This window comes from Nomia melanderi, chromosome 10 (assembly GCF_051020985.1).
Source record: "Nomia melanderi isolate GNS246 chromosome 10, iyNomMela1, whole genome shotgun sequence".
Lineage (NCBI taxonomy): Eukaryota > Metazoa > Arthropoda > Insecta > Hymenoptera > Halictidae > Nomia > Nomia melanderi.
Window position 1 is genome coordinate 14826976 of NC_135008.1, and position 887780 is coordinate 15714755.

General features: G+C 34.8%; 14 protein-coding genes, 1 long non-coding RNA gene and 1 other non-coding gene across 41 annotated transcripts; 8 read left to right on the top strand and 8 right to left on the bottom strand.

Moving 5' to 3' along the window:
- Positions 1-14407: 14407 nt before the first annotated feature.
- Positions 14408-770124, top strand: LOC116428714 (zwei Ig domain protein zig-8). Of its 4 annotated transcripts, none has more exons than XM_031980718.2 (7): positions 14408-15727; positions 34443-34569; positions 455536-455711; positions 563421-563643; positions 720398-720525; positions 741840-742008; positions 743392-770124. In XM_031980718.2, the coding sequence occupies exons 2-7, from the start codon at positions 34506-34508 to the stop codon at positions 743481-743483; spliced, it is 852 nt and encodes a 283-aa protein (XP_031836578.1). In that variant the 5' UTR covers positions 14408-15727; positions 34443-34505; the 3' UTR covers positions 743484-770124. The 4 variants fall into 4 exon arrangements, with proteins under 4 accessions (XP_031836578.1, XP_031836579.1, XP_076227338.1 ...); XM_031980719.2 differs by having other exon boundaries at positions 743395-770124; XM_076371223.1 differs by lacking the exons at positions 14408-15727; positions 34443-34569 and adding an exon at positions 362991-363053.
- On the bottom strand, positions 368113-368183 carry TRNAG-GCC (transfer RNA glycine (anticodon GCC)). Its single transcript has one exon. It is a non-coding gene; the product is annotated as a tRNA-Gly (tRNA).
- LOC116428715 (uncharacterized) lies at positions 381491-382255 on the top strand. Its single transcript, XM_031980722.2, has one exon. The coding sequence runs from the start codon at positions 381491-381493 to the stop codon at positions 382253-382255; it is 765 nt and encodes a 254-aa protein (XP_031836582.2).
- On the bottom strand, positions 423527-431218 carry LOC116428713 (uncharacterized). 2 transcript variants are annotated; one of them, XM_031980717.2, is made up of 3 exons: positions 431053-431218; positions 427827-428326; positions 423527-425822 (listed from the first exon to the last, which is right to left on the bottom strand). In XM_031980717.2, the coding sequence occupies exons 2-3, from the start codon at positions 428234-428236 to the stop codon at positions 425021-425023; spliced, it is 1212 nt and encodes a 403-aa protein (XP_031836577.1). In that variant the 5' UTR covers positions 428237-428326; positions 431053-431218; the 3' UTR covers positions 423527-425020. The 2 variants fall into 2 exon arrangements, with proteins under 2 accessions (XP_031836577.1, XP_031836576.1); XM_031980716.2 differs by lacking the exon at positions 431053-431218 and having other exon boundaries at positions 427827-428597.
- Positions 503957-507820, top strand: LOC143174957 (uncharacterized). Its single transcript, XR_012999512.1, has 5 exons — positions 503957-504176; positions 504638-504707; positions 504813-504892; positions 505477-505760; positions 506812-507820. It is a non-coding gene; the product is annotated as an uncharacterized LOC143174957 (long non-coding RNA).
- Positions 770125-813789: 43665 nt separating the features above from the next.
- eIF3m (eukaryotic translation initiation factor 3 subunit M) lies at positions 813790-816400 on the top strand. Its single transcript, XM_031980676.2, has 6 exons — positions 813790-814097; positions 814288-814562; positions 814639-814857; positions 814925-815193; positions 815273-815416; positions 815702-816400. Exons 1-6 carry the CDS (start codon positions 814053-814055, stop codon positions 815923-815925), a joined length of 1176 nt encoding a protein of 391 aa, XP_031836536.1. The 5' UTR covers positions 813790-814052; the 3' UTR covers positions 815926-816400.
- Positions 816396-820976, bottom strand: PRAS40 (Proline-rich Akt substrate 40 kDa). Its single transcript, XM_031980675.2, has 8 exons — positions 820056-820976; positions 819614-819787; positions 819219-819342; positions 818905-819085; positions 818618-818825; positions 818377-818542; positions 818150-818289; positions 816396-817997 (listed from the first exon to the last, which is right to left on the bottom strand). Exons 1-8 carry the CDS (start codon positions 820176-820178, stop codon positions 817875-817877), a joined length of 1239 nt encoding a protein of 412 aa, XP_031836535.1. The 5' UTR covers positions 820179-820976; the 3' UTR covers positions 816396-817874.
- Positions 820977-821443: 467 nt separating this feature from the next.
- Positions 821444-825604, bottom strand: eas (ethanolamine kinase 1). Of its 13 annotated transcripts, none has more exons than XM_031980679.2 (8): positions 824134-824285; positions 823822-824022; positions 823503-823635; positions 822933-823070; positions 822567-822832; positions 822265-822491; positions 821941-822163; positions 821444-821780 (listed from the first exon to the last, which is right to left on the bottom strand). In XM_031980679.2, exons 3-8 carry the CDS (start codon positions 823620-823622, stop codon positions 821714-821716), a joined length of 1041 nt encoding a protein of 346 aa, XP_031836539.1. In that variant the 5' UTR covers positions 823623-823635; positions 823822-824022; positions 824134-824285; the 3' UTR covers positions 821444-821713. The 13 variants fall into 13 exon arrangements, with proteins under 13 accessions (XP_031836539.1, XP_076227845.1, XP_076227844.1 ...); XM_076371730.1 differs by having other exon boundaries at positions 823800-824022; XM_076371729.1 differs by having other exon boundaries at positions 823725-824022.
- On the top strand, positions 824880-831749 carry Blm (Bloom syndrome helicase). The gene is made up of 16 exons (XM_031980674.2): positions 824880-825268; positions 825950-826097; positions 826271-826391; positions 826468-827061; positions 827157-827955; positions 828037-828144; positions 828233-828462; positions 828539-828760; positions 828840-829201; positions 829264-829522; positions 829587-829970; positions 830060-830210; positions 830291-830478; positions 830720-831044; positions 831147-831327; positions 831399-831749. Exons 2-16 carry the CDS (start codon positions 826006-826008, stop codon positions 831520-831522), a joined length of 4140 nt encoding a protein of 1379 aa, XP_031836534.1. The 5' UTR covers positions 824880-825268; positions 825950-826005; the 3' UTR covers positions 831523-831749.
- An 11-nt stretch (positions 831750-831760) lies between these two features.
- On the bottom strand, positions 831761-832952 carry LOC116428664 (succinate dehydrogenase assembly factor 2, mitochondrial). The gene is made up of 3 exons (XM_031980597.2): positions 832538-832952; positions 832304-832455; positions 831761-832234 (listed from the first exon to the last, which is right to left on the bottom strand). The coding sequence occupies exons 1-3, from the start codon at positions 832568-832570 to the stop codon at positions 831964-831966; spliced, it is 456 nt and encodes a 151-aa protein (XP_031836457.2). The 5' UTR covers positions 832571-832952; the 3' UTR covers positions 831761-831963.
- A 941-nt stretch (positions 832953-833893) lies between these two features.
- Positions 833894-837792, bottom strand: Smu1 (Smu1 spliceosomal factor). Its single transcript, XM_031980596.2, has 8 exons — positions 837642-837792; positions 837501-837567; positions 837268-837411; positions 837076-837190; positions 835776-836418; positions 835609-835710; positions 835195-835531; positions 833894-834952 (listed from the first exon to the last, which is right to left on the bottom strand). Exons 1-8 carry the CDS (start codon positions 837665-837667, stop codon positions 834854-834856), a joined length of 1533 nt encoding a protein of 510 aa, XP_031836456.1. The 5' UTR covers positions 837668-837792; the 3' UTR covers positions 833894-834853.
- A 441-nt stretch (positions 837793-838233) lies between these two features.
- Positions 838234-846263, top strand: Ide (Insulin degrading metalloproteinase). 7 transcript variants are annotated; one of them, XM_031980594.2, is made up of 16 exons: positions 838235-838383; positions 838475-838535; positions 838886-839010; positions 839234-839433; positions 839529-840029; positions 840483-840685; positions 840769-841017; positions 843162-843551; positions 843628-843737; positions 843860-844004; positions 844115-844225; positions 844315-844435; positions 844544-844750; positions 845039-845331; positions 845599-845808; positions 845886-846262. In XM_031980594.2, exons 4-16 carry the CDS (start codon positions 839271-839273, stop codon positions 846120-846122), a joined length of 2940 nt encoding a protein of 979 aa, XP_031836454.1. In that variant the 5' UTR covers positions 838235-838383; positions 838475-838535; positions 838886-839010; positions 839234-839270; the 3' UTR covers positions 846123-846262. The 7 variants fall into 7 exon arrangements, with proteins under 7 accessions (XP_031836453.1, XP_031836452.1, XP_031836454.1 ...); XM_031980593.2 differs by lacking the exon at positions 838475-838535 and having other exon boundaries at positions 838234-838383; XM_076371727.1 differs by lacking the exon at positions 838886-839010 and having other exon boundaries at positions 838475-838558.
- Positions 846264-851525: 5262 nt separating this feature from the next.
- On the top strand, positions 851526-859387 carry Remo (Remoulade). 4 transcript variants are annotated; one of them, XM_031980797.2, is made up of 14 exons: positions 851526-851851; positions 852104-852307; positions 852423-852566; positions 852701-852772; positions 852841-852912; positions 853037-853108; positions 854021-854104; positions 854177-854506; positions 854588-854724; positions 854789-855658; positions 855743-855989; positions 856044-856349; positions 856431-857220; positions 857300-857442. In XM_031980797.2, exons 2-14 carry the CDS (start codon positions 852123-852125, stop codon positions 857306-857308), a joined length of 3318 nt encoding a protein of 1105 aa, XP_031836657.2. In that variant the 5' UTR covers positions 851526-851851; positions 852104-852122; the 3' UTR covers positions 857309-857442. The 4 variants fall into 4 exon arrangements, with proteins under 4 accessions (XP_031836657.2, XP_031836654.2, XP_031836655.2 ...); XM_031980794.2 differs by having other exon boundaries at positions 856431-859386; XM_031980795.2 differs by having other exon boundaries at positions 856056-856349; positions 856431-859383.
- A 391-nt stretch (positions 859388-859778) lies between these two features.
- On the bottom strand, positions 859779-861314 carry Coprox (oxygen-dependent coproporphyrinogen-III oxidase). The gene is made up of 2 exons (XM_076371175.1): positions 861164-861314; positions 859779-860974 (listed from the first exon to the last, which is right to left on the bottom strand). The coding sequence occupies exon 2, from the start codon at positions 860966-860968 to the stop codon at positions 859808-859810; it is 1161 nt and encodes a 386-aa protein (XP_076227290.1). The 5' UTR covers positions 860969-860974; positions 861164-861314; the 3' UTR covers positions 859779-859807.
- A 254-nt stretch (positions 861315-861568) lies between these two features.
- On the top strand, positions 861569-863459 carry SerRS-m (Seryl-tRNA synthetase, mitochondrial). Its single transcript, XM_031980799.2, has 4 exons — positions 861569-861720; positions 861800-862533; positions 862825-862992; positions 863071-863459. The coding sequence occupies exons 1-4, from the start codon at positions 861658-861660 to the stop codon at positions 863390-863392; spliced, it is 1287 nt and encodes a 428-aa protein (XP_031836659.2). The 5' UTR covers positions 861569-861657; the 3' UTR covers positions 863393-863459.
- Positions 863460-864651: 1192 nt separating this feature from the next.
- On the bottom strand, positions 864652-870508 carry kra (basic leucine zipper and W2 domain-containing protein kra). Its single transcript, XM_031980838.2, has 8 exons — positions 870339-870508; positions 868253-868323; positions 867897-868177; positions 867528-867832; positions 867199-867442; positions 865587-865806; positions 865331-865508; positions 864652-865091 (listed from the first exon to the last, which is right to left on the bottom strand). The coding sequence occupies exons 2-8, from the start codon at positions 868311-868313 to the stop codon at positions 865082-865084; spliced, it is 1299 nt and encodes a 432-aa protein (XP_031836698.1). The 5' UTR covers positions 868314-868323; positions 870339-870508; the 3' UTR covers positions 864652-865081.
- Between the last annotated feature and the right edge of the window lie 17272 nt (positions 870509-887780).

Here is an 887780-nt window from a genome sequence, read left to right on the forward strand (position 1 = left end):
TGATCTCGCTCCATTTCAGGAAAATCTCGGTAGAAAGAGCGGAGTGGATGGAGGACAACTGATAGAAGGTGCGGGACCGCCGTTGCCTAGAGAAATACAGGATGGTGTGTGCGCTTATGCCGAAATCCAAAGCAATCGACGCAATAAGCGAAACAATAGTGCTTACGAGCACGCCAACTTCGCGCCGCGCAAGTTCGTCGGCTTGGTTTGGCATGGGCTTCCTTATCTACCTCCGGCACCGAGTTATTTAAACTCTCGTATCTCTGCCAGTCCTGATTCTCTAGCATCTCTCTCTTTGTCACCCTCTCTCTTCATCTTTGTCTCTCCCACTCTTTGCTTTTCTCTCTATCAAGCGCTCTCTGGCTCTCTCTTCAGTACTCGGAGTCATTCCGCGTGAATACTCGCTACCTGTGCTTCTGCTATCCTCCCCGCTAATGGCTAATGTTTATTGCTGGCCCGGTAGATTGCGAGTGTTTGGATAGCTACGCAGCACAAACCATCTGAATAACGATGTTTTATTCACTTGGAGACACTCGATAGCCTATGGGAACGCGTAGTTTGTCGGAAATAATGGATACGCAAAACGCACCTGGCGCGTCCTGTTCGCTCGTTCAGTAACGTATTTTACTCTGAACGATCAAATTTTAGTCAATAACAGGCTGTGCCCGAGTAATACGTGCGTACGAGTATGGTTTAATGCCTTGTGAGAAATAAGAAAACGTATGATACATAGCTTGCTTATTTAACCTTTTAGTATACACCACTATAGTGGCTTTCATGTATATCATCTTTACGCCACTATAGCAGCACGATTGTCTCTGTCATTGATAACTGTGCTCGTTATAGTCTAATCTAACGTAATTGCACAATGGAAAATTCTGTCAGTCTCAGATAGCAGTGCTACATTTATAATATGCAGACCGCGTTAAACCTTGCCGTACAGAGGTATAGCTTCGCGACTAGTCCCGCCGTAGCTAAAAGGTTAACACGTTCACGACCATGGTCAAATTTGAAATCCCCTATTGTGGACCGCACCTTTCTTGCGATTGTTTCACGTAACGTGTTATTTATATAATTTTTACACATTTAAAACATAGTAAAAATAAACCAGATAAAGAATTTTACAAATATTTTGTCCGGTTTATTATATATATATGATATAACTAATCGTATTTTGACATAGCTAAGGCGACAATAGGGTATACCATACGTCAAATATGTGGTAACATTATCATAGCGATGGTAATCAACAGCGTAAGACATAATGTGACGCCTGGTTGCAAACGTGTTAAGGATTCTATTTGAGAAACTGCTGTTCTCATAGAGATGTAATTAAGATACAGTTGTATGTTCTACATATTCTTAATCAGTAATTTGTAAACTGCGGATTTTATCTGCGGAAATACATCTCCTCTGCCATCCTCTTGATTATTTACGTTCTAGTTAGGGATATTTTCTTTTCTCGAATACTTGTAAAAATGTATCAAAATCGAGGCATTACTATTACTATTACATATGAGTGTATTCAGCACAGCCACGAGAAGCGAAGGTTGAAAAAAAGAAAAACAGAAGACTATAGAAGCCATCTTGAATAGCTGTTATCGACGCTATGATCGATACCACGTTTACTAGTATTGAAGCTGCGATGTAACCGCAACCTTAGACAGCAGGGAACACCATCGGCAAGGGAACACGTTCAATTCCTTGTCGAAGGAACGAGCGATAAGGAATTTAGTTGTCGAACGACTGATCAAGAGGTGGAGGAGGAGCATGGAGGTGCTGCCATCTACGTGTGCAACGGGTCGAGTAGCACTTGTTAATTTCCCACGTCATGGCGTGTCGTTGGCGGTACGGTGTACATGTATAATATGCCGGTTTACGACGTGTTTATTAGAGTTAACCGTGTTGCGGACCTCGTATATGAGAATACCGGTTCGTACCGCATAAGCTGACAATTGCCGTGGCAGCAGGTGACAAGCAGTCATCGCGGTGTCGGCGTCGACGAGGACCCACGTTAAACCAACGTCCCCTGGCCCCCCATAGCTGAACACCGTATATATGAATGCTCGATCTGTGCGTCAGGAAATTTATGGCGTCATCCGTTACCGACAACGCGTATTGCACCGTTGCTAATTTCGCATCTGATTCGCGAATTAACGTCCGTCCGCGTGTCTGAGTCCGTACGGTTCCAAAGGGCGCGAAGAACGACACGTCGCGATTGTTCTTTGTTCCCGACATCGATCGATAAACCGCGCGTTGAACGATTCATTGCTGCACCACGAGCGACGGTTCCTGTTACTGCGAACGATTTTGTACGCACCCGGGAGCGTTAAACAGGTTTGTTTCGCGGATCCGCATCGGAGGATCAAATACATGTTCCGTGACGCTCGAAGGACCAGAAATGCGTTGCGCGGTTCAAAGGACCGCGAAACTGTTCGTGTCATGAGTATCCACGCGTTTTTTCACTGAAACGGACTTCCTACTGTGACACCAGTAAAATAAGAGATTTTTAAAAAATGGAATTTAGCAAGCGCATACGTATATAAATTTTAAGGTTAGTAGATTAGTTGATGCGTATTTAAAAAATACACGATGTTTGTTTTAAGTAAAGTAATTTGAATCGTACCTAAAACAATTTCCTATACCATTAATGCTTTGTTTAACACGTTCGCTAACAGCATTTATTTCGGTGAGGACCTCCTCAATTGTAATATTTTATTCAATCCAATAAATCTTCTAAACGAAATATCGAAAAAGTGAAACTAGAACAAGTTATTGAGTTCCTAAATATAATGCTGTAACTTATAACTTTAAATAACAATATTTATAAGATTAATTTTATTTGCTTTATGTAAAACATAAGATTGCGCCTGTCACAAATATGTGACGCTGGTAGCGAACGTGTTAATCAATTGCATAATGTTCATTGTGAACATTATGTAACAAAAAGGAAAACCTATTACATCGAACATTATGTAACAAAAATTATGTAAAGTAATTTGATTTGTTTTAACACTCCATTCATGTTAGCGTATTCTACCTTTTGATTCATCATAGCAATATCAATCGATATTATTTTCTCATTAACTTAATGAAGTGGAATGGGTTAAGCAAATATAGTTGAAGGAAACATATTACGTTAGAATGTATTTGATCAGTATCTCAGTGGTATTTCAAGAATACCTGGTACGCATTTCCAGCTCCGAAATCGATTAACAATCAAACGTTATCAAGACATCGCGTCGCCGCTCAGACTTCCTGTAGTTACTTAGACGATAGTTAGCATTCAGAACCCAGAACTACTCCGAATTACAGTTAGTATTCAGAGTTCGGTTCTCGATCAAGACAATCGGAAGGGTAATTTTGGACGCATTTCGGTGCCTCGGTTATACGTCAATTGGCCAATTAATATGGAAAATCACATGTAAGAATCCATTCGATAAAATTATAAACTTCGTTCGATGTACACCGAGTACTTAGCGAACTGGAACCTGCGACGAAAGCTGCGTTACGTAACACAATCAAAAATGTAACTAGGAACTTAACTGTCCGTATGTTGCGAGACACCAAACAACCCCTCAGAAAATTCGGATTCCGCGATCGTCTCGCGGGGAGTTTCATAAAATGAAAGATAAGTTGCCAGAGCAATTGCGTGAAAGGAATGGTCGCGATTTCAGGGGTTTTCATTTGATTCGACATTTTCAAAAGACGCGGCGAAAATCGTAACCTTCTACTTGACTTGCTCCCTCGAAAACGTTAACGCGCTGACGGCCCCGTAATGTAAACGGGTCCAGAAGGATAAAGACCCGTTAAGCAATCGATTTTTCCGTTCCGCGGGACGGCGATCAACGCTGCGAACAGTTTTCGCGGCTGAACAGATACCGAAGGTGAATGATAATGGGGAAAGGAAGCAACTAGTCGTCCCCATCCACGAATCCACTCGTTCAGCCCTCTTCCTCTTTGTAAATCGCATTTCTGTGATTCTTCTCAGACGATGGGACTGGATCGATGATTATTTGCAATCTTTACGCGAGTGTTAACCCTTGTCGATTAATTTGTACACAGTTACTTGAGAGAGTATCCAATCTTTTGGATTAAGTTTTATAAAAGTAAGTAATCTTTTTAGTGAACTTCTGACTTGACACAGGTACATGAGATAAGGTTTATAACAAAATAAATTATACTGGGTAACTTCAAGTTTGATATTCGTTGGATATGTATATACGATAATTATAGGTGGATGGATTCTTTTGTGACTGTATGTTTGTTTAACTTGTTTACAGAATATTTCCAGATTGATTTTCACTGATATTAAGTTCTCGTTGGTATTACTCGTCGAATATTATTTCGGCAAATTCTCCTAGCTTGAATTATGGTGAACATTTTAGAGCTAAACTTTCAAAGAGTTGCGTTTCCCGCGTTTAAATTTTTGCGCTTTTAAATATACAAAAGACAAACACGGTGCTAACAAACAGACACGGTGACTTAGATACACGTGTTGCCGTAAAGCAATTGTAGACTTTGATCCATTTGTTACTGATGCTTAACATTAGAACTACACTCTTCAAAATGACGGTTTTCAATTTTCTTATTTCGCAATTATTGTTGTTTTTAAAGTGTTAAATATACGGAATGATTTGAAAAACAGTTGCACTTGAATACTGTACTGAAAATATGAAGAAACCGAAAAAATGTATTAATTGTAAAATAAAATGTTCAAATCAATCATTTTCACAATCAAAAGTTTGGAAAATTTTATTTAACAATCTTGAGACATAAAAGATCAATGTATTTTTTCTCCAAACTTCCCTTCGCGATCTCTTATCGTTCTCAAGGTAATCTTTAGGAAAGAAAAACTTGCATATTTTTTTAGGAGTGGTTTCACCCCTTCAAAGTGAAATTCGACAGGAAACAAAAATCTAATGTAATAGGATTGACTCACTCAACTTACACACAAAGTTTCATAATGTTTTGCATTTCCGGGTTCAATACCTTTTCTTGTGAGCACTACGACTAATCGGGTACCTTACCCTCGCAATGCTCCGACTGGAAAGGGTTAACTTGCCCGTACCGTGCACCTGCAGTCTGATGGTTCTGTGGACATTTCTCGAGAAGGTTCGAGACCCGGCTGGATCTCGAACGTATCCGCGTTGCCGCGCTTTTTCGCGTAATACCGTGGCTCGTCCCTTTCAGGTAAACGACTCGCGCGCCGTCGCGCGCAATTCACTTCGGCATTAGATACAGCGCGTCGCTGAATGGGACGTGGGACCGTTTATTCTCCGCCGGTTGATGCTTTCATTAGAATCCACGATGAAAACGGAGCCGGGGAATGCGTCACGTCGCTACGGGAATTGCGTGCGATTTAAAACGCTACTCGTATCGCGCATTCCTTTCAGGAATTAGCGGGAACTAATGAGACATCGCGCGTCCCCGATCCCCACCCGTCGTCGGGCGTTCGTTAAAAAGCGGAATTCGTTTTACGCCGGTTGAAAGGATCATTTGACTCGCGCGGAGACGAATTATGTTGCAAATTTGTCGCAGCACTGATCTCAACTCAAAGTGCTCGTCGCCCGTATCTTTCGCGTAATTTAGACGTGCGCGCACGAGCCCCGCGCTCGTGCAATTTGCGCGACGCGACGCAACACGGGCCTTCTGTTTTCAAGGGGGATGCAGCTGTGAGTCGGCTCGAGATTATGTCAACGTCCTCAATGTCGATAATCTCATTGTGACGGGTTTTCAATCGCTGTTATTTTAGAGAACATGGTTTGGGAGATTTTACTTGATTGCTAATGGAAAACAAACTGATCAGGGCCACTCTAAGCACAAGGATAAATGGGTTATAACCCTGGGGCGCCAGCCTTTTAGGGTGGCAATACGCAGTTTTTTAATTATTGCCGCTACAAATTTAATATTCGCTGAGTAAGTGAAATATGTGATAATTACAGGTGGGTGAATGCTTTTGTGAGTGATTGTAAGTTTATTTAATAATATTACAGCAGTGAAAGACCTTTTTCAGCATTTAAAAGAATAAACAATTATGTACGCTCTTTTTTGGGAAAGAACAAATTAAAAAATTTAAGACTTATTTATTTACTAATTTAAATACGTGTGATTTTATTAACCAGTTTGCCAAAAAAACTAGGAAAATAAATGTTGACTTCGCGTGACAAAATCCAGACATATCTGGTTGCTTTTCTATCGCCTTTGTTTAGACTAAAGATATATGAACGTTGGGCATTTTTGCTTTTGCCAGCTTAGCATTAGTTATAATTCAACACATATAATAAGTTATCTTTGTTTTCTATTTATATAGTTTGTTTTTGTTCATATAGATTATTTAAATTTTGTATGAATTTTATATTTTTATTTGTTTAATGGTAATATATTTGCTATTTTAGTTTTGAAGCTTTTGTACAACTTCACCGATCACTCCGCTCCCGTCTTTTTCACTTGTAAATTCTCTTACGAAGAGAAGCGCATTATTGTTAGTAGCCCATGCGCGCTAAATATGTTAGTACGGTCTTGAAACTGATGAGACTATAACACTGCAACTACCAGACGGGTCAAAATGACCCATTCCTGACTTCTTCTTTCTGCAATTGTTAGAAAGATAATAGATGTTTCTTTGAAAAATTATTAAAGAAATTGATGTAGCAATGTGTAAACTAAATTGAAAATCAATTAAAGTCTGAATAGATGCACTCTTGAAGTTTCTATAGAGGAATTTCAAAAAGTTCATTTAACTGCTCGGTAGTTTTAGCGTTATATAAATAAATGATAAGATTTGGAACTTTGTAGAGACTAAATACGAATCTGAGAACCAAATTAGTGGGTCACGTTCAGTTTTCGAAAAATTGGGTTTTTGTAAACGATTATCAAAATTTAAAAAAGGGTAGATGCGCGTACTTTGTACGCACTTCTGTTACATTTCTACGAAAAGTGGGTAGGCTAGCACGAATGTGCTATGCACCATTGGATTCTGCAGACATTTCTGAAGAAAGCGTGAACCCCTGCAGAAAGCGTGAAAACAGTTTTCCTTTTGGACAGATTAAGAAAATCTTCGTCAAGAACACGCGTACAGAGCTTTGGCGACGTACTTGGTGAAATTTTCTCTCATTTTCAATAAATTATATATAACAACCAGAAAGAAATCATAGGGCAAGGGGTTAAAGGACTAGAACGATTCACCGATGATCCATGAAATGAATTTTATTTCAGTGGTTATAAAGGAATTTGTTAACATTTTAGACAAGTTGTTAAGCAAGTAGGAAAACGGTCGTAAAGTATATCTTAAATTAAAGGATTACTCTTCTAATTTATTAACCATATTAATTGTAAAATTAATCTTTGTGTCTAAAGTAAATTTATTCAGATAGCTTTATGATTATATGGATACGTACTAATATAATATTGACAGATTTGTATGAAATTTTAAAAGAAATGAATGATTGCATAAATCTCTGTAACATGTCTTTTCAATATTCTATCAAATTAATATTCAAGGGGTGACATGAATTTCAAATTTCAAGGTGAAAAACACATTTAGTAGAATATTTTGGAAACTATTGAAGGTAAAAAGACAAGTATTTCAAAATTGTTTCAATTACAAAATTAAATATTTTTTAACGCCACATATACTTTTACCAATAAACTGGAAGATAAGTTATAACAACAAGTCAGCTCGTAATAATTAAACATAAATAACAAAAAGAATGAAGAGACACACATGGCTACATCATTAGCCTCTCACACCCGCAATAATCATTTAATTCAATTAATAAAGTTCAAATTAAAACAACCTATACAACTCGTAAATACAAAATAGTGTAGAATTGCACCACCCGAAACTACCTATAGAACTCGAAACTAGATCTACGTTAGCAGCTGCGAAAGTGCAATCCACTCCCGATTTTTCGCGCGTCCTGCTAAACAGGTGTAAGCTTCCCACGATATCGTTGCTTAGCTCTTAATGATTACACGATCCGGTCGATCGGCCGATGGCCATCGAAATTGACAGAAATTCCGGCGCGATCTTGTCAGTGAGAGATCTAGATTGCCTTTCGTACTGTGCATTACGACTCGATAGCCCAAATGTACGGGTGGCCGCGTTAGTCCGTATCCTATTGGACAGCATAGTGGCAGCGAACGCACTATGAACCTTGTTCAGAAACTGAGCTGACGGCGTGCAATGTCCGATCCAATCTACGTGTGTATGGTCCACGGGTAACGGACGCCAACCTGGTCCGACCGCTTCGGTGTTGGTGGTGGTATCGTCATTCCCTGCGATCTACGTGCATGCGTAGGCGGCGCAAAGCCCAATGTAACTATACGCATGTGGATACAGCCGACCGAGAACGCTGTGTCCAACGGTGGAGCACGGGGCCCTGGAAACCTCGCCAAAGGCGACAAGGGATGTTCACCGGCTAAATTGCTGCTCTTGCTCACGGGATATCTCATTTTTACTTAGCCCCGGTGTACATCTGCTGAAGACACAACGTTTCCCCTTTTCTGGACGATGAAACGCTACGCTGCCACTGTAGAAGCTGCGTCCCTCGCGGTATTTTTAGGAATCCCGGTGTTCGCAAATGGGCATCATGCAATTCTCATTGCGCAGGCTCTTTGGGGTAAGCCGTGTTCTCCTCACAAAGTTATCGTAGGTTTCATAAGTACCGACGGATAGGTTCGTCGACATTAAGTCTATAATTAAGGGAACAAGTAAACTGGTTTGTATATTATTGCAGAGATTGTGAAAGTGATTTTATTGAAACTTTCAGTTATATTTCAGTTTATGTGTTAATAACGTAATTTTCCCAATTACTTTGTAGAAAGCCATCTGTTTCGTGTTAATGATTTTAGTACGAGAAATTGGAAATGGGATTGTTTGATCGATCTGGTAGTTCTAGTGTCAAAAGCTGAGCGATGTATTAACACATTGTTGACCGGTCACGAATTAACTCGTGTTTCCACTTGCATTAGCCACTTCAAGTTTTGAAATTCAGGGCAATATAGAATATTGCAGAAGCAAAATATTCAAAGTTGTATAGAAAATATGTCCAAAGTTGCATTTCAGTTCATTATGTATAAATAAAGTATATTGAAGGTAATTTAAACTGTTTCACTTTCATATTTAATTATTACGCTTCTGCGTAAAATCGTCGGTCAGCAATGTGTTAACATTGAAATCTGTCTTGTGGTTTACTATTACACTAGAAAATTACAAATTAAAATTGAAGTTAAGATTAGTTAAGAATGTACAATAGTGTTTAATGTATAATAGAAAACGTTGTAAATCAAAGTTTGTATTTTCATTGCATATTATTACGTAATGAGCAGGCATTCAAGAGGTAGTTAAGTTTTCATTGGTTCCGAAGAACTCTGTTTAAATTTCTCGTATCTTTTTAGTGATGTCTGTTATTGTTCGTTTGGGTTTGTTTTGGCTTTGATAACGCTCGTAGAATTTGTGAGTATGATGAGATTCTGCGGGTAGGAATATTTCAGTGCTTCGAGGATTTCGTACGCTTCAGCAATGAAGATAGCAGTTAGTTTGTAGAGGAATTGCTTGATTATTTTATCATCTGCCATAACGGTTTATCCTACTCCCAGGCCAATCTTTGAAACGTTTATAAAGATTTTTTTGTAAATGTAGTGGTTCGACCTTTTTTTGTTGTATTGTCATATTTTTGGCTTTATGCAAAATTATACTTATGGTGGTTATGTATACGTATGGTACACATATATATGACTATCCTTAGTGCAATGTTCATATTAATTCAATTATTTTCAGCGCGTGGTGTTTATATTTTTTCCTTTTGCAATTAATAATTCAAAACAACTTGCAATAATAATGATTTAGAATTAGTAATCCTTGGGATGAGACTGTATTGCAGCAGGATCAGGTATATCGAAATTACCACCGATAAACGTATATTTAATTGTAAAAGGGTAATAAAAATGGTGGATACGGACAAAAATGTAAACTAATAACAGTTAAAGAATTGCATCTTTAGTTTTTAAAATTAATTTTTTCTATCATTTTGCTCCGTGTATTGACACGTGCGCCAACTCCTTGTTGTATAGTGACAACCGACAATGAGGCTCATAATGAGTATTTCTAATATACATAATTATAAATCAATATTATTCGCTGCATATGGGTCGAAAAGCTATCTTGCTATTATCAATATTTTATTTTCAAAGTAAACGTGCACTTAAAATAAATAGAAAATTTCTTTACGTGCTCGCAAGATATTAACAGTAAACAGTAAAATGTCAAGGATCCTTAGCGAAGAGAATCATGATCGAAAACACCAAATATTAGACTTACGGACGTTCGTTTTACATTTGATCATACAATTCTTAAAAAATAGATGTTTACTCATATAGATCCCAGAAATTAGAGTTTCAGGAACAGAGGATTAGGTTACGTATTCAATAACTGTATCAATCAAAATCGTTTTAAACTTTCGCTAAATAACCTCTGTAAAATTGAATATCCCCGTAATTGACGGGTTCAGTAAATCTGGTGTTAACGAAATATTTACGACAAGACAATTTTGTCATTTCCGTGGACGTAAGTTCCTTACGTCGAACTTAGTCAAACGTGAGGCAAGTTCCGAACATTTCCAGGTTACGCCCGCGAAAGTTACGACGCGTGGCTGCGTGTTACACATAATAATATTCCGACGTCGATATATTTTGTTAATTCGTAACTTGAAAGTTAGCAGCCGGGATAATTATGTTGTAAACTAAGCTGGCTACAGTTCGGAAACTACTAACTCGAAGGTGGTTTCGCCAGATGATATGATTCCGAAGTAACAGGAATCTCAGTGCCGGTGAAGCCTTACCGCTGAATCTAAGCCAGCAATGGGAATAGTTCGTCGTAACGGTATAAGCTTTTGTTGGATGGCGTGAACTGTGAGCTAAACGTTTCTAACTCCTGTTACTAGTAACTAGTAATTAAGCGAGGCGCTGCTGTGTGAAACGACCTATCCTCTCTGTTCCTCCCACCTTTCGACCCTCCCAAGGGTAACGGTGTAAACCGTTCGTGTTCATGAATTTCGCGCTTGTTAAGTAAACATGCTCATCGACAACTTTCCTTTTTTCCCCCCCTCGACATCTGAAAAGTTTTATCGAAACGATCGGTGACAACAACCTTACAGGGGTTGGCAGGTGAGTTCATTGATGTGGGTTAGAGACTTTTAACGCCGCTATTAAATGTCCAATGCCACGAAACGAACGGTGGAGATGAGGGGTTGGCTTTAATAACAGCTTTACTTTACACGTCGCTATTCACCAACTATTGATTGTACAATTTAACATATTTAATGCAAAATGTCGTTTACGTATCGTGCTTGCCATCAGTAATTCGTGGATATCTATGTATCAGGTCAATTCTTAAGTTCTTTCGTATCTTTTGGGCATTTTGAAACAATGCAAGTAAAAGATATTTTATTGTTTTAATCAGTTGTGTATGTGTAAATGTTATTGCTGATTTTAGAAAAAGAATTTAAGTAAAGTTTGTAAAAACTTATATTTTATATTAGCCTATTACATAATTTCTATTGTTGTTAGTAACATGTTTCTCACCGTTCAATTAAATATTTCAATGTTTCTCGTAAGAATTTTTTCCTTGAATCGTGTACGAAAAGCTTAAAATAAAGTTAAAAATATTTACAATATGCTTTAAATAACATATGTTTGACATTAGGAACAAATGAAAATATTTTAAAGCCGCACACACTATTTACTATTTAAGGTAATATTTTACACAGTATTGGTTATTGTTCATATGTCTTTAAGGCCATAGTCATTATGTTTGAAAAATTCATGGCTGCAGAAGTATACGCAACAACAAAATTCAGTGAAATTTCTGCACCATATTCTTTCAGTATGTTCCTGTACCATATTCTTTTAGAATGTTCCTGCACGTAGGCATACAAAACTGTTACAATGTTCGTTGGTAACACGCCACGAAAATGTTTACAAACTATTCTTTTCTACTGTTTGAAATGCACGCTTGTATGAATATTTCCGAGGTTCGTTTAATTCAAAGTGGAAACGCACGCGGAATAGAGATATCAGAAATTTAGCCGCTTATGGGCAGAGTTTCTACACGTGAATAGATTCAAACGTAAATTGTAATATAATCCGTGAGATATAATGGTCGTTTTCCTCTGGTAACGGTATTAATAACATCTTAATTGGAAATTAGATCATGACACAGGTGCGTTGTCCTTGTTTTCTGCTGGCAAAGGTTATATCGCCCGAGACTCGGTTTCAATTTGTAATTGAAATTGGAGATCGCGAAAGAAATATTAATTCATAATATTATATTACGAGAAGCATTCACAAGAACTTTTTGAAAGCTTATATATTCTTGAAAACATACCTAATAATATTCGAATTTGTTTTCAAATATTGCAGACTTAAGTAACATAATTATTCTGTTATAATAAAACTCACTACATTAAAAAGGAAGTTCTTTTAATTCGAACTGGAGCACTGAGCACACTAAATAAACTTTCATTTCATTCCAGTTTCTATAAACTTCATTTATGCAAATGTATATCTACACAAATGTCTGCAGCCTTTTATAACGCGTTGGAGTTGTATTCAAAGGCTTGTAAAATAGATTACAGTCCCAAAATAAACTATTTTATACTACTAGTATTAACAAATAAGTTATCGTCTTAGAATTTGTATGAAAAATATGTACAATAATCTATCTCTAATAATGGCCTTTTACGGCGATTTATGATGAATCATTCTACTGCGCCGGGCGAAAAAAGGAATTCTATTTTGTTAGAACCAAAAAGTATATATTTCTGTATATTTTTATAATGCTTAATGTTTTGAAAGATGGCTCTAAAAGTTTTAATCGAAACTGAAACATTTTAACAGAATTATAACTATCTAAATATGGAAACTAGTGAAATAATTAGAGATATGGATCTGTAAGTTATAAAGAGCGTACGTGTGGTGGCTCCCTTGAGTCTGAATTAGAATAACATGCACGTGTCTGGTTTCCTTAATGTAGTGAGAAGAAGCAAACAATTTTCGAAAAATTGTCGAGTTCTTTGTATTAATGATACATTCATAATCTTCTCTTTTTTATTTCGTTTATAAAATATGATTCTATTGTAGACTACATTTTTGGATTTTGTAACGATCCAGAAACGTATCAAATATAAATGTTCGTCTTTTCTGAGTCCTTTTTTACGTTAATACACATTATAACAAGAAGTTGACTAAATGAAATAGGAAGATATATGAAATTATTTATTACCACCTTTAGTGAAATAAATAGAGAAAATATATAAATATAGTAACGATTAGATACTGTTGGGTCAAAATGATTCCAGCAGCAGGTTCGAAATATGGCTTTGTCCATTGATGTTTACTTTATTATTTATATTTAAGCATTTCATAATAATAAATAATAAATAAAGAATTTTGCCAAATTGTTCACATTCTATTACATCTTCCTTAAAGTTAAGCAAGATTAATCTCATGTATGTTTTTACCATCGTTTAAGAGCAAGTGAATTATTCAACCGTCTTGTTTTAGTTGTCTCACTCTATATATCACGTGTTCAGACCGCCAGTTATACTTGGACGTCTATTTGCCAACACCAGTCCGCGGAAGGTTAAGAAATACACGACAAATCCGCAACAAGCGAAGAAGATTAACCACGGACTGGACTATATTATGTTCCCTAATATATCAACAGTGATCGCATTCAATTACTTACACATAATTCAATGTAGGTAAAATAATCTGTGAAATACAGTCAATACATTTTTTGTTGCTAATAAATAATAATTTGCATGCATCCAATAGAAATGTAAATAATTATTGATCTCACAAATCAAGTTATTATTCATTGCATATAAAAAGATTTACTACTTATCTCTTGAAAAATGTTCCACTTCTCTAAGCTTACAATACTGGTGAATGTTGACGCAATCAGATCACCGAAAGATTTATATTTATTACTGACGTGTAGTAATTAATTGATAAGTCACCTAAATCTTTTCAATAATTGAAAAAGTAGAACTCCGAAATGGGTCATGTTGGTCCATACGGTAGTCTCAGTGTTAACGACAAAGTGGCTCTAATCCAGTTGTGAAAGAAATCACACACAGTCAAGGGGTTAAAAAAACACACATCATCTATGGTCGTGTCGAAACCACAAAAGACGTAACCCCCGAAAAGAGCTTCGAGAGTTTCGCGTGTGCAGGGCACAACAGCCCGGCCGCGAATAGAAGCTTCAGGTGTAGTGGGGCACGGAAGGGGTGGGAACGGCGTTGGCAAGGGGATGGGTGACGGGTCCCCTGCGGTGAAACGGTGGCGGATGGTTCGTTGGACGACCGCCGTTGGGGCGCTGCAACCGTCAGGACGTCAGTTCGCTATCGCACCGCGACACGGTCGGATCTCGCCCCGCAGCCGTTACCTATACACAAGTACGGGTATACACGCGCGCTCTTCTCAGGGGATATTTTCTCTCGGTGACCGGAGCAGGTTTATTCGTTTATTCGAGGATAACACGATATTACTGTCACAGAAATCAGCCACGGGATGACTGGACCCGCGTACGCGGACGAGTCACCGTGATTGAGGATTTCTTCTCTAACCGTTGTTCGCAAACGTCTCGGCTCATCTAAACGGAAGTGTGTGTTGTCAATGCGACAATCGTCGAAACGTTCCACTATAATCGACGCGGAATCTGTAGTGAGTTGGTGAACTCGTTTCTGCTTGCGCGGTTCATACTAACCTTTGAAATCTTGGATATTAAGAGCAGCGCGAGAAAACCATCGCAAACTCCTTGAGATCAGTGTGTCGTCTTCGCTGGAAGGGTTTCAGTGTTCGGTTTAGTGACTTCATAGATAACACTTGTTGGAAGGCACATATCAAGCAACATCGAGCTACGGCCCCGATCAGCGACGCTTCAGTGAGATTCGGTTTCGCGCGATCCACGATCGAAATCCTTGCCACTGGACAGCCCGCAACACCGTTCGGTCTGTGATGCCAGTTGACGGTCGCCGAACATGCGAGATACGCGTTCACGGTTAATCAACGCATTTACGCGTAACCGTCACGGCTCGCTCTCGAGGGGGTTTCAATTAAATCTCCCGCGAGGAAGGTCAAGTGCGAGCGTCGTGCGAACGACATATAGTTTTCGGTACTAATTAAAACACCCCGGAGGACTCCTGTTATCGTGCTCGTGTTCGAGATTAATTAGCGACGGGCCGGGGCACGAGGGCCCGCGCGACGACAAGTGAGCAGCTAAGATCGCGGACTGTGTGGCGTCCAGGTGCTGAAGAACACCTAGGTGATCCAAATAGTGTGTTTCCAGATTTCACCAAGCTTAATGGATTCTATCAAATCACGTCGATCGTTGGGAGACCTACGGGGTAACAAGTAGAGAGAAGAACGTAGTGTGTCTCGTGTCATTGAATTCGCGTGTGTTTGGAAAAGAAGAAACCAGGATAAAGGATAAGGGTGGTAGCTCGATCAGATTCTTCTCTAAACGGATCGTTCGCGAGTGACAAATTGTATCATTGCGTGCGGACTCGGCACGTAGCTTGCTGAGGATAGCCAAGAGGAGAAACCGAGTGCTAGGTGGTAGGAAGTAGAGGAAAGAAAGTGGGAAACTTTGTCAGTGGTCGCAAGATCCGTGAACGCGTCGCAAGTTCAAGGGATGAGCGCGGCGCAACCACGGGAATAGGTAAGACGGACCGCCGTGTTTTTCTATTCGGCCAGGCTCGATGCCAGACGATCGATGCCGGGGGTGGAGAGCGAGGGACATTCATTGCCAATTTCTTTTTCACTTGGATTGCCGCGGCGCATCAAACTCGATCGTGCTACTCGACGAGTGTGAAGGACGTTGCTCCAGTTTCCGCGGCGATACGAGACGCGCGCGTCTTAGACCTAGAAGTACTTTACAAACATCAACGAAGAAATTTCGTGTCTCTCTCTCTCTCTCTCTCTCTCTCTCTCTCTCTCTCTCTCTCTCTCTCTCTCTCTCTCTCTCTTTCTCTCTCTCTCTCTCTCCTCCCCCCTCTCTCGGAGCGCTTTGTTTGCTGAACCTAGATACTTTCGCTTGTACACGGAGCTGCGTAAACATCGCGGTTTCTCTATTTGCGCTGGGAAATGATGGATTAACGGTCGGGCAGGCGGGCTACCGTGTCGCTCGTACTTAGGTACGCGGGTCTCAGCAACGTTCGGTTATCAGGGCATTGAAAAAGTTTAACGTCTGCGACGGGTGGCATGTACTTTTTTCGTTAGGGATGACGGAGGTTTACTCTGATCTAGATAAAAAGCAATGGGTCGGGAGTGTTTGGTTTTTTTGTGGACATTGGCGCTATTCTGTCACTTCGGACTTGGTTTTGAGCGAAACGTCAGGGATGATCGGAACTGATTATAGTGATTGTTCGATGTGGAATGTTGGTGTAGATTATAGATCTATCTAGATGGGTCAAATTTTTGAGAAATTATTGAATAAATTGATTTAGATAAGCAATCTGAAATCTCAATAAACGTATTTTTGTAAATTGTATAAGAAAATAGAAACCGGTCGATTTTATTGCTCGGTAGTTTCAGTGTTAAACTAAATGAGTGAATTTAAGTCAGTGAATTTGTTAAGTGTTGAAATTTACATATTCCTCCTGAGTTAGTTTTATGTTATTATGAATTGATGTAATTTGTGGAACAATAACTTGAAATGATTGTAGATTATAAAACGTTGAATAACTTCATAATAACTATGCAATTATTTCGAAAGATGACAGACGAGGTTAAGTACACAATGAAAATAAGAACGCTCTGAGTAAATGAATGTAAATTGCTAATTAAAATGGAACATAATAGTTGGAAACCTTAATGAGGAACATGATGTAAATAGTTTATGGATATTGGACTTTCAATCGCTTTGCTTTGAGGTTTACTCGCGACGCTGGCGTATGTCTGATTAACAGTCGACCAATCCACTAGGAATGTGTTTTGACGTCGGGCATCGCTTTCGATCATTTAAATGACGTTTTTATCGGTAAAAAGCTTTACTTTCGAGCTTGGTTCATGTTTGTAGTAAATATTGGCTTTTCTGTACTTACAGCGAGATAAGTATCTACGCTTTAATGTTACGCAGCCTGTTACGAATGATCGATTAGTAGTATAGCGACAGTCTGAATTAATGAATCATCATGACTTCCCTTGTTCCTTGGGGATATTATTGTGGAACACATGTAAGCAATCACAGGTTTACATCTACATTTATAATAATTATTATTAACTTGTACTTAGTACACCTAAATGAGTGTAATTAAGTAGTTATAGTGATGATACTATTTAAAATCATACTTAATAAGGTTTCTTGTAAATAGAACTTCTGATGATATAGATCTTATTAATATTTTGTTGAATACGCAAGTCTTCTCTAAGAAAGGTAACTTGTATATGTAGTGTATACAATCAAGCAAAGGCGATAATATAAATTATGCAAGGCATAATTGTATAAAATTATAGTAGATCTCTCAATTTGGGTTATTAAGAATCTAATTTAACAGGTATAAATAGCTACGTAATTCATAGTATAGCTTGGATATTTATGTGAGAAAAGATTTTACTGTCTTGAATTTTTAATTATATAACTATTCACAGTGAATCATATGAAGTCTAGAAATATTTATTAATGGATTACTTTAGATAAGCAGCTTATATCGATTGTAAACTGTGTAGTATATAGAAAAATAGTTTGGAAGAAGTTCTATAGTTTCAAGGTAGGTGCACCGTAACAATAGGTAACCCTTCTTTTTCTATATCATGGCGACGCGAATGTTATCTTGTTCTTTCTCACTATAATGTGTTCAATTTTATAGCGCGAAAAAGTACTAAACATTTGATATACAATTGTACGGATTCAAAGATTATACGTTTTAAACATTTTAGTGAACATCAGTTTAAGAACATTTAAAAACATCTCATAAAAGTGCAATTGGAGGAGAATTAAAATAATATAGTCTACATTTTATAGTGATACATATAAGTATTACGCGATTTAATCTAGCATGAACCTAGTGATACAATGAAATGCAGGAATTGTTGCTTGAAGGGGCATAAAAACGAAGAATTAGAAGGAAAAGTGAATGAAAATGGAATATATACGCGCATAGCGAGATACCTCCTCATTTGCGATTAACAGGTTAATTGATTTTTAGTCTAATTAACGTTTAAAATGTTCAATACAATCGAAACCAGTGCATAGTTGATTAATTATATAATGCATTTCATCATATTTTAGAATTCTTCAGTAATTATTAACGTTTGAATCCATACACATTAATTGATTTTTCATTAGCATTTAATACTCTTTAGCGTTTAATATCAGAAAAGAAGTGACACGAAAGTGATATTTATATATCTAAATATTTTGCTTACAAAAGCAAAATAACAAAAATAACTTCTATTTAACGCGTTTTTTCATATAATAAACAATCAACAAGTAATTTATAATCATACAATTCGGTGGCTCAACCTGTATAATTATTTGTATGTGAATGTGATCGAGTAAACTTTTTTAATAATTATGGATATTTGAAAGTACATTTCGTCACGTTCTAAATGAATTGTTAGTATATCCATAAATACCGAACATGTCATGTAATACTTCAAAAAATTATTCAGTTGTTAAAAAAGAATAAGTACCAATTAGTTTAACGTTCTTGAAAATTGATCGGCAAATATATCTAAAAATCATCGCATACCTTTTTTCCGTCATCCCTGTGTGACACGTCAAAGGGGTTACATCTACATACTATCGCACACAAAACAAACTGTACGAATATCTATATCAGTAAAATTGTTGTTAAAGTCTTTAATGGAGATAACTAAAAATTTAACGGTTTTTTGTAATACAAACTTCGTTTGTGTATCTAGCGTTGTTTCAAGGTCACACAGTGAACGTACGATTACAAAAGAGAAACAAGTCACAAACCTTGAAAGCTTACAAAAAGAATGCGGAGACAAAAGGCATACGAAATAACTGTGTCACTATAACTAAAGAGTACTTTTACTTAGACATTTCATTCCGGAAGACATTTGTGTGCGATGATAACAATCCGGAATATATGCGCCTAAAATGAGTGTAAATTAAGAAAAAAAGAGAAACAAGGCACGACTTAATTAGAGTTATACTGGGTTGAAACAGCACGTGCGAATGTATGTTTGAAATACGCTAACTACATTTCGCGTAATTAATAATGTATTTACCTCGTGTGTTTGAACAAAATTAAATAATGTACAGGTTGATTTATGACGACCCGGGCAGAGTATGTTTCTCTGCTCATATCGCGAGAAATGATGAATCACCAATTCGCAGGGAGTGGAAGGGAACGGGGAATTAGCAATAAATGTGGAATGAACGCATGAGACGAATTTGTTTCTATGCAATTCTCGCGGATGAATTTGCGGCATCCCTCGTCAAATAACATTGAAATGCCTGCTTTGGCGATCGTGCGCGCGGGACCGTTATCTTTTTGCCAATAGTTGCCGGATGCGCGCATTGTCCGGAGAAACGTTCGTTTGAAAGATTAATTTTGTGAACCGCCGATTCACGGAAGCGTTGAACTGCATTAGCGTGCTGGCCACAATAGTCCGCGATGTGCCTAAAACTCTCTCGTTTTACGAATCGCCTAAAAAGACATTAAATCACCGCCACTCCAATTATGAACGTGGCCACTGTTATCCGCTCGAGCTCGTAACGTTGACCAGATTATGTTCGCCTCGTTTCTGGAACCGCTAACGTAATTTCACCTTCCAGCAGCCGCACTCTGTGATTGATTAACACTGGCAATTATTTTCATTTGCACTGAAGAGATCTGCGTGCCCCGAAGTTCATTCTTTTGTTATTTTCTAGTGACTCGTTAAAATAAACTGATTGCTTTTTTACGAACAATCATCCATCTTTCGATCCTCGAAATATTTGCCACTACTTTTCGTAATTTTGTTTCATTTCTGAGATAAATATTAAAAATCCTGTAACGAGGGCTAAACGCCGAAATTTTAAATTAATTTTTTATCGATTAAATGAATATTCCGCACATAATTACTCCTAGTTGTTTATGTGTTACTTGGCTGTACTTGATCGGAGCAGTTTAATTTCAATTAAAAGCTTGAAAGACTTTCAGTTGAGTATCTCTGATTTATAAAGTAAACTTCACATTTGAAACGAAGATCCAAATAGGTTAAAGAATGTATCAAAGAATGTACAAAATTTCATGATCACCATGCTCAAATCATGATCACATCATGATAAAAATTCTAATGTCTCTGGTTCTGAAATATCATTCAAGTGAAAGATTTAAACTCACACTATTTTTACATTCAGAACTGATTCTCTAAAATTTATAACAAAATCGTCTTTGGCATGTTATATTTCGATGGCTTATTTTATCTCTTATATTAAGAATACCTTATATTACTCTTATATTAGGAATATATTAAGAATATTATTTCGTCGAAAATGAAACGCGAGTGATCAATAAGTAATGGTTTGCACATGAGATTAACAACGTTTTAAGCGTTTGTTGCAAGTAATCAGACAGGTTTAAAAACTAAATTATGAATTATCTCCACAGCACGTGGAAACGGAGTTACGAGATTTTTAGTTACCTTTTTATCCGGATTATAAAAATCTAAAAAATGTCTGCTGCTGACATTTTCCTTTTTCCTTTTTCATAATATTGGCATTGATGAAATTTTACATGTAGAAATGGGGAAAGTTTGTAGAATTAGGAGGTCTGTGAACAGAAAATTAGTGGCGCCAGAATGTTTCACGAGCCAGAGAAAGTAAAATTATGCGAGGAAAAAGGTTTTGATAACCCATGACGCATGCACCGTGATATTTTTCGTAACGTAATTCTATATTATTCATCGCTCACGCTAGTTAAATTGTCGTTAATGTTATTGCAAACAATTTATCTTCTGTAAATCTCGAAATTTCTGCATCCATTAAAATAATACGAGGAGACAGATACTTTTTCTCGAACAGTAACTGTTCTCATCGGTACCTATTTCTTATTGGTAAACGAGTTTCATGTGAATATGTTGGAAAGAAGGATAAAAATGTATCCTTACTTCTAACACTAGATTTATGGACGTTTACTGTACAGTTTATTCTATCGTTTTTAGAGAAATTGATATTTGTTCATTTAGATTTTAGAAATTAGAGGTTTAAAGTTATTTGTGTAATTACATTTATCAAAATCGACCTAAACATTTATTAGGTAATGTTTATAGATGTCAATATGAGTCAAATTGGCTCGTTCCGTAAATCTAGCGTTAATGCATTTGAATTCCACTGAGGAAATATGAATTATCTCGTCCTCCTTAGTAAATATCGCAGTATGCTATTTTTAAAAGTCGTTCAAAATGAAATTATTTTGCACTCCTGACTAAAATTTTCCAATTAACTCATTTGCATCATTAGCGTATATATACGCCAAAGTTTCCTAGTCACTACCACCTTTTTCATACGTATTTATGATGCAAATGGATTAAGCAACCGTTTATTATTAGCCGTTCACCGTTAAGAAGGAATCATACGTAAATTAGAAAATAAGGTATTTCATTTTATCATGTCACATATTGATACATTATATGATGTTACCAGCTTTATAATTGGATCAAATTAAGTAATGACTGAAAGTTACATCTCGAGTGCAAACGGTTAGGTCTCGTGTGTAAATGTACTTATACCAAAATGTTTATCCAATTTTGATTGACTTAAGTGTGAATCACTTATTATTTAATACTCGATTTGTGAGCACTGAATCCATACTTTGTTGTATTATTTCCGAATATTATTTATTCATTCGACGGTCTGATGTTCTTTAGTACAAAAAAGCCAGAAATATAAATGAAGTATAAAGGGTTTACAAAGCAAGAGTTTACAATATAATACAATAGATAATAAAATAATAAGCAAAAAAGAATTAAATTTAAAATTTGAAATCGTATCATCGATCATAATAAGTAATTTTTGCAGTTACTATAAACTAATATATAAACTAATACAAACTTAATTTAAGTATAATAACTAAATAAATATATAGACACTCCGAAAGAAGAGTTCTAAATATTTTGTATTCATAATTTGACTTGTAACTTATTCAGAATTTAGACATATTTCCCGCATCTATTAACAATAATGGATTCACGATAAAATCCTATTTTGTACTTTTCATTTGTGAAGACATAAAAAACGAAATCTCGCTGTGAATTCGTTCAAGCGTGGTATCCACCTTGCATGTCGATAAAACCGTCCGCCATTCGAGGGATAAAGCCACACGCGTACAGTTTCAGAAAGTTTTTACAAGCGCTATACATTTGTCTCGCGAAATCAGTAGCGTTTCGTTTCGTACGGACAGGCAATAAAATGTGCCAGTGAATAGCGCAAGTGATTTGTGTGGTGCATTGAAAATCGTGTCGCACGAAAACATGAGACGCCACTTAATTCTTCGAAAAGCAAAGTATCAATGGACGGGTGAGATGCTAATATACAATAGTTCAAAATATTGTGGTATTTGAAAACTTATTTTTATTTTAACAACTTATTTTATTAATATACTACTTTATACTTGTATAATAATAAATAAACTATTGTTCATAACAATAATAAGAAGCTCTTATTCGTCACTATTTAGTCATCGTTCTACGCAAAAACTATATCGTTATTTGAAATTGTTAATAATTTACGATCTGATAAAGATGCAAAAGTAACCAAAAATATCGTGGGTGAAAAGTATTTATTTGTCCACGAAATGAGCGGTACAGTAGGTTGAAATCAATTTGTAAATACTATAAGTTTATTTATTGATATTATATATAGAAAGTATAATAATTTGAAATCATAAGGAATATAGAATTATCTAATAATGAAACTTAAAATATCTCTCCTGTTTTTAATAACCAAGAAAGTGTTTAAAACAGCAGTGTTAATTTTAACTCATTTGCATCATTAAGTGGAATAATCCGCACACAATTACTCTTAGTTGCTTATCTATATCAGTCGAAGCGGATTAATTGCAATCAAAAGCTTAAAAGACTTTCATTCGAGCATGTCTGATTTATAAAGTAAGATTCACATTTAGAGCGAAGGTGCAAGTGAGTTAACTTTTTATCTCGGGATGTTATATCGGGAGAATGTACCATCAATATGAACCGAATTTAACAAGTACAAATGTCATTCAGTTTCTCAGTTTAAATTAAATATTATTTTGCTAGTGAATTATTAATGACAAAGTATTTATCTACATACTTCTGTCAAACGCAGTTGTGAATAGAATCAAGGTAAGTGGTTGAGGGGAGGTACAGGTTCTGACGAAAAAAGAATATTTTTAAAGTTGTTGATATTTCTTAAATGGGATAACATGTTTCAGTTACTGCAAAGTTGCAATTAATAAAGAGATTAGTGTTGTTGTGTACATGTAACTTTCGGTGAGCAATTAGAGTCATTAATTTCCGATTTTTTCGGAAAATTTAAATGCTTGCAAAATAAAAATTCTGAAGTGGGTGAATTTGACCAGTCCGGTAGGTTTAGTGTTAACGTATATTACATTTTACCTGGCATGTTACACAGTATCGCTAACAAAGGTAGAACTTCTGGAGAAAGAAACATTCATTAGTGATAAGAATCAAGAGAAATGGTAAGGATATGCAAAAATGAATTTACATAAACCTTTTGGAGAAGTATATTAACAGGGAGTAATATATTTTTTATGGCTTGATTACTAACTAACTTTGACCACTAACATTCTTCCTATTAGTGAAGGAACTTGTAGCCTTTGCGAATGGACTTTCTATTGATTTTCTCATAACACGTTACTACTAAGTGTTTAGTTATTAATTCAAATCAACAATGTATAAATTACTCTTTCAATCACAAGATCTGTATTTATTTTGCATTACTTTTTAGTAGTGAATAATCTTATTAGCGAATACTGTATATTTCATTCCACCGTGAGTGATAAATAAAATCCTGCCATCACTGCCATTAGTATTCGTCAGAATGCTAAAACATTAAAGCTAAAAGTATTCGATATATTATTTCTTATTACTTAGTCACCGTATTATTAATTTACATTTCATACATTATTAATTTCGATACAAGAAGATCGAAATCAGTCATTTTGACTGGTACGGTTCTTCTAGCGTTATTCTTAATAAATTAATATTAATATAATATTAATATTAATAAATTTCTAATAATTAGAAATTTGTCCATTAATTTTATCATTAACCCTGTGCACTCCAAAGGCACTTCTCAGTCGCCAATTGATTTGATGCAGTAAAATTGTAAACTTTGATATTTAATATTAAACTTTGTATAATGCGTCAATATGTGAAATATTGAAAGAAAACAGTGTTCCTTCTCAATGTATGTGCGATTTCTCATTAAATCAATTTCAGAAAATGTCATCTGCATCTCATTAGGAAATATTGAATATTTTCAGTGAAAAACTTTTGAAGTACAAAGGGTTTTATGACTTTTGTTTAATAATTCAGTATTTTACTAACAAATTCAATTCTGTCGACGTACATACTATTCCTTTAGATAAATTTATTACGAGGATATAATATATCAAACCTCTCTTCGAGTACGACTGTATTTAAACAAAACAATTTTCTCGGTTTATTGCGAAGATAGAAAATCGATTGGCCCGCGTATGACGTTTAAGCGAAAGGCAATGTGACGGATGGTCCGTCGACTTTATTTCCGCGATTGATTCAACTGCACGCTTCCCATTTTATCTTTCCACCCCTTCGCACGGTCCGTTTCATCTCTGCAGGTGAGAACATCTCGTCGGAAGACCACCGTCGTTCGGCTCTGGTAGCGAATGAAACACGAAACGGCCTGTTCAGACAGTTTAACGGTGTTCCGATCTGAATGCGAAACTTGGGTCAACATTACGGGTCACTTTCGTACAAACCCGCCAAATGTTAGGTTGTTTATGTCAGACAGAAAACATTCCATTCTGCGGTTGAGATATTGAGAACCAACGCTGCAAACTTTTTGCGCTGACGCAAGTGGAACGTGAAATTTCAGACTATAATTTGCTCTTGTGCAAATTCAGATCTCTAAGAATATAATTAGAAAAATTGAATTGTTACTGAAAATGATCTCCTATAAGAAATATTCCAAGAAGCACTACACTTTCGGTGTTTTATACATTTGTACGTATTATATGCATTATGTGCAAGTTTGCATTCTCAAGTTTTCTATGAATACATAGAAATTTGAAATATAATTATAATTATACGAAGGATCGTCGAACAGTGATACTCCTTGGATCTTTATTTTTTGCAGCAGTTGCATTTCGTGGTTGTTTATCAGTGGGCCAATATAGTAGGTGAATATACAATGAGTCGCAAGAGTATTCGTGCCCCCTGAACTGCTGAATTTAAATGATAGATATTTGTTTACAATGTAAGTTTCAGAGTTCTTATCAACAGGAATATATGTTGGAATTACGAAGTTTTCAAACGGATATGAACTTTACTGCAAAACATGTCAATATAACAAAAATGTAATTTTACGTAAACTGAAACATAATTGGTTCCTTTTAAGTAATTTTGTTGTTTAAAATATTGATTTTGTTAATATCGGAAGAGATGGTGACCTTATCTTCTTCTTAATTTAGTTAAAATTTAATTTTAATTTAATTTAACGGTTTAATGACCCTTAAGGGAACACAGAAGTTCATAATATTCTTTACCATGATACTAACATGTTTTGTATATGAAAAACGAAACATTACATAAAGGTAACGCACCTCAAATTTCAATTACGAATTAGAAATCAGTCTACACCTTCAAAACATTTAGTTAGAAGAAAATCAGTTCGTTATTTTAAAATTTCGTTCCACTTAAGTTTTTGTACATTATTATGTTAGATCCTGTAGCATGGAACATATTGTTTGATTCCAGTGTGTTACCCACGCTTAAAAACTACACAATCAATAGATCTTCAGTTCTCAGTCGTTGCATCAAAAGCAGAAAAGTCTATTAACTCTGAACGGATCAATGCCGCCATATTAAGCGGCATGACACGTTTACTTACTGGATCCAATGCCGCGTATATGATGGCAAAAATCATTTTATTATTTTTATCACTTTTATTATTGTAATATTTAAAATTAACACGTTAAGTATTGTGCTAGGTCACTTCTGTGAATTTGTTTTCGTTTGTTATCTATGTTATGGTATTGTTCGGCGGTAAGTAAACTTGAAGTACTTCCGATCTGTTAAGGATTAAATCGCCTTCGACGGGAAACGCGTCAATTTAATCCATTTGCATCATACGGTAAAGTGGAAAATTGGTTCTTACCACCAAAAATATTTTTTATTGCATCAAAATAAAAATAGTTCTAATTGTATATAAAATTAAAGACAGAGTGGTGTAAACAAAGAATTTATAATTTTATTTAGCGCAATAAAGTTATTACATATACAATTGTTTTGCACGGTATGAAAATACTTGAAATGATCAATGCGTATAGCCATACGGTAATTATTACACTGATAAAATGTATTTTTTCTTTTGTTTGCGATATATAAACTACACACCGTTTGCGAGTTTTCTTCGATGAACTCGTTTCAATGAATATTGGAAAGTGTTGACCAATAAATCTTGATGGTAATGATGGATGTGGTATAACTGTTCGTATACTTGTTTATATGTGCTCTGGTTATAATACCCCAAAAGATGGCGCGCATATATGCACTTCGATGATACAGGCCAGGAAAGATCTGTACATATATAAGCCATTTATTTTGAAAGTGGTTTGAATCCATTAAAGAAAAAGAAGAAAAAAGCTGTTAAAATAAAAAGATAATATAGAATTAGAATTGTTATAACGATTATGTTGATTTTTTTTTGGAAAATGGATTTAAATCACTTTCAAAATAAACGATTCATCACCGCGCAACATTTCTGTCTTCGAAATTTCCCCATTTTCGGCCGGGAAAAAGCATTACGATCCAGTTCCCAGAATTAGTCGTCGCAACGGGAAAACGGGTCGCCGTAGAGGAAACTTTCAATGCTGGGAAATCGGCGTCACGCGCCGAGACGCGACGGATGGCCCCGTTGACCACGTGAACCCGATTCATCGAAAATTTCGGCAAAGCGACGCGTGAAAACGCGCGACGTCCCGCGGGAAGCCGTGGCAAAGCGGAATTTCGGGTTTCCGTGGCACACGACGCGCGACGATATATAAAGTCCGCGGTACGACTGGTGTATAAAGTAAAAGCGAACCCGGGATGAAAGGAGCCGAGAACCAGCGGGGAAACGCGAGTCTGAAGGGTTGGTCGAGTTGTGTGCAGGTTGCGAAAGTAGTCGGGAGCGGATAGAGTGATAGCTTTCCCCCTCTCCTTTTCTTTTTCTGTAACTCTTTTTTGTCTGTCTTCTGCCGTTCTCCAACCCCTTACGACCTCTCATTCTCTCGTTCCCTCTGTCCCTTATCCTAAATCTCTTTTCTTTTCCTACCAACTTATCTCCCTCGCTCTAGGATATTCCTCATTTCAGTGTCTGTCTTTCTAATACTTCATTTTTAGTTTTTCTTCGCTAACACTTTCTTCTTAGGTTCTTCCTTCCTCTACTCTGCACCTTAGTGGTATTCTTATGTGACTCTGTGTATTTTCTGTCCTTTTCCTTTTGTTCCTATGGCGCAGATAGATGCTGCGAGTTGACTGACAAAGCGATTGTAGAGTCCTGTTTGATTGTTTATTATCCTGTTGGGAGATGAGAGCACATTGTTGTAGCAAGACAATTAAATCTGAGATACAATTCAGATATTTATTTCGCTTTTTTGAATTGTTATTTAGGAAGATTGAAATTGTTTTTATTCTTTCTAAGTAGAATTAAAAGTATCGAGTTTACGATGTAGCACTCGGTGATTTACTAGAAAAAATGTTTTGAGCTAAGTTTCAAGTCTCTATCTTCATTGGTGGGATACGGAAATACAAATCAGGTTGTTTACCTGAGCTTATTTAACTGAATGTAAATATTTTTAAAAATACTTGGCACATGATATCGGAACGCATTAATGTGAGTAGACGTTTGTGCAGACTGAGGAATATTTGAATTGTCATAACACGATTAAGATATTAAGTTAATGAAAAGAGCCCAGTATTTTGTTGATGCGTTCGATTTCTTGGGATGGATGAATGGTTTTGGGTGACCGGATGTTTCCTGGGAATGCATGCGGAGTGCGAGATGTGGGATGAAGGTAAAAGAGTGGTAGGTTGTATGGCTGAATGAGAAAATGATGAGCGAGTCGAACGAGAATCAGAGTGCAGAGTGCAGAATTCAGAGTAGAGTGAAAGGTCACAGTACAACGTGTAGAGAGTAGAGTACAGAATGAACATAGTAAAGTGTTAAAGTGCAGAATGCAAAATATAAAAAGATGGATCGCGTAAAATAAACTTAGGTTTAACTGTTTGTACCTATTAAATATACATATTTGTTAAATAAACTTCGTTTGATTAAATTTTGATGAAGGAAAGAGAATAGGCATCCATCCATTTTTCCAATAACCTATATCGTTTATTCTGATAACTACTGTACTCAAATGTAAGATATTATTGTATGCGGTATGAAAAAATTGAAATGTTAATTAATAAAATTTCAATTAATTAAAGTTCAATCAATGCAACTTAACTATGTCAGCATTGAAAAGCATTTCCAACGAAGTAGGGATGAAATTCTCTGATGTGTACCGATGACTGCAATGTTCCAGAATTTTTTCAGATTTTTTGCAAGCGATTAAATAGGGGAAATAGAACGAAAACTGATGATCCGATTTCCACCTACCTATAACTACTATACCGGTCAGCGCAGTAGATTGAAACTTGACACAAAATGCTTTTTTCTCATAAGCTATCGAACGGTCCACCGTAGCTTTAATTTAGATCAAGGACATTTTTTACCTCAATATTTGGTTATATTTTCATTGATGACTGACGAAAACTTTTTAGTCCATTTCTGTATTATATATATGTACTGTCAATTATAATTAATATTTTTTACATTATAATTACATATACAGTTACATAAATACATGAACATATAAACGTACTAGTATGTAGCTACTTAAGTTATTCGTGAAAATAGTAAATAGTACAAAGTACTGAACAAAGTGGAAATAGTAAAGAACAGAAAATAGTAAATAGTACAAAATATTGAACAAAGTGGAAATAGTAAAGAACAGAAAATAGTAAATAGTACAAAATATTGAACAAAGTGGAAATAGTAAATGATAAAAACTAATAAATAAAGTGAAAATAATAAATAATAAAAAATAATAAATGCAGTAAACATTGGATAATTACAACATTGAAAACCTCTGTATAAGTGCAATATCGCTATCCATATCATATCCTCACCAAATTCCTTTTAACACATCATTGCGCTGGATGAACGGCCGCGGTTAAAGGGTGTAACATGATTCAACTATAGTCGAACTCCACGGTTTCAGTATTCGCAGTTCTTTCGTTTATCCGAAACTTTAATCCATTATTATTGTTAGCGCACGGTGTACACGCGTACCTCCAAATGCACTCTGACCTGGTTTCTAGTTATCACCTTCTCGAAGGACCAGAATGGTTAGCCCGCTCACTTAATTGGCTCACCATTCACTTAATAAACTGCACTTGTTTTTCCCCTTTTTTCAATATTTATTTACATCTGAACGTACAGGATCCCTGACTTGTCTTCAGGTTTCTAAAGGGCACTAAGATTGCTAATGGTCTAAGATACTATGTTGTTCCGGTATTTGCTAACTAACTGCTCGTGTTTGAGCGACTGACTTTGGCGATCTTCGCTCTTGATCGCCAAGTCCCTATTTTCTAAATTGTCCGCTGATTGGTTTCTTCTCATTTTGGCAGTCACCAATCCGCGGACCTAACTTAACGCAGACACTCCTCCTTGCGCCCTTAACGCGCTCACTTGGGGAGGGGTGCCGCGGTGCTCGTGTGGGGGCGAAGACAACGCTGGTGGAAATTCGTCCAGGTGGCGGACCTTCGGTATCTTTACCGTTACATGCACGTGTCCAACTACCCTTCGGAATTTCCCTGTTTATAGCACGGCCACGGCTATTGAGGGACGAGAGAAGCGACTTTCTAAAACTCGCAGTTTTTAACTCATAAATCGTCTTCTCTCGCGAGGAAGTATATTACACTCTAAAAACACATGCTTACTAAAAACCTAAAAATCCTAAATCTCTAAAATAGCCCTTCACGCACGTCCGTGCCATAAACCGTGTTAGCGACGGTCGCTAACAATTATACAAAGAATTATGATCACAATTCTATCACGTTCGGTGCCATTTTAATCAAACATGACGGCGAAAGTTGCTTTCATCAAGAGTCAACAATAAAAAAGTTTAATTTTCAAGTTAAACGTCTCAAGCTCCTCGTTAGCCTTTAGTGTTGCCGAACGCTTCGACAACATTAAATCTAAAATCTTCGTTTCTTGAGGTGAATTTCATTCTGCCCCTTCAGAATTGCAAACTTCCGATCTCATTGAGTGTTGCAATTATTCAATGTTTATTGTAAAATGAAAATAATAAATAAAAGTTTACAGTACCAGTAGCTCATATATAAGAATAGTCAGTAAAAGCTTCATTAACCTTCTACAAACGTCTCTCATGTTAGCTCCATTGATCATTAATCTGAAAATGCACAAAGGCAAAGGAACTCTTCCACTTACAATGCTTAGGCTGCCTCTGCTTTCGACGCATTTTTAGTGCGCGACAATAACAAGGAAAGAAAGCAAGACCGAATGCGACGAAGTGAGACGGAACTATTGAGAATTTTATTTTCTATCGTTTTGTCTCACTTCATCGCATCCGGTTTGGCTTCCATTTTTTGCTACTACTGTGCACCAAGAATGACCATGTGTCGAAACTGAACCGGCTCGAGCATCGTGAATGGAAGAGTCCCTTTGTTCCTGTGCACTTTTAAACCTAAGGTCGCCTTGGCTAACGTAAGAGCGGGACTGTGAGTCATTCATTGCGAATAGGTAAAAGAAACTGTCATGTCTACATCTAAAATTGAACGAGTGTCGCGTGTGATTTGAATAAATGGACACCGCAACGCGGACTATGAGTTTTCGGGCGGTTGAAGGACTCGAGGGAGATGCAGACGACACCAGACCCGACCACCGTCGACCGTTCCACATTGGTCGGCGGTACTGAAAACGGCGAGGACATCACGCCTCCTGCGGATTCGCCTCAAGTCTGATGCTATCTCAACGTGACGAATGAGCTGCTTTTCGAGATCGTTTCGTAACCCAGGGAACCAAGGGTGAAGCGGGGCAGAGGGAAGGGGCGACATCGGAAATCATCCGCGCGTTACTTGAAAATTCTTGGATGGAATTCACGGGAACTCGTGTTTCTCGCTAATAAATACTTCCCCCGAACGAACGGGAATTTTTCTCGCCGGGAACTGTTGCAAATTGGAAGGATTATTTTCCCGGAGACAAGATCTCGAGGAACTTTAAACGAATCATTGTTTTATTGAACGTCTTTTTCGAGACTTCTGATATTGGGGCGCTCGAGGAAATATAGCCCAACTTCTTGCCGTTCTGTCGTTTGAATCTCTTTCTGCGATGGGGTAGATGGCACTGGAAGATTACGTCGCAATGAATCGCCCTGACGAATGATAATTTTGAAACACGGTTTGTTTCTTGGAGTTGCCTGGTGTTATTATGTCTATACAGAGAAAGATGGACGATGATTTTGATAAAATGTATAGGGAAGATAGTTTTCGAAAAATTATTTAAGCAGTGTCTTTTGCTAGGCATCGCTCGAATTAAAAACATGAAAACAGTAGAAAATTTGAAGCAATTAATGTAAACAAGAATTTACTATTCGGTTTGAGGAAGGAGTGAATTTTTTAACTACATTCATCGTTTTATGTGTTATTCTACTTTTTCCTCCATTTTTTTATTCAATCTTGATATATAGTTTGTTTACAAGTGCATACATAACTAGTTTCGTATTTTTTACAGGGTGCTATAGTATAACGAGAAATAATAGTTGAAAACGCTATGAAAGTTGGTATCCTATAAAATAGGTGCTCGAGTAAATGCTCGAGTAGATTTTAATCACAAGAATTAGGAGGAAACATTTTTTAACGTTTACTAATAAATGCTGGATACTACATGTTTTTTTTCTTAAAACTTCCCAAAACATACTTAAAAAGATGATGTTACTTATTATCTTTGTATTCCCAATATAAAGTCACACAGTTAAAAAAGACTTATAATTTTTCATATTCTACTTTCTACCATTTTTTGAAAAATGTTTCTTATCGCCCACCTTTAAAAGGTGTTTCCAGTCGTTACATATGAATGATATCTTTTTCACAAATTCGTATTACATGCTCTCCATACAATTAAAAATTGTATAAACTGAGTTAGTCAATGCTGATTGCCACATGAGATATTTAAGAACCTGCCGATGCACCAGAACAATTATGAAACGAACGTTATTTGCCGCAAAAGAGACGACCGTGTGTTTTAATGGTTTTCACTGTCGGCGATATTGCCCCGGCATTTTTACGTGTATCTGCTAAAAGCATTAGCGAATAAATTTTATATCGAATAATTGCTGAAGGCCGCTGTCATTAACGTACGGTTATGCTTTGTGGTTCGTTCGTGCACTAAAACGTCGCGTATTTCAGTGCCCATTTTACTATTAAATTATTGAACGAGTTCACGGGCGTATTTCGTTGATCAATTTTAAACATCTTTCCGCGGTCCCTCGCGTTTGATTCCCCGGTTTACGGAAAATTGGCCGTGTAGATGGATACGACGCGCGACGGCGTACAGTGGTGTCTTTCGACGAAAAGCTGGCCAAAATATTTGAAGTATGCAGCAGCGTTTTCCTGATGCTGTAGATTTATTGTGTACACTTCAGTGCATTTAATATCGTTTAAAAATTTTAAATATATTGACTGGTTATAGAGATATACACCGTCAAAGTTGTTAAAATTTCAAATCTTCTAATGTCTCGAAAATTAGAGCTTCTTTAATGTGACGGGGACAATTTCTCTTAACAAGTTTGTTATTTAAAACACTTGAATATTAAAATAGATAATATAAGCATATATTAGCTATAAAAAGAAAGTAAAATATCTTTGAATTTATCCTTGTAGTTTCTTTTTCTATGTATCACAAATCTTAGTCATGCTTTAATAAACGGGAAAGTAAACAAAGCTGAGTATCGCCGAGTGTCACGCTGAGACAAGTTTCCTAATATCAACTAACATCTTTAATATGATATCTCGTTGAAAAAATTTCCAAAAATTTGTATCATTTTGAGATATTTAGATTTAAAATGTTAATAAAGGGTACATACGGTTTGTCCCATTAAATCATGTTAACGATATTTCTGGCATTAGTAAGGTTAATATATTTGTAAAAATTGAATATAAAACATGGAAATTTATCTAAAGCATTGATATAACTTTATTTAACAATATATTCGAAATTATATCATGAGAAAGCTTCGGTTTAAAGCAGTCAATTCAATAATTTTCTTAAAAGTACAAACTCAGTGCAAAAATTTTTTTGAAATTAACATCGTATTATTAAATTCAGTATTTAAATTGCATACATTTTATCAAACGGTGAAAAACAATATTATACAAATTTACTTAAAAAGTATGTTTATATAAGTGATGTTATCCGCTATTTTATATTTCGCATTATTGATAAAACATTCAAATTTAGCAACTCTAAAAACATAAGTGTACTAATTTTCATGAAAATCCTATGAAATTGTGAATTTTTACCAGCTTTTCGTTAAAAGGCACCTCGCCGCACAGTGCGTCCAAATGCTCGTTTTCTGGAGAAAACTCAATAACTTAAAAAATACAAGTGATAGAAAAAAATGCGTTAAACAAAGTTGTAGGGAATAGAGCTAAGCATATGGTGGTTATATCATTTTTACATTATGGAGATAGGAAGATTATTAGATTAAGACACAAGATTATGTCAAATCAGATCTACATTCTTTGGAAAATATTTTCCATGGATTAATAAATTTAACAATGAATACAAGGTAAAAGTATAAATACGTGATAAATACGGAATGTCTGTAGGACAATCTTTAAGCGTACTAAACAGTTATTCATTAATTTTTCAAATAAAAATCACTTTGTATAGCCGAGACTACTTAGCAACAAATTGGTAACCTTCAATTTTCGTTATTTGAATAGTCGAAGTTTTGGGTTTTGTCCACAGGCGGCCGTACTGTGCTGCACAATGAAATGTCAGTAAAACGTTGTCGGTTGCGATGATTACGAACCTGCACGAGCGAACCCGCAATATCTTAGACACAGCGTGTGCATAGTTAATACAATGTGTCTCCTGCCCCTTTCAGCTACTCCCGACGTCCGAGAGGCACGTATTATGTGAGGTGATACTTGCAACGAGGGAAACGAAGATGTCCGCCGTCAGCGTGGCTGCATGGCTGCTCAGCGCCGTCGCTTTCGCTGCGATTAATAATGGTGAGTCATATCGCACAACCTCTATTCGTTGAATTAACAATTACACCTCTCGCATATGTGGAATCGTAATTTAATCCGACAACACCCGACTCCGGCGTTCACGCGGAACGAGTAGTCCGACTCGTTTGCTCCGCAGCATCCGGAAGCCGATAGCGGAATGTCGAAAGTTCGCGTACTCGAAACTTTTTTAAATGGTGCTCCGTTTCTTTTAGCGTTACGGGGGAAACGACGGAATGTTCTGCTCGCTTAGAATTTCGAAACTGTCGCGTCTCACGGCGCGATACAACGAGTGTCACTTGAAATCGTTTACTTGAATGTTTGCAAGATTTTTGTTTATACAGTGTTTTTACTACGTATTTCAAGTTGGAATAATTTACGTAAATATATAAACGTATTTTCGTGAATGTTATAGGAGCAACTAATAAATGAATGTATTGCGAATGTTAACTTGTTAACACGTTCCATGGCATCGTAAATTTCAATTATATTTTGCTTACAAAGTATAATTTAGACTTTTATATACTTTGATATCATTTTTTTACATTTCTACTGTTTTGTAATGTGTACTGCTATCTGTAGCTACATGTCTCATAATAATTTTTTCTTTTGCCAAAGTTACCATGTACCATATATGGTACATGCGGCAGTGAACGTGTTAACCGTGGAATTTAGTTTAAAAACATTCTTGTTTTGCGCGCAATAAAATCAAAAAATAAAGCGTGTATTCGTCAAACACGAGACGAATGCACCTAGGGTATATTTTTATGAGAAATCAAAGCAAAACAAAGAAGAATTACATGTTTATCTGAAAAAATAAATAATTCATCGTTCAAAAAATTGATATCATTTCAAGCTTTAAGATTACGTGTATACGCGTCAAACGCAGATAACTGGTTAAAGTATCTGATATGCATTATATATTTTCAGAATTTGAATAACGAATAACATTCGCGATAAAATACGAAGCTACATTTCGTAATCGCGATTCTTTATTTTATTTATTTTATATCCTCGGCCGTTTCCCCGGTCATTACATTATCATTTCCTCTGCCACTTGTTTAGAGAACGCGCTCCGCGGATTTTAATTGGTGGCAAACATGCAAGCGATACGTTCCGCCGCGTTATTCAGTGTCACAATTAGACGGTAAAATCGTTAGTAGTTGAAGGAACGCAAAGTTTTTATCTAGCTCTGATAAAAGCTGTACAATGCGGGAGATTATGTAAAGAGGCAGTGTTTAGTTGCTATTTCTATATCATTAACCCTTAAATGTGGGCGTGAATGTAACTTTTAATCAATTAACTACGTTCGACGAATATACGCGTCATCTTAAAGCGAAAAATGGTACTAATTTTGTCAACGATAAATTATTTATTTTTTCAGATAAATATATAAAATTCTTCTACGTTTCGATTTAGTTTTTCGTTAGAATATATAATAGGTGAATTTAGCCTGCGTTAGACGAGTATACACTTTATTATTTGATTTTATTGCGAGCATTATTAAAGATTTTTGAAATTAAATTCCACAGTTAACAGGTTAAGTATAGAAGTTTCAAAATTGCCGATCAATGTTAAATATTCTCGATTGTAGCAAAATAATAAAATGATTGACTATATTTATATTTTTAACTTATTTAAATATCTTTATATAGTAATAGTGTCAACTTTGTCACGAAAATTTTGCTGATTTCAAAATTTACGATATTTTATATAGAGATCTGTTAAACTGCTCGACTTAAAGGTTAAGGGTGTCTTCATGTTTAAACGTGCTTCTCTCGAGTAGTAGTTAGAATTTTATTTTTAGGATTAAATGAACACAACAAATTTAAGGGGATACTGTTGTTTAATGTGAAATTTTAATTTAGACCTGATACTTAATTTTGAATCTACAAATTGAGAACTGATACTATATATAATTAATTTTGGAATAATTTTCAGTGTAAAACAATTAATTAACCCGAATTCATTTCTGTTCCTGAATCATGCATCGAGTTTTGAAATGATGGATTCCCAAATATATTTATGTATCAGGTAAATTTTTGAGACCCCGTCTGATTCGACTCGGTTCAAGTACTTCGAGTTTCTAGTACTCGAAAATTCGGTATTCACACAGCCTTAACTCTTTATCTTCGAGATGTGACTGTCAATTACCATTTAATTTGATATAGCAAAATCATAAAGTTCGATATTTAACTAGTTTTACATACTGTATCAATATGTGAAATATTGAAATAAAATATCTCCGTTTCTTAGTTTACGCGTGATTTCTCAGTAAGTTAGTTTCAAAAATGTTGTCTATGTCTCATCAGAAATCGTCGAAGACCTGTAATGAGAAACTTTCGAGTGCAAGGAGTTAATAAATGTTAGAGAATTGCGAATCTTGAAATTGTCGGGACCTCTTTGGTTAAAACAGGACGAGTTTCCGAAAATGTCGAATTCCTGAAAATGTTCGGGATTTCCGAGAACGTTTGGGATTTCCACAGGGAATCACAATCGAATCTTATAATGTAGTTTCTGGAATCCGTCTAAAAAATCGGAAATCCAAAAGCATGGTTGTACTCGCCAAAGGTTCCGTCGAAGCGGTAATCGAGTTCTCGATATTTTCAGGAATCTCGAACATCTTCGAGAATTCGGGATTTTCGGAAACCAGCTCCGATCCCTAAGAAGATCGTCTCGTTCTGACACTATATTTTCCGGTTTTCCCACACGTCTAATAAACATACGATTCTACTCCTTCTCTGTAGGCAAGCTGACTCTCTTATCACGATTATGTTTTCCTCTGAATCCGCGTGTCTCGTTAATCTCTTGAACGTAAATGACAAGTCTCGCCTGCACGTGCAGGGGAAAGTAGGGTAAAATGGGACGCTTTTCTTTTAATCATAATAGCAAAGTATCTTGAGCCATTAACGCATGAAACCTTTTTTGGAATTCTTAAATAAATTTTTGGCTATAAGGAAATAAATGGCTTCTTTAATAAAAATATTTAGTTACGAAAGAAAATACGGTTTTCTAAAGGTATTAAATACCCGCATCGCAAAAATGGTAGGGTAAAGGGAACACTCATGTAAAATCATATAAAAATACAAAATCTTTATTTCTACTAAATCAAAATTTCTAGTTAAATATATTTAATTGTTAGCTGATATAAATAAACTATAAATAAATATATACGAATAAAAATCACGGGCGCAATCTAATTGGTTTCCTTTTACCTTATCTTCGATTCTAGTTTGCTATACATCAATACGTTTATGCGTAATTAATTAAGACTATAAATATAGCATACCGAAAGGGATTCCTGTTGCTCCTATGTTAAAGTGTTCCGCTTTGCCTCACGCATCATAAGTTAGAAAAGTATTTAAAATTTACAGTTTGGTATGGGATAACGAAATAATTTAAGTGTCAAAAATACAGCTTACGAAATGTAGAATCCAGTACTATAGTCATCTTGTTCAATTTTTTAATCGGTAAGTAAAAAATATGCTTCAAACATCTATGTAACATCAAAATGCTTTTAATCGAAAAATAACTTATGCACTGCTCTGTAGTTGATTTCAAACTACATAGAGGATTCATTAAAGTCATACTGTGCAATATCAACTCGATGCGAGCTCTATATCTATGAAAAACATTATTGTCCTATTTTACCTAACCAGTTCGTTTTACCTTGCAGAACTTAATTTTGTAAATTATTTTACAAATCTTCCCATCGTAACTAAAATAATTTTCTTATTTCGATAAACAAATTAAATTGAAATTGTAATACTTCAGTTTTCTTTGTATCAGTTATGTCCACGATGTGGTGTCCAGGAAATGAAATATTGTAAGCAGAAACGTTTGTGTCAACGTAAATTGTAAAGCAAGAGATTAATACTAAAACTACCAGACAGATTAAAGTGGCCCTTTCCCGATATCTTCTTTTTGCAATTATTAAAAAAATAATATATGATTCTCTGAAAAATGATTGAAGAAGTTAATCCAGCAATACCCAAGCTGAATTGTAAATCAATTAAAGTCTCAATAGATGGACTCTTGGAGTTTTTATAGAGGAATTTCAAAAAATCGATTTAACTGCTCAATAGTTTTAGTGTGAACAAACGTTTGTACGAAATGTTTTTGGTCGGATCGTGATGAAAATAACGCAAACAAGGTTCGCAGCTCGTCGCATCCGGCGTCTCTTCACGGCGTGGAAACTTCTCCGACGCTTGGAAGTCGTTCACATCCAGCTTAGAATTCAAGAATGGCTCTTTCAAGTCGTTAACGAACTTTCAAGTTCTTTTCTCTTTCTTCCGTTCACGGCGGCAAGACCGGCCGGAAGAACGCTGACATTTCGAATGCAACGGGGAACAATTAGCGTTAACGGCGTTACAGTTGCAAAGTGATTTTCAAGCCGGCCAGAAGTTCCGCTCTCGTACACCGCGGCCGATAGGAATCGATGGATTCGTCGATTGCGCGACGCACAGTGGTCTGGAAACCCGTTACTTCTGACCAAAATTTAAAAGCCTTAAAAGATTGATGAAAATTGGTAATCAGAGGTCTTTGGGGTCACTGATGATGAATCTGACACCAAAAATTTCAAATTCAAGGTGGCGGATTCAGTATCATGCACCTGTGATATAGAAATTTGTTTTGCATGGCCGAAATTAAAGGAATTTTTGTACTGACTTATTCTTATCGAAAATATAATTAGTATAAGTAATATAAATAAGAAATAATCAAGAAATAAAAATATATGAAAACAAAGTATGAAATATAGATCACAAAATACAAAACATTTCACTAAAATTATTCTACGTTTTCCAATTTAATGTTATCTAAATATGTAAGAAGTTGCAATATAAATTCTCTGTCTTGCTGAAAATATTGTAGTTCATTTCGGACGACGTCTCTTTAGTTTTAGCGTGAGCGGTATCTAGCGTTGAGAGCGCGAGCGCTCCTGGGTATCCATTCGTTAAAATCTATACAAAAATGCAAGTGGCAGGTGTGGACATCTAAAATTTACATATTCTTTCTTTGTAATGTCTATATTTTCATATGAAAGTATCCTCGTATCTAGCAATCACAAGCATTTTTTAAAAACATTTTCCACAGGAAATAACCAAAATATAGCTATTATCACGTATATACGTGTTTTCAAAATCTGTTGTTTGACGATCTATACTGTATATTTGAAAAAATTAGTTTCACTTTAATTCTTTGAAGACAAGATAATTTTAAACTTCTAACATCTTTTTCACAAAAAACTGAATTATGCATAAAATTCTCAAATACTAAAAGAAAGAAGCCACATGTCATTTCTCGTTAATTGAATAATTCAATTATTCATTTGCAGTTTTTGATTTTATATATCAAAGTCGTCATTACTGCAACATTCGACCTCAAAGAGTTAAATTTCAGAATTTTCACTTCAACACGTTATACTCGATCACACATGTAGTTCTAGTGTTAATCATATCAATATATTATACGCAAATAAAGTATATACAACGAAGTTCGAGGGAATAATGTCCGTGTAAGATGACCAATCGGCAAGGGGTTACAGGATTATCGCAACTGAGAAGATCGTTACCGAGACAAATGTTGGCAGGGAACGGTGTTAAACGTTTCATTTCACGGGAATACTCTTGGCGGTCGCGCTGGATGTCTAATTCAATTTTCTCATCGCCAGATAGATATTAAGTCACTATTACTCCAGGAAATTATATGCTCCGGCTCTCCTCGTCATCGAAAAGCAACGACGAAAGTTGAATCTACAATTCAAATGTCCAAGCTTGACCCAGAACAAACGAACGGTCTTCTTTTCTTTTTTCCTCCTTCCGTCTTCATGATCGAGGCTACTTCGCTCCGTGAGCCGAGACCGGGAAGAATAATTTGCACGACCGGCACGGTACCTCTTCGTCCCCCGTCTCCTTTGTTCCATACGGGAATTTCGTGTCTCCGCATATCGAATTTTAGGGTTCGTCGGGAGTCGAGCCCGAAGGGATGCGACGCACAACGAACCCCCGAATCAAAGTGCGTTCGTTTGTTTGACGATACGCGTCTGCACGCGCTCGAGCACCCTCGGTTCATTTCCCAAGGGGGTAGGAATGTAAATACCTCGAAGTAGGGTTACCGCGTTACGTTCCAGATTTATCTATGGTTTCGCAAAGTCGCGTAATTGGAATACACCCGTGAGATATATTTTAGGTGTGACCTGTTTGCGTAAATCGCGAATATATTTCGCTTTTTTTTTTAAATACCCGTTCTCGTATGCAACTGGAGAAACGATTTATCGTGGAATTTGAAAAGAGACGAATTTAACGGATTCAAGAGACAAAAGATGTGAAAATGTTATTCTTTTTTAAATCGAAGATTCTAAGGCAATCAAAGTCAATGTAAACATTCACGAAATAATGTTTATAAAATTCATCGACGCGTTCTGTGGACGTTAAACGAAACTTTGCACTGAAACATGTTGTTCTGTATTCATTTTCGCTCTTGAATTCACCTGTTCCTCGCTTCCACTGATAATTATTGTATTCTCGACTATAAGCCTCTTACATTAGCTCCATTGACCACCAAACTAAAAGTGTACAGGGGTAAGAGGACTCTTCCACTCGCGATGCTTGGGCCGCCTCGACTTTCGACACATGGTAATTATTGACGTGCGACAACAAAGGACGGAAGCGGAACCGAATGCGATGAAGTGAGACGGAACGATAGAAAACAAAATTCTCTATACTTCCATCTTACTCCGTCGCATTCGGTTTTGTTTCTGTCCTTTATTATTGCCCTGCGCCAGTAATGAACATGCGTTGAAAACCAGGATAACCCTAACATCGCGAGTAGAAGGGTCCCCTTACCCTTGTGCATTTTTAGTTTGCTGGTCGATGTAAGTAACGTGAAAAGCGTTATAGTACGTGTATTCGAAAAAAATTCGAATATGTCGCGGATCTGACCACTGTGTTTTCCTCTTTGTTTCCTACTGGACACATCTCAGCCGTCGAACATTCCGATCTCGCGTTCCCGCGGCAGTTCTGGGACTTAGACGGCCTTGTTAGATCGAAATCATTAAAACGAGAACGCTCGAGGAGACCGCGATTGTGTGGGTGACTGGCACGGTCGTGCGCACACGTGCGCGCGCGCGGCAGAAAACACGTAGAGGCGACTCGTTGGTTTTCGTTTCGAGCTGCGGGCAATAAACACTCTTTTTTCCCGGGCCAAACAATGCAGTGACACGGGGCGAAAAATTAACGAGGCACGGGCCAAATTCAAACTCATCCCCAACCTTCTGTTCCCTGTTCGCGACGCCTTCTCCGACCCCGACCCGTCCTGATCTCCGTCGTCCGATTACTTTTACGGAGACACTCTTGTGGCGGAATCCTCGCGTCGGACCGTCGCCGCGATACGAAGGACTGAGAATTGCAGCGGCGCAAACCCGCATTATTATAATTTGAGTTAACGTTTGCGCTACGATCTTCTTTCCCGACTAAACTAATTAGATTAATTTTATTATTAAAAGTCTACGAATCGGTGAAGAAGCTTTCTTCTCGTTACAAGCGCAGATTTAGTTTAACCCATTAATTTTGGAATTTAGTTTAACCAGTAAACCGTAGAATTTAGTTTAACCAGTAAACTGTGGAATTTAGTTTAACCTGTTAACTGTATTTAACGCGCATACACGTCATCTTAGAGTTTGAAATGATACTAATTCTTTCAATGATGAATTCTTTATTTTTTCAGATAAACGTGTAATTCTTCTTTGTTTTGCTGTGTTTTTTCATTAATATATACCTTAGGCGCATTCGTCCTGCATTTGACGAGTACACGGTTCATTCTTGATTCTTTGTGCGCAAAATGAGAGATTTTTTAAACTGAACTCCATAGTTAACAAGTTGAAAATCTCCCACTGTGCCCGCAATAAAATCAAACAATGAAGTGTATACTCATCAAACGCAGGACAAATGCACTTACAATATATTCTAACGAAAAAATACAGAAAAACGGAGAAGAATTACATATTTATTTGAAAAAATAAATAATTCATCATTGAAAGAATCAGTATCATTTTGAGTTTTAAGATTACCTATATACTCGTCAAACGCACTTAACTGGTTAAAAGTGAAGCGTTGATAACAGCGAAACAATCTTTTGTTTTGATCCATATGTAATAACATTGATTTTTTTTTAACTGATTAAGATATTTTTATCATGACACTTATTCGTCATTATATGGCAAGCAAGGGGTTAACACATTCGCTGGATCCCGAGAATTGTTTAATCCCTTGCTTTACAATGACGAGTCAGTTATCGTATGTAACAAGACGTGAAAGAATATTTTGTTATTCTCAATGTTTTTATATCCGAGTTAAATTTGCGCTCACAACGAACAAAAAATTTCTTTTCGCTTGACGAATTAGTGATACTACAATAAAATTGATGAGCATAGTTGCAAAGAAAATTGTGCAGCACCAGGTTAATTTTCATCAGTTGCGTTGTCTTAGCTGCGTGAGTATTAAAGCTAATGCTGAATGATTGTCAACTAAGGTATACATCAGTAATAAGAAAATAATGAAAATCTCAAGAATTAAAGTTATCTGAATAAGAGAGACAAAAGCCGAAACGTTAATCAGCGTTGATCTGTAGCGAACGTGTTAATAATATTTCTCGATTCTTGAAGACTATATGCGTTCATGATTAATTTATGTTATAGCTTCGTTTATTTTTAAGAAATAGCAGTACTCCACTTTAAGTACACATGTCGTTACCATAACGGTGTAAATTCAATTACAGATTGTCGCTTGCTTAATATGCTGAAAATCGTGTTGATAATAAATCACTAGCATATGGCCTCCAAAACTGTTAAAATATATATAAGTTTTAAAACTGAAGTGCAGAAATTACTTTCGTACTGTTTATAAAGGAATTATGACTAGAATGCAATTTTTGGTTTGGTTTCGTTTTAATATGACAAGATAATAAAATGAACAGTATATGCATATTTGGGATACCCGTTTCATTAAAAATATTATTTTATATTGATAAATATAAAGAAACATGACTTTATGTCATAATGACACTATTTCTAATAGATGGAATTAAATAAAGTTTCTATATTCACAACATCTCTAAAAAAATAAACACCACTATCAATTTTTCAAATAAATACTATTTCCTATCACATTTTATAAAAGAAAACATCGTTTCCCCACGTTTCCTTATAGATACAAATTAATTTCCACAACCATTCATTTATTCACGATGGCCTAGGCAACGTCATCAAAATAAAACACGACATTCTAATTTCAGTATACGTGTGCAAGATTTTCGAACGAATTCCCGAAAGTAGGTTCGTTAAGGCAGACGTCAGCCTGTAAAGTTCCCGGCGGCCGTGAATGCATCGAAATACATACATAACCGCTCGATGACGTACAGCTCGGTTCCCTGGAAGGGAATCGCTCGCGCATCCGTAGCTCCGCGTGCATGTGCACGAGGATGCATGTATGCATGTATATCGAGTCGTCGAAACCACGATAGATGCGAGAATACGTCCGATCGGTCATTACGAGCAATTCCATCGTGCAGGTAAGCCTGTTGACCAAGCAGGGACTCGTAATTACATCACCGATTTGCCGAATGTTCGTTGACGGAGCGACTGTTGGATGTGACGTTAAAGACGAGATAGCGAGAGTTAAGCACGGATTACGGCTCGCGTTAACCAGTAATAATGCGAGATCGAGCCGCGCGCACTTGGGTTTGTATTATTTTCCCATTAACCGATGACCGGCCTGTCCCCCTGATCTACGGACACCGATGTACGTTGCGTATCCCGACGAGGGATTATCGGGAAAACGATTAATCGATGAATTTGCGTTAGGGTGACGAAAAGTCACTCTCCCCGCTCCTTTTCAAGCACCGACGAGATACAGAGCGTTGCACAGTAATCGAATCACGGATTGATGAACGTCACACGGGTTTACTCCCCGATGAAACACCCCTTCTTCTAGCCAGCCTCTTGTTTTGTTTCGGCAAATAAAAATCCCGCAACCCCCGGTTCTCGGAACGCGACCTGTAGGTCGGTCGGACGGTCGAAATCAATTGCAGGGCGAATATACACGAGCGAACAACTGTTTGCGAGAACGGTTAATATGTTACGAAGCAATGATTGCGCGTTTAATATGGTACCTTCGATCATTGTCCGGCCCCTCCACCTTTGATTACTGTTTTCCATAGCTTCGACATTCTCATTTTCATAGAACTTTTCCAATATGATGTGTTCCCGACCAGACAGTGATATATTCTTCTATCCGGCCGGCACCGACCGCTGCAAATACCGTTCCGACTTTCAATAACGGGGCTGCCGGTCTCTCTCCATCGTGGCCACGGAAGTTTCCCCGGTGTACGGTTGTTTATTAACAATCACAGTTGGCCTGGAATGCCCCCGGCGGTTACCGGCTCGAGCCGCGAAATAATGGTTAGGCTCCGCGGGCTAGACTTTCTGGAATAATAATCGCTTTCACGGCCCGTTCGATGATTCCCGGTGAACCCGTTTCCGGTTCGTTCGTCGCTCCCGGATTAAAGAATCAACCGATTCACCCAGAAAATTCAGACGATACGGATCTGTCGGAAACTTTCCCTGGCTGGTGTACACACAATCCTCGAGCTCCGATCCGCAGGAATGGCTGTGAAGGGTTGCGGAGGGGGACAATGGGAGAGGGCACGGGATTTGTTCTGACGGAATTGTGTGCGAAGAAAGCGAAAAAGTCGGGAACAGCTACCGAGGATTCGGCGAGATAATGCAGTTTGAGCAAAGCGTCCCGGTTCGACCCTGTTTCGCGACACGGATCCATGAACCTTTGAGAAGAACCCATCTCCCCGCGTATCTCAGATGTAAGATGATCGCGGCGACGATGTAGTCGGGGCCCGCAGATATAGGTTGCCCGGGTTCTATATATCTTTATCTCGGTCGGGATTGCATTGTTAGCACGGAGCGCATTGTTTGAACGGTGACGCGAGGCCTGGGGCGACCAATCAGCGTTCGCGCTGGCCGTGCCTTATCAAAGATTTCTACCACCTCCTGCAGGGCTTAAATCAACCCGACCCAAAGCTTTCCGTGTCCCCCCCCCCCCTCTCTCGCTCTGCACCTTCCTCTCTCCACCTCTTCTCTGTATCTCTGCTTCTACTCTACGGTTTCTGGAACTCCGCTCCTGGAGAGCACCGCTATCTGCAAAAACAGATCGACCCTAATTGTCAATCCTTAGCCAGTCAGTAACGAGCTCACTGTTTCACGGTCCCGTCCACGTTTTTACCAAGATTCGTTAGGATCATCCGATCAAGCAGTGCTCCTCGTTCCGAGGACTCCGTCTTGTTTCCATCTGTTTCTCCGATGTTATATCGGGGAACGAGTTTCCTCCAATTGAAGCTGGTAATTTGTTTTGTCACCGTGGTTGACTTTGCTGGAGTGCTCTCTCTCTTTCTCTTTCTCTTTCTCTCTTTCTCTTTCTCTCTCGCTGTTTCTCTGTTTTCCTTGCTCAACGTAAAATGCGGGATCTGCGTGTGTGGCATGTAGAGTCGTGAAAATATTGTCGGACGGAATCTCGTTTATCGATACAATGTTTCTATCGAAGCGAGTCACTCTTTGTACCCGGATCGAACAATGTGTGTTTTTACTTAGGAATATTTTATCATTGTTCGACGAATAGGAAGTTACACTGTGTTATGGGCGGAGATGCGAATGTATGTTCGAAACTTTGCGCAGAAAGAATTATCTGCAGTATTACCGGCTGTTTATTTGGAAATTAGTGGTAACAGCGATAAAATTCTATTTGTATTTCCTTTGTTCTCACGAGGAAGCTGTTTTTTGATGTATTATTAATGAATGCGTATTGTTGCAATCATCCGCGGGCCCAGGTAAGAATTATTTTTACTTGTTTAATGAAATAATATACTTTTATACATTATTGTGTAGTTTATTGAAAAATGAAGAATATTTGTTCGAAATATCTCTTTCATATTTAATTCTCTGTTCACTCGCGAAATGAATAACCGTAAAAAATATTTAAGGCATGTATGCTTCATTCAAAAAATGTTGATATGTTTTTCGAATTCTTTAAAACTCACAGAATGATATTCTGATACTTCAAAATATTTATAAATTGTTCCATCAATTTGTTTCGAGCAGTGCACAAATTATTTGCGATTACTGGTGTGTGAATCATAACAGATTTTTCATTCTGAGAAGTGTACTAGTTAGTCCTTTTCATTTTATGCAACGTTATAGAAAATGTGTTATTATTAAATTTGAAAACCTAATTGGTCATTACACAGATCCACTTGGTTTTATTAATTTATGTTCAAACTTTTCGTTTAACAGTAGACGGGTATATTTATCAAAATTCTTACATTAGAGCATATATGCTGTCGTAAATTAAATAGATCGTATTTAAAAGACCAAAGACATCATTTCAAGATCTTAATAATATGTTTATAAAATTATTTCCTATAATATGATAATAATACTGCACAGTATATAAAAAAAGTTGCACAGACACGAAGAAATACAAGAAAAGTAGACCTCATTCCCTTTTACTGAACTCTTGCCTTTACAATTGTCAATACAACCATAGTATTAATACGGTCAAATAATAATCAACTAAATCCCTGAATGATTTTACTTCGTCAAAATACATCAATCCATGTTGTAAACATATCTTTACTCCCCCAATAACAAGGTAATATGATTCGCGTGAAAAACTCTTCAGAATAAAATTATATTATCAAAGAAACAGCAATGTTCATCATTTTTATAGGGTCAACGGTAAGCCGTCCACGGAACGTAGCAATGTAGAGTGAACGATGAAACTGCATTGCAGATACTATCTTGAGCCTTAAATGTTCACTCAATTCCAGACTATTAATGCAACAACTAGCCTCGTCGCGAGACCAGCAATTAATGTCGTCCATGGAACGAAATCCTGCTATTAGGATTCTCGAAGCGGATCAGTTGAGACGTATCGTGGTTTTCCGGTGAAGGAGATAGATACATAATTTAAAGTACGCCGAGAGGGCGTGGACCTCGAGGTGTCAAGGCTCATCACCGTATCTAGATCATTCCCTGCACGCCTTTTCTTAAGGTCGTGCCTCGGTTTCCTGGAGGTACAATGAACCTCGTTCATCGTCCGAGGCAACCGCGCGAATACCAACCCCTTGAAGCTAGTACGCTCGGGGTTCGCCGGAAAATAAAAGTGTCGCCAGAGCAGAAACCGTCGCCTTCGGTATTGTTCTCCGCTGGAGAGCCAGCTAACTAGGCGGTTACTATACCAGCGAGGAAAAAATATTGATGTTGTTGGTAGGCCAGCCTTTCTCCGCATTTTCTCGCGTTTGCAGGTTTACTAAAATACCCTTTGTACGGTTTTCGATCCTCTTTTACATTCCAATGGCCATTTACAGTTTCTAGTCGACTATAAAAATCAAAACAACCTTAATTCAAAGTTTCATGTTTCAATGGATTTTCACGTTTTTGTTGAAGTGTGTACATGAAATTTCATAGATATCTGCAAGTACATTCTATGAAATTTTGATGTTTTCTTGCAAGTGGAAGCTGTGGTAGGGCATACGTGAAAACGATAGATTTAATTCCTGGGTTTCATTAGAATTTTCAACGTTCATTGAAATTGAAAAATCAATTATTAGTAGGAAATAATTAAAAGCGTCATGACTCCGCTGTTAATTTCATTATCTACATCTTTCTTTGCTCTAAGATCTGCTATAATGCTAAGAATAATTTCGTTCGATATTTGCTATAAATACATTTCTTAACGAGGAAACCTCTTCAACCAGAACACGCCGATTTTGATGAAATTGATGTGAGACAGGGTTCTCAAGGAAATAATTTGACACGTATTTTTCCTTATCGACCAACGTCCACTTTGAAGGGGTGAAACACATCTCAAAGTTGAGTATAAACGTATTTTTTATAATACTGTACCTTTGAACTTAAGGGGCATAGAAAGGAAATTTAAATTCTTTATTTTAAGGCGAACAATTTAAAAAGAAAATTTCTTTTCTACACCCCGTAGTTTCAAAAATATTGTAAAAAATATACTTTTAACCCTCAATCTGGAAGAGTGTTTTCAGTCCTTCAAAGTGGACGTTGGCCAATAAGAAAAAACACGTGTCAAATATTTTCTTAAGAACCGTGTCTCACATCTATTTCATCAAAATCGGCGTGTGTTAGTTGAAAAGGTTCCCTTGTAATTCTATTCAAAAATTACAAGAACACATTGTCTAGGAGTTCCTTCGTTCTCCAATATAATGTCCAAATAAACAAAATGCATTGTATGGCCATTGTATACCGATGGAAGCAGCGTTCAGTCTTACTCATCGTAAAATAAGAAATCTGAGATCCATTATGTTGTTGCGTGCCACAGTTTCGTGAAGTCCTTCGAAGAATGCTGTAAGAGTCATGTCTACATACGTGACATCGGTCGATAACTGCTAGCTCAGCGTAGTCACGCATACGTGCCACCGGCCGTCAAAGTGTGGAAAAGGCTGCGAAGGGCTTGAGGACGTTATTGTATTTCACCTCTTATCGCGTTTGGGCTACGCCGCGCCGGCACTGAACTCGTTCCGACGCAGCAAAAGAGATTTATCCGGAGGAAAAACGATCGTGACCAAGCTTGCTAACATCCGGAGGTTTCTTTGTCTCCATCATGATAAAAACTTCGGAGTCCGCGAGCTTCCAGGAGGAGACGAAACAGCCGCGATTTAATTTGAAAAGTCATGGTAATGGACTTGAGGATGCGCGGACTTCAGGATCTCCGCGCTGGAAGACATTGTTCAAGTTTCCGCGAAATATTTCTTTGAGAGACGCGGGAAGAATGGGGCCCCAAGACTACGTAAGCTGATTGGAAGCTTTGTCATTCGATACCGAATAGAATTTTATTATTCTTCGTGGCGGGTTTGTCCCGAGAAGTTCGCATTTCTGCGAAATCAAAAAGGAAAGTACATTCTTACGTGTTCTGAAGGCACATAATTATTTTCATAAATAAATTCAATTGAAGCTGTAGTACTTCAGTTTTATTTAAAATAGTCGTGTTCACAAGGTCGCGACAAAATCAAACAGTGTAAGCACAGTTAATCTCTTGACTGACGATTTATTTTGAATCAAACATTCCTGTTTACGCTGTTTAATTTTGATGCAACCTTGTGAACACGACTATTTCAAAGCAAATTGAAGTATTACAGCTTCAATCGAAATTATTCATGAAATCAGGGCGTAATTTTTATTATAAGGGAATATATTTGTAGAATAATTTGCGAAATCCAATTTCGCACTGAGGGCACGTACGAGCTCACTCATCGTTTTAGTTCAAGGGGTTAATAACTAACTAGAAGAAGAACTCTATGTTGATCGTGAGTTTATGGTTACTATAAAGATTAATTTCGCTATAAAGATTAAGTTCGCAATGGAAGATAATATTTAAATTTGAGTTGGGAGAAGAGAATGTTACTTGTATTTGGTAAGTTCAGTTTCAAAACTTAATTGAGCGCAGTTGTAATGGAATCTTTTATGTTAGTAGCACTTCTACAATGAAATATTTAGAACTTTTCTTACAGAATTAAATGAATATTTATTTTTGTATATTTTGCATATATTTTCATGTATCTTTAAGATCCAACAATTGTTCACAATGTAGAATTATGTATCTGAGTTTGTGATTAATTCAGATTATTCTAAAGTAAGTATGGCTATGGTTGTTAATACTTACAAATTTTCCTTCGGCGAGAGTGAAGCGTAATTATTTATTGTTCGAACAAATCATAAAACAAGATGAAGTATTTTCCTCCAGGACTCTCACACTTTGAACGTCAATTTCTTTTCTAATTTCGAATATCTAATATTATTTTCGCAGATAATAGGAAAAACTTGGGATCTGTCTACGGCACGAAAAACATAAACCATCGATGAAACTCGTCGGAGGTTTGCTAGATTTATTACGTCGATGGGTATATAGATTACATTGATGCCTGGAATGGAAAGTAATACGATTCGAAATTGAACTTTCCCAGGAGAGGTAAACTCGCGAAATTAAATCAAACTTTTCGCGTGGCTACAGATCTCGTTTTAACTTTGTTGTTTATCACTTGATGATGAAATGGTTTTTATTTACAATTAAACGCGCGGAGGAGAGTATTGAAAAATCCCAGGGCCTGTGCTACTCGTTGATGTCCCAATGTAAGTTTACCAATTGCCTTTATCGATGCGTTATTGATAACAGAATACTTTTAACGTTATATTCAGAGTTAAATGATTGACATCTCTCATTTGCTCTTATCAATTCAAATTTTTTTAATTAATATTTCACAACGATAAATTAAATCTACAATGGCCTTACATCTACTCCTATATTTCTAATGGAACGCTCGATGAAATTTTTGCGTTGCTAGGACCGAAAATAGCGAAGCATTTTGACAAGGCAGCGTGGGATTGACGTTAATTGGACATTTTTTGCCAATTTTTGCAAACCGGAGAGTTAGCAAATTCAACAAACCTTGTTACCAGTATTACCTCCTTCCTTCTACCTATTATTGAAAAATATTATGTCGACCGAACAAGTAAACTTTGTTACTTGTTCCATTTTTCCCACTTTTTCATATACGTATATGAAGTCGTTCAATGTGAAGTGTCAGACTTTTAATTATTTACAAATTGAGGGTTTAAGTAAATGGTTCGGCATTTCAAACCTTTTCGTATTAATCTGGTATTCATAAAGATTTTGGTTTAAGTTGCTAATAGTTTGCTTTGATTTTTGATTGACAGTAATTTCATATAAAAATTTTATGATTCTAAAGTTAAATTTATATTTGGATATGATTTCATTTAATCATTTGCTGTATGATTTCCTTCGTAACTGCACTCGCTAAAACTATTTTATAATTTACTAGGAAAAAAGAAGAATTCTATATTTGTCCTATGTCTACATTTATTCCAATGATTAACAATTGATAATAGAAAAATAACATTTAATTTCAAGTCCATTGAATATAATGACAGTTAGATTTTCTAACTCTTATTCGAAATTTTCGTCACGAGTCTGACTCCATATTATAAAACTAGGGGTTAATTCATTGTAATATCAGATTGTTTTTTTTGTATATATCTCTAATGAACGGGCCATTCGCAGATGCTGTTAAAAATTCCGTTCTAAAATTTTAAAAATGATCTTTGTAGAGAATCGCCTATCTCTATCGATGGTGAACATCTCTAGACTTTAATGAAAGCCGATTCCTCTCGAACTTTTCCATCCTCTATATAGGAACATAGAGTGTGTTGCAAACCCATCGACAACTATCTCAATTATGCAGTGAATAAGTAAATTACCACCTCTTCACTCTGTACTGAATGAATAAAAAAAGATGTTTTGTATTATAAATGCATCAGGTATAGACGCAGTTAATAATCGATAGGCTGCGGATTTTTATGTGTTTATAGCAGATTAGAAAATACAGAAGAGCACAGATTGCACTCAATACAAAATAATATATAATATATCCAAAGTGCAGTGCTTTTTACAATATTGGTTAGAAAAAACTATTTTCCATTATAATTTTATTTTTGTAATTATATTCTTAGAAAGTTGAATTTGCCTAAAGATTCAGAGTTTAGTATTCAGCGTCTTATTTCTAATAGTCCCACCATTATTTTTCGAAGATGTTATATGTATGGTTTGATAATTCAAAATTTGAATGAATAATATGAAAAGGATAAGTTTAGTTATTCCTTAAATACACCTTCAAGCACAGCTAAACAGTGCTTTTGGGTCATTAGTTTTAAGTTAGCATACAGCAAATGGCAAACGACTTATTAACCCTTTGCACTCGAGAGGCGTCTTCCAGTCGCCATTTGATTTGACCCAAGAACATTGTAAAATTGAAAATTCAATATTAAATTTTATATAATGTCCGAACGCATGGAACATCGAAATAAAATAGTTCTGTCACTTAATATATGCAAGGTATTTCTTTATGTTAATTGTAAAAAATATTGTTTCATTTTATCAGAAAGTAATGAATATTTATTGAGAAAAATATTCTCGAGTGTAAAGGGTTAAGTTGTAATGACTATCAAAAGAGAACATGCAGTGTACTAGCATTTATAAAATATTAATATATATGGAAATATGTAATCAAACAAACATGAAATAAAACTGTTTATTCTCCACCCAGTTTCATTATTAACTTTATTTTATACGAAGCGTATATTTTTCAAGTTTATACATGGTATTTTGTTTTCATTACTTTATGTTGCGTACATAATGTTTCATATTTATGAAAAATTCATTGGTGGTGTAACCTATATTTCTATATAGTAAAATTATGGTGTTATTTTTATGTCGCTTGCTTTACAAATTTTTATTTTGTACACCGCAGTACGTAAATTACATCTGCATTATAACACATCAAACACAAGAATGCTTCATCCGTTTATATTTCACCTGGATAATAAAACTTTTTTAGACAGTATAATAACTTAGGGACAGAAAAATAGATAATTCATTAACATTTTGACTGCCATGTTATTTGAATTTGAGGGACACACCTTTTTGTATAGACAATTAATACTAATAAACAATAATACAACATCGTCGCTTGCTCGAGCTCTCTTTGCACTTACCGCTAAAACCTATGCACTTCAATGACTATGAATTCTAAAATAAAGGTGTCATTTCCTACTGAAAAATGTTCTATCATTTGATGATGTTAAAATACTTATTAATGAAATTTATTTCATACACAAAAAAGTAAGCATCGATCAGGTGCGTTGCCACCAGAATCTCAGAAAGCTGAAAAATGGACTTAATCGAAGTAGGTCTGCGTACGGTTCATATCGCAACCAAATATTTGTTCGAATTTAAGAAACAAATTTCCTGCAAGGTCCGTCGTTTCATATTACACGACCTAATATATTCGCGCAAAGGTGGCTCGCAGGGAGCAGCGTTCGCGCACTTGGCGAATGTTTATCCAGAATTTAGGAGCGCAACGGGAAGATGCGGCGCATTATGCAACGCTGAGCCGTTCGGTGAAATCCGTGGATCAGCGCATGCACCACGAACATCTCGCCGACATAAGCGAACAAAGGAGCGGCGTTTCGGTAGGAAGCAGTGTGGCCACATCGGGGAAATTGAGGGGAATACAGTTACTCTTTCGTTGGCGTTACCGTAGGGTTCTCCGGTGGTTGCGAGGTTTGTTAGAGGAGGTTCATTCCCGCTGATGAGGGATGGAGTAGTGGGAGAGGCAAGGCGGTGTGGGAGAAAAGACTTTTTCTGGCTTTACTGGTAGGAAGTATCGTTATAATCTATACCGGCGACCACCACGATAAAAGTGCACAGGGGCAAGGGTAATCGGCCGGACGCTCCACTTCGGCCCTTCCAAGAAACGTAGTAGTCGAGCCTCCGTGTTCCCGGGATTTGATAAACATAAAAAGTCGCCGTCGTGCCGGAACAAAATCCGACACTAATGTTCGTACCGTGAGTTGATGGAAACTTGGCACTCATGAAGTCATAGAGGCAGAAACAGTCGCCTGAGAAATCAAATTGTGAATCCGGAAATGGCTTTTTGAGCTGTGTCACGCGACCCGATTAATGTGCGTGATCGCCTCAGCGAATCATGTACTACACGCCCCTCACATTAATTCCTTCGATCGTCAAATTAAAAATGCATAGGGACAAGGGGACTCTTCCACTCATGATGCTCGGGCCGGCTCGGATTTCGACGCATGGTCATTATCAGTGCGTGGCAGTAGCAAGGGATGGAAGCGAGATCGAATGCGATGAAGTGAGACATAACGATAGAAAACATTATTCTCTATAGCCTTACTCCGCCGCATTCGGTCATGCTTTCGTCCTTTGTTATTGCCGCCAGCCAATGATCATGCGATGAAAGCTGAGGCAGCCTGAGCAGTTTGCTTGGTGGTCGATTGGGCTAATGGGAGAGGTCTATGGTAGCAGAATCGAAAATCCGTGTGAGCAAGGCGTGCACCTTCGATTCTAATCACTGAGATGCGAGTGCCAAGCCACCAGCAACTGTCGGTACTGTAGGGGTCTCACGTTAACCATGCCGACCTGCGGCGTAAAAGTGAAGAGGGGCGAGGGGAGACACCCACTCACAGCGCTCGGCCTAATCATTATGGGGACTCAATTTCAGCACATCCTTGTTATTGGCCGAGTCACGAGCTGAGGTGGAGCGTGCGGCTAAGTCTCCTTGCCTCTCTTCACTTTTGTACCACTGGCCGGATTTTTAACGTGGGGCCCCTACAGTATACCTCACGTCATCCCAGTTCGTTTCACTTGTGTCTTTGTTGCGCGACTCGGCCAATAACAAAGCCTACCGAAACTGAGCCGCCATAACTATCGAGTGAGTGTCACGAGTGAACGTTTTCCCTTGCCCCTGTGCATTTTTAGCATGGTGGTCGTCGCTATAGTGCGGGAGCTGCACTATAAAGCAGAGCATAAAAGCGCAAAGGCAATGCGCAGATGGGAATTGAAGCGAACGGCGTGGGGAGCAAAAAAGGAAAGGAAAAATAAAGCAGCGCGACAAATCAACGAGTAATACCAGCGCCGATTTCCCGCGATAAAAGCTAACCAGAGGGAACACCCAGCTTAACCGAAACGAAACCTACTTGGGTCCGATTTAGTGAGAGCGAAATTGCTTTTGTTACCGGCGCTTCCTGCATTTTTTCCCGCTAATCCGTAATCTTGGCGACACGCAAAGTTGCCTCGTACGGTGTCGCATTTAGGGAACTTCCTATATTTCTGTTGTTCGGGGGAAAAGTTGTAAGACGGAATTATTAGTTTTTGAAGCGAAGTACTCGTGACACAGTCGAATCTTGATAATTCAAATTTCTAGGGAAAGCAAAATAAACCTCGACGTATAGAGGTTTCGTCTTATAAATTTTTAGAATTTTAGTGATCTACCGAAAGAAAATTCGAATTGGAAAGCTATTGTGAGATGATCGTAAAGTCAGTGGTCGTGCACAATCGATGCATACGTGTAATTGTCTTTTCTTATACCTTTTCATTCTTTAAAATTACGATAAACAAAACTTTTTTAGATCTAAAATATATTCTCCTTAATGATTTATAGGCGATGATCTATAGATAATATATTCTATAGATCATTATGTACATCTGTTACTATTACGTGCACATACCTATATTTATTCTATAAACCATTCAGTACAAAAGAAAATGTTGTTCATCCTAATTTTTAAAAATAAAAGAGATATAAGGAAACCGTATTATTTATAAGATATCCTAACCTTCTACAGACCGAATTTTTGTTCATGGTTACAACAAAATCTATGCAGTACAAAATTAATAAATATCCACATATGAATACTAATTAATAATGTATTCCATAGGTTCAACAATTTCATCAAACGAATATATTTTGTAACTTTCAAGTTACAATGACGTTAAACTTTCACGCCTGAGCGTGTAAAAGTTTAAGTTAACTGATTACTTAATTTTATTCACCACTTTGAGTGCAAAATGAAATAAATCAATAAGATGCCAATATACTGATATGTGATTTTAAAGTTACATGGGCCTACAAAGGGTTAATATATTAATAATAGAATGTACTCGAATCTAAAGATTGAAGAACTTACTTAGACACCTCACAAGCGAAAGTGAACACGAGAGAAGTGTTACGTTCGAAGAGGACGTGAAAAGAATCGATCGTTATTTTGTACGAGGGTGAAGTTTTTTACATTGAGTCGAAGTACAGGAAGTTTGAGTGCGAGCTTGTAAAAGTTCAATGAATTCCAGATTAATGGATAGCGATCATTGCCGAGAATCAGTAGGATTCGAGATATTCCAGCGTATCAAGGCAATATTCTTCCATCCAAGCCGATTACATTTAACTTTTTCTTTTTTTTTCGCCCGTGGAAAACTTTTATATTTTCATTTGAACTCTCAATACGTATCAGAAAAAAACACTGTTAGGTTTCTATTCAGCCCGGATAGTAAAACTAGTTGTTACGCTCCGATTTTATTTGCGTGGAGTTGCGAGTCGCTCCGTAGTAATTGAAAGGTTTAGGACAAAATTCTGTTCCAATGTTCTGGAGTTTATCGGGTTTTCTTCCGCGTGACGCACAGTACAATTTTCATGGATCATTTGATTACAGAACGAAAGCAAATCGAATTTATTTTCGGTGTTGTTAAAGCCACTGGCTTGGACACACCGTGTTTTATCCAGACAGCGACGCTTTTATTATTCTCTGTTGAATATTGTCGAAAGCTTTGGGTATAATGAAATTATCTGGATTTTGTTGAAATAATTCTCGTCGTCTCAATTTCAAAGACACCTAAAATAGTTGCTCCCGTTCTTAATTAAGTAAAATTATAGAGAGATGATTTAAATGTGAAAATCTTGTGCCTTTGGAAGTTTAAAAAAATATTTTACTTGCACGTGTCAAGTGAAGAAAAAAATGAAAGAAGATTCTTTAACAAGTGTGTCAAAGTGATTGGTGAAACTTTTAGAAGAGACCGAGAAGAAAGTTCACTCTCGAACAATGAATAGAATATTGAAGGAAAATGGTTATAATGAGGACATTGCTCTGAAAAAACTTTACGTTCCTTAGTTAATTAATTTATATGTAATATCTCGTTAAGTTAATTTAATCAAATGTTGTCCATATCTCATTAGAAGATGTTGACTGTTCGTAGTGAAAAACTTCTGCAGTGCAATGTGTTAACTTTTTGAACTCGAGGGCTCCGGAGCAGAGCCAGTTAAAATTTTGTCATTACAAACTGTAAAATGTTGTCATTAAATATATTATAAAAACCGAAAGTTCGGTAGCATGCAATTATTACTGCATAATTCTGTACGCTGTATCGACGTCGTTCTTGATGGGTTACCTCTCTATCCTATGATTTCTTTCACAATAGTTTAATAAATATAAACGTAATTCAATTCTTTTGAGATCAAATGAAACAATAGTTTCCTTGATAACAATTTGTATGGTTTAGAGTAAATCTGGACATTGTAATAGCTTGGAATTTTTTATTTTACCAGTGTATTATTAATAAGAAACAGTTCTAACAACTGCAACTGCGAAATTAAATCGTAGGGAAAGTGGTTAATAATCGATTTAAGAAAAAGGAAAAAATTCAATACTTATTCTGTATCCACGTTTATCCTACAGGTTAACGATTGATAATAGAAAAGCCATACCTAATTTATATTGAGAAGAAAACTTTCATCATGAGTCTGACACGATATTGTAAGACGAGGGGTTGATCGACTGGACTGTACATCCGGCTCAATTACAGGAGATTGATGCAACGAATTCGATTCGTAATGGCGTTGGTCCGCGAAACAGGAGCAACTGTGGAAGAAAGAAAGAGTGAAAGTGACGGAAGAGTGAGGAGAATACGGATGGAAAGACAAGGACATGACTTAAAGCGAACTCGACAAATCACTCGGTAATACTTCTACGACGGATGCGACCGTACTTAAGGAGATAGCTATCGTGAAGAGTTCCCTCACCCGTTCTTGAATACGCTCCATTGATGGTGTGCGCCGCGATTCAGCCACGCTTGATGTTTTACGTCTCGATGGGGTCGCGTTTGCTATAACGTTCTTGACCCAGTTCCTCTATTTATCGTCATTGTCGTTGTCTAAAAATTTCAGGCCACGACCTGAAAAGTTCTCGCCACGCTGTAACGGGGAACCGTGTTTCCAACTAATTCAATTCCACGTTACTTTTTTTCCTGCCCGTTTCAAATCGAGATATTCGTTTCGGCTGCACTTCAACCTCCAATCCCGGGGTAAAAGGAGACGTTTCTCCGTTCGAGAGTAATCTGAAAAATGGAGAATAAAGGTTATCGTGAAAACCTTTCGTCCTGATGGCGCACAATATTTCTGGGTATTTGTGAAATGTGATCGCGGATAGCGTTACGAGAAAGTTTGTAAAATAGATAAATGTGAATGTAAACTTATAGCCGGCATTTTGACGATTGTGTCGGTAAACTGTGGATGCATCGGAACAGTAATAGTTATGAGTATTTGGAAATCGTAGTTTCGATAATATATTAGTGCTGTTTCCTGATTCTCTGTTGAATCGTTAGTAATACTGATAATTCGTGATATATGATTTTAAACGTAATCTTATTTTCGATATTCGTAAGTTTCATTAAACATTTGTTACCATTTACGAACTTTTCCATAAATTTCAATAATTTCTTTCGTTTTTCATTATATGTTTTATTAATTTAATTAACTTACTTTCATTTGCTGAGATCTTATAAAATAATTTGTACTTAATAATTGGTCCGCTTTATTCATTGTGTTGAAATGGGTCAATCTCATGAATTCTATATTATCTCGTGACCACTTGTATTATTTGTAAAAATGTAGCAAATTGAACTGCAGCAGTTTCCATGAATCCCGTCAGCTTCAATTACATTTGATTCATTTATAGCCGTGCAATTACAGGGTTTCATTTACGGTTATAGATGTTTAGTAATTATTTCCAAAAGCCATGAACGATCAATTCTTCCCAGTCAGGAAAACTGATACAATAAATTACAATAAACATCTTTCCATCTATCACAAAAGTCAATTGTTTATTTTCAGATATAGAATCGTACGTCACGTATGATTGAAATAGGAGCCAAACATTGTAAAAAGAATACTACAATATTTTTCTGTGAAAAATTGTTAGAAACAGATCATTTTATCTCGTTTCTTGCACTCATTTTTCAGCAGTGAACGATCTTGTTCATCGTTCGAAGGATCTTGCGCGGCATCTTCTCGGTAGTTGCAGTCGCGTCTGCGTCTATTCAAACGCACGCTGCGTTAAACGATGCGAACGTGACACGTTTGTCGGAGCGGAACCGTGTCAAAAACAGGAAACGAAGACGCTCGTTAGGATGACAGGTTATTGGCACACGAAGTCTCGCACATTCGCCGGCCGTCTTCCTCGAATTCTCTTTCCCCGATCGATTTTTGATTATCATCCGCTTCTTCTTCCACCGGTCAATTGCCACCATGATCGTGTAACACAATTCCCAACGAACCTGATGAAAATCGTTAACGAGCCGAACGGGCCAAATTATTTTTCAATCTGCGTCGCGCTCATCCGGTCGGCTTATAAACGTTTGCCCCGATCCTCTATTATCCGATGAACGCGTCTCGTACGCCAACGCTTTCTCCCAACGGGAGAATCCATTTCCCGAGATCTTCTACCGCGAATTTCTATTCGCAATCCGCTTAAATTCTGAACGGTCTTGTTTATTCCATACTTATTCAATGCTACGCGAGGCGTCGCGGTTCGATAACGATTCGTTTCTCGCTTGCGCACTGATAAAGGGTTGTTGTGTAGGATGCTGAAATGTAAGTAAAATGGAATACGTGTTTCAATTCTGTTTTTACACGAGAAGAAAATGCGTAAAAAAATTCATGCAACAAAATGTACTTTGTCTATAGAAAAATAGAGATTGTATCTAGTCTGAAGCGTAATAAAATAGTACGATATACGATATGAGAATTTATGTTACAATTCAGACAAGTGTGTTGAATTTATCAAGACTGAGTAAAATTTTACCAAAATGTGTATTTAAATTTGTAAAATTCTACAGATCTTTTATTTTAATGCTGGAAATTTTGTGCGCTGAAAAGAAAAGAAATATATTGAGGGTAACGCTAAGAACACTTTGATGACTTTGCTGTTTCACACTTTCTCTTGGGATTTGCAATCCTAATTGCTAATCCTAATCCTAATAACAGTGTCTGTTCCATGAAGACAATAGTTTCAAGTAAATGCGAGTTTGATGAGTCCTGATTTAATAGTCGTCAAGCAACTCTGTGTTGGTCATTTAGGTGTTGCATGATTTAATATCTGCATATCAAAAAGTATGGGATTATAGTGAACTGACGAAAACAACGATAAGAAAAGTGAATAGACATCTTCTGATCCTCTTTCTTAAATGATATGAAACTGATTTGCTGTACTAATTTTTTAAAACATATTTATAAAATTCAATGGTATATGTTTTGAGGTATAATCTAAGAATTCGAATTACACAGTTCCAATTTAATCAAAACTCTGGACAATCTAGATCATAAAAAATAGTGATTCGCTTAATTGAGGTCCCACAGTATTTAATTATACAATCTTCCTTTAAAATTATGATAACAATATTTTGAAACATGCTGTTCAATAATAGCCCACCGTAGCATTTCTTTCTTCTTTGCTTTTCGCTTGAGTATAAACACATGCAGCATCCACTACTCATCTCTCCTCTCTATCTTCCTCTTTCTTCAGCACTTCTCTACAATCCTATACCAAGGCACGTCTAGCAGATGAATCTTTTAGCAGGCGCAAGACAAAATTTCACTTTCCTCTCACTTTTCACCTTTCCCTCCACTTCTCCCTCTTTTTTCGAAATATAATACATTTTCTCAGTCCACCTAGACAATTCGAGTAGATTTTCGTTGTTAATGTCCGTCGTAGATCCCTGATTTGAATCCGCCGAACTTGGTTGAAGATTGTACTACGTGAGCTGGCTAAGATTTCTAGAGGTTCGAAGGACCACCCTCGACTATTAGAGGGAATATGCAATGACGTGGAATTAACTAAAAACTACTGTCGAGGTCCCGACACTTCTAACTATTAACACATTATTGACCGGTAGTCTTACGTAGAAGCTATCCCATGTCACCGGTTATAATTCCGTAATTAAATATGAAAGTAAGACAAAGTAAATAAACTACAATATACTTTATTTATACATAATGAATTGAAATGAAACTTTGGACATATCTTTTATATAACTTCGAATATTTTGCTTTTGAAGTAATCTATGTTGCCCTGCGTTTTAAAAGTTGAAACAGCTAATGCAAGTGCTAACACAAGTTAACTCGTGACCGGTCTACAACATTTGGACAGGAAAACACGAGTTAACTTGTGACCGATCAACAATGTGTTAAGCTATGTTCTTGTAGACTAATTGTGTGACTGTTCTCGAGAGACTGACTGTGATTGTGAAACTGTGCTAGAGAGACTGTGCTAGAGAGATTATGCTAGGGAGATTATGCTAGGGAGACTCTGTTAGAAAGACTGTGCTAAAAAGATCGCGCTAGAGAGACTATGCTAGAGAGACTGTGCTAAAGAGAATATGCTAGAGAGACTGCACTCGAGAGACTATGTCCTCACCAGTTTTCTTACACCCCTAAGCAAAATGAATTCCGCCCTTTCTCTGACGATGAGAAGGGGAACGACTGAAAAGTGAATGTAAGACGCCAGCGAGTCCTTTATGGGAAAATCCATGAGATTTGGCAACGGCGAGAGGTTATGCTACTTCGGGTCCATGTGCGAGTGCACATAATCGCAAGCAATCCTTGCCTGCTTGGAAATTTGCCTGGTTTATGGCAGGGACACGTTTCAATACAACGAAGAGTGCAATACTAGTTCCCGCCAGGGCCTGCTGGAGAAGCTCCCGCTTAACACTAAAACCACAGAACGGGTCAAATTGGTCCACTTCAGAATTTTGATTTTGTAAGTATTTAAGTTATGAAGGCGTTTTTGTGAAAATTTTTCGATTGAATCCGTGTATTTATACAGATATAAGACTAGGAGACCCTTCGATTTTTAAGAAACGTATTGTTCTAATTGTTATAAAAAGTTGGAAATAAGTCACTCGCTTGCTCGGTAGTTTTAGTATTAACGCCCCCAGTGCTCCAACATTTCCATCCCTGCTATAATCTGGGATCGTACGAAGCTTTAATACTCGTGACAAGTGAATTCTCATCGGTCAAGTTGCATCGACGATGAAATCTGTGCCAGCGATTCCGATCTGACCCGAAAAAATCGGCTAGAAATAATTTCCTCAATAGGATCCTTCGAAAGACTTTAATTAAACGTCGCGCGGAGTTTACTTCCATTGATCCGGCCGGGGCACTTTACCATACTTTATCAAGAGCTGCTTTCAATAGCCCATCACCTCGGGTGGCTACTCATCGGCGTGGAAAGTATATTCGAATACCTTTAATGCGCTTTGAAGGAAAATCGATGCACGCCGGACGGGTGAAAGGAGAACCTGGCCGCCGTCGCAACATCCCCGCGCCCACCCCCTCGCCATCTGTATCGTCGGTTTCCTTATTGAATTCAAGAGCCATTCTATCTCTACCGAAACAATTCGAAAGAAACGAAATAATTGAGAACAGACGCCAGGAATATCGATGTCCCGTTACGATCAGGAGACGCGCGTCCGCGAGTAATGTAATTGCCGAGGTACACTCGAGGAACGTGCGGGTGCTCGGTTAATGGGACCGGCTTTCAATTACATGACTAGTTTGTAGTGGGCCGTGGAAAACGGCTCGTTGTTACTACTTTGCAAAATAGTGTTCGTCGGCTGGAAGGAAGACCAGAGAGTACATGCCTTTATCAGTTCGCCATTCCGTGACCTGAATATGCTGATGTACGATCTAATCTTTGGAGGACAGACGTTTCCGATGATGTTTCGAGAGTAATGTTTTGGACCCTTTTGACGTTTGTTTACCAATTTTTCTATGTATATCTTTGAATATATTTATATAAATTGCGTTGATCATATTAAACGTAGGTGTGTAATTGATTTACTGGGTTAGCTATATTCTCTTGCTTTCAGAGAGTAACAGCAATAAAAATTTGTTACAGATTCTTACTATTCTTATTTCAGCTATAAGGAACTCGATTAAAAATCGTATAAAAGCTTCATCAATAAAATACATTAATATCTGAGAAATCTTGGTCGCATGTTTGAAAAGGATAGATAAACTAAAACAGAAACTGCGATCTAGTATTTTTTACAGTTATTACCATAACAATATAAATCAAAGGATTTTAGTAACCAAATAAAAGCTGAATATTTCGAATACAAGTTCATCGTTTACAAACTACAAGCCTTTACACGTTCACAGAATATCCATTAAAATGTAGGGAAATGAAAACTTGGACGAAACCCAACGTAGGCTCATTCCCTTTTCCAACCAATAAATCCATTAATGGACGAAACTAATTTCTCTTTAATTCCGAACATTACACATCTATACGAATCTCAATTTACATAAATGTCCGCCACCTGTCAATGCACATCAAATTTAATCGCACGCTCGAACGACATTTCATTTGCTCGCGAAACGTTAACCAGCAGCTCCGAAATATCCTTCACATCAGAATCGACGTACCAGAGACGCAGTTCGGCGAGCATCCATCAGGTGTTCCGGAACTTTCTCGACGAAATAAATATCCGGCAGGATCCGCGAACGGTTTCGATTTTCCAGAACGTTTTTCCTCGTTGCGGAGGATAACGGCGGCTTGTATCTCGCGCGTTGCTACCTGCCTTCCTATAAATTCCTGGAAAGGAACAGTCCGCTGTTTCATTAAATCGAAACTTTACGAACGTCGAAGTGCGACAGTTTCGAAACTAGGGAAAAGTAGGGTAAAATGGGACGCTTTGTTTTTTTAATCGTAATAACAAAGTATCTGGAGCAATAAACACATGAAACCATTTTTGGAAGTATTAAATAGACCTTTGGTTGTAAGGAAATAAAAAATTTTTTTAATAAAATTTTTTAGTTACGAAGGAAAATACGATTGTTTGAAAATATTGAATATCCGCTTCGTAAAAATGGTAGGGTAAAGGGAACACTCATGTAAAATTATATACAATTGTAAAATATTTATTTATACTAAATCGAAACTGCTAGCTGAATATATTTAGTTATTAGTTGATATAAATAAATTATAAATATATAAGTTTATGAACAAAAATCACAAATAAACGTGTCATCTTCTTTTTGTACACTGGTGTAATCTAATTGGTCACTTTTTATCTCATCTTCGATTCTAATTTACTACACATCAGTACGATTACACCTAACCAATTAAAACTATAAACAAAGCACATAACAATGGACTACTGTTGCCCCTGTATTAAACTGTTCTGTTTTTCCTCGCGCATCTTAATTTAGAAAATAATTTAAAGTTTACAGTTTGGAATGCGATAAAGGAATAACTTAAGTGTCAAAAATACAGCTTAAGGAACGTAGAATCTAAATGGATCCAGTCATCTTGTTCAATTTTTTAATCGAAAGATAAAAAATGCTTCAAACATCTATGTAACATCAAAATGCTTTTAATCGAAAAATAATGTATGTGCTGCACTGCAGTCGATCTCAAGTTACATTGAGGATTTATTAAAATCATTTTATGCAATATCAACTCGATATAAACTTTAATCTATAAAATGTACGAATGGTTCGTCTGGGTCGAGCTAGATTATTAAGTCGTCCCCTAAATTCGTGCTGTTTATTTTTCTACCATGTAAAATGATATTTTATTAAATATATCCTTATCACTTCAGGATCTATCGTTCTTATATATTTTCTATTGACTAAAATTGAAGCATAAAAGTCTCAACGCGAGACGTGTAAATTAATTTCTGATCGTAAGAATTAATCATGTGTTAACACATTGACAGTTACAGTAGTCACCAATGATCGGCACTTATAAATTATTTGAGAAGAATTACGAAATGTATGATAATTGATCTCGAATAAATTTGAAATTTACTACATTTAATAGAGCGAGTAACTAGATAATAGTATAATATATGAATTGTTCTATCAAACACTTAATGATTGTTTGCACTTATCTTTGCTACGAAAGAATAAGCGATATTTAAAATGCTTAAGATTTTCGTGCCAGTCAACGTGTTACCACTTGCCACTATACTCTAAATTCTATATTCTATATAAATAAAATTTGTTTAATTTACAACAGTTTCCCATTCAATCTACAGATAATAAAGGAGTATTAAAAAATTAAAGAAGTATTTAAAGACTTAATCATAACAAATATGTCCCGAAATTATAAAAAATCATGAGCTTTATTTATTAAAAATACTTATCTTTACATGAGAAAATAAGCTACAGAATAGTAAAAGATTTGTATTGGTGGTCCCGAGTAACTCGACTTCGCATGCTGAGAGTTAAGTAAATCTATTTCCCGACCGCAATAATTAGACAATGTTAGTTACGACCACCATCTCTGCCCGAAATAGAGGGTGAGGGACCTTGCAAACTGTATTGTCACTGGTAAGAACAAACACGGATGAAGTGACTGGGACGGGAAGATAAGGGTGCACGCTTGGGCACCAGAGAAAAGGGGTAACGGTTCAAATCGGGGATGCGGAACGAGCGTAGGAAAGAAAACGGGGACGGGGAAGACGTACGGAGATGGAAAGCCGCAAGGTTCCAGGCGTCTTCGTAGACACCTCTCGCCGTGAAAGCATACGCGAGACAGAGAGAAGAGTATTTGGGGTAGGGTTGGGCAGCAGAAGGCGTCTTAATCTTCCCACTGAATTTACGGGCGAGTTGTTTAAGGAATGTTTAGTTGCGCTTAACGCGCAACTATGGCACTCGGGTGCACCAGCTTCGCTATTATGAAACTGAATCCCTTTTTCCCTACTTTCTTTCTTGAACCATTTATGTTACTTGCTTGATCTGATCTCATTTTTTTTGTTCCTAAACCTTTTACCGTTTACTTTACTAATACACCGCTGGCGTACCATTTTATCTTATAAATCTAATTATCTCTGCAGCTGTTTCTTATTCGAGAAGTTTTAAATGTAATTGTTTTTGTTATAAGAAGAAAATAATTTGGTACATTTAGTTTGCCTTTAGATGAACGCGTGTAGGAGATACGAGGATCACTACTGTATTTTTCGCGTATAATCGTGTAACAGTTTTATTTGCATTGATTAATGAAAATTCTGCTTGAGACATTTTTTACATAACGAATAGTTCTGGGAATAATTGCATTTATGAATTAAAGTGGAACTCGCTGTATATGAACAAATTAAAATATCTTTTAAACTAGTAATTTCTAAATATATATATATATTTTAGCAGTAAATGAAACTTGTAAGTTACTTGGCGAAAGCAATTGTAGGTAGGTATGAATTAAAATTATATCATTAAAATCAACAGTAAAGAAACAAACATACAAACAATACATTTAAAATAATACAAATATTGGCAAAAAAATGTAAACAAAATTTGGAGTGCTACGAAGTTACGTTAACACATTGTTATTTAGTTAATTAACGTATATCATCGGTCATTCTTTTTTTATTTTGAACAATAAAAATAAAATGTATATTTTAATTGAAAAGTAAATAGTGCAATTAAAATTTAAATGAATAAACTGTGACAGAAATGATACGCAGGTCCAAATGTAATAAACAATTATTCAACACAACATATAGTAACGTATTGTGATTTCATTTTCCACAAATGTATTGTAACGATTGCGTAAATGAATGCATGAGCAAATACGAGTATATTCGTGACTTAACAATTTGTTAAAATTAGGAACATTAATGTTTAAAAGACAATTAAAAAACTCTTTTTGTTACAAATAACAGTTATAAGTAATCGAACATCTGTTTTCATCATCAATATCCATTTATTATAGATGAGAGAAATTTATAAGTTCCTCATAAATTTTTGATCGTTTAGAATTATAATTTCCAATAAAAAACATTTCTATCGAAAAAAATAATTATTATCCTATGACTCTTCTTCCTGTTGGTTATAATTGATATTATCTCTAGTTAAAATATTTCCAGGACAGGAATTGAAAAATTGTGAAAATAAAATGAATTTCTTTGATTTTCTAAATCTGATTAACTTCTTAATTTTGATTTTAAGATGACGCGTATACTAGTGGATCGCAGTTAACCGGTTAAATAAACCCGATAATAACCAATTTTATTAAACTGATCGAGAAATATTTATCACCAGTCACGTTCGTTATTACGTGGCAAGGGGTGTAACGTGATTGATTTCTGTCCTTTCTTCCCCAACCATGTGTTCAAGATTGACGATTCACCCGTCAGTGGTTCTTCAATTAAATGAGTCTCACTCCCGACCCTGTTGTTCATCGAGACAATGTCATTTTTCTTACGTCGCCGCATTTAGCCGTGTATTCCGCTGCCCTCCAGTAAACATCCCGCGAAGGAAACCGACCGAGCGACGCGTAATCATAGTATCGTCCCGCGCGTAGCATCTATTTACGCTGTGGGCTTCGCGGTGCTACGTGACACGGCGAAAAATTTACCCATGGAGGGAAACTTTTCTCGTTTGCGACCACGCAGCCATCCACTCGTAATGGCGGAATTACTTCGCGCGTGAGCATCTCGTTCTTTTAGAATAATCTCCCTGGCATAGCTTAGAATTTCTGCTGCATTCTTTTTTGTCGCACCTACTGACGACACTTTCCACTGGCTATTGTCTTCAACTATCTTTTTCATTCTGTTGCTGTAACAATTCTATTTCCTTTCGTATCAAATGCGCTTACATTGCTGCAAGCATATCGATGTATCTATTTTTACGAAAATTTGTTGTGTCGCACTAATTTATAAGTATTACAGAATTCTGTTTCTTGTATCAGGATTGAAGATGGTATAAATTTCCAGGTTATTAGCCACTAATACTAGTGTGGGTAGTGTTCAATTTTGAAAAATAAGTTTATATTTAGTAAGTATTTGTTTTCTTCGTGTAAGTTTTGATGGTTATATTTAGTGCTTTTATGTAGACTGTGTTGTATTGTGAATAATTTTTGATATCTAGTGATGAAGAGAAGGTTAGTTTCCTTGATTCAATACTTATAGGTTATACAGTAAATTATTTTATGTTTGATTGATTGTTACGTACTTTACTGAGATACGTATCGTATGAACCATTCGGTTGTCAAAGTAGTTAACTTTACGAATAAAAACTAAATAGGTTTGATGAAATTGTATATATGAAGCTTCAATCGACTGATGATTCCTATAGGTAGTACATATTAATTATGTTTAATTTGAATAGTTTAAAAGCGTAATGATCTTGCTTCTCATCTTCGAAATTTGTGCTTCTTTCTAGTGAATATTTATTCTATTAGCAGAGTATATTTCATTCTATTTATTTAGGTATTAATACTGAAAACTGATTTTAACGATCTTTTTGATAGATCTGTGTTCTATGGAGAACCAGTAGAATTAGCTGTACATCGTCAGCCGTGGCATGGAGCGTTCAGTAGAATGTTCAGAGTTTAGTCAAACGTGTATATGTACATGACCAATTCCGTATTATCTTATCACAGTATCTAGAGACGTCAAAAGCATGTAATTATTAAGAATTGAAAAGAGAATTAACTGAAATGTCTATTGTTTATTAAACACGTATTAATGTATTATATTGTATTTTAAAATTGTTAAATTTGATTGCATCAAATATATTTTCCAAACAGTAGAATCCTTAGAATTGGATTTCGAACAACAACCAATATCAGTTTGCAAAGATTATTATAATTTTTAACAAGGTACTTTCCAAAAGTAACAAAATTACAATAATTGTTCTTGAAGTTCAAAATTAACCTTTCCTTCTTTTTATTCTTCTTAACTAAATACATGTTTAATTTAAGAAAATACACATTTTCGAACATTTCAAAATGTATAAACTTTTATTCTTAGGAAAGACTACATTTTTAGTACAATACATTTTTTACGAAATGTCAATTTTTCTGGTTTCTTTCTTGGTTTGTCATTTCAGAATCATACATTACTGTTTCCCTTTTACGTTATACATTCTGTTATATTATGTTATTAACTTACAGTAAGTATCTTTCCTGTACTTTTCGCCTTTTTGAACAATGTTTAAGCTGAATACTGAGCAACGAGCATCTGTGTACTGTTACAGCTTACCATCAACATTTATGTTTATGAGTTTATAATTAGTTTTAGAACATTCTTAACTTATACAACTATGTACAGCTATCATTGCACGTAAAACCATTTGCATATGCTGCAGCTTTAGAACTAAAATCAAAGTTAAAGTCTATACACATGTGCTGAAGCTTTCATTGTAGTTTTATTATTAATATTATTTTATTACCTTGGAGTTTAAAGTTGAAAACGTTGATGCCATACACATGTAGAATCAAACTACTTACGGATATGCCTTTCAAAATCCCTTTGTCTACCTATTCTCAGTAAATGAGAGAAAACTTCTTTTGAAATCTCTAAATCAAAACCTATTCTTATATAAAAGAGGGATATAAACAAAATCAGTGTTTTTCAAGTAGAGAAACATTGAAGTAAAAAATGTTCTTATTATCTTCACTGTATTTGTCCCCTCCTTTCCGACCCACGAAGATAAATTTTCATTTATTCTACCTTTTCCAATTTACTAACATTCTCATTTTTGAAGTACACATTTGAATTTCAGAAAAACATAAGAAAATCATTACTGTATCCTTTCTTACTTTTTTGAATATTTCAAATGTTCAAATAAACTGATAAATGTCATAAAGTCACCTGCTTGCTCTATGATTTATTTCTCAACTGTACTAAATAAAACAATTTTATCGTTAACAATTTGGTGGAAAAAGAAAAGAATTTTATACTTATACTGGTCTATGTGTACTACAAATGTTAAAAATTGATAATAGACAAGTAACATTTAATTTATGTTAAAAATAGCCAAATAACATTTAGATTCGTCGAATTCAATCGAAAATTTTTATCATGCGTCTGACACGTTACTACAAGGTAAAAGATTAATATTTATGTATTTTTTTGTAAATGTTAAGACCATCAAAATGTTTATTCTTCAAAGACAGATGATACTGCAACTTTCATTTACCATGGCATTCGATCAATCGATTGAGAGAGTTTCTCCAGCAATAGTCTATCAGGATGTTCGGTCTTAATTCCAACCGAACGACTCTACAAGCGTATTAACGTAAATTTAAGTGTTTAAGTAATTCCTAAGTTTAGGACATTGGACTAAGATACTAGGGACTATTAAGCAGACGAATGAGGAACTTAATGAACCAAGCAGTTAACCAGCGTCGCACAGGCTAACTTTCGCTCAGAGTTCTTGTTAACGATGCACACGATAGTTGACTCCGCGGTGAGGGTGTTCTGCCAATGACGTTTGCGGCTTGAACTCGCGAAGAGCGATTCGCTTGACCGCTGGCTCCTAAGAAAGGGACGTTTCTAATGGAGAGTTTCCAAGTATCGGATACTTTGCTGGTCGTCTTGGACGAAATTAAAGCCGGGGCGCGGCATTGTCCCGCCCTTAATTAAGTAAACCGCTATTCCGAAGCCGGCGTTTCCCCTTTTTGTTAACGTCCAGTACCGATGAAGTGCAAGGGACGCAAAAGGAGTCGTTCCACTTGCCCGGATCTAGTCGCGTTTTAATTAATCGCCGGTGAAAGTCGGGAAACGAGAGAGGCATTCGACGAAGACTCGATTAACGATTGCACCTGTAGGGCGGTTTTTTAATTGCCGCCGCACGTTTGACAATCTCATTCCTCTGAACTCGTCGCGACCCTCAGTGCTACGGAAATGTACTTAGGTACTGCATTCTTGGTGAAAAAATAATTTGGTGTCTTTCCATGTAACCAATTTCGAATTTAGTTACACAAGAAACAGTAATATCGAAAGTAAACGCGTATCATGCGTTAACACAGTGTTGCCTGGCAGTTTCACGTAGAAGCTATCCTATGTCATCGATTGTTATTTTGTAATTAAATATGAAAGTGAAGTAATCTAAATAAACTTCAATATACTTTATTTATAGATAATGAATTGCAATGAAATTTTTGACATATCTCCTATATAACTTTGAATAGTTTGCTTTTGCAATATTCTACATTTCCCTGCGTTTCGAAAATTGAAATAGTTGATGCAAGTGTAAACACGAGTAAACTCGTGACCTGTCAACAATGTGTTAACGTGTTTTACGAAACTTGTAAAGTACTCCGATTGTCACGAGCATTTTTGAGTATATGCTGAGTTTTTCGAAGGACCACCCAATGTTGGGACTAAATGACTGACTGACTGATAGCTGAGCTGATTCTCAACTACTTCTGACTCTGAACTGAACTGGTACTGGTTTTGACTGAACTGATTCTGAACTGATACTTATACTGACTGTCAAACTGATCCTTTTTCTAACTGTTTGAAGGGTTTTTATACTGATCCTGGGCCTACTCTCTCCCTCTCGATATACGAAGGTGGACCTCAGGGGCGGTTTTTCTATCCCTTCCTACGCAAGATACCTACCCCTGTCTCATCCCCTTCCAGTCCGCCTGTAGCGCGGGTTTCCTGGAGAGGGGGTGACGGAGTTGGTCGCTATGCTGAACGAATGTTTGGCAACGCTGGGGAAATTCCATTAGGTCAAAATCCTTGAGGACACTTTTTCTAAAATTCTAACAGACCCTCTGGAACACGACTTTACGATACCTGGACTGAAGTGAAAAAACTAGACAATGGTTGATTTCTACGCTAAACCCTTATGTGCCACATATTAGCTGCAGGCCAGCCTGCTAAAGTACCGGACGGAAAGCTGATGGTCACGAACGTCTCTAAGAATAATTCCCGTGTCGTAAAATTGTCCCCTTGTTGTCCTAACAAAACTTGATATTAAATAATTTAATTTGATCACGCTACTGCATCGAATCGAATAGCAACTGAAAGTTGCCTCTCGAGTGTAATCTTAAAAAATAGGAATACTTATACTGTTAATAAGTTTTGTTATAATATTTTCAAATTCAGATTATCTTGGACTAAATGAGGACGCGATTAACTCGGGCGAGATTAAAAAAACGGAATGCTGCTAAGGAAATGAGAAAGCGATCTGATCAAAGGAGCTTAGAAAAAGGATAAAAAGGTTAAATATAAAAACTTGAAACAAAAATTTTTTTCAGTGAATTTTGAAAATGACATAATACTTGGAAAAACATTTGAAACATCGTTCTGACAGCTTCAACAGAGATGGAACATTTACTACGAAAATTTTAACCGAATGTGGTTATGAACACAAGTTATGCGTTTTTACGGGGATGAAGAGTTTTCACATTCGGCAGGGAAATGCTAAACGGAAGCGTGTCATCAACATTTTTAAATGGTCATGGGTAACGTGTGTTTTCAAAAGTACAGCGGACCATTGAAGGCACTTTTGCAGGATAGAGGTCGGATTCGCCAGTCCCGCATACGAAATGGGAGCGGATTAAAAATTAGAGATCGTTGAGAACGTTTGAATTATCGCTTAGGACTTCTTTGCCCCGCGGGAACTCGAATCGTTTTAATTACACGGTACCCATTTTTCCCCGATTAATAGTATTAACTTTTCCACCGAGTGCGGAGTCTTCGAGATAAATGTAAACCCTGTCGTCCGTTTTATCTCATCTGCAAAGAGATACGGCGCATGGAGAACGCCACAGCGCGGAGTAATTTGCATTTTGATCTCGCTCGCAGCGCTGCCTGCTAAAGGAAAAAATTAATTACTGCTTGTTTTGTCTCGTACGATTCTTCAGGTGCTCTTCTTTTAATAGAATACCACCGGGTAAATATAAAAACACACTGAAAACGGGTGAACCGTAAAGCTTATCTAGAAATTAAGTTGCTTCTTTTATGTTAAGATATTCTTTTAGCGCGTCTCTCAACGTTCACTGTACAGGTGTGTCGGAGTTTGTGTAAGTAGGTCAATGCCTTAACTAAAGGGTAGCAGTCAGCTTTAATAAACCACGCCAGGAAGTCAATTAACGTTTATACGTACGTATAAATTTATTCCCAATCGTTGTTCGATTAGAACTGTAACGTTTTTATATAGAATGTATAGTCAGCGAGAAAGAAGAAAGACTGTATATTTAGGTACTAGGCAATAGGTCTTTCTAAAAAAAAGAAAATAAATGTATATAAGTATCAATCTGTTAACTATGGAATTTAGTTTAAATAATCTCCCGTTTTACACGTAATACAATAAAAAATGAATTGTGTACTCGTGAAACGCAGGACGAATGTACCTAGGGTATATTTGAATGAAAAACTAAAGCAAAAGAAAGAAGAATTACGTGTTTGTCTGAAAAAATAAAAGCGAGTGGCATACTTGAAGTTACAATAGTATTTATTTGATAGGTTTAGTAAACACCAAGTATTACTAGAATTTCAAGTATTAGCTAGGAAATTCAGTACATATTGTACTTGATTCTCTACGCACGTAAAACCAAATATCTACCTACAAAATCTCTTGTAAAAGCCAATACTTTTTTCATGCATACGAACTATTGCAACCGATTGAAAGACGATTTCTGCATGTAACAAAGTAAATTCAAAACGAAGGAAAGATCTTTACAATTCATGTCATTTTTAAAATAATTGGATCTATTATATATTTCCATTATCTACTACACAGTGTATCTCACGAGTTCTGGCCACTTAAATATCTTTGTTATTCCAATCAATACGAGAAAATGTTACTTACAGAAGTTGATTCATGAAGAATATGCTACATATAGAAAGTCAAATATCTCAGCAACAGTAAGTTTTAGAACAAATGAACTTTAGTATTTTTACACTTAGAAGTTAACTTACAAGATAACATTTATACTATATTCTGTGGTTTTCAAAACCCTACAACTTCTGTAACACTTTCTCGTATTGGTTGAAATAACCAAAGTGTTTAAATTGACAGAGTTTGTGAAACAGACTATATATTAGGATTCGACTAAAACATCAGACCTACGTTGCCATAAATAGGTATGCATTCGATTTATTCAAAACATCAGCAATTATTTTCAAACACGATGAACATCTTTGTAATAATTCGAACGCATCAACAATGTTTAAGTTTCTCTCACTTCCAAATCTTTCCTATTAACCGACAAACGCAGAAATCCTCCTAGAATTCGTACAAGTCCGTTCGTCTACGTGAAATGGGGATTAAACGTTCCCGATCGAATCACTGACGCCGAATTACCTGGCACGTAGAATTTCTCGTCGCACTTCGAAGGGTCACGGTTCAAAACGACCCGCGACGCAACGGCGACGCGGCTTTAAAATTGCACCAGGCGAACGCGTGTTAATGCGCGACCGATCCCGGATTTGCATATGACCCAACGACGGTTGACAAAGCTCCGTAGTGTTGTTCAATAGGGGCGCGGAATTCAGAATCTAGTTCTGTGATATGAGGTCGGGTCCGCTCGTATGTCGAGCACGTAGAAATTCGTGCTTTCCGCTTCCTTATCGGCGCACTGCGTCGAGAGTCGCTCTCGAGATGTAACGGGGGGGAAGCCTCTCTCTTTCTCCCTCCCTGGCGCACTCGACCTTTTGTTCAGTTCTTTTCTTTTCACGTACAAACCGCCGATAGACGCGACGACTCCACCGACAGATCCCGTTTCGCCGGCTTTAACGACGTAACGATGATATGTCTTAAAATAATTGTCAAATTGTTCGTCTCCAATCGCGATTCCGGAGCGATACGTTTATAACGGTACCGCTCGATCTTCTTTTATCTGCTATTATGGATCACCTGACACGGAGCAGAAACATTGAAAACGGTGACGCACGGGTCGTAATGGATTGTTGGTTACGTCTCCTGATACGGAAGGAACTGACGAATCTACTGCCCACATACGTCTGTTTACATGTCCTACGAATTGAAGGGGCAAATGCGGCAAAGGGTCACGGCTACTCGCGACAAACGTTGATGCCTCGGTTTCAACCGTTTTTGTTATTGGCTCATTCGCGTAAACGAAGATCGCAAATGAAACAGAATACGGCGGAGTGAGATACTTCTGATTGAACGGTCTGATTGGATTTCTCGGAGTGACTGTTTCTGCCCCTACGTCACGAATGCCAGATTCGCTACAACGGACGATAAATAGTTACGCTTGGTCTGGAAGGATCTGACGAATCTAGTTTAATTTGTAGAAGCGTGTATAGTGAACAGTGGAGAATTGCAGTACTTAACTCGACCGGAAAATTGCAATTATAAAAAGGTAGAACCAAATCTACCCCGAGAAACGAGGATTTTAGCATTATGGACGTAGAAGAGGACAATGCGAGTAATGAAAAAAGAGAGACTTAGAGTCGAAGCGTTTGGCAACATTAAAGACATGCGATAAGCTTGAGACCTTTAATTCAAAAATCAAACTTTTTTATTTTTGGCTTTTGATGAATACAGCTGTCATATTTATTATGTTTTTTTGATTAAAATGATACCAAACAAGGTAGAATTACGATCATAATTGCTTGTATAATAAGAGATTGAAGTTTCAGACATAGAAGAGGACTATGAAAAGAAAAGAAAAAGACACCAACAAAAAAAGAAGAAAAGAAAACATGGTGTGTTAACAGATACCTGGCGGGGATGTGGTGGACATGCCGATGGTGTAATAATGAGGAAGTCCTCGGTATTGCAATTACTTAACGTTCACTGTATGTTAATCTATTGGAATTATTGTATAATTATTACACTAACAGCTTCAGACCTGATTTGTGTACAAAATTATATGCACATTTCTAACAACAACGGCCAATATTTATGAGATAAGCCATAATTGATATAGTGATAAGAAGATATATTTGGTAATATCATTTTTTAATTTTCTAAACAGCTTTTTCTTCATTCCTTTAAAACTAGTAAAAATCAAGCTGCCTGGTTCTTACAAACAATCCTTAAATTCTGTTGTCGATGTACGTTTCCCGATTTATTTTTAGATATTTCCAGCTTTAAAGCGGGAGTACAGATGTAAATGTCTCGGCAGAATTCGTGCAGAAACGAGGCTAATAAGCAAGAATGAAGAGATGAAAGCTCTAAATAATCTTTGTTCTGTCTTTCATGTCCGTTATGAATTAACATCGTCTTCCGTGTCTGTTGTTTGCATATTATGTTGATCAGCAACGGCGCTTCTTATCAAAAGGAGATCCTATTGCGCGGAATACAAGGCCTAAACAAGATACATAAATTATGCAACGTGCAAGGAACAGTTGCTGTTATAAAATGAAAGTTTGCCTCTCATAACCGTATCTGATGAGAACGTCGTTTTATATGCAAATTTGCGACGAGCTAATGAACTCGGTCTATAAGTTTCCGTGCGCCAGAAAGGAACAGAATTATCGGCAGATGGAACTCGCGCGGCAGAAGATTTTCCTTCGGGGTTTAAGATTGGATGTTCACCTGATTCTCCGCGTTGAGTGGAAACGCTTATGTAAAAGTTACAAAAACTTATGGTAATTGTTACTAACACTTACGGCAGGTATTTGACAGTCTTTTTTCAAAATTAACAATTCATCACTTGGAATTTGTTAAGAAACTTTGTTCAAAAGACAATTGGAATCACGAAACATTCGTTCATTTTGAGTAATATAACGTAATAAATTCTTTCGGAATTATTATTTAAAATATCAAACGAAGCATTATATTAAGAACACATTAAGCTAGAAGAGAATTCTTGGAAAACAATATAAAATACTGCTTTGGCTGTTTTATGGAAGGATATCCTTCTTTGAAACTATTTTAGGAGATTATTTAATCAAGAAGTTATAAAAAATATAATCAATTATATAATACAAATATACGGGGTATTCCAAAAAATCGCATAAATGTTATCTATATCCAATCAAATGGAACAGTTCCTTGCATATTACAATGATACCTATCTGAATATTACATCCTATTGTACTTTCAAAATTGTAATTCTTCACATTAAAATATAATACTTGCAAATCGTAAATTAATCTTCAATTTATATCCATAGATTAAAGTTTGTTAATTTACATAACATAATCTTTTTCTGTATACCAAAGAAGAATTTAAATTAGAAATTTGAAGAATGGTTACCACGTCGAGTTACTGATGACCGAAGCATCTAAACTGCTTGAAAATAATTAGTTTATTTTCAAGCATTATTTTAAATGATTAGTCTAAAAAGATGATGTCGAATAAAAATACTTGGTAACGCCAGTAACTAGATAATAGTGTAACACCAAATCACTAATAATTATTGCCAACACCATTTGTCTCTATCACACAAGAATAACAAATATTATACAAAATACTTTAGATCCTTTAATCAGCCAATGAGTAACACGAAACATTAGTTTAAGTAGCAAAAGAAATTTCTCAGAAAAACGAATTCTAGTGAAATTAACTTCACGTGCAGCCCTCCGTGGATAAGACGATCTCCATTACAAGAAGCGCTAGAACGATATTAATTGAAACGCTTAAACTGCGTTCTTCCGATATCGAGAAGTTTCGACGGCGCAAACACAACTCCGCGCCAACGAATTAATATAATTTAATGAAAGTATCAGCCCTCGTAATTGAACCACGGCCGTTCCGGTAACTTCCTTATCGAGTTGATGCCCCGATTTCTGTCGGCCACGGTGGCCGAGGACGCGCTCGAGGGAGGATTATTAAAAACTTTCGTTATCTTGTTTGTTTTCTCCCAGTGGAAATTCCCTGTTCCGCCGCTCCCAGCTTCTCGCCATCGCGTGCATATACCCCGCTCATCCCTGGCAACTTGTTTAACTTAAGCGATATGATTCGATACGTCGATTCTTCGGGACGTTAGCCGAACGAACTTCAAACCCGAAAGTTCGAGCGCGGACACAGAATGCCCGAGGAAAAAAATTTCTTCCAGGCGGTGAAACTTCCAGCTATTTGTTTCACTTTGCTCCCGCCGTTAACATCCGTAGTTACAAATGGAGAAGGGACCGGCTGAGAATCTAACTTCCTTTTTCTCTCGGAGAAGATTTTCCCGCGCGTATCATGGAACTAGGCTAAATGAAATGATGGCACGGGCAAGAAAGAAGTTCCTCTTCCAGCGATCCACCTCTTCAGATTTATTTCTTCGAGATGCTGAATCCTTTCTCCCTTCGCACAATTCGCAAAATTTCATCCGTCCGCGTTGCGAATGTCTCTCCACTAATTCCATTCTTCTGAACGTTAAGCTTTCACGGATAAACTCGAAACGTTCCGGGCTTTTTGTTTTTCAATAAAACAGCTCGAAGACAGCGTAACCGGAGTTGCTTTATCAATAACGGAACGGCTGAGGAAGCTCTTGGCATCAAAGTTTTGTACGGGGTATCGGAAGGAAGGAGGTTAAGGCGCCAAAGGTGTTTCTTTTAGCGTCATGTGTCACACATTTTTTCGGATTATCATCACCTGGGTGGCAATTCTGATTTTTCTGAATATTGAGTTTTTTGTTAGAAAATGATTTTAGGTTTTTCACGGTTTTTGGCTGGAACGGGTAAGCTTATCAGGTATTTGTAATTTTACCCTTTACGCGCGACAACTGTGGCTTGTTTGTAAAAATAATGGATTAATGTTAATGTGTTACATGTGCTGTGTGAATGAAGCACACAATTTTCGTAGCACAATTATACTTTAATAAATGTACCGGACTTATGGTAATAGTATCTAAATGTGTATCCAAATTTGTGCTGTACAATGGTTGCTGTTCTGTTCATCTGTATGCGATGAATGTTGTTGGCGATGGAAGTGTAAAAATAGTAATAGTGTGGTGCAGTTTATACAGGTTTTAATGACAAAGTAATTTTATAAACACAATATCTTTGTTGTTGCTTGCTTATTATATCTCGCTGTTACGTCTCGATTGTATATATTATGTATTATTGATTATATACATATATACATCTATTTATAAATAATTTTAGAATAATAATAATAGTGTTATTTAGAATAATGTACTGCATATCTTTACAAATATTAATAACATGTTAAAGTTTATTGATGTCTTTTACACATAATGTAGAAACACTGTTAGTCCGTACAAGTAAGCAAACTTTTTGAATCTGTTAAGGATTAATTATTTCTTTCAGTAACCAATTACCATAACAGAATCATCCTCTTTTAAAATGCAATCAAGTGGAGAAATAAAATTCAATTGTATCGTTATATTAATATGAATTTTATTTTGTTGTCCCCATCAAATCGAAAACCATTTATACGAAAAACTCTTTCACAGTTTCAATTGCTAGAGAATTGATTGCGCGTGTATATTGAAAGCAAACATACTACACAACGAGAGAACGCAAATAACCATTAAACAATCATCATCGAAATACATACACAGAATATTTGTAATGCAAATGAGCAATGAAAGTATTTCACCAACAAGATTTCATATTTACACTATTGAAATCAATTGTATGTAGAATAATTCCAGTCAATATGCCAGAATCTTCAACTTCATATGTATCAAGTACAGATGTTCAGTCGGTTGCTCTTTAAAATAAATATTACCGAATATTTACAAAGATCTAACGAAAGATAATATTTACTTTGCTATATTCTTAATAAAATGTGAAGAAAAACTAATTTGACTTCAGTTTACAAAAATTTGAGAAACTACTCTACGAATGTTTATGATATATTTGACTATGTAAAACACAATGAGGACAGAGTAGCAATAAAGTTTCTTAAAATTCTAATATTACAAAAACAGTGTTACTAAAATTAAATGTAGAATTGGATTCAACTTGGACGACTCAATATTACTTTCTGCTTCGACAACTTTCTTCAAAATTCGTTTTCCAACATGCACCACGCTAAAATCGTTTCCTCCTCCACAACCATTCTTCTCACTCACATTCTCAACAAAACATTCGGATGCATCCCTTCAAGAAGTTCCACACAAAGCTGACAACGCTGGACCCTGCGTTTACAGCTTTCTCATTTATGGCCCTTTTAGTTTTTTTTTGTAATTAACTTTTTAACATATTCTAAATATATCCCGGATAATACAGTATTAACTGTATTACATTGTCAGCTCGTAGTGAAGATTTTAAACAGAACTTAACAAACATAAATATTAATTGAATATTATTATTGTGTTATCAAATAATATAGTTTAGAACAAACATGGACATAGAATATGCCTAGAGCTTTTCTCTTTTTTCAATAAACTATTCATAACAAAGTAGTTGTATTGATTATAGTTGAGAAATAAATCATAAGACAGGGTGTTAAACAGATAAAAATAGTAAAATTAAGTAATAATGAAATCTGTGTATATGTTACATGTATACGTGAACAAGGACCATTACATTGTATTAAAAACACGGATCCTTAACTCTTCAACTCCTGGTTCTATGATTTATTTTACAACAGTGCTTAATAGAACTGCTTTATCGTTAATAGTTCAGTAGATGAAGAAAAGAAAGATTGTCTACGTTTACTCTAAAGGTTAACCTCTCCAAAGCAGAATTTTTTGTTAGAATAAATAAAAACAATTTTAATTCCCATTTGACTGCAATTTATTTCGCTCAGATTGATACAAATAGGAGATTCCGAAGACGGACAAAGGCAGTCATGAAAATTATACGAAAATAAAATTGGACTTTCACGTTAAGCTAGAATTAAATGCACACATATGTGCCAGTATCCTTGAAGAGGTTAAAGATTAATAGCAAACAAGTAACATTTCATTTAGATGAAAAATTAAATAACATTGAGATTACTCGAGTTCGCTTGAAAATTTTTGTCACGAATCTGACTCGACATTATACAAGAAGGGGTCAACCAGTTAACCTCCTTTGACGAATATATACGTTATTTTGAAGTTCGGAATGATATTAATTTTTTCAACGATAAATTATTTACTTTTTTGTATGCGCATATAATTTTTCTTCATTTTGCTTTAGATATTAGAATTTATTATGGGTGTATTCGTCTTGCATTTAATGAGTGTGCAATTCATTATTTGATTTTATTACGCACATAATGAAACATTTTTAAATTAAATTCTACAGTTAACAGATTAATACCACGTGTTACGTATCGTGTGTATTGTATTTTAGAGAACGTTAAATACTGTGACCTATAGCAAAGACTTAATCGATCCCTTTGTTTCGTTGGCAGAAATTCTTTGGTTCATGTTCTTCCAGGCACGTAAAAGGTGAAACGCAAACCAATATGGATACCAGACATGAAACAATGAAGTCCGTTCCATGGGCGGAAGATGTACCAAAACTCGATGATCCTACATCTGCGCGTTTCAACTTTCTTTACGGCAATGCACTCGTAAAATACGTCCATTCTACGATCGTTTCGCATCTTTTATGGCTTTGACGGGTACCTTGGAATGACCATCGTTATGCGGTACCAGCTAATCCTTGTAACCGATTCGAGATTCAGATGAATAGGGTATTGTAAATGGGTACAGTTTCTGTGATGCTTTGTTAGCTATTAACTCTTTGACTTTCAGATTTTTTTATTGAAATATATTTTTCTCCAGAAAAACATCCAATTGTATAATTTCAATTGAACAAAGATTAGATAGAAGCCATTAGTCATAAAAGTTTACCAAAGATAATTACTTTCACACCTTTCAGGGTAAAGAAACAATTTTTCACAAATTGTTTAAAAATCATTTTTATGAACATTTGTACTGGGGAACGTGTGTTGGAAAAATATTAGTGACCAAACAATAGAGGTATCCTTCGAGGAATATTTGTTTATGTTATTGATCGTTTGTGCTGAACTAAAATCTATCAATTTATTAGTTTACCATTAGTGTATCAAATTATCAGATTAAAGTGCACATCAAGTTAAAAATTCATTTGCAGGATGCATGGGGTTCGAAATGTACGATAGCAGATACATTTGCATGGAATCCACCGAAAATCGGAACTAGTCTCATTACTTGGTACAGCGAAACGATAACGCCGAACCGGCCCACAGTCAGCCAGACTGCGATCGTCGTTTTGTGTTATTTTCAGGTTTATCCAATTACGGTGAAGGTAGTGAAAGAAGTATTGGAGCGGTGCAATGAGCGAACTCGATATAGCGAAGATAGTGATCCGACGAATCTCGATTGGATGAACTAAAAAATTTCTCTTGCTGGACGATGTAACAATTTTCGCAGCATATTGTATCAGTGGGACAGGGCAGAAACACTGCCGTAAATATTGTGCTTTCTGATTTCGCGAAAATGAAAAGTACACTGCGTGAATCGGCTCAATTGAAACCTAAATGTCCTTGTTGTGTTTAACGATTCAGGAACATGTATTTAGAATTGTTATGTATGTATATGGAAAAAATATTTTATTCAAAGGGGATTAATGTTATGATGAAGAGGATTACATATATTTTCGTAAAATAGAGAAATATATTTTTATTGACTTACTTTATACACAAATTAGCCCATTACAAATATGTATGTTATGGTTCAGCTAATTAATCGTTTTACATTAATAATAACTGGCTAACATTAATAATAACCAAATAGAAAGGGTAAAGTGAATAATTGGTAAGAATTTATCACACGATGCAGCGATTATTGTTAATTTACAACTCTCAACGATAAACGTAATAATTTTCGATATATTCAGTTCGAACCTCGCTATTAGCGGTGATACGCGACGTCCGAAACCGTAAATATTTCTCAAAACGCAATAATAAACCGTGTCAACCTACTGCTTGAAGGATAAATTAAATAAAAATAAATGCATAAATAAACAGATAAGCGTTAGAAAATTTAAATATGTACACGGTTTGCGTGGCATTGGGCAATTTTAAAATCGATATGTAAGTTTCAATGTTAAGTAATAAAGTAATAAATATTAGGAAACATATTTTTGTTAAATATACTGGGCTTCATATCTGATTATTAATATTTACCTATAACTGCAATTATTAACCGATGTATTATTAACCAGACTTACCCAAAGATATTATATATAGTTATTATTAATACTAACCAGTAATTACTAATACTCATCGAATTTATTGACATAAAGTGTAACATGTACATTAACACTCCGTCCATAGATCAATATTATTGAGCTTTGAAACCAACAAACCATCATGCACTAAATGCAGGAAATACGTGAATTTAACAACGAAATATCAGTTGTTTATTTTATATAAACATTATAACTATAGATAAAATAAGATAAATAGATATTATTTAATATAAATACAACAAGTATAAAAACAGATATAAATTACAGTAATATTAATATTGGACAAATATGAAACCCATCGGCAATTGAAACTGAAGCGTTATCCTGCATTTATGTAGTTTACGTTGAAAAGAAATATCTTAAGAAAAAGTGATAAGAGAAACATTTCACATCGATGTTAAGAAAGTCGAAATAAATGTGAGATATTGATCCTAAATTTAATCATACTTCCTAAACATTACTATCGCTTCAGCATGAAAGATTTTACTCATAAAAGCATATCAAGAGACTGAACCTGTATCTTCCGAGTTGCTCATACCATTTTGAAGCTTGACTGCACGTACTCAAGGTTTACGACAGTGAGAATTCGCAGACCTTCGGGTAATTTGCAGAGCGAATCCGGCTAGTAGAAAAATGTGCGTCACGTGACTGAAATATTGAGTTGATGCAAACAGTTTTACGTTTTTTGGAGCAAGTAAAAATATCGCTGGATTCATTTTTCTCTTCGAAATCATAACAATTTTACAATGACAAAATAAATAAGTTTACAGGAAAATGGAAGAGACTAACGGCGACCAATGGAAATTGTATAATAAAGCCAATAAAAATATTCGGAAATCTCTTCTTTTTATTTCTTATAAAAAAAAAGTCGAATCTTTTGCACCAGCAGAATATGAGTAGACTGTGTACCCTGGACGCTTCTTTGTGGAGTAACCAAAAGCCACTAGGAGGTTCATTGGTCAGAAAATAGAAAGAAGCACCGTGTAAAATGTAGGACAAGCCGGTCAACCTATGGGCATCCTATATATTTCCAAGAGGCTATTTTATTACTTTAGTGACAGCTCTTAACCAGAATACCCGGAACAAAGGATTTCGGTATATCACGATGTGAGAAGTGTAGAGGTAAACTAAGGTCACACCGAGAACCGATCCAGAATTAAGGAACGATTCATCGGCAGCTTATGAAGTAATGTGGTTGTAACTTTATCTCGTAGTAGAATCTGGGAAGAAATAACATAAACACCAGTTTATTTAAAAAGAAGTGTTCTTATTAAATTGATAGCCTGAGAATAGACAATTTAGATTTCTATTTTACAGCCCCCAGTTTCAGAGATATTGTAAAAAATACCTTTTCAACTCCCAACTTTAAAGGATGTTTTCGCCCGATGAAAATGAATGCTAGCCGTTAAGAAAAAATATGTGTCGAATATTGTTTTGAGAACTATGTCTCGTGTAAGTTTCATTAAAATCGGCGTGCGCTGATTAAAAAGGTTCCCTTGTTAGGAAGACATCAGCTTTTATACAGTGAATTTCTATAGGGTGCAAATCTATGTATCTCGGCTGTTAGCCTCATCAGTTCTGTGGATGAGTCGTCTGATGCATTTGATGATCTCGTTGTTTATTGTGCGTCTGGTGGCCTTGTCGAGGAGTTGCGTGCGCCTGGTGATCCTGTCATTTGTTGTGCGTCCGGTGAACCCGTTATGGAATTGTATGCATCTGGTTCTTCCTGTTTTGATCTCAGCACGGGTTTAATTTTTTACGTGTTTTATTCAAGAGAGTACGCGCTCTGCCTCGTCACACGTGCATTCTTCGACCACCATATTTGACTGTCGACCCGTGGTAAGGTGTTAAACCGATTATCGGCACTCGCGGATTCCTATTAACGCATTGATATCGGGAATGACTTAATGGCGGCGTTGAACGGTACCCTCTAGCCCTGTTCTACGGGTACATTATACTTAATCTAGTTGCCGAAGCGGAATTTATGAATTTACCGTTCTCTTCGTTACACGGTTTAGCAACCTACGATGCACCGACCTATTTTAATCCTGCACCTTCTGCATCGGCACTGCAGCCCTGCTATATTATGATGATCACTGTAAATGGTTTATTTACCGCGCTCGCGAAAATGGGTGCATAGCTCTATGAAGTTTGAGCCTATGACGAGTTTTCTCACGTTATGATAATGTATAACACGTTTATTGGTGACTGAATAGTAATACTTTTGAAGACAGCTTTTGTCGGTTTTTAAGATTCTGAATACTATGCGTACCGAATAATTTTAACCCATTTGCATCATAAGGAGTATGAAAAATGTGACAGTGACTAGGAAAATTGAGCGTATGTATACGTTAATGATGTAAATGGGTTAAAAACTGGACTGTGCGGTAGCCGATTTTCAATGAGATTAACTTACATCACTAAACATAGAAAAGTACAATATTTTATTTGTATTTTTATAATCATGCGGTAATTAGCAAAGTTTGATAAATAAATATTTGTATAAAAAGCCAGATTTCCCGTTCTCGCAATATGTTAACACTATTTTTACATAACTTTACAGGGGTAAAGTTAATAACATAAGTATTATAGCGTCGTTATTTTTAATGACTCAAGAAAATCGTTCACGATAGGAGTTAAGAAACATGCAACTTTAAAGGAAATACTATTTATTACAATTTTTTACCCGTAAAATAAACTTTATGAGAAATTCTTCAGTGTCCAATAATACCTACTATATTATTGCATTTAGTATTTGTTTGCTAGGAGCTGTCGTTGCAATCATAAAACTTTCTAATAGTCGGTTAAATTGTTCCAACGACAGTAATTTATATACACAATAATTTCTTACAATTATACAATTTCTACATTTACAATAATCCAAACAGAAAACCATTTCGTTTGTTCCATAGTACGTCAACTCGACCTTGACATGCATCACCTATAACCTTGTATAATGAACATGTGCCGCCAAGAAGTTGAAAATCATCCAGCGTACAAACTATCATGAGAAATAAATTATGAGCAATAGTAGTCGAGCGATAACGTCCATTCACTTGTTGGCCCAGTGAATGAAACATCCCGGCCGTGGCAAAAGCTGCGTATCACGGCGAATTCTCGATAAGCCAATAGGGCGGTTGATGCACGGAACGCCGTATCGGGAAGTCTGTCGTTGCCCTCGATCTACCTTTCCCTCTTACAAAATATATATCCACCTTTTAAGCGCAACCCGGTATACCCACCCTTAGCTGGATGCGCGTGTCTATCATGACCCGTGAATACTTTATATCTAGTCCGTACGTTACGTGCCTGCTACACGTCGGTTAGGCCATTAATTTTACAGGATCTCTTATAGGCTACAGTCGCATCCGCGGAACAACCATTGACCCGCCAAAACCTTTCTTCCTCGTGAAAATACGAGGAATGAGATAAAGCCTATAGACCCGAGCTACGGGTTATTGTGTACGTCATTATGTTGCTCCTCTTGCTCTCTTTTTACTAGTTTTTACATTATATACACACGTATACATCCCTTTACTGATAGTAACGCGTGTTCCGTGTACTATGTATTGTATTAGGTACATCGCGATAGTTTGTCCGTGAAATTGTATCAGAGTTTCAATCTTCGGTTCAACTATTCGTTGATTCTTTTTGGAGTATCCTCATTCTACTTTACGATCGATCATTTGATAGCTTGTTATATCGTTTAATTGATTGTACTAACTTAGTTTAGATTCCGGTAGTTCCGAGAATGATTGATGATACTAGATATAGGGATATTTATTGTATACTTTAGTATATATATTGTTTATAAAATAATGGTCCATTCATACAGATTTTTGAAATTAGAGCTAACGAAACAAAGGATTAGGGTATTCTTATAGTTTCATCGATCAAGATTGACGTAAACCTTTACAAATTATGTTTACGAAGATTAATATCTGTTGAATTGATAATCCGTGTTTTGAATATTGTGTTCAGAGAAATATTATTAAACTTTTGTGTATGGCTAAGGAAGAACCTAAATTTACAATTATACTGCTTAATTTGTTAACCAGATGATATTTCGAACATAAATTTTCACGAAAATGTAACTCAGGATAAAGCATATTAATGTGGTTAACACGTTGAATGCCATACAATTTTACGTAGTAAAATATACAAAATGAAACAAATATAATATCAAATTATTTCACTGAATCGTTTGATTATTACTGCACGTTTATCTTGTCAAATATCACAGCATTATGTAGCATTATTTATAATATAAAATTGTTTGCAAATAACCATCCTTTAATTGACTGAATCATAATTACTCGATTTGGCTGGGAGACACTGGTGACCCCCATGGCATTCAACGTGTTAAAGTTGTTTCAGCGATGTATGTCGATGCAATATAGCTTGTATTATTATGGATGTTATGATTCAATAAAATGTAAGAATAGTTGGTTATGAATAACATAAGAAAAAGTTACTGAAAGATGAAATTAAACACGTGCGTCAACTCTTTCCTGGTAAATAGATAAAGAAAATAAAAGTGAGGCGTGTAAATAATTTGAAAGGATTTTGTTCTATTGTAAATTAATAATTCGCATAATAGTATTTGTATTAGTACAAACCGTATTCCACTTTCTATATTTTATCGGTAGAACGCTTTTAACTTCAAGAACTAGAAAAGTCTAGCGATTCTAACTTTCCTTTGCTACAATGTAATATTTAGAATGCATGTACTTAATTTTCATATTATTTTAAATTACTATGTATGTTCCTATGCAGGTAGCTTCTATTAACTAGGTCAGACTGTAGCTGTATTTCAAGGGGAGCTAGAAAAATTATAGGCGAATGTTTTGCATTGTTTAACAAGTTTTATCATTCTATGGTACGACTTTGTTACAAGTGTATCAACGTGCTTGCAAAATGCGTTGCACTTCTCTTTCAAATGTGACTTATTTCATTAATCGATTGCTTAGGCTATTCTGTAAATAGACACATAATGAAAACGGATTAGATCATTGGAAACTCACTGCTATAAAAAGTATTTCATTCCATTTTATATTATATTGCTCCTTCATATTACGAATGCATTTGCTAACACTATCTTAATTCATTCTTTGTTCCTTCTATTCACAGAATGACTTGGTGACACAATTATGCAAATACGTCTCATATTTCCATTAAAAACAAGAATGTCGATACACTAAAGAAAAAAATCATGCAAAATAGCAATGTTTGTAATTATTCTTACAATTGTGAAAGATATGTTTCTTCGTGAAATATAGACAATAATTTTCTTCAATTGAAGCCTGTCTTTCCAAAAAACAATAATTCCTTCGTGAAGAAATAAGTAAAAGTGCGTAGAATTAAAATTTTTTATTTGAAATTGCATTTTGTAGAAAGTCCAATTTGAAAATTTGTCAAGTTTATATCTTATTTAGATTTGCAATTAATTAATTAAGAATTGATTTTCACGGACGTAAGGCTACAAAATAATATTCCACTACCTTTAATTGTCAATGTATGTAGAATCACCCTCCATCGATTGTACCACTTGTATAGTGAGGAATTAGCTACATGCATATGAAGTAGGGCATGTAACTGGAACCACTTCGATTACACCACAACTAATGATATTAGTGGAAAACGTTTCAGACAAAGCTGTAATGGTTTTGATGGGGACACGGTTTGGGCTTATTGATCTTTTACGCTTTATTGCGTAGAATGCGTAGACAATATGTGAAAGACAAGTTTGTTGTTTTAAATAGAATCATATGATTTTTATTGTGTAATTTCATTCATTTCGTACTTTTCGATAGAAAAGTATGAACTTATTCATATTGAGAAGTTACTGGTATAGGAGTCATTTTATCTATAATTTCATTAAAAACTCATTTAAGAATTTAAAGATGACCTTGAAATTTTCCAAAATTCAGATTATAGGAAGAAATCAAATAATTTACTATGTGCTTCCATGCAGAGTTGCAATTCTTATTAAGCTCTTATTGAAGGACTAATCTTCCATGAAAATCATTACTTGTGTAATAATCGAAGTAGTTTCAGTTACGTACCTCATCATGTATACTTTTTATGAATTTTCATGTAATTTTCCTAAAAAATGGGATAATAATTGTATAAATTTTATTGTATTTTTTTAACTTATTTTTCAAAGTAGAATTTCTTTCTAGCTGGATGACTTAACAGTTACCAAACAGCCTGTGTAATGGTTCCACCTGAAACAGTTATGATGAACCAAAATGGTGTTATAACAGTTGTCGGTGAAAAAGATCTGGCTTATATCGGTTCCAGTTACAGTTCTATAGAACTGCTGTTACGTCAGTTTTATTATTGTATCTTCCAGTACGATTATTTCCGCAAGACCAGGTGTAAGAAAACATTCTTACCGTTAATGCCACTTCTGATACCTTGAACTTGAAGATATTATTTAGTGATTAAGAATTTTATCAACTTATAAAAAAATAAAAATCAATTGGGACTAATGAGTCAGAATGTTTAATTCAGTTATATTTTCGAACAACAGTTAATCTGTTTTGATTGAAAGGACAATAATCTGCAAAAGTATAGGATTCCTTTTAGAACTGAATATTAGTTAACCCTACATCGTTTAGAACTAAATTTAGATAGTCATCGTTTAAAACTAAATTTAGAAGTTCTCTATCTATAATAAATTGTAACAGCTTATAAATAATGACAAAATTCGAAATTAATTATGGAATGTATAATTCGTTTATAATCGAATTAATACTGATACCTAATTAATGTAAAACCGATACACTTTTTGGAACGTTATATTGTAAAACCAATGTACCTATGTTAGAATATAATTTAATATTATTAAAATAAACAAACAGTATAAAATTAAAATAAACAGTATAAAAACCACTTTCAAGCCTTACCTAATACATAATTTTATTTCTTATTACTAGACTGTAGATCTTCATGCAAATTTTATTTTTAAAAATATAATTAGAAAAATAGAATTGCAATAGAGCATGCTTTTTCTTATTATATAGTATAAACAACGTTACACTTTGGATATTTTATATTTTTCTTCATATCGTTTACATTGTGTACAATTTTGCACCTTCAAACTTTCTACAAATAAATAAAAATCCGCGGTCTAGTTATTACATAAGTAGAATTCATTTATTTTGTTCAATGAAACTTTCTTGTATAGTGTAATGGCTAAGTTTCCAAAGTAAGTGGACTACTTACGTGTAAAATATCTTTGAAATAATGAAAGATAGAGCCATAAATCAATCGACTTTATCCGTATGCTTCAAATCTCAATACATTCTTCGTATAAACTTTTCTATTTTCTTCTTTCCATTCATCGCGTTTCTCCACTTAGTCCCCTGTTCCAATTAATATGTCCACGCATCATTAACGATGATCGGAAAACGATTAATCACACAGCGACCGCACAAAACTTTCCTTCTGATATTAAATACGCACTTATCGTAACATGATTTTTTGCATGAAAATCTGATTAAAAATTTCTACTATTTAAACCATGCTGACCTTTGAAAACATATATTTTTAAATAATTACTGCTTGTTACAATGAAGGTATCTTTACTACTTTCAGAAATGTGATTGCTGTTATCGATGCTGTACGTTATTAACATCAAATAGTTTTGTTTTATAATTTATGTGCGATTTCTCTTTAAATCACTTATAAAAAAAGTTCCATCTATATTTCATTAGGAAACGACGAATGATTCTAGTGAAAAACTTTCGAGTGCAAAGGGTTAACAGTCTTTCATACCTTATCCTAAAATTTTTAGAAAACATCACATCATACCTATGTGACGATATCCGCGATTCCAACAAAACATCAGACGATAAGCGAATTTAACTCCTTCTTCTATAATATCGAGCCAGACTTGCGATGAAAATTTTAAATTAAATTCGACTAATCTAAATCTTATTTTAGACAAAATAACACAATTGTTCCATCGATACAGTACAAGATTGAGAGATTGCCTCTACGTAATATCTATAGATATACATATTGTGGGATTGCAAGGTTTTGGCGAGAACAAGCACATGTATTTGTATCTTTATTGAAATGGACTATAAGTGATTAGAATTAAATTAAACTACGTGTCTTAATCTATTTTACGCAATACTACGCTGTCCCACGCTAGTCCACTCTGACCTGTTCTTCTTAACTCGCCAAAACTACTCTCTCTTAAAAAAGGTCTTACAATCGTCTTAAATACTAATCCCGTCAACATGGGGCATGATTCTGCAGGCCATCATCGGCCGCCTGCGCACCATCTGAGTTCAAGTGACCTGCTCGTAACTGTCCGAGTATATCTGCGATATCCGGCCTTACGCGTCGCACCCCATAATATATTCTATACATCAACCTCGTAGACTTAGAAGAAAACATCCTTGCGATCACTAGGTTAACCCCTTACCCTGCAATATCGCGTCAGACTCGTAGCAAAGATTTCAAATTTAATTTAACAAACATAAATATTATTCAATTTGTTTGAATGAAAATTACATACTATTTCTCTATTATCAATGACTATACGCCAGGACACACATTGACATAGAAAAAGACTGGAATTTTTTCTTATTCTCATTAAATTATTAATAATAAAGTAGTTAAATGGATCACAGTTCGATCACAATGACACGTTTATTATCAATCTTTAACCTTCAGAATAAACGTGGACACAAAATAAGCATTAAATTCTTTTCTTTTTCCGCTAAATTATTAACGATAAAATAATTCTATCAATCCCATTTATAAAAGAAATCATGGGACACGTGGTTAAATCTCTAAGTGAGGCCGCGGACGCTTTGCTTTCTTTTAATACATATCGTTAAATCTTTTCGCACCCGGCGAATTTTTCACTTGACGGGCCGATTCCTTTCTTTTTCCCCACGGGCACGTGGCTGAGACGCGAAAGCATGAGATAATGACGGGGACAATTAAAACTAAAAAAAAGGAAGACATAATAAAAATGGGATTAACGCGGCGATGAATATTTAACGGAAAATTATGCATAGCATCATTTGAGATCTCTTTATCGTCCGCTCAGCGTTTCCGTGGGCGGTGCGGCGGAGGGATTTTTTCAACAACTCGCCCCGGGTAACTCGAAAAACTTCTCGCGCTGCGGCGGTATCGCTGTCTTGGCTATCATGCTGCCGAAGTTATTAGTCCGGCGAGGAATTCGCCGACCATTCTTTCATATTGAATAAATCTGCCGGAGATGTCGCCAGAATAAGTCGAAATCGTGAAACACTAAACATTTGACAGAAAAATAATTTTTTGTTTCTGCGTTGTTAGATTACTTTCTATGTATACTATTATTGTGGAAGAAATATGTATTTGTAACCTAAAACCATATTTTGCCTATAATTCAGTAAATTTTAGTTGAACTTTTGACATTCACCTAAAATAATTCATAGATTTTTGTTTGTAGATAAATATGCTTTTTAATTTATGTTGTAATAGTTTTATATAGAGTCTCTTTTAATGTAGAGTAAAAGTGCTAATATTTTTAAAAGAATTGTTGGTATGTGTTTGAAAACGTAAACATCGCGATTCTGGGTAGATTCGAGATTAGGAAATTCAAACATTTATATCCATCCGCATAGAAATTTAAAGTAACATGAAAACGGAGACAAAAAGTGATAATTTGACAAAAAAAATAATAAAAATGTTAGTAGTTATACTCTACATTAAAGAAACGCCATTTGAAACTATTCCAATATAAATTAAACAGATAACATTTTCCTACAAACAAAAATCTAAGGAATATTTTGGATAAGTTTTGAGGTTTTCAAATGAAGTTTACTGAATTGTAAGCAAAATATGGTTTCGTGCTACAAAATTTAAATGGATATTATTCTATAATAATAGTAGAAGTAGAAAAGTAGTATAACACTGCAGAAATAAAAAATTATTTTTCCGTCAAATACTATACTTAGTGTTTGACGAATTCGGCCCACTGCACGGCCGGCGGCGTTCGAGCCGTTTTACGATTCACTTGATAACGCGAGCAACCGCGCTTCACAGTCTTATCTGCCTCCTCCGAAGACAATGTCTTCGGAAGGCTGCTCGTAAATAACCTTTGATCGCATCATAATTTCGTGGTGATTTCCCCGCAAATGTACCCTCGACGAAATGATTGAGTACTTAAATGGAAGTGTTGCAGATTTTGATGAGTGAAGTATTCAATCTCGCACTTTTGAACTCGGTTTAAGGTTTAGAATGAGATGCGATAAATCGATTATACTGTTAGATTGGTCATTGATCGCTATAGGTAAATAAAAGCTTGAAAAGAAATGATTCAAAATGCATTCGTAAAACTTCATCGTATACATTCTACAGTATAGTCTAAGAATTCGAATTATACCGAATTATTATTACTGATTGAAGATATTTAACAATGAACATTAAATAATATTGATATGAACATTGATTATGTTTGATTTTTGAATTAAAGGTCTCAAGCGCATCGCGAGCTTTTAATGTTGCCGAATGCTTCCACTCTAAGTCTTTTTTTTTCCTTCACTTGCGTTGTACTTTTCCACGTCCATCATGCTAAAATCTTCGTTTCTTGGGGTGAATTTGATTCTACCTCTTCATAATTGCAACCTTCTGGTCCCACTGATGTTGCAATTATCCAATGTTCACTGTATTGTTCCTAGAAACGTTAATGTTCGTTCATTTCGATTCTGGAAATGATATAAAAGCAGACAATTAGAATACATATTCTTGTAATTGCATCAATCAAAATCGACATGAACGCTTACCGAATAATATTTATAAAGTTCAATAAATAATAATTCAATAATAAACAATATAAGGGATATAAATAAAACATTTTTATCTAAAATTGTTGTACTATTCGGCAATAGTATTATGAACATTCATGTTGTCACCGGTTATTTTTCCGTAATTAAATACGAAAGTAAGACAATCTAAATAAACTTGAATATATTTTATTTATACATAATGAATTGAAATGAAACGTTGAACATATTTTTTATATAACTTTGAATATTTTGCTTTTGCAATATTGTATATTCCCCTGCATTTTGAAAATTGAAATAGCTAATGCAGGTGCAAACACGAGTTAACTCGTGAGCGGTTAACAACGTTTGAACATGAAAACACGAGTTAACTCGTGACCGGTCAACAATGTGTTAACTACTAAGTATCAGATTTGAATAATACCACTGTCAACCGCTAATGAACGGCCTGTCTGTTTGAAGACACTCAACAAGGTATATAAACATGGTTTATATACTTCGTTATTTAGCTCCAAGTATTCATTCAATAGTATGTATGTGGGCACATGATTTATACGCACACGAACGTGCTTGCGGTGCTTTTTTTCCGTTTCGTTTTGTGCGTTCCAGGCGTGTCCATTGAATTGAGCTAGTATTGATTTCCGCTTGAAGTTTTATTCGCGTTTTGCCGGGGCAGTTCTGTTTTATGAATTCTGTTTGCGTTTGTGATTGATAAAACGTAGTTAGAGGGAATTTATACGGGTGTGCTGTCGCGAATACTCGTCGCTTCTCCCTTCCGCTATCGAGCAATTTCCTTCTCGACGGAACGGTAATGGTTTAAGTTCAATCACTTTCCCAGTTTTGATAACATTCGGACTGCAAATAAACCAGTTCGAAAAATAAGCAACTGACAACTTTAACCCTCAACTACTTAGGAGAATAAAGCTTACGCTATAACAGATATTGGTTCGTACAACCAGCAAAGCAGTTTAAGGTACAATAAAAATATTGTTTTAAAGAACTAAAAGAAGTTTCATTCGTGATTTTTCTCACTGTATCTTTCTTATTAACTAGAACAGAAAACCAAGTCAATAATACTTATTCTAATCAGACTTATTACATATATTGAACATATTTAATAAGTATTAATTAAATATATTTTTTCTTTTACATATTTGTGTATATAATTATATATTCCATATATATGTTCCTTTTAAATTATAATAATTAATTACGGAGGAATAAGATTTATTTTGAATTCAAAAGAATTGAGTAATATTTATGTTGGTTAAATTCATTTTGAAATCATTACCACGACTTAGACACAATATTATAAAGGGTTAAATACCAACGGGTCTATAAGCTATCATACATATTCCTTCAATTTGTCAGTTTGCAATTATTCCTAATAAGATACAACCTAATCGTTTCGATTCCGAATTTCCCCACAATAATTCACGATGTGTCAGTCAACCGAATATTCCTAACCGTTCGCTATTTCAATTTCTAATCAAGATTATAATCTGTTTAATCCCGAAACGTTTCCACCAGGCGTCAGTCGCGATGATGAATTTTAAGGTCGGTTTGCGCGGTAGAGCGGGGTCTCTGCGGCAGATGCCGTCGACAAGACGAATGCAAATTTATATAATTATTCATTTGTCCGAGCAAATGAAATTAAAATACACGCTGAGCCGAATCGCAGCGATACAGCGGCGGAGGGCGCAGATGGAACGATATGGAGATGAACGAGGGTTCAGCTCGGGAAATGTAATCCATGAATTAAGGACTGGGCCCATGTCACGCCAAGATTGCCTGCAAGGAAAGTCAACCACCCCGGGGGATGATATAAATTGTTTTAACGCTGCCCTGATGCGATTTGACAAGGAGCATTCCCACTGAGACCGCGGAATCAGAGATAACACTATTAAATAAAGGATTCCTGGCTCCCATCCGTTGGCCCCGTTGGCCCCTGCCATCATCTACATCCAGCAGATGGACCACGCCTATACCCTGTGAAATATGATTTGCATAAAGGCTCAGCCGGCCGCGGTGAACGGGATCACTGCTATCTATCCTTGCAGGATTTCGTCGCGGTACGTCTAATCCCTCTTCAGATAGACAGATCGCGCGCCACAAACATTGCTAATTTAATGCTTCCCTTGTTGTCGATGAATAAAGAGCGACGATTCTGCTGGGGGTACTTTATGCTGGTTTACTGACTCTTTTGTTAGAATGAAAATTAATATGGCTGAGCATTATGTCGCAGATCCTCGTGTCTGCGAACATCTGATTATTCTGGGTACAGAAGGTAGACCTGTTAATTGTGGAATTAATTTGAAAAATCTCTCGTTTACATGCAATAAAATTAAAAAATTAAGCGTATATTCGTTAAACGCAAAACCAATACACCTAAGGTATATTTTAATTGAAAAACCAAAGCAAAGAAAAGAAGAATTATATGTTTGTCTGAAAAAAAGGAATTCATCGTTGAAAGAATTAGTATCATTTCAAGCTTTAAAATGACGTGTAAACTCATCAAACGCAGTTAATTAGTTAATTATTATTATTATTATTCGACTGCCTGTAATAATCATTTAGATAATTGGGAATTCAGATGCTGTTTGAGAATTATTGAATTTATGACTCAAATTAATGTTAGTGTATAGAAATTTAGTCATACTTTTCTTTAAGGGCTGGTAAATCTCTTCATATGTTTTCGAAGGATCATAGTGTCATGAGTAGAGCTCTACAATATCTTTTTTTAAATATTTGTTTATTACAAAGTTACGTATCTTTAAGCAGAATCTCACTTTTTCCGAATTTCGCCTCGATTTTGAATTTTTATTTCAAAATTATATGAAGCTTTGGCTAAAGTGTTATTTGTACATTAAAGTAGAAACTATAATAAATATTTTATACTCTTTTCAGATTTTTACAAAACTACAATGATAAATCATGTCTGACCATAAAAGGTCCATATTGCATTAGTGAAAAATCATATTACTGGCGGAGAATATTATAGGAAATAGTGAAGTAATAGAATAAATTGAAATCAATTATGTCAATTAGTTATTTGGGTCGCCAAAATTATTTTGGGAGAACCTAGATTTAAAATTCTGTTCATTGAAAAAGCAACTCCACGGTTATAAATGAATATCACATTTTAACATTCACAGCACAAAAGTTTTTACTGAAAAATTCCCCTTGTGACAGACACGATTTATATTCAATTCTTCATCCGTCGCTTGCGCACAGGATATAAGCAATCATGACAGGACCATACTTGTGAAGGATTGAACGCGGTTAAAATTCAAAGGAATGCACAAGAAAATCAGAAAATATGGAAAAATACAAAACACGAAAGTTTCACAAGCGAACGCGAGCAGAATTAATAAGCTGTGGTGGATGCACCATTCATGGCTAGTTCAAAGATTTTTCTGAATTTCAATGCGTTTGTAAAATATTCATTTTTAAAATTCAATCGTGACGCATAACATATGAGAATTATACGTTTTGGTAAATTATAAAGTATTTTCAGTTTTTAATGCAACTTCCTGCTAGATAATAACATTTTTTAGATAATTTACAAGTTACAAAATAATGAAGTGTTCATATTTTAACATTCTTCACCATACACACACTTATCCTCGCCATGGTTAGTGTTAACTTTGACGAATTTAAAAATATTATGTTTATAAAGGTTCATCTATTAGAAATACAAATATATATGTATAAATATAATACATACGAGTATAAATGATAACATACTACAATTATGTAAATACTGTACCGATAAGGATATTATTAGAATTTAATATATTTCTTGTAGGTAAATACAGTGTTACCAAATTGAACGAATCTATTTCTATTGACATTTGAACATTTCTTAATTACGAAAGTTCAGAATCATCTTGTTTTTATTGCAATCTGCTTAAGCGGTGCACTTTTTTAAAAATTCTAATAAAGAGATTTCGTTCCTAACAATTCACAGACGAGTATTCAAGTGGTTGCCATTTTATGGAAAATTAATCTCTTTAGCATTGTCTACTGCAAATACTGCTTTTTTTATTTTGTTTCAGAGAAAAGTTTCACGTACAAATTATTCTGGAAAAATCACCTGATGGAACTTTCTCCCGTATCTTCAATTTTATTAAATTTTTAATGAAAATTATAGTGCTTAAAAATTTAAATAATATTTGCCAATAATGATATTCACCTTAAAATATATGTACCGATTTTTTATGAAAAAAATATTTTCCGAGGACGAAGATTTCTTAAGATTATGAATCCTCTTAAAAAAGTATTAATGTAACAAAATATTTTTATCTACTTTCGTTAAAAATTATTAATTTTAATTCATCACTTTCTATAACACTTTTCAAAATATATTTTTATATGCTTGTTTAATATTTTGCCATATCTATTATCATCAGCTTAATGGAAACTTCGAATATTTCATGTAAATAGTCGATATTACGTAGGTTATATTATGGTGACGTCTATAAAATTGTTCAATTTCACTAATTGTGTCGAATGCAGATGTGTGTGGATACTTTGGCTTATAATCCTAACACAACAAAAAAAATTTAATTTCGGTTAGACTATGTACCCAACCAAAAAAGTTAATGAGGTTTTCCTCGAGCAGTTATATAAACATTTGACGATCAAATGTTTTATCAGGTTTTGTTATACTTTTCGTATCGATCGAGTTAGAGAGTCCTTAAGTTTATTATTCTTGGCGTGACAACTTATTACAGAATTATTTCTCATAAGGAACATCATGACTTATAGCAAACACTATGACAGAAAGTATATACTTCAGAATTTGATGGACAAAGTTTTCTTCTTACTTTCATTCATTGTTTCCTTTGTTTTCTTCATTTAATTTATGCCTATAATAAGGAATTATTTTCGGTCACCTTATCTGACTTACTTTTTTCTAGCAGAATCATTTAACTCTCTACTAACCACATGATCTCAAAGTCACATTATCATTTTGAAAAAATAAAAAACAAAGAATCTAAACGTTCATATCGAATGGTTTATTTTGGAATATCTTATGTACATGAAAAGTTTACCATGACAAATGTAATACGAAAGTAGAGGATTAACAGAAAAAATATTAATATACGTAAATGATATATACCTGAAGGGAACATATTGTTATGAAAATAAAATATAAAAATATATTACGTGGACAATAACTTATTGAATGTAGCACAAACTATATTTAGGATTAAAATCATAATTTATTTTGTCGTTTACTAATTTTTTTAATAGATTTTTCATTCTCTACCACCCTATAAGAGTTACGTTGAAAAATCTGATTTATCATTAATCTTCCAAAAGAGAAAATGATTTAATGTTCGTTACACGTTTACATTTATCCCAATAATTCAATTTTAACAAAACCCATCGTCATGTAACTCAATTTTCCCTGTTTACTACAAACTCGATTGAACACTACCTATCAAAGGATCAAATGAAAAAAATGTACGCATAAAACCATTAAAAGATGATTAAACTGCTACCACACTCCAAGAAAACTGCACCACGTTCTCAACATCCAAAATTCTTAAGTTCACAAGAACCACAGAATTGATGGCATCTTCCATACTTTAAAACCACCAACAGCAACGATCCCATTTCGCGCGGCGAGTCCGGCAGTCTCGGTTTAGTTACATAATAAAACGTTTCCACGTTGATCCGCGGGTTGGTTGCATAATACTGCGTCCGTTGCACAATTACGTATTCCCGTGGCGTGCGTTGCGATACGTAACGTCGAAATACGGTTATCTATTCCCATTAAGGTAACGCCGAAACCGAAGCGCGGTTAAGTTCTCTGAATAATCGTGCGGCTCGGGAGGATTGCGGGTAATAAGATAAGATAAAGATGGTTCGAAGGACGACTGAGAAGGATGTACTGTTGGGAGATGATTTGATGTCTAACGCAACATATAAGGTTAACCCCTTGCCCTATGATTTCTTTCCCAATTGCACTCAACGGAGATATTTTATTGTTCGTAATTCATTAAAAAAAAGTGGAAAATTCTACACTTATTCTACGTATACGTTTACTCAGAAGCATTGCAAATAATAATAGAAAAATAGTATTCAATTTGGAATTGGAAGAATTAAGTGATATTTATATTTGTTAACGCTAAAACTACCAAGCTAAATTAACTTTTTGAAATTCCTCTATAGAAACTCTAATAGTGCATCTATTGAGATTTTAATTGATTTACAATTTAGTGTGCGTATTGCTAAATCAATTTCTTTAATAATTGATCAGAGAAACATCTGTTACCTTTTTAAGAATTGGAAGAAGGAGAAGTCATGAATGAGTCATTTTGGTTCTACCCGTCTGGTAGTTTTAATGTTAAATTCTGTTTGAAATCTTTATCACGAGTTTGACATGATATTGTAGGGCAAGGGGTTCAGAGATGTCCGTCTGATTTACAGTTGTGTTGTTCCGATTGGTTACGTATAACCGTACCGACGAACACATGATTCTTGATTTACGCGAAAATTCGTTTCACGTGGATTTGTTTTATGCGAAAATTGCGTAAATAAAGTCTGACAGTACAAAAGAAGAAATATTGGTAATAAAAGCTAGTACATATAAGTTTTAGAAATACATTTTTATTTAAAATAGCTTAACAAGAAAATGGTGCAAAATTAACCCTTTGCACTCGGGAGGTGACTCTCAGACACCATTTGATTTGATGTGGCAAAATAATAAAGTCTTATGTAAACGTTAAACTTTGTACAGTGCATCGATATGTGAAATATTAGAATGCAACAGCTTTATTTCTCAGTTTATGTGTGTTTTCTCAGTAGTTAGATTTATATCTGATCAGAAAATGTAGAATATTTCTAGTGAAAAACTTTCAATTGCAAAAGGTTTAAAGTACACAGGGACAAGAGGAATCGGCAAACAAAATCTTCTAAGCAATTGAATATTTTCTGTCTACGTAAATTAATCCTCTACAGGCGGAATTCTTGTTCATGACTACAAAAATGCATGTAGTATAAAATTAACAAATATCAACCTGTAGATACAAATGAATGTATTCAATAGCTTTCATAATTGTATTAAAACAAACATACCTTGTAATTTTGAAATCACGATGATATTACATTTTCACGCCTGAGCATATAAAAGTTTAAATTAACTAATTACTTAACTTTACTCACCACTTTGTAAAGTGAAATAAAGCAACAAGATGCCAGTATACTAGTATGTAACTTCAAAGTCACACGTGCCTATAGGGGGTTAAGATCATGCGCAAAAACTACTTCGTAAACAGTGTTCTTTACCGTGTAAAACGGAGACTCACGTAGGAAAAACTCGCGTAAATCAAGTGTAGAATTAAAAAAAGAACTGAGGATGATGTCGAAGCCGCAAGCAGGGAATCAGCAAAAATCAGAAGGAAAACTCAAAAAAAGTTTCGGAGCTATTTAACTGGTAAAAGAAAACAACAACAATTTATTTCTTCCCAATATACACACTCGCAGATTGGAGACGTCCGCACGCTACAGTTCCTCAGTGCAATTAGTCTTCGCTTTTCCGTGCAACGTCTTGCCTCGCTTTTTATATCCTTCGGTACACAATCAGATAGCCAGGATTCGAAAGTGTTTCCTGTTTGCAATTAAGCATCTGGATGCTCGTAAAACATCGTTGCAGATGCTCGGCAACGAAGATGTACGCAGATATGACTATTTCGGTTTTTTTTCACATCTTACTGACAATCTGAGAAATCTAAGTGTTATTTATTTTTTTTTTAATATAAATGAAATATTACTTTCTGATTATCAATCGTTAATCTTTAGAGTAAACATAGAAATAGAACGAGCATCAATTCTTTCTTTTCTGAATAAATTATTAAAGTACTTACATCTATCATACTTAAGAAGTAAAACATAGGGCAAGGGGTTAACATCAAAAGTCAGATGTAGTAAATTAGTAATTGAAAGTATCAGGAATTAAGAAATAAAACCAAACAAAAATTGATTATGAAAAGATCCAAATTTCGATCAATTCGATCAGAATTCGTCAGCCTAGCCATCAAATGATCTAGGAGTACTTGCGAAGACGAGATTGAACGTCCACGCAAAATGTAAATAACCCGTCCAGTCGGGTGGTGTGCTCGGTGGTGTGGCGGTGCTCGGGACAGAAAGAAAATTAACTGGAAAAATTCCTTCACCGCGGGGTAAGTTCGCCCCTAGCCTTTCTCTCAAGGGGCATTACCGCGGTCTTACACCGCGTTCGAATTCATTTCAATGGATTTGCATTCGAATGGCCGGAGCAACCTCCCCGGAGCTGATTTTTCCTGCACTCCGCGAAGTCGACCTATCGTCGGATAATTTTTATTTGATCACTCGTTAATTAGAGCGGTAAGTTATTATCGCGGTTTCTCCCAGGTCGGCCAGATCTCATCGACCACCGGGACCGGCTTCCGACTCGTCGAGGACGGGGATAGAGGGTGTCGGACTGCAAACGGCCGTTTCTTCCCATAAAGCACGGTTCGACGGTGTCGAGGAAGAAAGCAACGGAAAAGTTTCTGATAAGTTTCCCGTCCCCATTCGGCTCTTGTTTCCGCACGGCGAGGACCAGACGATGCATTCTGTCCGTCGAGAAATACGCGTCGCACTTGTTATTTCTCAACTTTATATTCAAACTTCTGTCGCGGGCATATTGCACGCTCTCGTAATTCTCGGGACGTCTTAACGCGTTGCAGAACGATGGGGTAGGTACCCTTGTCTTCGAGTTACCTGTATCATCGTCGGGAGGAGTTCCTATCTTTCTTGACGAGTTATCTGTTAACCCTTTGTGGAAGAAAATTTTTTTAAAGTTATGAAAACTCGGCCACAAAGAAGTTGAGTTATGTATCAAAGTTCTAAACATTAAAATAAAGAAAATCGTGTATAAATCTTTTGTTATTTGGGCAATTAAATTACTCATTTGTAGCTTTTGAATTTAGATATCAAAACTCGAAATTGCCATTATGGCATTCGTCTGCAAGGGGTTAAGTTTGCCCGCATGGCATATATTAGATCGTTTTGAAATGTATCACTCTATAACAAAATTGTTAACTTGCTAACTGTGGAATTTACTTTAAAAAATCTTCCATTCTGCACGCAATAAAATCAAACAGTGAAGTGTATACTGGTTAAATACAGCTAAAATGCACCCATAATATATTCTAATGAAAAATTAAAGCGAAACAAAGAAGAATTATATTCTTGTCTATAAAAATAAATAGTCCATCATTGAAAAAGTTAGCGTCATTTAAAGTTTTAAGATGACGTGTATACTCGCCAAACGCAGTTAATTGGTTAACTCTTTGAGTGCTCTGGGCGCATATAAGTGTTTTATGTTTATTATTTGATATTTTTATTTTAAATCATCGTTTTATAATTTTAATTACGGAGAAACATAAAAGAAATTCATTGTTTATTGTAAGGTAATTTAAAAAATTGAAGGGAAAATAGTAATTCAGTAATGAGAAAATTATTTGTTAATTGCAAGCTCTATATCGCATTTACAATGATTTTTAAACCTACTTTTCAAGCAAAACATTTTTCGATGTTTTGAAATACGTTCAGCTTCAACGTACTTGCTTATTGTTTAAAACGTCTCCTATGCTTTTAATTTAAAAGACTTACTGTATGTCACCCGCGAACAATGCACGGTGGCTAGCGTAGGTATGAATAGTTAACCCCTTGCGATATGATAAGTGAGACTGATGGCAAAAATTTCTGGCTTAATCTGATAAAAATTAATATAATCGCATAGAAGTCGAAATAAAAGACTCTTTTACTGTTATCAATCTCTCACCCTTAATGTAAATGTATATAGTGGAACCTTGGTTATTCGATTTAATTGGGCCAACTAACAATTCAGACAAATGGAGAGTTGGCACAAAATTTTTGAAAATATGAGTGATATATATGAAAAAGGTATTAGCCAATACTAAGAATTTTATAAATAAATGCTCAGTTTTATATGTATGAAGAGTAAAATATTTACTGAATTTTCCATGTTTGCCATGCCATGTTTGTTTTAATATTTCCCAACATTTACTATCTAGTACTATTTAAAGATTTTGCTGAAGAAATCTAGCATTTTCTTTTACAATACTTAATATTTATAACTATTTACTCCTTTTATGCATACAACGCCATGTATGTAAAATTTGATCGTATATAGTTCAATGTATTTATTTGCCACCTAAGAATCTGAATTATCGAATTCCAATTGAATTAAAACTCTGGATAACCTAGATCACGAAAAATATCGACTCAATTAATCAAGGTTCCATTGTACTTGTAATAAACAAGTTCTTGCAAATTATTAGCAGTAAAATAAATCTAATGAGCACAACTGGGAAGAAAATTATTCGGCAAGAGGTTAAGCACTAAATGTGCGATCGACAGCATGCTAAGCTGTGAATTTTTGCACTTTATTGTGCGATATGTTTATAATTCACGATTTGCACAGTGAAAATATAGCTCGATATTCGTCGTTGCGTTTTTATCGCAACTTTCTCTCTGTCCATTTAAAAATTAAATTTGAGGAGTATTTGATTTTAATTAGGATTTAGCGAGCTTACTATGCTTTGATGGCTTGTATCTGTTTTCTAGAAAAAATTTGTTTTATACATTAAAATCAGAATATAACGAAAGAATTTTTCGAGAATTATAAAGAAGTGTGGAACATTTGATATTCGAATGATGACAGATGTATGTTTAATGTTTGAAAACATAGATAAATTGAAAATTAATTTTTGGTTTATCGTAATCGACGGGTTTCATAAAAAGAATGTACCAGGGTGACTCTGTTGATTTTGATAAAATTCGGATAGAAAGTAATTTTTATGAAAACTCTTAACGCGAACTTATAGTTACATTAGAGGGAATAGGCGTGTGAAATCACAGAATGAAAGCAAGTACTCAATTAAAATTTTTAACATATATTATGTGTATAAGAATTATCTATACGGTCATTATAAAAGGAAAGTAATCTTGTACGTATCTATTTTTAAAAAAAGGCATTAGAATAAATAGCAATGGTTAGAAAAGATGTTAAGAAAATAGTAAATATATTTATTTTCCGTAAATATAAAATAATGTATCACGGATTGGAATACATGAATTAACTACAAAAAATACATAAGTAGCCTGTAATGTACTAGAAAAGTCTTGATGTCCATAAAAAAGAAGGTAGTAGGAAGTGTCAAAATATTTATTTAAAGTTTAGAAGTGATTGCTAAATTTTTCAAATTTGTTAATTTTCTCTAGTATAAAATATTCAGTTTTATTTTATCTAATATTTTAATTACTTGAATGTGAAAGACCAATATTTCAGCTCAATTATGTATTGTTCAAACTTGACATGCATTACATTGTTCTCCATTTTCTTCTTTGCTGTAGATGTGTGTTATCAAGTTATTGTTTTAAAATTATATATAGTAGTACTTATATACATATCATCCTATTGTTATTATTATTATTTGTTCATTTCGTCATTATTATCGTTCATTGCAGTCTTACAGCCGACAAGGATTATCCATATTATATTAATACCAAACAGATAATTTAAAATACCAAATGAATGAACCTTCCCGCGTCACTTTACTCCACGTCCATTGCATTTTAATCGATATTACGAGGTATTCAGTAGTTCCGACGAAACTTCGAATTACGCTTTTAATGATACCGTTAGGCAATATAACGTTCATTTACTCGATTTCGTCTAATTTGATTTAACCTGGCCAGTTAACGGGCCATGCATTCTGTCGACTTTTCATACATTCATTCGCTCATTCCTCGCTAGAACAATGGCTTGACCTTTCTGAAAATTTTTCTCCTTGTGATCTGAACCGCGTTTACGGTGAAAAATATCACGGTTCATTGGGCATTGTGTGTTCATAATACCCAATTACATTCGTTAGTATCTGTGTAAAAGAATAGTGGTAGAAATGAAAGGAACCCTTTATTGTAATTGAAAATAGAAATCTATATCGGACGCAAATACTTGCACTATCGCTCAAGCGCATTTGTTTTAATGTAATATAAATACCATTTTAATTTAATTTTTTTAGTACTGAATAGCTCAATCGATATAGCAGGCCTAGAAACAAATTGTGCCTGCCACACTAACGTAAATAAACTAAATTACTATCCTCTCATAACAAAAAAAAAATTACTTTTCAGACAATTATCGAATAACAATTCCAGAGATAAAATCATTTATTCATTAAAACGAGACAATCTGTATATTCGATTAAACTGCACAAAATACACAAGATAAAACATATGAAATATTCAAAGTGTAATACTTTTTATAATATTTATTAGGAACAATCTTTTCTATCGTAACTCTGTTTTTCCAATTATATCCTCAAATTGTTTAATTTACATGTAAATTCACAGTCCAGCGATGATTCTTTACTTAACCCTTTCGTCCCGAATGGTACACATTGGTATATATGTATATACTACGAACATTTTAAATCACCAGAAAGCTAGAAAAGTAGATAAAGGAAAATAGTACCACACGCTTATGGCTGACAGCTTAAGTCCTAGTTATTATTATTATTAGTGTTTGTATTATTTTTTCCATTGAAAAGCTTCAATTTGACTGAGCCCTCTCTTTGATTAAGGAGAAAGAATACATGTTCAGAACCGAAAGCGTTAATACAACCCGCTGTAAACGACACCTTGTATATTCGATCTGAATGTAAATACACAAACGGAAACAATACGATCCCCGTTAAGGCCCCATACACGTTGAAACTTGCAGCATCGGGACAAGTGATAGGTTCGAATCTTCCAAAGTTTCATGATAAATGTTGCACTCAAACAAAAAGTGAAAAAGGTTGAAACCCATTGCTTGTTACGACGACTGCATCGTCTCATGTTTTAGCGTATATGGAGGCCTCTAGAACACGACGTTCACAGTACCCATACACAAGAGGAGGAAAAATGTTTCGAAATTCAATTCCTGACGAATATATTAGTCCCTACACGTGTAACGAGATCGTAATGTTAACTTTTGACCCTGATAAAGTGGACACGAATCAGGTGGCCCGTATATACAGTGAAAATTACACGGTGCGCTTTAAGAACTGTAAGTACGGAGCGGTTTCCTCGTGTGCATTTTCCTAGGGGAGAGGCGAAACACACGGTGCACGGGCGCGGGGGAGTAATTGTCGATATATCGTTGAAATGACGGTAATATTAGCGCCGCAGCGGCGCGGCGGCTGCGGCTCGCTCGAAAGATTGCAATGGCCGCGTTGAATGCAAGCGTCGAACCGAACAATCGATACGCTTCGGGCTATTTAACCTATTTACTTTAAATTCGCCTGTTTATTCCGCCGTTCGGCAATCTGTGTCAGCTTTTCTGCCTGTCTGGCCGCGCGTATGACGAATGAAAATTCAAGGCGAGCTTCTAGAAGCCTAGTAGCTCGATTCCGCCACCGTCCCGCCATTGGTTTATTCACATTGTAACTATCGTGATTCGTCGATATGTATTGTAACGAAATTTACCGGCCGTCAACTGGTCGGTCGTCGCAGAACCGATAGAAAGGGGCAGACCAGGTTTCAATATGCCACGTGAAATCGATGCCCGCGCGCCGAGCGTGATTGATCGTGACCATAATATCCTATTTACCATGCGATAACGTAATATCGTGTCCGAGATCTGATAGTTTCTTCGAAAACCATATTACTGCGCAACCCTCGTGCACCCTCCGCCCTGGCGAATATCTGTGCGAATTTTAATGGTGTCATCAAGATTGCATGATACGTAGAACACGCGGCTGGGCTCTAAGTTACGTGGTTGTTCCAGATTTCGAGTTATTGTTTCTTGGAAAACGTTTTATGTGGATATACTGTCTTCCGAAGTTATATTTACTTGCACTTCGTTACATAATGTTTAATTGACCCTGTGAGTAGAAATTTTTGTGGTTTTACGAAAAATGTCAGACGATTTTAAGATAGAGTCCCGGCTTTAGAAGAAAAATTTATATTTTGGTTAATTGTCAGTTGAAGTTTAGTAAATTCACAATACACACACACATATATTGGACGTGTTTTATTATTAAACAAATAAGAAATACGTTCGAAAGTTTTTACAAGAAAAATTGAATATGATAGAAAAATATTTGTGAGGATATATCGCTGTGTGACCCTCAAAGGCTAAATAATGGTACTGCAGTTGTGAATGACAAGTGTAAACGTTATTACGAACGCGTTAAAATTTATAATGTCTAATCGCTGGTGAATTAACTCATTTATATATAAGTTCATAGTATTGAAATATTCTAAGGGAATAAAAGTTATAAACTATCAAAAACAATATATCTACGAAACAAGATAAAACAATACTTTTACGTTCGCTAATGTTTCTGTAAATAAATACTTTTTCAGTTCAGATGTTCTATAAAATCTCTTGGTATTTAGATTATTTCGTTCATAATTTTCTCACTATACGAATACTTTTGTGTACCACTGTAAGTAACCTTGGACTCAATGAAGTCCACGAAACGAAATCGGAATGAACAGACCTACTACGAACGATTTACGACTTAAGAAACCTTTGAGAAGCAATATCGGACCCATGTGACCCAATGTGAACACGTTTGGACTCGTGCAACCTAATGCGAAGCTTTGAAGAAAAGGAACCAGAGACCTGAAGAATTTCAGACATCCTAACGGTTTCGTGGGGACATTATTTTCTTAATGGACCATGATTCTTAGGATTTCCGGGATCTCAGAAGTCTAAGGATTCTCTGAAGTTCTATAATTTGTGAAGATCTCGAAGGTCTCAAAATCGTTAAAATTTTCGAAAGTCTCAAAATTGGAAAGATTTCACAGATCGCAGGGGTTTGTATAGTCTGTGATGATTTTAGACCTTTGATAGTCTGATAAGTACCTACGTTGCTGCAAAAACTTCGGGAAAGAATGAGAAAAGTCACTAATAAGTTTGAACTAATGGTTTAGTTAATACTGTTTGATGAAGTTGTACTATTTTCCAAAATATTCTTCTTCAACATTAATACATTTCCCATTGTGCTGTGTCAGCACTTTCTAAATTTAAAAATGTGGAGCCTTATGAAAATGGCAAACAATTGAATGCCAGCGCTAGAAACAGTAGATTTCCAGAACTTTTGCAGCAACCTACGTATAAAGAGTTAACGAAGTAGGTGTCAGTGTCCGAAAGTTACACGTATTTGGTTCGCATTCTCACCCAGGCCTGGTTGCTCTTTATTTATAGCGCGCATTCTCAAAACTTGTAGGAGGTCAAGATGGAGCTTTCGAGCTTGCTAATTAAATGGAACACGAAGTAGCCACATACTTTCTTATCTTTTCGTACATCCAACGGGTTAACACTTTTTTTTATACATGCTGACAAATAGAAATCGTACCTTTTTTCAATAAACCAAACGAATCAGTAACTGTATGTACGCATTTTGGAAAACCTGTTAGGCTAAACCAAGGTGGATTGGATCAAAGGTACACTTGAATCGAAATAAGAATCTAGTTCACATTTGTTGTATTACAAATTATAATTCTAATTTTCTGCTACTCATTTGCAAAAGAAACATTCAAAAATTTTTTTCCATACTTTATCATTAATGTCCACATAATTCTATTTCTTTCCCTACATCAAGAAAACCGATACACCGGTTTGGTTCATTATTTTTGGATTATTTGAATCTATCGCGTCTTGTTACGTCTCAATAAAAATAAACAATTATACGATAAAATTTTCCTTCAAATGAACAAATATTTTAAGAATCGATGTAAATTTTTCAAGTTGTTTTTCTACTGTATCTTCAAATATAAATATAAATTCTTTCTGAAATCTTTTATTACATTCAATAAACACCCACAAAAAGTACAATAGATATTGTTCCAAACATATGTCCAAAACTTATTACCGTCAGCAAACAAGCATTTCCTAGCAAGGTATCAAAATGTTTAAAAAAATCGTCTTTCAGCCTCCCAGAAAATGAAGCCGAAAGCCTATGAATAATAATGCGGTGCGGAAGACGCTCGTTACGAATTACAAGTAGATACGTTGAACGTATAAACGGTAGAAGGGCGTATAAAGGCATTGTACGGTTGCTTCACGGCCGCTGCGAGAGTTACTAGACGTTTTCAAGAGCAGTCTGTACGAGCGCATAAAATTAAATCCTTCATGCTTACTAATTTTCAATGGGATGGGAATGGCGGCGGTGGGTGGTCGAAATCGTCGAATTTCAAAGCGAGCTGGTTTATAACGCCACCGCCGGGCGTGGCTGTTCTCTGCTCTTCAGCAGATTGGAAAGAGGAAACTGAGATTAGAGACCTAAGGGTTTCTTGCACCAACGCCGCTATCTTTCGATGCGCTTTGATCTCCAAGGGACTATCTCCTTTTCGTCCTTCTCTTGTTTAGCGACCTTCCTTTCTGGCGTCGTCCTCCACTCCTCGTTTCCTTTTTTATTTAACACGTTGACCGATTTATTTGAAAGCGTTCCACACTTTATAAAACTACTGGCGCGGCATTTTCCCGTTTGCAACGGCGCGCTTTGTCTTTAAAGCGCTTCTTTATTCAATATGTGCTTCGTTTGCTTGTTGCAGGTAAGTCGCTCGATCCGTGGGACTTGTTGCGACCGGAAACTCATCCGACGTGAGTAACGATTTCTTTCCCAAGCACTGGTACCAAAAAATCGGTGCAACGATTCTCATGCTTTATTGGTTTTTCCTTTGAGCACGAGCGCCGATTTCGACTCGAATTCGAGTGTACCTGGATTCACTGGTTGAGTGCGATATTGATCTCCTTGGTATGCGAAAAAATTGAAACACGCAGTTTATATACAGGGTGCGTGTGAATAACATATCAAGCAGGTGGTTATGAAAAAATAAGAAAGAAATATAGAATAATTTTGTTGTCTGATGATTAGTTTTCGAGAAAATTAAATTTGAAGATTTACTATAGGTGAGTACAATGATGACTATGATATGATTTTCCGTGCGATATACGATGTCTGTTTTGTTTGTAAATAATATCAACACGACGTTTAAGAATTTAGATTCGTGGAGGAGCAGAAGATATTAACAACATTTGGATAAATTGACTGTTATTGCAAATGACTCTAACAAAATTATTAAGATCCACTGAAGTGCGCGCAAAGCAGAATATAAATTGTTAAAATACGTAACGATTGGAATAAAATTCTATGTCCAGTCTGCTTTGACGTAAGTATATAAAGGATTAATTTAATTTAGCGACATAAATTAATTTTTCAATTCTTTTTCATTTAAAAGTTTCAGACATTATTTTATACGAGCATAAACGGTATTTAAGCGATTTAAAAGTAAATTTTGAATCTCTCTAAATATGAATTAAATATCCAACAGATGTTAAATTTTCTTTGAGCGTGCTTAATATAATTTATTTTGTATTATTGCAGCTTTGATGCATGACGGAAGCCAATATGTTAAGGATAATAGTGATTTAAAGACGAGAGTCATGAAGCAAATCATAAGCCAAGGAATTACTTATAAATATATTTTATATATACATCAAGTTCGAAGATCTTCGATTGTTGTTCTCTCTAATATTAATTCTGTTTGCTATTCAATACTAAACAGGTTTCAGAAATTGGAACGCGCATAAATAACAGAAAATGACATTTCAATTAATTACTAATCAAGTTAAATTACGATTTAACTTGCATCGTTCAATAGAACCTGCCCAATTGCTTTCATAGAAGTACTTACACACAAGTTCGAGCGGGTTCCGCTAATTTGTCCACGTTTTCTAAGCTTCATAAAGCCAGTTGATAATGGGTTATTAATTACCATAGTTTTCGAGCGCAGTTTCTCCGCGTATCAGTAAGAATTCAAACTACGAGATCGCAGTAAATACGAGCGTGAAAGGACGAGGTTTCGGCACACACTTCGTAATACTTTAAGCTGCGCATATTGAAAATTTATGTTAGTTTACTAAGCCTACTACCGTATGCCAACCTGACTTTTCCCTGCAAATAGTAGTCCTCACTGACTGCGATTTTATCTCGACAATTGTAGCTTTCTTAATTGAAATTCTCGCGTTTATTGCATTATTCACACATAACTTATTTACTCCTCGGTACTGTCTGCATCTTAGGAAATACAACTGAGAGCATTAGTTAACTGAAAGCTCTCCGATACTGTTTGTGACTTGCTAAATACATCTGAAAGCATTAGTTAACTGAAAGCTGTTAGCTAGTTAATTATTATCATTGTTCCCGATTTTGAAATTAAAAAGACAATCGATCGTACAATTAAAAGTAACGTTTCAGTGAATCAGTAAACAATTGCCGAATGAACCGTTAAACGTTGCTAAACGGCAAACAATGAAACGCTAGCGGATATCAAGATAAAAAGTCTATTTTAAATATGTCCATCCAAACAAATCAAACAATAACTGGCGATAACGAATTTGCGAGCCAACTACGCAGCCGCAACATGCGCACGATGACGTCAATAGCTGATACATGGCTAAACGCGCTGTAGCGATTTTGCACGTAAAAATCTACATAAGCTGATGGAGGGTAATGAATACTTCCGTGTATGTTGCGTTCCACAGGGCAGTAAGTCACCCTGAATATTAAGAAGGAATTTCCAAGGTGCGCGAGCGAGTCGCCGCTCGATAAGAAATCGTAGGGGCCATTCTCTTCAGAAGTAAAATCGCCGAGCGATAAAGTTCCGGGGACGTTTATTGAGTAACGCAACTTTTTCTTCGAACCAAGCCAAGAACGGGTCGACCGTTCGTAAAGAGCACCGGGTCCGAGTATCGTCGAATCAAAGACCCTTAAAGATAAGTGCAATCGATAAAAGTAGGTTCTCTGCAATTCAAATTTAGGACCGGTTCGCTATTCGCGTCTCGCGGTATCGTATTCGTTGCGTTACTTCGAATGTTCTGCACGTTCTTTGCATCTCTCGCAGGCAGTGCACGGGGTGCCTGAAACAGTTAATGCAATTCAGAATCAAATTGAATTACATACCTGTAATAGAATTAGGTATTAAATAAGGGTGACATTGCTTTTTCCTTTGAAATATCGTTTTTAAATATTTGATCGGCATCATTGTTATTTTAAGGGTATTTTGCTTCATTTTTTACCACAATTAATGAATTTCACTAATTACTTACACTGATAAATGGTTCAATTTTATTTTTTTGGTATTCATTCAGAGAAGATGAAATTTAAGGAAGGTTACGGGAACTTTTTACCTACACTGTATATATTCCGTATATTTTTATGTTGATTAATGCTTAAAAGTTTAATTATGTTTCATTTAATATGTACAGCAATTTTGTATAATTTTCTTATATTTTTTTCTCTTTTATAATATATTTCAAATTTAATAGGCGATAATTAAGGAGAGGTATAGATGAAGTTTTAAAATAGTATCATAAATTCTTCCTTGCGAAAATATTTCTCCCCTTCCTGAAGGATATTTCTAGTGTAGTAGATTTTACAAACCGGAAGTTAATATCGCACTATCAGTTTTCAAAACCACGAGCAACTTTGTTTTGGCTTTTGAAAGTAAGGCTTTATTACTGTATGCATAAGGGATGCAATCTACAGCAACGTTTGTAGAACATGTCAGAAATTAATTTCGTCAGAAACCAAGGGCGAATAGGAGAGCTGTTATTGAATATCTTCAGCTTAGTTATCGTTTTTGCGTCTTACAGTGTGAGTTTAGAAATTTAAAATTTTAAAAATGTTTTCAATTGCCTTTAATCGAAATTACAAAGATCTTTAATAAAGGAGAAGAGAATTTTTTCACGATACGCACAAGTATGTTCTAAATAATTCGAAAGGAATGACTTTTCAATTAACGTATGTCTGAATAATTATAAAAAGTAGTTAATATCCTTGTTGTTTTACAATGCGATCGGTAAAAAATGAAATTATTACAAAATATATATATATGTTTAAACTTAAATATATTTAAAATAGTGTTAATTTTAATAACATGAAGTAATAACAAATACAGAATCTGTATTCAATAAAAGAAACATAATAGAATCAGAATCAAGGGTTATTTATAAACCAGTAATCAACGACATTAATCAATGATTATTTTGTACAGAATTCTTTTACATTGGTTATTTATGTACTAATACACACAATTTCTCGAAATATTGTCTTATCGAAATCGGACCTCAGACTGCTTCGTCTCGAAGGAAAACACTATAAAACAACATTGATTAATTACTTCCAAAAAAAAGGTTCGCATTTTTCCAATTTTAGAGTTATTTCATTAATCTTAAATCTGAAAAATAACCTTTGCATACTTTACAAATCTAGGTCCATTACATAAAATTGTCGGAAAACTATTGTTGATTTCATCCTTGATCATTAAACTATATTCTCCTCAATAATACTTTTCAATATCAAACCAGTATTACCAAATAAACCTAAACTTCGATGCATACTTTCCAAATTAATGATACAAAAGCACACAAATAAATCAGACTACACAACGATATTTTAAATTAAACTACATGAATATATACGACTTTAACACTAGAACTACCGAACATTTAATACCACTGATACGTACCCCTATAAAACTTGTAACAATAGATTATTTTCAATTTCTTTAGACACTGATTATAGTATTGACGCGAAACTATTTGTTTTCAAAATCATTTCGAATGTTCAATGTTTTAACAATAAAGCTAGTGGACGAATCAAATTGACCCACTTCAAAATTATTATTTTGCAAGTATTTAAATTAAGAAGGTTATTTTGCGAAAGATTTTCAATTAAATTCGTGTATTTACACAGATACAAGACTAGGTGACTCTTCGAATCTCAAGAAGTTATTAATTTCAATAAGAACCTATTGTTCTGTTTGTTGTAAAAAGTTGGAAATAACTCATTCTGATATCTCGGTAATTTTATTGTTGAGATATCAATAATTGTGAAACAAAAAAAACCAGAACCAAACATTTTGACTAGTACGGTAGTTCTAGTGTTAAAGTTAACAAAAGATATCTGATGTAGTCTTAATAAAAGCCCAGGTCGCCTAAATCTCGTTCCCGGCGTCACTCAAATTTCGCGAAATCCATGCGTGCCTGTGGTCGTGCGTGCGCCGCGGTCAGCCGTTAAATTCACGGGACAATTCAGATCCGCGTAAAGATAATCGAGCAATCGTGGGACAAGTATCCCGACTTTCGGACCAAAACGGCCGAGCGACGCAAAACGGTCGTTCTGGAAACACTAAAAACCGTCGCTGCGTCCAGCGCGGTATCGCGGGGCGCGCGTTATCGATTCGAGCGATCGGAATCTCCTCGGGCCCTAGAGTCCAATCGGAAATCCGGTCGGCGCAGTGGGGTTACTGGAACTTGAAAGTATCGGACGTTAAAAAGGGAAATCGGGATGATGCTTACACCGCACGTTTCCGCGTCCGCCGAAACGAATCGAGCGTCGTCGGATCACGCTCGATCCGCTTTTACGATCGTTCGTCGGAAACTCTACGGTGTCATTCCACATCCTCTTACTTTCTTGTCCATTCCACGGGTCCTGGCGAAAGAGGGCGCATGCGTTAAGAAAGTCCGAAGGCACGTGAAAGCGCTTGACCATTGATGACGAATCGTGAGGGCGATCGACAGTAAACTACTGTCCAGCACTTACGTTCTGAGTCAATCGTGCAAGCTAAAAGTACACAGGGGCAAGGGTACTCTTCCACTTACATTGCTCGAGTCGCCTTGGCTTTCGGCGCATGTGTTAAGACGCGAGAACGGGAAATCCCTTAACTTGTTAATGCTAAACGTATCACTTCTTATATTGTCCGATTAAATAGTTTTCTAATTTTTCTCTTTCCTTTTGTTTCTGCTTTCACTACGAAAAACTTATCGTTTAGTTTGTTTACCTTTATCTAGAACTAATAATTTAACCGATTACGGTAGGAATAGGTGCCGGTATGTTTACTGGTAACTGCGTTCGACGAGTATACACGTCATTTTAAAGCTTGAAATGACATTAATTCTTTCAATGATAAATTATTTATTTTTCCAGATAAACAAGTAATTATTTTCGGTTTTACTTTAGCTTTTCGTTGGAATTTGTTATATGTAGGTGCATTTGGTCTGCATTAGACAAGTATACATTTCATTAATTGATTTCATTATGAGCATTGTCAGAGATTTCTAAAATTAAATTTCACAGTTAACAGATTAATCGCTTTATTGCTCGAGACCTCAGGTCAGCTGGTTACCAAATGTTCACGTAAACGGGATACTCAAGTCGACAGCGCGTCCAGGGCCATTATCACAAGTAGTCTTCCAGAGTGTATCGACACTACCAGTTTTTTTTTAAATATATAAGCTCTACACCAACTGGCAACGATAAATTCCTGTCCACGGTCTAGAAGTAAACACTGCCGGACGAAATTCCTCAAAACATCTAGCTACTTACAAAATTAAACTCTAAGTCCGCTTGTATGTACAGTCCGACCGAGAAAAGACTTCGCTTATCCTAAAAACTAAAAAAGGGAGGCAAGAATGAATTAATAATTAATATTATTAATAACATTACTAGTATTCGATTAATCTAAGAACATTTCGTAAAAGCTTTCTTTCCCGAGAACTCGGAAATATGAGTCAAACCACTATTATTCTGAGTTACTTATTTATCTCTAGATACTATCCCCTATTTTGCATTTCAACGGAAAACAGAATACAAGCCAGAAGATTGTCCATAGACTGTTTTATGATTTGTTTTGCCTTTCACTATCTGCAGACCATCAGCAGACACGCGTTCACTGACCATTTTCTCTCAGTCTGGTCTAGTTTTTACTAGAAACGTCTTTTTACTTAAACATCTGTAAATTCAGCCGAGCCGGCTCATCACGTGATATAGGGGATCGAACTCCTCCGCCAGACATTAGACGGAACATAATACAGGTCTTGGCCGATGTCCAGCCTGTCGAACGGAGTCGAACAGAAATGGTGCTGGATAACACCAGTGTCCTGTGTATGCACGCACGTCTACGTGTATAGTAGTAGGTAGCTTCTAATACCGGAGGGTATACCACCCGTATAGCAGGACTAGCTCCCTCAAGGAGTAACCGTTCCCGTCTCGGCTAGGCACCAGATCGACCAGCAAAATCTTGGCCACTTACCCTCGGCTATGATAGGACGTGTCCTTCGACGACCAGTTCCAGCTACTTTCCTCGAACTTTGAGGATAACCTCCCTTTGTTTCAGTATTAAAGGATGGGCTCACGGAAACCTATTGCCGCTATTATACTTCGTTAACGGGAAACTAGCTGGAGTTAAGAGAGATTGGTGAGCTCGAAGAGATTCTCTTTGTCGCCGGGTTTGTTCGTTCTCTAAGACGGTTTAACGTTACTATTGGATCAATGATATGAATAGGAAAATATGTGATTAGTGTAACTGGTTTAAACTGTACGGTTGCGAGATCACTTGATGACTAGCGGAACAGCACAGAGGCAAGAGATGTTTTTCTAATTTACTAGTTTTATAGTTCTGAACGGTTACGTGTAACAGTATCGACAAACAGTAAATTAGTGGTCGCAGATATAAAAATCTAGGAAATAAAACCGACAGAAAATTAGGCGATTGATCGATCAGCTGAATTCCTCACTCTAGCCATCAAGTAATCTTTTAGCGATACCAGCATTTTGGTAAAACCACCCTAAGGAAGGTCATCGACGACCTCTATGAAAGTGAAGATGCTTAGAAATGGCATTATTCCGACTTTCAAATAAAAACGGTGTATCAAGTTGTTTCCACAACTGCTCAATACACTATCCGCTATATATGTATTATATTTTAAATTTGCTAATTCTCCATTCCACCTTTTTAGTCTGTAGGCTTTCTGAAACCTTTCTTCGTGATGTGTCGACCTAATTTTAATGTTTCGATAATTAATATCATTCATATCCTGCTTGAGAGTTTTGTAGGATCCTGCTTGAGACGACGCTTCTTCTTTTCCTTAAGTATACACTTTTCAGATGTTACTTGATTTAAGGAAGAAAAAAGCTTTCTATTGCATCTCCACCCAGAAAATTCTTCACTTAGACATCCTCACCAAAAAATTCTAATTCCAACTTGGAACCAATTTGTAAAATTCTTACAATGACACTTCGTTCCTGTCAGTTGAGCAAGCAACACACTGATTCAGCAGTCAAGTAGTCATCATTCGTAATAAATTTAGTACATACCAACAAACTGCATATGTGTATCTTACTATTCTATAACATGTTGATTGCCAAATGCTCATTAAAGTTGCCACGCAATCGAAACAGTCTTCTTAACAAAACACAAACTGAAAAGTCAAAATTCTTCATAACGATTGTTTTACTATTTTCCTCGTATCGCGCACATCCAACAAAATTCAGTTCATTCAATGTATCAGCAAGAAAACTCATATTTAAGTATACATAAAAACTGATATCAATCAAACTTGAGTGACGTGGCAATCAAAGTGTTAACACTAGAATTACGTACCAAACAAAATGATTGGTTTTGGTTCCTTAGTTTCAAAATTATTGATATTTTAAAGCATTCAGTATTCGAAATGATATTGAAAATAAATAGTTTCACTTGAATACTACAATTACTGTCTGAAGAAACTGAAAATAATCTATTATTACAATTTTTATAGGGATTACAAATCAATCGTATGAAATGCTCAGTAGCTTTAGTGTTAACACATTGTTGACCGGCAATTTTACGCAGAAGCTATCCCATGTCACCGGTTATTATTCTGTAATTAAATATGAAAGTGAAACAATCTAAATAAACTTCAATATACTTTTTTTATATATAATGAATTGAAATGAAACTTTAGATGTATCTTTTGTATAACTTTGAATATTTTGCTTTCGTAATATTCTCCATTGCCCTGCGTTTCAAAGATATAAGTAGCTAATACAAGTGCTATCAGGAATTAACTCGTGCCAGTCAACAATTAATCACACTTCCAAAACCACTCTGCCGAAATGAATTTTTCGACAGACTACAATTGTCTAGCGCATTATCCTAAGAAAATTAAAAGCACACCACGAAACAGTCCGAAACACATTTGGTCGCCTTTAATTCGTTATCAAGAGCAAAGTTCTTAGTAACAAGTTTCCGTGGATGAATAAAGCGTGTCCGTAGCTGACGCTTGTAGAATGTTCAATGCTAAGGACCAGGGTACCCAACTGAAAATTCTAAACAATTCCGCGGCCAGTACTGCCGCGGAATTGGCGAAACTTAGTTTGGCTCCTTATTTTGGTAAGAGGATTACGAAAATGGGGACGGATCTCGGACGGGACGGCGGAGGAATATCAAGTGTGCCGGCTAAGTGAACCATCGGGAGGGTCCAGGGGGCTGCGGTTTCAAGGTAGCGAACTGAACCGTGAGAAGGACGGGCGAACGGCCGAGCGCAGAAGTTATTTAATTTGCTCCGTCGAAGCTGACTTGGCAACAGGAATGGCAGCTGATTTCTGAATTGGTCCGGTTGGCCTACTCGGCCAGCCATCCTCCTCGCCTCCTCCTTTTCTGGATCCAGCCGCTTTGTCCGGCGTCCGCCGCGATCGGAATTCGAAGTGTTTTCCAGTGTGTTCGTTTGCAGAAGTCTCAATCCATCGGGATCCCTGATTTTCGCTCGCGAGATCGCGGTCACCGCTGCCACTGCTGCCACCGCCGCCTGATTTCAGGTGAGTTCGATGATTAATTGGAAAGTGTACCGCGCGCTGCTAGTGACGCGGCGCGTTTATGCAATTAATACGTACGATACCGCGTGCTCGTTTGCGCGCACCATCTCTTTCTCTGTCGCGTCGCCACTGACACTGCTGTGACATTAATAGTCCGGTGTCATTAATTCCTGATCAATATTGATAAGCAATTAAGCAATTTGGTAATTGAGCCAGTCACCGTACCTCTTCGCGACGAATATAAAATTAGCGGGGAAGCGATGATTCATGCCCGCTTGACAACGGATCGTTGATCTTCCGTTTCTTTTGTGTCCGTGGAGGCTATGATTTTTGGTGTCAGCGGCAGAGTTTGCCCATCATCGTTATGGAATTATTGATTGTTTTGGATACTCTGATGATTATTTCATTACGGTCGAATTGGTATCCCGTGGTAATCTAAGAAACTTTTCGGGAATTGCTGGTTATGTGAACACCTAAAAATACGAGTTATTAGTCATAATTAGACTATCAATGGGATTATTAATGGTTATTTGATTTGCAGGTGGGCAGTATTTTATTGTTGGATGACCAGTCTAATGGTTCAATGTTTCCGTGCATCTTCAGCAGAGCCACTTCCGAACTCTGAGTCACAACGGTCAGGATTCATCTCTAAGCCTTGGCCATCCTCGCCGTTTCTCTTCCATGTGTCAGTATATAAGCAACCGAATAAGAAGCAGGAAGGGCATTCGAATTCTAGACATAGTACAGAAATTCTGTCGAACTCGATACTTAGCAAACCTTGTACTTACGTCGTCTTTGTTAATAATAATATATTGTATTTACCCGTACTACTTCAGCATCGAAATATATTTATATATTAGTAATGAGAATTTATAATATATAATAATAATTATTATAATATAATAGATATAGTAATTATAATAATAATACAAGAGAATTTCGGTAATTTAAGAGTTAAAAAATAGTTTTCACTCAATCATCTAACATGAACAGCTGAAGTGCTATCCAAGTACAATATCTAATATATCTAAGTCCATTTTCTATAAAAATAGATTTAACGAATTCATCTTCGATGAGCAAACGTACGAAGAAACTCTAGATCTGCTGTGTGCGGATTCTTTATTTTATTGAAACGGCATGTGAAGGGGTTATCTTCGTAAGCAGCTTTAAAGGCTCATGAATATCCATGAAACAATCTATTTCCGATTCAGCACAGTTCCCTCGTATCAAAATCGGAAAGAACCAATCGTCATCCAGAGGTAGGTCAAGCAAGTATTAAACGTGCGCCGATGTTGCATTACACGGTGCAGCTCGTTCTAAACGAACGATCGAAAAGTTAACTTCCTGCTACGTCGAGCAAGAACTACAAACTGGAGTATCGATGACGGAATCGCCGATTAACGTCCCCGAATCGAAACAAACGCCACGCTGCGACTAAGAGAAATTCGGGTCAACTTACCTGACACGGTTCCAGCCCCGCTGGACATCGATAACGCCTCCGACACGGACCCCTTTTTCATAGCTTTACTCGTTCCATTTTCTAATGTTTTCTCATCAGTTATGAACAATATCGAAGCACCTTATTTAAATAATTTGCGGACACGATTCTCGAATATATTTTATTAGGTTAAATCCGTGGTTCTTATCCTTTTTTGCCCGCAATCGAAATAGAGATAAACGATTGAGTTTTGCGATCCAAGAAGAATTTAATGAAAGATGTTATTCTGTCATTTTTATTGTTCATTATATTGAACAATAATTGAAACTATATTTTTAAACTTTATTAATATTTTATTGAAGATATGCTTATTGAATATGGTAAAACTAATAAAGTAAGTGTAATTTTATAGAAGTTTTTGGTTCAATATCTGAAGTCAACAATTAATTTGTTATGTATGAGTTATTTTATATTGCCCCGCCGAGGTATATCGTGTAAAATACAGTGTAACAAGTATGTTGTTACAATTTAGACTTACATATGTGATTGTTTACATATACTTTTGTGAAAATTGCTCGCTACTGGTTAAATACAATAAACAACCCAGTTTTGGGTCATGACTCATAAGTTAAAATTAGTTCGGATAGATTGTAAAGCGTGTTTATACTTACGTGGAATATAATGTTGAATTATCCTCATAGTGTAATAAGACAGTGCTCATAGGATTTTCAAAATATTGTGGTACATATTAGCAAACACGATATTAGTGTAACCAGAAAGTTCTGTATTAACCTTAATCGGGCCCTAAGGTCTTTTTCGACCCAAATAGTGATTAATTTTCACTGTGATTTTGTTAAGGACAGACGAAGATTAATGTTCTTGAAACTAAAAGAATTAGTTCATACAATTGAACTATTTACTAACTAATTGATGAATCAATATTCATTTTTGTAATATACAAAGTCATTTAAAAAGCTGACTTGATTCTATAATATAAAAACATCTATCACACTAAAGAATTGTGAGAGCATTCTCTTGTTTTAATCAATATGAAAAATGTTTCAATTATAATTGCGCCACTTATTGGACAAATCGATTAACTCCACAAAATAGAAAGTAGAATAAAGTGATGCAATAATTATATATTGATTTTTAAAATTTCCGTTTAAATGCAAAATCAAATCATCATAATAGAATGTATTTTACTTGATCAATACAGGTACAGCTTCAACCTAACAAATACATAAAATTTATAAAATACTATATTCTCGGAGTATTTATTAATATTGCCATTTTTCCATGACCAAAAGACTTTATTATTCCATGGCACCAAGTTTAGAAGCAATGAAATTTATATTAAATGTAAAAAGTTAAGAGCCAATAAAGCGATTTAATGATAAACTGCTAACAAATAAAAAACAATGGAATTAATCGATTTGACCAGTAAGCGACTCAATTTAAAATGTTCGAAAATCAATCCTAAGACGTGACTGCAAAATAGGATGAGATAACGTTGAGTAAATGGTACTATGCGACAAAGCATGGATAACAATTAAACAGAAAGTGTCCATGAATATTAATCTTTGCTCCAGCAAATCAGTACCCTTTTCACTGAAACTTCTCGCGTTTTTGGAATGTCGTTAATATAGATGAGCGTATACTTAAAGAACTTACGGATCATGTAATAAGGTTGTCCAAGGTGCAAGCGAAGGTTCAAGGAAAATTGAAGGTGAAGAGTTTACCCATTCAGATCGAGAACGTAGCTTAAGGACAGAGAAAACTACTTAAATATTCCGCTCATTAATTATCTCCGGTCGCGTAAAACCGGCCCGGAAAATATTGCGTTCAGACCATAAATTATGTATGGGAGAGGGCTAGTTGGCCGGACAATGAAGAATCGTGTCGGGCAGAGTTTCCCGTCGAGCTCGCCGCCTTCCACATATTTTTGAAAAATCAGTGCGCATTCGCTTGAACGGTCCGCGGCGGACCGCTTCTCCACCGATTTGATGGAGAATAATTACGACCCTTTATCTAGGGCATGACATTGTTTTCCGGATATACGCGTAGTCGTCGTTATCGTTGTCAACCGCCGTTGACGCAGCGCGCTAGCAAAAAGCAAACGTTCCCCCGTGTCGCTGATGCAAACTAACGCGGACCAGTAAAAAGTTTCGAATATCAATGCGGGGCCGTGTTTAGTTTCGAAATGCGGAACTTTTTCGAACTACCTGCTCAGCTCCGAACTGCGGAAACTCTGGCGGAAAGAAACAAGCCCTGATAAATGTGATTTCAGAAAAGACAGTTCATTTTACAAGGGAACGTTAACCTCGCGAACTCAGCTTTTTTCTTTGAGACTATTTTTACCGAAAATATTGAAAGACACCTTTTCAAGTTCTGATTTAATGATTTTAACACTAGGTTTACGGACATTTGTTGTAAGTTTATTCTACTGCTCCTAGAAAAATTCATGTTCCTCCATTCGGATTTTGGAAGTTAGATGTTTAAAAATAGATAATTTAATTTAGCAAATGATGTTTATAAAATTCAATATGCATCAAATTGACGCGTTCCATAAACCTACTGTTAAGTTAGATAATGTAATAGATATTGCTATGTATTGCTAATAGATTGATATGTAATTTTAGTTAAGATTAATTGTTTTTCCTGAATTGATTTTGCGAGTTTTCTTGTAATGAGTACAAAGTTAATTTAATCGTATGTGTTTTATTAGGTTGTATTAAATAGTTTAATAAATTTTATTAAATTACTTTTTGGTAGAAACAAGTACAGACGAATGGTTGAGTGGAAAAAATTGTGTTAAGTACGTGAATTGAATGTAATTAATTAAGAAATTTTTAGTCACTTAACGAGCAGTCAGAAATGAAGATTTCTTTTATAAAAATAACTTATGCAATATTTGTTTTTCGTGTATAGAATGTGCCACGTGAAATAGACACATATTCTTATAATATTATGTTTTTAAAACTTTGAATTTACATAAATTTCCATTGTATACTAATTACACAGCTTTTTCTTTGATTTCGAAATGAATCTCGACACATGAACTAATTATTTTTTCCGTTGTGTTTTCTGCCGTTGCGGATTGCTCTTTGTAATGTATGCTCATGGTAATTCTCTTTTATGTACTTCACAATGAAAAATTCAGAGGTGTGAGGTACACTGAACAAGATGGCCATAATACGGATGTGACACATTCAATTCAACGGTTTGAAAAGTTTTCATTCAAGGTCTGCGATGCAATATGTGAATAATACGTTGGAAAAACATTTCATTATACCACAATATCTCACTGTCACTTGATCGAATATTTAAAAAAAAAAATCCATTTGTGCATTTCGTGCATTCTTAACCCCTTGCACGGTGATTGCATTCGACAGAAATATTTTATTACTTATTAAATAAAATATTTTATTATTCGCTGGAAAAAGAAAAATATTTCATTTAGATTTCAAAGAATTGAGTCACATTTATATTCGTTCAATTCCGTTTGAAATCTTCGCCATGAATATGACATAATATTTTAAGACAACGGCTTAATAAAATAATGCCTAGTTATCGATCCTCGACGGTAAATATTTGTAGTCAACGTTTTCTGTCTTTTTAATTTATATATGCCACTGTGAATTTTTCGTTATCCATGAAATTCTTATGAAAGATATTTCATTATTTTTATGTTGCCGTAAACACCATTAGCGAAATGTATTCAGTTTGGAAATCTCTCTCATGAAGCTTTTGATGGAGATATAAATGAAACAGATAAAATTTTTCTGCGTAAAACATTCCCGTTATGTTCACCATAATACCAATCTCACGCTGAAGTTGCTTTATTTTAATGGGCGGATTTTAATAGATTTAATATATTTTAATGTTAAGTTGGCTAAAAAGTTTTATGTTACTTCTTATCGTGTGGTTTATATTATAATGTATTAATCAATATTGCACACAGCTATACTAAACGACAACAAAAGGTTTTTAAATAAAATACTCAACGCATACTCCAGTAAAATCTGATTTAACGTAGTGAAATTTTTCTTTAAACTTAATTTCAAAATGTGGCAAAACTTTTGGTCAACCTAATACATTTATTTATGTCAGTACTACGCGATGAAGAAATGTGTATAGATATTTTCATTTTTAATTGTGAATACAGGTTACTTCTTTTAAATTTTGTCGTATTGTCTCGTCAATGAATATGATTTCAATTTTCTTTTCCCTAGAGTAACTAATGGAATTATATTAAACGTGCTTGTTTATTTCAATTTATTTCCATATTAACTTGTGTTATTAAAATCTGAGGTTTTTATAGAAGAATATTTCACAGTAAATGTATAATGATAACAGTTACAGTATTTAATAAGAGCTGTGTACACATATCTAAAAAAAATGTAGGTGATTTTAAAATAGGTGAAATACATGGTATTTCTACCCATTAAAAGACTTTTCCTTCGACATTTTTCCGCATCAATGCTGTTAGAGAAAATAATCAGGCAGCCTGTTTCATGTAGAATACTGCGCATATTTTCCCTTTAAAATAATCCAATTCGTTCCAGAGCATTAACTGCAAATAGCACTGATACCAATTATTCAAATTTCACACGCTGCGAGTAATGGAAATCCATATATACGGGTTGCCGATGATCACATCAAATACATGAATTTTATTTTATAATATTATGAACTTTATTAATATTAACTTTATGAATTCTCTAAAACCGAATTTGTTTTACATTACGGATAACCAACAACAATCTTGATAAATGTACATATTCATTTAATGGTAAACATCTGCAACAATATTCAACAATTAAAACACACAAATATTTTAATATTCTAATACGAATGTACACATTACGGAAATATTGAAGTTCAATTTCGTTGAATTCGTTCGAGTGAAAACTGTGAAGACCGAATTAGAAATTTCCGTGAAATCCTATTGCCGATTACCCAAGAAAAATGGAATTTCTTAATAAAAACAAAACTTTCGGTGACCCAGAACCGTTAAATATTAGGAACGACGATGAAAATGTTAGTGGTGCGTTATACGGGGACTCGTTTGAGCGGCGCAATATTTGTCTGAACCAATTTTTGTTAAGATCAATATTTGTCGAGTCATTGAAGTGGTTCCAGTTACGCGCTCCATCCTGTATATTTATCTTTAGAAAGGATACAGCCAAGTTGCTGGCAGGTCCCATAACGTTGTTTCCCCCGGAACTACGACAAATTCATCTCGATAGATTTACGATTGTTAAAAAAACAGCGAAAGTAAGGGGAAGGACGGTCATCGGTCTGTTTTTCTTTTCGCGAGTATAAGGAGGGCTTTCTCCGAAGACCCCGTTACTGATATTAATGTGAAGAAAGTGTAGTTTCCTCGGAGATATCAGCGCGCAGGGGAAAAACTTTTCTTAGATACAGAAAATCGAGACTGATACGACTTTTATCCCCCCACTTGGAAAACCGTCGCCCGTTATTATACGAACCGAGACCAAAATTAAACTTTGTTAGTCGCAAAGAGTAATTAAACGTGGTTTTCGTGCCCTGAGCGTTTGACAATTCGAATTATATCGAAAGACATAATACAAAGATAAGTGAATATATCGGAGAATTATTTACCTACTTTGAATTTGAATTTGAGTTATAATTGAAAAAAACAACCTACAAAAATAAATGCAAAATTTATACAAAAATTTATTATCTACTTATAGAAAATCCCTTTTTCGTGGAGATTAAATTCTACATTCCATGAACATGAATAATAACCCAGTCGTGTACATCGATGATACACAAATTTGAATATGTATTGTCAGTTTTTATAAAACTGTTTAACTATATGTTAATAATATTCAAGGTTATTTTATACTCCCCTATATCATCCCCTACAATTTAATCTCACACATCTTCATGAAGCAGAATATTACCGCGCGACGTCCCATTGCGAATCCTAGTTTACGAGAAATTTAATTTTAATTATTCCTCCGGTACCTGCATACATGGCGGTGATTAGAATAATATATGTAGTAAGTAATGAATATCTAGGTACTTGCATACGTAATAAGCAGGTGTCTTCAATAGGTTTTCAACTCCAATTTCATCAAAGAACCGATCATCGGATTAAACAAATTCTTTTCCACAATTTTTATTTATTTTAGTTACATCCCTTGTCTTTTAATATCTTTTTAGACTTGTAGTTTTCAAACTCGTAGAACATTTTTAATTGAATTTAACGACTTAACAGCTTCGTCCGAGCGTGCTGTTGCTGTTATAGGGACTTCCCTGGTTTGCCCGAGCGCTACATGTGCAAGTTATGTACTTTCTTCAGTCTTTTTTCTATTTCACTCGTATTTTCTCAATCCTTACACATACAAATGAAAAATTATGAATATTTGTGCCTAAGCATCGATTTTCTCTAAACCGTAGAAATGAATAACAAAAAAATAATGTTCCATTTTAACTCGAAACAGTCGAATAAGATTTACATTAGTTAAACTACATTTGAAAGCTTCTCCACGATCCTGGCATGATATTAAAAGGCAAGGGGTTTACTGTTAATACTTTCGTTGTTTGATGTACCCTAGCAACTATAGACTCGAAGAAAGATGAGTAAAATGATCGGTTCACGTGGGCGTTATCACGCCAACAGATTCCTATGATTGTATTTTTGATGTTGCCAGTGGACTTTATCGTTTCTCGTAACTACCTCCAATCTTCTACGGTATTCCCCTAACGGCGTTCCTCCGAGATCTCCCATTTCCAGCTGTTTCTCGCTCGCACGCGCACATTCTCCGAGTAGTCGTCGAACAGCCACTGTTTTTCCGCCCAACAGCTGGTTATATTTCGACTCACGACTGGCCAACGGCCCCGCCGAGAGAATTTCAGGGAATAGGGGGACACTGATACGGAAGTCTATTTCCTGCTTGATGCGGGGGGTGTTCCTTGCCGATTTACCAGAGTATTATTACGCACCCCTCAACAATGGCTCCCGTTCCAGGAAACTTTCTGATTGGGTGATACATTACATCTACAGCTACAATCACGTAATTCTTCATGAAATAATACGTTGACCTTCATCCACCCCTTAACAAAAATCACTGCAGAAATTAATCTCGATCTGGAACGAAAAGAAACCTAGGGACCCTTCAGAAATATCGTATTTTTCTTAAGTACATTTTCACTAGACCAAGTCGATATTTTAATTTACGGATACTTTTAAAATCATTTAGACTGATTAATGATTGAATGTTTGAGTTGCTGTAATAGTTAGAGTTTCAAACTTTTCACACTGCACATTTACATTCTATTAACATCACAGAAACTGAGCGGAGAATATAAATAGTATGCAATAAAATTCATGTTATAAAAATTATATCTAGGAAAATTAACGCTGAAACTTTGAGAAATGAGATATTGGACTACTCAGATATTGGATAATCTGAACAATGTCTGGATCAATTTACTGTTCAATCAAAGCAGAGATTCAGCAGATAGGTTGCAATATTAAATAAAATACGTCGTGTTTAGTGTATTCTAAATTCCATAGAGTATACAATCTCATACAATTAATAATACAAATAACAATAACATACTAATTACCAATAATTCCGATGTTTATAATATTTGTATCAATACTGTTATTCAATACACAATATTCTTCTTCCATTATCAATTGTACTTCGTTAGACGAAACGTAACCATAGAACAAATGTGTAATTCTTTTTTTTTTCTAGTGAATTATAAACAATAAAATAGTTCTGTCGAACGTTGTTATGAAAGGAATGACAGTGCGAGGGGTCAAACCTAACCCCGCAGTTCCGTGAGTCTTCTAAGTTCTCTCCACTCCAGGAACGAAGTGCAGCCATCAAAAAAGTCTGCTCTGACCTCTGTATTCTCTTTTGTGCCGAACAAAATCCTGCCGCTTTGAACCGGGGGAAATTCGGTCACCCTGTGTATACCGACCCCGTTCCACCATCACTGAACGCGACGCGGTGCTATTATGCGCGTGACATTGTCAAGTCGCTTTCACCGACTGCATCAGTTCCGATCCGAAGCGGGACGAAAGCGACGGGGAAGGGTTGTCATAAATCTTCCCTGCGGAGCTCCAGAATCTCTGACTCGCGATAATTGGACGAAGACCAAGGGCTTAAAAGGAAGTCGAGTTCGATACGCGCATAGTCACCGAGCGTTTGAGGACCAACAAGAAGGAATGAGGTTATGTCCAAAAGGCGTTATGGACCGTACTTATTTGTGTATCGCTGTTTGAGTTTTTAGTAAAGATTGGTTCAACGAGAATACGATTTATTTATTCAATATAAATTGTTATATATTATTGAATAATATAAAATGAATTAATATATATATTATTCTGCTGAAATAAATATTCGTTAAACAATGTTAAACACATATCGATAATCACTTACATATGTTAATTTAAGAAAAAGATGTGTGCAAACCGATTGGATTCTTTTGTAGAAAGCTCAGCAGAACTGAACAAAACTATAGTACATATGATAGAGAACTTTTAGCTATTTTTACCACTGTTAAATACTTTAAACACAATTTGGAAAGTAGAAATTTCCTAATTCAAACGGATGACAAGCCTTTAATACATGCCTTTTCGCGAAAGATTGACAAAACTACCCCTAGGCAATTAAGACAATTAAATTACACCTCACAATTTTCAAATTGCATTAGGCGTTAGCAGCATTGATCACGTTCTATCGTTCTTTTGTTAACACTTTGACTGTCACGTCACAAAATAAACTGAAACATTAATATTTTTGGTGACGTATCGAATGAACAGAATTCTATTGGATATACGAGATATAAGAAAGATAGTAGAGCAGTTATTATAAAAAATCTTGACTTTTCAATTTCTACTCAAGGAAGGAAACTGTTTCGACTGTATAGGAGTTTTGATGAGCGATTACTTGGCAGTCAAAGTGTTAAAGGGTAACGGCGCCTAATATGGAACGCCTGTTTTTATACGCTTGCTAAAGCGAGAAATATGCATTTTTTTACTGAAACTTGTACCAAAACAAATTAATAATCGATAACGATCGTGTGTTTGACTAATGTTTACTGGAGACTGTGCTTAGACTCCCTAGTTTATACTGGTTATCTAATATACTAAAAATATGTGTTGGATCAAGGGTCGTCGAGCATATTTCATTGAGAGTGGAGAGCGAGAGTTTTTGCGCGGTTTTGTGCGTCTTTGAGCCAAAAGTGGGCATCGTAATAATCATTAGAAACATGTTACTCGATGCCACTCTGGATCTACGAGAAAAATCTCGCACAGCATGATTTTCTGTAACACGAAATCATACAACATAAATAGGCATTTTAAGACATTCCAAAAAAACTGGTTGTGCCAATATTTTTTGATCCACTGTATTAATCGCGTTATACAGGGGAGTACAATACTAATGCACGGTTGCGTATCAGGTCAGTCCCATTTCCTTCGTTGGACCACATCATTTTTGTCTAGATAGTTTGATACCTTTAAGTCGTATCTCGGTCGGCTTAAATCCGATCGAACGGCGGAGCTTCGATTAAAGCTGATCCCGCCGTACCTGTACCTACATTAGTATCGCTATCCTTGTGTTGCCTACCGCGGCACAATATCGCACCTGGTGCATCGCGGAAGTGTATACGAGGCACAAAGCCAGGTCTGAGCAAATCTTGCCGAGTGCAAACTTCGCCCTATCTCCTCGTTGGGTAAATTCCGCTGCAGCAGTGGCAGCTGTGCATCGTCGCTCGCGCCGTAACCGACCCGCTTCTAACGAATTAGTGTTGGTATTTATAGGCGGTGGGCAAGAAATAACGCATCCGGTTTTTTCTTTGATCGCGGAGATATTGTATTAGGCACAACTTTAACACTAAAACTCCCGAGCAATTAGAATGACTTATTTCTAATTTTTTATAAACATTAGGACAATACATTTCTTGAGACGCAAAGGGTTTTCTAGTCCAAAGGTCTCTTGTATCTGTACAAATACAAACATTTAATTTAAAATCTTTCACAGAAACGTCTTTATGATTTAAATACTTGCAAAATAAAAATTCTGAAGTGGGTCAATTTGAACCGTCCTGTAGCTTCAGTGTTAACCCTAGTCTTTTTAATAATACGTTAACTATCAAACAAACGCTCGACGAAACTTCTATACTGTCAAAATTGTTTTTGAAGGAGAAGCTAAATAATTAAGATTCTTCATAACGGTTGCTGTACTGTGCTTCTTGTATCTCGTAGGATAAATTGGGTGCCACGTTCTTTTTATCAAACTAAAACATCATAAATGTCATTGATACCTAACAAAAGAAAAAATATTTATGAAAGTAAATATATACAAAAGAATGATTAAATATCTGCAAATTCTGTTAAAGAATCTGCGCACAATGCAGTGTGCCATTAAAAACAATAGAAAACATAGATATTTGGTAATTTAAATGAGATCAGACCATCTTGCTTGGAATTACACTTCATTCAACAAAATTCGATTCATCTGATGTGTCAGCAAAAAAATTAATATTTCACTTTATGTAAAAAATGTGGCAATCAAAGTATTAAAGACTGTTCAGCTTTACCAATAGAGAGGCTTTGTATTATAGTTTTATAACCCGTACATACATCTTTTATATCTACGATTACAATGCAATTATATGAAACAGAAACTTCGTGAGAAGCAAACATTCAATCTTATTCGATCGATGTAAAGCATTCGTCACGTTTGGAAATCCATACCCCAAGAATATGCAGTTAAACTGGATCACGACATATTTTAGACATCAGGCGATCGTCGATTGCTGAGCTTATCCGAGTTTATTATATTTTTCACCGAAATACATGTAAAGAAAAAGAATGTATTATGCGTGGAATAGATGGGCTGCGGGTTTATATGCATTTATTGGAAATTTGAAAATGCACAGAATGAACGCAATTTAAGAAAGTAAATCAGATGTCCAAAGCAGTCCTTCTCATAATGTTCATTAGGAAAAACAATTTTCTACTTTAATTCCGTGTTTCTATTTATATTTTTAAAGAATTTGAATTTGCATAAACATTCGCAGTCTACAAATCAATGTTAAAAATGATTGTCTATAAAAGCACTGTGTTACGTAGGAGCAAGAATCTTATTTTTTACGTAGAGTTGCATATCGTATCAGGAATAGTCCTCAAAACGTTAATGTTACCGCTTCGTCGTATCTCGTCCATCAACCGTAGCAGTCTGATGTAAAACCATTGATCAGAATCTATTTGTTTCCTTTTCACTGGTTCTTTTAGGCAACCCGATCGCCCGGATAGAATTGCGAACTCGCCGAGCCTTTATTCCGTTGTTCGTGGAGAACATCGTCGAGTGGATAGATCGATCGGGCCTGATCACCGATAAGCTTATAATTCATTGTCATAAAACGGTTGATTTGGTAGGCGACGGATTGTCGACGAAAACGCAGTCGCAGAGAACAATTTTCTTTTATTAGTTGTAGCATCTCGTATTGATTGCGAGACAACTTGATGGGTACTCACATTAGTGTGTTCCATGTTATACATGTTCATCTGATAAAAATAAGGAAAATAAATTTTCCTTCAGTACTAGTGCGGTTAGAAACAGTTGTTAGGAGTGAATAAAAATCTGAATTTTAAATGAGCTGAAGTTTCTGTGATGCGTTGTGAAAGAAACGATAATTCACATCTCCAATGAAGGGTTTTAATGGAAGTGCATCATCATTTTTTTTGTATTGGTTTTTCTTTGCACTCCTGAAATTGGATTAATAATTTGAAATATCTACCTTTGCTAAAACCTCGACCTAGCTTTTTTCAAAGACGTCTTAAAGGTTCTCTGTTATCAGGGCTGGAAACTTTTGTAGATGTATCTTACAACAGATTGCGGGAAACTTGGATGTCCTCGTTTGCCCTTTACTTTTTAGTAATTACATTTCCAACGTAGTTACGATCTGCAGCAAGCAGAAACGTTTGCGAAAAATGGCAGAGACTTTCCTTTCTCGAAAAGACGATGGGAGACATTCATGATATGTGAAATAATGTGAGAAACTAACTGAATCAAACTGTGCTGGGTAGAATTATTTTATCATTAACGAATTTGTATAAAAATTCGCAAGCTATAGTCACTGGATTATAGTAAGAATTACGAGTCTGACATAATATAAGACAAGCGGTTAAGCACAGGAAAATGAAGAAAAGTCCGTATGGGACGAAGAAAAGCTGGTATAAGTGGAGAATAATGTTTCTCCTTCGCCTGTACGGTATTAATCCGTTAACACATTGTGTATCAGCTACTTTTCAGTAAACTGAATTGTACGGGTGGCAATTTTTAGTAAGATCAAGTTATATCACTATACATACTAAAACTCAGATATCATGTTGTTATGTAATATATTTTAAAGAGATAATCAATTCGAATCAATTTTAATATTTTTTTAAATGCTGTGGTAATTAGCAAAGTTGCATAGCTAAGAGTCTCTATATAAAAACGATACACCCCTTTATCAGTACGCAATGTGTTAAGCGTGGAATTTAGTTTAAAAAATTTCTTATTGTGTGCGCAATAAAATCAAACAATGAAATGTATTCTCGTCAAATGCAGGCCAAATGCAGTTATAATATATTCTAACGATAAACTAAGGTGAAACGAAGAAAAATTACATGTTTATTTAAAGAAATAAATAATTCATCGGTAAAAAGTTACCACCATTTAGAGTTTTAAGATGTGTATATTCGTCAAACGCAGTTAACTGGTTAAGAGAAGCAGTTTTAAAGGGTCCGCCGCAATATTGTCCGAGATATGAGAATGCCACAGAAACAAGGAGTTCTTAAACAGCGTCTAAAGTATTACGGCAAGAGAGAACGAGAGGCACTATCTCTTCTGAATGTCGCCGATTCTGTGAAAGTACAAAGACTGGCATCCTTTTAATAGGGACTACCGAATCATGGAAAAGGATACCTCTTTGATATTCACTATACTGGTGCTATTCGAACCGTCAAGCAGCGGATGATTAAGCGTTCCAACTTCAGCTTATGAACTGAAGAAAAGGTCATCGATGCTTTTCTCGTCTATACGATGCCTTTCGTTGACGACGTCCTTTATCTCGCAATTAGATAGAGCAGTTTTAGTCGCCTAGTGTGTATTAATAAGCCTAAAATAAAATCTTGGAGGCTGGATTACAAATATTCAGTCTGTGATGGGATGAATAAAGTTCAATTCCTTTCAATTCTTCAATTTGTCTGTCACATTCAATGTAATCAATTCCAGTTGAGTAATTTGGGGAAGAGAACTAAAAATAAATAAATAATGTACCTACCCGTTGATAATGGCTATATCGGCTAACGAAAACACTCGACTGAATCGTGCTCCAATTGACAGTTCGTCATGAACCTGTGACATATAATTAATGATAACAGTAAAAAATTGTATCTAAGCAGCAAAAAATGTTCTGTACGATGTTCATTTTAAGTGTAGAATATTTATCTCGTTAAATTTTCGAAAATTTCCTTAATGAAGGGAATTTCAAATCGAAAGCAAAGAAAGTTCGAACACTCTTTACATAATTTGTATCTAAAATCAACTGTTCTTTGTGCAAACTAAAATAAACTAGGAAGGATCATACTAGAAACTTCTGTCTACCGGGACTAAATATTTCGTTTCCGAAATATCCCAGAAAATGGAGGAAGTATAATTTGTAGGCTGAAGATACACGTTTAATATCAAGTAAATATTGTTCGAAACGTAAAACCCGCGATTTACGGTACAGAATCAGTTATAAAAGGAAAGTATACCGCAAGGGAAAATGCATGATCCGATAGAAGGGGTAAAACCGGCCGAGCTCGGAGCAGAGAAGCTCCGTTCTTTTTTTCCAGCTGGTTCCTTTCTTCCACCGTGTCTTCTTGCGGAGATGTTCCGGAGTTATCCGGCCCAAGGCATTTCAAGCTCAGCGACTTAATAATGCATCATCTCCGGGATCGTTATTTCGCAGAGACAACTTCGCGTGAATCGAGCAGCAGACCACCGTTCCTCCGGACGATTGGCAAACTAGGTTCAACCGACGCGACGTCGTGGCACGATTCTCGTTAACGCATGCTTTTGTCTGCTCATTCGCAACGGGCACCGCCTACTTCAAGATTCCTACTATCTGGACTTCACTCAGTTATACGCTTGTAATGCTCCAGGTGTCCATTACCGGTGTTCACTTATTAATGACTGGCTACATCGCGATCGTTTATTCTTTAACAGCTCGACGACTTAACCAGTTAACTGCGTTTGATAAATGTACGCGTCATCTTAAAACTTGAAATGATACTAATTCTTTCAATGACTAATTATTTATTTTTTCAGATAAATGTGTAATTCTTCTTTGTTTTTCTTTGGTTCTTCATTGAAATATATTCTAGGCGCATTCGACCTGCGTTTGACGAATACACATTTCATTTTTTTATGTTATTGCGCGCAAGATCAGTGATTTTTTAAACTGAATTCCATAGCTAAGGTTAAGGATGGTCCTGGACGGGAAACTTTTTCGTGGCGCCTAGTCTGATCTTCCAGGTATGTTGAATTCAGCATTATAACTGTAATTATTCTTTGCTTTGGGATGTGCACAAGGAAAATTGGAAGACTGAATGGACTTGAGGGGGTTAACACTAAATATACTAGCACTTTCATCCACTTAATTTTGTACCAATCCTTATATTACTCGATTAATCTGTTTCTGAATGTTTTCCTTTCCTTTTGTTTCTGTTTCTGCTAAAAAAATTAATTGTTTAATTTGTTTACCTTTATTTCATAACCAATTATTTGATTGGTTACGGTAGGAATAGGTATAGGGGGGAGTAAGATAAACCGGGATGGATGAGCAAAACGGAACACTAATGTTTTTCGTAAATAATAATTGTATACTGATTTGCAATTGGTCAAAATTTAACTGTACTACATCAAGTATAGTTCTATACCAAGGACTTAGGTCTACGTCATATACCATCAGTTCGATACGAACTCCTTATAAAATAACGTGAATTTTGTCGTTTGTTATGAGATTCACTTGAGACTTTGTGATTTCTGATTTTTTAACGTGAAAAATATATATTTATTATTGCTAATGGCAAAACATGCGAAAGGTGTAAGGTACTGTTTGTCACAAAAAGGATTCTAATGTGCCAATCTGACACAAACGGCTCTTTTATCTTATCAAGTTCGTTCATGGTTAATTTGTAACTGTTGCAAGACAATCATGCGCTTATTCTGCAATCCTCTTAGAATATAGCCAGATATGTATAGTTTTGAAATTGAAAAAGAAAAGTAGAGACAAGACCTACATATGTCTAACCAAATCCCACGCAAATGTAAATACATGCTACACGCTGCGATGTATAAGGCAGTATATCCAGTACGTTATTTAACTTTGTAGGAGAAATACGGGGTATTTGTTATATGCATATGTATTTCTATAAAATCATTTGCAAAATTGTATTAACTACTTATTCTATATTAAGTATATTATTATTGTGTCAATTTAACAAATAAAGAACTCTTTAACCCCTTGCCCCATGATTTATTTCTTAACTATGATTGGTACAATTACTTTATCGTTAATAATGTATTAGGGAAAGAAAAAATTTGGATGCTCAGTTTATGTCTACATTTACTCAAGAGGTTAACAATTGATAATAAAAAAGTAATATTTAATTTATACTTAAACAAAATAAATAACTCTTAGATTTGTCAAATTCAGTTTAAAATTTTCGTCATGCGTCTGCCACGATATTGTAGGTCAGGGGGTTAAGAGAATACTCTAGTATCACAGATCAAAACAGTCGTCATCTTTTTTTTGCATATATCGATAGTGTAACTCCTAAAAAATGTCTCGAAAATTTCATAATGACATTCATTAAAAATTAAACTTAAACCTTAGATTGCACCTCGAAATATATACAATCGAAGTTTACAACTGTATTTTGAAAAATATTTTCTCAAGCCTTCATTTATCTGGACTATCTACGTCCAGTCTAATCGGATAATCGGAGTTTCTATTGCGCAAGAAGTTATTGACTGCGGAAAAATAATTTTAAGAACAATATTTGTGGTGTTTGATGTATTTTAGACGTTCTTGGATCAGAAGGGAATTCTCATAACGCATTCCACGTATTTCTTGTTAGAGACCAAGGCTATGTAACCTTGTCAGAAGCCAAACAGATCGTAGGGACCAAGGGTTTTGTCATTTTGTATGTGGGCGGCTTATATAAATTGCATCGACTTGCTGCCCTCTGTTGCCTGGTTCCTTTGATGGATAGTCGATATTATACTACGGCGTATGCATGGAATCGAAGAATACACAATCTCCAAATATTAGGCTTACGGACTATCGTTCCCCTTTGTAACATTGCGTTCTTTGTTGCTTCCATGTACTTGTCATTAATCCCTGAAAGTTTACTATTATAATTAAAACAACATGTTTCTCATTTGTGTAAATGTTTATTTTAAATTAATTTATCTATTTAACTCGTATAGAACTTAATTTAAAAAATCTCTTATCGTGCGCGTAATAAAATCAAATAATGGAGTGTATACTTGTCAAATGCAGGCCAAATGCACTTCTAATATACTCTAACGAAAAAATAAAGCGAAACGATGAAGAATTACATGTTTGTCTAAAGAAAAAAATAATCCATTGTTGAAAAAGTTAGCATCATTTAGAATTTTAAAGTGACGTGTATAGTCGTCAAACGCAAATAACTGGTTAAAATTATTATTAGAACAACACACTTTACATTAATATAAGGAACCCTAAAAATATTTGTCAAGAAAGAGTGAACAGATGAAAAACCAAACTGGATTTTAGGGATAGTATAATTTTATAATCCACGAATGTTTTATTTGTATAATTATTGGCTATACATCTTTTACATTAACTAGAATTCCATTTGCCAATGTCAATGTTCCTATACTTAAGATCATCGATTGCAGATGGCTTGAAATAGAGTTCAAAGAAAAAGCATGTGATCTCATGCAAGTGACGTTATTACATTCTGTTCAACCGGAACAATAATCTTCTATTATACTTAATAATTTGTTAGTATGTAATATCTCACTTATGTTATCCGCGAAAAATTATTAAAAGCAAATAAAGAAACATATTACATAAACAAGAAGTGGCCCGTACAACAGAAGCATAATGGAATAAACGTATCACCGATAAATTTCTCTGTAAAAGTTTATAATACGTTTACCACGCTTGCATAAGCGTGCATTTGGAGCGTTGCCAATGGGAAAAATTTGTATATGGGTGTGCACCTGGAGCGTTTGCTAATTTACACGCAACGTTAATGGCGTTATCATCCGTTTCAACACCGAATAATTAAAAATTTCCACAATGTTCCCGCAAATTCATCCTTCCCTAGGCAAAATATTCTAAATACCCGTGAAGGAAACGTTCGTTCTCTTCATTAAAATTCCCATTGTATTTACAAGGGAAGCTTTTCAACTAGCACACACAGATTTTGATGAAACTTATGAGGAATATAATTCTTAAGAAAATATTTGACACGTATTTTTCTCTTATCGGTCAACGTTCACTTTGAAGGGGTGAAAATACCACTCAAAATTAAGGGTTGAAAATATATTTTTTACAATATTTCTGAAACTATAGGGTGTAGAAAAGAAATTCTTTTCTTAAATTGTTAGCCTTGAAATGAACAATTTAGTTGCACAAAAAACGTGTTTTAGAAATCATTTTTAAAAATAATATATTAAAAACTTTATTTATATACAGGGTGCTTCTAAATTATTGCGCACAAATAATGTCCGTCAAGTACCATCATCACCAATGGATCAGCAACTTTAGATGCTGATATCTTGACAACCACGTACGCGAAAAATTTCATTTCTATGGTTTGGAAGCATCTGAATGTGAGCTTCATAAATATTGAATAAAAATTATAGGGTTCTATTTAAGAATTGTGACGTGACCTTCGCAGGACATTTCAAGGTTACGTCACGGTCAAATACCTCTCAGCGTGATATGTAGTATTTCATACCCTGTAACATTTGTTTAGCACATTTGTTCGTATCACTGATACTTTTTGATTTAATGCGGTATTCTTGATTCAGTCCCCATACATTTTCTTTAAACTAAACCTATTTTTATGTCGGAAAATTTTTTGAGTTTTGGATCCATGTTTCCTGGGTTTTATTACTCAGTTCTGTGAGTCTTGTATGTCCTATCATTTGTGTATAATGTGATGTACCGAAATCCCACTGTAACGTTCAGTTTGTCTGATTTGCGCATTCGGGAGCGCTACAAGGACATAAGTAGTAGTCTGCTGGTAACGGTGCAAGTGGCTTTAAAGTCGTTACTCTGCAAGTTTGTTTCGCAGAAGCAATATTACGATCGGGCTTGCAGTTTGCCATGCCAAGTTCGGTGTAACAAGCGTCTATACCTCGATGCAAGATATTTAATCTTCGATTATCGTTTTCCATGTTCGGAAATCGCGAACAGTGTACAAAGGAGGAGGTGAAGATGCCGCAAATTGCTCCGCTTAATTGGCCGTTGCCTGTTGCTCCTTATAGATACGTCAGCGGAGCCGCCTGATATCGTTGGATCCTTGATTTGCGGCTCCAATTAATTCCAGGTGCTTCATTAGGTACAATAAAATACAATGTTTATTTAACTCTTCGATACGCGCAAAAATAGTCGACTCGGCGCATCGATAGGTATCGTAATGCTGCATTGAAAGTGATTGTTTAATGTTAATGGATACTTCGCTCGCGTGAACAAAAAATGTCGAAGATAATGCATCTAGAATTTTATTTCGCGTAAGTAATGAAATGAAGTTATGTGTAAATATTCCTACCCCTTTTTCCGCGCATTTCGTTCTCCGCAGCGGAAATTACTGCACTGCTATACCGGGATACATTAACAGCTGTGTGCTTTGGTAAAAACATTTGAAACGACTAACCAACTTTATGGGGTACATTATGTTTGGAATTGCGTTGCATGTTTATTTATTCGAAGCCGTATTTCGATGCTTCCTATTGAGTGTATAAAGCGTGAGTATTATTAAATTTGATACCATTAACATATTGAATATATTAAAATGGATCATCGAATAAAGAGGTCAGAGGAACCTTCGAACCATTTGATAACTTACTGCGAAAAAGGTTTGAAACATATTTAAAATTTTTTCTCGTTAACTTTCGAGTTTGATGATAAAGATAGCTAAAAAAGAAATTCAAATTCCAAATTCCTTTGTTTTTTTTCCTGCAGAGGATGAATCTTTTAAGGTCGCCTAAATATTTCTTCGAATTGTGAAAATACAACAAATATTTTATATATAATTTGAATGGAATTAAATAATAAATATTCTTCAAATATTTTTTCCAATCTATTTCTTTCTGAAGTTTCAGGGCCATCGGAATTAGCAATTTATGTATCTTACAATTTCTTTACAACCATCAAACTTCTTTGTATAAAACAGAAATAAAATAGCTATGAAATTTAATTAGTTTCAATACACGTTTAGGGTATAATCAGATATAATTTGATCGTATTACGTTCAAGAACGGATTAATACAATCTTTTCTCTTGTAACTAGATATGAAAAAGAAAACGGTATATCAGTAGATCCTCTTAATGAATGTTGCGCCATTTCAAATTTGGAACGCAGGGCAATATAGAATATTGGAAAAGCAAAATATTCGAAATTATATAAAAGATATGCCCAAAGTTTCATTTCAATTCATTATGTATAAATAAAGTATATTGAAGTAAATTTAGATTCTTTCACTTTCATATTTCATTACGGAATGATAACCGGCGACATGAGATAGCTTCTGCGTAAAATTGCCGGTCAACAATGTGTTAATACTGTTTAGAAAATACCAGAATATAAGATTGCCAGGTCAGATTCGTTCCGAATGCATTATCGAAACATTTCTCGGTATTCTGGTATCGTTTTGGTTAAAACGTTCTTCTTTTAATGTGTCGACGATTGTAGAAAAATCGACTCGATATTCTATAAACTCGCGAACATTGTTTTCGATGTAAAAGGTACAGGTACGCTTTGACCTTACAACAGGCGGATAGTCTTCCAGCGAAAGCCCATTACGGCGAAACATTGACGTTGAAGATTTGAATTTCTTTGTGAACGGGGTCAGGGTGAAAATCCACTTCCGCTCGATCCTTGCCACACTTCCTCAACCTTTGCGGTTCTCGTCGTAAACCGTTCCTCTTGTAGTGTACAGTGACACGTTTTATGTAGGCTCAAACCGTGGCGAAGAGCTACTCTGCTTTGCTATTTCTTGAACGGCCGTTAACTAAATCTTCGTTTTACGATTCCGCAATGTAATTGTTCCCTTTCTTCTGTTCGCTGTGATTGTCGATTTGTAAGGTAACGCGTAATGGCAGAGAAACTGGACTGGTCCATTTTACTTGGCTTTAACCCTTTGCGGACGAATGTCGATATTTCGGTGAGATAAAATTTTCATGTTTTGAACGCTAAGTCGCAAACAAATGATTTAACCCGTTTGCATCATTAGCGTATAAAGTAAAGACACTGGTAATTGATCTGGTACCAGTAGCTGACCATTTTTCAAAAAAATGTGAAAAATAAGGTTTTTAAAACTGATAATCTTGCGAGGAAGGCGCGATAGATATGCTGCAGCATCCACCGACCCAATTCCGGAACGCTTTCACCTGAATTGAATTGTTTATCGTAAAAGCTAACAATTTATTTCATTGGCGTTGGTTGTATGTTTCTGATTTCTAACGTGGAATTAACTTCTGTTCATTCGTATTTGTCCATTTACTTGTAATTTGTCATAAAGGTTGCAAGTAAACGATATTAATGTAATCACCTTTAGTGTTTTTGGTTTTACAAAATGTTTATAAACTTTGAATAATGTAACTATTTGAAAAACGTTTACTTTGTTACATAATGTAAGAAGTTCGAACAGCATTTCCAATCATAAAATTTCTTTATTTAATAAAGGAGCAAACGTTTATTATTATTCAGGCGGAAAATTTTTCTTAACTAGAAAACTATTGGTGCTTTTATCTTATATATGTTCAATTTTCTTGGACACTATCACCGGATCGTATATATGCGCTCAATTTTGTTGGTCAATATCACAAGAGAATTGTGTGACGTTATATTTTCTGTTAGCTAGAAAATAAAAATGGAAGATGTTATCAGAAATGAAAGTAGTAATTCTATTAGTATTACTTCTTTTTACTTGTAATTTTTCTATTTAAATAAAATCTTTTTAAAAATTGGTCATACGGGTCTTCTTTTTCAGACTTCCTTATGATGCAAATGGGTTAATTATTCAAAATGCAAGAGTTCCATACGAAATCGTTCCATAATTAACTTCATCTGCTGAAGGTTTTATATATTTCAAAGAATCTTCGTCTGCAACGGGTTAAGTTACTGAAACTAATTCGTCAGCTTTGATAGCCATTTTCTTATTTATTAGGTATCCGATTCGTGCGGACTTCTTGTTAGCAATGACTTGAAGTCCGATTTCAATCAGTATTTCACTAGTTCCCCTTCGCCCTGAATGGTACACATCAATACCTCGAACATTTACATTACAAAAAGCTAGAAAATGCCTTAAAGATAAAGGAACATTGAATGACATTGGAATCTTTGCTTATGACTAACAGCTTAAGTGCTAACTATTATTATTAGTGTATATCATACTTCTTTCACTAAAATGTTTCAATTTTACTTGAAAGCGACTGTTCTTGGCTCTCTCTTTGATTTAGGGGAAAAACTACATATTAAAGGACGAAAAAGTTAATGAATGAAATTAGTATCATTAACAAAGTACGTTTGTGCCGTCGGCGTTGAATAAAATAAAATTATTTCACAAAAACGTTCCCTGTGTTTGAACTTTGGTTTTGTAACCCGCTCGAACTTTTTCCGATATCTAATATGCTGTAGTCCATTGTGTACATTTTCAATTGCTTGGTGAAGTATCGAGTTTCAATGTGTTCGAACACTTTTGACAGATCAAACGTAATACATTGAATATTGAAATTATTTTCTTTGTGAGTGAAAGTATTATTCTCTACGATCCATAATACAGAATCTAGATCTTAAATTATCCATAATCCCGGTTACAAATTTGCGTGAATATATCTACGTAATGTTTCCTTAACGCAGTACAGACGCTCTAACCCACTGAACCTAAATTTTCAACAATCCCGCTGGAACGTAAACTAGAAACATAATATCGTCAAACAAACTTCTCAAAACAAACATCTCTACTTCGCCCATATCACAAAGAACCGATAAAAATATCTCTCTTCATATTTTTTTCACTAACCTCTATACTTACGTAATATCCATTGAACCAACCATCATATTTCTCTGTCTGCTTAAAAACCAGAGTACGATTCGGTTATACATACAGGCAATCAAGATAAGAAACACAAGTTCCAAGGGATAGAATATTTATTATTCAAACCGTTCCAAGAAGGAACTTCGCGGAAACGATTCCCAAACATTTTCATTCTTATTTCCCAGATACAGAGCAGCCTTCCGTACTGGCTAGACGCGCGAGCCGAGGAGAACGCTCGACGTGTCAGAGCCGAATGAAATTTCTGTGAAGTTGGCGCGGAAAATGCAGGGTTTAGGGGTGTCTTCCGGCGCCCCATTATTTTTCATATCGATGAAGGGCAAATAGCCCGAGGTGGTTGCGACGAGACGGGCCACGACGTTCGTAGGAGTACATTCCCGGGCAGGTATGCACGGCATCTGGCGTGTTTTCCGTGTGCAACTTATCTTCATTTCAGGACGGAAAAGGAAATGTCTGTTTTCTCATCCTCACTTGTCACCTGCGCTGTTGAATTATGTATGCCGCATGTGCATACACGTGCACACATGCGCACACCAGCGCGTCAGCACGGAATATGTTATTCGAGTATCGTGCCTCCTGATACAACGTTTATCGTGTTATTCGCTGCGTACCGCTTCCTATTTTCTCTATCTGCTCGCAAACGGGGGACGCGTGTAATCACCGATTGTTTGTCAACGAAACGCTACGGATTTGTATAAACGAGGTGGGCACTTATGGTCGTGGCAACGAATGGATTGGGATCTGTGCGTAAATTCCAATTTTTACGAATTTAATTAATATGTCAATAATAATTGAGTATTATAAGATTGTAATTGGAAAGTGTTTTTTGTAATGGACAGGGTAAAGGCGCCAAATATGAAACACAAAATACATTGATGTGTCAGTTACCATGAGAAACAGTTCATTAGTAATGGAAAACAGTGATATTAACAGTTGGACATCAATTAAGTATTTGTCATTGAATGCGAAGCATTATTACGTTTGGCAATACGTTAAATTTTGTGAAAGACGAGTTAAATAATCAAATTTCTTAATATAGACTGGCTAAAAAATTTTATTTTTTCATGATTTATCATTGGACATGTTTGTTTTTTACTATTCAAAGACAATTTGCTGCTTTGGTTTCTTCTTAGAATAGTTATTATTTTTCTATCGGAACCATTCCATATTGGACGCACATTCTTTGTTAATGTTACATATTATTATGTTATATTTTTATTTTATGGTAGTAATTACAAAAATGGTAATAATGGAAAAAATATGTCCAATGCATTTTGTTCATGAAAAATGTAGTGGTCTCGATGTATTATTCATATATCCAATGTATAAAAGAAAAGAAAGAAAAAAATTATCAGAAGTTCAAAAATGTAGAAAATTCATTTATTCATTTTTTTTAATTCTATAAATATTCAGTTATCGTGATAAAAATGGATTTTCTTTTAAATTACTTAAATGTCTCGTATTAGGAGCTACTTTTTCAGATCGATGTTTTTGACTTTATTTGCATTTTTCGCCGCGGTTCGAAGGCATGTAAATGTTTGCATCGTCATCAGCGCATGAGTGTTTATTAATTTCTTTGTGTCTTAATGTAGGATTCATTGAAAAAATGCATATTTCTCGTTTTGGTAAACTTTTCAAATCAGATGTTCCATATTAGGTGTCGTTATCCTACAAGAAAAAGTGCTATGATTATTTCATGTATCTTTCCGTGTCGTATGCATTTTATGCAATCTTATATTCGTATAAATATGCAACGAATGTACAAAAGTGCAGTTTTAATATATTGCAGTTTTAACTATAACGATATTCTTCTATAAATGTCGTTTCATGTGTAAAATATTACATTCTGAAAACAATGATGGATAAGCACGAGTTCTGCAGACAGCTTGGGATTGGTGGGTTCGGAATGGACGAATATAATTTATGTATGTGTCAACGGTTGGTCGAAAATAAAAGTAAATAAGATTGAACGTTATTGAAGTTATACCGTAAAAGTGTAGTACAAGTTATACGAGTTATACTATATGTAATATTACGTTACAGCTATAATTACAATATTACTTTCTAAAACGTAGTATTTTCTTATCTCAAACAGCTTTATAGCATGATCCATAAAATAATTAATATTACCTTTGACTGAAATAAATATGCGAAGGATTATACCTGAATACACGTCCAAATTTATTTTCCCTTGAACTATTTTCTGTGAAAAAAGTAGAGCAAAGAATATTATAAAAGTCCGGAAATCTAATGTCAAAAATGCCTTGAAACACCAAAAAGTTGTTAAAATGGCCGCAAGTAACGTATTTACCTTCACCCAATTTGTATTACAGTGCCAACTGTACTGGTGTTTGCAAACCACAGCTCTGCAGGTTTTCCACAATTCGTGCGTAATCAGATTTATACAATTAAATTCTAATCAGGAGAAAAGTAATCAAAGGTGATAGCAATCGCTGCGGACTGGTAATTGGGTCACCGTCGAAGGCTTTTCGTATCCGTCGAATGCAACAATCCAACGTCGATAACGAGAAATTTCGCAGTGACTTTGCGCCGTCGATCCAGACGGAAATTTTCCATGCATCGTAGGTGCTTTTCAAGCGGATATTAAGAAGTGGCAGGATATTGGTATCCGTATTGTAGTTTCGGGTCCATCACGGTGCACTGCACTCAATATTGCAATAGTTATCGGCGTTGCGCTGGTAAGAAAAGGACAGACCAAGTTTTCATATGCTCCGAAAACTCAGCCAAGTTAAAGGAAAAAAGAAGCAGATTTGCCGATTCATCGGTAAACTACGGACCAAAGGTATATATATTTAGATTCAAAATAGGCTACTAATTAACTGTTCAATAACGGTGACCAATTCGTAGTTTGTTTAAATTCCTTTTAACTCTCTAACTCCCTATTACAGCTATTGCCACAATTTGTTGGTAATCTAAACCTTTTGATATTTTCTGTTACGTTACCTATCCTACGTAAGTTTTTCATAAACTTTCGTATTACTAGACGTGCGTGAGAGTAATGTAACATTTTGAGTAAAACGATCTAATACGGATGTAATAATGATATTAGTTACGGTGAAAATATTACCTAAGTACAGGTATCTAATAATGTTGTATTGTAATGAAGATATAAAAATTTTAATAACATTGCGACAAGTGTCGCAATACCCATGCATGATAGTGCATCTTCAATATTAAAAAGTAGGAAAAGATAGTAGTGACACAATAAACAAAGGAATAAACCCGTTGGAAATGATATCAAAGGCAGTATTTAAAGGATTGAAATATGCAAATATCAGAAATCCTTTTCGTTTTCCTCTTCCTTCTTTCTCTTTTTATTCAAACATTCGGTTCTCTTCACGTTCTGTACATTGTTTAAATTCATACAATATTTCTCTGTTACTTTTCTATTTCCGAAAATACGCGTTGAAATGTTCGCACTGGACAATGGAGGAATATTAATTTCCACATTTTTTCGTAGTGCATTCCAATGAAATTTAAAAACAGCCGCTGCGCGCCGAACGACGTGACGCATGGTTTCTAATTAAATTGTTTTATCGAAACGCATCATTTATCCGGCCGCACACGAACACAGCCGCCCGGGCTTTACGATTGAAATATTAAATTGGATTTTTGCCTGGTTAAAAACTAAAACGCAGGGATATATCTTTATCGGTGAAATATGCAGATGCTTCTGTTGTTTCGGTCGTGATTTCCCTGTAAAAAGTCAATATTTATTGCTCGCGGCACTCTTTTCTATCCTTTCGATTCTACAAAAATTCAATTTTGTAACGTAAAAGGAAAAATGTACACATGCAACGAAGTACGAGGGAATATTGCAATACAATTGGTTATAACTTTCAATCTTTACTTCACTGTTCATTGATTTTCGCTTTGGATAAGCATATCACGCGTTTGTACCTATGTTATAATTAATTCTATTCACCTTTCGTAATATTCGAGAATTTGATGGACGATTCATGAAAAAGGGAAACGGTAATACCGCAGCTGTTAGATGCCAATCTGTTTTTAAATGAAAGAAGTACACGTCGAGATAAATATGACACGTTTATCGGGAAAACGGATTTCGTTGATAATTTCTATAGAAATACAAATAAATAGGTTACAACTGTTCACGGTACACGAAGCAATCTGTAAGCACATGATTGATGCATCATTTGCAAACGAATATGCATACTGGCGCGTATAATACGTAATCTCGTTCGTTTTTATTGCGACACGTACGAATGCGTAATGGTATTCAATGGAACAAAGGATTTTGATTTATTCGTTCAAACAGCGACAGATTGAAAGCAGGAGGAACATTCTTTTTATAATAATTTATACGAAATATTGTAAGTAGAATCCATCGGAACTGTTCTTACTTTCTCATCGAACATGTTATCATTTAACCTTTTCCTTCTTCGAAACAAATTTGTTTGTATCGAATAAATGATAATTTTTAATATTTCAAATCTTTCGCGCAGGAGTTCCATGTTTAATGATTGCTCTATAAATGTACCAGAAGATTTCGCCCACGATTTCAACAAAACTCGTACGAACCAGGCGTCAAATCCACTTATCATCGACCGGCAATATTACATAGGTTTGCACCATTAATTAGCACGATATCGTATCTTGTGCCTTCCACTATGGATTTGCTAGACTCCTAAAATATAGCTCCCCGCAAAATAACGCAGCAATATTGCCAGACGATTGTAGCTGGTACATGCGTAAAAAACGTCCCAGTTCATGGATTAAAATATGATGAAAATGAATTATGGATCAGTATTATATAGTCAAGTGTATCAACAGTCCTTTTAGGTGAAAATTTATTTAAGGTTCAGCATATTTTCCGCGCGGAATGATATTGTACAGTATGATTTGAAGTTTCCGATGCAAGTAGAACGAAAGAAATTGCATAGCTCAAAATAATTTCAAATGATAGAGAAACTTTTGGCAGCACGAAGTTTCATTTTCCAGACAAATGAACTGAAAAATCATTGCATCGTTTATAGAAAATGATCACAGTAATGGTTTGTAGCGAAATTTGTTACGCCGAGCATCGTCCGGTGTATTTATACTCGACGAAATTTTAAATTCATTTTCCTGGGAAATGAAGTTACGTACGACGAAACTTATCTGTATACAGGGTGTCCCAGAATAAGTCGGAAATATTTTGGGGAATACTGCAGCACATCAAAACGATAAAAAAAGTTCAGATAAACATATGCCTTATTTGACCTTGTTTCTGAGATACAGCGAAATAAAGTTTTAATAAACTGAATTAAAAATGATATATAACGAATGAAAATTGAGAATGACGATCATCGGCACTGACAGAATGAGATCAAAACCGAGATCTCAAAAGATTCGAACGATTTATCGTCCGTTTAATTGATTAAATACATTTATACTTTCGCGACGGGCGATAACCGGACGTATCGCCCGGTTTAGTTGAATACGGGCATATAGTTTCCAAAAATCTGTAGCTGAGTGAAATGTATATGAAAGAAATATTGTTCTATAATAAAATATATTCGACTAAAGAATTTCAAATGATGTATGGTCACCTTTCCCGTCGCGAAAGTGTTAATCGTCTGTCTCTTCCTTTTCAATTACAAATTCAACTAATTTATTTGATTCATTTGAGAAGCATTAACCTGTTAATTGTGGAATTTAGTTTCAAAAATCATTCATTTTGCGCTCAATAAAATCAACAAATGAAATATGTATTCGTCAAACGCAGGATGAATGCGTCTAGGGTAAAGTCTAACGAGAAATCAAAGCAAAACAAAGAAGAATTACATATTTATCTGAAAAAATAAAGAATTCATCGTTGAAAGAATTAATATCATTTCAAGCTTTAAAATGACGTGTATACTCGTCAAACGCAGTCAACTGATTAAACTATACTTATCAATGCAACGACTTACGAGTAAGTGTAATGACAATTGTGTACACGCAAGGAGCTTGGGAAATAGCAACAGTAAAGTTCAGCCGAACACGATGCCGAAATTCATTCAGACCGAATAGTTCGCGAAGCTGTGTACGTAAGAAATCACGATTCCGCAGTGAAGCACGAGCGTCGTCAGGGGCGGTCTAATAGACCACGATTTCAGAACGCATATATCTCAGTGAAATACGTGTCCCTGGCTCCGGTCGGGCCCGGCTGCCGCTTCAGCCCGCTATTTATTAGCTGGGAGCCACGCTGACGAGCGACTCTGTTGACTACTGTTAATTAAATCCGGGCAATTATTTTACACGGCCCCGTAAACCATCCGTATCTGTGCCATCGTCCCGTTCAAGTACACCTTGCCATTGTTCGGTATCGATCTGCCCTCGGCAGCAGTTTGTCGCGGGCCCCCACCGTGATTCTCATCGATTGGCTCGCTAATTCGCTGTCGCTGGGTCTGGCGGACTTGTATACTATGCGCCTCTCATGTTACCTTCATCGGCTTCAGGTTTAAAAGTGCACAGGGGCGAGGGGACTCTTCCACTTACAACTGGAATTGTCACCAGTGGAAAAGTCTCCTTGCTGCTGTGCACTTTTAAACCTAAGGTTGATGGAGCTAACGTCACATGCGGACTGTACCTACTGTCCTCCAACGACGTTTGGTAACTTGTCCCTCGAATTGAAGCGACGAGTGCGGCAAAGGGACATATCCACTTACGATGAATGTTGATGCCTCGGTTTCGGCCGTTTTTGTTATTGGCTGATTCGCGTAAATGACGATCGCAAATGAAGCAGAAAGCGACGAAGTGAGATAGAAATAAGAAGTTGACGCCCATATTACCATTACATCTCACTTTACCGCACTCAGTCTCGCTTTCGTTGCTTGCTACTGTCACGCGACCAATAACGATCATGCATCGAGGACCGAGGCGGCTCAAACATCGTAAGTGAAAGAATCCTTTTGCCTCTCTGCCTTTTTCACTCGTCGGTAGTCTGCCATCTCGTCAGAACTGCACTATGCACGAAAGACGACCGAGTCGATCCCTTCCGTCGAGACCTTCCGCCAGGACTCTCCGTCAGTCTCGCGCAGGAAGTTTCTTTAATCCTTTGAAGAGCCGCGACGCGACTGGACGCGTTCCATTACGCCAACCGTCCTCTCTTCCGAAGATTAAACGAGCCCAGCGATGATTAAACGCGTTACCGGTTCGTACCGTTAATTTTACGCCGGGACGCTCCACTTCTCTTCTTTTTCGGTGTTGGGTTATTCAATTTTACGCCGGCACCGACTAATTGCTGATAAATAGCGCCAGGAAAGCTTCGAATCTCCTCCTCTGTCGCTCGTCTTAACGCTGTTTTACGAGTTGATTATTTGTTTTTTCTAATTTAACAATCATTTTGTAATTTAAACATCATTCTGTAATATTCTTGGAGTGATAAGGGTTAAATGGAGCGCATCGTCTGTATTAGGAAAATAATCAACTTTAAGGAAAGGATCGTGTCGACTTCCAACATCTTGCACCGTCAGTTACGATTTTATGTACAAATGCGCTATAAAGTAATTTCATTTTTTTACGCGATGTACAAAATATTAAATGTTTAGCTTTGCGTTTGATGCGTGATCGATCAACGTATCGAGAAGAAAGTGCTACTAATTGAAGTTTGAGGTATTAGGTACATCGAGTAAACGGCCTTGTGCTGATCTCTTCGAATTTAGATTTAGAATAGGACGGAGATAAAAAATCCTATATTCTTGTATATCTTATTTAATTGTAAATTTAGGAAAACAACGTACAAGAATCTCGAACTCTTTTAATTTTTGTAAAAAACCAGAGGAATTCAAAGTGAAGGAATTTCTTAGAATTATGAAAATACGTTCTTGTGTGTACGCAGAATTTAACGTAATGGTAGAAGAAGACTTCTACTATTATTTTTCTCGGAGGAAGAAGTTATTCGAAACGTCGACCTTGACAACATATTTCAAAACCATCAAAATTGCTGCTGCGTATATCATTATATATGCATATTTATTAATTAATTTTATACACATCATTTGTAAACTAACGAATTCCTAAACTGAAACTTGAAATTTAGTCTTTTGTCATCGAACACTATCTATATATGTAATAAAAGTTAAAAAAAATCGATAGCAACAATGTCAGTAATAAATACCCCTTGCAAATAGCCTTAGAGGTTTTTTGTATTCTTTGACATTATTTCGACGCGAACTGGAAAGCATCCACATGATTCCAACAATACTTCGCTTAACAATCAACAGTAATTACATGTTCACTCAGCAAAAAAGTTCGCAATTCAATTCTACCTGTTCAGAGTTCGCATGCTTGAAACCATAATTCAGAAAGTTCTGAAATTAAACTCGGTCATCTGCTCGAACAAGAAGTTTTTAATGGAATTGTTTCCAAAGAGATCAAATATAATGATACAGCAGTGCATTAATTATACTAACAAATTGAAGAACTTCCACATAAACAGGTTATCGCGCGCACAATCTTCCTAGATTTCGCCCAATGCAAACAATATTAATTTCATTAAAAGAAGAATAATAGCGTGAAAGCAATGCTATTAGCGACTGTCGGAAAATTGATTGGGAATGACTAAAGATAATTTCTAAACGAAAATGTTCGAAGCAATGCGACAGGTACTTCGAATAATTAAGAACGTCCAGGGACACACAGAAAATACTCGTCCACAAACAATCAGCAAAGTGGACCTTTCAAGCGATACAATTTACTAGCCCTTTGTTCCCTTGAAAACGGTTTCGCTTTCCCAACTCGCTCTACGCCAGGCAAAATCAACATAAAATATCGCACGAGAATCAGTACGCTCGTTCCTGAATGCATCATACACGCGACTATATTGCAGTGAAACGTAACTTGTTACGCAATTGACCTAATTTCATTCGATCCCTTTTTTGTTCGTCGCTCGCGTTCTCTCGGTCGTTTCGCCCTTTGAGGCGCGGAAATTTATTAATCTCGATCAGAATCGTTTGCCGTTCCACTGTTGGTTCGTTTGTGACCCTCGAAACGGACGCGACGAAATTCGGCAAAAAAATTACGCGGACTACGAGCGCTAATTTCGCTATTTCTCGGCGCGGCCGGCTCGAGATTAAAACGAACGAACTGCTCGGATGGCCAGAATACACGGGAATACACTTTCCGTGGATCGATTATAAAAAAAACAGGCTCGCTCGACGTTGGGCAAACTTGTTTATCCGCGTGGGGGCGTCTACCGAATTCGACGAATTTACATCAAACGAGTTTCCGCGTCGCGTTTAATAAACTCGCCGGCGGCGTCTGCGGATTTACAGCGACAGTAGGAACTTTATTACATTAATAAGTCATTAACGAGCGCGGCGCGAGTTTCATTGGTTAGCGGCACACGTCGAAACGAAACGCGACAGGAAATAGTCCTCACGTCATCGACGAAAACTTTCGGAACAGCAGCAGATTTCAAACGTTTCACGGCATTAAGGCTGGATTCTGTTGAAGCAATTTATTTACTCTCCTCGCAATCTCTTCGAATAATCCTCTTATAATAGTAGAGCAATCGGAGGACATTGAACAATGGACATAGTCACATTTACTCGCTTCGCGTTGCTGCGTGAGCGTCGGAAAATTGAGATCTCTCAATTGCTTCTCAACGAATTTGCACCTTCCACAGGGCGTCTCGAGAATATCCTTCATCTTGAATGTCATCATTATTCTGAATAATAAATAAGAAGATTGTTTAGTCGCATAAACGTAATGTGACGATAATAGTTAGTTTTTAGAAGCAGAATTGTATATAAAATGATTTATTTAACGAAGTATGCAGTTAATTCTTAAAAATGTGCATTTTAACCTTATAATCGTGTCAGATTCGTGGCAGGGATTCCGAAGACAGTCATCGTTGTGGACTGTGGGCGCATGTATGCGCTTTTTGATCTTTTCAATCTCACACGTGCCATCGTGAGAATTATTATAAGTGATATACTTAATATACGTGTTTCTTAGCATTATTAAACTTCGCGAAACTGAGAAATTCCAATTATAATTTAATTCCAACTTGATTAATTTTATGAATTAACATAATTCATTGATCTTCAGGTGAGGAAACAGATATTCAGTCCACACAGAACGTTTCAGTTGAGAGTATTCAGCATTCAAAGGATTCTCTGGGAAGTATTTATATCAAGCGCAGTTGCGAAAAAAATGATAGACCAACGAATCAAGAAAAAATAATAAAAAAATAGATTACTTGTGTCAGATTTTCAAATAAAACACTTCATATCAATAATAAGGATGCACGAGAGATCTCGTCCATAGCATTGTACGACGAGATCATGATGGCGAGATGTCTCGTCCATAGCACCGTTCTTCCGACACCGTGGAACCGAGATATCTTGTCCATCGTAACGGAAGGGTTAAACGCCTTTTACTCCTCTCGTTCGCGGCATTTTCCCGTGGAATGGTTTTAATCAGTAACCGGACGTCGTTACGGCTTTTCATCCGCATAAGCGCGTACGCGCGTTGCCAATTTTGCCTCGATTTCATCGAACCGGCTGTCATAATGAGCGGTTACGCGTTCACCGATGCTCGCGCGAGAAATTAACGAACGCGCCCTGGCGTGGCGGCAGAAAAGGGGAAAAAGGGGTAAATGAAACAAAACGGGGAAAAAACGCACACACCTGCATACAGTGGGAGAGACGCGCCTCAGTGGCAATCAATGGGAACGGCTCAGCGCAGCTGGGAGCGAAGTACCGTTCGAAAGGAAAGTTTCGTCCGGGCCCGTAACGAATTCCGCGTTTTCGCTCTGTTTAGTTTAGTCCGGCCGAGCAGCAGCCGCCCGTTATTCGGCCAAACGTTCGTCCCGCCGCCCTCTCGAGCGGGGTTGAATCGGTCTCGAATTTTTCTGGCATTTTCGTCCGTCCATCGTGTTCCCGCCGGCTCGTTATTTGCACCCGACACGGAGACATCCGGCCCAGTTAAAGCACGCGCCCTACCCGTCATCCGTCATACTCTTTTTCACCGCAGGGATTCATGGCGAAAATAAGATCTACCCGCCGCAAACCTTGACCGTATTAGTTGGTAGGTTTTCCTGCGATATTTTTGCGCCAGTTACTCCTGCGCGCAAGCCAGGATTACTTTTGAAGTACGATCGCATCGACCAATTCGAGGAGTTTCTACGATTACCTGCGACTCATTGAGCAGATACAGCAGATCTTACTTTTATACTATAGATACGTTTCGAGTGATAACAATGTGAAAGGATGTGTAGAATTTTTTATAGCAATGTATGCGATTTGTATTATTTTTATGGCCTAATAGAAAATGTAACATATTTTCGATCAATTTAATTATAAAATTGTGGCGAACAAGGCTTGGTAACGATCCTCTTAGTAAATCTAATATCTAAAGAGCCTAGTTCTTTATTTTTAGATTATTCGTTATCCCATAATCTAAAAGTAATGGGAATGATATCAATCCTTTACATCTGCTACAAGTAAAAGGAGTACCAAGGACCAGAGAAAATCGATTTTCATAACATGTATAATCTGATAAAGTCGTATATATAAATGTACGACATATTATAAAAATTTAATATAAAAATATTATTAGATTTGTAATTAAACGTTTAAAAGATTCTTATAATAAACAAACAATAAACACTCAATATAATTTCAATCATAAATACAAAGTTATGAGCACTATTAATTAACCCCTACTACTGTGTATTGTAGATATATTACACATAACCACCATTTCAAAAGAATTATACAAAAAGCTAAGAAAAAAATCAGAACGTTCCAATTCAATAACGACGAGACACGATTCCTAGTAACCGTAAGTCCGAGCTATTTCAAAAAAATCCCTCTCAAAGTCAACCGCCAAGAATCAACACTCCCCCGCAGCTCTAACGCTCCAACTTCTTGCGCGCGATCATCGGTGCTGAAAAATTCCCAGGTTGTCGTTCGGGCTTCCGAAAGAAAATGTTTACCCGACGAAAGAAAGGCGTCGCCGTTGAAGCGTTACCTTCGGGGAGCGGGGACCGATCTACGAACATATTGAAAAAATTCCTCGCTCGACCCGGCGTCGTTCGCCGATGGTAAACAGTAAATACGGGCGCGGTGGGGCCAATGTTCGCGCCGGATCGAGCGGATGTTTTCGCGGGTGGAAAACTAATGGAGCAAATAATGATGTTTGAGTTGTCTGGTCGGCCAGTCATTTTTTTTCCTTCGAGCCGGCGCGACGTTTCGTCGCAGGAAATGATTAGACGGGCGAAATAGCGTGGCAGAGCCCCCGTATTCGGGGGGTTGATTCGATCGAGTTATGGCAGCGAGAGACGGTCGGGATATTGAACGCGTGGAGCCCTTGTGAATTTTTCCGGTTCACAGTCAGCCAATAGTAAAGCAATAATATAGGGAAGAAAGATGCCGATCCGTGCTTATATCGGATTCCGGGGCAGACCTTATTGCTGTTATCGGTGAATATCATGAAATTAAATACGGCGATACGACCGCTTCTCGCCCGCCATTTCGATCGTACGTGGAATATGTATGCACATACAGTTGAGAGATCACTTGATGGCAAGAATGAGGAATGCGGGTCTTACTGGTCAGCTTTCACCTTTCCCTATCTCACTTTCGATATTACAGTAATGCTCATTTAAATTCCACAATTTCGTGCCCTAACAGTGGAATTTAACCGAGCATAAAAAACAGGAGGAAGCTATTTCTTTCCAGGAATTGACTCGAGCACAGCTTGAGAAAGGCAGAGAATCGATATGGTGAGCGGAAGCGGGATAGACACAGTCCATCAAACATCGAGGTCGAGACGCGAGACTTCAAAGCGACACCGTACGCCTCAAATATAAACATGCAATGAAGAAAATTTCAGTTGCAGTAATGTTCACCTTACCTTCTCAAATGTAGTGCCAGGGAATTTATAAGATTGTTGTGATTCAAACAAGGCCAAAAACAATGGAAATGGGTGTAGTTTTACAGACTTAATGTAATTAATGAAGTTAAAAGTTCATGTCCTCCAAATCGATAAAACTAGACCGATTTACGTCGTGTTTGGACTCATCTTAATGAGAAGAATCTTGATATTCTAGTGGTACTACAATTGAAAAGGTCAGATTAAAATTATTGCAATTGAAATTTTCTTCATTGCATGTTTATATTTGACGTGTGCGGCATAGCTTTGAAGTTTCACGCCTCGACCTTCGATGCTCGATCGATTGCATCAATCCCGTTTCTGCTCATTGTATTCATACACTGTGCTCGAGACGGCGAGCACTGGGGGAAGAGTAGGGATGGTGCAATTGAATTTAGCCGAGCAGATTTTGTGGAATTTAAGCGACCATCACAGCAATTTTCTATTGGTCAATAAGGTTACACCTATCCAATCAAAACCATAAATAAAATCCCTAGCGATAAACTCATAGTACGTATGGCAGCTGATGAAACGTCTACAGTTCGCTTCTTCCAAGCGTAGCGTTGGCCTAAGGTTTAACACTAGAAGTACTCTACAAGTCAAAATGACTAGTTTCGACTTTTTTGTTTCGCAATTATTCATATCTTAAAAGTTACTTACTTCGTTCACGTTAGTAACTCGAAAACAGCGTCCCCTCACTATATCTACTCAAGGAACTGCCCGAGACTGTATATGTGACCAGTTATATGTAGTCTTCAAATACAAAAGAGATAAAAGTAGGTATGGAGAGGGTAACTTTTTGAGAGGGGAGTATCACTAAGGAGTCCGCAGGTATCAATTTAGACACTATTGTATTCAAAGCACTGAGTATTCGAAATGATTTTGAAAATAAATAGTTTCATTTGAATACTACAGACTGTCTGAAAAAACAGAAAATCATTTATTGTTACTATTTTAATAGGGATTGCGTATCAATCATATTAAATACTCGGTAGTTCTGGTGTTAATAGAGCACAGGCTCACTGGCGCCACTTAGGCTCTGGATGCATGATCATTATTAGCACACGGCAATAACATAGAAAGGAAACGAGACCGAATGCAATGGAGGGAGACGGAACTATAGAGAATTTTCTTTTCTATCGTTAAGATAGGCGGCTCGAGCATCACAAGTGAAAGAGTCTGTTTCCCTTATGCATTTTTAAACCTTAGGTCTCAGGATTAATATTCAACCAAAAGACTTTTTATTATTCCATGTTACCAAATCCAGTCATAATGAAATTTATTTTAAATATAAACAATTAAGAGCCAATGAAACGCGTTAATGATAAAATCTTAAAAGTTGCATTTATCTCGATAAACGTTAAAGTTGCTGAAAAATGTTCTTAAGTCGTTTAAAAATATCTCAGTAGTTATTCATTTTAAGTTCTACTTTGTGTAATACTTTTCTACGCAGAATTGGACGATTTATCTGAATTTGAGAAAAAATCTTAGACATTCCGTTTAAAAGGCTGAAGGTGACCTTAATATCTTATTACATAAGCAAGGTAATAAAACAGATTAGAGCACTGTATGTCCCTCTAGATACCAAGGAACATTTGTTTGAAATATTTTTTCGTACAACGAATAACTTACAAGCAATTTTGAATCGTCGTGATAGGAAACTCATTCTGTATAACCGTATACAGATTCTCCGCCTTCTCAGCTTTACGGCGCTAGTCGAGGGTTAAGGGTCGAGCGGGGTGAGTGGCACGCGGGAAACCGATAACGAAATATCGCGCAATTTGTTAATGGTGATTCTATCGATTCGACCGGAGCTATTTACATTTTCGCTTCTGCCGATTGATGGGAATTTATTGGTACATTGCTTTAGGGATAAATAATTCCGGAAGCGTTACGGAGTAGAAGAAACTGGTTGTTTGAATGTAGCTACCGTGGGTGATGTACAGCAGTCTTTCTATTTACGCAGCATTTTTTTTCAGGCCAATCTCCTTTTACGTGGTAAACTGTAGCTCTGTTTATTTGGTGATATTTATACGCAATATTAATTTAGGCTATCTAAATTTAGTGACAGCGGATAAAATTTACTTTTGTTTTGTGACAGGTCAGTATTTCTACATGCACAATTTTGTGTTAGTATTAATAGAGAAATATTTTAAAATTTATAATGTTTTAAGTAAAAACGAATACTTTCATGACTTTTTATAATACGTGTACGTATGTGCAACGAAGATATAAAATTTTGATAGGGCAGCAATTAAAATATTTGAAACCTAAAGTTATGAAAATATTAGGAGCTATTATATTTTATCTTTAACAAGCGGTATTTTCTAGTCGTAAACATAACCCACAGTCGAAAGGTAATAGGCGATATTTTCAAATGGCTAAAGAAAGATATGCTCGCCTTGACTTTTATTTTTAAAAGCACTGCAAGCAAGATACGATTGTGTCACGATATCCTGATAATAAGTGTTAAGAATAAATGAAATAAAGAGCAAGAATTCTTTAATGCTAAAATAATAGATAAGAAAGTCAGATCTCTATTTTAAATCTGGGTAACTTACGTAATCTTTAAAGTTAATTGATCTCATGGAATCATGACATTTTTTAATAAATGAACCACTCATTGGACAATGAACCTTGAGTTTTAAAATTGCCCTTTAAATGCAAAATCAAATGATCATTATAGAATATATTTGTAGCAGCTAACAATGCGCCAGAAAAGAAACCTTCGGCGTACGAGAGTTAAGCGAGGTTTATGGTGTGCGCAGTGTAAAGGCCCCCATACATGTTGAAACCTATAGCGAAGCAGGCATCGATGCAAGTGATAGGTTTAAATCTTTAAAAGACTCATGATACATGTTACACTCAAACAAAAAGTGAAAAAAGCTCAAACCCATTGCTTGTAGCGATACTTGCATCGCCGTATGTTTCAGTGTGTATGGAGGCTTTAAAACACCGTTTTTGAGGAACTATCCCTAACGTTTTAAGACATTTTGCGGACAGATAGATCCACGTAGCTTTCCCACAACAGTCTCAATAGCGCAAGTGCACCCCATAAATTTTGGGTCGTCGAAAGGGCTACAGCTCGGGATGCCCAAGTGAAATGTGTGCTTGAACTTCGTCAATCAGCAAAGTCGGACACCAGTTACGCGACCCAAAGCTGTGTACCGTACTTAAACTGGACCGAGAAGACACCCCGCTGCATTATCACCAATAATTTAGAAAATCATTTTAAACAACTACCCCTACACCGAAAAAACGCGTCAAGGGTACAAAGAGTAGGCGGGTAGTTGTAAAATTACCTGATTAGTGGGATCCTCTTTTCGGGACTTCCACCAGGCGGCGGAAAACCAATCGGGCTCCTCTTTAACAAGGAGAATTTCCCTTATAAGGTGGAGACCGTGGCAGCCGCTGATTGAAAATTTTCCTACAACCTCTTTCTTCATGCATGGAGTGTCAACGTAACCTCGACCCCACAGTTACCTAATATCTCTTATATTCTGTTTTAGAATTTTACGGGATCATACCCGAGGCAATTCTCTACCGTACTTTTTCAGGTTACCACCCATCAGGCAGGGCCTCATAAAATAAAAAGCCACGAGAGTTCTGACAGAACCGAGAGAACCGTAAGAGAACTGATAGAGAACTCTACGAACGTCGATACGCAGTTCTACGTAATTATCACTTGCGTATGCAACAAGCTTTGCATAAATCTTCGTTGTAAATGAGGATTGAAAATCGAACACGCTGGATAGTAAATAACCTAAACATCATCATATTTTACTTTATTGTTACAAGTACAGCTTCAATCTGACGAATAAGTGAAATCTATAAAATAGTGTATTCTTAAAGTAATTTTTATTATTATTACAATTTTTACGCGACCAAAAGAACTTTTTGTTATTTCGCGGTACCAAACCTAATCAAAATGAAATTTACTTTGAATATAAACAGTTAAGAGCCAATGAAGCGTGTTAATGATAAAATCTTAAAAAATTCAAAAAGCGGAGTTAATTGATTTGTCTAATGAATGGCTTAAATAGCTTTATTATTGCGTCATTTTTCATTTGATGAGAATAAATACAGAATGAATATTCAAAATTGTTCTGCACGCTGTATTGTGAGATAAGCACACGAAATTTACTGGCACGAATATGACTTGTAGTTGAGCATTTTGGCCAGTTACGCACTACGATTCTAGCTCGTTATTTCGTCTCAATGGGTTGAAACTGCTGTACTGTAAAATTAGGAAATTCATACATACGTATCACGTTCTGCCATCTGACTCTAGAAATTAATTTTGGACAAAGGCTTTGAAGTCGACTTACTATTAAACCCTTTACATTTTTGCCTAATCTGCCAACTTCTAACGTTATTTTGAATCTAGTTTTACTAATGCCATTTTCGTGACAGTGTTGTCCATGCGAAACGTTGGTGTTCGTAATGCTGAAAAATACGTTTTCGATCAATTTTGTGGAGCTGTTATTATTATGACTCCCGAGATGTTACTGGTTGAAAATTATAAAATATATTATCGACTCGGCACATGTTGGATAGCAAACGTTTAACATTTTAGTTTTTATTTAAACATTTCGTTGTATGAATTTGTTGTAAAAGGACGTTATTGTGATATGTGACATATTATATTAATTATATGCTTCGCTATTCTATTAATATTAAACGCTGAAAATATTCGATTGGCTAAAAAGTCTTGTCACATATTTGACTGAAGTTTATAGGAAAATTTAACCATGCTAGATTGAAAAGTAAAACGATAAAACTGTTCAGTCCACTCAGTAATTTTAACTTTTCAAAACTGTCTTTTGACACCTTCTGTAAAATTATTATTAACCTTTAAGTGTGGACGTGTAATTCATAGACCTCTAAATAAAATATCGTGAATTTTTAAAACTGATATTTCTGTAATATAATTGACATTATTGCTATGTAGAGATATTTAAATAAGTAAAATCAAATAAATAATAAATCTATTGGTTACTACAAACGAGAATATTTAACATTAATCATTTTCAGATGCCCGCAACTAAAGGTTCACTGTCTTTCCAACGAATGTGTATTTTTCCCCTAAATCAAAAGGGGGTTAAGAACAGCTGCTTTCAAGTGAAATTAATACTCTTCGGTGAAAGAAATAAGATAAGCACTAATAATAATAATTAACACTTTAGATACAAAATTTTGATAGGGCAGTAAGTAAAATATTTATAAAGCTATGTCAGTCATGAGCAAAAATCCCTCTATGGAATTATTTTCCTTTAGCTTTAACGTGTTTTCTAGCTTTTCGGTAATTTAAAATGTTCATGGTACCGATGTATACCATTCGGGACGAAGGGGTTAAATTCACATCCTTACTTATAGGTTAAAGAAAATTTAACGTTTCACTTATAAATTGCGCGAAATCTCCGAACTCTAATAGAGCAGAATGCGATATGTGTGGCGTGACGAATTACTCTGCAACGGTCTCCATCGGTTTTCAAGGCGACACGTTCCCGTGATTGCGACGGGGCTAATATCGACCCGGTTTAGTAGCAGGAAATAGGGAAATAGGGATTCGCGATGAGATATTGATGCATTCCAACGCGGAAATCTCCAAGGTATTGCGGAACATTCCTACGGCTGCGTGTCTATGCCGAGGACCGATGATTCGCGGCGCGGTCGTAAAATCACGGTTTCCATCGTCGCCGTCCCGTATTTCCATGCAAAGAAGTTTCCATTCAGGAAAAGTTTCTCGTAATTCATACAATTACAGTGAAACCGGGGTTTCTGTAATGAAACGTAAACATCCCGTTCAAAAGCTCGATTCTTTTCAAGAAAAAAAAGAAAAGAAGAAGAGAATGTTGGAAAAATGGAAATTGTTTGCAAATGTCTTGCCCGGTAGAAAATTTCGCAAGGAAAATATACGGTTTCCATCGAACAGCGAGTACAAGTGGTACTTTAACCCTTTCATTGTAGCGAAAGGGTTAATGATCTGGGGATTAAACTGTGCACCTCGAGCAACGACGGATCACCGTTGCAAAAATAAAATAGAGTGGAGGAAGCACGAATGATTATATCGCAATATTCGATCCAACCGAATGGCCGGATTCGAAGGAAGCCACTCGACCTCGTTTAATCCCCTTATCAGCTGTGTCTCTGCTTCTAATCTCCTTGTGTATTTCGACCCACTTTCTCTCGTCTTTCTTTTATTCTTGTACTTCGTCCTGTCCTGGCCCGTTCCGCTGCAGACCTGCCGAGCCAATGACTCACGAGCCGCTAATTATTCGCTACAAATAAAAATCCCGCTGGCATTGGCATCGATGAATCGGAAATGCACTGGGTCATCCAGCTTCAGATTACGGGAATCTTGAGGCTTCCAGTTCACTGGTAAAAAGCCGTATCGTTAAATAGTTGTACGGTTTCCGGTACCAATTGACGTTTGTTATTTCTGTTACCCTTCTTTGATACGAGATCCTTAGGGAATACTGCAGTCGCTAATCGAATTACATTACAGTACCTATATATTTGCTAGATGGCTCACAAAGTAATTAGGAAACTAGAGAAAGTATGTTTGGCTTGAAGTATTAGCGGATTTATTGGAATAAATTATGTTTTGATGTAAATGAAACTTCATATTGGACTAAAAGTATTGATATTCTAAAAAAAGTACACTTTTTTACTACTAGTTAGTACTACGTTTATACAATATTTAACGGACGTAAAATAGATATAATTATGTAATATTAATATAGGTATTGTTGGCTGTTCTACTGAGTAAAGTTTAAATAGTGCATCTTATAAAGAATTATTCTGAAATGCAAATTATCGATTTCGATGAAATTTAAGTATAATGTACTCTTTCATACAAATATTTAACAACTTTTTCTATTTACAATCGTCAGTGCTAAGCGGATAAAATCTGCTCTTAATGTTGGGGTTGCAGAACCTATTTTGGCGAATATCCCGAAAACTACTGGTAAAACTGTTTAAATAAATAAAATTAGTATTTAATAACAAATTCGATTGCGTAAACTATTACACAAGGAAACCATTTGTTTAAATAATACCATAATTAAACAATAAAGAATCTGAAGAATTTTTATAAAACATATTTAAATATTGTTTAATCATTTTATATTAGGTCGCATACGTAAACTGCAAAATGCACGGCAAGAAATGCAGCTGGTAGTCTCCTGAAATTGATAATTACATTCTGAGTCTCGTTATTCGCTCGGTGGCTTGTAAAATTCCAACACGACTACGGCAACGTTGAAGCAAGATCGTCCGGAGAGCACTAAAAAATTGTCTGCTATGTCGATCGATTTGGCATTGTTAAGTAGAACGAGCCGAGTTATAGGACCTTTGCCACCTATAGGTATATTTCGTGGGGTCGATCTAAAGTTCGCGGAGAAACCGGATAGAGTTCAGATTCTCGGCGATCTGGATCGCGCCACGCTGAGGTTGCAGAATATCCCGGGCAGCATCGTACTTTCAATGAACGTCGATAAAACTCCCCGATTGATAACAAAGTGAAGTACGTCGAGTGCGATTCACCATTCGCAGCGCACAAATTAGGTCAGGTGCTTTCCTCCAAACAGTCCGGTCCGTGATTAATGGCTGAAAATGGGTTAGAAAGGCCGCGGAACGAAGAAAAAACAGACCGATCCCCCATTCGATGGCATTATTCCCGACGCAACTTACTTCGAATCGAACACCGTTGATTCTTTCGTTCCATTGGCGAGACTGTGGCAACAGAGATTTGGGAATACTTCAAAGGTTCTACCGAACTATTTTTGCATATCAACGGGGCTAATTTCACTACTTAACAGATTTCAATTCTATACAAATAAAATGAGCTGATATTTTTACCTCTTGCCCCCGATTTCTTTCACAATTACGCTCGTTAAGATTATGTCGTTAGTAATTTACTATAAAAAGCAAAAATTATTCCTTAGCCTATATTTATTTTTACTATAAAAGTGAAGGATCGAGGAGAAGAAAGTAATATTTAATTCGAACACAGAAGAAGTGAATGACATTTGTAATTGTTAAATGATATTTGAAACTTTCAGGAGTTTCGTATGATATAATGTGGCAACAAATTAAATATAATTAAGACACGACCAATTTATTTTTAATAGCCATTATTTACAAATTAGGTTCGTAATGTTTAAAGAGATACATATGTCTATGAAGTATAATTCCAAGTTCAAAAGTTATATAAATACAATATAGAATATGTGTTTAAAGGTAACATTATAAATGGTCTGTTATGAACAAATTGTTGAATGAAACTTTTTCTTACCTTACATATTAAGCATCATTGATGCCCGCCCTATAGAATACTCTTTTCCTTGGCGTATTTATAATCTTCTTCATTATTCTTTTGCTGCTGTTTGATGTATTGGCCTTCTTCTTTGATCATCCAGTGACGAGCATTGGACCTTATATTGATTACCATTATTCACCGTTTTGAATAAAGTCGGAGACTTTTCATTGAATGAACAGCTTTGACTACTGTTAGATTGAAGTGGACTTCCTTTAGCGATATTTTTCAGTTCAACTTATCCGGATTCTCGTTGTTGTTCCAGTTACATTCTCCAACGCAATGTTTCTGATTGCCCGTAAAACTTTCTGCAAAAGTTATTAAGCTCATTAGAAGTAAATTGTCGTTGTTACGAGTAATATTTAATGTTATGAATTTATTACTTCATTTAAATAAATTTTAACTCTAAGCTTCACCTTCGAAGAAACTGAATTTTCCAAAACGCCAAACGTTGTTTAAGATACTCAGACACATCTTACTATTTCTGTTTACAATTAATATAGATTATTTCGCGATGTTCACGGTACATTCTACATTGATCTCAACAGTTCTCAATATATCAAACTGTAACTCTAACGGTTAACAGAAGTAAGTACAATCACTAATTATTAAATAGATTATCTCAACAGCGTTCACTATTCGCACAGCGGAAGATGTTTGAATCCTGTTCTTTCTTAACACTAAATTGATTTTTTGAAATTTTTCTACAGACATTTTAACAATGCATCTATTGAAATTTCTATTAATTTACAATTATATTTGAGTATCCCTAAGCCAATTTATTTGACAATTTCTCAGATAATCACATTATCTTTTTAATAATTGCAAATATAAGAAATCAGGAATATGTCATTTCGATCTGTCTTACTAGGTCTAGTATTAAAATAACGCACAAAAAAATTGTCACCTTATATTTTCAATGTCCATTTAATACGTTCTCGTCGTTACGTAAAATTCTAATATCAAAAACTCGAAAATAAGCGGCTAAACTTCAACCCAGCGTTTTTGAAACACTGCGCATTTACCGACAGAATGACACAATGGTTAAGTTCGATAACAAAAGTGTCGTAAAGGGGGCGTAAAAATTCCGCTCGCGGTGAAACAAAAGGACAAAGCCCCGATTCCACTAATTCACGGCAAGCGGATCCGTCCGTTAAAGGAGGAGAACTAACTCAAACACACCGGAGTCGCCAACTTCTTTAACCGTAACTTAGTGACCGCGCCCCGGCTCGAGCACGCCAGCGAGGGAATTTAAGTTCGAAAGCTTCGAACTTCGCCTAATTACGGTTTGCACGGGTCGTGACGTTCGTACGTAGCGGCTTGTACGTACCAACTCAGACCTGAATCCGTGCTGGCCTAACATAATTGGACCGCTATCCGACTGCTCGATAATTCAGAACGCCGTCAATTCGAAGCTACCCGAGTACAATTAGCTACGGTCTTATTAATAAGTTTGTTCGTCCACGCGTCCCTGGTAACATGTCATGACTTAATCATGCAAGGATTGAACAACGGAGTACTGATTAATCCACTTGATACTGGGATCTTTTTAATCCTTCCACTCCTTAATGTGTATCTTTTCCTCTAAATCAAAAAGAGGGACAAGGACAGCAGCTTTCAAATGAAATTGATATCTTTCGACGAAATAAATAAGATAAGCAATAATAATAATAAGAAGAAAAATAATAATTAATACTTAAGTTGTCAGCTATAAACAAAGATCCCCGTATCATACACTTTTCATTTCCCTCTTCAAGACGTTTTCTAACTTTCCGATAATTCAAAATGTTCGTGGAAAGGGTTACAGGATGGTCCCTAAGAGCCGAAATTTTCAAAATTTCAGAAGTCGAACTAATTGTTTGTAACTTTCGTATACGAATTATAAGAGTGCATTTATTAAAATTTGTATCAACTTATATTGTATTTACGAGTTACCAAATCAATTTTTTTAATGATTTATCAGGAAATCATGTGGGTCAAATGAAAATGTTATTGTAGCGATTGAATCATGAGTTGAGTGCTTTTCCAAATTATCAATTTCAGTTTCGTTATTTTGTATTCCTATACAGATTCATAATTTATTTTCAGTTTTATTTTTAAGTTATCAGCAATGAGTAATATTAAATATTATGCATTTATTACATCAGTTGAAATAAATTCCTTTAGAAATAATACCAAAGTAAGAACAAAATAAATAATAATAAAATAGTAAAGTAATTGTACAGATTGTGCAGATACAAATTGAAATACGTAGATTTATTTAGTATTTTTTATTTCGCAGGTTTTATTTATATCATTGCTTTCGTTGTTTATTATTGCAGTGAATACTTCGAATAAAAATGGTCTCGAAATCTTTTAGCAGATTATTGAATTGAAATGTGCAAGCGGATGTAGGAATAGAAATCACTTCGTCCTGTTTCTCAGGCATTTCATAAAATTCAATGGACTTCAACACTACGCCTTCTCTTTTATATTATTTGGCCTATACCGTTCATTCGGGAATAGTGCCGAACAAAATTTTATTCAAATAACGGATGAAGGGCAGTAACAATGAATAAAATTTCAATAAAGTATTTATTCAAATTTATTCAAATATTCTTTTATTTGTTATCTGAAGTACTTTTGCTGCCTATTGTGTGTATGCCCTATTAGTTTCAGTAAATAATATAGTAATATTATTATTTTATTACACATCGTAGTATAAATATTTCAGATTGGTTTTACAATGAATTTTTGTAAAGCATTAAACGTGGAAATTTATCATATATTTATTATATAATAAATATTATTTCAAGAAATGAAGATAATGTATTTATGTAAATGGATTTAATAATTGTCTGCAAATAATGAATATCCATTATCCGGGTGAAATATTTATTAAACAAGAATTTTGGGGGAAAATACATATTCGTTTACATTATATTTGCTTTCAAACATGCAAATATATATTATATGTGTTGTTTTCAGGAATACATTTGTGTTTATTATAGCAAGCTGTTGTTCATTATGATATGTCCAACATCGTCAGGCTTGTACAAGATGAGATATCTAAAAAAGCCACTCAAATAACTCGACTGCTATTGGTGATAGAAAAAAATGTATCAGAAGAAACCTATGTGGTTTCGGAGGTGACATAATTTGTATCTTAGTAGTTTTTTTTCTAAGCAGACGAATGAAGGTCAACACCGGTTTTTTAATTAAAATGGTACACTTTTCTATATACTATCTAATAGGGCACATAGAGACCTACGAGACTTAAGGTCACTGAAGATCGTTAAAGATCAACTGCGTTAGAAAATATTCTACTTTGGGAAACTGGTTGAACGTTCTCGCGGCTGGCGCATCTGTCTTGTAATCTATTACTATAACAAGTCATTTATCTATCGATATATCTATCGGTATATATTCATGAATAGTATTATGCATGAATACTATTAGTTCGCGATGTTCTATCGACCTAATAACTGCGGCTCAGGTTTCGAAAATGCATCATACAAAAGCGGAGAAAGTGGAAATGGTTTTCATTTATGGCGAACGTCGTCAAATTGTAAGAGAAGCACTATGTTTTTATGCTGAAAGAATTTTCAAACGTGCTACAGTTTTAAGATCTATCTTCTTGAAAGGAAGATTTCTGATAATGTTATCAGAACTATTCAAGAAAATGGAATTGTGGATAACGAAACACGTAAACAATCAGAAACAGCAACCGATAACAAAAACACAGAAAACATTTTCACAGCTATGAATAAAAATCCACACATTAGTACAAGACAATTGGCGTAATTGACTTCATCAAGAACTAAACGGGAATGATTTTCAAAATCGTGTAAATTTCTGCGAATGAGAACTACGGAAACAACAATGGATGGGAATTACAATAAATGTAACTGAAATAAAATTCATCAGAAATTAGTAAATACTGGATTTTTATGCAAATTAAACATTTAAGAGTATAATTTAAAAAATAGAGTTACGGTGGAAAATAACTTTCGTTAACAAATATTATAAAAAGAACTACAGTTTGGTATTTTACATATTTTGTTCCATCCTAGACATTTTGTGCAATTTTACAACTTCACATTTTACATAAATGCACAAAAACTCGCAATCTGGTAATTAGTATATATGCATGGGCTAAATGTCCTACGTCGTCAGTCGGTAATTAAGCAATATAAATGATTTAAAAACGGGCATGTAAAGATTACTAATGAGTAAATGGCAAATTTCTTTCCATTTATGCCTAATAAAACATTCCAAACAACAGTGAAATAAAAACTTCAATGAAATTTGAGTGTTACGTTATTTTTTTAAGTACTAAATCATAAAATAGCATAATAACATTTATAAATATTCTATCATATATTTCTACTTTCTTAAAATTCTCCTGCAAAAATAAAAATGTCCATAAACATTCCCAGTTTACTACCTATCATGTATATATAAATTTTTTGCCAATCTATCACATGCCCCAGAAACGACTAAATTACTAAATTGTCCCATAAGTTTATGCCGCGGTGTGTTTATATTTCTTGTGTTACGTTTTATAATCACAGAGCGATGCAAGCTCTTAGATGACTAAATCTTTATGCTTCAGTTTAATCAGCAGAAGGTAATATTCAAGAGCGACAGCTCGTGAAGTTATAAAGGCCTCCATACACGCTGCAACTTGCGGCGATGTAGGCATCGCTACAACAGGCATTCGCAGCATCGAGTTTGAGTTTTCCAAAGTTTCATGATATATGTTGCACTCAAACGAAAAGTCAAAAACGCTTAAACTCATCGTTCGTTTCGATGCCTGCATTGTCACATGTTTCAGCGTGTATGAGAGCGTTAAGAATTTTATATTTAATAAAATATTATTTTATATGCTAGAAAACTAAACGGTACAAACTTATGCGATGACCTAATATTTAGAATGGAAAGTAAACTGAAAATATGAAGCGTGTCGAAATAGATTCAGATGCCAGAACGAGAGTTGAACTGCCGCGATCCGGAACGTATGGGAGACTATATTTTCCTTTTCATTTCGGGCGCATATCAAGCGGAATAGTTGGAATTTTCCACGGTGCATTATTCGCGCAACGGCTAGAATGAGTTAAGGTCCTTTCAGAGTTAATTATCCTCGTAACCTGAGGTCCGTGGCCGGCTGCTATATACGCGGCCCGACGCCCGGCAAATATTCTATAACGAAGACTCTTTAACCTGTCTTATATTCCGGCCGAAAAGCCGTATTGCGGCTCTGGCCTAGATTTGGTGTAATTTGGAGTGCGATCGTTAACGAAAGAGCCAGCCGACGGTGGCTCGGTTGTGTGCGGGCTAACTACGTTGTCCGAGCACGTGGTCCCCCTGCCCGCCTAATGTATTCTTTTTCGTACGCCGAACGGCCGTCAGAAAACGGGTGCCTAACATTCGTTTCCGAGGCTCGCCGCGAATTCAGAAGTATCAGCTTTTATCATTGATTCAGGCTTCCAATTTATTGGCATAATAAAATTATATATAGTGAACATTGGATAACTGCAACATCTGAGTTCTTGGCTTTACATTTACACGGTCGTTCCTCTTCCTTCAACCCAGTGAAGATCACGATACCGAAGTTCGACCACCTATTTCCCAGGTACCTTGTATACAAGGTCTCCTGGGGGTTTTTCGACCAAACTGCGGAAGCATATTCTACAAGTGGAAATAAAAAAAAATGTTATTTGACGTTCGGTTAGAAACGCTTCATTACAAAGCTTTACACAAATGAAATTAAAATAGGTGACTACTATTTCAATATCCAACTATTATCAGACTCGACGAATTTAACCTCCCTTTCTCTTCTATTCGCAGTCCTTTTCTATATTCCACTGTTCAATCCATTATTATAACAGAAATTATGATTGTAATTCTATCGTGTTTGGTGTCATTTTAATCAAAGAAACATGTCAAACGTGATGGTGAAAGTTTCATTCATCAAAAGTAAAGAATAAAAAGGTTTGAGTTATGAGTTAAAGATCTCAAGTTTATTGGGAGCCTTTAATGTTGCCGAACGCTTTGACTTTCAGTCTTTCTTTTTCCTTGACTCGCATTGTTCTTCTCTACGTCCGCCATGCTAAAATCTTCGTTTCTTGGTGTGGATTCGATTCTACGTCTTCATAATTGCCACCTTCCGGTCCCATTGTGTCTTCCAATTATTCAGTGTCCACTATATATTGTGGAAGAAAGAGTATTTTACTTGTACAAACAATATTTTTAAACCTCAAAAATAATTTTAGTTACAATTTTGAAATATGTCTGTTGGCACTTCTTACGCTATTTTGGAAAAATGATTCACCATAAAAATCAGGTAGATTATCATACGAATGTTTACCATACGAAATACCTCTTAGCATTAAACATATTCTACCACTTTGCCCTTGTCTCTCCCCTAAAGGAAACAATTGTAATATTAAATCTGATATGAACATGAACCTATGTGATCCCAACAGTATCCGTAATGTACTTCAGTGCTTTGTATCATTATTCATAGAACTAGTATATTATTATACAATAAGTCATTATGTAGTAAGTATTATTGAATAATAAGTAATATATTCAAATGTTGGTGAACACTAATGTTAACCCTCTTGCATCATAAGGAAGTATGAAAATTGTGCGTATATATACGCTAATGATGCAAATGAGTTAATGTGACCAATTTAAAATATACTTAAATGGAAAAAATCGGTCTCCAATAATGTTCCTACGTATGTGCCAAAAAATAACCTAGTCTCATCTCAAACATGCCGTCGCAGGTATGGTCATCCGCAAACAATGATCGATAGGCAAAGAGGGCGAAACAGCTTTGTGTGGAATACGAATCGGCAGGAACTCAAGGATTAGTTGACTGCGCGCAAGGTACACTTACTGGTCGATTCGTGTCTAGGTTTACGTATCACTCGGTGTATTTAAGAGTACGCGTTCAGGTTGTTTGTTGGCTTCACGGCCCCTGAAATGTATCCCTTATCCGTTTCGTTCCTCTACACTCTGAAGTTCCGAATGTTTGTCGTTCGAAAGCTAAAGTATTCACTATATTGTACTTCAATGTTTGTTAGCTACTTCAGACAAAAAATACATTCTCGTATTTGCAGTACGCGATTGAAAGCGTGAGATCATTGAAAACAGTCGATATTTCGCAATAAAACATTTCTGTCTAGTCAAGTTTAAGACATTACATAAAAGAAATACAAAAAATATTATTTTCATTGCTGTGATATGCATGTAACTCGATAAAAGGAAAATGTGGAATATTCTTCTTGATTTTGAAGAAATGTAGAATTTATGATACCGAAATGATATGTAAGTATCCCTATATTTCATAAGTACCTGTTTTAGTTGAAACATCAAAATTACTGCTTTCTAATTTAATATTATTATTGAAATTTATTCATTTCGTTATGAAAATTGTGGTATAACTTACAATATCATATTATGTGCAGGTAGCATATATGTAGACGTAGAAATATTGGAACACGGTCTATCTACAAAGAATGTAAATCCCATTGATCATACTATAATCTCCTGTCTGCTGCTATTTGCCTTTGTTCACGATACTTAGAAAGATGAAACGAAAGTATTGTAACCTAAAACGGCAGGATTACTTAACATTCTGCGAGAAAAAGAATGAATAGAACACTTAGACTCGGTTTGTAATAAAGAAATTTTCAGCAATGGTACGAGCTTCAAAGCGATTCTATAGGCGTATCGATATATCAATCATTAATGCCAAATACACTTTTTTTCATTTTTCTTTTAATTAAAATAAATGTCTAAGCATGATCTCATGTAAATTATTTTCAATTAACGTTCAATTAACGTAATTTAAGTTTCTTTATAATAGTTAAGTCTATAAAGTTACGACAAATTTAAATATACCTATTAAGTAGTACTTTAATTTATATGCGTCATTTAATTTTTTGTTGAAAGATAACCTTAACGTAAGTAGTTAATAAGTGAAACATAATGGATTATAAATTAATAACTGAAATTTAAAGATAATACATTTCTGTACTAACTGTGAGTGCGAAGTAATCAATAAATGAACAAAAATGTATACTGTTGAACGAATACGTGTTCATTAACTGATGGAAATATGTTTCTCTATAATTTAGCAGTTTATAATCTTCCAAGTCCGACCTATTAAAATTCCAATACTCTGTATATTTAATTATCTTTCACAGGCAACCGCTTCTCTATTCCCCTGCTCGACTGCGTTCGCAGCTGGGCGCAGAAGTCGTAGCTCATCATAAAATACCCTCAATGTCGGTTATATAATTAATGCTTTAATGCGCATTTTAGGGTCCTGCACTGTCTATATACATCACACAAGAAATACAGTAACTTAACATAGGAGAACGTAGAGTAAAATGGAACGCTGGTTTTTTTAGTCGTAATAACAAAGTATCTGGAGCAATAAACGCATAAAACCATTTTTGGGCGTCTTAAACGGACCATTGGCTATAAGGAAATACAAGATCTTTTTAATAAAAATATTTAGTTAAAGAGGAAAATACGACTTCCTAAGGTAAAACGGGGCACTCATGTAAAATCATATAAAAATACAAAATCTTTATTTCTACTAAATCAAAATTGCTGGCTGAATATATTTAATTGTTAGCTGATGTAAATAAACTATAAATGTATATGATTTTATGAACAAAAGTCGCAAATTAATGTGTTATCGTCTTTTCCTGCACGAGTGTTTCCTAATTGGTCAGTTTTTATCTAATCCTTGATTCTAATTTGTACACATAGCAGGGGAATGTTGTTGGCCCTGTGTTAAAGTGTTCTGTCATCATAATGTAGAAAACCATTTTAAATGTACATCTTGGCACGAGATAAAAAAATAACTTAAGTGTCAAAAATACAGCTTAAGAAACGTAGAATCCAATACTACAGTCATTTTATTCAATTTTTTACTCGAAAGGCAAAATAAAGTCCTTCAAAGATCTGTGTAACATCAAAACTTTTTCACTGAATATCTTTCCAATGCTTTTAATCGAAAAATAACTCATGCACTGCTCCGCATTCGATCTAAAACTACATGGAAGACTTATTAGAACCATATTATGCAATATCAACTCGATACGAGCTCTTTATAAAAAGAAAACATTATTATCCCGTTTTCCCTGACCCGTTCGTTTTATCCTACTTTTCCCTAGCTACTTACACTATACAAAATTGGAATACTGAATTTTATAATTTCCCCATATCAAACTAAACGGCAACTATAAGTTCTTCCAGACTGCAAAGGGTTAATCGACAACATAACAACTTTGAAGTATACAAAAATACGCTCCCAAATCTCGATTACCAGATGCCACCAACATAAGCACCTCCAATAACCCCCACGCCCCATCACACTTCCCCCGGCACGAGCGCTAACATGTTCACGATACTTGGAGGAACACATCCGGAGTATCCCTTCTCCGGCCGTCCAGAAATTTCGCCAAAGGATGTTTGTTCCATGGCACGTACAGACCGGTGGTTAAGCGCTGAGCTTCGGTCCACGATGATCAGGAGGTAGAACACGTACACGACGCGTTCTCTAATTAACAAGACCCACCGGGTTAAAGTTATGGCTGGGTCCTTCTGTTTGCGTCCTGTTCCAGCGGCAGGGCCATCGCGCCGCGCTGCGTCGCGTCATCCTTTCGGCCTCCTTGCCGGCGTGACCGGAGCAAGTATTCCCGCGAGCATCTTAACGTAATTCGGTTCGCAACGTACGCCCGGGGTGCTAACGCCGTATAATTAAGCGCCCCCGGCGCCGGGATAATGGCGTCATAATTACGGGTCGCCTTGCTTTCCACCTGCAACCCACATCCCAACCATTCCGTCGCACCTCCTGCGCCACGACAATGCGAGAAGCTCGCGCGGACCGCGATTTCGGGCGAGCCAACCGCTCGGACCAGGCTTTCGCAACCGACTACTTTTTTGAATGTGTCCATTGTGCGTCAGAGAACTGCAGCCAAGACCGTAATTACTGGAAAGACACTTGAAGGCCGTGTTCCACGCGTACCGCGCCGCTGAAATTTCCGCCCACGCGGCGCTGTTGTGCGAGGTGGCACAGTTTCTTTTTTCCTGGGAAAAATGCCTGGGAAGTGTTCCGTTCGCGGTTCTCTTAATAACGAGCAATTGTTGTTGGTGTTAAATAAGCGAGGCTTGGTTGGTTTTATGAGCCCGGATTTTGATATGTTGAACGGTACATCAATCGTATTAAGACGTTCAGTTTGAAAGTAAATCTATTTAAAAAAAAGAAAAAGACTGTTGAGAAATGAAAAGATTATTTATTTATTTATTTATTCATTTGACGGGCGAATGCCTTTTAGTATAGAAAAGGAAGGGATGTTAATGAAGCGCAAGGAGTTTACAAAGCAAGAGTTTCACAATATAATACAATGGATAATAAAATAATGGGCAAAAAAGAAATTTTATTTTAAATTTGAGTTTTCATCCAGCAATTAGTTTTTTCAGAGCTTTGAAAGCTATTTAAATTTGTGGGAAATATATCAATGTGATTGCTAAATCAGTTAGCTTCTGTACATGTTCTGGTTATCGAATTTTAAAATTTACCTTGATAACTCTGGAAAAAGGGGGATGACAAAAAATTTTTGGATGTACAATTATCTTAAAGCTCTCCTTGAACCATGTTATTTTAGTTAACATTTATTAACGTTTATTTATTAACGTTTTAGTTAACATTTATTAACGTTTATTTATTAACGTTTTAGTTAACGTTTATTTTCAAAATAAAGGATTCATGTGTGGGTAACACAAGTTTTTGTATAGATTTAGTAATTAATTTTTTCAGTGACATATGAAACAAGTAAAACTTTGTTGCATCTGCGGGATGCAAGAATATTGAAAGAGCAATCTTTGTGAATAATGTAAATTGTAAACCATTTGTGTATCGATTGTTGCGAATGAAATCTCTCTAGGAGAGCTGATCCTCTAAGGCAACCTTTGACGGCATGCTTTCAGGAATCTGCAACGTCTAAATGCTACTTCGGTATTTTCCGTTCCGAGCATCGTAAGCAACATCGATAACAGAGTTGGCTGTGACACATACTTTTGCGAATACGGTTGGCCGGTGTTATAGCAGGAATTTGAGGCTGTTCGAGCGTTTCTCCTTTTCGACGCGGCATACCATGACTCCAGTATTCATGGAAATTCTAAGGACCCTATAAACTCTGTTTAAAGATCATTTTGATCGAATTAGTACGGCTCTGCGAGTACCGGTGAGCAGGGCACAATGGAATTCCAATACCAATTTACGTCCGCTTTGCTTCACATCAATGCTATAACGTCCATCGCGTGCCCAATATCCCTCCATACGAGTTAAGCCTCGGCTATGACCGATGAACGGTACCGGATGGTGTAATCGATGCACCCTGCTTTACGATATCTTCAGTGGTACTATAGGAATGTTTGGCGGGGTTCGAATTTAAATTCGAAATTCGAAATTCTTCGACGTGAAGATAATTGTGTGTAATGAATGATACAAACATGATGTATTATTTTAATTGAACACAATATGAAAAGGTTTTATTTCGATATATGATTTAGTATAATTTTTAGTTTAAATAATTTTAACTCTTTGCACTCGAAGCTTTTTCACACTGACATTACCAGCTACACGAAGTAATTTTAATAGAAAAAGTATATTAACATATAAATAAATGATACGCGCATGAAAAGAAAAGTCATAGATGTATTGGACTGTTTTTGATCGATTATAGATATAAAAGTTATAATATTTTTTTATGATAAAATTTTACAGTTTGTAATGACAAATTTTAAATGGTTCTGCTCCAAGCCCTCGAGTGCAAAGGATTAATAAATTTGAAAATTGTATTTTTCTTTGTTTAGTTAGGTTTTAATTCATTTCTATTATTCTTTCTTGTTTAACCTATTGGTTACAAGATTATCAATTTTATTAAAAGCTTCTGGAAAATCACTAAATACGACAATAAGATACTATTGTCAACTGCAATGACTTTCATGGAGCAATTTGCTATCATTGAAATATATTATATTATCTCTCTGTTATAGTTCATCTCTTTGCTCTACATAAAATCTTAAAATAAAAATTTCGTAGAATAATGCTAAACATAATACTGCAGAATTACAGTTGTGGAAATACTGCTATAAAAACAGTTTTTCAGGAAAAATGAAACGCGTAAATGATAAATAGAAACGACGAAACGAGTCTCATAAATTCAAATAATAGTTGCATGGTGTTTAGTGATAAAAATTTGTAAATATTCACGCAGGGGACATTTCTTAATGTATACAATCTATATGGCCAATTTAAATAATGTTTTATCGCTTGTTTTGAGTTATTTATCTAAGTAAATACATCAAAGTTTTGGTATTTTAAATGATGTCAAACGGCGAAACTCAGAGCTCGTGAAAAAGTTAACCTTATCAAACGCGGTATTGAGTAATTACTTTAGACGCTCTCCGAGCTTCTCTATACGAATATAAATTCTGTCATTAAAATCTACGAATAAACTTTTTAGCAAGATCCCACAACACTCTACGTATTCCTAAGTTCATGTTTCCGCGTCACATGATATCCTTACCAATTAGAGAGAATCTGAATTTAACTCAGAGGTTAATAATAAGTTGTTAGGAACGTTGTATTAACTATGCAATAAGGAAAATCTATAAAGAAATGCTTTTATTTTCATAAATATTCTATAATAGTTATACTGATACTCTACCTAACTAAAATTCAAATTTATATCTTTGTACATCTTAAATTGTTTGCGTAATTACACTCTTACGCATCGCTACTTGAATTAATAAATCATGGGCTACTAACAGCACTTGCTTGAATATTTATTTATTTTCAGCATTCGTTAAAATATTGCACGAAATTTGTTGGAATAAAATGGTTCGATTACTGGTTATAATTTTCTTTCACAATCTCTTTTTTATACGCATATCTTTTTCCACTGACAGAGATCTGAGAACGTTATTAAAGACGACAGTTCTGTTCGTTCGATTAAAGATTCTTCTTTCCAGAATTCCACAAAGTTTAATCGACTTCAGATTAGTAGCGATAGATTATTAATTCTGAAATTACGTCAATCATCGATATTAAATGGGTAGAAAGTAGTGTTCTTGGCGTTAGTCGAGTAAAGGAAAAGGAATCAGTTTTTCGTAAATAGCAAGGAAGTAAAGTACCGAGAACGAGGGCGTGCGTCAATAATCACTGCAGAATGTTCGACGATTGGATTCACCGAAGCGAAAGAGAATCCCAAAAGACCAAGCGTTAAAGAACTCACGACAACACGAAGCGTTGTTAAAAATGATTCTTTCGTCAAAACTTCAACCGTGGATCCAAGGTCAACACATACCTTACTTCTCCGCAACATATTACTCTTACCACCCTTTCCGACAGGAAAATCAATACAATCGTCCACAATTTCCTAACAAGTTCCAACGAAAACACCAAGGCAACTGCAACAGAAGAAAATTTGCTACTTGCACACTACCATCCAAATCACGAAGGGAAAAGGTAAAAATAAACTATTCGAGTTCAATTGACAAGCACAGAACAGCTACCAGCAACTTCAAACATTCACTTAAACTGTTCCCAAAGGGAGCATGAATTTATTCCTCTCAGACGTTCCTGGGGAAGAGGGGCGGAACGCAAACAAGATTTTTTACTCGTGCTTCAGAAAGTTCGAATAAAAATTCCGCTTGATCGTAGTACCTATCGAGGACTCCATTTTATGTCCACGTCGCCCATATTGACACGGAATACCGATAAGAATGCTCGGCACTCAATGTCAAAGTACCAGGGGAAAAAAGTCCCGGAGCCAGATGGTACACGCGCGGAGACGAAGAGGAGACAGTGTGATCGGATCGTCGCTAAACGTTGTTGCCTTCGTGCGAAGGCGTTTTTCGTGGTTCGTTATCGTCCGGCTCCCTAGCGCAGACTGTCTAGCCTGTTTGGTCCTAGCGAGCGGGAGATACAACAGCGTCCGTAGCGGACGCAACGTGTGATCGATCATTATTGGACCCTCTCGTCCTTCCACTCCTTCTATCGGCGATCCCCTCGCCCGGCCGTCAATCCCTTTATAAACACGACCCGCTTCTATTCCTGGTCCCTTGTTTCGCACGTCATCGGCAAAGACTATCGTTGCATCGCGCCACTCTCCATTTTCCATAATGGCCGCGCGCGCCGCTGCGAACTATCTCCCCCGCGTCCCTTCCGCCCGCTCTCTGTTTTTCCTTCGCCTACTTCTGCCTTTACCGCGGTATAAGGAAGGAAACTAGTTATCCGCCGGTAAATCGGGCCGCGTGTAATCGAACCTGTCTACCAGAAAGACGAGCTCTCGATCATTTTTCATCCCGTTTATGAGTCCGCGACGCTTGGATGCTGAATGAATGGACTCGGTTAACCCCTTGCCATACGATATCGAGTCATGGCGAGGAAGTTTTTGGACGGAAGTTACTGAAATTAAATGTTATTCAATTATTTTAGGTTGGAATTAACCTCCATTCGCCACTTAAACAAATTATAGCAAGAATCAATGACGATTTAGGTTGGAAAAGACCCTAGGGCCTAATCAAGGTTAAATATTTCCCTTCTCGTTTTCATTTGTTATGTTGTAAAATAAGGATGAATGTAGATGAATTGGAAATTTTTCTTTGGTTCTTGGTGAACTGTTAATGACAGAATAATCCTGGCGCAGTTACGTAAGGAAAGAGTGCTTTATGTGATTAAATATTTTTGGTCATCGGTGACTGCCGTGGCGGTCAACCTCTTAATATAGATCTTCGTGAATTTATAGTGTCCGTGTATGTCACGAGCTAAACAGTTAAGAGGTTAATTATACGCTTGTCGTTAATCGATGGCGTTAATTGTCGAATGAACACATATTTCTTTCTAGGAATAATACACTGATGTGTATTATATAGGTGTTTTGTTTTATAATGCAATTCTTTTAAATTGTAGTATTTTTGGTCATTGATTCTAAATATTGTCACTCCTACGGAATTCTTGAAATTGTTGAATTAAAAACTATTTGAGTTTATAAATACCTTACTGATCTTTTTACTTCGATTCGTATAATTTCAGAACACATTTTGATTTAAACGTGACGGTAAAATCTACGGTTTAATTACGGAATCATCATCGATCGATATGAACAAGGTCATTCAGTAAATTGGGTAACCGGCGTGGGTTTTTAATTAAGGGAAAAAGGAACGAGGAAATTTGACTTTATCTTTCGCAGTTTCACGTACGAAAATCATGAATTTTATTCGTTTTTTTCCACCTCCCCGTCTCCTCTGCAGTTTTAAGTCTTAAAGTTTTAATGCGTCCAGGATAAGCTTCCTCTGCTTACCGCAGGCAATTCGCTAAATGCTTGAACGACAAGCACAGCAATTTTAGTTTGGCCGAGTTTGTGGCCTCCCCCGTGAGCTCTTTTTCTCGCCCACCTACACTTACAGGTAGCATTGGTGTGTCAAAGTCTTCGATTATTTCCTTCAATTCTGAGGCTGAGATTTTACGATGAAATGGTGCTCGTTACCTCGCAGCTTGAAAGGGGCACCTGATTTTCGAGATATGTTAGAACAAAAATTTTGGACGAACGAACTTCAACGTTTTTCAGTTAGATCTCAATATTATTCTATCTCTGAAATCGTAGAATAAGAGTATAAAGCGAAGGTTTAATATTTTACTATAAAAGGAAGAACATTTACCCTTATTCTATATTCACGCACAAACGTAACAATTAACAACATAAAAGTGACACTTCATTTGAATACAAAAGGTTTGAATGATATTTAAATTTGTTAAATTCTGTTTCAAAATTTCTGCGGTGAGGCTGTCACTATATTAAGTTTGGGTAAGCCAAGGTATTACACGGTGTTAAGGTCTTGATCCTTAATTAGGTCAGTTTATATATAGCTTGAATTGATTCAAATTTCTTGCTTTTAAATTAATTATATTCTAAACTAATTAAATTCTGAAATCTACGTCATATATTAATATAATTAAAATGTATTGGTTCTCAGCAGACCTTACTCCGGCATTTCCATCCCAAGATGATCAAAAGCAAGTATTTCGACTTTTACATATTTCTCGCGAATAAGACTCCGTATAAAACGATTAAAATATTGCTGACAAATAATTATTAAAGTGATACTCTTCATAAAATGGTACAGATGCATTAGGAAACGAGCGACAAACAAATTTTAAAACTTCAGAAAACTCCACTGACTAATCTAAATCTTAATTTCATCTCACTTTCTACTTGAAAACATTCTACATATAAAGCGAAAACATTTCACGTTCCTGTTCTTTTAAAATAAATTACGTACCATATCCTGTCACATGAAAAAGAATATTTATTTCTAACTTTCTGTACTCTTTGTTTAGTATAACGCGGACTGGTTGTGTTATACCAGGTCCTACCGCATAACAAAAGAACACGAAACCGTTTACACCAAATAAAACTATTCAACTATATTTATCAACAAACATGGGTACATCCATTAATTTTGCGCCACGATTGTCGAGTCATCTCATATGTATATGCAAGGCGAGCGATAGCTTAATTACCAGGTAAGCCAAAATTACGGGGACGCGTATAATGAAACCGTTAACACTCAATAAATGGATTACAGGGTATCGGGTCTGGCATAACGTGGGGGCGCCGCTAATCAAACTTGCGGATTAGTCGTCGGGTGATTAGGCGCGTTATCCGAGGCTGAGCAGGTCACCACTCAAACTCAAACATCGGCGAGTTAAGCGAGCTAAGACGTTAGATTGTATTTTGACGCCGGTGGTAATTAATGCCGCTCGGAAATCGCGCGTTTCGGCGAGCTCGAGGATTCCGATGACATTTTCGGAAGGGCCGTCGTTTAACGAGCTGTTCTACCTTCCGCGATATCAGATCCTTCGAGGCGTGTTTGCCGTTCCGTCGAAGTTGCGCGACATCACCGTCACTGATGTCACTCTAGAAACGCGCTCCTCACGGAAGTATCGGGCTCCTCGATGAATTCGTTGCAGGGGCACCCTATCTATCTCGCCCTAGATGCGCAAGTCAATCTTGAGACGACGGTGCCAAGATTTTCACGCTGCAATTCGCAGACCGGAGATCTTATTTTCGAAGTATAATAGATCGAAATTTTGGTGACTCACTTTATGGTTTGCGATAACAATAACGCGCGAGTCAGTGAATCTTTTTGAAAGTTTATGGTATCATATCAATGTAAATGTTCAACCAAAAGTCACAATAATGGAATTTAAATTATCATACTTAAATTCGAATTACATAGTGTGTCATGTAACCGATGTACAACCGTATAGAGGTTGATTCTATGTAAAAAAATAAATCGAAAATATAAAGTAAAATTATTTCATATGAGTCTTTAGTTTCGAGAAAATCGAGTTTGAATATTCGTTAGGTACGCGTACACTTCACCATGTCTCGTTATTGGAAGTCATTGTAGATCACTGTCTCGATTGTAATTTATGTTGATAAAGATTACCAGCGTCACGAAAATATTTATCTTACTTACTATCCTACTACGCTTACTATTCTACAGTGAGCTTTTCAAGCCTTGGCCGATTACCCACAAGCTTAAAGTGCATAGGGCTAAGGGAAATCGATACACGTTCTACCTAGTATAGCTTTTCATACATTAAAACAACAGAATGCGTTAAAACGTTGATAGAAATTTAATTAGAAGAGCAGAATTATGTATTTGATAGAATAGACAACATTTTCAATAATTTCTGTAATAATAAAGTTTATGGTTACTCTAACATCCTACTTCATTGCGTGTTTTTAACCCTTAAGTACAGTAAACATTTTCGTGACGTTGGTAGTTTTTATCGACGTAAATTTCAATCGGGACAATATTCTACACTGCAATCCAATAACGAAATATGGATAAGTGCAGACGTATCCGGTGAATATTATCGAAAACAAAGCCATATATGAACAAATTTTATTTTATATTTCCGACTTATTTTTTGACGTAGAATCAGCCTCTATCTAGTCGTACCATCAATTACATGATACCTTGTATATGACGTATGTAATTCTATTATTTTGAATTTTAGATAAATGGATCATTTTGTACAGTTAATATAATTTAATATAATTTCCGTATTGGGGCAATGAAAATGTCTATTCGCAAACTCGTGTTTGGTAGTTGTTTCATAGGATATAAGACAATTGATTACTGAAAGCTCAATAAAAGGTAATTAAGCATCAATTATAATTGATCATGTTAACAATAATATAATTGCTAAGAAAATTACACATCATCAGCACAATTTGCAATAATCCTCGCGCTTCAGATAATCCGATATAAAATGCGTTATATCCACAAGAAACTCGTGATTCAGCATCATTATCGTTCCTCCCTAATGGTTAGTATCCCTTTCAACTGTTCGCATCGATTTCCACAAGACAGAATTTTTACAACTCGTTTCACCCTTTTTAGTTATGCATATATTATATTTACCGCTTAAACCGAGCTTTCGTGCGTCCTTCAATAAAGAAATAATTATGTCCAGCACTTCGATTCCCATCGAACCCGTTCCTCGTTAAAAGACACCTAATTACGTTCGCTGTTCAACAGGGATAGATGCACATCGTCGAAAGTCAGGATTTACGAGGACTATTTAATTTCAACGTTTATTTGTCCGTGCCACCGATCGCGATCGCTCCGTTTAATTGCTGCTCGATGTCGATTGGCAGCGTCCCCTTATTATGGGGTTCAACGATGCAACTAGATTTAATGAGTGATATAATAGGAAGAGAATGATAAAACGGACAGTCGACTACGAATTATGTAACAGATTATGTAATGTTTCGGTGCGCGCGATAATATGTTCGCGAGTAACAGGTCGGAGCAACACAGGCAAGCTTCCAGCGCGGGATCGGTGTCTCTCTATATTTGCTATGTAATTAGGGCTACGTCGTTTAATAGGAACAATCGAATTCGTTCAGCGTTCGCCGTGCAATAATAATGTTTCAAGCGCAATTAGTCGGACGCTAGAATCGTCTGTGGGCAACAGTAGCTGGCAGTAACGTTTCCTAAATTAAATCCATCGAATCATTCCATTTTGAATTTTGCGAAGCCGCAGAAAATACTTAGAGGACTCCCACGTAAAGTATCTCAAAGTGCATGGTATGTCCAATCAGTTTCGTACTGGCACAAAATGAATCCGTTGCAATTTGCTTTGCAATTTATTAATTCGGTGCAGTCGGGTTTTTTATATTTTCTGGTCGCATTTATAATGAATGTTGAAACTCGGATGGATATTTATTGTTACTCCTGTATGCAATTTGAAAACACATATTAATACATTGGATATATGGATGTAGGTAAATACACCTGCATATGCAGTCGTTTTGTTGCTTTGATGCACTACTATGGCGATGTAGCTTAATATTAACGGGAGTCTTTATCGTTTATTTATTTACAAATGTCAGACAAGTTTATTACGTGGTTATTAATAACTACGTTTGCAAATGTTGATTCATGTTGTAAATGTTGGTAATATAATTTGTAATTGTAAAACATGTGAATTATTAATTACAATTTATATTATACTTGCGTGTGAATTTTTTATTCGGAAGTTGTTTGTAGTTTATAATTTTGATCGTACTTAATTAGAATTCATTCGCTTTTCAATACTTACCTTATTACCGTACAGCATTACCTTAAAATCTCCTTAAAATTTTCTATTCTCTTAGATTTTCCTTTCGCTTATAGTGTAATATCTTAACGAAGTAGCAAATAATTTATTACAGTCGATTGTCACTTAAGTTTAATCTTTTAAGTAGTATGGATGCACAAACACCGCTTAAATTATTTGATCATTTGTCTCATTAAAATTTAATTTAACTTCTGTAGGTACTTGATGAAAGAGACGGGAATGATTGTTTGAGTTGAACCTAAATGGTTGAAAAGTTAGAAAAATAAAGATGAGCTATTAAAATATAGTTAAATTACTTTCAGCAATCGTTCGCCTTATAAATAGGTTCCCAGAAACACGGAAACTTCAACTTAACGGCGATAAAGATACTTTGATCAACGTTATAAAAATTTTGGTACATTGGATGTATACTATGACACTGAGCTTATCATTGCAAAGGTGGTTTCAATTCTCATTCAATTCTCGGTCATCATTCGAAATCACGACGACCCTTATATACCTCTATACAACAAAAACTATAGAACTAATTAAATTGTCTGTTGCATAGATCCCTTTGAGCAAAAATCCGTAATGGTTTCACATAATCCTATTAGGTAAGAAATGCTCAAGAAAAAATTCCTTCGGCTGAAGGACTTAAACGAACTTCGTAGTACCCCACTTGAAAGAACTAATTACTAGGTAAAAGTGTAATTAATTTCATAATGGAACTGGTAATTTAAAATTCGTACAAATACATTTCTTTCATTTAATAATTTCGTAATTCATAAAAATATAGTTTTTCGTTTCATAATTTGAAATTCATAAGAATATAATCTTTTTATTTCATAAGTAAAAATTCACGAAAATACAATTTTTTATGAATGAATTTTTCGGCCTGTGATTTATTTACTGATTACGCTCACAATACTTACTTTATCGCGAATAATTTCACAACAGGAAAAGAAATTACATATTCATCGCAGGTGTTCATTTATCGTACAGATTAAATATTCATAGCTGATAGATGGTGTTTCCTATCGATTTATCTGAACTGAACTGCAATTTATATTCATTAAATCCAGTTTAAAGTCTTCACCGCAAATATATCTTGACATTGTAAAACAAGGAGTTAATTTATAGAAACAGTGATGGAATAGAAATTTATATTTTGTTACTTTCAATATTACGATAGTAGTATAAAAAAAAACCACTTTAAATTTCAATAAAATTGCTTCTTCTCTTGTGCTGTGCATATTTCAAGGTGTTATAAATATTGTATCGACAATATAACTGCTCCTCTATACTGCAGAATTTGCAAGGAAAGGTATCGAACCCAGAAATTCAAAAAATTACGAAACTGTGTATGTAAGTAGAGTAAATCAAACTTAATGTATTGCAATTTTTTTCATGCTGAATTTCACTTCGAAAAGGTGAAACCACTATTTGAAAAGAATGAAAATTTTCCTTTCTCATGGATTATCTTGAGAACGGTACAAATAGCGAAAGAAAGTTTAAACAAAAAATACATTGTTCTTTTATGTCTATAAAACTGTAAAATAAAATTTATAAGAAATTTTTTAAAACTTTGAAAGAATAATTTGCATTTTTAAGGGATGGTTTCACCTCTACAAAGTGAAATTCAGCACGAAAAGAAAATTGCAGTGACTTAAGCCTAACTTACTCTACTTACACACAATGTCTCATCATTTTTTGAATTTCCGGGTTCGATACCTTCCCTTGTTAGTCATAAAAAATCACGTATTTCGAAACCGAAATTAAATAATTAATTCACTCCATATCCGTCATTAAATCTCACACTAAATAACTAATAATAACAAAGAATTAATTACACACCCCTTTTAACAACAAATGCATACAATTCGCGAAAAGTCTGTAGTAATCATTCAGTCTTCTAAAGAACTTATAACCAGAAGTTTAGACAACAAGTCAGAGAACAGTAGTCGGTATTTTGGATGCAATAGAAACGGTAGCAAGTTCGAATAGGAAAGATCTTGTCGGCAACGGAGTACGAAATTTCCCGGAGATCTTGGAGGCGCATTCGGGTCACGCGTGCCAAGGTTTCGACAGATCACCGAAGGCTTAGTCTTAAAGAACAGTCTCGGCACTTGGCGCCGGGGAAAGAAAATAAAAGTCCGCTAAGGGTTAATCTTGTGCCAACCCTCTGTCACTCACGTCGCCGCCTCACTACCTAATCCGGAACTTGTTCCTACGGGTCCCAGGGTGAAAGTACTATCCCGCGAATTTTCTTTTCCTTGAATTCCTTCGAATCGTCGATATCCGCGAGGGGCAGGAGGGAAGATGAACAGGATTCGGCCGCGAATACCGTCCCGTTACTCTCTTCTTCTTCCCCTTTTCCTGGAAAACATCGGCTACCGAGCCAGTAATCTTTTTAGAATTGGCGTTGTACGTCAAAGAAAATGTGATTGCACTTTGGAAATTGCATCCGCCGAGGAAGTGAATATCCGCGTTTAAGTAAACGCGGCGCGGCCAAGTAAATATTGTATAATCGGCCGTGTTTACAGATCGATCGGAATATCCGTGTAACCGGTTGCAACTTGTTTGTTATGCGACTATTAATAATCCCACCGGAATAAATTCGCCCTATGAACGCGGATTTTTCGAACCATTTGTTTCGATTATCGAGTTCCACTTGTTTGGTCTGGATATTGCGCGCGTTGACTAACATTTCCGGAATATTGATTTCAATTAAAGCTGAAAGTGAACTCAGACGTTTCCCGGTTTTCGGAAATCGAATTATTCGAACGGTAAGCGAAAATCGAGTGCACGAAGATCGTAAGTTTCTATGTTTGTGTTTGAGTTTCCTTTTTTATTAGAGACGTTTAAAAGGGTAGCAAGACAATTTTTCACTTGTAATTGGCTTATTAACACTAGAACTACCGCGGATTGTCTTGAAAACGGTAATGGATAGCGAAAAAAAGTTTAAACAAAAAATACATTGTTCTTTCACATCTATAATGTCACAAAATAAAAAAATCAATTTTAACGGTTGATGATGAGGGTATTCCGAAAAATTTGAATTATTTACTTTCTGTACAATTTTATTTCTCGAGTTTATAATCGTAAAAGAATAATATATTTCTCGTTTAAACTTTGTTTCGCCATCTCTTGCCATTTTCAAAATAATCCACGGACAAGAAAAATTTTCATTTTTTTCAAAGGCTGGTTTTACCCCTTCGAAGTGAAATTATTAGCTTTGACTTACCCTACTAACATGCATAAATATATTACGCTTGACTTACTTTACTTAAGCACAAATTTTCATAATTTTTTAATTTTCAGGTTCGATACGTTTCCTTGTTAGTCGAATTGTATGGAACATTGCTTGCATTCCCCATAGAAAGAGTAAACGTCATTGTGGACTGTTCCGGGAACGAATAGCGTCCCCGATTGTCGTCGTCGAAGTGTTTACGTCACGGGGTGAACTCGAGGCCCTTAACGTCCCCTCGGTAGCGCTCGTACCTTCCGGTTTTTCCCGCTTCTTTCTCATAGCTCGAGCCTCTTTCCAGCGACGTGTTCGATCCCCTGTTCCCTCGACCGACTCGCGGAGGGATGCTGTGTCTGGAGAGGCGGCGCGAACTCCTCTGTTTGAAATGCATTGGCCGTCATCGAGACGACGACGCTGTTTGCGCTGCCAACCGGAGGATAATGGATCGAGGTCGTCGGACAACTCCTCCACCCCCTGAGCGTCCCACGCTCACGCGGCCAACCGGTCCGTAGAAAAATGACTATTACTCCGCGGAAGATCAGGTTAATAAAACGATCGGTCAATGTTGCCGGCGGACGTCCGCAGCCGCGCCGTTTGTCACGTGAATCGAACGATTTGTTGAGACTCTCGCCTGTTAACGGCCCATGATCGAGCGATTTTGAAATTTCCGCGTAACTGGGATCCTTTGGCGTGATTTGCTGGGTACTTTTAACATTTGAACAGAGGATCGTTGGATTATTGATAGAAGTTAACACTTAACCTGTTAACTGTGGAATTTCGTTCGAAAAATCTCGGGTTTTTACAAGAAGCGCAGAATGCACCTATATTTTAATGAAAAACCAAAAAAAAAACGAAAAAGAATTATATGTCTATCTGAAAAGATAAAGAATGCATCGTTGAAATAATTAGTATCATTTCAAGCTTCAAGATGACGAGTATACACTGCAAACACAGTTAACTGGTTAAATAGTAAATTATGAAATATATAATAATAATTTGTATTCGTTACAATACTAAATACTTTTATCATATTTTTAATATTTAAAGGATGATCAGTTGAATGAATAATATCGACAATATGGTTCTACATATTGTTCTATATATTTGTTACTAACCGTTTTGTTCAGAGTTCTAGCACTGAAATGGTAACTCGTCGAATAAATACTAAGTGTAAACACGTTGTCGTTATGTTATTAATTAGATCTTTCAAATTTTTAACATTTAAGTGGTGGACTGTCAATTGAATAATAATATTGATAACTCATTCTCATTATGTCGCTAAATGTTTTGTCCAGATTTAACACTTTAATGATAGATTACGAAAAAAATAAATAAATAAAAATAATTTGTTTCACTTCAATAAGCTTCACCGATTAAAACTACTCTTCCTACATTAATTTCTCACGACAATTATTTTTCTAGAATATTACGCTTTAGAGATATCTACTTATTTCTTTCCTTCGTATAAAGCTTAAACATAACTCATGTATATTTCTCATCGATTTTCATTAGTAAAAGACATAATAAATTATTTTATAAATTCGAACCATACAAGTAGTAGATCCCCTCTTCGCTCAAGAAATTATTCCACTCAAAACTGTTACTTATACAAAACTTCTCAAATTCCTCCCATCTTCCCCTAAAATAAAAGACTTGTCAAAACCGTGGGGATACCCGGAGTGGGGCCAATTTGCCGACATGAAACGAGATGAACAAAATGAAGTGACGTACCTTTATATAAAATTTTGAATACATCAACCTATGAAAGGATCCGCAACATGGCGAGGGCATCGGGTTTCCCTGAGTTCGAGCATTTAAATTCAACCGTGGCATCTGAAAGTAACGTAAATATTTATCTCTCGTTGCCGCGCAGTGTTCGTGGGAACGTATCCATCATACGCTCGGCGTTCCGCGGAAAATTCAATTCCCGGTCGGTTTATCGACACGTCATTAAATCGGAATCCGCGGAACATGCGTTTATTCCTCGGTGGTTACCGCGGAGAGGAGAGCCGAAGCGATTCCACGCGATTGTGGACAGTTGTTTTGATAGACGACTCACAAAAATCCGGCGTGATATAGCGGTACACGACGCTAAGAATGCTAACGGTGCAGTTTATAAAACTTGGAACGTCCGTTGGCTTTTCCCGCGGCGCGGCAGAGCACGCCGACGAAATATCCACGGTATTTGTCGGATCTGAGCGGGCAAAATTAAAAATAGGTTAAATCGAGTTTTTATAACAAAGTATGAGAATGTGATATAATGATATATAATAATACGCAATTATATGGCATATAACAATAAATTTATTAATACAAATTATACATAATTTCATATGTTTGTTTAAAAATATAATATAATATAATACATCATAAATAATATATAATTGTTTAATTTATTGAGTTTCTGTAAATTTTCTATACTAGAGAGTAAAATTAAAGGTTCACAGAATTTTTGTTGAAAGACTGCTGAAATTGAAAGTGGTATAAATTTATAAGAAAAAAATTTGTTTCGAAGTATTAAATTTAATAACCTCAGAAAGTGGCTTTTTGAAACACTGCAGATCGCGACGCGCGGCGCGCCGCACAATGCAGTCAAACGCACGTTTTCTGAACAAAACGCAATAACTTAAAAAGTATAAGTGATAGAAAAAAATGCTTCAGGTAGAAGTCGTAAAGTATAGAGCTAAGCGTATGGTGGTTATATCTTCTTTACATTATAGGGATATTATGAATTTTTTTATATGACTAGATATTTTGCGTTTCGATCTAACATTATATAAATAGAGAACCGGAATTTATTTGCACAAAATTTTTATTTTGAAATAAAAATTATTTTATATAACAGGGACTACTTAACAACACATTAGTAACCTTTAATTTTCGTTATGTGAATAGTTGAATTTGGGGGTTTTGTTCACAGGCGACCGCACTGTACGCTGTGGTAAACAAAATATAGAACAAAAAGGCAGACGTATGACGATGTGTTTATTTATGGATCACAATCTCAAAGCTTTACTGAATACAACAGTGTTTGAGAGAATGCTCGAACACGTCTTGATATATGACAAAATCATTCGTGAAATAGTGCAACTGTAAGCAACGTCGATGATGTATTAATTATAAATATTTAAATGTGATTATTTACATAAAGATTCGTGGTAAAAAGATAATAAACCATTAAAGATATAATATATACTTACTCGAAAAATTTTGATACTCAAGAAAAATTCGTACAAAATTTTCAAAGCATACAGAAAATGCTACGAAGAATTTCAAGAGTAGCTCAAAGGCATAATCGATTAACTCTACAAAACAGAAAGCGAAGAAAAATTATGCAATAGTGTACACTGACTTTTCAAATTTCTTTTTAAATGGAAAAGTAAATAAACATTGTAGCATGTATTTTACTTTATTGTTATATGTATGGTCTTAATATAACAACCATGTAAAATGCATAAAGCAGTATATCCTTCTAGTATTTATCTTAATTTTTATCATTATTGTAATTTGATATGTCTAAGAGAATGTTTGTAATTTCGTGGAATTAAACTCAACAATGGGGAAACTTATTTCAACTAGACATTTTTGAAACTAAATTCCGCGCTTAACATATTAAACAGACTTTGTAGAAATATTTTTAATGTCTCCTCTGAAATATCATGATTCACAGAGTGGCACGAAGAAAATTTCATAGTGAAGCCATTGTCGTGACAAGTTCGTGATCTAGGGTTAGGGACATTCGATATTAGGTAATGGGGGCTATCGGAAGAGATGACTAGGTATAGAACCTGTGGGAAATTGGGATTTCGTGATGATGATGAGAACCCTCTTGACGGCTGGTAGAGGAGTTTGAAGCATAGTCGATCGACGATGGAGGATTCGTAGCCACACCTGTTTCTCACAAGTTCTGCGCCTAATCGTCTATTCAAGAGGATCGCTTTCCTAATATCAGACGCCACTTGCCGTTGGTTGTTAGGTGAACGACCCAATGAGCAGCAAGTTTTGGATGAAACATAGATCTTGAATCATATCTTGAACTTCTTCGTAAGTAATGAAGACGTTAAAAAATGTTTTTAGAACGTTAAAGAATATTCCAGTTTTTTGTAACTGATATGCTCAGTTCATAGATAAAGTATTTAAGTAGAACAAATTTCCGACTTTTTAACGAATTTCAGTGATTGATGAATTAGAAAAACAAAGAGACGCATTTACACAGTTTCATGACATGAAGACGTATAATAATGTATTAAAATCAGCGAAAATTTAATGAGACATTAGAAGAAATTCTTTCAGTATTAAGAATAATAATTTTACACATTCTTATCGTTGAAAAATGAATCTTTGTATATTTCTAGGTGCTTTTTTACTTTTTTTGGAATTCTGTGAATTAATCTGCTTTTGTTATTAAATATGTCATTGAAATCATCGTTAAAAAAAATAGTTTGTAGGAAAAGTACCTGAAGGGGTCCGAAGCGATCATTTAAAATAATTAAAAATTGAATAATATTTTCAATTAGTACATATAATTATTTAAAATAATAATAACTAAGGGTGAAATATGTATTTGCAATTTTCTGTAAAAGAATCCAAGTTTTCTTCTCACCGAATAAGTAATTCCCAACTTTGAGTAATTCTAAATCGCATAGATCTTAATTCGTTCAAAATTATAATTTACTGCCCCTATTTGTTTTACTGAATTTTATTATTTGAACAACAAATTTTTTAAGGAAAAAGCATCGCTAAGTATTAATTCCTACGTTACTTTATTCATCTATTACTATTTGCAAGAAATATTTTTTACGAGAAGAAATCATTAAATGCAAGCTTTATGTTTACCGGTATCCTCTAACCATTTCTCATTTTCTTATTTATTTGTCAGAAACTTCTTCACTCTATTGTTATCATATCTTATTTAACAAAAATTCGACAATCCGTGTAACAGATCAACAGTTAATAATTTTTAATAGATATTGTTTTGTTCCAGTAATTCTTCCATTTCTAACAATAACATTTTTAAATATTTTCATGTACAACGTGAACAAGAACGAAATTAATATTTTAGTAATTTAACTTCTAAATACAATTTCTACTTTATTAATAGTGCCTACTCCAGTGTATTTATGGTTGAATACGATAACTTTTCACGACGTGTTATGAGCATAATATAAAGTCTGTAAGAAGCTAACTGTGAAGTATAGGGACGCGCGTTGACTCTCGAACGCAACGAACATTTATTACGAGAGTAAACAGGCGTTGAAGTCTCCGAGGCGACACAAACATTTTCGACGACTTAATAGATTGTCTCCGCGCGGTCGTCCTTCCGTTCCCTGGAACCACTTTTCATACTTCGCGCCTTACAGCCGTGGAAAGTAGAGCGGTTCCCACTGACTTCCATTATAAAAAATTCTTTGGAAATTATTATGATACCTGGTCTCAAAGGAGTCTCCCGGAACACTTTTCAGGAGATTCCGGAGAAACTTTTACGTAATTTTTTTCGACCACGTAATAAATTACCCGAAAACACTTAAAATGAGCAGAGCCATCGCTTCTTTTTCATCTAAACGAATAAAGATCCAAGAACATGAAAATTCTATGACACGGTGAAGGAAGACCTTTAGTAGGACCAACGGAAAATTTTACAATCCAAATTTTTCAAAAGAATTTCTTTCATAAAGTATTCAAATAAAAGATTATAATGTTTGACTGAATTAAAGTAAATTTTACGTGCAACCTTATTAATGGATAAGCTTAAAGTTCCATTTTCGGCTGTGAGTGTATTAAATTTATTAATATATTAATATATCTTAATAAAAAATAAAAGAATTCTGTAATTTTTTTCTTTTGTTTGTTGATATATGAACACATTTTCTAGCAATGATATACTGCGCGAGTGGTTGATCAAAATTTATTACTTTCCATCAAATAAATTCTATATCACGAATTTGAACTTTTGAACCAAAATAACATTCTTCTCACTGTTACAAATAATATTAATTTACATTTCACTCATTGGTCAGAAGTATTTAAAAATAAACATAGTCTTCCATAAGAACTTACACAAAGCCATTAAAAGAAACTTGTGAGACTGTTTATAATTAAAAGCGTGTATTTCGAACATGCAAAGAAATTAAATTTATATAAATATAAATTTGAACTCCTGTGCATCAATCCCTTGTGTCGATAAATATTACCCGAAAAACTCGTTCCCACCGAACTCTGATTCTCCCTTGCCGATAATCCCTTATAATTTCCATAATCAAAGTCACACGTCTCTCGGAAGCCCAAGAAAGTTTTCGAACTTAATCTCCGGCTTTTCGTCCGCGGCACGAATAATTTCCCTCAAGTTCGAACGGCGATGCACGTCAGTAGATTAAACCTTCGATCTGCGATTCGCCCCAATTCCCGCTTCCCGTTGACAGCGAGAAGGAAAATTTATATATTACTACACCTTCTCGGGAAGATCGCTTTTTAAAAAGAGGCAAGAGGTTTCGAGGACGCGAAGAAGAGGCGTATACACCAAGTGCTCCTCGTTCTTGCTCGTTTTGCCAGCCTTGGTATCGCCGCCCCTTTTTTCTTCGACGTTGCCGCGCCGGACGGTGACGCATTCCTCCGCCGGATGTGTCACATCCGTGGTCGCTTCATCGCGGCGGCGGAAAATAAAATTAAAAGAGTAAAACGCCGCGCTCCGACATTTTCTGGACATTAAATTTACAAGGGCAGGCGCTATGACTCTGCAAGAGAGAAAAAAATAATATTTCCTAACTAACATCTGATACGTTACGGATCTTGCAGCAGCGTGACATTCCATGGCCTTGTTGTCGAATCGTTCGCGGATGAAAAGTTTCCAGTGCGCTCCTTAAAGCTTCACGCCACTTATCCGCGTACCAAGTCGATAGCATTTCTTGATTCCTCTCAGTGACTGCGGCTTGCCCACAAGACAATCGTTCTTCATTATGTTGATATTCAATTGCATTTGTTGTAATTCACAGTGGCAACAAGAAAATTCGTGCCTTAACACTAAACGTACCGGCACTTTATATCTACCTATTTCTACCGTGACTAATCAAATGATTGGTTATGAAATAATGGTAAAGAAATTGGACGAAATATTCTTTTTAGTGGAAACAGAAACAGAAGGAAGGACAGACATTGAGAAACTGATTGATCCAACGATACAAGAATTGATATAAAGTTGAATATACGAGAAAAATGCAGAATTTTAAAGTAAATTTTAAGACCAGTCATTTGACTGGTTGCAGTACGTTTGGTGTTAACACGTTTTAACTGGCAATTTTATGCAGAAACTATTCTATGTCACCGGTTATTATTCCGTGATTAAATATGAAAGTGAGATAATCTAAATGAACTTCAATATACTGTATTTATACATAATGAATTAAAATGAAACTTTGCTAACATCTTTTAGATAACTTTGAACATTTTGATTTTGCAGTATTCTACGTTGCTCCGCGTTTCAAAAATTGAAATGGTTAATGTAAGTGTAAATACGAGTTAATTTGTGATCGGTCAACAACGTTTAGGCATGTGGCCGGTTAACAATGTGTTAACAACCGCCGGTTTTAACGAAACTTTAATGGAAAGTAGTTCTCGCAGGATGCAGTTGCACATGCATCTTATTTTATTGATCAGTATTGGAATTGATGGGGTTAAAAGCTTGAGGTTAGGAGGCTATAAATAGCGAAATGATGTATTTTGAGAAATAAGGGCAGACTTGTTTTACTTTCACTTTATGCAGTGGTTGACAGACGCATATAATTTCAGACATCAAGTTATTTAACACGATCATATCATTTAATACGATTAATATGCAATCCCTATAATAATTGTAACAATAGATGATTTTCAGTATCTTCAGACATTCATTATAGTATTCAGGTGAAACTATTTATTGTCTGCATCATTTCGAATATGCCATGATTTTAAGATATCAATAATTTCGAAACAAAAATTTGAAACCATTCATTTCGACAGGTACGGCAGTTCTAGTGTTAAAATTAGTTAAACATTTTTTAATTCTTATTTTGCATTTACTGTTTCAAGTGTTCAGTGACTTATGAGAAGATCCTGTAAATAATTAAATAAAGTTTTTTTTGTTGTTAAAGTGTTACGTAAACAAATATTCGTATATATTCTTCACACCCTTATATAAAATATATGATAATATGTATTTGTAATACTTTATATTAAATACAATTATATAAGTTTATTTAATCCTCGGAAGACGGGTGCTTCGACACTTAAAGTGGCCCATAGCAAAGATTTGTTATTAGCGGTGTTTTCAGAGGAATATTTGTTCAAAATATCACAAATATATATATATATATATATATATATATATATATATATTACAATTAAGATCAACTAGTACATAAAGTAGTTGTATGTATAATGTTATATGATTATGACATATAAATTTTGTACATACTTATGCATCTTGTACTAAGGTAAAAGCACTAATAGTTAACCAGCTAAGAAAAATTTGCTGTGTGAATAATAGTAAACGCTTGCACCTTTATTAAATAGAGAGACTCTATGAGTGACAATGCTGTTTAAACTTTTTATATTATGTAATAAAGCAAAAATTTTTAAATAGTTGTATTACCCACATTTTATACACATTTTTGAAAATTCATTACTTGCTTTAGAAATTGTGCCATTCTTCAAAACGAGACAATTGGTAGTTGACCATATGTTAGTTACTAGTTGACCATTTATAGTAAGACCAGAAACACCAACGGTGATTATTTTAATATCGTTTATTTACAATGATTATGACAAGTTACAAGTAAAAGGACAAATATAAATGGAAATAAGTTAATTTCATGTTGGAAATTGGAGACGCACAACCAATGGCAATAAAATAAATTGTTAGTTTTTACAATAAGCAATTTAATTTAGGTAAAAGTGTTTCGGTAAGAAACAGAGTTGAGTCGGTAGATGCATCAGCATATCTATCGCGCCTTTATCGAAAAATTATTAGTTTCAAAAACCTTATTTTTTACGTTTTCCTAAAAAATGGTCAACTATTGATACCAGATCAATTATTGGTGCTTTTATCTTATATACAACTGAGTAAAAATAACCCTGCAGCTGCCTGGAGTGCGATAATGTAAAATATAAAATAAACATATCGTGATTAGTTTATTTGATCACGATACCTGAAAACATCCACGATTCATCCGATCACGAAAAACGCCTTTCATCATTATTCATATTATAAAGAATTAATTGGAACCATCAGTAGATCTTGTCAGTATCGTACTCAGTAACATTTTCATCGTATGGAATCCGATGAAATGTGCGGAATTTCGGAGAGCACATTGCGTTGACCGAGAACGAGAAACGCGTGGCGCGAAACGCCGCTAAAAAAATGGTTAAACAGAAATCACCCCGAAAATTTTCGCGAGTTCCACCGACGAGCATTTAACAGGCGCGTTCGTTTCCTTTGCACCGAACCACAAACCGCAGCCTTTGACTTGAAACAGCCGGCTCATTTTACTGCCGCAAAATATATACCGGTGTCTGTGGCGCAGACGTGACGCGCGTCTGGCTTTGTCAGTAGAACGCCGATAATGAAAGCCGCAATTAATCCTGTACTTCGAGTTTCGCAAGTTAAGATACCACGCCTGGAATATTTTCCCTCGGACGAATACGGGAAAACGAAAAAGAAAACAGCCGCTGCCTTTATTTCGGTTACTTCAACGAACCGTGCCTTTTTTCCCTTTCTCTTTGTCTCAGGGTCCGTGCTGTTTCTCGTTTCTTCCCTTTCTTTTTTCAAACATTTCCCGGCGAATTCAAGTTACCCCTCGCAATTTTGCGTAAAATTCTCGGAGGATCACCGGGGGAATCATTTGAAATTTTGTGACTGGTTTATGTTTAGTTTATTTGTTCCTTTTTAGGAGTACTCTATTTTGGTCGATATACAGAGGTACTGAACAATGAATACATGGAAAGAAAATGTTCTGTATTAAATTAACAGTGAGCGAGAGATTCTCACTGTTTGTGCAATAATTGTTTTGGAATTTTTAATAACGATGTATTTTATTCGAAAAATTACGAGGAAGAATTATATGTTCTCTGTTTTATAATATATTTATTTTAGGAAATTAGTCAGAGTGTATTTCAGTTTTTCACGTTGAATAATATTCGTTCGAAATTCAACGTTGTAACGAAATAAAAATTGAATGAAATGTAACATTATATAGAGTCTAGTGTTTCTGTCGTTGTTTGAATATGCAGTTGAGTTTTTAGCTGGTAATTTTTGACGTTTATTGTTACTGTTATTAAATTGTAAAAAACACTCTTTTATATTTGCCTCTGATTATAAAAACGGTATTATTCTTAATAAATGAATATGGACATATTGACCAGGTCGAACTAAAAAATAATGAAAGTAATATTCAACGATGCACGAGGAACGATGATGTAGCCAACATTTCGTCAATGGCATAAATCCTCATAATCAATAAAAACACATTTCTAAGACGTCCAATTTCTTTAATTTCATTACCCTCAAATACCCAAAAATAGAGAACTCGTAATTATAAATAGTAATAGAAATTGCAGTAGAAAGTAATTGAAATGTAAACTTGAAAAGGTTTTTTGGTATCTTTACGTAGTACTAGTACATCTGGCTTGTAGATGCAACAAATTCTCAACGAAAAATATCACGGAGGAATCATATTAAAGAAGGAAACGTAAACTTTCTATAGGACTCGCCTCAACCTCGAGCGAAAGGCTGAGTAAAACTATACTATAAAGTTCCTTTAAAATGCCGCTTGATAAAAACACTTGTTTTCCCATTGAAAATACCTTGATCCCAGTATTTCCAGAAAGAGGAGCAGTGGAGAAGACTGCGGGTACGAATTCGTGTTTCTTTTGTTGAGAGGCGTGGAATTGTACAGCCTCCCCATTTTACGAGACAATAGACGAGCAAGGGGAAAGGAAACCAGGGAAATTCTGCATGCCCCCGAGTCGTAGGGTAAGGCCTAGTTAGGTCTAGTGGGCCCCGATAACGCCTTGAATGGCCGAAGCAAGTTTTCGTCGCCGTAAGAAAGAGGTCCTTCGTTCTCCCACGGGTGCATTCGTATAGCGATTCAAGCTACGCACTCAGTTTCAGGAGAAATCCATGAAGTTTCTAACGCTAAGTTTACACTATGTTCATTTTTGGTATATCTCATCCTAGTTAACCCTTAATCGACAGATAACTTTTTGGTAATACTTAGGTTAAATAACTGTACTTAGATTATCAATATTGGTTTAATATAGAGAAAAGAACTTTTAATATATTATAATAAAACAGGAAATATATATATCAAATTATAACAAATAGAACAAATAGAAATGAAAACAGAATTATTTACATTTTTGCATATTGTCAGATATATTATCGTCTAATTAAAGATCATTTATGGACTTTATGAATTTACTCATATTTATATTTAATTTCTCGAAAATAAGACCACCTGCTTTAATTTTTCTACTATCAACTGTTCACCTGCAAATATATTGCTTTCATGAAACTATATCGAAAAATCTATATTTGGATAAATATCCGTGGTCTAATTATAATCACTATATTTCGATTATGTAACTATGAAATAATTTCGTATGATAATACAAATTTCCAAATATTTTGAAATACTATAATCCTGTCACGAGTTAATCAATTTATATACGTGTACCTGATGTTCAACATTCAAATATCCAGCTTGTGATATTTCGTAGCCATTTGTAACCTCATTATGTTTATTACATGAAGAGTATACTTTCTAAAAGAAATATCACGTTATTGAATTTCCTCGATGTCTTTAAGAGTTTGTTTCGTAAAGAGGCACGGAGAAGGAGATCTCGTGTCTACACGCTCCGCTATGAGTACTTCTACTTTCAGTTATCGCTATATCATTCCTTCGCCAACAGCTAGAGAAGCACGGGAAGAATAAAATAAGCTGAAGGAAGACGCAGTGTGGGCTTACCTTAAGGGGTTTAGGGGAAAGCTAAAGAAAGTGGGGGAAGGGAGGCGAGAAACGCTCGCGGAATCAGGTCTGGCTCGTGTTCTCTCCAGCATCGGGGTACCCAAATAAGAGGCAACGTCCTGCAGCTATGTCACAAAGGAACAAGGGAAAAGGGCTTTCCAACCTCTTTAATCTTTCCGGCTGGTTAATTACGAGACCAGCGTGCTCGTATTTTTCAAGCGGCCCCCGCTCCAAGAAACACAAGCACGCCACGAACCGGCGCGGCGTTAAACGGCTAGCTTGGCAGATTTCATGAAATTGACAGTGACCAAAAGGGGGACCAAGAACGTTCCAAAAAGCTGATGTTCTCAGGTTATGACTTGAAATGAAATTATTGTCATTTGCATGATTTTTGTTTGTTATTGGTATAGGTAAAAATGAGGATTACTTATATAAGCATTTTATATCGTGAAAATGAATTGTCAGCCATTTTGGATGTCGTGCGCACGCAACTTTAATATTTTGTTGTACACTGAACCGTTATGTTTTGAACTGCACAAAATATTTTCGAAATGGGAAGATATTAGTTATTTTCTAAATGCAAATATTATGCATATTTTTATCTTTTTCTTAATTGTTATTCTTGTAGTTGTAGAAAATTATGTGACTTATTTTACAAGCATTCGTAAGTATATGGAAGTATAATAGTATATGGAGAATCACGTGAATTCAGCATGGTGTTCAATAGTTAATAATTACACTTATCTGTATGAAGCTGGAATACTTTCAACTCTAAATCCTTTTTGAGCCAGAAAAGGTAGATGCAATCGAGAGTAATGAAATTAGAGTTCTGGGTTCGAATCTAAGTTATTAACGATTATGAATCTGTCCAAACTACTAGACGAGTCTTTAGTACTATAGCCGCGCGTGAGTAGATTAGGTCAGTACGACCACCGACAGTGACGTAGTTTGCGACTAATAGAGGCAGAGATTTAACTCACGCTACGTCCTTAGCAAAGTTTTTGCTAATAAATTGAAAAGGAATTCGAAATCGTAATGTTGTCACTGTTAATTTACGTCTCATTTTTAGTTGTTATCCACTGCACTCGGCAGTGAAGGTATTCATTTTCGTCCAAACAAAGGCAAGCGATATGTAACTTGAAACTAGGCTATGTAACATAAAAATTCATATTTTTACGGGCTATTATGTAGAAAAAAAGAGTGTCGCATTTTTCAATAAATAAATAAATGCAATTTTCTCTATTTTGATGGGTTTTCGACGTAGATAGGTCAACACATTTTTGTAAAGAATGACCTGCTGATCGATCGACGTAAAAAAGAGGTGATATGATTATGTTTGAATAAGTATACACTAAACGCATCAATTTATTCTTTCAAAATCTTTTCAAAACAGAAATAAAATTACAGTTGAAATACTTCAAATAACCAATAGTTCCATAAATAATTGTATTTATAGATTAAAATGTGACTTCTTATATAACTTAGCGCATTCACGATATTAACCGTACAAAACAAAAATATTACTACACAACCAAATAGAAATTAAAATCTTGAGTTTTTTCTCTTCGAAATCCCAACACTGTTACAATGGTGAAATAAATAACCTTATAGAAAGATAAGAGAGAGAGAGAGAGAGAGAGAGAGAGAGAGAGAGAGAGAGAGAGAGAGAGAGAGAGAGAGAGAGAGACAGACAGAGTAATATCAACTAATGGAAATTATATTAACCCGTTGCACTCGAATTATTTTCGATGCTGACGGGTGTAAATTTGTATTTATTTTTAGGTAAATAAATTAAAGTAACTTACAGCGGTAGAATTTAGCATTTTATATTTATTTTATTTATTAGTATTATAATAAGAGTTTATTATTATAATCTTTTAAAATGTGGTACTTTTTACAACAATTTCCAACGTCCTATAACAAATTTGTGTGCAAAGTCTGATGTCAATAGAAATATTTGAAAAACTGTTCTTATTTCTTATAAGAAACCGTCAAAAACTTTCGCATCAAACCAATTTCACAAATACCTAAATAAACGAGCAATCACAGAAAAGTGTAATTACGCAACGAAAGGATTCACCAAACGTTTCCATCATCGAAAACAAAAAGTAGATTGTCAGAGGGGTACAAAGAATATTTGATCAAGGAACAATTGAATTCGCCCAGGGGAAAAGAATAAAAAAGATGAATTGCGTACAGTACATCTACTCTCCATTACCCAGTTTGATATTACTTCGCGTTCGATTTTTCAGTATCATGGCGGCGTCACGCCGGTGAGTTTTTACGCGAGAAAGAAGTCTCTTCGGAGCATGCGCCGTTTTCAGAGATATTTTCGCGACACACAAAGCGCGGTTGCATTTCGTTATTACGCCGGCGCTGCGGCCCGATAATACGCCGGGCGCTCGCACACTATCTAAGGCCGCACTTGTTGGATTGATATATCTGAAACGGAAACTTGCACAAGGGAAGAGGGAGGGCCAGGCCGGGGGCGCGCTACCGTTCGAACTTCGTTCGCACCACTTTGACGGTATAAGAGTCACGACTATGCATTATTCATATCGCGAGGGATGAGAGCGAGATACATTGTGCTTACGAGCATCAATATGCGTGCTCCGAGATGCCCTTATTTTCCGTCAAAGAGTATCCACGGAGCGCTGTTGGCCATCCGTGCGAGAAACTATCGAGAAATTGATAACGGAATTCACCGAGGCCTCTACTCTGTCCTCGGAAAATCATTACTTACCGTTTCATAGATTTCTTGCTGAGAATACTGAGCCTCTTCATACAGTAGAACCCCCTACAACGCGATTCAAATATTCTATGTTACAGGGTATCACGTTTACGATTTTAGCATGATATTTTCATTTTGTACACTGGTCCAAGTTGTGGTAAGTTGAGCCTGTACTTGTATTAGTTTCATATAGAAAACCTCATTTTCATAGTTATATATTGGTGATTTTTTTAATCACGTTGTATGGGGTCCTACTGTAGTGGAACATTTTCAACCAGAACACGCCGATTTTAGGGAAACTTGTATGAGACATAGTTCTTAAGAAAGTATTTAGCACATATGTTTTTTTTCAACAAAGAAATTTGAACGAGTAAAGACACCCCTGAAAGTTGCGAGTTGGAAATATATTTTTTACAACATCTCTGAAACTGTGGGGTATAGAAAAGAAGGTTAAATTGTTTATTTTTGTTTATTTTGAAAATATACTTTCAACCTTCAACTTTGAGGGGTGGTTTCAGCCGTTCAAAGTGGATTGGATGTTGGCTAATAAAAAAATAATATGTGTCGAATATTTTCTTGAAAACTATGTCCCACGAAAGTTTCATCAAAATCGGCGTGTGCTGATTGAAAAGTTTCCCTTATTAGTTTTATGTAGATTTCAATAATACATTTATTGGTAATTCTGTGGACTGTACATTGTAACAGTGGTTTAAGTCCATTTGTGGAAATAAGTTGAGGAAAACAATTTTCGTATAATTTAATAATTTAGTTGTACGTTGTTGATTTGGAAGATAGATTTGTTGGTAATTGTATGGATTGTTTGTGTGACAGTAGTGTAATTATATTTGTGGAAAAAAGTTGGGGATAAAACAAATATTTTTATTTGCGAAAAATAATTCCTTCGACGCCTGCAATTGCACTTTGCATTGAAAATACGCGCTTATATACGCTGTGATGTTTTAGTATCTTCTGGTAACAAATTTTTATACAATATTTTGTTCGCAAATTTATCTGGAATACTTCCCGATGTCGAGGAATTACATTACGAATACATGATACAATTGGACCGTGAATTTTATGCATTTAAATCGTGTGCAATGGTGCAAAAGAAAATCATATGAAAGCTTCAACGCAGAGTAACAAAGTTTTTTACTCTTTATTTAAATTACGAAAATCCTATAATAAGTGAAATGTAAAATCTTCTTTAATTCTGGTTTTTACAAAACTCTGCGGACATCCGCAGTCTAATTGCGATGCCATGTAATTTGCATAAATATACATGCAGGTCAAAACGCTATCCCCTCAATTAAGCTTTACTCTAAAATGTTCAATCTATATTATGCTCTAAAAATAACGGAAGAAATTCCACCTACCTTAAACCACAAAATCTCAGTTTAGTTGTAACAAACTACACTTAATCCTTCTTTAAGAAAAGCATAATTATTCGTTTAACACAAATTTCCTTTTACCGCCATTTATTTTTCAAAATTCTTAAACAAAATTCGAATTGGTCAACAGCTCTTACCATAACTATTAAAAGAATACTTGACCATTTATTTTCAAATATGAATCGCGTCCGATTTCACGTTTAACCCTTTCGTCCCTGAATATGTACTCTTCTCTATATGAATTTTGTGAGAAAAAACTTGCGGCTGCGCATCGATCAACCAAAACAAAAGTAATGACAGCTGATTAGCACTTAAGATGTCAACTATAAGTAAAGATCCCCTTGTGGTATAATTTTCCCTTTATCTAGTCGTTTTCTAGCTTTCCGGTAATTAAAAATGTTCGTGGTACCTACCATTCGGGACAAGGGGTTAAACAACCTTTTTAAATGCACATACAATTTTCCAAGCAAAAATTCGTGAGTATTTCGTACTCGTATTTATATACTTCACGGTATTGTATTAACCTTTTATGCTGGAAACACCATTTCTCAAAGAAGCATCTGTTATCTTTTTAAAAATTGCAAAAAGAAAACATCAGGATTGGGACATTTTGACCCGTCTGGTAGTTTTAGTGTTAAATTCGACACAGACAATAAATGGATCACACATAATCATTCCCTTCGGTTCCATACGTTTATGGCCGCTTAATAAATATCCGGTCGTAAAATTAATTCATTCGCGGCGCACGAAAAAGCTCGGAAACTCAATTTCCGCCGAGCCCGTACGATTAAAGGTGACGTCTGTTTCGCAAGCCCGAACGCAGCCGACCTCTGCACCTAAAGAAAAAAAAGTGTGCAGAGCGTTCCAGCCGCGAAATATTAACACAGCCGAAATAACACGCCAACCGAAAGCTCGTCGCGGTGTGCAATCTGCACGCGAGCGACGCCGCGCCGCACCGCGCGCACAAAAGCTGTTGTCGGCGTAGTTTCGGCGCGCGACCAAGAAATTCCAGCGTGCCCGAAGTTCGCCGGCGTGAAAGCAAGAAATAACGAGCTCTCCCACACTCTAATTACTCGACGACTTTACACCGATACGACCGGGCGAAAGATAGAAGGGAAGTTTCTTTCAATTCGTGCCCTTCGCCGGAAGTTCCGAGACCGAGCGGCATTTTCACTGTAATAAGGTCGACGGATACTCTGTTGACAATAAGTTTGGACGCAATAAATGGCGGAGTAGCGGCGAATTGAATACGTTTCGGCTGGAAGAGAGTCAACAGAATATTGCGGTCTCCGCGGGGCTGAATCAAAGAACTGGGGCAAACTGCGATCGTTCAAGTGAAAAAAAAACGACGGAGGCACCGCACGGGGGAGGTATCTATCTATTATCGAATTCAATTAAAAATTGTATTTGTTGTGAAGTCTGCGCCCTCCTCTCTTTCTCTCTCGCTCCCTCGCTCTCTTATGTTTTTCACTGTTTTAATGGAGACCCCGTTTTACCGAGCTTCGGAGCCTCCTATAAGAAAAATGATAGATTTTTCTTTTTGCCCCGTAACGCGGAATTGTATTCCATTTACCTCTTTGAGAAAGATAAATAGTTCTAAAAATGGAACGACGTATTTTTTCGATTGGCCGCGTTCGAACCGCGATGTAGGTCTGTTTTCAGCAGATGTTATTTTATGAATATCGTTGCTTCGGTAATGGGTGGTACTTAGCAAATATTATTGAATGTTTCGCACGTTGAATACATAATGAGACTTCCTGTTTGTTTTCAGGTAAGTTCACGGTGCCATGAACACGTACGGCTTGGTGGAGCGCGACTGCGGGATTTTTCGTAAGTTAATATTTAAAACGTCAGCGCAAGCATTGAACTGAAATCACGAAATTGAGAAAAAGATACTTGAATTGAAATTGGGGGAAAATTGAAAGTTTTATGTTCTAGTAATTACGGCGGAAAATATTTACATTGAAAGTATAGAAATTTCGTCTCATGATATTTTGTATATAATTTGCTGGTGATCCTTAACCTTTGTTAACGGGGATTTTCGGAAGCATTGGTAATGTTTTCCATGGAAAAATAAATTAGATGGCGGACTCTTAAATAGTACAAAATAAGAAAACTGTGTATTGATCTCTCAATGTTTACGTAATAAAATCCTTCAGTTTCAACTGTTGATTTTAAATATGTAAAACTAATAGTGCGTTACTTGTCCCCAGGGTGTTATGGTTTGACCAAGCTATATTATAAATCTATGAATTTGAAATTAATCAAATTTTCATCTTTGCTTTAAGCCCTTGTCGTATAATAACATGGCAGACTCGCGGTGACAAATTGAAACAGGATTTAACGTGCAAAAATATTATTCAATTCTTTTGAATTTAAATTAATTATTTTTCTTCTGTAATCAATTACTATACTGTACAGCAAACATAGGCATAGAATATACCTAGAATTTTCTCTTTTTTTCAATGAATTATTACTGACAAATTAGTTGTACCGATCATAGTTGAGAGATAAATCATAGGGCAAGGGGTTAAACAGATTTATAGGCTTGCGTATGCTTAACCGTTTCGTCCCTGAATATGTATCTTTTTAAATATGAATTTTGTGGAAAAAAACTTAGGACTGCCCACTGTTTAAGCAAAACACATGTACTGACAGATGATTAGCACTTAAGCTATTAGCTATAAACAAACTTCCCGTGTGGTACAATTTTCCATTATGTAGGCATTTTATTATTCGGGACAAAAGAGTTAAGATATCCAAAAACTGATTATTCATATATTCAATTTTTTTAACCAAAATTTGCAATAATATTTCTAACTAAAAGTAATGCATAATCTTGGGAACATTAAAAAGATTTGTTAACAATTTCCTTGAAATTTGCAATCTGACGAAATTTCATTGCCCGAGGCAGAATTTAATAACCGTGGAAAACGCCATTCACGTGTTTCTCCAGTCTGCGATCGAGATCTCTCAGCCAGTTCAAAAACAGTACTGTGTAGCTTCCGGCGCTGCTTACGTTGCATCCCGTACGTAACCCCGGAAAGCATTATACTAACGGCGTTTTCCCCGCGAAAACGATTCAAAAACGCTAAATTCGCTATTTATATTCTCGCAACACACGACGGAAGAGTGAAGCGACGCTCGAGGAAGGGTTGAAAGGAGGCCAGCAGACCCTACAATCTCCGGTTAAATCTAGAATAGCGTGAAACAGAGCTGCGCGAACACGCGTGCGGTTACGTTCCTCTGCTCACGCTTGGGACGAGATCATTTCGGATAAAATTCCATCTTTTAACAACGAAACTTCTAATTTACACGCTTACCTGCATCACGCATTTACTCTTTGTTCTACGATTGTGAGAAAATTGGTATAAACACACTGTTAATTTATAACAATAAATGAATATATTAGAATAACAATGAATGAATTAGCTTTTACTACAGATTTTGTAAGTAATGTTAAAACTACCGAGCAGTCGAATTAGCTTCCTTTTATTCTTTTGGAAATTTTATAAGTGTACATTTATTGAGATTTTTCTTAGATTATATTTTAGTTCGTATATTACTAAATCAGTTTATTTAGTCATTTTTCTTAGAAACACTTGCATCTTCTCAATAATTGTAGAAGAAGAAATCAGGAATGGATCTTGTTAATCAATCTGATAATTTCAGTGTTAAGGCATTAAATATTGGAAGTGCAACGGAAAAACGTTGGAGTATCCCGTTTAATAAATGCATTCATTTAACACGTTGAATGCCGCACAATTTCACAGAGTAAAATACACGAAATGGAAAAAATATAATATTAAATCATTTGATTCAATTGCATTATTATTATAGTACGTTGACCTAGCTGAATGATGTCGTATTAGGTAGCATTATTTACAACACAGAAGTGTTAACTTAATTCGATTTGGTCGAGGGTCACCAGTGACCACCATAGCATTCAACGTGTTAAAATAAGATAGAAAATATCCATACCAAACATAAGGTAAAATGCACCCGTCTCATTGTAAATGCAAAAACTACACGATTCTACAAACATTGGAAGACAGATGATTGAAAAAGTACTATGTTTGTAGCACCGTGTACTTTTTTTCCAAGTACAGCGATACGAGTGTATTTTACATTATGTTTGGATATAAATATTTTCTACCAGGCATTTTAACGTTCCTATCCAATAGTACTGAAAAAGGAGCAATGGTTTGTTGCGTGAACTAGTGTGCGCTAACTGAAAATGCGCAGAATCTGAAATATTTATTAATACTTCGGAGGAATTCCAAACGTCTGTTCTTTTCCTTCGGGGAGCCATAAACACGCAACGCTCGAAGAGATTCATCAATCACGCAGGCTACGATATTCCGTTTCTTGTAAACTTGTATAAGTAATGCATTCCAAAAATTCTACATACAAATCGAGACGCGTTCCGGCGAAGCAATTTAGGTGTAGTTTCGTGACCGGAAAGGAGAGGTAGGAAATTGCAATATGGTTGATCGCCGAGCCACGAATCGCGTTGAGTGAGTTCACCGTTTAGCCCGGGTGACCGTCGCGCAGAAAATTAGCCCACTTTGTAGCCCCTCATTGCGCCGAACCCTTTTACGGGGAAATTAATTTGCACAGTCAACATAGAGATAAGGCGAACGAGAGAATGTGCAGGCAAACAATGCCGTAGCCAGTCAAGCCGCGCCACTGTGAGCCCACAGCCGAACACTTATCCCCGCTCGATAGTTCAACCGTGAAGGATTAATGCTGTTAATTTAATAGAGCCGAGCGAGGAAGGGTTCTTTCTCTGTCCCTCTGTCTCTCTTTCTCTCTCGTTTTTTCCTTTCTCTCTCAAGGATTCCACTTTTCACCGTAGTCTTTTTTCTCGACCCCGTTTCCTTTTCAAACGAGAAGCGGTTGCATTGATTCGCTGCGCGCCGCGAAAAACGAAATGGTTTCCCTGCGAGGCTTGAAAACGAAAGAACGGAGAAATCGATGATTGAAAGTAACATCAAGGGTTTTTTGTTATACGAGGATTGTTGGTGAGTAATTGATTTTGAACCAATTTTGGATATTTCTGTTGAATATTCTGGCTCGCGGGGAATGTTGAGGAAACTGCTGCGCGAAGGAATGTTCGGATGCTGTGTTTATATTTATACACGTCAGTTTTTCATTAGGAAAATCAAATATATCTCAGTATTCGGTCAATGTGTGTTATTTAGGTTAACTTACTTCTATTTTGTCGTAGCTTTTTTTAATACTTGAATGTAAAGAGTGTCCTAGATTTTGAAATCATTTTATTCTCGAGAAAGTAATGCTACATATTGATTCTGGTGTTTATAAATTCGTTGAAATGTAAATTTTTATAATGAGTAGTGCAGTAATAATAATAATGATATTCTTTTACCTTTTCATTTCTGCGCAAAACAGTTTTTTTCTATCAGCTAAATGTGAATGTAACGAAAACCAGTACAAAATTCTTTTTCGAATAACTGTCTCATCTTTAATGCTTCATTCTAAATAATATACATGAAAATTTCCTCATCTCTTCCGAATATTTAATTACTTAAAAAAGTCCCACTCATATCAAATGCAAGTTCAAATTGAATCTTCATTTCCGAAAATTGTTCAAATTCTAACAGAAGGGTATTCTCGTACAGCAACATCGCGTGATCTCTGATCTGTCTGAATCCTCCGTTCCGCCTCGAAGCTTCAGAACTCGATGCATCCGACTGCCCGTCCGCCCCTAATAGCAACCTATGGAATTACGAGACGATTAGCCTACACTTCTATTTAAAAATAAGTAAGACTGAATTACAAGCTGCGGTAGACGCGCAGGAAAAATTACAGTGTCGTCTTATAATTTAGTTCATTCCTCTGAGGCAGTGAAATCCTCTTTACTCTTCTGGCCGCAAGGAATTTTTCTGTCGGGCGTTCCTTAGCTAAATAAATTATCTGAAGCCAGCCACCGTGGCTCTGCCGCATGCGGAAACGCCGGGCGAGGGTAATTCTTCCCGAGAATTACACAAAAATATTGGCGTAACAACGTCAGGCATTATCTTCTTATTTTTCGGTCGAACGGTCCCGGTGCGACGCGGCTACGTCGAAAATCGAATCGATCGGCCGAATCGCTTTCGAAGTTCTCATTTTTAAGCCGATCACGTCATCGCCTGTCCCGTACAGGCTACGGCGGTATATTTTTTAAGAAGTTAATGGGTTAAGAGAATCGATGCGCTCGAAACATCGTTAGCTGCAATCCCGTTGGATTCCGAGGGCCACTTCCGCCGGCATCCAGCCGCTCATAATTCGCCCCGAACGAAATGACATCGCGGTTTCCGGCTGAATTGAGCGACAGACTGAAGCGGCCACTAGACGTATAATTGAAACCTCGCCACGGAAGTTGCATCCGTTTCGAAGATGGCCGCGACGTTTGTTCACCCCTTCAGCTGCATCCCCCCTGTTCGATTGCTGTTTTCGCGGTGAACGGTTGCCGATGCCTGGTTACGTATCTATCTGTCAATGATCCCTCGAAAATCGTACAGTCGGAACGAATTATGGGGTAAGCCCGAGATGGTTCAAGCACATCTTCATACAATTTTAAACTCCAAAAGAGTTTTGAATAAAGTGTAGTATGTATGTACACTGTCGGTTAAAAGTTTGGGACAAATACAGTGGTTAAAATAGAAGCTTCCATGTTTTTTAAACTTTCATTGGGGAATTTTTGTCTATGAAAAAAGAACATGAACTCACGTGCATTAGTCAAATATAAAGATATATAATTTTTATTATTTTATATATTTATAAGATATATCACTTTTAATTTGTTGCGTTACATGTCAAGTGATTCCAAACTTTTGGCCGGCAGTTATATGTTACTTTATACGTATACATACATACATATATATGGTATATATACATTTATTATTAAATTAAAATTTTATAATATAATATTAATCAATAAATATTTAACTGTCGAATTTTCTCTGTAAACAGTGTTATTTGGGGACTTCAAATCAAGTATTAGTTCTGTTCCCATTCGATTATGTATGTGAACATTTGTTTCCATTTCGTTCCCAATATGGAAAGCTTTTCGTTTATACAGGATGTATCTAGTAACTAGGACAGGCTATAACTTTGTTTCCGTTGACGTTAGAAAAATATAAAGGAAAGCTTTGCAATATTTGACCCGCTTCATCATACTACAATATCAGTTGTTTCATACATACGTTGATGCAATTATAAAGTGAAATTACGTTTCTCTTAAAATTGTATATTTTGTTACATAAATCTAAAAACTATCTATGTAGAAAGAACATAGAGTTTAATTTAGAAAAATAGCATTTGCACTTTACAAGTGCACCGATGCATTCATGAAATACTAGGTATTATAATATGATAAAGACTGCCAGATTTTCTCCTAACTCCAACAGAAACAAAATTATAGTCTGTCCCAATGACCACATACATCCTGTATACGATCGAAATCCGCAAATATATTTAAAGAAGTTCTTTCAAACCATTTGTCCGGCCACCTAGACAGCCAACCTAACCAGACAACCGAGATTCTACTGTACCTACAAGTTCTTCATCAGAACATCCAATAAAACGAAAGAATACATTCCCCAATACATACTTCACAACTATAGCGCAAAGTACAAACGCGACAATCTTATCTCTTACAATCCAACTCGTAATACTTCCATCCGATCGTTCGCCACTCGCCGCCATAGGCAACCGCCAGTTGCGTTATCTGCAACTTATTCGAACGACTTCTATCCTCTCCCCTTCCCCTTCAACCATCAGCCCTTATGAATCTCCGTTCCCGAGCAATGGACGTCGCATGTTGGAAACTTCCGCCGGTTATCGAGAAGTGGACTCTTAGGGGACACCCGGAAGGGACCGCGCCGTTCTGCCCGATGACTTCGATATCTCCACGGAAACCGCTCGAAGCATTAAACCTGTACTCGTTAAGGAGCCGAACGATGCGAAAGGAACTGTCGGCTGAGGGTGACGACGCGGAGGGACGGAGGAGAAAGGAAGAGAGGAAGTGAAAAAGAAGAAGCACTGGTCCGAGCCGATCCGACAAGGCTCGAGCCGGGAGGCAGAGGGCGAGAGATGGTGATCGCAAATTGAACGAAGCCCCGTGGGCACAGTATGACGAACCGATGGTGGATGAAACGGGCTGAACCCAGCTGAGATATACCTCGCTCCCCTCTTCACCACCCCGTTTACCGATTGGGTTCCCAAGATGATGGTACGCGGAAAAAGAAAGAACAAGGTTCCGATATAATGGCGCTCCTTTGAGAGCCGGAATCGCCGGCCGAGTCCCTGTCTCGCGGGTCTTCTGGGTCAGGGGTCGTCGACTGGAAGTTTTAAATGATACGCCGTTTGCTGAGCGCCATGTAACTGCTTTTCTTCCTCCTTTGTGCGTCGCTGCCCCTGTGCGAACGGTATTTATCAGCCGATGAGTTTGCCAGCCGGTCGAAAACTTTCGGGCCGAGCCTTCTCGCGTGCCCCGTCGATTGAAATATGCCCGCCCTTTGACCCCGTGAAGGGGAAGTGACGTGTGACCAAGCTTCGATCGACTACCACGGGTTTTTCCGAAACGCGGACTTCCTCAGGGGTTCGTGTGGAACCTATAAAGAGTAGTTTTGACGAGGGTGGACAATCTTTGGGTTCTTCGATAATGAGGAGCGTATATATAGGGTCCTCGTGTAGTTACTGGATGGAGCTTTGTTGTGAATGATCGGAGTTCGAGAAAAGTAGAAGAGGAAAGGGGAAGATTAAATAAGTAGTTAAGTGAATTATGGGAAATTGTTTTGTGTGGAACATTGTTGTAAATAGTATTTTAGTGGTTGTATGAAACTGTAGAATTTTATTTCTTTCCTGTTTTCTGGTGAAGTTGGAATGATAACGGACGGTACTAACTTTGCGAACACAGTATGTACGTGAGTCTGCAGATTCTTATTTTATTGTGCACAATTAGTCTTTGTCAACGACATGATATAACTATAATGGAACGATTCCCGATGAATTATTGGATGCTGGACATTGAGAATGGTTGAAAGTTTCATTCTCTGAAGTATTGTTCATTGTGTTTTTTACTAGTTTATTCTTTTGTATTCTAAGACTGAAGTGTAGTTGTGTGTATATGTACTGTATATATTTGTGCACTTGTAGCATTTAGTAGTAGGTACACTGATCGTAGTGAAATTTAAGTTTTCAAGAAATTAATATTTTCCTAGTTTTATCTTATTTTTTATCTTCTTTTTTACTGTATAATAATATACAGTCTCAAATTATTTATGAAAAATCATTTCTTTATTTAACTTTTACACTAAAACTTATACTCATTTTTGTATCCAGGAATAAGTTCTAAGCTTTTATAGCCTTTTAATGGATAAACCTAATGATATACTTAGATACTACTCACATACATATTTAACCATTAAAAATAATCATATGAATTTTCGAAGTTACTCGACGCATATATATATATGATAATATTTTATTACTTTCCTCCTCAATTGTATGAAGAAGAGTTAATTAAAAGTTGATACTACTGAATCCTTTTTTAATATTGTAAGTCCAAGAGGTAAGAGTTAGCAGAACGGAAACGGAACGCAACTTTAAAAGCCGATAAACTGCACCGTCTCGGAGGATAGTTGTCTTATTTAATTAAACCGACACGCAGCTACTGCCAGCGCTTCACCTATTCGTCACAAATCGTGAGGCGATATTATGAATTAAATTTGCCGAGATAGGCTGTACGGTCTGACGAATTTCTGGCTCGTTTCATCAGCTAATTGAATAATATTTTTGGCTCTCTGCCTTATTCCCCCCCCCCCCCCCGTTTGGCTAGAACGAATCTGCATTGATGTACAAGTCAACGGAATTTTATATTCTACTCAAATTTGGTAGCCATACTGTCCATCTGTAGATTGTCTATTAGATTTTTATTATCTCCTAGAAGAGATTTTTCGCTATATTCTCAGCTACATGAATATGTAGATTTAAATTATTACTTCCAACTCGGTTCAGCACGTTTCAAGCTACAGCACACAATGTCGTTAACCTTGGTTGGCATGCTGGTAACAGACGTACTGAATTTCTGGTATTTACCATTTATAATTCCAGGAATCCGTAACTTGTTACCCCCTAGAGGAAGTATCTATCTGCGCTAATGAAAAGGGCTGATGAACATTGTTCCTAGCAGTAGAATTTTCATTTAAACTTGCTTTTCGTTCAAATTAATAATAAAATAAATTTTCGTATCGCTCAAACGTTTAATTTTAGGGTGTTTATCGTTCCATGTAAATGTAGTGAATGTTGTGTAGAAGTTGACCTTTGAAAAGAATGCGAATCTAACTGATCAGTGAACCTTTTTGTGCCGAATGGTACACATAGGTACCATGAACATTTTAAATTACTGGAAAGCTAGAAAACGCATTAAAGTTAATTACTATTATTAATGCTTATCTTATTTCTTTTACTAAAAAGTTTCAATTTCACTTGGAGCAGCTGTTTTTCAGGGATAAAAGGTTTAATATCTGTCCTCATCACATTTTAGATTCTAATTTGTTATTCGTCAATATCCTGGAGATAATCTCATCTGCAACGAACTCTGTATTCTATTGTTTTTTATCCATTATAGATATAAATATTATAATATATTTAACACTAAAGCTACCGAGCAGTTAAATTGATTTTTTACAATTTATCTATGGAACTTTCAAGAGTACATCTATTAAAACTTAATTGATTTACAATTCAGTTTGTCTACTGCTAACTCAATTTTTTTAATAATTTCTCATAGAAACGTCTGTTGCCTTTTTAATAATTGCAAAATGAAGAAATCAGGAATCGGTCATTTTGACCAGTCTGATAGTTTTAGTGTTAATGACAAAATTTTACTGTTTCTGATGACAAATTTTAAATGGTTCCGCTCCGGAGCCCTCGAGTGCGAAGGGTTAAAGATCCACGGACAAAAGGATTGTAGGAATAATATTCCTTGAATAAGAACCGAGGCTTCTTCATCGTTCAGCCTTGAGTAGCGTTAACAGAGCCGACGGAGGTCTGCGGGTAATACAATGCAGGTGTCGGCGCATTTTCAGCCTACCGGAGAATAATCTTGGCGCGACTCCCATTGAAATTATTTTCCAGCGTCGTTAATGGGACGCGGAGCCACTGGATTCCGATGCGCAGCACCGTGTCCCCTCGCCCCAGTAATGAAACAATTTTCTGCCGCCAGTAAAAACGACATGTTGGACCAGCGTTCGGTTGCCTCGGCAACCAACTACGTCGCATTAAATTCATACGGACTTTCATTCGAATTAACAGACAAATTAAGGGGGAACCCGGAGTCGTTTGGTAGCGGCTAAACAAGCTCTGCGAAATTTATGGAACGATGAAGATCCGCGTTCTGGTTCGGGTGCAAGCGTTCCCTGAGCCCGGCCGAAGTTTCTCGTCTCTGACGTAGAATCGAAGCAGATTAAACTCCACTCCCAGTCAGAATAAATTTCGTATATCTGCCGGCGCGGCGGGTTATCATTTGAGACATCTTTTCGAAAGCTCTGAGAAAATACTGCAGACTGAATTTTTGATACGCGGAACACGCGAATTCGTTGCATTACTTTGTTCCGAGATCTTCTTTTTTGTTAATGTGCTTCTTGTAGTCATTCTCAAACTCACATGTACCTAAAGCTTTCTTGTAAGCGTACATGTAAGTGATACGTTAGACCCATTTTATTAGGTTAGTAAGTAATCAATGTCGATTTTCAAACTTTATATTTAAATTCATGTAGCGACCCGCTTATCCGTCCGAGTCTTCCTAAAGGATCTCCCGGGATCTCTAAATAATAAGAAATCGATAGAAAACACTAACAATATATTAATGAGTATAATCGGTTACTGAATTGTACGTTCTTTCGAAACTGGATGCAGACTGACTCTCCCTCGTCTACTGCCCTACTCCTAATCCTCGTCGCCCTTTTGATTGTTTATCTTTAGGCCGTGGCATACATCGTACTCGCTCACTTCACTTCCCACATCCATATACATATCTTAAATCAGAATAAGTTCTTTAATCAAAATAAGACCCATTGTAATTTATACATTTTTTTTCAGCAGTTTGTAAGGGCGGTTTGAATAATGATACAGAATTTCGGTCAGGATGAATACTTTAGTTTACAATACCGACGCGTTCACGACTATCGGAAGTTTCCGTGTTTTGACTCTCTCCATGCTTTTACCCGCCAAAAAAGATGTCTTTTCCCGCTTTTCCACTCCTTAAGAAGGAAGATCCGCGCCCCACTCCTTTTTAGGGAAAACCCGCCGTAGTCGCCCCAAGCGCGAGGGGGTGAGCGCGATCGAATCCTTTCCGCTTCTTACCGTCATAAGGGCTCCAAATGCTTGTGCCCCGGTTTATGGCGGTACCTAACGGAACACGGTTCTCGCAGACTCTTACAAGTTAATCAGTTTTTTAACTCCAGTGGCGTCAAATTCTGGTGTTCCAGGTTCGATGAAATCTTTGAATGCATTTTCAGCAGTTGTTTGATTGATGAACATCTTCCCTTGCAAGTAGTGGTCGAGATGTTTGTACAAGTGGTAACGGTTAGCGACAGGTCCGGGGAATATGCTGGATGAGTCAGAGTTTCATAACCCAGTTTGTTTAACTTTTGTAACGTTGATTCTGCAACGCGTGGTCGAGTATTGTCGTGTAAAAGAATTGGACCCTTCTGATTGACCAATATCGGATTTAATCGAAATAATATGAATCAACGTTGCACCGAGTGTTTATTCACGGTGTCTGGTCCAAATGTATCATTGATATTACGAGTCGCTTTCGCAGCTTTATGGCCCAGTTCATACTCATACAAGAATATTATAAGAATTTGCTTCCTATTTATTTGTAAGTTAATAACGTGAAGTGAGCACGAAGTAACAGTAAAAACGAATGCATACCTATCCGCCTGTAGAGCGATATCTGCACTGCAAAATTATATTACAAGGTAAACAGAATAAAGTGAATTATTACTCCAAAACCAAGTGTCAAAGTTCGAGAACTCGAAAACCGATATTGATTTCTTATCAACTAATATAATGCCCCATGAAGCACTATAATTTTTAATTAGGAGAAAGTAGGATAACGCGGACCGTCAGTTAAAACGGGATAATAATGTTTTCTTTTTATAAAGACTTTGTATCAAGTTGATATCGCTTAATATGGTTCTAATAATTGTTCGATGTAGTTTGATATGAACTGCAAAGCAGTGCATGAATTATTTTTCAATTAAAAGCATTGGAAATATATTGAATGAAAAAGTCTTGATGTTACACAGGTGTTTGAAGAACTTTATTTTGTCTTTTGAGTAAAAAATTGAACAAAATGACTATAGTATTGGATTCTATGTTCCTTAAGCTGTATTTTTGACACTTAAGTTATTTTTTATCTCGTGCCAAGATGTACATTTTAAATGATTTTCTATGCTATGATGGCGAACACTTTAACACAGGGCAACAGGAGTCCCCGCTATGTGTTCAAACTAGAATCGAAGATGAGATAAAAATTGACCAATTAAGTTGCACTCGTACAGGAAAAGACGATGGCACATTTATCTGTGATTTCTGTTCATAAGACCATATATATTTATAGTTTATTTACATCAGTTAACAATTAAATATATTCAGCTAGCAATTTTGATTTAGTAGAAATAAAGAGTTTGTACTTTTATATGATTTTTCATGAGTGTCCCGTTTTACCCTACCATTTTTGCGAAGCGGATATTTCAATACCTCTGGAAAATCGCATTTTCCTTCGTAACTAAATATTTAAAAAAAAAAAATATTTTATTTCCTTATAGCCAAAGGTCTATTTAAGACTTCCAAAAACGGTTTCATTTGTTTATTACTCCAGAAACTTTGTTATTATGATTAAAACAAACGCGTCGCTTTTTACCTTACTTTTCTTCACATATGCTTCTGATCTCTTCTGTATTTTATGGTACAACTAGAATATAATTTACATGTACTGTGCAATCAGTATACATAAAAATATGTATACTTTAGTGAATTTCTTGCTCCGCACAAGCGTTACAAAAAATAGATTTTTGCTTCTGTATATTACCCACCGTAAAACGAAAATCGCATAATGAATATTTGACGTAAAATGCATTTTCCTGTAAAATTCTAAATCCAGACATTGTAAGCGATTAATTATTTCATTCATTACATATGAAACATGATTACAATTATTTTAATAGATGATTAAGGCACCGGATAATGTAATGAAACATTCATGAATGTATTATTTGTGCTAGCGATGCGATGTCAATTTTAATTATTAGTTAGATTACCTATGTTAGAATTATTTCTGCAATCGTTGCTTCACATTTATACAAAATGTATTATGGATCCACGAACTACCGAAACATAAGTATGATGTTGCAAACATCCAAGCACAAGAATTTTTCTTATCACTGTTTCACTAGCGAACATAAAACGAGCTACCAATACCATACCTTATAAAGAATCCATTCTATATGAAATAACAATAGTATTACGTGTTACGTTTAGGATACAAGAAGATAGTGTATGAAACTTTATGATAGCTATTTGTCATATGATATCGCGTCAGATTCGTGAGGAAGATCTCGAACCGCAGTTAAACCCTGTAATCTGTTTTTACTGCTAAGCTCGTGTAACTTCTTATTATCAAGAATATTCAAGAGTGAATTTACTTTGAAGATAATCGTAAAATAATTGTTCATTTTGATATATGTACAAGGAACAACATTATTTCTTATTAAGTTAATCTTGAATTCCTCATCACTTGTTACGCTCGTGATTAAAAATAACTTTCCATGAATTCTTCTGAGTTTAAATTAAATAGAGTAAAAAAAGAATAGATTAAATTGAGTTTTTGAAAGAAATGGCCATATTTTCTTTAAAATACATTTACCTCATTTGTATCATAAGGACGTATGAAAAATATGATAGTGACCAAAAAAATTGTGCGGATATATACGCTAATGATGCAAATGAGTCAAATAAAAGCTAAAAGAATCAGAATACCAAATTTAACACTAAATGCCCCGCGATAGGTCAAGTGACCGGTTTTAAAATGTCATTAAAAATTGTGTGTTTTCTTTTGTCCATTTAACTTTTCATCAATTCTTATTAATTCTGATTAATCAGTTAATCAGTTTTCGTCTTTCCTTTTGTTCAAGTTTCTATTAAAATAATTACTCCTCCAATTTGTTCACCTTTATTTTATAATTAATTATTTAGCTGGTTAGAATGGAAATAATTATATATAAAGTGCTGGTACGTTTGGTGTTAATTTTTAAATCAAATTTAATTACTGTCTTACAAAGCCATCAACAAGAATTACAATTATGAATGAATAAACATTAATGATAGTTGTAACTGTATGAATGATCACTTTTTTTACCGTCTCTTCCATACGTCGATTATTCCCAGTATTATCTCTATTTAATAATTATTATATTTGAAGGAAACGTGGATATAAATGAGTGTAGAACTCTTTTTTGTTTCTAATAAATTATTAATGACCAAGTAATTCCAGCGAGCGTAGTTATAAAAAAAATTATAGGGCAAGGGGTTAATATTGAATTTTATTAGAAAAATTAGAATATTTATTAATCTCGGTGAATTTTGGCATAAATTGGGCATATAGCTCTCTAGTATTGTTCGTGCCGAATATTAATTCCATTCGAATTTCGCATGAAAAAGATCGATAACCGCAAGAGAACGAAAAGTAGCGCAAGTAGTGCAAGTTCGCGTTTGATCAGACACATACTAAATCTTTTGTTACACGATCTATGAGTCCATAATTCTTGCTACGTATTTTATTCGAATAAATATTGTATACAGATTGTTCGGTTTCAAAAAAAAAAAAAAAAAAACAGAACGAGAAGCGCGGTCCTTCCGCCTAGTCAAATTGGTTTATGACTTCCCTGTTGGGGGAACTCGAAGTTTCATACTGTATGCACTCGGCTTACTAAAAAAGCAGTCTTTTTCAAGCGTAAAATAACGCTTGGCATCAATAATACAGAACAATGGCTCCCGTTTTTAGCAACATAGAGTTCGTTCAAAAAATTAACAGCAGTATACTTCAGCATACAATGCAAAATGCACATAATTATGCAAGCACGTAATTAAACTTACTTTTGTTCAACCAGTTTTCCGATTTGTTCCATTGTTTCACATCAATATACATCATTTATTCCTTCTTATCCTCATATATAAAAAGTTTCGTAACAATTTTGTATGAAGTTTAAAGGAAAATTCTATTTCATTCAATTAAGCCTTATTAAACTATACATTGAATATTTTACTTCGAAAGCTTTCTATCATATTTTAGCTCACTTATTTGTAATATTTCTTCACATATTATAATTACAAACACCACGTTAACAAGTAAAACGATAATAGTTTTTAATCAACCGAATAAAATTCGTTTTTTTAGAGTACAATTTCTTTGTCGGAAATGACATATCTCTTCTCGCATGATTTGTCTTCGGAACTTTGATTTGCAAGTCATTCCGCTGATTACTACGCTTGATCAAGAAGAATTGCTATCGGTATCAGATTTGTTTTACTTTAATCGCGAAGAGAACAAACGTAACGCGCACCGCGGGACTCGCTGGAAACATATTGATGTTCGACAGGCAGAAACTTGGTCTAGCGACGAGCAATTTCAAAACGTCGAAACTTCGTGGAAGCGATTTAATACCTCGCCCTCGACAAGTTTAGCGAATTACTCGCCGGACGTGTTAACACGGTCTCACAATAGGAGCGCAACGATCAACTCACCGTTCGAAATCGCGCGACCGACTCTCTCTCCCTTTCTCTTTTCAATTCCACGCTGCTTTTCTCTCTTGGCGGGTCGAAACACCGGGAACCATGTAAATCTTCACGAGCGTGACTGATGTCCATAGACACTCCGTGTATTTTCGATACGCTGTAATAAATAATCCGGTCTTTTTTCGCCCTAGCGCGTGAGCCGATCGCATTCAAGCGCGGATGCATCGATCACACACCACTTCAAGTTTGTTTCCGAAAAACCTTCGAGTCCGAAAAGCGTTCCGGCTGTGCGAATTTTTGTTTCCTAATGAAAGGCACTACAGGCTGAATTGCGATATTGTCGTTGGTTTAATCATGAATTTTGTTCAACCTTCCACTGTCGAATTTTCTCTGTAATTATTGTTACTCGAGGAATTTAGATCAAACAGACTTGTCTCTATTTGTTTAGGAACACAAATTGTTGCTAAATTCCTGGTAACAAAAGTGTTTTGTTTTACAGAAGAACTAAATTGCAGTCATAAATTTAAAGAAATTAGGTTACTAATCTCTCGTTACAGTAAAGATGGGGTTTATCATGTATGTAATTTAATTTATTGATATGTAAGCTGAGTTATTTCGGTTATTTTGTATTATTAATTTAGAAAAGAAATAACGAAGTTTATGTTTCTTTCGTAATTTTGATATAATACAAAATATTACTGGAAAATAATACAGTTCAGTGATATGCAATGAATAGAATAAAGGAAAAAAAGATCCTAATACGTATTTTAAAACATGAAATTTGTTATAACGAATATTTACAAAATTATTGTAGATCAAAGGGATGTGTAAATTCAATGTTATATTTACGAATGATTCTTCTACTGAAATATTATTCTACTTTCTGGTATAGTATTTATGTTCAGAAACAATGTGGGTATTGTTTATGTAATATTACATATGGTATAATAAATATAATGTTAGACAGAACAAATCTTGCATCCTCAACCTCGAAGGCTGTTTTCGCCCTCTTATCATAAATGTGACAAGTTCAAGTACATTCATCAAATATTTTTATAGAAGTTAGGTTATAGTAACACTAGAGCTACCGAGCACTTAATATGACTGACATGTAGTCCCTATGAAAATTGTGGTAATAGATTAGTTTCAATTTCTTCAGACATTCATTATAGTATTCAAGTGAAATTATTTATTTTCAAGATCATTTCGAATATTCTATACTTTTAAAATATCAATAATTGCAAAACAAGAATATCGAAACCAGTCATTTCGACTAGTACGGTATTTCTAGTGTTAAAGCCCTATGAAGATTTGTGATTACAATTTCAATTACTGCTTCGTTAGAAAAAAATTAAAAAACTTGTTAATTAGTATTGTGAATATTTTGTATACCTCTAGATTCAAGAAACCTCTAGAATCAGTATTATTTGCAAAAGTTAATCTCCTGTTATTAATTTTACGCTTATTAATTTCATGTATTATTTTAGTTTTAACAATGTTCTAGTTTTAGCCTATATTTTGTGAATTAGAAGTATCATATTAAATTTCGTAATTTAAGGAGATCCGTTCATCAATTTTGCTTAATTACTTGTGTAATGAATTTACATGCACGTGAGAGTGCACATTTATGCAACCCGGTAATAATTATAATACAAATAGTCATTACATACAGATATATACATTGTGTTGAACAATCATGCATAGCGGTAAATGACCCAAATCCTCGAATACGGATCATTAATTGTTGACAATGGTCTTTAATACCGTTTCAATTTGAAATTGGGAAACTTGTTTATCCACCATTCAATTAATGATTTGATTGCAACAAATTATGCTACAAACTATTGGAGGTAACCGCAATTACTGTCAAACGTAACAAACAGTTTGCCAGCATTAACGGGTTAGATCAATATACTATACATTTTATAAATATATCATCTTTTTATCGTATACAAAATTTACATTTAATTCTCAAGATATAGTTCATATTGGATTTTAATAACTTTCTCTTCTATAAAGTCCAAAACAAATGATTTCCCAAAAATATGTTTATGTAAATATACTATTTTTTACACATATCTTTTACAAATTTTCTTGCAAAGGTTCTAAAAACTATGATTACATAGAAATAATTTCATCTTTTGTTCAGTGTATGATTCATTTTCTTTTCAGAAAGCAAAATGCATATGGAAACCACTTTCTTCGATGTTCACATATCTGTCATTTAAAAGAGTAATTATCCTTTTAAGGTAATATTTCTTTTGTATATATATGTAAATATTTATGGCTACACTTTCAGTGATACAGGTGCAGTCTATAAAAATCTATCTTAAATAGACCATTTAATCTCCATTCATTAAAAGATCTTCGAATAAAATTGTGCAACTCTATATTTTCAAATGACAATAATTATCCAACAAAGTGTCATTTTATACACGCAAAAATTCTTAAACCCAATTTCACCTTATTATTTCCTGATGTATACAACATCTCATACAACACACTGCACATTGAACATTCTACCGCATTCGTTGTGAACATACTTCCGAGACTGTTCGTTAAACTCGCTGCGCAATGAAACGTCAGCAGAAATGCATCCGTACTAGATTTCCATCCGCCCAATTTTTCATGGCTGTGACTCACAGATAAATTCTCAGTTTTTCTTTTAAAGGGTTCACACATAAATCCCCCTTTTCTAAACGGGAAGCTTCTCTCACGAGTAAGCACGAGTCCATGCTTCGCTTCCATAAGATTAAGTAGACTTCTCGACGATTCTATACTCCTCGGACACTTCCGGGCGTGAAATGCCACGTATAAAATTCCCTCTTCCTTCCGGGTCGTATTTACAAAAAAAAGGCAAGTATTTCTTTAGTATTAAGTACAAGTAACAACTGTTGCCAAATTTCTTACGCTTAATATTGGATTAATATGCGTGAAAAAAAGTAGTAGCTCTTACTAGGTATTTTGCAAATAAATATTCTGTTCCAGATGTGTATAAAAAGTAAAGTATTAATTATTGTAGAAACATTTACTGAATTTTCCGGTAAATACGTAAAATTTGTTTGGGTGATACTTGGTATTTATTAAAAACATCATATAAATACTATTCTAACCTCGAGTATGCCACCCGTTTCCCTTAACCTATTAACTGTGGAATTTAGTTTCAAAAGTCGTTCACTGTACATGCAATACAATCAATAATGAATTGTATACTGGCCAAATGCAGCGCAAACGCATTCGTAATATATTCTAACGAAAATATAAAGCAAAACGCAGAAGAATTACATATTCATCTGAAAAAAATAAATAATTCATTGTTGAAATAATTAGTATCATTTCAAGCTTTAAGATGACGTGTATAATCATCGAACGCAGTTAACTGGTTAAAATTTTCCAGAATTTACAACCTAGTACTAGCAAAAGATTGTACATAATAAATCTAGCATATGCGTACGAATTCTCAGTATTGGGTTGATGCAAAAATGTTGACGTTTTTAGTTTTTAGATTTAGTTTAGTAGCTGGCTAAATCAAAACTAAGTAAAAATGAAGAAAGAACTGTCCTTTATGCATTTTATAATAGTTTGAAAACCAATGTAATTTTTTTCGAAGAACAAAATTTGTTATTAACCACGTACAGGAAACGTCAAAATTTTTGTATCGACCCAATATTTACTGGAAAATTCAGTAAATACTTCATACTTTATGCACTTAGAACCGAGTATTTACTTGCAAAGTCCCCAGTAAAAGCTTATACTTCTTTATATGCTTCGTTCCTGCGCCGACCGACGCGAAATTTGGTGATATCAGGAAGCTAAGTGCAATTATCGGGTATCAGGGAGGAACGTTGGAGTAGCCGACAGGGGAATGCGACACATTCGGTATTCCCTTTTTCATCTTCATCGAATTACCACCGAGGAAAAATAAGAGTTTGTTTACCTATGTGACTATGTGCCTGAAAAGTCACTTTGATTAAACGTGACAATTAGCGGATGAAACGGCCGCGATAAACTTAAGAAGAATACAGTAGAACCTTCCGTAACGCGACAGCTACGTTTCGGGTTCTACCAAATCCACAGGGAAAAATATTAGAATTAAATACTGGTTTAATGCAATAGAAAACGCTGTGCATTTGATTTTAAACAATATGAACGTAAAATTCTTTTGTAGTATGTGGGTACAGTATAACTTGTAATGAAAGGACATATAAAACTATAATCTAATCATTGCCGCTTTTTATATATTAGTCTAACTTCTTAGTCATCCGAATCTTCTTCAACTTGTAAATTTACGCGTTTCTCGTTTGGTCGCGTATCTTCTATTATTTCCTTATGAAGAATTTCACTTGCGTAGTTACTTTTCAGTAATTCATGTTATACGATAACAGTAACGTAATTTTTAATTCGCGTTATTGTACCACGTTATATGGAGCCTAACTAATGTTAATCATTATTCGAATAAAACTGTATTTGAATAGCAATAACGAATAAATAATTAATCGTTATTCAATTGTTTGTTATTACTATTCGTCATATCTTATTTGCATTTACAAATTCGGTTAATATTAGGGCAAGATCGTTTACGTGTCTTACGTTCTTGTACGCAGCGTTGGAGAAAAGGCATTCCAAATAACGAATAAATTCAATTTATTGATTATCTGTGAATGGTGAATATATTAATTACCCGTTATTCGCGAATAACAATCAGATTGAATTTATTCATCATTCTTTATTCGCTACTTCGAATAACTTTTGCCGAACACTGTGTCTTACTGTACACGACCGGTGCCTATTACGCGTCAGCGACCTCGCCTCCGCCGTCTCTGCCATTTCGCTGCCCAGATTCACGTTTGCCTTGTCTCGAGTGCACGCGTCGTTAAACTTGCACCAGCAAAAACCACCGGAAGGAAATATGTCTCGTTGCCTTTCCTCGATCGTAGGATTTGCATTCGCTTGTTTGAATGTGGTTCCCTTTCAGTAGATTAACATTAGTTCTACGGAGACCGTCAATTCGTTGGATATTCAATTTCGTAAACATTATTTGGTAAAAGATTCAGTCGATTTTAAAATAGGGACGTAAAAATAGTCGCTGTAAAATAATCAATTCTGTGTAAGGCAGGATTTTGAAGGCTGAATAATGAAATGGTACAAACTTGGTTTGAACATTATTTCTTTTAGGGCATTGTTTGGCCACATAACTCCTCTTGTCAGCGTAGCTCCTATTCTGCTTAATGAGCCCCGATACTCGGGGACGTTTTCCCTTAAGGAGGTACCGGTTGACGAAACTCAGACGACCAGCGTTCGACTTTCCTTTCACTAAAATTATTTTACATCTCTTACGAGAAATGATGATGAATCATTTAAATACTACCACTTTCTGTCAATCGTTTCATCAACGGAACAAGTTGTGTGTAACTAATATATAGTTTCTTATATTTAAACGTTACTTGTTTTATTGTTAACCTTTTAGCTACGGCGGGACTAGTCGCGAAACTATACCTCTGTACTGCAAAATTTGACGCAGTCTGCATATTATAAATATAATATCACTGCGATTTGAGACTGAAAGAATTTTCCACTGTGCGATTACGTTAGATTAGACTATAATGTGCAATCTATCGGTAACAGAGAAAGGATTGAGCCGCTATAGTGACGTACCGTTCAAAAAGATGATATATACGAATGCCACTGTAGTGGCGTATAGTAGCTAAAAGGTTAATAAACATAGCTATTTATTAGTTTTGCTACATTCTAATCTGCTATTTCCGATGTCAACATATTTTCACTATAATATCAACTAACCACGATACACGAATCGCAGTTTAACAATAACGTTCTTCGTATTTTTCTCGCGAAAATTCGATCATAATTTAATCGTAGCTGTAAAACGTGCAACTGCAGCATCCCCCGAATGAAGATAGCAATTAAGGATTCTCGGTGTCGCGAGAAAGTGTCGAAGTACGGCGAAGTCTTCCCCAAGACTCGGGATTAATTAACAATTAATGCTGACCGTGTCGGGCCGGCGAAGTTTCTAATTTCATGATCACCGAGATCCTGACGCCCCGGTCGGAACTCTCGAACTCGGGTGCTCAAATGATCACGGTCCCCGCGGTAGCCTGAACCATTTATCTCGAGGGCCCCGCAGAAAATTCTCCGAATTGCCGGCGCCGAAGTTAGTTCCGGTAGGACGAAGCAGGCCGTGAGAATCATGAAAATGGAGGCATCGCGGTCAGGTTTCGGCCAGTTAAAGCCGAAACAAGTTCCCCTGCTTTTAACTTCAGCTAGGTGGATCATGGCGCGCGTTACGCGAGCCCGGGTGTTACTTAACGCGTCGGGAAAGAGGTTTTCAAGACCGGGCTCCTCACCGGAGGCTTTTAATACGGCGTTAATGCCCTCGCGCCATTGTGGCCGCGGCAGTTTTAAATTATGACCGTCGCGTATCTCCTGAATGGCAAATAATAGCGGCATATAAACCCGAGGTGTTTGCCGCGACGTGCGAGAGCGTAGCAATTAAAGAGAGCCCTCTTCGCCGCGGACTTTTCACTCCGCCTGTCCCATCCGCTGCCTGTTACAGACCGCGTCATTTGCAAGAACGATAAAACCCGGGACCAAGTTGCTTATCCCTACCAGCGCCGGCCGCACCCGGATATTTTTATCCGGCACACAAATGACTCGCGACGATCGCGGCCGTAACGAGTTCGCTCCGAGAAGTACTTACAAGGGAATCTTTTCAACAAGCACACACCGATTTTGATGAAATTCATGTTAAACATAGCCCTCATGAAAGTATTTTCCGTATTTTTTCTTTCAACATCTACTTTGAAGGGATAAAAACGCCCTTCACAGTTTAGGGTTCAAAGTATGTTTTTTTTAGAACATCTCTGAAACGAAGGGATGTAGAAAAGAAATTATTTCTTTAAATTGTCTGCCCCGAAATGAACAATTTAGATTTAATTTCTAAACCATCTAACTTCAGAGATGTTTTAAAAAATATACTCTCAACCCTCAACTTTGTGGGGTGTTTTTACTTCATCAAAGTGGATGATAGCCGATAACAAAAAATACATGTCATATATTATCCTGAGAAGTATGTTTCACATAAGTTTCATAAAAATCGGCGTGTGCTGGTTGAAAAGGTTCCCCTGTTAGTACTTTACGTTGCCGCCTGTGGACAAAAGCCAAAAATTCACATATCGAGAATTGAAGGTTACCAATCTGTTGCTAAACAGTCGCTGCTATGCAAAATGACTTTTATTCTAAAAATTAATGAATAATAATCAGTATTTAGTACGCTCAGAGATCACCCTCGTATTCATTGTTAAATATATTTATACAAATTTTCGACAATGACAAATATTCTCCGAAACATGTAAATCTGATTTCACATATTTTGTGAAAATAAATTCTGTTTCTCTTTTCATTTATATAACATTGGAATCGAAACCCAAAATATTCATTGTCATTTAAAGAAGTTTATAATACCCTTATAATGTAAAAAAAATATAACTACTATATGTTTAGCTCTATAAATTACAACTTTTATCTCTATTTTATTTAGATAATAGAGATTGGTATTAGTGGGGTTAATTTTTTCTGGGTGGAGAACAGGTTCCGTGCCCAGAGAAAAATAAAGTTTGAATAGACATATTATAAGGAACACCACTTTAATAAGTAAAATTGAAGGCGAAAATTTCTAGTATGACACAAACCTTCAATACTTCATAACTTTTGAACCAATACTCACTGCCAAAAGGTATTAAGTCCTAGTCGTGCAGAACAATGACCTTAGTAGTACGTGTTAAGATCAAGATCATACGAGAATTACACTTTTTGTAAATAAGTAATAAAGCTCCCCATTTCCAGACATTTTTTTGCGAATATCTGGAAAACTAAGATCGAGCGGTGGTAACATGTATAGGAAAAAGTTGTTCAGAATCAAGTTCCCCACAACATATTTCAAGGTCATCCAAATTGATGAAGAATCATATTTTTTATTCGTTGCGTACAGTAAAAGTAGTTCAGCGGCTGATCCAGCTGCGGATCAACCGAAATTCGGTTATCCGCGGTGACGGTTCTTCCCTCATTCGCGCCTCTTTCGCACTGAATCACGGGAAGCCCCATTGACTGTACATGGCAGGCTTCGTTGTACATCAAGCGCATAAAGTGCGCGTAAATCGATCCGCCGGCAGGTTTTGACATCAGGAGCCGGCCCGAGGATTCCAGCGGCTTCGATAAATCCTCGGCCCATTGTTCGCGACGATGGATCTAGGACGATTGTTCCGTTTTGGCACAGACACCGTTGGACCAGCTGCGGCCTCGTTACTCTTTTCATTGGCGCGCATCCTTGCGCTGGCCCGCGCATATCATTTCGTCCCGTTGGCCCCTGCGGCCGGCGGACCCAGCCGGAAGTCCTTTACCGGCACGCGAACACGCTTCTGTTTCGTGTTTTCCCTAACCCCGTGCCATTGTTTCGCTGTCTCCTTTCAAATCAAGAAACACCTACTCCGCGCACCATTGAATACGAAACTCAAAGTTCGACGTTTCGAAGCGATTGGCTGGCAGATTGAGTGGAAAATATCTAGCTTACAATGTCATCCCTTCCTCCTTCACTTCCTTTTCCGTTGCCCCCGCCACTCGTCTTCTCCGTTTTCGCTGCTCTTCCCTCTAGCTCACCAGCCCACTCATTCTTTTCCCTTGGTAGGTATGCCGGCCGTGCTCGCGCCGTTTCTGCCAGCGGGGAAGAAAACCTGATCGACCTCCTTTGTTCGTGGTTTTTTATCTTCCCCGAGCGTCCGTCCAATTAAAGAGAAAGTTCTGGCTCACCGACCGGGACGACGCGACGCTCCATCACCGCCTACTTCCAGGCCCAGTTCGGCTCAAGCTGGTCCGACCCGGGCCAGTTCAGACTCTTGTTTCCCACGATTTGCCACGGAAATTCGCTATCGTGGACTTTGCTTCGATGAAATTAGCTGGCGCTGAAACTTTGATTTCTTTGGCTTTTGAGGAGTACTCGTGAATTCGATGGTGTCTGCGGATAAGCTTTATTAACCCCTTGCTCTACGATTTATATCTCAACTGTCGATACAACTACTTTCTGATTAATAATTTATTGGGAAAAATAGAAATTCTAGGCATATCCTATATTCACGTTTACTCTCAAGTATAATAACTGATAATAGGAAAATAATATTTCATTTGAATTTACAAGAACTGAGTAATATTTATGTTTGTTAAAATCTATTTAAATTCTTCACCACGAGTCGTGCACGTTACTGTAAGGCAAGCGGTTAAACTGTAAGATATCGGGTTGCGTTTTTCTCGGGAAAAACACATTTTTACGGGGTTATTATGTTCGTAGTAAATGTTATATAGTGTTCGATAGAAGGGTAGTTAGGGTGGTTAGGATTGGAGGATAGTGAAGTTAGTAGACTTTTAAGTTTAAGCGAGAATCCAAATTGAATTTTTTAAGACTAATGGAACGTCAAGTGGACAAAAGCGAACGTTTCGAGTTCAATGAAGGTTTTAACAGATTTATATAGAAGTGTTGAGCAAAATTTTACTCGACCGACAGACGAAAATAAGAAAAATCAGTAAAATAATATTCTATTTATTTCAAGTCATTTCCTCTTTAGAAGATACAGTACGCTGTTCTAACTTCTATCAACCATCGTCTTATCACACTGTTTATACGATTTACGTTAGAATTATATTATTTTAGAATGATTATTGTATCAGTGACTATAAAATGGTAATATTATATCAAACCGCAGTCTCGAATGAACGATTCGTTTAGCTTCAACTGTGCTTCACGGAGAAACGATTAATTAGAAATGATGTAAAAGTATATGCAATTATGGTAACAAGTCCAACACCAGTTCGTAACAAACTTTGCATAATCGCAGCCCTGGCAGAATCGTGGGACACGTATTTTCTTTTAGCTGCTAGGGTCACGAGTTTAAGAGGTGAAACTACTCTTGAACTTTCACCTTTCCGATGCTATCGTCGGAAACAATTGAAGACACCGGGAAACTTTTCAACGGATGTCTCGTATTTTTAACTAAATTAGCATCGCACAGATGTCGGTGAGAAACTTTAACAAGAAATTTCGAAGAATTATCAAAATCCCAGTTCGCGAAACCTCGACGCGACGGGGTTGCGCAGGAGGAAGTCAAATAAATTTAAATTTACCCCTCCGCGGAATAATTCTGGGCGGTCGTTAAGGCGCGATGTACGGCACGAGAAGCAAGAATTATCGTAGCGCCCTTTACAAGTGGTTGTTTAATGTGGAACCATAGGCAACGACGATCTCCGTCCCCGCAGCGCCATTTAATGCCTTAACTGTCGAATTTTGTCGGTATATACTGTTATTCGAGACCATTAAACGAGCCGCTCATTGGCCAAATCGATTAACTCCACTTTTAGAATCTTTTAAGATTTCACTACTAAAGAGTTTCATTGACTCTTAACATTTTACATTTAAAATAAATTTCATTAGAACTGAATTTGTTACCACGAAATAATAAAATGTCTTTTAACCATGTAACAATTGTGGTGATGAAAATTACTACAAGGATATATTATTTTATGCATTTTACTTGTTCATTAGATTAAATAATTGTAATAATAAAATAAAATACATTCTACAATGATTATTTGATTTTGCATTTAGAGGGAAACTTTAAAAATTAATATACAACTATATCATCACTTTTCTCTACTTTCTGTCTTGTGGAGTTAATCGATTTGTCCAGTGAGTGGCTGAAATCAAGTATTAGCCTTGTTCCCGTATGCTTATGAACATAAAATTATTGCCATTCAGTTCCTGGTAACAGAAGCTTTTCGTTTATATAGGGAAACCAAACTGTACTCCAGAATTTAAAAAAAAATTAATAATGTTTAATATTGGTTTTCGTGAATTCGTTGTGTCCGTATATGTCAGATAGAATAACTGATAGGGCTAGAATAGCAGGATTTAATTAACCACTGCTAACGGAACAAGTCCCAGCGAAATAATCTCTTCGAATCCGATAAATTACTTGGAGGAATTAAAGAATTCGCGTAGACACAGCCAGAGATTTATAAGTTGCGTCAGGGGATCGAGATCGATGCAGACCGATGCAGATTTTTTTATGGTCCCATAAATTTACCAGCGCAGGGACAAACCCGTCCGAAACCGTCGCAGTGGCAAAAATATTTTTGCGAGTCAAAATACGACCACCTATAAAGTTCGACCGCAGTTTATCGATTCGCTGCGCTATCGTTCCTCTCGCCATGCCATCGGTAAGTTAATGTCGATGATAACGTAAGAGAACCGAGGGCAATTGGTTGCCCGTTCAATGTCGTTATCCGTCTTCGAAGTTGGCTAACGACGTCGTCAGCCTTCAAATAATTCGATTTCTGACGGTCTTGAAAACGGTGGAATACTTTTAAATGCGATATGAACGATTTATTACGCGGAAGAAGTATAATTTCGAGCTTGAATGCTACTAAAACGATCGTAATTGAAAAATTTATTGGTAATTGTTTTCGGTCAAGTAATTCCGCGAGATCTCGAGCTCGAATTCAAATATATCGTAAATGTTTACGGGAATTTCAGTTTGAAATATTGAAGGTAATGTAAAAATTGCATTAAACGGTCGCGCAGATCTTAACTTCATGGTATTTACTGTCGATTATATTATATTTTAGTAGAATAAAACTTCGTTCTTTTGAAAGTATCAATAAACAGGATGGTTTCGATAGTCAATATTTTGAATAATAAGAAAATTGGTCTCATGTTTTAATCGAACCCACACACTTCGATCGTTTCACTTAACATACTGCAATTTCGTCAAGTCTTTAAATTTTTATATCTCTTTGCTTTGTAATATTTGCATACCATCAAATGATAAAAATACGCAAGAAATATCATAGTTTAATGTTTCTCAACTCTTGTCTCGTATGAAACATTGGGAAACGTCATAAACCATGTTCGCAACCAATTTCAATCAACTTAGCATCACGACTGCTGATCAAAGGACAATGTTGTATATGAAATATCCCTCCCTCTACTGCCAAGGATCACAAATACAACGCGTCACAAGAGTGTTTGTATCTCCTGAACCGCCGAGTTTAAACGGTTGATATTTATTGACAATGCCAGTTTCAAAATTCTTATGAATAGGATTGTATGTTGGAATTGCGAAGCGTTCAAACTTATATGTATTTTATTTCAAAATAACATGTTAATACAACAAAAATGTAATTTCACGTGAACAGGAACAAAATTGCTCTCACAAGCCTGTTGATTTAGATCGTCTCAAAAGTATTATAAAATACAAAGGAGGCCGAATAAGATATTAGTTATTAATGCATTAATTGTAATTCTAGTATAACTTGCACGGGGAAAACTGTTTTGTGACCAATTTTTTGTTATATTGATATGTTGTTTTTACAATGAAGTATATATAAGTTTGAAAGCTTCGTAATTCCAACATAAAATCCTATTGATAAGAACTTTGAAACTGATATTGTAAATAAATATCAATCGTTACAATAATAATAAATTCGTCAATTCAATAGGTTCGAACACTCTCGTGACTCACAGTAAATCACGCAAAAAGGAAAACGTATTACTTCAATTCCATCAACATTTCTGTTCAAAAGAGTACGCGTGAATTTCACTGAATTCCGTATCACCGATACATCATCGGCCGCTTCATCTTCCCTTGGGACACCTGGAAAGGTACTAATTGCCTAATAAGCCGGGGCAAGCTACGGCACGCCCAGTAAAACTGTGAAAGGACCCGTGGAGAGCGAGAGAGACAGAGCGAGGCCGCTTACAAATGATCGATCGGAGTCCGACCGCGTTCCAATTTCGCAAAGGATATCTCTCACTCGAATTCTTTTCTTTTGTTCGTCCAGTATCAGACTGCGCCACCGATCCCGCCAAGGGAACATTGGGTCGTTCGATCTAAGCGCGGTTTAAGCCGAGACCACGCCGGTCGGGTGCAATTGAACTGGAGTCCGGAATGGAAGGTCTAATCGACCCAATCAATGTTCAATCTGACGACTCGCCTGGCCGGTGATTAATAAGGGACAATTAGCGTTTCGAAATCGAATTATTCACGGTGAACGTCCATTAGCGGCGGCGCGCGGCGCGGTAGGAGGACGTGGCGGAACAAAGACGCGAGGAAGACACGTTAAACCCCGGGGTAGTGGATGTCTTGCGCGGTCTACGCCGCCACCACCCTGCCCTCTCGTTCCCTCCATTATGCCAAGCCCGATGCGTCGCAAGATCGATGGTCGCTTTTTCTGGAAAGCCTCCCTGACACTTTCTTCGGCTTCATTCTTCCCAGCGACGACGCGATCGTCCCTCAACGGATCATTAATTACCCGCATGACGGCCCGAGAAATTTATAGATTTTCGAGTTGTTCCTGCTATCGGCCTTTGTGTTTTGGGACTTGTTACTCAGTTAACGCTCCATTATTGAAGATTCAGCGTTTTAGAGAACGGTGAGAAAGTTGATGAATAGTTCACGAGGATTTGGGTGACTTTATGCTTTGCTTGAAGGATGTTGAACCGATTTTATTGAAAAATCGGAAGCAATTAATATGCTTGTAAAACTTGTGTGTATATATAGGGTGTAATATAACTGGTGGTACAAGTAAGTAGGGACTAACTTTATGTCAAAAAATAAGTTGAAAATATAGAATAAAATTTGCTCCTGTGAGGCTGTTTTCCATAAACTATGAGCGAATATTGAATATTCGCCGGGTACGATGCACTTGATTATGTCTCGCTATTGGATCTCACTATAGATCATTGTTTTGATTGAAGTTTATGTTGACAAAGACTTTCAACGTCACGAAAACGTTTATCTTACGTATTATCTTACTATCCTTACTATCCTACAGTAAGCCTTTCAAGTCTTTGCAGACTTCCATCAAGCTAAGAGTGCATAGGGGTAATGGGAATCGGTGCACGTTGTACTTATTATAGCGTTTCATACGTTATAACAGCAGAATGCGTTAGAATGTGTTCATAGAAATTTAATTAAAAGATCAGAATTATGTATTCGATAGAATAGACAACATTTTCGACAATTTCTGTAATAATAAAATTTATAATTACTTTAACATCCTGCTTCATCGCATATTTTTAACCCTTAAGTACAGTAATCGTTTTCGTGACGTTAGTAGTCATTATTAACATAAACTTCAATCGAGACAATGATCTACAGAGAGATCGAATGACGGGACATAGTCAAATGTACGCATACGCGACGAATAGTCAAAGTCGATTTTTTCGACAACATAGTCTCATATGAAGCAATTTTATGTTTATATTTCTATGTTTTCGACTTATTTTTTGACATAGAATCCATAGAACCACTAGTTACATGACAACTTGTATAAGAATTTTGTTATGGTTTATATATTTATTATTAAATATAATAAGTTTGGTTACATGAATTCGGTTAATAGTATAAAAGAAGTATATTACTGCCACGTTATGTGTGTAGAATTCCAAGTACTATGTAATTACGTCCGCATGTGAGGAATATTACATGTAGAATGTTTCAAGCAAAACTTTTCTCATCAGTATTGCGAGGAACAGAATTTTTGGCGTGAGTTAAATTCTCTAATTATCCGGCGCGTCCTTCGTTCAGTGTTCAGTGCGTTAGATATTCGAGGATTAACAAAAGGACAATACTAAATGCGAAACATTATTTGTTGTTGAAACGTTAATACAAGGTATTTCGGAATTTTGTAACTTGTAAATTGAGGATAAGCGTGTCGACGTGTTGAAACGAAAAAGAAAAATCAACCGACAGATTCAGTCTAACAGTTATTATCAGGGATTTGTATTTTACTTACTCTATTCATTAAACAATTTGATTTCTATATCGATATCTTTGTTAGAAAAAAAACCAAATTTAAATAAACAATGATAATTTTAAGGGAATACAGGTTAACAATTCCAATTCATCATTCTCCTTTGGTTGTATGTATTGACTCGAAATATAAAAATTCATACATTCATTCTTACATCTTCCAATAAAGAATCTGAGTATAATGCACTCCATAAATCACTGCACATTACACTTGAAAGAATTTACTTTAATGCGAAGAATATTTTAAATTATTGTTACAGCACGAGTGGTTTATGAAACTTTTTTAATTAAACTCAGAGAACTCAACCAGAATTACGAGGAAGTTTAAGTATAAAATATAGTTCTGCCACAGAAGAAACGGAATGATTTAGCGACGTTGAGCAGTGATATCTCGGAAGAGGGTTTCATTACCCGTCACAGTCAAGCTTCGATAAATTCGATACACGGGCTATCAGTTTTCACGCGTGCCTGCAACAAGATACTACAAACTACCAGCTACTATGCATGCAATTTACGAATACAGAGTGAACGATGCAAAACCCGTTACGCTTTGCTTGCTTACCCGTGCAAGAAATTACCGTCGCGGGTATTCCATTCGAGTGCCACGTCCATCCTCGTTTTTCATCCCCTACAGAACGATCTTTCACACGTCTGAACGGTGTTCGGATTTTCCATGGTATAATTACAGACAAATGCTCTTTATAATTCGCTGCTTACCATTCCATTTTTCGTCGAAATCATCTGTCTACTTTTCCCAATGTGCATTTTATCAGCCGAATTTAGGTATGTACAAAGTTATAAAAAATCAGAATTCATAAATTCTAGGGTAGATGATATTCATCAAATGTTGCAAAAAAAGTGCTCGTGCACATGGTTCGAAAAATTAATATTTCTAAAGCTGCATTCAATTTTTTGTTCAGGATAAACGATTGATTTTCTCACTTCGATCCATTTTGTTACGACTTTATCGCAGCACTTACAGCAATAAGATTATTTGAAATTATTTGTAATCGAAGTTACTTCAGCACGGAATTTATGAACCACAAGTTTATAATTTATCGTGTTTTATTCTAATTAGAAAAATGAAACATTATTTAATATAAACTACTATAAAATAGTATTTATGATTGCTATAACTTTTTTTAATACTTGTCGCCTTTAAATCACATTTAATCCTTTAGGTATTCGATTAAAAAATTAAGAATTTTTTATCTTTATTATCAATTTAGTATAAAAGCGAAGGAAAAATAATTGTCAGTCACTATTTTACAACTTATTAGCAGTCAATCATAACAATGATTACAAACTTAACACTCTTTGAAATTTATTAAAAATCAATATATACACCGACTTTTATAAAAAAAATGTATTGAGAGAACTTCCTTGAATCTTTAATAAAAAAACAATTCTCCACTTATCAAACGATGCTTTAAATAGTAAAAAGTAAAAAGAATAAAATGGTAAAATTAAATTAAGTATTAAACTAAAATGCTTTGGCATAGTAAACATTATACGTACATTCTTCCGACTGTGATAGTTGCTAACGTTTTTTTACAAGCTCATATCCGGATCAAAATCCCCATTTCATTTGTAGTAATAAAAATGACACCAGCAAACATCATTTTAAAATAGAATAAACTGAAACGTCTAGCTAAGATCGAGTCTCGATTGATATTCTCAACGGTGCTGGCCGCTGAAACGCGATTATTCAGACGATCCTCCGGATCTGTGTCCACAGTTTAAAAACGTGACCCACGATGCCTTAGCTTTTAGCAAAGTATCACGTTCGGCCCCGGTTTTATATTCGTTGGCTTGACCACTTCCGTGGCCTGTCTCCTACGAAGTAGCGGACGTCGATGTTTCCGCGACGATATTTCAGATGGCTGATCGTGTGAAGTGACGCGATTCGTCGTGCAGAATTCACGAGGAACTCGAGCGACCGAATTTATTTCCTGTTTAACGCCGATCACCGCACGTCCTTGTCCTCGTCTGCTCTATCGTTCACTTGAACAAAGAGGATGTTGACATTTTTTTTATTCCAGTTTAACCCTCCACCGGCAATATGGACTATTAACCCCTTGACCTACAATATCGTGTCAGGCTCATGACAAAAATTTTAAACTGAACTTGACAAACCCATGTGTTATTTATATTTTTTAAACAGGAATTTATTTTGAACACCAAAGCATCTATATGATTTTAATAATTATAAACTAAAAATCTTGAAATGGGTAATTTTGCTCATCTGATAGTTTTAGTGTTAAACCCCATTTGAAAATGCGACAAAATTATCTGGTCAACCTAATACGCTAGGGTTTAAATAAGTAAATTGGTACGAATCTATGTTCATAATGAAGACCATCAATATACCTTCTAAATATTCTTTCAAAAACGAAAAATATTTATACCTCCAAAACCAAAAGTTCTCGGACTTATATTTGCATACAATCGTTCCTCTTCCTTAGGGACAGTGAAGATCACAATACCAAAGTTTGACCACCTATTTTCCAGGTATTCAAGGTGTCTCGGACATTTCTGGCCAAACTGAGAAAGTACATTCTACAAGTGAAAACTTATAGTTTAATGCAACACGTATATCTAACAGATATTTAACTGATTAGAATTATAACGTTTCTTCTTAATAGGTACCGTTCGTTGTACCGAACATGGCACTCTCATCTGAATGGTCAAATTCGAAAGCGCTCACCTTGCTCACACGAATTTTCGATTCTGGTATATAATTCGCTGAGGCGCTGACGCACACTAATCGGGTTGCGCGACAAAGAACGCGAAGAGCTGTTTCCGGATTCACAATTAAATTTCTCAAACAACTGTTTCTGCTCTTATGACGCCCCAAGTGTCAAGTTCGCTGCAACGGATGGTACACATAGTTAAATGCCCATCTCATACTGTACTACGCAGTGAATCCCCTACAGAAACTTCGTAAAAAATGTTCTCCCGATCTCATAATATCCAGTCGATGGTAGATATGTCGATACACCTTTGCGGCGAGAGTAGATAAACTCGTATATTACAGTAAATATAAGTAAATACGAATAGGTAATTATATAGAGTAAAATTAAATTAAATAAATCTGGCAATACGTGCATAATTAGTATAAGCGAACAATCTTTCCAAGCTTAATGTTAAGAGAAGCAATAAAATTAGTTAAAATTAAACGTAACTGTATAGAACTCAAACAGGAAGAAGTAAAAAAAGAAAAAAAAGTAGTCAAATGGATAAAACATAAAATAATAGTATAAAATAGGGACAGCAACGCAAAAAAATAAACCATAATAGAATAAAATCGCGATTGCTGCATAAAGACTCTTTACGTGTAAAAGCAACCTCGGTTTACAATGGTATTTTAGCTGTATGGCGTTTTATAAGGTATCTTCTGGTCTAAATTGGAGCAACTGATGTACAGGTTGAATTTGATTAACCTACAGGGGAAACTTCATACTACACTATGATCAGCAACTTGAAAAATGTAAAAACAACCTCACAGGAAGAACCCGGGACACCTTGTATACGCAGAAGAGATCGAGAGGAAACACAAACACGTTTCGTGGAAGAGAAAATGCGAGCGTGGCGTGCGGCGGCAGTCGGCTCGCGTGTTCACGATTCATCTTCCCGGTGGGGAGTGCTTTCGCGGGCAACAATAACAGCATCGCGCGCCCATCGAGCACCGCATTACTCGATAATAAAAACCATTTACCCTTCGACGCGGGTTCGCGGCGCAACTCGGCTCGGCACGTGTAGCCGCGTATAAAAGGAGCGCCCCGTTTAAACCACATATCTTCCCAGCTGCATTGCAGGAAAATTCCCCGATAGTTTTCCTGGTGAAAGGAAAGGACTGCGGTCCATTTGCGACGTTCCATATCTGGTGGCGCGAGCGGCGAGACCGTGCCGAGGAGAACGCGGGGCGGACCCGTTCACCGGCACTGATCCTATCAAAAAATTGCTTCGCTGCTGGCGTCTGAGCGTCTCGAGCGGCTCGCCCGTACCATCCAGAACGGTTATACGCGTCCCAATATTCTTCCCGTGTATCCTGTCTGTTTCTGTATTTCTTCTGCGATCGGCGAAAGAAGCTACCCGGGGTGGAAGCGCGCGGCGGCAGGGAGGATCTTTCTCTCGCGTCGCGTACTCCTTGCCATCCCCGTCGCGCCGCTTTTCTATACCAACCCGCACCGCATTTTTCGTAACGAAGATCGTATCGCGAAGGGTCGACGTTCAACCGTCCCGCGCTTTCATACGCCGACGACGTCCATTCCTGACGAACGAGCAGGGTTTAATAGGATCTCGGGCTGCGAAAAGGGAATAGAAGGAACTCATAAATAAAATAAATGCAGAGCTTGTGTCTTGTAACGCGGGAACGAATTGGTTCAGCGGAATGAGTGTTTGAGTGTATTAACCCTTTGTGGACGAATGTCGACATTTCAGAGAGATCGAATTTTCATAGTTGGAGCACTAAGTAACAAACAAACGATTTAGGTACTAAAACGGCAAGAGATTAGTATGCAGTTCCCTTTTTTTCATTATTTAAGCAATCGATATATAATTTAGTTTCATCTGCTGAAGGTTTTGTATATTTCGAAGAATCCTCGTCCGCTACGGGTTAATCCTTGATTTCGGCAGTTTTACTAGTTTTTAGTTAGGTCTTTGGAGAGTAGGCTCTTTTAGAGAAAATGGTTAATTTTATTTGAGGGTTGATTGTAATGTTTTAATTGTATTACAGCCGGTGCTTTAATTATAGAATGAATTGAAGTATTTGATAGATTCTGATGAATATGTCTACTCATTTTTGAAACCGATATGTATGAAATATTATTATCTTTATATTACGTGTCATTAAACATAGATTTTACAAAGAAAAATTGTTGTTCGCAAAGAAGGATGACTAGGAACAAAGAAATACAAATTGCATTACGACGTATTAAAAAATATAGCGAACCTACCTGACAAGTTTCTTCTTACAATTTTTATACGATAGATAAATTTTCAAGTGTATAATATGGTCAGTACTTTATATTTTTAAGTTCCTTAATCATAAATATAAGAGAAGAAATGGGAAAAAATTAATTCAGTACATAATCTTATTTATATACTCCAATAAAAGTCACAAGAAATTCTAAAAAATATATATTGATTATAAGAAATAATTGTATTGTTAGGGCAGAAAAGGAGGAAGTCTTGTAGTTGTCAGAATAAAAAAAAGATTTTCGCAGTTGTCGATGTTTCCCTCTTTGTGTCGAAAACGCCACTCGCCCTTCTGTTCGTATTCGCTCACGCATTCACGGCAATCGCCAACCGTAAAACAAAAGACGTTCTATAAGCATCACGCGATCTTCACACACATCTGCTCACACTCACACCTTCACTCCTACAGTATATATCGTAAGTATATAATTAATATATATTGATTATAAGAAATATCAAGTCTCTTAATAAATCAAATTATAGTCAAATGATGTTTAACCCAATATTTTCAATCCAACTACCCGTTTCATATGTCTCTGTAAGATCTCCTCGAACTCATTAGTAATTTCAACGTCGCTTCGCATTCGTTAGATCATCTGAAATAATTCGTTTGAAAATCTGACGCAAGTCGGAATAAACCGAGATGGTCTTCTATCCGATATCATCGGCGAGATTTCTCGTCGCTGGAAGTCGCATAACGATGTGTCACTCGCCGACTAGACAATACAATCTCTTCGAATTGGTAGCTCGAATGGGGTTGGTGGGGGCGCCAGTTATCTACGAACGAGGCATTACTCTTCTTCCTGACGCTTCGCTCCTTGTTTCGTCCTCTTTGCACTCGCCGGAATTCGTCGAGAGTGCTAGAGCGAACTAACGGGGTACGTTGACTTGGTCTCTGACGAGCAGAAGATACTATAACTTTTTCACTTGGCTGTGGCTGAACGTTTCCATCTGTGAAATCCTCGCGTCAATGATATAATTCACGAAAATGTGAAACGGCGTTTCTTTCCGGCGAAAAAAATATAGCACGGAAAGCTCTAGTACTATGAACTGTATTACTCTTCACTTTAACCTTTTGAGTGATATATGACTCTTTATACATTTGCGAAAAGTTTCTTTTTGATTTTATTAGTAATAAAGTTTTTTAGTATTGTGTAAATATTGTATAAATATGTACTTTAGATCAGTATTGAACAGAATATACATTTTTTTTATAATCATGTAACTTTGTTTTAAATTCTCTGGCATTTCTCGAATATGTATAAAAATTTCTCCTGGCACTAAACACGTCGAATTTATCAAATTATGTTGTAGAGGAAGAATCAGAAATGGATAAATTATAAATTTTTATTTCGTAAAAATTAATCATAAGAAATATGAAGTATTATTCAATATTATGCAGTATTATAAATATCGATATTGGATTCCAATTTCAACTAGGAAAGTAAATTAATCTTTAAATTTACTTATTATAGAATCACATGTGGAACTTATTGTTACTACTATTATTAATATGAAATATAAACATTAATTTATCCTTTAACACTACTTTCACCAAAAGTATTAGAAGGTATCTTTTAAAATTTGACCTTAAAATTATTTTCTTTCAATCTATTTTTCTCAATTGACTTTTCAACTTTCCCTATATTATGTATAAAAACCTAAACCGCTAAATTAATTCTAATGTTCTTATTAAATTACATTAAATAATTCACTAGTTTATATCAAGTAATTTAACAGACGCTATTAAAATCTCGGTAAAAGTAGATATATACTTTCAAGACAGAAGTAAAAATTATGTTAAAGTAATCCTCACGTTAGGTGGGCGCAAAGATTAAGGTTTCTTCCGAACGTGGTGGAAAGTTCTCGAGAAAGAAACGTATGAGCGCAGAAGAATTTGCTTTGCCGGAGGTTGCCACGTTCGAACAGATTAAACGGGAGATTCTGCGGCTCTATGGTACGTTGAGGTAATCGAATTTCAATCGAATTTCTGCGGAAGAGAAAACGCAAACAGTTCACTCGCTTCTTCTTCCGTGTGCACCTCGAATCCGTGAAATTCTTTGAACCTTAAGTGATGTCTAGTTCTATGTTTTCCAACTCTGTTACACGCGTTGCAGAGTAGAATATAAAGCATCTTGCCGGTCAAATTCTTCACGAAGAATTCGCGGCTCCGATAATGGAACACGATATTTAGAAAACTGGGTTCGAGTTCGACCATTTGTTTCGTTAAGGTAGATATACCAAGGCGAAAGAATTTATTGACGGGATTGTAAGAAAAATGGTTGCTTGGGAAATATATGGTACATTAAAGAGTTTTGTGGTGATGCGAACAAGTTGGTCTGAAGTAAAATCTAAAAGCTACGTTAATTCTTAAGTCCTGTTTTTGAAAATGATTTCTTTGATACCTGGTTAACATTCTACGTTCACGGTCAAGTTGCCTTATTTTAATATGTGAATCTATTATTATTGGTGTTGTATTTATTGCCAAATTATATAAATATTTATAACTTTATGTTACTTATAAAATACATGACAATAAATATTTATAATCAATATAATACAAATATATAGATAATTGTGGTCAAATTAATTACCTTTTGTTTAAGGCTAACTGAAGTTTTAGGAAATCGTTCTTTTAATTGTGACCAATTCTAAACTGCTAATTGGTTTCTCCATGCCTTATAGTAGTCTACGGTTTTCTTTAGAATTATTAATGGTTTATTTGACGGATGATTATGAATAGGTTTCTCAATAACTGTTGTGTATCGAAAAATAGCTTCATAAATTCCTTCGAAAAATAATCCCAAAGAAAAGTGATTAGGTTTTGTTACCAAAAATGATTTATTGAATCAGAATTATAATGGCTATTACTATTAAAATAGCTGTTAAGTAATCAGTACAAACTGATTATGAATTTTCAATAAACTGTTCAGTAACGATATGTTTCATAATATTTTTTATCGAAGGTGTCAAAAAAACGTTTTAAAAATTTCAATTTAAAATTATCTTTTAAAATTAATCATTATTCCTCAATTGACTTTTCGACTTTTCCTATAATAATTATAAAATGCACTTATCGGTATATATTTTAATTAAATTGTGTCACGTTATTTATTAGATTATTTTAAATAATTTAATAGATTTTATATAATTACCTCTTGGTAGAAATAGATATGTGCAAACAACGGGTAAAAATAGTGTTAATAGACACTGTATATTGTAGCTGACATCATTGCACGTATTTCAGTGAATGTTTACGCAAAACCCTTCAACAACGGCACAGTTTTCTAGTCGAACAGTGACTGATTGCGCAACTGATACAATGCGTTTGGGTTTAATGTCAACACAAACGCCAATTATTCGTTCTGTCATATTTTCTGCAGTAGATTGTTCTCCATAAACTTTTTGCTTTCACGTGCTCCACAAAGAGGAGTCCTGGGTATGAAATCCAACGAGCGCGATGGCCATAATATGGGTCTGATACGTTCAATTCAGCGGTTTCAAAAGTTTTCATTCAGGGTCTTTGTTGTTGTACATGAATAGTATGCTGGACAACCATCGTATTGATACCACAATATCCCACAGTCACTTAATGGTGTATCTTTGAAAAAAAGTCTATTTGTCCATTTTGTATACCGACCATGAAACGAAGTCCAATTAATTTATCTGGTATTTAAACTGAACAAGATTAATCAATAATGCATACTTCTCAAGTTTATTTGTGATTTGTAATAATTGTTTTGCCATAAATATTCTTGTGGAAAGCATTGTATTATGTACATGTTGCTGTAAACCTCATTAGCGAAACTCATGCGCTTTATGAAATCTCTCTCATAAAGAGATAAATACAGCGAATAAAATATTTATATTATACTGGATGTATTAATTCCACGTTCACGCTCAAGTTGCCTTATTTTAATATGTGAATATCCTGTACCCGTTATTATTGGTATTGTATTTATTGTCAAATTATATAAATATTTATCATCACAAATTTATATAGTAATAAGTATAGATACAAATATATAGATAATGGCGATCAAAATAATAATGACCCAATCGAAACTACGAAACAAATGGCACGGCAATACAATACAAATTATCAAATCAATTTTTAAATGCTTCCACAATAAAATTGTATTTCCCATCTAAATCACTCACAGGTTTAACAAAAAATCAACTGTATTATGAAAAATTCGACGAATACGCTGCATATTTCCTTTTAACCCTTCGAATCCCAAATGAAACGTTTAAGGAAAAATATATTTACTTCCACAATACACATTAACCAACTTATTCTTTTTAACGGAAACAAATACTCACTACATCGATTTTATACTGATCATTTGACAATAAATCAATTGATTCGCATTGTACTAATATTGAAATACATCTATTATTAAACAGATCAAATAAATCATTATGAAAACTTATTAAATATATTTGTAAATTAATTTTTAAGTTTTCATGGTGATTTATTTAATTAAGTTTACTTATAAAGAAGTTTATACATTATAACCGTATATAAATAAATAATTACAAAAAATAAGAAATTAATTTACGTAGACATTTAACAAATTTATAAACAACAACCTGTATATTGTTTCAAGTCGATGTCACTGGGAGCTAAAGGGTTAACGAATTCTTCAAAGCAATGTTAACCCTTTGCACTCGAGAGGCGACTCTCATTCACCACTTGATTCGATATAACGAACTTAAAAAATCTTACGTAGAATATTAGGCTTTGTACTATGCATCGGTACGTGATATATTGAAATGAAATAGCTTGGTTCCTTAGTTTACGTGTTTTCTTATTAGTTAAATTCAAAGAATGTCGTACATATTTCAAAGGAAAATTTCGAATATTTCGAATGAAAAACTTTTCAAGTGCATGAGGGTTAAACACAAGTGGTCAACGGGATTCGTCGTTGTTCGTCCAGTATTCTGTCCGTTCCACCCTGCGTCCGAGAGTTATCTCGGCTACGAAAGATATCGGGACGCCGTGTTTCTGTCCACGACATCGTTAGGTTCCCGTAATTCTTTCGAGGGATTGCCTCTCCTCCCCCGCCTCTTATTCCTGACGACACGACGACGGGCCGACCTATCCTCGCGATTTGTCGTTGAGGGACGCTGGCCGGATCTTGAAGTTTCTTCGAATTCTCGCCTCGGTTTTATCTCCTTCGCGACGAATTCCAAAGCTTTACGCCCGCGAACTCTTCGCTCTTTTTATGAACCATGTAATACCGGGCTTAGGAGGAAGACGACGATGCTGCGTAGTGCACTGCGGGACGGGTGGCTGGGGGTTACGGGGGTGGTGGAGAGATAGAGAGAGAGAGAGAGAGAAAGAGAGAGGGGGGGGGGGGAGAGAGAGAGAGAGAGAGAAAGGAACGATGATCCGGATTATGAACGCTGGAAGGTGAAGCGTTAAAGTAAAAAAAAAGAGGATATTACGTCTGGATAGTTCGGTTTTATTCCGGTTTTATTATGATTGATATTTGATGGGTCGTTGGGCTTTTTTGCCAGCGAGTCGCGTGTCGATAAAAGTACGCATTGTGGGAAGAAGTTTATTACCACGGCGAAAAAAAATCGTCCTTTCGCTGATATATAGAACCCGGTCGTTGGTGAACTAGTGATAAATAGAGGCGAGATAGTAAGCGGGAACGTTGCGCGTCGAGGAAGTAGCTGTTCGCTTCTGAAAAATAAGTTTAGAGGCTGAAAAATGTGAAGGACATCCTGTGCCCGGTGATATTTCAAAATTCTACGGGGAAAAATATGTTTAGACGGTGCGATGTTTGTTCGCTTAAGGGATCGTTTTCGATATAATCGAGTGTGAACACCTTTTGTTGATTGTCAGCTAAATGCAGGTCTGATCAATGCACTTTTGATATTGGATTTTTTAGAACGGAGAGTGAGAATAGGAAATTCTGGTCTATATTTTCCACCTGTTTTGTAATGTAGAATTATATATTTCTTATCTGGGCGATGTTAACGCTTAACTGAAGGTGGATAAGTGAGAGAATTTTCATTAACGGCTGGCAATATTCTGTAAGTTAGTAGAAAGAGGACGTAAACTATGAATTTTGCTAGCGTATGGTCCTTCTCAAAAAGATTATATAAATTTTTAAAGAAATTCATAACTGCTACGATTAATAACTTAAAAGTGGCTTCAATCTACAACAAAGTATAAACGGTATTTTTACCAGTCCGGTCTGTTAAGTGTTAATTTAAAGGTTGTCTAATGTATAATACAATACGATTTAAATTATTCTTGTTGAGAATCGGCTCTCGGTAAAACAGTACTCCGTTTAATTGTTTGTTAAGCGCAGTGTGGAACCATGATCAGTCGCGTCGCATATTAACCCTTTGCATTCGGGAGGTGACCCTCAGTCACCACTTGGTTTGATACGGTAAAATTATAAAGTTTTATGTTTAACACTAAACTTTGTATAACGCGTCACTATGTGAACTATCAAAGTAAAATAGTTTTGTCCTTTAATTTACCGATTAAATTATGTACATTAGTCGCAACAAGCGTCGTCTATATTTTACCAAAGGGTGTTCAATATTTCTAGTGAAAAACTTTTGGGTGCAAAGGGTTAAGTTTATTCAGTAGCCTTGCTTTATTATAAAACTCCAAAGAACCCAACAATTATTATGAAATCATTGTGCGCAAAGTAGTAGTTTACGATATACAGGGTGCAATAAAATTAATAAGCTGTGGGAATGAATGATATGGTAATTGATAGCTTCAAGGAGTACATACGGTATGTAATATTCTTCTACAAATTTAGATATCGTGATAATTAGTTTTATTTTACATGTTGTAGAAATCTAATTTACAGGAGACTTCGTGGTTGTAGCATGAAACCTATATCTTCCGAAACTTTCGGTTATCAAAACAAATCAACACATAATTAAACGAAATAAATTAAGCAAAATGTAATTACGATCTTCTTATTTGTTCTTCATCTGCAATGTATCGATTAATCATAAATTATATAGTAATAAAGTTCCTCGCTAATGATATTAGCTTCATCATGGAACAGTTATTTTTGATCTCGTTAATTATATTTATTTCATCGGATAACAATTACTTCGATCATACCAATACCGAGCAAATTTTCACCGGATAATCCGAGTTCAATTTCCATCGCAATTTACTCGATTCGCGGTGTCGAACGATTCAAGAATCCGTTAATTTTTTTCTTCACCTCGGAAAGCCTGTTCCCATTTCGAATCTTCTTTCACGAGCAATCGCTATGCGACGGTCGACCGCGCGCATACAAAGCCGGATCGATGCAAGGACTAATTTGTCGAGAAGGGAGGAGTCGGTTCTTTTAAAAATTGAAGAAAGGTAGAACGATAGAAGTCTGTTGTTACGTTTATTATGTAGTTAAGCAATGAAACAAGCATTGAGAATCAAATATTACTGTCATTCCTCTGACACGATTCTTGGTGTAAACACGGTTACTCTCACGAACTATTCTTCACAAATAAGAAAATTTCCTTTAAACATTTTGTATCAACATTTTTATTCCGTATCAGTCGGTGTGTACTATAAATATGTAGTTGGTTAAACTGGTCTGGTAAATAGAAAGAATTACTGTATAATTGAAAATTAATTTACTTATCAATAATTTGAATATTTTCAACAATTTTAAGAATTCCCATCAGATGGGGAAAAACGTGAATTACAGCGACATGAACGTGTTAATAGGAAAATTTTCGCCACAGGTAAAATAAGAAAATCGAAATAATGCCGGTTCTTTAATAATTCAGAAATAATTTCGAATTCTATAAGGATGACGGAGATATAACCGAAAAATATCGATACTTCTATAGTGATCCCGGCTGAGCCCCCAATTTTATAGTGGGGCTACTATTATTATAGATATTGAAAAGGTGGATCTTCAGTAAAAAGAGAATTAGGAAACAATATGGACAACACGTAAAAATACAACTTAATACCACGAAGACCAACACACGACTCTCTATCACGCACAAAAATGTTCTTCTCCGCTGTCTCTCACCAAAATGTCCCTCTCGCACGCATTCCCACTCGCTTTTAACACACACCCCCATTCGCTCTGTCTTTCTCACCTTTGCACCCTTCTCACTCGCATCTTTCGTTCATAGTCAAAATTCACGCAGTCACGTACACGCTTTTCTCACGGTCCAGTCGCTCAGTTCCAGACACTCTTCCTCGTATTCTTTCAGCCACTCGAGATTTTCTAAACGCAGTCACACTATTTTCTAAACATCCAGGCGCCGGTCCGTCGCAATACGACCTGGTCGCCTTTACGCACGCACAACAAACCATTCATCCTACAATAATTATTCTAGATACTACACTTCACATGTAGGTAGAAGTCCCTGATTTACACAAATCAGAAGAATCGCTATCAGAAGAAACCATTGCAAGTTATTTGCTAGTGTATCTACTTTTAGTTTTTCGCGTGACAGTTCGGGATCTGCAAGGGAACCTCTTCAACCAGCACATGCCGATTTTGAGCAAACTTCTGTGAAACATAGTAGTCAATAAAATATTTGGCACGAATTTTTTCTTATCGACCAACATCCACTTTGAAGGGGTGGAAGCACCCTTCGAAGTTCAGGTTTGAAAGTATATCTTTTACAATGTCTCTGAAACTAGGGGGTGCAGAAAAACATTTTTTTCTTAAACTGCTCGCCACGAAATGAACAATTTGGATTTCTTCTGCACATTCCATAGTTTCACAGATATTGTATTAGGGGTAACCATAAGTAATGTCGTTTTTTAAAACTAAACTTTATCTACATGAAACGAGCTTTTGTAGAACTCTTTTATCAAAAACCTTGAATTTTTCATTAAAATACTTTTGTATTTCGTTTTCTTCGTAATTGGAAAGTTTTTTACTATCTAATAAATTTTGTAGAGATCTAAGTAAATGAAAATCGGGTGGAGCTAAGACAGGAGAATACAGCGGATGAACCAAAGTTTCCCAGTCAAATTCTTTGATCTATTGCTGCGTGACCTTTCTGTTAACCAAAGCAAGATGTTTCTTTGCAATTGCACTGCTTAAACATATTAATTGTTCTCAATAAAGGCCGACAGTAACACTATTTCTGTGCTTTAAAGATTCAAGATGAGTATTCGTTTTTGGAGTTGCCATTGGTATATCACTTGCAGGTAATCATTATGATTTCCATTTTATACTATCGTAGATAATCCATTTTTTGTCCCCTGTAACCAAACAATCCAAAAAGGATTCTGCTTTGTGTCTAGCGAGTAATGAATTGCATACAGCGGCTTTCGTTGCTCGATCGCTGTGCGAAGGACACGCGAAACCCATCTTCTGCATCACCACACCTTTCCAATTTTGTAAAGGTGTTTTTGAACTGTCGGCCACAATACGCCAAGCACTTCTGCAATCTCTCCAATTGTCAAACTCGGATCTTTTCCAGCTACAGCCCTCAATTGGTTGTCTTTAAATGGAAACGCATCTCCTGATTTCTCATCTTCTTACAGACGGAAGTTCCCATTTCAAAATTTTGTCAACCATCCTTGTCATTTTCGGTCACTTAGAACTTCGAGATAAACACTATTAATATCGATTATTGCAATGGTAATGTGATTTCCTTTACGAAATTCATAAAGCATCGGGTATGCTCCTTCGTCACTTTATCTAAACTCATTCTTTTAGTCTTTTTAACATTAATAGATCATCAACTTGATTCACGAAAAGTTTAAGACACTAAATTAATGACAAACCGTACTATATTACTTATAGGTACTCCTAATAAAAACTATACTTTCGACCCTCAGTTTTGAGAGGTACTTTTAGCCCTTCAAAGTGAATGTTAGCCAATAAACAAAAATTCGTAGCAAGTATTCTCTTGAGAACTATGTCTCACACAAGTTTAAATATTTAAAATAAGAAATAAGAAATATTTAAAATAAGAAACTAGTACACACGCTACACGTCTCGTAGCTAGATTCAAATACTTTCGTATTTCTATCTTTAATTTCCATAATTTTTAGGAGTGAACACAACACTTCGTGGGAAACGTACCAAGATAGGGTAAATTCTTTTTTATAGTATAAATTTATATAATTTTACTTGCCATCCTACAATATCGTCGCACGGTGTACACACTACACCAAATGAAATAATTTTATTATGTTAGAAGTATTATCCATATTTTAAATTGATCCTCCAGATATGTTCTCTTCTGAAACAAATAAAATGGAAGCATTTATTATACACCATTCAAATGGTGTGAAAATATTACACAGAACATCTCGTTGTTGCGTTTCACGTAAATTTCATCGAAATCGGTGTGTACTGGTTGAAAAAGCTCTCTTAGTTTCTCCAAAGTTAATAACAAGTCATGCGACCGGGTATATAAAACTCCGGCAGATCGATTTGCAGTTCGCCTGTACCGTGAAACAATGGAGGAATTTTTCTTGCTTATCCCGACGCTCCTACTACTTAGCGGCATGGTTTCACGCGATCACGTCAGCCGCGATCGCATCTTCGCCATTGAAGCTGCTCGATCAGAAACCTTAATCTCTTCTCCCGTTTTTCTTCGATCACGTAGTTTTTGCCAGGCTCGGTAGCTTGAATGAGATGCAAAACGATTTCTTAAACGCCTCGTCGGAAGTCGCGAGCCCGAGAAACTTTTCCGAGAAGTTTCTTCCCTCGTCAGAGGGTTAGTGTGGTTAAGTATTATAAGTATTGAAATGCCTGAGGTTCGTTGCCTGAACTTTGGCATGACTAAATTATCGAGAAAGCCGGCGAATGTTTGTAGGAATAGAATAATGTGGAATCTGATGAAATCACGCTCGCGACGAAGTTAGGTTTATTGCTGCACTTGATCCGATAAGGAAAGGTATCGAACCCAGAAATTAAAAAAATTATGAAACTTTGTGTGTAAGTAGAGTAAGTCAAGCCTAATACATTGCAATTGTTTTTTGTGCTGCATTTCACTATGAAGAATCTATAATCTTTCACAAGTGAAAATTGCGTATTAAAGCGATGCTAAGTAGTACATATTAATTTACTGAGCATATAAATTAACAAAAAATCTCTAATTTTTCTTTTCTTCTGGAAAAATAATTATCTTATTCTTCATATTCGTGTTCACAAATAAGTCACGTCAGATACTATCTCTTAAATTTTCATTAAACTTACGTTAAGTAAGTCGGTAATGTATCAGTAATCAGCCCTTTAATTAACTGATCAACCATAACACGGAATGAAAGAAAGCAACAAATTGTAAATGACTTGTTGGCAGTAACCGCAATCGAATTACCGTAAAAATGACAAGCGGGCGAGGATGGTACGTAAATCAAGACGACAAATCTTGAGACTATCAACGTGTAGCAACCGAGTGCATTCGAATGCAACCGTTGATCCCTCTTTTGTATCTACATCTCGAGGTATTACCGTTGAAAAGGTTCTTAAGAATTCCGATGGGAACGGCGTCTTTCAAAGTAGGGAGCGAATGAAAAGCCCTAACTCGATGCAAATGCACTCGAGATCGAAGGTGCTTGGAATCCGGCGTAACGCGGCCAGCTAATGGAAGCCCGGAGCGATCTCGCCTCGGTGTCCGCTCTAAAACCAGCAAAAGGCGCTAAAGTTGCCTTTTAGGGTATATGGGGGGAAAAAAAGCTGCTCCACTTTCGACTCATCCGCCTTGGTCTTTGTTTTCGCGAGTGGTTTTCATCGCGAGTCGCTGAACGGAACGGGCACGAGCAACTTCACGCCTGATCTCTCCGCTAGTTTCCATCCTTCATCTATTTTTTCATTCTGATTTACTATGCGACTGCCTCTTTTGTCATTATTAAAGACCACATCTTCGTGTACAAAGAAAACATTCTCTCTACACAAGGTGCATCCAAACGACATTTCAAGAGACTGACAGGTGATTTTTTATGAAAAAGTATAACATAAAATTTATTTGTTGGATGTTTAGTTTTTGGGACAGTCGGATTTGATGGTACACTATGTTCATTATGTGAGCGTATAATTATAACTAAGATGTGATTTGCCATGTCATATGCAGCGCTTATGTTGTTTGTGAACAATACCTTTTAGACGCTAATTTTACAATTACCAATATTAATAAGTAATGATAATTACTATTATTGATAACATTGTAGTATCAGTAGTGTATTAATCCAAGAACATTTTACAAAAGCTTCTTTTCTCGAAAACTCAGAAATATTATTGTTGTTCCGACCAACTGAAATATATTCTAGAAGTAATTAACTTACAATCAAGTACAAATTGTTTTCTTTCCTTAATATTAGAACTACCGATCATTTAATACGATTAATATGTAATCCCCATGAAAATTGTAGTATTCAATAGTATGCAAGTGAAACTATTTATTTTCAATACCGTTTCGAATATACAATGTTTTTAAAATATCAATAATTTCGAAACAAAAAAATTAATATCAATCAATTGTACTATTATCGTAGTTCTAGTGTTAAAGAAAAAATCACAAAATCTACCTGCGATTCACGTTTTCAAGTAAGAGTACTCCATCGTCTGTACTGCCCTGTATAATCTACTGTACGCTCCTCACATTAGGTCAATCAGCCACCAAGGTAACAATGCATAGGAGCAGGGGCTTCCACTCACTATGATCGAGTCGCCTCGATTTTCGACACATGGTCATTATTGGCGTGCAGCAATAACTAAATACGGATGCAAGACTGAATGCGATGAAGTGAGACGTAACAATAGAAAACAAAATTCTCTATAATTCCGTCTTACTCCGTCGCATTTGGTCTCGTTTCCGTCGTTTGTTATTGCTCCGCGCCAATAATGAACATCCATCGAAAGTCATGGTAGCCCAACCATCGTGAGTGGAACAGTCCGCTTGCCCCTGTACACTATTAGCTTGATGGCCGATGGAGCTAACGTGAGAGGAGTATAGTACAGAGCTGTATCATTAAATCTTAGGTCATCGGACACTGTTCATTCAACATCTTCATCCCCCACGAATGTTTCTTTCAAATTCTATAAATGTTGAAGCCGAAATGAGAACGACGAGTCTCGAAAATACTGTTAGCCACAGAAATTACGGTATTCTAGACGAGGAGTGACACGTTTCACGTTGGAAGTACGATAAAGACGCGTCATTTCGTGATATTACTCTTGTGTACAAGATTCAGGGAGACCGGCGAAATCCTGGGTAATCTTTCTTTAGTCTAACGTGACACCATAAACGGGGCGCATAAAGCGTATCACGGCGCTTGGGAACATCATACGCGGACGTAAATGGAGGCGTAATTCAAAATTGCGCAAGACGGAATGTTACGGTCGCGGAGACTGCTCGTGAGCTGATTGCATTCCTCGGATATGGTGGCGTACAGACGAACACATGAATGTTGATGGCGTTTCCGCGTTACAATACTGCCTGGCTCCCCCTCGTTTCGTCGTGTTACGTGAACGTTTCTTCTCGTTGTTACATGTTTTGTAACTACGCCATTTTCATTTTATTCGAACGTGCCACGAGCGTGCATGCGTACATGCGTGCATGCGTGCGTGCGAACCGATCGTCAGCATATCTTCGATCGACTCGTTTAACCCTTTTACCCTGAATGGTACACATAGGTACCACGAACGTTTTAACCGGAAAGCTAGAAAACGCCTTAACCAGTTAACTGCCTTTGACGAGTATACACGTCATTTTCACCAGTTAACTGTGGAATTTAGTTTGGAAAATCTCTCATTGTACGTGTAATACAATCAAATAACAAAGCGTATACTCGTCAAACGCAGTTGTTTGGTTAAAGCTCGAAATGATACTAATCTTTTCAACGATGAATTAGTTACTTTTTCAGATACACATGTAATTCTTCGTTTTGCTTTAGTTTTTCGTGAGAATACATAATATTATAGATACATTTCCAATGCTAGACTTTATTGCGTGCACAAGGAGAGATTTTTGATAGTAAATTCCACAGTCAACTAGTTAAAGATAAAGGAAAATCGTACCACACAGGGAAATTTTCCAGCTTAAGTATTCATTATTATTATTATTAGTATTTATTTTATTTCTTTCACTGAAAAGCTTCAATTTCACTCCAAAGCAGTTGTTCTTGGCCCTTTCTTTGATTTAGAGGAAAAATACATATTCATGGAAAATATTTTGAGCTTTATTCGATATTTATTAACATATATTTACTATTACATAATGAGTAAATCGTTAACTGTTCGGTTAGTTCTTCCGATGTTTATATCGAGTAAATATGGACTTTTGTTTATTGTGTTTTTCATTTCGAAGAAATTACGGTAAATCGCGTGACACGAAATCAGTGGATTGAAAAAGTGCAATTGGAATTTGGAATGCGTTTACTTATTATTGACTCTTTGACCTACAATACCATGTCAAACTCCTGGTGAAGATTTCAAATAGAATTTAACAAACATAAATATTATTCCATTTGTTTGAATGCAAATTACATGTTATTCCTCTGTTATCAATGATTATACCTTAGAGCACACGTTTATATAGAATAAGACTGGAATTTTCTCTTATTTTCAATAAATTGTTAATGACACGGTAGTTAGGTCGATTGCAAATCAGAAAGAAATCATAGGGCAAGGAGATAAGATACATCTTGTATGTTAACGCGGCGAGTATTGGAAAATTTTAACACTAAAACTACCGAGCAATTACGTTGACTTTCTGAAATTCCTTTATAGACGCTGTAAGATTGCATCTATTGAGACTGTAATTGATTTACAATTCAATTTGCATATTGCTAAATCAACTTTTCTAATAACTGCTCAGAGAAGCAGCTATCTTTTTAATAATTGCAACAAGAAAAAGTCAGGAATGAGTCATTTTGACTCGCCTGGTAGTTTTAGTGTTAAAGCAGATGGTCATGGTAATAAGTGGTCGCAAGTGAAAGAATTAGCCAGAAACGTAGTTAAACAGTCGTACTTCAGACATTATTGATTTTCGACCATTCCGCCGCAAGTTGCGCCGCAGAATTTGTTACTGAATTTCCCCTCGGAAACACAGTTTACGGGTTATGGTGCTTAAACGAAGTGATCCGGAATTTCGGAGCTTATAATTGGAAACTACATTTGTCTATAGCTGTTGATATAAAAAGTAACTTTTATTTATGGTTACGGTAATAATTAGAATTTTAATGAATTTCAGTTTTAAATCTCATTTCGAGAAATCTTGTTATTTCGATTATTTTCACTTATTTTGAAAATTAGAACTGAACGAATTATAGATTATCCACAGTAATCATTTATTCAATATAATTTTGATCCTCATCTCTCTTATTAACTCTTAATAATGAAATATGTTGCTGTAACAATTATTGTAGAATCGCGATTATCTGAATCGCATTGAATTATGTTCTGTATTATCCGAGATGCTTTTAAGGTATGGATATTTCATTTTTAAAATATCTATGTAACGAAACGGCAAAATTGGAGAATTAATAAAGTGCAATTGTGGTATTAATTCGCAAGTGAGCGTACTGTTAGCAATAACCTCAATGTCTGTTTTAAATTGATGGTTAATTGAAACATTTATTTATAATATGTAATATGTTAGGATTTAAATTTTAAACTAATAGAAATCTAATTAACTATTTCACTCACTTAACACAATAACTTAGTTTGATTAAAAATGTATTTAAAAAAATACGCGATTATAATAATTGTATAAAATCTGTGAACACAAAGAATATATTCATTATAATTAAATTATGTCTATCTCGAAAATCTTGTATTACTATTCATACAACTAGTATATTATTATAAAATAAGTCATTATGTATTAAGTATTATTAAGAAATAAATAATGTATCCAAATGTTGGTGGTTACCAGTGACTTTACTGTTAATATGATTACCTTAAAATAAATTCAAATACAATATATGTAAAAGAAAAATACATTTCAAATCACTGATAACAATCTATGCTTAAAGTTACACAGAACACGCGCTTCTACTTTCCTAAATCTAGAATTAAACGAACAATCTCTGTAAAAAACTAGTAAATAAACTCCTATCATTTGGTCCAAAAATTCTACGCCCGAAACAGAATTAACATGCACTGTAGGTCCAAAATGAAGTTGTCCTTCCTGTACACACGACGTTTATTTACCCCGATACACGAGAATGAACAGCGCAGCGGAACAGCTCGTGAAAAAGTCGGTCTCGGTGGAGCGAGGGCCCTTTTTCAATTGGTACCACGGACAAAAACGTAATTACCTTCTTTTAGTTCCCGACGGAGTCGTCCCAGGAAAGCAGGGGTAATGTAGATTAACAACGCTTTGGTCGAGCGTTGGCGGATGTTCCGCGGTTAAATCCAGACGCACCAAAGCCGATGCGTCGTGGTTTTTGCCTTGACTGCTGAAGAAGATAAAATTGAAAGAGGACAGTTAGGAGAACGATTGAGCAGCTATATGGGTGTTACACGCAACTATCGTTGCAGAGAAATGTTTGATATAAAAGTTAATCGATTTAACGTGGACTACAAATTGGAATAAACAAAGTGTACAAAATATTTTAGTGTTCGCGTTCTTGTAGCTGATGTCAAGGCGAATTCAACGACCTGTTAAAGTATAATCTTAGTAATTACATTGAAGGCCACAGTTATAGTAATAACTACAATATATTACAACTATCATAAGATCTTATTAATAGTATTAAACTAATTGAGTGTGAATGGTTACATAAAGAAGAATTCTAGGGTGAAAGAGGCTGCGTTAATATCGTTTTATCTATTTAAAAACTTGTGCGAAGACCATTCATGAAACAAACATTGCTGCTTAATAACCGATTGTTTGAGCAACAAAACCATTAGTTTCTATTACTCACTGTTCAGTAAATTCACGAAAAATTAAATTGTCTATGTGCAACATCGTATGCAAGTAAATTGCAACAAAATAATAGTTATTATAAATATATAGGGTATTTAGTGGAGTAAGATGTAACAATGGAATTCTGAAAATTACCGATTAATGTTAAATATTCCTGTTCGTAGCAATTAATAAACAAATTTATTGTATTTATTTGTTGTTAGGTATTTAAATATCTCTACATAGCAATAGTAATCAAGTATACAACGAAAATTATACTGATTTCAAAATCCACAATGTTTTATATAAAGATCTGTAATACCGCACGTCCGTGCAAGTTAAGAACCAGCAAGCTAGCTCATTATTGAATCTACTCGTCAGTATCTGTAGGTAATTGCGAGTCGCACGCGCGGGACGTTGCATCGGCAAGAAACGTCAGCAACAATGTCACGCGCAACGGTGGGCGGTCTAGCATTGCTTGTTTCAGAGCAAAGCCGTGTAACATCCGGTCTCCTGGGAACCGGTCGGGTAGAGACTGCAGCCCGCGACCCACCAGTTTGTCAAAAGTTTCACCTGATAGGATCCACCGTCGCCTGGTCACGTGGCCGAACCGTTCGTCGAAGCGACGACAACAGGGCGCGTGTAACTGTGCCCGGATAATTGAAGAGCGTGCAAATAGATAATGATTAGACCATGACTCCTGTGTACCGGTGGCTCTGCCCCAATAATCTCCTCGCTCCACAAACCGAAAGTTTGCGGCGCGTGCAGCTTGATTCGGGTTTAATTGTAATGGGTCGGCAGAAACTGTCGCGCTGCGGGAGAGGATTCGTGTCTCCGGGCTTCGACGTTTTCTACTGACGTTCGCGCGATGGTGGAACGAAATATATTTTGATCAGTTTATACGACGTTTATAAGTACAATGAATGCTCCGTTCTACATAGAGTAGAGGTGAATCGGGTCAGTTCAGAATTAACAGCGGAAAACTAATAATTAATACTAATGAGTGAAACAATTTAAAAACATTTTTAAATCCTCGTTTTATAAGTAAAACTAAAGAATGAGAATTATCCGATTCACCCCAAATTCCAGGAAGATGTATGAAGTAATATGGACGGTCAGTATGCTCATTTCTATAATAATGTAACAAATATGGTAAATATTTTTATATTTATCTGATTCGCCTCGGTATACTCCGTTATTTAGTAATGTCGAAAAATGTTATTGAAAATAATGAGTGAAAAATAATTAGCGAATAACAAAAATAATAAACAACGTTATAATGATTAATTATTCTATTTGGGAATCAAATTCGTTAGATAAGGGACATCTTACATAAGGTGAAGATTGGCGATTAGCACTCATTTTGATATAATACTTAAAACAAACTGGAATGAAATTGATACCATTTGTCTCATAAACATCTTTACACGTAAATTACACAATTTTTCTTTCATTACAGAAAGACATTAGAGTCCAGTCTTCTTTCCCCTGACAAAATTAAAACAGTTAGACCGATAGCTTTTTTTGTGCATATAACGACATCGAGAATTGAATTTTACATTATAAATTTAGCATATTATGTGGTTGGATATTTGCAGCAATAAAATGAAGCTAGTGATTTTGATAATTTAAGAGAAAAGAGACTGTGTACCCGGAAATAGAAAACTTCAACTTATCCAGCTGCCTGACAATGGCAAACCACGTGTTGCTGAGTGTACTCAATAAACGATATTGAAACTTGGCTACATTGCAACATTACATTTTCAGTTATTTTAGGCGATGTAATACAATTTCTCTGGGAAAATACTTTAAAATATGAGAAAATATAAAAAATGGACGATCAGTTTTATTACTAATAGGAACGAATCATTTTATAGTTATAAAAGTTTTTATGGCAAGGTGTTATAGAAAACGAAGAGAATTATATTGATTATGTAAGGTTGTACGAGTTCGTATCTATTAATAAAGATACTTGATGTACAAAAAAAGGGATGTTTTTTGTTACAATTTATTACATGTTTCTGAAAAACAAATCAATGAACGAAGTACGTGCGGAGAAGGTGATTTATCGGATACGTTGATTGTGCACTCAATTAAAAAGGGTAGTCGACTACATGTAGTACACAACGCAGAACATATGTATGTACTTTTATATATCGATGTGAAACGGAAATCAAGATAATTGCATCAGAGGCTTCGTTTTCAAAATTAAAAATTACTAACAATTAACATTGATCTAGTATTGGCTTACGTACGCGCACCAAAATTTACGTAATAGTGAATGTTTCTTTTCATTAGACTTCCCAAAACAAAATTATTTAGAAACCATATTTTAATTATTTTAAATAATGAATCATAAATTATTGAACCGCCATTGCTATTAAATTAAGAATATTATGTCATCCCATAAACAATGTCGTTTCTCATCTTACTTTTTAAGATATTGTTTAATATTATTTCGAGAACGGTATTAAAAAAATGAATTGAAAGGTAGGATAAGATCACACGCAATGATGGTCAATATGTCGACAATTAAAAGAAACGTAAGTAGTAATTTTTAACTCTAGAAGTTAGCATAAAAAGAACATTACTTATGAGATACTTAATTCACGATACCAATAAAAATAAGATAAATAATTCTCAAATAATTTTGCGAGAAACTATAAACCACAAATTCCTTCATAGGGCTTCATTTGTCTCTTTTTTCTACCTTTAATCTTAACAGAAACATATTCAAATATTTTTACTCGTAACTTAGACTGTATGATGATTCGCATACAAATAACCAGATATTGCACTGAAATATTGAAATTTTCATAAATATCGACTAGCCAAGTTTCAGGAACCGGCCAAGTCCACCCTTCTATGTTTGAGCCACTTGGACAAGCAAATTACCAGTGCTAATAAAGTTTAAATTACCCATAAACTAAATTAAATTACCAATAAAATTACCAATAACCTAATAACATTCATTGAGCAATCAATGTGAGTAGGAAAACGTGCAGTGATACGGATAACAAAGTTCAGGTTTCACTACTCGCAGCTTTGAAAACGACGTACCGCTTTCCTGCCGCGAACAGCAATTTCGGCGATTTTTCCGCACATAAGAAGATTTCAGTGTATAAATACGTGAGTATGTGTGCACGTGGCATTTAAACGTGAAATATGCTAACTGATAGACGAATAGAGCGAAAAGGAATGCCTTTCCTTTTAAAGCGCATTCCACCTAGAAGATGTGTGTGGAAGATACGCGGACAATCAGTCATTGTCGGGTTACTGGGTGCCAGGGGTTATGTATGTTGGCATATTTATTCTGCTTGTTTTGATATGCCAGATCTAAGAAATCTAACAAATTGATTTCACAGTTTCCATTCTACATTGTCTGTGTTGAGTCATTCCATAAATAATGCGTCCTTTTTTTACTCCTTTTATTTTTAAAATTAATATAAACTCTGGTCTATTAGGTAGCAGAAGTTGTATGCTTTAGCATATTCATTCTTTCTAATATAACATATCTAAGAAATTTAACAGATTGATTTCACAATTTCTATTGTATGTTATTTATATTGACTTATTCTATAAACAATTCAGTTTTTCAGTACTTCTTCTATTTCTAAAAATTACTATAAACAAAACTTTGTTTAATCTAATTGTGATGTGTAAGCAGATTATCTATAGACGTTGAAGGAGAATATATTTTGAATGAAAAGAAATCTTGTTCAACTTAATTTTTTATATTAACAGAAGTACGCAAAAACTGCATTATTTGAGGGATTACCTAATATTCCGAAAATTTGGTCGAATATATGATAACAACAACAGCCTGAATGAAAATAAAATCAATATATAAAATCTACAGTTATCGATCAGGTTTCGAAGGAAAACCAGTTATTCGAGTATTTCTCAGCACTTCTAATAGGAGCAACAACCTCCATATTCTATAACAACAAATTTCATCGTTGCGTATCGTTAATCGTCGACGACAACGCTATGCAAACATTTTTCACCGAGCGCGCATACAAGAGAGCGCGTAGCGCGATTCGCATGGAATTTATCACCGGCAGCTGTCCGGGGAAATCTTATCGTGGCATTAACGTCGCCCCGTGCACTTCACCAGAACATAATTTCTCTGTGCAGCCGCATAACAAAGCAGAGAACCCGGCAGAACGTAACGCGGAATCAATCTTAAATCAAATCGAAACGGAACACACAAACCGCGTAGATTCGAATCAGCAGAACTTTCTTGCGGAACGATGTTTCTCTTTGAAGCCTCCTCTGACAGTCTAAATCGCGAAAAACCAACGAAATTGCCCTCGTTTCATTGCGGGATGAACCGATTTCCCGGAAACAAGGTGCGGCTAAGGTTTCGGAGATGAAACGATTTTAAAAATCGATATCAGGGCGTGTTCGCGTTGCCGCGAGGACGAATTTGGGAACGGGCCTCGTTGTTCCAGGGACATAATCCGCCATGTTGATGCACGTGTGGCCAGGGAAATAGGCCTCCGGTGGTTTAACGACAGTTCGGGTGTGTTGTCCGAGCGCATATCGAGAACAATCTCCAGTGGCATCGTAAAATTGGGCGCGCGAATCCAGAAAATAGAATCGATCCGTGGGAAGCGTTGTTCCCAGAAGTCTGCCGTCCGAGATTGTTGATCTGTGACCGTGGTGTTAAATCATCTTCCCTCGGCGACTTACTGGAATTAATTTTTTATGGAAGTGTGTAACTAAATTTTTCTGTTTCTCTCTTTTTGTTCTTAGATGGATTCTTCGGTTGAATACAATTGAAAGTCTCATACATTTTGCACATATTTTATTTATTATATAACTGTTTGATGCATGAGTTTTCATACGTTTTATAAATAAATTGGACATTATGAATAAATCAATTGGTTTCTAGGAAGCAAACCTAAGTGGATGAACTACAGAGTATTTAATATTGGTAATTAACGTTAGAAATAATCTATAATTAATGTATAATACCATCGTATTTGCTTATAATAAGTGTCTTGAAATGTTATAGTACTTAAATTTGTTAATATATCGATACAATATTTGCTAATACCTTCAAATGTTGAGTGCAAAGTGTTAATGAGTTTATTTTAATATCTATTTATTTGATAGTATCTTATCATTTAATAAATTATAAATTCTGAATTGAAAACAAATTTAGAGACGTTGTAATGCACCGCATCATTTCTTTATGTAAATTTTAAAGTGTATATTTTATGAGCTTTTTTAAGCAACCAAACTAGTTACGTATTTGTCAGTAAAATACAGTGTAACTAATTTTTTCAACTAGTTTTTATCTATGAAACTTGTCTGGCGTCGAATTCTTTAAGTTTATCGATTGACTATAGCGACCAACATCTTCGGTTTTTTATAGACTTCTCGTCCTCCTTCTGAAATCTATAAACACACATCATTCCAGAGAAAACATTAATCTTCTCTTATCCGATGAATCCCTATTCTTTCTGTTTTCATAAATAAGAGGAGCTGTTTTCAATGTTTCAGAAGTGTTACGGATTTTCTAGGTCGCTCTTAATTGAACTACACACAATTGATTCCCCGATTCAACTGTACTCCGAAGTTACGACAATCTCGAAACTCGCATCTTGAATTTCGTCACTTCAATGTTGCGGTGAATCTCCATAATGCTGAAATGCGGCAAATGCGTGAAACTGGGAATAATTTAACAATGGCGAGGCGTGCTTCGAGCGCGAGAAAAATTTTATTACAGAACGAACGCTCTTCCTTCCCGTTTTTTTTTGCATAAAAAGTAGATCTACATGAATTTTAAACTTCATCTTCGTCGACGTAATCTGTTAATCGACGCAACTTTTATGGGAATATTCAGCTTGACGAAATAATCCGTGCTTTACGCTGGAGCTTTGCAACCGTTACCGGCTAGGCGTGTGTAATCACTGTTGCGTCAATACGCAAGCAGCAACGCTTTATTGCGTATCGATTATGGAATTAGAAAATACAGGGCGAGATTAGTTGTGCAACGCCACTAAAATACTGAACTAATCTTTCGCTTTAAATTCTACACAGGCTTCAATTGATTGCTCTGTTACGTAAATTGTACAACTATTAGTTCGAAAAACAATTTCCAAAACCGTGTGTTACCTTAAAATTAGAATGATATATATTATCTTATAATTTCACGTTACTGATTCACCTATAGTAAAATTTACATTTGAAAGTTTATGAAGCAAAAATCAGTCAAATCCTCAAGGAAGCAATTAAGATTCTCTAAACGTAATAGTACTCATATTAGTAAAGGTTGAAACAAAGACAGCTTTGTTTCTGAACTTATTATTTGTTACACACTAAGATATTATTTATTAATAGATTTATTAGGTTGAAACCTTTAATAACATATTTCAACAGTATTTTTTGTCAGTTTCAGTTGATTAGATGAATTTATTTTATCAATGCCACCGAATTTCAATCGCGATAATGTTCGTAGGCACCCAAAAAAATTACAGAACGTTAGAAATAAATAGATTACAATAGCGATTACTTTGATGTAGCTATAAAATTAGCTGTTTTGAAAATAAATATTTCCTTAACCAGTTAACTATTTTTGGGCGAGTATAACCACCATAACACAAAATTTTGCCATTTCTTCATGACGCGTACATTCGTCAACAACAGTTAACTGGTTAAATGAAACTTTAATCTCGTTGAAAAATTGGCAACTTTATCGTACGTTTATTTAATTCCGAAGTTACTGTAAACCTTTTCGGAAATAGAGGCCGGGAAGCGTTCAATAATTTTCAGATCACAGCGTTTCTCCATTACAAGATAACCTCGTTAGGTGATAAGTGTTTTCGCCAGCCGGTTCTTCCTTCGCTCCCCATTCTCGATCGCGTCTAAAGAAAACACCGTGAAAATGTCGGTCGCTTCGGAAACTAAAACACGGGGACGATGTTTTACGAGCACGTCCGAATGTAATTACAGTCGTCTTTTACGACGGGCGAATTGCAAAAGCTTTTCTGGAAATTAACTCCAACCTCGCGGAATTTTTCTGAATCTTCAACGAATGCGGGCAGACGTCCGCGAATTATTTTTCTTAGCTGCTGTTTACCATCGAATGGAAAATTGTTTGTCAAGAATTTTGTAATTATTTTGCATCGTTAGCAATGAATAAGTACATAACAGAAAAATTTTAATTTCTTTCAAGGGGTGGTTTTACCTCTTCAAAGTGAAATTCAGTGTATGAAGAAAAAATTGCAATGTATTAGACTTGACTTACTCTGTTTACATACAGAGTTTATCATTTATCTATCTATATCTACTTGCTTCGTCATAAATGATATAATACCAAAGGATAATCAAGGTAATAATATTATATTTTGTTTCACATCTTTTTCTGCTTACTTAATTTTAATAGTCACGTACCTTTAATTACTCTACGAACTGTCCTCTAATTTAAGGCAAATTGAAAATAATATAAATAATATAAAAATATACGCATAAAAAATTTAAATAAGAATTAAGATAAACTCAATGGAAAATAAAAAGTATCTGTGCCTTTTACATACAGTCTTCAACAAATTAATCGATTTATTTCTGCTATTCGCATGTACGATATCATCAAAATTTTATTCTCACTTAATTCTTTGTACATTGCGTTTATGTAAATTCATTTTCTTCTACCCAATGGCATTTTATATATAAAAACTTTATTATGTCAACCGGAATATTACATTACTCCGAACTCTTCCTGGACCGTTATACATATCCACATTTTAAAATTACATAAACACCATTTGTCACATTCCTAATTTTCAACAGCAACGAAGATAATGTAGACGCAGAACTTGGCACATTCAGTGCATGCCAAAATAACCAATTCACTCTACCGAATAAGTCTCCATACATAACGCATCGGTGCAATAATACAAATTTCTCCGCGTTTATAGAGCTTCTGTCGGCGCAATTAACATTTACCAAGCGCAGAGGAACATCGATTGTATAATTCGATCACTTATCGATTATATTTAATCCCGACGAATACAAATTCAACTACCTAGAGTGTGGTGTACGTCAATTGCAAAATGAAATGTGATTTTCTGGCCTGATGACGGTCCGGATGTCGCGGTAGCCGGTTTTCATGAACGAATATTTGATGTGTGTATATACATATAATATACATATATTGCGGTGCGTTTCGTCAAACATCGAGAAACTAAAAAGTTATAGGAAGCCTCGTTAAAAGATTCATCGAATCGGCCGGTCTCTCTGTTTGCTCTCCAGCCAGCTCTCTCCATCTTCACTCACTTCTGGCCAACAGCTGCAATCCCAGATATTCGTGAAATCCGTGCGAAAAGTTTTACCTCGACTCAGCTTGTTCCCCATTAGATCGTCTTCTAATTTCCACGGTGTCGGTCGATCGATGAATTTGTTCCGCGATTAAATTACACTCCAGTTCACTTTCCGCCGGTGTTTTTGAATGGCAGTCTCTTGAAAGCGGGCTTACCTTTCGGCCACCGAACGATCGACCGATCGCTGTCTGTCCAGTTGTTGATAGACCGTGCGGATGTTTACGCAAATTCAAACTTCAGTTTACTTTACTTCACTTTTCTTTGTGTCAAATACGCTGTGCTCCGTGCAATATCGAGGAACAATAAACACCGATATTACTAACAACTGTTGTGTATTCTTTTTCCAGCCTGGACATGTTTTTACTTCATTCGCTGAGTTAACAGTGGAATACCAGAGATAAATTGAAAATATGAACATTCTGTTTGACTGAAAAGGACTTAAAAGCTGTGGGTCGGTTAGCTTGCAGCGAGCGTTGTATTTTATGACGTCGCGATTTAGCATTGATTTCATCTGCTGTAAAATAAATATAATATTTGAATGTCGTTGGGATCAATGTTTCTTTTTATTAAAGTGATTGTATTCTTTTTCAGTTTTTAATTGAATGACACTCGGTATTTATTAATTTAATAAGCAGTTATTTATTTAAAATTAAAGTATACTAAAATATAAAATATTTCTTTTTAATCTGGCAACGCTGGAAAGAAATCACAATTATGAGTCCGCACATTGTTTTCTTTTCATACGCCACGTATCCAAGACGAGAAATTTCCTTCTTCTAAATATACAAATATATAAAATACATAGTAGGATTGAAAAATGAAACTCTTATTACATTTAGAAAAGTATAAGATTCTGTCAGAACTGCTTATACATGTCAAATATATAGAACTGTAATTAGCCACAAATTTTTCTAAAAATCAACTGGCGCGGAATATATTAATAAATTATCACGTTAATTTCTTTGCATCAACGCCCTACACATGAAGCCTACGTTATAAATTAGAGATGCTTACTGGAAAGTCTTTCAAGCTTTTGATTAAAATTAATCTGCTCCAACCGATATATTCGAGTAACACATAGACAACTAAAAGTAATTATGCGCGGAGTATTCCGCTCTTGGTGATAAGCAACACTGTGTGCGGATTATATCCGTTAACGCTAAGTTTACAGACGTGTATTGTACGATTTATTTTACTGTTCCTAGAAAAATGGATTTTCGCAATTAGAAATTTAAAAATATATAATTGGAGTACATACTGATGTAATTTCATTAATTAATATTCGTCAAACTCACGAGTTCCGTAAATCTAATGGTAATGATTTAAATGGTTTAAGCGCTAGAAGAAAATTCTTAAAAAAATTTGGGATAAGAAATCAATACTGACGTGTTATCTTCATTTCTTTTTAAATGTTATATTTACAGACAGATAGAAATAAATTATCAGATTTCGTCAGTGGTCCGTAGGATCTGCCAAAGCAGTCACGTGTTAACGCTCATTTCATTGGTCAGCGTCCCACTTCTATCTTCCTCCGTTCTCCTTTCTCATCGCTGGTATTCCTTCTCACAAACGTAAAGAAACTACCACACGCACTCACCGTGTATCCACCGTATCTCTGGCCTTCGAGAAGATTGCGATCCCAACTGAAGCGGACTAAATTGCTCCGCAAAGACTAATCGCCCTCCTCCCGGCTCTTTCATCTTCCACGTGGTCCCCAAGAAAGTCGCGGGGAACGAGATAAGGAAAAAATCGTGCACAGTTTACGGTTCCCGATGTTACGTAAAACCCGTTGTTCCCGGGGCTGAGGGTGAGCGGCGAAGAAGAATATCCGCAATATTTCGGGCTGATCTAGATGTCCTCTTCCCAGTTTACGCCGACAATTTACGACTCCGAAATGGGCGTGTTTACTAAGCGGCCGTGTCCTAACCCAGCCGAGACCATTACGGAACAAGTGCGCTTTAGAGATAATAGCCAGCGTCTCGGTTAAGGCGCTGAGAATCTTGGAAAATTGGATTCTAGGAAAGCATGCCACCCTTTCGGCCGTGCGCAGTCCGATGGAGCCGCATCATCGTGGAAGTGTACATGGTAGAACCACCTATACACGTTGCCAGCGTGGCTAGGGTTACGTGAAATGTATTAAACGCGTTAGTCAACATTTTGCGCGGAGCTCCGCGTGCGAACTCGCGAGAGGAAGCACGTTCAAACGAGTGAAGTGATGTGCAATAGAATTTTGTTTAGATTAATCGCTAGATTGCAAGTGGTTACGTGATCCTAGGTTTTAACCCTTTCCCTTCGAATTTCTTTTGCATTTTTTTCTCGATAACTCTGTAGTATTACGATACTTTATTTGAAAAGCATTTTAAGAAATAGCTAGTTTTTAGAGAGCAGTGTAAACGATTCTTTTTAGTACTAAATATTTCAACTCTAAATATTTCCATCGTTTTCAATGATACAAAAAGTTCGAAATAAAAATGAGCCGAATTGCCTGTTAAAATGTTTGTATTGTAGTCGTGCTTTTAATGACTTCAGTATCATTGCTATCTTAAATACAGGTATATTAAATTATATAATACACTTATATTACTTAAGTTATAATTATCTTTATTTCTATTATATAAAATTGTCAATAACAAGTAACTCTTGTAAACTTAATCAGAAAAATAATCCTGAAGGAGAGGGTTGCGTGAACTTATAAATGAACAATTCTAATTAAACCATTTACTTTCCATTCTGTTTACTGAATTAAATCTTGTTTCCTTATATAAATACTCGAACGTTTCGTTCATCAAACAAACTGTATATTTTAATGCGACGAATGTAATTATTGTAATGTTACCTAAAGATTGGTTTCACGATTAGCACTTTTACGATTTCCTAACAAATTTTTAAACGCAAGATGGAAATGAATGTTCAAGTAGGTACGTACGTACTTAGTTATTGACATAAGGGATGAACAAGAATTATACTTTTATGGGTAAGTACTTTGAATGACTCCCAAAGTAAACGTTTACAATGAAAAAGTGTTTGCTGAAATATGGCCGCATGGAAACCGTAACGGAATTTTTGACCCGCGTTTTTCATGGAATCCGCACGAACGTATACTCCCGCATTAGCCAAGTGCCAGTGCACCTACGTTTCAAGTGTGCTCTTCTGTATAATCGGGATGCAGGATGTACCCAGGATTTAGCGTGGGCGTACGAACAACGAGAGATCCGGAAGCTTCATTATCCTTCGCTTTGTAATTCAGTGGAAAAACCACGCAAGGCTATTCTTATAAGATAAAGGATCACATCAGGAGAGGTTTCTCTGAAAATGGAGGCTGATGGAATTTTTAAAACAGCTGCATCTTCTATTCTAGAGACTAAAAATATTCTCTGGCACAGATTTAGACACATTTGCTTTGCTACAAACTGAAGTAAACTTGATATTATACTTTTAAATATAATATTATTGATCTAGAAATCCTTGCTCTTAATGAATCGTGTCACGAATAATGTACGAACAGGAGGTAATAATAAATACAATCTGATTTATTAACAATCACTTTTGCAAACGTAAATTGAAAGCTAATTTATTAATTGATCATTCAGATTTTGTAATAAAATTCCTCTGTTTTCAAATGTTTATTTAAGTGCATTTTCAATTTTACTGTGCGTTAGTAACAGCATATTTATTGGAAAACATGTACTTAATTAGTAGACTAAGAATTTCAAACACCGTAACTGCAAATATATTTGTACAAATGTTGTATTTCATTATAAATGCAATGTTCCGAATCATTCTCTCCATAAGGAAGTATTTAAAACTGACAAGTTAATCATTAATTTACATCTGGAGACTTTAATTGTCTTTTTCATGCTACATTGTTTTCGTTACAGTAAACAAAATTATGTTATAAAGGGTTAGAACAAACGATTTTTATTTGAATGTTTTTATAACAGGATTGACACTAAAGTTACCATACAGGATAAAATGCTCTATAACTGATTTCTTCTTTCACAGTTATCGAGAAGATACAAACGTTCCTCTGAGAAATGACTAAATAAGCTGATTCAATAGTGTACGAACTAAAATATAAGCCTATGAAAATCTTGATAAATACACTCTTATAACATTTCTAAAAGTATAAAAGGAAATCAATTTGACTGTTTGGTAATTCTAGTGTTAACCCCTTAACCTACAATATCGTGTCAAACTCGCGATGAAAATTTTAAACTGAATTTGAGAAATCTAACTGTTATTCATTTTCTTTAACTATAAATTAAATATTACTTTTCTATTATCAATTGTTAACCAGCGGAGTAAACATAGACATAGAAGAAGTATCAAAATTCTTTCTTCTCTTAATAAATTATTAATGATAAAGTAATTATATCGATCATGGTTAAGAAATAAATCGTAGGGCAAGGGGTTAAATTAGGTATGATTTGCAGCGAAAGATGTGGAATACTTTGAAAAATTATTGAAACGCTTCGAAACACGTTGTTCGTTGACACAGCGTGTCGAGTAGCTTGTCTTTCCGCGCGACGTGCATCGATTTGACAGGCTACCTGCGCTTCAGTCACTCGAACTATTAACACACTATAATCTCTCGCGTGTAACTTGCTGTTAAGCACCCCAGTAAAACCCTTCACTCAGTTTTCCCATCACCTTCCATTATCCCCTGCTTGAATGGTCTTACCTTTGCCCTATCTACAGCGAATACATTTATTTTCAAACACCGTCGAACTTCGGAGCTTTATCGCCGCTCCCGAACTTTCAAATAGGTACAGGAAGAAATGTTACTCGTTCTACGAATTTTGCGGTCCCCGTTAACCATTCCATAATTTTAACACTAAAACTACCGAACGGGTCAAATTGACCCACTTCAGAATTTTTATTTAGCATGTATTTAAATTATGAAGTCGTGCTTGCAAAAGATTTTTAATTAAATTTTTATATTTGTATAGATACAAGACTAGGAAACCATTCTAATTTCAAGAAACGTATTGTTCTATTTTTTATGAAAAATTGGAAATGAGTCACTCTAATTGCTCAGTAGTTTTAGTGTTAAACGTCCCTTTCTCTTCGTTACTTTCGCCGACTCATAAAGAACACGCGCTTCTCTTCCAGAAAGTTTTCATTAAGAATAAACGTCAAGAATATGTCGGTATTCAATTTTACTGTTGTTACTGAATCAATATCCTCTACTTATTATTGTCGTTTGCTTTAGTAGTACACATTTGCTAAACGTTGCGTTAAGGTTCAATTTGACATATCGTGAAACAATTCGGTTTACTGATTTGTGTGTTTTAATACAAAAATTAGAAAGTGCATCTGTCGAAAACTGAATTAACTTATATTTTGGCCTATGCGTGAGTAAATAACGTTTTGTCTTGAAATGACACATACTTAATACAAATATTTTTCGTGATTATTTAATAAATATTTGAGTAGAATATATACAATTGGAGTTTGAATTAGCTTAAACTAAATGTTCAGAATATTTATACGTGTTTAGTCCATGGTGTTATTCCAATAAAAGTGATATTTTGAAATATATTCACGTATATCTAAGTTATAGGTATAATTAAATTCAATGGAATGTATTAATAATAAAGTCGTATGAAAGTGAATAGATTATTAATAATATTATAAATTTATTATCTAATACAAGATATTGTTCTGTTACACTTGAAGTTACAACCATAATATATTTTTACCGTAACATTTCATTAGATATATGTATTTCCCTATATATTAGAACAAGACATAGTAAAAACCATTGCGCCACTAACTCATTATTAAAACTCTCACACGAAACTCTAATGAGATTTAGTTGTGAACTTCTTTATACACATATTACAGTTGCTTATAAAACTAAAGTAATTTATGACTAGAACCACCGAGCGTTTAATACGATTAATAGGTAATGCCTATAAAAATTGTAACAATAGATTATTTTCAGATTCTTCGGACATTGATTATAGTATTCAAGTGAAATTATTTATTTTTAAGATCATTTCTAATATTCAATGCTTTTAACCCCTTACCTTGTAACAACATGTCAGACTAGTGGTGAAGATTTTGAAAAGAATTCAGCAAAGATAAATATTACTCGATTCTATTGTATTCAAATGAAACGTTATTCTTCTGTTACCAATTATTATATTTTAGAGCGGACATAGACATAGAATCTATCTAAAATTTTTCGCCTTTTCCAATGAATTATTAATGGTAAAATAGTTGTAACGATGATAATTGAGAAATAAATTGTAGGGTAAAGGGATAACATATCAATAATTGCAAAACAAAGAAATCGAAACCAGTCGTGTTAACTGGTACGTAGTTTTGGTGTTAAAGAACAGGTAAACTATTTATATGTATAAAGCAGAATGCAGCGTAAGTGATATTTTTTATAACACTTCATTAAAGCTTCTGAGCATTGCAGATATAATACCTTCCTCTAATTCAGAGTTCCTTAATCTATGAGACACGAGTCAAATATTAGGTCACGTTAAATTTTTAATGGGTCGCGTAATTATAGCTGCTACCTTGCTCCCAATTCACTCTCGTGAGGAACCGGTGAGATGATTTCAACATTTAGGTCGTGGTACCATTGCAAACAAATATGTTGGGTCACGCGGCAAAATCATTCAGGAAAACTGCTTTAAATCAATGTGCTCTAGGGATTCGATCAAATTCAATACATATACATGAACCAGTGTCAATTTCATAATCAAATTTTTTCGTGTATCTTTCCAATATTATTCACAAGGAATCCTTTATTAATTACGCTTGCAATGTATTAAATTTATGATTTTTAGAAATTGTAGTATTTCTGATAAAATTCAAATAATTGTAATTAATAACAGGTTTACGTAATGCTTCAGCTTGACGAGCATTTCATTTTATAAACATTATTTGGTACATGTTGCAAACCGTTTTGATTGATCCAATTAAATGAATGTGTATCCTAATTGTCAATTCTTGAATCTATAATTTTTAAAACCTAAATGAACGAATATCAACTTTTCTAGGAACAATAGAATAAATTGTACAATAAATTCCCGCAAACCTAGTGTTAAAGAAAATGTTCTTCTTCCATCAATCATTTCAGCAAATTTAAGATAAAACGAAACTCTATTATATTATAATAATTCTTATATTTTAAAACCCTATGCTGATTTTTACACGCTACTCTAAAAGTAACGAGTGACTTAAAATGAACCAACAATAACCAGAAATGACATTTTCATTAATATTTATTATATTGTATCAAATTCGCAGCGAACACTTTAGATCGAATTCAATAAATGTGAATATTACTGGCTTCGAAATAAATTAAAGACGAGTTTGATTCCGAGCTTATGAATATTAAATCCTCTCAATGATTTTACTCCTGCAATGAATACGTGAAACCTTTCTATGCCAGGAAAATATTAATACTGAAATAATTCTTGCGCAAGTAATTAGTGAAGAATGCATTAATTACTGCCCAATATTTGTATATCCCGGAACCGAATTGCACGGACGAAGAGGGGAAAGAGAACCTTTCAAATCCACTTTGCAGAGGAAAAAGGGAGAAACCGTCCCCATAAAAATTTCATCGAGAGATTTTTGTCGCTGCGAATTTCTCTATTAGCTCGCGGGAACTCTCGGGAACCGTAGTTAGTAAATCATGTGAAAAGGAGTGTCCAGGCCTGAACACGCGATCCGATATTTTCGCCGTTCCGCATCAAACGCGAGAATTTCTCGAAGATGAATAAGATCTCATCCGCCACGCTTTCAATGCCACTACTCCCCATTGACCCTTCGGATTTACTAAATTCCGGTTCGTACAGATCCTGCCGAATTTCCTGAAAATTCGGGATCCTCGCCTGACCGGCTGACTAGAATGCTCCGCGCAGCCCCATCCAGAGAGTTTGACGCGCTTTCGTTCGCTCTCCGAATGAATCGCGGCCGCTTTTTTCGAATCATAAGAGCTCCAACCTCAATTCCTTAAAGTACCTGAACACGTTATTCCGCTCGCTACACCGGCCATACTGCTCGCGGACAGCTCCTCTCGTAACGCAAACTGACGCGGACAAACTGCGGTTTATTGACTGGCTCCTTTCGAACTGGTTACCGTGAAATTAATAGATGCTTGCGGTGCACTGGCTATCGAATAAATGAGATACTTGGTAAAGGCACTGTTCCTTACTGTTCACCGATTAACCGTGAGTGTTTCAATTAGTTCGAAATAATCTTTGCTTTTTGATTTAACCCTTTTGTCCTTGAATATGTATTTTTTCTCTAAATCAAAGAGAGTACATCTGCTTTCAAGTGAAATTGAAGCTTTTCGGTGAAAGAAACAAGATAAGCTCTAATTGTAATAACAATTAGCACTTAACCTGTTAACTGTGGAATTTCATTTGAAAAATCTCGTATTTTGAATAAAATGAAGTGTGTACTCGTCATGAGGAATGTATCCAGTGTATATTTTAATGAGAACCAAAGAAAAAACAAAGGAAGATTACATGTTTATTTGAAAAAATAAATAACTCATCGTTAAAAGAATTGGTATCATTTCAAGCTTTAAGCTGTCGTGTACACTCGTTAAACGCAGTTAAATGTTAGTTATAAGCAAAGATCCTCGTGTGGTACAATTTTCCTTTATGTAGACATTTTCTAGCTTCTCGGCAATTTAAAATGTTCGCGCTACCTATGTGTATCATTAGGGACGAACAGGTTAGAGGACAGTTTAGTAATTGATTTTTTATATCTTTTTGGGGTATATTTACAGTTTCTTAGCATTTACGAGTTAAGTGTAGGTATTCAAACAAGTTCGGAAGAACCTTTACTTATTTAATGTCGAGAAAAATTAGATGGAAATTGATTGTTTATACTTTTTATGTTAGATGTAACGATTTTGACTACTTCCCCATTTGTAAATGTAATTATCAATATATTATTTTATCTGCTCTATAATTGAACACCTTCTGCGTTACCCAAAGAAACCAGTTCTATTACGTTAATGAATTTCTTAGTCGAAACTGTTTTAATGACCAAAATTTTGTACTTTTTATTTTACACTTTTAGTGAAATTTGACAGATATTTCTTGATGTCCACTTCATTATATCAATAACATTCTCGCAAGCCAAAAAGTCGTTATTCATTTTCTCTGCAAGTATCTTCATTAATCGCCGTTGGACATTCTAGTCTCTAGTTTATATCGTCGGATAAGAAGACTTACTGTATTTTATTTGTGGAGATATATCATATGTGAACAGTTGAGAACTCTTTTTAACAACAATGTTTCGAACGACAAATGACGATCATTAAATTCTCAGCTATTTTTGCGTTCCATTTCCTGCGACTGTTTGACGTCACTGAATTCCAGATGTTCCGCCGAATGGTACCGTGTCATTTTCTCACGGCAACTGTGCCGTACATCTCCCCTGCTTGAGATGGTTCGTGTATTTTCCAGGATCGCGAAGATTGTGCATCGCGTTCCCTAAAATCGCTGCCGGTGTTTACTCCACATGAATCTCTCTGGGCTTTATGCCTCGCTTTCCAACGTAGTGATTACAATTGATGGCGTGTCGCAGATGAAACGATCTCGAGCGATGTCGAAATTCAGCGCATCGCAAACACTGGCAGTCTTCTGTATTTTTATTTCCTAAGGATTTGCATAATAGTGCGACGGGTTTGTTCGTTCAGCCGTGAAATTCGCATACTATTGAAACTCAAAAGCAGGATTGGTTCACTGATTTGTAACTTTAACCCCTTGCCTTAAAATAACGTGTTAACCACGTAGCGCAGATTTCAAACATAATTGAACTAGCATGGACGTTTGCTTGATCCTTGAATTCAAATTAAACATTGTTCTTCTGTTATCAATTATTACACTTTGGAGCAAAGGTTGATGTAGAATATGTCTATATATTAATGACAAAGTAGCTGTATCGATCGTAGCGGAGAAGTAAATCGTAAGGCAAGGGGTTAAACAAGCTTTTACAATATTTATTTTTTAAAGATCTTGCACTAACAGTTAATTGCTATTGATATTTGAACAAACTATTCAAATGCTAAGTAATATCAGTTAACTGATTAAACTACTGGTATTAAACGTTACATAAGTAGAAAATATCCAAACAAATTATAAACATCTTTAGAATCCAACAAAGTCTTATTCGGTTTTCTTTTTCACATGTATCTTGTAGTATTCTAATAGGTATGGATCTACACAAATTACACCAACAAATGCTTAAGTAACTTCAGAATTCCCTACTCTCTTACTCTGTTATCATTCCCGTACAGTTTTTGTTGCTTTTTCATTAGAACTGAGCAAGAACTATAGATGAACATCAGACATTACGTTAAAGGGTACGGAGATGCTTCAGAATTCACGAAATTTTCGTTTAGTCAAGTTTCTTAGGTACTTCCCACAGTTCGCTAATGATTAGAAATAACCTAGAAATGTAGATCGACACTGGTTACACCAGAAAATGTCTATATGCCAAATCCCTTACTTAGTCATCTTTTCCAAAATCTTCCGTTATTCCATCTAATAAACCAAAGACTAAATAAATATCTCCACTATTTACGATGGCCTCATTCAGTTATCTTGCCCGCGGTAGTTACTCTCGTTGCTCCTGAAGATTCACGTTTCCAGTGGTTCCACGTGAATGGGAGTTCGTTTGGTGGTCACGGCTGAAAGAGTCTCCAATGAAGAAGGGAGTCGCTTGAACGTCAGCTCGGAGGAGAAATCGTACTCGTTTCCCAAGGCTGGCAAGCTCTCCCCTATCCGCCCAACGGCTGGCAGTAAATCGCGCGGCGCGATAAAGCTCACGCCAAGGGTCCTAATCGTTTTTCCATGAGCTGGTAGCCGCACCCGTGCTTCCCTGCACTGTGCAGCCCGTGACCGCGAAACGTGGCGCACGCCTGACCACCTGAAACGAAACACGGTTGCAATTTACGCCACCGTTTTTGGGGGACGTTGCCCGATCTGGCCCCGGATACGAATCAGTGTGTCGCCGGCTAATCGAGTTCGCTTCCTGCAAATGCACCGCAACGCGTGCCGCCGCAATTCTCATCAGTCACGGCTCATTTCGCTCGCGGTTAACACGAAGAACCCTAAGAGAGCGCTATTGTAAATCTATCCAAGAACTTCCTCCCTCGTTTCCCATTGATTTCTTTCGCTTAATTAAGCTGGATCTCTTGACAGACTAAACCATTTGTGCCCTATGGCCGATACGAAGCGTATGTCTTTGTCACGTATTATTATTAGACAGTAAAAATATTTCACGAACTATAGACAGATTAATCTCTTCGTGATTTGTGAATATGAAATTGAAGAATTAAGTTTAATCTCATAATGTAAGATGGATAGTAATGTAATAGTTTTGAAAATCAGAAGAAACGTTTGAAATAAATGTTATTTGGTTCCGCTGGTTTGTGGAGTTTTGAACATTTCGTTCGGGTGAATGTGCTTAAGAAATGCATGGAATAGCCTGATTTTCTTTTAAGTGTAATTTTCAGACTAAATTTCTTAAAAATATTGTAGTGGAAGTATATAAGAAATATACAAAACTCTAATAAATAATTACGTTTCTTAATAAGAAAACAAGTAATGTTTAAATATTAGAAACTATATACTGGTGGCACACAATTAACTGCCATAAAGGCCAATCTACGACTCTCTCTGCACAGACTCTCTTTCGGACATTCGCACTCAAAAATCATTCTCCACGCTCGCACTCTTTGCAAACTCTCAAACACACCCCTTCAAAACCGAACTGGAAACTTTGGGCCTGCGACGTTGTGCGGATCACTTTCCCTGGACTGTTAGGATTTCCTCTTTTATTGCCCTTCGCTTACACTCTTTCTCGCATTCACACTTCTTAAACATATTCTAACCAAGATCCTAGATAATGCAATATCGTTTAAAATGATCCAACGCATTGCTATAAAATTGAATTTTCAAATATGAACAAAGAATTGTATCATACATGATCAACACGACAATCAATATGCCATTGCCTTCATCATCATCAACAGAAATGCGAAGGTATATTTCAACACATCCATTACAAAATTGAACAAAAGTTCTCCAGATTCAAAGTCCAGCCCGCGACTTGTCAAACAAATATTTTCCAGCTGACAAAAATTACCCGAAAAAGGATTTGACACCGATGTCCAATGAATCCCGCCACGATTCGCCCCGTCACATCTGGGCAAACGATGATCCGTCCGTCCGGGTACGTGCGCTATCGAAGGCACCGATCGAAACCGTCACTGGTCAATCAAGAGCCGTCACAGCAGACACGTCTGACCGCGTACAGTCGCAATTCTCATCAGATTGCGGCGGTTTGCCGCGCGATCGCTGCCGTGCCCGCCATGCAAACCGTCCGAGAAATACTTGTCGAGCCATGAGAAACGTCTCGCAAGAACGAGCTAGCGTGCAGTCGACCGGATCTCCGATCGATAACCGTCCGATGACGATCCGCGGTGAATCGATACGCCGAAAGCGGCGCAACGCGGCAGTGTCCCTCCTGCGCAACCTGCAGCGTCAGTTTCCTGCTCGGCGAAGGGTATAATAAAGCAAATCGGCCGAATTGTTTTGTCCCTGTTTCAGAACCGTTTGCAAATATAAACACCGCTGGCACGAGCCTCGCGTTGTATACAGCATGTTTCAGAATATGTGGGCACAACTTTACTCATGTGTGCCTACGGCCTAGTGTATATACCTACTATTAGCTTGGCCAAAACATCTTGCCGTTTTACTTTTCAATGTAACGTTTATATTATAATGCACAAAATAAATATTGCGAATAAGTAAACTAGAAAGCAATAGGAAACTGCCGAATAAAAGATGTATATTTTCTTCAAGATTAATTGAACGCGGTGAAATTATTCTTTAAATTTTGTTTATAAATGCGATGAGGAAGGAATTTATTGAGGTAAGGGGAAAGTAATTGTTTTAAATCATGACTTCACCTATGATCGGGCTGTATCTTTTTAACAACTTTTACCAGCCTTCTAACGACATTATATATTAATATAACTTATTATTAACCTAATGATTATTAGTTGTCTGAGAAGCTTTATAATGAAAGTTAAAGCAAAGCAACGTTGAGAAGCGCTGCATTGATTTTTTTTATGAATGTAGGATGATAGGCGAAGGTATGAGTACTAATATCAGGTTAAGTTTGAATTTGGTCTACATTAAGTTCTGTTGCATTTCTATCGAGGCAAGAAACAAACATGGACCATGGCAAACTATGAAAGCTGTGAGAATTATTATTGCAACCTAATATTCATATATAAGATCTTGTTCCGAAATACAGTAGCTTTTGGGTTATACAAGTTATTCGAAGTCATCGGGTTACGTTGAAGTTGATACACTCTCAGAACATATTAAAAAGAATTCTCAACGAATTAAAGACACCTGAGATTTCCCGATGGATTACGGTGTTAGAAACGTTCGAATAGAAACATTCGCAAAGTATACATTCGGGTCGAAACTGGTCATTTTGAGCAGTTACTATGAAAACAGGATTTATTTTTGTTTTCTTGAAGATGATTTACAATTTATTTATGAGATCTTTGGTAAATTGATATAACGAGTTAGAATAATATCTTGTAGACATATTTGTATTAGTCCATGGTTTAGAGTTGACGGCACGAAAACTGTTAAATACATTTATTTAGCCCACTATTTACACGGCATTCGAATTGCACGATTTCGATTTAACACGGTTAAAGAAGAGCGGAAGAATTTCCATTTACTTGCATTTTACTTTAACACGGGCCAAACAAATGCAAAACTTAGTTTAAATTTTTTGCAATATTACAACCACCAAATGGGTATTAAAAGAACAGAAGCTAGAAACAGAAGCTAGAAACAAGAAATAGATAGGAAGAAAGAAAATTTGAAGATGTATTCGTAAGACAAAAAGAGTGATATTGGTAATTTCGTGTAATATATTTTATACTAACAATAAATAATACTGTTCATATAGGTGTTAAATTTATTATTCGGTATTTTCGGAGAACCAATCTACGTGCAAATCGAGGGTTAGGTGTAAAGTTGTTAATACAACTAAAGGCAACTGCATCTCGTAAACAAGATTATATCGGGCATACGCTTATATAAACTTTTCTTATTTTACTACACTGAATATACCAGTAAAGTTATGCCGGAGTACTCTGAAACACCCAGTACATGTCGTATTTCATTACCAGTATTGCATGCAAGCGGTGTATGTTCGTGCGCGCGTGTTTCCTCTGGACTGGGTAAAATGGCGTTGCAAGGCGTCGCGATTTGGTGCCTTGAACGCATAATGCAACGCAATAACCGGCTCATATAAGCGTTTCGTAGCGTGGGGCCTGCTGGCTAAACTATGAGAACGTAAATACGTAAACGTATATCGATAATATAGTATTGAAAATTGATTATCACCGCCGGCGATCCAATATACCTGAACACACAGAAGATCAGGGAGAACTACCATAGAGACTTCCTTTGAGAACAGACGACGATGGGGTTGCTTTGAGAAGCTGGCTTTGGCTCGCTGAATAGAAGTTTTGGTATTTGTTGTTACGGTGAACTATAGTTCCGGCATAGGGGGGATATTGGATCTTTGACTCAACTATCAGCGGTTTACGACGATACACCTGAGCAACTGAATTACAATTCTTGCGATTAGTAACTGAAAATCGGGACCGCGATCAGACATTAATCGTGCAGTAGTGTTGATTCCAAGTCGAGATAAGATCCGAGTTGAGCTCTTCCGTTTGTCTTCGGTAGAAAAGGATGGTGCGAATGAAGAAGCAAGAGATCCGAACTTGCGAACGATTAAAACAAAAAGATTAACAAAAGGACATTAATGCAATATTGAACTTCTTCATTTTCTCACTTTTATTGACTGAAACTTTTACCAATCGAGTTGTGAAGTTCTGCTGATTAAAACGAGATTAAACACGATATATCTTGGCTCATATTTATAATATTTATTTAATAAATTACAATAATTTATTTTCTTCTAGTAAATTGTGATTTAAAGTATGTCATGTTTGGTCTTGTTTTAATCAGAAGAATCTCACAAATCTCCTTAATACAAGCTATATTTACAAAAAAATCCTTATAAAAGCATATTAATCGCGAGAATTGGAAAAATGGTTAATCAGTTTTTTCTATTTTACAATAGACAAAATGGTACTCATTTAAAAATTTGATTATTAAATGTAGTTATTGATCTGTTCTGTTGCAATTTCCAAGAATTATTATTTCAACATGTACAATGTATATTTACCACTATCGCGAAAAATTACAATTTTACTCGTTAACACACATTCTTTTAAACTCATGTACCAATTCATTCAATACGAAATGCCACGAAGTCATTACTATAAGTATAGTAGTATGACCGCGTATGCTACACTCTTATTCCCTAGCGTGCATTAGGGACACTAACAACTGCGTATTATTGATCAACGATTTCCTCGAGAGCTTAACTGTCTGTTTTTAAGTAGTTTTTAAGTTTAGGAGTGTTTTGCTTGTAGAAAGCAAGCATAAATTCTATAAAAAAACAACGTATTTTCAAAATTCAAACTCTAGGAACATCTGATTTAAAGTTTTCCACTTATAATAGGTGTAGACAAAGATATTAAAAAGAAATCCACCTACCTATTTACAATAAATGTACTTATACCTCACGCATTTAATGAATATTAAAATTGGAATTAGTTAATATAATTTATACAGTCATAAATCTCGATTCTTACTTTATGCCTGAATATGAATTATATACAGCGAATATTATACACAGTAGAATACACAGTGTCCAATTTAAATATATAAATGCAATTATTTCTTGTACTATTTGCTATTTAAAAAATGTCCCAAATACGATTTTTCATGTTTTCGTGGGTTTTCGACGTGAAGTTAATACTTTCGTAACGAATTTCCCGTTAGATCCATTGATGTAAAAATATTACGTGATTATATTCGACAGCTTTCCAACGGGCTTGCTGAAATGAAAACACGTTGTTAATACCGATGACGTATTATTTCGATTCGATACAGAAGGAAATAATTTCGAAACCTTTGATATGTATGAAGAGCTTACAATAGAACTAAGTAATATACAAAAAGTAACATAATTTATACAATGTTAATTGACTCGATGAGCAGAAATTTCAAAAAATTTCGTTCGATAAGTATTGGCAATGAAAATCGGATGATTCGGATTACGAGTAAAAAGTTAAAAAGATGGCTTTGCTTTTCACTTCTCTTACATACGTCTACCTAAAGACAAACACTAATTGTAAACTAACTGTAAGTGTACAAAATTATTACTCCCTTCAAATAAAAAAATAGGATATGAGACATTTTGAATAATGAATATAAGACTAACATCAAACACTCTGTATAGAAAAGAACGAAGCATAAAAACAGAAAAGGTCCGTATAAAATTCTAAATCCGTTACATAATTGAAAAGTCCATTCGATACAAAAAAACACTGAACTGCGCGCCCGACGCGGACACCCGCGAGCACTAGAGGGCGGACAGAAAATAACACATTCGTTGAACGAAACAACTCTTGCCGCGAACACCGGCAGAAAAGAATGGTAAATTCGATCGTTTCACGCTCCGGCAAAATAAAAAAAGGAACAAAGCGCAACAAAAGGGTAAACAAAACAAAACCAAACCAAACCATATCAAACCAAACTAAAAAAAAAGGGGGAAAAATGGGAGGAAAAGGGTACAAAGTCAGCCGCAAACGAAATTTTTCGGCTTTTGCGAGTTTACCTACACGGTGAAACGACCGAGCTCGAGGGCGCGGAAAACTGTTGCCGAAAGCCGGTTCGCGGACAATTTTCGGCGGCCGCGTAACCCGTCCCGGTGTTTCCCAGCTTTTTATTGCCGTTCGGACTCCATTTATTTTATGTGGAATTATACCGTGGCTGGTGAAAAACCGTTGGACGATAAATAAACGAATTACAATCGTATAAGGCCGGCCACCGGCTGGATTAAATTGAATCGTTATCGGCGCGACCGGCCGCGCGGATTACACTTTTATCGATCGCAGCCCCTGTGACCGTGTCATTAGATGACGCCGCTAATGGCGATCGTCGCAATTAACGCCGGCGAACCCCGCCGCGACCGTCGCGCTTCGAGGCTTATTACGTCGCCAGAGGGATTGTTGATGGCTGGCGGCGGTGAACAAGCTGCGCCCACGTGCGCGCGCGCGCGATACTCTCGTCACGTACACACCGTCTCAGAAACTAAACGCACTAATCATCGTAAGCGAGCCTGTCCTTTATAATTAAGATGCAGCGCGCGCCGCGGCCATTGTTCCCAGCGGCTCCTGCGAGCCTCGTAACCCTCTTCCCGCAGCCACGAAACACGATTACACCGCTCCACGGTCCGCGCTGATTATCAGCGAGATAATTGCGGCCAGATAACGCGGCCTGTTTGCCCTCGTTGAATTATCTCGGCGGTCTTTGCCGTGATCGTTACCCTTGAAACCACTGCTTACGCGCCGCATCCCCTGAGGAGCGGTTATTTCAAAACACTGTTTTTCTCCCTTCCGCGGCGTTGTGGCTTTCAATGGTGCTCGAGATCGTGCTGGACTGATTAAGGGTGAGCTAAATGAATGGTTTCTCGTTTGATGAGTGGCGTGAGAAGTTACTGGCGAGATTTTCTTGTTGCCGATACCTGTTGTTGCGTGTTTGATTTGTATGTTTTCGAAGCAAATTAACCTCTTCGTTGAGTTCTTTTTACAAACTGACAAAAATGATTTTAGTTTCCGTTTGACTGCAGTTCGTTTTGTTCGAATTGACACGAATCGAATGATGCGACGATGGACGCAGGTAGTTATAAGAAATATTCGAAAAAATGTAAATGTGCCTTCGATGGACGTTAATGTTAACCAGTTAATTGTGGAATTTAGTTTCAGAAATCTCTCATTGTGTGCGCAATAAAGTCAAGCATTGAAGTATGTACTCATCAAACGCAGTGAAAATGTACCTATAATATATTCTGGCGGAAAACTAAAGCAAAACGAAGAAAAATTGCACGTGTATCTGAAAGAGTAATTAGTTTCTCGTTGAACTCATCAAACACAGTTAAAGTAAAATGAAATGAACATATATATGCTAATATCCTTGAAAAGGTTAAGTAATAACCAGTGTTCGTATGTTTGATATTGGTTTCAAATTTCCAATTTTTTAGTGTCAACAGTAAATTAATGTTTAGTGTCATTCATTGATCTATATCAATTTTTATTCTACTGTGCTGTTCAATCAAAGTAATAGGATGTTTTCAAGGATAGTACCAACACACATCTAATGTTTTCGAAGTGCTTTTAAGAATATGTAAGTACGCAGATGACACTTTCTTTCTTCAATTATGCATGTCAAAAATTATATTCGGAAGTTAAATTTGTAACGTCAAAGTCATTAAATTAAGTTTTTTCGTCCGACTGTCTTTCACTCATGTCATCTCTAAAATAATTCTACGAATCTTTCTTTCCAATTACAGGTCACAGATTTATTTCCACGAGGTGAACCTTAATTCAATGAACAATTTGGAATTAGGGACTGAACTTGTCCATGAATGTTTCCTGTTGTTCCAGCGAGCGTAACTATAGACATCGGGAGAACTTTTTGGCACCGTTCGTACGATTTCCATGCCGCGATCGCTGCTACGTGCAAGTAACTAGCGCCGCAAAATTAACAGTGACGTCTGCTTATAAGAAACTTAAGAGGAGTAATTCCCGAATGGCGCATAATAAACGATTCCTGGCGAAAATTACACGGGATATTCCTCGCGTCGCGTCATTTATCATACCGGCAACTTCCTCCCATTAATTCTCCAATAATTCTCGTATTTTCGCGTAGGACCGTTCGCTACAAGTCGCCCGGGCGAATATTCTTCAATTATTTCTCAAATATGTGCCCATTAACCCGGTCGGCTCTGTCCGTTTTCCTTTATTTTTACAGCAACTTGCTTTTGGACGAAGAATTCATTATGAACGACGATCGATGCGATTCCTCGTTCGGTATTCGTCGTTTTGTGAATATCTCATGATGTGGGCGTTGTCAGAATCCACTCTCAAGTTTATTGATTAACGTGGTGATGATCGTGATCGGAACAAGTTTGACATGGAATTTAAATATTTGATTGACCAAATGATTTATGTTAATTTCTTACTTGTTGCACGTGAATATCAATAATCGTATACAGTGTCCCCGAAGATTTGGCAAAGTCTTGTGCGAAGAATTTTCTCTATACCTATTTCACGCAGATATGTGCACTAATTTTGTTTATTAATCATTTTGTATAGAGTGATGCGTTTCAAAACAATCTAGTATGTGCAATGTAACAAGACTATAAATGTGTATAAGACATCATCGGCAATTTTGGAATAGACATGTCCACGTGCTTGGTACGCATTTTCAGCGTAATAGGTTGAAGGTTATCTTCCTGTAAGTAAAAAATATCGAATGTTTTCTTCAATCATTTACAATTAGAAAATTACAGTATACATTATATACGTTGAAAAAACGTGTTTTACTTATTTTAATGTGTAAATTTACCACTACTTTGAGGAAACGATATGTTTAATGTTAATTTGGACACGATTTTCTATATAGCTGTTCAAGGAACATCTTATAGGTAAATACATTAACTCTCTAGTAATCGTGTGGATGATGGTTATCATCCACTGAATTGAAAATATTAGCAACTTCTTTCTGTTTGCAGAGTTTCGGGAGTAGATACATTAATTTTGTTTAGGTCCCAAGTAGAAGGTCGTTAACAACATCACGAGCATTTCTTAAGCTTGTAAAAAGTCTGCATAAAAAACTGAATCATGCATTGAAATATTAAATATTTAAAAAAAAGCTACATCTCAATCTCTCGTTATATACATAATTAAATTATTCCTTTTAGACATCACAGCACAAAATTTCCATGACGATGGCATTCAACCGTAAAGAGTTAATTGCAACAATAACAATGAATAACAATTGCCATCCATGCAATCATTAATGTTAAAAATTGAAACGTGGCCAATCAGTTAATCCATTCGCTACCAGCATTTCTTTCAATAACAATCTCCGTACGTACAATCTGTTATTACATAAGACGTATCGTCTTTACAAAACACAAATAATAATTAATAGAAAAAATCTCCGCGACTTCCTCTGCACTATGCCACAGGTTACAATATTGTACAAGGTAGAGAATATTTTGTTTTGTATAAATAATATTTTTACCACATGACTTGCAATAAAACAATGAATCTCGCTCAAATCACACGCACAATATATACATTTTGATACATTCATCTCACTCACACACTTTCTAGAACACTCTTTTGTCAGCATGCAGTAACTTCACGTACACTTGGAATATTCTAGATTTATTTAACACTATTCCTACCATGACCGGTCAAATGACCGTTTTCAAAATTTCGATTAGAATTTCCTATACATAACGTAATTGAATCGCCTTTAAACTTCACGACTTTTCCTCAAATATAATACATTTTTCAATATTCACTTCTTCTTTTATTGTTTATTTTCTGAGAAAAATTTGTACGCTGTCTTACCTACTACAACCGGCCATTTGACCGGTAGAACGATTTATATCTTTTTGTAATAGTATCTTCTCAAAGACTCAATTCCGAAACTATAAAGTTGTTACAAACGAAAGGTAATGGATGATTTTAGCCGAAAAGTGCCTTCCAGCGACTGCTTCACGGCACTTCCATGTGTTTACAGTTCTCGTTCGCCTATCGGCCTCGGTAAAATCGGTAAATTCTAAATGTCGGAGATGGCCTTAACAGGTATTTTTCAATATCTTAGACTTAGCCGAGATAAATGCATGGATTTTATATAAAGAAACCGCGGGGGAAGAAATTTCGAGACAAGAATTTTTATTTCAGTTGGCAGAACTTGTCATCGAATATCAAAAAGTGCTACAGCTAGGCAAACAAGATCAACCAATACCCGTCACAAATATAAGTACAGGTTCACGTGAACGAAAAACATGCCAAATAAGATATTACAAAAACAATAAGATTAACAAAATTTGCCTAAAATGTAAAAAGTACGTATGTGGAAAATGTACAATTGAGAAGCCTATTTGTAAAAAATGCAGTGAAAACGAATAAAATATACATTATATACTTCTGAAGAAAAGAAACTATATTTCTATACTGTCAAATTGGCTATTATCTTCATTCTATATTAAAAAATATAAGTTGTACTAAAGACAGGTCAGTTGACCGGTCGCGGTAGGAATAGTGTTAACATAAACATCATTAACACATAAAAATCAATATTATAGAAGATCAATTTAGTCTAGAATGTTCCAATGTTTTAAACATTTATTCAAAACATAAATGAGTACACACACATTCACGCCGTTCATCTATTGCACACACGTTCATCGCTCATCAATACATCCATTTCCACAATATTAGATGAAAACGCACGTAATGTAATTCACTCTTCTTTGCACAAGATCTGAAACATTGATCGTCTTAAATATGCGACACTGGTACCGAACGTGTAAAACACTTGAACACAATCGAAACGATACATCGCCTTGAATGGAACTATCGAGGCGTCACCAGTGGTCTTCGACGAACAGTTAGCCAAGAAAATGGCAGCGGCGGCTGTGTTAAAATTAATAAGAACCTAACGCCGCAGCCGGGAACGTAGTCGACGGTAATGCTCTTTGTTTCTGGTCGATAAATCATTTACGAGGCGGCCGTTGAACGTGCATAAACACGCGGGCAACAATCTCAAAGGGCCTCTCCGTTACGCTAGAAAGCGCAATGGCCGGCTGAGTAGCTCGGCCCGTCTATTAAACTTGCGCTCACTGATTCGGGCATTAAAACTTCGGGCCGTCGAACGTCGGGGGGCGATCCTGACCCGAAAAGGGGTCGAGATCGCGTTAAAGGATGAAAAGGGACGGGTATAATCGCTCCTGGGGCCAGTCTAACCCCATTTGATCTAATTGAATCCGGCCAGTGTCACCGGGCTGCATTTAGCAAATTAAACGCGCCTCGTGTCTATCTTACGCGCAGGCTGTCTCGCTCCGGCCCATTATCGACCTGGAATTGCCCGGACACTCTACACCGAGCCTCGAAACACCCTTGGGCTTCCTAACGAGCAGAGGTCTCGATCCTTTCCCCCGACGAGACCTGACTCGAATTCTACGGGCCGATGCACGTGTAACGGAACTTCGCGGGCTAGATCTTGTTTCGCTATGAAAAGAGGGTAGACAAATAGTCAAGTTTGTTAGGGAGACTATGCGAGGAAATGCTCGCCTGATTGGCGTTCGGATAGACGGCAGAAAGAGGACGCTCAGGGGACGGGGGAACGAGAGAGTTGATCTTAAAGTCATTTTTGTTAAACTTATGAGACACGTGTACGGGATTCAAATTCAAAGTTTCCGTGAACTTTCGGAAGTTTCTGGAAGTTTCGTTGCATGGGTTCGAATGTTATCTTTGGTAAAGGGCAATTGATCAGACGGGTTAACGTCGGGATGGAACTGGGTCGTCGCTTAAGTAATTTTAGGATTTTTGGGTGATGTATGTAATATCGGGTGAAGTATGTTAGTTTGTAACTGAAATGGATCAGTTTTTGACGGGTAATGAATAGTTGCAGGGGAAATTGGATTAATTTCATAAATTTATAATTCGTAATATGGAATCCGTCTTTAAATTTTCTTAAAAATTAAGAGGAAACATTTTATCTGACTGATCGTATTTTATTTACAGAAAATGAATTGGAATTTCATTTCTGAACTTTGATTTTTTTTAATTTTACTGTATATAGTTTTATTTGTTTATCGCCTGTACAAAGAAAATCGTAACTTATTAAAACCTTTATGATTCTGCAAACAAAATACGCTTACTCGCTGCTTTAATTACTGCTTCACAAATTGTTTACATTCGACGAACCGATTTCAGTAACGTTTCGATTCTCTTTCCACGTCCCTTCCATTTACAGAGAACACAGATTTCATCTGTCGAACTCGTCATACAAACAATTGATAGGATTCAATCTCGACAACTGAATTACTGTAGATGAGCTAACGAAGAATGAAATCAGTGTTCGTTATTCTAATAAGGAGTTACACCTGCTAATAAGAGTAAGGATTCCATTCGCCATTCAAAATCAGATTAAAGGATCAAGATATGGATCAGATCCTTTGGATAATTTAATTTTAATAATACATACCTTTTTGCATTATACTATTCTATATATAAAGTATAAACATTTAACATTGTTTTCAAATAAATTCCATATTATTTCTTGTCGTATTAAAACAAATATTTATTTAACTCTACCTTTCGGAATTCTTTGTTTCGTTCGTATAACACAGAACGTATCTTTCGATTTTACTTATAAAACTTAACCTCTTGCACAGGACAGACGAGATGTTTTCGTTCTAAAATTGCCAATAATGTCTTATACGCATCGATAGTCTTATTGCATTACACATACTAGATTCTTTTGAAATGTATCACTCTATACAAAATTACAGATAACCTCCGCATAACACGTCACTTCCATAACACGGTTTGAGAATTGGGAGAAACCCCCATATAACACGGTATCCTAGAACATGATTTGAGAATTAGAGAAATCTCTGTGCAACGTTTAAAGTTTTTAAGAGCAAAATTCGAAATTGGAGAAATCCCCATGGAACATGGAAAGAAATAAGAACTTTTAAGTGCGCAAGATATCTCATTGAAAATTTTTCATTCAAGCGTGTATATCCTATCAGATTTGCCTGCAGAGTTTGAAATTTATTAGAATTTGAAATCTTATTTTGTTCGTGGAATATCAAATACATTTTCAAATTTTGCGTTTTCTTTTTACTACATTATATACAGATTAAAATTTTTTGGATGCTTATTATTAAACCTGTTTGAGATGACAATACAAATCTTGTTATATTTTTTTTGTGGTATTTTAAGAAGTACCACACTTTAAAAGATTATAAAACTTAAATCTTATTATAATAATAATAAATAAACTAAATGTAAAACGTGGAATTCTACGGCTGTAAATTATTTTAATTCATTTCCCTAAATATAAATACAAGTTTACACCCAACAACATTGAAAATAAACCGAATGCAGAGGGTTAATAAACAAAATTAGTGTCCATATCCGCGTACAATAGGTAAAAACAAAATTCTTTGCATAAGAGTTTGCTAAATCTTTGAATTCGGTTCGAGCGCAAGAGGTTAACATGTCGAATACCACTACAGTCACCGGTGACCCTCAACCAAATCGAATTACTATAATTCACTCAATTCAACGACGATTATTTAGAAACATGTCTATATTACAAATAATGCTACCTAATAAGGTGCCATTCATTTAGACGAATGTGCAACAATAATAACATAATTCAGTCAAACGATTCATTATTATATTTTTTCCATTTTGTGTATTCTGCTCTATGAAATCATGCGACGTTCAACGTGTTAATAGCTCTATTGCAGACATAACTGTATAAATACTGATTCGTGCTTCTACAGTGTACCATTCAAAAAATCATTACCCAATATAGCATATTTCTTCCGATCGCTTTTTTTAAATAATCCGTCCAAATATTTGTGGGCGAATGTCGCAGGTGCGTCTTTCTAAGCTCGTCGACTCGGTCGAAACAAACTGTGGCCATTTTCGCGCCGTCTCTGAAACAACAGCGTTTCCTTTTACGACTTCGCCGCGTAAAAGCAAATCGATAGTAAATAATCGGTCCCGGGTCGTTTGTATCCACGGGCCGATTGCCCCCGTCGTGTCGTTCCGCGGGACGACTTCGTTGAACTTTATGAAACGCGAACTGCCGTTACCGAATCGAGGATTTCGAGCGACGCTCTTCCCGAAGTCGTTGCTTGTCTCTGTTCCACGAGAATTCCGCTGGTATTCAGTCTTCGATGAACCGGATCGAGATCCGCGGAAACTGCGTTTCACGGGAGCACGAGATTCTCGACGAGATATTAACAGTTTTTGAACTGAACACATAAATCCCCGTATTTTGTTTACCAGGAGTTGCAACCAAAGACGGAAATTTTCATTTTTTAATACGGTACTAGTTTTTCCTGTGTAAAATTATTGTTGACGAACTTCAGGTTCGGTATTAATACTTTGTATATAAGGTAATGGCGGTGGATAAAATAATGGAAAGATAATACGGAACATTACAATATTTGGAAAAATAAATAGCTTAATGTCTAAGTTACCATAGGAAAACAGTTTATTAGTAATAGGAAATAATCATATTAATATTTGGACATTAATTAAGACTTTATCATTGAATGCGAAGTATTATTACGTTTGATAGTACATTAATAGATTGGCCAAAAAATTTTATTTTTTCATGATTTATGATGGAATATGTTTGATTTTTACTATTCAAAAACAGTTTGCTGCAAATTTATTTGCTCCTTAAAATAGTTGTTATTTTTCTATCGGAATACGTAGGTTTCTAGTATGAAATATGTTCCATATTGGATGCACATTCTTAGTTAATATTACATATTATTATATTTTTATTGTATGATGGTAGTTACAAGAATAATAATAATGAAAAAAATATGTCCAATGCATTGTGTTTACGAAGAACGTAGTGGTCCCGATGTGTCATTCATGTATCCAATGTATAAAAAAAAAGAAAAAACTTAATATAATATATACGTTCAAAAAAGGGGAAAATTCGTTTATTCGTCCTTTTAAACTCCATATATATTAATTTCTTGTGATAAAAGTGATTTTTATTTACAAATTACCTATGTGTTTCATACTAGGTGCCATTTTTTCAGTTCGCTGTTTTTGACTTTATTTACATTTTTTACCATGGTTTAAACGCATTTAAATATTTGCATTTTTATCGATCAGTGTATGAATGTTTATTAATTTCTTCGTGTTTCGATGCAGGTTTCATTGAAAAAATACATATCTGTCGTTTTGGCAAGCTTTTCAAATCAGGTGTTCCATGTTAGATACAGTTAACCTGTAGACCTCTATTTTCGGTCTCACAGCCAAGAAAAATGAACTTGATTTACAATTGTACCCTAGACCCATTCATTCTTTCCTTATCCTATTTCTTAAGTTTATCTTAAATTCTACATCTTAATCCTATCTTTGGTATAACTTTTCTTTCTTACCCTATTCCACCTCCTTCATTTCTTTCCTTTCTCTTTCGCTTTAGTTCCCTTGGCCATTCTTTTTTCCTCTCATATGCCTTTCCACGTACTACTTCTTCTAGTGTCCTGAATTCGTCCCTACATAGATTGTAGCATCGATTGTCCTCTTTTTCCCAATATCTGTTCCATCTTTCTATGTCCCCACATCTTGCAGTATAAATACTCTGTATGTGGGCTATTTTCTTAGTTTGAACTAATATCGATTACACTCGACTTATTCATTTATAATTCAATGTCTTCGGTAGCTTTCATTGTGAATAGAATTTCAATTGTGCGTAAAAGGAATAAAACTTTTTTTTTTCGTAGTATGTTAATGAAATAAATACATTTATTTACTATTACTCGATGATACATGTTCTTACTAGTATGTCTGCCACATACAATGTGTTAATCCTTTCCATTAGAATGAATTCCAAGTTTGGAGACCAATCCTGTTATTTAATTTTGCTCGGTCGTCTGTATACGAAAAGAGAAATAATGAAATAATTTCTGTCGCTTTATAATGAATGTATCTATCTAACAAGAATGCGATGAATAATCGGAAAAATCTCCTAGGTGCCATTCAGGTTTGATACTTGAAACATATGACATCTAGAAAATGTCATAATGAGGAACTGTATTAATGTGTTATCATTTGATTATCAACATAAAGTTATTACAATTCAATTCCTCGTGAAAAAAGGTTTTCGGGAAACATTTTATTTTAATTTATTCAGATTGGAAAATAACAAAAATTATTTATATACTGTAAGACTCAAATGACAAATTTTGGTATGTGTTAAATACCTTCATTTATTATACCGTCTGTATTAATGCTGTATTAATTCAAATGAGTTATCTGGCTAAATGTGTGTTAAATATTTTCATTTATTACACCTTCCAATGCTATATGAATTCGAATGAATTATATGAACTATATGAAATCATTAAAATCATTTTAAAATACATATTATATGTAAATGAAGTATTTATATTAACACTAAACGTACTGCAATTGATCAAATGACCGGTTTTTAAATTTATCGTTTAATGTTTGAAGATGTTTTTTATAAACAAATTCACCAGCCATTGGAATGCTAACATCGTGCGATTTAAAAAGTGTAAAACAACGATGTTTAATGTTTATCGGAGAGACAAAATTTCGTCGACATCCACAGCGTTCGTTAATGCGCTTTTGATCGATTGGAAGAACCAGAAGAAATCTTTCGTTTAACGGGGACCGTTACGTCCAATTGCGTAACTATCTGGAAACCGTGAAGTTCTTTTAATTGAAGCAAGAAGATTTGAAAAGTTCTTCTTCTTCTTCTTGAACGTCTGGCTCGTGACGGTGGGAACAGGATCAATGACTTCTCTCTAACTCGTGCGACCCTATACGTGCTCGAACATGGAATGGAATGAGAAAAAGATGATCTCCTCACGACAGACTTTCGCTTGTTCTTGTTATTTAATTAAACTTTATTCACGGGGAATAAGAAACTCATTATTTCTAATATTTTTATGAATTCGAAGAAGTTTAGGGCCACGAAAGTCTTGACCGTGTTCCGTAGAGTTAGTTTTTTGTAGTATAGAAATAGGAACAATTATTCATTATTTGTCTTTACAATCTTTGCATTACACTATTATTAATTTAGGTACGTTATTAAACATTTTCATTCCACATCGGTTACCTTGTATGTTACAATTGTTTTCAAATATTCAGAAGCGTCGGTCACCGGTGACTGATGTGACGTCTAACGTGTTAGTCCCTTGAACTTGATGTAGATACCCTATTTCTTTGCCTTCTTGAATAATTGTTGCATAACAGTTAAATAAAACATGCTAATAAAACGATTTAATTTTTATTCAATCACCATTTCCCTTGCATAAGAGATACTTTTAATACATTATTACTACATAGTTTGTTGAATACGTTCACTGTCGACACATTCGTCCGCTACCACATATTGTTAACATATTTGTGACAATCTAAAACTTTACGTAAAAAAGTGAGATTAAAGTTATGCACATTTTATTTAAAATCAAAATTCTTGATATTATGTTTAATACTAGAATCACCGAGCATTTAGTACGATTAATATGTACTCCCTATAAAAATTATAACAATAGATTATTTTCAATTTCTTTGGACATTCATTATAGTATTCACGCGAAACTATTTGCTTTCAAAAACATTTCGAATGTTCGACTTCTTGCAGTCGTATTTTCTCAATATTCTATTTAGAAGACAGGTCGGATTTAACGAGATATTTCGAACAGGAAGATTACCACTAAAACAAATGATGGCAGGAAGCGTGTTAAGAAGTTTCCCTCTTCTAATTATTCTAGGATTAGTGAGTTGAAATTCTGAGAAGAATAGGTGAGTTAAAGAGGTGTAAGATTGAACAAGGACGTTAAGGCAGTAGAGTGAGAGGAAGACGGAGAGCGTTCAGGGAGAATGGTATGTGTTGTCGACAAACAAGGTTAAGGGGAAACAAATGGGTTACAGAAGTAGATTGTTACAGAAGAACAAGATGGAGTTAAGGGGCAACGTTACTTGAAGATAAGGGATTGGGAGAAGAGGTTGGGGATCAAGAATGCATGGAAAGTTCAAAAGACGAATATACCAGAATAGTATTCAAATGCAGGGAATGGAAGTAGTAGAGAAAGACTACTCTTCTTCACTGGAAACGTGATTAACAACTCCATATAATTTCAAGTTCCAAGATTAAAAAAGAACTCATACATAAGTATTGAGACTGAAGAAATCTGTTACTTCGAATCACTTTTTGAACTATAATGAATAGCCCCTGTTAATTACAATTAATAAAAGAGGATTCAGATACTTAAGATTTTTGAAATGAATATACTAAATAAACTGAACTGTATTATTTAATATTTAAATACTATCGAATTTATTATACAAGGCATTTTTTGTTTAATTTCATTTCAAGCAATGATTCTTCAACTAGTTTTCCAAATTAATTCATTTCGAATATGTTAGTTAGCTAATTTCCATTAGCCTTTTCATCAGCGACCGAAACGTTTGCGTTCTTTCGAACTATAGTGTCGCAATATTTGTGCCTAAATATTGTATCGTCAACCCACGTACCGATGCGAGAGTTCAAATCATTGAGATCCGAAGCAATTTTGTCTCTATCCGACAGTATAATTTGTTCTATTTTCGCGTACACGAAAAATAGACTGTCAGAACAGAGACACCATGAAACGAACAGGAATCGGACTCGAAATGCACGGAGTCACGGGAACGATCCTTAACTTTCATGGGATCATGATTTACGATGTGATTAAGCAACGGCCACGGATGTACATTGATTAAACCTATTAAAACTCCATGTCCGATTCCGCGGATGTCCGTACAATATGAACTCGTTCGACGCGCTTTAGTTCGGCCGAGCTACAACGGAATTTATGGGTTAATATAATTTCTGGAACGGACGTAGAAACATCGCCATGACATTTCGTGCCGGTGTTACTGGCGCCGTTACTTCGTCTATAACACGTTACCGCCGTACGTATTAATATTTCCGCGTTACAACGGCCCCAATTATGTTCGAGATTATTATTGAATTCGTGCTGGCTGATGCGCGGGCGCGGCCCGAATCCATAACTTTCCCGATTATATAATTAAAGTATGTTAATGCAACCAGACGCTTTGCATAGGACGCGGTTGTGCTTTCCGCCGACCCGCTCCTTTCTTTTCTGCCTGGCCCCGTTATCACTTTATCTGTGGGTTTTCTGTGCGAAATAATATTGCGGCCTGAAAACACCGACGCACAGTGAGATATTTGCTCGATCTGGGCGGCCAAAATTAAAGACAGGTTTATATCGAGTTTTTACAAGAAAGTATGGGAATTTAATGTAATCATATATAATAATATGTAATTATATGGCACATAACAATAAATTTATTAATATAAATTAAGATAAAAGCACCAGTAATTGACCAATTAAGAAAAATTTTCTACGCGGATAATAGTAAACATTTGCTTCTTTATTAAATAGAGAGATTTCTAATATTAAACTAACTTCTTATATTATGCAACAAAGCATACTTTTTTGAAATAGTCATATTATCCAAATTTTATAACCTTTTTTGAAGTTTTTTGAGTGTTTTTGTTATGTCCTACAAGTACTTAATATCGCTAATTGTTCTAGTGTAAAGTATTCAATGATAGTATTTCTTGTTTTTAATTATTATGCACTAATAACAATAGAAGCTCTGTTCAAATTTATTTATTAAAAATGTTTTGAAAATCACGGTTGGTATTCAAATAAACCTAAAATACAGCGAGTCAGCGCATTGATGGTGCAGTACGAGAAATGTATCATGAAAACAAGTTGCAAATGTAGATTTACGCTTCGTATGAATGAAGTTCCATTTCCAAATAAATCAGTGATAAAAATTTATCTGGTGCACATATACTATTCGTGTTCAAAATAAGTAGATTCAGCAAAGCATGAACAAACAAATAAATCAATGCCTATTCAACAGCGTACATAAGTGGCTAAACATCGACCTCAATTTTTTTAATAGGAGGGAAGCTATGAAAAAATTTTATTTCGCATTTTCGACCTACTTTCTCGTGTAAATTCACCCCCTTTTGGATTGCACCACTGCTTCGTACTCTCATGTAATGCAAAATATAAATCGTGTATTTCAATAAACATTCCAACATTGAGATTTCAGCAACCAAGGAACCAATACCAGATTGTTATCACTGGAATAATCATTGCACCGACCGTTGATGCAGTTTCGCCGAATCTCTTGCGATTGGGTATCTTCTTATTTTCAGACTTTCACATTTATAATATGAATATAAATATATAGTACAAATATAAGTATTAGGTCGCCCTATAAGTTTGTACTGCTTACTTCTCCACCATATAAAATAATATTTTATTAAATATAAAATTTTTATAACTTCACGATCTGTCACTCTCGAACACTGTTTCACTGACTAAACTGAAACACTTCAAACTCGTATCGCCCTGTGATTACAAAACGCGAGAGATATTAACACACGCAGCACAAACTTATAAGATGACCTAATACTATAGCATATAATGGAAGAAGAATCTAAAAAATTAATGAAACATACAGAATTCGATATCATTTATCAGAATCATCCGCAAACAAAATTAAATTTCTCACAGCATCAGTTTCTCCGTACTACCCTGTAAAGACACACATTTGCATAAATTTACATTTATGAATGCCTATCATATATCCCGTATCTGACGAAAACTTGGCGACGGCCGCGAAACGACACCGCCAAAAATATTCAAGGTTTCACGATCCGTGGACGTTTTTTCGGAGAAATAGAATATCGCAAATCTATCGGATTTTCTATCGTCGCGAAACGTTCGCTGGCTGAGCCGCCTGGTGAAATAGTATTCGATCCTAACGGAATCCGTAATAAACAGCTTTATCGGACGGTTGCATCCATTCCGTCTGCTTCAAGGGGCATCGGATGAGAACGGACGCCTGCAACATCCGATTGGACGTATCCGTCAATGACGTGCATTCGGCCCGTCACGATTGCTCGGATACAAAGGCGACGCCGCAATGTACCGGCAATTACGGCCAGCAACGTAATGCGGTTGTCGAAAAATTAACGGGGGTCTTTTTAACTCCTTGTTACACAATATCGTGTCAGATTCACGAGGAAGATTTGAAATTGAAATTAACCAGAATAAATGAATCTCAATTCTCTTGGGTTCAAGTTAACACGTTGACTGCCACTGTGATCACCGATGGCTGAAGCTTTCAAATCACTTGAAAACAATTATGATTCGTATGATAACTAACGTCGAATAATAATGTTCCATAACCTAGATAACTGAATAATAGTGTAATACGAGTACTGTCTGTGTGTGATACCAAATCATTAATAATTAATTCTATATGATCCATTTGTCTTTGTTGTGAAGGAAAAAGTATTTTTATTAAAAAACGCATGAAATTCACATAAGAGTATATGTGTTAAACAATTAACCTGTTGGAATATAATTACGCGTGGGACACACCGAAAGGATTTCTAGCTCATTGTTACTTTAAGGAAAAATAATATTATTTTGTTGTACGTAGATCCAATTAAAAGGTTAGTTTGCTATTATCAAGATTTTACCTTCGTAGTAAATGTACATTTAACAATAAACTAGAAATTTCAGTTTGTTCCTCCAAAATTATTAACACGTTGAATGCCGCACGATCTCAAAGAGCAAAATACACAAAATGTAGAAAATATAATATTAAATCATTTGATTGAATTGTATTATCATTGTTGCACGTTGATCTAATTGAATATCATCATTATTTATAGTACAGAAATAGTTTTAAATAATCATCATTTGATTGAGTAAACTATAATAATTCAATTTAGTTGCCATTCGACGCATTAATAATAAAAGAAATCTGATAGGACTAATCGTTAAGAAAATTGTATCAGAGATTAACCTTTAAAATATTCTTCTTTCTTCTGATGTATATTATTACCTTTACGATATCGTTTAATAATTTTATAAACATTAAGTGAACTCCATCAATTTCATAATGAAATGTTCAACAATTATTTAGTCGACTTTCTGTACTTTACTTTCAACGAGATCCATAAGCCAATATCGTTAAAATCATAACAGTTAGGACATCCTTTACTATAAATTCTGTTTCCACGTCCAAAGGATAATATAGAATTTTGTTTTTGACAGAAAAAGATTTTTCCGGGACTCAAAGGATTAATTGTCCGCATTGCCGCGGCGCAGTGCGGCGGCCCTGAAAAGAAGCTCATGTACATTAGGCAACTTCTGTGCACATCTTCTTGTTTAATACCTTGTCTTACAATAATGTGTGGGACTTATGCTGAAGATTTTAAGCAGAATTTAACAAATGTATATACATATATATATATATATATATAACAAAAAGGAAAAATTCTATGCATATTCTATGTCCACTTTTGCTGCAAAATATAATAATTGATGACAAAAAAATAATATTTCATTCGAATTCACAAGAATTGAGTAATATATATATATAATTTTTGTTAATAAATTATTAATGACAATGTTTTTTACCGATTACAGTTGAGAAATGAATCATAGGGCAAGGATTTTACGTTTACTTTGGAGCAGTGTCTCTGTTTTCGTCGTATTAAGGAACGTTTACGCAGCGCAACGTTTCGTGGTGCGTATCCGGTTAGATACGATGATGAAAACATTTGGTAGGAAATAAAATATTCGAATAAACCGAGGGATAGAGAATCTGAAAGAGGATTGTTTAGGAAAGAGGTTTGCATCGAGAAAAGCAGCTTTAACGTGTGAGAGATATTGTTGGATGTCCTAGGAAAAGTGAAGCGCAGCACCGCTGACGGGATTATCAGTCCAAGCGCACGGTGTTTGGAAATTTTATATAACCATTTTTCTGCATGTTTTCGGAATATAATAGAACGTCAATTATCCGGACTGATTGCGAAACAACTCCATCCAAGTAAACAACTTTCCGGACAATCTGAGAGGATTAAACTTGTGAACACGCCGTAAATCATGAAATAATAACAAATTTTTAATTTGAATGTTTAACCCTTTAAGTGTGGAATTTAGTTTCGAAAATCCCTTATTGTACGCGCAATAAAATCAAATAATGAAGTGCATATTCGTCAAATGCAGGCCAAATACACTTATAATATATTCTAACGAAAAATTAAAGCAAACGAAGAAGAATTACACGTTTATGTGAAAAATATACAGTCCATCGTTGAAAAAGTTAGCACTATTTAAAGTTTTAAAATGACGTGTATACTCATCAAATACATTTAACTGGTTACGTTCTAAAATGGACGAATAATCTACAATTAGAATGGACCAGCAAAACAGAATCCTTTAGAAAAATTATCGATAAACTTTGAAAACAACGATTCTAAAAATTACGATTTTCCGTATTTGCCACTGATAAAGAAATGCTCCATGTAGCATTAGATAATCAATAGAAATTGTAATGTTATGTAGTATTTCTACACGTATGCTAAATTGAGGCTTTAATGTGTAATTCGTGTTCTGTAGGTTTACCCCGACGTTCCTCCATCATTACAGTTGGCTTTGCGAGGAGTCGAAGACGCACTGATACTAGTATATACATGGATCATTATCAACGAATCGTCAACCACTAATGAAGCCAACTGCAATAATGGCAAAATGTTGGGATAAACTCACAGAACACGAATCGCACCCTAAAACCTCAATCCACCATAACATCCCAGGCTGTGAAAGCATTAAATCTATTAGTGTACATCCTTCGGAATGCAATTTGTCTGTAGACATTAAAAGTATGAGATAATCAACAAGATAGTAACCGATTCATATATCACCGTTTCTTGTTATTTAAATACTAGTTTTAATAATTTTCTTTCTAGCACAAATACATACAATGTATATGAAAAATTGTATGCTTTATTACATGGAAAAAAATACTTTATCATACTTATAATGGTATTATATTTCATTATAATACGATCTTTATTTCTAAGCTTTAACGTATCTTGATTAAACACATTTTACTTAATGCCATTTAAGAATTTATTATTTATCATGATTTTTTTCATATTTTTCTAAGGTTTCTGCCCTTCTTCTGTCTTTAAATTTTATTATTCCTTGCTGCTAATTTAATTTGCGCTGGCGCTTCTTCCCCGTTTTATTTCTTCTTTTCTTTGCTCTAAAAAGTTCATTCCATTCTTTTTGGTTTTCATAATATTCATTATCGTGTATCTAATTTAAAAGAAAATTGTACTGTTTTTGGTAATACCACACTTTTTCGCAGAAGTTACGTTAATTTTATAATTAAATATTTCTACTGTAATTTTATGTATATATTCGCGCGTTTTAATGAAAAAATATAAATGTTCCAGTTACCGTCTAGCCTTAGAATTTCTCATAACAAGACGAAAAAATTTTTTAAATGTGATAATTAACAGAATTATTTTCAAAACGAAGTTCCTTTGAACCTATGCAGTGAAGTTAACTCTGAATAATTACCTTTCCAATAAAATAATTGATTTATAATATATTATTATATAACATTTAATTAAAAAAACGTACACTTAACCTTGAACAAAGTCAATTTCATTATGTTCATTTTCATCTATAACAATAGCAAATATCATTTGATAAACGCGTTACTCAATTGTTTCGTAATTTCAATTTTTTGAAATTCGCTCATATACATATCAATTTTTATAATCTTCCATATTCCATGCGTTACACTTAAAGTGGTAAATTATATTACCTATACTTTCAATTATAAATATTTTCAAACCCATTCGACGTTTACATTTCACCTATGCGAACAAAAGTACGTATGTCATTCCTGTGCAATTCAATTTAACACTAAATTTACCGCAAACGGCCAAATGACCGATTTTAAAATTTAATTAAAAATTTCCCGTTTTTCTTCGTTCATTTACCATTAAATCAATTCCCATATTGTCCGATTAATGCGTTCTTAAATTTCTGTTTTCTACTGTTTCGGTTTCCAATAAGAAAAATGTACCGATTAACTTATTTACCTTCATTTTAGAACCAGTAATTTGACTGGTTACGGAAGGCACAGATAGGGTAGATCAAGGCAAATCGGATCACGAAGCGAATCAGATAAGAATAAGAATATTGGCTGTATTCGTTACGTTGTTATATAAATGAGCATGCTGACCATCCATATTACTTCATACACCTTACCGGAATTTGGGACAAATCGAATATTTCTCATCTAAAAGTCTAGTCAACTATTAATTTTTCGCTGTTAAATCTGAATTAATCCGATTCGCCTCGGTGTAAAAATGTCGGTACGTTCAGTGTTAAAGGTGCACCGAAGCAACAACGACCTCTAATCGCATTATACTTCATCGTGCCATATGCACATTAAGTAAATAAATCGGAAACGCCTCGAAAAGTTCTCAAAACCCGGATGCAGCGTACATACGGTCACATTAAAAAGAGAGCTCCTAGGCAACTCGTAGCAGCATGGCGAACTTTCAACCGAACGGAACAGTGCGTTTCGCATGTGGCAACACCAAACAAGCATTTGACGAGGGCATACAGTGCAACACGGTTGAATATGATCGAAGACATGGAAAAAATACACCGGCGCGAGACAGCGAGCGCTTGAAAACACAGTGCACTTCAGCTCCATTGCGGCCGACATTTTGCGAGTGTGCGCGCGTTTGTCGAACGCGAGCTGCGCCGTGCGTTGTCTGCGCCCGTTAAATCTCGCGACAGTCGTACGGGTCTAGTATTTCATCGGCGTCAACGATTCGGGAGTCTGTGCCGCGAGGTACTTTATTTCTCGGGCGTTGCAGCACAGCACGGCAAACGGGTGCATCGTTGCGTGCGTTTTTCTCCAGTAAAAAGTTGCACCGCGCCGTGCTGGTAGGGTACGGTTTTTAAAACTGGTTTCTCATGCACCGGCCGCAACCTCGTTAACACTTTCACCGAATACAATGTTCGTCCGTGAAGCGACGATGTGATCATTTGAAAAATTGTAAAAATTTGTAGAAATTAGTGACAGAGAGATGGCGTTCGATTATTGTTTTGTTTTAAGTAAGGGAACGGTTAAGCGAAAAAATGTGGCTTTTTTAATGTTGTTAATGGGCTTTATTGTTTTCTGACGCAATTGTTGTACGTGGACTTGTACTTGTTGTACTTGAATCGTTGAATGTCGTATGTTATGTGAAGTAGATTTATTGAGGATTGAATAAATTAATTTGTTTTCCCAGAAAATTCGAATTACTTGTGATAAATCTGATTATCGCATTCGGTATGATTTAAATATACATATGTAAGTGTAGCATAACAGCACTTATTCGAACGTATTGAAACTTTCGCAAAGTTCAATAAGGTTTTTATCTTCTTTAGAAAGTAAAAGTATCTAATGTTAAAGAGTAAATAAATCTCTTTTTGATTGCAATTTGTGTAAATGAAGCTTACTAAAAATTTAATTATAAATAATATGAAATACTGCGTAAACTATTAACTGCTTAATGACCTTAGGATATAATTTGCATGTTGAATTAAAAGTACAGTTTAACATAGAAGAATGTTACAATGCCATTTAAGAATAAATAAAATTGCAGTTGTTATTGTTTCTATACTTTTAAAGACAATTTCGTAGACGAAGCCTCAAATTACAAAGTGGCAAAAATTCTTTCGATTTATATTTACATGATTTTTGCATTTATGTACAGAATCATACTTTTCACGTATGCTCTAACAATATTAACCCTTTGCCACACAATCAATCATTTTGATTTCATATTAAATATTATTTTTCTGTTATCAATTAACCCTTTGCGTGCCTGGGGAAATTTATATACATACCCGAGAAATGCCAGACTAATTTTAAACAAAGATGCACGATTATAAACAAAAATTTATTTTTCGATCAATTTTTATCTAAAGTTTTTAAAATTTGTACATAATACTAAAGACATGTCAGACTTGTGAAAAACATGTTCCAAAGTTAACGTGCATGTAGATGAATACAGAATATTTCTTAGTTTGTAGCAAATTATTAATGACAAAATAATTTTAGCGAGCGTTCTTATGAAAGAAATCATAGGGCAAGGTGTTAGTATACTCGCAGTTATCAAAACACATCATGCGCAGTTTCATTTGTAATTCGATAAAATTGTTCCAATTACAACGATCTCGTGTTTACTCAATAATTCATCGTGTTCCTATTTTCCTGGAGCACAATTCTCTGCGGCCATGTTCTCGAATCGACGTTCGACCGACGCTGCCGCAGGGAAAGGATTAAAGTAAACATCCAACACGGATACGATCTGTGATTGAATTATTGCAAACTTTTTCTTTCCTCCCTTTCATTCTCGTTTATATTTTCTATCCGTGTATTGAATCACGTTGGGCCACTTTTACGAACACTTTGTTAGTTCCATAGGGATAGCATTGATCCAGGAGCAGGACGAACTTGAGATTACGTCGTATGGCGTTGATTGTAATGTTGATCAAACATCAAAAGGACCGTATACCGGTTTAGTACACTGCTCGATGGACGTAGTTTCCTGAATAGAACATCTTCCTAGTTCACCTACGAAGTTCTGAATAGTTTTTGGTCATCATTGTCGATATAACTATAAGCACATGTTATGATCGCGATCACCGCTTTTATAGTTCGTCGAGTCCATCCGGTGCTAGATGCTGGTTTATTACATCGATAAAGTGTCACAGAAGATAAATATCGCATTTATCATGTCAGGTTTTATTAATATTTGTTTCCTGATGGACTACACGATTTTCCTTCACATTCTGTTGAACATGTAAACAGTTATTGTAGTTTTATTTTGTACTGTAACATTTTCAATATGTCCAGAAATTTTGTAACATTGTTTGGAAAGAATTTTTATACAGATTTTAACACTATTTTTACTGTTTCTTTCCTATTTTCCTCAACAGGTACTTTGGGAAAATCTATTAAATTACTTAATATAATTTAATAAATAATTGAATATAACCTAATAAAACATATTCCGTTAAATTAATTGTATAACCACTATGGGCAAAATAGAAAAGGTAATCGGGGAAAAGTGATTGAAGTTATAAAATAATTTTCAATTTTGAAATGTTTAAATTTAAATTTTTTGAGACGTTCAGTAAAAATAGTGTAAAAATTATTGTCGTGAATAAATTTATTATTCGAGATGAATTTGAAAATTATTATTTGATATTTCCATTGGGATAGAGGAGGTTTTTAGGAACGCATCCCTTGTCAGGTTCGATTCAAATATAAAGAAAGAGGTAGGAGGAAACTATTATTTTAAGTGCATTGACGGTGAAAAGTGTGCAACCATGTTTACCATTTTCGAAGATACTGTTTAATGCACTAGAACGTCGTGTACGAGCTACATACTCACTGTCCATTTTCTTTTTATGATACTTCTCCCTGTTTTAAGACTTGTTTGTAGCAGAAGACATAAAACTGTACAGGTTCATTTTCTGACGGAAATGTTGTGTAACGCTGTTATTACAGTATTATCACTAAAAAATATTGCTGAATACTTTTTATAGAAGATTTTCAGGAGTTTTTCGTGATTTCAGCGCTAAGCACGTAAATGGGATACAAACGCGTAAAGTTTCAACATACAAAAAAAAATTCTTTACCGATAATGGTCTAAAATAAATTAAATCAGATACCTCGATTTTGTACTGGTAAGTTAGCATATGTTCTGCACGAATTAAAAAAAAAAGCAGTATGTAAAGATATATATTTTCAACTTATTAATCCACAAGTGGACGTCAATGTTGCACAACATTATACGGGGTGTTCAATTTTAATCTGTAAATGCTATAATTTCTGGAACTATTCCTTATTCAAAAAATGTCTTAAATACAACTTTTTCTGTTCTGATAGTTTTCCGACGTACATGGCTTGGTTAACATTGTTTTGTAGATAGTGACCTGCTGCATCGGTCGATACCAAAAATTGCATGATTATCTTTGAAAAAGTAATAGTAATCTGCAAACTGACAAAGGAAGGTATCGAACCCGGAGATTAAAAAAATTATGGAACTTTGTGTGTAAAAGCTGGTTTCACCCCTTCAAAGTGAAATTCTACACGAAAAAATTGCAGTGTATTAGCCTTGACTTACTCTACGTACATACGAAGTTTCATAATTTTTTGAATTTTCAGGTTCGATACCTTTCCTTGTAACTATACAAGATCATTGCCCTCTGAAAACAGAAAAACATTCGAAACAGTTTTTAAATAACGAATATTTCCAGAGATAAATATTCATTCACAGATTCAAATAGGACACTTTGTGCACCATGCCTGCAAACACAAGGGATTATCACGATTGTGTAACGATACACGTGCATCTGATAGAACGTGCAGAAGAAGTTTGTATGTAAAAATCAGCGTACAGTGCTTAACATTTTAATAGAGAAGGCAAATCTCGGTCCATTTTGAAATTGCTCTCAGTTACCGATGTCATTTGGCGTCGCAACACAATGTCGCTAATTGACCTCATTGTCGGAACGCGCAATTTAATTCTCAAAAAGTTCGTCGCTTAAGTGTCCATACTGGTGGCTGAGTGGCCAAATTGCACATGCGACGATCCGCTTAATTAATTGTGTCTGTTCAACGGTCCTTTTACCTGCATCCATAATGGCGACACGTCCGGTGTCGCATACGCCAGTGCGCGCCCTCAAATATACGAATGAATTATACAAACTGGGGACCGGTAGAATCAACGATCGCATCAGGGATTCGTGTTTTACGCGGATTCTCATTTGCATCTTCGCGGGACGGCCGGAGAATGACAATGAGATTTCGCAGCGATAAATGAATCGCCGCAAGATCATAAGGAGCGCAATGGACACACATAATGGCGGACGAAAGTTTATTAACATTGGAACCACTGGATCAAAATGAACCATATCAAACTTTTAACTTCACAATTATTGAAATTATACAAGTTAAATAAATTCACTTTTTTTTGCAATTGCAATGATAAAAGTGGCATAACATTTTAAAAAATACGCAATCGTAGTTTGTTTGGAAAATGAAAAATGAGTTTCTTTAAAATATGTTCTTCCCTATATGCGAAGCTGTACGCTTGAAATATGTCTATTCAAATGATACATTTCGATCAAAACTATAATGAACTCAGGTGGGCACATCTCCCAGTCATTCTTGTAACTACTTGAGGCTTGGTCATCTTAAAGTTAACTCCTTGCCTTACAACGCGTCAAACTAACGGCGAAGATTTTGAGGACAATGTAAGAAGGATATTTACTCAATTCTTTGGATTTCAAATTAAATATTATTCTTCTGTGGAGCACAACATAGAACATAGACGTAGAACACGCATAAAATTTATCTATTTTTTTCAATAAATTATTAATGGTAAAGTAGTTGTATTGATCACGGTTTAGAAGTAAATCATAGGGTAAGGGGTTAATAGACGGAATGACGGTAAGTGTTAATTTAAAGAGGAAGGTTGTTTTTTTAATGACAATGAAAACAAAGGTTCTGATGCACGTTTAAACAGTTAAAGGCATAGAATGACACGAGGGATCTTAACGTTCCGGGAACACCTCCATTCACGGCTCAAACAAAAGAATCCGAAAGGTTTCTTTGTTGCTTTGAAAACGCTTTCTTAACGCTAACGTCCATTCTCCCACTGAGTGCCGGTTTAGATCTTAAGAAAAGAAGGAATTGTGATTTATACAACTTCCTCGATCATTTCTATTCCTTCACACTTTAATCCTCTTTCATATTTCTCTCATGGCACACCTCTTTTATACTTACAAAAATCATATCCACTTTAGAATTATTAGTAGGAAAATTTACATGTATTTGAAAATTTATACAAATGATCAAAATACATTGTATGCTGTATTTGACATACAATCCATCTGTTCAGAAATTATTTTTCATTCATAGAACAGCGTAACTAACCAATACAATCACATTATTATTTTATCGTTTCGTGTATTATAATATAAATTTAATTTCTTAATATAGATAATTTTAGTTTGAATTCATTTCTATACAAAAATCTTTAGTAAATAAACAAATTAACTTCGGATTGGGATTAAACATCTTAACACTAAAATTAGAACAATAGCTTTCTTGAGATTCTAAGGATATCCTAGTCTTACAGCTGTGCAAATACACGAATTTAGTTGAAAATATTTTGCAAAAACGCATTCGGAATTGAAATACTTGGAAAATAAAAATTCTGAAGTGGTTCAATTTGACCCGTTTGATAAGTTTATTGTTAACAATGAACAATGAAGGAAAACTAGTAGAAGCAATGTAATTTAAAAATTGCCGTCAAGTCTATCAGCAAATACACGCTCAAGGTCTGCATATTCAAATCCTTATGAAATAAGACGACGAATTTTTCGGATCTCAACAGAACGGAGAATTTTAACTTTATTTAATAAACGTTTCAGTTATTCGATTGTCGTCGTTGCTACAGTGTTTCCGACGCTGGGAAAGAATAACCGCAGGTGTGATAAACTCTGCTTTCCTGGAAAACACATCCAGGCTAAACGTTCGACGCAATGCCCCGAGCAAGAGGAAGCGCTGACAAATGTTTGTAGGGTGCGCCATGTGGTAGCAGCATGCTGCTGGCATTGGTTTTATGCCAGTATAATGGCTGTCTGCCTCCCCTGGATAGTCGATTCGTTTTCATAGTTCAAATACAAGCGTTCTTTTTACTACCGTTGTTGACTTTTTTCGATGGATATCGGTGTCCGCGTAAAAGGATTTTTATTTGGCTAAGCTTAAGATGTTTATGAAAATGGGAGATGCCTGTTGCTCTCTGACCGCGAGCGTGTTGATAACTACGCCAAAAAGCGATAACAATTTATTACTACCTACAGAATTATTTTAACTCGCGGCCAGCGACATGGTTTTTCATCAACGTGGCCGGCAATATGGACTTTTTATGGTCAGACTTGGTTTTGCATTGTTACGAGTTCTATAAAAATTAGACAAAATATTAAAATACTTATTACACTCCCTAATTTAACGCTTAACGAATGGGACATGTGGATTTATTTTTGCTTGTGTCAACTTACTAGGATGGATCACGTTTTACATTTTCGCGCGCGTTTTTATAGAATTTCCTCAGACATGCAGAAAATTTCTCTATGAAAACTGCAAGAGTGCATCTACTGAGACTTTAATCGATTTATAATTTAGTTTGCGTAGTGCTAAATCGATTTCTTTAATAAATTCTCAGAGAAACGTCTGGTAACTTTTTAATAATTCCAACAAGAAAAAATCAAGAATGGGTCATTTTGACCTATCTGGTAGTTTTAGTGTTAAGGGTTAATTAATGTAGAAATTACACTTCAGTCAAATCTTTGTATCATTTTGTAATAAAAATGAAAATTCGCGATGAAGTCATGGAGAAGTATTTCTTATGAATTGAAGAAATAATGTCCCCTGTTTCAAATATTTTATCATGCCTCCCGGCATGATAAATTGCTTCAGTTTATTCTTTGTATAAAATTGAATTCTGATGAAATGTAATTTCCCTTACTTGCGTGAATTTTCTATTTGAAATGAAATGAAGAAAAGAAGAGATCCAGGTTTTATTTAATTTTTGTCAAAGAACTCTTTTACGTTTTTATCCGCATTCTTAAGAAAAAAGCTTTGATTTAAAAAAGTGAATCAAATTCAAAGTAAATCAGTTCAAAAGATGTAATCAAAGATAGCAAAAAATAGATCTGATTGAAATTGATGAAGTGTTTACTTTATTATAAAATTTTACAAAGAATTACACACAGATACATGTAAAACAGTTTACATTTCCACTGAAATAAGTAACGTAATTGTTAAATGGACATACATCGGTGCGCACACTAAAGATAAATGGTCCAACAAGTATACTACCCTGTGAACCATTTATCATTCTCCTGCAATAGTTTCTTCAATATTATTTATTACAGTACTCATACTAAATACATTACATACTGTGAGTCACAACAGTGTTCGCACCTCGTGAACTGCCGAATTTAAACGATTAACATTTATTTAGAAGTGGAATTACGGAGCTTTCAAATTTATATATACTTTATTACAAAACAACATATCAATATAACAAAAATTTTACATAAGCGGAAACAAAATTGGTCTCACAAGCCTAATAATTTAGATCGTGTCAGAAGTATTATAAAATGCAAAGGAAACCCAACCAAATATTATTTATTAATATATTAATTGTATTTTTAGTATAATTTGTATAGATATGAGAACAATTTTGTTCCTCTTTACGTAAAACTACATTTTTGTTATATGGACATGTTGTTGTACAATAAAGCATATATAAGTTTGAAAGCTATGTAATTCCAACATATATTCCTGTTGATAAGAATTTTGAAACTTGCATTGTAAACAAATATCAATCGCTTATATTCAGCAGTTCAGGAAGTACGGAGGTTGTAACCCACTATATATCGATTCCAAGGCAAAACAATTTTCACTGTGAATATTTATTTCAACAAGGTTTCTGACAGTCAAAGTGGCTGGCATTTCGACTGCGCAGTTCCTTAAAAATAAGAACTTTGTTCCTGGGAGATATGGCAACTAAGTGGGGAAGGAGTAGTAGCCTTTCGGTGAGAGGGCTGTGTTTGACCGCACACCACTTACCCCAGAAACTCTAAGGAACATGGTCCTTTTGTAAAGATCTGAAACCGCTATAAAGTTTCTGACATATTCATTTCTAACATTCCGGCCCGTTTACTTTGGTGTTGCAATTTCTCCACACTGGTACTGTATTGCTTTAAAGTTCCTTTTAAAGGAAACCTACATACAGAAGTCGAAATCAAAAAGCTAATGCATAAAACACATACACGATGTTGAGTGAAATTGTATTACGCAACATATTGTCTGAAATAACTTTTTTGGATATTTATGTAATCTTATGTTCACCATAACTACAAATGATAAGGACTAAAGAAACACATTTTTATGTTTACTTTATAATATGTAATTATTATACACTAAGATACCAACAAAGTTAATTATAAATAAATTTGAGTTTGCGGATTTTGCTTACATATAAATCTATTGAAATGATATCAATAATAGTCTATATAATGATATCATAGACTCTGTGTGTGTTACAGAATTAAATGTTCTTAATATAAAATAAACGAAGTGAAACATGAATAAAATAAATACACACTAAGTGAATAAAAAATATAGGGAACACATAAATTCATTACGACTAAATTCGGTGAGTAAAGAAAATTATGAACATACATGTATATGCTGGTTTCTTCTTATACAACTAGATTTCTGATTACGAGATACATTTCTTATATTTAAAGATGAAGGCAATTCTTACGACTGTAAACAATGATGATTATTAAAAAGAATTCTTGTCGACTGTTTTTATAAGAATTACTTCCCATCAATTCTGACAGTCACTTCGATTTTGTTCCTTTCCTAGAATATTCCAACAGAAGGAAGCCTCACTTACCCTTTCAAACCGTTCACAGCAGCACTCCATAAGAACAAGTATCTGCAAGGAATCTGATGATGGATCCTCGTACGTAACGCGTTGACGATTGGCCGTAACATCATTCAAATCCATTCCGTTCACGAACAGATCCAGGTCGGTTCATCGAAAAACGGTGTCATTCGTCGCAGACGGAACCGTCGATTTACCGGTAGTCTCTCTATGTAAAAATCAAGGAGGATGTAAATCATAGGATCCTTTAAGTTTGCTATGGCATCTATTCCAGAAAGATCTTCAACCATCGGTCCAAACTTGGGATAGAGATTCAACTGACTGTCAAGTCAGCCAGAGAGTTTTAACGTTTAAGTTTAAGATAAATACATTACAAAGTAGCAAGTGTCATTAGATCATACGCAAAAAATGATATTTATCACAGTAATAAATAAACTTTTAGTTGACAGGAAATGGAAATAATAGGAAATCTTGAATAATAATGATAATAATAACAATATATTATATAAATCTTATCGTCTTAGAAAAAATGTTCTAAAAACAGGTGGTAATATATGGAAAAAATTTTCTCTGCATAATAAACAGAAGCCTTTGCCGAATATGACAGTGCTCGAAAGAAGACCGAAGCTCACAGGAGAACATAACAAAGTCATTCATAAATTATTACAACTGTAAGAAACATTGATTACAAATCACGTTTAAATCTGAATAATAACATAAAGATACATAATAAAAGAACCACATACTATCAAAAATATAGTATATACTTATCTGAAAAACTTTCATTTTGGAAAAAAGTGTACGTGATTTCTTTGAAACACACAAGAATGTTTCAAAGAATTAGAAGAGCAAATCGTGCGCAACAGTAAGTTCGAACTTTCAACAAAGCACTCGAGTTTATGCAGGGATGAAAAAGAAAACAATTGGTACCTTAATCCTCGCACATTCAACTATCTTAAGGAGCAAAAATGTTATAGCTTATGCGAAATTTTTTAAATTGACTTTCAGTCGTTTAAAACGGTCGAATCGGCTACTGTACGACGCGATAAAACGGAGAAAGTTCGTGCCGGCCGTTATCTAACCGGCTAATCGACCTCGTGGACTGGCAAGTTAGGAATCACAGCTTCGAAATTCCGTCGTTCGTTTCGCCGTTATCGAGCTCTATGAAAAATCGTCAGTGCACATTAGCGTTTGTGGGCGACATTCGACGTTGCTCGGTGGCAGTATTCACACGCGAGAAAAATGGCGGCCGAACGCGCGAATCGGGTCAAGGTGTCTGTGAACTGTGTAATACCGTACGGTTCGTGCAGTTTGGTGTTTGATAAGTAAGCGAAAATTTATTTGTACACGATAATTTAGGTTGGTGTTTGATAAACGAGTGGAAATTTATTTTTACACGATAATTCAAGATAATCTCATTGAATGGGTGCAGATCATTCATTTTGGTTAAGAAATGTCTAACAGAAGACATTCTCGCGGTTAGGGAACACAAGTGATGTGAATCTTCTACTTTACTGAAACTAATTAAGGCACTGTTACAATCTAATTGTATCATTCGTCTGTGGAATTAGTTTTGTCCTTTACTTTTCCTAGTTGTAGGTACCGATACAATTGACTTGGTAGATAATATTATATTATTTTCTTAAAAACCTACTGGATGAATATTAAAATATATTCTCGAACATATGCGTTCCAACCATTTACCACAATATCTGGACTCAGGGTTGTTCCAATATATAACGAAAAGTTTCTACTTCTCTTGATTAATTAATGTAGCAAAACTAGTGAAATTTGGTGTATAGTTTGAATATTATTTATATAAACTAGTTTTTTAAAAATTTATATTTATATAAATTAGTAATTTAATATTCACACTTAAAACACTAATAAATTCTGTGTTAAAAAGTTGGTGTTAAAGCGAAAGTTGGTTAATTTATTTCTAACGGACTGAAGAATGGCCAGGTGTGGCAGAAACTTTCAATATATTTCTGGATACAAGAAACTCTATGGCTGCTACACCAGAAAATAACGAGTGATGCGGCGTTCGAAAAATATTTCTGATATACTAAAGATAAATATAAACATATATTAAAACTTCAAATATGTACCTACGTTTATTCAAGTCTGTAAAAAAGATGGCAAAGATGACTCCGGAAGGATGTTTCTAGACCAAGAAGCCTCTTGAAGTAAACATTATATGCAAGCAACACAAGATGGCCCCACTGGATGAGTTCAGAAAATCCATATCAGCTAAGAAAATGCCCAACAGCAATATTCTTTACGACTAAACGAATCAAACGGGTTTTCAAGTGCCTTAACCGAATAACCCAAATAAAAAGACGATGATGCAGTTTATCTAGCTCGGACACTTTTGCTACTGCTTATGTCTCCAACATCTTGAATCTATAGATTAACAGTATTAATACTCTGCCAACGGTCATATTTATTTAACATCTGACAACAGAGTTTAAGAACCATTATAAATATTTATAAATGGTACCGTTCATATTTATATATTAAATATAAAAATGAATGTAAAGAATACAAATATTTTTGCGACAAATATATCCAAATAACTGCAAACGTTTTTTAACAATTCGATCGATTTCAATATTCCAACGAGGTTGCTTATCCCAAAGAATTAGAGTAGAACAACTGCCAATCCAAACCCGTCGACATCCATTCAAAATAAACGTATTTCAGAAAATCTTAAGAGTTTTTTTTATTCAGTCGGATAAAACCCCAAAAACGAGAAATTGTCCTATTTAACACATTCATGTTGGCGCTGTAATTCACGTATTTCCTCACTTTGTGGGAAAATTCTTAAAATTTTTGAAAATATTGACATTATTAATACGTAAATTAATTTTCAATTACATGTGGTTGGATAAATGACAATTATAAGCTGGTGAAACTAAATCCTTTCATATCACTTTCGTAACTAGGAAAGGAAATTGCTCCACTGTTACTTTTAACATGCGCTAAACAGACCAAAAGAAGAGAAGAGAATTGGATATGAAAATCAGCAAAATGTACTGGCTCATCATGAAAATCAGCAAAATGTACTCAAAAATTCCAAATTATCGTTATGTAATAAGTTAATCATTTACAAAACGATACTTATGTCAATACCGACGTATAGAACTCAATTACGGGGGACAGCCAGCAACTTTAACATAGAAATCCTACAGAGACTACAGTCCAAAATCCTCAGAACAATAGCCAACGCTCAGTGGTAAGTGTCAAATACAATCAACCACAGAGATCTTAAAATAAACACCACCAAGAAAGAAATCATTTGCTTGAGCGAAATATACCTGCCAGCATCAAACTTACAAAATGAAGACAACATAGTCAGAAGACTGAATAAATTCAAGCCAAAAGATCTTCTACATAGGTTCTCAATACAGAACTAAGAACTACACCCACGGACTAATAAAATTACTGAATATTATAATAATAGTAGATTGCAATTGCTCATAATAATAAAAAAAATACTATGTATGGCAAATTTTTTCTATTTACCAAATCAGTTTATCCAACTACATATTTGACGATACACGCTGTCTGATGTGACATCAAACTGTGAACCATCAATGGTACACGTCGTCTAATGTGATATCAAAGTGTGATGAGTCACCGATGATACGCGCTAGCGTGAACGTGTTAAACAAAAAATGGATTCTGCTCAATCGTAAGGAAAACCGAAACACATGGAAATGCAAGATCTTTTGTTTCGTTACGAAATCTTGATGCCACCGTTTGAAATCTATCCGCTGTTTCTGCGAGCTCCCTCTTACCTGGTAACCCCGGTATCTTGATTGCCGATCTAAATTATCTCGCTAATTTCTTCTCTACCGTATCGATTGTACACAAATCGGGATTTCTGCTATCTTGCCGAGCATCTTAATAGCGGATCGAATGCCGGCTGGAGCCGTACAGCCGAATCTAGGCTACGTGCTGAAAGACATTGATGAGAATCGGGGTAACTCGCTTGACTTGGGCCTGCGTTACTTCGCCATGGTCGGAACTCGTTTTACTTCCGTTAACGATGCGGCAATTTGCGCGTTTACGGAGGTACCCATTCAATCGGGGTACCTGGAAATTACGGAGAAGTTGTAGGCTACGTTGCGAAAGAACATGGACCGAGTTTCCAGACAGAATAGATAAGGGGGTTCATGTTCAAGGTTCGACTTTATTACAGAGAATATAATTTCTCTATGAGTACAGTTTTATTAACCACTTGATGTGACTTGATTTTATACGATTGTATGAAGTTCAGTGTAGATCTCCGTAAATTTAAATAAAATTTAATAAATAAATTTTCTTTTTAGTTTAATTGAGTTATAGTTTTTATGGCGTTTTCCTTGCAGAAAGATAATCAGGTGAACTGAAAGGATAGATTAAAGAATATGTTATTATAGAAACATAATAATCATTGAAATCAATAAAAACAAAGTAGAAGAAAATTGATGAGATATCACTGCTTACTAAAATACATGTACATGGCAGTAAAAAATAAAAATCATTTTAACAATAGGAAATAAAGACACACGAAGACAATTTAATCGTATCGTGATCATTTGTTACCAACACACCCTAAAAAGTGAATCACTATCTATCTACAAATTTTAAAATCAGTGTAATTACCAAAAACCTAATTCACTATAAATGTTTTATAACTTGACAAAAATATTTATCAATATATCAAAATTAAACAAAATTTTAATGATTAATTCTAAAAGTATTTTAAGTGTTAATGATTCCTGATTATGATTTTTATTCGTAGTATTAACATGGAGAAGATAGTAAAAGATGTAGTCCGGTAATCGGTCGGTAGAATTTCGTTTCGTAACATTGATTTTGAAAATTAATTACGTCCCTTGGCTAAGGGTCAGCTAAATCGGCTTACGTACGTCGAGAAATTCTACTGGCGCACGTATATCGCATTTTTGCTTGGTCGCTACCCTTATAATCTGCAATGTCGTAATTCCTGATACGAGCGAGAAGAATGTGATGTCCCCGACAAAAATAAATCGAAAGTATAGGATAAAGCTCACTTAGGCAGCCTTCGCTTCCAAGAGTAGAATTTTCTGGTCCTTATTCAGTATTCAAGCTTTTAATCATTGAGAATGCATGTAATAAATAAAACAGGTAATAATAGAACAACTAAATCATACCGAATGGCAAACGTGGTTAACGGTGACCCAAATTTCACCTTTCATAACTATTTCAAGAGAAGGTACTTATTTTTAACGATATTATCGACTCTTTACAGGCTCAGTTTTTCATGCTTAACCCGTTGCCCTAAAATATCGTGTCAGACTCGCGATGAAGATTTCAAATAGAATTTAACGAAGGTAAATATTATTCAATTTGTTTGAATGAAAGATCATCTGCAGAAAGATTCCACAGCAAGGTTTCTTACTCTTAACGAAATACAAATAAGATTAAAGTTTTGAGAATATAGATTCTAAGGATAGTTACTTAATATTTCAGAATGTCGTAGGAAAATTAGTAGTTTTATTTCTAAAACGATACTTCTGTCTCCACACAATTAACGACAAGTTGTGTATGTATATTGTTACATAGTTATCTTTATGTACTCTTCACTTATAGATAAAAAAATGAAATCGACAATTATACTCAACTCGCTAAACAGTAAAGATTCTTGAAGAACCTGCACATTTCAGGTCTATACTCCTAGTGCATTATTTTTCTGGAAAACATTACACGTAACCGTATCAGTCTACGTTTCTTCCTCGTTCAACCCTTGGACTGTCAACGGCATAATACGTTCTCAATAGGAATTCAAAATTTCTATTAAGAAAACAAGCCGTTTAAATTGCATCATTGCTCATCCTAATAGTAGTTTTGAGTCTATTTTATGAGACAAGTTATTTAATTTAAGGGTGGGGATTATTTAGTGATGTAAAACGTTCGACTCCTTGCAGTTTGAAGGCTTAACCTTAAAGACTGGATCTTCGAAGCTTCAAGGATGAGCCTTGAAGCTTTGAAAACTTGATATGAACCTTGAGAGTCTTCAACGCTCGAATCTTAATACTGTGTTTGTATATAGCAATATATAACACCGTATTCAATACTTGAAACATAAAGTTTAAGATATTGACTGCCACGGAGGTCATCGATGATCAGAGCTTCAAAACTGCTCAACTACAATTACAATAAGAACATAAATAACTAACATTAGTACTATGATAGTAAGTTGGTAATAATTATTTCTAGTACTATTTACTATTATGAAAGAATAAGTATTAATATAGAAAAAACTCAGAATTCTCATGGCAGTTAACATGTTAACTGCAAGCTGTCCGAGGTTAATATTTTTGAAGTATCGAACTGTCTATAGCTATGTTAACATTTATTAATGTTGTTATATTAACTATTCGAGTCTTTAATCATAGAAATTCAGGCGTTGACGATTTCAACTTCTACAGTTCAAGCCTCGAACTTCTCGAGCTTAACATTGAAACTACCAAACTACCAAACTACAAAAATGACCTATTCTTGATTTCTTCTTTTATAATTTCTCAGATAAATTACTAAATCAGCTGATTTGGTGATGTATGAACTAAAGTGTAAGCCAATGAAAATTTCAATAAACACACTCTTATAATATCTCTAGAAGAATAAAAAGAAGTCAATTTGACTGCTCGGTAGTTTTAGTGTTAAGGGTCTTTTATGCTTACTTTGGACATTTTTTTGTTTAAATCGTAAGTAGGACGCTACTTCTTGTTGATTGTTTGAACAAAAAAACGAGGTGTAATTCTATTCAGTACGAATGCGGCTATAGCCCCAATCAAAAACATTATAATAACTCATTGTTTTAAAAAATGACGACAGTTTAAAGCTCAAGTTTCAATTTTCAAGGCTTTATTTTCTTACTTTTAGCATAATACAAAATTATAAACAGCTAAAATTTTTGAAAGATTGTGGTACCGATTATAGCGACAAGTCCGCTAAAGAAACTCAAAATTTCAAGTCAATCGGACATTTGGATTTTGTGATATTATGGTGAGAAAATATGATTCTGACGAAAATATGTTTAAAGTTTTTGTGCTATTTACGTATGAGACATAGTTTTACGGATTACAGTCTAACTATGTATTAAATACTTTCAATTAATAAGTAATTCCATGATCATATATGGACATAAAAGGGACTTAAAAGGGACTTAAAAGGTAATTTCATAAACAAAAACACAATGAGTGCCAAGTAAGGATGAAAAATATACCTGCTCTTGTATAAAATATTATTGTGCTCTTCAAATATCTGTAACTCCGTTATTTTAAAAAATTCCCACATATTCTTTGTCATCGGTATTTTTGAAGATATACAATTATCAATTTTTTTTCAATTCCAAATGAAAATACTCCCTTAACCAGTTAACTGCGTTTGCCAAGTATACACATCATCTTAAAGTTTGAAATGATATTACTTCATTCAACGATGATTTCCTTATTTTTCCAGATAAACCTGTAATTTTTCTTCGTTTTTTCATTAAAATATACCACAGATGCATTCGTTCTGCATTTGACGAGTACACTCTTTATTTTCTGATTTTATTGCGCGCGAAACGAGAGATTTTTTAAACTAAATTCCACAGTTAACAGGTTAAGGCTCGAGTCGTGGCTACCATTTTCTAGACCCAAGGCTCAGTAGTTTTATCATAATATTCTTTTACAGTATTCTATATTCTTTTAAACTTAAGTTTCCTAAAGTGAAACGAAAAAATGTTCGATAATCTAAGGTTTAACCGCCAGGAATTCGGTTGGCGTCCCAAGAAGGATACGTGGCGTCCAGTGATCTCGCGTCATGGTCGCTTTCGTTCGTTTCCCTCTGGTTTACAGTTGAATTATGCGGCCGGTTGGGCAGACTGAAACCGAGAATAGGCGAAACTACGAAACTACGGAACTACCGGAATATCCTACTCGACGTTAATGATGCCACCGAGTCTGCCGGCCTTTGCCCTTTTACCGTTACCGTATTACCGGCCTGCAATCCCGCGGCCATAAATTACACGGGCAAGGAGTACTACATATATGTGCCCGGCTTCTATCGTAGGCACTGCGAAACTTTGCAAACTTGCCGCCCAAAAGAGAGCTGGAAGATTTTTTCGTAATTACAGGACGAATTTACCCAGTTTTCAACGCTAAGGGTGTGTTTATAGCGGAGCTGCGATAATCGATCACAATCGAGGAAATATAGGATGTCCCATTTTAATCTGTAAATGCAATTGCAGCAGAACGTTTATATCAACAGGCCTGGGGACATGATAGTTCGTATAATTAAGTGGTACATATAATAGAGTCCAAGGAAGTCTCTCCACTACCTGTACCTATTAGTTTTGATAATAGGAGTTAGGGTTTGAAAAACTGAACTCCAACACGTATATACAGGTTGGAAATTATAAAGCGTTACAATCGAATATATCCGAAAATACTGATTATACGCAAAAATGTTTCAGACGAGAGTTGTTCAATACCGAGGGGGACATCATGTGGTGGAACTTTTATTTTTCCTGGTAGACACTCCAAGGTGAGGTGAAGGTCAACTTTCTTTTTTTAAATGGCATGGCACGTTTTTTTATCTACCATCAAATAGTGCGTTTTAAGACGAATTCAACGACTTATTACTCAAGGTCATCCAAGGTCAAACTTACAGGGAAATGGAGAAAAGGTGTGAACGTTTTATTTGTACTATAGTTCGTGCCTTCGAACATTCACACCAAAACATAACATGTGTCAATGTCAGCATTACTCAGGACAACATCAAAATCATTATCATCATTATACATAAATCATTTCCCTGTAAGTTTGACCTTGGATGACCTTGAGTAATAAGTCGTTGAATTCGTCTTAAAACGCACTATTTGATGGTAGATAAAAAAACGTGCCATGCCATTTAAAAAAAGAAAGTTGACCATCACCTCACCTTGGAGTGTCCACCAGGAAAAATAAAAATTCCACCACATGATGTTCCCCTTGGTATTGAACAACTCTTGTCTGAAGCATTTTTGCGTATAATCAATATTTTCGGAGATATTCGACTGTAACGCCTTATAATTTCCACCCTGTATATTATCTGTATTGTATATACGGATTATCTAAACTGACGTGTACAAATTATAAGTGAGGTATCGTACGAATAATTTATAAAAAGAATAATAACATGGTATTGATAATTTATTTAGAAATAATTATTTCTTAATTGTAATTAATGATACTTATAACTTTACTAATACTTTATTAACACTAGAACTACCGAGTAATTAAAGTGATTTTTCCGTAACGTCTTAGAAAAATAAAAGAAGCATATTCTTCGATATTTGAAGCCCCTGGTGCTTATGTATTCATATAAATACACAGATCTGCTTTATAATTTTTCACAAAAGCATCTTCACAGTTTTGATAATTGTGAAATAAGAATTTTCAGATGGTCCATTTTGACCGGTCTGGTAGTTATAGTTTTAATAATATGTAATGACATATAATAAGAGCTAAATAAGAGATTAAATTTGATGTAACAAGTGGTTATCTCTGAATTCACATATTTAGAACTCACTGCGAGCTAGTTCATATAAGTGGTGTACAAATAAATAGAGTTCTAATGTATTTCCGCAATTATTCGTCATTTAAAAAATGTCTCGAACACAATTTTTTCTGTTCTGACGAGTTTTCTACGTAGTCAGTTGCTTTTATAGTTACTTTTCTCCAGAGGGCGAAATTGTGTTGGAAATTGGAAAGTCACTTGGCCTGATAAGATACCGATGCAGATAACTGTACAGTGATTTCAAAAGCATTTCACTTTTTATTCGTATTGGAACTGTAGTTCACATTTACGGATCTAAAATACATTAAAATAATGAAAGGGAGGTACTATTCAACAACAGCCTTTTTTGAACCACCGGTGATACACACCGCCTGATGAGACAACCTTGTTTGTACCACCGATAGACGCCGCTCGGCCTCAACGTGTTAAAATTCAGGAGAAGATGTCGCTGGTTTTCTGCCCTCGTCGTTAGCCCGTCTGTGTTTCCATTTCCTCATTCAGTAACAACGTTTCAATTAACGCGAACTCTCATCGACGCGGCTATTGAATCCACGTAACTAAAACCACAACCAGTACTTTTGAAGTTCGCGCAAAGCTTGTTCTTTTTTTATGATTAAATCCCATATCTGCATAGAAATTTGGATGGCCCGGTTGAATTGAAATGAAACAATCCGAGAGGTCGCTACGGGTTTACGTTCTTAATCCTATTTTCTTGAGGATGTAAACAATTTTACGACTTTGTTGACAATTTCTTTGGCTGTTTGGTGTATTAGAGTATTTTATTATGACAGCGGCTGGAAACTTGTAACCGTTATTCTAAATTCTTGGTTTTACGATCGCTTTTTGGTTCTTTCGTTTCATTTCTGTTTCGATATTATTTGCCTGAGTAGAATGATCTAACGTAATAACAGTAAACTTCCTCTGTGCACTACAGTTCAAAAGTACACTCTTTTCTCTTGTGTTTATTAACGAAACGTTTCTAAAGCTAAAATATTGGTTTTTTTCATAAATTGAGGAAGGAAGCGACAATTCTTTATTGACGTGTAGCCTTTCCTTTAGGTTCTTTCACGTTAATTCTCAGTTTTAAAAACATGCAATGCAAATGTGGAAACAATCTTGTGTTACGTTGTCCCTTTCTAATTTGAGAAGTTAATACTATCTATAAATTTACAATTTTATAATGTTTCCGACTAACGTGTTAATTATCAAGTGACAATTTTCAAAAGAAAAATTCTACCTCTTCGATATAAATGTCTACTGACACAAAAGAGATACTTCACCTTTATTTTTATTTATCGATCTTTGTTTAACATTGGCAGGAGACACTTGCATAATGTCTTTTATTAGACGAGCCCACAATTAACAGAGTGAACAAAAGATGTAATCTGCCACCACAGAACTTTCTGTTCATTTTAGCAAACAGTCACCAACCCGTAGCAAACAACTTGTACACAGCGATACATGGAAGCATTCGGTTCTTCGATGTAGCTTCAATCATAGACCTTTCATTAATCAATCCTGGTCTCTAATTCATTCCCCTTCGCCTAGATCACACTCTAACGTCCTGAATGGTTCCCACTGTCAATCGAATTAACCGAAAATCCGTCGTGACTGTTCATTGAGATACTCTCTACCTGAATTCAATGGGAGCCCGATTTTAAGCTCGGCCTGCTTCAACCTGAATAGTCGAGCTCCATTGAAACTCCGACTGAAAATTCTAGATCCTCGTAATGCATAGGATTTATTGACAGTGTTATATGTTCTTCCCAAGAAATAGACTATGCACTATTTTCTAGTAAAATAGGATATAACTCCCGCGTTGCTTGTGAAACTCAATCGGATGTCACCGACAATGTATCAAACATGGAAGGATTCGCGTTTGTTTAATACGGCATTCAGCTTGGACGTCATTTTCTAAAAAGGATTAATAGACATGATGGTGCGGTACTTAGTGGACGATTTTGGTATTGTTGATCGGCTCTTCTTTGATCGCCTAGCCATACAAATGATGGAAGATACATAGCTGGAGAGAGATTAAAGAACTTCAGAGTAGTTTAAGAAGTTTGTATGTCGCAGACCACAATAAAAATTCTCCAGAAGAGTTTAGTGTTAGTTAAAATGATTGTTCTGTAGATACTAACAATACTAACATGAAGGATTCACAAAAATTGTGATATGTTTAGTAGAAAATAGTAACATGCAAATCAGCAAAGAATCAAAATTATTCACAATTTCGATGAACAGAGTAAAAAGGTATAAAAACAAGGCTTCTTCACAATACCAACGTACAAAGAAAATTGGGGATAATGGGAAGATGAAGGTCCGACATATACAGCAGGAGAATTTTAATAGTGACGAAAAACCTTATAACTCTGCCAAAAATGAAGGAACTGAAACTTAGTACAAGATATACCTACATAATATTTAACAAATGAGAATATGAATTTTTCAATCTGATTATTTCTTAGAAAATAATTCTTTTATATGACACAAAAATTTAATTTGACATAATTAATTTCAACGTGAAATATGCTGTAGGTATACGAATTTTCACAATTATATTTCAAAAACAACTTGTAGTTTATTACTTATGCTACTAAATGCTATGGAATCGACCGTATGAGACAAATGCTTTCAAATTAACATAAACTAATTGCAAAATGCTGCTCTTGTATATCCCACATTTTCTTATGATTTATTATATATTGAATTATTTATTACATTTTCTGCAAACTTATTCATTTTCTAAATATTCTAAATATTCTAAATATTCTAAATATTCTAAATATTCTAAATATTCTAAATATTCTAAATATTCTAAATATTCTAAATATTCTAAATATTCTAAATATTCTAAATATTCTAAATATTCTAAATATTCTAAATATTCTAAATATTCTAAATGTTCTAAATATTCTAAACTTTGAAAATAATTTTAAGTCAAAAATTTAAAAGGTGTCTTTAGACATCTTCGGTAGAAATAGAGTTAATACACAGAAGCGTCGCATTTTTTAATGATACAAATTAAAATGACCACGTATTAGTGTGCAGTGAGAATTATATAATCATTTCAATTATCGAAATAGTTGAAAATTTCGTTAAGAAAACTACTATAATATCCTGCCGAAATTACTGCTATTACTAACCGCTGAAAATTGCGGGTTTATTAAAACTGAAACATTCTATGGTTAATTAACACGGAAGAGTGGAAAGGCAATTCCCCGCGAAGGAAAAAAAAATCTCGAATGAATTTGATAAGCCGTGTTTTCTTTAATATCGATGCTTCTTCATTTAACTTCCCACCATTTTCTTCTACTTCGGTGGATTATACGCCGGGAAACTTTTACGTTTGAATACGATCACGAAAAGCAATCCAACTCCAGAATAATCGCAGAATTTTGAATGGATTCCGACGAAAGTTACGCGACCGTACTATGCCAACTTACACGTGAAAGAATTGGAATTGTTACTTAAGTTCTATGAGGTTCCCGTACTTTCCCCTCTAGCCATTAGAAAAACGAGATTAAGAAATTCTACGAGTATGACTTTGCGGAATGTACTGGAATGGAATATTCATTCAAAAACCGCTAATACCTTCACGAGTTTTGTAACTTTACAAATTATCTACTTAATAGATGAAATAAATTTTTCTCTAATCCTCATCTGATACGTAACCGTACGAAGTAACGAAATTCTTATTCATTCCAGTGTTTTAATTTGTCTTCCCTCCGAATTCGTATTTGAATTTTTTAGCTACTATGCGTCACCATAGTGACTTCTGCGGATGTTGTAATAAAAAAGGGAGAAACAAATAATTAATTACATTTTAATCGGTTAGAGATAGGAATCATCCAAATCGTTTGAAATCTCGGTTTAACGTTTTGACTACCAAGTAAACACTCGTGAAAACCCTTATGCAGTCGAAATAGTTTTCTTAATACAGCAAAAACTAAAGAGTCAAGATTTTTCAGTACGATCGCTCTACTATCTTTCTTTTTCTTTATATTTAAGTTTATTTTAAGGTGGTCACATTAACATTGAAGTCATTAGTGACCACCAACATTATTATTGGATATTTTAGTTATTACTTAATAATACTTAATAAACTATGACTTATTGTATAATAATTTACTAGTTATATGAATAATAATACAAGATTTTCGGTATAGACATATCTTAATTATAATAAATTTAGAAGGTTAATTTGTCTGAGAAACTTTAGCACATTGTGGATACTGGTGGGATCATTCAAGTTCGTCTTGATATCACTATCTTTCTTATATCTCATACATCCAATACACTTTGGTTTGTTTGATATGTCACCAAGAAAATTAATGTTAAGTTTATGTAAAAAATGACGAAATCTGAATTGGAGTGACGTTACACTCAGTGTTTACTGACTGTCGATATTGATGTTTGCTGTCATGTTCATCATTAGTAAAAAGAAACATAAAGAGTGAGATAAAGTATATTCATCGCCAAGACAATCGCTCGCGAAATATATATTGATATCGCCAAATTCAAATTAAATTTTATTCTCCCGTCTACAACTCACCAAATGCAAATTATATTTTACTTTTCTGTTTAGAATGTCATCTCGCTGAAGAATATGCTATAGTTGCTTTCGTATATTTCATCTTTTTGAATGGCACGCCTTTATAGTGGCTCGCTTCTTCCTTTGTCATCAAAAGCTGTGTACAGTACCGTCTACTCTAATGTAATTGCACAGTGGAAAACATTACCAGGCTCAAGTCAGAGTGAAACACTGAAGGGTTAAAAGGATCGATCTTTCGCGTGTCGATCTTCGACGTAGGATCGCTGTCTTTCCTTCGGAAAGTTGACCAGGAAAAGTATCCTCAGCTCAAGTGGCCGGCCCTCGTTTCAAGTCTAACATCCGCAAGCTATTCTTGATGGTGACGAAGGACCCTATATCTAGTCGGTGTCATCGTTTCCCGCAACTTCCTTCTTGCTTTCATGGATCTTTAAGATGTTACTGTCATACGATTATGTCTAGCAATTTTGTATCATTGAATATGGATTCTTGTTAAACATTTGTTACCAACGACTTATTTTTAAAAGAATTAAAAGGCAACTGAGTCAATCCTATTTCATTTTCATTAATTTTTTGTATCGTTTAAAATAGAATTTATAAGTTTCTATGATGACGGTGCACTATTGATTTCCAATCGTTTCTTAAAATTGGCCACGTTTAACAAGACACTAACGCAGTCGTGTGAAACCTGTCGACTGTGTTTGCTAAAATTCCAGCAGCTCAAAAATTTTTACCGACACTGGAAACAACGCGCGACAATACAGAGGTGTATACGCGTACCAGGCATTTATTAACCCTCCGCCAGCAATGCACCGAAAACGCCGTCCCCTGCCATTCACTGCGCCAAATCGTATCACGATAAAACCGGTCGTATTAATAAAACAATCGTTCGATAATTTACAAAACAAACATTCGATCGACCCGTAACAGTCACGTATATGCGTCCTGGGGACGAGTAAATTGTCACACGGCCGATTACATCGGCCCGAGTGGAGTTCGTCGGCGATGTCCCTAGAAATTCCTGCGATTACTTATTCAGCGGATAATGACGCCATTTTAACGCGCTACGAAATTTATTAAGCGATAACGATTTTAGTAAACTGTCGAGTAATTGCGCCCAAAATGCCAGTTTAGCGCAAACGCTGGGAATTTTCGTGTTTCGGGAGCTTTGAAACGGGACGGGCCATGTTACATGCACCTAGATTAAGGTGATAATAGTGTTCTAATTATTTTTGGGAATCGACTGAAATAAAATTACGTATTCATGAACACTGAAACTTTGTACCGAGCTGAATCCCAAATGAAATGGTGTATACACGGTGGAACATAATGATCGATTGTGACTGATAATGTATTAATCGATATACATTTCAACCACCAGTTGAACATTGCTTGAAATACATATTTGGAACATTAGATTATTCCGTGATAAATGTTTAGTATAACTTTTTCAACTGCATTAAAGTTTCATTTGCATTTTACAAGGTTGCAACTTAACTAAATAAGCAGAAATATTTGATTCCACATAAATCCTAAGGGAAAGGGTTAACACATTACAGATAGATGACGAAATATCTGTATGAGCGTAGTTGTTACAACATTTTCTAAGTAACCTATACTTCAATTGCGGGTTACCCTTTTCGGAGTCTTAACTTGAAACCAATAATTTACGACCCATAATTTTTACAAGTAATAAAGTAAGCTAGTTTTCCACTACTAACTGATAATAGAAAATCATAATCTTCGCACACACGGTGTATGATCGATATTTTCAGCTAAGTACAGTTGGGAGATGACTAGCAGAACTGCACAGGGACAAGAGGAGTCATTCTAGTTTACAGTTTTATAGTTTCAATTGGTTACGCGTAAAGAAAGATTGAAAAAGTTCTGAAAATAAATATTTGAAACTCTTATACAGTGAACATTGGATGATTGCAACATCGAGGACCTCTTCATAATTGCAACATCGTCTTCCCCACCATATCCCCACCAGGTTCCTTATATTCTAATAGGTTTGCTTGTTCGCCCTTTTTCCAATTCGTTCTGAAACAAATGGTATAGTAATTTACGAATAATAAATTAATTATTGAAAATAGAATTAGGAAATAAAACCACCAGAAAATTGGATGAGAAGAAAACTGATCAATCGAATTCCTTAGCCTAGTCATCAAATAATCTTTTAGCAGTTCATTACACACTTCATGTGTAATTCCTCTGAAATGGATTAAAGCTTCCGGTAAAACGCGGGGAACCCGGAAAGTTTCCCGCCACGTGCACCGGAAGCGCTAAAGGGGAACCGCCTTCGCTGTCCCAGCGCGCAATAAAGTAACTCGAAAAGTTCGGGCGTAGGGATTTGAATGCTTATTGGCAGAGGGGTGTCCGCTCGCTTTCCACCGTTCTAATGGTAATTCGGCCTCTTGGCCTCCGCGGTTGCCGGCGGAGGTCAGCGCAGAAGTTTCTCGGGGATATTTGTAGGTTAGTTATGGCTTTTACACGCGAGGTCTCGCCGGGTCACGCCACATTATGCGGTCCCCGCAAGGCGCGCGCGTCGCGCCACTCAATTTAACTCCGGCTACTCCACGCCACGTGGTGGCCCGGCCCGCTCTCCATCGCCTAGTCCCTGTAATTGCGACCCGGCCTGCGCCGTGCCGATCCAAATATCCTTCTCTTTCGTCCCCGCGAAGTCCCTAGAATTCCTTGAACGGTGGTAACGGTGAGCATTGTTAGCCAACATGCGCGATACGGAACGCGTATTATCCATTAATGGATACTGCGGAAGCTTAGTTGCTTCAAGCTTAGCTTGACCGTTAGTTAGCCGTTTGCCCTGGGGTTTAACGCGATCCTCCTTTCATAATTTGATCGCCGATCTCTGAGTTCACGCTTTGGACGCTTCCGGATAATTCTCGGTGAATCTGATGTGTATTTTTTGTTGGAATTGATTTTTCGGACATGAGTTAACACTAAAACTACCGAGCAATGGGAGTGACATCTCTAAGTTTTTATAACAATTAGGACAATATATTTCTCAACATTGATGGGTCCCTTATTGTTGTATCTGTACAAATACACAAATTTATTTTACAATTTTTCCTAAAAGCCTTGTCATAATTTAAATACTTGCAAACTAAAAATTCTAAATTGAATCAATTTGACTTGCCTAGTACTTCTAGTGTTAAACATTATAGTGTAGTGTATTATCGGCTTATTAAATGTTGTGAATTGTATGTAATATTACCTTATTTTCTTGTTGTAATTCATTTGTTTTTTCTATTTCATAGATTTTTTATTATATTCATTGCAAAAGTTTGAGTAGATTTACTTGTGCTGTGATTTTACATTCCATTTACATTTTATTTGTATTCTATGTGCAACAGTTTCTGACGATATTGTTTTATGCTTTGTTAGCTCGTATTCAGTTCTATAATTCCATTGAATTCAACACTAGATTTGCGGACGTTTATTCTACACTTTATTCTATTATTCCTAGCAAACTACGCGTTTGTCTATATAAATTGCGAAAATTGTAGCTTCAAAACCCTCTGGTATTGCAATGCGTATTTGCATAATTGCAGGAATCAAAATCGACTTAAACTGTTACTAACTAGTGTTTAAAAAATGCAATATTTATCAAATTAGCGGATTCCGTAAATCTAGTGTTCAGAAAATTTGTTTCGTTGAAAATAACGCATAAGAAAACTTTTCAATATTTTATTTGTATCTTATGCTACATTGTGGAAGAGGAAGTTTTTCTTCCCGTATCTATACTGAATAAATGTACAAATAAATATGCTGCTACATTAGGTCTGCACCAAAGTCCAGTGCATGAGCTATCAGAACATAGATAATACAAAGCAAGGTCAGTATATCAGTTAGCCGGTTATGTGACACCTATGTACCTCCCTGAATCTGTAATTACACACTAAAACATCAACTAGATGAGTCCAGAGAAGTAATCAAGAAAATAAATGAAACACTTCATAATACACAGTATACAATAAAGAAAACAATTAAACATTCAAATGTCTAAAAATAGTGGTTTGAAATAAATTTTACACAATAAATTTATGGTTTATTTATATTACAGTGCTTAAATAGTTAATAACACTGGCATAGAAAAAACAAAACTAAATACTATAATAACCATTTTGCAATACATATTAAATATGTCCAATTAAAATGAATTTTACCAATAATACAGTAGCCTTTTATTTTGCACATCATCAATTCAAAATTTCAAATATTTTGAATTATTTGTATAATTTGAATTCTTTGTTTATCTTCGGGATCTACTTGAAATATTGCAGATTTTTAGAAAGAAAATTGGAAGTGCAAAAGTACACAGAATGTGCACGGCACAAAAAGTATATAAAATGTCCAAAGTGTAGCGATATATTATGACCTTTATTAGGAAAAACCGTTTTCTATCGTAATTTCGTTTCCTAATTATATTCTTAACACTAGAACTACCGAGCATTTAGTTTCTTCGAATATTTGTTATAGTATTCAAGGGAAGCTATTTATTTTCAAAACCATGCGAAACGACAAAACCGAAACCAATCATTTTGATTGATACAGTAGTTAAAGTGTTAAATATTTGAACTTTCATGAAGACCCGCAGTCTAATATAAGTGAACGCAGAAATATATAAGTAAGCTTGGGGCGTTCGGAGATATTTGTAGGTTCAAAATATTTCAACATCTCCTTCAATGGTCAATTATCATCAGTCCTTTCAGCGTAATTGCCGTGAACGGATTTCTCTGCCGGCGAATATGCGACATCAGGCCGAAGGAGATGCGCCGAAAACCATCAAGAATCGATCACGCCGACTTCCCGAGCGATAAATTTGAAATTCGACCGAAGCCCCCCTGTGATAGGATGGTTTCAACCGCGCCTCCTCCGTCTTCCGGAAGAGAAATTTCTCTTCAGGAAGGACGTGGAAAGTGGGCTGCTCGTACATTTCTCCGGCGAACCAGCGATCGATCTGGAACGATCGCACCGTTCAAGATCGGGATGGATATATTTTAGATGAAAACACATCCATCGCAGGCATAAATTCTAAACACCTAAATGAATATTTTCTACGAAGCATATCGACGCCGATTATGGCTAATAAAATAATTTCTAGGACTTTTTTTAATCGAAATATGAAATCACTTCCCATTCCCATTTCAATCTTTCCATTTTCCGCTTAAAGCGCGCAAATGATTGAACCGATAATCGATCAACGTGAAACTTTCTATTTCCAGTTTAATCTTCTCATTTTTAACTGAAATTTAAACAGAAACGAATGAATTGTTAATTGTGATAGGTATTCCTGGTGAATTGTTGCACACAAAATGAAATATGCCTTTGCGCAAACTCGTATATCCCGTGCTTTTTTCAGCGCGCTGACATTTAAAAGCAGTAAATGTCGTAAAATACTTGGACAATAATTTACGCATATGTGCAAAGTGTAATAAAATAAATGGCCATGGTATTTAGAAACGATTTATACCCTCGAATTGGTGCATAGTTCCAAAGGAAGATTTTCATAAAATTGTTTATTACATCAAAAGAATTGTTTTTAATTGTTCTATTGCAGCATCGACCATTAACATTTGTCATACACAAAAGCAAATAATTTATAAAATGTAACGTGCCTATTGTATCTTCCAAAAAGTTTAAATTAAAGTAATACAGACATGTATTAAGAGAATATTTATATTAAAATATTATCAAAATTATTTTTACGGAATTGTTATAAAGTTCTTATTTTTCGAAATATTGATATACTTGATGATATTCTTCTTATAATGTATAATTCCTATAACCAATTAAACTTTGTTTGAAAATAAAGAAGATACACCAATATTAAAGAAAATCTGGGAAAATTAATAAAAGGGAAGACAAATTCTCTTCTTTGGTACAGCGTCACTGTGAAAGGGGGTCGCACGATAAACATGACCGATCTGCTTTCCGCCGATATCGTGTTTGCATTGTAACAATTAAACCGCCATAAATTTACTGGTAGCTCGATAGGAATCATCATGCATTGAAATTCCGAAACGTTACCTTATAATTGTCAATTTTGGCATGGGCATTTGAGTGAAGATATTAATGGAAAATTTTTCGCTTTCTGTTGCAGGTAAGCTGTCCCGTTGCAATTATATAACGGAAATAAGTACTTGCTGATTTTATATACATTTCGTGTTGCAACTGGTAAGTCATGCAGAAGCTGACTAATAAAAAATAATAGATGACATGTTTTTTGTAGTGGAGTATTGTATACAGATAATGGTCATCGTTATGTTGTTCTACTTCATCTAATAATTTAATCCCTTGCCTTACACTGTTGAAATAGACTAAGGGCAAAGATATTAAATACGTTCAATAAATATAAATATTGCTCCAGTTACAATAATTACACCAAAGTACTACTTTTCGTTTATAAATATTTAGCAGTAAATTTACTTCTACATTCTTTTCTTTTTGCAAGTTTTTTAGCAATACGATTACTCTTATAAGTCTAATTAAGATAAAAATGGTAATACAAAGGATTTATTACTTGGCTGTGGCTTCTTTACGTATGATAAATATTTATTTCTTAAATCGTCTTTCCATCACCAATTAAATAATTACAAGAAAACATACTAATATTTAATTTTATTCATAATACTTGTATTATACTTGGTTAAAAATACATATTCGGCACTCTTGATTAAAACCTCGGATCGAAAATAAATTGCACACCTCCAACTCGTTAATTTAATGGAATATACTATTTTATTATACACTTAATATTTAATTGCAAGATCGTAAAGTTGTATTGTAAAGTTAAATGCATATATACGGTTTACACAATTGACAATTAAATTTCTAGCTAAGCGATAAAGAAATAATGACACCAATACTTGGTGCTGTTTTGAACAACATAAAACGTAACATCATATTTCAATTAAGATTTCAGTACTATAATTATTATATGTAAAGAAGTTCAATTAATTACTGTTAACTGCACTTGGAAGTGAACAAGTGGTATAAACCATCGTTTAACCTTTATGCTTGAAATCGGGTATATAGGTGTCCATTTTATAATTTTCTTTTACGTAATTTTGTTTCGACCTCGTGAAAATTATACAAAATTACTTTGAATTTCCATTGTTTAGTCATTTCCATGTGGATTTTTGCTTCAAAAATAAAGAATTCTTGTAAAAATATTGTAGCAATAAAATTCGTGTGAATACAAACATGTTGGTTGCCGACATACAGGTTAAAGCAGTTGCCAATGGCTGACCGAACACATGGTTTGTGCACTAGTTTAAGCCATCAACTTTTCCACCTATCAAATTGAAGTACTAATTAGCAACTTGCTTACATTGCGTAGTTCGTTTTAAAAAGATACACAAACAGAAACCGTGAGTAGTCTCCACTGCCAGACTAGTTATACTGCTAATTTGCTTGATGCAGCCAATTGACCGTGACACGGTCGCATCACGAGCAACAGTATAGATATGATTTAAACAGGCAATATCGCGATACCGCAGCAGCGCGATTAAATTAAGCTAGCGCATTACATTGATACGATTAACGAAGAATGATTCGTTTCTAACGTGTTCGCGTGATAAGCTTGCGCGTAATAATAAAATTAACCGAGCAAACCATTAACCCTCGACGGTTCAACAATCCCGCGGAGCCACTGGTGGGTCATGTTGACGCATATGCATCATCCTTCCTTCGTTATTTTATCATTCGTGTGACCCTTTGACTTGTAATAGTTGATAAGTTACACTTTCCAATTCCTTTCTCACAAGAACATAAATAAATAAAGAGATACGAATGAATTGAACGAGTTAATATGAATGAGAATTTTATTTTATACACTGTGACATGTGAAATACGGTGATGTTTTGTATAGAATCTATGAAAATGCATATTTTTTTATAATTAACAATTTAAAACGTGGGTCTAAATTGACCCAGAAGAATACAATGGCAGAAAATGTTAAGAAGATGATAAGCAAACAAAAATTGACAAAATGTTTATCACTACGAATGGAATCCCAAAATCTTCCCACGCATTCATAAACCACTTTACCTAAGACAATTCAAAGTTTTCATCAGTTTCTGTGGATATTTTGTCGAACGTACTCCTACGAGATATATTTATCTTCTTATTGAATATAACATAAGTGACTAACATCTACAATTAAATATAACACATAACTGGCGTCACTCGAATTCGGATGTTATAGTCTTTTGTACATATTTAGAATTGTACTGACACTTTTCCTACTGTAACCAGTTTAAAAACTGTCAACAAAATAAAGGTAAACAATTTAAGTAATAAATACTTTTTAGTGGAAACAGAAACAAAAGGAAAGGCAAACATTAAAAAACTGATTAATCGGACAATATATAAATTGGTATAAAGTTAAGTCTTTGCGGGAGAGGATTTTTTTAAATGTTTAAAACCTTCAACAAAGAAAAACAGAACTACCGATAATTTAATATTGTTAATTCTAAATTAAAATTAAAATTTTTAAAAATTGAATTCATGATTAACTTCTATGTTGCTAATTTTATATCTCAAATATGAAAACCTGACATCTCGAAAATTTCGACATTTGTCCTGAGGGGGTTAAACAAAGGAAAGAAAACACACGTTTTTGAATCCGGCCGTTTGATCGGCTCCCGGTACAGTGTAAAGAAAGCAATTGCTGTGAATAATAAGAACTTCACAATTCCCGTTTCAATAGGAAAATGAATTTCATTGTACAATTCAGAGAGTGTCAATTTAGCAGTGAATGCGATGAAAGCATGGGAAGTTAAATCTATTCTACGAAAATCTGGATGACAGATCCAGACACAGTTGCAGGGTTACCGCGAACGTGCGACCCTCACTTCGCTTATCGAACACCACCAAACACCTCGCCCAGCATTCAAATCTCGGTTTCCGTTTCCGAAGAACAATCGCCATCATTCTTAAAGCAGGATCCTCGAGCCTAGATAGACTTCTCGTTTCCACCGCGCCGCGAAGTTTGATACGGAAACTTCGCGGGGTGTCGGAGCCGACCAAGAGAAACGTAGTATGGAACAGAAAGGAGGAACCGAATGTCTCGGGTGCATCGATTCGAATACTTCCCGGACTTCTCGCAGGAAACTTCGCGAGCGTGGTCGCGGAGCTTAATTTAGACGAACCGCGGACGAAATGTACAGGGTAAACAACTCGTTTCGCGTACAGAGGGAGGAACAAACAGCGGTCGATTGCACGAATAGCCGCGGCGCGTTGATCAGATTTCTATCGGCAATTCGGAGCTTTCTACGTATATGCGGCCGACGTTCCAGTCACGTACTCGTTAAACGGACACAATGTTGCGTAGTTGCGTATGAAATTAATTCGGCAGCGCGCGTCGGCGCACGACGCGCAACCTAGTTCGATATTGGATCCAACGGAACGGGACACTGCGCGTGCGAGCGTGTGTGTGCACGCGCGACACGGCCATCTCGAACAGGCACAGTTGCCACTCAATGTTGTAATATGATGGTTGCGTACTACGTACACCACGGACGGTTATTAGTATTCAGTTTGTTTCGCGGTAGCAGATGCAGTTAAGCCTCGCTGCACGAACCTGCAACACGTTACGCCGACCCCAACCCCTTCTGTTTCCAGCCCGTTTCCACCACTACGTCCGATTCCACTTCCAATGATATTTCGCGATTCCCTGGAATTACGAGGCCACGCCGACAGGATAAAATTATCTGCAACTATTACTTTCCGGGCCGCAACCGCGCCATCGTTATCGGCCCCCTCGATCCCCAATCTATACCGGCCACATGCGATTTACGGGGTTGTAATTCACTGATCGCTTAAATCGCCATCCTGCGAAATCAAGCTGGCTCCCACCGCGTGGATTTCTTTTCGACGGGGGATTTCGGGGAATTGTTTGGGATTTGTGGAAATTAGAAAGTTTGGTTAGGGGAGCTTGTGTAATGGGGGTGTGGCGGAATATGGGTTGTTCGATTTAATTAGGCGACTAATAGTAGACTCGGAAAGAAGATTTTGAAATGTTTGTGGAATTTGTTTGTATATAAGCTGAGGTATTATCTGAGGATGACAATTATTAACACCTTGCTGATCGGTGAATTTGTTTATAGAAAATATCCCCCCACTTTAATATGCATACTGTATTCACATATAATATGCTAAAGTGATTTAGATGATTTAAACAGGCGAATACAATCTAGAACGCTCTTATAAAGATTTATATTGTTTCAGAAATAAATTAATGTAAGTGCAAGTACAACTAAACTCGTGAACATGCCGTACAGATAAACACGAGTATACTCGTGATCGATCTACAACGTGTTATATTTGCGGATAACCAGTATTATAAATCATTTAGCCCTTTGCATTCCGAAGACGCTTCTCGATCCACTTGATTTGACACACCAAAATTGTAAAGTTTGATATATTAAATTTTGTACAGAGCACATCTATGTAAAACATTGAAATAAAACAGCTTTGTTCTTTAATTGATGTGTCTTTGTTTTATTTGAATTTATTTTAAGGTGGTCATATTAACAATAAAGTTACTGGTGTATGCTATCCACCAACATCTGGATACGTTACTTATTACTGAATAATACTTATTGCATAATGGCTTATAGTATAATAATATACTAGTTGTATGAATAATAATACAAGATTTGCGGAATAGACATATCTCAATTATAATGAACTTAGTAGGTTAATTTATCTGAAAAACTTAAGCATATTATGGATACTAGTGGGATCATTTAGGCTCGTCTTCATATCAGATTTAATGTTACAGTTGTTTCTTTTAGAGGAGAAACAGAGCCAATTTATTAGAATGTGTTTAATACTTAGAGGTATTTCACAAAGTATACATTTATGTGGAGGTTGCTTCCTTAGTAAATATTCATATGTCAGTTTCGAATGAGCAGTTCAGATTCCGGTTGAATGCGACTTGATTTTGTCTAGTTAACACTGGCATATTTGGAATTTCTTATAAATTAAGTCTTACTTTGTGGAGTTTAGTTGGAGGGGAGTTGAGTCATATGCGGTTCCAAAATTCTTTGATTGTTTCTTTGATTTTTATAACGTGATTTATTGTGTCTTGCAATTTCTTGTTAGGTAAATTTCGAAAATTCACGTCTATATCTCATCAAAATATATTGAGCATTTTTATTTAAAAATTTGTGTAATACGCGGAATTCAATTGTGAAAAATATTGATTCGGTTAATCGGGGTCCTATTGTATCGTATTTATGAATGAAAAATCTGTATTCGTAATGTAGTTAACGGAATTACAGAATTATGGATTAATATTCGATTAGAGAAATTGACAATGTTAATTTTATGGGAATGGATGTATTTGAGTGGGTGAATAGATATATTGATGAGTGATGAATGTGTGTGCAATAGATGAATGACGCGACTGTGTGTGTGAGCGCGTTTTGAATGAATGTTCAAAGCATTGGTATATTCTAGATTATATTGATTTTCTCTATATGTTAATAATGTTCGTTTTTTTTATGAATCTAGAATATTCCAAATATATGTGAAGTTAATGCATGGTAATGAGAGAATGTTCTAGAAAGTGTGTGAATGAAACAAGAGCATCTGAGTATATAAATAGTGTGTGCGTTGTATGAGTTAGTTAGTGTTTTATTCTGAGTTGTCAAGAAATAATTATACTGCTTCTAATAAAATTCTCTTTCTCCTGCAATTTCTGTTTGACAGTGTTAACGAAATTTTCAAATCCTAGTTCCCCTGCAATCACAGTTATAATTGAGGATATACACTTTCTATATAAATATACAAAAAATAGATTGCTATTTGACTAGGAAAATTAACAGAGAAGTGCTGTTTATTAATATATTATTTAAACCTGTGCAGTGTTCGAGAATCTATTATAAAATAAACAATTTTTCTATACACAATATTTCTTTAGTTCCAGCTTTCAAAATGTCTGATCTTACATTTAAAAGTTGTTTCTATTGTTTTCAAGAAATAAAGTAAAAATTAGGTTCTTTTTATGTGAACTACCTTTTACCAGAACTTTTGAGAATTGAAATGAAAAACATATTAATCAGAGTAATTAATTACAAATGTGATAGTTGCGAACCAAAGCTTTTAACCAAATGATTAAGCGGTGTCCGAAATTCCTATAGTTGCATATACTGTAGTAGATTTTATAATAGTTATATAGTCAATTATTTGACCTACGTATCGAAGGTCTTTTAGTAAACGATTACGCATTAGTAAAGTATAATACCCTCAGTTTTCGAGATAACTTAAACATTTCTGTGGTTTGTGCTTTTAATTAAGGTTTTTAGTGCCGGAATGTTTACACTAACACAAGCTTGCCTTATATTATCTTTAAGCTCCGCAATTGTTGCAAATTGTTTTGAATTTGCGTTCACCTCGCGGGCTAGTATTTCCAGCAGGTTTTTAATTGGGTTGAGGTTTGGAGAACTTGCGGGCCAATGCATTAATTTAGTATTTTTTCTTTGAAGCCATTCTTTTGTTAATGTGTTTGAATGGTGAATAGCCCCGTTATTGTGCTGAAATATCCAGTCTTTAGAATCTATTTGCTCAGTGAGAAGCATTAAACCATTCTCGAAAAGTTTTCCTTACTTTTCCGAGTTAATTGTCATTGATATCTACCGAATTGGTGTCTTCGCCGTATAATTAAGCAGATCTACACGTCGTGAAAAATGAGTGATTTAAATTTATTCGTTAACGTCCATTTGATATTTGATACGCCTTCCGTGCAAGATAAGCATAGAGATGTATTAAATAAGTACTTATACAATAAGTACATTAATCACTGAAGTAGAGGTTCATACATTTTCTTAAAAAGATTCATGAGTTTATGGAAGTATGATATATTCTTATAAAAACGGTATTAAACTTTTTATGCCGCCTGATTTTATTATGTCGGGCACTTTTGTTTATAGGAAATTACATAAAATTCTCAGACTAGTAATAAGTATACTGCTTAGTTTATGCTCTTAAAGACTACGCAGCTGCGTAAAATATGCTGACTAACAGTTTAATATTTACTTCTATTTCTTAATTAGTAAAGTTTGTTGGCAATATAAACTTCTACGCAATTATACCTTGTGTAAATTAAACAGTGAAAATAGTAATTTTCATAAATCATATTAAACTGAATAATTAACTTAAACCGTTACAGCTAACTGTTTGTATGCACGATTGGATTCTTCAAAAACGTGCAAATTCTCGAATCATGAATACATTTAACAAGAAAACACGCATATTTTTCATTGAAGTTTAGTTTCCGTACATTTTTCACATCGCTTACAATTAAATACAATTTTATTATAAACTTTCGTTGCATGATTTTATTGCAGATTTATATTGGTCACCTACCCCACGTAAAAACTCCTCATTGTTAATGATACAATCTCTCCGAACACATACCGAGCGAAATTTAATCATTTTAATAAAACCATTCACATCGGCAGTTTATGAGAAACAAATGGTTTCCCTGCGTGCCACACCAACAAGCGGATAAAACACGTAAAAGCGTGCAACGTGTTCGAAAAGCACCGGTAACACCGAAGAAATAAATTATCAAAATGTACTTTGTAGTTCCGCAACTCCGCGCTGGGTAAAAACATTAATTCATTAAAGCTTCTGTCAACGGGATTTCAACCGAAAGAGAAAACTCGTTCCCGTTTAAACAGAACACAGTAAAAGCTACATTGAGCAAATTGGGACGAAAAATAAAGGTATTTCGGTACGTCGAAATTTTATCGTTCCCATGGAAAGGGATGGAGAACCGTTTCCGAAGCAAACTGGAGATTGTCCGATACATAATCGAGCTGTCCGATAGATATAGAAATCTCTTTGCCCCCCATCCGAAAGTGTTCGAATTAACGATTCACTGGCTGCGTAACAGCTTTAACTGTTTATGCAAATGGCGAATAAAATGGCCCCGAAGCATTGTTGCGCAGCTTCAATAGCCGCGAACGACAGTGGCGTCCAAGTCTATCTGTATCGGCGCATATATATTGACAAACCGCGATTTAGAGCGCCATAATTTACAACGGTCGTAAATCGCTTTGAAACGGCTCGATACACTATGAATGTCGCGTGGTAAATTTTTTCACCCGCCTCGCAGCGCCACGCCGTTCCCGCGGTTTTCCTGCCCGCAGAATAATGGCGCATGAATCCCGTTGAGTACTCGTCGCGTTCGAACGGGTATTATCCGGTTTTTAACTCTGCGTACTCCATGAAAACGTGATAATCGCGGTTCAGAGTCTCGTATATCGGTTACGCTTGGCAAATTAATTAACCGGAGTCCGGGAATTCGAGAGAAATCCGATGAAACCGCTCTCGCGCGAACTCGATCGCAAAGACGGCGCGCCGCCATTAATTTCCGAGTTCCTGACGTGACGATCTCCGATTAACTTTCGCTTGACTACGTTTCGTCATCTACACGCTACGATAATGTTATTATCGTGATATCGCGCCCCGACGAACGTCGGTATGCCGCGTCGCGCTGAAGCCAATAACTAATTACGAGCGTCTGGCACCTACGGAACGACTCAGTGAACGGCCACTGTGAATCGAAGCAACGGCTCATAGATACTTTCGAATTGCCGGATAACGAGTCGATAAACGGTTTGTAATATTGACGGGACGTTATGTAACAGCGCGTAAAATCAGGAAACGTCGCGATGTTAATAGCTCCGTGCTTTACACATTGATGGGAATATAAATTGAGAAAATTGTTCTATGAAATTAAGTTCTGCTTGGAATAGTGTAGAGGACGGGGATTGAACAGGTTTAGAAACTATTTTAAAGTGAACATTGGATAATTGTAATATCGGGAACCTCTTTATAATTGCAATATTGTCATTCCCACCACATACCCACCACGTCCCCACCAGGTTCCTTTTAACACGCTATAACGCTCAACGACGAACTGTGGTTGAAGGATATAACATGATGCGACTATTGTCGAACTCGACCATTCGAACGTCTTTTTCTATTCTATTCGCAGCCCTTTTCTATATCCGAAACTTCAATCGCTTATTATACAAGTAATTATGGTCTTAATTATATCGTGTTTGGTGAAACACGATATAAAACATAACGAACATTATGATGAAAGTTTCATTGATTAAAAGGCAAAAATAAAAAAGTTTGATTTTTCAGTTAAAGGTCTCAAGCTCGTTACGAGTCTTTAATGTTGCCGAACGCTTCAACTTTTTCAGTCTTTTTCTTTCCTTCACTCGCATTGCCCTTTTCTACATCCGCCATGTTAAAATCTTCGTCTCTTGGTGTGGATTCGATTGTACCTCTTCATAATTGCAACCTCGCAGTCCCATTGAGCGTTGCAATTATCCAATGTTCACTGTATACGTACCTACTGATTGAAATAGTTATGGAGAATTGAAATAAAATTAGAACTGTTATTAGGTAGGTCGGTTCTGAATTACATCGGTTTTTGTCTCGGTTCTTGTTATTATTATCCGATTCTTCGGTATTGGTTGTATAACTATTATTTTTCTGTTCGAATACGTAATAGCTATACATTTTTTCGGTGTATTTCGTATTTTCAAGCCCGTACGATAGGTTACAGTAACTTCTTGTTACTCTATTGGAACCTAGCGGAATTTAATCGTAAATGAACCACACACAATTTACGATATTTCAAAGAACGTTACTCAATAACACGTTTAACGTATTATTTTAGAACTATAAAATTAAATGATAAGACATTAAAATAATTTACACTTGTTAATTATATACTTACGGCAATCATTAATTATCAAACCACGATTAAAAATATTAACTACATAAAAACATTTATTACTAATTTCCAATCGCAGTGTAACAAAACTTTTACTAGATACGTACTTCACATAAATTTCGCACATTGGAACTATTTTCTAAGTATCAACCCTGTGTGGTCAAATGTCGACGTAATGGCGACTTCGATCTTCGATAATTAAAATCGAAAACTACAAATGAATAATATAATTATTCAACTAATAAGAGACTAATGTGTGGTTTTTTCATTTAGTATTTAAGACTTCGATGTACAATTCAGTTTTTTTTATAAAAATAATTGTCAGAAGTTCAAACAGCCTCATCCGCAAAGAGTTAATAGAAAATTGTCGACCGTTAAGTATTAACCCCTTACTTTAAAATATCGTGTCAGACTCGTGACGAAGATTTCAAATATTATTTAACAAATACAAGTGTCATTCAGTTCTTCTGAATTCAAATGAAACGTTACATTTCTTATTAGCAATTTGTATGGTTTAAAGTAAATTTAGACACGGCAGGAGCATGGAATGTTTTGTTTTACTGTCAAAATAACTCCTTCTTGATTTCATCCTTTCGCAATCATTAAAGGGATAAATGATCAAAGAAATTGATTTAGCAATACGCAAACTGAATCATAAACCAATCAAAGTTTCAATAGACGCACTCTTGGAGTTTCTATACCTATACTTTAGCTCGCGATACCACGATACACATGTTCGGCCGGAAAGGTAGCGCGATTCGGCGCGGCCCGATAAGATTTGCATACAGGATTTACAGCCGGCGGCGACAATACGAAAGCGATTAATATTCGGTCAGCGCGGCGGTGTCGCGTCAGCTGCAGCGCAGATGTTTGTTGCCACAATTATTTGCTTAACCGTGCGAAAACGCTGGTTCCTTACGGCCAGATCCCGCGCGACGCGTCAATATGTATGCGATCCGATTGCCACAATCAATGACCAGCCGCTTTGATCCACGGAATTCGGAAAGGTGTTTGTCGCTGCAATTATATGCTTAACCGAGTGAAAACGTTCATTCCTTACGGTGAGAGTCCGCGATCTGCGTTAATATGGAAGCGATCCGATTGTCCGATCGATGACCGTGCCTCGGGCTTCAGATTTGCCCCCGATTCCTGATGGATAATACAGTTTGCCCCGCGGCCTCATAAATCTCTCGCGGCTCCGTTGCTCGAGATCCACGAACGGAGCGCCACGCGACGACGAAATTGACCCAGGACTACAGTTCAAGTTTTTAGTTGCTTGGGAAACACCGAAACGGTAGCACAGTGCCGCGGTTAGAGGGAAATTATACGGTCAAAATTTATATCTTAATTTTTAAAAAATAAATACATATCTGCTAAAGTAATGCCTAAGCAATAGGGCTACCGATATTATGGAGTCTTAACACTGAACGTACCGCAATCGGACAAATGACTGGTTTTAAAATTTTGTTGAAAATTCTGCGTTTCCTCTCGTTTATTTAATTTTCTAACAATTCGTATATTGCCCGATTAATTTGTTTTTCAATTTTTGTTTGTCCTTTTTGTTTCTGTATCCATTAAGAGAAGATTATTGTTTAACTTGTTTACCTTCATTTTGTAGCCAGTTATTTGACTGGTTATGGTAGAATTAGGTATATACAAAGTTCCGGTACGTTTAGCGTTAATGTTAAAGCGTAACAGAATTTTATGTAGAAAAATGCAGGCTTGATCTTAGCGTCTGATGACCTTGGGCGTCTGATTCTTGAAGGATTAAAAACAGCGCGGTTTCTCAAGATACTTAAGACTTAGGCTAAAAGATCCTTCAGAGTGAAGGTCACGTAGAACACACATAAAAGAGTACGTTTAATTGTTTTAATTAATTCTGTTGATTATCCATACTGTTTCGATTATGTTCCTCATTTATGTTCATCATACTTAAATTATACGATAAACGTCGATAAACGTAAACATTTTTATTGCTCTTTTTACAGTACATTTTAAGTTTTTCTTTCATATAAATTTTAATATGCGCAAATGTGCGGAAGTCAGTAATATTTATGTTTTTAGTGACGCGCATCGCTATCTCACGATCGGAATTTTCCAACGTTTGAAAATGTTTCCCAAGAGATAATCGTCTTGATAAATTATATATGTTTTATTACATATGTTATAACCCTCAATTTATCATATTGCTCGTAACATATACATAGATTTTAAATAGATATGATGTACAAACATTATCCGATGAGGCCGAAACATCTATGCGAGAAAAATAGTTTTGTCCAGTTAGCACCTCAATTCGCGACACTGTGCGCTGTCTGGACGCAGCTGGCGTGGATTTTACCTACTCCCTTCTTTTTTTGCAATTTGTTATCGTTTATCCGCGGGAACGTTGGCAAATCAAAATCGTCTTTCCGGTGCAACTTTGATTGATCGGGGAACTTCTTATATCCCGGCATAGATTATTCGAGCTAACGTCGAACAGTTTAATCGATAAACGGAACACTGTTTCAATTAGTGAGGCTGGAGTAATTACAGGTTTTATAATAGTCTCCACGATACCGTAAATATTCTGAAAGCATATTGATTTTAATGTTTAATGGTTATTAACACATATTTGGATTGCGATATGAAATTTTATTGACAATGATAGGTCATTTGTGAAATCTTACTTTTATTGAATTGAATTGAATAGAGTGAATGACAATTTTAATAAATCGTGAAGTGGAACCTTATTCTTGTTGAATTAATTGATTAAGGTAAAATATGTCTGTCAGTGTTGAACATGATTTCTTATCTAGTCTGCTTAATGTTAAATGATTTCAAAAGCAATATTTTCGAAGATAAAATCGCGTAGTTGTCGATTAATCGAAGTTAACCAAACTTGAATTCAGTGCGCTAGATAATGTTTAATTTTGCAAAATACGTGAATTAAACTCGAAGCTGGACAGATTGAAGAAACACAATATTTTATTAACCGACATAGTACAATTCCGCAAAATGAAATTTCCGGTCGTAAAATTTTATCAATGATCACGCTGCGCTTAAAAGAGTTGTAATTGAGTTTTAATTACTGTTTCAACACTTTTTACTCTCATACCAAGTTTTATACTGGGGCAAATTGCTTAATTCTGCCGCGTTCACTGTATGAATGCACGTGATTATTCAGGCTGATAAAAGAATCTTTAGAGTTCTTTAGATTTTAATCCTTTTCATGAAAAATTTAGTTCTACATGTACTGCCCTTCAACATTATAAATAATTCTTTTCACTATTCTCGTTCTCGTTCAATATTCTTTTACACAATTGCAACAGAGTACCAAATATTAAATTCGATTTGGAAAAACAGTGACTTGGAGTTATAGAAAAAATAATCAGAACTGCAATTTGTAATGCTTTAAGCGAAATTAAATCAGCATTTCATTAATTAGTTGGTTAATTAATTTTTAAAATAAGTTTATTCTTTCGACTTGACTACTTTGGTGGCAGTTTCCTCTCTAGGTACAATACATTTTTAAGTTTTACAGATTTATAAAATCTGACTTTATTATACTTTTTACATGACTATTTTATATTATTATACTGTTATTATTTTTGTACACTTTTCTTCTTTTATGTTTTGACGGTATTATCATATATTAGATCAGATATGGAATTGTGTGGAATAGATAGTTAATCAATTTATTGAAGTAACTTGTCGTCTGTTTTTGTATGATATGTATAGTGAAATACTCAATCTACTCTCACACACATTTCACGCATCAAACTTCGTGGGAAATCCTGTTAATGAATCATAGTACGCTGGCTGTTGTGTTAAATGCTTTATTTTGTTAGGATTGTATTATTATAATATTAAACGTTCAGTATAGTCTCGAAATTAGATGCCATAAAGTTAGATGGTATTAATATAAGCTTTGTATAATGGTCGCTTTCCATATATAAATCTAAAAATAAACAGTTCACTGCCTAAATTGAAAAAGTGAAAATAGGTTTCAAAATTGGGGATGAAAAAAATAATTGTAATTCAGATATCTTGGAAACTTCTGTAAAGAATTCTGTATTTTGTAATAAATGTATATACATACTTATGTATATTACTTTCATTATATATATATAATAAAACCTTTGTAACATCGAATATGGTTTCATTCGTGATAAACAATATGCATAAAAATAAAATGCAAATAAAATTAAATTCTCATTATCACAATACAAATAAAGTTATTAATAATATACAAATTATTATATTAAACCTACTTTCACATTTTTGGCAAGACAGAGTTTCATCCAAAAGTTCTATTATATTTCAACAAGTAAATTTTTATTTCCAGTAGTTTCCAAATTACTCGATTCTTTTCCTCACTCCCATTTGTGAAAGTTATTTTCATTTATTCAATAAGAATTACAACCAAAAGCAATAATGAATTGAACAACTACTTTCCAGCAAAGTTTCTTTAGGATCAACATACACATCGGTTCGTGTACGTTCCTTTCTAAGCCCGCATTCTCCAGTTGAATGTGTGTCACAATTCTCAAGCTTGGACGCTTTCTTTCCATCAGCCTGTATTTTTTTTGAATAATCGCATTTTCGATCTCCATTCGTCCTTGCTTCCGTTCCCTTGTTTTCTTTCCGTCGCGGAAGGAACAGCCATTTCCAGACGACGGAGGAAAAAATCTGATCCGATGAATATTCACGACCGGTTCAAGAAAGTATGTAGAACGAACGGATCCGTAACGATCGGCCGTAGTCACGGGATGTTCCAGGAAAAGACTAGCCATCCGCGGCGCACAGTGGTTGATCAATCTAAAAAGTGCAACAAAAATCAATATTACTTGAAAACTTAGTCTTCTTGGTAAATCATAATATAAAATATAAGTATTAACAATAAGGAATTCGCATCGTATTTTTTCCATTCATTGCAATGGTCGGGATTATGTAAACCAATCATGATCTTTGAAGATCTCTTTAACAACGTGTAACTCCTAAACTTTTACTTATTTTGATTTCAAATAAAATTCATAATATGAGTCAAATATTACTGAAAATATTCCCCCATGACTTTCAAGTCACATAATTGATTAAACCGCAGGTGGTCACAACTACATTTAGATTTTGCAATTGTAGTAATGAGTACTGAAATATATGAATGAAGAAAGAATTGCTTCCAATAGATTTCAAAAACGTAATTTAACAACACGCAAATTATAGCCTCTATGGCAAGTTGTATCCGATATTTAAATGTTTCCTTCGCTATAGTAACACATTTAAGCCATATTTTCAACTTCTTAAATAACCTAGAACACATTTATTCTGACAGATGAGAAAAATGACTTACAAGATTTGAATAATTTGTAAATACTTCCATATTTTCGGTTATAAATAAGATCTAGAAAGAATGTATCGGTTTCCCTTTTAGACTGTAATAAATCAAATTTCATACCTACATTTAATTACATTTTGTTCGAGAATCGACCACAATGTAGCGCGGTTCCGCGCGCCGTGCCACGCGCCGCGGTTCCGGAGATGTTGTTTTATGGATAGTCGTGGGTCATGAATAAATTTCCTTTTAGTATTTTCACTCTAAAGGGACGCTGCCGCTTTCGTTCGTGTTTGTAGATCTCGGGAGCCTTGCGAGTTTTCACGATTGTTCGGGTTTATGGATCTCAGTTCCCACTCTTTGGGCACTGTAAAATCTTCGGATGGGGACGGCGGCCCATTACACTCGTGGCCCATCGTAAAAAAATATTTCATAGCCCGGCGCGAAAAGAGGGGCTTCGCGAAACTACGAACGCCTCGTTCGCACCGGACGACTCGCGATAAGAAATATCAGCCCTAATTTAATCTTCGAAAAAGGGATGGTGCAGTAGTGACCAGAAACCGATACTACGGTCGGCTCGTGTTCTTACGAATCTGTTATTGCTATGATGGAAATATTTCTAATTCTGTCTAGAAGTGCAAATGGAAGATAGAAGTAGAAAGTGTAAACGAAATTATTTTACTGGAAAATATGCAAGCGATTTTTGTTTCATTTGTTAATTTAAATTTTATTCAAACGTGCACTTTTGGAAATATGAGAACTTACTTCCTTGGACTACTTTTTAATACCAATCTAAGACACATGGAGGCAATAAATGATTTTATTTAGATACTTTATATGAGAAAAATGATATGTTTTTAATATTTTATAACTGATAAATTGCAACAGGTACTATTCACACTCTGAGCTAGTCTTTTCATAGTTAGTTTTAGTTAGGAAATAAAATATTAGAGATATTACTGAATAATTACAAGGATTAAGAAGTGGAGAAGTTCGTGAGTTTTTTGTTGACTTCATATTAACCATACTTTTGTGGTAAATTTTGAACAGTTGAATATTGTAAACTGAACTCTTTCTTTGGGGCGTACTTGGCTGCCAGTATACTGCCATTTTGATGGATCATTATAGTGTAATTCTATACCTTGCTGCAAGCAAAGTATAACGGTCGCTTTTTAGTCTTATTAGAAAAATGATAGGTTTTCGCCTGGATTCAACTTGATACCGCAACGAATCTTTATTACACGGTAGGTATATTAAACAGCTGGTCAAACTGAAAGTATAATAAAGAGACTAGTTTCGTACTGAAACTCCTAATTTTGTTCTTACAAAAATCATTAACTAATATTGTTATAATGTTAACACTTAAAGCCCCTGCGATTTTGTTGAAAACATTATTTATAGCGCCACAATATTTACAAGATTTATAGAAATATGCACTTTTACAAAATAAAATAAAACAACTCTTGTAAAACACACAATTTCTATTAAACAATATTATATAATCTTTATAAAAAATTTAACTAACCAAAGTTGTAAATTTATGGTAAATTTATAATATATTATGATAAATTTGAAAGTACAAGATTGCATAAAATGCACGCAATACGAAAATGTATATAAAATATTCAAAGTGTAGTACTTCCTCTTTACAATATCGTTTATTGAAAAACTATTTCTATCATAATTTTATTTTCTTAATTGTGTTTTAAAAAATTTGAATTATATAAAGATCTGCAGTATCTAATATAAACATGAATGTTACATTTCAACTTGATACGTAATTTCTTTTATTTCAATAAATTCCTTACAATTTGTTCTGGAAGAACATGTGGCAAATTATTATATCACGTTCTAGGGTAAATTATAAATTATATACTTAGTCCCATCATAACCAGTCAAACAGTTAGCTACAAAAAGAAGATAAACAAGTTAGATGATACAATTTTCTTAGAAAAAACAGAAACAAAAGGAAAGACAAATATTAAAAAACTGATTAATCGTACAATATAAGAATTAATATAAAGTTCAATGAACAAAAGAAAACGCAGAATATTTAATCCAATTTTAAAACCGGTCATCTCATCGGTTCGCGGTGTGGTTATTCTTAAGCCTGTAGATAAAGTCTCAGTAAAATACATCTATATTATATGTAATAGAATATAATGTGTTATACTGAATGATATTGTCGTACTAAACACGTTACACAGCCATCCACGACCAATTACAACTCATTTGAAGGAATATGTGAAGAATATCGGGCGTATTCGAAACCTCTTCGATTGCCACTAAAATTTGATGGGACCTCATACGGATCGGGAAGAAGCAATTTGAAATTCTTCAGCTCGGACGCCAAAGAATTCCTGGACAAAGCAGTGCTTTATTCCATGGGCGAGGAAGGTAAACTCTATTCTCGACGGACGTTTGTTTCTCAGGGACGGCAGGACCGGCTCGCGCTTCGATCGTGATTTTCTACGTGGACATTGAAGTTTTACGGAGCGTGAACAAAATACGTAGGAGAATCCAAATGGAAAGAGGTTTTCATCGGGTAGCGATATTACGGATTCCCCTTGAATCGTGGCGAGTGTTCGGCTGCAGCCGCGCCGGTGAACGGAGATCGACGGCGAAATGAAGAGGAATCGAGGAGTTCATAAGGAAAACGATACAAATTCTAATCTTTTTGAAGCGGCAGAAATGGTTTTCCACTATTGAAATTTGTCGAATAAATTTGTAATGTAAAATTCCGGATGAGTCACCAATTGTAAGATAAATCCTAAAAGACAATAACAGTTTATTAAGACAATCATGACATGGGTTAAGGTAAAAGTGCCAGTAATTGACCTGGTATCAGTAATTGACCAATTTTCAGGAGAAAGTAAAATATGAGGTTTTTAAAAGTAATAATCTTTTGATAAAGCCCCAATAGATATGCTGCAGCATTTATCGACCCGACTCCGAAACACTTTTACCCGAATTGAATTGTTAATTGTAAAAACTAACAATTCAGTTGATTGACGTTAGTTATATGTCTTCAATTTCCAACATGAAATCAAGTTCTTTTCATTTGTATTTGTACGTTTTACTTGTAATTTGTCATAATTGTTGCAAATGAAGGATATTAAAGTAATCACCTTTAGTGTTTTTCGTTTTACCATAAGTGGTCAACTAGTAACTAACGTCTGGTCAATTACTAGTTTTAGAAAATTAGAATTTTCAAAATTATTTATAAAACTCGGATAATATAACTGTGGGGTGCGACGCGTAAGGCCGGATATCGCAAGTATACTCGGACCGTTACGACCAGGTCGCTTGGACCCAGATGATTCGCAGGCTGCCGATGATGGTCTGCAGAATCATGCCCCGTGTTGTCGGAATTAGTATTTAAGATGATTGTAAGACCTTTTTTAACTATAAAACTAGCGTAGAGAGTGTAGTTGCGTAGTTAAGAGGAGCAGGACAGAGTGGACTACGTGGAACAGTGTAGTTTATGAATATAAAGTAATAGATCAGAGTAGACCAGCGTGGAACAGCGTAGTATTACGTAAAATAGATTAAGACACGTAGTTTAATTTAATTCTAATCACTTATAGTCCATTTCAATAAACATACAAATATATCTGTGCTTGTTTTCGCCAAAATCTCTGCTATCCCACACAACTATTTCAAAAAAGTTTGTTTTGTTATATAATGTAAAGAATTCAAACAGCATTTTCACACATAGAATTTCTATACTTAATAAAGGAGCAAGCGTATACTATTATTCATGCGAAAAACTTTTCTTAACTGGTCAACTATTGGTGCTTTTATCTTACACTAGTACTAGTGTCGCAGCAAATGTCTGCCGCCACTGAAACATGCGGCGACGCAAGTGTCCACTCCTAGGTCTCATGAAACCCAGTATCAGTGTTAGGCCCTCCATACACATTGAAGCAAGCTACAACTCCTAGATTTCACGAATCCTGCTACAGCATCAAGCCTCCTATTGGCTACTTCTCCCCTGCAGCACTATTTTGCTCCTACAGTGTCATTTTGGCTGTTTAGTTTGAGAGTTTAGTCGATCAATTCGTTGGATTCTTCTCAGTTTGTTGTGTGACACAAACGTTTAAACAAGGAATTCAAAATGTCCGATAAACTTCCGTTACCCGTATTGTTAGCCTTGATACGGGCAACATTTAGTTTAAAACAGTTCCAGAACCATAATGTCCTATACGATACATTATTCTCATTACCAGAGGAGACGATGGACAAGTTATAAAAGGCAAACGTAAAACTAATTGGGCATTCAATATCAAAATAGTCACTCGAGAAATTAGTTGGAAAATTCAGTATAAATTGATATTGAATATACCGAAGGAACCATAAAATTTTTGTTATGTGGGAGTTTCAGTCTGTAGATATAAAATATCTTCAAATTGTGTAATATTGTCTATTGTCTAACTGAAATATTTAAAACAATGTTCTTTTAAACTAATGTTATTCATTTTTTTGACAAATACTTTTACTAAAATACTATTATTAAAAAATGATTCATAATTAAAAACAATTGTTTACTCCATTTAATCATTCTAATTTTAAAAGGTTAATTAATTTTCGAGTTTTACTAAGGACAACCGTTCCAACGTTTAGACTATTTTTTATAACTTTTACACCATCTTCAAGGTAAATAATTATGCATGTTGGATTCCATTAAAACACAGAATATTGTCGTGTAACCAATTTTTATTGGTAGCTAGGTTCAAAATCGACCAATTTTTATCGCTACCCTTTGCAGGTAAAGAAAGGGACGCACGTTCCAAGTACAGTGCCACTCTCCTGCGGCGGAAAACATTGTTTTGTATAGGTCTCCTCTACTCACGTTTCACTGGAGCTTTGTGCACCAATCATGCCGAGACTCCTGATCCTTGCCTTGACTCTACTTAAGTTCTAGGCGAGCAGCATGTGGTTAAAATGGTTTTACGACATCAGCAATAAAGACAATTTTTCGGAAGCTGTTCGTCTTCTTCTATTCTAAACCGTCTTTTCTTTGCTAACTACTACAGGAGTCTGACTCCAGTATCGATGCCAGTTACCATTGTTGCCGATTCAATGACTCCATCCTGCACACGCGTCAATTTGCATTGTGAAACTATAGAAGTCGCCGCTTGTATCGCTGCATGTTTCAACATGTATGGGGCACTCATAGTCAGTAAAATACTTTTAAAGCTTCAAAAGTGGAAAGGATACACTTTGTTTATAAAAAAATTCCTAAAGTTTACATTCAGTTTAATCGTTTACTCAAGGATCCCCTCTGAAATGCATTTTTCCCGAAACCTTATTTTCTGATGTAGCATGCAGAACATTTCAAGATCTAAATCGTCTTATTAGTAACTTCTTAAGTGCCCGATTGATTTGAAATTTAAAGATTATCTCCAGCAGACTTGCTACTGTCGTATGAATTACCATCTTTGATAAATCTTGAATGCTTCTTAATTCGAACTTGGGAGCGTCGTTAAATTTTGTAATAAAAATTTATTTTAGTTCCCGTGGTGCACGTCATCGACATCAGTTCGGTGGTTTGTATCAGATTAGCAGAAGGGCTGGAATTGTTCATGCGAATAAGACATAAAACATTGTTGAAGAACATACAGCTCACAGAATCTTCTACACGCTTCGCTAATTGCTGCATTCTCACGGTCCGGTCGCTGGGTCCCAAACAATCTTCCTACGCACTGTTTCAGCCACTCCAGATTTTCTGCACGCAGTCACCCTATTTCCCAAATATACTGGCGCCACCTAGTCGCAAGACGACACAGACTACACGCACAGACAATCGACCATTCACGCAAATTTGATCTCGTTTCATTTCATTTTGACGGTGATAGTCGTCTGCTGGATCTTGTCATACGTATTATAATCTATGCTTCAGTTTCAGTTTACTATTCTCCAAACTCTTTACCTTTTCGATAAAAAGATAGTGTGATCTTGCGTAATGGTGTATGCATACGTGTGAAGTTTTACCTCGTGTGAAATTAACTAGTTAATACTGTTAAAAACACAAGTAGGTATATTTTCTTGTTTCATTTTTCTTCAACTATTTATGCGCAATCCATCGTAAACTCACTCATAATCAATTAATTTTTCTATATTGATTACTTACCTGTTACCTTTGTAAAAACACAATCTCAATGAAAACAATATTACTAACAATATCTAATAAACAAATATCAAGATGTAGTCATAAGGAATACTACGTTGCTTGATAGAATCAGAATAAGTAGAATACATTGCTGAACCTACCCTTGGAGAGTCGATTTATATAATACATCCAATGAGGACTGATCAGAATTTATGGGGCAATGAAACACGAAAGGCGCAATACGTTAAAACTACATAGCCGTGAAGCGATAACGAGCGGTGGAATATAATCCTCCGAACAAATCGTAACGCGTTCCAGCGGCCGTTACAGCCACGAAGGAAGCTATCGAGTTACGGGCGCACTTACTTGCTTCAACTTCGACTCTAGCCGGCGGTCACGTGATTTGATCGTCAGATCAGTCGGTCGGTCGGTAGGCAAGCCAGAACCAAATTAGAAAGCGGGCTAATTGCAGGCCGTTTGCACGCCACCGGCAACTGACCGAAATGCTGGAAACAGCCTGGTGCCAAGAGCGAGCTCGCGCTCGAAACCCGGAATCGCTGCTTGCTCCCGATTCACACCACGCGCGCCCTGAAACCAGGTTCCCGGGTTACGTATTGCGGCCGTTCACCGATCCTTCTCTCTCTTTCACCCTCGATCCGCGAGCCCCATCTTTCAATTTACTCCTCCCGGCGTTACCGGATTGTTCATTCTATTCTGTTTCTGAAACTGCTTTTTTTCAACCTGATTAACACCAGAGCTATCGGACGGATTGGATTTCATTTCTATCTCAGAATTTCTATTTCGCAAGTATCTTATTTGAAATTCGATTATTCCGTAATCAAATATGAAAGTGTTCTAAATCGACTTCGATATACTTTATTAATACATAATGAATTAAAATGAAACTTTGAACGTACCTCTCACATAGGTGTTCCAAGTTTTAATGTTCAAAGTTTGACAATATATCCTATGGCACTAAATAAGAAAAAAATGTTATGTAAACATAGGTCACATACAGCTTTATTAAAATATTATAACAAACATACAGAGTGCAAGTAATTTAGGAATAATAACAGACTTGCTGTTATTGCGAACATTGGTTTGAATAGATCAACGTATTTACTATTTGACATTATCATTGCCAGAATTAATTAATACTTCATTTCAAAATGTTTAATGTAAATATTGTTGATCTATACGAGCCAATGTTTACAGTAACAGCAAGTCGGTTACTATTCTTATATTACTTGTTTTCTGTATTTTTGTTATAACTTTTTAATGAGCCTCTGTGACACCCTAGATAATGCAAGAGCAAATACGAGTCAATGCAGGACCGGTGAGCAATGTGTTAACACCAGAGCTACCGGACGGATTGAATTTCATTTCCATTTCAGAATTTCTAGTTTACAAGTGTTTTGTTGGAAATTCGATCTGTGAATTTGTTCGATGCGAATTCGATGTTCAGTGTGAATTTCGTTCGATTGATGATATTATGTTGAACGTTATTTGTGCTTTTTAAATTAATTCTGTTCACGTAAAGAATTAGAAGCAGAGTTGATCTTTAAACAAACTTTAATTAGTTTCTTACAAAATAATCAATAAGGATGAAAATTACAGATAAGAAAACGTCAATTGTAATGGTAATTATATTCAATATTTGTACAAGATAACGAAGACTCCTTTGGGAGAAATTTATTGGTTATAGAAAATACTTTCGTTAATCCTTTAACTATGGTGGGATTGTACTATTGTATAAACAGCTCTTACGCGAATTGTGAGTCACGAATATCAAGATATTATAAACTAAAAACTAAATCAGGTATAATGCTTTCATTGATTTTTACGGAAGAAATTAGAATCAAGGAGACCACTGCAACGGTTTTAGAACCTGAAATGTGGGTTAACGGAAAACCACTGTAGTGGTGTTTCGTTTACAAAGATCACCCAGCGGGAAACCACTATAGTGGCACGTAGTAGCTGAAGGGTTAATGGTAAAGATAATCACGGCGATAACGGTTGTTATGCATAAATAAAGTATTAATACGATATCGAATATGTTTGTTTCTTTATATTCTGCAGATCATCAAAATAAAACAACGATTCGAAGATGTATTCAATCATTTTCATAGGACAATAGAATTTTGTATAGTATTATAAGTTTATTATAAGACTTAGTACAGTTTTCATGACTTCTACATACAAGTAAATATTATATTATTTTATGCGTAGTAAAAATCTAACAATATTTATTACTTCGTTAATATTTTCTTTTAAATCTCATCAATTCTTCTGTTATATTTCTATCTGTAAAAATAGTAGCTAACCTTACAGATCATATTTTCATAGCCATAAACTGTCTTAACATCTTGCCGTACCAATTGTGTCAGATTCATAGCGAAGATTTCGAACATAATATAACAAAAATAAATCTCATTTAATTCTTTCTAACCAAAATTTTAGCCTTTTATTATGTTGGTTAAAAAGTCTTTCACTGTTCAATATGGCGTTTATATTATAATATACTAATAAATATTGCAAACAGATAAACTAAAAGGCAATAAAAGGTTTTCGTATAAAATACGTAACGCACAGTTCAACCAAGTTTAATGTAACGTAGTGAAATCTTCCTTTAAACTTCATTTAAAAATGCGACGAAACTTTTTTGCGCGATCTAATCTTTCCAATTGTGGTTTTTGAAAGCGAACATAGACTTCAAACGAGCGTAGGGTTGTTTTATTTCTGTAGTCACTAGAGTCTATTAATTTATAAACAATAAAACAATTATATCGGACGCAGATGTGAAAGATATCACAGTGGGAGAGGTTCACATACAACGATAAGAAAATTTGATTTCCTTTTATTGTCTTACGTTCCCTGGGGACTCCGAAGTGTTCTAATTCTGTTCTGTGTGTACAGTTGGCATTAGGATAATCACGATTCCGTGGTTTAGCAAGCAACGTTCCTATTCTTCCAACAAATGGTCGTTTCATTTGTCATGAAATACGTGTGTTACATTAGGGACACGTAGAATCAGGGAACGTATACGGACCCTCGCATTTCGCGAGCATGAGCGCGTAGAATTGGATGTTTCCCCGAGGAATTTCGTCGTTTTCGTCCTGTTGCGGCGGATGGGACCGCGTATTACGGAACATGTAGAGCGCTCGTACGTAAATGGGCGAAACGATCTGTCGAACGTAATGTGCTCGGCGAAGAAAAAAAAATGGGTATTTGGGTTACAGAACGCAACCAAATATAAGTGAAATATTTCCCGTTATTTTATCTGGGAAGCGGCTCATGCGAGGAGCCAGAGTGCAAGAAGCATGCAGCCAGTATTTCGGAAACAGCTCGATGTCGGTTATAAAAATATATTGTGTCATCTCATAAATAATATGGTTTTTTTATAATTCTTTCATTTTAAAAATTGAAATAAAGGAACGTTCTTTTAATGTTATCTACAGGTGGATCTGCAAAGTTATGTATAAATTTGTAGATAATCTAAGGGAATGTATTTTAGATTAAAAAGGTTCGTTTATATTAATTTTTAGAGATAGAGGAAATATGAAAAAAAAACACATTGTTTATGGGATGAACCAATACAATGAATACTATAGGTTTCAATTTAAAAATTCAATATTGATATTTGCAAAATTTTTTAAGGATGTCGAGGTTATTTAAATATGTAAGTTAAATAACATTATTAATAAAGTAATATTAATGAAATGAAATTATATAAATAAGCATAATCTATTCTGTTGATATCATACAACATTTGTTCCGAACGTATTTTGCGTATATTTTGTATTTTTCGAGATATTTGACCTGTATACAGGGTGTTCTATTCTAATCTATAAATACGTATTCTAATCTATAATCATTACTTAAAAATGGTCTTAAGTGTAATTTTCCTATGTTGCGAAAGGAGTAATTTTAAGCATAATCTCAAAAAAAATAATGAGAAAAATCTGCCACGAAAAATCAAAACAGAAAAAATTGCGTTTGAGACATTTTTCAAATAACGAATAATTTCAGAAATAATTGCATCTATAGATTAAAATGGAACATCTTATATGAAAATGATTATAGAAAAAACGATCTTGCGAGAAGGGAGAAACTAGAGGAAACGAAGTGAAAATTTCGGAATGATTAAAAAAAATAAATGATGGACAAACGAAACTCTCCACAGAAAGAAAAAGATTCGCGGAAAAGGAAGAAAATATTTCAGGTTGAAACGCGCAGAAAATTGTATGAGTAATATAAACAGAAACCGCGTTGCGCAAAGTTTCAACGGGCGTGAGTAAAGCAAATATAATTGAAAAAACTTTATAAAAGGATTCACGCAACGTTGACAAGAGTAACAAGATTTAATTCGATTGCGACGCGTGAAAGAAATTGAATGAGTGCAGCCAAAGAATTAACGGAATCATATAGAAAGGGATTAAAACGTTTGAGGAATATGAATGTGATTACCGGTAGTATTTAGAAAAATCACTGACTAAAAGTGTAATTATTAATTCAGCGAATAAAAATGTAGGTTTTCGTTCCAGCCAGGAGCTGCGTGCATTGTTCGACAGGGACATTTGTAATACTTTCGTCGTGCGAAATTGAAAACACCTTTTTTTAACAGAAAATCTTGTGATGTTAACCATGCATAATATCAAGGAGGTGTAAAATCCAATTTTACTGCTATATCGTTCCGCGCATACGAACAAAACATACGCAAAGTCTTGAATGACAGCTCAAGTATGACTAAGTGTATTACATTAAAAAAGTTCAACATGACCGTTCGTTGAATGAACGATATAAAATATGCGAAAGTACATCCACCGTTTCATGGTTTATAATCCGAAATGAATGAGTAAAACGCCCGGTCGATACGAATGTAATTTATTTTTCCAGAGATTTTGTCATGCATTAGCGATTGATACATATATACCACTACGAAAGGGCTATCTCAGCGGTATGATGAAATCCTATCTCTTTAAATTTGCGTTTTCATTTTCCAACCTCACTGAATCGTACGTAAGTTAAAATGAACTCTACGTATATTTCTTATTTCTTTCTTCCGTTCTGCGCTCCTTATTCTTCAATCTTTTTCCACGGCTCTGTACTGTTCATAAAAATGCTCGCAAGTGGGCAACATAGTTTACGGTGTTAATATACGATGCTTTGTGTTCCCATTGATTAAATTTTAAATAGTGTCTTATAATATGTGGGTTACCAGATATGAATAAATTCTGCCTGATATTGGCAAAAACAGTTACTTTCCCTGCTAGTTACAGATAATTTATATAGTTGTTCTTCAGTAAAAATGTTCATTGCATTCGTGATTGAAACTGTATGGAAAATATTAACACATCAAAATCAAAGTGTTGGCTAAGATAATCTTACGCGAGCCAAGTGTGGCAGCCAAAACATTAACTTTACCTTTAACGGTACTTTTAATCTCCCAATTAGTAAAGAATATTTCACAAAAACTGACTTCCTTAGAATTTAAAACTTACCACATTAAGACGTGCATAAGCGAAACAACCTTGTTCTTTCGTAAACTAAATATTCCTTCACCAGTATTTACCATCAAAATAACTACCAAGCTTATAAATGTATAAAAATAAAAAATTGAACTCCTTTTTCATTAGAACAAAGCTAGAAGAAACTGCGCACGATTCGCATTTCTCAAGATAAAAGAAATTGCCGTGAAATATCTGGAATGAGCGAAAAAATCTGTTTTATCGGGTCTCTGAGGGGCTCGCGTTTTCCGTAGTCAGGAAAAAGAGACAACGCACATATATAATCTCACAAAGTGACAACCTTGTGCGAAATACGTGGTGGCTATTCGGTTTCCGTCCCCTCTCCCCCCCGTTCACCAGGGACACGCGACCAGCCGCTGCCTTCCACTCAAGGCTGCTCTTTCGAAATACAAGGTATAACGCGTCGAATAATCCGGCAGAACACCAAAACTGATTCATTCTTCCACGTTCGCTCGGAGATGAGATATTGTGCTTGCGGAACGTTCGCCGCGAAAGGAAAAGTTCGCGGTTATCTTCTATGCCGACCGGCGACCCAGTTGCCATTCGGCGGCGTTCGTTGCAGAAACGCCGTTGCATCTTTCCAACGACGCTAATGAAAAGAAAATCGCAGCTACGGCGGAGAGGAAGATACCGATTCGCGATAATGGCCGAGGCACGTTTGCCTGCGACCGCGGGCAAGCCCGGCAACGCGCGTTCGAGTTTTAAAGCTGCTTAAGAAATTCGTTCCCTCCTTTTTCACGAAATTGTCTCGCCAAAATGATACATACGTATCTACTCGAATGTCTTTTCGCTATCTGAGACGAACAACTTTGCCTCTCCTCGGCGTTTTTATCTCCTATTCGTCAGGTTATATGAACCGGAAAGAAGGAAATCGGTTTCCGGGGAAAAACGGGTGGAAGTTGCGACTCGATGCAGAGTGTTTTGTTAACGATCCTCGGTGGACGGGATTATGGAAACGCGGAGACGTGATTCTTCTATCTGCTAGCGGTACCCTGCATTCTGCTTGACGAGATCTCCGATGAATTTGCATTTGATGCTTTTTTTCAATTCTTTGCACTCGCCAGGTGACTCCCTGTCGCCGCTTGATTTGATACGACAAAATTGTGAAGTTTGATGTTTAATAGTAAGATTTGAATGATGCGTCGACGTATGAAATATTGAAATGAAATAGCTTTGTTGATCAGTTTATGTGTGATTTCTTGGTAAGCTAGCTTCGAGAAATGTCGTTTGTGTCTCATCGGGGAATGTGGAATTCTTCTAGTGTTTTTTTCTGTCATTTATAGCTATTTATACAAGTTATTTATGGCTTAGATTGTTAGCTTTTTGTATTAACTTTATTCTAAGCTTTTTTGCCAAAATATATATCATACATATTGTCTGTTAATTGTTTTGTTAATAAAACAATGTACAAAATAATAGGTAACATTTTTTAACTTAAATATTTCAACCTATTTGTAGTTATATAAATATATGTAGTTTTATCTGTCACTTCCATTTAATTGAAATAAACAAATTATTATTAATGAGAATATTATTGTAATTGAGTCTTTTATTTTAGTACTTTTAGTTAAAATTTCTGAAAATACTCGTCCCTTTGCTCCTAAATTAAAACATAGAAAATAATTGTATAATTTTTCAGTTCATTTTTCTTTCCTGTATGTGTTCTTTAATTCCGAATGTAAATTTCAGTGGCCAGTAACATCAAGATGATAGACTGGCTTGTCCAACCTTTGGGAACAGTTTCCCCTTTTACTGTGGCTTCCGGCAGTAAGCCGGGTCCATTGTTTGCTAACTGGCGGTCTGCTAGTATTACTTGTTTGTTTCCGCCAGTGTTTATAAGCGTGTACGATTATTGTCCATTAACAAATCAACTTCCTTTCTAATTGGCTAAAAAATAGAAGGAAAGAGAGAAGTAAGAGAATTTGAACTTTTCAAATTATTAGTAATTATTTAACTGAACCAAGTTATTTATGGCAATGATTCCATTTTTGGTTATTCTAACGAGTTTTCTGGACTTCAATACATTTATTTTTTAAAAAGTTCACTATTTTTAAGTATTAGAGTTTAGTTTCAAATTGCAGTTCACTTTCAGATAGTAAAATCATACTCTCCTATATAACTCTCCTATATTTCGCCATCTTTATTGCAATTCTAATTCCAGCTCATTCAGCACCAGTTTTGGTCATATTGAAAATTAAGTACTATAAAATTTATAAATTATAAATAGTATAAATAAAATAGGTATATAATATGTACAATTCTGTAACATATTCATAGTTTAATAAATTTTTAACACTAAACGCTTAAAGGTAACAATTAACAGACTTTCATATTTATAATATATTTCGTACGTATAAATTTATAATCGAAATATTACAGTAAGAGGGGTATAATGCAAATTAAAAAATGAAGGATCATTATACTTTGTAAGTGCAGATGCATTTTACAGAAGAGAATCGTGTCACGGATTGATGGAATCCATTAAACCGTGCAAAAGTTTCCTTTATAATACTTTTCCTACCTATACCAGCAACAGAACACAATTATAGCTTCACACAATTACTCACTAGAATCACTCTTATAATTGTGAGTGGCATAGTAACTGAAAGAATTCATTCAAAATTTATTATTTCTAAGGCCCAGATACTTCAGGTTCCCTTACTAAGTTTACTACTATTTAATTATTTCATTATGTTTCATCGTAACTACGATCTTCAAACGAAGATGCTTACCAAAGTATTGATCCACTTTATGGAAACTCTCTTAAGAATTTCAATTCATCATTAGAACATGGAGTGTTTCAATAGAACCAAATTAAATTAAACTGCAACTGGTTCAACCATGTAATAAGGAAGTTCAAACATTAATTAAGATATCGTGGAACTTGACTTGTCTTTTGATTAGAAATTAATATATCACGAATCGATCTTCGCGAGTAAAGTACTGCCGCTGTACAATTACGATCGTAATTAAAGGACGAGTTTCCTTTAATTAGCATCCTGCGGACCGTCTCTGTAGCGCATACATGACTGGTCAAGGAAATACTTCACCGAGAATCCTGAATTCAGAGCTATTGGACATTCATGCTCCCATTCATGCAGCAGTTCAGTAGTGTAACTCACAGAGATCTAATATTAGCTTCACTTCTCAGTTTTGTGTAATTAGAAAGCTTAGTGGGTCAAAGGGTTATCTTGAGAACGTGATAAGTTGCAGAATCTATTCAAACGAGATGGTCGCCTCCGAAACTTCTTACCTCCCAAGTTCCTACTTGACGGTTCATATTAGTTTCGATGAAAGTATTGTTACTTCCATTGTTTTTAATATTTTGGTTTAGCAGGTGCATATGAATGCATATAAATGAGAAATAAAATAAAGACTTGAGATACGATTTTCCGCAAATTACTAGTGATTATTAATAACACTTATTTTAAGAATCAATATTAAAAATGATAAAATGCTGAATACACATAACACTGAATATTTCAGATTTAAGAAGTCTCTTTATAGGCAATCGATCGTTAACACTAGATTTATGGACATTTACTGTACAGTTTGTTCTATCGGTTAGGAAGATTGATATTCGTTTATTTAGATTTTAAAAATTTAAGGTTTAAAAGTACACAAGATACATATTTGTGCATCAATCAAAATCGACCCAAACATTTACCAAATAATCTTTATAAAATTCAATATAAGTCAAATTGGCTCGTTCCGTAAATCTAGTGTTAAACGCTGAAATGAAAAGTCTATTAATCGACTATTAGCAAGTAATACGTTAAGAAGGAATTACAAGACCAGAAAGTCCCCTTGAAATTTCCTTGGGTTCGAGTCTCTAAGAGATTTTAATTCAAATCCCCGCTTCTTATCTCCACAAGGAATTAGCTTTCCATTGTATACCAATTCTACTGTTGTTTTGAAGGGTCTCAATTAGTCGGTCCAAGAATTAAGATTATAGTTCGATGCGTTTAACCGCGTTTATCACGAAAACTGCTGACACACTCGGCCCGCTGCTGCCGCCAACACAGCAGGAAGCCTAACCAGGGTGCAGACCCTTCAGATCCACTTCATTCTGTATGCGTACTCCGTTGTTGTTCGACATGGTAATTTGGCACTAGAGACAATACCCTGAAAACGGTGCTTAAAACGGCAATATTCCCACGTTCGCGCTAATTCGAACTGCATTCGGCACGAAGTTTCTCTATTAAATCTTAATACCCTTGTAAATGGAGAAGCCCGTTCCCTTCCGTTAGCACGCGTCAGTTTCTCTGAACTTCCCAGTTCCCCATGACTGTTAACTATGTTAAGTTGTTTCGCCGCGTGTCTTTAAACAGTCTCGAAGTTCGCGCTGCTGGAAGACTCGCGTGGCCTTTTGTCTGCTGAGGAAACGAAACTCGGAATATATTATCGTGTTTCAAAGTCGACGAAACGATGCCCCGGCTGGTCTCTGCAAATTTCATTCCCGGAAAACTCGGGAATTGTTGTAAACAATGGATTCTCCGATATCACTAACCATTCTGTCGTGTTTTTGTCCGAAGTGAAAAGAGTCGGTGGAAACTGAAGGCTGTGAATAATTTTAGAAACCCACATTTTACTGACACCGTAACGAAGTTCTATTCTTCTCACTGTTACGAAGCTTTTTGTATAAACATTTTTCCAATGGAATAGGTGAAATATTTCTCAATATATACATCTATGTATTATGACAATATTATCGTAGCTACAAAAAATTAGAGCCACTAATCTTCATATTGTTCTAGTAATATTCAAACACAATTCACACAGAAATATCTTTGCCAGTCCTGAAGAATGAAAATAGTATAAAATACTTTATTAATGATTTGAATCTTACTATATATCAACAACAATATTACATCTTTATACCATCAAGTACCCACTGTAAACATGTCCTTCAAAATCGGAGTTAAAAAAGAATCTGCCGATTCCGCATGCACCAACTTTCATAAGACTACTTTCTACCCAATGCACGCGAATAAAGTTTTTAAAACCGCCGCAAAGGTAATTCCGGTAGTTCCACTAGTCCGAGTTGAATCCGTTGTTCTAATGCGTGCCTTATTATACAGCAAGAAAAAATATAAGAAGTCTCCTCGATCTGAACCCGCGATCTGAATTCTCGCGGAAAAGCGTCCTCCACTGCGCTTTTCGTATTTCACATCATCCCCGAGTTGTGTTGGAAGAAAAATTTCCCGAACGGAAATTCACTTTTCCTTCGTGGTTGTTCATGAATATGCGACGGCAGTGTAATATAGACAGATCGATCCGAGAAGTCAAATATATCGCGTTAACGTCGCGCGGGACGCATGCCAAACGTCTATGCGTGGGGTACCTACATACCGGCGAAGCCAAGCAGTCCTAAACGCGGCTGAATATTGCATGAACGTCTCGTGCGTCCTCCGAAACTCGCTTCCATTCTACAACGCGTGTATGTATGTAAGTACTGATCGAATGATTCTTGCCGTTCAGACTGTGGATTCTGTGCGGCACGAATCATGTGCACGTACTGCTTCATTGAATCTCGCCGCTGATAACACGCTTGTGTACAGCTCCGGCGGCAAGAATCATACACGGGATACTGCTTCATTGAATCATGCAGCTCGCTGGTATGTGACTAGAACGGTAAAGAATCATACACGCAGCCTCGGAAAGTAAGTCAATGCTTCTGTCAAACTGATTTTGGATGTTGACACGGACTGTAGCCTGATGAGGTGCTCATCGATGATTGGAGCTTCTAGATTATTTGAAAGTAATTATATACTTGTTCTTCAAGTTACGTGGCATTCTTTTTACGCGGGAAATTGTAACAGTATTTACGCGGTGCTTTTTATGCACGATTCGAATTTAGTAATAAAATGTACAGTGGAGTGATTTACGTCCTCACGATTTACATCGTTTTGCAGTTACGTCGTCTCCACGTAACGTAGTCAATTGTTTTCAACCAATATTTCTTGCTCTACGTGTTTAGTTTTAATTGAATAAGTGTGAAAGTTACTTGAGTAAATAATTCGTCGTGCTATAGATTCATTTTATAACGTTTAAGTGGGTAAATAATTTTAGATTATGTAGTTTACAAACAGTTTAAGAACTTACAGAAATATATTTACAGTAAATATCTGTATACAAGTACAATTAATCGAAAATTATGACTATTATTTACGCGTGTGTAATGTCACACGTGTCAGATGTCCTCATCCTTAAATTATGTTGTTAACAAAAGAAATACTATAAATTTAGGAACGAAATTGGAAATAATAAAACTTTTTGATAGTTCAGTAGAAGGTTTTGAAAAGAACTAAAAAGTAAATTCGTCTAGAAGAAGACCATTCAGTAATACGTTCCTGTATTATTCGTGAACATAGTGATCTCTTCGGTTCTTTGCAAACATTCGTTAAATGTATTCTCTTCTATAATTTTTATACATTTAAAAGAAAATGTGTCTTCTGATCTGATAAACACATGTACAAACGTGTATGTTCGCATATATGCGTACATATCTACCCTGTGTACCCCGACTTAGGTCCTTTTCGACTTACGCTGTCCAACCTGGGACCAATTAGGACGTAAGTCCCCGATCTCAATATGGTTTTGTTTTCTGAAATGTCATTATTACTTCCATTGTTGGTTATGTGAAATCAATATGTGAACCACTCACTGGGTCAATTAATTAATTCCACAAAACAAGAAGTAGAGAAAAGTGATGTAATAGTTATATATTGATTTTGAAAATTTCCCTTTAAATGTAAAATTAAACAATCATTGTAGAATGTATTTTACTTTATTATTACAAGTACAGCTTCAATCTAACGAATATGTAAAATATATAAAAAAGTATGTATACCCTTGCAGTAATTTTTATTATTGCAATTTTTACATGGCCAAAAGACTTTTTATTATTTTGTGGCACCAAACCCAGATGGATATTGGGTTTTTTGGTGCTTGGACATTTAAAGTATGTTATAGTGTTCTGGTAAGTTATTTAGGGCAACGAAAAATTTGAGATTTAATGTCGCAATGGATATAAAATTATCTTTAATCATCACTTATTTTTTCGGAATTAGGATTTCGTAATTCTAGAAAAAATAATGAAGAGAATGTACAACTTGTTAAAAAATTATTTACTGCACATGCCTTTAAGGCTGGCATTGAAGTATCGATTTCAGTTTAATAAAAATACTTCACGATAAAATGTGACGGAAATAAACGGTCGTCTACATAAATAGTACTTCGATTTTCATCATCGTCACTATTATCGAGTTTTTAACATTTTAAAGCTAATCCTGATGCATTGCCATCAAGACAATTTTATCCTGTAAACAATTTTATTGATCATACGTATAATTTTTCTTTTATTTTCCCGTTTTTGTTTATATGGTGATGAAATTTGATTATTTTAAGCTATACCTGGAATGTGTATTCAAATGATATGTTTAATATGTTATTATATTTAATTTATATACAAACTGTATAATTATTTTAATGATTAACAATATATTACATACAATATTTCACTCTCTTCATTAATATAATTAGAATAAATTACATTAGTAGCAAAAATTAAATATATAAAATTAAATATATAACTTCATAATAAGCCATATCTAGTAGATATAAATAACGAAGTAAATCGGGCCAATTCTAATTTATACATTGTCCAAGTGATAGTTGCAAAGTTATACATGAATAAGTTGTCGTACCAACCAATGAAATAGTAATTTCTTAAAAGACATTCAGTGAAGAGTGCCGTGTAAAAGTTACAGGTGGTTACCATACTTTATATTCTCTTGTAAATTCTGAACACTTGGAGAAGTTTGTTCTCTCATGCAGTCCGGAAATCTTCCTGAATTCTAAGTTATATAATTATTTCATTACGCTTTGAATGTCACGTTTCCTCGACTTTTCAATCTTTGTCTTAGTAATTTGTAATGTTTGTACAAAGGTTGTAAAAATATTATTTGAATTGACGTTTACTAAGATATTTTTGTAATCAACATTAACTTTTTATACATTTCATTGTTAATAGTGAACAAATTTTTTTTATTTGTTAACTGATTTAAAATGTATCAGACGATACGATAGAAAAATATAGTATCTTTACCGTAAATAGGATAAATGTAATTCAACTTAAAAAAATTAGTTCGAATTTAATACATCTGTAAGGAAATCGTGATTTTATTATTATTATATATTAAAACATTCTTTACAAAGACCTTAACTCAAACCATAATTTCGTATTTTGTGTAAAGAAATTCAATGTTATGCGCATTACTATTTAATTAGTAACACTATTACCTCTTTCAAATATTTATCAAAAAAGATGTTACCTCATTCAAGTATTTGTCAAAACAGGTGTTACCTCTTTCAAATATTTACAAAAAAGATATAGTGCATATAAGAAAACGACATCTCCCCATTCTGTTCTTACACGATGGATATGTTTTGAATAAGAACCACGCCGTACCCTTAAAAAATAGAAATTAGCTTCAAACCTAAAAAATCGGCAAAATAATGTAATAACCTGTATAAATGTTCATATTAAAATTTGAATGATCGTGTTAAATCAAACCAAATTGTCTAAAAAAATTAATTTTTCTTTAATTCGTATTAAATTAAACAAATAAAAATTGTGTTAAAAAGCTTCATGTAAAAACAGAATTATGTATCACTATAAAAATTGTTGCCGTGACAAAATAGTGGTAACGAATACATTAATTTACATTGCACCAACTGCAATTGGCTCGTGTTCCAATTGCATTATCATGACAATTACCACGATTCAAGTCGGCCATGTCAGCTGCAAGTTTCGTAACGCATTTCCATTCGTAAGATAAGCCCTCGAAACGATTTTCAGTGGAAGATGGGAAACTTTTCGGGAAGATACTCCATTTGACTCGCCCGAAGCATAGTTTCGAGGAGTGTGTTTTACGAAGTCGCATCGCTCCGCAAAGAAAACCTTCTCCATTGGTTCCGCCCGTCCAACTACCGCGAGGACTGACAGACTACGGTAACTTTCGATCCATGCACGTGACAATTTTCTACTATTTCCAAAGTAAACAGTTTCTGTACTCATCTCGCCGATAGTCTTGATACCCGGCGAAGCACGGGGGAACGAAGCTTTGGAAAGCAACGCGAGAAAACACGATGTACGCCTGGTCGACGTCGATTGGACAAACGGAGGGCTTTCCGTGGTACGCGGAAATCGCGTTTCGATTCTATCGCTGCTGGTTTGATATTTCATGCAACAGCGAGTGGGTAGGAGAGAAAGTATTTCTTGGATATTTTTCATTGCTTGGTGTAGCTCTAGTTCGCGTTTCATTCTTTATTGTTTGGACATTGTATGAGATCACCGAGTAATGAAGCTTCGATTACGATCTTTGATTCGTTTCGGTACTTTCTTTCTCGTTTTACGTGGTACTTTAATTAGTAATTATACGTGTTTCAGTTTTAACACGTTAAATGTTACCCATGACTAACACTTCTGAATTGCTAGAAAATAATAATATGTAACGTAACTGATGTTGAATGAAAGTGTTTGATAACGTAAGTAAGTTGACAACAGCGTAGTGTAAGAATTATGATCCCAAGTAATTAATAATTGGTCCTATTAATTTTGCTATTTAAAGGGATTAGTATTACGTAAAACACTCAAGCTTTCCGTGGCGCTTAACCTGTTAAATATATTTCACTAGTGATAAGTATTATGTGTTTTCCTTTCTTATGCTTAAAATGTCACCCATTAGTGACTACATATATTTCTAATAGTCTGATTTTTTAATTATAAATTGTTCAGATCTTTTATTCCTCTACAGCAATTAAGTATTTTTCATGGAATCGACATAAAGATGAAAACTAATGTACTTTCTGTTGTCTTTCGTTTTCTCGTTATTATAGATGCTTCAGGCATTCTACAAGAAAATTTATATTTAGCATGATTACACTAAATGTTGGTTAATTTTTAAATCGGAAAAATTGGATATCGATTCCCGTATTGTTGCCTGCCTTGCAAATGGTATTATTCTGCTATGTATCTCGCAACTATAAAATTGAATAATAAATATTGTGAACAATACATTTAATATGAATCGTTTTTAAATGCATGCTTAATAAATGAATGAATTAATCAATTGAACCTTTTCTATGAATAACTGCATAATTCGCTGAATGCTGAATGAACTAACGTAAAGCGAAAAAGTCATAGGAAAGTCCGAATTTAAAGTAACATTTCCACATACTGTCGAATATATTTAATATAAACGAAGTATACGGATAAATATACCCATAAACTTTCGCTTTGCTTTTTTAAGCTGAAAATCTTTCTATGTAAAATCCATAGATAGAATATTAGAGTTAAAAGTATAAAACTTGAAATGTTAAAATATATTAGAGAAAGATATTATATAATAAAATTTCTGCTAAAATTGTGAGAATAGAGAAATTATTTAAAAAGATTGATACATTAAGAATGAATTTTGTATTGAGAAAAAAAAATAATCTTTGCATCGGCCGGGAATCGAACCCGGGCCGCCCGCGTGGCAGGCGAGCATTCTACCACTGAACCACCGATGCTCGTGATATACCTCTTATACTTTCTTATAGTAGCTAAATGAACCTTATATTTTTACTTAAATAATTTACTAAAAATTAATTTTAACTGTAAGTATAATAATTTAATTTTTTCTATTACTTTCTAAATAAAATCCGAAATTTATGTTGTAGCAACATGGAGTTCCATTTTAAATACATACTCTTTTAAAGAGTTAGTGGTAAAATTTATTATTCCTATTCGAGTTGTACGCCAAACTGAAGGATGACGGTGGACGGATGTGTTTGAGTAATATTTATTTCTTAAAATTGTAAATTTAAAATGACAGACAGTAATAGACGATAATAGATTTTTTAGATTGACTCTCAAGTACCTTTATATACTTACTATTTACGTACAAAGCTTTTTTTAAATTTGTTTGGAAAATTTCTTCGTTTATTATTAATAAATTCCTATAATCCGTAGAAGATTTCCACGATATGTTTCGAGAAGTTTCTTTTATGACATAATTCTTATAAAATGAATGTTAATGTATTGGAAAAATTATATTTACATTAACACTTGCTCAAGTATAATTTTATTCACTTATCCTGAAACTTTCCAATTTCTTTCAACGAAATTGTGTTTTGAATTTTTGTTAAATTTCTCTAAATTGAAGGAAACAAAAGAGCTATTGTATGTACAATTTTTGTATCACAGCATTTTATTAAATACGTATAATGTACATAAACTGAATTAGACGGAGTGTATCATCTAATATGTAGTTCGTTAAACTAATGTGATAAGTAGAAAACATTGCCATATAGTTGAAAATTAATTTACTTATTGATGGTTTGAATATTTTCAAAACTTTTCAGTATTTCGCCGCCAAATTAGCAAAAACGTGAATTACACTGCGTGCACGTGTTAAATCAATACCTTAAGTAATCTTTCATTTTTAACCACATCGGTTTATAAATGATGAAATGAACATACCAATTACTCGAATCCCTGATTCGTTCCAAAGTATTCAACTACGTTAATTAATATTAACATCAGTGTTCGAGGATAGTTCCAGTAAATTCTTCTGAAACGGAATATGTGGTCCGTTCGTAAATGTAGGGCAGAAAAGTTTCGCAGGTGGTCGTAAAATTCGTTGTCCCGGGCGTTGTTTGAAACTCATCAAACGCCTAGCCGACAGAAGGACTTGAAATTTTAATACGCCCGGTATTACATTCGCTTCGATGGCCCAATAAATTTTCAGTAAAAGCTCGAACAAACTGGAGTGAAATACTTACATCACCCAGCGTTGAACGATCAACACCCCGTACACGCAATGCGAACCTATCGAAGCTTCGAAATATCATGAACTTTACTAAAGTTATGAAGACGTAACGCTTGCCAGCGACACACATATACGTGTTATATATGTGAGGTATATATCCCGATCTGAAAATTTATAACTCCCTGCATTCCCGTGCATGAAATTTCAAATCATCCCCCATCTTCGGCTGGGACAAAGTGGATCGCTTGTTATTCTGAGAATAGTATTCTCGTCAGTATTCCAATGAATGAAATAATCTTCGATGCCATTATATAACTTCAATAATTAGAATAATTCCAATAATAGTTTCAACATGATAGTCGAGTTGTATTTACAATAATTTTGTAATCGATAGTTTCAAGAATTTTGTAAATAACTACATAACTTACTACATAATTAATTAAATTAATATGTTTAATTGAGGTTATTAAGAGACGTATATTCAAAAGAAAGGTTTAACTACTATCGTATTGTTAAAATTTTAATGAGAAGTAATGAAATCCTGTTATATAAGTAATTTTTAAAAATTTAATTTTTTTAAATGATTGAAATTAGGACAAAGATTTATAGTAAAGGTTAAAATTAATCAACAATAGATTTCTTATTGCAAAATACACCAGTAAGTAAATACATACATATGTTTTATTATTTACATAGAATCATAAGTTTACATTTACAGAATTCGGCAAAAGAAAGTTTATCAGATAAATGATATGAAAAGAACATCATACTGTTACTATATGAAAATATATTTTTGATAAAACTGAATTTTTCATAAAAATATAGATATGTATGTACATATATGTCGTATGAAGTAATAAAAAAAAAAATACTATACATAAAAAAGGAAAAATACATGTTCTGTTTAAAATAATGAAGCAAGTAAGGAACTATGTGAACAAATACAAGTTTAATTATGAATTTCTATGATTATATATCTCATATTTCACACATATCAATATTTTGTGCAATCCTATTTGTCATATTTTTTAATACCATCAATTAAATTTTTGGTGTTAGTAAATTTTTTTATCGTTCTATTCAATAGGAAATGGAGATATTGATTTTAAAGGTTGTGTGCAGCCGATATTCAGTCGGAAGATAAAATTTTTCTAGCACGTTTTTCTGTTCCATGCGATAAATTTTTTATATAAACTGTCGACATTGTCAATAACAGTTATTCTTCCATGAATTTTAACCAAATTCTGAACACATTCTGTTGACAAATAACATCAAATTTTTATTAAATTTTCACTGCATTTAAAAATTATTTGGATATTTTGCTTTTTTCCGTTTTCCTATTGTATATTAATTTGAATTTTGTCACGTCGTTATTATACACAACTTTTTCAAAATAATAGCGGCTCGTTTATAAATTACTTAAAAAATACTCAATAAAACATTTCCATGCATTTTCGTTCACATATCGTTTTATCTTCCTTTCAACCACCCACATTACCAAAATTTTAATCTTCTTCTACGCAGCCCATCAAACACAAAGAAAAAGAAATACCTTTTTAATTTATTGCATCATATTTTTCTCTGTTAATCACACATGTTCCTCCATCTTTCTTCGGAAACACTGTTATTACGCAGGAAACACGAATTGAACATACTAACAATACTAACCAGCAAGCAGGAAGTAACGCAGAATACACACCAAGAACAATCGAAGAGATTACCGTTACCAAATAACGCATTACAGATTCCCTTCTGTCGGTTGTGAAGGATTAAAACCATTCTCAAACAATGAACACCGTCTATCTCAAGTACTGCATGATGAAACGTATAACTCAATTCCGAACGGAACCGTGTGTACATCGTCCATGTTATGAAAACAGGAGCAACCCTATTAAGACCTACGTACACATCCCTCCGCAAGCAAAGGGTTAATCCTGGTATCAGGAAGCTCTTCGTACCATCCTCGATCTCATATCATAATCGATATCGCCCCGGGTGCTTCGTAAGGAGGCAATGGGGCGAAGAGTTAGGAGTTCCCTCGGTTATAGGTTCGATTTCGCTGTTGCATAAGCACGTCGTATTTCCGCAGCGCGTACAAAAATGGAGGACGCGACTCGCGCGAGCACCTTTCAACTTCATCGGTCGCCTTTTCATAACCATACAGTGGCTGCGGTATTAGATTCCCCGGTCCCAAGGCTGCGATTTCCGGCACGACCCTTCCACATGACCGAATTTCCAGACTAGCAACATTTAAATTCGCCACGAGTCGTGATTGTCCTGGCGATCCTTTCGACAGTGATTCCGCTGATTCAATCGTTCCCCCGACTCCTCTCCCCGCTCCTTTCGGACGAACCATCCGCGTCCGCCTCTTTTCTTCTACTTTCTTTGCCACATTCTTACGTCTCGGTTTCCTGACAGATGTCTTCGGCTGGGCACCCTCTTACGCGCTCTGTCTGGTCTAAAAACGGCACGCTCGTTGATTCTGCTGGTTCAGCGACTCGTTGTCGCGTGGCTCGTGAACGATCGAACTTTCTCGTTTGATACGTTGACACTGCGGCGATGTGATTTACATTTTTGCCCATCTGACAGTGGACGTCTTGATATTGTTGAAACTGTTGAAATTAACCCTTTGCATTCGATAATTTTTTGCTGGAAATATCCAACGTTTTCTGATGAGATAAAAACGACATTCAGAAAACTCTTGAACTCTTGCACATAAATTAAGGAGATATTTCATTTGAATATTACGGATACTGTTCTACTGTGCGAAGTTTAGTATTAAGTATCAAACTTTATAATTTTTCTGTTTAGAACAGTTTACGCGAAGAAAATTTTAAAGTATTTTGAAAACGTCCACGTGGAAACTACGAAAATATGTAATGAAAAATGTAAGATTTTATTAACAAATTTCATGTGACTTTTGTTGGACGTTTCAAGGTTACTTCAGAGTCAAAATAGTAATAACCTGTTATGCAGTTCTTTTTAGGGTATTAACTTTCGTCTCAGACATTTCATCGTATCATGCTACTTTCCCAGTGTATAATTAGAAATGTAATATACTTAGGTATTTCCCTGGGCATTTATCTGTGTTTACACGTGATTCTTCTGAAATGATATTTTCTGCTAGTTAAATGTTTCTTTTTAAAAATCATGTCAGCATTGCATTTACACGAAACATTCTGATTGTTCGTAATAAAAAATATTAGTATATTTTCATGTTACTATAATACGTGAACTGATAGTTTTCTACCAGTGTACACATGTTCGATTTCAATGAAAAAGGAAAAAAAATTAAATTAAATTTTCGCTATGAGCAACATTTTCTACGCCAAGGCTTCTGAACAAATAGCGAAGAATCTAAAACAGAATTTGAATGCGTTACGGTAAATCAGATTTGTCCACGCTTGGACACCCTCCCGTAATTTTATCGGTCTCTATCAGTTCCGTGGAGAGCAATTACACTCCGGATGCGTTTTTCACGTGTGATATCAATTTTGCTAAAATAATATTCATACGGCGACATGCGCAATGGTTCTCACATAAATTTCATAGACATTATCGTATTCGTTCATGCAATTAATAAAATGAATCTGTGGCTGCATATGCAACAGTCCTCTAACTGAATTATGGAATTATTTACTTTCCAATTATTCCTGGCGCAGTCAAATCGTAGGATAAATAAAAATTTAAAAAAATGGTTGTTTACCACAAATGAAGCAATTGGATTCAGAGCAATTTGATTGAATTGTTTAAATAAGTTATGATTCTGCCCTATATTGAAACACTGAATGGTTTGTTGTGTGAGCGTGCGGGCGACCAGGTCATACTGCGACGGACCGGCGCCGCGATGTTTGGTAAATAGTGTGACTGCGTTTGGAAAATCTTGAGTGGCTGAAAGAATGCGAGGAAGAGTGTCTGGAAACGAGCGACTGAACTGTGAGAAAAGCGTGTACGTGACTGCGTGAATTCTGACCATGGACGAAAGATGCAAGTGAGAGGGGTGCAAGGGTAAAAAAGACAAAGCGAATGGGGGTGTGAATGAAAAGCGAGTGTAAATGTGTGGCCGGGGACAGTTGAGCGTGACTTTTTCGAGCGAGACATTCAGTGAGACATTTTGAGAGAGAGAGAGAGTTAGTGAGTAACCCTTAGCGAACCAGCGAGTTATATTAAAATAAAGTATTATTCACATTTTTGTTACCCAATTAGTGTATCTTTTCTTTTTATTCCCCACCACGGCAACACGTGGGATTTTAATAAATTAATTCCTACATTAATATTTTGTTTTCCTTCAACAAATTCCATTCTTCTCTAGTAATAACAGGTAACATTTATTATTCTTTTCGTAAATATTCTTTTCATTTCATAATGAAAATATTTCAGAGTTAAACTAAACACTCATCAAAGCTTTCATTTTATTATTTTCTTATCAAGTTCAATGAGATTTAAGTATTCATTGCGATTTAAAAATTAGCAACACTTTAACAGTCATAACTTGTTTGTCTTTGCGCATTTCATTGAATCGTTTTATTATTATTGCACGTTTATTCTGCTGAATGTCACCGCATTAGGTTGTATTATTTACAATATAAAAACGTTTGAAAATAATCATCGTTTCATTAACTGAAGTACAATAATTAGATTTGGTCAGAGGTCACCGGTGAACCCCATCACATTCAACGTGTTAAAATATATAAGAACTCCAAAATTCATTCATACATTTTCCATTAAAAAATCTACATTCTCTTCTGATTCTAAAAATGACAACGATCTTTCGAACATCATACCGATTTACTCTTTAATTAACTCTAAAACTTTATAACATTTATGATTTTCTACGCCTTCAAAAGAACCTCCAACCGACATATCCTAAACACACGACAAAAGATATTCAAAATCTCTAAACCAGAATCCCTCATTAAACCAAATGAACAGCGAATACAATATAGCTAGTACACACACAAGATGCCTCATTTGGAATGTGCATCAATAGTCAGTTTCAGTTTCACGGCGGAGGTTCATAAAGCCGGGCTAAAAAACATAATCTACTGTTGGAAATGTCAATAGTAAGCAAGTAATTTGAATTCGCGCGAGTAAGGAGGTCAAGAACAGGTCGACCTGAAAGCAGCAAATTCTGTGGTATGCGGCACAGACGGGGCATTAACGCAGGAAACATTCCGACGATCCATACGGAGCGCCACGAATTCTCCTGGTTGATAAGGCTATGACCGGAGTCATCAGATAAAATGATTCCGGCGCGGCGGGCAGGCGGGCGGGGCGACGAAGGCCGCGGGAATACGTTAGAGCGCCGGGAATAGTCGAGTTCCCCGACGATATCGAACAGATAGGACTTTACGGCTCAAAGGGCTCTCGAGTTCAGCACGAAGGGCGGAGAAGTGACCCAGAACCGAGCTGACGGCGGGTCTAACGCGAAAATAATGAGACCTGTAAACCGGAAGCTGCTCGATATCGGCGACAAGATCTCACGCGGCATGTATCATCTATCTTCCCTGCTATTGCTATGCGATGCACTATTATAAACAGTCCTGCCACCGTGATTTCTGTATTTGCAATTGCGCAGACTGTTTCAAGGCGAATACTGTTTCAATAAATTAATTCTTTGTACGCGTGAGGCGAGTATGTTGTAGATACAGTCGTCGTTTAATTTGATATAGTAGAATTATAGAATTCAGCACTCTTCGGCGGCAATTGGACATGAATTGTTGGGATAAAATAGTCTCTATCCCTTGACTCGTATAATATAGTGCTTCTCAATGTTTGGTTTACTTATGATGATTGTGATATTTTACCGACTTCACACATATTAACGAGTTAACTGTTGAATTTAGTTTGAAGAATCTCTCAATTCGCGGGCAATAAAATCAAATAATAAAGTGTATACTCGTCAAGAGCAGAGAAAATGCATCTATAATATATTCAAACGAAAAACTAAAGCAAAAGGAAGAAGAATTACACATTTATCTGTAAAAATAAATAATTTATCGTTGAAAAAATTAGTGCCATTTTACGTTTTAAGATGTGGTGTATAGACGTCGCACGTAGTTAACTGGTTAATTTCTTTTACTTTTTCTTACTGCTATAGCTATATTTTACTATGTTTCTTTTACACGCATCAACTACAATCTGTTTTATTTGTTTTTTTCTTAATTTTATCTAGTCATACCACTTTATGGGTAAACAGCATTTTAGACGTACTAACTCCACTATTTTAATTGTTACACCTTTCATTTTTCAACACTTAGCCAAATTATTATGTTAATTATTTAATTAGTTGTGTATACATTTTCTTAACTTTTATTCATATTCATTTATATACATGTTATATTGGATATGTTACCCACCCTCGCCAGAAAGACCTAATGATGTACTTAGCTACCCTCGGTCGACTAATGTAAGGCCGGGAACATGTTTTGAAATAAACATCTTTTATTTCTATTTAATGCAGACAGAAATTTAATCTGTGTTTTATTAGAGAATTATGAGTGTATTTAGCGGAAAGATTTTGATAGCAAAGTATTAGTTGGTATAATAGAAGAATATTATTGGATAGCTATATAAAATAAATTTCAATTAATCATTGTACAGTGTTCTTAGAACCGAGGTTTCTATAGGGAATATTAAGCAACATTTGGACTCTATTTTCATTTTTTCATATTACTACAAAGTACAAAATAGTAACCTTACACAGCATTACGTGATTCGAGGTTTAAATAAAAATAAACAAAAGTAGATTATCTTCTGTGTAGTTTATGATTGTTTCGCGCCTCGATCAGTTGAATTTGTATAAATATTTAAAACTTGAATATAAGTCTTGAACAAATAGAAAGTTTTTTCAACTTTTAAAATTATTAAGAAATTGTTCGGTTTCGAAATAGAGAAGAGAATAGGAGAAAACGCATTAAATTGTAAATGATGCTTTCACCCGGTGAAACTAAGTAAGCAACAAAACAATTGCCTGGTACTTTTATTGAATTTCCAACAAACTAAGGAAGTATGAAAAAATAGAAATATTCGGATTACCGCGTAAAAAGTTTCGTTGTAAACTAAGTATACGGGACGCCGACAACTTTTCTTCTCCGAACTTAAATGTATAACGTAAGCGTAAACACACGATAGGGATACCAGCACACTATATCACTTACAGTTTTACCAGTCTAATAAATATATTTACCTGGCGTAGGCCACATATAAATTCTAAAAATCCAAACCGTAGAAATATAAACAGATGCAAAACTTAATTTTAACTGAGCAGATATGATAATTTTATATCTAAAATTATTGGGGAGGAATATATAAAAGAAATATTGAAAAACCACATTATTTCTGGGATGATCCAGTAGACTAATAATTTCATTATTATCTTATTTCAATCTTCCTTTTCATCAAATAAATGATCCCAAACTTTGATCAGTACTAGTAGTACTAGGTATGTACTAAGAAGATACTCTTTTGTTCTCAACCAATTGCATTCAATGTTTTCTTAACTTAAACCAAGCCTGCAATCTCGGTTAACCGCACATTGCTATTAGAAAGTGATTTAGTCGATTTGATTTGATTTTTCCATTAGTGAAATACCACCAAGAAGGAAATAAACCAAAATATTATTTTCATTGCAACAATTTCCATGAACAAAGCAGTATCTAGTTATTTACATATATTAATTCTGTTGTCTCAATATTGATAGTTTATGTTAGATACATGTGATATTTAGTCTGAATCGTCCTGTGCATATTTGCCGAAAATTCTTTCATTTGTGGTTGTGTATAGAAGAAATCTGGAGTTTAAAAGCTTCGAGTTTTCGTATGTGAAACAGACGCGAATACGTAACGTAGGTATTTGGTCTAGAGCCGTATCCCATGTTTATTTTTAGTGTTTCGAGAAAGCGCTGTTGGATTCGTATGTAGACAGAGTCCTGACAAATCGGCTGTTCTCGAAGCGGAGCGAATCTTTAAGAGTACTGTTCCAGTTTTGGGAACTCTTTTACGAGTCGGTGTGCAGTCTGATGTTATACCGAGGCGGTTTGTGTATTTTTCGCTGGGAACTAGTCTCTTTATTCTGTTATTTGCTCTTTAAATTCACTGTTCTGTTATCTTGACTACTTGTATGCATACGTACATGACCTGTAAGAACAGTTCGAAAGATTTGGAGAACCTGAAGATTCATGTATAATAACGTTTCCTTGTTCGCTATTTTAAGCAACGAGAGCTTTAAGATGCCTTCAATATGGAATACTATTCAAATGTTTTTAAATAATGATATACTGTTTCATAAACTGCAATTAATACACCACTCTACATAACATAATATTCTGTCTTTCTACTACAGTGTTCGAATTTTACTAGTTGCCTGCTGTTACGACTGATGCATTGTAGCGGCGTTTTTACTTTGCCCGCGCGCTCCTGCGATAAACAATCAATGTTCAAACCCGAAACCACTGATGAACCAATCATCGAAAAGCGACCATTTGATTGGCCTATCAATTTTTACATGTTAACATATTTAAGCTGGCCACATTTTTCGTCGCGAGCATAGTCGTCTTGGACTTCCGAATGAACGTAGAAACGATACTGTATTATTTACTAGTTCAACTATTGAATAAAAGCTTGTGAATCAAACGTCGTCTAACTATCCTTAATAAACCAGCGCAAATTCCGTTAATTCGACGTTCGGACACATACACCTACTATTTTAAGTTTTAAAAATATAAATATTCGGAAATGCTTATTGAAGATTTCAATATAATTCTTACTATAACACTGACAACTTTTAGAATTTACAAATGGTAAAAACAACTTTAGCATGTTATGCATATACTCTAAAATGATACCAAAATATGCGAAAAGACGATGGCTTTATTTGATACGCAGAAATACTCTTTTAACTATGATTTTATACAATAATTTGACTAATCGTAAGTACTTACGTATCAGTTGTAAATATTAAGAAGAATACTTAAAAAATTAATATCTCACATATACTTTGCCATTTTATTTCTTTCTGTATCGAAAACTGTTTGTACGACGGCTAATTTTTCGATTCATGTCTCCACTCTTAACCACTTAACTGTGGAATTTAGTTTAAAAAATCTCTCATTGTGCGCGCAATAAAATGAAATAATGAAGCGTATATATCCTAACGAGAAACTAAAGCGAAACGTAGAAGAATTACATGTTTGTCTCGAAAAATAAATAATCCATCGTTGAAAAAGTACGCACCATTAAGAGTTTTAAGATGACGTGTATACTCGTCAAACACAGTTAACTGGTTAAGGTTCGAAATTTACGTGACAATTTCACTGATGATAGGGAAGGCGCGAAATTAAAGCTCGTGACCCCCATTTTCAATGACCTCTTAGGTTAACACCGAATTCTCTTATCAGTCGTATTTCTGGTACAGTTTACATGCTTTTTTAAATTTTCGCGACTAATCTGATAATTTTTACGTCTGTGCATGCACGATCGCGCAGACACATGGCTGGAAAGCTCTTTCCTCGGTGTGTTTGCACGTCGTGTATGGCTGTCTACAAGCTTAGGACAAACACGCACGCACACAAAGCTGATCCGTAATCCCTCGCATCCGAGCTACGCAAACAATATCGGTACGAGCTTTCGTCTATACCGAGAAGGGTACTGTTTATTTACAGGAACATATGCGAGCCAGTTGGCTCAAAATGTAATTATGCTTCCTCCATTTACAGCTACGCAGTGAACATATATACTCGGCAGTTGACCACTTAGCAACCCTGTTGACTCTATCTAGGACGTCTCAAGCCGATTTTGTGTTTGAGAATCTGGAAAATTAGTTTGCACAAGACGTCTTATTAAACCTTTACGGGCGAGAACTCTTAAAAGTATTCAAAATCTTCAACAGCGGAAGCTAAAAAGTGTACGTCGCACCTCCAAATGCTAGAACGAAAGAAAGCTACGCAATGTTACTTTGTTATTCGAATAATTAAATTATTTGTTTGGAACTTTGCATGGCAAATATGAAAATTTGACGTCCCCCAAATGACGATGTTTGTCCTCTAAGGGTTAAGATGAACATGTAAATTATTTCTACTGCTATTAGAAATATGGATACTGCAAATAATAGAAGAGGACTGAAAGGATTCTATGTGGTCTTAAAATGGTTAATCTGGCGATGAAAAAAAAACTCTTTCTGAAGTTATTTTGAATGACATTTGAAGGGTGCCGTCTTTTATTCTATATTATAATTCTTACATCTTGCGTTCAGATTACCTTAAATATAAAGGTATGTTAAAATCGAAGTAACTTAATAACAGTGAAATAGTGAAATTAGTGAAGAATGTAAAAAATGGAAGTGGTATTGGAAATTTTAAACAACAAAGTAACTTCAAGTACTGTTTCTACAAATAATTGAAGTTTCAACGTGGAATTTGAACCCTTTCTATTTACAATACACGTTGGTACCTATTAGTATCTCCTCGTTCACTGACACATCACTAACGAGAATCACTAGTGGGTAAAAGTACACACGTGCCACAGCCAGCTACACGCAACGAACAGAACCTGAAGTTTATTGGCGACAGTTAGGGGGTTGCCCAGGCACATCGCTGTCCGTGTTTAGCTGAAATTACGCGTGCTCCCTTTTTTCAGTGTCCCTGGAAACTGACATCGCAAGAACGCCCCCTTCATTGCAATCTGAACAGATAATCACGAACGAACACGAGTTCTACGAATGTATGACGAGGACGCTTCTGAAATTGAGGCGTTAGGTGCAATAAAGGCGTGGAAACGAAAACGTGATTCTTAGAAAATGAGGAATAAAGTAATACGGTCTAAATGCTTCTAAAAAAACATGGTTTATAACACTTTAAGAAATTATCATTCTATTTAGTAAATAATTCATGTAAATCAAATTTTTCTTAAAACCCGAGGAAAAGGAATTCAATATTTTCTTTCATTTTAACAACTAATTGGCTATCCTCAAGATGAAAGAAATAAGAAAGTGTTAGAATTTTGCAAGAATCATGAACAAAAGCTTACAAACCAACTCACAATTTAATGAGAACAAATAATTATTTTACTATATGACTACTAGGATGTAATAAGGAGCTGGTGCTTAAATGTATTCCATTTATAATAATTTATAGAATATTAATAGAAGTTTGAATTTAGAATCTATATGCTAATCGTTAATAGTTTTTACAATAAATCTTGATGCTTTTCCATAAAACTCGAATTACTGTGCATTTTTAGAAATCAGAAAGAGAACTACATTTTTACTTTAAATGTATCCCTTACTAAAATTCAATACTTGTGTATTCTAACGAAATTCTCGCGAAGATTTTATCAGTGTAATTTTCGTCTAGTAATGCTATTGCAGAAACCAGACCATTCAACTGCTTATTTCAGTTCCAAACTAACCCCACAACAATGGTCATTTTACTAACACAGCTTAAATAATTGAAATGTACATTCGCAGTATATTTCGAACGAACGCAACTTCAATTACTAATGCTTGCAGAATTATACTATTGTATATCTCAGCTCTTCTAAAATCTCGATTGCGTAACTTTTTTTTATAAGACAAGAGCCCGTTGAAAACTGGTCGTAAAAACATTTCCAATTTTGTTTAAAATAGTACTTTAACATAAAAAATTATATATTATTGAAATAGTTTGCGTTAGCTCTTAGTTTCCTTCATTAACTTTTATTATTTACGAAATACTTCGTGGCACATTATAACTATCAGCCAGGCCCGGCAATTGGGAAACACTGTTATAGAGTATCAACAATATTTCTACCGAAGGTGTCAAGAGACACCTTTTGAAATTTCAACTGAAAATTATTTTTTCAGTTTAAGGGGGGAAGTACCGTTAGAAACTTAAAAAATCGCAATATTTTTTTTTTCTATAGGATATTAGTATAACATCTTAAGAGTATGGTGCCAAAGTTTTAAAGCGAAATTCGTAGCCCTTCTGATGCTATCGGGACTCATAGGCGGTAGCCCACCGCAGGTATATATTCACGCGCTCGAAGCGGAGGACCCGCCTTTCATAATTCTCTCCTTTCAATCATTTTAAACATGTTACTTTACATTGCTCGCATTATACAAGAAAAATTATCATCCAGCCAGCTTCGAAATGTTAAAAAAATAAAAAACCTCGGTGGAAAAGGCAAGCTGACCGATGCGCTTATCAGGAAACTCACCGCATATTATGGCTTAGCCATACGAAGAAATATTCATAGTGTGGAAAATATGAAGAAAGCTATAATGGCTTCGTATTATCACTTATGTTCCACCAAAGAAAATCCAAGGCACGAATACTGCCCGGTAGGAAATGACAGCTGGTGCAAGTGGCAGAAAGCTGTAGCTACAGGAGAAAATTTGGACCTTATAGAACATCCTGCACCACTGCATCCAGACGTGCAGAAGCACATCCTACCAATTTACAAAGATTTATCTGAAGAGAATCTACTTGAGAGGTGCTTGGGCGGACATACTCAGAACAATAACGAGAGTTTCAACTCAGCTGTTTGGCGGTTCGCTCCAAAGCACCTGCACTCAGGAATAAAAATTATTGAAATTGCAGCATATTTGGCAGCTGGCTTATTTAACGAAGGATATGCTTCAGTTTTAAGAACTATGAGTGCTTTGAATACTGTAATTGGAAAACAAGCAAAAACATACGCCGACAAAATCGATGAACAGAGAGTAATTCGACAGGAGCGGCGCACCTCATTAACTACCAAAGAGGCTCGAAAACCAAGAAATGAGCAACGTATGGAGGAAAATCAGCTCTATGAGGAAACAGAAGGAATATTGTATGGCGCAGGAATCGCAGACTAGCTGCCAAGTCATTGAAATTATTGAGTTATCACTTATCGAAACTTTGAACGTATTTATCTCAAAACTACATTTTCGAAATCGGTAGAATCAATAACTCAAAAACTATTCAATCAATCTTGCTGAAATTTTGCACAGATATCTATAACAATATTGTTTTCTATATGAACCTAGAGATATGAAATAAATTGTAAATAAAAGTATCTTTTTATAGCAAAATATAGCGAAAATTTCATGTAAAATTCAAAGTTTCTGTTTAAAAGCATGACATTTTTTCAATTTTCAATATTTTTCGCTTTCTTTAGGTTCATCTACAAACTGTAAATGTTAGTTATCGAAATATGTCTTGCTGGTTTGTTTCAAATAATTGTAGCCAATGCTAGAGTTTACACCATTTAATAAGTCGCACCACAACCTTCCCGAAAAACAGGGACATAACTCCGCCATTTTTAAATATTTTGGAAAACAAAAATACATTGTAATAGAGAAAGAATATAATAAATGATAACCAACGTTTCAAAAATGTAAAACAATCCTTTCCCTTACAAAAAAATTCATATAGATCAGCTCGTTTTCATCCGTCTAAAGGTATTTCCCCCCTTAAGCACCATTTCTCAATTGAATTTTAGACATTTTGTATAGTTAATTTTATAATTGTTATTGGAAAAACTGAAAAGTCAATTCGGAATATACGACTAAAGTAGACAAATAATTGTAAGGTAAAATTTCAAAAGGTGTTTGTTGGCAGCTCTGTTAGAAATAGTGTTAAATATAGTCTGTTTCAGTCTTTTTTTATTGCAGAGCAAAGGGTTAACATGTTGACTGCCACGACAATTTGGAGCGTTAGTCGCATAGTAATACATATTCTTTCATTCCAATGGTAAATATTTAAGGGAAGGTCGGAAGGGTGGGGATGGTTTCTCGAACAAAAGTACACTTGCGTGATAGTTATTCAGTTTATTAAAGACAATGATCTTGTTGGTTTCGGACCGAACGCGACTGATGATGGATTTCGAATGCACTCGCGATCGAGGAGCGCTTCTCCTTTTAAACACCCTTGCATTCATCCCTTGTATTCAAGTCTGAAAAGAGTGCGGCGACAATTCTAAGAATCAGCACGTGCGTTCTATTTTCCGAACACTATCGCGTCGGCTTCCGGCAGAAGAATACACCGTGCTACTATCGAAAATCGGCTCTTACAAATGGTATTAGAAATAATTATTAACGATTTGGTATTGCAGTATACGTATTACACTCTTATCTACTTGCTTATATTACTAAATATTTTTATTCGACACCAATCTTCTTATTACAATCGTCCTCAAACAATTTGGAAGCTCCAGTCACCGGTGATCACCGTGGCAGTCATCCTGCTGAGACTAAACGTATCGACACTTTATATACAGTTATTCTTATCGTAACCGGACAAATAAGTGGTTGTAGAACAAAAGCAAACAAATTAAACGACAAATTTTTGTGAGTAAAAACAGAACAAAAAAAGAGACGAAACTAAACAACTGATACAAAGTTCAATGGATGGACGAAAATGCAAAATTTTTAACCAAATGTTAAAACCGGTCATTAGTGATAAATACATTTCTATTCATTGCTACAAGTCTATAAGGATGACTTTTACGCGTCACTGCGTCTGTGAGGTGGTATTCCTCGCATCGCAGTCAGTATTCTTATGTGCCCCTTTTTTAATTCGCTCAGACTCTGAGCAGAGTTAACCATTTAACTGCGTTTGACGAGTATACACGTCATCTTAAAGTTTGAAATGATACTAATTCTTTCAACAACGAATTTCTTATTTTTTCAGATAAACATGTAATTCTTCTATGTCTTGCTTTGATTTTTCATTAAAATACATCCTCGATACATTCGTCCTGCGTTTGACCAGTACACACTTCATTTTTTTAGTTTATTGCGCGCAAAACAAGAGAATTTTAAAACTAAATTCCACAGTTAACAGGTTAATAGTCCCTTCGAAATCAGGAATTCCAACATTCACCTTTTCTTCTAGCCCTACATAGCGTCTCTTTCGGAGGTGTCTGTGCATCTAAGTTATGTATTCAGAAAACTCCTCTTTTCCTTCATTATCACACTGCATCCCTTTTGGTGATAACTACAAACCTAATTTATGTATCCGCTCATTACCCCTCTTTCCAAATCACATTGAATTGCAGCAATGAGATAATGGACTACAGGGCCCAAAAAAATGGGCTCTAGAACAATTGCCCCGTCAAACCTATAGATCAGATCAGCCCTCAGTTTTTTTACTAAGGTTTTGTTACATAAAGTTAAGTAAAACCAATTCTATGAACTTTTCTCCTTCGAAAAATCTCCCAGAGTCACCTCGACGACACTCGTTAAGAGGGTAACGTATTGTAGAAGAGACCGTCAAGAAGGAGCAGCTAGTATCTTCATACAAACCGTGCAAACTAAATTCCCATTGCAACTGGTTAGGGGTTAATGTATCGTAGGAAATTTGTTAATTCGACGAACGCCGGTTATTCCGAATATTTTCGCGGAACTCGTCGGAGAATTCGGCCCAAGTAATTTGTCGTGCAGGGGACGTGTTGCATGGAGACAAGAAATACCGTGATCACGGCTCGATGGCCGCCCCCTATCGGCGGGTATTCGACGAATTCCTATCGATCCGGCTCGCTGAAATTTCAAGGATGTACGTGTATGTGTATGTGTGTGTGTGTTCGTTCCCTTCGAACGGCTAGTTCGATCACTCGCTTGCCCCCGTCGCGTGTATAATGTTCCGTGGGGCTGCATATTTCCGACACAAGCGGCAATTCGCCTTTCATGTACGCGAAACGACGGTGCGCAACACGCGACGAATGTTAAAAACCCGTTCGGGCATTCCGCGGGGCACGCGAACCTCTAACGGGACCCTGAATACGGTGCAACAGTCCTGGTTGAACGGAAACAATGTAAATCTGACGTTTGACGAGACCGCGATTGTTGCGCGGCTGCTCGGAACACGGTGAACGCTATCCAGAATTATGGGATGTGGCATGACCGAATTATTATTCGGTGCTCCGGTTTCCTCGATAATTACCAGCGATATAATTTTACCACTGGTTTTCGTTCCTCTGAGTTATTAACGCTTTGAACGCTGCGTCATGTTAGCCGCATTCGGCTGGTACACCTCTGCATTGAAACGAAATGCTCATCTTCGTAATAGTGTATTAAATGAAATTCATTTAACATACTCGTTCCTACCGTAGACGCACGGCTATGTGTATGGAATTACCAAATGAAATGTTGTTAACGGGTTCATGAAATTGGAGGATATGAAAAGATTCCTTTTGTCTTAGTCGTGTTGCGTGATACATGTTTTCCACAACTTTTCTGCTGAAATGGAAGGAAGTGCTAGAAATTGTATAAGCTGTTTTGTTTTAGACTTCAGTTTTCTTATGATTAAAAGCTTTAGATGTTTTATGTCTAGTAAGTGTATACATTTAAACTGCCTTTGAATATATTAATAGTAAAGTACTGTAATTAACAACATGTGGTTCGGATTTTTTATTATTATGTCTCTGACACGCTAGACGTGTTTTTTTATAGAAGTTTTTTATCTCTTTAATAAGGGAAGTTATCGAACCCGGAAATTTAAAGAATTATAAAACTTTGTGTGTAGGTAGAGTAAGTCAAGCATAATACATTGCGATTCTTTCGTACCGAATTTCACTTTGAAGATATGATATCGTTATCTTAAGAATGGTAAGGGATGGCGAAAAAAAGTTTAAACAAAAAATACATTGTTCTTTCACATCTATAAAATTGTGAAATAAAAAAAAAATCAATTTTAAGGGTTTGTGGTGGAGATATTTTGAAAAATTTACATTTTCCTTAAGGGGTGGTTTCATTCCTTCAACGTGAAATTCGGCATTGAAAAAAATTACAATGTATTAGGCTTAACTTACTCTACTTACACACAAAGTTTCATAATTTTTTGTATTTTTGGATTAAAAAACTTGCCTTGTAAGATGATGAAGATGATATGACATCTAAGGACCTGAGATTGGTAGATGAGTTTTTAATGAATTTTTCCTACTATGAATGTTTGGTTTTAAAAATACCGACGAAGTGTGTATCATATACAGGTGTGAACCAATAAATTGAGTATCTACATATTTGGCAGAAGAAATGTTCTTTTTATTTCTAATGTGTTTCATTCCCTTCTTATTTTCTGTCACTCTTTGAAACAATTTTCATTGAAAAGAGAAAAGATTTCCTTTGTTCATTAAAAAAATCATTTGAAATCAAGAATTCAAGTGACAAAAATGAACAAACAATGCATGTTTGGAGTTGATTGAATTTCATACTTCCGCACAAGCTCTAGTCTGACTGTTGATCACGTGGCATTGTTTCATACCTCTATTATATATTTCGCTGAAACTTGCCGTATATATTGTTTCCAATTGATCAATTGTAACACCTCTGAACATTTAATGTTTACTTTACATACACAATTTACTGATCCATTCATAGGTATTTCAATCGGTTGGTCGAACCAACCACTTAATTGTCACAACGACTGAATATTTTTCGCCACCTGCAAATTGAACGTTTTTTTTAAATGTTCTATTGCTTTTATAGTTTGAATTGGGCTTTTGGTATATTTCATTATTTGAACTGGTGTCCTTAAATTTTTATAATTCATTGCGGTCTAGATTTATTATACAAAAGTAGTAACATTAAAGGGTACATAAAGTCATTACACTTCCTCAAAATTATATTGCTTTTTATTTAAAAATACACATGGAAGTATAATTTTGCTCAAAGATGGTTGACGTCAATTACTGATATTAAACAAAACTTGTGTAGTCATTGTAGACATGATTTAATTCGCTGAATGGATTATTACTTCCAAATTTATAGAATAATAATGATAGAAAATGTTACTCCCATTCGTAAAGACCGTAAATCACTGCATGGAATCAGAGAAATGAAGTCGTTAAAGTTGCCGTCGAGTGCAATGAGAACGAAAGTGCATTACAGGATAACTTTGCGGGCTTCTGTCGTACAGAAAACGCGATGATCGGAAGCAACTCGCAGTTCTGCTTCAGTCAGCCGTGAAATTTTATGGATACACGCGTGACGTACTCGGCCGTGAGGCTACAAAGAGATATCGAAATTGGGAAACTCCGGTATCGTTTTTTTTTTCCTCCCCGATGCTTCGGCACAATTTACACGATATTGTAAATAATTTTTGTCGCGACGCTGCGCACACTTCGAATCTCACCGCCGTGATATACCGGTAGTCGGTGTTCATTGCCCGTGCAATCAACAACAATTCACGTCGCCGTTTGACAATAGTTGAAATTTGTAGTTTCATTCTGCATCGTAGTGCTGTGAAAAGTTATGACGTTCGTTGCGGAAAGTTATTTCAAAATTGTAATTTTCCGATTGACGACGTGGTATTGACGAATCGAATGCTGCTAAGTATTGATCAAGTTGACTAACGAAAGAGGAAGAATGCATGAAAGTTTACTTCTGCTTTTATCTTACTGATGCCATTTATTAAAAATCCTATATAGCTGTTTTTAAGATTTTGAATGTCAATAAATTATAGTGTACTGCGATTATTGTTATTTATTTTTAAGATAAATTCATTGGTACATATATAGTTACTGAAAAAATAAATATGTAAGTAAAAATTACCGAAAAATTGTAAAGAATATAAGTTTCAAGAAAAATCGCTAAAATAAAGAAAAATACTATTTAATTTAAAATGAATAAAGTATTATTAATATCAATATTAATTTCCTTAGTATTTTTCTGGTATCATCAAAGACAACGGAGATATCTTAGATTCCAGTCATATAATTCACTGTGTATACATTACGATAAATGCATATGATAGAAATGTTTGAATAGTATAGTAACAATAATAACAACAGAAATATAAAATATTAGTAACTGCAAAATATATACAAGTTAATATACTACACAATTTAAAACATGTTAAAATACTTGAGACAATTCATAAAAGAAATTTTTACGGTGACGTACACACATTATTAGCATGCACCAGTATTTGGTTAAAACAATTATTAAATGTAAGAAATATTCAATTCTTCATTATTTTCAACGAAAACCAATATCTGTAAAGATATAGACAATATTGAAATTCTCAACTGCACCTGAACACATTACGTGACCACAAAGTATCTTGTTATCAAATAGAATATCAAATACAGTCGTCCTAATTTCTAATCATATTAAGTCCAAATTGAATAGTATGTAAATGTCATTATGTCACGTTATAGAAATGAAAAGACTATCATAAAAGGTAATGGTGTCCTGCCTTATTAATATTCATAACATAACGTACCTACTATCATTATCGAAGTCCTCGAGGAGAATAACATTTATAAATTAATGACATAAATACTTTATTCTTACAAATGGACTGCAGATTTGTATGCATTCGTTGAAAATACAAAAATGTTAACTTTCACGGAATGTATACTATATAGAAAAATACATAAAATATTCAAAAAGTAATAATTTCTGCGATTTTTTATATCGTAATTTCATTTTTCAATTATGTTATTAAGAATTCAAATTTACATAAAGATTCGCAGTGTGCTTATCACATTAATTTAAATAAATCTAAGAACGTAGAAAAACCGTTGGTACTGTAAATTAATTGAGTAAATTAATTGATAACTGAAAAAACAATTTTTGATCGTAATTTTACTTTTCTCGTTATATTCTTAAAAATTCGAATTTATATAAAGATTGACAATCTACTCTCGTTACACGAATTTCAATATAACAAAAAACATTGAAAGGTCGTGCTTACTGTAAATTGATTTAATGCGTATTATGCATATTATGCAAACAGTAAATAATAATATGTATTTTCTTAAATAAACTTCATTTAATTGCCGTAACAGAATGATTACTTATTAAATTATATCATTAAAAAGAATAAATATTTTTAAACAGATAAATTTCATTTTAACCAATTCAAAGAACAAGCGCAAGACGATTTAAAAAAAACTGTTATCTACTATAAAACAAACAATGACTGGTCTAAAGTTGGGCACGAGTTTTGAATCTTTCTAACAGTAATTATCTGCAACCTTATTACATACATTAATTTAAATAAACTTAATAAAATAGAGAAACCGTTCTCACTGCGAGTCAGTTTGAGTTTACGTTACGTAAATAGTAACAATCTCTCTCGATCGGGCTGAAATAATAATAGACTGTCGATGGCAATCACGAGTGGATAAAAGAGCGTAATCTTCGTTACGGAAGGTACGTTGTCCGTTCGTTGGACGAGACAGCATGCAAAATAGCGTGAGTAGAAGGAACTTTTAAATTATGCGACCTGTCGGCCGCAGGCTTTTATCCGGTTACAGCGATAAATATAAACTCTCCCTTTGAAACAATATGGGGTATTTCGATCGTCCGCGGGCCTCCGTTATGCAAGACGCTGCGGAAAATATTTCAGCGACCGCGGGAACGTGCCTCGACTGGAATTATTATACCGACTGCCCGACCATTGATCTTTGCATGACAAAAGGCAACTTGAAGTTCTGTGTTAGTTCTTCGTATTTCAGATAGTGAATGATTAAGCTCCTAGAACACGTGGCACAGAATACTTGAGCCAACCAATTTAGCTTAAAAATAGGGTTTAATTACTTGGTCGACAGCCTCGATTACAGTTTTGATTGGTCGCGTACATTAAAACCTTTAAATTTAGTTTCATACGATAAAAGGAAGAATAGAGTTGTTCAGTGTGAAGTTAATGGTAGAAGTTACATTTATGCCTGTATGGAAGTATTTATAGAATCGAGAACAGAATGAAAGTCCATAGCTTTTTGTTGAGATCTTCATTGCATTGTTGCATTACATTTTATTTATTTTTTCAATACGTGAAAGTGAACGGTATGTAGAAGCAGAAGAAAAATATTAATATTCAATTAATCGAAGGACAGTTCATAAACACTCTTTTTCTCGAACACTCAGAAACAGTAATCAAACCGTTATTATTCTATGCCATTCAAATATTTATTATATTAAATTTTATTTAAATCGAATTATTTATAGAATCTTATCGGTTTTTAGACAATGTATAATGAGGAACTTGTTGGAAATTCTATAGAACATTCGAAACATATCACCCTATCCGCAGTATCCTAATTAATCAGACCTTATAAATGTTATGATAATGAACGACAACGTATACCGCGGGGTAGGAGTGTGTCGTTTCACGTGAATTGGTTTAATGAATTCTCGATAATTAATTAATGGAATTATTGCAAAAGCGGCCTCTGGAAAAGTTGAACCTCTTCCGAAGATTACGTCCGCGTTGATTAAATTAACCATCATGGACCGTCCAGCTTAATTTGACCCAAATGTGAATTATTCTTTTTTATATTATACGCTGCTCTATAGAGATAATACAATTAATCAATCTAAGTAATATATTACGATCCAGCTTTAGATATATATTCTTCCATAAATGAACGTCTACATTGACTCAATTTAAATTATAAAATATTAATATACATATTAATTACCTAAATGAAACATTCCATGAATAGGTAGGTATATCTATCGATATTTAATCAAGAATGATAAAAATTAGTTTTTTTAAATTGTTCATAACGAACAATCTTTTATGCCAGGTTTTACTAACATTAATAGGAACTTTTGTATAACGAACTTACGGTTTTGACATGGCCCACAGATTGACATTAATTTCGAAATGATAAAAGAGAAACATTGTTATCCATGAAGTCGAATTGACTTCTGCATGATAGAAAAAATCTGTTTAATCACGTGGCCCCATCAAATTGTGTGCAATTGGTATCAACGCGGAAATACTTCTGCGCAACGGCAATCCATATAAACGTAAAGCTACTTTCATCGATTGCTAATATTGCACAGCTACATATTACTGTAATCTCGGATATTGATCGTAATATTGGGTGTCGTGTCGAATGCGTCGCATCGATTTTAATAAATTGTACAATTATTGTATTCGTAATTATTTTCATTCTTATTTAAATTATATAAAGCACAATTCTATCTTGTTCTTAAAACATTCACCTTTGAAAAGTTTATATTGCTCTAGCGGACGATTGTCATCAAGATTAGCACGCACTAACCCCTTGTTGTTAGGGCTCGCGTTCGACTGTAGGCGCCGTTACGATTAGATTAAGGGAAATAAAGAGTTTCGACTTGATTACATAAATTCGACTTCTCTTTCTTCCCCAGTTCTTTCACGGTGAAAGGGAAACGAGAATAATGAGCTGCAGAGAGGAGTAATGGCCACTGAAAGTACTATTCCGCTGCGTCAACGTAAATTCCCGGGGAAAGAAAAATACCACTTCTTCCTGAGTTTCACTCGTAGAATGCGGTGTCCGTTGCGCGGAAGTAGAAATGACATTTCCCTCTCAGGGTTACGATTTCCTACGCTTAATTCAATTGTCGGGAACGACGTTTTAAAATCCGGCCTGAAGAGCCACGTAAGATACTCAACTATTAAGTTTACCGAAAAATTCAGTTTATTTTTTAGTGAAAAGAAAATAATACATTTATTAATATTTACTGAATAATATAATTTCCATCGTTACTAATTACCTTTTTCCAATGTAATGCTAATTTGTAGGTTCCATTTTTGTATAATGGCTCATCTTTGGACACTTGAGATGACATTATCAGACATAACTTTCTGATAGACCATTTTTTTCTGACAGATAAATGACTATTAAACAATTACAAGAAGAAAACTGACATCGTATCAAAATATTTAGTTACGTAGATAAGTAATAGTGTAACTTAAGAGCTATGATACCATATCATTGCTAATTAATTCTAACACCTTTTGCGGTTGTTATACGATAAATAATGTTATACGAACCGCTCTAAATTCTCGTGGCGGTCAACGTGTTAACATTAAACGTACTGAAACTTTGTAGATATCTATACATACTCTAATTAGTCAAGTAACTGGTTGTAAAATAATGATAAGCAAGTAAAGCAATAAATTTTTCTTATTGGAAACAGAAACAGGTGGAAAAATAGAAATTGCAAATTTGATTAATCGGATAATGCGGGAATTGATTTAAATGAACAAAGAAAAACGGAGAATTTTAAATCAAATGAAGTACGTTTAATACGTATAATACATCAAAGCGAGATCTGTCTAGTATTAAGTGGCGGTTAAATATTGAGCGAATATGATGCAAATTAGCACCACGAGGAAAGTCCAAGAACAAAGTGCTTCCTGACACTCCAGTCTCTACACTCTTCGGTTTCCAAATTAAGAGTCTATCCATACGAGCGACGCCATCTTGCCGTAATCTCGCGACGGTGACGCTGGCGATTTTACGTAGATGTGTCATATATACAGAACAAATTTCATCTTACTCCATTTTCACAATTAAAAAAAAACAAATGCATATACCTGTCATACTTGTCGGAGATTTCTTAATCAGATTTCCTGGCAACGGTATGTACAGATGTTTAGAAATGCTTCTGTTATAATTCTGTCCTTGATACTGCTAAGCAAGTTCGTTCAGGTACTATGAATTTGTTCCCTTTTTTCTTGGCGAAATGAAAGAATTATTCTTAAACGATTTCAATGTCACGTACATAGTTGCAGAATCAATAGCCAGCTTAGAAATAGCACATTGATTGAAATTCTTATGGTAGGTATATGCTCATCTATAAGTAGCACTTGTACGTAGTTATATTTATAATTAGCTACCAAGATCATAGTACAAGCTATCAACAAATGATCGCCCCGATGCTTGCATTTTAAAGTAGTTTTTAAGTTAATTGTGCATGTAATGTTTCTTATTATCGTCTATGTACGTCTGACGTACTAACTTTCCATATGGAACCATCCAATCACGGGAAAGTAAGGGAACATATGGTAATCGCGGTCAGCTGACGACGATAGTTAGTCTTACTGTTCAAGAGAGACGCATTTGAAGTTCAGAATTTATCTTCTTTATGTCTTGTTATATCGTTTACTACATGTACAAGGTACACGGTACACTGTTCTTTAGCATGATAGATGTAATATTTTCTCCGCAAAACATAACAAATTAGTACTAGTTTTGAAGTCTTTTTAACAATTTAACTTTAATAATTAATAGATATATTATAAGTAGGAAGGACTGCAATCATATTTTATGTAAATATTTTTAATTTATATGTTTAATATTCAATCTTATTGATTAATGCATGTGCAGGCAATGATGGTTGCTTATCCGCAACATAACTGTCATTATTTATTAGTGTTTTATAGACATATTCTTCTTTATTACAACAGCTGTACTTGGTGGATAATAAAAACACGGGTTCGAATAATTGAAAAAGCTCAATAGCCTCCTGAAACCCTTTGAGAAGTAATTGTGCGTATTGAAAATGATCACACGATGCGAACAGCTGGCAAATCATTAAACATTCCTTTTTCAACTTCATAGTTGATAATAAAGAGGCAAAGTAACTCAGGGTCGATAAAGGCAACATGTTACATTTGTAACTTCTTCTACAATATAAACAAAAAATATTTGGTAGGAGAAAAAGAATAAAATCAAAGAAATGGAGGGAAGTGTTATAAAAAAATTAAGGTAGTAAGGAGAAGAATAAAAAAGATTGATCTTTTATCAAATTAATCATTATTAAATTAATCTATTATCAAAAGCAATGATAACAGTGATATAATCAAATTGAAAAATAAATGCCACATTTGCTTCCAATTTGATAATATTTTAATGATGAAATATGGATTTGGTGAATTTCTTGTAGCCTATAGACCCATTCCAAATGTTCCAGATAGGACTCACCGGAAGGATATGTATGCGAAAAATGTTACAGTTTTCAGATTATCATTGCTTAAATTCAAAAACATCTTTTTACTAATTTTGTTAATTAAATGAATATAAAACTATTGTTTCTATTTAACCAATAGATAAATAATTTAAGTTTATAAAACACTTATTTAAATAAATATTTTACCTCATATTTTCATTTTATTACAGTTGTTACTTAAGTGACCGCCATTACTCTTCAATATAAATATCTACGATGTATCGACAAGTAACAAGTAACAACATGTTATAATATTTACACGAAGTTAAAAGCAAACCAGTCCGACTCTCCGATACTTCAAATGTATACAGGTATCCTAGTCTCTTGATAGTGGACAATACATATGAAAATTAAAATAGAGGTACATATAAACATATGTCCTATTGGACCTTGTTTGCAAGTTACAGTTTCATGTTGGTACAATAGTTGAATCAATTCCATCTATCTATTTACCAATAGATCTCAATATCTGTCGTAGAACCTAGTATTTTTTGTAAACATTTTTTTGTTAGTTACTTAGTCAACATCAAGAATTTAATTATCAGGGTACGTTCCGATGCAGGGTCATTTTGAACATTTCTTATGAAGGTAAACAGAAATTAGCTATAACTCAAAACAGGATCGAATGCAAAATCTATTCCTACCACCCCCCCCCCCTTCCCGATATACTCAGTCCCAATTCAGGCACCCTCTATACCTATTGCAGATAATACCTCGCGCAGAGTATTCGTTTCAGGGACACCACCTGTCAATCCCAGTTGCGACCGCAATCGTCAACCATGTTTCTCTCAATGCTCGACAACGATAACACACAATAATGCGAAGCCATACTCAAAAGCCGGGGACGTCTTCGTATAGTACGTCGAAAGGGCTGTAACTAGATATAGGCTAATCTTGTTCCACGCAGGTTTCCTCCGCCACCTACGCCAGCTTATTCACCTGCCGCGCTTTTGACGAACGTCTTCGCGCGATCTGAATAAAATTAAACGCACGTGAGCTTTCAGTGTGATGGGAATTCATAGAAGCAAATGGAAGGTTCAGAAGACAATCAGTATAACTCACGTTGAAGTATTACGTTGTTTAACAGTTCAACTCGAATTTCAACACTTTTGACTTCACCTACATTTGAGCGATGCAATCTTTCGAATATATTTATAAATCAATTATCTCTGCGTCGTATCTAACGAATCATAGTTTGTTGAATCTGAGAGGTGCAAGAGGATTAAGAGTAATCGTTGTGTAAATCTTGAATTTTTAATGTCTATTTTGTTAAAAATATGTTTTTAAACGCATGCGATTTTGATAAATACTGATTTGGTAGTTAACGCGTTAAAAGAATTTTTAGCGTTGAAACTTTTATTTAATACACTCATCGGGGCACCACCTGTAGAATTAAGTCTTAAGTACGGAAATACTAAACTTGTTGAAAACGTGCTGCTTTTTCAGTTTCAATAATACTTGGATATATTGTAAAACTTACCATTCTAAGCAACTCTTTTTTATACATATAATTGGCGATCGCGCGAAGTTTTTCAGATATTCGCAAGAAACTGCTGGCATTCTTACATTGAATCTCGCCTGTACTATTGGGGATCACTTGATGGCAAAGCTGAGGAATGCGGGTCTCATCAGTCAGCTTTCATCTTTTCTCATCTCATTTTAAATACTAATTTGCTATTGGTCAATACGGTTAAACGTAACCATTCAAACCCATAAACAAAATTGCCAGCGAGAGACCACTTTTGTCGCTGTGCTGTCCCGCTAGACATCAAGTGATCTCTCAACTGTACATGTGTAACCATGATAACGTATACGCAGCATGGCATGACCTCTTATCTATCGTTCCTATAAATGCACCAGGGCAACTGGCAAACATATAATAATACATGAGAATTACATCCTCCTCGTCATACAAGATTCTTTAACATATTCACGTTTGAACATATTTCCGTATGTTTAATCATAGATCGTAATAATAACAATATCTGCAAAAATGACGTTCGAGTGCATTCTTTTATTACGTGTCTAGTTTTCTGACTTCAGTCGCTAATTGTGGATAAATATTAATAAACAATTTAATCGATAATTTACTTATCAACGTTGATTTATTTTAATACTATAAATTATCTGCATACCATCGGCGATGCATGCTGGTGTGAACGTGTTAAACTGATAATATTTTCGCCATTAATATGATACCTATTCAATATTACAACTATACGATAATTAATCAATATCGTGAACAAAACACACGCGAAAAGCCTTTTCTTGCCCCGGGGCCAGCTGAGCTCTCAACATTTTGTTAAATCTAGGCATATGCGACGCGTCTCTCACGCGACGACCAATACTTACGCAGGGCTTTAACCCTTTCGTCCCTAAATATGCATTTTTTAAATATGAATTTTGAAAACAAACTTATGGCTGCGCACTAATCAATCAAAACACATTAACACTTAAACTGTAAGCTATAAGTAAAGATCCCCGTGTGGTACAATTTTCCTTTATCTAGGCGTTTTCTAACTTTCTAGTAATTCAAAATGTTCGTGATACCTATGTGTACCATTCAGGACAAAAGGGTTAAAAATCATCGAAATCGGACAGACAAAACTCTTTCGAGATTACCAAAGACAATTGCATTATTAAGCGAAAGTTTTAATAATAGATGCACTCTTTGAATATTTAAAATGAGGCTTACACTGTCACTTCTGAGCCCAGCAAATGTAGCACGCCGGAGAGGCTATAATCCTACCTACCGCAGGATGCTCGCGGGTGGAGAAGAGACCTCTGAGGCGGCTGTGAAGGGTGCATCGGTGAATAGACTGGCCTAGAAATGGAAGAAACGAGCTAAGAAGCAGCTGAAGGCTGGTCATGGTCGGATGTGGTCCCAGCTCTTCGTGACAGAGGGAGAAAGGAAACGTTGGAACACAGAGGAAGGAAGCTAGGGGCAGCGATGGTGAGGGTAAAGCGCGGACCGCTAGCCAACGCGTTCTGGTTTTTCTGCAGCCATACACATTTACTTGCTACAGAATCTCGTAATGCCACCTCGTTGTCTGGTTACATGGAAGCCTACTGTATAGACTGGTAATAGCGGACTTGTATAGCGGGATTTGCCCGGAGAAATGATAATGACATGAATGGTTATTGGTGTCAGATCCTAGTTGGCACGATAATATTTACGTTTTAGTGTCGCAATTAGCTTTACGAGAAATTGACTGGTTCAATGAGCATCTTAATTGGGTAACTTGGAGGGATTCCGGTTCAGTGCTGTCACACGTAGATCACTGTCAAGAGTTGGATAGAGAGGGGTAATATAGGGATTTTTAAATATATAAATTTATCTCTTTTTTATTTAATTTTATGGCGTTAGTGACACTTAACGGCCGTTACATTTGAAGTCTTAATAAATGTTTTTAAATAATGGGTTGCATAACTTTAAATTGTTAAAAAGACAGTCATATTAGGTATCAAACAGTATACCGTTTCATAAGAGATTAAGTTTTAAAAATTGTAATTAACAGACTTTTTAAAAGAATAACTCTAAGAGAATAACTGCACTCAGAGTTGGAAATAAATGTTTTGTCTACTTTTTCGTTTTTCGTAACGGTTTTAAACAGGACAGATTTTTATACATTTTTAAATGTTAGTTGTTGTTTTTGTAACTACTTTGAGGTCGTAATAGGAGATTCGGCTCGAGCGTCTGGCGCCATACGGGACTATTTTTGAGAAGTGCTTAAAGCACGTGGCCCGATGGTGGATCATAAATTAAGGGTCCCATCGCTGGCGAAAACGGTATTTTAAACCGTATCACAATAAACGTACTCCTTATTTTCCATAGTAATTTTACTGTTTCTGCCCACTGCACCTCTGATATAAACCTCAGATTACTACAAATTTCATCAACGTTTTTACTTTTTTTAACTTTTAATCTTCTGTTTCAATTCATTAATTACTTGTAATTTTTAAAATTTTCAGAAATATTTTTATCTATATTTTCTAGATACCAGCAGAACCCATACAATGCAAAAACATTGAATTTTTTAAATCCTTGGACAGCAATCCCCAACTAATCCCATTAGCAAAGATACTCGTTATTCGTGATTAACTTTACATTTTAGTGATTCTTTACTTCTATTATTTATTGAAACCATTGTTCTTATATTTTATGAAATATTTACTGTAACGTATACCGTTGCAAAATACCTGTACTAATAATTTCATGCTACTTCACTTACGTCCTCACAAATATTTATGTTCGATAAATCATATAGGTATTTAACAGTTTAAACTCTAGTTCAATATGAATACGTATCGTTGAATATTTTTCTACTTGTTATTTGTTCAATGATATTGATTTTAATTACAGAAAAAAGGATTATTTTATAGTACAACATAAAAGATTAAAATTAAGTGCAATAATTTTTCTTAAATTGTTTCTGGAGGCGGTTGAAACTAATTTTTAATTATTATACATTTTTAACGAGAATTTTATTCATTATAATAGCGAAACTAAAATTGTTAGCTGTTAATTCTGATCCTTTCCTTTGAAGCGAGTACTTCTTAATGCGATGATGGAGGTCTTCTACCGAGCGGACCACGCAATGCGCCATGCTGTAATTAATAAGCACGTGTTTTCGAAAGTTTCTCTAGAGAGGTTGCTACTACAAGATGATGCTTTTAGAAGGGTTAAACAGCTCTTTAGATTTGGACGCCTGCTAATTAGAACTTCGAAATTCTCTTTGTTAATTCAAGAGCTAACAGCCAGCAACAATTGTAACTTTAAAAACATCTGAACAGCGCATTCTACAACATTCTACAGACACGAACTTAGTTGTTGAAGAATACAACATCCTAAAAAGTCAACATCAAAGGAGCTTTCAAATATACTGGTTTAATTTCTTCTTCAATTTGTTCTCACTTGTTTTGTTTATTACCAATCGTAGATCTATTCACGACACTGAGACACGTCACGAAGTGTGATCACTGATTACCGATTTGTGGAAAGGCTCTTGGTTCTACCATGTATAGAAATCACTCGGAAGTAACAAAAACTTTCTAGTAGGAAAATTCGGAAGCGAGAATCGATATTCGATCAGAACACTGGACTCGTTTTATTTTTTCCAATGCTTTTCGTTTTTTCCACTCTGAAGCCTTCTACTTCAAGCCTTCACTGCAACTCCGATCTTCTTTTCCGTTTCGTTGCACATTCTTAAGCCCCTTCTGCGTTTTCTTCTTTTCCGATATAGTTATTCTTTCCGGTTTTCTCTTCTGTAATTTTCTTTTCATATATTCATTTACTGCTTTTTCTATTTTCTCTATCTTCATACGTCTGCACTGCTGTTATTAAGCACTTACTCCTTTACCTTTTGAACGTTGAATTTCGTGTACAGTTTGTTTTTCAAATAACTCTGCATTATTTCAAATGCTTTACTTGAAATATACCCTGAAGAATTGTCGATCACTAAAGCGCAGTATTAATAATTTTTTACTGATTATATAGTATATACTCGATTAACAGTTCAAAAATGTTGAGTGTGAGTCAATTTGGAGGTTTTTGAATAAAATTGTCATTATCCATTGTTACTGTCGCTGTCAATGTTGAGACACGCTTCACAAAAGAGTGCAAAGGTTTAACTTTTCATCTTTCTTTCCCTTTCTTTCTTTTCTTTATGTTTTACTCGTGTCCCCATTTCTCCAGGTCTTCTCCTATCATTTCCGCCATTTTCTTTGCCTCGAGTCTCAGGTGCCTTCTCTTCTGTTTTCCTTAACTCTTTGAGCATCCACCGTGTAACAGTTGCAGGCTCGTCTAACGTACGCACATTTCTCAGCTCGTGACTGTCATGTACTACAGTGGCTCTCGGAAAGGATGAGGAAAGTAACACATTTATATTGTAAAGGTTATGACGTAGGTCTTAGAATTTCATGTTTTAAAATGTACCAAAAGCAATTATGTTTTTAAATATTTTTTAATGAAGTATTTGGACGAATTTTATATAGAGTAAAGGCATCAGTAATTGACTTGATATGAATAGTTGACTATTTTTCGGGAAAATGTAAAAAATAAGGTTTCTAAAAGTAACAATTTTTATTTGATCTTGATTTAATCTTGATTCATCCTTTTACTTGTATTTTGTCACAATCGTTGCAAATAAACGATATTAAAGCACTCACTTTTAGTATGTTTGGTTTTACTATAAGTGTCCTACTGCTAACTAACGTATGGTCAATTATTAGTTTTATCGTTTTAAAGGATGATCAACTTCTGACGCAAGTATTAAATTTCCAAAAATATCTATAAAATTTGGATAATATAACTATTTAAAAAAGTTCGCTTTGTTAGATAATGTAAGAAGTTCAAACAGCATTTTCACGCATAGAGTCTCTTTATTTAATAAAGGACCAAGCGAATTACTATTATTCATGCAGAAAATTTTTCATAACTATTGGTACTTTTACTTTATACTAAGTATAGTTTATTTTTTATTATATACAGTGTGTCCCATGATTTTTTCTAATGGAAAACCCCTATTATTTACATTTCACTGTTACTTCTTATGAAAATGAAATTTATCGTTACCAGTATGCAATGTCTTAAGAAAGGGGGATTTTATGATCGACTTTTTCAGTTTTATTCGTCACGCGAGGAATTCACCTTTTTTCCACGACAACGTTGATTGAACAACGAGGCTAACGTAAAATCGTGCAGAACGACAGGCTCGCATATAAAAAAGAAAAAAAACACAGGAACATGATTGGTTCTCGAATAAATAATAAATCATGGTTATTTAAATTTAGAGCAGACCTTATTTAAATATGCACCTAGTATAATTGTTGTGTGTTTTGATTATAAGAAGTTACTTTGGTAGTTGCTTTCAACCTGTGCGGTAGACAGCTGACAAAAGTTTTTGTAAGCACGCCGTCACAACGTCATCGCAGGCGCGCAGTTTCAGTTTCTGCACGATGTTGAGAGATAAATGATAAACGCAAAAGTATATTCGAAAGAATATTCAATCTGTCAGAAGAAGTGTCTGTTCATTCAGTCTCGAAGAAATATTAGCGCCTTATTGAGACTCTTGTTCTAGAAAACCATGGTTTACAATAAATACGAAACTGTCATTTGGAAAAACATAAAAAGGAAATCAAGTTTATAGGTACTTTTGACTTTAAATTAAAAAAAAAGAACGTGTTGATAAGGAGAAAAGTAAATTAATTCGGTGGTTTGGAAAATGCATGGATAAACAGGAAAGGATTCTTCTATCTTTCTTCCTTTTAATTCTACAAACCCCTTTTTAAACCTTTTACAGCCATAAAAACACCCTTTCCCCTTACACGTAAACCATCAGGACTAACAACATGATTACAAAATTATTGAATAAGTCTAATTACAATAAATATTGCAAATTTCTTTTTCTATTCTAATTGATAAGCAAAGATGTATTAAGATCATAAATAAATCGTTTTTTATTTTGTTAAGACAATGTTTTTGTTGAATCCTAAGGGCACATGGATCTCACGAACAACGATTATAGTATAAACTTTTATCATCTTGATAATTAAGTGTTGGAGTTTGAAGGTTTATAATCTTATAGTTTGCAAAACAAATTGCATAAAAGTGCGGAATATTTTGATTTAATTTCGAAAAGAAGTATGATACACAGTTGTAATCAAGTATACAATTCTGTACGGGTTTCCCTTGTATAACTTAGAATACCTAAAACGAATCTCATAAAAATCATAAAACCATAAAATTCAAGGTGTTTAACACTAAAACTACCAAGCGATTCAATTAACCTTTTGACATTTTGAAATTTCTCTATAGGTACTTCAAGACTGCACTTATCGAAACTAATTAATTTACAATTTAGTTTGCGTATTGCTAAATTAATTTCTTCAATAATTTCTCAGAGAAACATTTGTTATCTTTTTAATAATTACAAAACCAAGAAATTAGGAACGGGTCATTCTGACCCATTTGGTAGTTTTAGTGTTAATTTAGGAAAATGCTGCACAAAATGAATCAGGAAACTAGAAATGCACTCACAGGATAATAAGCATCGAAGTTTCTTGAATATTCGAAGCCTCCAGTAGTTCACGTGATCTACAGACCCCACGGACTTTGCACCCCGTCGCTGGAAAATACCACAACCGTGATCCAACCGCATACGTGTAAGCCGCGACCTCAAAAGAGGCTGAGAACTTGTAGACTCGCGGTCACACGCCGTCGGCTATCGATCCTTCGACGCCACTTTGTGGCGAGTGTGTCTCGTGATGAGAGAACGAACGATCGTGCTAGTTCACGGATCAGCCAGTCCGTGCTATAGACTGACCGGATATTTGCGGAGCTATACCACCGGTAAATATTGCTGTTGTCAAAATACACTGGACAAAGGAAAGTCCGATGCGGTCGTAGTCCCCGCATAGCTACCAAACTGTAGCAGAAATGCAATTGCACGGCCAGTTGCATCTCTTCTGCTGCCGATGAGTAGAATTACTTGTTATCGTACACTGTATTTAGGGGTTTAAGTATTAGGTATCTCCAAAGTTTCTTTCGTTTTATTAATACATAATGTGTGCATTATACTGTAGGAGGAAGAGAATTTATTTTGTATAAGGAAAAGTAGGGTAAAATGGGACGCTTCTTTTTAATCGTAATAACAAAGTATCTGGAGCAATAGACGCATGAAACCTTTTTTGGAAGTCTTAATATACCTTTGGCTATAAGAAAATAAAAGAGTTTTTCAATAAAAATATTTAGTTACGAAGGAAAATACGAGTTTCTAAAGGTATTGAAATATCAGATTCGCAAAAATAGTAAGGTAAAATGGAACGCTCATGTAAAATCATATAAAAATACAAAATCTTTATTCCTACTGAACCACTTAAAACTATAAACAAAGCACATTTCAAGGGACTCAGCTGAATAAACATCAGATACTTTAATTACTATCTTTAATTACTAATTTATAATACTTTAATTGACAGTTAATTGAGTAGTACAGAAATTGATGAGTCTTGGAAAGTTTTATTAAATTTTACGATTTGAGCTTTACCTTTTTGTGATGGTATCACGAATTTCGTTATCTAATCATTACCCTTGTAGTATTTGTAATTCTAGTAAAAGAATATCAATAATTTCGGATATAAAAGCATTTACGTTACGATTCATCTAATAAATCCGATTAGTATTGATAATTACCAGTTAATATTAGTAATATTATCCTCTTTTGGTCTATCTAATTAATAATATGTAATCATTCCATTTACAGTTAAATGTCAATAATTACCAGTGAAATCTGATAAATTTAATAAAAGTATAATTTATAATATTTATCACTTTATTACTTATTAGTGACACATATATGTCAACATTAAAATTGGCACGTAACTCTTATAAATATTTGAACTTCCTGTCATTTATTTATTTATTCATTTCTATATTTATATTCAATTTATCCTTCAAACAGTATGTTGACACGGTTTTCCATTATTTTTTGTTAAATATTTACAGTTACATGGTAATATATGCTCTTAGCAATCCAAGACCGTATTGAAAGTGATTAAACATGTAATAAATCCTTATAATTTATTTACTTTTACCTTGTTGCTTAATTATTAGTAATATTATCCAGTTTATTATTAACATAAACTGATTAATCAATTGGACCGTAACAGATACATACATTTCGTGTCCACGCGGTGGAAAAGGGAAGAGGTGAATGAGGATCGGAACACGAGCAAAAAGGAATGTTCACGGATGAAGCAGGAATATTTGAAGCTCAGTGATGTTGGTTTCGCGAGAATGCCGAAGAATGTCGTGGGGCAGGCAAATCCCGTATATCGACGCGTTGATAGAAATGCAAATTCGCGTCGCATCGGCGCGGAATCGAGCGAGTCGTGACGGGTATGGGGGATCTCACGGATGCAATTACACGTGTGGCGATCAACACACGCCGCTGGAACGGTATGATTGGGGGAATATGGCGATCGCGTGAACTGTTGCCCACCTATCGACAACCAATGGGGACGAATATCGGCCTCGAATAATAGGCTGGCCTTTTACGCTCAATAAAAGTGATAAACGAAAAGATGCCGTCGGTCTTGTCAGACACGTTCCCTTAATCAGGCCATAGGCTCTCTTTGGATCTATATCGAGATTAATTTTTGCTGTGATTTTTTTATACACTGTTGAACGACAATTTTACGCAGAAGCTTTCCCATGTCACCGGTTGTTATTCCTAAATTAAATATGAAAATGAAATATTCTAAATAACCTTTGATGCTAAACGTACTGTGACTGGTCAAATGACGGGTATGAAAATTTGTTTTACAAATTAACAGGTTTTGTGTTAATATACTTTATTTATGAAACTCTGGATACATTTTTTATGTAACTTTCAATATTTTACTGTCGCAATATTCTATATTGCAATGGGTTTCAAAAATTGAAATGTCTAATGCAAGTGCAAACACGAGTTAACACGTGACCGGTCTACAATCTGTTAAGGGGTGGTTGAAAGTTAAAAATGGATTTGTTTATCGTAGAAACAGCGGCTGCATGAAAAGAAGTAAATGCTTATAAGTATTTAATAGAAGTAAAGGTAAATGCTAGACTTCGTATGCATAATATTATGCTAGTACTGGACACTAAATACTGGAAGATCTCAAGACAAATAGCATACTTGAAACTATTGGTTTTTTAGTAAATACACCAAACTCTGGATTTACACGGTAGATTTGTTCCCAATAAATACACCTAAGTCTGGATTTACACGATAGATTTGTTCCCCAAAAATGCGGTGTAAATTCAAATCGTACAATTCGAGTCCACAATTCACATTGAAAAGAAATACAAACGTAATTAATTTAACAAATTCACATGAAACAGTATTATTTATTTTCTTGTAAAATAAAGAATTATATACATATTTTTAAACAAATAGTATTTTTACATTTATCTGATTTGACCCTTTTTAAAGTGAAATTAAAGTGCGGTGTAATTGGAAGTTCTTCGCTTTTTTTTCAACCGTGTTAAACCAAAATCGTGTAATTCGAATGGCGTGTAAATCGAGGGCTAAGTGTATTATTTTACGTACAAATTTTAAGTATTTACTGGAAGATTCAGTAGGTACTGTTTCTAGTAAGTATTTTATTCTTTATGTTGATAGAATCGAGTATTTATTTATAAAATCACTATTGAAAGCTGATTTTTCTTTTTATGCATACAACGCTTTGCACGTTCATTTAGTTAGTGTGCCAATTGGATTAAATATAATGTCGAAAACTAGTTATTGCGGAATTATTGATGATATAGATTTAATTTTCATAAAATGAGATTAAGGAGTTCATCATTTTAATATAAGATATTTTTCCGGGATGACTATTAACCCCCAAAATTATAATATAGTGTCAATTTTATAATAAAAATTGCTAACGGAAGTTCACAAATATCAATTTCATTATACTCTTTCGTGTTAGAATTAAATATTATTTTTCCATTATCAAGTAATTGCAAGAAAAGAAAAACTCACAGACTTTTTCTTAAAAGTGTAGTATCTAGAATTTTTAGCGTAGGTTAAGGTATTTTTAATACATATATTTATTCCCAGCTCTTGATTACTCAAGATCCACCATTTCATTATCTATACTATAGTCACACTATAAAAGTAACAGTTTATATTAAAAAACTATCACGTACTGTCCTTTTTCTCAATTTTTGTTCCTTTGTAGGAATAGGGAACAAAGGAAGTGTAATTGGCAATAAATGAATTGAAACTCGTATTGTAGATTCAGTGTAATGTGAACTTCAATTTTTATACGTAAATAAAATATGATCACGGACTTTAATTGGTACAAAATTCGAGGGTTTTTATACGAAATTATAATCAGTAGTTTGAAACAGTATTGTACGACCATCTCAAATGGAGAAAATCGCGAATTCAATATGGTCAACCATAAATATCGATACCGAAACCCAATATTCCTATCAAAACGGCATTATTGTGCATTTTATGGAACAATAAGGGTGCCGCATGCCATGAGTTATTGCAATCTGATCAGACCGTTAATTTAGAGCGTTATCAATAACAACTCACCTGTTTGTACGATGAAAAAGGGTGGGAAAACTTGAATTTACCTGCAATATATTAAATACGCCATTCTGTAATATGACGATACTAGGTCAAATGAATAGAAAGAAGAAACAAAAAAATATTTAAAGTAATTAAAGAAATAACTTTGAATTAGATAACACAATAAAGTGAATTCATTAACATAATAAAATGAAAGAAACATTCCGGCCACCGTAGTATCCCCTACCTATCTGATATACATTTCGAAACAGCAAAATAAATGTACAACAATAAAATCCAAGCTTTATATATTAGTAAATGTATCTCATAATTTACTGATATCATGAAATGCTTAACTGCTCAAAAAACAAAACAACAATTTACAAATGCCTTGAAAAATAAGCATGTTTAAAAATATTATTAAAACCAATGTTCTTTCACTAAAAATAAAAATAACTCTTGCCAGTAATATTATTTTTTACGATAAGAACTCATTTTATAAAACTGAGAAATTTGGTTCTTCGGTATTAACACGTTGACGCACAGTGTTTGAAACATTTGTGACCCCAGGATAACACTTCTCCTTTCACAATTTGTTAAGCTTTGATTATTTCGTTGAAGATCTCACGCCTACAGAATTAAAACATTTTATTTTTTAACAAAGTCTTTAAATATTTATTTTAATTATAAAACAGAAAATGTGAATATAATAATAACAATTATACTACAGATTTACTGGTGTTCGTCTTCTAAATCAAGTTCCAAAAGTGTACCACAAAATCGACATTAATCATTACTAGACTCAATATATTAACTAAGATTGGATTGCTGTAGCTGTCGTCTGCGTTAACGCGTTAAGAAGGTTAAAAAGGATATTCCACGTATATATAATACTATTTGCAAATTTACCGAGAAAATTCACCGAACGCAATTCCATCATCTCCAAAGAACCCTTAACGTGGAGCACGTCGCACTTACGTGGATTGCGTCCATTAGAAAATTTAAACGGCCCGGAGACGCGCGTTTTTAGGTCGTTGCCAAGCATGCCGCATCGGAACTTGGCGGCATCCACGATTTTCGGACTTCTTACCGCCACGGTTTAAATCTGCCTCACGTCCGCAGCCTGATATCGCCCCTCGGAAGCACGAGGAAGAGGAAGCATAATGGAAACCCAGATTCGCCGCGGGAAATATTTATACGCGTTCGAGCCTCGGCGCGGGCCAGCACTGTTCGCGTAAAAATACGTCTGGCACGCCGCCAACTCGAACAATTTGCACGCGGATATCGTACGCGGCCGTGGCCGATTAAGTAATTCATTTAACCTTTGTCCAGCTGATGATAGGTCCATTCGGACTCGTTTTTAGGGTATGTCCGGAATAATTCGACTCTATTTGAATAAAGCTTCAAGTGTAACCGGCATTAAGTAACTAAACAAATTCGTGCGATCCTTCAGAATAAAAATTAACCCTTCGACTACCACGTCATCCGAATTTGGATAATACACTTTTTCCTATTGATTTGAAAATTAAAATTAATACTAACAAACGGGTCAAATTAACCCACTTCAGAATTTTTATATTGTATACATTTAAATTACGAAGGCGTTCTCGTGGAAGATTTTCAATTAAATTTTTATATTCGTACCGATACAAGACTAGGAGACTCTTCGCATCTCAAGAAATGTATTGTTTTAATTTTTATATAAAATTGGAAATAAGATACTCTAATTACTGGGTAGTTTTAGTGTTAAAAATTAATTTTCTTGGCGGTGTATCGAGCGAACTGATTTTGTTGGATGTATTAAATCGTTCATCACGGAACGATTAAGGTAATATCAAGGTAATTCATAAAATTCAATACGTGGAAGCATAGCCTACTGCTAACTTTCTCCTGCGCACAGAAACCACATTATTGCTCTCAATTACGTGCTAATGGAAAAATTCTCTTTTCGAACCGAGCAATGAAACACTTGCTCCTTTCGGAAATACGTTCGAAAGTCTTCAAAAACCTCATCAATTTTTTTCTAAAAAACGATCAAGGTATAGTCTGTCATCATGAACAACATACCCAGTCCACTCAATGTACTGTATCATTCAATCATCTTTACTACTTGATCTTGATCAGACTCAATGGTCTTTCTCGGCCCAAACTGAGATGAATTTTTGTTGTGATTCTTTTTAACGGTGGATAAAGGTTAAGGAAAATTCGCTAGAACAGAGGCAGAGAAAAAATATTAGAGCAACCATTATAAAGAATCTCGATTTTAGTTTCTGCTTTATTAACCCCTTGTCCTATAACATCGCGTGAGACTCGCGGTGATGATTTCAAACAAGATCGAAATTTTAAACAGATTTTATTCAATTATTTTGAATTCAAATGAAATGATATTCTTCCGTTATCAATTGTTATATGTTGTAATATATCGAACATAGCCCTGCAGTGTTATGCGGAGATGAATCGACCCTTACGACCTGAAGATGGTTTGGACAAAGTGGTCGTTAAGTGACGATTCAGCAAACACTGACAAGCGAGAGTCTTCGGTGAACTGTCAATGAGAACAGACTTATCGTAAAGAGCCCTTGAAAATCTTCCCTTCTGAATAGTTCACGCTGTACACTTGTAAATAAATAGTGTTCGTGTTAGTATGCATTAACGCGTTGACGCTGATTTTGAAATTGATGATATACGACAGTAGCAATTTTGTTTTGTTGATTACTTGATTCTTGGGGAGTTTGATCAAGATTTTATACTTTCAGAATAAAATTATTATATTTTTTTATTTATGATACTAAGAATATACGACGGTCATTGCCGTCATTTGCAACTGCATTCACGAGCGTTGGACAGTTATAAACGGCAACGTGGTAACACTAAAATTACCAGGCAGGTCAAAATGACCCACTTCTGTTTTTTTCTTTTTGCAATTATTAAAAACATAACAGATGTTTCTCTGAGAATGGATTAAAAAAATTAATTTAGCAATACCCAAACTGAATTGTAAGTCAGTTAGAGCATCAGCAGACGTAGTCTTGAAGTGTCTATACAGAAATTTCAAAAAGTCAGTTTAACTGCTCGGTAGTTTTAGTATTAATAATGTCGCGAGCAAGTACATCCAGACGCAACAATACTTTATAGTAAACACAGATATAGAATGTACCTAGAATTTTCACATTTTTCCAATAAGTTACTGATGACAAAATGCTTGTGTCGACCATTGAGAAAGGAATCATAGAGCAAGGGTTTAAATAACCTATCTCGACTGCATGTAAGTTTGAATGACTGTTTACTTGTCAAAGCGTTAACACGTTGACTGCCGCGAAAGCATCAGTGCTTTACATATCACTTATTCCTTTGAAACAAAGATAATTATTTGCTACCAGAATCCTTATGTTACACTGTTATTTAGTTATTTACGCTATGAAATATTTTTATTCGACGTCAGTTGTTTTATGAATTATAATCATTTTCAAGTCATTTCAAAGCTCCGACCCCATGGGACCACTGTGACAGGGAAAGTGTTAACGAGCACCGAGTTCCCTTTCTCGTAGAAACGCTCTTCCAGGGTCATCTCAACGTCAGTAGGCGTCGTTTCCGGCGGAAAGCCACGGAGATCTTGACCTACGACTCCGTCCCCGTTGCGCCGTATCGCAATCCGTTCGCGGGATTTCGGAATAAATTGACCAACGTCGCCGTCGGCGGTTGTTTATTTTCGAAATTAAATTGAATTGGCCCATAACTTGCCGGTCTATTAGCCCTGGGGACCGGGCTAGTTTGCTCGTAAATCTCTGGAGTATCGGTCTGGGTGGCGGTACCCGCACACACGCGCGAACCGAACTGGAGGAGGGGGATGAGCGAGCGCGGCGGGTGAGCACGGGGGTGAACGGCGAGGGATGAAGGTGAAAGAGAGATTTGGTGGGGATGGGGTTACCGCCGGGGGTGTGGGGATTCGATTCGCCCCCGACAATGCGTCCGGAAGCTCCCAGGAAATACATGGGCGTGGTGCCGAGATAAATGTACTCTTGCATTTGCATAGTTACCTCTCGTCCTCGGCCTCCATATCCTCCCGGTGTTCGCTCCTTTTCAGATTCTATATCCGCGACCGACCAACCCTTCCTCGGCTCCCTGATTTCCTCCTTCCTCGTTTGCGACCGCGTATCCGTGACGGTAAATGCAAAAATGTGTTAACACGATGGGTTTTGTGTTGCCGTGATCGCTGTTCTGCTCGGACCTGTGTCTGTATTTCAACGAGTTCGCTGCGGGTTTTTTGCGGGATATTTTCATAAATACATTTTTTCTTTTAATTAAATGATTGTAATACCGCTATGCGTAACGTTTATTGTTTATCATGATTTATTATTGGAATAGTGTTTATTATATACCCTGTTAACACTGAGTTTCCGGAAATTTATTGAACAGGTTATTTTATTGTTCTTAGAAAACTTGTTGCTCATCCAATTGGATGTGGAAAATTAGAAACTTAAAAATAAACAATTGGGATATGTATTCGTGAAATTGTATCGATCAAAAGCAATGTAAACGTTTATCAAATAATGTTTAAAAAATTCAATATACGTGAAGTTGACGCGTTCCGTAAACCTAGCGCTGATAATGTTTTATGAATGCAATAGTGAAAAGTTCTGAGCAATGATTGATAAGCTCATTCGTTCATAAACAAACTGTCAGTCGCTTATTGGTTGAAATATTAAAAGAAATATTAAGTTTGTCGTAAATGTTTCTGTTCGGAGGAATTTTTCATGGAAACACGAGAACTAGCACAAACGGCAATTAACATCGTTAAGCGTAATCGAGTTGGCAATATCGCCAAATGGTATCACTCGTAGCGAATGTGTTGATACTTTCCGTCGAAAAGTGTATCTCGTTGAGTTTGAGAGTCTCATTTGTAATATTTGTTCCATTAGTTGTAATAGTAAAATTACTCTTGTAATACGTTTTTATTGTTACATGATAACTCTTTAGATAAAAGTTTATTTGTTGCTTTTGTGTAGTTATCTTATCAATTATTTATATTCTATCTTTCTAAAGTATTACATCGATAGAAAAGTAATAATGATTTTTAGCTTTAATATAAAGATAAATGGTTTCAATTGATTGGAACAACTGTATAAAAAAGTAACATAAATACTAAACTGATCACATTCGAACATTTGGACAACAGAAACTAACAAATTAAAAGAAAACTTATGTTTAAATCAAAACGGTTGTTCAACTATTTGTACCTTTTACTTTATAATGCACATGAATATGTATCTTGGAGCAATTAACAGCTAATTTTGTTTACAGAATTATTTTCTTTAAAATAATATTAATGACTAATAATATTAGTACAGGTCTGTACTAGTAAGTAGTTGATTATTTTATTTAATTGAAAGTGTCACGTGAAAGTATGTACCTATCTTACACATGTTTATCAGAGTATTGAAACGTTAAAATTTGAATTTTTTAATTAATATCTATTAATTCAGTCATTATACCGTTATCGAAATGTTTATCTGCAAATATAATTAGTATCGAAGTCTGAGAGCATTTATGTTACGAGAACAATACTGAAGCTACTGAAATTACTATTGAGTAATGGGACATAAAATAGTCCTTAAAAACACATAAGGCAATAATGACGACGTCGGATCAAATTTAATTCTCAGCTTAATTGTATTATAAATATTCTCTCTACACTGACAACTGGCGTAGTTAAAAAACCATAATAGAAAAACCAACAATCTGCATAGCCGTGCAAATAATTTTAAATGATAAAAAGAAATATGTAGCTATAAAAATCTAGAAAAACGATCGCACTTTTATATGCCTCATAATTGTTCCACTTACTTTAACCCATAAATCCATTCAGCAGAAACTTTAATTAGCAGCGAAAACCGCGTCCATCCGATAAAGCATTATCTGCAGCCAATTTTTATATACCTAATTGATTGATCATACGTGGCTAATGTTTCACGTTTATAATAATTAGCTGCTACGTTTATTCATCTCTTTATAATTATCTTCTATATTTTATACTTAATTGTATTTTCCCAATCTAGACTTCAATTGATCAACGCAAATAGTTCATCAAACAAATCTTGTTTTCTTTTTACGTCAATTTTTCATAAGAATTGTATTCAGAAAATCGTTCCTCTTAAATCCTTAATACCATGTGGCAAGAAGTATCATAAATTAAATGTAGACGTCACCTGTAAACCTTGATCACGCGAAGGGCGGCAGTGTTTGTCAATCACAGAGTGGAAAAATGAATTCTCTCCTGGCCAGATGAGAGACAACAACATCGACGACCGGAAGCCGACCTACAAACGCACATCGGAGCTGAATCGTGTCCCGGAAATCCCACGGGATGTAGCTTCCCGCAATTCACTGGCAAATGGTATTATTTATCGCGGCGTTATTCCCGATCGATTGCAGCGTGTTTTCAGTTTCGAGAAATTGACGGTGACCAGGGTTTATTAGAGATTCATGGAAACCGTGGGACGAGTTTCTGTGCATTTTTTAACAGCTAGTTTGTTTCGGTAGTGCTTCATTTTTCTTGCGTCAGTTTCTTGTATCTGAACTTATAAAAGTTACAATACGCAGTAAAAATAATAACTAAATCATATTTTATTATATTTTATTTCATTTATTATTGGTGTTTATTGCATATTTTATCCTATGTAATTTCAGAAATCACGGGAAATCCAACAGTTTTCGGGAATTCTAAAAAGTTTTGAGAACTCGACCCGACTCGATCGGATTTCCAATATTTTCAGACTTTGGCACATAACTATAAATTACCGATAATAACGAGATCTGGTTATGTCACTTTGGATGTTAGTCTTTTGCTAGCGTCACTTTTTATTCCAACTCGACGTCACTAGATTACTTATCATAAACCAATAATTTAGAATTTAATTTTTTATTGTTAACAACCGCTTGCTTTTTTGCTTAGAATATAAAATTAATATTGTCGAGTATTCAGTAAAACTTAAAAAACTTAAGAAAAAAGTTATTGAACTTAAAGTAATTAAACTTAAGAAAAAAGCATATACAGGGTGTTTAAATTTATAAGAAATATTCATATTTATTTAAAAACTGTTAAATTCATATAAAAGATGTCTTGAATGCAAATTTTCTGTTTTGAGAGGGCAGTAATTTGATGCTTAGTTTCTCACCACGTGGATGTATAATTATGTAATTTTTTTGCATCAAAGATGCAGTAAGTCATTCAATACAAAAATAATGATTACCCTATTTACGGCGAAAACTTACCATAACAGAGAAAATTGTATTTGAGGCATTAGTTAAAATAACGAATGATTTTAGGTGTAATTGCATTTATAGATTAAAATGGGGCACCTTAATGTGCTGCTTAAATTATATTTTTATGCATTCGCTCAAACGTTTAAAACTATGTATATTTATTTTATTACACGATGTAAAACGATATGATTAAAATTATTATCATTTATTTATTTAAAATTACTACATTTTTGTGTTCCATTCATTGAAACATTTTCCACTATTCTTAATAAAAATTATATCATGAGAAACTAATAATCTATAATTGAAATACGCTAGTAGAACTGTCATGATGAAATGAACAAATTTCAAATGGGAAAATTGCATGATTCGTAAAGCTATTCGATGTGCATCAATTTGATGCGAAAACAGACAAATATTTTTCGCAGAAATTTTCCGATTACTACATCGAAAGACAAACAAGGCAATGCAGTAAAAACAGGTCGTAAAAGTCTACTAAAAACAAGGAGCAGAAAATTACATTATTTTTTGTTTTCTTTCATAAATTCTATACGTACAGAAAACTTCATATTTTTTGAATAATTTATGTACATTATCTTGTAGTAAAAAAGTACGTACTCGCAAAATAAAATTCTTTGTTCTCTTCAATATTTATTTATCGTAGAGGATACAACAGAATTAAAAATGTAAAAAAGAAATTGGCTTTTGATAATTTATTATTATTATTAAATTTACATTATTTAATTATATGGTTTATATTTTTTATTATTATTGTTTATTTTTTATTTAAAAATTATTTCATTTCATAAATTATACTTATTAGAACAATAACAGAGATATATACTCCATGTTCAATATAAAAGTTGATTAACACAAATATTATAACAGTTGATTAAAATTTACAGCACATTTAGAACAATATCAGATTTTTAATTGATTTTTGTTGATTTACTAAAATAACCTAGAAGTGGAGCTGCCTCATTCGTGTAACAAGCTCTTCAATTTGTCTTGGAATTAATTTCAAACAAACGAAATTTATGATTTACTATGGGACATAAATAATTGTTACAAAAGTGGGAACAGCGGCTACCATTTGCGGTATCTACCATTGAACAACGTTCCATCGGGTAACCAAACAAGTGCGTGCGGTTTTTCACGTTAAAATTAAACTACAAAACCGCACGAACTTATTTGATCACCAAATATTTTTTGGAGTGCATCGAACTTGTCCATCACAAATCAAATAGGTCTTGAAACTAGAATTCAATATAGTTCTACAAATGTTCGTACAATCGTGCAATCATCAGCAACGAATCAATAGTTTATTCCTACAGTAATTTAGAAATATTATATAACTTAAAGTTAAATAGAAAATTACATTCAGGTTCAACCATAAACAACACTGATTGAAGTTTGCAAAAGATCACGCACAGTGAAAAAAGAAATGTTTATAAGTAAGAGACGGTAACCTAAACATAGCTCTGAGGAATTTTATTATTATTACCATCATGTACAATAAAGTATGTCTGAAATAGAATATCAAATACATGGAATAAGCTTAATGGGTTGGACAGATATTGGCTGTAATAAAACTGCGTAGCTTTGTGCGTTTATAGCGTTCCGTAACCTACAAGATGCAGCGAAATAAAAATTTTAATAAAGTTGAACGCTATATGAATATTAAAGTGTATATTATGTAACCTCCAAATAGAAAAGAGCAGTTTCTTCAAGAAAATAGAGGAAAAGAAAATGCTATAGATGTTTCATTCATATTAACCGGTGTTTCAATTTTGAAATTCGTCAAGTTCGGCTAAAAATGGTAACGTGAATGTATAATGCAATTTATCTTAATAAAATGTAACAACAAATAGTATAAAAATTTTAATAACTTAATATTGCAATTTACATTGCAAATGTAAATACTGTTAATAACCATAGGGAAAAGGGGTTTAGAGATAGTAAAGTTTGGGAGAGTTTTAAAAAATTATTAACATAAAGCAATATTTGGTAAAAGAATGATCTAACATATTGTAGTTCAACAACTGATTACATCAACTGTTATCAAAACTATCATCTATTATTAAGAAATATCTATTACCGAAAAATGTGAAAAATTATAGTTTTATAACTTATAAAGAGATATTTTGAAAGCTTCAAAGTGTCAAGAGAAATCAAGTAATTCCAGTTTGTAAATACGTATATAGTATATTATTGTGAGATTATATTTATAAATTGTTCAAACGCTGAATCCTGAATATATATACAATACTGGAAACATTTATTAAATCCCTGGAATATTACACATATTATCGCGTAAACTTCATAAACTGGTAATATTCATAAATTAATAAAAATAAATATTCATTTAAGAAATGTGCTTCTCAATACCATGATAATTATAATAATTATATTGCTTTGAAAATCATTCATTCTACGCAAATGCAAGGTTAGTACAATAAATATTTACATGAAAATTATGCCGTACTTCTGTTATCTCTCCCTCTGTTAGTATATGTTACAGCAGTAACCATTATAGTAAATCTTAACCCATAAAAAAACTCGTTTCATTAAAAAAAATGTTCTGCTTTTCTGAAAGTATAAATGCTGAGTCAACAGATAACGCGTTGCTCCTGATTATTAATTAATTAACAACATTTTTATTGTAATTTATAGTAAAAATCCAAACATATAAAGAAATCAGTTCTGACGTTATTATTTCCATTTATATTCCTTTGTAAATCCACCAGAACTGATTTAATCCCCAGGCTAGCTTATTTCTATTTGTTTTCTTCAAATTCAAAGAAGTAAACTCAGATGAAAATCTTAATACGATCAGGGAATGATGTTTGCCTGAAAAAAGCTTAAAGTTATTATTTTCATTTCACATTTCATTTATGGTTAAAATAATTTACACTTTTTCAATATCTTCTTGACTTCTAAGTCTCCTGCAACAGGTTGACGAAATAAAATTTCATATTTATTTACAGTTCACCTGCATACATTGCTTCCCGCTGAATAAAATGCACATTTTCCCGGAGAAAAAGTTCCAGTCCCTTTAACACTGAAACTGGATGTCAGATATATCTCCCATCAACAACAGCTCTCACTGGTTGAGTGATATATACACCATCACGGTGCATGCATCAAGCTCAAGAGCGCTGACAGTGTTACATTTAGATTGAAATACAAGCAGACCACTGGTCTCCTCTTTTCCTGGATGGTTCACTGGAATATGAAACGAAAGGACGACAATACATACATAGCTTGCAGTTTAGTTCTGTGGTGAAGTTGAAAGACGTGTGATTAATTTTACGTTGAATTATTATTTTATCGAATCTACATAGATACTGTGAGGAATATTAAAACGAGTCTATGAAAACAATTTATAATTTATTGTCCAATATAAAGGATGTCTGGTAATTGTTAGTTCAAAGGAAAAGGATGCAATTTAACATAAAGAAATACGTTGTAATAATTCCTACAATTAACTAAAAGTTATCACCTTGACTAACTTGTGACTATATATAAATAATATAATTCTTAAGCTGTTATTCTATATCCGAAAATATATCCTTGTTTCCAAAATGGTCAACAAACATGACAATCATCTTAAAGAAAAATTTTGCAGATGCCTAGGACTCATTTTGATATAGCAAAATTATAAAATTCAATATTTAATATCATATTAATATAATTAGACATAGAATATTAAAATAAAATAATTCTATTCAGTTTAGTGTATTATTTCCATTTAATAGAATCATAGTTGAATTAACTTTTCATTAGAAAACACTGAATATACATCTGTAGCGAAACAACTCTCGAGTACAAAGGGTTAACCGATGAGAATTGAAGATGCGCCTATTGCACAGTGAGAATGGTATCATAAATTTCTAGGATACACGGACACCATATGAGACGTCGAACAAATCTCAGTAGAATCGAATTGCTTGCACCTTGGTGCGTGCAGCTGTTACTGTTGAAACTTTCGGATGTATATTTGCTTGTTCCGGTACGGCCGAGTGGTACTTTTAGCTGGACCACAGAAAGAAATTCAAGTACAGTGAGCGACAAGTTATACCAAACCTATACAAAATTCGAACCCGGCATAGTACTGTGTTGATTGTGAGTACAGTGTTGTAAAAGATGAGTCTTGAGGCTCAAGCTTTGAAAGCTGCAGCTGCGACTGAAGTCTTAAGAGCTCGAGCTCTCAGGGCTGAAGCCTAAAGCTGTAAAAGCTGAAGTCATCAACGCTCGAGACTTTATACGTCTTTATAATCGAGTCTTTAAAACACCGTGCAGTGTTAACACATTCCGTACCTGCTAATTCTTAGAAAACGAGGTTGTGTGGCTGGTGATTTTCAATGAAGTGAATTATATAAATACTAATATAAAGTAAAAAGCTCAAATACATATCTTATTGTTATTTAATATATTTCAAACTAATAATCAGTTTCGAAGAAATTTAATATTTTTTAATGTAATTAGCAAGCTTACGTAGGTAGATATTTATATAAAAACGAGATTTCTCTATTTTCACGTGTATCTCATATTATTTGAAGTGTATTAACATAATAACAGACGGCTGGAGTATTCAAACATAAAGAATTGAGGATTGAAGGGTCGTAAGGATCAAATCGAACTTTCGAAGCTTTACGTTTGAGTCCTGAACATACGAAGACAGCCTTTAAGGTTGAACTTTGACGTTTCGAAAAATCGAGTGTTTCACAGCACTAACTGAGTATCCCACTTTTACATTAATCTTTTCGTTTAGATCAATATTGCTTATTTTTGCAATTCGAAGCATTCTAAGAGTACCCTCAACATCTGCTAAACAATTAACCATTGGTCATTTTTGAAATCAGGGATATATACCGATTCTTTTCGCTGTTTCTTAGAACAGTACTATCAAAAATACTTAATGTCTCAAAAATGTACAAACTTTCATCTAATTCAACTTCCAAATAACTCTTCAAAGCAATTGCATTTCTCAAATTTCTTTCGATGCATTCAGATTTATATCTTTTTAATACCACCTTAGTTGTTTAATAAAAATATTTAATAAAAAAAACTAAATCTCTCATTCTTGTCTTGTGATTGTTGGCAGTGTATGTACTTAAGTGTTCCTATATTTTCAATACTATTTCAAATCTATTAGGTTCATACATCATGAAGAGGGTATTATCAAGCATTATAAATAAATAATTAAAAACACTATTTCGAACATCAGAATTACATAAAAAACCAGGCTATAACCAACGAGTCTTCCTTACAAGTAATAATATACCTTTAACCTTTTGTACTCCAGAAGTATTTCACTCCAAATACTCAACATTTCTTGGCGAGGTACACACCACATTTTCTTAAATTAATTTGACGAAAAATTGCACAAGATGAAAATTTCAGTTGCAGTAATTTTAATCTTACCTTCTTAAATGATGGAAATTGGACTAATTTTACTGACTTAATTTAATTAACGAAGTTAAAGGTACATTTCCTTTAAAATCGATAAATCTAGTCTGATTTATGTCATGTTTGAACTCATTTTAATGGGAAGAATCTCAACATTTCGTCGGTACTACGATTGAGAAGGTAAAGTTAAAATTAGTGCAATTGAAATTTTCTTTATTGCATGTTTATATTTGACGCATGTAGCGTCGTTTTGAAGTTCCATGCTTCGTCCCATTTCTGCTCATTGTATTCATTTTCTGCCCTATCTACTGAGATCACGTTAGACTGATCTCGAGACAGTGAGTAGTGGGGGAAGAATAGGGATGATATAGTAGAATTTAACCGAGCAGATTTTGTATAATTTAAGCGAGCATCACTGTAAATCTTATTTTCGATCCAGCGATGATAGGCGGTCTCGAAATCTCGTTACCAAATATTTAATTTCGTCGAGAACCAGACATCCCGAGGGAGAAACTGTTAACTTTTTACTGGAACTGCTTTATCCCGACGACAAGAAGGTTCGCTACGTATGTTCGAAGCTATTAGAAAAGTCCGCGAGGATAAAATCCCCAGTTCGAGACAGCAACTGCGAAGTCCGATTAAAGTGTTCTCGCACGTTTCGGATTTCGTGCTCGATTTAGCCGATTTGAGCTCGCGTCGAACTACTTCTTGCTGTCCTGTCCTGTCCCTCTGCCTATCTTCCTCCACGGCGCACCGTTTCACATCGACGATCGTTAAACCTATCTCAAACATTCGAAAAGTTCGACCGCGGTTGATATGTACAGTGTGTAGGTGCATTATTCGAACTTGCCAAGCGAATCAGCGACAAATGCACGCCGAAGTTTCTGGACTCGAGTGTGCTCGTTCTCACGAGAAATTGCAGCTTTTCTTAAATCTGAGCTGCATAGGGTGCAGTTGCATCGCGTGAATCCCACTTTACAAGACTGAAATATTTTTTAGCACTATTTTTGCCATTTTACACGGACTGAAGCCTTGTTCTATGCTATTTTTCCCTTTTCATAAGATCTATGACATTTTTTAACACTATATTTACCGCTTTACAAGAGTTGAAGCAATTTTGAACGCTATTTTCATGGAAGCAAATGACACTTTTGAAAATCTTAACAATAATATTTTACAGTTTCTGATTTTCTTTTATGATTATCAAATAATTTTTTTTAATTATTAATTCTATAGTTACTTGTATACAAATGCAGAAGTGTCATTTGGTACCTCTTGATAAAAATAGTTTTAATATTTCACTGGCAGGTGCTATTTTCCGCTTTTGAATGTGTATAGGACAAACTGACTGTTATAAGTGTAATGTTATAAGTTCGGATGAACTTAATTGAAAAATGATTAAGCACGTACAGGTTTATTTCTCGTATTTAAAAATATAAGTTGATCATTTAGTTTATTAGTTGAAAATATAAAATGGTGATGTATATATAGAATAACAACAGAATCATTTAAAGTCTGTTTTCATTGATGGATATTTTATTGAAAGATGTACACATTTGCAATGATCTTTTAGTCTTAGTCGTCTATTAAATATTCCACTATTAATCAATATCTTTATTAATACAGATTTAGAAATTGGCTAATTTTAAAAACCGAAGGATTGGTAAATTTAGAAAACGGCAATTTATAAATAATGGTCGATAGAGCAAAAGATTTTCTAGGCAATAGTTTCTATCACAATTTCATGATATTCTATGAATATTATTTCAATATCTCCGTTTATAAGTACCCGGGAGACTCGACACAGTATCCGTCCGCTCTGGACTCGAGGGCATTATTGGGACGAATTAATTAACTTCATTATTTCTAGCTGTGTTAATCGTGTAATTTAAAACAAAAATCAAATTGAACGGTGCTCGGAGCGATGTTCGGTTGTACGTTTGATGAGTTGGTTTTCATGGTTTCGTAGAGCAACGCGCCAATTACGAAAACGATTCGTAATTTCGAAACTGATGGAACAGTTCCCAAATGTGTCCAACCCGTAGCAGCTTGTTTCTGCTGTGTGTTCACGTCACTTTTCGTTTAATTGCATTACACCTGGATACAGAAATAGTGAACTAAATTCGATAAATGGTAATTGTAACTGATAGATTCAAACGGCATAAATCAATAGTAATTCAACTATCAGGATAAATGATTAACGTATTATCTATGCCAGGTCAATCGTATTAATTCCTTATTTACAGAATAATTAATTTCATGATCACTGAATAAAACCACACCTTATTCAAATAGTTACAACCTTCTTCTCAGTGCAAACTATACTCATCGTATTTACAGCATGCCTAAATAGACATTTCATATTTCTTGTTATCATGCATTTTGTTATTCACCATCATATTTAGCATAATTATTTTTGAAAAAATTCAAAATCTGCATTCTAATCGACATTTCTCGAAAATAACACGGAAAAGGAAATAGGATAATTTATAGATTCGTATTCAGCACTGTAATATCAATAGGAAGCGTTTATCTATTGTTACACATTCAAAGGAAACTTATCATTTGTTGTCTTATCAGATGGAATAATCCTTTTCCCGGAAGCTGATAAGAGTTATTAGATTGTGTGTATGAAAAACGGGTACACAAGAAATCATGGAAGTATGTGCCCGAACAATTAAACTTACCATCATTCACAGCGCAATTATTTGATAGTTCCATATTTTAAGTCAAAGATTCCAATGTTTACATTTTATAGGCCCACTGATCGAATAGAATTTTTCATAAATACACAAGAACAATGCATGTTCATTAATACAGAGAATTAATATGCATTGCGTACTGATTGTGCTTATATGCTGTGCGAGATTTCAATCCAACAAATATCATTTTATTAGAGATAATCAGAATCGTTTACCGCTTTGTTACGCTCTATAATTCGATATTTCACAGGATAATGTCATTGCGTAATTAACAAATTTGAAACCGTGTATTAATTAGTTAATTAATATTTTTTAACTGATAGATATACGCACAATAATCATTTAAACTTAATCCAAGCTCGCGTTATTTGAAAACGTGATAAACAATTAATATCGGAATTGTGTCATGCGGAATCGTTAGTATTAGTTGCGTATGACCTACTGAGTAATTAGTTTAATATTTGCCTATAATTGTACCAGTATTCAAGACATTTGTATAACAAATTGTCGGTATTACTCTAACGTTTTCCTGTTATTGTTCTGCAATGTTTACGTCAATATTTTCCCCTTCGCGAATGAATAAATGCATTCAGAGACGTTTAAAGCAATTTTCATATCATTTCTACACACAAATTTGTCTTTAAAACAGTTTTAAACAAAAAAGCGATGAAGTTCGATTCATATACGAAAATACACATTTGAATTTAAAATAGTAATGGAATTGCCAACTGCACGCGTATCATTGCACTTAAAAATATATGTCCTTAAATGCACAATAACATAATATTAATAATGTAAAAATATTATTTCTGTCTAGTTACTCTCAGATGAGGGTTACAACTTATAATTCGACTATCCTTCACAATAGATCAATGTCCAAAGTACGAACTGGGAAAATGCGAAAGTACGAACTTAAAATTAAGAAACTAAAAGTATTTGTCAAAAACTCCATATGATTTCACGGCATTTGTATCTCTGCAACGGTAAATAATCGATCGCGGAGATCTTCGTACAATCAAATATTCGATAAAAATGTTTCCAGGTCGTTTCACGGTTAACCATAACGTCGAGTAAAACCCCGGTTGCATTAACCACAATTCCACTCCGCTCTGCGTTCGTTTTCGCGAGTATCCGTTGCAATTCTACCAGCATTGCGCGCACGGAACTCGTTTCGAGGGCACGAAATATTTATAAGCAAATCGACCTCTTTTTTAATAATTTTTTTCTTCGCTTTTCGTTTCAGCGAAACGCGATCGCGGGGCGAGTGTGCGGCCACCGCGCCACGCGCTGCGACGAGCAAAATTTAACGGGTTTAAAATTCAGGTTAGAGCGTAAGTGAATTTCCCGGGAGACGTTGCTGCCAGTCTGGGAAAATATATGGAAATGACAAAGTTTTTCTGCGCGGCCGGAGTACCTCTATTTGAAAGGCAGATCCGTACTTGCATAGGCGAAAGAATAATTTCGCACATCGTCTCGGCAGCCCGTGCCGGCGAGCTTTATTTCATGGTATATACAGGGTGTCTTGTAATCGATGGCACCGGACAGGGAATGGTAACCCGGTATGAAAGAATAGGAAAAGGATGTCGTTGGATAAAGTGATAAATATTAGGTCTACCGGAAAGTCCCGTCCGATAGTGACATCTCGAGTTTCCAAAGATGAGTTATTCTGCAGGAATGGAATCCGCGAATTACCATCACGCTGGGAAGAGGTAATTAGTAACCATGGGCATTATATTGTTCAGTAAGTATTAATAAATGTACTGAAAATGTATTGTTTTCTTTTAAAAATGGATAGAACTTTCCTGTAAAACTGATATGTACAATAATTCATAAAAGTAACTTCCCACCTACTTACTGTATATTTTTGCATATTTAAGAATAATATTAAGACTAGAAATTAATTTAGCGATACCTATGTATACAAACTGATATATAAATGAATTGAGGTCTTAATAAATTCACTCTCGCAATTTCTGTAAGAAAATACAAGACACTGTATTTTTAAGTTTAATGGTAAACACAGTTTAATACTTCAATTTGATATACATTGATTTTTATGAACATTATTCGGTAAAGGGTTACGTTGATTTTGATTGGAATATTTATATGAATGTGTAAATTAATTGTTAATTTTTTAAGCTCTAGTTTCCAAGATCCAGATGTATGAATATCAATTTTTCTATTAATAATAAGACAAATTGCACAACAAATATCCGTAAACGTACTGTTAAGCCAATATATGTTTAAATGAACTGAGAATTATACATCATTAGATTATGACTACTTGGTTAATACTTCGTCACTCGTTGCCCACTCATTGACACGTACAGACTTAATTCGGGACGTTTAAGTGATTCAAGGTCTCTACATGAACTAGATGTGTTATTTCAGTTACACAATCCTACGTATTTTATAAAAATTATCATTAAAAAATATCTCTTAGACCACAACATGTGATCCAACTTATAGCTTACTTATTAAATTCATTCTATAATACATGTATGTTAAAAAATGAACGAAAAGAACTAACCATTTATAGTGGAAAGAAATAATTTAATTCCACACCTTCTAAGAGAAAACTACCTTTAAAAATTTGTATATACCTAGTCACGTAAACAAACGGAATATTTAATACGTTTATGTAAATGTAAAATTCTTAGAATTAGTTTTGATAAAATTATCTCACAACTTTCATAGGATGTTTCTCATATAATTACTTTATGAGAATGAAAAAAGGTATTTTCTAAAATCAATGACGACAAGTATTCATTTTATTCGCGTAGTTTAAGGGAATATTTTTGTTACTCACGTGAAAAGTTATGAACATGCTTTAAAAAATGTTAATTTCAATAATATGACACTAACCTATATACCTAAACCGTTTCTAAACACCTTATAGTGAATATTTTCTTAATTAATTTTGTAGCTATATAATTTCAACAAGTCTCATCTCACAAATCGTGAGCATAAGTCTATACTCCAAGTTTACCCTAATTATTAAGTACTAATTATTAAATTAACCCTAAAATACAATAACCTTATTAACAACGTTGATCCGTCCAGGAAAAGACAAAAGTCAAAACAAAAAATCAGTATATTCGAAAAAGATATATGTACAGCCTGAAATCCAGAAGCACCAATAATGAAAATCAGAATCGGTTGTTTTTTTATTGTCCAAACCATCTATTTATCAGAAACAACTTATCCCCGAATAAGTTCGGATAAATAAAGTTCTACTCTAAAGTCTCCCAACAAGAGTTAATACACTAATGTTATTGTACAAATAATCTTCGCCTTGACTTGATGGCTATTATCCTTTCTATCAATCTTTGCACTGTTCAATTGCTCAGTTAATACAACATTCTTTAGCAATAAAAAAGAGCAAGGAAACAACAAAGTGAAAGTTCAAGATATTTCTGTATGCAATGTCTGGTGGGTCTGCATGGATCTACATACTGCAAGGGTTAAAGAGCACAATCTAAGCACCCATATTCTTGCAGGATAAGCAACATCTTCGCCAGTATATCAGAGATTTCGTCGCCGCCCAGATCGCGCAATATAATCGCCGCCTCGATTGAATCCATGTTTGACATGTCCTCTATAGTTTGCTCGGCTCTTCCCATTACCGTGGCCAAGAAAAATGCCGCAATCGCGAAACCAAACATGCCTTTCTCCTTGTAATCATTACAGATAGCCTCGTACGAGAACCGTTCGAGATTCTTAATACCGTTCTCCGTCAAACACTGTATAAGCGAGTCATTGTACGCTTTGAGACCACTGTCGATCAAGTCCTTCCCGATTTCTTCGGCACAATGCAGGCAGAGAAAGGTGGACAGATCGATTATAGGCGATCCGTAGCGTATTAACGCAAAATCGATTAACATAGCTCGTATTTCACCCCCCTCTTTCTTGAAGAAGATGTTGTTCATTGTGAAATCACCGTGGCAGAGCGTGACGAGCGGCTCCTCAGCCTTGATGCATCTCAATACCACGTTTTCGTACGTGTTGCTCAAATATACGTCCATTTTGTCACAGAAATCCTTGTTGTGGCCGTGCTTACGAAGATACTCGATGCTCCTGTTCGTTACCATGTTCGTAATAATCCCGAAACCGTTCTCCGGATCGTTGTCGTATCTCGTTTCCTGTATGTTCTCCACGAAGTCGAAGAACTCCGTTGGACTGCGCTCCTTCATCACGTAGCCTTTCGCGTGGAACCTCGCCATCTCTTGGAACGCGGCTACCGTGTATTCCATGGGGACGTTATATCTGGAGATCGGTGTAAATTGATGCACGTGTTGGTTAATATTTTTACGATATCTCGATTTTTGTAGTGAGTTTAATGACCTATCAATAATATTGTTCGGGGTTATTTTAACGTTTTAAACATTGAAAATCTAAAATATGACATTGCAGTGATAAATATTGAAAATATAAAGTTATTATTAACCACTTGCGCTGGAAATGAATTGAGAAATTTGGCAAAGTCTCCTGCGATGAACTTTTTTTTTACCTATTTTACGCTGATATGTAGAATTGTTTTGTTTGTTAATCATTCTGTATAGAGTGATACATAACAAAGGTTATTAATGTATGAAAGACATCATTGAGCATTTTCGGATAGAAACGTTTCGACGTGCGTGGCACGTATTTCCAGCGCAAGTGGTTAAAATAAAAAAATTATTTTTTATAGATTATATATCCATAGATATATATTATAATAACAAAAGATGGATGCGATAAAGAATTATTGAATTATTGCATTTTTTTAAAATGGTATCTGAAAAATTGTCTACCGTTTACTTTCACTGCTGTTTTAAACAATGTTTGGCATCTATCAAATTGAGTTTGTTAAGGATTATAAATCTCATCCACGAATATTAGAGCACTTCTTCAGGAATTATTAGAGTTCAATAAATAGTACTTCTAATTTCAAGTTTTCATTTCTTTCAAATGCAGTACAAGACATTATAGTTGAACGGAAGTGCACTTCCTATCACAGTGAACAATTGTAAACATGTTATGTCACAAACTATAGTGAGACACGGATAAAATCAGCGAAATGAAATCTAGAAAAATTAAATAATATGATGCATGCACATTTTTAAAACCGACCAAATTTAGATCACTTTGTATATAATGAAATTATTTAATATTTAACATTGTGATACATATATGACAGAGAGAGAGAGAGAGTGAGTGAGAGAGTGAGGGTTGGGGGGAGAGAGGTCTGTTGCCTTGAGCATTAATTACCACTGACCACCTTTGTTGTTCAACGCACGTATGTTTTACGTTGTGACAAGAAATAGGCTGTCTTTGCAAATTTTCATATGTTAAAACTGATTCTGAAACATATTTTCGAAAAGTTTAATTCTGAAAAAATCTAACTTTCAACTTCAAAATTTATTTAAGTATTATAAAAACAACTTCAATCAAAGTTATATATCGAATGTATTTTTTAAACGTTCACACATATTTAAGCAATTTTCGAAATAAATATATATCAAGCACTAACATTAGTGATAATTTTTAATTCATTACGAAACTTACTGGTCTGAGGCAAATTCTGACAACACGTGATAGAGCAAACCCTATCCATACAGAAACTATTAAAAAATACTGCAACATAAATTTTGTTCGAGAAAATAAAGTATTCCCGCAAAATACGAGGCATCACCAATGATTCTCAACACCAGCCTGTGCTCCATATTTTCCTCAAGGGAGCAATCTTATGTCGAGAGGAACATCAAGTGCTCGTTGACGTTGAAGATCACTGGTGATCCTCGTATTTTGCAAAAGTATTTTATTTTCGCAATGAAAAAAAGAAAAATTACATTGTAATCTTCTGTCTCAGTTCAAATCGTTAGTATTAAAAATAGACCAAAAATATCTGAACATACCAGTTCAAAAACTGCTTAAATACGTGAAATATTCACAATATTGTAAAAATATTTTAAACAATTGCTTAAATACGTGGAATATTCACAATATTGTAAAAATATTTAAAACAACTTATAAAATTATTTTCTGCAAGGAAAGCTTATATAATTTTCAAGTTCATTGCTCATTCAATTAACGTATAAATAATTGTTAAAGTTGAAAGTCTGACTAATTTCCTGTCAAAATTAAATGTCTTATAAACAAAGGCTAACAGAGCAAGATTCTCAAGTCCAGTGATACAGTCATCTCTGGTTGAATTACAAAATGCATAAAAAATATGAATTTGCTAGACAGCGTTTCATCATCAGGGCCATTTGCCGTCTGTCTATCTACCTCCACGAGCTCAATGTGAATCCCCTCTCCTCGATGTTCTCCAGTGCGATCACAGACTTGACCGGCGGGTTTTCATCTGTGTAATAGCAGCCAGGTAGATCCTCGTGGCCGCGGGCGTATTGATTGTAAAACAATATCTCGTTGTGAAACTGAGCGTCGGACCTCAGCATCTCCCGAACGCCGGGGAACGGCGAAGGCCTCTTCACCACGACCTTGACGGTCCTCTTCTCCCCTTTCTCGTTGACGTGCTTCGGTGTGATGTTTAAAAAGAACATACTCGCTAGGAAGAACGACTCGTTCGGCGACGACAGGTCGTAGTAGGCATCTTCGTACTCCTTGCCTAGACTTCCGGTCACTTTAGCGATTAACAGATCCAAATCGCTTTGCTCGGATGTCGCGGGTTCATTCATCGCGGTGTTGCCCACAGCTGGGCGCAGCGTCAAGGCCTAAGATGACACTTTCTCCCGGTAGCATCGACCACTGCCAGCGAACAGTACCGACTGGAAACAGTTGAATGTATTGTGTTGCCGCACGATAACGTTGAATAAGATGAGACAAGCTGTAGAGTGGGGGATGTTAAGTCAATGTATGGAGAATTGCTAGCACCGGCCGACAGAAGACTCACGCGTGCACGGCAACGGCACGATTCACACTGAGCGAAACATTTCAGGAGATCTCTGGTGTAACCTGTGCCTGTGCCTCGATGACCGTCAATTATTTCTGAATCCTACTACTCGTCATCATCGTACGGTATTATGCAATTGCGTTTGTTCAGCGCGTTCTGATTATAACTTCTACAATTTGTTTGCTCGCGGTAATACCGACTTGGAATTCGCGTACGACCATGGTAATAAAATTCAGAGATATGCGTGTGACTGATAGTCGCGTGAACACATTTGCGGATTGATGGAAAATAGCATCTGTTATTTCCTCTGCTGGGATGATTAGGTGCTCATTTCTATTCTGCTGTGTCACGCTCCAGATAGCTGCAGCCGACACGCTTCTCCTGCGACGTGCATGTGAATTAATTGAATGATAGGCAATTGCTCGCTGCGCAGGCATTATCGTTCTATTGGCGGCTGAGATGTTACTCAACAGCAGAGGACTAGCGGAAAATATAACGTGTGATTTGCAAGGTTGAAGAGAGATTGTGAATAAGTATTGGTAGAGCTGTTTAATGAACTTCCTTTCCCTTTTGTTTTACAGTATAATTTATCATGTGCTAGTACAGGTGGATACTTTTTCTAGAATTTATATATTTGCATGCTCAGAGATCGAGTGAAACTTTTACAATTTTCAGTTAATTATGAGGTAACGGTAATTTTACGACTTAAATTTTCTGTCCCGAAAAAATAGTCATAAAAAGTATATTAATGTGCTCACGTTGTGAATGGGTGTTGCCGTGAACTGAAATTATTTTATACATATTTGTGTGAGTTAGAAACGTTCATTTTCTTGATAGTAGAAATAAGTTCTAATTGTACAGATATATTTAATTTGCTTTGAAAGAATTAAGGTACTGATCAACAGACTTTCTGGAAATGTCTTGAAGTAAATGCATCTGAAACTAATCTTGAACCATACTCTTATTATATAAACATTCCGTTACATAAAAATCATAGCATGTTTCTCTTTTACATTTATTTGACTTTCGGATCCTTAACCCTTTGAGTACTATTGTCGCTTAAAGGTGCTCAGAAAACTTGCTCTTATGGTACTGTAGACGCTTAAAGGCGCTTCAAAATATTGCTCTTGTGATATTGTAGGCACTTATAGGCGCTTAAAAATATTGCTGTATTAGATTATTATATATATTGTGAAAAAACATTAATGTTAATGTTAAATGTATTTTAATTATTTGAATATATTTTTTTAAAAATGCACATGTAACGAAAAGTTTCGCCATTCTTGGTGTACGTCGCGACTAAATTCCTACCATATCCTCTATTTCACCCTTAAATATCTGTGAAAAGAATATATAATCCTTCATAACTTTTCTTAATCAAATATAGAACAATGAAATTAATCTTAATTAAACCGTAGCTTAAAATGTAATTAAATCGTAATTCTCGCAGCAGAGTTAAATCATGAATGCACTAAATTAATTTCAAATAGATAAGGCATGGTTCAGGGCTTAAACATCGATAAACAGCTTTTATTTGCCCAATTTACAGTGCCAGTCGACCCTCTACATGACACATCTCAAAATTTCCCTGTATCATCATAGGTTTCATCAGCGTGTCCTACCAAACGATTTATATTATTCCTATACACATTGTTCTATCTTATCTTTATTTACGCACTCGCGAATACTCGTGTATGTATAGACTGTTTGGAAATTGTCGCTCACAAATGAAAGGGCGTGTACAACTCACTAAATCGAGTAAAAAAACTCCAGTAAACATGGGTTAAAATCTCAACAATGTTCTAGATAAAAATAGATTATCTTTGAAAAAATGTATGGCGACCGAATTAAGAACACCGTATTATCTCGAAAAATATCAGTGATACGAGCAGATATGCCAGACAAAAATTACAGGGCATGAAATACTACATATCACGATTGTTGTATAATAAAGTACAACATGTTTGACCGTGAGGTGATCTTGAACCGTTCTGCAAAGGTTACGTCACAATTCTTATCACATTATTCACCGACAAATTTACACAGAAACTATCCTATGTTGTCGGTAATTATTCCGTAATTAACACGTTGAACGCCGCACGATTTCATAAAGGGAAATACACAAAATGGAAAAAAATATAATATTAAATTATTTAATCGAATTGCATTATTACTGTTCCACATTCATCTAGCTGTATGTCACCATATTAGATAACATTATTTATAATATAGAAATGTTTTCATGTAACCATCGTTTAATTGAGTGAACTATAGTAATTCGATTTGGTCGGAGGTCTGGACATTCAGACGTTGTGTAAGCCGTTATCAATATAGCAGCATTTATCAGTAATTATTCTCCCGAAAATTATAAACGAAAAATCGTGATAAAGAACAGTGAATATCTACCTGCCGATGCAGGGAGAATAGGAAGGTAACTTAGCAGTAGGCTGTGCCTCCTCGTGTTATGTTTTGTAAATTACTCTAAAAGTCGCGTATACGAATTTAAAAATGTTTCAACCAAATTGCTCGAGCCCCTGCTTGACCGCGTCGAGTTACTGACTTAATAATCTCGACGACAATATTGACATATAATTTACTTACTTGAAGTTTGTTTCCTTTTTATGATGCAGTCCGATTGCAACTACGATCGGTTAGATATTGAGTTCAGCGTCCTACCTGGACTTTCCACGTGAAAGAGTACTTTCACTGAAGTATCGAGGTCGTCAGTGTTTCTTATTCCACAAACTCGTATAAACACTCAACAGGCTGTCGTCACGCTCTATCGCTTGTATACTTTTAATTCGATTCGCATTCTGTCTTCGAACTTATCTTACAAATATATTGTTTATATCTCTCTATAGATCTAACCAAGTATAGTAAGTGTAAACTACCATGCTGTGACGCATCGTTCGAGTGTTTACCTGCTGACAATGGACAAATGTGTTATTTATGTTACGCGTAGCTCAGGTTTCTACGTATAAGTAAAATTCAAATCTGTAATTTGAATTCTATTAATGTAATTTACTCTGCATTGAATTATAGTATAATTCCAGTGATGTAATTTACTTTGAAAATATTATTTCATAAAATATTAGTTTCTCGGTGTAATGTTTCTTGATTTTATGCAATTACCGTTTCAATCATTTTACAATATTTATTACATGCATAGTTTTAGTAACAACGAGAAAAGCAGCGAAAAAAATGTGAATCATCTTTGATCATTGTTCATCGTTCGTCACAGTGTATCGGGTTTCTGCATTGTTTCTTCTCCGAAGCTCGTATTTCCAGGGTCACGATTCCAACAAAAAGAGGAGCCCGAGAGAAATTCACGCTAACAATACTGTGGATCCGTGCGAGAAGAATAGGGAAGTGCCGCGGTGGGGTGGTTGGGGGCGAAGGACGAGCTGCCGAAGGAGGCGGAAGCCGCGATCCAGAAAGGCAAGCAGCGCGAAATCGTCTTCTTGGCTCACGAGACGAAATTAACTGAATTGGCTGCGCATGAGTGGACCCTCGGTGACGTACGGGCCAGAATGAAAGTGAGGATGCCGTGAGAAATCTCCCCGAGTGGAGACGTTTAAAGCGCGCGAGTCAGCGAACCACAACCGCCACATAAATTTCTGGCTCTGCCTTCCACGACAATACACGCAAACGGCACGGTCATTCTTTCTAGACCGCCGAAGCACGTCCGCGAGACCCTTCAAGTGTAAACATCGCGACGGACCATCGTTTTGTTTTTCAAATATTTCTTGCCGCTCGCGGCACGTCGGCATGCTGTCCAAGCGGCAAGAATTATTCGCGCTGGTGATGCAGCAGCGTTCCAATAATTCTTTTCTGGTCAGACTTATGCATTATTTGCAAATATGGAAGCTCGGTTTCTAGAGTGTAATTTTCTGATTATAATGATAACAATACTAGGTATTATGGATGTATGAAAAATTGTTTATTATTTACTAAGCTATGTAAAGCTATTTAAACTTAATTCCTGCAAGGAATAACAAAAAGAAATATTAATTATTTTTATATTAAATTATTCTTATATAGAATGATCGAAGCGGTATGTTATTAATAAATATTTACAATGCAAATGAATAATATTTTATTGATATAAATAGCTTATAGTATTTTTATAGACGAACTTTCATTATACATTGAAGTCTTCAACACTAGAGAAAAATTTTAGTTATTTGAATAATTATCCATTTGCAGTTTTCGATTGAAAATATCGAAACTTCAGATCTGCATTACAGCTGCGTTCAACTGTAAAACGTTAACATTGATCAGTGGAACACTCTCCCAATGAATTTTCATCGACGAAATCTGCGTCGGCGGTTTCAGTGTGATCTTCGAAAAACAATTTCAAGCGGGCAATTTGCATACACGTAAGGAAACTGAGGAAAAGGACGTTTAACCAGGAGACCGTCATAATTCTTGGTTTCCTTCCTGTTTGCGCGGGACGTTCGATCCGCTAGAAACAGCTCGAGACGAAAAAAGGAAGTGGGTGGGATTGCTCTTTCCGGTATGAAAGTATTTCTCGTGATTCCTTGGTTCGGGCGGCGGTTTTGCATAATAGCGGTTGACGTTGCTTTTTTAAGTGGTTCCGCGGCGCACGAGCCGCCCGCCTCTCACGTATATCTAGCCGAGCCCTTCTATGTTGTGCCTTGACACGATGAAAATGCAAATTCAATCGGTATCGAGCTTGAAACACTCGCGCGGCTCTTGAATGAAATTTAGAAAATTTCGAAGGAGACCGGCGGCCTTTTACCCACGGGTCTTATGAATTTTACATTAAACATCGCAGAACCGTGTTTTACGCAGAATTTGATATTCAAATAAATTATCTGCAGCGTTTGTTTGAACGTCGCAGCGTACCGGTTCCCCGCGAACACTGCATAGTGGTCCGGAAACTCGTTTTTCTTAGTCGAAATTCAATTTCTCAAGTTTAATATTTTGAAAAGTTCTTTTTGTATAAAAGGAAGATACTCTAAAACTTAGAAATCCAAAATATTATTCATTTTATATGATCGCGTGATCGAGTATAACGTGTTAAAGTGATAGTTCTGAAGTGGAACTAATTTTTCCAAATATACAGTATAATAACTATATTGTGATTATTTAATGGCACCGTAAGCATTTATTAATTTATGTGAAAACTATGCAATGTTTATAACAATTTAAATTTTAGGAAGAGTTCATAAAAAGTCCTTGCGATTGCTAAATATGAAGGTACTCTTATATGAAAATATAGATATTACAGGAAAAGAATACATACATTTTAGATGCTCCGTCTGCCACTTTCATTTTTATATAGATTTTAAGGAACAGGTGCACGGGAAAAATGAACTACGATGATTTTGGTAAGGCAGAGAATTTATATTACAACGTTTTACATGTTCAGATAACATTAAATGGGAAAACCCAGAATAATTTTAGTAGAATATTTTGTATTTTACGATTTATATTTTATACTTTGTATTATATATTCTTATTTCTTGGTTATTTCATATTTATATTACTTATGCCAATTATATTTTTGTTGAGAAAAACTCAGTACAAAGGTTCCTTTAATTTCGGCCATGCAAAACCAATGTCTATATCACAGGTGCACGATATTGAATCCTCTATCTCGAATTTTTAATTTTTAGTGTCAGACTCATCATTAATGATCCTAAAATCCTCTGATTACCAATTTTCATAAAGTTTGCATGACTTTTGAATTTTGGTCGCAAAGAACAGATTTACAGACCACTGTGCGCTGCCTATACTAAGGAGTCTTCCAAAGAAAAGAGCCGGTGCAGTTTAACCCTTTCAAGCTTAGTGATGTTGCAGCGATACCACCATTTAAAACTCTATTATTATAGCAGCTCACTGGTTTTATATTACTAACACCGCCCTATTTTGTAGATAGGTTTTGTAGATAGGTATTCTTCAGCTTTGTTAGATTTCGCGGTTTTTGGAACAAATAAAATTTATAGTTTTGGAAAATGTACGATCGCTGTTGGTTAGTGGTAACTACGTCAAACGTAAATTATAAAAAGTATCAACTGGAAATTTTTCCTTGAAAGGGTTAAATAAATTTCTCATATTTTGTAAGATCTCGTCAAAGGTTCCAAGAAGGTTGATTAGTTTCCTTCGCCCTTTTTGTAAAAACATTGTTCCTGTTTGAACTTTCAATTGACATTTTCGAGACAGTTTTAAGATATACAATTAGAAAGATGACTTTTATACGTCACCACGTCTGTGGGAGTGGTTTTCCTCGTTGAGACGGTAACGTGGAAGGGACCGTCAAGAAGGAGCAGCTAGTATTTCGGTACAAACCGAGGCAGATTAAATTTCCATTGCAAATTTCATTCGATACGGTTCTTCACCGACGCGACGATTTACCTCAATCCTCGAGCTGGCTTTCATTTATGCAACGAACGGCGCAGCGGACCGCGTCGATATCTCCGAGGCGAAAAATAATACGCGTCAAACTTCTTATCGATATTCCTGGCGGGTAAATGTGCGATAATTAGCTCGTTAAGATCTCACGACGAGCAATGCTGCACAGATTAAAGAATAAACTGCGTTTTTATATTTTTACATAGAATATGTATTAAGTCGTATTTGACTAAATTTATTATATAGATTTAGTTAACGAGGTATCTTGCGTTTAATATATGGGTATGATCATTTTACTGTCTAAATATGTAAAAAATAGCTAATACCGAGTGTTAGGGAATGTACTAATGTATTCTTTGAAAACTTAAATTAATTAGGTTTGCAGTAAATGTTAACGATTACAAACATTAAAAGTTCAGTATTCTTTTTTATACTCCGTTGCTTAGCAAATTCTCTTCCGCAGTGAAATTAATTCGAATAAATATACATCCATTAACAGGAGTTCGTATGTTATTATTAATATCTTTTCTAATTCTTCGATCGAGTGATGGAAGTACGTAATCATTTCTTATTTCAAAACGGAAACAATGTGCTTTAAGTACGCAAAAAATGAATGATTTCATACTATCTTTTTCAAACGTGGTTAACAAAAATATTTGCAACGAATTATACTTTCCCACGCATATAATTTCGTCGTTCCATTTTAAACTTTTCTACGGGTCGTTAAAAATATCCGTTAAACTGCGACGTTTTGCGGGATGCAAGGACGAGTTTTTTTAATTAAACAACGGTAGAGGTTCTTGCCAATTTTTCTCGGGAGAGAGTGGCCAAGGCGAGATAGTTAAATTAGTCGGCCGCCATAACGATCTAGTTTCCTGGAAAACGAACGATAACGAGGAGTGCCGTCACCGATTAGCGTTACTTGCTCGGAGCTCGACACTCATTAAGGTAACGAGCACCCTAAAATACTTCTCGGCGCGATTTAGAACGTCACTGATACGGCCACTGGATACTCTCCCTAGTGCGTCTGCTCACATCAGCGTCACCATTGTCCGAGTTCTATTTAAAGATTATGTCCTGCTGCTTTTGATAATTTTGGTTGTCCTGCCATGTTTCAGACAGATATCCTCTGAGTGTATAAAATACTAGAGTTGTTACATTCTACCTCACTAAACACCTTATACATTCATAATAACTATTACTGTTATTATTACTATTATTGATATCACACCCATTATGACATTATACTATGCCTATGTCATCTGAAAATGTGTTCATCATCACCCCTATCTAAAAACAACAATTATGTATACCGAAATGCTCCATCTCGTACATTTGACGAAGTGTAAACATAGCTGGCAGTCCAACGTCCAGATTTTTAGTCACTCCGACCTCCAACGTGAATCACCAAGGCCTAAATGTTTCCCCCTCTCTACTATCAAATTCTTCCAAGTTTTCCTAAATTCCATCAGAAGAAGAGCAGAATTATCCTAACTACGCAATCGTCAAAAACAAGTCAAAATCTCTACTACATTTTTCCAACTCTGACTCGCCATCGTGTGACTCGATAAGCCACAAAACCTAAGCAACTTTGCTTTTCCTCTGGATTCAAACAAGATCTTATCCTCTTTTTTTGAGAGTATTCCTCCCGTGTGTTGTGGCAACATAACAAGGGTACATCCAAGTTTGTTTTTTCACGTACTTTTTTCACAGGATTTTGATTTAACACGAATTAAGAAAAAAATAATTTTCTTTTTACACAATTTAGTTTAATTTAACATCATCACGTAAATTCGAAACATAAATTTTTATGTGATACAGTGTATCATTTTAACTTTATCGTAAATACTTGTTCAGTTGAATATCCATTATTTTAAGTGAAAACATTATTTATACAGTAACGTTTCCTGTACATTTTTAGTTAGCTCTAGGCAACTCTAGTCCTTTGTAAAATGACTCCTTTTACTTCGTACGATAAACCTGAGAACAGCGAACTCACGTTTGCACGACATCAGCCGATAAGCGCCAACAAAAGGAAGTCACGCATATGTTAATATATGTTTTATAATTTCTCTGAGACTACAAAGTAATGATTATCTGGGAGAAAATGCAATGATCTACATGTAATAATTTATTCATCCAATGGAGTTATCTCCACATAAAAAACATAATTAAAACGATATTTTTTATGGTAAGTTATTATAATAATTTAAATAATAAGTTCATCATGGCTCATTAGTTTAGTTACAGTATTTTGTCGATCATTTAAAATAAAGGTTTGCTTTCTATAGTAACATACGTATATTTAGAGCAACTTATTTGAATAATATTCAACAATACCCAAGTAAACCTTTCACGACGCTGATAATGATTGAGTTATACCTCCAAATATGTTTAAAAATAAATACACCAAAACCCACTGATACTACGTTCGAGGAGATAAGAGTGAAATGATTGAAACTGATATTTCGTTTATTGTGCATTTTTATATTTTACGTTCGCGGATCCCTCTAGAATGCCGAGTTTCGACCTTTGATACTGGACGAAATGCGTCTATCACGCTTCAGCTGACTGTACCCATTCTTTGACTTTGTCAAATTGTACTCGAGTCAATTCGTGGAAAAAGAACGCTACCCTGCTCGCGAGAATTTCCATGCTGGGTCCCGAAATTAAAAAATTTAGCCGAGCATTACTGTACTGTGGGTTCTCAACGTGTTAACGGGACAAACCGCGCAAACAAATATATTCCGTTCAAACAGACAACAACCCGGCCGACAAGACAGATTTGGCCTACAGAAAATCCGACCCGTTATCGAAACAGAGGCAAACGACGTAACAAATACTGCCTACCAGGCCCACAATTCAATCACTGTCACCACGCGTCCCGACCCTAGCGAACGTCTTTGCGCTTCCGCCCCCCTCATTAGCAGCCCCGAAAACCGTCAGCAAACGGTGTTCCTGGGTCCGAAACGGAAAACACCACCGCTGTTGGCGCAATTCGGGCGCAAATTGACTCCCGTGCTCCTCCTGAGAATCAAAGGACATACGCTAAGAGATAAATATACCGCCAAAGCGTCGTATTATAAATAACTACTGTAGATTTTGCGAAAAAGCTGTCCTTCCGCCGATTCCTATGATTTTCGAATATACACTCCTAAAGAAAAAGACAGCACACGCGTGTGTTATCAGACTTGCTATCATTTTGACTGTATTCATTTGAGTACTTGTATTTTTACTAAGAAAATTCGTTGAAGAAAAGTCAATAAAAATTATGTTTACACATTAGTAGACGATAGTGTTTATGTATCATTTGAACCTTTCTTCTACGATAATTATAACGGGAGAAACTAAATATAGCACGCGTGTAGTATCTTTTTCTTTGAGAGTGTATTATAGAAATCAGCATTAACTCCTTGTCTTATAATAACGTGTTAGACTCGTGGCGATGACTTTAAAGAGAATTTAACTAGGATAAATATTATTCAATCCTTTTGAATTCAAATTAAATATTATTCTCCTCTTATCAGTCATTATACTTTAGAGCAAACATAGACATACAATATGTCTAAAATCATAGTTGAAAAATAAATCATAGGTCAAGGGATTAAGAACAACTTTTCCGTTTACGTGGCTCAGAATAATAGTCTACTAACAATTTAACTCCTAATGTCACAATCACTAATTTATGTAATTAATAATAATTAATATTATTTATAACACTATAAGATTAGTATTTAATCGATTCAAGAATATTTAATAAAACCTTTCGTTTTCCCCAAGATCCCAGAAATAGTAAGTAAACTATTATTATTCCGACCTAAAAGTAATTCCTTCTTTTATTTCTCCTCTCGAATTTCTCTTTAGCGCTATTAGACGTGAAGCGGTCCCAACGTGTGTTTACTATCGAAACACTAGTATATTGAAATTGGAAAGGAAAAATTGGAAAGGAGAAGTCGAAAATTATTGAAATTGGAAATAAAGTAGCTACTCTCCAATCTCACGAACGCTATTCACTATGATTGCTTCCCGCTCACATCATGCCGAATCGATACCCCAGAAGTTTCTATACCCAGGCTGGCAGGACATCGTGGACCCTCGTAATTTCAGATTCGCCGAGATAGAGAGGCTACGTACGGCCACTTCGACGTTGGTTATGGAGTCGGGAAGGGAAAGAAGCGCGCGGTGGACAGCCTGGACCCGGTGTCGCGCTACCATGAACGTTCCAGGCATATTGTACAGGAATTGTAGTAAAAAGTTTACGACCTGGCCTGTCAAACACCCGGAAGGACGACAAAGCCGGTGCCCGGATTCCGTTCCCAGGCTGGATAGCGAAGGTTAGGCAAAGGGGAAAACGTAAAATGGCCCAGCCGATGAATTCCTATGGCGCGGTGGATTCCAACGAAGAAGCCGTTGTTCATTCACGAGGGTTCGACGCGTTGTCGGGTCACTATCGCGACTGGACCCATTTATTTACGATTCTACGGGAGATATAACGTTCAATTTATTTTCCCTTTTCTCGGTTGGACTCATTTCTGCTTTTTGATACGCGAGGGTTTGTTATTTGTAGGATTCTTTCTGGATTATTTTTGCAGCGAAAAATAAATTATTCGTATTTGTATTTAACACTAGGTTTACGGAAAGTGCCAATTTAACATATATTGAATTTTATAAGCACTATTTGATATAGACTGCAAATTGTTGGTAAATATAGTGTATTAACTCATGTGAAATATATGAAGAATAATATAGTAGAATGTATCAGAAGAGATACATAAATTTTTCAGTCAAAGCTAATATGATTTTATTTGTATGTTGTATCCTTTGGTTATATTGTGCTGTTGAATTTAATGTGAACGATATTTCAAATAACACAGTGTACGAATACATAAAAAGAATAGTCAAGAAGGGTCAATTAGAAGTTCTATATAATAATATATACTTCATTATATTTTTATATGAAGATAATCTTTATGCTGACATTTGTAGTTATTTATTAGAAATGAATTGCATTTTCTCTGGTAGAAATTTTTGAATAATACAATAATATAACTTTATTGTTTACTTACTAAATTTAGTTCTGAACTTCTCAAAATATTGAAAAAGAATGTTCAATGAATGCTGAAAACGAGCAACGATCCTAGATGGAGGTGGGATAAGATGAGTAGGCAGATGAGCTCAAGGTGGATAAAGGTAAACAAAGAAACTAACTCAAGGTAGCCGGAGTCCAAAAACTTTAAAGCAGTGGGTCTAGGATGGTGCAGGTGTTTCAAAGGAGATTGCCAAAAAAGAGCAAGAAAAAAAAGACGGGGCTAACAGAATTGAACCAACGAATTTCTAAAGCTTCCAAGAAACTTCACGAACTAGCGAGTTTTTTTTATTACGGTCAATCATTGTTAACAGGCTTTACGCACCTTATCTTTTTTAGACAATTAACTTTCTTAATAGTTTCTTTTGAAAGTGACTTAAATACATTTTTCAAGAAAATTAAGTTAATGGTTATAATAATACCAATTCTATATTATCTTCTTATATTTTAACTGCTTTTTCTTTTTTTTTTTGTAAATGGACTTACACCACTTTCAAAGTGAACGGCTCAAATATTTTAAGGTATCTTTAAAAGCAATTGAATTTACGAATATTTGATAAAAATTTTGTATAATTCATCACTTTTTGAACCTCGAGAAACATTTATAATTGGCTAATCTTTAATATTTTTTTAGTATTTGACAATTAACCCTTTGAATGCCAAGAAGCGATAAATCGCTCCTTCATGCACTTGCGAAAAGTTTATTTTCGATTTTATTAGTAACAAAAGGAGTCTAATAAGTTTTTAGTATTATGTGTAAATTTTATAAACTTTAGGTAAAAACTGACCGAAATATAAATTTTTGTTTCTAATCATGCATCTTTGTATAAAATCACATACCATTTCTCGAATATGTATAAAAATTGTTACTGACACTCAAAGAGTTAAAAGAAACTTACAACCGAGCTTTATATCTGGTGCTTTAACCTGTTAATAGTGGAATTTACTTTAAAGAATCTCTCGTTTTGCACGCAATAAAATCAAAAAATGAAGTGTATTCTTGTCAAACGCAGGACGCATGCACCTAGGGTATATCTTAATGAAAAATCAAAGCAAAGTAAAGAAGATACATGTTCATCTGAAAAATAAAGAATTCATCATTGAAAGAATTAGTACCATTTCATGCTTTAAGATGACTGTATACTTGTCAGACACAGTTAACTGGTTAACCCAAACACGATCTTCGCAAATTGACCAAGACCCGATGCGTCCCGAGATCTGTATTCATCCACAATTCCTATATCTTCGAACTTCACGCGATTCCTCGATCGCTGTCGCTCCGCCCAATCGAAACTGTTTCGCAAGGTTGCAAGGGTTGGTTCAACTCAACGCAGGAACGTGTCCGCCTCGTTACACCGTGTCGCTAACCTACGCACGACGTCTCGCCCGTAATCGATGCAACGTCGCATCTCTGTCGTCGAGGGCCGGGCAATTTCGAATTCGCCGGTAACGAGGGGAAACATCGCAGGCACGCGTCTTGTAATGTAACCTCAGCCATCGGAATTGCATTGCGCCGCGGGGCTCCTAATTCCCGAGCCAATTTACTTATCGGAGATTGGGTCGAACGCGAGCTACCCGTGGCGCGTTCTTCCCCGACCGACCCTGGCGAACCCCCTTTTTCCCCAGGATTTTCTTGTTCGTCGACGGGGACAGAGTTTTTACGCGTTACCCAACGAGATCCTCGCCGCGAGGCTGAAGAGGAACCGAGTGGCGCATCCAGCTCGGCTATCTAAGAGACGTTTAAGCAAAAGTTACGAATTTGAATTTTAAAGCAGACCCGGGCCCGGCTTTCTGCTCTTTCTTCGACGAGACCCGGTGCACTGGGCTAGATTGAAAGATCCTCCTGCGCGTCCCTTATCCTCTTCCAACCGCCGACTAACACTGGCGGACCCTCCCCCTCTTTTCCATCGCTCGCTCGATCTATCTCCTCTGTTTCTCTAGCGGCACGGCGAATGTTTTACGAGCCGGCTTCGACCCGCGACCCGTAAAATCTGAAAATTTAAGAGAGAATTTTCTCGCCTATACCGCCTGCGATAGCGGGGTGAGGGGAGCGACGAAATTCCGAGGGTTGCGCGAAGGAGATCCAGGAGAGGGCGAGTTTCGTAGTACGATGATGTTGGAGATCGGTGAGACAAGTGGATACGATTTAATCGTTTCACTTCTTGGTGGGTTTAGTTTTATTTGCACTACTTGGATGTTTTCGTTATTTCGTTCTTCGAGCTTGGTAACCTGCTGTGAGTAGTGGGTCTTTATGAAGATTTCAGTTTTTGTTGATGTTATTAAGAGAATAGAATTGTCACTGGAATCCCCGGACGGGTAAAATTGAAACACTTCAGAACTTTTATTTTGCAAGTTTATAAATTATAAAAGCGTTTTCGCAAAAGATTTTCAATTAAATTCGCATAAGGCACTTCAAATCTCAAGAAACGTATTACTCTAATTTTTATAAAAAAATGAAAATAAGTCACTCTAATTGCTCGGTAGTTTTAGTGTTATAATAGAAAATGGGTTTTCTTGGAAAATATTATAAAAAGTACTATACTTCATAGGTTTTGTATATTTTTCTTTCGTATTCTGTGCAAATTATGCACTTCTAAACTTCTTATAAATGTATGACAGTTCCCATTCTAATTACACGTAGACTGCGAATCTTTATGCAAATTCAGATTTTCAAGAATATGATTAAAAAGTAGGGTTATGGTGGAAAACGGATTTTCTTGACAAATATCATGCGAAACGCAGTACCTCGGATGTTTTATGCATTTTCTCAGATCCTGCAGCGTTGAGTGCAATTTTGCAAGTTCACGTTGCTCGAAAATTCATTTTGAGAAACTGTAGTTTTATTGGAAACATACATTTTGAATGTGGGTTATGGGTATGTTTGCATTTGAAATTATTCTATTACGCTGTAAGAACCATTCTACTTTGTCTTTTTATTATACAATAAAGCTTCTAGGGAAAAATCTTCACTTAGACAAGGTGGTCATTTCAAGGCGAGTAACACAAAATATTCTGAAGCCATAATTTAAAATACGTGTACATGAAAAATTCTAATATCATCAATATTTTATTAGTATATAAATATATTATCTTTTTAATTATAAAAAAGTTTGAATATTCAAATATGAAATAGAAAATAAGTAAAACATTTACTAATCATTATTTATACATTGAGTTCATTTGATATTTTAAATTATAAAATATAATACAACATTTTCAATTAAATCTTTAATTTTAATGTATTCAGGATCAAAGTGACGCTTTTATTACATTTCCATAGTTATAAATATTTAAGATATATTCCGTGTAACAAAAATCGTGTAAAAACATACTATAGAAAAATAGAGATTAGTTCCAAACACAAGAAATGACCAAAATAGTACAATAAATCGTGTCATGTAAAAAGAAAATAAATGTTTTTCTACTTCGTATTAAATTAAAACTGTATAAAAACATTCATCTATAAACAAAATAGGGTGTATGTGACAAAATGAGTTCCAAGCTCTTCTCTTGCTGCGTTACGACGAATTTTATAAGAAATAAAGATCGCTTCTGAAGCACATAACGATAACCGTTTCGATTAAGGGGGCATAATCTGATACAAGCTCGAGGTGAAGGCAGGATCTGAGGTGGTAAGGAAAGAAAGGCGGACGATCAAACGAAATTCGAAATTCCATGAAAATCGCTGACACGCATGGTTCTCGGCTCATCTGTTATGAAACGATATTATCCTCGCTTAGTCGGGTTTAATGGACCGTCGAGGGAGATAAACGCGATACAAGTATCGCGATTAAACTTCTATTGCTCTCGTCATACGTTTCGGGAACACTGACCTCTACCTTGCGAATGAATTTTCATTTTTTCGAAAATTAGGCCAGCCTTTCAGCGCAGAAAACGCGGTCAAGGCAAAATTAGCCTATGAAAGTGTGAATACGTGGCTTGTACTATGTATATTCAATGAAATTTGACGCAGCAGCAACATTTATCGCTTACAATTAGCATTTTTTGTGTCGTATACATTTTTCAATAAATTTTGCACGAGTATTTGTTATACATAGCATGTATTTCTATCAAATGTGAAGCTACTTTTACAAAGTGTAATTGTACCTTTCTTTGAAATGGAACCGTAAGATTTTTTTCTTTAATTTTTCAAATTATTTGGGAAATGAAAGTTATAACATGAAATAATTAGAAACTGAATACCATGTTTCATTTATTATTTCTTCAATGACGTAAATAACAGTTTTATATATTGCGAATAGAATGAAATACCTTTAAAAGTATTGAAATTCCAGTGATTTCGCGTATTTACTTTGCGCGTTTTATTCATAAATGACCGGAGCGATCGATCGTTAAAAAATAGCAGGCTTTCATTTGAAACAAATGTGCAATATACTTTGCAATTGTCACGATGCACTTACAAAAAAGATCGTGCCGTAGATTGATAAAGCTTGTTAAACCAAATACAACTTTTTCTGTGTAACTTTTTTCTGCTTCACTTCAAACAAAACTATAGCCTGTTCCAATTAGTAAACTGCAGTCTGTATTGCAGGCTACGCAGTTGAAAAAAGAACAATACACCCCAAACATTAAATATTTACAGTCAAAACAACGCTTTGATGTAGAAGAATGTTATAATTGCAATGAGAATGATGCAAACTTCAATAATAAAATTAATTTATGGAAAAATAACATGATTTAAAATACCATGCACATGTTAGACATTTCTGAATATACTCAACTCTGTTTTTAAATGATAGATACGTTCCATGCAAAAAAGCTCATGTAAAAAGAATATACTATACCTATAGAAAAATAAAGATTGTTTTCAGACCCAAGACATCAACAAAATAATGTAATAAATCATATGAAAATTTATTCTAGAGTTTGAGTAATCGCGTTAAGTGAAAGCAAATCATGTGAAAAGAAAATCAATATTTTTTTATTTCTTATTAAATCAGAATTATGTGAAAAGGGAAAAATAATTCGTGTTAAATCAGAATCGTGTAAAAAGAGAAAAATAATTTGTGTGTAAGTTTAAATCGTATAAAAAAAGTTCGTGTAAAAATATAAGTGGATATAGTCTTGAATCTAAAAATTGTCTAAACACATTTGAGTTTTTCCTTGGGATTGGATCCAAGTACGGCGGTCTTGCACTGAATGAGAACTGGAAGTTTTCGATTCGAAGTAATCCTTTGTGTAGGTACTTCGCCGTGACTAACGCTCGGAAGTTGAATTGCTTCGTAAAGAGTGTTCGATAGTTCCCACGACTTCTAGCCGTTTTAATGACCTGTCTTCCACGACAAGTCCTCGGATAACGTTATACAAAACTTTGAACACTGTTCTAAAAGTAATTCAATTTCGAGTAATGCTCGATACGAACCACCCTATAAAAGATCCATAGATACCTACCAATCTCTATGATCGAACAATTTTAATGTTATGGTGAGACATTGAATTTTCTCACATCATCATACTATTTTTTAAATACCAATTGTTATCATTTAAGGTACTGTGGCAATCACGGTACCGTATTCGCTCCTGCTTTCTCGAAAAACTATTTCTTCTTTTATGTTGTTTCCTATTTTGTTTCTTTTCTGTCCATGTCGGGTCTGTCCAAGTGCGCATTTCGCAAGCAGACCCGCATGAGTCAAATTTCTACTTCCACCTTCTCTAGCGCTTCTGAATGTTTTAGTGTCTGGCCTGGGTCTGGTTAATGTCCTTGCAAACCTCTTCACTTTCTCTTTTACTATGTTCTTCCGCTGTCAGCTTCTATCTGGAATTTTCCAGTAATTTCTCTCCTTCTGTCCATATCTTTCTTTTTTTTCTACGATTTTTTCCTCGAGGAGGAAAGTCAGTCAATCACGAACTTGGCTACTATCAACACTACGCGTTTTTCTGATCCGCACGCGAATCCACGAAACATTCTGAATAAATTTGTGTTGAGGAACGAGTATACGGAGTCCATGTCATTTACCCTCTAATTCCTCCACAGGACTTCTATTTTCTGGACGAAGCTAATTCCTTTCCGAATTTAACCCTTGCACGATTCTGGTAAATTTGACCCAAATTAAAAGTTTACTCTAAATTATTTTACACATTCTAAATGTAGGAAAATAAACGTTACATTTGGTTTAAAGATTTCCTACACTTTTACAAAATAAACATTTCGTCCCGTAAGTTTGAAAGTTATCTAAATATATTCCAAACAATAAGAAATTAATAATTCCTTGAACAGTATTCGAAGATAAAATAAAATTATTTCATTGTTCTCACCATTGTATCGAAAAAGATCTCTTATTCGACTACGATTAAAAAAATGAATAACACAATGAAATTCTTTTAACCGTCGCGCACTGGAGTCAATTTAAAATTTAAATTTCACAGGATAGTCGTGAAAATGACCAAAACTGGAGCACTAGCCACAACCGGTGCATCTACCCTAAGTTTTCTGTTTCTATTTGAAAACTACAATTGCGATGCAAGCTCCAGCTAGATATAGTTTTCAGGCGCGAACGGAAGTTCGTTTATCCTGCGAACTTCTTTATTAAATTCTACAAAGGTAGCGGGTGGTTCGCATCGTTTGGTGGCAGAGAACTCGCATGTCCGCTTAGTCGACGGAAATTATAATGCGGAAACACTTGGCACGGGTGTTTGACGAGCGCACAGAACGAAGTCGAATTAATTTAATTATGGATCATCCCTATTAAGCACGTCCCATTCCTAGGTAACTCTCTTTCATTCTCGGAAGTTTTTTTTCGATCTTTTCCGTAGGACGCTCGGGAAACGCTTTGTTCCACTCCACGATGTTTCCTTTGACACACGTTGCCGCTGAGAAACGAAATTATAATTCAAAGATGGAAAACGGACAAAGGAAGCTCGTCGGGAATAGGACACGCTCAAATAGAACGTCACTGGGATACTAAGGAACTCAGCCAATTGAAGACGCGCGCAAGAATCTGGAACGCAACGGTATTCTTCACTGTTATCATCGATGGATAAAGGAAATTGAAATTTCCGAAACGTACTAGTATTTGATGTACACGACCGTCAACCTGAGGATGCAGGGGGCGCACAACACATAGGGGACAACATTAACGCTAAAACTACCAGACTGGTCAAAATGACCTATCCCTGATTTTTTCTTTTTGCAATTATTAAAAAGATAACAGATATTTCTTTGAGAAATTCTTAAAGAAATTGATTCGGTAATACGCAAACTAAATTATAAATCGATTAAAGTTTCAATAGATTCACTTTCGAAGTTTCTATAGAGAAATTTCAAAAAGTCTTTAACTATTATTAAAAAAAGATTTAACTGCTCGGTATTTTTAGTGTTAATAGGGTGGCAAAAAACAAATATTTAACACTTATTGAATGCACTTAATGTCTAGTTTGAATTATGCATTGCAGTATAATAATTAATAGTGTCGAGAGTGAGACGGCGCAAGGTTTTTGAAAGATTATAATGATGTTTTGCAATTTTTAAGGAAAGATGCGCCCCTGTATACGATAATGGATACAGTAAACGTAAAGTGACTCGTAATTTTTAAACAATTCTTTGCAAGGTTGTAATATCAGAAGCGTTGTAAAAACAGAATCGTTTTTATAATATTCATCATATTTTACAATCCACCACAAAAATAAAAATGTTGAAGGACACCTGTATTACAAATCATTAATTGTGTGCCTGAAAAATGTAGTTCAATTATTGTGTCAATGTAAAGTGACATTTTTATTCCTTGATTCATTACTATTTCTATTTCTTAACGAAATTAATTATTAAATTCTCTTTTGAACTACAATTCATTTTCCGAAACAGTTTACTTTTTAACCTCGTACGCTAGGGGTAAAGTGTAGACGATCAATGTGAATTAAATCACGTTCTTCGAATAACTGCTGTTCGCGGATGCATCGAAAATATAATTGCCTTGTTATCGCTCTGGCAGACGTCCGGACAGGATCTGCTGCTCATAATTGATTACGCGCGAACTCAGCTCACGTAAATATTGAATTTCATCTCAAGCGCCGACTAAGCTCCCGTCTCAACGTTGACGGATTCTTCGATTTACATTTGTACTTCCAGTATGAACATCGTTAGTAAATTTATCCTGCATTCTACTAATTATCATTGAATTTATTTAAACAAGAATATTTATACATTTTTTGATCAGCTGATCATATAATATTATACAATTGTAAATGTTATGAAATAGAAAGAAGAAACTGATACATAAAGGATATTTCGTTTTAAATTAAAAATTTAATTTCTATTTGGAAAAGTATATTGGAAAACATAAGATTCTATTTAAGAATTGTGACGTAACCTTTTCTAAGGTCACTTTACTGTCAAATATCTCTTGTCGTGATATGTAATATTTCATACCTCGTAACTTTTGTCTGACATATTTGCTTGTATCACTGATATTTTTCGACATAATTCGGTGTTCTTAATTCGGTTCCCATACATTTGTTTCCAAACATATCCTCGGACATCGTTGAGATTTCGAGCCATGTTGATTGATTTGTTTTACTCAATTTAGTGCATACGCCCTTTCATTTGTGCCCAACAATTTCCAAATATCCTGTATATGAGTGCGATACATGCAGATAAAAGCATACATGAAATTCCTTCTTCAAACTCGTATCAAATAGAAATTCCAGTAGTTTAGAAATAACCATGCATACCTCTGTCGCGGCCATCCTTTTCTACCCAACTCTCGAAAGTGAATGGAATCTTGTAAGCTAAAAGGGAAGAGGTGATTTTAATATTTTTCATGCGTATATAATTGATAAATAAATCAGATTTTGATAAAGAATATTAACCTCTTCACATACAATAAAGTGTCAGACCCGTGATGAAAATTTTTAATTGAATTTGATAAATCTAAGTGTTATTTACTTTTTCCAAATATAAATTAAATATTATTTTTCTATTATCAATCTTTAACCCTCGAGAGAAACGAAGACACAAATAAGCATAAAAATTTGTTCTTTTCCTTAAATTATTAACGATACAGTAGTTTTATCGATCGTAGTTAAGAAATAAGTCATAGTTTAAGGGATTAAATGAAGTCTCTCCTGTGTATTAATAAATTTTTTACCACTTGAAATCACTAAATGGTAGAATGATATTTAACATTGTATGATTTCGTGTCCAGCGAAAAAATTTCAGATTGCATCTTTGTCAAAAGAGATGATAATACAAAACATAAAAAAACAACATTTTTGAAATTTAACATATTAAATTAACTTTATTTCATATTTATATTATTATTTTCACACCTTGATAGCTGAAGTGCCAGACAACTTCACGGAGAAAAATGCACAAAACGAGAAAAATAAAATATCAAATAATTTAATTGAACTGCGGTTTTATTATTTCACGTTCATTTTGCCGAATGTTACTGCATTAAGTAGTATTATTTATATATTATATAGTATTTACACTTAAGTTGTTACCACTTTATTCACCGTTCAATTATAACGACGGTCTCATAACAAAAAGTAGTTTAATAATTTCCTTTGACTAATAATCTCCAAATATTTGATTAAATTATGTTAATCAGAATGATTTGCTGAATTAGGATTTCAATTGTCGTTCTTACTGAAAATATTTATTAAAAAATGCTTATAAATTATCATGAATCTCTAATAAACAGTTCAATAGCTGCCAGTAGATGATGTGTTAACACACACTACCAGATAGGTTAAAATGACCCATTCACAATTTCTTTTTTTCTCATTTATAGACAAGGTAACAAACGCTTTTCAAAGATATTACTAAAGAAATTGATTTAGCGATGCACAACCTAAGTGTAAATCAATTGAAGTTACAATAGATGTACTCTTGAAGTTTCTATAAAGACATTTCAAAAACTTAATTTGACTGTGCGGTATTTTTAGTGTTAACACAGCGTTGACTGGTCACGAGTTAATTCGATTTCATGGCCAACGTTGTTAACCGATCACAAGTTAACTCGTGTTTACCCTTGCATTAGCCATTTGAATTGTTGAAACCTAGGACAACATAGAATACTGCAAAAGCAAAATATTAAAAGTTATATAGAAAATATGTCCAAAGTTTCATTTGAATTCAATATGTATAATAAAATATATTGAAGTTTACTTAGATTGCTTCACTTCCTTATTTAATTATGAAATAATAACCGGTGACATTGGATAGCTTCTGCGTAAACTTGCCGGTCAACAATGTGTTAAGTTAGACAAACACCATCACTTGTCACGTTATTCAACTTCCACCCAGCTGTTATCACGAGGCGACAAAAATTGTCTGGAGTTGTTCCATCAACATTTCCTGTCTGGAGCGTGTCTTCGAGCGGACGCCGCGTCGCGCAATATCCACTCGTCACAGCGTAACTCGCGATATTACCTTCAACAGGGGGTAAATTGGAAATATTGCATTCCGCGAGGCGTAACTTCCGCACCGCGAGATCGTACTTTCATTATCCGCCCACGGAGAGCGTCCAGTGATCCGGCCGAATGATTTTTACCGCGTCCGTTTAACGATCGCGCCCCGTTCCCCAGAAATTATTGTTCCCGCGGGACCACCGTTCCGGCTTAATTTCCGGGCTTTCCGTTGTCGTTTACAGTTCGCGCGGACTTTATTTTACTCGCTTCCCGGACTTCGTGGCGATATACAGTTGGGAGATGACTTGATGTTTAGTAGGGCGGCACAAGAGCAAAAGCGTGCTTCGCTGTTTATAGTTATTTTTATAGTTTCGACTGGTTACGCACACCCTATTGACTAATAGCAAATTAGCATTATAAAAGAACTGACCAATTAAACTCACATTCTTCAGCCTAGCCATTAAGAGATGTCCCTACAATACAGGGCGTCCCAGATTTCAGCTAGAGGTCTCGGTTTTTTACGAGTACCCGGAAACACGTGTTACATGTAATTATACGTATATTAACATGTTAATCGCCATGAGAATTTAGTATTTTACATATTAATATAATTCATATTATTTAGTTACTCATGTTACTAAACGTTTAATTCGATATCAGTTTTCTTCTTGTAGTAGTTTTCTCTGGTTATCGATGACCACCATAGTAGTCAACGTGATAATCCTCCATCGACAATATGAATCATTTACACTGGAACTACCGGACCTCTGACACGATTAACTCTTTATTCTATAATTTCTTTCACAATTGTGCTTGATAGAACTACTTTATCGTTCCTAATTTAACCGGAAAAAAAGAATTTGATGCCCTGTGTCTAGGTTTGTTCTGAAGGTTAAAGATTAATGATAAACAAGTAATATTTCGTTGATATGAAAAATAAACAACATTTAAATTTGTCAAATTCGGTTAAAAATTTTTGTCACTAATCTGACTTGATATTGTAAGAGGAGGGGTGAACATGTAATATGAGAAATAGTAAGCAAACAAAATGGTGCTAACAAAATGGCAATGTGATTGGTGTTACGTCGCGTAACAATAGCCGACTATATAAAACCCGTTAGAAACCGACGCGGTTAATCGTGCTCCTAACTAAAAATAGACAAATATTTTCAACCTTTTATACGGCTTCCAGGACAATTAACGAAATACCACACGAGGAGGCATATTCTATTTTTTGTTCCGGTCAACGTAAAATTACTTTCTTATTATATTGACATGTTGTTTTGCAATTAAGTTTATATAAGTTTGAAAACTTCGTAATTTCGACGTATATTCCTGTTGGCAAGGACTTTGAAACTTGTATTGTAAACAAATATCAATGGTTCAAAGTCGGCTGTTCAGCAGGTACGAATACTCTTGTGACTCACAGTATATAGTTTTACTGTATCAAATTAAGTGGAGACTGAGAATCACTTCTCGAGTGCAGAGGGTTAATCTCATTGTTGACCAGCAATTTCACGCAGGACCTATCCCATGTCACTCATTATTTCGTAATTAAATATAAAAGTGAAACAATCTAAACAAACTTCAATATATTTTATTAAACACAAGGAATTGAAATGAAACTTCGGACATATTTTTTATATAACTTTTAATATTTTCCTTTTGCAATATTCTATATTGCCCTACTTTACAAAAATTGAAATATTGGACGCAAGTGCAAACACGCGTTAACTTGTACTGGTCAACAACGTTTTGGCATGTAAACACGAGTTAACTCGTGATCGGTCAACAATGTGTTAATATCGACAACGTTTGACCAGTAAATTCTGGGATACCCTGTACAGCGATAGGGCGCAGGAGGAGTCGTGCTGAAATAATAAACAAGTTCCGTAATTGTTCGTGGCACCAGCGGAATCGCTGGTACTTCTTTCGATCGAAGTTCGCCCGCTTACGTTTCGTGCTCGTTCCCGAAGTTCGCTCTGCAACTCCGCTGAAACTGAGAATAGTTAGACGCTGAATCCCAGACGGACGAGGAAACACTTGCGAGACGCTTTAACGGAAATCTTTTCTTGACATTCTCAGATGAAGCATCGCGCGAGAAAATTGATGATAGTCGAAAACAGCATTGGCAAGGAGAATTATGTACGTATCGGTTTCACTTCGGACTTTCTACTGTTATAAATGAAGCGAAGAACTGCGAAGTTCGAACGGAGGTAATTGAAACTTTGTGATTGTTCGATTGCATAATATTCACTTCTTGTTGATGGGTCATTTCAGATCGTAACATGTTTGTAGAGCGACAGTTTATGATTCTTTCATTAGAGAGTGATTCTGCTCCGTTCCCTCTTTTCTCTTTTCATTCTTCGCTCTTCCTTTCTTTTATTAGCTTCATAAGCAATTCAAATGAAGTCATAAGTAATTACTGCGTTCCATGGAAATTTTATTATTTCGGGTCATCCCATAAATAATGCAGTTTTGACACTTCTTTTATTTTCAAAAATAAAGATAAACAAAATTTGTTAAAAATGAATTATAATGTATAGATAGTTTACAGATAATGGAGGAGAATATGTTTTACACTAAAAACAATTTTGTTTATCTTTAGTTTTAATAATAAAGAAATATAAAAATATTATAAAGGAATATAAAGATATTTCTTCTATTAGTAAGGTTTCCCACTTATGTATCAAGTAGTTGAATTCTGATACAATAAAATTAGCCTCTTTCGATGCAAGAAATGTTTCAGTAACTTTTGTTTTCTGATTACTATTAGAAACATAAACAATTGACAAACGCTATTATGTTGATATAGAAAACAATAATCTTCCATTTTTCATGTTACCAGTGCACCATTTTCGATAAAAATCTTCGATAACAGTATGAATACTTTAAGCATAGTAATATGACTTTAAGGAAATACGATTACACAGTAGAGATGCTATAAATTAAAATCATAATTAGTATATTACAATGAGAGTGTTGTTAATTTACAAGTATAAAGAAGCATCATAATTACTAAGAAACCAGTGAAACGATTGCTGTGCTTTCAGCAGCACCCCGCTAATCGAGTTTTAAAACTTAGACGTCCTGTTGCGCAAACTGCAGTGGCAGTGCGCTATCAATCCAATTTATCTTCCTATCGGCGAACATTAAGAAATTCATCAGTGAACTCGTTAGATAAACGAGTCATTCGAATCGAGTATACGTCGCGACGGTCTCTGTCCGTGGAACAATAGACGATGCCAGCGATTGTTGCGATCAAAGGGCTTTGTCCGTTCCCTGCATAGAGCGCTGCTTGAACAGATTCGCCAGGGAAGTTCACTTGTTCACTTATACGTGCACTATACACAGATAAAAACACGGTCATTTATCACCTGAACTGCGAGCTGCCGAGCTCCTTCGCTGACATTTTAATCGAATACGCAAGCTGTACTGGCAGAAAAACTGCGTTGTCTCGCCATGCGCGCCTTCCCCTTTATGCGTCTTCGCGATATGCGCGAAGAGACAGTGCGACAATGAATAGTATACCCAGAGATAAACTAAAATTTCTTACGAAATTGTTTAACCCTCTCAAGAGCAAAACAGGCGGGACTAACTGAATTGAACTGGAGAATTTCTAAAGCATCTAAGAAACTTCATGAAGTAGCGAGTCTCTTTTATCACAATCATTGTTAAAGGCTATACTTTAGTATAAACGTAGGTTTATAATACGAAAGTTCCCAAAACAATCAAGTTAATGGTTATAAAAATATCAATTCTATATTATCCTTTTATATTTTAACAACTTCTCCTTTTTTTCTTTTAATGAACGACTCTAATATTTTAAGGTATCTTCAAAAGCGTTGATTTTACGAATATTTGATAATAAATCTATCAGCTAATTTTGTGAATATCGAGAAACGTTTATGATTGATTAAACTTTAATGTTCTTTTAGTATCTGACAATTAAAATTGTAATCACGAATATCATAAGCATAAATAAGTGTAAAGGTTTAATCCTTTCGTCCCGAATGGTACACATTCTGCCTACCCACGTCATAAATATATTACATAAGAAATAATAATATTACATAAACATTATATAACTCTTGTTATAAGCATATGACATGAAAAATATTTTACTATATTTTTTCAAGGAAACCTTCTTATGTTATTCGTATCCCTCTTATCTCTTTTAAATCATGAATAACGATGTCCGACATTTTGTGAAGGAAAAAATTTTAAAAATCTTAAGCAGTCAGGAGCATTTTTGTATTTTTAATAAACAGCAGCGGGTATATTGACAAAAAACTATCAGATTTTCACGAGAACAGGACAAACTGTAATTAAAAATAACAGATTAGGTACTCGGGTATTTACCCAGTTGCTAATATAAAGATTAAATGTGAGCTTATACAAGTTTATTACACTTTCGAGATTAAAAGCTACATTTATTTTGAAACAGCATAGGAAACGAGTCTCAATCTGTATCCACTAGCGAGTTGTACCTTCGAGAAGAACTTACAATTAGGTCAGCACGTACGTCAGAACGCGTTATGTGAATACAAACTCCGAATGATTTGATAATTACGTTGCAAGGGTCATGCCTCACTGATTATGATTTTCTCATATGCTTTCAAAGTCTCATTCTCATATTCTGCACAATTTGATTTATTTAACTTCTTTCTGAAATTTCACAGTTTGATTTTAGGTTTCCGATAGGTTTAAATTATATTGTACAGTTGTAATTTTTATTTCAGCATCAGTAGGATTTTAATATATAAGTATATATAGTAATTACATTTTGCACATAACAACTGCGACTTTTCCAATTTTTATTGATAATAATACTGTATAGTGTTTATGATTCTTTCATTAACCTCTTGCACTATGACTTCTTTTACAACTATACTCAACAGAAATATTTTATTGTTAATAATTCATTAGAAGAAGAAAAAATCCCACGATAATTCTACGTTCACGTTTACTCTAAAGTACAACCGATAATAGAAAAGTAATATTTAATTTGTACTTGAAAGAATGAAGTGACATTTATATTTGTTAATTTCTGCTTGAATCTTTCGTTTTTAGACCAACATGATAATGTAAAGCAAGGGATTGAACAAAACGCAAACAAAATCAAAACCTAAGGTCGATAAGATGTGGCTTTTGATACACACCATTACTAGTAACTTTTGAATTTCAAGGAATATACAAGTATCGAAAATAATACATAATTTAATTAATATTTCTCTTCTATTTTCCAGGGGGACACTGCTACAGCATGTTGCACGGAAGCAACGGAAAAAGTGCTAATAGTATAGACGAAAGTAGCACACGGTCCGGTCCGTACTTTGACCACTCCACTTCGAAAAACGTGACCGTCCTCGCGGGTCAGACCACATATTTGAATTGCCGGGTGAAGAATTTGGGGAATCAGACTGTGAGTAAAATAATTAAACACGATACTTGATTGGATGAGCCCTAAATCCCTTATAATCTTCGCAAATTTGCTTCTGTGTCTGCCTTTTAAAGCCTTTGTCTTATATGTATGTGTTTAATAATCCCCACTCGTAGCGGAGTTTATAGTACAAAAACTAACGAGGATATTATTCCTTTCACGTAGGATAAATATACCACATCGTTTTACGGTTAGGAAGATTTCATATTTAATGTTCATACTTATGTAGACACGTACAATATGCAAATAGGTCGTTTTGATGAAAATGCATAACACGATACAGTAATTCCACAGACTTACTCGAGAAAAATTTCATAAGCAACGGCTTGTTTCTGTAATGTAAATACTAAGCACTTTGAAATGTTTATGGTTGAATAATTGAGATTATAAGATTATAACGTGAAAGTAAAACGACGAGTTGACTACTCGGAAATTTTTGTTTTATTCTTTTAGAGCAAAATATTACGTCGGTGGAAAAATGGGTGATTGATCTTCTCGTTGATGAAGATAACCTTGAAATGTGTTATTCTGAATAGCTTCTTTCTATACGTATAATAAGCAGTCTATTTTAGTCTTTGAGTTAATACGCAAAAGTATGTGTCGTATTATATGTTTTTCTTCATTTTTTAATGTTTCGTATAATATATAAAAATGAGTTTCATTTAAATAATACAGATTGGCAACTCCGACCATATTATCGGCTCATAATTGCCAAAAATGTTATATAATATATTATTATAACATATTTTATATCATAATCCCATCATTTAAAGGATTTTCGTCAATTATGAAGTAATACTGAGGGCGATAAAGGAGTAACTAATGTCAGTCTCTAGTACCTAAATGAAACTCATTTTTATATATTCTACTAAAGATCATCAATAAATAAAGATAGAGATAAAAACTTTGAGCGTAAAGCAAAATGTTAATGTTTCATAACTCTTAAACAAATTGTCACTACCGAAAAATTTGTGTTAAGTACACAGAACAATGAACAATTAACAATATATGTCAAGGTCATACAAAAGATTGCCCTTTTCCTGAATACTTTCTATTGCTGCAGTTTCCTGAATATATTTTTGCGATTTTGTCCACGCCAGAAGTACAGCTATACAGGTCTCCTGACTAAAGAACCTATATAATTGAACAAATAAAATTAGAAAGCTACTGAAACGTACCCTTTTTGTCGAGTCCTCTTTTTAGTTGGAACATATTGTCTAGTTCCATTATAACACACTCCCGTAACACCCTGCTTAATTTTAGCGTGATGAATATTGAACAACCACTCGAACGGTACTCATCCGTTAAGCGCATTATTGTTGTCACTCAGGGAACAACGTTCACATAAGAAACTTTGATACCAGCTTGTCGATGAAATCCTGGCCGAAGAGGACTTAAAAGCACCGCCGGTGATAAACAGTAGGAAATTAAAATAATTGCTGTCTGCGCACTCGCACCTAAAAGGATAACAGGGGGAAATTAATATCGATGAAAGCAACGGCTAGACCCGAGGCAAAAAGCATGGACCTCCATCATGGAAATGGGCTCACGTGTAAACGTTTTTCCCTCCCCGCGGTGAGTGCAGGAAAATATCGAGTGTCAATATTTTACCGGCACAATGGATCGTCACCTGTCTGTAGCAAACTGCAGGGGATGCATCGGAAGTGCACTTGGATACCGCCTGCCTCTCCACAATGTCATTGAACAAAGTGCACCAGTCTTCGGTATATATGAATGATGTTTATTCGCTAGGATATCCTTGACAATTATAATTTGCGGTTTATATCAAATATTCTTTTTGCTGGTCAAAGGATTATTGAATAAAGGTAGTTGAACTCTTCGACGAACAAACTAGTAAGATTGTATTAGTGACTGCTGCTTTTTGTGAATTTCAAGACGACTCGCGATTATATTTAATAGTTAATTTGATAATGCTACTTCGTCTGTCAAAATACTACAAAAATACGTACTTTCAATTTGAATTTTTTTGAAGGAAATGTAACAATAAAATATGAAAGGTATTTTTGACTTTTATTAATATTCCGTTTAACATGGAACATCATACTTTTTTGTTTCTGATATTGATTCTAAGTGTGTTAGCGCACGGTGTACACGCGTACCTCCAAATGCACTCTGACCTGGTTTCTAGTTAGCACCTTCTCGAAGGACCAGAATGGTTAACCCGCTCGCTAATGGTCTAAGATACTATGTTGTTCCGGTATTTGCTAACTAACTGCTCGTGTTTGAGCGACTGACTTTGGCGATCTTCACTCTTGATCGCCAAGTCCCTATTTTCTAAATTGTCCGCTGATTGGTTTCTTCTCATTTTGGCAGTCACTAATCCGCGGACCTAACTTAACGCAGACACTCTTCCTTGCGCCCTTAGCGCGCTCACTTGGGGAGGGGTGCCGCGGTGCTTGTGTGGGGGCGAAGACAACGCTGGTGGAAATTCGTCCAGGTGGCGGACCTTCGGTATCTTTACTGTTACATGCACGTGTCCAACTACCCTTTGGAATTTCCCTGTTTATGGCACGGCCACGGCTACTGAGGGACGAGAGAAGCGACTTTCTAAACCTCGCAGTTTTTAACTCATAAATTGTCTTCTCTCGCCAGGAAGTATATTACACTCTAAAAACACATGCTTACTAAAAACCTAAAAATCCTAAATCTCTAAAATAGCCCTTCACGCACGTTCGTGCCCTAAACCGTGTTAGCGACGGTCGCTAAAAAAGTGAAATCTGGAATTTACTTATTTTCATGTAGAAGAAAACATTTAAAGATTCCTTAAAATTGAACAGTACGCGTTAAATAAAATTGTGCTAAAGAAAATCAATGTAATGTGATGCACAAAAGTGTAGGTAAAAAATATGAAATTTTCTTGAATTAGGTCATTAGGTCTTCCAAAAGTCTAGAGATCAGTTTAAAATGGTATCGGTGTTTTTTGTGTTCTTATGTATTTTCAGAAGATGTTTAATAATTTATTGTTAATTTATCTTTAATTTAACTTTTTGTGTAAAACATTTTGGGAAAACTATTAGATTTGATATTTATAAACAGTCACCAGCTTTTAAAAGTTGAATTTGCGACTTGACAACTATACTATATTTTTACAAAGTCACATCAACAAAGCAGCCAGAAGTTGCGTCTTAAACACATGACTTCGCAAAATAGCGTGTATTATTATTTGACAAACTTTTGATAACAATTTCTCTAACTATTATCAGCTAGGTGTACACAATAATGTTATACTATAAAAGATTACATATTTCAAGTGACAGTATCACTATCTTCATCGGTATATCTGTTTTAATTAATCTACAACCATGCGAAAAGCACCAGCAACAGACTATAAGATTTATGTTTTACGCGCTGGAACGAATCGTTAGAATGTTTGCGATAAATGTATTGTTATCAAAATATTAATTGAATTTCATCCTTACCATGTCAACAATTATTTTTTATTCAATAAATTACATCAGAATAATGTTCCCTAGAATGATTGATGAATGACAATATTTATCATCATTAATATTTACAATAAGAAAAGAAGTACATTGGTCGAATAAAATATTTAACACTATTTCTACCGTCAAAAGACACCTTTTGAAATTTTCATGAAAAATTATTTTTTCAATTTAATCATTTTTCCTCAATTGAATTTTCGATGTTTCCTATAATAAATTTTATAATCGTTATTGGAAAAGTCCAAAAGTCAATTCAGAATACACGATTAAACTTGGAAAATAATTTTAACCCCTTGCGGACGAATGCCGTCATTTCGGCGAGATGAAATGTTCATGTTTCGAAGCCTACGTGGCAAACAAATGATTTAATTACTTAAACAGCAAGAGATCAACACATAATTTCTGTTTTTCCTATTATTTAAGCAATTAATATATAATTTAACTTCACCTACTGGAGCTCTTTTTGTATTTCAAAGAATCTTCGTCCGCAAAGGGTTAAATGAAAATTTCAAAAGGTATTTATTGATACCTTCGGTAAAAATAGTGTTAATATCGATATATTTATAATGGAACTCGCCGTATAGAAAATATTTTTAAATTTCCATACACATGGCACCTGGAATATACGTGAGAATAATGTGTACACATTTCATTGAAATCGAGTAACACACAGTTAAGATATCCATAAGTAAATACTTTAATAGACCAGTGTAAGTAGTTTTGGAAAATACCAAATTAAGAATCAAGGCATTTTTCCGTTGCAAAAAATGGTTGCAATGAAAATTATTCTGTAAGCTGATAAAGCTGTGGAGGATCCGTGATATTCGAGGCAATTTTTCACCAGAGGAATGTGGTCAGGAACGTAACTATAAATCCCCGGAAGAATAGCTCGTGTTATTCTAATACGTGTAAGTTATTTTTTCGAACAAATTTATGCATGAAAATTAGATATGTATATATGAAACCGGAGGGACGGTTCGATGATCGTAACTCATGTAACCGTGTTTTATGAGATTTTTTGCTACCACCTTCTGGCAAAAGATTAGATTGTCCGGATTATTCACGGCCCGTTCCACAATTCATAGTTACCAGGACGCGTGAAATGGTTGGTCCAGTCAACTGGTTCTGCGTTGCAAGCTCTTGAAAATTTAAGATTCGGTACATTATTTTCACTTGCCAAATCCAGAGTAATGTGACTGTACTCTTCAATCTGTACCACGTAAATTGAAATAAAAATATGATTTAATCACTACTTCTATTCCTATTAGGTTTCTATAGTATATAGAACACATTTAATCTTGTAGTTGCTTAACCCTTTATCCCATGATTTATTTCTCAACTGTTGTTACCATTTGATAAAACAACTTTATCGTTAATAATTTAGTAGAAAAAGAAACGAATTTTATACCTACTTTCTGTCTATGTTTACTATAAATGTAAAAGATTGATAATAATCAAGTAATATTTAATTTATGTTGAAAATAAATAACTAACATTTAGACTTGTCGAATTCAATTAAAAGTTTTCATCGCGAGTCTGACACGTTATTATAAAGGAATGGGTTAATAGTTGAATACCCCGAATTAATTAAACCGAACGGTTTTCTACGATATGTATAAGAAATGAATATACACTTGACCCTCGATTTATGCGTCCTTTTTCCCGCGAGTCTTTTTTTTACGTAGTAAAGTAGAACACTATTTACTCGGTAGTTTTCAAGCGAGATCTTAATTTATACGATCTGAATTCAGTATCGCCGAATGAAAAGTACTTTTGTCTTCCGAAATGTCATTATCATTGTTTCTTTTGTTCGCCTATGTGAAATAAATATGTATTTCTAAAACTTATATCAACTTTTCTTTCCAATACTTTGTTTTCTCTTGTAGCAATAGACCCTATTTACGCGATTTTCATTCGTATAAAACGAATCCATGTGAAACGGATTTTCGCATAAATCGAGGATCAGAGTCCTTATAACATTCTAACGTTGCAAGTATAAACATTATTACTCGATAAGTGTGTTCTATAAAAATTAAACTGATATACACCGCGTTGTCCCTGTTGCAAATGCAACACGACAGACACGATTGTGCTCCAGCACGCTCAAACAGTTAAACACATATCGGAGACACACTCAACCTTGACACAAATCCTCTACACAACTCGACATAAAAATTCATGTCGTTATTTGAATATTGAAAAATGTGTTAATACGATCAAAGCTCTTCCACGATTGTACTTTCCGCGCTCTGTATCTGTTTCGCATTCATCATATCGTGGATCGGATATCCTGGCAAGGTATCGGGGATTCGAATGTACACGGGGTTCAATGGTAATCGGATTTGCATGTTCCGGAGAAGAATACGTGGTCACGAATCAGCGACAAAAGTATCTTACCGCCCGCCTCGGTTAATCTACGAATGGGAAGTGCTCCGGGCAACGGAGGGACTCGGTGTTTGCACACAAAAAGAACCGGCAAACCGTGTCTGCTCATTCATATGTATGCGGTAACCCAGTTTCGATCGGTTGAAAGCGGGAGGAACGGAGAGGGAAAACAGGCCTCAAAATTCGAGCCGGAGACGCGGTCAATTTTTGATCCCGGCCGGCTGTTCGGGAAATTTTAATGAAGCCGTGTAGGATCAGTCGCGAACGCTCCGGGAAATTGACTCGAGTAATTACACGCTCGCTAGCAACTCGACACGGCTGGAAGGTTCCCGCGTCGTTTCTAGCTTTACTCGAACTGGCAATTAACGAGAACGTAAAACGAACGGTGAAACAACGCGATGATGAACACGCGGATGCGCGATTGGAACTTCGTTGCGGATCGAATGCGTCCGTTTGAAAGGAACTGCGGCGGATGGGTCATTCGCGTGGACTGAGGCGTTTGGCTCTTCGATCGTGAATCGTTTGGTTATTGCGTTTCCATGAGAATTCCCTTTTTTCTCTTTCTGCGAGAAACGTATTTTCAATTATTTATGTAGGCTTCATAGAATTTTTGGAAGTTAGCTCTTTCGTCAGAGTGATCAGAAATATATTGAAGGAAGCAAGAGTGATCCAAAGAATATATTGTGTGTACGTACTTATTTGTCGAAATGATTTATTTAATGAAAATATTATCCACGACTGTTCTAACTTTTCTGCATTTTGTAGACTTAAAAAATATGGTTCGTCCCATACGACATCGAGAATTTTCATTTTTAGACCTATGAAGAAAGTTGTATCATCCGTCTCCACATGATATGATGATCAAGGTGTACGCATTTTTTTATATAAATTCAATCATTCTTAGTGAAACTATTGAGTAAAGTAGAAAAGTAATTAATTTTCGAGATGTGTCACGCAGTACTATTGTTAAAGGAGATGCTAATAATTTTCTTTAACCCGCTGACCGCCATGGTGGTCATCGGTGATCGGAGCTTTCGAATTGCTTGAAAACAATTATGAGAAGAAATTGCTGTTAAATTAAAGTATTAAATTACATAAGCAATTGAACAACGCTGTAACGTAAAAACTACAAATAATTAACCTGTTATTATTATTTCAGAAATCTCTGATAATGCTCGCAACGAAATCAAATAATCGAGTGTATACTCGTCTAACGCAGGCCAAATACACTGATAATATATTCTAACGCAAAGCTAACGTAAACCGAAGAAGAATTACATGTTATCTGAAAAAATAAGTAATTGATCGTTGAAGAAATTAGTATCACTTCGATTTTAAGATGACGCGTAACTCGTCGAACGTAGTTAACTGGTTAAACTTTTACATTTAAATTCATTCTTAATTCAAATTGAGGTAAAAGTTATTACTTGAAATACTATAATTGTTAAAAACTGTAGAGGCACTATAGTTACGCTCCGGAGTGTATTGTACCGAATCATTAATAACTAATTCTAACACTGTACGCCTTTGTTATGAAAAATTAAGTTACATAACATGGAAAGCTCAAAATTCTCGTAGCGGTCAACCTATTAATAGATTTTGAACACCCCACGCGTCCTTTTTTAAACATGATATATTTATAAGCTTGTGAATCTACGCCCGAATAATCGTCGAGGACGAAGAGTTTTTTGAAGTATATATATTCCACTGTGATCACTGGGCAGTGATGACTTCCTTTGAGACGAAATTAGCCGTGAACTTATTACCCGTATAAAATTTCCGCGATTCTGGGCGCCGCTGCTCGATGCTCACCGGCGACGTAACTAGGTTTATTCCGTAAAGTACACTCCAGTAATTACAACTGAGTTCGAGTATTTGGTTTTGAGATCATGTTTACCCGATCACCCATTGAAACTTCCGAAGAGTAGAAATCTGATCCGTTGCGTTCCCCCAATCGAACTCTCGAAATAAAAATTTTTCAAATTATAACCTGTATACAGGAGACATCTACTTTAGTAGTTCCTCTCCATTTCAACGACGAGAAGTTCAACGTCGAGCAATGCCAGTAATAACTTGAATTCACTAGAAATAACTTGTAGTAAGTGCATAGTTCGAAAGCTCTAACGTTAGAGAAATAGAAAAATGAATTATGATATAAAATCTTGCTTCTATTAATTAGTTCTGCTATATCATCTTCCATGCCATGCTATAATAATATTTAAGTAGAACTTATGTAAAGTTGTGTATAATAAATGTAAATTTCATTCAATGAAATTTATTCGCCTCGAAAAGTAGATTTCATTCACCGTAAAAATAAAGTGAAATAAAACAGAAAAGGTAAAAATAGTCGGTCGTTCAAAAATCCTTTTTCATTTTCAAGTTCTGTAATATAAAAAGCAATCACTCTAGTACATAGTATACTATTAGTAATAGTGTAACAATTTAATACTTAATAATTACTTAAATTACTCTAATAATAAAAAATGTTGTTGAGCGTCGCAGTTAGTTACGGCGAATGCTCTGGCTCAGTTTCAGATTAGTGATGCTGAGCCTGAATGAAATAATGAGATTTTCGATGAGTTGTAAATGGATCGATGTTGATACGTTAAGTTGTGGAATTCTTCGTTAGAGATTCCGTTGATTCGTGTTGTTTGTGGAACTTCTTCGGCAAATGTTCCGTTGATACGTGTTCTTGGTGGAACTCTTCGGTTAGAGATTCCGTTGATGCGATGTGTTGGTGGAACTCCTGGTTAGAGATTCCGTCGATGTGTTGTGGTTGTGGAACTCTTGATGAGAAATTCCATTGATATGTGTTGTGGTGGAACTCTTCGTTAGAGACTCCGTGGAACTCTTGGTTAGAAATTCCGTCGATATGTGTTGTTGTGGAACTCTTGATGAGAAAATTCCATGGAATTCTTAGTTAGAAATTCGGTGTTTTGTGCTAAGGTCTACCCTTAAATAGGTTGCTGTAAGGGTAGCGTCGGGGGATGAGACACGCGGATTGGTGGTCTCCTAGAGTTCTAAGTTTTGGACAGGGAGGAGACCGTTTTTCCTGATTGCTGACAGTCACCGGAAAATTGACCGCTTCCAAGTCCATCGGTCACCTACAGGTATCGGGAGTACCTTCGCGTAACGTCATGGAGATTCCGCGTGCCTCGACCGTAGCAGGTAAAAACTGTATGAAGCGCCTTAACCCTAATAAAACATGCAAAGAGTAAATATCCAAAATGTAAAAATGCTAATCCTCGAACAGCTGAGGGTGGTTGTTGAAGGAAATGGTCGATGGCTTCATAAAGTTATTTGAGCTACGATCCCTTGAAAAATTTAGAGGAACGTTGACGTAACGGTGTTTCAGTTTGTGACACCGAGCGTCAACAAATGTAATAATCCCATTTATTGATATACTGTTCAATTAAAAAGTTTAATTAAAATAGTTGAAAAGTAGATCGAAGGTATAAAATAATCCTTTTTTAAATTTCACGTATTCGTTTGTGTCTTCTAATTAGCAAATTTTCTCCAACAACTACTTCGAACACGCGACCATAATTTTACGACGCGTTATAATATGTTCAGTGGCTAGATCATCATTTGTTTCAGAGCCTAAACCAGGAATGCCAACTTATGAACTGAGCAATTTTACGTACTTCTTTACTACATAAGCAATAATTAACTGCAAACTCTATCAAACTCAGCAATCATAAATATAGTTACAATCAACACGTGTTCCTTACGTTTTCCACAAGATTAATTGAAACTGTCAACAGAGAATTATAAAACTATACTTGAAATTTACACAAAGTATTACAATTATTTTCTTGTAGAATACTTATGAATACAATAAATTAAGCATATAACATTATACTTTTAAATTACATTTTTTTTTAAATTGATGATTAGTTCACACGCTTGAATATTCGGCCTATAGAGCAGCGATCTAATATCTAATGGTGGATATAGTTCGTATTTTCTCAATTTATCCAATAACTCAGCTCTCTGAGTGTTTAGCAAGGGACACTGCCAAACTACATGATTAAGATCTTGTATATCATTGCTATAATTACATTTGAGAGTATTGATAATATTTAACCATGCAAGAGATACAGAAAGATGATAATAATCTTATCTACAACGATTAATGCTTACAATAAATTCACGTGAAAACTTTTTCCTTGCAAATCATAATTTAGAACTGTCCCTAAATCAACATTGTAAATATTCTTTTCCTTTAAATTAACCTTGTTTTAATACAAGTTCATTGGTATTTTGATTACAATTCCGTTTAACCTCTTTCCTTATAATGTCGTATGGAGCTCGTGGTGAAGATTTTAAAGAAAATTTAATAAATACAAATAGCATTCAGTTCTTTCAAATACAAATTAAATATTATTTATTTCTCATCAATCTCATACAGTAAAGTAATCATAGACATAGAATAAGAATGAAATTCTTGTATTTTTCTAGTAAACTATTAACCATAAAGTAGTCCTAACAAGTGCAGTTATGAAAAAGAATCGTAGAGCAAGGGGTTAAAGGATTCTGGCAAGTCGGAAAATGGAATGGCGAAACCTTCATCAGTCTGCTCCACTATTATCAATCTAGCCAAGTTGTACCTCATCATTACATTCCATAACACCTTCATTACCGCACAATTTCAGTTGTGCCTGGTATATTCACAGAATATCGCGACGAAAATCAATTCGTACTAAAACTGAGCATCGGCTAGCAGAACAGGAACCATAATCGGATTCATATTAATTTAGCATCAAAGCGTTTGATAGGATCGGGAAGTAGCTGGAGCCTTTTCAAGGATAAAGGGACGGTTTGGACTAGAGGGAAAGAGAGATCAGAATGAAGAGCAGTGTCACGTAAGAACGTGAAATCCTTTGTTGCGGCGAAGAAACCTGTAATGAGCACGTGAGGGACGTAGCAATGGACACCGAGTGAAATTTCATCGCTTGCGATTTACCGCGACACTCCGGACACATTTGCCGGATGCCGGATACCTTTGTTAATCCGACAATTTCCCAGGGTAACCTGATTTTCGGCGAACGTGGCCATGCTATCGAGAAAGCGTTAAAGCAAACGAATGGCCTCACGGCTATTTGAAAATTGAGCGAGCGTTTGTTCCTTTGATTCTCCGGTACGCGGCCGGACTGACTCCATTCTGATTCGACCGGCTGGTCGGACTCAAACGCTCCAGCCACGAGTCTGGCATGCCTCGAGTATGGCTCGCTTACCTTGAGATTCCTTGCGGAACGCCCTACTTTGAGAAGAACATTGTGATTATCGGTTCCTATGCTGGGGTTAGTGATTTGCCTGGATACTTGCTACCGAACGTCTTGTACTGGCCGATTATGGGAGCTGGAATTAACCGGAAGCCTTCCTCGCGTAAAATTAACCCTTGAGAAAAGTTGAGAGGCGTGGTAATATCCTCTCTATCATGTAACGTGCCAAATCACGAAAAGCAGGCAATGACATATTCGTAAGGAAATTCATAAATTTAATCCAATGAACACGAAAAATTGATTGAAGTAATAATTACAGTTAATAACAATCGATGAGGTTTATTTAAATTATAAATTATCAAATATCTGTTTTACTTAACATTATTATGTTGAAGTTTAGTCAGTAGGCGTGTCACGTAACATAATTTCACTTTCCGAATCGTTGGAATTATAAGCGCTGGTACGTATGGTGAATTGCGCCCCATTTTTAATTTATCTTGTTCACTTTCACTCACTCTGTAATTCGCTCAATTCCGCGTTTCTATTTGAAAGTCAGCCAGCCCAATTTTCCAGAAAATATGACCACATTATTTGCAAAATCAAACATCAAATTCAATTTATGCCTCGAGTTTATGAACTCCATACCATTATTGGAGCCACTTCGAATATACATAACGCATCAGGTGTAGCCCAGTACAACCCAGCGTGGTTATGTTAAGTAACCACGGTATTGGCTCGTGATCGCGGTCATATCCAACCGTGGAATGGGCCAACTCATAGACAGCATACATCACAAATCGATTTTGTATCCCCCTCCAACGCAGTCGGTACTTAGCGGCCGGGCCGCGACGAGTGGTCTGACGAAAACGTAATGTAAAATCTTAAGTATATATAAATTTCTGAAATCTGCTGGTGACCGTCTTAGAAAAATGCCGGCGCACTACCGTTCCGTCGTTTCCAATGCGCTGGATATGACTCAAGGAGCAGCGCAATGGCGTATTACGGACATTTGGGTCAAGAAGTTTGAAAATTTGAGAGTTCATCCCGGTATACAATCTGTGTCGATATTCGGGCAACAGTGTGGGCACCTGAAAATACCGCTTCTGGAGCGTGTAAATATTCTTCTCGTTGGAATATGGAAAAATTAAAAATATTTTCTGAATCCGATTCCGCACATTTCGAAATAAATTCAGGAGAGCCCTTTTAATTTTGGTGGTTCAAAAAAAAAACGAATAAAGTGGAGTGAATTTATTTAGTTCAAATTATGATAATTATGGTTTCTATATTTTACTAGACGAAATGAAAGGTTTATTCTAAGGATATACAAATTGAAAATTTTAATATTAACAAATTTTAGATAAATTCAAGGTACTACTTTAAATATGTGTTGAAGCTATGTTTGTCGTGGTTGTAATCTCGCGTACGGATTTCTTTTGTCTTATGGTGTGTGGAGGTGTGCTTGGAGGTTCTTCTTCGATTTCATAATAATATACATTCCTAACAATATGTTTCATTGAAAAAAATGAGATTCTCCCTTAAGCCCGACTTATAAAAAAGTAATATTAAGAAGTGTCTATTTCAAATAAACAAAAAGCTGTCATTGTTGGTCTTCTCAAAGGTGGCGACCAGTCTTAATGGCAAATCGCAAAAAATGTATTCTTTCGCGTTAAATTGATGTGATAAAGGAAAATTGTGTCTTGAAAGTCTATAAAAGTCCTAACATTCATGGAAGCTCAGTGCGAGATGAATTAACTCTTTACACTTGAGAGGTGACTCTCATCAATCATTTGATTTGATATAAGAAAATTACAAAGTATTATATAGAATACTAAGTTTTGTATAATGCATCAATATGTGAAATATTTACATAAAATAACTTTGTTTCTTAATTTACGTATGTTTTTTCATTAGTTTATTTCAAATAGTGTCGTCTACGTTTCATCGGAAAGTGTTAAATATTTCTAAGCAAAAGCTTCCGAGTGCAAAGGGTTAAATTAATACTGTTCGCCCCTTTCGTCCTGAGCGTCGCTCTGTCGTCTAACTGGACGCCGGTGGAAGGGGAGGCGTCCACTCGCGGCGCTCGGTCTTGTAGTTATGTCAACATAACCCTTCAGTTTCGACACGTTCTTGTTATTGTCCCAATCGCACAACAAAGAAGACAAGAGAAACGGAACGTGATGGAATGAGATGTCATTCATGAAAACACGAGAATATGTTTACCAAATACTAAGGACACAGAGACTCAGCTACTGTTTCCTGAAAGAGCGAGACTCAAGAAAAAAGCACCCCAAGAAAAGAAGATTTTAGCATGGTGGATGTAGAGAAGGATAATGGGAGTGAAGGAAAAAGAAAGACTGAGAGTCGAAGCGTTCGGGAACATTAAAGGCTTCCGATGAGCTTGAGACATTTAACTTAAAAATTAAACTTTTTTATTTTTGGCTCTTGATGAATGCAACTTTCACCGTTATGTTTGATTAAAATGGCACCGAACGCGATAGAGTTGTGATCATAATTCTTTGTATAATAATGGATCTTTTTCCGATTAAGCTGACACCAGACACGATAGAATTACGATCATAGTTGCTTGTACAATAAACTATTGAAGTTTCGGATGCAGAAACGGACTGTAAATATAAAAGAAAGAGACGTTGAAATCGTCGAGTTTGTCGTGATAAGCATCACCACTCACCCTTTTTTTATCTCATTTGGGGATCGTTAAGTGGAGGTCCTTCTCGAGGGTGCATTTTAATCTTCTGCCTTTTATCCGAACCTAAAACAACCTCCTGTCCATGCACCCAAATTATGTATCCTGCAAACCCCTTTTTCCTTCTAGCTGTCCAGTTCTCCGTTTAGATACCAAATTTATGCATCCGGTGACAAAATTCACCTTTTCCAAAATTCAGTGACTGCCGCGACGGAATTTCAAAATTACAAAACTACATCCCCATCAAATCACTGCAGCCCTCAGTTCTCTCAAATTCCCTTTCCCCCACTCCTTTACGAAATCCTTTAAATACAGAGGAAGAACAGAAGAAAGGAAGCTGTTTTGTTTAGACGAGCGACACTTCCACGTTTGTACTCAAATATTATACTCAGTTCAACTAAATAAAAACTTGTGCTACAAAACCAGCAAGACTTCATCTCTTGAAGCACACTCTCAGAGTCACCTCGACAACAAGTTCGACAATAGTCGGATTATGTTACACCCTTCAACCACAGCCGGTCACCGAGCAGTATGGTGCATTAGAAAGAATGTGGTTGAGATATGGTGGGGATGATGATGTTACAATTATGAAGAGGTCCCCGTTGTCGCAGTTATCCAATGTTCACTGTATAATGTTAAGCTTCAATATTGCATGGTTTGTAGTAGTGCAGACATTATAATTTGATGAAATTGAAAAATTGTTTATCCAACAAACACAAAAACGAAGAACCATTGAAAAGGAAACTGCATTTGAACAAGTTAGCCCGTTGTTTCCAGTTAAAAGATTAACGGGTAGGTACCGATACATTTTATCGGGCAGAAGCCATACACGGAGGAGAACGACTCATCGTTAAGGGAAACAAAGAAGAGCAAGAATGATAGCAGCTGAAAAGAGGTACATAGATAGACACAGATAGAGATAAAAGGAAGGAACAGAGGCGTTACCTCGAACCTCGTTGGTTGCACGTGCTCGCTTCTTCCTCGGTGTGCGTTCGTACGAATTCCTCGGATGAAGCAGGAAAAATTAGTTTCAGAAGTAATTTTGACGCGGGAATATTCTACGCCTCGTCGGGCGACACGAAAAAATCTTGTAGTTTATCATACATAGAATGTTCCATGGGAAATGTATTTTATTTGTTTAGCCTCGTTCTTGTTTTAATGGCGCCAGATGTGAAATACATAGAAAAGGAAAAGATATAAATGACATAATAATTGAATAAAATAATGTAACAACATACAGTAGAAACTCAATTATTCGATATAAGCCGATTAAGTGGATAAATGGGGACTCGAGAAGAAATTCAGCAAAGCGTGTTTGAAAAATCCGATTGTATGTATGCTGAAATGTAATTTAACAATGCGAATTACTAGGTTTGAATAGTTCAAAATAAACATTATTACGCGTAAATATTTCCAAAAAATAGTATCGCAATTATCTGATCTTAAAAACAAATTTTGCGTAAGTGTTATCGAAGGTGATATTTAACCCCTTGCCTTATAACAGCATGCTATACTCGTAGTAAACATTTTCAAGATAATGTAACACGCATAAATATTACTCGGTTCATTCGATTTCAAAATAAATATTATTTTCCGGCAATCAATTATTATGCTGAAAAAGAAACATATGCATAGAATATGCCTAGAATTTTTTTCTTTTTCCATTAAATTATTAATGACAGAGTAGTCATATCGATCAGAGTTGAGAAAGAAATCGTAGGCCACGGGGTTAATTTGACTTTTTATTAAAGAGTTTAGGAATCTATCTGTCACGGGGAACAAAAGCGTTCGAGCGTCGCTGGAAATCCAGGGGGATCAATCGGTATGCCGTTCGGTTCGTCATTAATTTTCTATTGTTACCGTGGCAGGGTACACTGACCAGAGGAACATTTTTATTTATCTATACGACCAGCTTTCAGCATTGTTACGCTACCCACGGCGGCTCCACTATCAACGTGATGCGAAAGCCAATTCGCATCACAGACATTCGATCAAATGAAAGGAAAAAGCGTTGTCCAAGAAGGGGGATCCTATTGCATTCTCAGCGTCGCCGGTCTTACGGGGATGCAGCCGACTTCCTTCCTACGGGAATTCGATTCTCTATGCTCCCTCACCCATTAATCCTGACTTATCCCGGCTACGGCACAGTTCTCGCGAAGACATATTGGCGAGGTGCGTGGGTACTACCGATTTTCTTGTACCTGTTATTGAATCGTCGGGATTTCGTGATGTTGTGTTGCGTGGGTACTAATTTTTGTAGATTTACTTTGCGAATGTAGCGGTGATATAGTTCACGACAGATACACACTTCACGGTTGACAGTTTCTTATACTTTCACAATAGTGATAAATTAAGAAATAGTTGTATATGTTTTAAGTATAAATTGTTAGAAATTTTTCTATGATTTAACAATAATAATTATTATATGATATGTATAAAAATTAAAAAAATTAATAATACTAAAAATAACAAATAATGATAAAAATGTTTAAAAATTTCACTCACTGATTCGTTCTAATATTTTGAAGTTGTAATTGCAGATAAAATTATAAATATAAATTCTTTACATATATAGTGATCCCGGACGAGCCCCCAAGTTTATAGTGAGGACTATTATTATTAGACATTGAAAAGGTGGATCTTTAGTAAAAAGAGAATTAGGAATAAATATATGTATTTAATGAGATAAGGAAACAATATGGACAACACGTAAAAATACAACTTAATGCCACGAAGGCCAACACACGACTCTCTATCCGCTATCACGCACAAAATGTTCCTCACGCTGTCTCTCACAAAAATGTCCTTCACGAACGCATTCCCACTTGCTTTTAACACACACCCCCATTCGCTCTGTCTTTCTCACCCTTACACCCTTCTCACTGGCATCTTTCGTCCATAGTCAAAACTCACGCAGTCACGTACACGCTTTTCTCACGGTCCAGTCGCTTAGTTCCAGACACTCTTCCTCGTATTCTTTTAGCCACTCGAGATTTTCTAAACGCAGTCACACTATTTTCCAAACATGCCGGCGCCGGTTCGTCACAATACGACCTGGTCGCCCTTACGCATGCACAACAAATCATTCATCCTACAATACTTTATCCTACGCTAAATAATTCTAGATACTACACATATATATGAATATATGAATTTATAATATCAAACATATAAATTGATAAGTTTCTGCTATATATCACTGACCTTTCTTTTGAAATATTGTTTTTTTACGCTATCAGAACTAGTTCAAATATTGTGAGACAAATGTTATAAAAACGTTATTGTAACCACGGTTCCATAAATTCATTTCGTGAACGTTTACGATTAATAGCGATTACACAAGATTTCCACTTGTTTTTTTGTGAAACTGAAATGCTTTTATAACGATGATTGGTTACATTTTATACAAATACTCTTTCGTTTATTTCTGTTAAGTTGCGTATTATTTTATTCTGAGACTATAAGATACAAACTGCAATAAAATTTAATAAACGATTCGCAACATTGAAATTCACATGTCCTATTTTTCTACTTATATTTAATTTATAAATACTACTGATGATTTTTCATTATCCATTTTCTTGTTAGTATTATTGCTAATAGTTGTTAGTTACTCAATATTCCAATTATTGCTTTACACTATCATTTAACTACTATTGTCAATAAATAATTTTTACGCGTTATCATTTATATTGTTTGACGCGTTTGTACACTATTGTATAACGTCAGTTCATTACACACATTTCCAAGATAATATTCCTAAACAATACTCAAATTAAAAACTAAAATTACATAGTTTTAGAAACTACTTCCTGATTTCATGGAACTAATTTTTGTAATATTTGTTTATTAATTATGTTACGCAAATATGATTTTTACTTTTAAATATTATGAACGTAAGGAAAGTTTTTGTTTTTTTATACACCTATATTATAGTTTTTAATGAGATAAGGGAGTTATGGAATTTAAAATTGGAACGATCCGAAGTTAGTAAAGACGTAATAGAATGTCTTGTACACTCGAGAAGTTTAATGAAGTCGGAACATCTTATAAATATCGCTATCCGTACCCTTCTATAATCCATTGTAATCGTTGACACCGTTATAATTAACTTTAAATTGAAAAAGCCATTCTTCTGACCCGTTAATCGGGGATGATGAGTAGACGGCATTTTTATTTTCGCTTATCATTCACTGACTTTTACTTTTCTTGTTTGTTTAACAAGAGATCTTTGCGTCGACTTATATTATATTAAACAGTGGATTTTACGAATTTATTGCAGACTCGATAATCTTCAAATATAAATATAATAAAAGTATAATAAAAGATCTCACATAATGTAATGATGTTTTTCTTTTAATTTAGTTCTAATGAAACACTATTTATTCTTTTTTTATTATTAATAAGACACTTAATAGGAGAATCAAATTTTTACACTACTCCAATTTTTAGAAATTAATACGTGATAATTTACAATTGCATACAAATCTATAGTCTAGTTATAATATAGGTACGAATGTAAATTATATTATTATTATCGACCAAAACATTAATCGATTAACAGGTTAATCTTTTTTCATATCTTCTTAATCATAAGTAATATTGTGGTCAACAATAAAATTTTAGTAGATCGTGATCTATTACAAGCGTTATTTCTAGCATAAAGTCTCATTCATAAGTGCCACGTTGCATGACATTTCAGTTGTCCGGTTTCAGTCTCACAAATTAAAAACTTCACAGTGCTCGTTAACCGCAATTACACGGAAGTTACGTACGTAAAATCAGACATTTGGGCTCTAATTTTTTTCTTTTTTTTTTTTGTTTAATTCCAATGAAGTTTAAATGTTGTATCATAAGGGCATTTGGTAAATCCTTTTAACAAGTAATGGTTTAAGTTTAAAGAAAAAATTCACTACTTTAAATTAATCCATATTGAACTACACGTTGCGTAGTTTATTCGAAAACTTCCTATTGTCTTTTGTTTGCATATTTGCAATATTTATTAGAACATTATAAATATATATATATAAAACAAGACTTTTGGCTCATGTAACATTATACTTTCTAATGCGAAAGCATACGTATGTATGATAAGTTACAAGTTAGAATGCCTGTCATGGAAATTGAACGCAACACTGTGTAACTTCGGAACGTCAAATATCCCGTGGCCTATATCTTATCGGGTCTGCTTTGTACACACGTCTAGCATATTGGTCTTATGGCTTTACGCCGGCTCGACCTTACACAAAATTCCCTTACGTCAGCTGATCATATTATCCACGTGCACTCGTCACACAGTTTGAAATGCTTGAAGTCTCGTTCAGACTGCCAACGGACGTTCTTGATTGCGACCTCCACCATTAATTGGAAACAGCTATCGTCAGCTTTCATTATCTAAAATGAAAAAGTTGTAGGATTGCGAGAAGATATTTCTTTTGAAAGAATTTCCTACAAATTCTGAGTATAGCCAATTCTGTTTCTACACGAAATTTTTCCACGATTTTCATTCAACGTGAATTATTTTTCTATTTCTACACGATTTGTTTGATTTAACACGAATTGAGGAGAAATTCATTTTCTTTTTTCAGGATTTGCTTTGATTCACTTTAGGTCTAACATGAATTTTTATATAGTTTATTGTATTATTTTACTGGTTTCTTAGATTTGGGACTAGTATTTATTTTTTGACAGGTATAGCACATTTTTTTTACACGGAACATATCGATTGTGTACAAACAGAATTGACTGTACTTTAATTAAAAATAAGGAAAAGCGCATTCTTTTTCAAGATCAATTATAAATCAGCATTCAAGTTTTAATACTTCACTCAACAACACCTTGTTTCAAAATGTTTTGAAATAAACATAATTTCTTGTGTCATGTAGATGTTTTAAAACGAATTCGCATGCAGTTCAATAGTTTTGAAGTTCACGTAAGAACAGGGACTGAAGAAACAGATGGAACATTCCGATGAATCATAAGTTACACTATGGGACACGATGTTTGGTTTTTAATAGCCACTAGTTGGTCCTTATAGAGTTCCTTACCCTAAATATGAATCCAAAAACCAAATTGCTAGGTCACGTCCAGTTTTCGAAGAAACTGGTTTTCTGTAAAAACGGTCGAATTTTAAGACAAACCAAGTGTTACGTGAAAAGTAAAAAGGATAGACAGTTAAAATTGGTCGTAGAAAATAAAGGAGACTTGTCCGAACACGTAGCTATAAAAGTTTTGAATTTTGCGTATCATTAAATGTTTGTAAATGATGATCAAGATTTAAAAAAGAGTAGATGCGCGTACTTTGTATGCACTTCTGTTACATTTCTACAAAAAGTGGGTTGGCTAGCACGATTTTGCTATGCACCATTGGATTCTGCAGACATTTCTGAAGAGGAACCCCTCCGTGGGAAGCGTGAGATCAGTTTTTCTTTGGGACAGGGTAAGAAAATGTCCGCGAAGAGCGCGTGCACGGAACTTTCGCGCCACACGGCCATCGTTCGCCGGTCACAGCTATACGGGCCCGTGACTACGCACTGTATAGATCTGGACCCTGATCACTTCTTATAAGTATATATAATGTTTAATTGTTTTATAAATTTTTATAATAGTTATGAGAAAGCTTTTCACGATCGTTCTGTTTTAAATAATTTGATATTTAATATAATAATTTAATATAATATAATATAAAGGAAAAACATCATTGTAATCGGTTTTTTACATAGTACATCTAATGATATTCTGAATTCAAATAGAGTATTAAATTTGACGTAAAAAGCTATTACACAAAGTAGGATCTACAATGGATGTTTACTGAAGTATTTTTAAGTTAACACTAAAATTACTGAGTATACCCGAATATTCGTTACAATTCGGGTAAACTTAATTAATTTTCAAAAACATTTCAGATATCTATTACCTTCAAAATATTAATAATCGAAAAATAATACAGTTTAATGATAATATTACTCGTATATGTGTATTCACATATTAAACAGCAAATTATTTAAAACGGAACGATCGGGAAAAGTTATCTCTTACTCTGTCCCAAAGAAAAACCGAGCTCACGCTTCCCGCGGAGAGTTCCTCTTCAGAAATATCTGCAGAATCCAATGGCGCATAGCAAATTCGTGCTAGCCAACCCACTTTTCGTAGAAATGTAACAGAAGTGCATACAAAGTACTCGCATCTACTCTTCTTTAAACTTTGATCATCATTTACAAAGATTTAATGATACGCAAAATTAAAAACTTTTATAGCTACGTGTTTGAGCAAGTCTCCTTTATTTTCTACGACAAACTCTAACTGCCTATCGTTTTTAGTTTTCGTGTAACATTTGGTTCTCTAAAAAATTCAACCGTTTTTACAAAACCCCAGTTTTTTCGAAAACTGGACGTGACACTGCAATTTGATTTTCGGACTTGTATTAAGGAACTCTATAAGAATCACCCACTGATTATTGTAAAAAGCAAAAAAAGTTCAAATTTGTTCCACAGCGTTATTTGTATATTGACAAATACTAAATGATTAATGCAACATTTATGCTCAATTCATGTATATTTGTAATATTACATCGTAATATTACATTATAAATATTGTAATATTATAAAATGGATTGTGCAATATTTAAAATATTTCTTACGTCCCCAATCTAAAATAACACTAAGGGGCACTTCGTCATATCAGCTACCATACCATTTAGAAAATATACAGTAGTCCGTTAACAAAAGTTAACATTGCCTATGTTGTCTCAAAAATATTCCAGATACCAATATACACACATAAATTAAAAAATCATAAAATATGATGATATTTCTTTCTGTTTCACTTGTACGATATCTTTAAAATTTACGAGGAAAATGGAAAAACAAAAACAGAAAGTTAGCTAACAAATTCTGTAAATTTTCCGTACAGTACATTTTTATATACAATTTCCTCGTATAATCTCTGAAAGGGAAAGCAATGATAGACAACTATCAATTTGAATTGATTCGAATATACTCTTTATAAAAAAAGGCCAATAATTGTTAAAAATAACTGAATTTGATAAGAACGAAGAGTTCATGACCGTTCCAGTGTTCAGCGTGAGCTTTCAACTGTTTTCCCTGATAATGCGTTGCGGCCCAACCGCGGGCCACTCAGTTATTGACTCGGCTTTATCAGATTTCACGAACATTTTAAACACGCTTCAGGCACGAACATTCCCCGCGGCGAAGCGAGCATAGCGCCGATGTTGAAACAACGACCGTGTTTCCTAACGACTCTAACATTTCCAGTGAAAATTCAGGGTGTTCGTGATTCGGTCGTCGCAACGGTGTTTCAGTAAAAAATTTCTCGAGACCCGAAATCAAACGATGAAATAAGCCGCGGCAATTGTAAATTACAGCCGGGTTACGAAATGTAAGTACCGTCGAGCTACGGCTTTGATTTATGAGCCGTCGTTCATCGAGAGCTTGTTCCTAGAAGAATTCTAACGCTCGAAATCACAGTCGACGAACGAAATATACCGGCGCACGGTGTCACAGTAATTTTTGCTCGCGATATTTTGCCGCCGCGATACAAGACGAATTTATGCACTTTCGTGCTACCGTAACATGAAATAGCGCGCGTAATATTGTATTTGTGTATTTCATTGTGCTGCGAAATGTTGATTATTTTACATTTTTCGTTAAGCTATGCAAGGGGCGATATTACGCAAGCTAACCGTAAGAATGTTTCATTTCTTATTGCGTTGTAGAAAAAAGGAAATGGGGGTTATACAATTTATCGTCAAAAGGAAGCAAATGCTTGGTTACTTGTATTTCTAACACACACCTTCGCAATAACATATTTTATTTAACCCTTATGTGCACGATCTGTTGCTTGGGTAACCATTTCCACTTTAACGTAAAAATTTATTATGTTCTGGTTGGAATATATGAAAATCCTTTCAGATACTCTTTCTTTGGGCATTTTTGAGTTGAGACACGTTTAAGAAATAAAGATTCTTGTAAAAAATTAAAAGGGTAGAGAGTTTAAATGAAACATATGCATAAGACGGTTTTAGCTAATTAATATATATTATATTATAACTTGTAATCATTTGTACGAGTTCGTCACATATGAGCTTTTTACAATTTTGGCAAAATTTACACGTTTTTCTTCGTCTTTTTATGGAACTAGCCACTGCCTCAATATATTTTCCTCTAACAATATGTTCGAAAATGGTATTTTATTATGTAATTCTCTTTAAAATAGAATAGATTGTACCGAAAATAATAAAAAATGTATAGAATTATATAATAAAATACCATTTTCGAACGCGTTACCTTTTATGTTTCAATATGATAAAAATGTATTATCAACATTTTTTACAACAATTTCATTCACAAATAAATGTTCTTAACAACAATTGATCTCGGAGACAGGATTTCTTCGAAATTTGTACTGTACGTAATGCGAACCTACAGGATTTCGATATTGAGTGTGTCACTGACAGATTGATGGCGTCAAAGCAGTCATTAGTTATCGAAAGGTATTCAAAAAAAACGGAATAATCTGAATATATCTTTCCTCCATACGTCCATTCTTATGACTAAAATAATGTATGAACATACGCAGCAAACTTCAACTACAGACTTCAACATTATATCATTTTCTGGTCATACATCATTTTTTTTTGTATTTGAGTTGATAAAATATTTTTTTCGCGATAATAGAGTCTGATATATTTTTCAAAAGTTTGAGCATAAAATCATCATTTTCTATAAAATCTGCTTTGTATATGTAACAACGTACAGTTATTATGGTTGTGCACATGAGGGTTAAACAGTTTTACCTATTTAGTATATTTTCCTTTTTTTAGAGATGTGATCTTGGTATACGGCAATTATAAAGAGATGTGAATATAATACTGCAATTTTTTCCAATTTCATTACAGTAAAAACCTTATACATCATTACAACTCAATGTGAAATGACTATCATATAATTACATTATTCGGAAGTAATAGTAAAACAATTGTTTAACGCACTGAATAAAGCATACATATTAATTATTGCATAAAACGTTCCTCATTTATTGAAAAAATGAAACAAAGAAAATGATAATATTTCTACGAAACAATCACTACAGTTTTGGAATAATCTACAGTTTAAGGTAAGATAAAAAAATTGTAAATCACAAGGAACCATTTTTTTGGATATCGTAGTAGCAATATAATAGAACATTCCTAACGCTAGTTGTATGCAGAAGCAAATAAAGTAAAATAATGAAACTTCAGAATAATGAGTGTGTAATTTCGAAATTACATGCACTAGTCGACAGAAGTATTTATAATAGGTACATTTATCCTAGTCACGGGCCCTTCAGACGTAATTCAATTTTAATAGCATCATTCAAACAAAAGTTTCAAAATATCTAAATACTATTTAGCGAGTAAAACATTTCCATTACAAATACAACAGCTTTAAAAGCGTTTGTAGACCAGTGTAGCTTCATAGAGTTAACCCCTTGCACTCCAAAAATGTTTCACTGGAAATACTCAACGTTTTCTAATGAGGTACAGACTACATATTTTGAAACTGACTTCACGAAAAATCGCACATAAATTCCGGATCGAAACTATTTTATTTCAGTCTTTTATATATTAATGCATTAAAGAAGGTTTAATATTAAATATCAAACTTTACAATGTTGTTGTGTCAAATCAATTGGCGACTGAAAGGTGCCTTTGGAGTGCAGAGGGTTAACATCAAAAACAAATACACAACTGGAGTGACAATTAAACTGCAGATTTTCATTCTAATTCAAAATTGTAAAAATATAATTAGAAAAACAGAATTACCATAGAAAATAGTTTGTTTCTAACAAATACTATAATAACCACTATTCTCGTGCGCATGATTGCATAGAAATCCGCAGGTTAGTGATAATCGTCGTTAAGGCAAAGTAACGAAATTCCTTTGTTGTTCACAAAAGAATGAGAAAAGATTCTAGACAAGTCATGATTCGTCTGTGTTGGCGGATCGGGGTGGCAGGGGGTAGTCTCTGCTATCGGGAATCGAAGATAAAGAGAGAACGGGAGTGGAAAATCTTGGAAACTTACGACAACTTTGTACGTAATAGTTCCAAGTTTCGTGGTACATAGGGCTGGTAGTATTTCGTGGGACGGACAATATCACGAACGTTTGATTCCCTATCTCATTCTGCTTCTTCCGAACGAATCCTGCCGGAACGTATTTTCAACATTCCTACGAACTAACTAGACCCAATTTGCCAAGGTGAAATAAATTACCGGGTTGTCCGATCGGTGAAGTTGCCCTAGTTCGGGAAAATAAAACAACGCGAAAGAGAAATATCAACGGATCCTTAACGAGGATCGTTAGCATTAATATGTCATTAACATCGGAATAACACACGGAATACGGTTCTCTATCAAATCCCGAACTTCCTGCGCGAGAAAAGTAACAAGACACCGCCGCCACCCTTTTATTAACGTAATAACGATGCATTAACCTTTTTTACTGCATAATAAGCTAAGTAACGTTTGTCTTGTTTCCGTCGTGTCATACTAAACAATATTATCACAGGTACGTTATTATCGCATGGTAAATCAAAGAAAGTATAATTCTTTCAAATCATTTATTGTTTGTATGCCGTTAAGCATCACTGTTATGTTTTAAAAGTATATATATTCTTTATATTTAAAGTTCCGAATCTTATATTTATTAAATTGTTTGGAAAAGTGTAGTATTTAAATTGAGTATATCATATTAGTTCTGCACTTTCCGAATGTAAGAAATTTCTGTACAGAATATTTATATGCAGCACGCAGTTTTTAATAATTATTCAAATTTATAGAGATTTGGGGTAAACTGAGGGTATCACACGTAGAGATGTGATGCTCGGTTTCTCCCTTCCTTTACCGGCAATCCCACAGGATTTACGGTTACTGATCGGCATTCAAGCCGCTCGAGTGCGTTCTGATCTATGCTAGGCTTGGAATGCTTGAATATAAGATGTAACACGTTGATTGCCAAGTACGTATTAAACTATACTCAGCGCGTGTGTAAACATTATTCTATTTCGCACATTACGTATAAGATAATTTGCATAAACGCTTTCTACCAATAATATTATACGCTCAAAGAATTATGGAACTATTTAGAATTCTTCAAACTGTTATTCATTTTTTGAATTTATGCAATTTAACGTGAAAACTGTAACACAAATATTACCGAAAAAAGATAATGATGTAAAAAATTTAGGCAAAATCCATTAGTTAACTAGATTTTAAACTTAAACTTACTACTTCCTTTAAATTCTATTTTTAGCATAATTAGTTAATAAAAATCCGAGTTAATATAAAGATTCCCGATCAATGTGTAACCATGACACCACTTTTGATTTTTTTTATATTATTTATGTGTCTTTAGTGATTCAATATCATTTTTAATTATTGACGAAGTTAATAGATCACTTATAATGTAATAAAACATTCCTTTAATATAATATTCTTTAATTGACTCTCAAAAAACGAATAGCTATTTTATCTTATAATATAATTTCTACTTTACGCAAGTTTTACAAAGAAATTCGACATTTAATTCTCTGCATACTGTTAACTATGCCTATTACAATTACAAATTACTATTATTTATAATACAATAGTAAAAGAAAGGAATTTAATGTTTGTTTTATTTCTACGCCTAGTTCGAGGGTTATCGATTAATAATGGAAAAGTAATATTTGATTTATGCTCAAGATTAATGAATAACAGTTCAAAATTTTGGGGCTAAGCAAAGGACTAGGGATTGACCCTTCGAATGCTGAATACCCCCAGCCGAAACGTTCCGTGTGGACGGAATATTTGTTTGCTCATCTGAAGATTGATGAATTATATTAATTCACACAATTAATTAAATTATAATTGAAACGCATATAATAATCAGGTATACTTATAATTGTCACTATGACTCCCGTAGTCCGTAACGATGACTTTCGCTGAAAACATATATGCGCTCACAGCACTGAAAGGTTTAATAATATACCAGAAATTGTACAAAAACTATTATCCTAAGAAAGAAATAAACATTTTGAGCGAAAAAACGTATCACCAGCTATCACACGAACGAATGTTACCGCTAGTATCAAGCGATTCGAACAAAATGCGAAAATACTTACCTTGTGGAAGATTAATGCCGTGGGTCAGGGGTTGAATAATTTGCCTCTCAATCAAAGAAATAATTGCTCGACGTTTTCCAGGGCGCCCAGCCCCCCCTTAATATTCGCGATGATAAATGAACTGGGGGTCGATTTATCGTGTCGACTAATTTGTAATTCCCGAGCTGCGTGTGTGCTTGCGTGCGCTGTCTTATCGGTGCTGTCTTAATAACTGTTATAACAATCGCGCAGGGCAATCTATTTGGCATGTATTTATCTCCGGATTGCTTAGCGTCCCCGAGTTTATCGATCGCACCCCACGTTCCCTTTAACGCACACGAATTAGATTAATTAGTTTGATCAGATGAGTCGAACGGAAATTAGAGTGTTTACGCAGCAAACCGTGAATTACCGTCGGGCATGTTCCGCGCCGATCGAGATCCCTCATTCTTAATTCCTTAATGATACACGAGCGCATACGCGCGCGCGGTGCACACGTGTCGCCGAAAAAACCGGTATCCCTCTAACGCGCGAAATGAAATCACGTTGCGTTCTCTATAACGCAATAATGCGCGTGTTGCATCGCACAAACGGAATGAATTTCTCGGTTGATCACGAATATGACGTTTGAAATGTAAAATATTGCGTCCGTATTTTATAATACGTCGCACTGTGCCCCTGCGAAAAGTGAGTTAATTTTTAGAAATGGATTCTGCGAGCATCCGTGCTATATTAAGCAACATTTCTGGTCCTTCCAGCGCTCCGCTGGCAGGATTGAATTGTACCTGTACCTCAAAGAAAATAATAAAGCTGGGGATAATGTATTTAATGTTCTTTCACATTTTTTTTGCAATAAGTGAATTGATATTTGTAGCATAATTACAATGGTAATTAATGAAACGTCAAATGAGTTTTTGGATAAGGAGGAAGAGGTGGGAGAGAAAGAATACCTAATGTGTGAAGGGAAAGGTGAAAAGAGTGTTTTGATCCTGGATCTGTTAGTTGCATTGCCTCATAACGTCGTGTCAGACACGTAGTGAAGATTTCAAATAGAATTTAGCAAACATGAATGTTACTTAATTTTATTAACCACAAATTAAATGTTACCTTTCTGTTTTCCATTACTATTATTTGGAGCAAACATGGGTAGAATATGCCCATATGTGTATCATTACATTTAATTTGTATTTAATAGGATTAAATAATATTTATGTTTATAATAATTGTATTATTATTATAGGAAGAAGAAGATGATGATAATTGGAGATATGGTATTCTAGTGCAACAGTATGTAATCCCTGCCTTTCCCATTTCTCTCTCATTTCTTTCCCTTCCACCTTCACATTACTATCGCAACCGCCAAAGCGCGGTACGAGCCAGAACAATTAAAGATTCGAATAGTCGCGGGGTCGAGACATCGTTATTGACCGTGCAAGTGTTTCCGTGCCGTGGACCCGGTTCCTTTGAACAACTCGGCCGATTCTTTTTTCCATCGTCGTCGCTTTGATCTCGAAGTCTTTCTGGGTATCGTCGGCGTCGTTAGACACGGAATAATTACGGGCTCGGGAACGACTCGTCCCTTCGGCGAGAATTCGCCGCCGGTAATGGGCGGCGCCTTAAAGAAATGACTTGCGGCCGGCAGCCGCAAAGCGTGCGCGAAAGTTTATTAAATGAGGTTGGCACGTGTACGAGAGCGGGCGAGGACGGCTAACAATTTCACCGGCAAAAGATTAGTTCACCGCGGTCATGGCTCTAATAAACCCATAATGTATCTTGGAAAAGGATACCGCAGAGGAAAAAGGAACAATAGACGTAATGGCGGCGCGTCCTCCAGACGTCGGCCATCTTTCGGAAATTCGCGCGATCCGCTCTTTTTCATGATTTATGCATCATCTTTCTCCCCAATTACGGGCCGTTTTCTTTTGCTCCTCGTCCTCCGTCTCCTCCCTTATTTTCTTTTTTAAAAATCACTTCCGGTGCTATCTACTTACCGTCTTCTTTAAATGGACTGACATTGGTAATGAAATTCTTCTCGCGTGGAAAATACGCTTAGTTGATCGAGGCTCTTTAAACGCCCGTCATCTGATTTATCGTTTTCATAGTGATTAATGTAGGTGGATGAGTTTGTTCAGTGAATTCATTGACCTATTTATTGTATTTGGTTATTTTGTTAGTCAATTTCATTATATAAAAACAAGTTGATAGAAGAACATGTGGGTAGTCATACGTTGTGACAAGGAAAGTAATAGGTATTACTGTATTTTAATTGCTTGGTTGTAGATACAACGAATTGTATAGTTTAATTTGTTGCAATATATTTATATTTGAATTTGAAATATTATATTGTAGTCAACTACTCTTCATATCGACGAAATAGTGTTTATAAAATATGTTGTTTAAACTTGTAAGTTTAATTAAAAACTACTTAATCCTCTTAAGTTAGTTAAGGAGGAACCAAGTCACTGGTTGAAAATATAACGGTTTATTTTAATAAATATTCTAGAATGTTATAGGTTGCAGAAGTTCAAAGGAAAGCAATTAATTGTTCTAACATGATATGAATATTTTCATTAAGAAAAACAATATTAATACTCGTATATATTAAGTTTTAATTTAATAGTTAAATATAGAATACTGGCTCTTCATCTTTAAAAACATTGAAAGTTACAATAATTCGGAAAATGGCGGCTTCCGTATAGGCAGTCAAAGCGTAATTTCAATTCGACTAAGTTCCAGCTAAGAGGATTACACCAAACTAAGAACTGAAGTAACTTTATTGCAAAATTCACATTTCTATGCGCTCGAGTTTCCTCTAGTATTCTCTAATTTCAATGCAACGCAATTCTCCACAGTTTTTCTGTATCTGTTAAAAATTCTCCTAGTTTCCTCGTTTGCAAGCAGTCTATTCTGCCAGTGCTATCAAAACGATAGTGAATAATATTCCCATAATAATTTATAATTAACAGACATTCTTCAACTGTTCGAAAATAGCAAACAACTGTTTTCATATTACCAAAGCTTCCAATTCGCTCGCATTTATGTTATATGCAAAATGGTTTAAATAAATTTATAAAATATATTTTCAATCTATGATAAACAAATCGAAGATATGAGTCATTCACAGGGTAAAATAATTAACTTTATTTGAACAAATTTATAAAGTATTTAACAACATTTCTTTTAATATTTTTAAATTCTAGTCTTACAACACTTAACCGATTTGTATGTACATACAGAGTGTTTCAAAAATATATGTCATAACCACCACAGCCTGATTCTACACTTTTCATTCAATGTCCTTTTCTATTACACGAATATCAATTAGTCAGGACAGCGACGAATGTCTAGGGTATATTTTAATGAAAAACCAAAGCAAAACAAAGAAGAATTACATGTTTATCTGAAATAATAAAGAATTCATCGTTGAAAGACTTAGTATCACTTCAAGCTTTAAGGTAACATATGTATATACTCGCCAAGCACAGTTAACTGGTTAAAAAATTAATTCCGATGTAACACAGCCTCATCAAAGTTTAATTACCGGACTAATTGGTTCTTTCACTGTTTCACGTGACATCCTTAGAGAATTAAATCTCTCCCCATAAATCGTAGACTAAGAACGCCGGGAACTTGGGTGTCGCGCGTTGTATTTATTAGCATCCCCTAATATCGTGCCAATGAAAGGATTCCACGTAGGCAAGTGGGGCCCAGCGTTAGAGCCCGTAGCGAAACAGCGTTTGCGGGCGATCCTGCAACGGTTACCAAATACCCAAACGTGCCGCAGCTCCGAGGCACATATTTCCTGGCGCATATACACATCGGTCGGATTATCTCTATTTATCGTACGTGAAATCGCAAGCGCCGCTTCAGGAAATACCGAAAGAGGATTACCAGTCACACGGCCGAATGCATCCGTGGCTTCATTAATTCAGGATGCACATCCTTCCGAAGCTGTAACGGCAGGCTTTCCAGCCACTGCCGAACTGGCTTGCATCCGATACACGCGTTCCTACGTGTGCATTCGACGACCGAAAGTCGACGGGCGAACCACAGTCAGACGCGAATAGTAAATACACATTACTGTCCGTCGCGGTTCGCCCCGCCGTTCCCCTGCCCACCGCATCTCGACGATATTCAGATCGAGCCTCCATCCCCTGGGGTTGTACGATTGCGGAATAGCTTAAGGTTTGTGAGTTCTTAACGCGTTTAATGTCGCACGATTTTAAGGTGTTGAGTATGCGGAATGAAAGAAATACGATATTAAACCAATTAACTGCGTTCGACGAGTTACATGTTGTCTGTTATCTTAAAGCTTGAAGTGGTACTAGGTTTTTCAACGATGAATTCTTTATTTTTTCGAATAAACATGTAATTCTTCTTTGTTTTGCTTTGATTTTTCATTGAAATATACTCCAAGTGCGTTCGTCCTGCGCTTGACGAGTACACACTTTATTTCCTGATTTTATTGCGCACAAAACAAGAGATTGTTGAAACTAAATTCCACAGTTAATTACGGGACACAAAATCCTGTTTGACAAAGCTAAAATAATAGCAAAACCACAGGATTCTACCAGAGGAAATACAGAAAATAACTGGGAATCTCGAAACATCTCAACAATTATAATAAAAACTCTGGTTAGCAATTCGGCCTAATTTGGATCACCCTCCTGCTACTTTTTAATTAATCAACTGACTAATTAAAAGATATGCATACATAGAAAGCACTGATTCTGACAAAGCAGTAAGTCCTCAAAGCCCCTAATCATGCTAGCTGCAATGTTAGCGAAACGTCGGAAATTAATTGCTAATGAACACGGCTTACACCCAGAAACTTTGAACACTTCTCACAATATGAAATTATTTCATTGAATCGCTTTATTATTATCGTAGGTGTTATTTACGATATGGGAATTTTTTAAAATAATCATCATTTAGTTGGGGGAATTACAGTAATTTGATTTGGGCGGGCGTCACCGATGACAGCTATAACATTCAACACGTTAATAACGTGTGGTTTCTGTGCTTAAGGTACTAATCGAATATTTCTTAATTAATTCCACCACTTGTTCTATCAATCACACAATTAATTTTGTGAAATAAAAAAGAATTCCATGCTGCAATTGCATGAGAATTTGTAATAGAAAAATAAAATTCACTTTTAACTCAAAGAAATAGCTTAAAATTTGCTAATTTATTAGTTTTAATACTATTATTACAATGACTAATATTACTAATTAATAGTAATTAATATTATTAATGACATTGTAAGATTATTATTTAATTAATCTAAGAACATGTCACAAAAACTTTTTTTCTTCTCCAGAACTCAGAAGTAGGTGTTAGATACTATTATTCTGAGTCATTCACATATCTTATCAAATTAAGTGTGAAATGTTTTTTAAATAAATTATGTATATACATAATTTCTTAATTTAATGCATTTTAACCTAAAGTGTATGAACTAAGGTTGATAAGAATATAAATTATATTTGATAATTCCAACTTTAACCCCTTTCCACGCGGAAAATTAATAACATATATTATGTTATAATATGTTATAATATGAATAAAAGAATTTCGACTGGAGTAAGATTGACATTATTGCATAACACATCCATGACGGCGTCTACCACTGGTGGTTCACAGCTGCTGTAAAACACCATATATATAAAAAGCATCGGTGTGCACATGTTAAATTTAAAGTCGAAATAATTACAATGTAAACAAATATTATAATAATGGCTTCAGAATTAGCTGGAAAAGAATGAGTACCTTCCGAAAGTTATAATGAAAATAATTTCCAAGGGAAATGAAGAAATGGAGGTAAAGAGTATAGAGGGGAATATAACGTCGATGAAATATCTTTCTTATTAATTATGCAAAGAATCAAGCGGCCTCTAAAAGATTTTTCCACGAAGTAATGGACTTTACTAAAGATTTAATTTTGTCCTACCTTATTAAAAAATATCAATAGATTCAGATTCAATATTTCCTTCTCACTTAATTAATTAGAGCAATCGACTACTTTAAATTCTCGTTATAATATAATAAATATACAAACATTGAACGAAACCTTTTTAAATACAACTCCCTTAAAAAGCAAATCTAATTAAAATCCATAAAAACTTTCTGTGACGTCGATCGAACAGCTTAAGGTGTAACCCATAAGAACATCAAACGCATACATCAGTAATATACATATCCGCCGCGACTCGACGCCGAACTTCTTGCGACTGTCGATGTACCCACGCCGCCAACCATAAATGCAAATATGTATACTCATGCTAGCCGATGTTTATAGCGGTGTGGTCGCATGTCTATGTCACATCGGCGCACATGAACAGAACTGTTTGTATCCGTGGGCCGCAGAAACCGTATATATTCGACAGGTGGACGTGGAGTAAGTTGCCGGGTATAACCCAGCTTTCTCGATAATCTTGTTTATTTTCCGGCGTGCAGTGGCCAGCGCCGCGTCGGGTCTACGTATTACACGCGCTCGAAACTTTGTGGGAGTTGGAATCGCGCGAAGCCAACACGGAAAGGCCTGGAAACTAAGCGACGTTATGCATCGGTTGTTAGAGCCGGTTTCAGCCTGAGCCTCGATTATTTCGAACAACGGCCTCCAATTCAATAATTCCGGCCTCCGCTTCAAACCGAATTTATGGGTCCTCGCGATTTATCAGCCGCCTAAGTAACTTCCGTCAACCTTCAGGCTTGTAACGGAGTGCGTTTCGCTAAGGGATAATGATGATTTATCGACAGTATACAACGATCGGAGTAATGTTTAGAGTTTATAGACTATCGACATTTTCCTACTGACGCATCGAGCGCCTGTGTTACGACGAAAAATGAACTTCGCCTGTTTCTGAGGTAGTTAAATCCGTTAATGGCCGCCGTCTCGCCGCTTGATATCAATTGATTTTCCATTACAGCTTTACTGGATTAAGTCTTGGAAAGAGGCGTTTCTGATACTTTGTACACCGTTTTCTGATTGAAAATCGATAGAGTTGTAATTATGTACCTATTATAAACATTCTTGGCGTGCAATTAGAACGTAATATATAGTTCCGGATAAAAAATGGTACGTGTTTGCTGACATTTAACTCTTATGTAGTTGTTTAATTCGAAAACTGTATGTAATTGCTTTTCTTTGTTTCTGAATTTATAAAGGAAACTCCTGAAATAGATTTGGTAAAATGAGAATTGTCATTTCGTTTTCTTTGTATCAGTTCGTGTTTGAACGGAAACTGTACCAAGGTGAGGTTTAAATTATTCTGGTATTAATGATAAATTTATTTATTTCAAGTATTGCACGTTCTATAAGGAGGAACAGAATATAAGTAGCACAGCAACATGGATAGTTAAGTACAATTTATGGAAAGAGTAAGTGATTATGTCAAGAATTAGGGTAATACCCTTTATAGTGCATTCCCATTTTTTTATGAACATACTGAATCACTAGTCTGTTATACTTCTCTTTCATTAACATTATCTTTACCACCTTTTTATATATACCTTTTTTTACCGAGAAATAATTTACTGAAATCTATTAAATTACTTAATACAAGCCAATAGATAATTTAATATAATCTAATAAGAATATATTCCGCTAAATTTTCTTTACGTCATTAAAGGACAAGTTAAAAAGTCAATCAAGGAAAAATAATCAAACCTAGAAAATAATTTTAAGTAACAGTTTTAAAAAGTGTCTTGATTCCTTCGATAAAAATAGTGTTAAACCTATTCTTCCTAACATACTCTAAGTTAACTACGGAAATCTTAATAGTACAAGTAATATCGTAAATATTTCCGCACTACTCGCAACGAGACCCAAAAATAGAAAACAATTCAACAGACATTACTCTTACCCGCCGCGTCCAATCAATTTTAAGAGGTTCACACGTTGTTGCGTGCGCTAGCCGCGTGATATCACGAGAATTTTAATGACTCCCCATAAATCGGGAGGGCACGTCGGTGGCGCTAGCGTCCAGGGAATTTGACGTTGTTTTTTTCCTCGCCACCGGAGAATTCCACGGATCTTCCTTGGGTTGATCCCTTGGCGCTCATCGGGGAGGAATGGCAGTCGTATCGATGCCAACCGGTACAAAGGGAGGAACGTGAAAAAGCGTCGGGAAGGCGAGAAGACGTATAATTGCCGGGAGATTGAAAATTCCGCGGCAGCTCTGTGCCCGATAAATCCAGCATCACTGTGAAAATGTCAGAGCCCGGCTGCTAGAGACGGAATGAAAACGATCTCTGATCGTCTAGATCTCAACCGCCACCATGACATATGATCAAATCCTTCGGGACTAACGAACCAAATTTTCTCTTCCGCCATAGCCATTTTTCCTTACTCGCAACTCTCTTAGATCTTCCCCAGGAGAACGGTCGTGAACTCGTTGCCATGTAATGAGTGTTAAACATCAAATATATGATATCATATTTCTGAGGTGTAGAGTATTTCAACGTATACGTACTTATATAGATATATACGAGAGTAGGATGAAAAGTTTCCAGTCTCCCCTAGTGGTGGCGCTCGCAGCGCCATTTTGACTATGCCACATTAACCAGTTAACTGCGTTTGACAAGTATACACGCTGTCTTAAAGCTTGAAATGATACTAATTCTTTCAACGATGAATTCTTTATTTTTACAGACAAACATGGAATTCTTGTTTGTTTTGCTTTGATTTTTCATTAAAGTGTACCCTAAATGTATTCGTCCTGCGTTTGATGAGTACATACTTCATTTTTTTATTTTATTGCACGCAAAACGAGAGAATTCTAAAACTAAATTTCACAATTAACAGGTCAAAACGCACTATTTTATTATTATTATCCGAGTATTTGAAAGCGCTGCTTTTTTGAAGTTCCAAAGTTGTGTTGTTTCGCAACTATGGATAAAGCCAAATTGCGAGCAATGATAAAATATTTTTTTAACGAAGGTTTATCTCTGATACAGATTAATGTGAAGTTAGACTCAACATTGATGGAGTCTGCTCTTTCATACACAGCTGTTAAAACACGGGTTGTAGTCCGCCACAGCTGAAGAAATCGTTCAAAAAATCCAAAAAGTCATTATAAATGACCACCGGTTAAAACTGATGGCGGTAGCTGAGATTGCTGGCATATTTCTTAAAACCAAAAACTCCAATGCGTTTCGGAATTTCATGAATTAGAGTTTGAAATCCTTCCGGATGCACACTATTCGCTCGACTTCAACCTCTTCCTAAAGCTCAAAAAAATTCCTTGCTGGGAAAAATGCGGATCAGATTTCGAAGTCATCGCAGCGACGAACGTCTATTTTACAGATTTGGACGAAAACGTCTACAAAGAAGGGATCTAAGCACTAGAGCATTGTTGGTGCAAGTGTATATTCTGATAAGGAGATTTTATAAAGAAATAAAGTAAATCTGTATGATAATTTTATTTTCCGCGTTGGGCTGGAAACTTTTCATTTCACTCTGGTACTTATATTATGTGTATTATAGAGTTTAAAATATTTAATATATTATAGTATTTAACCTTTTCGTCCATGAATATGTATCTTTCCCCTAAATCGAAGAGATAGCCAAGAATAGCTGCGGACTAAACAAGCAAAACACATATACTGGCAGCTGATTAGCACTTAAGCTGTCAGCCATAAAAAAAGATTCCCGTACAATTGTCCTTTGTCTTTAATCAGAAGACGGATTCTTCGATACTCACACGGCAGGCGAATGCAGGGTTAATATGGCTTATACAAAAACATTTGTTATTCGCGGTGTGCACAGGGGAATATTTGTTTAAAATATTACAAATATGTTTACATATATATATAATATTCATTATAAATAAGAGCAATTAGTACATAAAGTAGTTGCATGTGCCGTATGATTATAACATATTAACATATATCCGGTCCCAGTTTTCGATGCATAGTCATCATTGGCGCACAGCAATAACACAGGACGGAAGCGAGACCGAATGCTACGGAGTCAGACGGAACTATAGAGAATTTTCTTTTCTATAGTTACGTCTCGCTTCCGTCCTGTTATCTCTACACACCAATAACGTTCGTACGTCGAAAACAGAGACGGCCCGAATATCGTGACTGGAAGAGTCCACCAATACTTCTCAGCCGGACTATACATGCTTCGCATCTTATACTATATACGAATGAATCAAAATGACTGCATTCGCTGTGCGAGGGTTTGCGTTTTCTAGCTTTTTGGTAATTTAAAATATTCGTGGTACCTATGTGTACCATTCGGGACGAAAGAATTTAAATCGATATGTTTACTATTCGCCTCTTTTATTCTGAGCATCGCTCTGACAGCCAACGGAACAAGGGGGCAACGGGAGACGTCCACTCGTGAGGCTCAGTGCACTAGTTATAGCAACCGTGGCGCCTTAGTTTCAGCACGTCTTTGTTATTGGCCGAGTCGCCCAACAGAGAACGCAAGCGAAACGAAATGCGATGAACTGAGATGTACGAACATTGGCATCGAATTTCATTCCGGCGCGGCGGCGGCTTTTTATGTTTACCGAATCCGGGGGACATGGAGGCTCGACTGCTTTGCATCTTGGAAGGACCGATGCGGAGCGTACAGTCGATTCCCTTAGCCCCCCCCCCCCCCTCCTCCTCCTCCTCCATCCTGCTCTGTTAGTTGTTAGAACGAGGCTCAAGACAAAAGCGAACAGTAGGTAGTATGGAAATATTGTGTTCACGAGATAATAAATACTTTGAAATTGTGTATGCATATTATTGAAATCGAATCACACATTATTATTACAAATACATCGATTTTAAGTAATTTTGTGGACCAGTGTAAATATCTACTTTGTTGCGTTCTACCTCTAACAAAGTAATTTAATTAGCAATTTAATGGATCGGTGGCTAGATATTTTGCATACAATCTTGCTCCAAATTTCAATTAGTTATTATATTAATATCTTATGAATTATAGTAATTTGAATCAATATTAATATTTAATTAACAAGGTCTACTTATAGCGTAGTTGTGATATAGGTTTTCAGCGAACTGACGATAAATTACAAAATATTCTATCATACTTGTTATGATTGATTACATTTACATAAATTTAAACGTTCTAAATTGGTTGCAGCTAATATTTCAATGTACAGTGACCATGTTTGAATATCGCATAACATTTGCACAGAAATGAATTCAATTTTCTTCTGAAATTCAATTTTATAAGATTTTTGCTGGTTCAGTGGTTAACGCGTCGGAAACGATTCGTAATTTTCCTCGGAGTATTAGAAATCTCGGCGACATTGTATGGAACCGAATTCACCGACAATTGGCGCAGTATCGAAGATGGTTGAAAATTCATCAACTCCCGTAGCGGAAATTGGCGAGACAGGATGTCTCTACGGACGCGTGCAGTCTTGAAGAAAATCGGTCGGGCTAATATCAAGGTGTGCGAACGGAGAGGGATAAAGTTGGGATTTAACAGGAGTGGAGAGAACGGAAACTGGAAAACGAGAAAGGAGCAGCAGCCGCGCGACGGGGAAAAATAGAGGCGTTCAGATGGATCTTGAACCGGTTCGACGGGTAAAAACTCTTCCGCCGCGTATCCCGCGTTCCCTTTGCGAGCAACGAGTGCTCGCGATTGGAATTCGACGAATTTCGTTAGACCTCCGTCGTCCTTGAACGTCGAATATCGAAATCTCGTTTGCGCGACGCGATTATCGAAATTGTCTCGACGCGACGTACTGGGACCTGTGCATTGGAACGCATCGATAACTCATGATTACATTCAAACTCATTTATTTAACACTAAACGTATCGGCACTTTATACAGGATGGTAATTTTAATTCTAGTGCTTAAATTATTTCTGTTATTATCGAAAAGTAAGAAAAACTAACTAAATGGGATATATGTGGTTTTAAGGCGTGTATCTGATGGAAGGTTGTTTTAACAGTTTTTTCAAGGTTCGGATATTACCCTTTTCATTGCATTATTTTTCATAGTCTTGGTGTGTAGGTCGTTGAACTCATCTTGAAGCTGATTATCACGTTGCGTTATAAAAAATACATGTCAACATGCAAACAAAAAAAATATGGCCTTGGAAAGACTGTTAAAATGAGCTTCACAGGATTTTCTTTATCAATATCGTACGTATGCTTTAAAACTATGTATATCCTGGTTAGTCAGTTTTCCTTACTTTCAATAACAGCTGAAATAATTTAGGTGCTCAAGTTAAAATTAATACCCTGTATACACCCGTTTCTGCTGTAATCTGTCAAATAATTGGTTATAAAGTAAAGGTAAATAAATTAAACGATGCATTTTTCTTACTGAAAACAGGAACAAACGGAAAGACAAAAATTGAAAAACTAATTAATCGAGCAATATAAGAACTGATATAAAGTTGAATGGTCGAAACGAAATGCAGAATTTTTAAACAGCATTCCGTATGAGCCGCTTATTGGCCAAACCGGTTAACTCCACTTTTCGAATTTTCTGAAATTTTATCGTCAATGCATTGATTCCTGACGTTTTCTAAATGAAATAAACTTTCCTATTGTTGGATTTAGTTCCACGAAACTACAAAAATTCTTTTGATCATATCCAATTACAATAATAACAAAAATTGTTAGAAGAATATATACTTTATGCATTTTACATAGTTATTAGATTAAGGCTATACCAGTGACAATATAGTAAAATACATTCTACAATATTTACTTAATTCTCCACATAAAGGGAAATTTATAAACTCAGTATACACAATTGCAACATTCTTCTATGCTTTCTATTTTATGGAGTTAATCAATTTGTTCACTAAATGGCTCATATCATGCTAGCTCCCCCTGACGTCCCCACATTCACCCGAACCAATTGAAAAATCACGGGATCACGTGCACGATAATTCCCTCCAATAGTCGCCGAACGCGTCCCTATCGAGGGTTCGAAATAGTCGCGGGCGTGGTACGGTGGGTGCCGAACTCATCACGGTCGAAGGTACCAAAGGATTCCGCGAGCGTTTCCGGCCGTCAAAGCGAAGTGGCTGCCGCTGTACTTAGGTACACTGCACACTTTGCTGAAAATTGGATCTTAGGAGGCGGCATCTAACCAAGGAGGATCCGCAGGGTAATCCTCGAGTTGGCTTCCGGCTGGCGTATCCAAGGCGCAGCTTTGGAATCAGATTCGTTGGCTTCGCCGCGAGACGAATTCGGGCGGGCTTCTTCGCTCGCCAGGGACGAAGGTAAGCGGAGAAAGACGCGCCCGCTGGATCCCGCTGAAAAGAAATAAGCTGCAGAAAAAAGAGAACGAAGGCGACGACGATTCTGCGAAGTCGACGAAGTCTCGAAGGGACCGACAGAAGGCAACGGTAGGATGGGAGAAGGAAGTTGAAGCGGGGATGGGGAGAAGATAAGACCGTCGCGGGAAAATTTTTCCATTCAGTAATTAGCTGGATGGCTGATCTCTCGCTTCTGGGGAGATCGTATCTCCTTTTTTACCGCCGGAGATGCCTCGGAGCGGATGATGGATTCCAGGTTGAATCAAAGGCATCGATCGTTCCTTAGGAAGATCGATGGTGGAAAAATGGCGTTGGAAGTAAGGAAATGACGCGTTTAATGGGAAATTTACTTACCGATGATGGATCTGTGGAACTGGAATCAAGGTTAGATTAACCTTCTACTGACGTAGGCTCCATTTGAAACTGTTTTTATACGCAGTTGGGTTATTAAGTTGGTTTACTTAATTATTGATAAGTAATGATATATAAATAATAAATTAAATTACAGTAATCAATTAAGCTTTATTTAACACGTTGACTACCGGTAGGAAATATAAAAATTTGCATGTTACCCCAAAAGAAAGAATACGCTTTATAATGCAATAGAAAATATGACTTGTATACTAGTCTTGGGGTACAGGGATAACACATGTGGACTAGTTAACTAGTTCTCGCTAGTCAACGTGTTAAGTATTAATTACTTAAAACATCGTATGACAAGCCATGAGAATACTTATTCTTGAAGAGGTGCATTATTAGATCGAATATCGAGTATTCGTTTTATCGGATAGTAAGAAACAGATGTAGGTCATTTTATTAATAACTGTATGCAACACTACCGTGGCGTCAGGCATTCACTGAATATACTTATCAAACCGCGTCCTGAATAATAAATATTCTTACAGATTGAGTGATAAACAATAGTTTTTTATGAGTCAGTATGGACAGTACATCCGCCGCGCAAGGGTTAAGCAGTTAATTGTGTTCGCAAGTATACACGTCACCTTGAAGTTCAAAGTAATACCGGTTTTTTCAATGACAAATTATTTATTTTTTCGGATAAACACGTAATTCTCCTTCGTTTTGCTTTAGTTTTTCCCTGTGTTTAATGAATATATACTTCATTGTTTGATTTTATGGCGGGCGTAATTAGAGATATTTTCAGCAAAATTTCACAGTTAAAAGGTTAAAGGTTGCTGAAATCTGAGAACCGTGGTTGTGTAATAAAAATTCGTACGGTACCCGTAAACGTAGAAAGTTGGAATGAAAGTAGAATTTCATCACGGGACGTCCGGCGCGCGGTTCGCGTTCTTGGCAACGGCCCGGTTATCGTGATCCTTCTCTGAGTGCTTGTTCAATATTTCCGTATGTTTGCCTAGAAAAAGCGTATTCCGCTTCTTGTCTCAAATGTCACGTTCGCAATTTGTCTTGCAACATCCTTCGAAGTTGAGCGTACTCGTTCTTGCGGCGAATGCTCCCTGAAACGGAGATAAACTCTTCTGTTTTTCCGAGAAATTTCGAGTTCTTTCTTCCGTCTGCGTTTGCAAATTATCTAAATAGAAGGAATCCGCAGTCGTATGTCGTTCGAGCGGCACTCCAGGAACGAAGGGACGGGTGGGAGACTTCAATTCATTAGGAAATTCCGTGAGTGAATGATTCCCGCCATCGATCCGAGGAAGAGACCAACGTCCAAGAGACAAACGAGGTGAGAAAGGACAGGGAAAAAGACGGGAGGGTTGGACGTGACGTTTCAGAAGGTTTTCTCAACGGCAATTAAGCACATGTTCTATCTTCCCTGCGTCCTGCGCGTTTCTTCTCGATATCTGCAATTTTTGTAGTTCTTTCGCTAACACTCGACAAAACGTGTGATTGAACGGTCTGGGAACACCTTGGGCATGTCTGATTCTACATTACTGATTCTTTTGTTTGAAAACTGTTAAATTTTATATGAAGACAATGACTGGAAAACTATTTGTGTACCTCGAGAAAATGGTCAGTGTTTTGAACTGTTGTAACTATGTAAAAGAATATCGTGTTATAGTGCATTAGAGGCTATTTTAAAGCGCGAAGCTTTTGTTTTTAGAGATTTGAGTTTTTTCTTTTTTGAAGATGTTTTTATATTATGTAATATATAAAAAGGTTTGGACACGTTTCGTCTTTTAAATTATAAAACTTCAAACATGTATAAAAAATGCTGAAAAATTGTTTGCACGCACAAATCTGACGTTGTCTTGAAGATTAAAGTCTACCCTTTCCGATGATGCCCTAAGATTTATACGATATTTTTTTAATATCAGTAATTCTAACATCAGTATGTAAGAAAATAGCATTTAATTCTTGGGTTTAAACATTATTAATTTGTTGAAATTAATTAGAAATTATTTTGAATACTATCTATTTATTATAATATTTGCTTTTTTATGTTTTATTACAATTTTAATAGTATCTATTACATCTTAGTTTTTTTTAATCCTTTTGATTATAACACCGTTAAACAAACGGATAAAAATATTCTGACTATCTCAGTAGGTCACAAGTGCTGTCTGATACAATACTGTAGGTCACAAGTGAACTGAGTCAGTATTTGATCAGGACGCGAGAAACAGAATGATCGATACTGTGAGTTCTCTGTCATAATGTTTTATCAAGCGATATTTTAACTGGACACTTTTTCCAGCATATGAACTTTTTAAACGTAATTGTTGTCTACATTTGTCATTACGTTAATGAGTATGCTGTTGCATTCAACGTATTTCATTGATAAATGTGTAATATATTTATACATACATAATATTTGAATAATAGTTTTGATGTTTGAAATTTGTTCTTCAAATAAGAAAGATCATGCCTCTGCAACAGTTGTTTCTCAAGCCAGTAGAACAGGTCAGTCTTTGCCCCGACAAGTTGACTAGCACGTTATAAAGATGTAGAATAACCGCGTAAAAATGTAAAAAAAAACATAAAAATTCGGAGAATGTACGAAATTTTAATATTTTATATTTAGGTGATAATAAACATTTTTATTGAACTAAAAAAAATGATATTGTTATTATTTGAAAATTCATTAATAGTGTTTATAAATTCTAAAATATGATTAATTCATGAACGAATGAATAATCAATATTTCGAATTAACAATATTTTGACATTAAATAGTCAACTATCTGGAAAACAAAAATTAAAAATAAGAATTTAATTTGTTTTTACAGAACACAGTGATACTGTGACCAGTAAAATTGACCGATTGCGATAGTTAAATCTGCCATTAAATTCATTCACTAACACAATTGTTGCGTTTTGTTTATTAAAGCTTAATTCATCATTAATTTCAAAATGTTTCTGCTTCTCAAATCTTTTTTTTCCCTTGACGAGTATACTCTTCATAAAAGAAAAAAACTGCCACCATTCTATGACAGAATATACTCGACATAAGCACATAAGGGGTTAAGTTCAAACTTACCATGTCGGTATTTCGTAGTACCATACTCGTGTAATCAGAAAATAGATTTTCATGAAGTTACTGCTGCGTAAAAGATACCGAATAAGTGCGTTTATGTACTTCCCGAGGTTTCAAACAGTCACGTCATTTTAAGCGGCGCCCTTTGCAAAGAAAACATGAAAATTGCATTGTCCCATGAATTTTCGATATCGACAACGGTATCGATCGATCGAATTAATTCACCAACTGCCGATGATCGTCGGGACAACGTTTAGCTCGGGCTCACGGATACAGGCAATGTTGCCCGCCATTAAATAGCAAGAATAGGGCCCGTACAGCCGGGGCAGTGCTTTCACGAGCGCCTCGTTAAAAGCTCAGGAAATGCACTAAAGCGTGCCACGATCGTGCGCGCTCGGAGGTGCCGGTTAAAGAGCTTCCACGTAGAAGAGAAAAAAAAAGAAGACGGAAAAACGCGAAGCTCGGCATGTGCATTCCTTAATGGTTTGCCCCGTTGAATCGGTGCATCGGTGAAGAGGGATGAAGATGACGGAGCAAAGAAAAAAAAATATGTCTCCAGTTAACTGTGGACGGAGGGGAATGATTACGGAATTAAACTGACAGAGAGGGCTCGTAGAGAACTAACGCCATGAATCCTGGATCCGCGTGTTGCACTTTAATCTGATTAGTCCAGACGGCACACGGAGCAGTTTTTTCGAGGCTGACAATTTCGGATTCTCCACTTTGTTTGCAGAGTGAGTGCATGCCGATCAAGTTGTCCAATGGCGCGCGAAGAGGATATTTGGCGAATAGGAAAATTGGAGGATTGAGATGAGTAATACGCTGTTTGTTACTATAGGCGATGGAGCTATAGGATAAATGTGAAAAATGGTTTAATAATCAGTGTAATACAACTGGTAGAATGACTGGTATTAAAATTTGATTCAAATTATGCATTTTCTTTCGTTTATTCGATTCTATATCAGTTGTTATATTGTCCGATTAATACTAAGACTACCGTGCCAACAAAAAATGATTGGTTTCGGTGTATTTGTTTCGCAATTATTGATACCTTAGAGGGATTGAATACTCGAAGTGATTTTGAAAACAAATAGTTTCTATTGTGAATGTCTGAAGAAACTGAAAATTATCTATTATTACAATTTTTATAGAGATTATATATCGATGAATTGTATTAAATGCTGTGTAGTTCTAGTGTTAACCAGTCTTTCAATTTTTGCCTTTCGTTTTACATCTGTTATCGCTGAAAAAAGTTGATCGTTTAATTTGGATACCTTTACTTTATAATCAATTTTTTCATTATTGTAGAAATAGGCGTATATAAAGTGCCGGTACGTTTTGTGTTAATACAATTTATTGCCGAGTTTACAAACCATATTTAACTGTTGAATGCTAATTTCACTCAGCAAAATACACGAAATGAAAAAGGATGTAATAATGAATTATTAAATTTAATTGCGTTATTGTTATTGCACGGTTATCTTGTTGAATATAACTGCATTAGGTAATATTATTTATTATATAGAAATGTTTTCAAATAGTCAATGTTTGATTGAATGAATTATAGTGATTTGATTTGGTTGGTTGTCACCGGTGACCACCATGGCATTCAACGTGTTCATTTTGTTAAAATGAGTGTCGTGACTGACACGTCGTAATTAAGTCTGACAAACGAAGACTATGACTCCGGAGACGTCATAAGGGAAAAGGTTAATCTTTCGATGCTTGGGGCTGGGTATATTTTAATCCACAAAGTGTTATGTTGAATGAAATAATATAATAAGAATATTCAGAAAAATTGATGAATAAAGATTTGGATAATTTCAGGTATCATCAGCTATAAAGTTGTCGATAACATTTTCGATTAGTAGATTAATATATTTCTTTACACTTGATATGGCTTTGGTATTTTTGGTTTTATTACTTTGGTATCTTTTGGTACTTGGGAAGAAAAAAGATCGTAAAAAAATACATTATTTTTATATACATAATGTGCTTGTAAAGTGTATGCATTATTGTGAATACTACCATGTCTTGCAATATTTCATATTAAAAAACTGACTTCACCATAAAAACATAATATATTCTGTATCTAGAATTTCCATACTTGTTAACCAAATTTTCAAATGAGATATGTCACGTTCAAATAAAAATCCCTGCGAAATATCTCGAGCGAAGCGTCGTATGAACGACATTTTGTTGCGAGGTATCTCACGCATGGATACAGCAAAGTTAAAATGGGGAAGGGGCGGTGAAATGGTCGCATTTTAAATAAAAATGTAATGATATTTCATTTGAAACAGAATTTTAATGAAAATGCTACTTAGAAGTATTAAGTTGGTTGAAAAGTTCTGACATATTTAAATGGAGTTTAAAGAAAAATTTCACTATATTAAACTAATTTTTATCGCACTGTGCACTATGTATTTTAGTTGAAAATATTTTATTAACTTTTAGTTCTAATTTCAATATTTATTACTACATTACAATGTAAATACCATACTGAAAAGTAAAACGACAAGACATTTTAGCCAATCTAATAAGTCCAAAGAAGGAATTAAATGTAGGTTATTTAATCCTTTGTAACGAAGTGTTCTTAGATAACAAACATATAATTTTTCTCTTATCTCTAAAATTTGCAATGTGACTCAATCTGCAAACACACATCGCATTGCAATATAAATTAAACATAATTAATTTTTCCTTGAATTAATTTTTTTTAATTATCGTAGTACGTATCTCCGAATGTGTTAATTTTACTCCCTTCCTTTCTCGCGTCCCGCACGCGAAGTGTTCGCAAAATGTCAACACCAATGAAGATGGAAATGCAATAAAAAAAGAAATAGAAAATACATATTCATTATGTCTTATTATAATATTTCAAACCTTCTTTAAATATTTTCAAAGAGATTTTCATGATTTACGAGTTACGTGTCACAAAAGATTAATGCACTGCGCTTTGATTCCTTCGATAAAAGAGGCGAAGTGAAAGAAATCGGATTTACTCGGAAATTAGCTTCAACAGCGTCCATCTAGCTCAATAACTCTACGACGTGTGCAGCTCTTGGAAAAGAATATTGTGCGCCTTTCTCTTGTTCGAGAATGTATTTCCGGATACTCGACGGGCGGCGTCGTCATCTCGAGACGCTCCCGCGTTGCTTTCTCCCCCGTACCCGCCGTTTTAACGAGCACTCTGGGCCTCGCGTGCCTAGCCCGGAGAAACGGGAGCTTCACGCGATCCAGAGATCATTAAACCTTTACAACACACTACGCGAGTAATTAGTCCGACGAACGCTATCTTTGAATGGGTAAACAGCTGGTATTGCGACTGTTACCGGCGCGCGCTCGCGAGGAGTTCCCGATTAACCGGATGTTGTGGTAGTCATGATTTATTAGAAGCTGCGTGCTAGACGCGCACGAGTGCTCCAAATTGAATCGTACACGACGGGTCGAGTTGTTTTCCTGGTTAAGTGCGAACGACCCGTTCATAACTCATTCGATCCGAATAAGGGATGGGAAGAATGGGGGTGGGGTGAGGAGTTTGTGCGGCTCTTTTGTTCGAATTCAATACTCCGCGGGAACAGGAATGGGCTAGGTGGGTTAGATAACGAGAGAAGGAATTTTGATGATAGAAAATAGTGATGTACATTTATATCTGTTCTGATTTCTTTATTGGATTAACTCATTTAACTTTAAATTATTTTATTATTAGATTACAGCTAATCTATATTTCAGTGTAAATTAAAGTAATACTTTTAATGATATTATAAAGATTTCATTGGCAAATTGATAAAGTTTTAATAGAAAGCTTAAATTACCGTTTTTTTTTAAATTTCTTATTTAATAGTCCCGTTTCTTATTGTGATCTTAGTAATTACAAGTTATGTATATAATACGCAATTTCTTTATAATTGGAGTAATTATATTCTTTTCTACATCATATCTATTTCATTTCAAACGTTTGAAGTATTTCTGTTCTGCACTCTGTTCCCTAATGACTGAATACTATTTAGTGCTCCTAACAGTTTATTTTTTATTTAAATCCTTTATAATACCTGGCTTCATCAAACAAAAGTTCTTGATTAAAACATGAACTGATGGTACAAATTATTAATTCAAAAACAATTTTCTTTCGTTTTACTTTACATTGTAATTCGTATATTATGATTCTATCTCAAAGATTGTGTCATCCATCTAAATACTTACGACACCTGTACTCGACGTCAAACACTCATTATATCTCAATATTGTTGAATATCGTAAAATTCCCGATACGTTTAACTGCATCATGATCAACTTTCATGTATCCAAACCATACAATTAACTATTGCAATTGCATTCTAACCGAAGGCGGTCTATATTATCATTTCAACAAGAATTATTGCCAGATGGTGTGCAATATACAGACCAACACTCTCCCTCCCTCATTTCTGTCTCTCTATCTCTCTCCCGATTCACCTACGTTGCAATGCTATTGATTTACTCTACCGGAAAGTGTAATAGTGAGCGCTCGACGGGTGTGCGGGGCATGCGCCGCGAAACATGTAACTTATGATAAAAAAGCAATGTTTATGTATGGCAAGAAAATGAGGGGCCGGCTGTCGCGAATCGAGTTCCGCGCCGGAAAAGCGTCGGCCCGGTGAAAAATTCGCGGGGCGAGCGAGTCCAGTGCAAAGCAATGAGTTCACCGTTAGCGCAGTTCGAAATTATTTTAACGGGGCTCGCGCTCGCGGGATTCTAAATGACCCGGACCCGAGAACGTCAGTGATGAAAACGGGACAGCGGCCGATAAACTTTATGACGAACTAATAAACTTTATGACGGTTAGTAAAGATATCCGGCACCGTGTTGCTTTCGTACTGCTTCTACGCGTATTTTTCACTTCGTTCATGGTAGAAAATTGTTCAGTCTTTTTATTGTTTCGCTAACGGGAGCACTGAAATTACTGTGTGGAAGGTGGTTGGATTTATAGCTTTTCTTTAACCCTTATGTTGCCAACCAAAATGTCTGCATTTATTCAAATTTTAATGTGACAAAGTTTTCGCGTAAAGCATTTCTTTTTGAATCATTGATGTAAAGATGTCGAAAAAATGGATAGTGAAAACAATCTTATTAAATTTCTGAGAGAATAGAATATAATTGTATAGAAGAAAGTGATTATATGAGTACATCCATAGATGCAAGGACATTAATGTTTTCAAGAATTTTTATCGTGTAATTAACTTTTCTAATTCAATATTGTGAGGTATATACTTCTTAATATTTTTATAAATTTTTTTTGTAGGTCGTTATTATATCCAGCTGAAAACTTGGTGAACGTGACTATGTAGTTCTTCATGGCCAGCACCTGCAATGTACAGAATATGTCTTTTAAACTTATTTGAACACAGAAAATCATTCTGCAAGCAGATAAGTAACATTAGTCCCTAACCCAACTGATTTTTTAAACTTTGATTTAGGAGAAAAATATGGGAGATTAAATTTTGAAGCGCAATCAAGTCAAATTGTAATATCCCCTTGGAGATTGGAAACCATAAAAGTGAGGTTATGTTTGAGTCCTTTTCACGTATGAAATTGTAGCAGCTAACTATTATGTTCATGTTCGAGTCTAAAAGTCTTTTCGGCAAAACTGCAGTTTAGTGTCTTTTCCCAATTTTATCTTTTTCACTATAATTTTGGTTTGTAGCGCTTCGTTTTATCACGAAAAGGAGAAATCAGCTGAGGAAGATTCAAAAAGTTATATAGTTATTAAGTTGTTTTTATTATTGGTAATATTGCAGTTGCCTCACTCTATTTACGATTTTTGTGAAATTAACAAATGTATAAACTGATATTTTCATCGACTGAACTAAAATTAAGACCTCTAAACAAAAATAATAGCAAAATTAGGAGAATTGGGAAAAGACATTAAACGCCGGTTTTACTGTCTTTTCAAATATAGAATGGAGATTTAATGAAATCGTATTACGTTTTCATTATAAAGGAAAACTTCATAATTTATATAGTTTTTAATTTCCCGTTTGTGCTTTCAATCTTTGTTATTACTTTCTCCTGATATCGTCTGGCTACACTCCTTTTGAAACAGCTGGCTTATGAACTGTAAAAATTATTTTCTTTGAATAGGAAAAAGCCGAAGAATCACGAACGAGTCTACCCAGACACGAAACACAAAATCTTCCTTTCCACCGAGCCAGAAGTTTCAACCACTTCGTCGTAATAAGTGGTCCGTTTAATTAGTTTTTCTTGCGGGCTGCGGGTTTTTCCACCCGATACCTACAATTTATTGCGGCCACTAATTAAGGTAGAACGCGGAACGAGAAGAAGAGACGGAAAAGTGGCAGGGAGTCGGAGATTCGTTGATCGATGCTCCGCCTAACCGTGTTAATAGGATTGAATTCTATCTGCACGTAAATACCAATCAGTAATTCAGTGTTATAATCTTATCTTTATTACAATGTGTTCATTTAATTGTATATAACTCAAAGATAATCGGTGTGACGTAAAAGTTCATTATTATAAGCATTCAATAAAGATGCCTAGTGGAATATAAAATTAAGTTTGTGACATTAATGAAAAAGCACACCTGAAATATTAGTAAAATATAACGGTCATTGCTTCTGTTTGAATAAAGAAAATATAATAATAATTCTTTTCGGAAAACTCAAGATAATTACAATGTGGAGTGATCGTGGAAACAAATAATCGGCGTATTAAAAATTAAAACTGGTTTTCAGTTGTACTTTTATAGTATTTATCAATTCAAAGTCTGATTTAACGTTCAAATCACTCTTAACACTGACTGCCGCGTCACCCAAATTTGGATGACACCATTTTTTGCATAAACTTAAACGTTCATTTTCTTGGCAGTAATCGAAACTTCTCATGTGTTTCTTATTCCATTTCTGTCATCCTCTTTCATAAAGATTAAAGCCACTAACGCTTTTGTAAGATGAAAGTTTTTGTTTATCCATCCGTTATTTAACGAGTTATCGTTAAAACTAGAACTACGGAGCATTTAATACGATTGATATGCAATCCCTATAAAAATAGTAACAATTGATTATTTTCAGTTTCTTTAAACATTCATTACAATATTCAAGTGGAACTATTTATTTTCAAGATCATTTCGAATATTCAATGCTTTGAAGATATCAATACTCGGGAAACAAAAAACCGAAACCGGTCATCTTCACTGGTACGATAGTTCCAGTGTTAATGAAAGTATATGAAAAATATAGTCAATGTTCCAATTAAAGAAAATTCCTATTTTTTAAAACCATATTTTTCAACGGCAAAGGAGACTCGTCCCATAACTATTGAAAGTCTTTTTCCACTTTAAAAAATGTAGAACTGGCTCGTAACACGCGGAAGTTAACGGCGCGAGGAACGTACGTCTTCATTAAAAGCCGTTGCAAACATTTTTTTTATCAACATTCGGAAAATTTTCTATTGCCGTAGGTGAAAGTTTGCTCTGCTGTCGTGTACACGGGCGCAATGGACGGAGACGATCGTTCCCGGAGGCAAAACGACACAGAGTTTGATGAACGAATCAATTACTGGCAGCATGGAGCGTATGAACGGCCAAACGCGGGCCGAGTCTGATTGTATTCCATGGGGGAAACTTGCGCGAGTTCGCCGCGTTTACTGGTGCATCGTACGCAACGTACAGATGGCGCAATTCAGGAAAACGTCCGGAGTAAATTACCGCGGCACGGTTTTCATCGATAAATCACGAACAGTGCATTACGAGCGGCCAACTGATTCCGCCTTACGAATAATTTATTGTAACTGTCTTCAGATCGAACCGCGGTTCGTAACAAAAACTGTGACGAAGAACTAAGATTCGGCATTAAAAGTTCGCCAACAAAACTGACAACACGACGTTGATTGATAATCTTTATTACTTTAACTGTATTTTCATCGAAAGTGCTGAAAACCGCCTTTTAAATTTTTTACGTAGTAATAATATCTTACAATTGATTGTCCTCTTTTGTAATTATTAAATAGAAAGGAAAAGAATTATTATTTTCAGTTATTTACATGCAAATGCAAAAGTGTTATTCAACAGTTCTAGATAAAAAATAGAAAATGGTTCATATACCAAAGTGTGGTAAAAATAGTGTTAAACAAAAACGAACATGCATATATTTATTTACGAGTAATTATTTTTTAAATATGTTCTTATTGTAGATAATAATTTCTTAGGATATGGCGAATTTTTGTACAACTGACAAGATAACTGTGTCGAATAAGATTAATGATTCGTAGCAAAGTTACAGAAATAGAAACGTTATAAATAGAAACGAAAACGGTTTTTAATCAGAAACTGGATCAAAATTAATAAGTACTGATTTGTATAGAAGATGGATTTCTATTCGTGTTATGGTATTTTATTAAACTTTACTTTACCGCCAAAGAAACACTCGATTATATATTATTTGTAATTCTTTTTATTTATTTGGTACACATAAAAATAAAACGTTCAAAAAGTAATAAAAATAGCTGTGAAATAATAAATACTCAATAATACCAGTAATACGAAGTTCTGTAGTTAACACATTTTAAAAGGAATTTTTTAACTTTATAGGGGATTAAATCTAACATACAATATGCAGTGTACCGTATAATATACAAAATATACGAAAGAATTATTACGATAAGTTACTTAATCTACCCGACTACCTTCTTTTCTCTAATTATACTTATGGTAGCAGGACCTAGCAGATCCTGGCAAATAGTAGGAGACTAGGAAAATTTGAGAGAGCAGCGTAACCGCGGGGTTTTAAGCATGACAGGCCAATCGTTATTTTTTCCTTTGACTCTGTATATATATGTTAAATCTCGTTGATTTTAAGATAATTGTTACGTTAATATTTTCTAAATTAAATTGGAATTAACACGATATCAAATTAGTCCCCTTGAATATTCTAATTTTATTTTAAGGAGTTTCTTTTTTAATTAAAAATAACGAAGATATTTAGGTGTTCTTATTTATGCAAGGATCTCCATATAAACCACATTGGTAGGAAATTAATCCACATATTTTAAAATCTTAAATAATTTAAGTCACGAATTTAGTTTCTGGATGGAATGAAGTCGAACGACGAACGAGGATTAATCAGAAATATAATAGGGGGTTCTGTAACCCACAATATAATACAACCGGCATGATAAAATATGAAAAATGAAGAAATATAAATTGCGATCGTGAAATAAATTTATTTATTCCAAGCTTTGTTTTCAAGAAAATTCAACTTTTTAATGAATATCATACCTGTTTCTCTTACCCGTGCAGAATTAATATAGTAACGTAATTTTGCATATTTCCTTCCGGGTTTGAAGAATGGAAGTACATATATATTTCATAAACTTTATGCAAACAGTTTAACTATGCAAGAGATAAAAGAAAATGTTGGGTCACTGGGGAAATGAATTTTGTAAGCGCATTAATTTGCTAAGTTGGTATTGTTTTATTTAATTAATGAATATATCTGTAATAAAATGGGGCAAATAATATAATATACTATTTACAATCACTCTGTTCCCGTTTATCTATTTCACTTTCTAACATTTATTCGTCTTTACATGCGCGTTTGAATTCTCAATAAGTAGAATTGGTAAGCAATGAATCAGACATGTTACGTAAGTGCTACTGACATATATATCCGGCAGAAATTCCAATTCAATTTCTCTGAGAACGAAATCAATTGCAGATGGATGTTACTCTACACATATTATTAACTTATATTTTCACACAGAAAATATTGGAAATTCTTTATCAATTTATGTTAACTTATACCATAAAATAAGAAAACCTTTTCTAATCTAAAATATATTCTCCTTCATTATCTATAGACAATGAATGAACTTTTAAAAATAATAACAAAATGCAAAAATCAATATTACAGAAAATCAATTAGTCTTAAATATTTATTCAAAATACACGTACACGCTCATTCGCTTATCAATAGACCCATTCCTACAATACAAATCTAACGAAAGCAAACTGTTCGATCGTTTAATATGAAATGTCGGATCTTACTTACTCATAAATGTTTGTACTTCTGTTGTTGTTGTTATTCGTTTGTTTTTCATATAACCTCTTACATAGTTTCATTGGCGGTTATCAGAGTAACTTTTTGCAAAAAAGTTTGTCCAAACTGTGTATAACATGTATCTTGCATCATTTATATAGAATTTATTACTTACAAACATCCAGAATATTTTAAAATTGGAATATATTTATTAAAAACACATTGGCCAAAGTGCATCGAATCGAATAGAGCGTATTTCGATTGAATAAACGTTTCTCAGAATATCAAATAACGTTTCCTTTTTTCTCGGAAAATCCAACTTTTCATATTACTCGACCTAATATTTACATTACTTATTCTTCTAACCTGTGACAGAAGCACGTTTTGGTTAGCATTCGCTACCAAGACAACATTCACTTCCTCGGACACGTTCGACTTGTCTGAAGGAACAGCTGTTTGCTGGAAAATTGGAAGGAATTTGACCAGAGACCGGCTGTTTGATCACGCGTCTAACCTCGTGTGCGCTGCGCGTCGATGTTGAAAGGAATTTCACGTCCGACTTGTACGTGCCTATCAATATTTTCCCCGGATACGCTTTCATAATAATTTTCTTCTATTTTCTACTTTGAGCAACAAATTTCAGCTGGAATCCTGACGACAAGGAATCCGTTTCGCTGTCATAGTTATGCTACTAACCGACGATGGTATCCGGTTTAATGCTGACATTTTCGTGGATCCCAGGGACGAAGTTCGTACCATGCATTTAAATGCCGCTTGACCTAGAGCAAAAGTTGCGAAGTCCGTCCCCGCGGAGTGATAAACATAAAACGGAGCGGTGGATAGATTGAGAGCCGGCTGGAGAGAGGTAGTACGAGAAAATTTATGTGGGGCGTTGAAGGAACGCGTCGGCAGTGAAGAACGATAATGAATATTTGATTACTATTTCATTGGAAGAGAATTTTTTAACAGTCACAGTGTACTGCTACGCAGGATTTTAATTTAAGATACATTTTATGATGAACTTGTTGATAGATGAGTTTTCATTCAACTTTTCCTGTATTTTATTGTATTAATCCGCGGGCTACAGACTATCATTTAAAAGTGTGGAATTATTTATTCGATGAGAAGAAAGATTCGGTGTTTTAATGAAAATATTGCAAACGAATATCTTTTACACACTGTTATTCAAGTTAGTATGCACAAGTTTAGAAACATAAGTTTGCAATTGCCAGACTAAGTTTATTTAATGTCGTAGCTTTAAAGTATTTTAGTAGAATAATTACGGACGAAGAGTCTGTAAAATCGTGTAAAGTTTCTGGATTCAAGGTACAAATAATAAAACATTTCTGGTTGCTGAAGTTGATAAACGCTAAGGCAGCATAATAGAAAATATTTTAATGAAACTCCAAAGGCAAGAAACGTTGAACTTTCTCATTTTTTTAGTTTCTTTCTTTTCTTTTTTAATACTTACAGTGGCGTGTAAAAGGTCTCGACCCGAGGGATTTTTATTTTATATTTTTCAACAAGGAAAAATGAATTTATAATAATAAATAACAAATTTAAGAAGAATAACAATTAGTATTTGTATGTTACCGAAGTAGCAGTTAAAATCAATGAATTCAATAAAATTCATTTACCGCGCACTTTGTGCATGTATCAATATTATTAAAAATGCTAATTTCTTAAACATTTTCTCTAACCATCAGTAGTAACATTATTATCGTAAAATCACTGTGAAGATAAGTTGCGAAGATAAAAATGATAAAATTAAATCGTTTTCATTCGTGTCAATGGCTGTTAAGGATTAATAGCGATATACGATTACCTCTAAGCCTTTATTTAGGTAGTTACTACCACTTGGAAATTATTACACCCTGGTGTACGTACATATGCATGTATGTACGTCTGCATTCCCTTTGCTTTAGTCATTCTCTTACCGTTCATTATCTCTCCATAGGCTCGGCCCCTCGATGCTCCACTATCAAAGCCCTCAATACACACTATCAGGCGCTAAGAGCACGCACACCCTCACGCAAACATGGCGGAGATACTCAAAGCCACCACTTGATGCGGTCCGAGACACGACACTCCACCAATCTCTACCTCCTAACGTGTTAATTACATTTCAGGCTTGTGAAACTCATTCACGCCTGCCTAATATATACAGCGTTATACTAGCGTTTGAATGTTCACTATAAATCGATAATGTTGCGGTTACAGTTTAATTGCCATGGCCGCTGCGTATTTCATACCCCCACGGGACCTAAATATTCCCTGTCCAAATCGTTTCACGCTCGTAAATACTTTGTGCTACATACTGATGCAATGTGCATGGGGATGAAATAATTCAACAATTGCTGCGGCTGTTTCGCTGAACTTTGTGAAACATTGACTTCCATCCATGTGTTTAAGTTTATGAAGGGCCTAGAAGGAGATGTCGTTTTTCTTTTCTCGTTCTTATGAAGATAATTTTTCACTTATTTAAATGGGTAATATTATTAAGATGCATACATCTTGAGGAAAACAAAGGTTTTGTCTTCACTTGTTTCAAGGTTTCACTTGTGAAGCGGCCTGTAATGTTATGGAGGGAGGAAGAGATTCGAAACGATCAGGGGAGAGAGAGACTGAGAGAGGGTGAGAGGAAGAGGGAGAGAGAGTGTAGCTTTTATCCTTGTTTGTTCCCTTCTGTGAGGTTTCCAATTCCTGGGAAAGCATCTTTAATCGGAATTTATCAAGAAGATATGTTTAGTAATTAGGAATTCGTGTGTTGTTGTGTGTATTCCTGTTGCGTTTCTTGAAGTGATGATTTAAGAAAAAGTATCAAAAACCTGATGATTTGCAAAGTAAGAGATGTGAGTGTTGGAAGTGTCGATGAATGTGTAAAGTTCGTTACTCTTGAGCTATTAGTTTGGTACTTGAAATTTTTAACGAGTGGATAGCTGTCTTTATTCTAGTTTCCGATTGCTGCTATTGATGGATTTTCGTGATTGTGGTTGTGTACATGTGCTGCGTTCAGGTTGATGAATTTTATTAATGTGAGAAGATTGGATAACTTGTAGAAAGTGTAGATTGGGGTATCTTTTATTGAGATAAATCATAAAAATTTTAAATCTAGGAGTGTATGTAACTTACCGCGGTATTTACTTTTATAAGATATAAAAGAAGAAACCTCTTTGCAGTTCTCCAGCGTAGCTTTTTACTTGTAATTGGCAATGGAAACTTAAGCTCCTTGCCAGAAATTTGCTCGCGTTCTATTATATCCTACCTACAAATATATTTTTCCTTTCATTATGCCATTTTACATAAATAAAACTTTAGAATCAGACAAAATTTTATAGTTTTTTTTTATTAAATGTTACTTACAGGGAGAGGTGAATAATATATTTAATCAAATGTCTCAAAAATAGTGTCAAACAACATCATCAAAGTATAAAGACAAAATAACAGAACAATTATAATTTAAAAAATTGTAATTATAAATGAAATAATAACAGAAATACGTAATGATTTTCGCTTGCTCGGTAAAGATTCATATCTTTATCAAGAATACTGTGTTATATTTCCTTTATAGATTTTGTTTTCAACCAATTCTTATTTTGTACTAACTATCGTAATAAAAATAATACTTTACCACTAATAATGTCTCTATACATTAATGTAACTATAAATCATCACAGATCACGTGAAACATGCTCTGACATATAAAAATAAACAAATAACTAAAAACTGAGAACAAATAAATATATTCAAATTTAAAATACTTCACATACACGTATCGTGGTAACAAAAATCACAATATACGAAATAAACACTATTCAGCGCAAGTTTTCTAATCCACTGTTCAGTTTCTCAAACACCATCCGCTTTCAAAAACGAATCCGCTCGCGAAGAAATTCAATTTTCAGCAATATAAGAACCAACGTATTGTTCACGTCATGAATTACAGCTTGTACTTCCCGGGCGAATCGATCGCAGATTATATCCTGCAAATCGAAAGACCCAGCAGAGTGGCGCCATGGTTCCGTGCTCCGAAAAAAGCAGAAAATATAACTCGACGGAGCAAACAATGCGCCTTGCGTACCTGTACGGATCTCGTGGTTCGTATTTCTCGCGGGCGAACGTGCGAAATGGTCGTCGCGATCGATGAAATATCAAAATCGATAGACAAAACGCGCCGGAGAAAGGGTGTGAAGGGAAAATGCGGTGGAGTGTGGCGGATTGAAAATGAAACGGCTGCAGGAAAATGGAACGAGTCATTGAAATATAGTGGAAAGAGGGGGCTGGGGCGATGCGCAGAAAACAGAAGGGAACGGGTAATGCTAAGCGAGAGAGAATCGGCAGCTGTCCTACGGAAAAATTCCGCGGGAACGGGAAAGGATGAAGATGATAGAGTACGGATGCAGACGTTCGCGCGAATACGCGCCGCGTAAAAACCAATAATGCAGAAGTCAATATTCTAGCGAAATTTCGGCGCCCGAGATTTATAGCCGTGTACTCGAGCGATTTTTACGAGAGCGCCCGAAAGAAAAACCGTTCTCGATCGAATAAATTCGACTGGAAAATTCCCCCATAAATGCGCGATAAATAGTCATTCTTAATGCTCTGGATAAAGAAGCGGATTATGATTTTATTCGTGTGTTGCCCAACCGTTAAACGGAAGTTGCGAAAGGTCCGAGAATTTACGCGCGCACCGGAATTAGCTTGCAAGTTTAGATTGCTGGCGAAGTACGCCGTTTATGCTCAATATACCGTTGCCGCTAATACCACGGCAAGACAGTGCCCGCGTAAAAAAAAACTCCTAAGTTGCGAGACGTATACGGCCGCCCTACCTTTGAAATTTTACGCAGATCGTTCTGAATAACGCCACCCCCGCGTCCGCGAAACTGCTTGCTGAAAATCGCCACTAAAACATTGTATGGGTTCGACTTGCCATTTTATCATCCTCGTTCTTGTATCATCCGATACGTTCCCTTGTTACCGAGTAACTGCTCATTTGGCTGTCCTTCGTTTCTTTTTTGCCGTGCTCCTTTCCGGTCTTCGCCGGGACGCTCAATATTGAGCATACGCAGCGACGTTGTAAATTTTATGCTCTCCTTTCTGTTCCGTGGTGTTTCGAAATTTTCTTTTATGGAGACGATCGTAGGTGTATGTTTATTGGAGATGATTTAATTTATATCTGAAGACGTTAAACTTTATGTGAGAGCACATCGAAAGGTGTATAATTGAACCTTGTGTGAAATTTCACGCATTTTCGTTTTACTTTCAAATTGATGGTACTGTAAAATCGTACATAGAATGGGCTCTGTTATAAGTCTTGGGTTTTCTTCTTTCTTTCAACATTTCTCTTTTATCCTTCTCTTTTATTCCTTCATCCTTCTATCATTATTCTTACATAAAGTAGCCAAAGCAAGTAGAACGAAATCGTGTAATCGTTGAAATAAGGTAATTTGTTCATAAAGTTAGGAATATACAACGAATATCCTAGATCAATCAAGCGAAACTCGAAATCGCAGTAATACTTCTGTCTATGTGCACGGTGAACAATGAGATTGGTTGAATACTGCGTTAAATACGGCTTCGTGTTCACTGGGAAACCTCTACATGCATTAATCATGGTGTGTAGAACTCAGGAAGCAGGGAATTTACAGAGTCTGTTTACTACACGGCTGCTGCCGCTTGAAATAACCGATCAGAGTTTAAGGATGTGGTAATGAATCATAGGGATATAACTGAAGATAGTTTTTAGTTATATTTCTTTCAATTTTCAACAAGTCAATTGATACTTTCTCCATAACAATACTCCTATTTGGTCCGAGTAAAATACAAAATGTAAATGACGAATTTTCCTTATCCAAGTGGATATATGTTAACCCCTTGCACTCGAACATTTTCCTCGTTACAAAAATGCATCAATTTCTAATGAAATACCAATAACGTTTTTCAAAGTTAATATGAAGAAAAATCATACATTAATTAAGGAACAGAATTGTTTATTTTAAATTATTTAATTATTCTATTTCAACATTTCATGTGTTAATGCATTGTACTATACAAATATTATGGTGCACAAATGTAATGGCAAATAGAACTCACTAAACTGAGTAAAATTACCTTAGTGAACATAAGCCAAAATGTCAACCGTGTGCGAGATAAAAGTGAATTTTATGTTAACACAGAACATATTGCAATTGAAATGAAAACACTGTATTATCACGAAAAATATAAGTAATACGAAGAAATATTTTAGACAAAAGTTGAAGCGTGAAATGTTACATATCACGAAGGTAAGTCTCACTCTATCGAGACAGTGAGTAATGGGAAAGAGTAGGGTTGGTGCAGTGAAATTATTCCGAGCAGATTTCTTTTTTAATTTATGCAAATATCACTGTACAGGCAACTGCGCGCCTGCGCATGGCTCTACAATGTAATCTCATAAGAATTTCACAGTTACCATCATCAAATAAGAAATCATCGGGCATAAGTTCAAAGACTGGCTCCATGTATCACACCTCGAGAGGAAATCCTTCAGATTTCTCTTATTTCTCCTCCGACGGATGCGTTTACCGGATTCCAAGTGCACCGGGAGAGACAAGGGACCATGGAGCGTTGTTCGCGACTGTTTTCCACGATATTTCCCGGGGAGCGGGCGCAGGTTGAACGAGGCCGAGTGGGTCGTACTCGGGAAGAATAAATTTCGGTTCGCCCCAGCGGCGCGGTGCGGCGTACGCCTCGTCCAAGTGTGAATCGCGTTTCACAATTCGCCGGTTTATACATATGAAACAACGGGCCGCCCGGCCCGTTCGCCGGCACGGCGGACAATTTACCGGCAATAAGAAGATTATATCGCGCGCTTTCATCCGCGGAACACGGTATCCGCTCCGTTTAATTCCGGTCAGTGGACACGGCACGGCACGGCGGCGCGGCCGAGCCAAATCGAGATTTTCGAAATTTGATTAACGATCCGGGACACCGACGCCCGCGTGCCCCCGCAGACTCTGCCACCCTACCACCCGTGATACGTGTGAGAACGCCGCGATCGAAACGCCACTGAATTACCACGTTAATCAGCCGGAACGAGTCGGAGACTTCGGCTACGCGTGCCGCTCGCGGAGAATTGAAACGCGGTGCGCAACTTTCCTTATTAATTTTTTGTGGCTTTTCATTGAAAAGTTAAATAAATGCAGTTTTATTTTACGCTTTCAAACAGTTTTCCATGACGTGTGTTAGAGAATCATAACCATAACAGGCAGCAACGACTTCAAGAGGATTCTTTAACCACTTTCGGACCGAATTCTTTTTGAAAACAAATACAAATGATTCTAGTTTGCGTTCGGTTGCGGTTTATTCTGTTATAACTGATACTAATTGAACAATACGAAGGTGGATGGAGGCATTTCTGAGAAACATACGAAGAAAAAGTAAGTGTCTGTTTGATGGACGTTAATGTTAGACTGGAAGCAAATGTACACATACATACATGGAAAAGAGCGACCCACCGTTTACGCGAAATTTTTACCTAATCTAATATAAGACTGTTCTTATTTTTCTGTAATAAAAAAATTCGTTGAATTTGGTTTCCACGAAAATATCCACAAAATTAGTGCGTTGGTTATTTTAGCCCTGCTGTAGTGCCTATTTATTTTTGAGCATTCGGTTATTAGCACGTTAAGCGCCATGTCAGTTATCGATTATCGAAGCTTCTGAATTACTTGAAAACAACCGTAACTTGCAAGATAACTGACGTCGAATAAAAATGTTTAATGACGTAACTAAGTTGATAATAGTATAATGTAAGGATTGTAATGTCAAATAATGAATAATTGTCCCTAGTTTTCTTTGTTACAAAAGAATAAGTCTACGGAAAAGTTATCAAGATTTTCGTGCCACTTCACGTGTTAAGTGTTTTTTAGGGAAATTTTTACTTTCTTAGCGCGACATGAACCTCTCGGGGGTTAAACTATCCTGACGACTTTGTTCTTCCGCAAGGTAATTAAAGTTTGCTCCATTACTAAACCGTGCACCGGTGCAACAGTATCGACTTTAATTCGCACGCAACAACGATCTCGCTCGTGATCACAGGTTACGTATAAGAGGCAAGGAAGCAGAGATTTTATTTCTGTACCACGCGGCTTAGTTTTCCGCGTGGTCCCCGTGATTTGATTTAACTCAGTGAAAGAATTCCATTCCTGTGTTTTCAAAAATAAGCAGAAATCTCGTAACGTTCGTGCAACAGACGTTTCAACATATCCAGACTTTTCGGCGGAAGGAGCGGTACTTCATCGCAGAAAAACTCGAGCTACGCAACTTTTTACCAGAGAAAATGAGCAGCTTCGTTTGCAAAAAAATATATAAATAATAAAGGAATGTGAATATGTAGGTAATACTAATATCTAGTAAAGAGTAATTGAAATTTTTTTTCCTGTCGAATTTTACTTTGAAATTTTCACTTTCAAAAGTCCGAACAATCTTATTTTGCAATTTTAAAAATATTCACAAAAGTTTGTGCGTTTTGGATGCCGTTTTGTCTTTGACCATTGTTTAAACATGTTTAATTGTTTGTAATGTTTGTTCCGACACGGTTTATTTGGGTGCGACACAGCCGTCGGTGCGAGTAAATTTATGTTGACATATCATAAAAAACGGCAGCTCAACCACTTGAACCCCCAGCGCGCAGCCACCGATACCCTTGCAGGTCAGAAGGAACGACATACCCCCTACCTCTACCACAAGTAATGTGGGCGTAGGCTAAAAAACTGTCATCGGCAACACCCCGGTTGTTCGGCTTTCCGATTTGACACTAAGGAAACCGCCCTACACCACTATTTTTATATATATAGAGTTACAGATTCACGAAAGGGAGACAGACATGTAGTCAACAGAAGTTAATTACAAATCACGCTGTACTCACTGGACAAACACATACATCAACATTGTACACACGTACACACTCCTTTCACTCATTATCAATTAACAAATACAGTCTACTCTCAACCGAGGAAAGGAGGCCTTTTTTCATCACAACTATTTCACACAAGGTTAATTCGGCGTGTGAAAGTGTTACGCCACGTCCACTAATATTGCCTGGACAGCGTGCACGAACCATGTTATTAAAGTATATGTCATTGTGCTCAGGAAAGTTCATAGAATAATACTATACAAGAAAAGTTTGAAACATTTGCGTAATTAAGGCACAACAGATGTTCAAAGTTGAAAATTTGAGTCCTTTTTCAAAATTAATTTTCTTAAAAGCTGAGGATGATGGTGAAAAGCAATCATAACTTCTGTTCATTATAGAATGAATATTCAAGTTCTTTATTGATTTAAATTATTCATACGGAAAATTACATGCATATAATATGCAATTTATCATTAATAATTATTCAGACGATGAAAATTGAGCAAACAACGCAGATGAACTTTGATTTCGCCTGTACACGAACGCTTTTTCAGTTACAGTTTGAATTTTTGTCCCACAGAACTTGCGCAACAATCTCATATTACTTTCTTATACTCAACAACAACAATTGAACACATTCACTGTTAAATCAAGATTCAATTCATTAAGATCACACACAATTGGAACTACTTTCCTAATAAAACAGACACTGAAAAATCAAGATCTGTCATCGTTCCCTTAATCCTTTCGAATATTAGATTCAACAAAATTTGATTTATTCGATATATCGCTGTAATAATTTTTTTTATTTCTCCAAAACATCGCACGTACGTTGCTGCAAAAGTTTCTAGAAGCTTTCAACATGTGAATTTATGTTATTTTCGTGAAGCTTCACGTTATCAACCTCTTACGCTAGAAAAATGTACCACGCATGTTGAGATGTTTTTGTTCCAAAATTGCTAATGATGTCTTATATACATCAATAGTTTTATTATATTACACACACCAGATTGTTCTGAAATGTATCACTTCAGATAGAATTATTAACAAATAAAATGAGTGTACATATATGCATAAAATAGGTAAACACAAAATTCTTCGTGTAAAACTTTTCCAAGTCTCTGAATTAATTTCCAAGTCAAGAGGTCAAGACTAGAAACTACTGACACAACACAATTGAAAATGTATTACGTAAAGTGTTAATAATCACATTTCACTACTACAACCACAGAATATCGAAACATTAAACCTCGATTAAGACTCAAACCCTTAGTTATAAATGTTATTTATGTATCACATAGATATTCAGTACAATTCTGGAATCCTTTCTTGATACCTAACTTACTGTTTCCGTTCGACCGTCGAAATTATTCATGGCAGCCCATGAATCAAGTCCTCGATCATTCCGGGGTCGCAGTTACTTAACGACGTAAACGATCGTTTCGCCGTCGGATAAGTAAGTACTTCGAGAACGTACGCGGTCGGGTAATTTCTCGATGCCCGTTGAGCCGCGATCGATATTTATGAGGCGAGACGATGCACTCGCTTGTATCCGGCGATGCACATTTTTCATTTGATTCTGTCATACGCCCCTCTCCATCTCAGCCATCTCCCCACCGTCCCGATATATAAACACTGACATTACCAGACGGGTTAAAATGACCCATTCGTGATTCTTTCTTTTTTGCAATTATTAGAAAAATTACAAATGTTTCTCCGAGAAGTTATTGAAGAAATTGATTTAGCAATATAAAAACTGAATTGTAAATCAATTAAAGTCTCAATGTATGCACTCTTGGAGTTTCTGTAGAGGAATTTCAAAAAGTCAGTTTAACTGCTCGGTAGCTTTAGTGTTAACGCATTGCGTACCGGTAAAAAACTGGGATGCGTGGCTAATGATTACAATGAGATCAACTTATATCACTATATGTGAAATATTAAAATATCTTATTATTATTTGATAAATTTTTAAATAAGTTTAAAACCATCAGTTCTAATAAAATTTAATATTTTTTTAAATGATGTGGTCATCAGCAAAGCTACGAAAGTAGGTATTTATTTAGAAACGAGATTCCTCGTTTTCGGTACGCAATGTGTTAAAACTTGCAAATGAAAGTGACGCCGGCGATGATAACACTGCGTCCACGTACAAAGCGGCTAACAAATTTATGAAGAACCGATACGAGTCTCAGAAACGTCGAACCTCTTTGCACACTATTCCGGTGTCGTGCGATCCGATGCACCCGCTGTTAGCTCCGAAATTTGTTGAAGGTACGGTTACACAGCGGAGGCCTCGTTTGCTGGAAACTTAACTTTATGATACGTACACTTAACCCTTTGTCTGGTAATAACTAGAGAGACACGTGTTGATGGTTTCAAACTCAATTTAACGAGCGTGAATATTGCTAGCTTATTGCAGTCGAAGTGCCGTGTCATTGTTTTGGCGTCAATATTCAGTGTTTAGTGTGTTTTGTTTACGGTGAAACTAGATATTCTTTTTTTTCAATTGTTAACGATCAATGTATTCCGACAAGTGTGATAATTCAATTTAGGATCATAGCAGTATGAAGCTAGATTACGGTAATTGATATTCGTTGTTTCATTTATATTTTAAACTTAATTTTTCAATTTCAATTTGGGACAATTTTAATCGCACGTCGAGAATAAATAAATGTTTTAAGTGATTTATTCGATTATTATTCGGTTAGTCTGAGATCGGTACATTTGTCAGTGTGATTTAAAACTGCAATCGTGACCTCGAATATAAAAGTGTGTAATTTATTCAGTATTTATTTAGGACATTATGCAATCAATTCCTTTGAAATTTATAGAGTACCTTTCTTGGATATTTTTTAAATAGAATAATTGAGAAATAATCGCAATTATAGATTAAAATGAGACATCCTGTGTATATGCCTGTAGCTAAGTACCTTAATTTATCGAATTTCATTTTAAAACTGGCGAACATCTTCTTAATATGTTAATGTATTAAGTTATTCAAGGAAAATCCGATCCTCCCAATCCGTTACTCGGGGTGTCCCTTAAGGGAAAATGTCAAGAGGGTACCGGTCGCAACCGTTTTTCAAGTCAGCAAAGGTTTATGAAACGTCAGCTGCTATTGAAACATTGGAAGATCTTAGTCATCTCTTTTCCTGAATTTTTGTTTGATATTCTCATGACTGTAAACAGAAGTAATAAATGAAAAGCTGCGAAACGTATATTGGAAACCTTAACATGTTGACTGTTACGGTAATTATCGATGATTGGAGCTTCCAAACTGCTTGAAATCAATTACAATAAGAAGACTGATTGCAAAAGTATTTAAACTAGAACTACCGAGCATTTAACACAATTGATAAGCAATCCTTATAAAAATTGTAATAATAGATTATATTCATTGCTTCTAAGGTATTAATAATTACCAAACAAGGAAACCGAAACCAGATCATTTTGACTGGTGCGGTAGTTCTAGTATTAATAATGTAAATAATTAGGTAACAGTGTAACCTAAAAACTGTGATCATTATTTATAACATCACTTAATTTTGCTATGAAATAAGTAATAGTTCGTGAAACGCTCAAAATTCTTGTGGCAGTTAACACGTTCACACATTCGTTGCTAACGTCGCATATTTGTGACAATCACAATCCCATACTTCACATAAACAAAGTAAAATAAAGGTTAATACGTATTGTTATTTATGACTTCGTCACGACTTTTAATTTTTATTCCAGAATGATATGAAAACTTGACTAGTTTTATTTATATAGTAAATTAGGGACTATAATAAGTATACTCGAATTCTTTTAGACTTTTTCAGCTCTCACAACAATGAAAAATCAAACCTGAACATAGAAAGTCCATATTACTGCCAACGTTGAAAGTAGTTAGATTGATCACAGTTCAGAAAGAAATCATAGAACAAGGGGTTAACACGTTAGCTACCACCGTTTGTTTCGTTGACGATCTTCTCAGTTATAATATCCTATTGCACCCAACAAACCTTCTGTATAACATACTAAAAAGTAAAACTAAAAGTAGTCACTGAGTTTATGAATGTAATGTCACACCATATAATCTTTACCCTTCACCGGCAATACGGTTAATATTATAGGGTGTGGCATTATATTTATAAACTCAGTGACTACTTTTAGTTTCAATTTTTCAGTGTGTTATTCAGAAGATTTGTTGGGTGCAACAAAATATTGCAACTGAGAAGCTCGTCATCGAAACATACGGTGGTAGCAAACGTGTTAACACCTTGACCTATGATTTCTTTCTTAAATGTGATCAATCTAGTTACATTGTTATGAATAATTTATTGAATGTAAAAGCAACTTCCAGCTTTATTCTATATCAATGTGAGCTCTAAGGTATAATCATTGATAACAAACGAATAATATGTAATTTGCATTCAAACAAATTGAATAATATTGACGTTTGTTAAGTTATATTTGAAATCTTCACGAGTTTGACACAGTATTGTAGGGCAATGGGTTAATCTTACGTCTGTGTTGTAAATTTAACATAAATGCGTGTATTTTTTGTGTTACAACATTTTTTGAGCGGTTATGAGCGCGCATTCCATCCGGGCCCTCCCGAATCCTCGAAACTCGGACGTACTAGAATTTCAGTCTGTGACGAAAACCACTCAGCATCACGAGAACAAAGAGGGACAAGGAGTTTGGTAAAAGTTTAATTTGCTTTCACGGAATAGCGGAGACGAAAAGAGAATTCGAGCACGAGAGCGCGCTTGCACCGGATACAAAGCGGAAGGATAGCTTGATGCAGAGAACCAAGGAAATATTTCAAACTATTGTTGATTTTATTGCGTGTTGAGACCATCTGGTGAGATAAGGGGAAACAGGATCCGGTTTGATGTCTTGGATAGACCGAATACGTGTTTTTTTTTATTTCTTTTTTTCGATATGCTGTTGAATTCCCGAAGAGTCTTCTGCCGTCGAGGTGGTTCTAAGAGAGCGCTTCGAGGGAGAAAACTTCACAGAATTGAATTTACTTAACTTTATTTAACAAAACTTAGTACAACATTAGACATACATGTAGGCATACCTACAAGTGATGGGTTTAAGTTTTTGAATGTTTTATTATAAATGTTGTACTCGAACAAAAAGTAAAAACGGCTCAAACCCACCGTTTGTAACAATGCCTGCATCGCCGTAAGTTTCAACGCGTATGATGGCCTTAAAGGATCTAGCTTAAAGGAGTGAGTGAAAGGGTGTTTGGAAAAACTGGAGCTACAGCAGTATGCAGGTTTGACAAGGTTGTTATTCTAAATCCCAGTACTTTAGGTTCTATAGTCCGTTATCTCGGGCTTCCACCGCTGCAGTCTCTGAGTTTTGGAAGAGAGGGATTTTTTTTCCAGATACATAAACTGAGTATTGGTCATCCCCAAAAGAGATGTAGTGTAATGATAGAGGAAAAGAGTTTGGAATGTGACTTCGAAGGAACTTACTGTAGTCAAGCTCTGAACATATTGAAAAAGGGGTACACAAGGATTCCTATTAGGACACTGTGGAAAGAACTGTGGGATTCATATTCAAGTAGACTTGTCGCATGGAAAATTTGTTATCTTTTACCAGAGTCTTATTTACTCACGTGAATGCAGTAGAACCTCGATTAATCGAGTAACTATTATATTTTTCCTGATGTAGATCGTTTAGAGTTTTGGTTATTCGCAAATCCAATAATTTAGATTCTTGGATTATATTTTAAAATATATACGATCGAATTTTGCAAACATACTTTGGAAAACTACTTTTCGAGTTTCCATTTATTTGGTCTGTTAGTCGCTCAATTAAATTGAATAATCAAGGTCATAATATTTCTAGCTGAGCATAAGATACATATTTATATTTTAAGTAGTGCAATATTTTGTTACATATTTTACATCATTGATTTTCATTTTCTTGCAATTTCATTTCGAAACCCAAATTGCTCTAAAGTGTTTTTCTTTCTGCTAGGGTGTAATATTCGTATCTTATATTTATATTCAATATTTATTGTTTACAAATTTTATCAAAAATTATCAACTGTCACCTGCAATAGAATAAATAAAAATAAATAAATAGTACGTAATAACTGTTACTGATATTAAAGTACAATAGAAACGTATATTATAGCGTATATTATAACTTAACTCTCAAACCGCGGGCAACGTGAAATTCGTGTTCTAAATGTTTTGTAAAATATTCTTGCTTACTTGAGTTTTTACCTATCTTGAGTACTTTATCATCTATTGTCAGTTACCATCTAATTCTTAGTATGTATCTGCATAACAAACAAAACTAGCCCGCGATTTCATACCGAAAAATCAAACACTCGCCCGCGGTGAGATGGTTAAATATACATTCAAACTGTGAATGAGTGATTGTATCACAGAAAATAGGGATAAACATTAAAATTCAATAAAAGAATAAAATTCAAGTCAATAAACAAATTGCCATCGTTTCACTCTATGCAACGAAAATATCAAATAATCCGAAAGTCTCAAATAGCAGTGTACCTCGTCATATTGCGGAAGATTGCGTGGCACGTATTCGTTAGATAAAACTCGAACAGTAACGAGAGTTCAGCGGTGGAGAATCGGAGCTATCGGAAAGGAAAGAGAAAAGGTCAGTGTAGCAGGCCGCGAAATGTAACCAAAAACCTATTTGGTATTCACGGTGCAGCGCCTTTTCGCCCCTCGTATTCAGCTCTTCGTTTCTCAGCGTTAAGCCAGAATAGAAATGCGGATTGATCGATAGCCTGTGCCAGTACCGCAAAGTACGCGAAGAATTCCTTTCGTGGCTATCGAATGACGGACATCGTAGTTGCGGCATTGGCTCCATTCAACTTTCATCAAACAATCACTTTGGATTCTTTCGTTCACCGTATCGATTTTTAATTCCTATTCGTAATCAATCGATTACACTTTTTCATTTATGAGAAATGGTCGAAGCTTCCGGGTGTAAGCTGTAAGTTACGGATGGATGAATCAGCTGACCGGATTAGTGACCGTCCATCCGTAACACCGAGCAAGGTATGCTTAAATAGGAAGAACTGATTCTGCCTAATCAGTATCAGTGAGTCCTCAAACCCCCTGATAATGCTAGTTGCAATGCTAGCGAAATGTTGGGAGACAATTCCTAATGGACACGGCTCACACCTGGAAACTTTGAACACTTCCCACAAAATTAAATTATTTCATTGAATTGCATTATTATTATTGCAGGAGTGTCCGGATGAATGTCACCGCATGAGGTAGTGTTTCTTACAATGTAGGAGTGGTTTTAAATAATCATCTTTAATTGGAAGAATTATAGTAATTTGATTTGGGCGGGGGTTACTAGTGATCCCAGTGGCATTCAACGTGTTACCGGCGCCCGGTTCTGCGTTTAAGGTAGTGACCGAATATATCTTAATTAGTTCAACCCCTTGTACTATGATTTCGTACGCGACTGCGTTTTTTGAAACTATTTTAACGTTAGCTCCTTGCCTTATTATTTTCTTCACGGTGGCACGTGTTAGAACTACTTCATTGTTTATATTATTTATTAGAAATAAAAAAACATTCCATGCCTCTCCTACACCTACATATACTATATAGGTTGAGAATTTTTAATAGAAAAATAATATTTAATTTTAACTCGGAAGAATAGAGTGGAATTTGTTAATTTCAGTTCAAAATCTTTGTCAAGTCTGATACGATATTCAAACAAGGGGTTAAGAGAACAGGATAATAGTGGTCTAAATAATATTTCTTAGTTTTAACACTATTATTACAATGACTAATATTAATAGTTAATAGTAATTAATATTATTAGTAACATTGTAAGATTAGTATTTAATTAATCTAAGAATAATTCACAAAAACATTTTTTTCTCCAGAACTTTGAAGTAGGTGTTAGGTACTATTATTCTGAGTCATGCACATATTTTATGAAATTAAATGTGAAATGTTGCTTAAAAAATAAGTTGTGTCTATATCATTTCTGAGATAAATATTAAGACTAGGGTTTAAGGACACAAGATAATAGTGGTCTAAATATCATTTTTTAGTTTTAATACTATTATTACAATGACTAACACTTTTCATAGTATCCCTGGTTGTGAAAGCCTCAAACAAAGTTTTTCATTTATCGATCGCATCATTTTAGTTTCTTCAAAGCTTATTGCCTAACGCGATAGCGGCGATCAATTGTTCAATTAATAATTGTTTCTGAATAACTTCTTGCGCAGAAAAATGTGTCGAATGTTCAACGATTTGAAAATGTTTATCGAATGAGAAACAATAATAATATTATATATGTTCTAAGAATAGATTTTTTATACTTGAAATATTTTTGCAAACAAAGCATTAGAACTTCAGCTGCGGTGAAGGAATGAATTTTACCGATAGAAAAATCGTGAAATATTTAGGATCTGCATTAAAATTTGATAAAACATGCGATACGTATTTAAAAGTTACCAGTTCAATTAATTTTCTGAATAAATTTCTTACGGTGTTTGTTGGGGGTCGCGGTCTATCTCGTGAATGATTTAGAACTCGCGACCTAGCGAAAATATAGTGGACTGTATTTGTACAACTTAGCCGGTTTACAAGTTTTCGAAGTGTGTCTCTTCTAGTCGGTGGTTGCTATACGAATGCTTTTCGAACTCGCGAGTGCTTCTCAGCTGCCCCTTGGAATTTGCAATTGTCCACTGATTGGTTCTTCCAATTTTTGGGAAAGTCCAATCAGCGAACCTAAGTTAGAAGGTACCCCTTCCTTTACGCCCTCGGCGTGTTTCCTTGAGGAAGGGGTCGTGAGATTTTCCAAGGGGGGAGAGACTCGAGAATTCGGCGAGGGTGGACGACGCATCTGGTCAACACCAGAGACGGTTTCCTGACCCTGCATCGGCCGCGGAAACCGTTGGGCGACCCATGGTTCCTGCTGACATGCTCAGGCCGTGAAGGTTTACAGCAGGGCAATAACTATTGAGACCAACGAAAAATGCGTGCAAGAAACTAAAGGTATCGACAAATGCTACGACAAAGAGTAAAAATTGTAAAGAGCGTACCATCCGGCGAGTGTCGTCCAGATGGCAAAAAAGAAACTAAATTTACGAATTCTCAAAAATAGCTGTGCTTCTAATCCCTGCCATAAACCCCGTACAAATCGGCCCGAACAGTGTTAAAACAATAACTCAGGATACCTGGAACTCCAATTGTTTTATAGCATTTTAAAATAAGCTTTGTTCCTTCGTTACTCATCTTTGTGTTTTACTGTCATCATTGTAAGCATGAAAGATTTCTTTGTGTATTTATTCGAAATGACATATAATAAAGGAAGGAATCGGGGTAACCTGCACGAGATACCGGAGTACCCGACAACATTAGGAGTCGCGTTGTTCGGATTACATTTATTTATGCGCGGCATTATTTCACTTTCATCTTGGCCCGATGCAATAAGGAGAGGAAATCCGTGAGAAAGGTGGGAATATTTTACGCTGTCTTGGAAAATATCTGCCTAATTAAAGCAATACAACCCGACACGCCGTATTGTACTGGTGGGGAATCTACGGAAGCTCGACGTAAGATTCATTGATTAGATCTCCGGTGTTTCACTTCGAGATTCTTAATTACACAGAACGCGGACGGAAGTATGATACAAGTGATTCCTTATGCAATAATGAATCAGAAATGTGAACTGAAATTATCTCGTTCGAGGCATTGTTTTCCATGAACCTGATTTTGAAAATCTACTGTGTGCGCATGCATTTCCAATTAGCATATTGATCTATCACCCGATAATTTAATATTTAACAATTAGCTATTTAAACACAACAAAGGGATCTGTGTGTTTGTGATCATTTGAAACTCAGTTCTTACATATAGTTAGTCCTCCGACTAAACAGTGCCCTTCTCAGAGCATTCATTTTGTAGTCATTGCGGAAGCAGCATCGAATAAAACAGTTTCCAATCCACACAGTTCCATTTATTTTACGCTCACGGTTTTAGAGTTCGTTATTCAAGAGTTAAAAATAATTATTTAAATAACGGACGATTCGGTCGAAATTCTGACTTCACAGTTTCGAGTCTCAGAATGTAATAAATAGAGTGAGAGCCACACTGATAAGAGGAGATCCTAAGGCTAGACAGTGCCCTTCTCGGGGCACTCGTTTTGTAGCCGTCGGAGCGACAGCATAGCACTAAAATAGTTTTCCATACCACGTAGTTTCATCGTTATTTACACCCACAGTTCTGCAGTTCATTATCCCATACTTATCCAATAGTTCAACACTAGAACTACCGCGTTCCAGTCAAAATGACTGATTTCGGTTTTCTTATTTAGCAATTATTGATATACTCAAAACATTCAATATTCGAAATGATCTTGAAAATAAGTAGTTCCATTCGAATACAATAATGAATGTTTGAAGAAACTAAAAATAATGTATTGTTACAATTTTTATGGGAATTATATATCAATCATATTGAATGCAAGGTAGTTCTAGTGTTAACAATAACTCGTTAAATAACGGACGACTAAGCAAAAACTTTAATGTTCCAAAAGCGTTAGTGGCTATAACCAGTCAACTGCGTTCGACAAGTATATACGTCATCGTAAGACGCGAAATATAATTAACTTTTTCAGCGATGAATTATTTATTTTTTCAGATAAATGTGTAAGTCTTCTCTGTTTTGCTTTAACTTTTCGTTAGAATATATTACAGATGCATTTTCCCTGAGTTTAACAAGTACGCACCTTATTATTTAATTTTATAGCGCGCATAATGAAAGACTTTTGGAAATAAAATTCCATAATTAACTGGTTAATCTTTATGAGAAAGGATGATGGAAACGAACGACGCAAATCGAAAGAAAACATTGTATGCAATGGGAGATACGTTAGAACGCAAACGGGCAGTTATATTCTCGCTATCTACCACATTCCTATCCGTTGCCCGTTTTCTCAACGCCACGGTAATTTTTCAATTCTCCGTCTCTGTTTGTCTCGAGAGAATTCATTAAATATCGATGGGGAGAGAAATCGCGGTACGCGAGCGCCGCTGGGAAGACAGGGCGGTATCTTTCATCTCCCGGGACGGGATACGCTAGGCGAGCTGCACGTGCATATACACTGTTGGCAATTTTAGATAAGGCTAGTAATAACGATTAAAACAAGTGATTTCGAAGTAACAAGATAGCGACCCACTTGGGTCGATTGAATTTAATTTTCCGCACACCTGCTATCGCTAAAAGCATAATAAAGACCCAACGAAATGATTTATTGCTTCGCTAGTAAAATATGATACTAATCCAGGATCGTGATTTAGACTGAATTGAATCAATTTAGGATTAAGACACTCGAGTGACGTCGACAAAATATCCATCAGAGGGACAGAAGTGAGATGAAAAACAACGAAACTTGGATAGCAGCGAGAGGTGTTCGAAACAATCAAGTAACAACGACTCAAGATTCGAAGAGTTTGTTTAGCTGTCTTTGGAATCAGAGATTGGAATTGAAGTAATCTTGAGCTGAGGAAGTCGAATGAGATTCATGAAGCATATGATTTTAGAACTTCGAAGAAACAAGAGTACTGTATTTGAGTATTCCTTATCCAAAGTTTTTAGATACAGCACTCCTTTGTTTTGAGTTTTAGGGTCTAAGAATTCAGTTTAAATCCTGGATCGACGTATTTTCTAGCTTATGTTCCTGGATTTATTGTCCTGTAGCTCAAATCTCAGGATACAAGGGTACTCTGATTTGAGTTCTAGAATCCAAAGTACGAACGCTTGAAATCTTGAACAGTGTTAATTTTAGACTTACTTAGGCTTTGGATCTGAAGTTTCTTAATATGTTCGCTGTCAAAATGTCTAAGAAAATGAAATTAATTCTGTACACATTGTTACTTAAAGTTCTAAGATACAGAATTATATTTAGGAACTTAATGACTCGGTTTAGTTTGACTTTCCAATATTTTGTTTAAAAGATTTGTTGAATTGAATAAAAGATTACAATTGAAAAGACCGTTAATGAAACAAACATGTTAACTTCTGCCTGAGTTAGGTCCTTACATATTTATCAATCCAATTGGACGCTTCGTTACATATTTATTCGATTTATATCTCTACAATAGCATTGAATGAACAATAAAATCTGATTGGCAGCAAGTAGTAGTAAAATATCACAGTGAAGAATCACGGACTGATCCTTATTGCGTATCTACATATGTACGACGATATATGTACGTACATATAAGCGACTGTAATATTATTCGGTGCATTCTCTCTGCAAAGTTTCCCAACAGACTAGAGGGAACAACCGGGGACACCTTTTAAGAATCGAATTTCTCGGTGATACCGCACACGGGTTTACTTTGGTTGTCGAACGATGGCGTGAAAGGGCCGTACAAATGTTGGTCTTCCCCACGGGGAACAAACAGAGAGCTTCTTTGGTGGTTCGATGCATCGTGGAAGACCGCGTTGCACCTTTGCTGACTGAGACGAATGATTAACCGATAGAACCCGTGTAGACAAAGTAGACTCCAGCATGCAACTGACTATTTCTTCCGTGTTTATTTTTCATTCTTCTCTCCTTTATTCGAACGTTCCTTTCTGGGTTCTTGAAACTTGAATCATTTTTCTTGATCATGATTGACAGAGATGAGATACAGTTGCGGATAGTTTAGCGATATTTTATTAACAAGGAGAGGTATCGAAGTTTTATGTCGAATTTCACTTTGAAGGGATAAAACTACCCCTTCAAATAAATGCAATTTTTTTTTCCTGTACGTTATCTTGAAAACGGTAAGAGATAGCGAAAAAAAGTTTCAACAAACAATATATTCTTCTTTAACGTTGATAAAATTGAAAAATAATGCAAAATTTTTATTTTTAAAACGATTGATTTGAAAATTTTATTTTACAATTTTATACACGTGAAAGAATAATGTATTTTTTGTTGAAACATTTTTTCGCTATCTCTTACCGTTCTCAAGATAATTCACGAGAAAGAAAAATTTGCATTTTTCATAAGGGGTTGTTTCATCCCTTCAAAATGAAATTCAACGTGAAACCAAAATTGTAATGTATTAAGCTTGGCTTACTCTACTTACACATAAAGTTTCATAATTTTTTTAATATCCGGATTCGATACCTTTCCTTGTAAGTTGCAAACGAATTAAAATTAAGCTGACAATTTAACACATTACTTATCAGCTTTCGAGGTAATTATTTTTAACAGTAGATCCACCAAATGTGTTAAAATGGTGTTTTTTAAATTCTTCCTTTCATAATTGTTAAAAAGTATACAAATAGTTTTCTGGTTAATTAAATAAACTGACTTAATGATACGCAAATTAAAATATAAGTGAATCGAAATCTCAATAAATTCATTCTTATAATTTGCATAAGGAAATTCAAAGTCAATATGATTGATTTATACTTCTAGTGTCAATCTTTATCTTAACAATTAAAATATTGCATTTGTTCAAACTCTAATAAGAATATTTTTACATAAATTTGGTCATTTCAATACAAAAAGCGATATGAAAGTGTTCAAAAAATGAAGACCCACGTCAGTTTTGTTAAATTTCATCACAAATATAATATATTATACACAGGAGAATATAAAAATAATACTTGGGTAACCAGTTGTTAATATACGGTTTTAATTTGCATCTGTGTTAATTCTTATCACTTAGCGCGTGATATTATAAAATGGATAAATTAATCTTTGTCCTATAGCTTCTATAATGTACTTATTCGTATTTAGGAAGTATGCAAATTGCGCGAAATCATTATGGTGATATAACAAAACTTTCACTGTTCTGAACAGGATCATAAATTCAAGTGATTCCGGAATAGTGAATGTCATTCGGATTAAATCAGTTCTAGTATGATTAAACTGATTTGCATGATTAGGGCATATACGCGCTCAATTTACTTGATGATTATCATCAGAATGCATATACGCTCTTTTACTTAGGCCATGTTCAAATCATCGGTGTGTACCACGATGGATACGATTACGTTAATGTGGTGATTATATGATGATGTCTATTATAATATTATAAATAATTATTATAAATATTAGTATAATATATTACGGTCTATACCCATTTCATCACTTCTATCATTAGCAAATTATAGGAATATATTGTAAAACTCTATACTCTTTTACATATTAACTCTTTGCACGCATGTTTATTTTTATTTCGGGAGTGTATGATAATATTTTCATACGATTTTTATGCAGATTAAGAAAGTTATTAAATGTTACCTAAGTGTAATGTTTCAGTTCGCATAATTCTTATTACAATGATTTTATAGAAACGTTACACTTAATACGTAGTAACCTTGTTACTATGCAAGAGACTTCAATAAAATTTGTATTAAATGGTAAAATATGAAATATCGGATTTTGCGGAAGAAGGAAACCTTATTTGATGTTCTAAAAAATGTTTATTCAATCAAAATATGTTCTGTTCGATTCGATATACTTTTGCCAATGTGTTGTTAATGAATATATTCCTTTCTTGAAAAATGCTGAATGTTTAGAATTAATAAATTCTAAGGACATTGTTATAAACTACTGTTTCGGGCTTACCACGAAACATCGTCGAAACGAAATTTTGTAAATCAACTGTTCTTTGATTTGCAATATTCTCCCCCAATGGTTTGTTTATCTATTGAGCGGTTTTTGCGGTATTATTACCAAGCTTGAATTGATATAAAAAAATGATACGAATGTTAGCGGTATCCGTGTTTTCAAACGGTGCAAAAATAGTTATTATGCACAATTCGGAAAAAGTTGCTGTGATAATCGGCAATGAAACTGTATGAAAATTTATATGAAAATCAAAGGAGTAACAACAACATTTATCAGTAAGAAAAATACAACATTTCATATTACACGACCTAATGCAATATACTTTTGAAATATGATTAATTTTTAAGCTAATTGTAATTCAAAGGTCTTTCATCAAAACGATCTTTTTAAATGAAGCTAGCCCCTACAGCAATTTCTATACTTCCTGTTTGCAATGATCTTACTCTAAAACATTCAGAATTAATGTTTCATTATTATATACTCTTCACATTCAAATTTAATTACGCTTAGTATCATTACACATTAAGACTAACCGTACTAAGAATCAGTCCAATGACAGTATTTAAAATTCTCCGTCTCCTTTCGTTCACTTATCTTTACATCAACTCCTGTAGTACCTCGATTAATTAGGTTTTCAATTTTTGTCTTTCCTTTTGTTTCCGTTTTCAATAGAAAAATATATCATTTGCCTTGTTAACCTTTATTTTATAATCAATTATTTAACTGGGTACTGTAGCAAACGTCCCGGTACGGTTAGTGTTAATTGACATATTCCGGTAAATAGAAACATAACTTACATGACACTCGATTCATTAAAAAGTAACAGGTAGAACTATGAATGTGACGAAAGATCTTGAGATCAGCGAGTAGGAGAAAGATAGATAGATCGTAGGTCATAAAAAGCGGCAATAATCAAGCTGAAATGAGGCGAATAAAGCGGACTGAGTGAGTTTCAGTTGCAAACGATTGGTAAAACGTAATCGATAGCACGCTCATCGAATTTCAAAGCGTCCAACCGGAAACTGCTCACAGCTTATCAGTTCGACGATTACTAATAATGTAACCGCGTTCGAGATAGAGAGATATTGTACGGAATCGCATCTGCGTGAAAGCAGGACGTACTGCTCTGTCAGCCGTAATAGGTATGAATACTTAATTATGTTTCGGTGTTAATTAGGCATTACTCCGCCGGTATTAACGCCTCTTGACACCTGGGTTGCGCTCACTACCGTAAAGACGAAATTGTCCGCTAGATTTGCGTCCACTTCGTCGCGTTCGTTGGTTCCATGAACGCATCTCACAGTTTTGAATCACCTGCATATCAAAGCAATTATTCGCTTTGAAACTTGTATCGTTTATTTACTTATTTGTATATCCTTCACACACGCGTTTCAATTCAAATGAACAACCTTTAAATTCATTATACTGAATGATAACGGAATTAATTAAAACAATTAGATGAAGCGTGTATTTCGGATCAAAATAAACTAAACGATCGAATGATTTGATTATCAACCATAGCAATTGAAAGCAAATGGTGTTGGGTATCATAAAACAATGACATTCAATATAGATTGAATGTATATTAAATTGATACACTATACCGGTTAAACGTGTTTCTTTGTGTTATACCTTCTTATTCGTTTAAATATGTTAATGAAGGAAAAATTCTAACGTTTCAAGACAATGTTCATGTAACAATCCTGAAATCGAGTGTAAAGTGTATAACAAAAGAAATAAAAGTGAAGTAAATTATAATCTAAAATTAACAACTGAAAATTATCAAATAGAAATTGGGAATTTCAAATAGTAAAAACATTAAATATTAATTATTAAAATATACTTGTTTCCAGGATCTAAAAAGCTGGTTTATCGATTATCAGAGTGAAGCCTCCAAAAACAGGAGATTTTTTTATTAATCCCGCTAAAAACGAACCGTGTGATAAATGAGCGACTCGTGTCAGTGGTTATCAATTTGGAAAATCAGTGAACGAGGAAATTCGAATATCGCATTCTCGATTATGGAATTAGCGCCCGGTTTCATCGCAGACCGTCGGAGTGTAAAAATATTAAACGAACGTGGCACATCGATTATGAAGTAGCCATTAATAATTTTCGTTTCGACAACTTCTGTGTAATGTTTTAACAAAAATTGCATTAAAGATTAGCGCAGGAATATCGTTTACTGTTCATTATTGCTTGAAATCGTTCCCTATTTATAATTTCCGATATTTCATATATTTTAAATAATATGAATTATTTTAGTAAATTTTAATTCAGAAACAAAGTATTACACTATACATAGATATAATATTAAGTAATTAACGTCTCATTATTATGAATACTTATATTATTTATCTACTGAAGTAATAAAAGGGATTACAGTATTATTATTCGTTCTGGTACTGTTATAACAATATCAAAGTAATACATCCTTGTTCCAAAAAGAAGTAATTAACCCTCTACGATTCATTCTTCTTTTTAAAAATAAAATTATATTTCGTCGCAATTAATATATACTATTGAAGGTTTTTATTACGAAAAATATGGTTTGCAAATTTCAACCTACAATGTGATATAATATTTACATATATAATACATATACGTAGCGTTTCACGCAACTGTAACAAGTCATATCTTTTTCCTGGTTGAGGTTAGAAAAGATGTTACAGGATAAAAATGAATAGTACAAAGAACCCACATATTCTCACTATTTATAACTTTTCATACATGCAATATTTTATATTTTTTTAAATACTGTGGCAATTAGTAAAATTACATAGCTAAGCGTTTTTATCTAAAAACGAGATTTCTCGTTACCAGTACACAATGTGTTAATTGCGATGATACATCTATATATTATACACTATATTTTCATGAAAACTCTTATATAGTGTAAATGACATAGGTGCCATTATGTTTGAGCTGAACCGTTAAGACTGTGTAACGTTGTCGTTCCTAGATAGCGTTCAATATATTGACACCACAAATGGTATTACGCAATGAAATTGCGATTTGATTGTTGCAGATCTATTAACAATTCAACCTTTCAAATGTGTGATGTTGATGCGCTGTGATTATAAATTATTGGTAATCAGCGGTTCCGTATACGCTGCATCCATTTGTATAGGTTTTATTTAGAACGTTTTACGGCCGATAGAAATTCCATTCCGGCAAAACCGGACGCGATAGACTGTGATCGACATTGTCAGAATTACCGTATCATTCGATAAACAAGATCGTTTTGCGCAAACATCGGCGTATTTACACGACTACATGTTGCATGCGGTATCGGTCGAGCGAGCTAGATACAACACGAACCGGTGGATCGAAACGGTACTGTCTCCAGCGTTACACGAATTGCGTACTTAATTAAGCAGCACTGTTAATCGGGGATTATCGTCGCGGGACTAGAATAGATTCAAGGGCACAATAACGTTTTACGATGAACCGTTTCATTATCGTTAAATAATACGCTGTCGGATTTCTGATCGAGCGAAACTCTCGTTCAGCTGACATTCCAGCGGCAATATCATGCTGTCCGAAGATTTTCTGTCGATTTTTAATACTAGCTTTATTGAAAGTCGGAAAGTCGATTGAGGAAAAATGATAGAATTGAGAAAATAATTTTAAGTTAGAAGATTAAAAGGTGTCTTCAGATACTTTCAAAACTGTTCTGTGTTTTTAATATTTGCTTGAAATCTCGTATAGTGTATTATAAATTATTTGTAATTAATACGTTTATTTTATCATAATGAATAAGGAAACTAGTAATTTTTTACGAGTTTGGTAAAGAATTAACAAACATTTTGATAAAATATCTATTCTGTAATTTTGATATTATAAGACATATCTCTGTTTACATTCTTTGAGTCATTTATTTTTTATTTAGGTGAATTAATTCAAATTGTCAGTATGAATTTACAATGTGTGGAAAACGGTAAAGCCGGTTAGATAGTCTGGTACTTCGTGTCTTTAGTCTCACATGTCTTTATTCTTGTTTCCTCGTACATCATTTTCTTTAAACATTCACAGCGTTCAGGAATAACAAAGCTACTTGGTTATTACTTCTTAAGTTATCTCTCCCGGTTCGCAACATTGTAAGTGCAAGTGCATATTGCATACAGTTATAAAGAGATGGAAACAGGTAAGTATCTTGAATAATGTAAGTAGTTTTAACTCTTGTGTTAAGTTTAAACATTTATATTTGTAAAGTAACTTATAAGGAAATCAAAAACTTTTTTTAAAAAAGTAAAACGTATACATGTTTGTAAACCATAATTGTTTAAAAAAAATTGTGGATTGTAGGTTCTTATGGAATAGTTAAATTTTTCAATGAAAAAGAATGCCGTAAGTACGGGAAAACAATAAAGATCCATTGATATCAAACGGGAAGATGTATAGTTTCATGACTACTTTCCTACTTCATTCTTACAGCGGTTTAACAAACGCTAGTAGAGAACGCCGTGCAAAAAAGTATCAACAGGTGAAGCGTCCAGTGTTAAACTGCTCCTCAACGGCACTTCAGCATCGCCGATCAAGCGACGCGACGGGTTGCAACGGTACAAACATGTCGAACTGGTTAGAATCCAATTCGTTGTTTTTCTTTCACGGTGTAACGATGTCGCGTGTTTTAACGATCGCCAGTGGGTAAAAAATATTCGATTTAATGTGACGTTTTAGAAAGATTAATTCTGTTGATCCTCAAAAAGATATGAAAATATAACAAAACGAAATATATCATAGACAGCATACTTTTGTAGACGTCAATTGAGTTGATGAATCCACGATTTTGAAATGATTTATTTAATAGTCTCAAATTTAACACAACCCTTGTCAATATTTTATTCAAATTTTTAGATTTTATTTAAGAAAACATTTTAAATATATTATTTGCGGTATCAAACTGAAAATATTTTTGTATTTACGCTTAGATAGCAGGTTGTTGTGCTTTTAAAGAAAGCAAAGAGAAACTGTTGTGCTCAGAAGTTTTCATATCATTTCGATTTTCATAAATTATCTGCTAACATTATTACAGTATCGTTAATATTAATATTTATATTAAAATGTCTAAACTCTGTGACACGGAGTAGTTAATGATTGTTATAAACAACAATTCTTTTTCCATGAATGAGATATAATAAATGATACTTACATATAATATAAAACATTTAAAATTAATGTAGCTGTCAATACTTTAGGAAAATTGTTATATTGTCTAAATTTTTTAATACATTTTTTCTTGTCTGCATTTCTTTTCTTCGTGAAAACATTAAACCAGAATGTATAATTAATGCTTCGCTTCGTGGTATGTTTCGTAATATCGCCTGCAAAACATGCTTTATTGTTTATAATTTCTCGGCGAAATGTGAAATTGCATATTCATTGTGAAACTAAATTAATTATAAATGTGTAATATTTATAAACATAAAATAATGTTTCCCTTTAATTGAACGTCAGTTCAATACTTGTATACCTTAAATTAAATTTAAAGCCTTTTAACTTCAAACCGAAAACACAATTCAATATTACAAACCATGACACGAATAAGACACGAAGAAAACACAATTCAATATTACAAACATAGACACCAATTCTAAGTATTCATAAATTACATATAACAAACAAAATCATAATTATTAAACATACATTAAAAGCACAATTATGAAAACTCGCTTGCATTCGAATTGTTCCTTGCCTCATTTTGGTACGTTTATTTGATGAAACATTTATGTTTTCATATAACATTTTCCTTCTTCGTTAAAATAGTTACTCATGTTAATATAATAAAAAATATTACACATAATCAGAACAGAAATTTCAATGAAAAATAGAATCTACAATATTTTATTTTGTTAATATTTAAAAGAGATAGAACAACCAGAATTAAAATTGATGATAATAAAAAAAATACTGTTCCGTTTAATATATTTGGAGTTACCTGCTCCCATCCTCCCCGCAAAAATTTCACAATCTCGATCAATGAATATTGCAGCGTACACACGCGAAAACTAATAAGTTACCTGTGTACAATCTCATCAGCGTTTCTCCGTATAGATAAATCCCGTAACCGCGGCGTCACTCCCCGTGTCCCGGGCGCGAGCCCAAAGAATCCAATAAGTTGTCTTTAATGCATCGCGCGGGCGTTACATCGCAGGCATCCCTTTATTAATACTCGTATATTAAAACTCGTATAAAACTTGTCGAGCACGGTGTCGTGGCGGCATTGCAGTCGAATTACGGGTCACGCATACGCGCCAGCGCCGGTAAATATAATTTATAGCGACGTTAATTATATTTTAATGGCACTTTGCGCGACATAGTTGGGTGATAATATCGCGCCGGTTCCCCGGCCCACTCGGTATCTGTCGACACGATTTTTCGTCGAGGACGAAACATCGAATATTCATCGTAATCCCTTGCGTATTCCTCACTCCGTTTATTTTTCCGGAAATCCGGAAAAATCAGCCACTGAACCGACCTCCTTCTTCCACAGCGCGTGCGTTCACGCGAGAACATTTCGTCCCGAGAATTACGTTAGCGAGCTTCTCGCGAAAATTTCATTATTCGGCTTTTGACGAATTTCTAATGGATCGATCTCGGCTACGATCGACGATATTCATCGGATGACAGAGCAGCGGATCTGTATAGAATTTCGGTGACAGTGAACTTAATTTGTGTTTATTTCGGTGTGAACTGAATATGGTTAATTACTTTGGTGGAACTTGTAAGAAATGTATGACCATTTATGGTCAGGTATACATTTGAAAAATGGAGTAAAATAATTGAAAAATAACTAAATTTATGTTAAAAAAATAGAATAAAGTAATCGAAGAATAAGTAAATGTATGTTTGAAAAAATAATAGTATAAATTTAGTATAAATAATTCAGTCAGGTATAAATTTGAAAAATAAGAGAAAATAATCGAAGAATAATTTAATTTGTGTTAAAAATTTATTTATTCTTCGATTATTTTACTCTTTTTTCAAATTTATATTTAATTGAATAATATTGTGAGGGAAGAAATAAATAAATTTTTGACAAATATATTTATGTATGAGAAGAAAATTTGTACAAATGTTAAGTAGTAAATACAATATCGTTTCAGTAGTAAATGAAAAGAATTTATGTATATACATGCATAAATCCCCGTAGTCTAGATATGGTTAACGCAACTTCGTTCCCTTATTCATTCTATGTTACATGTTCGATGCATTCGTCGAGATTTCTCGCACAGCCACAAAGGAATCATTTGTTTCTCTTTGGAGCATGGTTCAGCGGTTGCTACAGTTGGATTCTTGTGTCAGAATTGTACTACAGCAAGGAGGTAGTGGAAATTGTGCTTCGAGGCGTGGAATTCCAGAACAGATGAAGCGAGTGAAGGGTGAAATACACAGACCATTCCAAAGATTTCAATAACGTCGTATTTAAATACAATGTATAATGATAAACATGTTAAATTATGTAAATATAACTTGTTGATAGATGAAACAACTACTCTTTTCATGAAACTAGCAGCAAAAAAGGAAAAAGATTTTCTAAACACTTGAAATACTATGACATATTGCCCTTAATAATTTTTATTTTGTAGCGGTCGTTAACCTGTCACCCAAACAGCTGACAATAGAAAAAACACACAAATACAAAAAAGCCGTGTGAACAAACTCGCGACGCCGCAAGAGCATAAACATGCGCTAAGATAGGCACTTCACCTTGCGATCATTAACCTAGCAGTTAAACATCTGACCGGTAAAACGAAATCATTTTAAATGTATAACTTCGAGAATGTTCGGCTGAGCGCGTATATAAACGCGATCGAACGCGCGCTACTTCTTCTTCCTGTACAATACCTCGGCCAGGCGCTAACGTTATACTTTCAATAAAGAACGAATTAACTGTGATTTCCGGAACACGTATATCATTCCTTCAATTTCAATTTGAGTTAATAATTGAAATCATAAAATATATTTTTTCCTAAAAGAAACTATATTCAATAATTTGTGATCAATATCTGTGATATATCATATTAATAACAATAAAACATTTAGGTTTAAATGTGCATATTTGCTTGTATGTAGAAGACTCTGCAGGATACCTTAAGTAGGTATGTTCGTACTGAAACAAAATTCAGTCGGACAATGCAGGATAAAATGATTATTTCCCGGACTAACGTAGCTATTGTTCTTCGTCCATTTTATAGAATACAATTCATAAAGGAGGGTAAGACGATACGAAAAGAATGCAAAGGAGGGTCTCGGTGCAATTTCCTCCAAAACAAGATATTACCCTGAACGTAAAAATGGAGCTCGGGTTACTGAACGAATATATTCGCCTGGAAATCGTCGAGAATGTATCATATGTATTCACGACGGAACAGTCCACGTGATAAATCTGAAAATCGGATCGCGACCCATAAACGTCGATGTAACGGAACCTTTGAATGCTTCGAAAGAGCGATTTCGTGCGTCCGAGGATCTTGCCAGCCATTTTTATTTCTAAAGCTGAGAATCAAAAATCTGACTGGCTAAATATAGCCTATAATATAAAGATTGATACATCAATGTTGAAAATTTCAGCACACCTCGTGACAATAGATTTTTCAAATTAAAATGTATGAGTGAAAGTTCCAACTTCCAGATGAATGGAAAAACATAAATCATATCTTTTTCTAAAGGTAGAATTAACTTGTAGAAAGTCGTACGAATTACTATTGCTTCATTTTTATAAATAAGTTACATTAGACGTTTTTAGAGTATTTCTTCCTTTAATGGAATATAAAACCGTTTTGTCTTTTAATACGAAAAATCCAAGTGAAAGTTTCAGCACTCGTGTGTATTACTATTTTGCGTCATATATAGTCAAAATATTCCAGACTTACTATATTATGCATTATTCTCGAAAACTGATCATATAAGGAAATAGTTTGCCACATTTTTTATTGAACTTTATATAAAAAGCACAATTAGGTTTGCTGGTTCTCGTAGAGAGATCTAAATAGAAACTGTGTGCGAGGGTTGCACAAAAGGATATTGTACTGTCTTCTCTCTGGGTTAAATTAATAATACATAGGTATACCTTCAATTCCGTTGTTGCAATAGTAAGTCGTAGAACAAACAACTAAGTTCTATATTCACTGGTGCGATGTATTGTGCCGTGTTCTACTTTGCGAAGTTCGCTTAGAGTTTATTGCAAAGCGAATAGTCGAGTTAACAATTTCGTAGTGATCATTACTTGCATAATATTTTGTCAAATACGTTGTCTGTCACATATGATACGTTATACAAGTGACAGGGTTTGATTACGATAAAAATGTACTGTACATAATATTCAAATATCTGTAGCAGAAAAAAGAACTAACTTCACGAACTAACATAAGACAAAAATGTTTATGCAGTTCATAGAATATAATTATTAGAATTAAAAATTCTCTTGAATTTAGAGCTTTTACGTATGTATCATATTCACCTACTATAGGTAAGTTGATATTTAGAATAATCTGGAATATCAAATGTAAAGAAACTATCGACGTCTATACTACGAGGTTGTCAATTTTAAAAACATCTCAACTTACGAGGCGTGTCATTCAAGCGTAGAAAGTTAATCCCAAGACATCGAGTCTTCTCCTGCAAACCTGGTACGTCTAGAAACATCGTTGACACGAATATAACACGAAGAATCGTCGTAAATATTTTTCGTATGAAGAAAATCTTTGAATCTACTATAACAAATTACCAAAATTCAGCGTTCGGCGCAAGATAACAAACTCCACGAGCAGACTTGGAGAACAACGTAACATTCTTGATCAGAACTGTGAAATTCCATTACTTAACTGGGTTAGCTTAACGCGTCTGAGTGTTCAAGTTTCGAGTTTTCGAACTAGCAGTTCAAAAGGCGACAATTGTGTATCTTAGCGAACTTCCGTAGTCATGGGAACACCATCGTGACCTTATGGTCCCCTGGTTTCCGTAACTCGCCCAACGGATGACTTCGGGTAAGTTCCTCTTTCGAAAATACGTCCGTCTGTGACACCCCTGTACCCTCAGCCGAGGGAGCTCCGTGAAAGAGGGTATCACCGGCTTAAGAGATACATGGAACGCGCAGCTCGGATTATGCCTTTGTGCCGCCTCTTATAGACTACGTAATAGCATTACACGCGCAGAGTCCGGACTCGAAGCGTAGGGACAGCGTGAACGTAACCAATATGCGGACGCGTAATCCCGTGGCGCGTGTGCCCGCGATTACACGTGTATGTACGTTCACAGGTTGTATGCATTTATCAGGCGAAGACGATGGGGTCGAAACTAACATGATGTGCTCGGAATAGTAGTGATCTAACTACTATCATTGAAAAGAGAAGCTGTTGGAAAATGTTCTTCGATTAATGAACTGTTAATACTAATATAATATTAGCTGCTATTGACTATTAATGTTAAGTTTATATGATATTATTAATATTAGTTTATATTAGGTTCGGAATAATAATGATCAACTTCTATTTCTGAATTTGGATAAAGAAAACTTTTGTGAAGTGTTACTGGATTAATTAAATATTAATATTACAATGTTACGAAAAGTATTAATCATCAATATTAGCTGTTAATATTAGTTTTGTAAAATATTACTAATATTAGTATATTTTAAGAATAACAATGGTCTAACTATTATTTTTGAGTTCTCGTAGAAGCTTTTGGGAAATGTTTTCGGATTAATGAAATACTAATATTATGATATACAATTACAATTAAATCTAAATTTTACTCGCTATGCAAACTTGTTTTTTTATTAAAATTAGCTGGAGCTCCGCGATTCATTATTATTCGATCCAAGTCTCCGCCGCATCAACTTGCGGCTGCAACAAATGTCCGTTCCCGCGAATCTCTAAATCGACCACGGCGTCTGATTTATATTCACGACTACGGTTTAAATTCTATCTCTCATCGGTCATATTATTCCAACACGTGCTCCGGTCGTCGTTGTAAACGCACGCGGAGGCTCGAGTTAGCCGCGTATGTGCGTCGCTGTAACAATCGGGCTACGTGCTCCAAACACGTTTCGTATTCAGCGGGCCGCATCCGTTCGCGGCACTGACAACAAAATTAGCATTTTTTTCGGTCGCTTTCCGCTCGCCCGAATTTAAACGCGTTTGTTTCATCCGTTGATGGAAACGGGTGCCTGATGGCGCGTCGACGAGAACACGACGAAAAATAAACAACCGAGAACGCTTTACCGCGTCCGATAAGCTACTCACGCGGATTACTATGTTTCCCTAGCTCTTTTTCCCTATTTTTAATAGAAAATCCCCTCTTCTTTTTTCTACTCCTTTTTTTCGTCTGTTTTCACGTGGAATTTTACATCGACTGACCAACTCTGGAAGCGACCATCGCAGTATCTCCCTTGTGCTCCCAGCAGCTTTTTGCGGCAGGGATTTAGCCGGAATGACGGCCGACATGTTATTTAATGCACGTGCGCTGAGTACATTATCACGCTTGTTATCTTCTGACACGTTAAAAATTTTCTCTACCTTTACATTCGTCTCCGTGCGTTCCGTATTTTCCTTTGACCTTTTTCACTTCCGCTTTTTCTCTCCTCTTTCTCTGTCTCTCGGCCTCCGTTTGTCCTTTTCGTTTTGTAACGCGGTTCTTCGAGTTTTAAGACATCGGAAAATATATTACTTATTAGTCTAAATATATAGATCGAGTTTAAATAATAAACAAATGTATTATTTATTAGCAGATATTATTTGTTTGATAAAGAAACATTATTGTGGGTCACCTAAAAAATTTACTTCACTTTTACGAGGAATCAAAGATAAATGAATCAAATATATTGATTGTTATTTTTCAATCTTCAGACAGTATGAAGTATGAATTCATTTTCTATACATTTTCTAAGGCTTCGTCTAACTTATAAGCTCCTAAGCAACTAACGCAACTCGACTGTCAGGTCCAATATTGATTGCGGTTGAGAATTGAGTGTACTAATCCAAGAGTGAGGGAGTAAGTAGAATGAAACCGGTGCTAAGTCTAGACAAACAATGTATAAATAATGTTCATTATAAGACTTACTTAATTCATACAATTCATATTTTCTAAATGCTAAACGATCTATAACATTTATTTGAAAACATAATCGCAAGGATGCTATGTGTTCCGTGATTCCTCTACTTCTGAACGCCCTTAAATTAAGTTTACTGCGTAAGAGGATCGGCGCATCTCTGAGAAGTACTGTCGAATCCACTCAAGGGATTAGGCGAATATGGTTTTGCGAACTCAGGATATTGCACACGATGCTGTCTGTTTCTTGAAGTACCACTCAGTTACAGTGTTTGGGAAACTTCGGTTTTCGACAATAGTTTATTTGCAATGAATAATTTAACAGTAACACAAACTCACACAACAGTCTATATGCCGATTGCCAAGCGAACTCTCTGGATTTGAAGTCCCTTACAATTAGTATAACAGAACTCCCCTTTTTTAATCGCTAACCCATGGTCCTAGAATTTATTTCTTAACTATGATAAATACAACAATCTTACCGTTAATAATTTGTTAAGAAAAGACAAAATTTTGATGCTTATTCTATGTCCACGTTTACTCAAAATGTTAACGATTGATAATAGGAAAGTAATATTTAATTTATATTTACAAAAATTAAATAATACTTAAATTTGTCAAATGCAGTTTAAACTCTCACTTATTTCCAGAACTGTAACGAAAGTAATGACCATAGCAACTATAAGAAGAAAGTTTAATGTGTTATCAACCTTTCTTTGTTTAAGGTCTTCTTTACTTTTATGCAACAGATTGTTAGATGCAAGATAAGAAATCTTGCAATTGGAGAAATTCATAAATTAATTTATAGGCTCGTGTGATTTGGAAGTCACATACCAATATATTGGCATCTTGTTGATCTATTTATTTAGTATTAAGTAATTGATTAATTGTTACATATAAGTAATTAAATCAAGCGATTAATTAACTTATACTTTTATACACCAAGACGTGAAAATTCAACGTTATTATAATTTCAAAATTTAAAGGTATATTCGTTTTAATACAATTATTAAAACTATTGAATACCTTGGTAATTTGTGTTTACAGGTTCATATTTGTTAGTTTTATAGCACATACATTTTTTTAGAATATATACATTAGAAAACATATATTCTTTATTAAATATATTTTTTAATCAAATCAACCTTTACATTACGAAGAAAATTAAAATACCACTTCAAATATAATACCATTTTATAGTGCGTGACGCAAAATACCAGACATCTTTTCTAAACATTTCAACTATTCATATCAATTCTTTTAATATTGTTACATTTTTTTCAGTCGGAACTAATTAAACAAAAAATTGAAAATAACCCATTGTAAAATGTGTCAGATAATTACCAGCTCACTACAATTCTCTCCATTTCTCAGGTAATTTTAAAAAGAGTTTAATACATCTTTCGCTTTATCCACGCCATTCGCTTAATAAACGTGTTTAATACCTGTTTATACAATTATCGTACAAATAAATCTGTTAACAATCATATGTGCAGTGACTCGTAGACTGCAGTGTACGTGCATTGCATAAATTACAAAAGTCTAATGAAACCTATTCTCTCCGCAGTTTTCAAGGTCACCTTTTTTAACCCTTCACCCAGCGTAGCGTCCACCGGCTAGTGTTGCGGTACCCAATTTGCTAAACTGAATTTACGAAGGTGAAGTAATTTACATCGTATCCAGCCGCGGGCTCTCTCCCTTGCCATTCTGTTTCGTCTGTTTTCAACGTAACAGGTTCAAGATTAGTCGGACAACGCGAAACAGACACGAAACAACGCCGCGTCCAATTGAAGGATCGGAAGGATGTATGTTCGAACGGCACGGGAACGGCACGGCGCGCGCAGCAAAAGCAAGAAGAAGCTAAAAACTATTTTGTCGGACGATTCGAGCGTAGCTGGATGGAGATTGCTGGGGCGAAATTGCACGAGAAAAGGGGTGCAATCCCATGGGATAAATAGACCAGTACTCCTACCGACCTTTGGGGCAGTTACGACATCCCGAGATAAATCGACTGAAAATCGACGAACGATGCGAAACCGTAGATATCTCTTAGGAAAATTTGTCCGACCCCATTGTCGAAAGCGACTGGAAGGGAGAGAAAAAACGTCGGCCATTGTCCGGCTTTTGTAACGCATGACAGGAGGTGGTTCCTCCTTTTACGAAATTTCCTCGGGAAAAATTAATATTCCCCTGGTCATTCTTTGAGCACCGACGTTTCCGGCTTCTAATAGAATTTTATAAAAGGCCATTTCGAAATACTCGGGGGTATTGATGCGTAACGAAAAATGAAATATAGCAGTACGATTTTTTTCCTCCTTGATAGATATCGTCTGAAGAAAAAATATGTATCAATAAACTTATTCCCATTTAAACATCTATAACAACTGAAATTTTGCAGATTACATCAGATCGCTTTAAGGATTCAAAGTAAAATTCAAATCTGACGCAGTCTTTCTGTAAATGATATTTTTGTTTTCGATAATTCGCTTTTGTCCAATTCATTTTAAACGCACATGTTTCGCTGGCAAGTTTAAAAGACAGTTGAAACCCGCTTGAACATGGAAACTGAATAAGTAAGATCCTGGACCTTAAAATCATTTAGAGGTCATACTTTGGCAACTCGTTGAATTCGTCTTGACATGAGCTACAACACTATCAGGTCAAAGAGACTGGCATTTTAAAGAATCAGTGTGATCTTAATTTTTTATCGGAAAAGAGATTTGTTTTGAAATTCTTTTGCAGCCCATAATATACTAAAAACTGATGAACTGTCGTCTCAAGTATTTTTTCAATTAGAGTGCCAGAATTTCTTGAAAAATTATGATCGGTATCATATGGGATACCCTGAATAATAATAAATAATGCAATATATTTAGAAAACAAAAGTCTAAAACCAATAGAAAAATCATCTTTGACAAAAAATGTTATCTTCAACGATAAATAGCAGCTTCTCACTACGGGTCTGAATAGATCTTGTCTCCGTCGTGCAGTTTGTGGTCAGACAACTCTTTGATGAGGTTTAATCGAGGCTGTACTGTAACGTTGTGTTGTTGCGCATACCGTTGACGCTAGTATGGGGGGGGGGGGGGGGGGTCCTACTTGATTGGGCCAATGCGTGCACGTTTTATCGCGTGAAATAATTCGGTGATACTTGGCGTTGCGTTCTACTCGAATTAAACGGCCAATTGCAGGCGCGCGTTAATCCCCGCGATTCGGGCTGATTCTTTTACGCGCGGAGAGTACATTCAACGAGATTAATTGCAACCGCGTTCAACTAAAAATTATGGTTTGAGGCTTCATTTAATAAACGACCTCTCAAATGTGCAATAAGGCGAGAGGAAAAGCTTTACGTCTCGTTCGATTAAGTCTTTACATTACCGGGATTTCAATGGAACGACAGCGGCCATTACCCACCAAAGCTAACAGCTACGTTACGCGTTGTATTAATGCAACAGTTCAGAAATCATGACTGCAGTTTCTAGAGAATTACAAAATGGTAACAATTAAATATAACAATAGATGGGTACTTTAGGTAAAGGCATAAGCTGAATTGGTACGTTGATATAAAATAAGTTATCAATATGATAAAATACATTGTGGCATAAATAAAAAATATGTATATAAAGTACATAAATAGTAGGAAGAATTTAAATAAATATTAATTATTTCCAAATTTGCATTCGAAGCTTTTTTTCACAGACAGTTTGTAATGACTAATTTTAAATGGCTCTGGCTCCGGGGTCCTCGGGTGCAAAGGGATAATCATTTACGTTTTTGTGATGCGCTGTTTATGGAAAAATTGAAGAAGAGAATTGTCTATTTTTTAATTAACAATTTTGACATATTATTTTCATATGTTTTTGTTTGGAAAACATTTGAAATTCGTTTCAGTTGCATGGAATTAATCAACTATCTTTAGATAAAAACAATTGGACTGCTTAAATTATAACAAAGTTTATTTTCATAATACTGTATACAACAAAGATAGACTATTTTAATGAAAATTGCTTTGTTATTGATTTACTCGCATGAACTTTAATCTCATTTTGTAATAAATGAATGACCATCGTTCTCATGTTACTCATTCACGTTACAACTGAGGCAAAATCGAGTTAAAATCTGCTTACACGAGATTTGTTTCCGATGAATATTTCTCCAGTAATTTAGGAACTGATGCTGGTAGCTGATGAAAACTTTCCACCAGGGAAATGTTAATGTAATATTTATTATTAATTAGAATTGATTTGCAGCTGCGAAAGTTCATGCAGAAAATTTATGCAGAATGAAGGTACTTACGCGTTGGAGATGATTCTGTTAAATGTCATGCTATAACTATTTACTAAAGCCAATCTACAATTGCAACAGATGATTAAAAAAATTCGGATAATCTATTAAAAATGCTTTTAACACTAAAACTACCGAGCATTTAATATGATTGACACATAATCCCTGAAAAAATTATAACAACGGATTATTTTCAGTTTCTTGCGACATTCATTGTAGTGTTCAAGTGAAACTATTTATATTTTAAATCCACCAGACCAACAATTGCTACAGCCACAAGGGAGTATGACAGCAAATATTTCTAACAGAACTTCTACTAAACGTTCGCGCAGAGCAAAGCATCGAGGCCAAATATTTTCGATTAAAATTCGCGGTCACAGGGAACCGCGGTACAATGAAACCCGGGAAGGGAGTAGGGATCACGAAGAATTTCTCGGGGAAATCGATCGTTCCATTTCCTCCGAAACTGAGTTCCCGTTTCAAATGTCACCGAGTCACCTCGCGAAATCTTTTGGTCGTTCGTGCAATCAAACAAGGCGCCATTCAAACGAATAAACCGAACAACTCCCGCTCTCTGCAGCCACCACCTGTACAAAGATCAGAACGGACTTCCTAAACGCTGCTTGCAGAGAATCGTGACTAAATTCTGTACTCTGTTTCGCACGGAACGGTGAAAGCTCGAAACTTGATTCAGGAATGAAGATCGGATTGAACACTGTGAATTGGAAACGATTCTGCTGTGTGTTCATATAATCTCATGGTTCGGAAAAGAAATATTCCCCCAAAAATATATATACACTATAAAGAGCAAACTGTTTTGCAATTTCTTTATATAAGAATGTTTATTGAGCACTTAAACTATAAAATTTCGACAAGTTAGATACTGTTCAGGCTCTAATAGTAGCAAGTGAGAACTCTTTTACACTTGCTACGTGCAGATTATTTCAAAATACGTATTATAGTAATTTTCGTGTGCTGGTAAATAGATGATTATTGCTAATAATATTTTAATAAATTCTAACAGTTTTTTATTTATTATTAGTTTACTATTTATTTCTCCATTCCTTATTTGTAAAGTTTTTCTTCGGATCGGTATTTAAATGTATAATGTTAAATAAATTCTGGTTTAAAATATTTAATATCTGATTTGCCTTAAGACACCTATTATATATTAGTTGGGATATTTCAACATGTGTTTGGATTGCTTATAAATGCATACGATATCATGTCAGACTCACGATGAAAATTGTAAGATTTTGTGAAATCTAAATGTTACTTACTTCTTGAAAACATCAGTTAAATACTTCTTTCCTGTTAGCAATCGTTAATGTCTGAAATAAATGTGGCGAATGGAATAAGTACAACATTTTTTCTCTTTCTAATAAATTATTAAATTTAAAGTACATTCATCAAGCACAGTAGTAAAAGAAGTTATAGGACCAGGGGTTAATAAAAGTTCCGCAAATGTTAACAGAATCCTTTCACTGCGACGGTTGTCTGCTAAGTTTTTGAGGCTCGTAAAGTCGACTTGTAGGGCCGGCCGTAAATCGTTTCCATAGAACAACAATATTGGTATGCAAAGGGCAACCGTAGGGGAGAGCTAGAGTAAACCGAGGGGTGTTAGAGATGTTACTGGCGGATCCAGGGTGTACACAGCACCGGAACCCCACGATAGGTCAACTATGGAAGCTTACGTTGACCGTGTATCATAAATTATATGCACTCTGCATGGTCCCGGTGACGTGTGTGCCGGGCGAAACGCGCGAAGGAACTTGATGGCGATACGCATGGAGAGCGTATCGCGGGAATAAAAAGATGCCAACGTATAGAGACAGAACGGATAGAAGACAGGTGAGGAGACAGTGTGAAAAGAATGAAAAAAAGCCTGGACTTTCTTAATCTTTGATCTAAAGAAAATGAAAAAATATCAAACAATAACAAACCTATGCATCAAGTGCAATCAAATGTATTTATGGTATATTTCAGTTATAAACTAAAGCGAAGTGAAGAAGAATTACAGGTTTATTTGAAAGAATAAATGATTCATTATTGAAAAAATTGAAATTATTATGAATTTCAAGATGATGCATATGTACTCATCAAATGCTGTTAAAAGTGCCATTTAATACATTAAGATGCAAATAACTATGAGAATAACTTAAAAAGTTTGCCTCTGTTTTTATTCGATAATTAAAAAGGAATATCATGACATTATTATTATTAGGTTAATAGTGTAACGTATCAAATAGTGTTAATCAGTAGTTGTTACGACCTGTTTGGAAAGCGTGTACCTTATACTGGTACGTGTTCGTATTTATAAATAATTTTGTCAATAATTTTCATTCATGTGTACCTATAAAGTTGGTTGTTCCGAAAATGAATATTCCCTTAAGCTTTTGAGCTGGAGTATAATTCGGAGATTTGGCAAAGTCTTGCCCAAAGAATTTTGTTTTTACCTATTTTACACAGATATATGTGCTAATTTTGTTTATCAATAATATTGTATAGAATGATACGTTTCAAAACAGTCTAGTATCTGTAAGATAGCACGACTATTGATAGATATAAGACGTCATTTGCAATTTTAAAACAAAAACATTTCGACATGTACGTCTTTCCAACGCAAGAGGTTAACCAGTTAGCTGTTTTTGACAAGTAGACTCGTCATAACACAAAACCTTGCCATTTCTTCGCGATAAGTATACTCGCCAAAAACAGCTAACTGGTTAATCATTCAGCAACGAAACACTTTGAAACTACAAAAAAATCGATCACCGACGACTGCACTCCTTCATCCTGACCGCAAAATGAAGCGGTCACGGTTAATGTCACGGCGAACGAAAATCTAATCGACCCAGTAAGTTCAAGCCTCGACATCCGCGACGAGCATATCCAGCGATGCGCGCGCAAGTGATAGTACGGCCGACGGAAAACAAAAATGCGACCGCATTGCGGATAATTATTGACTCGGCCTCGTATAATTATAAACTCGCGGGAAACGAGAATTTCCTCGATTTGACGAAAGCCTTGTGGCGTTGGCGAGTCGGCTGTTAAGGATGGATCCCTTTTTACGTCGGTGCCGTTTTTCTTTTGTTTTTGATACACTTTGCGTGGCGGACGCGGCGAAGAACGGTCGGAGGCCACGATATCAGCGGAACAAAAGGGAACGAAAATAAAGTAGAAAAGACGCGAAATGGAGCGGGGAAAGGAAGTGAAAAATGAAAACAGGTGCAGAGGGAATACCACAGAGAGGCGGAGAAAAAGTGGGGAGGCAGACGGCAGGGGTCGAAAGAAAGAGAAACGGGACGTTAGATAGAAAGAATAGAGAAATGAGAAAGAATGGCGTGGAATAAGGGAAGCGGTCGCAAAGAAAAAAGGAAAATTGTCTGCGACTTGTGACACTTTTCCGGGACGCTATTAGTATGTCGTGATGTACAACGGAATGATGTGTATTCATACCGACTTCTGCGAACGCGCACGGCCAACGCTGTAGAAGCAGCGAAGAGAAATAACATTGTTTTCCGCTTGTTCCACATTCAAATTAAAGAAAATTTATTCCAACCATACGTGTGTGCGTGGATGTACACGGGTTCCTTTTTAAACCTTTTGGGAGTAAATATGTATGAAATTTGCATTCAACGCGGACGGAAGTTAATATTGTTTAGAAACTTATAATAACTGACATCATTAATTGATTGAAGCTGGACAAATGATTGATCTTCAATTTTAAGAATTAGATAATAGTCAGGTTTCTACAGGTAGACATGTACTGAAGCAAGCAATTGGACTAATTGCTTAAACTCTTTCAGATTTTTTTTGTATTCTCAAATGTGAGGACATCATTTTGGAATCTAACAAAGAACACGATGAAATTACAATTTTTTTAGGAAGTTGTGGTTTGATGAATTTACATTAATATTAAAATTATAGAGTGATGATAGATAATACAACATTGACACAAAATTACTAAGCCGGCTCAGAAAATACAGTTTTTCTTTTTAGTATTTTTATATGAATGTATCATATTTATAGAAGTTGAAGAAATAATATTAATCAAACACGAATTAAAGAGCAACGCTTCATCAAATCCATACGCGAAACTAAGTAATTAAGGATGTGGTGCATTTAAATCGCACCGTTATAACAATTCCTTTAACAATGTATATACAATTAATTGCATTAACTTTTAAAAGTAATTTACTTTTTAGACTGCAATAAAAATTTCTTTACTTAGGGACGTTGGAAAATTGTTCACATAAAAAATATTAAACAATAATTAAGCACTTCTGAAGTGAAACTTCAGAAAATTTAATAAGTAGAGTTAGTCACTTCAGTTCATTTATCATGTACCTAGCAACTACTTAATTTAATCCATACAACGTACGAACGTTCTTCAAAGATTAATGTGCTGCAATATATCGTTAGTTCGATAATAAAATGTCAGAGAAGGTTTTAACAACTTATACAATAAATCAATATTTCCATAATGAAGCTTAACTTTTGTAAAAAAAAAATGTAATGAACAATATCACAATATAAAACTTATTTCAATACATACATGAAAGATAATAAGTATCAATATAAAACTGATACGTTTAATGACTGACAAGTAACCGCACCTTTAAATAATTATATACAACATTTTACAAAGGTACGTTAATCATTTGGATGTCATTAAATATAAACAATATTTGGTATTTTTCGCCATGGAGAAGAAACTATAATTCGTGCAATCACACTTCAAAGATCGTAACGTTAAAATAAGTCGAATCATATTACAAAATGTTTCCATATCCATCGTATTCTATAAATGTAGGCCGTTCGTAGGCAATTTCTTTTTGCTTTCCTATTTCTTTTATTTAGTTAACTATAAAGCGAATATATCAAGTTAAAAGCAAACAATGGTTAAAAATCAAGAACATACTTTTCTAAAGAAAAACCTACTTACAAAATTTCTCTCATTCGTCCACAGCTTTATTACACACATTTCCATTCCATATCAGTTCCAAACTGGTTCCCGTACTTGGAGAGAATTGTTGCATCGCTCGAGTAAGCTCATTGTTATGTCGCCACAGCACACGATAGAAATACTTTCGAAAAAGAGGGTGAGATCTTGTCCTGATCCAAAGGAAAACCAAGCTTGCTTAGATTTAGTGTCTTTTATTGTGTCACAGGATGGTGAATCCAAGTTGGAAATACGAGGTAGAGGTTTTGACTTGTTCTTGACGGTTGCATGGTTAGGATAATTCTGCTCTTCTTCTTGATTGATGGAATTCAGGAAAACTCGGAAAAAGGAGAATTTGGTAGTAGAGACGGGGGAATATATGGACCTTGATGATTCACGTTAGATGATGTTCATGATCATGAACACGTTTTCAGATGGACGCAATCATAGTATACTGTCATGATGGGTCTGAAATAAATAATAATATTAATAATAATAATCGTAGTAGTAGTAGTAGTGGAAGTAGTAGCAGCAGCAGCAGCAGCAGCAGCAGCAGCAGCAGCAGCAGCAGCAGCAGCAGTAGTAGTAGTTGTTGTGTACGCGTTTTCTATTCGAAAATCTTATAGTGAAACCCGTACGTCGCACGCCGACTTAACTTTGTGCGAACTGTTTGGAAAGTGGACTGTATCTAATTACTTCAGTGAAAAATACTTTAGTGTTTATTTTTGGTTAGTTCAATAATAATCGTCAGCGGCGAGAGTATACAACGACGTCTATGTTCCGTCTCGTGTCTAGTTCAAAATTTTTCTTGTGTCTCTCGTCTCTGTACCTTCCGTGGGTTTTTATAAACCTTTTTTGGTAGGGGCGTACAAAATTTGTCCGAGTGGGACTCAACCGGTGGTCCTAGAGGGGGTTGCCGATTGCAGCCCCCGGGTGACCCACGCAAGGGTCCTGAGCGTTCTTGACACTGACCATAGCGAGTAATAAAACCAAGGATCGCCTCGACTTCTGGCAAACAGATGTAAGTTAAAGTTACGGTAAATCTACAAACTGGCAAAACGTGCCGAAGCAACTACGACTAAATTATTGAAGTAACGGTTCCTTGGGCTTTTATTTCTGCTATGGTAAAAAATACTCAAGGCTCCAATGTGCCTCGCAGAAGGTGTCGTCAATAACCCTCCTAAAGAGATTTAGCGACGCGACAGTAGTAGTAGTAGTAATAGTAGTAGTAGTAGTAATAATAATAATAATAATAATAATAGTAATAATAATAATGGTAATAATAATGATAATAATAACAACAACAACAATATTAATAATAATAATAGTTCTTATGAATATACAGTGTGTTTAATGAGACAGAATGTAACACTCATAATCTCATTTAAAATAGACCAAACATATCAAATTAAAAGCAGACAATGTTCAAACCCAAGAACATATTTTTCTAAAGAAAAACCAACTTACAAAAATTCTCTCATTCGTCCGCCGCTTTATTATGTGCATTTGCATCCCATATCAGTTTCAAACTAGTTTCCCTTACTTCTGGAGAATTGGTGCATCGCCCGGATAGGATTGCGAATTCGAGCAGGTTCGTGCGTACCATAAACACATACTACAGAGCCACGTAAGGAGCACTGTCCGAAGTAGCAGTAGACAGTTACGAACCAGCCGGCGTCATCTCGACTACTTCCACTTACCGTTTCCTTTCGAGGGGGTGTCTCTCATCCACTCCCTTATCTGTTTCTCCCCCGGTAGCCTTATCGTCTCAGATATCGTACGGCTACTCGGCGAACAAGGGAACATCTTCTCGGAACGGCTCGAATTTCGGCGGTGACGACTGGCATTCGTTCCCTCGCAAAATTCTGTGGGAAACGCGATAAGGATCGCGGCAGACCGATCCGGATCCTGGGAAAACGATCCCTGCCACGTCGGCAGACACTCTGGTCCGGTGAACGGAGCCCTCCTCTTGCTCTCCACGGTTCTCGAGGATGCAGGTAAACGCTCGAATTCGATATAGGGAAGGAACAGCCAGGCTTCTGTTATTTTTCGACCGGTGAAAATCAGCCATCGCTGCCATCGGGTCGTTTTCCCCGGGGAAAGAGTTCGGCACCAGCTGGAAGATACTGCGAGGAAGAATTTATAGACACGACTAGGTCTTAATGATCTTTATGGAGCAATATTCGTCGTTACTATTGTTTCTTGCACTGTAAAATGAAGGTGGTAGATTGTAGGAATATTGTAGGAATATTGTAGGAATATTGTAGGAATATTGGATTTTGTGGATTGGATTAATCATGATTAATTATCAAGTTTGGTAATTGTGATATTAATGTTAAATACTAATTTGATACTAATGTTACAGTTACCGATGAAACGGTGAAACCCAATATCATGATTTAATAGTATTAATTATAAGTAATTGTTAATATTATTAATTGTGATATTTAATATGTAATTAATCAATGGACATTTCACAAATGCTTTCTTTATCGACAACTCGGAAATAGGATTTATTATTAGGCCACTTAAATTGCACTAGTCAACGTGATTTTTATCGCAAAAGGTTTAATATGTAGCTTAATATTAAGGAGAAAAAGTTAAATTTTGTAGACCAGTGTTATTGTTTTAAGCCACTGAGATATCGTATCGAGACATGTTATATCGATGTAATTATTGTTTTATTATTATTTTCGTAGTAAATTATTACTTTCTGTAATTTTTCGTGACGTGAAACCGCAAGGGGAGATTTCTTAAAATTATCGATTGCAACGCGTACGTTGTAAACTGTATTGTAATTTGAAATTGCGTTATATGCTGGCCGTTATCTGGCATTTCACGTCAATCATTATTGTAATTAGAGACCGCATTACGGTCTATGTTGCGTGCTGCTTGAAACATTTTTGTATTCCAAGAGACCTGGGGCCTGTTAGACCCGTCACACTGCGTACTGCGGCAATTTACGTTACGGTTCGGGTAATATTTAACCGCATCGCTAAAGATTTTATAAAGCGCTCAGCCGTGATTACTGCCGTTTAGGCATGCTCGGAAGCTTCATTAAAATACCTTAAGCCAATTTCATCTTTGCTCCGCTTTGAGACCATTCTCACAGCTGATTATACGATCTTAGCAATGTAGCTTTACTAAATTAATAATTTCACAGTTTTAGTAAAATTGCATGTAGCGTAACTTGATTTGTAATATGATGTACAATTGACTGTATTTAATTTATGAAGTTACGAAATTGAGAGACACGGATTTCTTACTTAGAGAATTAATTAAACAGTTTATGGCTTAGGTTTTTACATTTCGAAACGTTTCAAGCACATTGAAGTGGAATTTTGACCAGTGCACTATTTCCTTAGAATTGTTCGCATTTAACAGAAATATAATTAATATAGAAGTAAATTCAATAAATATCGAAGTAACGCTTTCTTTAACACTAGAACTATCAAGCTTTCAATATGATTGCTACGTAATCCATATAAAAATTAAAATAATAGATTATTTTCAGTTTCTTCAGACGTTTATCATAGTATTCAAGTGAAACTATTTTCAAGATCATTTCGAATATTCAATTTTTCGAAGATAATAATTGTCAAGCAAAAAAAACCGAAACTGGTCATTTTGACTTGTATAGTAGGTTTAGTGTTAAAAAATGTCTTTCCATTAATTTGATAAGTTAAAATAATGAAATCTGTCAAAGTACAAATGGCTAGAAGCGATCGCAGCGACGAGTAACTGCTCACTTGTTGACGAAGAAGCGCAAAAAGTAAAAAGAAGTATTTATCGAATAGGCGACTGCGCTTTTAAAATATTTAGTTTGACGCCGTTGTATTGACGCGTTTATTTGACTCGATTGTTTTCCTTTCTTATTGAAAGTGGAGTCGCGAGCCAATAGGGGGGGAGGGATAGTTAATTGGCAACCCAAATGAATATAGAGAGCGGCGATTGTAAAGGACAATTTTACACGCAGTGACGCGCGCGCTGTATTAACTTCCATTGCTATTTCCATTTTCCCCGGGGTGGTAATAAAATCGTAATGGTTATACGGAATTTACGTATTTCCATATTTTCGCCCAGTACACGTCATGTTCTCCAAAGACCACTATATGCACATACCGTCCTCTTATTTCGTTTCATTCTCATACGACCAATTGTTGAGTTACAATTGTCAATTCCGGACTATGGCAAAAAAATATTGATTTTCATTACACCGAATTCCGTTTCACGATAAATGGACTTTTCAACGTAGAGATATTTATTTTTACAATTATACGTGAGAACGCAGACTGCTAGAAAATTCAACGGAATTGCAAAATTGTGCAGAAACGTGTAGGCAATGTATGAAGACAATCATCGAAACGCGATTACTATACGAAATTACTGTTCCAATGGACATGTAATATCGAAAACTGAATAGTCAAGAGATTTCTCTCAGATTTACATATTATACGTAGAGCATATTATTCTTGCTATGGACCAGTTCACGATTGGAACATCGATCGATCTCTTCCGTGTAATTTACCAAATCTCGTTAGTACATTAATTAAATTGGTAAATTATCATAAAATTAAAGGCGATAAATATATAAATACAGGTAACAGTCACACTTCAGTAGTTATTATAATTGCTAATTTGTGTAAATTCATTGTTATAGATACTAATTTAACATTTAAAGAATTAGTTCAGAATTTTATCCAATGTACACTAAATTATGATAAAAAAGAATTTTTTTAATTTGATTTATTACGCTAAAGGTTTTGATAGTGTGTAAAAACGAAAATAAATGTTAGAAGTTTTAAGCATTCTCGTCCGAAAAAATTTAATAGAAAATTGACGACCGTTAAGGATTAAATCTATCTTTTGATCTACATCTATTGCCTACATCTATCCTTTTACTCATAACACAGTCAAACATCTCCGCGTACAAAGTGGATCTGTTAGAATACCTTAAGCCAATAAGTCACCCAGCTCGGAACGAAAATCTCCCCTTTCCTTTTCATTTTCACGTTTCTCATTCTTCATCCTCATCTTTCATATCCACTCTGTTCGTCGTATTATTCATTCTCAGAATACTCTCTTTTTAAGACATCTCTTCTAGGAAGAGAACAATAGAAGAGAAAGCCGACGAAAAGGGGCAAAGATAGGATTGCTTTATCTTCCCAATTTCCCTGTGTATTCCTCGTGATCCGAGGTGCACCATGGGTTAAGCGTCGACGCGGCATGTCTGGACATTTTCCACGGTCTATGCGTGTCAGTCGTTACAAAGAGAGTAAATATTTACACGTCGCTAACTCGGGATGTCCAATTATCGCGTCCTGAGGCGTTTTATATCCCGCGTTAACTTTCCGACGATATGCAAAGCGGCTCTATTAATTTTCCACTACGCTTGGAACGACGCGGAACGGAAGGGGAACGAGGAAACGTCTGTATACCCTTGAAGTTTCCAGTGCTACGGCCTTCGTATGAAAATTCAAATCTTTTGCATTATGGAAAGCGTTTCAATTAATTTTTAATAGAGGATTACAAGTGCCGCCGCGGCCGACGTAGACGCAGACGCTGCCAAAGCGTTGCCGGTCTCTCCTTTAAATTCACGCGTCGCTCTTAGCATAAATAGGCAACGTTATTAACTTCCAGACGTACTTTTTCAGCCAGCCGTCGCGACCGTTGAACGAGCTCCGGTTACGCTGAAAAAATTGCGTCTAATAATCGTCCCTTATCGCCTCTTTCGTGATCAGCCACCGACTTTGTAATTATTCCGCTCGATGTTTTAGCAACCGTAGTGTTGAATTTATCGTGCAGTGATGTCGTACACATGAATCACTTTAATTTGCGTGCTGTTTCTGTAGTTGACGAGTAGACTGCTGGTTCTTATGCATTTATAGAAAATTTGACAGTGTAAAACTGTGTGTTTTATAGTATTGGGAAACATTTCTTTCTATTGTAATTCTATTTTTCTAACTCTGTTCATAAGAATTTGGTATTGCATAAAGGTCCACAATCTATTGATTGAATTTGAATTTCTTCAAATTATTCACTTTGAATCGTGTTGTATTCAATGAATATTTGCATTATTATCTAGTTTGTTTGTATAACTCATGTTTTACTATTCTTATGTATTCGTAATTTAATGTACAAGAAGCTACAAGTTTTTCGTGTAATACTATTTCTAGAAGGTATCAAAAAGTACCTTTCGAAATTTTAACTTCAAATTATTTTCTCAGTTTAATTATTACTCCTCAATTGAATTTTGGACATTTCCTACAGTTAATTTCACAATCGTTATGCGAAAAGTCGGAAAGTCAATTAAGAATATATCACTAAACTTGGAAAATAATTTTAAGTTAAAAATTCGAAGGGTGTCTTTTGACACCTTTTATTACTGTCGATACAGTAAAAAAAACATTTAACATAATTTGATAAAAATTATTTTCCATCAAATTTCGAGGCAGTTCTTTCATGCAATCTGTCGCGATGTAAGGTGTTATTGAATACTCGCGACAAATATGTTTGCAAGTTATTTATTTATGTAGACGAGTGTTCGGAGGCAGAACGGGTAATATGCTTCCTCGCGCCTTTTCGCTTTATTTATCTTCGTCTTCGGAAAGGCGTTACCCCTTGGAAACTGCGAGGGTGGAGCTAATTCCCTTCTCCAACGTCGCCTCGATTTTTGGCAGGGCAAAAATTGTGAATTTCTAATTCGGAATCTTTTTCCCGAGCCGCGCTGACCGTGCGGTCGAAGAAGCCTTAACGAGACATGGCTGGCAGCGTTTATGGTAGGGTAGCCTATTCAGCTAGGCACCTGTAAAACGTGTAAAATATTTTCGCCGATTTACAGACTTTAGGGTAGGGTTAATTGCCTATACCTAAACATCTGTAAGTGGTCAATGCTATTTCCTACCAACGCTACGAGCCACGTACCGCTACACAATCTTTATATCAAAAAATTGTCATTGCAATGTAGTAACACCATCACTCATAATCCCCCAAAATTTCTGAGAAAAGTATTTTTATCTTTCTGGAACAGAATCACACCTCAAAGAACGCAATTTTTTAGGTATTGCTATAAATATATTGCACAGACATCTCTCGAACGATATTGAAACTCTTATTTACTTATCGCGTAAATCGACTAGTAGAGCGCAGTTATGTTATCGTCTATAATTTGCTTGACGTTATGCTGTATTCATAAAACCGTCTTATTCTTAATTGCATTTTAACTATCCTCATGATCAGTAACGTGAAAATTGATTACCAAAGTGAACATTATTTTCTATGTTCATAAATTATTTAATTATTTCCACGTACTAATTTCTATTATTATTATTATTATTATTATTATTGTTGTTGTTGTTGTTATTATTGTTATTATTAATATTATTATTGCAACTGAGTGATACAAAAACTTGTATGACTAAACCTTTATGTGTTAGTTTAGTTAGTAGAAGGTGTTCAAGAGCGACAGATCGCGAAATTATAAGAATTTTATATTAAATAAAATTTTATTTTATGTTGTATAGAAAAATAAACGGTACAAACTTATGAACCGACCTAATACTAACATTCAAAACCAGTTTCTCGTTTCTTCTGAAAAATACAACATTTCGAGTTGTGACTCTGCTCCAGCAAGTGAAAGATATTTGACCCGCCGAAAAGTAAAAACTGCCAGTTGCGCGATCGGGAAAGTAAAAACTCTCAAAGTGGGGAACGTAAAAAAAGGCGAAGAAAGGCGCGAAACTCGAAACCACGGGTGGAGGGGATCGCGAATCCATCGCTAAATGTCGTCCTCGGCGTTTCGCTAATTGCCAGCACAACACACAAACGAGGTACTTCTAATTACGCAGTCCTGCTTAATGGGAAACCCTTAACGAGGGACAAAAGAATCGGCCTGCGAGTTCCGCAAACTGCACGTCGTCCCCGCGCCGCGAAACCCATTTAAATCCTTCCACGTTATCGTGTCCCTGTTTCTGCTTGTTCTCCCTCTCCCTCAACCTCTATATCTGTCCTAATGTATCTCGAACCAGTTCAGGAGTTTATATTAGAGGTGCGCGAGAACTTGAAAGTAACGAGTCGGATCGTATTGGAAATTTGCTTGGGATCAGGATGATTTTCGAAGATATTTTGAGCCTCGAAAATATCAGGGTACCCAATTTCCAGATATCCGATTATATGATACCGAGACATGAAAAAACATGGTATTATGTAAAGAAAATAACTTTTTCACAATTTTGTAGATGGTGTGGAACACAGTAATTTCAGTTTGAAACACTTTTTTGTTATGTTAACGCTAGTTCTACCTCTGTTTCGTATATAGCTATTTTTAACAAGAGGTAATTGAATGAAATCTATTAAACTACTTAATATAATCTAATAAAACCATATATGTAATGCTAAATTAATTTTATAATTATTATTAGAAAAGTCGAAGAGTTGATTGAGGAAAAATGATTACGGTCTAATTAATTATTATGTACATATTTCTAATTATTGGCTTATTTTTATTTCTATTTTTCTATTAGTCACCCTCGCCTTAAATGCGCAACGTTGTACATACCCCCGACAAAACATTGTAAGAGGGAACATTATTTAGAAAATACAGTGCTTCAATTCAACGAAGTGAGTTTCGGAAAATGCTTCGTGTAAGATAAAAGTTTGTAGGCTTAAATAATTTTTGAAACTGTATTGAATAGAAAACTCTTTTACTACGACGTTGTCGCGTCGAAGGCTGCAAACGAGTGCCCTGAGAAGGGTACTGTTTAGTCCTTTTTCTCTTAAAAAGACGGCGATTGACAAAACACAGGCGATCAACGTTCGACTTTCCCTTCGTTCAGATTTTCTCACATTCGGTTTTCAAAATTCTTGAAAATCCTAACATGTTCAGAATTCGAATTATCTTCGGTACCTGCCGTCGACCAGCCCGAGTACGAGGTCTCCAATATCGTGGAGTCCTCGCAGTCCTAATTAATCCTTTGAGTGCCAAGGGAAATTTTCATACATACTCGGGAAATGCTAGATAATTTTAAACAAACGTGCATGATTATAAAGAAAAATTTATATTTCGGTCAATTTTCATTTAAAATTTTTACATAATACTAAAAACATGTTAGAGTTCCTTTATTGCTAACAAAATCTAACAGAAACTTTGCGCAAGTACATGAAAAAGCGATATATCGGTCTTTAGCACTCAAAGGGTTAATATCCGAATTAATTGCGCTATTAATCTATTGGCGTCACGTTTCCCGTTTTTCTTTTACAGATGGCTTTACAAGTGTCCTGGTTACGACATAGGGACACCCACTTACTCGCTGTCGGCCGTTATATGTACACGAACGATCAACGATTTCGAGTCATCCACAACGCGAAAGGGGACAACTGGATGCTCCAAATCAAGTATGCGCAGCTCCGGGACAGCGGCTCCTATGAGTGCCAAGTCTCCACGGCGACACCCATCAGCCACATCATTCATCTGAATGTAGTCAGTGAGTGTCAACTGAAATTTATTGTTATCTTGGCGATATTAGAGTCACATGTAAATAGATAAATGGACATCGGGAAATGGATGGCTATTTTGTTCCATTATAAAACTTTCGTTTTATGTAGATTTTAAAAAATACTATATTAAATTGTTTGCGCACTTTTAACCTCTTGTCCTATAATTTTTTTCAGAAGTGTGCTTGATGAAACTACTTTGTAGTTAATAGTTTAATAGAAAAAGGAAAAATTTGACGTCCACTTTGTGTCTACATTTACTCTAAAGATTAAAGATCGATAATAGACAAGTAATATGTCATTTATTCGAGAAATAAATGAACAGCATTTAGATTTTTTGAATTCGGTTGAAAATTTTAGTCACAAATCTGAACCGATATAATAGGAGAAAAGGTTAATCGCTCATATACATATAACAGTATGTAGATTAATTAACGGTATATAAATATTGCAACAACTATTGTTAGGTCAACATGCCTCAGAATTCCTCGCGCAAAGATAGAAAACTATAAAAAAACATTAGCTAACAATCTAATCCTTTACACTCGGGAGGTAACTTTCAGTCGCCATTTCCTGTGGTATAATACAATTAAAAGACTTGATGCACAGTGTTAAAATTTGAATAATATAGTAATACATGAAACATTAAAATAAGATAATTGTATGTCATAATTTAAGCATAGTTTTTCTTTATATTATTCGAGAAAAGAGAGTATTAACAGTGGAAAACCTTCCAGTGCAAAGGGTTAATCAACTAGCTTCCAGTAAGTAATTGTCTGAAAACGATCAAACTCGTAGATCTAATGTAAAAATAATCTATTAAATCACTTCAGATCAGTTAGAAATTTCATCCATAAATAATACTTCGCAACGGAAGGAAAATTAATAAGATGATTGATGGTAATATCGGTATTACTTCATTTATTATTATATCAGGAAATATAAGTGCAAATAAATGTCTCAAATTGAAAACTTTGCCTCTAGCATCGTCATTTTACTGGCATGATTCGCGTTGTAATGAAGCTTTTTTCGATAGTGAATTTTACATTTTCATGGAACACACAATGGAAGGTTTCTCTTGAAAGCAAGCCATCACGGTCGATTGATTACCGTACCGATTTTAATTAAACGTTAGTACGCAGGAAACGCACGCGGTTAATTACAACCCCCTACGTAACAATTAGTTAATTCTAATCTGAATCTGCCCTAGTTCCGTGGTCGTTGCGCGAAATTTAAGCCATGCTTAAATCCTGGCGTGTTGCCAATTGAACACCTGGGATTGGTTTAGACCGATTTCAAGTTAAGCCGTGGCGTCGAACACGACTTTGATTACACGAGATTGCTTCTTCGACTTGAATTCTCACCGGATAAGCTTTAAAAGCTACAGTTTTTATTCCTACCCAAAATACCGCTAATTTACGCGAATGTTCTTGATACAATGAACATTGGAAAATTGCAACGTCGTCATCCCCATCACATCCCCACCACGTTTGTTTGAACACACCACAGCATTCGGCGACTGGTCACGGTTGAAGGGTGTAACGTAATCCGACTATTGTCGAACTCAATGATTTTAATGTCTTTTTTTCTATACCTGAAATCTCAATCGCTTATTATACAAGCAATTATGATCGTAATTCTATCGTGTTTAGTGTTATTTTTATCAAAAAAGTATAAGAAACATGATGGTGACAATTGCATTCGTCAAAAATAAAAAATAAAAAAGTTTGATTTTTTAGTTAAAGGTCTCAAGTTCTTGCGAGCCTTTAATTTTGTCGATCGCTTCGACCCTCAGTCTTTGTTTCTCGTTCACATGCGTTGTCCTTTTCTACGTCCGCCGTGCTAAAAACTTCATTTCTTAGGGTAAATTCGATTCTACCTCCTCATAATTGCAACCTTCCAGTCCTATTGAGTAATGCAATTATCCAATGTTTACTGTAAATTGTTATCGCTAAGCTGCGAACCATAATGCATTCGTGGGAAATTTGAAAATGAAAAATCGCACGTAACAAACACAGTATAAAATGTACTGCTTTATATAATATTCGATAGAGAAAAGGATTTTCTATCGTAGTTCTGTTTTTATAATAATATTCCTAAAAATTGCAATTTTCATAAAGATCTATTTATTTTAAGATTCAATATATCACAGTGGTTACTTGACCCTTCCGATCTGAATTTTAGATAATGAAGTTATACCTCTAAGTATAACAGAAATGTGTTTTTATAATAGTAACGATACAAACATGGAATTTAAAAACTTTATATTGTGCTACTTTCCACAGAGAACTAGGATCAATAAATACTTTCTAATAATATAATAAAAGTAGTCAAAAACAGGAAAACTAATAAAAAATAATAAATACAATTTCGATAATTTCAACGGTCTGCATAAAATATATTCAACAAAGTATGAAGTGGAGTACTGAAGCAAAGATAATAAAAACTAACTCCGCGTGTACTTTAACATTTATTCCTTTACACAAGGATTGTTACAAAACTACGTGTAACATGCATCTACAATGCCAAACGGATTAAGAACAAATCTACTTTGGACGGACCGAGTAATTGAACGCGATAACGCGATATCCGTTTTAAACGTCCTGGTGACCATAATTCAAAAGTAATTAACGTGGTATCTCGTAATATCGCATCACAGAAAACGGGAATCCGATGTTATATGTGCCAAATAAAATGGGACGCATCACTGAATGACAAGACTCTCTTGTAAAATAAACGAGAATAATGAAAACAAATAAAATACATAAAATACATAAAATAAACGAGGACAAGAAAAATAAATAAAGTACATAAAATAGATTAGAATAGAGAAAACAAAGAAAAATATATAAAACAAATGAGAATAAAAAAAATAAATAAAATACATAAAATAAATAAGCGCGAGAAGTTTTAAATATCTTCAATCCCAGACGAAAGTTCATCTTTTCCGATAAAACTTTAAACACTCGATACAGTTAACTGAAGATTCAACGTGTTTTCGTCTAGACAGTTTTCAGTAACCTTAATTGCAAAGGGCAGTTGACGTTAAAATAAAATATAAATACTCAGGCAGCGCAATAAGTGGTAAATACACTTACAGTAACCTATAAAAAGTTGAAGATTTTATACAGTTTTTTAATCTTTTTAACTTATAAAAAGCAGACTGAGAGAAGACCTTTTTCCTTCTATTGCTTTTATTTTACATGAAAAGGTTTCTCATGGAATCGTTTATTATTTTTCGGGCCTTGACCCTTGGAGCGATGAAGCGAGCAAATAACACCGAAAAAGCGCGCACTCGACTATGTAAAGTTCTCTTTTGTCGAGTAATTACTCACGATCGGTGGCTTAACGGACACTCTAAGTCGGCGGTCGTGATTCGTCGGGAGCAAATCCAGTGGAAAGTGTCTCGATAAAAGCCTTTCGGAAGTTCCCCTAACGATGATAAATAAAGATAGTGCTCTCTCTAGTTCTCCGCTAATATAATGTTCTTCCTCTCCTTTGGTCAAACGAAAACTTGTAATGGTACCGTGTCCCGTGTTAGCGGTTTAATTAGTCCGCGACGAAGTGAGACTTTTTCTACTAACACATGGACGATACGCTATTCAGGTGAATCTAACTATTTTATAAACCAAAATCGTCCATCAAAATTTAGAGATGAAAGAATAATTCTTAAGTATTTTTCTTAATTATTATTCATGTTTCCAGTTAATATCTTCCTTCGTTATTTGCTATTTCATTGAAAACAATATTGGCATCTCCAAGTAAAAGTCAAGCTTGTCGATGTATAAATACTTTTTCCAGTCACAGTATAACACACGAGTGTTTTCTTCTTAAAAATAATATGAAGAACTAGTTGTGTTACAAAATATTCTTGAAACCACGTATTCTTCACATAGCATCGGTGTTTACTAATCTTACACTTTGGTCTAATATATGCTTTACTTTTCGGATTCACTGTCGAACCAATGTTCATAATATTTCTACCGACTCTGTACCCTTTATTCGAACAAACAAAAAATTACATTGAACTGAAACACGCAGAATATTGTTTGTAAGCTTTGGTGAATATTGTTTTTATTGGCTTTATAATGAAATAATGAATGAGTTTTTAGTTAACTAAGGCAATAAATAGACACAACTTCTATTCAGTACCATAGATTGGTATGTAATGGGCAACTACATTAATTTGCTTTATAAATATTATCGTGGAGATTAAGATCCGTTCTTCTTTTTAACGCTGAAACTGTCGAGCAGCTAAATTGACTTTTTGAAATTCCTCTATAGGAACTCAAATGTCTCGATGTCCGATGCTAATTTAAGAATTACATCGCTCATGAGCATCGCGTCGAAAGTTACAACGATGGAAATTGTTATTTTAACAATCGTACCACCATATTAAATCGATCCACGGTAACGATCGCACAGTTTGCTGCCGCGAAGAGATCCGTAAGGCGTTCAACGCTGCAATAATGGTGTGTAAACAAGGGCTAGGTTTCCCGTATAAGCACTGAACCACCATGTCGGGGAAGTGGAAATATTTGCGAACCGGTTCGCTACCGAAAGTTCGGTATCTATCCACCTGAAGGCAGTACACGGCAATATTTACCTACCTGCAATCAATTTACTGATTTCCTCGCGAATTACACCGGATCTCTCGGCTAAACATTTACCAGTTCTCGATTTCTTCGGTGTAATTAATTGATTGCTCCACCCATCCTTTTAGCAGTTTTTGAAAAACACATACAGTCGAAAGAACAGAAACAATCCGATTCAAAATATATTACCTGTCAAAGGATTTTATAAACATTTCGCTTGACGTCAGAACACGAATGTTTTTTAATTCTATATCACTAAACTATGTTCTTTTCTATAATATTTTATATGATCAAAATTATAAAATAAATATAAACTTTGACCCTTCTTGTCCAAATGAATGATACACAAGGGTATAAATAAATTACACTACGTAAATAATAGATAATATTTTTCATTTTATCAAAATATCAATGATCTAGGATTAAATAATTAAAACAGTACGGTGAACTTTTTGTAAAAATATTTGTGTCCAGAATTGTGAAGTTCTTATTGTTATAAACAAAGAATAACTTTCCTACTTTCTTTGTAAGGAGCTATTTCATTTAAAAGTGTATATGACTGTAAAGAAGGAAATAATTAAAATTCAGCATCTCTATAGAATTGCAATCTGTTCTAATCTCCATAGTGAAGTAACACACCTACCGTTTTAAGATACAAATGCAAGACACCAGAAAATTTAAAAGAAAGATGAATAAATAAATACACAAAATATATTATAAAATCAAGCATTAAAAAAATGTTTTTGAATCAATTAAAATTAAACCAAATAGTTTAATTAAATGAAATAAAAATATTTTAATGAAATCTTTTGTTTAGTTTTAACTAAAATATTACTTACTACGTGTTCATATCGGAACAGCAATCATTTTCTTACGTTAATTCATAAGAAAATTTAATAAAAACATTTACATATTTTCTAAAGGAATATCAAATCCATAAATAAATAAATAAATAAACGAACGTTTCAAAAATTGGGCCAAAACGTATCTACGTTTAGAGGATTAATGACTTTCGCATCCATTGACCTTTCAGATAAAGCATCAGCTTGTCAGGAACGATTGGTGCCTTCGATCAAAAGGATCAGCGAACCAATACAGCCTCGAGTTTCGTCAACAGTCGACGACGATTAAGTTAAAACAAAACAAGTCAAGCGAACGCGAGCGTGGATCTTAACGCAATTGCATCGTTCTAACACAACAGACAACACCGTTCTCTCGTGGCGGCTGTTTCACAGGTCGCTCGGGCGAAAATAAATGCGCGGCGTAATTGAAATGTAAATTTCCCCGAGAATAATTGTGTCTGCGTAGCCAGCGGCAGGAGGAGCATGTTCTTCGTTAAACGTTGACCCAATCAAGAATAACAGTATGTTTTCGCTTAATAAGTAAAGAAACGAATTTTGATGGTGCCACCGTTCGACCAATGAATATTGCAATTTCTAATGGCAGCGAGGTGCTTCAATTAAAAACACGTCGTACGCTAGTAATATTGGAATTCTTTTACAAGAGGCCAACGAATTTTTTCCCCGCTTTCCACGATTGTTTTACGCCAACCTGTATACGTTCCAGTGCGCAGCGTTCTTCTTTCGTCCAACGATTACGTTTCCTGTTTGCCGAATAACTGGAACAATTTACAAAAAGGTCAGTGTTCCTCTGGCACAACGTTTTTTCGAATATGTTCCCCTCGATTACAGAATCGGTTTTTGTTAAAACAATTATATGCTTGTTACGGTCCGCGAAATGTAGAAACGTATTCTCGTAGAATGCTTCAGAGAAATCGAGGAAATTAAAGCGTATTCGATTACTGTGATTTTACTACAAGAAAAACGAATCAGCCAATTATCATGTGACTGTGCAGTTCGCTTTCTTTGAGCGGGGAGTATTGCTGTTTTATTTATTTTTGACTCTTAGACTCGTGTACGTCTTTAAGCAATCATATGATCCTTTTTATCCTTATTTTGTATATTTCGAATGAGAGCAAAAATATAATGCGTTTCATTGTACAAGTTATTTTATACAAGTAAGGTACAAGTAAGTAAACCCTTTGCACTCCGCTGTCCCCTCTCAGGGGACATCGTCATTCTAGCATACCACTCGGATGTCCCCTCTCAGGGGACATTAAAGTTTATTAGTGATTACGGGAAATTAAATTATTTCAGCGCAACTTTTTGAGACATACATGTTTCCCTGAAGTTTTCTCTTGAAATGGCACAAGAAATCAAATCAAAATATAGTAAAATTACTGAGATATATAAAAAAAATGTCAGCGGGTTTTATGTCAGAAGAGAACGTGAGAAGCGTGTTCTCGACGGTCCGAGTACTTCTCGGCGCCACTTGAAAAAGGCGATAAGGAGAGTTTGTAGAAGAAAGGTCGGTATGCGTGCATACCTTGCACTGTATAGTGAGATTTACAAATATAAATAAACTAATTTAAAACTGGAGGAAAAGATTTTCAAAGCTGAGCTCAGTCTGGTTTGAAGCGTCGAGCGGTATAGATAGATCTAACGAGTGAGAAAATCGGAAAAGTGATTCTTCTCTTTGTAAATAAGTTCTTTTGGTAAATATTATTTTGTGAGTTAGTAATAACAATTAGAAGTTTTAAACCCATGTATTTATTCATTTTTTTTTTTTATTAGAACAATGACAAAACGTTCAAACACGAATGAGTCTCATGATACAAGTAGTAGTGAAGATGAGCTCCAGATAGATGTTTATACAGATATGTTATAAAGTCTAAATGTAGAAGAAAACGATAGCAGTGATAGTGATATCGTTTAACCAACAAGGCGACGAAGAGATCGCATAGATAGCAATAGCGATGAAAGTGATACGGAAGAAAGGTTAATCACACTGTACAAAATTATAAAAAATAAAATATTGATTTTTTTGCAAATATACATTTCAACCAATTCATACAAGTCCAATATCATTATAATACGTTACTTGGTTCCAAAACTACACTAAATAATACGCGGGTCCGTAAATGCACGTTTCTGCCGCAAATGCGCGCTGAGTAGCTGGTAGCCAACGTCCAGAATGGTTCGGAGTGCAAAGGGTTAAGTACAAGTAAGTTTATTTTCTAAAACTTTTACAAAGTGTGGGTAACGTCGTTCGTTTTGTTAAATAAATGGGGATACTGCATTCCTTAACATTATTTTTACAAAGATATCAAAAACATTTTCGGAAATATTAACCAATTTTTTATGTTTAACCATTTTTCCTTGATTATTATTATTACGTTTGATCAGAGAAATAAACGTATTTAACAATGTTTCAACAAAAATGTTTTTATAATTTCATTAATTATAATGTAAAAAGTCTGATGTAGATTATTTTAATTCGCTCTACAGATTTACTGTTAGCTCATCCTTGCATATAACAAATTGCAATAAAAACAATTATGACAATAAATACCTATACATAGAACGCCTAAATTCTTATTAATAATTTATTAAAATAAAAGAAAAATTGTACGCAAATTCTATGTCTATGTTTGTTTTTAAGTGTAATAATTGATAACAGAAAAATAATATTTATGTTTGTTAAATCATGTTGTAAATACTCACCACAAATCTGACACGTTGTTATAAGACAAGGAGTTAAAATTAATGGATTGTGGAAGAATAGAACAACAGATATTGTTGTTGATAATATTATACAAAAATATCAGTTTTTCAATCGTCTCGAGTTTTTCACAATATACATTGTCATATTCTTGATTATTAAATATCTATATATAAACTGTCTATATATAAACACTATAAATTATACATGTAAATACTCTAAATACCATATATTTGCAACCTTTACCATGCATTTCATTCGACATCATAAGATAAAGGATTAAACGAGCGTCCATTTCAGTACATTTCACTCACAGTTCACCGAACAAAAGGCACAGGAATATAATGCGCAACGTCTAATTCCCCAAACCCCGATCGGCAGATCAAAGAATCGAATCGTCCCGGAAAAGTCAACAAGTACTCCCAAGAAGTCAGCCGAGCGTTTTGCTCGAGCAGTCGAGCGTCTTCCGCTGTTTAAAGTGAAAAGATAATTTCGCTCGGCCGTCAGTCACGATCGAATCCCTTGCATCCCCTTCCATCTGTTTCCTGAAATTGTTTTCGTCCCCGCTACAGAAGGCGGCGGGAGCGGCCAGCTAACAGGTTTAATTGTTTCCTTTGTCATTCGAAATTTTTGCTCCCCCCGGTCGTTGCCTTTATCACGGCCTCCGACCATCCCCACCGATATCCCAGAAAAGCTTCGATCTTCTTATAACGAGTTCCTTTTTATCAAAGAACGCGCGAAATGTACCGTTCGCCGGGGTTCGCCGTCGCAATTACGAACGATTTAATACCGCAACCGTTCCCCCGCCAACAGAATAAAATGAAAGACAAGCTCACGGAAGGGAGACCGGGGAATGGGAAGCCCGGGCAACCTTCGGACACCGAGGAATCATTACCCAGTGAATAACAGCCCCTATAAACCTGCGTTCCTAACCTTTATTAACGCGTTAAGGTCGATTTCACCGCGACGGACGTCCGCGCACGTGTTAGTGCCGACTCGTATTTCATCCGTCCCTACCCCCACACGACTACGAGAGTCCTTTTTCCCCGCCCTGCCGCCCCGTTGCGTCACCACCCCCGCAAATTTGCAATATCCATACCCTTCCTGTCGTCCCGACCCATCCTCTTCCTGACCAACTTCTCCTCTGTCACTCCATTTCTGACTTTACGGCCGCGTAAAAGCTTGTAATGACTCCGCCTCCGACTGGCTTGTCAGCCGTTTTCACGACGACGCGGATATTACCCGTCGTTGAGTTGATTCGACTAGGTTAATTAATAGAAAATCATCGTGGATTGAGGAGAACGCTCCGATCCACGAGGTTCTGGTGCTGGATTTAGCTGCTGATTACTGAGGAAAATGGATTGCCAATTGTTGGTAATATTTGTATAGCGATGTTTTTCGATTTTGTTTTATAATACTAATAGATTTAACTGTTTGTATTGATAATCGTGGTTTTTGATACTTTTTTTAGAAAATAAAAGATTTCCGTCAACATTTGTATTAACCCTTTGCACTCACATGTCTTGTTGGAGATGACGATATGAATTTGTTATAGAACGTTGGAAATTATTTGAAACAGAACCACACTTTAGAAGATTATAAAAATTAAATCTTATAATAATAATAATAAATAAATATAAAACGTTGAATTCTACCGCTGCAAATTACTTTAATTCATTTCCCTAAAAATGAATGGAAGTTTATACCCAACAACTTTGAAAATAAATCAAGTGCAAAGGGTTGAAACTTAAAATATAAAAAACGATATGAAATTATGTTTCCTATTTACCAAGCGTTTGATAAAATATATCACGAAGAAATTAGTTACCATAAAATAATAATAAAGCAGTGGAATTTTATTGACTCGATTTGTATGAGAACTTCATTTGATAGTTTTTATTATACAGTAAATATATTTTATAATATTCAAAAAAATCTTGTTTAACAGTATATAAATCTATACGAAAATTACGAATTTGATTAAAAAGAAAGCAGATACATAAACATTTGATACACGAAAGTTCTGACATCTTGACTATTCAAGTTCATTCGACTTCCTTCCCATCTACTTCTCCATGCCACAAGACAACACTGTCGTGGAGTTTCGATCGCGGTGAGAGGTACGAGCAAATTTTGGCGGATCCAGGGTCGTTAACAACTTGTAAATATCTGGTATCCAAGTGACAGAGACAAAGTGCACCATCTGTGAACGGACAAGGCTCCTTCATGGTTGGACATTAGATCGACTTGTTCTACTGACAAGACTCTAGCCCGGCGCCGTATTGGTCGACTTGATCCACTTGCAACACACTTCGCTGAAACTTTGCTCCACACCGAGCTTTCCGTGTTTGATACCTTGCGCAAGGGAATTGTGGTAGGGTAATCCTCTTACAGTCCGGTTTTGTTGAATGTGTTGAGAATTGTTGAAATTCTAATCGATATTTCGTTATTTTCTATACGGTATCTTATTTGAGAACTGTTAGTCATATTAAAGTAATTGAAGTACAGAAATTGTTTTCTCAAATATGAAATTATTCGGTCACGACAATATCGATACTTTATTTTTTTTTACAATGTTATCGAAAAAGAATGTTCGCATTAGAATAACGTTTTATTTGAAAGCTGTTAAAAGTATTGAGGTAATTAAAGTGTCTAAATTGTTTTGTGTCTCAGCTTAACATAGTACTATTGTATATTTTAAGATTTTACGATTAACGTGCTTTATTGGCTCTTCACTTTTTATATTTAAAATAAATTTCATTATGATTGAATTTGGTACCATGAAATAATAAAGTCTTTTGGCCATTTAAATATCGCAATAATAATAAAAATTACTTTAAGGATATACTATTTAATACATTTTACATTTTTCTTAGGTTGTACTCGTAATAATAAAGCAAAATATATTCCTTAATGATTATTTGATTTTACATTTAAAGGCGAATTTTAAAAATTAACATATAAGTGTTGCATTACTTTTTCCTACTTTTTATTTTCTAGAGTTAATCGGTTTGTCCAATAAATGGCTCAAATATGCCCGATTTACCACTTAATACAGTTTGATGCACATTATGATTTTATGCCAAGACCGCTGAACGATTTTGGAATGTATTTAAAAAAATTAACTGTAAAACGTTGTGAAATAAAGATTTCGAAAATGATTAAAAAATCTTATTAGTAACACATGAATATATGAATTCAATTAATAGAATATCGTTCGTTTTTTCTCGCTCACTGTAAAACGAAAACCTTGTGATTAAAGTGCAGGCCAAGCCGTCGAGTTATCTCGATCGTTTCATTAAAATGTTAATGAAATAGTCGAACACGTATTTTAATTTTCACATTTACTGACTTTATAATTACCTAAAGAAAATCGATTGTTTGCAATTATTAAAGGTTTGCAGACCGTGAACCTTTGTTCAAAGTCGACGAGCTGTATTAATCGTTTCGTTCAAAACTTTGACGTTCCACCAATTCTTCAAATTCCTAAATTATATTTTCTTTGTCATATTTACCAAATATTAATTTGCGAGGTTATATAAAAATGTCGATTAAAAAAGTATTCAAGCAGTTCCTATGTTCTCTTAACCCATTGTACATGGAATACGTACTCACCAGTATATTTTTACTATACGATTGGTCGACACGACACAGTCATTTCCGTTCACCTAAGAAAAATAGTATTTTTCAAAATTATTTCTCTATAGTAAGAAACCACTGAGGTTCAGGACGACTAATTAAATATTATTACTTAAATCAATTTTTTGAAAATCCCTTTACAAAGGCGACAAATTGTTAATAACAGCCAGCGCCGTATAGATTGCAACGCGCAAGACAGTCTGCGTACGATGTGTCAAATGTTTAGAACTTTCGTCAAAATTTCTTGCCCGCAATTTCAACACGTTTCGCCGAGGAACAGCACTGAACACGATTGCCAGATTTGTCAACGTCTGTTCCATGCCACGAGTTCCGAGCAATCGTCATCAAGCGTTGGCGCGTGCGACGTCGTACATTAAACGAATTACCGAGACGAGTACTTCTAACGCGGTCCCAGAATGCTATCCCGGCGAAGGTCTTCAAAATGAGCGCGGTGCCTTCCTAGCGCGCTAATTGTCAACTAATGTGATCTATCACTCGGCGGTTGACAGAGCCGCATTCTAAGGTGCGCGCGACGACGCATTCAGCAGGAAACACTCGCGGCATGAAACGTTAAAGGCTCCTTTGGATTCTGTTTATGCTCCCCTTCAATCTACAGGAAGGGACAGCTCGCAATCGCGATACGAGCCCGTTAAAGACACAATGCGCGTGTTGCGCATTTCAGGGAACACTGAGGATTAATTAAGTGCTCGAGCGCCGAGGGTTGCGGACCGCGTGACTGTCGTAGACGCAAACGGAATAATCCGCCAGCGTTATCGTGCCACGTAGTATCCAGACATCGCGTTCCTGCTGCAGTTTCCTTGAATTTTTCAGCTGTGAGAAGGTTGAGGATGGTTATGGGTTAGTTTCGTCAATTTAGGAAGATAATACTGAATATTTAATTCATTTATTATATTTACTTATATTTGTTTATTATATTATCATATTAATTTGTATTTATTTATTAAAATATTTAATAATACAACTGTGAAATTTGTTTTCCTGTTTCTTCTTTTTCCAACGTTTAGATAATTTAATTAAATTGGCAACTTGATATAAATTATAGTATTTAACACTAAAACTATCGGGTCGGTTAAATTGACGCATTTCAGAATTTTTATTTTGCAAGTACTTAAATTATAAAGGTGTTTTTCGAAAAATTTTGAATTAAATTCTTATATTTGTACAGGTACAAAGCTAGAAGGTCCTTCAAGTCTCAAGAAATGTATTATTCTAATTTTTATAAAAATTTAGAAATAAGTCGTTCTGATAGTTTTAATGTCAATACAACAGTAACTTCCCTAAACCTTACAACCACGAAGCTCTACAATTGTTATACATTATAGTGTAAACGTAATGTCACAAAAGATGTACTAAGAAATACCATCAATATATTTCATCAGCTTGAAAGAAATAAAGAATCGTCGTTTATTATTACGTATTTAATGAATACAATGAAAAATATTTCAAAGTCTTCATCGCGGAGAATGCTTGCTTCCGATTTCCAATGAACATTCTTCCACGTTCCGAGACACGCCAAGCTCACGATAATCACGAAGTATCTCGTATTAACGTGAAATTCGCTGTGCAGTAAAATCTGGCAAGTGTCTGGCATTCAGCTCCGAAAGTTTGGAATGAAAACAGTTCGCGAAGCTTTCCTTATTCCCGACGAAGATTAAGCATCCTCCATCGTGTCCGGTCTATCTGAGCGGACTTTCGTGACGAAGCGCGCTCCGCTGTTAAATTCAGCATCATTTTCCTTGGAAGGAGAGATATAATTCGTTGATTGAGTCTACCGAGACGTTTCACTACTCTTCGTTCCCGGAAACAGTCTACAGGAGTTGAATAAAACAATGAAAACACCTCGCTCATTAAGAAAATACTTTATTAATATGGTAGATCGACGTTGGCAGTATAATATAACGTGAATTCATCTTAGAATATAATCGCTAAGATCCGTAATAATGTTTAATTAATTTTTAACGGACATTATACCACTCTTTATGCAAAAACTCTGCAAAATCTTTTCGGGCAGCCGTTAATTTCAACTAAATAGTACGCTGTTACTTTTAAGTAATGTTTCCATTGTTTCATTTATTTACTACGTATTAATATAAACTACGACAAAATTAATTAACAAAAGAAGTCAGCCAAGTAACATACCTTGATTTGGATGAGTGTTTAGCACATCTATAATTTAAAAAAAAAGGTTTCACATATTTTCCATTGAATATCTAAGAAAGTATCAATCATAGCATTATATGTATAAATAATTATTTCTAATGTTTAATTACATAAATTATTTATAAGTAATTACAGAATTGTTTAATTAATAAATTCAATACCATAATCAATGGTCTATTTGAACTTGATTATAACTAAATACTTCGTAGTTAATAAAAATTGTTAATGAAATCAAAGTCGAGCATATTCCCTACTTTCAAAGTTATATAAATAACAACTATAATTTTTTAATTTTATTTCATTTCATATTTTACAATTTTTTACTTAACTATGCATTATACTATACAACAAGAAGTATCTAGTATGCTACTGCTATAGTATTTCCTATGTGTCAAACAAGACTCTGCAGGGGTCTATAAATTATGATAGAGGGCTGCGTCATCTCACTAAAGCCACAGGCCATCAAAAATCATTTCCACGCCATAAGCCGAAATCCTTCGCAGTTCCTTGATCCTGGCCTAATCCTGCACTCATCCTCGATTTACGTCCACGGTTACCAGGATGACACTTATAAAAAGGAAATTAAATCTTCTCGACTCTCTGAGATCCATACAAAACCGCTTCACGATTTACGTTGCACAATACGCTACAAATTGATCACGGATTTTTGTGGAAAGTTAGATTTCTCTACATTCCTTTCCAGAGGCTTAAATTAAATAGTCTCTTAAACCCCCATGGGCTAAATTATGTTTCATGATTATAACAAAATATCTGCCATACGAAATTAATGAATATGCACATATGAAAACGAATTAACAATGTATTCAATAGTTTGAATAATTTTATTAAATTAATATATTTTGTATCCTTCAAATTAGAATGACATTGAACTTTCACGCCTGAGCGTACAAAAGTTCAAGTTAACTGATTACTTAATTTTATTCACCATTTTGCCGTGAAAAATGAAATAAATTAACAGGATGCCAATATATTGATATGTGACTTCAAAGTTACATGAGCCTACAAAGGGTTAAATATTTTTTCAAATTCACAATAAAATTATTACGTAATTACTGAAGGGCTAAAAAGTATAACAGAATATAATATAAAAAGTAAAAAAAGATATAATGAAAACTACGATAAAACAACATCTCAGAATTTCATTAAAAAAGTATAACTCATCCTCTATGTGCTACAGACCTTCCACCAACCGATTGACTTTTACTTCTTCGAACTCGTAATCTTCATTATCAAACGAAACGAATTGTTCTAAAAAGCAATCTATTACAAAAGAAATATACTCTGTTCAAGAAGAACTTAATACCCTTAGGAGCACGCAATTTTAAAGGAACAAAAAGCTCGACCTGCACTAAAATAGTATAAGAGTAGAAGTAACTTCAATTATATTTGATGGGTTAAAAAATATTCTACTATGCATTAACTGTCAAAACAAAGGTGCGACAATTTTAAACTCACCTAACCCCAGAGTGTTATCCCGTTTGCATCACACAAAAAAATGGAAAATTGGTCCTTATCACCAAAAATGTTTTTTATTCCATCAAAACAAAAATGGTTCAAAACGCATAGAACATTATAAACAGAGTGGCGTAAACAAGGAAATGTAAGAAATAAAATTTATCTTTTCTTTTTTTTTGTGATATACAAACCACACAACGTTTGTGAGGTTTCTTCGATAAACTCCGATCAAACCCGATTACTTGCTCCAACATTCTCGCAAACGCGAACGCGGAAAGTCCGCCCCATGACAACAAAACTCCACCATCATTGCATATTAATTTTCAGTAAAGCGGATACCGCGCAACAGCAGACCAGCGTTGCATCGCGAATTCCATGTTATAAAGGCCTCCAGATACCAGGAATCGCGCGATGCGTGATCAAGGGAACTGCTTTTAATTAGTCGCGCCGGGGCGGAAAGGTGGAGGGCTGAAAGAGGCGGGACGGAGCTCTATGGCTGTCGCGCGTTAGCTCCCTCATCCCCCCGGCGAAGTACCTTTCTGTTCGCAACGGTGGCTGGCAGATGTTGCGAGTAACGGTTAAACGGAGTTTTGTTCGATGGTAATGAGAGAAGAGGCAGAAGAAAGTGAAAGAACCGGCTCGACAGGGATGACCGGCTAGCAGAGACAGAATTTCCTCGAGGCTCTCGCGCTATTATCCGTCGCGCGGACACACTAAGATCCCGCTGAGTGCCGTACGCGCGGAATCGTCCGTGCACAAAGCAGGTTTTAATTTTAACCGAAAGCACCCCGGGAAATACTCGAATCGCCGGGTCATGGGGACAATGATATTAAAAGCTTGGAAGTAATACCGCCACTGGGAAGCACTATAATGGATCGGCCAGCCTTAAAAGCCCCCGGCTGCTCCTTCCAGCTTTAGGCTAGATTGCGCACTCCGGTTGCCGCGGTCGCGTCACCTAATGGAAATCCCTAAAATTGTTTCCTATCCAGCGAGATTTAACGGTTCGCGAGACGCGGACCCCGGATGAAATTTAACGTTCCTTTCGGAGTTTTGTGTTTCGTGCGAACCGCTTCGAGCTAGCATCCCAACATCGGGAAAGGGGATTCCCGGTGAATGGAGTTCGGTACGGAGCTTAAATGATGACGCTGACTTCGGTTAATACAGGAAAGTCCGTTTTGTCGAAGACAATGGAGACGGCTGCATTTCTAAGGAATCACTGAGTTACTAGAAACCGAAATATTCAGGTTTTTTTCATTGTTACGAACTTGATCTTGGGTATTTGTATACAGTTGCTTCGAAGAATGAGTTGAGTAAATATAGTTAGTATATTGGCAATGTTGTTTCTTCAGATTTTTATACCGTGCAAGTGATACGAAATTAATGATACTGTTCTATCTTGTACGTACAGAAATAGAAATAAAAAATGCTTATATTTTCCGTTGCAATAGTGCCAATCGAATATGATAAATTGCCGTTTATAATATTCGATTAAATATTACACGTTTTCATTGAACATTTTTGAATAATATTTGTATTTATATCCTTTTGTTAGAATTTGCGGCATTTATTCGAATGTCTATACGTGGAGATTTAATAGTACTATGTAATACCTTTTAAGGAGTCATATAGAGCTGGGGCGATAAAAACATAGATTACATTTGAAGATATTATTTGTATAAAAATTTTTGAATGTATACTTATTTAATTACGAGATTATCAATACAACTAGAAATTATATAAAACTAACAGTAATTTTTGAATCTGATTTCTTTCTATATTTATTTATTTGTTTATTTCACGGGCAAATACTTTTTAGTACAAAAACGGAAGAGATATAACTGAAGGGTAAAAAGTTTACAAAGCAAGAATTTTGCAATGTAATACAATAGATAATAAAATAATAAGAAATATTTAATTACATTTGAAATTTGAAATTTCATCCAGTTCAGGATTCTACAAGAACAAATATATATATTCAAATTTTCAAATCTTGTGAATATTTTTAATTCTATATTTAGAAACTCAGAATTAAAATATTTCATGTTATACCTCAGATTATTAATGTAAAAATATTTGATTTGCTAAAATTTCATTTGGCATATTAAACATTCTCCGATCTGAACGGTATAGTATATAATATTTACTATAATAATATTTGCTATACTTTTCCCTGAATTTTACTCAACTTCGACTAAGTATATTCGGAACTAGTCTGAACCTTTCCGAATACAATGTTCCTGCTCTATAATCGCGGTTTTCCGACCTCCTTAACATCAAGTTACTATCTGTATCATGTGTTTCACTCATCATTGGTCCGCCTCCTCGTTTCAGTCTTTATGGTAGAGAGCTAGCAAGGCAGAAGCGAATTTGCTAACTCGGAAACTTGTATAAAGATATAGAACATATTTCAACTACACTAGAAAGTTCGCTAAAATAACTTTACTAAATATGAATAAGATTGCAAGTAAAAAAACTTCTGAACAAATGTCGAATATTTTAGATTATACGGCGTATGTAATTTTAGTACTGTACGGTCGCCTAACGCACCTCAGTCCTTAAAATCTTGATAGTTTATTTCAGTAATTAAATTTTATTTCAATAATTAAAAAGTAAGATTACTCTGGAATGTAGAATAATTTCAGGTGAGATAGCCCGATCTCATTAAAATTGTCAAATATTTTCAATTTTTTTAATGTTAAATTTTCCATAGAGATCTATTTAACTACTCTGCTTATATAGATACACAAATATATTCATAAATATATTTTATTCTTCGTTAGGTATTAAGAATATTTATGCTGTATTAGTTCTCTTTAACCAGTTAACTGCGTTCGACGTGTATACACGTCATATTAAAATCAAAATGATATTAATTCTTTCAACGATAAATTATTTATTTTATTAGATAAACATAATATAATTCTTCTTCGTTTTGCTTTAGCTTTTCGTTAGAATATATTATATAATAGATGCATTTGGCCTGCGTTAGGCGAATATACATTTTATTATTTGATTTTATTGCAAGCATTATTAGAGATTTCAAAAATTAAATTCCACTAATCCATTAACCCTTTGCGCTCGATTTGTTTTCTATATTGCTGGGTGTTAATTTGTATTTATTTTTAAGGAAAGGAATTAAAGTAATTTACGGCAGTAGAATTCAACGCTTTATATTTATTTTACTTATTATTATTATTGTAAGATATAATTTTTATAATCTTTTACAGTACGCTACTTTTTAAAGTACTAGGAATAAATTATAACAGGATAAACAAGTGTGTCATCCCCTTACTTTTTCTAATCATAGTCCTCCCTTTTACAGAAGGTAGCTCTTCGAACATTAGTAAATATATTTAGCACATAACGTTAACACCACATTCTTCCCAATATAATTTTACAAAATGTCCAGAAAGATAAATCCGTAACATTCAACGAAACAATCAACATCATCGTTATCTTCCTAAATAGAACACTCGTTCGCTAGCATAGGTCCACGAGTTAGATCCTCAAGTCCGACCAACCTTCTGATTTCCTGGTCCCACGATTCGCCGCGGTCGCAACTGCGAAATTCCCGCGATGCATTACCGGCGCGATCTGTTCCTCTAGCGCAGGCATCACCGCAATCAGCCCGTATAAATCCTAATCCGGCAGACGGGCGAACGTTTAAAAGCATTTCGTTAACAACGACGCCGCTCGAACCGTTCCCGAATGCACGGTAATGAACAAACACGAACACTGGCCATCCTGGAAAGTGTTACACTGGCCGGCTAACGGCGCGGCGGCCCTTCATGGATCTTCATTAAAATTTCCATTCTCGTTCGCCGCGCCACGCCGGTATTCGTCGTGATACGGAAGCTAACACGCCACGAGGAATCGTCTGATTGCTGATCCCGCATTAGATTTCGCGTTTTAACCGTTGCGACGCGATGTTTTGTCCACCGGCGCTGTAATGAAGCTGTGTAAATTCCGGCTTTTGCGCAACCGGTAATTACTTTGTGTAATGGCGTCGCCGTGGTCCTTTGCGAAACGTATAATAGCGTATCGCAAGAAATAAATAAAGGGATCACTTCACGGTAGAAATACTGAAGACGCTTTCTGCGAAAAGCTTGAAGTTTTAAGAGAAAAATGAATTTATTCTTACATCTTCTGAACCTTCAGAAGTTACGGAAGATTACTGTTAATTAAGTTTTAAAATAGGTTGTTTCGTTATTCTACTGTGTGATTGAGTTACTCTGAAATATAATAATATGAGATGAAACTTTGAAATCTCGTTCGGAAAGACTGTATTTTTAATGTTCTATTGAATACTGTTTCCGATAAGCCTCGTGGTTGATTGTTTAAACGGTGTTCGACATGTGTAAACTAAAAATAAAATCTTGCCTTTGGAAATTTAACCGTTCGGAAAATATACATTTTACAGTTCAGAACTGCAGCTGTTCGATTGAAAATGTACTACATAATACTGCGACTAGGTGTACTTAAATGATAGAATTTTTCAGATACAACCAGATCTTCAGAAAATCGAAGCTACCCTTAACTAACAAGGGAACCTTTTCAACGAGCACACACCGGTTTTAATGAAACTTATGTGAAACGTAGTTCTCAAGAAAATTGATTTGAATTTGACGCGTATTTTGTCTTATCGACCAATATCCACTTTGAACACGGAAAAACACCCCTAAAAGTTAAAGGTTGGAAATATATTTTTACAATATCTCTAAAACTAGGGGGCAGAAGAGAAATCTAAATTATTCATTTTGAGGGAAACATTTTAAAAAGAAGACTTGTTTCCCACATCCCCTAGTTTCAGAGATATTGTACAAAATTTATTTTCAACCCTCAACTTTGAGGAGTGTTTTCAGCTCTTAAAAGTGAATGTTACTCGATAAGGAAAAACAAGTGTCAAATATTTTCTTCAGAACTATGTCTCACTTAAATTTCATAAAAATCGTCGTGTGCTGATTAAAAAGATTGCCTTCTAAGGTATTCAGCCAAAGTGTGACGATAAAATCGTACAGATTGTTTTGAGCTTCCTCATAGTGTATTAAAATTGTAAACACGCCCCGTAGAATCTTTGGACTTTATAACTTTCTACCGTCCGCCAGGGAAGTTTGAATTTTCAGTTAGTAAACTCCATTCATTCAGTCACACAGCAAGTAAATTGGTAGACGTAATGGATCCGGAAGGAGCTATTAATGACCCCACAGTAGTGATCCTAGGAGAACAATTACAAAGTAAATAGATCGTGGTCCTACGACAATTGCGAGACTGTATTTATGGAAGGATCAAGTTGAAATTGCATTAGATTGGCATACTTACAACAGGAACGTTGTTGCAGCAAATCGGAGCACCTTGAAACGGAAAATAATATGCCGTGTGTAACACAGTTGTTGGCAATTTTTCGTGTGACCACCGCATTCTGTGTTTTTCACAAGTACTTCAATTGCTAATAAGCAAAGTTGCATGAAACGGCTTCCCGTGCCACGTATGGAGTTCACAAACTGGTATTTTAAAGTTGTTTAAGCAACGCTACCACTTATGGAGCATTTTCGGCCTACAAATAGTGAAATAATTGATGCAGATAAACAAAAACTTAATAGCGAAATGTAAAACAAATATTTAATCATTCACTACGGATTAATCAACCTTTAAATTTCGTAAATAATATATTAAATGGTAGTCTTTAAAAGATTTTTCCAATAAATGTCTTACCTTTTTTTATTGTCACAATAAAAAACTCTTTAACTTTTCATACTTGTATATTAAAACTTTAACATTCGACTTTATTCCTATCGTTACGTATTTTAACAGTTTTCATTAGGTACAGTTATTTTTAATGTTACAAGTATATTATAATTTTACAAGTACAATTTTAGTATTTCTAGAATCTTCTTCGTAAATGAATGATTAAATCGGCACATTAAATTACAATGTAACTATATTGTCGGTACAAGTTTCGAAGTAACAAAACAAGAATACTTAAAACTGTAATATACAAAATGAAGAGTCCTCATTACAGAAAATCATAATCATCTCTTTCAATTCATTGTTAGAGTAACAAGCTATCACATTAATGCTTTCGAAGCAACTCTCCGACGCAAACGAAACTCGAAATCAGGTCGCCGTTTAATTAAATTGCGCGGATAATAAAGAAACAACTACCTCAAAACAGTATCCCATCTGCAAATTACGATATACCCGCCGCGGCGCTGAAAAGGCCGACATAAAAACCCAGACCGCCAAAATGAAAAAGAGGGAAAAAAGGGAGAAAGACCGAAAGAAACAACAACGTCAGAGGCACTGATGCTTTATTGCCTCTCAAGAGGATTACCTATCCCCCTCGGGAAACGTATTACCCTTCGCCTGCTAATGCCGCAATTTACTGTGCAGCTCTCACGTCCTGAGTCAATCCTAATAGTTAAAACTGCACAGGGGCAAAGGGAGACGTCCACTCGCGACGCTCTGTCCGGTAGTTATGGCAACAGTGACACTTCAGTTTCGACACGTCCTTGTTATTAGCCGAATCGCGCAACAAAGAGCGCAAGCGAAAGGGAATACATTAGCATCGGATGTCGTTTCAGCACGGGGTACAGTGCGGCCGATCGCCCATGTTCCGGACAAAACTCGAAAAAGTATGAGTAATACAAAAAGTGCGTCAGACAAAGGTTGTAAGGTATAGAATTAAACGTATGATGGTTATATTTTTTAACGTTATAAGGATACTATGAAGTTTTTGAAAAGACAGTGGAAATTTTGCGTTCTGATTTCAATATTATATAAATAGAGAAACGCAATTCATTTGCACAAAATTACGTGAAATCATACCATGCTTCGAAGAATATTTTCCATTGTTAAAAATTTGTATAAATGTATTGAACAATGAATGCAAGGTAAAAATGTAAATACGTGATAAGCCCGGCGTGTCTGTAGGTTAATCTTTGAGCGTGCTAAACAGTGGTTATTATTCATTAATTTTTTAAATAAAAATCATTTTGTATAGCAGGGACTCCTTAGCAATATATTGGTAACCTTCAATTTTCGTTATGTGGATAGTCGAATTTTTGGGTTTTTTCCACAGGCGGCTGGACTATGCAGTGGCGGCTTTTTTATGTTTACCGACTCTCAAGGACACGGAGATTCGACTACTATGTCTTCTGGAAGGACAGAAGAGGAGCGTGTTGATGATTTCGCTTGCTCTTGTGCACTTTTTAGCTTTTAGGATTGACTCAGGACGTGAAAGCTGCACAGTAAATGAATATTATGTGCATTCGGATCGTTTTATTTTATTCCGTTTAAAAATAAATTTTAAAATACAGTATAATGAAGAACTACCTATTGATGGCCTTGTACTAATTTGAGGTCTATGTTAGAGGTGCAGTAGGCAGAAAAAGTAAAATTACTATGGAAGTAAGAGGTACGTTTATTATGATACGTTTTAAAAATACAAGATGTATACTGCGCGATGGTTCGGCTGTGACTAACAGCAGGTACAGCTTTCGCCAGCGATGGAACATTTAATTTATGGTCCACCATCGGACCACGTGGTTTAAGCACTCCTCAAAAAGAGTCCCGTATCGCGTCAGGCGTTCGAATCGAATCTCCTATTACAATTTTGGAGAGATCGCCACCTAGCACGACAGGTCTTAATATATTAAGTAGCAACATATATTTGAGTAATTTTTGTGTAATATTAAAATATTAATAATATACAGTATTACTTCATGTAATTGCGAATTGTAATATCGGAGTACGAACGAAGTTTCCAGCTATATTGCAAAGTAGAATATTGATTATTGAATATAGTTTAATTAATGTGCTCGGGACACACAATGATGACTCGTTGAAAGATCTAGTTACACGATTATTTTTCTTTGAGAGCACAATAGCTTTCACCCGCGTTGGAAATATTAACGATAATGATATGTTCTTGGAACGTTCGTAACAGCTTGTACATTGCAACATTTTTTTAATACAGGAAAGCAATTGCGAAAATAAATCTTTTATACTGTAAGAAGTTAAGCGTTGAGAGAGACTAATAATGTTTGCAATACTTACAGTTAGTAACAAAATAATAAAAATAACAATTTATTATTAAAAACTATAACAAAGAATACGCAAAATAACTATCGCTATGCTAATACAAATCGCTCGCTATCTCGCACCAAAAAAGTCACGCGTCCACGTATTCCTACTTTTTTCTAAAGAATACCCCATTCGGTCCTTCCTTCTTATACTTACACCCTTTTCACTCGCATCCCTCTTACTCACACCCTAGTCTTTCGTGCGTAGTGAAGATTCACGCCGTCACATACACGCTGCGTTTTCACATTTCATTCTCACGGTCCCAGTCGCTGGGTTTCAAACACTTTTGCTTCGCGCTTCTCCAAGCACTTGACTTTTCCACACGCAATCATCCTTATTTAAAAAAAAAACTGGTGCCATCCCATCGCAAGACAACACTGTCTACCCACAGGCACGTGGGTAGACCATTCATATCCAGACTATCGGGATTAATAATTCTGCTATCGCTGTTCCTTTCTTCGTATTAGTTTTGTACTAAACGGAAAAATTAAACAATCCATATCGACATGTTTTGCTTCTACTTATGGTATTTTCTTGAAAATTTATGTATTATACATTCACTGTAGAGAAAAAAGGTAAACTTGTCGATGTATCACACCTTCACCAATCTTGATGATTTTAAAGTATATTGTTGGGGGCATGGTTTTGAGCAACTTTTTCCTTTATAAATTGCTTACGGAGGGTTTTAGTTTCCGAAATAGTCGCGAAAAACTTTTGCTGCTGCTACACTGAATTCTCAATAAGTACATGGGCGCGTCCGGATGAGTAGACCGTCATAATTGGTACCTCGAGGACCGGTGTCCGGTGTTGGCTTCGAAGGGGTAGTAGTTGTAAGCCCGCATGCAGGGCTAGGGACCCCTCGAGAGTCCCGGCGCGTGAGCAGCGTTCCACCTGCTCTGGCACTAGCCTGGACAGCTAGTAGAGCTTTCGAAACTGAGGTCAATGCTACCAACAGCTTACCTGTGTAGGACTAGTCATTCCCGGGGGTAAGTCTTCGACCTCGGCTGATTGGGCCTGATTCCAATTCCTCTCCTATGGAGGTCGTCTGGTGAAGCCTTCTGGGTATATACATATCGGACGTAACACCCACCGGGGTTCCCCATGGCTCTGTGCACTTTTAAACCAATGGTCACTGCTATAAACTTAGGAATTGCACTGTAGGTATTCACCTTGAACCTGAGCGGACCGATCGGCGGTTTTGCCAATGGTACACCACGAAATGCGAGGAATTGTCCGCCGTAAACAATGCCAATTGACATGCATGTACCGTAGACTCACCGCAGCTCGTTTACGTTCATAAGTGTTCCACAGAACCGAATCAATGAACCGCGTAGTATGTATTGAATTTGTAGTAGTAAGCATGTCTTTATCGTATCGACTAATTTTCTTTGGTTAACGGCATTCTCAATAAAAATTATCTAAGAAAAGTCGTGAATGAACATTCCTATTTCTTAGGGAGGAAAGCAAATTTATTACAACCGGGTCCAGCCATTCTGCTCCTTTTTCAGTGAAATGTGGGTTATGTACCATCAGTTGCTGGGAACCTGGCACTCGTGACACCATAGGGGCAGAAACAGTCGCTCCGAGAAACCCAATTGTGAGTCCGAAAACGGCTCCTCGCGCTCTTTGTTGCACGACCTGCTTAGTATGCGTGAACGCCTCGGCCAATCATATACCGGAACCAAGAATCCGTGTAGGCAAGGCGTGCACCTTCGAATTTGACGAGAATGCCAAGTCACCAGCAACCGGCGGTATGTACCTCCTACGTTTGTGGTGGCAACCTTTACTTTAAAAATGCACAGTAGCAAGAAGACTCGGTCGCACGCTACACCTCGGCTCACGAGGTCATCTCACTTCATCGCATTCGGTCTCGCTTACGTCCTTCATTATTACCGCACGCTAATACGACCATGCAACATGAACATTGTGAGTGGAAGAGTCCCCTTGCTCCTGTGCATTTTGATCTTGCGGTCAATAGAGGTAACGTGGGAACTGCACTGTACCTACATCTCTTCGCGGGCCTTTAATCTGGCTGGAAGTATTCAAAACCTCCTGGCAAGACTATCTCTAACTTCCCCTCTGTTCTCGCGAGTCAGAGCTGACAGCAGCCCCATCTCTGCCGACTTAGAGGATCCAGGCGGGCGTCAATTCAGCGTTTCCCGTCGTACGGCCGCGACTGACGAGTACAGAAGTTCGAGAACGAGTTAGTGGGGAGATGGGCGAGAGGGAATAAAGAGGAGAAAAGATCTCGGAGGGAAGATCAAAGAGGGTCAGCGGTTCTCCGCTCGTTATTTCCACCCGATCGGGATCGCGTTCGCTCGTCCCGTACTGTCGTTGACACCGCCTTTCACCAAGCTGCTTGAACGAAGACGCCATTCAGACCGACATAATGGCCGGTTGACGCGCGTGGACACACGCGCACACACGCGAGCGCTTGCGAACGTGTGCCGCTCGAAAGAGAGGAGCAATGGCGTCGCGCGCGTCGCACGCGGGAAACCGAGTCCATCGCATCCGATCGACCGCGTTTATTATACGCATGAAAAGGAATCCCGCGCGTTGAAAAGGAACTCGGAAGATTCGTATCAATGCGGACGCGATACGAAGCGGTTCGAGCGTGCACCATTGTATCCAAACGCGCTCTATCGCCCCTCGCCGCCGCCGTTTTGAACCGCAGCCGCTGAGAGGCGACCTGTTTCTGAGGAGATAACGCCGTTACCTGGAGACTGTGCGCGAATGAAAAGGACCCGCGCTCTGTCTGTTCGGTCCGTGTGTTGCGAGAATTGTCGCCGCGACGTCAATGCGTGATTCACGGACGCGCTCGCGTGTTGCCCGGGTTTCATTGATAAACGGCCGGGGAACAGCTTCGAAGAGAATATGTATAATCGCTTCAGTATCGATACTCTTGGAGATGAAATTGTCGATGTGCTGCGCCTACTCCGATTTTGATGATTTTCAAATATTTTGTTGGGGACATGCTTGTGAACAACTTTATCCTTTATATGTTGTCAACGGCACGCTTTAATTTCTGAGATAATCGTATTAAACTTTTGCTACTACTACACTGAATTTTGTTATTCGATAGTAACAAAAACGTATCAAAACTGAACCACCATAACTATCGGACTGAATGCCGCGAGTGGACATCTCCCCTTGCCCCTGTGCACTTTTAAGCTATAGGCCGGCGGCAATAATGTGAGAGGAGGATAATATTCATGCGTAACCCGAGGAGCTCGATGGGACCGATGCGACGCATACAGATATGCTTGGCTTCCTTACGAACGCGCTCATGTATACAGAATTTAATGTATTAATAGTAAAAGTTTTTGTTAATTATCTTGGAAATTAGAGCCTTCAGTTGACAATATATAAAGGAGAAAGTCGTTCAAAATCATATCCCCAACAACATATTTGAAAATGATCAAGATCGCTGAGAGTGTAGTACATTGACAATTTAACCTTGATCTTGAAGGATCCAGATCACCATGAGTACGCTTGATTGTCTGGTTTTAGCATATCGAGATGTTTAAAGAATAATTTGTCAGTGGTGATTGTTGGTTGATGAGAAAGAGCTATGGACGCGAGAAGGAAGCGAGGACTAAAAATGATTATGAAAATAAAACCTTGACAAGTTTGGAAGTAATGTTATTTCGATGGTTTTTGTTTCGTTGAAAGTACCGGATAAGGTTTTGTACTTACACGAGTATGTTAAAGCCTTTAGTGATCGAATTGGTCGGTAACGTTTTATTGTGAATGAGCTGATCGTGAATTATCGAAGTTTCGGGGAACGATGTGTAGTGGCAAGTTCGGAAGCGTGCCAGCAGAACCAACCCATGCGGTTAATTCACTCCTGCACTTCGGAACTCGATGACTCATAGATTGGCCGTCATAATTGTACACTAATATCGTTACAAGTGATTCTATGGTCCGTTAATTTCTGTGAGCTTCGTTTGAAAATAAAACGCTCGACTGGCGAAAGGGACTCTAATAATTACTCACTTTCCCTTGTTTTGCCATTGAAAACGACAACACGAAAAGAGGTACAGTCACATCGAAGAGTTTACGGCTCTTACTGCGTATTATAAATTATATTCTTAATTGCTTTATAGTAAGTAAGCAGTATTGTAGTGTAATATACCAGATTAGTAGTTAATTTTTTTACAGAAGACAAAAATAAACTTTCCTATTTCTGTTGTATCATATATTTATAATCTCTTAAATTCTCGATGGTGTTCGAGTTCGATGATTCTTAAGGAGACTATAGAATAACTTTGGACAATTGTATAATAAATATTCTTAAACGTAGTTTATATTTCTAATTACTATTACGATAAAAATTCAAAATTATTGTGAATGTTCATGTTATCAGCAGATTTTATATTACTTTGTTTTGTGCGTTTATGCTGAAGATGAAATATTTTCTTTGCGTTGATTTTTTATAGTAGTTTACGAGAAGCTTTAATTTACTATAGATAAATATGCAAATTCTCTAAAAAAACGAAGTCACTTCAAAAAGTAAAGTTATTAAAATATTTATAAACATTTTTAATGGATTTTCCAAATCCATACATTTTTCTGTTCTCACTTTTAAATTTTAGATCTTTGCAATCATATTTTGGCTGTCAGCTACCAGAACTCTTTTATCATTTCGATCGTATAAAACCTGATATGAAGTGAAAGTTAAAGTCAAAGTTTAATATTTAAACGTAAAATCTGAAAAAGGTTTATAAATTTCATTTATTAATTATAAGCACGTATTATATTACTATCGTCTATTTCATGGAAATTAATTCGCAATTTAATGAAACTATATTCATATATCACACGTTATGTTTCACATATATCTGTAAAGCTTTATAAATCTGATATTTTTTCAAATTGACCCGAGATTATAAAGAAAAATATTTCTGTTGTAACAGATTCTCTGTATTCCTTGCTTTATAGAGTATAGAGATCATCTTGGTTTCAAAATGACTCGCGCGATAAAACATACATGTAAATATAGAAGCGCATTGTTCGGGTTGACACAGCCTGTAGTTAGTAAGTCAGTTGAATCTTGTTTCATCGCGAAGTGAGACTCGTCCGCCAAAGTTCTGCGTTTAGATGGTTCGCTGCAGTCCCAGAATGCGTTCCGAAACTCAGTAATGTGCGTTCTTAATGTCGCGAATTCCTCCAATTCTCCCTAAACTTTCATGAGCGATTGTTCGTGCGTAACAGCCGCATTCTCCGTTCCCTGACGGGTCGCGATTACGGCATTTAGTGGAACATCACTTCGCCGTCACGGCTCTTGGAAATGCAACACAACATGGCTTACAAGAGACAAACACTTGGGTACTTCTTGCGCGGTTCTGTCGCGTGGTTTTTATTGTCTCGTTCTGATTCAACTTCTTTCGGGTGTTTTCTGAAGATACATGGATTCGCGAACAAGACGCTTTCGCCGACACATTTTTAGCTTGTAACATCTTTTCTACCGAGGAACCATCTTCGTTTCGTTTCAACATACAAAGGTTCCATTTGCGTATTAAAGATAATATATGTTTGTTATAACAGTATATAATATATAAAATCTTATAAGAGATATACTGCCTTCTTATGGCAATATAGTATATACATTATAATAGTAAAATGAAATATTATATTATTATAATATAAGAAATAAAAATCTCCAGTAATTAAATAACAGTCGGTCACATTATTGTCAAAGTTACACTTCTATGTGCTCTATGCTCTTCAATTTTAAAGACGATGTAGTAAAACTTTGAGGAGACTTTCGTAAGTACATCTTTGAATTGTCCAATAAAACGAGTCATTAACCACAGAAAAGTTTGCGAAGTATTTTCATAGTTGTATAGCATCTGATGCCTCAATTCATTGCAACCGGAACAGTCAGGTCTTTTATTTCTTAAAGTCGTCTTTCATGGAAGTTGATTGATTTGAATATAACCTTCAACAATGTATCGCTGAGCAGCTACTTGCCTGAAGTTTCTCAAGAAAGTGATACTAAAAGTTATCACCTTTCAAACAACACAACTTCTGATCAACATCGAACCGCCACCGATATATTCACATATTTCATGTATTTTAACACATAGTTAATTGCTTACTAGTAACCATCTGCATAGTTGTTCGCTGTAAGTATATTTAAGTTAGTTGCCGATACATAATTTAAAAATATTGTCACGTTAAACCCTTAATTTTAAGAAATGTTTTAAAATTACACTATGGAACAAATTTCGACCTATGTCAGTTTTTGCAATAACCACTATACGATTCTTATAGAGTTCCTTACCCTAAATACGAATCTGAAAACCAAATTGCTGGGTCAGGTCCAGTTTTCGAAAAAACTGGGGTTTTGTAAAAACGGACGAATTTTTCAGAAAACCAAGTGTTACGTGAAAACTAAAAACGATAGGCAGTTAAAATTTATCGCAAAAAATAAAGAAGACTTGCTCGATCACGTAGCTATAAAAATTGAAAGAAATACTACATCTTTACCGGTATGGTATCGTAGCACGGTTTAAATGGCTTCTTGGAAAAACCGCATGGCTTGGAAATTTGCTTACGTGGACCGCACGACACATGTCCTCACTGAATAGCAAAGTCACGTGGTTAAACCGCACGGAAAATGCTACGACAATGTGAACATGTGGATTAAGGCTTCGCGACGAGGCATGAGCATATTGAGAAAATCTCATCTTTGGCAAATGAAGGTAATGAATCTCGGAAATACAAATTTATAAGACATTCAGATTTGGTGATCTATGTTATATAGATTAATTCTTCAATAAAAGCACCCAATTGTCGGTTTCCTTCAATTCTTCCAGATTCTTCGTTCTCTGTTACAGATGTTATCATAATTTGTTGATAATTTAGATTCTTTTATTTATTTCTTAACTACCTTTAATTAACACGTTGAATGCCGCACGATTTCATAGAGAAAAATACACAAAATGGAAAAAATATAATATTGAATCATTCGATTGAATTGCATTATTATTATAGCACGTTCATCTAGCTGAATGTCATCGCATTAGGTAACATTATTTATAATATAGAAATGTTTTCAAGTTTAATTGAGTGAACTATAGTAATTCAATTTGTTTGGGGGTCACCGGTGACCCCCATGGCATTCAACGTGTTAATTAAATAATAAAGAAAGAATAAAGGCACTGGGAACTGTATTAGAGTCGATGCTCTACAGCAATATCGTTCCTTGTACAATCACAATTCGTTCTGAATGGTACGGAGAATAATAAAGTACAATGTCTTGAAATTATCTATGTAGATAATTTGATATATTAGGTCGTATGCATAAAAAGAATTATAAGCCTTTACTCGCGATTTTCTAAGTGAATACACGGTTCTACATGCATAAAGAATGAAGTAATTACATTTCTGCTAGAAACAGTATTTACTGTATTTTTCTATAAATACTTAAAATTTGTACGCATAACACTTATATAGTATTTATTAAAAACATCAAGTGAGTATTATTGTAATTTCAAATATGCCAGTCGCTTGTGTTCATTTCTGGTAATTTTTTTAAACATTTACTATGTAGTATAAATAGACATTATGCATAAAAAATCTAGTATTTGTATTTATTAATACTTAATACTTATAAACATTTACTTTATTTTATACATGCAACCCATTATGGGTATGTCATTAACTTACGAGTAAAAATAATAATACAATCCCTTTTTTTGGGAACCATACCATTCATTTAATATACAATAAACATATATTTATTACAAAATATTTTCAAAGAACTTTACATACTACTTTCACGGAATTTTAATTCCCGCATCAAAGAAGCTATTTATTAAAAAAAATTTGTTTGCTCGCCCGAGTGGAATTTTTATGAAATTCTCTTGGTACGAGATTGATTAAACTCGAGTTACCAAAAAACAAATTACACAATTCATGGCTGCCTAAATAAAACACCGCGAGATATATTTTTGGAAAGTTCTAGCTCATATTTAGAGATTTTAAATGTGGGATTTACCTCCAGCTGGAAGAAGATAAGAAGGAAAAACAATTATTACAAATTATTTTATTAATAGATGATTATTATTAATGTATACAAATATTATATTACTTATCAGAAATATAATTACAAACTTATGTAGAAGCAAATACGACATTCAGTTCTATTTAAAAATCTATTTACTTGTTTTATTAATTGTTTACTACAATTATTCGTAATATCATAATAAAATCACACATAATAAAATCACAAATTATAAATTGTAAAACCAAGAACATTTCGCGTCGCAAACGGTTAAAAGACGAGGGCTCTATCCCTGTCCTTTTAGCAATAAACTCGAACAACGTGTTGCTCGGCCTGTCCCATTTAGTATAAAAGAGATGGTGTCGGTAGCTGCTGTCGTTTCGAGGCAAACAGCTTGTAACACTTTACTTGCCCCACCCTGCACAGTAACTCACAACAATAACCTGTTTAAAGTAAGGATTGGTCGAATACACCAGTGATTTAACGAGTTGTGCCAGCCGCACCTTTTCTTTCAATCAGAATCTTCTAACTAGAATGAACTTTCGTCACGATATCTGCATTGCTCGTCACCAATCACTTTCTACTTTAACTCTTTGCACTTGGGAGGTCATCACTTGATTTGATATAGTGAAATTATAAGCTCATATGTAATATTAAGCTTCGTATAATGCACGGATATGTGAAATATTAGAATAAAATAGCTTTGTTTCTTAATTTATGTAAGTTATAATCGTAACAAAAGGTTACGATTCGTGCCTTTTACTTCAAACTGTCAGATGTAAACAATTCATACGATGCACATGAGTAAATGTTATCTAAAACACAAATTATAAGATCATTCTTAACCACTCAACCTCTTCTAAGATACTGGCACATAGGTGTACATTTGATTTGAATTTAACATCAACATCCATTGAACGGACACTTTTTCTAAAATATTTCTCATAACTACCTCCGCTCGTCTTCGTATCGTTCGATTCGTGTCAATTTGAATGAAGTAAACTGCAGTCAAACGGAAACTAAAATCATCTTTGTCCGTTCTTAAAAATAATTTAGCCCTGAAGAGATTAATGCACAATTCCGTGAAATATACGGGCTCGAAGGATTTACGAAGGGTCGTATTAAATTTTACTAATTTATTTAAAGTCAAGATTATAATTTATTTCCTCTATATAAACGAAAAATTTTTGTTAGGAAAAAATAAATCGCAACAATTTTATATTGATAATCAAATGGTAAGATGAGCAATGGTTGACTTGAAGTTCATATATAACGTTGTACATTGAGAAATTTTGGTGTATTAAGGGGTTAATTGTACTTTCACGTCGCACAATAACGAACCCCTTGCCTTACGATTTATTTGCATTCGTCTCTACCTACGCTCTTTAATTTCGTCGCAACCCTGTAGATACAGCTATTATAAAGAAAATTGAACTATCACAGCTTCAATGAAATTTATTTATGAAAGTAAGAAAATTATTTCAGTTGCGATGCAGCATACTTATAAAATAATTTGCAAACTCTAGTTTTGCGCTGAGAGCACATGCGGGCGAGACTTGTCGTTTCCATTCAAGGGGTTAAAATTAGCATGCTAACTCGTCAAATCTATTTTCACTTCATCTATGAAACTGAATAGAATAGTTTGACTAAATATAGGTGCATGCGTGTGCTTCGTGAAAATCAAGTTACTGCATAATGTAGTTGTAGTAAAGAGCTGACAGAAATTAAAGTCACTTTAACATTATACCCAATTCTGCTTTTACATAAACTTTTGTTACATGATGTTGATTTAACGCGAATTATCTTTCTCTTTTCACGCAATTTATAACACTCCTCCTTAAGAGTTTCATTCAATCTCTACTTAATACGATTAAAAATAGCTCTGCAAATTGTTTAACGAGGCACACCCTTGCCTTGTCAAAGAGATAGAGGGAAAAAGAAAGAAAAAGTGGGTAGAGAATGATAACCGAGATCAGCTGAGCGGCGTTTTTTTCAGCGGCGGTAATGGAACGTAATAGAGTGGCCGCAAAGAAAATGAACATCCGAAACGGATGTACGCCGGGAAGGAAGCGAGGGAACTCGGTGGAAAAGTTAGGAAAGCGTTGATCGCGGTTCGGCCGGGAAACGGAACGTACCTTTGAAGCAGGAATGCATTATGGGTCGCGGCATGATTTGCCTAAGAGAAAACTGGCTCTTGTCGTCATGTGCTTTAACATTGCAGTCTTCGCTGATGAAAATATTAAATTTTTTTAACACTAAAACTAAAGAGCAGCTGAACTGACTTTTTGAAATTTCTGTATAGAAACTCCAAGAGTGTATCCATTGAAACTTTAATTGATTTATAATTCAGTTTGCGTATTAGTAAAGCAATTGCATTAATAATTTTTCAGAGAAACATCTGTAATTTTTTATAATTACAAAAGGAAGAAATCAGAAATGAGTCAATTTGACCCGTTTGTTAGTTTTTAGGAGGGTTAATTTTAGGAGGGTTAAATGTAATTAAAAAATTACATTTTTTGGTGAACATTTTCGTCAGTGTACATGGTGTCCCGAAGTAAAAATTCCTCTTTCTTTACACTGATTATCTGACATTGTATGAGTCAAAAATTCAATCAATTTTATATATCAATGCAAAATTGTTTTTCCTTAATAAGTAAAGTAAGATGATTTTTAACACTAGAATTGTCGTATCAGTCAGCATGACTGGTTTCGGTTTTCTTGTTTCGCAATGATTGATATCTTAAAAGCATTGAATAATCGAAATGATTTCAAAAATAAATAGTTTCACTTGAATACTACAACGAATGTCCGAAGAAACTGAAAATAATCTATTCTTACAGTTTTTACAAGGATTACATATCAATCATATTAAATACTCCGTAGTTCTAGTGTTAAAGATTCTGAAAGGTTTTACCATTGTAGCAGAAATGTCTCACAATATTTAACATGTACATATACATGTGGAACTTTTTTGTGACAGTATTTATCATAGTGTTACATTACTTTATTTAATTTCCAGATTATCTCTACACGAAGATAATATAAGAAATATAACAATACTGCACGACTCTGACAATTCTTTTTTTGAAGTTCTTTTCACCAACACGATATCGACTACTTTTATATTGCCTTAGTTTGATTCCTACCAAATACAATAGATCGGCTGTTCTAGTATTCCAAGCGTCGATGCATTGCTGTTCTTCCATTATCTATGAAATTGTCCATTTCCTTTTTGAAATTGGATACGATTTCCGGTAAATATACCGTATTTGAAAAGAGAATAAACAATCCTCGCACGCTACTTTTTATCTTTCTATTTTTCAATATTCGAGGAAATATGTTCTTGTAAACAGAATCGTAGTAAAATATTGAGATTTCCGTTCAAATATTACCTTCATAAAATACGGGGTGGATGTCAAGTGATTTGATATCAACTTACGAAAACGTTAAGATTCACCATCTAAAAGTGATCGAAACTCTGCTTGGGGAAGATAGACATACAATTTATAGAAAAGTACCATTATATTTTAAATCACAAAAAGTTTTGTTTATCTTAATTTTATAAAATGAAAGAAGTATAAGAAATTTCGTCGTGTAAGAAATAATCCAATATTCTGAATACATTTACCCAATGTATCAAATATTTGTATTATTCCGTACAGTAATATTCGACATTTGTAACGAAGTTGTAGCTCAAGCCACAAGAATCTCAAGCTGATTCGAAATAAAACCGAATCCACACCTATCCTAGGCCAAAATCTCAAGTTTATTTGCCTCGAATATACCACCCGCGGCCACCAGCATCTTCTGCGCGTGAGCAACGTCAGAAAACCTGGATCGCGATCCTTCCCCGTTTTTCACCCAACGCCGCAGAAACAATCCAAACTCTGCTTTGCGACTTGCGTTACACCGAGCGAGCGTAACAAGAGCGCACCTTCTCTGCAGCCGTATAAAAGGTTCGCCTAAGGTGCAAAGGTTACTTCGCCGCTCCGCAATGTAGCCGTAAGGATTCCGCAACTAATGGACGGGCGGCTTCGTAGACGAGTGAAGCCTGAACCTTCTCGGCGGGGAACCAGCGACAATCGAGTGGTGCGGTACGAAACGTTAGCCATCGGTCAATTGGCAGATCCCCTACCGTCAATTAAATTCTTCTGGGAACTAATCGACTGATTTAATCGAATTTCACGTAACGCTGGTTCTACTATTTGCATATCATAAACACCCGCTGAGATAAGAATTTCAGGTAATTATTTACAACACTGATTCTTCACTGATTTGAATGACCTTGAAATATGTTGTCAAGCGCACTATTCTGAACAACTTTCCTCTATATACGTCATCGGCACTCGGTCTTAGTTTTGCAGACATTCGAAAAAATATGGGAATGCGAAGCTTTCATATTTACTCACAAAAAGAGTAACCCGTATAACCTTGATTTTGACATATATTGGTAAGGTTATTGTTCTGTACACCCAGGACTTAAAATTTTTTGACAGTGATTATTAGTTCAATAGTTGTGAAGTATTAAAGTTTAGCATTGCGCTAGAAATTTTCATCTTCATTTTCATTTATTGAAGTTTATTTTCGTTTATTATTATGTGTGTACTCAAACTTCACATACATACGTACACATATTATAAGGAATAATTTAATGTGAAACTTTAATGCTTCATAACTTTAGAACGAATACTCACTGCTAAAAGTTTAGAGTACTAGGTATACAGAACAATCAAGTCAAGATCACGGTCATACGAGGGTTACTCTTTTTACAAATAAGTACGAAAACTCTCCATTCTGAACATATTTTGGTAAATATCTGAGAAACTAAGGTCAAGCGGCGGTAACATGTATAGGAAAAAGGTCATTCACTTTGGTGAGCAATCAGTGTCGTAAATAATTAGCAATCATATAAATTATTCACTTGCAGTTTCCGATTTTAGATATCCAAGCTCAAAGTCACCATTGCGACGATGTTCGTCCACAAAGGATTAAGTATATAAGCATTTGTTTTTATTCTGTACGTCCAGCAAGCAATTAATCGTTACATTAGAAGTTTGGTTAATTCGATCGATTACTCTCTACTAGCGATAACAAATCAAAACTACGTAGAACTATATGCACCTGCGTCCCCAAAATTGCGTACATATTCATGGTTTCACATGGAATCGTGGATTTAATAGAAGTTTACATGCTGAAAGCATCACTTAGGGACTAGAAACTAGGTTCTTCAGCCGAGTCTAAAAGCATCTATACAACCCAGAAATCACTGTGATAAAGTTGTCCGTCTGTGCGACGCGCAGAAGCCGAGAGGGAAAAAACCCAATTGGATGAATTATCTCTTGGCAGTCGAACGAGAACGGTGTTTGCTTATTGCCTCGAAAAATCTCTAGAGAAGTTTGCGCTGGGATGCGGGAAGACTCCAAGAAACGCCGTGCGGACGTGACAAATTTTCTTCCAACGGGACAAGCTTATTGATAAACCGAACGGATAGCGCCTCCGCGTTCTTCCATTGAATTGGCGCGCGGATAATTGTACACACGGAACTCCCGATAACCGGCACTTTTCTGGAATCCAATTCAAATTAAGCTGTAGACATTATAATATCCGGACAGCAAAATATTTTATATATATATGATAATTATGTAATAATTATAAATGATAATTATAGTATATTAATGATTTGATATACAGGGTGTTTGTAAATTATTGCGCACAAATGCTAAAGCACATACAATTCACTAGACTGAGTAAAAAAGCCTCGGCAAACATGGGCCAATAAACATGAGTTTACACCCAAAAAATGGGTGTGAAAAAATGGTAAGTTTACCTGTATAAAACTGAAGGTGACCGTGGTAACTCTAAAAAAAGAGATGACAGAAAATATGGTACACCTATTTTAAAGCTTCCCAAGAACCATCTTATCTTAGCTAATAAATTTCCGATGGAACCGCTAGCAACCAAATAGTCTGAGCTGGTCACGCTTCGTGGCCACCCCGTGTAACGTTGCACACCGAGAAATTTTGGTGCATTGCCGGGTTAATTGTACATTCATGCCGCACAGTAATTAACCTCTTGTCTTACGATTTATTTTAACACAAACGTACCTGCTTACGCTGTTTAATTTCGTCGCAACTCTGTGGACACAGAAATTATAAAGAAAATTGAACTATCATCCGGTTATTTCCAAAGCTCAAAGAACATTTGGTCCCTCGTTCCCTTTTACCACCCTTCGCGGTATCACCTCTCTCCCTCTCCTCCTCTTTTATTCGTATTTCGAAGTAACATCGAACACATTTCACGCGATTAAACGGTACAGGGAAAACGCGGCTTTATCGGTAACCGATTGGTACGGACTCGATTAGAGACGTCCTGAAATTTGCATAAATACTCGCAATGAGCGCGTAATGAATTCGCACGGGACAGTGTACTGTCGATCGACTGTAAAATCTTTAGAGTCGGCCAGCCGCTCGGTGGGCACCGGGCCCCATGTATAATCTCGCGGTATTTTCAATTAATTGCCGTCACATTGTTTGCGTTCGAGAAACTCGCGTTGTGAAACTATCTCTCTCTCTCTCTCTTGCTCTCCCTCGCTGCCCATACTCTCGCTCACGCAACCGATAATCCTCTATTCCGTGGAAACCAATGATCGTGGCATGCTGCTAGTATCCGTCATCGATTAATCCCCCGTTGCCCCTTTCGCACGCCTTCACCGCGGTAAAATCAGTTAATTCAGAATTAGCCTGGAAACGAAAATCTCGTTTACGGTGTCCATTTTACAGAGGAATATTTCCAGGGACGATTAATCGGGATAATTACCGGGCTCGCGTTCTCGATTAAATGGGGAATCGATTTTCTCCCTCAAAGTTTCTTTTTTTTTCCCCTTTCCTTATACCCACTTTATAGATCGCGCTCGAACGGAAACGATAATCGTGCCGGATAGACGGATTAATTACTTAGCATGAAGTTTTATGGTATTCCTGCATGTCGGTGATCCATTTAGAATGTTCCAGTGGTTTTATTATAGAAATTATTCATTTTCGGGAACGATTAGATGGACTGCATACAATTTTCGAGCGCTATCTGTGATTCGTGCGCAATATTTCTGTTCGAGAATATTTTAGAAGGAAGTCTATATTTCCGTATTTCATAAGAAAATGTCATGTAGAAGTTTTAAGTACTTTAAGTTAAATTTTAATTTTTAAAAAGTTATAATTATCTTTAAGATAAAACATTAATAAAACGAAACGAGGAAGAAAGTAGAATAATCAAGCGAATTGTTTACTTTCTGCATGTTTAAGCAAATACGTTTAAATAAATGTAAAGGGATAATAAACGTGTCTGCGTCAAGAAATTGATGTTCGATTGTTTAAATATACCTTTGCAATAAGGTGGAACTTAATTTACTTACGTGCAATGCTACTAATGAATTCCTTTTTGGAGTTATAAAAAAGTCGATATCTTTGAAATACAGTTTCTGTAAACGGATGCGACGAAAGTATAGAAGCATTACCGAGTTTCCTTATATAATACACGAATTCATCGATTATTTGATTGCATTGACAGTTTCGTTCTCTCGCACAGTTTAACAGATCTTCTCATTATTCGTACATTCGTAAACACCATTGACCTTTTACGATCGACACATTTTTCTGGTGACAGTACCAACTAATCGAAGCAAATATATACTCTTAAAGTTATTTTTCTCTAACTGATTTGTAATAAATATATAGATCTTAAAACATACAGATTATTTGTTAAATTAACGTATTTTGTCGAATATAAATACTGTAAAGAATAATAAATACTTACAATACCTCTCGAGCGTGAAATAACACTGCATCAGAAAAAAAGATCATGCCACCGTATTGACGACACGGATTTTAAAAACAAATTTTAAATGTCACCACTGTGGCGGCACCGATCACAAAAGGTTGACACAAAACATTTAAGCATAGAAATGTTTTCGTCAATTCACAATTCGATTCAGTTGCAAATCGTACCACAGCTAATTCGAAATTCCCCTTTCCCAAAATGAATTTCTGCCAACATTCGTCCCTGAAACTTCGCGGGCGCGAGCCCGCACGCAGCACGTCAATTAATTATGAAGATTGCAAAGTCACCGTTGCAATTTTAATTTAATTTCGTTTGTAACCACAAACACCGGGAAATTATGTGCGCGACAATAACGCGACTAAATGTTAACAACGTTAACGTCACGTCGTGTGTAAACATTGCGATATCGTCTGCGCGATGTGTCATACTCGTTCGCTGTATCTGCTATAATGTATTTCGTCGTCGCGGAGAGGCGCGCAACTATTGATAAACTCCCCACCGTCGTCGACTGCATTTTTTAATTCCGCTTCCATGAATGTGGAAGATGTAAACTGTCACAGAACGCCGAGTGGCAAGGTGGAAAGGGGTTGGAAAGGGTTGGGGGTGCGGGAATGCTTTTGTTTCCGCGGAACGATTAATGCATTTCGCCGTTGCAGTCGGGACCACGGTATTTTAATTAATTTCTGTCGACAATTATTTCAGATATTTCATGTTATTTGCGGTGGAGGGACACTCGTCACCGACCCTCCCCCATCCCTCAACCCCTCCGCGGCCCGTGTCGACGAGCCTATTTTCTCTCCGCTCAACTTCATCTGTCCGCTCGTCCTGTCATCGAACACGGCTCGATAAAATGGGTTAATTCCGGACAATGTTGCGACTGAAAATCACATTTGGACAGGCGTTGTTATAGAGTGATTACCCGCAGTCCAATTTCCGCGCGAGTAACCTGTCGCCGATTATCGTTATTTATATTCCTTTAATTTCCACGCGATCCGCGGCAACCGGGCACCATTAAACGGTCGACACAGCAACTGGGACGTGGGAATTTTCTTGTGTGATGTAACGAACGCGAGATTCCGTACCATCAGATTTTCGGATTTATATGGACGACGATGACGGATTCAGGGATACACCGGCGAACCGGGCTGCCCTTGTTAATGAAACTGTTAATGAAACAATTATTTAGATATTATATATATAATGAAAATCTGTGGATATGAATAATATAGACAAGAATTTAAAAGTAACAAACAACTATGTTTAGTAACAATAAGAAGAAAACTATATACTAACGATGCGCACCTAAAACGACACACAGCTTGCTGCCACGAAGACCAACTGCCGACTCTATCGACACAGATTCTCTATCAGACATTCGCACTCAAAAATCATTCTGTCCCGCACAGTCATTCTTCTCAACCTTCATAAACTTTCAAACGCGCTCCCCTTCGAAGCCTAACTGAAAACCTTCGGCCTGTGACGTTATGCAAGCCACTTTTTCTCGGCCGTTAGGCTTCCCTCTTTTATGGGCCTTCGCTCACACTCATTCTCGCATTCATAATTCTTAAATATATCCTGAAACTGCGCTAAAATTCTAGATACTAAATATGTATATTTATTTATCACTATATAACTTAATGTAATACGCTGTCTTCATCGTACAAGACTGAAGAGAAGAAGAGATAATAAATGCGCAGCAAAAATGACAAACGACTATCAACATACGCTATTCAGCCCATAGGTGGAGCAACCCATGCGAATATACATATATATCCAACAGTTCTAATTAGAGGAGAATCAAATTAGGACTGTATCAGATTGCGAACACACAACCAGGATGATCTGTGTTTGAAGGCTGCTCATGTTGTTCGTTTAGGGGGCAAGTAAATGTAATGAACTTGAACGGGAGTGTGGTGAATCGTATCGCAGTGTTTGAGAACTAATTGGGGATAATATTGTGCCGGTAATTCGAATGGTACCAATCAAGGCGGCAGAAACTTGGATTGGTGCAATCGAGGCTACAAGAACCTAACTGGCATCGATTTGGTACCAAGAAATACAAATTAAACAGACGCAAAGTCGAGGAGCCAGGATTGGATCGAATTGGGATTAAGAAATTCATAGAAAATTAACACTAAAACTACCGGGCTGGTCAAATTGACCCACTTCAGAATTCTTATGTTGCAAGAATTTAAATTACGACGATGTTTTCACGAAACGTTGTAAAATACATTTGTGTACTCGTATAGATACAATAATATTATAATATATTTATAAAAGATTGGAAATAAGTCACTATAATTGCTCGGTGGTTTTAGTGTTAATGCACCACCTAGAGACTGCAATTGAATTCGAGGACTCCAGTCGAATCAGTAGCTTAAGTTACTGTATCTGTGCGATAGTGATTTTCATCGCTTCGCATTAGGCGTATTCCATTTTCCTTCCCTTATTTTCCAGAATACAAAAGCAACAGACGGCTTAGTTCAAAGTTACACTTTCATAGGAATAATGGTGGTTTGTTATACATATTTATATATTTGTATGTACAATATCTTACAGCTAGTATTAAGACAAAAATGTCATAACAACCCATTAAAAATATCCTTTATCCGCTTAATTTTATTCAATACTACTTTTTAGCTCCCGGTTTATCAGGGTCTTAACATGCTGGTTACAACTGGTAACGTTTCTCCGTCGGTTTGCCCGATAGCTTACCAAAGTCAAAAGCAAATACCACGCGCACTCATTCGTCACAAAAGTAACTAATGCATTTTCGCGCAATTTGTACGCGACACGGAGACATGGGTTTCAAGGAGACTCAATATATCACGATTAACCGGTGCGAACACGTTAGGCGAGAACATGAACAGCGAGACCAGAAACTTAGATAGGCAGGACACTTTCAAGATCGTTATTTTCTCTTTCCTTTTTTTTGCCATATGCGTGTCACGATAAGCCAAGCGTATCCATTACGTCCGGTGATAAATGGTTCAGCCGCTGATATCCGGTCGCGCGCGGTGCCGCACAGCGCCGCAGCGATACAATTAATTTCCGTCGCATTATTCGTGGTCAAAAAACACCGGTACGAGACAAACTTCGACCCCCAAATCCGATTCACATCTCGTTGCTTCCCCTTACTCGGTCCACCTACGCGCGGTCATCGAATCACAGCCGGTAAATTGGTTTACCGCTGACGCTGTCGCGTATCGAAACGAGCATGTCCGTTGTCGCGCAGCGCGGAAAGTAATCCGCCGACACGCGTATTGCGAATCGCCGGCCGGTCCACGCGGCTGGTTGAATTTACGACACGATCAGTCGTTACGCATTCACTCGACGGTTTAGATCTGTTATAGCCCCGGCAGGTTCAATCGTCGCTGGGATATTTGATCCGGTGATCCTGACGCACGTGCGTCCGGTATCGAAGTCTCCGTATCACGTACCGAATCGTGTGTATAATCTGCCTCCTGTAAATGAGTGGCTCAGAACAATGGCAGTCTAACTGCTGTTCCTGAGTTCTTGAGAAGAAAGCTTTTATTAAATGTTTTTGGATTGAATAGATAATAATATTACGATTATTAATATTAATGATTAAGGATGATTGATATTATTGTACTTCAGTGGCTCAGGATAATAGTGGTTTAACTGCTATTCCTGAGTTCTCAGGGAACAAGGTTTTTCTAACTGTCCTTTGTTTAATTAAATACAGTTACTAATATTAACCTTTAACATTTCAATTACTTTTTCAACATTGTCTAGCAAGTTTGGCGGTTTTCTACAGTAAAATACTCGAAGATGGAAGCTCTAGTTTAAAAAAGATAGGCAGCTAATTGTAAATTTCATTTTTATTCTTTTTGTAGATATGCGTTATAACAAGTATATATTATATTCGTTGTCATATATAGATATTATCGTATAATACATTATATTCGTTATCATATATAGATATTAACATATCATATATTATATTCGTAATCACGTTAATTATAAATGTCCTTGTCGAAAAGTTAACAGACCGTTAAGGGTTAATGATTAAGAATAATTAATATTATTATACTTCAGTAACCTAAAGTAGTAGTGATGTAACTACTATTTTTATGTTCTCAAGAAGAAAAGCTTTCATAAAATATTCCTTAATTAATTGAATGCTAATATTACAATGCTATGAATAATATCAATTATTCTTAATTATTGACATTAGTAATTCTAATACAAACCGTAGACAATTAATCGTTTGCCGTCTCAAATATCTCCGATGCGACGCTAAATCTAGCAGGAATGAAGAAAATTCGAATCGCGGTAGTTGCCGAATGGGCTTCGATTAGTCTCTGTCGGTCTTGGGGAATAACGAGCCCGAGATTGTTGTCCTTTTCATTCGCGACGTAGCGCAGCGAGCGCATAAAAACTGCACACGCCAGGAAGAATGAAATAGCTGACTTTTTTACAGTCGTCGGCCCACAACGCAAACTTTCTGTGTAATGAAAGGATTCGCGGAAAAACAGTTCGGCCGGAAAATAGAAACGGGAACATACGATTCGTTGGAGCGTGACTTTTCGTAGAACAAGTAATATCCCCGTTGTTTAATTCGTGTTTCACAGTAGATCCCGACTGAATCGAATGTTAATTCCCCACTCTTTCGGAGCCGTTATATCGTAACGCGAACAATGAAAGCAATTTATTCGGTAATGTTTCTCGGTGAAAAGGAAGTTCAATAAATCGATCCGTTTAACCGGATAAAATGCAGTTTTACCGTTTCGAACTCAAGTCTGGCGAAACGTTCAGTCTGATTATTATTTGGTATCGACGTTCTGATGCTTCCATTCCCTCTTAGTTAGTGTCAATTCTATTATATTGTAATACTACTACATCTATTGTATCGAATCATAATCGTGGCAGATGTCCCATTCGTATTTTTGTTAACGCGGATATTGACCTCCCTGGAGAATAGTAGCGTCAATGCTGGGAGTTCGATTATTTAAACGCCCAGCGCAAATAAAACTGTGAATGCCTGTCAATTCCACTGGAATTTGTAAATATCATTTCGGCGAAAGCTTTCTGTTCCTCAAATAAAAACGTGAATTAAACTGAGCACCCCATCAAATTGATTTATTAAGCTGCTTTATTTATTCCCGTCGGACTTTTATCCGGGATATTGACGAAATTTGAAAATTGATTCACCATTCAGCGTTCTGTAACTTCCGTGCAAACTCGATTGAAAGTCTTCGAATGACAAATGTATTTTAACTGGACACTACATTATAAATTGAAGCAGGAGATGGATATCGTCGAATTTTTACATTAATATTTGGTTTGTTCAGGAAATAGAAACGTATTTGCGATGATAGAAAGTTGTTATTACGGGAAAATCATAAACTTCGTTAACCTTTTATAATGTCGATCAAAGTATTCCAATTAATTTCGGTGACAGTGTTAATGAATGGAGACAGAATGACATTGAATGCACTGACGTTCAAAATATTGAAACGTGTTTTAATTTAGTAAAAAGTCAATAGTGGAAGAAAATGGTTTTACAATGCAATAAACGATAATACTTTAGAATGCAAATTTATTTGTAACATTGATATGTTTACTTGCATTTCATGCATATAACGTTTAAATTCCTTACTTCGTCGTAAAGGAATCAATATAGCGAAACTAAATAGAAATATTCCACAAGAAAGTTAAATATGCTTTTACCACTCTTCATTTAAATTATTATTTTAGATACTAGCTTAGGAATTCATCACAAAAAGACTTTTAATATCTACACATTTTTATAAACAAGCATATCAAATTAATTTTAGCTACATTTCATTTCAACCAATGTGGCAGATTCCAAAAAAACAATGTGTTTATAAAAAAAACGATATGTTTATATTCTTTTATCGATACTTCAAGGAGTGACACTCCGATTATAAAAATCGATCACCGTGGATAAAATGAGGTCAAATCTCGACATTTGATACTTTACATAACTTAACACTGAATGTACCGATACTCCAACTACCGATCGCATTTTTGCAAAAGAAATATAGGTGATCGTTGATTGGATACGGAAAAATTGCAGAAAATAACTCTTAGATAAAACAAAAAGATTCTATATTTTCATTTGTTTCTAACAGGGACAGGGAACTATAGATGCATGTTTGTTTGAAATTCAAAACCATATCTAGGCAGCGGAGATTTCCAAAATATTCTTTAATCCTTTCGTCCCAGAATATGCATTTTTTTAAATACGAATTTTGTGAAGAAAACTTCCGGCTGCACACCAATCAACCAAAGCATATGTACTAACAGCTGATTAGCATTAACCTATTAACTGTGGAATGTAGTTTAAGAAATTTCTCGTTTTGCGCGCAATAAAATCAAAAACTGAAGTGTGTACCCGTCAAACGCAGTGCAAGTATACCTTTAATACGTTCTGACGACAAGCTAAAGTAAAACGAATGATTACATGTGTATCTGAAAAAATAACTAATTCATCGTTGCAAAGATTAGGATCATTTTGAACTCATCAAACGCAGTTAACTAGTTAATTTCTAATGAATAATTCAAAAATATTTGAAATTTATAATTCTTTCAATTTAGAAGCATCGGTTATTCGACTAGGCACAGTACGTTTAGCATCAATAAAACGCAATAAAACCAAAACCCACAGAAGCCTACTAAAAATGTTCAGTAAAACAGTTGATTGCGTTATCAAGCGATATATCGGATAATATCGGAGTTCCAGCGGAAACAAGAGAAGTACTTAGTTATTGTAGCGCAACAGTAAGGGAATACATTCTTCTCCCCTAACCTCCCAGACTCTCGCGGGACATTTTCAGAAATAATTGACTATGGTATACGCGGGGTCGAGGCGTGGTGAATTACGTGGCGACTTTCTAACACATAAATCGCATGGAAGTACACCGGGGCACGCATTCCCGGCGTCTTCGGGTGCTTATCGACCGCAATAATCGAACGTCGCGTTTTACGGGTCAGCAATGATTAATTGACAATATTATTCCAGGTACCGGTGCGATATTTCAGGGGCGTTCCCGCATTAATAACGATTCAAGAGGGCCGAGCCTTTCTTTCGATTCGGCTCGGCTCGGTTCGATTTAGAGGCGCGGGCCAATACGCGCGAGGCAATATCGCGACGATCGCCATCAACCGTTTTATAATAACGGCGGGGATTAAAATCCCATTTATTATATGGAATACGGCCCCTGTTATCCGCGGGGCGGAACAATGTCGAGCCGATTTCCTCGGCGGACGAGTCGATCGATGCGGCAATGAGCTACGCTTTTATTACCATTGACACTTTTTTTTCTCCTTTTCTTTTCTCTTCACGCTACCAATAACGAACGCAGTATTGAAAAATAAAGAGGGGGCGAGGAGCTGGCGGGAGACAGCCATTGTCCCCGGATATTTTTTCGAACTAACGACGCACACAGATCTCAGTAAATAACGCCTTCGCCTCCCCCGATTCCGTTTTCGGATCGCGTCGCTCGTTACCAATTTTATGAACGGAGAAAAATGGGCGTTTTCGATGTAAATCATTGATGCGGAACATCCTTTATCCTAGGGACAACAAAAAGATTCATTTTAATCAACTACGGGGTATTACGACTCGTTAGTTTGATAGTTTTGTTAGTTTTACCGTTCATTTGTGGAATTATACTGTTTTACAGAAGTTCTGTTTGCAGCGGATATGTCGTGAACGGCTTGTACTCAGTGGATTATAGATATTTTGAAATTTCTTTGTGTACGATGTTTATGGTGTATGTGAATGTGTATGTACAGTGGGTTGCGATAATATTCGTACACCATGGTACTTAAGAAATTAATACACTTTTCTTGTTAACCAATATTAAATGAAATAATGTAATTAGTATCGTATAAATAATTACATTATTTAATGTAATATTAAGTAACAAAGAAAGTATATGAATTTCTTAAGTACCATGGTATAAATTATATAAATAAAAATGATATTCGTAGCATCTAAAATAAGTGTTCTGGTTTATTAAAAAACAAGAAATTTATTAATTCCACAAATAGCAGGGATGTATAGTAAACATTTCTTAAGGACCATAGTGTCCGAATATTAATGTAGCCCACTGTATATTTCATTGGAATTGTATAATACACGTCTAAGTTGTCCATTTTTATTACGAATTGCTAGCTTAGAAGGGTCGGAAGTTTACGTTCGATCGCGATGTATAATAAAATAACCCCTTATGGCGATAAAGATCGTGATATATGAAGAATGAAAAGTATAAGGGAATCGTTTCTAGTAATAACTGGTGAAATACGAGAGATATAATTTCTGAAACAAATGCATGATAATAATAATATTTAAAATTTATGTTAACGGTCGCCTGATATAATGCAGCGATTTTTCTTCCTCGAAATACGACGCTTCTGTTATTATGTTGCACATTAGTTTGTCCGAAAATAAATTGTGGTTTTGCGCATAACATTTAAAGTTATGTATCCATATCCATAATTAAAGAAGAATTATTTCATGGACGCAAGTATTATTGCAATGTAGAGGTTTTGCTTAACGCTGTTTCAATACTTTGATATAAAAATGTTACGCCATAGTATTATTCAATTCGTTAACATATTGGTCAACACACTAACGGAATATACACTTGTCTTGGGAGCCCTTTTTATTGACACACTTTTTTATTTTGGTACGCTAATTTATTATATATAAATTTACGTATTATAATCAATCAGTATTAATTTGTAATCAAAATTAATTTGTAACAGTGAAATATCTATGAAAAACGTTTATTCGATATGATTTATGTTTTAATGTAATACATGGAATAAATATGAATTAACCCCTTGCCCTACGATTTATTTTTCAACTATGATCGATACACTACTTTGTCATTAATAATTTATTCAAAAAAAAGGAAAAAAATTTACGCATATTCTATGTTCATGACTCCTGTAAAGTATAATAATTAATAACAGAAGTATAATATTATAGTATGGTGGTTTACTATTAGATGATATTGAAAATGTGGATCTTTAGTAAAAAGAGAATTAGGAAAACAACAATATATTTAATAAGATAAAGAAAACAATACGGACAACACGTAAAAATATAACACACGACTCTCGCACCAAAAATGTTCTTTTCCGCTGTCGCTCACCAAAATGTCCTCATGCACGCATTTCCACTCGCTTTTAACACACACCCCCATTCGCTCTGTCTTTCTCACCCTTGCACCCTTCTCACTCGCATCTTTCGTCCATAGTCAAAATTCACGCAGTCACGTACACACTTTTCTCACGGTTCAGTCGCTCAGTTCCAGACACTCTTCCTCGCATTCTTTCAGCCACTCGAAATTGTCTAAACGCAGTCACACTATTTCCCAAACATCCCGACGCCGGTCCGTCGCAATACGACCTGGTCGCCCTTACGCACGCACAACAAACCATTCATCCTACAAGAAATATTCTAGATACTACAATATTTAATTTAAATTCAAGAGAATCGATTAATATTTACCTTTATTAAATTCTGTTCAAAATTTTAATCGCAAGTCTGGCACGATATTATAAGATAAGGAGTTAAATATTTATAATATACGAAATTCTAGCTATTAGACTATTCAAAATCACAATTTATTTACAAACGGCGTAATATTATCTATATTAACCTGTTACGAAATTGATAAAACACGTCGAACATGTGTCTTATAAACTGAATACGTTGAATACAAGACTAATGACACAGTAATCATCAAATAGTCTGCGAGAGTAATAAAAAATTCAAATAGATACGTAAGAATTACTTCAAAATTGGCCTTATGCTTGGCAATATTTGATATTCGTCTAACGCCAACGGGGTAATGAATAGCGGAGGGACAACTTCAACGGAAGCCAACGCCGGTGTTTTTCCAGTGAATAGCCTCCAATTAGTAGCAAGCTACGCGAGAAGCGAGCGAAATAATTAGAGGCAATGAATTCGCTTCTGTAGCCTTCCAGTAAATTAGATTTCTCGACACTGCGAAGTGGTAGTTTAACTCCCTATCGGTATAATTAGCCGCATATTTTCCATATAAGGATCTTCTGATATCGTATTGGCCATTTAAGATCGCTTGCCTTATTTCCTTAGCGCCATCGATCGAATGAAAATACCATTTCCACTATGAAAAAGTGAACGAAGGAAGAAAGCATGAAACACTCGAGCGGTGAAGCCAAGAATACAGCAAGCGTGATTTCATTGTGCCAGTTTAATTTGATTTCCGATACGGGACCATTCTTAATCACTTTTACGAGATTATCCTGGTGAAGCCAACAATTACTTTCGCACGGTAGCTTGCACCTAATACAGAACGCCCGATGTGTCTGCGAGTTTTCCGGGCTTGCGGTTTTTAACACTAAACGTTCCGCTACCGGTCAAACGACCGTAAAATTAAAATTTGATTTAAAATTCCGTACACTTTTTTTTGACAATTTAACCTTATATCAATTGTTCTATAGTTCGATTAAACAATCTTTCAATTTATGTCTTTCATTTCGTTTATATTTTCACTAAGAAAAATTGATTGCCTAATTCGTTTACTTTTATTTTATAACCAATTATTCGACTGATTACGGTAGAAATAGGTCATTATAATGTGCCGGTTAACTGCCAAGACATTCATTCACTTCATTATGGAAGGAGGATATTTTTAAATCATCTTTCTCTGCATTCCGAATGTTATTTATATTTTCTTTCCAATATTTCTGCATTGTTTTAACACTAATTTTACAGATGCATCAATTTGACGCGTATGATGGAATTTTATAAACATTATTTGGTAAATGTTTACATCTATTTTAATCGATAGACTATACATAATTCACGAATATTTATTCTAATTGTCTATCTTTAAATCTCTAAAAATTAACAGAACGCGGGTAAGTTTTACCCATTTTATATTGTATTACTATATCTTTCTAAACTAAAACTATATTAAATATTTATGCTCGAGAGGTGATGTTTAGCTACGTCATAGCTTAACTACGATCTAGCTTGATTTGATGCAGTGAAAATATAAAATTCGATATTTAATGTTGATTCTAGTATAAAGCATGAAATAATGTGAAATATTGAAATAAAATAGCTTTGTTTCTCAATTTACTTCTAATATCTCTTCAAGTAAGTTTCAAAGAATATCGCTTTTGTCTCATCAGAAAATGTTAAATATTTCCAATGAGAAACTTTCGAGTGCAAACACTTAATATTCCATTATTATATCTACTTACTCTAAAACTATAATAACACTAAAACTACCAGACGGGTGAAAATGACCCATACCTAATTTCTTCTTTTCGCAATTATTAAAAAGGTAACAGATGTTTCTCTGAGCAATTATTAAAGAAATTGACTTAGCAGTACGCAAACTGAACTGTAAGTCAATTAGAGTCTCAATAGATGCACCTTTGGAGTTTCTATAGAGAAATTTCTAAAAGTCAATATAACTGCTTGGTAATGTTAATGTTGACAATATTTTATTACTATACTCATCTACCTAACCAAAACCTGTACCTACAAAACTCTTTTTCACACATAACTTTTCCTTTTAATTAATACCATGTTGATTGTTTCTCGAAGAGTAACAATTCAAATTGGCTTCACACTTTTTACTCCCTTCGGAATAATAAATCTCCAACTCATACTGTAAATTTGTCATCGTCGTCAGTCATTCTAAAGCTTGGAATTACAAAGTTTTACGGAATTACCGAGTAACTGTCCCGTTGGCAAAAGAAGACTCGAAAATCAGACAAATTTAATACGAAAATATAGCGTTAGAGAAAGGAAAATCAGCGACGACAGCGGAAGCAGGATTGTATTTCCATTAGTTAATTTACTTTCCAGTGATGGTCCCCTAGCTAAAACTGTTTGCAGCAGCGCTCGAACACGTCCCAGCAAAGTATCCGCGTTAAGCCGGCGGATCACAATTAAAACTCTGTAGCGACCCCTCCATCTGCGTGAAGAAGAATGAAGCGCAGAGGGAAAAAGAGTATGAGAGTGAGAGTATAATTTGAGTAACAAGCCTTCTATCAAATTCGACGACGATTCCTCCTGCGAGAGGATGTTTCGTTCGGCCAAGCGCACGAAGAAGCTTTCCAGAATTTTTAATTCCTACTCGATACAAAGCACAATCTAGATGTACTTGTACTTTATCACACGTGGACAAATATATTCGGTGACGAGAAAACAGCGCACACGAGAAATGCGCATATGCATAAAAACGCACATGAAAAAAAGCGCAGAATGTAAAATACGCACAATTTATAACCCGTACATACATGAATTATACAACTATAAAGCAAAATCATAGGCGGGAGAAGGGCTCTGCATATTCTATGAATTATTGCAAAGAACTTGTACTTACTTATTGTTAAACAAATTATTTATTATTTTGCAATTCTTCTTAAATACAACGGTTTTCTGAAAATTTATTAGAAGTATTAACGGCTGCTACTATTGTACATCTAAAAGATATTTATTTATATAATAAAAATTGGTATAGATGAAACTAGTGTTTCTCGTGAGGAGGGCTGCACGTTTTTGCTTTACAATTGTACAATTGATATATGTACGGGTTCTGTACTGTGCAAATTTTACATTGTGCGATTCTTTCCATATGCGTATTTTTCGTGTACGCTTTTTCATGCAACCACATGTTCGGTCAAATTGAAAGAAGTAATGTAACTATCAATATTATGGTACTTCTTAACCATTTAATGCATTATTCCGTGACATACACGGGATTGAAATATTTACGAAGGACCGTATTAAACTTTACTAATTCATTTAAATTGAAGATTATAATTTATTTCTTCTAAAGAAATGGAAAGCTTCTGTTAGATCAATTTAACACGTTCGCTACCAACGTCGCGTATTTGTAACGGTTGCGACCTTATATTTTAAAGAAAATGAAATTAATGCTGTAAATATTGTTATTTAAAGTTATAAGATAAGGCGTTATATTTATAATCTCGGTGACTTGTTTTAATTTCATTTTTCCAATATTTTATTTAGAAGATTTGTTGAATTTAATAGAGTATTGCAATTGAGAAAATCGTAATTGGAATAAACGTTGGTAGCAAACATGTTAAGAGTAGAATACATTGTTTTCTATGTAAAAAGATTACTTTCGCCAGAAAATTGTATTTTTCACTAGAAATTGCATTGTTTTAAAGGGAATATTATGTTACATGTATTAAATTTATGTGCAAGTAGAATTGCAACAGTGCATTACGTTACCTTTACTGAAATATAGAACATCATATACAATTCCTTAACTAATAAAGAATTACATGAAACCTTTCTAATATTGACATATTGAATTAAATATTAACGTACTTATTAAATTTTCTTGTAAATATACGAACAAAATAATTTGTTCCTCATAAAAATGCTTGTTGCCCACGCACTTGCTTACAGAACAGCAGACATTGACTTGAAAGAAATTCAGGACTCAACTTTGGAATGAAGTCATATAATTTACCCAGTTCTAAGGTAACTTGAAACAAACAAAGTTAATTCGTGTACTAGGATGACACCCATGAATAGGATGTTACGAAAAGGTTATCGCGCACTGATATAAATAAACGCTGTGGTATATAAAAGCCGCGGCATATAAATTTTAGAATTCATTTCAGACAACAATAGCGCGTGTACACATCGTGCGATGAGACAACAAACTTTTTATCACATAATGGATCATACCTATAAATCCTATAATATTAACTGTGTATGTTGCATTGTGATGAAAATACCTAACTATGAAACTGAAACATATTGACGTATAACGACAGTTGACGTAAACGAAGGATTTCTTTTATTGTGATAACAGTCTTAACGTCAACGCTATGAGACTTAAATACACTTCATTATATGCTTCTTCATTAACTATTTTACTCGCGTAAGGAAGATTAACGCGTTGAGTGCTGAATCAATACCCATAAAAATCTCATGAAACAAAGCAATTTACTTAATGGATCGGAAGCTAACGAATCAAGATTTTTCACAGTAATCACTTCTTTAATTATCTTATAGTAATCAACTATCAAAGTTTCATTTATTTAATACGTAACAATGTGAATTACTTTTGAAAGCGTACAACAAATTGTGTCACTTATATGAACAAAACCTGATTATTATGAAAGTGGAGTAAGATCATTTCTGGAACAAATAAAAGAAAAATAAATAATTGTACACAACAAATATAATTTAATATAATATAATACAAATATAATATAAATTGTAAGAAAGCATAATTCAGTGTAAACTTTTTATTCATAAACAATATACAATTATACATTATGTAATAATTATGATATTATAATAATACGATTTACACCTTTACTAAATTAATTTATATGTACAATTACTGAAATCATAAAAATACTTTCATCAAAACTTACTCAATAAATTCACGTATTCATGCATACATTAAAATAATAGTTGCCAAAATTTTAATGTATTCACTTTTATTTCCAATTTTTACTAAATATGTCGTGCTAGGAGACGATCTCTCCGAATTCGTAATAGGAGATTCGGTTCGAGCGCCTGGCGCGATACAGGACTGTTTTTGGGAAGTGCGTAAAGCACGTGGTCCGATGGTGGACCATAAATTAAGTGTCCCATCGCTGGCGAAAGAGGGGCTGCACTCAGTCAGCCGAACCATCGCGTAGAATAGATCTTGTATTTTAAACCGTATCACAATAAACGAACTCCTTATTTTCCATAGTAACTTTACTGTTTTTTCCCACTGCGCCTCTGATATAAACCTCAAATTACTACAAAATATCACAGATCGATCACATTCGATACTCAGTTTCTTCAATACCCAGCAGAAATTTCTAACTGTCGATTAAATATCCCGATCGCAGAGGAAGAAATTCTCCTTCCCTTCCGTCGGAATAATTTCTCTTGCGGATGTGAATCTCGTCTGGAAAGGTTGGCCACAAGTTGGACGGTTGTAGTCGATCGGTTGTCGTGAGCGGGGGAATTCCTCAGATGTCTCGGAGATACGTCCTCACGGCAATCTCGAAGAAGTGCATTCAGGCGGACAGTAAAAGAAGCGTACGTACGGCCTGGCAAGTCGTTCGATACGAGAAGAAAGAAAAGTAAGATTCTCGTCGTCTAGATAAAGGAAATCTATGGCCGTGTTTACGCGACTGTCCGAGATTGGAACTCATTCGACTGAACCTGCGCAGTTTTGAGTAAAACTCTTGGATCAGCGTCGCCTTCGTTCCTATACCTGCCTGTGTAATGCGTTCATCTTCGGAATTTTCCAAATAAAACTTTCCAACTTTTTTGTGGGGAAAAAGAGAAGTGAAGCGAAATGTCAACGATCGAGTCGCGAAGTCGAAGTTTGAGTTATGGATCAACCAACTGGAACAAAAGATTTCGATTTTATCCAGGAAACGAATTTTAATCGTGTTTTAATTGTACTTTTTAGTCCAATTTTACTCAGCTAATGCTTTATACTCTATTTCCGATCGAATTGGATCTACAATTTATAGCGAATAATGGGATCAATTGAAATATTTGATCCTAATAAGAACTGTTGAATATTGATCTTTACAGAATTGAATTAATTGTAATCGACATGGTTGAAATTCACGTATAATAGTGCTTGCCGCGTGTTTTTGTGACTTATACAGGTACATTAAAAGTATATCTATAGTGTTTAAAAAATTAGGAGAAGTCGATTTATTGTAATTTATTTGCTGATTCAGCGTGATGAATTATCTAAAGTAAATGAAATATTTTATTCTTCATAATACAGCTTTACTTTCTATAACCACCACTGTACACAAATTATGTAATTTTTTCGTGAAGAAGGTAATTTGTATTTCTTAATAAAACATTCCATGCATTTGGCTTATTTCATATGAAAGCACAGTGTAGGCCAAAGAAGTTCTACCACAAAAACTCGAAGAATATTTTTAGTAAAATCAAATATTCGATTTTGCTATCAAATGCTATCAAACATTCCATACAAAATAAACCATAAACCGTCATCATAAACCGTCATCTTTAAGCACCTTCTATCAACAATGACATGTCTTAAAAATCGGTTACTTGTGTCAAATTTTCAAATAAAACACTTCATATCCATAATAAAGGTATACAAAACATCTCGTCCATAGCATCGTTTCTTTGACATCGTAGAATTGAGATATCACGTCCATCGTAGCGAAAGGGTTAAGCATTCGAAAGTCCGATTAATAGGCTCGCGATAGATAAAGTGTCAAACGAGACTTCTTTTAAAAACACGTAACGTTCCATCGACAGTAACGATGACGAGAGATTGATTTGCCAGCAATATAACACCCGAGCAAAAAGAAAAGCGGAAAAAACATCCGGTCTAAACCGTGGGCACGTATTCCACGACAGCTCGTGTATCATCCGCGGCTATTGCGGCCGATCGGAAGGGGGCAGCAGGTTTAAACAAGAACAAACTGCATCGACAGTGGCAATCCAAGGAATTAGTTTCATCGACGTGCACGGCTAAACTACCGTTAGATCGCGAGTGGCTACAGGTCTGACTGGATGTCGTTAATCGCGGCGGCGGGCCGACGTTTCCCCGTTAATCATCCGTTCGAACGACGAACGTCGCCGTGCCCAGCAACGCAGTAACGCTCTCCCGACCGAACCCATTCGTCTCTTTATCCATTAGTCCCGTGGCCCAGTGCCTCGGCCTGTCGCTTCGACCGGCTTCGACCGGCTTCGACCGCAAACGCCAATTTGCGGCGGTACCAAAACCTCGAGCTCGCTATTTACCTTCGCGGGTTTTTACTACCTCGATATCGGTCTTTTGCCAATTACGCGAGTTAACGTTACGGCTACCGGAGGCTTTATTAACCCAGTTCCTCTGTACACGGATTGGAACGACGTGTCCGCGAATGAGACCGGAGCTGATTGAAATCCGAACCTACTAGAGGATACGACTAATGCATCTAATAGCGAAGTTCTGTGGCAACGAAGCGCCATGTGCGTTGAACGTCTGTTTTGATGTGTTACGAAGCGAAGATGGATTGGTTTTTGGAAAGTATTTGTTGTCATACTCGTGGGGATAATGTTACAATATGTTACAGTTACAGTATATACAGATAATGTGACAGTAGAACCACGACTGTCTTATTTAACCTTTAACCTATTAACTCTGGAATTTAGTTTCAAAAATCTCTCGTTTCGCATAATAAAATAAAAAAATTAAGCGTGTATTCGTCAAACGCAGGACGAATGCAATTAGGGTATATTTTAATGAAGAACCAAAGCAAAAGAAAAAAGAATTATATGATTATTTGAAAAAATAAGGAATTCATCGTTGAAAGAATTAATATCATTTCAAACTTTAAGATGAGTTATATACTTGTCAAACGCAATTAAGTAGTTAAGTATGGATGTCTGAAATTTACCGATTAATGGAAAATATTCTCGTATATAGCAATTAATGAACAAATTTATTGTATTTGTAGGTACTGCGTCGAAACTGATCGACAGACTCTTCGAATTGCGAGTGATCGTTGCCAACGTCGAATCTCGTTTTCCATCTCTACGTATATAAATCATATATAGTCATATATAAATCATATAATCGGATAAAAATGCTTACGGTTGATCTCACATGATTGTTTAAACATGTTATAAAGCTGCTAACTACACTGTCCCACCACTAGGCTATTTGAATCAGATTCAACTGACACTCGCGAGGGTATTTAAACATGATTTGAATCAGTTAATTGGGCGACTTGCAATCTAGATGAATGTAGACTTAAGAAGAAATTTTTCAAAATATATTTGCAACATTCAATTCTATATATATTGCGGAACAATCCAAGAATCTAAATTATTGAATTTCAATTTATCCAACACTTTGAACAATTTAGTTTGCGAAAACTTGCGAGTCGGTTAATCGAGGTCCTACGTTATATCGTGATGCGTTGCAAAAAGTAACGAATGCTACTACGAAAAAAAGAACGCTTCGGTGTTTTTGTTAATAACAAGCGCGTTCCAAATATGCTATGAAAACAAGGACGGTTTACATTTCGAGGCAAACAATAGTCCATTTGAACGCTGCAGCGAACAGTGACACATTTCAATTAAAGTTACATACGATCTAAATGGAAAAGACATTGGAAATACAAATTTTTAAGCGGTAACACCAATTATATAGGGGAAAGTAGGGTAACGCGGAAAGGTGAGGTAAAACGGAAAAGTAATGTTTTACATAATTAAAAAGCTTGTATCGAGTTAATATCGCATAACATCGTTCTAATAAGTCCTCGATGTAATTTGAAATCGACTGCGAAGCATTACATGTGCTATTTTTCAATTAAAAGCATTGAAAATATATATAGTGAAAAAGTGTTGATGTTACGTAGACGTTTGACGCATTTTTTCTACTTTTCAATTCTAAAATTGAACAAGGTAACTACAGCACCCTGTTCTACGTTCCTTAAGCTGTATTTTTGACACTTAAGTTATTTCTTTATTCCATGCCAAACTGTAAATTTAAAATGCTTTTCTAAATTACGATGCACGGGGCAAAACGGAATACTTTGGCACAGGGATAACAGGAGTCCCTTGCTATGTCCATTGTTTATAGTTTCAATTGGTTACATGTAATCGTATTTATGTATAACAAATTAGAATCAAAAATGAGATAAGAATGATCAATTAGATTCCACTAGTATCGAAAAAAAAGACGACACATTTATTTGTGATTTTTGTTCATAAAATCAAATACATTTTTATAGTTTATTTTAATATTAATATTTTTAATATTAAATTTTTTATATATCAATTCATAAAATATCATTGTATTTCCTTATAGTCAAAGGTCTACTTAAGATATTTTATTATTACGATTAACAAAAAAAACTTTCCATTTTACCTTCCTTTCTCCTACTATCAAAAGAGGTTTCGCCTGAAAGCCTGGTGATCTCAAAAGAATACCATTTGTTATCCTTTAATAATAGCATCAGATTATTGAGAAATCGAATAAAGATATGAACAAAAAATAAAATATTAAAGTCTCATAAATTAACAAACAGGGGTTCATACCTTTATACATCAAGAATTGGCACAACAAAATCGGATGAATTGGATTAAGCAATTTGTGAAAAGAATAGTTTCTTCTATAATAAGTAACAGAATACATACATGTAGTAATTTTTTATAATTAGAATAATTTTATTTGTGAAATAAAAAGATTTAATTTGACAAACACGTGACTGACTCCACAGCTTGTATGGAACGTGATAATGTTTGCAATTGTTCTTCGCGACAAACTTTTGCCTTATTAATATGCGGAATCTTATACTGTAACAATTTTTGGAGTAAACCATTACATCGGTTAAGTGTGAGTTGCTTTATTTTGGAACCTCCTGCTTGTAATTCAATACAATTTTGACAAAAATTCGCCATTCTTTAAGAACAGCACTTCACTTCATTTGCCTAAAATTCGCGTTTTTATTTTGTCAATTACTTTTAACATATGCAAAACTATTTCCGCACTATTTTTTAATTAGTCGCCTAGCAGTCACTTATTTAGAACTGAAAACGAAAAAGGAAAAAGATAATATTACTTTCGTTAATCCAACATTTCTTAAGAAATATATACCATATTTTCACACGGTGAAGTGTGTTATATTCAGATTCCAAAGGAACATTTGAGTTCATACGAAAACTATTTTCACGCCGTGCTGGCGACAAACGAGTACCTTCTATCGCCGCGAAATGGAATTTTAACCAGTGATCGCGATTTTAATCGGGAATTAAACGATTTCGGTATACGTTTCGACGACCGAGCTGCCCGGTAATTTTGTAATTATAAAAATGTGGATCAAACCAGCGCGCCGACTCGTTCCATGCGAGCTGATTATATTATATTGAAAATTGCTCGCCGCGGAACTAGGTCGTTCGAAAATTACACGAATGTTCCCCGCGAAGGTACACGCCCCTCTATCATGTCCGCGCGATATTCTAGAAAGTATTTCATCACGCCGGCTATATTTGTTCGAGCCAGATCTCTGTCTCACCTATCACGAGCTTGAATATTTTGCAGTCGCGAGTTCGACGTTTATTGAACGCTGTCGAAAGTGTGTATCCGTGGTGATTGAAATGAACAGTACCGAAGTCTCGGATGAAACTGCTGTTCACTGAACCTTTCTGGAAAAAATTGGCGACCAAAAATAACAGATTCTTTTCAAACATTCCATTTTTAGTCACGGTGCAGGCAATCTGATTTTAATACTATACAAGTTTTATTTACTACGTTTGAAACATGTGTTTCTTATATTTTATAGATATTAATTAATAAAAAAAACCAATATTATTAAATAAAATTATGAAAAAATGAAATTGGAAACGAAGAAGAACATAGGATATCGAAGGGGTGAACAGAAAAAAACAGAAACCTAAAAATAAAATTTTAGAATCGTATCAGGTAAGTTATTGTGTAAATTTATAAATACAGTGTATAATAAAGTAATGTAATTGAATGGCATAGTGTTTTTTTTTCATATAATAAATTTTTCACCTTTTACACTTGTATTTCTAATTTATAGCTTTCGTGTTAAATCTCCGTGTTAAGTATGTAACCAATAAAGGTAAAATATTAAGTGTGTACTATATTTTAACGTGTTAGTTATTTAATGATTTTCTTATCTTCGTACACGTTATATTATAAAACTAAAAAAATAGTGTGTAATTTAATAAAACTTACAACCTCCTGCACGACACAATTTTTCATATGAACTTTTATACGATGTTACAGATAAACGTATAACGACACGTTAGTCGAAACCTCCTTAAAATACTTACAAATTATGTGTACACTTTAACTCCTTTTTATTCGATTTTCCACTCTTAATTTCTAAATTCGGAGCAAGATACATCGATAATATTGCGAACGACAGATGGGCATAAACTTTCTCTTTGCTGATTAGATAAAGCATTGAAACGTATATCAATCGTTCTTCCATCTGCTGGAGAACATGTAATCCCGGCGCAAAATGAGAATTGACACATTTACGGGTTCAATCTGTCTCTGCGATACATCATGATATCTCTTAACGACGTTACCCCGTTCATCCCTCATCTAATTGGAAGGGCGGAGAGAAAAAAGATGGGGTCCAATCGATTTTCCTACGTCGTTGATAATCTCGCTTGACGTTCTCGAGCGATGCATCACGCCGACAGCTCCATAAACAACCCTCTCGTCGTTTAATTGTTGACCTGACACGGTATCTAATGTACTCGATTAGTTTGCCCCTTGCGTCGTTACTCGCTGGTGACGACGTGTGAAGCGATTCAGGGAAACAATCACACATTCGCATTATCAATTATATTTTTTTCTTAACCATTTACCTTATCCAACGTATTTCGACTCAAATATTCCTGCTTGCGTTACTTCATTTCGCTGTATCTGTATGGGCATAACTATTGTTGGTCGTGCACGCTGTCCAGACAGTAATAGTGGACTTGGCGTAACACTTTCACACGCCGAATTAACCTTGTGTGAAATGGATGCGAGGAAAAAAGGGTTCTCCTTTTCTCGTTCGAAAGTGGACTGTATTTGTTGAATATTGAGTGAAAGGAAGTGTATGTGCTTACAAAGTTAAAGTGTGTGTGTTGTCCAGTGAGTACAGTGTGATTGTTATGAACTTATGATGTATGTCTCTCTATATATATAAAAATACTGCGATAGGGCGGTGTCCTTAGTGACAAATCAGAAGCTAAAACACTCGGGGTGTTGCTAGTCATGGTTTTGACCTACGCCCACATTAGTAGTAGTGGAGGTAGGGGGTACGTTGTCCCTTCTGACCTACAAAGGTACCGGTGGCTGTGCGCTTGGGGATTTAGGTGGTTGAGCTGCCGCTTTTTAATGACATGCTAGTTTCGACAGCTGGTCATTTATGATACCGGATTTAAGGATTGCAGCTAGCAATAAAATGTTTCCAAAATTTACTTCTTAGTCTAAGCTAAATAAACCGTGCCGGAACAATTGTATTATAAGAAAAATTTGAATATGACATTAAAACTATTTTGATTATAATACGGCAGATTTATAAAATAACTGACAAAATCGAGGGATTAATTTAATAGTTGGTCAACCTGTAATAATAAAGTAAACTACAGTCTATAATGTGTATTTGATTGCGCATTTGAAGGAAAATTTAATAAAACAGCTTTTATTATTTCATCATTTTTTTCTACTTTTGATTTTAAAGAATTAACCAATTTAAGTAACGAGTAGCTCACCCGTAAGAGCTCGTGATGGATTATAAAAATTCTTCGAACTATTTCAATTTCGACGTAGGTAGGTTAACAGTTTCGTAGAGAATTACCTGTACGTTGATTGATACGAAAAACCAACATGATTATACTTGAAAGAATAGTACCTTCGTATCTCCTACACACGTCCAGCGAGATATAAACCAACTTTAGATAGAGATAAACCAACTTTCACCATCATGTTTGTTATGTTTTCCCAGTTTAGAATTACGATCACAGTTGTTTGCATAATAAGCGATTGAAGTTTTATGTATAGAAAAGGACTGCGAATCGAAAAGAAAGAGACGTTGAAATCGTAGAGTTCGACAATAGTCGGATCATGTTACACCCTTCAACTGCAGCCGGTCGTCGACCGTTATGGCGTATTAAAAGTGTCATCGAGGTAACTCTGAGACAGCGTTTCGAGAGAGAAAATTTCACACAATTGCTTTTACTTAATTTTATTTAACAAAACGTAGTAAAAAATTAACCTTAGTAAAAAAATTAACCAGTTAACTGCGTTCAACGAATACACACATTATCTTAAAATCAAAATGATACTAATTCTTTCAACGATAAATTATTTATTTCTCAGATAAACATGTAATTCTTCTTCGTTTTGCCGTAGTTGTTTGTTAAAATATATTATAGATGCACTTGGCCTACGTTTGACGAGTATACACTTCATTCTTTGATTTCATTGCTCGCATTGTCTGAGATTTTTCAAATGAAATTCCACAGTTAACAGTTTAAGGGATCTTGTTTAAACGAGCAGGGAAAAAAAGTGTGAAAAACTGGGGCTGCAGCGATCTGTAGATTCAGCAGAGTTGTTATTCTAGGGCCCACCATTTTGAGTTCTGTAATCCCTCGATCTTTCATCGCTGCAATCCCAGAGTTTTTGAAAAGAGGGATATTTTTACTGGATGCGTACATTAGGTATTGTAATGATAGAGAAGTGTAATGATAGAGAAAAACTCGAAAGTTCGAAATGTGACTTCGAAGAGACTAACTCTGGTCAGTCTCGAAGCGAATCGAACAATGGCTGCACAAGAATACCTACTACGTCAAAAGAAACCTGGTAGGGCTATGGTGGGGATGACGACGTTGCAATTATGAAAAGATCCCTGATGTTGTAATTACCCAATGTTCAGTGTATACAAAGTAGCTATATACTTATTTACATCCAGCAAAAAATCGCCAACACAGCCAACAGCCATAAAGCAATTGATTGGTCGGTCACGAGTCGTTCGCGAATGGTAAAATAACATCAGCGCGACGTGCGCAGTGGTATACATCGACGATAAAGCCGACCTCGTAACATATTCTCTCGCGCTCCTTCCTCCCGTGTTCTATGAGCCTCGAAATAACCAGTTTCGCCGGTATCGGAGTCCTGCTGAACCGAAGCTCCGGCCCACGAGGAACTTATAATCAATCCAATTTTGAGATAAATGCATCGCGGCTTCTCTCTTCACGGGCCACTGCTCTAGAGAATTATTATCCCCGGAATTACTTGATCTCGGCAAAGTGCTAGATATTACGACAAGCTGCGTTCGTTACGATTATAAAGCACCCGACTCGGTAACACGGAATCGATTTCTTCTTCCGTAACGAAATTAACCCCTCAACGACAACCTCTCCATGTTATGTGAACTGCCATTTAGTGAAACACTATTAATTTTTTAGTTGCTATAGGTCACTATAGTGGTGTTCGTGTATATTGAGCGGTATGCCATTATAGCGGCTCAATTCTTCCTCTGTTATCGATAACTGTGCACATTATAGTTTAATCTAACGTAATTGCACAGTAGAAAATTCTATCAGTCTGAAATCGCAGTGCTACGTTTATGATACGCAGACCACGTTAAACCTTGTCGTACAGAGGTATAGCTTCGAAATTAGTCCCGCCAGCTAAAAGGTTGACCCCTTGTACTCTCAATCACCATTTGATTTGATATAACAAAATTAAAAAGTGTTATATATAATATTGAGTTTTGTATAATGCATCAATATGTGAAATATTTATATAATATAGCTTTGTTTATTAAGTCACGTATGTTTTCTCATTAGTTCGTTTCAAATAGTGTTGTTTATGTCTCATCGGAAAATGTTGAATGTTTCTAGTCAAAAGCTTTCGAGTGCAAAGGGTTAAACTCCGTTTGTTTCCTGCTTATCTTATGTCTCGAAACTTGTTATGTTTACTATATGGAATTGTTTGTTATATTGAATACTAATGTGTTCCGCATTTTTTTGTGTTATTAGTTTCAGCAGTGAAATTACAGTGCTGGTTTTAAGTCAGCTAGAAATGGCTTCTTGTTCATTACAATTATGTGTTTTTAAGATATGTCATAAATTTTTATAATTCGAACGTGTTTATACTTGCAGCCGAACTTAATTATGTTACTACCCGTTTTTGAGCATTATTTGAATAAGACTTGATTTGAATAACAATTGCGAATAAATGATTAATCGTTATTCAGTTATTTGTTATTCAAGGTATTCGTAATTCGTGTAGGGAACCTTTATTCGTTATTTACTATTCATTATTTCTTAGTTGTATTTACACCAATTTCGTTGATGGTGTGGTTGACGAATTTGTTGTTATAATATGTAGCATTAGATGAAAGTTATTCAAGATGGTAAATATATTCAATTCATTAATTATCTATGAATGATTATTATATAAATTATTCGCTATTCGCAAATAATAATCAGATGAAATTTATTCGTTATTTGAAGTAACTTTTACCCAAAGCCCTAACTATATACCTAATATAGACTTCTGTGTAGAAACTATTTAGACTAATTTCTTTTAAATTAATATTAAAATCAATATCGGTAAATATAGAAATATACTACAAATTTCTTAGATTATGAAAAGTATTTCAGTAACGCAATCTCGGTTGCTGAACCATTAACCCTTTCTACTCAAAAGTTTTTCCTACGTATATTCATAATTTTCTAATGAAACGTTCATTAAATGTTCAACTGTATTAAACTATTTTATTTCAATATTTCATGTTTAAACTCGACATTGGCTGTGGAATTTTATAATTTTCTTATGTCTAATCAAATGGCAACTGTAAGTTGTCTCTCGAGTGCGAATGGTTAAGTACGAACGCTTCGATGACTGACGTGCAGGCTGGATATATTCTCGAGTGTTCCTCGAACAGATATACAGCGGCACCTGTGTTTTCCACTCGAACGAGTCTGTTCTCGGGAATTATTCCGAATCCGAGGAAATTACATTTTCCACGACAACACCAAGAATTCACGTGGAATAGAATTCAGAGGAGAAGAGAGAACGCAGCCGATTTTGAATAATTGAGTTCGCGAATCACTGATTGCGGCCGTACTGCTTCGTTACAATGATTTGTAGACGTCGATTCAACCGTTATGGACTAACGTTCCCGATCGACCGTTTATTCGAAACTCGATAATTGCTCACGTATTATTCTCCGGTACGAGCGAAAACGTTTAATGTGTTCTCTGTGTAACAATAGATGTACAAAGTGGGTCACTCGATACGGAATCAGCGCGTAAAAATATATATTTTTATTCCTCTATAATTTGTTTTTGTACTTCTTTGTCACTTCTCTTTCGTCCAAAATGATTATAGTGATTTTGCAATGTAATCTTTAATCATTGGGTTGACTTCAGTTATTGGAATCCTACTTTGGTGAGTATAAAAATATTTGGAATCCGTTAATATATTTGACATGTAGCAAATAAAAAAATAAATAATAAAGAAAATACACAAGAATTGTATGAAGAATTGTGTAAAGGATACAGAATGTTAATAGGCTTTTCGCTGATTTGCAATTTTATATGAAATATAATTACAATCTTATGTTAAAAATCGATTTAATCATTTTCTTTAAAAAACAATTCTAAAATAATAAGTAGGTTATGTTATTCAATATGATTTGTTGATTCAACAGTTAAACTTCTGGGTGTAATCTTTTTATAATTCATGAGAATTCGGATTCGTGAATCTATTTAAATGTTTAAACATGCATAAACATTCATTTATGCAGACAATACCATTTAAACATCATCGTCAATTTGACGAATAGTAAATTTTGCAAACATTATTTAGCAAAAGTTTAAATTGATTCAGATTGACACAAGTATACGAATACGTGTTCTAATTATCTGTCCTTGAACCTCTAATTTCAAAGATTTTCATGAATGAATTTCTCTTGGAATAATAGAATGAAGTGTACAATAAACATTTATAAAGATAGACACATTTCGTTAGTAACACTACTAATATAAAGATACTAATACACAATAGCACCGATATACAGCGTGTCGCGTAATTAGTGTTACAACCGGATAGGGGCTGATTCTATGTTAAAAAATAAGTCGAAAATATAGAATAAAATTGTTTCATATAAGGCTTTAGTTTCCAGAAAATCGACTTTGAATATTCACCGCATATGCGTGCATTTAACCATGTCTCGTAATTGGATCTCACTGTAGATCATTGTCTCAATTGAAGTTTATGTTAATAATGGCTGCCAACAACACGAATATATTTACTGTACTTGAGAGTTGCAAATACGCAGTGAAACAGGATGTTAAAGTAACCACAAACCTTATTATTACAGAAATTGTTGAAAATGTTGTCATATCGATGTTATTCTGTCGAATACATAATTCTACTCTCCTCATTAAAGTTCTACGAACGCATTCTAATGAATTCTGTTGCCTTAATCTATAAAACGCTATAATAAGTAGAGTGTACGTTGATTCCGCTTGCCTGTATGCATTTTTACCTCATGGGTAGGCGGTCAAGACTTAAAAGGCCTAGTAGTATAGTAAAGATAAACATTTTCATGACGTTGAAAGTCTTTATGAACATAAACTTCAATCGAGACAATGATCAGCAGTAAGACCCAATAACGAAACATAGTCAAGTGCACGTATACCCTGCGAATATTCAAAGTCGATTTTCTTGAAACTAAAGCCGTACATAAAACAATTTTATTCTAAACTTTCGGCTTATTTTTTAACATAGAATTAGCACCTATATGGTTGTACCAGTTACATGGCACCCTGTATAAAGATACTAATGTAACGTAAGAACAGTGATACCAAATCATTAACACGTTGAACGCCGCACGATTTCATAGAGCAAAATATACAAAATGGAAAAAATACAATATTAAATCATTTGATTGAATTGGATTATTATCATTGCACGTTGCACGTTGCGAATGTCACCGCAATGGATACCATTATTTATAACATAGAAACGTTTGCGAATAATCATCGTTTAATTGAGTTAATTATAGTAATTCGATTTGCTTAGGAGTCACCGATGACCCCCATGGCATTCAACGTGTTAATAATTCAAAACGCTTAATTTCCACGGGAGTCCACGATTTAACACTAAACGTACCGCGAACGGTCAAATGATAGGTTTTAAAATTTGATTTAAAATTTTGTATTTCCTTCCGTCCTATAACTTTCTATGAATTCTTATATTGTATTGTATGTTTATCAGTTTTTGTTTTTCCCTAATTATTTAGCCGGTTAGAGTGGAGGTAGTTATATATAAAGTGCTGGTACGTTTTATGTTAATAAAGCAATGAATTAACGATGACATGAAGCTTCACCAGCCAGGAACACGATGTTAAATTTCGTTCTGCAGCCGTGTGGACTGAACGATTCGTTCAATAGATCGTAGCTCGTACAATTTTACTTTGATGAAAATTTTTAGAGCGTCTACCTTGAATGAAGCTAATCAGAGAAGAAGCTAGGATTACACAAGGCGGGTTCGTGTTCCAGTGGAACAGAAGTCCCGACTGAAAGCCGAGTAAAATTCATTCCGTGATTAAAATCTAAGGAGGATAAACTCGGTCGAAATAAATTCAAGCGTCCTTCTTTCCCGCGGCAGCGGCGATCAATTCTACCGTAAGTTCTTCAAAGAACCACATTTACAGTGCTCTCTAAATCGCGCCCCGTCGCCTGGAAATTATCCATTTCATCCGTCAAACGCGATTGTCACCGACGAAGGAACCATTAGCGAACGAAACTTACGGACGAAATTCGGTGCAATCATTGATAGATCCTCGTTCAAGCAATGAAAACAAAAGAGATATAAAATGATACAGTCAAAATTCGTCTTGAAAGAAAGAATAACAAAAGTTTTACCCGCAACGCTTTTATACATACAGAAACTACTGATACGTGTAATCATGACTTCAAACATGGACTAAAGCAAGATGATTCATTACACAGTGGAACAAATTTTGACCTATGTTAGTTTTTGCAATAACCACTATGTGATTCTTACAGAGTTCCTTGCCCCAAATACGAATCCGGAAACCAAATTGCTGGGTCTGGTCCAGTTTTCGAAAAAACTGGGGTTTTGTAAAATCGGTTGAATTTTTCAGATAACCAAGTGTTACGTGAAAACTAAGAACGATAGGCAATTAAAATTTGTCGTAAAAAATAAAGGAGACTTGCCCGATCACGTAGCTATAAAAATTTTGAATTTTGCATATTATTAAATGTTTGTAAACGATGATCAAAGTTTAAAAAAGGGTAGATGCGCGTACTTTGTATGCACTTCTGTTACATTTCTACGAAAAGTGGGTTGGCCAGCACGAATTTGCTGTGCACCATTGGATTCTGCAGACATTTCTGAAGTGGAACCCTCCCGCGGGAAGTGTGAGATCGGTTTTTCTTTGGGGCAGGGTAAGAAAATGTCCGCGAAGAACGCGTGCAAGGAACTTTGGCGCCACACGGCAATCGCTCGCCGGCCACAGCTATGCAGGGGCGTTACTACGCGCTGTATAGACCTGGACCCCGGTCACTTCTTATATTGACTAAATGATCACATTTAATTTTTATAGCTACGTGATCGGACAAGTCTCCTTTATTTTTTACGACAAATTTGAATTGCCTATCGTTCTTAGTTTTCACGTAACACTTGGTTATCTGAAAAATTCAACCGTTTTTACAAAACCTCAGTTTTTTCGAAAACTGGACCAGACCCAGCAATTTGGTTTCCGGATTCGTATTTAGGGCAAGGAACTCTGTAAGAATCACATAGTGGTTATTGCAAAAACTAACATAGGTCAAAATTTGTTCCACAGTGTTATTAACACTAAAATTAACGAGCAATTAGAGTGACTTGTTTCCAATTTTTTATAAAAATTAGAATTATACGTTTCTTGAGATTCGAAGGGTCTTCTAGTATTGTATCTGTACAAATACATAAAAACTAAAAATTTCGCAAAAATGTTTTCATGATTAAAATACTTGCAAAATAGAAATTCTCGAATGGTTCAATTTGATCCGTCCGGTAGTTTTAGGATTAATTATTTATTATTTATACATTGTTTCGATCTCTTATATAAGTATAATCTATATCAAGCTGATACTTCTCAGTTCGTACTCACGATTTAAAATTTTCAGATGTAGTTTCACATTTCACCTGGCTTAATTTTAGTAGTAATTGGTTGGCGAAGAATTTCATTTTAGCGGAATGTACACAGTGAGAAGCTAACAATAAGAATTTTCCGAGAGTTATGATTCATGAGACATGTGTCTCTCAGCTGTGAAGCAGTCTTGAATTGTAACTTAGGAAATACCGTTGGTACGTAAGTTGCTAATGTCTACCAGTCCGAGTGCACGTATGAATTTATAGCAAGGGTAGACGGTAGGTAATTATTCAAGCACCCGGTTGTGACTAAGGTTAGCCGACAGTAATTTTTACGGTTCACGTTTACGTCCGTACAAGATCGCGAGTCGTAATAATAAGAAAGTTTCGCGTTTAATTAAAAATTCCAAAGGTTGCAGTCGCTTCAAAGTTACATCGGTCTACATGTCTGAATATACAATGATGTCACCTGCAACAGTCATTAAAACAACTGTACACGGATAGGTTACAAAAAAAGTTAAGAATAACCTTGAAAAGGGCTGCATAAAACGACATATCCAAAAACAAATTCATCCTTTTACCTCGCTTTCTCTTTGAAATCATGCAATTTAAATTTCATACGAAGCATTTTCGTGAGCAGCTGCATATGCGAACCGAGTAATTAAATATAAATGTATGATGAATAGGAGGAAGAATATTTTAAACAAATTCCTGGCGAGCTCCGCGCTGTAAACTGGTTCTTATTCCGTTGAAATGACCTGGTATTCGGGTTACCTGCTCGTCCTCGGCGAAACACACGCATTACGATTCCACGGGTGCTCGCGTGATGAAATAAGCGCTTTTTCCCTTAAATTTCATTTCCAGAATGTCAGCGACGGAAGGACATCGTAGAGAACGGGCACAAAGGATGCCTGAAGAGCCGGCCGCGCACCATTCAACCCGCGTTCTTTTGAACAGTTCACGGTACACCTGCCGTTATCAATGAGGCGTATCGTTCCGCGAGGAGAGACATAAATTGCCATCTCTGTTTTTGCCATCGCTGAGAAAACAGATCGCGTGGGCGTCACGCGCGCCGTGCTGGATGCTTTGAAACAGTCGCGTATAAATCGCCTTTAATTTGATCGAAAGTGGCTCTGCTGATGATATGGAGCATTAACCGCTTGCCCTATAACTTCTTTCTCAACTATGATCGATACAGCTACTTTATCATTAATAATCTATTGAAAAAAGAGAAATTATGGGCGTATTCCGTGGCTATACCTGTATTTGCTCTAAAGTATAATTATTAATAATAAGAGAATACTGTTTAATTTTAATTCAAAGGGATCGAGTACTGTAGGGCCCCGAGTTACATCCTCCCGATTTACGTTGTTTTATAGTTACGTCGTTCCCATGTAACGCAGTAGCCAATTATGTTTAACCAATAATTCCTACTCTACGTGCTTAGTTTTAACTCAGTCTGAAATTTACTTGAGTAAAGAATTTTTATGGGTAAATAATTTCAGATTATATCATTTATACACAGTTTAAGAACTCATAGAAATATATTTACAGTAAACATAAGTACACAAGTGTAATTAATCAAAAGTTAGGAATTAAGTTCTCTAAATTATATTGTTAAAAAAAGAAATACTATACGTCTATATTAAGCTTATACTATACTATTTATAATACTATTTTTAATAATGGAATACAAGGTCTTAAGATTAACTAACAAATGAATCTGCCAGAAATAACTATGAGGGCGTTTCTTAAAGACAAAGAACGTATTTTAATGGTAGTGAAAGAAAACCATTCAGTACGTTCCAATATTATTTCAATATTAATGTTAAGTGTAATCTCTTCTATCATTTGTATAGATTTAAAGAAAATGTATCTTTACATTTGAAAATGTATCAATACATAACTTAATTTAGAAGTGCAAAATTGCAAAGAATACATGCAATAGAAAAAAATATATGAAATATTCAAAATATAGTGCTTTTTATAGTATTTCTTAAGAAAAGCGATTTTCCATCATAATTTTTCCCAATTATATTCTCAACCATTTGAATTCGTCCAAAGATTCAAAATCTAATGGTAGATATCTTACAAGAGAACCATTTCAACCAGCGCACGCCGATTTTGTATATTTATTATTTTTTCTTACTGACCAACATATACTTTGAAGAGGTGAACAGACTCCACAAAGTTCAGGGTTGAATGTATATTTTTAACAATATCTTTGAAACTGAGGGGTGTAGACAAAAATTTTTTTTAATTGTTCGTCTCGAAATGAATAATTTAGATTTCTTTTGTGCAGCTCGTAGCATTAGAGATATTGTACAAAATATGCTTGCAACCCTAAACTGTGAAGGATGTTTTCACCCCTTTAAAGTGAATGTTGGCCGATAAGAATCAATATGTGTTAAAATATTTCCTTGACAACTATGGCTCACGTAAATTTCATCAAAAGCGGCGTGTGGTGGTTGAAAAGGTACCCTTGTTAGAATTTTTCAAACTTTTACAGAGTCCGCATCAATGAAAAATCAAGCCTGAATTCCAAATGAATTTATATCGCTTCAATGATTTCCAATGCAGATCGAACGGAATGCATTTTTCGGAATTTCCTCCTCAATAGATTGAACCGATCAAAATGTACATCACTGAAGAATCCATCGATCACGTCAAACGATCTTCTATAAAACAACAAACGCTAAAGCCCAGTAAGAGACTTTTTAAAGTTCGAGAAGAATATCTATCGCTCAAGTGATTTCCAATGTACTAAGGATAAAGTCTGCTTTCAAATATCAACTGAACGTTCCCAACGTTCACCCGTGCACCGTATGAACAGCCAGAGCCCCGTTGTAAGTGGGTTAACATTTGAAACCGGCGCATGTACATGGAAACCTAAAATTTTTCACAAAATCATGTCCGCGACGTTACAAATTCGTGAATTTTATCGCAGCGAGACCTTTCATTCGTGCATCGCTGGATTGTTTTTATTGCCGGCTAAAAAAAGAATGCTTTCGACTACGAAGGGGTCGTAAAGCACAAAGCAAACCGGCGGGGCGGTTCTCGTTCTTAACGGAGGACTCGGATCACGATAAAAGGCGAGGGTATGCGTATAAACGAGGGAAGGTGGGCGCGATATCAAAAATTCCTCGGGCTAAATGAATAATTAATGATTTGTCGAAGCGCGTCCTACACCGCCGGGACCCAACATTGTGGCGGGCGGGAAGAGTAATCCCGCTGATGAAACATTCAGACAATGAATTATGCAGTCCCATCGCGTAACGAAATACTTTTGATCCCGGATTCAAAGGCGTGTCGTCGGACGGTCGCTGCGGTGGATATAAAATGATTTGGACATTCCAGTGAACGAGCGTCTCCTTCCGCCCACGTTCTTGCCGTCCCGCGGCGATCCGACGCGATGCGATGTCCGGATGCGGCGTCGCCTATTGCGCTTGCGAAACAGTCCTCTCCCGTTATGCCGCGGCGCGGCACGGCGTGGCGTCCCGGAATACAGCCGGCTTCAGACGGCGAACTTTCCGGAGTTCAATTTACTAAGTGAAAACCTCCTCCCATAACCAGGTTTCGAGTTCTCTCTCGAGTGCTTCCGCAGTTTTCCCCGATCCGATGAAATTATGTCGACTTTGACGTGCCAGACCGATTCGAACGGGTAAACCCAACGCAGACGAAGGACCCGCCCCCGCTAAATCCAATAAGTTATCAGTCGAGACCCATCGACGGTTATTAACATCCTTAGGCGGCTAGGGAAACGTTGTTCCGAACGATGCGATGGGATGCAACGTCTACGAACGATAGGATCAAATATCGCGGAAAGCTAAACATTTCACATTTCCACTACTGTAAATCGAGTAATATGTTAGTAAAAATATCATGTAATATGTGTTTTGAATTCGTCTCGATGTTCTCTACAATGTGGTAAAAAAAATATGTGTTCCTATCTGTAAAACACAAGATGATCTTAATTTCGACATAAAAACAAACTTTTTTCGAAATTTTTTTTACTGATATCTATTATACACTCCATACCCTGCAACTCTTCTCGTGAGATTGCTGCAAGTAGGTGAAAAATCGTGCGTCGCGTTAGAAGTAACGCCCTGTATATTACTTTCTTATAAAAACATTTATTTATAAATGCACAGACATACAAAATCAATATCTTATCTTTAATAAAACAATAGAAAATACCTTGTGATAATGGAAATATACAATGGCGATTTTACCACGTTACCAGCATACAGAAACACATGCTGCTGAGCCATTGTTTGAATTGTATTTTACTTGTAGCAAACAATATGGGTTTACACCATGAATGTACGATACTACAAAAACACAATAAAATTATGGATCATTTCACTTATTAGTTCATCGAACCACGCATTTCAGTGCTCCATAACTTTATATGGTTTACATACACCCAAACGCAGGCAATAAAGGAGAATATCCAGTAATGTATTGTACATATATCGGATAGAATGCAGTAAAAAAGTAGCAGTACACCGAAAAATATTCACGTGATAATGAATATAAGAATAAATAAAACATCAAATCGAATGCAATGTTTATTATAAACATCTTCTAAGAATTTGTATGATATTAAATTTAATTGATTGATTAAACTCTGTTTATTATTAACATTGATTCATAAATTAAATTTCTATGAATAATCCAGAAGATTTAGTATATTATTTGTTTAAAACACAAGTACTAAATGAAAGGAACAAAGCACCTTTTGTTGTTACGTGCGTACTGTCATAACTTCATTTGATTTCTTAAATATTTTTTCTAACAAATACTGTAAGAAGCACTGCACTTCAAACGTTTCATATATTTCTTTTCATTGTGCGTGTTCTGTGCCGTTTTGCATTTTGAAGGATGAAGTTTGTAGTGCCGTCCACTTTGTTCTCTATCGTAATCGGCCCCATACACGCTGAAACATACGGCCATGGGTTTGAGCCTTTTTCACTTGTTATTTGAGTGCAACATGTATTATAAAACTTTTGGAAATTCAAATCCATCACTTGTTGCGAGTCCTGGATGGAGGCCTTTACGTTTCACTCTGTCGCATTCGGTCTCACTTCCGTCCTTAGTTACTGTTACGCGGCCAATAACGAGCACGCGTTGAAGGCCGGGGAGGCTCGAACATCGCGAGTGGATGAGTCCTCCTACCCTTTGACTCTTCAGCTTACCGGTAGTCGGCTAAAAATTGTCGCAGCACCATTGTACCATGTATCGGTATATGTATAAAAAAGGAAAACGGTATACGTATTTTATTTCTTTATGGAGATTAACCCTTTATACTCAATTTATTTTCCATGTTGTTGGGTGTAAACTTGTATTTATTTTTAGGAAAATGAATTGAATTAATTTACAGCGGTAGAATTCAACGTTTCATATTTATTTCATTTAGTATTATTATAGTAAGATTTAATTTTTATAATCTTTTAAAGTGTGGTGCTTTTTAAAGTAGCATGAATAAAATATAACAAATTTGTACTGTCATCTCCAGCATGACATACGAATGCAAAGGGTTAAAATGTAAAGATAAGAATTTCATAGGGCGTTTTGAATTTTAACGTTTCGAGTGCCACGGAATGATGTATCATTCCTTCATGTACTTGTGAAAAGGTTCTTTTCGATTTTATTAGTAATAAAGGAATCCTAACATGTTTTTAATATTGTGTAAAACTTTTATGAATTTTAGATCAAAATTGACTAAAATATACATTTTCCTTGAATATGTATGAAAATTATCCCTCGCTCTCAAAGGCTTAGTTTTCACAAATTTAAACACACCAATCTCTTAATACAAAAGAAAAAGAAAATAAATCTATAATAATCAATAATGAAAATTTTAAATAGGTACTCCACAAACAAATGTTTCTGTAAAAAGCTTGCTGTATTATTTGAACTTGTATATCAAAGTAATCCAACGTGATCTTCTTAAAGATTTGTTACGTGGTCGCAAGTAAAAGTTTCATGAATTTCCTTGCATGTGCAATGTATTAAAAGAAAAAAGGTAGAACAATAGTAAAAATGATCAGAACCAGGACAGTGATCATAACCACTGGTATCAAGAAATTTTAATGCCATAGTTTCGTTCCATATGAAGTCCATTGTATCAACAAAACCCGCAACAATAGTGAGATAACATTTTCCTAACAACACTATTCCATTTTCCCGTGGAAATGGATTCTCGTATTCCTGTCTCGATCGGTGGGTGCTGTACACTAGTCCAAAATCACTCGATTAAAATCGTTACGACAAAGAAAGAAATCGTCTTGAACACAACTATATCCGGCAGCCGGCGCGATATAAATTTATTGCGCGACTCAAAATCACGAGAAATTACTCTGTAATATATTGCTTTCTTCTCTAAGCATATTCGGTATTCAGTTCGACAACATTTCTTACCCGTCTCGTACTAAGGAAAAAGTTAATTTAAACAAGACTAACATCGGTGATACTTTATTTTTGATAACGTATATTTATGTTATTAAATATTAATTATTCATCATTATTATTAATTTGTAATAATATTAGTTGAAAGGATATATATTTTCATGAGTCAAGAGAATAACTACGCTTGAAAAATAACTGCATGAGAATTCAAATTTCCGTAATCTTTTTTAAAGAAACTGGGATTAAGTAAGTTGTATATAGAATTTATTATTGTATCGAATCATTAAACGTGCGCTGCTGATCAGGAGTGCAAGGACACGTTTGATACTTAAAAAAAATCGAAGATATTATTCTCCTTATTAATATTATTTCCTCGACACAAATAACGTTTCTTTTCAACCTATCATAACGTGTATAGAAGATACTTTTTTCTTCGTTTTCACTTACAAGGAAAGATATCGAACCTGGAAATTCCAAAAACTATACTTCGTTTGAAATCATTGTAATTTTTTTTCGTGTCGAATTTCACTTAAGGGGGATGACACCACTCCTTGAAAAACCTGTAAATTCCGTCCCTTGCATTATCTTGAAAACGGTAACACAGCGAAAACAGTTTAAACAAAAAATACATTGTTGTTCCATGTTTATAAAATTGCAAAATAAAATTTTTCAAGAAGGGTTGATGGTGGAGATATTGTGAAAAATGTTATTTTGCAGTTTTATAAAAGTGAAACGACAATGTATTTTTGTTTAACCTTTTTTTTTAATTTTCGAAAGGAAAATTTGCATTTTTTCAAGGGGTGGTTTTACCCCTTCAAGTGACATTCGGTATGAAAAAAATTGCAATGTATTAGACTTGATTTACTCTACTTACACACAAAATTTCACAACTTTTTGAGTTTCCTTTTTTGATACCTTTCCTTTTCAGTTTTATCCAACAAACAGTTGATCTAGTGAACTAATTCGAAAAACTGAAATAACTCAATATACAACTTAAATTGTATTCCTATTCCTTTAACTACAAAATTATCTCTGTACCGTTAATTTTACTTTTCGATTGATATATTTATTTGTTACTTATATCTACTCGAAGGAAAGTGGAAAAGCGTCGGGCATCATATTATTCCCCTCTTCTTAATACAGGAACTTCCTTGCGATATCAAGGAATGACAGACAAGCGACTTCGTGTCGCAAAACGAATACGGTATTTGAATCTGTACAAACGTGACAGACAGGTGAAGCCGGCATCAGATATCATTTCGTTGCTCAAACGAAGTGCTTCGCCGATCCAATAAAAATAACTTGGTCGCGCACGGGAAAGCTTTTAGCCCGAAGAGCTTTTTGCTTCCGCAACGTGGATATAGATTTCTTTGTAGGGCGGTCAGCCTCTGCGATTCGTCTCGAACCTGCCGCATAAAGCTTTTCACGTTGAAACATGTCGAACCCATGGCGCGAGCCTTTGTATACACACATATCTACAGACAGAAGTGTCGTGTCCCTGGAAACAATTTTTCTCACGTCTTCCTCTAATAATTCCTCATTATCGCTGTAAAATCCTCGAACAATCGTGGAAAGCATGTATCGACACGCAGAGAAATTTTCGAAAGAAGAACAATACTATAGAACAATAAATTTCAGTTCTCTCTGTGAATGAAGAATAAAAAAACTCTTATAATGGTCAATTTCCACAGTCGAGAATCACAAAATTAAAATAGTCGTAAAATGATATTTTCTTTCTTACATTAGTAGCTACCTAGTTTCAATAAATCAAAATTCATATCTACAAAAAGAGAATGAGAAGTCTTATAAAAATTTCCATCGTATCCTTCTCTGAAAATCTTTATAAGCTGTGAATGCATAAAAATTCACAGTTCAAAGGTTAGAGAATGCATTTTTCCGAAATTTTACCACTAATACGGTTATATTTAACGTTAAACGTAACAACGCTTCATATTATTCCTACCGTAACCAGTCAAATAACTGGTTATAACTTAAAGGTAAACAAGTGAAGGGTTAAATTGTTCTTAGTGCAAATGGAAACAAAAGGAATGGCAAAAATTGGAAAACCGATTAATCGGACAATGTAAAAATCCATACAAAGTTTACCTTCTATAGGCCGAATTTTTGTGCGTGACGATAAAACAGTGTATATACTAAAAAATTAACAAATATTAACCTATATATAAAAATGAACAATGTTTTTAATAGTTTTAATAATTGTATTAAAATGAATATACTTTGAAATTTTGAAATTACAATGACGTTGACCTTTCACGCCTGAACGTATAAAAGTTGAAGTTAATTAATTACTTCATTTCATTCGCCACTTAGCTATGCAAAATGAAACAAACCTATAAAATGCCAATATGATAGCATGCAATTTCAAAGTCACGGAGGCCTATAGAGGATTAAATGGACAAAGGAAATTGCAGAATATTCAAATTTTAAAACCGGTCATTTGACCGGTCGCGGTACGTTTAATGTTAACACATTGTCGATCGGCAATTTTACGCAGCAGTTATTCCATGTCACCAGTTATTATTTCGTAATTAAATATGAAAATGAAATAATTTAAATACACTTGAATATACTTTATTTATACATAATGAATTGAAATGAAACTTTGAACATGTCTTTTATATAACTTTGACTATTTCGCTGTTGTAATATTCTATACTGCCCTGCATTTCAAAAATTGAAATAACTTAATGCAAGTACAAACACGAGTTAATTCTTTTCACTCAATTTATTTTCAATGTTGTTGGGTGTAAACATGTATTTATTTATGAGAAAATGAATGAAAATCATTTACAGTAGTAGAATTCACCATTTTACATTTATTTCATTTATTATTATTATCGTAAGATTTAATCTTTATAATCGTTCAAAGTATGATACTTCTTCGAACAATTTCGAACGTTCAATAACAACTTTGTACCTATTGTCATCTTCAGCATGACATACGAGTGCAAAGGCTTACCTCGTGACCGGTCAACAATGTGTTAATAACATATTCAGAACACGCGAGCAACTTTCAAGCAATAAATTTAAAACATCTTACGCTTTCGAGAGAATCGAGGGAACCCGAACCCGTCAGGCAGAGTCTACCGGATGAAGAATGCTTCCGCATATTCCGGTAAACAATTTTATCAGTATCCAGCTGAACAACGTCAGCGCGGATAGGATGGGCGAGTTATTCACAAAAGGGATCCACTGAATAATCAGGGGTAAATTTATGAGGGAACCGCATCGGAAATTTCGGTCACGTAACGCTATCCAGCGCAGCACGCTTCCGCGTGAACATAAAATCTCCGGCGTGTAGCCGACGGACGAAACTAATTCCACAGGCCGATACCACTGTCTACTGGAATCTTGTTCCGCGTTTCTACGGCGCACATCTCGCCCTCCCCATGGAAAAGTAACGAAACGTAATTTATTTAACCGCCTACTTTCGTCCGCCCGGAACTTTGTAATCAGACTCCAGGAAGCTGCGTTACTCACGCGAACCGTTAGGACACGCCTTCGTCTCTCGTAGCGCTTAATTAGTTCTTGCCCGACTATTGGCCCCCTTTCTTTGTTTAAAACGCGGTAGACAATTGCGGGCAATCGTACCTTACCTTCAACGAGATGAATACCATTGCTCGTTATACCTATACTACGAGGGTAATGGCATTAATTCCGCAACACGTGGAGTTTAATTATCGTTAATGGATAACGCCCCTTTGATTCTGAATACGATGGAATGAAACGATTTGATCTCACAATAATATATAATTAACCCATTTGCATCATACGGAAAAGTGGAAAATTGCTCCTTATCGCCAACAATATTTTTATTGCATCAACATAAAAATGATTCAAAACGTATAGAAAATTAAAAACAGAGTAGCGTAAACAAGGAATTCATAATTTTATTCAGCTCAATACAATTAATACACGTATTTTAATTGTTTTGAATGGTATAAAAGTATCTACTTAAAATAGCTAATGCATATAGCCACACGACAATTATTACACTGATATAATGTATGTTTTCTTTTTTTTTATGATACACAAACCACACAACAATTGCGAGTTTTCTCTGATGAACTTGTTTCAGTAAATATTGAAAAAGGTTGACCAATAAATCTTAATTGTAATGATAGACATGATGTAACTATTCGTGTTCTTGTTTATATGCGCTCTGGTTATACTGCCCCAACAGATGGCACGAACATATGCACTTCGGTAATACAGACCAGGAAAAATCCGCGCATATATGCCGGGTATCAGTTTACCCTTTTGAATACAACAATATTTCTCGTTATGAATATTCATTATTTTCTGTAACCAACACGAGGAAACATCTTCTATAGATTATGGGATTAATTTCTTTGAAATTTTTATGTGTGATACAAGAATGATAAATTCTAATACAATGCAGAATATTAAGCTTTTAAACCTTAATTTCGATGAAGTTTATATGCCAAGTGGTTTTTGAAAAAATATTTGACACATGTTTCTTTTATCAACCATCATCAACGTTGAACGGGTGATAATATTCTGTATAGCTGATAGTTGAAAATATTTTTTTTGTTCTAAATGATTCCTGTGCAAATTTCCTTATGTGGTTAAATTATCCACGAAGAACACACTAAAAGTAATTAGTATGTAATATTCTCTTGTAACTCCGATAATTTATTAATAAATATAAGATTATAATGTAAAAGATGTGTCCCAAGTATTGAATGTTGGAAATTCTCTTGTATCTTCATTGTTTTGTTTAATCAATTACGTAATACCCATTCTTTTCTATCATCACAGTCCTCTGTTTCGTACGCTTCTAAATATTTCATTAATTCTTCGTACAATATAATCTTATTTTATAATTAGCTTAACCCAGAATTAGCATTACCCGCTATTTTCACCTTAAGTGCTTTACAATAATTTATAGCACTTCTCTTCTGAGCGAAATGAATTTAGTTTATGAATTTAATTTAATAATAAACTTTAATGAATATAATACACCCAACTATTTAATATTTGTCGCGTGTTAATTAGCTGCTCTACATTTCCGCGCTATTTTCCGCTTTCACTATTTGCTGTCAGAATATGTAATAAAGACGAATTCGTTGTGCAATTATTCAACTGGTGAACTCCGTGTAAATATTACGCGCACCTTCATAAGTTAAATTCCAGAGGGCACAAATTAAATATAGACCCGCTCCCTCTTTTTAAGGATTTTCAGATTACCTATTCAATATTGTATTTAATTAAAATCGTATTAAGTTTCAATTTCCATCGCGATATTTGTAACTTTGAATGCGACGAATGAATAATATCTGTAGTATTTGTATCTGCAATAATTATGTTTACTTATTATATTATACGTATATAATACGGATCATTGTAATTATACACCGTAGATTCGACATCTATACAGTGGCATACGAACTCCAGTGTTAATGTTCGTCATTTATAAAGATTCCATATTGCAGCTACGCGAGCGATTACCGACAACAATAGAGCCGTTTTCACGTTCAATCGCGATGATTGTACGCCCGTCATCCACTAAATTTAGTCAATAAGACGTAAACGCAGAAAACAAGCACGCAATTCGTCCGATTTACCCAACAGTCGCGTCGCTGACAAAAAAAGGCACGCGAACAATGGCAGTTAAAAATATCATCTAGAGCAAAAAATAATCGAAAAACATACGGTACGCGGAAACAGGCTTCCATGCCGTTTTTCCAAAGAACAAAGAACGTATAGTTAAGGGGATGTCGGACGATGAGTGGCGTGCGAAACGCATCCGCGTGCTAATATTGCGCGAGCGAAGCGGGACGCGTTCCGTGAAAATTACACGGTTCGCGCCACGTGTGCGGCACTCAAAATATCAAAGGGAGGAGCACGGAATAAATTTTCAGAGGAATTTCATTCGTCAACGTGAGGAAAAAAGAGGAAACATCGGTCAGACCAGATTCCGGTCGTAAAAATGATTAAATCTTTGTTAGCTGTTAGCAAACGCTCGCGAACTCAATATTCCGTTTTCAAGATAGCAAAGTTATTGTCTTGGAAGGATAAAGTATTCAACACCTTGGCATACGATTTCTTTCTCAATTCTGACTGATACGACTATTTTGTCATTAATAATTTATTGGAAAAAGAGAAAAATTCTAGACGTATTCTATGTATGTGTTTCCTTTCAAGTATAGTAATTAATTACAGAAAAATAATATTTACTTTAAATTCGAAGGAACTGAGTAATATTTAGTTAATCAGATTGAAATCTTCATCACGAGTCTGGCACATTGTTATAAGGCAAAGGGTCAACACGTTGATTGTTATGAGAAAATTAGATTAGATGTCATTTATAGACCATATTAAGTTTTTCTTTAAATTAATCCTTTCTTTACCGCGTACTTGTTCGCAAATAAGCTTTCTGTTTAAATCTTTTAATATACTTAAGTATTTATTTTGAATATTTCTACTTATTTAATATCCCTAAAATATTTACATTTGAAAACGAAATAAAATTTCAGTATTTATTTCTTTAAAAAATGTTTTAGTAAATAAATAATTTTTCTTAGGAAATACTGATGCATTTATGGATAAAATTATATACGTTTATGAAATACATTTACTCAAAAGCTAAAACAACAGTAACAAGGCGCATTTTATACCTTCTATTCTTACCAGTTTTATTATCGTTCTTTCCTATTGCATTTGTGGTATTAATGGTATTTTCAATATGTTTTATTTTAAAAAAACACAGGAGTAGATAATTGAATAAAATACAAATAAATAGAAACGATATAGCTCGCAGTGTACAGGTCTTTTCTCTTCTCTAGTCAACGCAACTTTCTCCAAATCTCTCGCCATCCGCACTTAAAAACCATTCTCTCCCCCACAAGCATTCTTCTTACTCACACTTCCAACAAATTCTCAAACACACCCCATTCTCACCACCACGCACTTCCTCGCTTACGCATCCTTCGGAAAAACCCACCAACCCTTGGGCCTGGTCTCCATGAGTCCCTTTTCTCTTTTATAACCCTTAGAACACTCGCTGTCCCACTGTCTTAAACCTACGATACTACACATTATTTTATTTTTCTCTTGTTTCTCTAGACAATAATTTGTAATTTGTTTTTCTTTGACTCATACAACTTGTTGAAATTCTCCTGTTTCAAATATTTTTAACAAAAACAGTTAAACCTTCAAAAAGTCGAATCGACAAATTTAACTAAATATTGATTAACTATTTTAATCTCGTAATTTTTTCATTGATAATATCTTTCTAATTTCTTTACTGATAAAACTTCCACGTATACCAGAAGATTTCAAACACTCTTTTCTTTCTTTCACGTTTTCTTCTCAGAATTAATTCATTCGCAAAGATTTAAAAATACTCACACTTCAGGAAAAATACCCCACTACAGCGTCATATTATAATCACTAAAAATCCCATGTAAGAATTGATTCTAATTCACTTCTACAGTAAAATAAAAGAAAAATAACATTCTTTTCCTCACCGTGTAAGTAGAATGAACCTAAATTTTTAACAGGAAAAGTTATCGAACGCGGAAATTCAAAAAATTATGAAACTTTGTGTGTAAGTAGAATTACACACACGTTAAGCCTAACACATTGCAATTTTTTACACGCTAAATTTTACTTTAAAGGTGAAAAATGCAAATTTTGCTTTCCTGTGAAGTATTTAGAAAACGTTAAGAGATAACGGAAAAGAGTTTAAACAAAACTTGTTCTTTTACTTCTATAAAATTATTCTTTTACTTCTATAAAATTGTTCAGATAGGGTTGGTGATAGGGGTATTTCCAAAAATTTGAACTTTTTGAAAAATTTTATTTTGCAGTTTTTTGGGCGTGAAAGAACAATGTATTTTTCGTTTGAACTTTTTTTTACTATCTCTTACCATTTTCAAGATAATCCATGGAAAACAAAAATTTGCATTTTTTGAATTTTTGTGGTTCGATAACTTCTTTTGTAAGTAACACTGCATGTGTTTTATCTGAGAATTAGGTCAATCGTTGGAAACATGGTACACCATTTCCATTTATTAACACCGTCCAAGTAGCGCTGACCATTTTCAAACTAAGAGACAACGACCAATCTTATCTCAGCCATTTAATCGTCGCACGCAATCTCGTCGATTGTTTCCCGTATGGAAGCGTTGAACTCGCGCGCGTAACTGCGTTTGGTTATTATTATCTATCTAGACGGTGGGAATAAAGTAATAAACGATGGGACAGGCGGTATAATTGCCCGGCAGCGAGCAGTGTTTAATAAGCAAAACGTTTGTCATTAGCGCAACGTACGAATCGTCGGACGAAAAAACGATGATTTCAGTGGAAATTAAATGATACCCTTTAATTAGGCTATCAGGGGAAATTGGGGCCGACGTTCGGCGAAACTGGATCATTGTTACCGATGCCGGGTTCGTTTCTAACAAAGCCGGAAGTAGTACCGCTGATAATACCGCTTGTTTTATTTGGAACAATACCCGCGAGCGCTTTTTAAGAATTTCCGAAGCGATTAGTATTGTTAGCAATAGAGCCGGAGTGGTTCTAAAAACTTTCGTTCCGAGACAAAGAAAGTAATACGTGAGATATGAGGAAGGATCCTGTTAGTATACTAGATTATTTTATTAATTAACTCATTAGTACCAGGAAGTATTCAATTTTTGAAATATTATTCATATTTTTATTATAACTAAATTGTGTATCTTTATGCAAATTGAATTTTTTGAAGACATTATTAAAAAGATAGAATTACCACGGGAAATTGTTTTTCTTAACGAATACTATAGGAAACATTGCAACTTGGATATTTTATATTTTTTTATTATGTATTGTACATATTCTGTGCAATTTTGAATTAAAAATCCGTAGTCTAATTATTATATTTTACTATATCTTGAAGGCAATAATCATTATAATTGTGGATTCATCTCTATTTGTGGATCCATTAAATCGTAAAGCTATTAACACGTTTAGTTTATTGGTTTATGACTTCATATGCTAAATTAATTTCGCGCGAATATTCAAATTTTAAAGACTGTCACGTGTGAAATTTTATCTCATACATATTTTATTTTAATATTATTCAGAAACTTAAATATTTTATCATTAAAAAAATACAAATACTTTAAAATCTATTATTTATGGACAATTTATCCTAACGAGTGCTGCAAAAATCTAGGCATTATTTGTCTTGCAATCATTAAATTGTCTGTAAACAAAATTATATACACCCTTTGGTCCTACTTTTTTCTATGAATTGGTATTTTCGTCTTGTTAATACAATAATTCCTCGTTTCCATTCGCTTATGTTAACATGCTGTTGTAGAAGATAATTGATTAAAGGGAAAATAGAACAGTTGTTATGGATAAATAGAGCAACCTCAAAATATACGTGCTTGATTATACGATAATTTAATATATGCGTTATACGATAATTTGCCATGATAAAATTTATAGAATAAAAATGTAATGATTTTGAGTGTACAGAAATACACAATGAAATGATTAAAAATGTGCTTCAATAATTTATTAAACTAAAAAAATTTTCCTTACCAATAAAGGAGATCTGTAATTAAATTATGGTGAAAAGAAGAGATGAAAAGAATGGGAGGCGTCCAGAGTCTCCCAGTGGAGTCGCCAGTAAGGCTTTCTAGCAAATCCCTGTCTGAGACACAAAGATGATATCACAGAGAATTACGAATTCTGTATACTAAGTGTCTCATTTTAATCTATGAATACAATTATTTTCAGAATTATTCGTTATTTAACCACTTGCGCTGGAAAAACGTGTTACGCACGTCGTGATGTTTTTGTCCTAAAATTACCAACAACATATTGTACACGTCGATAGTCTTATTGAATTACATATTCCAAATTGTTCTGAAGTCTACCACTTCGTACAAAATTATTGGTAAACGACATTTGTGTACATATCTGTATGTAATAGGCGAAGACAACATTCTTCGCGCGAAATCGAGTTTCTCAATTCGTTGCCAGCGCAAGCGATTAAAAAATGTCTCAAATGCAATTTCTTCTGTTGTCACTGAAAAAATGTATGAAAAATGTAGCGTTTTTCACAACCCTTCTTACGGAAAAATATTTTTCATCTTAACATATTCGCAACCAGCGCCACACATTTGTGACGCACAACGTGTTGTAGCTTGCGTAAAAAGAATTAAATTACTTTCACGTATGTTTATATGTAAAATTGTAACGCATGGCATAAGATGTAAGAAATTGCAATTTTTTTTTAATGCTATTCGTATTTTATAAAGACTGTTTGCTGGATTCAATAAAATATAATAACTATGGAGAATGCTACTGGAACAAACGCTGATTGCGAACGTATCAATTCTATTTACTTACTGTTCATTCATAACCCTAATCGGACCACGATGTGACTTTAAGTCACATTTGAACTTTTTACTTAAATTTTTTGATTATTTCATATTGCATTCCCAAAAGGTTTTTGGGCTTTTAAAATTTGGGCCCTATAAACAAAAATAATAACAGTTTAATCATTCCTTTTATTCTCATAAGTGACTGAAAGTCACATCGTGGTATGATTTGTTATAAAAACACGTGGTACGATTAGGGTTAATCCGTTCACGTAGGTGCAGAGTGGACAATTTGGCCGTTTCAGCCGACCAAAATTGAAAACACTTATACATTGAATTTTTCCGACAAAATATATATTATAATATAATAAGTTATCTCCAGCATAACATACGAGTTCAAAGGATTAAAGGTGGAAAATGTTTCCCCTAAACAAATTCAGCGATCAGCAAGGTGTCAACTCGCGCCGGTCGGCCGTTCACAACGTAGTCTACGGTGCGCACGTGTTCGAGAGACAGGAGCAAACGATGCACTGGATAGATGGCCGGGTATCGACTACTCTATCGACGCCACCTGAACCCATAAATGTGACCTCTGCTGTCGGTCGGCAAAGATAAAGGGCCGCGTCCTTTTAACCGTTATACGACAGTGTAGCAGGTGCACCTTTAAGAGTTGGAAATTGTAAATACCCACGTAACCTTTTCAGCCGCGCTCGTGAGAGGGCGGATCGTCCGCCAGGGCGATCGTAAATTTCATTCAGCTGGTCGAGCCCATATGTACGAGCGGATCGAAGGTCAGAAATTGTAATTGATATCGCGGCAGAGGCCATTCGGAGCCAGAACCCCGAATTTACGACAACACCGTGGTAACCGAGGCTTACGACGGACTGGCCGATACCAACCGTCACGTGGCGCGCGCAAAAAAACTGATGTAGCAGTGCCTCGATAGTAGATTGTGAACCTAACCCATCATTTTATGGAACTGCATCACGATAACGGCACCGAATGACAATGATCTTTCCCTTCCTATCGATAATGAGCAGATTTAATTCGGGAGAGAATATATCAAAGTTTTCTTTTTTCGCGCTTCTTACATCTGTAGCGGGCAAACAATGATTTTTAGAGTTTCAAAATGTTATTATCTAAATAAAATTTGTATTCTGGTTGAACTTGATTTCGAAAATAAGCACATGTTGTTTGATCTCTACGCAGTAAAAAATTAACAATCAAGAAAAAATTCTGACAAAAAATAAATTAAATATAATCGTACTTATTGTTTCTAAACTATTTTTTTCTATAAATTTTCTATATTTTTCTATTTTTTTCTATATTTTCCTTTCTATAGAAATTGGAAACTTATGACCACGAAAATTAATTTATATACTTCATTTATACGATATTCCAATATTTATTTAATTCTGTTATTTTAATTTCATTAAATCATTTCAAACTGTTCCAACACTGATTATGCAAATAACTTCACTACGATTTTCAGTTTTCATCATAAAATCACGTGAATATTTAGCTAAAATGTTATTCGTATATTATACTAGGAGCCATAATAAGTATCTTAAAATTTTTTAGATTTTTACAAACGTCATGACAATTAAGACTGATTATAAAAGGTTCATACTGCTGGTTGCATTGGTGAAACACCATATTGCTGGTAGAAGGTTAACCCTTTAGTTCCCCGTGGCATCGCCAGGAAACCACATATTTCGATATCAGTGAAATGCGAACCAGTGGACTAGTCGCGAAACCACCGGCATAAAATCGATATAGTAATCACTGTTGCAACACGGCAATAAACTTGGAAGTTCATCGGGTGTACCGAAATTATTACTTCGAAGACCATACAGCGACCGTCAACAGCTGATTAACAAAAGATTGCCGAACACTCTCGAGAAATTCTAGTTAGGTTTTTAAGACTCACCGTGTTTTGCGATTTATTACCCGCGATCGTTTACTATTCCAAAATCGTTAGTCAGTTCAGTGACGAGTACGTCACCTGGGAAAACCCAAAGAACGGGGGTGCATTTTTCCACCAAAACCTTACGATAGGGGTGGACCTTTTCCATCTCCACTAATTTTTTACACTAATTAGCGTGATTTTTACTCTCTGTTCGTGCACGCTGTCCAGGCAGTAATAATGGACTTGGCGTAACACTTTCACACGCCGAATTAACCTTGTGTGAAATGGATGTGAGGAAAAAAGGGTTCTCCTTTTCTCGTTCGAAAGTGGACTGTATTTGTTGAATATTGAGTGAAAGGAAGTGTATGTGTTTACAAAGTTAAAGTGTGTGTGTTGTCCAGTGAGTACAGTGTGATTGTTATGAACTTGTGATGTATGTCTGTCTCAATGTCTCTCTATATATATAAAAATACAGAGATAGGGCGGTGTCCTTAGTGAAAAATCAGCAGCTAAAACACTCGGGGTATTGCTAGTTATGGTTTTGACCTACGCCCACATTACTAGTAGTGGAGGTAGGGGGTACGTTGTCCCTTCTGACCTGCAAAGGTACCGGTGGCTGTGTGCTTGGAGATTTAAGTGGTTGAGCTGCCGCTTTTTTATGACATGTTAGTTTCGACAGCTGGTCATTTATGATATCGGATTTAAGGATTGCAGCTAGCAATAAAATGTTTTCAAAATTTACTTCTTCGTCTAAGCTAAATAAACCGTGCCGGAACACTCAGTAGCATACCATCCTCGAACCTACATACCTTCCAAGAAACAAAAGCTTCTTGGAAAAATCAGTTACCGTATACAAACCGATCAGAACGCAAAAAAAGTGGAAAGTAGGATAAAATGGGACGCTTTTTTTTAGTTGTAATAACAGAGTATTTGGAGCAATAAACGCATGAAACCTTTTTTGAATATCTTAAGCAGACTTTTGGCTATAAGGAAATAAAAGATTTTATCAATAAGAATATTTAGTTATAAAAGAAAATACGACTTTCTAAGGTAAAACGGTACACTTATGTAAAATCATATAAAAATACAAAATATTTATTTTTACTAGATTAGAATTGCCAACTGATATAATAAACTATGTATAAATATATATGATTTTATGAACAAAAATCACAAAGAAATGTGTCTCTTTTTTTCTACACTAGTGGAATCTAATTGATCATTTTTATCTCATCTTCGATTCTAATTTGCTGTAAATCAATACGATTACACGTAACCAATTAGAACTATAAACAAAGCACACAGCAAGGGACTTCTATTGCCCCTGTGTCAAAGTGTTCCGTTTTGTCCTGCGCATCAGAACTTAGAAAAGCATTTTAAATTTACAGATTGGCATGGGATAAAGAAATAACTTAAGTGTCAAAAATACAGCTTAAGGAACGTAGAACACGATACTGTCGTTATCTTGTTGAATTTTATAATTGAAAAGTCAAAAAAATGCGTCAAACATCTACGTAACATCAACACTTTTTCACTAAATATCTTTCCAGTGCTTTTAATCGAGAAATAACTCATACACTACTTTGAAGTCGATCTCAGACTACATTGACGACTTATTAGAACCATGTTATGCGATATTAACTAGATACGAGTTCTTTATGTATGAAAAATGTTACTGTCCCGTTGTACCTGGCCGGTCCGTTTTACCCTACTTTCCCCTATGGCAACTCCTCAGGATGTAAATATTCATTCTACCGCGCAACCATCCATTTGAAAAACGAACTCGAATTTCGTTAAATCAACTTTCGAACGTATACAATCACTACTGTAGTATCTAGAATATTTATTGTAGAATGAATGGTTTGTTGTGCGTGCGTAAGGGCGACCAGGTCGTATTGCGACGGACCGGCGCCGGGATGTTTGGAAAATAGTGTGACTGCGTTTAGACAATTTCGAGTGGCTGAAAGAATGCGAGGAAGAGTGTCTGGAACTGAGCGACTGAACCGTGAGAAAAGTGTGTACGTGACTGCGTGAATTTTGACCATGGACGAAAGATGCGAGTGAGAAGGGTGCAAGGGTGAGAAAGACAGAGCGAATGGGGGTGTGTGATAAAAGCGAGTGGAAATGCGTGCATGAGGACATTTTGGTGAGCGACAGCGCAGTAGAACATTTTTGGTGCGAGAGTCGTGTGTTGTATTTTACGTGTTGTCCGTATTGTTTCCTTTATCTTATTAAATATATTGTTGTTTTCCTAATTCTCTTTTTACTAAAGATCCACATTTTCAAATATATCTAATAGTAAACCACACCACTACACTATACTACTTATGTTTTTGATAGTTAGAAAAGCATTTTTTATCAAAATGTTTATTTTTGTTAGCTAGTTGATGTATATTGTGAAAGTAAATGCATTTTTCCTGAAAGTTTTTATTTGAGGCTCTAAAGGGTTAAACCACGTATTACAATACGTATTATTGTCGCTTTCGTCCTGAATGACACGCATAGGTACCACGAAAATTTTAAATTACTGGAAAGTTAGAAAATGAGTTAAAGATAAACGGAAATTTTACCACTTTGCTTATGGCTAACAGCTTAAGTGGTAATTATTTCTTAGTATTTATCTTATTTCTTTCGCTGAAACCCTTCAATTTCAGTTGAAAGTAGATGTTCTTGGCCTTCTCTTTGATTTAGGGGAAAAATACGTGTTCAGAGACGAAAGGGTTAAACACATAAAAAGAGGGTGAAAGTACATCTGAAAGCTGTTTGATCTCTGATTTATGACATGTTCACTTTGGTCTTTTCAATTTGGTTATACGAAACATCGTTCATCCAGGCATATTTATCTCTCAATTAATTCGACTAATCAGCGTTCTATTTGAGTTACCGTTTTATCTAATTAAATAAAAGAAATGTTCAAGTAAAAGAACGTAACTTGTCAAAACTAATATTTATTAATTGCTCGCTTTATGATTTCTATAATAACTACACTTATAAAAATTGTTTTATTTTTAAGAATTTCCCGATTTTCCAATAGGAAAATATATTCTACGTTTATTATGGATGTAAAACACACCTATTACAAAGTTTCAACATTTTTAATCAGAAAATGGCATTCCCTTCATGCCATATGAACTAAATAACATTTATATTCATCAAATTTGATTAAAAATCGACGCCACGGTCCTGATTCAGTATTATATGTCATAGATTTAATATTTTATAAACGTAGCAATTATGACATAATATAATATATTTAACACAATTTTAAACTCCCTTTTAATCGGGACTCATCATTACGGCGATTCATCGAGAGAAATAATATGATTCCGAGAATCCGATCATAATCAATATCCTATTTCCATAAATACTTCTTGGTCGTTACTAATGAAAATTGACATCTTTAGATTCTCCCTCTCACGTTTTTGCCCAAAACCGATTCCCACTAATGCATAAATAATTTCATCTATCGAGCGTGTAGAAGCGATTCCGTTATACCATCGGAATTTGAAATATTAGGTCTACCGGAAAGTTCTATCCAGTAATATTATCTTAAGTTTCCAAAGACGAGTGATTCTCCGGAAATGGAATTCACAAATTACCATCACGCTGGGAAGAGGTCATTAGTAACGATGGAAATTATATTGTGCACTAAATATTAATAAATGTATTAAAAATGTATTATTTTCCTTTAATCCTTTGTCCTATGACTTATTTTTTAACTATGATCGACACAACTATGCTTATATTCTATGGGTACGTTTACTTCAAAGGTTAATGATTTATAATAAAAAAGTAATATTTAATTTATATTTAAAAAAGCATAGATGAGCCGTTTATTTTGAAAGTGACTTAACTCCATTAAAAAAATAGAAAAAATTGTCAAAAACAAAAAGATAACAAAATTGGAATTGTTATGACAATTAGATTGTTTAGAAAATGGACTTGCGCCAATTTCAAAATAAACGGTTCAAATAACACTTATATTTGTCAAATTCAGTTTGATATTTTTGTCACAATTCTGACAGAATATTGTAGATCAAGGGGTTAATTAAAAAACGAACAGAACTTTCCGGTGGACTTAATAATTCCTTTTCCATCTTTACTTTGAATCAACTAATCCAAATGTCACCACGGTTTTAACCATTCGGCTAAGACCTCCATTTTCAGGAATAACAATATTACACAGCGGTACATTCTCAGACAACGGCACCATAAAAATACAAGAATGTAATTATACCGAAGTGGGCCAAGCAGTAATCTTACTTTGCGGGTCCAACAACAGTATGCAAGCTAGTTTTTTCCATACGCGAGAGAAAAAATGGTGAAACTTGAAAAAAAATAACTGTCGCCATGGCATTAACATAAACGACATTCACTCTCATTACGTTCTGCGCTGTTATTCCATGTATCTAACACTAGGATTGGCAAATAAAGCAAAATGGCCCATTTTGGGTTTTTTTAAAATTATTAAAATTATTGAGTAAATGGAATTATACAGTAATACGTGAACTGGAATATAAGTTAATCGACATCTCGTTAATCTCTAATAATTACGCACTTGTAGTTTATGTAACAAAATAGAAACTAGTAAAAAACAATGGTAAACATTGCGTATTATGATGTTTAACATTTTTGACAATTCCATGGCAAATATTTCGTTGAAACATTGCTGTATCAATGCATAGGTATGCATAATATATCCAAAAACTACGAAAACCCAATAAGATTTTAGAATTTATTGAATTTTTATTGTTTAACGCTTACATTCAACGTTTAATAACTGAACAAAATAATCATACAAGAGATCATCGTAAAGATTTCAATCTGCGGGACAATTGGTGAAAAATATTATTCCCACCGAAAGCGTGAATATCGATTGGCGAGGTACAACGGTGAATCGTCGTGGTTTCGTCGGTAAATATCCCGCGTTTTCATAACTACGGAACGCAGTTTCGCGCACGATAACGAAACCCGGCGGGATTAGCCGCATGGTTTTTTAATACTTGGAGCGTACGTTGGCCGCTGGAAACGCGACTGCCACGGCGGTAATTCTGTGACGAGTCTCTACGACTGTTCGCTGTTGTCCGGCGTGTCTTCATGAATATTAAAACAATCAGTAACTTCTAAAATGCTTAAGCGCTGCGCCCCAAGTACCGCAGGATTAAGCTTACCGCGGCGTTCGCCATCGAATGAAACGCAGTGAACTTTTTTAATCATTCACAGCGGGAGGGAACTACGTTTTAAGGGCGCGCCTTCGGCTGACCCACTCCCGCCTCGAATAAAAATTAAAAATGGCCCTCGTATATCTCTAAGAGATGCAACGTTTTTATTCCCCAGTGTAACGGGAAATTGTAAATGTAGAGATTGGGTATGAGTTGCCGAGTCACGCAGCGTGAAAGAGGGAGAGGATGGAGATGGGAATTAATCAATAATCCTGTGATACGTGACAAAATTGTTATAGTCGATGTTTATTCATTTTAACCGGCCAATTGCGTTCAACTAGTATACAGGTTATCTTAAAATCAAAATGTTACTATTCTTTCAATGATCAATTATTTATTGTTTTAGAGAAACGTGTAATTCTTCTTCGTTTTGCGTTAGCTTTTCATTAGAATCTGTTATAGGTCCATTTGACCTCCGTTTGACCAATATACACTTCATTCTTTAATTTCACTGCAAGCATTAAAACAGATTTCTCAAATTAAATTCCACAATTAACTGGTTTATATATTGCAGTATTTCGTGTCGTGCATACATGATATTGAGAAACATTTTAGGTGAACCTTGAAATATTAGATGGTAACATAAATATGTTATGGATATGAACGTGTTTCAATTTTAAGAATTTCATTAATTTAATGTATGTGATAAACAAGAAGCTGCTTCTGGGTAATTTAAATCATGCGATACTGCTTCATTGTTTCATGAAACTGATAATACGATAAGAATGTTGAACATATTTAAATGTTTATATTATGAGTCAATATACAACATGAAGATTTAATCCTTTAGACCTAGTAGAATTTGTAATGAATAATTTGAACATGTAATATTGGGTTTTAATAGATAAAAGAACCACTAGGTGATTGTATCTCCGACATATAACATGTAAATAATATATCAATCTTAAGATATTTTTGCATCAATAAGGATATATAAACATATAGATAGATAAACAAAAATCTCAAATTATGCAATCATTTAGTTCATTAAACACAATTTCAAAAGGTACTTTAGAAAAGTTTTATAAGCTATAAATCCCTCTAGGAATAAATGTTAACTATACTTAACGTTTAAAAAATGTTAAACTGTCCGGAAATTATAATATGGTAACTAGAAGAAAGTTATATTCGTATGATATTTCTTTAGTTCGTTACAGTATTTCTTTATTAGTTTGAAAATAATGATTCCACTTTACATGTCTGACTGGTGACACGCGTACTACTTGTTTGGACATCAACCACACTTACACTACTTATCTCAATATTGCCTGACAGTTTGAATTGTATGACCACAGACTGACACATATTACTTGCCTGTAGAATGACTATTACATGTCATTTGCCTGGCTGGAATTTCATGTATACTACTTGCCTGTCCAGATACCACTTTCATTGTCCTTTTCAATTCCTGTATTTTCACAATAAATCACGTATATTCACTTGAACTGAATTACTTCTTCAATTTACACGTATCTGTTACACTATCAATTACAAAGCATTGTAGAATAATTATTTGATTCGCTATTAAACTAGTGATGCACTAAATGTAAATTATGTAACTACTTACATTAAATACCAAAATATTACATAAATAACATAGCAATCGATATGACGCCCACTTTATTTGAAACAGTTTATGTTTTGTTCAGTAGCTGTTCAGTCTTTATGATATAAACATGTTATAATTGCGTTTCTCATATTAAATACATACTGTTTATATAAAATACCAGATACATATGTTCACATTAATTTCTAACGCTATCTACATTAGAAATAACCACACATTTGATCGTAAATGTATCTTATTTTTCTTCATATGTTTCTTCTCGACATTAATCCCTTGCCCTATAATTTCTTTCTCAATTGTGCTCAACAGAGATATTTTATTGCTCATAATTCATTAGAAAAAGAGGAAAATTCTATACTTATTTTACGTCAATGTTTACTCAAAAGTATTACAACGAACATTGGCAACTGCACCTTTGGAGCTGAGTTTGACATAGGTACACGGGGATTTCGCGTTTTTGTTTGTAATCGCATTATGCTGGAAATAACTGGTACAACTTTTTAACTAATTAATATTTCACAAAGGAATTTGCGGAAAGTCTAAATGACCCTTTTGCGTAAATATGTATACTTTTTAAAGTGCAAACGTCAGAGGCTCTCAACCTTTTTATCATTTGTTAAAAAATAAAAATTGATTATTCTTCTTACGGTAACATATGAAAACTAATATTTTTTCTTCGTACGATACGTTCAATTCGGTGAACATCTAACACATTTCTGAAGAAAAATCGAACTATTGATAACGTCTTACAAATTTATATTGGGACAAATATATGAAAATATCGATGATTCGTATACGAATCATCAGTCGCCAATGTGTTAATAATAGAAAAATAATATTCAATTCGGACTTGGAAGAATTAAGTGATATTTATATTTATTAACACTAAAACTATCGAGCAATTAGAATGACTTATTTTCACTTTCTTATAAAAATCAGAACAATACGTTTCCTAAGAGTCGAAGGTTCTCTTAGTTTTGTATCTATACAAATACACTAATTTCATTAAAAATCTTTCACAAAAACGCCTTCGTAATTTAAATACTTGTATAATCAAAATTCTGAAGCGGGTCTATTTGACCCGTCCGGTAGTTTTAATGTTAAATTCTATTCGAAATCTTCACCACGTGTCTGACATGATATCGTAGGGCAAGGGGTTAAAGTATAGCGGTATTGCTCAAGAAAAAATCGATAAGCATTCTGTCTCCTGGCGTTTGACCTCATACGATGAATATATCTCGAAGAGAAAGGGGAAGAAAGGGAGTAACGTCCATTACTTTCCGATATAATCGCACGGGCAACCAGTATACCCGGGATCCCTGGCAAGCACCGAACGAGGTCCAGGAGAAGCGACGACCCCAGAGCTAGCCGCATTTTAATCTCGAATTATTATCCCGGACCTCAAAACATGTGCACGTGTTCGGGATCCACGACCGCGAACGAAACGTGACGCGTTACGCTGATAAAGGAAACTTAATCGATCTTTGCGAGAAGCATTTGATAAAGAAGCATTGTGTTTGGACGTTATTTGTGTTCCTGCGACAGGAGGCCAGCTATCGCGAAAGTGGCGAACGTGACTTGAATAGAGAAATGCTGTGTTGGCTTTCTTTAAGTTGATGACGTCAATACATCAGTACATCAATAGATTGAATTCCTTAGATTTTTTACGAAATCATGTTAGATTACGATGTTTCTAGTTAGTATTAGGTGTACTGAAAAATTCTGTTCGTTTTTTAATTAACTCCTTGACCTACTATATCGTGTCACAGTCGTGACGAAAATTTTAAACTAAATTTGACAAATTTAAGTGTTATTTATTTTTTTTAAATAAATAGTACTTTTCTATTATCAGTCATTAACCTTAAACATAAACATAAAGTCAGTATCCAAATTTGCTCTTTCTTAATAAATTATGAACAATAAAGTAGTTGTATCGATCATAGTTAACAAATAAATCATAGGGTAAAGAGTTAAAAGAAAGTAATATATTTTTAATACATTTATTAATATTTAGCCAACAATATAATTTCCATCGTTACTAATCACCTGTTCCCAGTGTGATGATAATTCGTAGACTCCATTTCTATAGAATCACTCAGCTTTCGAAACTTGACATAATATTATCCGATAAAACTTTCCGGTAGACCTAATATAATAGTAAAACTGAAATTTTCTCGTACATCATTCTAAAGGAGTTTTATTATATTTCTTAAAAGTGTGGTGTTATCAAAATGCACTTGCAGACTTAAGAATAAAGACATAGATATAATTGAAATATTAGATAATACGGAAAATGAATTCAAAACACACGTGCGTGATTGATCAAATCTTGTAATCTATTCAATTGTTTATTGCACGCGTAGCATAGATATTGTGGGAATAAATGTACGAATGAATGATGAGCATGTGTGGAAATAGATGAACGGCGATTATGCATGGCGCGTGAATGTTCATGATGTTTGGAATATTCTAGAATATATTGATTTTTTAAATTATTGATTTCTCGTAGGTAATGATGTTCATTTTAATGAATCTAGAATATTCCAAATAAACATGAAGTTAATACATTGTGACGAAAGAATGTTCTGTGAGTTGTGCAAGTGAGATAGGAGTATGCGATTGTATAAATGGGGGGGTGCGCTCCAGTTTCGGGTTATTGTGCATTGTGCATTGTGTATTTTAACGAGTCGTGTGTTAAAGATTGAAGTCGAGTTGTTGTGCGAGTGTGACGACGAGTAAATATAATCAAAATCATTAATAAAGTGTGTGTGTATTATTTCCCGTAAACTATCCTATTATTATTTCCTACAATATTAATGGAAACTTCACGGCCATCGCGTCACGGATATTTAAATTCACCTTAACTATAGAGTTAAATTATAAAAACATGTGTTAATACGGGAAAGCAATAATTTTGAAATACCGTTTACGATAATAATAGAAAAATTTAACTATTGTTAGACGTTATCTTAAAACCGCATCAACTCTTTACAATCGATAAATTTTGTATTATAAATATTCATCCATTTCTAATGAAACATCGATGATGTTTTTCCAAAACTAATGTAACACGCATTAATGAACAGAAAATTTCACGTATCAATACATTATACAAAGTTTAACCGTCCACGGACGAGAATTTGTTTAAATATTCAAAACCCTCAACAGAGAAGGCTAAATTATATATTGCACACCTAAATACTAAAGGAAAAGAGCTGTTTATCGATCTTCCGTTATTTGAATAATTTAATCATACATTGGTAAATTTATGTCTCGGGTCTGACAGTTTAGTGTCTCTAAAATGCCGACATATATCCTGGAAGGGTTAATATCGAATGTCGAATTTTATAATTTCGCTGCATCGAATCCAATGGTAACTAAAAGTCGCTTCCTGAGTGCACATGATTAACATACGTTAACATTAAAACTACCGACCAATTGGAGTGACTTATTTCTAAGTTTTTATAAAAATTATTATAAAATTTTATGAAAATTAGAACAATATACTTCTCGAAATATGAAGAGTTCCTTATTATTGTATCTGTACAAGTACATAAATTTATTTTACAATATTTTGCAAAACCGTCGTCATAATTTAAATACTTACGAAATGAGAATCCTAAATACATCGATTTGATTCGTCTGGTAGTTTTAGTGTTAACAATTTTCTATAACTATCAACAGCAGCCGTTAAATGTCCAACTTAAATGAAATATCATGTACTATTGAATTTCTTTGTAATCTGAAAAAGCTGTTATGTACGGTTCCAATAGAGTTTCCCCTGGCAGTATTACGTGAGAACGTGACGCGTCACGCGGGCGCAGGGAACTTAATCGATCCTCGAAGAAGAGTTTGACAAAAAACCATTGTATTCGGAAGTTATTCGCGTTATTGCGTTAGAAGACCGGCTATCGCAGACGTCAGAAGTGGCGGACGTGACCTGGTTCGGTAAATGTCGGCTGGCTTTCTTCGGGCTGATGCGATCTAGCCGGTCACGAAGGGGGCAGCCGGAAACGGGACGGGATCCTGAGTAATCCGCCGCGAATTTACCCCTGTCCTCGCACACGCTCACCAGTTTGCCCGGAAGTACAAGAAGAAAAAACAGAAATGACCGACAGCTCAGGAGAGGCCGGCCTTTTTAAACTGTCCTGATTTTCGGGCTAAGAGAAAAGTCGTGTAAGGAGCACTGTAAAAAGAGACGCGTTAGAAATTACGCGGAAGCCACCGTGGCGAGATAGCATAGACAACTTGAACTTCACAATTCTACTGCGCACTGCATCAACTTCTTGCAAGACAGCATGATGCAGACTGATATAGAAGAAAACGAAAACCAGAGGCCCTCGGCAGTCTCGAATGGAGGAAAGGATTTCTTGTACGCGGGACGACCTGTCGTAACCTATTGCAGTTTGGTAGTACATTTCTAGTACAGTCGGAACTTGACAACTTGAATCCCGATAGCTCGAACGATAAGTTACACGTTGGTAACTCGAAAAACTCAAATCTTAATAACTCGAAAACCTTCTGCAACTCGCAGTTCAATAGGTCGATCTTCGATAATTGGAACCTCGATAATTCGAACCTCAATAATTCGAACCTCCATAACCCGAACCCTGATAGCTCGAATCTTTATAACTTATAAAATTTCTTCATTTCCTTCCACTCCGTTATAAAAATGTCTATAACTCGAAATACAAAACCTCTATAACTAAAATGATTTGCTTCGTGTTTACTACATGTCTTACCTCTGCAACTCGAATTCAAAGGTTCGACTGTATTACATTTACGATCACATAGGAACGTTGATTTTTTAATGGGAAATGTATAAAACAAATATTTTGTATACTTATGTCTCTTCGCCTAAACGAGTCAACCAATACAAATTCACATTACTGAAAATGTTTTTCCACCAATAAAGTACCTAGTAAAACACATGACCTTTCACTTCGAGTTCGGCACACCGTGAAGATTATTCTGTTTATCTTCCCCGAAGCGTCTGGTGATAACATCGTAGCGCTGGTTACGTGCAGTTGGAAAGTTTTCGGTAACTATGCAGAAGAATCTCAGCTTAATTTTCGTCCCTGCGCTCCCTGTGGGATCAAGAAGGTCAATAGAAACGTCGAGGACGAAAGGAAGGAAGGGACAGGGCAGATGGTCAAGAGATAAACAGAATGGAAAGGAAACGGCTCTAGAAGGGGTAGGATACACTGTTCCTTGACGAAAGTTCAGCTGAAGGCTTGAGAAACGAAGGGAAACATAAACCAGGTAGCATGGTGCGCAGCATGAGATAAAAAAAGAAAGTAGAGTGAAAGAAGGAGAAAGAGAGAAAGAGAGTAAATAAATTTATGGGAAAAGTTAAAAGCATTGCAAGCTCACCGGTGCAGCGTGTTGCCCTAGGCGCATTTATTTTTCATTTTTCCTTGCATCAAGGTTTGCGCCGCGTTTCATACCGGCTTCCCGGTACCGGCACAGCTGTATCATGCACCGTAGCGCTCCCTTTTCTATCTTTCGCCAGGTAAATTGGGTTACGCGGCGGCACATGACATCTGAAAGTAGTCTCTTCATCGCGTCTAGGCTAATTAACCGCATTTTCCCGGGCCTGTAGCTACGACCCACTCTTCTTCATTGCTCGATTTGTTTGCGTAACCGAGCGTGCATCTCGGTAGCTTAACAGTAATTGAAACTTTCCAACGTTGACTAGTGTTCACTATTTCGTGAAACGAGACAACGAAGTTTAGACACTGGTCGAAAAATCAGTCTCGATTATAGTGAGGTATGTCAGCAAGTTTACTTTAAGCGAAAATTGGAAAACTCGTTTAATCGGAACAGATATATCTATGTTAAGTGAAGAGCCTTGTCCGTGTTAAATGATACTTGTGAATAAGATTCACTTTTCAAAAGCTCGTAATTCTAAATTGAGATAATATTTTTTAATCTGTTTTCTTGTACAGTAGTTTTATGTTATTGTAAGCTATTTTTCTGGTAATTGTCTGTGCTCTATTTTTAAAAAATGGCATAGTTGTATATAAAACACACCAACTTTGATATATAATTTAAATATTTTCAATTTATACAGTTTGCAAAATGTATACAGTTGAAATTATACTTTGTGAGTAACGTATCCAAGTCTATTCACTGGAAAAAGTGTTTCCTGATTTATTATCTTTCCTTAAGAGCATACAGTTGTTCGAAGTACCAATAGCTGAGAGAAGTGGGACTCCTTTCCTCGATATGTCTGAGACGAAAGAAATATTCAGGAGGACAGACAGCTACTTTATCTTTCATATATTCCTGCGGATTATTGTATTAGGTATTAAGATACAGACAATACAGAGTGACTCGTTTTAAATTACAAATGAATCTATACGATACGATGCAAGCGCATACTCTTGCACTTTCAAGACTGGTGAAAGCGTGATTAAACGAAATAATTTATGTTACAAATTCATTCAGGAAAGAAACACCTTTCATTACACTTGAAAAAGACGTTACGTACCTACTTCAACCTTTCTTTACAGGACTCTACCAACTTCCGTGAGATACCTTGGAGTCTATACTCTCCTCTTTATTTGACTCACTTCCTGAAATAAATCCATCCGCAACGATAAATGGGTCAGGCTATATATTCCTATTCGTTTAAATATACTTTCAACCACTTATACTACTCCAGTTACAGCGACTAAACGTTCCAATCTGTATAAAATTCATTAAACTTGCAATATTTTATTAGGTTGACTAATATATAATTCAATAAATTCTTTTCACTTCAAAGACTATAAACGTCATTTGCATTTTGCACGTCATTTTACCTTATTTCTAAAGAACACTAAAGGATAATAAACAATTATCTCGAAAGTGAATCAATCATATTTTCTTACTCGATCTCGTTAAAAAGAAATTTTTGATTTTCCAATTCGAGAGAGTGAGGAATGAAAAAGTTAAAGGAAAAGTACTGATGTGACTTTAAAGGGGCGCTTCTAGACCAGAAGACACCGTTAAAGAAGTAATTTCTATTGTTCTCTGGAATTCTGTGTACCAGCCAGTCTCGAGGCAAGGCAAAGCAGCTGTAACAGAGCTCTTTGAGTGCGTTGCGATACGAACGTATGTAGGACAATGTGCTCTGTTCGTAGTTCAGTCATAGTTCTATTAGTAATTAGCAATCCAACTAGAGTGATCCCCGTCGCGCTGTCATAAACCTATCTAGAACATGACCGGCACTCCGGCTAAACTCCCCTAGTATCCCGGGTTCCGACGTTGAGGAACTAGATTATAATCAAGCAGCGTCGGAATATGGATAATCGACCGATTTCGATGGTAATCTACTGACGAAACAGATTTCAGAATGATTTACAGGATCACATGGGTCTCGTTGTGTACCCGAATCACCGTAAATCTTGCGCATTCACGTACCGCGTGATTTGCAATTAGTATTAGGCCATGAATTCGTAAAATGAGCCTTCGCATCTAAAACACGCAAAACTGAGGTATGAAATTGCGATAAAATGTATTTTAATCATAAAAAGAATAAGAATGATCGTCAAAAAGAATATCTTCTACCTGTTACAAAAAATGAGCGTTGATGTTTTTTAAAGAAAATGTAGTGCACGAGATAATACAGAAAAATCTGATAAAGCGAGTAGTTAACATTTGTGTAGTAAACAATTTTAAAAATGTTTCTAAGAGAAAACGTTTTTCTCTCAAATGAATCTTTTTATATCTCGAAGGTAACCGTGATTTTTAACCTTTTGAGTGTTGTATTAATCTTTTTAATCTCACAGGTGCCGTGGTGACTATTATAAATGTACGTGATTAATATACGTGTTCCTTGGCATTATACAATTTGGTGGAGCTGAGGTATAACAATTACAATTTAATTGCAACTGAATTCATTGTATGAATTAACATAATTCATCGCTCTTTATCGGATGAGCAAAAAAATATTCCTTTCACACAGAACGTTTCTGCTAGGAGTATTCAGCTCTCGACGGATTAAAGAATTAATTTCTTTCACAACAGTTCCTTTAAAATGAACAAATTCTGGTCTACCAATCAATATTGTCACAGAAAAAATTGTGCCGCGACAGTACTTGATTTCTCGTCTCTCCGTCATTTTCAAATAACAATTCATACCTCACAAAGACGCCAAACACAATAAAGAAAGTAAACATACTATCATATAAAATAAAAATCGTCTAAAGAATCCAAATATTGTTTTAGAAAAGGCAACAGTGTACAATCTGTGAACTCGAAAACCCAATTCACCAATCAAACCATACGGAACGCGGCTCAAACGCTTTCCATTCGTCACCATCTATTTTATTTGAAGGAAAGTTCCATCACCGAGTGTCGAAATCGATGTTCCATCGACGGGATCATCGTATCAATCAATTTCGGATCGTACTGTTTCCACGTGTCACCCGCAGCTACGTGAAAACGATTACGATTGAACGACAGAGAGAGAAAGAAAGAGAGACAGAGAGAGAGAGAGAGAGAGAGAAACAGAGACAGAGAGAGAACGACCAAGATCGGTCGTTAACGCAGGTGTACCGGGAGATCACTGCTAACTTTCCCGTTTCGGTCTACGGAACGTTAAGTTCAGGTCGGTCCTTCCGATCGGGCACTCGGCCAAACGACTTCGCCTAGCTTTTAGACCACGCTTTCGAAGTTCAGCAGCAGACCACTTTTTTCCACCTCTCGACTTGTGTACGAACCGTTCCAGAGGTCAACGGGACTTCGCGACACGCCACGTTTCCCTCGATCACCAGAATTTATGATGATCGTTCGCGATTTCCTGTCCGCGCTGGGAAGAAACCTGCGGGACCAAGAAATTTCGTGACCAAAACCTTAGCACCGAGATTTTTCGTCTTTCCCTTTCTTTTTGCTGTCGGTGTATGTACAGGGTGTTACGATTCGAGATGTCACGACCGAGCAGCGTGATTCTACACCTTTCATTGGATAGATAAGGATGTAAGCAAGTGATCGCAAGATTCGTTCTGACCTTGAAAACAAAGGGTTAACAGTACCAAGGGAATGAATGTATTGATGAATAATGAACATATGTGCAATTGATGAACGGTAACTACGCGTGTGTTTCTGAATAAATGTTCAAGATATTGGAATATTTTAGACTAAATTGATTTTCTGTAATATCGATTTTTATATGTTAACACATTGTTGACCAGTTACGAATTAACTCATGTTTGTACTTGCATCAGCTATTTCAATTTTTGAAACGCAGTGCAATATAGAACATTGCAAAAGCAAAATATTCAAAATTATATGAAACATATTTTCAAAATTACATTTCAATTCATTATGTACATATAAAGTATATTGAAGTTTATGTAGATTGTTTCACTTTCATATTTAATTACGGAACGACAAGCGGAGTCATGAGATAGCTTTTGCGTACAGTTGTCGGTCAACAATGTGTTAATGATGTTCATGTTAAATGAATCTAGAATATTCCAAATGTACGTGAAGTTACTGCATAGTGAGGAAAGAATGTTCTTGAAAATATGCGAGTGAGATAAATATATTCGAATGTACACGATGGAAAAAATACTTTTATTTCCTTGTTGTAGCGTGATTCTACACCTTCAGTTCAATGGAAACTAAGATAAAGAAGTTATCTCCAACCTTGAAAAAATGAGTTAACATTTGTTATTGCGCTATCGTATTCTATTCATCGCGGTGACAATAAGCTTAAAGGAACCATGGGTCAAAAACGAAGTTTCTTGTAAATCACTGTTGAATATTGCGTGAGAGAGTAGAGGAACGATATCCACTGTCCTTTTCTCATACACTTCGTCCATAAGGAGAATGGCATCGACGTTGTTTATCGATCAGGCCGTCGCTATGCCGCTGACCAGCTGAGAAGTGGTCATACCACTGGCCGCGACGTCGACCTGATCGATAAACAACATCAATCCCATTCTCCTTAACACGTTGACGCTCACTTAGAAATCGGTGATGGATGACAAAAGCAATTTTTTTGTTAATTAGTTGATTCTTGGGGAGTTTGATCAAGATTCAATACTTTCAGAACAAAAATATTATATTTTTTTATTTATAATATTAAGAATATAGGATGGCCATTTCCGTCGTTTGCATTTACGAGTATTGGAGGGCTATAGACGGCATTTATGTCAACGTGTTAAAAACGGAGTGTATCCGAAAAGGACAACCGATATCGCATTCTTTTACTCTCTCACGCAAAATTCAACAGCGATTTACAAGAAAACTATTCATTTCTAACTTATGGTCCTTATCAAGCTATTTACCTCCGTAATCAATAATTAACACGATAGACCAATAGAAAATTCTCATCGAATAATAGATAGAATAACACTAATGACAATTAGTGCAGTAGTAATCTATATACGTCCTAGTTAAAATAGTGCAGCATTGTCTCGCGGCAGTCTTTCAGCATGTCCATAACCGTACCGGGAACCGATCAAATGACCGGATTTAAAATTCTGCGTTTTCTTTTGTTCATTTAGTTTTAAATCAATTCCTATATTATCCGATTAATTGGTTTCTCAATTTTCACCCTTCCTTTTGTTTCTGTTTCCACTAAAAAAAAATTATCATCTAATTTGTTTCTCTCTATTTTGTAGCCAGTTATTTGACTATTTACGATAGGAAAAGTGCCGGTATAATTAGTGATAAATAACACAGAGTATTAACACACTTCGCTTTGATTGACTCTACATACGAAAATCATACATAGTCACCGATTTCCATTCGTTCGAACGCAGTCAAACCTACATGCACGAAATCAGCGCGAAACTTTCATAAAAGCAAGTACTTCTGGGCAACAGCGTAAGCAACTTTACAATCGGTAAATGCCAAAAGAAACAATTGTAAATTAGTTCGCGTTACTATGCCGATTCCACCGTCGGTGTATCAAGGTTGACGTGAATTGTATCCGCTCGTGCCAATAAATACCGATTTTTCGTCGCGTAGCTCAACTTAAAAACGTCCACCCGCGCGAACGTAACGTGCGCGAGGCCCATATTTCGTCCGAAGGTAGCGGCACATAAGCGACAGTATCGCGCGGATGCAAATTCACGGCGCACGCCTTTGACCTGCTACTTACGTTGAACGTTCGCGAAGGCATCGTCCGAGGCCCATTCCATAAAAGTCTCGCAATTCCGTCGGACTTGCTTCGCGCACCATCTGTCCGTGTCAGCGTAACGTTTCGCCGACTGCTCCGTGTCGCGGGGACCTTCCGATCGTTCCCCGTAATCGCGATAACATAAATAAAGAGAGAAAGGAAAACAGAGGGGAAGAGAAACGAAGGGGAAAGGGAACAAGTGCCGTTGTAATTTTATTACGATCGCGTGAAAGAAACGTATTGTCGTAGATCGACGGTTCGATTCCGGTCGGGCACGAAGCTGGGTCCCTTAAACCAACGCTGGAGCGGCCGCAGATTGCTCTTTTAATCTGGCACGGAGCAATAATAATTGTTTCCGTGTCGCGCTTTACGTTTCCATTTGCGATAAATTTCACCACTGCTGCCCGCGCTGCTGTAAAATCGTGTTGTCTCGCCGCTAAAGGGACGACGCACACCACGCGTTATCGGGGCGAGATCGGCGAATGCAAATGCAACGCGTATTAGTTAACCTCTCAACGAACAAGCTTTCCATGTGCACCATGCCGCGTATTTTAAGTCAGGTATTAGTCTTGTTCTCATTCGATTGTGAACATGAGACTGTTATCGTTTGGTTCTTCGTGACGAAAACTTCTTGTTTGTATAAAAAGAATGAATTGTAGGTGTTTAGGCATATTTTAAATGATCTTGGACACGGCTGATAGGATACCCCGTAGATATTTTCACTTTGTTACTGCATTTAAGGAAACTAATTAAACAAGTATTAATACTAGGTTTACGAGCGTTTATTGCACGGTTTATTCTATCGTTCTTAAAAAATGTATGTCCCTTTATTTAGATCTTGGGAATTAGGGATTTAAAAATACTTTTAGGATATGTATTCGTGTAATTACAGCAGTCAAAACCGGTGTAAACGTTTACCAAGGAATATTTATAAAATTCAATATGCGTCAAATTGACGCGTTCCGTAAACGTAGTGTTAATGAAATGCGAAAAGTTACAGTTTATCCCTAACTTTTAAACTTCTATACATCCCTGCACTGGCAGGATGTTACTCATTGTTTACGTCGCGAGTTTTTCGTTTATGATTTTCGAAGGAATAGATTATGGCTTCTCGTAAACTGATTTAACAATAGAATTGAGTTTAAATAAATTAGTAAAGTTCAATACCGTCCTTTATCGATTCGTCGTACTCATATGTGTTACGAGCACCGTTGACAGCCCCTTGCTACATATTGACGAGTAAGCCTCGTAGTAAAAATTCCTAGCTTGATTGACCACTTGTCTTATAATATCAAAATTTGATGTAACAATTTGCAGATGTAATTAATTTGCATTCTAACCTTTTTAACGATACATTTGTTCCATCTACTCTGTATATTAATTAATACGGTACTGATTTACGTAATGTATTATAATTAAAACACAATAATGATCGCGAATAAATTGTTATTCGTAACCATTAGTGAATAACGAGATTTGTTTATAATAATTCAATGAAACGTTTCATTGTGATTTCTAAATATTTTGTATCTCTAAAACGGGTAACAAAATTTGAGAGATATGGGGTATTATTCAACTATGATCGTTATTAACAGAAGTAGAATAAATGAAGAATATAAGAGGTAAGAATACAAGAAAATCTGAGTACAGTAGCAGAATACAGACTATCGTTAATAATTCTGAGAAGTTTGGTATAATAATTCTGCGATGTCGAGAACGCAAGAATATAGTGACCGAATATTACTAATAAGTCTGAGAAATTTGGTATAATAATGCTGCGATGGTAAGAATGCAAGAAAATGGGAGTATAGTCGCTGGATATTGCTAATAATTCTGAGAAATTTCGCATAATAATGCTGCGGAGGCACGGAAACGTTTGTTGCGACGATGGCCATCGAGCACGAGCCGCGAACAAGCTAATTCGCGGAGGGGCACGAATTATGGGAGAAAGTTTCGCGAGACGTGAATTGGTCCCGACAGAGGCCAGGTAAAAATAATTAAGGCCGCGTGCGGCTCTAAGGGCGCGAGTATCGTTGATCGCGTGACCTCCGACCGAATCATTACTGACACGAACCACATCGTTTTACAGCGGGCACTCCTGCGATCCCGATGTATGACCAATAATCGTGTTCAGAAGGAAATTGCGAGTGCTCTGTGCCCGGGGAACAATTACTGTTCGGTCGGTCGGTCGGAATTCAGAAATATCGCATTACAAAATAGATTTTAGGTCAATAAAGGGGACAGCTGGACTAAATGGCACTCGATTCAAAAGAAAGGGAATCTGTTTTGTAATACATAGTTTGTACAATTTCATCTTTCTTCTCTTCGTTTCCGTTTTTCTTACAGCCTTTTGTTATTACCTCACTGGATTCTATCATACTTAATTATAAAAGAAAGAAATTTACATGCTATTTGAAAAACGTAAATGTAAATGTATTAATAACATTTTGCGATATTAATATTTTTTTTATTAAGAATCCCAGAAAAGTTATCCCCAGTACTTCTACTGTTTTGGTCACAGGAGAAAAAACCCTTCCGAAATTTACTAATACACGTTCAGCTCGGGTTTTCATTATAATTTGTCAATTTTTAGTATGTTTTCCTCATTTCCACCAAAAATGACTGATGAAAGCTTGAAGGAGAGGAGTAACAATAAAATTCAGTCAAAATATCCAACATACTATCTAATCTTAAAAATGTTAACTTGCGTAAAGATCTGTGGATGTTTCGAGCCACGCCTCTGTGACGTTCCGTAGCGCAATAGGAAAAACAATTGTACTGCAGTAGGCACGATAACGTTTCGATGCAGTATACAATTTAGGGGTGAACCGGTCAGTGGACCTGTACGCGGAAACCTCGCTCCAGTTCCCCAAGAACGTTGGCCCGATCGATTCGTATGCAACGCGGGCTACTTAAATTATAACGAAGCCGGACCGTCGAAACTCAGCCGCGTATCACGCGAATATATTTCCTGAGGCGAGCAACCCAGGCGGAATTCGTTAGGATTTCGACGAATATTTGCATACAAGCAGTCATTGGAAGTTTATGGACGTTGCGCTGAGGTAACAGTGTTGGTGAATCGATGTGGATGAATTCAATCTCTGTTTCAGAAGTAATGCACGCGTTATCGTAGTGTTATCATTGAAGCTGTAGACCCCTGTCAACGCATTGTAGATGGGAGATACTAATTGACGTATTTTATATCTGAAATGTTGGTAATGGAAAACGCTAATTGGTATCTTTGATTTCATAGACGTAGAGATATTAATCGGAAATATGGACAACTAAACATGACTAAAACTTCGAAAAATGAGACACAATATCTATGAAATTATGTGATCATTTTGTTTCGTAAGAAATATTATGTACTGAAACACACGGACGTTTTCGTTAAACGCGAATACTCGATAACATCGGTATTGCTCCTTATTAATTCAGATAGATTCCAAATATGGAACGAAGTTTTTATCGCCTTATCGTCTTTTATATTTTATTGGCCTATTTATACCAGCCACGATATTTCCAAGTTAAACCTATCCCGTTTTCATTTAACTGCCAATTAAATCAATGATCATCAATGCATTACTTATGAATTAAATATACCGGAAAATTACGAATTTCATTTCAATATGTTCCTTCATCGACGAAAATAAAATTTAATCATATTCAGTTGGTGTTAATTGGAATACCCCCATAAGCTTCATAATTACTGGAAAATAATTATAATTTGTTAGACAAGCTACATCGAATACAAGTGTTCAGTGGCCCAAATAATTAGATAATTATGTAACGTGAAAATTGCGATAACAAATAATTAATAGTCCTTCCTTTATATCTTTGCTATGAAGGAGTAAGTGACGCATAAAACACTGGTTTTTCGTCGTAGTTAACGTGTTAACCATTGAGCTACGTTTAACTAGTACACACTTCATCTTAAAGCTTGAAATGATACTAATTCTTTCAACGATAAATGCTTTATTTTCTCACATAAACATGAAGTTCTTCTTTGTATTGCTTTGGTTTTCATTAAAACATACCCTAGATACATTCGTCCGGACGAATACACATTCCATTTTTTATTTTATTGCGCGCGAAATGAGGGATTTTTCAAACTAAATTCCACAGTTAACAAGTTAAGATCTCGAACTTCATTATGAAACTAATAAAATGGAAAATGGAATCGACAATATTCTGTCCACGTAGAAAGATTGAAACGGGACATCGTATGCTTATTAGCACGTATCCTACTGGCCTCGACACACCGTAGAATCCACGCGAGCGTAATATCTCTTCTCTGAAAGGAGGAAACGCGCGGGTTTGGCGTGCACACAGGCTACGAAGACGGGTAAAGTTACGAGTAGAGCGGGTCTAAGCAGGCGGGACGGTATCTGGCAGGTTGCCCCGCATCCATGCCGGCAAAGTCAGCTTTGCTAGCCGTGGCAACGATCTTCCTCGTCGCTCGCGCTACCGCATCCGCTCCGCCCGGCTCCGTTTCGCGGCGCGTAGTTGGATTTAATAACGCAAGTTTCGCGGGCCCGCGTTTCGTACATCTATAACACGGAACGGATGCGCACACGTACTGCACCTGAACGTCTGTGCAAATTCAAGAACGGCCGAAGTGGAACATTAAACTAACCGGGATTAATTATTACTTCGTCGAGGCCTTGACGAGTGGCGTTTCGCAGAATACCAATGGGAAAGAAAGAGGACTCGATGGAACGGAAATGGGAAAGTCGTCTTCTTTCATTGTTTCGAAGTATTCTCTCCTTTTGCCTTGTGTTGTAACAGCGTACTAAAAAAGGAAGATTAGATTATATTTATACGTTGTTTATTGTTAATGTTATTAAATGATATTGCATACAAGGTGCCCATTTTAATCTAAAAATTAAAAGACATTTTTTAAACAATAAATATTTCCAGAAATAATTACGTCTCAATTGTTTATGGAAATATTTGTTATTTAAAAAAATATTCTAAATGCGATTATTTCCGTTTTCTGTTTTTTTTTTTTATATAGGTTAACACTCTCTTGTAATGAATGATCTCTTGCACTGATTGATGTAAAACAGATTACATGACCGTTTTTCGTTAGAAGTTTTTTTAACGGTTTTATCTATGGATATTTTCGTTCTCAAAGCTTATTTAACGCAATTCTTCACCATGTTATTTGAAACAAAAGAGTATTTTTCAATTATATGTAAAGTATACCACAAAAAAATCTTGGAAAAGCGTGTCGTTACTATCATAAAATAACTGTTGATAGGGTGCATGCAAAAAAACAAACAATTTGAATGAAATTTTCCTGTATTATAAACTAATAAATTAACTAACAATATCATGCTTATTTTTTATTCTTTGGATCAATTTTGTTTGGAGAGAAATGGAACTATCTGTACTCTATTCGCGTGGTTCAAGACAGATCCTACACACGTACGATATACGCTGTTACAATAATGTTACTACCAATAGGGAGGATGTTAATTTAACAAAGGCAGGATAAACAAACCCGTTGAATCGTTAGGAAGGCACAAAGCAAACGGTGTTCGAGCGGCACACTCTCATGTGTGCGCAACGTTGGTATCTAACGATGAGGGTAATTTAGCGGAAAGTTTTAACAAGATATTCGCGCAACGATCGCGTAGCTGATTATTTAGCGAGCGTAAATAGTGTGTGCACATCGTAACGAAATTTGATTAAAAGTTAAAAATCGCGAAACACGCGCGTGCCCGTGCTCCTCGAGTAATACAAAAACGCTCTCGTGAGCCGTGTTGCGCTGTTCCATGCAAAATAATTATTTCCGAATGGCCCTCCAATATAACGAAATTCAAAAACTCGATGTGTACACGAGGTATTTCGAATTATTACCCGCTTTCTCGTTACGCTGGATATTTAAAACATTATTCTGAACTTTCGGAATATGTTTCTTAAATAAATTTATACAATGTTGTAACTTGCGTTTTCTTTATCAGTATGATCAAGTAAAAGTAGCAAATCGTATCAGCTGAAATGTAACCGTTACTTTAGAGGACACCTAAATATCTTCATTATGCTGAGCTAAAAACAAACTTCTTAAGATAAACTTACATTATTTAAACGTTGCAATACCAAGTAAATTTGACAACGTTGAAAAATGTCATCATTATTATTTTAAATTAAAGAAAAAATTTCTTTTTAAACATATTCAAAGAATCCTCAAACGAAACGAGACATAAATCACGCAACAATGTTTGCAGGTAATCATTAGCTAACCTCAAAAATGCATGTTTGAGGTAACATTAAGAATTATGCATTGAATTTTAGAATACCAGAAGGGAAAGTTAACGTTTGCCGGACAGTGTAATTACGGGCGAGCTTCTTCAAGCCCGATCTGAGTACGTGAGTCTCTTTCATGTGTCAGGGCAAAGCGCGCAGCACAAAGCAGTTAATTATTCAGATAATGAAACGTTTATTTCTAGGCTCGAGAGCATTAAGGTCCCCCGTAAATGAAAACAAATTGTTTTTTCATTGCGGGCCACCGCGATCAGACGCATAATTGTTAACAACGATCGTCCGAGTTTCCATGGAAACTCATAATACTTGCTGCCACGGTAACGAAGGTCAGTTGGCATCCATTACGTAATTGCGAAATAACTGAGCTCCGGCTACGTCTAAAATGCATTCGCCTAGGATTCCGCTAAAGAGGTACGCACTTCGGTAATTAGCACCGGCTTTTCTTCGTAAACTCTTGAATAATTAATCGCACTCGAAGATCAACCCATTCTTCCGCAGAAAGTAGGCAACGAAGAAATGCACAAGTTTTAATGCTACCGGCGAACTGTCAGTGAAATGAAAATACTTTTCCTAATTTCCATGAACATTGAAAAATATATTGATATCGCAATGAAGGTTAAATTAGATATACATGAAAATTGTTTTGCTACTGCATTATCACGTTGAAACGAGTTATTGTTAAACAATTTCTTAAATTTTTTAAAGAGTACTTATTAATTCTTTTTATTTACGCCAACTCTCTAGGTTGAAAGTATTTAATAACGTAAACAAAAGAAATCTCATTTTGATATGTTAACGAAAGTGATAACTTTTTAGCTTGGCGAAGCTTCTTTACAGTTCATTAATTACAATATCTGGCCCAAATCAAACGTGCCAATAAACTTATAACATTTGCAATTGTATTCGTGTATCTTAGGGAAATAAATACGCGAACTATATAAACAAGACACAATTCAATAATTCACTTTTCAATTAATTAAATTTTGCCAACATATTCTTCGCATAATAGAAAAATCTCCTCCACGTCACATAATACAAAAATGTCTCCACTTATCTAATCTGTTTATTTTATTATGATTTATAACATCAAATAAAAAATTATATATATATATTTATATTATATATATATTTGAATAAAAATTCATTAATCCGCCAAGATCGCATATTAATTCACAATTATGGTAGTTATTGAAAATTTTATTTGGTATAAATAAAAATTGCTACACCAACAACAATAACATATAAGAGTATATCATTTTTGTTCAGTAATAAAGAATAAATCCACGTATATCCAAATAGCGTGTGACGCACCGCGATCGTTAAAATGCATCAAAATTGTTATAACTTCCAATGTTGTAGCTCGTAGCAGCTAAATTTTTTCCATATGAAAGCATATACCTTCTTCTTTCCATTGATAACCGAAACAAGTTTGAACTCGGCTAAATAAATCGAAAAATTAAAATATCCCATACTCGTGCAAATATCGCTTGACGCTCTACAAGCGTCATTTTAAATAAAAATTTAGACAACTACCCCAGTAGCAGCTAATTTTTGTTTTTTCATTAAATTTATGCTTTGCCCTTTCCAATGATACCAAACAGAGCACCGAATTCTACTAAACTCGCTCTCGAAATTGAGCGTGAACATAAAAAATGTTAAATAATGTATAATTAAACAAATGTTTAAAATATCGATATGAATTTTGATTATATTAAAAAAAATACATACTATACTTAATCCTACTTGAAATTATTTAAATTGTAAAAGTAGTAAGATTGCAAATGATTATTTAAATTTTAATCTTCTCGAGATTGTCTTCTTTAAAGCTGTATAGTTGCATTAATAATTAACAAATATGAATAAAAATCATACCATATTAAAATCCAAATATCTATTTAACGAAAACGGACTTTTTACCACATTTAGGAGGAAAATGCCCAATAGTGTGCCATATATATCGAGTGCTAAGTGTACAAATAATTATCTACCATACAGAATTCATTTTATTCTACACCTGGAAGAATCAAGCACTCAACTATTCTATTTGTACGAACATTTTCCACGTGCTCCGGGGCTCATAGTGCTCGAATAGATTCCGTCAGTTCCGTGAAACGCTTATTCTCGTCACAACAATAAACAGAGGGGGCGGGAGAAGGGTGGAATAAATACTTTAGTACTCGGTCTATCTATACGCGACCAGTAAACTGTTCACAGAATCAGCAATTACGTGCTTTTGCATATGCAAAATCTGTTTGCAGTTGCGTCAGAGTAGCGTTTCTGCGGGCCGCGTGAACTTCGCGGAATACTGTAACTGCAGTCGGAACCATCGCATCGCAACGAACCATCGTTGTGTATTTAATAACGCTCCGGAAGCGATTTTTTACTCTCCGTTCGCGGTGAATACGGGCAATACGAAGGAACGATTAAGAAACAGCAAGTATTCTGTTACGCGAGGGAAACTCCGACTATTTACAGACCGCATCGCAGATAAAATCGCACCGACATAATGATCATACCTTCTCTGCGAATTTTTCGATGTTCCCTTTGTTTCTCTATATTCAGAACTTTTAACATTCTTTTTCTTTTTTTATGGAAACCATTTTCACTTTTTCATTCGCTCTGTTATACGATAAAAATTTGTGACAAAACTGAACACCACGATGATAACAACCTGTCCTGTAATTTCCTTCAGAATTGTGTTTCATAGAATTATTTTATTTTTAATAATGTAGTAGAAAAATAAAAGAATTTGATGCTTATTCTATATCTACGTTTACTCTACATACTAACACTAAAACTACCGAAAGGTTCAAATTGACCCACTTCAGAATTTTTATGTTGCAAGTATTTAAATTGTGTAGATACTTTTGCGAAATATTTTGAATTAAATCCGTGTATTTGTACAGACACAAGACTAGGAGATCCTTAGAATCTCAAGAAATGTATTGTTCTAATTTTTATAAATTGGAAATAAGTCACTCTGTTTTCTCGGTAGTTTTGGTGTTAAAGATTAATGGTAAACAAGTCATATTTCATTTATATGAAAAATAAATAAATAACATTTATATTTGTCGAGTTTGGTTGAAAATTTTCATCGCGAGTCTGACTTTATGTTATAGGAGAACGGGTTAAAGTGAAGGCTTCGAGCTTTAAAATCCGAATGGACTCTTGTATTATTTTTCAAAATTAAAGAAATTATTTTATCGATAATTTTTCATTGGATACTTTAATACCTTTTGAAGCTACGATAAAGTATTCATGCAAAAATTAAATGAAAATAATTGTAATTCATAAATGAACGATTTTATTTCAGTGAGCATCACAACGTATTCATATTAATAATAAATGTAATATGTAACAAAATAGAAGTTTATAAAATTCTAATATTTTGAATGGAAATTGTAATAATATACATTGTCGCATTTGTTAATAAATACAAGCAACATAGAATAACAGAATGCCATACTTGTTGCTGTACCGGTAAATGAATTTTCAACAAATTATAATTCAACTATTTGTATAATTACACTTTATATTATGAATTTCGTCATGAATTTCCACTCAAATTAGTATCAAAGCCACCTTAAAGAGGTTTAAATTACTTTAAAACGATGAATAAATACTAAAATATAAAATTATTTAAACACTATAAACCAATTTACATACAACAATGAAAGAAAAATAGTAGCTTAAAAATATTCTGTAATCAAAGTAAGAGGCAAAAAAGATATAATGTAACGTAGAATAACAAACTTGTGAAAATTATCACGAACTGCGTCAACGAAGCGTTGCAAGTGTGTGGCGGAGAGGCCGAGTGAAAACATTAGATTAAATAATTATAACGTGCAATGTAATACTTGGGTACGTAAATTCCACAGGAAACCAAGCACGAGCGAGTCCACGCAACTCTGGGTTGTAATTAAATCGCGGTTGTACAACGTGCCCGGAACCTATTCCGAAAAATTCTTCGACTGACCGTTGAAATAGTAAAACGCAGACTTTAAGAGGGACGATAACATTGTCTGAGTCTTTCTTAACTTACGAGAAAGTCTACCATCGTGTCGAAGGACTTCCATAAAATAAGCGAACTGTTCTAGGAAATCTTCCTCGGTGTGCGCGCGTGCTCGCGCCCTTCTCGATCATAATTCCGGGTGAAAAAATGTATTCGCTTTCGAAATTTCAGTTTCCAACTTTACAGAGCATCGGAGCAAACAAAAAATGTTGAGTATCCATTAAGATGAGGTGAAAAGTATTTTTGTCACCCTTCTGTTTATAACCATTTTTAAGAAATAATTTAATGGAATCTATTAAATTATTTAATATAACATATTTGTTCAAATAATTCAATATAATATAATATAAACATATACTACTAACTTAATTTTGTAATTATTAGAGGAAAAGTCGATTGAGGAAAAATGATTGAACTTAGAAAGTCATTTTAAGGTGAAATTGTAACGGCTGCCTTTTAACACTTTCGGTGACAATTGTGTCAAGGAGATCTACGTGTCTACAAAAGTGACAGATTAATTTTTTTCAAATTACTTAAATAGCGATTTTGCTATTCTCATGAAACAGGTATATAATAAACGTAAAAACAGATACGTGTGTAAAAGTGCTATTGAAAACAAATTTACCTATTATACATTAACCAAATTTTGAATTCTTGAAAGCTACATCTAATTTCATGCATCCTCATATAATGTTCATCAATAACGAAACCGACGAAAAATGCACGTACTTTGAGGTATGATTGACAATGAGTATGAATATTTCCTTCCATAAGTAAAATAAACTTTTCTCAAGCATTCCCATGGGACACTTTGACTTTCATTCCGTTGAAATATTCGAAAAAGTGAAAAAGTTCGAAAAAGTAAACGTAAAATCTTTAGCAGTCTATAAGCTATTCAAGAAAACTATTCTTTATTTTTTTTTCTAGTATTAATCAAGTAATTATTGCAATCACTTGCAACAATCTTAGCGTCTTATAAACGTAGTACGGGTGGTTTCGATTTGTTTCGTGCATACAGGAAAGCGTTTTATCGTAAGCCGCGTATGTTACGTTGGGGGCTTATTAATGGTAATTATTGATGAGCTAGAATTTCACGAGGTCGGGTCTAAAGCGGCCGATAACGTGGGAAATTATGTTGGTTAACCTGCATCCGACGAGAAGGATAAATTATTCATACAGGCAAAAGTTGAATTTCACGCTTGGCAGACATAATTCCTGTACTGATTACATTGATACTTGTTAAAGCTCCGAAAACTGTGTTTCACAATTAGAAAATTGATCGTATTTAAACAGGATCTGTTACACCTACCGCGAGATTTATTAATCTATTAATCTACTATTAATATATATGTATGGCATATCAGTTTTATTGACAGGTCCCGCACGATTTCAACAGTTGCAAAGATTCTCAATTTTTAATTTCTTTAATTTTTTATTAATCTGACTAAAAGCTTGCGAACAAAAAAAAACGATAACGGAAAATTTTAAATATGAGAATAAACAGTTAATCTTCCTCAGTTTTTAATTAACGATATTTGACAGAGAAATAATATCTTTCATGTTTCCAAAAGTTTTCTTTATAGAGGATTGAAGTCACTAGATTTCATGGTACAATTAGAATCAGCTTCATGGCAATACTTCACAAAGATGTCGAATAAAATGAAAATCGGAAAAACAATCATCATTGTTCAGAGTGATTATTGTAGTTTTTCGGTGCAAACCATGTCCTTTTGGGAAAGTTATTTCAATGTTCGGGTTATTGTTGCAACTTCATCATGGAATCAAATAACGCACCGAGTCTGTTATATGTCACGAGTGGTTCAGTTTTAAACTGAATTCTGTTTTATTTCTAATTATTAGCGACAAACTAGAACTTTTAATTCGTCAAGTGAATAATGCGGGAATTCTGGAACATAGAGTTTTAGACTAATATTGTAAAGATGTTATGTCCTTTATAAATTTTTATCTGTAGGACAGGTCGACGTAAATCATATCAGTTCAGATTTAACAGCGAAAAATCAATAGTCAAAATTGAGACGAACATTTTTTTTCATAAATTTGTTATTAATATACATTAAGCTTGAATATCGGTAAAGAAAGATTTATAAAACTTGAAAATCTTCATTTTATAAGTGAAAATAAAAAAATGAGAAATATCCTATTCGCTTTAAATTTTAAGACGAATTGGACTATTTAGAGGTATAAAAAAAATTCAATTTGTTTGTTTGCTATTTCTAAGAGTATACTCATTTGTTTTGTTTATGACTTTTATCACTCTAGCAATTTTATTATCTTTTGTCGTCATTTGAAATTCAACAATAATTGATCACATGAACTAAGAACTGTGAATTTTGAATGTACCAATATGTGTAAAGAGTTATACTTATTTATATGAATGGTACAAAAGCCATCCGAAACGTTGGCTTTAATATAAATGCTAAAGAATAGGATAGTCAAAGAAGAATTACGTAACAGAATGATTAAGTATAATAACAGAATTCCTTGCGTTTTATTAATAGCTTATTATTTTAGTAAACTATGAAATTTCATGAATTTGTTCAATATCACTAAAAAACTTATCTTAAATCAATTTAAATGAAGTAGAGTTGCATAATTATTAATGAAGATTAAAAATTTACATTTCGTTTATGGCAGTGGAGCAATACTTCACAGTTCAACTGCCAATCAGTAATCGTTAATAAATACAGACAAACTCGCTTCTCTAGAATTCATTTCTCAAATGAGCTTCGGATTTCGCGGATTATTTTAAGAAATTAAAAGCATATCGAAATACAATCCGAAACAATTAATTTAAAAGCTTTCTCATTTGTTTCATTTCTCGTTGCAAGATTTTGTAATCTCGTTGCAACGATTTGTTAATCAGGCGAATGTTCGTTGAGTATTCGAAAATATCCGCTGAATAAAGCATTTGTTTCTAAAATCAGAGAACAGGCAATTACTGGTTCAGATTTCCATTTTGTTAAATAGAAGAGTAAACGAGCATTTATTCGGCTGGTGTAAACACACCGTTATTTTCCCTTTTCTCTGTTTACAGAAATTCGATCGTATCTGAAGGTACGTTTACACTAACCAAACGTTTGTTCGCTCGCACCCTGATAAATTCATACCCGTTCAGTTTGAACAGTAACCAAATAAATTTTCATTGTAAACGCGAGTGAATGTTCATATAGCTAAAAAGAAGCGTAGACGAATTATTCGGCGGAGGAAGGAATTGTCTACAAAATCGAGCGAGCGTCATTTATCGAAAACAAACATATACTAGTCTGAACATTAATTTCTTCAAATTGCAATCAGTGAATACTCATTTGCTTTTTGAGCGCATCATTTATCAACAACCAACGAGTGCTCCTTCGAACTTAAATTCAGCGTGGGATGCAAACGAGCGTTCGTCCTACCGCGAGAAAATGTTTATTAATTTAAAAGTTTCACCATTCATCTCTCGTTTCGATATTCGTTAATCCAGCGAAAATTCGTCGAGCATTCGGAAATATCCGTTGAATAAAGCATTTGTTCATAAAATTAAACGAGCATTCTTCGGGTGTGCGGCGGATAGTTGACTGAGAACAAGCGAATACTCTTTCGGACTTCAATTTCACCGAATAGAAGGGTGAACGAACGTTCGTTCGGTTGGTGAGAACGCACCATTACGTTCTTCAACCCCTGTTTACAGGGACTTGGGTGTATCTAACGCGTAACTACTAGACGAGGGTGACGTGAGAAGCGAAACACGGTTGACCGAGTGGAAAGGGACAGGATTTAGCCAGACAATTTCTCATCGTGAGCTTCTTAGCGTCGAAGGTTCCTGAAAGCGGCACGGGAACGGCCGAGTAGGGTGGAGCAGGCAAAGAAAGGGCGGAGGGTGCCGTGATAGAACAGGGTTTCGAATGGCGCGGAGGGGCAGGAGGTCTCCTAGCAAAGTAATAGCGCCCTCTCGGTCCGACGATGATAAAACACTTTAAACCAGCCTTTACGAGAGCTTCTCGGAGTAATATAAGGCGCGATTACCTATATTCCGTGCCAAAAAGATAAAACGCCACGGAAACGGAGGGCGAATGTACACGTACGCTTCTCTCTTCCGGTTCGTCCTTCTCAGCCCCTGCTTTCCCACCATCCCCCTGCCCATACCCTTTCGCTACGTCGCCATCCACGTTTCGAGGAGCGGTGCACGCTCGTTGCGACGTTCATTCTATATTGCCCCGGCTCGAAAGCGTAGCATCGCCAGCGAGCACACAACTCGTACCCCAAATATAGCAGCACCCGCCTGGGGAACTTCCCCCACCACCGCGAGCATCACCACCTACATACGGAATTTTTATTTTCGTTTAACCCCTTCAAACCTGACACACATTATAATGTACACAGTTTTACCATTTTAAACGTCTGATAAAATAGTAGAACTGTAACAGGCAACCGTATATGCAGCCTATATTTGAGCCTATTTCTTTTATTAATTTTCTAAATTAATATTGGTTTTCGAGTTTTCGAACTTTGATGCTTGGTTTTGGAATAACAATTCACTTCATTTCTTTTACTTTGTAATACAATTTTGCAGTGCAGACATCCATCTACGTGCTGACAGGTATGCTTTTGTTTTTACTGTTAGTTTGTGCTCACTTCACGTTACTTAAACATGGATAGGAAACAAAATCGTATAATATTCTTGTATGAGTATACACTAGATCATAAAGCTGAGGAAGCGACTCGTAATATCAATACTGCATTTCGACAAGATACCGTGAATAAACACTCGGTGCAACGTTGGTTCATAGCATTTCAATTAAATCCGACATTGGTCAATCGGAAGGGCCTAATTCTTCTACATGATAATGTTCGACTACGCGTCGCATAATCAACGCTACAAAAGTTGAACGATTTGGGATATGAAACTTTACCTCATTCAGCATATTCCCCGGACCTATCGCCAACCGATTACCACTTTCTCAAACATCTCGACTTCTACTTACAAGGGAAGATGTTTACCAACCAAACAACTGCTGAAAATGTGTTCAAAGAATTCATGAAATTTAGAACGCCAGAATTTTACGCTACTGGAATTAAAAAGCTGATTATCAATTGGAAAAATGTGTAAATTACAATGGATCTTATTTTGAATAAAACACTTATTCTGATTCGAAATATATGGATTTAAAGATATGTGGATTTACGATGTCGTTTAAATATCGACATTAATTACTTATCAATCTAAAAATATACTACCATATTTTATTCATTAATACATGTCATTATTGATGGTGCATTGAATAGTAGTCTTCTATTGTTAGGTATGTGCACATAATTTTTTACAAAAACCAGGTCTAAAGGGATTAAATTATATGGCCACCCGTGCGAACACAACCGTTCATATACTGAATTTTGATTTTCGTGTTGGCTAATACGGTTAAACGGTTTCTTGTGTACCCGATGTTTTGATTGTGGTTCTTTAGGCACCGCGTCATGTTTAACCCTTGTATTGGCGACCAGGTAGTTGGGTAGCCCTTTTGAAACCTTCTGCGTAATTGTGTTCAGCTTTTGTGAAAATTTGGTATAATTCCGTTGAATCACCATCTTTTTAACATTTTCACATCAATATATGCTTGAACAATAAATTATTTCGGATATTTAATACTTCGAAGACACCAATAATCGCGAAACAAGAATAACGAAACAAGTTATTTCAACTGGTACAGCAATTAACGCTAAGCTTGCCTAGATCTTCGTTCATCCAGATCTCGGAAATTGTAGCCTCAAAAACAAAAAATTACAAGATTGAACCTATGATTATAACATATATTATATAGTATAAAAGATATTAAAAAGAAATTTTATTGACCCCTATTTTGCTTAAAGGTAATGCGTGGTTTACGTAGTGTCTATTGTGCAAAAAGCTCTCTTCTAGTCCCACGAGTGTTTTTGTGCTTCTTTTGTGATTCCAGTAAGCAACACATTAAGCATAGAATATGTTGATAATACCTTACACGGAATTTGCATCTACAGAGGGGCAGCTCATGCTCGTCCCTATCTATGATCGTAAATGGGACATCCAGCACTCGCTGACATCGCGAAGGAAGCAAAGAAACACATTCTACTGAAATATGTGGGTCGTACGGTTTATCCGACGCTACGACACGTTCTACTTTTCTGAACTTGCTTGACATCAACACGGATGAAATACGTCGTAGTAATATTCGTCGCTTTATCTTCCAGCACGGCACCGTAGAACGTATTTGAAGCATCCCGGGCTTCATTATTAATCATAGCTTGCCGCATGCGCATTAAAATTATCTGAGAATCAATTTGCTAGACTCACCGTCGTACAACACTATATTCTCGACTATATGGATATACGAGGGAGAAACATCTCCAAGAAATTTAAAATTGATGTTTTAACCCTTAACCTTTTGCGAACGAGGATTTTTTAAACTTCTGATAATCCTTTTCGATGAAAACTGAATTATATATCGAAGTTTTAAATTTCGAAAAAGAAGATAAGTATGCATCAGTTATTTAACGAATAAAATTATGTATTCATTTGCTACTTTCTATTCTAACAAGGAAACCTTTTCAGCGAGCACACGCCGATGTTGATAAAACTTTTGTCACGCATAGTTCTCAAGAAAATATTTGACATGTATTGTTTCTTACCGATCAATCTCCACTTTGTAGGGATGAAACCACTTCTCAAAGTTTAAGGTTAAAAGTATATTTGTTACAATACTTCCGAAACTAAAGGTGTAGAAAAGACATATTTTTTAAATTGTTCGCCTCAAAATATACAATTTAGTTACACAAAAAATGTATTTTAAAATCCATTTCTTAGAATAATATATTAAAAAACTCTGGGTCAATGAAGTAAATAAAATACTTTATTAATCGTATGAATAAATAACTACGCTAATTTCACATATCACTATACTAAAATTATATATCTTTATAATGAATTGCTCGAATAAATACATATTCTACTTTACAATTATTCAATCGCCTTCCTAACGAAGCGAAGACTAGGTCAATAATTATTGAATTAAATAACTTTAATCATAATTAAAGCCTGCTTAATTCGTACAAAACGCTCAATATTACGAAGAAATATTTTATGAATCTACGAAACTCTCATTTTCCAGAATGGTGGTAGAAAAATACAATCAATCTCGTGGCGCGACGTCCGTGAATCCTCGAAGCTCTGAATGTATAATCTCAGTCGCGATGCGCTGCTCAAAAGCAAAGAAAGTGAAAGCTGGTACGAAATTACGACCGGTGCCGTAAAAAGCATGTTCCGCGCAACAAAGAGTAAAAGGTCGTTCCAAAGACTGTTCGTGAGTTTTTTTACACGGCACGTCTTGTTTCTCCTCCATCTCTTTTCTATTTTTTCTTCCTTTACAGTTTTGTTTCGATCATATAACGCGGCGAACGAGCGATCGCGCGACGCGAAACAAACCGTACAAAGGGCATAAACGTTCGTATATGTCGCGTCGTCGAGGTTTTACGAGCGACTTGGTTGCACTGCAATTCTTGCGCATATGACCGTGCGAACTTAACGGATTGATTAAGTATCCCGTTCGACGCCGAATTATTGCTCGTTACGCAGGCAGTGAAATCGTACTCGAGATGCTTGGGAAATGACACATTGAATGCCGGCTGAATTCACAAAGTGAAATACACATGATATTTAGGTCGCTACGAAAATTTTGGAATCCGCCATATCTAGCGCTGGCATTCAGTTGTTTGTTATTTTCGTAAAGCTTCACATTATTTAAGTTAGAAAGTGCTAACACGACGCAATGGAAAATGTATTAAACCCTTGCCCTATGATTTATTTTTTAATTGTGATCGGTACAACATCTTTGTCGGTAATAATTAATTGAAAAAAGAGAAAAAATCTATGCATATTCTATGTTTGCGTTTGCTCTACAATATAATAATTGATAACAGAAGAATAACATTTAATTTGAATTCATAGGAATTGAGTAATTGATTATGATTGTTGAATCCTGTTTAAAATGTTCACCACGAGTCTCACACGTTATTGTAAGACAAGGGATTAATGTCGACAGAAAATATTTTAAAATAATAAAATCATTAGTTCAAATTTAGCGTCTCACCTCTTAAATATGTAATGTATAGATTAATAATGTATCATGCACCGTTTGGACCATTCATTTTCCAATGTAATTACAGTAATGTTTGCTTAAATTCCACAATTTCGGATCCCAGTAGTGAAATTTAACCGAGCAAAAAAACTAGGAGCAAAGAATCGAAACAGCGAACAGAAGCGGGATAGATACGATCCGTCAAGCATCGGGAATCGAGACACAGAACTTCGCGTCAAATATAAACATCCAATGAAGAAAGTTTCAACTGCATTAATTTTAACCTTACCTTCCTAAATGTAGTGCCAATGAATTTCTGAGATTGTTGTGCTTAAAATGAGTCCAAACACGACGTAAATCGGACTAGTTTTACCGACTTAATGTTGTTAACAAAATTAAAGGTTCATTCACCCCAGCGGGTACTACGATTGAGAAGGTAAGACTAAAATTATTGCGATTAAAATTTTCTTCATTGCATGTTTATACTTACCGCGTGCGGTATCTCTTTGACCTATGTTTATCTCTGTTCGCCTCATTGTATTCATTTTTTGTCCGTCTTCTGGGATCACATTACACTGAGCTCGAGACAACGACTCGAGACAATAACTCCACAAAATAGAAAGTAGCAAAATTTTATTAAATTGTATACGTAAGAAATCATTTAATGTTCCTTTGGCCTATGACTGCCTCATTTTTTAACTGTTTCGACGTAAACTCTTAGGGAAGCACGCGTAACAATGATCAGTCCATTTGCATCAATTCCTCATTCAATTTAATCACCATCTAGAAAAGTTGTAATGAATACACTTCTTGTTACGCGGAAAGTGGCAAGATAATTCGGGGATTGGCTTAGGCGGAGCGAAGAAGGGGGTTGAAGAGATAACGTAGCAGCATTCTCGTGCAGTGTAAATTTGATAACTACCGACGCTGCGAAACGCACTCGTCGTTCCGTTTAAAGTCGTTTAAATCCCCTCCCGGGAATTTAATTATAATTTTAGTGGCAGATTCAACGGGGTAACGAGCGGGAGAGTTTGCCGCGTCGCTGTGGAGTTTTCCGCGGGCCGCGGCGGAAGAAATACCCGGGAAATTTATGTCGACCCATTTACGGCGAGACACATCCCCGATTCTGTAATTTCGCCCCGTGTCTCTCTTCATTTCTGTGGAAATAGACAGCTATCTGAGACACCGGCGCCATCCGCCGCAATGAAATAAAACTTATCTGTAAACAGAGATGGCCATTTATCGATGGCCGGAATAAAAGACATTCTTTATTCGACAAACATGTTTGCATTCGCTCTAGTTCATACAATTAACCCTCATGTTAGCAACCGAGTACCCAGATACCACTTTTCAATTTTCTCCTTTACAATTTGTTGTTTTTGCAAAGAACTTAACAAAACAATTTCTGATCTCAATTTTGTCAACACTCTCGCGTCAATTTATACTTCGAAAATTAAAAATTTACGTAAGAATATTGCAACATTAAAGTTTGACCAAATGCAAACGTTTCAATCGCTAACGTAAGAGTTAGGGTTATCACTACCAGTCCATCATCTGTTTTCAATATCTATTGCGCAGCCGTTTATAACCGAATATTTGTCATATATTTCAGTCCATTGCCGATGAATTTCGATTAATATTTCGGTCATCAATCCGTTTGGCTTTTTCATTTCCTGGTACGACCTTCTCTCCCCAACAATTCCGACGATTCGCGAGAGGAATTAATTTGCGCGGATGCTGCCTACATCACAATTATTTCGTCACTCCTTTTTCCTTCTATCTTTTTCAGTCCCGCGATCCGCTCGTATTACTAACGAAATTTCATTATTCCCAGTTTCCCACTTATCAATGGATATCACGGTATTACAGGTAATATGATAAATCGGGGATTATACATAATTACCAGCGATTCACGGGCGATTATGTATAATTACCATAGCCGATTGTGAATAATTGTCAGATTAATTAAATTTACCGTAACATATACAATTCATCAAGACGATTGTTTTTTCGGAAACACTCCCAAACGTTGGAAAATTCCGATCGTGAGATAGTGTTCCGGCACGGTTTATTTGGTTAAGACACATATCATAAAAAGAACGGCAGCTCAACCACCTAAACCCCAAGCGCACAGCCACCGGTACCTTTGCAGGTCAGAAGGGACGACATACCCCCTACCTTCACTACAAGCAATGTGGGCGTAGGTTAAACTAGCAACACTCCGATAGTTTAACCTTCTGATTTGTCCCTAAGGACACCGCCCTATCTCAGTATTTTTATATATATAGAGAGACAGACAGACATACATCACAAATTCATAACAATCACGCTGTACTCACTGGACAACACACACACTTTAACTTTGTAAACATATACACATTCCTTTCACTCAATATTAAACAAATACATTCCATTTTCGAACGAGAAAAGGAGAAGACTTTTTCATCACATCTATTTCACACAAGGTTAATTCGGCATGTGAAAGTGTTACGCCACGTCCACTATTAGTGCCTGGACAGCGTACACGAACAGATAGAGATACCTGTCCCTAAACACATAGATATTATTCATATTAAAATTTATATAAAACAAAAGCTTAAGTTCTATTGTAAAACGAGCGACAAAAGTATTTACGCTTATCGACGTTTATCGCATAATTTAAGTATCATATATATAAAGAACATAACTGAAATAGTAGGAATAATCAACAGAATTAGTTAGAACAATTGAATGTAGTTTTTTATGCGCGTTCAACGTCATCTTCACCCCGAAGAACTTTTTAGCCTAAATCTCAAGTATCTTGAGAAACCTCTGTGTTTCCAAGTCTTTAAGAATCAGAGGCTGAAGATCACCAGATGCTAAGATGAAGCCAACATTTTTCTAAATAAAATTCTGTTTCGCTTTAACATTCAAACCCCATAATATCGGTAGTCCTGTTGCCTAGACATTACTTTAGCTGATATGTGTTCACTTTTCAAAAATTAACTCTTTGCACTCGTATATCATTCTGCAAATGTCAATACAAATTTGTTACAGAACTCATATATCATGCTAGAGCTGACAACACTAATATACTCTAAAACACGTATGTCACATTGGAAATTGCTTGAAAAAGTACCGAACTTTAAAAGATTATAAAGATTAAATCTTAGTATAATAATAATAAATAAACTAAATATAAAACGTTGAATTCTACCGTTGTAAATTAATTTAATTCATTTCCCTGAAACTAAATACAAGTTTACACTCAACAACATTGAAAATAAAACCAATGCAAAGGGTGGGACGTAATGAAAAAAATTGCGTGTCGGGACGCGGACGAGCGGAAAAAAACTTAAAATGACGTGAAACGGAAGGTGAAACAGCGTTATATTATCGCTATGCTCTGAGCTGAAACATTTCAATATTATTATAGATCCCTTTATCTCCGTTGCTCCATAGAATTCGACGGAAATTCGATTCCCCGCGCTGCCGCCGCGAGTTTCAACGGAAGCTCCAAAAAATATTATTCGAAGTGCTGTTCCAGGATCTCGACGAGCGCGCGAGGAACCGAGGTGAAAGGGTTTCCGACACGTTTCATTTTCTCCGCCGGGTTCGGATGCCGTTTCCAACGAGCAGGAACGGTCCCGCGGAAATCTGGAATGTTGTCTACGAAGCAGGAATCATTGGATCCCTTGATTTTCACCGTGCCTGAAACGCGAAGGGAAAAATTCTACACGGTTCCGTGGATCCGGTGAAAATGAAATTTTCCGCGCGCACTAGGAAAGGGGGAGCGAACGCTTCGCGGAAACGTCGAGAACGTTGAAACAATTCATGCTCGAATTAACGAGGCTCAGAAATTCCACGGCCGCTCTAATTAGCAGTTTAACCGTTAAGTGTGTTGTATACAATACAGTTTGTTTCTCTCGCTGAAGCACCGATCGCGAGTACTGCGTGATCCATCTTCGCCTTGATATTCGTTAGAACCAGAGGATCCATCAAAGTTTGCGGTCGGAAAGTTCGTGAAGAGTGTCTGATGGTTAACAAACTCCCTGCCACCGGGAATTTCTGTTATATCTTGCTTATATTATAATAAGTGCATTGTTTGTTTAAATGAAATATTAAGTTACATTCAAGCTTTTGGTGGCTTTTATATACAGGTAGCCCTTCTGCAGCACGGCATCCTGCAACACGGTTCCGCTCTACCACGATAAAATAAATTGCGGAAACCTTTGTATAATGTAGTTTAATCAACTTCGTTGTATGTTGTATATACATTTATATTTTTAATCAAAATTAAGTTGGTTATATAGAATTAAAAAGAACATTTTTTTTATAGTAAATTTTTAGAACGTAATCCCACTTTTTGCACTGTCTTTGAATCTCTTATAATTCGGTTTCACACAACACGACATTGTTTAGAAACCTATCTACCGTGTTATACGAGGGTTATCTGTATATTTTGATATTATTTCTTTATGTTTTCGCTACCTCGCAACATGTACCGCTATCGCTTTTGTCACATATCTTACACAAAATGCTTCCTTACCAAAATTGTGCATGTACCATAAATTGTATAGGTCGCACAGATCGTGTTGATTCAGACGTGCGACCAAATCTTGCCCAGTTATACTCGAAAACAAAATACCGGTAGTATAGTATGACGTTGGTATCAATATTCTTGCATTTTAGTTATTGTGAAATCACTCTATTAATATCATAATATCATTTCTGTATGCTAACATTTAATAGACAAAATTAATAATTACATTTTTTTAGATAGATTTTATTCGGGGGAAAGAAGCTATTACACTTTCATTATGTGCAAAGTTGGTGATCTTAATAACTGTGCACGGCTGAATATTTTCTGAAGTTCGTGTACTTTGTTCCGTGTTCTATAGAATATGTTGAAATTATATTAACACTTGCATAAAACGAAATTTTGGATATTTTACTTAATTTAAATGAGTCATCAAACTCGTTATTTATAAATGATGAAATACATAAATTATATGAAGGATAAAAGTGAACGATACAGGGAAAATCGATTATACAAATAAAATATGTAACAAACATTAATCAGTGAACCGTCAATTTGATGTAACTGTATTAATCAAATTTTAATCACCTTTCTCTTTTATTTACCATTTTTCGAAACCTGTTATAAAAGAAATGTATTTTGATTTCATTCGAACTTCCTAATAATAGTCTACCAAAATCTAAAATTCCACAAACATTTGTAATCATGGTACCAAATGAACTAAACGTTCATTCGATGTCTGTATTATATTCATTTTCTTTGCTGGTAACATTTTATTGTTCTTTAATCGAGTTCTCCTATCGTCACAGCAACATCCTAATTTCTCGTGCAAGTGAATTTCTCGCAACGTTCATTGCGTATTCACAAAATGTGTAACACCACGGGCGTAAATACACAAAGAACACGTTTTCCTCTGTACAATAAACGGATTCCTCCGTTTCGCTTCCTTCTCTGGATTCAAATTACAGTGAGCAGCGATCCACCGGCACTACAATTTTACTGAAACAGTATTACAAAACAATTACACCGTCATGTGAGGTAATCGCGATAGAGATAGCCGACATCTCCTTATACACTGACACTTTCCACATTTACGAACGGTTCGCTATCTCTTATCGAAGTAACTTCGAGCACCGAGGGACGCAATTACCGTGGACCGTACGTTCTCTACGAGTTGATAGTCACCGATTAGACGAAACGTTGCGATAGTTTCCAACAATGGCATACAGCTGGAGACTACCTGAGGTTTATCTCGTATAACGAACTACTATACGATTTCCATTATACAAGCAGACTTCTGAAATAATCTGAACTATTAAAAATATTATTGACAAATTTCTACACAGTTTAATGTTAAATACTTTGGTTTTTCATTTTATCAATCCATGAGTTTCAATTGTATTATTTGGTCATTTGTTTAGAGTTGCGAGAAATTTTGAAGTGAGAGTAACTATTTGCGTAATTATATTTATTACGAACATTAAGCAATAAACAGTATTAATTTAATAATTAATAAATAAGCAGACATTAAAAATTAGTAAACATTATATTAATTTTTGTTAATGTTGTCGATTTTCAAGTTTGAATTACTAATGCAACTAATAAATAAATAAAAGTACACGAGTAGTTATATTAATTAGAACATCAGACAATAGACACAATACAGGATAATTGTAAAATAACAATTTTCAAATCGATCATTCGGACCCGTCCGGTAATTCTAGTGTTAATCTAAGAGATCTCAAACTATAAGCACGATTTTCTCACATTAAAAAAATAATTCATCAAAACAAACTGTACTAAATGAAAAGGCATTGTAAATAATCATATTCAGATGAAGCACATTAAACTTGGTTACATATACAGAGTGTTTCTAAGTTAGTGCGCACAAATGACAGAACGTATACAACTCACTAAACCCAGTAAAAAAAACAGTAAACCTGGGTCGAAAACTCAATAGTTTGTGAGATAAAAATAGTTTTTGTTTCATAAAAAATCTATGGGGATGTTTGACCAGGACGTTTCAAGTTCACGCCACGATCAAATATCTTCCACCGTGATATGTAATATTTCATATTCCGTAACTTTTGTTTGACACGTTTATTCGTGCCACTGATACTTTTCGAGATAATTCTGGGTTCTCAATTCGGTCTGCATATATTTTTTTTAAACAAAACCCATTTTTATCTCGGAATCTATTGAGTTTTGGACCCTTGTTTACTAAGGTTTTTTAATTAGTTTAGAGAGCTGTATATGTCCTATCATTTGTGCGTAACAATTTGAAGACGCCCTGTATATTGTAATATAATGGAAAAACAGTTTTCTATTGCTGAAATGCTAGAATTATTAAAAATTGTAGTGGTGTTGTACTTATGGTCCGGAGTGCAGAATAAGTTGGCACAGAATACGTCGTTGTTCACAGAACGTTTCAAGCAAGTTCAGATCAAATCCGACAGTGGCAAGAAAAGGAAAAATGTTGAGGCATGGGGGGCAGAGGGGAAAAATCGAGAACTACGCTGCGACGCTTCTCAAAGACGGGCGAAAGTTTCGGAGACAATGATTGCTCTGCCCGCGGAAGTCCCTGGAAAGAGCACGCGCGACTCTAATTGGAGCTAAACGCGATTCTTACCGCGCTTCGGGGATGAGTTCGATTAATCGCGCGGAAACAGATGTTTTACAGTTGCCAATCTTCGAGCTGGTGCGAGCCTTTCTTCTCCGATGCTCCTTTCTCAGGGAAATTTTCCATTTTACAGGAAGAGCTTCTTCTTCTTTACTTTGACTACAGTTTCTACGCGTCGAATGAAGACTGGAGTTCGTCTAAGCAATTTCTATTTTAAGACACAAGTAACTTAACTTGTACTCAATTTTAACATCAAAACTACCAGATATGTCAAAATAATCCATTTCTGATTTTTCCTTTTTTCAATTATTAAAAAGATAAAGATGTTTATCCGAAAAATTATTAAAGAAATTGATTTAACAATACGCGAACTGAATCGTAAATCAATTGAAGTCTCAATATATGCACCCTTGGAGTTTCTATAGAGAAATTTCAAAAAGTCAATTTAACTGCTCGGTAGCTTTATTCTTAATATAATCGCTTGTCAGGGATCTCATAACGCTGTAAATAAGATGTCTTAGCTGCTTTCATAATTTGGTAACTAATGTGCTTCAAAGACATTAATAAACAAATCTGATTATAATGAATATTGTTAACTTATTCTGCTCTAATTTATAAAGAAGATACATTAAGAAGTATCATAAACAAAACTCTTTTCACTCTCTTGAAACAATGGTGTAATTGTATCTTAAAGCGCATGTCGGTCTCATAAATCAGCAACAGTTATATCATAAGTTTTTCACGGCTCGGTAATTAAGGATTAACGAAATCCCTTCTCTGAGACGTTGAAATTCTTCCCAGGAAGTCATTTTAGCATCGAGCTGTCTCCGGCTGTTCAGTATATTGCGAATATTCCATTGTAACCATAGACCTGTGTACTTTATGGTACGCTGACAAAATCTGAGATCGACTTGGTCGTAACGAGCCCGAGTCCCGAGCAGAGAAAAGGAGCTCGCGGACAGGAGCGGAGAAGAATGCCTAACGACTAGAAGATGAGCGAGTCCGCTGATAAGACGAGCCTTTTCAGACTCACCGAGCTAAAAGACGTTGGCAACAAAGCTGAAGAGAAAGGTAGAACAGTTCTAGCCGGCTCCGAATGAACCATTCCAGCTTTATCAGTCATTTATGATTTCCACTTACCGCCTCTGCCTCTCCCACTTTCTCTCTCTCTCTCTCTCTCCCCCCCCCCCCCCTCTCTTTCTCTCTTTTCTTTTGCACTTGGTCGGCCTCCATGTCCTGGAAAGTTCTAGAATACTCCAAAACACTTCACGATAGAGCACGGTCTTTGTCTACCGCAATTGTCAAACAGAAACGTTTCTACCAACGTTTATGGCAATCAATTCGAACTTTCCGCAACGCGTGCTGTACCGCGTTGCTTCACCTCCGACCACAACGAACTTCTGCTGGCCACACTAACAAATACTTAATTCCTTTTACGCAGCGACAATAACGGCAACGGGAGTAATTAAGTTGCCTTGTTCCCGGCTAAACAAGTCGCGGAAAGAAACGCCGACTTTGTACGCTCGCATTTGGCCGCGGAGAGCTTGTTCGCAGAAAGGAGAAGTTTGACGGGTGAAAATTAAAATGAGAATTAAGGAGAATGTTAGAGGAAGCATGAAAATTCGTTAAAATATACAGGTGGGATATTTTCTATTAATTTCGTTGGAAAGTACGATGGATCTTTCTTTGTATTGTTAGTATTATTAATCGTTCATTGGCTAAAAACGATACTCTTGGTTAACTAAATTTGTTAAGATAAGAATGTACTTGAAGAGAATGTGACAAATATCATTTTTGAAACTAGGAATGGTCTTAAGTGCACGTAAATTCTGAAGTTTTATTTTTACGGAACTGCTTGTTCCAAAATAATTTATACGTTCCAATTGAAATACAAAGTAACAACCAAGAATTTGTTGAATTTGAGAGACATACTTACGTGGATTTAAACTGAAGAATATGCAAAATTTGTATCAACCTTTCGAGTGCTGTAGGCTCATATATGCGTCCAGCAAAAGCTATCGGTGTGGACTATGAACGCATATATGCGTTTTCTGATCTGTTTGATCTCACACACGCGTTGATGATAACTATAAATTTGTAACGCATTAGTATACACGTTTCTCAGCATTGTTCAATTTGGCGAAACCGAGGAAGTGCGATTACAACTTAATTACGCCTTGTATGAATTAATACAGTTCATGGATCTCCACACGGAATATTTCGGCTGGGAGTACTCAACACTCAGAAGGTTAATAGTAAGCACTTGTTGAATAACTAAACATAGTTACAATCCTACACAAAGATTAATAATATAATTAAAGTAAAAACCCAACATAGTACTTTTTACGATGAATTACCCAAAATTAATTTGGCAAAGTCTACTCAACAATATTTTCATCCAAAAAAATACTCGTATAGTTACTGGATACACTTTTTTATCTAAACCACAAAACAAATGAAAATCAAGATTAATATACTTTAATCGGTTTCGTTCACTATGTATGAAATATAATTTTCTGTCATGTTATAACATAATTATAAATATTTCTCCACATCTGTAGAAATTTTAAGTACATCGAGAGAAGAATGAGTCTCTAAAATGTGAAGTATATTAAAGTCTCATTAGAGACATTTCCAAATCTGAGATTGTTTGTTCGAAAAATTCGGTAGACGCAGGAAACGACGATGAAAAATGTGAATTGGTCAAAACTTCCAAGAAGTATATCTTCTGTATTAAATATGCACCTGCGTCACCGACATTCGAAGCTCTTATCGTCCCAGAAATATTTCTGGACGTGTCATTAGCATGGAGGTCACTGATATTTCCAACATCGTCGGTTTGGATTTGAGATGAACTTTTTCTTAGACTGACAAGAGCACGAAATTCAACTGTTTTAAAGCCTTCACTCATTTGATTGTAAAGTTCGAATCGGAGAAGTAATTATGTACTTCTATTTTATTATGTCAGCAGTTTCGTTCATCTTCCTTGAACGGAACAATCGCGTGATTTGGTAATTGGATAAGTTCCTCTCTGAGCGACAGTTAGCCATTTTTCAGAACAAGAAAGTCATAGATAACCATTACCTTTGTGCACACGGAACTTCCTTTATTACCTGGTTCATGGTGCAAGAATGTTCGGTAGACACGATAAGTAGAATCAATATCTCTTGAAGTTACTGTGCTTAATAAGGTATTATGTAGAACGGATCGAATCTTGCTTCAGTAAAGAATGAGCTGACTAAAAATAGATGCTGAAATATTTCTACTTCTATTAATCGTGCTACAAAATTTATAAAGGAAAAAATATTTAATTCATAGATTCATATTTAATTCTTTCTCTCAGTGAAATATTTTCTGAGATTTCAAAGTCAATTAAGGCAAGTTTATCCATGTATCTTGGTGTTAAGGTGCTTTTTAACAGGCCACATTGGATTATGAATAAGAAAATATTTTTAACGATATAGTTTAACAGACTTATTCAACTTCGATTCGAATGAATTTATAAAGAATTAGAACAAAAAGAATCTCGTTTCCATTGAATTCAGTAATTAACAAAATGAAGAAAAGGTGATTCCACAGTTCATACAAATTTTCAGTCTGTTAACCTCTTAACTAGGCAATTACTCAATGACAGGTTTAAAAATGTCACTTTTCTGGTGGGTACTTTGGCGGAATTCTACGTCATGCCTATTATAAAAAGAGCAATGGTGTAAACGGTCTTCCATATATATTGATTATTAAACTTGCACGATACTAACTATAATGCTATGACGCAGTAATACATCATGCCATTATAATTTTAGTAGAAACATGGCGAGACTTTACGTCATCCACAGTTAACAATAGAACTACCGAGCAGTAAAATTGATTTCCTTTTAACTTCCTGGAGATATTATAAAGATGTATTTATTGAGATTTTCAGTGGCTTATAATTTAGTTCGTGTATTACGAAATCAGGTTAATTAGTAATTTCTCTGGAAAACACTTATATCTTTCCAATAATTGCAGAAGAAATCAGGAATAGGCCATTTTGACCTATCTGCCATTTTGATTTGAATATCTAACTTCAGTGTTAAAATATTAATATTTCCCAAAAAGAAATGCATTTCATTTAAAGAGTCTTACGTAATCATATAATCCATTGATTTTCTCCAAATTGAGGAACCGGTATTCTATGCCAACCCATACGAGTTCGCGAAGCCCCTGCCTGGAAAATTAATACTTCCGTGGGCAAGGAAAAGCTTCTTCATCGTAAATTGCAGGAGGCTGCTACGAGCGGCACAGCAGAATGACAGTTTGCGTTGTCCTTTAGGAACGTGTCTAACAAAAGTTCTCGAATGTCTTGGCAGCGGGACGGGAAGAACAACGAGATTCCTGGCTTTCAAGCATTCTGCAGGACGTCTCACTGATTAGGTATGCACCCACGTAACTGCCCTTCGGGGATTTCGCGACAGGAACGCCCCTATACGTGTCGTCGGGACTCAAAGAGTACTTGCTTTAAACTGAACAAGCACATCAAGAGGGAAACGATGCGCCTCTCTTGTTTCGTTCTCTTTTGATTGAACTTGCCCTTACTGCATCAGAATACGGACATTGCTCCAATGTTCCGTTGGACACTTCTTTTTTTATTTTGCTGTACCAGAACGCACATGGAATATAGGATGAGTAAAAGTCTTATCCAATCGCTTTTCTTTTTTTCGTGGATTGGAATGTAATAAAATATAGTTCTTTATGTAATAGGTGTAAATATACAAACATAAATATGAAAAATATGTTACTAAAATTAAACATTTTACATGTTTCCAATGTTACCGAAGGAAACTGAAATTATTTGACACCCATATTTCATTATAGAATAAAATTTTGTATGTTTTATGTATTGGACAGTTATAATAAATCTATCGTTTATAATCAAATTCTACAAATTGTTTTTTGTATCTCGTTGTTTTTTTAATTATCTTATTGTTAGCTAAATGTTTGTTTAGATCTTATTAATATGATTATTTACGTTCACATTAAAATGTTCTAATCAATAAGAACATCCAAAATCTTGTACTATATACCTCTTATAAATTGATTATCTCGTAGGTTAACTTTATCTTCCATACAAGTTTTACCATTACAGTATTTCCCATCTGCCCATTACCATTTTCTTTCTTCCCATACTTTTTGCTGTAACACAATATACCCATAACAATGATTCCTTTAATTTTAGCAATTATCGTAATAATAATTTCTATCTGTCAAATAAAAAGTAATGTTACCATTTTCCTACCACGGTTTGCAAAGATAGAAAAAAAACTAACCTAAAAGTAAAAAATATTTAATTTCAAGGAACATAAAAGATATTTAACCGGGCAATTACAGTTCATATCGGAGAAGAATTAATAAAACGAGAATAGTCTTCCAGCTATATTCGATTACGAAGTTCACGTAACTTCGAGCTATAAAAACTTCAATCGATGTGGCCGGCTAAATACTCTCTTTCGTTTTTAGGGCACGAGGTAAAACCCTATTGTCCAGCCGTTACGAAATAAAAGATATTTTCTCGTTCCATGTACGTAACACAGCATTTATAGGATCAAAATTGGAGCAAAATGTAATTTGATTATATATTAAAACTAATGATAAAAATGCAATTTTTATTTTATTGCAATTATTACCTCCATTTATAAATTAGAACTTGTAATAATCATTTTAATTTCAATTGTTGTTTAATGACAACTGAAGATTATTTCTCCTATTCTTAAAAATTGAAAATTTTTTTACGTTGTTGCAACGACTCTGCGGCGAAGAGCTTAATGGCAAATTTTAACTGAAAATGAGATATTTTATTTTATATTGAAATTGCTTCACTGAAAATATATGTAATATTTACAAGAAAAACTAATTATTTCATTGTAAATCGTCAGATATCATAAAAAATATGAAAATAAGATACTTGGAAAAGTAAGCTGACGTTAGTGTATTAAGAGTAACGATTAAAATGTGACTTTTATCCAACTGAAAATCATTATTTAACTAGAATTATTAATTAAGATTCACTGTAATCACCAGTTTAAAGATTATAAAGGATAATTTGTAATCGCAGTGACTATTACATTTGACTCATCGTCAGTAACGTATAACCGGATTACATTTTGCCCAACTCGGTGTGCGGTAATCCATAAAACAACAATATTACAAAGAAAATTCGTGCACAAAGTGGCCCCGATATTTTTCAGTCAGATTACGTATCACGCTCGTTCAAAATTGAAGCTGTGTGTTCAATCCCCTAATTCGATAAAAGCAGGACAAACAAATTTCAATTTTCTGAAATACAACCAACCCTCGCCCGATATAGGAAACGTCGTATTTCCATATGCAACAGCAAAGCCGTTCGACTTCAGAACGCCTGTGTAAAATCAGATCCCCTATCTCGTTTCTCCGCGCCTTCGTTCAATCCTTACGAAAATGGAATCCAAATCGTAGTAACATCTATGTCAACAACTTCATTTATATTCGAGGTCCACATTCCGAGCTCTGAACTAGATTTCTATTTACTATTCCGAATTTTAACGAAATTAGAATGTAGAACATAGAATTCTAACGAATCAAATATTTTTCATTTCAGTGACTTTAGATATATTTTTCCTACGAACATTTATCAGATCGTAAATACAAAAATTCTTTTAGTTTGAAGGACATAAAAATTCTAACCTATAGTTATGAAATATTTAACCTAAAAATTCTCTCAGATACGTACATATATTCAGTTCCTACTTCGTTTCCTTCGAGATACAAAAATACGTTTTGCAAGGTTTAAGATTTTAAATGGAAATTTTTTAATTATAGAATCGGTCCGTTAATAACAACCTTATCAGTGCTAATATTTTTAATAGATAAGTACTTATATTACTACTAATATTTACACGGGTTAATGTAAAATTGATATCTTTTTCCATTCGATAACGCAAAAGGAACAGGTGGATTGTTTCTATTAGAAAGTTTCACCGAGGAGTTAATGATGATGAAGAAAATTGATATCGGAAGATAGAAGAACTATTTTGAAGTTCGGAAGTACTTTTGAAATTATTCTCTTTATGGAAGACTTGCCTTCGCGCAAGACTGCCGTCGTGTTTCTTTTCAGGGACGTACCTAGCGAACCCTCATCGCTTGTCGAAGCTTAAAAAGACTTTATTCTAGGTTTCGTAAGAGCTCGCCTGATGGACAGATGAACGAGGGTTGGCCATTCACGGAAGAACTTACGGAGTTTCGGGTACAGTGCCTTTTAGAGAGAAACATGTACAATGGCTACCCCTCGGAATCATCTATCCGGGAGCAATAAGGCACAGAGAAAAAAAAGGAATAGAGAAGAAACAACGAGTTTAGAATTCTGATTGTAAGGTAACAGAAGAGAAAGAAAGTAATCAAGCTTTTAACGCGAAATAAGCACAACCTACTTTTATAAAAGTGATTTGAAGATTTGGAAATGGAAGCTTGTTAGTGAGACTTGCTACACAACATAACAATTTAATATATAATTGATACAATATAACAGTTTTAAACAGCGTTTTTTTCTGAAAATTAGACAACATAATGGGAGCTGTATTAAACCAAAATTTAAGTAAAAGGTTGCCTTATGTCTGGCTTTATTTTAGCCTCATCCATTTTTTCTGTCTAATACAATCATAAGTACCAAAACTGTTACAAAATAAAATTAAATAAAATAAAGAAAATAACACAAACCTAATCTGACTCTAAGAATATTCTCGTCTAAAAATTTCAAAATCTAGACACTGTCTCATCCGTTTTTTCTAATGCGCCCTAAGTACGCCTTCCTTGGGGAGAAAACACTAGAGTGCCACCATTGTCTTAAAGGTGAACTAATTTCTCAGAACTTTCACGAAGGCTGGAAAATGTCACAGTATGACCCGGGTAATCTGCTGTTTTATTACGGACACAACCCGTCTTCTGAAGTATCTCTAATTGAAGTTTAAAATTGTTTAATGGCGGTGCCATATTTTTTGATGTTCTTTTAAAACTTCTTTAACAGCAATTTCCAATATGGTAACATAAAATGTGAATGCGTGTAACATTTGTGTAACTTACTTAATAATAATAATAATAATAATAGCATACCTTAACGATAAATACGATAATATTCATCGACAAAGTAAACAACATGCCATACGCCTATATAAAATAAAAGTCACTTAACAAATAATTGGTTTCGGTTTCCCTGTTCCGCAATTATTGATATGTAGCATAAATCATTGAATATTCCAAAATGATTTTGAAAATAAATAGCTTCACTTGAATACTGTAACGAATATCCAAAGAAGCTGAAAATAATCTATTGTTACAATTTTTATAGTCTAATTTTAAATTCATTATAATTTGATCATTTACAATTAATAATCACCTCCTGTTATTCAATTAAATATTAATCTATTTCATGCATACCACCTTTTAAAATTCCGGTTTATACTGTTCAAAACGCCACTGTAAAAAGCGGGAACGAAAATACCAGTTCCAGCTGAGTTTTTCACTGGCTGGTTCCACGAGGCCTCACTCGAGAATATTGGCGCGAGCATATAATTTCGTTTCATCGCGGTCGTTCGCGCTTCGCGGAGCGTCTAGGATACGCCTACCTGCGCCGAAAATTCTGGCCGTTCAAACGTGAAACTGTCGGTCGTATATAGTCGAGCAAAATGTAATCTGATTACATATTACCGGCGATGCTTCAAATATTGACTTGATTGCAAACTATATTTTATAATTTTCAAATTAAGGTGATTACGGTGAGACCCAATCGATAATCGAATGGGTGTTTGGAAGAAGGGACTATGTTATAGACCTGACCATCGATTTATGCGGACTTTTTTTATGCGAGTCTCTTTTTCACGTAGTAAATTAGAACACTATTTATGCGATAGGTTTTATGTGCGAGAATAATTTACGCGATCTGAATTTAGTAACACTAAGTTTTTTAAAATGTCATTATGATTATTTCTTTTGTTTGGTTGTATGAAACAAATGTGTCTTTAAAACTTATACCATTTATTTTTTAATTTTTCAATTCGCGTAAAATGAATCCACGTGAAACGGATTTTCGTGTAAATCGAGAGTCAAGTGTATTTTATCAGTTTTAGAGGACGACGGAAAAACAGCTGCTCGTTGTAGCAACTAGACAGACAGCTGGTGTAACATAGGTATTTCTTCCAGTTTGAAAAATAAAAATAATAATTAAATCGTTAGACAGTAATTTATGGGTTGTTAAATATACAAAATTCAAGCAAATCCTTTTTCGTCCTTTTGAAAATAGAAATTTTTACTTTGGCATTCGTTTGCTCATTCTAGAAAGTCAAAACTCCAAAAGTCTGTAAACATACAATCCACTTTTGAAGTACAAAAACTACTCGCATCATTTGGAGTTTACAAATGTACAGAAGTTCTCAGGTTTTGAGAATGTGTTAAACAAAAAGAGATCGTAATTATCTCACATGTGTATTTTTATCTGTATACAAAATATGATCTTTCCACTGAGATTGCTCCGAATAGTTTATAATATTAGATTAGATATAATATTAGAAGTTAAATTAAAGTCCGCTCCAAATAAAACTTCATTAAACTATGCGCTGTACATTTTAGTCGAAAGCTTTGTATTGTCTTATTAGCGTCCCTATTCGCAATATTTATTAATACATTATAATATAAACGCCACACTGTGAAGTAAACCAACAAAACTTTTAAGTCAACCTAGTATGAATATCCAAAACCTTTGAGTACAAGAAGTTAATATATAATCAGATTACATACATTACATACATTATGTATATTTTTCTCAACTTTGGTGTGTAACGGCGTCTTCCGAGTATCTCTGAACCTCAGCAGCGAAAGGCAAATCGTTTTCCGAAACGTGGAATCGTATCTCTAGACCTGCACAAAGTATCAGAAAAGATTCTGCTCCTCTTTCGCGAATACGCCCGCGGAGAATTGTAAGTACATGAGGACACGTCGATTATCGGAAACCGGCGGGACTCCTCGTATAAGTGAATTTTCTGATAACCTATAGCCCCGGTTAAATAGAGTGTGCAATACTCTGATAGAATCGAACGAACATTTATTGGTGCTTGCGCCAGGAACGAGATCTTGATTGCTTGCGAGGCATTTAAAATAAACTTTGATTGGATGGGAAAGCAACCTGAGGTAAAACGGACGATGAGGAACGCTACGAACGAAAGAAAATGTCGTCGGCTGACTGGAATTTCACTAATAAAATATCTGTTCTCTACAATAGTAAATTGTGCGATTTTTTACGATATTAATTCCATGAACAGAATTGTGTTTTTAACCCATTGTCCTATAATATCGTGTTGAATTCACGATGAGAGTTTTAACACTAGAACTATCGTATCAGTCAAAATGACTGGTTTCGATTTTTTCGTTCTGTAATTATTGTTAAAAGCATCGAATAGTTGAAATGATTTTAAAAATAAGCAGTTTCATTTGAATATTACACTGAATATCCGAAGAAACTGAAAATAATCTATTGTTACAATTTTGATGGGGATTACATATTAATCGTATTAAATGTTCGATAGTTCTGGTGTTAAACTCAGTTCGACAAATCTAGATTGTATTTACTTTTTTGAGTACAAATTAAATATTACTTCTCTGTTATCAATCATTAATGTTTAGAACAAACGTAGACATATCAAATTCTATTCTTTTTCTAATAAATTATTAACCATAAAGTAGATTTATTGAACACAGTTGCGAAAGAAGTCATAGGACAAGCGGTTAATAAAGAAGTATCCTTTTTTCTTTTGAATAACTAACACTCACAGGTAATTTTATATTTATTTTAATCTTTCAAAGAAATGATGCAACACTGAATAAAATATTGTATCTACAAAAACTGTTATTGAAACAATATTAGCCTCAGGTATTGTTAGTGTGCATCCAACAATTTTTATTCGTTTTAACTAATACGATCAAGATCATAAACGAAATACACTGATGACTCATTAACCCTGTAACAGCATACTTAATCATCTCACATTTCATATCCATTAACCTTTTAACGCCCTAAACAATCTACTAGGTCGTATAATATGAAATGTCAGATTTTGCGGAAAAAAGGAAACCTCATCTGATGTTCTAAAAGACGTTTATTCAATCAAAACATGATTTATTCGATTCGATACAGTTCAGCCAATGCGTTTTCAATGAATACATTCCTATTTTGAACAACTCTGAATGTTTAGAATTAATAAATTCTAAAAACATTGTTATAAACTACTGTTTCGAGTTTACCACGCGGTTCATTTTGCAAAGAAAAATCTTGCAAATCAACGCTGCACTGTTCTTTCGTACACAGTATTGTCCGCAAATAGTTCGTTTATATTTTTAGCAGTTTTCGCAGCTTTATTTCCAAGTTCGAATTCATATAAGAAAACTACATGAATGTCATAGGTATCCATGTTTTAAAAAAATGATACAAGAAGTAGTTATGCATAATTCGTAAACACTTTCCACAAAAAGTTATTCTGATAATCGACAATGTGAATAATCATTTTGGAGATTATATGAAAAACAAAGGAATAACAACAACAGGAGTACAAACATTTATAAGTAAGGAAAATCCGACATTTCACACGACCTAATACTACCCTCAGGAGGGCCCTTAATCTCCACATAATTCTACCTTAACAGAAGTAATTAATTGAGGGAGAACAAAATTCCGCCTCGCAATGAGAGATTCAAATCAGATTTTTTAGCCGACAACTCTCTTACGAACCGTAGATTTCACGGAGAACTGAGTCTCCGAGCGGTTGGCGCAGAGACGTTTCCCCCGGCAGTCGTCGAGAGGCGCGAGCAAATATTTTCTCAAGCCGGGAGAACGTTTTTACGATATGGAAGAAGAGTCCGGTGACGGATAAAGTTAATATCGAGATCAAAGTTCCGGTAGCCGGGATTTCCGGCTTGTTTGCGTGTGTTCGGGAATCGAACCGGAAATCGGCTCCGGCTACGCTAGTTAGGAACGCGATAAATTCCCCAGGGAGGGAAGTAATAAGAAGTTGGATGAGATATGAACGCCCGGCTGGCTGGATAACGCGAATAAACCGGCGAAGACTAGCTGATAAAAACTGAAGGAACTCGCGCGACGAGTCCATTTGCCGTCCTATTGCCGCGAGGATCTATCGCACTACTCGATGAAACGACGATCCTCCATAGTTCAGCGGTTGCTCGTTGGCCGAAGTGACAGTAAACGCGGTTACGGTCCTCGAGGTTTACTGTCGACGATTTTAGACGCAAACGGGACACTTGGCGACGCTTAAAGAGAAACTGCAAGATAACCGGGTGTACCGTCGGTATTTGGGACAGATTGACACGATCGGCGCTAGGTAAATTACATTTATTAAAAGGTTATAACAAAAATATGTAATACAAGTAATATAGGAATAGTAACCGATTTGCTGTTGCTGCGAGATTTACTAAGTAACCAAAGCAGGAATGAACAAAATGAAAGGCAATGCGTTGCTAAGTGAAAAGTGTGAAATCTTCTCATTCGGTTAGTTGTGTTAACAAACTCTCGAACACACTCCTTCAAAGCTAAATTGATAATCTTGGACCTGCAACATCATACGGGCCAGTTTCCTTCGGCTATTACAACTTTTTTGTTTTATTGCCCTTTTCCTGTGCTTTCGCTCACACTTATTCTCACATTCATTCTTTTTGAAAATATCCTAAACTACGCTGAAATACACGAAAGTTCTGGATACTACAATATTAACATAAGTATCAATAGCAACGCTGTTGAGAACTTTAATCATTGTTAGTAAACCTTATCAATTCTACTATTCGTCAGGTTGTAGTTACATTACCTTCACAAACTTCATAATTTATAACCGTGGTATTGAGTTCTAAATCACTTGTGGGCGTTTCTAAATAATAAGCGCAAAAATGGATGTGTGCCTCTCGCATGCTCATTCACCTCCTTCTGTTTTTCGTCCATGGAATGTTAAATCAATTAATCATGAAATTTTCTTTTTCTACTGTATTATCCGAAGCTTCTTTTTCCTAAATACGCAAAAATCAATTATTAGTCCATTCTCCTATAATATCGAGTCAGACTCGTGATGAAAATTTTCAACCAAATTCAACGAATCTAAATGTTATTTCTTTATTTTTCATATAAATTAAACAGTACTTCTCTGTTAACAATCTTTTACCCTTAGAATAAACATATACACAGAGTAATAATCAAATTCTTTTGTCTTTCTACTGAAAGATTAACGATAAAGTAATTTTATCAAACACCATAGAACAAGCGAAAGGAATCATAGAGCAACGGGTTAACAAACTTCAAATCCTCGGACAATAAAAAATCCACGTTTGAACAGATTCCTAAATATAGTACCAGTCAAAAATAAGAATGCGTATTCTTGATTCAAGTTACTACCAACAATTTCGATTTCTATAAACGATCAACAAAATTTCTGCAAACTGTACCAGAATATTTCATTTTCCCTAACGATCTTTAGGCGTTTTATCCGAATTTTAATGCACTTTTTTTGAAAAACGTAAATAACGTAAACACAGTAATCGATTTTACTATCGTATGTGGGGCAATAACAGCCAATACAGAACACCTGATTTGAAAAGTCTGCTAAAGCGAGAGAAACGCATTTTTGTCAATGAAACCTGCATCAAAACTCCAATAAATTATTAAACATTTGTACACTGATCAATAACATTGGAAAAATTTTAATTCCTTCAAACTACGGTAAAAAATATAAATAAAGTAGAAAATCGCGATCTAAAAACCGGCTACTAATATGGAACATTTAGGTAATTTATAAACAAAACTTCTTTTATTTCGATAAATTAATATTAATGGAATTAAAATAGAAAATTAACGAATTTTCCACTTTTTAGAACTTATATTATGTTAGTTATTGTTTCTATACATTGGATGTATGTGTATGAATAACACATCAGGACCAATACGTTCTTCGTGAACACAATGCATTGGACATATTTTTTTTCTATTATTATCATTTTTGTAATTGCCACCATAAAATGAAAATATAAAATAATAATATGTAACACTCAAAAAAAATATGCACCCAATATGGGACGTATTGCATATTAGGAACCCGCGTATTTCGATAGAAAAATAATAACTATACAAACAATCTATATTAACCGTTTGAGTCCCATAAATTTTAGCGAAAGTCCGCTTGAAAAATACCAAGTGGCGCGATCGCACTTCTTTCGTTTCAATTCAGAAACGGAATGACGCTTTTCTATTTTTACAAAAACAAATTTTAAATAGCACGATCATTACATTTTTCCAGTTCTAAGCGTGTAATAACAAAAATAAGAATAAATAATTAGAAGGAAAACAAATAAACAAGCTTCATCTGATTCTACGAACCGATAGACGCACTTTTAAGCAATGTAATGGAGAAGCGTGTTCACGCCGCTTAGGTCTCAAACGGTTAAGAAATTTGACCAATTAAATCGTCTTCCAGAACATTTAACATACTATTTATCAAACACAATTATGCTTAGCATTCAATGACAAATTCCTAATTAATGTCCAACTATTAATATGATTGTTCTCTATTACTAATGAAGTGTTTCCTCTGGTAACTGACACATCAAGCTATTTATTTTCCGAAATATCGTGGCGTTTCGTATTAAATGCTATTCCCCTATACACACACTTTCCGTACGAAATCACAATTTTACAGTTGAAGGAGCAATTCACATAATCTCGAAAGAAACTTTGCGACCCAGTTGCGTAGACTAAATAAAACAATTCGTGTGACACGGTGAAAACGCCAGCATCTCAAACATAAAAGAAGTAGAACGGTAAATAAGCGCGGCCAAACTTTCCAGAATTAATTTGCATTTGCCGGAGTATCGACTTGCAATCAGTTGCAAAATTAATACTCGCCAGCGGTTAATCCCGACCCAGCATCGTGGAGTTAAATCTCTGTCGACGATCTTGCCACAGAACATAACAAAAAAAACAGAACAGAGGAATAGAAAGAAACTCGTTTCGATTGCAGCGAATTTGGTTGTTAGCGATGACTGGTTGAGAAAGTAGCCGCAGCGTGAATGACACGCTGAAACAGCCAAAGTTGCTGAAGAAAAGCTCGCGCGAAAGTTCTTTGGCCGGGCTTTTCGATCATCAGGCGAAAAGAGACGATACTCGTTTCAATTCTCATATTCCGTTCACGCGAAAACCGGCGTGCCGAGCAGAAACCTGCTTCTACCCGGACGATATTCTTCGTTTAAGAGATCTTAGCCGAGACGAGCCGAAAAGTTTGCATGGTTTGCGATCATAATATTTGCCAGAGTCAAACGTCTTTGACTTCAGGATACTTTCCGCCGAATGAAATTCCAAGTTCCACCGTGAAACCGGTATATACGGTTTGACAGTAAACTAAACGCGGTAAGGACGAGACAGGAGAAACGAGAGAAACGCATAACAATTCCACGGACAAAGTAAAACTAATACAAGCGTTGAGGTAACTGTTGTATACTTGGCAAAGTATGAAACGCTGGGAAATTTCTTCTTCCTCATAACGCTGCTTTTTGATAGTTTTATGTTTTTGCATGTTGATCGGTGAATTCAAACGTGAATTTGTTAAATGATCGTTTTATGCGTATTGATATTGTACTATTACACTAATTGTTATAGTGCATTGAGATACGATGGTGCACACAGACATTTGGACATATTTGTAAAACGAGAAAATGGTGAGAAGATGGTCAGAAAGTGATAAATGAATTGTTTTCTATTATTGGTTCATATGAACGTATGGAAGTGTAAAGAAATGGAAATTATATATTGCTATTTACTAATTTGAATAGAAATGAACGCGAAAGAAAGTTTATTTGGCAAGGTAATGATAATTCTAATGGTAATCCAAATTCCGAAGAAATCAAAGAAAAAAGTTGTACACGTACTCCGCGCGAAATTTTTGTATCGTAAGCAAAAGAATTGTTTGACTCCCATATATACATTTAATTAAATCTGTAATACTTGAATTTCCTTAATAATAATTATATTACAATAGTTTCTTACAAATCGAAATAAATCGTAAGGCAAGACATACCACAGAAAAACCGCATCGAAGCGTTTCGGCACAAGCGAGAAAACAGTGTAATTCGGCAGGGATCGTGAAAAAGTTGCGAAAGTCCCCGGCTGCCCACTTTGTCGAGATTTCACCATGGGGGCAAACAGAAAGAGAAAAAGGGAGACCCGGGTGCGGTTTGCATTCCGTTCGCGGTGGGGCCAACCGAGTGACAAGTAGTCGTTTCTTTTCGGCGCTGGAGCACTCACGTACCACGAGCGGGCGAACGCACGCGGAAGACGGAACGTTTACGATCCCTCGACGGGAAACTCGTCGGTGTGTACGCGAACTGATTCGCCGGTTCCACGAACGCCAGCCGAGCCGGCACGGTGTCGGAAGCGACGAAAGAAGAACAGCAATTTCCATTCGATGTTTTTGCCCCGCGAACGTCTCACGGATGCCGACCGTCTTTACGCGACCAAGGAATCAGGGGAGTCTCGCGATCACTGACCCAGTTTCGTCGAACCGGATAGAGATTTCGCGACGTATAGCCGGCGATAAGATTCTTCATCATGACCGGGATATACTTCGACCAATAAATTTTATTCAAACCGACCAGTAGCGAATGTTTCCTCACGGCCTCTCCTCGGACGGAATATTTTAAAATGATTTCGAACGATAGATGGAGTTCATTTTGCTTCTGTTCTCAGATATACTATATCTTCAGTTGTTTGAGAAATTTTAGGCTACTTTCTTTACGTACATTGTGAGATGTATTAAATATGATTAAATAATCATCAATGCTTACAATGGAAGTAGGGTTCTCTAAGTTCCTTTGTCATTCATGGGAAGAATGGTTTAGTTTCCCTACTTACTTTGACTTTCTGACTGCTACTACACTTTGTCGGTTTATGTTTGATGAATCTAATTTACAACGGCTTTTTGAAAGTTCTTTTTTAACTACCTATAAAATTATTTAAATATGTAGGAACCATTCTGTTATCTGAGAAATTGGATATATGGGTTAACAGATGCAATTCAAAATTTTACGTGTTATGGAAAGATATAATCAAATATTTGCTCGAAATAATGTAGGAATTTAGCAATTCAATTAATGATGAAGTATCATTGAATAAAACTTACGTTAATAATTTGGACAATATATTAAAATGATAATAATAGTTTTAATGGAATTGAACAACTGAAATGGAAAAACAATGATGTAGTAACATGAACATAACTTAATTAATATTGTTTTAATTCAAACTTGAACTTTCCTCATGACCGTTTAAAGTGTTGACGATGACGAATAAGGCCCGCGAAGAGCAGCGCGATTAGGCCGAGAAAATTAACGGCAAAATTAAACTTTGTCAAGGTCCGCGAGTGATTCCGGTTAGAGAGTTTAACATTTCTTTTCGAGGTTTTTGCATTAACTGATTCTTTGGGTTTTCCGAATAGCGTCTTCTCTTCGCGTCTTTAGTTTTCGGTTTTTTTATTAGTTTTCACCCTGAAGAAGTAGGACACCATACAGACACCCCCACAATCCAGTGGTGGAGGAATCTCCTCCTTCAGAGTGAAACGCGCGTAGTTCAAGATGGCGGAGAGTCAGGCAAGTTGGCAGCAAGGCGCGTGTCCATTGACTTGGTCCAACGAAAAGAGCCCTCTGATTGGCTGGATATTATGTGTCCGAATGCTAGACTTGTCCGTGTGAGTGATCGTGTCCTTGGCGATCAGTAGCCGTCAGGTAAAAGAGGAGCCACACAATGACTAAAACTTTCGGCACGTGTTAAATGAATTTACGAGAAGCTACAGCCTATTCTACTGTAAGTTATAAAGGAAAAGTCGTTATAGCGAACAATGAATTACTTCCTGCCGGTGCAGGAAGGGCAGGAATTTAGAAAATCTTTAATAGACTGTGCCTTCTCGCTTCGTGATTATTGGATTAGATCCTAGCAGCCGAGTGTAAAAAGCTAGAAATATTTTGACCAAGAGTCTAGCGCCCGTTTAACCTTGTGGAATATAACGGTGCCCCCAATGGTGGTTTTCTGTCGCCGGCAAATGTTACGCGACGTAACAAATATAATTAATTGCATCGTTAGTAAAATTTGTGAATGATTAATTAAATGAACAATGTAGCAACTTATTTTTAATTAATATCTTAATTAATATCTTTTCCATTACAAAAATTTCTGAAAATTGCTAAATAACAACATAATTATTAGTATTGTTTTCTTCATTATTGCACAGTGTATCTTAATTAGATAGGAACTAGTATTCTTAAGGAAGTCAACGACATATGATGGATCTTCGGAAGACCATCAGTTAACTCGGAAAATTCGAAAGACTCTGGAAACGCTATTGAGAAACTTTCAAAGCTGACCTTAATACCATCATGAAATCTTCAAAACCTTTGGATATTAAGATTTCTGATATTTTGGATCTACTGAGTGATCATCAAAGCTATTTACTCATCGTAAAAAACATAGACTTGTAAGAAAGACCATCGGATGATCCATAACATTATTTAGATTTCCAAAAATCTTGTAATAATAGTTAAAAAGGATCAAAATATGTGCGACGTGGCATGACAAGGTCAAAACCAACTAAATGTGTACTAGTGATTAAAACAGTCTAAAGTAAAGCTGAATCTTTTACACTTTTGACGTCCCAAATCTCAAAGCTCCGAAGATTATCAACCATAAACAAACAAAGAATAAACACCAAATTCAATTTGTATTTAGACAAGCTATTTTTGAGAAGAGAAGAAATGGCCCAGTTGTTTAAAAAGAACTGTTACAGCATAAGTGTTATTGATATCTAAGAAAAGATAAAATATATTTATGAAAGAAAAATATACGTATATAAGAGGAATAGTTACATAGATTTCTGTACAAGATTCAGTATACCACTTAAGAAAATTGAAAATATTTGACAATTTTAATGAGACTGGGTCATTATAATTGCACGAGCGATCTCACTCAAGATTATTCTATATTTATTGTACTCCCCTATAATATTCCTAGGATTTTATTATAGACAGTAATATTACAAGAAAAACTAAATCAATATACAAATTCTTCTCTCTGTCCTAAAAACAATTTCAAGTCATTGTTATTTCAGCTGTCCTCAAGTTTATTAATCAGCCGTTGCTAAAAAGATATTGTACCAGGAACACTCGAGAATCGGCAGTGGAATCTACTTTGTTCGCGATTGGTTCCAATATTCGCCATCGGGCATTGCGTTTCTCGGTGTTGTTTTCTTTCCAGCTGTATGACTCCGGTTTCTATTTCGTTCGAAATCACCCTCTATTTCCACCGAATAGCCGTATTCGGGACGGGCGTGCAGGTACCCACTCCTCACAGAACCCCGCCGTCTAATGCAATTTACCGTCTAGTCCGTGGAACAATCGTCAATCGGTACAATTCCCTCTCTTCCACCCTGTCCCCTGTCTCCATCCCTCGCGCTTGATACCCGTGTCCAGACTTTTCCGCATGGTGGCCAGTAATGCGTGGAACGATGGCACAGCCATTGCCACTTGTGAACGGTGCTTTATTCAGATCGAGTGTCAATAACGAAAAGCGTATTATGCTTTGTGGACTCGGTAACGAATGGCACCGGTAAGTACAAAAGTACTGCACGAAACACTGAGCCCTGACGATACAACATCGTTAACAGATTGATCGAGCAACGGTCGCCGGAATTTTCCAATCGTTTGACTCTCGTTTCTTCTTTCATGAAACTAATCTGCAAATAACTATTCTGTTAAATATTAGCTGCACAGGATCTTACTTTTTTATAATTTTTCGAAATAAATCTTCGTTTGAGGGTGTATTTGTTGTTTTCAAATACAGCGATTGCGATAAAATATTTATATAATTTTATTTATTACTCAGTTTTTAGAAGATAAATAATGTTTACAGAAATATTTATGGAATTCATCGAAATAATTTATATGTAGATGATACAAAGATTACTTGCATCCTTTATAAAACTATTTGAAAAGGATCAGATCTATTTGAAAAGGATCAAATTTTAATATGTAAACATAAAAAAAATAGTTTACTATTTATTATAATATCTAACTGTAATTCTGAAATTACTTTCCTCAAATTGTTTTTCATTTAATACGAACATTTTTTACACTTCTGGTGAGTGTATTACATATTCTATGCATTTATAACATTCACGAAGATTTCAAATGTTTCATCAAGACTGTAAAAAGCACAATATAAGATCGTATATGCCACATACTGAAGTCTAAAGGTAAACCTTTATATAATTGTATATAATGAATGAACACTGTTGTTATAAATTTCTAAAGCGTCACGGTTAATAATAAAGAAAACATAACATAATAAAACCGAAAAATATGAAATTTGTTTGTCTGAAAAAATATAACATTTTATAATATAATTATCAAAGAATTCTGTAAAAGAAGTTATGATCTTATAATATGAATATTGAATAAACGGATATGAATTTTAAATTAGAGAAGTAGATAACAGAAGTACACCAAATTTTAATGAGCAGCCTTATAGACGTACGCTCAGGCTATATGATATATCGCTGTGAACGCATTGAAAATTTGTGTAGCAAGTCAAAACCATTTCCGAAATGCCTTGTAATCATGAACCCCTTCGAAAGGAACAAGCCCATATTTCGCTTATGCCAATATTGGCTGCCACCCCGTTGTATTATACCAGATTATTCAATGTCACGTAGAGATTAATGCCTTGCCTAGATTTGTATCAATAAAGCGCAGACAAAAGATATTTGCTTTGGCCAAAATTTGTGTTACGGAAGTCCTCAGTATTATATAACGGTAACGAAATACTCTCTTCTGAAAATTAGTATGTTGACTGCCAGTCTTATACATATGCCTATAACTTTTAACGTAATTTGTCACACTTATGTTATATAATACTTTAACGTAAAGGTCAATTTCAGTATGTAACCAAAAATTTTCGTCACTTACATGTACCTACATTGAATCCCTTCAAATTCAATTTACCTCTATAAATTTATTTATTTGACACCAACCGTACTGGGAACCGGTCAAATGAACGAATTTAAAATTCTAGGTTTCTTCGTATATGTAATTTTAAAATCAATTCCTACATTGTCCGGTTACTCAGTTTTTCAATTTTTGCCTTTCTTTTTGTTTCTGTTGTAGTAGGCGATTAATTAAACGCAAAGTTAACAGAATAAATGTAAATATATTTAAACGGTTACACGGTACACGTAAAGAACCTCGACGCCTCGAACGTTCACATAAAGTGAATTACAACGACTGAAAATAAAACGCACGAGGCGTTCTTCCGCGGCATTTTGAAAAGGGTCCGAACCACTACACTGTTTTCACTACAAAACATTTATCATCTAGTTTGTTTATCTTTACTTTATGGCCAGTTGTTTGATTGGTTACGGCAGGAAAAGTACCGGTACGGTTAGTGTTAATTAAATAATTGTTTTTGAAAGAAATTTACTTATTTATTAACGTATGTGATGAATATAGCAGTGAAAATAGTATTATATATAAATACAAATCAACATTTATGAACTTTAAATTTTACACAGACATTAAAAGCACTTTTTGCACATTTACGCACTATTATGTAATCCCTTAAAGAATGTAATAATAAATGTAACAATAAAGACAATAACGAAAAGAATAATATTTATAACGACATTCTTTTTCCTTGAATTCATAAATACAAGGACTTTATAGTTTTATCTTAATTTCATAATTATATTGCGTATCTTTCTGCAAGTTTTAGAATATATTATTAGGTAGAAATGTAAGTAACTTTGGTTACGAGTATGAACATGTTCTAATTCTAAAAATGTAATCATAACTTATTGAAAACGCACATAACTGTAATAAATAAGAAACCATTCCCTGTCAACATAAATCCATTCTTATTATTTCACGTCCTCATAAAATGAATAATACAAAAAATATTCACTATATCTAAACCTGTTTAGGTCACGACACAACAATTAGATAAATAGAATTATTATGCAATATAAAATAGTTTTTCCCAACAGATATTACAAAAATCGTTACACTTTAAATACTTTATATATTTTTTCTATATATTCCTATATAAATAAATTTACGTATATTCTATATAATTTCACACTTTTAAATTTCCGCTTAGTGCACAAAGATACTACTACTCTTATGCTACTCAAATACTACTCATAACAATAATAATTCGTTTCCTACCCTTTCCTTGAACTCCCAGCATCAATCAAAGATTCATTTTACTAGAACAAGTTCCCAGAGGGCTCGGCTTTGTGACAAGTTAAGGGACAGATGAATGCAGCTTCCCGTTTCCTACGTCACAGTTCGCTCTACTAAAAGCACTCCGGGCCACTAATTAGAATTTGAAGGGGATGGGTACACCTTTCCGAAGGTACGAGCCTGGGAGCCTCCTATCGAAGAGCCAATACGTGATTTCAGTACGGACGGCCGGGTAGTCCAGCCAGTCCGGCTTTCATCTGCGGTTAACCCACGTTAAAGCATTTCGCGTATATTCCTGATATCGATCGACACATAGGCGGTATTGCCCGGCTTTTGCTATAACCCCGACTACTCGTCCCCAGCGAGAAGAAACCGAACAAAAAACGTAGAAGGAAAAAACCGTGTAGGCTAGCGGAAGAAAAAACGGGGAAGAGCCCGAAGAAAAGGGGAGACCGAGAGGAACAGGTAGCAGGCGGGATGAAAAAGAGGTTGAACAAGTATTTATGTGGTATAATGAGGTTAAATGTTAAATCGCAATATTGTTGCAGTCTTAATTAAGCACTTTACGTATTTAAAACTGCAGAGCTTGTTTCACGGGTCATGAGAGATTTATAACCTGTTGACTGGATGATACTTTGGCTACAGACGTCTGTTGAAGTAGAATAAAATATGGCATTAATACTATCTAAATGATTTAAAGTACTTTAATTTGAAGTGTCGAAGAAGTTATGATAAGATAAAATTAAAAAACTGTTAAACAGGTAAATAAGAAAACATGAAATAATTATGGGAACTCGAAAGGCGGTTCCTTTCCAGACAATAAACTAAACATCACCCAGTTCCGATGTATTTTTGGACAAATATAATTGTGCGTCATGTAAAATAGACAAAACTTCGGAAGATTCCAAAATGTCGCCATGGCGTTTAACAATTCTCTTAAATTCCTTCAGAAAAGTTTGATTCTCCACAGAAACCCGCAATCTACTCATACGCTAATATCCAATAAAACGTTCAAACCCCGTCGATACGTAACCCACGTAAAATTAGTTTCGCTACATTAGTACGGAATTCAAATGTCACAGAGATCCATATTTCACCCCCGCAGAACCCGACACAGAGAAGCACAAGGTACGCAACACATCGACGTCAGCCAGTGGACCCGCAGGATACGACGCGAGCCTCCACCGCGGCCCGCAAAGGGTGCCTGAATAGCTGTAACCGAGGGCTTTATGATAGCAGCAACAGGATCTTTATCAATAGAAGGGGCGCAATTCCAGCAGCTCGATGTTGCGGCACAATGAGCGTACGCGAGCCATACGGGCAATAAAATCAAACGGCCGAAAACTATTCAAAAGTAAATCGACGGATGCGCAGCGCCGCGAGCGAGTGAGCGGCGGGGCAGGCAACAGAGCGAAGAAAGAAACGACGGGGAAGGGTCACCGAGCCGGTAGGACGGGTGAAGGGGCGCGTAACTGTCGTTTCTGGTATCATCCGCCGTACAAAGCCGTAAAGTACGGTGCCCGGTTATTTCGGTCAATCCTCGGAGAGGAGGCCGTCCGGAAAATATTCACATCGATCTGCACCGAGTGACCTCTCTCCCGCTTCCTACCCGCCACACGTACACGCGCAGCACCTTTCACACAAGTGTATACGACGATTCGTTCACCCTGACCAAAACTCTTTCTCTCTCTCCGCCGTACCTCTTTTCCGTCACCTTTTTTTTCGTCGGCTCTCGGTCCGTTCACTCTTTCCCTCCTGGTCCCCCCGATGCCACTGGTCGCATGCTTACACCCTTTCCGTATCTCTTTTTCTCTTTGATAACACATACGATACAGCGGGTGTACTCTGTACGAGCCTAGCAGCCTCAAAGTGCTCTTTCGGCCGGGCCGCGCTCACAAGGGCCGAGTCAACCGCGTCACTCCTCGACTACGCGGAAGGACACAAAACGGATCGGCGAACCGAATCGACTATAAATACCAGCCACTCCGACCGGATCGCGACAGTTTTCGGCGTAAGCAGTGTAGGTAGATGACTTGGTGTCTAGCGGACGGTGCACACTGCGGCCGCTTGTCAACAAACCCTCAAAATTCAATTATTCATATAACGAAAATCGCAGGTGCTGCTAAGTAGCCCCTGTTATACTAAAGGATATAAAGTAAGGTTAATACTAAAGTTATATAGAGTTGTTTTTGGTATTGATGCAAAAAGAAGGATCTATTCTTTAATACAGAACAAGAATCATAGGCTATTATTTGCAACTGTGGTTGGGATAGCAATTTTTATTTATACCAAATAGAAATTCTAATAACCACCACAATTGCAGCTAGTAGGTGTAAAGGGTGCAAGAGGAGTCTTTCGCTGTGAGTTTTGATTTTATAGTTTTTATTGGTTACGCGTAACCGTATACGAATAGCAAGTTAACATCGTAAGAAAGATGAGAATTGACCAATCAGACCCACATTTCTCAGCCTAGTCATCAAGTGATCTCCTTGCAGTAAGTAAGGGTGAGTAGGGTAAAATGGAATACGAATGTGTTTCGTAGATGATACTTGTGCACAGATGTGCGGTCAAACGCGAACTATGTCAAGGACTTATTAGGTCTATGTCATGCACCATAAGCTCGATATGAGCTATTTATCTAAGAAAAACATTGGTGTACCGTTTTACCTTACTCTCCCCTACTTACTCGTCACTGACGGCCGATTGTTCAACGATGGAGACTATTATCACGGAAAGGGACGATAAGGCTTGAGCCACTTAATCAGGTCTCGATTCGCTCTTGTTTCTCTTTGGATTTGATGAAATATTCTTCAGATTATTTTAATTAAATTTAAAATAACAATGCATATATTTTTGATAATATATTCATTGCAAGATCATCAATAGTTTTTCCCAGACAGTATATAAAAGTTTCATGTGTTTCATTATACAAGAGTTACAAGCAAATCGGTATAAATAAATATAGATTAATAACCCCAATATTATCATGTTTCCTATACATGTAAACTTGGAGCATTATCTAAAGGTTCAACCATTCAATCGTTGTTTCAAAATAATTTATTATTCAAATAATCATTTTTTAAATATTTTTTGTAGACAATGCCCATGTTTGGCGCAAACTACACAATTCTCGGTTTTTAAAACGAGTAGTCTATTCGCAAGAATATTTATTGACATACCGATGAAAGAATCAATGGAAATTGTAATTAATAAAATGGTTACAATTTTCTTGTTACAGAACCAAAAGCGGAGATCCTGGGTGCACCAGATCTGTACATTAATCGAGGAAGCACTATAAATCTCACATGCATAGTCTGGCAGACTCCGGAACCACCAGACTATATTTTCTGGAACCATAAGGACGCTGTAAGTATCTTTCATTTTAAACGAATAAAAAGGAAAGAGTTGAAACGAGTTTATTTTCCACTATGGTTCGTAATCGAATTGAATCCAGTGAAACGTACGGTGTTCATGATGCGGAAACAAGTGCGAACAGGATTACATCGCGAGACAGTTCTAACTGACTGAGAAAACTTGTGCGGGCGTCAACTCTTCCGAGGATAATTGATGATGATCATAGTTCTTGAGACTTCGTTCTACGATATCCCGAGGCATGCATCCGGCTATCACTGAAATTTCAGTTCTCTGATTTAATGAAGTTACTTCGAAATTCTCGATGCGGGACACGGATCCATTTCTCACTCACGATGATTTTATTTCCTCTGACTGCCAGTTTGATCGAGAATCCATCGGGAACTTTTATTAACCCGTGGTTTAATAAAAACTTTGGATCCGAGTTCCTTCCTGATGCGTCGCAAGCATTTTGTTTCTTCGTATTCATTTCTGTACTTTATTGAAACGGTTTCTCGATTTTTTACCAAGCGGAATTGCAATGTACAGGGTGTTCTATAATACGCGATTCGATTAATAAGAATAACACTACACACCACAATTTGTTAAAATGTACAATAAATTTTCCTATAATATTTTTCAAATACACCATGCGCTTATCACATGTATTACATATATTGATTTTTGTATTAATTTTATAGTTCTTAATTTTTCTTTTATTAATTAATGTAGTAAAATTTGTAAAAATAATGCTATAAAATTTATTTAACAACTCTGCCAAGTCTAGCAATATAAATAGTACACTTACTTAACTTTGAAGACCGTCATTTTCTCATAAAAATGGTGGTTCTATTTTTTCAAATATATCTGTATATAGTATGTAACGTACATATTTCGTAGAATATAAACCTCAAAAGAGACTTTGCCGATCCTCTAAAGTTTAAGGGGCTCTACAACTTTGAAAACCCAAAGGAAAGTCCCCGTTAAAATCGGATATAAGCTGATTTGATTCTGCTGGATACGAAGTCAAACAAATTTTATCATTTTACAATTTTAGGTAATAAGAAAACATGAATTTACAAAAATTGTTACTCTTTCTCAATTACTTTCTTTAATTTTCTCTGTAATCTTTATCACCTAGAGGTGAATGAATGATCAGAATCACTCATTTCCTTTAAGTTTCTAAGGTTATATACTCTTTTAATGCAAAACATAATCACGAGTATACCACATTTTCGTACAACCTGTACAATAATAACTATAAATCTTGCGGCACGGCCATAATCATTGATCACAATTAATGTTTCCCTCAGAAGCACGCTATTAGCCCCCTCCAAGGGTAACAGTACTCTCTGGAAGTATCTAAGTATGCGTGAACATAAAAGAAGTCCATAAAATATCGTAGCACCGTCGAGTGTTGGCGAAAGGAGAGCCAATAAATTCTGATAAAGTTGAAGCTGGCAAGTGGTAAATTGTCAACGGTGGCACAACTGATAATGGCACATGGGAGACACCATTAGAGGCATTAAGTCTGTCCAAGAGCTCCGAGATTCCCTGGCGCAAATACAACGAACAGATACACCGAGCGTTAAGATGAATTTCATCGCACGTGACTAACGTGTAGAACGCTAAACATTCTGGAACTGTTAACGAGACAACGGGGATTGCGGTAATTCGCCGAAGTATAGCCTGACTGTTAATTGAAACGGGACTTGACCAAATTTGCAGAGACATTTAGACAAATATGCGGGACAATAGTACGCGCCATAAGTTTAAATGTGTAACTGGTCCTAAATGAATACATTCCTACCATTCTCTGTATATTCTAATTAGTTGCATATTAAACGTTCACCAAGCCTGTTTAATTATGATCAACTCAATAAGGAATGCTGCAAGGACTGAAATGCAGTGAGGTAACAACCAGCTCATATGAGACGCAAGCTTAAAATCAAAACAAATCAACATAAAACAGAGGAAAACATGAATTTTAATACAAAAATGTTGCAGTCGGGCGAAGAGAATGTTGAATGATTTCAATCAAACTATTAATAATTTACTTAAAATTCCCTTGAATATTCTCCTAAGAGCAATTTAGATTTAGATTAATTAAAATTCCCTTAGAATTCTCCTAAGAGTCTTTCTGACTTATCTATAAAATCCTCGCCAGATTTCGTCAAACTAATCGCAATTGTTATAAATTAAAATGGAACACCTTCATCTAGAATATTTATTTTCTGACAATTTTTTTTGTTTCCCAAGCTTATAAATTAATTCTTCACGTCTCCATTCCAATCTTAAAATCATTCGGTATTTTTCATTATAGGTATTTTATATTACATCGATATGTTCACAATTCTGGTGCAGTTCCACGATAAAAATTGTTCCACGATAAAAATTGTTCCACTCACAATGATCAGGTTGCACAGTGCGGCCGCCTATGGTCAAAATCCAAAAATTTAACTATTCCCTGGTTTAACTATTAATGGTTACCAATCTGTTGCTAAGTAGTCCCTGCTATACCAAATGGTTTTTAGTTCAAAAATTAATGAATAATAACCACTGTTCAGCACGCTCAAATAGTGCCCTACAGACATTCCGGGTTTACCGTGTATTTATATTTTTATCTTACATTCATTATTCAATACATTTATACAGATTTTTAACAATCGAAAATATTCTCCAAAGCATGATGGGATTTCATATAATTTCGTGCAAATAAATTCCGTTTCTCTATTTATATAACATTGGAATCCAAACGCAAAAAGTCCATTGTCTTTTAAAAAACTTTATCATATCTCTATAATGTAAAAAAAAATATAACCATCATATGTTTAGTTCTATACCTTACAATTTTTGTCTGAAGCATTTTTTTGTATCGCTCATACTTTTTAAGTTATTGAATTTTGTCCAAAAAACGGACATTTGACCACACCGTGGGCTGTCTCAACTTTCGGCGCATGATCATTATTGACGTGCGGCAATAACAAAGGACGGAAGCGAAACCGAATGCAACGTAGTGATACGGAACTATAGAAAATTTTGTTTTCTATCGTCACGTCTCATTTCATCGCATTCGATCTCGGTTCCGTTGTTTGTTATTGCCACCCCCGAATAACGACCACGCGTGAACGAACGGAGCGGCCCGAATATCGTTACTAGAAGTATCTCCTTGCCTCCCTGACTTTTTAGCTTTTAGAACAAGGAAAGTCTTTTCTCCTTCGGACTATAAACTATCAAAACTTCCCGTCTTCCGTGACAAGAAATTCGCCATACAAAATCCATAAATCATACAACACCGATATCAGGATCGAGGAAAACACGAAGCGATCCTTTCCGACGTGACGTTCTGATTTCGCGAAGACGCATAGATTGATGGGAAGAAGCGGGGTCGATGCAGCTCGATGAAACACGTCGGAGAAAGTTTCGTGTGTCGCGTCGTCGCGGGCTTTGGGAACGATAAGGAGAAGTGCTTGAATCCTCCCGGGGGAACGAGACGAAATTGCAACTCTTGAATGATAAAGTCGACGGGATTGATCGATCCATGGCCGCGAAACATTTTCCGGCCGCAAGGAATTCTCCGAAGTTCGACGGGGTCTCCCCTTGCGCTCCAATAAACCGCAACCCTTTGATTTCGATTGAATTTCGAGACAGGGTTTCTCTGTCGCGTGTAGTCAGGAACGTGTGTTTTACTCGGGTTGCCGCGTGTACCTGCTGATTTGTCTACATGCAGATGAGCAACCACCGTGCCCGTAGAAAGCTGCATCCTGCCAGCGAGTTTCACCGTACAAATAGATGACACCAATCCAGTCACAATTAAGTTGACTTAACAACTCGCTCATCCCCTTTTCGATAGATATCCATGGATGTATCCAGTGGTCCAAAACTCTCTTGACCTCTTCGAGGATATTGTCGCACAGGTATTGCTGGAAAATCACTTGAAACCTAGGTTGAGGAATTCGACTAATTGATCAGTTTTCATTTTTTCTTACTCAATTCTCTGTTAGCTTTATTTCTTCATTCCTGATATTTTCAATCATTCATTTTCTATTCCTCGATACGATTACACATAACCAATCAAAGCTATAAAGCTGCAAACTAGAAAGACGCCTCTTATTCCCGCACCACCTCGTTAGACATCAAGTCATATCCCAACTGTACTTTGAAGATAAAACATTGATAATAGCACAATAATTTTTCACCTAGATCTATGTGCAACGGAATAGAGTTGATTTTATTTTTATAGTTCGAAGGAAGGAGTAAAACTACGCATAGCTCTTGGAATAAAATTGAAATAGATCTCTAAGGGATAATTAACTTCATCAGTTTTTACACTGCTGAACTCGTATCTACTCAAACAGTAAAAACTGCAATTCACACTTTTACTGCAATATACGCGGCATTGCACTTTTACTTACTGGGTCCAATGTCGCATATACGGCGGCAAAATCATTTTATTTTATCTAACTTGGATGTTACGGTAAGTAACCTTCAAATACTCTTGATTCGTTAAGGATCAAGAATTAATTTTAATTGTAACGCTGATAGCGGTACAGTGCAGCTCCCACTTCTACAGCGGCGACCGCAAGCTAAAAGTACACAGGAGCAAGGGGACTCAGTTGCATTCTCCACCTCGGTCCTTCCAGGAAATACAGTAGCCGAGCCTTCGCATTCCCAGGATGTTTGCATTCAAGAATCTCTTATTGTGCGCACAATAAAATCAAATAATGAAGTGTGTACTCATCAAATATACACGAATGCACTTATATTCTAACGATAAACTAAAGCGAAACGAATAGGTACATGTTTATCTAACAAAATAAATAATCCATCATTGAGAAAGATAGCACCATTTAGAATTTTAAGATGACGTGTATACTCGTCAAACTCAGTTAAGTGGTTAAAGAAATTTTCCGGGTCGTTTCTACAACTGTCTAATACTACCAGGTAGAGAAATCCCCACTATAATACTAACCTTCTAACCGGAAATGTTTTCCGAATTGGCGAAAACGTCGTCACTTCGTTTCCAACCTATGAGACAGTCAATCCGACTCGGTAGTCAACCGGCAATAAACTGTGTTATCCACAAATCGTATTTCGAATCCTTCGAACGCACTTCGCCGACATTAATTTGTTAAACGATCATCGGACCTCACGACTCATTATTTCAAGATAGTTTGAAACACCAATGTTCGTTGCATCTCACTCTGTCGCATTCTGTTCCGTCTGCTTTCTTTGCCCCGTGGCTCGGCCAATAACATCAACTGTTGTTCTATGCAGTGGGTCGTATAAATATTCGAACACCGTGGTGCTTAAGAAATTTTTACCGTGTATCTTTGCTGTTTGTGGAATTAATAAATTCGTTGTTTTTTAACCGTTTGAGTGCAAAGCAGCGCGGTCGCACTTCGGTATACTGCCTAAAAGTGCCAGCCTGTTGGTTCGTAGAATCAAATCAAGTTTATTTATTCATCTTTTTTCTAATTATTTATTTTTATTTTTGTTATTGCCTGCTTATAAATGTAAAAATAGAATGATCGCACAATTTAGAATTTTTTTACATGAAAATGGAAAAGCGGCACTATTTAATAGTTAATAAAACAGAACATTTCTTTTAGAAGCTATGAACACAATTTTTATTTGTATAATTTATACATTTTTCTTGTTAATCAATATTAAATGAAATAATGTTGAATTTTGATGACGCAAAAATATTCGGACATTTCACGAATTATTACTTTTTTAACTAATAATGTACGTACACTTTAACAAAAAAATATCGATTTTAGCACTTTGTTGGATTGCCCTTTTGTTTAATTACATGACTCAATCGTTTAGACATACTAGAAATAACTAGAGTAGTACTAAATTAAATGTCACAGCCATCAGATCGCGATTCTACACCGTCGATTTGATGTAGCTGAATAAGGAATAGTCCTAACCTTCATAGAAGAAGTAGGTATAGTTTCTGCGAAATATTTAAAACTGTCACATTACAGACAGATTTACAATGAATTCTTGTATTAAAAATTAAGTTGTTTTATTCAAAGGTACACAAAACGCTTGCTATGTTCACCGGATGACTAAAAACTCCTGCATTTATAGTCATATTTTTTAAATGATCATGTCACGTTCAGAAAATAAAATTCTTATTATGTACTTTGAACTATTGAATGAGATGAAAAGTGATCTAAAGTTTACTGAAAATACAGTTCTCCTATGAATATTCGAAGAACACTGAACAGGCTAGAGAACAAAGTTCCGGGGCAATAAAGAATTCAAGAGTAAGTTAAACGAGCAATGTATCGACGAGCTAGTAGAGTTAGTGCTGCGGCTTTGTCGCCACAGATGTAGGAACCGATTCGACGCGATCGGTTCAAGCCGTTTACTTGAAAGAAATCCTATTAAAGAATTGTTAAACGAGACACAATATCGCGTCTTATTTACGTGGTGCTCGTGGACCGTTGCCAAAAGGGGAAAGCGAAGACGTTTGCCAAATCGGTTTCCACGGTATTACGACGACAGAAATAAAAGCGCATTCCCCGGATTTGTAACTCTCATTTGTCCACAATAACGGCCACGGTAAACCAATCCCAGGTCAATCGGATATAACCTTTTTTGTTCTGTAATTTTTCGTCCTGAGGTCAATGTTATCGCGAAGACCTTTGAACGATCGGCAACTCTTTACTAGGATTCGGTACGACAGACAATCAAGCTGATTGTAAAAAATAACGGTGTCGTGTTGCGCGTAGGAGTGCGCGCGAGGAATGCAATTACAAGAAAGACCGTGCTAATAAACGCGAAACGATTACATCGATTGTGCGGGCGAAACGACGGAAACTTCGTACCGACGTCCTAATTGATTTTTGTTAATCGGTTAAGTTTCATTGCCCTCCTCTAATCGGTTCACGAAACTTAAATTAATGCAAGGGAATTGGACTTCCTTTCGATTTCAACGCGATGTTACTTTTATCGACGCATCTCGCACGTTAACGGAAGCCGGTACTTGTTGATCCTCTTAATGCAAATCTCATTCGCACCATTGATGAATTTACTGATTAGGAATGGCATTTGACCAGTTCTAAATAAGTACAGTTCTAAATAACATTGTTAGTGAAAATTTGTAGTATCAAATATTGTAGATTACTTCCGCAACGAACCTCAAGGGAAAAGTAAGGAAGATTATAAAAAGGAAATTGTCTTGTAGGAAATTATTTCATTACCGACAATTTAATTAGAGTAACCCTCTATGTTTAATAAAAATAATTGCCCTTTTGGTCGCTTTGTTCATCAACCCTCTATAGGCCCGGGTGACTTTGATGTTACATCAATATACTGAGATCTTGTTGATTTATTTTTTACGTAAAACAACGAATGAAATTAAATAAGTAATTAACTTGAACTTTTTTACATATAAGGATAAACGTTCAACGTCATTGTAACTTTACAGTTACAAAATATATTCATTTTAATACAGTTATTAAAACTATTGAATACATTGTTAATTAGCACTGATAGGCTGATATTTACTAATTTCTTACTGAATAAATTTTCTTATAGTCACGAACAAAAATTCGGCCCATAAAGAGTTAATCCAAGTAACTTGTCCATAATGAAATAATTTCTTACAAGACAATTTACTTTTCACGATCTTCCTTGCTTTCCCTTGAGATTCGTTACATAAGTAAGTAAATATACAATATCTGAAAGTATGCATTTTTACAAACAGCATTATTTAGAACTATTTTCCAGCCAGATATTATTATAATTCCAAGTACGAGCGTCAACGGTGTTATGATCAGCCCCGAAAAGGATGGGTTAGTGTTCAAGTCAGTTTTGCAGGTGATTAAATATGGAAACACGAGACAATTCTCGTTTAGCCCGTCAGGAACAACGAATGAAACACGTGTCAGTTACCTTTGTTTGCCGCGATGATGTAACGCCGACTTCAATTTTCACTGAGAACAAAAAAATGAGCACAGCGACGACGCCTCGTAAAATGGCTCGGAAACTTTGTCGGTCGTTAAATAAAAACCAGGGGAAAGTTTAAATGACACGTAAAACGGCGCGACGAAACGCGGGGGAATTATTTATTTAACACCCGACACATTTTCTGCGCGAAACGCTCGCCGTGTATGTTCTGGTGGCCGGATTAAACCTTCGAAACACGTAAAAAGGGGAACGGAATGAACTTGCGCGACCGGCGACCGATACGTTTAACGAGACTTGTCATTTCCCTGATGTACCCCCTTAACTCTTCCGTCCCGAATGGTACACATAGGTACCACGAACATTTTAAATTACCGAAGAGCTAGAAAACGTCTTAAAGATAAAGGAAAATTGTATCACGCAGAGATCTTTGCATATGGTTGGCAGCTAAAATGCTAATTATTATTATTGTTATTATTAGTACTTATTTTATTTCTTTCTGTGTAAAGCTTCAATTTCACTCGAAAGCAGTCATTCTTTGCCCTCTCTTTGATTTAGGGGAAAAATACATATTCAGGAACGAAAGGGTTAAAAAGGGAAACGGTTTATGAGCACGGCAGACTGCGATAAAGTAAATGACTCATACTAGGTCAGCGGCGCGGTCACATCGCGATCAGTCACGATCAAGAATTGTACAGTGAAATTCATATTCAATGATTTAAAACAATCAAACCCTGTCAGCATACAGGACGATTAATTTAAATAGACCCACTCCGAACTCGTTTTTTTAAATGGATGGTTATGCAGCAAAATGAATAAACATAAGACTCTCACAAGTAATATTACAAGACTCGTTGAATTTTTACAACATGAGGGATTACTATATTTGGCGTATTCTGACCGGTTTGAATAAGATAGCCGATTTTTCGAGGAAGCGAGCATGTAAGAGTTCAGAAAGGGCATACTGCTGGGGGTAAAAACACGCTGATTAGTGTAAAAAATTAGTGGAGATGGAAGAAATCCACCGCTGATTAAGGTTTTCGTGGAGGTGGATGTTACATCCTGCTCCACTAGACATCCTATATATTCATAATAACTATTATTATTATTATTATTATCATTATTATCATTACTACTATTATTGCTGTCGCACCCCATCATGACATCGTACCATGTCTACTTCCATCTGAAAACGTGTTCATCGTCATCTATATCTTAAGACAACAATTATTCATATCGAAATGCTCCGTTAGTGTTATAACTGCGTTTACTTGTAAACCTTACTCTGTAAATATCTTGTATATTTATATTAAGGCCCGAATGTTTCCCCTCTCTATTACCAAATTCTTCCTTTCCCGAGTTTTCCTAAATTCCATCAACCAAGAAGAAAAGCAAAATTATCTTAATCACGCAATCGTCAAGATGACAGTGGAAAAAGTCTAACTAACTTTGACACTGTCGTTGCCTTCCAAGCTTATTGCTGCGTCGCAATAGAAACTATTGATGACATGAAAAAATGCGTCAGACACAATCATATCATATAACTGATCATATCATATAATCATATAACTGACTTCTTTGTATAAAGACATGTGGAGGACATATGAAGACCAACTTTGTTCTTTGAAACGGAGTCATATATTACGTTAATACACTAATCCATGCAGCTCATTATTCTCTATACAAAATTATGAAACTACTTATAATAGAAAACCATTAATTTACAGGATACCGTGATTCTAATACCGAATAGCGATACAGATGTTATTCTATCTCAATCTACGCTCAGAAGATGTGGATAGACGTGAATCCGAAGTTGAACTAGAGCAATTAAGAAACTTACTGAAATGCCGCGAATGCCAACTTCGGAGAGAACAAACAGAATCAGAAACAACATTGTGTACATCGCAGTTAATTGGCTTGGATACTGCGGTGCTGCAATCTTAACATATCTTCGTTTCTGATTGAGACATTGTAGAATAATTGGTAAAGTAGCAAATAGCGAACAGCGATTAATAGTTACTGACATCCGAAATCAAATAAAATTACAAGTTAATTAACAAGTGAAATTATAAATTAATAATTGCACTTATCCTCAAAGAATCATTATTAGTTCAATATTGAATAAAAAATGGATACTGCATTTCTAATCTGCAAGTTAATTAAATACTTGTCTTAAAAAAGATTGTATCTACATCCAAAATCTAATTATTACTGTAACATTCATATCAAACATAATTTTATTCGAAAGATATTATATCTGTAACAAACATTGTACATTATATACGTAAAATTGATATTACTGTCAATTATGCACGAGACCATAACATTATACAAAATTAATTTTACGTTCTGTTCGTTCTAAACAAAATTACAAAGCAACAAAATAAAGACAAAGGAAAATGCCTGAGGATTAAAGTAACTCACCGTAGACGTTCGACTTCTCGTGACTCACCTTTTAGACGACCTAGTTTCATTACTTCAGCCCACTGCACTCAACCCCGAAGTTATAACCACTAATAACAAGACACCCAGTAAACGTGCCGCGGTAAACATTGCTTTCATAACAACGCTGAGCGTTGGCATTATGCCGTAGGAACTGTATCTCTGATATTCCTTATTAAACTAGACCGCGATCATTGACTTGCATGTGTATTAGCATACGCCTAGCGACAAGAAAATTTTCAACAGAGCTTCAGCTCTACGTGAAATTATAAATTTGAATAAAAGTGCTTCAATACTGGAAGGGCACGTCGTTATCTTTATACCTATAAATTCGAGGGAAAACATTACGCGACGTCGTAACGAAACTATTCAGCTCTTTCATTAATTGCTTGCGTTAAAATATTGTATTAACAGGCAGGTAATTTAATTTCCCTTGTTAGCTTCATAGAACAGAATCTAATATCTACGTTAAAGATAAAGTTAAAAAAAATAAAGATAAACAAAACTTTTTTTTGAAGCAATTATAATTCATCTTTATTTTTAAAAATAAAAGAAATATAAAAACCATGTTATTTATGGGATGACCTAATAAAAGTGCAATGCAGCATACATTGCGGCATTGGTCCGTTAAGGGTCAAATCTCTGCAAAAAGTTTTGTCACGCGAATCCAAATGATATGACGGTCGAAGTGTGAATTACAGTTTATACTGTTTGAATAGATGCGAGTTCAGCAGTGTAAAACTGGACGAAGCTAGTTATTCCTTACAAATCCATTTTAATTTTATTAGCTACGTAGTTTTACTTATTTTTTCGGACTATAAAGTGTTGCTAAAATCATACAAAAAAAGAAGCATCTATCGTTCAGTTTTAGCTCCTTGCCTTATAATATCGTGTTACACTCGTGATGAAGGTTCCGATCAGAGATTAAAAAATATTCGAATGGCGTAACGAACAAAGGGTTACATTAATTGAGCAAACGTTGATTTTGCATAAATGCGCTGTCTACACACGGCAAGTTGAACTGGTCATCTCAGTAGAAGAAAATTAACACTAAGTTTACGGCCATTTATTGTGCAATTTATTCTATTGTTCCTAGAAAAGTTGATGTTTGTTCGTGTTTGTTCGTTTGATCAAAACCATCTTGAGCGGTTACCAAATAATGTTTATAAAATTCAATATTTTTCAAATTGACATCTCCCGTAAACCTAGTGTTAAAATCAACAGCTTCGTCTCGCAATAGAGACGATTTTTGAATAGATTTTTCTGAAATCAGTGACGTTCGCGTTTTGTTTATACTTTATCCTAAGTTTGCAATAAGGAACGTTGCCAGGAGACGGAACGTAAGCGAAATAAGAGGTCCGTGTTATATATGCCGATAACGACATTACCGGCAGCATTGGTTTTCAGGCGTACAGTATTTTTTTCATTGGATTGTCGCAGTCCTAAACAATACCCCGGGGCTGCTGGGGAATTGCGAAGTAAATGCCAATTTCAAGACGCAACAACCTCTCCTCGCTACCGACAAACGAGGAAACGATTGCGGAACAGAAGGAAAATATCTCGAAGTCCAAATTGGAAAATATGTTCTGCAGGAAATGAAACAATCGTAAGACGAGCGTAGACTTAAACGAAGAAACTAGTAAATTTTTCATGAAAAGTGTAATATAATGACTTTGTTTTTAACCAGTTTGCTTTGCTCACGCTATATACAGATTTTTTGTAATAATTATTTATATTTTTTTATTTGTTTGTTTTATTTTGTCTTTGCCTCCAAATATTTAAAACATCTTGAAACTTATGAATATATTTTAGTTTTCATGAAAATTGCAATTTAAACAGCAAATTGTAACCACTTCTTACGCATAACGAATACGCTCGTTATACCACAACACCTTACCATTTCTTCATGACAAGAATATTCGTCAAAAGCAGCTAACAGGTTAATTCTTACATTCCTTTTTCATTAATCTTGCTTTCGCAAGAATTGATTAAATTTCAGTTTAACACACTGAATGCTGCACGATTTCATATAACAAAACACACAAAATAGAAAAGATATAATATTAAATCATTTGATTGAATTGAATTATTATTATTGCACATTCATCTAGCTGAATGTCACCGCATTAGGTAGGATTATTTACAATATAGAAATGTTTTCAAATAATCATCGTTTAATTGAATGAACTATAGTAATTCGACTTAGTTGGGGGACATCGATGACCACCATGGCGTTCAACGTGTTAATAAAATTTCAAGTTGTCTTGAATAATTTTTGTTCTATTTACGGTGTATCAGTTGATGTTATTTATCGATACGCAGTTGTTACGTATAATGGAGTGATATTGAAGATATCTGAGGTACCCAATGTTGCGATAACATTTACTTTCATTATATTGCAAGATAAACTTTTAATACTATTTTCTTATAAAAAAAAGTATTCGCTAATTATATGATTCAAAAATAAATATAATATATAATGTAATATATTTTTTAACATTATTATATATTTAAGTAATAACTACTGAAAATAAATAGTTTAAAATACTATATTAAACGATATTTAATATAATAAAATCAGTTGGGTATATTACACTTTATACATCAGACCATTTCTTTAGAACAATAATTTTTGTAATTCTATAAGTATTACAGAATACAATTTATTTCACAAGTGTAATATAGATGATATTAATATATTATATATTTCTATAGACCAATCCATATTTCAATCTAAGTTACTATGGTCACGATTATTTAATTTTACTAACTTCGTATGAAGTTTGATTTAAAAATCCGATTTTAGGTTCTTCCGAATTCCGCCGGATATTTCGCGCAGTTGTATGACAGGATTGCACTCAGCACGCGAAAATTGTCTGGGACGGTGCCAAAGTGTGCCACCTTAAACATCAAATTGCACTGAATGGTCGGCGACACGGCCAGCAAATCAATAGCCCTGATGTCTGTTCAAAAAGCCCTTATCTCTATTTCACTACTTCTCTAGTCCACTTCAAATTTCGCCCGTTATATTATTAAATATATTATCCATCATATTATTATTTTCCATCTAAACCATTGATCCGTCAAAGTAAAGTGGTTTAAATCACAAAATCAACGTCTCTCTTTGATAACGGAATCTAATGTTCCTACGAAAACTTACTCGAAAACTCCTCGCTAAAATTTGAAAAATAATTGTACACAATTATCTCTTAACCATTTAACTGCGTTTGGCGAGTGCACACTTCTTTTCTTAATTTTATTTCGCACAGAACGAGAGATTTTTTAAAATAAATTGCACAGTTACTGGGTTCAGAAGTGTATGAATTAACAACTTTAATTGTTATTTTCACCGGCACATTTTGTACCATAACCAGTCAAATAACTGACTATAAAATAAAGATAATGAAGTTAAACGATAAATTCTTTTTAGTGGAAACAGAAATGAAAGAGAAGACAAGAATTGAAAAACTGATTAATCGGACAATGTACGCATTGATATACAGTTACATGAACGAAAGAAAACGGGTACAGTTAGTGTTAAAATTACAAGCACTTTTAACAAACGTATCACTTAACCCATTTGCGTTATTAGCAAGTATATACAGGCGCAATTTTTTTTAGCATTATCACCAGAGCGTATATACACACGCATTCACATTATAATCTGGTAATAATAATTATTAATATTGAATGGTGATCACGAATACATTAAATTATTTGTGAGGGTAAGGTAATACAAAATATTAAGTGAAAACAGAGAATTGTGATCTGTGATCGTAATAATAGTGAAATGATATACCTATAAAACGAAGATGTACTGCGAACATTTCTGACAACATCGAAATTTTATGACATGGATACACTTTCCGTTTTGTCGTATGATGCAAATGGATTAAGAAATCTTCGTCAATAAAACGACACACAAAATCCGAGATATCTCGCCATCTGCCCGTAACGTGTTAACACCTTAAGACCTGATTTTCATACAGAATTATATTCATTTATTTAACAATAATGGACCGCCATTCAATGCACTATTGGTAACTACATTATTTCGAATAAAATAGTGGTAGTAATACTACTTTTCTAATAGAAATAATCCCGAAGCAAAGGCGTATATATGGTTGCCTATCACAGTTTCAATCTTGCACCAAATATTAAAACAGCAAAACAATATAAAAATACTTGAACCTTAATGATAACAAACAGAAAAGAATTCTTTAATTTTCTCTTAGCACATAAGAAACAAAAAATATAATTTGCGATACAACAAATATGGACTGGATTCTCATTTCAATTTGATTCGTCGTGCAATCCGATTCGCCTCGATCTACCCTACATTATCATGTGTACAAGGTCTGAAAGGCTTAAGCAAGTAAATCGAGTAATCGTTTGCTACACCAAACATCCTATGGAATCGGTTCACCCGCCATTTTCCAGGATACACCGGAGAAAAAAGAATAACGCTACACCGATGTCGCGGGCCGGTTCGAAAGAAATCCCGATGGATAACTTTAATTTCGCTCAATATCCGCCGCGATAAATCGAGTTCTCGGGCACGGTCGTTTCCCCGCGCGGAAGAACGATTTTGCGCGGTAAAGCAAATCGCTCGATCCCGGTGGATTCAATCAAAGCTTGAAAAAGGCTATCGATTTAAATGAAGTAGATAAATTAAGATCAGGAGGGGGCGTCGGGGGATGGGAGAGCAAGTCGAGGGGAAAAAATGTGGACGGGACGGGGCACAACGTAGTCGTTATCGGGACGTGGAAAAAAGGCTGATAAGACAGAAGTAGCAACGTGCCGGCTGGAAACCATTCCAATGGACCATTGAGTCCAAGATGTTCCATCGAGTCGTCGAGAATCCCGTGGGATGCCGATTTCTCCCTATGAACGCGTAATGAGGCTGACGAGAGAGTCCCTCTCTCTGTCTCCCTCTTCCCCACCCCAGGTTCTTACCATTTCCATTTTCTCTGTTCGGGGACAGGGAAACTCTCGGTCCCGCGCGCGTTTAAAACTTGCCCGAATTACGAACTCCGCGGCGCGGTTGAAATTATCTAGTTCCCCGAACTGCGGAACTCCGCTCGCCTCAATCCCGCGAAGATCTCGAAAATCTGAGCGTACCGATCTCGAAACAGTAGAATCCTAATTTCCAGCTCGGCCGTTTTTCTTCGTGCGGACGCGGCGAAACTGTTCGCGAGTTTCTGCTCCGACGCGGCGACCGCCGAGCGGAAACGGGTCGAGTCGGGTTTTCGAATCGCTCTTCATTCTAGTTTTTAACGAAATGAAATTCGAGACGGCGCGCGTCCCCGTTCGAAGCGAACCCCTGAAAGCTCCCGGAAATTTCTTTGAAACATTAAGGGAAGCGCCGTGGAAGCTTCGCTGTCGCGTATCCCCTTTTCACTAATTTTGCCCTTGTTTCGGTGAAACTTGTCCCACGGAATTGTGGGATTGGTATGAAGCTATAAGGTGAAGGATGGAAATACGCAAATCGGATTTTCCTGTAAAATCCTACGCAAAATGAAATACATGATTTTTAAGGTAATTGTTTTTTACTTCAATGTTTAGAACATTGCTTTAATGTCTGAGGTTATTAGCAACGTTTATAATATTTAATAGTCTACAATTTTCCACGCAATTTTGTGATAGTCAGGGATTGAATGAGTTTTTGTAAAGTATCATTGGAGTTTAGTGGTGTACTCATTTTACTGGACTGTAGAATACAACTTACCCGTTTGAGTGCCACGGGTTTTTGCGAAAATCTGGTTGAAACGTGACAAGCGGCGCGATTGCGCTTCTTTCATTTCAATTCAGAAACTGAATCACGCTTTTCTATTTTTACACACAAAAATTCTAAAGAGTGCGGATGTTTCGTTTTTTTTCATTTACAAGCTGATAGTAACAGAAATGAAAATAAATAATTAAAAGGAAAATAAATAAATAAACGTAATTTGATTCTACGAATCGATAAGCTGATATTGCTTGCCCTACTGTATTGTTCGTAAAACGATAGATACTCACTCATATAAATTTTAAGAATTAGTTTCAAAAACAAGGAACTGTATTCGATATACGAATTGAAATCCAGTTATTTAAATATGGAATTAAAAACGTTGTAAGTCGAATCGTGATATTCCTGTTTCTTCGAATGTCAAAGGAAGAAATAACTCTGACCTCTTTCCATTTCCAACGTAATATGTCATTCGATTCAATTAATTTAAATGTGTGTAAAATAATAACTTACCGATTTCTTTAATAAGTTATAAAAATTCATGGGTGCAGAACACGAAAGAATACGGAAACATCAAGATCTTCGTTTCAGTGTTTGGTGGATTAGGGTGAATTACGAAGGGAAACTTCGTCGAGAAAAACTTTCCAGCGTGTATCGAAAAATCCTCTTTTTCCATGGCACGAAAGTTCAACAGGATTTAACATGCATATTTCCCAGCGTGTACAGAGACACAAAGGCGAAACGTATGCATCCTCGTTATTACCCCTCGTGCACGGTGCATGGATTAACTGTGCATTTTCGAATTAAAGTTTCGCATATTATTCTGCGTTATATCACCACCTAGATAACAGAACGGAAGGAACGGGCCGCCGCTTATCGTGCACACGAGTTACAACTTTCTGACCCAATTAATCATACTTTGAGCCATTTCGTCGAACAATGCGCTGACCCGTTCGATATAGTAAACGCGTCTTTGTTATCGGTAATGGCGCGAACGTCGATATCCCGATACTTTTTTGGCAGATACTTTATTGGATTATCATTGAACTTTATATTAAACACAAATTTCGACATTTTAACTCAATTTTCACCTATCTCTCGTCATCTTTTAAAATACATAGTCTGTCTTCGTAGTATTCGTTCATTATCAGCAAAATTAACGGTAATACTAATGCAAACACGATGATATTATATTTTGCTTTCACGAAAAATTATGTAATAACTAACAAGGGAAGTTATCGAACACGGAAATTTAAAAAATTATGAAACTTGGTGTGTAAGTAGAGTAAGTCAAGCCTAATACATTGAAGGGGTGAAACCGTCCCTTGAAAAAGCTGCAAATTTTTCTTTACTGTGGATTATTTTGAGAACGGTAAAAGATAGCGAAAAAAAGTGTCGCCAAATATATATTGTTCTTCTAGGTCAACAAAACTACAAAATAAAATTTTTCAAAATATCCTCACCATTAACTTTTTTTAAAAAATTTTATTTTACAACTTTATAGACATTAAAAAATAATGCATTTTTTCTTTAAATTTTTTTCGCTATCTCTTACCGTTCTTCATATAATTCATATGAAACAAATTCGCATTTTTTTAAGGGGTGGTTTCACCTTTTCAAAGTAAAATTCGGAATGAAAAAAAAACTGTAATGTATTAGGGTTAACTTACTTTCCTTACTCATAAAGTTTCACAATTTTTTGACTTTCCTTTCTTTTTTGTTCAATTTCATTTGTATTTGAAGTTAACAGAACTTTGCTATGAATTTAATAATTACATTTTGTGCTTTTGTTATGGAAGTACACCAGAATTATGAACATATCAAACATGAAATTACATTACATTATAATTATAGTGTTAAAACAATATATAAAAAGAAGAATTTAAAGCCTTAAGGATCGAAAATAAATATTCCTTTTGAGCCAATTTGATGTATATACAAGGTATTCCATTTTAATCTATGTATCTAATTATTTCTAAAACTGTTCGTTATTTAAAAAATGTCTGAAGTGCAATTTTTTTTATTTTGATGGGTTTCCGATGTAAATAGATTAAAGAATGACCTGTTGCATTTACAAATACAAAAAGAATGAGCTGATCATTTTCAAAACAAATAACTAACCTTCATATCTCCTACACACGTTCGTCTAAGTAGGGACAAACTAATTGCACCAAATATTACCGTCTCAAAGCAAGAAAAAAATCGTGTTTGAAATATTTCTTAAATAACAAAACTTCCGAAGGAAATTCGATTTATAGATTCAAATGGGACACCCTGTTTGACGCAGACATTAAAACAAAGAGAAAATATTGTTATTAACTTTATCAGAAAATAGAGAGGAGATTCAAATGGGAGGTTAGAGTTGAAATAGATCTAGGAACGAGTTAGAAGAAATTTTCGCAGAGAGTGCACACCCTTAAGTGGAGTCTGAGACGGTACACGAGACCAGCACACCGAAGGCTGAAACTACGGATCATTTATTTAGAAATCCGTCTCACTACCGACGACAGTGACTCTGCTTTTACCTCCCTCCGACTCGCGAGAGCGTAAGTCGACCCTTATGAACCCTGTTAAAGAGACACTCGCGAGGAACGTCGAGTGGAACAGGCGCAGGATAAACAGAACGTTTGTACTAGCTGACAGTGTGCACCATTGCACGTTCGGACGTTGCACTCCGCACACTCCGCGCTGACCCGATACCGTTGAAGGTGTTCTCGAGAAACTTCTGCGTACGCGAATGAAAAAGAGGGTGTTAAAAATAGGGGATTTTTGGGCTAACTGTGCAACAAAAAATGTTGTTACAGCATGATTCTTCACACCCTGTGGAAGAAAAAAATTATGTAAAACGAGACGCCGGGAAAATTATGAAAGATACAGTTGAAGGTATGTGGATGCAAAATAGGTGAACGAGTTGTGAGATGTTGCTCACGTGTAGTAATCATGCTATTTTGAATACACCAGAATGAAACTATTTATCAGTTTGTCTGCATCACAGTTGAACAATTATCTCACGTATGCTTCATCGTCTGAAGAAAGCGAGAGTACCGAATAACAACAGATTATCATCTAACTGGCCATAATATTACAACATTTACAATATTTACGTTGGTTTACTATAACATTTAACATTTTTAGAGTTATTAGTTTCCATGATTTCTTAGTACATAAGCATTGCATCGTGAAAGAATTCCATATTTTTATGTTTGAGTTGTACTTTTATCATTTTTAACAACTTAATAAACGATTATTGGGTAAAATACATTGTAAATAACACTCAATATGGGTCCCTAAGTATACTAGAAAATGGAATCAAAACAGTAAAGTTACAATCAAATGAGTTACAACCATTGTCATATACTTATCTTCAACCGCATTTTTCATAACTTTCCCGACGTCTCCGGGAATAACGGTACATAACTTTTCTGTTCCGTAGGGTCTGAAGAATCATGTTACAACAAAATTGTTTGTTGCACAGGTCGCCCAAAAATCGCCTAATTTTAACACCCTCTTTTATATAGCATTACGGGAGCAGATAATAGTTTTTTAGACGATTGTTATTAAAGTTTTTTAGAATCATATTTTACTATCTGAATAAGTATATATATAAAACAAGTTTTAAAAAATTTTAAATAACGTTCAAATGACATGTCTTGATTTATTAAAAAAAGTTTTCATTTCATTTGTCATGTTATAAGCGTCGGAAATGCCCAATACCAATGAAAATTCCTCTTCCAGCGCAGTGTTAGTCGCTACATACTGATTGACCGTTAAAGTCAATCCCTTGATAGTGAATTCGTCCTTGCACAAACTAAGAGAGTTACAAATATACTAGCAATGTATAATGCTATATTTTCATAAACAGGGTGGGGATATTTATCAATATGCAAAGTTCCAAGGTGTCTCAATTAAATTCGTTCAACAGATTCGATTAAAAATTTATAAAAGCAAGAAAAGTATTTATTGAATTTTAAATATTCCTAGTTTTAAGGGTTATATTTTGCCCAACTCCGATACACAAAATCCGACACTCCGATCAGTAGACTACCGATTTTTATGCACTTATGGGAAATTTGCACGGAACGCGTGCAATGCAAAAAAAGATATGAACCATCCAAAGTGTAATGCCTTTTATAGTGTTGGATTATCACATAAATAATGCGGTTTTTTATATCTTTTTTATTCTTCAAAATGAAGATAAACAAATCTGTTTTTAATCGAAGACATATTCTCCTTCGTTATCTATAAATTGTTTATCTATACATTATAATTACTTCAAAAAAGGTTACGTATATCTTTATATTTAAAAATAAAAGAATTATGAAACACCGCATTATTCATTGGATGAACCAATAAGATCACTCATTCTTCCGTATCAAGTATTAGGCCGTTCCATAAATTCGTGCCGTTTATCTTTCTACCATGTAAAGTAATATTTTATTAAATATAACATTTTTATAGTTTTACGACCTATCGCACTTGAATACCTTCTACTGACTAAACTGAAACAGTTCGAACTCGTATGGCTTTATGATTACAACACGTAACGCGAGAAGTATTAACACATCGCAGCACAAACTTGTAGAACTCAATATTTATTTAGGAGAAACAAGTTTCCATTGTAATCGTATTTTTCTAATTACATTCTTGACACTAGATTTACGAGCATTTAGTATACAATTTATTCTATTGTTCTTAGAATAGTTAATGTCTGTTTATTTCGACCTTGGAAGTCAGAGGTTTAAAAATAGAGAATTAAAAATATATATTTTATGAACAAATAATGTTCATAAAATATGTCAAACTCATGCGTTTCGTAAAGCTAGTGTGAAGAATTTGAATTTTCATAAGGTGACGCGGCGTACCGATTAGAATACCACAGGTATTCTCCGTAAGAGCGAACGCCATCTTTCTTTCCTTGTTCGAACAGTTCCTTTCGATTAGCGATCTCCGACCGAGCACAAAGAGAGAGAAAATCATTGACGGGAAGAGTGAGAATTTTTTCTTCCTCCCACGTACTTAGGTATCGACGTTCGTTGAATGACGGCCGGATGTCGAAGTATAGTCTCGGAAGCTTATCTCCTCTGTTCCTCGTCCAGTCCCGACTTCCCGCCAGCGAATGAAAGGGAAGGTAACCCGGGGGAAGTCGTTCGTTCGTCCTGGCCCGATTCACGTTCGTCTTTTTCGTCCACGTTGTGTCCTCCTGCTCAAAGCGGTCCCGCAATCTTTGTTGCAGATAATCAACTACGACTCGACCAGAGGCGGCGTGTCGGTAGTGACGGAGAAAGGAGAGAGCACCACAAGTTTCCTGCTTTTACAGGAAGCGAAACCATCGGATTCGGGACAATATACTTGTAATCCTAGTAATGCCGATCCTAAATCGATCACCGTGCATGTACTCAATGGTGAGTGGTTTCTCCACTTAATTGCTACGGTTTTCTCTGTCGAACATCATCCGAGACCGCAATCGAATCGTAATCAGCGCTTCACCGCCTTTTTATCATCGTCGTTCCACGGCATAGAGGAAATTAATAACTGGCCGATTCTGGCGACGCAGAGCCCTTTCATCAAATGGATTAATATTGAAAGAACAGACTCTCCGTCTTGGGTATTCAATTTAAAATTGATGAAGAACAGATGATGACGGGAAGAACGCAATCGTTAGCTTCCTTTTATTAATGAGTCCGGATCTTTTACCATTATGAGACGGCGTAGTACGATGTTTCCTTTTTCTTTCCTTTATCATTGGATGATTGAGTGTTTATCAGTAATCCCCTTGAAATTTGTATTAAGTAAACTTTTCAAAGGAGGACCTCTTGCTCTTCAGACAGCTTTATATAAAGTTACTTTAAATGCGAGGAGAAGATACGCAATGGAAGAAAACAGTATATTAATTGCACAATTATGTACAAAATATTATTCTTCGAAGATTCTATTAATATCTCTTCAAGTATTGTATTAATATTTCTTAAAATATGTTTTCATTTTTTCGAATAAACGTTTATCGGAAATAATTAATCCTTGTAAATCATTTTATAAATAATTTTAATCGATTATTTCATCTCGATTTATTTTATCTATCTATTCGAATATGTAGCTTTATTTATTTAATAATTAATCCACTTAATTCCATATCAATGATTTATTTACCAAAGTTATTAGCTGTTAGTTATAAGCTGTCAGTTTCAATAACCCAAAAAAGTTAATTCTGAAAACCAATATGGAACAAATCATAAAGTATTGTATAGTAAAACGTGAAGACTAATACTTAGTATTAAATTCGCAATGAGATAAATGACTCGAACATTAGGCATGAAAATGTGATCATTTAAAAAATTCATATTCAGGTTCTGCATTTTATTCGAATTAATTCAAATGTTAATGCAAAATCTCCGACTTTTATATTAACATTTTAGTGCCGGAATAGTGTATAAAACTGATATTGACATCTGATAACAAGTAAAAACATAACTGTCAAACAGAATTATTTATCTCAGACCAACCTTAAAACTAAGTAAACATCACCAAACTAACAAGCAAATTTAATGGAAACAAGACTGAAGCTTTTACATAGTCAAAAACAATAAACGCAACTGAAGAGAAACGATGAAGTGACACTCGCGAAACACAAGCACCGCTTTTTATCTTCTTTCCCTTCGAAACACCGTGAGTGACCAAATATTTTTGCACGTTCCGCCGAGAGTCGCCAAAGACGTCGCGCGCTCTATTTCCGTGGACACAGCAGCAGCGTCGCCTTCAGAAAATTTAAGTGTTGTCCCCTGTTTCAGGAGAGTATCCCGCGGCAATGCAGCACGGCGGTCAAGCCAAACAACCCAGGCTCTACTCCCTTCTCCTGTGTCTATGTCTGCTGCTATACTAAGTGTATCATCCTCCGGATTGCTAATCCCCCAGCCCTTCGGCGACGGTAAACAACGGCCATGCACCGTGAGAGATCCGCCGGTCAAGGGACACCGAGGAGGCGTGCTGTCGAAGAGACCAGCAGCGCTAGACCGGGAGTCGCTAGTGGTGGTGCCAGTGACGCGACAGAGACGTCGTCGACGGTGGTGCGCGAGTGTGTCGGGAGTTCGCGTGGACAAACCGAGACCGGTAGAATGGAGACAAAGAAAAGACCAAAACAAAGAAAACAAAAAAAAAATAGAAAGAAACGACGAAAAAGTATATTGTTCCTCGGCGATCGATGCAACGTTATTGAGCGGAATTGACGTGATCGGCATGGGGGGAGGGGGGTGGAACGTTTGCAAGGGTGACCGGGTGCCTCGAGGCGTCGGAGAGCGAGCCACCGAGCGTGGAAAGGGACCGCAGGCGAGGCCGTTTGCGGCGTCGGTGTCGCTAAATGGGCCAACGAAGTGACTGATATCGTAATCGCGTCGAAAGAGGCCGAGGGAGGGAGAGACCTTAGGTGAGGCGCGACGTTACGCGGGGGAAAGTAATCCAGCCATGCCGTCGCGTCGGGTCGCGAAACGATTAAAGCCCGAACCGGTCGCGGGGACAAACGGAAATTGAGATGGCAAAAGACGGAGAACGAGGGAAACGAGACGACGAGCCCTCCGAGGTACAACGGAACAAGCAACGAGACAAAGGCGAGGATCAGAGTACAAAGGATCGCCTTTCCTCCGCGATTATTCAACCATGCCGACGGCTTGTGTGCGGGACGAGAGAGGAAGAAAAAGAAAGAGAGTGAAAGAGAGAGGAAGAGAGAGAAACAACGAGTGCGCGAATGAGAGGGAGGGAGAGAGCGAGAGCGGGAGCGTAGAGTGAAACTCCGGAATACCGATCGACAGCCGGATCCGTTTTCCATAGCGTAGCCCCGGATCATACGTCATCCCGTCGAAAAGGGCGAATCGTTGCCACGCAACCGTAATTTTGATCGTATCGCAACGTCGATCCGTAACGTCAGTCGATGGGGCCCAGCTAGCCCCCTGCCCCCTCCGCTCCCATCCCTACCGCACGATAAAGACCAATAACTGAACGCGACAAGGTTCGATTCCGCGCCCCTATCAACCCCCGCCGCCTCTGCCCTCTCTGTGCACATCCACCCTCACCGCGTGCCACGAACTTCCGGAACTTTAGTCCTCGTCACTATCGATATTTATACTGAAATTGCTTTTGACGGCGACAAGTATGAGCTCTATCGCGCCCCGTCGCGACGAGGAATCTCTCCTCTTGATAAGTATCAATTAGCTAACGTAAGGACGGTCTTTGATCTAATAACTCTCGCCGACGGTACGAGTTTTCTCTTTCCCTGAGGAGCATGGCTTCTTTGTTCGATGTTTTTGTTCCGTTCACGTCGCGTGTCACGGCGCCTATGTACTTACGTTCTTACTCGCGACACACTCTTGTGGCGTTCTGTTTTTCGCTTTCGGTTCGGTTGCGTTCATTTGGATGTTATTTGGAATTTATGTGATCACGGTTAGGTAATCGATATAGTTATATTTAAAAGATTCTAATGTACCAGGGACTGTGTTTTCAGTTTTGATTCAGTTTTAATATTTCTGCGATAACGGCCACACAATCGATACGGTTATGTTTACAACATCCTAATGAACCGGGGATTATTTTTTCAGTTTTGGTTTGGTTTTGGAATTTCTGCCATAGCGGCTACGCAATCAGCACGGTCATGTTTACAAAATTGTAATGAACCGAGGATTATTTTTTCACTTTTGGTTCGGTTGTATCGAATTGTATAAGATTTGGAATCTGTACGTGAATAAATAGGCAACCGATATGGTTATATTTAACACTGTTAAATATGTCTACTGAAGGTATCGAAAGACTTTGTTTAACATTTTGACTTATAATTATTTTTGAAGTTTCATCAATTTTTTTTGATCGATTGTTTGACTTCTTCTAAAATGATTATAAAATTAAGTAAAAAATATATGTTTTTATTCGATTATATTACAATTTAATAGATTTTATTAAATTACGTTTTGGTAAAAACTGGTATGTATAAAAGAGTGGTAAAGATAATTTTAAGACGTTTTGATGAATCAGAGACTGCGTTTTGGAAATTATTTCACGAAAATCTATGTATTGTGTGTATAAAGTAGTAGTTGAAAATGAAACGAAACATAAATTGCGAAATATTGTTTGATTTTGTTAATCCAAGTGTTACTGCAATGTTTCGAATTGATTGCATAATAAAGTAAATTTTAATCGAATGGAAACTTGGACAATGTTCAAACTTCCTAACATCAGAAGTACTAGAGAAATCAAAAAATGTAATAATCATAAATTAAAGGCAATAACATATAACTTTTTGGTTTACAATTTTTAGGACTCTATAAAATTTGGTTTATATCCGTAATTACAAGAAAAATAACTCGAAATATCATTAAACGTTGTCTCATCATCTTTACCAGATATTAAGGAGACCGAAAAGAAATCAATTATTTTTAGTCTCAACAGATGCTTTTACTATTTCATTCAAATTTTTTAATATTAATCCAAAACGTAGGTTTGTAGAACGCATCACTAAATGGAAAACTGTCTTAAAAGAAGAAGAGTAATATTTTTAATCAACATTCAAAAATTCATATGAAATAATAAAGCTTCCTGTTGAAATGAAAAATAATTCATTTTTTTTCAGGCCCCCTAATATTACAAAACAATTACTTAGTATTTGTTACTTCTGGGGTTAATGACCTCTTTAAAATCGTATTGATATCGTTATCACACAACAAGACTAAATTTTACGTCATACAGCCATAATCTTAACAGTGGTAAGAGTCAGAGAATAAAAAGAAAACCAGTGTCCAACCAATAAGAGACTACAAAATCGCGTCCACTTTTCTCTATGATTACGGCTTCACTCCGAAATGGTACGATTATAGATTTGGAAACGGATTTATTCGTTTCATTATTCAATAATCGATCGCTGGGAAGATGAATGTAGGGCATCGGTTGCCGAACTGTTAAGAGACATCATTTCATCCCCTACCGCGGAAAACTACGTCAGTATACGATTAATCGGTACAAATTCCGATCCCTACCGGATGAAACGTGACAGATACGGAGCAATTAATTCCTTCCTATCACGGATTCGATCATAATACGTTTATTTACTTCGACGACCGATACACTGCGCGGACAATGATGTGTCGTATGGCAAAGTGTCCCTTCTATATCGATTAATGCTTTCGTAATAGACGAATTCCGCTACAAAGTTGAATGCTCGACGAAGTCATTGTCGAAGACTGATAACGAAGCCCTCCGACGTGATCATTTTTTGCGTATTCCACACTACGAGCAACGTATCTTACGAAGGAAGTTATCGAACCCGAAAATCCAAGAAATAATGAAACTTTATATGCAAGAAGAGCAAGTCAAGTCTAATGCATTGCAATATTTTTCGTATCGAATTGCACTTTGAAGGGCTGAAACCATCCCTTGGATTATCTTGAGAACGGTGGATAGCGAAAAAAAAGTTAAACAAAAAATACATTGTTCTTTCACATCTATAAAATTGTAAAATAACAGTTTTTAAGAAGTTCAAGTGTTTCAAAATTCTGAAAATTTAAACAATTTTTTAAAATTTTATTTTGCAATTTTACAGATATGAAAAAACAATGTGTTTTCCGTTTAAACTTTTTTCACGATAATCTACAAGAAAGAAAAAATAGCAACATATTACGCTTGACTTAGTCTACTTAAACAAGAAGTTTCATAATTTCTAAATTTTCCGGGTTCGATAATTTCCCTTGTAAGTACTTACACTTGAGCACGAAGTTTACAGCTACGCTACTAAAAGTTTAATTTCTCATATCTCTCCGGGTGCTAATATTTGATTGGTTCTGTAACTATTTTAAATTTCTGATTATATTATGTTTCAATAGCTTTATTCGGTTTTGTGTTAATATAAGATGGATTGAAGTGAAATTTGTTATTTATTAAAATGAAATTGTAAAAAGACAACTATTCATTATGAAATATAACATTTGAAGGTCTGAATGAACTTTTAAACTTCTACTTGGAAATTTATAAAAAATAAGTCAATTCCATTGGTTCATCTGCTGCTACTATGTATTTTGGTATTGTTACATTTATTCTAGAAAGTGTTAAATTCTTTAATCTTTTTATCAGATTTCAAATGAAACAAACCTCTCGTTAAACACGATAAGAGTTTTTACGACGCTCACTTCAAGATAATCCACAAATCCACAAGGTCTCAAGTTCATAAAATGTGCTGTATCATGATTATTTGTAGTTTCTAATTTGACATGAAATTGTAAGTTCTTATCAGGTATATCGTAAATTACACGAAATCAAAATGGAAATCCAATTAAACAAAAAATATATGTACAATTTGATCGAAATTAGGCATGAACTGATGTTAAATCACTCCTAAATTTCTGAGTCAACAAATATAAACAGAAATACAACTTTTTTTAATGAAACTGACCCGAATAACATAGGAGCGTTGAAACGAGGACTATGACGTATCGCAGCGAGGAGAACATCGCTTTGAACCTTTGAAACTATCCCAAAATTCAATCAACAAAATCGTTTGAAAATTATACTTTACACTGTAATAATTTTATGGAAATGAAATTGACTCGTTAACGAATGCGTGGATCGCGTATATCTCGGGAACACGGGTCGAGCAACGACGGGCTTGCAACAACGCCGTATCGATTTTTAGAGCAATTTGCATCGGTGTTAATTTCCAGACGATTTATTTCGAAACTCAACAACGATACACCTGCCTGAAATAATGTCGGAAATGGGAGCAGCGTTTTCATTATTCCTGCCTGTTCGAGCCTTAACAAAAAATCATTGATGAAAAAACTTTTCCATCGACACGCCGGATGAAAAATTTCTCCTAGTCAGGATGTCCTAGAAATCGAAGAAGGAAAATATATAAATGGAAGGTAAAAGTCAAACGAAGAGTAGAAAAGATGGCGGAAGTACTCGATCGGAAACATTTTCAAAAGAGTGAAAAAGAATAAAGAAAATTCATTGAACATATCAATTAGTATTAAATGAACTGATTACCCGGATAAGAGATCCACGAAATCGAACTCGCAATTTCGAAACACGAAGTGAATTGAAGACAGCAATGAGTTCCAAACGATTGGAATCCAATCAGAACTATACTCGAATCGACAATGAATCTCGATCGCTGGTTATTTCACTTTTTATACCCGACACATTTTATACCGACCTTTCTACGGCTTTCTACACCAAAGGAATGCAAAATAAATTGGAAATTACGCTTCCGGACGAAATCCCCGGGAATCGTTTGTACCGCAATCCGCATAAATTGAATGCATTAAATTTAATGGTCTTTTAATGGGTAAAGCAACTCGGCTACTTCACAAACAATTGATTCTTTTGACGTTTGAAGCGGACGCAAGAAAATTGAATGTGTATAATCGGTTACTACTTTTCCGCGCCAGTGACATAGCAATAAATCAAACCGGCGAACCTTAACACAATTATTGTATTATAATGCTTCAGATTTTCGTTTAGCTACTTTCATCAATTTATTTTATTGAAATATTGTAAAGGAAATGCGATGTAAAAGTTCGAGTGATTGCTATACCGTAACATTTTAAACAAACCGATCTAATTAACTATACAATTTGACTAATTACTAACTGAACTGTTTTTAAGATTACTTTTAAGTTGAGTTCAAATTTTATATATAGGTTTACAATATGATTCTGTATCTGTTGACAAAACCTTTCCAATTTAAATTTCTATTTTCTAGTTATAACAAAAAAAGAGACAATTTCTTTTAAAAAAATGTAACCTGTTTAAGTGCATTTTTTAAATTTCCCAAATTTTAGAAAACTACTGTAACAGATACTTATTAAAATAAATAACAAAAATATATTCAACTCTTAAACTTCAACGATGCTCTACTATCGTTTTCACGTCCACTGCGCATCATGTAAAGTTAAAAAACCTGTCCAACAATCGTAACTTCTGAAAACAAATTCTTTTCATATTCAAACTTTTGAATCGAGTACTTCGTATTGCATTTGATACAGTAAACAAGAATAATCAATTTTTATCGAACTGTTGCGTTGTAAATATCTCCAAAAAGTAACCACATCGATCGATCAACAAGATCCAATTCGAAATCGCCGAATAACATTGACTTATTATTCATATTGCAACAGAACCCGCGAACAATCTCCGCGCCGAGAAACGCGCGGGGTGATTAATAAAACTTCCGGGTGGATCTGGGAAAAAATAAAACATCCGAAAACAGGAGTAATGAATGAAAACTCGGTAGGGGTGGGGATGCGGGGGAACGCTTTAATCCACAAGTTGAATGGTGAACGACCGCGGCTGAAAGTCGAAGTAATATCTAGTAGAGGGCAAAACGTGATTAAAAAAGTTTCCTTCGGTCGGTCGTGGTAATGCTATGACCCGATTACACGTAAGAACACTCCGCCGGACCGCGTGAATAATCGCGTCTCCGTGGCGGCCCGAAAACCACGAGAAATAATGATCACTCCTTCCGGGCTTGGTTTTCGGCGTACCGCACGGGTTCGCACGATTTCTCTCGTTCCCGAGAATCGGTTCGCGAAAAGGAGGTAAGAAGCGAGGAAAAACAAAGAAGAATAGAGTGGCGGGGAATAAACGAAAAGGAAAGAAGAGGGGAAGAGTGAAGAAAGGTGGAGGAAGGAGGAAAGAAGAGGGAAAAAGAGGAGAAAATAAAGTGGCGGGAAACGAATGAAAGAGAAAACAAGAGGAAAAGGGAAGACGGGAAAAAGAAGAGAAAAAGTGAAACAAGGGCGAAAGATGGTGCAACAACGCCGGGCATTCGCCGCCGCCATTTATCAACCTAAACGCGAAGTGCGCCGCATAATGTTCGCGCCGAGTTTCTTCAGGCTCGAGTGGAAGCGCTTACGTACCGTGCGTTGCAGGAGAGAAAGCGGGAATCTGACATGCACGTCTCATTGGTCAGTTTTCATCTTTTTTGATATGATTTTCGATACTAAGTTGCTGTTCATCGATAGATTGCGTGTGAGCAATCAGAACTATTAGCATATAGCAAGCGACTCCCTATTACCCCTATGCTATCTCGCTTGCCAACTAAGGTGCAAAAGACGGTACCATCTATTGTGCGAGAGTTGGCACTTTGGTCTCATTGGTCAGTTTTCATCTTTTCTCATCTGGTTTTCCATACTAATTTGCCGTTCATTCCGAATTACAATAAACTGCGCATTATGAAAAACAATTTGAAATGAAAAAGAAACAGAATGTTTATTATTAACGTTGTAGTTACACGCACAGAATTAACATGCTTATGAAACCTATTTATATTCAAAAAATACGTATGAAATGCAGAAAATTTTCTTCTCAAGTTGTTTAAATAAATTTGTATTATTTCTCTGAAGAAATTTAGCAATAGCTTTGATTAGCTGAATTTTCAACATTTAGTTTAGTCTGTTGAGCTGCAATTATTTTTTAAATTCATGCTGATCTGTTAATCTTGATCCTTCCACAATTTTGTTCTTTTTTAATTTTGAAAATAGTTATTCGTGCAAATATGTGCTATTGGACATATAACACTAGATAACGCCAAAAGAGCACCAAAAAGTCGACGTTAACATGTAAAATTGTAAAAATATGAATACGCTGACTATACGTTGACCGTACTAGTGGACGACAGTTTTGTTTGTGATTTTAATTTTTAAAAAATCCAATCTTGAAAAAAGTTAAGTAACCATATTGATTAATATTTTTGTCGAGTCGTAGACCACTTGTCATTGGGCCGCGTGTGTGACACAGCTATCGTAAATTTTCATACGAGGCTGATGTGTCAACATAAAATTTCTTTCACAACTTCATACAGTAGGAAGTCACTATTTTTCACGATCTAAATCATACAGAATTTTCGTTATCCACAAACATAATAATTTGAATATACATATCAAGATATATATATATATATATATGAAAAAACTTTGCAAACGTGCTTTGAAAATTTCTTCTTGAGGTTTCATTTATTTGGACTATTAAGTCGCCCAATTAAATCGAAAAATCATGGTTTCACTGTATTTAAATGATAAAATAAGAAAATGATCATATAGAATGTTAAAATATTATAATTTAATTTTTATTCAAAATATACACTGTAGGTTGATATTAAGATTAAAATCTGACTACATACGGTAACCAATAACTCGAGTCAGAGTTAATCTACCTCGCGTACGGATGACCCCATCCGGCGTCCAATTGAATAGAGTTTTCTGTTACGGATGACCTTATTTAACGTTAAATCGAATACGGCTTTCTGTTACGGATGACACGGTGCAACGTCATATGAATTTGTACGCCACAACATATTTCTCAGTTGCTGTTAACACTTTAACGTGTGCTGAAGTGACAAAATGAACCGAATATCTTTAATATTTTTTAAACTTTTAGAAACTCTAAAACAGAGTTGAAGAACAGAAAAGAAACGACCAGATATCAATCTCTCGTTATTTGAACAAATAAAATAAAAATATTAAATCTAAATTCTACCGGGAAGAGTTCTTTAGATACAATAAAACGTCGACTGTGCTATTCAATTATATTAACAGTCTAGATAAATGGAGATCCAACAAAGAATTCTTCAAAGCACATTTTCAAAATTCGATCGTACATATTCCAAGATATAATCCAAATGATTGAATTTGTAGGTAGTCAAAACTCTAACCGATCTAGATCACGAAAAATACGGTCTCGGTTAACACCTTCGTTTATATATGAATGACATGGTTCTATATATAAATGTACATAAATATTTTCTTCGAACGTGAATAACGATCAAAGATTTGCGAAAAGTACTTTAAACGTATAATTTGTGCAATATATGTTGAAAAATGTATTCGTGTAGTAAAATTATGTCAATAAATGGAAAAGAATGTGTTGCCCGATTGGATTAATATTTTTTGCACGATGCCAGCCAATCTGTTAATTGAGGTCCTACTCTATTTCGTTATACGCAAAAGGATATGCATCACTGGTCTACGTTGCATATCGACGCCTGATCGCATCACCACAGAAATTCACGACTGCACGCCGACACACACGGCGCCGCTTCTCCTGAGGAACGGTCCGATTACGGCCGATCAAACACTGCCCGATGAGGATTGCTCCTCTGACAGTCGCATTGTCCCGTCGAGATTGCTTGTCCGGTGTCGCATTAGAACCAGCCATTACTGTTTACGTCGCGTCCAATACGATCAAACTTCGGCTCCGGATGAATTGATCGGCCGCATGGCACGGATCCGTTGAACCATTCTTTCATCGATGAAAATGGGAACTGGGCTGGGTCGTTTCTCTATTATTGCCAAGAAGTTCAATTGCGGTTCTAAAGTTTTTAAGAGCTGATTCGATCTTAATTAAATCACTTTGGAAAGGCGTGTTCTGATAAACGATAATGTGATGGCAATCTTTAATTATTCGTCGTTTTGAATTCAGTGGAGGTTTATCGTTTGAGAAAATTGTTTAGGCAGATAGAAAATTAATTAAACACTTGTTTTTATGTTTCTTTATAATATCTAGTATTTTATTGATAACAAAGGTTACACAATAACTTGGAAATAAAATTCATATTTATTTAAATAATTAATTTCGATTTATAAATATTTATTTTATTAAGAATAATTTAATTCGTTCTAATCATTATAGGGCAGTTCTATAAGCTCTTTTCTTCGATAAATTGTAACTTGAACAGTTCTACTATTTATTGATATCTTTCTTGTTAAATTAAAAATTTTGATTTCATCATTAACTATCGTTTTTTATAAACTCAAGAATTTCAGTAAGCTAATGTAGACAGAGAGTCTTCGATCAGTTTAAATTGGACGATTTAAATTAACGATTTCAATTGAACCATTGTGGAATCTGAAAACAAGAAACACGGTCAACAATGAGGAATAAAATAATTCACAAGTGTTCAACGTGTGGCTGCCAATACTTTTATCTGTCTCCCTTTTTTCGAACTGTGGCAAACAGTTCCCATGAATATTGAACGAAACAATCTCTGGGGCGGACATGCTTTACCCGCTTCACCATCACGAAACTTGCTTTAATTGAGGACCAGATTTATTTTCCCAAAGTTGAAATCTAAATATTTGCTCTTTGTCACACAACTTCCTAACGAATGTACCACTGTTTAACATATTCTCGGAGTTCGTATATATCCGTGAGCGAGAAAAATATACGAGCATATAGAAAAATCTTCGAGTAAAAAAGATAAAGAATAAGGATTGTTAGATAAACGTGAAAGAACATTTGGCCAACAGAAGATATGTGCTATTCCTGGAAGAATGTGTTTTATAAAAATCATGAAGGTGATCTTTGAAGGAAGTGTTTCCTCGAGTATAAAGAATATAAGAAAGATAATATTATTATATGTATCAAATATTAAGGAAATAGTATAGAAGAGTTAACAGTGATTGAAAAAATATTGTCATTCACAATGACAGACAAAAGAAAGCTTCAGGCATGAATGAAAAGAAGACTTTAAATTCACAAAGGAATTTTACAATCCAATAATTGAATAATTTAATAATTATATACTTTGTGTAGAACAAAAGTATTAATTTTATATGTTATTTATACATGATAATTGATATTATTATACTTGATTTTACCATCAACCAAGTACTTTACAATATCGTATCAGATTCTTGAACAAGATTTTGAATAGTATTTTGGAAATTCGTATATTATTCAATTCTTTTTGTTAAAATTAAATACTGTTCTTTTGTTATCAATATTTTACCTTTAGAGTGAACGTAGATTTGCAGACGAAAAGCATTTTTCTTTCTTCTAACGAACTACTAAAGATAAGCTCTGCTGTATTGATTGTCAGTTGCAAAAGAAATCATAAGATAAAGGGTTAATAATATTTTCTACGTTCGATAAGTGAATAAATATTATGGTAAAGCTTACTTTGATCGAATACTTTTACAAAAAAACAAGAAAAAAAGGAATTGGAAGTAACATAGGCACTTCATTTAAGTGGGAAATCTCGTTTCTTTCAATGAAAAATATGGATCATCCGCATTTTTATAGAAACAAAAGCATGAATGTCTTTTAATTGAAATCTTACATATATTTTTGTTATACTTTCATTAAGTAGCGTGAATTTTTTCAAATTGATTTATTTAGAAATACAGTTTCTATAGCCCATAGATCGAAATGCTACTCACTTGCGGTTTTTTCTAGAAAAATACGCTAATGAATCTATATTTTTCATCGAAAGAACTGAGATTTCCCCGTTAACCCTTTCACCCCTGAATATGTATTTTTTTAATATGACTTTTCTAAAAAAAAAACTTACTACTGCTCTTTAGCACTTAATCTCTCAGCCATAAGCAAAGATCCCCACGTAGTACAATTTTCCTTTATCTATTAGCCTTTTCTATCTTTCCGGTAACTTGACACTAAAACTACCGAACAGTTAAATTAGCCTTTTGAAATTTCTCTATAAAAACTCCAAGAGTGCATCTATTGAGACTTTAATTGATTTGCAATTCAGTTTGCGTGTTCATCAATTAAATCAAGTAAATCAATTTCTTTAATAATTTCTCAGAGAAATATCTGTTATCTTTTTAATAGTTGCGAAAGGAAGAAATCAGGAATGGGCCATTTTGACCTGCTTAGTAGTTTCACTGTTAAAATGTTCGTAGTATCTATCTGTATCATTCGGGACGAAAGGGTTAAGCAACAAAGATCAGCTTCACCGACGTTCACCTTGACCCAGTAATAAAAATCTCCTAGATTTCCCCATTGAATTCTGAATAGCATCGTTATAATCATTCCCGCGATACCCAGGAAAATGTTGGCCACCGCAATTGTATGAACTCCCGTGTGCCGTGGAAATGTGTCTAAACTTTCCGCCCGTATAATTTCAGCTGTTCGAGCCGGCCGGCGGATTATATTGAAAGCACCCGCGGCCCGAGATTGTTATTCCCGCGGCAGAGTCGTTGTTAAAGATAACATTTGTTTCTGTCGGCGATAAATACCGAGAGGAAAGCTCCAGCACGTAAAGGAAAAAAGGAAAATAATAGGAAGGGTCAGGCTCTCCTGGGCAAACAAAGATAACACAAGACGGTCTTTTATCAATCGATTCCTGTTAACGGAGAAACAGACCACATATTTTCGCGGACGATCACGGAAATTTCTACACGCGTCCCTCCATTCGCGCGGTATTTTTTTGCGCAGTATTATTTAAACTTGATATCAATTTATGCGATCTGAATTTAGTGACTCCGAATGAAATTTACTTTTGAATTCCCAAATGTCATTATTATTACCTTCTGCTAAGCTTAAACATTACTGTTGTGTTCTAAAATATTATTATTATTATTATTATTATTTTCTGATAAACTTAAAATGTACTTTTGTTTTCTAAAGTGTCATTATTATTATTTTCTGTTAAACTCAAAATGTACTTTTGCTTTCTACAATGCCATTATTATTATTTTTTGTTAAGCTCAAAATTGATTTTTCTTTTCTAAAATGTCGTTATTATTATTTTCTGTTAATCTACGTGAAGTAAATATGTACTTCTAAAACTCGTACCAGCTTCTCTTTCCAATATTTCGTTTTCTGTTGCATTTCGGAAACCCAACGACTATCGTGGAAACACGTGGAACCGTCGAAAATAGCCGATGATGTGGAAAGAAATCTGTTTTTTTCTATGATCTCCACGTCACTCCTGTTTCAATTGAATTCGTCGTCGAAGAATGCTTCGTTCTCCTCCTTTTTCGTCGCTCTTTCTTCCTCGTCAGCAGCGAGCCAAAGAGGCTGCAAGCGATCCGGATTAAAAGTGACTAGAAAATCCGACATGAAAATTCGCCGCGCGCCACACGAGGGAAACGCAGGCCGCACGTTGAAGAACAGAAGAGCGTGGGTAAATGAGAAGATGTCTGGCCAAAGAAAGAAAGATGACACTCGTCCCGCTTAACAACCATTCCTACCTCGCTTAACAACCATTCCTATTCCTTCGCGCATCATTTATTTCGCGACAAATTAAGATAATGGCAAAGAAATGTTCTACCTCCGTGCCACTATCCGGATCGTAATTATGAATGGAATTGATGGGCCACAAAGGCGTGCCCCCAAAGAAAAAGGAATCAAAGGGAGCTCGCAATTATGTACCAGCCGGATTTGATGATCATTATCCTTTATACCTTGATTCTCTGTTTCCATCAGCCGATGTGAAAGAAATTCTAGCACTGACTTGTTGTAATCCTATTCTTATTGATATTCGCGCAATAGTACTCGGTGAGGCGTGTAAAAAGAATTTCTACTACTTTACACGGTACACAAAACAGTTTTATGAATGTCCACGAACTTTCAATTCGAATGTTTATTTTCAGGATAATTCGATTCTCTTTTATTTCCCACGATGAAGAAACTTTCAAATAATTCCTTCATTTGAAACTCGGAGTACCATTAACCCCCTGTCCTATGATTTCTTGTAAAATTTCTCTGTGTTATTAATAATTTATTGAAAATACGAGAAAATTCCAACCTTATTCTTTGTGAATGTGTACTGTAAGGTACATTGATAACAGAGGAATAATATATAATTTGTATTCAAACAAATGGAATAATGTTTATGCTTGTTAAATTCTATTTAAATTCTCCACCACGAGTCGGGCACGCTATTGTAGGGAAAGGAGTTAACGATTCCAACTCCGCCACAAGGAAAATGCGTATCGATGGAACCACATTCGAAATTGAAATATGAAATCACGGAAAAAGGTGAATGGAATAAAGAGAACAGGGTAAAAGGGCACGGTACCGCGGTGGAGGTAATTAATACGAGCATTCCCGTAACGAGAATGAAACTCAAACCTTGCGTTTCCTCCGTCGAAATTATTTAATAACGTAACAAATACCTGGCCGCGGGATCCGCGACCGCACCAAAAAATTCATCGGAACAAAGTGAAATGGCGGCTGACGTCAGTGCGCGTAACCGCACAATGGAATTCGAATTTCCCCTCGTCCGTTGCACGAAGAAACACAGAAAGGAAGGACAACACGCGCAACGCCGCAACAGCAAACAGTAAATACCGATGATTCAACCGAGATACGCGATGCCGTATTAATTGCACTGGGAAACGGCTTCTCTCCACGTGACGATAATTAATTAAACGGTTCGAGCTTTCGAGAAATTTAAGAAACGGACACGCTCGAACAGGTCGTTTAATTCGTTCATCAATAATTTTCATCCCAGCAGCAGGGGGATGTATTTAAAGTCACGGTGAACCGGGCTACCGGCCTGTTGTTCGTTATATTTGTGCTCGATATTCTATTCAACGCGATACTTCTTAATGAAGCTGATCAAACGCCCCGGAGAAATTTCAATTTCAATGAATAGCCGAGTGATGAAATAAGCGCGGTTCAATATACACGCACAACCGGCATTTAAATGAATGCTAATTCAGTTTGCGCCTGCCTGCGTCCTCGGACGGTTTCCGTCGACTTTCATGTCGACGCTCCGACTCGCGGGAGGGTACACAAACTGGAAATAATCGGGTTCAGAAGTGACTATTCCGTCTGTAATGAGATTGTACTTAAAGCGGAGAGTTTCCCTCCCTCTACCTCTCTCGCGCCGAGAAGACGAAATGCCATTAGTCGGAATAACATTATTAATTAACGTTAATTAATGCCATTCGATTGTGAGAATAGCGCTTCAAGAATAAATTGTTTGTCCGGCCGTGTACGTCTGAATCCACTTAGCACTTCGACTACGAACGTACCGTTCATATTTATTCGAACGATAAATAATGAACACGTTTTTTTATTGTGTTACGTTATCGAATGGAACTTGCAGTATCATGCTCGACTTAACCTGTTAACTGTGGAATTTAATTTAAAAAACTTCTGATAACACTCGCAATGAAAGCAAGTAATAACGTGCATACTCGTCAAACGCAAGCCAAATATAATATATTCTGACAAAAAACTAGAGCAAAACGAAAAAGAATTACATGTTTATATGAAAAAATAAATAATTGTTCGTTGAAGGAATTAGTATCATTTCAATTTTGAGGTGACGCGTATACTCGTCGAATGCAGTCATCTTGCATATTGTAATCTTTTTCAAGCAATTCAGAAGCGTCGGTCATCGGCGATCGACAGGGCATTTAACGTGTTAATACGAATATTGTTAATCCTTTTGGCAGTTGAAATGTAGCGCGTGCAATTCGTAAATTCGAAGAAGAAATGAGGAGCAGTAAATACCTAATGAAGACTCCCCACTCAAATAACAAAAAACTTGAATAACAAATAACCGAGTAACGATTAACTCTCTGCAGTCCAATTTCGAGTGTGGCTCGACACAGTTTTTAAATTTACGGATTATAATTATTTTAATTATTTCTGTACGTCAATGAGCGACTGTCGGATTTATGAGATCACTGTACATCGTTTTACAGTTTTAGAATTTGTGTTTTCATTGCGGAGTAAACTTTTCTTACTTTTGTACAGCATAGCACTGTGTCATCTTTGCTAGTTGTTGATAAAGCTACTTTTACAATTTGTCGTATTAGCATCTCATTCTTCCCAAAATGTTTAATTTTTATGCTAGTCAACTTGCATAAGGACTGCATAATCAGATCGAAAAGGAAAATTGCCAGAATTTCAGAACTCAGAAAGATGCACACGACAACCTGGCCTACTCTTGGGAATATGCTTCGAAAAATATCATACGAAGAAAAATTTTAAATTCCATTAATTTATATTAAAAGCAACCAGTAAAGATTTCTAATTGTTTTTCAGCTTATTTTATGCTTCATCCTGCTTACAACTTTATTAAAATTGATACAAATTTCTTAGATATTTAATGAATTGATAGAAGTCAAAAATTAATTCGGACCGGACTACTGAGAATAGGAAAAAGTAATTTGGACCGCAAAAGGTTAGTTATTCATTCGTTATGGTTATTCAAAGTTTCACTCGAATAATGCCCGATATTGCCAGAAACAAATATCGTATGATAGATCGAAAAATGTATAATCAATCGCACGGCGTTGAGGATCAGCTGCAGGTTTCCCGCTTATATATCGGTTTGCAGGCTCAATAGGTAAATCAGGAAAAGCGGCGCGACAAATGCACGTCGCGGCAGCGCGGATTAGTATTCGCCGCGCGACACGGTCGCGCCAAGAGGAATCTGCATGGCGTTTTATAAAGTTGTCGTGCCGTGCGTCGAATGAGAACGTCCGCGGCACGTCACTGTACACCCCGGTTCGGGCAATTAGTCCGTTTTATTGCGAATTTACAACGCGTTTCTTGTTAAGAACGAAAAAAAGGAAGGGAAATATCACTTTTTTTTTGCCGTTCGAGATCCAATGAAATTCCGTGCCGCGCTGCAGATATTCTCTCGTTATCCCCGTAAACGATCCGTAACGAAAAATGCATATTCAACGGTGGTAATCGATCGAGCGATCATGGCACGGGTGATCGAAAGAAAAGCGAGGACGCGTTTCCTGGCGCCGTGACAACGCGGTAGGTGTAACTACGATCCCGGGGCGATCCGCCGTCGAATGTGCTACGAGATCGAATCCAACTGAGTGATATCCGAATCGATAACAATATTTTTTACGTGTCCGTAAAATGCAAACGATCGCGGCCGCCGAATACTCTTCCTTCTAATTTCATGGAATCGCCGTAAATCGTACCCCGCGGAACCCTCTAATGCGAGATGTTTAGGAACGTTACTGAATTGTCCCTTTCGAGTGTCGAAAGAATGTCGTGAAGGAAACAAATATTCGACTGAAAATTATAGGCACATGATTTTCAGAGATTTAGCCGTGGATCAGTGAATTATGTTTAACCCTTTGCCTTACGATTTAATTTCGTAGGTGCATTTGTTAAAACTATTTATCGTTGATAATGCACTAGTAAAAGAAAACATTCCATGCTCTTTCTATGTCCAGATTTAGAATAAACCATACAAATTGCTAACAAGAACAATAATATTTCATTTAAACTTAACACAACTCAATGACATTTATGTCTGTTAAATCATATTAGAAATCTTTGCCTCGTGTCTGACACGATATTATAAGGCAAGGGGTTAACATTAAAACTACCGAACAGTTACATTGACTTTTTGAAAATCCTCTATAGAAACTCCAAGAGTGTATCTATTGAAGCTTCAACTGATTTACAATTCAGTTTGCGTATTGCCAAATCAATTTCTGTAATAATTTCTCAGAGAAACATCTCTTACTCTTTTAATAAGTGCGAAAAGAAGAAATCAAGAATGGGTTATTTTGACCTGTCTGGTAGTTTTAGTGTTAATAGGCATTATCAGTAAACTATCGAGAAAGGTACTACTTTGTATACGCCGTAACCCTTATGTTGGCAATTAACGCTAACTGTGAATCCGTTAAATGACCGGTTTTCAAATTTTAAATGAAATTATTTTCAAAATTATTTCGAATATTCAATGCTTTTAAGATAGTAATAATTGTGAACCGAGAAAACCGAAACCAGTCATTCTGACTGGTAGGATAGTTCTAGCGACAACTTTATATTAATTCTTATATTGCCTAATTAATCAGTTTTTCAATTTTTATCTTGCATTTCTTTCTGTTTCCACTGAGAAAAATGTATCACCTGACTTTTTCATCTATCTTTTGTTGCCAATTATTTAACTGATTACAATAGGAATAAGTATATACAAAGTACCAGTACAATTAGTGTTAAAATGTCTGCATTTATCCAAATTTTATTGTCACGGTATTTTTGAATAAATTCTTTTTATTTTTGAAGCGAACATCGTTATTAAAATATTTAATAATTGGAAGTTCAAAACAATTTTGCCAATATTTATGAGAGCGATACAAATTTTGTAATAGAATGTTTCAATATATGTTTCTGCTTGCCGACATAAGCGTTAATGAAAATATGTTTTTCAATATTATTTTTTATTATCACATAAAAATCATGAAAAGCACATAAACTTTGTCATTCGGTTGCCTGGAAACACGTGTTCGTTGACATAAATAGATACGATAGTTATTTTGACGAAAAATTAGTGATCTAGAATTCATGAGGTTAAATAATCAAAATTTCGAAATATGTCTTGCTCACTTAAAGTTTATTTTTTACTTTTATCATCGAAAATAGGTGCTGTTACTGCATTTGATGGTAAACTTAATTTAATCCTTTGTAAAATGGAGTCAGACCGGCAATAAAGATTTTCAGTTGAATTTCATATATATATATGATCTATTCTCTTGGACAGTTTTAAAATGTAAAGTAAATTTTGTAAAAATGATTTACTAAAGAAATCACGAAACTAGGAAAATTTCAGAATATTTTTCTTCGTTAGAACTTTGTTCGTAGATTGGAATAAAATATCTAGCTGACTTTTGCAAGTGTTTGATTAAATATTTACGAAGTCTCGTTTTACAGTTACAAAATTGTTTCCATAGTCTCCATACTTCGAAATATCTATTTAACCATGTTTCAGATTTGCAATTTTAGTTCTACAGATTTTTCATTTATGTTGTATTTTACCAAATGGATAAGTGCAATCCAATTTATTTTACACTACCAAAAATTTGATAAGCTGATAAAGAATCATAGATTCCTAAATAATTATATAAACATACGTTAAACTATGACTAGTCGAATAATTGTGTGAAACGGTTGCAACCGCATAATTCGAATAAAGGTCGCACGTAAAGAAAATACACATTTACGAGTCGTAATATAATTAATACGTTCGCTGCCGATGACATCTTTTTACGTCGTACTGAATTTACATTTAGCGTTATTGATGTTTATGTTTATGTACTTTATATACAGTGTTATGAAAATGGTATTAGATTTCTACTATGCTCAATAGACTATCATCTTAAAAATATTATGTTATGTTAAAGCCATAAAAAATCATTGAATTATATTAGCAGCGAACGTGTTAACAAATTCAATGACCAGTCTCTGAAAATCGTGTTTCCTAGAAAGCGACTATGTACTAAACGTTTACATGTTTCTACATTCATTTAAATATAAAGTCTTTTTGTTACGGTGAACATCGATAATTATAGCGAAGACGTTGGTGCACGCGAAAGGGTTGTAAAAGGAAAAAGGGATGTCTGACTTCCGGTTCCTTCGGACAGCCTGTGCCGAGGAGATTTTAACTATTCTAACGACGACGATTAAACTATCGGTGTACCTTCCTCGGATGTAAATATGTATTAAAAAGTACGGTTTAGTTGTTTAGTTGGCTTAGACAATATTCAACGACGACGACATACTGCATGGCTGTTACACTACGATTCGTTTTGTATGATACGCTGTACATGTATACTTTGACCAACGGACGACAATTATTACTTGTAATCGTTGATAATTAAGGAAGAATAAGACGAGAAAAGAAGGGAGAATACGAAATTGATAATCGAGAGTTTAGTACGAGTGTTAAGGAGACGAGTTGACGATGAAAAGTGAACGGAGAGGGAAACCAACTATTATTAATGTCGATATGATACATCGTCTCATAATATAATCACGATCACGTGTAACATAAGAGCTCTAGTAGTTTGATAAATCGAGAGTGTAAAAGATTAAAATTTAACATTATATCGATATGCGTAAAATATACACCGTAATTTACCGTAATGCGCAAAACATTACTGCCGTTGTAACGTTACTGCCTAGTCAATGTAAAAAACAACCAAAAAAAAATGATAAATTGAAACAAAACCGATAAACTTAATTACTAAACTCACGGTCCCTCGACGAATGGGCAGAATTGTGAATATATTATACCTGTACATCAAATTGATTTATTCGTATGCACGAGTGCAAGTGCGCGTGAGTGTGCATGTGTAGTCACGTGTGTATATGCGTACTTCTACGTATATTTGGCTGTGTATGTGTGTGGTGTGTGTTCACATGCGCGCACGTGTGTGTGAAGGTACATAGTCGAAGGAATTCCACGTGGAAGTAGAAAAACAGTGTGTGTCTGCTATTCGTGGCTCTCCCAATCTATTCTCAAGACTGTACAACACAACGGAAAACTAATTGCAAATGGGACCTTTGAAAAGGTACACGTACACGGTCCCTTCGTGAGCAATTCGAGGAGTCTGTCTAAGGAAATGTAAATTCCACTAGAAAACTATTGAAATAAACGAGGCTAAGTCTTAGGGTAGAACCATAAATCTCATCGTCGTCTTAAACGATCTATTTAACGACATATATTACATTGAAATCCCCGAGCAAACGAATTTACTCATTTCCATGCTATAATAAATATCACGCGAACTCTCGGAAACCGCACTTTTACAATTTTTATACAAAATTACAAACGTATCGTTTTAGCTGTTCGGCGTTCCAGCATTACCGATAAATCGCTCTAATTACCTTCAAACTGATCCGACCAAGGAGTTCCAATTTGAAATTAGTTTTGTTCGATCTGTGTCCTAGAAATCCCGCAAATTTTTTCCGCTGACAATGATCATTTCGTCATTGGTGACTCAGGGTAATCGGAAGGGTGGAAACGTGGGCTAGCCTCTTGCAGGGACAACTCGTGAACCTTTTCAGAGGTGCCGCAGTGTTTCACGTGTGGAAATATGGCGTCGAAAAATTCGGGTGTCCCGTCGTTATGGGTGCGCTGCGCGCATAAGAATGCAGCGTTCCTGCGGTGTTTCATTTGTCACGCCGGCCAAGGGGTGGAAAAATGCCCGTGGCCCTCTTGCGAGCCAGTTTGCGTCGCTTCCGTTTCTCCACCGCGATTTCGCATGAATTATTTCCTCTTGCCGATAGAGCGCGGAATCCCTGGAGCGAAGGAAGAAAAGAAAAACATGCGGCGGGTAGCTGCCGCGCCGGAACGGGAAGGTAGAGGCTCGAGAGGAGGAGGACGCGCTCCACGGCAAGACAATTAACCCTCTTGCCATGGAGGACTCGGATGCGAGGGATGCACGGCAGTCTTACGGAATACTTGTTCACGCGTGACGCATATTTTCTCTGTGCCAGACAGAGTGTTAAAGCGGAAGGGTGAAAGGGTTAATCAACGGGTGTCTGGGATCCCTTCAGAAGTGAATGCTGCCGTTTTGTTTGTCTTATTTGCGTTACACGAGAAGCATAACACACTTTTGTGTAGAAAATTTAGAGTGGTAAATGCAATTTTCTTATTTAATTCGATTATTAACCCTTTACAGACGAGCATTTTTGGAACTTTTGGAAATTCTTTCCAAAAATAAAACGTGGATTCATCTAATTCTAATCCCAAACCTAATTCCTCGTTGTTTGAATAATGGCACTATGTATTTACAACTTTCGATTTCAGGTATGAAAACTCGAAGTTGCCATAACGACGACATTCGATTATTAACTTTGATTGTTAACATTGGTTCGACTAGTAATTTTGATTATTAAATTTCATTTAATTATTCGTTTTTTTTACTTTTCTTTTTGATCAGAATACGTGTAAGAATTCAACCATAGAAATCAATGGATATTCGTGGATTTGCTATTTTTATCTTTTTAAACGAGGGAGATGAGTGAAATTGAATAATTTTTACTATACATGCAATTTTTTAAATTTATTTTCTTAATATGTAAAAGAGGGAAATGTGTGAACTTGAATAAGTTGCACTATACATGCAATTTTTTAATTTATTTTCTCGATATTTTGTCAATGACGAAGGATAAAAGAGTTAGTAGATAAATTAATGGAAAAGTACAATTTGCATTTATAAATACAATTTGTCTTTATTTTCTCGGTTGTGACATTGAAATAGATTTATCTGTCTCCATTTTCTTGAAACAAAAAGATGAAAAAGTTTACAAATCTTATGAATAAATTTTCTCATTTACTTTCTTTATTATGATGTATTATTCAACAAGAAATGTTATAAGAATTTGAAGCACGTAAATAAAATCAGGAGTAGAGTCCCTTCACTGGTAAATAGCTTTTATTTATATATTTTCTAAAACTTAACGATGACGTCATTAGGAAACGTAACTTGCAGAAGCAAATGCAGTTTTATTTCCTTGATTGTAAAATATTGTTAAAGAAGGTAAATGAATAAATTAACGGACATAGTTGAAGCATTTTTAACATTTTCTCATTTGTATATAAGATTTGCCTACATTTTTTGTTACAAAAGGTGTTAAAAGAGAAGGGTATATGGTCACATTATTCAAGGTGAGATTCTTATTCCTTTGTTTTCAATAATGCAGAATAAAAGAGGGAGGATGCATGACTTTGCAAATGCATATTATTTACTTTCTCTGTTCTACAAGGTGTTACAAGTAAAGGGTACAAGATCTTACATACACACATTGACGAACGCAATTCTATAAAAAGAACATTGTCATTTCCGTACGCTTTTCTACTTCCTTTCCCTCCGTTTACCGCACTTTCGCGCGAGACATTACAGATTTCCGTGTAAACGGCCACAGCATGTCACAATTAGTAACACTACGCACGATATGCCCACATTTCCTAGAGTAGAATAAACGAGCTACCGTTTATAATCGATTCATCGTTTAAAATCGTGCAGCAAGCGGTGTGATATCGACACCTCTATTAAAAGTATACTTACCAAAAACGAGTAGGTATCGAAGACTGGTGCTACATTTCCAAGAATTGTATAACAAATCTTACTAACGAATTATGTTGTCCCATAAGTTCCTCTCGCGCCATTTCCGCACGTAGTCTTGTAAAAATGTTAGAAAGATGACATTATAAAGTTTCTGAAGTAATGGGGGAAGATAATAGACCAGAATCGATCGCACTGTACTCGATAATATAACCTGAAATCCATTTTGTATGGATTACAAATTACATTACAATAGTGCATCCATTACGTATTAATAAAACGAAAGAAACTTACGGGGCAAACAGATGCAACCTCCCGACAAAATAGGAGACAATCAGTAAAGTTTTCCGAGAGTGATTTTTTACTTCTTCGAGCAAATATCGCACGCTTCCCTTGGTCCCTTTCTTTTAGCACCGCTGTAGAACCTGTTGAATATTCCAAGTTCGCCTCGAAAGTTAAAATAAGAAACACAGCTCGGAGACAAATGAGCGAGGAATCCCATACGACTGCCGACAGGCGGAAACCGGCCTCGAACACCACTCAATTCCGGACCCGCTGTCGCCCATATCCGCCCGTTACGTTCACAAGGAAATCAACGAACGAAGGATCAAAACACGCGTGTAAATAGTCGTCAACCTCTTCAAAAACGAATTTCTTCTTGGAACGGGTAGAGATGATTTTAACGTCTTGCCATGTGAACCGGTCAAATGCCAAATCGATTAAGTCCGCAAAATAAAAACCAGAGAAATCGGTGAAGGAAATCTATGAGTATGACTTTGTTGTAGTCTTTCACTTGAATCGTTGGATAAATGGCAGCATAACGATAAACAGTAATACAACACAATCGATGAAAGCGACAAAGTACTGTTTGCTCGAACTTGGCTTGTACTCGTCGCGCTAACCCCTTGCCTTATGATTTCTTTCTCAATTCTGATTGATACTTATTACGATCAGTACTTACACTCATTCGTAATCTTCACAAATCTAGAAATAGGTAGATCTTATTTTAGATAGATAGAAGAGTATTGAGTGTTGCACTTTTCAACCCTTTGCCCTATAATTTCTTTCTCAACTATGATCGATAGAACTACTTTGTCATTAACAATTTAGTGGAGAAAGAGAAAGATTCTAGGCATATCCTATGTCTATGTTTGCTGAGTATAATAATTTATTACTGAAGAATATTTAATTTGAATTCGAATGGGTTGAGTAATACTTATGTTTATTAAATCCTGTTGGAAATCTTCATCACGAGTCCAACATATTGTTATAAGTCAAGAAGTTAAATTATAGGCATTAATCGCTACGGCTTCTGAAATCAATTTGCTATCATACCGTGTTCAACAAAGTTTCCGTCTTTCGTGATGTTAAAACAGTTATTAACACTAGAATTACCGTGCCGGTGAAAATGAATGGTTTCGGTTTCCTTGTTTCGCAATTATTGATACCTTAAAGGTATTGAATATTCCAATTGATTTCGAAAATAAATAGTTTCACTTGATTGCTATAATGAATTTGTGACGAAACTAAAAATTTATTGTTACAATTTTTATACGAATTATATATCAATCATAGTAACCCTTTGCACTCGAAGCTTTTTCTCATTAACATTACAAGCAACTTGAAGCAGTTTTAATAAAAAGAACATATTAACATATAAATAAACGATACGCGTATGAAAAGAAAAGTCATAGATATATTTTACTGTTTTTTATCGATTATAGACATAAATTTTATGAAGAGTTTTAATGAAAAATCAAAACAAAACAAAGAATAACTACATGTTTATGTAAAAAGATAAATAATTCATCATTGAAAGAATTAGTATCATTTCAAGCTTTAAGATTACGCGTATACTCATCAAACGTAGTTGACGATTTAAAAAAATTTCGTTTATCTCAATTTTTGAGATCGTTATGTAATGCATTACTTATGCAGTGACCCCATGCTCATGCACATTATGTGTCAGTATCCTTGAAGAGGTTAAAATCAACTCTTCGCGAGAGATGCAAGAGAAAGAACGTCTCAGGAATGAGTGCGAGCGAAGCGAATCAGACGCGAGTGAACTCGAGAAAAAGTTTCGGCGATTCTTGAGCCGGCTGGGGGAGGGACGGGAGAATAATGGATCATCGAGCGAGCGAAAAGGGAATTAAGCGGCAGCGTGAAGTTTTCTCGCGGTGGCGCCCGCCCCCCTGGAAATCCGCAACGCCTTCCCGTGTCGGCCCGGATAGAGTTATAATTGTGAATATGTAAGTAAATGGAGGCGAGCGCCGCGTAGAAGCGAAGTTTATTCAGGGGAGGAATTAAGAACCTTGATTGGCAAGATTGTGGAAGCAAGAAAGCAACGAGTGGCGGGGCTTAATTCGTTCAATCGCGCCGTTCTTTTTCAAGGAGAGCGGGAAAAAGTGGCGCTAAGGGATGGGGAGTGGAGGACGATGAAAGAAACCGGAGAAAAGTGAAAAATAAAAGGAGAACGCGACGGGGGAGAACCGAGAACGAGAAAAGCAGCGTGATTGCTCGTCGAAACCAGACCGAAACGGCCTTGCGCTCGGAACTTGCTAAACAAAGACTTTTGAAGCCCTTGGTCCTCGAATCGTTGAGATTTTCGCCAGGAATGTCCTATTTTCTTTTCCTTTTAACGAAGTCTGTTAACACGTTGACCGCCACGAATTTTCAGCGTTTTCTGTAATATTACTTGCTCTTTCGTAACGAAGGCAAATGGTATTGGAATTGGTTTGGTATCATAAGTTCTGAGTCACACTATAATTTAGTCGCTAATGTTACTGAATATTTTGATTCGACATCGGTTTCAGTGTAATTGCCTTCAAGCATTTTAAAAGTACCGGTCAACGTTAACCACCGTGATGGTCAATGTGTTAACACGTTAAGTGCCGCGAAAATCTTGACCGTTTTTCCGTAGAGTTATTCTCTTGTAGCAAAGAAAAGCAGGAACAATTATTAATTATTTAGCGTTACAATCTTTGCATTAGACTATTATCAGCTTAGTTACATTATTAAACGTTTTCAGTCGACATGGGATATCCTGTATGTTACGATTGTTTTCAACTAATTCAGAAGTGTCGGTCATCAGTGACTGACATGGCGCTTAACGTGTTAATAGACCTGTTCAACCGAAGTACGAGACGTATGCTAATGAAATCGCCCAACGATTAGAGGGTGACTAGCAACAAAGCGATTCTGCGTCCCATCGATAGATGGTAATATCAATATCAATCTGTCCAATTCCTAGGCGTAATTAATCACATATCGATTGGACAATGGTCTCTGCGTGAACGACCGGCGAGCATTGTTCCTTTGTCACCGAAAATTTCAAACTTTTGCGAGCGGGCCCGTCGAACTGTCCCGCGGGCGTTTATATTTTTGACGATTCGTTTGTTATTTCGTACACGGTTTTCGCCAGTGATTCTCTGTATTCGCAGCGGCTCGAATATCATTTCTATTAACAAGCCGGGATTTATGGCGGCACTTGTTACCGAGCGGAGTCAAAACAAGTGCCCACGGCTAGAAACTCGCATACTGGTCCCGCGTTTGCGTTGAGCGATCGCATACACCCTTGAACAGCCAATAAATCGAATAAAGAGCGACCGTATTGCATGAATTTCGTCTAACTGCCGGTCCATTCGACGTGAGCCGCATTCGAGGCCGAACGAGACCGAGAGGATGCAATGGACCGATATCTGCACGCGTGTAAACACTGCCGAATTAATTCAATTAATCGGACACACACCGCCGGAATCGACTGCCGACTCCTCCGAACACGCGGCAGCCGACAACCGGAACAAAACTTCTGAGTTTCATCTGTTTCACCGTCTAACCCCGTTCTGCGTTCCAGACGCGCCGTACCACTCCATAACTAGGCTAATGTATACTTAATAAGTGTTTCGTCTAGCCTACGATGTATATTGTATCTATAATCAGAAAATAAATTATCGACCGTAAGCATGACTGGTATTATCGTAGCACGAACAATCCTAAAGTACCGCGGCTTTGCGCCCGAAACGATATTTCCAGCGTACCGTCCACGAACTACCAACAGTGATGCAACCATGGAACAAAGGTAAACGACTGTTACATTCTACCTCACCAAACACGCTATATATTTAATTTTAACTCGAACATCTAAATTGTTTCCGCTATTATTGAAAGTAAGAGAAAATTTAATAAATAGGATGTACATGGTTTCAAGACGTGCATCTGATGGTGATAAAAAAAGTCCTATTTAAATGTTCTATTTAGTTAATTTTTTCTGACTTTCGATAATAGTGGAAATAATTTGGGTGCTCGAGTTAAAATGAATACCCTGTATACTTATACCTACTGTAACCAGTGAAATAATTAGTTATAAAATAAAAATAAACAATTAAACGATCAATTCTGGAAACAACAGGGAAAAAAGTAAAACCATTTTATTTTTCAATTATATAGACATGAAGGAACAATGTATTTTTTGTTAAACTTTTTTTCATTATCTCCTATCGTTTTCAAGATACTCCACGGAAAAGAAAGATTTTCATTTGTTCCAAGGGGTGGTTCCACCGCTTCAAAGTGAAATTCGGCACGAAAAGGATTTGTAATGTATTAGGTTCGACTTACTCTACTTACACATAAAGTTTCATAATTTTTTGAATTTCTGGGTTTGATACTTTTTGTTGTAAATTGTCACAGTTGCCATAACTACCGGACCATGCACCGTAAATGGACGTATCCCCTTGTACCCGTCCTGTCAGCTGTCAGAACGAAGCTCAGGAGAAAAGAGGCGAATTCTACACTTTAGATATTTCAAATACTTTTCCCCACAATGGAAAAATAATAATTTATAAAATTCATAAATAAACAAAAATAAAATTCTACGGATTAGAATCATCGTTGAGAAGATTAATCAGGTAAGTAGAATAAAAATAAAAAGTAAAGGAGTATTGAATGTAAGCATCTTTTCAAGAATTTGCCAAAGGAGCTACTCATTGGATGAATCGGTTAACTTCGCAAAATAAAGGATAGAAAAAAATGTTGCAAGATAGACATTAAATCCTGAAATGTCGCTTTAAATGGAAAATCAAATAAACATTATAAAGTGTATTTTATTTTATTACTAAAGATATATCTTCAATATAACGTGCATATAAAATGCATAAAACAGTATATCCTCAAACCTGTTTTATCATTGCAATTTCCACATGGCCAACAGAATTTTTGTTATTTCGTAACACTAAAACCCAGTAACGTGGTTTATTTCAAATATAGAAAAGTAACAGTGAATGAAACGCTTCAGCAATGAAATATTAAAAAATTCAAAAAGTGGAAATAACCAATTCGACTAATGAGCGGTTCAAATGTCAAAGATTTACATTTCCTGTCAAAGTATAATTACAAAACAACATAGAAGGGTGTAAGTCACGAGACGAAGCAGAAAATTATGTCGCGTGACAACCTGTTTTCCAACTTCTCGTCATTACCGAAAGAATTGAATAACGCGAGACACCGACATCAAGCCGCGACGAAATGAACTTTTTTTCCGACGCGTGGCAAGCATAAATTAGCAAACAATAGAGCCACGCGTGGGTACAGTCCAATTAAAGTTGACAGAGTTACAAAGGGTGATAGGTGGGCCAACGCTTGAAACTCTCGGCGGATCTAGCCAGTTGAAGGATAAACGTTAGACACGCGACACACGAATTTGCATGGACGATGCATTATCTACACGTGTAATGTGACATTCTTACCCCTCGATTACCGAAGCCGAGCCTGCTCGCGTTAGACCACCTGCGGTTTACCCTCGGCTGATCTTCGCGATTATCTATTCTACCCCGCCGACCTCTCCTAAACCTTTCAATTTGTCTTGAAGTGGTGATTTGTTGTTCATTCGTACGATCGTATCATCCCGTGAAATAGGCACACTTTGTTACGATGCGTAAGCCGACGTTAATGTTCCCTGATACCAGGAGTATACATGGAAAATAAAAGAAAGAAAACTGGGGTTCGTTAAACCGTTGCGAAACGCTTGTGGAGTTTAACTTTTGCAATTTCCAATCAGATCCTATTATCGTACTATGATTTTTATATGTGGATAACGTGTACAAAGCATTGAAAACTTGAAAAATATTGATAGTACTGTGTTTAACACTCGAACTACCGAGCGTTTAATACGATTACTACGTAATCCCCATAAAAATTGTAACATTAGATTATTTTCAATTTCTTCAGACATTCATTATAGTATTCAAGTGAAACTACTTATTTTCAAGATCATCTCAAATATTCAATATTTTTAAGATGCCAATAATTGCGGAACAAAAAAATTGAAACCAGTCATTTTGACTCGTATTATACATAGTTCTAGTAATTAAACCCTTACTGTGTAACGTCGAATTGAACTCGTGAACTGTTGGCACTGAAATTAATAAATATGAGCATTATTTTTTCCTTTCAAATCGAAATATTACCTTTCTGTGAACATTTAGCTTTATAGAAAAGATAGACTTATAATGAATGCAGAATTCTTTCTTTTCTAGGTACTTATTCAGTGCAATACGGCTTTAAAGATAGTTACGAAAGAAATTGTAAGGCAAAGGGTTAATGTAATTTCGATTTATTTTCCATTCACGAAGTCCATAAAGAAGAAAATTAAATTTTACTTCATCTTTTGTTTCTCTGAGGTTTCCTATAAAATTGTAAATTGTTCATAAACATCGGCAATTTAATAATTATGCAAATGGTGGTATAAATATGCTGCAATTGCAGGTAGTTTCCATGAAAAGATCGAAATGATGAAAAAATCGAATTACTAAACTTCACCCAATTAACCAATTACTTCGTTTGACGAGTATACATGTCATCGTTGAAACAATACTAACTCTTTCAATAATGAATTATTTATTTTTGCACATAAACAGGTAATTCTTCTTTATTTTTTCATTAAAATACACCCTAGGTGTATTCATACTGCGTTTAACAAGTACCTTCTTCATTTTTTTTATTTTATTGCTCGCAAAACGAGAGATTCTCCAAACTAAATTTCAAAGGTAACAGGTTAAACGATGATAATCAGAATACATGCTACCTAATACGGTGACATTCAGCAAAATAAACGTCCAGTAATAACACTGTATTTCTACTAAACAATTTGACACCATATTCCTTTCATTTTGCATATTTCGCTCCACAAAATTACACAGCATTCAACGTGTCAACTATCTACTCTTTATTCCTACTCAAATGAACTTTCATCCCAACAATCCCTAACACTAGCGACGCGCACGATTCCCTGGCAGTACCGTTCCCCGACAGCTCATTTCACCCGGCCGGCGACCAAGCAAGGCGGATGATGACAAACGAGTGACAGACATCAGGTACAATGTGCACAAAAAAACAGCGGGTAGAGCCGAAGCATCCGACGTTTATCCGGCTGGAAACGAGCGCAGCGCGACGCATCGAAATTCCCGAGGCGCGTAGAAAAAATCGGAAGGCAAAATCGTCGGGGTGGGCTGGCAAACGCTGCAGCAGGCTCACGATGCGTATAAATGGCCGGGGTGCATCGGAAACGAGTCGCGACGCGACCCTCCTCTTGAAATCCCCTTAAATCCTTGGTCTCCGTCGCAAGGAGGAGGGTTCTCTTCGGCATAAATAAAACGGGCGATGAAATTTCATTCAACGGTTAATATGCTCTGCCCCGGCATTGTATCGACGAGCGCCGCGGGTAACGAGCTCCGCCAATTCCGTAAGACGTTCATCGAGAAACCTTTCATTCATCATCGTGGCCCCTGTTGTCACGCGGCCACGGTCTACGGGAGAAACGAAACTCAACTGAGAAGCTTGTCGAGGGAGGAAAGAAGGAACGACTGGAACAGATTTCGAGACACAGCCCGCGAACCTGAACACGCCTGTTATTCAGGTGGATATCGGTACGCGGACGGATAAGGTGGTGAGCCTGGTGCAGCGCGCGCTTTCTGTGGTATTGATTACAGCCTCCTATCCAGGTGCACAAGCAGGGTCAAATCTGCCCCTCTCCCCGCTCCCTTCCGCGTTTACTCCTTCCGCCCCTTTTCCCATCTCCTCTTTTCCTCCCGGCGAACGGCCCCTCGCCCCCTACCAGACCCCTATCACGTTTCTGTGCTCTTTCCCCCGTTTCTCCTCCCCCTCGTCGCGCTTCTTCACCGTTTGCCTGCTACCCGACGTATCTCTTTTTTCCCTGCGCGCTGGCTCACCTGCACGCGAACGGAACAGAAGACTCACATTAGCGTCCCCTGTAATGGCGTACCGGGACGAGAGAACGATTGAATGCTACCTGCGCTTGTCGTGTTCGGGAGGAGAGAGCTGCCTCGTCTTTTGTCCGAGATTAGGCAACATTCGGCGCGTAGAGCGACCGTTGCGAGAGAATTTCTGTAGTCTATGATCGCTGCCTCTTGGAATAAAGGAAAATGTCTTTTTGGCTTTGTAGTCGGGATGGTTTCTAGTGATTACGATTAACCTGGTAACTGTGGCATTTAGTTTGAAAAATCTCTCGTTTTGCACGCAATAAAATCAGAAAATGAAGTGAGCACTCGTGAAACGTAGGCCAAAGGCACCTACAATATATTCTAACGGAAAACTAAAGCAAAACGGAGAAAAATTATATGATCATCCGAAAGAATAAATAATTTGCTGTTGAAAGAATTAGTATCATTTCAAGCTTTAAGGTGATACGTATACTCGCCAAACGAATAGTTTTATTGCGCTTATGATTTGTATGTACACGGCTGGTAAAAAGTTTGGAATCATTTTATATGTTACGTGACAAATTAAAAATAATACATCTTATAAATATATAAAATAAAATAACAAAAATTATATGCCTTTATATTTGACTAATACACATATGTCCATATTCCTTTATCATTCACAAGAATTCTCCAATAACAGCTGTTTACAAAAAATGGAAGTTTTTCTTTTAACCGATGTATTGGTCCCAAACTTTTAACCGATAGGGCATTTATTAGTTGCAGAAGACGAATTACTTGAAAGTTGTATTCTTTATTTTTTTGATAAAATTTGTGCGATTCAAGGAGGAAGTAACTATGAAAATTGTTGAGTCACAGAAGTACTTCTGAAAATTTTCAAATTAATATTGCCTTTTTTTAAATAAAATTATGTATTTTTGATTATATTACATTGTAAGCAGCATTAAAGTAATCTCAGTAATGTACTGCAAGGAATTTTGATTAAAACTTAAACGAAAATTTTGTATTAAATAAGAACAAATAGTTTGAAATTTTAAAATATGTGGTTTAGACTCAAGCACTTCGATGGTTCTAAAATTTTCTACTCAAAATGACATATTTTATTCGAAGTTTACTTTGTATCATTGAAAAGAATAAAAATATTCTGTGCAGTAAAAATAGATAAACATCTGTGTAGACATTAGATCAGAAATTCAAAAACGCATTTAAAGACATTTTTGGTTTTGTCTACAATTAAGGATACACTTAGTTTTGCCCAGACATTTACTCTGTCATTTAACAAACCAAATTGAACAGCCAATTTTATGACAATAACATTACGACAAATACAAATGCATAAAATATAAAGTAGAAAAATTTTAATTCTATTATTAACAATCTAAAAAAATCTACAGAAATTTTTAAGAAAAAAATTATTTTCTACTTGTTTCCTTTCATGACTCTCGAAAATATTTATTTTGTATAAATATTCGCTGTATAATCATAATTCCCGTTTTTCGTGGCAGCGAAGAGATTGAATTCGAAATGAAAGGAGCATTTATCTTTTGCGGAGCTAATAAATTAACCCCGAAGAAATAATGGCTCGAATCGAGCTTCAACGCAGCCACATTTTTCCCCTAAACCCGTTCCAGAAGCACTCTGCGTAGATGGCAATAGATCGAATCCCACGACAGGATCATTTTCGGGACTCTTAGTCAAGTTGACAGACAGGGACGAGTCAATCGATTCGTCCCCATTTCGAAATCAGGTAATTTCGCCGAAAATTGACCGATACCTGCTACTCACTACGTCAAACTGTCATGCATGTATGTTTAAAACAAATGAAACCGGCATTACTTTCTCCACATTCTGACAAATTACTACGAGAAAACTAAAGACCGAATGCATGAGCTGAACATTATAATTTCATTTCGCTTTCTCCGTGTGTAACCCGATAGTTCGTTCTAAAGCCGCGTTATTCGATCGCAGATACCTTACCAAGTATCGGATAGCGTAATAATGTGCATATTTATGCTCAGACAAGGTAATTCTACTCCGGAACGCGATAATACTTGCTCAAATAAATTTCCTTCGTTTACCAATTCAGATTGCGTAACTAAAAATATGTTGCATTAATCATTTACGTCATAAACATCTATATTATTATTTTAAGAGAGTCAAGTATACTATTTTTTAGTAATTTTTAAGAAATTTTTTAGTTTTTATGAGAAAAGAATATAATGGTATTCGTGTTTTGATTTACAGTAGAATAGGTTCGCACTTGATCGTCCAAATCGAAAAGACAATACAGTAAACCCTGTTTTTCACAATCAGTTTAGTAAAATATAAAATTGTGAGTTTTTCAATAATATATTATAAACGTTTCTAAAAACTGGCGATATAATTAACTGAATTTATGAATATAGAAATTAAATTACTTCATACCTCAATAGATGATTACATTGGTATTCTAGTTATTAGTATTCTAGTTTTAGATCTCACTAACTTGATATTGTGATCTATGTATTTATTCCTACATGTTAACCCTTTGCACTCCAAAAGTATTTCATTGGGAATACTCAATATTTTCTAATGAGCTGCAGATGACATTTTCTGAAATTGACTTGACAAGAAATGGCACATACGTTAAGGAAGAAAACTATTTTCCTTCAATATTTCACATATCGATGCATTATACAAAGGTTAATATTAAACATTAAACTTTACAATTTTGCTGTGCCAAATCAATTGGCGACTGAGAAGCGCTTCTAGAGTGGAAAGAGTTAATATCATTATAGTAACGCTAATCGACAGGAGGAAAAAATCTAACACCATGACTTCGATACGTGTAAATCGACAGTTTCATGCATTTAAGTACCAATTCGAATTATTAGACACACATGTGGATGTAAGATAGGTGAACGATTTGTGGCATGGTGTTCACATCTAGTAACCATCGTATAGTATTTTGGATAAGCCAGAGAAAAACCATCTATCCGTTTGTCTGCATCACGTTTGAACAATTATTTCACGCTTGCTTCATCGTCTAAAGAAAACGAGAGTAACGAATAACTACAGATTACCACCTAACTAGCGGTGAGATTGCAACAGTTACAATATTTACGGTGGTTTATTATAACATTTAACATTTTTAGAATGAAGAGTCCTCGACCGCTTAGAACATAAACATTGTATCGTGAAAGAATTCCGTATTTTTATGTTTGAGTGACATTTTTATCACTTGTAACAACTTAATAAACAACTATTGGGCAGAACCTATTGTAAATAATACTCAATATGCACTCCTAAGTAGCATATGAATAAACTATTAGAAATAGAAATCAAAACAGTACAGTTGCAATTAAATGAGTTATAATAAGTATATTATCATATACTTATTTTCAACCGCATTTTTCATAACTTTGTTAACATGTTAGGGAATAATGGTACATAACTTTTTTGTCCCATAATTTGTGAAGAATCATGGTGCAACAAAATTATTTGTCTACTTTCTATGTATCAAATCAAGTGGCTGCTGGGAGTGGCCACTAGAGTACCAAAAGGTTAATCATTCAAATATAATAAAAAAAGACATTTTATTAATACTTTGTATTATAATAACGCATGAGACTCGTGATATATTTATAATAGAATTTAACAAACGTAAATATTACTTAATGTTTGTGAATTCAAATTCAATACTATTCTTCTGTTATCAATTGTTATACTTTAGAAAAAACATAGGCGTAGAATATACCTAAAATTTTTCTCTTTTATCAATAAATTATTAATGGCAAAGTAGTTGTATCGAGCATACCTGAAAAATAAATGACAGAGCAAGGGATTAGCAAAATATTTTTCACCCACCCACATATGATGTAAACAAATTAATCCGTGAGATCAGCTGATAATCATCAACGTCATGGCCGACAGTATCAGGCCAGTGCCTACGGAATTCCGCGATTTACCGTGGCGCGTGGCTTTGTGTTGCGCGTCGACTCGTTCTATCATAGATCGCCGGAATTACAAAAGGTAGCATTTTTCACGATTAAACGGTATCGCTCGGCAACGGTCGCGCGGCAATTATTGCCTTGAAGTGGCGGGGATCGATTTTGAAGCTCGACGCGGTGCGCAATTTGACTGGTGAAACGGGACATAATGCGCGGCTCGATACGCGGATCGAGCGTGCCCGAAACGGGCGTCTGAAGCGGCCAGAAAACCCAAACGGAACGAGCCGCGAACAATCGATAAAGACTCGTTTATCGGTTGGCGGAAAAAGGGGATGGTTACGATGCCCGCGGGTTCTATTTTTTGCGTTATGGTGATCCTAGGGGACGAAACTAAGTTGCCCTTAAACGGAAACGTCCGCCAGGCTTCGCCCTTCGTTAATAATACTCTCTATCTGTGAGAACACGTTTAATCAGGGATTGAAAAGGTTTCGAAAATAACTGTTTGAAACTGTTAGAGTAAGCCGGATAGAAACGGCCCGCGTTTTCTAAATGTACTGTTACACCGTAAATATCATTAATACCTAACAAACAGAAAATGTATGTTATTACAGTAAATACATGTGAAAAGAATAGCTAAATAGGCCTCTGTGTGAGATACCATTAAAAACAATTGACAATATAGATATTTGACAATGGAAATGGCCATCATTCCCCGAATTACTCTGTACAGTAAACTCTCTTCTAATGCGGTTAATACGTTACGTGTTGTATGAATCGGTGTTATAAGAAGTTGTGCTGTACGAGATTTTTCTCGTGTGACACGAATAATAAAAAGTAACGTGTCCTAAATAATTATTACCGAGCCAACTCTTATTTTCTGTTTTATGAAAAATAAAAGAATTAGGGAACAGGAGATAATCGATAACAGCGAAGAAATGATGTAATGTTCAACATAACCTTATTTTTATATGTCACCCCTTTGTTCACAAATGGCGCGACGGACTGTCCATCGACTACCACCACTACTGGCGAACTGGTAATTTTGGATGCTGATATCTTGACAACGGCTTACACGAAAGATTTCATTTGTATGATTTGGAAGTGTCTGAATGTGGATTTCGAAAATACGGTATAGAAAATATAGGATTCTATTTAAGAATTGTGACGTGACCTCTGCAGGACGTTTCGAGGTCACGTCACGGTCAAATACGTCCCACTATCATATGCAGTATTTCATAGCCTTTAACTTCTGTTTGACATATTTGTTCGCATCACTGATACTTTTCGAGATAATTCGGTGTTATTGATCTGATTACCATACATTTCTTTTAAACAAAAATTATTTTTATTGCAGACACTGTTGAGTTTTTGACTCATGTTTACTGAGGTTTTTTTGCTCAATTTCTGGAATTGTAACGTTTTATCTTTCGTACACAATAATTTATAAACACCCTGTATATAATAAATACGTTACAAAATATATTTTAAAAGATTCGACACTTTTTGAAGCGATATCCCTAGAAAAAAGAGTTAAGTAAACAGTTACGTACCACTCCTATATGCCCTTGGCAAAAATTTCTACATTTGATTGAAACAGTTCGATTATTATACAAACATTTTGTTAAATCAAATTAAAGATTGTTCATTTACTGTGTTTCATTTCTAAAAACAATTATCCCAAATGCAACATGCTAGTGCAGCTAGCATTCCGATTGCAAATAGTTAATTATAAGTATTAATTTTTATTAATTAATTATACCTTTATATATGCACGTACGTAGTTTATGTTCATCTCGACTCACAAGGAAAGGTATCAAACTCGAAAATTAAAAAAATTATGAAACTTTGTGTCTAAGCAGTGTAACTCAAGCCTAATACATTGCAATTTTTTCGTGCCGATTTTCACTGTGAAGGGATGAAAGAAAGCAGCCCTTGAAAAAAATGCAAATTTTTCTTTCCTGTGGATTATATTGAGAACAGTAAAAGATAGCGAAAAAAAATTTAACCAAAAATACATTGTTCTTCCACGTCTATAAAACTGCAAAATAAATTCTTTTAAAAAGTCCAAATTTTTCAGAATACCCCCACCACCAACCCTTAAAATTGATTTTTTTATTTTGCAATTTTATAGACGTGAAAGAACAATGTATTTTTTATTTAAACTGAAATGTATTAGGCTTGACTTACTTTACTTACACACAAAGTTTCATAATTTTTCAAATTTCGGGGTTTGATACCTTTCCTTGTTAGGTACGTCTTTTTCAACTTACATCGGCTACTCTGGAAGGAATTAGTACGTAAGTGCAGGATTCCACTTACTCGCTGGTAATGCAGCTGATGCCCCTACACGTGGATCAGCATTAAAAAGCTCGAGCGAGCGGGATCAGAGACATTGAATACGCGACGAGCATACGAAAATAATGTCTAAAAACTCCGCTTGCGCTGCGTGATGTATGCATGATGTTTGAAGATTGAACGTATCGCGCGATACGATCGGACGAGGATTATTATCGTCGTACAGTGCTCAATTTATTTAAAAAAGTGGTATTCGTTGCAAACAGATCAGTTTTAGGGATCTTCGAATCGGTGGAATGTGATTTTGATGTTACTTTTATACTACAGAATGAACTTTTCCAGCTTTAGAATATAATTTCATGCAAATAATGAGTCAATAGAGTTAGTTTTGCTGAAGGACTCTTTTCCATTTTTAATTTGTTGAATAATCTCTAAATATCATTTAAAAAATATGAACAGTTGTTTTGTTTAAATATATAAAACACATACTTTTATGTTTAATGGTATAAAAAGTACACTGGTAAGCAAGTAAATCGTTTTCGGTTGTGAAAGCTATAAGAATGTTTTAATTTTAAAGAAAATATATCTAATATGATACCAGGTGTAATTTATAATAACTGGTTGACCAAGATGATGATCCGCAAAGAAATTTCGAAATAGTTTCTTAATTCTGATCATCAACTTCAAACTGAAATTTGTTTAAAACGGTTGCCATTAAAACATTAACATTAACAAGAAATTATTCGCAAATAACTTATATATTAACGACATTAATTAAATTACATGACTGAAGCCTTTCTGTCCAATTTTGTCCACGTTCTCAGATAAATTAATTAGCGTACGATACTTCCTGTCAATGTATACAATATACATTTTCGGTTGTGCGCCGATAGAACAAGTTTATTTAAAATATTACTGAAAAGTGTGTTAAAGGTTACTGGGTTTTATTAAAAGGGATTTTTGAACATTTGAAATTTTTAATGATACAGTTGGGTTCTAAGTCTCGTAGTACTCTGAGACTCTTAAGACTGTCTATGAATCTAGAAGCTTTGGTGTCTTTACGAGTCTACATATCCTTAGCACTTTCATACCTCTCACAAAATCTTCAGAATACGTGGCAAGTTTTGAAGATTCCCTGAGATTACTAAAATATCTCCAAGAACCTTCAAATCCAAGAGTTACTCGAAGGATTTTCAAAATTTCGTCAGTCGTGAAATTCTCAAATTGGTACAGTAACTTATTAAATACTGAGAATTTTTGGACTATTGAAATTAACTAACTTATATCAAACGGTATCAAACGGTATTAAAAAAGGAAATATTAAATGTTAGTGTATTTAATAGTTATGAAAAAAAGAATGTGTTATACAATCTTGGAACACGTGCCCACAAATATTTTTTCTAGCCTTTCTTTTCTATAATTCGGCGATGATTTAACCCTTTGAGTGCCAAGGAGCGATATATCGCATCTTCATGCACTTGTGAAAAGTTTCTTTTTAAGAAAGTCTAACATGTTTTTAGTTTTGTGTAAAAATATTATGAACTTTAGATCAAAATTGACGAAAATATAAATTTCTGTTTATAATCATGCACCTTTGTTTAATATTATCTGACACAAAAATTTCCCCTGACACTCAAAGGGTTAATATTGGTTATTTTGTTTTTATACTGTGTAAAATTCAATGAATTTAATTCTTTGCGCTCCGACTTCCTTTTACATTTTTATCTCTATAACTCTGTGTTATTGTAATATTTGATTTGAAATGCATTTTGAAAAACAGTTACTCTGTAGAAAGCAGAGAAGCCCAAACGGTTAATATCTTCTCTCTTGGAATTAAATAGTTTTTAAGTCTCCATTAGTTAAACATTGTTCGTTTACTTTCAAGTATATCATATATATTACCAATTTCGAGTCAAGTTTTTTGTAAATATCGTATTTTATTTTAATGTGATTTTACAATTATTCATCATCCTCGTAACTATACAATGAATGCTACGAGAACTGGTGCATCTTTGAAAGTATTGGTTAAAACTTTGAATAGACACAATTTCTATCTAGACTGTAATAATTAATAAGGAAACTGGCGGACTCTCTTATCACCGAGAAAATGGTGTGACACTCAAGAACTTGTTAACCGTTGCGTTGAAGAAAATCGACTCCAGAAGATTGTATTAAAGTTGGAAACCATTATAGAAATTATGCTTACCGCCCCACAGCTGAGCAAACTTCACGGGTATTTTTCAAAAGTGCGGCTACTGAATTCAGTGACAACTAAAACCTCGAATTCTATAAAAAATGAAAATATATATTTAAAGTGTATCGAAAAGTATTTGTTTAAAAGTAATAATAAATAACTTAAAAGATACAGGCAATGAAACCTTCGTGATCGAAGATGTATTTGACTTTTACTGACTGGTACAGTAACTGTAAACAATGTAAGACTTCCGTGTGAATGTTAAAAATTTATCCACTGATATTTTGTTATTATTTATTGCATTGTTCACGTGAAACTTTAAAAGTACAGGAGATCCTGTAACTGAATTATCGACCGAAAAGAAGAGGTTTTATATCAGAATGTTAGCTGAAAATATGAAATAATTTTTTTTATTTTTAAGCCACCTGTTTTTTAATCAAGATTAAAAATATGTTGAGCACGCATACATCTGATTAAATCAGCTGAGTACGGATGATATAATCGACTAGATATTATTCTATACAAAAAGTAATTCAAAAGCTCGTTGTCAAGAACATTTATTTAGAAAATTTGTCAAACCCACTTTCATTTTACCAGCTGCCAACAAAACATATTCGCATCCGATTTTCATAAAACACGAAATCCTAAATGAAACAGTTCTTATCCTATATTTTCGATCTATTTTTTCATGTTCTATTCTATCTATTTTTAACATCACACCCTTCTCGGTTGAACCATCAATTACAATAAACTTTATACATTGCATTATACGATATGTATAATAAAGCTACCGAGAGAATTATTTATTAACAACAAGAACAAAAAGAAACAATTCGAACGTGCAAAAATAAATTCAAGTGAACTGTATTTCGAAAATGCAGAGGCCAAATGTAAAATGATATATTTTCAACACGTTCACTGTTCAGGCCTAATGACCTTTTACGCCAAGGGTGTCTAACTTACTACCCTCACGTTAGTAACTCGAAAACAGCGTTCTCCCACTACTCTACTCAAGCAGCTGTCCGAGACTGTGTATGTGAGCAGTTCTATGGAATGTTCAATACAAACAGGTAAAAGTATGTATGGAGAGGGAAGCTTTTCGTGAGGGTAATGTCACTAGAGTGCCCGTAGGCAGCCAGTTAGGCACCCTTGCTTTACACAATACACGTCTATTAAAAAACAGTAAAATTTGTTATAATATTACGTTATAATAGTATCCATAAGTAATGTTGTTTCTTAAAAAGTTTATTTAAGTTTATTAAGTTGACTAAAGTTTATTTATGTTTTTTAAATTATACATGAAACATTCAGTTAACGAGGTAGTTGCCGTAATTGTCTACATTTTGCCACCTGGAAACGAACTTTTGTATGTCCCTTTTATAAAAATCCCTTAACTTTTCATTAAACTATTTTTATATTCCGTTTTTGACATCTTCGTAATTCCAAAAATTTTTACTATTTAAAAAATGCTGTAAAGATCTAAATAAATGAAAATCGGATGGGGCTATGACCGAAGAGTACAGCGAATATACCAAAGTATACCAGTCAAATTCTCTTATTCTTTGCTACGTGACTTTCACACTATGCGGCCTTGCATTGTCGTGCTGCAGTATAATAACTGAATAATTCTTGCAGTCTAATTCTCGTTAACCAAACCAGGACGCTTTTTTGCAACTGCAATGCTTAAAAGTGTTAGTTGTTTTCAATAAAGGCTGACAGTAACAGTATTTCTGAGCTTTAAAGGTTCAAAATGCATAACTACAAATTCGACTATACACACAACACTTTATTCCCATGAATATTCGACTTTAGAGTTGCCATCGGTGTATCACTTAAAGATAATCATTATGGTTTCTGCTTTAGAGTATCATACATAACCCATTTTTCGTCCCTCGTAACTAAACGATTCAAAAAGGGCTCTGGTTTTTGTCTAGTGAATAACGAATTGCATACAGCAACTCCCGTTGCTCGATTGTCTGGACGAAGAACATGCGGTACCCATTTTCTGCATCACCACACCTTTCCAATGTTGTAAAGGTTGTTTTGAACTGTAGACCATAGCATACCAAGCATTTCTGCAATCTCTCTAATTGTCAAACTTGGATCTCTTTCAACTACAACCATCAATTCATCGTCTTTAGATGAAGATGGACCTCCTGATCTCTCATCGTTTTGCAGACGAAAGTCCCCTTACCAAAATTTTGTTAACCATCGTTGTCATTTCCGAACACTTAGGCTTTCGGGATAAACACTATTAATATTGATTATTGCAACGATAGCATTATTTCCTTTACGAAATTCATAAAGCATACAATATCGGATGTTTGCCAAATGTTCAAATTGTTTATTTGAATTTGTTCAAGTCATGAAAAATCGTACACAAAATCAACTTACATGTTATCTAGACTGTCACGTCATTTTTGTTCAATGTATTACTGAAGAATAAACAAATAAATGCATTAGTACAGTGCGTAAAATGGACGGCTATAGCCGTCGTTTGCGCCAATGGGTTAAGCAACTTATGAAGGCTGTTTTTGAGGTCATGTTAGCACTAGTAGATCGTCAACTTGATGCATACGAAGTTTGCAACAGTGATTCAACGACAAAAGCCAGACCGTATGACATTACTTATCCGTACCCCTAATATATTAAATTACTTGAATATATTATATCATCCTTGCTAGTACAGTAAATTTTTAATTTACCAAAACTAGGCATCCCCTTAAGCCTTGAAATAAAACAACGAGTCTCACTCACATGTGTTCTCTCAATCAGTGCGAAACTGGATTTCACGAATGATTTTACAAATATGCTGTATCGTAATTAAATATTTTTCTTATTTTCATAAATAAATTTAATTGAACCTGTAATACCTCAATTTTCTGTAATACAATGAAATCTTTTTATTTTGAACCACTTTTATTTTGATGCAATAAAAACCATTTTTGGTAATAAGGACCAATTTTCCACTTTTCCAAATGGGTTAGGTCTTGGTTAAGTCTTGGTTAATCATTTAATTACATATCGATACACAACCACATTCCATTTCCTCTTGGATCAACAAAGCTCCACCTCCAACGATTCCGCAGCAGAGAAATTACATCTATCAACGTTAGAAACTCATCGGGGACTCGAGAGTTCGCAAGATTCACCGATGAATATCAAAATTTCCCGTGTCTCGTAGACGCCGCGTCACTTTTTCCGCGACGTCTCTCGAGCAACTTGGGCCCGGGGATCAACGCGTTTCTATTGTACCATCGGCGGCGATGTTATTTTTTACCCTATCTTTTCTTTTTTATCGCAAGCTCTTAATTTATCGGAGGCATTGACGTGAGAGCTGCAGGAGTGTAAAATCACTCAACGTGATGCGATGCTATTACCTGTGGGGCCGCGCTGTGCCGCGCCGCACCGGCTCGAGCCGAAGCCGGGGACGCGGAAGCGGCGTTGAACACACAGCTTTATCCACGGAATACACGGCACCCGAGCAAGCAACCTCTGTTGTCGTTCATTCCTTGAGTAACGCCGAAGGACAAGGGTTTCAGCGTTAGCGGTTCCCTTGGATGACGGTTAGTGAATAATTAGCGGTGGTCGGGTTTGCACGGAAAATAACCGGGGATATCTTAATATTTTCTTTGCTTATAAAAACTATACAAATTTGAAATTACGACAGTAGCGACTTTCATATGAATGACTCACTTGCCAAATCGATTAACTCCAGTTTTAGAATTTTTTAAGATTTTATCGTTGAAACACTTTATTGGCTCTTGACTTTTCAGATTAAAAATATATTAACTTGTTATTGGGTGTGATACCACGAAAAAGAAAAATTCTATTGCTTATGAAAAACTTCCAATAATAATAAAAATGACTTCGAACTTATACTATTTCATACATTTTACGTATTCTTTCGGTTGAAACTACACCTATAGTAATGAAATAAAATACGTTCTATAATCATTATAGAATTTTCTATTTAAAGGAAGATTTTGAAAATCATTGTACTGCATCACTTTTCTCCACTTTTTGTTTTATGGAGTTAAAAGAGTTGGCAAGTGAGTCATTCATATAGTCGTCGAGTACAAAATACTGGTAAGTATATTTTGGGTTCAACATTAAATTTACTGAATATGTCAATTTGAGGGATATTGAATTTTGTAAATGTTATTTGGTAATTGTTTGGATCGATTTTGATCGATACAGTTATGGAAATATGCATTTTAATTGTTTACTTTTAAACTTCAAATTTCCAGGATCGAAGTAAACGAATATCAATTTTTCTAAGAATGGTAGAACAAACTGTACAGCAAATGTTCGTGTGTCTAGTGTTTAATATTACAAAGATTCTTTTCTAAAAATTCTTGATTAACTTTCAATTTGTAGGAAAAGTATTTAATAAAGGCAATTTAAGAAGAATTTCATTTATTGTACATAAAAGGGATTATTAACAGGATCCAATTACTTTAAATAAGATCGTATAGTATTTTAGAAAAAATTACTATTTATCAACCAATAGTTACAGAATTTATTTAAAGAATAGTATTTAAGGAGGATTTTAAAAAGTAAATATAAGTTCCTCATGTTATTGTTAACATAAATAAATCTTTATTATTATAACTGATATTATTTGTATTTTACGACGGCTGCAGTAAAGTGTTGTTGTAAATTCATTTGCCAAGTTTACATCTCTTAAACCTTACTGGGACGAGTGAAGTACTAATAAATAGAAGACGTTATTTGAAGAATCAGAAACTGCTGAATCAGTGTTTATTAGATAGATTTCTTTCGTACAGCAATTTTATTCAAATCGAACAGTATATCCTACATAAAATAGCTCTTTCATCAATATAAAAGAAAACAATTAATCTGCAAAGCAAAATAATTCTCATCGAAAAGAGAAAATAAAAAATAATTGCCAACAATATTACACACTACTAACGATGGAATCTAAATGAATCAATTTTTCTAAGAACAATAGAATAAGCTGTACAATAAATGCTCGTAAACCTAGTATTAATAATGCTTGTAGAGTGAGCTAAGATAGTTTGTACTTCTGCCTACAGATGTTATGATAATAATCGATAATTGCTATAATAACGACTTTAATGTTGTTATCGAGTAGAAAATACTAATATATTTTGCATGCTACCATTCTTGTTAGAAAGGTAAACCTATTAAGATAGTAATGATACATCGTTGGCATTTTTAGTACTAAAGTACAGTTTAAATAGGTAAAAAGGTTCAAGTTGGTTTAACATTTTGCGAGGGAAGTTCGTAATAATGTAATATTCTTAACCAATTTTTCAAATAAACATCCTATTAAATTTGTTTTTATGTGAGAACGTAATAATTAATCAAGTATGTTTTTCTCACTCTTCCAAGTAGCTAACTGCAAACGTACTTTAAAAAATGCCTAAAATGTGTGAAGATGTAAAATAAGTGAATGAATATTTCTTCGAGCATTACGTTACAGTACAAACGCATAAAAGTCCGCCCGCATCATTTACCTGATTTCCCATGTTAATTCGACGAGCGGAAGATTCGTTGATTCAGGGATTGGATATTAATTTGAAATTTTTATTAGTCGTGTGCCATAGTTGTATACTTGCGATGTTACAATTAATATTGTTATTCCAATTTGAAATATACCTCTGGGTTTTAGAATAATTACGATATTGATATTGATTTGTTTGAAATGACAATTATAAATAGATATTGCCGAAATGTTTTATCGACAGTGGTCGGTGAAATTAGTGTTTAAAAATTTAATGATATCAAATTATTGATTTAAGTCATTAATTTAATTAAAAAAGAAAAATGTAATATGTGAGTGGAAGTATAATTATGCTGTTGTACGACAAGTCTCAACCACATGTTTCTCAAACCACGCAAAAAGTAATTTTCAATCTGAACTAAAAGCACCTCTCGCATGCAGTGTATTCTCCAGAGATAGCTGCAGGTGTTTACCATTTGTTCTTTACGTTATCATCCCACTACCTCACCAATACAACGGTGCTAATCGTCAAACATCTTCATGTTTTGTTTATTACATCATAAATATGAAGTCTGTGCTACGCTGGAATAAACAAATTACTGATAAAACGGAGCAAATTATTAATAAGAATGCAGAAGAGTTTAATGCTGCTCGACTACTGAAATACCGTTGATTATTGTGAAAGTGTACAGAATTGTATAAAAGTTATTTTATTCGAATATATGCATAACGTTTGAAAAATACTAACTAAGAAAACAGCAAAACTGAAAACGACGTTTGTCCTGTAATCATCTAATGATGTTTCGTTGCAAATGCTTATTCTCTTTAACTTTCATGTGCTGAATATTCGTTCAAAAAGAAACTAAATACTAATTTTTTTTGCACGATAATTTGAAACATAAATTTGTGTGTCTTTGTAAATGGTTTCCTAACCGTACTAACTTTTTTGTAAAATAACTGCGGCCATTATCTTTCCTTGTATTGTTTCCTCCTCCGAGGTGGTCCTTACAATTTCCAGGGACAAAAAGCGAAGGACTCGTTTGCACGGAAGAAAATTCATAACGTGCACTGTGTAATTAAACTCTCTTATGTTTCTACCGTCTGAAACTTGGCTTAAAAGGCAAGCGCCTGCAAGTTCCATTTCATCTCCGGACCATTCCACATTTTTTTTCTGTAATGTAACTGGCCTGTTTTACATTTTTTTTTACAGTTTAGTTTTTAATTTCCCTTATTTTACTCTTCCCACCTCGCCCCATTAACATTTTAAATATTCACAATTTATTTTTCTAGTCACACAAAACCACGTAATTTTACGCTCCTTTTGTCTCGGAACATGTTACACATTGCATCAGTTGTACACCAAATTTTCTTTCAACAAATACAATCCCACGATAATCAATTAAACTTTTTATTCTATCAGTTATCTGATTCTTATTATTAACCTAGCATCATTAGAAATAAATGGTTGCCTCATTTCCTAGTAATAATTTAATAGAAACTATCATGTGTAATGACATTGTTTCAAAAATATCAACGTTGACTCTGAAATACTCGAAGATTACCCAATCTTTAATTTCCGATATCCAATAATTGATTATTATTAGAGTATTCCATTTCTGTAAATTTTGATGATATGCTGATAACTTGAAACTCTATTACGTATCAATCGTATCAATTCAGGGCACATCAACCCTTTCATCCCTGAATATTTTCTTTTTTAATATGAATTTTATGAAAAGAAAACTTACAGCTACGCAGCAATCAACCGAAACGCGTGTACTGATGGTTGATGAGCACCTAAGCTGTCAGCCATAAGTAAAGATCCCGTACAGTACAATTTTGTTACTCGCTTAGTTCGATTAATTTTGTTAATCACTTTTGTATCTCGGCGTTTCCTAACTTTCCGGTAATTCAAAATGTTCGTACTACCTACAGTGAGTCACAAAAATAATCGTACCTCCTGAACTGCCATATTGAAGCAATTGATATTTGTTTACAACGCAAGTTAAACTTCTTATCAACGAAAATGTATTTTAGAAACAAAGCTTTCAAACTTCTTTATACTTTATTGTGAAATAACATGTCCATATAACAAAAATGTAATTTTACGTAAATAAGAACAAAATTGGCCTCGCAAGCCTGATGATTTAGAGTACCTCCAAAGTATTATAAAATGCAAGAGACCCAACCAAGAATTAGTTATTAATACATTCATTGTATTTTCAGTATAGCTTATTAGGTTGGTGCATATGAAATGTTGGTTTTTCTTTACACGTGAACATTTGTTTCCCTGTTTTCGTTATGCTTTTGTTTTTGGCATAACCTCGTTTATAGTCGTACTGTCCATTGCCAGAGTCACATTTCAACAAAGAAAATTTCCTCAAAAGTGTTCCCTTTTGTTATTTGTTTTGAATTTTATACCGATATGAATTCAACCGATATTCGTGTAATTTTTTTATATGAGTATAAACTTGATAATAATGCTTTAAAAGCTGCATGCAATATAAACCAGGCATTTGAGGAGAATACCGTTAACGATCGAAAAGTGCAGCGTTTGTTTGAAAATTTTGGATCTGATGATTTTTCCCTACAAAATGAACCGCGTGGAAGACCCAAAACATCTGTGAAAAATGATGCTCTGAAAGCATTGGTGGAAACGAATCCAATTGTATCTCTGTACAAGGGAACTTTCTAGCAAAATGAAAGTTGACCATACAACAATTGAATTACCGCACGAACTAACCGAGCGAAATAAGCTGAATCCGTTGAACGTATGCTCATCATTACTAACTCGATTTCAGTGAATGCCATTTTTCGATCGGATTATTACTTGTGATGAAAAATGGGTTCTTTACGGCAACAGGAATAGATGTGCTCGGTGGCATGATAGGGATGAGGCTTGTGCTCATACTCCAAAGCCATCACTTCATCTACGGAAAATTTTCATAACAGTTTGGTGGAATATGACTGGAGTAATTCACTACTCATTACTTCGAACTGGGGAGCAATTACAGCCGAAAAGTACTGCCAGTACATTGATGAAATGCATGAAAAATAGAAAATTATACGCCCATTGTTAACCGGTATGGCCCAATACTTCTCCACGACAACGCTCGGCCGCATACGTCGTACAAAACAATTGCGAAATTAAATGAATTAAAATACGAAATTTTGCAGTACCCAGCTTATTCACGAGATCTTTCGCCAACCGACTTTCATTTTTTCAAACATTTAGAACAGTTTTTGCAGGCTAAACAGTATGAAAATGGAGACAGTCTGAAAAATTCCATATCAGTGTTTATTGATTCTAAAGATCAGAATTTCTTTAAGACAGTTATTTATGCATTAAAATCTCGCTGGGAAAAGTATATTCAAGCAAATGGAGCATATTTTAGTTAAATAAACAGCTTTTGAAAAAAGATATGCAGTTTTAAATATTGACTTAAAAATCCGACATTTCATACGCACCAACCTAATTTATGTATCTACGAAAACTCTTGCGAGGCCAATTTTCTACCTATGTGAATCATTCAGTACAAAAGGATTAAATACGATATACAACATAATCAGATTTAGCTGTATAAAACATTGATAATCCCATTTTCAACTAATCCCTAAATAGAGTTTCCTTACCTTTGCCAAATAATAATCCACTGATTGCGACATTATCCCTATTTCAGTTTAGCGATTGAACATTTTCAAAATATAATGTCAAAGTATAATATCGAAGTTCATATGTATTGAACTTAATTTTCTAAGATCTTCTTAGATTTTCTAATCTTCTAATCTACAGCGTGTCCAACTCATTCGTGCATTCCTCTATTGTTGCGTAAGGGACACTATTCTATCATACACCCCCTAAAATTTCTATCCATCTGCCACGAGTTCGTTTCGCAAAAAAAATTCACAACCGGAAAGGAACGAAGTCCGTCGTGGCAGAGGAAAAAATTCCAAAATCGCAGCTGTTACGTCGCTATCGCCGGGATAGCGTGTTTCTAGCCTCGTCGAAGCCCGAAGCGCAACGCGAGCGTAATATCTACTCCCAGGGACTATTGATTTTCTTTCGTCACTTAAAAACACTTCTATTGGAATTTTAAATATCAGCCCTGCCTGGGTAGCACGAGACGGCGCGGCGTTTGGATTACAAAGGTATAACGGGGCTAACGTTAATATCGCGTTCCGGCGGCGCAGAATTAATGGCGACTACGCCGATATTTCTTGCGAGCTCGAACACACAACGCAATAATAAATTGCGCGTTTCGTGTCGAGTGGTCTCCGAAGAGAGATACGGCCGATCAATTGGATTTGTTTGCAGTCCCAGTCGGCTGGCCCGTCGAGCGTAGCTCGCCCCCGCCGCGGAACCGTTCGCGATAATGTTTTCGTCGAGCGGATATTTCACAAAATGATTACGCGAGCGCTCTTTCTTTCGGAAGTAGGTCGGCCGAGACAATCCAAGATAAAATGTGAGAGGCACCGAACACGACACGCCTGCCGTGCATCAAAGGGTCCGCGAATCTGAGTGCAGTGACTCATTGTCTAGACAGTAAATTTCGTCGAGGTGACGAGTGGCTCGTTGATCATTCTCGCCTCGATCCTAGTGCCAGTGGCTCCTAACCTTTTCGTAGTTACGGGACAGTTTTGGTTCGAAAGAAATTGGCGAAACACTGAAATCACTGATGACAAGTATTTAACCAGTTAACTGCGTTTGACGAGTGTGCGCGTCATCTTAAACTCGAAACAGCACTAACTTTTTCGACAATGGACTATTTATGTTTTTAGACAAACATGTAATTCTTTTTCATTTCGCTTTAATTTTTCATTAGAATATATTGTAAGTGCATTTTACCTGCATTTGACGAGTATACACTTCATTATTTGATTTTATTGTGCACGCAATAAGAGATTTTTCGAACAAAATTCCGTACTTAATGGGTTAACTCGTATGTACACCTGGGTAATCGGGTAACCATTTTCACCTTAATGTAAAAATTTATTATGTTCTGGTTGGAATATTTGAAAATCCTTTTAGATACTCTTTTTTTAGACATTTTTGGGTTGAGACACGTTTAATAAATAAACATTCTCGTAAAAAATGGAATGTTAGAAAGTTTAAACGAAACATGCTCTACTCACGGGAACCCAGATGGATCTTAAAGGAAAGTCGAATATTGATGAACAAAAAAGTTGTTTTTTTGCTAATTAACATATTAATTATTTATTTACATATAAATTAATTATATATTATATAAATTACATTTGTTTATTGTATTGATAACCTACAATTGTTACGTCTTATAATCGTTTGAACGCGCTTGTCGCGTATAAGCTTGTTAAAGTTTTCGCAACATTTACATGTTTTTCTTCGTCTCTTTATGGAACCAGCCACTTCCTCAATATATTTTCCTTTAAGAACGTATTCCCAAATGTTATTTTTTAAATATAATTCTCTTTATTTTTTATTGCCATATGGCACATATAGTAAAATGGGATTAAATGTACAGAAGAATACTCTTCTTTCACAACTATCGACAAGATATCAGATGTTTCTTCGAGAAATTACCGAAGAAATTGATTTTGTAATACGCAAACTGAATCATAAGACAGTCCAAATCGTGTATCATATAATATTAAATTTTAGGACAAATATTTGATAAGATAAATAAGAATCACACGTGGCAGCCAACGCGTTAACCATACAAATACTTCGCACGTTTTTCATAGAAATTTATAATAGTACTTATGAACAAATTTATAAGCTTACGCAGATAGTAAAGAATTACGCTTACATTTTTCCACGATACCATAGAACACTCGTAACCAGCACGCAGCACTTTGGTTAAAAATCACTGACCCATACTGACCCAGAACACCACGGACGGTGCTTTATTAAATACTTTTGACGTGGCTGATCGAAATTATACCGGTTCCAGAGTAATAAGTATGCTTCATCGATATTATTAACGCAATTATCATTGACGCCGCACGTTCATTAAGCAGAAATTAACGGTACGATATTGCAACCAACGCATACGCTGGTGGATCCGCGAAATTCTATAATACAGAGAATATTCCGAAACCATGGAATTGAAAAGGTTGAATTGGATGATCGTGTAGCAGTTCATACCAGCGAGCTAGACCCCAGAAATGTAGAGGAATTAGAGGGTTCCTGGGATCGCGGGGATTTCGGAGGATTTGGCGGAGGGTTTTGTAGGGTTTTCGATGGTCTAGGATTTTCAGAGATTTTAACAGGTTCCACAGATCTTTGAGCTTTAAGAATGTTTTCAGTGAAGTTTGCAGTTTTGACAAGTTTTTTATCGTACATAATTCTATGCGATGTACTTCGTAGATTTAATCCGCAGATTTGTAATGGTGTTACGTTCAAACGAGTTTTTAAACCCTTCAAAACGGCCAAATTTGTAAAACAGTTTGCCGGGTCATTTCCACATCTGCCGAACACACCACTCAAAATGTTTAATTAAAAAGGGAACGGGGGATGATGTCAGAGTCACGAACACGGAACTAAAAAAAATCTGAGGAAAAACAAAAAAAAGAAAAACTCAAAAGAAACTCGCAGCTATGCAACCCTAATCGTACCATGTGTTTTTATAACGAATCGTACCGCGATGTGACTCTCAGTCACTTATGAGAATAAAAGGAATGATTAAAATGTTATTGTTTTAGTTTATATAAACTTTAAGAGCCCAAAAAAACTTTTGAAAATACAATATGAAATAATCAAAAAATTTAAGTAAAAAGTTCAAATATGACAAAGTCACATCGTGGTCCGATTAGGGTTAACTGGTAAAAGAAAGTGACAACAATGTATTTCTTTCGAATATACACTCATAAGTTGGAGAAGTCCGCAGGCTACTGCTCCTTAGTGCAACTAACTAATCCGCACTTTTCCTATTTTTCGGTATACAGGTAGCCAGAGTTCGAGAGCCTGGTCCGTCCTTGTAATTAAGCATGTGGACACTCGTTCAAGATCATTTCAGATGCTAGAAACGAAGGTGACTATTTTAGGTTGTTTTCACATTTCACCAAAAGAAACATCTTGTCAATTGTCTACCAGAACTTAACTCTTTGTACTCGAGAAGTAACTCTCACTCACCACTTAAATTGATACAAGAAAATTATAAAATTTGATATATAATATAAAATTAATCCATCAATGTGTGAAATATTGAAACAAACTACAATAGCTTCCTTATTAACTTACGTATGTTTTCTCATTACTTGGTTTCAAAGAATGTCATCTATATTTCATCAGATAATGTTGAATACATCTAATGAAAAACTGTTGATTGCAAAGGGTTAACACAGAAGATTCCTCACTCAAACACCTCTAGCAGAAACACTGTAACCCTCTAGCCAGAGACGTTTTGCGTATTTGTGACATCGACATTTCGCTTCCGTCAGTCAAGCGAACCACTGGTTTCTTAGTCAACTAACGATTCCAACGACTCTTTCTTTTCTGCACACAGTGCTTTTCTATAACCGAAACTTCAATCGCTTATTATACAAGTAATTATGATTGTAATTCTATCGCGTTTGGTGTGATTTTAATCAGGAAAACGTAACAAATACTGCGGTGAAAGTTTCATTCATTAAAAGTCAAAAATAAAGAGGTTTAATTCTTGAGTTAAAGGTCTCAACCACCGCGAACATTTAATATTGTGGAACGCTTCGACTCTCAGTCTTTCTTTTTCCTTCACTCGCGTTGTTCTTTTTACGTTCGTCATGCTAAGATCTTCGTTTCTTGGAATCGATTCGATTCTACCATTTCATAACTGCAACCTTCCGGTTTCATTGAGTATTGTAATTATTGGTAATTATTTACAACACTGATTCCTCACCGATTTGGATTACCTTGTAATATGTTATAGGGGATTTGGTTCTGAAAAACTTTTTCCTATACATATTACCGCTGCTCGGCCTTAGTTTTTGAGATATTCGCAAAAATATGCCTGAGAGAATAACCTTCATATGACCTTGATCTTGACTATACTTGTACCCCCACCCTAGAAAATATATAGGGTAACATATATAGGGAAAAGTTGTTCAGAATGATGATTTCGACAACATATTTCAGGTGATCTAAATCGATGAGGAATCAGTGTTGTAAATAATTATCCAAATATTCTCATTTCGTTCGTCGCTATATCACCCTTCCTTTAACATTCCTTCAGAACCAGCTTCGCGAAATGAATCTCTCGAACGAACCGCGGACCTATAAAGTGATTCTACGATAATTAAAAGCAAACTGCGAGAAATAGCCCTAAATGCACACCAACATGAACGTTCGAAAAACTGTGCAAACAGAAATCAATTTTTTCGACTCTGTAAACCAGGAGACACCTTAAAAGCTATGCGTCAGCGTTCCATGGAGCAAACACATGTTAGCCGGGACCCGTACACAAACCGGTGAAAACGAACAGCCGGAATACGGAGAACGAAGAGAAGAACAGAAAGCGCGCGGGGTGGATTTCCTTGCATTGTATATTTTACGCGGTTAGTTTTAGCAAAGGCTGGCTAAGTTGAACCCTGACCTATACCACCTAAGCTCTCCCGTTTCGTCGAGTACGCCGCTGCTTGAATTATTTACCATTCGCCCGTTCCTATCCGCCCCATCCCGTCGAATTCACGTGTATGCGCATCTTGTTCCTTTTTCCTCTTGCATCCACCCACTTGGTCCTTCCTCTTCCGCCCCCGCGCCAACTTTTTCGTTGCGCTAACGCTGACACTCACTCGGGCAAACGCAGCGGGAATGTCATTGCGCCGAACCATCGTCGCAACGGTGTCACCGATTCTTCGAACGAGCAATAAAAAGAAAAGGAGGGCAGGTTACGCGGCAGTGTCGGGCCAGGCAAATGAAAAAAAGTTACGACAACATTTTCGGGGCCGATCAATATTTCCATTCCGAGCTTCATTTTTGCAGCCCCAATGTAAGCGGCCCGAGAGGACCAACGTTTTGCCAACTTTTCTCGGTCAACGGTCTTGACTTTACTGCTCTCTCTAATAGCCGATTATTCGTTGAAATGTGTTTTTTTTTTTTTTGTTTGAACATATTCTTGTTGGCAATGTTATTCGGAATTTAACCTTCGATTGAATGGAAGATTAAGAAATAGTTGTCTGCTTTGAGAATTTTCCATTGACAGTGTTTATTTTGGGATTTAGTAATTGATGAACATCAGCGAGTGCGGTATCATATAATATTGTATTATTATGTATTGGTTACTGTTTTTAACGGAGTAAATGAGTCTTGTAAACATTTGTTTATAAAAATTGTTTTTTAAATTATGTTTAACCAGTTAATCGTGTTCAACAGGTACATATGTCATTTTAAAACGCAAAATAGTACTAATTTTTTCAACAATAAATTATTCAGTTTTTCAGATAAACGTGTAATTCTTCTTCGTTTAGCTGTAGATTTTCGTTAGGATATAGTATCAATTCATTTGCCTTGCGTTTGGCAAGTATACGCTTTATTATTTGATTTTATTCCGCGCACAATGAGAGATTTTTTTAATTAAATTCCACAGTTAACTGGTTAAGGTCACATCAACTGTTGTAGTTGTTAGCGACCATCGTTTCTGTTATATAATATTTTCTTCATTAAGTGTGCTTTTTTTTAAATTCGACGAGATTTCCTATTTTGTCTTTCCTGGAATTTCCCTTTAACACATTCTGTGCCGGACCATTTTTTTAAGACTTTCCGTTCGGGCCGTATGGGGCGTATACGACCCACACTTTTACAATCAATTAAAATTAAATAAACGCAGTATACATGATATTAAAATACCAATTTTTGACTCTACAATCAATTTTTGAAAAGTTCGTTTTTCAATAAGAATTCATTTTCGGTTTGAACGGAAAATTCTATGTGAGTCGTATACGAAGAAATGAAGAAGTAAACGTTCCACTGTAATTGTCTGTGCACATTCGTTACACATGAGTATTATGTCTTTTGATATTATAAACATTGTTTAAAGTAAAGGCTAAGAATGTTAAACTAATGTTTAAGGGTCAACATGAAGTATTCGAAATTTAGAAAAAGAAGATATTATGTATGATCCTATAACTTTGCCTAGCTTCAGCGTATATGTTTAGAATATTTCGCTTCTTTTATGATAAATGACGTCTCTTTAAATTGTAAATTCTTTTTAACATTTGCGAACAAGACTGTCTTAACCCTTTCCTCCCGAATGGTACACATAGGTATCACGAACATTTTAAATTGCCGGAAAGCTAGAAAACGCCTAAATAAAGGAAAATTGTACCACACGGGGATGTGTGTTTATGGCTGACAGCTTAAGTGCTAACCAGCTGTCAGGTACACATGTTTTGGTTAAATAATGCATAAGTTTTTTTCACAAAATTTATATTTAAGAGAAATACATATCTAGGGACGAAAAGATTGAATTTCTAACATTTATTTTCTAAAAGAAAAAAATACACATGTCAGTCTCTCGTCAGTTAAATAATTAAATGATTCATTTACAGTTTCCGATTTTAGTTATCGAAGCTCGAAGTCGCTATTACAGTAACATTCGATGGCGAAGAGTTAAAAGTGTTCAATTTTCAATTTCTAATCGAGTTCTTGGGAAGGATATCTATAAAACCATTTGAAACTAGAGTAAAACCGAATTGGCACTCACATAAATCTTACATTACGATTTGCGTACCTTCAAAGAGCTTACGCCATTTTACGTGTGGGTTATGGTACATCCTTTATAACTGCTTTCAAGACAGAAATATTTAATCCTAGTCGTATGTAAGAGTTCAGTGAAATCGAAATGGCGCTGAAGTCGGCAGGGTAGATGCATCCAATTCGCATATTGCACTTTTGCGTTGGTAATCCTCCAGTTGATGTATGAGGAGCATAAAACGAGGGAGCAAGTGGTAGAGAACTGTAGTAAAGTAAATAAATAAAGTCGATGTAACATTGCAACCAATGAATCATCGATATCGGAATATATATATATATAGGAATATTCGTATTTTAAATTATACTTTGTAGAACGTTTCATTTTTACTTTCCCACGGCTATCTCCATATATATATATATATATATATATATATATATATATATATATATATATATATATATATATATATGTATATGTATAGATGTAGATATTTGAAATCGTGTTTCATTAAAAAAGATATTATGTGTTATGCAATAGTCAGTGTTATATTTCATACACTGCGCAAAGGCTACGCCATTATTAAAATATTTTAATATTTCTCCGACTACATTTTATTTCGCAGAACTTCACGCGGAAATTAAAACGAGAATATCTCATCCTCCCCGGTGAAATTTAAAGGCTCCGTATATCTGTAAAGACTTTAATTTGACTATTTCAAGGAAGCTGAGACCGTAATAATTACGATTATGGTCAGAACCATTTACACTTGTCTCGTCTAAAATTCTGAAGAGATTTCGCTCGTAGTTACGACCAAGACAGAATATTCGTGAGTGAACTGCGAATATCGTGCGATTATATAAAATCATCATGTATGAAACTCAGATCATATAACACGCAAAATTCATGCTTGAAACGCAATACCAACGGTTTTTTATAAAATATGATAACGCTTTTACATATTCGATCCCACAGCTAAAAATATTTATTCCGTACAGTCACTCTACGCTACAGAGTTTCCACTCTTTTCTATCAACAGCGAAAATCCGAAACAAATTCAACTGCAAAAATCACATCGTTAGAAGTGAGAAAGTTAAAAAAAAAAAATTAAACAAAGCACGCCGCGCATCAATCTCGCTTAAGCGCGGTGCCAGTCGAATGTAAGCGAGTAAAGGCAAACACAGGATGAAAAGTTTGAGACGGTACGCAGGTTTGATCGCAATCGGAGCGTAATTTACACAGCAAAACGAATTAGTTCGGGAAGCCAAGAGTACCGAACGTTTTGGGGACCAATCCGCTTTGCGTTCAGAGATTGCGGGAGTCAATGTTGCGGTCTTGTCTGCCAATCGTAACACCGCGCGATACGCGACGACATATTGAACGCAACCGCAAAGACGCTGTCCGATGTTGAAATCCTAACTGTGTGTACCATTGGCTTCGATACGATTGACATTTCGCTGAGGGTAACACGGTTAAGCGTGTTTAATGAAGTCAAAGCCAATAACTTCGGTCTACCAATGGTCTCTCCTAACTTTGCGCTCTACGATTGCCTTCAGAAAAGTTTCTCATTTCGTTTATGAGAAATATAAATCCTCTAGCATTTCCTGTGAAAAGAATGCAAATATCTTTCGATTAGTTAATTGTATTTCATGAACTATTTCAGTTTGATTAATTTTGAAATACAATTTCTACAGCCCATAAATGAAAATATTATTCTTCTACAAAAATATGCTAACAAATCCATATCTTTCATCCAAAAAAAAAGAGACTTTCCGCCTTAATTTCAATGTAGGAATAAAAATATTCTGCTTTATATTTAACCCTCGTTCATTCGAATGACGAAGATTCTTTTCTACCCTGTTTTTAAGAATTAAGTATAACCCCATGCTATTGTTAACATAAATAAATTTTTATAAATTGTTGCTGTAATTTCATTTACCAGCTTTTATACCTCTTAAATCATAATGGGACCAGCGAAATACCAACAAGTAGAAGATTATTTAAAGAATCAGAAACTGCTGAATCAGGGTTTAATAGACAGATTTCTTTCGTACAGCAATTTCATTCAAATCGAACAATATATCTTTCATAAAATAACTTACTGATCAATACAAAAGAAAACAGTTAATCTGAAAAATAAAATAATTCTCATCGAAAAGAGAAAATAAAAGATAATTGCCAGCAATATTACAGCCGGAGCAAAAGACATTCACATTTTAATACCAAATCTACCGAGTAGTTAAATTAACTTTTTGAAATTTCTTTATAGAAACTACAAGAGTGCATCTATTGAGACTTTAATTGACTTATAATTCAATTTGGATATTGCTAAATCCATTTCTTTAATACATTCTTAAAGAAACATCTGTTATCTTTTTAATAATTGCAAAAAGAAGAAATCAGAATCAATCACGATCACCTAAATGTATTTTATCCTCAATAATCCAAACTGCGGCACGGATATTTTATTGCAACAACATTTTATTAGCAAAAACCGCGATGAACAAAACGTTCAACTTATTTCTGAAGGCTGCCTCATCCATTATGGAATAACCTCTTACGAAATAAAGTGAGCTGACCTTCCCCTCCGACAGATTGATTTTGCCTGTAAGCGAATCTCCAGCTATTATTTGTCACGTAAATCCGAAACGCGATTTATTATTGCAACAGCAGCTCACGTTTTAAAAGGTGGAATTTCGATGATGCTTCGGATGGTCGTTCGGAGGGTCCCGCTAGGCCGAAAAGCCTGTCGGCGCGGTAGACGTGAAGGTTCTTCGGGGACGGAAGGAAACGAGCGGTCGAGAGATGAATCCAAAGTCAAGACCGAAAAGGTACAGGCCTCGAGGGGTACTCCCGGAATATTTGACAACATGTTTCCCCAGACGATCGTCTGCTAGAAAAAGCCTACCAAAATGGCATACGCGCTCACGCGTACACGCAACGGAGCAGCTAGCGGGGTTTGCCAAAAGGATCGTCTCGCAAGCATTACGACGTTATAAATATCAAAGTGGGACAAGCGTCCGCCATTATCAGCGTCATTTATTGTCGCGGTATAAGCGGGATAGAACAGGTACACACTGCGGATAATCCACGCTAAGGCCGAGCGCGATGCAGTTAAATCTCAGATCTTCACTCTACGTCCAGATTTAACACTTAACGCGTTTCGCCGGATCGTTTAAACGGAAAGCTTGCAGACACCGGCGTTTCATATTTTAACGAAAGGCCAACGCTTTGAATCATTAAGACAGCTCCTGCTACGTAAAAAATTGCACGCTCGCATACGCCGTTTATTTCGTTTCCAGGAGTTAATACAACAACCATTAGTTTGACGTATACAATAAAGTATTTTGCACAGGCAAACACATTTCTTTTGAGCGAGTAAGTCTCTTGAAGGTTCATAGTAATACCTTTCTTCTTAACTTTGTAGGAACACATGAGTCTTAATCCTGGATGTATTTTGATAGCAATGCAGTTGTGGAAGTGCAGGAAGAAGGGATAAGTAGGTTATCTTAATTGGCGTTGTTTTTAGGAAGCCATTATTACAACACGTTGTGAATACCTACGTTTTCGAAAGTTTGAAGAATGGCGAAAACATTTGGGTTTTGTCAGGACCCTTCCTGTTGTCCTATTTACAACGGCAGTTAACATGTCACGAGACTTGATACTCCAAGAAAATATTGCTTGTAAGGCTGTTTATCTCGTAACATCCTAACAAAATATATATGCGGTTTGTAGGTCGCATCTGTAGACACTGTAGGTTAAAAAACAGCCCAAATTTTTTATTAAAGCTTTAACCTTATCGTTCCTGAATATGTATTTTCCCCTAAATCAAAGAGAGAGCCAAGAACAGCTGCTTTCAAGTGGAATTGAAGCTTTTCAGTAGAAGACATAAAATAAGCACTACTAATAATAATAATTAGCAGTTAAGCTGTTAGCTTAGTTTTCTAGCTTTCCAATAATTTAAAATGTCCGTGGTACCTATGTGTACAATTCAGAATAAAAGGGTTAATGCACCATCATTAATAATCATAATAATGTTTTCTGGAAAATTTATATGGAATCCGTTTATCCGCCCGAGTCTTCCTAAAGGATATCCCCGGAATAAGGAACCCCGATATTGGAATAAAATAATAAGAAATCGATAGAAAACACTAACCATATATTAACGAATATAATCTGTTACAATCTTGTACGTTCTTTCGACTGACTCGACACTGCTCTGCTCCTCCTCATCCTCGTCGCTCTTTCGATTGTTTTTCTTTAGGCCGTCGCATACATCGCTTCACTCCCTACATTCATTTTAGGTATTTTTAAACATTTTGAACGATAATTAGTAACTTCTTCAGTTTCATTAACTTCTACGCCCTGACTTCAACGTTAAGACATCGTGGCCTAGACATTTCGTTACTATTTATGCTTAGTAATTATCTATTCTTTGTATTTGATATTTTCAAACTACTTATAATTTGTTTGAAAGTATGTATTACTAAATATGTTAAGTACTCAATTTCAAGGAATATTTTTAAATTACATCGTTTTCCGAATACATATTACGTCAAAACTGTAAAGATATCTTGTCATCCGTTCGTAAAAGCTAAGTACGAACCCGGGTTATGTACTTCCAATTTACGTTATCTCGCAGTTATGTCGTCTCTATGTACCGCGGTAGTCAATTGTTTTTAACCAATATTTCTCGCGTGTGTTTAGTTTTAATTGAAAGTTACTGATCTGAAGTTACTTGAGTAAAGAATTTGTCGTGCTATATTTTCTGTGTAAATAATTTCAGATTATATAGTTTATATACAGTTTAAAAACTTATAAAAATATATTTGCTAGAATCGAGAATTAAGATTATTATTTACGTATCTCTAATGGCACCACAACGTCAGGTATCCTGATCCTTAAATTATATTGTGAAAAAAAGAAATACTATAAGTTTAAAAACGAAATTGGCAATAATAAAATTTTTTAATAGCGGAATACAAAATTCTGAGATTAACTAAAAAATGTATTTGCCAAAAACAATTGTGAGAACGTTTCTTAAAGATAAGGAATGTATTTTAATGCCAATAAAAGAAGGTCACCCAATATGTTCCAGTATTATTCGTAAACATCGTGGTCTCTTCGGATCTTCGTAAATGTTTATTAAATATAATCTCTTGTATTATTTTTATACATTTCAAAGAAAATGTATCTCTTAATCTGATAAATACATGTACAGATATGTATGTACGCATACATGCATACATATCTATGCTGTGTAGTTCGACTTACGTCCTTTTTGACTTGCGTCGCTCACTTCGGAACCAATTAGTACGTAAGTCCGGGGCCCTACTGTATGTAATTACATCAATAGTTGAAGAATGTGACTCATCCCTATAACCTCGAACATAGCGAATTATTGTCGATTGTCATCTTATTTTACCGAAGGTTTCGAAAATTGTAAAAATCGTGATGATAATAGATTTATCAGGATAACAAGAGAATCTTTTCAATCTTACATGCCGATTTTTATGAAAATTCTGTGAGATATAGTTCTCAAGAAAATATTTGACACGTATTTTTTCTTATCGGCCAACATCCACTTTGAAGGGGTGAAAACACTCAAAATTTAGAGTTGAAAGTATATTTTTTTTATAACATCTCTGAAACTAAAGGTTTAGGAAAGAAATATTTTTAATATTCGCCTCAAAATATGAACAATTTAGATTTCTTTTCTACACCCCGTAGTTTCGGAGATATTGTAAAATATATACTTTCAATCCTCAACATTAAGGTGTGTTTTCACCCCTTCAAAGTAAATGTTGATCGATAAGAAAAAATACGTGCAAAATATTGAGAACTATGTTTCACATATGTAGGAGAAAGAGAATATTTTATTTGTATAAACAATATTTTTACTAGACGACTTGCAATAGAACAATGAATCTAAATTAAATCGCGCACACAATATATACATTCGGATATATTCATCTCACTCGCATACTTTCTAGAACATTCTTTCGTCAACATGCATTAACTAGAATATTTCAATACCTTGAATAAATATCCAAAACACAGGTAAACGGCGCAACGGCATAATCGCGCCGTTCGTCTATACATCCTTTCTTATACATAAGTTTTATCAAAATCGGCGTGTGCTGGTTGAAAAGGTTCCCTTATAAACTGCAAATGCAGTATATTGCATTGAGGGGGATCAATCATAATAGATATTAGACCCGTTCACCATGCCAATCCAATATCCCGTGGATGCAATAAAGACCGTCGAAATGCCCCGAGAAAGACGAAGCAGTTTAGACCGTGCTCGCTCCTGTAAATACCGCAACACCTAAGGCGAAATTAGTGAACTCGACGGACTATCGTGGCACGGAGTCAACTTGGATATCGACACAGCTAACACTAGCAGCCCACGGTATTATCTCGACGATAACAATGAGGCCTCGCACAGACTGGAATTAATCAGCGCGAGATTCGTTTCCTATAGAGATTCATTGGGAAGCCTTTATGAGTGCACAAGCCACAGTAATATACAATGCAAGGATTGTTAATGAAATTGTCCTCCTTCAGCAACCGGATCCTCATTATCACACAGAAATACAGCGTGCAAACGGCTCCGGAATATCTATAAACGTTAGTACGCAGTTGACTGGCGTGGGTACGTTCTGATTTCTATGGAAGAAACGTTCATCATACTAGAAATTTAAGATGACAATTCAACTCTGGGTGTAAAGGAGTATAGCTTTGATAGTAGACAGCTTGAAATTACGAAACAAAGATCTTACGCGATGAAAATAGACCGACAGTTTGGACGATAAAGATTGACACTTTTAGTGCTATATGCCACATCTGTCAGTCAAGAACTAAAAATTAATATTTACGACAATATATGAAATGAAATCAATGTGAGAGTTCAAAGTTTTCGAGAGTAAACTGCTTCCATTAAAAAAGTTTCTTGACGTTTCGCTAGCATTGCAGCTGGCATCATTAGGGCTTTATGGACTCTATAGGCTGGTACTGGTGATGTGGTATCAACGGTTCATATCTAATGTTTTGCCATGCTGGGCGTTGAGGATCACTAATCGCTAGATTTTAATTGATCAGCCAATCAATTAAAAAATGGGGGGATAGAACTCCAGATAGGACTGAGGTGGTAGTCTTAATGTAGTTGCTGACAACGGATGATATGCATTTATTCAACGATACCTATATCAAAAGACGAAGAAATTAAGAAATATTCATAGAGTGATCGATAACGATGCAAAAATTTAAATGCCTTCCAACCAAAGTAAAAGATCTAAATAAAGTTAAAAATAGCTCTTCATATGGAATACCTAAGTAATTTGTAGACAAAACTCATTTTTAACACAAGAAATGAATATTTCTGGAATTAAAAACGACAAATAAACGAATTTTCCATTTTTTAATGTATATTACGTTAACTTTTGTCTTTTTTTTAATACGTTGGATATATGAATAATCGCGACCACTACATTCTTCATGAACACAATGCATTGAACATATTTTTTCCCATTATTATCATTTTTGTAATTGCCAGCATAAAATAAAAATATAACATAATAATATGTAACATTAACAAAGAATGTGCACCCAATAAGAAACGTGTTTAATTAATATTAAACCCACGCATTCCAATAGAAAAATAATACCTATTATAAGAAGAAAATAAATTTACAGCAAATTGCTTTTGAATAGTGAAAAACAAACATGTTCAATGATAAATCATGAAAAAATAAAATTTGTTGGCCCATCTGTATTAAGAAATTTAACTATTTAACTTGTCTTTCCGAAAATGTAATCTACTATCAAATACAATAATGCTTGACATTCGATGACAAATTCTTAATTCATATGTAACTATTAATATGATTGTTTTTCATTACTAATGAAATATTTCCCATGATAATTGGCACATGAAACTATTTATTTTTTGAAATATCGTGGTGTTCCGTGTTAGGTACTGTCACTCTAATAGCTAAAACCAAAGGTTTTTATCAAAAGGAGTAGAGGGAAACCCTGGAAATCCAAAAATTATTTCATCCAATCTGACTTTTTAAAGACAACTGCGGATTAACGTCACATAAAAATATTAGATCAGATAAAAAGTGTTTCCCAAAATGAAAGAAAGAGAAAGAAGATTTGTAATTTCTTCAGACATGTTATTATAATCAAATGTGTCTGCCATAATGAAAACCAACGAAGGAACAACTTTGTGTCAGGTAAAATATTTGAGAGTTATCTCGTTGCAAATTTACGCCGTCGCTGCCACTAATGTAACCAACGTGCGATAAGGAAGTTCTAAGTACCAAGGTCGAAATAACTTGTTCCACGGTGGGACGTGCTCACTATCTAAAATACGGAGTAAATTAAAATGTACTGCTGCTCCCGGAGTGTTTCTGTCTCGCGCGTCGTCTCCGAAATTTATTGAAAACTCGCCTTCGAGCTTTGGGGTTACTCTTACTTAATTCTTCTTATAAAACAGAATTACTTTCACGCCTTGAAGAAAAATTCTACACGACAATTATAGTTAAAATAAAGTTCAACAATTAAACATAATTCGTATGCAAAATGCATTCATAAATTCCGAAAGTTACCATCCTTTTTTCTAATATTTTGTTTTCTTTTGTACTGACTTTATTTGCGCGTTTTTCATTCGCGTAAAATGAATCCACGTGGAACGGATATCCGCGTAAACGAAGGAACGGAGGTAACAAAAATTCCAGAATAACAAACCGGAATTACTAAGGTTTTCAATTTACTCCGTAATGATGAGTGACAAACACGTATATTCGGGAAGTCGCCATAGTCGCTAATTTACATCAAAGGGGAGTTATCTCTGTCATTTAGAGGACTAAACAACTTTTAACGTGGCCCAAGTGAGAGACAGAGTAGCGAAGAGAGAGAGAGAGAAAGAGAGAGACAGATAGAGAAAGGAAGAGAGAGATGTGCACAAGGGACACGGATCTGAAGTGAAATTAGCCAACTTCCGAGGTGGATGGAGCAACGGAGCTGACAACTAGATATCAGGACTACTATAAGCTGTTTTGTTCCACGCTGCGTTACTGCGGTCGTGTAGGATGCTGTGCTCTGTGTACACCCGGTATACCAACTTCCAAAGTGACTTACCCAAATTTACATTTGCCCAGTCGTAGAGCCGGCAGAAGATCGAAGCGTCCTTATCTGCCCTAGCTTTCTGTCAAACGGAATACGATATCTCGGACAATTCCTGTCAACTGACGCGCAGTTGCATCCAGAGCAAACTTCCATAGGTGTCCACTATTACGCTTTTTCCGCGTGGTCGACCACGGTGTTCGCTGGCAATTCCATCGATTTTGTAATGGAAACGTTCCGGTTTGTTGGATCGTCGAAACTAATTCTATTAACGTAGCAGTCAAGAGGTAGACGTTAATCTTTCATAAAAGTGAAACGTTTTGCTACCGAGATGAACGTAAAGGCGATAAAGTTTGAAGATTCGAGTTTCAATCTGCACGTAAAGTCACACCATGGATTTTTATGCGTTTGTAGTTTAGCTCAGTCGTGATTCTTAACTATAAAAATTGAGTTTTGCGTGGAACCATAAAAGTATGGGAAGATGTGTTAATAAATCCTAAGTTATTGAATAACTGTAACTTAGGAAAAAATAATAAAACATCATCATTATTATTATCATTATCGTTGTCATTGTCGTTCTTATTGTTTTTGTTGTTATTGTTGTTATTGTTATTATTACTATGCATATTATTGTTATATATGTACATTTAAGGAACTTGTAGACTTGGAAGACGTGTTTTCAAACTGAGCAATGTCTAAATAAATACGTAGAACTATCAGTATATTTATAATTTATTATAATATAATTACTATATCAGAAAAATTCAAAATTATCTTTTACGTTCTTCTTCTCGTAATCTCGAACTATTGCTTTGAATTCTAAAACATAGCTTCTATTCGAGCGAGACATTGATTCCTGGCCACCTTATCTCGATCAATTTGAAGATTGGCGGCCATTAGAATTGGAAATGAAATTTGGTGGACTTACAAATGGAGACTACCGGCCGCTAACACGTTACGCTATTCAACCAAGAGAAATGTATTGTGTGCCGACGGGGACAATCGATTCTATGAGAATCGATTTATGTCTACGTTCCCTGGTGTACCTGTAGGCGCTAGAAGATTCGGTACAGTTTGCATAAAAACAGCATTTCCATTGACCGGTTGAAATCGTTGAAAATAAATGCTACAGAGAGCCATTGAACTAACCGGAAGAAGATTTCTTCTGAATGCTACCTAATTCATGAAAGTATTAATACGATGAAAGAAGATTGATCCTTAGAATTCGCCAGTGGAGCTTCAAAGATTCATGAAAGACATTTCCAGTTTTTATTCATCAGTTCAATGCGTGGGAAAAATTGTTAACTTCTTACAAAGACGGCAAGGTCTTTCTGTCTTAATGATTTGAAGATTTTCTTCATTTCCCGAGTAAAACATTTTTGTTTATGAGACTCATTAATCCTCGTCTGTCCCCAATGTTTGCAGCTTAATCAGTTCTCCTTGTGTCAAATTGATATAATGGTAAAATACTTAATAAAGAATAAACCCTTGATGTTATTCTGAATTATTTTACAGAAATACAGATGAAAAAATACATTCAAATGTGCTTAAATAATAAAATTTCAAGTAACCTTGAAAACCAATAATGTGATGAAAAAAGAATTTCGGAAGACGTCTCCTGCTCTCTCTTTGTTTCTTTCTTTTTCTCTTCGTATGTCGAGTTGATGGATCAGACACCAATAAGGGTCGAGTAAAACAGGAACTCCGGATCTTAAAACTGAAATGCTCCGCCCCTGGGATGCACTGAAGTTTAATCAGAATAAAACGCATGGCGGAGAGTCGTCAAGTTCCAGTATTTCGCCGTGATTTATCTTCAGGGCAATAAAAAGCTTCGCTGCACCCCCGTCTGGGCCGAGTATATGATGCATAGTGTTAATAACGTCTGTCCTCTCCTTCGTACTTGCGTGTGCAACACTCCCAACTCTGTCTCAGTTTTTCCCTGTTCCGTGTTTCAATACTGTTCCCCATCTTTCTCCTCCCTTGTGTTACCTTACGCCGTTTCTCCAACCCTTTGCATCAGAGGTTCCCAAAACAGACAGCGCGAGAATTTGTTTGCGCAGAATCTCGCTTTCTTTACGTAGGTGCAATTTACAGATCGAAATAAGTGTCCGAGTAAGAAAACTTTGACTAAACAAAAGAGTTTGAAATGCGTCGAACATCTGAACGTGAGTCTTGTTAAAAGATAATACGGAGAAAGATGATTAAACACGAACACATGAATTGAAAGTATTAAGAAAACTTGCCTAATACGTCTGATCAGTGCTCACCAATTTTACTTTATATAAACAAGTACGTCAGTTTTCTCGAATATACAATTTTATAGAATAAATTTTATTCTACGATTTTTATTTAATTTTTCACGTAGAATATTCTCCTTTCGACTTCTAACATTGAGCAACGAAAAATCCTGTATACTTTATTAATTACAATTACAAAGTATTGTCTTTTAAACAATAAAAAAATTAGAAAACTGCATCTATTTATTTTATGATTATTTTTCATTTTTATTATTCATATTACTCATTACTTTGTTATTAATATTATTATTTTATTTTATCTTCGCCTTATTTCCGTTTCTCTTCTTTCATCCTATCGAGTGCATCGAGTTCCATCTATACTATGGACACCTATTTTGAAAAATAACATGCTTAGATTCAACGACTATTCTTGATATTTGGCTGAGGCAACAAAGTCGGGTGTACTTGAATAATGTTTTCCAAGTTTGGAAGAGGTTTTAGAGCGTCTCGTTTATATCCATTAACTACATACACTCCGCTCAAATAGACAATGTCAATGCGACTATCACTTATTAATATGATGTACGAGCGATAACAATAGCAAAGGCGTTGAAACGGGCACAATGCAGTAAACGTAGGATTAAGAGCAGCCTATAGGTCATGACGTTTCATATGCACGGAGATATATTGCACGAGAAACAGTGTGCATCTACACGAGCTGAATACAATATTCTGTTGAGATGTAACATCAACCATATCTTCCTCCGGTCCACAACAGCTTCCATTAGTAAAGTTCATAATTCTAAACAACAACTTCCCTTATTGCCATCCTTTCATACTGAGTCTAAGCTTGCTTTGTTGACGTTTTTTAACAAATTTTATATTCAACGACATAAGCAGTAACACGAAAAAATAAAAAATGATCGCAAAGTAATTGAATAATAAATTTTACATGTATAGTTCGTAAATTTACAAATTTGCAAATTCCATAAAAATATTAGTTTCATATTCCGATGATAAAAAATGTAACAGACCCTTTTTTCTAATTGGAGTGTGAAATGTTTAATAAATTGCAAACAGATCATAAAGATCCACCAGTGGGGCTTACGGTTATTTGTAATAAGAGAAATGAATTGCCAATAGAAACAAAACCTCAATGGTAACGCGACGTTGCCTTTGCATCTGTTACGGATGCGGAGTGAATTATGTTACAGCCTACAGCCGTAACGTTGTATTGTCTCGAATACATAGTGTACTTGAATCGTCCCGCCCGAAGAGGTTATCACAAGGGGTAAACGTACAACTCGACACATTCCTTGATTAACTTGATGCTATTATACTGTATCCTTCACTTAAAATTTGCAATTTACATAAGTAAATCAAGGAGGATGAGGATTTCTCAATGTCTTTATTTTGGAAGAAATGGAAACAGCAGTTCGCACTTCAATTACTTTTGAGTAGTAGCGAATTCAGGGAAATCAACGAAAACATAATAGATGTCATTTTTATCATTAATTATATAAACATTTTGTCAAATAAAATACATATTACATTACAGTTTGAACAATATCTCGCACCCGTTACAATTCAAATTTTATGAAAACAAACGCCCAATTGAATCATGGCGCCATCTAACGACAAGAATATTATACCGATTGAAAAATTTCATTGATTAATTCTCGTCTAATTGTCAGAAATATTGTATTATATATATTGATATAGCGAATTCCTTCATTACCAATGATATTAAATTCCTTGTTTATCGATAGTTGTATTTTATTGATTTTTCCAGATTACATACATATAAATATATATAAGCCTATATCCAGTCACAGACGAGGTATATGGAAAACATTGCAGCTTACGGGACTTCGTGTCACATATTCTGAATTATCGACTGTGTAAAAGATCAGAGATTTGGCTCTGTCCTTTATGCCTACAGAACGGTGATTAGGAAAACTACATCGAGCAAAATGATCGAAGTTGACCAAGTAGAAAATATGGTAAACCAACATACAGACATCATAAACTTAAGATATATACAAACTGTGCATACAATGTATTTTTCTGTCTACTGTTCTGAAATACTGATATCGTCAAAAATACCCCAAAGCACTAGCGAACACTACCTGAATCGAACGATTAACTACTGAACTTTATAAGACTAAGAAGAACTATATAATTACTACATTTTACTGTAGAAAATTCTTTTACAGCCATATAATTAATGTATTAAATGCAATAAGATGTATATACAGTTGTTGTTATTTATCAATTCAATTTAAACAAATTTGTATTAGTGGAACATCTTTAAGTTCCATTTATTATATATCCTCATAGTACATAAATTATTTAGTATTCATATTGTATTGTACTTTAAAATTGTGAATTATGTTTAATATTTCGATAAATGTCTATTAAAATTACGAATATACAGAAAAATATAATATTGAGACAAAAAAGGTCACATTTTTTTATTTATTTATTTATTCGTGTTTGTTTGCACAGACTTAAGCAAAATCATTATATCCAAATTTAAAAGAATACCTAAAAGTGGGTTATACATTTTTAGTCCTGAATGCTTAATAATTTTTTTAGAAATATTACAGTTTAAATAAAAATGTATATTGTACTTCTATTTTATTTGTCAAGATTTTAATTATTAATAGAAAAACTATTGATATATAATTTATCGAAGAATATTTTACAACTGTATAATTAATCAAAATAATTTCTTATATAAATTTTATAACTGTATAGTAGTTTTGATGCTTTCACGGCCTGGAGTATTACATACAAACTCCTAGAACAAATTCCTAGTGGACACAACTCTCACCCGAAAGCCAGAAATGAATTTATAACTGTAATTTATATAGTAAATATATTTATTAAAATATTTACCTTTGTAAATTAACCCCTTGCCTTACAATATCGTGTCAGACTCGTGAGGAAGATTTCTAACATGGTTTAATAAATATAAATGTCATACAGTTCTTTTGAGTTCAAATGAAACATTTTTTTTGTTAGCAATTTGTATGGTTTAGAGTAAATCTAGACATAGAAAAAGTATAAAGCTCTTTGCTTTATTAGTGCATTATTAACGATAGACAGTTTTAACAAATACAACTACGAAATTAAATTTTAGGGCAAGAAGTTAATAAGAACTGCATTATCATAAAGATCGATTGAATAAATACTACTTACATCATCTAAATGTACATGCCTTATACCGTTGTTACCACTAAATCTAATGACACAATCATAGCAAAAATGAAGTATACAACTAATCCAATTCCTGCTAACAAGTCTAAAATCCTGTACTATCGGTAACGTCGAATATTACACAAAAATGGTACAGGGGTCTTGAGACCCTCGAAGGCCTCTACAAAAATTCCCATAAGCTGCAACATCTGTATTTACGTATCTTAAGTCTGTGATTCAATATTTTTCTTATTCTAATTCCTATCATTTATAGCTCTGCCATGCAAACCCAGTGTAAGTCGATATGACAAAGCGTGAAATGAAAGAGGTAAGAACGTCCTGTGATTCCCGAGAGCGTATGACAAAATTGTACATTGCATGTCAGGTCTATCCTATACCTCGTCTGTAATATCACTGAAACCAATAGTTTCCTTTTACGTAGTTGGTAGACTTGCGAAGCTAATAACATATATTGCTCAGTTCACTCAGTCTTTACTATAAAAATTCGGCCTGCCAAAACGTGCTAATAGGTATCAAGATGCAGGTTCCACCAATTTTTATGGAATTACCCCTAGAAGATCAGGTATAAAATATTTATATTATATTAAATATTTCAGTATCATCAATATCACTTATAAAATATTAACATTCCTCACAAGATTATTTATCACAGCATCCATCTGTTTTTTAGGTTATAATTAATTATCTAATAATTTCCATTTTAGTATCTTCTTTACGTTACTATAGCTTTATAATTACTTACTTATCTCTAGGCGCAAGAGCTACGGGTGTATTTCAAAAGCTTAGGTGCTGAAATCAGTGAAGAAAAATCTCCCAAAGGTATTGAAGATGATTTACACAAAATTATTGGTGTATGCGAAGCTTGCTTTAAGGAGGGAAACGAAACTGAAATAGAAACTGTTTTGAATGACATTGTATCTATTATGATAGTAATTCCTACAGAACGAGCAGAAAATTTAATATTAGCATTTTGTGAAAAATTAACGAAAGCACCTGGTCATAAACTTGGTTTAGTATGTTTAAAAGCGTAAGTTAATGCAAGTAGTATGAATAACAGATATATTTTCTCCTTACTATAAATATGTATAAATTTTCTTTTACAGATTATGGCTATTATTTCAATCTCTTCCTGATGAATCTCCAATGAGGTATCATGTTTATTATCATATAGTTCAAATTGCTCGTAATGTTGATCAAGTAAAAGCAGTATATGGTGGAATTCAGCAGTTAAAGCAACAATTTGCATCTTTTCCACCATCTAATGAGCAAATGCAAAAATTACTTAGATTATTACATGAAGTACTTTTAAGGTGCAAACAGGGGTAAGTCGGTTTTAGTTGAAAATAAATTGTAATATAATTAATATATTAAATTATAAAAAATTTTCAGAGAACAGGCTGCTGCAGTTATGGTAGAACTTTTAGGCACCTATACAGCAGAAAATGCATCTGCAGCTAGAGAAGATGCACAACGTTGTATTTTAGCTGCATTAGCTGATCCCAATTCATTTTTACTTGATCCACTATTAGCATTGAAACCTGTAAAATTTTTAGAAGGAGAACTCATTCATGACTTACTTCTTGTATTTGTGAAAGATAAATTACCTGGATATTTACATTTTTATCAACACCACAAGGACTTTGTAGAGCATCATCTTGGTACGTACTTAATTTATTAAACACATTATGTTTTAAACAAATTGAAGTATAACTAAAATATGACACATTTGTTTTTCAGGATTAAATCATGAACAAAATATGAAGAAAATGAGATTATTAACATTTATGCAACTGGCAGAAACAAATCCTGAAATGTCTTTTGATACAATTCAAGAGGAATTACAAATTAATGAAGACGAAGTAGAAAGTTTCATTATTGATGGTGAGTCAATAGTACCCAGCTATTCAAAATCAAATAATCATACTAATACTTATATTATAAGTGTCATTTAATTATCCTGCATAAATAAATTTAATCTTCTAATTTAATTATAAAAATGAAGATACACATGCAGGATAAATAAAAAGAATCAGTACTGACTTAGTAAAAATTCATTTTTACTAAGTTATCGAGTCATTCGACATTTAGAATATAAATTACATGTAGGATATCTTCCTTTTTCTTTTAAATCCGATTATGCGGTAAAATCAAATATAAATGTTTCAGTATTGAAAACGAAACTTGTTAGAGCGCGTATGGATCAAGCCGGTCGTAAAGTACTTATTTCAAGTACTATGCATAGAACATTTGGTCGACCACAATGGATGCAGTTGCGAGATTTACTTGCAGCCTGGAAATCAAATTTAACTGCTGTGCAAGAGGGTATGAAAACTGTAGCTGGTGCACAAATGGAACTTGCTACAAAAAATAAACCTGTAATAAACCATTGATACCTTCACATCTTTCACTGTATATGAAATTTATGAATAACATATACACATATTAATTGGAAACTAAAATTAATTTTTCTAATTAATTCAGAATTTTAATTGAATAAATAAATATATCGTGTAACTACAGTATTATGTTTGTAATTAAATTAATCACATAATTAAGTAAATTATAATAAATGATTATTTACAGAATTTGTAATACTATTATATAACATTCTAAAAACTAGTTACAAACTGTTAATATTATTCTGCACTGATTTCCTGGAAATGATTAAATATTTCAACTTGATAAGGGTGCAGTATGTCAATCTCCATAAAGCATTTTATAATTAATAACAATTTTAAAAGTGGGTAGAAGATTTTTTGTGTCAAACAAGTTTTTGTACATGTTTATTTGTAAAATAAAAGGTACTATGAAACTATGTCAATTCTAGAGTATAAATGGTCCTTGAAATAAACACTAGTAATATGATTATGATTTTTTATTTTCTTCTTTTCATATAGCAACATTTTATTCTCATTAATCATTTTTCGTGACATAAAGCTTTATCATAGAAGCATTTCTTAGATTTTACAATTTGATGAGTAGAACGTTGATATACAATTTTATAATTGTGCATTACACGATTAGAAAAGCCACATGTTTTTTTGTACTAATTCGCTTCATTGTTTGTTTCTAATCTGTAATTTGTTGCTTATCACATGATACTGTTGATTCGTACAAAAATTACAAACTCTAAAAAACTAATGATATAAATCTATAAAAAAGTAACACAGCGTGTGGCTTGATGCAAATTCAAAATGTATAATTAAAGTAACTATCTATACTGTAATGTTCATTAGTATTTCATATTTTTTTACAGAAACGTACGTAAATATCTTATTCATTATTGTGTTTTACATACATTTCTGTAGTTTCGCCTCATATATTCATATACAAAAATAATATATAGATGAAAATATTTCTTGTAAACATAACATATACTCCTTGCAATATAATTTTAATTTCACTCGTGATTGAACTAAATATTGTGAATTAGTCGAAAATTAGATATAAAATATATTTACCAATCAACACTGAAATTACTAATTTTCAAAATTTGTAAGGTACTATAGTTGAAAGTAATATAAAGTGAATCATTTTCGTATGCGTAACATAACATTGAAAATCGAAATCTTTGATTAGACTGTGCATTCACGCAATCAAATTAAACATAATTTAATGTAAATAATAATAATAATAATAAAAGCATACTACTCTATACAAAAAAATGTGTAATTCCTTTATTTGATAAAAAAAAAATTAATAGTTTAGAAGAGAAAATACATATAAAAAACGATGTAATGTGTTGAAATATTATGTATAACATGAGTGCAGTCTATAACAGTAATTTGTTATTAAGATTATTGGCGTAACTTATGATGAATTTTTCTACATCTAGTGATAATAGTACATTGTAAAAATAACAACTATAGTAAAATTATCGTTTTGATAGCTTAGTTTCTAAATTGATACATAAGAAATGTTTTTTTGTTTCACTTTGTTTCTAGTACGATTTTATTTCAGATATGGCATCATTAAATCTCACGTTGCACTAATTTTTGAAATTTAAATAATTCGTTACATCATACAATATATGGTCTGTAATAAATGTGTAGCACATTTATAATATAGCGTCACGTATACGTAGGTATAAAAATTTTCTCATTTTATAAAGAAACTCAACAGTCTAATAAAGCCAAGATTTGAATTAATTTTCACCTTACAATGTATACAAAATATGCGAAATATCAATACTTCTATAAACTTCTATGTTTATTCTGTCTTTGCATACATCAATCTCTTGTAGAATTCACTGAAAGACAAATTACGAATAATAGGTACTTTATATGTATATTATTTTCTTAATATAAATTCATTATGTTTCTTTGAAATTGTTTTAAAGTCAGATTTGAGTAGAGAAACGAGGACGTGGCAAATCTCCAAATACTGTATCACCATGAACGCTCTTAGCTAGAGCTTTAATCGAAGCTCTAATATTATGCGGATCATGTGGATCTCTTGATAACTGGAAGTATTATTTCACTTGATTTAGTAAAAACTACTATTACAAAATACATATGTATATACATTTAATTATAATAAAATTATATGTCAATAAACACTAGGAGTACAGACTTCAAGCTCATAAAAGTCAACTATACCTGATACTCAACATACCTGATCATCATCTTCATCTTGAACTGTTCTACGCACAAATGAAGGAAAAGATGGAACACTAACTGGTAATGATTTAGCCAATGTAGGATGTCCACTTCTTTGCCCCCTAGGCATATGAATACCTTCGTCTTGACCTGAATCTAAATATACCAATAACATTAATTATGTCTGATATGGTCACATTGATATTTATAAGTATAATTATATAGAGGAATCATCTGTCTAACCATCTGTATCAGATTCTTCTTCTGAAGATTGAACATGATCAGTAGTATTAGTATCTTCCATTCCTTCCAGAGGAAATAAAGCTTCTGCATCAAAACTAGTTGGTTCATCAGTGTAACTGTTTCCGAATAGTATATATACTCCATTATTTTTATCTATTGTACTATTCTATAAAATAATAATTAAATTTTTTATAAAATATACTTTGAATTATAAATCTTCTAAACTATATGAAATACTTACAACAACAGGATTAGGGGAATATTTAGCACCTTCATGCTTAACATTAGGACCAATAACAATTTTTGTTTCACTTGATATTACTTTTGACGGTGTATTCACCATGTTATTTGTAGAGGTAGATAAGCTGATCGTAAAACTGTCTGGAGTTGTAGGAGGTGTTTCTATATTATTTGTTAATCTATTTGTTTCCTCTCCTTTAGAAATTAACCTGAAATATATCAATTTCAAAATGTAAGTTAAGGAAACACGATACTGTATTATATAATTTTTTGATTTATATGTAGAACCTTGTTAATATTCTGTGTTCATTATGAGCTCGTTCACGAAATTGTTCTAATAATTGATACTGCTCTGCTGTGAAAGCACGAATTTTATCTTCTATTTCTGCAGACCTCCGTTGGACTGCTTCTTCAAGCTGCTGTTGGAGACCACCCAAAGCTACTTGAACGTTATTAGGTAACTGCGATACTGGATAAATAAAATAAAATATATATCAAACATTTATATAGTTAACAAACTTTTAAATACAATTTCAGTTTTTAGTCTTTTAAATTATTTCTTCAAATTGACGAAATTAATTAATGTACGTTAATCAATTTACCAGAAAATTTAGTAGGTTGTTGAGGGTAATCAAGTTCTTCCAAAGTATTGTGAGCAATTACTATTCTAAATATTGGACTATAATCAGGATTAGATTTTAATTTGTTTATTTCTTCAGGAGAATTCTGCAATAAAAAGCATAATAGAAAATAAATAAAACAACATTAGTCTGGGTAACAAGTTCACATTCAACTTTTATATTTGATATAACTTCTGAGTTGCAATTAAAGCAATAATAATTAAATTTAACACATTATATATTAAATTGTTCAGCTGTGTATTACATAAAATACTGACTATATGCGCTATATTAATTTATTGTTTTCTTTTTAAATAACAGTCTTAACACAAATTAATGTATATACCCTTTCTCTATAAAAAGGTATATGTACTCACAACAATGTCATTATTAATAAGAACTAAAGCTGCACCGTAGTCTCTGTGCACAGCATGTGTATACATTGAACAATTATAACACCGGTGAATAACCCATGATCCCACATTTCTTATCTCCACTAAACCCGGCTGTTCTTTAGTGATACCTTCGAGTTCTGATATTGTAGCTAGATTCTGGTCAGAACAAATAAAACAAATTTTTAATAAAGAAATTTTCCTTATCAATAAATAAATATCGCTTATCTTATCTTCATAGTATAATTTCATTAATTATATCTTATAGTATTTGAAAAATAAATAGTTCCAATTTTTAATACAACAACATTTCAGTCATACCAAAAATGTTCCTTAATTATTATTATTTCAATTATAAGTTTATAGTAAACCATCAGCTATTATAAACATAAAAAGAAATTATTATAAAAAAAAAAGAAAATCTTACCTGACGAAAGAATCCGTCGGTTTGTTCTTGAGGTGTCAGTTCAATATCATCGATGTTGACCTTTTGCAGTTCAGTGCCCCTGGATTTTATGGACACGTTCAAACATTTGCATACAATATGCATCTTACACAATCAGTGCACAACGTTTTCTAAAAGAAACTTGAAAAATCGACGCACCGTCTTACGGTGCCGGGACTCATACACTCTGTATACGCACAGTTCACTTGATTTCTCGTTGGATGTATTTATATGATACGCAGCTAAAATCTTTTAGTCGTTCTCAAGATATTTTTGATTTTTCCAATAAAGTCAACCGAAGAAATGGTTTATAAGTTAAATTGGAACGAAACAACAGAAAGTATAAAACAATGGTTTGACTTAAGGAGTAGATTGCCGTGCACTATGCGTTTCGCGGTATTGTTTAATTTCGAATAATATACTGTATTTGTTCAGCAAATATAGGAGACACTTTTAAGGAAAAACATTTACTTTCGAAAAGGAAAACAGTCACACTTCGTATTCGAATTTACTGACGATCAATCCCGGCTGGCATCCGTTTCGTTCCGTGGATTAATTTGTACGCTATTAACAGATACGTAAATATGCTCGAACGTTAAGTAAACGAATTACCGAACCTCTGTAGTTTAGTCGATTATGTTTGCGTCCGACTGTTCGTTTTTACTCTCTACGGAGACAGTTTTAAATATCAATATTTGGGTGTTTCGCATGAATTGGTCTGAATGAATTCTCACATTCAGATTATATGGTAAATTCCTACATTTCTTGGTTACGGAACACGGTATTTACAAGTATTTCGGAAAATCTACAAAGCCTCTACTAAAAATAAACACTGATTTATAGGTGCGTGCAGATGCGTACGTGATCACCCCAGACAAAAACATACTTGCTAGTCAATTGACTGACTTTACCATATGACATAGGTTTCTTGCCGTGTTGAGCGTGATTTGTACACATACAAGCAGCATACACAATCATAAGTTTACTCGAAATTACATGTATTAAATTTGATTACTGTTTAATACATTTCATAATTTCTGTGATATTTTAGAATGATAACGTGTTTAATAAATTTGAAAATATATTGAACAAATAGTAATGCCAAGTTTGAATAATATGTCGTTTGACCGGGTTATGAATTTTAATATGCATGTGCGAGACTCAAAGTACTTACTTTACGAAGTCTATTTTAAAAACATTCTATTGTTATTTCTAAACGTAAGGTGATACAACATAACACGATACAAACATAGAATTTTAAAGCATTGGGAACATATGCAAGGATATTGCAGGATACACGAAAATATACTTCTATTTGTAATGCTAGGGATCTTATCTTTTCTTTTTTTAAACATATTTCAAAGATAATATTGCTCGTATTATAATAGTTTAATAGAGATGTGTACATTATCTACATAATACTGTCTAAGTATGATACATTAACGAATCATAACAGAGTCATATATACATATTTCTTCTATAAAATATTCATTTATGTATAACAGAATATAAAATAATATTATAGTGCAATTATTGGAATGTTACTTCAGTAATGCATAACTGTAAATGTAAATACAATGATGTGGAATGTTAATAAAATATATAACAAACAATAAAAATATAACAAAGTATTTAAAATGTTATAATTTCATCTGTAGAAACTCTTCTTTCTGCTTGAAATATTCATTAAATCGTATTGCAGCATACCTATAAAGTGTTGTACTTAATATATAATTTTTTGAAAGTATAATAATAATTATTGATAGTATAATGAAACGTGTTGAAAAATTTTAGTCACAATTAAATAACATCTCCTAAAGTATGTACGATCGATATTTATATTTCTTACATATTAGTATATACTCACTCTAAAAAATCAAATTCAATCATTGAATGTTCACTTTGTATAAGTCCCCAACAACCCCAAAAGAAGTGTGACAAAAGAACGAATTTATTTACTTGCACATACAGTAAATTAATTTCATTTTCAGGTACATAATTTACATTGTTGTACTCCTGAAGATATATATTTAACCAGGCTTTTTGTAAACATTCTTCAGGATATAAAGAATAGTCAGGATTATCAATACCTGAAAACAAGTATATCTATTTTAAATGTAAGTTTACATATATTCAGTAGGGATAAAAAGTATCATGTTTGAAGTAATATTTAAAAATATATTTAAATTACCAGCAAATTCTGCGAAATGATTAGCTATATCAAAAGGCTGGTAATTATAAGCAGTATATTCAAAATCAATGAAAGTAACAATGTTTTCTTTTTCATTAAAAAGTACATTTGCTAGAAGTAAATCATTATGAGCAAAGACTACTTTGCTATTCAACTCTATAAGAGTCTTTTTTAATTGTTGATAATTTTCTTTCAATACAACAAATGGTTTTATTAATTTTTCGAACCTGAAAACAAAAACAATAAATAACACAAAATGAAATGAAAAATCTAATATGATACTTTTTATTACAATACACTACCTTGTTTGTTTTGAAACATCAGAAAATTGTTTTGGCATAATTTCCATAAATTTTTCTAGCTTATTCCATATACATGCTTCTTTGGATATTTCATCACTATCAGGTTTAAGTTTATGCATTTCTGCCATTCGTTTAGCAATTAAAGTATATACATCAGGTTTTCTTACCGTTTCTGTTGTAAGTATAACACCCTCAATAAATTGATAAGCCAAACCATTATTAAATGTTGCATAAATCGAATGTGTGAACCCAATTTTATTTAAAATCTGAAAATATATTTAATTATCTGCAAATGTTACATTCCTTTTGTATATTTTTACTTTCTCTTATTGATAGTGTTACATATCCTGCAAAACTTATACTTACCCGAATATTTCGTGTTTCATCTTTGCGATTAATAAGCAGATCTGTTTTATGTCCATAAACCCTGACTAAAACCATCTCGTTATAATGTTCAGAATACCACACTCCTATAAGTTTGTTTGTAATACCATTGGTAAATACCTAAAAATAAAATTACGTGTGATCATAACATTTGTAAATAATATAATCTCCTATTGATATAATTACTAATGCTTGTACATGAGAATATCAACAAGACTGTATTTAATAAAAATCTTTACAACCACTTGATATTAATTTTTTCTAATTCTATCTTAAGTAATAGTGAACGAATATAAAGTGTTATCATAATCGTTACTACTGGAAACTTAAACCTAAGAAAAACTTGTTATCAAGAGATAAAGTCAAATACCAGATAAACTGTTGAATGACCTTAATTTCTTTTGTTAAGAATTTTTGCTTCGTTCATAATATATTTTGTTTCCTACCTAAAAACATATAATATATATGTTTTTTATGTATAAAGTATAAAATTTATAATATAATAAAAATGTTGTAAATATGGAAAGAATAAACAGCAATAATTTCTATTACCTTAAATTGTAGATTATTCAATGGCCATGTTGGTCTTATTCTTTTAATTATCTCTATCGCACCACTGATAATTTCATTTTCATCTACTGTTATATCTAGATGTGGTTCTATTTGGTCCATGATTATATGTTATCTGTCAACAAATAAGAATGCTTTATACAAACAATATCCAAGATGTGCATTATACACGTAATGCTTCATATTAACACAACACGTGTTTACAAGTTTTATAAGTTGTCATTAAATAATAAGCAAAAAATACATTGCATTTTGAAATTGATAATATATAAACATTACACATTAATACATTAAAATATACCAGCTTTATGTGTGGGCTGAACTGTGAAACAGTTCCACTGTAACTGAAATGATTTGATTGAAGTGATGATACTATATACTGATAATAATTGAGAATACTCATAGCAAGAGATGACTAGAATAATGTAGAGGCCTTGAAATTATTACTAATTCCATTCAATATTCAGCATCAATGGAAATTATTCATTCTCATTTTAACCTACTAAACAATTTTGTAAAATCATACATTTATATAGAAATAACAAACAAATACATTGAACAATTATTATTATTCATTTCACTAACATTTTATTTATGGTATAAAATTACAGACCTTAGTTCATTTATTCATGTTTTAAATTAACAAACATTTAATATTATATGTTCTACATAAAATATAACAATACAATGTAAAATTTAAGTTTAACAATGATGTATTACGTTCACGGAAAACTGTCTATTAAAAACAAAATTTACATATTTTGACATCGGATAGTTCATATTTCTCGAATCTCTTATAAACTATTTAATATATAATTATTGAGTTCTAGTTATTTACAAACAAGATCATTTTAAAAAACATAGAAACTCATTTAGATGATGTTAAAGTGTTCATATTATGGAAGGTATATTGATCGACGCACCACTTTTATCCTTCTTTTAAGCTGATAATGTGGGGACTGTTACTAGATAAAAGTTGCAGAATTGTAGGATCCAGCAACGCTTAATTTAATTTACCAAAAATTAAAAAGATTTATTGTTTTAATACGTAATGAAAGAAGTTTATAAATTACAAAACTGTTTTAAATTTTAATAACAAATGTCATTCATGAAAAGCAATTGCAGATGACAATTACTTACCGAAGTAGGTATGTGGATTTTATGGTTGATTATATCCCTATAAGAGATTTCATGTTATGTTTAAAATAAATATTGTCTATCCCATTTATATGAAATCACAGATGCAATTATTATAAAATGTTTTATAAAAAAATTCATAATTTACATTAAAATTATGAAACATTTGTTTTCGATTTTTGAGACTTTTGCACAACATTAGCTAACTTCAGATCAGAATAAAATTTAGCGCATACTTATAGTCATATGGGATTAAATCTCAAAGTATTTCTAAAAATGAAAACTTCCATCAGTACCTTTAAAAATAATACATTTAGTAGGGCTGAATAAAAAAGAAAAATATTTAAAAGCACGATAATATTTAAAATGTTATATTTTAGGAAATTGTATTTAAGAAAAATGTATAATTTCATTAATTCTATCGTACTTAAAATTTTATTTCATTAAGTTACACATGTAATTGAATACTCTAACATATCTAAAAGAGTTGGTATATTTATACAAACTCACATTATTGTACCTAACAATATTAGATGACTATTGTAAATAAAATCTTCAAATGTTTTGAGAAGTCTGTACAGTAAAACCAGTAGTAAAAAGCCTCTTGTATTGTAAGTAGATATCCATTTTATAATTTTACAAATAATATACAAACTTATTTTTCAATGTTTATAATTTATATATAGTAATTTGATTAAATATAACTTCTCAACAGACGCAAATTTTTGCAAAGTATAACAAGAGTAAAATGATAACATAAATTCTTCCCTAACTCTATATTAATCATATTTCAATTTCATAAACATTTTAAATATCGAATAGAGACAATGGCGAATTTAAACAAGTATCTTACTTGATTTTTGAATTTCGTTCCTAGTTCTTTGTTATTATGTTACGGTGTATTGGAACTATATTCACACAAAACCTCAATTCCATGCGCATACAAACTGAAAAGTAATTCATGTAAAATGCCAAAGTAAAATTAAGTAAAAGTAAACTAGTACGTGTGTAATTCAAATAAAGCAAATTGAAATAAATGTGTTTTAACATATACGTGTTTAAATTAATTTAATTTATCTCAAATGTATTTTGTACTGTGGTGCAATATATGTTTGTACTTACATGAAATTAATATTAACTTTGTGTCTATATATTGAAAATGTGTAATTACAATAAACGTGCATTTACAAGAAAATTTCATTGATTTTACATGATTATCTTGTCCAGCACGTTGTGTTTAATACATGTTTAAGTTACAAGATATCGAATAAATATACTTATTCCTTCATAAGATATTAAAAAGTTGAAGATTATTCATTGATTTAATGATCACTCAAAACTCGAAAAAATGTCAAAGAAAATACCGCTTCGTTCCAATGAAATTCAACCAACATTTAAAGGATTTCTCGAAAAATATAAACAACGAACTGCTGTGTCCAGGTATCAGAATTACATACATAATATTCTATTTACAAAATTTAATACTAAAATTATAATATAAGTACAAGTTAAACGTTTTACATTATATAACTTTCTTTTTATATTTTGTGTTTGATATTTATTATATATTTAGAGATATTTTTTCATAAGAAAAGAATGACATTATTTTATAGCACCCTGAAACCAATAAACACAAATTCAGAATTAAATGAAAGTTTAGACACATTTGATAACTCTGTACCTCAAAATGAAGGAAATAATGTAGCAGACACAAGAACCAGTATTATATCTATTGTAAGAAAACTTATTGTTTTATATATAAACATTTTATGGATACTAGTGTCTTTACAGTGAAATAAATTTCTTTTAGGATAGTTCAGAAGATTCGTTCTTAAATGATAATAGCAAAACTCCTATAAAAATATCTGATAGCAATGTCATGAATAAACAAGAAAATTGTGTACAGAAGAAATCAGTTTCAAGACTTAAACAACTAAATGCATTGCCAAAGAAGTTCATTCAATCCTCAGATAGTGAAGATGATATAATAAAACCATCTTTGAATTTAAACAGAAAGAATAGAATCCTTAATGATAATAAGCATGAGTCTGAAACAGACCAAAATTATCCAATCATAAAAAAAGAACTTGATACATCTAATGCATCTTCATTAGCTTCACCAAAAAATGAGGTTTATAAAGATATTATAAAAGAAAACAATGCAATAAAAAGTGATATCTTAAGAACTCCGAAGAAACATATAAAATCTGAAAAAAAAGAAGGTATTATAATATCGGATTCTGACAGTAATAGTCCACAATTTAAAAGTGTTTACAAGAAAAGCCCTAGAAAGGAATGGGTAGGACCAGATTTTAAATTAAATTTAAAATCTTTAGGCTTAGGTAAACAATTAGATCCATGGATTCAGTCTACAAAGGCAAAACCTATAATGTCTTCTGTACCTGTAAGCACTTATCTTACTAAAACTATCAATACTAAAACTATTATCAATACTAAAACTATTACTAGAATTATTATTTAAAAATGATTTATTTTTAGGTCACAAAGAATAAATTAGAGGATAGGTATAAGCATTTAAAAGATCTTCAGATAGAAATTCTTGAAAAATTTTATTTTGCATTGGATCATATTCCTTTGCCAGTTTTAGAAAAATTTCCAAATTTTGATATGCAAACATTTCAAGATTTAAAAATGCTGCATCAACACGTTAAAGCAAAAGTACGTTTGATTGAGAAAAAGTTAGCGCACATACAAACCGATGAAAATGTAAAATCTGTCACTGAAAAGATCTGTAAAAGTACAAATAGTTTTATGACACCTTCATCAACAGAAGCTTTAAACCAACAATCGATATTAAGTATTTCAGATAATGATAGTTTTAATTCATCTACTATGAATTTGAATGATTCAAATTGTATTAATAATATGATAATAGAGAATACGTCTCCAACAGTAAAAGAATATCATTCACCCTTAGAAACCAACAGTATATCACAAATAAAAGAGCAAATAGATAACAATAGTGTACATTCTTCACCTATTCAAGGAAAAAAAAGAACATTTCAATTGAAGAGACCTATTAAAGCAACTTTAGGTACGGAAGTTTCTAAACAGATAGAAGAGATATGGGAGAAACAAGAAAAATCGGAAATAATCAGTACTAAAATACTAGTTTCTGATACACCTACAATTAATAATGCACATAAACCAGCAAAAGTTGATAGTAATGAAAGCATGCATCCTATACAAAAAAGTAAAGAAGAAAGTTATCAGTCTAACGCGAATCTGAAACATGAAAAATCTCAAAACAGTTGGAATGATGTGTTAGATGTACATGGTAATTATATAATGTATAAATAAACGTAAAATTAAAATAGTGTAACTTATAATTAATATTATAATTATTCATTTATTGTAGATAATACCTCATATTCTCAAGAGATAGTGGACTGTTTAACTCAAGAATTTGAACACTTCCCTACATTGAGTAAAGATTGTAATATAAAGTCGAATTGGGATTCCTCAGGTAAATTTTAATTGTAGAAGGTACTCATTTCTCAAATTATAATTGTATAATGAGTATAAGTTTATAAACTTTAAATGTATATTCGTAGTATTCGATACATCAGCAACACAAAACCAAATGATACAAAGCCAATACAGTAACCAAACAATACAAAATCGAGCTAATATTAGTAATAACAGAATTGAAGATAATAAAGAAGAAATACAATCGACTGACAAGAAAATTAAGGAGGCTGTTTTTACTGGGAATTATAAAAACGATGGTGTTAGCGGTGAATTTGATAGTTTAAATTATCCACATTCACGGGAAATGTTAAAGGTGAAGTATTATTTTCTTTCAATTATTTATCAATTATTAAAGCAGATATACTTAAATATATATATAATATTTTTAGGTATTTAGACAAAAATTTGGATTATATTCGTTTAGGCCAAATCAACTACAAGCAATTAACGCCGCAATTTTGGGGTTTGACTGTTTTGTTTTAATGCCAACTGGAGGAGGAAAATCCTTATGTTATCAATTACCAGCACTGTTGTTACCTGGAGTAACAGTTGTAATTTCTCCATTGAAGAGTCTTATTCTCGATCAAGTTCAGAAGCTTACATCCCTTGATGTAAGATTTTTTGCGCATCGTACTTTCTATATTATCATTATTCTTATACATTTATAAGTCAGTAACAAATTTTATGTAGATTCCAGCTGTACATATGTCTGGTACACAAACAGATATTCAAATGGAAAGAATATATCGAGAACTAGCAAAGAAAGATCCAGCTCTTAAATTATTGTATGTTACACCAGAAAAAATATCTGCATCTCAAAAACTTTGTAGTTACTTAAGTACATTGTATAGCAGAGGATTATTAGCAAGATTCGTCATTGACGAAGCACATTGTGTAAGTCAGTGGGGTCACGACTTTCGACCTGATTACAAAAAATTGAAATGCCTTAGAGAAAATTATCCAAAAGTACCAGTAATTGCTTTAACAGCAACAGCTACACCAAGAGTTAGAACTGATATTCTGCACCAATTAGGCCTTAGCAAGCCAAAATGGTATGTTATTACACAAAAATTACATTTCTGAAAGTTACAAAAGCCATTAATCTTTTTTCCAGGTTCATGTCTAGTTTTAATAGGCCTAATTTAAGATACAGCATAATTGCGAAGAAGGGAAAAAATTGTTCCGATGAAGTAATAGCTATGATAAAAACAAAATATAAGTCTGAATGCGGTATTGTGTATTGCTTATCTCGTAAAGATTGCGATGATTATGCAATGCAAATGAAGAAGAATGGCATTCGAGCATTAAGTTATCATGCTGGACTTACAGATAACAGTAGAAGTGATATTCAGGGTCGATGGATTTCAGAAGAAGTATGCAAAATATTCTATATAAAATATTTTTAACGTTTATAAGTATGTATATAATAAATTTTAGATTAAAGTCGTTTGTGCAACAATAGCGTTTGGAATGGGTATTGACAAACCAAATGTGCGCTTCGTAATACACGCAGCACTTCCAAAATCAATTGAGGGTTATTATCAAGAAAGTGGACGCGCTGGCCGTGATGGAGAAAATGCAGACTGTATTTTATTCTACAATTACGCTGATATGCATAGAATCAGAAAAATGATCGAATTGGATAATTCAAGCCCCGATGCAGTAAAAACTCACATAGACAATTTATTTAAAATGGTGTCATTTTGTGAAAATAAAATGGATTGTCGCAGGGCTCTACAATTAAATTATTTTGGCGAAATTTTTGATCGACAACAATGCATGGCTAATAAATCAACTTCATGTGACAATTGTAGAAGTAAAGTAAGTAATAATTGAAATAATGAGGTGTCGAATTTTTCAAATGACGTAAGACATGTGTATTTCATGCAAAATATTATTAAACTTTTTAGGACGATTTCACTACGTTAGATGTAACAGAACATGCAAAACAAATTGTCAAAGCAGTACGTGATATTAACCAAATGAGAAATTGCAATCTCACATTAGTATTTTTGACAGATATATTTAAAGGAAGCGATCTTAAGAAAATTAGGGAATCAGGTATGCAGATACAATTTATCATACCACATTTTATTCCAAAATATTTTATTCCTAAGTATAAGCGTAAAATATTTTTATAGGACTTACTAAACATCCTTTGTATGGCTGTGGAAAATCGTGGAACAGAGGTGATATAGAACGTTTGCTACATTATATGGTATTGAAAGAATATTTACAGGAGCATATGTACATCAATAATGAAATTGCTTGTGCCTATATTAAAGTTGGTTCCAATGCAAAGGAATTAATGACAAGAAAGGATACAAAGGTAAATAGAACATTTGTGTAATGAACCCTTTGGAGATAAATGTCGACATTTTGGCGAAATCAAATCATATTTGGAATACTACATTGCAAACAAACATTTTATTATTCAAGCATTCGATATGTAATTTAGCTTCATACGCTGAAAATTTTGTATACTTTAAAAAATCTTCGTCCGCAGAGGATTAATATATAAGCTTCAAATATAACATTTTAATTCTACTAACAAATAATTCTATTAACAGGTTTTAATCCCCATAAGATCCTCCAATAATAGCACTACTGCGGTGGCTACAGTATCTACAGTTACGAAGAAAATTGATAAAGTTATTTTGGAACTACAAGAACGCTGTTACAAGGAACTGATGGAGATAATAAAAGGAATTGCTGGAGCACTCGATATTTCTGCATCTTCGGTAATGAATATGATAGCAGTCAGATCAATGAGTCAGAAGTTACCTGATAGTGAAGAAGCTATGTTAGAAATACCGCACGTTACTAAAGCAAATTTTGAAAAATACGGGAAAGCTTTATTAGACATTACACAAAAATACGCTGCAGAAAAATATGGTAAAGTATTCCATTTTATTGATTATAGAAAAGCTATATGTATCTATGTAGTTTTTTAAATTAATTTATTGATTAAATATAATTTATTATCATAATTTACAGTATTATTAAATGAGGATGCGGAAGAGAGTAATAATGATGACGACGACGACGACGATGATGGTACATGGGATACTGATATTGCTACATATTCAGGTAAAACTAACAGAACTGGTGGTAGAAAGCGGAAAGGTAAAACCAATTATCGAAGTGGTGCGAAGAAGTTCAAGCGAACGACATCAAGGCAAGTCATAAAAGATATTTTTTATTTAATATAATTTACATAATTTATATTATTTCCTGATATATTAATAGCGTGAACAAAGCAAGAACTACAACGAAAGCAAAAGCAACATCAACCAAAGGTCCTGGCCTAGTTAGTTTCACCCAACGGAAAGAATTTCTTTCAAATCCTAATAGGTTCATGCAAATTGGTTAATACTCCTTTTGTATCATATCTTTGTGTTCATAGGTGTGTCACATAACAATTATGACTGTTTTTTTATACTTCAAGATACAATGTATTTATATTTATAAAAATTTGGTATTAGTATTAAGTATTATTTTTGTATGTTCACAATGTAAATATATATATATATATGAAACTTTATAATAAAAAAATATATTTTTAATAATAATTTTAAAAAGATGTGTTCATATTAAATAATTAAGGGAACAACAGATTATATATTTTTTATTTAAACTAAATTTACAAGAATTATTGTATATTTATATACATATTCACAAAATATATATTTTTACTATTTAAATTAATAAATAAAAATTCATTGTAATAGCATATCTTTTTTGACAACAGTACATTAGAAGATAAATCTGCGATTAAAATAATAAACTACCTTGTAACTACGTGTTATCTTATTTATAATTCAGGTTGCATTATTCTTGCTTGACGATCCTCATTTTTAATATGCTTCTTTAATAAATTCATGACTTCGTTATCAAATTCAGGTGGGGTGGGTTTTGCTCCTGTGGCCCAATAGAATATGTCCCAATCATTTGATGGTAAATTTATGAGACGGTCATACAGTTGTAATTGTTCATCATTAAAATCAGATAAATATTTTTTGGCGAATGTACTTAAAAGTAGGCCGTTTTCTAACATACCTCTCTTACGAGATTGATATATTAGCCTATAAGAAGAAATGTTATTATTGTCATTTTATACTTGTATTTCTCTTAATAATTTCTCCTATTACTACCTGGCTTTTTTAGTTGTTGTACTTTCTTCATTACGTTCAACATACGGCGGTATATAAGGTTCATGACCTTCCAGATGAATTATGTCTTTAGATTCATTTTTATATGCTGTACAATTCATTGAAATACATCTTACCAATGGTACCGGTTTTACCTTAAATTACGCATTACTTTCTTAGTATAGTTGTATAAAGATAAGAACATAATTACTTTTTACTTTATACATTTTAACTTACAACTGATACAGCAGATCTTATAAAAACATTCATTCTGTTATTGTATCTTTCGAGTTCAGAAAACAAAATTTATAACTCTATCTTATGAGGTTAAGGAAAATGTACTATCATAATATATACTGGCATTGATCGAAAGAAGTATGTATATATAACTGTAAAAGTTACGTTACTTATAGTTGTTTCTTAAAGCTTATCCATTGGATTATTTTTATTCGGAAATTCATGGTTAACATAATATAGTTGTTTATACTTATACATTACAAAATTATACATATTATATATAAATTAGATATAGTTCTGCTTCTCATCACGGTGAAGCCAGAAAGTAACGATTACGTTCTTCCCACTTCGCCTTACCCCTTCCACTACTTCATTTTTCATCAGCGGGTATCCTCCAACAACCTTCGCAACCATCGTAGAACCCACTGGTAATGGCAGGGAGAGGATAAACTGTGTTTTCCTCAAATCACGCCATACTCTAATTATACAGAGAATTGACAATGTGAGCTAGATTTTAGAAGCAATTGATTGGCGCAACGATTTAGCGTTTCAATAAATACTATTAGTGTAGTTGTTATTGTTGTTATTTAATAAATTGTTTGTTGTTAACCAAATTGTTGTTCATTCGGGATTTATCCTACAATCGGTAACTCAATGGGGATTTAACATTACAATGGGTACATACATGTACACCCGTCCCTCAATTTACGCGGTCAGAAAATATAAATTAAAATTTATATATACTAGCTTTTATTTTCAATATCTTTTCTTTTGTATTTACAGACTTTATTTGCGCGATTTTCATTCGTGTAAAACGAATCCACGTGAAACGGATACTCTGCATAAATTGAAGGACAAGTGTACAGATATAATTATAAACTTGTTTATAAATCTATGCGAATAAACTACATGCTTTATTTTGTTTTGTATGTATTCAAATGGTTATAATAGTTCATGTAGGACATTCTTTTATTTTCTGTTCTTCCTTATATTTTATAGCGTATAATGTAAATGTATAATATTATAGTTTATATACTGTGTCGAACAGATCAATGTGTTTGAAGAACAGCACGTTGTTTAAGCAGACACGTACATTAAACATCTAAAGTGTATTTGATATTACTTTAAAATATAGTGATATCAAATCATTGTGGTACAAATTCCATATTGATAACAGTTACAGTTACTTCATAAAATGCAACGAATATAGAAATAATAAGTTAGTAAAATAAATATTTTATATTATATGGTATTTGGTAACAATTACACGAATGTTACATTGAATTTAAAAAAGGGGTTTCAAACTAATTCACGTAGATAAATAGAATAGTATACACATATTTCAAAAGCATTACAAAAATTTTAATTATATTTTTATTTTATTGTATGTAATATTTTGAGGCAAATCTGAATATACGTATATATATATACGTTTATTGTCATACAAAATTAAGTAAATTATCGTTAGCACAATAACGTACTTACTTATGTTATAACAGTATTATGATGTCAATTTCATTATGTACGTTTTTATATGAATACAATAAATACAAATTTTAAGTTATATTATATACCATTGAACAAAATTTACCAAAAAAATCAAAGTACAAAACCTTTATTGTACTACACATTAATATTATATAATATATATTTATATTTATATATACAAAGCTTTAAAAAAACCATTTAATATTTATATAGTACATGCAACACACTATGCTAAGCAGGTAAACTTTAGTAAACATAGGTCAAAATCTCAAAAATCTCTTTAGGATGTCTGATTTAAATTGATTCATATGAATATCTTGGAAATTATTGATGATAGAAAACTTGGTTTCTTAAAATGGAATTATATATTTCTTAATGCATTAATCGGTGCAACTCGTCCTTCTCGACATAAAGGTATTAAGTCATTAATAGCGAAAGATTAGTTTATATTTCAATTTTGATAACCAATGTGTGTCGCATTGTTTAAATTCTTGGAATAAACGGTTTAATTCTAGCCCCTTTCTTTGTCTCTAATTGTATAAACTATTAAAGAACTGACAGCTCATACACTTATGAAGACTCAATTCTTCGCGCTAATTCGGATCTTGACATAATACAAAATTTAATAAAATTAAGAACATATTGATTTTTTAAATTCTATTTCAAACAGCGAAATAAATTTCTTCATATAAAATAGTTTTATCATCATGTAATCGGTATTACACGGTAAAACTAATAATTTTGTATTATGCGAACACAACCTAATTAGTGTGATAAAAAATAGCCAACTAAAGTGATTAACATAAAAGAAATGGTATAATAATAGATTTAAGGTTTCCACAATTTTAAAAGACCATCTTCGCTATAAGAACATAAAAGATTTTGATGAGGATGATGTGTTAAACCAATTACATCCTTTTCATGTATCTGTAACAAAGAAGATAAAATATCTATCTTATCATTTTTTAAATATCATTTTCAAAGTAGGCTAAACATTTACAGATATTCTATTATGGAGCAACAATTATCACTTGTACATCGCCATTTTAGCCATTTAAGTTAAAACATTTTATTATCGTGTATCGTGAGTTTGGATTTTGTCGTCAACAGCAAATATTAATAGTAATGAGAATACAAAAATGAAATACCATAGTACAAATAGTACTTACATTGAGAGTTCTTTCAAGTTTTCCTGAAGACGTAGAGAAACAATAAAGTACAAGGTCTTCACCAACACAATAAATAAATTCACCACGTGGACTTACAACTGTACACACAAAGTCACCTCCCTCTCTTTTACCACTAGAGAATGATCTTACAATTTGGCCTTGCATGTTCATAATAACTACTGTATTTGAGCGATTACACACGACAAAATGTTCAGGATTTCGAGGTAAAAGGTGTATACTATTAACAGTTAAGTCTGCAGCACCTAAAGATTTGTACGTGCCTATACATTCCGTTGTTTTTAAACTCCAAATTTTTACAGTTCCATCTGATGATGCACTTAAAACAAAAAGGTACAACAACAATTAAACACTTAAATTATAATTATTAAAAAGTTCATTAAGTAAAAGATGTACCTTATTATACCATGTCCATCTGGTGCAAAGACAACCTCATTCACAAAAGATGAATGTCCTCGAAATTCTTTTAACGTTTTTCCGGATTTAAGACCATGTATCCTGCATTAGAAATAAAACTACAATACTGACAAAAACCAATGCCTAAAGTTACTATTTTTATATACCTTATAGTAGTATCAAACGATGCAGATAAAATTTGACTATTATCCCTACTAAATTGAAGACATGTAACACCTTTTGAGTGAGCTTTTTCAAATCTTCTTAAACACTGTCCACTTTGCACTCTCCATACTTTTATTTTTCCGTCTTGCCCACCGCCAGCCAACATTTCACTATCACGACTAAAAGACATTGATAATACTGCTTGTTCCATCATCATGAAATTATCTTGTGCTTGATATTTTAAATCTTTCCTAATTTTGCCAGTTGTGAAATTCCAGACTTCAATAAATCCATCAACGGAACCAGTAACTAAATATTGACCATCTGGTGAAAAGCGTGCACATTCTACATGAGATTTTTGTCCAAATTTAATTTGTTTGGAAAGTTGTGTAGGATATTTTTCTTCTTCCTGATCTCGTACAGCTGCTTTTCCTCTGAACAAATCTATTGTAGTACCAGGTGGAAGTAAACCCTGATGTTGCTGCCATTTTAACGCTTGTCCTAATAATGCGAGTAATCTACTCGAAGGTACTACAGATACTTCACCAGCAAGTGCTGTAGCGATGTAAGCTCTTCGTTTTTCCTTTGTACTGCCGTCAGGGTATGCTTCACGTGGATCAAAATATGAGCGGGCAAGTAAATTTTCTGTATAATAAAATGTGACATATTACTACAAGAAAATAATATTAATTTGTTTAGAAAATTCTTAGTATTATAGATGTATCACCTTTATTACCTTCTTAATAAAAAAATTAAAAAATCAATCAATTTGATACATTTAAGTGTACCTTCCATGCAAATTATCATCAATTGAAACATCAAAATAAGTAAACAAGCCTGAAGTATATGTTTATCTTACATCAAGTATACAAGAAATATTTCTTATGTGTTTATAACTATTCATTCATTCAAATTACTGTAATATTCTATATTAGAAAAAATACTTTAAAAACTAAAAAATTATTTAAAAGTTTAATGAAAAATATTTTAATGAAATGTTTCAAAATGAGTGAAAATTTTAAAGGAACCTATATAATAAAATGTTCTAAAAACAAAAAATTGTAATACTACACACTTATTATTCTACAATGTGCAAATTAAAATTTAACATTAAGTTGGATTATTAAATAAGATATAACTTTATAGAATAATAACTATAAAAAATAATTCTACTTTTACAAATAGTGCAAACTTTTGTCACAGTTCAATACATTATAACATAAATCTTTTGAAAGTAGCATTATTAAATAAAATTGAAAACAGATATAATAATAAATAAAATTGATCTTGCAATTACTTCACCTAAATGGATATATCGTTCAGGTTCTTGTTGTTTCATCATAATCATTGGATCTGTTTGACGTAACAATGATCTGGCTGCACCTAGCTCTCGTAGCTCAATTAATTCTAAGACAACCTGTAAATTACGCATATAATGTATATAATCACATATCTCTCAATCAATGCATTTATTTTACAAACATAATAACATACCTGTTCATATAAGTCAATAAGTTTTTTGTCTGGCAATTTTAAAGACTGTATCGCTTTTAATACTGTATCCCAATGTCCATTATTTATATCTGCTACAAAACCATCTACACTATCCACTGTATTCAACGACACACCAGTTTCTTCCTATTAACAGAATGTATACATTTATGTTTATATTTGATTAGTTATTGTGAACGAGGTTTAATGATATTACATAAATAAAATTTAAGTACCTGTAGTGTTTGTAATGTTTTGACAAGATTAGATTCTTTAAGGTACTGTTGTATTAAACGAATTACACTAAAAGCAAAGAATAAAATATACTCATTCTGAATAAACAAAAAATATTGTATTAATATGTATCAGGTACATACTCAGCGGACTCAATTTCAATCGACATTGTGTACAATATGCGGGAAATGATACATAAAGAAAGAAGTAAATATATATTTTTAAATAACGAAAATCAAAATCAGCTTAAACCATTACCACGACACAAAATATTCATAGAGATGAAAGAGAAATCTTTTCCGGCCGCACTTTTCAATGTGAAGAGTCTCTAATTAATACCACCAGAGGACTCGTATAGAGCTACTGAACATATCGACTTAAACTGGCATTACACTGCAACGTTATGAACAATAGAAATTAAAATAAAAAATCATTCATTAAATTCGTATCACAAATTTGTTTGTGTCTTTACAAACACACAAACATAGTATATCATTTTTGTGTATGCTAAGTTATGTCCATAGAACTTCCGTAGATACCATTTCTTATTAACCGACGTTACCGATAATTCAAGACATCAGGCTTAATAGTACTTCATTTCTATTATGAGTTTCTAATATAATTTAGCAACAACAAATACACGCAGTGCATATATTTGTATGATGGAAATAGTATTTATATCATAAATGAGGTCCTCGTACAACACGTCCGTGTACAATGTCGGAGCACAGACAAGGATCTCGTCTTTGTTATTAAAAGTCGATTAAATTGCAGACGAGACCTTGTAATTAAATAGAACAGTTATGTTAATTTCCACGCATGTAGAAAAGCAGACTGGTTCAGCATTTCATGGCCACCAACCTATATCACCTATCCCCTAAATAAGTACGTAATAATAACAAATACAATAACGAAACACTAAACTGTAGACATGTTTTAGAAAATTAAGAGACTATTTTAATAAAAATGATTTTAGCACGTATATTTGAATCTCGTGTCTTCTATGTATCAGGTCAATTTTTATCACCTTCGAAGATGTAAGCATATTGAATGAAACATGGTACTTACACATTTAGCATAATTTGATCATAGTCTACAAAAGTATATTTTTTATCATTTGTGAAATAATAAAAAAATATATTGATTGACATTTATGCTATACAAAATTTATAGCTTGTATATATTATTATAATTGATTTGGTTATCAATATATATATGGTAAACCGAAATATTAATATTGCGATATTGAAAGAAACTGAAGTTGTGAAATACAAAACTGTACATACCACCACTCTGTACATTTTAATTTGTATACATTATAACCTAATGTAACATTCATTTGTTCTAAACAATATTTCTAACCGTGTAATCTACTTTATGAATTTAGAAAATTATTGCTCATAAAAGTATAGTAAAAAATTAAAGAAAATATATAAATTAGCAATTTCACAAGCAAAACGATTCTTTTGTGAGCTTAGATGAAGTGAATCAGTCAAATTTAAGAAATTGTAGGTAAGGAAATAATATAATAAAAAAATTGCTAAACATTTTTATGAAATTTTGATGTCTTAGAAGTTATTTGATAAAATTTAATAAAATTTAATTATTTTTGTCTTGTTAACATTAGTAAAAAAATTTTAATGTATTTATATTATTTACAAATAATACGTAGAAAAAAAAGTATATGTATAGTTTATCTAAATTAAATATTATATGTTTATTCATATTTTTGCAGGCATAAATCATTTAATATAAAATTATTTGCTGTTAATATGATACCACATAATTGCATAGAAAAGCGATACGAGAACATAATTAAATCGCCAAATGATACAGCAAGCTACAGAGGCTTATTATTGACAAATAAATTGAAAATTTTGCTTATTAGTAATCCAACAACTGATAAAAGTGGAGCAGCATTAAGTGTACATATTGGTAATGTTGAATAGAATCGTTTTATTAAAATTGATCATAAGATTTTAAAATCTTATTGTTTATAATTTATTTTTATATTTTAATGTTGTGTATAGGTCATGCAAGTAATCCAGATGATTTGCCGGGTTTAGCACATTTTTGTGAACACATGTTATTCTTAGGAACAGAAAAATATCCACAAAAAAATGAATTTAATACATTTTTATCACAAAATGGTGGCTCATATAATGCAGAAACAGACACAGATCATACTACTTATTACTTTAATGTATATTCAGAAAAGTTAGAAGAGGCATTAGACCGTTTCGCTCAGTTTTTTATAGCACCACTTTTTACAGAAGCTTTAACTGAGTTGGAATTAAATGCTGTCCATCTAGAGTATGAAAGTAATATTGCAAGTGATGTATGGCGTTTTCGTCAATTGGAAAAGTCAGCTGCAAATCCAAATCATCCTTTTTCAAAATTTGGTACTGGAAATAAAGAAACATTAAGTATTATACCAAAGCAGAAAAATATAAATGTAAGAGAAAAGCTTCTTGAATTTCATGAGACTTATTATTCGGCCAACGTAATGGCATTATGTATACTTGGGAAAGGTAAATAGAATATTTTGTTTTTATATTTATATATCAAAAGAAATTGTCTTTGAATAAAAGTGAAGTAGGAAATGTACATTTATATAGTTCGTTATTAAGTTCGTGCCGTTTTCTTACTACATCAAATAATATTTTATTAAATATAAAAGTCTTAAAATTTCACGATCTATCGCTCTCAAATACCGTCTACATACTGCCTAAACTGAAACATAAAGGTATAATCACTTAAATTCTTATATCGCTGTGTGATTACGAAATGTAACGCGAGAAGTATAAACACCGCGGCACGAACTTACCGGACGACCTCATAATTATTAAACTTCGCTTTATACAGGGTGTCCTATATAAGTGTCACAATTTTGAAGGCACTTTTGATAATCTGATTAAACGTGGGACATTCTGTATATAAGGAAAAGAATTTTAATTTTCACGAAATATTTATTGTTTATTTAGAAAGCTTAGATGAACTTGAAGAAATAGTATTAAAATTATTTTCACAAATAAAAAATAAAGAAATTGAAATACCTGTTTGGACAGAACATCCCTTTAGTGAACAGGATTTCCAGACCAAGTGGTACATTGTTCCAATAAAAAATACAAGACATTTAAATATTACATTTCCTCTACCTGATTTACGAGATCATTACAAATCTGCGGTAATAATTAAGCTTTAACACATGCTTCATTAGTCTTTATTATTTAATAAGAATTCATTTCTTTTTCTCTCTTTTTATTTCAGCCAGCATATTATTTCGCATATTTATTAGGACATGAAGGGAAAGGGTCATTACTATCTTCATTAAAAGAAAATGGATGGTGTAATTCACTTGAGGCAGGCAAACGACTAGGCGGCAGAGGTTTTAACTTCTTTAATGTTACTGTTGATTTAACGGAGGAAGGTATTCAGCATGTTGATGATATCATTCTAATGACTTTCCAATATATTAATATGTTAAGAAAACATGGACCAGTTGAATGGATATACAATGTAATTACACATAAATTACAGTAACTATATGGTATATACAAGATATTCTCGAATTAATGACACAATCTGAAAGGACGTGAATTTACATACAAAAATAAGTAAAAAATGTAGACTAATGTATTTTCTTGTATTTTTAAATGAATCAATATTATAAATTAACTTGTTGTATGCATATTATGCTTACAGTAAATACAGCAAATAAGGAATGGACGCATTAATCAAGCCTTATTAAATAATACACCTGATTGAAATTCAAGTATAATTTTTTAAATATGGACAGCACAAATATATTATTCTACATTTTTTACTTGCTTTTTCATGTATTAAGTATAGAAATTAATTTGATACCATTTTATTTAGTTATTTACAAATCCGTTTTTATACATTTAAACATGTTTCTGTTCCTTTGAGGTTTTCCATTTTTCCTTTAATGATGAAACAAAGTGATAAAAAGTAATGGCTAATATATCATGGATTGAAAGATACATAACCCTTTTTGTAAATAAATATTAGTTTTATTCTAGAAGAACATGTAACTAATCTCTACATTTAAAGTAGATTTAACTTTTTTGATATGCCACCAATTTACAGTATAATTCAAAAGACTTGCTCAAGTTATTATATACAGGATGTCCTGCTATAAGTGCCATTTAGTGCTAGAACGAAAATGTACAAAGACTTTTATCATCATTTTTCAAGTAAATACAGAAAATATTTACTATGCTATATTATGTTATGGAAGTTTTTTTTTAAACTTTTTCATTCTTGAATTGTTTCAAAGTTAGTTTAAAAACATGCAAAAATCGTTTTTCTTTATAATAATACCAAATTGAAAATATAATATTAAGATAAAACGACATGAGATAACCTTGATATGATCTTAAAAAACAGAGATAATTTGCTTTAATATGTAACGGAGCTATTTTGCTTTAGCATTCACCATTTGATTATTATATTAAACTGCACTTATAACGGGACAACCTGATGTTACTATATTTATATTATTTTATCTGTTGTTTATGTTTAGTAATTATGTAAAATTAATTCTCTAAACTAATTAAACCCAAAAACGACTGAATCTACATATAAAAATAAGATGAAAATGTACAATATCTTTTTCATAATCTATGCATGAAAAAAATAGTTAGAGTTTCTGCTAGATACATATATTATTGAATACAAGTTGCTTAATGTGTTTGTTCCTTATATATTGTACTTATTTCAAGAATGATATACGCACATGTCAAGTTTTTCTTTAGGTATAAAGCTCCATATGAAAAAATGTTACTTTACATTTTTTATTTATTTTTTCATGTAGATTCACGTTCTTTCGGGTGGTACACTTTCACTGCTACTGAAATTTGATTTTTTTTATCGGTTACACTACATATAGATACGCACTACAGCATATTTCATCTTTTTTAAGACTAGCAGTCTACTCTTTCTGACCACTAAAAATAAAATGTTTCGATTTTGGTCTCAAAAAGTAGTATATTTTTATTTATGATTACAAATAGGAAAGAATAATATGTTACTTTGGTATTTTGCTACAAAAAATAATAAAGTTTGTCCTTAGCTGTGAATGATATCATATTTCATAGATAGCATAATATAATTGAATTTTTAACATTTTAATAATAATATTAAAAGAAAAAGACGTTTTATACAATTTCATATAATTTTAATAAAATTATTTGTTGCTGGAATCTAACATAATAAAATTAACACTTTCCTGTACTATGTAATTTTCATTATTATTTTTGAAAATATTCATCACTCATTTTTTTATAAGTACTGTTGGTATTAAAATCAATGCAGTATCAAAAATAGAGCAATAAAAAATAAAAGTTTTAAACATTCAAGTGAAAAGGAAAGTGGAAATTTTAATAATAAACAAATGCAAAGCACAATATGTATAAAATTTTCTTATTGCATAAAAGAAATTATATTTAATTATTTCCTATATTTTCTAAAATAAATCACTTATAATATAGTTGTCACAAGCAGAATAAATTTTTCTTTGTAAATGGTAATTACAGTAGGGTTGAAGATTTAGATCAATTTATGCGAGTACGTTAATCATGAAAAAAATATATTAATTTCAAAATATGTTTTCTCATTTTTAACATCATTTTTTATTATAGGAATATAGAGATATTGCGGATATGAACTTTCGATTCAAAGAAAAATCATGTCCAATTACATATGTCACACACCTTGTGTATCATATACACGATTATCCAATGGAAGAAGTCTTAGTGGCAGAAAATATTTTCATGTCATGGGACCCTAATTCCATTGAATGGTTAATGGGATATTTAGTACCAGAGAAAGTAAGAATTCACGTTATCGGACAAGCGTATGAAAGTATATGTAATGAAACTGAAAAATGGTATGGTACTAAATTTAAAAAGGAAAAAATACCACAAAAAACAATTGACAGATGGATTAACGCTGGTTATAATTCAAATCTTCAGCTGCCACAGAAAAATAAGTTTATACCAAAACGATTTGATATAAAACCACAGGAAAATGTAACTAAAATGTTAAAAATATTACGAAAGTCAGCAATTATTCATTGTCTAATTGTTTATTTTTTTTGTTTATTAGATAACTAAATTTCCTGTAATTATTGAAGACACCCCACTTATGAGATTATGGTTCAAACAAGATGATGAATTTCTTGTACCTAAGGCTAATTTGTTTATAGACTTTGTCAGGTAATATGCAATGAAAAATCGGATTTGATCCATCAAGCACAAGATGCAATGCATATAAGTATTCATTGAATACAAATTTATTATATATATATATATATTTTATTTGAGTATTTATTTTACAGTCCATTGGCATATATAGATCCACTTAGTTATAATTTAACTTACATGTTTGTACAGTTACTAAATGATTCTTTAAATGAATATGCGTATGCTGCTACTTTAGCATGTCTCAAAGGGGACATTTCTTATAATAATTATGGAATAACTGTAAGTATAAATTCTTTTGCAAACTTTTGTATGTTTTTCTTGATAAGAAAATTAAAATCAAAAATGTTTTAATTACATATGCGTTTTTTTGTAATTGACACATTTTTTAGATAGCGATCACTGGATATGATGATAAGCAACACATTCTGTTAGAAGCAATTATGGATAAAATGATTAATCTTGAAATTGATCCAAAGAGATTTGAAGCTTTGAAAGAAAATGTATGTATTATTTCATAGAAATTAAGTATAAAAATAAGAATGCTACAATAAAAAATAATTATTTTAACTTTAATGTTTACAATCTTTAGTATTCCAGAGCGTTATCAAATTTTGAAGCAGGGAAGCCATATCAACATACAGTTTATTATCTTGCTGTTTTATTGTCAGAACGAGTGTGGACAAAAGATGAATTGCTAAAAGCGACCTCTCGTATGTATAAAATAATTATTAACTTTCTAGGGCATTATGAATATACTTACAATGTATTTGGGAAAAGAACCTTTATTCGCAATTACTTTAACTTTAATGTTTATTCAGAATTAACAGTTGAAAGAGCACAACAATTCATCCCACAATTTTTAAGCAAAGTACATATGGAGTGTTTAATACATGGTAATATTACAAAATCGGAAGCTATTGAAACTGCTAAGTTAGTAGAATCAAAATTAACAAGTGCAATACCTCAGATAGTACCACTCTTACCTGGGCAAATGATTTTACATCGTGAAGTTAAATTAGAAGATGGTAAGTAAAGAAGTTTAAAAAAAAATTAGTGTTTAGAAATCTTCCTCCTAATTTCAAGAAACTTTGTAATGCAGAATAAGAATCAACCTAATATTTATGATCATAATTATAACTATAATCGAGTAACATTTCATTGAAAGATGTTTATCACATGTTCAAAATTGTGAAATATGAACAAATATTTATGCGCAGTATGCTTTTTTATTGTGTAGTAATACAAAAATCCAGTGACTAAATAATAAGTCTCATCTTAAAGCAAACAATTTTTTCATTTTACTTATGTTTTAGGTTGTCATTTTTTGTTTCAAGTAGAAAATAAGTTTCATAAAAGTACGTGCACAGAAGTCTATTACCAAATTGGTGTACAATCAACAGAATCAAATATGTTAACAGAGCTTTTAGCACAAATTATTGCAGAACCATGTTTTACTACCTTAAGAACTAAGCAACAATTGGGATATATTATTTATAGTGGCGTTCGAAAAGCACATGGTGTATTAGGTTTAAGGATAATACTTCAAAGTGACAGACATCCAAAATATGTTGAACAGCAGATCGATGCATTCATGCACTCTATGCTGGTTAGTAGTACTATTTTAAATATTTTATACATTAAAAACCCTAGATCTTCGTTTTTTAAGTAAAATTATTTTAATCATTTGTAATCTATTAACTATTTTTTATTGGTAATTATATTTATTATAATATTTATGGTAATGATGGTAAGTATTGAAAATAAGAATGGTAAAAATGACTGCATTTAGGGTTTTAGACTTAATAAATGAATGTCCATAATTTAAAAATTATTGTACAATATACGCATTTATCACTATTAAAAATAATTTCAGAAACACATATCAAACATGTCTGAAGAAGAGTTTAATAGACACAAAGAATCATTGGCAATGCAACGTTTAGAGAAACCAAAAACATTGACTACTTTATTTACTATTTTTTGGGGTGAAATTTCATCGCAGCAATATAATTTTGACCGAGCAAATATTGAGGTGGCATATCTGAGAACCATAAAGCAAGCAGAAATATTAAAATTCTGTGAGGTATGCACATCAAATTTGTATTATACACCTGAACATTCTTAAAAATTATACCATATTAAAATGTGTGTTATTTATAGGAAATGCTTGAACCTAGTATTCAACGTAAATTATCAGTGCACATAATTTCAACAATAAGAAAATCTGAACTAATGGAAAATGATGCAGATCTAGAAACCGAATGTAATACATCAGGTTCTTATGAATATAAGAAGATACATGACATTACAGAATTCAGAATTAGTCAGTCACTGTACCCACTATTGAAACCTTTCAATAATATACCAAGGAAAGGATTACTTTCATCTAAATTATAGAAATTTTAAAGTTGTGTTTAACAATTGTGCATTAATTTCCAAATGATGTACCTATAAATTGTAACATACACCAATTGATATAGAGTGAAATAATTTTACCATACTCTGTTACATAAAAAAGGATTTAAATAAATATATTAATATAAATCATATAACATGTATATTAATTACTTGAAGAAACAAACTCTAATACTCTAATACATAAAACAAAACTTTTATAAAAAGATATGTTATGTAATATATATATTTTTTTACAAAATTAAAATAGTATAAATTATCGATACAATTTTTCAAAAATACAGAAACATAAATATTATAATGCTATGAAATTTACATTTCTTAAATCTGTATCATAGACTAGGTATAGGATAGACTTAACATGCAATGTACAATTTTGTCATACGCTCTCGGGAATCACAAGACGTCCTTACCATTTTCGTCTCACGCTTTGTCATATCGATTTAGGCTGGGTTTGCATGGCAGTGCTATAACTGATAGGAATTAGAATAAAAAATACTGAAACACAGGCTTAAGATATGTACAGATGTTGCAGTTTATGGGAATTTTTGTGTAGACCTTCGGGGGTTTCAAAACCCTCATACCATTTTGGTGTGCACTCGACGTTATCGATAGTACAAGATTTTAGGCTTTTTAGCAGAAATCGGACTAGCTGTATACTTCATTTTTGCAGATTCTTAACGCAAACCATGAGAGATAGATGAAGATCCATTTCATCAAATCTCCCCTCTTTAACCTAACGTATCTTAATATTAATGTTAATATTACTTAATATGACTTCTTAATATTAATATTACTTCTACTCCCTCGGAGGTTGTCTTCTTTCTTAAGTTTAAGCATAACTAAAGAAATGTAGCATAATTAGTAATATGGGACAAAAGTAAAAGGAAAATAGTATCCTACGGCAAACAATCGACGTCTTCTTTCGTAAACTTAATTCAGCCTTATAAGATGACTTAAACTATACATGAATCGCAGTTGCCGAGCAATTATCGGGCTAAGAAGTAAAGGAAAGAAACATGCGAAATGAGTGAATTAATTAACACTAACCGTACCGGAAAGCGTTTTCTTTTGTTCGTTTAATTTTATATCAATTCTTATATTGTCCGATTAATTGGTTTTTCAATTTTCATCCTTCCTCTTAATTCTGTTTACACAAAGAAAAATTTATCATCTAATTTGTTTATCTTTATTTTGTAGTCAGTTATTTGACTAGTTACGGTAGGGAAAGTGTCGGTATGGTTAGTGTTAAATCAAAGAATAATTATTTGGCATATTTTAACATGAATAATATAATTTTGCAGCCGATCGGCCCAGCACCATTCTCGACAGGAACTACTCTATCGACAATAATGCTAGTTTCCAGGTCCACTATGAGGAGATTGCTGTGAAGGACTCACTTATACTTTCGAATTTAACCCCTTGCCTTTTAATTTGTGTCTCAATCACGATCGATACAATTATTTTGTCATTAATAATTAATTGGAAAAATAGAGAAAAATTCTGGTGATGTTCTATGTTTATGCTTGCTAAAATATAATCATTAATAATAGAAGAATAACAATTAATTTCAATTTTAAAAAATTCAGTAATATTTATGCTTATTAAATTCTATTTAAAATCTTCACCGCGAGTGTAACACAGTTATTATAAAGCAAGGAGTTAGTATGAAGTTCTTTCTACGAGATTATCGATCTGTTAGTAACAATACATAATAAATAATAATGAATATTAAGTGGTACTTTAAACAGTGATCAATAGATTGCAAATTTTTATGTATTTATAGGAAATTTGAAAGTTCAAAATTGCACTGAATGCGTACAATACGTAAAACCATAGGAGTATGAAATATTCAAATCTTGATGCTATTTTACAATGTTCGCTAAAAAAACAATTTTCTATTGCAATTCTATTTTTCTAATTGTATTCTGGAAAGTTTTAATCTGCATAAATATCCCCAGTTTAATGATACTAATAAGTAAATAAATAAATAAATTAATTAATAAGTAAATAGAACGTACATTAATTGCAATAAATGTAGAATAACAGTACGGCAAAATACAATCATTATAACACAAGTATAATAATTAAAAAATAATATTACTCAGATTATTTCAAAATAATTGTGAAATGTTTGGAAAATAATGATACTCTTTTGTTTTTGTTTTAAATGAAGCCTTTAGAGATAATAAGGATCGTATGCAACCACTTTGGCTTAATTATACGCTGTGAGATGTACAATATATACCAAACTACATTTGCAATAGGCACCACAATATTACTTGCCATGACTTTAAAAAATAAACTCCATAATTTTCATGAAATATTTCATTCTTATAGTACATTTAATTTCATTTGTATTAGATCGTGTAATATGAAATATTAGATTTTGCGGAAAGAAGGAAACCTTATTTAATGTTCTAAAAGACGTTTATTCAATCAAAATATGCTTTATTCGATTCGATACACTTCTGTCAACGTGTTTTTTAATGAATATATTCCTTTTCTAAAAAATTCAAAATATTTAAAATAAACATAATCTAAAGACATCGTTATAAATTACTGTTTCGATACCGAATATTGGCGGTATCCATATTTTTAAAAAACGCAACAAATAGTTATGCATAATTCGTAAAAACTTTTCGCAAAAAGTTACAAACAAGTTGTATGAAAAACAAAGGAATAAAAATAGGAGTACAAACATTTACGAGTAAGAAAAATTCGAAAAAAAATCCGAAAAAATTTCATATTATACGACCTAATATGTCTTCATAAAATTTATAAAATAAAATAAATTCACTAGGGTGAGAGAAATTATAAATATAAATTATACCCGTTTTTTACACATTAATTATCATTAACGTGATATTTTTAGATACCTTTTAAGGGTTAAACTGCAGAGTCATACGCAGCCATTTTGACTACTGCGAACCAGTATGCGGTTTGAGCAAAGTTTCAGCATGTTTTTAGGCATTTTTTAAATAGCGAAACTAAAAAATGCTCGTTCAATAAACATTGCAACCTTAAATCCAAAAATAATCGCAATGAACCTCCAATAAATCGTCAGGATCGTTTAACATCAATGAACACCAGTAAATACTGTTCAACATTGTCCAACACTGTTTAACATTGCCTAACACTTTCCAATTAGTCCAATAAATCCCAGTAATGTCCAGAAATGCGCGAGAATCATTAGAGACGCGAGAGGAAAGAGTTCCTTCACGAACGATCATTAACTGAGAACTGATGATGAAATTTCGGAGTCCTTATCATTGTTCCCCACTTTTCGTTCCTTATCAGCGATATTCGGCGACCTTTCATCCTGCTCACTATTATTACTTTTGGACATTTAATTATTGTAAGAATGTAATGAGTTTTACAGGGCTTTACAGCTACGAAATAGGCTGTTTATTTAATTTTACTGAAAAGGTTTTCGGAAGACCTCCGGTATCTACGCGTCCATGATAAAAGTCGTGACCGTTGCGCTTATCAAAATCCTGGAATTGACCGACAATGGATCCCGGTCAATGCGAAAAAATTTTATTTTGTACGCACTAATTACTGGCATTTAGATTCTGTTATCATTTATTTAACCTTCTTTGAAATTTTAATGTAGTAGAAACAGAATTTAATATTAACCAAAATTGATATTCTATCATAATTTATTTAACCTTTATTGAAGTTTTATTTTAACATGAACTGAGGTTTATATTCCCCAAAATTTATATTTTATTACCTTTTATTTAACTTGACTAAGTACTGGAAAGTAAAAATGTACAAATCTCAGAATTGTCACATTTGATCGCGTAAAGAAATGTGCGTACATATCTCGGGATAGTTTATTCGACGTTTCTTTATTTTATTTATTTTAATTCTAATTCGATGAACATTGGATTATTTCTTTTTTTAAATCAATATTTTCAGAAGGGCAGTATAGCAGAATGAAGAGAGATCAATTTTATAATATGTATTTATATTATGTATGCACAATAATTTATTACCTTTATTTTGTTTTCGATTCATTCGTGTTTTTATTTAATTTACATTAACGGGTATGGTTTGTATATGTACGCAGGACACATATAATTTGTATTTAAGTATAGGTGACATAGAAATTTTTAATATAGTACATACAGTCGGGGAAAAAATTATGTGAACAGAAGGTGATACTATTTGTCAAAGAATTTTAAATAAATTGGAACTAACGTTGCATGCGTAAATTTTATTTATTACATACTCTCATACTACACAAGTTATTTATTGAAAAATTGAAATTCATATGTACATGTTTTGGTTACAAAAAATGTGAACAAACACAGTGCACTCCTAATACCTACAAAAACTAATTTTACACAACCTTCTCAGTGTCAATTCAGGCTTTACAAAGTTAACATCATTTGTTAAACGATGAAAGCTGGAGAAATTGCGAATCAAATTCGTTAGTTGTTTTAGATTACTGTAATAACATGAGCTATCGTACTATTGCTAGGAAGTATCGTATATCTAAAAGCGTAGTAGAAGATAAATGAAAAATATTTAATTTATAATATTGTAGAACATTTAAGAAATCGTAGAGGAAAATGGTCCATTACCATACAAGAAGACCGTCATATTCTTCAAAAATGTCGAAAAGATATAACAACTTCTAACAGAAACATTGTAGAATAGATAGGTTTAAATATTTTTGCATAAACAATTAAGCGAAGACTAAAGAAAGTCGAATTAAAGTGCTGTAAACTAAATGTAAGCCATATATTAGCAAATTCACTATGAAAAAGCGATTAGTTTTTGCTAAAAAATACGTTAAATATGTTACTGTTTTTTGGAAGAATATAATATGGAGCGACGAGAGCAAGTTTGAACAGCGACAGGTAAAAAAAAACATTAATATGAAGAAAACAAATAGCAATTTATTGCTGTAAGCATACAAACAGTATTTATCCCGGAGGTGCCAGAATCAAATCTCTGATTCTTTACACAGTCGATAATTCAGAACATGTGACACCGAATTCCCATAAGTTTGTAATGTCTATCCTATACCTACCTCATCTGTGGTACAAACGTTAGATACAATGTATTTTTCCATTCACTATTCTGAAATACCGACACCGTCAAGAATGCCCCAGTACTTACACTAGCAGACTCTACCTGAATTCACAAACGACCTCGTTGATTACACTATCAATAGAGTGTTGCTATTTAGACTTAATAACTTAACATTTATTATATTATAAAAGAAAATTCTAAAAACTTCACAATGCTTATCATTTTTCCTAATTAAAGTTAGAATCACGAATACAGATACTAACCAATCAAATCCAAGTGCCAATTCTAGGGGACTCCTGCACTGGAGCAGTGTTTATAATTTATGTCGACATACCATACCTTTCATCTCCCTTAATCTCTAAAACCTTCGACGGTGTATATCTTTAACCTGAACAGATTGTGTTACATCCCCAAAAACACACAACACATTTTATCGACAGATCAATTAAGAAACAGAGCTAGTATCAAAGTCATTCTATATATGTCGTCGATAGTTTAGAGTAGTTCGTAAAGATCGCACTACTTATTCTTACGATACTTTCGTATTTCTGTGATTATTTACAATGACTGTTTGCAAACAGTTTGACAGATTATGTGAGAATAACATATGAGTTTTTATATTATAAGATGTGACAAATAGAATTATTATTGCAATTGTGAATGTTGTAAGTACTCTTAATTTTTTATTTCACTGTATGTTTTAATAAAAAGAATGTTTATTGTATCATTGTACTTATGTTACAAAGATGTTAATTGGATAGAAATTATGTATCTAACAATAATGAGATTTTCACTGTGTTACTCATAGTACTTTTTTACTTTTGTTAAAAATAGTTTTTCATAAAAGTAATTTAAACAAAATTGTTAGAATCTTCAATTTTTTATTGTCTTTTTTAATTGGATTTATTATTATATAGATAACAGTCTTCCCTGATAATGAGAGCTGCTCTCCTGTTTTTAATTTTAACTCAAGCAAGAGGAAAAACAATACAAACATGTCCACAATATTGTACATGTAAGCTTGGTGCACAAGCAGAATGGTTACGTGTTAAATGTAGCAATGAATTACAAGATATTAAAAATATTAATATTGATATTGTCAGTGTGGAATTAGTACAATTGTAAGAGTATAAAGAATATTTTATTGTATTGTAATAATTATTTGCTGCAATACAGTTTCTTAAATTATAATGTATAATATAATATTTTTATCATTCATAAAATAATATGTTGCAGGGATTTAAGCAAAAATAATATTTATGCCATTGAAGTTAATATCTTTAAAAACTTAACAAATCTCAAACGTTTGGATTTATCGCAAAACAATATAACTCACATTGGCGAAGGTTGTTTTAATGGACTTGGAAATTTAGAGAAACTGTGAGAAAACTTAAATTTATAATTTTGTTAAAAAAATATGTTATTTAATATTAAATATTAAATATTATTAAATATTAAATATTACATATTAAATAATTAATAATTTATATATATGTATATATATTTAATTTTAGAGATTTAAGTGACAACGAAATTTTATCCATAGATGCTTATGCATTTCGAAAATTATCCAATTTAAAAAAACTGTAAGTCTATTAATCATATGTTATTACATATTTTCTCACATCTTCTACATTGTTTCTTTAATTATTAGTGATTTGTCAAGAAACAACATAAATATCGTGATATCGTCATTGTTTCATGATTTACTGGCTTTAGAACATTTGTAAGTGAGTTCTTAATTTTTTTTGTGTACCTACATACTTTAACAATTACAAGTATTTTCATCTAGATCGAATTACACTTAAGAATACTTGGAAAATATTTATTAATTAATTAAAATATTTTAGGAAATTAAATGAAAACAAGTTAACATCTTTAAAGGAAGGCACTTTCTACCGTCTTAAATCTTTAAAACAGTTGTAAGTAAGGACAATAATATACAACATGATTCTAGCAACTAACCAACAAAGAAACATTGATAAACTAAAGTAGCAATTTACTTAAGTGTCGTAGATATCGTAGGAAAATACAACAGAAGTTTCAGATAATTTTGTTTTTCTTTTCTACTTTTTGATTCTTCAAGGATATCGAAAAATTAAATCAGTATATGCATATCAAATTTTATATAATAAATTGTATGATATCATAGAAAATAGATCAGTTAAGGAAAACATGCTAATGAGTTTTCAGCACTATAGGAATTCTAATTACTTTTGAAAAATGATGTAAACTTAGTTAGAACCTAAATAACTTTAGATTCTGGACTGATTAGTACAAAATTAAGACTTAAATTGAATATCATTCAATTTCTGGAAATTTAAATGTTTATGAACAAAATATTAAATTTGATCATAATTACCATATATTATAATTGAGAGTAAGTAAAAGTTAACTTAAGTAAGATTATCTATTGAATACGACAAAATAAAATTATTATACATTTAGTAAAGTAAAGTAAATAAAGTTTTAAGAAATACTTATTATATGTATTAGTTTATAATTATCTTACTGTATAAATAAATTATATTCTTTTAGAAAGAATACTTTTATTGGTACAGTGTCGCTTTTTGCTGTATAACACATTTATTGGTATTAAAATATCATATTATACTATTGAGTGTTTAATAATTTCATTTTATGCTGTTTATATTCAGTATAGAAAATAGTACAGTGTGATTTACAAAAAAGGTTTACTTTTCCTTTTTTTAATATCTTTAACTTCCAAGTAAAGTTTACAGCTTGGTTTATTTGCTAATATCAGTCTATGTAATAATTTATTGTAAGCGAATACATATGATACAAGAGAAACCAAATGTAAATTTCTGTTTCAGGGATCTATCTGGTAATCCATGGAAATGTGATTGTGAATTATATTGGTTTAGTGATTGGGTTCATAAAAGTTCTGTCAAGTTAATGTAATATGTATTTATTTATTACATCTCTCTTTTTTTTAACAAGTTTATAATAATGAGTATTTAATATTTCAGTAATGCTCCAAAATGTGTATCCCCTGCAAACATTAAAGGGGAATTTGTAAAAAAATTAAGATATTCGGAAAATATTCAATGTCAGTGGTTGCCTCCTACAATAGAACTTCGACCAATTCATAATCAAGTTGTTTTTGTTGGAGATTCGTTAACTTTGAAATGTAGAGCTCCTAGTATCACAGAAGACAAAAATGCTAAACTGAGTTGGTTATGGTATCCAAATACAACTACTAACATTGTGGATTTAAATTCATTTTCTGATCCACAAGAAAGTCTATCTAATATTAAAATTGATAATAGATATCTAAGAGACAGTGGAATTGTAGACAGGTATTTTAATATTTACTTAAACTTAAACCAATATAGTTACATATTTATGTATATTTATATAATTATATCATTAATTTTCAGTTCACTTAGCATTATTTCAGTTAAAGAAGAACATAATGGACAGTGGAATTGTTTACTACTTTCAGTAAATGGCAATAGAACAAAATCAATTACAGTAATTGTCATTTCTGATCAAACTCGTTATTGTCCTTTAGCAGGTAAGAAAAATTATACGCTTTATGCGTATAAGATGTAATAATTTAATAAGAAAATATGTTACAGTAACTAAAACCAATAAAGGTGTTTACACATGGCCAAAAACTGTAGTGGGATGGAGAGCGGAATTGCCATGTGAAAGTAATCACTTCTCGGGTTTAGTGCAAATCCCTTTAAAAGCATTTTATCAGTGCAATAGCACAGGATATTGGGAAGGTTTAGATACAGAATTATGTCCTTACGTATCTCAAACAACAAAAACCTTAGAACAATTTTCTAAGGTCAATCTTTCTTTTGCAAAAATCAATTTATTGGAAACAGCAAAAAAATTTAAAAATTACACAGGACATGACATAAAAGTAACTGATCCTATTGAAGTTAATTTTATAACACAAACGATTGAAAAATATTTAAATTTTTTAGTCGAAGAAAAGGAACTTGGTACTCTATTACTCGATATTATCAGTAGTGTAAGTAATTTACCAAAAAATATTTTAAAAAGAGCTGAAATTTCTTTTAAATCTTGCACAAGATTAATAAAGACAGTGGAAAAGATAGTGCAGTCTACTCCATCATTGCAATCATTCAGGAAAAATGTAGCACTAGAAGAATTTAAAATAAAACGCAACAGCTTCATTGGATTAATATGTACATGGTACTCTAGTACCATTTCCATTGGTGACTCAGAATCCAAATTTTTACAATGTACTACAAACAATAGAACTATTCCGATTAATACAAAAGATAAAATAATTGAAGCTTCGATACATTTGCCTGCATCAATATTGGAATATTCACAAGAAGTCAATACTCAACAGTTAATGATTTCTGCATACAGCAATAACAAATTATTTCCTATTGGTGATAATGTAAACAGTAACTTTCATAAAAGTAATACTATGGATATTACATCATGTATTATTGGAAGCAAATTATGTATGTACAAATAATATATATTATTCATAGAAAAATTACATAAATTACAGAAGAAAGCAGTGTATAAAATGAAAAATGTTTCAGTCGGAATACCAGTAAAAAATTTAACTGAACCTGTAAACATCACATTAAGAGTTCCAACATATTATTATGTGGGGGAAAAGTTACAACCAATGGTTTGGGATGAAACATTTAATAGATCAGGTGGTTGGACAAGCGATGGTTGTTCTTTGGGAAATGTGTCAAATGATTTAATAGTATTTTATTGCAATCGGTTAGGATACTATGGACTTTTACAAGACACTTCTTACCTGGATCAAAACAGTAATAGGTATGTATTTAACATCTTAATGTTTGTATTTTTCTCTTTTAAACTTTAAAACAGTTTCTCTTTTAGTATACTTGGAACAAAATTTAGGTACTCAAACCCTATAATATACATCGGAAGTGCAATAACAATAACATGTTTAATTATTATCTCTATAACGTACATCATTTGTCATGCATCAATTGCTATGCCAAAAAAAGTAAAACATTGTGTTATTAATACTTGGTTCGCCATAGCATTATTATCATTCTCTTATACTATTGGTATTCATCAAACAGAAAATATTCAAATTTGTCAAGGTGTTGGCTTAACGCTTCATTATTTATCTTTATGTTCTTTACTATGGATGGCAGTATCTGCTAGGTAATTATTTTTCATGTATTAAAAAACGTACTTTACCCATATTACACTTACAGCAATATAAAAAATTTCATTTATTTACAGTAATATGTACAATCAGTTTTCTAAATCAGATCTTGGAGATATTTCAAATAATGAACTACCAGACGAACCGATACCAAAACCATTATTGGGCCTTTATTTGGTTGGTTGGGGTATAGCTATGATAATTTGTGGTATATCTGGAGCAATAAATCTGCAAGAGTATGCAGGATATTCGTATTGCTTCCTTACATCTGGTCCTGCTCTTGCTGGACTTTTCCTTCCAGCTGCAATTTTAATTGTATATTTGATTATTTTTCATTTACTTATTAAATGTGCACTTCAAAATGTTGATGCGATTGGTCAATCATTCGAAGGCACGCAAGGTACAGAAAATATGGATTTAGAATTATTAGAACCGAGTTCCAATCTGCCTATAAATAGAAATAGTATACATAGTGCACAATTATCTTCTGATATTGTGGATTCTGAACACTCTCAAATAAGGCAATTAAAAGGACAAATTGTTGTGTTCATTTTATATCTGTTTTCATGGCTCGCAGCAGCAGCAGCAATCATAAAACCATTCAGTTCATACATATCATTTGATGATATTATATTTTCTATTCTATATTCAATATTTTCAAGTTCACTTGGTATTTTTATACTTATTTTTTATGGGATTATACGAAATGATGTTAAATCAGAGTGGTTGAAAATGAGCTGTTGGCTTCAAAAACGGAAAAACCGGTGTTGTAGAACAAGAAGCATTTCTGATACAAATCCTGTAATACCAACACATCCTTTAGCGCAACATTTGGTACCACCATTACCTAATTCTCAGGCTATTCAAGTAACATCTGATTCCAATTCCATTGATTCATCAAGATGTACAAATCGATCACAAATGTGTAATGCTTTCAAATTTACAGATACTTTAAGCAATCGGGAATCTTTACCTGATGTTAGGAAATTGGGAAATGTAAATTTAGTTGTATTACACCGACAACAATATAGGTCTAATAATTCTGTTACAACATATATTGAACCGACTTGTGTTGAAATGTTTTATAATCCTCATCAAAGTGGTGTTGCTAGAAAGTTCTTTAGAAAACAGCGCCGTCATACAAAAAATAATAATCTCGGTCCTAGGAAACAAGGTGATGGTGGTGCTACCAGTGATGCTGGTAGTTGTATTTCTGTACCACGACCTACAGCAAAACTAGAAAATAATATAAGTCAAACTATTTTAAGTAGTAGTGCAAAAGTAAATAATACAAATATTCATGTCGAACTAAATCCAATAAAGGATGTTAAAAATGTTAACATTCTCTCGGATAGTGGTGGAAGCATATCAGAAGAAAGAAATGTTCCAATGCGATTTGTTATTGGTCAAGAAAGTCTTCTTCGAAATGTTAGTAAAATTAACAACAATTGTAAATTCCAAAAGACAGTTTCACATGACTCAGATATAGACATTAAAAGTGACGAAGAGAAACATTTACGAAATGTTTCACAACAGTGTAGCTTAGAATACAGTTCTGAAATTGAATCAGCCACTCAGATGACAAGCGAAAGAAGTGATCATAATTTACCAGAAATTTACGAAATTGCAGAGACAGTAGTAGAAGAAAAATTTGTAAGGAAAAGATGTCACAGTATGAATGAATCTCATGAGATAAGACAATATTACCCAAAAATTAATTTACAACATTTATCTCATTCTAATAGTATGTATTGTCTTCCAGTAGACACTGCAAAATCATTAAAAAGTGATTATTGTAATTCACTGAACGATATTGCATCCTTCATTAGTTCAGAGAACTATAAACGCTCAAAATCATTATTAATAAATACACAATGTATTACAAGCACAATTTTATATGATCAAGTTTCTGTTTCTCGAAAATCACTTGATCAATCCGAATTATTATCTGAAAAAAACAATCTAATTAGTGAAAATACACCTAATTTAGAGCAAACATTGAGTATTAATCCTTCAATAAACATTGAACGTGTCACTAATATGTGCACCAATGAATGTAATTCTTATTTTCCTACAGAAATAACAGTATCTAACAGAAATCACACCAATATGCCACAAGAGTCTAAAGAAAAAACTATTAATTGTTTAACTGACACAAAATCACTTATATCAAGTCCTCGCCATATTGTGAAAAATTTTAATTCGAGCAGTGAAATAGAAAATGTAAACAAAAATACAAACTTAAACAGTGTACAACAGACTGAAATCAGTAAATTTTATTTACAAAATCGAAAAATTTATCTACAAGTTTCCAAGAAGGAAACAAGCGTTTAATCAAATCAGTTTAGTTATACATATGTAACAAATAGCATTTATTTTAGTAAAAGCATTTTAAAAACAAACATAATTTAATGATAATGATTAAATTGTATTAAATCTAAGAAATTAAATAACTTATTGTGTCATGCCAAGATTTTTATAAAGTATAGTTCCTATAATGATAAAAATTATTCTTTGTATAGAAATATTTTATCTTCTACAAATGTCTTTTCTAAAAACACCAAACATTTATGATACATTTTTTTATACAGAAACGTAGGAGAATTATACATCTCAAACTGCTTTTGGAACATGTTTTTATTTTCAAAAGTATACATGTATATTTAACAAGTATGAATTCAAAATATTAATAACCGCATTTATTACATAAAATGAATTTGTCCCCTCATTTTAGTCATATATTAACTACAAACAGAAAGAAGTAATTGTAATGTATATAATTACAATTGAATGAAATATTGTCAATCACATTCATTCTTTTTACATACTTTTGTACTGATGTATTTGTAATAATATTTTATATAATCTATATTATAACATAACACTGTATATCGCTTTCTAAAATATTCTTATAGAATATTAATATTTTTTGCCACTAATAAAGTGTGTTTTAAGACTGAATATTTTAACAAGTAAATTGAAATTATATCATATTTATAATACAATACTTATATTGTGTACTGTATATTTATGTGTACAAGGATCATATAATTTATACATTTGCTTTTAAATCTTGTATATTGTAAATAATTTTCAGTGTTACCTATAATACAAATAAATATGTATATTAAAAAATATTTGTGTAAACCAGTAATTATTATACTAAATTATTTAAAAGTTTTAAAATAATTTAGTTAAAAAAATTATTTGTAAAAAAATTGTTTAAAAAAGATCAAAAAAGTTTAATCTCTTTGAAAACTTTACATATATTTTGTTGTAGTTTAGTAAGCAATATTCGTAACTGATTTGAATTTTTTCACGTATACAGAACATAAAAAACGAATAAATGATTATGCTGCTTTAACATTAAGATAACTTGATCATTAAATAGTATAGTTTCTATAGGACAAATAATGTTAAGTACATTATTTCTGATGGTTAACAAATTTTATTTTTAGATATTTAACCAATTTCTAGGATTTTTTAATACTTCAATAAGCATTGCTTCTTTTGATTCCGGTTCTGGTTCATGCATGTATTGCCACTTGGCAGATAAAGGTAAAGACATTAAAATGCTCTCGTATCGTGCCCCAGGAGTATACAGACCAAACTTTGTACCACGATCATATATTAAATTAAATTCAACATATCTTCCTCTACGTAGTAACTGCCATTGTCTTTCAGCATACCCATATGCATCATCTTTATGCTTTTTTACTAATGGAATGTAAGAAGGAATTACAGCTTCTGCACAAGACTTTACAAATTGAAATGCTTCATTTTGATTTGGTTCATCAAGGTCATCAAAAAAGATACCACCTACACCCCTACGTTCTCCTCTATGTGTGATGAAAAAATAATCGTCACACCATTTTTTAAATTGTGAATAATAAGATGGACTATGTTTATCACATGCAACTTTTAGAGTATTGTGAAAATGTTTTACATCATCTTCATTTAAATAATAAGGAGTTAAATCAGTACCACCTCCGAACCACCATTGAATTGTACCATCCCGATTTTCAATTTCAAAATAACGATAATTAAAATGTATTGTTGGAACCATAGGATTACGAGGATGTATTACAGCGCTTACACCAGCAGCAAAGAATGGTGCAGGTCCTTCTTGCATTTTTTTTCCACGTGCTCTCATTTGTTGTACAGCATTTGGTGGTAATGTACCAGTAACAACTGATACATTTACACCAGCTTTTTCAAACACAATTCCATCTTGTAAGACACATGTAATTCCACCGCCACCTTCTTTTCTGATCCATCTATCTACTTTAAAACGATGATCTGGATCTTCTAATGATTCTAAAGATTTACAGAAATTTTCTTGAGTTTTCATTACCAATAGCTCCATTTTTTTTCTCATATTATCTTTTTTTTTTAGTTCCTCAATATCTGTAATGGGTTTAGCCATAAATTTTGTTACATCTATTTCATTTTGTGCTGCTAAAACAATATGCCCTGATGTATTATAAATCATAACAGCTGTAAAAACTCCAACTCCAAAATATTTTAAATCTTTAGCTTTATTTAGAATCTTATGATGATTAAAAGGATAATAATGTAGATACTTCCAACTCTTTAATAATGTACGGAATCCCATAATGATCTGTAATTATTTAAAAATTTAAGTTTTATAATATTCTTAACAATATACAATTAAATTTTATTCCCTTTTAACTTTAGTTTTATAAGTGAACAATAAATAAGGTTAATTTTTAATTTTAATTAAAAACTATGCGTTCATAATGGAACTAATCATATTTTTATAATTTATCAAATAAATAGTGGTACTTACTGCTTTTTTTATTTACAATAAATTAACCAATACTTTCAATGATATAATAATTCAATAATTGTTAGTTGTGTGAATCAAACATAATTCAGATTGTGTACAAAAGATAACATTCAAGAAATATGCTTTAAAATATTAGAATATCCTTTACGCATATTATATAATGCAATTTAAGGAGTTAATTTGTTAGTTTTGATAGTTAAATTGTCAAATAAATTGTATGTTATTGCTCTAATTCGTACGAATGATCCCGTGAACGTACAAAAATTACAAATTGTTCTTGAAACCGATCGCACAATGAGTAATAATGTTATAATTATTAATGTAGTTAAATATTGTTGTTTCATTTATTTCAACGAGTGCTAATAGTGTATAATAATATTATTTTTTAGTGTGGACATGAAAACATACAAATATGTTAGGTTAATGGTACATTAATCGCACAGGAAATATAATAATATTTAAAATTTTATAATTTAATTCTTTTATCTTCTGATATGTGGTGTAAAAAAGGACTTAGTTACGTTATTAAGAATAGACGATTTTATACATCTATCTTGGTAAGTTACAAACTTTATTTTTTATACATTAAAAACTAAATTTTTTCAATAAGTTATAATCTATTACATTTTACCACAGCATCCAGAAAAGCAGTTTACCCCAAATGATACATGCATATTACAACAAATTCCAGAACCTGAGTATGATATAAATTTTTTATGTAACCCAATTAATCGAGATGTTATTAATAAAAACATAGTAGCGAGAAAAGGTATTGGAAATATTGACAAAGTACTTGAGCTGTCGCAAAAACCAGAACTAAAAGAATCTTTTTTACACGAGTTAAGTCAAATACCAAATCATACAGATCCAACTGTATTATCTTATGGTGATAAACCACAGTTATTAAAAACATGTGGAAACAAACCAGAATTTGATTTTGAACCAAAGGAATTTTCAAAATTGGTTACAAACTTGAAATTATTACAAAATCAAAGTTTAGGTCCTGTAATAGGACAAAGAGGATATATACTTGTAGGCGATTTGGCACAATTAGAAGAAGCATTAGTTCATTATACAATTAAGGAATTACAGAAGCATGGTTTTAAAATTGTTTCTGTACCAGATATTATTCCCACAAAAATTATAGAAAGGTGTGGATTAATAACAGATAAGGGACGAACTCTTGTGTATAATTTACATTCATCTTATGGAGATAATTACAGTTTGTCTGGAACAGCAGAAATGTCATTGGCCTATAAAGTTATGAATAATACATTTAATACCGTAGAATTACCTTTGAAATTAGCTGCTGTGAGTAGATGTTTCAGAGCAGAAACTTCTAAACTTTCGGAAGAAAGAGGAATATATAGGTAATTACTGGTTTCATTATATCATAATCAATAATTATACAGTTGCAAAGCTTTCTAAATGAAAAGTTGATTACATTATAGCTTTAGCACTATATTTTAATACGTTCACAGACAGTAAAAATTATAATATGCATAATAATTTAAAAAATTAAAACTATACAGTATTAAATGCATAATAATGTGACTTATAAATTTGAATGTTATAGCATTTATGTCATTTTGTATCACAATGAAAATAAATGCTATAGCATTCATGTCTGTGAAAATGTTAATATCTTTATATATCATTAGGGCTCATCAGTTTACAAAAGTTGAAATGTTTGTATGTACTGAGCAAGAGAAGTCTGTGGAGCAGTTTCATGAACTTCAACAAATTCAAGAACATTTATTTTCTTCTTTAAATTTATGCTTTCAAATAATTGATATGCCACCTCATGATTTAGGAGCTCCTGCATATAGGTATGTAAAGAATGACATGTTATATATGTTTGTTTATTTAATTTTTGAATTTATATGTGATACATTTTATAAAATTAGAAAAGTTGATATGGAAGCTTGGATGCCTGGGAAAAAATCATATGGAGAAATATCTAGTTGCAGCAATTGTACAGATTATCAGTCACGACGACTCAACATAAAATATAAAACACAAACTGGAGAATCTTTGCATGTACATACATTAAATGGAACTGCTTGTGCAATACCACGTATGTTAATTGCACTTTGTGAAACGTATCAAACGAAACATTCTCGCATTACGGTTCCTAAAATTTTAGAACCTTATATGGGAGACAAAACGTTAATTAGAAAACAACCTATTGCAGATATGAGAATTTATAAATATAAGCCAAAAATTTGATGTATCATTGTATTATACATGTATATCCATTCATATCTTATTTTAAAATACAAATAAAATTAACTAAAAGAATATTTTTATATTTATTTAAACATTATAAAGTAGTTTGAAAATAGATATAGGTATATGCAATAAAATTATTAAAGTATTTATTATAGAATTATTATTGATTATATAGTCCATTTTATTAAAGTAGATAGCTTTTTTGATATGATTTATGAGTTCCAAAGGTATGATAGTTAACAGTAAAACATCGTTTATTGATCATAGTATATGGACATTTGGATCAGATACTTGTATTGCAAAGGTAAAAACTTCATTTAATCGACCTTCATTATAACATGCTTATGCAGATTGGTGACATAGGTCTATCGTAACATAGGAAAAAATATTATAGTACATATTAAAAGAGTAAATTTTAATATAATAAATAGCTAGAATTCAATATATTGTACCAAGTTTTTATTAATATTTAGAAATTAATAAATACCTGAAGTTAACATTTTATATTTAGGACCATCCCTTTCCTTTCTGCCCTGCCAAATTACAGTCCCATATTATATATCCATTATAAATAATAATATAAATAATTTAAAAAATAAAAAGTATTTTGAAAATACATATGTAGATAGATATGTATGTACACATGCATATTATTTTTACAGAAATAAGTAACAAACGTGAATTTTGGTATCATAATTTTTAAAGAAATGTGAAATCTCTTCTTTTAATTGCCATGAATTGAATTTCAATCTTATTAAAATCCTTGATATAATATTCAAAATGTAATCAACTTGACATTAATTGACTTGAAATTATCTAATATCAGGTTATTTATGGAAGATCAATTGTGTTTTTATTTTGCTTTTTCTTTACTAAAATTATATTACAAGTAAACATACTACACTTAAATTTTAATCTGATGCTATTTGTAAATATTAAGTAAATAATACTAAAATAATTTGCAATGAAATATTTTGAAATAAATTTGTGGATTTATTGTTTGAACCATACGAATTATTAATACATATAGAAAATATACATACGTTTTTTTGTGTTGAGTACATTTTTAACAGTATAAAAAACTTGTATTAAGTAAATGACTTAATATATTGATAATTAAAAATTAATGTTAAATTGTGATTTAATATTAAAGAATAAAATTTTTTATGTAGTGCTTACGGTATACATTATTTTTAATACATATGAACTTATTACTTGTTATTATAGGAAGTTAGGATTTACCAAAACTTCAAATATTAAACATCACCTGACAATATATTTTCTACAAACTAATACAATATTTTCATACAAAGAAAGAGGGTCTAAAAATTCTGCACACACAGGGATAAAGATCTAATCTTCGATTACTTTTTTGTTATTCTGTATATATTTTGTTGCGGTATTATAAAAATGTAACACAAAATATTTCTTCTTAAAGTAATACAATTTAAGGACATTGCAAATTTACAATTTATCTCTCACGCTAATTGGATGCCAGTAATGTCGATTCCTGTTTATTAACAATTAAAAAGTTTTATGTACTTGTTTCGTCATACTGTGCCTCGCAATAATACAAACTTTGGTTTTTAAAATTTCTATTTGTCAGTACAATCCAATTGCAGTTTATGCCTAATTCATTTTTTAAATTTTGGATAAAATCCAAAGATTACCTTCCGATAATAAAGGTTATGTTATCCTGGAATATGAAAGAAGTATAATGAATTGAATAAATAAGAAATCATAAACAATAGGATCCACAAGACAACTATTGATTTTCCCCCTCCATATTTTTGCTTTTCATTTTGTTATAGAGTGTTCTACTCGACGTTACTTTCATTGTACAATAATTGTATTTGGAGTAAAAATAAATATTTAAGAAACTCAAAAAATAGCTTTCTTATGGAGCCTAATTAAATTAAAATAAAATTAAATTACTTTTGTTGCTTTTCTTCTTCCTCTTCACCATCTTCCTCTTCTCCTGACTCAGATTCCTCTTCGGCTATCTGTAACCATTCTACAAATTTTTTCATTTGGTGAAGGAAAAGCAGCTTTCCTTTGACAGAATGACCTTCTTTATACCACTTTAAAATCACTTCTTCTGATATTACATCCGCTGTATCAAAATACAATATTAGAAACAAAGACATTTTTGTAAAACCTATATAAAATTATATTGTTTCATATAACATACTTTTGTAAAATAGTAAAACAATTTTGTGGAAGACTTTCATGAAGTTCATATTTTCATAACAGAATTCCTGAATTTTAAGGAGAAGTGCTAGCTCAGATCTGGCAGTGACTGTAAAAGCATCAAACAGTGGAGTATATACTTTTAAATGTTTCAGTGCTTGATCAGCTACCAGTTCCTCCTTCTTGTTCCATTCGGCTTGACCCATAACAACAACCCAAATCTACAAATTAAGATTAATGTTTATTTTATTTTTGTAATAATTATAATATGTAGGATGTATTTAAGTTATATGTCGCAATCACCACATCGACCCACGATTTCTATTAGACTATTTATTACTCCGCGATAAGTGGAATACAATGCAACAATAAAATACTTTAATTCTTGTTTTTCAAGGTCAGAATGAATTTTGTGGTCACTTCCTTACATCTTTTGACATCAAACCGAAAATGTAGAATCACGAGGTGGTGGTCGTGACATATAACTTGGAAACACTGTGTACAAGTATAGAGTATTCACTTGAAGGGGGACACCATCTAGCGACGTCTTAAACATAGGTAAACTTTAAGAATTTTTTTGTTAATAACTGTTGTTTTAAGTGAAAATTTCTGGTTGTATAACTGTGATCTTCTACTTTATATTTATATCTTTTCTAAGCCAAAATGTTACAAAATGGCGCAGTTTTTCGCTAGCTTCAGACCCCTTTTCGCAAAACATCTATTATTGGTGGACTCGATTGAAAACAGCTGAGACATTTATCAATCATTTTTGTGGATTCATAAATAGAAATATATTATCTAAAATGTAATGTATACGGATTTTCCAAAATTTTAATTATAGAAATGCCAAGCATTTGAGGTGACAAAATTTGTTTTCACCCCAAAAAATTAGCTTCAAATGTTTATAAAAAATTAAATAACTGAAATATCGAAAAAATTATATGCTAAATTTTAAATAATATATTTATATTTATAAATCCATAAAAATGTTTGCCTTTGGACTTTTCATTTGTTTGAAATGAAGTCCGCTAGCAATGGATGTTTTACGAAAAGAGGTTCTGAAACTTAATTTGAAACCTGCACACAAGTATACTATATTCATGTAATGTATAGATTATATACGGATACTATCGCAACATCACTAAGCTTATGATTTCTTACATAGCATAATCTATCTTAGCATAATCATAAATTACAAAAATTTAATTTCATTAATAAACAACAGTTGAAAGTTTACATTATTTCGAAGTTTGCATATGTCATGGAATTCCATTTTTATTTAGTATTTACTAGTCAAATTCAAATTTTTGAGTTACCAACATTATAATAATGCATTGCTAATTGACTGAAGATATTTTTCCAATAGAAATAAATCCAAATATATTATGAATTAAATAATAAAGGAAATTAGATTCTTATTACAAAATTTTAGACAAAGCATATTGTTGATAATGGACATTTAGAAATTTGACGAGAATTGAAAAGTATCAAGCTTAAAGGCACTGCGATATTAATACATATTGTGTTATTGCTTTCACATTTTCAGGTGTACGAATTTTAAAACAGAATTGCGAATGAAACAAATAACTTTGTAATATTAAATTTATATTTACCAGACCAATAACTTCATGTTCAGGAATGCCATTTCTTTGTGCCATTTCTTTGAGATCAAGTATAATATCTTTCATAGGACGATTATCAGCTAAATCATCCAATAAAAGTTGTTGCAAATCTCGTTTTGCTTCCTGACTTGCTTGAGCTTTATGTAATTTTACAATATCTGCAAGACCAACAGCTTCAAATACAGATCTAAAATATTCCTCTGTTCGTTTATTGGGTGGTACAAATTCCATTAACCTATGAATCGAGAAAAATTAATACAGTGAACATAAGATAAAAATTCAAAGGGTACAATAATACACTGTACTGTATATTTGTGTACCTTCTTTCAATATTGCCTTTTTTCAATGCTGTCATTAAGCTAGATAAACCCTTTTCATCTTTCCAAGTAACAAAGACTTCTAATAAAAAGTCTAGTGCTAAATTATCCTTGACAAGATGTTCGTTGATTAAAACAGAAAGAACTGAAGGTGGTACAGAACCATTCGAAATCCACAAAGCTGTCATTCTAGCCAATTTTATTCTTTCCTTAGGAGAAAATCCTTTCATGAAAACCAATACTTTTTTCATTTCGTCTTCAAACATTTTTTCCAAATATTTATAACGTCTCATAAGTTTGACAAATACCTAGAAGTAAAATGATATTTAAAATTCTAAAATTCTAAATATTGTATCGCAAGAGATAATTTACTTGTTCAAAATTCCGCATTGATTCCATATCTTCTGGTTGTTCAAAGACGCAAGCAGAAGTTTTAACTGGTTTATCACCATCTTGTACAATAAAACCGCCTGGAACCAAAAGGCCACCAGCTATTAAGATGTCAAATAGGTCTTCCCCATACCGACGGTAATCTAATTTAGAACCAGCTGCATCCAAGTACTTTGAAATCGCATCTAGGTCGTTACCAGCCTTTTCCAAACCAAGTATAATAGCATCTCGAAATCCGTTTGGATCATACTTTTCTTTTTCATCTAAAAATAAAATATTACCAGTTTTACCCTATATTCCAGTCCTGGTTACATAAATTTATAATTCTCTAAATATACCTCTTTTTCTGGTCTTTATGCGTTGACCCGATAATATTGGTTTTTCTATTTTTTGACTCATACAATACTTTCTGAAATTGCAGAAATCTTAATAAGTATGCCATAAAAAGACATGTTCTTAATTCAAACATTGCATTGACAAATTGACTTTTACTGTATGTAAAGTTTTCCCTAATGCTATATTTGATATATTGTACTAAAGCAGTGGTTCTTAACCTTTGTAGTGATTTGCACCTCTTTGAGTCTAAAAATAATAATTTTCACACCCCCTTGAAAAATGTGTTTCTATTTCGTTATTTAGGAAATTATATCCATTGCAAGATAATTTATTTATTAAGAAATAAACACATACATTTACATATACATATAAAACACTATATCAATTTATAATGCCTACGTTGTTGTTTATTCATAATAAAACTTTTCTGAAAGAGCCATGTGTAAATCATCACTTACATTTAAGCAATTTCTGACTTTTGTTTTTATTTCAATCAAAAGTTTAGAAACTTTTTTCGCACCCCTAGAAATGCTTTCATGCACCTCCAGGAGTACATGCACCCCAAGTTAAGAACCATTGTAATAAAACAATTAATAATACAAAGTAATAAATTCAAATAATTATAAAAAAAATATATATATGGAGTGTTCATAAAATCTATGTGCAATCTAAAATAGTTGTAACTTTGTAGATATGTGTGATAGAAAGAGTTTGTAAAAAAGGTTAAAAAAAGGAAACATTTACATTTTCTATTGTTTTTGCTCATTTTCAACATGTCCAGCATCGTTACTAATACAAAAAATAATACGATTCTGTAGTTCTTGGAAAATATTTTCAAGCTGATTTTCAGTAATACCAGCAATCACATTAGTTAACCCAGCTTATAAATCTTCTAAAGATTAAGGTTTACTTGAATAAACATTGGTTTTTGCATATTCCCATAAAAAGAAATCTAATGGAAACTAATAGTCCTTTTAAGAAACTAATGTTTATTGAACCAAATCTTGATCGTTAGAAGACTTACAAGCTAGGATAAGTGATGTGGTTGCAAGTATTACTAAAAGTCAGCTTGAAAATGTATTCTAAAAACTACAAGATCATATTATTCTTTGTATTAATAACAAAGGTGGACATGTTTAAAATTAACAACAATAAAAAATGTAAATGTTGAAAATTAACAAGAACAATAAAAAATGTAAATGTTGGAAATTAATCAGAACAATAAAAAGTGTAAATGTTGAAAATTAACAAGAACAGTAAAAAATATAAATATTCCTTTTTTCTAATCTTTTTTACAAATTCTTTCCGTCATATATATTTAGAAAGTTACAACTATTTCAGATTGCACACTCGACTTTATGAACACCCTGTATACGTGCATCTAAGCTTACTATTTTTTTGTTACATTTTATAATATAAATTTTGGAAAAATTACAATCACGTATTACTTATATCGTAAATTATTCACATTTTGTGTTTAATTTCGATAAAGTATTTGTAACACGTTTGGCGCTATTAAAATTATAACCTAAACAGGTGGTAACTCGAAAAGAAGGTCATATTCATGATACGTTTATATGAATTTCCGTTACATTACTTGTGGTATATTTATTGCCAAAATATTTTTCCTGCACAGAAAAACTCTTGGTGTAATATAATTTTAAAATCTATTTCAATTGTACATATGAATGTACAATATATCATTGGTAACTGTACTTAAAAATATTCTTAACCGAAACATTTCATAGCATTATAAGGTCAGGCGAACTACAATATGAATGTGACATACGTAACATTTAGCTTTAAAGCTTTGGTTGGCAGTTCATCATTAAATGGCGTCTTTTGTTAAATATACCATTTTATATCACAATTTATAGTTACTATATACTTTAAAAGAGTAGATATTATTTTAAATTCGTATTAAAAAAATACATATTTTATATAGTCTATTATTTCTAAGGTTAAGGTCATGCAATGAGACCACGATGGCTGAAATCTATAAAAATGTTATATTCGTGCAATGGTTCCAGTTGTATCAAAAATAAGAAATTATTGGAAAGGTGTAATGATATTTCTTCTTTAACTTACTTAAATACACGTGCAACTGCAGAACTACCCTTTTCCAGGTAAATGAAGGCAATAAGAATTATCTCAAAGAGGATTTTGAGTATTTGAGATCAGCGAAATCGAAGAGAATCAATCTGAGGGGAAGTTACAATTGACAGGGAATAGATAGGATACTCGAATTTGCGTTTCATAACATCTCCTTAGCGCCATCTAAATAAGTTAGGAAAGAAGAGGGCGCTGAAAACCAGAGGGCGATGATATTTAATTTAATTTCATTTAATCTAATTCAATTTAACTTAATTTAATTTTATTGCAAATGTATTGTAAAATGAACGAAATTTAATAAACAAAATTTCATATTTCTAAGTCATGTATAGTAACATAGGTAATATTAAGAGATATAAGTATTAAGTTCGGTTTATAGGTTTAGTACTACTGGGGTGTTAGAGAAAATTGTATTATATACTTATGTCAATTAGGTTTAAGTTTTATTATCTATCTCTCGAATATTAAGCTAAATGAAATTGATTCTATTTCTTTATATGAGGTCCTTTTCTGAAACGCTATGTCATTGGAGGACAACAAGAAAGACGTACTTAAAGTACCCAGTTCAGAGACGTTGAATTGGGAACTCGCAAGCTCTCTAGGATCTTTTACCTCACGGTCTTGTCAATGAGAGTTACATTCTCCATACTTATTTACTTTCATCTGTTTGTATTAAATACTAAGTACTACTTACATACAGCTGCTTATATATTAAAGTAATAAAAAATTAATAAATTCAATCATAATAATAAATTCATATAGACAGTATAGTCTCCGGCAATTCTTCGGATAAAGATAGTAGGAGACCGCTGATTAGAGTCACTAGCTTGAGGGGAAGCAGTCCGATATCTCTGATTTAGTTATTTATGATGAATGAAGTAAGTCAGTGGTATCTATGTAATTTACTCCCCTCACGCCAGTAATTCGAAAACAATGTTCCCCCCTACCTCTACTCAAGGAGCTGCTTGAAACTGTAACTTTTCGTGAGGGGAATGTCACTAGAGTACCCGCAGTCATCCAGTTACTTTTAAGTAAGTAACCAGTTGCTCATCCTATTTGTGCTTTGGATATATGGTGGAAGAAGCAGCATTCCCATGTATACATTGATATTCATAAAGTCTCGGAAAATCAAATTTATTTTTTGACTCAAATATGGAAGGTGTTAAGCATAATTTTTTCATATTTTGAGCTTATCAATATATAATGACAATATTGACACTCTAAAGTAGAAATTTTTAGTATTTCAGATGTTATAGGAACTTTAACTTATTTTAAGCCCGCTTAAAATTTGGATTTAATTGATAAAGAAGAGTCATTATAGCTCTTGTTTCTGTTTAAAAATTTACCTGCAATAACTATGAAAAAGATTCTTTTCAAAGGAAATTAACTTTCGTAAAAATGTGAATCAGCATGATACGTGGACAAGTACTAAATACTCAGTAGGTACTAGGTCTGTAGGTAAATACCTACTTGTATTTTCTATAGTGCTGACGTACTCTTTATTATTAATGATTTATTTGCTGAGGAAAATAATATCTTATTGTTATATAATTACAGTATAAATGCAATAGAGTTTAAGAAATGTGTTTTTTATACTCTTTTTTCTGAAAACTATATATCCTTTATATTAGATATCAATATAGTAATTTTTGAAAAGCAGCACTTCCTATGATAGCGATGATGAAAAAACATGACATGCATTATTTTTTGTTACTTTTTTTTCTTTTAGAAAGAGCAACATAATATTATAAACACCAACAAATTTGGCTTATAAATAAATATAATAGGAAGTATGTAGAATTGATGATCAAATATGTACATAAATTATAATTTGTTGATGTTTTACATAAGAATCAGGTAGTATATTAAATCACCAATTGTTTTTAAATTTCTGGGATGCTAATGTGTAATTTAAGAATTTTCCAAAAGTAAGATGCCAACCATTTTAGAAAACTTGTTTTTCTAGTACATGCATCTTTAAGTTAAATTACAATAAATATAACTATATAAAGTATGATATTGATGGAGATTTTAATCAAATTCAAATATAATGTAGTTAAAATAAATAAATGAGAGAATTATGTTACGTTATGATTTTATAGATTACACACTGGTTATTTTTAAAAGCTTTTACTGTTTCCTAATGTATTATTAATATAGTTCTTAAGAATTTTCTTATTTCTTTCTAACTGTATTTGTCCGTTTTTATACATGGTACTAGAAATATAATGAATTTTTTATAATTGTAATGAAGCGCAAAGAAAAGTTTAAATGTTTTTAAAGAAGTTTATATTACTTGTGTTATCTTTGATAGAGTGTTACTTTTGTTGTTTTGGATAAAAAATATTTAAGACAGAGTGTGTTGCATTTTTAGATAATTAGTAGATTGGAGCTTTTCTATGAGTACACGATAAGATTTATTTAATATAATTACGAGGAATTTATTTCACATTACTCGAACTGACCACATCTCATGTTCATAGGTATTTAATATATATTTTATATAATGCTAATTTCTTTTTTTTTGTATAGCTAATTATATTTAAAAATTAGTTGTTATAGTGTTTGTAATGTTAAGTAGGCTAATTTTATTGTATTTTTTATAGCTAGGATTTAAGTAAATTTTATGCATAATATAGTTAAGTATTTTACTTTGTTTCTTCATGAAATTTGTGTTTTACATAAACTTCTGAAGTTTATATTATTAGTTTCTAAATGAATGTTCTTACATTTATTTTTGATGAACATAAAAAAATAATCCATGTTCCAAGGGTTATGATATTTTGTACAAATGACTATGTATTATTATGTACTGTGTAGCTATGTACTAAATACTATTAAAGATAAAATGTTTCCAGCTTATGTTTGTTTAGGTAAATTATACCTATTTACTTACGTAAGTATATATTGCTGTGTTAACAGCATATATTTCAAAATCGTGTTAAGGTGTGTTAGGATTATTAAATATTAACATATACAGCATACATAGTAAACCATATAAGATATTACACATTGTTTTTTCTTAAAATTACTGTACATAGTAATTCCCGTTCAAAGATCATCAATTTTCAACGACCTGCAAAATAGAAAATTGTTAGATTATTACAGATGAAGGGTTTTATAACTTTATATATATGTTTGGTAATGTTTCAAGATGACACACGTAAATTTAAAATAATTATCGGCTGTGCTTCCGAAAACATGACAAACCCGATGGGACTGAAATTGTACAAATAACTTCATTTTGCATAAAAACAATGTTTGCGAGAAACATTTTTGGTGATACAATCGTTAAGATATAAAATTTTACAAAATGTTTTATTATTTTAGTGTCACTCTCTGTAATTTCCGAAATTTTCATGTTCCAATGGGTATGGTATTCTAGCGATGGCTTTATTTTGCACAGAAAAAATGTTTATGAAAAGGATTTTTGACACTTCCAAAGTTAAGACATAAAATTTTGCAGAAAAGCGTTTATGATTGTAGTATCATTCCCTACGGTGCCAACACAACGTGGAATAAAATTACAATAGTAACTCGATACTTTTTCTTTATTAACTCGATGAATATAAATTATTAATTCAATTATGTACATAAAAAATCTACAATACATATTTTACAAACGATTACAAGTAATGAGAGTTTATTTATATAAAATATTATGCGTCCTAGATCTAGAATCGATGTTAGTGTTTACAGGTAAATGTCGATGCACATATTTTATTTATTTATGAGTGCAATATATGACAAGGAAAGAAAAATACGTTATTTGTTACAGAATTACATATGATACACAAATAAAACAAAGATTGCAACTTTTGAGGTTGAACAAAAAACTCATGCTTAATTTTTATTAGTAACAAATATATTTTATAAAGCAAATATATAAAATTTATAAGTAAATATATAAAAAGAAGTAGTACCAATCGAACTTCTCCATTTCAAGAAAATAGTAAGTACCATACGAAAATAGACTAATATCTTATACAGCATTTGGTATTTACAATCACTGTTTACACTTTTTTCTCAAGGATAGGTCTTTTACTTAAAAATTGGGTAATTCTTGGGAAAACAAAGTGATGAATATGTACTACATTTTTTATTGTAGGATGCAGTTTGAATGGTAATTATATGCTTTTCACGTTTATCTTTTCAAACTGAAAGATTACTATTGCTGGACTATTTTATTGGGTAAAAGACTTGATTGTCAATGATTAGATTTCTTAAAAATTTACTGAATTATTTTCAAACTTTTCAATGGAAATTACGTGCTGAGAGTCTTGAGAATTATTGAGTTTCCGTATATCACACTATTTATACAGATAATGACACCAGAAATGAGTTTATGGAAAGAAAAATGGTGTTGCATTATGTAAGAAAATGTGCAGTTGCTTATTTTGAAATACGTCAATGCATTTGCGAAAGCAACGGTGTTAATAAAATTTCTCGAACTACAGAATGTTCGTAAATATACGATTTCTTTCACTTCTCTTAGAACGCGGTTACTACGACCGCCATGCAGTTGATTTCATTCGAGTAAGCATATAATACCAAAATTAGATTATACAATTCGAAAATTTAATAATAATGAGTAGGACTATTAAGCTTATGATTCTTGAATTATTTGGAGATTTTGAAAAGTTTGTTTGAAATTGATTTTAAAATATGAAAAATTTTGTTTGAAATTAAGCTGAAAATTTTATTTGAAATTTTTTTGAAAATTGTTGAATATACTTCAAGAAATTAACGCGTGTAATTTGAAACGAGTGATCTATTTTATGGTCGAATGTTACAAACAATAGGAACTATAGATATTCGTATCGTCGTGAGTAATCCATGGATGTGCATGGTTGTTTTGGTAATTGGGTTCGAGTAAATAAGCAATTATTATATTTTGGCTTGGCAAATATTATAATAACGGGCTAGAGAGGTTAACCAGGTTATCTCAAATACGATCATCAGGTCAGGCGTTTTAGAGAGCGCCAAAACCGGCACCAGGCTGCCGCCTAGTTTTGTACTTTTTTTGATACAGCTGTTTGCTCAAACGAATCTGCTTAATGTTTTCATAAAACTTTATTGAACTATTTACTCAGTGAGACCATCTATAGTATCACTTATTCTAAACTAGTTACAAAATTTTGATAACGCAACACATTTCAATTAGTAATAATAATATATAAATGTATGTAATTTAAAAATATTCCGCATAATTAAGTATTTAACATAACAATGATTTTTAATATCATACGAATTATAAGTAACTTAAAATAAAATATTTGATGCAAGAAATAAATGTTTACTCAACAAACTTACCAAGAAAATATCTCAGATGTGCGTTAACTATGGACTTACTGTTGTCTTTTTGATAATCATACAAGGTGTTTCATGTGACCTTCTTGCATTTTTTCATACACTTGGAACCTATTTTCAGATAGTAGCTGATTCTTTCGAAAATTCCAGATCTCTGTTGAATTATTCGACAAGCACATAGGATTCGATTGCATAATTGTTTTAAATTATTTATGAGACTATACGGAGCACCTTCTATAATTATCGAGAAGTTTTGATTCCTACTTTGTTTATCTCCGATTTCAATTACAATTTCGATTTCACTTGCAACGTCGATTCTATCTTATAGTTCTACGCAGCTTCTACATCGGTAAGGCATAGTTGGGGGATGACTTGGTGTCCAACAGAACGGCACAGGGGTAAGATGTGTCTTCCTCATTTACAGTTTATAGTTTTAATTGATTATTTTTAACCATATTGAAGAACAGTACATTAATGGTAGAAAATATCAGAAATTAGAATATAAAACTAACAGAAAATTGGGTAAGAAAAGATGAGAACTGATTGATCAGCCTACCCATCAATTAACACTAAAACTACCGAGCAGTTAAATTGACTTTTTAAGCTTTCTCTATATAAACTCCAAGATTATATACATGCATTGAAACTTTAATTGACTTACAACACAGTTTGCGTATTGTTAAATAAATTTATTCAATAATTTCTCAGAGAAACGTTTGTTATCTTTTTAATAATTGCAAAAGGAAGAAATCAGGAATGGGTCGTTCTGACCCGTCTGGTAACGTTAGTGTTAAGCTCCTAGCAGTATATATTTGTCGACGATTTAATGAATAGACTGAGGAATGCGGCTCTAATTAGTCAGTTTTTATATTATATTCGACTCTAATTTGCTATTCATTTGTACGGTTACACGTGACCAATCAAAACTATAAACAAAACACATAGCGAGAAAAATATGTGTAAATTCTTTTGCACTTACGCTGTCCTGTTGCCACTGAGTCGTAGACAGACAGTATATATACTCGGTGACAAAATTTTTTATGTTTCTCAAAACTAGATCCCAATTTTGAACGTGTATTAAAGGTATGCGTGTAACAAATATATCCGTGTTTTAATCCATATAGTCTTTGATACACGGATAACCGTGTAGTTTTTAATGCATTATAACTTAATACATTAATTCAAACTTTACTATAGATTAATACGTTAGGTACCATGAAAATCTTGAGCATTTTACATAAAATTAATTTTTTCACAGCAAAGATAAATAGGAACAATTATTAATTATTTCGTATTACGATCTTTAGATTACGTTATTATCAATTTACTTGCATTATTTAACATTTGTATTCAGCGTCAGTTATCTTACATATTACAAGTGTTTTCAAGCAATTCAGAAGCGTCGGTCGTCAGTGATCGGTATGGCAGTCAACGTGTTAATAATCATACAAAAGAATGAAATATGTTAATGTAGTAGTATCGTGTATCTTGATACGTATGTGTATTTCAATATCTGTGTACCCGCGGTTTTCAATACTTGTGTAAATACTTGTGTATGACAAAAAACACAGAAACATTAAATATACAAGTAACAGAGATCTGTATTAACACATTCGCGGAAAATTTTTCGCTTTACCAATATTGATTTTCGGTGAAAACGAACAAAATCTTAAACTAATTGTCGCAAATTTCTGACTTTAAGACGGAAACAAAAATTCGAAAATTTGTTTTGAAATATTAGCCTGGTAACGCTCTGTTGTTTAAAATGAAGAACTTTCCGTTGAGAAAGTCGCAAATGAAAAAGAATAGAAGAATAAAATATTTTGAAAGAAAATATTTGAAAAGACGGGAATTCACGTCAGTAGTCACGGATGTGTTAAAAAACAAATGGTACTTACCGTGTATTGCTGAAAAATGTTTTGATACATATTCGAAACGAGGAGTTTTATTGTGTGCTCTATTTACCCTCACCCGCGATCGAATTTTTCAGCACAGGAATAAATTATTTATTTATTAACATTCAGTAAATGAAGATCTGTTTTCTTTACGTGTATTTTTCCATTATGTTTCCATAAGTTTCATAAGACGTGCTAAACAGTTGAAATGTAAAATGTGAATTTTAACACTTTATCTACCGCTCCTGATCAAAACAGCCACTCACTAACTACCAAATACAGTTTCCGCCATCGCGTGGAAGTATACGTGTTCACTTTTAAAGCTTTGTAACTTTAAAATCAAAGTATAAGGGAATCTCGTAATGTCGTTCTAATTAGTCTTGTTTTAAACCAGCCTAATTTTAATAGGTTATCGATTGTTAAGTATTTCAAATCGAAAAGCCAATTAATAGGCTAGCAGTAGATAAAGTCTTAGGATTAGAAAGTGCTGACACTTTCACTTTAACACCAGATTTACGTAACGAGCCAATTTGACACATATTGAATTTTATAAACATTCTTTGATAAATGTTTGGGTCGATTTTGATTGATGCAGTCAATCGCAAATATGTATTCTAACTGTCTAGTTTGAAACTTCTAATTTTCAAGATCTAAATGAACTAAAAAATATCAATTTCTTTAAGAACAATTGAACAAACTGTACAGCAAATGTCCATAAATCTAGTGTTAATGTTGAAGGAGAATGTTTTGGAAAAGAATAAAATCATTAATTCAAACGGTTTTTTAATTTTTTTCATACTTTCCCAAAACTTTTGCAGTAACTCACGTATGTACGACCGTTTCGGCAAATAAGCGAGTTAAAGTTGAAACGGCGCGTGAGAATGGGCGTGCTTTCCTTCACCCCGTGCCAATTAGATTAGCATTCCTTTCAAGTGCCCTCTTTTTGTCAATACACCTTGTAAACATTGTGTATATACATACATATATAGGTCTACAAAAGAAATCTCTTTTGTACGATAAGAAGAAATGTTTATTGACTAAGAGATCACTGAGAATAACGGCATCGCTGAGTTTGAGTGCAGACTACGTATTGAATTTTCTTTCCTTTGTGGATTTAAAATCTGAACGATGATTTTATCTGAATGAAGAAACTAAGGTTTATTAAATTGCGTATAGATCGTGCTATCATCAATTCAATTGTTTAATAGTAATTTGATTAATAACATGTGTAATATTCGTCTTTGTTATGTTAGTTATGCGTGCGAAAGAAGATAGGAAGATGCCTTTATTGTAACCATAGAAATTTACTTACTTTTATGCTAATTCTCATGGACTTCTATTATAAATGTGATGAAACGAAGCATTGCCGTAAATAAACTTTATTTAATTGTTATAACTGGATGATTATTTAATAAATTATATCAAGAGAAATAAATATTTTGAAACAGCTAAATTTCATTTTAATCAATTCAGAGAACAGAATACAACAACGATATTGAACAAACAAATGTTATGGATTTTATAAAACAAATAATGAATGTTCTGTAGTTTGGCGCGCGATTTAAATATTTTAAGCAAACTATTTCGTACAATATGAGCTTTCATAGGAACATAATTGTTGTATTATATAGCAGGTATTACAATTTTACAATAGGAATGTAATGTTTTTAGTATTCACTTAAATTGACTATAATTTTCAATTATATTACAGACACTTTTTATTTTTATATAAATTTCGAACACAGATAAAAAAAAGGTGAACATCTATGAAATTTGATTTATGTCTGTACAATATATACATTGATTCCCACAATTGGACACTTAACTTCTGCGATATTCTACTTACCGTCGTAACCATTTTAATTAATTGAAGTCATTTAAATTTTTGAATTTTTATATTGATTTTAGAATGTCACAAAATTCTCAAAATTCACAAAATAAAGGAAATACAGAAATATTAAATACGTATCTACGCAAATCATTTTGTCGCAAAAAATTAATCGGAGAACTCTGTTCTCATTTCTTCTCTTTCTCTTTTTAATTATGATGCACCCTACTAAAAAATGTAAAACAATTCCGAGAACAGTAGTAATAACAATAATGTTGTTAACGATGTAAGTTTTAATCTTTACATTAAAATCTTGTAATTTGAAATTTCCGAAAATTCGAAATTTATTTGCAAACGAATCATTTGAAATAGTCATACGTATAAAACACTTTTGGCCCTGAATGCTAAGAAGAACGATTAAGAAATAAGAAAAGTTGAATATTAGTATTTTTATTGCATTAAAAAAAAAAGATTTGTGATTAATGTTATTGCAATTTATTTTTCGCAGAAGCAGACATGTTGCCTATTATTAGCAAAACAAATATAGTTCTATAGTTCACCATAATACTTGATGAAACCTACTACGGGAAAGGAACTTCGAATCGTTGCTTTTTAACTGAAGCTGAAAGAATATACGCTCGATTGATTTCACTTCCTTCCCGCGATATCATATAAGTTCTTGAAAGAAGCAAACGTTTCCGTAACTATACGAGAATAACTAGAACGCGCTAATATTCCTGCGCTTATAATATTTATGTGAAAGCATGAAACAATGTACCTAAGTTTACTTTATTGTAAATTAAAACTATTTAAAAATTTGCCTAGTATTGTGATATAATTTACATGTTTTTGGCGGAATAACATAATAGTTCATACTCTGTGATATGACTCTAATTATATTACGTTGTTATGAGTGTGAGTTTTATTATATAATTAAAATATAATTATAGGAATACAATAATTTTTCAACGGTAGCAAGGTAGATTTATGGTATTAAGCTTTCACAATTAGATAAATATTGGGTTGATGCAAATATGTTGACGTCCTTTGTACGTGGTTAACAAAAACATGTTTTTCTTTGAAACATATAACACCTGTTTTCAAACTATTATAGCGTGTATAAAAGTTACTTCTTTCTTCGTTTTTACTTAGATTTGGTTTAGCTAGCGAACAGTTGGGAACTCTTCTTTTTATTTCTTATAAAAAAACATCAAAACTTTTACATCAACCCAATATAAGCATCTCCGATCTACTTTTATTTTGCATCGCATTAAACGTAAATCTATTACGGTTTGCTTTATGTTTTCTATTATTATTTTAACTTTTTAATAAAATCAGTTTTTATAAAACCGAGTTTAACAAACTTCTTACTATACCCACAAAATGAACTAATGAAGTTTTACTGTACAGATTAAAAATACGTAACATGGTACCTACGGTGATTTAATTTGAAAATGATTTCTTTTCTAAGTGAGTTTTTTTTTGAAAATTGAAAAATAATCATGGAAACTGATATGTTATTTCCCTTACTTGCATGTTTCCTGATATTGACTGAATAATATGTAACAAGACTTAGAACCTGAAAAGTATTTGATATCGACTTAATAAATAAATTTTCTCATATTTCAATAACAATATATCGAAACTAATTACAATACACATATAAATATAATTTTATACACAGTTATAAGTGTTGCGTGGGTTATTTTTTCATCTGATTTAAAATTTATAAAGGCATCTACTTTATTTACAATATACGTAAAGTGTAAATACAATAAAAATTGAATTGTAATTAACATTTTCTGTGTGGAGAAAGTGACCTTCTGTTTTTTCTACGATATTGTAATTATAAGGAACAACTTTCGAATTCCGTTACTTTTCAGTTAGCTTTACGTTTTATTTACAATCAGGAAGTTTCATTTTCAGAACGATCTTTACTTTTTTTATTTTCAGAGGAGTTCCAATTTCGCGATCATAATTTGTTAATAATTGGACACTGTTTGTACCTAGGGTGGAAGAGATTCCTCTCGCTAGCCAACTGGTCCCAGGTGTGTTTACGGGGAGCGTGGCAGACGCGTGCTTCTCCCTACTTCAAATTTTGTATGCAGCCGACTGCAGTGCGTCCTACTCTTCCATTTATTCTGTATGTTGTGGTACATGTTTTTCCATAGTATTTACCCACTTTTTATTCCGTATTCCGTGCATTTGTAATTCCACCGTAAAAGTGGAAAACTATATATTTAAACATTAATAAAACTACATATTTAATTATATATCGTAATTCAAAGGGGCGGATAAATTTTAAGAACGGTTGTATTAATTAATCGTGACCATTAAAATGATTACTTTTCAAATTCAAAAAGAGATTTAAAGAGCGAAACGTTTTCAATTATTACCTACTCGAGGTTTTTTGTATTATCGTTTCTATTTTCAAATGGTGTGTTTGAGATTTTCAAGATATACTATTATGATATGTTATATTGAATGGAGAAAAGCAGTGTCGATATCTAGTATTTAATTAAGTATTAATAACGGTTTATGATATCGAGAATTAATAGGACAATTCAATGGAAAAATCTTGAATTGTAGGATTTGCACTTCGGAAAGGTGGTAATTATTTCTAACGGAATAATACAATTATCAAATTAACCCTCGCACCCTCACATAATTACTCGCGACTTTACAATTTAAGTGGATAATTATTGGGAATTGGCGCCCTGTTCTTTGAACGCTGAAATTTAGCAAGCGTCAGAATGTGGAGCGCCGGGTCGTCAATTTGAACCGTGTAATTTGTGATGCATGTATGCACGCATGCCAGTTACTACTACATGCAGTAACTGGACATTTTAACGTTCGTTCCGCTTTAGTTTTCGGATGTTCCATGATAAGTTATTTCAATTTTTTCCCCTTCCACGCCATTTACACATGGATTGAACATTATAATTTGTCTGTTAGAATACATGTGCACATTTACACGGAACTCCCCCTTCTTAAGAATATAATTGTTTTAAGATTTTTTAATACACGCTAGAACAAATGTAATTTTAACCCTTTGCACTCGAGAGGTGACTAGCACTTACCATTTGATTTGATATAGCAAAATTATAAAATTTAATATTCAATCTCATGTTGTATATAGTGTAATTATACATGAAATATTCAAATAAAATAGTTCTATCCATTGATTCGTGTATTATTTTTATTTAACAGAGTCAACAATTTCATCAATATTTCATTAGAAAATGATGAATATATGTAGCGAAAAAATATTAGAATGCAAATGGTTAATTAATGATATTTCTGTAAACGTACGTATTTGAATGTTAGGCTCTTATAACATAAGTTTATGAAACACCGTTTAATAAAATCTTCATTCTTTTTTACATTTCATAAAACACAATGATTATTATTGAAATAAATCACATGTTACTTTATTTTACAATTAGTTTCGCGTTTCTTGACTTTTAAATTGTTTTAACTAGACTGCGGATATTGAAAATTCAAATGCTTAAGAATAGTATATGTCAAAATTACATACCTATACAATTGCACAATTTATGACAACAAAACGATATAAATATCTCGGTTTCCTCTCAACAAATTGGAATTGCTTTAATTACTTTGTTATTGTTTAGTAATCTGTGGCGTTGCGAACAAAATGATTACGTCGATTGACCCCATGCCAGAAATTGACAGCGTTTACGTAGCGGCAGTAACATAACAGTAGGAGTCTCAGAAATAAAACTTTACTCTCGATTAGAGGGCCACTCGATCACACAGGAGGGTGCCACATTGTTACGTTGTAACTACCACTCTCCCTTTATTCCTCAATTCCCTCTCCCTTTTCTCCTCATAATCTTTTCTGTAGTTTGGATGAACCGTTGTTTTACGAGGACTCTTTAGATCAGCAGAAGGCCCATTGTATTGCCGGTTTCAATGCGTGAATTGTTTTCGAAAAGAGAGCAGGATTGTTTCATTTTTCTTTAGGTGTATTCTCTCTGACGCTTTAAAATTTGCCGACAGCCATGCACTCATTATTTCATAGTTATTTATGTTTTCGAATAGATTATTTATATATTTAACATTTTATCAGAGGATCAACAGTAATTCGAGCTTTTCGAAAATATCGTGTATTCTGTTATAAGAAGAAGGAACTTTGTTACATTATATATAATAGTTTCCTGATAGGTATTATTGCTGCGTGAAATTTGCTGACTCTCCCTAATTGACAGACAGATTTTTACCTGTTATAATTTTCACTGAAATCCCCGTTTGAACACCGCACTGGCGGTACTTTCTTTCAGTTTCAAAGGAAGCTTCGCTAGTCCTAATTACTAAGCTACTGATGGTCCTCCATATAATATTAATTTTCCGAAGGAACGAAGCTCAGGATAGACTCTGAAGATCTTCTAATTTCTGTTTCCGGTCTCATTTGACTTCCTTTAAGGAGCCTGTCTACTACGACGGTTAAAGAGTGCTTTTCCTGAGATTTTGTTAAACGAAAATCATTAAACAGAAAATGTTCGAAGTTACTAGATACATTTGTGAATGCGTACATTTACTTTGTAAGCATGTGGTATCTTTTCAATAATAAAGTCAAATTATATACTTACATACGCGTATCGCTATCCACTACAATTGCCCGAAGCTAATAAACTAATATTAATTTGTATTAATTTGTATAAATAAGTAACTGTCGCTTAAACAAGAAAAACAAGTATCCACAATTTCCTAATTTATAATTCCTTAACAAGAGAGTAGAAACTTCAAGTTATTACAATCCCTGCTAATTAGTAAGGATTTAGTCGCGTATAAAACTGTCCCTTGCTCACCTTATTTTTCATACCTGTACATTCTGAAATGTTTCTACCCCTAAAACGATACTTTATCTTTTGTTCATTTTTCAAGGATTCTTATGTACAGCAGACGCAAAATTGGTCTCTCGAACCATCATACAAATTACCAGAGAGGTCCAGACCACCGTGATTCTAGAGTTATTTCCAGTCGGTCGTTTGTGACTTCTGGAAATCAATTTTTCCCTGTGACGGCAAGCAACCAATTTTTCTCGACTTCGACGTAGGTCCGACGATACACAACAGTTTTGGGTTTCGGAAAAGTTAATCGCTCTTTTCTTTCCTCGTTCCTTCTTCCTTCTTCCTTTCTCCTTCCTTCTTCCTCTTTCCTCCTTCTTTCTTCCTCCTTCCGTCTTCTTTCATCCTTCTACCACCATTCTCCTACCACCTACCCCTTCCATTTCCCACAGTAATCCACCATCCCTTTTCCGCCTTCTTCTTTCCTGCTTCCTTCTTCCTTCATCTTTCATCTTTCCGTGTCCCTCTTTCTTTTCATTCCTTTTGTTTTTTAACCCCTCGCCTTACGATTTATTTCGCCTCACATGCTTATTTCGATGCTATTTAACATTGTTCGTTAACACGTTAACTGCCACGGTGGTCACCTCGATAACCGGATCATCCAAATTACTTGAAGAAAATTATAATTTATCAGATAACTAATGTCGCATGAAAAAGTTTAACCTGTTAACTGCGGAATTCAGTTTCAGAAATCTCTCGTTTTGCGCGCAGTAAAATTAAAAAATGAAGTGTATACTCGTCAAACGCAGTTAACTGGTTAATAGCATAAATAACTTGATGATAGTGTAACGTAAGCAGTGTGATACCAAATAATAAGTATATATAAGGTATTAACGTGTTAAAGATGCTTGAGCAGAGGAACACGAAGTGTGTTGCTTTCAACAAGACTATTACTGTCGCGGCATTTGTTTATAATCCGATCAAAAGCAATGGATTGATTGCAAACTACCTCAGTTGTCGACAAAGTTAAATTTGTCACAACTTTATGGACATAAAATAAAGAAAATAAGTAAATTATTTTGGTTTATGAAATACATTATAAAATCGTGTTTCGCACGGAGGTCACGCGCGTGTGAGATTCGTCATTTTTACTCGTCATTTTCACTCAAGGTTTTCACTTAATAATTGTGTTGCTTTTATGAGAATTTACACTTTACTAGTGTAAATAAAGCATATCTACCTTTGTCGTTTTATATTGCAAATATTTGCGTTGTGAGAAAACTATAGTGGCTTTCATAAAGATTTTATTCGATCAATTAAAACAGCGTTGAAATAATGATATTATAAAATGTTATTTGCATTTATAAGGATGCTTAGTTTGAACGTTTATTTTTAATGTGATACCTGTGTTTAACCCTTTGCACTCGAAAGTTTTTCACTAGAAACATTTATTGCTTGCTAATGAAATATAGATGATAATTTTTAGATTGAACTTAAAGAGAAATCATACAGAAATTAAGAAATAAAGCTATGTTATTTCAATATTACAAAGCTTAACCCCTTATCATACAATGAAAAATGAGACTCATAATGAATATTTCTAGATTAATTTAATAAAAATCAATGTTATTAATTGTCCACGGATTAAAGCAAAAACTATTTTTCTAATTTATTATCTTTAAAGTAAATTTGCACTTACAGTGGAATGGTGAATTTTGTTGTGTTTCCTTCAAATTGTCAAAAATACAATGTTAATGTTGTAATCCTTATAAAGGTTATAACAATACATGTTATCTGGTTTCTTCAGATATTCGTTATAATATTTAAGCGAAACCATTTACTTTCAAAATCATTTCGGATATTGAATACTTTCAAATGATCAATAATTGCAAAGCAAGAAAACCAAAATTTTGATGGGTACGGTAGTTCTAATGTTAATAGCGAAGATAAACGGTACGCTAAGGGATTAATATTGAATATCAAATTTGATAATTTTGCTGTATCAAATCAAGTAACGATTGAGGATCGTCTCTCGAGTGCAAATGCATAATATTATTATGATATAAGTAATTAGGTATTGTCTGTTAGGTATTGCTGAATTTTTGTTCAATCCTTTTATCTCGATTGAATGATTATAAAATATTTCAAAATTAACGATACTCCTACATGTGGAAAGACTGTGATTCGATTATTTAAGTATTTGTCATATTTAATTCAGATTATTAAGTATAAAATTATGTATAAATTTCTGAGTATGTAATTAGGCAATGCCTAGTATTCACTTTATTTCGTCAATATTCACCCAAAAGAATTGATTCGTTTTAGGATTAAATATTACAGTTTCCTCCGGATATATTCTTAATATTTTATTGATTGTTTCGAACCATTAAAACAAATAAATTCATTTAAGAATCGTTATCAGTACAATCCGATGGCAATATCACTGTATTAGAACATTACAATTTATTATAGTCATACGTATCCAACTTATTAATGTAAACAATTCTTGATTTGTATCAAATCAAGTAACGACTGAGGGTCGTCTCTCGAGTGTAAATGCATAATATTATTATGATATAAGTACTTAGGTATTGTCGAATAACAAGTGTGTAAAGATTGGTGCATTAGAATTTTTAGACGGACGGTGTTTGAATGTGACACGCTGCAACAAAAGCGTTATTGATGGTGCGGCAGTTACTAGTTTTGGTGTTCATTCGAGTCGATCAGAAGATCGTAATCGGCTTACCCGCTTTTGATTCGTAAATTTCCTCCCCGTTTCTTTCCTTTTTGGGCAAACTAATACATAACCGTTGTGACGAGGAGAAAAGCATACAAAGCGGGGCCAGTTAGGAAAGCTTTGATGAGCCTTAATCTTGTGAAATATATGTGCGTATAACAAGCTAGGATGACAGAAAGGATGCGTTGAATTAAAACATGTTACTCTCGTACTTGTATGAACTAATATCTGGCAAATCGTGCTAATAATAATCCTATTCATTGCGATTTAATGCTTCAATGGGACCCATATTTCTTTATACGTAGATGTTAATGTGACACCGTACGATAATCTTCCAATGAAAGCATTTAAAATGAAGCTTAAGCTCTTCACCGAATAAGAATTTATAACGTTCCCGTAATCAAATTATTTCGATTTTCGTTTCCTTTTTTTGTGCTAGAGACGAATAATGTAAGTAAAATTATTTACTAAATTGGCGTTCTTTTTGAAGATTCGTATTGCTTTATCTGGAATATTAAGATCTCAAGGGTTACTATGATCATTTAACTGTGTTTTTTTATAATGTATGATATATTATAGTCGCATGCTGCTATTTTCTTCACGTGTAATTGAATCTACATATACATACATGAAACAGTTCATCGGATGGTGCTCGATGTCATAACTTTAACCCCTTCAGATCTGTACATTATTGTTTGCACTGTTTTACTACTTCAATATTTGACAAAATATTAAAACTGTGACAGGCTACATATCTTTACTTTGAGTCTATTCTTATTAAAAAAGTAGTATATTACCACTGTTTTATTTGACGAAATAATGTTGTTATTGGTGGCG

Excerpts from the sequence above, each read along its gene's own strand:
- LOC116428714 (XM_031980718.2), top strand. The coding sequence starts at position 34,506 with ATGTCCGCCGTCAGCGTGGCTGCATGGCTGCTCAGCGCCGTCGCTTTC. Across the intron at positions 34,570-455,535 it reads TTTCGCTGCGATTAATAATG|GGGGACACTGCTACAGCATG; the intron begins GTGAGTCATATC and ends TCTATTTTCCAG. Across the intron at positions 563,644-720,397 it reads CATTCATCTGAATGTAGTCA|AACCAAAAGCGGAGATCCTG; the intron begins GTGAGTGTCAAC and ends TTCTTGTTACAG.
- LOC116428715 (XM_031980722.2), top strand. The coding sequence starts at position 381,491 with ATGTTACTTTACATTGCTCGCATTATACAAGAAAAATTATCATCCAGC.
- LOC116428713 (XM_031980717.2), bottom strand. The coding sequence starts at position 428,236 with ATGAATGAACCCGCGACATCCGAGCAAAGCGATTTGGATCTGTTAATC. Across the intron at positions 425,823-427,826 it reads TTCACATTGAGCTCGTGGAG|ATATAACGTCCCCATGGAAT; the intron begins GTAGATAGACAG and ends ACCGATCTCCAG.
- eIF3m (XM_031980676.2), top strand. The coding sequence starts at position 814,053 with ATGCAGGTTCCACCAATTTTTATGGAATTACCCCTAGAAGATCAG. Across the intron at positions 814,098-814,287 it reads AATTACCCCTAGAAGATCAG|GCGCAAGAGCTACGGGTGTA; the intron begins GTATAAAATATT and ends ACTTATCTCTAG. Across the intron at positions 815,417-815,701 it reads AGAAAGTTTCATTATTGATG|TATTGAAAACGAAACTTGTT; the intron begins GTGAGTCAATAG and ends TAAATGTTTCAG.
- PRAS40 (XM_031980675.2), bottom strand. The coding sequence starts at position 820,178 with ATGCATATTGTATGCAAATGTTTGAACGTGTCCATAAAATCCAGGGGC. Across the intron at positions 819,086-819,218 it reads ACAACCTACTAAATTTTCTG|TATCGCAGTTACCTAATAAC; the intron begins GTAAATTGATTA and ends TTATTTATCCAG. Across the intron at positions 817,998-818,149 it reads AAGATGAAGATGATGATCAG|TTATCAAGAGATCCACATGA; the intron begins GTATGTTGAGTA and ends TAATACTTCCAG.
- eas (XM_031980689.2), bottom strand. The coding sequence starts at position 823,622 with ATGGACCAAATAGAACCACATCTAGATATAACAGTAGATGAAAATGAA. Across the intron at positions 823,071-823,502 it reads TGAATAATCTACAATTTAAG|GTATTTACCAATGGTATTAC; the intron begins GTAATAGAAATT and ends TTTTATTTTTAG. Across the intron at positions 822,164-822,264 it reads TCATTTCGCAGAATTTGCTG|GTATTGATAATCCTGACTAT; the intron begins GTAATTTAAATA and ends ACTTGTTTTCAG.
- Blm (XM_031980674.2), top strand. The coding sequence starts at position 826,006 with ATGTCAAAGAAAATACCGCTTCGTTCCAATGAAATTCAACCAACATTT. Across the intron at positions 826,098-826,270 it reads CAACGAACTGCTGTGTCCAG|CACCCTGAAACCAATAAACA; the intron begins GTATCAGAATTA and ends ATTATTTTATAG. Across the intron at positions 829,523-829,586 it reads GTCGATGGATTTCAGAAGAA|ATTAAAGTCGTTTGTGCAAC; the intron begins GTATGCAAAATA and ends AATAAATTTTAG.
- LOC116428664 (XM_031980597.2), bottom strand. The coding sequence starts at position 832,570 with ATGAATGTTTTTATAAGATCTGCTGTATCAGTT. Across the intron at positions 832,456-832,537 it reads TAAGATCTGCTGTATCAGTT|GTAAAACCGGTACCATTGGT; the intron begins GTAAGTTAAAAT and ends GCGTAATTTAAG. Across the intron at positions 832,235-832,303 it reads ACAACAACTAAAAAAGCCAG|GCTAATATATCAATCTCGTA; the intron begins GTAGTAATAGGA and ends TTCTTCTTATAG.
- Smu1 (XM_031980596.2), bottom strand. The coding sequence starts at position 837,667 with ATGTCGATTGAAATTGAGTCCGCTGA. Across the intron at positions 837,191-837,267 it reads TTATTGACTTATATGAACAG|GTTGTCTTAGAATTAATTGA; the intron begins GTATGTTATTAT and ends CGTAATTTACAG. Across the intron at positions 835,711-835,775 it reads TCGTTTGATACTACTATAAG|GATACATGGTCTTAAATCCG; the intron begins GTATATAAAAAT and ends TTTCTAATGCAG.
- Ide (XM_031980588.2), top strand. The coding sequence starts at position 838,465 with ATGATTTTAGCACGTATATTTGAATCTCGTGTCTTCTATGTATCAGGT. Across the intron at positions 843,552-843,627 it reads ATATAAAACCACAGGAAAAT|ATAACTAAATTTCCTGTAAT; the intron begins GTAACTAAAATG and ends TTTGTTTATTAG. Across the intron at positions 844,436-844,543 it reads ATTGCTAAAAGCGACCTCTC|AATTAACAGTTGAAAGAGCA; the intron begins GTATGTATAAAA and ends ATGTTTATTCAG.
- Remo (XM_031980794.2), top strand. The coding sequence starts at position 852,123 with ATGAGAGCTGCTCTCCTGTTTTTAATTTTAACTCAAGCAAGAGGAAAA. Across the intron at positions 854,105-854,176 it reads AAAAGTTCTGTCAAGTTAAT|TAATGCTCCAAAATGTGTAT; the intron begins GTAATATGTATT and ends TTAATATTTCAG. Across the intron at positions 854,507-854,587 it reads GACAGTGGAATTGTAGACAG|TTCACTTAGCATTATTTCAG; the intron begins GTATTTTAATAT and ends ATTAATTTTCAG.
- Coprox (XM_076371175.1), bottom strand. The coding sequence starts at position 860,968 with ATGGGATTCCGTACATTATTAAAGAGTTGGAAGTATCTACATTATTAT.
- SerRS-m (XM_031980799.2), top strand. The coding sequence starts at position 861,658 with ATGTGGTGTAAAAAAGGACTTAGTTACGTTATTAAGAATAGACGATTT. Across the intron at positions 862,534-862,824 it reads GAAGAAAGAGGAATATATAG|GGCTCATCAGTTTACAAAAG; the intron begins GTAATTACTGGT and ends ATATATCATTAG. Across the intron at positions 862,993-863,070 it reads TTAGGAGCTCCTGCATATAG|AAAAGTTGATATGGAAGCTT; the intron begins GTATGTAAAGAA and ends TTATAAAATTAG.
- kra (XM_031980838.2), bottom strand. The coding sequence starts at position 868,313 with ATGAGTCAAAAAATAGAAAAACCAATATTATCGGGTCAACGCATAAAG. Across the intron at positions 867,443-867,527 it reads AAAGGCAATATTGAAAGAAG|GTTAATGGAATTTGTACCAC; the intron begins GTACACAAATAT and ends CTCGATTCATAG. Across the intron at positions 865,509-865,586 it reads TGTTTTACTATTTTACAAAA|CGGATGTAATATCAGAAGAA; the intron begins GTATGTTATATG and ends ATTTTGATACAG.